The sequence below is a fragment of the Phyllostomus discolor genome, chromosome 2 (assembly GCF_004126475.2).
Source record: "Phyllostomus discolor isolate MPI-MPIP mPhyDis1 chromosome 2, mPhyDis1.pri.v3, whole genome shotgun sequence".
NCBI classification, from domain to species: domain Eukaryota; kingdom Metazoa; phylum Chordata; class Mammalia; order Chiroptera; family Phyllostomidae; genus Phyllostomus; species Phyllostomus discolor.
Window position 1 is genome coordinate 103,139,878 of NC_040904.2, and position 1,107,093 is coordinate 104,246,970.

The 1,107,093-nt window shown below is 44.3% G+C and overlaps 4 protein-coding genes, 5 long non-coding RNA genes, 1 other non-coding gene and 1 pseudogene across 30 annotated transcripts; 5 read left to right on the forward strand and 6 right to left on the reverse strand.

The window, feature by feature from the left end:
* The first annotated feature begins 53,142 nt into the window (after nucleotides 1-53,142).
* On the forward strand, nucleotides 53,143-755,065 carry KALRN (kalirin RhoGEF kinase). 18 transcript variants are annotated; one of them, XM_036018207.1, is made up of 60 exons: nucleotides 53,143-53,636; nucleotides 268,754-268,828; nucleotides 279,541-279,655; nucleotides 309,470-309,662; nucleotides 312,090-312,602; nucleotides 348,467-348,589; nucleotides 374,842-375,033; nucleotides 379,484-379,615; nucleotides 382,953-383,183; nucleotides 401,135-401,257; nucleotides 432,800-432,991; nucleotides 443,826-444,034; nucleotides 447,346-447,520; nucleotides 464,538-464,733; nucleotides 472,867-473,033; nucleotides 479,838-479,957; nucleotides 486,125-486,316; nucleotides 489,331-489,480; nucleotides 492,341-492,455; nucleotides 496,100-496,215; nucleotides 496,646-496,768; nucleotides 504,026-504,208; nucleotides 505,426-505,544; nucleotides 509,020-509,086; nucleotides 509,638-509,747; nucleotides 525,825-525,894; nucleotides 528,269-528,358; nucleotides 533,472-533,564; nucleotides 538,388-538,499; nucleotides 540,172-540,362; nucleotides 540,794-540,895; nucleotides 542,178-542,320; nucleotides 545,293-545,395; nucleotides 615,946-616,192; nucleotides 682,992-683,275; nucleotides 684,446-684,550; nucleotides 687,841-687,936; nucleotides 697,410-697,540; nucleotides 699,284-699,350; nucleotides 700,977-701,080; nucleotides 701,270-701,339; nucleotides 701,657-701,743; nucleotides 702,546-702,638; nucleotides 703,323-703,373; nucleotides 704,219-704,296; nucleotides 707,446-707,631; nucleotides 707,993-708,164; nucleotides 710,979-711,217; nucleotides 713,164-713,420; nucleotides 716,982-717,105; nucleotides 718,233-718,292; nucleotides 731,203-731,230; nucleotides 731,727-731,898; nucleotides 733,531-733,652; nucleotides 734,501-734,632; nucleotides 736,037-736,201; nucleotides 738,083-738,161; nucleotides 744,137-744,337; nucleotides 747,996-748,134; nucleotides 748,841-749,386. In XM_036018207.1, exons 1-60 carry the CDS (start codon nucleotides 53,564-53,566, stop codon nucleotides 749,384-749,386), a joined length of 8,943 nt encoding a protein of 2,980 aa, XP_035874100.1. In that variant the 5' UTR covers nucleotides 53,143-53,563. The 18 variants fall into 18 exon arrangements, with proteins under 18 accessions (XP_035874100.1, XP_035874099.1, XP_028360593.1 ...); XM_036018206.1 differs by having other exon boundaries at nucleotides 53,564-53,636; nucleotides 486,098-486,316; nucleotides 713,167-713,420; XM_028504792.2 differs by lacking the exon at nucleotides 53,143-53,636 and adding an exon at nucleotides 126,432-126,812 and having other exon boundaries at nucleotides 486,098-486,316; nucleotides 748,841-755,065.
* LOC118498905 lies at nucleotides 201,273-203,218 on the forward strand. Its single transcript, XR_004901398.1, has 2 exons — nucleotides 201,273-202,585; nucleotides 202,843-203,218. It is a non-coding gene; the product is annotated as an uncharacterized LOC118498905 (long non-coding RNA).
* Nucleotides 511,162-511,267, reverse strand: LOC114491168. The gene has a single exon (XR_003683983.1). It is a non-coding gene; the product is annotated as a U6 spliceosomal RNA (small nuclear RNA).
* Nucleotides 649,651-653,258, forward strand: LOC118498904. Its single transcript, XR_004901397.1, has 2 exons — nucleotides 649,651-650,642; nucleotides 650,871-653,258. It is a non-coding gene; the product is annotated as an uncharacterized LOC118498904 (long non-coding RNA).
* Nucleotides 755,066-757,272: 2,207 nt separating the features above from the next.
* On the forward strand, nucleotides 757,273-788,381 carry UMPS (uridine monophosphate synthetase). Of its 2 annotated transcripts, XR_004901399.1 has the most exons (7): nucleotides 757,280-757,491; nucleotides 771,500-771,653; nucleotides 773,424-774,095; nucleotides 776,012-776,187; nucleotides 777,736-777,850; nucleotides 787,874-788,110; nucleotides 788,152-788,381. XR_004901399.1 is itself a non-coding variant. In XM_028505058.2 (6 exons), the coding sequence occupies exons 1-6, from the start codon at nucleotides 757,336-757,338 to the stop codon at nucleotides 788,041-788,043; spliced, it is 1,443 nt and encodes a 480-aa protein (XP_028360859.1). In that variant the 5' UTR covers nucleotides 757,273-757,335; the 3' UTR covers nucleotides 788,044-788,375. The 2 variants fall into 2 exon arrangements, 1 of the variants encoding a protein (XP_028360859.1); XM_028505058.2 differs by having other exon boundaries at nucleotides 757,273-757,491; nucleotides 787,874-788,375.
* A 12,898-nt stretch (nucleotides 788,382-801,279) lies between these two features.
* ITGB5 (integrin subunit beta 5) lies at nucleotides 801,280-915,320 on the reverse strand. Its single transcript, XM_028504562.2, has 15 exons — nucleotides 914,853-915,320; nucleotides 906,665-906,750; nucleotides 894,767-894,971; nucleotides 885,371-885,620; nucleotides 877,637-877,805; nucleotides 855,449-855,610; nucleotides 853,977-854,072; nucleotides 852,222-852,311; nucleotides 844,707-844,841; nucleotides 835,260-835,689; nucleotides 811,632-811,854; nucleotides 807,461-807,564; nucleotides 804,230-804,349; nucleotides 802,702-802,868; nucleotides 801,280-802,046 (listed from the first exon to the last, which is right to left on the reverse strand). The coding sequence occupies exons 1-15, from the start codon at nucleotides 914,920-914,922 to the stop codon at nucleotides 801,951-801,953; spliced, it is 2,403 nt and encodes an 800-aa protein (XP_028360363.1). The 5' UTR covers nucleotides 914,923-915,320; the 3' UTR covers nucleotides 801,280-801,950.
* On the reverse strand, nucleotides 896,959-898,736 carry LOC118498906 (annotated as a pseudogene).
* A 29,355-nt stretch (nucleotides 915,321-944,675) lies between the features above and the next one.
* Nucleotides 944,676-950,154, reverse strand: LOC118498907. 2 transcript variants are annotated; one of them, XR_004901401.1, is made up of 3 exons: nucleotides 950,019-950,154; nucleotides 947,773-947,971; nucleotides 944,676-945,891 (listed from the first exon to the last, which is right to left on the reverse strand). It is a non-coding gene; the product is annotated as an uncharacterized LOC118498907 (long non-coding RNA). The 2 variants fall into 2 exon arrangements; XR_004901400.1 differs by having other exon boundaries at nucleotides 944,676-945,896.
* An 11,125-nt stretch (nucleotides 950,155-961,279) lies between these two features.
* LOC118498719 lies at nucleotides 961,280-972,566 on the reverse strand. Its single transcript, XR_004901188.1, has 4 exons — nucleotides 972,506-972,566; nucleotides 968,570-968,683; nucleotides 966,812-966,918; nucleotides 961,280-961,519 (listed from the first exon to the last, which is right to left on the reverse strand). It is a non-coding gene; the product is annotated as an uncharacterized LOC118498719 (long non-coding RNA).
* A 24,072-nt stretch (nucleotides 972,567-996,638) lies between these two features.
* Nucleotides 996,639-1,085,730, reverse strand: HEG1 (heart development protein with EGF like domains 1). Of its 2 annotated transcripts, none has more exons than XM_036018215.1 (18): nucleotides 1,085,170-1,085,730; nucleotides 1,058,847-1,059,131; nucleotides 1,056,846-1,057,139; nucleotides 1,050,229-1,050,582; nucleotides 1,049,023-1,049,364; nucleotides 1,045,240-1,045,500; nucleotides 1,043,250-1,044,584; nucleotides 1,041,001-1,041,117; nucleotides 1,040,276-1,040,395; nucleotides 1,035,969-1,036,072; nucleotides 1,033,151-1,033,209; nucleotides 1,032,759-1,032,919; nucleotides 1,028,764-1,028,898; nucleotides 1,023,955-1,023,997; nucleotides 1,023,786-1,023,823; nucleotides 1,009,838-1,009,925; nucleotides 1,006,299-1,006,473; nucleotides 996,639-1,001,837 (listed from the first exon to the last, which is right to left on the reverse strand). In XM_036018215.1, exons 1-18 carry the CDS (start codon nucleotides 1,085,498-1,085,500, stop codon nucleotides 1,001,688-1,001,690), a joined length of 4,392 nt encoding a protein of 1,463 aa, XP_035874108.1. In that variant the 5' UTR covers nucleotides 1,085,501-1,085,730; the 3' UTR covers nucleotides 996,639-1,001,687. The 2 variants fall into 2 exon arrangements, with proteins under 2 accessions (XP_035874108.1, XP_035874107.1); XM_036018214.1 differs by having other exon boundaries at nucleotides 1,045,237-1,045,500.
* LOC118498908 lies at nucleotides 1,036,087-1,037,394 on the forward strand. The gene is made up of 2 exons (XR_004901402.1): nucleotides 1,036,087-1,036,454; nucleotides 1,036,685-1,037,394. It is a non-coding gene; the product is annotated as an uncharacterized LOC118498908 (long non-coding RNA).
* Nucleotides 1,085,731-1,107,093: the final 21,363 nt, after the last annotated feature.

The following is a 1,107,093-nucleotide window of genomic DNA, read 5'->3' on the forward strand; positions in this document are numbered from 1 at the left end:
GCTGTTGGCTCTGTTTTCAATAGATATCCAGAACCTGAGCACTTCTCTCTACCTCCACCACCATCACCCTGTCTAGCAAACTTTATCCCTCACCTGGACCACTGCAATGGCTTCCTGTCTCATCTCCTTGTTTCTACCCTTGCCCTTCTATAGCCTATTCTGTACACAGCTACCAGAGTAATCCTTTGAAAACCTGACTGATCATGTTATTCCTGTGTTTGGACTCCAGATGGCTTCCACCTTACTTGGAATAAAAGTGATCTGCAAGGCCTTCTGAACCCATCATTTTCTCATTTTCTCTTCCCTCATTTCCCTCCAGCCACACTGGCTGTCTTGCTATCCCTTAGAAAGCCTAGGGTCTCTCCTGTCTTAGGACCTTTGCACTTACATTTCTTTGCCTGGAACATGATTTTCTCAGATATCCAAAAGGTTCACTCCACAGCTCCTTTAAGTCTATCCTCAAATGTCACCTTTTGAAGGAGCCTTCACTGACCCGTCCATGGAAAATTGAATAGCAGCATCCCTTCCAGATATTCCTTTGCTTTACTATCACAACATGCTGTGTATTTTTTCTGTGTATGTTATTTTATTTCATCCAATTAAATTTATTTATTTTTTAAAATTACTTTATTGTTGTTCAGTTACAGTTGTCTGCATTTTCTCCCCACCCCTCCCCCCACCCTATCCAAACCCACCTCCCTCCCTTGCTTGCACCCTCCCCCTTGGTTTTGTCCTTGTGTCCTTTATAGTAGTTCCTGAAAACCCTTCTCCCCTCTGTCCCCTCCCCCCTCCCCTCTGGCTATTGTTAGCTTGTTCTTAATTTCAATTACTCTGTTTATATTTTGTTTGCTTTTTTCTTTTGTTGATTATGTTCCAGTTAAAGGATAGTTTATACAGTATTTGTCCCTCACCACCTGGCTTATTTCACTTAGCATAATGCTCTCCAGTTCCAACCGTGCTGTTGCAAAGGGTATAAGCTCTTTCTTTCTCTCTGCTGCGTAGAATTCCATTGTGTAAATGTACCATAGTTTTTTGATCCACTCATTTGCTGATGGGCACTTAGGTTGCTTCCAGCACATGGCTATTATAAATTGTGCTGCTATGAATATTGGGGTGCACAGGTTCTTTTGGATTAGGTGTTACAGGGCTCTTAGGGTATAATTCCAGCAGTGAAATTGCTAGGTCAAAAGGCAGTTCCATTTTTAGTTTCTTGAGGAAATTCCATACTGTTTCCCACTGTGGCTGTACCAGTTTGCATTCCCACCAACAGTGCATTAGGGTTCCCTTTTCTCCACACCCTCTCCAACACTTGTTCGCTGATTTGTTTATGATGGCCATTCTGACTGGTGTGAGGTGGTATCTCGTTGTGGTTTTAATTTGCATGTCTCTGATGGCTAGTGATGCCGAGCATCTTTTCATATGTCTCTGGACCCTCTCATACTGTGTATTTTTTTGAAATGTTTTAGTTTTCTATGTTTGCTTGCTGGAGTTTATGGATTTTTGTTTTACTCACTGTGTATTGCTGGGGCCTGGAACAGGTCTGCACATATAATGGGTACTATAAATATTTGTTTACTGAATAAAATTCTCCTTTCATTCCTCTCCTTCCGCTTTTCTTCCTTCTCCTACTGCTTCCAAGAGGCCCTCCTGATAAGTGAGACTTCTGTGTCCATGCAGCTTTGCTAGTTGTATCTGAGAGGCTAAAGTCATATTTGGCCAAGTGAGGACAAGTCTGGCACCAGGAGTAGGGATCCTGACCAGCCTTAGTGCCACCACCATCTCAGCTCAAAAAGTAAGTTCCACCTGTCCTGAGTGGCTTAAACCATGGTTCGCTCTTTCAGATCTTAAGTTTGCCACTTCACAGGAGGAAATGAGATGGGACCCCATCAAGTGAGTTGCTTGGGTCATGGTGGGGTTGGGCCTGGGAGATGGCACTGGTTGCACCACACTGAAGGCCTGTGCAGGCCCCATGCAGTTCCAGGGCTCAGCAGTGCAGGGAGCCAGTCCACCCTGTGTACATAATTTCTCTTCATGTATACATTAGTTTCATTGGCTGCGTGACAAATTGCCACAAACTTAGCAACTAAAAACAACACAAATTTATAATCTCAGTGTCCACAGGGCAGGATACTCTGCTAAAAGGACTCACTAGGCTAAAATCTAGGTATGAGCTGCGGCTGCAATCTTGTAAGAAGCTCAGGGTCAGCAGAATTAAGTTTGTTGCTGTCATAGGACTGAAGTCTGTGTTTTCTTATTGGCCGTTGGCCAGAGAGAGCACTCGGCTCTTGGAAGCCACCATCAGGTCCTAGCTACATGGCCCTGTCGCAGCAACTCACAACACAGCTGTTTGTTTTCTCCCTGCCAGCAGAGGGTGTCTGCTATTGTCACCTGATTAGGTTAGGTCCACTCAGGATAATCTCCCTTTTCAGGAAATTGAAGTCATCCAATTAGGGACCTTAATTACATCTGAAAATTCCCTTTTGCAAATAATGTTAATTACAAGAGTTATCACTTTTGTGATAATGATTCCCATCATTTTCACAGGTCCTTCCCACATGTAAACAGATGAGATTATACAGGACACATACATTAGGGGGCTGAAATCTTGGAGTTATCTTAGAATTCTGCCTACCACAAAGTGCATCTTCGTGAGGGAAAACAACAAGAAAATGCACCACCCTTCTTCAGAGAGAACCAGAGAGGCAGACAAGCATACCTATCTTTTGTGGTTCTGGACCCCTTCCTCCTTCTGCTACCTCTTCTCTTCCCACCTCTAGGGGTGCAGTGCCTCCTATAATCACTTATAAAGAACAAACTGTTTATTCCGCACAAGGGAAAAATGTCCACCTAATCAAAGTCTACTTCTTTAAGAATTTGAGTGATTTTTGCCCTGGCCAGTATGGCTCAGTTTGTTGGGTATCATCCTGGAAACCAAAAGGTCACTGGTTCAATTCCTAGTCAGTGCACATGCCTGGGTTGCAGGTTCAGTCCTTGGTTGGGGTGCATATGGAAGGCAGTCAATCGATATTTCTCTCTCACATTGATGTTTCTCTCCCTGTTTTTCTCCCTCCCTTCCCTTGTCTCTAAAATAAAACAAATTTTTTTGAGTAATTTAAAAAAGAGAAACATTAACCATTGGGAATGGGGTGGGCAGACAAGACTTCTCTGTCCTTGACACTTGTGGCTTCTGAGGTGGCTTTGACTCTCCTCAGGACTGCCTCCAGCTTATATGGCACTTTTGTATACATTAGAAAAATGTGGTCTCTTGTGGCAGATGTAGTCCCTGGGGCACATGGATTGGCAAGTGGGCCAGGAGCTGGACTTCAGCCACTTTTCCCCTCAAAACTGCTTGTTTTTCTTGTCTCTGGAGCCTTCTATATTCATCCCACATTATTCTTCTTCTAATATACACAACATCCCCCCATCCCCTCAAAACAAAAACCAAAACCAAAAAAGAAAACTTCAGTCCTTGCTTTTCTCCACCTTGCTTTCATGAGAACTTCTATCTAGATGTCAGCCTCTCAGTGTGGATGACTCAGAATTATACTTCTAGTCCAATCTCCCTCCTCAACTCAGTTCTTTGTCTAAGCACCCTGGGCTTCCTTCAGACAAGTTCACAAAGGGTACATCATCTTTCCCTAAGGCCAGCCTCAGACATTTCTACCTCTGTAATGGAGACATCATTCTCCCTGTCATCCAATTTACCAACCTTGAAGTCACCCTAACCACTCCCTCTTTCTCTCCACTCAGGCTGCCTGCTCCTCATTGGCAGAATCTGTGCTGTCCATCCTTTTCTTGGCAGTCTCACTGCCTCACACTGGCCTAAGTCCTTAGCATCTCCTGTCTGCACTATTTCAACAGATTTCTGCCCACAGTCTCTTTCCTTTCCTCTCCCAATGTTTCTCTGTCGGGGGCAATTGTATGCTCTTCAGAAGACATTTGCCGATGTCTGAGGACACTTTCAGTTATCACAACTGAGAGGAGGGTGCTACTAGTATCTTGTGAGTAGAGGCCAGGGATGCTGCTAAACATTTTGTAATGTACAGGACAATCTCCTAAACAAAGAATTATCCAGCTCAAAATGTCATTAGTGCTGAGATTAAGGCCCCCCCCCCCCCCCCGCTATGTCTAGTCCTCCAACCTTCCTGAAAATTGTGGCCTGCCCCTTCTTAAGAAAATGTACTCTGTACACATTACCTGGCTGAAAAACATTATTTCTCATTTCCTATGTATGCATGTCTTCTTCTGTCCAAGATGTCCTCCCTCCATTTCTTTGCCAAGAAATCTCCCCTTTCTCATAAAACCCACAGCAAGATGTCCAGCCCATGTGTGAGGCTAGTCTCCACTTGTCCCCCATGCCCACGTTCTACCCTTCTCTTTCCTGATCTGTGTCCCCAAACTGCATCTCCTGGCTCGCTTGCCCTCCCTCCAGTTTCTGGTTGGATTTGGCCCTGAGATGCATCAGCTGGTGAACAGAAGTTAGGTACTTACTCTCCAACTCCCATCCCGAGTACCCTGCTTTGCCTTTACAGTCTCAGCTCCTGTCTAGTATCCCATCTTCCACGGCACCAGCTCTTAGTGGGGCTCCAGTGCATCATTCCTTGCCCTGCCCTGTCAGGCCCTAGAATGGTAATATAGTAACTGCTTCCCATTGTTGAAAGTCCCCGAGTTCACCTCTGTGATATTGGCTTAGCTCCACCTACACCTCAGCCAGTATTTTCATAGTTAAACTGTTTTAGTTGAACCCTTTGAGTGTGCCATCTGCTTCCTGTGGATACTCAATGACATGTCAGTCACTTGAGGGTTTACCTTTCTCTTGGCATGTGTGCAGCACTTAATAGTCTGGACCCCTCCCAGGCCATCTGGCATGTATGCCCCGGTACCACTGTGATGCATTTTCATCTAGTATTCCCCATGCTTCCCAACCACATTGCAAACTTCTTGGGTTGGGACTATTTAATACATCATTTATATACTCTTTGCATAGTGCTGTGCTCAATAAAGGTTTACCAATAAAAATTATGAAAAATCACCTGATTTTATAAATAAAGTATTCTGAAGTTAAATTACTTGTTTTCTTTTGTGCCACAGGTATTTGGGGTGACTTGAATTCAGTAACTTTTCCACAACATTATAAAACTGACTAAGGCATGGGCTTTGAGATTTGAGGTTGGCTGCTCAGCTGCTCTGTTTTGCTTATTTCCTGGTTCCTAATGGTGTTCTGTGTATTTGTGTGCCGGACAAGGGACTGGAAGTAAACTTGGGGGTTTCTGTATCAGCTTCCTCCCTGAAACCAACATTCTCTTCCTTTAAAACTCTCTGCTCCATCTTTATTCTAATTATAGTCTGCAGGGACCAAATGTTCTACTGCTCCCAAAGTCTAGAACTTGGTGCTGCATTGTGCCCAAACATGTGCTTTATAAATGTCTTTTTGTTCCACAATTCACCATGAGATTTTATTTAAATATTTAATGATGTGAAAATTTGTGTAAGTGCCTCCTTAAGAAATCTTGGGAAAGTATAGGGATGTAATCAAATGGTTTGCAAATTGTACTTATTTATTTATAACTCTGATTTGAAAAAAAAGACTAGATTTATTCAAGGGGATGTTTACATATTACAGAAACTGTATGCTAAGGAATGAGGGATAATCATTCTTAAAAAGGGGGGGAATGCCAAGTCATTTCCCAGAGTTATTGCTTTGTATCCTTCCTGTGTTGTAATGGTTGTCTGTATGGGCAATTGAAAAGCTATTTCTTCTGCTCCCTGCTGAATATGCCTGCAGTTGCCTCATTCTGCTCTAGGGTCTCAGTTTAACCTCATGGTTCTGGTTATTTTCATGCCAAAAATCCACACCCAAGGTCCATTTCCTTTGTATTAGAAGGATGAAGAAAATGAATAGAAAGGAGTGGTAGACATTCTGGTCCACAATCCATCTTGATGATTTCATGGAAGGGCCTGGAAAAAATGAAGATGACAGAGGCTAAGCAGAGCCACATTAGGACTTTCAGGGACCCTAGGCACTTTGGCTTTTGTGGGTCTTTCCGTCGTTACAGATATGAAAATGTACATTTTATGACTATGTTGGTATATAGCAAAACACATTAATATTGCATATTAAAACATTTGTGTGGGTCCCAAAAGCATTTTGGTCCCTAGGCACTATATCTCCTCTGCCTAATGAATAAGTCAGCCCTGTAAATGGGTAATGGGAAAAGAAAGTAGCTTGACTCCTTTCTTCAAGGTTTAAAGATTCCGGGGTTCCAATCTGTTCTCAATGATACTTAAGTTGGGAGGTTATGATCATAAAAAAGGCAAATGAACGTTCCTCCTCTTCATGGGCTCCTTACCTGTTTATCTGTCCCATACACCTTCTCTGTATGACACAGATGGAGTTGCAGTCTCTACTCTCAGATGGTGCTGGTCCCATTTTATAGGTGGAGAGCGTAAGGCATTGTGAGACAAGCCTGGGTGGTTTATTCTTCTGCAGCTAATTCAGATTGTAGTGACTTGTTGCTGTCTTGGCAGCAGAAAGAAGAAACACTTAAAAATTTTTTTCTGACCATGCAGGTACGAAATATATAAAGTTTTGAAAATAAAAGGAATTGAAAGAAGATTAAAGAAACAACAACCTTTTAAAAATCTTTACCTCCTAGAGCCAACCATTGCCCACTGCCCACTGCCCCCTGCCCCATGAAGTTGTTTATATGGGTGACTCGCCCCATGGGTGGGAAAGGACTATTCAAGCTCCCCAGGGGGGCTGGCCCAGGACCACTGGTTGCTGCTGACATTTCTGCTGATGTCACCCTCAACTGTGAAATGGCTGACTTTTACTATACCTCTTTCTCAAGGCTATAAACTACATTGTTAACTGAAGAGGGCAGATTGCAAAGTTTACATATGATATGACCTTAATTGTATAAAAACGCACATAAAAATTTGAGGAAGGTAATAGATAATTATGTCAACAGCGGTATTAGTGCAAAGAAGCTTCTGTGTGGGAGAGGGATGGCTTTGGGCAGGCATGGTAGCTTTTCAGCATCCCGTAAACCCTCTCCCGAAGGCAATGCCCTATGCAGTTTACAGGCTGTTTCCTATGAATAACATTGCTGCTGTTTATACTCCTAGAAGAGAGTATGAGGGATGGTGATCCCACCATGCTTAAACCCCAAACCTTTGGAGGTATCTGTCTTTCCTCATCTCCTTTTCCCTGTGCCCATGAAGCAGCAGTTTCTGCAGGCTCTTATTTGTATTTGAGGCTAGCAGTGGGTTTTTCCAGCCATCCTCTTGGGAACACAGCTCTATTCTCTACATAAAAGCAAGGATACAATTAAAACTACACATCAGAGAGCAATCAAGGGAACTAACAGATCCACATTTCTGTGAAGAGGATGCCATTGAACGAGGGCAGTTTCTGCAGCAGTCTCTTCTTACTGTGGCCACAAATGCAAAAGAGCAGCTCCTGGGTCTCTGCAAACCCACAGAAACAGAGCCTTCCCAGCAGGCACGAGTCTGGCTCATCCCAGAGAGATGGGGAGCTGCGCACAAAATATTTTGTCTTCTTCAGTGGCCTGGTCCAGTGTCTTACAGTGTTTCCCTTAGTTCTGACCTAAATCCTGCCTACTAAGGTTTCATCCCATATCTCTTTTCCTTGGTGAAGACAGAGAACATTAGCTCGTGTGCCCCCATCTGATCACCTTCTGAAGCTTGATGCTGAGTTTTATCTAAAGTGTCTATGTCAAGCCCTGAATATTAGAATAATACCAGGTTAAGAAACTGAGTCTAAATGGTACATTCAACAATTTAATTTAACAAATACTTGTTTGAGCACCTGCTATGTGCCAAGCAGGAAAGAAATAGGCAAGGTGACACAGGCTGAACTAGAGGTCATCACATGCCACTTAAATGGTGTGTCCAAAGGCACTAAGTACTCTTTTGGTTTTTAAAGGGAGCTTTGAAGGCAGATAGACTTGGGTTGAATCCACTTACTGTTTGTGTTCCCTAGGGCAAGTTGCTCACCTTTCCAAGTCTGTTTTGTTACCCACAAAATGGGGATAATAATACCCATTTCAGAAGCTGTGGAATAAGTGAAATCATTTAAGCAAAGCAAAAATCCTAATAGTGGAAGTCACTCTGTAAATGTTGCTCTTTCATTCAGTTTTTGTAATGATTTAGTGATGGGGACATCAGAGATATTGGGTATAATATGGAATTGGTTTATATTTTTATATGTATTGTTCACTGTGTGAATCAGCTATAATTCCATATTGGCTTCCTACAAACTTACTATGAACTATTATTAATATGTCAACATTTCTTTACCCAACAAATATTTCATAAATATTTTTTATGGTAGAGCCAATGTGTGCTAGGGGAATAAAAAACCACCATTAATATAAGCTTGGTCCACACATGACCAGGAAGGAAAATCTGTTAGGAAGAAAATCCTATACGGAAGGACTTTCCAGGATAGCAGAAGGTGGGCTCAGAGAAGCACAGCTGCCGGCAGACACTTCTCAAATTCTGGCAGAGAAACTCCTAACAAATGCCCGACTACAGAAGAATCCTGGGAGCCTGGACTTGCCTCTTATTCTTAAATTGCCTTTATTCTGGGAAGTAAGCAGAGTGCTGTGTCAATCTGCTAAGAAGGAGGCAGAGTTATAAATAGGATGTGTGCTGGAAATAGAAAATAAGATGAAAGATGGCATTTGAGGTTTCACTGCTCTTCCCCCCTTAAGCAGAGAGAGAAAGCCATCCAGTTTTGGTGAGGACAAGAAGCTCAGGAGCCATCATTCCAAGAGAAGTGCCATTGTTCCAAGAGAAGTGATAGGGAGAGAGGAAGTGGAAAGTATGAAAGTGGTGGCAAGAGGAGAGGTGGGAAGAACTGAGCGAGATGAAAGGGGGGAGGCGGGGCAGAGGTAAGCTCCCCCCCCCCGCCCCCCCCCCCCCCCCCCCCCCCCCCCCCCGGGCAGATGAGATGAAATCAAAGGGAAAAACCCAGAGCTAGAACAAAGAGTGAAAATTTACCTGGCTGGAAATAAACTTGAAATAGCGAATAGTAATCACACATGGCCAGAAGGATTGGGTAGGAAAAGAATTAAAGATCTTAAGCCATAAAAATGGCATTAGATGGAAGGCCCGATATGACTGTGAAATAAAAGGCTAGGCCTGATCAGTAGCATCACCATCTAGTTCCATTTATCCTTTCCCCCATAGATGACCTTGACCCTCAGCACTCAAAGTGAGTATCTTCAAAGGCATTTAGTGAATGCATAATGAGGTGTCCTGTCAGTGGTGGGAATGGGTATTCTAACTATGGTTGAGGGAGGCTGTAGTGGGAAAAAAGTCCTGTAGTTGAAGTTGTTTTTTAGTTTCACTGTTGCCATCAAATAGACATGTGACCTTGAACAAGTCACCTGATTAACCTCTGTAAGCTGAGTTTGAACACAGACTACCACCAGCTGCCTATTTGATCTTGATCTATTTACTTCCCTTATCTAGACTTCCTTCTCTATATCCATATAGTGATGGATATTAGGTCTGTGTCTTAAAAGCTGCTGCCTGATATACAATGCTACATTTTTAATTGAAGTATAATTGACATACGATATTACATCAGTTTCAGGTGTACAGCATAATGATTCAATATGTGCAATTCTACTTTTTACTACTTGGGTGAATGCTTCAGATGGGAGAGAACAGTCACCCCTCCTAACTTAATTTGTTCTACAACAGAAACAGCTCTCATGGAAAACATCCAGTTTAGGTGCTAAATGAATGGATAGCCTTAAGTCCTGGTCTAGCTAGAGTATATTCCTTTTTGTATTGCAGAGATTAATGCCTTCTACCATCTCTCTGTGTTGTAGAGGTACTGCTTGTATTGAATCTGTGCTGCTTGAGCCAGGGAGCTCCAGCACTTAGGCCATACAAGAGAGTTTTTAGCAATAACCCATCCAAGAAAAGTGGGAAGGAGGCCTATAAGATGACAAAAGGCATGTAACCATAGGTATGGTTCTGCTTCATTTACCAGGAGTGACAGGTCTTTGTGAGACCAAAACAAAAATTTGGGGAAGTCATACGGATACCAAAGTACATCAGTATTCAGAACCGTACTATGAGATAATATTGTCCACACTCATTAATTAGGAAGTCATGTGATATATATAAATAAAAACTTGTATTCCTCTACCTTAAAAATTACATTATCCACCTTGAGGCAACAATGTGTCTTCCCATTGGTCCATGAGCATTACTAAGTTTGTCTCATTGGCCAGGGGTCCCTATAAAGTTTATCTAAGTTACTTGTAGAGATTCTGTTGCTTTGTTCTGCCCTCCTGCTCCTCTCTCTCCCCCGCTTCCTCAGTCCCCCACCCCGAAAGAACTAGCATGTAAAACCTTACCCCATTAGAGAGATAAATTGAATGTTATCAGCCTTTATTACCTTGTCTATTAGGGGAATTCTGAAATAGCTCAAACCTTATAAATTTCCAACAATAGGTATAAATCCAGGAACTGGGTCACTGGGTCACTGGGTCACTACCTGGGCAGGCATAAGCCTTGGATGTTGGGGGTCCTGGTCTAGGAGACAGGAGACTCATCATTATATCAAGCATTGTAAAAAACCATACTCCATATCTCTGGGGATGAATGTGGGTCTTGGTCAGAAACTGTCCTTGTTGAAAACTGAGGCCATTGCCAGTAGGCAGATTATCCTCTCTGCTACTTATGTTTTGTTAGTGACACAGTGTGGTGTTTTGGCAAATTGATTGACTCCCATAACTTCTTAGAAGGAGGCACTTTTTGTAAAGATGGGTTGCTGGCAGGGTCAGACTGAGATGGCAGGGTCAGGGTAATCCTGAGTACTGCTCAGGATTAGAGCTTTATTTGAGTTAGGGCCTGGCTTATCTAACTGGTGTCCTAGAGAGGCAGCAGCAGCAGCAGCATCTGGGAGCCTCTCAGGAATACAGAGTCCAAGGTGCCACATTGGCCCTACTATTACAAAACTGCACCGACAAGATTCCAAGTGATTTGTATGCCCATTAAAGTTTAAGAAGCACTGGGTTAGGGTGCTCTTTTTAAAAAGAATGTAAATATCACCCTGGCTGGTGTAGCTCAATGGATTGAGCTTGAGCCTGCAAACCAAAGGGTTGCTGGTTCGATTCCCAGTCAGGGCACATTCCCTGGGTTGCAGGCCAGGTCCCCAGTAGGGGATGTGCAAGACACAACCACACATGGATGTTTCTCTCCCTCTCTCCTTTCCTTCCCCTCTCTATAAAAATAAAAATAAATAAAATTTAAAAAGAGAGAATGTAAATATCTCTTTTAGAAGGTTACCATAGGCCAGTCATGACTACCACTTAATCAGATGACTTCTCATTTACCTCTTAGCTAAAATAAGCTAGAATGGCAATTCTGTTTGAAAGGCAGGGAAAAATCACCAAATCCCCAATCTCTGACCCCTGCTATAACCTCAACTCTTACCACAGGGATCTGGCACTTAGTAGGATTCAACACATTTTTGTTGTTGTTGTTGTTGTTGTTATTTGGCTGAGTAACAACTGATTCACAATAATAAAGAATATATGGTTTTCACTATTTGCCATATGCCCAGATATTTGTAGGCAGAGTAAATGGATGCCAAAACCCACATCCTAATCCCTGGAATTTATTAGTATGTTACCTTACCTGGCAAAGGAGAATTAGTCAGCTGATTTTAGATAGGGGCATTATCCTGGTTTGTCCAGATGGACTCAGTATACTCACAGGGATCTGAAAGTTGAAAGAGGGAGGCAGAAGAGGTCAGAATCTGAGAAGCAGATGTGAGAACTAGACCTGCCCTTGCTGGCTTTGAAGATGGAGGAAGAGGGCCATGAGTCAAGGAATGTGGGTGACCTCTACAAGCTGGAAAAGGCAAGGAAATGGGTTTTCCCATGGAGCCTCCAGAAAGGAATGCAGCCTGCTGACCCTTTTATTTTTGCCCAGTGTGACCTATGTTGGACTTCTTACTTACAGAACTTTATGACAATAAGTTTTATGTTGTTTTAAGCTACTAACTTTTGTGGTACATTGTTATGGAAACAATACAAAACTAATATATCATACCAGCAAACAGTTCATTTTGAATATGAAAAACAAAAACAATTATTTATCTCTATTTAAAAAAATTTTAATATCCTTTACACACGTTCGAGTTAGCCCAGTTTTTAGTTCATGGAATATCATCATCTGTCCATGGAAGAACCCTCCCTCTCTCCTTTTAAAGCCCTCACCTGAGAACATACTTTAATCGATTTTAGAGAGAGAGGAAGGGAGAGAGAAGCATTGATGTGAGAGAGAAACATCAATTGGTTTCCTCTCATATGTACCTCAACCAGGGATCAAACCAACAACCTAGATATGTGCCCTGACTAGGAATTGAACTTGCAGTCTTTTGGTCTACAGAATGATGTTCCAACCAATTGAACCACTTGGCCAAGGCAAACCTTCTCTTTTTAAGAATTTTTAAAAATTTTATTGTTTTTTTTCTTTTCACTTCCCTTCTTCATCCACCACTCCCAATTCCACTGCCCTCCTGCCATAGGAATTCACTGTAATATATTATAGTCCTTTTAATCCATCTGATGGATGCTTATTTAAATATACGGGCACCCTTACAAAAACATACAAGGCTGTTTTATGTGGGTGTGTAATACATAAATGGAATTGTGCTATAAATCTCATTCTGTTTTTACTTTTCTCCCTCAACTGTTTTTGAGATTAATTCAGGTTGCTTATATAAAAATCTAGTTCATTATCCTGTTGATGTATACCCCATGTTTTACTTGCATTTTCCTTAGAGATGGACACTTAGGTTACCCTCAGGGGTGTGGCAGTGAACTTCCTTATGTACATCTCCTTGCACTCCCTGAAAGAATTTCCCAGGTGTATACCCAGGGGTCAGCTTGCTGGATTTGAAGGTACTCGATTGTCCTTCAAAATGGCTGCACCCGTAGTGAATGAAGGTCTTATTTTCCCACTTCCTTTCCAACATTTGGTAATATTATGTGACCCAAAAAGCACATATAGTTGTTAGCAACAACTAGCTTTGAAAGGAAGTATAAATGATTTAGTAGAAATCATGCTTTGAATGTAGAATGGGCAGAGATAAATTAGAAAATAATTCTTGGAGAAAGAGAGCCTTACAAGAAGTGACAGATGGGCTAGGAAGGTGAAAGCTGTCTAGGTGGGGTTTGTGCAGGGCTCACAGGGCTCAGATTGATTGCCATTGGAATGGTCCTCATGGGCAGGGGAGACTTCTCTTCTTCTGACCATAGCTATCTGGCACTTGGTCCAGTCAGTTTCCAGCCTCCCACTCACCCCCCCCCCCCACCCAAAGAAAGAAGTCTTTTCTAAACTTCTCTGGGAATGTGAGGGGCTCTCAGCTTCCAATTCCCTCTCTTCTTTAAGTCTCTTTGTCACTTTGTAAATTTATAAAATTGACAAGTTTTGACTGATGCATCCCCTGAGAAATCACCCCTATAATCAATACACAGAACACTTTCATCATCTCCCAAAGTTTCCTTGTACATGTTTGGAGTCCATCTTTCCCTTTGCCCCTAGCCCTGTGGAAAGACTGATCTGCTTTCTGTAGCTGTAGGGAAGTTTGCTTTTTCAGAATTCTGCATAATATAATTTTATAGTATATACTTTTTTGTGTCTGGCTTTTTCCACTCAATCATTATCTTGAGATTCATTCATCTTATTGGCATATCAATAATTTATTTATTTTTGTTGCTGAATAGTATTCCATTGTATGACTATATCACATTTTGTTTATCTACTTGTTGAGAGACGTTTGAGGAGTTTTTTGTTTGGGGCTATTATGTATGAAGCTGAATATGAATGCTTATGACCAAACTTTAGTGTTTGTTTTAATTCTCTCTAGTACACAGGAGTTCAATGACTATACCAAATGACAGGTGTATGTTTAGTATTTTTAAAAACTGACACACTCTTTTTCCAAGTGGCTGTACCACTTTACATTTCCAACAGCATTGTAAGAGAGTTTCAGTTGGTTCACATCCTTGCCAACAGATAATATAGTCAGTCTTTTTAAATTTTTTGCTCTTCTAATGGGTGTACAATGGCATTTCTATGTTTTTTTTTAGATGTTGACATTTTAATTTCATTTGAATGAAAGTCATTTTTTGCCAGCTAAGAAACAAAATAAAACTAAGGCAATCTAGTCCCCTAAGGATCCAGGTGAAATCTTTTTTTTAAATAATATATTGTATTGATAATGCTATTACAGCTGTCCCATTTCCTCCCCTCTATTCCCCTCCACCCTGCACACACACTCCCACCCACATGCTCCCCCTTTAGTTCATGTTAATGGGTCATACATATAAGTTCTTTGGCTTCCACATTTCCTATACTATTCTGCCCTCCCCCTGTCTATTTTCTACCTACCATCTATGATGCTTATTCTCTGTACCTTTTCCCCCTCTCTCCTCCTCCCACTCCCCTGTTGATAACCCTCCATGTGATCTCCATTTCTGTGGTCTGTTCCTGTTGTAGTTGTTTCTTGGTTTTGTTTTGTTTTAGGTGTGGTTGTTAATAATTGTGAGTTTGCTGTCATTTTACTGTTCATATTTTTTATCTTTTTTTCTTATATAAATCCCTTTAACATTTCATATAATAAGGACTTGGTGTTGATGAACTCCTTTAACTTGCCCTTATCTGAGAAGCATTTGATCTGCCCTTCCCTTCTAAATGAAAGCTTTGATGGATAGAGCAATCTGGACATAGGTCCGTGTCTTTCATGACTTGAAATACTTCTTTTTAGGCCCTTCTTGCCTGTAGGGTCTCTTCTGAGAAATCAGCTGACAGTCTTATGGGCACTGCTTTGTATGTAACTGCCTCCTTTTCTCTTGCTGCTTCTCGCATTCTCTCCTTCACTTTAATCTTGGATAGCTTAATGATGATGTGCCTTGGTGTGTGATTCCTTGGGTCCAAGTTCTTTGGGACTCTCTGAGCTTCCGGGACTTCCTGGAAGTCTATTTCCTTTGCCAGATTGGGGAAGTTCTCTTCATTATTTGTTCAAATAACTTTTCCACTTGTTGCTCTTCCTTTTCTCCTTCTGGTACCCCTATAATTTGGAGGTTGGAACATTTAAAGATGCCCTGGAGGTTCCTAAGCCTCTCCTCATTTTTTTGAATTTTTGTTTCTTCATTCTTCTCTGGTTGGATGTTTCTTTCTTCCTTCTGGTCCACACTGTTGATTTAAGTCCCAGTTTCCTTCCCATCACTATTGGTTCCCTGTACATTTTCCTTTATTTTACTTAGTGTAGCCTTCATTTTTTCATCTAATTTGCGACCAAATTCAACCAATTCTGTGAGCATCCTGATTACCAGGGTTTTGAACTGTGCATCTGATAGGTTAGCTATCTCTTCATCACTTAGTTATATTTTGTTCTGGAGCTTTGATCTGTTCTTTCGTTTGGGCCATTTTTGTTTTGTTTTGATGTACCTGTTACATAGTGAGGAGCAGAGCCTTAGGTGTTCACTAGGGTGAGGCAACCCAGTCACTGGGTTGTGATGCTGTTTGTGGGGCAGGGGTCCAAGAGGGAACAATGGTGCTTGCTCTGCTCTCTGCCAGATTTGTCACTTCTCCCACATCCCCCAAGCAACCTGGGCCCTTCTGGTGCTGATTCCCATGTGGGTGGTTTTGTGTACATCCTAGGACCCTGTGGGTCTCTCCATGAACTCTCCTGTGAGTCTGGGGTTTCTCCCACGTCTGCCTCAGCCTCCACAGGTGTTTTCAATGAGTGGTTTGAGGCTTTGTTTCCTGCTCTGGGGCCCTGGGTTGCGCAGTCTGTCTCGCTCCTCAGTTGTTTCTCCCAGTTTATTTGCATGCAAATGTAGAACCACCTGGTCCACATGCTGCAGCCTTGCTGCAAGTCCTGTCCAGCCTGGCTGCCCAACTCAGCCCCTCCTACTGGTCTGGATGAGTATGTTTTCTTTACTCCTTGGTTGTCAGGCTTCCATATGGTATGATTTTCTGTCAGTGCTGGTAGTTTGTTTTTTTTTAATTGTTGTTGTCCTTCTTTTGGTTGTGCGAGAAGGCACAGTGTGTCTACCTATGCCTCCATCTTAGCTGGAAGTCCTCCCAGGTGAAATCTTGAGATCTTCAGCAGAATGACATAATAATAAAAGGTGCTAACAATGGGGTTGTAAACTCTAAATAACAACCACTCATCTACATTTTTCCTTAGAAAACAGCTGAAGGTCTAGTCTTTAAAGACATTGTATGTAGATCATCCTAATCTGTAAAGGATAGAATTACCCAAATTACTATACATGGTGCCCAACCTATTGGTGAACTAGACCAGAGCTGGCCAAGGAGTGGTGAACAGAGAAAGTTTTTACATTTTGAAAACTTGCTCTGAGGTTTAAAAAAATTCCTGATTGCTCATAATGTTACAGATGCATCCTCACTAATATTTGTTTTTTTTTCAAGGTTTTCCACTAGAACATGAAGTTAGAGCACAGGGGTTAAGATATTTTTATACAAAATATTTTCAAAATAAATTACTTAGTAATAAGAAATTTGATATATCGCATTTTTCCATTTGCCACAAGAGCAAATCGACAATAAAGACTATTTAAAAGAAATGCTCAACTCGAAAAGGGTGGTGGTAGTAACACTTTTTACTACAGAATGACCTTCCATTTTTCCTTACAATTAACTTTGTAATTTTCCATGATAAAGGTTCACATGGAAAAGCTTAGCTCTTTGTCAGGGCCATAAGATGAAAAACAGAGTGTGCCCTAATTAGCTAATTGTAAGCTCAGTTAATGTCTTTAGGATGATGGACCCATAAAACCTGGCTACTATTTTGGTAAACACCTGCAAACTGCAGGATTCCTTAGCCCTTAGCCATAGTTTCTGCTCAGCATCTTAAGCTGGGCTCAGTTCTCTCTGCCTGTTCCTCAGGCCTGAGGTGGATGCTAGTCATCAAAGCCTGGAATGTCATCTCAGGAGTGACCCAAGTAGCCTTTGGATGCATAGCAGGCCATGTGAAGGTGGGAAAATCCTGGCGGGAACACTAGGATGCCATGATGAGGACAGGAGCACGGGTCTGCCCCCACTTCCCTGCCCCCCTGGCTGATACAGCCTGCCAGCAGGAGGGAGCCTATGATATTGAGAAAGGTGCCAATCAAAAACAGCACTGTAGCAAGCAAAATGGCCTTATGTGGGATCTTAGGAGGACTTTTCTTAAACTGAAGGTCAATGTAACCATCATCCGTGCTAGAAAGCCTTGAGTATTTCACTTTAATACTGGGGATTCCAGGAGCCAGGTTGTTTCGAGATGGCGTTGTAATGCACTGACACAGCGACAGTTAGCACAACTTGTCAAGTCACTGAGTGCACCAACAAGTTGACAGTTCGAATGGAAACAGAGATGCTCATGACACCCTTACCTAACTGCCACCTGCCCCACCCTGCCCAGACCAGCTTAGCCTCATTATGGTATTAATTAGCATTACTAATGTTCAAAACAACTGATGTGCTCATTAGCCATTCATATATCTTCTTTGGTGAAGTGTTGCTTCAAATTTTTTGCCCATTTAAAATTATGTTATTTGTATTTTTATTATTGATCTGTAAGAATTCTTTATATTGTCTGGATATAAGTCATTTAACAGATATGTATATTGCAAATACTTTCCCCCATTCTGTGGCATAGCATCATTTTTAAACTGTCCTTTCAAAAAGCAACATTAAAAATTTTTTGACTAGGTCCAATTTATTAACTTTATTTTTAAATTTATTTTATTTATTTTGTATTTTATTTTCTCCATTATTACTTAGTCCCCTTATATGCCCCTACTCCCTGTAATCACCCCACTATTGTCCATGTCCATCAGTACTTTTTCCTTTTTGCTCAGTCCCTCCACCCTGTCACCCCCCACTTTGCTGTCAGCCTGCTCTTTATCTGTTGATAGAGTCTGTCTCTATTGTGCTTGTTAGTTCAGAATGTTGATTAGATTCCACATATGAGTGAAAACATATGCTATTTGTCTTTCTCTGACTGGCTTATTTCACTTAGCATAATGTTCTCCAGATCCATCCATGCTGTCAAAAAGGGCAAAATTTTCTTCTTTTTTTATGGTCGAGTGGTGTTCCATTGTGTAAAAGTCCCATAGCTGTTTTATCCACTCATCTATTGATGGACACTTGGGTTGCTTCCATATCTTGGTGATTGTAAATTACACTGTGATGAACATAGGGGCACTTATGTTCTTTCAAATTAGTGTTTTGGGTTCCTTCAGATATATTCCCAAAAGTGGGATCACTGATCATAGGCAGTTTCATTTTAATTTTTTTGAAGTGTCTCCATACTGCTTTCCATAGTGACTGCACCAATCTGTATTCCCACCAAAAGTGCAAAAGTGTTCCCCTTTCTCCACACCCTCACCAGCATGTGTTGTTTGTTGATTTATTGATGATAATCACTCAGACAAATGTGAGATGATATTTCATTGTGGTTTCAATTTGCATTTCTCTGATTATTAGTGACATTGAGCATCTTTTCATATGTCTATTGGCCATCTATATGTCCTCTTTGGAGAAGTGTCGATTCAGGTCCTTTGGCCATTTTTTAATTGAGTTGTTAATTTTTTTGTGTTGAGTTTTATAAGTTTCATATAAATTTTGAATATTAACCTCTGGTCAGGTGTATCAGCAGATACGTTCTCCCATTCTGTGGTTTGTCTTTTTATTTTGATGTTTTCCTTTGATGTGCAAAAACTTTTTACTTTGATGTAGTGCATCTTGTCTACTTTTTGCTTTTGTTTCCCTTGCCTGGGGAGATGTGTCCAATAAAATATTGCTATGAGCAATTTCTGAGATTTTGCTGCCTATGTTTTCTTCTATGATTTTTACAGTTCTGGATCTAACATTTGTCTTTAGTCCATTTTGAATTTATTCTTGTGTGTAGTGAAAGAAGGTGGTCTCATTTCATTTTTTGGCATCTATCTGTCCAATTTTTGCAACACCATTAATTAAACACACTATCTTTAGTCTATTGTATGTGCTTGCTTCCTCTGTCAAATATTAATTGACTATAAAGGCATGGGTTTATTTCTGGGCTTTCTATTCTGTTCCATTGATCTATGTGTCTGTTTTTATGCCAGTCCCATGCTGTTTTGATTACTATAGCCTTATAGTATAGCATAATGTAAGGTAGTGTGATTCTTCCAACTTTGTTCTTCTTTCTCGGGATTGCTATCGCTATGTGAGTCATTTTGTGATTCCATAAATTTTTTGAAATATTTGTTCTAGTTTTATGAAATATGACATTGGAATCTTGGTAGAAATTGTGTTGACTCTAAAGATTGCTTTGGGTAGTGTGGACATTTTAATGATGCTAATTCTTCCTATCCATAAACATGGTATGTGCTTCTACTTATTTGTATCTTCTTCAATTCCTTTCTTCAGTGTCTTATAAAGAGAGAAGACCGAATAAATAAAATTGGAAATGAAAGAGGAGAAATAACAATGGACACCAAAGAAATACAGAGGATTGTAAGAAAATATTGTGAACAATTAAATGGCAAGCAATTGGACAACCTGGATGAAATAGACAAATTCTTAGAAGCATAAAATCTTCTAAAACTAAATCAGAAAGAATCAGAGAATCTGAGTAGACAGCTTACACCTAGTGAAATTGAAGCAGTAATAAAACTCACAACAAACAAAAGCCCTTGATTGGATGGCTTCACAAGTGAATTTCACCAAACATTCTGTGAAGAACTAACACTTTTCCTTCTCAAACTATTTCAAAAAAATTCAAGAGGAGGGAAGGCTTCCAAGCTCATTGTATGAGGACAGCATTATTCTACTTCCAAAGCCAGATAAAGACACTACAAAGAAAGAAAATTATAGGCCAGTATCCCTGATGAACATAGAAGCTAAAATCCTTAACAAAATATTAGCAAACCAAATACAACAATACATCAAAAATAGCATATACCATGATCAAGTGGCATTTATTCTGGGAATGCAAGGTTGTTACAAATTTGCAGATCAATAAATGTGATATACCGCATAAACAAAATAAAGAATAAAAACCTTATGATCATGCCAATAGATGCAGAAAAAGCATTTGATAAAATCAAGCACCCATTTGTGACAAAAACTCTCAGCAAAGCAGAAATAGAGGGCATGCCTAAACATAATAAAGGCCATATATGACACACCCACTGCCAGCATCATGCACAATGAACAAAAACTACAAGTGTTCCCTTTAATATTGGGAACAAGACAGTGATGTTCTCTTTCACCTTTCTTATTCAACATAGTACTGGCAGTACTAGCCACAACAATCAGACAAGAAGAATTAAAAGGCATCCAAATGGGAAAGGAAGAAGTAAAACTTATGTCTTTATTTGCAGATGACATGACACTGTAAATAGAAAATCCCAAAGATTCCACCAAGAAACTATCAGAACTGATAAATGAATTTATCGGAGCAGCAGGATACAAAATTAATATCCAGAAATTAGCTGCATTTTTATATGACACTAATGAACTAACAGAATGGGAAAATAATAAAATGATCCCATTTACAATTTCTTTTTTTTAAATATATTTTATTGATTATGCTATTACAGTTGTCCCATTTCCCCCCTTCTCTCCCCTCCACCCTGTACCCCCTCTCCCACCCACGTTCCCCCCCTTTAGTTCATGTCCCTGTGTCATACTTAGGAGTTCTTTAGCTTCTACATTTCCTGTACTATTCTTGCCCTCCCCCTATCTATTTTCAACCTACATTCTATGCTACGTATTCTCTATACCTTTTCCCCCTCTCTCCTCCTCCCACCTCCCTGCTGCTAGCCCTCCATGTGCCCTCCATTTCTGTAGTTCTGTTCCTGTTCTAGTTGTTTCCTTAGTTTCTTTTGGTTTTGCTTTAGGTGTGGTTGTTAATAATTGTGAGTTTGCTGTCCTTTTACTATACATGTCTTTTCTTTATCTTCTTTTCTTAGATAAGTCCCTTTAGCATTTCATAAAATAAGGGCTTGGTGATGATGAATTCCTTTAATTTGACCTTATCTGAAAAGCACTTTATCTTCTCTTCCATTCTAAATGAGAGCTTTGCTGGATAGAGCAATCTGGGATGTAGGTCCTTGTCTTTCATGACTTGGAATATTTCTTTCCAGCCCCTTCTTGCCTGCAAGGTCTCTTTGGAGAAATCAGCTGACAGTCTGATGGGAACTCCTTTGTAGGTGACTGTCCCCTTATCTCTTGCTGCTTCTAGGATTCTCTCCTTCGTTTTTACTTTGGCTAATGTAATTATGATGTGCCTTGGTGTGTTTCTTCTTGGGTCCAACTTCTTTGGGGCTCTCTGAGCTTCTTGGATTTCTTGGAAGACTGTTCCCTTTGCCAGTTTGGGGAAGTTCTCCTTTATTATTTGTTCAAATAACTTTTCCACTTGTTGCTCCTCCCCTTCTGGTACCCCTATAATTCGGATGTTGGAACGTTTAAAGGTGTCCTGGATGCTCTTAAGCTTTTCCTTGATTTTTTGAATTCTTATTTCATCATGCTTTCTTGCTTGGTTGATTCTATCTTCCTTCTGGTCCACTGTATTGTTTTGAGACTCAGATTCCTTCCTTTCACTATTGGCTCTCCTCTGAGTATCTTCCTGCATCTCTTTTATGGTAACCTGCATCCTTTCATTTATATTGCACCCAAAGTCAACCAATTTCATGAGCTTTCTAATAACCAGTGTTTTGAACTGTGCATCTGATAGATTGGCTATTTCTTGGTCGCTCAAAAGGATGAGTCCTGGGGGACTGATCTGTTCTGTTGGAAACATATCTTATATCTTTCCCTGTCTCTCCTTTCTTTTTTTTTTTTCTGGTCTGGTCGCTCTTGTTACAGTGGGGGGTGGAGCCTTAGGTGTTCACCGGGGCTGGGCACCCCAGTCGCTAGATTGTGATGCTATATGTGGGGGCAGGGGCGGGAGTGGGGACAGGAGGGAACAATGGCGGTAGTTCCGTTTTCCTGGGCTCAGACTCCTCCCTGAGATCCTGGGCTGCGAGCTCTGCCCTGGTCCACAACCGCCGCCTCACTGGGTCCCCCAGCCACAGCCTGCGTACTCAGGAATCACCGCTGCGCTCCTGCGCCCCAATGGCTGTTGCGCTGATCTTACGCCAAAGTTTCCCCGACCTCTGCACGCCGCCGACCCGCTCCAGCCCCGCGCCCGCCCGGCTTGTCCTCTCCCACCAGTCTGGATGTACGGGTCCACTTCAGCCTCTTGGCTGTCTGACTTCCATTCAGATAAATCCTCTGTCAGTTCTGAGTGTTATTCTATCTGCAAATCATTGTTGTTCTATTCTTGGTTGTGCGAGGAGGTACGGTACGTCCACCTATTCCTCCATCTTGCCGGAAGTTCCATTTACAATTTCTTCAAAAAAGAAAATAAAATACCTAGGAATAAACCTAACTGAAAATGTAAAAGACCAATTTATTAATTTTTTAAATCATTTTTTTTTGATGCCAAGGGATCTTTGCCCATCTTAAGGTTGCAGATTTTCTTCTGTGTTTTTTCTTCTAGAAATTGTGTGGTTTAAGATTTTATACCACTTCTGGGTAATCTTAGTTTCCTCCTTTGTTCTGAGATTCTTGAGTCCACTGTCTTTCCTCGAAGAGTCAGAAGTATCTCTCTTTTAAAAATAATTTTTTTAATGGGCAAAGGACTTGAACAGACACTTCTCCAAGGAGGGCATACAGAAAATCCAAAGACACATGAAACGATGTTCAATATCACTAGCTATCAGAGAGATGCAAATTAAAACCACAATGAGATACCACTTCACACCAGACAGAATGGCCATCATAAACAAAGCAACAAACAACAAGTGTTGGAGAGGTTGTGGAGAAAAGGGGACCCTAGTGCACTGCTGGTGGGACTGCAGACTGGTACAACCACTATGGAAAGCAGTGTGGAACTTCCTCAGAAAACTAAAAATGGATCTGCCTTTTGACCCAGCAATTCTACTGCTGGGACTCTATCCTAAGAATACTAAAACACCAATTCAAAAGAACCTATGCATCCCAATGTTCATAGCAGCACAATTTACAATAGCTAGATGCTGGAAGCAACCAAGATGCCCATCAGTAAATGAATGGATCAAAAAACTATGGTACATTTACACAATGGAATTCTATGCAGCAGAAAGAAAGAAGGAGCTCCTACCCTTTGCAACAGTGTGGATGGAGCTGGAAAACATTATGCTTAGCGAAACAAGCCAGGCAGTGAAAGACAAATACCATATGATCTCACCTTTAACAGGAATCTAAATAACAAAACAAAGAAACAAGCAAAATATAACCAAAGTCACTGAAATAGAGGACAGGTTGACGGTGACCAGAGGGGAGAGAAGAGGGAATTTAAGGGGACAGTGGGAAGGGTTCACAGGAACAAACTTAAAGGATACATGGTCATAAGCTAAGGGGAGGGTGGTAATGGGAGGGAAGTGGGGAGGGGTAGGAGGGGGGACTGGATTGGGAGTAAAAAGGAGAAAACTGTATTTGAACAATGATTAAAATAAAAAAAATAATTTTTTAATTGTAGTTCACATATAATATTATATTAGTTTCAAGTATACAACGTAGCGATTTTTTATTTCCCTGGTATGTCTAGTACCCATAGGGAAATACAGTCAACTTTATTATAACAACAGAAGTATCTCTTTTTATTTATCATGGGACTAAACCTTAAGACCTAGCTGGACAATATCTGTCATTTGGGCTTACAGTGACACAAACATATAGAAGGAAATTTAGAAATTTTACTGAGGGTTTATCCTTACTTAGGTGCTATAATGTAGAGTATGACTGTTATCCCATCTGGACCCTAAATGAGATTCATATCCCTGTGGAGAAAAGTAGGTATGGGTGCCAGGAGCTGATTTGGCTAAAGGAAGTGGGAAGGTGTTTTTGCTCAGGCATGTGGGGAGAAAAGAGGAATCAGGAGAGAGCAAGATGTCTATACTGGGTATTTATGATGAGCCAAGTTCTAGTGACTTGAACAAAAAGGAATATGATTTCACAACTGATTCCATAAGGCAGAGGAGCACAAACAGAGGTGCCACTTTGGCATCTGGGACAAAGTGCCCTACAAAAATTGTCTTCCCCATTTCACATGGGCTCAGCATGGCTCGTACCAGGGCAGACTCTGGGGCATACAAAGCTTCTTTGGCACTGTGGGAGTTTATAGCTCTGGAAGCTCTCAGAACCACCAGTCTTGGTACAGATGTCGGGATGGTTGCAGAACAAAAGAAAAAAGTGGGAACCAAGGTGAAAGACATGAGGGAAGTGTTTCAGTGCATGAGAAATGCCCTTTTCAAAAATGCAGGAGTGGAGGGTTAGTGCTAGTAACAAGACGGGAATGAGATCTGGATAACTTTAGGTACAGTTACAATGGAAATGACTGGTAAATTTTAAGTACAGTTACTGATTACTTACAGCCCTGAGGAAGGCCAATGGAGGAAAGGACAGGCATGGCTTGTTTTCTGACTATTGCAGCCATGAAAAAGTTGAGGGCTCTAAATTGCAGGGAGTTATCTGAACCACCTTCCTTAAGAGGCTCATGCATATAGGATCTGACTCATTGATTATATAGCCTTACTGTTGCTCTGTACGTGTGGGTTTCACTGAGGATTAACTGGTATCAAGGTTTGATGATATTTAAAAAGATATTCTGCTGTTCAAAGTATTATCTTACAAATTATTTAGAAACTGCAAAGGGAAAAATATTTTATAATCCAGATATCTGGAAGTTACCACTTTAACCATATGATCAAACTTAGCATTGGTTCTAGTGAGACAACCTGATATTATAAAGCTGCTAGGATCCATTGTGTAATACACAGCATTGTCTGTGAGGAATTCTTTCAAAATTGAGTTTAATCAAGCTTTCAGGCCAGCACTGTCCAACAGAAATATAATGCAAGCCATATGTAATTTTAAATTTTCTAGGAGCTACTAAAAGCACAGGCAACAAAAGAAAATAATAACTAAATTGGACTACACTTAAATTAAAACTTCTGTGCACCAAAGGACACAATGAACAACAAAAATCACTAGATTAAAAATGGGCAAAGGACTTGAATAGACATATCACCAAAGAAGATATTTGAATGGTCAATAAGTGCATGAAAAGATGCTCAATATCACTAACCATTAGGGGAATGCAAATCAAAACCACAATGAGACCACACCCATTAGAATAGTTATTAGCAACAAAATAGAGAATAAAAAGTTAGTGAGGATGCAGAGAAATAACTACTGCTGATAAAAATGTTAAAATGGTACAGCTTCTATGAAAAACAGTATGGCAACTCCACAAAAAATTAAACATAGAATTACCATATGATCCAGCAATCCCACTTCTGGGTATATACCCAAAAGAATCGAAAGCAGGAACCTGAACACATATTTGTATAACTATTCAAGGTAACACAAGGTCATACTAAGGTGTACATATTCATAGTGTAGATCCTGAGAAAGAAGATACTTACTAAAAATGGCTCCTAGTGACTAAGGGGGCTCAAATTAAAAACAAACACAAAAAACAGCCTAGCAGCCATTTCTACACAGGGGCTTCCCATGCAAGCTGCCCATCAAGAAGAAGCCTGCACTGAACTACTTGCTTCTGCACTGAACTGCCTGCCTGCCCTGTTTCTGCCATCTGAGCCAGCCCTTATGAAGTAGTTCCTTTAATCCTATTTCAACCAATAGGACTAATTGGAGCTGCACAGCTCTATCCCCTTCAGCTTCTTCACCAACCCATCAGAGCAGCTTCTTTCTGATCAATCAGGACAGTTCCTTTTGGACCAAACTGCAAGAATTTGGTGTTTTCATTTGCATGAGGACGGACCAATCAGGGACTAAAGATGGGGATTTCTGTCTATGTAAGTTAACTCCTGCCCTGGTTGGGTGGCTCAGTTGGTTGGAGCATTGTCCTATGCAACAAAAGTTGCAGATTCAATCCCTGGGCATATAACCTAGGTTGTGGGTTCAATCCATGGTCTAGGCATGTACAGGAGGCAATCAATTGATGTTTCTCTTTAGAACTGGTATTTCTCTTCACCCTGCTCCCCTGTATCCCTTCCTCTCTCTAAAAATCAGTGAGCATGTCCTCTGGTGAGGATTAAAAGAAGTCAACTTCCCTCTGACTCTGGGAGTGCACTTTCCCTTTCCATGGAAGACTATTTTCCTAGCTGGAGCTGAAACACCAAAGATGTCTGCCAGAGCAGCGCAGAGCAGAGCAGATGAGCAAGGAGCAGAGCACAACTGTTTATCTGGAAACGGGCCTGGCTCCAGGGCTAACTCACAGCCATGCTGGCCGTACTAGCCATACTGGCCATGCTGTTTCACAATTGAACTGTTTTGCACTGAATAAACTTTCCTTCTTTACTGCACCCCAAGTTGGGGATTCTTGTTGGTATTGAGTTGGCACCAACAACCATTGGTTTTATTAGCAAACTCATTCACAGTAGCCAACAGATAAATGGATGAATGGCTAAACAAAACGTGTCACATACATATAAGACTATTATTCAGCCCTAAAAGAGAGGAAATTCTGACATTCTATAAAATCTGTGAACCTTGAAGACATTATGCTAGGTGAAATAAGCCAGACATCAAAGGACAAATATTGTATGATTCCACTTATATGAAGTCCCTAGCATAGTCAAATTCAGAGAGACAATTCATAGAACAGTGATTTCCAGGAAGTGTGGGTAGGAGGGAATGGGAGGTTATTGTTTAATGGGAGTAGTGTTTCAGTGTGGAAAGATGAAAAATTCTGGACCTGCAGGGTGGTGATGGTTGTACAACAGTATAAATATACTTAATAAACTAAACTGCACACTAAAACTGGTTAAGGTGGTAAATTTTGCATTAGGTATATTTTAGCACAACAAAAAAGCTATAAAATGGTATTTTTGCAACAATTGGGGATATTTGGTATTGTGGAATTATTAATTTTCATAGATGATGTAATATTATTGTGGTTATAGAAGATAATGTCCTTATTTTTAGGAGATGCATTATGAAGTACTGGGGATGAGGTGTTATGATATCTATTATTTGCTTTCAAATGGTTCAAAACAATTAAAAAACCCCAAAATACACATGTATACACACCACACATGTAGATAAAGTGAATATGGCAAAACGTTAACAATTGGTGAATTAGGAGGAGAATATACAGGTATTCATTGTTTTATTCTTATAATTTTTCTGTTTGTTTGAAATATTTACAGTAAACATGGGGGCCAAGAAGAAGGTGTCCAGGAAACCCCAAGAAATGCCCAAATCCTATCCCTAAACAAGGGACACAGTCTTCTCTTTCCCATGAAGTTCCTAAGGACAATCTATGTAAAGGGAGCAATGACAAAGGAAAGCAGCTCTTCATCTGGGCTTGTGTTTGGAAGCTAAGTGCCTCTTTCTTTGTTAAATGGTTCAGAGCACACGACCTAGGCCAGGGGGTCACATGTGCCTTTCCTTCCTTTAAGCATAAACCCAAGTTGCAGACCTTCTTCATGGAACAAGAACACAGATGAGTGTACAGCAGCAAGCACAAGGGAAGAAAACTGTGAGCTAGATGCCCTCTTCAGCAATGCACAGGGAAGAGGAAGAAAGAAAAGTGGTGGAGAGAGAGACACCATCCTTTACTCAGTAATGCTCACTCAGTGTGCTTGATCGTGTTATCACATTGACATGATTTCTTACTCAGGTACAGAGGTGAGGAGCCTGCGGAGAAGTCAAGATGGCTTGAGTTCTTTCTTTTCCCAGAGGTAAAGGGCAGGTGGATGGAGACTCTTAGTCAATATTGGAAGCCCAGACTTCAGATTATAAATAGTATTTGTATGCATAGGAGTTGTGAAAAGGAAAAGTTCCAACTGGAAGAGGTCAGAGTTGGGCCAAGCAGTATTGTTGCTGCCTTCCCTGAAGCTGTGTTCAGCAACAAAGATGTTAACCAGAAGAGAAGATGCTTTGCTAAAATACTTAGGTGCTTGGAGAGAAGATTATAAGCACCTATAATGACTTTTATTATGTTAGTAAAGAAGCACAATTTACTGGGAGTATCATCACTCCTGGCCCTTCCTAAAATGCTCCTGGGCCTTCCTAAAATGCCTTCTCTTTGACTTACTTTCCACAACTTGACAAAACAAAAGTAGTTCAGAATACTGTGGAGACAAAGCTTCTCTTTGGTATAAATGATTGACATTATCACTCCTAAGTTAGCCACATCTGTAAACATTTTATTAATAGGGATGAACTCATGGAAAAGAGGAAGGCTAGCAGATGAGATGTTAGAGAAATGGAATAGAAAGTAGTAATCCCTTGAAGCAAAACAGGGAACTTCTGACTTCCAACTTAACTGAATGCTAAATGACGGTCTCAAGGTGAACCACTGTAAGTGGTTTGCAACTATAATTCTGCTCACACCTTCCCCCCAACTCTGGTGTTTTGCCAACTTCCTGAAACATACCATCATTGGCTCAAAGTGAAAACTACTTTCTTTGATGCCTCACTGAATCTTTTCTTACATGTTTAGGAAAAAGGCAATAACTTAGCTGAAACAGTTGCTTGTTTCAGAGGCAAATTGACTGACTGACTTCATCTGATCAGGAATTAGTCCATCCTTTGTTGCTATTACCACTCCTCACAATGCCCTAGCATCAAGGGACTTGGCGTGGTGGGGGAGTCAGGTGGTTGGAAACAGATATTTTAAATACAGACTCTGCCATCCCTGAATTTCCATGCATCATCTATGGGGGAATGTGGTGTGCCCTCACTTTCAGCTATTGAGAATCACTGTTTGTAATGGGGATATTACTCTTATTTATTTATTTATTTATTTATTTATTTATTTATAGAGAGGGAATGGAGGGAGAAAGAGAGAGAGAGAGAGAAACATCAATGTGCAGTTGCTGGGGCTGTGGCCTGCAACCCAGGCATGTGCCATGACTGGGAATCGAACCTGTGATGCTTTGGCTCACAGCCCACGCTCAATCCACTGAGCTATGCCAGCCAGGGTGGGATATTACTCTTGTGGAGCCAGAAAACAGCCACTGCAACTGGTGGAAGAGGAGGAATTGATGTCACCTGTGTGCTCAGATAGTTATCTACTTGTCTTGGGACTATGAACTCAAGGTCATGTTCAGCACAGCCTTGCACCTCAAAAATACCTGGAACAGTTGCTCAGGGGGTACACTTAACTCCCTTTCAACCTAGTTTCCCATCTGGAAATATGGAGCTAGTATGAGATACAATGAGGCAGACCCACATCTCTCAGGCTTTACCACCACAATGTGTTGTAGACATCTGACTGCCAGTATCTGTGTCTTGATGCCTAAGGACTTTACCTGGAACTCTAGAAAATCACTAGGCCCAAGATACATGGAAGTTCAAGAAGTTCTGGAAAATTAGCTGCCCTGCTCCCTCCCAGCATCCTTGAATCAATGAATGATGGGAGTTGATGTATAAATATCTTAGCAACCTCATCCCTTGGGTGGAATAATTATGAGGCATTTTACACTGTTTCCCAGCAGAATTAAGCTATAGTTGTTCACTGTGTAGTTGGCTTAATAATTCACTTTTTATTGGCTGTCTTCCCCTCCCTGACTCACTTCCTCATTCCCTTACTGGTATTTCCTTGGATTAACTCCCAAATAAACTAATTACTCTTAAACCCCTTGTTTCAAGGTCAGCTTCTGGAGGACCCCAAACTAAGACAATTGTCTAGTAAACATTAGATTTGCTAAACACACATCACCAGAAAGCTGCTAAATGAGACACCCTCCTCCTCCTCTAATTCCTCTCTCTTCTCATCCAAGGCAGGAGGGGCTGTACCCAGAGATTTGTGTGGTGTACTGTATATATTCTTCTCTGTGAAGAGCTCAGTGTTGTAAAAAACATGTTCACAGGCTTTGAGAAGTTTTCTCATTGATACAAATTGTAAAATGAAAGAACATTGGTCACAGTGGAGAGAGAGTGGATCAGAGACTGTACTGACAGTGGGTAAGAGGAGCTATCTTTACTAAGAGTAGTATTTCCTAATCTGTATTCCTTGGTGTTCTGGAAGATTCTTAGATGGAAACCACAAAATCAAGGTTCTATAGTCAACTGTTTGGAATTGCTGTATTAAGCAGAGACTATTTGATGGTAAGAATTCTCAGGACCTTCAATAATACAAAGTACATTATGATCTCTGATTAGGGATCACATATATGGTGTTTCCCAAAGCTCTCTGACTATAGACCTTTTGGGGAAATAGCTACTGATACTCCACTGAAAATAGTTTGGGAAGCGATGGTGGAGAAACATCTATTTCTTAACAATTAAGTCTTTATTGCAAAGATGTATATATTGTCAAAATAAAATACAATAAGAAGAGAATAAAATATAAATGTTTACTTGCAAAATTAATACATATACATATATATTTCACAAAACACTGAGAAACGTAGTTTGACGAAGATTCAATTTGAACTGAAGATGCATCTCTTAAGTATAGCATTTTTTCATTATTGCTGAGAGAGAATCCAAACATTCTGTGACTATAGAGAAAGCCCCATTTCTTATTGTGTTCCAGCAAGTCTCATGCTCTTTACATTAGACCTTTTTTTAGGTCTTCATGTTTTGAAAAGATTAGACCAGGTCAAAAAAGAAGAAGATGAAAACACATCAGTTACCAGAGTGTGTTGTATGAGATTTGTCCAGGTAGTCTGAGGGCTGGGTCCATCGCACCACAGAATGTAGATGACACCCTGGATAACATTAGCCTTCCAGAGAAAACTCTGGGTTTGAGTTTTTGCTCCAAAATTTATCAGTTTTTGTGATTTTGGGCAAGTTACTTAAACAATCTGAACCACAGTTTCCTCTGTAAAACAGAGAGAATAATATTTTTATTCGTGGGGCTGTTGTGAGGATGAAATTAGATGCTATACCTAAATCTCGTCACACAGGAGGTGCCTGGAATATAGTGGGAATGAAAAAGGAAAGATAGTTATTATTAGTATAATAGTATCCATAACTTTTACTCTCTAGCACAAAATAATCATTAAAAAAAAAAACCAGACTTCACTTCTGTTGGTACCTTACTAAAAACAGTACTGCTTCCTAATGACTTTTGGCAGTAGTTTTAGAAATTCTCGTCGACAGCAAACTCACAATTATGAACAACCACACCTAAAACAAAAACAAAAAACAAAGTAAGCAAACAAGTAGAACAGGAACAGAACCACAGAAATGGAAATCACTTGGAGAGTTAGCAACAAGGGAGTGGGAGGAGGAGAGGGGGAAAAGGTACAGAGAATCAGTAGCATAGATGGTAGGTAGAAAATAGACAGGGGGAGGGCAAGAATAGTATGGGAAATGTAGAAGCTAAAGAATTTATGACACATGAACATGAACTAAAGGAGGGGAATGTGGGTGGGAGGGGGTGGGCAGGGTAGAGGGGAATGAAGGGGGGGAATGGGGCAACTATAATAGCATAATCAATAAAATGTATTTAAAAAATTCTCATTTGATTTTGGTTTTATCTTGCATAAAAACAGGACTAAATAAGGTAGCTCTTTGCCACATTTTGCTTTCAGATTAAATGACGTTAGTGCTCTCTCACACTCTACCCCACCCCTTGAAAAAAAGAAAGATACAAGAACGTATGGAATCACAACTCAGAAACCTAAACATTTTTCATTTTGGCTTTTCTTGGAATAATTTGATGAAAAGCCTGTGCTGTGGTTTTAAATGGCATTGGGATGCTCACCTTCTGTCCCTACCCCTAAGCTCCTGAACATGATTGATGTTTCTTGGTTTTAAGCTAGTAAAATTTATGAGACTTTAAGCACCATAGTTGAAGTTATTCGAGGTTTAAAGGGATTAAGTAGGTCCAGCAGCACCTGGAGGTGTATAGGGTTGTGTTTTTTTGTTTTGTTTTGTTTTTTAATCAGCACTTGCATGTTAAAAATCACTTTTCAAGGATTCTCATAGCCTGGATTTGAATCTATTTATTTGGGGCAGAGAAGTGAATTTTTAGGATTTCTCTTAGATGGAAAAAAATCTATCCCCTATCACTTCCGCTTTGTTTTCTGGGTTGTGCCTCTGCCCTTCACCTCATATTTCTTGCTCAGCTTGCTCTGTCTTCTCTGGGGTTTCCCTTCTCCTGTTCTTGTCCTCTCTTAAGCAGTTGATGTCTGGGTATTCCTCTACATTCATGTATTTACAAAGCTCAGCCTCTGACCCATGAACCTAACAGCAGCTGGAGCAAGCCTGACATTTCCCTACCCTTGGCTTCTTTTTTTTTTCTTAAGATTTTATTTATTTATTTTTAGGGAGGGAAGGGGGAGAGAGAGAAAGAGAGAGAGAGAAACATCAATGTGCGGTTGCTGGGGGTTATAGCCTGCAACCCAGGAATGTACCCTGGCTGGGAATCGAACTTGGGACACTTTGGTTCCCAGCCCACGCTCAATCCACTGAGCTATGCCAGCCAGGGCTACCCTTGGCTTCTTGATGAGGGAAGCCGAGGGATCCTGCTGGCAGTGGAGGGCTGCAGTGGGCGATAGGTGCATGGGTGGGAATGCCCCGTTCCACAGGGGTGAAAGATCCCCCCTCATGTTTACACTAGAGGGTGCAATGACTCTGTGGCTAAGAGAGGCTGGTTAGAGTCAGGAGTTTCAAATGAAAATGCCCACTCAAGACAAAACACACAAATTCCTAGGCAGTTATGTTTAGAAGAAGTTGTATTGAGTGACATTGAAAAATAGGTTCAAGGCACAAAGTGGGCACACACTCATCACCATATTCTACCAATGCTGGGAAGAAACAACATTCTTCTCATTGCCAAAAATTATCCTCATCAGCCTCCATACCTTGCCTTTCATGTATCTTCCAAGTCCTAGCTCTGCCCACCATGTAAAATCAGTGTGGATGTGGGGAGCATGAACACATTTTAATATCAGCCTGAACCAGACATCACTGGGGAGGAAACTCAGAGAAGCTATTCCGAAGTCAAATAAAAATAACTTTTGTGAGGGCATACCCTATGATTCCACTTACACAAAACCCTAAAATAGACAAATCTAACCTAGAGTGACAGCAGATTGGGAGCCATAATAAGGGAGGACTGACTAAAATGGGGCACAAGAGAACCTTTGGGGGTGCTGGAAATGGGCTTTGTCTTAATTTTGGTGACGATTGTACAGGTATATACAATTGTAAAAACAAAGTGTACAATTAAAATGGGTATAAATTATATATTGATTTTTAAAAATGTATCTGCTATGCATCCACATTCCTCACCCCCTCTATTAGCACAGGCAATGGAGAGTTGAGTATAAACCTTAGAATGCTCCTCAATCAGCAGATGGTTATTCTACCAGCCTATACTATGCATCCACACAAGGCATGGGGATCATCCAAAGCAGTAGATAAATACCCAATCAGTTACAGTGGACTTTGGAATGCCTTCTGTGCCTTTACATTCCCTGAGTTCCACCTGACTGACAGAGACATGCGGGAATAGACAGTTGAGACAGAGACATGCGGGAACAGGCAGTTGAGAAATGTGGAAGGGAAGACATTACACACTTAGCAGGGAGAGACAACAAAAGGGTGAATGACTACACAGATGATAAAGAATAGTTGACTTTGTAATGTGAACTGTGCATTGTATAAAAGTGTACAGGGATTGGTGATGTGGAGCAGATGCTCATTAGAAATCAAACGAACCACACCAAATGGTCCTGGCATCTGGTTCTCACCAACTCCATCTTTTCCAAATCTTTAATTAAATTTTTGATATTGCTTAAGTCAGGTACAGTGCCCTATTCATTCTGACATTCAAATATCCATTTTAAAGTTGGCCAGTCTATCCAGGGGATGATGTAAATAGATCAAGGATGGGGTTTAGATTTAGGACATTGGATTTTTTCCCCTGCTGTGTGACCTTCTGAAAAATCACTTACTTTATTTATTTGTTCAATTATTCACATATTCAATAAAATTATCAAACACTTGCTATGAACCAGGCAGTTTTCAAGACACTGGGGATATGACTCTAGGCTTTGCTTTCCTCATTTGTAAATGCTCGTTCTGGCATCCCTGCACCATCCTACTGCTGTGTGGCACATGGGTAGCAGTGTGGTGAGGCTCTGAGATTCTCAGTTCTCAGAGACAGAGCTGCCTAGGTGGTATAAACAAGACATGACTACGAACTTCTCTGCTCTCTATATTTCCAAAGGACACCTAAAACATTTTTGCCATAAAAGTTTTCATGAAAATTAAATTAGAAATTTTAGTTTTATTTGTTGAAAAATGCTCATAAGAACTTTCAAAGCAGTTTGGAATTAATTCCCTATTTCTTCAAAGCACAAACTTACATGCAGTTATAAATTAGCATTTGGTCTAGTGCAGGGCAGCAGACCAAGGCTTTCGTCCAGCCTTGAAGATGGGGTGGGTGGGGTCAGTGAAGAAGAATCTTGATTTGCAGTGTTCCCAGGCACACCCACCCCATCTTCAAGCAAAATTTAGACATCAATAGACACAAAATTGCTTCTATTCTTGAAGTCCTACTTACACATATCTCTAAGCACACAAGATCTATCCCTTTTGGATCATCAAAGCAACTCCCAGAAGAGTCTGATAGAATTGGATTCAAATTCTGCTCTGTCCACTTATAATATGTGATCCAAGGAAGGTCTCCTAATCTTTCTGTGACTCAGTTTCTTTGTCTAGAAGTGGGAATAACAATAACTGATTTGACTTGTGGTGTAGTATAAATAAGATGATGAATGTGAAAAATACATAGCCTGGTGTTTGCTCTTAAAGCCTAGCAGAAATAAAGTCTGGGAATTGAAGAGAAAAAGTCCACCATAGACTAAAAACTATCCTTTTGATTCTTGGAATGGAGGAACCTGGATATTCAGGCTTAATGCATGAGTGGCTACTGTTGGGGAATAGCATGTTCACATTATGGGGTTCAGAAGTATTCATTATCTATCTGGGAGAAAGGCTGACATTCTAAAGGGAGAAATAAGCTATCCCAATGCCTTTGACCCAAGCATGAGAGAGTTTTCTCTTTAACCCAACATTCAGCTATAGGAGGAATTCATCTGGAACAATGAGGGAGAAAAAGTCATGCCCCAGCTAGCTGTGATGGCTACATGAGCAGATGCCACAGTCAGATTACCTCTACATTACCCTAGGAAAGGTTGACATCTTCTGGCCCCTTCCAAATTAGGCACAATTCCACCCAAAAGGTCTTAATCAGTGTCACAAAGAGGGCTGAGAACCTGAAGATAGAGTGTGCCCGCTGTTCCAAGAACAACAGACAACTGGCTCAGTCTGTGATTAAAGTTGGTTGGAATTCACTACCAGTAGAACAATGACCACATTCATGAGCTGAACTTCTGCTTACTCTCCTATTCCAAAGTCCTTAATTTTTCCTCCACATGGACAGACAGCTGTGCTGAGAGATTTGTGGTGTTAGCACCTGGATGTGTTGGGTGGACTTGATTACTGTGTAATAAAATCTAACATGAATGACTTGAAAATATAGTTAAAGGGTGCAAACCTACTTGTAATTACTAGGAGGCCCAAATAAAGGCCACTAGATTGTGGAGCTCAGCATGGTCAGGGACCATAACTATCTTTTTTATGGATTTATATCCAGTCTTAAGCACAGAGCTTCTTGGGTAACCAACCTTCTTGGTTTGTGCAGGACTCTCCTGATTTTAGCACTGAAAAGTCCTGTGTCCATGGGAACTCCCCTGCCCCCCAAGTCACAGGCAAACTGGAATGACTGGTCACCCTAAGCCTGAGAACACATTAGGTGCTCAGAGAATTTTTGTTAAACAAAAGAAATAAATAAGCAGTAGAGGTGTAACTGGAATTATAATGCAGTATGTTGTATTAACTGCTGTGGATAGGGGTGCATCTCCAGCAGATACTGATTCGATGTTGAGCTTGGTGAAATAAAGCATATGAGTTTGATAGTATAGAGGCCCAATCTTTGGCTTTAAATACCATTTCACTTCTGTCCATTCTTCTGATCTTAGTTTATATATCTCAGCCATTAGTCAGAATGAACTGTGCAGTTTCAAAACTGTCAAAGCATGGTCAAAACATGACTAAGATTTCTAAGGTCTCTTTTCCCATTTAGTGACTTTCCTACCCTTTCTACATAGAAGCTAAGTGTTTTATTTTTTTAAATATATTTTATTGGTGATGCTATTATAGTAGTCCAGTTTTTTTCTCCTCTTTATTCCCCTCCACCTTGTACCCCCACCCCCATCATTCCCACACCTTAGTTCATGTCCATGGGTCATACATGTAAGTTCTTTGGCTTCTCTGTTTCCCATACTATTCTTAACCTCCCCCTGTCTATTTTGTACCTACCATTTATGCTTCTTATTCCCTGTACCATTTCCCTCATTCTCCCTCCTCCCTCTCCCTGCTGATAACCCTCCATGTGATCTCCATTTCTGTGGATCTGTTCATGTTTTAGTTGTTTGCTTAGTTCCTTTTTTTTAGGCTCAGTTATTGATAGTTGAGAGCTTGCTGTTGTTTAACTGTCCATAGTTTTTAATCTTTTTCTTAGATAAGTCCCTTTAACATTTCACATATTAAGGGCTTAGTGATAATGAGCTCCTTTAACTTGCTTTTATCTGGGAAGCACTTTATCTGCCCTTCTATTATAAGTGATAGCTTTGCTGGATAGAGTAATCTTGGATGTAGGTCCTTGCCTTTCATGTCTTGGAACACTTCTTTCCAGCCCCTTCTTGCCTGTAAAGTTTCTTTTGAGAAATCAGCTGACAGTCTTACAGGAACTCCTTTGTAGGTAACTGCCTCCTTTTCTCTTGCTGCTTTTAAGATTCTCTCTTTCTCTTTAATCTTGGGTAATGTAATTATGATGTGCCTTGGTGTGTGCTTCCTTGGGTCCAAGTTCTCTGGGACTCTCTGAGCTTCCTGGACTTCCTGGGAGTCTATTTCCTTTGCCAGATTGGGGAAGTTCTCCTTCATTATTTTTCAAATAAGTTTTCAATTTCTTGCTCTTCCTCTTCTCCTTCTGGCACCTCTATGATTTGGATGTTGGAATGTTTAAAGTTGTCCTGGAGGTTCCTAAGCCTCTCTTTATTTTTCTGAATTCTTGTTTCTTCATTCTGTTCTGGTTGAATGTTCATTTCTTCCTTCTGCTCCAAACTGTTCATTTGAGACCTGGTTTCCTTCCCTTTACTGTTGGTTCCCTTTATTTCACTTTTCATAGCTTTCACTTTTTCCCCTACTTTGCAACCATACTCAACCATTTCTGTGAGCATCCTGATTACCAGTGTTTTGAACTGTGCATTTGATAGGTTGGCTATCTCTTCATCACTTAGTTGTATTCTTTCTGGAGTTTTGATCTGTCTTTCACTTGGGCTATATATTTTTTTGTCTTAACATGCCTGTTATGTAGTAAGGGGCAGAGTCTTAGGTATTTGCCAGGGCAGGGCAACCCACTTTGATATATTGTGGTGCTATATGTGGGGGAGGGTTCTGAGAGGGAATAATGCCCACTTGCTCTGCTCTCTGCCAGCTTTCAGTCACTTCCTCTGCTACCCACAAGCAAATTGGGCCCTTCTGGTGCTGATTCCTGGGTGGGTGGTTTTGCATACATTCTTGGGCCCTATGAGTCTCTCCAATAAACTCTCCTGTGAGGCTGGGAGTTTCTCTTGCCTCCTCAAGCCCAACGAGTTTTTTCAGCCAGAGGCTTTGAGGCTTTATTTCCTCTAGCTAGAATCCTGGGTTGTGTGGTTTGTCTCACTCCCTAGTTGTTTCTCCCAGTTTATCCACATGCAAATATGGGACCACCCACTCCACCAGCCACCATCTCGCCTGTCATCATCCTTCATCTGCTGCCTTGCTGTGAGTCCTCTCTGTCCTGGCAGCCCATCTCCACCCCTCCTACTGGTCTAGATGAATGTTTCTTCTTTAACTCCTTGGTTGTCAAACTTCTATACAGTTTGATTTTCTGGCAGTTCTGGTTATTTTTTGTTTTTAAACTTGTTGTACTTCTTTTGGTTGTGAGAGGAGGCAAAGTGTATCTACATACACCTCCATCTTGACGGGAAGTCTCTAAGTGTTTTAATGTGATCAGTAATATACAGTTGGGAAGGGAAGAGCATTTCTCCACTTGAAGTAATTCAACAATCTTTTATTGAGTAAGTGCTCTGGGAAGTGTGCTGGGTACTGCAGGACATTCCAAATGAGGGAAATAGGACCCATGCCCTTAGCAGCTCTCTATCTAGTGGGGGTGTGTGTGACTAAACATACATAGTTATTTATAACATGAAGTAGGCTTGATACATGCACACTAGTTTAATTTTAATTGTACTCTATGGGAGAGAGGGAGATCAATTTTGAGATGTTGTGGAATACCTTCTTGAAGGAGGTGGGATTTAAGGTGGGCTCTGAAGCATAGGACTTCAAAAACTGGCTATAGGGTAGGGAGAGAGTGACTTATGGTAGAAGAAAGAGTATGAGTATGATAGTTAGTTGCATTAGGCTTCTCATTACATAACCCTGGCTATAGGACCTTAACTAAATATAGGCTTATTCTTCTCACATAGCAAGCAGTCCTAGCCTGATGCAACAGCTTCAAGGTGTCATCAATGTCCCAGGCTTCTTTTATCTTTTTGTTCCTCCATTCTTGGCTTATTGTTTTGTTGCCTCATGCTCCCAAGGTTGTTGCCCCACCCTAGGTCTCCTATTTGTGAAGCAGGCAGGAAAGAGAAGAAAGAAAGAACAGATTAAAGAGAAAGGCATGTGAAAGGGAAAGGCAGGGTGTATATTAGAAGGGCAAATACTCCCCACAACACTCTAGCACACTTTCTCTGAGTCATATCTCATGACAAGAAACAAGTTACATGACTGTCCTAGCTGCAAAGGAGTCAGGGTGGTAAATATTTTATCTGGATAGATTGCTCTCCTGAATAATATTTCAGTCCTTTTAGTAAGAAGATATGGGAGAATGTATTTTTGGCAGGTAAGCAGCAATGTCTGGGCCTGTGAGCAGAAGCTTAGGGATGGGGGCAGGGCAGGAATTGCTGGATAAATGAGAATGAAGAGGAGAATCTTGTGCATCGAATGAAATGTGTGTGTGTGTATGTGTGAGTGTGTGTGCAGGGAGTACAAGATAGAGTGAGATGGTGTCATGGGGTGTAGGGAGGAGTAATCTGAAGAAGATAAGATTTGGCTAAGATTAGCCAAATGCAGGAGGCATGTGGCTTTCACCTGGCTCTTTAATTTCTCTGCAAAAGCTTGCCCTGGCTTATGTGGCTCAGTGGATTGAGTGCAAGCCCATGAACCAAAAGGTCACTGGTTTGATTCCCAGTCAGAGCACATGCCTGGATTTTGGGCCAGGTCCCCAGTTGGGGTCATGAGTATCTCTCACCCATTGATGTTTCTCTCCCTTTCTTTCTCCCTCCCTTCCCCTCTCTCTAAAAGTAAATAAGTAAAATCTTAAAAATAATAATTTCTCTGCAAAAGCTCAAGAATAGTCTTGTTGACATTTTCATGTTTCATGGCGGGGGGCATTTATCTTACTCTCACTTTCATATTATATAGCACTTTGGATAGAGATATTAAAGATACCACTTTCAAACTTGTACCCTCATGTCAATATCAAAAGAAGATGATGGAAACACTTAAACCATTTTCTTTCCCTAAATTTATCTGTTCTCTATATTTCAAATTTCTATTGTTATTCATATATTATATTGATTGACTTCCTTAATTCTCTTGGGCACTATACATATCAATCTTTTATCATGGGCAATTGTGATTTTAGAATTGGTAAATACTAATCAGAAAAATGTATATACAGAAACATAAGAATATAAATATATATTTCTATGTACAGATTCTGTGTTTTATACATATGCACAAATGCACACCTATACGAGTATATTTCCCATCTATAACCATTTTCTGAAATTCAGATTTTTTAAAAATATGTATTGGGCTAACATTGATTAATACAATTATATAGGTTTCAGGTATACAATTCTACAATAAATAAGTCATCTGTACATTGTATTGTGTTCACCACCACAAGTCCAGTCTCTTTCCATCAACATTTATGCCCCCTTTACCTCCTCCTACCTCCCCACAGAGTCAGATTTGTTCTTCAGCTTTACGATTTCTTTTGTATCTTGGTGCAATTCTGCTTTGGTCATTCTCTAAGCTGCAGCTCTAATTTTTCCATTGTTTGGCTCTAGCCTTAGTTTCTTTCAGAATAATAGTTTCTGTAGATAACTTTAAGCATAACATAGAACTGAAGAAGCACAAAGAGCTTACTAGTATTAGAGGAAGTTATGATGTTTTTATTCTAAGTCAGCAAACCTTTTTTATAAAGGGTCAGATAGTAAATATTTTTAACTGTGCAGGTCATATGGTCTCGGCCACAACTATTCAACTCTGCCATGTAGCACAAAAGCAGCCATAGACACTAAGTAAATGAATGAACAGGTTTCCAACAAAAACAGAAAGAGTTTCTTTCTTTCTCTGCATCTCTTTCTTTCTCTCTCTCTCTCCATATATATACTCCACATATATACTCCATGTATATATATATATATATATATATATATATATATATATTTCTCTCTCCTCATCACATTTCTTCCACATTTGCCTTTATCCCTTTCTCATTTTAACCTCTCTGTTTCTCACTTTCTCCCCCACATTTTGGTTCCTCTTTTTTGTCACTTGCTGCAAGACACATCCCTAAGCGATGCTTGGCAGATCCTCCTAGCCTCTTGAGATGGCATTCGAGAGGAAACTTGACTCTTTCTTGAGTCTACTTGGTGACACAAAGAGGCTCTGGGGCTGACTCAATTATGTGTCTGGTTACTTCTTAAGCACATGAAACTCTTCTTGGGTAGCTTAAGATGTGCTTTAGTTTCCTAGCTGTGGAATTCCTTCTGGCTTCCTCAGACCTGAATCTCTGAGATAACTAAAGGGGTATGTCTCTCACAACATCAGTGGAAACTGAGGTATATTTGAATGTTCTTTCATCTTTTTGAGTGCCCTCATAGCCTTGTGAGAGGATAACAGGCTAACAAGGAACATGAATGTAGAATCTATGAGGACAACTTCCTTAGGACCTGGAGGAAGTCCATATAACCTTACCTGCTGCAGATTTCCTCATTCAGGCAGGTCTGTGTGTTTGTTTTGTTGTTGCTGTTTTCTTTTTTGCTACCACATGCTATCCCCAAAGACAGGATGAGAGGGAATGAGCTTCAGCTGCAGTGGGAAAGATTAAGAGCAGAGATCAGGAAGAACTTGCATTCTGTCACAACTATATATCAAGTAAGGCCAAGACCTGGGGATGTTTTGGCATTCCCTTGGAATTGTTAAAAGAACAGGACAGATTACTTCCTATGCTCACTCTAAACAGAAAATAGTGTGACAAAGGAAACAGCTTTGTGTTAGAAATTTCCTGTGCAGTACGAGCTGAGGACTGGGAATCAAGATTTGAGTTCAGAATATCTTCCACCAGCTTCCTCTATGTAGACCAGCCCTCAGGATGCCGAATGATCATAGCAACAATGAGGGCCACCCGCCCATCCAGTTTCTGTGTAAGGCTGATAGTTACCCAGCTTCAGAGCTTTTTATCCCTCATTTTTCTCTCAGCTATGTCTTTAGACTCTGCATAGCTAGGTCCATTTTAAACAACAAAATGAAATAAACATTTGTAAACTCGACTGTTCTGTCTAGCCATTGTCTTTTCTTTTTCTCACTGTCAAAACTTGGTGAACAGATGATTCAGCTCCACTTCTTCTCCTTTCTCATCACAGGCTCCTGTTCTGTCTCCAGTCTTTCCACCCTCTACTTCACTCCCTTACCACATACTCTCTCCTACAATAGGGGTCCACCCTCCTCTTTCTCTCTCAGGTCTCTTGTAACCTACCACTTATCCAGATCCTATCTCCATGTCCCATTCCTTGTTGCCCCTTACTTCTCTGTGACATCTGACTTTTTTTGACCCATTTGCCTCCTGACACCATCTAGTCTCTTGAACTTGAACATCTCTCCACTCTCCTCTACACTGACATTCTTGTGCATCATGTGAAAAAGATTCCCTGTGACTTGTCTGTCTCTCTGGCCTTTTTTTTTTGTTTCAGGCATTGGCTTAACTTCCCCACCTTGCCCAGAGAAGTCAGTTGGCAAGCTGTTCTAGAAATTCAAGATTACAGAGCTGAAGGCTCAGCTAGAATGGCATTAGAGGGAAAGGGGCAACAGATGTCATTTCAAAGAAAAACTTTGGCTTAATGACAGTATGGATGCAGGAAGTAGAAGAGACTGATGAGCCAAGCACATCTCCCAGGATTCTAGTCTGTGAATGAAGTCAGGAAAGTCAGGAAAAGGTGCTGGTTCTAAGGCAATTGGATTTGAGTACAAGACAGGTCATACAAGTGGATAATATGTGGAAAATTAATGGAAATGGATAGAAAACATTTGATCTTATTTGCTCTTGCTACTTCAGCCAGATCGTAGCTCCTTAGTCAATAGCTCCAGCTTCAAAGTCTTCCCAGACTCTGTGTGGACAGTTCTATTTGCTGATTGTACGTTACCACCTGGATGCCCATCGCCACTTCAGACTTCTCAGGTAAGGTGAAATGTATTACAGGGAAGTAGCATGGAAAACTGGCCTGAGAGTCATAAGTTCTAAGGTCTGCTGTGTGAACTTGGGCAAGTCACTTTTCTCTCTAGTTTATAGACTTCTCATTGATGAAATGAGGGTTTAGACTAAGTAGTGTTTTACTTAATCACTTCCTCATCTTTCTTTATATTGGTTTCTCTCCTAGATTTTTTTTTCTGTTAGTCATGCCACCATTCTTTGAGCTACCTGGTGCCCAGAGGTGTCTTAAACTCCTGTTCACCACTCCTTTCTCTTCCCTGCCCATACCTTCTCCATTCCACATAGAAGCCACTGAAACTTGTTTCTTTTTCTTTCTTAGTGACTTCCACAGCTTCCTATTTCAGTCCCACAGCAACGTCCTCCTTGAGGAGCTTACCATGTTTACCACTTTGCTCCTAGACTATTCCTGTGGACTCCAAACTCCCTCAGTCTTCAGGGCACATATACTTTCTTAAACACTTCATCCATCCTGCCCTCTGCTCTGTTAGTCTTCAAAGAGGGGTGGAGAGAAGGTGGTGTCTTTCAAGATTATTTGAGCTTTTTTTCTAATCAGTTGTACCTGAACATCTCTCCACCCTCTACCACCCTGGCAATTCTTGTGCCTCGTGTGAAAAAGATTCTGCAGGTAATGACTCTCTCTCTCTTTCTGCTCATTGCAAAGAATTCATGTAATGAAATTTAAATATGATACACTTTTTATAGACCATATATTCTCCTCAAGATAACTGTTATTTCCTTGTAAGCGAATAGAGCTTTACCCCCTTTCTTTTGAAGAAAACCTATTGATTTAGCCCAGCTGGTGTGGCTTGGTTGGTTAGAGCATAATCCTGTGCACCTAAAGGTTGCAGGTTCAATTTCTGGTCAGGGCACATACATAGGTTTGGTCCTCAGTTGGGGTGCGTATGGGAGGCAGCCAGTCAATGTTCCTCTCTCATATATATATGTATTATATATTTATATAAATTATATATTTATATATAATATAAATAAAATTATTGATTTAAAAATAAATATAAGTACATATTATATATTTATATAATCAATATAGATCAATATTTGATTTATAATATAATATTGATATTAAAATCAATATCAATATATTATATATTTATATATAATATAAATAAAATTATCAATTTAAAAATAGCTTTGCTGAGGTATAACTGACATTTGATAAATTGCATATATCTAAAGTACACAGTTTGATGAGTTTTGAACCTATGAAACTATTGTCACAATCAAGAACACATCTATCACCTCCACAACTTTCATTCTTCCTCTTTGTCATCCCACCCTCTCCTCCTCTCCTAGCTTCCCCCTCTGGTTCATCTCTAGACAACCACTGATCTGCTTTCTGTCAGCATAGATTACTTTGCATTTCCTGAAATTTTGTATAAATGGAGTAATTTAGTATGTACTCTTTTTTTGTCTGACTTCTTTCACTCAGCATAATTATTTTAAGTATTCATATACTGTTGGTATATCAATAATTCATTCCTTTTTACTGCTGAATAGTATTCCATCATATGTGTATATCACAGTTTATTTAGCCTATCTCTTGTTGATGGAGTATGTATTGCTTCCAGGTTTCAGCTATTATAAATAAAGCTGTTATGAGAATTAATATACAAGTTATTGCATGGATATATGCTTTTATTTCTCAAGAATGGCTGGGTCATATGGTAGGTGTATATTTAATTATTAAGAAACTGCCAAATTGTTTTCAAAAGTGGTTGTATTATCCTACATTCCCACCAGACATATAGGAGAGTTCCAGTTGTTCCACATCATCAATTCTTGATATGAACAAGTTTTTTAATTGTAGACATAGATTGTGGTATCTCATTGTGGTTTTAGTTTGTATTTCCCTAGTGACTATTGATTTTGAGCATCTTCTCAAGTGCTTATTTGCCACCCACATATATGCTAAGGTGAGTGTCTATTCAAATCTTTTGCCCAACTTATATAAATTGGGTTGTCTATTTTCTTATTTTAAAAGTTTGAGAATTCTGTATATATTCTGGATATAGTCACTCATTGGACATATGTATCTCAAATATTTTCTCCCAGTGGTTTATCTTTTCATTATCTTAACAGTATCTTTTGAAGATCAGAACTTTTCAATTTTGAAGTCTTTTTTTAAAAAAGATTTATGCTTAGGTGTCATATCTAAGAAATCTTTGCTTCCCTAAGGTCACAAAGATTTTCTTCACTGTCTTCTAGAAATTTTATAGTTTTAGGTTTTGCATTTAGTTCTGTGATCCTTCCCAATTTATTTTTGTGTGTGGTGTGAGATGTTGATCTAAGTTCATTTTCTGTTTCTGTATGGATATTGATAGCAGAATTATGTCCTTCCTCAAAGATGTCTATCTTATGATCCCCAGATCCATAGCCTATGGGTATGTTAGGTTACAGGGCAAATGGCAATTAAGGTTTCAGATAAAATTAAAGTTGCTAATCAGATGATCTTAAAATAGAGAGGTTATCCTGGATTTATCTGGGTGGGCCCAATGTAATCACTACGGCTCTTAAAGGTGGTAGAGAGGAACTAAAGAGAGAAACAGAGAGATGTTTCTCTCTGTTTGGACTTTAACAACATTACTGATTTCGAGGATGGAGCAAGGGGACAGAAGCAAAAAAAAAAAAATGTAGGTGGCTTCTAGAAGATGGAAAAGGCAAAGAAACAGATTCTCCCCCAGAATCTTTGAAAAGATCATGTATTCCTGCTAGCACCTGATTTTAGCCCAGTGAGACTCATTTTAAACCTTTGACTTCCAGAATTGCAAGATAATAAAATTTGTGTTGCTTTAAGTGATTAAGTCTCTAGTAATTTGTTATGGCAGCCATAGGAAACTAATACAGATTTTTAGTTGTTCAAGTGCCATTGTAGAGGCTATCCTTTTTATCCTGAATTCCTTTTGATCCTGGCTGAAAAATCAATTGACCATTAACATGTGAGTCTGTTTTGGGACTCCATCCTGTGCCATTGATCCATTTGTATATCTTTAAACCAACATTACATTGTCTTGATTACTGCAACTTGAAACTTCTTTTAATAAATCTTGGAATTGGGTAGTATAAGTCCCTCAACTTTCTTCTTTCTTAGTTGTTGGCTTTTCTAGTTTCTTTGCATTGAATCGACTTGTTGATATCTACAGAAACAAAAAACAAAAAACAAAACCCCTCCTGGAAACTTCACTGAAATTTTATTGAATCCACACATCAATTTGGAGAAAGTTGATATCTTCCGATCAATGACCCAGAATATCTTTCATTTACGTAAGTCTTTTTAAATTTCTTTCAGCATTGTGTTGTACTTTACAACACAATTGTGTATGTAGGACTTGCATATCGTTAATTAGATTTAGTCTTCATACTTCATATTTTTAAGTTTATATAAATAGGGATTTTTCAAAAATGGGCTGTTTCTTCTGGTCTACAATAGAAGCCATGTCTCTCCCTTTCACAGATGGTGCTGTGAAAGCACAAAGGGAGAAATCATGGTTCCTTGTGGAAGCACTAAGAGAGCTCTCCAGATAGACAAGACATGCCTTCCACTCCTTCCATTTAAATCCATTTTCTTTTCTCAGCTTCCTTAAAAACCTGAACTAAATTTCAACTTGCAACAAAATTGTGTAAGACTTTGCTTGGCTCTTAGTTTAAAATGTTTCACCAGAGACTCACAAGGTTGATATGATGATGGTGTTCAGCTTGAACTGTGGCTCATGGTCAATTAAAGTCTGTGTGTTTATTTAAAAAATTCCTATTTCCAAATCTTAATTGCTAGTGTGTAGAAATACACTTAATTTTTATAGTTGTCTTACAGCTTGAAATCTTGCTAAACATGAGCTTAGTTCTAGTGGCATTTTGGTAGAGTTCATGAAATTTTCTAAATAGATAATTATGTTGTCTATGAACAAAGACAGTTTTACCTCTTCCTCTCCAATTTGAATGCCTTTATTTTTTTTTCTTCTTCCCTTATTGTACTGGTTAAAACATTCAATACAATGTTGAATAGGAGTGAGAGTAAATATTCTTTCTTTGTTCTAATCTTAAAGGAAAAGGATTCAGTCTTTCACCATTAAGCATGATATTAGCTATAGGTTTTTTGGTAGACACCCTTTATTAAGTTGAGGAAGTTTCTTTTATTTCTAGTTTTCTAGATTTTGATCAGAAATGGATGATGTGTTTTATAAAGTGCATTTCTTGTATCTACTGAGATGACCATATAGTTTTTCTTTTTCATTATGGTATATATATTAATTTTCTAGGCCTGCTGTAACAAAGGACCACAAACTGGTGACTTAAAAGAACAGAAATTTATTCTGTCACAGTTCGGGAGGCAAGAGGTTGAAATCAAGGTGTTAGCAGAGCCATTCTCCCCCTAAGACTCTGGGTTGAATACTTCCTTGCTTCTCCCTAGCTTCTGGTGGTGGCTCTCAGTCCTTGTCATTCTTTGGCTTGCAGCTGCATCACTCCAATCTCTGTCTTTGTTGCCGCATGGTGTTTTCTCTCTGTGTCTCTATCTTAATATGAAGTTTTTCTCTTATAAGGACACCAGTCATATTAGATTAGGGCCCACCCTAATGACCTCATCCAAAGTTGATTACATCTCCAAAGACCTTATTTCCAAATAACATCATATTCACAGGTTTAAGGACTTCAATATATTTTTGGTGGGAGGCGTGCAAAATTTAACTCATAATATGTGGTAAATCACATAGATTTTTCAAATGACAAACCAACCCTGCATCTTTGGGATAAACCACTTGGCCATGATGCATTACCCTTGTGATATGTTGTTGGGTTTGATTTGCTAAAATTTTATTAAGAATTTTGCATCTATGTTCACAAAAGACAGTGGTCTGTAGTTTTCCCCCCATTAATGGTCTTTGTTTAATTTTGGCATCTGAGTTATGCTGGCCTTATAGAAATAATTGGGAAATAATTCCCTCTTCTTTATTTTTTTTGGATTAGTGAGTATGGGATTGCTTTTATTTCTTATTATTTCCTCACATGTTTCACAGAATTCACCAGTGAAACCATATGGGTCATGTTTTCTTTGTGGGAAGCTTTTAAACTACAAATTTTATCTCTTTAATAAACATTCGGCTATTTAAATTATCTATTTCTTCTTGAGTAAGCTTTAGTAGTTTGTGCCTTTAGTAGTTTTGCCTTGTCCATTTTATTTAAGTTGTCAAATTTATTGGCATAAAATTGTTCATAATATTCCTGTATTACTAGTTTTTACATCTCTATAATCTATAGTGATGCTGCTTCTCTTCTTCCTATAAATTATAATTTGATTCTTCTCTATTGTTCCCTTATTTCAGTCTGGTTAAAGGTTTATAAATTTTATAGAGCTTCACAAAGAACCCTCTTTTGGGTTCATTGATTTTTCTCTTTTGTGTTTCTGTTATCTATTTTATTGCTTTGGCTCTGCTCTTTAAAAAGTTCTGTTTTTGACTTTAGGCCAAGATGGAGGCATAGGTGGACACACTGTGCCTCCTCGTACAACCAGAATAAGGACAATAACAATTTAGAAATAAAATAACAACCAGAACTGACAGAAAATTGAACTCTATGTAAGTCCAACAACCAAGGAGTCAAAATAGACACATTTATCCAGACCGGTAGGCAGGGCAGAATTGGACAGCTGGGTGGAGAAGGGTCAAGGCAAAAAAAAGTGGGGCAGAGAGGGGTCAAGGCAAAAAAAGTGGTGACACTGGGTGCTCAAGGCACCCAGGGTGTGTAAGGCATCCCGGGTGTAAGACTGAAGCGGGTGGACCCTGGGCGAGCAGGCGGTGGCTGGCAGAACCGTGGCTTGGGGTGGCAATAGGCAGACCCAGCAAAGCAGCAGTTGTGAAATGCAAGGTGGCTGGCTGACTGGGTGGTCCCACATTCGCTTGCAGATAAACCAGTCGAGGCTGGGGAGGGAGACAAACTGAGCAACCTAGGATCCCAGCACCAAAAAATAGAGCCTTGGGGCAACTGATTGAAAACACCTGTGGGGGTTGAGGTACCTGGAGAGACTCCCAGCCTCACAGGAGAGTTCGTTGGAGAGACCCACAGGGTCCTAGAATGTGCACAAGCCCACCCATACGGGAATCAGCACCAGAAAGGTTCAGTTTGCTTGGGGGAAGCAGCAGAGGGGACTGGAGTCCGACAGAGAGCAGAGCAGGCACCATTGTTCTCTCTCAGACCCTGCCCCCACATACAGCATCACAACCCAGTGACTGGGTTGCCTCACCCTAGTGAACACATAAGGCTCTGCCCCTCATACAAGTAACAGGCGCATATCAAGACAAAAAAAAAAATGGCCCAGCAGAAGAACAGATCAAAGCTCCACAGCAAATACAACTAAGTGAGGAAGAGATAGCCAACCTATCAGATGCACAGTTCAAAGCACTGGTGATCAGGATGCTCACAGAATTAGTTGAATTTGGTTGCAAATTAGATGAAAAAATGAATGCTATGCTAAGTCAAATGAAGGAAAATGCACAGGGAACCAATAGTGATGGGAAGAAAACTGGGACTCAAATCAATGGAGTGGACCAGAAAGAAGAAAGAAACAATCAAACAGAAAAGAATGAAGAAATAAGAATTCAAAAAATGAGGAGAGGCTTAGGAACCTCCAGGACATCTTTAAACATTCCAACATCCAACTTATAGAGGTACCAGAAGGGGAACAGGAAGAGCAACAAGTGGGAAAGATATTTGAACAAATAATAAAGGAGAACTTCCCCAAGCTGGCAAAGGAAATAGATTTCCAGGAAGTCCAGGAGCTCAGAGAGTCCCAAAGAAGTTGGGCCCAAGGAGGAACACACCAAGGCACATCATAATTACATTATCTAAGATAAAAATGAAGGAGAGAATCCTAGAAGCAGCAAGAGATAAGAAGACAATTACCTACAAAGGAGTTCTCATAAGACTGTCAGCTGATTTCTCAAAAGAGACATTGTAGGCAAGAAGGGGCTGGAAAGAAGTATTCCAAGTCATGAAAGGCAAGGACCTACATCCAAGATTGCTCTCTCCAGCAAAGCTTTCATTTAGAACGGAAGGGCAGATCAAGTGCTTCTCAGATAAGGTCAAGTTAAAGGAGTTCATCATCACCAAGCCCTTATTTTATGAAATGTTAAAGGGACTTATCTAAGAAAAAGAAAACAGAAAACATGTATAGTACAATGACAGCAAACTCACAATAATTAACAACCACATCCATAACAAAAACAGAAACTAAGCAAACAACTAGAACAGGAACAGAACCACAGAAAGGGAGATCACATGGAGGTTTAGCAACAGAGGAGTGGGAGGAAGAGAGGGGGGAAAAGGTACAGAGAACAAGTAGCATAGATTGTAGGTTGAAAATAGATAGGGGGAGGGCAAGAATAGTATGGGAAATGTAGAAGCTATAGAATTTACGACACATAGACATGAACTAAAGTGGGGGAATGTGGGTGGGAGAGGGTGTGCAGGGTGGAGGGGGATGAAGGGGGACAATGGGACAACTGTAAAAGCATAATCAATACAATGTATTTTTTAAAAAGTTCTGTTTTTCTAATTTGGTTTTCATTTACTCTTAAGGTAGAACAGAAGATCCTTGATTTGAGACCTCTGTTTTCAAAAATATTTTAGCAATCTAAATTTCTTTCTAAGTGCTGCTTTAGCTATATTCCACAGATACTTGTATGATATTTTTTCATTTTTTATTCAGTCTAAATTCTTCCTATTAATTCCCTTGAGTTCTTAGTTGACCATGGGTTATTTAGAAGTATGTTATTTAGTTTTCAAATACTTGGGGTGAATTTTCCAGAAATTTGTTATTGATTTATAATTCAGTTGTGTTTTGCTTAGAGAACATACTTTGTATAATTTTAAAAAAGCAACTAAGTTATCATTTGCATATCAGTGTGCATGGTGTGAATCCTTTTAAATTTATTGAGACTTGTATTACGGCTTAGCATATGGTTAATGTTGATAAATGTTAACTGTGTACTTGAAAAAATTTGTATCTGCTGCCATGGCAGCAGATTCTATACATGTCAGTTCTATACATGTCATTCTATACATGTCAGTTAGGTTATGTTCTTTGATACCATTGTTAAAGTCTTTCATATCTTACTGATGATCTTTCTCCTTAGTCTATCAAGTATTGATACACATTAAAATCTCTGAGGATAACTATGACTTTGTCTATTTCTCCTTGTAGTCCTATCAGTTTTTCTTCATATATTTTAAAATTCTAATTAAATACAAAAACTTTGATGATGATATGTCCAATTGATGAATATTTCAATATCTCTCTTTGTCCCTGGCAACATTATGTGCTCTGAAGTCTTTGCCTGATATTCATATAGCTAAGAACATTTAAAATTTTAATAGAAATCACCAAATTTTCTCTGAAAAATCAATGTCATTATGTAAGGTTATCCCCCGTCTGATCCTCGTTTCTTGAGATTTTGATATGAACCTTACTCTAAACATGTAATGTTTTTTCTCACTTTGGGATGAGATAATACTCTTATCATGCCTGTGGTTCTCTATCTGCACAATGGTGGCAATTAATGGCAGCTCTGCCATCGTGTATTGGGAGGTGGTGAGGGTGGGTCAGGGGAGGGGTGGGGGTGAGGGGAAATACAGGACAGGGTTTTGTCATTGGGTTAAATCGAGGCAAAATTTAGAAAAGACAAATTGAAAGTATTTTCATTGTCAGAGGAGGTGGTAAGTAGAGGGCATTTGGCTGCTTTAAGGCAGTTCAAGATATCAGGGCCAGATGAATTAGATCTCGATCTCATGGCAGTTAACTTGAGATCTCAGAGTCAGTATTAATAATTTTTAAGGAATGGAGTCTGATAGACATCCAGGACTGGAGACTGGTAACTGTACAACAAACAAACAAAAAACATTGTGACATTCAGTAAAGAAAGTGATGAGTACACAGAGCCAGAAAGGGTTCACTGAAAACTAATTTAATTCATTCTGTTTGCTGTTAGAGTTACCTAGCTGGTAGATCTGGAAAGATCTCAGGTGCTTTGACTCAAGGGAGGTTGCCAGAGACAAACAGATGCAGAAGATTCTGGCTGTTGGGTAGCATGCCATCAACTTTAGACTAGGACCTGGTTTTCCAATTAGGTGTGTTTAACACATTAGGTCAGGCCACAGCCATTCCATTTGCCTGGATGAGGCAACAGCAACGGCCCCCAACACACCCCATTAAGTACTCAGGTTAAAGAGCCTCTGTTTTATAGGTTCTGCAGTCAATAGAACTATAAACAGAATACTGGCTAATTATTGTTTAATTATTGCTTAAAACCAATTGGCACAATACAATCACTGCATTAATTACCCATACAGCATCTGCTTTCTTTCTTTTTTTTCTCCTGTCATCCCCACTCCTCCCCAGCCCCTCTCCCCACTTTAATTGAAATTCAGCTTGCTGTAACACCTCCTTTCTTCTGGCCAACTGGATCTCTCCATTCACTCGAGGAAGACGAACAAAACAGAGAAAGCCCCGGGGATTAGGGAGTTTTGACAGCTGTCCAAGAGAAGCGCTGAGAAAGGGGCCAAGTACCGAAGCAGGACAGAGACAAATGAGAGACAGAAGAGTGACAGAGGGAGAGATAGTCAGGGGGACACCGCCAGAGGAATGAAGCGGACAAAGAGTCACAGAGATGGGCAGAGGTGTTTAAAGGGGGAAGAGGAAGAGAACTAAAAAAAGGAAAGAACTACGGGGAGATCGTGATGAAAATGCAAGAGGCTCTGAAGGGGAAGAAGACAGGAGAGAGCTTATCTGCAAGGAGCAGGGGAATGGGGGGTGGGGAGTCCAGCCCCTAGGGACAGGTCAGTCCAGCTTGGGGATCGGTCTGAAAAGGAGAAAGACAAGCAGTTTAGGGTTCCCCTTCACACCTGGGAGCTGGGTGGGGCGCGAAGCACACACAGCACGAGGGAAAAGGCTGAGCGCGCATTGCTGGGGCGGCAGAGCCCAGGGCAAGCCGAGAGAGTGCCCGGCGGCCCCGCCCCCTCCTCGGCCACCTCCTCGCGGGGCTTTTCCTGCGGGGCTCAGGAAGCCAGCCGGCCTAGTACCGCCAGGAACAATAGCTCCGGGCCGGCTCTCTGCTGCCGGGGAGGCTGGTGCCTGGCCACGGGGCAAGAAGGCGACCACGCCGCCGGGGGTCCGAGGCGAGCCCCGGGCCCCGGCCGAAGCCTCAGCTGTGCTCGGCGCTGCCCGGGTCATTGTTGGCCGGGACTGTGGAGCGGGAGCCGAGGGAGGAGCTGGGGAGTCAGCGGCTGCGGTGGCGGGAGCCAGAGGGGGAGCTAGAGAGCGAGGTAGGGAGGGAGAGAGGCAGCGAGCGAGCGGGCGAGTGAACGAGGGAGGGAGGAGGTAGAGAGACTGGGAGGGTGGGAGGGAGGAGGAAAAATAAGAGGAGAGCCGAGCAGGGCTGAACAATAGAGACAAGCGGACGGGTGAGAAGGAGAGCCAGCTGCTGCTGTTGGGCAAGAGCGGGCGCCCAGGCAGCCCGGCCCCCGGCCCCGGCCAGACAGCAGGCGGCCAGCGTCCCCGGGGAAGGGGTACTATGGGGGAGCCGGCGACAGGCGCCCCCAGCCCGCCGCGCGCCTCCGCTTGAGGGAGGCTTGGCGTCCTCTGCCCTAGCCTGCCGCCCCAGCCTCCAGCTCTCGAAGCCCGGAGTCCGCCGGGTCTGCGGCCGCGGCCGCAGCCGCAGCCGCTGCGCCCCGCACTCTCTGCCCACCCGGCGCTGAGCAGTCCTCGGCCCCAGGCTTCGCCGGCCCCGGGCTGCTCGCGGACGCCCTCCCCCAGTCATGAACCCCCCGGAGGGGGCAGCGGAGGAAGGAGGAGCGGCCGATTCGGACGTGGACGCGTTTTTCCGCACAGGTAGACTGGGCAGGGTGCGGGCAGCCGGGGGCAGGGCCGCTGCCTTGGGACGCGGCGTCTCGGACAAGTTTGGGGAAGCGGGACTGTTGCTGGGGTGTGCGTGTTGGGGAACCCTCCCCCACGCCGTCCGGCTGGAGTTGCAGAGATTCTTGTTGTTATGGCAATGCTGGTCGCGTTTCGGGGATGGGTGGGGGCTGGGAGCTCGGCGCCCCTCGGTGTTCACCTCACTTGCGGGAGTCTGTAGTGGGGAGGCGGGAGGCGGTTCCCTCGGCCGCCTTCTCCCGGAGCGCGGGGATCCGGGGATGTTGGATCACTTTGCAGCGCGCGGATCCAGCTACCGGCGTCCCCGGCCCCTCCCTCGATACCCTCCTCCCAGCGCCTGTCAGCCCATCTCGGGCCGCCCTGGGCTGGCACCCCTTCTCGGCCCAGGGGCCCCGGGGCCCTGATGTGCAAAGAGAAAGGCCTTGGGGACCCGGAGTCACGCAGGCTTCAGACTGACAGGAGCGGGGCGGACCCAGGACGGTCAAGCAGGGTGTGTGTGGGTAGCTTGCGTCTTTGACTTGAGAGGCAGACCGTGCTGGGAGGGCAGTGGGCGCCTCAGGCGTCCTCCTTGTCCTCCTCTTCTCCAGTTCTGGGAACGGATGAAATTTTCATAAGAATCACTTATTCCTGGAAGTGTGAGTTAGCGTCCCCCTCATACACACCCACTGAGTCTTTGCATGCCCGTGGTTTGTAAAGCCCCCAGATCTGTCTTTCCAGCTGTTTGCAGCCTCGCTACCTCCCATCCCCCAGCTCTATAGCTTCTCCTGCTCGCTGACTACAGAGCCCCTTCCTCTAGAACCGGCACCCACCGCCTTCATGTCCCACCACCTGTGGCCCGGTTTCTCTGATGGCCAGGGATTCCCCATCTCTCTTTTTACCTGTGGCTTCCACCAACTCGGTAGATAGAGCTCCGCATCTCCCATGTCTGGAACCATTTTGTCTGGAATCTTTGTCCCAAGGAGTCCATTAAGTTATGAGACCCCGCGTTTCTGCCCTCTCCTTTGCTAAGTTATATTAGAGAACGCGGACTGGTGGGGCCAGATCAGGTTAGCTCTGAAGGCTCTCTGCATATCCATCTGTTTCCTAAACTCATTGCTTTGCCCTGGAGGTCATCTCTAGGGAAGGGGGTGGAGTGCTTTGTTGGGGAGACTTGTGGCTTTAGAAGTGAAGACTTGATTGGCCCATATGTTCATTTTCTAGTGGGTCTGGAAAGGAAAATGCTTAGTACAGGCTAATGCCAGGACCTGGAGAAAGCAGAGGGAGCCCCTGTTATCCAGCTCCTCGGGCCCCAGCCTTGCCTCCCTTCCTCATTCCTTTTCCTCAGAGGTCACATTCTTATTCTCTCTCTCTCTCTCTCTCTCTCTCTCTCTCTCTCTCTCTCTCTCTCTCACACACACACACACACACACACACACTTGACCTAGGACCCAGGGCATGGATTCTCAAGTGCATGTGGGGAGCCAGCATCTCAGACTTGACCTGAGTTTGTATCCTGCAATCTAGGGTCAAATTTCTGGGAGCTAAGTAATACCTGGAAACATTCACCACGGGGTCTTCCTGACCCTTCTTGCCTTCCATGTGGGGCAAAAGTGTGCCTTTTCTTAGCTCTGGGGAAAACTCTTGAAGAGGGAGACTTCCCACTTTTCTTTCTAGACTTTCTTTTCTTTCCTCCCTCCCTCTCTTCTTCATTACTTCTTTCCTTCCTCCCTCCCTCCCTCCCTCAGCATCCACTCCTTCCTCTTTCCTACCATCCAAACACTAGTTCCTGTCCATTCTCTGTCCCAGACCCTTGGAGGAGAGCTCAGTTTCTGGATGCTTGCTAATTTCTGACAAATGAATTCACACAGCATTAATGGTGTTAATGGCCTATAATGGTCCAGTATGTCACGTTTCCTAGGGCCTCTCAAGACTCAACTTGGGGCTTATATTGTCTAGCTCCAGCTAAAATCACAGAGTAAATAGCAGACTCCTGTGGGACTCTTGTTAGGGCTATTCTTCCTTGGGCAGGCTTGTTGAAGGGAGGCTAGGTCTGATGTGCATTTAGAATCAGAGAAATGTGAAACTCTCAATGCATATGGCTGGAAATGGCTTATGACCTGTAACACATTCCAAAAGGGAGTGCAGGCTGCCTTTGGTCCTGTGTGGTCCCCTGTGCTCTCCTTCCTGATTTTACCCCCTTCCATTCATTCTCTTGCCTGGGCTCTGGCTGAAGATTCTTAAGGCCATATTTCTTAAGTTTCTGGAAGAGGCCATATTTCCTAAGTTTCTTCCTTCTGATTCCCCTGTCTGTGGAACATAGCACTACACCTGGCAGTCTGGACATTATCAATTTATTCAACTGAACAGTTGAGAAACTGTCAAACAAATTCTCAAAGTCTCTAGTGCAAGGGTTACCCCCTTTTTTATGGAAAAATTTGCATGCACAAAGACCAGACTGGCAATTGCTTTGTCAAACCACAGCATATTATGTCTCTAATTAGGCATGTTTGGGATAATTCTGTCCTTACTTGTCCTCTTCTGATTATTTTGGTATTTCAGTTCTCTTGACCAACTGATTAAGCTAGATTTCTTAAATCTTCCCTACATGTGTGTGGACACACATAGCCAACTCTCCCCACCCTCAAGCCCACTATTCTTATAGATTGGTGGACTCCATATCATCTTCCTGGTAATTCTCTATACCAAGCTTGGGAAAGTATGTCTTAGTAATTTTATTGGGGATGGTTATGAGGCAGAGAAGGGGAAATATGGGGACTCAGAACTAGGACTAGGAACCACTTGGAATAGAAAACCAACAAGGACTTTTCAACTTCTACCAGAAGCCTTCTGCTATCTAGGATGCTGTGGAATACAAATGAAATATTCAAAGTGGTCTCTTCCCTTGAAGAACTTTTAAAAGAAGATTGACAGTTACTTCTCAGAGATTAATTAATTGCTGAACATTTTGGTGGTATAAAATAAAAAGTTGGCAGAACTACAGAGGAGTGGAACCACCCTTGAGGGGGGATGTGACTGGGGAGTGGGAAGAGCAGCGTGAGCAGAGGCACAGGGAGGTTGGGGCATTGACATTGAGGATTCAGAATGACTGAATGGAAGGTGTAATTGGGGGAGGAACAGGAAACAGAATTGGGTAAGTAGGGCAAGGCCAGATAGGAGAGCCTTGGAAGACCAAGAAAAGAGTTTAATTCAGAGTTAGTAGGGAGTCATTTTAGGTTTTTGAGCAAGGGTATATCCTGGAGAAAGTGGTTTTTGGAAAGGTTAATCTGAAGATAATGTGACTGATGAAGCAGAGAAGAGAGTGAAAAAATCCAGGGAGATGCAAAAGTGATCCAGACCTGAGAGGGAGGGGACTTGGTCTGGGTTGGTGGCAGAAAGGATGGGGAGTCGGGGATAACACTGGGAGACATTTTCAAAGGTAGAAATGTGGGGATTTGTTGACAAGCTAGTTAGAAGGGGAAAATATTTTTAAGCCCATGAGGAAACAGAAGACCATGGCAACTCAGAAGACCAACTCTCCCAAGTTCCCCAAACACTCACTTGTCTATACTCATTTTCTAACTTCATCAGCGGTATTATATTGTTTTTTTTTTACCCTTTCATACATCTCTAGAGTTGATCTCTACCATTGAAGTTCATTTTTCTTTGGAGGTAAGGAGAAAGATCTTTTAAAAAGCTTATGATTTATCATAAAAAAATCACCTCCCCCAATATAGATAAAGCAAACATGGTAGTACATAAGCAAGTGTTGAATCTAGGTGGTGGTGTGTTGGTATTCACTGTATGATTCTTTAAACTTTTCTCTAAGATGATAGCCCCATCCTACCTAGACAGGAGAACTGCACATCATAATGTTCAGATCAGAGAAGGGAGGTTTGGGAATAGCAACCCATGCTGGTGTGCAATTCTTTGAGTAGATATCACCACCCTGGCTGTGCACTGTCAGGCACCTAAAAGAGAGGGGGGTCTGTCATGTCCTGAGCTCCCTTTTGCAGTAATGGAAAACATCTCTTTTTGACATTGTGCTTGGTGCTCCATAATGTAAACATGATGAGTAATTCAATGTTTATTATTCCTTCTTGATTCTCTTCCACTTCTACTCATCATGAATTGGGCTTTTGGTCTTATCATTTCCCAGAAACTTCTGGGGAGTAACAAGAGGACCTTGCTGTTCAGGAGAGGGGATATTGTTAATATTTCTAATATTGAATTTATATAAACTATTTCTATATTAATGTATTTTAGAACATACCAGTGATATCCAGGAGCTCTCCATAAGATTTGGGAGGCTTTGCTTCTTCCTTGTGCTACCAATCATGAATAACTATTACTGGCTCCTTCTGTCTAATTGTATTTGGTAATCTTTTGTGGGATGAAAAAGGCAAGCATAAACTGAAGCTATTGGAATAAACTAAAGCTACAGAAAGAAATTAAGTTACAAGTAAGAAAAATCTATTGACTGTAAATATCAATAGAACACTAGCACAGGTGAACTAGAGGTTCTTTTAAGATGTTAGCGAATGAACATTTTTAGTTTTCAAAGTTCTTTCTGGTTCTGGAACTTGGCAGTTTACTTTTGGAGAGAGTCACTATGCTATAGTCCAGTGGTTCTCAACTGGGGGCAATTTTATCTCCCAAGGAACTGTTGTCAATGTCTGGAGACATTTTTTTTGAATGTCATAATTCTGGGGGGTGGGGGGAGGAGGCAGAGTGTTGCTACTGGCATCTAGTGGTTGGAGGTCTAGGGTACTGCTAATCATCTTATAAGGCACAGGACAACAAGGGATTATCCAGCCCTGAAGTGTTAATAGTGCTGAGGTTGAGAAACCCTGGTGTAGCCAGAGATCACAGGGTTTTGTTGTATAAGATAGACTTGGCACTAACTAGGGGTAGAATCCCGGGTAAATTATTTAATCTCTTTCATCCTCATCTTCTGCAAAATGGGACTAATAATACTTGTTTTACAGGTTAGCAGGATTAAATAGGAAAACAATGTGTAAAAACATGTAGTGGCTTCTGATACACAGTAGGAGCACAAGAAATCCTAGCTGTCCTTGTTGGTCCTATTGTTTTAATAAATAAATGTGGTGGCACAGAGGCTGGGGGTGGGGGTCTCTGGATGGGTGCTATGCAGGGCTTTTGACATGGGATGGAAGGGAGTGTCAGGCAGCCTGATAGAGTGCAAGGAGCCTGTCTGTGGAACCAGAAGGCTAAAGTTTGGGCCTCAGTTCTTTCATTCAGTCATTTAGCAATTTGTTTGACAAATATTTATTGAGTGCCTACTGTGTCAATGTGCTGTGCTATGGGAGTGTGTAAAATCATTATAAAAAATATAGTACAGAAAGGGAAATGGATATAAATGTATCCCCTCAAGGGAGCACTTGCATTTAAGGGGTAGGAAAAGGAGAAAGAAGAAGCCTGTGAAGGAGGCTTAGAAGGTCAGGCACGAGAGCAGGGGGTGAACACTCCCTTTTGCTCCCTACTTATCTGAATGTCTTGGGCAAGTTACTTTAACATCTGTATAAGATGAGGATAATACTCCACTTCTGCACCAACAGGGTTATTGACTCAAATAAGATACTGTATGCGAAAGGTCTTTATAAGTTGTACAGTTCTATCCAAATACATGTAGATATTTCCTTCCAAATCAAACATTCTATTACTCTAAGTATCTCTTCTGACAAGTATTATCTTATTTAATCTGACTTCCATGGTACCTTTCCAACCCAGGAAGAGAGCAATCCTTCTCAACTTTGTTTTTAGGACACTTCTATTCTCTCCTCCACAAAAGTATAAAAATGCCAGCCCCCAGGCCCTGGCACATGGCCCCATGCCATCTGGAGGCGCTTAGCAAGAATGGACTTCTTGCGTCTGCCAAGTCTCAGGTGGGTGCAGTGAATCAGTCCCTCCTTGCTCCTTCTCTGTCAACATGCGGTGCAGACTCCCCTTGCCACTCCTTTGTGTGTGAATGATTGGCAACAAAATAACCAGGCAATGATTGACAGCCACAGGGTTGTTGGATCAATAGAACTGCTTGAAATTGTGTCTGCTGAGGAGTGAGGGAATGGAAAGAATCAGCTAGTAGGACAGAGGAATTAATTCAGAGAAGTAAAGAACAAACTTGGAGAATTAGCTTTGTCTCCTCCCCTTCTGTCCCATGGCATTATTAGAAGGGAGATGGACATTAGCTAGAAAACATGGACATGAGGGATAAACAGTAGGAGTGGAAAATGAGAAATGAGCTGTGTTCTCAAGGAAGTGGTCACTCCTCGAGCTGCGGCTTGAAGGATGAGGAGGATTTGAATGGGGAAGACAGAAAGTATTCTGTTTCCCAGTTCAACTGGCGTTAGGGAGGTGGGGACGTCCATGGCATATTTGGGGCAGTAAGAGGTCCAGTTTATGTGATTCAGAGATGGATGCAGGTGGAAATCAAGGGGAGAAAAAATTCAGAAGAGTGTGGGGACTAGGTTGACTGATTGCTTCATTTATCAAACATGGGCTCCTAGATCACTAAGGGCTTTGAGTCACAGGCCAAGGAGTTTGGTCTTTTCTGCAGTTTGCTTTTGAGAGACACTAAAAGTTTCTGAATGGGCAGTGGCATGACCAGGAAGATAAATCTGGTAGCCCTATTGATTAGAATGGGGGAGGTACCGCTGGCCAGGGCTGGATTGGGATACCATTGTGACAGGAAAGGAGGGTCCGAACTTGATATGCCACAGTGGAAGTGGAGAGGAGTGGGTGGATATGAGGGACCTTGTGGAGGTAGAGTTTATAGGATTTGGCAACTTGGATGTAGAAATGTCAAGGAAAAGGCAGGAATTAAAGATGACTCCAAAACTTAGAGCCTGGTGACTGGGAGAATGTGATACCCTAAATGACAGCAAGGAGTTAGGAAGAGGACAAGCAGCTGTGGGGAGGCAGGGGGAGAGGGAGTATTTGGGGACTTACTTTGGGACATGTTACATTTCAGGTGTCAGTGAAATAGCTAAGGGAAGTGTTGATTCCGTAGGCGAATAACAGAGTCTGGAGCATTGGAAGGATGCCAGAGCCGGAAAAGTAGATTTGAGAGATATCTGCAAGAAGTTGTGGTTGGAGTTATCAGGATAGATGAGATAATAAATGAAAAGCATATATAGGCTTAAGGGCAGAGGGACAAGGACAGAAATGTAGACTCAAGTAAAAGGCTGAAGGAGAACCAGAAGAGAGCAGTGCTCGGAGAAAAACAGGTCATCAATAGCCCTAAAGCTGCAGAGAGCTTAAGTGAAATGGGGACCAAACAGACCTCCTTGGTTCTAGAAATTGGGAGATCATTGGTAACCTTTGAAATTACGTATGGGAGTTGGAATCCAAATTGCAAGGGGAATGGGGAGTGAGTGGATGGGGAGGAAGTGGTGGGAGTGCATATAGATGACTCTGGAAAGGTTTGGCTGTGAAGGGAAGGTTAAAAATAGTAAGGTAGCTAGAGATGGTAGCAGAGTTGAGGGAAGGCTTTTTTTAGGTGGGAAAGATATGTGAATACCTGGGGGCGGGGAGGAGGAAGAAGGCATACATGAAGAGAAGAATGAATATTTAGAAAAGATAGGAGGACTTGATGGGGGAAAGTCCTGGATGAGCCTGGAGGGATGGATTTCAATGTCAGCTGCAGGGTGAGCTTTGGGCTAGACGGGGAGACAGTGGAAGGCAGACCTGACTAAAGTAGCTGGGGGCAAGGACCTCAGCTGAGGGCACAGTGTGCCTGATCAAGTCCCGTTATGTTAGAGAGAGCATCCATCAGCTGGCTTGCAGATTCAGGGGCTAGTGGTGCCATGCTTGAGGAGAGTGGTGTAAGTTGAGGGTAGCTATGAAATCAGTGAGCTGGGTTGGTGTGCGGCCCTAGATGGTCCTTGGAGAGGAAAGATGGAAAGAAGACTAGGAGATCCCAAATTAGCAATCCTTTTAGAAATGCCCGTGGTTTCCTTTTGCAGTCTGAGGTGCGATCTTCTCCAGGCTGTATAATGGGGTCTGCAGAATCACTTCTAACAGAGTGTGAGTCCAGAAGGCAAGTTAGTGGGTTGGAGGGTGAGTGGGGAGAGGAGAGAGGAAGAGGGGCTCAGGCAAGAAGATTTTCGGGGCAATCTCCTGGGGAGGGATGAGTGCCTGGCTTTCAGGTGCTGTATATCACGCAGGGGTGGGACCTGCTCTTGAAGTTCTAGAGTTTCCTCAATGCCTCTAGAAGTCCTAGAAGAAAGAGGAAGTATAGTGATTGAGGAAGAGCCTTTTCCCCTTGCTTCTTCACGAAGAGAAACCCCTCACACAAGATGAGAAGGTAACCAGGTGAGCACACCCATTTCATTAGCCTGAAAACACTCCCTCTGACTGGACTTTCAATTCTCCTTTTAGGGAAAATTCAAGGACTGCCATTAAGGGAAAAGCCCACTTCAAAAAGGGTTTCTCAAGGACCTGACACAGCCCTCCAGAGGGGTGGGGAGTAGGAATCTGGGGGCTGCTATTCCAAAAGGTGGGCTATGGGGTACTTGGCTTACACCTCTTAGAGTTGAAGGAGGTGGGAGTTTCCTTAGGTGTAGCTCAGTCCCAGAATCGTAGTCTTAGAACAGTAACTTACTAGCTGTGTGACCTTGTGTAAGTTACAAGCTCTCTGACCTTCAATTTTCTCATCTGTGAAATGGGTAAAAAACATTCTTACCTCTCAGGGTTGCTGGTTGGTCATAGATATACTATATATTGCTATAGTTATAGTCATACTATAACTAGTAGCAGAAAGGGGCTTTTATTACTAGTAATATGATTTTATTATATACATAATACTTATGTACATAATTATGTACATATATTATATACATAATACATATATACATAATACATTATATTATATACATAATATAATCGTATTACTAGTTGGATGAATCTGTCTTTCAAATCATGAAAATTATGATGCTTTGATAACTTGCTTCCCCCTAACTCTTTTTCCTTCTCTCCCTCCCTCCCTCCCTCCCTCCTTCCCTCCCTCCCTCCCTCCCTTCTTTCCTTTGGCTTCCTTCCTTTTCTCCGTAATAGCACAGAGATAGGCAGAGACACAATTTTAAGCTTGCAGTTATAGTTATTCCAGGGCATAGCAGGCAGGGACTGGGAATGTGACTAAAATTCCTGCCTTTTACACTCTTACCCTGCAGCCCAGGGACAATGGATATCTATGGGTGGTGGGGGTAGGGAAACAGTGTTGAGTTGGCAGCTGTAGGCCTAGAAGGAGACCCTGGAGACTGGCAGATGGTTAATTGAATATGACAAAAGGGGGCTAGGAGGTGGGGTGTGGGGCTTCTGGGGGACTCTTGTCTCTGACTTCCTACTGTCCTTGAAAGGAGGCTGTGGGGAAAGGGAAGAGTAGCTTCAGGGCAGTCGGGGGAAAATATTGGCAGGACTCCATGTTGGTATGTGGCCGTGGAAGGACAAAACACCATTGGGCTGTGATGTGGGTGTGAGATATGAAGTTTCTTCTCTGTACCCCAGTGCATTGGCACATAACAGGCTCAGATACTTGGATGTAAAGAGAATGCTTCATGATCCCAAACATTGAGTTTTGAAAGCTATATCCTTATCACTTTTCATGAGAACTAGACAAGGAATGGATCAATATCAGTGAGTGGATCTCTTCGCTTATTTCTGCACTCATTCATTCAAGTGGCAAACACAAGCTGTATACCTACTAAGTGCCAGGCTCTGGGGGTACAAAAACAAGTTAGAAATAATCTTTTCCACATAGAGGGTAACAGTCTAGTGGGATTGCCTGACACATAAGCAAATGATTGCAATGTAGTGTAGTGAGTGCCATAGAGGTTTGCACACTGTATACTTTGAGGATATAGAGGAAGGATTGACAGTTTCACCTGGGTGGATGTGGGGAGAATTCACTCAAGAGGGGTTCCTTAGGCTGAAATGAATGAGAGAGTTGTGAAAATGAAGATAGACCACTGTTCAAGAAGCTTGGTAATGAAAATAAGGAGAAAAAATGGTAATTGAAAGAACATCTTGAGAATATTAGTAGTGTCCTGTTTCTTTATCATAGTTGTGTTCTATTTGTGAAGGGTCAGTGAGCTATAGACTTATATGTGCAATTTTATTCATTTAAATTGTGTTTCAATAATAATTTTTAAAAAGTTATCAGATCCAGTGAAATTTTTTTGTTTTTTGTTTTTCAGAGAGAGAAAAATGTTTGAATGTGTGAAAAAAGTCATTGGAGGAGACAGTGGTAGAGAAGGAAGGTGTTAGAATGCATTATGTGTGTGGGCAGGGTAGCAGGGTGAGCTCCAGCTCCTCAAAAGTCAGAAAAGGATGGGATTCCCAGGCAAAGAGGTTATTTCTGGGATGGAGGGACATTTTTTCCTCTGTGGCTACTGGAGAAGATCAGATAGTGTTCAGGTCAGATGCTAGAACTCTTATTAAGCTGACTTCAGACTTCTCTGTGAATGGGAGCCAAGGTCATATGATAGACCGAGGGATGCTGAGAATCTGAAAAGAGAGGAGACAGCCTGGATCCATTCTCTGGACAATGAGTGAGAAATGCATGAAAGATTGATGTGTCCATTTGAGTTCAGATTGGGCCAGGTATGCAGGCTTCTGCATCTTGCTCAGCCTTGAAGGCTCTGGAGTGGAGGCAAAAATGGTGGACTTTTGAGTTCTTGGGTGGTGACTTGGCCAAGACGTTGAGGTTGGAGAAGAGGTGTGCACCAGATTTGTTTGGACATGAGTCTCCCTAAAACTTTACTGAACATTGATGACTCAAAGTCCTTTTAGAGGCCCTGCCTTGGAAAATGGTCATGTCTGGCTTCTGCTGGGGGCCATACACACCTTCGGTGTGGCCTTGTCTATATTCTTCTCAAAATCCAAGTTAGTGCCTTGAAGATAATACTTGCTTGATTAGTATTTGTTGGCTAGATTTTTTAAAAGAGCTAGTTATTGGTGTGTCGGACAATTGAGAGTTTTATAATGAAACATTGTGCTAAGGAAATGAATTGTTTTTGTAGACAGGCAATTCCACCTTAAACAAAACACCTTTGAAATCAATATTGACTGTGAAATATAGTGCACAACTCTTGTTGATTCTGGATTAATTAGAGGGGACCCCTTTTAACATTGGCTTGCAAATATTTATGTATTTAATAGGCACCAGAAAACTAAAGATGTACTCTTCTTTCAGGAAAATCCATACAGGAAAGTTCAAACGTACAAATGGACCAACTAATCAGTACTGAGTGAATATCTGCCATGTGCCTAGCATTATGCCAGATACTAAGGGGTCTTCTAAAGATTAGTAACAAATGTTTTTTGTCTCTGAAGAGTTTAAGGCCTTGTTGTGTTGGGAGGGGGGAATTTATATAGGAAAAATGGCTAATTGGAGATCAATTAGAAAGGGGGTTTAACTCATACATTGATTTCTTTGATATGTATTTGTTGCCTATCAGCTGAAAAATAATTTAAATAAGTTGTAAACAAGGTTTCATTTATTTTGTTTTTATTTTTATCCTCATCCAAGGACATTTTCATTTGCTTTTTAAAGAGAGAGAGGAAGGGAGGGAGGAAGGGGGAGAGAGAAACATTCATGCAAGAGAAGCATTTACTGGTTGCCTTAGAGGCACCCAGACCAGGGACCCATGGTGGGACCAGGGATCATATGTGACTCCACTGGGAGTTGCATGCTTCCATCACCGGACCGGAATGAACCTGCAACCCAGGCATGTACCCTGATCAGAAATCAAACCTGCAACCTTTTAGTTACAGGAAGATGCTGCAACTACTTAGCCACACTGGCTGGGGCTAAATAAGGTTTCATTTAGAGAGAATCGATTTTCAGTATACTTTCATAGAACAGTAATTTTTTTAATCCTGAAGTCTTTTTTATTATAAAATTAATGCGCATTTGAAAACTATGATCAAATGTAAAGGACAGAAAAGCCGCTGTGATCCCATTACCCAGAGAGAACCCCTGTTTGTTTATTTGAGATATTTCCTCCTCGTCTTACTCTCTGTGTGTGCACTCTCCCTTCATCCGTGGTGTGTATCATTGAGTTAAGTTGAAAGACAAATTGGGGTGGAGAGTGTTGACTTTTTCCTGAAATGAATTTAAATGTATGATATACCATTATACACTTTTTTTATAGCAAAGTAAGACATTCCTAAGCCAAGTAACCTTTACATGGAAATAATGTAGGAAGACAGAGGAGAGGTAAAGGCATTGACATGCCGTTGTACAAAACACAAGTGCAGGATCAATGATCAAAAGTGAATGCACTTTCTCTCTCCTTCCTGATATTAAGATAAATTCAACAGATATGTGTACCTGTTGCATGAACAAGTTTGTACAAATATGTGACTTTCTTTCTTATTTACCACGAAGGAGTTATGCTATACCTGTTTTCCTGCAACTTGCTCTTACCACTTTATAAACATGGACATTTTTCTATGTCAGTACATACAGCTCTCCCTCATTTGATTTGAGTTGTGTTACATTCCATTGTGCGAATGTGCCATATTTTATTTATCTATTCTCCTAATGATGGATATTTATAACCCAGCTTTTCTGTGGCCTGGTGTTTGTTCTGGGACATTATTTGGTCCAAAGGGTAGCAAGAAGGGTCACCCATTGTTTGATCATTTTTAAAGGTGATGTAGGACACTGTAGGTTCAGGATGTTTCATCTGCTTTTATCCTCAGGAGAGAGGGAGGACAGCCAGTCTCTGTTCTCTGGAGGATAACTTTTTTGTGTGATGTTTAAGAACACTTTTGTTAGTGATATTTAAATAGATGGTAGAGGCCATTCTCAGCTTCTTTTGCTGTGTGTCTTTAAGTGACCTAAGGAGCCAGATTTGCAGTCACAATTAGCCAAAAAAAAAAAAAAAAGAAAAGAAAAGAAAAAAAAGAAAAAAAGCCACATGTGTCCTGTGGGCTTGAGTGAAAGTTAATTCCAATACCACAGGTATGGCAGTGCTTTAGGTTGTGTGTGCAAAAGCCATAGCCTGTGTTTGGCTAGAAGAATCCAAGGATATGATTCAGGAGGCCTTGGTTTCCTATTCTACCCACCACTAATTAGCTCTGTGACTTGGCCAAGCCAGTTAACATTTCTGCTTCTACAGATGAGACCTCTGTTTCTTCATCTGAAGAAAGGGAAACAAAATTGCCCTGCCATCCCTCATAGGAATAGTATGAGATAAAGTGAGATAATAGAAGGAAAAAGCTTTGGACAAACAAAATTGCTGACCAGATGAAAAGAGTTTTTGTTGGCTGCCTTTGTCCGGGGTCTCCCTTGGTTTTAAGTGTGGTTGAAAGCTGAGCTGGGAGACTCAGATCGGAGTGACAGCCTGGACTGTGTTTGAGGACTGTACATTTTTTCATGTCTACTAGGAAATTGTCAGCACTAGAGATGGAGTGGAACGTTTCATGATAAGTTCCATTTGGTTTTGGAAAAGAGAGGTGTGTATGAGAGTGAAAGAGTGGCTCTTCTAACTGCGCAGAACAGCTGAGGATTTCTCTCTGATGGGTGACAGTGTAGCTCAGTTGCCCACTTATTTCTTACTACCCAGATGTGCAAAGAAAATGTTGCTTTTAAAATTTACTAATATGGACCTAACTTTTCTTATGAACCCTCACTCCAACTGGGTTAGTTTTGTAGTATTGTATATCAGGTTTTTTGTTTTTTGTTTTTTTCAGGATTGGTCTTTTGGGATGATTGTTTCTTTCAGATAAATTTCTCAGTCACTCAGATTTTCTCCTGTTCTCCCACTTCTTTTCAGAATGGGATCTGTGTAGAGATGAACATGTGAACTTGTGGTGGTAGTGATGGGTGAGGGGCCAAGTGTGCTTAGAGACATGGTATGTATGATGGCTGGTTTCACCTGGTCTTTGCTTCATGGGGGCTGGTCTTGCCTGATTCTTTTTCTTAAATTATATTTTATTGTCTATTCTATTATACTTGTCCCAATTTTTCCCCATTTGCCCCCCTTTACTCAGCCCCCTGACTCCCTTAGGCAATCCATGCCATTGTCCATGTCCATGAGTCATGCATGGCTACTCTATTCCCTATGCTGTGCTTTACATTTGTATTCATGACTGTTCTGTAACTACCAATTTGTATTTCTTAATCCCTTCACCTTTTTCACCCATCTCCCCACCCCATCCCATACAAAGAATGATCAAAACATTCTCTGTATCTATGATTCTGTTCTGTTCTGCTTGTTTATTTTGTTTTTTAGATTCAGTTGTTGATAGATATCTATTAGTTGCCATTTCACTGCTCATATTTTTAAAATATATATTTTATTGATTATGCTATTACAGTTGTCCCATTACCCCCCTTCATTCCCCTCCACCCTGCACACCCTCTCCCACCCACATTCCCCCACTTTAGTTCATGTCCATGTGTCATAAGTTCTATAGCTTCTACATTTCCCATACTATTTTGCCCTCCCCCTGTCTATTTTCTACCTACCATCTATGCTACTTGTTCTCTGTACCTTTTCCCCCTCTCTCTTCCTCCCACTCCTCTGTTGCTAACCCTCCATGTGATCTCCATTTCTGTGGTTCTGTTCCTGTTCTAGTTGTTTGCTTAATTTGTTTCTGTTTTTGTTATGGATGTGGTTGTTAATTATTGTGAATTTGCTGTCATTGTACTATACATGTTTTCTGTCTTCTTTTTCTTAGATAAATCCCTTTAACATTTCATAAAATAAGAGCTTGGTGATGATGAATTCCTTTAACTTGACCTTATCTGAGAAGCACTCGATCTGCCCTTCCATTCTAAATGAAAGCTTTGCTGGATAGAGCAATCTGGGGTGTAGGTCCTTGCCTTTCATGACTTGGAATACTTCTTTCCAGCCCCTTCTTGCCTGTAAGGTCTCTTTTGAGAAATCAGCTGGCAGTCTGTTGGGAACTCCTTTGTAGGTGACTGTCTCCTTATCTCTTGCTGCTTCTAGGATTCTCTCTTTCATTTTTACCGTGGCTAATGTAATTATGATGTGCCTTGGTGTGTTCCTTCTTGGGTACAACTTCTTTGGGACTCTCTGAGCTTCTTGGACTTCCTGGAGGTGTATTTCCTTTGCCAGCTTGGGGAAGTTCTCCTTTATTATTTGTTCAAATAACTTTTCCACTTGTTGTTCTTCCTCTTCCCCTTCTGGTATCCCTATAATTTGGATGTTGGAATGTTTAAAGATGTCCTGGAGGTTCCTAAGCCTCTCCTCATTTTTTGGAATTCTTATTTCTTCATTCTTTTCTGATTGTATGTTGTTTTCTTCTTTCTGGTCCACTCCATTTATGTGAGACCCAGCTTTCTTCCCATCACTATTGGTTCCCTGTGCATTTTCCTTTATTTCCCTCAGAGTAGCCTTCATTTTTTCATCTAATTTTCGACCAAAGTCAACCAATTTTGTGAGCATCCTGATCAGTAGTGTTTTGAACTGTGCATCTGACAGGTTGGCTATCTCTCAGTCACTTAAAAGTATTGATTCTGGGGCTTTCATTTGCTCATCTGTTTGAGTCATCTTTTTTTTTGTCTTGATGTGTGCCTGTTACGTATGGGGGCAGAGCCTTAGGTGTTCACCAGGGCAGGGTAACCCAGTCACTGGGTTATGACACTGTATGTGGGGGTGGGGTCCGAGAGGGGACAATGGCACTTGCTCTGCTCTCCGTCAGACTTCAGTCCCTTCCGCCGCTTCCCTCAAGCAAACTGGGCCTTTCTGGTGCTAATTCCTGTGTGGGTGGGCTTGTGCACCCCGTGGGTCTTTCCAACAACTACTCCTGTGAGGCTGGGAGTCTCTTTCTGCACCTTAACCCCCACAGGTGTTTTAAATCAGTGCCCAGAGGCTCTATTTTCCGGCTCTGGGACCCTGGGATCACCTGGTCAGCCAGCTGTTTTGTGTGCAGTGCCTTGCTTCACAATCACTGCCTTGCTTCACAATCGCCGCCTTACTGGGTCTGCCAGTTGCCACCCATCGGTCGAGGTCTGCCAGCCATCGCTTGAGCACCCAGAGTCCACCTGCTTTGGTCTTGCATGCCCAGGATGCCTTACGCAGGTCCCAACACTTTTTGTTCCATGACACTTCTCGGCCTGGCTGCCCGACTCTGCCCCTCCTACTGGTCTGGACAAACGTATCTATTTTAACTTCTTGGTTGTCTGACTTCCATACAGTTCAATTTTCTGACAGTTTTGGTCGTTATTCTGTTTCTAAATTATTGTTGTCCCTATCTTGGTTGTGCGAGGAGGTACAGTGTATCTACCTACACCTTTATCTTGGCTGGAAGTCTCATCATTGTTCATATTTTTAATCTTCTTCTTAAAGCAGACCCTTTAACCTGGTTTGTTGATGATGAACACCTTTAGCTTTTTCTTGTCTGGGAAGCTCTTTACCTGCCCTTCGATTCTAAATGATAGCTTTGCTGGATAGAGTAATCTAGGTTGTAGGTCCTTGCTTTTCATCACTTTGAATATTTCTTGCCAATCCCCGCTGGCCTGCAAAGTTTCTTTTGAGAAATCAGTTGACAGTCTACGGGGGCTCCCTTGTAGTTAACTAACTGCTTTTCTTTGGCTCACAGACTGGCACTCAAGTCACTGAGTGTGCCACCCAGGGCTCTAACTGCTTTTCTCTTGCTGCTTCTAAGATTCTCTTTTTGTCTCTAACTTTTGTCATTTTAATTATGATGTGTTTTGGAGATGGACCTCTTTGGGTCCATCTCATTTGGGACTCTCTGTGTTTCCTGGACTTGCCTGTCTCTTTCCTTCACCAAGTTTGGGAAATTTCCTTTCATTATTTTTTGAAATAGATTTCCAATTTCTTGCTCTTTCTCTTCTCCTCTTGGCACCCCTATGATGCAATTGTTGGTACACTTGAAGTTGTCCCAGAGGATTCTTACACTGCCTCATTTTTTTGGATTCTTTTTTTTTCTTGTTGTTCTGATTATTTTTTTTTTCTTCCTTATGTTCCAAATCACTGATTTGATTCTCAGCTTTATTCACTCTATGTTGACTCCCTGTAAATTGTTCTTTTTTTCAATTAGTGTATCCTTTGTTCTGACTCTATCTTTTTTATACTGTTGAGGTCCTCACTAAGTTCCTTGAGCATCCTTATAACCAGTGTTTTGAATTCTGCATCTGATAGAATGCTTTTCTCCATTTTGTTTAGTTCTTTTTCTGGAGTTTTTATCTGTTCTTTCATTTGAGTCATGCTTTTTGTCTCTTCATTTTGGCAGCCTCCCTGTGTTTGTTTTTATGTATTAGGTAGAGCTACCTCCTCTCCCAGGCTTGGTATAGTGGCTTAATGTATTGGATTGGCCAAAAAGTCCATTACCTTTTTTGATATGATGCCTCTATTAGTGCTTAGTTGTCTTTAACTTCAGCTGAAATAATTTTGTTTGATTTGTTTGTGACAGCTGTCATATTAGCATGTATTTAAAAAAATATCAAAATTGGTGAATGTTTGTACAACCATCTTAATATTGAAGATGGAAGAAGATATGCAACACTTTTACCTTACTATGCTTTATTATTTCAAGAAAGGGAAAACTACAACTGAAATGCAAGAAAAGATTTTTGCAGTGTATAGAGAAGGTGCTGTGACTGATTGAATGTGTCATAAGTGGTTTGTGAAGTTTCTTGGTACTATTGACATTTTGGCCAAATAATTCTTTGCTATGGTGCTGTCTTATGCATTGGAGGGTGTTAAACAGCACTCCTGGCCTTTACCCACTGGAAGCCAGTAGTGGGAGATAGCCAACGTACTCAAAATATCCAAATCAGTAAAGTTATTCAGGAAAGTGAAAAATGTGTCTTTTATGTTATGGAAAATACCAAATAAACTTTTTGGCCAGCTCAATAGTAGGTGTCCTATAGGGTCTAGTGGCACAACAACCCTTACTACCCAAGCTGGGTGCTCAAGGTGTGCCTACTGTGTGCTCAAGGTGTGCCTACTGTGTGGGGTGAGTACTTCCTCCTCTTGTAGTTGAGACTTCAGAGGTAAGTGTTGGTAAGTCCAAGGTCAGCCACCATCTGTGTTGTGTCCAGGGTCACACAGCATTAGCTACAAAGAGATATGCAGATGGTTGCTACTAGTACTGGGCTTGGAGGTGCCCAGGAGAGGCCAAGCTGTGGACCAAGGCCAGCTGCTGCTAGTGCTGAGTCTAGGGCAACTTAGCGAAAGGTACAGGTAGGATGCTCACTGAAGCCAGATGCTATTTGTTTGAGAGAATTTAGGAAAATCTGAAGCATGAGCCAAGACAAGCCATTTTTAAGGAAAAGCCACTAGAAACAGCCTGTGTGGGCCCAGAAGTTGAGGGGGGCATGGCCTCAGTGAATCACCAGTTTGGGGCAAACAATGTCAGCCAGATTGATGGAGTCTCAGATATGGTGCCCACTTGTTGGCTCTGTGGCTCTGTAGGGGGAGTACTCAAAAAAGGAACAATGGCCTCTGTCAGCACTTTTGTCCCAGAGAAAGCTGCCTGCCCCCAGCTCTTGCCCTGATGCCAGACAATTCACTTCCTCCCTGTATGTCTCTGATGCCTTTCAATCTGCTGCTCTGGCCCTGGAGCTCAGAAGGAGTGAGTCTGAGCTCCAGCCTAATAGTAGGTGTCCTGTAGGGTCACCAAGCTTAAAAGTCTGTGTAGAGGCCCTTTAAGAGGAACTGCCTGGGATTCCAGCAGTTCCTGTCTTCCACAGCCTCAATCCCCATTGGTTTTTACAACAGAATGTTAATGGAGACCTTACTTTCTGGCACTGGAACTCTGGGCTTGGGAGGCCTGGTGTGGGGCTCAGACTCCTGAGGTATTCCTCCTGATTTTTATTTAACACATGTGGGTGTGTGACTAGCCCATTTTGCATTTCCTCCCCTCCTACCAGTCTTGATGTTGTTTCTTCTTCAATTCCATAGTGGTGGGACTTCTATTCAGCTCACTTTATGATGGTTCTAAATGATGGTTGTTCTATAGCTTAGTTGTAATTTTGAAGTGGTTGTGCAAGTAGGTGAGCTGTCTTTACTACACCGCCATCTTGACCAGAAGTCTCTGGTTTGATTATTGTAGTGGTGGTGTAGAGGTGTCGCCAGACCTGTCTTGCTTTTTGGGAGTATTGTGCTGATACTTAGTGCTAATGTTAATGTCCTGACTATTTGCCTATGGGATCAAAGGTCCTGCACATTGTAGCCTCTTAGTCCTGACCCTTGGCCTTTGGTCACTGACTCTCTGAGCATCTCTGAGTACTGTCATCTGTTCACTCAGTAACAATTGTGAGGAGGCAGAAACTATGCATCTGGTCTACCCAACTAGATACCAGCATTGGCCAGTGCTATGTTTTCATTTCCACATCTCTACATTGTGTGGAACATGGGACATGACTGCATGGTAGGCATTATACTAGAGGTCTACAGCCTCCCTTAGGAGTGGTTCTAGGGTTTCAGGTTCCTTCACAGCTATTGGCATATTATGTTCCAAAGCTGCCTTCTCCCATTTTCCAGCCTATGGTTGGACCATGAGGTGTGTCCATAGGAGGAGCCTGAGACCTTGATATCTTATTTTATACAATGAAAATTTTCCATGTTCCCCTGATGCTCAAAGGACAGGGCTTTCTCTCCTTCTGTCATGATAGGGTTCTCCCTTTTGTTGCATACTGGGTATTCTTTGCCTCTGGTTTAAAGTGACTTTAAAAGTGACCTCAGTGGTCAAGTTCACCCAGTTGGGATCTTGATATATTAATGGGAGCTTGAGAATTCAAGCTGCATACTAAAAAAATCCTTTCCTGAATGTCAGCTGCTAAACATGGACACTTTCTTTGCCTGCTATGTAACTATCCTAAATGTCTCTGAGGCAAATAGATTAGAGTTTAAATACATGGAAGGATATGCAAAAGAGAAAGGTGCATTATGTTTTTAAAAGTATTACCCTACTTAAAACAATAATTTTGGGGGGAAAAGTTTAGAAATGAGTCTTCCATGTTTGCCTTCATTGGGATTCCATCTGTATACCTGTATGTTTATGTGCATGTAAACACGCAAAAGTGTGGCATTGTTGATTCTTCCAGTGAGCATTTAGCAAGCACATGTTACATCCTATGCACTGTGATAGAGAGGGGACTATAGCAGTCTCTGTTTTCAAGGAGCTCCCAGTTTTAGGATGGCCATGACATCCTAAAGGGGCCTTTTTATTTTTTTACTGTTGACACTATTACAGATGTCCCCCATTCCCCTCTCCACTTTGCCTACTTCCACCTAGCCCCAACCCTCCCTCTCCTCCCAACTTCACCACACTATTCTCTGTGTCTACCAGCTATGTATATGTTTTTGACTAATCCCTTCACTTTCTTTTATCCAGTCCCCACCCCCCCCACCAACTGTCTTCCCCTCTGACATCTGTCAGTCTGTTCCACGTATCCATGCCTCTGGGTCTGTTTTTTTTTTTTTTTGTCAGTTTATTTTGTTCATTAGATTCCACATATAAGAGAGATCATATGGTACTTGTCTTCCCCCTTACCTTGCTAAGTAAGATCTGCTTTCTGAGTCTCTTTAGCCTCCTAAAATGACCAGTTCCAGTGACTTTTGCTTTTTTCAAATAAAACTAATTCCTTTAACATCAGTGTAGGTTTTGTGAATATTTCGATGTATTCTATAGAAAGGACATGGTAAATGAGATTAATTTAAAGCAATAATAAATAAATAGAAAAGGGAAGTCCAGCTTAGTGCAGTTGCTCTATTTCTTCTGTGGTGGAATTATCTGTTTGCCATTGTTTTTAACCAAAATTCTTCATCTCTTTTTATATAGGAACATTTTTGTGTATTACACACTTTCTTACTCCAGGGCTCTGGGGCTCAAATAGCCCTAGTAGTTATGAGCAATGTTTCTCGTTTGACCAGGGAAAATGGGAACACTATTCCCTGCAAAGGTGGTGGAAACTGGGAGTTGGGCAAGCCAGACAGGTCAGTGAAGTACAGCAAAAATAAAGAAGCAGGTACATGATGGTGCCAGATGGTCAGTTGAAATGGAAACAGCAGTGGGCTGGGTGTCAGGAGAACAGTGTCGTTATTGATAAGCTTGGTTGGATCCCTTTATCTCTCTGAGACCAGTGAGAGATTTGAGCTAGGTGGTCTCAAATGCATCTTCCACCTACAATGTTCTGAGCTAACTGGACAACAGTACAGCCAGTAGGGCTAGAAACCAGGTGGTAAGTGGGCTGTGAAGACTTTCCATCATTCTGAGGCCTCTTGTCTCTGCAACTTGAGACTGCTTGGTCAACCCTCTGATGCCAGAGTTTGTAGGCGACCCTGCATTCTCACTTGGTGAAGACAGGCTCTAATAACTGTTTAGAATCATCCTCATGGTCAGCAGTGGCTTCAAACTGATTTGGCCCTTAGGATATTTTGAAAGAAGGGTGAAATTTCTGGGATTTCTGGGCCTGTCTTGAAAATACTACACTTCCTTGCCTGTTCCTTTGGACTCCAAGTCTGTAATTAGTCATGCGCTTAAACACCCTAGACAAGGCCTTCATCAGGGCTCCATCAGAACTGCTCTGCAGGCTCTCCCAGGCACAGGGAAGACTAACTTATTGATCTTCCTGCCAACTCATGTCCTTGATGTTTCTTCTTTTGAGTCAGAGAAGATGGTGAAAGGAATCCCAAATCTTCATTTCCTAGGGCATGTACAAACCCAGCCAGGTTGCATCATCTCAAAAGGAGACACTGGGTAATTAAGCTGCTATCTTGGCTTTCTTATACATTTCCTTCTATCCAGAAATCCAGCTCCTTTCCCGTATATCCTTTAGACATTCAGAAAACTCACATTTTGATAGAGGAGACATTAGATATATTTTTAAAAGTACATTAAAAGATTCCAGGTACATGATATAATTACACTAGTGGAATGCAGAGACATAAAGGAGGGAGTGGTGAAGCCTTTTTTGGCCAGTGTGGTGGTAGTCATAGAGTAGGAGATGCTTGAATGGCTTTTGGAAGATGTGTTCATTATCCAGTGTGATAGGTAAGGAGGGGCATCCCTATCAGAGGGAGAAGGGCAGGTGAGGGCAGAGGGTTGTGGGAGATCATGGTGAATGAGAGCTCGTAAGATGAGAGAGACTGGAGGTGAATGTGTGATTTCGGATTTTCATATTCCAGGCCTTGGATTTTATCCTGTAAGTAGTAAGGGGTCATGAAGAATTGAAGTGATGGAATGAAAATTATAATTTAGAAAGGACGGTGTCATGTTGGAAGGGGCAAAACCACAGATACGAATTCTAGTTAGGAAACTACTGAAAGATAGTTGGTATAAGAAATGCGATGGCAGTGGAATCTATAGGATTTCACATCTAGTTGATTGTGGGGGTTGAAGGAGAGGTGAAGTCTCAGGTAATCTCCAGAGTTTTGGTTTGGGTTGTGGGTAAAGGGTGCTTTTTATCTAGACTGGCACCATAAGAATCACATTGGAATCAGGAACATTTCACAAACTACTTTAGCTTTCCACTGTGAAGAGTTTTAGCACTGCTCTGTTCTTCCACCTATTTAAACTATTTTGAATATAAAACATAAACAGAGCGACTGAAGGCTGGACAAGTATACACCCAGACATCTTTTCCCATGAGGATGGCAAGTCTGCGTGTCTCTGTGTGCGTATATGTGCTAGTGTGTGTATGTGTAATGTTGCTTATGCCTTAGATGCCAGTATGTGTGCTTCTTCCATCATACTGGGATCTTGACACAATATCATTTTTCAGCATTAAAATTCCCATCACCTCCCAGAAGTGCTCCCTTTAGGATCCATTTCTCCTTGGCTCAGTGTGCACAAATGTTCCAGTGGGATTGATTGCTTATGTCAAATTAATTTTTTCCCTTCCCAGGGAGAATGTCTGCCATGTAGAAAATGGGGGAAATCCCCAGGCCACTAGCCAACTGCAAGCTCAGATGGATGAGCAAAGTCAGGCTTGGGTCAAGAATTACTCCAGATAACCCACAGAGCTTGCACCTGGATACTTTAACTACTCTTCCCAGCATGCTTTGTTATTGTTCCTAGGTAACAGGAAAGCTTGAGGCTGGATAGAGATGGCTACATGTAAGGCTTGGGTCCTTTTAGCATTGGCTGTGGCACCACTTTCACTTCTGTGCCCCATCTTCCTGTTACTGCTTTATTTAAAAGGTTGCAAAGCTGAATGAAGCAAATGGAGAACATGCTGACTGTCCTCCACCTGACCGCTATGAAGCTTCAGAAAGCTCTGGGGCTGTTTTCCTTCCAGCCCCAGACCTGATGGTTCCCTGCAAGCTTTGGTGGTCCCTCAGAATGGACTTCGCAGGCCTTTCCCTGACAGGAAACCCTTAGCTTCATGCTGCCCAGACAGCTAGCCTTACCACATGTGCTTGACTCTGGACACCAGACCAGGAACCTTCAGACTGTATTTCCCACAGTTGCAATGACTAGTCAGTTGACTGTGTACAGCAGGGTGGTCTGGGCTATACTGTCCACTGATGAAGTAATTTGTATCTTGGTAGTAGGAGCTTTGTGAGATGTGTGATACAGTCTTCCTGAGAAGAATTCTGGAAGTTCTGGTTAGCATTTATTAACTTTAAGTTTGACTTTGTGGGTTATGATTATCAGTAGTTCCAACCAAAGTTTCCCTAGGAACTTACTGTCCATAGTCTAGTTGAATATAGATCTTTAATTAGTGGGCTTATGGCAAATATCTTAGCTCATTCAGTTAACCACTAGCCTTCAGGACCTTTGGAACTTTGATTTCCTCCTCCTGAAGGGTAAAACAATAAACTTCCACATTATATGACATAGCAATTACCTTGTGGGGGGGATGGATTTGGATTCCATTGGCCAAAAACTTTTGTATAAATTGATAAAAGAAATGATACTTAGCATTTCCCAACAGATTCTGTAATGCATCACTTTTAGCAGAGGGCACACTTGGTTATATAATTTAATTCTCTGCAGTCCTCATAGAATCTGATTGTAATGTCTGTTTTTGGAGCCAGGATAAGTGCACTGCCAGGGGGGTTCAGGGCTCACAGAAGTCTGCTGCTGTTAGCCAGAATGTTTCCTCTTCCCTGGTGCCACCTATGTCTCTTGAATTCAAAAAGAGGTCATCTAATCTCTTCTTTCTATCCTGGCCCAATTTCTAAGCTCTTAAAGCCTTTCAGTCTGTTCTGTTTGTTTTGAAGTATTTATTTGATTTATTAGACATTAGAGGTCATTTTCTGAGACTTTTTTTTTTCAGGGACCACCCCAATTATTCCATCCAGCATTCATTATGCTGGGTGTTAAATAAGCGTGTTTGTGATTTTCCCTTAGGTTTTAGTTTTCCCCATGGGAAAGACCAAGGCAGCTCCCCAGATGAGATCCTCTCTGACAGACCCATGGCTGAAATGTGTGATCATGTGCTATGTTAGGTTTCCCAGAGGCCCTAGGAACATAGAACTCTAGATTTGGCAGGACCTGGCGATAGAGGTGGCATCATCAAATCCATCCCTATAGCTCTTTAAAGGAGAACAGAAGGGCAGTCCCTTTAGGACACTGTCAAGCCCTCCAGGGACAGGAGGTGGTGCCATTTTTTCCATGCTAAGACTTCAGTTCTTATACATTTAAATGTCTCTGCATGCAGGTACATGCTTTATTCATTCCTTCAAGGACCCTCAATATGTGTCCTCCTGAGGGTTTTGCATTTCTGGGCTGTTGGATTCAGTTTGATCTCCTCATACATTAGCTTAAATAGCTAGAGCCTTGTGAATTCCTGGACAGCCTTTGTCAAGGTTAAGAACAAAGGAGGCAATTCATCTCTTCAAGTGTCAGGACTTTTAACCCTATGTTTTTCATCCTATTCTTCTGGGTTGTGTGACTTTTGGCTGCCCCTCACCTTGCCTGGCATGTGTATACTGTAGTTGAGGCTGGACTTTCCAGGCACTGCTCAGCCCTTGGAAGGAAATTTGTATATGATTGTATTTTTTTGGAGGGGAAGGACTCCCCAAAAAGATGGTCAGTGGAAGTTGGCCCTGCTTTGGATGCCAGTAGAGACTTCAGGTCTTCTGGCTGGATTGTGACACAGCCATGGCTGCAGTGTGGTACAAAAGGGCACATCCCCAGTCTGGAGTTGGGAGCCCTGCGTCCTGCTCTCAGCTCCGTGCTGGCCTCCTCTGTGACCTTGGGCAGACCACTGCACCTCTCTGGGCTGCGTTCCTTCACTGTAAGTTGAAGGTGCTGGTATGGATGATTGCTGAGGTTCTTTAAGCTGTTAGAGAAAGTTGACAGGGTCTCCTTCAGACGGTACTTAGGAGAAGGTCCTTCTCTGATATCTCAGCTCTGAGGAATGCTGGTCCTATAAAGATTGTCTTACGTTGGGGGGTGGTGTCCCTTTTCCTCTCACATGACACACAAAATTAGGTATAAATTGCCACGGGTTGATAGCTGTCCCTAGCCATTAGACATCTAGCAATGACAAACCCGTGGTCTAGCCAGTCTCTGGGTGAGCTGTGCAGGATAAATTCTGAGCCAGACACTGTATCCTCAGTTCTTACTTTTATAGGACCTAGAAATATTTATGGGCTTCCCAAGAAAGTACAGTCAACAAAATTTTTGGGTAGCCATAATCTATATATAACAACTACTCTTAAACATGGCTTATTTCCTTTCCTGGTCTGTAAAGAGGATTTTTGAAAGGGTAAAAGTTTTGTTTGAATTTTCTCAGAGCCTCCAACTTCTTTAAATTGGATATTTGGCATATTTTTTTCCCCAGAGATACTCATCTTGGCTGGCTCTGCCAGATCTTTTCCCTTCCTATTAGAAGGAGTTTTAACTTCCATTGATTTATCCTTTACCACAGTTGGCTTGGTGAAGAGCTGTTGAGGAGAGCGGTCCTTAGGGGGCTTCTTCCTGTGGTGATTAAGCTTCAGGACCCTCTCCCACTGTACTCCCTTTTCTGCCACTCTGTCTTCAGATATGAGTATTATTTTGGAAGCTGGGAAGAGGATGAGAAACTGGGATAAAGGAAACACAAGCAAGGTTTAAAGGTCAGGAAGTTCTCAAAGTTCATCACATGTCAAAGAGTCAGAACCAAAGAGGGTAGCCAGGTCAGAATGCACCCCAAAGCTAGACTCAGGACAACAGGGGCTAGGACAAGAAAGGTAGATGTAGGCCAAGAAGGTGAAGTGTGGGAAGGTCAGTCAAAGAATGCAGTAAAAGATCCACTGAGCACCCAGGCCATCTGCAGAAACCAGAGGGGCAGCAGAAGAGAGGTGGAGGATGTGAGTTTTAGCTACAGAAGTCCTTATCTATCGAGGAATCTCCTGGCTTTGGCTCTGTCCCCTGCACCAACTTGCAAGCAGGAGGATCCTGGTGAGAGCACCTGACTGGGACATAGTTCTTGACGTCATCAGCTGCTGTCCCCAGACCTCTCTCTGGGTCACGTCATCTCATGACTCTGTCATTTCTGCTGCCCATGGGCCCTATGTCTTTCCCCGTTCAGTAAGCCTGTCAGCACAGCCTCCAGGCTTATTCACTAAGCCTGGGGTTACAATTTGAAGTTTCAGACTATCTGATTATGTTAAGAAAGTGAGACACTGGGCATCCAAATTTCTCTTAGAGGGTCTTCATATATATATATATATATATATATATATATATATATATATACATAATTTCCACCTTCAAACAGAGCTACCGGCCTTTCCCTGTTTCTTTGGCCAGTGCCGTGTCTTTGTGTTCACACCCAGGTCCGTGGGTGGGGCTCATTAATTCTGGTAGGTGGGCCAGATGCTCTTTCTGACCACAAGTAAGACAGGTTATAACCTGACAACCTTATTGTTTTTTGATCCAAACTCTCCTCTCAGTTATTTTTTCCTTCTCTCTCAAGCTTGGAAGTTTTGAAGTTACATATCTCCCTCTGGTGTGAAAGAGCATCAACAGCCTTTGATCTACCTTAGTCCTGGAAGCTTCATAGCCTTGACCTGCAATTGGATTTTTCTGTGATTTCTCATTGGAATTAATCCAGCCCCATTAAATCAGTGAGCTTCCCTCTTGTCTCTGCCTTTGCATCCTTTACACCTGGCTTTAACATTTCCTTCAACGGTCTTCAAATTGGGCCATTCATCCCCCAAGCCAAAGGTGAAAGGGTCTACCTTTATTACTTCTTTTGTTTAACATCCAAGGTGATGTTTGATATTTGGCAGTAGCTCCTTTAAATATAACGTGAGAAACGCTGTGTGCCAATTGTTGGTTTATACTTGGTTGAATCCAGCTGTGGTTCCACTGGGTTTATGCTCCTTACAATCCTTGTCTTCCCCTTGCAGAGACTTTCATTGTATCAAGTAAAGGGATTGTGCAGTGCAGAGGTTCCCAAACTTTCTTGGCTCATGGTACCTTAACATCTCACCAATTTTCCATGGTGCTCTTAGGCCAAACAAAACACTTAACAGATCTGCTCATTAAGTAGCTAGGTCCAAAAAACTTAATAAGTAATTATGTCCAAATGATGTAGTAGCCATTTGAAAAAATAATACACATAAATTGAAAGAAAAGTATTTTTATTTAGACCATGGAATCAGATTGGATATTGTTCCCTTCATTTCCTGTTCTATATTGATTTTTTGTGTGTGTTATGCTTACTTTTTAATCATAGCAACTGTTCCAAATCCAGTTTTGCAAAGGTATGATGTTGTTGAAAGGAATGAAATGTGATTTCACATTAAAGCTGAGAACTATGTTGCGCTAGTAGGTCATATGGTGTCTGACAGAGGTGAAGTGTTGATGTATTTCTCTCACAAGTTTAAACATCCTGTGGAGCCCTTACAAATTTGCTGTGGTGCCCAAGGGTGCCTTAGGCACAGAGTTTGGGAACCATGGGGATAGTGGCGTAACTGTTGGGAAATGTTTTCTGGGGGTAATTTTAGTTCTTTTTATCTCCTTAGCCTAGTTGCCATTCTCTAGGTTGCTAACATTTTCTGAGAATTCCTTGGTTTCCAGGTGGCCTTGATTCTCAAAGGACTCTTCTTTCCACTCTCCATTGGCTTTAGTAACCATTCTTGAGGCCAATTATCAGGGGCTCCTTTCATGAGAAAGGGCCAGGTAGTCCTTCCCTAACATGAGATGAGGGAGAGATGAAAGTGGCACCAAGTAGGGGATTTGGAGTGAGGCTGGGGTTGGGGTGAGAACTGGCTACATAATTTATAGCACCCAGTGCTAATGAACATGCACATCTTTTGTTGAAAAAAATGAATATAGTGCTGTTAAAGGTGTTCAAATATAAAGCTTTTTCTTTCTTTCATGGTCTCTCTCTTGACCTGTGATGGTGTTTTTAATTTGCTATTTAATGATGTGTTCCCTTAGCAAAGGATACTCGGAGGTACCAATGCAGACCCTCACAGGTGCCTGGTGCCTCCCCTCTTGTGCTTTTATGCATATGGCCTGTGTACTGCTGGGGTCCCCTTTTGCCAGCTGTAGGACTGCTCCCTGCTGAGGGGCAGGTGAGTTGAGCCAGGTGTCTCCCATTCCCATGGGCCCACCGCCTCAACCAGGAGTACGTGGGCAACCCCCGGGGATACTGCAAACACAGGGACATGCTAGCTAACTTGAGTACACGTGGGCAAGAAGCTTGTGCTTGCTAAGTTTCCCACTGAGCACACTGTGGTGTGGCCAGCCCAGGGACAGGATGGCTGCCATCATCCCCTGCCTTGAGCTATTGTGGTGTGTATGTGCCTGACCTTGACCACCTCACCTCCAGCCATATTTGTGTCTAGGCCCCTGCCAGGGAACAGGAATAGAGAACTAGGCAAGGCCTGGTGCCCCAGACAGTGGGAGAATAGGGTGCTGGAGGTGGATTGTATATAACCCAGGCCCCAACCCTCTGGCACACCGCTCTATTTTCCCACTAGATTTCACTTATAAAACAGTTTAAAAGATTAAATTATTAAGAATTTTCAGAGAGTGAGTACAGAACATTAAATTCCAAGCACAGGGCCTTCTCAGTGTGGGACTCTGTGTGACTATGCATGCATGAAGCTGGCCCTAGCAATATTGGGGTTGCTAAGGGGTGGGTAACAAGTACCCAGACGTGTCTGCCTGACCACCCTTGCCCCTTCACAGGCCATGTTGCCTGCACCCGAGATACCCCAAGATAAACAGAAAAGAATGAGCTAGTAACTTTTGTGTATGTCTCTTTTCTCCAAAGAAGGCCTATAAGCCTTGGGGAGGAAGGCACAGTATACAATTCTACCTTGTCACTGATCAAGCCAAATTCCTTAGTGGGTGAGGAATTCACTAAACCATGGTTCATTGACTGCACTTACATCTCTGGAAATATTTATAGCCAATTTGGATTGAATGCTCACCTTGTGTCAGGCATCACGCTACGTGCTTTACTTGTAGTAACTCATTTAATTTTCATAACAAACCCATTTTACTGATGAGGAAACTGAGGTTGAGTGACTTTTTCCAAATTCCATGGTATGTAAGTGATGGAGCCAAGTTCTGAAACCACACGGTATGGTTCCAGAGTCTACTTCCCAGCCAGCATGCCATTCTCTTTCTAATCCAGCTTTTGTTCATAATAATGGTGCTTAAGTGCATCTTTATTTCCTAATTCCAAACACAACCTTTTGTTTGGTTGTATGTATTTCCCATCAAGGACATTTATTTTTAATTTGAAAGTTTTCTTTAAAGTGAAATAGTGTCCTAATTTTCTAAACTATGTTGAAGAAAAGTACATGGTTCTATTTCCCAGTTTTCACCATCTCATCACAGTTTTCCACATGGATGTTTCAGTAGCAGGACTGAAGTTGGAGGTGTGGTAGGTAGTCCTTTGTTCTGGGCTCCACCCTGCTGGCTGTCAACAGGTGATTAGTGGCCAAAATCTGAGGCAGCGATGCAGTAGGTCCACTCACTTCACACAATGCGGCCAAGGAAAGCAGAGTGTACTGCTCTCTGCAGCACATGTGCTCACTGTAAAGAAATAGACTATTTATGTAGAACAACAGAAGAGCAGTTGTTTTTACTTTCTAAGACCTTGCTACTCAAAGGATAGATCATGACCCAGGAGCATCAGCATCATCTGGAGCTTTTTAGAAATACAGGGTCTCAGGCTTGCTGAATCACATTCTGCATTGTCAAAAGAGTCTCATTTAATTTATTTGCACATTAAGATTTGTAAAGTACCATTTTAAGAAAGTATGTATGCTAATTTTATTTACTTCTATGGAAAAAATATATCTTTTGTCACTTATGTTAAACACTCTGCCTTGGACTTGTGTGGCCTTGAGTACACCTCCTCTGAGGTTCAGTTTTGCTTTGTCAAATGAAGTGAGACCACATAATCTCTGCAGTCTATCCTGGTTCTATGGTTTTAGTAGAAATCCCTATGCAACAGAGCTTTGCGACAGTTTATTGCTTCTATTTAAAGCCACCTTTGGGCATTTACACATTTTTAGCCTGCTTTAGCCTGTACCCAACTGCTAAAACCCAATCTTTCCCAGAATGTGGCTTATGATTATTTGCATTAGACTCACTGGGGACATTGTTAAAATACAGATTCCTTGGTCCCAATCTAGACTTCCTGAATTGGAGTTTCTGGGGGTGGGTTCTAGAAACCCACAGCTTTTGTCTTTGGTGCCAATGTATGTGTTAACACTTTCCTGCTACTTTCCAAGTACAGAAGTTTCTAGTGGTTCTCTTCTTTAATTTTCTCTTTTAAAAACACTACATACATTTCCTTGGTGCCTTAGAAAAATGGAGGCACAGTGGAAGGATGAAGGGAAAGAGCTAATTTGGGGACAGATGACATCGGATGTGTGGTGACAGCATGTGACTAAAATGCAATTGTCTAGAAAACATTTGAGGCTCTGGGGCTTAAGTACATAGGAGAGAGGAGGATTGTGCCTTGGATTTGGGAGTGCCTGCTACAGATGTGGCAACCAGTCACCTTGCACCTTGGGGCATTGAAGCGTATAAAGGAAAAGGGAATGCTGCACATTTAAGTGTGAGAAGGTGTTTCTGCACAAGGCAGCAGGGCCTCCCAGGAGTGGGAGGGTACGAGGAATGGGGAAGGAGCTCACAGATGACTTCAGGGTTTGACTTTGAGGAAAGCTCAGAGTTAGAGGGTGAGAGGGAAATTGGAGTCCATGAAACATCCAAGCAGAGTTGGCAAGGAAGAAGGAGAGCCAGCATAGCTCAAGGTGAGCACACCAGGAAAGAAGAGTGTGGAACTGGTCACCAGTAAGACACTAGAGGTCAGCCAGTTTGTCTCCAGAAGGATTCATGCATTTGGAATAAGGGTTCAATGTCTTTGGCAGCCAGATTATATGTGATTTAAGAGAGGCCAGTGAGAAGAGAAGCAGAAGAGGGGAGACAGTGGGGCTGATGAGTAGGGTGATGGCACTGCTGGCTTTTTTGTAGGGAGGGGGAGCCACTAAGACATTTCAATGGTGCACTTGTCTAGGGTGTAGAGATGGTGGACTGGCCTCCTCAGTATAGGTAGGTATATTTGCCCTTGGTGCTTGCATAGTGCTTATATGGTAATGTCTGAAGTTGCCAGCTCAGGAGGGAAGGGATGTGGGTGCGATGGAGGAAGATGGTTGGTAAAGACACAAACATTCTCGGCCGGTTGGCAAACACTGGGAGCAGCAAGCTGGAGGCAAACAGATGTCAGTATTTAAAACAAGATGTTTGGACATTTTAGAAGCAAGAAAGCCTTTTACTCCACTCACTTTCAGGAGGGATTGGTAATTTTCTTCCTTGTTTGAACTTTGTCGGCTACTTATCATAATTCAGACACACTGTAGCTGTATTTGGCAGACGGTCAGCTTCTCTAGGGAACGCAGATCATGGACACCATCAGGTCAACTCCACAAGCATTTCTCGAGGGTGTGCCTCATGTAAAGTACTGACTTGGGTGTAGTGATGATCGAAAAAGGCTGGGCCAATCATTTAGGAGTCATGGTATAAAAAGATTGATGTACAAAGGTAATAATAGGCTGATTTACATTCTCTGTGTACATAGACACAAGTTTTCTGGATGTGTAGTGTTTTCCCACTACTTTGATTATCAGATGAGCTACTGAGAAGCAGTTGGAGATTTTTTATTTTTTTAAGTGAAGAAAAAGGAAAGAAAGAAACACACTCTAGTGTCATTAGCAAGACAAAGAGGTGTTTTTGGGAGAAGTGCTAGAATTCATTACATGCTGACCAATCCTTGTTAAATGACTGATATACAACAGGCCCTGTGTGAAGGATTGAGGGTACAGAGATAAATAAGACATGGTTTTGGCCTCAGGAGCTTAGAGTCCAGTGGGGTAGACAACCAAGGAAATAGATAATTATAACTCATGCCGAAACATCCTGCAACCGGGTCATCACTGGGTGCTTAAGGAAGCAGAGACGAGGGCACCAAACTCAGGAGGTGATTTTGATTAAGCCTTGAAGAACAAGTAGGAGTTTAAACTGCGATGGTAAGACACTTTTTTTTTTGAATCAGTAAATGAAATGATGAGATTTTTCTGGTAGCCCTTTGGGGCAGGGCATATGGTTTTGGGATTTGGAGGTTATGTTAGGGCTTCAATGATGCTTTCTTCTCTGTACTCTTCCTCCATTTCTCTCTTCATCATCTTCCTCCTTCATAAAAGAGATCTGAAGCAGAAAAAAAGCAACAGGAACAATCCATTCTCCTTATCCATCCCCCTCCCGACGGTACATACTATCCACCCAGGGGCAGGGAGAAAATCCAAAGGTTTTTGAGAGGGCACCCAAAGATGACATCTGACCGGTGTATGAGCTGATTAGTTGGGCACTGAGGAAAAGAGCATAGTGTATATATTTAGGACGGCTTTTGGTTTGGGGTTTAGAATCTCAAAGGTGACTCTGTAACTGGGAATGATCCAGCCTTGCTCTTTCTTTCCATTTGATATCGCTTGAGCTACACACATGTTGCTTTTAGAACAAGTGTGCCTGAAGCAAAGACATGGAGCAGATTTGACAGTTTTCTCCCTCTGGATGACGCCACTCATTCCAGAAAGACCCACATCCTTCTCTTCAGGAGCCTCCCCATCTTTTCCCTCCCCCCCCCCACTATCCCCCCTCTGCCCTGCTACCCCAACCCTCCCAGCATTCCCCCTGCCTTAGTTCATGTCCATTGGTTGTACATATAAGTTCTTTGAGTCCTCTGTTTCCTACACCATTTTTTCTCTCTCCCCATCTATTTTATGCCTACTAATTATGCTTATTCTTCCCTGTACCTTTCCCCAGCTATTCCTCCCTCCTTCCTCCTCACTAAAATCCCTCCATGTAATGTTCATTTCTCTGATTCTGTTCCTGTTCTGGTTGTTTGCTTAGTTTTTGTTTTCATTGTTTTTCTTTTCTTTCAGGTTGATTTATTGATAGTTGTGAGTTTGTTGTCATTTTACTGTTCATATTTTTAATCTTCTTTTTCTTAGATAAGTCCCTTTAACATTTCATATAATAAGGGCTTGGTGATGATGAACTCCTTTAACTTGACATTATCTGAGAAGCACTTTATCTGCCATTACATTCTAAATGATTACTTTGCTGAATAATCTTGGATGTAGGTCCTTGCCTTTCATGACTTGGAGTACTTCTTTCCAGCCCTTTCTTGCTTGTAAGGTCTCTTTGGAGAAATCAGCTGATAGTCTTATGGAAACTCTTTTGTAGGTAACTGTTTCCTTTTTTCTTGCTGCTTTTAAGATTCTCTTCTTTTCTTTCCTCTTGGGTAATGTGATTATGATGTGCCTTGGTGTGTGCTTCCTTGGGTCCAATCTTTTTGGGACTCTCTGAGCTTGGACTTCCTGGAAGTCTATATCCTTTGCCAGATTGGGGAAGTTCTCCTTCATTATTTTTTCAAATAAGTTTTCAATTTCTTGCTCTTTCTTCTTCTGGTACCACTATGAGTTGGATGTTGGAGTATTTAAAGTTATCCCAGAGGTTCCTAAGCTTCTCCTCATTTTTTTGAATTATTGTTTCTTCATTCTGGCTCTATATGTGTGGAGGGGTCCAAGAGAGAACAATGCTACTGGCTTGGCTCTGGGCCAGCTTTCAGTCACTTCCTCCACTACCCACAAGCAAACTGGGCCCTTCTGGTGCTGAGTCCTGGATGGGAGGTTTTGTGTATGTTCTAGTACCCTGTCGGTCTCTCCAGTGAACTCTCCTGTGAGGCTGGGAGTTTCTCCCATTGCTGCAACCCCCACAGGTTTTTTTTAGTTACAGGTTTTGAGGCTTTATTTCCCAGCACTGGAGCTATGGGTTGTGTGGACTGTCTTGCTCCCCAGTTGTTCCTTCTGGTTTATTCGCATACAAATGTGGGACCACCTGGTCTGCCAGCCACTGCCTTGCCTGCCTTAGTCCTCCAGCCACTACCTTGCCTTGCTGCACATCCTCTCCACCTCAGCTGCCTGTGTCCACCCCTCCTACCGGTGTGGATTAATGTTTCTTCTTTAACTCCTTGTTTGTTGGACTTCCATACAGTTCAATTTTCTGGCAGTTTTGGTTATTTTTTTGTTTTAAATTTGTTGTCCTTCTTTTGGTTGTGTGAGGAGGCAAAGAGTATCTACCAATGCCTCCATCTTGGCCAGAAGTCCTCTCAATAGCTTTTAAATTGTTATTTTTATTATTAAAAAGAAACTGGTTCTAGAAGTTGAGATATTAAGCTTAGAGTGGGGCTGGGAGAAAATAATTTCTCTAGAGACCAAAGGAATTTCTGCCATTGTGATAACATGGATGGATTTTGAGGGCATTATGCTAAGTGAAATAAGCCAGACAGAGACATATAAATACTTCCATGTGGAATCTAAAAGAAAAGTCAAACTCATAGAAACAGAGAGAAGAAAAGTGTTTGTCAGGGGCTTGAGGGGTCAGGGAAATAGGTAGAGGTTAGTAAAAGGGTACAAACTTTCAGCTATAAGATGAATAAGGTCTGAAGATCTAATATGTAACTTGATAACTATAGTTGATAAACTTTTTATGGCTGAAATATACTAAAAGAGTAGAATTAAAATATTCTTACCCACCCTTCCCCCAAAAGATAGATATGTGACATGCTGGATGTATTAAATAGGTAAGGGAATACTTTCACAATGTATATGAATATCCAATTACCATGATGTACACTTTAAATCTTACAATTTTGTATGCCATTTATATCTCAGTAAAGCTGAAATTTAAAAAAATTTCTCCAGAGGCCATACAAAAGCATCCAACTTAGATATATTTGTGGCAAAGTCTGGGGAGCAGAGATGGAGCTGGGCTTGATGGGGTTCCAGGATCCCTGAAAACCACCTTTTCCCTGGGAGGGTGAGCTGGGTGTTGTCAGGCAGAGGCTTGTGAGTAGGAAGACATTGCTGAGAGGTCATCTAAAAGGAGAGATATTGAGTCACCAGGTTGGGTGGAGGAGCGTAAGAGACAATGACATGAATGTTGTGCTGCTCATCCGCACACAGAACAGATTTTTCAGGCAATGTGATGATTTTTTCTTTTCAAGTGGAATGGGGAATTTCGCAGGTAGGCATGAAGAGGGTTGGTGAGAAAAGGGGCAATTCCACTTCTGTCTAGGAATTCAGCTGTGCCAGAGAAAGTCTGGGGTGTGAGTTGCATAGTCCAGAGATTTTTCAGAGTGATACAGTTGTTCAAAGTAGAACTAGGGAGGAAATGGGTTCATTAGATATTCCAGTCAGGGCTTCAGCAGGAACAGAGGAGTTGACCTTTTTGGGTAATCTAAGGAAGGTTTAATGAAGGGGCTTTTACATAGGCGTGGGCTAGTAATAGAGAGGTTTGTTTCCCTAGATCTAATGGAATGAGGAAGGAGTAGTTACCAGAGGTGGAGATAGAGAGTCTGTGTTGAGGGCTACCTCAAAAAGGGCTGTGACTTTAGGTCAAGGGATGTAGCCAGCCCATTTGGACCTCACAGGGAGGTTGTGGAGAGGCAGGACATACCCCAGTCTCTCTCCTTGCTTCTCCTGACTCCTGCTAGAGGTTTCCAATGTTTGAACTCAGCAAGGTGCCAGAAGGCAAGGCAGCCTTGGTGCAGTCTAAACAGGTCAGCTTCCAGGGCCCAGAGTAGGCTGGAGAAAGATGGTGGGTGTACCTAGAACAGGGTGGAGGGTACATCTGGAGGGGCAAACAGGAGTTATCTAGTCCACTAGGAGAATATGAGGCTTTTAGGAAAAAACTATTTTTTTCCAGCCTCACTCTCAGTTACTGCCCTATTGATAATATAGGCATATCTTGGAGATATTACAGGTTCCATTCCAGATCACAATAAAGCAAGTACTGCAATAAAGCAAGTCATAATCTTTTTGCTGGTGGAGGGCCTTGCCTTCAGTTTGTAAAAAACAACGTCTGTGAAGCACAATAAAGAGGATTGGCTATATAGGCAATCTTTGTACTCCACATAGGTACTAGTAGCTTTGTGCAAATGCCACTTTCTAAGGATGTGGTGTTAGCTGTGGTGAAAATGGGAGATCCAGAAGGAGTACTGGAGATAATTTAGCCTAACTCCCCCATTCCTATAGATAAGAAAACCCAGTTCCTAAGAGACAAAGTGATATGTCTATAAATTCTTAGTGGCAGAGCTTGACTGAGGACACCCATATCCTGGCTTTCAGTGAAATGATCTTTTCTTGAGACCCGAATTTTACCTAGCCTTAGACGTAAAACTGGTATCTCTTCCTTCTTTCTACATTCTCTGACCTCTACTCTTCATGGTTACTACCCCACCCCTTGTGAAACGAAATACTTGATGCAGTGGAGGCCTGTAAGTGTGCTTTACACAGAGTGGGCACCCTGTCTAGATATCGTGGAACTGAAAGCTCACAGCCAAAAACACGGAATAGGTCTGTGTACTTAGAATAGGGTACAAGGGAGCGGAAAGACCACATTCCTGATTTCTGTGTTATACAGAATCATAGATCCTGTCTGTTCCTCTGCCATGTCAGCTTTCCCCTCTGATGATGTGGTTATGGAAGCCAGAGCTGGGAGGTGAATGAATGGGCATAGCAGGCAGAAGGTGCCTGTGGCCAATGCATACTTTTTTCAGAGAGATAATGGGGCAGGTAAACCTGTCTGGAGCTGTCCTGATAAACAGCTGTGGATCTTGTGTGGGCAGAGGACACATGAGGCCTGATGAGTGTCACCAAAGAGCAGTTGGTGTTCAGCATGAATGTTAGGTGTCTACTTGGTTCTTTTCCTCTTTGCCTAGCTTCTCTTCAACACATGAATGCTCTTACTTTATCTATGTATAACTTGTCTCATGAGCTACTTGCTTACTTATTGCCTGTACTCAGGTGTAGCTATCTTCACTTTGTTTCTTCTGTTTTCTATAGAGAAGAATTGAACATTCTTAAATTAGAGAACAAACACACATTACACCTCCTCCGTGTATTTAGACTGAATGTTCACAGTTTGTACCTTAGTTTCTAGACTTTGAAGATTAAAAAAAAACATGAGACATTTCTTTAATTTCCGAAGAAGAGCTAGAGCTCTCTGAAGTGACTTTTTCCTCAGTGAAATTACCTCTCATTTGCCTGTCTTCATGAATTTCAGAATTAGATCATTATATATCTCCAACTAACGAGGAGATGTGAAGACACAGCCAAGAGGCTTCTCACATGGCCTGCTGACTACCCACCTGTCTCCTGATGCCCTGCATGTGTCTTTTCGGGCCCTGTGCTGTTAGTGCAGTGGTTGACAGTGGCCTGGAGGGGCCATACCACAGGTCAGCTGTGATAGTGCCCAGCTAGTGTTGCACAGGGGAAAACGTGGCTTCCCCTCCACAGGTGGAACCTCCTTTAATCCTGGGCTATTCTGACAATCCCTTTGTCAAGGAGACAGGATGATAAAGTTTGAATAACTCTCCCCAACCAGATCCTAGTTCTAAGGCTGACTAGAAGTCAGGGGAGGAGCATGGTCTTCCTTCCTTAAGGAAACCAACCCTCTCCATCTGTGGAACTCAAGGACCCAGCCTCTTCTGGGTGTAACCTGCCTTTCCCCAGTAGTAGCCTTAGTGACATTGGGGCTAAAACCTAAAAGGCTGGTTTTCTCAGTGACACCGATGACAGCCCCAAATTACACTTATGTTCTGAGTCACTGGGAATTTCCTTTGCTGAGTGTGCTGTAGACTGAGATTTAACTTTTAGAGTCCAAGTATTGCCCGTGTTTCCATCCAGTACACTCAGTATTTGTGTTTAGCCCAGAGACACAAATATGAGGCACCTAGAATGAAACTCGTGTCTCTGGTTGCCTCTATCACTCACTAATAGTTCATTTTTCATATTCCTGCCACATCTGGAGATGATGGAGAAGTTAGTGGATTTTAGATATTTATTGATTTAGATCCTTTCTCTTAATAGTTGACTAATGTTTCTTGAGAAAAGCATTTGGGACATGTAATACAAAAGGAAAATAATCATGGAGCTTGGAGGAGTTGGAGAGGGGTGAAGAGAAGCCCCTACTGACTGATGGTTTGAGGAACAAAGTGGCATTTTCCCCTTCATGATGAGGAAACCATGTGATTCGTGAGGCAGAAAGGGCCTCCGGACCCTGAGCTGTGCCTGTGTTAGACTGGACGCCAAGGCTGCAGTGTCCAACTTGCTGCTTTTGTCTTTCATGACATGGAAACATGACCAATAACAAGGGTAATAATTATCAATAATCATTCTAGTATTTAATGAACACCTTCCATATGTTTGTGATAAGATTGGGCATTTTCACACATATCTCATTTAATCCTTAATTTTTGTGGTCTCCATTTTTAAGGTAAAGAAACAGAGACCCAGTGAGGGTAGGAACCTCCCGAAAATCACACAGCTATTAAATGGCAGAGCTAGCTCTTGAACTGAGAAATCATTTATATGTCTACTTCCACAGTCCATGTAATTTCTATTGCACTACCACAAGGGAAAATAAATTTATGGAGACCTAGGAAGAGGAGGAAGAAGAAATACTGAAGAATCAATATTTAAGTGTCTAAGAGTCTGGGGATCTCCCAGAGCTGAGGCTACGCGTGTCTCTCTATCGAGTGCACAGCCCAGGGACAGGAGAGGGGCACAAAGAGTCTGCTGCTCCTCGCCTTGCATGGCAGTTTCAGTGGGTCTGTGCAGTGTGGGACAGTGAATAAAACCCTCCACCCAGCTGGAAAGTCTTGGTTTTGTATCGATCTGTCATTGACTTGGATCTGTCTCTTCTCCTTTCTAGGTCTCAGTTTTTCCACCTGTAAAAAAAATGCAAGGGTTGCACTGAATAATTACTAGGGTTCATTCTATGTATGTAATTGTGCGATTGAAATTGCCTTAATTAGGGATTTCTCCTTTGTCATGCTCTCTCTTCACTACCATTTCCCCCCAATGTGTGCTGATGTCTGTCACTAAATGATTTAAAACTCTGGACTCAGAAGGTAGTATGCCCAGTGAAGAATGACCAGGAAGGGGATGTGCTGGTTGGATGGTGTGGGAGGCATGGTGTTCCTGCCTGTTTAGGCGTGCTGGGATGCTTGGTGATCTGAGCCCAGTCAGGTGTTACCTGGTGGTGACTTCTCTCATGGCAGTGCCCGTGGCAGGTGCCAAAAATCTGCCATAATAAAAGCAACCATTGATTAAGTACTTTTCAGATGTCATCTCTAGTCCCCTCAACAACTCTGTAAGGTAGTAGTTACTCTCATTTATAGCCAACAGAACAGGCTCAGAGAGATGTTTGCCAGAAAATTGTCAAAACAGAATCTTTCCATCAACTTTGTTTTGTTGCTAAAGCCCAGAAGAAGAGAGCATAAGGTATCCATGCCACAACTGCACAGGAAAGGGAGAATTCCCCAACTGGCCAGGTGTCTGTCTCCCCTGCTCGGACTTCCCTCAGGCACATTAGTCCTTGGGCCACAGGGAGTCCTGAAAGACCTCTCGAAGACCTTTTCTAGCTTAAGGGGTATGTGATTTGAAACTCCCAGGCTCCAGGTTTATTTCTTCTAAGAACTGAAACTGAATGTTCTTCCACAGGCTGTTAAGACACCAGGGAAGGAAAAAAGGATGTTGGCCAGGATAAATGTGGTGGAAGAGGAGCTGTTTCTTTTCCAGTAGTGGGTATCAATTTTCCACATACAACTCGGCAACATTTTACATTTCCTCCTGCAAGTGCTTGTAAAGGTAGCAGAGACAGCAGCTCAGAGCTCTGTTCTTCCTCGTCTTGTTCCGTTCTGATCTGCTCCCTGAGTCTTCTCTTTCTCTTCCTTCCTCTCCCTCCCACCAGTGTTTGAAAAGTGGTCTCTTCCTGTTAGTGAAAGCAAATTTTTGCAGCTTCACTTCAATGAACTTCTGTTCTACTTTGCTAAAGAATCATGAAATAAAATAGAAGATGAAGATCTTGACCTGGGCGAGTTTTGCCCATAAGGTTTCATGGAGGTAACAGTAAAGTCTCCCAGGAACCTGGAAATAACATGCATGAAGCTGCCTCTGAGGGTTAAATTAGGTCCATACATATATCCTACGTGGATGTAATCTACCATCTGTAGCTGTGGACTGGGAGATATTCTGAAAATGTGCAAAGAAAAAGACTTCATCAGAGTGACCTGGGAATAATCTCAGAAATGCTGGGCTGAATGAAATGTGACTGTAATTTAGTAATCTGAAACTTAATTAATTGAACTGAGTGCAGTCTGGAGAAAGTCTGTGTGTAGAAGGTGCTGGTTAGCTGGAGCATTTCTGAAAGGAAAGTTAAAAAGGCAGAAGCCGGTAGTGCCCATTTAGGCTTGGCCACAGACAAGGGAACTTTGGGTTCTGGCAGGTCTAGCCCTAATCTTGGGTTAGATATACATCAGATTGTCATTACCTGATGCCATTTAGCCATGAATTGTTCTGCAGACTCTCCTAGCCTTGCTTACATGCTCACTATATGAGGAAGGACCCCCCCAAATGGAATTTATTTATTAAAAATTGTGTATTTATTCTTACATGTTTAAACTTGAGTCACCTTCAAAGTACTCTCCATTTGATGCAATGTACCTGTCGAGATGTTTTTTCCACTGCTCAAAACAGTTTTTGAACTCATTGATTTTGATGCCTTCTAGTGCTTCTGCTGTTTTTTTCTGTTTTACCTCTTTCACATTTGCAAACCATTTCCCTTTAAGGACTTTCTTCATCTGGGGAAACAAAAAAAAGTCTCTCTGGGTGAGATCAGGTGAATAGGGAGGGTGGGGCATGGGGGTCATGCTGGTTTTGGTCAAAAACTGCTGCCCACACAGCGTGGTGTAGACAGGTGTGCTCAGAGATCACCCATCATGAAATGGGCAAATATGTTGAAAGAGTCTTCAAAAAAAAAATTCACTGAAGCTGAACACAGCCTTTTACAACAACTGCAGCTGGTACACTGATACAGATGGGTTCCTAGAACACTCACCAAGTGGGGGAAGCCTGTACTACAAGGGGCCCACCCTCTAGAAGATAAATCCTATTTTTGGGGGTCCCCCCTTGTATAACTTTTGAATGATGGCTTGGTTCTCCCAGTCCATTAGCCTACATGGATCATGCTGACCGAGCACTCCAGGTCTTGTGACAGTTGGATTTTGGTTTTGTTTTTGGCACCCAATAACGAGTTTCTGGCTTATACATCAGCTTTGTGAGCTTGGTTAATGTAAGCAGTCTTCACCAACAATAAATCTGCTCTCAAGGTGCTGACAAAGTCTAGCTTCAGAGTGCATTCCCTTTCCCTGGGTGGATTCATTAAAGACAGTGTCACACATGAGCCGTCTTGGAGGCAGTTAATGGCTCACTACTGTTCGAACAAGGCTTGCTGCCTGTTTCCATGCAAAGTTTAACCCAAGAACAGGCAGCAATGCCATTGGCATATGGAAAGGACTTCAGAGTTTATAAAACAACATACAGGTTTAAGCAAATACTGTGCAAGAAGATAATAAAGGGACAACCGAAAGCTGAGGGGTTGTAGAACAAAGGGGACTATCATCAATCACCTTTTTAAAAGGTAGCCTTTTAAAAGCTACATTTAGATTGAGGAGTAAATAAAGAAAGGAATAGATCTGTTTAGGAAGACATTGTTAGTTCTGGCTAACACTTATTGAGTTCTTATTATAAGCATGACCTCAATTGATCTCCAGAACTGCCCTTTGAAGTAGATAAATATTCCTATGCCCATTTGAAAATGAGGATATTGCACTCTAAGTTTGCTTAACTAGTAATTAGGGCCAGGATTTGTACCTAGGCACATAACCACTATGTTAGAACAAGCTTTAGCAGGTAATACAACATTGCATTCTTTTGTTTCTGCCTCTCCAACAAAGCATTGTCTTCAGTCCCAAAATATAGAGTAGGTTTCAAGGTTCCATGATGTTAGGGGGTAACTAGGGGAGAAGTTGTTTGGCCCCTAGTTTTGAAGGAGTGAATGGATGTGGATGAGCAGACATGGATGCTGAAAAAGTCGTACTATGTGGTAGTCACTCCTGTCAGTGGCAGTAGGAGAAGCAGAACAGGCAGATGGAGTAGCTTGCAGGGAACAGTGGGGCCTGTTAAGGGATACTGAGCTGATTCAGATTTTCATTTCCATGGTCAGCTCCCTGCTCAAAATAAAGATGCAATAACAAAAATCAGCTCAAAGGAATAGGTAAATTCAATCATACTTTTTGTTTGTTCTTTGTTCATAGTGTTGGATTGGCTTTTCTGTGGATGTCTATTTTGAGTTTACAAACCTGAAGTTCTGTGTATTGAGTGGGTGCTGCAGATGAGGGGAGAAGGTCTGGCTCATGACTGGCCCTACTGGGCAGGGTTGAATCAAATGTAGCAGACAGTTTGCCTGTTAGTCTAGCCAAGAGCATTTTCTGTGAGTTAAATCTGTGTTTGTTCCTGTTTTCCAGGCATATGTAGGCTGTGGAGCCCACAATCATAAGACCCAGGGAATGGAGCCCAGAATTCATCTTATCTGGAGAGAGGAGACTAAGGAACTGTCATGGGGCAGGCAGATCCCATCACACTGAGACTCAGTCTCCTCTCTTCATCAGCTCTTAGAACCCGTAAAGGGCTTCCTATCGTTTCTCTGGATGAGCAGTTTTTTTTCTCATGGAAGAGTGTGCACCTGTACAGTATCTCTCCACTAATTCCCTCTGACAGATTACTTATAAGAACATTATGTAAGACCGGTTCTAGTGTTCATGCCTTAAGAAATCCACTTTTTTTATTTCTTAATTTGGGGAACTGCTGGTTTATTCTTTCATTTTGTTTGTGGTATCCAAGTCAGTTCTCTGATAAAGTGTTTACTCTGTTATATCATTATTCAGTTAAAAAAAGTTTTTACTATAATGCCTTGCCCATAGTTTCTTGGAAATTTATGTAAATTACACCCACAGATTTTAATTCACATTCATGTTTACTCTCAAAAACTCTTATACTTGCCCTTTGCTTTTATAAGAATCACCCTGTCTTTTCCTCTGGTAGGTCATGCTTGCTTACACACTCAGTAGTCCTGTTTTTCATACATATTCTGTTGTCTTTCCTGGTATGAAAATGAGAATTCTCCCTGGATCCTTTCTTATGAATGGAGGCTACATGAGTACTTGGCACTTCTAGTGCATGAGTGACTTTGTAATAAGAGGTTACACACTTTGGCTATCAGTGCCACAATTTCACCCTTGAATTCCTTTAGGGCTCCCAGGTGAATGCCATATGGTCCTGGTGATTTATTTATACCTCATTTGTCAGTCAGGTTCCTGAGTGCTTACTGTAGTGTCAACCCTGACCTCATTCCTGTCCATCGAGGAGGGCAAGCTGGCAAGGACTTCCATTCTTGAGGATATCTCTTGGACTAAGGCATTACCAGCTGGTCCCCCGACTCTATCTCATTGTCTCCCTTCGGTGGAACAAAATAACCTCTGTGATTGCCCTTGGCATCAGCATCCCTCGGTTGTATTTTTGGCTTAATTCCTGTTGATGCCTGTGTTTATGTGCCATTTCTTCCTCCACGGCCTCTGTGAAATTTCTACCTGGTCATTCAGGGATGCTTCCTCATGAAGGGTCTGCTGTTTTGGGCTCTGGTCTCACCCCGTCTATCCCAGAATTCTAATACTGTATTTTAAAATAGCCTCCAGATTTCTGTAGACTTGTGACTTTATACTTGTCTTTTCAGTGTCCCTTTACCAATGTGTGTGTCCTTGAAGTTTGGCATTTGGTGTTTAGCGTACAGCTTGAGAAAGGACTTGGGGGCAGGAGTAGGACAGGTTGGTTGAGGGAAGTATTTATTGTGCATTCTACTGAGAGGCCCTTTGGTGTGATGCACATGGGAGCTGAGCATACTGTCCTTGTTAGGACAAGCCTAGTGACTGAGACTTATTTTCTGAGTCAGGATCGGTGGCTGGGATGTCCCAATGCTGCCAACCTTGTGAATGCACCTCCCTCTCTGCATGCAGTGTGGCCTGTGTACAATCTTTCCTTCCACACCCCAGTTCCCAGAGGACCAGAGAGGTGATTGACATGAGCACACTGGCCTGGCATGCTTCCTGTGATGAGGCCAGAATCTCTGCAGGACAGAATTAAGAGAGAATGGGCTGAGATTGCAGCAGGAGAAACCAATTTTGTACACAGAGGGAAATTTCCAAGGAGCCCTAGCAGGAGACTCAAGAAGAAGGTGGAACCTCTTTGGCGATATTTAAAATATCCATTTGTGTGAGTGAGAGACCCAGACCCAGCTGAAGTGAGGGCAGTGGGGGAAACGACTTCCTGAAACTTCTAGGCTGAAGATGCTGCTGCTCATCAGGATCACTACTCAGCTCCAGCAGCAAGTGCCTGACCAGGGCTGTTAAGCTAATTGTTAAATTAGAGTGTCTGGGAAAGCAAATTGCTTCATGATGGGGTTTCTCTGTGTCCAAGGCTGATGTCATCTATCTTGTTCCTCGTTGGTGGGGTGGGAATGGGGGGACGATGTGCAGGCCTGACATATGTGTTAATGAACCTTGATCAACTGCAGGATGCCCTACTCCTCTGAGGAGCCCATATTGGCCATTGTGGGGAATTCACAGCCAGCTTCTCTGTGCCTCTGCTTACTGCCCCTGGTTCCTGAGCCTCCCAGTGGTGATATTCTAGATCACCGTCCTAGGGGTTTTGAACTCAGATGCCTAGAGAAGGCAGACCATTAGCAGGAGAGACAGGAATGGGCCAGGTATAGATGATGAGCAGGGACTCTCAGGGAGCAGGAAGAGCTGGTGGGGACTGTGGCAGACTGGAGAGTGCTGCCTCATGAAAGGGGGATGGCAGCTTCTCAGCTCCAGCTGATTGCTGCCATGTGGGAATGTGAGTTTTTGTTGCCAGGCCTTATTTCAGAGAAGATTCAAATATGCACTTGCTTTGTAAATAGCCTGGTTTTGAAGTGTTGAAACTATTAAAAGACATTGTGTTGGTCAAGCAAAGTCCATTTGCACGATGAGTTTGGCCTGCCTGGCTCCAGTTTACAGCTTCTGATTCTGGTCCATACTGCCTGGCTTACAGACAAGGAAACTGCCATCCAGAGAAGTTAGACCTCTGGCCCAAGGTTACAGGAAATCAGGGTTACTGCCTGGGGCTTGTGAGTCTTGTCTGGCTGGCACTTTTCTGCTTCTTGGTGCTGACTTGGGACCAGGCTTTTTGTGTACTGGGGCAGGCCAACTAGAGGAGAGTAGACCTGGGTGGATGTGATTGTGTGATGCCTCATACCACATTATTGCTCCTGTTTGGGGGGTGTGTGTGTGTGTGTGTGTGTGTGTGTGTGACTCATTAAGGCTCAGATTCCCCAAATACTTGGGATGGTTAGAGTAATTCAGGAGGATTTTAACAGCAATGTATAGGAGAGTTGTGGGGGGTGGGAAAATCTAGGCTGCTCTCTGATTTGGAGCTCCTGAGGACTTAAAGCTGCCGTAACACAGACGCATGTCTGCACACATTCCTACTCTTTCGCATAGGCACTTACTTCCCTTTTCCATGCACACTGCACACATGTTCACACAGCTTGTGAGGCACTGTCACTGGAAGAATCTTCACCTCACACAGAGGCACTGGAGAAGCATGCATATGCCACCCCATTCTTTCAGTTTCCTATGTGTACACCTTGGAATTACCTTTGACTGTCCCTACTCTTCCTCTGAAATTCCTCTGCTCTGAACTGCCTTTGCAGTCCGACTGCTGCTCTCCCAGTCAGGAGTTTCATGATACAGTGTTGGATCATTGCAGTAGGTTTCAAGCCTGACTGCTCCCAATCCATTCTCCCCATTACTACCTGATAAATCTTCCCAGGCACAAGCTTTGACCTTGGCATGTACCTGCTCAAAATGGCTTCCCATTGCCCATTGGGTAAAGTAGCAGCTCCTTAACTTGGCATTTCAGACTCCAGAGCACTGTGGCATTGCTGCTGCAGTTGTCAGGCTGGCCTGAGTGTGGGTCCCAGCTCGACTGCCTGCTGGCTGTGCCAGCATGGGTGATTTTCTTGACTTCTCTGAAGGCTCAGGCTTTCCTTCTCTGTAACAGGAGGGTATTACATAGGATTGTTCCAAGAAATAAATGAAATCATGAATGTGAAGCATTTAGCCTGGCACACACTGATTATTTAATTATTCAAGGACCTCCAGGCTCTGATCATAGTATTACCTGTCCCACAGGCTTAGGTCTAGCCACTTTGAACTACTTGGTGACCCCTGTGCCTTGGCCTCTCTTTTCCCGTTCTCCAGTGCCCATCCTTTTTGTACTGTCGGTATTTGTGTCCTCGTCGTGCCTGCCTTTCTCCGTGTGTGCTGTGATGTCAGGGCCTGGGTTTGGCTCATCCGGTACCATGCAGGCACAAGAGACACTCAGGAAATGGATGAATATTATCCTCAATGGAACAGTTCTCTGAATTTGGACTCCATATTAATTAGTCAATTGATAAGGTGTATATTTATAAATAGTTTCATGAGTATTTATTGAATCCTACTGTCTTGGGGGTTTCAGTGAAGAAACAGGTAGTCTAGGCCCTCATGGATCCTGCAGTGAAATGGCGAAATGGGCCGGTACAGAGACCACTGAAGTATGCATGGTAAGGGTGGTGGCAGAGCAGGCACAGGGCTGTGGTGGCGCAGGTGCAGGGCTGTGGTGGCGCAGGTGCAGGGCTGTGGCAGGGCGGGTACAGGGTGATACTGGTGTATACTGCAGGGGCAACTAACATAGTGGTAGGCTCCCAAGGGCGTCCTGGAAGAAGTATTACACCTGAGACCAGAAAGATGAGTAGGACCTTGACTCGGGTCCATGGTTTATTGGGATGAAACTGCTTTACGTCTTCATTATAAAGAAATCCTTGCTACATTTCTCTTTACTCACAAGCTCTGACAGAAATATTTTCTGAGGATGAGGTTTTGTGAAGTGGTATGTAACCAAGGCAATGTCAACAGTTTTAGGTTACTAGGGACTGGGACAAAGGTGGTTGATTGTATTCAAATTTTAAGTTATCCCTGCCCCCATACATACACACAGCTGTGGCTAGAGAAGCAAAGTTTCTCTTTTCTTTAAGAGCTGGGTGGGAGATAATTCTCTTATAATTACTAAAGGATAATCATATACTTTCATTCTGTTAGGGTGTGTGCATTCATCTACTCCTTGGATTCTGCTTTTGTTTGTTGTTTGCTTGTTTCATGGCTTCAGCTGTGTGAATAAAAGGACAGGAAAGATAAAAGCAGGAAATGTCTGGGCTGTTTCTCTGACCCTTCTGTTGGTTCTTCTTCTTGGGCTGGGAAGGGACGTGGTAGTGCAGACATGGTCTGCAGCTGCAGAGGAAGCAGGGGGGCATTTTTTGCATTAGGAAGAGCTATAGGGATCTGGAGCTATGTGCAAGTCAGGAAACCTGACACCAGAGTGAGGAGGCCACAGAAGAAGATAAGGGTCTCTTTATAGACCCTGGACAAAAGAAATGTCCCAAGGAAAGCAAGTAATTAAGAATCATTGTGATGGAATAATCAGAACAATTATGAAATATATTATATGTTGCTTTGAAACAGGCTACATTTAGGCCCCATGAGTGTGTTTGTTCTTTCTCATTATTATTTGTTTTGATTTGAAAAATACTGGAAAACTGCAAATTTCTTTTTTCTGCATATAACGTTTAGGACCCAGAGTCCAAGGCATCTACTGCCATCTGGTGGCAGAGTACACCACCTGTGGGATTTGGAGTTGATGGTGGTACTACACATTGACTAAAAATTGATCTATAGCTAAAATATAGATTCATAGACGATCAGAGTTGTCAGAGATCTTAAAGTTTACACAGTTTGACTCTGATGAAATCCAACACTTTTTCTGTAAAATCTCTTACTTGAATACCTCCAGCGACAGGGGGCTCATGATCTTGCCTGATAGACTATTCTGCTGTCATTTATTCTTATTAGTTAGAGTATTTATTCTTATTTATTTTTAATTTAAATCACTTATATTTATTAATCCTAGTATCTACCCCTAGAAAAACCCCAAATAAGTTTGCTGCATCATCTGCATAATAAGCCTTCAAGTATAAGGAACCTGCTTGTCTCCCCATAATCTTCTTATCTTGAGGTTAAAAAGTTGTGGTTCCATCAGTCATTATTCTTAAGTCATGCTTTTCAGATTCCCCACAGCCATTTCTTTCCTCTAGTTGCATTCTACTTTGCTAAGGTCTGCACCTAACTGTGCTGCAGGGTCGGATCCAACAGTGTTGCAGCCATGATCGCCCAGCTTAGTGATACGGTACTTGCAGGCTATCTGGACACCAAACTTAATACCTCTGTGTAGCATGAAGTAGTTTTTTGTAGCATTTCCACAATGCTCACCCCTTTGAGGTTGTGGTAACAGCAAGCCCAAGAATCTGTGCTCTTCCCTGTATTTTTGAACCTTTTATAAAAGCTAAAAGTAAGTTTTTACTTTAAAAAGAAAGTGGAATTACACAAGCTTAACACAATACATTCTGAATTGCAAATATAACAGGTAAAGCCTTGATTTTACACCAACTTAGTTTCTCCCTGGAGGTAAATCCTGGTATCAGTTATTAGGAACACTTCCAGACAATTTTGTGCATTTACATGTGTAGATATATATATCTGTGCATATATGTGTGTGTGTGTATATATATTTATTTGTGTGTGTGTATGTCAGAGGTTAGTATATCATATTTTTCATATCATTTTGTAACTTTTTATTCATGCAGTGACATGTTTTGAAAATCTTTTGTATAGTATTGCTCATTGTGGATATTCCATAATTGTCTTGGCAATTTTTCTGTTGTTGTTTCTGTTTTTTACTTTTATTTTTTACCACTATAAACTGTGCTACAGTGAACATTTGTGAACAAGAATGCTCATACACAGGTGTTTCTCCAGAGTAGATACAAGGGAGTGCAATTGCTCTGTGAGTGATATGTATATTTTAAATCTTAAAATGTAGATTTCAGAGCTAAAATAGTTAAGTTTGACCTAGTGTTGAAATCTGCTGAGGTAAATTCACATACTGATTTTGGTCATCTATTATAGTATTAAGCCCATCTATTATAGTATTAATATAGTATTAAAACTGGTATTAAACTATACCAGTTTTGTATCATCTGTCCGTACTATAAGGTTATCTTTTATTTTGTCATCTTAGGAAGTAATTTTTTTTAAAGTCAAATTCAACAGTCATGGGGAGAGCTTTTCGGCTACCACCAGAGACCCACATCCCAACTGAACCTCATTGTATTCTTCTAATAAACACTCTTTGGGCCCTGCAGTTTATCTGCAGTAATTCTGCTCTACTATACTCTTATCCTGTTCATTTTCACTATCTTATCTACATGATTATCATGGAGGACATTTATCAGAGATTTAGCAGAAACTCAGCACACGCTTGACGAAATTCTCCTGCCCAACCACTCCAGTCTGTCATGGATGGCACATATTGCCCCGGGGCAAGTGCCATTTAAAATAGATTCTGCAGTAACACTTTAATGAACAGTGTTTTATGTACCTCCATGTAAGAATGCATTCAATCTCAAAGATATCAGGGAAAAATAAGCTATCTAATCTCAAATTAAACCGCTTGGTCTCTGGGGAGACGGTGATGGTAGAAGCACAGCTGCTTTAATGACAAGCTCAGTGCTGAGGGGTATACTTCCAGTGTTACTCAGGCTAATTTGTCTTCCCCTGATAAAATACAAATGGAGGTCTATTCACATGGACACACTCACAGGCCTACGTGCATGTACAATATGCCTCCACACACAGCTTTTCGCACAAGTTTTCTCTCTCTGGTACTCATGGAAAAGTACATTATCCGAGTCACAGGCCTTACTAGCTTACTCTGCATCATCCACATGAAGGATGGAAATAATAGGGCAGATAATTTCCACTCACTTTTATCTGGCTTTGAAATTTGTTATATGATATACCACAGATGGTCCTCAAAATGGTAGCAACAGTGGGACCAGAGTCCTGGGGTTAGTGATGGAGGATAGGGGCACTATGACTCCGAAAATCCTCCTCTGAGACAGCTGTGCCATCACATGGCTGCAACAACATAGGTTGGCAGTGCTCCTGGTTCCTTCTACTCCCTGGGCTAGGGTTTGGGAGCATCACTGCCCTTCTGGAGGTGGCCAGGCTCAGACTTTTCATTGAGGAAAAGATCATATGTTACCTCATTTTTAGGGCAACCAGGATGGAAAACATAACCTCAAGTATCTATGATGTAATCTCCAAGGGAAAAGTTGCTTCAGCTTTTTCTTACTAAAAGTAGAAATTCTGTTTCCTTTTTCTTTCTTCACTGAGCCTGATCTATCAAAAGCTCCTGGCAAACTTACAGCCAAGGATCTCTAAAATCCTACAGCCGTCTTTATTTGGCAGGTGGGGTGGTGGTGGTGCTGGTTCTGCTTCAGAGAAGAAGAAGGGATGACAGATGTTCCTTTAACTCCTAATGTTTCTTTTTCCCCCCTCTTCTTTTTCCTTAAGCTAATAAACAAAACAAACAAACATAGTGATAAATGCATAAAAGAAGAAATGGTACAAAATGAGTGAATTGTTCCTGTTTGCATCCTGCAACGTTTCCTCACTCTGGGCAAAGTGCTATGCTAGGGGCTTGGTGCCAATGGCAGGAGGGAGTGGGGTGGGATATAACACAGCACAAACTATGATTTCTGTCCATAGAGTTTACAGTCTGGTGAAGTCAGTTTGCAGACAGGATAGATGCCATGAACTGACTAGCATTTCTTGTGTTAGATAGACCATTGTTATAAAGAAGAATCCATGTTTTCTTTTTTTAATTTTAATTTTTTTTATTTTTTAGGTGGTATGAAGGTTTTTTTTAATTGATTATGCTATTACAGTTGTCCCAATTCCTCCCCTTTCCCCCCTCCACCCAGCAACTCCATTCCCTCCAGCAATTCCCCCCTTAGTTAATTTCTGTGGGTCATGCATATAAGTTCTTTGGCTTCTCCATTTCCTCTACTGTTCTTAACATTCCTTGTCTATTTTGTACATGCCAATTTGTGTCTCTTAATCCCTGTACCTTTTTCCCCATTCTCTCTCTTCCTCCTCCCAACTGATAACCCTCCAAAAGATCTCCATATCTATAATTCTGTTCCTGTTCTGCTTGTTTGCTTAGTTTGTTATTTAGATTCAATTATTGAGAGTTGTAAATTTATTGACATTTTAGTATTCATCATTTTTATCTTCTTCTTTTTCTTACATAATTCCATTTAGCATTTCATATAATAATGGCTTGGTGATGATGAACTCCTTTAGCTTTACCATGTCTGGGAAGCACTTTATCTGCCCTTCCATTCTAAATGATAGCTTTGTTGGATAGAGTAATCTAGGTTGTATGTCCTTGCTTTTCATCTCATTGAATACTTCTTTCCAGCCCCTTCTTGCCTGAAAGATGATTTCTTTAGAGAAATCATCTGACAGTCTTATGGGAACTCCTTTGTAGGTAACTATCTGCTTTTCTCTTGCTGCTTTTAAGATTCTTTCTTTATCTTTAAACTTTGGCATTTTAATTATGATGTGTTTTGGTGTGGGTCTCTTTGGTTCCATCTTGTTTGGAACTGTCTGTGCTTCCTGGGTTTTTATATCTATTTCCTTCATGTTTTCTTTTTCATTGTTCATGCAAAGTTATGTTTATTTTTTATATGTTTGGTTTAGGTTTACAGATCCACTCTAGGAAAGCCTGTATTTCTCTCCAAGAGCTACCCCTTCCTTTGGTACCTGGTGACTTCTTGCCTTGGGCATGGCTATACCCACTTCATCTTCTTTCTTGAGTTACTGCTAGAAGACAGAAACATTGCTGTTCAGACTGTGTGTTGTTGGAGAGCAGCCTGAGTGTTCTGCTCCTTTATGTACTTCCAGGCATTGTCTAGGGTATGACACAGAGTAGGCACCTAGTAAATGCTGTTGAATGAGGAAGGCTGCCCTTCATCTATTCTTCACTTATACATTCAACACATATTTACCAGGTGCCTTCTGTCTGCCAGACACTAGGTATACAGCAACGAACAGGTCCTGGTTGAGGACATAGACATATAGACCACTGGGCTATAATATGATATCAAGGAAGTATAGGCTGTGATGGGTGCATATGCAGAGACATTCAGCCCAGCTAGGTATGTCAGGGAAGGCTTCCTAGAGACTTGGAGAATTAGCACAGAGAGCCAGATGAAGTCAGGGTGGGAAACACTGTTCCAAAGCATGGGAAGAGCATATGCAGTAATCCAAAGGGAAGAGGTGGCTTAGCAGGGACAGTGATGGCTGAACATATAATAATAATAATGATAATCATAGATATATATGTAGTACTTAATGTGTGTCAGGCCCTGTCCTAAGCTTTTACATTTATTAGCTTAAGTACTGTTATCATCATCCTAATTTTACAGATAAGAAAATGGAGGCACAAGAAGTTAAATAACTTGATCAACTTCACACTAGTAAGTGGTAGAATTGGCATATGAAGTTGGTGGTGATAAAGCATTGAAGCCTATTTTTGGAGGGCACTGATTCACAGTGGGTATCCCTGGCTCACTGCTGGATGTGGATAGGCCCTAGTGGTAGCAATCGGCTTGGAGTATGTCTAGTGAAAACTTACAGGGCTTCTGATATATCCTAATTGTTGAGCTTTCCTTTATTAGGTAGATGATGAGGCTTTTCTTGCCTCAGTGGTTGGTTCCTCTGTGAACAGACTGAAGAGGAGGGAGTCCCCAACCTCCTTAAGGAGAATGGACTTGGGGCAACAGTGACAAAAAAAGTTAAACTGTGGATGACCACGCTGTATTCTCTTGTGGGATTTCATCCCTGAATGGGGAGAAGGAAAATGGTTTAAAGACTCCCACCCGAACATTGGACAACCTCTCCTGGTGCTATGCTGCTGCATGGGGTTGTCAGGCTACAAGTTATAAAGAATGGATGAGGCAGATCTTGGTTGACTGCCCTCTAGAAAATAGGCCTGAAAAGGGGTGAAGGTATTGGTTCTGCTTTCTTTCTTCTCCATTTAGAAAGGAGTCATCCACCCCAAGTTATCTATGCCCTCAAAGGCTTGTTTGTGTGGCCACTCCCAGTGACAGATCATGGTCTCTGGGTCTTGTCCCCTGCCTTCCAGATTCCCATCCTTCATCCAAAGTTTCACCACGATCACTTCCTCACAGGCAGATTCTGCATGAAGGGGTGTCTTCGGCAGCCTCCTCACTGTCTGCTAGTTACTCAGGAAAAGCACAAGAACTGCACATTGGTGTTTGGAAAAATTAATGCTTTCAAGATGGGCTTCACACAGTCTTAGCACGTCTGTGTCTATCTCTCTCAACAGCTGAAAGGAAAGAAAGGAAAGAAGCATTCTTAGACAATTACTCCCCAAGGGAGCCCAAGGACTGGCTTTGTTTATTGAGTGTTTTTAGTTACAACACGTGAAGTTCTGAGATTTTTTTGGCTTTGAGTTTTTTTTTTCTCTCTGTTTTTTGTTGCAGGGATAGGAAAGATGAGTGAATTCCCAGTCAAGAGGGCACTTGGACATTTCAAAATTGTGAAAGGCATGTTCTAATGTGGGCATAATTGCTGAATCCTTGGGATAAGGAACTCAGTAAGACTTGGCAGAGGGCACCCAGGCACAGGCCTGCATTGTACCCAGGTGTTCAGAGTCTTCCATCTGCAGCTGCTTGAGGCCATATCTCCACCTGTTGGAGGCTCCTTCGCCTCCTAAGACTTCATCTTGTCTTCTGATAGACACAGTACTTAAGGACACAGTCACAATTGGCTGTCATTGTCCTTAACCTCAGCCACCTCTTTCCACCTTCAGCTCCCTCTAACCAAAGCATAACACTCTAAGTAGAGATGGTGGATTTAAAAGGATCAGTGTCAGTGAGCCAGAGTCCACTGTATAAGAACAGAGGTGGCAAACTTCATAGTCTATGTGTTGTGGCTCTTCTTGCTGTGTCTTGGCAGACATTTTTAATTGACAGTGCCACTCTGTCCTGCCTGTGGCCTCAAAATACACCCCCCAACCTCAAAGATATTTATTAGTGCAAAGAGAAAGATAGTCTAGACAATCACTTCCCTTGGTTAGAAATGAAACTTGAGATGAAATAGTTGCCACCTCTGACCAAAGTCCTGCAGGTGTCCAAGTGGCCCATAATGGAATACATGGTTTGAGAAGAATGGATTTTAATGAATGCTCATTAAGTTCATGGAGCATCATGGAGCAAAGTGTGGTGATGAGCTGCATCTGATGGCCAGTGGACAGGTGCCTGAGTCCTGAGAATTGGTTACTATGACCTGTGGAGACCATCTCATATTCCAGGTCCTATGAGTGGGAGGAGGAGAGGGAACCTGCTGTCCTGGACCTGAGGGAGCACCCATTTTTCAGAGAGGGTCTGAGCTGCTACTTCAGTCAGCTTGAATACTTGAATGCTTTAAAATTACCAGAGTAATGAATGCTTATGGTATAAAGAAGTATAACATAAAATTCTATAAAATATAATTCTCTGATATCATATCAGGGAGTTGTTTCCCCTTCCCCCATCCTCCAGGGGCACTCACTGTTAACACTTTGGTATATATCCTATGAGAACTCCTTTTCTATGCATGTTGAAATACATACTTATAGAATACATGGGTATATTTATATATCTGTATTTTCACAAAAAAGTGGGATAATACAAATTATTTCAAATTATTTTGCAAATTGTTTTCTCCTACCTAACAGTGTATCATGGACATCCTTTTATGTCACTACATATAAAATTGCTGGTCTTTTAAAATGGAAAGTATAACTTATATTGTATTATAACTATATCATAATTTATCTTGGAGGAGGCAAGATGGCAGAGGAATTAATGGAAGCCACACTAACCTCTTCCCAGGACCAATCTGGAATTACAAGTAAATAGTGGAGAAGTCACCTGGAACAAACAACTGAACAATAGTGAGAGAGAAGCCTTATAACCTCAGACAGACAGAAGAATCATCTTCCGCACTAATTGACTGCCCCTGCACAACAACATACAAGACATGGTGGGTAGAGTGACCATGTCGACCAGCTGGAGGGAAGGACCCACCAAAGAATGACTCAACAACAATCAAAACCCTGTTACATTCAGAGAGCCAACATAAATGGCATAAAGGGCATCCCAAGAGCATCAAGTTCAGGAGATCAAGGAGACTGCACCACTGAATCGCACAGGTCTCCTACCATAGAAGCTCATATCACAAACTCAGAGAGTCAAAACAGATCAATTTAAGAAGCAAAGACAAACAAGAGTCTCACAAATAATAGGAAGACAAAGAAACAACCCCCAAACAAAAGGAAAAGAGGGATCCTCAGAAAGAATGCTGAATCAAATACAGGCAAGTCAACTATCAGATACTGAGTTCAAAACAGTGGTTATAAGGAAGCTCAATGAGCTCAATGAGAATTACCAAAACCTACAGGAAAGCTACAAGGAACTTCCTGCGAATCATACTAGCATGAAAAAGGGCATAGAAACTATCAACAAGAGCCAAGAGGAAATGAAGGATACAATTTCTGAACTGAAGAACACAGTAGTAGGAATCACATGCAGTCTAGATGTAGCAGAGGATCAAATCAGTGAGCTGCAGGACAAGGTAGAAAAACATTCCCAGAAAGAGCAAGAAAAGGAAAAAGGACTCAAAAAGAATGAAGAGGGGTTAAGGGAGATGCAGGACAACATGAAATGTAATAATACCTGTATAATAAGGATATCAGAAGGAGAAAAAGAGGAACAAAGGATAGAAAACCTGTAAAAAGTAATGATGGAGACTTCTGGCCGAGATGAAGGCATAGGTAGACACACTGTGCCTCCTCACACAACTAAAATAAGGACAACAATAATTTAAAAACAAAACAACAACCAGTACTGACACAAAATTGAAATATATGGAATCTGACAACCAAGGAGTTAAAGTAGACATATTCATCCAGACTGGTAGGAGGAACAGAGTCTGGGAGCTGGGATGGAAAGGGCTAATCACAGGGCAGCTAGTGGACCCTGGACATGCAAGGTGGCAGCGGACAGACCCAGCAAGGTGGAGGATTGTGGAGGGGGATGGCACGCAAGGTGGCTGGCGGGCTGGGCGGTCCCACATTTGCACACAGATAAACCAGGCAAAACTGGGGAGCAAGACAGAGTGTGCAACCCAGGGTCCCAGTGCAGGGAAAGAAAGCCTCAAAACACTGATTGAAAACACCTGTGGGGGTTGAGGTGCCAGGAGAAACTCCCAGCCTCGCAGGAGAGTTTGTTGGAGAGACCCACAGGTTTCCAGGATGTACACAAACCCACCCACACGGAAATCAACACAAGAAGGGCCCAATTTGCTTGTGGGAAGTGGGGGAAGTGACTGAAATCCAGAAGAGAGTGGAGCAAGTGCCATTGTTCCCTCTTGGATCCCTGCCCCACATACAGCATCACAACCCAGTGACTGGGTTGACCCGCCCTGGTGAACACCTAAGGCTCTGCCCCTCATTACGTAACAGGTGCCTCAAGACAAAAAAAAAATGACCCAAATGAAAAAACAGATCAAAGCTCCAGAAAAAATACAAATAAGTGACAAAGAGATAGCTAACCTATCAGATGCACAGTTGAAAACCCTGGTAATCAGGATGCTCACAGAATTGGTTGAATTTGGTTGCAAGTTAGATGTAAAAATGAAGGCTACACTGAGGGAAATAAAGGAAAATGCACAGGAGTCCAATGGTGATGGGAAGAAAACTGGGACTCCAATCAACAGTGTGGACCAGAAGGAAGAAAGAAACAATCACACAGAAAAGAATGAAAAAACAAGAATTCCAAAAAATGAGGAGAGGCTTAGGAACCTCCAGGACATCTTTAAACATTCCAACATCTGAATTATAGGGGTACCAGAAGGGGAAGAGGAAGAGCAACAAGCGGAAAAGTTATTTGAAATAATAATAAAGGAGAACTTCCCCATTCTGGCAAAGGAAATATACTTCCAGGAAGTCCAGAAAGTTCAGAGAGTCCCAAAGAAGTTGGGCCCAAGGAGGAACACACCAAGGCACATCATAATTACATTACCCAAGATTAAAATGAAGGAGAGAATCTTAAAAGCAGCAAGACAAAATGAGAGTTACCTACAAAGGAGTTCCCATCAGACTTTTTCAGCTGATTTCTCAAAAGAGACCTTGCAAGCAAGAAGGGGCTAGAAAGAAGTCTTCCAAGTCATGAAAGGCAAGGACCTACATCCAAGATTGCTCTATCCAGCAAAGACTTTATTTAGAATGGAAAGGTAGATCAAGTGCTTCCCAGACAAGGTCAAGTTAAAGGAGTTCATCCTCACCAAGCCCTTATTATATGAAATGTTAAAGGGACTTATGTAAGGAAAAGAAGACAATCAAAAATATGAACAGTAATTTTGCTTGCTTGTTTGTTTTGTTGATTAGGTTCCATTTATAGGTGAGATCATATGGTATTTGTCTTTTGCTGTCTGGCTTATTTCACTTAGCACAATGCTCTCCAGCTCCTTCCATGCCGTCACAAAGGGTAGGAACTCCTTCTTTCTTTCTGCTGCATAGTATTCCATTGTGTAAATGTGCCATAATTTTTTGATCATGGATGGAACAACTACCAACAAATGAACCTAAAACAAAAACAAACTAAGCAAACAACTGGAATAAGAACAGAAGCACAGAAATGGAGGTCATATGGAGGGTTATCAGCATGGGGGAGGAAATGGGAGAATGGGTACAGGGAATAAATAGCATAAATAGTAGGTAGAAAATAGACAGGGAGAGGTTAAGAGTAGTATGAGAAATGTAGAAACCAAAGAACTTACATGTATGACCCATGGACATAAACTAAGGTAGGGGGAATGTAGGTGGGAGGTGGGGTGCAGGACAGAGGGGAATAAAGGGGGGGAACGGGATAACTGTAATAGCATAATCAATAAAATATATTTAAAACATAAAAATAAAAATGATATTAAGAGAATAAAGTACTAATAAATAAAAGGGATGAAAAAATTTAAAGAAAAAGAGCTACACAGACTGAAAGTGAAGGGTTGGAAAACAAAATATTCCGAGCAAATGTACAGGAAATAAAAGCCTGGGTAGCAATACTTATATCAGACAAAATAAACTTCAAAATGAAGGCCATAGAAAGAGACACAGAAGGACATTGATAATACTCAAGGGAAGAATCCATCTTCCCTTTTTTCCCCATGTTTACCAATAAACATGGTAAACATATGTACCCAACATAGCAGCAGCCAAATATATAACAAAAATCTTGGAGGAATTCAAGAAATATATAGACAGCAGCACACTTATATTAGGGGATTTTAACACCTACTGTCAAAAATGAATAGATTTTCAAAACAAAGAATCAACAAGGATATTTTGGCACTGAATGACACTCCAGATCACATGGACTTAACTGATATATAAAGAACCTTTCACCCCAAAGAAACAAAATATACATTCTTTTCAAATCCACATGGAACATTTTTAAAGATAGACCACATGGTAGGACACAGAACAAGCCTCAACAAATTCAAGAAAATTGAAATCATATCAAGCATTTTCTCAGATCACAATGGCTTAAAACTAGAAGATAACCTAAAGGAAAAATCTCAAAAACAGTAAAATTCATGGAGATGGAATTACAAGTCATTAAACAATGAATGGGTTAACAACAAGATCAAGGAAGAAATAAAAAACTTTTTGGAAACAAATGAAAATGAACATACAACAGCCCAAAACCTGTGGGACACAGTAAAGACAGTCTTGAGGGGGAAGTTCATAGCAATACAGGCCTACCTCAAAAAGATGGAAACATTTCAAATAAACAACCTAAACTTAGATCTAAAAGAACTGGAGGAACACCAACAAACAAAGCTCAGAGTGCATAGAAGGAAGGGAATAATCAAGACCAGAGCAGAATTAAATGACATAGAGACTAAAAGAACAATTCTAAGGATCGGTAAATCCAGGAGCTTGTTCTTTGAAAAGGTAAACAAAACTGACAAGCCTTTAAGGAGACTCATCAAGAAAAGAAGAGGACCCACGTAAGTAAAATCAGAAATGAAAGAAGAGAAATTACAACCAATACCACAGAAATACAGAGAATTGTATGAAATTACTACAAACAACTATATGCCAAGAAATTTGCAAACCTGGGTGAAATGGACAAATTTCGACAAACATATAATCTTCCAAAACTGAATCAGGAAGAAGCAGAAAGCTTGAATACACCAATAACAGCTGGTGAAATTGAAGCAGTAATGAAAAAACTCCCAGCACACAAAAGCCCTGGACTGGACAACTTCACAGGAGAATTTTACAAAACATTTAGGGAAGAGCTAACCCCCTGTCCTACTCAACCTATTCCAAAACATCCAAGAAGAGGGAAGACTCTTAAACTCTTTATGAGGCCCATATCATCCTAATTCTAAAACCAGATAAAGACACAACAAAGAAAGAAAACTACAGGCCAATATTGCTAATGAACAGAGATGCTAAAATCTTCAACAAAATATTGACAAGTCACATTTAGCAGTAAATTAAAAAGATCATACATCATGATCAAGTGGGAATCATCCCAGGGATTCAGGGATAGTAGAATATACACAATATATCACATAAACAAAGTCAAAAACAAAAATCACATTATCGTATCAATAGATGCTGAAAAAGCATTTGATAAAAATACTCAGCAAAGGGGAAGTAGAGGGAGCATACCTCAACTTAATAAAGGCTGTATACGAGAAACCTACAACCAACATCATACTCAGTGGGCAAAAACTAAAAGCTTTCCTACTAAGTCAGGAACAAGACAAGGATGTTCCGCTTTCACCACTTCTATTCAACATAGTATTGGAAGTCCTAGCCACAGCAATCAAACAAGAAAAAGAAATAAAAGGCATCCAAATTGGAAAGGAGAATGCAAAACTGTCACTGTTTACAGATGACAGGATAGTGTACATAGAAAACCCTATAGACTCAATAAAAAAAAATACTCGGCCTAATAAGTGAATTTGGTAAAACAGCAGGATACCAAGTCATTATTCAGAAATCAAAGGCATTTTTGTACAATAACAATGAAATATCAGAAACAGAAATCAAGAACAAAATCTCTTTTGATATAGCAACAAGAAAAATAAGGTACCTGGAAATAAACCTAACCAAGGAGATAAAAGACTTGTACTGAGAAAACTACACAACTGACAAAAGAAATTAAGGAAGACACACATAAATGGAAGCATATAGTGTATTCATGGATTGGAAGAATTAACATCATCAAAATGTCCATACTACCCAAAGCAATGTATGGATTCAGTGCAATCCCTATTAAAATACCAATGTGATATTTCACAGACATTGAACAAATATTTCAAAAATATATATGGAAACTTAAATGACCCCAAATAGCTGCAGCAATTTTGAGAAAGAAGAACAAAGTAGGAGGGATCACTATACCTGATATCAAACTATATTACAAGAGCACAGTAATCAAAACAGTCTAGTGGCTGGCATAAAAACAGATACATAGATCAATAGCATAGAACAGCAAGCCCAGAAATAAACCCATGTCTCTATGTCAATTAATATTTGACAGAGGGGGAGAAGCATAAAATAGAGTAAAACTAACCTCTTCAATAAATGATTTTAGGAGATCTGGACAGGTACATGCAAAAAAAAAAAAAAAAATGAAGCCTGACCACCAACTTATTCTGTACACAAAAATAAACTCAAGATGGATAAAAGACTTAAATATAAGTTGTGATACCATAAAAGTCCTCGAGGAGAACATAGGCGGGAAAATCTCAGATATGCCATACCACAATATTTCCACCAATATGTCACTTAGAGCAAGAGAAATGAAGAATAAACAAATGGGACTTCATCAAAATTGAAAGCTTCTGCACGGTTAAAGAAAACATCAGTAAAATGAAAATGGAACCAACTGTCTGGGAAAATATATTTGCCAATGATACCTTAGGTAAGGATTGGATCTCCAAAATACATAAAGAACTCACATGACTCCCCTCCAGGAAGACAAACAACCCAATTAAAAAATGGGCAAAGAACCCGAATAGACACTTCTCCAAGGAAAACATACAGAGGGCCCAGAGACATATGAAAGAATGCTCAACATCACCAGCCATCAGAGAGATGCAAATTGAAACCACAATGAGATACCACTTCACACTGCTCAGAATGGCCATCATAAACAAATCAAAAAACAAGTGCTGGCAAGGCTGTGGAGAAAAGGGAACCCTACTGCATTGATGATGGGAATGCAGACTGGTGCAGCCACTGTGGAAAACAGTATGAAATTTCCCCAGAAAACTAAAAATGGAACTGTCTTTTGACTCAGCAATTTCACTGCTGGACTATACCCTAAGAATCCCAAAACACCAATTCGAAAGAACCTATGCATCCCAATGTTCATAGCAGCACAATTTACAATAGCCAAGTGCTGGAAGCAACCTAAGTGCCCATCAGTAAATGCGTGGATCAAAAAACTATGGTACATTTACACAATGGAATACTACGGAACAGAAAGGAAGAAGGAACTCCTACCCTTTGCAACAGCATAGATGGATCTGAAGAGCATTATGTTAAGTGAAATGAGCCAGTTGGTGAAAGACAAATACCATATGATCTCACCTATAAATGGAACCTAATCAACAAAACAAATAAGCAAGCAAAATATAACCAGACACATTGAAATAAATAACAAACTGAGAGTAACCAGAGGGTAGGTGGGAGGGGAGAAAGAGGGGTATAAGGAGAAGGGTCATCAAGGAACATGTGTAAAGGACCTATGGACAAAGCCAAAGGAGGGTGGGATGGAGGGTGTGTGGTTGGGATAGCTAGGGTAGGGGGCGTGGTGGTGGGGGAAATGGAGACAACTGTACTTGAACAACAATTAAAAAAAGAGAAAAAAATAAAAATAAAAAGTCCATGAGATAAAAAAAATTTATCTTCCCAGTTTCCTTGTTGAACACTTCAGTTGTTTCTAGTTTTTGCTCCTACAGAGTATACTGAAATGTGTGTGTAAGTACTGTAGTAGACAAGAGTCTTAGAAGGAGATTTGCTGGGATGTTGGCTACACATTTTAGAAATGTCAATATGTACTGCCAAATTGATATTATGCCTATTTGCTCTTCTACTGGAAACTATTTTTCCCCCCTCAATCTGGCAGGTAGACTGTGGCATGCTGTTACCAGTTTAATTTGCATTTTCTTGACCATTAATAAACGTTAGCATCTTTTTATTTTTATCAGTCATTCGTATTTCCTCTTCTGTAAATTGCCTATTCATATTCTTGACTCATATTTATACAGGTTGCTTAACTATTTCTTAATGTTTTTTTAGGAGCTCTTCATAAATTAGAGATAGTAAACTTTGGTGTAATATATTGTTGCAGTGTGGCAAATATTTGGCTCCTCGATTATCTTAGTATTATTCATGTTTTTGCAATTTTATCTATTCTTTTTTTTCTGTGAAGACTTAGAAACCCCTCAGTTACATGCATTCACATTTTTCAAAAATTTATATAACATAAAAAGATTTTTATAAGACCATTATGTTCTGTCTGTCCAGCCTCTTGCCCCACAGGTAACCATCAGGGTTAGTTTATTATGAATCTTTCCAGTGGTTTTTTTTTTTTTTTTTTGCAAGTATAAGAAAATCTGAATCCATACTTACTTTACCCCTTTCTTATTAAAAACAAGCAAATACTAACTGTATTGTTCAGTATCTTGCATTTTCAACCCAACAATATGTCGGGAATATTCTTACCTATCAATTTACAGGAACCTGCCTTATTCTTCTTTTTAAGCAGCTGTATAGTATTCCGTTGTGGGGGTACACCATGTGTATAGTTTAGTGGGCTTCAGACTTTTTGGCTTATACATGGCCTAATATGAAAAACTATATGCCCTCACACATTTAACATTTCTTTTACTATAAGTTTAAATGGCTGCAAATAATATATTTTCTAACATGTATTACATACAAGCTTTAATTGGGTTGGCCAAAAAGTCCATTACATTTTTTCCATATGATGACTCTAGTAGTGCTTAGTTGTCTTTAACTTCATTACAGACAAGCTTTTTAGATTGTATTGTGACAGTTGTCACATCAGCATACATTTAAAAAAACTTATCAAAACTGGTGAATTTTTCTGCAGCCATGTTAATTTTGAAGATGGAAGAAAGTATGCAACATTTTTGGCACATTATGCTTTATTATTTCAAGAAAGGTAAAACCACAACTGAAATGCAAGAAAAGATTTGTGCAGTGTATGGAGAAGGTGCTGTGACTGATCAAATGTATCAAAGTTGGTTTGTGAAGTTTCTCGGTGCTCTTAACATTTTGGCAAAATAATTCTTTGCTGGGGGCTGTCTTATGCATTGGAAGATGTTTAGCAGTACCCCTGGCCTCTACCCAGTAGAAGTCAATAGTGGGAGATAACCAACATACTCTAAATATCCAAATCAATACAGTTACTGGTGAAAATGAGAAATATGTCTTTTATTTTATAGAAAAAAAACTAGATGGGCTTTTTGGCAAATCCAATATATTTTCTTCAAACTCTTGGAGCTGTAAATTTAATGAATTGGAAAAGACAGTCCTCATTGTCAAAAGAAGCAGTCAAATTATACATGTTTACTTTCTGTTAGAGAAAGTCTGGCTTCTTTTTAACTCATGCTAGACAGCCCCCTTCCCATACTTGGGACAACCCTGTCTTCAGAAGTCTAGTTCTAAGATAGGTACACTCATAGATAAGTAGATATGGTCCAGACACTAGCTTATGATTTTGTCTTCTAGATAAGATAAAGTATAATCCTTTAAATGCTTCCTTGGTGACCTTGTCCAATCTTGTGGCTTTAACTGCTTTCCATTTACCAATGACTCCCTGTTTCATTTATCTATTCTGTTGTGACAAACCACCCCAATCTTAGTGGCTTAGAACAACAGTTTATTATTTCTAATGATTATGAGGATTGACGAGGCAGTTCTTCTGTTTCACGTGGTGACTGGCAGGTACTAGGATGGCTGGAAGCTCCAAAGTGGCCTCACATGGCTGGCAGTTGGTGTGAGTGGGGATGGGACTTTGGGTTCTGAGCCTGGGTCCTTGGTGCTCCTTTATGCAGTCTTTCCTTGTGGCTTGGGCTTCTCACAACGTGGCAGCCAGATGCCAAGAACAGTTTTATTTAGTCTTGACTGCATCATCTTAAACTGTCCTTTAAAAAGTTAGGTAATGTAGTTCAAAGGTCAAAATTCAAAAGATGTAGAAAGATATACTGTGAAAACTATTTGTTTCACTGTGGTTTTTCAGCCTCTGTTCTCCTTAGATGATTTGTATATTCTTCCAGAGAGTAAAAAAAGCAGGTGCAAGCCAGTAAGCTCAAGTTTTGTGTCTTGCTTAGGAAAACCTTTCCACCCTAAGACTATAAGAGTTTTTCTTCTTGAAGTTTTATGGTTTACCTTTTTTACATGGATATCTTTAGGCTTTCCTGTGTGTATGATGTGAGGCCAGACATGATGGACTTTTAGGGCAGCCAAATCATTGGAGTTTTCCATCTCCTCAGCACTGAGGGTTCTCTACATGGTTCGCATGGGCATAGTCCAAGGATTTTTCATAACTGAATCTCTCTTAGAACTTTCCAACCTGTGTAAGGGCAGAGGAAGGAAGCCAGATGAGTTGGACAGTTGGGCAAGGAAGGTCTAGGACATTTCCCCTGCCTCAAGTCAGGTGGAGAAGCTGGGGGTTTTGGAGTCATGACCTGTCCCTAACTTGGGACTTCCTAAGGACACTTGGCTTAGAGTTGTTTTCAATGGCAGAGCTGATGCTGTGTGTGTTTTTTTTTTTTATTTTTTATTTTATTTTATTGGTTTGTCTATTTACATCCAATGAATTGAGAATTTCAACCTGATATAAGATTATTTTTTATTGTGGGAGAATACACTAACTTTATTAAACACCTATTATGTATCAGGTACAATGCTTAGTATTTTATATATGTTTTATTTTTTTTCCTTATGATTGTTGTACAGGGTTTTTTGTTTGTTTGTTTGTTTGTTTGTTGTTCAGGTTTTTGTAAGATCGGCTATATCTTCATCCAAAAGATGAAGAAACAGAGATCTGGGGAAGTTAAGTGCTTTGTCTCAAGTTACTCAGCTAGGAAAAGATTTAGTATTTGAACCTAGTAGGTCTGATTCCAACCTCACATCCTTACCCAATAGCTAGAAGGTTTTAATTAACAGTATTAAGAGATTATAAAGAGATTATAGAATTTATGGGAGTCAGTTGTTTTCAAGAACCATAAGCAGAATTCATTTGCTGCAAAGTGGTAACTGATTCTGGAGGCAAAGGTTTGGTGATAAAGGCTTGGTAATAATCGTGGTAACTGATTCTTTACTTTTTGAAAATAAGAGCCAAGGAAGAGAGAATTCAGTTGGCGCTTGTACAGCCTGTTCTGTTGGTGTGGGTGAGGGCAGTCAGGGCACTCAGGTGAGTCAGATATTCTGATATCATGATGGTTATCCTGGGTAACACACAGATGATAGATTTTCCAAAAAAAAAAGAAACTCCAACAGAATATAGAAAAAATGTTTAGTTCTAAATATATGTTAACCCAAATGTAGTATTTCTTTGATGGTACTGATACAGAGAGCTCTGATCAGATACCTGAGGAGGAGTAGAGAGGGGGACTGTAGGAGGAGGTTGCCCGAGGCAATGGTAAACAGTCTAGGACGGGATTGGCTGAGAAGCTGAATGCCTCCAGAGCACATGGAATTATGGGCCAGAAGATTTAAAATAAAAAGAGGGCAGAGACTGGCTCTGGCTCTCTTCCTCAAGGATGCCTGGATGATTGGGCTACAGCTGCCTGCGTTTCCCAAAGGATGGTATTTTGGATGGGAGAAGAAACTCCAGGCGCAGCCTAGGATCAGGTTGGCCTGGCAGAGGGTGGCAGGGTTATTCTTCTTTGGGTGTTCTAGAGGGGGCAGACTCTGAGGCAGAAGCCTGCCATTCTTCCAAAATTGTGTAGCTTTTATATCTTAGGTTGTTTTAGTTTGTAGACTAACCCTATAGAAATAAGACATTTAAAAACTAACAGGGGAATGATAGGTGAACTCAGAAATTAAAGAGTTTATCCTTAATTGATACTTACTGAAAGTGACTAAGGCATGTGGAAAGCTGTGATTCCAAAATTGTGTAATTTTTGAATGAAGACTCCTTTCCTTTATCACCAAACCTTTGCCTCCAGAATTTTGCCTAGAGGGTCGCAGTGGGAAGCAGGACCCTACCTGCTATTCAGTAACAGTACAGTGGGCTCTTTTTGATCTTGTTCAACTTCATATTTACGATATTATCAACCTCAGTCATCATTGTGGTACCTGGTTTCACAGGGCAGATGTGCTGTAGGGGTTTAGTTGGAAAAGTTCTTGGAGGAGATGGAGAGGGCATGAAATAAGAGAGGAGAAGGGAGAGAATTCTTCACAGTAGGAATCCCACATGCTCGGTGAGGTAAAAGCTTTCATTTGTTGTGACTGACCACTTAAATTTTCCTGATTCCATGTTGATGAACTGTGGGAATTGAGGGATAGGAGAAACAGTTAAGAGAAACTCACCTTAGAGGGGTGAAGTTCTGAGGCTTGAGGGGGCCCTATGCCATTGAATCACACTAGCTCCTTTAATGGCTGAACATACTACTCATAGTGCAGGAAAGATGGAGGCGCCACCTTCTTGCCTGTGAGGGAAGCATAGGCAGCAGTAATGAACTCTCTAGATTACCTAGGCCTCTTGGGTCAGGTTCTGAGGTATTTTCTCCAACTACTTATTAGCCCTTTTCTTTTCTTTAAAGAACTGAAACTGGAAAAGCTGGCATTCGTGCTGTCTGTCACCTACCAGACCCAATAAGCAGAGGGATTGAATCTTTATGGGCGCTTTATTCAGATGTCCGGCGATCTGAGAAGAGAGTGGATTTGTACCCTAACAGACCATCTTAAATTCCATTTTTGACCCTTTTTATAAGGAGAAGAAAAGTGTAGATAGGGGGATTGGAATTCAGAGAAAAAGTTAATCAGATAAAAAGCTGCAGCATTCTTTCATCTGTGTACTGGGGGTGGTGTTTATCTGTGCCCTGGGTGGTGGGCATCTCACCCTGGAGCACAATGGCTCAGACACCATCTTGATTGCTTGAGACCTCCTGAGGCACAAAGATCTGCTTACAGTCTCCTGGAGTCAAGTTGGGCCACACCTTCAGTTCCTGAACAATAGCTTTTTACATGCATTGATTACTAAACTTATTAGCTATTACCTGGAACTAAAATTTTTCCAACATTTGAGCCCCCTGTCAGAACTACTTTATAATTTAGGTGCTTTGGAGAAGGCGACACACCAGGTGGTCATGTACTGAATGGGAAATAAGTGATCAGGAGAGTGAATTAGGGAGGGTGGAAGAGGCATCAGCTCCCACGAGTTGCCCTCACCAGAATGGCCTGACAGGCAAATGACTCTGAAAGCTTAGGGAAGAGTCATGGTTGCTCCTTTTTGCCCCCAGTATCCACCCCAACCACTGCTTGTATCTAAGGCCTGGACTTCCAGGCTCCTGTCTTTGGCAATCTCTTTTGCCAAAATGTAAATATTCCCTGAGGGTCTAAATACTAAGTTCTCATCATAAAAATCTTAGAGGGGATGAGATTATTATAATACTTTTCATGGGCCCAGGGTGGGTGAGCTTTGAAAAGGCAGAGAAAGAAGGAAGAGTCTGACTCTTAAGACATAGGGAGGGACGTTGGGTGGCATGCTGTGGTTGAATATTCAGAGCAACGTAGGGGTTCTCTCGATTGGTTGGGGAACTAAATGCTCAGGGAAGAGGACAGGGAAGGGTTGTGTTTCCCATTTAACAGTTTGCAGGGTGTGGTTGTGTGAGGTTCACATGGGCCAGGGGTCCCTCAGCCAATAGGGAGTTCAAGATCTCAGTAGGGGATGGAGGTGAGCAAGAATGAAAGTGACACAAAAGCCAGGGCAAGGCAGGGTAGTTGGCTTCTGCCTTCTCCTCCTGCCGCCTGACCTGATATTTGAGGTGACATTTAAAGCCACTGTATGTGTGGTGGGCCACGGCAGAATGAACACTTTCTGGAGCCTTTGGAGAGATGAGGCTGATTCCTCAGCCTCCCTGCTGTCAGCTTCTCAGACCCTCCTCGGGAGTCCCTTTCTGGACCTGGAGGGGAGGCAGGACTTCCCTTTACTACGTAGGAAACTCTGGTGGGATTCAGGACTCAGAATCCCCGCCCTCCTCGACTCTTAGGATGTGTGGGGAAGATGGGTACACTCTAGAATTCAACCAAAATAGTTAAATGATTTAAGTCAGTGCTGTGTTTAACAGAAGAGAGCAGGGACAGAAGCAGACAGAGTTTACGATTTCAGAATCATCTAAGGAGTTTGTTAAAAATGCAGGTTTCTGGGAGTGAGGCCTAGTTATCTACATGGATAACCAACCCTCTAAGGTGATTCTGCTACCCATTAATCTTTGAGAACCCCTGAGATAGAGAATGAATGAGGTTAGCTTGGAAAAGGCCTCATGGGAGAGGTGGACTTGAATTTCAGTGTGATAGGTAATACTTGTCTTAGGTGCTGTCCTCAGGTGTGGACCTAAGGAACCCGTTTACCTTAGGATACCAGGCTCTCATAGGAGAAACTGGCAGGTGTCCATCCCATCTCAACCCATGGATGGTGTGGCTGTGAATGTGTTGCAACAGGCTTCACTTTACCACTTGGGCACTAATCATCAAGGGGACAGAAGTGGTGTGGGAGGTGGCTGAGGATGGTGTCTGCTGGAGTGTTTGTTTCACGTTGCAACGGAAGCACAGCTTGCAGGGCAAAATGGCAGCCTGGTGGTGCCTACTTCCTAGGATGGGGCGGGAGGAAAACATCATGTTGGCAGACAGTCCTCACTCTGGCATGCAGACACTAGCAACTGTGCCACCTTCTGTGTTGCCTTTATTCATAAGATAGCCCTGTGTGTCTGAGGAGCTGGCCAGTGCTGCTGCAGGAACAGTGGTCATTGTCATCCAGGGAGATGAGTGGGAAAGATCTGGGATGTAATTGGTTTTCTCCTCCTTCCACGCTGCTTGCCTTCTGCTCCATACATTTGTGCTGGCTTTATCTGATCAGGAACACAATGTTTTCATGTTGGGGTGGGCAGAAAGAGGGAAAAAAAAAAAAAAACAGTGCCAAGCTGAGAAGAAGGAACAGCAAAGAGAAGGGGATATATCTATGTTGTGACATTGAGTAACCTGTGATCATCCAGATGGGTGATGGATGCAATGGATGGGTTGCTGCTGGCTTGGAGTCACTTCTTGTGCCTGGAGGATACATCCCTGTAGTCAGCTGGGTGGGCGGGAGGAACCATGCCAGTAGCCATGCTTGCTTTGACTACGATGAAGGAAGGAGCCACTGCAGAGCATAAAGGCAATCAACAACAATAACAAAAACCTAGCAAAACTCTTTCTTGGCCAATATCCCATCCCTTCTAATTGCACTGCAGCTACCTTGCAACTCTGATAGTCTCTTGAAACATTTTACTCAACTTCTGGAGGGGCTGTATTTAAAGTAAGGCTTATGAGGCTCTGCAGGAGATGGAGAAAGAGCAGCAGTGGGCTGGGGAGCTCCAAGGAGCCCATCTTGATGGGTTGAAGCCAATCTTGAGCAAAATTCCTGGCTGAGTGGGTTTATCCTGGGCCTGATCCCAATAGGTATGCTTATGTTCTTAGGTTCACAATTTGTGAGAGAAGTGCTTGTACCCATATTGTTCTTTAACATCTTTATTCTCTTCTTTGAAAAAGAGGCTGTATGGAATATTTTGCCCTTGATTATCAGAAGCAAGGGAAGAGGGCCAACTTCTTTCTTTGGACCCAAGAATGGAGTGTGGAAGAGTAGTACTAGCACTATCAGAGTAGTTTACACACTGTCCACAGTCACTGGGCCTTTCTGTCTCAGAGTCAGGCACTCTTCCCACAGGCCATCCTGTCCATGTCTCCTGCACGGAGGGATCCATGGGTATGCCCCTCTCATGTCAGATTTCTCCTGTGTTGGAGAAATCCATTTTGGGCATTCTTATTTGGAAATGCTTTCCCTCATGTAGCTACAAGCCAGGAGCCAAAGAAAAAGATGAAAGGCTGTTAGTAAGTGGTTCTGTGCCTGCTGTGTACTCAGCCTGTGCCCACAGCATGTCAGCACTGCCCTGGAGATCCTGCCTTATGGGGAGGGCTTCCGTCACTCTGTGAAAGATGTCACAGTTCCTCAGAGAGCAATTTCAGAGCCCCAGAAACTCTCTTTGGGAGGACACAGATGGTACGTATTCCTTTCTCAGCCTAGCCACCTACTAGGCATTTGACCATAGCAAGTTATTTAACCTCTCGGAACATGGGTTTTCTGTTCTGTAGCCTGGAGAAAGTGGTTCCTACTCTACAGAGCTTGAAGGGCAGTTAAGAGGCCCAAAGTTGATGAGGGATATGAAAATACTTTGTGAGCTAAAAAGTCCTGGCCACACCTGAATTACGGATTTTGTCAATCATGAAAGAAGGGGGAGGATATGGGTTAGTGCACTTCTCTCTGGAGAGAGAGGAAGAGGGGTTTGCATTTTTGTGTTAACTAAACTCTGGAGTATTGTCCATTTAAGGTTATTAAGTAATGCTCATTTAACAAAACAATCCTCACAAAGCCTGAGAAGTAGCTTTTGGATAGTGGTGTCAGCTCAGTCCCAATGCTGCCCTTTGAGAAGGAGTCAGGATGTAGTCAATGGTGGTGCTGGGTCAGGGCAGTGGAGACTGTGGCCCTTCTCCCTTCCTCCCTCTCCGTCCTTGCTCCTGCCCCTGACATGCCTCCTCCCCAGTATGAATTCTGTCAGAATCTGCAGCCTGTCTTGTCTTGGAGGCCTAGGCCCCCAGGAAGAGCTGCCACTGAGAGAGGTCTGCTTCTGTCAGCTGCCGGAAGGAGACCAGGAGACCTGGGATGCCAGCGTTTCTATTAGGACAGTGAGAAGATATTGCCGGCATGGTCTAGGCTGAAATAAAAGCTGTGGTGAATGTACACATGGCTGCTGGCTTGCTGTTAGGCCTGGGGTACAAGGTTGTCCCACACCTAGGGTCTCCTTGGGTTTCACTTCTGTGAGGAGTACTCCCAGCCACTGGGGGACAGCCTCACCACGTGGGTGGGCAATTCACTGTGAAATGGGTCCTCCACATGGCAAGGACATGGTGTTCTGTTATCCTTCTATAGGCCTTAGTAGGCAGTGCGCAGGGACTGAGGCCCGCACAGTCCATTCCTTTCCGTGACAGAAAAGCAAAATCATGTTTTTATGGGTATTCGGACTCATTTGCCTGTTTATTCATTCTGTTACTAAATCCTTGAGCACACGGCACTATATGAAGCACTTTGGGGGTTGCAGAGATGATTACACAGTAGACTCATTTATCTTCATGGAGTATATGGCCAAGTAAGGAAGCAGAGCCCTCTATAAAGGAGAAAGTGAAATGCAGTATAAAGTGGGGAAGACCAGGGAAGGCCTCCTGCATTGTGTGGCATTTGAGTTAGACATTAGAAAATTCAGGAGGATTTGACCATGATGAAGTGGGGGAGTGGGGAGGTCATGCTGTTGGGAGGAAGAGCAGAGCAAAGACATGGAGATAGAAAACCACGGGATGTAATGGGTGTGTGGGAACTAGAATCTGGCAAGAGGGAAAGGGGAGCAAACACTGGAGTACTGTTATCTGCTGAGAGCTATTCCAGAAAGGCTAGATTCTTCCTTTCCTTGGAGCCTCACAAGATCTCTGGGAGGCCAATGCTGTTTTCTCCAGTTCATAGAGGAGGAAGCTGAGGCTTAGGGAGTTGAAGTAACTTGACCGAAGCCTGGCAACTATTAAGTGATAGGAAGCTCTGAACCCATGATTGCGACTCCAGAGCCTGGGCTGTGTCCAGTATAACAGAGGATCCATGAAGGACATAGGGAGGATGGGTGTGTGGCCTTTTTCTGGTCACATGGGTCTAGCAGTCCTGAGCAGGGAGTGCCTGTGGTTTTCACAGAGCAAGGCCATGGAGGGGTACTGGGTCTTTGAGCTGGCTTTGGAGTCCAGGATGGCTGAGCTCCTGGTTTCCCACCCCTGTCCTATTGGGGAGCCACTGGCCTCTGGCATGGGAGGCAGAGGAAGCCAGGATGAGAGGAGATCATCCTGGCTTCCTGGCTGCCTGGGAATGAAAGTTCAAGGAGATCAGTTCAAGGTTTGGCCTTGACTGTGGATTCATTCTTAAAACCACCTCTAACCTAAACCCTTTGTGAAAGTGTCCCCTACCTCCCCTCCCCATCTCTGATCTCCCCTTAGACCCATGCGGATTCTGTCTGCACAAGGTGGCCGTGTTCTGCTCTTGTTCCTTTGTTGCTGTGAAACAGGCTGCCTGCACAGTCAGCCTCTGTGTGGGAGGACTGGTGGTTGTCTTCACAGGCAGGCATTTGCTTAGAGCAGGCTGCGTGTGAGCCCCACGTCAAGAAATTCCGGCCTCCTCAATCAGCGTCAGTGGAACTAGGCTCTGCTGAGGGGACTGGCTGTGAAGGATGAGTTCAGGGTGGGATGACGGACCGCTTCTGGGACCAGTGGTATCTCTGGTATCTTCGCTTCCTCCGGCTGCTGGATCGAGGTATTGCTGTGTGTGTGTGTGCGTGTGTGTGAGAAAGAGAGAGAGAAAGGAAGATATATACACACAGAGACAGAAGCAGAGACAACACAGAGAAAGACAGAGCAGAGAGGGGTATGGAGAGCAAGAAAGGAGAGAAAAGGGAATGACAGAGGCAAGTAGCCAACCCATAGAAAGTAAAGAAAGACTGTTTTCCTGGGGACATTTGTGACCCAGCTGGGAATCGAGAACAGGGGGCCATTTGGAGAACATCTGTATATCAGGATCTCATTTCTTGCTCAGTACTATAGTCAAAGGCAAGTTAGGCCCTGTCTTGCAGGGCTCTCAGTAGAATGCTGAGAAGCAGTGCAGCAAGGAGAATGGTCCCTGCAGCAAGAAGCTGGGGGCAGACAGACATAGGCTCACACCTCAGCTCTGCTGTTCTCCAGCTCTGTGATCCCTGCCTGATTTATGTGACCTTTCTGAGCTTGTTTTCCCACCTGTAAATGGGCATGATAAGACCTATCTGCTAGGGTTGTTGTGGAATTATTATCTAATCCATACCTGTAAAACATAGCGTGATGTCTGGTGCACAGTAGGTACTTTGTAAGTGTTCTTTTCCTCTTATGCCTCTTAGCATCATGGAGCTATAGTACCTGTCCTGAGGACAGCTCTCTTTGTGGATTATGTGTAGGTAAAGCCAGTATAGAATTTGCAGTTAGTGGAAAGGGAAGGGAAAGTTCACTTTATTCTTCAGATTAATCTGACCTAATACATTCCACCATCAAATACTGATGCAATTTAAATCTCCTGGCCAAATCTAGACATTGCATTGTAAAGAAAAGCCACTGTTAATTGAGCTGAGTAATTGATTTAAAAAAAATGTTCAATGTTATTTTTAACAAGCTTTGGCTCCTTTAAGAGGTTTTGACTAGAATGAGATCCGACTCCTGACAGAAAAGGTGATGCTGGGAAGCCCTGCTACATGCCCCGGTGTGTATTCACCCCCACTGGGAGCCGTCTTAGGTGTGTCAGGAGGTCAGTGCCAGGTGGAAGCGGAGAGCTGCACAGAACAGGGCTCTTATCAATCAGAAATCAAAGATGGAGGAAACCAAACCAGCACCTGCGGAAAGCAGTCTCTCACTGGTATTGAGAAACAGGCCAGTGGGAGCCTGGACTTGAGATTAGATGAGAATGTTAGGACGAGATCCAGAACTTCTGACTGGTTGAAAGCATAGCCTGGGGGAAGGGGAAGGAGACCACAAGTATGAATCCTCCTTACCTGTGTGACCTCAGGCAAGTTACTTAACCTCTCAGTGCCTCTTTTTTTTTTTTTTTTCATTTTAAAAGGGGATGATGATAATAGTAGCTCCAACTCAGAGGGTTGCTATAGGGGTTAAGTGAAATACTACTTATCCCAGTGCCCGGCATGAAGAAGGTGCCCCTTGAGTGTTAGTTTTCAGTACCAACACAGTTAATTTTCACTCTCCTACAAACATCTTAGGAGAGGCAGGAACAGGTGGTATGTAATCACCAGGAGCTGAGAAAAGTCCAATTAAGAATTGTTAGAGGCTTAGAGGTAATTTATACTTACATGGATTAAAACAAGATTCCAACTAACATACAACACTAATTATAAGAAGAAAGTTGATGTTACTATATAAGCTATACTGCTAATAATATTAAGTGTTATTTTTTAGAAAACGCTCGAATTCATGAGTTGCAAATCAAGGTTTAAATTTTGGCTCCACTATTCATACCTTTGAATAAATGATTTATCCTCCAACTGACCCTCAGTTTGTTAAACTGAAAAATGGGAATATTAATAACACTTATATTATAGAAATTTGGGGAAATTGTGTTAGTGCTTGTAAAGTTGCCAGGCATTCTTAGAAATGTCAGGTTAATGAAGTTATGGGTGGAAGGATTAACCTGTCTCCGTGACAGCAAAAGTCGGCTGCCAGAATTGCATGTTCTCCGTGCATGTTTTGTTATCTTGTGTGTCTGTAATCGGAAAGCTTATGGTCTTTCAGAACAGGTCTCTGTAGTTTTCTTTAACGTCAGGCTTTAGACTAGCAGCTTCAGACTGGGTAGGGCAACTTATTTCCAAGCTTTTGAGGGGTGGAGTGTTGATTATGTTGCCCAGTTCTGGTTAGTTGGTATCACTATATTACATATGTAAATGTGAGCACACCCACATCCATGTTTAAGCGGAATTTTTGGATATAGCAACTTCCCTTGACTAACTAATGTTAGCTAACGTTCTATAGACAATGGCGCGCTTTAATATGACATGACAGACTGAACTAGCTCATGGGAGATGCTCAATAAATATCGTGTTTGTTGAGTGAATGGTTGAATGATGAACCTGTCCTTCTGGGCAGTGAACAAAATTCTCTTAGATCTCTCTTTAGTTTAACAGAATTTAGCTCCCTTCATCTGTTTTAGGATTTTATGTCATTTCACCTTGACATTGTCATCCCTTTTGTCATCTTGAAAGTAACAGGCGTCAAGAAAGTGAAGATGGAATAAGAAATAATAAGTGGAAAATGATGAGCTTAGCCCAGGAAACTGAAGCAATCGACAAGCTGTGTGCCAGTCTGAGTCATTCTCTTGGCTGTGACTGGGGGATAAATGAATCTGAGATTTGCCACACCTAGGAAAAGGGAGGAAGCATTAGAACACATCATAGAGCGGAAATAAACTTCACGGAGAGATGACAGTGTATGCTCAGTGATTGCAGACTGATCTTTAGTCTTCGTCTGTCATTGTTCTTTAGGGGTAAGGATTTAAAAATGTCAAAGAAATTATTTTCTTGGGCTGTACTTAACATATGTAAGGATTTATATGATAATGAACTGCCAGCTTGCTCAGGAACATGATTATTTTGAGGATTTATTTCATTAATAGCAGATACTGTTTTCACAGTATTTGTTATGGGGCATTAGTCACTCTGCTGCTTGTGTTCTGTGCTTACAGATGATGACCAAGGAGATGGCTCCTATGGTGAGGATTGTCCATTGAAAGAAAGGAACTCATACAGATAGGAAACCTGAGTGGTATATGAGAGAAGTAACATTGCTTTTTGTTGTTGAATTTTGGTGTCTCCATGGGGATTTGACAAGTGAGGTGGAGGTTTACATTCCTTTGTTTACATGTTTTTTGGTAGTGAAAGGGGAAGAATGAAAATACTGATTTTTTAAATTCATAAAGTGTAGGAAGTGTTTGACAGGGTGTGGGAATATCCACCACTAGTAGCACATGAGATGATGTTTAGGCAGTTTACAGGTGTTGCTGGAGGTTCTCTTGCTAGTCACTGCCTGGCACTGTCCGAGGGACAATCTGTTCTGCCGGAAGGACAATCTGATCTGCCTGGTGTCTGTTTCTGCTGAGCTCTCCACCCCTTTCCCCCCCCCCCGATTCGATCCAGTGCAGGCCCTCCTTAGCCCCACCCATCCCTCAGATCTCTCCTTAGGCCCACCCCTTCACCTCTCTTTTACCTTTCCACCAGCCCTCCTGGGCCTCACTGTGCCCTGCCTTCATCTCTGGTCCTAGATGGCTGCCTCCTCTTGCCCCCCTGCTCTTTCAGCCCATTCTCCCCTTCTGCCCCTAGGGTAAAGGCACAGCCCCACACCAACTGTTACCCAGTTCCCTGGCATCCCTCTATTATTCTCTAATCCACTGCCAAGCAAGCCTCCAGCCCTTCTCACCCCTACTCCTGGGACAACTTTGCCATGTGGATCCTGGGTTTTCCACCCTGGGCCTGCTCCTTTCTGACTTCTAACTCCGAGTGCTTTTTCCTCCCAGGAGCCACTGTCTCCTCTTCTTTTGCTTCTGTCTTTTTATGTGACCTTGCCATTATTCCCAGCCCACTAGTTTATTTAAAAAATAAATTTAAGTAAGAAATAGAGTTGATTTAAAACATTATCGAGGAAGTAACTGGGGGAGGTATGTGGATATGGTGAAGTGGGGACAGAAGCACAAAAGTGACTGTGGAAAACTAAGTGATATGTTGAATTTACAACACAGGCTTCAGGCTGTTAATTTCTTCTTCATCCTCTGTCTACATCCCTGTAGCTACCATGAAGTTCTTTGGATTCTGGATCAGAAACCAGCTGATTCTGTCCCTGGGTGTACACAATGATCACCCGGGAGCTCTTAGCACAATGTCCAGTTCCTCCGTCCCCACATCCCCAAGCCAATTAAATCAGAATTGCTGGAAAGAGGGCAGGGTACTGGCATGTTTAAAGAGCTCTGCCGGTGATTCTAATGGCAGCCAGGGTTGGGAACTGCTCAGTGCCCCCATGTAATATGGATGCCAGAGAGAAGAGGCAAAAATGACTCTTTAGTACAATAACAAAATAAACGAGAAAAGCAGTCACTGTGTGAGAATAGTGAACACAGAAGTAAACATAGGAATGTACTAAGGAACAAGAATTAAAAGAACATAATCCTTTAACTATGTAATTCATGCAACTTTCTTCAGAAATTTCAACTACAACCATTTTGTGTCACTACCCAACTTTCCTTCATAGTCCCAGGAAAAAAATTTATTTGTGTCCCAGGATGTTGTCTGGTGCCACCTTGTTTTGGGGTTTGTTGCTCTCTGTTCTGGCTGCCTAGGGCTCTGGAGATTGAGATGGTGGCTTGTCACTGCAGATATCAAAAAACAACAACAATCCTAAAGCACAACAATTTCCTGACTTGATTAGCGTAGCTCCAGTAGGTGGGAACTGCCCATATTCAGCTATAATTAGAGAAGGGAAAATCCCTTCTCCCTTCTGGGTAAATGGGTAGTGGGGACAGTAACTTTTCTGAAGCTTCCATAGGGTTGGGCCTCTTCAGCCTGGAGTCTACTTGTGTTTCTCACTGACGTTTGCCTCTTCCTGCCTGGCCATTCTCTGTTCCTCAACCTTCAAATCGCCTAAACGTTCTAATACAAGGATTGACTCTGCCCAGGGGCAGTGCAGGGTCAAGAGGCAGCTGGCCTTCACCACCGTAGCCTCAGAGCACCTGGATACTTGGTATCTTCCTTCCCATGCCCTCAGCTCTCTTCCTGGCCCCTGGTTTCCTGTCACTGATAGATGCCCTGCATTTGGCTTGCTTGCTGCTTAGCTCTGGCCCCTGACTGGGTCAGATTTGGTGTCTCTGCTCAGCCCATTTTAGGCTAGTTCCTACCAAGCCGCATACCCACTTTGGTTTGGCTTGTCCTGATCTTGTTAGCTGTTGCATGTATGTGTCTAGCAGGATGTATGGCTTCTTTGTGCCAGCCTTTATGACTTGTTCCTCCCCTCCTATAATTAGTAGGAAAAAGTAAAGAAAAGCATGCAGCATGTGTATGAAAATCTCATTGGATGGCTCCTCTGCTGGGAATTCCATAATCAGAGGAGGTTAGGTTGTAATCCCCTTCCCACTGGAATTGAATATTCATATAATACATAAAGAAGTTACTTTAACTTATCTTTTTAAGTTGCAGACAGATATCTGACTTTTGGCACAAACCACCTTCCTAAAGGGACCAGGCCTCTTGTCCAATAAACAGTTTGAACACAGTTGAAACACCACCCCAAACAATTCCCTGCCACTCTATACCAGAGCCTCCCCAGCAACCTTCATATTTTCTGTGTTTCTACTTGAAATGCCCAAAGTTTCCTCTTCTTATGGTTAATCCACATCCTTTCCCTTCTAAACTTCAAGACCCCCATGTCCTCCAGACAAAGCTCCCCTGGTAATCATACCTGGTTGAGTTCTGAGACATGTGGGCACTTTGGTGCAAGGCCAGTGTTTCATGACCCACTCCTGTGGGTGGTAATAGGACACACTGTGTGGGCTTGTTGTGCGCATTGAAGGAGTTAATACTTGTGGTCATTGTCTAGAACAAGTAAGTGCTCAGTAAGTGTGTGCTATCCTGCCAGATATCTGTTGCTTCCAGGAGCTTAGTTGCTTCTTGGGGGGCCTTTCCCTCCATTGAAAGTAGAACCTCCCTGAGGGCAGGTTCTTGTCCCACCATCCCTTTGTGTTCTCATCCAGACATCTAGTTCAAGGTTGCATTCTAATAGGAAACTCAATAAATAACTTTGGCTAAAGGAGTGTTTGAACTCTCCAGGGAACGAAGAGAGGTACTGATTATCATTGAATTGTTAAGGAGGAAAAATAAAAAGATAACTGTAATGATCTGACATTTCCAATATCTTAGCCCTTTTGTCTTTAGTATGTTTCTTTGGGATAGGTCACTTTAGTTCCCATTTCACAGAAAATAGATTTGTACTAAAGTCACAGGGCTGCTAGGAGGAGAATCAGTCCAGGCCCCTGACTTCATCTGGGATGAATTCTCTCCTATACCTGCCACATACATGTGAGGAGACCCCCATCCTTCTCTCTCGCCAACATGCATGTTAAATTGGGGTGTCTGCCCATCTCCCCTGTCAGCAGAGAGTAGAATATATCACTGGATGCCTTGTCTGTGGTGTGAGATCGCTAGGCAAGATAGATATAGGCCAAGTCCTGGGGGAAGGACACTGATAGCTGCTCTGTGAGCTCCTGGTGTGGTGTTTCCATCCAGTGGGGTGGAGTTTACTGCTATGTGAGAACAGTAAAGCAGCATTTGCCTGGGTGTGGTGTGGCCTCACAGGGCCTGATCTTCTGTTGTAGCACATTCAGTGATTGCTTAGAGTCAGGGGCAGTGGGGCAGCTGTGTCCCTGGATGGTCTGAAAGCCAGCCAGATTCCAGTGTAAGTGGTGGATTCGTTCTTCACCTTGTGGATGGAGTTGGCTTGTTATCAAAGAAATTGTCAAGGCAATAAGTAGTGTTATTATTAGTGGCAGTAGTAATAATATCCACTAAGGGACCAGGCATAGTAGGGAGTAGTTAGGGGTAGGAAATAGGATTCTTTTCTTTAGGGAGCTCATAATTCAAACTCCTAAAAGAACAAAGGCTAGAAGTAACTTCTGAGTCTCTCTTGGCTCTCTACCAAATAATGGATTTCTTATAAGGAATCCTTGTAGTTCTATGGTTCTGTGTAGACAATACCTGCAAAATAATAATACCTAGAATACCTAAAATATATCTGTGTGACCCCACAAGGTGTTATTTCCTGTTGAATTGCTAAATGAGTGCTATGGATTCACAAGAGGGATAAATATTTAGGCCTAAATGAAGAAGGGAATGCTCACTCATTCAACAGATATCTTCTAAGGTCCTACTATATGCTATGCCTTCTTCAAGACTCTGGGAATACAATGCTGAAGAAGACAGTGTTCTTGTCCTCATGAAGCTTTAGAGTCTAGTGGGGGAAATAGACAGATACCATAGCAAATAATACAATGGCAGGTAGAATAAAAAGGAGAGAACTGATTTGAACTTCAGTGGTGCTTACTGGTGAGAATGGAAGTTGGAAGGTACAGAATGTCTAGTGCTCCTGTGTGGTTAGAGTTAGGTTTGGCAAGATGAGTTTGGGCCACCTTGTGAAGAGTCTTGCTTGCATGTCAGGCTAAAGGCAAATGATGGCAGGGTAGTAGCATTCAATCTGAAAAATGTATTGAGCAATTTCCATATACCAGGCAGTAGACTAGGTACTGGAACTACAAAGAAGCATAACGTGGTATCACATGATAGAACCAAATGCCCAGTTCTTTTATGCAAGTGAAGTATGTCTGTATTTCTAGAGAGCAGTTAGGGTAGGGGATGCATGGTTTTGAGTTATTTGCCTAAAAGCGATAGTGAAACTGATATTAGCTCAGGGAAGACAATATAGGGGGAAATGTGACTAGTGTAGACTGATCTTAGAAAGTTTGGACACAGGGAGACAGAATCATGGGAATGGAAAGAGTATTCCTAAGGTTAGAAGGAGAGCCAGGATACAATAAATTCATGAAAGTAGAGGAGAAGGGATGGTTAGGGGTCCCATCTGTAGGGATATGGGGCAGTGTTGAGGGTTTGGTGACAGAAGGCATTTGTGACTACTCACAACCTTGTTTGAGGATCCTTGTTGAGGAGAAACCAGATTGTGGTGGTAGGAGGTAATGGGGATGAGGCAATAGCAAGCACACACTGTTTGTTTGAGAAATATGTCAGAAAATACAAGGTAAAATAGAATGTTGGTTGGTGGGACATTAGGGTCAAGTGATTGTTTTGTTAAAGAAGGGAAGCCTGAATGTGTTTGAGGCTGGGGAAGAAGCCAGTGACAGAACTTTGGAAATGTTGAACAGAAATGGATCTATTAATTCATTTAATAAATATTCACTGAGCACCAGCAGGGTTCCAGGTCACTGTGCTATTTGGTGGGGATACAGCATGAATAAGGCATGAAGTCTTCCTGGAGTTTACCTTCTAGTGAGTGAGGCAGACAGTGCGCATGTCATATAATATGAGCTTGTGGTAAATGCTGTATAGTGTAGCAATGACCTGGAGGAAGTAGGGGTGGGTTGAACAAAAGAGCACAGATGGAAGTGGTAGACTGGAGGAGGGACAGTGCTGTGCTTCCTCTGGAAGGAAGGAAGAAGGGAGTGCTTAGAGAGATATTTTTAGGTAGAAGAAAGGAACAAGGTGAGGAAAGGCAATTCAGATGGCTTTTATATCTCAAGCAAAGGAGTAGGCAGTGTCATAGGCTGAGACCTGAGAGGTGGGATAGTTCAAGACTTTGGATAGTCCTTACCTGCTTCATTCAAGCCTGCAACAACTCTGGGTGTAGGAGATGTTCTCATTAAATAGGTGAGATAACTGAGGGGACTCAGAGAGGACCCCCATAGACCCATATCTCAGGGCAAGGGGGGAGGTCTATCACTTGGATGGTCTGCCAGCCAGCGACTCAGAGGGGACTGTTAACGAGGGAGGAACCAGGAGCCTGTCAGTGCAATCAAGAGATCAGTTCCTCCTCCTTCCTGTTATACAAAACCCTATGCTGGGCCCTGTGGGGAACTCTTGGAGAGGAGATGACATCTGTGCCTGGACAGCATTAAAAACTGGTAAATCAAGCCATCAGCACATATTTTCTATTAAACTCACTGTCCTTGTGAGTATTTGGATTTTTAAGGATTTGAATAAAGCAAGGGAAAAGGGCATTCAGGGTGAGAGAAAATGCAGAGCAAACACTGTAGTGATTCAGAAGGTAGGTGTAATCAGAGAAGGCTGATGCTTCATCAGATAAAAAGTGAATTTACTGGCTGGAGAGACGGTATTGGGTCAAACAAAGATCCATGGTAAGAAGAGGTTTTTATTTTTCATTTTCTTTGCCTCCATAACTGTATTCCAGCAAAAGGAAGACAAAGAACTGGAAGAGACCTCTCATTTAATAGATGGGGAAACTGAGCTCAAAGAGATGATTTCATTTTCTAAAGGTATACAGCAGGTTATTGGCCAAAGCTGCATATGAAGCCAGGGCACAAAAACTCCTAGCTGAGGTGTCTGTCTGTTACATTTCTGAGTGGTTTCAACTCAGTTCTGCCCCTTTAACATGTTCAGCAGCCCTGATGGATCACCGTATGTGGAAGAATGGGCAGACTGGAGAATCCATGGGTTCGAAGGGTATCTAGTTTAGATTTTGGTGTTTTGAGGCTCCAGGAAAAATTTCTAAGAAGCCCCAAAAGCAGGATTATATTTCTTTCTCTATCCTCCTTCGTTATTATCATAAAAAAATAAGCTGAGCAGAGTTGGAAGTGGCACCTCCTGGCTCTCTCAGTCTATTGCAGAATCGCCCTCTAAAAAACCCAGGCCAGGGCAAAGGCAGAGGAGTGTTTTCCTTATAAACCCAGGCTAGGAGGAAGAATTGGCATGGGGCTTTTAATCTGTTCATGCCAAATGAAATCTGTTAGATGGGATAATGAGCTCCATATTTTATAGACTATTTTAAGCCTGTCTTAAAATATAGTGCAGGGCTAGGGGTGGAGGAAGGACGATAAGTCTTGGAGACAAAATGCCATGGCTTACTCATCAGTGTTTTCATTTTAATGATCCCAACCCCAGTACAAGTCCCTCAGTGACACTGTAATGGAAACCACATTTTTTTTTTCCGTTAGAAGTTTCAGGACGAACACAGCCAAACACTTTGAGGTATAGTTAAGGTTACAAACTCCCATCCCCAGTAATATACTAACCTTTCACCCCCAGGAGGCTCAACTAGAAACAGTGTGGTGGGGAAGGAGCTGAAATTATGGAGACATTTCTTTCACCAATCCTGACCCACTACAGTTTCTTTTCTGGGCTTTCCCTCCCCATCCCCTTAACCACTGGCCCATCTCTGGAAAGAAATAAACCAACACATAATTAAATAACCCTGTTATTGACTCCTTTCCTGCCACAGGGAGAGAATCTCAGTGAGATGCTGCTGTGTCTGAGAGGACTGGACATGGCTGGCAGAGGCAGGGCACGTGTAGCATGAAGGGCAGCCAAGGAAGCTTGACAATAGACGGAAGATACTGGGAGGCAGAGGTGCGTGTGTCATCAGCAGGTATGGGAGGGAGATGGGGAATGTTCTGCACATTACAGGCTGGAAAGTCCACGTCATAGGAATGTCTGAGGACCCAAGAGAACAGTGTGTCTCCCTCTTGTGTTTGGACATGATGGGCTGAGTTCTCTTTCAGTTTGTATCTCCTTTGCCTAGACAAGCTTTCTGAATCTGGAAATATCCAAGTTAAGAAACACGCCAACACAGAAAAGATTACGTGGGCTTATTTCTTTCCTGTTAACCACATCTCGAACACTTGGAAGATAGAAGATTATGGAAACCCTTAGTGCATGTATACAAACTCACTCTCTGGCCAGTTTCAGTCCAATCTTAACTGTGTAGAGAAGGTTCTAGTTAGCACAAGGAGCAATGGGAGGACTAGGATATAGGACCCCTGACTGCCTTGGTCCTATACGCTGCCCCTAAGGGTCGTGATTCTGAGATGGAATAAGATGAGACACAGCTAGGCACTCTGCTTGGCTCCTTACAGAGGTCGTATAGCTGCTTCATGTCTCTTCTCACTGCCCCCATCACCAAAGAGAGTCCTGTTATCACCTTCAGGAAGATGTATTGATGAGTTCATTTTTGATTCATTTATCTAACAAGTTGAAGGATTCCTCATTCGAAGGATTAGGGTATTATCTATCTGCGGTAGTCATGAGAGCCATTCCTTAACTCCCATCCCTAGTGTTTTAGCTTTCCACCTTCTAGTCACATGGTAAGATTGTACTTCCGTACACCTTTGACCTTGTGACTTACTTTGACCAATGAAGTGTGAACACAGTTGTGTTTCATTTCTAAATGGAAGCTTTAAAAAAAAAAAGATTTTATTTATTTATTTTTAGAGAGGGAAGGGAGGGAGATAGAGAGAGAGAAACATCAATGTGCGGTTGCTGGGAGTCATGGCCTGCAACCCAGGCATGTACCCTGACTAGGAATCGAACCTGCGACACTTTAGTTTGCAGCCTGCACTCAATCCACTGAGCTATGCCAGCCAGGGCTTCTAAATGGAAGCTTTACAAGGCAGTATACTACTTACTTCATTGTTCCACTGTTTCATGGATTGTAGAAGTTATGCTGGCATAAAACCTCCATCAGTCTGGGATTTTGAATGACTATGAGCTTAGTCCTCTGTTGAGCCATATTGAATATGTAGGATAAATAAGAAATAACCATCTTTTCTGTTAAGCTATTGACATTTTGAGGTAGTCTGCAGTCATAGTCTGCCAAGCTTATATCGACTGACTTATATTACCTTATAAGGCTTGTGGGGCATTACACAAAATGGAAGTCTTTATGCAGTGCCTGCCGAATAGTAGACATTCAATAAATGGTAGGCACTTTATTTTTGCTATGAAAATCTTTTAGGATGCTTTTGGCTTCGGGCAACTGACCCCAAACTCAAAATAGCTTAAAAAAGAAATACGTTTCCTTCTCTCTTTCTGCTGCTTCTCCTGCTACTCTTAACAAGAAGTTTTAGAAGTTGGGTTGATAAAACAGAGGCTCAATATTCTCACCAGATTCTCTCTTACTTAGTCTGTTTGAGTACATCAGATTTTTTACATCTATAAATTGTTGCCTTTCACCAGTTTTGGAAAATTTTTAGCCATTATCTCTGTTCTTTTTTGTGTCTTTTTTTGGAATACCAATTGATTGAAATGGAAATTTCTTGAATTTGAATCAGTTTCCAAATTGATTGAAGTTAAAATTTTTCAGTGTATTGTCTATATTTCTTATTATTACTTGTACATTTTTCATAATTGTATCTGTACCTGATTCACCCTAGGTTGTTTCTTTTGATTTTTCTTCCAGTTTATTCTCTGTTCAGCTATGTCTAACTATGATTAAATTTATTCATTGACTTCTTTATTTCAATTATTTTTCAGTTCTAGAATCCTCACTTAATTCTTTTAAAAGAGGTTTAATAAAAAATTTTGAGCTTGTCTTATTTCTTTATTACATTTTCATCTCTGATAATTCTAGTATCTGGTATCTTTGTGGGTATGTTTCTGTAGTCCACTCTTTCTGATGGATTTTGCTCATGGTGTTTTGTTCCCCCTTGTGCTATCTTTGATTGTGTTGTCCAGGTCATTATTTTTGAAATAGATTTTATGAGGATAATTTGAAGCCTAGAATGGTAACTTTCTCCTGCAATGATATATATATATATATTTTTTTTTTTTTTTGCCAGAGCCCTAGGACACTATCATCCAGTTCCATTTTAACTAAAGTAGAATGTTCCTTGGACCTAGATTATAGGCAGATGTGTTTCAAGTTTCCATGAAAGCTGGTTTGTTTCTAGGTCTTATTTATTTATTTTAAATTATATTTATTGATTGCATTATTACAGTAGGCCCAGTTTCCCCCCTTGGCCCCCCTCCATCCAGCACCCTCTATTCCCTCAGGCAATCTCCAAACCATTGTTCATGTCCATGGGTCATGTGTATAAGTTTTTTGGCTCCATTTCCTATACTGTACTTTATATCTCCTTGGCTATTCTGTAACTACTGATTTGCACTTTTTAATCCCCTCACCTCTTCACCCTTTTCCCAATATCCACTTCCCATCTGGCAGCCACCAGAATACTCTCCATATCCATGATTCTGTCTCTGTTCTTTTTGTTTGCTTTGTTTTTTAGATTTAATTAATAGATATATATTTATTGCTATTTTATTGTTCATGGTTTTAATATTTTTCTTAAATAAATCCCTTTAACATTTCATATAATAATGGTTTGGTGATAATGGACTCCTTTAGTTTTATTCTTGTCTGGGAAGATCTTTGTTTTCCCTTCAGTTCTAAATGATAGCTTTGCTGGGTAGAGCAGTCTTGGCTGTAGGTCCCTGCTTTTCATTACTTTGAATATGTCTTGCTAATCCGTTAGCCTGCAAAAGTTTATTTTGAGAAATCAGCTGACAGTCTTATGGGAACTCTCCTGGAGGTAACTAACTGTTTTTCTCTTGCTGCTTTTAAGATTCTCTCTCTGTGTTTAACCTTTGACATTTTAATTATGATGTGTCTTGGAGCAGGCCTCTTTGCATCCACCTTGTTTGGGATTCTCTGTGTTTCCTGCACTTGCATGTCTGTTTCCTTCACCAAATTAGGGAAGTTCTTTTTTCATGATTTTTTCAACTAGATTTCCAAATTCTTGCTCTTTCTCTACTTCTCTGACAAACCTATGATGGAAATGTTGAAATGCTTGAAGTTGTCCCAGAGACTGCTTACACTATCCTAGTTTTTTTTGATTCTTTTTTCCTCTTGTTCTGATTTGTTGTTTTTTTTTTTTTTTTTTTTTTTTTTTTTACCTCCTTATGTTCCAAATCATTGATTTGAATCTGGGCTTCATCCACTCCACTGTTGTTTCCCTGTAAATTGTTCTTTATTTCAATTAGTGTATCCTTCATTTCTGACTGGATCTTTTTTATGCTGTTGAGGTCCTCACTAAGTTCCTTGAGCACCCTTATAGCCAGAATTTTGAACTCTGCATCTAATAGATTGCTTATCTCCATTTTGTTCAGTTCTTATTTCTGGAGTTTTTATCTATTCTTTTCATTTGGGCCCTGTTTCTTTGTTTGCTCCTTTTGGCAGCCTCTCTGTGTTTGTTTCAATGTACTAGGTAGAGCTACTATGACCCCCTGTCTTGGTAGTGTGGCCTAATGTAGTACATGTCCTTTATGGTTCAGTGGCCCAGGCTCTCCTATCACTCGAACTTGGTACTTGAGGTGTGCCCTTTTAGTGGGCTGAGTACCCCCTCCTCTTGTAGTTGATCCTTGGTTGCTGTTGGCAGGTCAGTGGGAGGAATTTAGCCAGGCCAGTCAGTTGTAAGGACTGACTGTGACCACTGACCACCAAACTCCACTCTTCATGGAAGATTAGCTATGTAGGGGCAGGGTGGTGGTGCTCTGATGTGGTCTGTAGCTGTCCACTGGGTGCACTAGCTCTGGGGTTTTCCAGGTGGTGCAGGCCAAGGTCAGCCCTCACCTGTGTTCTACCTGGGACCACCCTGCATGAACTATAAAGCAATCTGCAGATGGCTGCTACTTGTGCTGGGCTTGGAGGTTCACAGGCTTAGCCATACTATGATGCAAAGCTGCCTGATGCTAGTGCCAGGCCTAGGGCCACATAGCAAGAGGTAAGGAGTCTGGGGACTCACTGAGGCAGGCTGTTGTTTATTTGAGTGGATTTAGGGAGTTGTGAAGCATAAGCCAAGACCTGCCATTCATATGGGAAAGCCAATGTTAATAGCTTTGATAGGCCTGTAAGTCGGGTGGGACAGAACCTTGGGTGATCTCCAGGGAGGGACAAACAGTGTTGGCCAGTTTGATGGAGTCTCAGATATGGTACCAGCCTGCCAGCTCTGTGGCTCTGTGGGGGAGGGTTTAGAGAAGGGACAGTGACCTCTGCCTGCCTTTCTGTTTGGTAGGAAGCTGTCCCCCGGTTCTCACCTTGATACCAGACACTTCAGTTCCTACCTTTATGCCACTGGTGCTTTTCAAGCTGCTGCCCCAGTGCTGGAGCTCAGAGGGAGAGAGTCTCAGTACGTCTGTTTGTGAGTTCTTTAGGAAGAACTGCTTGGGACTCAATCCCTGCTGGTCTTTGCAGCCAAAAGTTACGGGGACTTATCTTCCTGTCACTGGAACCCTGGGCTGGGGGTCCCTGGGCTGGGACTCCTTGCTTCTGAGACATCCCTCCTGAATTTTCATTCACCTTACGTTGATTGGGACAGCCTGTTCTACATTTCTGCACCTCCTACTAGTCTGGATGGATGTGGTTTCTTTAATTTTGTAGTTGTTGGGCTTCCAATCAACTCAATTTCTGATGGTTCTCAGTGATGGTTGTTCTGTAGTTTAGTTGTAATTTTGAGGTGGTTGTGTGAGGAGGCAAGCTATGTTTTACCTATGCCTGCATCTTGGCCAGAAGTCCCTATGCTACCTTTACCTTGAGGCTGAAGCCTTCCCTGTATGAGGAAACCCCGCCTAGACTGGGATATTATTTATCACACTCTTTTCTTTGGACATGCCCTGAACTTTTATTTATGCTTCCCTTAGCCATACTGGCTGCCAAAAGCACTGTTTAGCTTTGCCACTATATGTCACAGATTGGCAAATGTGTTCAGGGCCAAAGCTGCTTTATGTTCTGGGCCAGTCTTTTTGGATTCTCACCTTCTCTCAGATTTTGGCTTAATAATCTTTATTTTCTTAACTCTCTTATGCTTTTAAGATTTAAACAATTATATTCAGTGAGAAGATTAGTCCTAGTTGCCCAGGCTGCCACTACAAGAAATGGAGATGACAGGAACCCAGTTCTCTGCACCTCCCACTCCTTATAGTCCCAAGCTGGCTGCCACATGGACTCCAGGTGTCACATGCAGAACTGAGGACTGAGAAGCCTGCTTTCATGCATGTATTCTCATCTTTTTAAGAGTAAGAAAGCCTTTTCTGATGACCCTTAGGAGACTTTTCCTCATGTCTCAAAGGATATAATTTTATCACCGATTTTTTTACACAAGTCACCAGAAAGGAGATTTAATTTTTCTGATTCGTATAACATAATTAACACCTTGTGGGGCTGGAAGGGTCTCCACCTCCACTGAAGATGCAGATGCTTAATTCTCAAACAAAATTGATTAGGTTCTATAAGCAAGGACAAAGGGAGAAAATGGCTCTTGGGTAGGCAACCAACTCTGTCATATTCTGTGCTGAGCTAGAGTTAAGGATTAAGTAGTGTAGGCATGACCTTGGCTGGGTGGCTCAGTTTTTTTAAGCGTTGGCCCATACACCAAAAGTGTTGTGGGTTCAATTCTTGGTCAGGGCACATACCTCTGTTACAAGTTCAGTCCCCAGTCAGGGTGCATACAGGAGGCAGCTAATGGATGTCTCTCTTTCACATTGATGTTTCTCCTTCCTCTTTCTAAAAATCAACAAACATATCCTCAGATAAGGATAAAAAAAGTGTAGGCATGTTTGTTTCCCTACTTGGGAACAAACGTGCTCTGAATGATGTATAAGAATGTAGAGCTAAATCTTAATAGTAAGAATTCACAAGTATCAGGGCCATGTTACTTAAAAGCACACTTTGTAACTTAAAAACTCTAAAAATTCGAGGTAGCCTGTGATCAAAATTTATAAATTTATAAATAATAAATTTATTTAATCAAAATAATAAATTTATTTAATCAAAACTATCCAAAAATAGAATTCTATAGTAAAATGGCCTTATTGGAAGGTTAGTCACAAAGTTTAATTATACTACTAATTACTTCTGTAATGCATATTGCAAAAAAATCTAATGCATCTGGTGGTGTTACATGGCTTCACTAGGTTAGCTGGGTCCTTTCAGTTCTTCCTGGCAGAGGTGGGTTGCATGTTGCAGAAGAAGGATCTTATTAAGGTTTAAGAATCCTCACAGACCTCAGAAACAAGGGCCATAACCCTAGTAGGGTTATTGTATGGATTAAGTCATGTTACTTATGTTAAAGGCTTAATAAATGTCAGCTATTAATTCTTAATCCATATTGCCTAAAATTAACTTTTGGATGAGAAGAGAGTGGTGGAATGGTCAAGAGACAATTGGAGGCCTGGAAGCTTAGGCAGATCTTGAAGGGGTGGGGGACAGAGAATGTACGGTGAGTGTTGTGTACTGGGACTCCGAGAAGGGGCAATTGAGAATTGGGTGTCAAAGACCAACCTGCACTTTTCTTGAAGTTTGGCCAGAGACCCTGGTGGGAAACTTTAGCCCCAGGCTGTCATGTGCACCTCTTCCTGACTAGGATGTGTTTCCTACTGTAGGGTCAACCATCAGTAGCTCCTTATTTTAAGGCTCTGCCTCCTCACCTTGAGATCCCCTGCCAAGTGGCTGCGCTAGACCACCTCTGAGGGGGCAGTTCATCTGCTGTCTTCTGTTCATTCAATTTACCAGCTCAAGGTGCTTCCTGACTCCTTAGTGTTCTTCATTAAGTAGATTAAGGGGTTGGACATCCCAGTCCAGAATAATGGATATGCTAATTGGCAAACATTAGAAGACTTCAACATTGATAAATCTTCAGGCTCTGGGCAGTATCTGCTGAAAATCATTCTTATCTACCACTTTGAGAGAGAAGGATCCAAGGGCAATGGTGAATGCCTAGCTGAGGAAGAGGGACCATCTGAGGCAGTGGGTCCTCAGAAGTACTGGAAGGGTGGGGTACTCCCTGGGTGGAAGCATTAAGAGTAAGGCAGAAGGGTTTTCCTCTTTAAATGGAAAAGGTGGTTATAGTCAGCTCTTTGACACCTCAAGTATCAATAGAAGGATGAGTGATGAGGCCTGAAGCAACAGGTTGGGAGACAGGTTATGTCAGAGGCAAAGGAGTATAGGAGCTTCAGTGTACACTGGGCATTTGGGCGTCTCTTGGCCATTTCATTGGAGAGGCAAGCAGTCCACTGGTTCCTGTTTGTGTGATGAGTTTGAATGGGAGGAAAGGGAAAATGGGTTTTGGAGAGACCGTGTGCTGTCTTTCCCAGATGTTTATTTCCATTTATCCCCATGGACTCATGTCTGAGCCCTGAGGAGAGCAGTGTTGTGCAGAAGCTGAAAGAGCTGTTCTCATAGGGCTCTGTGTGGGATATGGGGACAGATGATGCTGGTTGTGAACAGAGAGTGGGGAGAGGGATGAAACTTCCATCACGGCTTGATGTGGGGGTGGTGAGAACTCCAGGGAACTCAGACTGTTTGGCACTCGAAGTGTTGGGGTTTGGGAGCCCTGGAGCTAAAACCGGAAAAGACCGGCATTCGTGCTGCCAGTCACCCACCAGACCCAATAAGCAGAGGTATTGAATCTTTATGGGTGCTTTATTCAAGTGGCTGGCAATCTGAGGTGGTGGCAGGTCCATACCCTAACAGATCATTTTAAATTCCATTTTATATTTTTTAGGATTTTATTTATTTATTTTTAGGGAGAGGAGAAGGGAGGGAAAAAGACAGGGAGAGAAACATCAATGTGTGGTTGCCTCTCACATGGCCCCTACTGGGGACCTGGCACACAACCCAGGCATGTACCTTGACTGGGAATCAAACTGGCAACCCTTTGTTTTGCAGCCCATGCTCAGTCCACTGAACTACACCAGCCAGGGCCTTAAATTTCATTTTAAAATGACCCTTTTTATAAAGAGAACAAAGTGTAGGTATGGGATTTAGGATTCAGGGAAAAGGTAATTGGATTAAGAACACTGCAGTGTTCTCACCCTGGGCAGTAGTCTTTAGATGTTCCCAGGCGGTGGTCATCTTACTTTGGAGCACAATGGCTCAGATCTCATCTTGAATTGCTTGCAGTCTTCCTGAGGCACAAAGGTGGAACTGCTTATGATCTCCTGGAGTCAGGGTGGGTCATACCTTCAGTTGCTGGAACAATAGCTTTTACATGCATTCATTACTAAGCTTATTAGCTATTACTTAAACTAAAAGTTTCCAACTCGCAAGTTCCCTACCAGAGCAGGTACTCTTGAGTCAGATACTGGTATCCTCACCGAGGCACCCCAGCAGCACTGGGAGGAAAGCCAGAGCAGGGGAGGAAAGACATGGCAGGTGTGGTTGATGGAATGTTTGGTGAGCCCAGAGGGGATGTGAGCAAGGCTCTTGGACATAATAGGATGAAACTTTTCAGGTGCTGAGATAGCACAGGAGAAAAGAAATCAGGCCAAAGCTAGTGAAATTTGAATTGCCTCTGTTAATGGGACTTCTTGTCTGGTGATGACTACAAAACTTGAGTTATGGAAGAAACACCTTGGCACTGAGGTGCTCCTTAAATTGACAAATATTTATTGTATGCCTACTTTGAAAATATACTCTTATGAAGAGTGAGCAAGACAGGCAAAGTCTTTGTCTTCATGGAAATGGCAGTGAAGGGAAAGAATTACTTAGTTGGAAAGTGCCATGGGAGCACAGAAGAGGACGTGAAGGATTCCAGCTATGAATATGACCTTGGAAGGCCTTGAGGGATGGGTAGAAGCTGGACTTGTGGAGGTTGAGGAGGGTAACAGAGGTGCTGAGTGGGCAAGTTTGAAAAGTTTGGGAAATAGTCTTCCTGTGGAGGTTGTGTGTATATGCTCATTGCAGTTGTGTGTGCAGGTGAAACAGAACAGACCCGGGGTCGGGGGAGGGTGAATAATATACTATTACCAAATGGAGTCCCTTTATGCTCTGGGGGTCCCCCTCCGTACTAGGTTCGCCTTGCCGACCACCAGGGAAAGACATCTCTCAATGCCAGAGATTGGTAAAAAGGAAAGGGATTATTTATTTAAAAAGTTATACAGACTTAGAGTAATGACTTAATGTCTTCATTAAAAATACTAAAGTCCTTTAGAATAACCACATATGTACAGTCCTTCCTTCTCCCTTTTGCCCAGTCTGGGGTATCATATCTCAGGAAAAGAAGTACAAATCCATGGTTCAGGCAGTCCCTCGGTTCCTGCACCATCAGCTGTGTCGCCGCCATGATCTCCAGCTAATCCAAAACCATGTGGCACCTTCTCATGGCCCACCAGCAAGAGTCCTCTCACCCCCTTTCTTTCAGGCAAAATCTCCCCTGCTTCCTAAGGCATGTGGCAAAAAGGGAGCACCCTAAAGCTGCATGGTCCCAACTTTTGCCAAAACTGCGTGGTTTCAGAAAGCCCCCATATGGCACCTGGGTTTAAATCCCAGTGCCAGTCTTCCTCTGCAGCACCATTTCTGACTCCTCCCATAGTCAGTTACATCTGCCAGCATTCCCTTATCCTTCTAGCTTTACTGGGCTGCCATAGTAAGTCTGGGCAGGTGTGGCCCCAGGGCTTGGAGCCAATCATCTCCAAGCTCTCACAAAGCCACAGCTATTTAACATATCTATGAAACCAGTAAAAGGCTATAGATATGTTAAATGACCGTTCCAGAGGTTATCTGCAAAAATGTTGCTATTGAAAACAATTCTCAATAGCCCTGCTCCATGCATCCCATACCCCAGCTCAGACTTGTGGGGGTTTGGGCATCATATATATATATATATATATGCACACATATATGTGTATATATATGTATATATGTATACATTTATGTATATCTGTATATATGTGTGTCTGTGTGTATTTCGAATATTTCCTGGACACCCTGAGTTCTGGACCCCATTACAAATCCCCATTTGCACCCCCCTGCCACCAGCCCCTTGGCTGTACCCTGTTACACAGGGGACTTGGGATTATGAAAGAGAAGGGAGAGAGAGAACCCTGGAAAGGCTGGGTGAGTGGGATTTACGTTCTACACTAAAGATTTAGGATCTTATTTAGTAGTTTATGGGCTGCTTTTAGGAGATTTTGAGCAAGGAAAGTAATTTATCAATCCTTTCCTGTCCCTAGCTGAGGTCACTTGGTAGCATTGGTATTAAACATGGCTTCAGGCCATGATTGTTTCAATGTGTTCTCTTCCTAGGTTTCTCATGGGAGCAGCCTTATTAGTTTTATTTTTACCCACATGTCTGTTTTAGGTGTGCATCAGATTAGCAGCTCTATGCTTCCAGTTGGAGAGAGCTTCTGTTCAAAGCTACTGTGTGGGTGGAGTCCTTCAGCCACTGCCCAAACCTTGCTGCCCCTCCTGGGTGTTGACCGTAGTTGTGGAGGGTGTGGCCTTTGATTTAAGGCTGTTTGCTTTCCCTGCTTTCTCAGCTCCTTCCTGGTGGTTTTGAATGACCCAGAATTCTTTGTAGGAGGTTGAGCAAGGGGCAGCTTGTGGTTTGGGTGTTAGCTAGGGGCAGCCACTGCCGGTAATAAATGAATGGTCATCTTGGGAATGTATGGTAGGTCTCTGCTTCAACCAGATTTACTTCCATTTTGTCATAAATACAAGCAGCTTCATAAATTTAAGTTGGTTTTCGGAAACAGAGCCTGGTTCCAGGAACATTTCTCAGTGTGGAAGACAGGATTGTCAAAAAAGATAGGGATGCATTTTTAAAGATAAGATACATTTGCCAGGACACAGTGTACCAAGAAGCAAATTGGCTAAAACTTCTCTTCTATATTCAGATGAAGAGTATGGTACAGATTTATCTTCCAGTGTCAGTGATGTTTTAAAATATCCTTCTGATGCTGTTAGCTCAGTTTGCCTGGATGCTATATTTATGAGGGGAAGGCTGTGGCTCAGGTCTGGAGTCCTCTCTCTGCTGGACGACTTCTCTCTGGTTATGGCTAGAGACCACACCTTCTGTCCCATCTGGTAGTCTCCCAGTAGCTTTTTATTAGTTGCCCAAGAACCAGCACAAGCAGTATACTCAGAAAACAAAAATCTAGTCCTTCTACTGGAAGAAGAATCCAGAGACTATAGCCTGTTGATAGTGGTTGTGTTGTAATTTCATGATTTTGGACATTGATTAAGTACTTCCTGTGTGCCGGGAACTGCCCTAAGTGTTTATCTCAAACGCCACAATAGTAGTGTCACTCTCTTTAGAGATGAGGAAACTGAGGCTCAAAGAAGTTATGTGACCTGCCTAGGTCATTCTGCTTGTGTAATGGTGAGTTAGGATTCTAACCTAGGTTTTCTTTTTCTAAACCTCATGTTCTTTGCACTCCTCCACCTGGAAATTGTGATGAGAATACATATACCCAGTCACCTGGAGGCAGGGTCAGATGTTTGACTGTTCAGTGACAACTTAGGGTATCCTGTGGCCACCAAAGTGTATTTGGCTATGAATTTAGGCCTCTTCTTTATTGGAAGCAGTTACTTCTGTCCCATTTGGTGTTCAAGTTAACATCTGCTCATTGCCAAGGGGACCCCTGGAGACCTTTCTAGCTCTATCTTCCAGTCCCCAGCCTCCTGCTGAATTGGGGAATTGACAGATGGAAGATCAAGTGACAGATGGAAGATCAGATTTCAGATATTGAAGACTTCATTCTGATCTGCAACGGCTTGGAGGAAGAGGAGGGGCTACTAGTCAGTGCATAGCCAAGTATATTCTATGGACCAGCTACCCTGAGCTGGGGGTTAATACTGGGAATTTCTTTTATGAAAAAGAAAAACAGTGGCGATTTTTCCTTGAGCATGTTGGGAAAAGGTCAGCAAATTATTTGATATCTAAATAACCAAAACATTTATTAAGAGTCGTCTCTGGGTAAGGCAGAATTAGTTTGATTTGAAAAGTGGTAGGAAAGTGTTCCCTGCCCACACCTCTCAGACCCTGGCATGCCTTGGTGCCCCTGGCAGGTTCACTTATTCTTATGGGCCACCATCACCCAGCTGATTCCTTCAAAAGCTAATTTAAGATCACTTGTCTCTGGAAGAATTAGCAGAACACTTAAGGCAGTGTGTGCGCGCAGTGGGGCGGTGGTGTCTAGAGTGAATGGAATGACTCAGACGTGGTGACAGATATTCTGGGATGGCTTCCTGGAGGAGAGAGGTGTACTTAACATGGTGTGATGGCAAAAAGGATTGGTTGTTTTTTTTGTGGATTTTTTTTTTTGAGGAGTTATGGATTGGAGCAATTACCAAGTTACTAAACATCAGTTTTCAGTTTTTCAGATAGTAGAATTAGCTCTAATAGTACAAGGTAGAAAGCCGTCATTAACTTAGAAGCCTTTATAATCACTTTATAAAAGCCCCTTTTGCTTGGCACCTTTCTCAAAGTGCCAAGGATTTAGAAATTTTAGAAATGCCATTTAATTAATGCAAAAGGTAAAACCCCTTTGGTTTCAAGCTGCCTTGAGAATCTGCTCCTTCTCCCCCCACCAGAACCTTCCTGCCCGGCTCAGTATCATCCAGGAAGCCTCCCGGACCGCGGGCAGGCATGGAAGGAGGCAGAAGGGTGCTTTCCCCAAGGGCGACTGCTGTGCCTCCTGGGCCCATTGAACATTCTGTGGGGATGCAAGAGACACTTCACTCTGTGCCAGGAACCAGATTTCAGGGAGGCTGAGTGGTGAGCGCTCAGCGGGGTCAGGACAGAGGGACCACAGATGGCAGACGGCTCTGGCTGCCACTCAATGGGGGCTGTTCTTGGAGACCAAGGGTGGGAGTGGCTTAGACTACTCCCTGGAAAGGAGAGAGGGAATGCTTTTCTTAGGATCTAGGGAAGCTTTAGCAATTGAGTGAGGATGACACTATCTCTGTGTGAGTTTCTTGAGACTATAAAGATATGTATAAATGTGAATAGTTTAAAAAATGCAACGCATACATGCACACAGAAACCCTCTGCCCCTGACATAGGTCCTGGATGTGACTAAGTTCTATGTGTATATATGACAGTAACAGAAAAATTCATTTTGGGAACATGTGAAAAAGTTAGGCAGTGAAGACTGAACAGTCATGAGCTCTAATAAAAGTAAGAAAATTTCTTTTTTTACTTTAATTTTAATTTAGTTATTTTTACTGAACTTACTGTGGTGACATTGGCTCTCCAAATCACACAGGTTTCAAGTGTACAACTCAAAACATCACAGCACACTGCACGGTGAGCCCACTGCCCCAAACGAAGTCTCATTCCACCCCCCTTTTCCACCCTTTGCTCACCTCCCCTTTCCTTTACAACCCTTTCCCTCTGGCTGTCACCACACTGTTCTCTGTGTCTCTGTGTGTTATGTATGCATGTGTTTTTGTTAATCTCTTCAGCTTCTTTCGTCTAGTCCCCCAACCCCCTCTCCTCTGATGGCTGTCAGTCTGTTCCATGTACCCATGCCTCTGTAAAACTAAACAAATTTCATTTTTCATGTTTTTATAATAAGATGTCTTATTTGAGAATTCTATTATATACCAGGTTTGTCCTAAACACTGGAACTATATATCTTTTTGTTTAATTGTCATAAGAACACTGGGAAGTAGCTATAATTCTTTAGAGTTTATAAAGCACCTCCATCATCTCATTTGATTCTTTCAACAATGTATATTTCCTTATTATCTGAATATGAATAGGAAACAGCCAGAAGTAGTGACATTGGAACTTGAACTCAGAGCTCTTTATTGCAATTCCAAGTCTCCTTTTCACGATACCACAATGCCTGGCACTCTTTCCTCCCTTTTCTGTTCTATGGAGAATTTCTTGGGATTCTGTGCCTGGCTGAGGTATCTGAGCAGGGTGAGATTTTAAGACTCTACATAAGGTTGGGAGACACAAGGTGAGAGGGAGTAAGATTTGGAGACTGACTGGCGGGGCCCGGGGGATGTGTCAGAGACAGTGCAAGGCAGGCACAGGCTCCCCGTGAAGAGGAAGCTGGAAAGGAAAAACTCCCACTTTAGAGAATAACGAGGCTATTCCCAGCATCTTTACAACTGTGAGGGGACTGATGATACTAAGGCTCACTGATGAATGGGCAGACATTTTCATGTCCAAGAAAATATTCATATAAATATTTAATTGGAACAAATTATGCTGCGAATCATTAAGACAAACATAAATCTCATGAATAAGGTTTCCCTTATTTCTCTGAATCTCAATGAAATATTTATTGAGGAAAATGAAGTCAGCTCACTGCTTTGCATGACTAAATGGCCATTGCTGGCTTCCAAGAACAGCTTCTTCAGGATTCATTTGGAACACAAGGATGGGGAAGGACACAGGAATACTTTCAGGTCCACCCAACATGAGCAGGAGGTAGACTGCTCAGATCTCCTAAGACTGAAGCGAAGTCTAGCATTGTGGCTAGAATACAAAAGGGAATTTCATTTTTGATCACTTAGTGTTGATTTTGAAGGTCCTAGTTTACTTTCTAATTTGGGGAATAGAGAGGATGGGATTCAGGGTAAGTGTCCTTAATTTTCTGGTTGTAAATCTGAATATATCCTATTAGGATGTCCAGAGCATAACTCTCTGATTTGAGCTAAGGCCATTGTAGGTGGCACACAGATGTCCTGATGCCATTTCCGGTCTTCTGGCTGGGTGTGCTCTGCCTATGCTAATGATGTGCTCATTGGTGGTATAGGTGGAAGGGCTCACAGATGCCTGTGGGGATTGGGAGAGCACCATCAACTCATCTGATCTCACCTACCAGCATAGTAAAGGATATTGGTCCATCTCCCTCACAGATGTCAGCTCTAGCCACGGTTTCCTTACCTGTGGCACCCCCTAAGGGTGATCAGAGCAGAGCTGGCTATTTCAGGAAGTGGATTTCAAGAGATGAGTGAGTATGGGTATTTGGGGCACTGAGGATACTCAAGGTCTCTGGGCTCCCTGGACTGGTTTTGGCTGCAGCTCTGCCCTTGATGGGGTGGGTGGCCCTGACTTGTGGATTCATAATCTTTCGACAGGCAGATCCTGTGTGGGTGAAATGATGGATTTTTCCATGGGTGGTCTTGTTGTACAAAGTTAGGTTTGCTGCTCCAATTTTATTTTGGTTTTCTTCTTGCAATACACAGGTGCCTTATGCCAGTACTTATGGATAAATGATAGCTTTATTCTTCCCTCACAAACATAGTACTCTGGTCTGACGAGGATACCAGCCAGCAGTATCCATCTCAGCTGTGGATGTTCATCAAAACACGCTAAAAACATACACAGAGACAACCAGATCCTGTGGGGGAATAGGAACAGCAGGGCCACCCCTCACATGGGGAGCGCCTTGGCCACCCTCTCTCCTGGAGGGTGCCATGGCCACTCTTCACGTGGGGAGTGTCTCATGTCCATGCCCAAGCAGCTTTTTCTTGAGAAAATGGACTTAGTTTGTGGATTCACAGTCTGGCAGAAAGGATCAAAAGATGTAAACAACTTACAAAGGTGGGGACAGAAGTCCTGAGATTCCGGGCAAGGTTTGTGGTCTTTAACATATTGCTTAAAGGGCTAGTTTTGGTTTCCTGTCTGTGCTTTTAAATTCCAAGTTAATAACATCCTCCAGCAAACAGATCTCACAGGATCTTGTATATTCTATGTCCCAGGCCTGATTACCCCAGGGGTCCACCATTTCTGGTCTGGGCCGCCCCTGCAGGCCTGAGTTAACAGAGAAGACAAAGACAGCCAGGAGGCTTGGATTTCTCACATCCAAGAGCAAAGACTCAGGCTTTGACAAAGCCAAAGGGGGCAGGGGTTGATGTCTGATCACCCCTTCATTTCCACAGCCCCGTGAGTCTTGTCCCTGTCATTCCTTCCTGAACGCGTCTGTCTTAGATTCATTCTCTATCCAAGAGAATTGTTACCTGTCATTGACTGCCGTTCAAGCCAGGGAAATAAGTTTTGTCTCCTTCAGTGGCTTCTAGTCCGGAGGTCTTTCACTCAGCCCAAGTCACAGGGGGTTATAGCTTCCTGAGACCAGGCAGGGTGGCCCACAACACTGGTCCATAAGAAAGCTTAGTCAGGATATTGGGGCATTGTAGTTTAAGACTGACTATATTATTTTCCTTGTCCTTAGGCTTCCCATTTTCTAAATCCAGGTTATGATTTATATGATTGGCATGGAATAGGAACCCTCAAGGCGAGCAGAGTTACTGAATTCAACTAAGTATGTACAGACAATTCCCAACTTAAAGATTGTTTTACTAATGGTTTTTATACTTTATTTTGCCGAGAAGCATTGTGAATTCAGTAGAAACTGTACTTCACATTTTGAATTTTGACTTTTTTCTGGACAAGACATATATGGTATGATGCTCTCATGAGGAAGAGTAACAGCAGCAAGCTGAAGTTTCCAGCCAGCCATGTGATACTTTACAGTGTACTATATTACCAGCATTTTTTGAATATTGTGTTTTGTATTTTTGTATCCCATCATGTCTACAAAATGCCCATGTGTGTCTCCTGCTTTTACTAATAAGGGGAAGGCCATTACTCCTGAGATTAATGTGAGTGTTCTGAGCACTTACATTAAGGTAGGCTAGGCTAAGTTATGATGTTCAGTAGGTTAGGTGTATTGAATGCATTTTTGATGTATGATATTTTCAACTTTTGGATTTATCAAGATGTAACCCCATCATAAGTCAAGAAGCATCTGTACTGAGAGTGAACCATGTACTCGGCACTGGGTTGGGTGCTCTCAAAGATTCAGAAATGTTAACAAATTCTTGTCTTTGAAGAAACTTATAAGCTAAACAGAAAAAAATATGTATTTATATAAATATATACATTTGTATATTTCATGTAATTAGCTAACTATTCATTCAGCATATATTTACTCAGTACCTTCTCTTAGTAGACTACAAAAGAAATCAGAAATGCATTTACCCTTAAGCTGCTTAAAAAGACATATTCATAATTATATTGTAAAGTGGAGAGTAATGTGAGTTCCAGGAAAGTGCTTTCTGTGAAAGACTCTATGTGATGCATGGATATAAATACCACTTCTGTCAGTAGGCCAGAGGATGGAACCCCAGGCAGAAATTTTGACTGCTTATATTGTTCTACCCCCAGAACCTAGCATAGTGACTGGTACATGTAGATGCTCAATAAATAAATGTTGCATGAATGAATTTTGCTAGGCTGGAGTGCTAAGAGAAAACTTCATGGAAGAAGTCCAGCTTGAGTCAGATATTTAAAACATGATTGAATTTGGGTGTCATTGAGGAGGACATTTCAGGTTTTTCAGGGGAAATCACTGCCACCTCCATAGCACTCTGATATTGATTTCCCTTTCATGCTTATAAACTACTGCATAAGTCACTCATGAGCACACAACCATTTTTTACCACCTTTATCACACTGTTAGGGAAGAGTTGACTCTGGTTCCTGTCCGGTTGTATGATGAAATGCAAGAAGTAGTGATTTATTTCTACTTGAAGCATTTTTATAGTTTGGGAATGCCTTTGGAGCCCCATTGAAAGAGGCTGTAGATTGGAATTCTCCATAAGGCCATTAATTATTACATTTACTTTGTTGTAAAACAAAGGAGCTGCTCAATAGGTGTCAGCTGTTGAGCATGCAGAGCAAGTTAGTATCACTGTAAGTGCTCCTAATCACAGGCAGACCTGTTAGCAGACACTCAGGGAAGAAGACAGAATACTATCAGCACAATGCTGCAGGGAAGATGGGCAATTAGTGGCTTCAGATGTCACATAGCATCCTTCTTCCTTTACTCTCCTGGGTGCAATCAGAGATTTTAGTTATGACTCTAAAAAGAAGTCTCAGCGAGAGAATTCTGGTCTATAAGCTTGCCAATAGGATGAGGTGAGCGGTGCCAGGGAGTTTGGCTGCAGTGATTGTAATGGAAGTTCTGCAGGTGGTGATGCTAAAGAGAAGGAGAAAAAAAATCCCTGGTTCTCATGGGGATGGTTTGCCTTCTAGGCAGGGGTCTGGGTGTATCAGTGTGGCCTGTGGTTATGGAAGAAGTACCACCTCTGCTGCTGCTACTTTGTCCATCAGCAGGCTCTGGGGGCTGGATCTGCTGCTCTCCTGCCTCAGGTCTTGGAGTGCACGAGGCCAGGCTGTGAGATCCTTCTCATTGGGTGTCTTCACAATGAAGTGTATGGAAGCTTGACTTCTGAGCAAACGTGGTTAACCTGGGCAGAGGGTCTGTGTTTAGCGCTGTAGGGCCAAGGGGGCCATTCAGTGACATTTAAACCAAATTTGTGCTCAGCCCACAGAGGGAGCACAACCCTAATTTAGATACTGGAGTATAAGTATTGTTGCAATTCTCTGCACAACCAACAATAGAAACAGGTTGCTTTGCACTTCCCAAAGAGCTTTCACATGATTTATTTCACTTGAAATCCACAATAGCCTTCTGAAATAGGTAGGGCAGGGATTATAATCATCATTTTCCTTCTGACAAAATAACTCCAACAAGTGAAGAGATTTGCCTAAGTTGCCCAGCTAGGAAGGAGAAGCTAAGCCTTGAATTTGGGACCTTGGATTGTGTGCCTCTTGTTTTGTTCTGTCGTTTCATGTTGTCAGATCCTAATAGTGAGGAGACAAACATACACACAACTCAAAGATACACATGACTCAAAGAAACTAATATTGGAAAGAGGGAGACACAAGGTTAGAAATGGTGTAATGAGTAAGAAAGGGTTCTAGGAGCAGGTGACCTTGAGTCCTGCAAAGGAGAGGAAGCCATGATTTTGGTTGGAGAGGGCTGCATGTGGTGTTTCTGGAAATGCTGGCAGACATTTTTCAGGCCCAATCTTCATTATTCCTGGACATGCAAAGGAGCCGGGGGTGGGAGGGAGTTAAGGGCATTGAGGGCCCAAATAATTTAAATCAGGAAACATAAACACCTCTTTTTAACTTACAGCATAATCCTTCTTTCCTAGAAATGTTTTCAACACACTGCCCACAAACAGTAAAATGCCTTGGAATAAATTTTTTCCACTTCTGTCCTTGATTCCCCTGTGATCAGGGAAGTACTTAGGGAAAAAGAAGAGGAGATGTCAAGAATCTGGATTTCCCCAAATAAGGCCATCAGCCTCTCTGATTGATTTGGTCTGGGCTGCACAGATCAGTTGTTTCCACTTGGAGCTATGGTGGCTCCACAAATTAGAGGACTCACCCTGGTTTGGGTCCTGACTCCGTAAGGCAGGTGTGGGGGAAAAGAAGCTGACTCTACCAGCTTGTACCCCAAAACTCAACAGCTCAACTACTAATACTCCCCGCTCTGGGGTGCCCTTTAGCAACGTCTCTTCTGTCTTCACGGTTTACCTTGGTGTTCACTGTAGAAATGTTGAATAAAAGAGGATCATGGTTTGGGGAATTCTGGCTAAGAATTAGAAGAGATTTCCTTGCTTTTGCCAGGCCTCAAATTAATGGTTCTCTTCTTTCTCTCTCTCTTTTTAAAAATTAAGTTATGAGTGAAAATTTCCAAACTTGGAAAAATAGACATCAGAAAGATTTTCTAGGAAGGTCCCTTTATTTATATATATATATTTTACTCAAAGTTATGTTTAAAAATAATCTGCTGCTATCGAAAATCAGTCACTGAGTAAGGTTTGGCTCCTTCAATCATTGAACTATTTTGAAGTCTGAGCAAATATTTGAGAATCTTCTTGCTCCCCAGCCCTGCTCCATCTTGGGAGAGGTGGACAATGCAGGTTTATCTCTGGTCTCTGGACCTCGCCTGGCCACTCCTCTCCTTTGAGGTGTTTTAATCTCAAGGTGGTGACCAGAGATGCCATGTAATCACAACTTCTGCTTTCTAACTGAGGACACAAAGACAGATTCTTCTAAAGGAGAAACACAAATTTGCATGCTTGCAAGAATTTCTTAGTGTAACACAGAATGTAAAGGCAATTCCCTTGCTATAATGTAGATAAATTTTCTTGTGGAAGTGAAATGGTGTAAGCCCTGCTGTGCCATGCTTTCCAAGTGACAGTTTCATCAAGTCCATATGTTCACAGATGAAGGAAGTGTTGTCACATGGCAAATGGCCAGGAAAACCCCTGACCTACTTCCGCAGGATTGTCCAAGAGTGCCTGGCATGTTCCACTCCTCAGTTACTCCCATTAATTGTGAACAGATGGGCACATACTCTTTAAGTCATATTAATGTGTCTTGTATTTGGCCATTTTTCAAGAAAAATGAAAGAAGGTACTGTTTGTCTGTCTGGCTCACTACATTATAGGATTCATAAAATAATGACCCCTAGTTTGGTAATAACAAGAGTCCAAGGCTGCCAGGATGGGCACTTTTATGGCGGCAGCTCAGAGACTACCATTCACAAGTTTTGATTGGTTACAGATTGGTGGGCCAGACTTGCCTTGTTTTTGGTTTCTTTTCATTTCCAACTTTATGGCCTCTCAACTCACTAAATATCTGATAAGATTTTCCCATTTCAGTTTGATCCAGGTTAGGATTATCTGCCAGTTTAGGAAGGTCTCAATTTACTCTAAATAGATGGTTCTGAGAATAATACATATGAATCCTAAAGTGTCTCTGATATGATTCTACAGGGTGATTTTTGTACCCCCCCACACACTTAATGAGTTTCTGTGCACCTATATTCCAATACTCATTGTAGTCACTAGATTAACTTGCCATTCCGTGTCACCTTCTTCCCAGTCTATTTCAAATTCTCCCCTTCAAGGAAGTCTGCTTTGGTTGACCATATCTACTGTTGACCACAGAGTTCAAGATTAGTAGAATCTTAGTTGTGGATGAAACTTAAGAGTCCACTGAGTCCAACTTCCTATTGAGGTAGAAATTGCCTCTGGCGACCTCTGATTGATGGTGATCTGTAACTTCAGTGATAAAGTGCTCAAGACTCCACAAGACAACTTATTTGACCATTGGACAGAGCTAACTGTTAGTAAATTGAGTTACATATTTGAAACCTGACTTTGTCGAATTCAGTCATGTTGATCTTGGTTCAGACCTCTGGAGTAAAGTAAAGCTATATAATTTAATTTTTACTTGAAATCCTTCAGATAATTGAGGCTAGCTGTTATTATTACTATATTGTCTATTTGGCAATGATTTGTACTTCTTCATTGATCCTTGTGTCTCCTTAATTTTTTCTCTTATGTATGCTTCATTTACTTTATTACTCTTATTCCATAGTTTTATAGGCTAATCCTCTCCATGATTTTGTGTCTCTTAATAATTTATGCCTTTGATTTGTACAATATGTTTGAAATTACTCAATTATTTTCTTTATAGTCTCCCTCAATTAATATTTATTAAGTATTTTTGTGTGTGCAGGTCTATGGTAAGTGCTAGAAAGGCAGCAATGAGCAAGACCAACCAACTCCCCCTCCCTCAAGAAGCACTTACTAATGTGTCACGCTCTGACTTACCCCAAGTTGTGCATTATACCTGTATCCAGACTTAACAATGGAATCAGATGGGTTAATAAACAGAGAAAACCACAAGACTGGAATGCCGAGACATAGATGGCTTTCAACCACTGTTACATTTGTTTACAGATGGCTGCTCCTCTCCCTTCTCTCCTCTTGTTCCTTTCTGTGTAGTAAAAGACATTTGTCCTTAGAAAAAATGTGTTTCTTATAGAGGTTATTTAAACGTACACTGAAGACAGAAGACTGAGGTGAAAAAGCTTTTGGGTTGAGAATGGAAGTCTCAGCCCAATCCCACTTTACTGATTCAAAAGTGTTAGTTTTGCTTCTGTCCTATCCAGAGGGGAGGTGCTTCCTCTGAGTTGACGATGTGGGGAAGCAGGAAAACCAAATGAATTTTTTACAAGTGACAAGAAGCAGATGGCCCCTCACAATGAAATGAGACTACAGGTTCCTGAAAAATAACTTGATCCAGGCCCCCCAAAAATATTTTGAGAGGTGAGTTTGATGGAGGGGAGTTTTATGCTTCAAGAACTGTGTCTTCATGTGCGTGACTCTGTACAGTGCTGAGGCATTTGCACATGTCCCTGCTCAGCTGCTGTCTCTGCCCTTTTCAACTGGTTCTGAAGGGTTCTGGGATCTAGAGTCACCTCATGGGTATGACCCTCCTGTGCCTATTCTCTGCCCCCTCCCCCGCTCCCCAGTATTTGCTCTTTCAACTTGATTACAGCTCTGCACAAGGACAGAAACGGGTTTCTAGTCCAGAAAAGCCATGAAGTTGTTCTCAGTCATTTGCATTTGACATCTAGGGAGCCAAGCCAGAAACTATGAATTGAGAAATTGAGGCTGTAGAATCCTGGTGAGCAACATTGTTCACAGCCTTATCTATGTGCTCATGTGAGGATATTTCTAAGAAAGTCTCTAAAATTCTCAGTCATTGTGCTTAGGCAGCTTTTGTTTGAGTGAAGAAGTCAAGCTATTCTCAGGAATAGCTGCTGAGTCATGTCTCAGCACCATGGTGGTATGGAAAGCTTATTCTGCCTATTCACAGACTCTGAGGGTCCCATGTTTCTTCCCACTCTAGTCTTTCACTAAAGAGCAGAGCCCTCTCCATCACTGCTCCACTGTTCTGTCTTAAGTCTTACCTGCTTTTAGACCCAGCTCAAGGCCTGTCTATTCTTTGCCTGCATATGCCAGTCCACAGTGACTCCTCTTTAGATTCAACCCTGTGTTTGGTGATCACCATAGGTATGTTCTTTAAGGTTGGTAGATTCTGTAAGGTCAGGGAACATGTCTTGGGCACTGTACTTGGTGGTGAAGTATGGGATGGGCAGCACACTCTGTTTCAGTAACTTGGAAAATGGCAATAAGAGAGAGTAGCTGGGAAGAAGGAAGGTGGTGGTAGGTGGAGGTCAGGGGAAGAAGGGATAAGGTGGAACTTGACCGTGACCTAAGATTGTAGATTGATGCATCACCTTCTACTCTCCATTCACTGTATCACCATGGCACTATGGCCAGGGCTGTTTACCTCTTTTCCATTTAATTCCCTAAAACTTGCTTTCCCCTTCAAGGCCAAGGCCATCATTGGTTTTTTTAAAACTTCAAATCATCTATGAAAGATGGGTAGGGTGGGTTAGTGAGAAAAGGAAAGCAGATGACAATATTCCATGTGATTTACCCTAGTTCCCTGGCCTCAAGGGAAGCCTTGATCATTTTCTTTGTGACTTCCAGAATGCCTAACTCAGTAACATAAAATATTTGCTTTATAAATGTGTGTTGATTATTTGATAACTAGGTAACATTTTCCAAGCCACATAAAAACAAATGAAATGAGTAATAACTCATTTGTCTATTTATGGGGTAACCTTTACCACTCAAGATGTAGAAATAGCCTTACAGCAGCAAAGAAGCCTATGCACAATAAATGCAACAAGAACTTCTTGACATATGATTGTGTGTAGTGTTCCTGATTGGGTCATCTTCAGTATTTCCTGGAACAGTGATTAGGGGGACATGCTATGGCTTCTGATACTTTAGGGATGTCTACCTATGAAGAAAGAGATAGTGAAATTCCTAGATATTTAATATAGAGGTAGTCATTTCTACACATTTTAGTATGGTTCTCAAGGGTTAAGTGGACTATTATGTATAAGAAGTAAAACTGTTAGATTTTTTAAAAAGCTGCTTAAAGACTAAAATCAATTATCTGGAAATTATCTGGAAACCTATCTGGGGCACAGTGTTTCCCACTGATACTTTAAAAAGGAGCATTTACTAATAATACCAAGTGTTGATGAGGATGTGGAGCTCCTGGAACTCTCTTTGCTGGTGGGAGTGTTTTCTGGCATAGTCACTTAAAAGTTTTTTTGGTGGCAGCTATTATGTATACCCCTATGGTGGTACAATTCTGCAACTGGATATACCCAACAGACATGAGTGTTTATCATCATCAAAACATGTACATGAATGTTCATATCAGCTTTATTCATAACACCTCCAAACTGGAAACAACCATAATGTTTCTATCAACAGTAGATTAGATAAATACACTGTTGTGTATTGATGCAACAGAAGGTTATACAGCAATGAGAAGCACACACTGTTGGCATACTAGCAGCCCAGAGCAGTGATTTTCAACCCATCAGCTGCAAGAATTTTTATAACATGTAGTACCTGACTATTTGTCAGGGGGACTTGCCTCTGTTACCTTAGATTGTCAAATTAAAAAAATGACAACAACCAACACAAAAGTAACTATCCAGTGTGAATGAATCAAAATTATACCTATTTTTTGTCAGTATGGCAAAAAATATGTTTCTTGCTAACCTGCAGAATTTTAGTAATTAGTTTATGTGTGCCATGAGATGGAAAGGGTTGAAAATTGCTGGTATAGAGGAATCTTACCAGATGTCGAGCAAAAGAAGTCAGATATAAAATAATAGATATTCTTTCATTTATATGAAGTTCAAGAACAAGCAAAGCCTGTTATGGGGGATAGAGGTCAGATAATGGCTATTCTTTATTTTCAGCAGTTTACAAATTTTTTTAAATTGTATTTTGTTGATTAGGTGATTACAGTTGTCCCAATTTTTTCCCTCTGCTCCCTCCAACCAGCACCACCCACTCCCTCAGGCAATCCGCACATGATTGTTAATGTCCAAGGGTCATGTGAGGGTTCTTGAGCTACTCCATTTCCTATACTTTACTTCCCATGGCTATTCTATAACTACCTATTTGTAGTTCTTAATCCCCTCACCTCCTCACCCATTCCCCCACACCCACCTCTCATCTGGCAACCATCAAAACACTCCCAGTATCCCTGATTCTGTCTCTGGTTTTCTTGTTTTGCTTCATTTCTTTTTTAGAGTCAATTGTAGATAGACATGTATTCATTGCCACTTTATTGTTTATAGTTTTGATCTTCTTCTTTTTCTTAAATAAGTCCCTTTAACATTTCACATAATAATTGGTGATGATGAACTCTGTTGGTTTTTTCTTGTCTAGGAAACTATCTGCCCTTTAATTCTAAATGATATCTTTGCTGGATAGAGCAATCTTGGCTGTAGGTCCCTGCTTTTCATTACTTTGAATATTTCTTGCCATCCCTTCTAGCCTGCTAAGTTTCTTTAGAGAAATCAGCTGACAGCCTTATGGGAATGTCCCTGTAGGTAACTAACTGCTTTTCTCTTGCTGCTTTTAAGATTCTCTCTCCATCTTTAACCTTTGGCATTTTAATTATGATGTGTCTGGAAGTGGGCCTTTCTTTATCCATCTTGTTTGGGACTCTCCGTGCTTCCTGGACTTGCACGTCTATTTCCTTTACCAAATTAGTGAAGTTTCCTTTCATCATTTTCTCAAATTTCCAATTTCTTACTCTTTCTCTTCTCCTTCTGGCACCCCTATGATGTGAATGTTGTAATGCTTGCAGTTGTCCCAGAGGCTGTTTATGCTATCCTTGTTATTTTTTTCTTTCTTTCTTTTCTTAATTATTTTATTGTTGTTCAATTACAGTTGTAATTGGTAAATTGGTAAATTGCATTTACCCCCAGCCATTCCCCCTCATATCAGCTATCCCCACCTCCCTCCCTTGCTTCTAACCCCCTTGGTTTTTTCCATGTGTCCTTTATAGTTGTTCCTGAAAACCCTTCCTCCCTTCCCCCCATTATTCCCTCCCACCTCCCCTATGATCACTGTCAGATTGTTCTTAATTTATCCTTGTGTGGTTTTTTTTGGATTCATTTTTCTTCTTGTTGTTTTGATTGGTTATTTTTTTATCTCCTTATGTTCCAAATCTTTGATTTGATTGTGGGCTTCATCCACTCTACTGTTGTTTCCCTGTAAATTGCTCTTTATTTCAATTAGTGTATCCTTCGTTTCTGACTGGATCTTTTTTATGCTCTTGAGGTCCTCACTAAGTTCCTTGAGCATCCTTATAATGAATGTTTTGAACTCTGCATCTGATAGATTGCATATCCCCATTTTGTTTAGTTTTTCTGGAGTTTTTATCTATTCTTTTCATTTGGGCCATGTTTCTTTGCTCCTCCTTGTGTTTGTTCCTCCTTTCTTTTGGCAGCCTTCTTGTGTTTGTTTCTATATATTAAGTAGAGCTGTTATGACTCCCTGTCTTGGTAGCATGGCCTAATGTAGTAAATATCCTTTAGCATTCAGTGGCACAGCCTCTCCTATCACCCAAGTTGGGTACTTGAGGTGCACCCTTAGTGTGGGCTGAGTACACCCTCCTCTTGTCATTGAGCCTTTGCAGATCAATGGGAAGGATATACCCAGGCCAGTCAGTTGCAAGGACTGGCTCTGACCACTGACCACCAACCTCCACCCTCTGTGCAAGATCAGTGGTGTGGGGACAGGGAGTGGTACTTTTACGAGGTCAGTAGCTGTTCACTGGGTGCACAGGCTCTGGAGTTTTCCAGGTGGTGTAGGCCAAGGTCAGCCCTGTCTGTGTTCTGCCCAGGGCCACCCTGCCTGAGCTATAAAGCAATCTGAGATGGCTGCTACTTGTATTGGACTTGAAGATTCCTGGGTGAAGCCAAGCTGTGAATCTAGATTGGTTGCTGCTAGTGTGGGCCTGGAGCCATGTAGCAAGATATGGGGGCTGGAGGTTCACTGAGGCAGGCTGTTGTTTGCTTGAGAGGATGTAAGAAGTTGTGTAGCATAAGCCAAAACCAGTCACTCATATGGGAAAGCAGGTTGGGTGGGCCCAAAAGTTGGGTGGAACAGAGTCTCGGGATCACCAGTGTGGGGCAAACAGTGTAAGCCAGGTTAATGGAGTCTCAGATATGGCACCAGCCTGCTGATTCTGTGGCTCTGTGGGGAAGGGTTCAGAAAAGAGATAAAGGCCTCTGCCTGCCTTTCTGTTTGGGAGAAAGCTGTCCTCCAGCTCTTGCCTTGATGCTAGACACTTCAGTTTCTCCCTGCATGCCACTGGTGCCTTTCAAGCTGATACCCCAGTGCTGGAGCTCAGAGGGAGTGATTCTGTGTAAGTCAGTGGATAGGTTCTTTAAGAGGAGCTGCTTGGGACTACTGAAGTTTCTTCCACTGACTCAATCCCTGCTGGTTTTTGCAGCCAGAAATTATAAGGATTTTTCTTCCTGGCACTGGAACCCTGCCTGGGCTGGGGTTCTTGATGTGGAGCTGGAAATCCTCTCTTCTGAGAAAGCCCTCCCAAATTTTTATCCACCACAGGTAGATGTGGGAGCAGCCTGTTCTGCATTTCCACCCCTCCTACCAGTCGGGATGGATATGGTTTCTTGAATTCCTTAGTTGTCAGACTTCCATTCAACTCAATTTCTGACAGTTCTGAGTGATAGTTCTGTATTTTAGTTGTAATTTTGATGTGATTGTGTGTTTACCTATGCTGCTGTCTTGATTGGAAGTTTCCAGCTATTCTTGATTGAGTGGTAGTTGAAGGAACTTTTTGGGAAGCTGTAGATGTTCTAAGTTTGGTTTAGATGGTGGTTTACACCAATATATATATATGCAAAAATTTACTCAGCTCTTCCCTTAAGAGTTGTATACTTTATTGTTTGTAAGTTATAGTTTTTTAAAAGAAAAAAATAAAAGAAAGAAAAATGAGGTATTGATGAAGTATGAGGCTGAGTAGTTTGCCCCAGACCTCTGTAATTCCTGTTTGCCTGCATGTTAACAGACAGTATTCTTATGGCTCTAATTGCTGAACTTTCTTGTGCTTCCAACTTGCTCTGGGAAGATCTCTGGTCTGAGAGTCAGGAGACCTCTGTAATAGTCTCTCAGCTCTATTTTCCAGCTGTTTACTTATGGATTAGTTCAGAGAAGTCTATGGAATAGGTATCTCAATCCCTCCTCCAAATGTACCCAACGGGGTTTGCTGAACATCACATTAGGTACAACATGTCAAAGAGATTTGGAAAAAAAAATCAAAAGGGCCACCCACATACCAAGAATATTATTATCCTTGAACTACATGAAATTGAGAGCAGCTACTAATTTGAATTTATATAAGGTGCTGCTATCAAAGACCATGCTGTGATTTCAAACAATTGGGAAGTGATTTATGAATCATTTTGCTCCTTGGCCTGGGCCAGTCAAGTAGTACATGAGGGTGACTCACATATAGGGAAATGGTGTGATTACAGAAGCAGCCACTGTCAGGAACCCTGCAGGGTCCAGGCCACACAGTGGTCAGCATCAGGGATACAGGATGATTTTTCTTTTCAAGGTGAAGCCCATGGACTAATGTGAACAAGTGAACAGGGCTCTGCTGAGACAATTCAGTTCTGGTTCTTGCTCTTCTGCCAAATGCCTATGTGTTGTGAGCAATTACTTTACTTCCCTGGACCTTAGTGTTCTAGTCTGCAAAATGGGGGCCTAGATGATATCTTAGGTCCCACTCAGCTCTAATTTCTTATGTGTTTCCCTTATAGCCAGTTCTTAATATTTCTGTATGTGTGATATATAGTCAATTTTAAATCCTGGACTGGCTTCCTTTTTTTTCACGTGACTGTTTTCTAACCTTCCTGGTCTTTGTGTTCAGGAAATGCAAATTCATTTTTGAACAAATACATCCTTTGCAACTCTACCACAAAAAATCATATTGTCTCCTAACAAACAATGTAATAAATTCTGGATTATCGATTATCTATCATTTTGATTACCCAGCATCTCTTTCCACCATTAGTGCAGATGACTTCAGCATTGCCTGATGATACAACCATTTTTCTGTTGTCCTGCATTGCTTTCCCCATTGGTTCCCCAGCTCAGCATGCCTTGCTGAGCAGAGCTGAGCATTGGTAATGTTCTGTTTGGGGCTACAAGGGTTGTGAGGACAGCTTGAACAGTGCTTCCAGAGTTCAGGGTCTGGCACTCAAGCCAGTGAGAATGCTGGTGTGAGCAGCAGGAATCCAGTGAAGACAGAGCTGCCAGCACGGGGGAGGTAAGCACCAAGACACAGCATGACACACTGCAGGCTTCTTGCCTGGCCAGAGCATTTTAAGGCTGAATGAAAATAAATGCAAAGCCAAGGAGAAAATATCTCATTCTCCTTTGGCCAGCCTGGGCAGAGGTCTTATTTTGCACGTGGCAGGACTCAAGGAAAGAAGAGCAGAGAGAGGTTTGATGGGGCCAGGAGAGGGTAACTGCGTCTGGGAAGGATTTAGGCCCTAGTACTACTGCTCAGAGAATGGGGAAAAGCTGTGTGGCACCTTTAATTTTTGCCGTTCTTCTAACAACTGTTTCTGCAGGGAGTTTTGTTTCTATCTCATGTTCCATATTCTTCTGTGGGAGTTCTGTGTGTCAGAGGCCTGAAACTAGGCCAAGCGTCAGCCTCTGAAGACACTCTTTCTCCTCTGGCACACCTACCTCTTTGGAGACTAGTTCTGGTTCCTGCTTCTGGGGTGCCTAAACCCTTTTCTCTGAAGTCAAATACCTTCTTTCAGGCAGGACCCTGAGGGCAGCAAATGCTGGGCATGCCACCATGTCCAAACTGGATGGGATCTGCATTCTAGAAACTGTTTTCCAATCTGGTGGTGCAGGTTGTTCTTTTGTTTCTGTTTTTCCTCAACCACCCTTAATGGTGACAAAACTTTGTCCTTTGAATGCTAATTTGATTTTTGGAAACAGCCCAACTTCATTTGGGGAAATCCATGGAAGAAGGAACCAAATCTAGCAACCTGAGTGATGGTGCTGTTAGTATTAAAAAAAGAGCAAGGTTTAACTATGAAGTAATGACATAATTTGCTTGTTTTTATTTTAAAATGACAGTGAAAGCTATTCCCAAGAGGAGACAAAAAAATGTTTTTAGCATCTGCTGGGCTAAGTATGGAGCCCAAGGAGGCAGCTACAAGGACAGTCCCCATTTCCCTGTTCAGTGGGGGAGTACAGGGGATTTCTCAGGGGTCTGCAGCACTGTGGGAGGCCCAGGGCCTCTCTGTGACTGCAGACCTTCTCCTGTGCCTTGAAGGGAGGGAGGGAGGGGCAGACAAATTTGGGGCTGTTGCCAAGTCCTCTATAGACCTCTATTCAGATGTTGGGGAGGGAGATTCAATAACTAAAGATTCTGCATAAGGGAGGACTGCCTAATGCTGAAAGAGCTCACCCTGAGCCAGTGGACCTGCCTAGACCCATAGGAAATAAGTTTGAGAGGGGTAGGAATAGGACAGTATGTTCCTACTGTGATTCAAGATGACCTTTTCTAGTTGTTTTTAAAGAGCTGGGGTTTTTTTTGATAGAGTTGGGTGAGGGGTGTTAGAGCTGAGGTCTAGGCTGTGAGCAGCCCTCTGGGGACAGTCTTGTTCCCAGGGACCCAGGCTGTTTTTCAGGACAGTGACTGAAGACACTGGGAATGTCAAGATGGTTGCTGAAGAGAGCCCTTGCCCAAAGCTGTGAACAGCCAGGAAGTTTTTCCTTGGAAGAGTAGGGTCCTTGATGATGAACAGCGTAGGAACATTCTAAGCAGATTAGTCCAACTGCTGAATTCAGAGTCAGTGAGGGAGGGAACTGATGCAGAGTGAGCATCTACTGTATACCAGGCATTCACCTATAGTATGTTACCCTATGTAAGATGAACACTACAATCCCCATTTTATAGACGAGTAAGTAGAGGGCACAGATACGGAAGCCACTTGCTTGATCTCCTCACTGCTTCTCCCTTCTCAATTGCCAGCACACTCATTCAATGTTTATGCTCAGCACATTGCATTACGATTATTTGCTCACTCCTAGAGATTTTAATGGAATTGGTCTGGGATGGGGCCAGGCTTTGGTGTTATTTTAAAAGCTCCCCAGGTGATTTTTAATGTGCAGCCAATACTCAGAACTGCTGGTCTAGATTGTAAGTTTTTTGTTTTTGTGTATCCTCAGGGTCTAGATCAGTGGTCCTCAAATTTGAGTATGCATTAGAATCACTTAGAGAGTTTGTCAAAACACTCGCGCTGATTCTACTCTCAGAGTTTCTGATTCAGCAGGGTTAAGGTTGGCTTAAGAATTTGTATTTCTAACAAGTTCCCTTGTGCTGATGCTGCTGGAGTGAGGACCACATTTGGAGAGCCTCTGCTCCTTAATACAAGAGTAGGTCCTTAAGAAATGCTGATTGAATTGGGCACATCACCACACTTCCCAAGGACTTAAACCCTAGCCTGTCTGGTAGCAAAGCCGTGACACTAGGCTGACTCTTCAGGAGTTTGGATAGACCAGTGTGGTAGGCCTGATGTTTGCTTAACTTTGGGGAGGAGGGTGATGCTTGTTGGTCTTTATAGTTTCCTCACAGGAGAGATAATGCTAGTAACCTGTCAGGAAACCTAGTGGCTATTGGAGCACAGAATTTCTGGGTAGTTGTTCAAGGCAGCTATGAGATCCTGGAGTTACAATCCAGGACACAGACTTCTGGTGCAGGGTGTGACCTGGGAAAGGGTGGTTGCAAATGTGCGCATTCCAGAGTGTTATAAACATGGTGACACTGCTTTAAAGTTACACCTTGTTTGTGCTCCACAGGAAACTCAGAAGACTTTAAGGAAACATGGCTTAGTGATGTCAGCAGTGGGGGAGTGGGGTCTCAAACCATCCTGAATGAGTAGGCAAAGGGTCGATGGGGTAGAGCAGCTGTGAGAGTGGGTAACTGGAAAGGTTATTTCAGGCCAGGCCTGGGATGGGGTGGGAGAGAGCTATGATGGTGAATATAGCAGAGGATGTGAGGGGGTTCTGTTCTTCTGGAGGGACATGCTTGAACACCTGGAGACTCAAGTCACTCATTTTTGCTGCACAATGAATAATTTTTAAAAATCAATTTAAAAACAAATCTTCATATAAGTGCCTACTATGTGCACAACACTTTTATAGATGTTGTGTGGGGCCTCAAACAACTTAATGATACAATGCAGGTGATATGTCAAATGGTTGGTGAAGATGGAAGTTCTTTAATTTGGGGGTGAGGGCAAGAGTCCTGTTGGATGTGTAGTTTGGGAAAGCTTTGGGGAGGGTGGGTCTTCTGGTCCTAGCAGGAGGAGTGTGAGAGTGCAGTGATAATGGAGTAAGTGAAGGTGTGGAGTATGGCTCTTGATGTGTGAATAACTCAGCCTGGGTACAATGGATGTTTGTGGCAAGCAACAGCAAGGATGTGGATGGAAAGGGGATATGAATGTAAGAACCTTGCTCTGGATTTTTGTCCTATTCCTTCTTCAAAGGATGAGAGCTGGCAGTTGGCGCTGATTACTTCTTGTTTTTCATCCTCACCTGAGGATATGCTTATTGATTTTTAAAGAGAGAGAAAGGGGAAAGGGGAGAGATGAAGGGCAGGAGAGAGAGAGAGAGAGAGAGAGAGAGAGAGAGAGAGAGAGAGAGACATTAATGTGAGAGAGAAACATCATCAGTTGCTTCCCATATGCACCCCGACTGGGAATCCAACTTGCAGTCTAGGCTTATGCCTTGACCACGAACAGACCTGCAGCCTTTTTGTGCATTTAACAATGCTCCAACCTGTTACTGAGCCCAAACAGTAGTGGGGGTCCTACCACTTGTCGCCTACCAGGCAAATCTCCAAAGATGGAGTTCAGTGGAAAAGAAAGGAATCTTTTATTTAATGACAAGTTTCTGCTAAAATATCTGGGTAACAAAAGTAGGAGGAAAGGAAAAGTCAGAGTATGACATCAAAAATAGCTGTTTAAATATTTGTCATTACAACTACTACTTAGGTTCAAGAACTGAAAATAGCACAAGAACAGAAGTCTGTTCACAGTGCTGACTGTTATCACCAAGGTCTTTGGAAATAATGGTCTTTGGCAAGTTTCTGCCTCAAAGCCCATACCCTCTAAGACATGCAAAGAAAAATCACCCTGTGACCCTCTGTCAGCACAGTTCAAGGTTGCACCAGCAACCTCTTTTCCCACTGGAAAGGATCATAAACGTAGGTGGGTTAGCTGATCTCCAGTCGCTGTCTAGCTTCAGGCATCTTTTGGAGTCTGTGCCCCCAGGCCTCCACTCACAGGCCTACACTGGCCACTGTTGGCAGGCTTGCTGGTGACCATTGACAAGTCCTGCTGGGGGAGGGGAAAGAACCAACTTCCTTTTCATATCCTGGTGCTCTCCCCTTAAAAAATCCTCTCTCAGAATCCCACGCATGCCAAAAACCAGTAGGAGTGTCCAGCCTTCCAACCAATGATGGCCAGTGTTGGCCGTATTTGTCTTTGCCCCTCTTCTGGCCACCATGCTTAGCAAGGGGGCAAAGTCCCCAGTCATGCCCACACAGCACAAAACCCTCCCCCATTTCTGGGGTGGGGGCATGTGTACCCCTCTGACAAACCAACTGAGCCACCTGTCAGGGCCTGGTTACTTCTTAAAATAAGGAGTGTCTCCAAAAAGTCCTCAGAGGCTCCATTTTATCTTATTCATCTTATTCTAAACTTTACCAGGAATATTAGAAGTTGGAAGGAGGAGAAGAAAGTTCTTCCCTTTTAGGAATGGGAAGACTGATATCTAGGGAAGGGAAAGAGCTGAACACGATGTTTTGGGTATGGGTTGGATATAGAGCATGGCCCAGATGGCTATCTGAATGGAATGGGGTGTGCTCAGGGCAGGAGTGAAGGGCAGTCTTCCCTGACTGTCACTGGGTCATGGATGCTTAATCCTAGGGTTTTCTGTGCAGTTGGTGTCTTTGTGAGTCTGGGCTGGAATTAGGAAGAACAGGGTCAGAACAGCTCTAGTCAGGACACAGGGCCCCGGACATCTTCCAGTGGCCCCAGCAGGCTGGTATCTCAAGGGCCTGTCCTGGGTGCTGTGTACTGGCGCTGTGGTTTCAGGAATCCCCTTCCACAATTCATCTTACTTTCCTCCTCTGTCTACCTTCTCTCTGTCCCTTTCCCTGCCTCTGGGCCCAGTGGGATCTGGACATTTAATCAAAAGTGCAAAGCCTTGTCTCCTTGCAGCATTGGCCATTAGACCATGACTTAGCTGGTCTTTGCAGGGGCCCACTCTTTCCCACCACCCCTCTCAGAACCATTCATGCCTCACCTGACTTTGAAGTCAGCCCAGGGGGAGGGAAGGGTGTCTGTTCTCTACTCCACGAGTGGCATCACACACAAGTATTTATATCGAAAAGGAGTGTTCTGTTGCCTTGGCAACTTTCTTGCACAGGTTCTGGTGCTCAGAATATCTGACAAATCTCCATGTTTCATGTTCAATGGGTAAAGAATGGAGTTGTAGACCTCAGGGTAAATATCAATGATCAGGGCCAGGACCAAAGATTAAAAGGGTGACCGGGACAACATATAAGAAAATGCTAGGGTCACAAAGGATTCACTTCAGTTCTTTCCCTCTCCTGTCTCCTCTCCTTCCAAATTTCCTTGTGTAGTCATTTCCTTGTGTAGTCTCCCCCTTCTGTGAAGTTCCTGGGGCCTCTTGTTTATCTTTGGGTATCACCTCAGCCAGGTGCTCCTGTAGGCAGTGTTCTGCTGTTGCTGAAGGGAAGTGGTGGACTCAAGGACCAATGTGTGACTTAAAAAAAGATTTTATTAGTTATTTCTTTTTAGAGAGGGGAGGGGAGGGAGAAAAAGAGGGAGAGAAACATCAATGTGTGGTTGCATCTCATGTGCCCCCTACTGGGGACCCAGCCTGCAACCCAGGTATGTGCCCTGACTGGGAATCAAACTGATGATCCTTTGGCTCACAGCCCGCACTCAATCCACTGAGCCACACCAGCTAGGGCCCAATGTGTGACTCTTCATCATGGCTTTGGTCTTCAGAGAGCTCCCTGATTGTTGGGGGCAGAGTGAGGGATTCACCATCTCCAAGCACTTCTTCCCAGAGGAAAGAAAGTGTATTGGTGTGAGGGAGCCCAAAGATTGGGAGTGTGATGTTCTCTGATGTTGTTCATCTATGTGTCTATGATGGTACATAAAATATAAATGTGAGGTGATGGAAAGACCACATTGCAAAGAAAACTGATGCAGATTGGGCACAGGCAGGTCAGGGAGGATGCTGGAGGGCCTGCAGTGGGAGGGGCCGGTGAAGCTGGTTCAGAGCAGAAAAGTCCCTGTGTGGCAGAGAAGTGCTCTTCTTTCAGGGTTCTGTCCATGGAAATTTTTCTTGTGATGTGGGCCTCTGTGAGAATGCCTCCTTGGATGTAGAGGACCGCAGTGATGAGGAGTCAGAGGGCCCTGAGGTTGATGGCACTCCCTTTAAGTTGGTCTCTGGAGAACACATGCTGAACAAGTGCTTGTGTGTCAAAATCAGGGCATATCTGTCTATCGAGTAAAAGCTTCCTTGGAAACATAACAAAGTGCTGTGCCTTCTGTGGCTTCCTATGATGTGACTCTCTTGAGCTACACTCTGGCCAGCATTTTAATACATTAGCTTCCTTTTTATGTCTGCAATTAACTATGCACTGGCTATGTGCTAGCCCTGTGTGGTAGGGGCTCTTCAGAACCACTCCTTCCTGTTTGAGAATGGTGGAACAGGGTCCCTCTGTTTTGTTAGGGACAGGATGAGCGCAGAGAGGAGAAAGTTAGAGCTTTGGGGCCAGAGAGAAGGAATACAGGAGTGGTCCTACCAGGGCACCTGTGGTTCTGTCACACAGGGGTTTCAAGGGAGGTATAGCCATTGACCCTCAATTCACTGAGGAGTGAGGTAGAACCCTGGGGTTTTGATGTTAGGAGATCTTGGGTCGTCTTTGAAGGAATAGTTTTAGGACAGTGCTGGGATCACAAAGAAAGCATAACTGGGCAAAAAGGAGAAATTTCTGCAGCATCTGGAAGTGCTTCCTGGCTCTGACCTTAGTCTGTGTTGGTGCACCTTGATCCCTTTTATTTTGCTCCCATGGAAGGTAGAGAAGGCTTTTCTATGGTGTTTGTGATGCCCTCAGGAGAGATACTGCCCCCTGACTCTCATACTGTACTGCCAAGGCCCCACATTATCACATGCCGTTCCAGCCAGCAGGGTTACCTCTTCTTTGACTCCCCCTTCCATTCAGTGATCGGGGCTGATCCCTGGTGAAGCTATAGTCACTCTTCTAGGTCCTATTGCACTCTTGTTTCTAACTCATTTCAACCAGTGACCTTAACTCAAAAACTCCCCCCTCCTCTTCTCCAATACATAAAACTCTTGCTACTCATAAATTAGTGCACATTTTATTACATGCGATTGGTAACAAGTCAATGGGTTATTCCTCATGGGATATTTGCCTTTTATTTTTTTAAGATTTTATTTATTTATTTATAGAGAAAGGGGAAGAGAGAGAAACATCAATGTGTGGTTGCCTCTCACACGCCCCCACTGGGAACCCCACCTGCAACCCAGGCATATGCCCTGACTGGGGATTGAACCGGTGACCCTTTGGTTTGCAGCCTGCGCCCAGGCCACTGAACTGCACCAGCCAGGGCTGTCTTTAAAAGAAGCTTGTTAAGCTAAATAAATAAGTCTCTAATGGTAGAATTTTACTGCTACTGAAAGTCAGGTGGAGGTGATATTTTTGGGGCCCTGGGGTACATTTGTAGAAGAGCAGTTATAGCCCCTTTCTGCAATATAGACCTTTTCATGACCTTATCAAGAGGACAGAATTCAGTTCATGGTGCCCCAGATCCAGCTTTAGGGGAAACATGATCAACATTTGGCAGACAGAAGGAGAAACTGACTTATTATTTGTGCTATTCCAGAGAGTATAACTAGGCCTTCTAGTAGATATTAATGAAAAAACTGTTTCTGTGGGAACTGAACATAATGGAAAGGCCTGCTCAGGCTTGGGGTGGAAGGAGCTAACATTAACTGATGCTGTCTGTATGTCCTGCACTATGCCAGGCACTTGACACTTGTCTTACTTACTCTTCGGAGAGGTTGAGTAACTTGCCCATACTCACTCAGATGGAAAACTGTAATTTTTACCCAGAACTTTCTGACTCCAAAATCTGCTGCCTTCTTTCTATAGCAAGAAGATGGGCAAGGGCCCCTGTGATTCCCCATCCCTGGCAAAGGCTGATGATCCTTCATTAGGGCACAGACGGGATTCCTGCTTAGAAAGGGAAGTGAACTCCTTCCTTCTAGGCTTGACCTTGTTTGAGAGCCTCGCTGGCTCTATTTATGGGAATAATTAAGAGTTCGCCCAGGGATTTCATTTCCATTCTTGTGACTTCGCTCATCAGGACATACAGTTCCTAAGTTCCGGAGCAGCTGTCCTGCCTTCCCTGGGGTCTTAAGGAACAGGGTACGCAGCTCATCTCATCTTGGGTGATGGGTGAACCCACCTCTTCTCCCCCAGCCTCAGGTTTCCTTTTCCTGAGTTTGTGGTTCCTGATTTTTTCATTTGGTTATCTAGAGGAGCCTTCCAGAATGTCTAAAATGGAACATCACCACCCTCCCTCAAAGTTTTATTTTTTGCTGGGCTTCTCTAGTTCTGAATATGACACTATCATTGTCCTGGTTTGAAGTTTGGGTTAACTTTGATTCTCCACTTCTGCTGCTTCCCAGCTACTAGGACTTTTCTGTTCACCTTGAAATACCCAGGAAACTAGTCCTCCCTTGCCATCCTCAGGGTCCCTTCATAGTTCTGACCCTCATCATCCTATGCCTGTTAGTCCCTTCTCTGGCCCTCTGAGCACTGCTGGTTTCCTTTACTTAAAGCCCTCTGATTAAAGATCAGACTTGATCAGCCTAGGCTCTCCAGCTTTGCCCCGCCCAACTGGTCTGTGCTGTTCCCAGCAGCTCTCTTCTAACACAGAGAGTGTATTTCCTGCTTTTGCTCCCATGGATGAGATTTTTCCTCTCCCAAATGTTCTTACCTCTCTTCCCCTCCCAACCTGTCCCACCTTTGAAACTTTTAAGGCCCACATCCACTCCCCTACCTCCACAGAATCTCCTGTTGCCACTACAATTGGAAGAAACAGATCCCCCAATTAAACTCTACTATGATTTATTTTTGTATGCCTTCTTTGGCACTTTTTATAGCATTTCACTAATTGTTAATTTTCACCTTTTATCTCCCTATTTGCAAATGAATTCAGGGCAATGACGGTTTTATATACAATATTCTTCCCCACAGCATTTAGCACAGTGCAGAGTGTTGGTCCGGGGTTGCCTGGTCTGCCTTTCTGCTCACCACACCCTCCAGTTTCTCACAGCCCCATCCATGCCCCCAGGAATCTTCTCTTGATAATCCTGATGATTTTTCAGGCTATCACTGTCTTTGCCCAGGCTGCTTCCCCAGGCCTGCTCAGAACCCCATGCCTGTCCAAGTCTTACCATCTTAGAAAGCAGTGGAATCCAGTGGAAGGTACACAGGTGTGGAACCAGGTGGATCTGGGTTTGAGTCTTGGATCTGCTCCTTACTAGCTATGTGGCTTTGAGCAAGTTACTCAGCCTCCCTGAGGGGAGGCTTTTTTTATCGTTAGGTAACAGGCTAGGTAACAGGCCTGCAATACACACTAGTCTCCCTCCCCTACTCCATCTTCAAATCCTCTCTCTTCCATGCAGCCTTTCCTGACTATTCCTTTCAATATTCAACTCCCCATCCACTGATATCCGGTAGCATTTATAATGCCAAAGTCTTAGGCATTCAGACCTGGAAAGAATGCTTAATTTAAGCCTCTCATTTTAGATATCAGAAGACTGAGGCACAGAGACCTCCATTGACTTGATACAGGCTGCTCAGAGCCCATGGGTGTCCTGGTCAGGTTTAGCATTTAGACTTGAGTCCCAGCAGGTATCCGTCAGCACACAACACATGCCCTCCCTTAGCCCCCAGGCTGTCTCTACCCCCATAACATCCTGCACTGTGCAGAGTGAATGTGGGGGATGTGCTTAATAAATACTTGTTGATGGACTGTTTCTATGTGTGTGTGTCTTACTGCTCTGGTGGACTCTATGTTCCCCCAGGTGGGAGCATGCCAGCGTTTATGGTGTTGTTTGTCCTTTTTGGTATTCAGTACAGACCTGGTTATAATAACTGAAGGTTAATTTTAGGCCAAAGAACAAGGGTTTTGCATCCAGGTAGGAGGTCTTCTCTGTGGTTCCTGGGGCTGTCCCCACAATATTCTGACTACCTCTGGCGAGCATGCTTCTGTGCAGTGTCCATCTGTGAGCAGCTCCAGGCGAGAGGCCTATGTGTGTAGCTGTGGTGCTCTCTGTGCACCACTTTGCCTCCCACTCTGTACTCCCCTGTCTTCCCCATGCCCTCCCTCTGCTCCCATCTCCTCCCCCCACCTACTCCCTGCTTAGTATTGCTGCTCTGCTGGCTCAGGCTAGAATAAATCATCACGGTTGCATAGCAACGAGTTTGCTTTCCTTTAGTCCTCCTTCTCATCCTCCTCCCACAAAAGTCCCTCGGCACTAAATTTAAGGTAGTGTGTCAGAAGATGCCTTTATCCCACAGATGTCTCTGAACCGTAGCATTGTTCCTTGTATAGCTGCTAGATTTAGAGGGCAGAAACTGACTGCTTTGTTTACTTTTCTATTCCTAGCACCTGGTACAGTTCTTGGCACACAGTAGGTACTCAATAAATATCTACTGGATAATGAATGAATGAATCATTTTCTCAGATTCCCTACTATTGAGAGGTGTGCCTGGGACAGGGAAATATTATTATGGACTCTGACGTGGTCCATAATTCACCTCTCTTGGCTAGACACCTCCCTCCCTCCTTTCTTCAACTACTTAAGATCTGGTATAGAAAGGGAGGGCACATTTTCTTCATAGTTCACTGGCCTGTGGGTAGCGAATACATTTCCCTCTTTTCTGGAAGCTGGTAGTTCAGTCAACCCTCGTGGTTTACTGAGCCCAACGGAGGTACCAATCTAATGGGGCTTCATGATTCTTGCCTTAGGAAGCTCATAGTATAAAGGGCTGGGGGCAGACTACTCTTTTTCGGTGGCAGGAGCATGAGGCTTGCTTCTAGAAAATGATCCCCTGCGAGCTTAGAAGTCACAAAGTACTATGTTTGAATCCTAGTTCTGTTCATTGTAAGCTGTGTGACCCTGGGTGGGTCTCTGAACTAAGCTCTTGGACTGTAAGGTTTGTGTGAGAATTCACAAGTAGACTCTAGCAGAGTGCCAGGAAATAGAGGTGCTCAAGGTAGTGTCAGTTTCCTTTTCCTCTTTCAGTGGGGAAACATACCAGAAAATGTCTGTTAATGCTAGTGATGTAATGCTATCAATATGCAGGTGGGCAGGGAAGGAGAGACCCAGGGAATGTCTGATTTTGGGGGCCAGAGGGAGTGTGGCTCTGTAGACCTAATGTGTTATTTTTTCCTGGCTCAGTAAATAAGTATTGGATTTCACAAGTTCCTTCCCAGATACCTTGTGGTCATCTCCTTCCAAACATCCTCATGTAGCATCCTAATCAGGGTAAGCCTCAAGGAGTGGGAGATTCAGGATCCAGAGGGAGAAGGAAAGCTCAGCTGCTTCTCTGGGGTTATCGAAAAAAGTTTGAAGAAAAGGCTAGGGAGGGGCCTCTTTTTAGCTAAAAATAACAACTGAGGGAGCAGCCAAAGGTCAGAAGCTGGGGCAGGCGTACATTCTCAGCAGAGAACTTGGAGCTCAGCTAAGCTGTTCCCTGCCCCTTGAAATGGGGCAGTGGACACTGCCTAATGCTGTGTGTCACCTGTGTCTGCCTACAGCCGGCAGCCAGCATCTCCTTTACACTTCCAGCCTTGCACATTGCTTTGCTCCCTACCCCACATTTTCCTATTGTCCTTACACACTGCCATCATACCTGTAATCTTGCTCTTCTTCATCCACAAAAAAGCATTTATATACTAGATGTTTTACAAACCAGTTACTTTGTACTAAGTGTTCTCAGGCCTCTGTCTTCTGAAAGGCTATAGTCTGAGATAGCATGCTGGACCCAGGGACCACCAGAAAAACAGTCAAAGAACCATTAAATAAACACAAAATAGATGAGATAACATGTTCCCATCCTTTATGAGTTGAGGCCAGTGGTATTTGTGGAAGCTTCTGGGTGTGTATTCAAGAAAGCCCCAGAGTTTCCTGCTTAAAAAAGGTGAGATTGAGCTAATCCAGTGATTTCCTAGGGCCAGTGCTCCAGGGGAGAAACAAGCCCTTCTCCCACCATCAAGAGGCTATAAGCCAGATGCTTTCTGGCTGGAGCTAAGGGTTGGACCTTGGGAGAAGATGCATACTGGAGCTATGGGAGGAGGATGGAGTCAAGACCATCTCCACATTTGCCAAAGACTCATTCTATGTATTGATTAATTGATTGATCAATTAAACAAACCGTTGATCTGACCATTTATTCACTCAAAAAATTTAAGGAACATCTGCTAAGTACCAGAGTGGAGGGGAGGATATTCGAGATCAATGTTCTTGCATTCTAGCTGCACATTGGACTTACCTGTGGAACCTGAAAAATGCTGATGCTCAGGTTTCACCCCAGAAAAATGATATTAAAACATATCGAGGTCTAGGAGCCAGGGTAGAAAACCACTGGCCTTAATGACCCCAAGTCTCTTTCCTACATAACACTACCACTCATTGCCTCTTTTTGGTTATGGCTGCTTTTGCCTTCTGAGTGATGTAATGAAGATGTGACTTGAGGTCACAGAGATGTAGCCAACACTCTATAGCCAGTTCCCATAAATGATTATTGGGCAGCTATTATGGGGCCTAACATTAGAGAGACACAGAGGTGTGGATAACAGTATCCCCTGGGAGTAACTTAATATATGTACTCCATTTCCTTGAGTGTTTATCTGGTGATGCACAACCAGTTCTTCTAATGAATGGGATTTTTCTGTGATTTAAACTGCCTTGTCCCTGGTGCATTTCAGTTAAATCGAGATGAAGCAGGTGGTAAAAAAAAAAGACACAGAAATAGGTGGAAGACAGGCAAATATGGGGTGATGCCAAGGGGACAAAATGTGTTCATTAGGCAGGTTTTCACAAATGCACTATCAAGTTGTCTAAGTTGTGGAAAGGTAAACATCAATAATGTGCCTATTTACCTTTTGGATTATCCAAAGGGTTTCCCAAGGATTTGAGCCCCAGTGAGACACCTGTCTCGTGCTGGGTACAGTGGACATGACCTTGGCATTGAAAGAATAGGCGGACTTCCGGCAAGATGGAGGAATAGGTGGACGCACCGTACTTCCTCGTACAACCAAGATTAGAAAACCAATAATTTACAACAATAATTTACTATCAGAATAACACCCAGATCCGGCAGAGGATTTATCTGAATGGAAGTCGGGCAGCCAAGAAGTTGAAGTAGACGCGTTCATCCGGACTGGTAGGAGAAGACCAGCCCGGCGGGCACGGGGCTGGCTTGGGTCAGTGGCGCGCGGAGGTCGGGGAAGGTCTGGCGCGAAATCGGCGCAAAAGCCATCCGGCGCGCAAGAAGGCAGCGGGGGTCCCTGAGTACGCAAGCTGCGGCTGGCAGACCCAGAGGGGCAGCGATTGTGGACCAGGGCAGAACTCGCGGCCCAGAAGCCCAGACAAGGGTCTGAGTCCAGGGGAACGGAACTACCGCCATTGTTTTCTCCCGCCCCGCCCCGCCCCCACATATAACGTCACAATATAGCGACTGGGGTGCCCAGCCCTGGTGAGCACCTAAGGCTCTGCACCCCACCGTAACAAGAGCAACCAGACCGGAAAAAAAAAAAAAGGAGAGATAGGGGAAAAAAAAATATGTTTTCAACAGAGCAGATCAGTCCCCCAGGACGCATCCTTTTGAGCGACCAAGAATTAGCCAATCTATCAGATGCCCAGTTCAAAACACTGGTGATCAGAAAGCTCACGGAATTGGTTGATTTTGGACGAAATTTAGATGAAAGAATGCAGATTACCATAAAACAGATGCAGGAAGACACGCGGAGGAGAGCCAATAGTGAAAGGAAGGAATCTGAGTCTCAAAACAATACAGTGGACCAGAAGGAAGATAGAATCAACCAAGCAGGAAAGCATGATGAAATAAGAATTCAAAAAATTGAGGAGAAGATTAAGAGCATCCAAGACACCTTTAAACGTTCCAATATCCGAATTATAGGGGTACCAGAATCAGAAGGGGAAAAGCAACAGATTGAGCACGTATTTGAACAAATAATAAAGGAGAACTTCCCCAATCTGGCAAAGGGAACAGTCTTCCAAGAAATCCAAGAAGCTCAGAGAGCCCCAAAGAAGTTGGACCCAAGAAGAAACACACCAAGGCACATCATAATTACATTAGCCAAGGTAAAAACGAAGGAGAGAATCCTAGAAGCAGCAAGAGATAAGGGGATAGTAACCTACAAAGGAGTTCCCATCAGACTGTCAGCTGATTTCTCCAAAGAGACCTTACAGGCAAGAAGGGGCTGGAAAGAAATATTTCAAGTCATGAAAGACAAGGACCTACATCCCAGATTGCTCTATCCAGCAAAGCTCTCATTTAGAATGGAAGGGCAGATAAAGTGCTTCTCAGATAAGGTCAAGTTAAAGGAGTTCATCATCACCAAGCCCTTATTCTATGAAATGCTAAAGGGACTTATCTAAGAAAAGAAGATAAAGAAAAGACATGTATAGTAAAAGGACAGCAAACTCACAAATATTAACAACCACACCTAAAGCAAAACCAAAAGAAACTAAGTAAACAATTAGAACAGGAACAGAACCACAGAAATGGAGGGCACATGGAGGGTTAGCAGCAGGGGGGTGGGAGGAGGAGAGAGGGGGAAAAGGTATAGAGAATAAGTAGCATAGAATGTAGGTTGAAAATAGATAGGGGGAGGGCAAGAATAGTATGGGAAATATAGAAACTAAAGAACTCCTAAGTATGACACATGGACATGAACTAAAGGGGGAAATGTGGGTAGGAGGGGGTACAGGGTGGAGGGGAGAGAAGGGGGGAAAGGAGACAACTGTAATAGCATAATCAATAAAATATATATATAAAAAAAAGAAATTGGAAAATGTGAAAAAAAAAAAGAAAGAATAGGCAATCTAGCTGGGGAATTAAGATGAATATAAAGAAATAGAGATTTTACATACTCAGTTGTGTATTATGACTATAAGGTTATTATTAGGGGTTTGAAGAAAGGAGGTATAAGAGAGGTGCTACTTAAAGTATGGTCCATGGCACAACTCTGCCAAATGTTTGGCAGAGTAAGGCCAGTAAAGACAAGTACGGAAATTTGAAAGGAAGCATTTAGAAACTTTTGTAGCAATTTGCCAGAGCAATTTTGTTCATTGAATCTACAAAATATTTAAATGAGCCTTATATTTTGTTTTCGAAATTGGATTTCTTTAGTAATTCATTTTCATTATATTTCTACAAAACTACTAGCCTATGACAGATTGAAATAAAAATCATGAACAAAAAAACAAACCAAACTGGCCATTGACCACAGGTGGTTTGGGAGGCTCCGGACTGGAGTAACTGGCAATCGAAGATGCCATGGAATGCTGGAGAGCTACCAACAGGTGGGAAAGGGGCAGATGTTCTGTCAAATATTCTAAGAGTGTGTCCTGATAACCTGGATCTTACTCATGGAGGCTCTAAGACCATGAACATTTATTGATTTTTTTGGTTGATACTGGAGCTCTATCCATGCTTTTTATATAATTGGTATTAAATATGTCATTGACTCCTTTCACAACCTTATGTGATAATAGTGCTTGTTATCATCTCTGTTTTGCAGAGGCCTGAAGAGGGCAAATAATACCCAGGCTTCCACAGCTGGTGAGTGGCAGGCCTGTATGTTAAAGCCTTTTATCTATATTGGACTCCAGAGCCTGATGGTTCACAGCCCCTCACCCCAGTTGTCACTCCAGGTGACAAGAAGCATGGGCCACAGACTCTGGCCATCCAGACATTACAGAATAGGGTGAAGAGAAGGTCCTTCAGATTTAGTTCAGGGAGCGCAGGTTTGTCCTTCCAGAAATTCCTACCTCCTAGGAAGGGGTAGGGTATGGACCTTTACAGTTCTGCTCTTTCCTATCCTGCGTGCTTATTTCCAGAGGTAGATGGGGCCACTCTGGTTTGGGCCTTTTATTAGACTCTATACTATCCTGTCAGCATCTTTTGTCAATGGTATCTCATCCATCTATTTATTTTGAACTTTTAATTTTGAAATAACAGGAAGTTGCTAAGAAACATTCAGGGAGGTCCCATGTACCCTTCATCAGCATGCCCACTGTTAATATTTTGTACAATTATAGTACAATATCCAAACCAGGAAATCAACATTGGTATGATCTGCAGACTCATCTATCTACTTTTTTCTATTAAATTTTAGAAAGACTTCTTTTTTAAGAGCAGTTTTCGAGTCACAGAAAAATGGAGAGGAAAGTACAGAGATTTCCCATTTACAAATGCAGCCTCCCTCATTGTCAACATCCCCCACCAGAGCGGTACATCTGTGACAATTGATAAACCAACATTGACACATCATAATCACCCAAAGTCCACATTTTACATTAGAGTTAACTCCTGGTATTGTACACATTTTATGTATTTTGATAGAAGTATAATGGCAGAAGCGTCCAACATTATAGTATCATGCATAGTAGTTTCACTGCCCTAAAAATCCTCTGTGGTTTGCTACTTTATCTACCCCTCCTTGCTAATTCTTGGCAACTACTGATCTTTTTACTATCTCATAGATTTTCTTTTTCCAGAATGTCAAATAGTTGGAATCATATAATATATAGCCTTTTCAGATGGGCTTCTTTCATTTAGAATTATGCATTTAAGTTTCCTCTATGTCTTTTCATGACTTGATAGCTCATTTCTTTTTAGTGCTGGATAATATTCTATTGTCTGAATGTACCACAGTTTATTTACCCACTAATCTACTGAAAGATATCTTTGTTGCTTCCAAGTTTTGGCAATTATGAATAAAATTACTATAAACATTGGTGTGCAGGTTCTTGTGTGGACATAAATTTTCAACCCCTTTGGATAAATACAAGAAGTACAATGTAACCTCCATTTTTTTCTTCCATATTCTGGGTGCCACTCTTTAAGAGAAGCATCAGCAAGCCATAATATATCTGGAGGAGGGAGAGGATGGGTATTCTGGAAGCCATAACATATCCAGATTGTTCTAATGAATATTAGGTTGAGAGTGAGCTTCTTGTGTGCAGATGTCATGTGTTATTTAGCTTTCCTGTCTCAGCACCTAAAGCAGTGTGAGGCACTTAGTTGACCCTCAGCAATTGTTTTTTAAAAATTGAATGTTTGATTCAGAGCAAAAAAATGTTCATATAAGCATACTGGCTGCCTTCCATATTTCTGGGCTTCCACTGTGGAGGAAGGGTGAAATTTATGCCACCCGTTGCTCTTGAGGGCAGAGCTAGGACTAGTTAATGAGGAAAAGACAGAGGGAGAAATACCCAGCTGGATTTAGGGAAGAACTTGATGGAGAATGGGAAGTGGTCAGCTCCTCTCTTCTGGAAGTATTTAGTCAGTACCAGATCATCAGGAATACAGTGAAAATCCTTGCATTTTATTGATATTGGGGCATTTTAGTGATAATGGAATTCTTACCAGTTTCTTGTTTCTGAGATTCTAAGAACATGCAGACAAGGACAGAAATAAGGCAAATGGGAAGGGGGACTAGTTTATTGGTAGAGGGTATTCATGGAGTTTGAGATGACAGCAATATATTTCCATGGAAGAATGTCTGTGTATTTTGTGAAGATTCTATTTGCCTTTTAAAAAAAGATTTTATTTATTTATTTTTAGAGAGGGAAGGGAGGGAGAAAGAGAGAGAGAGAGAGAAACATCAATGTGCAGTTGCTGGGGGTCATGGCCTGCAACCCAGGCATGTACCCTGACTGGGAATCGAACCTGTGACACTTTGGTTCGCAGCCCACACTCAATCCACTGAGCTATGCTAGCCCTGGCTCTACTTGCTTTTTAAAAAGGAAAAGTCATAGGCAGCTGCATATAAAACCCTTTATTGAAGCTTCTCTGTGTAAACCTGTGGAATTTGCCCAAAGCAACATCTGGAGTTAACCTGGTAATCAGATACTAATCCTTTCGGGCAGCTTTCAGTCCTAGAGAAAATGGTGGGAGTTGGATTCTGACTACAGCTGACATGTTTTTGTCATGTTAATCACTTATTGAAATTAAGAAGGTTATTGCAGTTTCTATTCCAGGAAATGAATTAGGCACTGAGTTAATCAGATAACTTCCAGGTGAGAAAAAAAAGCATTCTTAAATTAGACCATCTGAGAAGGTTATTATATATTCATGCATGATTATCCTATGAGGTGTGAATTTAGATGATTTATGTTTTAATTTCATTTTAGCTGCCAAGGAAGACATACAAACTGTTCATGTCACACGTTTTTAAAAACTGACAAAAAGAAAACTTACCCCTTTTTAAAAAATGTATGGAGTGGGAAAAAGAACTAACATTTATTGCCTACTATGTGCCAGGTACTTTACATATATTATTTCATTAATTTTCACAGTGATTCTGATGGTAGGTATTATCATTGCTACTTTATGGCCAAGAAACTAAAGCTCAGAGCAGATAAGTAACTTGTTCTGGGACACATCTAGTGAAAAGTAGTGTTGGGGTTCAAAGCCAGATCTGTTGGACTTCAAAGCCAGTGTTCTTAGTGCTGTTTAGTATTGGTAAAATCCCGTCTCTAGCAGAATCCAAACCTACTGTGTTCATGAGTAGATTTCAGAACTCTATCTTATTTTCAAACCCATAGGAGTCCGTTGCCTGTGTGTAGCAAAGCCTGCCCAGATACCATGTTTCCACCGTTGCTGGTGACCTTTTTGCAGTAGTCAGACAGCTGTTTGACCGTTGCTACACTCAACAGCTAGCTAATTGCCCCCAGCCCTGGCTCCTACCCCTGCCCCCCTCTCTCCTCCCAGTGCCTCTGTGATGCATGATCCTGAAGTTGTGAACACTGTCCTTGGGCTGGGGCACAATTTCCAGGTTGCCTGCTGCCCATTGTCTAATAGTCCTAGCCTAACTTTTTTCAAGTCTAGGGATTGTGTTCTCATTCCATAAGCGGGCTTGGAGTGAAGCCAGGAAGGCTCATGGTACAGGAGACAGAGCACTGTGCCTGAATGTGCTTTGTCCCTGCTGTGCAATTTACCAGTCCTGTGGCTTTAAGGAGTCCCTTAACTGGCTGAACCTGTTTTTTCACCAACTAAAAGGAGATAGGAATAACTTCTTCTATTTTTTTTTAGGGTGAGCATGAGACTCAGATGATACTAGCATATAGGAGACTTTGTAAATTGTAGACGTTGTACAAGTATAAGTCCACCACATGAAAGAGAATGATCCCATCCCCTGGAAAAGCTTTCCTCTGGAAGGGCTGGAAGCCAGCACACACATCAGGGTAGGAAAACATGAGCTCCTTCTGGCCAGCCATGCTCTTTCACTAGAGCAGGTTTGTCTCTCTGGCCCCCTCTTTTTCCTTAATAGCATGGCTGTGTTTCTTGGCTTGGATTGTTGAGATAATTGCTCCCAATCTTCCCTGTTCAATGAGTGCGAGGCTATTAGACCTGAACGATAACCACTGGCTGAAAGCCTTCCAAAGATTCTGATTGGGTAGACCATGTTCTGCTCAGCATAATTTGCTCTGCTAGTTATGTAAATATTAGGATTGTTAATCTTCATTAGTGAGTGTTAGCCAAGAAAAATTGTATTTTTAAAAAACCCATATATTAACATGGGAAAGAAAATAAAAGTAAGACAAGCAAAATTTAACAATTTCAATGTCCTAAAAGCTTTCAGTGAAGACTACAAAGCCTCTAATGTGTATTTGTTCAATAAATAAGACTGTGGCTTCCAATTCTTTTTGAAAGTGGGGCATATATCTTAAATTTAAAAAAATTTCTAATGTGAACAATTAGAAACTATAAATTTTGCTGTCATTTAAGAGGTTTGTATTTGCAGTTTTCATGGATTTTCCCCCCTCACATAGACTTTGTGTCTTAAATTCATTTTGTGTTTATATTGTTTTATTATAAACTTTTTACTGAAGATTCACATACATACGGAAAACTATACAAATCATAAGTGTACAGGTCAATGAATTTTTACCCTGTGAACCAGTGTACAGATCAACAAACCACATAACCAGCACCCCAGATCACTTGTCCCCCAGTGTCCCTTTCCATTAAGTAGTCTCTCCTCTCAAGGTAATATCTAGGGTGACTTCTAGCACCATAAACTTAATTGGTCTGTCTTGAAGCTTTATGTAAATGGAATCTTAAAGTACATACTATTTCACATCTGTCCTCTTGGTCAACATTATATGTGACAGGTTACTTCATGTTGTGTTAGCAATTATATGTCACTTTCACTGTTATGTAATATTCTATTGTATATACAGTTAGCTCCTAAATAACACTGGGATTAGGGGTGCTATCCTTCTCTGCAGTTAAAATTTGCATGTGACTTTTGACTGCCCTCAAACTTGACTTCTAATAGCCCACTGTTGACTAGAAGCCTTAGCGATAACATAAACAAATCACACATATTTTGTATATATGTATTATGTACTATATTCTTATAATAAAGTAAGCTAGAGAAATGAAAATGTTATTCAGAAAATCATGTAAGTTTGTTTGCTGAAAAAATTCACATAGGTGGACTTGTGCAGTTCAGAACCATGTTTTTCAAGAGATAATTATTTGTATCATAATTTAATAATTTATTTATCCATTTTACTGTAAAAGGAATATGAATTGTTTCTAGTTCGGGGCTATTGTGGCTAAAGCTCAATGAACACTTTTGTGTAGGTCTACTGAAGAATATATGTGTCCAGTTTTGTGGTGCATATACCTAAGCTACAGAATATGAGTATGTGTAGCTTTAGTAAATGCTGCCAAATGGTTTTCCAAAGTGGTTGTAACAATTTACATTTCCACTAGTAGGTAGGAGATTTCCAGTTTCTCCACACCTGCCAATATTTGGTATTATTTGTCTTCTCCATTTTAGCTTCTGTGGTAGGTATGTGGTGGTGCCACATTTTGGGTTGTTTGGCTTTTTTGCTCATGCATTTTACTGATTATGAAAGGAGTCAAGAACATTTTCATATGTTTATTGGCCATTTGGATACCCTATTTTATAAGATGAATCTTTCGTTGTTTTGCCCAGTCTTTGCTATTGAATTATCTGCCTTTACCTTATTGAATTGTACTTCTTTATATGTTCTTTTGTTTTCTAATTTTTAAAATTGTTTTTTTCTATTACAGTTGTCCCAATACTTTCCCCTTTTGCCCCCCTCCACCCAGCTCACCCTTTTTGCCAACAGTCAGTCCCCTCTCCATTGTCCATCTCTATGGGTCATTCATACATGTTCTTTGACTAACCCCTTCCCCTTGCTTTCACCATTCCTCCCCTCTCTCCTTCCCTCCTACAGCTGTCAGTCTATTTCATGTTTCTATGTCTCTGGTTCTATTTTTCTAATTAGTTTATTTTGTTCATTAGATTCCAATTATAAGTGAGGTCATATGGTATTTGTCTTTCCCTGACTAGCTTATTTCACTTAGCATAATAATCTCTAGTTCCATCCATGCAAAGTGTAGGAATTCCTTCTTCTTTCTTTCTGCTGCATGGTATTCCATTGTGTAAATGTACCACAGTTTTCTAACTCACTCATCTACTGATGGGAACTTAGGCTGTTTCCAACATTTGTTTATTATTGTTAAGTAGTGCTGCTAGGAACATAGGGGTGCATAAGTTCTTCTGAATTGGTGTTTCAGGACTCTTAGGGTACATTTCCAGCAGTAGAATCACAGGGTCATAAGGAAGTTGCATTTTTAAGTTTTTGAGGAAATTCCATACTGTTTTCCACAGTGGCTGTACCAGTCTGCAATGCCACCAACAGTGCACTAGGATTCCCTTTTCTCCACATCTTCGTGAGCACTTGTTTGCTGATTGATTAATGATGGCCATTCTGACAGATGTGAGGTGATATCTCATTGTTTTTAATTTGCATTTCTCTGATGGATAGTGATGTTGAGCATCTTTTCATATGTTTATGGGCCATTCGCATATCCTCCTTAAATGTCTATTTAGGTCCTTTGCCCATTTTTTAATTGGATTGTTTGTCTTCCTGGTGTTGAGTCGTATGAGTTCTTTATATATCTTGGATATTAACTCTTTGCCCGATGTGTCATTGGCAAACATGCTCTCCCATACAGTCAGTTCCCTTTTCATTTTGATGATAATTTCTGTTTTTTAGTTTAGTTCACTTTATTTTTTAAATTATTTTATTTTTGTTCAAGTACAGTTGTCTGCATTTACCCCCACCGTTCCTCCCCATCCACCCATCCCCACCTGCTTCTCTGCTTCCACCCCCACTTGGTTTTGTCCATGTGTCCTTTGTAGTTGTTCCTGAAAACCTTTCCCCTGTGCCCCCTCATTATTCCCTCCCACCTTCCCTCTGGTTACTGTCAGATTGTTCTTAATTTCAGTGTCTCTGGTTTTATTTTGCCTGCTTGGTTGTTTTGTTGATTAGGATCCACTTAAAGGTGAGATCATATGGTATTTGTCTTTCACTGCCTGGCTTATTTCACTTAGCATAATGTTCTTCAGATCCATCCATGCTGTCCCAAAGGGTAGGAGCTCCTTCTCTCTTTCTGCTGCATAGCATTCCATTGTGTAAATGTACCATAGTATTTTGATCCATTCATTTAGTGATGGCACATAGGTTGCTTTCAGTACTTGGCTATTATAAATTGTGCTGCTATGAACATTGGGGTGCATAGGTTCTTTTGAATTGGTGTTACAGGATTCTTAGGGTATAAATTCCCAGCAGTAGAATTGCTGGGCCAAAAGGCAGTTCCATTTTTAGTTTTCTGAGGAAATTCCATACTGTTTTCCACAGTGGCTGCACCAGTCTGCATTCCTACCAACAATGTATTAATTAGGTAGGGTTTCTTTTTCTCCATATCCTCACCAGCACTTACTATTTTTTGATTTGTTTATGATGGCCATTCTGACTAGTGTGAAGTGGTATCTCATTGTGGTTTCAATTTGCATCTCTCTGATGGCCAGTGATGCTGAGCATCTTTTCATATGTGTCTAGGCCCTCTGTATGTCCTCCCTGGAGAAATGTCTATTCAAGTCCTTTGCCCATTTTTTAATTGGACTGTTTGTCTTCCTGGAGTGGAGTCATGTGAGTTCTTTATATATTTTGGAGATCAAACCCTTGTTCAGGGTATCATTGGCAAATATGTTTTCCCATACAGTTGGTTCTTTTTTCATTTTAATACTGTTTTCTTTATCTGTGCAGAAGCTTTTTATTTTGATCCCATTTGTTTATTCTTTCCTTTATGTCCCTTGCTCTAGGGGACATATCAGTGAAAATATTGCTGCATGGAATATCTGAGAGTTTCCTTCCTATGTCCTCCTCTAGGACTTTAATGGTGTCATGACTTATATTTAAGTCTTTTATCCACCTTGAATTTATTTTTGCATATGGTGTAAGTTGGTGATCAAGCTTCATTTTTTTTTTGTATGTAGCTGCCCAGTTCTCCCAACACCATTTGTTGAAGAGGCTATTTTTACTCCATTTTATGCTTCTGCCCACTTTGTCAAATATTAATTGACCATAAAGAGTTGGGTTTATTTCTGGGCTCTCTAATCTGTTTCATTGGTCTGTGTGTCTGTTCTTATGCCAGTACCAGGCTGTTTTGATTACAGTGGCCTTATAATACAGTTTGATATCAGGTATTGTGATCTCTCCTACTTTGTTCTTCTTTCTAAAAATTGCTGTGGCTATTTGGGGTTGTTTATGGTTCCATATAAATTTTTGAAATGTTTGTTCTATATCTGTAAAATATGTCCTTGGTACTTTAATAGGGATTGCGTTGAATCTATAAATTGCTTTGGGTAGTATGGACATTTTGATAATGTTAATTCTTCCAATCTATGAACATAGTATATGCTTCCATTTATTTGTGTCTTCCTTAATTTCTTTCTTCAGTGTTGTTTAGTTTTCTGAGTACAGGTAGTTTTACCTCCTTGTTTAGGTTTATTCCTAGGTATTTTATTTTTCTTGTTGCTATATCAAATGGGATATTTTTCCTGATTTCTGTTTGTTATTTTGTTGCTATTGTATAAAAATGCCTTCAATTTCTGAATACTGACTTTGTATCCTACTACTTTGCCAAATTCACTTTGTAGGTTGAGTGTATTTTTGGTGGAGCCTATAGAGTTTTCTATGTACACTATCGTCATCTGCAAACAATGACAGTTTTACTTCCTCCTTTCTAATTTGGATGCCCTTTTTCTTTTTCTTGTCTGATCACTGTGTCTAGGACTTCCAATGTTATGCTGAATAGAAGTGGGGAAAGTGAACATACTTGTCTTTTTCCTGATCTTAGTGGGAAAGCTTTTAGTTTTTGTCCATTGAGTATGATGTTGGTTGTAGGTTTTTCATATATGGCTTTTATTATTTTGAGGAATGCTTCCTCTACTGCCACTTTGCTGAGTGTTTTTATCATAAATGGGTGCTGTACCTTATCAAATGCTTTTTCTGCATCTATTACCATCTATCACATCTGATACCATTATGTGATTTTTTCTTTCCTTTTGTTTATGTGATGTATTGCATTTATTAATTTGCGAACATTGTACCATCCTTGAATCTCTGTGATGAATCCCACTTGATCATGGTGTATAGTCTTTTTAAAGTATTTCTGGATGTGGTTGGCCAATATTTTGTTGAGGACTTTGGTGTCTATGTTCATCAGCAATATTGGCCTGTAGGTTTCTTTCTTTGTTGTGTCTTTATCTGTTTTTTTGTATAAGGATGATGCTGACCTCATAAAAAGTGTTCGGGAGTCTTTTCTCTTCTTGGCTTTTTTGGAATAGTCTGAGAAGGATAGGGATAGCTCTTCCTTAAATGTTTTGTAGAATCCTCCTGTGAAACCTTCTGGTCCAGGGCTCTTGTGTGCTGGGAGTTTTTGATTACTGCTTCAATTTCACTAGCTATTATTGGTCTGTCCAGGCTTTTTGCTTCTTCTTCATTCAGTTTTGGAAGATTATATTTTTCTCAAAATTTGTGCATTTCACTCTGGATTTCAAATTTCTTGGCGTATAGTTGTTTGTAGTAATTTTTTATCATCCATTGTATTTCTGTGGCCTCAGTTGCAATTCCTCCTCTTTCATTTCTGATTTTATGTATTTGGGTCCTTTCTGTTTTTTCTTGATAAGTCTGGTTAAAGGCTTACCAATTTTGTTAATCTTTCCAAATAATCAGCTCCTGGATTTATTGATCCTTTAAATTGTTCTTTTAGTGTTTGTCATTTAATCTGCTGTGATCTTGATTATTTCCTTCCTTCCACTGGCTCTGGGCTTTGTTGGTTGTTTTCCTCCAGTTCTTTTTTTTAAAAAAATATATTTTAAATTTATTTTTAGAGAAAGAGAGGGAGAAAAAGAGGGAAACAACAATGTGTGGTTGCCTCTCATGTGCCCCAGCCATGTGCCCTGACTAGAAATTGAACCGGCAACCCTTTGGTTTGTAGGCTGGCACTCAATCCACTGAGCCATACCAGCTGAGGCTGTTCCTCCAGTTCTTGTAGATGTAGGGGTAGGTTGTTTATTTGAAATGCTTTTGTCTTTTTTAGGTAGGCTTGTTTTGCTATGAACTTCCCTCTCAGGACTGCCTTCACTGTGTCCCAAAAGTTTTGGGTTGTTGTGTGTTGATTTTTATTTGTTTCCAGATAGTTTTTTATTTCTTTCTTAATCTAATTGTTAACCCATTCACTATTTAATAACATGTTATTCAATCACCATATATTTGAATGTTTTTGAGTTTTTTTCCTTGAGGCTATTTTCCAGTTTCAAGCCATTGTGATCTGAGAAGATACAATTTTAATTTTCTTGAATTTGTTAAGTCTTGTTTTGTGTCCTACCATGGCATCTGTCTCTGAAAATGATCCACATGTGTTTGAAAAGAATGTTATTTTGCTTTATTGGTGTGAAATGTTCTGTAAATATAAGTGAAGTCCATTTGATCTAGAGTGTTGTTCAGTGCAATGCCACAATATGCTTGTTGATTCTTTGTTTGGAAGGTCTGTCCACTGGTGACAGTGGGGTGTTAAAATCCCCTATTATGACTGTATTGCTGTCAGTCTCTTTCTTAAATTCCTCCAAGATTTTTCATATATATTTAGGTGCTCCTATGTAGGGCACATATATGTTTACAAGGGTTATCCTGTCGTTGGATTGATCCCTTTGGTATTATGTAGTGACCTTCTTTGTCTCTTGTTATGGCCTTTGTTTTGAAGTCTATTTTGTCTAATAGTAGTATTGCTACCCCAGCTCTTTTTCATATCTATATGCTTGGAATATTTTTTCCATCCCTTCACTTTCAGCATGTGTAGATCTTTTGTTCTGAGGTGAGTCTCTTTTAGACAGCATATGTGCTGGTCGTGCTTTCTTTCTTTTTGTTTTTTAAAGATTTTATTTATTTATTTTTAGAGAGAAGGAAAGGGAAGGAGAAAGAGAAGGAGAGAAATATCAATGTGTGGTTGCCTTTTGCATGCCTCCTACTGGAGACCTGGGCCGCAACCCAGGCATATATCAATTCCCTTACTGGGAATTGAACCAGCCACCCTTTGGTGCACAGCTGACACTCAGTCCACTGAGCTATACCAGCCAGGCTGATTTTTGCTTTCTTGTCCATTCAGCTGCCCTTTGCCTTTTGGTTGGATCATTTAATCCATTACCTGTTCATTGCCATTTTCCTCTTTGTACCCTCCTCTCCCTCTCTCTCTCTCTCTCTCTCTCTCTCTCTCTCCCCCTTTCTCTCCTTCTTCAAGCAGTCCCTTTAGCATCTCTCACAATGCTGGTTTGGTGGAGATGTACTCTTTTAACCTTTCTTTTTTTTGTCTGAGATGCTCTTTATTTCATCTTCCATTTTACATGAGAGCCTTGCTGGATAGAATAGTTTTGGTTGCTTGTCTTTGCTTTTCATTATATATATTCTTGATATAAATCCTTTGTTGAATATATGTATTATGGATATTTTCTTCCAGTCTACAAATTGGCTCTTCATGCTTTTTATGATGTATTTTGATGTTCTTAATGTTAATATAGTCCAGTCTATCAAGTTATTTTCTTTTACAGTTAGTACTTTTTGTGTCTAGTAGAAATCTTTGCCCACCTTAATTTTTTTTACTGAAAGCTTACTTGTTTTACTTTTCACATGTACACAGGTGGTAAATTTAGAAGTGCTTTTTGTATATGGGGAGGAAATTATTTTTTTCTTTAGTGTTTTGTCATCTAATTGATTTAGAATCATTTGTTGAAAAGACCATTCTTTCTCCAGAGCACTGTAGTATTATCTTCGTCATAAATCAAATGACCATATATGTATGGGTGTGTTTCCAAGCATTGAGATTTAGAGGTGTCACCAACCAGTAGATGCTATCTTGGGTTGGATTGTATTGAATAGGTGGCTAGCTAGACTTTTGGCAAAGGTATGGATGACTAAGAGAAGCCAGGGCAAGATCAGAGGTCCAGAAAAGTTTCCAGTGTGAATCCCATTGACTCAAAGACTGTATTTAGATATGCTTCTCCAAATAAAGTAACTTTAATAGAATCATAGTATGTATTAATTAACTCTCCTCTCTATTAGAAGATAGATACACTGTAAGAAATGGAATTTAAAGGAATGTAATACCTAGTTTCAAATTAGATACAATTTCTTACAAGGGTCAACTGGAAATGATTGTTACTTTATCTGATGCCAGTTCTCCTCACAATCAGGGAATGCTTTCTTCAAAAACAGGCTCAGCTAGTGCCTATTTTTTGGGTTAATTATATCTGCCTGATCTGTGGGCTCAGGTATGAAAACACCCAGAGCCTTTAATTGTTTGCTTACTATAATTGCTTTGTGAAGGTCATTTTGTTTGTGCCCATTACTTCTGGCAGCCTGAAATCTTTCAGGTTTTCTAAGATCCTAAGGCAGTTGGATCTGGGGTGCTGCTAAGGGGTGGTTCTTCAGATGGATGAGCAACCCTTTTCCACGGGTCCCACCTAGCATAAATTATGGAGGATGTAGGCTGCCTGGTAGATCCCCAACTCATCCAGGTAACATAGCTCCTTTCCATCAATAATACCCAGATGGTCAATGAAATGGAATCTGTCTTCTAGGGGACATGGACCTGGTTCCAGCTCCTTTAAGATTGGAGAGTTAACCCTCATCCCTGTCCCCTCTCTTGGGACTGACCTGGAAGAATGAGCTGCCATGAATGAGAGACATTGTTCAACAAGCAATAGAATAACAGCTTCTTCATGTTTCTATTTGGTCAACAAATATAGTTGACACCTGCTGTATATCAGCATTCAAAATCTATTCCTAGCCCTTGAATCACTTAGTTTACTTCTAGCTGTGTAGAATAACCATCTCTACTTAAACTTGAGGCCTGACAAAAATCCTTACTGATGCCAATCACTGGCCCTCAACTCTTGCCCGTCTCTATTCCCTGCCATGGCTAGACCTAGCTGAGTGTTCGGTGATAAATCTCATCTACCTGTCCTTGTACTGTATCCCCCTTTGTACCTCCATTGTGACTTGAGCTAATCCATGTGGTCTGTTAACAGGACGACTCCAAATTATTTTGCTAAATATTTTATTGTTTATGCTATTACAAAGTTGTCCCAATTTTTCTCCTTTGCCCCCCTCCACCCAGCCCAATTCTCACTCCCATAGTCAATCCCCACACTGTTGTCCATGTCCATGGGTCCTTCATGTGTGTTCTTGACTAGTCCCTTCACCTTCTTTCGGTCAGTCCCTGCCACCCCCATTCTCTCTGACAGCTGTCAGTCTGTTCCATATTTCCATGCCTCTGTTTCTGTTTTGCTCATTAGTTTATTTTGTTCATTAGATTCCACTTATAAGTGAGATCATAAGGTGTTTGTCTTTTCACTGACTAGCTTATTTCACTTAGTGTAGTTGTCCCCAATTCCATCTGTGCTGTCACAAAAGTACAGTGGCATACTGTACATTTTACACAATGGCATACTACATAGCAGTAAAAAAAGAAGGAATTCTTACTTTTTGCAACAGCATGGATGACTCCAAATTTGCTGGCAGGTTTTGCATAGTAACACCCAGTCTGAGCACCTGCTGAAGCCCTGGTTGCCCTCCCCAAGTTCATAAGTATCTTGAAAGGCTGCTTTGCCACCCCAGGGTCTGCTGGTGAGCTGGGAACAGAATGGATCCCTTTTCAAGAGAGAGTTAATCTTTTTGAGTTAATGCCATCCACATGTTAGGGTCTTGGGTTACCCTTTTGCCTAATGGTAAATGGTATATAACAGTGAGGTGGCGTTAGGACTAGGTAAAATGTCCCCATAATTGTCATGCCTTATTTCAGTCAGCAGAGTCCTAATCACCACAAGTCTTTGCTACCCTGGATGTTGTGTATCTTTGATCTCATCTACTCATTTTCTCTGTGTGTGTACAGGATGGCTAGAGACTTTATTTTGGCTTGTTACTACTGTTCTTTTAAAATGAGCATTTAAAAAGACTGTTCTGTTTTGTTTGTTTTAAATTTTAAATTTATTTTTGCACATTTAAAAACCATTGTATATAAAGAATAACAGACTTTCAGAACCCAGAGATATTAGATATCATTAGTCCAATCTTCTCATGACTGAATAATATTGTGAGATTTCTCTCCCTGGAGATATTTTTAAATGTCTTTTACAATCACAGGAAGTCAGAGCTGAAAGAGAACTGAGAACTGTATAAGGCCAGCAATCTCATTTTACAAATGAGGAACCTAAGACCCTGAGGAGGCAAGTGACTGGACCACACAACTAGTGGTGTGATAAGACCCCAGGTGTCCAGATCCCCCAATCTGGGGGTCTTCACTTTTGTAGACAAGGCTGCTTTTTACTTCCAATTTTGCTTCATAGTTGTAATGCAAAGACAGCCAGGAATTTCTAATGGAATCCGTGAACCTGCTCGTCATGCAACATTAATCCATGCCAGGATTTAACGTAACATAGAAATAGCCAAAATGTACCTTGGGAAAGTGCCATGAATCCCAGTGAGGGTGGGCTGGGATACATAGTAATGTTAATAAAACCTTTTCACATCAAAAGTATGAGTCAGGTTCAATGTATGAATACCACTAAGAAGTTAAACATGGAGGGAGTTTAATTTTAGTTCAAACAGATCGCCTGTTCGCATCTCCCTTCAGAAATAAAGGAAGTGGAACTTGTCTTTCAAATTAGATTGACTGTTAAAAATGGGAAAACAATCTGGAGGCAGATCATTTTTCCTTGTGGACTACTGTCCTGTGTACTTTCTATTTCTAGCAAAGCTTGGACTTCAGTCCAATAGATGTGGAAATGGAGAATGTGCCTTTTCTCCCCTTTGCCTTAGCTGCATTCAGGAAATTCCACACAGGCCACTTAACCCTGCAGGTGCCCTGCCTCAGGCTCTTTGCTGAGGCCTGTTGCTCTGGGCTGGTCTACAACTAGGCAAGGGTGGCTGTGTTTGTGGAGTTAGTGGGGCTTTCTGTGATTCTGTACATAGCTTTTCTTAAAGAGAAGGGAAATCAAAGGAGTCAGCTGTCCTCCTGCTCCTCGGGGATCCCCCTTTTCTGCTCATATTTGCCTAGGAAGGCCTAAAGCAAGAAAAGAGGCTCATAGATGTGCCTGTGGATTTCAGAAATTATTTTTCCCACCACACTCTCACCTTGCTCCTGCCCCCAATGTATCACCTCCATTCTTTACTCTGCTCCTTAAGATCCCAAGCAAGGGAGTTTGTGGGTGTATGAGGAGGATGGAGAAAGTGCTGTGTTTCACCCCTGGGCTTTGTGTCTAGTGCCTAGAAGGACCCTGACACAAGGCCTATGGGAGGGACAGCCTACCCTTCCAGGGAAGGTCCCAATCTAATGAGGAGATAATAATCACCTGTCTCATGGTCTCCAGTGCAAAGTAGTGCCTGAGCTGGGGTTACTTTGTTGTCTCCTGGATGCAACTGCCACTCCTGGGGAAGTATGACAGTGGGAAGAAGCTGGATCTGAATTAAGATGATGATTCTGTCCTCTTTGAATAGGCCATTGCTCACAAGAAGCATTCATGTGTTGATTTGCAAAGCACTTATGAGCTCCTCTTTGGGGATTTTTTTGTCTGAAGGGGATGTCCATTCCTGGAATATACTGAAAGCTCTCCCTGACATGCCCTCTGCAACCCATCACGTTAGTGGGAAGGGAGGGCTGGAGGCCCAGCCATGTCAGGATGACTGTATTGATTGCAGTGTCTGGAGGAAGGTTATGGAAATGGATGGGAATTTACTGATATTGAAGGAATAAAGCTCTGGCCCTGGAGCCTGTCTTTTTAACTGGGCTCCCAGCCAGGGCTTCCTTGCCAACTCCCTACTCCCCCCAGTCCATCATGCACACCCAACTAGATCTGGCTTCCTTGAACACTATTAGTCAAACTTCCCAATTGCTTAGAACCCTTAATGGATCCCTTTGGCCTGGACTCAAGGCCTGCAGGTTTATGTTCACATCCACAAACAGTTGCCTGTACAACCTTATCACTGATCAAGCCTACCCTTTGCAGCAAAGCCTATTGTCTAGTCAGATGAAGTCTGCTCATAGTCCCCTGAAGATTCCAGGCTTATTTAAACCTCCATGCATTTTTCCAGGTTGTTCCTGTGTTTTCTGCTTGGCTACCTGCTCAAATCCATTCCCAAATCAGTACGTGGCTCTTTGACCTTCTCTTCTTAGTTAGCTATAAAATAGCCCATTTACCTAATATGCACCAAGCCCCTGGAGATAACAAACTGCTATAATCTCCAGTGCAAGGCTGAATGTGAGATACACACACATTGCTTCTTGGGTGAATGGGCAGAGATGGGTACTTGAAATAATGAATCCTCTCTGGACAACTTAGTATTATTTCTTTCTTGGCCTGGTGTTCAGGCACCCATTTTATAATAAGGTCTGGAGATGTTTAATAGGGTGGGGGAAGGATGAAGGCAGATACTTCAGAAAGGTTTCCAACAAGGCAGTGGTCAAGAGTGGGACTGAAATGGAGCAGATGCTAGAGGCAAAAAACAAAACAAACAAAGAAAATAAGAAATTGGATATAAACAAAACTTGGAAATGGAAGGTGAGTGTATGGGTTGATTACGTGTCCTCTAAAAGTTCATTGTATCTGAAACTTCAGAATGTGACCCGTTTGGAAACAGTGTCTTTGTAGTGAAAATTAGTTAAGGTAAAGTGAGGTCATAGTGGATTAAGATGGGCCCTGAATCTAATAAGTGGTGTCCTTGTGAGAAAAGCAGAAGACACATCGAGAAGAAGGCCATATTGTTACGGAACAGACCCGGGGGGTTGGCACAAATGATACATTATTACTGAATGGACCCCCCTATTGCTCTGGGCCACCCCCCTCCCCATCCCATACTAGGTTCACCTTCCCTGCCGCCAAGGAAAGACATCTGTTAATGCCAGAGATTGGTGAAAAGGAAGGGGATTATTTATTTCAAAAGTTATATAGACTTAGAGTAATGACTTAATGTCTTCATTAAAAACACTAAACTCCTTTAGAATACACACAAATGCACAGTTCTTCCTTCTCCCCTTTGCCCAGTCCAGGGTACTGTATCTTGGGAAAAGAAGTAGAAGTCCATGGTTCAGACAGCTCCTTGGTTCTGGCACCGTCCACTGTGTTGCCACCATGATCTCCAGCTAATCCAAAACCATGTGGCACCTTCTCATGGCCCACCAGCAAGAATCCTTTCACCCCTTTTCTTCCAAGAAAAGTCTCCCCTGCTTTCTAAGCCACGTGGCAAAAAGGGAGTACCCTAAAGCTGTGAGGTCCCAACTTTTGCCAAAGCTTCATGGTCCCAAAAAGCCCCAGCAAGGCTGCGGTGCCTAGGTTTAAATCGCAGTGCCAACCTTCCTCTGCAGCACTATTTCCGACTCCTCCCACAATCAGTTACACCTGCCAGCATTCCAATATCCTTCCAGCTTTACTGGGCTGCCATAGTAAGTCCGGGCAGGCATGGCCCCAGGGCCTGGAGCCAATCACCTCCAAGCTCTCACGCAGGTGCCGTAACCAGGGGGAGTTGCCTCCCAGTTGCATCATGGGTTGAAGTCACTCCCATCCCCCTGGCTTAAAGCATGGCCACAGCTATTTAACATATCTATGAAATCAGTTAAAGGTTATAGGTATGTTAAATGACTATTCTAGAGGTTATCTGCAAAACTGTTGCTATTCAAAACAACTCTCAATGTCCCTGCTCCATGTGTCCCATCCCCCAGCTCAGACTTGTGGGGGTGAGGACATCATATATATATATATATATATATATATATATATATATATATATATATATATATAATATTTCCTGGACACCCTGAGTTCTGGATCCCATTAAAAATCCCCATTTGGGCCTCCCCCTTGACTGCACCCTGTTACAATATGGAGCTGGAAACAGAGATGAGAGATGTAGCTACAAGCCCAGGAATGTCAAGGACTGCTGGGAGCTACCAGAATCTGGGAGAGGCAAGGAAGCATTCTTTCCTAGAGCCTTTTGGTGCTGACACCTTGATTTTGGACTTCTGGCCTGAACTGTGAAAGAATATATTTCTATTGCTTTAAAGCCATCCAGTTTGTGGCAATTTGTTGTGGCAGCCTAAGAAATGAATACAGTGCATTTAAAATGGATATATTTTAGAAATATGTAGAAATTTAGGGGATCAGGGGATCTAATGCTTAGGTGACACTATATCTCTACATTCTCAGTACTGAGACCCCACTGTGGTTCTAATTGTGGTAAGAAGTTTGCAGTAGTCATTTGTGATCCAATTTTGCCAAAACTACCCAGGGGTAAACTGACTCTTGGAAGCTCCTGGTCATCTGGATGGAGATGGCTGGCCCATGAAGCATATGGGGCCTGATAGGAAGTTGTGGGAAGAGCCATCTTATGAGGCACAGGAAGGAGAAATCATACCAGGCAGGATCTCCAGGTTGTTCCATGTTTATGCAGAAGAAATATGGCTAAAATGGTAATCAGGAACAGAGGAGGTATGCTCTAGGGAAGAGGACAGAGGGAAGAGGGGAGAGAGTGTGTTATGGCGATGTTACGAAAAAGTGGATAGGATGTGGCTTGGCTTTGCTACAGTGAAAAAGAAGAGGAGAGACAGTGCCAAACTACCCAAGTTGGCTTTTGTAGTGAGTGCTGTGTAAGAACTGCCTTCTTTTTCTGGGCCACCAGGCGGCTCTGGCTATTTTTCCCCAAAGCAGTGAAAATCTCACAAAGCAGAGGGTGGGACAAGAGACAGCTCTGTGCTTGAAGGATGTTCTTCCTCCTTCTCGGTGTTAGAGGTGGTGAGTTGCAGATGGTGCACACTGGAAGCCTCCCTCAGTTGCACCCATTGCCAGTGTTCTGGTTGAGCAAGTCTGTTGTCCTCTCCAAGCCTTGGTGTTCTTCCTTTTACACGAGGCATATGAGGTTTATGTGAGCATTGAGGAAGAAAACTTTGTGAACCTTAAAATATAATATACCATTGTATTTTAGGGTCTCCCAGAAGTAAACAGAAAGATAGGTGGAGTCTTCATTCTTTGGACTAGAGTTCTGGGGTGGCTCATAGAGTATGTGAAAAGTAATACAGGTTTCAATTTGGGATGATGAAAAGGTTCTGAAGATGGATGGATGCACAAACATGTGAGTGTACTTAATGCCTCTGAAGTGTACAGTTACAATTGGTTGAAATGCTGCTCTGACTGAGTGGCTCAGTTGGTTGGAGTGTTTCCTATACACCAAAAGATTGTGGGTTTGATTCTCAGTCAGGACACATACCTAGGCTGAGAATTTGATCCCTGGTCCAGGCACATATGGGAAGCAACCAATTGATGTTTCTTCACCCGCCCCTCCTTCTCTCCTCTCTCTCTCTCTCTCTCATCAATGAAAACATATCCTTGGGTGAGGATTTTTAAAAAACTGGTTAAAATGCTAAATTTTATTTTATATTACCACAGTGAAAAAAAATCACAAGCTCCTACCACAACAAAGTAGCGGATACTGGACAAAGCTGAAATTCAAGTAAATTTGACACTCAGATGTTACAGGGTGATTATTGTACTTTGTGGTGAATGATCATATTTACAATCATTGTGAGAAATTAGCCCTGTTTACTAAGACTCAACTAACACCATATATTTTATTATTATTATTATTATTATTATTATTATTATTATTTTGGGTGGCTCTGATTCCCTTGGGAGGGGGTAAATGGCTCACAACAATTGGAACTGAAATATGTACTTAATAACATGGGACCTGAGACCACTTTGCTGGTTCTACCTGTTCTCCCAAGATTATGCTCTCTCCTCAGCACTGTTCTTTCTTGTTTTTTCCTTCCCTTTGGTTCCCAGTAGACTTTTTCTCCCAGGTCAGCATGAAAACAGACCTGCATCTATAGCACAGAAACACATGATGAGTTCATGCAGCCTCATGCACTTCATGTAAAATATCCCTGCTTTCATGGACCCTGGTCCTCTGGCTCAGACTCTGCTCCCAGAACTGAGAGCTATTTGCCCACCTCCAAGAGCATTTCATCCTTCAGGCCTGTGGGCATCTGCATCAAAGCCTTGCAGCTTCACCTCCCTTACAATTTCACCAATCCTCTCCTTTCTCTATCTCCAACCGGCTTCTGAAGATCAGAAACATAGGCATAAATACTGCCTGATGACCTTTCCATTTCTTAGGAGTCCCCATAAAGGCCTAGGAAATAACTCCAAAATGGGCTGAAGTTTGGATACCTTTTGGATTGAGACATTGTTTCATTTTAGGACAAAATAAACTGTTTAAAGTTTCATGTTCAAATATTGGAACCTGTATTATACCTCCTAAATCATCTCTGAAAATAACGCAGAACATTTTTATGTAGAGTTAACTGCCCCTGGTGCCAGGTGATTGTGAATCATGCACAGAGCCAGGCACAGCTCTGAGGTGTAATGGCTTCCTGTGTTTGTGCCTTCAGGGCAGACAGCCAGTTACTAAGAGGGGTTTGGGGATGGGGACAATCAGTGTGTTCTTTGTGGGCTTCTTCTTCTTGAATTTTGCTCCACAGGTTGGAGGTTAAATTTCAGTCCTCCTAACTAGGCCTTAAAAGTCTGGGTAGAGCAGATGCTCGCTGGAACCTATGTAGGTTATGAAGCAAGGAGCTCACTGCCTTACGTGGTCAGGAAAGGCAGGAGCAAAAGCCAGTGTGAAGGTGTAGGAGTTGGAAGGAAGTTGGAAACCAGCGCTTTGTGGCCCTTCCCTTTGAGATTCACAAAGGAAAATGAGATGTCTCCTTGCTGAAAGGTAAGACTTTAAATTTATCTAAACTCAGAATATTACATAGTCTATTTTAGCTCCAAAGGCTTATTACCGTAATGTATGTAAATTATATTTGAATTGTTGTGAATCCATGCTCTGAGGCAAAGCCAAGGTGGGGCCTTCTGAGCTGGGACACTTCTTAGTGCCCTCTGAAGGGACTGTTATCAGAGTTACATGCCATGGAGAAGAAACTCTAGAAACTAAACATGCACTAACAATACTTTTGTCCTTTTATTTCTTAGCAAAATGGAACCTCCTTCCTGCACATAAGCCCTTCCTCACAGCAGGTTATTCCAAGGGAGAAGAAGTATGACTTCCAAATACTGTCAAAGGAAATAGGCATGTCTAAAGGAGACGAGGACCACTGAGTGTGTTTTTCATGTGTGGAACATGTCTGCTGCACTAAACAATTCTTGATTAGTGAGGGAAGGGGGTATTTACCAATACCTCCTTCTAGCATTCCAATTCCCTAGTTTCTGCTACTGCTGTGTCTGAAACCACAGTGTCTTCATCAGGAACAAACGAGGAACAAACACAAACTGCCTACAGTCCTCTCAGAGGTATTCAAAGCACATCATAGAGAAGACGACGCTTGAAGATGAGAAGGGTAAAAAAAAAGAAAAAGAGCACTGTTCTCCTGGCATGCTAGTATGAGAGTGCCTGAAAGTGGACGTTGGTCAAATTTCATGTGCACATCAGCCCCAGGCCCAGAAGACATTCTTGGAAAATCTGTTTAGGGTAAAGACATGACCAGGCAATGAAAGCATTCATGAAGGGCAAGGATCTTTTTCAGGACTTGTTGATGGGTACTGATCACTCACACAGAGGGAAGAAACCATGGACTCCATGATAATAACTCTCAAACCAGCTTTTGTGTTTCTAGAGCATTGAAAATAGAAGAGAACCGTCATGTAAGGAATATAGGAAATCTTACAGAAAAGAGGTGGTAAAGTATTTGTTTTGACAAGTCACCTTGCAAGTGATGGGAAAGCAATTTGGAGAAAAATATCCTCATCTAATACTGCATTAGTGTGTGGATCCTGTCGCCTAAATCTGTTGATGACATTAAAACATATTTTTGAGTTTTTAAAATAGATTTTTATAAGTTGGATACACTCCAGAAAAGAGATGAGCAAAATAGGATCTAAGGCATATAATAGGTTCCAGAATTAGAGCAACATAAGAATCCTTGTTGCTCTAAAAAAAAGAAATGATATAAAGTTAGAAGAAAGGTATAAATACTACAATAGGACACTGAACTATTTTAGGACCTTTACTCAGGAATTAAAAAATTGGATTTGTCTATAAAAGACACTGAGAGGCTGTCGAAAAAACTAGATAATGTAGAGCAGTGGTGTTGTTTTGGGAGTTTAAAAGAAAATAAAGAAGTTATTCAAGAGAGTAATACCTGAGGATCTCAAAGGAGTGTAAAGTGTGGTCTTCACAACTTAGAAAGATAACCCAGTTCTGGGAGCCCTTATCTCTGTTGCAGACATTGGTATAGTTCTAGATCTATTTTAAAAAGATCCCAAGGCAATTTCAGAGGATTTTGGCCAAAGAAAGCATACCAATTACTGTATGAGCTTGGTTCCTTCAAGTCCAAAGTGATAACCTGTGGGCTGGGTGGCCCTTGACCACAGACCTCTCATTTTTCACCTACAGGCTTGCTCTGGGCCCACTTCCAAGCTCTGGGCTCCTCCTCTCAAGCTTTCCCGAGCATAGTCTTGTTTCTGGGCTACCTGACTGATTTTGAATGCCTGAGGATTTGCTTTCATCTCTGCATGACAGAGCCTTGGCCAAGCTACTATTTTTGTTGACTTAGTTGCAACATCTGCCCCTGCTGGGGATGGTCAGAGCTTTCATAGTTGACACACAGTCCAGCTTGAATCCAGTTTCTTCTGTACTTTTTCTGAGCAGCAGGAAGCACTCTTTTTTGGATTCACTGCAGAAGTCACACACTTAAATGTATAGTCAGTTTCTGTTATCTGTCGCTGCAGCCAGATTGGACAGTGACCCTGGCTTCCGTTTCAGATAAACTCAGCTGACATTTAAAACCTTATTGTACTTCCCCTGTCTTGTCCAGAAGAAAATACAATGGAACACTTCACCAAGAAATGGAGAAGAAACACATGGTTGGCTATTGCTGCTGAGTGAATGAATGGATCTTAGCTCTCAAGCTCAAAGGTGACTGTATAAATGCAGATGGCACTGCTGCTACCTTTGCCTGGCAGACCTGTAGATTATGCAGCATATTTCAGCCTTTAGTGTTAGAATGATATTTCCAAGTACAGACTCAAGAGATACTCAGGTGCCTGATTCTAACAGAGAGCAAGGGATTCTGTCCTGCCAATGCAGCCTGCAACATGGGGAAAGGACCCAGTCTTCTGTGCCTCTTGCTTCAAACTCGTCTACCCTCTGGAGGCTAGAGAAAGATATAGGTCTACATCTTGAAATATGTGACTCAAACAAGAATTACTAACCTGTACAAAACTTGTCTTACTTTGTACAAATTCTCAGTTTACAGAAGCCTATAGAAATATCAAAATAAAGCATCAGAAGAAACAGTAACATTAGATGTCATTAGAAGTCATTAATTAAGGGGGTAACCTGGAAAATAAAGTCCTATTTGCCAAAAACTGATTAGTTTGGATTCTTATTTTTTATCCTTTTCCTCTTTTATATTTCTCTTCTAAAGTTAACTGTTCTTTCGCAATCTACTTAATATTGTGAGAGAAGCCAAGTCTAGAAATTAGGATGGCTTTTCTTATTTGAATAATAAGCAGCAGCATGGTATGGCAAAAAGAGCTTAGGCTCCAGTCTGTCTTTGCTGCTAACTCTGGGTAACCTTGGTCTTGTCATGGCACCTCTCTGGGCCTCTTTTTAAAAAATATTTATAAAATAACGTGGGGGTGGTGTGCTCTCCAGAATACCCTTCTGGCTCTACAATCCATCGACTCTGTATTGCTGATAGTTTCCTCTGTTTGGGAGTTTCTGCATTTCTCATAAACTGTCAAAAGAGCCAGAGTTCAGGAGGAATGGAGACTCGTGACTATATTTGCAACAATGTTCAAAACTTTTAAATGCAAATGTAGATAATTAATTTGTCATCATTGCCTGAATATATTATAATTTTTAAATACTGTATTCTAAAATATCTTTAGAAAAACAAATTTGTTATGGAAAGTAAATAATTGTTACTGCCTGTCTGAGATCCTTCAGAGCTCCTCAGTCATCATCTACAGTGGTGGTCCTTAATCCTGGTCATGTATTTTAAATATGCTGGTGTCTGCCCTGCCACTTCAGAAGTTGTAACCTAATGGGTCTGGCACAGATCTGGGTACCAGTATTTTTAAGAGCCAAGTTAAGAACCTGTAGCCTGCAAAATAAATTCAGTTCCTGAGGCTGGTATATAAGGCCCTCCCCTGCATGGCTTGAGCCTACTGTCCTCCATGCTGACCACCTGTATTCTCTCTGGTATGCCATCATATTTTATGTGTGTCGTTTCACACTTCTGCACCTTTGCTTCTGTTGTTGTGCCAGAATACCATTGCCGCAAGAGGCCCAGTCTTTTTTGACCAGCTTCCTGCAGTACAGGTTTCTTTTTATTAGCATAGTTACTATAATACTTTGTAGTCCCGCCTTGTAGTCATCTTCCTGTATTATAAATATTTTATCAATAATTGTATGTATTTATATTCATAAATCTGATCATATCTCTCTCATGTTTAAAACTCCCTGTACTTTGTCATTGTACCAGGAATAGCATCCACACCTCCTGCCTTGGCCCTTAAGGACATACATAATCTGAACCTGCCTTTCTCAGACCTCCTACTACTTCCTACTTGTTCACTTCACTCCAGTTTCACCAGCTTTCTGTTCCTCAAACATGTGAAGCTCATTCTCCTTTCAGGGCCTTTGCACATGTTGTTCCCTTCACCTGGGGCATCTTTTCTTATCTTTTCACTTCCTTCCTTCCCAACATTCAGACCTCAGTTCAAATGTCATTTCTTTTTTTTTAATATATTTTATTGATTATGCTATTACAGTTGTCCCCTTTCCCCCCTTCTCTCCCCTCCACCCTGTACCCCCTTCCCACCCACATTTCCCCCCTTTAGTCCATGTCCATGTGTCATACTTAGGAGTTCTTTAGCTTCTACATTTCCCGTACTATTCTTGCCCTCCCCCTATCTATTTTCAACCTACATTCTATGCTACTTATTCTCTATACCTTTTCCCCCTCTCTCCTCCTCCCACCCCCCTGCTGCTAACCCTCCATGTGCCCTCCATTTCTGTGGTTCTGTTCCTGTTCTAGTTGTTTCCTTAGTTTCTTTTGGTTTTGCTTTAGGTGTGGTTGTTAATAATTGTGAGTTTGCTGTCCTTTTACTATACATGTCTTTTCTTTATCTTCTTTTCTTAGATAAGTCCCTTTAGCATTTCATAGAATAAGGGCTTGGTGATGATGAACTCCTTTAACTTGACCTTATCTGAGAAGCACTTTATCTGCCCTTCAATTCTAAATGAGAGCTTTGCTGGATAGAGCAATCTGGGATATAGGTCCTTGTCTTTCATGACTTGGAATATTTCTTTTCAGCCTCTTCTTGCCTGTAAGGTCTCTTTGGAGAAATCAGCTGACAGTCTGATGGGAACTCCTTTGTAGGTTACTATCCCCTTATCTCTTGCTGCTTCTAGGATTCTCTCCTTCGTTTTTACCTTGGCTAATGTAATTATGATGTGCTTTGGTGTGTTTCTTCTTGGGTCCAACTTCTTTGGGGTTCTCTGAGCTTCTTGGATTTCCTGGAAGACTGTTCCCTTTGCCAGAATGGGGAAGTTCTCCTTTTTATTTGTTCAAATACATGCTCAATTTGTTGCTTTTCCCCTTCCCATTCTGGTACCCCTATAATTCAGATGTTGGAACGTTTAAAGGTGTCTTGGATGCTCTTAAGCTTTTCCTTGATTTTTTGAATTCTTATTTCATCATGCTTTCCTGCTTGGTTGATTCTATCTTCCTTCTGGTCCACTGTATTGTTTTGAGACTCAGATTCTTTCCTTTCACTATTGGCTATCCTCCGTGTATCTTCCTGCATCTCTTTTATGGTAACCTGCATCCTTTCATCTAAATTGTGCCCAAAATCAATCAATTCCGTGAGCTTTCTGATCACCAGTGTTTTGAACTGCGCATCTGATAGATTGGCTATTTCTTGGTCGCTCAAAAGGATGAGTCCTGGGGGACTGATCTATTCTGTTGGAAACATATCTTATGTTTTTCCCTGTCTCTCCTTTTTTTTCCAGTCTGGTTGCTCTTGTTAGGTGGGGGGGTGGAGCCTTAGGTGTTCACCGGGGCTGGGCACCCCAGTCGCTAGATTGTGACGTTATATGTGGGGGTGGGGGCGGGATTGGGGACGGGAGGGAACAATGGCGGTAGTTCCGTTCTCCTGGGCTCGGACCCTTCTCTGGGGTCCTGGGCTGCGAGCTCTGCCCCAGTCCACATCGCTGCCTCACTGGGTCCACCAGCCGCAGCTTGCGTCCTCGGGGATCACTGCTCCGTTCTTGCGCCCCGGCTGGCTGTCGCACTGATTTCGCGCCAAATTTTCCCCAACCTCTGCTCACCGCCGACCTGCACCCGCATGGCTCGTCGTCTCCTACCAGTCTGGATGTACGGGTCTACTTCAACTTCTTGGCTGCCCGACTTCCATTCAGATAAACCCTGTCAATTCTGGTAGTTATTCTGTCTGTAAATTATTGTTGTTCTAATCTTGGTTGTGTGAGGAGGTACGGTGTGTCCACCTCTTCCTTCATCTTGCCGGAAGTCCAAATGTCATTTCTTTAAAGCGGCTTTTCCTGGGCAACCTACCCAAAACACATCCCCCACCATCCTCTATCCTATTGTTTGTATGTTCTTTTTGGACTGTCTGAAATGATATTTTTTATTTTGTTATTTTTAGAGAGAGGGGAAGGGAGGGAGAAAGAGAAGGGTGAGAAACAGATGTATGAGAGAAACATTGATCAGTTGCCTTCTGCACCCTCCCCCCCCAATGGGGGAATGGCCTACAGCCCAGGCATGTGCCCTGACTAGGAATTGAACTCCTGACATTTCCCTTTGTTGGATGATGCCCAACCAACTGAGCCACACTAGTCAAGGCTGGAATGTAAGTCCTATAAAGATAGTAACTTTCTCTGCCTGGTAGGGAATTTAATAAATATAGAAGGGATGAATGTTGTCTTTCCTATAAGATAATGCTATGCCTAGCATAGTGACTAGAAAGAAGGTATTCAATAAATGTTTAATGAATTAATGGTTACATGTTACAGATGTTTCACCTTAACAAACAGTATGCCCAAATATCTCTAAATAACACTAATGAAAATTAGGCTGACATACATTATGCATTTGCATTCTTAATTTCCAGTTACATAAACAGACTATATAGGACAGCAGATTATGTGCATTTATATCATCACTGAAACTGCCACTGGACAGTGCTGGTTTAGAGTGCACCCCTGCTAAGGATGAGAGATGTCTAGTTAGGGACTTGCTAAGGCCCCATCCATCTCCTAAGCTCAGAGATTCTATGGCTTTGTATTGAAAAGGTCCTATCTCTATCCTTCTTCTGCTGAAAGTCTTTTGGTTTTCAAAAGTGCCAAGGCTAGTAGAAAGGGACAAAAAAAAACTGCAAGGAGTTCCTGTATGACTGAGGACATTGTCATTCACATCAAGAATTGCAGCAAGATTAAGAGATGATGACATCATATTGGAAAGCCCTTAGAAAAGTTGAAAAGTTACATGAGGATAAGGCAGGACTGCTAAGTGAATGCATTAGATACAAAGGCATCTTGGTCCTGGCTCCTTCTTGACTCTAAGCCAATCAAAGTGAAGTTGGATTTGAAGCAGTGGTATTTAGTTGCCATTGGCAACCGATTCACTACTTCATCCAAGTTTTGGGAACTTCAGTTGGGATGTGGGAGAGTTCAGGGAAGAGCATGGAGAGCTGGCTTCTGCTGGGGACAATTGTGTTTGCCTCAGCTTGAAGGGAGCCACCATAGTGGTGGTAAGAATCGTGAGGTTCACCTGGATCAGGAACTAAGACAGGTTTGAAAATTAGGGGCTTAATGGTATCATCTTTTTTTCCCAGGTGGAGAGTGAAGTCATTGAAAATATAACTTTTTGTTCACCCTCTCTACATGTCTTCTTGTCTGGTTTCCCTTCTGTTTCCTCTCACGTCTTTTCATCATGGTCTTAACTCTTGTTGTGACAATATGGTATGTTAAATACTGTACAAAACACACCACTTTCGGTGAATGAGTTAACTGCATTCACATGCCCTCTGGTTTGGGTTATGTCTCAGTGGGACTCATGGAAAAGAACTGTGGCAATGATTTGAAAAGCAACCCCATCTGTCACCATTGTCAGCACTATGTCCGAACATGACACCGTGCTGGGAGCTGTACGAAGCCAGCTACAAAGGCACGAAGTCTGTCCTTGGGTATACAAACACCCAAACGCAGGCAGGTGTATTTAGAATATGTAATAAGACAGTATAACTCTAAGTGTTAGCTCTTGGGTAGAAAGTCATGGACCTTGATTCAAGTCCTGTTTATTGACTATGTTATCTTGGGCTCTGTTAGCCCCAGTTTACTTATGTGTAAAATGTAAATAATAATGCCTTACTCACAGGGATGTTGTAGGATTGAATGGTGAACATGTGTGTAAAGGACCAAACAGAAGGCTTGGTACCCTGAGTCACTTACATTATTTCCACTGCCTTTATGAGGGGTCAGTGTTGTGACTTGGTTGGGAGTTATGGGGCAACTATAGGGAGTGCATACTTGGAAATTGGGAACCACTCCACTCTGTATATGGGCTCTCTGGGCTATTTGAATGGTATGGTGGAGATAGGGGTCAGTTTGGCTTACTGGTTCGGGAGCGGGGGACCCTCTCAGTAAGGTAAGGGCTCACGGATATGAAGGAGCCTTCTTCAATCCTGAACCAGTGGTTAACATTTTAACAGCTGTAGCTTCTTTGCATCTGTTAGCTCTAGTTGGACGGGGGTTGTTACTTGTGGATGGACAATCTACAACTACCCATGCAGTGGAATACTGGGGATTGATGGAGGGCCAGCATGTGTGCTTTTAGGGAAGGGGGGAGGATCTCTATGGCTTCCTGGCGCCTCACCTTCAATGAAATGCTGTTACAATCAATGGTATTTATTGATTGGTCTCTGATGGATATTTAGTTCTGTTGGTTTGGTTTCCCATTTTACTACAGAATACGAGTGTATATTTGTGTGAGAGATACAGGAAGCAGTTATGGTCAACAGTGGACTGAATTTCCTGTCAATAGGGGGATGTTTAGGGGAAGACGTCGGGGTCAGTTCTCTCTGGGACTTTCAGTTGACCTGAATGTGGGGGGTGTAGCCTTGCTGGAGTGGAACTAAGGAAACTAGGATTAGAGAGTTTTTTCCCCACTTAAGAAACTGAGAAGGAGGTGAAAATAGTGCTAATCTGGGACCAGTGTTCTTAGAACAAGGGGCAAATGACCATCAGTGGGTATGAAGTGTAAGGCTTAGATGAGGGTTGGCTTGTTTAAAACTCAAGCAAGAATGTCTCAGAGTTCCTTTCTCAGTAGATATTTTGGCAAAGCCTTGGTTAGCTGTCTGATTGCTTTGTAGATGTAGTTGGGATGTGCAGTAAAAAACAAAAACAAGCTTAGTCATCACTCTGGTCCCTTACAGATCACATCAGTCTTCAAGATATTACTTTATCTCAATAAATCTTTACCTCCCCTCTAGCACCTCACAAAATATTCTCTGAGGGAATCTTTCTTCCCCAACTATGATGGAGGATGTTGAACCACTTAGTCAATATTTACTGTAAACCAGGACCAATACTGCATACTTCGTTATGTCATTTTACTTTCCATAACATCCCCATAATCTATACATGTAAAAATCCCAGTTTTACAGATTAAGAAACAGACTCAGAGGTGTGAAGTGTCCTGCTCAAGGTGAATCTGTGGCAGTGCTGGGATTAGAATTCCAGATCTGACTTTAGCACCAGATCAGGGGGAGCCCCTAATGTCAGGTTAAGGAGTTTAGAATTCTTTCAGGAGGCAACAGGGAGTTGTTTACTATGACCAGCAGCTTGATATATGAAAGAAGACATTTTCCTCTTGAGTGTACACAGAGAAGTTGTATATCAATAAAGGTCTTTAAACCTCTTCTGTTTTTATGAGCCTTTGTGAAACCCTTGGACTTGTTTTTTTTTTTTTTAATGCAGTCAGAACTCTATGTGCATTCTGGCTGTGGTCTTGGGGCTTCTTGGAGCCTGGAGAGTCTCTCAGGCCATGAGTCACATCAGCTGCCTTGTCTGAAACATACTTTACAATCTTCCTCAGTTCCTGTATTCTTTATTCTACCTCTGCTCTTGTAAGTGATGGATTTGTGCATTAGAGTAATCCTTTGTAAGTTTACTTGGGGAATTGGGCCCTAAACTACTTTTCTATATGTTGTTACTTTATTCACATTACTGTCTACCAGGTGCACATTCTGTGGTACCCAATTCCACTGTGCACCTCACATTCTACTATATGTTGCTACTGTTTTGGGCTTGACTTATTGACATGTATAATATGGTGAATTCATTGCAGGAAGAGTTCTCAACTTATTTATGTATACTCTATGCTTGCCAATGCAGTGCTGGGCTTGTAGGATATACTGCATATAGACAGAATGAAAGTGATTATCAAGAAGAAACTTATGAAAGAAGTCCTACACAGGGGTTGTTTAGAACTAAAGGAGATTCCTCACTGGGTACGTGGGTGGGTATTGCTCAGTAATAGGTGAGGGTAATATTCTTGGAGGCAAAGGAAAGGTATATCAGTTATCTATTGCTGTGTAACAAAATACTCAAATCTTAGTGGCTTAAAACAACTATTTATTTGCTTGCAATTCTGTGGCCCCACCATTTGGAATGGGATCAGTTGAGTAGTTCTTCTGCTGATGCACCTGGGGTCCCTCATGTAGCTATTGTCAGTTGACAGCTTGACTGGGGCTGGGTGATCTTAGATGGCTTCATTTGCATGTCTGCCAGTTGGTCCTGGCTGTTAGCTGGGCACCTGTGTTTGCTCATCTTCTGGCATCTCATCCACCAGAAGACCAGGCTGAGTGTCTGTATCTAATGGCAGAAGTGTTCCAAGAGGATGAGAGTAAAAGCTGCAAGACCTCATAAAGTCAAGGCCTAGATGTCACACAGTATCTCTTCCACTGTGTTCTTTTGGTTAAGCAAGTCTCAGTCTAGCCCAGATTCAGGGGGTAGGAAGATAGACTCCAACTCTTGATGGAAGGAGAGATGAAGTTACATTGCAAAGGAGCATACATATATGGATGGAAGGTCTTGATGGGGCTAGCTTTGTAAATACAGTGTATCTCAGTACTTGTTGTTAATTTGTTCCAGAACTTATTAAGTGTGCCAAAACCTATGGATACCGAATGATGCAGTATTTTCTCTTGTGGTGTGGTGTTGTGACTCATACAAATTCTAGCAAGTGCAATGAGTCCTGAGTAAGCACTGAGTGCTGAAATATTTTTTTCTTGTCAAAATGCAACAGATACAGGGTTTGATGAGTTCTGAGGTCGACGAGTACCAAGGTATGACTGTAACCTATCATAGATCGACTTCCATTATTCTGACCCTCCCTTAAGTTTGAACTACATGTTCCCTGAGGATTCCTGTCTGCACAGATCAATTAGAATTGGGATTCTCAGGAAGATGGTTTAATAACTGCTGGCAGTTGCTATCAGGGTCCCTGAATAAAGTCATGTTTCTGGGAGTTCTGGGAAAGATTCTGGTGGATTTCCTAAGCAACTTCTCCCCACAACCTTGTGCTACTTCCATACATTTTTGCACACTAGGAGGGAAGGCAATGTGGTGGAGAGGGAAAGCATGGGTTTGGGAGTTGTAAAGACCTGGGTTCAGCCAGTTCAGCTTTAACACTGACTGACTATATGGCTTTAGTACATACAGTCTATACAGTACAAGTATAGTACATTACTTGACTTCTCTGAATCTTATATTAATATAGGTGTTTCTATTTTGTGTGATTGATGTGAGGTGATGGTGAGGGGTGATGGTGTTCCAGGAATAATAAGAATCCATTTCAAGGGCAGAGTAAACTCAAGCTTCTCATTCAGATCCCCAGAATCAAGCTGGTCTCACCCCCATCCCCATCTCCTTTCACCTTACCTTGACACACTGGTCATAAGGTATTGAGTTTCCACAGATCTTTCTGTTTTCTTCTGCCGTGACTGCTGTGAGCAGGGAAGGTTAGGATGGGTCCATCTAGCTAATTCGGGTTCCCTGAAGAAAAGCCAGAGGAGGAAGTTTGAGAAAAACAGCCAGAAAGTCTGCTCTAGACAAGAAATTCTGCTTGAGTACTGAATGGAGCTGCCAGAAGTGTTGCACAGAGAATCAAGTCACTGCTTAGGAAATTATTGTAGAACACCTGGACCCGAGGCCTTCTAGATATGAGATCTTGGGCAAATGTTTTAAACTAGCCTTCTTTAACTGTAGAATAGGGATCAGAATTTTGTTTGCGTTGTTGAGAATAGGAGAAAAATTTGCCAAGAGCCTAGCAGAATTCCTAGAACATAGTATGTACACAGTAAGTGATAGCTTTGGGACTATTCTCAATCCTGTCTACTATGCGTCACTGCTCCCTGTGTGCAGGTATTGTCACCCACAGGAAGTGATGGAGTAAGACCTTCCCACAATTTGAGTGACCTACTCCTGAGATATGATAACTGCACTTCAGAAAAGTTGCATGTCATGTGAATTTTTATAATTGAACCCTATTTCCTGATTGACTGATCTGATCATTGATCTAAGTGAAAGAGTTTATTGGAAAGCAGGTGTAATAGGAATGAACAGAGCTGCCATGATCAGCTTCCCTCTGTCCTCATTCTAGCCAGGAAATTGAGCTTTGGGAGATTAAGTAAATAAATTGTCCAAGGTCATACAACTAGTAAGTGACGTAGCTGGGGAACAAGGCTGTTGATCTAGATGGGACAGGGAGAGGGGGCAGGAGAAAAAATATACAGAGAGTAGGCTATCATAGTAATTATATGGGGTTGAGATATTGTCATTTTATTTCCTATGTCTCCTTTATTGTTCAAAATTTCTAGGCTGAACATGTGTTTCTTTTACAATGGCTAAAATAAATTTTATGAAGAATAAAAATTTAGAAAGAGAAAGGTTGGGAGAACAGAGCCTAAGTGTAGTGGGCTATGTTTAGATTATGGACATGAGTGTCCCAGACTAGAAGGAAATATAGTGGGCAAAGAGCAGACAGAATTGGAAGTGGATGCAAAATACCTTTTGAACTCTGAGGATAAAACTACCTTGTGGAAGTGGTACTTAGGTTGATTTGAAGCTTTGGGAGGTGAGGGGAATGTAGGTGTTAGCAAACCATAGCACTGAAGAAGCTTCCTTTACTTCATTTGTCTTTGCCTTGGCCTCCTGGCCTAGTGATAATTGCGGGAAGGGGGAGTAAGATGGAAGTGGTCAAGATTTCCTGTTGTTTTGAATGGCCAAGTCTCAGGGCCAACTGGAGAGACTAGGCCAAGGGCTCGGAAACCCCCAGCCAGTCAGAGATAAAGTTGCTCCCAGAATTTTGGAAGAAAATAAATAGATCTTGTTATTGATACTGTGAAGTGCAAAATGCCCCACCATTCATCATTGCCAAGGAGTTCCTGGTGTTCTAGCAGACTTTCTGTAGCAGTGAGGCAGGAACTTTTAAAAGTACAGCATTTGTCTTTTTTAGGCACAAGGCTTACTTGCTTGTCATTCCCTGCCAGTCTCCTCACAGGTTTAGGTTGTCTCCCCTAGGCCCATTTACCAGAAAATCCCACATCAGTCTCCTTCCTTGGAGCCAGCTGGGCCCCTCCTCCACCCACAGGATGTCAGGCCATTGGACAAAGTGCCCAGAAGTCCAGAATCACAGCTGACTCCCTGAGAAGGAACCCCAGGTAAATGGCCTGGTACAGGGTCCCTGCCACTTCCCTTCCTCCTACAGAGCAGACCTGATCTAACCAGGCTTCTGGTCAGGGGAGCACATCAAGAGGAGAAGTTTCCCACAGAGGGAGGAAAGGGGCAGCATGCAGGTGTCCTCTGGGGACAGAGACCTGGGTATGAATGCAGGACGTGGTTGCTGAGGTCTGTTCCAGAGCAGGGGCTCTTGGCTTTTGCTCCCTGATCACAAAAAGGAGTGGAGTGAACCACACCAACACCCTCATCTCACTTGATGATGTGGAGCTTTATGGTACCCTTCAGAGAGTAGAGGCTTGTACTTTTCTCAGGCATTTTCCACCACTAACCATCTTTGCTGGCTCCTGCCTCAGACAAAAGGGAAAGAGACAGACCTTACCTTAAATATGTTCCTCAATGAGAGTAACTCTCTAGAAATTGAATGCATTTGTTTGTTTGAGGATTGTGTCAGCATCTAGGTGTCAACTTGTCTCCTTACCCCTCAGCAGGTGCCTTGAAAGGGATATGCAGCAGTGCTACTCTCATTGCAGGGATAGGAATGCAAAAGCCGATAATGGGACTTTGCACCAGGATCCAGGGAGGGATAGAAAGACTATGTGGTTGGGAAGTAGAGGTGGGCATTGGTACAGAAGGAATGTGTATGTGTGTGGCCTCAGCTGCAGGTACAGGGTTTTTGGCTAGACTCACCCACAGGGCCTGGAGCTTGGAGATTCTTGGCTTCCCTTATCAGTCAGAGCTCTTCTTCCTTTCTTGATTTCAACTTACATAATCCTTGGCAGGGAAGATGTTTGGATGATGGCTTGGGTCCTGTGAGCTAGTCACCATCTGTAGAATTGAGAAAACAGTGGCAGGACTTAATTATAGAGGGGCTTCCTTTTCTGCCTGGTCAGTCTATGTGGGAACCTTCTGCTGTGCTTCCAAGAGATGGGGGCAGCTGGCAGGACCAGTGCCCCATGGTCCTGGACCATATTGACTTCTGTTGTCATGAAAACTAATGTGGCAGGTAAGACAGTGTGTAGGGCACACTCCAGCCTGTGTGTGCAGGAGGAGGCTACAGTTCAGTGTTTCCCTGTGCCTTGTGCTATGCACAGTAAGCATGTAGGATAACAACATGCCAAATTTTCTGCCCTCAAAATGCTTATAGAAGATTAGGAACATAACACACACATGCACACACAGAGGCACTGAGCACCGAGCACAGTATGTGTGCTGCTGAGTGTCCAGGCCTGCTCTCCAGGGCCACTGTGGGTGTGTCTGCCCTGCTCTCATATTTTTAGATTTCAGGTTCTCTTCTCTCCTTTCTGCTGTGACCCTGTGTGAATATTCTGTGCAACAAGTCTAAAATTACACTCAGCCTCTCCTCCCAAGGTATTTTGTCCCTCTTTCTTAAGACTTAAAACCTTGAGTTTCTTTATGACTTTCTCTTTTCCATGGCTGCCTTATCTTAGTCTTCAGATCCAGTTGCCATACAACCTCCCCTTTCCACTCCTCCCACACTTTATCTCATGCCTGGGTGCTTTAGAAGCCTCCTGACCAGCATTTTTGGTCTTGCCCTGCTCCTTTCTAGCTTAGCCTCCCTAAAACAGCAAATATCTTCAGTTGCTCTCTACCTCCTAGAGCAGTGACAGGGTTATATCAGGATCACCTGGGAGAAGATTGAGTGGGTTGATTGGAGTCACCAGGGAAATCCATCCTGAGGGAGCCCCCACTAGTATTTGGTGAAGTGGTAATTTTATTAGTCATAATCTCCACATAAAATACCCAGTTGTGATACATTTATAATGACTTTTAAAATCCAGCCCTGACTTCTCTCTACTGCTTAATTGTAGCCATGGTGCCTGTCCTCACTATCTGACTAGTATGTACTCAGAATTTCAACTCTTTGGGATATTAGCTGGAACCAGATACCCCCCAGAGGGTAAAGCAGCTGCTGGCGCCAAAAGTCAGAGCATACCCTGTCAAGCCAAATGTGGTGAACCTGACCAGTAGAGCGGGGCAAGCATGAGAAGCCCCAGTTCAACCATCAACTGTATCATCTTGAGTGTAAGTTGCTTCTGCAGTCTGGCCTCAGTTTTTTTAGATCCAAAATCAGGTCCAGTTCTGGATTATTTGTACTACTTCTCTCCTCTATTTTCAAGGGAATTTGGGAGATGACTGTGTTTTCTAACTGTATGTCAATTATCTCTTTGTATCATGCAAGAAAGGTATCCTCAGGCTTTGGCTAAAAGGAATTATAGAGTGTTGGCTTTAGGAGGGATCTTGGAGATCATCTAATTCAACTTCTACCTGATGGGCATACATAGTACTCAGCAAGCAAAGGAGACAGCAGATTGATTTTCTGCCAGACTCCTGAGGCAGAGAGGCCCCCAGGGCCCCCAGGGCTCAGGGCACTTAGTAAAGATCGCCTGACCTTCCTTGAGAAGAGGTGGAGGCAGTCGGACAGAATGCCTGGGTGGACACCAGTGCGGGGGCAGATACACTAACTGGCTTCCTTTGTTCTCTCTCCATTCCTTTCCATGACACCTGGGAATCTGGGGCTCTACCCTGTGCAGATGGAGACCTTTGTATGTGTGCTTCTGAGGGGAAAGCCAGCCAGCTCCCCATGCACTCAGCACAAAGCGGTTGCCTGGCAAGTGTGAACTCAGACAAAGCCCTTGTTGCCTCTCTGCAGCATTTTAAACTTAATGAATATCCTGGTAAACTTGACCATAACCTGTAGTCTAATAAAAATACCTGGAATGGCAGTTAATTGGGACCAATACAGAAGTGGCAAAAGTAGGTTAATAATAATAAATAGTACAGTAATAAATAAATAAATAATACAAGAATAAACTGTGTTTTTCATACTCACAACTGTGAATCTGCTTTTTTCCATCCCTGTATTAGGGAGGTGAGAGTTCCAAAGGAGTCAAAAGCTTGTGTAGGGGTCATAAGGAGTTAGAAGATGATTTTAAGTGCCAGTGACTAGTTTTGAGATATGTTGGAGGCAATTTCATTTTAGTGGCCAGTTGCCCAGAAACAACTTCTTGTCTTTCACAGTTTCCCCACAGTTCTCTAAGCCCCATTTTTGGCAAGCAGTCCCAATCTAATTCATACATTGCTGTGTAATAGGTAGACTTTTTCATGGCCACTTTGGTCAAGCTAGTGTTCAAGTGTGGTTTGGACCACTTGCATCACCACCACTGGGGGCGCTCTTTTGCCTGGGTATGCAGGTCTGAGCCATGGTGTCCAAGTGTTTACCTGAGACAAAAGAAGAGCATGGTTTTTACAGCCTTCTGGGTGGGTCCACAATATACCTCTTTATCAAAAGGGTGATGTTTAAACACCACTCAGAAAACAGTAAAATGAAGATTATTATTTCAGGAAGAAATTTTTAAAGGAAAAAATGCCCTAGAGACATAGCTGTATCTTCCTCATTAAGCCACAGCTTCCCCTTCCTCAGCATTCCCCTAACCATAATCATATACACAAACGTTGATCAGGAGGATGCACAGTTGTAGCCTGGAGAGACTGGTGGAAGTGCCGCTATTCAGCTTTTCTTGGTGTCATGGCTGTGGCTCTTCTCCACTGCTGACCCTGCCTTTGCCCTTCTCTGGTAGTGCTGCGGCTTCCTCACCTGCTGAAGGAGGCTTTGGTGGCTTTTGTAAGGAGTGCCCTGGCTTTCTCTTCCTAGTGGTTCTGGAAAGTTCCAGACTCAGCATCTCCAGCCCTTCAGCTCCTACCTTGAAGGCCATAGAGTTTTCCATGATTTGGGAAATGTAAATTCTCTGATCCCCAGACTTTTTCAGCTACTTTACTCTGTGCTTTGGTATTTCCTTACCCCAACTTTCATCAAGAAAAGTGGAACAACTCTTCCCCTCTTTTTTCTTAACCTAGAAAAAGAAGGGAGTGGATTCAAGGAGAAGTAACAAGAAAGTCCTTTCTGAGAAAGAAGGAGCTCCTACCTTTCACAAAATAATATCAGTGGATCTGGAGAGCATTATACTAAGTGAAATCAGCCAGGCAGTAAAAAACAAATACAATATGATCTCACCTCACGTACAAGTGGAAGCTAATCAACAAAACAAACAAGCAAGCAAAATATAACCAGAGACATTGAAATAAAGAACAAACTGACAGTAACCAGAGGGAAGGTGGGAGGGGGTAATGGGATGAAAAGGGGGAAGGGTTGTCAGAAACATGTATAAAGGACATATGGGCAAAGCCAAAGGGTGATAGGATCAAGGGTGGGAAGTAGGGATGGCTGAGGTGGGGTGAGTGGTGAGGGGAAAATGGAGACAACTGCACTTGAACAACAATAAAAAATGTGGAAAAAAAAGGAAGTCCTTTCTGGATCTTCATAAAGAACCTAGTTGGAAACTTGGCCCTACCACTTACAAGCTGTGTAACTTTTAGTAGGTTATGTCAACACTAAGAATAGTCTTCTCATCTGAAAAGTGGCAGAAAATTACCTACAGGACTGTTGTCAGATTTCCATACAGGAGAAAACGGTGGCTCAGTGCTCCTCACATATTAGTTACTCAATAAATATCATCCTTCCACTTCTCCTGGTTCTCTCTCCCAGTGAGCTCACTTCATTCTCTGTTCTCCTTCCTCTCAGTTCTGCTTGGCTCCCTTCCCCATGTTTGCACATTCCACTAATTCTCTCACCTTCTTTTCTATAACAAACAACACCCTCCTCATTTGTGTCTATGACCCCAACTTACAAATGGGTGTCAGAACTAGGCTTGTGCTTCTCTTAAAGAACTCACGTTTATGCATAGTTAGTTGAACATTCCCAGTCTAGACCCAAAATAACTCACCACATAGCATACATTTACAATGATAAAGAAAATTGAGCACAAAATTATTTTAATAGTAAACATAACAAAAACTTCAGCAAAGAGAAGTCCTATTTTTCTTAAAAGCTGTGTATGATCAAAAAGGTTAAATCAAATTAGATGATGAAGAGGTGGGTATTTGAAATTTTTGTAGAGGCTGTGACGTTGATTTTGGGGTGCTTTCAAGGGCTTTGCTGTCTTTGGTAATTTATTAGCTGTAATTTACTTCAAAATTCATGGCTCTGCTTTTTTCCTGATGAAGGTGTAAATCTCTGGCACTGATCTTGCACTTAGCCATCATTAGGATTATTTCTGGCTCAAAAATGGAACAAAGCAGGGAGGAGGAATTGGGGGGGGGGGGAAGAAATCTTTTACTGAGTTAGTTAGGGAAGAATTAGAAATAAAGAAAAGAGACAGACAGAGCTATGATAGATGTATATGTGTTGTAAAAATGCTGTTTATGGTGGGAAATGATTCTTCTAATGGATGTGGAAGTCTAACTTATTTCTTGTGATGGGGAAGAAAGGAAAAAGTAAAAAACAGAAACCAAATCAGGTAGGAAGGTGCTTTCAAGTATTTCAGAAACAGGGTACAGTGACCTTGTTAGTAGATCAGGGATGAGAATCTTGTTATCAACTTAAGTTTGGATATTTTTATGTTGGCAGTTAGTATCCTGGGAGTGCCTTTATAGTGACTGTAGTCTTTTGCAATAGGAAAATCTGTTTGATGGAAATTATATACAAGAGAAAATTATCCTAAGGAAATTAAACATAAATATGGATACTGGGAGATATTAATTAGTCAGAAGTCAAAACAATAGGGTGGCAAATATTTGGGGACTACTAGAGAGCATTTGGGAGCAGTGTATTAGTTATCTCTTGCTGTGTAACAAATTACTCTATAACTTATGTCCTAAAATATCACATTTTTTAAAAGATTTTATTTATTTTTTAGAGAGAGGGTAAGGGAAGGAGAACTAGAAGGAGAGAAACATCAATTGGTTGCCTCTCACATGCCTGAACTGGGGACCTGACTCCCAACCTAGGCATGTGCCCTGACCAGGAATTGAACCACTGACCTTTCAGGTCACAGGCTGGTGCTCAACCCACTGATTCACACTAACCAGGGCCACACATTTATTTTATAGTTTCTGTGGGTCAGGAGTCCAGATATGGCTTACTGGGTCCTCTGCCTCATGGTCTGTCATGAGGCTGCAATCATGGTGCATCTAGGGCTGGGGTTTCATGTGAAGACTAGACTGGAGAAAGATTTACTTTCAAGCTCACGTGGTTGTTGGGAGTTCCTCAAGGGTTGTTGGACCGAGGAGCTTAGTTTCTAGTTGGCTGTTTGCTGGAGGCTGATCTCAGTTCGTTGCCATGTAGGTCTCTTTGACATGGCTTTGTTTCATCAAAGCCAATGAGAGAGAGAGACACCTTTAGAAAGATAGAAGTGACAGAAGTGACACCACCTTTGCCATATTCTGTTGGTTAAGAAGTAATTTGCTAGGGCAGCGTGCATTCAGGGAGAGGGGATTTCATGAAGGCAGGAAAACGAGGAGTTGTAGATCATTGGGACAGCCTTAGAGTCTGCTTGCCACAGGCTGGGAGTATTAAACAACACAAGGACCCAGGAGACTGAGGGATCTGGTGGCCCAATCTCATCTGGTTCCATCAGTGACTGCTTAGCCCTCTCCCTGTTGGCCTCTAGTCCTGAAAAGATATGCTTTCTGCCTGGGCTCCTAGTGCTCTTCTGCCATTCTGACTAAAATAGCACCTTTACAGCTTTTTCCTCATTAAAGATTTTCATACTGAATATAAAACACATAAAAAGAAATATAAAGTGATGGGGAAGAGAGGCAGGAAAGTTCAAAATATTAAGTATTTATGTGTATAGGATCTTATGGGCTGAACTGTGTCCCTGCACGTTCATATGTTGAAGCCCTAACCTCCAGAATGTGGCTGTATGTGGACATAAGGCCCCTAAAGAGCTGATAAACTTAAAATGAGACCAAAACTGGTAGCTTTATGAGAAGAGGAGACTAGGACACATGGAGAGACACCAGAGGTGCATGTGCACAGAGGAGCAACCATGCTTAGAGGCAGCAAGAGGGTGGCCATCTGCAAGCAAGTGAGAAGCCTCAGAGGAAACTGACCCAGCCAACACTTCTTTGTCTCATGCTTAGTGTAAAGCTCGTACTAGAGACACCTTTTTACTCTTGAATTTCCCTCCCTTCTCTGTCAGACTCTTCTGACAGAAGAACCCACTCTGAACCCACTTTGGCTTCAGTTCTTCCTGGCCACTTCCATATTTCTCTCAAAGTTCTCATTGTGGGGCTTCTACATTCTGTCCTAATCACTGTGATCCTCCCAGCTGAGACTCTGTTCTTGGAAGGTTGTCTGGTACTGGATCTTTGGTGACTGATTGTTGCTCCAGTGTTTGTTCCATCCTGTTCCTCCAGTCAGGGTCTCAACATGGGATGCCCATGGCCCAGGCACACCTGGTATACAGACAGCAGCAGTTGTTCTCTGTCTTGCTCTGGAGACCCATCTCATAAACCCACAAGGCACCCAGGAAAGGGGGAGAAGAAGATCCAAGGAAGATGCAAGGCAACCTGAGGGTCATGTGCTAGTCCAGAACACCCCATCTCAGCCCCAGCACTCAGATGGTGGTAGTGTCCCTCCCCTGCTGTCAGCTGCCCTTCTGTCTTCCATTTTCTTGGCCACTTGGTATTTGTTTTGACCTGGTTTATAAGCATGTTCATCAGAGAGTTGGGGACAGATTTGTGGGGTCTGCTGCTGGGCAAAGGGAACTGCCCCGTGATCCAGATGAGGAAGGCAGAGGCAAATCTCAATGTTGTTAAAGTCACACTTCAGTATTCACTTTAGTGGAGTTCCCTGGCTGGAGGGCCTAGCTTATTTATTGTGGTTGCCTCATTAGCTTGTCTTAGGGACCCCTGCTTACTCTTGAGTTTCTCTCCTCTGTTGGAAAATATACCCACCATGGGAGGATATTCACAAGATCCTGAGGAACAGTTCCTACAGAGAAGATACAGAACTCCTCTGAGCAACAGCAGTACTGTTAGAATACTGCTGCCACCCTTTCACCACAATGGTTAGGTTCTTAGATTCTGGAGCCAGACTTCCTGGGTTCAAATCTTGGTTCTACAACTTGCCTTCTCTATTCCTAAGTGTTCCCAGTTGTAAAATAGAGGTCATCGCAGGGGCAAATGCCATCAATTGTACTGAGGAGTAAATGAGTCAATACAGTAAAGGTGATTAGAGGCATACCTAGCAAATGAGTAATAGATACTATTTTAAAAGTCTTTTTTTCCCCTATTTTTTATTGTGGTTAAATACACATAATGAAATTTACCATCTTAACCATTTTTAAGTGTACAGTTTTGTGGAATTAAATACATTTATAATGTTGAACAGCCATCACCACCATCCATCTCTATAACTCTTTTCATCTCTTAAAACTGAAACTCTATGTAACTCCTCATTCTCGTCTCCTCCTAGTTGCCAGGGACTTCCTCCAAGTTATCATTCTACATTCTTTCTCTATGATTTTGCCTACTCTCAGTACCTCATGTAAGTGAAGTTATATAGTATTTTGTCTTGTTGTGACTGGATTATTTCACTTGGCATAATGCCCTCAAGGTTCATCCATGTTGTGGCATGTGTCAATTTCCTTCCTTGTTAGGACTGAATACTATTCCAGTATGTATATATCACATTTTGCTTATCCATCTCTTGATGGACACTTGGGTTACTTCCACATTTTACCTATTGTGAATAATGCTGCTATGAACATGGGTGTCCCATTATTTCTTTGAGATCCTGCTTTTAATTCTTTGGTGTGTATACCCAGAAGTGGAATTGCTATATCATATGATAATTCTATTTTTAATTTTTTGAGGCTTCACCATACTTTTTTCCATGGTGGTTGAACTATTTATTATTTCTACCAACAGTGCACAAGGGTTTTAAGTCTCTACATCTTTTCCAACATTTGTTATTTTTGTTCTTCCTTCCTTCCTTTTTTTTTTTTTGATAGTAGCCATCCTAGCAAATGTGAAATGGTATCTTATCGCAGTTTAGGTTAGCATTTTTATAATGATGTTAAGCATTTTTTGTGTGCTTTTTTGCTCACTCATCTATCTTCCAAAAGTCTTCGTAATGTGTTACTACCTTTTGTGGTAGGCTAGAGAGAGAGAACATATCTTAGACATCACTGAATCAACACATTGCCTGACCAGAGCCTATTGCAAGGAGATGCCTGGTTATTTACTGAATAAAATGCTGAGATCTCTAATTTCCCATAGCTTATATCTTCACTAGGCAAGGGCTGAAGCTAACAAAGTTGTCTTTTTTTGCTAGGAATAAAAACCCTCTCACCGTCCCCTTAGATAATCTCTCCTTCCAGCTCAACACAGCCCACATTTCAATCATTCACATAACTCATTCACTTGACATAAGATGTTTCCCTCACAATACCTTATCAGTGCTCCAAGCCTGAGTATACTAGATCCCTTCTCAATGAGAGTTTTGACTGAGGTAACTATGGGAAGAGTGTGGGAATATTCTCCTGGAAGGAGAACATGGCAGGAGAGGAGAATGATGCTGGAGGAAACAGTTCACAATTTATTAGAAACATAGCTAGACCCTGATGACTTGGCAGTGCTGCCCAAAGCTCATCTTGGTGAGGATGGGGAGTGTCTTTCTGAAAGACACAGCAATTGGGACATGGAACATGTGAATTGAGCCATCTTTAAAGACAAATTCCTGGTTCCAGGGTATGGAACAGAGGCTCTGTATATACTCGAATATAAGAAATGAATGTTATATACTTAGAAATACCCTTTTCTCACCTATAAGTGGACCTAACCAACAAAACAAACAAGCAACCAAAATACAACCAGAGACATGAAATAGAGAACAAACTGACAGTAACCAGAGAGGAGGGGTAAGAGGGATAATAAGGGACAGGCCATCAAGAACATGTATAAAGGACACATGGACAAAGCCAAAGAGGGTAGGCTCAAAGGTGGGATGGTGGGGCATGGTAGGGTGAAAATGGAGACAGCTGTACTTAAAGAAAATTAAAAAAAAAAAAGAGAAACACACAACTAACCCTCTTGTTAAGTAGTACCCTCAAAAGCAGACTGAGAGGGAGGTGGGCCTTCCATATCAAACCCACTCAATTTAGTACCTAGAGGCTTCTGTAGCACCCTGTGCCCCCATCCAGGGACAGGGTATGTGTGTGGAGGAGAGGCAAGTATTTTTACAGGAGCTGTTCAGGCTCCATTGTATTAGCAAAGGCTCCTAGGATTCTGGCTTGTGTTCCCCTGCAGATTTGGGTGTGGAGAGATGGGGGCAGATAGGAGAGAAGCATGAAGAATTGACCCTGAATGGCAGCGTAATAAGCCATGAGAAATCCAGTTGCTTCTAAAGGTATCTTTAGCAAGGCACACAGGGATTGGTGGATAGGTAACTATAAATGGAATAATTGGAGTGCCAAGGTGGAGTAAAAGGAAGGGAATGGGCCAATTAAGTCTGTATCTAGATTTCTGTTGTGATTATTAGAGAATCACAAGGTTGGGGGTGTTTTTAAGATTTATATTTGAAGCAAGAACTAAATGAGTTTGTCAAAAGGTAATTAGGATATTGTAGCAGAGCAAAATGAGATAAAACTCCCCAATATATGCATTTTTACCTGGTTCTTGCTTCCTTTGGGGTAGAGAGACTCGAAGTTTTGAACCCTGACTGTAAATGGAATCTCCTAGGAAACCATTTTTAAAACCCTATGTTTAGGCCCCACTCCAGGGAAATTAATGAGATTCTCTAGCCTGGAGCCCTGGAGTCATGTTTTCACAGGTAGCCACAGTGGAGTCCACCGTGTAAATTGTATTTTACAGTAGTATAGATAAGGGATTTGGGGTGGGGCAATATGGACATTTAAGACAGTAAAAGAACAGCCATGAGAGGTCAGGGGTTGTGGAAGAGAAGAACTCTGTAGGGAAAAGGACATTTCTGCAAAGATTTTCATTCAGAGCAAAAGCTGCTTTAGTTAGTATCATTACCAACTAAATAATCCCCTCTGTATGGGTTCTGACAGAAATTAGTGTCTATCATTTGAACTAGTCATTTAATTACATTTACCTTCAGCTTCTCTTGTCTTGAGCTGGCACAGACAGTGGGTCTTGTAATCATGGGTCTGGCAGTTGGAAATACTTTGGACAAGAAGATGAGAGACACTGGAGTGTTTTAGTGGGAAGGAGAGTGTACTCTGTTACCTAGTGTCAAGAACTGTAAAGGGCCTGAGATGTTACCTACTTGCAAGCTAACAAGTTAGCCTGCCATTGTTTCATGGATGCTGGCAAAAGATATGAGACTCCTGGGTCAGAGACAAAGAACTTGATTACTCATGGCAAAACAGATTGCATGAGGAGACCCCAGAACCAAGGATTCTGGCAACGTGTTCGTGTTTCTTTCCTCACAGAATTTCTACACAGCACTTCTCCCCAAAAGCAGAATGTGTGTGAGCCCAGCACGTCAGTGGAGTTAAAAATATGCCACTGTGATGCTGGTGTGAGAAAAGCCCTGTGATAGCTACATTCGGGTTTGCTTCTAAAACACACTCTTATCAGAGCTTCTGACCAAGATGGAGGCATAGGTGGTCGCACTGTACCTCCTCGCGCAACCAAAACTAAGGACAACAAGACTTTACAAACAAAAAACAACCAGAACAGAATGGAAGTCTGAATACCATACATCCAGTTCAGTAAGGAGGGGCAGAGTCAGAGGCCTACAGAGAGGGGTCGAGGGGTACCGGCAGGAAAAATTGGTGGCTGGCAGACGCGGGTACGCAGGGTGTAGACGGTAGTTGGTGGACCCCAGAAGCACAGGGGCAGCTGATGGACCAGTGGCAGACCCTGGGCACGGGAGGCAAGGAGCAGACCCAGGGAGGTGCACAAGGCAGCTGGCTGTCTGCAGCCTCACATTCACGTGCAGACAACCTAAGTGAAAACGGGCAGCAACACAGACCGTGCAACCCAGGGACCCAGCACCTGAAAACAAAGCCTAAAGGCACCGACTGAAAACACCTGTGGGAGTTGAGGCCAGGAGATTCTCTCAGCCTCACAGGAGGCTCCTTGGGGAATCCCACAGAGTCCGAGAGAGTGCACAAGCCCACCCGCCCAGAAGCCAGCACCAGAGGGGCCCAGTTTGCTTGTGGGAAGCAGCAAAGGGGACTGGAGTCCTAGTGAGAGTGGAGTGGGTGCCACTGTTCCCTCTCAGACCCCGCCCCCACATACAATGTCACAACCCAGGGACTGAGGTGCCCCGCCCTGGTGAACACCTAAGGCTCTGCCCCTCACATGTAACAGGTGCAACCAGACCAAAGGAAAAAAATAAAATAAAATGAAGATGGCTCAAACAGAGTTAAAAGCCCCAGAGCCAGTTTTTTAAGCAACCGAGAAATAGCCAACCTATCAGATGCACAGTTCAAAGCACTGGTGATCAGGATGCTTAACAGAATTGGTGGACTTTGGTCATAAATTAGATGAACAAATGCAGACTACAATAAGAGAAATGAAGGAAAATGCACAGGGAACCAAAAGTGATGGAAAGAAAACTGGGTTTCAAATCAATGGAAGGGACCAGAAGGAGGAAAGGAACAATCAAACAGAAAAGAATGAAGAAACAAGAATTCAAAAAAATGAGGAGAGGCTTAGGAACATCCAGGACATCTTTAAATGTTCCAACCTCCAAATTATAGGGGTACCAGAAGGGGAAGAAGAAGAGCAACAAGTGGAAAACTTATCTGAACAAATAATAAAGGAGAACTTCCCCATTCTGGCAAAAAAAATAGACTTCCAGGAAGTCCAGGAAGCTCAGAGAGTCCCAAAGAAGTTGTACCCAAGAAGGAACACACCAAGGCACATCATAATTACATTAGCCAAGGTAAAGATGAAGGAGAGAATTCTAGAAGCAGCAAGAGATAAGGGGACAGTTACCTACAGAGGAGTTCCCATGAGACTGTCAGCTGATTTCTCACAAGAGACCTTGCAGGCAAGAAGGGGCTGAAAAGAAGTATTCTAAGTCATGAAAGACAAGGACCTACCTACAAGAATACTCTATCCAGCAAAGCTTTCATTTAGAATGGAAGGGCAGATAAAGTGCTTCTCAGATAAGGCCAAGTTAAAGAAGCTCATCATCACCAAGCTCTTATTATATGAAATGCTAAAGGGACTTATCTAAGAAAAAGAAGATAAAAAATATGAACAGTAAAAAAAGATATCAAACTCACAGTAACAACCACACCTACAACAAAAGCAAACTAAGCAACAAAGAGAACAGGAGCAGAATCACAGAAATGGAGATCACATGGGGAGTGGGAGGAGGAGAGAGGGGGAAAAGATATAGAGAATAAGTAGCATGGACAATAGGTAGAAAATAGACAGGGGGAGGGCAGGAATGGTGTGGGAAATGTAGAAGCTAAAGAACTTATGACACATGGACATGCACTAAAGGGGGGAACATGGGTGGGAGGGGGTGGGCAGGTGGGAGGGGAGTGAAGGGGGAAAATGGGACAAATGTAATAGCATAATGAATAAAATATATTAAAAAAAACAGATTGCATGAGCTTTACCATATATTTGTTGGGACCCCTTTGCCTATGTCCCACAGGGGCAATGCAGAGGGGACCCCTGTGAAACCTGCACATGCAGTTGGTTTGCATCACAGCTGGGGAATTCCAATCTTAGGAAACCTCAGTTTTTTAAATGGGCTGCAAGTGAATCTTTCCAACCTTTGTCCCAGAGGGAGATGTTATCTTTATTATACTGGACAGCAAATAAAGCTCCTTCCCTTCGAGGGAACCTGTCTATCTTTCAAGCCTGTTCATTATATGAACATACTTGATAAGGCAGTCTAGAACAAAAACTCTCAGGGCCTTTGTTCATAAGATGTGAAGAGACAGACCATGGAGAATTGTATAATATCTAACACTTAAGGTCTTCCAGCAAGTGGGTGTTGCAATAAGACTATCCTAGTGTTCTCACTACATATCACACGCTCCAGGGAAGGTGGAACGTGCCAGTTCCCTTTGGTGTGGTGTGGAGAGTGCTCTGAGACACTAAGCCAAGTACCCATAGTGTTCAAGTCTGAAAGTGTTGATGTATGTGATGTCAGCTCATATCTTTGGAGCATGCAAGGGATTCCAGGAGTTTTGAAAGAGTCATAGGAAGCAGGAGGTAGAAATGTTTCTCTGTGTAACCACCCAGTTCTTGACCCTGGAAAAGTCTGATGTGCAAGATTGTATAGAAAGCAGCATACAAGAAAAAATATGTACATATACTTTTAAATAGTGCTTTCCAGTACACAACTACTTTCGCAAGCTATCTATCTCATTTTAGTCCACAATTATTTTCCCCATTTTCTGTGCATAGGTACTGAGACAATGTAAGAAATGATACTAATCAGACCAGGGAAGGCTCCACTTCTCCAGGAAGCAGCTTTTAAACAGAGTTGGGAGGTGGTGTAGGGGTCAAATGAAGAAGAGAAGTGGTGGGAAGAATAGAGGGCATTTGGCTTGGCAAAGAATTTGTGTGCAAGTGGGTGAACAGGGAGCTTGGGGTGGTTGGTTCTGCCTACTTTCCTTCTTGAACACTTCCAGGGCCTTTGACTTTCTCCCTTAGTGGTTACATGTCCGAACACTCATCTCTCTTCAAGATTCTACCTGTTCCCTATCCCACCATCACCAACCCTGACAGTCATCTGTGGGCAGGTTACATGGAGCACAGTCCTACTTGAGGAGACTGGGGCCAGACAAGATCGCCACCAAAGACTGCCAAATCGCTGGTCAGGGGTCCCATTTATCTCCAGGACATAATGGCGCAAAAAACCCAACAACAACCATTTTATTATGTTCATGTTTTTGTGGGTCAAGAATTCAGGCAGAGCACAATGGTGGTGGTTTCTCTCTACCCCTCCAATGCTTGGGGCTTCAGGGGGTGGCTCCAGTACTTGGAGATGGCTGGGACAGGTGGTGCATTAGGGCCTTATGTCTGGGTCCCTGATTTTGCCTATAGCTAGGTTTCCCTCACCCCACCACACATGCATACATACATTGTGTCTGCTGGGTCTGGAATATCTAAGAGGGCTTCATCCATGTCTGATGCCTGAGAAAACAACTGGGTTGCCCAGCCATTGCTATCTCTTCATATGGTCTCTCCACGTGGCTAGCTTGGGCTTCCAACAGCATGGTGGTCTTGGGGTAGTTATATTTCCTGGGTTGTGGTTGGCTTTCTCAGTGTGAGTGTTTCAAGAGCCCTGGGAAGATGCTACACAGCCTCACAAGTCCCAGAATGTCCCTTCCACTGCATTCTATTGGTCAAGCAAGTAACTAAGGCTAGCCCAGATTCAAAGGAAGGGGGATTAGACTCTATCTTTTAATGGGAAGACTAGCTAACAATTTGTTGCCATCTTTACTTCAGCACACCAGGTCTCCACAGATCAAATCCCTATATCCAGGTGAGGGTCACTTTTAACAAGTGAGGTCACTTGTTAAACCTGTGAATTCAACAAATGACTACAGGGAACTCCAGTCATGAGATAAGTTTGGAAAATGCTGGTATTGAGAGTTGGTTTAAACTAGGAAGTGTGTTTGCCTTGAATTAATTGTATGGATTTGAAATTTATGTTCTCCAGGAAATTTTCACTACTTTTATTCTTCATTAACCTGCCTAGAATCTATTTGATTTTCTATCTGATTTTTACCCTCTTTATGCTGGTCCTGGAACAGTTTATTTTTAGACCCCCACTTTGCCCCAACTTCTTCTACTTTGCCTCATTTTACAGGGCACTACCCCCTATAGACCACATTCCCAGGCCTCATGAGAGCTGGCTCATGGCTGAGTTTGGTTAGTGGAAAGCGACGGCAGGAGATTGAAAGGTGGAACAAAAGAGGAAACAAGAATATCTCAGCCTCCATCTCTGTTAACGCATTTTCTGGGTGAGGGGAATGAGGCTCAGCTCCCTGGGTTTCAGTTTCCATGGGTGACCCTGGCTCCTGGTCATCTCTGGGTTTCTGCTCCATCCTGTTGGACTTCTTGGCTCCTCTATAAGTTGGGTAACCAATTTCTTTCATTGAATTCCCAGTTTTTAATTTCTAGAGTGATTTTTGTTTATCTGATTGAAACCTGCATGATATATTCTTTTAATATTTTTGCCTAATTTAACAACTGCATACGCTTTTCCACTCCCAAGCTTCTTTACAAATAGAATTCAATTTAATGTTCATTCTGGAATTCCTTTAAAGTGAAATTTCTGGCATTTCCAAAAGAAAGACAGAAGACTAAATGGAAAAAATAGCAGTCTTTCATAGTCTCACCAGAAATAACCCCTCTTAAAACTTTCCTTTCAGTCTTTATTTCCTTTTTTCTTTAATATATTTTCTCCAGTGTCTTTATGCATTTTTATATGGTTGAATTCACCCAGTATATCTATTTTTGAAAACTGTCTCTTGCCTAGCTTGACATTTTATCATAAGCATCTTCCCATTTCTTTAGAAATCTTTACAAGCACTACTTTTACCTTGTGAAGGGGATCACAAAGGTAGAATTAGGGAGAATTCTGACTTTTGAAATTCTGTATTCCAAAAAGAGGGTGCCAACTAGGGTTTGCATCTGTATCTCTCAAATTAGTTGTTCAGCAGGCATTCATTGAGTGCTTGCAGTGCCCGTGGTGTAGTGGGAGACGTGAGAGAAGAAATGATCTAAACAGGGACTGGTTGGGAAGCCAAGAGGACACATACAAAGCAATTAGCAGCAGGAGATTTTTTAAAAATGAATAGCTAGGTAGAGTACTTCAGACTCTAAAGTCAGTGCCATAAAAGAGTAGGGGAGGGAAAGATCAATATGCATTGGATTGCTCCCCAAAAGTCTCTTCTGGTGATGCCAACATGGGCAGGATTTGGGCAGGTCTGGAGGAGATGGAAGGAGTTCTGGGCGAAGCAGGGTACAGATTAGAGGCTCTGGAGTCAGGCAGGCCTGGGTCTAGTCCTGACTCGCTCTCATCTCTACTAGCTCTGGGATCATAGGCAAGTTAGGAGCTTCCCTAGGTCCCAATTTCTTGGTGGTAATAATAATACTACCTACTTCTTAGAATGAATTGCTGTATTCGAAAGAGTAACAACCTTATTTTTTCCTACCAGGATTTAAACTTTCTTCCAGGTGAGCACAGACATGAATAACTTTCATGTAAGCACTTGCTGTGGATTGTTACCTATAGTTAAAACTGCATCCATGTTACTGAAAGTGTACATGGCCTGCCCTACCAGAACAGAGGAATGAGTCTGAGTTGAGTTAGGGACTGTATTCCCTGGTGCAGCTGAACCCATGGGGCACTGAGCCCTCCCCTAGTGTCTCCTACACACCAGGTACTGCCAGAACCCATGGGTCAGTGTGACTTCTCAGATTTCACCATGGCCCCGTTCCCTTCTGGGTGGGCCCTTACCTGCAACTATATGGGAGGAGGGTTGTGTTTTTGGAAGAGGACGTTAGGTAAGGAAATGCAGTTGAAGACACTGAGCTAGTAGACCTGAATATCAGGAAAAAAAAGGTAGTGACGGGAGATTGGGGAATTGACAAGCATGAGGACGTGTGTGCAGTTGTTGCAAATACTATAGATTGATGTAGATGCCTGTGAACCCAAAATACCTTTAGATACCCAAAATATCTGTTTGCAAAATTGCCTTGTTATTACTACTAGAAGAGACTTGGGGAGAAGAATTAGTGAGCTGGTTAAGACTTAGGGAGAAACCATGTACACACACTCAGAAAGTTTGAAAGAACTTGTACTATGGGCCCATATTAATTAGCTTGTCTCCAGAACTTAGCCAAGACCATGAGAGCTTACCAGACTTCACAGGGCTTCTTTCCTCCTCCACAGAGTCACTCGCCCTACTCAGGACCATCTGTGTGATGGGCTTCTTGGGGTGTTGCCTACTATAAACTGATAGCTGCCCAGTGCCCTTGTTGTAAGGATCAAACTGATGGCACATGTAGAATTGTTTTGTCAGTGGTGGGGAGGGTGCTCCGGGGACTGGGCCCTGACTTTTTAAGGGCCATGAGAGAAAATGTCAACATTTCCAGTACCTCCTCTTGGGGCTCCCCTGTGTGGGCAGGGTGGGAGGTTGGAGGAAATCTCTTCCTTCTCCTCAAGGGGCTTATAGAGCCACCTGTCTTGAACTACAGCCATGACAGGGAAAGGTCTTAAAATACAGAGCCTCAGTGAATCATTGTCCCCCAATACTTATTCTTGGGTACAGGATCAGCTCCACAAGAGGCCCTGTCTTTGCTTCCACTCTCACCTACCTCTTGACTTCATTGTTTAGATAATAATGATGAATCAAGTTTAGCAGCGAGTGTAGGGTGCTTTGTCCACTATTCTGCACAAAAGGATGGCCACTGAAGCCTGCAAAAGCCTGTCAACCTGCCAGAAATCTGATTTCAGCACTTGCACCAAACTCATCTGCACTGGAGTGGACTCCCATAATTGTTTTGGTTCTTGTCAAAAGTGTTCCTTTCGCCTTGGCAGGAGGCAGAGCTCCACAGAACCAAGTGGGGGTGGTGGACTGGGGACATGTCTTTCATCACCACCAGCTTTGTCCTCAGAGCCTGGGACGCTGTACCCAACTATCCACACTGAATAATGGTAATAAATGGGAAAGGGTGAGAGTGTTTTCCATGAATCTGCTGATCTTAACCAAGAACCCCTAGAATTGCCCCTCAGGGGTGCCTGCACAATGTATGGTGTGGTCTTCTTCCTGATTTGTGTGGCCTGAGTGGGTTTCCTCATTTGCCTAATTCCTGGTGCATAGGGGACCCAGTCTGATAAGCTGTAGGTGGGGTCCTTTTCAGGGACAGTGCTCAGGTAAAGTTTGTTTTAAAGATCAATTGGGTATGTGAAGGGCTCTGAAAAAAGGTGAGTTGCTCTTTTCATGAGAAGTATTGATAATACTGATAATCATAGAGACTGCCTCTGCCTGTTTCTGAGATTAGAGAGGCCCACAGCCCAGTTCATGGACCAAAGACTAGAGAGAAAGAGGACAGGGTGGAGGCTGGGGATGGACTCAGTGATGGCCAGGAATTTTCTATAAGCTCACATCAAAGAAATTCCTCAGGAACACGTTCCCTTAGAGGTTTTCTGGGGGCTTTATTGAAGTTTCCCTTTCCTCCCCTTCATTTCTGAGGGTAAAAGTACTTTCCTATTCTCCTTGGCTGTTTATTTCTGAATCTTTATCTCATTTTCTTAATTATCTAAATACATACACATAATAAAAATATAAACAAATATATAAATATATGTATAACAAAACTAAAGCATACATACTATATAATCTGCTTTTTGAAACCTAAAACACATTATTTGGTATCATTTGATTAAAAACATCTTTCAATATCATTATATTTGTATAAATTATTTTTAATGGCTCAGTAATATTCTGCCTTATCCATGCATCTTGAAAATGATAACAATACTGCTAGCTAACACTTACTGAATGATTTCTTGCCATACAGATATCTAGAAATATATCAAGAATTGTGCTAAGTTAAAATACTAAGAGGGAGTGCTATAATTATGTCTATTTAGAGGTGAGGAAATGGAGGCTCAAAGAACTTAAGCAATCTTAAAAAGTTAACACAGTTCCTGAATAGCCAAGCCAGGATTTAATTCAGGCTGTCCAATTGCAGGCCCTGCGCACCGAACCATGATTCCATGGTGCCATGATGTAATGAGCTGCTCTCTTACTGTGGGATACTTAGTATTTTTTATTTTTTTAAAGATTAGCAACATTTGAAATATTTTATTTATTTATTTTTAGAGAGAGAAGACAGGAGGGAGAAAGAGAGGAAGAGAAACATTGATTTGTTGCCTTTTGCATACCCGCAGCTGGGAACCTGGCCTGCAACCTAGGCATGGGCCCTGACTAGGAACTAAACTGGTGACCTCTAGGTTTGCAGGCTGCTGTTCAATCCACTGAGCCACACCAGCCAGGGCACTTAGGATTTTTTAAATAAAAAATATATATAAACCAGTGTTTCATCTTTACATACATCTATGTCTCTGACTAGATTCAGCTTATGTCATTCTTTGAAGAACATGGTATTCTATAGAATCATAACATGTTGAGCCTTTTATTTGCTTTCTGCATAATTTTATTTGGTTTCCTGAACATCCATGATGGTGGGTAATGGTACCCATGTTCTCCAGGTGCTTTAACCAAGACCAGCCCTCCTGTTTACCAAGCCCTTGCCTCTGGCCTCTAAAATCAAGCCCTGGGTGGTGGTTGTAAATAGATACCCAGAGCACAATCTCTTACTCCCTCATTTGCTCCCAACCTGTTTCACTTGATCTTGTCTCCTGGATTCCACTCTCTGCCAAACCATACATAGCTTGACATAGCCCACATCTCTGACCCTTCCAGCTGTGGCCCTCTTCTAGCTGTGGGCGACATCTTTCCTGGATGTTCTCTCCCTGGCTCACCCTCTGGGCTAACCTCAGCTTTTCTCATGGGCTAGAGACAGCCTGTGAAAACAGTCCATTCTAAATGTCATTTCCAACCACCAGCTTGCTCCAGCCCTTCAGCAGGTACCTGACAGGACATGGCTTACTCTCTGCCCTGACCCTGGACCCCTGCCAGACTGGGAACAAGAAGGAATTTACAAGGAGTCTTATATTTTTTTCTTGCTATGCAGTTTATCTAGGAATGTTCCATCCATCTGCTAGTTAATTTTCTTTTTTTTTTTTTTTAAAGATTTTATTTATTTATTTTTAGGGAGGGAGAGAGAGAGGGAGAGAGAGGAAGGGGGAAAGAGAGAGAGAAACATCAATGTGTGGTTGCTGGGGGTTATGGCCTGCAACCCAGGAATGTACCCTGGCTGGGAATCGAACCTGGGACACTTTGGTTCCCAGCCCGAGCTCAATTCACTGAGCTATGCCAGCCAGGGCTAATTTTCCATATTACATCTTCAATGGTGCTCCCCTGCACGTTCTGTCTCCTGCCCACCTCTCGCTGCTCTCACTGTTTCCTACTGGAGTGCTACCTGAACCTCCCTTCTGGTTCACACGCACTCACTTAAGTGACAGTTCCATGAACTGTCCAGAAAAGTAATACCACATCTATGCAAAGCCAGAGAAACAGATGCATAACTATAAGGTATTCTCTCTTTAGCTAGATTTCTAATTGTGGAATTAAAGGCTTTGTGCAACATGGATTAATTAGGTGGTGAGATTTTGGATGGCAAGGGGAGCTTTCTTTTGTTTACTCCTAAAAGTAGCCTTGGGAAGTCTCTAGAGTGTGGTGATAATAAGAGCAGGCATGGACGCTGGACAAACCTGGGTTTGATTCCACCCTCCTTATTTGGGCAAACACAGCCAATTCTTTAACTTCTTTAAGCCCAATTTCCTCATATGAGATGGGACAATATTCACTTCACAAGTTTATTGTAAAGGTCAGATTTCCAGAAAAATGTCAAGTCCTTTGGCTTCCCGCAGCTAGCCACGCAGTAAGGGCTCAGTGTTTTTTTCACTAAAGGCTTCTGTGGTGGGAGGGATCAAAGAGACATCTGTGTTCTCACTGTTCTAAACACTTCCCTACAGGGAGGACAAATAAGAGTTGCCTGGCTGAGCTGCTGGGAGCTTCCCCAAGGGAGGGCAGCAGCCCCAAAACAAAAGTGGTTCAGGACCTCCTCTGGGCCAGGAGTTCTTATTCTAGGTCCACAAGTGGGCTTTTTGGGAGGTCTATGCAGCTCCTATAACTGCAGCTCCTAAAGGTTTGTGGTTATATGTATGTGTGCAGTTGACTGGGACAAAAGTCTGTGGCTTTCATCATTGACTCCAGAGAGGCTAGGAACCACTTGCTTTGCAGGGGTGTCCCACCTTTTGGCATCTCTGGGACACACTGGAAGAAGAAGAGTTGTCATGGGCCACACGTAATACCTTGGGACACATAATCACACAAAAAAATCTCATATTGTTTTAAGTAAATTTATGATTTTGTGTTGGGCCGCATTCATAGCCATCCTGGGCCTCATGCAGCCTGTGGGCCACAGGTTGGACACCACTGCTAGAGGATCTGTTGTCTTCTACATCCTCTTTCTCCATCAATGGTGGCTGTGGGCTGCAGGGGCCAGGGCCTGGGAATTGATCGTAAGGCATCAGGAATACTCAGGATGTTCATGGAAGCAATGGACCAGCACTAGGAGAGAGTCAGGAGTGAAGTGCCAGAGGTGCCAGAGGTCTAGGCAAGGCAGTAGGGCAGACTTAAGGAAGCTGAGGAGAGGCTTGAAAGGCCAGAGATAGGGGGAACTTTGAAGCTGAGTGACGGCTGCCCATGTAACTGGCACTGATTCCCTGAACGAGGGCCCAGGTAGAATGTTGGCACTGCAGTGTGTGCCTGGTGCTCACTCTTGCTGCTCCTAGGCTGGGTTTCTTCCCATTTCACTTCTTTGCTTTCCTTGCACTAAGAATTCTGTCTGTTAGACGTTCAGAGCCCATTTCCCTCTTTTTACATACCCCATCCATCCCAGAAATGCAGAAAGATCACCCCCAGTGCCATAGACCTCAGCCTCCCTGGGCTCTTGAATTCTAAGAGGTTTCTGGATTTGCACTGAATGCCCCAACTCAACCCTCCCTGGGATCTGCAGAGTCCTAATGGGACTGGATCCCATTCCACAGGAATGATCAAGTGTTTTTCCACTCTGGAGAGGGTAAAAACAAATGTATCGACACTATAATAAGAAGGATTGATGTTTTGCATTCATTTATTTAATATTTTTAATTAAGAACTTAACCATGTATAAGCACCATGCTAGATGCTGGGAAACAATATTGAGTTAGATATAATTCTTTTTTTTAAGGAGGGAAGGGTTTCATGTAGAAGTCAGAACAGTGGCCAGTCAATGCCCAGGCAGTGAGCAAAGTGCTCTATGGAGGAGTAGGTGCTTGGTCTGAGCCGTGAAAAGTCTGTGCAGCAGCATGCAGGGGTGTGGTGGGGGGAGTGGTTGGAGACATGCCAGAGAACTTCAAGGTCTGTCCTTGCTGTTTGAGGGGTGTGGAGTGAGGGAGATGGAGAGCATGACCCCTGGGAGGCACCTTCTTCTCTTGGGTTTGGTTTTTTAGAGCCTCTTTTGGATGAACTTTGAGACAACATCCGATGAAGATGCACATTCTGTTGGTAGTAGGTTCCTGATCTTTTTCAGCCTTTTATGGTACTTGCCAGATTCCCTATGACCTACCTTCTTCTCATTAACCAAAATATTTAAATGGGAAAGGCTCATCATAATTAGGAAGGGTAGGAGATTGCAGCAGTAGTGGCCACAGTCAGGCATGCATCGTGATAAGGATGACTAGTGGTATAATGAAAAAAAGCACTGGCTTGAGACTAGAAATCTGGGTTCAGAAACTGATTCTACCACTTATAAAGCACTGGACATTTGGCAAATAACTTAACCTCTCTGAGCCTCTTATTTTTATCTGTAAAAGTAGGATAAGTTATCCCTGCCTTAGAGAATATCCCTGCCTTAGAGGAATGCATGAAAAAATACATATAAAATTACTCAGCATATTAAATGGGAGGGGACAGTTTGGGAAAAATACATCCTGAGAGGCTCGTCTGAGTCTGGGGTGTGTTTTTCTATAGCCCTTCACATTTTTAAAAAAGATTTTATTTATTTACTTTTAGACAGAGAGGAAGGGAGGGAGAGAGGGAGAGAAACATCAATGTGTGGTTGCCTCTCACATACCCCCCACTAGAGACCTGGCCTGCAACACAGCCATGTGCCCTGTCTGGGAATGAAACTGGTGACCCTTTGGTGTGTAGGGCGGCACTCAAACCACTGAGCCACACTAGCCAGGGCACCCCTCACATTTGAGAACAAAAGCAGCAAAGAAGTATCCCACACCATCCCTCTTGGGAGGTATGGATACCCTTTTGATTTGTGAGTCTGTATGTGTGGTTCAGATACTGCAGGTTGGTGTATTTAACATCCATTCCAAAGATCTTCTCTCTTCCTCCTTTATTATAAAGGGTAGAGAGTGAAATACTTAAATCTCCAGCTTCCCTCGCCACTAGGGAAGACTCTGTGAGACAATTCTGACTCATATGTAGGCAGAAGTCAATAGAAATATCTTCTCTTCTTAAGCAGAGATAAAGCCATCCAAATAGAAAGCCGTCTACTCTTCACCCTTCTTCCTTCCAGGACTGGGGACATGATGCCAGGATGTGTAGCATTAATCTTGTGACCAAGAGACAAGAACCATGTGCAGAGGTGGTGAATCAAGAGGACAGCTGCCATTGAAGCAGCCCTGAACTGCCGGCTCCAGACTTCTAGTTGCTTGAGACTTGTTTCAGCCATTATAGTTGGGCTTTTTGCTACTCGCAGCCAAACAAAATCCTAACCAGTGCAGGACCGTGAGGTTTGGAAAGTTTCAGTTGAACTTGGGCTCAGAGGGTGGTAGAGACACTGTGCGGTGCTGGCCATCCTTCGAAGCGTGAAGAACAATGACTTTTCTTGACTCTCGCTGGCTGAGCTCCTGGTCCCTCCGGCATCGGGGGCATTTCCCATGGAAGACTGGAGCCTTGTGTGTTTTCTTTTTTGACAGACATTGCTGGTTTTCAGAACGTTTCTCTTCCTGGAGAAGAATCCTTGGGGAAAACAGGGATTTAAAATGCCATCCTCATCAAAAGGCATTGACAAAGTCCTCGTGCATGGAGGCTCTGTTGGGGTCTGCACAGGTTGATTTCCATTTTTCCGAAGCTCCTGGTGGGAGGGAGATGTGCAGAGCTGCCCTGGGGAGCTCCAGACCTGAGAGAGGCCATCAGGCACAAACAAGTGATAGAATTGGGGATGTTTACTTTTTTGAGAGTTTAACTTTTAAGACATGTAAATTAATTTGATATGAATTAAATCCATAAATGCAGCCAAGGGAGTTGTTCCAATTACGTGGCTCCCATCTTGGGAAGAAGTAGCTTTTACTAAGGCTGTGTCCTCTTCTCTAGTCAGTCTTGGGCCTTGGGGCCGTGACCGGGAGCTGCTGGAAATGAGGATGATCCAATCATCAGGCCAGGGCCACACCAACATTTTTTTGTTACGTCATATCATTCTCTCCCCCTCCCATCTCCTGCCTCCCTTTGCTTGCAAGAGAAAGCACAGGGGCTTCAGAGCTAGCTCAGATGAGAGGTATGAAATCTCATGTGTTTGATGTACTTCACTTACATGTAAGTGATTTAGAACATTTAAATTAGAAAAAAACCAGCATGAAGGCTTAGAATTTTTTTCTCCCTGTGTGGAGAGTGGCATCCACTCCACCCTACTCCTTTAAAGAGGGTTTGGGTAACCTAATTTCTTTGACTCCCCCACCCCCTTCTCCCTTATTTTTCTTTCAGGCTACATTTTCGCAGACTCATCTGCCCTCCCCTTCTTCCCAAGCCTGCCTCCTCCACCTGCGGCCCCTGTGTTTGTCCCTCCTGTGGTTATGTCTTGCAATAGACACAGCTGGGGTCCATTGCCCATAATTTTGCATCATCACCTTTTCTTCAAAGACACACTTCTTTTCCTCTCTGGTAGAGAGCAAAGTGTCACCCCCTTAGTTCCTGAGACTCTTCCACAGTCTCTAGAGCCCTCGATGCCACTGCAGTCCTCTGCGGCTGTCCTGCTGCTTGGCTCGCTGGCAGCACCGTTTCCAGTGTGTTGTGCCAGCTGGCAGGCTGGGCTACGGGCATTTTCCGCCCTCAGCTTTGCTTGTTTCCTTTACTCCTGACATGTTTTGGTGGTCACTCAAGTTCCATTAATGTTTCATAAGCTGCCTCCAGGAACCTTGGTTGCATTACCCTGGGGAAGTTTCCTGTCCTTCCTCCTCCTCAGTGCAGAGCTCTGGGGCTAGAGAGATCATTTTGTTTCCCAGAAACCTGGTGTCATCTGTCCTCAAGCCTCCAATTAGCGGAAGCTCAGTGTGGCAGTTTGGGGGTGCCAGCAATCTCCCTGACCGGGGAGGGAAGGCTCCTGGGGACAGTGACAGACTGGCTCATTATCCCTGAGCTGTGTCAGCCTTCGCACTAACTCATTCTTCTGGGCCCTTCATTAGTGCTTCTGGCTGAACCAGGTTCTATTTGATCATGCCCATTTAGCAGGGCTAGTAATTAAGACCAAAGGAAGGAAGCAGGAGGCTTGTTCAGGGTCATGTAGCTAGTTGAGGGCAGAGCCAGGTGAAAGCCGTTATCTTGCTTGGCCAGTGGTGCAGGGATGAGTCTCCTCCGTCATTTTCAGAGGCCGTGAGGCCGTGAGCCTGCTGTCCAGATGCTGAGGGAAAATAGAGGTTGGGGGCACCCAGGTAACAGCCTCCATAATGCTTTGTGCTTTGGCTTAGGATAATGTTCCCAAAGCAAGGTGAGAAATAGAAAATAACAATAGGGCAATAACTAGAAGTGACTCTTCTGTGCCAGCAAATAATAACTGTGATAGGTGCGTTCCATTCTCCAACAATGTGAATTGTTAGGTGTGAGTTCCCCCATTTTCCAGATGAGTATTCTAAAGCTCATATATTTTAAGTTGCTTGTCCCCCAAACATAGCTAAGTGGCAATTAGTCTTCTCCCTTACACTTCGAGGCCTGCTGGATATGATGCCTCTTCATAAAACCAGAATCCCTTTCAGATGCTGTCCTAAGTGTTTTTCCCTTCCCTGGCTGTACTTGGGTCTGTTGGTCCACCTCACTTAGGTTTCTTCTTAGGGTCCTTCAGTAGTCGTAATTACTGTTTTGCTGTTAGGTTTTCATGAGTCTTTCAGTTCTGCCAAACACATTATCTCCTGGACTCACCGAATATTAAGTGTCAACATAGGCATTAGAGTCTGTATTTTTAAAAATGTTCTCAACAAAATCTGATGATCAGCCAGGTTTGGGAACAACTGCTCTAGGCCACAAATAAAAACACCAATGTCTTTATTTTTCATGTGGGGATTATTTTCCACATGTGGAATGTTTACTTAAAAACAGAAATGTGAATACAGGCTGACTGCCCACAACAACTCCATAAGCCTCTTACACTCCTTTCCCCAAATATTGAATCACTGCACGCTCATCTAATTAAGATGCACTTTGATTGCAGAAGGTGAATCATGTGCAGTTGATCACAGAAAATATTCTAGTAGTCGTTTATCTCTGTCTTTGAAATGCATCATGTGATTTCATCTGCTGCTTTAGATTATTTCTGCCACTGCCTTAATGTGCTAACTGCACATTCTTTTTTTTTTTTCTTTTAAAAAAAATAATACCTGTGTCAGAATTTACCTCAAGGGGATTGTGATGCCTCCTTTATCCCTTATAAAACTAAATCTCTAAGATCTTGCTTTTCATAGCAGTTCTCCACATTGTCCCAGAATATAACTGCCTCCCCACCTAAAACTATGTTTTTCTTCCTAAGCGTTTCTTACCAGCTTGTTAGGAGAACTCCTTGTGGAAGTTGCAAGCTTGAGCTAAGCCAGACAGTTCTTCCTCATCCCTTTGTAGCTTTGTAACATTTGCATTTACTTTTGGTAAGTTTTTGTTTGAAGTCTGCATGCCTACCATCTTTCCTTCTACTTCTTTTGCCTGGAATTTTAACAAAACACAGCGTTGCATTGTCACATGGGTACACATAGAAAGGTGTAGCTAGAGCTGTGCTGGTAAATGTTTCCAAGGAAGATTAAAAGGCCTGATTTGTAGCATTTGCTGATTTCCATTGTGAAAATACTCCTATCTGTGGCAGATCTCAAGCTACCAACCTGTTCAACAACCAGCTGGCAAAGTTCCTGAAAATTACATTGTCTCTCGGGAGCCAGGACAAGCAGGCTCCGCCACCGCTGGTCGTAGTCGGTTGTTGAAGGGAGGGTTCCAATCAGGTGTGGTGTTCTGCACGAATGAAAGTCATTGTTACAGCCCTGTCTACCAGTTGTCTGACTTTCGGCAGATCGTTTGACTTTTGTAAGACTCAGTTTCTACATCTGAGAAGCGCAGTAATTTCCATCTCAAGAAAGAAATATAAGAGGATTTAATGAGGTAATGACTGTAATGGGCCTGACATATGTTAGGTGTGAAGTGACTGATTATTCCCCTCTCTGACATGATGGAGACACACAGCTGAGAGTGGTGGAAGATTTTGAACTTTTGATCTTCTAAATAGAAAGAAACACCTGCTGATGGTTGGAGATGCAGCTGGAAGTAGGCTGGGTAAAAGACAAGGCCAAGGGTTTAGATCTGGGAATCAGACCAATGATAGTACCTTGTATTCACGTTGCTCTCCAGAAGTTACCTGCTGCTTTCATATGTTTGTCAGAGGCATGGAAATGGGTGAGCTCTTTTACAGAAGAGAATGCAGCGCCTGGCTCACTACCGGTAGGTAGTATCTAAGTCCTTTCCTCTCCCCTGTGTTTGTTGTTCTCCATCTCTGTGAAGCTCTCTCGTGGGTTTTGTACCCAAGTCACTTATGTATTCCTTATTGCTTTTATTTTCTTATTATATTTTTTCATTACCATTTAGTCCCCTTATTCCTTATTGCTTTTAAAAGAGACTATGTTTACCCTTTACAGAATACATTAACCCTAGGTTTAAGATTCTGAAATGGAGATGGAAAGTAATTTCTTCATCCTTTACAGTTTGCCACACTGTTATTTAACCAAAAATTATGTCAGCAGTGCAATGTTCTCTGCTTATTGGTCCTGATAGGTTGATGGCTTTAATCACCTGCAAATGTCAGCAGTAATGAAGTAGAAGCTTATTTCTTGCTCATGTCACAGGTGACAACCAAGGAACCAAGCTCCTTCCATTCAGTGATTCTGCTACCCCTTAGGATCTTGGGGTCCTCTGCTGGAACCTCTGCATTCAGTCTTTGAAGAGGGGAGAGGGAAAGTGTGGAGGACACACAAAAGGGATGATTTCATGGGCCAGTCATGGTAGTGGCACATCACATTTCTGTCCACTGACTAGAGCCCAGTCATACGGCTGCTCTAACTGTGTGAGAGGCTGGGAAATGTAAGAGTTGTGTCCTTCCAAAGAAGAGTGAATGTCCTGGTGACCATCTGGCCAGTCTCTGGCCCATTCTTACATGACTTGGGAGAAACAGTCACTACCATGGATATAGGTCAACCCATGTGACCACAGACTTTTTGTGTTTAACCCTAGGGTTTTCTGGGTAGTGTGGTACATTGAGAAGTGCAACCCCATTCCCACAGTCAGACAGATTTCATCTAAGTTGGATTTCCAGTTGTTGAATTTACTGTGTTACATGAGTTCTCCAAACTTTCCCAGTACTAGTGTGTTCTGCTGACTGTACTAGCTGGTTTCAAGTTAACATTTGAAGTTGGTAATAATATTTGCTGTTGTGTTTATAATTACCTTGTCATTAACAGTCAATGGGGTGGGGAGTTTCATAGGACTTTTTATTTTAACTGAGCTACTTGTTTTCTAAAATGCTTCAGACAGTTTTTTATGGGATGTTTTAGTCACTTGCCTACATGAAGAAAATTGACTTCCTACCTCAAAACAAGATTGGCATTGGCACAATGTCTGACTGAGAGCTCAGGGACTGCTTAGCTGGCCTTGAAGAGGTGAACAGTGAGCTGTGAAATACATGGGATCCAATGGAACATCACAAAAGCAAGTTTTCTTCAGGCCATCGTGGGGGAAGGAGAGTAGGCAGTCGTGGGAGGGAGTCTGCAAGAGGTGGGAGACACTGTCAGGAGAGTCAGGGTTCCTACACTAGGGGGCCACCAATCCATTCCTGGCAGGCCCCTAGGCAGTGACTTAGGAGCACAGGTACTAAGACACATTTCCCTCTAGTCCCTGCCAGAGAGAGGCATGGCAAGGGATGGGAAAGACCCTAAACAATCAGGTGGGCCTTCAGGTCCCAATGCTAGCTAGCTGCAGGGTACAAACTGTAGTAATCAGCAGGAAACTGAGGCAAGAGCTCAGCAGGCCACTGTCCTGTGACTCCATAGAAATGCAAGGGCTGGGTGTTCATCCCAGACATGTCAAATATTGTGTCAGTGCTGCACCAAACACGGTGGGATTCCCACCTAAAGCTTTGATGTGCCTCCAACCCAGGTGATATGGGAACTTGACAAGACAGCTCCATATGGCAGGAAGGTTTACATACAGGCTTTGGGATGGGGTAGACCTGAGTTTAAATCCTGACTTCATCATTTCCTGGCTCTGTGGCCTTGGGTCACATATTGATTTTTCTAATCGTTAGTTTTTCACCCCTAAGATGTGGAAAATAATATGTACCGCATAGGGGTAATTGTGAGAATTAAGTGACATAAATTATATAAGGCACTTAGGGAGCCTACACCTAGGTAGGAACCTTTAATCTGTGGGAGCAAACATGTACTGCAAAGCCCACAAAAGCAGCAGGAACAACAGCCAGGCAGGCTTGCAAAGGCAGGGGCTGAAATCTGGGCCCTTGTGATACTTGATTTACGAAGTCTGGGTTTTGTGAGGTAAGCTGTTATCAGGGTGTCAGTGGTGCCTCAGTTGTGCTGGCTGATTTCACCAGCTTGGACTTTCCCCAGTGTGGTTAAACTATGGGGCTGGGCTTGTGCCACACTCCCCGCACCCCCACCCTATGCCAATTTGGTGTCTTTCAAATGGAAAATAGGACTGTTCAGTCAGCCCACATACTGTCTACTCAGCTTCTTTGGCACTTTCACTTTTCAGCTGGAGGACCCATCCTTTCTCCTAGAAGCCTGCAACATGATTATCACACATCATCTTCTAATTGGTAACTAGAAGCACAAAGGCATCCCTAAAAGGGTAGGAAGGGGCTTTACTGTACTGACACTCAATCCCTAATGGTTGGAAGGTTGAATGTAAATTCCTTTAACCTGGAGCTTCAAGTGGCTGGGAAGTCTTGAGGACTGTCTGTGCCTTGGAAAGGGGTTGGCCTTCACTTTAAGAAAAGCAGGATGGATTATGAAAGGAAAGGGACTTCTTCAAGAAGCTTGATTTTTTTAAAGGCCTCACACAAAAATTTAAAGGAAGAGTAGGTAACTGGAATAAAACCAGCAGGAAGCCAGCTTGTGAACAATAATGATAGAGGAAGGTTTTGGTTTTCTGCTTGGGGAAGCCAGTCTGTTGTAAAGGGAAATGGAGAAGCTAAGGATACAGGCCCATAATTCTGCTCCCACTGTCTTCAGCCAAGAGAATGTACTTCAAATTTTAAAATGCAAAATAGATTATTTGTATAAGAACTGATGGCCAAGAAGCAGAGATGATAGTAAAAGAACCAAGCTACTTTAACAGTCATAGCTGTAACTACCCTGGATCATCCTGGATCATCTATCCACCTGCTGTGTACCAGAGACTTTATATGCGTTATCTCTGTATGAGGTTGGCATTATTGGCCTCACTTTATAGATGAATCCACAAGGCCCACAGAAATTAAGCATACAAGGTTTCTAGAGGTAGGAGGATTAGAATTGTTCTGTCCACCTCCCCCCACTGCTTTGAGAAAAGCTCTGTATCTTGGGCCTGTAAGGACTGTATCCTGGGATGCTGAAGGAACTCACCCATGTGACCACGGGGAAATACATTATTAAGAAATCATTGAGTAAAGATGGGAAAATGCCTGGAACTTGAAGAGACAGAAATGGGCAGATTCAGGACACTGTAGACTTGAGTTTGATCTTATTACCTGGCAAAATTCTAGAATTCTAGCTTTTGCACTAATTGGCTGTGTGACCTTGGGCAAATGACATAACCCCTTTGGGCTTTTGTTTCTTTGTCTGTAAAATATGTGCTTGTACTAGCCTTATGTCTAAAGCCCCTTCTAGTTCAAAGTATTTCATCCTAATAAGTTCCTCTAAAGTGTTCTGACAGTTTTAGTGTTTCAGCCCTATCTCCATCAGAGAACTCATTTTCTCTTTGAATCAAATGCTTCAGCCTTTCTTCAAAGGGTGAAGGGTTATGAAGATGGAGTTTAGAGTGAAATAGTGATAGGTTCAAATCTCACCACTTTTACCTACTAGTTAACTGACATTAAGCAAGTTCTATAAACCCTCTGTACCTCAGTTTTCTCCCCTGTAAAATGCTATCTTACACATTTCTGTTTGTTTCACAAGGTTGTTTTAGAAATAAATGAAATAACATATTACATATAAAACACCAGCCTCAGTGCCTAGAATATAACAAGAACCCAGTAAATGCTAGTTCCCATATGTCATTGATTCTAAGAGGTCCCTTTCAACCCACATTTTACCATCTCTGAAATCAGGGTGCATTTTATAGTTTCTTGGTGTGTAGTAGTTTAATTTTTTTTCTCTTAATGTACATAAACTAATGATTCTTGACTACTTTACCACTGATTAAGTGTGGTGTTTCCCCAGCATGATTCTCACCCTGAGCATCCTCATTTTTCCTCTGGGGTGACCCCTTCTCTAACTTCTTGCCAGCCATCATCTCTTCTACAGCAAAGCAGAATTAGGGAATGAAACACCTGGAGAGGGGACGGCCTCGGTTATCATTTTGTCTGGCTTGTTCATTTTACTAGTGTTGAAAATGAAGGCCAGAAAGGGGAAGGGACTGTGTAAAAAGTCACAAGGGGAACTCAGGTCTTCCGCTTTCTAGTCTAGTGTTGTCTCCCACATCAGGAACATTATTAGCCTGGAGCAATACCCCAGTCATGACTCAGTTGCTCTTGACATGCCAGGACCCCAGTCTGATGGCCAGCACTTCCAAATTTATAGATGCATTTCGATGGAAGGATTTTAATCCTAGAGCCTCAAAGATGGAATGTTGACTACTCTTTCCTTTTCCATAAACACAGAATCATAAAGTTTTAGACTTCAAGAGGGGATTTTTTTTCCATGGAAACTATAATGTCCTCACTGTTGTAGTAGTCTGAATTTGCAAGGCATGCTCTGTGGAGGCAGCTTATTTCTTCCCAGCTATTGTGCCTTCAGCTCCAGGAGCTGACAGCATGTGAATGATTGTGTCTTAAATTGAACAATGATTTCTACAGTTTGGCTGCTTCCAAGTTTGTACATCTGAGCCTAGTGACAAATCAATCATGTAGTCCAGGCACTTCATTAATTCATTCTTTCACTCCATCACCTAGCACTTATTGGGCACCTGCTATCTACCAGTCACAAAGAAGGCACATAACCTCAGTTAATTCTCACAATAGCCTTGTAACACAAGAGATCAAGCCCTGGGATCTTGACGGTTTGTTCAGATAAGCCAAAAAATCCACAAGGAGGACTGGATATAATAGACATTGGCTTTATTACATTACAGGAAGCTCTGACAGTGGTGGCTTGGCAAGTAGTACCACATCTCCCTTAGTTCAAGACTGGTTTTAAGGGGTCCCAAAGGAGGCACATGTTCTACATGTGACTACCTCAGTGTGTACCTGCAGCAAGAGAAGGTCAAGAAGCAGTCACAGGACAGGAAGCCACTCCCAAAAGGGCATACAGAGGGAATTACAATCCATTTTCAAAACAATACACATTCCTTCTCATCACCATTCATGATAGAAGGGGCCCTCTGGCCAGCCTTCTATCATGGGTGGCAAAAGGAGTCACGTCTTGAGCTACCCCCCCAAGCGTTATAAGGTTGGTGTTGCATTTTCAATTGGGGAAATTGAAGTAGAGTGATGCTCAGTGACACCTTTTTGACTTGAAAATTTATGAATCCTTCATGTTGAAAACAGATTAGGGCATTCCAAGAGCAAGAGAGAACTTTATTGTTATAAGAAAAGTGTCTTAAAATTAAAATAGCGATATGAATTATTTTACACTACAGATGTGAAAATATAAAAATACACCCATAGCTTATAGAAAAAAACAGAATGTTCATTGAGTAGCTTATTAGTCCCAAACATTAATTGCATCTGTCACTCTTAATTGAGACAGTAGATCTCTGAGCAGTTCTTTTCCTTGTCTCACGTACTTCAGGTGTTGAAAATATCCAGAGGATCTGGTCTCTTTATGGCCTGTACGAGCAGCTAAATTTTCTCCCCTTTTGTCTCATTTTAATGAATGATATTTTATATTGAAAAGATGTCATTTTTGGAGTCTTTACATCCATAAATTTCTAGAACTCATTTTTTATTGGTAGGAATTTTCTTAATCAGGCTGTACTTAAAATTTTGAATACAGCAGAACAAGTCAAACTGTTTGCTAAGGGGCTTTTTTTTTTCTTCCGCAAGAATGTACACCCAGTCTTTTGAGTGACTTCTCACCTTGCCATGTGTTAGACTGGGCTTCAAAAGCTATTGGGCAGACTGGTTTCTTGCTATAGCAAGGCAGCCTGATTTCCATATGACCATCCAGCTTTTCATTGCTTTGGTAGAGAGTGGTTGGACACATGCAAGTTTTCAAATTGCCTTCTGAAAACATTGAGTCTCCAGTCTCCTAGCTCTGGGAAGATATTTTTTCAGTAGGGGACTTGTGGATTTCCCTTTTCATTTAGGCTTCTTGGCCTTTTGGCACAGTTGCCTCCAGAAGGGCAGAGCCTCGAAGGTATCTACATGAGGCTTGGAAAATAATAACTGAAGGTTTTGGTTCCCATTGGAAAATTTGGTCAGGTTTCCAAAATTAATAGTCATACTTTTTGAGCAAAAGAGGTGAGGAGACAAGTCACTTTTTCCTTCCCTAGACTCGTGTGCTTAGACCAAGGAAGGCCATCTCGGTGGCTCCAGTGGATGGCAGATCTGTGTCTCATGAACTCTGGGTCCTTGCTGGCTGGGGTCCTTGCTGGTTGTGTCATGGACTCTTCTTTTACTTATTCAGTATTAGTTACAGGGTGTGGAGAACATTCCCTGTACATTCCAAGGGAGCACTTGACATAGACCCTGCCTTCAGGGAACTCAGTCATTTGCAGCATGTCTGCCCATCGGAATGATTAGCACTCTCAACAGAAGTTTCCTGCAATGATGCAGATGTTCTCTGTCTGTGTCTCCAATATGCTAGCCATTAGCTACTTCAAGTGTTACTGATGTGACTGAGGAAATGAAATTTTAATGTTATTTAGTTAATAAAAATTTAACTAGCCTCCTGTATTTTAGTGGGTACTGTGTTGATAGCAAAGCTCTAAACTGTCATCTGCCCATCCTTGTATTTTAATATGGATGAGCATGCCATGGGCGTACCCTTCAGATCACGTGATTAGAGCACAGAATGCTGGGCTAAGATTGGGTTTCTAGACCCATGATGACAAGACCTCGAGTCTCTTCCCGTCACTGGATCTCATTTTTCCTTCCTGTAAATGAAAGACTAGCAGCTCTGTAAGGGCTTTCTAGCTATGACACTCCATTTGGTTCTGCTTGGTTCTGACCCTAATTGGTCCTCTAGGAAGAGGAATGTTTTGTCCAGTGATCTGAGGAAAAGGAAGGTTGTTGTCTCTGCTCAACTCACTGGCATAGGCTGTTTGTAAGGCCACTGGGCACATTTAGAAATTGTTTCTGGCTCTGGCTGGGTGACTCAATTGGTTAGAGTGTCATCCTGTATACCAAAAGTTTGCAGGTTCTGTTCCTGGTCAGGGCACACACCTAGATTGAGGGCTCCATCCCTGGTCAGGGTGTGTACGGGAGGCAAACGATCAATGTTTCTCTCTCACATGGATGTTTTTCTCTCTCTTTCTCTCAGATCAATAAACACATCCTCAGGTGAGGATTGAAAAAAAAAAAGAATTCTTCCTGGGAGAAAGAATATAGTGGGAGAAGGAGGTGAGGGAAAGTAATGCTTTACTTGGGAAACTGGTGAAAATGTGGAAGGTAGAGGCCCTAGCCCCACACCTGGGGTGGCCATCCATCTCATTATGATTATAGTGGTTGCAAGGATACATTCCGTCCTCAGAAGAGAAAGAGGTTAGATGAGGTGTCAGGACTCTACTGGGGCTGGCATTTCATGAAGAACCAAGAGTGTCTTTCAAGGTTTTGTTTGTCTGAGTGTCCTAGTAGTTGTGCTAAGACAATTACACACGTTGGCATTCAGGGAAGTGCCTTTGGTCATTTTGACACAGTCTTCATCCCACATTGGGGACCATGTACTCTATGTTCCCTGATTGGGAGTGCAAACATAGCTACACAGTTCCCCAACATCTAGCCCCACACTTGTCCTGCAGACCAGTGCCTGCCAAGAGTTCAGGCTTACAACTGGCACATTTATGTCCTCAGACCTGAGACACTAGAGCAGTGCAGGTAGGCATGGAGTGGTCCAGGCTTCTTCTGATCATTGTCACTAGTACAGGGGACTGCCTCTCTCCTGAGGTTGCTGGTGATGGTGGTGGTGGTAGGAGGGCTTTTGTGTGAGCCTAAAAGCACAGGCATGCTTCAAGAACAGAAAGGCATAAAATCTGTAATTGCTTCCACGACAAGCTGCAATGGAGACATGATAGCTAATACCTTACTCTTATATCGGGCCTTGCAGTTTGGAACCTGCTTAACCTTGAATTCATTTAATCCTTATTGGTGTAGTATTGACATATCCACTTCAGGAAATTGAGGGCAGAGAGGGTGAAGAGCCTCCTCAAAGTCGCTGAGTTGATATTGGTTGAATCCATGTCATCTGACTCCAAGTCTGGTGTTCTTTCTGATGCTTCATGGTACCCAGAAACTTCCACAGTGCAGTTAAGAAGTGCTGAGAGAAGACATGTCACCAAGAGCTATGAGTCCTCCTCATATTATGGATGGGGACTCCAACAGACATTCAGTGAAATGTCAGGCCAGGAGACTGTGATTAATTCTCACCACCATGTAGGCAAGCTGTTGTGTGTTCTCTTCCAAGCCTGTGAGCCTTTACCTTTTACCTGCAAGCCCACAGGACAGGGATAGGAACCTGTTTCCCCACTTTAATGGAGTGGCAGTGACATGAGTGGGGAGGATTACCAATGAGGAGCCTACTTGCCCTCCCCTTCTGTGGTACTTCTACTGACTATGGTACTCCTGCTGGCCACTTCTGGGCAGTGCAAATCACATGACTCTCTTGTCTGATCTATGAAGGCTTACTGGAGAAGGGCACTAAGAGCCCATGTCAGATGTTTTCTAGGGCCCTGCTTCTTGTTCTAGGAGTTAACCTCAAAGGCAAATTATAGAACATGCAAGTAGATCGAAGGGCAGAAAGGTGAGCATGGAGAGTGAGGGATTAAAGAGGCAGAGGATGATAAAATCCAGACAAAAGAAAGCACAGTAGTTGAACATAGGTTTGAGTTTTGGGTGTTTTTTTCATATGGTCTTCATGTAATTATACAACTTTAAGTTTTTAGTACATATTCATTGTAGAAAGTTTGAAAACTATATAAGAATATAAAGAAGGAAATGAAATATCCCTATAATCCCACAACCCAGAAGTACATTACATTCATATTTGAGATCATACCAAATGGCTATTTCTGAAAGTAAGAAACCACTTGAGTCTCAGCAATTTCAAATGACTCAGCCTAACATGTGTACAGTACATGTATCATTAGTATCCTAATTTTTACTTTACATATTTTGAGCATTCTTCCATGAAATTATAAATTACTCAAAGATAAAAAAATTAATGCCTGATTGGTGTTTCATTTATAGCTATCTCAAGTTTACCTAGCTTGTCCCCTTCTGCTGGGCGTTTAGGCTGTTTGTAGTTTGGGACCACAATAAAAGATACTGCTCAGAACCTCTTGTCCTCAGATATTTGTCCTCATTTTTCTTTAGTTTCTTAGGACAGACACCCAGAAGGGGAATCACTAGGTCACTGGTTATGCCTATTATTATTATTCATGATTCATATTACCAGGTTGCTGTCTGGAAAGGCTGTAGCATTTTACTTCCACTAGCTGGGGTGTGGGCAGGCAGGGCTAACACAACTCCTGTAGACACAGAGGATTGTTGCCTTTTCAACAACTCTGCAGATTTAATAGATTTTAAAACATCTCATTGTTTAGTTTGCATTTTCTAGATTACTGACTTAGGTAGATTACTTTTTTATGTTTATTAGCCATTTCTCCTTTTTTAAAATGTATATTTATATTCTTTGCCTGTTTGTCAGATTTGTTGTAAATATTTCCCAGCTTGTCATTTATATTCTAAATTTTGTTTATACTCTGATTTATAATTTACAATATTCCACGAAAAAAATCAGTATTTTTCTTCTCAATTTCTTTCAGTGCTTCAGAGCTCTTTCTCATTTGGAGATCAATTAAATACTCACCCATACTTTTTTTACTGTTGTTCAAGTGCAGTTGCCTCCATTTCCCCCAGCACTCCCCCAACCCCAGCCGTTTTCTCAAGGCTTTTTTCTTGTGTGTGTCACTTTTAAGATTGGGTTTCTAATCCGGCTCAAATTTATTTTGGTGTATAGTATGAGGTTGTGAGGATTAACTTGATTACTCTGTTCCACATAGTCAATTTTTCCAGTGTCATTTATTGAATAAATGTCTTTTCCCCATCGCTTTAGATTGGTCTATAAATCAGGCTTCATTCATTTGTATGTTAATTCTTGTATCTGTTCTACCTTTTAATAATTGTAGTTAAAAAATTTTCTTTTAATATCTAGTAGGGTAAGCCCAATCCATTATTCATCTTTTTTTTCCCAAAAAGATGTTTAGTTACTTTCATTCATTAATTTCTCCAAATGGAAGTGTAGTTTAAAGTCCCTTTGGCACCTAGCAGGTACTTAGAGATGAATGCAACAGATATCTGTTATAACATTTAGCTTTTAAAATCCAATAACATGTTGATTTTATTAGAATTTTTGTTTTACTTGAGTCTTTTTTAATGTCTTGCATTCCTGAGATAAATCCTATTTGCATGCATGGCAAATCTTTAAATGACATTTAATGAAAAATTAATTTTCTGTTTACAGCTTCTTTGGACTTCAGTACCTTTAGCTGTGAGACATTTTGTGTGTGATGAATAGTAGCCGTTTTTAATTTGCCGTGGAATCATGTCACAGAGTGAACAGCTGCATAACACAGTCATCCTAAATTTTAAATAAGTTTGCTTTTAAAATGCTGTTTGCAGATGCTGTCATAACAACAACCTAATTATTACACTTTTTAAATATATGAATATTATGTAATGATCCTGTTTATGGAAGACTACTGTATAAAGGAGGGAATTGACTCTTCTCCAATTATATCAAGAATAAATAAGAAAAATTGGACAGTGAAAAGCATTAAAGAAATGTTAACACAATGAGCCATATCCCCATTTTCCAGAGATAACCACTGTGTGCATGTATATATGTGGGTTTTATACACACACATTCACACACCCACACATAACAGTATATATAAAAACAGAATAAGGTTGTGCATGCTATTTTCTAATCTGTTTTTCCTACTTAACAATATACCATGAAATTTTCCATGACATTAATTATTCTTGTATAGTGTCATATTTAATGGTTGTTTAGAGTGGATATACCATGGATTATTTTGTCAGTCCCCTGTGGTTGAATATTTAGGTTTGGTGTGATTTTTCAATAGTTACAAAGCCATAATAAACATCTTTACTCTCTGCCTTAACATTAAGCTAGTCTTTAGCATTTAGGCTGTGCTGTGAGTACATGTGCACATTCACCCATGGACAAGGCAACCTCATGACTCGCTGATCATGGCAAGGGCTTCTCATCTTCAAGGAGCTGGAAGAGAGGAAAGAGGACCAGGTATTCTGGCTTCCTGCAAGTGTCCTCCTTATATTGCTGGAGGAAATTCTAAGTGTTTGAGAATTAATGAGAAAATACTTTCAGAGAGCATGGAATGGAGATTTCTAGCAGCTTGGGACCACTTATTGTTTGGAGCAGGTGGATCTGAGGGTCTGTCTGACTCACCCAAGTTTCTATTCTTTGCCATTCCCCAGTGCCTCCACACCTAGCTCTGCAGCCTCTCTAGCCTTTCTTCCTCTGTGAACTCCCCATTCACAATGGCCTGACAGCTTAAGGCCAACCAAGGAAAAGATCTACAGGGCACAGACTCTCCTTAGGCCTCTTGTTCCTTCTCTCTGCAGGCACCTGGGGCTCCTGATAGGGTTCTGATGGTATTGTCTACAGGGAGATGCTGGGGATACCCCATCCCAGATGGTGGAGCTGCCATTGGTATGCATTTTCAGTAGGGGTACTTCTCAGAAATGCCATCAGAACTTGTACACTTTTGTCTGGGACCCAGCCTCATAAGAGCAGTGGAGAGAGGAGACAAGGAAGAAGGAATGGGGCATATGGTAGCTAAGGGCACCAGCACATGGAGATTAGTGTGAGAAGGGTGCCCATGATCATAGCCCTGTGGACACAAGAGGAGGGTGTTAGTGCTCAATCAGCTCAGTCTGTAGCTGGTCTCCCTTTGGGGACAGAAGGCTTTCCTTTGTAGCTGGGGAACCTCACTAAGGAGTAGTTGGAGTGCTTGCCAAACTGCCCAGATTGGGTAGGGAAGAGAAACAATAAAAATTCACAGGAACCACAAAGGTGAGTGTGCATAGCATGGCTTACTGGTGTGTAGTGGGAAGGTGAGGGGGCAGTTTTTAGCTTTTGTTTTCTGAATTTACTCCATTGACTTACTAGTTTACTTACTCATTTGTTCATTCACATAATCAACACTTATTATTGAGCATCTATATACCATGACCCATGCTAAGGCTGCCAATATGAACAGGGAAGAGGGAAGGAGTGTTATGTTAACTTAACATCAGCTATGTGTCTGGTACCTTCAAATAGAGTTTCTTCTTTAATCATCACCTCTGAAGTAGGTGGTGTTATTTCCTTTGAGGAATCAGATTCAGAGAGGTTAAGTAAGTTGTGTAAGGGCACACAGCTAATAAGTGCTTTACTCAGGGTTGTGCTTCGCTCAGAGCTATCTGTCAGGATGTGCCTGCCCAGGAAGAGCTTGCCATCTCATGCAGAAAATGGCTTGTTAAGCAAATAGTGGCCAGGTATGTCCAGCTGTTGCTGCTTGACTAGGAACATTTGAGAACCCCCTTCTCATCCTGCCATGAACCAGCTTCCAAGGGATCTTGTTAAATAAATTTGCAGACCCATTTGGCTGGCTCTAACCCTGATCATAAGCTCTTAGGGACCTAGGAGAGTCAGCTTGTCATTCCTCTGTTAGCAGGGGTTAGAGGCCAAGGGAACCTTCAATTGGGAAGACTTCCAGGGAAGGTACTGCTACAGCACCTATAAAACTCATTTTACGTTTAACCTCAGTTCTCCTGGCTCTGAGTACCTCCATAAAGAGAGAGAACAGAACCACCTCTGATGAAATTTATCCTTAGAGCATAGGAGCCTGTACATAGCCTTCTGCCTCAGCTTTCTTTAGCCATACTAAAGAATCTAAATCATTTTGCTCTTCTAGTTACTTTTTTCTGCCAGCCCAGCCACTGTACTGGGTGCATGTAAACCATGAGTGTTAGAGTCTTGGCCATAAGTGAGGCAGTTGCTGGGTGATAGGATCTAGTGGTTAGTACTCAAGATAAATTATAAAGTCTCATTTTGCCTTTGCCTTAGACCAGTGGTTTCCAGCCATTTAGAGAACCATCAATCCCTTCGAAAATCTGATGAAAACTAAAATAACACAGATTCTCTTCCCAGAAAAATAAACATGCATGGACACATATGCAATAATTTGTATGCAGTTTTATGAGGTTCATGGCCTTCCCCAACCACATACTTTTTTGAGGCAGGGGTAGGAAGTCCACTCAGTTTACCAGGTGCTCCTGGAGTGTGTGGCTTAGTATGTCCTATGGTGAACAGATTTGAGGGTTACCTAGGGAACCCTTCGTAGGTTGTCCCAGCTTCTTGTTTTCCATAATTCTGGAGAAGGATTCTAACTTTGAGAGATATTTTGGATTATCCCTGGTTTCCTATTTAAGTACTTGACATTGTTATTGCTTCTTTCTAAAGAAATAGCAGGCATCACAAATCAGATTCTGTCTTGATCTTGGTTATTTCCTAGCTTATTTTGGCTATTGGTTATGATAGGTCCACAGGGGAACCTTATTGCTTACTTCTGGCAAACATTAACCCATCTGTCTGTTAACTCTGGAGAGGTTCTGGGTCCGGGGGAAAAAAACCACCATGTCTTAGCTACTCGTCTCTCTTCCCCTAAACCTACCAGAGAGACTTTCGTATTTACCACCATCCTGTCCAGTCCAGTACTGCTGAGGGTCCTGTAGTCTTTTGCCTCTTCTCTAGTTTGCTCTTTTCACTTTTTAGATATTTTCTTAGAACTCAAATTTTATTATTCCTTTGGGATTTTCTTGTATGTATGTACCTCTACATGATATTATGTTTCTTACATGATATTAAAATAACATGTTGATGTATCTGACTCTCCCCACCAAACAAAAAGTCCCTTTAGGTCAAGAATTTTATATTTTTTATCATTGTACCCACAGAGACTAGAATTTTGTCTGACACATATAGGCGATCAATAAATATTTATTGACTTGGGCAGTGTTTAGATACCCAAGGTAATAATTTAAGAATTTAAAAATTGCTTAAAACTCTAGGAATATTTCTGTGACCAAACCATCCACCTCAGATATGGTCAGCCAGTTTATCCAGAAACTTAAACATAGTGTTGGGAGATACACAGTGTTGAGAAACACACAGTATTATGTAGCTAACACTGTCTCGTTTCCATGGAGTGTGTGTGTGTGTATCATGTGCACAGACCTTTCTTTCTGGGTTAGTACAATTATTTAAAAAATCACACCAGAACAAGTCTTTTTATTCTCTTTAGTAACCTCTCCCTATCTGTGTCCCTTTAAAACTTCTTCACATTTGTTTATCTCCCTGAGGTATCTTAATGTCTCTTTGGTATGTCACTCTAAGTAGTGACTACAGAACTAGGATCAAGGACAGAAGCACACATGTCTTTGGACAAGGAGAAGGTGCTTTAGTTCAGTAAAGTTTAGTGCCATCAAAAAAAAGAGAAAGAAACTGGACTACTAGCTTACACCATACACCAGAATAAATTCAAAATGGATAAAAAACTTAAATATGAGTCATGACAACTTAAAAGTCCTAGAGAAAAACATAGGCAGGAAAGTTTCGAATATTCACACAGCAATATTTTTTGCCAATATATCTGCTGGGAAAGGGAAATAAAGGAAAACATAAACAAATGGGACTGCATCAAACTAAAAAGCTTGTGCATGGCTAAAGAAACCATCATCAAAATGAAAAGGGAACCAACTGTATGGGAGAACATATTTGCCAGTGATACATCAGACAAGGGTTTGAGCTCTAAAACATGTGAAGAACTCATACAGCTCAACACCAGGAAGATAAACAATCCAATTTAAAAATGGGCAAAGGACATACAGATGGCCCATAGACATATGAAAAGATGCTCAACATCACTAGCCGTCAGAGAGATGCAAATTAAAGTCACAATGGAATACCACCTCACACCTATCAGAATGGCCATCATTAATAAATCAATAAACAACAAGTGCTGGCAAGGATGTAGAGAAAAGGGAACCCTAGTGCACTGTTGGTGGGAATGAAGACTGGTGCAGCCACTGTGGAAAACAGCATGGAATTTCCTCAAAAAAACTAAAAATGGAACTTCCTTTTGACCCAGCGATCCCACCGCTGGGACTATACCCTAAGAATCCTGAGTCACCAATTCAAAAGAACTTATGCACCCCTATGTTCATAGTGGTGCTATTTACAATAGCCAAGTGCTGGAAACAGCCTACATGCCCATAAGTAAGTGAGTGGATCAAAAAACTGTGGTATATTTATGCAATGGAATGCTCACAGCAAGAAGAAAGAAGGACCTCCTGTCTTTTGCAGAAGCATGGATGGAACTGGAGAGCATTATGCTAAGTGAAATAAGCCAGTTGGTGAAAGACAAATACCATATGATCTCACCTATAAGACAAATCTAATGAACAAAATAAACTACTGAACAAAACAAAACCACAGACATAGAAACATGGAACAGACTGAAAGTGACCCGAGGACGGGAGAAGGGAATAATGGTGGAAGGAAGGGGAAGGGACTTGACAAAGAACATGTATGAATGAGTCATAGACATGGACAACAAGGTGGGAATTGACTGCAGGAGTGTGAGGGGTTGGGCAGAGGAGGGCAAAGGAGGTAAAATTGGGACAACCATAATAGAAGAAGAAGAAGAATGATTTAAAAAATAAAAAGCAAATATAATGCTAATGTTCAACAGTTGATTCATATTCATCACTGACTAATTCATTACTGGCTAATGTTCTGTGTTACTTTGAGGACCCATCTAAGAATAATGCCCAGTGTAACAAAAAGACAATAAAATTTTCATCTTCACCACTATCCACGAGCACTTTAAATAACTGGGTTAGTTAGCAAAGAATCAGTTAAAACAAGGGATGGGCACATGTAATCAATTCTGAAGTGGCCATTTTGTTGTCTCTAGAGACACTGAATGATGTCAGCTTTTCTGGGGAGGGAGGGAGGATGAGTGAGCCTGTGTGTATTGCAGCTGAGGTCTCAACTGGAGCTAATGTTAAATCTTGTGAAGGATAAACAGAAACAGTTTGCTCATTAGCTGGGCTTAGAGAGGTGTTACCCACATGTTTAAAGTGCTAATTATTAGTGATCTTTAATGGAGCTAATTTAACAGTGGCAAGTGTTGCAAATTTCTGCTCTTCAAAAGTAGTCCATTAACCAGACCTTTACATCTAATACTGACCTTAGAAAATTAATATTGGAATTGGCCACAATTAGAGTTCACATGGGAGTGTGAGAGAAGGATGGAGATGTGGGTAGAAATAGGCACAGAGAGGGACCAGGGGAAGAGGCACAGCAATTATTAAGAACCACTTTTTGTGGAAGGCACCAAGGCACTGCCAATGAGTAAGAGTCAGTCCTTGAGTCCCTTGTTAATCACCAGCTTTCTGCAGGCACTGAAAGATAGAGATAAATGCCCAGTGCCTGCCCCCAGGAGCTTAGAGTCTATAGAGGGGGCCGGATGCAGGTACATGGCAGTGATGCACCTGCCATGTGATAGACAGAGAAGGAGGAACCCCAGCCCAAACTGGGGTGGAGAAGGGTCCTTGGGTAAGGTATACAGCTCACTATAGTGCAGGGCAGAAAAAAGCCATTGTGAGGGGTGACATTCAAATGCATGTCAGAATTAAGAGAAGATAGACATTGCTCTTCCCTCGTGTAAAGACTGTCCAATCTGGCTGTCATCTTAAGCCTCTGGCTACTACCTCATATTGCATGAAATCTAGTCAGCTTGCTCACAGATTAGTATTTAGCACTTGCCTTGTTTGTTTTTACCTCTCCCCTTTTGCACTGAAATCAGGCTAGCTGAGGCTCATGAATGTCCTTCTGGGAGATCCATGGCCCAGTGCCAGGAAGGAGAACTCTCCTACACTGTCTCTCCTCCATGGATGCAGCTCACTCAGGGAAGGAGGATGCTGCCAGGGCTGATTAGACATTTGTGGTGTCAGTGGTGAGGGGCATATGTGGGAGTTGGCCTCAGAGTGGGCAGATGGATCCCCAGGTTGTGGAGAGGCAGGTGGATCTCTATACTGTGTCGTGTGTTCTGTTGCTGACACAAAGCTCTCCAGTCTTTCTGTGCTGGATTTATTCCTTCCTCTTAGCACACATGTCCTGCCTCAGTGGTAGTTGTTTTAATGAGAGCTGCAAGAGACTTCCAAACAGGCAGTTTCCTCAATAGTTCATTAGTGTCTATAAACAGGAGACAAGACATTAACCTTCATGTGTGGGTGAGTATGAGTGTGCCTTTTTCTCTGCTGTTACCCTTTTTCCTCTCATTCTTGCCACTTCTCTCTCCTTCCTTCTCTCCTGTCACTGTAGGAAAGGCGGAAGAAAAGGAACAGTGAGGGGAATGATGATATTGCCTCTACCCACTAATGGGTTCCCTCATGTCCCCAACTGCACTGACAGTGTCTTCTCCCAAGGGCTTTGCCCATCTAGTACCTATACTGAAGGAACCTTAAGTCTCTTTCCTTTATTATTTAGTCCCACATTTCATCTTCATGGGGTCTTGCACAAACTGCCTGCCTGCTACTGTCCTGGCAGGCTCCCAAGAGGTACCTCACAGATAAACCTTCTTCCTGACTTAGAGAAAAGATAAAAGAGACAAAGTCCCAGTACCCACTGTCCCCATAGTCTACCACTCACCTCAGCAGGAGCCATGTGTCCCATCCTCCTCTCTCTCCTTGAAGGTAGAACAGAATGTGTTGTGGAGGTTGGGGTCAGATCCTGCTGGTTCAGCCCTGCCCTGGAGTCACAGCCTTCCTCTGGGGCCAGTCATATTCCACCCAGCTCTGGCCCTTGCTTCTGGCTCTCTGAGTTTCCAAAGGCCCTTACAACCACATCTTTGCTGTTGCCTTTCTAGGAGCCCACCCTATTGAGAGATCAGGTTCAAAGTGAGATCTCCTTCATGCCCTCCTTTCCATCACTCCCTAAGTCTGCTTCTCTGTTCAGCCAGTAAGCTCTCTCCATCTCTGGCATCCAGTTTGTTTGCCCCTTCCTCTCTGCCTTGGCATGTGCTGCTCCCCACCAGAGCTCCAGTCCATGGCCCTTTCTTTATTCAATATCTGGTTCAAAGATCAGCTCTTTGGGGGAGCAGGCCTGATGATTAACTTCCAACCCACCGTCCTCACTTCCTGTCTTCTTAAGACCTCTGCATGCTCAGGTTCAGTTTGGTGTTTCTTGAACCCCTTTCATGTGACAGGTGCTGCACTAGGTGCTGGAGTAGAACAGTGGGTGGGACCTGGTTCTACCCTCAAGGTGTCAGGGTCAGTTAATGGGGGGTAGCATGAAAACACAGAAGTGTTTTTCAGGAGTGAAAGAGTACAAGAAACAACCAGGGACATCTCAACTTGACGGGAGGTCAGGGAAACTGCAGAGGAAATGATGGGTTAGACATAGATTTATGGGGTAAAATCAACAAAACCGAGCAACCGACCAATTGATATTTGGTATATAGGAGTGGAGGAGTCTAGGATGCCATCCCAGTTTCTGTTTTGGTAACTGAGTGGATGCAGGTACCAACAATCAGGATATAGGGGATACAGGGTAGCCAGGTTGAGAGCAGGGTGGGAGGGTCTTTATTAAAATCTTAGAAACTTAAGTTGTTTTTTATGCAGAGTCTGGTAACTTCCTGGTGTTAGGGGAAATGGGTGCTAGGTATTTTATTAGGTTGAAAGCTCTCAGAGGGCAGAAATTGGGTCTCCTCTCCCAGGGAGAGAATTGTTGGAGATAAGCACTGTGTTCTCATTGAATTCAGAGCTCCCTGAGGTGGGGACTCCCCTCCTTCCTCTGTTTCCCTTTCATCATTGCCTGCCATCCAAAGCTTTGTCCTTATGGGCGAGTGCACAGGTGTAATAAAAAGGCATAAACCGACTGACTCCTCTGTCCTGCAGGGCCAGCTCAGAGATGGCATCTTGGTTTGTAAAAATGACCATGAATAGTATTTACATTACAGAGAGCAGTGAGGAAGACTGGAGTCTGAGGGTTGGGGTAGTGGGAAAGGTTTATTGTGAAATTAAAATATTTAATGTACAAATGAATGGTTGAAGCTACCAAAATTCTGCATGGTTTGGACATGTGTTATTCATAAACATTTCTACTGCCAGAAAAACAAGACATGGTCCAGTCTCAATGCTTTGGAAGGGGAAGTTATCTATCCTTTTTGTTCCAGAGGAGAATTTGAGTGATGGTTACAGGGTAATGGCTGAATCTCTGGAATTCCCATGGTGGGGATGGGAGACATGATGGGAGGATGCTTTCTTTCATCTATCTCTTTCTCTGAGGCAACTCTGGAATAGAAAATTATACTTTAGTGTATACGACTTTTCCAAAGGTAATGCGCATGTGAATCACCTGAATTTCTTATTAAAGTGCAGGTCCTGATTCTACAGGTCTTGTGTGGGGCCTAAGATTCTGCATTCCTAGCAAGGTTCTATCTATTGTGTGGCTTTAGGACTTGCCTTTAGGAAGTCTTTCTTTTGAGCCTCCTTGCATTCCATACAGGCGATGTCTCACCTCTTATTATAGCCCATTATCCTTTCTACCTACCTGTCTGTCTCTGCCTGGAAGCCCCCTGGAGAGCAGGATCTAATCCTTACTTATCTTAGTATCACCAAAGCCTGGTATCATAAGGCCTGGCACATAATAGGTACTCAATAAAGAATGGATGAAAGAATGCCTCTGGGAATAGAAAACTGTCCAAATTATGCCCAAACCACATTTTGGCCTATCAAGCTCTTGGACCTCTCTGTTGTAAGCCAGTTTCCTTGTGCAGCAGATCAGTCATTGTTTCAGTGCTGCTTTGATGGAGGCTCCATGCTGGATACCACAAGGACAGAGTGGAAAACGGAGGCAGAGACTTGAGCATGGGGAAATTTACCGTCTCAGTGGTAAAACAGGGTCTAGGCCTGCTTGAAGCAACATTGGAATATTTACTTGGTTACTTCTAAATAAGTGCAAATTAAGGGAAAATGACTGAAAACCAAAGGAAGTAAAGAGCAATCCGTGGGTTCCCTGGCAGCTTGCACTTCCAAATGATCAACCTTTACTTGTTTGTTTCTTCACTTGTTGAAATCAAGATTGCTTTCTGAAAGAAGTTAGCGTGGTTAGCACAAGGCACCCAACTGCCCTGGGGGACTCACTGCCATCCTAGAGCCACAAAATCATGGACAGGGACTGTGTGATACCAAGGCCAGTCCTGCTGTTACCACGTGGGGCCACAGAGAGCCAGAGTGAGGATGGTTGGCGTTTTCCAGCATAGGGAACAGCAACAGGAAAATGTGAAGAGGAACAGGCAGCAGCAATGTAAGCACAGTGCGTTTGGAACAGGAAGTTGGCAGAAGTGGGGCTTGGAGAAGACCCATGCTGGAGAACCTGGGGAGATGGCAATGGTAATTTTTACTTCCCTAATAGATGCAGAGCATTTCAACTTTGCTAATTAATGGGAACAGCAGGCTTATAATTCTGCCAGCAGCAGGACTTGAATGGTGTGGGATTGGCGCTGAACGCCAGTGGAGCATGCCTTTGTCCTTAAGAGAAAACATAGCACTCACATTGGGTCGGATCCACGAGGGTGCCCTCGGGTTCTTTTTTTTGTTTTCCTTGCAATAACTCCCAGCATTTAGGGGATTTATTTCCTCTCAGGCTTTCTTTAGGGGTAGCAAGGGGCCTACTGCTACAGCGGGCTTTTCTTTTAGAAGGGGACATTGGTGTATGGCTTGTCTCGAGTTTATAATCTGTGATATCAAATATACCTTATATCAGAGATCTCAGTTGCAGTCCAAGTCTGCCTCACAGAGAGTCTTCTATTACTAGTCTCCCATTTTGGTAACTGGGGCTACCTGCAAAATGGGGTGACATGCCTCGGGCATCACAATTCCTAACCCGATTCCTGGGGAAGAATGGGCTGGGAGGCCAGGGAAGAGTTGTTTTAGCTTCCTAAAGTACACTGACTCTCATTAGGGAATTTGTTCCCAGTATTTCCTTTCAAAGCATATTGATCTGATGATAATCTGAGGATCTTAAAGGCAAATGAATGTGAAGAAAAGATTTGAAAAGTCTCAGAGCTAAGTGGTACTTTGGAGATCATCTACTCAGATCACCAGCACTTGCTGCGACAGATGAGGCCATTGACCCTGTGCAAGTCACTTTAGGAAGGGTTAACAATTCATTCACTTATTTATTAATTCAAATATTTATTGACCATATACTAAAAGTCTGCCCATACATGTACCTGATAGTGAAAACATGTTGCTCTTTTATTGGTCCTGTTTGAGTTAGCATTCAATGGACTTCCCTTTTATTATAGTTTCTGACAGCTGGTTTTACAAGGGCCCTAGGGGAATTGATACACAGGATCTTCAGCCAGTGCAAATAGGTTTTCAATGCGAGGTCACCAATTTATAAGCGAGGCTAATTAATTTAGCTCTATTTGGCTTTACCTAATACATATACAAAGTTTGTCTGGAAAAAGTTCAGCCATTGTTAATATAATGAGAACAGTTTGTGTGATATCCATGTTCCATGTAACCTGGCAACCAAGGACAATGGATTGGAATGCACATGCGTGAGTAATGATGACTTTACTGTACTAGTCAGTGGGGGTGGTAGATGCTGTTGAATGATCATGTTTACTGTATGGCCATTGCATTCAAAATGACTGAGCAAGTAAAGCACCGAATCTGCATCAGATTTGGTGTTAAGCTTGAACATTCCTCCGTGGAAACTATTTGGATGATTCAGAAGCCCACAGCTATGGGCAACTGTTGATTGGCAGCTTCATCACAGCTTACACGCTCACTCAAGCATCATGTCTCAACAGAGTTTTTTGGCAAAACGTCAAATCACCCAGGTGATTCAACCCCCCTGCAGCTCAGATTTGGTCCCCTGTGACTTCTGGTTTTTCCCAAAACTAAAATCACCTTTGAAATGGAAGAGATTTCAGACTGTTGATGAGATTTGGGAAAATATGATGGGGCAGCTGACAACAACTTGGAGAACTGTGTGAGGTCCCATGGTGCCTACTTTGAAGGGGACTGAAACATCATTATCCTATGTACAAAGTTTCTTGTATCTTGTATCTTCAATAAATGTCTCTGTTTTTCATATTACATGGCTGGATACCTTCTGGACAGGCTTCATATTGTTGAAAAGTTATTTTTACTTCAGTTTTTGGACAATGAAAAACTAGTTCAAACCACTAAGGCAGCTTTTATTTAAAGAGATACTGGAGCAACTCCTTTTATAATGTGAAAAATCTTGTTATTGTTGTTGGAAATGATTGTTGTCTAGTTAAGGATCTTGTAAGTCTGGACATTTTAGGATATCTTAGAGTGGGCACAACCTGGCAGATAGCACAGTGGTGGTGTGAACTGGATGGGGGAAGACTCTGGCCTGGGAAGTGGAAGCCGTAGGAATCTTAGAACAGCCCATCCCAAGATATTGACATTTACTGGAGCCCATGATTTCCAGCTGCATGGACAGGCTGCTCCCTTCTCTAGGGTCCTGGAGCCTGGAGGGGGGAAGGACATGGTGGGCATGATGAGTGGGGTGCGAAGGATGAGATTTGGAGCTCCCTCTCCTTTTCCATGGGTGGGATTGAGGAAGGAGTAGGATAGGACACCTTTGGCTTCTATTATAGAAAATTCCAAATTCTTCCTTAAGGTCCGGGGTCTTTGTGGAATTAGAGCTCTCTTGTATACTTTAACACAGTAGGGGAGGAGAGGAAGAGCAGTAGGAAAAGAGAACAGGAGTTTAGGAGAGAAGAGGGTTATATGGGTTCTTGCTGTATGGTAAAATCTGATTAGTTGGGGCCTTGCTGTTTTTGAACTTGTGTATAATCTGAAAGAAGACAAGGCTGAAGTTTAGATTTTCATATTAAATTTTTTTTCTGTACAGCATACAGAATGAAAGCATATAGCACATAGAAATGCTATAGCTTATAGAATGTATAGCATATAGAAATGAATAGCATGCACAGTGATGCAGGAGAGAATGTTTTACAACTGACATATAGAAAGACATTTCATATATGAAAGTAAACTATTTTGATGCAGAAGCATAATTTTACACAAGCAATTCATATATTAATTAAAGATGATACTTGTCTAGTTGGTAAGGCCTGATAGGACTCTTTTTTTGTTTACCAAGGGAACTGAAATTTATTGCATGAGGGTAAAAAAAGACCCTATGTATATATTCGTTATTTGTATAATAATTTATATTGATCCTATTTCTACTAGTGAGGTTTAAAAGCTTTTCTGTGTTGGAAGATAAAGTCAGAGCATAAAGACCTATAGAAACTAAGGAGAGAAAGTGGAAAACAATGCTTATAATTAAAAGTTGCTTTTCATTGCGATTTTCTTCTATCGCCCTTCCCACAGCGAGCCTTGCAGTGGGTACGATGGGCCAACTTACAAAGAGAAGCAACTGATGAATAAAAAGGCTCACTGTCCTCATTTAGTGAAAAACTGTCAGATACACTTAGGAAATTTGTTTTGGGTTAGGGTGTGACATCTGACCATGGCAACTGGCATTCTGGGGACACATCACTTCTGTTCTTTGGCTGAGTGTGCCATGGCCTCATTCCCCTTCCCTAGGCCAATCATCTTAATCCTGGGTTGTTGTCAAAATTCCCAATAATTTTGGATCCCTCAAAGTAGTCAGTGTTTAGAGATTGAGACAGCCCTGAGTGAGATTGTCCTGCCCAGCACATTTCTCCCTCTGTAGATGATCACATCTGTACTGTAAGGGAGTAAGCCAAGTACTGGAAGGCACTAGAGGGAGTGTCCGTGTCTCTTGTTCTGGCTCACTGAGCTGACACAGAGCTGCCTCTCTTCCAGAGTCCATCTGTGCCATATCCCTGTGGTGAGCTGAGTGTGGGGTGGCTTTCCTGGAGAGTCTACAGGGCTATTCAGGTTAAATGATAGGGACACAGTGGGCTGGATTGGGGTTTTATGTGTGTGTGGATGCTGGCTCCGCCCTTCCTACACATCTCACCCCTGGCTGGGTTGTTCTTTGCCTCCTGAGGCCACTGTTTCTCCAGGCATATCTGTGTGGGCCCCATGCCTCTGCCTCCAGCCTCCTAACAGGAACTCAACTAGACCCCAGAAAGGACTTTTCAACATAGAAGCAAGATGTAAGCAGAGAACAGATTGCTGAAGAAGGGAGTCCTCTTTCTTCCCAGGACATTTGTGTCTCCTACCTCGTATTTGCTGTGCCCTGATGACGGTGACTTTGCAGGGGAGGAGACAAAAGTGAAAAGGGATATTACATTCAATTTTTCTTTCCAGTTGGGGGTTTTCATGGTTTCCTTTTCCCATTGGTAAAGCAAAGATGAACAGGTGCTGTGCCACACAGAGGAAAGGCAAATAGAATCATTTAGGGAACTGTGGTCCATCTTGATATCAACTAACCTATTCAACAGATATTTATTGAGTGTTTACCATGTACCAGACACTGTGGTAGCACTACAAGCACCACAGTTACTTTTTAAAAAGCCCCTGTCTTCAGGTTCACAGAAACAGGGCTGTAGTTTTTGCCTCCAGGTCATAGACCTTTGAATACATAGAGGGAGTGACTTGGGCCGTCTTCTCCTTGTCCCCCCGTGGCCTGGCAACGTGTGGAGGTGTTCTTTCTGTTGCGGACCCCCTCCTGTTCCACTGGGCTGGGCTGTGGGGCCTGAACAAGACGTGATGGGGTTGGGACCCTGAGGATAGGAGCCAGGGATTCAGCCGCCTGGCCTCTTTCACCCTGATTCCTCTGTTTTGTTGTTCTCACAGGTTCTTTTCGGAATGATGGTTTGAAAGCTTCTGATGTCCTTCCCATCCTAAAGGAAAAAGTGGCCTTCGTTTCTGGTGAGTGTCTGTGGAACTGTCCTCCATAATGGACCCAGAGAAGTTGTGTGTGTGTGCACGTGCGTGTGCACATGTGTGGCACTCACTTCTCTGTGGGTTAGTGAGAGATAAACAGGAGTGGAATTCACACTCAGAGCAGCTGCTTCCTCTCTACAGAGGGAGGCAGAAAGAGAAGGGAGAGCTCTGGTCCCAGCTGAGTGTTCTGGGGGATGTTTACTACCATAGGTGGGTGCCCCCCACACACACCTCACACCCCCACACACAACACACACACATATACCTCACACCCCCCCACACACACCTCACACCCTACACACACACCTCACACCCCCACACACACACATCTCACACCCCCCACACACCTCATACCCCCCACACATATATACCTCACCCTGCCTGCCCTCCCAAGCCCCTCTGAGATTTGCTCCAGCTGGAGGAGTCTGTCCACTTCATAATTCTCAGAGGTTTTATTTGGGTTCATCTCAGAGTGGGTTATAGATGAGATGTTAAAATTTTTTTTCTAGCTCCTTCTTTTCTCTCCTTCCTCTCAAAGGGAACTCAAGTGAGTGTCTCTGTCTATTTATTCTCCTGAATAATGACTTCCAAGTATTTATTTCTGAGTTCTCTCACCAGCCCATCTTGTGCACCTGGACCTTTTAAAGTATAATTCAGGGGTCAGCAAACTATAGCCTGTATTTCACTACAGGTCAACCACCTGCTTTATGTAAATAAAATTTGATTAGAATACAACCATGTGAGTGTGTTTAGGTAGTGTATTAGTTTCCTATTGCCACTGTAACAAGTTGCCCAGACGTGGTGGCTCACAACAACAGATACTTATTCTCTCACAGTTATGGAGGTAAGAAGTTCAAAATAAGTTTACTGGGCTGAAATCAATGTATCAGCAGGGATGTGCTAACTCCAAAGCTATAGGGGAAAAATTGTTTCTTGCCTTTTCCAGCTCTGGTGGCTGTCAGCATTCCCTAGCTTGTGGCCGCATCATTCCCATCTCCGCCTCCATGGTCACATTGCCTTCTGCAATTCTGTCTGTCACATCTCTCTCTGCCTGACAGTGAGGATGCCTGTGACTGCCTTTAGGGCCCCTCTGATAACCCAGGATAATCTTCCCACCACAAGATTCTTAATTATATCTGCAAAGATTCTTTTTCCAAATAAGGTAACATTTACAGGTTCCAGGGATCAGGTATGTTTATGGTCTACTACATTGTTCAGTCTCCTACAAGTGTTGTCAATGGTTTCTTTGTCACTACAACAATAGAGTTGAATGGTTCCAGCAGAGATAGATGGCCCCCAGCCTAAAATATTTACTGAATGGTCCTTTAAGAGCTTGATGACTGCTGATGTAATTGAAGCCAAACTATAAGGTACACCAGCATCACTCCGGGTGCCAGTTCCAGGGCTTCATTCAGGCCTCCTGGGTCAGAATCTCTGGCAGGGGCTGGGGGAACGGCCCTGTGAATAGCCAAGGATCACATTTAAAGAAACATGCCCAAGTGCTTAAGCTTCATGGACTAAGCTTTCATTTCTGGATGAGCTTGGTCATCTATAAGGAATGGCAGTGGAATCACAGGGAAAGAGTCAGTACAGTCCCAGGGTCAGTGCAGGGGTTTACTCCACAGGCAGTGCTGCCTGGCTGATGGGCAACTGCCAAAATGGAGAGAAAGGAGTGGGGAGGAGAAACCATGCAATAGGTATCTCCCACCTGACCAGAGGGAAGAAGCAAGTCCAACGATGCAGACTGTTGGGATGGAAGGTGAGGGCAGAGTATGAGATGGGAGTGTGTAAGCTTCATAAGGTACTATGTGCATTCCATAGTATTGTGATTAGTAGTAGTAATATTAATAATGCTTGTATTTTACTGTTGTTGCTGTTAGAGGAAATTGACCTGGAAGCTTCCCATTCCCATTATTAGTGTTAGGTGTGTGTATGTCTGTTAGGTAGTGAGCCCCTGTCACTGAAGATGTTGAAGCACAGACTGATCGTCCCTTGGCAGGATCACGTGGCAGTGATTTTAGTGAGTGGAGGTGAAGGTAAGATAGCCTGCAAAGCCTTTGTAAACTTGGATCTGATTGCTTGCTGAGCATGAGCGAGTGTCTTGAGTAGAAGTCTGGAGGCCAACCGGGCAGCACTGGGCTTCTGACTTACTTCTGCTCCTGCTCATAATCTGGGCTCCCAGGACATGGCCCACAGCCCTCTGGGGAGCCTGCTTAGGTCTTTTTCTCTCCTTAATGGCTCTGAGCCTATTTAACCTGATGTCCCTGGATGTCCTGCTAATTAATCCTCCCATTCCATCATGCCTGGTGCTTCTTCCACCTGCAGTGCCTTCCCCACACCTTCTTGCCGTCTGAGCCTCTCTTTTACTTTCCAAGTCAGCTCCCACTTTACTTGCTCCAGGAGGCCCTCCTGGCTTTAATACATAGTCTTTGGGCATCATCTTGTTTCACATCATTTTGGGGTATGAGAATGCAGATATGGTACACTTCGACATGGTGATGATTGCTTGATTGCTCGTGATTTATTTTCTTTTCCCATGTGAATTCAGTCAGACTTCTGGGGCAGGGCCCAGCCAGCCCTAGAGAAGAGCTTCCCAAGTATAGGGAGTTGTCCTAATGGAGCACCCAGAAGCAAGGTGCCAGGAAGGCTGTTAGGCATGAAACAGGTAGATGCTTCCCAGAGCAGGACCAAGGAGGCTGGGAGTGTGCAGCTCACGACCGTGTACCCACGTTGTCCAGGCAGACTGGGGTAAGTCTTATTCATCTTTGCGTGGGCTTAGGGAACATTGTTTTTCTGTGCCTGGGAAGGATGCTGAGGGCACCAGGGAGATGACTGCCTGCATTTAAAAAACAAAAACAAAAAACAAACCAAAAAAGCTCCTTGTATCCTGAGCTTTTAGAAGACAAAATACAAAAATAAGACAAAATAAAGAAACCCAGAATTAAATGACGCAGTGTAGCCGTTGCATTCCTTTCTGAGAAAAAAGCACTGCAGGAAGGTGGTGAGCAGAGAAAAAAACTGTTGGTTGTGCCCACCCTCCTGTGCTGGTGCCCCTGGTGTGGCCAGGGTACAGGAATGCTGCGCTGCCATGGGAACACATGTTTGGTATAATCCAGTGCAGCCCAGCTGCTTCTGCATGTGGGCGTGTGCACGCCTGTGTGATGGGATCTGTGACTGTGTCACATGGAGCCTTTGTCGTTCCAGCCAGGCCCCATCCTGCTCTGTCATTCACAGCCTCCCCCTTTGCTCTCTCTCTGGCTTCCTTTGTGTATCATGTCTCCCACTCACCGTACCCATTGTCCCTTTTATACAACCTTCTCGTGCAGGGCCCATTGCACTACTGTTATCTTTGTGTGTACACACACCCTCCTTTTGGCCACTTCCTGATGTCCCTTTCTGCCACCTTGTCTCCCACCAACATTGCTGTGGGAGATAATAACAACAATGAGGACATTGTTCCCAGGGAAACTCCATGCTGCTGTGGCACAGTCTTCTGTACTCTAGACCTGTGTCTCTCAGTGTGTGTTCCATGGCACAACAATCCCATGAGATGATCCTCAGAAAAGAAAAGGACATGACAACAGTGTGGTGATTGCCAGGGGTGGGAGTATAAGGGGACTAAATGGTAATGGAAAAAAATAAAGAATTAATTTTAAAAAAAGAAAGAAAAAGGAGCCCTGGCCAGTGTGACTCAGCTGGTTGGACTGTTGTCCCATAGTCAAAGGGTTGTGTGTTCGATTCCTCGTCAGGGCACATACCTCGTTTGCAGATTTGATCCCTGGTGCAGGAGACAACGATCCCCAGTCTGGGTGCACATGGGAGGCAACCAATTGATGCTTCTCTCTCACATTGATGTTTCTCTCTTCTTTCCTTTCTCTCTAAAAAGCAATGAAAAAAATGTCCTTAGGTGAGAATAAAAAAACAAAAACAGGAAAAGGGGTTTTACTCTCAGATAAGTTTGGGAAATTATACATATTATAGGCCCCCTCTTTGAGATCTACCATGTTCATTAAATTGCATATCCCTCAAGCACATGAGAACATTTCCCAAACTACAGAATAATCTTATCCTCTTAAAAATATCACATTATCTGTTACAATCTTGGGGAACTAAAGTTATATGGACTGAACTTTGGTGTGACCCTTTAGATGTATTTTTCTTGTCTTCCCCCCAAACTACCCTAATCTGCTTGCCCTAACTGGAGCCTGACTCCCCCTGAAAAGTATAAGAGCCATTTTCTACCACAATCAGGGAAGCCTTAACTTTCCCTGCCTTTGGCCCTGCCACAGGCCCAACTTGCCCTGTTTCTGTAGAAAAGGATCAGTGTCATTTCTAGAACATCAAGCCACCCCCTCCCTCTTTATTCTCTACATCCCTATCCTATAGCTTCTATCCCCAAAACCTTGCATGAGTACACAAACAGCAGGTATTTGGTGAGCAAGGAAATGGTGCTTTGAAAGGTCCTGCCACTGTTTCTATCACCTTTTCACAACTTACCCACTTTTGGCTCCCACTCTGTGGGACCCATTTCCATAATGCACATGGACTTCAGCAGGGGGTTCTCATTTTTCATCTCTGCTTATCCCCCTCTGTAACTTCAGCACCCATGTCAGTTATTGATCAAATTCTATAGCTTTGTGTCTTCTCAGCCTTCTTCTTCTTTTTTTAAAGATTTTATTTATTTATTTTTAGAGAAAGGGGAAGGGAGGGAGAGAGAGAGAAACATCAATGTGTGGTTTCCTCTCATGTGACCCCCACAGGGGACCTGGCCCGAAACCCAGGCATATGCCCCTACTGGGAATCAAACCAACTGGGAATCAAACTGGCGACCCTTTTGTTCATAGGCTTGCACTCAATCCACTGACCTACAACAGCTGGGGCTCTTCTCAGCCTTCTTGACAGCAAAATCCTCCACGTCCCTACCATGGCCATGTACATCTGAGACCTTAACCTTTGATATGTCTGTCTGTGGCCTTAGGGTTTTACCTTTGATCCTTTCTGATAATGCCCTATCAGTTGGGAGAATATGGATATCAGATGAACAAAACATATGCCATTCTACTTTTCTGGGAACTCATAATCCAGCAGGATATTTCCTGCCCTCAGTGAGTCTATTCCACTTACTCCAGGCATTAGCTCTATTCTGCCTTCACTCAAGTTAGTACCTGGCATGGACACCACAGCCAGACCTTTCAACAGAGCCCTCACTATGCCCCAATACCCTGCTGCCTTCCCTTATGCCCATCTCATACATAGTCCTGTTCTTCGTTCTCTGGGATACTCACTAATGGTAGCCCAGTCCACCTTCCTTCCAGCACCTCAAGCCTACCCTGGCACTTGACAGTTGACCTCATCTCATATTTCACCTAAAGAGCTGTGTTTGCCATGCAGGCTGACTTCCCTTCATTTTATAATTTACCATGTCTGTTTCCCCTCCCTCACTGAGTTCTAGTTGACTCCCACGGAGAAAGTGGCAGGACGCCTCCTCTTGTACATTTTCTAAGGCCTTACCCCATCCTTGCCCCACTCTTTCTAGCATAATGATTCTCTTCCTCTATGCTTGTTCCTCCTCTTCTTCCTGCAATATTGTAAGGTCTTCTCCTTTGTGAAAAATATTGGGCCTAATTCCGCTGCCCCCTCTTGACTCCCTGTCCATATTTCCTGAAGGAAGGGAATTGAGCGGGCTTTCTCCTCTCACTCCCTCTCCCCTGACATCTGCTGCCTTCCCCAGCCATGATTTTGTGAAAGTTCTGTCATCAAGGACAGAACTGGTTCTGGCTCAGGAAGGACACTGTCAACAGCTTCCAAACTCCTTAGTTAGCCTTTGCCAATCAGATGAGCCTTGGCTCCCCTTGTTCCCGTGGCTCTACTCTTCAAGTGCCCATGGAAAGTCAGCAAGAAAGGCAACAGCTGTGGTTAAAAGCACTTGAGTGAAAATCATTAGGGTGTGGTAAAGCTGGAGGGAAAGGCCAAGAGTATGAGAGAGCCTCCCAGCCTTCAGGAAGCCTTCCCTTCAATTCTTCTGCTTCCTTTTCTTTAAGTGGAAGGCAGTTGGGAGATGGGGGCAATTTCCAAGGTGTTGAGTTGAGAATGGTTATTTGTTCAAAGAACCAGGGTCCATGGTATGGAAAGTCTGTAGCTAGGGGCCTGGATTCAACTCTGTGGTGTATCTACACAAGTCTGCCCTGGTGTGGGGCTGGAGGGAAAGTGGGGGAGTGTGGTAGTGCTGAAACATTTTTTTCATCAGAGCAAGTCTCTCAGTGGCCCTGATCTTGTTTGATCCTTTTCTCCTTGTAGCCTCCTTATTTCCTCTTCAACTATTCTGGAATGGATTTGGTTTTATTTGTTGATCCTCCCCTCTGTCTGTATGACTTCAAGACCCTACAATTACATGGAAACATTATTCATGAACTCACACCTGGGTGGGGTTTCTTGGAGGCTCTATCTACCTTTCCTTGGTAGATAGAGATCCTTTTTCCAACGGCTAAGCTTTAAGCTTCTTTTTGAGCATTGAGGATGACAATGCTAACCTTCCCTCCCTCTTGCATCAGATTTCCTTGTGGTCCCCACTCTGGAGGATGTGAGATGGCTGCCCAGTGAGCATGTGGGATATGGGGAGTCTGTGATTACAACATGGGTTTTCTTTGTGTCGTAGTCAGTGCCTGTAAGGTCATGGCTATTGCACCTCAGCTTCATCCCCATCTAATTCTTCTGAGAAACTTGGTCCTGCTTCCTAATTGTAGGACCCATTAATAAATAAGAAGTTTGGGAAAGAAAGGAAAGAAAAGGCAGTCATGTTAAATCCCAGACTTCTAATAACAGCAATGTTCATCATTTTAGTGTACTCCTTCTAGCTTTTCAAAATGTGATATTTAGAAAACATTTGTAATCATAGTGTGTACAGTGCATTTGTAGTGATTAAGACCTTGAGTATCCTTATTGCTGATCAAGATTCATGTGCTCCTCCAGCAGGAGCTATAATACAGGTCACGTCTCAGGCAGGCAGGCAGGGGTGGATCCTTGGCTGTGTAGAAAACACTTAGTGTGGAGTGGCATCAATTGAAGGTAGGTTTCTGAAGGCCTATGGGGCAAGGAAGGATCAACACACTCTTTTATTTCATCCAGCTTTTGGAGAATTATCCTCCATTATTTTGGAAGTTGATATTTCTCAAAGTTTGATCTGCAGACTGCTTGGAGTGCTGATTCTGAGGCTCTAACCAAGATCTACTAAATGGGAGCCTTTGAGAGCCAACCCCAGCAACCTACATGTTAAGCCAGCAGTCCCCAATCTTTTTGACACCAGGGACCAGTTTCATGGAAGACGATTTTTCCATGGACAAGGAGGGCAGGGGAGTAGGGTAGGACAGGAGGTGGTGCTCAGGCGGTAATGCCAGTGATGGGACGCAGATGTAAATACATATGAAACTTCCCTTGCTTGCCTTCTGCTATGTGGCCTAGTTCCTAACAGGCCATGGGCCAGTACAGTTTCTGTTGTTTAACCCTCATAGCCTAGGGGTTGGGGACCCCTTCATTAAACAACAGACTCAATACTTCCAGTCAAGATGGTGGCACAGGTAAACAAAGCTGGCCTCCTTTCACAACCACATCAAAATAAAAATTACAACTAAACTATAGAACAACCATTATTCACAATGGTCAGAAATTGAGCTGAATGAAAGTTCTACAACTACAGAATTAAAGAAGAAGCCACATCAAGACTGGAAGGAAGTGTGGAAATGTGGCAAGGGATGGTCCCACACCCACTTGTGGCAGATAAAAATCGGGAGGGATATCTTGGGAATATAAGACCCCTAATAAGGGGTATCAGCCCCACATGAGGTCCCTAGCCTAGAGTTCTGGTGCCAGGAAGAGAAGTTGCCATAACTTCTGGCTCAGTGGGGATTGAGGCTATGGAAGACAGAAGCTGCTTGACTCCCTGAAAATTCCTCTTAAAGGGCTCATGCATAAACTTACTCAGATTCACTCCCTCTGAGCTCCAGTGTGGGGGCAGCAGATTGAAAGGCACCAGAAACATACAGGGAGGAACTCAATTGTATGGCATCAGGATGAGAGCTGGGGGACAGCTTTCTCCCAGAGAGACATGCTGACAGAGGCTGCTGTTCCTTTTCTGAGCTCTCCCCCAACAGAGCTACAGAGCTGACAGGTGGGTGCCATATCTGAGATACCATCAACCTGGGTCACACTGTTTGCCCCACACTGGTGATTCCCTGAGACCCAGACCCACCCACCTTTTGGACCCACCCAAGGTGTTTCCAGTAACTTTTCCATATGAATGTCTTGTCTTGGCCCATGCTTTAGATTTTCCTAAATTCTCTCAAACAATCAACATCTGGCTTCAGCAAGCCTGCACCTCTTGCTAAGTTTCCCCAGGCCTGACACTAGCAGCAGCTGGCTTTGGTTCACAGCTTGACCTCGCCTGGGCACCTCCACGCCCAGCATAAGTAGCAGCCATTTGCAGATCGCTTTGTATTTTATACTGTGTGACCATGGACAGAACACAGGTGGTGGCTTACCTTGGACATGCCAACAGCAATAAAGGATCAACTATAACAGAAGGGTGTACACAGCCCACATGGTGGGCATACCTCAAGTACCCAGTTTGGGTAATAGGGGAGGCTGTGTCTCTAGACCGTACAGGACATCTACTGCATTAGTCCACTCTACCAAGCCTGTGAGATGTAGCAGCTCTATGTAATACAATCAGGAGACAAAGAAACATGGCCCAAATGAAAGAACACATAAAAACTCCAGAAAAAGAAGTAAACAAAATGGAGACCAGCAAGCTACTAGATGCTGAGTTCAAAACACTGGTTATAAGGATGCTCAAGGAACTTAGTGAGGACCTCAACAGCATCAAAAAGATCCAGTCAGAAATGAAGGATACACTAATTAAAACAGAAAAATTTTCAGGGAATCACATCATCGATTTGGAACATAAGGAAGCAAAAAACAAAAACAAAACAAAACAAGGCAAAACAAAAAAAAAACCCAAAACAACGAATCAGAACAGCAAGAAAAAAATTTAAAAAATGGGGATACTATATAGAGCCTCTGGGGCAACTTTAAGTATACTAACAGCCACACCATGGGGTTACTGGAAAGAGAGGAGAGAGAGCAAGAAGTTGGAAATTTATTTGAAAAAATCATGACAAAAAACTTCCTTAACTTGGTGAAGGAAATAGACGTGCAAGTTCAGAAAGCACAGAGAGTCCCAAACAAGATGAACCCAAAGAGGCCCACATGAAGATACATCACAATTAAAATGTCAAAGGCTAAAGAAATAGAGAGACTCTTGAAAACAACAAGAAAAAAGCAGTTAGTTACCTATAAGGGATACCCCATAAGACCATCAGCTGATTTCTCAAAAGAAACTTTGCAGGCTAGAAGGATTTGGCAAGAAATATTCAAAGTTATGAGAAAGCAAGGACCTACAACCAAGATTACCCTGCAAAGCTATCATTTAGAATCGAAGGACAGATAAAGAACTTCCCAGACAAGAAGAAGCTAAAGGAGTTCATTGTGACCAAACCAGTATTATATGAAATATTAAGAGGTCTTCTTTAAGAAGAAGAAGAGGAAGATCAAAAACATGAACAATAAAATGGCAATAAATACATATCTATCAACAACTGAGTCAAAAAAAAAAAAAACACCCAAAATAAACAAGCAGAACAGAAACAGAATCACAGATACAGAGAATGTTTTGATGGTTGCCAGATGGGAGGGAGGTCAGGAGGATGAGCAAAAATGTGGGGGAATTAAGAAGTACAAATTGATAGTTACAGAATATTCATGGGTATATAAAGTACAGCATAGGGAACAAGTAACCAAAGAACATACATACATGATTCATGGACATGGACAATGGAGTGGGGATTGCCTGAGAGAGTGGGAGTGCAGGGTGGAGAGAGGCAGAGGGTTGAAAATTGGGACAACTGTAACAGCATAATCAATAAAATATAATTTAAAAAATAAAACTTGACGTCTTTTCTATGAATGTAAGAACCTCCCAGCAAAGATGCCCTTAAGGCCTCTCACCATGGTAGTCAGTTAACCTGAGTACTCCCATGTCACAGAGCCATGCAAAGAGAAATGAATTGGAGGTTAAATTTACAAACACCATAGCAATTACAATGGCTTGTTTTCTGATTAATAGTAGTTATATCAGCCTGGCTGGGTGGGTCAGTTGGTTGGAGTGTTGTTTCTTATGCAAAAATGTTGTGGATTCAGTTCCTGGTTGAGGCATAATACAGGAGGCAACTGATTGATGTTTCTCTCCTTTTCCCCCTTCCTTTCTCTTTAAAGTCAATAAGCATATCTGGGTGAGGATTAAAAAAAGAATACTACCTTCATTATCATTTTACATTTGTGAAGAGCCTACTTTTCAAGGTGCTTCCCCATGTGTCATCATACATCTTTGCAGCAACCCAGTAATGTGATCATTTTTATTTTCTTTTGCATTTTGCAGATGAGGTATCAAAGAAGTCAAAAGACTTGCCCAAGGTCACCCATGTTATCTGCATCCAAAACCCCCTGTCCCTGTGTTAAGCAGTGACCAGATTTCTCTGGGCACCATATTCCTGCCTGTTTCATCCAGCACTTAGATGGAATTCTTTTTCCTCTGCAGTACACTTTCTGACTGGTTTTCTTATACTCATTTCTCTCCCTCCCTGCAGGGGGCCGTGATAAACGAGGTGGACCCATCCTGACCTTCCCTGCTCGCAGCAATCATGACAGAATAAGACAGGAAGACCTACGGAAACTTGTGACCTATTTGGCCAGTGTGCCAAGGTAAGGTTAAGGAGCATGTCCTGCAAGTAATGGGGGAGGGGATCTGGGCTGAAGCAGGGGAGTTAGAATGAGTCTCCATCGATGCCAGAGGCCAGGGTTGTTTCTGCCCTTGTAGTGGATTCTAATTATTCCTGGAATATGGTCAGCCATTGTTCACCTCATTTCCATCATTCCCATCATTCCCATTGTTACTTCTGGGATTCATATGAATGGAGTGGGAGCTGGAAGTGGGAACTGTGGGCGGAGGTGAAGGTCCCAGCTGAGAGGACCAGGAGAGGGCCTGGAACTGATGAGTGTGGCCTGGGGTCGAGGCCTGGGGAGCTGCTCTTTGCTTTGGGCAAATGGGAACTCTGTCTGATTACACCCTGGCTTGTGTAATGGATTATTTTTAAAACCTGTGGCTTGTGAATATGTTTGTGGCTTGTAGAGTTTGGGTCAAATAACACTACTTCTATCATTCAAGAGGCAACCTGCAGCTCAGTCTAGGTTATGTTCAATGGAGGTAACAATGCCAGCTAAGGGGATGGCAACTGTTTCTTGGGGGCAGCAAAAGAAACAAAACAAAACAAAACAAAACAAAACAAAACAAAACAAAACGAAAACTTGCTGTTTTACGCATTAATCATAGCTCTACATATGGTATATAAACAGATATATAGTATATAAACAGTGTGCTATAGTATATAAACAGAAATATAGGATGTTTGTAGTATTAAAATTTCAGTGTGTGGATGATTAAGGAAAAAATTATAGAAAAGTCTTTTGTGGGTAAGAGGTGATGATAATAAAATAAAAAGGTTGAGAAACACTGGTTTCGGAGTGTTTCTACATGATGCTGGCCATAGAGTTCGGTGGAGGTAGACATACCAATGACAGGAAATATGTATATAATCTTTTAAGGAGGGAAAAAAGAAGTCTTTGCCTAATCCGAGAATCACAGAATGTGAGAGCACTGAAAAGTGACCTAGGCAAATATGCGTTGTGGCCTGCTTAGGAAACAGGGTCGGTATGGGAAGAGAGTTGCTAACTGGGTGGCAGTGACAGAGTTTGGCTCAGAACTCAACCCTCCTGACTGATGCCCCAGGGCCATCCTGGTAGAGGTGACAGCTCTGTTTCCTGTCTCTTAATGGGGCTGGGGCCTGGCAAGTGTTTGTTGTGGCAAATAAGAAGTAGTTCCTGGGGCTTTCAGAATCTTCATCTTCATGTCTGTGCGTTCTCTAGGAGTGCTAATAGATTATGGAGAGCAGCTATATATTCAGGACTCTCTTTGCTGGACAACCTGGATAATTCTTGAATGCGCTGATTAAGTTCTTGAAGCCGGTGCCGGGTGAGGCAAGCACTACATTTGGAAGTTACAGGGGAGACAGATGTATAGGGGTTGGTGGATGGTGGTAGGCAGGTGATAAGGGGGATTTAAGAGCAGTCATCAAATGCTTGGAAGGATGTTAAATAGAATGAGGAGCCCTGAAAAGCTCCAAACAGAAGGCTGCGAACAAATAGATATCAAATAATGTCTATTTTTTTTTCTTTATGATATCCACCGGGGACCAGAAAAAAGACAAAGGGTCTTAAGCTCCAACAAAAGGAATTTGGGTAATATTCAAAGAAGAACTTCTCAACTTTGTACATAAGGCTTTTTGAACTGAAAAAGAGAATGCAAGACTTTTTTGTGTAGGTCTTTATTCAGAAGAAATGTTCCTATCTGTCTTGGGTGTAAGGAGATGAACTAAATAACCCATGATTGATCTAGATAATTGAGCAATTTAGCCATCTAGGGACTAAGCAGTTTTAAAAGCCCCTTTCCCTAGTACACTAACAGGCATAAAAACAGGCATTTTCTAAATCAATTTACAAGAAAAGTTTTCATGGGGACCCATAATGGACTCTCAGCTCTTTTAGAGCCAGAAGAAATTGGGATCCCTGGGGATCCAAAGGGTACATTTTTTTTCTTTCTAGTATGTTTATCACATCTCTGCAGCTAATGCATGCTCATCTTTTCTTTAGAATGGAAGGGAAAAGAGTTGGAAGAACACTTTTCTTTATTCTGACTTGTTAAACGGAGATGGAATAAAGCAGATTGGAAGAAATTAAAGATTAGGAAAAGTCTTCTGTTGGGTAAAGGGGATGAAACCCAAGAAGGACTGAGAGGAAGGGCATGAAAAAGGAGAAACAGCACATTCTCACTGAAGTAATATGCTAGTTGGAGGCTCTCTGCTTCCCACAGGGTAGTCACAAGTGTTGTATCTTGTGAGAACAGAGAAGGTTCTTCACAGGTTCCAGCAGGTGGGAGACAAGAGTCCTGTTGCCACTTTCAGTGGGAAGAATTGTTCTGAGATGCTTGCTGCCTCCCTCCTGCAGGGGCTCGTGTTCACCAGGAGTGTGAGTGCGTGGCAGGCTGTAGAGCTTACCAATGAGTCGTGCCCACTTCGTGACTTCCTAATTCTGCTGGCTACAAGTTCACATGTGACAACTGTTGGGAACAGAATCTGGAACAGAACTGTTGTAAAGACTGAAGTATGGGGAGGGAACCTGAAGAACTGAGCAAGTCAGATAGTGTTTGTAACTTGTCTCCTTAGCTGTAGCTTTAGGAAAGAAAGGAAACTAGATTAGGTGGATGCTACTTCTGGGAAGAAATGATCTATGCTGGGTCATGGCCCAGAAGACTGAGAAAACAGGACCCTGTGATGGTGGAATGTGCTCTACAGACTGGTGTAATCACCAGTAGGCGACATTTGACTTTCATTTATTCATATATTTATTCATTCTTTAATTTGGCGTCTGTATATGCCAGGCAGATTGAGGATCCATGGTGGGAAGGAAGAGATATTTTGAAAAAGTTAGGGAAAACCAGGGTATTCCCCTACCCAGTGCCAGGTGAGTGGTTGTAAAGGGCAGTATAATATATGACTGTTCTGGTAGCATAGGAGATGAACCAGCCAGCAGAAGACAAGCAAATAAGGACCAGTAAGTAATGAAAGAGGATCCAGAGCTCTAAGGAACCAGATATTTTGGTGGCCATTTTGGGGCACCATTCTAGAATAGATGATTAAACAGATGGTGGTGATAATTTAAAAATAAATAGGAAAAAAATAGTCCCACTATCCTCTGTGAAAGCCAGGCCATGTGTGGACCACTGCTTTCAACTTGGCAACACGGAGCTCTGCGGTTGAAGGATTGAAGGAAGTTTTCTGGGAGAAGTAAAAAATGGAAGAGGCAGGAGAGGTGCCCCAAAGATCAGGGAAGAGGCATGGTCTCCGTGGGTAGAAGTTAAAGATCAGGACTCTGAAGTGAAGAGAGGACCTGCCCACGCGGGAGCTGTCCAGCAACAATGCTGCTGCCTCTGGAGACAGTGAACTTGCTGTCCTCACTGGAGGGTGGATGACTTTCTGTTAGGGATGCTGTAAGGAGAATTCCTCCACTGGGATGGAGGTTGGATTAGGTTATTTCTAAGAAGTTTTCCTGCTCTGCATTGTGTGTTTCTGTAACACTGGAAAAAAACATACAGCATATCATCTAGGACCTCAAAACAGAATATTACCACTCCACTAACATACACTCCCTTTCTCAGGCTCTAAGTTAAGGCCTAGAATTTTAACTTCAGATCTTGTCTACATCTTACATCCTAAGAAAACTGCTTTCTAGTCCCCTTGGACTCTGGGTGGGAATTTGGGGGCATCTCGTGGGATGAGGGATCATCCTAGGTATGACAGGTTGGATCAATCTTAGTTACTCCCTTGTGAGCTGTCTCAGCCTGAGCTGAGTCATTTCCAACTTCCCTTTCTTGATCCTGATAAACTTGAGCATATACCTCCTGGGTCTTCTTCAAACTTTCTATCATTTTGTGTTGAGGAATTATAGAGTACCAGGTTAGGAAGATGCCTTAAAAGTCTCCTAATTCAACTTCCTAACAACTCTTTTCACTCAGTTCAACAAATATTTATCAAATGCCCATGATGAGCTGGGGCCTGGATAGGGATCTTGGTGAGTTTTCATGTTACCTTTCTGACTGTCATCAATCCTACACTTCTCTAGCTTTTTTGCTTTTCTAGCCTGCTGTCTGCTTGTGGTTGCTTGCACATGAAAGAAATGGAAAGAAAATACTGATATAGTAGCTGATGAATGCCCCTAGAAATTAAGACACAGGGTGGAAAATCTAGCTGAAGGATAAACAGTTGTGCCAGCAGAGCTCGTCAGTGTAGATAATCCACCCACAGTGATTATTGGGGGTTGACCATATACTTGAAATAGAAATTTCTAAGTATCTAGTAAAGAAATTCTGGGTTAGTTTTATTGCACTGAATTCCTCCTTTTCATCATCATTGTTATCTTGCTTTGTCATGATCATCTTTCTGCTGCTCCTGAGGGCACCAACTGTTAGCTCCTTGGTGTACCTGCCACTTAATGCTGCTCTTAACAACATGGCTGAGATACTAAGTGTTCCAGCAAGGAATGCAGGTATCATATTGGTAAAGAAAGATGATGAGCAACTAAGATGGGATATTCCACAAAGCCAATCAAACCAAGGTGCCAATATTCACAGTTAATTATTTAGTAGCATTTACTTTTTCTTCTGACTTTAGCCAGAGATAAATTGGGCTTAGAGCGAGCACTATCTTTGTGCAGAATCACCAGAGAAGTATAAATAAGCAGAGAGAGCCAGAAAGACAGTTAAAGGGTGAGGAGGTAAAAACTATAAGGGTTTCTTCCACTATATTCAGCACGAAAGAGCCCAAGCTATCCAGCCTGTCCTCACTGAATGTGTTGTGTTTGTCATACGGACCTGTTGAGATGTGTTGCTGGTGTCCTGACCTTTGCTCTGGGATCATCAGTTAAAGGAGGATGAAGGAAACAGTGATGGGAAGTTCAGAAAACAGGACCGATGAGAACATTGGCCTAAAACCTATACCTTTTAATATCTGTTTTTAATTTATTTTTCTGCTTATGTACAGAGGGTTTATCATTTCTATTACAGTTCCTACATCCTATACAAATTTCTGAGCAGTATCAGTTAAATGTCCCCATTATTAGCTGTGTAGAACACAAGCCCCAAAGAGCAAATAGTGTTTTACTTTGCCGTTCAGGAACATAAAATCACAACAGGAACTACTGTTGTTAACGATCCTCTTCCTTGGAGCTGTGCACACCCTCACAGCAAAGGGAAAAGAGGCATGTTAAGATGGACTAAAAACATGGGGGTTCAGACCACAGTGCCACCTCTTCCTAGTCAGGAAACACGTGGCCATTCAACCTGAGTAATCGCAGAAGAGTTTAAGGAAGGGGCAGTCTACAGTGATGCAGGCAGGGAACGGGGGAATCAACAAAGTTTGAATTACCAAGTTATCCCAAGTCTGGAAACAGCAGAGAGGGGAGACAGTACTGCTTCTGGGCCTGACGGAACTACGTGAGGAGCGGTGCCTAGAATCCAGAGAGGGAGCTGACAGGTGTTGTGGCCTTTGGTAGAGAGGTACAGCTACTCATGGTGATTCTGTGATGGGGACTGATACTCTCATTTCACTGTCCCATCCTCTGACCGCCTTTCACTGTCTGTCATTGACTGAATGCAAGTGAATCCAAGTGACTGAGTCTGTGAGGGTCAGCCTCCCAGGGCATCAAGTAGAGGGAAGAAGATGGAGAATGGGTTTGGAGGGACAAATAGAACGTATTTGGCACAGGGTGAGACCTTGGTCATGTTACTCAATATTTTTTAGTCCAGTGTTCTTTTAATTTGTGAAAAGTATGTCCATCTCACAGGTGTGTTGTGAAGAACTCATCTAGCAATCTCTTTGTAGCACCCAGGCACTCAGTACTTGCTTGTCTGCCTCCTGAAGTCTGTTTAACAATAACAACAATAATTATTATTATTGTATGTACACTCATAAATATATTGCAGTGTTTACTGTATATGAGGGAGGAGATGTATATGTAAGTTATGAAGTGTAATAATAAAATGAACATCTGAGATCCCACCCCCAGCTTCAGGAGCAGAACATCACCTCTGCTCTTCAAGCTACCTGTGACTCCTTACCACCTCAGGCCCCTTTCCATCCCCCCAAAATATCCGCTATTCTGAGTTTTGTATTTACCTTTCTTTTATTTTTTGCTATAGTTTACCACATGTTTGTGTAAACAGTATATTGTTTAGTTTTGCTTGTTTTTGAGCTTTATAAAAATGGTATTGTGTCATGTGTAGTTCTCGGTGATTTTTTTGAAGTGTTACGCAACAACATGGATGAATCTTCAGACATAATTTGGAGTGGGGAAAAAAGCACTTAATGCTTCCTACTTCTGGAAATGATCTAGTACGTCATTACTATTTTCTTTAACCTGCATTATTGTACTGTGATAAGTATATTGCATGCATTAACTTAATTCTCACAGCACTTTGAAATGAGTGTTATTATTCCCATTTTACATATGAGGAAACTAGTCTCAGAGAATTTAGGCAATTTATCAATGGATATACGGCCAGAAATTTGGAGCCAGATGGTCTGGCACTAGAACCTGAGCTTTTTATACACTGACACAATGAGGAGGCCAGAGCAGAGGAGCCAGTAGTAATGGAGTGCAGGGGACAGTAGGAAGGTAGATCTGAAGGATGGGCTAAGGACTGGATTAGAATAGGACAATGAAAGAAAGTTGCAAGGAGATGAGGGGTCAGGCAGATGTAATGATTGTGGGCAGTGGTCACCTGTGCATCAAACCTGCTTTCCCTAAGGCTCTCTCAGCATTCCAATTGTGAAGGTTGATGCAGATGGGAAATGCAGGTGGCAATTGCCTCAAATCTGGGGTTTGGCTGGCCAAGGCAGCAATGGTGACCGTGGATGTGCAGGACAGTGGAGGTGCTGTGGGAATCCTGGGCTTGCTCCCTTAGTCATTTGCATTCAGTTTTATACAAGTCAATACTGCTCATATATGTCTACCTGAGGACGATAGTCAAGTATGCTTTCGTGACCAAATTACACCAAGAGATGTGGTGGAAAAGCCAAAGCACTTAAGACCATGGAAACTATTCAAAGAGATGAGTAAAAGACTGTCAGTAGCAGGGACCTTGAATTCAAAACCTAAAATTGGTGGTGGGGGGTCTCTATTGTATTCTAGAGATGGTTGTCCTGTTCAGTTCCTTCAGTCTGGGTGTTTCTCTCCCTCAGACATCTGCCTGGTTCTATCATCTGCACAACTTTGACATCAGAAGCTTAATTCTGGCATTACTTAGCCATCAGCTGATCCACATTTTGAAGGTGGTTCACTTCCTTGAACCATGCCATTGCTGGACTAGACAGGTCTGTGCCAGCACAGTTTTGATGGGGCTGAGGGGCTAGAGGGGCTCCTGGAAACCCTATGAAAGGCATCTGTGTGGGGGGTTCAGGGAAAGCCAGCCGTCATGTTTCAGATGCAGAGCTAAGCATTTGTGATTCCCTGGAGAACAATAACCTAGACAATCAGGGGCGGAAACCATGTAGTCATGAAGCCCAGGAACCAGTAAATGACTTAGGTGATAAATCAAGGGCCCAGCATTGTACAAACGGATTCCTGATGCAGAGGGGTTATTGTTTCTCATTCACATGCGTCTTCAATGTGACCCTTTGGAGGGAGTGGAACTGTGGGAGTGAAACTGTGGACTAGCAGAGAAGGAAGGAGGGGGCTTGAGGAAAAATACTGACCCTTGGAAATTATGCAGGGGATTCCACCCCACAAAGAATGAACCCCAGAATTCCCCCCAGTGGGAGAGCTGTGCGTGCTTGCTGACAAACTTCCGTGAAGCTCCCACCAAACACAGTGGTAACGAGGATGCATGCCAAGACCTGTAAGACACATCTAGTTTAGGCTTGGCACACAGAAGGGGCCCGTGGCAAATGGCAGTTTTCTTCCCCTTGCTTTGCTTGAAAGTAGGGCCCTTGTTTTGTCATTCGTTCCTTGTTGTCCCTAGCACTGCTTTGTCAAAGTCAGGGTTAGGGTGATGGTTAAGGTTAGGATTAGAGTCAGTAAGGTCAGTGACACCTAGCAGGCTCATAATAAGTACTTATTTAATGAATATTTGAGGGGGACCCCCCAAAACAGAATTTATTTATAAAAAATTGTGTATTTATTCTTACATTTTAAACTTCAAAGTACTCTCCATTTGATGCAATATACCTATCAAGACAGTTAAAACAGTTTTTTTAGCCCTGGCTGGTGTAGCTCAGTGGATTGAGCGTGGGCTGCGAACCAAAGTGTCGCAGGTTCGATTCCCAGTCAGGGCACATGTCTGGGTTGCAGGCCACAGCCCCCAGCAGCCTCACATTGATGTTTCTTTCTCTCTCTCTTTCTCCCTCCCTTCCCTCTCTAAAAATAAATAAATAAAATCTTAAAAACAAAACAGTTGTTTAATTTGTCAATTTTGATGCCTTTTTAGTGCTTCTACCGTTTTTTGTTTCACCTCTTCCACATCAACAAAACATTTCCCTTTAAGGACTTTTTTTCATTTGGGGAAACCAAAAATATCTTTCAGGGTGAGATTGGGTGAATAGGGAAGGTGGGTTGGGGGGTCTTCCTGTTTTTGGTCAAAAACTGCTGAACTCTCAGCACAGTGTGGGCAGGTGTGCTCATGAATCATCCATCATGAAATGGGCAAGGGCATTGGAAGAGTCTTCAAAAAAATTCACTGAAGCCAAATGTAGCCTCTCAAAACAACGCCAGCTGGTACACTGATACAGATGGGCTCTTAGGACCCTCACCTAGCAGGGGAAGCCTGTACTTACAAGGGGCCCATCTTCCAAAGATAATTCCAGTCTTGTTTTGGGAGGGTCCCCAGTAGTGTATGCCTAATGATATGATAAAGTTTTGTAATTCTTTTAGTAATTAGAAAAGTATTTATCTTTAAAAAAGATTTAGTTTATTTATTTTAGAGAGAGGGGAAGGGAGGGAGAAAGAGAGGAAGAGAAACATCAGGTTGCCTCTCGCATGCCCACTACTGGGGACCTGACCTGCAACCCAGACATGTGCCCTGACTGGGAATCAAACCAGTGATGCTTTGGCAGGCCGGCACTCACTCCACTGAGACATACCAGCCAGGGCAGAAAAGAATTTCTTTATTATGGAAAATAAGTGCAGAAGAATATAAATAGTTTTTTAAATGCTTGTAATTGTGTCACTTAGAGATAGTTACAATATATTGACATATTTCCTTCATCTTTTGTTCTTTAGAATTTTTATTTTTCTTCTCTCATTATTTTATTGAAAACTTCTGAAAAGATAAGTGATTCTTACCAGCAGTTAAGTCTTGCTCGGATAAATTAATCACATCATCCCCTGCCAAGCCCAATACATTGCTTTATGAGGAACTAGCCCTATTTGTTTGAAGACAGTTTGACATCTGGGATTCTGATTTGTTTTTAATTTAAAAGTGTTTAATGTCTGTCTCTTTCCAATGCAACATATAGTATATTTGAATTGTGGAAAGCTTATTAAATAATATAACCACAGCATTTAATCACATGTATACACATATAATTACTTTCATTATTGAACACTTATTGTATATCTTGTGTTATTTTTAAAAACTTCTTATAGCAGTTCTATGAGGCATGTATTGTTATAAGTCCCATTTTCAGTAAAAGAAAGCAAGATTCAGAGAGAATACTAGTTCTCCCAAAGCAAGTCAAGTAGAAAGTGGTGAAGCCAGGATTGGATCCAAAGGTTTCTGACACCAAACCTCACGTGTTGAATTGCTGCTCTATCAGTGGCACAGAGGTAGACACTATGTTCACATTCTGCTGTCCTTGTTATCCTTGATTTTTTATTTTTATTTTTTAATTTTTTAATTTTTTTTAGATTTTATTTATTTATTTTTAGAGAGGGAAGGGAGGGAGAAAGAGGGAGAGAGAGAGAGGGAAACATCAATGTGTGGTTGCTGGGGGTCATGGCCTGCAACCCAGACATGTACCCTGACTGGGAATCGAACCTGCGACACTTTGGTTCGCAGCCCGCACTCAATCCACTGAGCTACACCAGCCAGGGCTATCCTTGATTTTTTAAAAACTTATTTTATATTCTGCCTTTTTCCCTAGCATTAGAAGCATTTCTTTTGCAAGTCAGTGAAAGCTTTTTACATCTCTTTCTTTTTAAAGATTTTATTTATTTATTTTTAGAGAGAGGGGAAGGGAGGGAGAAAGAGAAGGGGAGAAGCACCAATGTGTAGTGCCTCTCATGTGTTCCCAACTGGGGACCTGGCCTACAACCCAGGCATGTACCCTAACTGGGAATCAAACCAGCAACCCTTTGGTTCTCAGGCCGGCACTGAATCCACTGAGCCATACCAGCGAGGGCTTTTTTTATATCTCTTTAACTACTACATAATTGTTACTTAACTATTCTCATATTAATGGACTTTTAAGGTTTTTCCAACTTCTTGTATTATAAGTAACATCAGAAGGGACATCTTTAAGCGTGAATGTTTGTGTGGCTTGATTTTGAAAATCAGGTTGTGGTTTTGAGTTTTTTCTTTCTTTTATCTTTTTTGTTTTTTGATAAGTCAGAGAAGTGAGCATATATTTCAGGTCAAGGTGTCTTTGAATTAAACCATACCTCTATCCTGAATGAACTTCTCAAAGCTGGATTCTTAAAGATACTTGACTCACCCTCTTTTCTATGCCTACATGTATATTCATTTAATTTTCAACACTCAAATGATGCTTTTAAAACCTTTGTAGTGTGCACAATCTCATACCATCCATATGCATAGAGAACAGATGAGCAGATCATCATAGGAAGCAAAAAGTCTAAAAAGTTTCAATCCCCCTTGGCATTGGGATGGGAAGTTGGAATAGCAATTTTACCTTATAAATTGGTTTTATTTAGCTAATCATGAAATGATTTTGCATTCTTCAGGTCCTTGCTGGATTCTACTGGGGGAGGGATCAGAAAGCAGAAACAAGTCCATAGGCGTGTTTGTCTCCTATCACATAGTTTGTTGCAGTATATTATAGTTCCCTGTAGACCTGTATTTACTTTCCACTACATCAGGCATTTTGGGAAGCTGTGAATATACAAGATCTGTTCAGAAGATATCCAGCCATGTAACATGAAAAATAGAGACATTTATTGAAGAAAAAACAAAATACAAGAAACATTGTACATAGGACAATGATGCCTCAGTCCCCTTCAAAGTAGGCCCCTTAGGCCCTCAAACAATTCTCTTAAGTGTCTCTTCCACTGTTTAAAACACTCTGCAAAATCCTTTGTTGGAATGGCTGTCAGCTGCCCCATTGTATTTTCCTGAATCTCATCGATGGCCTGAAATCTCTTCCCTTTCAAAGGTGATTTTAATTTGGGGAAAAGCCGGAAGTCACAGGGCCCCAAATCTGAGCTGTAGGGGGGCTGAGTCACCTGGGTGATTTGATGTTTTGCCAAAAAACTCTGCACAAGATGTGATACATGAGCAGGCACATTGTCATGACGAAGCTGCCAATCACCATGTACCCATAGTACAGCCTTCGGAATCATCCAAATGGTTTCCACGGAGGAATGTTCACGCTTAACACGAAATTTGATGCAAATTTGTTACTCTACTTGCTCAGTCATTTTGAATGTGACAGCCATGCAGTATACATGCTCACTCAATGGCATCTACTGCCCCCGCTGACTAGTACAGTGAAGTTGCCATTGTTCACACATGCACATTCCAGTTCATTCTCCTTGGCTGCCAGGTTACATCAATGTTTCACAAACCTTCTTGTTATATTAACAAGGCTGGACTTTTTTGGACAGGCCTCACACGTCTAAGACACTGTAGCATCCCCAGGGCCTTGCAGTAATATTTGGCATTTGGCATTTGGTGGGCATTCAGAAAATTGTATTTAAAGGAAACAATTATGAAAATTAGCCATAGGCAGTCAGACAAATATACTTGGAAAATGATCCTGCTCATTTAGAATCATTGTAGACTGGAAGACTTTTGAACCCATTTTCCAAATATCCTAAGGGAGGACTTTTTAGAACCACTAGAGTTTTGGGAAGTGGCTTTCCCTGAGTGACTCCTGATGTCAGAATGGCAACCTTTCAGACTGATAAGGCTGAAATCAGTTTAGTCACACTTTTTACGTCACTCTGTTCTGTACACAAATTCTAGGTGCACTCTGGGAGGCTGCATTTCAACCTGATTTGGGGGAATCTCATCACTTTAGTGAAAAAAATGAAAGCCACCTATTTCTCATTGGCTATAAGGTGATTACGCAAAGCCATGAAGAACAGGTCATCAAACACTTCACCTCCTAGGAGGGAAACTCTGGCAACCTCTTGCTACCCTGATAGCATCACTCTTCTGTGACTGCGAAGTTGTTGGCCTCCCTTCACTTTTCCCACTTGACTCTTTATCTCTGCACTTCTGGCAGGGATAAGTTTCAGAATCCAAGCTTGGCATAGAGAATATGGCAGAAAAATATTAGATAAGAAAGCTGCCCTTATAAAGTTATGTCTGGATAGATGGTTCCTTTTGTCCCCAGTGCACGAGGTAGACCCCTGGAAGGAGCATGAAGTGGCTTGAGAAAATACACCCAGTTCAGTGGTGCTGTGAATGGCACTGCCCGACGCCAGGAGGTGGCAAGCCCGCTCATGAGAAACAAGTCTTGGTGGGCACCATTTTCTCTAGAGTCCAATGGGGTAAACTCCAGTACTGGGTGGATTCAGAGAAGAGCTTAGAACTCAGTGCTAGCACACTAAAACCTTGTCCTAAACACCCCAGAGTTCCAGAACCTTCTCCATCTCAGACAGTGCTGTCAGGTGAAGGCTTCTGAAAGGCAAGGTGGGATTTGCAGAGAAGGGTTTAATCCTTACTGCTTTCAGGTCACCTCTCCTCACCTGAAGACAGAGTCAAAGAGGGTGTGGCATCTGTCCCCAGGCCTCCTGGCTCTGGCTCTCGAGATTAGTATACTCTGTTTAATATTTGTAATTGATTTATACAGCACCTTCTAAAAGCCTGCAAGTGCACTCTACATTTGGCCCTTGGGTGGACACATGCATTATTTCACTTCACCCACAGATGATAAGCTGCCACCTCATGGGGTGGGAGGTCATGGCAGGCACCAGTCACCTCAGTGGCCTCTTTGGACCTTTTTAAAAATAGGATTGAATCATATTCTTTTTTTTTTAATTTTTTTTTAAGATTTTATTTATTTATTTTTAGAGAGGGAAGGGAGGGGGGATGGAGAGAGAGAGAGAGAGAGAGAGAGAGAGAGAAACGTCAACGTGCGGTTGCTGGGGGTTCTGGCCTGCAACCCAGGAATGTACCCTGGCTGGGAATCAAACCTGGGACACTTTGGTTCCTAGCCTGCGCTCAATCCACTGAGCTACACCAGCCAGGGCAAATCATATTCTTCATTTAATCTTGCTTCTTGTTTTATTCTACTTTGCATTATATGATAAGAATATTTTCTTAACATTAAACACTTTTTATTCATAACAGTGTATCTTGAGATGTACCATATTTTAATTATAAGATGCCTAAATTATTCCCAAAACTTCATTGCTTTAAATAACTTTCAGTAAACATCTTTGTGTATAAACCTTTGTCTACATTTTAGATGGTTTCTTTGGGATGGATTTGTGGCAATCTCAGACATTTTTTTTTAACACTGGTGATACACATTGCCAAATTGTTTTCCAAATTTCCCAACTTGTTTTTTCAGTATGCCTTTACATTTCTCCAAATTTAAGTTGATTTGCTCATCGTTGCCATACCCCACTGCACAAGCAGTGCTGTTATGGTCAAGAAACCCTGACTAAGAGCTGTATGTATTGTACCTGAACCTGGTCCTAAGGCCTGCCCTTTGGGGTCTGCCAGGTTAGGGTTCTTTTTTACTTTCCCTAACTAATTGGCCTCTGAATGGGGATCATACATTAAAGCTTGGATCTAATATGAAATCTAGAAAGACTTAATTGTTTTTACCTTGCTGAGTTTTTAGTTTTGCCTCTGGGTGTGCCTCAGCTTCTGGCTTGGCCCAAGGTTGTTTTAACGTCCTCTGTGCTCATCTGAACTGAGGTCCTTATCTGCCTTCCACCAAGAAAGTTAGGCCTCCTTGGAGTTTGTTTCCTGGGCAGCAATGTTGCATGAGCCTCTAAAGCTTAAGTGTAGCTGTTTTAATTTCTTGAAGTCTGGGGCTCACCAACAGGAAGCTAGCTCACTAGAAAGAGATGTTTCTGGTTTCACTTAGATTAGGTGAACGTCAGCATGTCAGGTGAAATAAGTCTCATACACCCAACTTCTGGAATTCATGCTAGGGTATTAGGATGACTTAAATTTAGTTCAGATTCATTTTTGCTGGGGTGTCGGAAATAAGGTACAGTAGTTCTTTGATTATAGATGCCAGAGAGACAGTCAATGATGATGGAAGAATGATGTGTTTTTCTCACGGTGGGTTCCAGACTTGGGGCTGTTACTCCCTTCCCCATTATGTTATCATTTTCAGCATGTTTTGTGTTTCTCTCTTCACCTGTTTTTGGTTAAGTCTTATCAGGTGTCCTTCACTGGTGTTTTGGGGTTCTATATGTTTTTAGCATATATTGGATACTGACATTTTATGTTACAACACTAATTTTGTAGAGAGGCTGCCTTTATTACCTATCCTTCTGGCAAGTTAGGTATGCTGCCACCAAGTGGTGGAGTGTCTTAGCTCAGCTGCCCAAGAAGACAGATTTTCGTCAGAGACTTCAAATGGTCATGCTCTGCTCTTTCCTCATTAGACCTTGGATTTTCCAGGCTTTACTTTTAAAAATTGTATTGAAACACTGAAATTTAAGTAACCACTAAGCAACAATTATTTTTCCAAAACAACAAAATTGGTTTAATATCATCTTTCTCTGAGAACTGTAGTAAATACTTAATAAAATAACATTTGTGAAAATGGCCTGGGTATGTAATAATTGCCCGTTGAAACTGGGAAATTTATAATGATGCTATTTTGGGGAGAAAACAAATGGCTAAATAGAATCTCAACTTTCTTTTATAACATCAAGTCTTTTTTTTTAACTAAAAAAATTTTTCCTGTCAGTTTGTTTTCAGTCTGGAGTAGATTTGAAGTCACGGTGCCCCGAGCTTACTTACCTCTTGGAACGTCTACGGCCTCCCTCACTATTTTCATCAACCGCAAACATTGAAGATAAAAGTTGTCTTTTCAAACCTTCCAGATACTGTTTTCTTTTGAACATGGAGGACCAGGATAAGAAACACATCACTACCTAGGGCTTTTTGTTGCTGAGAGTATGGCCTTGGTGAATACACTCACTCATTGCTGACCATTTCTGTTCCAGTTTGCCACTGTAGCTTTTACTAAAAGAACATCCCCCCACCCACATCTGTTCCACTCCATCTCATCTCTTCTTGGAGAAAGAGACTTCTCAAGAATTTCTTTCTTAAAAGTTTAGTGTTACCTAAGTAGAACAAAATAATTGGAAAAAAATTTGGAAAAGACTTTTGAGTGTGGAAAACCATCATAGAGCAGTGATGGGCCAGTCTCTTCTACAAGTTCTGACTGTCTACAAGGCTCTTTCCCAGATAGATAGTGAATTTCTTGAGGGCAGGGATGATGAGGATTGTTTCGGGGTGAGTTTGCAGAGAAGCACCTTGTAATTCGGATGAATTCAATTAGATTGGGAGCTCCCCAAAGGGGGAGGGCAATATCTCACCCCAGAACCCTTGGGGGCCAATGCCAGGCTTTTTCCAGACATGAAGTCACTGAGGCCAGACCCAGGTCTCCTTCCGATGTCCGTTTTCCTCTCTGAGGGGCCAGCCCCACAGGGAGTGCCCATCCCGGGTGGGTGGACTGGCTGTGCCGCAGAGAACTTGGGAGAGCATCCAATGGAGCGGAGAGTGGACTCTGTCACCAAGAAGGAGCGTTACTGTTTCTAAATCGAGCAAGTATGGCAGCCAGCCCCATGTCTCCCCGAACCCAGACAGGAGCACTTTGTCAGAGCCGTGGTGACTCAGCTAGGACGAATGTTTTCCAGGATAATTTACTGACATAATCCAAGAATGTGCCCTAATGGCTCTGCTCCATTTTTCCTTTTCTCTCAGAGCCTCCTTCCTCTCCCCACCCCTTACTCCAGGGGCATGAAACTCATTTTCACCAGGGGCCACACCAGCCTTGCGGTTGCCTTTAAAGGGCTGAATATAATTTTAGGACTGTATAAATGTAACTACTCCTTAACTAGGGGCAAGGAGCTCTACATTCAGCCCTTTGAAGGCAACCACGAGGCTGATGTGGCCCCCGGTGAAAATGAGTTTGATACTCCTGCCCTACTCATTCTAGGTCAAGAGAGGACCATCCTTGGTTTTGAGAGCAACCCCCAAACCCTAAAACTGATGTGTTTTTCTCCCTCTTACCTCTCAGGCTGTTTCGTGCTGTCCTGAGCTAGAATTCCATGTTCCTGTCACTGGTACTTCAGTGTGCCAGGGTTCTCACAGCAACTCCTCTTGGCCTGATGCCTGAGGCAAGGTCTCTGAACTTGTGCTGTGGTGCGCCCCATTCTGGTTCCCTGCCCAGGAAGAGAATGTCCTCTCATCTCTAGGCCATAGGCTGTTTTCCTTTACAGGATGCTCAAGCTTCAGAACTCATTTGCTGAACAGAAACTCCCTCTTTTGGATGTGGAGGAGGGTGAGAAGGGGTTCTCACCCTCCCTCACCCCTGACCATGATGGAATGGTCCATTAGGATGCCTGCACATAGGTACAGATTTAATTCTGTGCATACACAGAACACTAGTTTAGTTCTTACATTGCACCAACTTAGAATGGTCAAGTGATCCTATAGTTTTTTCAGGCTGGCCATGAACTTGAAGGCTAATGAGGAGGATCCCTTAGAGCTCTGCCTGTTTAGTTTCAAGTTGCAAACATGTCTCCTCCATCAGGTGTCCTCCTTCAGGCTCTCCATGACCTCTTTTTCTCCTCTCAGGTTTGCACTAATGCCTGAACTGTCACATAATTTTTCCTCCATGTAAATCACTGGTATCTCATCAGTGCCCTTGACCATGTCAGGAGGAAAGGCTGGCTGCAAGGGGAGGAGGGCCTCTGGCTCTGTATGAAGCAGAGCTCCTTTTCGCAAAGCCCAGGGGGCGTGCCTGGAGGGTGACTGTGGGTTTGTTGGGTGAGTGTCTATATGTATGTACAATAGCGTTGGGCTTTCAAGAAAGCAACTGTTACTTAAGCAGAAGGCAGAAGAGGGGAGGGGTAAAGGTTTGCCCAGGTAAATTTTGACCAAAGACTATTTCCTGGAGGAGGCATGTGTTATGTTGTTGTTTTGAAGTTTTCATTTATTTATTTTTAGAGAGGGGGAAAAGGAGAGAGAAAGAGAGGAAAAGAAACATCAATGTGTGGTTGCCTCTCATACATCCCCAACTGTAGACCTGGCCTGCAACCCAGTCATGTGCCCTGACTGGGAATCAAACAGCAACCCTCTGGTTTGTAGGCCAGCACTCAATCCACTGAGCCATACCAGCCAGGGCATGGTTTCTTCAATGAGGATTCCACCTGTCCTGGCAGGGAACAGGAGCCTGCTGGAGAGTAGGGGATCCTGTGAAAGGGTGGGGAGAGGTGGGGATGCGAGGAGAGGAGGAGAAAGAGAGATGATGATGGCAACAGTGGTTGGAGTGAGCAAAGAAGAGTAACCACTCTACCTCCTGGCCAGCTGCAGCACCCGGCCAAGTGAGGGTCAGCACATAGCTGCACCGTTGCAGCTTCTCTTGGGTCAGCTGTCTTCTGTCTTCTCTGTGATCCCATTTTGGAGAAGCCACTGTCTCTTATAGTTGTGGTGACTGAGGCATTGTGGTTAGACATGTCTTTGGAATGTGGGCTGAGTCTTTGGTTTGCTACTCACAGATGTATGAGCAGTGATTATATACTTTTTTTAAAGTTAAAAGATGACTCATTTTCCACCCAACCTAACTGGAGAGGGGGAGGGAGAAAGGGGCTATGGAAAAGGCCAGAGGAGCATGGCCCTGGGGTTTGTCTGGGGGAGCAAAGGAAGGGCTGTGTGGGGAGGTGGTAGTTTTGGCTTCCAGTTTGTGTTTTCATTCCTTCTGTTGCTTTGGTTTCTATTTCATTTCTGCTTCATGTTCTGAATGTCCCAGAAGGAAGGGATGGACAGCTCTGTGAGGGAGGTTGGGAAATAAGGCCGGAAGCTGCTATCTGGAAGTGGATGGGTCAATTTCCATCCCATCTCCCCTGAACCTACCCCTCTGCCACCTTCCCTCTCTGGCCAGCCAGCCCCAGACTTCTGTGTCTGGTCCTTCCAGGAGTTTTCCTTCCCCTCTTTCTCTTATCTTAAAGTATCTCCTTCTAAATGTATTGCCCCAGGCCAGTCTGATTTAGAAAGTGGGTCTCTTCCTTTGGTGAATGGCAGTTGTGTTGCAGAGCTTGTGAGACTGTAAGATAACCTGGCTGATTAATAAATACACTAGGGTTTATGCAGCTAACCCAGGCTGGCCCCTCTGAGACAGCCATCCTTTGGAAGGCTGCACACCTTCTCCTTGGATGTCACCCACACCATTTCTGGAACTCACTTTGGGAGCTCCCTTCAGCCTGTGGAGTGCTCTTCCAACTCTCTGTGGAATGACAAATCTTTGTTCCTTCTGAGCAGACTTGATTTTTAGAAGGTGTTTTGTTTAAAGGTATTATCAAGAAAAATTAAGTAGACAGATGCAGAGGTACTGCTGTGGTTTTAGGCCACTGGACCTGTCACTTTATGGCCACACCTGCTGACTCAGGAAGTAATCCTGGGGTCTGAGTTTGTGCTATTTAATATTTCACCATGCCCTGTAAGGGGGAAAAATGGAGAACCAGCCACATTTCTGCCCCTGGCACATTTGCAATGGGAATTCTTTTTTTTTTTTTAACAGCTTCATTTGGCTAGAATTGGGTAGCAGACTCTAAAGAGGTGAAAAACAACAGCCTCCTCATTTGGCCTCCAATGTGGGGTTTCCCCACACTGACTAGGGAAAGAGTTGGGCTTACTTCTGGTAAGGTCAAGGGTGGGGACTTGGCAAGGAGAGTTTCTAGACCTAGAAATGGACTAGCAAAATCTCTAGACCCTTTACCATAGTGGTACTTACCCAGGGCTGTACACTAGAGTCCTCAGGGAACACACAGTGCTGAGCCCTACCCCAGACCAATTAGTCAGAATGTCCTCACTGTCAGGAGGCCTTGATTTAGAATAAAACATCACCTTTGGCCTTTGGCCCAGTCTTGGCATCACAGGGGAGAGGTGCAGAGGCAAAAGGTATGTTTTTAAATGTGTAGAATGGACACAAATTCTTTGAAATAATCCTGACCTGGGAAAGTGGACAAGAAATGTCTTCCCATAAAAACAAAAGAAAAACAAAGAACAAGAACCAACAAACAAAACACCGCTGGGTGGATGAACATGCATCCTGAGGAGGCCTTGCTGGTAGCTGGATCACATGGGAAGAGAAAGCCAGCTGCTGATGGACAGTGCTGAGGGAGGTACAGGCAGGGGAGCCCGCCCACCTCTCAGCTCCACGCGCCTGCCTTTTGCATCCAGCCATCTAGGAGCCTTCCACATTTTGAAGGATGATTTTGAGAACTGTCTGTGCCAGCAAACACTCCTCCAGGACACAGCATTCCTTAGAGTGGCTCATTTCTCTATAAGGCACTGCCCCCTCCTGCTTCTGATTATACCAATTAGAAAGCCTAAAGCGGGTGCTAATGTGTCTGTAACACTTTTCTTTAACACCTGCTGATTTCTGGTTGTTTAAGGAAGTGGGTGAATGTTTGGGACATTCAGCAGAGAGCTGCTGTTAGAATAGTAATGAAGGCGCAGAAAACAGATTAATGATTAACTCAGACAGAAGACGGGAGTGATGGGCCAACAGTGGAAACAAAATCTAGATCCTACACCGGGAGATTCTCCACCACGTGAGAATAGGTCCGACACAAATGGGTCAAGGGAATCACTTTCTCCTCAGAACTCCAAGACCCTTCTTTCGCCTTAAATTGTGCACAGAAAATTTGGCTTCTGAAATTATTTCAGGAAGACATGGGCACAGCATAGTTCTGGGGAAACGTGTAAAGTGAGTGTCCTGTTCTGCTCTGTGAGCTGTCTCCAGTTATTGAAGGCTGTCCATGTACCGGGGCAAGGCTTTGGTCATCTCTCCAAACCCCCTGCACTGACAGTCCTGCTGGCACCCTCAGGGCCAGCGCTGTGTGTGGCGGGCCATCCTGCCCTCATTGGACAGGAAGTCCTTCACCCACCTGTCCTGCTCTGTCTGTCACGCTCTTCTGTCAAAACCCTCTGCCCCAGTGTTTAATTTGCCACCTTGCCTGGACAACTTACTGAGTAGGTCTGATTTGAAGGTCAATTCTGCTCTATCACAACTCAAGCACTGGGCATTCCTGGGCCCCACACTAGGATTCTGACACCCCACATGGCTGTCACCACATGCTCCACAACGAGCACCACTGAACAGCCGCCCCCAGCAGTCCACACTAAGCAGAAACTCCTGTCACCCCCTCACCTGGTCTGCTGGGATGTTGCTCATTACGGATCTCTACTCCCCGACCCGCCATCACGATGGAGCAATCTTATACATATTCCACCCCCCCCCCAACAGCTGTTTCAAGTGAGGATCTTCCAGGCATTCACAGATGCAGGGTAAATTTCAAGTGGCATCTTAGGAGCTGGGGTAAAAGGGGTCAGGCCAGAGTGCAGTGGAAACCACAAGCAGGATGGTCCTTATTCCTGGGGAAGGGGTTTTGGTCCTCAGTGCAGGACACAATGGGCCTCCAAACCAGATTACTTGATGTCTAGGAGGATTTTTCTTCCTCTCAGTTTCAAAGTTCTTGTGGCTTAAAAGAAGACCTGAAGCAGGGACACTGACATCTGGATGCCTGGCCCAGATAGCCAAAACATCCAGCCAACTGTGTGCCCCTGAGCAAGTCACTTCTTTCCTCTGGAAGCTGCTGTCCATGGCACCAAAATGAAGGATTGCCAAGAGTAAGCATTAAAGTCTTTAGGTTCAAGCATTCTGTGTCTCAGTGAGGCAAGTTAGCGTGGCAGACACTGGAATCAAACAGATCAGATTCAAACCCTGCTTTTGTCCCTTCCTGGTGGCTTTAAACAAGTTACTCAACCTTTTTGAGCCCTAGTTTCCTTCCCTATAGGATGTGATAATGATAGCAGCTACTTGTGAGTTTCACATGTGGAATAAATAAAATAATGCACATAAAACACTTAGCAAAAATAGATTCTCATGTGCTCAATAAAATTAGCTTCTGTCATAATATATGGGTATGTCACATTTTTATCAAAAGCAGATGCTCCCAGTTTCAGTAGTTTGACTCTCGTTTTATATGTCTCTCCAGCTTGAGGTTTTCAGCTCCTCAAGATTTAGAGCTCCCACCCAGACCTGGCTGCTGGGCTCCTGCTTCCTTTCTGAATGAACTTCACCTTCGGCCTCCTCCCTGTGACCAGGGAGCAGCCAGCGCTCAGGCTCTTTGCCACCTCAGGGCCTTTTCACAGGCTTTCCCCCTGCCTGCATTATTTTTGTTGTTGTTGTTGTTGTTCTCTTAACTAGCTCCTTCTCATAGTTTTTATCTCTATTTCAATCGTCAGCTCCTCATAGACGCCTGTCCTGATGACCTGATAAGCTCTTAAGACTTACCACAATTTGCATGTATTCTGTTTATCTAGCTACTGTCTTATGGCCATCTGTCCCTAGAATGTAACCTGCCCTGTTCTGTCTTGTTCACACTCACATCCCTAGTACCTAGCAGTGGGTCAGGCACAAAGTAAGGACTCAGTAAATATTTGTTGAATGAATGAATGAATGGATAATATGATATACTTCTATAGTGCAATGTTATTTATGTAGTACCTTCATGACTAGGCTCTCATTTTTAAGTCATATAAATCTCTATAAGGAATACAGAGATTGATCAGCCAGAGGCTGGTTGAAGGCACCCACACCGACAACTGCCATGTGGAATAAGCCCAAGGTGACGGCAGTACATGGGAAGAGCCCTTATCTCACAGGGGATGGAAGGGGATGGAGAGAGAAAGTATCTATAAGAGAAGACTTCTTGGTGGAAGAGGCATGTGAGTTGAACTTGGAAATGTGACAAGTGATCTAGGCAAAGATGGGTCTGGGGCGGGAAGCATAAGGGTGTAGAGGGATGAGAGGCCCAACTGTAATACAGAATTGAAATGAATGAGAAGTTAAGAGAGGTGTGGATAATATGTCGTATGTTTTAGTGAGGGGAGAGCACTCTGACAGGGGAGATGAGGGAGGACCCTGGGGAGAAGGCAGCAGTTACATCCAACCTTGTGGACAGAAAATAATGGGAGGTATCCAGAGTGGTTCACTGATGCAGCTAGGATGGAGACCACAGGGACAGTCTGGGCTTCACTTGGCCAGGGACCTAGGGAGGAATTGAGGGAGCAGGTATTGGAATGAAGTAGCACTTAGCTCCCTGAGGCCAGGCCTGTAACCCAGGTTGAAGCCCTGGCCTGGTGTCCTCGCTGATGGGTGCTCTGCCCTGCTGTCCAGGCCCAGAGGGCCCTTTGGCTGGAGGCACTGCTACCCTAATCCCTGCTCCCTAAACTAATTGAGAATTCCAGTGTGTGAAACCAGGGTGGGGTAATAATGTCAGCTAAAACAGGAGGCAAATCCAAAGGCCAACAAGCAGTCTGGCCATGGGAGTGTGTGAAGGAGCCAGGAGAGATTGAAAGACTGGAGAGTTTAGCCTCCAAAGATGCTTGAAAGCATTGCAAACAACTGTGCCTAATGAAACCACTTTGGGGGATTGGGTTGGACAGTGGGCTACTAAACTGGTCTCTGCTAGGCATGGGGGGCACCAGGAGTACAGAGGGTCAGTGGTGGTACCTGCTCATTGGTCCCTCACAACCCACTGCTGAGGCCCGACACCTAGACCATCAGGCCTGTGTCAGCCCTCACAGAGGGTTCCCAGCTCAGAGGGGGCACTGGATGTGGACAGGACCTCAAGGTACCCAGAGAGACATCATGACTTACCCGGAGCTTTTAGATGAGGCTGCCAAGTCAGGTGTGTGATAAGGAGCATAAACTCCACAGTGGTTTCACAGCAAATCGGAAGTAGAGAGGGAAGCCTAGGAAAGCAGCTGTCTAGGGGGCATCTGGTTGAACACAGTTACAGCTGGGAGGGCAGCCGTCAGGCCTAAAGGGAAAGCCTCCTGAGGCCAAGAGAAGAGGAGCTCCTTTGCAAAAAGAATAAGAGAAATGCACTGCAAGGTTCGAAACCCTCCCAAGCCTATGCTTACAATAAATGACTCCATTAGAGAGAACACAAGGCTGTGGAGAGAGAGATTCAACATTTTTGACAGGCTCCTGTAAAGCACAGCTGTCAGTTCTCCTTGCAAATATTTTTCTGACTGCATTTCGTTGTTATTCTGTCTGATTTATTTGTGTTAACTGCTATTTATTAATGTTTATTCCAATCTGATTTAGACAGAGTCAGTCTTTATCATTGAACTCTCACAAACCACACTTGAGAGAGTCTAGGTGTTGTCCTTGGATCGCCTGGGGAGACTCCTGGGCCTCATCCCAGACTGATTTCCATCAGAATATCTGAAAGGGAACCTCAAATCAGCATTTTAAATGTGTCCTACATGAGAAGTGAAAGTCACTAAAGTTTAAGCATAGAGTCGTGACAATGCTTTTCTGAGACAGCACAGGCTCGCTGGGCACAAACCGTCCCAGTGACACATAATGAACAAAAAAACAAATGGTCTAGAACTGAGTACAAGAAATACGTGATCAATCATCCCGTCATTCGGTGTGTTTACGTTCTGGGCCTCGAACCCCAGAGGGTCTCTGAAACAGTTCACAGCGCTCAGTTTGAAGGGACTGGAATTTATCACAAAGGGCGAGAAGGGGGCTGGGGGCCGAGGTCTCCAGCCCCAGATGGGAAGTGGTGGGGCAGGGCGATGGATCACTGCCGCCTTCTCCCTCTAAAGGCTGGGGCAGGAGGTGGGAAGAAGGGTCACTCACTCTCCCTTTCCGTTCTCATGGATTTAAAGGCCTTCTACTCCAAACTTCCCCTTTCTATGTTCCCATTCTCATAATACACAATGCAAAAATTCAGCCCCTGAAAATTTGATTTAGGCTAATATCTTTTAAAAGGTAAAATAATCTAAAGGGAGGAGGGTTACCTGTTAGTTATATTCCAGTGTAAATTGCTTTGCTCAAACTGCCCTGCGTGTGAGCACACTGAGGGAGAAGGAGAGATTTCTGGTGCCTTGGGAAAGAGGCAGCTGGGGAGCCCCTGTGGGACTTGGGCTCACCAAAGAGTACCAGGCAGACCTTGGTCACTTCTGGAGTCAGAGAGGCAGGGCCAAGGGATGGGAGTCTACCAAAAGCTCCCTCTGATGGCATTTCTGCCAGTCGTCCCAGAGATCAAGTAGGAAGACTGCTCCCCAGCTCCCACCTAGTTCCTCCCCCAGCACCCCACCGAAACTACCCTGATCAGTGGGACCAAGGCTTCTTGGTTGCTAAATGCCAGAGTTCTGACCTCAGCTAATGACCTCTTCTCTGCAGCATTTGACACCTGTTCCTCCTTGAAGTCCTCTCCTCCCTGATTTCTGTAACTTCTCTCCCGGTTTTGTGTAACCTCCGTGCCTTTTCCACTCTCCGCCCCCCGCGCCCCGGCTTGTCTATTTTCTTCTCCCATCTCTTAAACATCGATTTCCCATCAATGTTCTCTCTTGACTCAGAAGATGGGTCCCATCATCTTACTCATTGTCGTTGGGTGATCTCTCTTCTGTGTGCATCTACGACCACCGTTCATGGGGTTTATTCATTCAGCAAATGTTACTGAACACCTACTAGGTACCAGGCACAGTATGACTCCCAGGTCAAGATTTGCAACCTGGATTTCACTTTAAATCTCCAACAGTACATCAAATTACCTTCAGAATTTCATATGTGTATGAAATATTATTTATGTTTATATTATTATTCATAATACAATAATGAAAATATTTCTCTTTGGCTATGATTATTGAGACAGGGCTTCAGGTGCAAATGACTTAGTAAGGGCATTCTCTTCAGGAAGAACTTGTAAAGGGGTACGGAGTTGGAGAAACAGAGTAGCAAATAGGAAGGACCCGCAAAGATGTTGTCTCAATCTAGTCAGAGACTGATGGGGAGAATGGGGAGGCTCTGGAGCCTAAATCACACTTCGGAGTTACTCTGCACTAAGGTAAAGAGTCTGGGCTTCGGCACCCCTATATCAGAGAGGCACCACCCTCCCTGGGTGTGGGTATAACCTCCACGTTCCTCTTGGAGAAATGGAACCCATCAGCCAAAGGCAGGTCTCCAGAGATGGTCGCAGGTGTAAGCTGACAGCTGCAACACTGTTGGAGCTGGGCACGGTGGTCAGTGGGGGAGCCCTGGACGGGACACCACCAGTGTCTCCCATAGCAGCTAAGACTTTGTCCAGATGATGTGCCTGGTATCATCATAAGTGCTTTGTGTATATTAACAAACTTAACCTTTAAAATAACCCTGTAATGTAGGTACCATTATTCACCTTTTACAGCACAGGAACTGAGGCATAGAGTTTAAAAGTGACTTGCTTAAGGTTTCCCAATAAGTAAATGATGGAGCTAGGGTTTAGACCAAGGCAGGGTGGTTCTAGATTCCATACCCTTAATGGCTGCTGTGAGTTCTTCAGTGTGTTGAGTTTTAGCATACACCAGGCACTGTGTTAGCCACTGGGAATTCTGCAGGGAATGAACACAAAAATCCCTGGCAGCTTTGAGTTTATTTTCTAGTGAGGGAAGATGGACAATAAATGAATAAGGAAAATGCATGATCCAGATGGTAATAAGTGCTAAGAAAAAATAAATCAGGGAAGGGAAGTGGGAAGTGCTGTGTGACAGCTGCAGCTCCACTGAGGTGGCATTTTAACAAAGACCCAAAGGAGGTGGCTATCGCCACTCCCTCTGGCTGGGCCCAGCGTATTCTCCCTTGGCACAGCTAGGGGTGATGTGTCCAAGCCACCTGATCATGCTCCTTCACTGAATGACACCCTCCAGTGGTTCCCGTTGTTGTCGGGGGAACCCAGCACTCCTGCCATCCTGATCCAAGACCTGCTTCCATTCCTGGCTCTTCTCTGGTGTCCGGGGCAAGGGTACAAATGGAAACCCCCTACCCTATGTCTAAATATTGAAAATTAATATGTCAAGCTAACAAACTGTTAAACACATTCTATCCTTCTACCTTGACAAATGTGTCTTCATCGTGACACAGGGGGCCAACCTCATATTTGCACTTGTTGGACTCCTCTGAGTTCGGTGCCAGAACTTGGCAGCACAGGGAGCCCAGTGCCCAGGCCATGCTCCGCCTCCCTTCTCTGCCCACTGCTGCCCAGCTCTGTCCTCTGCTCTGGTGCAGGGGGACCTCATGCCTGCCTGTGGACTCCTCAGCTCACATATCTGTGTTCTAGCCACAGCTGTGCAACTAGCGGCTGTTGGCCTTACTGGTGCTCATACTGGTAGTGTCACTTGCCTTAGAGGACTAGACCTGGGGAACAGGTACACATGGGCCCCGGGAGCAGGCTAAGGGCCCTTTGGACAGAGAATTTTCAGGGTTCAGGCACTAGGAGCTTGGTCTCTGAGAGAGGTCGAGGAACAGCACAGACTCTATCTGGGCAAGTCTCCTTGGCCCCAGGGAGGGGTGGGAGAGGGAGGGTATGCAAGAAGAGGGTCAGAGCCCGGAGTAGGGCTGTCTAAATCTCTCAGAGTATCACTCTGTCATCAGCCTCTTCCTTACCCATGTGCCTAAACCAAAGTGAATTACTTGAACTTTCTCAACATGCCATGCTCCTTTGCCTTTGTGGTTCTGTAATCTTAGAGACTACACAATAGAGGTCATTCACTTGGACTCCTTGTCATGATTTCCCTCATCTCCTGTGAGCTCTCTAACCTAATCCCCTCATTGCTGACTCTTAACCCACCTCCAATGACCAAAATGCCACTCATAGTGGCCATGGTGGTGGGATGTAGTATCTTATAGTGACCTGAGGGTGGGCTTTAGAGTGAACAGTCCTGGTTTTGATGATTTGCCTAGCCACCTGCTAGTTATATGACCTTCAGCAAATTCTGTGCCTCAATTTCATCACTTCTTACTTGGAGATTACCATACAAAGTTTATAAGGTGTTGGAAGGATAAAAAGAAATACCATATGTCAAGTGCTCAGCCACAGTCTCTGGCATAGAATAAGCATGTGTTAAGAAGTTCTTTTCCTTCCCCAGCTATGCTGCTTCTTTGAAACCAAACACACAAAGCACCGTGAGAGATTAGGCTGTTTCACAGAAAGATGTCGTTTAAAGTAGCTCTCAGCCCCCGGGCTTCCTTTTCCGTCTCCTGAGTCAGTAAGGACTCACTAGATAATATTAGTATCTGATTTCTGCCTTCGTTGTCTACTGCCCACCACATTTAGATGCTGGGATAGTCAAACTCCAGCTCTTGGTAGCAACACTGACTACTTTTGCTAGGGATGAAGAGTTCTCATGTCAGCACAGTTGTGGTAACAGGGACAGAGCCTGAGGAGCAGGTACACAAGGAAGTTGGTTGTATCAAGGGAAAGGTAACACCGACAGTTACCTCACAGTGCCTGACCCAAGTGGGTGTGCAACCAGTGTGTGTCAAGCTGAGGAAACTAAACTCAAAGAGAAAAGCCATTAAATCCCAGTAGGAAGTGGATGAAAGACCTGCTTAGGTAAGCGACAGAAGAAATACTCCTGGGCCAGTGAAGTACAGCTAATAATCAGAGAAATACAAATCTAAGTATAATGCAGTGTTTTTCCTACAAAATGGGCTGAGTTCAGTACTGATGAAGATACAGTAAGTTGATATGTCCTTCTGCAAAGCAGTAATGAGAACAATTGAATAATTTATGGTGTAGGTATAAGACAGGTGGACTATGTGTCATTAAATATAACAGTTTCAAAGAAATGTTAAATGAGAAAAAACTCTGAGAAGTAGAATACTGTATGGTATGAAAATTACATGCACAAAAATACTGAAAAGAAATAGGACAGAGCATAATTTTTTAAAAAAGAGGTGCTACCATTAGCACCTCTCATGTAGATCTTTGAACTTTTCTATAATGAGCAGGTGTTTCTTTTCTAATGTGAAAGAAATTCCATAATTTAAGAAAATGACGCATTGCTTTCATACACTAGGTCAGACACAATTATGTATGGATGACAGTGGCCACTTGTTGACTCAGATTTTGGAGACACAAAGACTCAGTCTTCTTCCCGTGCTGAATCTAGCCCTTTATATCAACAAGAAGAAATGGAGAGAGTTTTCTGCCTGGGTACTTTCGCCGTCTGACTGCGAGTCCTGCCTCAGCTGCCTCACGCTTGAGACATTCATGCAGTTGCAGGAACTGTGGTCTCCTCACCAGGCTGTGACATTCTCGTGACTGTTGAGATCTGAGAATGAAGCCAAGAAAGAGGTTTTATTTCCATGTGTGGCTTAATCCTTCCAACTGTGGCCTCAGCTCCAGTGCTATCTGTGATTGTGACGTGGTGGTACCCATCCATCCGTAGGCCATGAGCAGGCCCAGCGGTTTGAGCAAGTACCGTCTGGGGAGCAGGACATTAGTGAAAGATCCTAAGGAAGTACTACACCAGTGTTTATATAAAAATGTGAATTAGCCAAAGTATATTTTGAGTGATAAATGGATAGGTTAAATAAGCCAAGAAGAAAAGACCCCTTAACTACCAAAATATAAACTTTCTTCCAAACTGAGATGCTGTAACTTATTTTGACCTTCATTTTATTCTTTTGAATCTTATGAGTTTTTATTCATAAGTTTTAATCATAAGTTTTTATTCTTTTGAATCATAAGAATTAAATACTGTTAAAGTCACAGTATTTGAATGAACTTTGCTACTTAGTAAGTTACAGAGCAACATCCTGATTAACTTGGCCTGCTTATTTTTTGGTTTTCAAGATGGTCTCTGTCCTTCATCTGGCCTTGATTTTAGGAGTAGCTTCCCCTCTCTTCACTTCCTGAAGTATGCCTTTTTTAGACCCTGACTCTTGTAATGGGAGTACATGGGACCAGTACTGTATCCACCTTCCTAATTAGCCCCACCTTTGGCTGTCTAGGAGTACTCAGCATGACTCGACCATCTGACTTTTTATAAGTTGATAAACATTTCAAACTGTAAGTAATATATCTTAAATGCAGTAGTAGGAAATGTGTATTATTAATACTTTTCTGTGTCATCTCTTATCAGTTAGTAGATCAACCTAGAACCTTTTATTGAAAAAGATTTTTTGGCCCAGTGAGTGGTAAAGTGCACCACTGACTGCCACTGATGTGGGCATGGGGAAGGGCAGCACTTGTGCCGAGGATTTTCCATCTCAGATTTGAGGGCAACAGGGTCCCTGTCTTTAGAGAGCTTGTTTTCAAATGGGGAAAACAGGATTCCTCCCAGCAGCGCGAGAGACAAAAACTGAATGTAAAATCAAACATAATTGTGAATACCCAAACAGTAAACACCCCAACAAGTGCAAATGAATATAGGGAAGGCTGAGTTAATTGCTAAATGCTAGAAAAAGGCAGAATGCCCTCAGACAGATGGAGTTCATCTGGAAGAGTTTTCTGAAGCAGTGCATTATAGAGTTGGATTGGAAGACAGCCAGGAGACCTGGTGTGAAGTTGGAAGGGTGGTCCAGATTAAAAGGAATGCACATTTCCCGATGCTTTTTGACCATGTGCTTCAAAGTCTCAGCTGCCCAGAGTGACTATGCCTGTCCTCTGACCTCCCCACAGTGAGGACGTGTGCAAACGTGGCTTCACCGTCATCATCGACATGCGGGGCTCCAAGTGGGACCTCATCAAGCCCCTCCTCAAGACGCTGCAGGAAGCTTTCCCAGCTGAGATCCATGTGGCCCTCATCATTAAACCCGACAACTTCTGGCAGAAGCAGAAGACCAACTTTGGCAGCTCCAAATTCATCTTTGAGGTGAGCCAGACCACTCTCTCAGCACCCCCTTACCCTTCCACCACCCACACACTTCTCACTTGTGCTTCCCCATCTACCCTACTGTGCGCATGGTGGCGGCTGGTACTTCAGGATTCCTTGGCTGCTGTGGCCTGACCAGTTAGTATCTAGGGAGGAATAAAATCAAGAGATTGTCCTAAACGCACAATGTCAGTAGGCAATTAATTCTGTGAATGAGTAAATTAGGACAGTTGTTTCTGGGGGCAACTTTGTAATTTGGGTGAAATGCCTTAAAAAGAGTTTATAACCATTGACCTAGTAATTCTTATTGGAAAAAATATTAATATAAAAATGAAACAAAACCTTTTTAAAATCTAATTATAATCATAAACAAATAAAGGTCTAATACCTTTATGAGTGGTGATGTTCATTCATCATAGCGTTATTTGCAATGATATACATACATATATATACATCTCCACATATAAACATACACACACACACACAGAATACATACAGATCGTATTCTGACTATCCATTAATTTTGGTGACTAATATGCAAATACTATGAAGCCATTAAAAATCATAGTTATATGTTAATTATATCTCAATAAAATCATATTTAGAAAAATAGTGCCTGAAAAATGTTCATGAAATATTGGTTTAAAATGGCTGGTTATAAAATAGTATGGGTGTGTAATCTAAAATTTGTTTTTCTGAGTGCATATATGAAGAAGACTGAGAGACTGAAAATGTTAGCAGACTATTAGAAGTAGCTAGATTGTAGGTGGTTTTTTTTTCTTCACATTTTCTATATTCTTTTATACTCAGGGAGAACATGTTATTTTTTTTAAGCTAATTATCCCAGACAGCAATGTGTCCCCTGGGAATTTTTAATGATAACATATCAGATTAAATCAATGATCTAAGAAACTTTGTTCCAGCCAAATTCGAGCTTCCCCCTTTCTCAGAACGCTGGCCCTCATCTGCAGGGGGATGGGCCTTGTCTCCGTGTGCCTGTTGGAAGGCAGAGCTGCTCTTAAACTTGCAGCCACTTTCCATCCCAGAGCCTTTCCCCCAGGCCCAGGGGCACCTCTGTGTGGTGCGGGTGGCCCCAGGAGTCTGTCACTGAGACTGAGCACAGCGACCTGACCACCTGAGCCAAGCAGTTCTCCTCTGTTTAAACGACACAAAAAATATGAGTTGGTATAAAAACAGTTCTTACACTCTCCCAGCACTGCTACCCAACATTAGGAGTCCTGTATTTTTGTAGTTTCGGTTTGTTTATACAGAGGCAGTAATAACAAGCCTATACATGTTTATAACCTGAAAAGATCAAAAGTAATCTTTCTAACAAGTCCCAAAACTTTCCTTCAGTGGAAAGTTTCCCTAACCCGTCCCATCTCCCTTCACCCCAAGCTGAGCAAGCTTGTCTCTGCCTCCTAAACAAGTATGGGGGAGAGAACTGGGGCCTCCCACTCCGAAGAGTATTTATAAAGCAGTGCCTTACAAACAGGCAGTGAAACACCACATGCAGACTGACAGTACAGACAGTTAATGAATAACTGGTGAATATAATCACGAGAGACTTCCAGGATGTGATAAATTTGGAGCCAGATTTGAAGGGGGAAGCGCTCTAGAACAGGGCTGCTCCAAGTTTAATGCGCAGAGTCTCCTGGGGACCTCGTTAAAGGTAGATTCTGATTCAGCAGATTTGGGAGCGTTCTGAGATGCTGCTGTTCTAACAAGCTCCCAGGCGGTCTTAATGTTGCTGGCCCTAGGGCCACACTTGGAGTAGCAAGGATCCAGACTAGAAGAGGTTTGTAACACTGGTTGCACATTAGAATCACCTGGGGAGCTTTTAAAACTACCCACGCCTAAGCTCCAATCCAGGCCAACTAAATCAGAGAAGGGCATCTGCTACCAGGGAGAGCCTCCTCGTGGGGTAGAGGCCTGCCCAGCCTGAGGCAGGAATAGACTCAGATGCTTGCAGCACAAGGATTGACCCACATTGCTTAATGCGGCCGTGGTGATGTCCTGGGTTCGTGGGCCTGCATGGGTTTCTAAGCTATGGATAACTAGACCTTCAGGCCCTGGGTCTGTTTTACTTCCAGCTTCTCTGCTTCTAGCATCTGAAGCTCTACTGCAGTGGACTGGGGAGTAGAGAGGAGGAAGATGAAGGCAGCAGAGACTTAAAGGCAGCCTTTCCTGGAATGGCAAATGGGAGGTGGAGAGGCTTTTTGATCCACTCAGCCAATCTATTGAAACTGCCTTCCTGGCTGATCTGTGGCTAATGGCCAGTGGGCCACATGCTCCCTGAGGCAGGCTGTGATCATGATTATGTAGACTTATCTTGGCCCCTCGACTTTCCTCCTGCCTACTGCTGTCCTGGTCTTTCCCTCACTCCCCCTACTTCTCTGAGTCTCCCTCTCTGTGTCTGCCCTCCAGACGAGCATGGTGTCTGTGGAAGGCCTCACAAAGCTGGTGGACCCCTCCCAGCTGACTGAGGAGTTTGATGGCTCCCTGGACTACAACCACGAGGAATGGATCGAGCTGCGGCTTTCCCTGGAGGAGTTCTTCAACAGTGCTGTGCACCTGCTCTCACGCCTGGAGGACCTGCAGGAGATGCTGGCCAGGAAGGAGTTCCCTGTGGATGTGGAGGGCTCTCGGCGGCTCATCGATGAGCACACGCAGCTCAAGAAGAAGGTGCTGAAGGCCCCCGTGGAGGAGCTGGACCGGGAGGGGCAGCGGCTACTGCAGTGCATCCGCTGCAGCGATGGCTTCTCAGGGCGCAATTGCATCCCTGGCAGCGCTGACTTCCAGAGCCTGGTGCCCAAGATCACCAGCCTGCTGGACAAGCTGCACTCCACCCGGCAGCACCTGCACCAGATGTGGCATGTGCGCAAGCTCAAGCTGGATCAGTGTTTCCAGCTGCGGCTTTTTGAGCAGGATGCCGAGAAGGTAGGCGGGGAGCATGCCCCCCTGGGGCTGGGGTTTCAGGGAGGGGGCACAGCTTTTTAGTGAAACTGCTGGTCCAGTTTTCTGATTAATGACAATACTTTTGAGGAAAGCATTTTTGTTTGTTTGTTTTTTAAATGCTTACTGGTATTAGCTGGTACACATTTATTGCAATCTTATATCTAGCCATTGATCACTGACTTTTTAAAGGCCTCTTGCCAAAGCTGGTTCTTCTGTCTAGCTATTGCTCAGTTGTTTGTTCCGGGTGGTTTCTCCACAATGGAGTTGGAGAGTTCCAGATTGGCCCTGGGAGGAGGTCAGTGTGACTTCCATTCACTCCTCTACCATCTTCCCTCCCCTTAAAGCTCTCTTTCTGTAGTGTTTATTATGTACCCAGTACTGTTCTAAGCATCACGTGTAAATTAACTACTTTTCATCCTCTCTAGTCCTATAAGGTAGGTGTATTATCATTATCCCATTTTACAGATGAAAAAACTGAGAGGCTAAATACCTTGGCCTAACAGGGAAGTGCAGGATGGCTCCAGGGTCCATGCTTTTCCCCAGTGCTGGACACTGCCTCTCTTAGGACATGTAGTAAATGATTCAAGCTGGCTGAGCAACAAAAATAACAATTCTGTTACCGGCCACGGTAACAAGACTTTGTGATTGTTGCCATGCAGTGTACTTATCTGCAGAGACTTATTTAATCTGCATGGCTTTTCCATCCTTTGAGGTGCATGGTGGTGTCTCTGCTGAAGTCCAGGGAATTTGAGAACTCCTTGATCTTGGGTCTCCAATGGCAGACTTGATGTATGAATCCAGTTCTTTCCAGTTTGAAGTGCAGGACTCTTCTTGGCATCCCACCTCTTTTTGAAGGTTTTCCTTGGGGGCTCAGCACTTGAGTAAGGCTCCGTTTTTCCAGCAGTGAATTTTCATAGCTTTCCGTTATCAGGGGAGTTGTGAGAAAGTGAAAAGAAAATGTATCGTGTAGTGCCTCTTTGCTGAGGACACAAATATATCTTCTCTAGGTTCTTTTCAAGCTAAAGAGCTTACTACTATATGTGCTTTAGGGGGAATGAAACGCCTTTCTAACAGTTTTCTGGAAATAACTTCTATGCAAATGCACAGTGCCACTCCACTTCTCAGTAAATTGTGGATTTTACAGACAGTGTCTAATATAATGGTTTTCTCAGAGCTCATGTTGAAAATGTCTCTAGATGTTTTTAAGTGATGAAATCAGGATATAAAGCTCTATATAATGATGATCCTGGTTTACATGAGAGTGCCAGCATACCTGGAAGAAAATTCACCACAGTGTGAATGGTTTCGATTTCTAGGTGCCAAGTTTATGGTTAATTTTAATTTCTCTGTATAAATTTTATGTATTTCAATTTTTCATAATTATAATCAAAAGAAACTCAATATATGCCATTTTAAAAGAATGTATAGTCCCTTTCTACAACGGGACTTTGGCCGTCATTTAAGCCAGACTTTTTAAGGGACTTGTAAAGGGGTTTCTTGCATAACCTTGGGAGTTGCAAGGTTTCCCCTGACCTTCCTGGGGGCTCTTTGCACAGTGACCTGGCAGCCTGGGTCTGACCCTGGCCTGCTCTGGGAAGGGCCACTTGGAGTACAGAATCCTGTCACTGTTCACCAAATGATGAGACACCAGGTCAGGAGCCAGCAGCTCTGTAAAGCCAGCAGCAGGTACTTTGGCTCCTGTGACTAAAAGTGTTAGAAAAGTCTGAAATATCCCCTTTTTACATGGGGTCTCTTCTCCTCTGGGTCAGAGAACCTACTTTGCAGCCTGACCTAGGTGACCATTTCAGTGATCCATGGATGGAAGGAGAGGCCAGAGACTTAGGTCTGCCTAGTTGTATTTTAGAGGCACTTCACAGAATCCCTGAAGCTCAAGGTTATGAGAAAACTGCATTGGGCACCTTCTCAAAAACAAAACAAACAACATGCCCTTAGCACTCGGAAGGTCCTGGTAGGGAAGGCTGACCTTCTAGACTCAGACAAATGCCAGTCAGCCAAGGAGTAATTGCTGCCCTACACGCATCCTCTCAATACTTGCACACAAGAAACATAGTATATTATTATTCCTCTTTTACAGTTGGGGGAATGGAAGCTCAAAGCGATGAAGTGGTTTGCCCAAGATCACACTGCTGATTACACAGAGCCAGTATTTTGACGGTTTCCAAAGCCCACCCAAGCTCTTATCCAACAACCGCACCGTCCTCTGCTCCTAGGACCTGCCTCATGCTCCCGCTGAGCTCTGCTTACTGGCCCCTGAGTCCCCTGGCCCAGGCTCTGATGACTCAAGAGGAAATCTGAAATCTCACCTCCTAATGCCCATTTGACCCCAGTGGCTCAACCATTCTGTGCTGTGGAAACCTAGGGACCCCATCTTAGAATAATATTTGTAAATGTACAAAATATGTAGGCTGGGAACATAATTATTGAAATACAGTTTATAAGTTAAAAAACAGTAACATATGTACTTCTTTAGAAGCATGTTAAATAATAAAATCTACTTGGGGTCTCACAACTACTGTAATTTTGAAGTAGCTATAAGCATAAATGATATTTTAGGGCAACAACCCTGATGTGATGTGAAAATATGTATGTTTCCACTGATGTCAGAGCCTCAAGTATTGCTGAGAGTAATGTAGTTTGTTGCTTACATTCACAATTGAAGTGAATGCTCTATGTTAGCTAGAGGGTAGTGAAAATAAAGGCATATTTTTCCCCTATCCAAGTACATGATCCCAGAATCCAATACTCCAAGTTTAGGTTCCATGTACTATGGTGTGCTCACACCTTAAAAAGTATGTGGGTGCGTGTGGTGTATAGAGGGGGAGGGGAGGGGAGAAGAATATCGAAAACAAAACAGAGGGAGTGAAAAGAGGATGGGAGGAGAGCAGCCCAGGACTGTCTTGATATTGAGCCAGTGGTAAAAGTGCCTCTCGAGCCTGACCCAGATGCCACAGAAATATGCTGGGTGTGGGGAAGGGGAGAAAAACAGTCCTTTTACATGGCTTCAAGATTAATTTAAGATATGTGTGCAAAACTAAATGCCTCAGCCCTCGGCATATTTGGTGTTTTGGGAAGGGGGTGAGAGGGGTGGTGGTTTGGGGGAGGGTTGTGTATGTGGGTCCACGTCTGAACAAGGCATGAGGAAATAGTAACTGCGTGAGCCACGTCTGAGCCTCCTTTCTGCTGGGAGGCTTGTCACCGGTCTCTAATTTCAGATCTGGGAAGCTCTTGGCAATGGGAGGAGTCTAGTGATCATCCAGCTTCTATTTTTGTTAGGGGGCGGGTGCAGAATCTCCCCTCTGGCCCTGTGGGGTGACGGCCTGTTTTCCAGGCTCCCCATTTGCCATCTGGCCTTGGAGAGTGATGCCACCTCTTACCACCTTCCTTGGCCTCTGTGATGACTCCCTGCATTCTTCATCTTGGGGGTGGTGGAGAGGGAGCCATTATCTCTCCCAATTAAGCATTTATGGAAGAGCGACTCCGTTCCAGAGATAACTCATAAAGCTGGGCACCCATTCATTTAATAAACTTCTGTTGAGCATCTGTCATCAGCCCAAAACAAGGCACTTGGAAAAGACAAGTAGGCCAGAATTTTTGCCCTGGAGCAGCAAGCTGTCATAAACTCCTGTTTATTATTATTTATGCCTGCTGTATGCATCACACTGTCCTAGGTACAGCCTCTGTGATTGGGGATTTTTTAGAGAATGGGGTATATTGCAGCTCAGGACTGACAGGAAAGCCTTACTGAGCAATTTGTGAGAGAGCTGGGTGATACAGAGGTAATGCAAGTAACACACGGTACGTCTTGCTAGAAGATGAACACCGCTGCCTTGGCCCTGTGCCCTCTGGTCTGTAACTAATGGGTCTGTCCTCCACTGTGTTCACAGAACACAGGCTGGGTTGCTCCTCATTAGCCAGGCACAGATTATGACTCTCTTTGCAGCCCTATTTCACAGCCAGCCGCCCCTCAGCTGCAGTGGAACCTGTGTGATGCAGGTGTCTGCCCTGTAATCACATCTCATTCCCAGAGAGGAGGGAGGTCTCTTTCCCATTAGGGGGCAGATTATGGTATTAAGGATCATTAAGTAGACTCATTGTAGATGTCCCCTTGGAAAAGGGAAGGCTGGGTGCTAGTCAGTGGGGGGTCGTCTCTAGCCCCATCCCCTTTCCTGGGTTCCTATGACACCTGAGAATGGTACAACTGGAAGAGCCCCTGATATAGAAAAGTCTACCTCCCATGCACTGTAGGAAACCCAGCCTTGTCATCCGGTGACAGCCATGTGACCTTACTGTGCCCATCTATGTGCTGATGCCAATGATAAGTATCAGAAAATACTGTAGCTACCACACCTCCAGCCTTCTGATCTGGGGAAGGCCTCCAATCTTCCAGTCTTTGTAGGGAAGGAGAAGTGCTTAGGTCTTCAGTGCCTAACTAGACTTAACTGATGGAGAAACCTTTGTCTACTTTGCTTCTGAATAAAAGAGGCTATACTGATGTCTACCCAGGAGTCCCATACCCTAGTCTTGTCCAAAGTCATTCCAGAAAGGAGTATATTCCCACTTTCCCACTTCATGGAGAATTCCCAAGAGCGGACAAAGCTACCCAATGAGGCATCTGGTATTGGAATTGTGCTCATTATTAGTTTGTGCAGCATGTTGTTTTTATTTCATGTATAAACCTGTTCTTGGGACATGCCCACGCAAGATCTTTATCACAGTGATGGGGAGGGTATTTAGGTGCCCACCTCCTCTATGACCAAGGCATCTGCCCAGAGGAGGACCTCTCATTTGCTTACAGCACAGGTGGCAAACACAAGGCCCGTGGGCTCAACCCAGCCCTCTACCATGTTTTATCTGGCCCAGCACCTTTCTACCCAGCAGCATTGAGCTCCTTGCCCCTAGTTAAGGAGTAGTTACATGTATACAGTCCTAAAATCACATTTGGCCCTTTGAAGGCAACCGCAAGGCTGATGTGGCCCCCGGTGAAAATGAGTTTGGCACCCCTGGCTTATAGGACACTGGCCCCACCACACCACCTGTGGGGAACTCCCTTTAGGAGCCTAATTTTAAATGCCTTCTTTCATATTCATTCTCACATGATGAAGTTCGATTCGTCCATGTGTGCCATGTTTGTGCCGAAATGGAGCTATGGTAGTGGGGGTTCAGGTTTGTCCTGGGGTGTTGCCAGTGGGAGACCTTAAGTACATCTTTGTCCCCTGACCCCCAATTATATTCCCAATGAAACAAAGATGAAGAATTTGGTCTAGCTTCAGTGACTTTTGACTTGTCTTCTGCTTCCACATGCACTATTCTCATGCACAATACTCACTCTTTGCGAAAACATCTTTCAGCGGGAGAAGCGGGCGGCAGGGCATGTGCGTGCTCCTGATGGTGGTGGTAGAGAACAGGCTCACAAGTGGACATGTCAGCCTCTCCAGGACAGTTCGATAAGGACCCCCACCACTCCAGCCAAATGTGCCCGCCGTTCCTCCTTCTCTGAGACTTGCTGTACTAAGTGATACCTAAGCCCCTTTATAGCTCAACACTTCTGTAACAATTTTTGTGTTTTTGCCATTCATTCTCCCTGTGTGTTTATAAGGAGGTTCTTTTCTCTTCAGGGTTGTCACTTTGGGTGATGATGGAAAATAAGAAATTTTTCTCAGCAAATACAATCATAATCTGCTGAGTTCTTTTCTTGCTTTAAAAAAGAAAATAGCCCAAGCTGCTGCCCAGGGTTGTTACACGAACCAAATGGGATGGTGTATATGGAAGTGCCTGGCTCCATGCCCAGCCCAGTATAGCTGCTCCCTAGGCATCAGCTTCCCTGCCTTCTCCCTGCACTATTCCAGTCATGATTTACTCTTCAGTCATGTGGCACCTGCTGAGACCATGCAGTGTCACTGATTCTACCTTCTACATGAACTTGCCCCAAATAATTTTCAATGATCCCTAATGGAAGAAAATCAAGAATTGAGCTCTGAGAGAAGTTGGCAATTATGACATAGGTTTGTGGGGGCCCCTAAAGATCACTAGGTTGCGTGGTGCCCCTGGCTGAGACACAAGAGAGGAGCACCCAGATCAAATTGGGGTCATATTTGATGGGTCAGGATTGAGGGAGGTGCTCCTAGGAAAGGTCTCTAGTAAAACAGTGTCTGTTCTTGAAGCAGCCACAGAGGGAAGTGATGCTCCCAGGAGTGTGTAATTGCCCCTCCCCCTGCACCAGGTGCTGCCCCTGCTGCTGGTCCAGGACCCACACTCCTCCTGGAGTCACTGCTCTGTCTCAGGTTCAGGGAAGCTCAATAATTACTGGCCAACCAAAAGGAATGGAGCAGATTTTCCCTTGGTTCTCCCTTGAGTGACTGTTCCACTGTGGCTGCAGGCGGGGCCCTGGGCTGAGAGAATGAAAGAATGTGTGATTGTTGATGACCTAGAGATGATCATAACTTTGACTTCCCAGTTGCCAATTCCTTTACATTTTCAATCTTGCTCAAATGGTTATTTTTCTCTCTATTTGTGTGTGTTGTTGGTTGTGCATTTAGGCTATATAAAAATACGACCAAATCATGCAGATAGGATGGATCACAACTCACCTCCTCTGTGCCTTTTGGGGTGTAAAGTGAGAGTGGGCAGTAGCAGAATAAGTTTTGGAAACTTCTGAGACACTTGTCACCTTCTGCTTTGTATTATTGCTAAGAGTATATTTGTCATATTTTCTTGCAAACTTGGGACCAGCAACACTTCCTACAGTCCATCTAAGACATACCTGTATGCATTTTGATATTATTGAAGGTTTATGCAAATGAAATGTTACTTTCATGCTATTTGCTATGAGAAAATATTTATGGGGCTCACTGGGTGAAGGGCATGGCAGTAGGCAGCAGGGTTCAGAGCTGAGGGTTACAGTGCCATCTGTATGTCCTGTTAACCACATTAGCAATTCAGGACATCCCCAGGATGCCCTGTCACTGGGCAAAGTATCCACTGCTATTTCCTACCCCCTCGCTCCAAGGCATAAACAGTTCTGATCACTCCATCATTCCCTAGGGCCCAAAGTAGGACTCAAAGTCTGACTGGGGTAACGAGGACCAGCGGGGCCAGTTGTGGAGAAACTGCACTGCCTGTCCTTCCTGCTGGACGCTGGCCCACTGCCTCTTCTCTTCGCCATAGCTCCAATCCCTGCGCCTCTCAAGCCAGCAGTGAGCATGGCTCCATAGTCATTTGTCAAACTGAAGTGCCATTGTAGTAATTATAATACACAGTATTTTTTGAATGTCAGTTTTTAAAGTGTTCTCACACCCCTGATCTTAAGAGATTTTCTGGTCCAGCCCTTCCTTTTACGTAGAAAACTTTGACCCAGAAGCAGAGACCCACCCAGGGTCATCCATCATTGTGAGTCATCCTTTGGTCTTCCATCTACTTCGTGTGGCAGGTGTGAACATGAGTTATCATTTTACAGAAGGGAAAACTGAGACTTGGTGGGTTTGGGAGGTATGCCTGGGATAGAGAAAAGTAGGCAGCGTGGTAAGGTAAGCCCTCTGCTCTGAGGCTACCCCCAAGTCTCCAGCGCACACACACACCAACACCTTGTCCTGCAGGAGAAAGAATGCACTTGCCAGCAACCTAGGAGGTGGCTAGAGGAACAGAGGAAAAATGAAGAGTAGGAGTTATCTGACCTGTGTCCTGGCTATTGCTGTGGTAAAAGGGCAAGCACCAAACAGGCCTCCAGGGGGCGTACCAACAAGTCTCTGTGATTCATTGCTTGAGCACTTGGTGTTGGGAGGGAGGTTTCAAGGAGCTGTGACCTTTGGGAGCAGCCAGAAGGGCAAGGTCTTTATGGTTGGTTTGTAATTTCCTGCCTTTTTTTTTTTTTTTTTTTTTTTTGAGAAACTCTGGTGCCCTCTCAATCCTGCTCTCCCTCCTCCTCCTGGGACCAAAACCACCGCCCCCTCCACCCCCTGTTGACTGGGCTCAGGGTGAGGAAGTGTGTCTGTGTTCCAGCCCAACACAGGACACAGTGTCCTGTATTATTTCCAGCCAACTGATCCTGGGAATCTCTGCTTACTTTTTCTCGTTTCCTCCTCTTGAACGTTAGAAACATTAGATTCCAAAAATAACCCAAGTCACAATGTTCTGCAGGCTGCATGTGTGTTTTCTCCCAAAGCTGTTTTTCTCCTCCTTACAAACCTTTCTCCCTCTCCTTTCTCCCTTGCCTGCAATTTCAGCCCCACTGTATACTGTGATCTCCAGGCCTGCACCAGGAGTGTGGGCGTGGGAGCAACCAGAGGAAGGAACACGAGGCACGGGAGGCTTGGCTTCCTCCCAGTTCTGTCATGAGGGCTGGAAGAGGCCAAGACCTGAATTGTTGTATGTGAATAGCCTCATATGTCACCTCTACTAATGAATGGACCCCATAGAACTGCATGTACCCCATGGTTAGCCCTTGGAACTGAGAATGTGGACACTATATTAACAGTCTTTTCCAGATTTCAGGTTGTCACCCATGGGTTCTGTCCACAGCAGTGTAGGTGAGCTAGGAAAAGTAGGTTCTGATCAGTATAGAAGTTGTTTGATGCACAGGAAGTAACTGAGAAACATTCATTTGTCAACAGACATTGAGTATCTACCATGTGTCAGGTCCATAGATAGGTACTGGGGACCATGTCTCTCCACTCCCAGCATGGACGGGGGAATAGTGTAGGGAAAATGAGGTTCAGCATTGAAGTGATTCTGATATCTTATAAGAAAAAAAATGGCTTAGAAATAGTAAGCACTCCAGGGATAAGACCCCTGATACCAAGGCCTCTGTTCCTTACCTGGCAGGATTGGGTTTGAGGGAACTAGTGTATATGGGGGAAAGAGTGGGGAGTTAGTCCAAGAAAAAAGAAAGCCTGTCAGCTCTGCCCCAGTAGGGGAAGTGGAGGAAATGTTTTAAGTCCCTTTCTGAAGAATGAAAGACTAAAAAAACAAGTTGAATCTGTGGGGGAGGGAACTTTTATAAGATTCCCTTCTAGGCCTCTTAAACTTTGAAGAACCCACTTCCTTTCCTTCCCTTCCCCTCCTGTCCCACTCCACTGAACCCCTTCTCCTTCCTTTCCCGCTGTGACCTCTCTTCTCCTTGGCCTTGCACCTCCTACAGCTTATACTTACCCACCCTTTTTGTGCCTCCATTCTCTCTGAACTTGTTGCTTAGCTTCCCTTTTGCACCTCTGCTTCCTCCCTTGGGTGGAGCTGAGGAAGAGCTCCCTGTGTGGTTCAGGCCTCTCACGGAGGGCAGAGAGAACAGAGGCCAGAAGAGCCAGCAAGGGCCTCTAGAAAGAGCACTGGCTTCGCAATCACAGAGAACTGGGTTTGAATACCAGCTTAGCTTCTCCCTAGTTGATAGGCTATGTGTTGCCAGTTCACCTTCTCTGAGCACCTTCTTTATCCAGAAAATGTAGATTTCAATACATGCCTTAGGATTGTTGTATGGATTTATTTTTAAATGTATATAAAGCATCTAGTATACCCAGTAGGTGCTCATTAGATGGTAGGTTTATGGAGACAGACTTGAGGCGGGTCACATAGATGGGATCGGGAGTGGAAGGCAGGCATAGGAGGCTTTCTTGCATGGCCTGGGGAGGGAGGGTGAAGAGTACCCCCTTGTTCACAACAAGGATGCTGAGCAGACAGTAGGCAGCATGTGGCAGCAGAGCATGGAGGTGAGGTAGGGACCTGGTACTAGGAGAAACCAGGAAGGGACCTTGAGAAGGACCCAGTCAGTGAGTGTTAGATACAAGGTCTGCTACTAACAGAAGGAAAGGGAAATGGAAGCAAGTGACCAGGTTGGCAAGATCTTAGAACACTTGCTGAAGAGTCAGGCCTTCCCATGTGGGTGCATAGGGCGCTGGCAAACACAGAGCTGCTACGTAGGAAAAGTTCACTGAGATGCCTGTCACTGCTGGAGGAACAACAGAGATGGGGAAACATTCAGCCAGAGTTGGGGTTCAGGGAAAGGGAAGAGCATGAGCAAAAGCATGAGGGCCCTAAAGTACTGGGTGGGCTCTGGGAACACCCACTGTCCAGTGTGACTACAGCTCCCACTCTGTGGGGAGGAGTGCAGGGGGATGCAGTCCATGTCATGTCGGTAGGACCCAGGAGTCACAACAGAGGGTTAGAAGTCTAGTCACACCGCTCCCCGGGGCAAGGATAAGAACTGGATTCTGATGAATGGTTCAGGCCTTACCAGGAGCATCTTAGAATATTAGAATCTTTGAATCAATCATAGGGTCTAATCCTTAACCCAGGCCAAAACTAACTCCCTTTTAGCCTCCCTCACTGACATGCATTCTCCTAGACTCTGATGAGCATTTCTGGGGTTGAGGAGGCCACAGCTCTGTGAGGCAACCTGTTACACAGCGCCATTCGTTAGAAAGCCCTCCTCCCAGCAAGCCCGGATCTGCCTTCCTCGAGCTTTCGCTACATGGTCGCAGCTTTGCCCTCTGAGGTCTGCCAGAACCAGTCTCTTCCTTCTCGCACAGGATAGCCCTCCGGTGACTCGGAGACAGTCATCATTGATCTTCCCAGTCTTTCTGCTCCTGATGAACTCCCATCAGCTCTTCTGATCTGTTTGCATTTGATGTGGGCTCAACTTTTCAATGTGGCCTATCTGCAATGAGTTTTTCAAATACTAGAAGGGATGGATGGAGAAGGGTCTACATTTCTTGATTCCACTTTCACAAGTGTGAAAAATTATTTTGTGTGTAGGTCCACTTGTTTCTTGTACCTTAAGTTAGTCAGTGTGAAATGCCAAGATATTTCCACCCAGAGAAGTGTGTTCTGTCATTGAAACAGAGAGATGCACTGTCTCATGTGTGAAGACGAGAGGATGTCTTGTCACATGTACACACCGAGAAACTTTTCCAGTGTGTACGTGTTGAGTTGACAGGATTCTGGTGTCCTGAGTTACATGTGCCCAGGTCAGTCACAGTCACTGTCCCTCAGGGAAAGCCTCATTCTGGAGTTTTGCCTGTTCCAGCCCCACCCCCGTGCCCCATGACTCTCCCAAGCAGAGTTGAAGTTTCATGGTCCTGTCCTGGGAGTCGGAAAACCCATGGTAAAACGGGCAAAAGGACATCAATTTCCTTGGAGGAACTCTGTCTCTACTTGAGTCTCAGAAGGGTTCTTTTCTCCCATGCCTGCCATTCCATGTCTGCCCAGAAACCTCACTTTCTTGACCTTTAGCTCACCCCCAAACCCTTTTTAGAAATTCTTTTCTGGGATGAGAAATGCCCTGCTCTGGGGACAAGTTTCTGATGTGGTGAGAAAAGGCATACCCTTTCCTGGTATAGAGAAACTAGAGATATTTGGTTTTCTCCATGCAGATCAGGTACACTGACTGGTCCTACCTCAGAGTGGCACTTGTCCTGCCCTAGGAGATTTCCCCGGGGAGCTGACCCTTGTCATGAGATGTCAAGAGGAAGTGCAGCCAGAAGGACCTAGGATGGAGAGTGACACTGGACTTCGGCATTCAGCCCCCACCATCAGGATGTCCTCTTCTGTGCTCTGTACTGTCCGCTGTATCATGCCTTTGTTTATACCACCCTCCCTCCCACTGCCTACTGAAACCCTGCCCCAGCTGCCTCTCCAGCTCAGGGGCTACTCTACCTTCTCTTCCCTGTTGGAGGTTGTCTTTCTCTCCTCTGGGCATTTTCCTGTATTCCTTATTCACCCCATTCAGATTGGCCCTGTTCCAACCCATCTTGTTTTATAGCCTTATGCCAAATGATGATACATTTATGCTCAAAGGCCTCATTCCCCCAATTACATTGCAGATTCTTGGAGATCAGAGCCAGGGTCTTAGACAGGTCTGGGTTCCCAGAGGCATATAGTCAGTGCCAAATTGAAAAATGGACCGAGGCACAGTCTGTACTCCACTAGGCTGCCTGATGGAACAGAACTTTGTGAGCACTCTGAGCTGGCTCGAGAGCGCCACCTACTGCTGAGTGGTGGTTTCAAGGGATGCTACTCTGATGCTATCACTTAACTGGGGTTTTGGCAAGTTTCATCTTACAATGGTGTGATTTGGAGGCAGGGAATCCAGGCCTGGTCCTTTTGTACTAACCCAGCTGTGAGCGGATGAGATGACAGTGGAAGTGGAAGGGAGAGGGGCAAACCCTGGAGACACTAAAGGAAAGAAAATGAACCAGGGGACTGACTGGCTGGATGTAGAGGAAGGAGAGCTCAGCTAACCATAGGCCTGCATATTAGGATGGTGACAGTAGAGTGACAGTGGAAGAAAATCCCGAAAACATTTTGGACAAAGGCTAGATAACTAAATTAAACTCAACTTTTAATTTATTTTAAGACAAAAAAATGAGAGAAGTTATCTGGTTAGTGCACATCTGTCCTACACTTAGGGACAATGGCACTATCTAAAATAGGAATTTACCCTAGTCTGCTGAATAAGATTATTAAAGAAATGGACGGTTTTGAGGAGTGACTGAGCTCTTTATTCCAAAAGTCCTTGAGCTCCTGCAAGGTATGCTTTGCCAGCTCGGGCCTGGGAGCTGGAAGCATGACCAAGTGCTTCCTCCTGCCTGTGCCTACGCCTGGCCCCGTGTGGCCCCTCACCTGCCTCAGCCCCAGTGCTGAAGCTGTGGCTGGAAGAGGGGAGAAGGGGGAAAGGGGAGGGCTAGCTGTCTCCCTCTGCTCAAGCAAGATCAAGCCCACCTGGCACAGACCTCTTCCCTCACAGCACCTGCCTCCTCCTCTCAGAGAGTGACTGCTGAAGGAGAGCCACCTCCTGCTTAGCCCTTGTGAAAATTTTCCCCAGATGTGCAAGTGATTGGCACAGCCGATTTTAGTATGTGTGGGAGGATGGGATGCAACATCCAGCAGACGCTCCATTTTTGCTGTAACAATAATAGTAGTTACCAATTACTGAGTGCATCCTGTATGCCAGGAACAAGCATTAGCTCATCTAAATTAACTTGCCAATGGCTAGATCTCAGTTCATGCCTAAATTTAGCTATGGGATAAAGTTGGGCACTATTTTCTTAGCTCAAATTAAGTAGGATTTGACCTCTTCAATTCTACATTTTGGGAAGTGAGTGAAGCACATTCCCTCATTCTGTTCCTGAAAATATTTTATCAGCATCTGTGGTTCAGATGGAAGGAATTTGGCCCCTTGGAGTCAACATCCTGGGGCTGCCTGGGCTGACTCCTGGCTTGGCTGGTCCTGTTTCTTGTCTGCTTGACTTGCTGGCTCCTGGATGACCATTTTGTCCCCACAGCGGGGGATACTGTGTGTATTGCCAGTGCTGCAGGGGATTCAGCCCATCCAGCAACAGATTGGAAATGCCAAAAAAAAAAAACAAACCCTTATTTAAGGTCTGAAAATATTTATGTTAATAATGGACTTGGTGAGACTTTTCATTACATCACTTAGGATGAGGAGGGCAAGAGCAAGGGGAGAGGCCTTTTAAGGCCTAACATAACCATGTGCTTCCCCAGGCAGAGCTGTGCTGTGGCTCATTTTCAAGGACAGTGTGAGATTTTTAGCATGAAGTCTTACAGTCTGAATTTCTCTAATCAGAAAGCAACTACTCCTTGTGACTGACTGCCAGCTTATCCTGTCTGAACCCAGAGGAAGTGGAAAGGAATTAACGTGCATTCAGTATCTACTATGTGCTGTACACTGTAGTGGGCACCTTTCATTTGTTATCTTTCCTTCCTCCTTTATATTTATCTTCTTTGACCTGGACATTGAAGGTTTTGTGAGAAAAGGAGTTGGGGTGGGGGGGAGGGTGGAATAGAGAGAGGCAGAGAACGCTTAGTTGGTGAGAAATCTATAATGTGCTAGTTGCTTTTGTTTGTGAGATCAGGGCTGGCTTGCAATCCCCTTTGCAATGAGATTAATGTCTGTGGTCCGCAGTGTAGACATCCAGTTCAGGGTTAAAAGCAAGTTGACCCTATCTCTGTCCTTCAGTGCCTCCCCACTGTGGCTGAGTAAAAGCCCAGTTCCTCTGCCTTTCGACCTTTGCCCCTTTGTTACCTAGCCCCTCCCTGTCTCTTATCATCCCTTCTTACTACTCACTTGATGCCCTGGAGCAGTTTGTACTTCTCTGTGCCCTGCTGTTGTAAGCCTCCAGGCCTTTGCTCAAGCTATTTTCTCTCATTAAGATTCCCTTCTCACTTATACCTCCTTCACCCAGATCCTGTTCCCTTCCAAGTATTGTTCATCTGCTGCTACCTTCTGGAAGCCAGCCATGCTTTTCCCTAACTCTGCCTCCACCAGACTGTACCCAGTGTTCCTCCACAATCAGCCTGTAGTATACACTTCTCATACTACCTTTCACACTTAAAATTGACAGAATATAGAATACATTTGTATCCCTCGCTAGACTTTGATCTTGATCATTTAACATTCATTTCTAATTCAATGGAGAACTGTGGGTACTCAATAAGTGAATACAATATTATGCCAAGCATCATGAACATGACACTATATGAGGGTACTTTTGACTATATGAAAGAGAATTAGGCTTTGGTGCCATGTTCTATATTTTAATTCATTTTGTCCCTTCCCCTCCTATTTTTTAAAGATGTTAATCACAGTCATTTTGAAAATCTTATCTGCAAATTCATAGCCTAATCCTCTCTGGGTCTGTTTTATTGACTATTTTACTTTTTAAATTATATTTTATTGATTATGCTATTACAGTTGTCCTGATTTTTCCTCCTTTGCCCCCCTCCACCCAGTACTCCCCACTCCCTCAGGCAGTCCTCTGTCCTTCATTCAGGTCCATGGGCCATGCATATAAGTTCTTTGGCTACTCCATTTCCTATACTGTACTTTACATCCCTGTGACTATTCTGTAACCACCTATTTGTACTTCTTAATCCCCTCACCTCTTCACCCAGTCCCCCAGACCTACCTTTATCTGGCAACAATGAAAACACCTTTCATATCCATGATTCTGTCTCTTCTTGTTTGCTTATTTTTTAGATTCAATTGTTGATGTATATTTTTGCCATTTTATTGTTCATAGTTTTTATCTTTTTCTTAAATAAGTCCCTGTAACTTTTCATATAATAATGGCAGTGATGTACTCCTTTACTTTTTTCTTATCTGGGAAGCTCTTTGTCTGCCCTTTGATTCTAAATGATATCTTTGCTGAGTAGAGCAGTCTTGGACGTAGGTCTCTGCTTTTCATGACGTTGAATATTTCTTGCCAGTCCATTCTAACCTGCAAAGTTTCTTTTGAGAAATCAGCTGACAGTGTTTTGGGAACTCCCCTGTAGGTAACTAACTGCTTTCTCTTGCTACTTTTAAGATTCTCTCTTTATCTTTAACCTTTGGCATTTTAATTATGATGTGTTTTGTAGTGGGCCTCTTTGCATCCATCTTGTTTGGAACCTTCTGTGCTTCCTGGACTTGCTTGTCTATTTCCTTCATCAAATTAGGGAAGTTTTCTTTCATTATTTTTTAAACAGATTTCCCATCTCTTGCTCTTTGTCTTCTCCTTCTGGCACCCCTATGATGAAAATGTTGGACCTCTTGAAGTTGTCTCAGAGGTTTCTTATACTACCTTCATATTTTGGGGTTCTTGTTTTTTTCTTATTATTCCAGTTGGTTGTTTTCTTCTTATGTTCCAAATCATTGATTTGATTCTCGGCTTCATCTACTCTACTATTGTTTACTTGTAAATCTTTATTTCAATTAATGTATCCTTCATTGACCTTTTTTATGCTGCTGAGGTCCTCACTAACTTCCTTGAGCATCATTATGACCAGTGTTTTGAATTCTGTATCTGATACATTGCTTATCTCCGTTTCGTTTAGCTCTTTTTCTGGAGTTTTGATCTGTTCTTTCATTTTGGCTCTGTTTCTTTGTCTGCTCCTTTTGGCATCCTCTCTGGGATTTTTTCTGTGTATTAGATAGAACTGTTTGACTCTGTCTTGGTAGTGTGGCCTAATGTAGTAGGTGTCCTATAAGATCCAGTGGCACAGCCTCCCCTATCAACTAATCTGGGTGCTCAAGGTGCACCCTTTGTCTCTCCCATTGAACTGATAACACCCTCCTTGTTTAGTTGAGTCTTGTTGGCAGATCAATGAGAGATATTTACCCAGACCAGTCAGCTGTAAGGATCAGCTATGACCACTTACCACAAACCTCTGCCCTCTTTGGAGAATCAGCTGTGCAGGGGCAGGGTGGTGGTGCTCCTATGTGGTTTTGTTACAGAACACAACAAGGGGGGCCTGGGATGATATACTATTATTGAAAGAAGGCCCCGGGTCTGTTATGTCTGCCGCCCTAGGAAAGACGTCTCTCAATGCCAGAGATTCGTGAAAAGGAAAGGAAATGTTTATTTAATGCTATATTAACTTAAAGTAGTGACCTAATGTCTTCACCAAAATCCCAAAGTCCCTTAAAACACCCACAAACAGACACAGTCCTTCCTTCCTTCCCCCTTTGCCCAGTCTAGAGTACCGTATCTCAGGAAAGGAAATAGAAGTCCATGGCTTAGGCAGTCCTCTGGTTCTTCCCAGTTAGTACTCCATCTCGACTGGGAGACCTCCCTGGGTTGCTGGCACCCTCAGCTGAGTCGCTGGGATCTCTGCTAAAACCAGGTGGTGGTTCCCCCTTCTAAAGCTGTGGGGGTCCCCACTCTGCCAGGCCACGTGGTTCCCTCTCTCTGGGATGCGGGAGTCCCCACTCTGCTAAAGACGCGTGGTTCTCTCCCTCAGGGCTGCCTCGTTGTTCTCCCTCTCTCAGGGCTCCAGGAGTCTCCACTCCCTCAAGTCTGCGTGGTTCTCCTTCTCAATGGCTGCCAAATCTGGGTTTTAAATCCCTGCGGCCAATCTTCCTCTGCAGCCTCATTTCCGACTCCTCCCACACTCGGCTTCACATGCCAGAACTCGTATCCTTCCAGCTTTACTGGGCTGCCATCCTGAGTCTGGGCAGGCGTGGCCCCATGTCCTGGAGCCAATCCTCTCTGAGCTCCCACGCAGGTGCTGTAACTCAGGGGACCCGCCCTCCCAGTTACATCTGGGTGGGGAAGTTACTTCCATTCCCCTGGCTTAGAGCTGATCACAGCTACTTAACATATCTATGCAACCAGTCAAAGGTTATAGATATGCCAAACGACCACGCCAGAGCTTAGCTGCAAGGCTGTTGCTATGCTAAACAGCTCTCAATGGCCCTGCTCCATTTGTCCCTTCCCCCAACCCACACCCTGGGCGGGGGGGGGGCGGGGGGCGGGCGGGGGGCATGGAGACATCCCAAAATCTCCTGGACACCTTAAGTTCTGGACTCCATTTCAAATGCCTATTTGGGGCCCCCTTCTTGGCTGCACCCTGTAACAGTTTGTAGCTGTCCACTGGGTTTGCTGGCCTTGGGTTTCCCAGCCTTGGGGTTTCCCAGGTGGTGCAGACCAGGGTCAGCCCCAACCTGTGTTTTGTCCAGGGCCACCCTGCCTGAACTATGAAGCAATCTGAGATGGCTGCTACTGGCACTGGGCTTGGAGATTCCCATGTGAGGCCAAGCTGTGAAGCTAGGCTGGCTGCTGCTTATGCTGGGTCTGGGGCTCACTGAAGCCAGCTGTTGCTTGTTTGAGAGGATTTAGGAAGTTGTGCAGCAAGAGCCAAGACCAGCTATTCATATGGAAAATCTGCTGGGGTGGGCCCATAAGTTGGGTGGGACAAAATCTCTGGGGATCTCCAGGGCTGGTTAACAGTGTTAACCAGGTTGATGGAGTCTCAGATGTGGTACCAGCTTGCCGGCTCTGTGGCTCTGTGGGGAGAGGGCTTAGAAAAGGAACAATGGCCTCTGTTCAACTTGATACCAGACACTTCAGTTTCTTGCTGTATCCCACTGGTGCCTTTCAAGCTGCTACCTGGGTGCTAGAACTCAGAGGGAGTGAGTCTGAGTAGGTGAGTGTGTGGGGGGGGGTGCGGTTCTTTAATGGGAACTGCTTGGGGCTCCAGAAGTTTCTTCTACCAACTCAATCCCTGCTGGTTTTTGCAGTCAGAAATTCTGGGGACTTATCTTCCTAGCATTGGTACCCTGGGCTAGAGGGCCTGGTGTGGATCTGGGACTCCTTGCTCCTGAGATATCCCTCCCAAATTTTTATCCACCACATGTGGGTGTGGGACCAACCCCTTCCACATCTGCACCCCTCCTACCACTCTGGATGGATGTAGTTTCTTTAATTCTGTACTTGTCAGACTTCCATTCAACTTGATTTATGGCCATTCTGAGTAATGGTTCTATATTTTAGCTATAATTTTGATGTTGTTGTGCGAAGAGGGAAGCCATGTCTGCCTACACTGCCATCTGACTGTTTTATTTTTTTTTTAATTAGGAATCACTTTTCTCTGCTCCTTCGTATATCTAGCAGTTCATATTGTATACTGGATATTATAAATGATTTTTAACAGACTCTTGATTAGGGTATCTTTCTCTAAATACTGTTTAGTATTGTTCTGGGGTGCAGTTATATTACTGGCAGATCTTGATCACACTGAGCTTTGATTTTGTCTTTGCTGCGGCAGACCTATTTCCATCTCTTCATTACTCATAGGGCATAGTCCTTATTCTTTGGATGTGGTTTTTCTCCCACAGCCTGGTATTTCTGGGGTCTCAACGCAAAGCACAGAATGTTCACAGAACTGTCTTCACATTAAGAACTCCCAATATTTCCCCATCTCTAGGTAACCTCTATCATTTCTGTTTACTTCTCAGTATCCTTCATCTCCCACAGCTGTTCTCTGCCATATATTCTGGAGGCTTGCCTTGCATATGCACAACTTAGGATGTGGCCAAGGACTTGAAGGAAATTTTAATGAAGATTTTTTTTTTTATCTTCCTTATCTCCCTCCTATCCTCTCACTGAAATTTTAACCATTTTCTAGCTCTGAACTCTAATCTTTTTTTCTTACACCCATCAAGACTGCTGGTTGCTTCTCACCTCTTTTCCTTCTCTACTGTTTGAAAAATACCCTCAAAGATAAAGCAGAGTGAATATGAGGCTTAATGTGTGCTTATCTTCCTTCAAGGATCATTGGTCTATGCTAGTCATTTATCATTGCTTTCAACTAGTTTATAGATGGGTTAAATCTGATACCAGGAGACTTCTGGCCAAGATGGAGGTGTAGGTAGACACACTGCGTCTCCTTGAGCAACCAAAAGGACAACAACAATTTAAAAACAAAAACCAACCAGAACTGACAGAAAACCAAACTGTGTGGAAGTCCAACAACCAAGGAGTTAAAGAAGAAATACTCATCCAGACTAGTAGGAGGGGTGGAGATGGGCTGGGCAGACAGGACTCGAGGCAAGGCAACTGCTGGAGGACTAGGGCAGCTGAGGTGGTGGCGGCAGACCCAGTGAGATGGCAGATAGTGGAGTGGGGCACACAAGGCTGCAGCTGGCTGTCAAGGCAGCAGCAGGCGGACCTGGCCACACAGCAGATTGCAGAGTGAGCCGTCCCCCACTCGAGTGCAGATAAATGAGGAGAAACAACTGGGGAGCAAAACAGACTGCATAACCCAGGGCTCTGCACAGGGAAATAAAGCCTCAAACCATTGATTGAAAACACCTGTGAGGGTTAAGACAGCGGGAGAAAGTCCCAGCCTCATAGGAGAGTTCATTGGAGAGACCTATGGGGTCCTAGAATGTACACAAATCCACCTACATGGGAATCAGCACCAGGAGGGCCCAATTTGCTTGTGGGAAGTGGGGGAAGTGACTGAAATCCAGAAGAGAGTGGAGCAAGCACCACTGTTCCCTCTCAGAGCCCTCTCCCACATATAGTGTCACAACACAGTGATGTGGTACCCTGCCCTGGTGAACACCCAAGGCTCTGCCCCTCACTATGTAACAGGCATGTCAAGACAAAAAAAAATGGCCCAAATGAAAGAACAGTGCAAAGCTCCAGAAAAATACAACTAAGCGACAAAGAGATAGCCAACCTATCAGATGCACTGTTTAAAACACTGGTAATAAGGATGCTTACAGAAATGGTTGAATTTGGTCACAAATTAGATGAGAAAATGAAGGCTACACTAAATGAAATAAAGGAAAATGTATAGGAAACCAATAGTGATGGGAAGGAAACTAGGACTCGAATCAACAGTGTGGATCAGAAGGAAGAATTAAACATTCAACCAGAAAAGAATGAAATAGTAAGAATTCAAAAAAATGAGGAGAAGCTTAGGAACCTCCAGCACATTTTTAAACATTCCAACATCTGAATTATAGGGGTACCAGAAGGAAAAGAGGAAGAGCAACAAATGGAAAAGATATTTGAACAAATAATAAAGGAGAACTTCCCCAATCTGGCAAAGGAAATAGACTTCCAGGAAGTCCAGGAAGCTCAGAGAGTCCCAAAGAAGTTGGACCCAAGGAGGAACACACCAAGGCATATCATAAGTACATTACCCAAGATTAAAATGAAGGAGAGAATCCTAGAAGCAGCAAGAGATAAGGAGACAGTCACCTACAAAGGAGTTCCCATCAGGCTGTCAGCTGATTTCTCAAAAGAGACCTTGTAGGCAAGAAGGGGCTGGAAAGAAGTATTCAAAGTCATAAAGGCAAGGACCTACATCCAAGATTGTGCTATCCAGCAAAGCTTTCACTTAGAATGGAAGGACAGATAAAGTGCTTCTCAGGTAAGGTCAAGTTCAAGGAGTTCATCATCACCAAGCCCTTATTATATGAAATGTTAAAGGGACTTAACTAATAAAAAGAAGTTTAAAATATGAACAGTAAAATGACAGCAAACTCACAGTTATTAACAACCACACCTAAAACAAAAACAAAAACAAACTAAGTAAATAACGAGAACAGGAACAGAACCACAGAAATGGAGATCACATGGAAGGTTATCAACAGGGGAGTGGGAGGGGGAGAGAGGGAGAAAAGGTACAGAGAATAAGTAGCATAGAGAGTAGGTAGAAAATAGAAAAGGGGAGGGTAAAATAGTATAGGAAATGTAGAAGCCAAAGAACTTATATGTACCACCCATGGACATGAACTAAAGGGGCAGGGAAATGTGGGTGGGAGGGGGTGTGCAGGGTGGAGGGGAGTGAAGGGAGGAAAATGGGACAACTGTAATAGCATAATCAATAAAATATATTAAAAAATAAATATGATACCAACTACCCAATGTTGGATAGACCATAAATTTCCTCATGCACTGTTTAAATAAAAATACAAGTGCATCAGAATCACCTGGAATGCACCTACTGAGTCAGAATCTCAAAGTAGGGTCTAGGAAGCTATGTCACTTTTTTTTTTAAAGAAACCACTTCAGATAGTGCTGAATGAAGTTTTGTGAACTACTGTGGTAAACACTGGAGTAGTGAGTTTGGAGGAAAGAGAAATCAGTATGGTCTCAATTGGTTGAAGAAGGCATCAAGAGGAGGTGAGAATTCAATTGTATTTCAAAGGATGGAAATAATTTGGCTATTTGGCTGTGGGGCATTTCATGAGGGAGGAAAGACATGACCATTAAAATGGGGTTGGCAATGAGTATGGTATGGTGTGTGAGTATGGCAGTGAATGGAATATAGCTGGAAAGGGTGCTTGGTGTTGGGTAGTGGTGTGTAGAAATCAGGAAAGGCAGATTTGGGCCTTTTGAGGGGGAAGGGGACACCTTGAATGCCAGAATAAGGAGATTGAATTTTGCATTGTAGATTATGAATAACAGCAATATTTATTTATTTACTAAGGGAATGACATGGTGAAAGCAGTGTACTAGAGCAGTGGACCTATTGGGGGCAGATGGGTTGTTATAAGGGAGAAAATGAACTTAGGGAGACCAGTAAGAAACTGATTGCAATAATCTAAGCAGGGGGGCTTACAGGTAAGTGGCAGCAGAATGGAAAGAAAAGGGTGTATTTCAGAGTTATTTGAGGAAAGAAAGAACAAATGTAGTGAAGATGTGGGAACTCAGTAGAAGGTAATATTTTCCTGGAAAAGATACAGTAGTCGGAGAAGATGCTGTGGAATATTCATAGTGAGTCCATTAGGCACCATGTGGCTGAAATTTAGGTAGATATTTGGGAGACAATTTGATAGTGATTTAAAAGCATGGACTTTGGAGTTTTACAGACCTAGATATGAGTTTTCAAGATGCCATTTGAGTTTTCATTATGTGACCTTGGCCAAGTTATTTAATCTTTTTGAATCTGTTGCTTTAACTAGAAAAAGGTGGTGATGATGGTATCTACTACCTAATAGGGCAGTTTTGAGGATTGGGATAATGTGTGTAAAGCTCATTGTGCAGAGCCTGGCATGTATTTATTCTTGTCAGTTATCTGGAAGTTCAGGTTAGAGGGCATGCTGGAACATAGGAAATTATATGGGATTAAGGTTCAGGTGGACACTAGATTCTAAATTTATCTCCATCACTTACAAGCTATGTGATCTTCGGCAATTTACTTCCCCTCTTTGTACTGAGTTTTTGGCATGCTTAAAATGGAATTAACAATACCTTCTTTGTAGCAATATAAGGACTCCATGAGATAATCTACAGAGGTACTTGGCACAGGGCCTGGCGCATGAAATAGGAAATACTATTCGTGTTGTTGAAGTTGTGAGCCTGGGTGGATTTTCAAATGGGCAGAGCATGATGAATAAAGGGCAGAGGACTGATGGCCAAATCTTGAGACTGTCACTGTAAGGGTGTGGGGGACAGGAAAAGAACCCATGAAGAGGCAGCCAGAGAAATGGAAGTACATTTGGATAAGTTAGTGTAGGATAGGAGGGTTGGTGAGCTTTTAAAATCAGAGTGTTTCCATTGTTGTCATGCTGAGACTAGACATTGTATGTCAAGGAAGAGAGTGTGGTGTGTAAAAACGCTGGTTCTCCTGAGAGAATTTAGTGTTGGATAGACCTGAGAAAGCAGGAGGGAAAAGCTCATCATGTCTGCAGCCAGATGGCCTGCCCCTGAAAATGACCTCATTCGAGGGCCAGAGAGAGTAGAATTTCAGAAAGGGCTGCATCAGATCAAAGGGAAGGAGAAGTGGCTGTATGAAGAACTCAAAAAGGTGATTGATTTTCATTGTAATTGCAGACTTAAGAAAGTAGTAAAGGTAGGACATATTGCAGGTTTAGGAGAAAGTGGATGGAGGGAAAACAAAGGCAGCAGAGGCAGAGCGCACTTCTGAAAATTTGGTGATTGATGGGAAGGATAGATGGAATGAAGCTCTGAGCACAAAGGAAGGTGGAGCAACAGGGTTAAGAGTATCAACACTGGAACTAAGCATCTCAGGTTTGAATCTCAGTTTTGCCACTTATTAGCTGTGTGGTATTGGGCAAGTTAGTTAACCTCTCTGTGTCTTTGTTTCCCAATCTATAAAATGAAGATGATAATATTGGGGGTTAATATTAGGGAGATAATTATGAGGTTATTAAGAGGATTAAATTAGCATATGTAACGTACTAGAACAATGGCTGGCACACAGTGAATATTCAAAGAATGTTAATTGTTGTTACCATTATTGTTGTTGTTATCATTATCATGACTGCTGTTATTAAGAGAAATCTAAAATAGAAAAGGAGGATGGAGAGAGGGAAGACAAGGAGAGGCACATTACTATTGTTCATACATATAGTGTGGCTCTGAATAAGTATGCATCACCCACCAAGGAGTCTTCTTAGGTCCCACTAAGTGTTCTGACTTACCAGACTAATGGGGCCACCTTTGGTGCAGATCTCCTCAGGAAGACATAAAATGGGAACTGTGGCTTACCAGCAGGATAGTCCTGGCTCAGTCCAGCTCAGGTGCAGGCAGAAAAGATCCATACAGGGAAGCTCAGAAACTGCCATGGCTTAAAAACTCCATGCCCCACAGGAGCTAATATCTCTTGTAACAACTCCATTGGCATAGCTTCTAGGTTGCCCACAATGGACATGCCAACTACAAGAGTCACCCCACTCAGGGAACCCCAAGGTATGGGGTCCCCATCAGGTATTTATAGTCCATTGTTAGTTCTTCCAATCCGATACAGTCTACCAACTGGGAGGTTGTTTAGTAGTGTGTTGACACATACTGTCTTCATCTCTTTCCAGGAAAACAGAATGAGGGTGTTAACTGAACATCAGGTTATCATGCAGAAGGGTAGGGGATTTTTTTTTTCTTTTTTTTTTAATTTTAATCATTGTTCAAGTACAGTTTTCTCCCCCCTACTCCCATTCCAGCCCACCCACCCAACCCTCCCCTCTTCCCCCCCATTACCCCCCACCCCTAGTTTTTGTCCATGTGTCCTCCAAATTTGCTCCTGTAAACCCTACCCATTCTCCCCTGAAATTCCTTCTTCTCTCCCCTCTGGCCACTGTCAGACTGTCCCCTATTTCAGTGTCTTTGGTTATATTTTGCTAGTTTTTTTTTTGTTTTGTTGTTTAGATTCCTGTTAAAGGTGATATCATGTGGTATTTGTCTTTCACCGCCTGGCTTGTTTTGCTTAGCATAATGCTTTCCAGCTCCATCCATGCTGTTGTAAAGGGTATGAGCTCCTTCTTTCTTTCTGCTGCATAGAATTCCATTGTGTAAATGTACCATAGTTTTTTGATCCATTCATTTACTGATGGGCATCTAGGTTGCTTCCAGCACCTAGCTATTGTAAATTGTGCTGCTATGAACATCGGGTGCAAAGGTTCTTTTGTATTGGTGTTTTAGTGTTCTTAGGATAGAGTCCCAGCAATGGAACTCTATCCTAAGATTGCCGGATCAAAAGGCAGATCCATTTTTAGTTTTCTGAGGAAGTTCCAAACTGCTTTCCATAGTGGTTGTACCAGTCTGCAGTCCCACCAACAGTGCACTAGGGACCCCCTTTCTCCACAGCCTCTCCAACACTTGTTGTTTGTTGCTTTGTTTATGATGGCCATTCTGACTGGTGTGAAGTGGTATCTCATTGTGGTTTTAATCTGCATCTCTCTGATGGCTAGCGATATTGTTAACCCATTGCTCACAGTGGGACGTTTACCTGTTTTATAGAGAAACTGGGGCAGTTGTAGAGGTGAGCAGCATGATAATGTATTGGATCTGAGATTTGGGAATTTGGGTGTAGAGAGTGTAAGAAATGTGGTGATCTCCCAGGTAATTGGGTTGAGCCATCTTCCCAGAGCAGCTGGATTTATGGTGAAAGATAAAAGTGGCTTCTCTTTTATACAACATATTAGAGTATGCCTGTTGGCATGCCAAAATCTTAAAGGAAAACAGGTAGAGCTCAAAGAATCTTACCTCTCTCAGTAGATACTTGTTGGCAACTACAGTCTATTGGGTATAAATCCCAGTCATCTTCCCTATCTATAGATACCAGTGGAAAGATGCTCTCTTAGAACCTTGAATTCCTTTGGCTTTCAAGTGTTGTAAAAGGTATCAGAAGAGGCAAGGTATCAAATTCCCTTCAGTCAAGAATTCTAGGAACCTGGAGTGTGGGAGTCAAAAAAAGAAAATTCTAGGAACCTAGAAACTAGATTCACATTTTGAGGTCCTTTATTTTTTCCTCTTTCTTTGCCCCACTTCAGAAAAGCAGGAATGCTCAATCTTAGAAGAGTAGGTAATTGAAAACCAGGTTGAAGGGGCTTAAGGGTCCTGGGCCAGAACACACAAATGGGGTCTGTGTGTTGCCCTACTTGCACAAGAACGTGTACCCCAGGGTTAGTCTGAGTTCGTGTGAAATCAGAATTGTAAAGTGGGGAAATTTGCTTTTGGTTCCCACCCACTACTCATTTTTGGGCCTCTGTCCTTCTGTTCAGGGCTTCTGCACCACCACATTTTAGGGTCTCATCCTTGAGTTGTTCTCACAAAAGGCCTTGCTTTCTTATTGAGCTATTTATTAGAATAAACTAATTCCAGGAGGGGTTGCAGGTATAGTTCATTTTAATAGGAATCTCTCCTGAGTGAAAAACTGTTGAGAGCCAAAGGGATTGAGTGTCTAATAGTGAAAGAGTTGGGGTGTCAGAGAGGATGGGAAAGGGAGAGTTTGGAAGCAAAGCAAGAGGGAGTGAGATCCCTGGCCAGGCTGCACGGGGAGGGCAGGAGCACAACAGTGCCCTCAGGCAAAGCCCTGGGAGAGTGTGTGGGTCTCTGAGTCCCATGTGAGCAAGGGTACCCACATGGCCCCTGAGTGCATGTCAGGGTGTAGGCAGTGGGGGGATGCAGGGGTGTTCGTGGTCTGTATAGCACCCTGTGGGTGTTCTAGGGTGCATCTCTGAGTGTTGGGCTGTGGGTTTGTTCATGTATGAGGTACACGTGTGATTTCCATTAACCCACGGTGATTTCTCAGTGAGGTGAACCTACTGCAACTCCAAATCCACACCTTTCATCTATTTTGTGGTCCAAATGAAAACATTGGGGAAATATGTGCAGTTGAGTATGCTTACTCTGGATTTTAAAATCTACTAGGTATGTAGCACTTAACGCTTGATACCATTGTCTTGTTTGAATCTCACTACTACTCTGCTAAAGTCAAAATGATATAAATTATCCCCATTTTACAGGTAAAAAAACTGAGGTTCAAACCAATACCTAACCTGTCATAGTTTATACAGCAGAATCTGCACTAGAATCCAGGTCTCCTGTTGGAAGCCTCTGCTCTTTGCAGTCAATTCCAGACATAGCAAGGTTCACCGGTCAGGAGGTTGTTAGTAGTTTTTAGGGCGCAGGCTTTATGGATGGGTCACAGGCTCCAGGGGACACAGGTGATGCTGGAATGTTCATATTTAGACAAAGAAAGTCCATTGGTTGTGTTCTGTTCTCTTAACCCATCAAAGCTGAATATGAACAACTTAAAAACCAACATAAATCTATAATTACAGATGGTATAAAACACTAACAGTAGGTGGTAGGATGTTTTGAAAGTTAAAAATCCAAATCAGATGCCATTGCTAAATTTGGCAAATGAGGAAAATAAGCCCAAGATTCTTATTCAATATCTTTGCTCTATGAAATAGTTTATGGTTCACTAAAAACAGAGTAGAACAATAATAGCCTTTTAGCTGTCCCATCTTCAAAAGAAAAGGGGGAAAAGGTTCCTTGTTATTTTCCTAATTTGCATTTAAATAGATTCTTTTATCATTTGCTATATGTTAAGAATCAGATTTTTATACTTTTCATTGCATTTTAGCCAGCATAAAATAATTACTTAGTTAAAAGCAAAACATGAAAAAAAAGAGAAAAAAACCCCAAGTAGCTTATAACGTCTATCTTCTTAATTAGATAAAACTATGTTGGTTTCCAAACAAAGAGATAAAATTTCATTATGTAGACATGAATGTTCCTGTTAGAGGAATTTTGCTGTTATTTTACATTTTGTTGAATCTACCATTTGTAAAATGGAGAGAGAGATCAAAATGCTTGAGACCACTGCAGAGATATTTTCTTTAGTTTTTCTTTAGATCTTTAGGTCAGTCTAGTTCAAGTGTCTTCCAGAGAGCTCAATTCAAATAGATCAAATCATAGAATGTCCTAGCTGGAAGGGAGCTTAGAAATGGTCAGTTTCTCTAGAGATAAGCAGCCTGAGAGCTGTTGCCAACTCACTCTTGCATTCATTTGTTCACTAAGTGATTATTGAGAAACGTGGGGCTGTTTGAATCATTGTCCCCAGGCACTGATGGGGCAGGGGTGAGGAGAGAGGAGAAAGCTGGGTGTTGGAGAGTGATTGACTCCACATGAGGGATAGCACCTTACTTCAGCTGGAGCCCCACAGTGTCCTGGTGGCTGCCTATTGAGGGGTAACCACCCTGTGGAGCCCAGACAGAATGGAGTAGGTAGGGCATTGTCCCACGAGCCCAGTTCAACAGGCACTCAGTAAATGTGCATTGATTGGGTAGAATGAATGAGTTCTAGACACTGGGCTTCACTTCTTTGTCCCTGTTTTTCATCTGTGAAGTGGACCTGATGGATGCAGTGAAATGAAGTGTACAAATGGATGTTTTAAACTCTAACACACCAGACAAACATCAGGGCTGAAATGAAGAAGCTTCCTTTCTCTGGCTATCAATGAATGTCAGTTTTCTCACTGACATGCTTTTATTCAAAACTTTGAAATGTAAGTTGCGGTGATGAATATGCTTTCTAATCCAGGAGACTCAGTAAAACAGTTTTTATTTTGAATGAAAAGCACATTCTGTAAGTTTCCAAATTGAGCTAATTGTTAAACAGGATGCTTACCTCCATCCGGAGAACCACTTATCCCTTGCAAATGAGAAGTCCAGAAATGAGGAGACCTGCCCATAGTCTCACAGGTAATTAGTGACAGAGCCAGGCTTGGAATGAGTCTAGTCTTCATCCAGCTTGACTACACACAAGCACATGAGTGCACACACGTACATATTCTCTCTCTGCAGCCAGTTTCACTGAATGCAACAGAAATGAAAATGAGGGACTTCCAGCCAAGATGGAGGTGTAGGTAGACACACTGTGCCTCCTTGCACAACCAAAAGGACAACAACAATTTAAAAACAAAAACCAACCAGAACTGACAGAAAATCAAACTGTATGGAAGTCCAACAACCAAGGAGTTAAAGAAGACACATTCATCCAGACCAATAGGAGGGGCAGAAATGGGCAACTGGGTGGAGAGGACTTGAGGCAAGACGGTGGCTAGAGGACCAGGGCGGGCAAGGCAGCAGCTGTCAAATCCAGCAAGGCAGCAGATTGTGGAGCAGAGCATGCAGGTTGCAGCTGGCCGGCAGGCAAGGTGGTGGCTGGGGGAGCTGGTGGTCCCACATTCGTGAGCAAATAAACTAGGAGAAACAACTGGGGAGCAAGACAGCACAACCCAGGGCTCCAGCCCAAGGAAATAAAGCCTAAATCACTGATTGAAAACACCTATGGGGGTTGAGGCAGCAGCAGGAGAAACTCTCAGCCTCACAGGAGAGTTTGTTGGAGAGACCCACAGGGTCCTAGAATGTACGCAAACCCACCCACCCAGGACTGAACACTAGAAGGACCCAATTTGCTTGTGGGAAGTGGGGGAAGTGACTGAAATCCGACACAGAGTGCAGAACGGCAGAGAGCAGAGTAGGCACCATTGTTCCCTCTCGGAGCGCTCCCCCACATACAGCATCACAACTCACCACTGTGAGTTGCTCCGCCCTGTTGAACACCTAAGGTTCCACCCCTCACTACATAACAGGTGCGTCAAGACAAAAAAAAATGGCCCAAAGGAAAGGACAGCGCAAAGCTCCAAAAAAAATAAAACTAAGTAACAAAGAGATAGCCAACCTATCAGATGCACTGTTCAAAATACTGGTAATCAGAATGCTCATAGAATTGGTTGAATTTGGTCACAAATTAGATGGAAAAATGAAGCCTATGCTAAGTGAAATAAAGGAAAATGTATAGGGAACCAATAGTGATGGGAAGGAAACTGGGGCTCAAATCAACAGTGTGGATCAGAAGGAAGAAGTAAACATCCAACCAGAAAAAAATGAAGAAACAAGAATTCAGAAAAATGAGGAGAGGCTTAGGAACCTCCAGGACATCTTTAAATGTTCCAACCTCCAAATTATAAGGGTACCAAAAGGAGAAGAGGAAGAGCACCAAGTGGAAAAGTTATTTGAACAAATAATAAAGGAGAACTTCCCCAATCTGGCAAAGGAAATAGACTTCCAGGAAGTCCAGGAAGCTCAGAGAGTCCCAAAGAAGTTGGACCCAAGGAGGAACACACCAAGGCACATCATAAGTACATTACCCAAGATTAAAATGAAGGAGAGAATCCTAGAAGCAGCAAGAGATAAGGAGACAATCACCTACAAAGGAGTTCCCATCAGACTCTGAGCTGATTTCTCAAAAGAGACCTTACAGGCAAGAAGGGCTGAAAAGAAGTATTCAAAGTCATGAAAGGCAAGGACCTACCTCCAAGATTACTCTATCCAGCAAAGCTATCATTTAGAATGGAAGGGCAGATAAAGTGCTTCTCAGGTAAGGTCAAGTTCAAGGAGTTCATCATCACCACACCCTTATTATATAAAATGTTAAAGGGATTTATCTAAGAAAAAGAAGATATATAATATGAACAGTAAAATGACAGCAAACTCACAGTTATTAACAACCACACCTAAAACAAAAACAAAAACAAACTAAGTAAATAACGAGAACAGGAACAGAACCACAGAAATGGAGATCACATGGAAGGTTAACAACAGGGGAGGGGGAGGGGGAGGGAGGGGGAAAAGGTACAGAGAATAAGTAGCATAGATGGTAGGTAGAAAATAGATAGGGGGAGGGTAAGAATACTATAGGAAATGTAGAAGCCAAAGAACTTATATGTATGACCCATGGACATGAACTAAAAAGGGACAGGGGAATGTGTGTTGGAGGGTGTGTGCAGGGTGGAGGGGAGTGAAGGGGGAGAAAAGGGACAGTTGTAATAGCATAATCAATAAAATATATTGAAAGGAAAAAAATGAAAATGACAGACAGCCGAGCTTACAAGAGTGAGGATTTAATACCATTAGGCAACAGATTCAGGCCCAGAGCAGATGAGACAATTCCTTAGCAAACAGCCATGTTGGAGAGACTCTGGTTCCTGATACCACATGCTACCATCTGGTCCCCGAGCAGGTCTTTTTCTCTCTGCCCAAGACATGTGACACCTCTTTGGAACTCTGTGTCCAGCACAGCTAAACTTCCCCAGAATGCCCAGCCACAAGAGAGCAGCTTGTGGGCTCCAACATGGAATGCAGAATTGGGTGGAATGGCATGGGCTCAGATCCCATTCTGAGAGCCCATTCAATGAGGTGTACATTTCCTGTAGTACTGTCCACTCTGGCATGTCTTTTAACTCATTTCTTACTGCTTTCTATTCTAACGGGCCTGTGTTCAGCTTTCCTTGCTCTGTAGTCCAGTAGAGACCTGGCGCTGGGCCATCTAGTCATTCTGAAGCTAGCATAGCATTCCACTGCTTATTTGCATATCTAAATGGCATTTAAGAGAAAATACAGGGAAGGTCACTTCTCGGCCACTGGGATAGGCTAGAATATATGTGATCTCTTTTCATCACAGATTCCAAGGGCTTCAGGCACTTCAGATTTTCATTTTCTTTATTGATTCTTTTTGTCAATAAGGAAAAAAAGATGAGGGATTATTTTAAAATAGGGTTGAGAAACAAATTTAGTGATCAGAAATTATAGGATGAGACTCCTCTAAATTCCTGGGCACTTGTCTTCTTTCCCCCCTGGTGCTTAATGGTAGTAATTTAAAAACATAAGCCTGCCCTAGTGCCTGCAATGTGGGGCTGGCCATGGCTAGCAGACCCAGGATAGTGTGCACAGCAGATACGGATCCAGCCTCTACAGGAATCCCCAGCCTGAAACATCCACTGACGCTTGCAAGTAAAGAATGATATTTTTGCTCTTTATTATTTGTACAGGTAGCCAGAGTGATCCAGGTAATTCAAAAGGGACAATCATCCGTAAATCCTGCATGTTTGCATGCAGAAGGTGATGTTTTTATGCTAAGTGTGAGTTGTCACATTCTCAATGCCTCTCCCCTGACCTCAGACACAAATCTAACTGCCCAAAGGACACATGCAGTTGAAACTCTCATAAGCTTCTCAAACTCGACACATCTAAAACTGAACCCACTGTCTCTCCAGCCCAGCTTCTTACTCTCCTCTTAAGGGAACACCTGTGGTGACAACTTTTCTTACAAGGACCCAGGGCCAGGGTGCAATGCCAGACACCTGGCTCTTCTCCCAAGCTCTTTCTTGCCCTCCCTCCCAGAACCATAGTGAGTCCTCAGTCTGGTTCCTAGTGGATCTCAGCTCGGCCCACTTTTCTGACTCCACTGCCACTTCCCTAAGCCAGGTTTCTAGGGTCTCACCCTCTCTCACTAGGGTTGCTGTGACAACAGCTTCCTAACTATTCTCTCTGCCCCGGTTCACCCCTCCAATCCACATCCCACACTGCTTTCAAAGCTCACATCACTCTTCAATACTCAACTTAAAACCCTCCACCAATATACTGCTACTCACAGTATATGGTCCAGGTTTTTTGAAGCCTGTGTCCAGGGCTCTCCATGGTCTGCCAACTGATCTACCTCCCCAGAAACATCATCTCACATTAGGCTCCAGAAGCACTGCTGAGGTATTTTCGGAGCCCTGGACATGCTGGCATGCCCCACAGTTCTGTCCCCTTGATCACTCCTTTGCCTGGAGCTTGCATCCCACTCATCTTCAGCAGGAGTGAATGCTTAACTCCTGTGTCACCTGCTCTGGGAAGCCTTCTGTGTTTACCCTTGTCCCCACTCCTTCAAGGGGGGTGGTGCTACCTTGATAGACCATATGAGCCTTTATCTTGATAGATTTTCTTCGAGTTTTGATTTTTTTTTAAGTATATTTATATTGTATTGATTATGCTATTACAGTTGTCACATTTTTTTCTTCCCTTTATTCCCCTCTGTCCTGCACACCCCCTCCCACCTGATTGCCCCCCTTAGTTCATGTCCATGGTTCCTACATAGAAGTTCTTTGGTCTCTCCATTTCCTATACTATTCTTAACCTCCCTCTGTCTATTTTGTCCCTATCATTTATGCTTCTTATTCCCTGTACCTTTTCACCCATTCTCCTCCCTTCTTCTCCTCACTGATAACCCTCCATGTGTTCTCCATTTCTGGGATTCTGTTTCTGTTCTAGTTGTTTGCTTAGTTTGCTTTTGTGCTTGTTTTTGTTTTAGGTTCAGTTGTTGATAGCTATGAGTTTATTGTCACTTTACTGTTCATATTTTTATCTTCTTTTTCTTAAAAAGTCCCTTTAATATTTCAGAAATAAGGGCTTGGTGATGATGAACTCCTTGAACTTGACCTTATCTGAGAAGCACTTTATCTGCCCTTCCATTCCAAATGATAGCTTTGCTGGATAGAGTAATCTTGGATATGGGACCTTCCCTTTCATGACTTTGAATACTTCTCTGTATCCCCTTCTTGCCTGCAAGGTTTCTTTTGAGAAATCAGCTGATAGTATTATGGGAACTCCTTTGTAGGTGACTGTCTCCTTTTCTCTTGCTGCTTTTAAGATTCCCTCCTTTTCTTTAATTTTGGGTATTGTAATTATGATGTACCTTGGTGTGTGCTTCCTTGGGTCCAATTTCTTTGGGATTCTCTGAGCTTCCTGAACTTCCTGGGAGTCTATTTCCTTTGCCAGATTGGAGGAGTTTTCCTTCATCATTTTTTCAAATAAGTTTTCAGTTTCTTGTTCTTCCTCTTCTCCTTCTGGTACCCCAATAATTTGAATGTTGGGACATTTAAAGTTTCCCCAGAGGTTCTCAACCTTCTCCTCTTTTTTTTTGAATTCTTGTTTATTCATTCTGTTGTAGTTGAGTGTTTATTTCTTCCTTCTGCTCCAAATCATTGATACAAGTCCTGGTTTCCTGCCCTTCACTGTTGGTTTCTTGTATATTTTTCTTTATTTCACATTTTATAGCCTTCACTTTTTCCTCTATTTTTGGACCATACTCAACCATTTCTGTGAGCATTCTGATCAGCAGTGTTTTGACTCTGCATCTGATAGGTTGGCTCTCTCTTCATCACTTAGTTCTATTTTTGGAGCTTTGATTTTTATTTTCATTTGTACCATATTTCTTTGCCTCAGTGCACCTATTACATTGTAACAGGCAGAGCCTTAGGTATTTGCTGGGGCAGGGCAATCCAGGTCACTGCATTGTGGCACTGTAGGTGAGGGTGGGTCAGAGAGGGGACAATGCCACTTGCCCAACTCTTGGCTATCTTTCAGGCACTTCTCTTGCTATGCACAAGCCAGCTGGACCCTTCTTGTGCTGATTCCCAGGTGGGTGGGTTTGTGTACATTCTGGGACCCTGTGGGTCTCTCCAACGAACTCTCCTGTGAGGCTAGAAGTTTCTCCCACTGCTGCAATCCCCATAGGTTTTTATAACCAGAGGTTTGAGGTTTTATTTCCCCATGCTGGAACCCTGGGTTGTGCTGTCTGCCTTGCTCCCCAGTTGTTCCTCCCAGTTTATCTGCATGCAAATATGGGATCACTGGGTCCTCCAGTCATCACCTTGCCATGTTTCCTCTCCACCCTGGCTGCCTGTGCCTGCCCTTCCTACCAGTCTGAATGAATATTTCTTCTTTAACTCCTTGGTTGTCAGAATTCCATACAGTTCGATTTTCTGACAGTTCTGGTTACTTTTTGTTTTTAAATTTGTTGTTGTCCCACATTTGGTTGTATGGGGAGGCAAAGTGTATCTACCTATGCCTCCATCTTGGTCAGAAATCTCCAAGTTGTGAGTTTAAGTAAGTCATATGCCTAGTTGTACTAGCATTGTATCTGAGTCTCTGTCTGCTTTCCACATTGGCCTTCATGTCACTTAATAAATTCAAGCATCACATTTTAGTCATTTTTGCCTTTTGTTGCTTTGGACAGTGCCTGGCACACAGCAAGTGTCCCTTAAATGTTGGTTGGATATAGTTGAAAAAGTAAATTCACGTTTCTGTTTAAAAGATGATAATGAATGAGGCTCCCATTGTGCTTCCAGGAAGGCTACATGATCTTTGCAATTTCTCAGCCTGTACCTGTGCTCAGGTGAGCTCCAGCCCTTGGCCCATCTCAAACAACAGAGCATCAGTTCCAAGTGTAGCTATTCTCTTCTCCAAAATTTTCACACCTTTCCTGGTTGTATGACTTGATCTGACCAGATCTGACTGATCTGGGCAGGAAATTACAGAAAATCCAACTTAAATAGGCTTAAATAATAAAGAGGATTTCTTGAGGCAGGTACTAAGGAAGTCCACAGACAAGGTGGAGATCAGGAAGTCTCAGTCAGGGCTCTGTCTGCTTTCCTGACATTATTTTGACTACACCCTTTCTCTGTCCATGTGCTTCACCTGCCAAATGCCAGCAGAATGGTTCATGATTGGTATGGCTCAGCGATTTGAGGCTTAGGGTCACAATGTTAGCATTAGAGGAAGATAGATTGTATCTAAAGAACTAGGGTTCTGTTTTCCCAGAACCTTCCAGCAAACTTCCCCTCATGTTTTATTGTACTGAATTGGGTAACATTCCTATTTCTGAGAAAATCTGTTGAGCAGGAAATGTGAAACACTGATTGGCTTAGAGCTGATGTCCTGAGGAGGGATAACTTTTAGAGTGACCAGGCTCTCCCCTGGAGCTGGGGTTCTGGTCAGCAACCTTTAAAGCATGTGGGCTGCCTAGGAGAAACCTAAATGAAAACCAGGGTACAGAGCTACAGGGAAGAAAATGGCTCAGTGCCCACTGTGCCAAGCAGTACTTACTCTACCCTTAAAATCTTCTTGTGGTTCCTGATGGGTTATAGCAGAAACCCTGGACTTAAGAGTCTGTGAAACCACAAGAAGATTGGTTCAGTTCAAAGTCAATTCAACAAAGTGTGTGGTTGGTTACTGTGTACATGGCAAGTTAGTATGCCCTGTTGCTTTTAACATGGTTTTCTCTCCCCGACTGGGAGAGTTGGGAATAGATTCAGTCTCCCAGCTTGTCCCCTCATCACCTGTCCCTAAAACATGCAGAGGGCCCTCTTGAGGCTTTCTAAAACTTTTTACAAAGGGGAAGTAACCAGGGATAGTGAATAGCTTTCATCCTCCTCTCCCTGATCCTCCTACTCTTTTTCTATTAGGCTCTGCAGAGAAACACAGAGGGCAATGGTGGGTCCTTACACTAAAAGTGAGGGCTCTGCTGTGAAACCAGTCTGTGGACCACCCTGCTCTGACAGTGATGACTTGTTTTCACCGGGAACCAGCAGGAGGGCTTTTTTTTTTTCTTCCAGTAGCTCTGAAAGTTTTGTGCTGTTGGCCCCATGACCCTTCTAATTACTCTGTATGATCTTGTCCCCTCTAGATGTTCGACTGGATAAGCCACAACAAGGAATTATTCCTCCAGAGCCATACAGAGATCGGAGTCAGCTACCAGCACGCTCTAGACCTGCAGACACAGCACAATCACTTCGCCATGAACTCCATGGTGAGTGAAGTACCTGCCCTCAGCCCTGCCTCTGGGGACAGGAGGGTGGTGAGGGAAGGGAATGGGCAGGGGGGCGGGGGGATGAGAAGAGGCAGGGACAGACTTCCAGACTGAGTAAGAACGTGGAAATCTGAATGTGTGGATCCTTTAGTATCTCGTTTGCCAGAATGGGGACATGTGCAGGACATGTGGCCAACCAGCTGTTCTGTAGCAGATTATGGTCCCATTTCTGCTTCCAGACCTTGCTTTACAAGGGGAAAGGAATTTGCTGGGGTTGTAGAAGGCATTAGCTCAGTGCCAGAGCAGAAGGGAGAGTCAGCAGTTCCACTCTGCTGACTTAACCAACTAGCACATGTGTTACTGAGCTGGGATAGTGAGGGACCTCAGGCTGTGGCACACTAGGATTGAGTGAATTGGGATGGTTTAGACTGGGGAAGAGGAGCCTAAAGGGACACACAATTGCTGCGTTCATATATGTGAAGGACTACCTTGGAAAGAAGAGGGTAGAACTGTTTTGTGTTGGTCTTAGAGGCATAACTGTCTGAGGGACAGTAGTTGGAGGGAGAGGCAAGACATGACTCTGGGGAGTACAATACATTGGGAGTTAGTGAGCTCCCCATGGGGGGGAGTGTGCAAGCGGACCCTGAATTCAGAGAGGGATATTTGTTTGCTGTGTGGCCATAGGGGATTTAACTCTCTGTTCTTCAATTTATTTATCTATAAAATGGAAATAATAATAACTGTCTTATAGAGTTGTAAGGATCCAAGGAGTTAGTTGTAAGGTTGTGGAAGCTGTGCCTCCCACATAGTAAATTATTAGTAAATATTAGGATGCTGCTGCTCCTGATGATGATGATGATGTAGAAGTCTAGTTCAGATAACACCTGTGATTCCTCGTAAAACATTTTTGGATACTATGTTTTCCCCCTGTGGTCACTCCAAAACTTCATTTCAAAAATCTTGTCTGCCCCTTGACCACGTATGGTATTTGAAATGCCTGCAACCTAAGAATGCCTCTTCCTCCCCTCCGCCAGCTCTTCCTACTTGTACTACTGATCCAAAAGAACAACTCCACCATTCCCCGTGTATCTGAACACCAAGGACTCCTTATCATTTCAGCCAGTGATACTGGTAGGGGAGCAAGTGCTAGAAAACCATACAAATGGAGCATCACAGAGGCCAGGAAGGAAGAGAATTTCATTTTATACCACATTGTTTTAAATGCTACACACTGTATTTAATGTACTGAAGACAAAATAATTCCGGCCTCAAGTTGTTCAGTATCTAGTTGGAAAGATAACTCAGACAATCATGGTGCAGCTTAACATGTGCCAAAATAGAGATGTGCTTAGTTAACCAAGAACCTTAAAATCTCTGTGGTTTATGAAAACAGGGATTTATCTCCTTCCTTCCTCCCTTCCTCCCTTCCTTCCTCCCTTCCTTCTCACCCAAATATGTATTTTTATTGATTTTAGAGAGAGAGGAAGGGAGAGAGAATGAGTGAGAGACAAACATCAATGTGAGAAGTATTTACTGCTTGCCTCCCATACATGCCCCAACAAGGAATCAAACCTGCAACCTAAATATGTCCCCTGACCAGTAATTGAACTTGTAATCTTTTGGTGCACAGGATGATGCTCCAACCAACTGAGCCACCTGGCCAGGGCAGGTGGTGGTATTTTTTTGTGCCTACCACATGCCTATCACTGGGTGATGGGAGCTCTGCTCATCACAGTCACTTGAGGACTCAGGCTGATGAGCAGCCACAGTCTCAGACGCTGCCAGTTGCATCACTAGACAAAACATGTAGCCAAGCACGTACTGGCTCTGGAACCATCCCCTGAGAGGTGACACATGCCACTTTGACTCATATTCCATTAGCCAACACCAGTCCTGCAGCCATATCTCACTTTGTGGGTGGAAGTGTATGGTCCTAACACATGATTAAGAGGAGAGAGTCAGATATTTGTGGATAGCCCCAACGACTAGCACAGGGAGCCAGTGCAGGATATAATGGAGAGATGAACATCATGAGATTTGCATAGAACTGGCTACAGAACAGAAGGTTGTGGGCCCAGGCAGGGAAAACAGCAACATTGGTTTTGTTATCAGTTTTAGCCACAACAGTCTTGTGTCTTCATCTAAATGTAAAGACTCATTCCCTTCCAACTAGTCTCCTATAATTGTGTCTCTTCCGTGGCTCACTTTAGTCACAGAGAAGCAGAGCAATTGATCACAGGTGATTAAGAATGTGATCTCAGTGTAGTCAAGTTTGATCATCTGTGCACCTATGGATTTCCCTGGTGAATTTTACAAATTCTTGGCCAGAATCTTCCTGTTGCCCAAATGCCTGGCCCTAGGGCAGACAACTCATTTGAATAAGAAGCAAAGACAAACATAATTAGGGAGGTAAGTCTGCCACCAAGGCCCTCAAAACAGTGAACTACAAAGCTATATAGAAAGAGTCTTTGGCTTTGAATTATCTGCACCAATGCTTGTCTCTGTTAATATGGATAACAGAGTTAGTGGCACATCAAAACCCTTTCTCTGACAAATTTACTTTTGAAGTCTCCGTATGCAGGAGAAAAATGAGGGAGAAAAATTTACTGAAGGGAAGCATCTGCAGCTGGGAGAAAAAGAAGAGATTTAATATACAACAGCTAGTTAGCCCATTCCATCTCAGAGTTGCATCTCAGAGTCTCATCTCAGAGTCTCCCACAGCCTGAATAAGTGCAGCACTCTGTAGCCGGGTTAGGCTGGATCTCCTCTCTGGCTACAGGGCAAGGGATCAAATTGCCTGGGCACATGTGCTTTATATACAGAGCCCACCCCATGCTTTTGTTAACTGAGAGGTTTACAGATTTGTTATTAAAAGGAACTTTCACAAAGAGGGATGTCAGCATCCCTAACAGGTGAAGGGAGGAAATTACAGACTCCTTTTCTCTAGCCTGAGTGATGGAAGTTGCTGGAAGAAACAGATGAATACAAGCAGCTACTCCTGAAGCCCAGTGACTGCAGGAACGATTGGTTCCTCAGGGGAAGTGAGAATGTGGACTGTTCTGTGAGCTCACTGAGGCATTTCTGTTTCTGTTCTTGTAAGTTACATGTACACCTGTTCACGCAGCCATACTTCTTCCCATGTGAAGGTACATCCATGTACCATACTTTGTTCTGGGCTACAGGGGAGTTCTTTGGTATTGAATCCTATCTTATAACTGAAATAGGCCAGTGATTTCTTACCTTTTGGGGAGGTCACAGACCCCTTTGAAACCTAATGAAGGTGGTGGTTCTGAGAAATATGTATATAATCAAATTGTTTTAGATAATTTCAGGAAATTCAAGGGAATTCTGAAGCTTATCAATCAACTTCCCCCATTTAAGATCCCAAGAACCTAATGACTTTATTTACACGTTCCACAAGTAACTAAAATCAGACATTGTGCTGGATGTTGGGCATATAGTGGTAAACAAAAGAGATGGCCTTAAATATGTAATATAATATAAAAATATACTTAAAACCAATACATTTTATGTTGGGAGAGTAAGGGATGCTATGAGAGAGTATGACAAAAGAGGCTCAATTTAAGTGAGGGGAGGTTGGGTGTATTTTTCAATCAATTATCAGTGCCAATTTGCTCATTGTTCATTCATTGATAGTAATTTATGACCTATAAGTTAACTATATAATATATCAAAGAACTTATAATTTAAAGAAGCTCTGGGTATATATTTTTGTAAATTAAAAGAGTAAATTTATAATTTACCTGTTTTCAAAGATTTGTTTTCATGTGTCTAGTATTATATACAGGTTAAAGACCCAATTCCAGCTAAGGTGACCATTACTGAGAAATAATAGCATATCATTAAATCTTGGAGAAAAAAATCAGAAATTTCCTAAATTTCTGAATTTGATACCAATAAAGGCTATAAATTACTACCATGCTGGGAGGGTAGGAGCGATACCCTACTGAGTGTGGTATCTGAGCATCTCCAAAAGGAAAAGGTTAAAATTGGTCATGTTTGGCTTTTTGTCTAACATATTTTTTTTTTGCAGTTCCCACTGGGGAATCCTATTCTTTTGATCTGTAATAAATAAATAAATAAATAATAACCCACCTACTAAACTCAGTAGGAAAACATTGTCTGGCTTCCTATAGTGCCTCAGAAAGGCAGGTTCCTTGAATTCCCTGGCGTTCTCCTCTTTTTAAATTAAGCCTCCTGTTGTGGAAACCTTTGTCACAAGTTCTTCTTCTCCTTAGTGTGGGCGTCTTCTCTGATGGGAGTGTGGGCAGGTGGGAGTAGGGTCGGGGTGTAATATGCAACAGAACAACCGTTTAGCTATTCAGTTCTTGTTCTTTATGATAAAGGCACAGGAGAACATAAAAACCTAGCACAGCCTTATTTACAATTCTAATTAGCCAGTTCTTTGTGGAAAATTAACTGCTAATGGTTTCTGTCCAGAATTTTAAAATATGAAATAATATTCATTTTCTATTATTACAACAATGAGGATTCACATTGCTGATAACCATGTACAGTTAGGCAGAAGGAATCCTTTCTGCTGTGGCATGTTTGGGAACTGCTTTAATCCTATTAATTTTGTTACCAAAGGCACATATTGCCACCTGATGGACTGCAAATCAGACCAATTGCAGCAAAGCCAGTGGTGCTCTTTCTTTGTTCTGAGGGATGGTTACAAATGGTAGCACCAAGGAAAAGTCGGATCTGGAGCAAGAGAAATAAAGATTTTGAGGCAGGTTTCCTGACCCCAGTCTGAGAAGCCTTGCTCTGGAGTCCTCTGTTGTTTTAGATTCAGTTGTCAAAGGTAGCCCTAAACCGTGATTCTGAAGTACTTCCCCACCCCCCATAGGCAGTATTTCCTATTATGACATTATCTCTAAATTTTGGTGTGTAAACACACACACACACGCTATTGTGATGTTTAAATGGCCACTATTTGACCCTGCCATAGTTGCAAAGCCCTATTATAAACAAAAAAAAAAACATTTAAAAAAGAGGACATCAATCTTATCTAGTATGTGTTAGCCTTTTTAGTATATTTCTTCAAAGAATCATGCAGTGAGCTTGCTAAAGACTCAGATTTCCTTTTGGCTTCCACCCAAGTCCTAGAAAATTATTATTTCTGGGAAATTGGGCCTTAGGAACCTAAATTTTGAACAACTTCATCAGGTAAATTATAACTACATTAAGGTTAGAGAGCTGTTGTTCTGTGGATATCTATACATATAAAATAGTTACTTACTAAAATAAAGCATCTCAAGTTATGAAAGACAGTGTACTTCGAGCATGACAGCATAAGGAGTTCCATAGACCTGTTTGCCAGTGAAACTGGTGAAAATTACTTTTTCATTATTATTATTTTAAATCCTCACCCAAGGATATGTTTATTGACTTTAGTGAGAGAGCAAGATGTGTGTGGGGAGAGAGAGAGAGAGAAACATCAATGTGAGAGAGAAACAGCAATCAGTTGTCTCCCGTACACACCCCAACCAAGGATCAAACTCGAAACCTAGGTATGTGTCCTGACCAGGATTTGAACCTTTGGGTGTACAAGATGATGCTCCAACTAACTGAGCCTCTTGGCTAGGACTAAAAGCATTTAAAGTCTCTGGAAATGGTTTTAAGTGTATACAGCAATGAAGGAACAGTTATTCAAAAAAATCTACTAAACCTCAATAAGAACAATGAGTCTGTACTGTTTGAACCAGGATCCAATCTCCCCTCCTATACCATTCCAGCTCAGTAACATGAAAACTTCACTCTAGAGTGTCACAGCCAAGGACACAGGGCTCCCTTTCTCCCCGAGCTCCCAGATGGGGCATTTCTTATTCTGTCCTCAACTATCTGTTTCTACAGCTAAGTTCTGGTTGAGTGTTGCCAAAAGCTGGGAACTCCTTCTGCCTAGCCCCTGCTTATGGAACAGAGGCTCTGCCATAGGTGCAACACTACTGAGGACTGCAGGGCCCCGATTGCCCTTGCCCCAACTTGTAATGGATAGCCATGCTGGGAGAGGCAAGTCAAGAAGACCTGAGGCTACTCATCCACCACCACTGAGCGTTCAGCTCTTAAAGTGGCGATGTCATGCAGGAAAGCACACCATTTGCCCTAATGGCAGCTCCAGAGCCCTGGCTCAGAGATTTTTGCCTGGGGATAGAAACAAACTGTAGTACAGAGAGTGCCAGATTTTCTTCCAAAGCCACTGACTTCATTTCCAACAGAGAGTGAAGAAGTTCAAACCAACGGTGCTCTCAAAAATGCCCTTAGGGAGGCTCTGGTGAAAGGCAGCTGGGAGGAGATTGGTTGAGTCATTGGACATATAGGGTAAATGGTAGGCATGCTAGTTTTCCAGAGAGAACTGGGGAACAAGACCTCCTAGGACCAGAACAAATCTCAAGCACTGACCTCAGAAACTATCCCTTCAAAGGAGCCCAGATTTGAATGGATAAGAGTGGAGGAATTTATGTACCAGGACAGTGTTGAAAACAGTAATTCATGGAATTTAACAGCTGGACGTGGTCAGGAAAAGAGAAAGTTAAAAAGAGCACAGCCAAGACCACTTCATCCCCGGGTAACCGTGCCATACCTAAGACTGCATCCCCGGAGGAGCAGCATGAGAGGTTCCTGCTGTAAGGGTTGAGGTGGAAATGGAGTTCGCTAAAACAGTCCAGCCAAGTTACTAAACAAACAAGCAAGAAAATAACAAGCCCTAGAAGTAGGAGGACCAGTAACCAGAGTTGCTACAATATAGCATTTAACATGTTCACTTTACAACAAAAATTTTAAGACACTCAAAGAAACAAAAGTATAACCAGGAAAAAAAACATAAAAAGCATACACTGGAAAAAGCAGGCAACAGAAACTTTCTGTGAGAGCCACTATATGCCAGATTTAACAAAGATGGCAAAGTAGCCATTATAAATGTTTTTTTAAACAAAATTAAAGGAATTCATGATTGAAGTAGTAAAGGAAGGTATGATAACCATATTTTATCAAACAGCAAATATCAGTAAAAAACATAGAACTTATAAAAAGAACCAAAAGGGAAAATGCAATCACTGAAATGAAAAATTCAGTAACAGAGCTCAATAGTAGATTTGAACTGGCAGAAGAAAGAATTAGCCAGCTTTAAAATAGATCAATAGAAATTACTCAATCTGAAGAACAGAGAGAAAACGTAATGGCAAAAATGAACAGAACCTCAGAAAAATACGGGTCACATTAAAGGTATTATCATAGGTATAGTAAGAGTACCAGAGGAGAAGAAAGAGAAAGGAACAGAAAAAATATTAAAAGAAATAATATGTACATTAGTTAGCACAGCTGGGAACTCAAGGAACTTCAGGTAGGAAAAATTCAAAGCGATCCATAAACAGACACATCATAGTAAAAATACTGAAAGCCAAAGACAAGGAGGAAATTTTGAAAGCAGAAAGAGATTTGTCACAAGGAATCCCAGATTAATGTCATAAGATTAATGGCTGATTTCTCATCAGAAACAGGGGAGCCCAGAAATAAGTGGGATACTATATTCATATTGCTCATAGGAAAAAAACTGTCAACCAAGACTCCTGTAATACATGAAAGCTTCTTTCAAAGATAAAGTGAAAGAAAGATATTCCCAGATAATAAAAATAATCTGAAAACTTGTTCCTAGCAGACACACTTATAAGAAATAATAAAGGAACTTCTTTACGGTAAAAGCAAGTGACCCCAGACAGTAATTTGAATTTATACAAAAAGACAAAGAACACCAATAAATTAATTATTTAACTATAAAAGGCAACATTAATGCATATTTCTTTTTTCTTCTATTACCAAATTTAAAAATTCATTGTATAAAATACCCCGTTAGGCCTCTAACATATAGAAATATAATACATTTTTTAGTAACACCACAAAAGAGGTGAATGAGAGCAAAGCTATATTGAACTAAGGAAATTACTCTGTATGGTAACTTAAGTCCACAGGAACAAATGAAAGATCCAGAAATGATACACAAGGGCAATATAAGAAAGGCTGTAAACATATTTTCTTTGCTTTCTTCTCTCAGCTTCTTTAAGAGACATAAAATTATCAAAAGCAATAATTATAATGATCTAATGTTAAGTTTATAACATATAATAACAATGTAATATATAATAACAATGTCACAAAGAGTAGGGGGAAGGAATCCTGTATAGGAGTAAAATTCTTATATCTCACTGGAATTGTTAGTATCCATCTGAAATTGATTCTGTTCAGATGTTCAGAGTAAGCCCTAGAGCTACAGCTAAGAAAATAACTAAAAAATATAATGTAAAAATGCAGTAAAAATATTAAAATGCTATATTATAAAATACTTAATGAAAAAGAAAGCAATATAGGAGGAATAGAAGTATAAAAAAAGACGTGTAACATACAGGAAAAAATATTTTGAAGTATATTTTATTGATTATGCTATAACAGTTGCCCCATTTTCTTCTCCCCTTTATTCCCCTCCATCCTACACACCCCCTTCCAACAAGTTCCTCCCCCCCACCACCTCTTAGTTCATGTCCATGGGTCATACATGTAAGTTCTTTGGCCTCTCCATTTCCTATACTATTCTTAACCTCTTCCTGTCTATTTTGTACCTACCATTTATGCTTATTATTCCCTGTACCTTTTCCTCCTTTCTCCTCCCTCCCCTCTCCAACTGATAACCCTCCATGTGATCTCCATTTCTGTGGCTCTATTCCTGTTCTAGCTGTTTGCTTAGTTTGTTTTTTGGTATTGTTTTTTTTAGATTCAGTTGTTAATAGTTATGAGTTTGTTGTCATCTCACTGTTCATATTTTTGATCTTCTTCTTTTTCTTAGATAAGTCCCTTTAACATTTCATATAATAAAGACTCGGTGATGATGAATTCCTTGACCTTGACCCTATCTGGGAAGCACTTTATCTGCCCTTCCATTCCAAATGATAGCTTTGCTGGTGAGAGGAATCTTAGATGTAGGTCCTTGCCTTTCATGACTTTGAAGACTTCTCTCCAGCCCCTTCTTGCCTGTAAGATTTCTTTTGAGAAATCAGCTGATAGTCTTATGGGAACTCCTTTATGGGTAACTGTCTTCTTTTCTCTTGCTGCTTTTAAGATTCTCTCCTATTCTTAATCTTAGGTAATGTAATTATGATGTGCCTTGGTGTGTGCTTCCTTGGGTCCAACTTCTTTGGGACTCTCTGAGCTTCCTGGACTCGCTGGAAGTCTATTTCCTTCCCCAGATTAGGAAAAGTTTTCCTTCATTATTTTTTCAAATAAGTTTTCAGTTTCTTGTTCTTCCTCTTCTCCTTCTGGCACCCATATGATTTGGATGTTGAAATGTTTAAAATTGCCTGAGATATTCCTACGCCTCTGATCATTTTTTTGAATTTTCATTTCTTCTTTCTGCTCCAGTGAATATTTATTTCTTCCTTCCATTCCAAATCATTGATTTGAGTCCTGGTTTCCTTTCCTTCACTGTTGGTTCCCTGTATATTTTTCTTTATTTCACTTCTTCCTTTTTTTTTTTCAAACATACTCAATTCTGTGAGCGTCCTGATTATGTTGTTTTGAACTCTGCATCTGATAGGCTGGCTATCTCCTCTTCACTTAGTTCTTTTTCTGGAGTTTTGATCTGTTTTATCACTTGGGCCATATTTCTTTGTCTTGGCACACCTGTTACATAGTAAGGGCAGAGCTTTAGGTATTTGCCAGGGTAGGGCAACCCACATTGCTGGGCTGTATGTGGGGGAGGGGTCCAAGAAGGAACAGTGCTGCTTGCCTGGCTCTCTCCTGCTTTCAGTCACTTCCCCTGCTACCCAGAAGCACATTAGGCCCTTCTGGTGCTGATTCCTGGGTGGGTGGGTTTGTGTACATTCTAGGACCCTGTGGGTCCCCTCCAATGGGCTGTCCCGTGAGACTGAGAGTTTCTCCTGCTGCTGCAACCCCCACAGGTTTTTACAGTCAGAGGTTTTGAGGCTCTGTTTCTCCTGAGTCATGTGTTCTGTCTTGCTTTCTAGTTGCTTTTCATGATTTATCTGCATGCTATTGTGGGACCACCTGGTCCACCAGTCGTCATCTTGCCACGTGTCCTCTCTGCCCCAGCTGCCCATCTCTGCCCTTCCTACCAGTGTGGATGAGTGTGTCTTCTTTAATTTCTTGGTTGCCAGACTTCCATACAGTTCAACTTTCTGGCAGTTCTGGTAATTTTTTGTTTTTCAATTGGTTGTTATCCTTCTTTGGTTGTATGAAGAAGCAAAGTGTGTCTACCTATGCCTCCATCTTGGCTAGAAGTCCATACAGAAGAAATTTAAATGGCTGGTATAAATTTGACCATCATCAATAATAAAATTAAATGTGAAAGGATTAAGCAATCATCTAGTCAAAGGTACAGGTTTTTAGACTGGATGGAAGGGTAAGATCCAATCATATACTATCTATAGGAGAAATAATTTAGATCCAAAAATTATAATAGATTGAAAATAAGAGGATAGAAAAATATGTATAATGCAAACAGCAAGCACAGGAAATCCAGAGTAGGCACACTTATAAAAGACTTTACAACAAAAATTATCACTGGAGAAAAGGAAGGATATTTTATTATGATGAAAGTATTAATTTATCAGGCCTAAATGCCTATTATAAACATATATGTACCTAAAAACAGAACACCAAAATACATGAAGCAAAAACTGAGAGAATTGGAGAAATATAATTCAACAATAATAAAAAAGAAAGACTTGAACACCCCAGTTTTAATAATGGATAGAACAACTAAGCAGAACAAGAAATCAGAAGACTTGAACAAAGAGATAGAAGACTAAACCAAATACTTGTACTGTAAAAGAAAAGCCATCTCAGATTAATTAGGTAACCTTCCAATTGAAAGGCATTGGAAATAGAAGTGTAAACTGAACCTAAAGCAAGTAGAAAAAAGGAAATGATACAGATTAGAGTATAAATTAATGAATTAGAGAAAAGAAAAACAATACACAAAATTAATGAAACCCAAAGCTGGTTCTTTGAAAAGATCGACAAAACTTACAAACCTTTAGCTAGGATGACTAAGAAAAAAATTACTAGAACCAGGATATCAATACAACAGGTGACATTATAATCAGACTTACAGAAATTAAAAAGGTTTATGAAATAATACTACAAACAATTATATGATAATAAATTATGTAACAGATGAAATGGACAAAAGACCAGGGCCAGATGACTTCACCCCTGAATTCTATCAAACATTTAAAGAAGAATTAGTACTAATTCCTCAGAAACATTTTCAAAAAAATAGAAGAGGAGGAAACACTATGAGTTGGGACTAATTTTATGAGGTCAGTGTTACCTTAATAACAAAACCAAACAAACAGCATCATTTATGAGTATGAATGCAAACATTCCCAGCAAAATACTAGCAAATTGAATCTAGCAACATATAGAAAAATTATGTACTGTGACCATTTGGGAGTTATCCCAGTTTTGTCAGGTTGGTTTAACATCAATAAAATGAAAAAACAAAAGCAACAGAAAAGTACATGATTATCTCAGTAAACCCAGGAAAAGTATTTGAAAAAATCCCAACACCCTTTCACAATTAAAACACTCAGAAAACTAAGAATAAAAGAGAACTTCTTCAACTGGATAAAGATCATCTATGAAAAACCCATAGCTAACATCATATTTAATGGTGAAAGATTGGATATTTACCCCCTAAAATCAGGAACAAGACAAGGATGTTTGCTCTTGCCATGCCTAATCAATATTGGAGGGCCTAGCCAGGGCAATTACCCAGGAAAAAGAAAAGGTAGCTAGATTATGAAGGAAGAAGTAAAACTATCTCTGTTCTCAAATGGCATGACTTCACACATGAAAATCCTAAGACATCTACTAAAATTTTATTAGAACTAGTAAATGAATTCAGCCAGGTTGTAGAATAAACAATCAGTATTCAAAAAAATTTGTATTTCTACAGAGTTTCAATGCATAATACAAAAGTGAAATTGAAAAAAAATCTTCCATTTACAATAGCATTAAAAAGAGTAAAAAAATTTGGACAAATTTAACAAATTAAGTATAAAGCTTATACTCTGAAAACTATAAAACATTGCTGAAAGAAATTAAAGACCTAAGTACAGGGGAAAGCTTTTCATATTCATGGATTAGAAGACTTAATATTGTTAAGATGGCAGTACTCTCCAAACTGATCTACAAATTTAACATATCTCTGTCAGAATCCCAGTTGGCTTCTTTGTAGAAGTTTACAACCTGATTTTAAAATTTGTATGAAATATTGAGGGACCCAGAATAGACAAAGCAATCTTTAAAAAGAGCAAAGTTGAAAGACTCATATTTCCTGGTTTCAAAACTTACCACAAAGCAATAATAATCAAGACAGTATGATACTGGCACAAGTACAGACATATAGATCACTGGAATAGAATTGATTGTCCATAAATAAACCTATGTATCTATTGTCAACTGATCTGTTTTCACAAGGGTATCTATTTTCACAAGGGTACTAAGACCATTACATACAGAAAGACTAGTCTTTATAATATATGGTGCTGAGACAACTGGATAGCCACATATAAAAGAATGAAGTTGGACCCTTATATCACACTAAATTAAAAACAGATAAATTTAACTTCATCAAAGTTAAAAACTTTTGTGCTTTAGAAGATATAATAAAAAATGTGGGAGGAAGACAACCCACAGAATGGAAGCAAATATTTACAAATTATCTAATAAGAGACTTGGATCTAGAATATATAAAGAGTTCTTACAACTCAATAACAAAAGACAATCCAATTTAAAAGTGGATAAAGGATCTGAATAAGCTCTCCAAAAAAGATAAACAATGGTCAATAAATGAATGAAAAGATGCTTGAAAGTGCATGAAAAGATGTTAATCATCAGGGAAATGCACATTGAAACCACAGTGTGACACTATTTGACATCCATTAGAATAGCTACAATAAAAATGCCAGGTAATAATACATGCTGATGAGGATGCTGAGGAATTGGAACCCTCATGCACTGCTTGAGGGAGCATACTATGGAGTGGCTACCTTGGAATAGTCTGATATTTCTGCTATCAGTTAAACATTGAGTTACCCTGTGACCCAGTGATTCAACTCTTTGGTATATGCCCAAGAAAAATGAAAAAATGTGTCTATACAAAGTATCCACATATTGTACACAAATGTTTATGGCAACAATATTCATAATAACTAAAATGTAGAAATAACCTAAATGTATATCTGCTGATGAATGGATAAACAAAATGTGGTGTATCCATGTAATGGCATACTATTTGGCTATAGAGAGAAATGAAATACTGATACATGCTATAACATGGATGAACCTTGAAAGCATTTTACTAAGTGAAAAAAATCCAGTCACCAAAGACCACGTATTTACATGATTTCACTTATATAAATGTCCAGAATAGGCAAACCTATACAGACAAAAATTAGATTAGTTATTGCTTAGGGTTGGGATGGATGGAAGATAGGAGGACAAAAGCAAAAGGGGACTGGGTTTCTTTTTGGAATGAGGAAAATATTCTAAAATTGACTGTGGTGTTGGCTGTGCATGTGTGTATGCTAAACACTATTATACTAAAAACTGTTGAGTTGTGTACTTTAAATGGGTAAATTGTATGGTATGTGAATTACATCTCAATAAAACTTAAAAATATGAAGAAAAAGACAGCTAGAGAGGGAATGTTTTTAAGTGGATTCCACTAGATTGAAGATACCACCTCCTTAATGGTTAAGGGACTGACTGTGACAGAACACAGACACCAGCCCTGGTGGTGGTAGCGAGGCTGGGGCGGGAGGACCGGGTGCACCACTCAGCATTCACTCATTGATGTATTCAGCAAACCTCTGCTGCCTGTATCCTCTGTGCCCTTTGCTGAACAGCAAGATTCATAAGACACAAAGCTGTCTTCAAGATCCTTGCCGTCTAGCCATCCTCAAATTCATGTACCCAATGCAGAGAGAATTTAGCCCACTAGGATGTAAGCTCCTAAGGGCAGAGCTTTGTTTCATTCACGCCTGCATCACCAGGACCTATAACGATTGCCTGCACCTAGTAGATTTCTAATAAATGCTTGTTGAATGAGCAAGGATATTACACATGCCACAGTGTCCATCCCCAACCTGGAGCAGAGTTTGGGCAGCAAGGATGCAGAACTGGTGGGCAGGGCCTCCATTCCTGAGGGAACACCATCGGATGTGATTCTAGCAGAAGCTGAACAAGACAATGAATGAGAGCAGTCCCCAGGTGACGCACATTGAAGTCCTGTGGGAAGGAACTGTCGGACTAGATGATCTTTCAAGTTCCATGACTTTGAGCATCTTTGTTTCTGAGTTTCTAATCCTTAAAAGGGAAGTAAAACCTCTAATGTGTGTCCTCTCTGACAAGAATGAATGGGATCCAGTGTTTGCTGTTATCACTGGGATTCCTAAGGCAGACCTTCTGGGGAAACCTGCACTTGTATAATACTGCATGTACCATCAGCCAGGCGTGTTCTTGGTAAGCAAGTCGAACAGGATGCAGTGTGTGTGTCTCCACAAATAGCCTTATGGGTGGAATCTCCTTTTCTTCCAACTCAGTGGGAGGATTAGATTTTATTTTCTGATCTGCTCAGGATCCATTTATGATCCTTGTTCTTGGCAGCACTGTCAGCATTAAACTTGTCCTCAAGGGAGAACAGTGTGCTTTGAACTAGCCTGCTGGAGCTTGTGCACATGTCTGAGGCAGCAGCTCTCTACCCTGGCTACCCACTAGAATCACCTGCGGAACTTTGAAAAAGTGCCACATGTGGGCCCCACTGCTTGGGACTGTGATTTTACTGTGCTGGGGTGGAGCCCAGGAGATCCTTACGAGGTTGAGAACCAGACAGAATCACTGGTCCAGGGCAAAGAAGATAAGCCAAGGGACAATTGCCCTAGGGTCAAGCTCTAAAGCCACTGGATAATTAGCCTGTGAAAATGGCAGTGAGGACTTCCCTTCAAGGTCAGGAGTATCCAGGGAGAAAGAGTATCTGAGTTTACTCCCTATTCGTTGTTCTCCACCCCAGCCTCTCTAGGTGGCTCATTAACTTTTACACATGGGTCTCTGGTTAGCTATGTTTTGGGGATTGGCTCCTATTCCAACAAGAAACATAGGAAAGCTCCTTGGTGTAGGCAGAGGCTTTTTCAGCATCAGTCTGGTACAAAATGCTGGCTTCTCTTGCCTGCTGCCCAGTCACCTGGCTGGGTTCCCTTCTGAAAGGCTTCTCTGAGCTGACCAGCAGCACTTGACTTACCACTCAGTATTCTGACTCATGGCTGGCACTCCTCTCCTGAGTGAGGAGGTTCAGTCTCCTCCCTTGATCATGCATTGCCCCCATTCCCTAGCCCCAGATTCCCTGCCTCTTCTCCCTTACTCCTAGTTCTCTGCCCCCAGCCCTGGTACCTCTCTCCTGGCTTCAAACCACTGCTTTCTGGGGCCTTCTGTTAGCATGTTCCTTGCCCTCAGGTTGTTGACTGTGCCCTTTGGATGTGTATCTTCTGATCCTTGTAGCTCAGTTTACCCACACACTTTTATATACTCACATACAGCCAGTGTCTGCTCTCTGCCATCTGCAGCCACCAAGGAGTTAATTTGTCTGAAATTCAGCCAAAGCTGACTCATGCCTCTTCTTTGAGGTCTCCTGGAGCCAAATGAAAGGCATGAAATGGTCTATGAAACCTAGCGTGTCAGATGAGATAATGTACATGAAAAGACTTAAACCCTAAAGCACAACACCAATATGAAGTATTGATAATAATAAGCAGCAGCATTGCATATGCCATCTGGGTTCTGGGTGGTAGCCAGCAGGAGTACCAGATGAGGCACAGAGGCTGATTGAGGACAGACAGGCGAGACCTTTCCAAATCAGGACATTAGAGAACTGGGACGCCAGGATTACTAGGTAGGTGGATGGGAAGGGAGCAGCACTTTAAAGTAGGGGTCAGAGTTCACGACATAGCTAGAGTCCCAGCAATATGAAAGAACTAAAGGATTTTCATCAGCAAGTCCTTTTGGTTTTACCCTCAAAATATCTACAGAACCTGGCCACTTGTTACCACCTCCACCGCCACCACCCTGGTCCAAGTGCCATCAGCTCCTGCCTGTACTATGGTAGTAGGCCCTACCTGGTCTGCTTGCTTTCACCTTTGTTTCCTTATAGTCCATTTGCAACACAACAGCCTGCATGATCCTGCCAAAAGTAAAATACATCATATCATGTCACTCTACACTCAGAGTGCTTTAATGCCTTCCTATTCTCAGGATAAAAGCTGAGGTCCCTTATCATGGTTTATGAGGCTCTGCATGGTCTGGACCTCAGTTACCTCTCAAATCTCAACCTCTACCACCTACTCATCCACTCCAGTCACCATGGGCTTCTTGCTGTTCTTCGAACACTCCATGTCATTTCTGCCCCATGGTCTTCGCCCTTGCTGTTCCCACTGCCTGGAACCTCTTCCTACCTGAGGTGAGAGTGTTCACTCTCACTTCACTCAGGGCTAAGCTCAGGTGTGTCATCCCTGATTTCAGGGGCCAGCCTAACCTGGCTTCTCTGTCTTCAGTAGCGCTTTCCCTGCCCTATCGTGATTTATCTCTAACCCAGCTGTATTTTATATAGCACCGACATAAAAAACATAATATTAATTTATTCTTACTTCTCTACTAAATGTAAGCTCCATGAATGTACATATTTGGTCTCTCTTGTTAGGGAAGTTGCACAGAGCCTTACATTGTTGAATGAATAGCTGAATAAACAAATAGGATAAAGATTTAAGACTCTAGCAATAAGGCAAGTTATCGATTTAAGGGGCAAAGTGTTACCTTAATCCTTAGCTTTCCTGTGGTTCTGTGGAGGCGGGGACCTTTTTGTTCCCCAGGGTGGCTGGCCTTGGGTTTACAGATGGGGATTATTGCTCCAAGGAGGGAGAAGACAGAGAAGCCACTTGCCAGGTTCCTGCCCACTCTGGAGCCGAGCTGTTCTGGGAATTCCAAGGGCAAATCAAGAGCCCCAGTGGGGAGGCCTCAGAGATGTAGAAATTTGTATCAAATTCTCTCTCCAAGGGCCCTGTTTCTCTTGGACATGAGTTTTTAAATTTGGGGGAGAAACTTTTCATTGTCTCTCTTATCCCTTGAGGGATATCCTTGGCTAGCCCAGCTGCTTTTACATTTATGGCAAAGTAAAACAGCAAGGCGGGAAAGGGCATGGGCACAAGGAACTGACTGTGGCTCTAGTTCCTTCCTGGCTGTGTGGTCATAGGCAAGTTCTCTCGGCTTTTCAGAGCCTCACTACCACATCTGTAAGTGGGAATAATGGTTGTGCCTGTGCCAGGGATGTTGTAAGGATAAGATGTGACTGTGCATTTTAGGCACAGCATTTGGCATGGTTTAACACTTGGCAAATGTTCGGCTATTATTATTGTCAGGGTTGAGAGTGCTAGAAGAAATAGTTCTCCTTGTCCAGGGAAAGCTCCTCAGAGTTCCCATCTACAGAGCTTCTCAAACTTCAATGTACATATGTATCACTTGGGACAATCTTGTTAAAATGCAGCTTCACATTCAGGATGTTGGGAGGGGGCCTGAGATTCTGCATTTCTAACCAGCTCCCAGGTTGTACTGATGCCACAGAACAAGCTCTAAATAATCGGGTCCTATAAGAGAAAAAGCCAAGGGAATAAAATACTGGTGAATGCATTTTCTTCAAGTCTTACAGCTTTTGATTTCAACCATAAAGGCAGCCTGAAATGACTACTTCATAACCCAGAAGAGCTGCATTGTTCCCAGCCACTCTGTCCATTGGTACCCCTGAATCTGATTTCAGCTGCCCCCACCCCACCCTATCATATCAATCCTGCAGTGATAACTCATACAAAGATACTCACCCCCTCCAAGGAAGTTTCACTCAAAACAGAAAAAAGACAAGGAGCGGCTGGCTTTTTTTAAAACTTAAATCTGCTTCTGGGTTTCCTTGGCCCTCAGACATATGGCCAGGCACATATTTTCACGGCTGCTTAATGGTTTGTAAAGCAATTGTTTGAGAAAACATTGCTGCAGCAAGCCAGGTGAAAGGGACAGAGGGATTAATGGGCCAGCGTTATCTTTGCTGAGCACCGGGGCTGCTCCAGCTCCCTTCCTCTCTCCACCCAACAGTGACAGATGGCTTCCACATGCTGTAACCTACCGTTTGGCCAGATTTGACCAGATAGTCATCCATCAGCTGCCCCATTTGGCCCCCTAGAGGGCACCCTGTGGCTTGTAGGAGGCAGAAGTTGGAGTTTTCATTTAAAGTTCATCACATCTCAGCTATTGGCAGAAGAGTTTTAAGCATGGACAGTTCTTATTCCAGATGTTACTATCCCAGTGTCCATATGTTTCGAGGTGGGATCAGCAGGTTTACATTGTAATGTTAAACATGTTAAACTAATTAATCATAAGCTGATGGTTTAACAGCTTCAGTACCCAAAGTGAGTTTGGTACCAGCAAAGATGTGAGCAATACATATGGCACCATTAATCTGGAGAAAGGAAGTGAGGTTCAGCTTTTTCCATTGCCTTGGCACAGCCTTTTCATTTTCTTACTGATGTTGAACACTACTTACAAAGCCACTGAAAGCAGTGTGGGAAAATCTTCAAATACTTCTCCTTATGACTTTCTTTGAGTGCGACAAAACAAAAACTTCAGTGAATGCGAGTTCCAAGGCATGAGAAAAGGTAGCTATAAGCAGAACGGTCGTAGAGACTAGGAATCAAGAGGCCTGGGTCTAGTCCCGATTTGCATCTCTTTGAGTCTTTGAATACACCTCTTGACTGACTTAACACATTTTTAAGTACCTGCTAGGTGGACTCAAGAAATGTCTGGGCTTTTTTTTTTTCTGAAGTTAAAATGAGATTGCTACATGAACTTCTAAAAAATTTTAAATACTGTGTTTATATTTCTTTTCTTATAAAAGCAGTATTTGCTCACTAAAACTTGCCTATTGCACTGGTATGTAAATTGTACTTTACTTTTAAAAAAAAGTTCTACCAAAATAAAAAGAGATGGAGAAATCTGAGTAATAACAGCTTTCAAGGAATGCAACCTGACCAAATCACTAAAATTAAATATACATTGAAATAATTTTTAAACTAAAAGTATTAAAAATACTAAGTGCATTAAAATTAAATGCATTTTCACAACCCCTAGCATTATTTGCAGAGGAAACAAAAAACAAAAACTGTAAACAGCTTTTGCATCTCAATGAAAAGGAGTCTAATGGAAGCCAGAGGTTAAACATAACTTCCCTGTTAGCTCCGTCACCCATGGGCATTAGGTATTTTGATGCTTCAGGGGAATGAAAAAGCCTGTGGGATAAACTATTATGTACCTAGTCTTTATAATTTTAAGAAATTATCTTTAAATATATATATTATTTAAAAATTTTTTCTCTATATATGGAGAATTGAGATGAGAAAAAGATTCTAAAAAAGCTCCCATTACCATGTATGTCTGATACAAAATAAGCAGTCAGTAACTGAAAGTACCTGTGTGTACGTCCTTGGTATGCATGACTTTTTCAGCTGAGGACATACTATTTTTATATGTATTTTGTCCTTCATATTTTGATTTAGCATTTGGTTTTTATTTGACCCGAATGAGTTTTGCTGAGTACTTTGGCTTCTGGCGGTTGTTGCCTGGCCCCTGTCCCTGGACTTTTGGACTGGGGGAGCCCAGGTGTCCAGAGCTCATCTAGAGGACTGAACCCCTGTCAGGGGTGTGACCGCTACGGGGTTGCTGTGCCTCACCTCTTGGACCATCTGATGGATTACAGCTTCCGTTTTCATAACAATGATTTAAAAGCCACAGCCCATTAACTGGGGTGGGATGGAGAACCCCATGCCCAGGACTCATTCCCCCCAGAGGTGAGACGGCTCTCCACTGACTCCCCTCTGCCTCTCTGGAGGTGAGTATGAGAAACAGCCCCTGGACGACAAAATGAAGGGCCCCACGCCCAGCCTGGTGAGGGGACTTCTGCCGCCCTTCGCAAAATGGTCAGTAACAAGGAAAAGGATCTATTCTCTTGTATGAGGACAAGACATCCCCACTTTTGAGTGCTTTGGGCATGGCTAACACATGCCAAGGGAGCGGAGATGCCTTAAGAAGGCTATCCCAAGAGACAAAGAGTTGTATTTTTCCAATTTAAGTTATGGAAGGACACTGTGTTGGAAGGGCATGGCTCACAGAGCAAATCAGGGGCTGATTCTGAGTTCTCTGTTGGACCATTCAGTGCCCTAGACCCTCGAATTGTAGGGGAAGGGCAGCTGCCACCAGAGGGGCTGTGTTGTGCTGAGCAGTGGCCTGACAGGCAGCCAGGGCAGCTTCACCGGCTGGAGGAAAATTTCTCAGGAATAGCAGGGCACGTTGTGGTGAGCTCGCTATGAAATACAATAGTACTTTAGACTCTTGTTAGAATATTTGCCTCTAGTTGGAGTAGCTGATATGTTTCTCTTTTGTTATGCTTTTAACTAATACTTTGAGTTGGCTTGCATTTAATTTGGAGAGTTAACACCGACCTACTGGAACTGGATGAGGGAAAAGATCTGACATTCTTTGAGTTATTGGTTATATGCCAGGCAGTGGACTGGATACTTTGTGTCTCATGTAACCCACAGGAGAGAGTTTCTGATTCAGAGTGTGAACGTATGACCTCAGGAATACAAAAGTCACCTCTGTTTATAGGAGTGAAATGAATGGGATTCAAATAATATACATATTCAGAAATGATCTGTTCTTACAGTCAGGCCCTGACATAGAGCTTAGGGTTACCAAAATGCTTCAAATGATTATTTCTAGAAAAACCAGTATCTCTTTCAAAGTACACCACATAAAAACTTCATTTAAAGAAAAAAGTTATCTGGGTTTTTTAGCTGAAAGTTATTATCTATAAGCACCTTTGCATGTTTCTGTAGCCAGTCAGGGCAGCCAGGAGCCAAGCTCAAAGTGGAAGCCTTTGGCAGGGCTGGACACTTGCACCGAGATCCTGCCAAGAAGTTCTTTCAGGAGAATGACTCTGCTCCACTGATTTCAGTTTGTCACAACACGAGACAAGTCCTCAGGAGAAGGAGCCCTCCACCCTGTGACCCCCCATTAACAGATGAATGCAGGAATGAAATGAGAAAACAGATCATTCTGTAGGCAACAAAAGTAGGGGCAGGGTGTAAATGTAGAGGTTTTTTGAGTTAGTGAGATTTTGCTGGAGGTTAATTATTTTTCCCATTTGTGACCAAAATGCTGGGAGGAGAACCTTTGCAGGGAATAGGATCCGGTGAATGAAGCCACGGATAATGCTGTGGGCACCTTGCATTCTTCAGGGTAGTGTTAATATCTTGGGCTATGCAATACTTTGAATAATGATAATAATAATAACACTACATATATGTGGGGGCTTAAATTAACAAAGCAACTATAATAGGATAAACAATAAAATATAATTTTTTAAAAAAGTAAATTAACAAAACAGTTTTAAAGTGAGGGATTAAGATGATACTAAGACAGAATTATTAGCCACATTATTAATTTTTGGCCAGGTTAGTCTAGGCAGCTTGGCTCACGGGAAGGAGCTGAAGAGGACAGTGGGAGGGGAGCAGCAGGTCTGTGTCATCACTCAGCTGCAGCTGTGGCCCTCCTGTGACAGGGCAGAGAGCAGAGCCAGGATGAGGAGCCAAGGCACACGACAGACAGCTGAGGCTGGGCTATGTGTCCCTCTGCGGTATGCATCCCTCCTCTCCGTGGTCTCACTCCGTGCACCCTTCCTCTCCCCAGCCCTTTAGCACACAGGGCGGTCTCCTGAAAGCATGAGTCAGATCATGTTACTCTTTTGTTTAAAACCTCAGCCCTGGCTGGTGTGGCTCAGTGGATTGAGCTGTGGACTGCGAACCAAAGGATTGCTGGTTCAATTCCCAGTCAGGGTACATGCCTAGGTTGCGGGCCAGGTCCCCAGTAGGGGGTGTGCAAGAGGCAACCACACATTGATGTTTCTCTCTCTCTTTCTCCTTCCCTTCCACTGTCTCTAAAAATAAATAAATAAAATCCTTAAAAAAAATAAAACCTTCCCATTGCACATAGGCACTTGAAAGTTTTGAGTTACTCTTGTTTCTTCAGTTTACACCCCACTTCCTCTAAAGAAGAGGGTTTTGGGAGGGGAATATATTATGTCCTCATTCCCCCCCTGGCACTGAAGAGAAGAAAAAAGAAAACCGTGACCTCCTAAATTTTCTCTACATTCAAGCTGGTGCCCTCTGTAAACAGAGATGGATCTAGAGGCCTGGGTTATGTGGAGGTAACACTACTTTCTCGGAAATGTAATGTCTGAGATCATTTAGCTAAACTACCTCACTTTACAGATGAGGAAACTGAGGCACAGAGGAAGCAAGTGACATCTTAAGTGAGAGCCCAGGGTGAACAAGAACTCATGTCTCCTGACTCCTGTTTTTGGTGCTCTCGACTCATGGACAGCTCTGCAGGACAAGGGCATTAAACCTGGCAGACAAGAGTGGCGGGGCCAGGCACATGGGATGGGGTGGAGGAGGTACCTGGTAGGAAATGGGAAGGCTGTGAAGAGTCAGAATATCCATTACCATTGGCTACGTCCCCAGGACAGATGTTGCCCCCAAATGCTCCTTAATGGAGGCATAAACGGTGACACAGACCACATGGATGGATTGACCAAAGGCCATGACATGTCATTTGTGCCTAAGGACTAAGCACCTTTTTTTACCCAGCCTCTTAACCCAGCTCTTTAAGCATGTTCTTTCCTTTTAAGTCATTTGAGACCTTCTCTGCTCTTCCTTTTTTCATTTGGTTTGTGGCTGCAGTTTAGAATCTATCTGCCCACTTGTCTCAGGTTCTAGGCTGAAGGAAAATGGAGATGATGATGATGAACTTGGGTAATGTCACTTGCTGGCAGTGTTTTGCTATTCTGAAAAGGACCTTAGGGGGAAAAAGTTAGCAAATTCATGAGTCAACATCATATTTATCCCTCTGTTATGAGGAATACTGCCTCCACTACTTTTGTGAAGCATAATCATTTGTTAGTCTCAGTAAGACATTTTCCTGCCCACTGATAAGGAAACAAAAAAGGCATTTGCTGTGCTAGTCTCTAGAATGAAATGTAAGCTGTGGTCCTTTGTTTGTTTGTTTGCTCTTAGCTCTCATTTGTGATCACAAGCTGTAGGGTTCCGGGGCCTTGGAGGACCACCAGCCTCACCGCCACCTCCTGTGTGGGAGGCCCCTGCCCAATGTCCCGGCCAGTGGTTCAGACCCTTCCCTCCGCACCCCCACAGAGAGCGGCCTCTGCCTCTGTCAAAACACTTACTTCATTTTGCTTTAAATTACATTTACTCGAGGACTTTTCTTAAGTCTCAGCTGTGATCCCCTGAGGGTAGGAATCCTGTCTCCTTCCTCTTTGATCTCCTACAGCTCCCAACACAGAGCCTGGCTCACTCTCCATAAATATTTGAATGAGTGACAAGGTGTTAACAGCCTCAAGAAGGCAACCACAGTTAGACATTCCTAATAAGCTGGAAACTTCTTCCTGAAAGTGAGGAGAAATATGCCTCACTATGTTCGCTGTGGGGGAGAATGAAAACAGGCAGTAATGGCAGAGGGCCAGGTGTCCACGAGATGTACATGGAGGGTCCTGGAGACGGGCTAGTGCCCTTCTCTTAATGGTTTTCTCGCTTCCCATTTGGCTGAAGGTCTTTCCCAGGACAGAAAAACTCAACAGCCCTAGACAGATCTGGATAAATGCATGTGAAGGGGAGAGTTCCAAGATTCAAACCCGGCTTGGAAGGACAGCTGTATCCGACACTGTCCATGCCCCACCCATACCCACTTTGCCTGCCCTGAGGGTCCTCTGCAGACAGTTCCTCCACATACTGACAGCTTCCTGTATTTCTCTGCCCATGGTCACTCTGATCTGGAGAGTGTGCTTGGCCTGTGTTCAGGTCAGGTTGGAAATGCCAGGGAGTTAATTGAGTCTAGACCTTCAACATTTAGCAATGGCACTTGGTGCGTAAATACTCCAGAAATCTCACCTGCCAGTTGGACAGCTCAAAAGTGTGTTCTGCACAGTGCTTTAAAGAGTTTCAGGAGGGATGGCTCCCAGTTGCTCAAAGCAGCAGCCCACTCATGAACACACATCCCATATTCATTTTTCTCCCTGCCCTCTTTGAATCCTCACTCCTTCGCTGTTTTTCCTGGGATCACACTCAAATACACCATCTACCCCAAATTCTTGTCTCAGGGTCTGCTTTGGGGGACCCCAAACTAAGACAAAGACACAAGCAGGAAATTTGGGGAAATACATATTATTCCCTTAGAAGAGAGAACTTTTAAAATCAGTACATGCCTTTTTTCCTTTTCTTTCCCTCTAAGTGCAGAGTTGGTTTTTCTGTCAGTTCTATAAATACAGTTTAATTTTAAGTAGAATCTGTGTCCAAACTCAGATAACAGGGCTGATAATGGTTCCCAAATCTCTGAAGGATCGCTATTTCAAATAATAAGTCTCATTAATGTTCTAGTCTATTAAAGGAAGTGTACTATGTCAGAAAGATCCCAGGCCAGACTAAAGAAAAAGCTTATGCATGGGGGTCATTAGACATCAAGATGGATTTGTATTCAAGCATCTCACTGAACCTGTTAAAGTTCCACAGAGACCTTTTAAATGAAGAGAGACCTTAACCACCTGGCTCAGGTTTAGGACGGAGTGCTTAGGGGAAAGCTAAGATGAATGGGGACCATGAGGGAAGAAAGAAAGAGGAATAAAGAACCTTCATTAAATTTACCCAGTATTAATGAGCCACTCCTCAGCTGATGGAAACAAGAGAAAATGCAGTTGTTGAAGAATATTTATTATCATTTGAGAGGATTTGTAACAAAAAACAAACCTGTACAAGCTGCCTGTCACCCACATCCTTCTTTAGACAGTCATTAAGAGTCAGAGAAGCTTTCTGTGAGTGCCACAATATTCCTTGATTGTTTTGACACCTCAGACAATTAATAGGAGGTAGCTGTTAAAAATAACCATGCTCACTAGTTTTATGTTCATGGGGACTTTCTTTGGTCTTGTTCCTTCCTGGAGAGGTTTCTGCTAGCCCAGTAGGAAACAGTGTCCATGGTGGTCATGAATTTTAACTGGCAGTCAGTGATGGGAATGAGTGTGAACAAGACACAGGATGAAAAGAGTCACCAGGGCCAGGAAAACCCCACAGATGCCTTTTGGGATGAGGTGGGGATTTGGTCCTAAGTCAAAGGGAGATAAGAAAAAGTCCCATTGATCTTATTTTTAGCATGGAAAAGTGTGGCTTCAGGTGTTCTCTTTATTTAAACCCTGACTGATGGCCAGTGCCTCAGCTCTTCTGGTAGAGGGAGTGGCATGGGGGCAGCAAAGTCTTTCTGTGGTGCTAGGAAGATGCAGAATTATCACATAACATGTGTCCTCTACACTCTTTGGTGTACATTGCTCCCCTGTTGTAGATGGCAATAATGCCCTAGGCACAGCTCTTTCCTGAGCAAGAAAGGTGCTTTGGCCTCCTCCAGCTTTTGCCCTAGTCTGAGCCATTACTTTCAGAAAGTAACTTTTTTTAGAAGAGTTTATTTAGAGAGAGGGGAAGGGAAGGAGAGAGAGGGAGAGAAACATCAATGTGTGGTTCCCTCTCACAGACCCCTTGCTGGGGACCTGGCCTGCAGCCCAGCCATGTGCCCTGACTGGGAATTGACAGCTACCCTTTGGTTCGCAGGCCTGTGCTCAATCCACTCAGCTACACCAACCAGGGCAAGAAAGTAACTCTTAGAAGTACCCTACTGTCCCCATTGGCATGATCTCAAAGATGGTAGTGAGGTTTACTAAGGTATTCCATACAAAATGACTGCATTTATGTGCATTAGTAGTTGGCACAAAAACTATGCTGGTCCCCGGAATGAAAAGCATCATTTATCTTACCTGCTATCTGTGGAAATTTTATCATATACAAAGACTTCCCTTGGGCCAAAAACAGATATGCTAGTGTGGCCTATACCATCCTGTCTCATAATTATTATTTGGGGTAGCTTGCTTTCCCAAATACCTACCACCCCAAAAGTGCTCAGTGGATGCCTTTTCAGCCTGCCCCACTCTGCACTCACTCTGCTTTGCTTTCCAGAATGCCTATGTCAACATCAACCGCATCATGTCCGTGGCTTCTCGCCTCTCTGAGGCTGGTCATTATGCCTCACAGCAAATCAAGCAGATTTCCACACAGCTGGACCAGGAGTGGAAGAGCTTTGCAGCTGCCCTGGATGAACGTAGCACCATCCTTGCCATGTCTGCAGTATTCCACCAGAAGGCTGAGCAGGTGAGGCCAAGGGAGCTGCAGAGGTTGCTATTGGTGGGAAGAGTAGGAGGATATACACTTTGTAGAGAGCTCCTCCTCTCTCTGAAACACTGAAGACCCTGATGAGTAGCTGCAACAATAACCCATGCCTCCCACTTTCATGGCCCCTGTGTACATAAAGAAACATTGGTGGCTTTGTTTATCGTCCAAATAAGAAGAAACCCAGAGTCTATTTACATGTCACTGGATAGTTTATTGTTGTGTGTACTTGTGTGCGTTGATTGCCTGCCTAGTTTGTGTTCCCTGAGCTTAGACAAAAGGGGTGAAACTGAACTGATCATAAGAGTACTGAGAGCAGGGGAAAACTAATATTACATTAAGCATTTTCTATAGATAATAATGATGATGATGATGATGATGATGATGTAACAATAACACAGTAGCTAGAAGTAACAATTACTGGTTCTCATTTACTTACTGGTACTGGCCAGTGACATCACTAACTCATTTTACAGAGACGAGCACTGAAGCTTGGAGAAAATAAATGATCTGCCTAAGACCCAGGGGTGTGTTGGAAGAACTCACTCTAACCAGATCATGGAGGTCCAATAGTTAAAACTGCAGGAATTTTGTGAACTGGTTATTAAATATAGCATTACTTAAGCTAAATTTACATTAACTATATTATATTAAAGACAAGTCAATAAATACTTAAAACTCATTATTTCCCATTTATTTTGCCACATTTCATTATCTAGGTTGTTGACGTTATTTATATCTATTTGGAAATTTGTATCTGTGGTGGGAATACTGTGCATGTGTGCTACCAGTCATCTCTTCTTAACTCCACATTTGGTGGTGTCACATTGGGAGCTTGAAATAGACCAAGGTAGGAGTTTCACACCATGGAAATAAGTACACCATACAAACCAAGGCTGGATTTATTGTTTTATTGATTGTCTAAAGTCTTAAAAAATGGAGGAGAAAAAATTTTATAGTGCAGATGAACTTAAAAATGTGTCTTGTTTGTAGCTCTTACATTATGAATGGCACACAGAATTGAGGAAATATTCTTCTGATATTCAGAAACTATTATTCCATTCTGCACAGAAGTCCCTCACATCATGGATGAACAAGTAATGTTCTGACATAAGTCTTGAGGTAGTTTCACTTTTGTCTTATACCAACGTAAGTGAAACTGACATCCGGCCAAGGTGGAGGTATAGGTAGATATACTGTACCTTTTTGCACAACCGAAAAAAGGACAACAACAAATTTAAAAAACAAAAAATAACCAGAACTGACAGAAAATCAAACTGTATAGAAGTCCAATGACCAAGGAGTTAAAGAAGAAACATTCATCCAGACTAGTAGGAGGAGCAAAGACAGGCAGCCAGGCAGAGAGGGCTTGTGACAAGGTGGCAGCTGGTAGACCAGATAGTCCCACATTTGCGTGCAGAAAAACCAGGAGGAACAACTGGGGAGCAAGACAGATTGCACAGCCCGGGGTTCCAGTGCAGGGAAATAAAGCCTCAAAACCTCTGATTGAAAACACCTGTGGGGATTGAGATGGCAGTGGGAGAAACTCCCAGCCTCAAGGGAGAGTTCATTGGAGAGACCCACAGGGTCCTAGAAAGTACACAAAATTACCCACCTAGGAATCAGCACCATAAGGGCTTAATTTGCTTGTGGGTAGTGGGGGAAGTAACTGAAAGCTGGCAGAGAGCTGGGCAAGTGCCATTTTTCCCTCTTGGAGCCCTCCCCCACATACAGTACCACAATACAGTGAGGTGGGTTGCCCTTCCCTGATGAATACCTAAAGCTCTGCCACTTACTATGTAACAGGTGCACCCAGACAAAACAACAACAAAAAAAAATTGCCCAAATGAAAGAACAGATGAAAGCTCCAGGAAAAATACAACCAAGTGACAAAGAGATAGCCAACCTATCAGATGCACAGTTCAAAACTCTGGTAATCAGGATGCTCACAGTTTGGTTGAGTATGGTCACAAAATAGAGGAAAAAGTGAAGGCTATGCAAAGTGAAATAAAGGAAACTCTACAGGGAACCACCAGTGAAGGGAAAGAAACCAGGACTCAAGCCAACAGCTTGGACCAGAAAGAAGAAATAAACATTCAACCAGAAAAGAATGAAGAAAGAAGAATTCAGAAAAAATGAGGAGAGGCTTAGGAACCTCCAGGATAACTTTAAACATTCCAGCATCTGAATCATATGGATGCCAGAAGGAGAAGAAGAGCAAGAAATTGAAAACTTATTTGAAAAAATAATGAAGGAAAACTTTTCCTAATCTGGCAAAGGAAATAGACTTCCAGGAAGTCCAGGAAGCTCAGAGAGTCCCAAAGAAGTTGGACCCAAGGAAGCACACACCAAGGCACATCATAATGACAGTACCTAAGATGAAAAACAGGGAGAGAATCTAAAAAGCCACGAGAGAAAAGGAGACAATTACCTACAAAAGAGTTTTCATAAGACTATCAGCTGATTTCTCAAAAGAAACTTTACAGGCAAGAAGGGACTGGAAAGAAGTATTCAAAGTCATGAAAGGCAAGGACCTACATCCAAGATTACTCTACCTTGAAAAGCTATCATTTAGAATGGAAGGGCAGATAAAGTGCTTTCCAGATAAAGTCAAGTTAAAGAAGTTCATCATCACCAAGCCCTTTTATATGAAATGTTAAAGGGACTTATTAAGAAAAAGAAGACCAAAAATATGAATAGTAAAATGGCAACAAACTCACAACTACCAACAACCAAACTTAAAACAAAAACAAAAACAAACTAAGCAAACAACTAGACCAGGAACAGAATCACAGAAATGGAGATCACATGGAGGGTTATCAGTGGGGAAGGGGGAGGGGGAGAATGGGGCACTAGGTACAAGGAGTAAGTAGCATAAATGGTAGGTAGAAAATAGACAGGGGAGGTTAAGAATAGTGTAGGAAATACAGAAGCCAAAGCAGTTACATGTACGACCCATGGACATGAACTAAGGGGTTGGGCGGAATGAGGGTGGGAGGTGATGTGCAGGGTGGATGGGAATAAAGGGGGGGGGGAATGGGACAACTGTAATAGCATAATCAATTAAATAAATTAAAAATAAATATTATTTCCATGAAAAAAATCATAAGTGAAACTATCAATCAGCTTTCATGTCACAACTATGCAAATATGTCACATACGAAAGCATCCTGTGAGAATCAGTTGGCTACATGGAATTACAATAAAGAGTGTATGTTATTATTCTGTGTAAATTCTGTGCCATGTATCTCTTATGTTAGTAAAGTTTACGGTACACTTGTGTGTGGGTACAGAAAACGCAGTCCAGGGCTGAGAATAGCTGGAGGAGTCAAGCTGCTTGCTGATGTTTCCTGACTTAGTTTGGATCAGGAGCAATTTTATTTGTATCTATTTTTAATGTGGTTTCCTCAGATATTACCACTTCTTCAGGGAAACTCATAACTGTGATTTTATTTAGCTGGGGAAAAAACACACCCAACAATGGATTCAAGACTATTTTTTCAATGCGTTTATTTAGGCAGCTCTTTATTGTCCTCATGTGGGCTGTTCTAGGCAATGAGATAAAAGGGTATCTAGGCAATTAATTCAATGGAGCTGTGCACGCAGGCGAGAAGAAGCACAGACAAAAACCATTCCAGGCTGTCGGGTGAAAAATTATTTGCATTTTAAAGGTGTGTGTTTCCACCTAATAAATCTGAGTGATTTCAGTTGGCTCACCACTTGTGCGCAGAAACCTATAGTCTTCCACAGTTGTTAATTTTCATTTTTAAATAATTTGGTATCTGTCAAGGTCTATATCTATATGTCACATTCCAGGAGCCACAGCCACCATAGGCACAGTACAGTCTGGCCCCCTAAGCTGCCCTTCCCCTCTTCCACCCCTGAGGCTACTGGCCCAACAGTAGGTGTCTTCTTGAGGGTGAATCTCCATTCCTTGTGGGAAAGTCTCCTCAAGTTCCCTGAGGGGCCTGTCTTATATGTTCTTGGCTCCTCTTCACAACTCAATGTACACACTATAATGTACCTGTATGGAAACATTCCATTACATTACGTGTAGCCCCCACATGTACCTGTGAGTGTGCACAGGATGAGCAGCTCTAATGTATACATGTAATGTAATGAGCTGTTTGCACACCTGTATTTTATAGTCAATATGTGGATATAAGCTGTTGAACATGCAGATGACTCCCACCCCCAGCAGTTTCATAATAGTCATCTTTGTTTGTGGAAACCACACTTCTTAAACAGGTACTGGGTCTGACTTCTTACATGAAGTTAATATTTGTACAATTAAAGAAAAACTTCCACCCTCTGCAGTGTCCTCTGAAGGCTTGCAGAGGTCCCAATGATGCTTCTTCCCAAGGTCTCTGCATAATTTGTCCATTGCCCACCCCCAATGCCCCACACTGACCCAGCTGGCGTTTCCTTCCAGTTCCTGTCGGGAGTGGACGCCTGGTGCAAGATGTGCAGTGAAGGTGGCCTGCCATCCGAGATGCAGGACCTGGAGCTGGCAATCCACCACCACCAGTCTTTGTATGAGCAGGTGACTCAGGCCTACACTGAGGTGAGAACCGAGCAGGACACCCAAGGGTACTGAGTGTGTGTGTATATGGGTGGGTGGCAAGAACACTGGCCTGTACACTCTGGAAAAGCCCAGGTTGGACTAAGAAGAATAGATGCTATTTTTCTGTCTTTGGAGACTCTTTAAGATCTTGGATCTATGAATGATGATGTCTCCAGCCTGAAAGCAGAAAAAATAGGACCATTGGCAGACACCACCTTGGATATGTGTGAAGATTGGACTTTTCTCTCTGGGGAAGGACTATATAAAAGCAACACTGCTCCTCTGGAGTTTGCTTTCTGGCTGTTATACAGGAGCCTGCCTCCCCTTTTGTGAGGCAGCTCATCACCAGAAGGCCCAGAGGAAAACTCGCCGTAGGGTGCACATGAGTGTTGGTAGGAGAAGTTGCCGTGGAAATGAAAGGCAAACTGAAAGACTCTTCCTCTGGAAAATCAAAGCCTGGGGAAATTATTCAAAGTCAAGAATGGAAAAAAAACTTTTTAAATTTTTTTTATTGTTGTTCAAGTACAGTTGTCTCCATTTTCCCCACCACCACTCCCCCCACCCCAGCCATCCCCACTTCCCACCCTTGATCCTACCCCCTTTGGTTTAGGCCCTGTGTCCTTTATAGATGTTCCTGAAAACCCCTCCCCCTTTCCCCCCCATTACCCTCTCCCACCTCCCCTCTGGTTACTGTCAGTTTGTTCTTAATTTCAATGTCTCTGGTTATATTTTGCTTGCTTGTTTGTTTTGTTTATTAGGTTCCACTTATAGGTGAGATTGTATGGTATTTGTCTTTCACCACCTGGCTTATTTCACTTAGCATAATGCTCTCCCATCCATACTATCTCAAAGGGTAGAAGGTCCTTCTGTCTTTTGCTGCATAGTATATTAAAAGGAAAAGGGCTTATGGGTGCATCTGTGTGGACGTACAGAGGTAAGTAAGTTTGCTGTCTGGCATGAATTCTGAGGGAGGTGGGCTGAGGGATGTAAAGAGATGGGCTGATTGAGGAAACTGTATGAAGAGAGGAAAGTGAATTCATATTTGGCTCATGGGTTCCTTCTGGGGCAAGGTCCGTTGGAGCACTGTCTTCAAAGTGGGTTCCTGTACCATGGGCATGAGACTCACCTGAGGTGCTTATTAGAGGTCCATATTCCTGGGTTCCACCCCGGCCTGAATCAGAAAGTCAAAAAGTGGGACATGGAACTCACATTTTACTAAATATTGAGTCGGATGCATGTTGAAGTCAAAGAACCAGTGGCTTCTGGGTGAAACCAAAGGGTTTTGCCACGGTCAAAACTGGGTTTGAATCTTGGCTTCCTTGCTATCTGTGTGATCTCAGGCAAATTCCTTAACCATTGTAAGCCTCAGATTCTTCTTCTGTGAAATAAAGGTATAATGCCTTTCTTTCAGGGGAGTTTTTAAGAGTTATAAAGATAATGCAGGTAATGCACCTGGTGCAGTGTGCCTGGTAATAGTAAGTGCTGAAAATGGTAACAGGTTTTGTCATTATAGGAGGCAGAGAGGAAGACTTGTGAGCCAGTTTTGATCTCATCAGTTTTGACCCAAATGGCACAAGGCTTTTCTCTTTTAACAGGACTGTACCTCTGCCCATGGGTCAAGAATCTCTAAATTTACTACTTATTAAATATACAAAAATAGAGTATACAAATGAAATTAATATTGTACTCACATGTTTCACATATATAAGGTATGAGTGTAATTATAAATATAGATAGACTATTTCTTCCCATGTATTCTCAGGCCCTAGCGTTGTGGAATAGAAACCCTCCGAGCCCTCTTCAGAGGTCAGTGGGCTGTCTCTGCCTCCCACAGATGTGACCTGAGGCCAAGCACGGAACTCACGTGGACTTCATTTCAGGACTTGGCCCTCCATCTCTGACCACCCTAGACATATCACAGTGCCGAGAGACAGCACTGCCTTAGAATTCCCTGAAGACAGCTCTGCTGGGTTTAGCCATAGGATATTTGTCTTATTCATGTCTCTGGAGGGATGTTATAAGGGGAAGGCAAGGGTAGTGGTGGTCGCCCAAATCGGCTGTATGCCTCCAGCCAGGTTTCCTCTCTCATCTCAGGTGTACTCTTAATCAACTCCAGCCCCACAGGCTTTTCTGCAGCTGCAGGAGCAGGAGGAGCTACAGTTGCCTCTTTGCTCCTGACCCCTCACCCACGCTATTATCTGGTGTGAAGGTGGGGTGGGGGGAGGCTGCAAGCCCAACCCACAGCTTCCCATTTGTTGTCACAAGGCTGGAGGTGGGAGCACATCTCCTTCCACACCTTGCTGACAGGAAAAGACCATTCCACTGCAAACCCACTTTGATTTTATTGTTAACCAAATTAATTTGGGGTTTTAAAATTCCTATCAATCCTCTGTTCACCATTGTATTAAATTAGAAAGATAATACCAAGCACTGGAGAGCCACAGGTGTCAATCATATGATGCCAACTTCCAGAATTTGTGGTGCCCATAATTATGCCAGGATTCCAATGAGGAATGACAGAGAGTGAGTGTTGGATAACCTAGGAGCTGTATGGTGTGTCCACAATCTTAGGGTCCTTCCTTTATTCTGCATATTCTGAAAAGATGGGGATAGGACCACTTTCAGGAAGGAAAAAAGGTTGTATAGAAGGAGGGCAAAAGAAGGGTCAGTACAGAAGAAAATGACAAGGAAACAAAGACGACAGGAGAGAGAAATGGTGCTGCTGATGAAGGTAGAATTGGTAGCCAATGCAGTGTGCTGGGCTCCAGTGTAAGTGCCCTGCGTGTGTTAACTCATCTAACCCTCGCCACAACCCTGAGGTGTGTGCCATGACTATCCCTGCAAGTTCCTTACACAAGGAAACCGAGACCCAAAGATGTTAGATACCTTGTCTCTGATCACACATATAGAAGTTTGGAGCCAGGTAGAGGAAGGCGAAGAAGAGAAGTTCTGTTGCCTGACCTGGCAGAGAGCCAACCAAAATATTGATCAGGAACTACATGCCAGGCACTGTTCCCAGTGTTCCAGAGACAGGCAGAGTCCCTCCCCGCATGGAGCTAAAATTCAAGGGGGAGAGACACTGGTTCAAGAGTGTCACAGACACCTGGGTGCTGCCCCTGCAGCTCCTCTGCCCCAGGATTCTGGGGTGCTCTGGCCTCCCATGCACTATGGGCTGGGCATCATGGCAGCTTTGGCTGGCCCATTCCTTGGTTGTCATGGGTCTGGTTAGGACTGCGATCCTTAGCCCTAGCCCAGAACCCCAGGCAGACCCTCGTATCCTTCCTGTGCCCTGTCTGCCACTGCACTCACCTGGTGTGACCCTCTTCCCTTCCTGCAGGTCAGCCAGGATGGCAAAGCCCTGCTGGACGTGCTTCAGCGTCCCCTGAGTCCTGGGAACTCTGAGTCCCTCACAGCCACAGCCAACTACTCCAAGGCAGTGCACCAGGTACTGGATGTGGTACATGAGGTGCTGCACCATCAGCGGCGACTCGAGAGCATCTGGCAGCACCGCAAGGTGCGGCTCCACCAGCGGCTGCAGCTCTGTGTTTTCCAGCAGGACGTCCAGCAGGTAACAGGCCCCATACCCAGCATCCGTCCCAGGCAGGCAGACGGCTGAGCCCCTGACCTGGATGATCAGGCCTGAGGTCACCTGATTTAGGAAAAGAGGGCAATTCAGCCTCCCAGCTGCATGCCCCTCCCCAGGAAAACCATCTGGACTTGTTAGTTGCACCCTTCTTACCTAAGCAGCTCAATAGACAGGGCTTTCTCACCCTGTGGTTTTGAGAAGGGAGACTCAGCCTGAGGAATAGCAATTCCATGCAGTCATATGACATAGCTGTCTTTGGGGAGAGCTTGACCCTCACTCATGAGCTTTCTGCATGATTCAAGGGCCTGTGGGTTATCCGAGCACTGTCTGGGTTGGACTTCACATAACATGACTTCATTTCTTCATCAGGCATGCAGGTGGCCTGTTAGAGTGGGGTTTGGGGTGAGGTACAGGGCCTTCAGGGGGTTGTTTGGCAAAATTGGACTTGGGAAATCAGATGTAAAACATGAGTTGTTGATGACTGTATGTCCCATAATCAGAGGTTATTTCTGGCTTCATCTGTCTTTTTTGCATTATTATACCAGTCGTGGCTTTTTTTAACCACAAATAATAAAGATATGGTTATGTTTTTGACTTTAAAAGGATAGTCTTGCCACAAATGCCCTATTGGATGAAATAACCCATTCTTCTTCTCTCATATTTTGTCTGTCTCCTTGGGGATTTCTGGGGGCTTTGCTCTGAGGACAGGAATGTTCGGGGAGGGAGAGCTGGTTGGGAGCGGAGGAGTGAGGTGGAGGCTTCACATCTCCTGCCTGCTGGTCCACTGCCTGCTGTGAGGGGTGGGGGTGGGGGCACTCATGTTATTAGACTTTTCTGTAACCACCACATAATTTCAAAATTATACAGATAAAATGACGTTGCCCTCCCCTTCTGTGGTGTTGACCAGGTGTAATCCAAAAGGGTATCAAAATATGCAAGGTAGGGCAAAAGTTTACAGCTGTGAATCCACAAAATACAGAGTTCATTCTTGTATTATTATTTACTAATTATTGTGTTATTTTCCATATGAACAACTGTAAGCCTACTTTTGCCCCACCCTGCACATGGAAAATTGAGAGCCAGCTGGCCATGTCTCTGGAGTGCTGATTCCCTTCACAGCTGTTGTCGGGAGGGGCCCTGGTGGTGGGTGCCCTGAGAAGGAGGCAGGGTGGAGGGAGAGCAGGGCTCCTATCCCTGGCTGTGACGCCCTGTGGCCGCAGAGCTGCTGTGCAGTGAGCCCCAGGAGTAAACAGGCTGCCTGGAGTGTCCCCGCTCCTGGGCTGCGCTAACCTCCTTGCAGTCCCCCTTCTTTAACTGGGGCAGTGATTGAGTCATTAGAGGCAATGCCTCAGCCTCAGGACAGACGGCACTGCCGAAGTGCAGTCCCAGCTCAGAGGCCCTTGTGAGGCCTGCTGGGAATGGAGAAGCAAATGAGTCTGTTGCCTCCTTCTGCCATCTGAAGCTGTCCAGAGAAATACATCACCCCTGAGCGCAGGAGAGCACAGAGTCTGCCTGTGGTTGAGGCGGAGGGAGGCGCCAGCCTCCGAAGGCACACAGAGTGGGCGTTACTGTTCAGTGAACTCCATAGGACTCCAGGAGATTTTCCGGTCTGTGGACTGTGCAGCTTTCTTGCTGTGCTCATTGGTCTCCTTCTGTTCGCCTGGCTGTTGTGTTGGGATGGGCCTGGAAAGGGGCAGAGGGGCTGTGAGGAGGGTAAGCAAAAGGCCTCCCCAACTGCAGGGCAGTGTCCAGACTTAGACTGGGAACTGTTAGTGTGTCCTGTGGCCCCTGTGAGATCTACACTAAAGCTGGGAAGAAAGGTAATAAAACTACATCTGTGGCCATTCTATATCATACTCTGAAAAATGAGAGCATTTCTGGAAATGAAATTCCATTAATTTATCTCTACTCTACAAATCGAATTGCTGGTGTTGAGGAAGAGCAAGCAGATTATGATGTGACTGTGGTGGGGGGTTGGATGTCCCGTGAGACTGAATTCCCCAAGATGCTTAATTCCATTGTCCTTTTCAGGTTCTGTGAATGTGAGTTCTGGGGACATCACTTCATTCACCCATCGTCCCAGTCCCTCTCTGTCTCAACATGTTTGACAGTGGGACAGATGCATGAAGAAAAGTGTGGAAAACAAGGGCTACCAAACCTGGTGATGATTTCAAAGGCTTACGTGACCCCCAGATGACCGTTAGTGCCCAACAGGTGTCTGAGCTGGTGTTGCAGAAGGGTGCTGGGCATGCGCACTCGATGGTCAAAGGGAAGGACTTGGACTTTCATTCCTGACTCCCAGAAATGTTACATATTTATCATTTTTAATAGAGTTTATATAATTATTATATAAATTTTATATACTGATCGATTTTTCATGTTTTATCTCCTCTCCTCCAGTATTTTCTTGATAGTAGGAACCATGGCTTCTGCTTGTCTATGCCCTTGCAGCTCTTAGCTGTCTGGCATGAAGCTGAGGTTCTCTTCACTTTTGCTTATGTTAGCTGAAATTATCGTCAGAGGACCCCAGTTTCTGCTTCTGTGAAATGACATCATTTAACCCTCCCTTCAAACACACTTAGGGGTTGCCAGTGAATAGCCGCAGTCTGCCTGCAGGAATTGTGATGTGAAAACATTAAGGGCCCCGGATGTTACAGCCCAGACGGAGGGCACGGAAACACACCCTCGGTGTTCACAGAGTGTCCTGGTGCTCCTTGGTTACTCAGCAAGCTTGAGTCTCTGCAGCTGGCCCAGTACTTCGCTAGGTTCTGGCATGATCCCTGCTTAGTTAGAATGACATAGGACAAGCACATTTGCAAGGAAAGGGCTGTTCTATGAGAGCATGGCAGTCAGTGTGCTGGGCAATAGAGTATTGATGGACTAGTTATAGGCAGAGATAGGAGAAGTCAGAGTTGCTGTGTTTTAAAAAATACTTATTTTATTTTTAGACAGAGGGGAAGGGGGGGGAGAAAGAGAGGGAGAGAAACATCAGTGCGTGGTTGCCTCTCCTGTACCCCCTGCTGGGCACCTGGCCTACAACCCAGGCATGTGCCCAGACTGGGAATCAAACCGGCGACTCTTTGGTTCATAGGCTGGTGCTCAATCCACTGAGACACACCAGCCAAGGCAGAGTTGGTGTGTTGAAGGAGAGAATTGATTGAACCATTTTAGTCTGGATCTGAAACTCCTGAGCACATCTGGGGCCCACAGATGTTGTACTCTGCAGCCTACGTGGAAAGCTTGTGAGCAAGGATCAGTGGCTGGGGCCGTAGAGAATCACAGATTATTAGTTACTGAGCATATGTAGGCTCTGGAGGCAGAAAGCCTGGGTTGCAATCCTGCTCTGACAGATCTTGGCTGTGTGACATTAAGCAAGTTGCTTCACCTCTAAAATAGGAACAATCATAGTATCTATCTCATCAGACTGAATGGTATACCAGTACAGGGCTTAGCACAGTGCCTGCCTAGCAGGTAGTAAATCCTCCCTTGGTGTTATCTGGATTGCTGGTCACATCCTCTTTGAGTGGTGTTCGGGCGCCCCCTGGTGCCTGTGCTGTCGGGCCCTCAGCATGATTCTCCTCTCTATAGAAGAGCCACTGTTTCATGGGTCTGTTGAGCTCCATTTCATTCAGTGATAGTCTCAGAGCTGTCAGGACCTGAAAGAGCATCCAGTCTAACCTGTTCTATGGTTGAAGAAATTGAGGCCCAGAGATGTAAAGTAACTTGGCCATAACCACATAGGCAGTGGGTGACAGTGCTAGGACCAGAAGCTTGGTGTCCTGGCTCCCAGGCCAGATCGACTACAGAAAAGCCACAGGAGAAAGGAGCAAGGGAGACAGAGAAGGAGAACTGGAAGAAAGACGGGACGCACACATGCATAACGTAGAGGGAAGAATGACTGACAGACAGACACATCCACATGCCCCGAAGCAAGGAGGGAGAGGGACAGACAGAGACAGGCAACAGAGGAAGAGAAAGAAAGGGAGAGAGAAATTTAGAGACAGCAGAGAAACAGACACACATAGGATGGGAGGAGAAAGAGAACAGGAAAGTGAGGGGAGAGACAGAAGGGAAAGAGATGGTGGTTGTCTGACTCCTTGCCCCATTGCTATTTCAGGGTGTGGGTGGTCTCTGATCAAGTAGAAACCATTTGCCCTTTAAAGGCCCATAGCAGAGTAAAAGCAGAGAAATGAAAACAAAAGATAGATGCCAGTGATCATGAGATTCCATTTAAACAAAAACAAAAACCTGCAGCCAGACTTAGCCTGACACATCATCTCTGGGGTAGCCCTCCCGCGAGTCCCAACAGGAGCACTCAGCTTTGTCTTCCCTGCTGGGCTCGGGGACAGTGGAAATAAATCTCTAAGGACCACTCTGAAACTCAGGTTCATTAAGCTGCAGAAAGGCATGAATAGGACACACCTGCCGTAGTACTACTAGTGGAATAATTTTCAATACTGATGTTTTTCTGGTTTTAAATGGGATAGTACTGAGCCACAGCCCAAAGTGCATTCCATGATCTCCATCTTCCGTCTCTTGTTTTCCCCTAATTCCCGTAGTTTCCCATAGATGTAAAGAACTACTTCCAAGCCCAGATAGACCTGACTATGGAGAGAAGAGCAAGGGGTAGCTAGATTTTTTTTATCTTTCTGGTAGATGCAAACTCTATTCCATTATTTCATAGCCAGAGCAACCATGTTAAGCACTCTCTGAGGGCCACCTTGTTCTTCTGCCCCTTTTTCTTCCTCTTTCTCTGTTTTGTGCAAGAATAAATCAAAGTGTGTAGGAACAGCTGCTCTGTGCAAGATTCTGTGCTAGGTAGGAGTTGGAGATTTCTGGCCTGAGAGAAGACATATACACCCAAGGACGTGTGAACGGCACACAGCCATATAGGTTCAGGGCCAAAGAAGCTAAACAATAGTGGCCAGGTGGAGTCAAAGCAGGGGAAGTTCCCTGAGCTTGGGGCTAGATTTTCACTGGTCCTTGGAGCTCAAGCAGAGGAGATGGGGATGGTTGTCCTGGGGAAGGCCAGCAAGCAGAGAGTTAAGTTATAGCCAGGGGAAAGGGAAGAGGAAGGCTAACTGGGTGCCCACTGCCTGCAGTAGGACTGAGAGGTAAAGCTGAAAAGCTTAATGTGGTCCTGGTGGTTTGTGGGAGACAGTGACATGTGTGAAGTTCCAACACCTTCCCTTAAAAATAATGTCTTTTGCTTCTAATCAGTCTTGTTGGGTGAGCTAGGTGAGGTGTAGCATGAGGAGGGGTCTTAGGAGTCTGTGAAATTCCTAGGCAGGAGAGTCTAAGAATGTCAGAGTACTGGCAGAATTTATCTGGCCCAATGACTTTATATTCTGAATGAATATATTAATATTAAAGTCCATAGTTCTTATGTTACAAATGAATCTCACCTGTTTCTAGTTTTCCTGGAGCCTCATATGGAAAATTATAGCTTTTACTATGTCAGCTCTTGCCCACCTAAGAATATGTTAAGGGGATTTGAGAGTAATTTTTTAAACTCCAGATAGTCAATCTTTTACTAACTGTAGTGACTCTAGCCGCTTAATCATACTAAACCAGCTTGGGCACAGTGCAATCCATTAGACAGCTTTGCATAATAAAAGACGAATGCTTTGTGTTGGACATAGAATGGTTAGTTAGGAAAAAAAGTGACCAGAATGATGATAGATTTAGAAATTAACTCTTCCTGCGAGAAGGAAGGATCAAAGCATCTGAGAAGGAAAATGCTCAGGGCGTAGTCCCAGATGGATGGGGGGGCCCACACAAGGAGAAGCCACTCGAACTTGGAACTGGTGACCTGCACGAGTGGGGAGGGGTCTCAAACATCAGAGAGATAGTTGGATTCCAGCCTTGAGATTTCGTTACTAGGATTAAATGTCTGTAAAAGTTTTATTGTTTAAAGCTCAGGACTCATCATCTTTCTGAGTAGATATGATTGAGCATCTTATCCTTTCATGTGCCTTTTTTTATTTAGTTTTTCAACACTATAAGCCAAGTGATAGTTTGGTCCACATTTTACTGATGAGAAAATTGAGGCTTAGAGAAGGTAAGTAAACCCACCCTTTAGTTTAGCAGAGCAAGAATTCAAACCCAAGTCCACCTAACCACTAAGTCCATGCTCTTAGCCTCTCTGCTATGCCCTGAGCACTGTGCTAGGTGATAGGAATGCGGAGGACACAGCCCCTGCTCTTTAGGACTGTATAATCCAGTGCTAGAATGTCATTGCTCAAAGGCCCCTGGTGGATTACCTGGTCCCAAAGGATGGTACTTGCCCAAGGTTGTATAGCCTCTGACATCTGAGATTCAGGTTCAAACTGCCTGTCCAGTTAGGCCTACATAGTCGTACTCATACCCAAAGACTCTTCCATCTGTTCTGCCATTACAAAGTGCCCTCTGCAGTTATTTATCTCACATAAATTTTCACAAAACAGACACTACCCATTCTCATTTGTTTTTCACAATCATTATGATAACTCAGCATTGCTGACACTTTTCTTTGTAGCATATATCTTGAATAATATCCGTTTTTCCACAGTAGTATTTATCAGTATTAAAGTTCTCAACTAAGTTTTTGATGGTGAAATCTGATCGTTCTAATACATTCAAGCAGATAATAAATATTCTCTTGGCAGGGCAAATTCCCAGAGAAAGCAGGGCTAAGGCTCAGCTGAATTGAGGAGGTAGGAAAGGGAGAAAAGGAGGCTCACTTGTCAGGATTGCTTTCTGACTGGAGTGAAGATAAGAAGTCTTCCCCATTTGCCTCTTTGGCGTCACTGGTTTTAGAGGGAGCACTCTGTCCTTCTCCCCACCATGGGAGGCTGCTATTGAAGGCTCTATTTCAGTCCTCTCCATGTATTCCCTAGCTAGAATGGCACTTTGGGAAGTGAGCTTTAGAGACTTGCTTCTGACATTCCCAGACCCTGCTGCCTGGGAATTTCATGGAGTCCTAGTTCCCCTCCGCACTCTACACCCCACGCAGTTCCTCCCTGCCCTACTTTCTGCCTTCCTCTCTTTCCTTTTCCATCATGGCCTTCACCCTTCGTACTTACTTTGACTTTCCAAATGTAAACTCCATTCTGATTGAAGAGTGCTCCTTCTGCAATGACCACCTTCCAAGGAGCACCTGGGTGCCTCCATCGGGTAGGGAAGGGAGGATGGTAGGACCTGGGAGGCATTGAGAAAAGAAGTCCCTTCCCAGGAGTTACTGCCCCCTGAGGGCTTTCTTGGTCCTTGATCCATGGTAACTTTAAACACCTGTAATGTCCTCATTTCACTTTTTATTATTATATTAACAAATGACAAGGCAGTCACCATCCAGGATCTCTTGTTTTTGTTAACCCCTATGCTCACCATGGTCAACGTATTATTCTGGAGCCTTGAATGCCAGGCTAAAGAACAAAAGACTCAAAATTTATGACTAGTAAGAAGCTATTGAAAAGATTTTGAGCAGAAGAAATAGGTGGTCAGAGTGACGGTATGAGGTATTTTGGTGCCAGTGAGGGGCTGGCTTGGAGTAGGCAGATCCTGGAAGCCTTGGTCATGGTGTGCCCTCAAAGCATTAACTAGGGTGATGAGGCAAGGTTAGGTATGAGAGCATTTATGAAAAAGAGCACTGGACATTATTGTCCATTTTGTTATAGAAAACAAGGGAGGTGTCAAGTATGAATATAGAACCGTATTTTTCAAAGTGTGGTCCTTGACCCTGACCGGTGTGGCTCAGTTGGTTGGGCATCATCCGACAAAGCGAAAAGTTACTAGTGCAATTCCCAGTCAGGGCACATGCCTTAAAGTGTAGTCCTTGGACCCCTAGCATTAAAATCACCTGGGTAGAGTGGGGAGCTTGTTAAAAACACAGATTATCTGGTCCTATTCCACACTTTTTTGATTCAGAATCTGGGGGGAAGGTGGTGCCCACGTGTTAAAAAGAACCCCAGGTGAACCTTAAGCATTCTAAAGTTTGAGAACCTCTGATTTAAGAAATTCCAGCCTTCATGATGAAAAAAAGTATGGAGACACCATAAACAGACATCAGGGCACCAGGGTAAGGAGATTCTCTCAGGGAGGTGCTGAGGAGAAGTCAAGTTCTCGTCATCCCAGCTCCACGGTGTTGGGAAGCGTCAGGTGTCGGGTGGCTGGGAGTGGAGGGGCCTAAGGGAGGGAGGCAGCTAAACTTTGGGTCTTCTCGCCTTTTAGTCACTTCCACCCAGCACAGCATCTGCCAGGTGGAAGGACCACAGTTCACTGGGAAAGAGAGTCTATATACCTGCTAATGAATCTCAACTGAGCCCTCTCAGAAAAAATGAAGGCTTCTCCCACCATAGCAGGACATTTATTTCGATAATACTTGTTCCAAACAGGGAACAGAAAATGAATTTCTGGGAACTGGGCATTTTACGTGGCACCTGCATGCTACCTGCACGGTACTGGCAGTGTGCGAGCCATTCCCCTTCAGAACTAACGCTCACATGCTGTGCAAGGAGACAGAAATAGTGACTTGATGGACTGTCGTGGGTGTTCTTACACATCGTGTGTACCTGAGCTTTTAATAAAACAAAATGTGTTGTAGACACCCTATCATTTGTAAACTCTCCTTCATTGGCCTCAGGGAAAAAAATGGCTTTCTAAAGAGTGGGAGGCTTGGGACCAGGAGGTGGGAGCTGAGAGGGGGTTCTTTCATTTATGCAAAACAACAAAGTCGTGCTTATTTTATTGTGGATCAAATTATGGCACAAATTTAGTAATCAGTTGCAAATAAGATGATTGATCAGAGATCCAGATAAGGGAATCAGAGTTGGAATTCTGATTCCAAATTGTTTGCAAAACATTTTCATTTCCTTTAGTGGTTTCTGCCCTTTATCACACAGGAAGTTCTCAGATCAGACTGATTGGGTTCACTCATTTATTCAGCAGATGCCCTTTGAGAACATAGCAGTGACCCAAACAAAGGCCCTGCCCACATGGAGCTTACACAGGAAGCGGAGAGGAAACACCACCACAAACAAACATGTAATAGGTCATATAGTAATATGCAGTGCTGCGTGAGCAGAGGGTTGATTGAATAAGCCATGGGGTGTGTTTAAAAGGAGGTTCCAGCCCTGACTGGTGTTGCACAGTTGGTTGGGTGTTGTCTGGAAAGCGAAAGGTCCCTGGTTTGGTTCCTAATCAGGGCACATGCCTGGGTTGCAGGTGTGGCCCCTGGTCCAGGTCCTTGCGAAAGGCAACCGAGTGATATTTCTCTTTCACATTGATGTTTCTCTCCCTCTCTTTCTCCCTTTCTTCCCCTCTCTCTAAAAATAAATAAAATCTTTTTTTTTAAAGAGGAGGTTCCAGGTACATGAAATGGGACCTGATGAAAATGGGAGAATGGCTAGAGTGGTTGGTGAGCAGAGAGCAGGAAAAAGGGGTAAGAAGTTTCAAGAAATGGGTCCACATCAAATTAGGCTTTATAAGCTAGAGAACTGAAAACTGGAGAGAATCTGGTGTCTCTAAGTGTGATAGGAAACAATGGTAGAGTTTCAATAAGGGGAGTGTTATGATTTGATATGTGTTTAAAGAAACAGGTCTGGCTCCTGTGTGGATGGACATGGCAAGAATAAAAGGAGGAAAATCACTTAGATGGCTGGGGGGTGAGTGCAGAAAGATGGTGGCTTGGCCTAGGTTGGCTGTGGTGGAAACAGTGGACAGGGAACAGTAAATAAGAAAGACTCTCAGGCTTGCAGCTAAGCAGTCAGATGAATTGTGGTGTCTTTTGCTAAGACAAGGAAGACCGGAGAGGAGGAGAGTAAGGCAGAAGGGAATAAAGAGTTCTGTTTTTGATATGTTAAGTACAAGGTGTCCATTATATGCCAAATTTGAGGGGAAGAGTAGGCAGTTGAGTCTCATTCTGAGGTAAGAAATTAGGGCTGGAGCTGAGCCTATGGAAATTGCCAGAAAGCCATGGAACTGGATGAGATCATCCAGGGAGTAAGAGAATAGAAAAGAAAGATGTCCAGAACTGAGCCCCTGGGCACTCTAAAATGTAGAGGCTTGGTAGACGAGGAGGATGCAAAATATAAAACTGCAGTGGGTGTCAGGGAGTCTGGGGGAGTTCCTAGTGAGGATGGTGTCTGAGGAGCTAATGCAGAACTGTTTCTAGAAAGAGGGAAGGCTCATCCTCTTAAGTGGGGCTGAGCAAGGTAGGAATCTCCTCAGGGTGAGAGGGCCTCAGTGGTTCACTGATTCAGAGCCCAAGCAGCTGAGGATGGCTTTGGTGGGAGGGCAGCTGAGCATGGGAAGTCCTCAAGAAAGGATGGTCCAAAGTAAGTGAGAAGGGAGTCCCTGAGAAAGGTCAGCCTGGTGGAGGAGGTCAGAGCCCATGCAAGGTGAGCAAAGCATCTGTATAAGAGGCTGACTCAGCATAGGTGCAAAGACTGAGCGGTTCAGGAGCCATCCACAAAGGATGGGGGCTGTAGTGTGCAGTGCCACAGCCTGGGCAGAGTGAGGAGCACACCCACGCAGTGAGGGCAGCCAGGCTTAGAAGACTGAAGTCCAAATAGGGTGAGGAGGTGTCCACACAGGGGGCTAACCACAGGAAGTTTATTAGGAGGTGGTCTTGGAATTGATCCCTGAGGAAGGGAAAGGAAGCAGAGGGTTAGATAGAGGGTAAACTTGAGCTACAATATCACTTCAAGGGAATTCTCAGCCACCTACAGACCATTCTGAAGACTGAGTGACTAGTCAGAGCTGTCCTGGCATGGGGAAAGAGAGCTGGGCTTTTCTGTATGGGAGGGAGTTCAATGTCGGAAGGGTTGTGGCTTTCAGAGAAGCTGCTATCTTCAGCCAAAGGTAATAATCCCCAGAGGGGACTGACGGCTGAGGTCTCTCTGTCTGCTGGTGGCACTCCCAACAGTTGTAAAACGTCGTTTATGGCATATCTCAGAATCCAACACCTACATAGTCTCAAAGTACCTTCCCCAAATAATTCTTAATTACAGAGGGAATTAGAATGACTTTTGCAGTGAGGAAGGCTGGAAGACATCAACTTAATCAAGTGATCAAAATTAATGTCACCAGTAATGGGACAAATATCAAACGTACCCCACCTGATAGGATGCAATAGGAAGAACAAGAATCATTTCTGTGATTCTAATCATGAGAAAGCACCAGAAAAACACAAATTGAGGGACATTTTATAAAATAATGACCCTGTAACTGTTAAAAGTGTCAAAGGCAGGGAAGTCAAGGGAAGCCTAAAGAACTATGCTAGGTTAAAGGGACAACTAAACACAACACATGCTTCTGGACTGCATTCTTTTGCCCTGAAAGTCAGTGTTGGGACAGATGGCAAAACCTGAGTGGGGTCTGAGTATTATATTGTAGCATTGCTGCTAGAACCACTTGGGTTTGAATCCTGACCCCATTATTTGATAGCTGTGTAAGCTCATGCAAGTTAACTAACCTCTCTGAGACTCATTTTCTTTGACCAAGAACAACACCTCCGTAGCCTCTTCTTCCAAGGAGGGGAGTTGCTGTATGTGCAATATAATAAAACCATGAAGTATTTGAGTTGGAAACAGATTTAGGGAGATGATGTGATCCAGCATCCTCATTTGAGGCAGTGAGGACCAGAGAGGAAAAGGCTCACACCCAGCTGGGTCACAGATAGGTAGGGGCAGAGCTCGAATGAGACCCGGAGGATGGCATCATTAAGTTAGGATGATCGTGATGGTGTCACATTTTAATGATGCTGTAGGAACCTAAGACACTTTTATATGTAAGTAGAGCTTACATACCAATTAAAACTTTGCTCTAAATGTTGGTTGTCTCTAAGTGTAGGGGCCCCCTACTGTGGGCTGAGTGGTGCTTGGGTCTCTTCTAAAACTAAGGTTCTGTCAAGTCAGAAGAATGAAAAAAAAAAAAAAAAAAAAAAAACAAGAACAGCTCTGGGACAGAAGGCAGCTGGGTCCCTTGATTTTCTCCCATTAACTCAGTCGCATTCATGGCCACTGCTCAGAAAATAATCTATAGCTATCTTCCAAAGGACTTTTTCTCTTCTCCTCAGCATCTAGAAAGGGCTGTCTCTTTCCCTGAAAAGCATTGTCTTGATTGTATGCTGGTTGAAATAAACTCAATTAGATGAGGAAGAAAGGGGATGATTAGGAAATTGTTAAATTGGCTCCCAAATCCAGTTTAGGACGAGTATCTCTCTTGGAAAAAGGATGTTCTGGGAGAGGAGTAATTTCTGGGTGAAAGATGGGGCACACGAAAGGAGGCAGAGCTTTACAAGTTGTTTACAAGACTGTGTGCTGTGGTGGCGAGCAGTCCTGGGCTCACCTGGGCTGGTGTCCCCAGTGGCAGGGTGAAGGTCAGACCTCTTGCTGAATAGAGAGGCACAACTTCTCCCAAGACGCTGGGGCAGGAACTTCAGCCATATCTGCCCTTGAGAATTCATGGCTATGAACATTCATTGAGTATCTCCTGCGTGTGTGGTGTTGGCCGGACTGCTGGGGGCGGGGCAGGATGAAAGGGTAATAATATACAAGGTGAGAACTCCACACACCAGTGGTCCCCAGCCTTTCTGGCTCAAGAGACTGGTTTCATGGAAGACATTTTTTCCATGCACAGTGAGGGTTGGGGGGTGCAGTGGTTTGGGGATGTTTCAAGCACATTACATTCAAGCTTACCTCCTCCTGTTCAGCCTGCTTCCTAACAGGCCCAGACCAGTACCAGTCCGTGGCCTGAAGGTTGGAGACCCCTGCCATACACCATCAGGAACTAACTTCCTGCCAAGAGGAGCAGTGGAGAGGGTGGAGACACACCGAGAGAACTGTGAATGCAAACTGGGAGAGATGCTAAGATAGTTACCATAGGAGTTGAGAGCTGGAGACATTCACCCCAAAGCTGTGTGTTGGGGTGATGAGTTTGAGTTGAATGAAGTTCAACATGTCTTAAGCAAAGCATTCTGTGCTAAGAACCATGTTGTGTCTGGGAATCACAAGGAGTCTGGAGTCTGGTGGGAGAGACAGATCCATGGGCAATAATTGTGGTTTGAACAGAATTGGAGGAGAGTGACACCACCCCAGCCGGGGTGGGTTATTAAAGAGGAAAAGGCTTCCCAAACTAGTGATTCTGAGATGGTGCTTAAAGAATCAGTGGGAAGGAGCCTGGAATGGGGACATTTCAAGTAAAGTTAAATATAGTGACAGTAAAACTCAGGAGGTGGGAAGCAGCTTTTGGGATATTTAGGTGTGAGGCAGAAACTTACTGGAAGTGGGGTAGAAAGTGGGGTGGGCCGGCCACGGAGGACTCTGCTTGTCAGGTGAAGGAGCCCCTCAAACACTGCATCCCAGTGAAATGCCCTTTCAAGAATGCATGGATTAATTTCATTTAAGATTAAATTTGTGTTCTTCAAATGGATTTGCTGTCTCTTATTTTTTAATTTTTAGGATCCACCTATATTAAAAATATATAATTTATTTTTAAACCATAGTGTATAAAATTATTTCTTTGAAACCAAAGGCAGATTTTGCCAGAAGCAGATGGACACTATCATTGGGTGCTACTTCCCACTCAAGTTCAGAGGCACAGCTGTCATTTATCAAAACCAGAACACAAATATGAAAATTGAAAGAAAACTTAAGAAGTCTGTCATCTCTATGAGGTCCCTTGTAAGTTACTTGCTTCTGCAGTGACTAGGTTCTCCTTCCATGCAGTTATTGAAGCCATGTGCCTGGGGTCAACCTTCCACCTGCCTCTCTACCACCTTCATAACCAATCACCAAATACTCCCCCAGATATTACTCAAACTTGTCTTTCTGCAGACACTCCCCATGGCTCTGTGTAAGCCACCGTTATCTCCCATTGGGATTTCTGCAGTGGCCTCCTGTTTTCCCATCTCTGTTTGCTGTCCTCCAACTAATTCTCCACAAAGCAGTCAGGACCATAATTTTAAAATGCAGATCCCATGATATCTTTCTTTTCCTTGCAATCTTTTAGTGGCTCTTAGGATGAACATTGGAATCTGACTCAGGGTTTAGCAGCATCTGGTTCCTGCCTTCTCTGGGCCCATTTCCTCCTTACTTCCTACCCAAGCCATGCTAACCTTTCTAATTCCTAACTTAAGTCCTATTCCCTCTCACGTCTCAGCTAAACCTTATGTCTTCAGAGAGGCCTTCCCTGACCCCCCAACTAGGAGCTCCTGACTGTTACTACTTTTCACTATTGCACTTAATGATGAATTGTGTGATCTGGGGTCTAGTGCTTGTTACTCACATAGCCTGAGCTTCCAGAGTCACAGCTGCACATGCTTTGTTCAGTAAGGTCCCTTGGCTGTCCTCGTGCCCAGCGCTGAGGCACAGTAAAGCTAATAAATATCTAAATATGTGAGTATGTGAGTATTCACATGCCACATTGCTCCTCTGCTTCCCAAAGACCTCTCCTCACACACAAACAAAAAGGTAAAACCTTCTATATTGGGAACAAATACCAATTCAAAGCCATTAATAGGTATAATTAACTGTCATTCTGTACTATCCTAACTATAATTGATAATTGAATATTTAAAAACTACTATAGATGAGAGAAATTAAACAAGGGTAGCTAATAAGAAGTACTTTGATAGGTACATACACTTTGGAAAGGTCCAGGGTTTGGCTAGGAATGCAATTTTTTCTTTAACCAGTGGTGTTCAGAGTCTGGGACTCACCAGAAACTGCGGGACATCCGGACTTCCAATGCTGCGCATTTAGGGTGTGTACATGACTGTCAGGCACTGCTGCTCTCTGCCCAGAGGCACATTGCTATACTGGCCACTCTGTGTGGGCAGCTGGGCTCCACTCCCAGGGCTGGGAGACATGGATTCAGGGTTGAGAGAGCATGGGGTCCAAGTGTGTGTGTATCGAGCTGTGCTGGCTCTAAGTGAACTATCTGATCCAAAGTGGTCAGAAATCAGCATTTTAAACAATAGCTTGTGTTGATTATGTGTGTTTATTCTCAGGTACTTTTTTGGTCTCCTTGTATTACTAAAGAAATTTTGTTTACTTCCTAAATCATTGCTTTTTCATTTATTCAATTGTTCTCCATGCGGTCCCTGAATCCTCATTGAGGTTGCACAGGTTTTCCCCACAGCTTCAGTTCTCATATTATTTATTTATTAATGTATTTTTAATTGTTGTTCAAGTACAGTTTTCTGCCTTTTCCGCCCACCCCAGCCCAATACCCCAGCCCTCCCAACCTCCCTCCCATTTCTGTGCCCCCATTGTTGTCCATGTGTCCTTTATATATATAATTGTTCTAATGGCAGAAGTTGGACTAAATAGAGGCAATGTACATCACAGAACAATCAAAGTTATGTTTAAACTAAGTAAAAGCCTCTCAGATGTGAAGTAAATAGATTTTTAAGTGGTTACAGTAGAGCTAATTAAGTAAACTCACTAATTGAAAATGAATTGACATTTTAAAGAAAGCAAAAGAGCTTAAACAGAAAACAATTTGCTTTTTATTTTTATTATTTTTTTACTTCTTTTTATTGTATTTTTTCCATTACCATTTACTCTCCTTATATCCCCCTCCTCATCCCTCACAATCATCACCCTGTTGTCCATGTCCACGAACCCTTTCTCCTTTCGTCTGGGTCCTTCCATGCCCTAGACCGCCTTCTGCCCCCAGAGCTGCCATCTGTCCTCCGTCTCTGAGTCTGGCTCTGTTTTGCTTATTAGTTCAGTTTGTTCATTAGATTCCACATATGAGTGAAATCATGTGCTTTGTCTTTCTCTGACTGGCTTATTTCACTTAAAAGTTTAAAAGTTGTGAAATTACCCCCAGAGAGTATAAAAGCTAACCATTTGCAAACTAGTGGATGAAAAGCAAATTTCTTTAACCAGTTTGCTTTAAAATAACCAATTTTATTAGAGCTGGAGATAAAAATGAAATGAATTAAATACAATTTCTGAAAACAGTGCTAGACAAGCAGGTCACACTTAACTATTCAAAACTAAATTAAGAAATAAAGCTGTAATCTGAAAACTTGTCATAAATTCCAAAGCATTCATGGATGGCTGCAAATCAGCTCTTTTATATATAAAAATTATCCCCAAGCTTCAATTCATTCTTAAAAGGGGATTAATAAGAGTTTAAATATGCATAAAAATTATAAAACTGCACTACCCATGGTATACAATATATGAGAAACTTCATACTTAGAACCATTTATCTTTGATCTTGCATGCGAGAGAATTGTGGGATCTTGCAATAGAGAATTGTGGGATCAAATTGTGGTAAATCAAATAAAACTGCATTCTCCTAATTTTTTTTTTGTTGTTGAAATTTCAGCGTACGTAATTCTAAGAAAACGTAGGCTCTTCTTTCTTCTAAGAAAGGAACGTTTAGAGCTCCTTTCAATGCTGCCTTTCATTCGTTTGCAAAATAAAAATATAGTTCATTTAGTACTTTGATTTCTTTTTACAGATATGCCTCCAAGTTTAAAAAATATGCATATGTATATTGCCAGAATTGGTTATATAAACTGTTTAAATCTTCACACTCAATGTTTAGATAAAGTCATTCTGAAAAAAGCCTTTTTAATAGACAATTACCTGGCCTTTGGCTTTGTTAATGGCTGTTTGTCAAACCTCATTAATATATTCATGTCTACATTTCTCTAACACCATCTTGCTGTGGGCCTTATGATACTGTCACTGAAGACTTTGAAGCCTTCTATAGTTTGCACAATTACAGGCACTTTAATTAATTTATCTCAAACATCAGAGGAAGTGGAGCCAAAGGCTGGATTCGGTAGAGCTAGAACTCCCATGCCTGCAGACCATCCTTTTAAACAGGCCTAGTTCATCTAAATCATTTTCCCAAGGGTCCTTCTAAATCTGAGACGGCTAATACATCATTAATCAAATGTTCAGTTAAAGTTTAGTGTAGTAGGAGTAGAGTAGACTCAGTTATCTTGGCAGGATTTGTAACAGGTGTGTCTATACTATTCTGATTTAACTGTGGTCACCTGATCTATTGAGTGCCAACTCCTCAGAGACCAGAGAACGAACTGCTTCCTTTCTCCTACATTTCTGTCAGGCTACCTGAGCAAATTTGAATGGATGTTAAAGGCTTTGGTCCTCCATACATTCCAAGACTTTCACTAAGGGTTTCCACCACTTCTGTCAAGGGCCGCTCAAGACAACATATCTTCTCGCTCTCTCAGTGTCCCCTCACTCATGTCTCTACTGCTCCAGCAACCTCTATTCCAGCTCCCCTGAACACCAAGGGACATGTCCTGAGGCCACATCACTAGGTCTTAAGCCTAGAAGGACATGGAATTGCCACTGCTTCCCAAGAGAATCACAGATACTAAACACCTTAAAGATGGAAAGACCTTACTTTATTTGGTTGGTTGGTAGGTGTTGATTGGGAAAGAAGCCAGAGAGGGCAGTTGGCCTGGTGATCAGCTATCTTGTGCATAGCTCCAGCTGTGGGCTGACTACCCTGGACTTTATTTCCAAGATTAGAGTCCCAAGAGGATGATGAGGCAGGATGTCTACCACTGACTGCCACTGCTGTGATCATTTTCATGGTAGAGGGAGGTCCAAGGAACTGCCCTGACCTGATACTACCTCATTGATGTGGTTGGAATAACGGTAGTGAGGGCTTAAACTGGGCTAAAAAATGGACTAATTAAGGTTGAGAAAACTGAAAATGCACTGAGGGGATATTCCAGAGATAAAAAAGGATGAACAGAATTCAGGTAACGATGGGACTATTATATTGCCAATAGCAGTAATGAAATCCGCTATATCCAGTGACTGAACATTTCCACCTGGACTGCTTGCGGCTTTCTGATTGGGATGGGGTCTCTAGGACTCTTGTGGTCACATATGTTGTCACATGTCATTCCTTCTACCCAAAAGTCATTGTTTCTGTCTTCTTCCTCTGACCAGGTATTAGACTGGATTGAAAACCACGGTGAGGCCTTTCTCAGCAAACACACAGGGGTTGGAAAGTCCCTGCACCGAGCCCGAGCCCTGCAGAAGAGGCACGATGACTTTGAGGAGGTTGCTCAGGTGAGGTGCTAGGTGTGCACATGTGTGTGTGTGTGGTGGGGGACTGGGTGAGAGAACCAGGGCTTAAGCGTGGTGGTGTATGATGGGGCATGTCGGGCTGATAGTCAACGGTTTCGGGGCTGCCTGTCTGCCTAATGCGGGGAGACCTTTGTCTGCTCTTGTATCACTAGGTGAATGGTAAATAGGCCCTCACTTAATTGTCCTCCAAGAAAATCATTCTGCTGGCATGAGCTGTTAATGACTTGTCTACGTAGTGGTGATGACAGGAGGGAATGACATCACAACCATCAACAACCCAAAGCCACCCCTATGGTTTTGATCGCAGTTGAGTGGGAGCTAAAAACAGTGGCCACTCTGCTCACAAAGCTGTGTACCTTCCAGGATCTTGAGAAAGAGATGGCGTCTGGTCACAAAGCCATGCACCAGCAAGGCTGAATATTCCCAGAGAAGTGCCTTTGCATCATTTGCCAGTATTTAGTTTGTAATTTGCACAATATTCAGCCTTTTAGCTGAGATGCATACCTGTGCCAAAAATGGCACTGTTTTCTAATTTGCATAAAGAGCCTATATGAGAGGACTTAAACATTTGTCTTAATGGTGAAATGATGTAATGGTGGAATTTGGGGGGTGGAGTTCTGTTCTGAGCCTCCACCCCCCATATTTTATTTTAATTTCCTTGGGAGTATTCCAGATGGATCCTCAAAATCTTTACCTTCAAGATGAAATACTGCTGTCCAGTTATGTCGTCAGGTGTGATCAGTTGCAGGGGAAAAATAAGACTCTTATGAATAAGGAAAGGGAAGAGGCAGCTGAGAAGGGAATCAGTAGGGGGCGGAGGGTTGGGTGCTGCTGGAATAGTGAGGATGACAAAGCTGGGTTTCCACACCACGGCTTTAACCAGCACTGGCTCTGATCCCACGTGTGGGCACTCAGTGTGGGTGTCATGCTTGGCATTGTGCAAAGCCCCATCTCTCACCCAAGGAAGCCACCAGCCCGAGACAAATATGAGCCAAGAACCAAAGGAAACTGGTGGAGGACAGGAAAGTAGTGGGAGCATACCACATCTCTAGGGGAGCTGCATGTGTATGCTGAAAAGTGAGAGGCCTGGCAGGGGCCAGAAAGGTTGGGTCAGCAGTGACTTGAACCTGATTATTGTAGATGGATTAGACCTAGCCTATGGAATAAAGCCTCACATGGAATCTTGGTGCACTGTTGGTGAGAATGTAAAATGGTACAGCCATTGTGGAAAACAGTGTGGTGGTTTCTCAAAAAACTAAACATAGAATCACCACATGAGTCAATAGTCCCACTTCTGGGTGTATACCCAAAAGAATTAAAAGGTGAGATGTGAAAAGGTAATCCTATACCTGTATTCATAGCAGCATTATTCACAATAGCCAAAAGGTGGAAGCAACCCTAGTGTCCCCTGATGGATGAATGGATAAACAAAATGTGGTCTGTACATACACACAATGGAATATTATTTAGTCTTAAAGAAGGATCCTAGCACATAGATGAACCTTGAAGACAATATGAAATGGGTCAGTCACAAAAGGACAAATACGTATGAGTCCACTTATGTGAAGTAGTCAAATTCATTGAACCAGAAAGTAGAATGGTAGTTGCCTTCTGGGTGCCTCTCCAGGCTGTTAGGAGGCAAAGGATGGGAGAGAGCCATTTGGACTCCATGTCTGCTGAGAGCGGAGGTTATGCTACCTGGAATAATGTGTTAGAACAGAGCCGTCCCATCACTTTGATGCTCTTGCCTTTTGGCTGTCCTGTGGCTCAGCCCCTCCTCGCTTAGGGAGAGTATCCCTAGAGCCACGCACAACCCTGACCCAACCCAACCCACCCCTCCTGCTGCCTTTCTGCTGCAGCCTCATGGGCAATGCAGCCCTGGTTACAGGCTCATGAGGGGGCTGTGGTTTTATGTGTTTTTGCAACTAAGCAGGCCTGGCAGCTACCTCCACTTTAACCCCATTTTTCCTAATTACTCCTTTACTTTTCTCACTGACACCTGATAAGCCTTTCATACAGGACAATGCCTTTCATTTAGCACCAGACACATATATAACTGACACTAAAGAAAGAATGCACACATTTTTAAAGTTATGTTTCCATTATGTATTTTATAACCCACCAATCCTGATTGACAGCTGGTATTTGTCTCGTTTGGTAAGAGAGGCCACTGAGGCTCAGGGAGTTATTCAGTGTGCACAGGTCGTCTGGCTCGGTGGTGGTCCTGCTGGGGTTCTACCCCAGGTCTGACTCCAGTCATGTTCTTACCCAGTTCCACACTCTCTCTCCTTTTTGAGCTACAGGAACGGAGCATAAAACTCATTCCCGAGTGCCAGTTTGCTCATGGGAAGTGCAGGACAAAGAGCAAGAATGGGAGTGGGGATGCTGGTGTGGCCATCCTGTTTGACATACACTGCAATCTCTTCATGTGATCCCTTCTCCCTGCCTCTGCTTTCTGATAAGACTGTTATCTTTGTGAGAAAGAAGAGATGGTTCTGCCTTCCAGAAGGCTCTGCTTTTAGGAGGAATGTTTCCTCTGGAAAGAGGAACAACAGATGTGAAACACCTGACTACAAAGGGAGCACCTAAGCAAGGGGCCCATGAGGTGCTTGAGATGGGTGGGTCATGTAACCTAGACATCAATCCTGTTTTGTTCCCTCATCCCCCTCTGGCGGGGGTGGGGGGAGTGAGCAGTGGAGCTGCTTAGCACCCTGGAATTGGTAGTCCACTTAGGAAAACCAACTCTGACCATGGCAAAAACAGATGGCTGTCTGTAGCTGCCTGCTCTGCCTGCCTTGTTCTGTGCAATGTGATCGTCATGCTCAGGTGGTGAGGGGGGGCAGGTCCTGACAGAAGAGGGCGCTCTCTTTCTCTCTTGCTTCTGTTCTCAATTAGCTGAGGGCCACTGCAAGGAGAGGAATGGATTTAATCAGGAACTGGATAATTTTTGAGTTCGTGATCAGTGACAATAAGTGAAAGTGTACAAACTCTTCTTATTTTGGGGTGCTGGTTATGAGAAATAGTCAGGAACGGTGTCACACACGGTGTGAAGCAGGAAGCTGGGGCGTCACTTGTCAGTAGTACTAAAAAGGGTCATGATTTAGTGAAAAAAACACTTTCAGTTTTATAATTTGCATGATTACTTGACCTGAGGATGATATGAGAAGGGAATTCTGAGCTCCCATTCTCTATACTCAGGTTTAAAAAATTGACTTGAATCAAGGCAGGAAGAGAGCTGTTGGCTTGTGTTCAGCTCCCAGAAATTTGCCCTCTGCAGGCCCAGCCCTCAAGCGGAGATGGCTACACACAGGGGTGGGCGAGGGGTGGAGTAAAGTCCCCAGACAAAACCTTTCTGCTCTTGGCATAGTGGGTGCACCTGTGTTTTCATCAAAGACATTTATGGCCATTATTAAAATAAATATAAATGATAGCTGTGAAGAAATAATGTAGCAATCCATTATCTCTCATTAAACTTTACATTTTTCCCTGGCTAGTGTGGCTCAGTGGGTTGAGTGCCAGCCTGTGGACCAAAGGGTTGCTGGTTTGATTCCCAGTCAGGACACATGCCTGGATTGCGGGCCAGGTCCCCAGTAGGGGACATATGAAAGGCAACCACACATTGATGTTCCCCCTGCTCTTGCTCTCTCCCTTCCCCTCTCCCTCTAAAAATAAATAAAATTTTAAAAAATAAACTTTAAATTTTGTGTTTACTAGCTCCTGAACACATTTTAAACAGACTCTTCAACTATCATTTGAAGGAAATAAATTGAGTGTTTATGAGTCCTCAGTTCATCCTGCAGATGGCACTCTTTGAATAGCCTTCGGTGAAGCTGAGGGGAAGAAGCAAAGGAACCGGTCCTGACAGCTTGACTGAGGAAGGTCCTGACAGGCGGGTGGTGAGGGTCCAGGGCCATGGGACACACTGGGGGTCTGTTCCTACAGCTCTTTTTTAGTCCAAGCTACTGGTGTTGTCTGTGCTCAAATAGAAGACCTGGTCACTAGCAGGAACCCCTTCTGGTTCTGGTAGATTCTTGACTCAAGTCTCCTATAAACTCATCAAACAATGGGAGCCATAGAGTAAATGAGATTTGAAAAGATACTTACTATATTTTTATATTTACATATTTTTGGCATGTCATATATCATTGAGAGTGTAGACACGTGTAAGATGAAGTTGCTGCCTGTGATAACACAGCTGTCAGGAGACAGGTGCGTCATATCTGCTCAGGAGACAGAATGGGACACAGAACAGTGACTCTATCCTGAGATATTTGCTATTACTTAGTACTCAAGTGCCTATGGTTTACATAGCAGCTGTGCATTCTCTGTTAGCGGTCTGATTTATAACCTCATTATCTGAAATGCCAGACTTTCTTTAGGCTAGCTTAGTCAAACATTATCAAGCATTTACATTCCAATATATGTATATAATCTAATGTCTCAAAGCACCAGATCACATTTAAGCAGTTAATCATAGTAAGTAGCATTAGTGTAAAATTTTCGAAAAACCAGACCATTTAAAGAAAGATGTTTAAGAAATATAAAAACAGAGTCACAAATAAGTACTTCATTCAATAACCTTTGGTTAGTTATTTCTCTATCTGACCTTTGTTTTTTCCCTCCAACTTGAATAGAATACACTTCAAAATTTTTTCGTTCTGAATCTTGGGGTCAAAGTAGGCAAAAATGGAAGAGAAACATTTGGCGATCCAATGAATACACCTGCCTAGGGGGTGGTGTAGTGACCTTTGGAATAAGTTACATCTTTCTTTTCATGCCTGAGACCAATTATAGCAGCTGCAAATGGAAGCAGAAGGGGAAGAGCCTAAATAGATGCTTTTTCACACTCCAGCTTCTTAGAGAGAATGAAAGGTTCTTAAGCAAGATAAAAAAAAATAGTGAAGAAGAAAACCAGGAAAACGCAGAGAATTTAATGTCATAAAGTGGGCAAGTGGAAGAATGTGGAAGTGCAGAGAAATGAAGGACAGACAACCTCAGGCTTTAGGTCTCGCACAGCGCTCTTCCTGTCAGGGCACACTAGGCCATTCCCTCCGCGGACACTAGGGAGAAGTTGCTGGTGTGAGCTTCTGAGGGGGTCCTGTGACACTCGCAGGAAGAAGAAAGGTGTTACATGTCATGGATAACTCTGAACCAAAGGCTTTGAAGGTCACTTTGTATACACTTGATGTGGAAAATTAAGAGGGGATCAGAGCCAATATCCACAATATTATAGAGAGCCTGCCAAGAACCTCTTATCAAGACCATAGATTGTCACCGCCCCTGCCCAATTTTGCTGCTTCCAGTATGAAACAAATGGCACACTCAGAAGAACTTGGGAGTGCATTCTTAATGACTTTAAAGTTCTGGGTAGCGAAGTAAAAGACTTGAAGGCGCAGGTGGTGTTTTTATCTCTTGTTTCATATGATGGTGATGATGCAGGGAGGCTTTCAGAAGCAAGTGGCTGCCTGTGGAGATGGTGTTTTAAAAACTTTCCTGGACTGTAACCTACAGAACCAGAATAATGGCCTTCTGACAAGGGACAGAGTTCATCCTGTAAAGACTGGGGAGGATGTGCTTTGGTAGAAAACATTGTTGATCTATCTAGAAGGATTTAAGGGAATTTTGAAGTGAAATTAGGAAATCATCCCAGTAAAGCCAAAAGCAGCTATGTGATGCACCGCACAGGGGACTTAGAAAGAAGCACTGTGAAGTAAATTCCCTTAGTTCGTCACCTTAGGTCTAAAAAATATACAAGAATATAGATTGCAAACAGTATTTATGGACTCTCTTATCTATGTATCAACCAAAGGCATGTGTAACAAGTAAGGCACTTTCACGCAAGAAGATAAATACTCCTGAGACTTCAGGGTATTGAGCTCATAAATAGAAAATGGCAATAGAAGAGTATGTTTTGTTTAAAGGACTCTTTCTCATATGAGGGGTGAGGGTCTGTCAGGAAGGCTCATGTCTCTGTGACATCTACAAACCTGAGGGTAGTAAACAATATGGAGAAATAACAGAGATTAAAGGAGAGCAAAAAGGAAGCCATGGTCGTTACTGGAGAGGACCACAGTCTGGTCCATCAGATGGAGGATATGGAAAATGCTGTCATGTGAGTTCAGTTCTGGCTCAGAGAAAACTATGGTGATGATGAGAGTCCTCAAATTTCCTGGCATCTCCTGTAAATTTTGTGACACTGTAAATAAAACATCAATAAGTTGATGGGAGCAAAAGGTTCTACATGGTAGAAAGCAAATCAATGTAGAAACACTTGAAAGAGTATAGGTTGTCTAAACTCTCAATAACCTTGACCTTAGATGAAAGGGTTTAGACTTTGCTCTTAGAACAAAAAGGAATATTAAAGTCTTCTGACTGATGAGACAAATTAAAATATAACCTCTAAACCAGAGGGATAAGAATTTCTCTGTTCACTGGCTATTTCGATCACATATGGAATATTGTGCCTAATTCTAGAAAACATATTTTCAAAAGGACATTGACAAAATATGCTGTGATTGTTAGGTTGCCAGGATAGTGAAATTGAAGTAACTGGATATGTTCAGTTTTAAGTAAATAAATTTTTTAGTGAAAGGCAGGGAAGTGGGTTTGATAGTTTCAGGCTTCCTGTAGAAGAGATAAGGGTGGAAGGTATAATGAAGCCACTTTTAGTTTATTTTAGGTATCACTCTAACCCACAGTTGCTTTTTTATGATCTGTCTAAAACTAGAATGAAATGTCTTGTGATGTAGTGTGCTTCTTATCACAGGAGGTTTTCCGGTAGAGGCGACCCTTATTCCTTAGAATATAAGCATCCACAAGCCTTTTCCATCTTAAAAACAAACAAATAAATAAAAAGAAACCAAGACTAAGTTTCTTTGCCCCCCCTTTCTCATTTCTTCTTCCCTCCATAGTCCAAATTCTTGAGAGGAGTCTGTATTTGCACTTGTATTTCCTCACCTCCTAGGTGCCCTTGACCCCTGCTACTGGGCTTCTGTTTCCTCTGGCTACCTGAGGTTCATCTTACCAAAGTCTCCACTTGAACATTTTTGCTAAATCCAAAGGACACTTTTCAGATATGAATTGATCTTTCTGAAGCAGTTGACCCTAATGACCACCTCTGTCTCTTTTTTTTTTAAGTTCTCTTCTACCAAGAAGACTTCCATGATATCATGCTCTTGTGATTTCTTTATGTCTTTATGGCTGGTCCTTCTTAGACTCTTCTCCTTTTTCCTCAGGATTTGTTACTCAGATCTTCTCTTCTCACTTTATACTCCCTGCATGATTTTATATTCTTTCCCAGGCTCAAGGGCTACCCCTGCTCTGGTGGCTCCCAAATCCATGTTTCATCTCTGACTTTACCCCTGAGCAACCTGTTCATAAACTTACTGGCTTTCTGAATACCTCCACTTAGATTTCTCAGAAGGTTCTCAAATCCAGTGTGTCCAAAATTTATTTTTTTATCTTACGCCCTTTCCCAGTGTGCTCCTCCTCTTGTATTCCCCATGCCAGTAAAGGACCCAAACCACCCAGTTGCTCCAGCTTGAAACTTGGAAGTCATTCTTAACTACCCTCTTGGTCTCACCTCTCATAAATTTATCACAAACTCCTACAGATTCGACCTCTTTAATATGTTCTTTCCCTTCCATCGCCATTATCACAGCCTTAGATCAGAGTTTGATTTACCTCCTGCTTGGATTATCACAATAGCCTCCTGTTTTCCCTGACTCCAGTCCTGGTCTTCTTAAATTCATCCCACACCACTCCAAGAGTGGTTTTCCTAAAATGCACTTCTCACCATGCTACTCTGTTGGTTTTGGAACCCACAGATGGCTTCCCATCTGGACAAAGTTCAAACTCTTGATATTATATACCTTTTATGGTCTGGCAATTGCCTTCTCTGGTTTTAACTTTTATTTCTCTTGTGTTCCCAGAGTTTACCTGAGCATGCCATGCTCTCCAGTGTCAGTGCTGTGTCCTCTCATCTTTCCCACCTGTTTAACTCAGACCACTCCTCACCGACTTCTGTTCATCTTTAAACATTCATCTCAAGTATCACCTCTTCCAGGATGCCTTCAGTGGCTTGCATGGTTTGTACCAAATGCCACTTTTTTTCTAGGTCACATTCCTGACGGGGTAGTAATTATCACAGTGTCACCAGTTTTATGCTAGCCTCACTACCCAGCTGGACTGTGACCTTCCTTAGAGCAGGAAGGTATTTTCATTAGTCTTTCTATCCCAGTGTCTAGCATGATGAGTCTAACATGTAATTGGCATTTGAAAAATAAAGGAATGAATGATATAGTGGAGATTCCTTTGTTGGGAGTATATCAGGCCAGATGATCTCTATTGTCCTTTCCAGCTCCACAAATGATAAGTGGAAGAGAGATGGATGTTCATAAGAGCATAGGCCCCAGAATCATATCATCTGGGACCTGATTGAGAGTCATCCTTCTAGACAGAATTAGTTAGACTGCACTGCACTTGGGAAGAAGGATCTTTGAGTCAAATTTTGAGTGAGTTCTTTGGACTTTTTTGTATTTTTTAATGTAAAAAAAAACTAAATAATTATTTCAGGTGAAGCCATAGGAAACCAATTTTGAGAAAAGGACATCGTATTCCTTCCTCTGTCCATATTCCCAGCCCCACTAAGTTTCCATGTTATTTCCAGCTGGGATCATTACCATCATGCTGCGCCTGACTCTCAGGGGAGGTTTAATTCTCTCCCTCTGCAGCAGAAATGTGAAATCCTTTTTCCTTTTCAAAAATTCTCCTTTGTTAAGGTGAATAAGATTGGCCCTTTTAAAGGGGATCTTAAAGGCCACAACAAAACAAAAAGTAAATTAGACAAAAGCATATTGATTTTATGTCCAGTATATTGGTTCGAGTCCAAGAAAACTCATTTAGTCATACTTTTTATTCAATATGTCATGTTCATTGATGGACTTTTTTCCTTTTCCCTGTTGAGGAGGTCCTAATAATAGTAGCAATAATGATAATAACAATAGCAATAAAGTAAGAAAGTACTTACTGAGTACTTTCTATTATTATGTTAATTTGAGTCTCAGAACATCCCATGAGTTAGATATTTCCAATTCTCATTTACAGATAAGGAAATAACTATTAAATAACTCAAGTTGGCAGAGTTGTGAGTGCTGGATCTAGGACTAAACCCTAGGAGTCTAACTCCAGAGCCTAGGCGCTCAACCACTTTGCCATTAGCCTCTTGATTCACAAGAACTCTGGATGTCTCTGTAATCGGGTCTCGTGGGGTCTTCATTTCCACCCAGAACCAGTTTCTAGTTCTCCTCCTGTGTGTGGATCTGGGTATTTCCTCAGAGAGCTACACGTTACCATTAAGCGACACTTTTCCCTCCTTCTGTTTAAGATTGCCTGTGGTAGACTCAAGTGTCGCCTTCATGATCCTTTATGATAGCTTTTTAATCCGAAAGATCTACGTGACTCCAGGATGACTGCTCTTTATCTTTCTCTACCTGTCCTCTGGTTTATCTGAGATATATGCCCACAGTTGGTGACACCTGGCTCTGTTCTCTGCTGGAGCTCAGCCTATTTAACAATTAACTTGGCCAATAGTCTTTATTTCCATTTTCCATCACAGACCAGTAGACTATATTTGGCCCAGCCCAGAACATTATTTTTGTCTCTTTCCTTTTACCTTTTGCTGAGGTTAGGCTATCATTTGATAAACCTCCTAATGTCCAAAATACAACCCTCTTAATAGCTCCGCAAACCTATTTGAGACATTCCCCTCAGTTCTGATTTCCCATCTATTGGGACATATGGTCTAGTGAAGAAAAGGGTAGCATTTGCAGTCAGTCTGGTCTTTCCTTTTATTGGCTTTGGGCCTTGTGACAATCACTTAATTTCCCTGAGCAATGTCTACTGTAAAATGGAGATAGTGCCCTGGCTGGTGTAGCTCAGTGGATTACGCTCAGGCTGTGAACCAAAGGGTCGCTGGTTCGATTCCCAGTCAGGGCACATGCCTGGGTTGCAGACCAGGTCCCCAGTGAGGGTCCATATGAGAAGCAACCACACATTGATGTTTCTCGCCCTTTCTTTCTCCCTCCCTTCCACTCTCTCTAACTGAATAAATAAAATCTTTAAAAAATAAAAAAAATAAAAATAAAATGGAGATAGTGACAACTATTCTGAAGAGCGATACGAGGATTAGAAATAACATATGGAAAGTGCCTAATAGAGCTTTTGGTTCATAGGAGGTGCTTGGTGAATGGTGGGCTCTGCGACAGCAGTGGTGACCATGGTGGTGGTGATAGAACACATCCAAGCCTCATTCCCTTCCAGACTATGTTATCCAGTACCATGGTATCATATCTCAAGAGCCAGCTTGGTGTGGTCTGTTTGTATGTTGGAAAGAGTAGGCCTGTCCTTTGAGATGGGTCATGTGCCAAGGAGACAGGTCAGCTACAGGCACTGATAAGCTTGGCCCTAAGCTTAAGCATGATGGAAGAGGTAGCCATTCAGTCTAACCAGTCAGAACCAAACAAAGGCAATAGAGTAATGGTTTGTCCTACCTGGGGGGTGAGTGGGTAGGGGGTACCCAGTCCTGGGCGTCCAGGGGACAGTGTGTTCAGAGATTCAAGGGAGAGGGTAGGCAGGATACACTGGGAAAGGTCTGAACAGATAACAGGGCTCCAGTCACTAGGCTGCAAATAAGAGGCTGGGTTGCTAGGGTATCAGGTAAGGAAGGGCTGGCTCTTAGGGACAGGACAAAAGTCTCATAATCAAACCTGGGTACCAGGGCAAGATGGGATTGGATCCCATGGGACCCAATATGGGGGAACCAGTCTGTTAGTAAGATGTGTGAATCCATTTGATTTCTGTAACTAAACTGGAGGTTAGCCTGCTATGGGGCCCCAGAAAAGAGAGGAGGAAGGACAGTCTGGACACCAAGTGAGAGCACTCTCCCTTCTAAAGGATTCTCCAACACAGTGGGCCTCCATAGGAAGGTACCAACTGCCTAACCACTAGTTTCACAAGGTGACAACATACTTACCTTGCACAGTGAGAATAACATACAGATAGGAAGAATAAAGTTACTCTCAGAAAGCATTGACATGGTTTAGAAAGGAAATGGGGAAAGCTGTTCCACAGGAAAGCTTTCTCCATCTGCCCAGTATTGATTCTGAAAGCAAACCTCTATTACCATGTCTTCCAATAATTAGTTTCAACACAGGTCATCCTGCCTAGATGAAGAGAAACCAAATCGGCTTCCTATCTCTCCCCTCTTTCTTTAATTTCTGTGACACATTGGAGGCAGGGTGGCCTCAGGAGTGTGCTTGCTGCTGTGGAAGCCAACACTATCTAAGCTGAAAGTAAGAGGGAGCAGGAGATAGGTTTGCATACAGGGGAAACACACGCAAATTCCACAGTGAAAATATTTCTCCAGGATAAAAATATTTTGAAAAGTATTTGCAAGGTTTTAAACCTATGCTCTAAAGAAAAACATAAGAGTAATAATCACTGCCATTTATTTATACATATCTTCATAAGAAATATCTCCTTTAACCCTTGAAATAACTCTATAGAGTAGGTTTTAATATTATCCTCATTTTTCAGATGAAAAGTCAGGCCCAAAGAGGATCATTCAAGTGAAGAAAGCAAGACTTGAACCCAGGCAGTCTGACCCCAAAGCCCACGCTTACATTCCAGAGAAATGGAAAAAACAGAGCTTATTCACCCCCCACTTTTATTTTTTCCAGATGAAGTTTTTGTCTTTATTTTTAATTAAAAACTACACATTTTCAATAAAGAAGTACAGATGAGCAAAACAGACCAAAAATAATCCACCCACTCAGTTGTCTGTATAACAGTTGCCAATACTTTGGTGTTTATTTCTCCAAATATGGGTATGTATATTATTTACCAGCTTTTTAATGATATATCTATGGTAATAGAGATATATCTACAATGTTATTTTTCTTTGCTTGTGAAGTCTTTAATATTAAGACTTCTTACTCTTTTCCAGATTCTAGTAACTTATAATTATAGGCTATTAAAAGAAGGTACAATTATAAGTGCGTACGAAGAAGCAAAATAAGCATTGAGCACAGAGGGCCATATTTAAGCGAAGCATTCAGGATCTTTTCCCGAGAGAAACCTTCAGAAGATGGCAGTTTATAAGTGTCCTCCCGATGGACTCTTCCAGCTCCCCTTTGTAGGTGCATGTATATTAGAGGACTGTGCGGACCTTCTGGGCCCCTAAAACTGGCTCTGGTGGGGTGCAGTGATGGCGGTGGTGAGTGCTTCAAAACAGTAATTTTTGTAACCTCTTTCCTCCTCCTCTTCCTGCCTTCTGCTTTCTCTCCTTCTCCTCCTCCTCTTTTTCCTTCATGCCTGCCCCATCTTCTCCTGGAAGATCCTTTCCTGAACCAGGGGCTCCAGTCAGGTTCCAGGACGAAGCACTTAGCTCTGGTCCAAGTGTGGTTTTCTAGGTGGGCAGTGTTTTCCAGGATCCTAGCACTCCCTTGTGGCATTCAGAGTGATGTAACAAATCAGGTGTGTCTGAGCTGAAGGGTAAGGGCGTTTGAGAATTTGTGGTAGATGAGGCAGCTGGGACAGATGATGCGTGCCAGCAACCAGCACCTAAGAGCCCTGAGTGAAAGGCTTTAGGCTGTCGATTATGCAAACTAAAAAACAAACACACATCATCAACAAGAACAACTCACCAACCAGATCATGTGTCTTTTTTTTCTCTCTGCCAATGAGCAGCTGGAGGCATTTTTATGAACCAGTTTTGTTTAGAATAAATTTTTAACAGGAGAAAAGCCCACTGCCAAATTCTGACAGGAACAACGCCTTGCATCTGATTTATTCCACCTGAAAAGGAAGCTAGGTTCGGGGCAGAGGGAGCTGAGCTCTTATGGCCTCTTGCAATACCAGGCGACATCCAAGATTCATCGAAATGGATACCTCCATTCACCTTGGCATACACAAGGCAAATGCCCAGCCAGCATAAGGCACTGTCTTGTCCTTTGGGATTCAGTGGAGACAAGTGCAGCTGTTCTACAACATTATAGGAGCTGACAACACTAAGTACTGGCAATTTCAGCTGTAATTACATATCTCCATGGTGTTTCACACTGTGAGCTATTTAATACAATATATCAGAGCCTCAATGATGCCAAGTATGGATTGAAATATCTCTGATAGACCTGAGTCCATCACATGCCTAGAATCTGAAAATAACAGCAAGCGATGGGGGCTAAAAAGGGAACTCCAAATCCATGTGATTGACATTATTTCAGGGTTGTTTTTTTTTTTTTTTTCACAATACTTGGGCTCTGCCTAAAATTATGGACTCTTTAGTGTTTTGGAATTCACAAGGTCAGTTTCATTTGCTTTAAAAAAATGCAGCTAAATAAGCTGGGCTATCTGGATACAAACCTTGGCTCTGACTCACCTATGACATAGCTGTCACTTTTTAAACTTGTAAAACTTTTACAAGTTTCTAAAGTTAGAAAAGTGTGAGGGTTACGCAAAGAAATTATATTCCATCATGATTTCTGGTGGCCAGATGATTTGGTACCAGATAACCTTGACACAGTGTAATATTCTAGATTGGCTGTTTTTTTTTAACCCTATGCCTCACATGAAGGCCACCTCAACAATTAGTGCCATAATCTCCCATCAGCAAAACAGGAACTACAGGTTCTTCCTCCCTTCTTCCTTATCCAGTGAGAAGGATACAGGGATGCCTGGGTAGGAGGCCCAGACCCACTCCAGCTGTATGCACACATCACCTGGCTGTGCCAAGCCTCATTTCTACACTTGTAAAATGGGGAAAATATTTCTTCATAACCGAAGTAGGCAACCAATAAGATAATGTACTTAAAAGCACTCTAAGTCTAGAGCACAGAGCAAATGTAAATTATCATCATTATTATTCAGGGTATAGTGACAGTGGGTGAGATCATGTCTGGAACGTGCTCAGGAAACAGCAACTAAGATTTAGAGAAGACTGATGATGTTGCCCCATACAGGGTATTTCCCAAGAGAGAGAATGTACTGACCAGTCTCCGTCTAACTGAACTCTTCATGCCCTGGACTTCTTATGCTCTTTGAGGGCCAGATTCCCATGCATAGCAGGATTAGCTGGGGAAACTTTCCACATTCTAGAGCTAAAGCTAAACCTAGTGATTTAATGAGCCTTGTGTTGATGTTTATAGAAGGGTAGATCAGTGAGGCTTTGGGATCAAAAGTAGACTTGGAAATGGAAGTGGGAAGAACACGATGCTTTGTACATAGACCACTCTGACCACTTATCTTACATGTCATTCTGACCAGAGAGGACAGGGAAGCCCTGCTCACAGTGGCCTGCCCAGCAGCAAGTATTGCCAGTTATGCCTAACCCTTCCAGAGAGTCCTGGCGCTCCCTGTGAAATTATTCAGACCCGCATTTTAGCCAGTTTGTTTCTGTTCATTGTGCCACCTTTCACATAACCCCATTGCTCAATTTTCCATTTGTAGAGTTGAGGGTGGGTTTGTACTGAGTTACTCAGGGTCTTTGCTGAGGCTTTCATGACTGAGGATTATAGGTACAGTCTGTGGTCATGGAAGATAGCTCTTGGCCTGTGAAAGCCAGGAACATTCAAGAGCTCCAGATAACAAGGTGAATGATGAGATGTGAGCCTGAACCTCATGGCCCTTCCCGGTCTCATGGTCCAATCTCCAGGTACTCATATTCTCTCCTTTCCTTTGAGGGCCCTATATGTGGGACTTTGACCTTCCACAGCTTCTCTGCTCTGAGGAAATGCTCCAATGGGTGAGTCTCTTCACCCAATTTCCTAAGAAAAGAAAACAGGAAGAACATGTTTCCTTGTTGAAAGTGGAGATCCCGAGGACTCAGAGGACTTTGGGTCTTGGTCAGTGGTCTGTGGTGAACAGTCCTTGGTTTATAAATGGTGTCTCTCCTGTCCGAGGGTAATGCTCTGAATCCCACCCTGTTTGTGAAGAGTATGCAGGAGGCCTCATTCTTAGTGTAGGTCTCCTTCATCTGTGTCCCCTGCCTCTCTCACACACTTACCCACCACTCTTCCACGCCACACGGCCACTGCATGGGGCTTGTCCTGTGGTGAGGGCCAGAGCTGGACTCTCTGGCTCCCACACTGGGCTTTTCTTCCTGATGGGCCATTAGCTACCTCTGCTGTGTTCCCCCAACAAGCTTTCCATCATCAACCCTGACTTGAAGAAGAAACCCCTGGGACCGTACCTCTTAGTTCATTGCCAAGGCCCCTTACATCTTCCTGACTTCCAAATCTGGACCTTTGCCCAAGCCATTATTTGGCCTAGCAGCTTCCTTCTTTTCCTTTCCATTTTAGATTCTTTAAAGTTGGCTCAAAAATTTGCCTCCTGAAAACTTCTTCAGGCTTATCTATCTTACCTGACCTCTCTGTGACCTGCTGTGCCCTCAGCATTACATCACCACTTTGTACTACTGTCACACCTCATTTCTTTCTACTCCTTGGAGAACAAACTGCTTGACATAATTCAGTTTCATACGGAACCAAGACTTAACCCTAAGCACTTCATGCCAAAACTTTTCAAATTTAATTTGTATTGATGGTAAACTTTCTGAAATGCAGTTTAAATTTCCCATGCCTTGTATACAGAGTAGTCTGAACACAAGTCACCCCTTTTTTCTCATGGCTCAGGGTGCATGGCAGTGCTCACTAATTCCAGTCAGGAGTAGGGACACCTCCAGGGCCACTGCAGAGGCAAAGGCTTTCCTTTTCTCTTCACTGAGGGCCCCTCCCTACACAGCAGTGTCCTTTTAGGGCTTGCCTGCATTCAAGGGGGACTGATCAGGGAATACAACCCCTAGAGCAGTATGTGTCACTCTCTGCAGGCCCTGGAGCAGTTCTGTGGCCAAGAGCCATATTTCTCTCGAACCATGATGATGATGAGGAGGAGGAGGAAGAGGAATTTAATGGTATACCTAGGGAAGGTGAGATCTAAGTAACCTAGGCTTTCTAAAGCCACCAAAGCCTCAGTCCTAGAGTAGACCAGTGAGACTGAAAGAGGGAGGCTGATTCTTCTCGAACTAGACACCTCCTATTACCCCTTTCATTTGTACATCAGTCCATCTTTATTTTGTTGATTTTTATTTAAAGGGTCCTAACCATTTCAATCCACATCAGCTTGTCAGTTTCACATACAGAAGCACACAAGGAGTGGCCCCTGCCTGTCACTCCGCTGCTGTCAGCTCCGAGCTATGGGCATTAGGATTTTGATATTGACGTGATGCTGCTAGGGAAGCCTTTCAAGCAAACCATACAGCCCTTTCCGGTCATAGGCTCTTGGGTGTTATCCAAGAAACTGTCTCACTTTTAAGAATTTTCAAATTTAACATGTCTGTTACTTCTGACTGCTGCATAAAACAGCTCAGGGTCATGGTTGATGGCATTGTGCCCAGGGAGAATATTTAGGATTTCAGAGGTAATTATTTTTTTAACTGGAATTTTTTTGCATTTATATGTCATACCAAAATCATCATTTCTTCAAAGCTATACTAAGCAATGTTGTGAAATTCAAACTGAGAAGGGTGAAATACTTGACTTGGGTGACATAAATTTTACATATTTTTATTGTATATTTTACTGTGGTTGGCCAAGCATTAGTTGTCTTCAAGAACCCAAACTAGGAAATGCATCCATCTCTAAGCTAAATATAGATATACTTGTAGTGAAATTTATTTGTATTTCTAAATGTACTCAATTGACAAAAATATATTGGATTCTTTTCCCTTAAAATTTCTTTTATTGGTTATTTTTCAAATTTTGAAAGAGATTTCTGTAGTTGTAATAACTGAAACACTGCAGAGATATGGACATAAAAATGCTAATTATCCCTGCACTCCCACTTCCCAGTCTCTCTGTCTCTCTGGATAATCCATTATCTTGTCCACCTTTCTTCTTACAAATATAAAAATAAGCAACCATATGTAAATATAAAACCTCTGTTTATCTTTCTAAATAATTTCTAAACAGTGCCCTGAATATAATTTTTATACTTTAAATTATTTTTTCCACTTTCTATTATAAAATTAAAGCATGTTCACTACAGAACATTTGGAAAACAAGAAAATAGTGGGAAAAAATCATCCCTAATATCACTCAGAGATAATTATACAGGGTCTAGCAGAAGTAACACCTGCTTGAGTGTGGTTGGTAGGGTAATAATGTGGGTGTAATAATTTATAGTTTTAATTTGAACATTTCATCTAAAGTGTCATATGGTGTGCTTGAATGTGATATTGTTATGTTACAGAATTATATGCTTATGATTTTGTAATAAAAAGAGGTGTTATTTGTGCCAGACCCTGTATATAAACCATTGATATTTACTGGCAAATTTGTTATTTGTGCCAGACCCTGTATATAAGCCATTGATATTTACTGGCAAATTCCATTTAGTACAGCAGAATGCTAAGTGAAATAAGCCAGGTGGTGAGGGACAAATACCATATGATCTCACCTTTAACTGGAACATAATGAACAAAAGAGCAAACAAAATAAAACTAGAGTCATTGAAATTAAGAACAACCTAACAATAGCCAGAGGGGAGTGGGGAGGGGACACTGAGAAGAAGGGTTTCCAGGAACTACTATAAAGGATACATGGACAAAACTAAGGGGGAGGGTGGAAGCAAGGGAGGGAGGTGGGTTTGGTTGGCGGGGAGGGGGGAGAAAATATAGACAACTGTAACTGACAACAATAAAATAATTTAAATTAAAAAAAAGAATTTTTAAGAATTGTTTTGCTTAGGGTCAAATGTGAATTCCAGATTGGCATCCGCCATTCATCACCTCTGTGAGTTTACTCATGATCTTTCATCTTTCTAAGCCTCAGTTTTGTTATCTATAAGATGACAGAATAGCACAATCTACGGTGTTTTGGAATATTTATAAGTGGACCCCAAACCGACAGCCATTATTATCACTAGTAGTTGTTTTTGGTCCATCGATCAATGAGCAGAATCAGAGCCATAGTTCGGTTTACCCTGGGGGTGGGCCTGGACATCACTTTTTCCCTCAAGCTCCTCTATCTACACTCTCATCCTGTCCTACGAGAACCACAGATTAGTTGATTCCTTAAGGCTTACGCCACCTGAAGGATTATCAGAAATGCAATGTAGCTGAGGAAGTTAAATAGTCTCCTTCACTGGGCTTCCTCTGTAGTGTTATGGTTTGCAGCAGTAGAAGGCAGTTTTGCCCCCAGGATACATATGGCCATGTCTTGGGACATTTTAGGTTATTACATCTGGGGAAGGGGTTGCTATTGACATCCTGTGAGTAAAAGCCAGGAGTGCTGCTAACATCCTACAGTACACAGGACAGCCCCTGTATCAGTTTCCTAGGACTACTATGACAAAGTATCAGAAACGGGGAGGCTGGAAACAGCAGAAATGTATTATCTCATAGTGCTGGCTGATGCAAGTGTGAGATCTATGTGTCAGCAATTAGTTCCTTCTGAGGGCTGTGAGGAATAATATGTTCCAGGCTTCCCCCCTGACTTCTGGTTGTTTGCTGGCAATCTTTGGCTTCCCTTTGTATTACTCCAATCTCGGGCTTTATATTACATGCTGCTCTCTCTGCATCTATGTCCTCAACTGGCCATCTTTTTATAAGGCCCTCGGTCACGTTGGACTAAGGTCCACCCAGTCTCAGCATGACCTCATCTTAACTAATTTCACCTGCAATGGCATTATTTCCCAAACAGGTCACATTCACAGGTGTTGGGGTTAAAACTTCAACATACCTTTTTGAAGAGTCAGAATTCAACCCATAACAGCTCCTAAACAAAGAATTATTCAGCCCAAAATATTAAACCCTGGTCCATGAAAATCTGGATCAACCCCAGGGCAGTTAGCTAAGATAAGAACAGTGCAGGTAAGAGGAGTCCAGGTTCTTCAGAGATGGACATTGAGCAGGGACACTATCAGCAAGGAGCATCAGTGACCTCGGTTCTTAGGCCAGAGGGGTTAGGCTCCCTGTGGATCTATCTAGGTATGGGCAGCCCTGGACCCACAGAAAGGCGAAAGGACTTGAGGAGCACTACGTTGACAGGGGCAGAAGCAAAAGTGTGGGCCAGACCTCTGTTCACCACATCATCTGGCCCACCATTTCCCTGTCTGTCCCCAGTCAGGGGTGAAACACAGAAAAAAATAAATTTACAAGCCCCAAGGTTTTCAGCAGTATTTTCAAGCCAACTGTCTTGTTTCTCTAAAGCCCTGCCTCTCCCTCTCTCGCCCACTGCCTCCCACTGACAGCCAAACATAGAATATAGAAAACAGGGAAAACAGCACCACCACAAAGTTACATCTTTGGGGAGAGAACATTGCTGTGGGTATGTTTCCCCCTGTATCTCTTGAACTGCCGAACCTGCAGCAGGTGCCCTTATTCGTCTTCGTTCCATGGGGATTCTGTCTCAGTGACTGCTTGTTTCTTTGGCTTTGAGAGTTCCAAATGAGAATGAACTTCTGCAGAGCCAGGGCAATAGGTCGACCCATGTTTCCCTATCTGAACACTTAGGTCTATTTTCTTTATTTTTTAAATATATTTTATTGATTATGCTATTATAGTTGTCCCATTTCTCCCCCTTCATTCCCCTCCACCCTGCACACCTCCTCCCACCCACATTCCCCGCCTTTAGTTCATGTCCGTGTGTCATAAGTTCTTTAGCTTCTACATTTCCCATGCTATTCTTGCCCTCCCCCTCTCTATTTTCTACCTACCATCTATGCTACTTATTCTCCATACCTTTTCCCCCCTCTCCTCCTCCCACTCCCCTACCGCTAACCCTCCATGTGATCTCCATTTCTGTGATTCTGTTCCTGGTCTAGTTGTTTGCTTAGTTTGTTTTTGTTTTAGGTGTGGTTGTTAATAATTGTGAGTTTGCTGGCATTTTACTATACATGTTTTTGATCTTCTTTTTCTTAGATAAGTCCCTTTAACATTTCATAAAATAAGGGCTTGGTAATGATGGACTCCTTTAACTTGACCTTATCTGAGAAGCACTTTATCTGCCCTTCCATTCTAAATGAGAGCTTTGCTGGATAGAGCAATCTGGGATGTAGGTCCTTGCCTTTCATGACTTGGAATACTTCCTTCCAGCCCCTTCTTGCCTGCGAGGTCTCTTTTGAGAAATCAGCTGATAGTCTGATGGGAACTCCTTTGTAGGTAACTGTTTCCTTCCCTCTTGCTGCTTTTAAGATTCTCTCCTTATTTTTCATCTTGGGTAATATAATTATGATTTGCCTTGATGTGTTCCTCCTTGGATCCAATTTCTTTGGGACTCTCTGAGTTTCCTGGACTTCCTGGAAGTCTGTTTCCTTTGCCAGATTGGGGAAGTTCTCCTTTATTATTTGTTCAAATAACTTTTCCACTTGTTGCTCTTCCTCTTCCCCTTCTGGTACCCCTATAATTCAGATGTTGAAACCTTTAAAGATGTCCTGGAGGTTCCCAAGCCTCTCCTCATTTTTTCAAATTCTTGTTTCTTCATTCTTTTCTGATTGGATGTTTCTTTTTTCCTTCTGGTCCACTCCATTGACTTGAGTCCCAGTTCCCTTCTCATCACTATTGGTTCCCTGTGCATTTTTCTTCAGTTCACTTAGTGTAGCCTTCATTTTTTCATCTAATTTGCAACCAAATTCAACCAATTCTGTGAGCATCCTGATTACCAATGTTTTGAACTGTGCATCTGATAGGTTGGCTACCTCTTTGTTGCTTAGTTGTATTTTTTCTGGAGCTTTTAACTGTTCTTTCATTTGGGATATATATATATATATATATATATATATATATTTTATGTAGTGAGGGGCAAAGCCTTATGTGTTCACCAGGGTAGGGCAACCCACATCACTGTGTTGTGATGCTATACTTGGGGGAGGGAACAGAAGTTCCCTCCCAAGTGGTGCTTGCTCCACTCTCTGCTGGATTTCAGTCACTTCCCTGCTTCCCACAAGCAAATTGGGCCCTTCTGGTGCTGATTCCCATGTGGGTGGGCTTGTATATGTTCTAGGACCCTGTGAGTCTCTCCAACAAACTCTCTTGTGAGGATGGGAGTTTCTCCCGACACCTTAATTCCCACAGGTGTTTTCAATCGGTGTTTTGAGGCTTTATTTCCCTGCACTGGGACCCTGGGTTGCATGGTCTGTCTTGCTCCCCAGTTTTGCCTGGTTTATCTGCATGTGCATGTGGGACTGCCAGGTCTGCCAGCTGCCTTGTGCAATGTGCCCTGTTCCATAGTCTGCCACCTCCCTGGGTCCAACCAGCTGCTGCCATGCATGCCCGGCTCCTCCCCTCCTGTGGGTCTGGATGTGTGTGTCTACTTTAACTCTTTGGTTGTCGGACTTCCATACAGTTCAATTTTCTGTCAGTACTAGTTGTTTTTTGGTTTTTAAATTGTTGTCCTTATTTTGGTTGTGCAAGGACTCACAGTGTGTCTACCTACGCCTCCATCTTGGCCAGCAGTTCCCTCTATTTTCTTCACTTTGAAAATATTTTTGTCCACATATCAGTACTTTGGTTGTGGTTACATGTTCATTATTCTGTCAATTTGAACAGAATGAGGGGAAGGAGGCAGGGGGAAGAGGGGCCAGGGTGGAGACTGTGTTATCAAATTCCCAGAGTGGTGAGTTGCTTCCCTGCAGCAATATGGATGACAGTTGGCTGCTTCTGGGGCCTGCTCAGTGAGAAGAAGATTAAAAGCTTCCCTCCGCAGGCTTTGGAGCTTTCTGTCTGCATGGCACTCTCCTGGTTGTCTCAGAAATAAATGACACAGCTTTGGGCAACCTCTGGCTTCTAGCCTGCTTCCTGTCTGCATCAGCTTCTAATTTGTGTTTGAGTCTAAGCGCCAGTCCTAGCTCTCCCAAACCTGACTCACAGTTGCGTCTCTGCCTTCAGCTGTTCTCCATGCCTGGAGTAGGTGGAGAGTGTCAGGAAGAAAGCCCTTCCTTGCTTTGTGTCTCAGTCCCCTAGAAGTGGCCACATTTTCTAGAACCTGGCTGGTCCTTTCTTAAGAACTGGACCTTGTGTCTTCTGTCAAATCATACCTTATAATCTATGTTGTCAGCTTCTATGACTGACCCTGCTTTTTGGTCCAGAAACAAAGTGTTCCTATGCCATCATTATAGTAAATAGATAATATGCTGACTGTTGATTCTCGTTATTTATTTTGCTCTCTTGCCTGCAAGTGACTAGGTATTCAGCTTCCAGGCTGTAGCTGAGAGGAAATACATTGACCTTTCATTAATGAAGAGGTGTAGGTAGTGTGGATTAGAAGGAAAGGGAAGGATTCAGGAAAAGAGAGGACACCCTAGCAAATAACTGCTCTTCTCATAACTCCTAGATCTGGGCATATTCTTAAACACATAAAACTTAGGCTGTAGGAAAATAAAACTTAAAATTATGGAGTTCTGAAAATATGCCATTTATTATTAATTGGGAAAGGTGCTGACGCATTTTAGATGTAGAGAGGAAAATGCTCTCTGGCAAGCAGAGATGTGTATGAGAATGGGACAGGGTGATGACTGCATGTGCCAATGTGATAAAGCTGGCTTTTAGATTCCCAGAAAGAATGTGAGCCCCAAAACTACTTGTGCTGGGAGGTATCGGCATCTGCAGTAATTATTTTTGGTAACAGTCTCAATTAGTAGACTGAAGATTCACAGTCTCCAATTTAAAGAGTATCTGATTAGGACAACTTTGTAGACACTCCTTGTTTGGACAAGGCAAATACTGTTTGTTCTCTTAGTCAGGAAACCTAAGAAGATGTCCTTCCAGCCTATGTAATGTGGTGGGCTAACCCAACACTGGTACCAAGTGATTTCCTCCTTTCCTTGCTACTGCTTCTCACCCAAGACCACTCTGCCATTGCTGGAGCCCAGCCCCAGATCCTCCCTTGCAAGAGCCAGCAGACAGGGGACACATGTGTGCCTGGTGCTCCCAGATGAAAACTGAAAGACATTTTCCTGTCTCACCCTGTTTATAAGTTTGGTTGATTGTACATGATGTTCTATATCAGTATTATATTTTAAAGATATTATATGCTCAACGAAATTTCTTTATCCTGGGAATCTAACTCCTATTCACATGGAAAATACATTCTCAGCACTAAATAAGAGGCTTACAAAGGAACTTTTGAGTCACCACTGATTATTAAACTGGGAACTACCTACATTAGGAGATAAGATAAAGATCCATTTCCAAGCCTTACTGCTGACAAGATGCTGGGCTGCAGTTTTTTGGATGAGTGCCAGTTGAAAGGAGAGCACTTTGCATAGTAGGTACAATGATGAGTAGTTGAGATAGAAAAGGTGAGTAAGATAGGACTCTTTCCTTCAAGGAGAATACAATTCCCTCGAAATAGAGTCAGCACGCACTCATTGGAAGTGTGTTACAAAACAAAAAATATGGCAGTAATGAATGACAATTACAATGTCATAATTTAGAAATCAAAGGCATAAGAGTGAATATAATGCAAAATAACAGAGAAGCAGAGGATATGGAAATTTTACATTGAGTCTTACAGAATTACATGATTCCATACAAAGTGCCTGGAATTTACAGAGACGTGGTCTGCTCTGTCAAACTCTGTAGCATTCTTTGAACATGTTACTTTGCCTCCCTGAGCGTCAGTCTTCTCACTTGTAAAATGAAATCAATAGTGCCTATTTTATGATTGATCCCCAAGCTTAGAGGCACTGCATTTAAAGGGCCAAACACAAAGCCTAGCACAGTATAGACATCTGGTAAACTGATACTGCCTTCTCTGACCCTGGGATTGTGTAGAAGTGTGTTAGTTTTTAACTCTTTGGGGATTTTCCACAGAAATTTCTATTATTGATTGATAATTTAATTACATTATGGTCACCAAAAATATTTCGTATGACTCATATCCTTTTAAATTTGTTAAGACTTGTTTTATAGCCCAGAATACAGCTTATTTTGGTAAATGTTCTATGAGAACTTGAAAAAAAATGTTTATTCTTCTGTTGTGGGTGTAGTGTTGTGTAAATGTCAGTTAGATTACATTGATTGAGAGGGGTTTTTTTAACTTTAATTATTTATATAGAGAGGGGAAGGGAGGGAGAAGGGGAGGAAGAGAAACATCCACGTGAAAGACAAACATCTATCAGTTGCCTCTTGAATGCTCCCCGACCGGGACCAAACCCTCAGCCTAGGAATGTGCCCTGACCAGGAATTGACTGTGACTTTTTGCTTTGTGGGATGATGCCCAACCAAATGAGCCACACTGGTCAGGACTGACTGAGAGTTTTTAAATCTCCTATATCCTTACTGATGTCTTGTGTACTGGTTCAATTAATTTTTGAGAGGGGACATTAAATCTTTGTAATGTGGATTTGTCTATTTCTCCTTGTAAGTTTATGAGTTTTTGTTTCACATGTTTTGAAGCTTTGTTATTAGCTTCATAAATGTTTAGGATTATTATATCCTCTTGATGAATTATTATGAAATGACCTTATTTTTCCCTGAATATTTTTTTCTGAAATCTGCTATGTCTAATATTAATATAGCTACCCCTGCTTTATTTTGATTAGTATTATCATACTATATTTTGTCTAACATTTTACTTTTAACCTGTTTGTGTCTTTACATTTGAAGTGCATTCCTTGTAGATAGCATACAATTGGGACTTGCAGTTTGTTGGGGTTTTTTTCTTTTTTTTTTTTTTTTTTACAATACGACAATCTCTTTTTTTCATGGTTGTTAGACAATTGACATTTAATTGGATTATAGATATGTTTAGGTTTAAGTCTATCATCTTGGGGTTTTGTCCCATGTGTTTCATCCATTCTTTGTTTTTTCTTCTTTTTCTTCCTTTTTTGGATGAATTTAATATTTTTATGATTTCATTTTATCTCCTTTGATGGTTTACTAGCTGTAATTCTTTGTTACTTTAATCTTGGCTTTAAGGTTTATAGAATGTGTCTTTAATTTATCACAGTTTACCAAGTTATATTATGCTACTTTCCATGTAGCATAAGAACTTTAAATAGCATACTTCTATTTCTTTTTTCCTGGCTTTTGTGCTATTGTTGTCCTGTGTTTTATTGACATGTGCTATAAACCCCACACTATGTTGTTATTTTTGTTTAAACAGTCAACTATCTTTAAATATATTTAAATAATAAGGAAAAAAATCTTATAGATTTACCCATATAGTTAGAAGTCCAGTGATTTTCATTTCTGTATGTGGGTCCACATTTCCATTTGTTAACATTTTTCTTTTCTTGATGGACTTCTTATAACATTTCTTGTTATTTGAGTCTGCTGCTAACAATTTTTTTAGCTTATATATGCCTTGACATATCTTTACCTCATGTATGTTTTTGAAAAATTTTTGTGCCAGGCATAGAATTCTGGGTTGACAATTTTTATTGTTGTTGTTTTTCTTTAAAGATGTTGCTTCAGTCTTTTCTTATTTGCATTGTTTCTCATGAGAAGTCTGCTGTCACCTTTATCTTTGTTCCCTTGTGTATAACATTCCATTTTTCCTTTGGTCACTTCTAAGATTTCCTTTTCTTTCTTTCTCACTTGATTTAATTAGATATTTATGTGCCTTGGTGTTTCTTGTGTTTCTCGTGATGAGGGTTTGCTGACTTTCTTGGATCTGTGGATTTATAGTTTCATTAAGCTTAGAAGCTTTTTGCTAATTTTTTTTCACTTCCCTTCTCCTTCTTTAGGGAGTTTAATTAATGTATATTAATTAGTCTGCTTAAAGTTTTCACACAATTCACTGATGCTTCACTTTATAAAATTTTCTCTCAGAATTTTATTTTGAATAGTTTCTATTGTTATGTTCTCAGGTTCAGTAATTTTTTCTTCTATAATGTCTAACCTGTTGTTAATACCATCCACTATATTTTTAATCTCTTGAGGTCCAAGATCTTTTTTTACATCCTTTATTTCTCCACTTTTTGAACAAATGAAATAGTTATTATAACCATTTTAAATTTTCACCTGTTAATGTTGACATTTATGTCAGTTCTGGATCAGTTTTGATTGGTTTTTCTCCTCATTATAGTGTCTGTGTGTGTTTGCTTCTTTGTATGTCAGGTAATTTTTAATTTTTTGCTAGATAGTAGACACTGTGAATTTTACATTGTCAGTTGTGTGTACATATATCTTCAATTTTGTTCTGTGACACAGTTAAGTTACTTGAAAAAATTTTGATTCCTTCAAACTTTTTTGGTCTTTCAGGTCTTTCGTTTAAAATTTGTTAGGTAAGGCCAGAGCAGCACTCAGTCTAGGGCTATATTTACCCTGATGAGGCAAGACTCTTCTGAGCTCTACCCAACAGCTACTGAATCATGAGTTTTCCCAGTCCAACTAGTGGGAACAGGCACCATTCCGAGCCCTGTGTGAGTGCTGGGTGCTCTTACCTCTAATCTTTTCAGGTGGTTCTTTCCCCAGCCTCAGGTGGTTTCCTCACACCCATAAAGTACTATTCAAATGTAAGGTGTGAGGCATTACCTTGATTTGCCTACTATTCACTAATGTACAAATCCAGAGACAAGTCTGTACCCTCCCCAATACCTGTGCTTCCATGTACTTTTTAATGAATGCTTGTGTACTTTTGCTCCTTTCCTCTCACTGCCCATTGGTTCTGGCCATGCCAGCCTGGAAAAATGGTCATTAGGAAAGGAGTTCCTTCCTGGTCCTCTGGTAGTCACATTCTCCAGTCCATACTGCCTCTTTGGAATAATCAGAGGGACTGCTCAGCCTCCCCCTCCTTCATCCCCAGAGCATAGAGCCAAGAGTGCTAAGTCTGTATTATCAGGGAAGTCAGGTCTTGACTCTAGACTTGTTTTCATTCACTGACTCTTCCACCCCTTGCCTTTAAAACTCCCTGCCCCTCTGCTTCAGCGCAGGGAATCTAAAAGCATGTGTTGTTGGGATGCCTGCATTTTTAGAGACAAGTTATTCTAGTATATTCTGTTCCTTTCATGAAGAAAAAGCAAAACACTAATGGGCCGAGTCTGCACCACGGGGAATGAAAGGTAGAGTCCAGGGCATTTGCCTGGTTGACACAGGGAAGGAGGTTGGGGAGTGAGGACCAGGAGCTGCAGCCCAAATCTCTGACTGAGGGCTCTGGCTCCTGCAGGCGCTGCTTGAAAGTCTCAAGGGCAGAGAGATTGATATCCCAGCACTCATAATCCATTTTTGCCACATCAGTTGGGAAATATTAATAAGGGATTGAGTCCAAGGCAGAGGCTAAGAAGCTGGGAAACCAAAGAATGCCTAGGTACTACATTCATAATTGAGGTAGACTCTGGCCCTGGAGCAGAAACTGTTGTTAATTTGGTCAGAAGGTGAACTGAAGCGTGTTGTGGTCTTTGCTCCAGTTTTGGGTGATGACAGGCATCAGTGTAGTGCTCAGATGCTACTCTGGTTGGTATTCCCTAAGCCTGTTTGTTTCAGGACTGGGCCAGGAGCAGGGAGGAACCAGATGGGTTTGAACACTGAAGATGATTTCCAGTGTGGAAGGCCTCATGCCAGATATTTGGTGAAGGTCAGCGACTGAATACAGGGATTGGTTGGGATTGAGGTAGTCTATAATATTCACAGAGCACTTACTTGATGCTAGGCACTAAAGGAAAGAGGTAAAGGACATTTTCTTCCCCAAAGCAGGTAAGGTGGGCAAACTTTTGCTTTAGAATATGACAGGTAGCATGGGAAAGGTCAAAACAGCTCACTCTGGGAGCCCAGAGAAGCACACCTAAGCCAGCCTTGGGAGGAAAGTGTATATGAGGGTAGACTTCCTGAGGGCATGATGTGTTCAGTCTGAAAAGGTTAGTAAGCATTGGTCAAGTAGAAAAGCAGGGGAAGGACATCCCAAACAGAAGCACAGAGGCAAGATTCAGTGCAATGAGTTTCTGAGAGTGTAAGCAATTTCTTGCACAGGCTATTTGTAGGGGAGCTATGTTAGTTGAAGGTGAAGGGAGAAAACAGATGTCAGATGAAGAAGGGCCTTGTGTCAAATCTTACCCCAAAGGCAATGAGAAGCTATTGGACAGTTTTAAAGGGAATAGAGGTATGAATGGATCTGAATTTTAGAATCTTTTTCTGGTTATGATGGGGAAGAGGACTGGGCAGTAGATAGAGCAGGGAGCCCAGGTTTTAGTGCAGACCCCATCACCCTCCCACCTGTCTTTCTTGTGCCTTTCTTTCTATAAAAGCCATTATTTAGCTTTTCTCTTCTTATATAATGTGACATATTGCCATTCTCCAATTTTAGTCATATTGACTCAACTTATTCAAACATGCCATGCCCATTCCTATCTCTGAGTCTTGTTTGTTCAGCATTTAGAAAGTGCCTATTGTGTACAATGCCTGGCTTGGAGAACCACAGATGAATGAGACATGGAACCTCTCTTTCAAGAGCAGACAAGCCAGTAGGTAGATGCTCCTGGAAGTACATTGTTACTGTGAGCATGAAAGTGGCTATGGTATGGGATAAACTGAGTCCTGTGGGCAAGAAGAGAGAGAGTCCTGTTTATGAGAAGCCCTCCTCCTCTGCTAAGTCCTGCCCATGCTCAGGCTTCTGCCTTCACTCTGTATATAGGCAGGGTAGTGTCTCTGTATACTATATGCTTCTTCTACTCAAAATCGTTTAGTGGCTTCCCATGACTTTGGAGTAAAACACCTGAGCATGGCATTCAAGGCCCTTCTTCATCTGATACAATAGTGTAATGGTTTGGAGCTTGGGCCCTGAAGCTAGACAACAAGATTTAATCTTTGTTCTGCCACTTACAAGATGTGTGACCTTGGTCAGAAATTCTTGGTGCCTTAGTTTCTTCGTCTGTAAAATTGGGCTGGTGTCTTTATCAACTTCATAGTGTTATTGCAAAGATTAAATCAGTTAATATGCATATAAATCTTTAGAATGGCCCTTGGAATTTAAAAAATGTTTAATAGTTATTAGCTATTATTATTCTCAATTTTTAGTCATTTTCTTCTTAGCACCCATTTGTGTTGAGAAACTTAAATCCCTAATTATCTATTATTGTGTTGCATGCCCTGTTGATGCATTTTCATATTATTTCTCTCAAGAGTGATTTTATTGCCCCTGAGGCATCATACATTGTGTGTGTGTGTGTGTGTGTGTGTGTGTGTGTGTGTAAATATAATCTGTACTCCTGAGATATGTACAGTGTTGGGTGTGTGCTAGGGTGACCAGCCATCCCATTTGCCCAGGACCAACAGGCTTTCCAGGATGCTAAAACCAGAAAAGTCCTGGGCAAACTGGGACAAAGTTGTCCACCTTATAAACAGTGGCCACTTCAGTTTCGCTTTCTATTTATCTTTTGATCCCAAACTCGACTTAAAAGCAAGCTTCCTTTGGCTTTGCTACAAATTTTTATTTGTTGGCCAGAAAATACAAAATTACAACCTCTGTCTTTTTGGGGGGTTTCCTGAGATTCCCTTAAGTTTAAAGTGGAAGATCTGAGGAATTCCTGGAGGCAGGGGTAGGGGGGAACAACTCTTCCATCAGCTCTGGGCATATTTCCTAGAAATTGTGGCAGCCTTCCTTAACGTGGCCCACAGCCCCGGAGGTCTTCTGCGGCTTGTCATTTCCTGTCTCTCCAGGAATCCTGGTAACTCTGAGTATAGCCTTCATTTGCTTTCAGGATCCACTTACCCTTATTTAACTCACTGACAAAGCCCCTTTCTTCACACAAGGATTGTCTGTTTTCCCATGATCCAAAGGGTTTTTTTTCTTCCTTTTTAGTCCTGGTCCTACCTACTCCCATCTCACCTGCCTTGGGACAGTGCTTGCTTTGGGCAGTTGCTTTTCAGGCAGCATGTCTTAAGGATCCCCTGAGGCCACTCTTGGTATTCCTTAGAGCCATGACAAGTGTTTCAGCAGCCTCTGAAAGTTTCCACCCCAGTATATTAGTTTGCTAGGGCTGCATTAACAAAGTCCCACAAACTGGGTAGCTTACACAACCAAAGTTTATTGTCTTGCAGTTCTGGAAGCTATAAGTCCAAGATTAAGGTGTCAGAAAGGTTGGTTCTTTCTGAGGGATACAAGGGAGAATCTGTTCCATGTCTCTGGCTTCACTTGTGGTAGTTTTTTGGCAGTCTTTGCCATTCCTCCTTGTAGTCGCATCCCCAGATCTCTGCTTTCAGCTCCACTTGGCATTCTGCCTCCTCGGGTATGTCCTGACCCTTCACATGGTGTTCTTTTTGTAAGGACACCAGTTGTACTGAATTAGAGGCCCATCCCGCAAATTGATCTTAACTAATTACATCTGCAATGATCCTGTTTCCAAACAAGGTCACGTTCTGAGGTACTGAGGGTTAGAGCTTTAACATGTGAGTTTGGAGGACACGCAGTTCAACCCTCAACACCCAGGAGTCTTTGGGTGAGACCAAAAAACTCCGTAGAATCTGGAGGCCTCTTTTCCATGAGCAAAGTAAAGCACCACACAGTCAGTCATTGCTCATAAATCCATTTCAGTTCTTCATTCACTTCATGCTTGATACGGACTGTTTGTGCTGCCAGATTCACATTGTCACCAGTAACCACTTGTTCACCGCTCTCTAGGGCATTTTGTGACTGTAGGAATGATTAAGAAATATGTGCAACTGATTCATTAGCTCTAAATTGGTGAATATTAGATCTTTTTTAAAAGCGAAGCCTGCTAAGAAAAAGTTGTATCCATGGCTTACATGTAATAACTATTACATCCTGATGAAAAAGAACTATAAGTTGGTTGACTTTTAAAATGCTCTGGAGAATACCACAGACAGTACAGACAGGGTTTGGAGGAGTGTGTGTGTGAATGTACATGTGCATGCAGTAGCTTATAATAAACAAAAATCACCAGACTTCTCCCCAGCCTTGCTGCAGGGATTAAGCCTTCCCTTGGGCACGCAGGGAATAGCCTGCATATCCTCACTCTGGCTGTGGCTACCTCCTTCTTTCAGCTCCCTGAGTTGCTGACCCCTTCCCCTCCTAAGAGATAGCTCTGTTTCAAAAGATAAACACTAGTAGTTACAAGGAACTTGAGCAAAAAAGTCAAGCAAGCCTCCCAGTTATTGTTTCCCAGACGATCTTTGTGGATGAGGTATTTCCAACTCTGGCAGTTACAGCCTGAGATGTGAGGGCAATGATGGATCTTCATAAGGGTCGGGGTGGGTCAAGGAGCTGATGAGGATTGGGGACTCTCACATGTCTCCTCCCTTCTTTCCAGGGCACCCCACCTCTGAGAAATCCCAGGGACTGAGGAGGCGCTCAGCTAGTGTCCTCTATGTGCCAAGCTGCCAGGCAGGCTGCTAGCTTGCTGGGAGGCAGCAGGCAGCTCAGCACTCAGCTCCTCTGTGCCAGATCAGGGAGCTGTCGGCTCAGCACCCACGCCTTGCGCTCCAGCTCTGGGCAGCCCCTGGTGGGCTGGAGAAAGGCGACAAGCTTGGTTCGTGACTGCAAGTTGACTTTCTTTCACTGTTGTTGCCGGCAGAATACGTACACCAATGCCGACAAGCTCCTAGAAGCAGCAGAACAGCTGGCGCAGACTGGGGAATGTGACCCGGAGGAGATCTACAAGGCAGCTCGACACCTGGAGGTGCGCATCCAAGACTTCGTGCGCAGGGTGGAGCAGCGGAAGCTTCTCCTGGACATGTCTGTTTCCTTCCACACACACACCAAAGAGGTAAGAGCAGCTAGTGGAGAAGGGGCATTGGTTGGGTCGAGTTGTTCTGGCAAGGGTTAGGTCAGTTTCCTAGTATAATGACCCTCAAGGTATGCCCAGGGTCCTGGATGGTCTAGGGTTACTAGCCACTTAAGGTTGATGATATTAACAATTTGCTCCTGATAGCCTGTATTTAAGTCTCAAACAATTCGGGGCAAAATTTCCTCCTCATCTCTGGTGAGGAGGGCACCACAGAGGCAGGTGGTTTCTGGAGTGTCTGAGAGCATTCAGTCCTCAGCTGGAGAAATTTAGGAATCCCTGGTGTAGAAATAGTCACTAGAAGAGGAAATGAGGATCAGAGACTCCCATTCCACCACATACCCTATTGCTCTTGGTTGCTGTTTCTTGTCAGAGATCTGGGTCCTGCACAACTTGGGTCTTCTTTGTTGCCAACAAGAAACATACAGAGTTTGCAAGTATGTTATTGTATTTTAAAAAGAAGACAAGATTAAATCTTCATCATGAGCTCTGCTACAGAGTGATATTAAAGTGAGTTTGTCCTCACCTTGCCTTATTGCGGAGTGACAGCGTGTGAAGGAAGGGATGTGGGCACTGAGTTGCCCTCCAGAGAGGAGGAAGTTAGCTGGGCTTAAATCTGACTGAGTTAGCCAAGAAGTGGAGACAGGAGAGGAGAGGATGGATTATGTTATGTTGCTGGCAGGGCAGGGGTGCCCACAGAGAGGAAGGTTGCAAACCTGCTATTGCTTTTCATTTTTCATTCACACGGGCATTCTGAAATTGAATAAGTAGCCAGTGAGGAGGCACATTTAGCATCTTCTCTAACAACACCCTTGGCAGATAAACTCATTAGGTACATGCATGCTTGTGTTCCTGCAGGAATTCATTTTAATGGAGTATTAATTAAAGTTTGATTGCTGCGCAGGAAAAAAATTAACCCTACTTAATTAAGTTGATTTTTGAAATTGGAAATGCATTAAGAAGTCTGGATATTACTACTTCACCGGCTTTCTGACATTTTGTGGGAATGAATGCAAATCATTGCACTGCCTATCAGAAAAAAAAAAAACATGAAAAGATAATGTTTTCTAAACTGAGATTCCCCAGGCAGATGAAGGGGCTGGCGAGCTCCCCGAAGCTGGCTGTGCTTCCTCTCCCTGTGACCTACAGCCACTCTCTGATGAGTGTCTATGAAGCAAGGGGATTAGTTTTAATCCAGGTTTTCCTGCCTGGTTGTCTGCTTGCTTGTGGCTCACCCTGTTCTTAATAATGGTCTCAGCAACCAAAGGCATGTGTATTCTCCTTTAATTATGAGCCTGCTGATGGTAGAATGGAGCATGAATGAACAGTAGTCATATTCCTTGGGCTGCCAGAGTACTGGCTGTCCAGGGAGGAGGTGGACTAGGTCAGTCTCCATGGAAGTGCCACTGCTGAAAGGGTGACCATGGCTTCCAGGAGCCCTTTCTAGCTACATGTCCCACCTTCTGTACATGGATCTAGGAGGCTCAGCCTCTAGTTCAGATTCTGCTGCTCTGGAGCTCTGTGATCTTGTGCAAATCACGGTGTCTCAGGCCCTGGGTAGCCACATCCATAAAATCATGCAGTTGGACTCGGTGACCCCAAAACTCTTGTGGTTCTAATGTGAATTCAAAATTTCTTCCTTGGGTGGGGCTGGGTGAAGGTGGGGAGAGGAAGAAAAAGCAGAAATGACTGTACAGCATAAACAGTAAAAATTTTTTAAAGACTTTTTTCTTTTTTCTTTATTTGATATTTACAATTACAGTATTAATAATAGTAGTAATTAAGCCTGAAATATTATGGGTGATCTACCTAGCCTAAGATTTGGTGCATTGTAAGTACTCAGTATATATTAGTATTTTTTTTAATTGAGTACCTAATGCTTGCCAGATACATATTATTACATGCAATCCTCATGGCAATCTTATGATAGAGTTTATTAAACACATTTTCAAGTGGGGAAACTAAGGCTCAGAAAAGAACTTGTGTAAGGTTACAGAGCTCCTCAGTAGTACAGAGATTTTACCTGTCTTTCTAAATACTGTGCCCTTGTTCTGAACTGCTACCCCACACCCTACAGTCATCTTTTTTCCTTTCGTATCTCCTCTGCTCTCCTTCCTTCATCTTACTCTCCTTTTTCCTCCTTACATTTTCAAACCCTGAAGCAGGGGCTTGATGGGGAGGGTAGACTGTAGCTGAGAAGGTAAAGTGTTGCCGGGGTTGTGGTGTGGGAGCTAGGAATAGTCATTGACCGTTGTTTCCTAATGTATCTCTCAAACCTTGTTAAGGTTGGTCCTCTTTGAACCTGTGACTTGTTTTCATACGGAAGCTCAGCTCATAAAATCACATTTCATATGGAGTAGTACTAAAGGGAGCAGCATAATACTAAGGAAGGTGAAGAAGGAGAATAGGAACTAAAGTATATTTAACACCTGTGTTATTATCTATCTAATCAATAGCCATAAGAATTATCATTTTATTCCAATTTTGCAGATCAGAGAAATTAATAATCTGCCTGGGGTCTTGTAGCTAGGATGTGGTAAATGTAGGAATTGACCCTAAATCTTTCTGATTCCAAGGCCCACACTTTTTCTCCTTTGCTACACAGACTTTTACATAAAGGCCAGGAAACAGAGACTGGGAGGAGCTTTCTCCACGGGAGAAAACAGGAGGCTGTCAGGAAGTAACACAGTCTCTATCAGGATCCCAAAGTAGGAGAGAAGTTAGGGGCAGTCCTGCCAGGGTGCAAAGAGGTGTGTGATTGTGAGGATCCTTCTCTTCAAGAGGTCTGTAACTCACAGGTCAGCAGATTCTGACTTTTTTTTTCAGGATGGAAAGAAAAGCAAATTTTGAGTGGCTGTTAGGGAAGAGCTGTTTATAAGAGCCAAACAGGACTTTATATCTGTATGCTCCCTCCCGATTACCTTCCCACCCCAAAACTAGATGTCTGAGGCCACTGTTAGGCAGAGTAGAGAGTAAGACTTCTGTGTGTGTATATGTACATTTGCATTCTCTTACTAATGCACTCAGGTTTCCCACGCATTAAGTACAGCAAGGTCTTGGATGTCAGGGAGATCTGAGTTCCAGATCGAGACCTTCCCTGGGCATGTTATGTGCACTTGGGAAAATTACTTAATCTGTTACTTTGTGATAATTGTCATAATGATTATTTCAAAATTAAGTAGTACAATACTAACACCACTTTTTTGCCTGGTAGAAAACTTCCTCCCAAATTTATCCTTAGAGCATCTCTGAAGTAGGCTTAATAAGGAACTTAAGGACTCAACTCAGGCATCATTTTTCCTTGAAGTTCTTCCCTGGTGCTCCTAACTTCCTACCATGTACATACCTCCTTTGATGGTGCAGGGATCGCGCTCAGCTCTTTCTTCTTCATTAAATTTGAAGTGCTCATATGTGTAGTACGCCTATGTGTTTAGATGTATAGATACAGATTCTACTGTACATTTCTGTCACTATGTCTGATGCACAGAGATGCTGAATAAATATTGAACAGGTTTCTTGACAATGTGAAGCTGCCATTTCACTATAAAAGAAAAGAAAAAATGGGGGGATAAAGAAGAAAAGCCCACTCAATGAGATGTTTTATCTACTCTAGTTCTTTGACTTGACCTCTGTGGACAATGTATATAAAAGGGAGTGGGGTGGGGAACCTGAGTTACCTATGGGAGGTGTTTTCCAGGACCTGCCGTAGTAAGCAGAAATAGATTGTTAGGTAGGCAGACGTGAGCATCCTTGGGCAGTCTCATGCAGAAGGAACCCCTGTGGTGTGATCTTTCCATATTCTACTTGGTACCTCTCAAGAAGCACCACCTTTCAAACCCTAGTAAGTGTGAGTCCTACTTGATCCCGGGCCTAATGACTTTGGGCTCCTTCCTCTTGACTGCATGCAGGTGTGTCCAGCCTTTTGGTATCTCTGGGCCACACTGGAAAAAATGTTGCCTTGGTCCACACATTAAATACATTATGACATGTAATCACAAAAATATCTCATAATGATTTAAGTAAACTTATAATTTTGTGTTGGGCCATATTCACAGCCATCCATGGGCCACAGGTTGGATGCCCCTGCATCTATAGGCAAACTTCTGGCTTCTTATTCAAGATAAGGTCAGTAGCCTAATCTACAAGTCTGTTAGGGTATTTTAAGTTGCTATGGTTGGTTTTTCCTCTTACAATAAATGGAGTGAATGGATGGTCTTCTGCTCAGTTTCGTTAGTGGCCATGGGTGCTGTTGGGGTTGCTGGTAAATATTCTTGTAGACTCTTCCTGCCTAGATATGGTTAACTCCTTCCTTCTTTCCTCCTTTCTTTTCTTCCTTCCTACCTACCTACAGTTATTTGCTGAGTTTTTGCATGAGCACCAATGTTAACAGAATGTCATTGTAGGATGTAACTTAGAAGGAATTAAAGCCCCCTTTATAGGAGATTTCTGAGCAGGAACTGAATACCCATCTTCATAAATGATTTAACCTAGACTTCCTATCGCTCCCCAGGCTGAAGTTCATATTTTACTTTTTCCCACTTCCTACATCAAAAGATTTACTCTAATTAGCATCAAAGAGAAGACAGAAGAAAGATACAAAAAAGATATCCTCCAGGCTCGTTTATTCTGCAGATTGAAGAGTCTGCTTAATCCTGTTGGCCCTGCTCTGTGAATTCTTGGTGACCAGAGGAGTGTGGATGGAGGGTTAAAACCGTCTAACCATTTCATTGCAGTGTTGTTCATAGTCTTAAGTAATTAGAAACCATCTTAATTTGCCATATTGGGTGATTCATTAGGCAAAGTCTATATAGTGAAATATTATACAGTCGTTATAAATTACCTTGTCAAGATCATAATACATATAAAAAACTATTTCCAGCATGACGACAATTTTGATCACATATATAGATTAAAGACTAGAAAGAAATGTACAAAGAAGTCAAGAATGTTACAGGTGATTTTTCTTTGCATCTTTTTGTTTTGTACATTTATTTATTATTATTGTTGTTCAAATACAGTTGTCTTCATTTTCAACCCCCACAACCCCCGTCCCACCCATCCCCGCCTCCCACCTTTGATCCTAGCTCCCTTTGGCTTTGTCCATTTGTCCTTTATACATGTTTCTCGATGGCCTTTCTCCTGTTGTCCCCTATTCTTCAGTGATATTTTCAATTGAAAATTGGAAACAGTCCCAGTAAGTATTATTTTACAAAAATAAAACTTTGTCTACACTTAGAAAAGCAATGTGATTTTTTTTTAAAAAAAGGTGACAAACATGTGCTTGGGATCTTCTTGTGTGTCCAGAGCCTCAGCTGTTAGTACATATTGTGCTGAACTTTCGTATATCTTCTTTTGTCCGGGGACAAGAAGGCAGCTGGCTGTCGGCTGGTCTGGAGGGGTAGAGAGGACAAAGGAGAAGCATTTACCCAAGTTCCCCCCTTTTTTTCATTTAATGAAGAGACGTTTGTAGCAAGTATCATCTGCTCTTCAGAGATTTTCTAGTCAGAATTCTCTTTCCTCCTTACTGTGTGTCCATGGAAATGCTATAATTGCTGGGCTTTCAAAATATCAATTTTTAGATATTTTTGTAGTAATAATGTGAAAGTCAAGTTAGCAAAGGAATGTGGCCAAGATAATCAACATTAGCTCTTTACTAAATGGCTTAATTAAATGCCCATTTCTGTTTGTTCAAAACCTTGATAAATCATTCTTCCAGTTATTTCCTGCCCAAATAGGCTCACACACGTCCATGCACACTCACACTACACATACTGGACACTCACACATGCACATGCTCCCCTAACCACCCAGTCTAGAACCAAAACTAGATCAGTCTTCAAACGGGATTGATGGCCTCAGACAGCTTCATTTACTGTTCCAGTTGTCAGACTGTCATGGTGTATATTTAAGAAATAAAAGCTTGTAGTTGATGCCAAAGAAAAACAATGTCTTCAAACCGAGGGAAGGGTGGTTTGCCCTATGGTGTCGGTGCTCCTTTTGACACCTGTAGGAGCCAATCTAGTGTCCAGCACAGTGGCAGCCTGAGCTGCACAAATGCAACAGGCAATCACCAGAAGCCTTATGATTTCCCTACCCCTCCTCGTTTCTCCTTCCTTGTCCCCTGCTTCCTGCCTTTCCAGTTGCCCTTTTCCCAGGCTGTCTCAGTATGCAAGCACAATGGGGTCCATGGGCTAGCACTATTAGAGCTAATATGTAAGGCATTGAAATGCTCCCTTAATTCTACCCCTGCCAAGTTTCTGGAAATTCTCAAATTAGGCCCATTCTTTTGGACATAGGTATTTCTGGCCACGACCATGTGTTCTCTGAGAGAAATAACACATAAAGCCATCTGAGTGCATATATCGGCATGAACCAAGCAGACATTGCCAAGCAGAGCACAGAACCCTGCACAAATGGGTCACAGTGCAGGTGCATTTGGTCAAGAAGAGGGGCTCTGGAAGTGGCTGAAACATGAGATTGTTTCTGGGGAGCAGATGGGCTAATGAAGAAAGTGCAGTGCTAACATGTTAGACCAGCAATTTTCAACCAGTGCGCCACAAGAAGTTTTAGAACAGGCAATACCTGACCATTTAGTCAGGGGTACTGACCTCTTTTTTCTTAGACTGTCAAATAAAAAATGACAACAGCCAATAGCACAATAGGCATCCAGTGTGAATGAATCAAAATTATACCTATTTTTTGTCATATTGGAAAATGTATTTTTTGGTGTGTTACAGAATTTTAGTAATTGGTTTGTGTGCCATGAGAAGAAAATGGTTGAAAATCACTCTGTTAGATTCTAGATAACCAGAGTAAAGGGGAACCAAAATGGAGAACAGGAGGAAAAGGCATGTGGTTGCTGCTCTCAGGCCCCCTCGCTCCATAATTTTACCTCATTCTGGCAGTTATTGGCTTGTGGTGGCTTCAACGGAGAGGTCACTCGGACTGGGTCTCATTGGCTGCCTGATAATTAGTAAATTATTAATGAAGTGGCTCTCTAATTTGGATTCTTTTCAGAGCAATGCAGGAATGTTCTTCAGGGATAAGTCAGGTGGACACCTGTACAGAAGGAGACCTACATGACATTCAGATAGTAGAACAATCACAGCCTAAGAAATGGAATGTTGACCTTTAATCATAGTTTAGTGGCAATGATGTTTATTCCTGTCCACTTTAGGCCTTAGATGCTGCAATTTGTTTGCTGCCACCAGGGGGTGACTGTGTGCATGTGGTTTTGCAGAATTTCAAGTAGCTTTCTACTCAAGCTTTCCAGATTGTAATAGTATCTTAACTTGGTATTGCACTTATTCTCAGACTGGTGCTCCACTGTCTGAACTTCAGATGTCTTGGTGTCAAAGCTGTGACTGTGGTTTTCAGTTTAGAGAGGCACTTCTATTACGGCCTCCTTCTTTATATCAGTTTTGAAGAGAAACCATAGCATGTTAGAGCTACAAGAGATTTCAGAGACAAGCGAGAGGAACCAAGCACATACACACACACACTCACTTCACTTTAAATGTGAAGTCATTGAAGTAAAGTAGTTTTCCCCTGGTCTTAGAACTAGCCAGACAAGGGCAGAATCAAAAATTATCCTCAGCAAATATCAGTTCTATTTGAGAACTCCTTTCCCTCTGGGCTTTCTGATTGTTTTGTTTACAAAAGGGAAAATAAAGAAAGATGTCACTGACCTTTTTGTCTCTAGTGCATCAATCTCCTTCCCTATTTCTGAGTCGACTTCTGATCATAACCGGCAATTTGGATGTTTTGTTCTCTTGCAGATTGACCTTCCTTTCCTTACCAGTCCGCTGACCGCTGGGCTGAGCTGCATCTAGTCTTACACTTGGTTGTCTACCTCTTAGCTAGTTTTCCTCAGCAGTAGGTTTTAACTCTACCTCAGACGAGGGTTTCTTTATAATATAATACAATATAGGAACTCTGAGAATTCAGTTTCAATTCATTTATCAAAGAATATTTGTAGGGAGGACACATATTTCTGATATTGACTTCAGAGGACAGTGTGTATTCTCAGATGTCCCTAGTCCTTTTGTTGATAACTGTGCCACCTCATTTTTTTTTTGGCAGTTTTTGTCTGTGGCTTTCCCTACAATGTAATTGCATGACCCCCTGGACGAGGGAGTATCATGAGTCATGGTGGATTTTCCCAGAAAGGAATGATGCTTTCTTCCCTAGACCTACACCAGAGGTGTTCAAATTTTCATTAAGGGTTGGGGAGGACATCCAAGTGGTGAAGCCATTAATATAGCTTAAGGGTGGTACTGAGAACAAAATTATCTTAAACAACATAAAATCCTCAAGATACCTAGCAGCCTCTTTTCTATCTCATTCCTGTATCAGTGAGCGCCAGACTTGTCCTAGTCAGTCTTCTGTCTCATTGCCTGTGTTCCACTGAGACATCAAGTTTATTTTTCTCCTCTTAAAGTACCGGCTCCATATGCACAATTTGCATCTCTCATCACATCTCTCTTGCTCCTTCCTTCCTTTGAAATACCTGAACTTTCCAGCCTCTAGGCTTTCCTTAGACATCCTGGGACAAAGCAGCAAAAACAGAAAAGAAGGGCCCAGCTCAACCCAGCATATTGAAGGACCAAATCCATGGCTGACCTTTTACCAAATTCAGATTTCCCCTCTGCCTGCTGGTGGGAACTAGAGATGGCTTGCATCAAAAACATCTTTTAAATACAATGATATCTAGCATTTACTATATGCCAGGCACTGTTTCTAAGTGATAAATAGATATAGATCTCATTTATGTGTGTGTATACAAACAGACATATGACACATACTTGTATATATCAACTTAGTAATCTTTACAGCTTTTTGAGGTTAAGCACTATTATTATCCCCATTATACTGATAAGGAAAACTGAGGTACAGCGGTTACATAGCTAATATATAATAGAACTGGAGTTTGAAACTTTTAACCACTATGTTATATTGCTTCTGTATACAATATTTTTTTCAGAGAACTCACTACCTCTTAACCCAAGGACTTTAGCACAATGGAAAAATGGTTTTGCTTTCTAGTTAAAATGACAGCCAGAAAGTATAAAGTAGCATTAAACTCTAGTGACCAATATACTGAACTTCCTGATTTTAAATAAGTACATTCACACTTGTAGGACTGTATATCCCAGCTTGTGTGGTCTGAAAAACTTTTGTTTATTTTCTAAAGAAAATAAACTGAATTACAACCAAATTGCAATCTGCTAAATGATGGGAATACTGAATAATAATTTGGTTATAGGTGTCATCGCAATACTACAGGCTTATTAACAAGGCTGTATGTTTGTTTAAAGCATTAACAATAAGCAAATCACTCAATCTTCATGATCTCTGAAGTAAGCAGGGTGGTTCTTATTCATCCCCTTTGGTAGGTTAGGAAACTGAGGCCCAGAGAGATTCTCACCTGTCTGAGAAGGACACTCATTCTCTGCCTCCAGGGCTTCTTCGTCCTGTTACCTCAGCCTCTCCTGCCACACCTAGGGCCTCTGCGGACTGAAGTACAAGTAACAACTTGTCCAAAATCTAGAGACTAGTTTTTCTCTCTTTATTATTTCTTTTCTCACCCCTTATTACAAAGGTTATACCATGATTTACCATACCAAACCAAACAGATGAAATAATATTCTCAAGGTGGATATTTACTCATGTTTTTAACTTACAGAATTTTAGAATCAGAAGGTAACTAGCAATTTAATTTCATGCTTTCCCCAATCTAGTTTATACGTGAAGCCATGGTGATGACAGGGTATAGTGATTTTACTCAAAGGCACCACAAGTTATGGGAAGAATAGGAGCCCAAATCCCTATCTTCTGACTCCATCTATTAGTTTTTCCTCTCTACGGGGTGTTTACCTGGTAAAGCCCTGAACTTACCTTGCTTGTTAGCCAGGTGAAGATTCCTTGTTTCTATGCAAACATAGGACTCATCTTTCTTCCATCACTTATGAAAGTGCTCAGTAAGAGTAGTTAGAAGCGGAGTAGTGTGGCAGGCCACTGAGGACCTCGTTTTATCAATATCATGAGGAAGAGCTATCAGTAAAGGAGTTTTCAGTAATTCAACTAAACTCTTCATCATTTTTGCTGCTCATTCTGTTCAAAACACTACACTGAGCTATTTCCAAGTTGTCTGACTAGTAATGTCATCCTGACTGTGTTCATCATTTCAAATATCATGGGGGAAATGTACCCATACAGAAGTTAAGATAAACTGCATACTTAGCATTCAGATTTCTAACCAACCTAGCAATCCTACAAAGAACAAAATAATTTGACATAGCATATATTTCCTTAATTAATCTTCATTTGATTCTTATTGAACATCACATTCTTTTTTTACTTACTTGCACAATGATGCTAAGTTGCTAGGAATTTGACATCTGGAGGAATCTGTCTGGAGGAAGTGTGCAGAGCCCTCCCTTTCCTTCTTTCTGAAGGATGAAATAAATATTTATTCAGCTCAGCCTCCTGTTCTTCCCACTCTCTCGACGATGAGTGATCTCCCTGCTCTAAGATTACAAGTTTCCCTGAAACACAAGAAAGCTAAGCCAAGGGTGCTTCCCATCCTTAGGGAATGCAACACTGGTGGAGTAAGCTTAGCAAAGGTGGATAATGAATAAAAATATAGAAACACAAACTGACCCATAAGCTGCTGCTGAGAAGGCCAGTCTAACATTGCACTGAGTGGTTGAAGGTAGGTTGCATGAACCCCACCCAGACTTCCTTGCCCTTGCCTCTGCCCCAGCCCTGGTCTCTCCTGTCTGCCCTGAGTAGAGTCTCTGTTCTCTCCCCACAGTTGTGGACATGGATGGAAGACCTTCAGAAGGAGATGCTGGAAGATGTCTGTGCAGACTCAGTGGATGCGGTCCAGGAACTGATCAAGCAGTTCCAGCAGCAGCAGACTGCTACTCTGGATGCCACCCTCAATGTCATCAAGGAAGGCGAAGACCTTATCCAGCAGCTCAGGTCAGCGCCTCCCTCCCTGGGGGAGCCCAGCGAGGCCAGGTCAGCATGGGCAGTGCTTTCCAGTGTGAAATGCCTCGGACTGGACGCGAGATAAGTCATGTCCTGGTCTTGGCTCAGCCACAGCCAGCTTTGTGGTCTTGTGTGGTCTTCAGTTCCTCCATCTGTCAGTTATAAAAATGCCTGTACCATATTCAACTTGGGTTTAAAATGCAAAAGTAAACAGAAAAGTTCTAATGTTCCAAAGCATTATTTGCCATTCATGATGTTATTCAGCAATCAATAAATAACATAATTACAACAAAAATTGACAATGAACAGAAAAATAAATAATATCTTCATGAAGAAGTATAGCATATTTAGTCATATGGAGAAAGGCCATTATGGAATATAGTATTCTTTGACATCTGATCTCAGGCTGAACTCTGAACTCCATTGCCTCAGTTGGCAAAACGTGATTGAAATGGTTAGCTTTGGCCCACGAGAATGCAGAGTGTGTGATGTCCCCCTCTGTTCTTCATTACCCACTACGACTTTTCCACTATTCCTTGCTGCCTAGAAAATGAAAATCCTTCTGCACCAGCATAAACAAACATAACTAATGAGGGAATTCCTGTCTAAAACCTTACATTCATCTAGAATCATCCACATCATTGCCTCCTTTCTGTTGGTATTAATATCCAGTCTCCTGTTCCTGTCAAGAGCACTGACTCCTCAGATTAAGTCTCACAAGGCCCTGAGCAAGCCCTCGGCAGCCAGCCCCGTGCCCAGGTGCTGTCTAAATAGGATCTGATGGTGCTAATGATGCCTGCCCACAGGGACTTGTTCCTATCCCAAAATCACTCAGCGTTGGGACTCCTGGCAGCTCTGGACAGAAATAATCTCATCAACAAGTCCCAAGCAAACCCTGGAGCCTGAGGGAATTACTTCAGTTGAGAGGGCTTCCCCCCCATATCAGTTTTAATTAAATAAACAATGAGAACTTACCTTTCAATGAATGGCCCAGGCATGTTTTTCTGCTGGAAACTAATTATTTCTATTCTAAATATGTACATGAGATATTCTGAATCTTCCCGTTGCATACGAACAAGACAGCCTCTTTCCCGTGGTCCCCGGATTCATCTTCATGAATATATAACATATGACAATTTTGTCTGCCTACCTAGGAAACTCCACTGTTATTTTTTTTTCTCAATAAAATTCCAAATAGTGAGAGTCACTTAACCTCTCTGGGTCTCAGCTGCTTCACCTGTGTAATCAGGAGCTCACTCTAGGAGGTCTATCAGCTCTGGAGTTTTGTGATGGCTTTATGTTTTCTCTCCAAATACTTTTCACAAGCTTCTGGGGCTGGGTCTATGGAGATGCCACTTGCCCTTAGCAACTGCCAGCCTTGCACAATGCTTAAAGGCAGAAGGCTGCTCAGAGGTGGTGAAGGCAGTGATGTGGCTGATGCCAGTTGCACAAGCTTAAGTTGCATGAGCTTCAGAGAGAACCATAGGTCTATGACCAAGACCCGCTGGTGACCATTGTCTCCCTCCTAGCCTGACTCTAGCCTGTGCTCTCCTCCCTGACATCAAGACCAGGCAAAGAGAAAAAGAAGTAAATGTGCCCAGGGGGCCTTGGCAGGATGCCTTCCGCACACTGGGGCACACATCTCCTCTAGGTCTGGCTTCCCGTCGCCTCTGTGACTCCTAGTGAGTGTGACACTGGCGTGGGTGCTGTGAAACATGGTCTGAAATTATTCTCTTCCTTCTGGAAGGTGTGTGATGGAGAAAGACTGAGAGAAGCAATCAGAAAAACAATCATATCCTCCCCAAAGCAAAGTCCTCAACAAATGCATCATGCATAGCATTGACTACATCTCTTCTATGCTTCACAATTGGGGGTCCTTGCCATGGTGGGGTTTCATGCCAAATAGGCCAGGGTTAGGAGGTAGACTTGGGAGCTCTCTGAATGATAGAGGGAGATGCTCTTGACAAACTGGTCTCATGTTCCCTTCAGAAACAGCCTGAGCTCAGATACCATTGCTTCTGAGATGAACACAGGCTAGCTAAGAGGACTGGTTCTCAGAAAGCTTGCTGATGCGAGGATTCAAAACTAATGATCTCCCTCTTGTCCTCTGACATCTTAAATCGTATAAGAAATCAAGATGTCACAAGAGAGTGAGTGTGCCCATTTAGTTCAAGTTTTAGGACTCTAGCTTACTCGGGACTCTGTAGAATGTTAACTTCTTAACCTCCAGTTTTCCTATGATAATGATCTCTTTGGAGGTCTCACCACCACCTCATTTCTGAGCAGGTCAGTATGTTTATTTCTTGGTTCCCTCTACAACCTGTCACCTTCCCCCTGGTACTTTGGTGTAGACTCTCGCTCTCAGAAAGCACACCCCTGCCCCCATCTTCCTGGCTGGATTTATCCTTTTCTTCTAATGTGGACAAACACATTCAGAACTCATTCTCTTTGAAACCTTGTTGCTGCCCTAGACTCTTGTGCCCTACCCTCTACTCTCCGCAATTGGGCCTGTGCCCCAATCAGCACTTGAGTTTTTTCTTGTGTTTTTTTCAAAATTAATAAGCGTTCATGTGCCACGTTCCTGGTCACAGAGCATGTCCACACACACTGTCTTACTTACTAGCAAACTGTGAAGTGAGCAGGGCAGGGATTATTAAGTCTACTTTATAGGAGGCAACTGGGGCTCAGGGAGGTCATTTCCCAGGGCCATCAACCCATGTGCAGCAGAGTGGGGACTTACTCCAGGCTTATAGCCTCTGAGTCCCCTGCTTTTCTAACTACAACTTGAAGCCTATGTAATCCCATTAGCCTATAACTTTGGCATAGCTTTATAAAGCGGATGAATAATTTTAGTACCATGATCTTAGTTTATTTTAACAACAATCCTGCAAAGTGAAACTAGGAAGAATTTTTTATTATATGTCCTTAATTTGTCTGCTCTTATGCATTGTGTTTAATGTGTCTACTCTTATGCATGTGTGTGTGTGTATTGAAACTCTACATATCTGCATGGGACCATCCCAAAGCAACATTCTGTGCTTCGTAGAGCCCTTTCCTCTACACTATCTCATTTGATCCTTTTCACAATTCTGTCTAAGGAATAGGCGAGCAGCTAGTCTTGCAGCTGCTGTACTGTGAACCCCAAAGAGGATACATGTCTATCTCTGGTTCACCCACTGAGCAGCTAGTGCCTGGCTCGCAGCAGGACTTTGATAGATGTCTGTCAGTTGAGTGATTCAACTGATTCACATCCACCTTGTTCAGAAGAGGAAGGCCCCCTGCTCCTGTATCGCTTTTAACATGGCAAGGCCCCTCCCTTCTTTTCTCCCACTCTGCCACAGGGACTCAGCTGTGTCCAACAACAAGACACCCCACAGTAGCTCCATCAGCCACATCGAGTCGGTCCTGCAGCAGCTGGACGATGCCCAGGTGCAGATGGAAGAGCTCTTCCACGAGCGGAAGATCAAGCTGGACATCTTCCTGCAGCTGCGCATCTTTGAGCAGTACACCATTGAGGTAGAGATGGCGGAAGGGAGTGCTGGGGCGGGGACATTTGTGGAGAGTGCTGGCGAGGCCTGCAGAATGGGCTGCTGCCTGGCCAAGGGGGCTGCCCCAGGGTCTGGCAAGGGAAAATTGACCGAAGCTTAAGGGTACATTTACAGAAATCTATAAATTCACATTGCACCTTGTTATATTCCTCCAACCCTCTCACTTTCACTGCCAAGTAGAGTTTCTTTGTTTTACTGTCTGTCTAGGGATAACTTCACTGAGATGGTTTTTGTTGGTGTGCTTTGGACTCTTGGTATTTTGGTTCCTGAAAGACCATGGAGTTGGTTCTTTGGGGACTGAGGTAGAGTCCTTGAATTCTGTATCTTCACGAGTAGGTAGGTGTTAAAATCGGGTCTCCTCCATGATGACTATAGATCAGGGATTAGATGACATCATACAGTAGCCAGGAACACAGGAGCCACAGGAAGGAAGACCTGTATGTGTCCTGAGTTTGCTTTCTGCTTATTAAGAAAGTAAGTCTGTGCCCTGCCCGATGTGGCTCACTTGTAGTGACTTGTGTTGTCCTGTAAACAGAAAGGTCACGGATTGATTCCAGTCAGGGCACATGCCTGGGTTGTGGGTTCAGTCCCTGTTTGGAACGTGAACGAGGAGCAACTGATCGATATTTCTCTCTCCCATAGATGTTTCTCTTCCTCTTACTTCTAAAATCAATAAGCATATCCTCTAAAGAGAGAAAGAAATAAAGTCTGTGATAAGGCCATTTGGTGGTCATGTCATAGCCTCCTCAGTTCATTCTGAAAAGGTCAGAATTGAGTGTTCGGGTATAATTATGTCCCCTTTGTGACACCTATTAATAATGTCTGTCCCAAATAATACCCTCTTTTTATTATTTTTTTGCATTGAAACATTAACTAACTTCATGGCAGTGGGCTTTCTGGGGTGTGAAGAGTATCAGACACTTAGGTGCCTTGTTTTCTCAGGGATTGCAAAGGGTCAAATTAAAAGCACTGTCCTCTTTTTTGCTCCCAGCTAGTATGGTATAAGGGAAATCCAATTCTCTATCTACCATGTTTCAAAACTTTGTTTTGCATTTCAACCATCTTCTCTGAGTTGGGACTTGTGCGTGACTGGGATTTATCTTTCCAACCGTAACCTTAGAAACTTTTTTGGTACTGGTTTGGAAGGGTAATGTCTGTTGTTTTTTCTTTTTAATGTTGAAAGCTCCAATATCCCAATCCCACTCAGGACCAGAAAACTGTCCTGGCAACAGCTGCCCTTTGTTTCAGTCCTGAGACCAACAGTGTTTACATTTAGAATCAAAACTGTGAAAGAAAAGCAGTCCTTGCAGTCGCTCCCTCTCAGACGCCCTTTCCCTTCACATTGCACACCTCTACCCGCCTCCCTGGAAGCCACTGCAGTTTCTTGCTTCAAGATTTCGGGTTCTAAAAGGTTCCTTCTGGACAGTTTATGGGACAAAGGGAAAGATAAGTCTAGATATGACTATCCTTCTAACTTATTCCATAACTTTAGGTGAATGATTTATACTTTTTTATTTTTAGTTTATTTTGAATCTATACTCAAAGGATTTCAGGTAGTAATAAACATATATTGAAAGAACACTTTAAATGCCAGTGGAAAATTAAAGATATCAGCATGCAGCAAAGAATGAATATGGTGGATTTCATAAAGGCAGGGCAATAAAGAAAGGATAGAGGGGCTGTGAGTTATTATCCTTTGGTAATTGGGAGTAAAGCTCACAGACATAAATAGAGGTTCCATTCGATGGCAGTGATGTTGGCCCCAGGCTCTCCCACCGTCCTTCCTCAGCTCCACAGAGCGTGAATACACCCAGAGGGAAATTACGTTAGCAGGGTGGTGAGTTTGCCGGTGTATTCTTTATCTACTCTCCTGTCATTCTGGGTCCGCATAAAAGAATGACTAGGGAAGGAAACAATCTGAGAGTTGGATGTTTAAATGTTATTTCACTAGATGGCTGTGGTTTGGAGGTCGGGGTTGCTGGTTGATTTCCGGAATGTGACCGTTAGCTTCACTTCGCCATGGACTGCACCCCTGGTGGCAGCTGGGGGCGTCACTAGGGCGTATGTGCTTGCAGTGATTTTGGGAAATCCATTTTCAGTTCTGAACAAGAATCCAAAGTATATGTTAGAAAAATCTTTAAAAAAGAAAGCTAACTGTAAATCAAATGGATCTTATTTAAATGTTGCAATAAGGGAACTTGATATTTAAATTGTGAATTTGCACTTTTTAGCTTTTGTCTGTACCAAAATTCCCCTCTCACCCTGATTTCTGGACGATAACATGGGCAGCTGATTACGGATGCAGTAGAGAAAAAGTGGGGGGAAAGTGTGAGGGTCTAATACAATGAGTGAGATAAAAATAGCCATTTGGCCATGCACCCTCTGGTTTAGGCAGTGAAGGGGTCTTGTTCCTTGTTTTGGGTGTGGCCAAACCTTGAGGAAATGCTACATTTCATCTTAGATTAAAATGGAAATCTTGCCAAACCTATGGAAAAGTTGTGCTTCGAGTCAGATTGTCAGAAGTTATTTTTGAGAGTGCTGTGATTATTTCAAATACCAGCTAGTGTTTCACTGTGGGGATGAAGAGTAAACATCTAGAGAAGCTTCAGAATGTGAACTGAAGGTGGTTTTTGTAAGGAGAGACATGTCAGAGCTGACATAAAGCAGGCAGGGGTTGTCACTGCAGGACCTACAGCCACAGGCTTCTTCCCTGAAGGAAGGAGTCTAGTGGACATATTTGGGATTCCCGGGGATTACCAAAGACCAGGACAGGCCTGCTCCCCTGACATCTGGAGGTCTAAGTATGGCTCCTTAACCATATCACTGATGGCTGAAATGGGGTAATTAACTTAAGAATTAAGATAATATAGGAGCTGCTTCTGCAGTTTCCTTTTACTGAGTAAGAATGGTGTATAGGACTCCCACAGTGAAACCTGGGATGAGATCATAGGCCACCCCCAATAAGAGTGAAATTTATCCCAAATGGATTAGGCAGATGTTCAAAATCCAAGACTACAGCTGCATTCCTGACATACATTTTCAGATGCTGTGGAGACTAGACAAAGTGACCTATAGATGTCCTACAAAATGTTTTTCTGTAAGGTCAGCCTCCTCTCTGAGAAACATTTTACATAAAATGATTGTGATGGCCCTGACCAGTGTGGCTCAGTTCGTTGGGCATCCTTACACAAAGCAAAAGGTCACCAGTTCAATTCCCAGTCAGGGTACATGCCTAGGTTGTGGGTTCAGTCCCCAGTGGGGGCACGTAAGAGAGGCAACCTATCGATGTTTCTCTTTCACGTCAATGCTTCTCTCCCTCTCTGTCTCCCTCCCTTCTCTCTCTAAAAATAAATAAATAAAAATCTTTAAAAAATAGTTATGATAAAAGAGATGCTTCACCAAATGCAAATAATTTTTATTTTGTAATGGTAGGAATATAGATAATTTTTTCTTGTTTTTGATGCTTCCATACATTTTTTCTACAATTAATCAGAATGATTATAAAGAAATAAAAAATATTTTTAGAAGCAAGAACATGCCCATGGCCTCTGAGCTCTTTTGATTATGCACGCTCTCAATAAATTACTTTTGAATTTGCAACCTCCTATGTGTGTGTGTGTATACAGACACAGACACACACACACACACACACACACACACACATATATGTGTATCAATTGTACATATTTTATCATCACTGACTAATAATCTCAAAACTCAATGTGCCCTTAGGGTGAAGTTTCACTTTTTTATTAGCAGTTGTGGTTCCATACTTCAAATAATCTTATGGATCATTTCTAGTTATTCTTTTGGCCTATTTTCTTGACAGATCTGATGAAATTGTCACTGTTTCTTTACCCATAATGTGTCCGACAAAGAGTTCAAGATTCTCTTGTGCTTTCTTGATAGTGTTGTCTTCAGACTGCAGTCTTTGAGGAATCTTGTTAAGCCATGTGTATTTTGGTAAAGGTTTAGTTAAAACTAGACAATAGGTAAATCCACTTAACTGGGCACATGAAAAGAGCAATACTTGGAAATAGGATGAAAGCAACCGAGCAAATGCACCACAGTCAGCCCCCTGCACTGGGGCGCTCCATCATCCCTGGTGTGCCTGCTCATACCGCACCATCTGCTGTGTGGTCTGATAGTGAGAGTGTAGGGGCACTTCCTGTCTTTTTTATTGGTTTGATCCAATATGTATGCATGTAATATAACATATATACATATGTATGCATATTTGTAGACAGAGAGTTTTTCTCTCTGTCATCAATGGATACTCTTGAGCATCCTGTGTGTGGGCATACCTGTGTTGGAGAACACTAGAAGTGACACCCGGAAAGATACTCTAAACAAGGGACTTTATGAAAAATGGGTCACAGTTATGATCTTTCTTTTAAATCTCTGACTCTATAACAACCAAAGATTGCTCAATGTACCTGAAAATTAGTCTGGGCAGTACCTGAGTAAGGAATGGAATAGTCAACTATAAATTCGTGGGATCCACATTAGGGCAAGATGGGCCCAGGCTGAAGCTGGGACAAAATGGCCTTCAAGAAAGAAAATGCCACCTGCAGGAGAGAAAACTGATTGTGATTTACTGATGGTTTCAACTCTAATTGTTTGTATGCAGAGGCCCTTAGCATTTTATATTTGAAAGAGATCACTCAGTCAACCCTTTACCTGATAGAAATTCAACTCAATAAACATTTAGTGAGTGCCTACTATGTGCCAAAAACTATTCTGGGTATTGAGGATACAGTCCCTCGCATTAGGGGGCTAGTTTGGAAGAAACACAGGAACAGAACCAACATACTATGTGACAACACGGTTTGATGAGGACACAAAGGCAGGAACGCCTACCTTTGTCAGGCTGCCGCCAGAAGGTTTCCCTGTGAGCGTTCACCTTAGCATCCCGGAGGATGCTGCCCAGCCTCTACCAGAGTATTTCCTGAGCCCAGAAGCAGGAGGCAGGGAGGAGGGGAGAGACAAGAGGGAGCTCGAGATTTCTTTACCTTTCTACACTTTGGTCCTGGATCTACCCTCCAGAAAAACAGGACAAATCTGCCCCCCCCCCCGCTTTATTTGTCAGCCTGTAAAGTACTTCAAAATGGTCATCACAGTCCTCTTTCCCTTTACCTGAAAAATGCTGAGATTGTGGTAAGTTATTTCTGCAGTCCTTTCTGACTCAAAGCATTTAGTGAGTATTTCTCTTCATCATCAGCCTTTCTCTGTGCTACGTATTTCCAATTTAGTCACCTATGTCTGGATGTGACATGGTTTCCAGACACCTAACTCTCTTGGTCAGCTGTTGCTGGGGGGCCTCTATTACTCATGCCTTACTGACACTCACCTGGATGGGCGTGTTCAGGACACTGGCGCTCTCCCAGTGCAGCCCAGAAGTTAGGAGTCTTTTCAGTGACTTCCTCACCTGTCTTGTCTAGGGTTGTGCTCTTTTAAAAGCTCCTGGTTGCTCTTTCAAGGTAATTGCTTCACATATGCTTTTTTAAAGTTGAATTTATTGGGGTGACATTGGTTTTAGGTGTACAGTTCTATAACACATCATCTGTACACTGTATTGTGTGTTCACCACCCCAAGTCAAGTCTCCTTCCATCACCACTTATCCCCGCTTTACCCTCTTCTACCTCCACTCACCCCCTTTTCTCTCTGGTAGTCACCTGCTATTGAGGCTGACTTTTTTTATTAACCTAAAAAAAAGCTTTTTATATTTTTCCCCTCTCAAATTTTACTTTTTTCTTGGCCCAGTTCTTCAGCCTATCAAAATAGATTGGATTCATAATCGCTGTCACATGTGACCATGTGAAGTCTTGCCCAGGTCAGGCAGGTCTTCGCTGCTCTCCGGGGTCACAGAGTCGTCGGGCTGCGCAGGCATTCTGTCGGCTGTGGGCCATCAAAGGGCCACATCGTCTCAGTCCAGTTTCACAACTTTTCTTCCATAGATGCCGTGTGAGAGTCTGCAAAGCCTGCTGCTCTCCGTGTGTGTGGTGGGCCTCAAGTCCACCAACACAGCAAGTGTATCCAGGAAGCAAAGGAACTCTGTTGGAGTCGGTCTTTGTGGACTCCTCCTAGGGTCCCTGCAGCATTTTCTGAATGTGCCTCAAATGCGATCCTTTGACAAGGAAATGCAGAAAAAATACAATAAAGTAAACCAACATCTTCACAAAATATCTATTTGATAGTCTCTTTTAGACTTTTATCAAATTGATTTTTCAGAATCATTGGGGTATTTTCTCTTCCATCTTTTTTTTCAAGCATTTATTCACACAGCTTTATTATTCTGGCAAGTCACATTTTTTTCTTCTTCATTTATTATTTTTTTCCATTACCCCCCCTTATTACTCCCCTCCCCCCATAACCACCACACTGTTGTCCATGTCCATGAGTCCTTTATCCTTATTGCTCGATCCCTTCACCCCCAATCCCCCCAATAGCTGTCGACCTGCTCTCCATCTATGAGTCTGTCTCTATTTTGCTTGTTAGTTCAGTTTGTTCATTAAATTCCATGTATAAGTGAAATTATATGGTATTTGTCTTCTCTGACTGGCTTATTTCACTTAGCATAATGTTCTCCAGGTTGCAGAGGGTAAAATTTTCTTCTTTTTTATAGTTGCAAGTCACATGTTTTTAGTAAATTATTAAAGATCCCTGATGGAAACTTTCACATCACTCTGTAATGGGGAGTGCCCCGGGGCTAGAGACCTGAAGTCAGGTTACATTATCAAGGTTCAAATGCTCTGTGCATCTTGTCTCAGATAGGGATGCAGGGGGTTCAGCAGAAGGAAGCAGGTGTAAGCTCCAGCACTCGATATTTAACTTACAGGGGAGAAACAGATCCTGATATTAAAGCATTGATGAATACTAGAATGAGTGAACAGTAGCTGTTGTAGGAGTTCTTCAAGAAAGGGAGGTCTTTGGAAAACAGAACAGATTCCCAAAAGTCTCAAACTGATTAAGAAGCAAAGATAAGGATAAAATAACCACTCATGATCTCCTTAAGATCAGTCATGATTGTATCAAAGATCTCAGTTTTAATCATGATAATAATGAAGAAAAGTACATGAAATCGGTCCTAAAATTATTCAGTTATCTAAATTATCCAATTGGAATAGAAATTAGGTAACTGTCATTGGAACTCATCAATTACAGCATATTATAATATATTCTGACATTATGTTTGGCAACAAAAATTTATGAGTGTATTTCTTTACTGCCAAGTCCAGAAAATTCTTGTTATATCCCCAAAGGTCTTGATATTGCTACATAAAGAAATATTTTGGGGCATGTGAGAGGCAGCTGATCAATGTTTCTCTCACACATTGATGTTTCTCTCCCTCTCTTTCTCCCTTGCTTCCCCTCTCTCTAAAAATAAATAAATAATTAATTTAAAATATTTTAACTCTTTAGACAGATTATGTTATATTTCTAAACTAGGGAAATGCTATAATATATCTTTAAAATAATCTGCATTAACACTCACTAATTTTATCATTTTGTAAATTGAATAACAGAAAAGAACTTTATATTCTTAGACAAGAAGAATAAATGACTATGATAATTTAGTTTATTTCAGTATTACAGTGGTAACCCCCCTTGATATATAAACCCATTGCAGATAAAACAGTTCTTCCCAAGCAACTGGATGGTCTCTCTCGCTACAATATGTCTTTCCTTATTACCCACCACTTGTAGGTCAGTGAAGAATATTTAGCTTTCACTTTTCTCATCTTACTAAAAAAGGTGACATCATAAAACAGAAATATGCTCATTTTGTAATTGATAGTCCATGTATCTCAGAGCAATCTCACCACAGTGAAATGCCTTGCACCCTTCCTCCCACTCTTAGTTGGAATGGGATTGGACTTTAATATGTGTAACACATGTGGTATACGAGGTCTGTCCAGAAGGTTTCTAGCCATGTAGTATGAAAAATAGAGACATTTATTGAAGAAGATACAACAAACATTGTACATAGGACAGTGATGCCTTGGTCCCCATCAAAGTAGGCACCTTGGGACCTCACGTAGTTCTCCCAGTCACCATCAGCTGCCCTATTGTATTTCCCTGAATCTCATTGACAGCCTGAAATCTCTTCCCTTTCAAAGGTGATCTTAGTTTTAGGAAAAGCCAGAAGTTGCAGGGCACCAAATCTGGGCTGCAGGGGGACTGTGTCACTTGGGTGATAATTATGTTTTACCAAAAAAACTCTGCATGAGTTGTGATGTATGAATGGGCATGTTGTCATGATGAAGCTGCCAGTCCCCATTTGCCCATAGCTGTGGCCTTCTGAATAATCCCAATAGTTTCCATGGAGGAATGTTCAAGCTTCATGCAACATTTGATGCAGATTTGTTGCTCCACTTGCACAGTCATTTTGAATGTGATGACCACACAGTACACATGCTCACTCAATGGCATCCACTGCCCCCACTGACTAGGACAGTGAAGTTGCCATTGTTCACACATGCTCATTCCAGTCCACTCTCCTTGGCTGCCAGGTTACATTGATGTCATGCAAACCATTCTTATTATATTAACAGTGTCTAGACTTTATCTGGACAGACTTTATATAGACACATACACATATTACACACACACACACACACACACACACACATATATATATGTATACAGTATAGGGGGAACCAAAAAATGGAATTATCTTCTGGAGGAAGGATCTCTTGTAGTACAGGCTTCCCCACTGTCTGAGTGTTCTAGGAGCCCACCTGTATCAGGGTACCAGCAGGCATGATTGTCAGAGGCTGCACTGGGTGTCAGTTAATTTTTTTTAAGACTCTTTCAGTGCTTTGCACATTTCATGATGGGCAATTTATGAGCCCACCTGCCCACACCACACTGAGCATTTAGTAGTTTTTAACTGAAAACGACATGACCCCCATCCCCACCCTCCCTATTTACCTGATATCACCCTGAGTGAATTTTTTTATTTCCCTGAATGAAAAAAATCCTCAAAGGGAAGTGTTTTGCTGATGCGAAAGATGTGAAACATAAAACAGCAGAAGCAGTACAAAGCATCAAAATCGATGAGTTCAAAAACTGCTTTGAGCAGTAGAGAAAATATCTCAATAGGTGTATCACATCAAATGGAGATTACTTTGAAGGTGACTTAAATTTAAACAAGTAAGAATAAATATACAATCTTTTATAAATAAATTCCATTTTGGGGGGCTATAGACAGGGTCCAGCACAAATAACATCCCTTTTTATTACCAAATCTTTTATTACAAAATCATAGGCATGTGCACACACACACACACACACACACCCCATTTGCTGGAAAGCCGAAGGCAGTCATTGCTGTGTAGTGTGTTGAGTTAGACTGCCTGCTCCTGGAACCCGTTTCGCCACCTTGACTAATCGTGGGACCTTAGGCGAGTTACCTCCTCGGCTTCCTTATATGAGAAATGGGGGTGAAAGTAATAATCTCTGGCCCATAGGGTTATTAAGGGTATTAAGGGTTAATGAGTTAACACATCGAACATGTTTAGCAAAGTTCCTGGCACTTAATGACGCTTAATACATTGTAATTGGCATTAGTATTATTATTAACAATATATTTCCATACATATTTTCTTCCATATTTTAAACAGTTAAATATCCCATTGTATTCTTTCCCATTGTCCTCTCTAAATTTGTTGCTGGGTCATCCTAGGCCATCCCTGAGTGTTCGTGAAGCTGCTGTGAGAAGCCACGGCATGGCTCGCGCTGCACAGAGGGCGGGCTACACACCTCTCTGCCGAAGCTCCCTCCCGCCGCTCACACCCTACCATCCTGTTGCAGACGTGTCTGCTGTTCATGGCAGAGGCTCCTAGGCAATCAGGAAATTCTAGATAAGTTAACATTACCCTTCTACCAAGTAATCTGCCAGAGTCAGCTTCAAAAAAATTGCCAAACTCTTAAACAAAAATATCCTATTGGGGGACAGCTATGTGGTTTTTTTACCAGGGTAAATTACTCCCAGCATTTATATATGGTCAGAAACAAACAATTACTTTATTGATCTATTCAAGGGACACATTGGTTTAAAAGGTTCATGTGAAATAAAGAAAGTGGAGTTATCAAGGAGGGGTTTTTGAGGAAGAAAACAGGGAAAAGGTGAAATGGGCACTTCTCTGAAGTGAGAATAATAAAAAGAAAGTTACCCTCAGAATCAGTTCTTGTGTTAACGGGAGAGACCCGTTCTTCTTGCTGATGCTGTAAAGAATTACAGATCAGCCAATCTATTAGCGTGCAAGCAGGGTGTATTGGTGGGCCTTGCCAAGGCTTGGAGGGCATGGAAGGCATAGGTTCAGGGCAAAGCATGATAAGGGTGGTGAACGTAAGGGCAGCCAAAGGCCGGGTGGCAAGTGCGCGCTAGGTCCTTTGTTCTGAGAACTCATATAGTTGGCAGGATAGAGGTGAAGAAGTTACATGTTGATTGATGGGTAAATGTGGTGCCGGCTTTCTTGAGGGGACCTGACTACTCAAACTTAGATATGTGTTGGGGTCTGTTAGCCTGAATCCTTATCTCACTCCAGAGCCCATTTGTTCATCTTGTTGTAAAACAGATACGTGACAGGGGGCAGTTAATTAAGGTTGGGGCAGTTACCCAAAGTTATTCCTGGGCTCTTTCTGTAAGCAGCAGGGACTCCCTCGTAAAACAGATAGTGACCAGAGGCAGGCATTTAACCAAAGTCCTTTTATGGGCTTTTTCTTTGGGCACCGTGGACCCCCTCTACTTCCCTCTTCCAGGCTTTGGGATGAATACTCAGTTTCAAAGCATTCTTTTCCAGATGGTGGAAATAATACTTCCCTCCTCCTGTGCTATCATGGTGTATCCTATGATGTTGGAACACCTGGCAATATTATCAGACCGGGCTCGGGACTGCTGAGTTAGTGGGTGAGACATGTCTCCCTCCTCCTCCCTGCCTCGCTAAAAGGCGTTGCCTGGTAACCAGGATGCTAGACACTGATCGGCAACAGCAGCACAGTCTCAAAGTTCTTCCTGTGCCATCTCCTGCCTCACATGGACTGGCCGTATTGATACACCATCATGGTTAAGAGCACTGGACTTTGTAGTTGAATGCTCAGCTCTGCTACTGCCAGCCCTGTGACCATGGGAAAAGTGATCTGACCCTTCTGTGCCTTAGTTTCCTGCCAGAGTTGCTATGCCGATGGAATTAAAGAAGGTTAGTCAAATGCCTCACACTCTGTCTACTCCTTAGTCTATACACAAGGAAAAAACACCTTCTTCAGTCATGATCATCATCGTTGTCACAATCAACCAGCATCTAAAAGTGACCTGAAGAAAAAGACTACACAGAGAGATTTCCACCTATGCAGGTGATAACAAAGAGCTAAGTTATAGGAATAGACCATGGGAGGTGGGCAGAGTGGGGGCAGGTGAATTTTGATTCAGGCAGGTATGGAATAAAACATCTGGAGGGGGGAAGCTAAAGTGTTCTCTACATATAAATACTGGGAAAGGCCCAGAAAACGGGAGAGGCCAGTGGAGAGGGCTCCCTGACATGACAGCACTAGGCAGCTGCTAAACCAAGCCCCTATGGTCGATTTTTGGCAGCAGAATGCTGGATTCAATGCGTCTCGTCTGGCAGGAAACTCTTAGGCTTCGTTTTGAAGTGAGCCTTCCCATTTCCCACTGCCTCTTATCCTTTATAAATTTCTGTTTAGCTCCTTTTCTGATTTCCCTTAGGCTGTGGCTTTAGAGTATATAATTGTTAGAATAGATATGCTGCCAACACATCTCTCAAAGACGTCATTGTGCCCTAACACTCTAATTAATTCAGAAGAGCAAGGGAGACAGATGCCGCTGGAGCCAAGAGTGAGTGGGCCAGGAGCTGAGGTGGAGTTAACTGAGTGGAAGGAGGAGGCAAATTAGGTCGATGAGAAGCTGCGTTTCCTGTGGGCACCTTGTGTTCTTGCATTTATTTGGTTCAGGCCCTGGTTTCTGCCCTGAACAAATTCTCCCTGGAGTCTTTTCCAAATGAGTTAAATCACCAAATTAATTCCCTAGTGCAAGTTTTATTTGTTTGTTTTGGGGGTTTTTTTGTGTGTGTTTTTTTAGAGTCTTGTCTCTGTATTAGCAAATTAGCCCATGCCGCATGTTATGAGACAGGCCAGAGATAAACATGTGGGTCTGGGGGTTGTTTCCTGCCAGAGTGTTTACTTTGAAGGTGGTGAGGACTTGAGTAGACTAGGAGGAGGGACAGGGCCCTTTCAAGGCTCCTGGACCAGGGAAGGAGGCTGGAGAGGGCAAAGCTGACTCTTAGGGTCAGTGAGGAAAGCAGCTGACTGGTTCATGTCACAGAAATGCCTGCGATGAAGCTGGAGAGCTAGGTTTGTTCATTAGCAGTAGATAAGCTTCAGGTTTGTAAACAAAGTTTTTTTCTTAAAAAAAAGTGACCATTTGTTGTATGCCAGCCTTGTACCTTCAAAAAGAAGGTAGAGAGGAGAAACCCAATGAAAGAACAGTCTTTGATGAAATAGAAAAGAGAATAAATTTAAATTCCAGCAGATGCTAGAAATACACAGATCAATCAGGAAAAAATACACAAATGAGACTACTACAAGGCTCTGGGTGGAAGGAGAAGAGAGAGTCAGAGTGAAGAACATTTAAATACAGGGAGGGCAGCCTTAGGAGTGAGGCTTTTCCGCTGAGTAGCTCCTTGAAATTCACATTCTTCAGGCTTCATAACAGATTTGGGCCCTATAGCCCAAGGTGTCGGGTAGTGAGTGTGGTAGGGAAGGGAGAAGAAAGAGTACAGAAACACTGGACACAGACTCCTAGACACAGTTCACGTTTGGTTTAGATTCAAATTCCCAAGATTCCAGACCTTTGAGCCTCTCTGTCTTAACTGAAGCACCCCAACTTGGCTCCTCCTCACCAGGACCCTCGGCACCTTCCACTCCCCAGATCCCTGGCCCTGGGATCCCTCTGGGATCTTCCTGCAACAAACAGACCCTTCACAGACTCAGTTTTATGGAAACAAAACAAAAACCAATATTGAAAGAAAGGTTGGCTCTTCCTTTCATGCTTGTTGTGTTAGTTTATTTTAATTTCTTTTAGTTTGTAGTCAAGGAAATGAACTAAAAATTTTGCTTGGGCTCTTTTCAATATATTATCTGATCAAAGGCTTATATGAAGCATACATGAAGAGCTCTCAGAAACCTATAATCAACCTAGTTTTTGAAAAATGGGCAAAAAACTTTGAAAACACTTAAAAAGTAGACACAAATGGCCAGTAGCATATAAAGATGTGCTCACCATCATTAGTCATCACAAATCCATGAGATATCACTTCACACCCACCAGGATGACTAAATTTAAATAGGCTCATAATACCAAAGGGTGGTGAGGATGTAGAGCAACTGGAACTTTCATATCAGGTTGCAGCACAAGCTCATTTGTTTTCTGCTGTAAGGTGGTTTTGGGAGTGCTTAGCTGTCTTTAACTTCATTTGAAACAATTGCGTTAGATTGTTTTGTGACAGCTATCAGTGTGCATTTTTTACAAACACTTATCAAAATGAGTGAATCTTTGTGTAGCTATTTTAATATTGAAGATAGAAGAAAATATGCAACATTTTCAGCGTATTATGCTTTATTATTTCAAGAAAGGTAAAATGGAATTAAAATGCAGAAAACGATTTGTGCAGTGTATGGAGAAGGTGCTGTGACTGATGAAACATATCCAAAGTTTGCAAAGCTTTGCAAAGCTTTGGGCTGGAGATTTCTCGAGGATGTTGCTCCATGGTGGACCAGTTGAAGTTGATAGCGATCAAATCAAGACATTACTTGAGAACAATCAACATTATACCATGTGGGAGATAGCTGACATACTCAAAATATCCAAATCAATAAAGTTGAAATGAAAATGTGTCTTTTATTTTATGGGAAAAACTAAATGAATTTTTGGCCCGCCCACTGCATGCCTGTGGGGAATGTGAAGCTCGTGTTGGACACGCTCGACACACACACACACCCTTGGACGTGACAGTCGCACTCCTGGGTGGAGAAATGAACATCTGTGTCCACAGAAGGACTTGCATAAGAACTTTTACATTAGCCTTATTTGTAATAGCCACACACTGGAAACAACTCGAAAATCCATCAGCCAGAGAATCAATAAACAAATTGTGGCGTGTCTATACAATGGATAGCAGTTGCAAAGAATGAACTACTGATACACACAACACGGATGAATCTGGAATACAGTGTGTTGAACATAGAAAGCCAGACCTGAAAGAGTCCATTCTGTGATTTCATTGAAAATCCAAGAATAGGCTAAACTACATCTGTGATGAGAGAAATTAGCAAGTGGCACCTGAGTGGGGGAGGAAGGCCCGGAAGGGGGCACAAGTGGACTCCCTAGGGTGATGGAAAGGTTCATATTTTGTTTTTGGTGATGGCTACATGGGTGCATAAAATTGTCAAAACCCCTAGAAGTAATAGAGGGTGGGGAAAAAGTAGATTTATAACTGTGATTATGTGAAACACAGAGATTATTCTTGTATTACTATTTATTAAGTATTGTATTATATCATATGAACAATTGTAAACCTACTTTCTCCCTATTCCGTATGTGTATCTTATTGTAAATGTTATGTTTTAATTTTTTCAATACAAGACAGAAAACATATTTATAAGCCTAGTCTATATAGGCCTAGTCATCCAATAAATTATCTAATAAATTATAAGTCATTTATCTCTCTCCTCAGTTTAACTCCGTCTTTAGTTACAGAATGAAGTACTTTTCAAAGATCGATACAACACAAACCTGTTTTGCCTGCCCACCTGACCCCCTCGACCTGCCCACAATAAGTACTGTAGATACTAGGTTTTCCTGCTGAGCTCAGTGGGTCCCTTAACTGACCTAAAAAGATGTGTGGGCATGAGGTGGGGAGCCAGGACCGTAAAGGTGGTATCTACTGTTCCCCCATCTCTGTGTTGAGAGTAGCTACACTTTCAGTGAAGGAAGGTCTTACTTTTAGACAGAAAAATGGAATCCTGTGTCCCAGACAACAACCCCTCATCTCTTATTGCTTGCCTTTCCCCTCATAGTCTGTATGGCCCCAGCACAGGAAATAAAGTGCCACCTCCCAGCTGCCAACAGCTGGTCTTCCCCTTCCCTTTGTTCCCTGATGTTCCTGGAGCAGCAGCAGCTCTTGGTAACTGGGAAGGTTCTGCTACTTGTCAGCTGCTGTGAAGCCCAGTGGTGAACATCGCTAAGCTAGGCCCCGGGATATGTGCTCAGGCTGCCTGGGCCACCTTGTGGCTCTTTGATCTGGGGTGAGGCTTTCATTTTATCTTCTCAGAAAAGGGGGTGACAGTCCCTGTGCCATTGCCTTCACAGGGCTGCTGTGGGGGTAGCACGAGATAACAGACCTGCAGATCACATTAGAAACATTTTTATCTGATTCATTTCTCAGGTGGAATTATTACCCAGTTCAGTGCTTCTGAGTCCCTATTCTGTGAAGGGTTGCAGCATTCATGAAGGAAGTGTAGGAGTCAGACTCTCTAGGCAGTCACGGATTTGAGAATAGATGAGGGGAAGCCACATGAACAAAGGTGTAAAGCAATAACTAATTAGCAAATTCATATCAAGACAAAGTTTCCATTTATTACGTGCTTCAGTCTTTATTAGGATCATTAGTGCCTTTCACTCGAGTATAATCTGCTTGGATTTCTATACCCATACTAAAACTGGAGGGCAACCAAGTCCAGGCTCGGGCTGCCTGTCACCACTCAGCCACAAAGCAGAAACAGGGATTGGATCATAATTTCGTTTTTAATATCAGAGGCCAGCATCTGAGAAGGTGGTGGGTAAAAACCCTAACGTCCACCCTCCCTTGAGCTTTCAGAAGTTAAGTTTATATAGGGGAAATGTGGGAATTTGGGAGGGGGAGTGCAGAGATGCTGTTTCTCTTGGAAGAGGACTGAAGGAAGTCGGGCAGCTCCTTCCCAAGCTGGCTCTCTTTGTTCTGTGTTATCTCTCCCGTTTGCTGTAGCATTCCGTTCTTCCCCAGACTCCTGTGGTTTACAGCCAGGGAGGTTCTGTATTCTCTGGTTAGAAAGGAGAGGTATAAACCGTTTGCTCTCAAGTGTCCTTGGTTAGAGGAGATAAGGTCTTGTGATTCACCAGCTGGCTGTAAATTGGCCTTGTTTAATTTTCTTGTCTCAGTTTCTCCATTCCACATGCCCAGGAATTTCCCTAGCTTCTTACTCTCCTGTCTCAATACTACATATTCACCCCGTGTTTAGTGACCATCTCCAGGTGTCAGCCTTTGCAGTAGAGGAAGTGAACCTGTGCAATAGAACATGGGAACCAGACTGAGACTCAGGGTTTGTGTGTACCAGCTCTCACAGACTGTGCAACCTCAGCCCATTTACTGGGCTTCTCCAGCCCTCGTTTTCTTTTTCTTGAAAAGAGTTAGATTCAGCACTTAAGTTCTGAGGAACACCCCCCCCCCCCCCAATTATGAGATTTTCCTAGAGTAACAGTTGTGGTATAGTGGGCAAAATCTCGTGGTCAGTAGACGACCTGAGCTATGGCCTCAGGTCCACCCCTTGCAAGCAGGGTTAACTCTGGGAGAAGCATTCCATCTGTCTGAGTGAGCAGCCACTTCTCTTCTGCAAGACAAACCTGGAGATGTCCACCCTGCCTGCCACTCTAGGGCATTGCAAGGGTCGAACTTAATGGAGTGTGCGAAAACTTCATAAACCATAATTCATCATATAAATGTTTCCTGCTATTCCACTGCCATTGCTATAGACATAGAAATACACACAAAACACTTTCAAAAGCATGTGTACCTGAGTGTGGGGCAAGTTCAAGAGATGCGAAGCAGATACTGATCTGAGAGTCAGGTCAGTTAAGAAGGCTTGGAATCCTGAGTTTAGCAGTCTCTCATGGACCAGCAAGCCTGGACTGATGGTTGTTCCCTCACAGGTGACAGCAGAGCTGGATGCCTGGAACGAAGACTTGCTCCGGCAGATGAACGACTTCAACACAGAGGATCTGACCCTAGCAGAGCAGCGGCTCCAGCGCCATACAGAACGGAAGCTAGCCATGAACAACATGACCTTCGAGGTCATCCAGCAGGGCCAGGATTTGCACCAGTACATCATGGAGGTCCAGGCCTCAGGTAGGCAGCCTGCCCTAGCCTTGTTCTCCTGGCAGGAGGTGATGGAGACAAGAACACCAGCTTGACTCCAATGGGTACTTCTACTTTGTTCATTCATTTTATTCCTACAGCTCTAAGGAACAGATTTTTGGCCCCACTTTGAAGAAAAAGAAGCTCAAGCATGAGACCTGAAATAACTTGTGTGAGGCTGGCCAGTTAGGCTGTGGTAAAGATGGAAATAGGGTTGGGCTCTCCTGGCACTGTGGAGAGAATGGGGAAAAACTAATGGTGGAAATTAGCAAGTTCAAAAAACAAAAGAAAAAGAAAGAAAATGGTGGCCTGGAAAACAAACCAGCTTGGCTCCAAAAGCGGTCTGCCATGCACATGAATTGTATTCAAATGTGTAGACACCCCCTTGCACCCTACCACACACACCGTCCTGCCCTGGCTCCTCCACCAAGGCTGGCTCCTTGTCTCCACTTCTGGACTCTCAGAGCCCTGTTTTTTATCACTGGTCTGTGCATGAGTGCTAAGAAGTGCTGATAAAACTTTATGGCAAGGCCATATAATTTTATAACTTCTCAAAAAAACATGGTCTCTTTACCCAGATTTTTTTTCCTGCTCAGGATTTATTGACTATTTGTCCTACAAATACGTGAAACCTTAGCTCTGGCCAACTGTCTTAGTTGGTTGGAGCATCACCCCATATACCAAAGGTTGTGGTTCAATCCCCGGTCAGGGCACATATGGGAGGAGGCGACCGATTGATATTTCTCACATGGATGTTCTCTCTCCCTCCCTCCCTTCTTCCCTCCCTCGATCCCTTTCTCTCCCTTTTCTCTCTCTCTCTCTCCTCTCTCTTCCCTCGCCCCCACTCCACTTCCTTCCCTTTCCCTTCCTCTTTCTCTAAAAGAAATCTGTAAACATATCCTTTGGTGAGGATTAAAAAAATGAAACCTTATTGTTATACCTTCAAGTCAGCCTCTTATCAGAACTGGAGGGTGTCATCGCAGTCCCTAGTCCCCCTAGCCCAAAAAAAGGAAACCACTCATGTAAGCTAGAACCCAGGCCCTAACACCCAAACCCACCCATTGTCCTCCTCCCCTTCACCTACCTCGCCCTTGTTGGCTCAGGCTCCTCCCCAGGCATCTACTCTTTACAGCACTCTTGGTCCATGTCCCTGTTGATCATGAAGGATATTTAGAATCATGAGATTGTTAGGCAAGCCTTAGCAATCAAACTTAACTTTAGAGTACTGTGCTACTTTTAATGTATTTGTAGGATAAGTAGTGACTAAATCCTGGGCATGCAAAGGAACTTTACTTCTAACCAGAGGAGAGACAAGCTAGGAAATTCTATTCATTGTGGTCAGCATAGTCCTTCTTTGAAGTTTCATCTGTGTTGTGAATAGGTCTGTGCCCCAGACAGCCCCAGGAAGGGCCACTCACATTATAGTTTATCTGGTGTCTGTTTTATGACAATACCCAGGCCCCACTCTGAGATACCTGATTTAACAACCTCTCAGTCAGGTGGGCATCTGAATTTTGGGCATCAGCAAAACTCCTCAGGTGATTCCACCGTGAAGCCAGGGCTGAGATCACTGCTTTTCATCACAATGGTTAAATCACAACAGCCGATACCTATGAAATGCATGCCCCAGGACAGGGGCATCCCAAATGTGGTTCCCAGATCAGCAGCATCAACATCACCACTGGAGCGCTTGTTAGAAATGCAAGTTTAAGGGCCCATCCCTACAAACTATCACATCAGAATCTCCTGGGGGCCAGCCCAACAATCTGTGTTTCAAAGCCCTCCAGATAATCCTGGTGTGTCACTGCTGATCTAGGACCTTGCTTCTCAAACTGTGGGCTCTAGGCCAGCACCATCAGCATCACCAAGTGCTAATTAGAAATGCAGGATTCCAGACCTTTTCCCTCAGTATTGATGTGTCTGGCAAGAGAAGGGCTTGTCTGCCTGAAAACCCATGGCACTTAGGACCAGGGTTCTGGCATGATCTGGGGAAAGCCCACCTCTGTTCCAATGGCTAGGTATCCATAGCAACAGGAAGACTGCCGGGAGCTTGCATTCCCTGGAGACTGCTTAAGACTGGGGGTTAGTTGTACTTGGCAGCCGCCTTAACCATGAGGGCTGAGTGGGTGAAAACTCCCCAGGCAGATGGGCTGCCCACCCCCACGGTATCCTGTTCTAGAACTGAGTTTTGTCAAAAGAGGCTGGATTGGCCTCCTCAGCCCTCTCTGCTGGGACTGGTTGTTCCTCTGCTCCTGCCACATTTAGCTGCTCAGTCTGGCATAGCCCCTCAGGCTTCAAAGGGAATGAATCCAGGGGTTTCAGGGATGCTCACTCTGCCGCTGAGTGCCTGGTCCTCAGTGGAGGCATCTGTCTCATCCCTGGCTTAGAGGAGGGGAGCACACAGTCGTGTCAGAGCTGGGGAGTGGGGGTGGAGGTTGGGAGGGACTCAAATGGAACTTGCACCCCTGTGGCCGAAGAATGTGGGACTTCAGAGACACAGGACTGAGGCAATAAAGATGATAATTTATTATGTACATCTAATGAACTATATTTGAACTAGGAGTAAAATTAATTGCTGTGTTAGAAAAGGACAATAAGCAAAATTAAGAGTTGGTTGGTATTTAGCTCTTCATGTTAAATTAATTAAGGGCGTATATTTTGATTTTGTAGGAGTAAGTGGAAGTGGAAAATTTTCATACACTTATTTTCAGGTATGAAGTTTATAACATTGAACATCAGGTTCTACTAAATCTCTCTAGGTGCTAACAACTCTAGCCAATGCAAAGACTTTGCTTAAATCAACATCAGCCTTAGGAATAGAAGGCAGAAGAGGAATAATTTCTTCACTTGCTCATCGTTTCTTCCTCACTGTAGTATTATCTATGTGAGCCTCAAGTTGGAGGTATTTGCTGGTAATAATCAAGTTGGAGAAAATGTGCTTGCTGAATTCAAGAAGTTGGAAATGTGTTTTCTTTCTCTTTAGACCTTACTTTGTTTCTGTCTAGTGTGGCAGGTGGACCTTGATTCCTAAAGTCCTCTCCACTTCTTACCTTCCATGATTCAGCCTCACTACCTTCTTTGATTATGCCCAGGTCTCTCCTTAATGTAATCTGACAATGAGACTGTTATACCTGACTTTAGGAACAAGACAAGAGCCATATATCCTATGGATATATTCCTTTTGTGGTTTAATCAAAGCTTCAAGTTCTCTCTTTATGCAAGGCTTTGAAGACTCTTTGGAGTCTGTAGCAGTGATGCTTCAAATATAATACTATGCTTGAGAAGATTCCAGCCACAGTATTTGAAAATAAATAAATTTTTAAATAAGTTTTGGGGGATCACTCTTCTTCTTGAGCACAGAGGTTAAGAGTACAGGTAGGAGAGGAAGACTGCTTGGCTTGGCATTCTACCACATCTCTTACTATCTGGGTGTCCTTGAGCATATGCTTACTCTCCGAGCCTCGCTTTCCTCTGGAAAATGGTGATCATGGGAATAAAAACCAGAGAGAGTCATTGTGAAGATGCAGTGGGATAATACACAAGGGTGCCAAGGGCTCCATAAAGCTTGATAATGATTACATATTACACTAGTATTCCAGCACATAGGGCATTTGGTTGGGGTTACTTTTGTTCCTGTAGCATCTTCAGCAGCATGAGGGCAGGACTCTTTCTTCCTTCTCTTTATATTCCCAGCATCTAGCAGAGTCGTTATGTCTTGCCTATAGCAAGTTCTAATAATGGTGTCTGCTGAGTCATGAAGACTAAACATAGTGTGGGTGAAACAAATGTAGGCAAAAATAATGATCCATAAATAATTTTACTTATCTCATAAAAGGAAGGAAAGACCTGTGTTTTTCCAAAATGGAAGCTACTCTGGGGTCAGTGGGAACGTGGATCTGGTTGGGGCTGAGGGGAGGGCAGGCGAGAACTTGAGGTAAAGCAATAGTTCTGAAGACCTGGCTGCACATTTAGAAAATACATGGAGAACTTCTAAAAATATCTAGGGTGGGGGCACACCCCTCAGGGATCCTTAGTTAATTGGTCTGGAGTGGGTCCAGAGTCTTTTAAACTTCCCAGGTGATTTTAATGTAGGGCCAAGATTGAGAATACTGATCTAAAAACCTGATTAAAGGACTTTGTAATTTCTGAACTGGTGTGCTGAGGCAGTGATGCAGAAAGAAGAGTGGGGTGGGAAGGAGAAAGGAGAAAAGAAGATGTTCTCTGTCTGAGGCAGATACATATTTTAAAAACACTGTCAAGAAACACATTACAGGCCCTGGCTGGTATGGCCCAGTGGTTGAGTGCTGGCCTACAAACCAAAGGGTCACCGGTTCAATTCCCAGCCAGGGCACATGCCTGGGTTGTGGGCCAGATCCCTAGTAGGGGGTGTGCAAGAGGCAACCATACATTGATGTTGCTCTCTCTCTTTTTCTCTTCCTTCCTCTCCCTAAAAAATAAATAAATACATTACAAGTATGTAATGAAAAAAAGAAACACATTACAAGTATGGATATTGTAGCTAGGAATACTGCTCTCACTAGACCATAGTCACCTCTCCTTAAGGAAACTAAAGTGGTTCCCTCAACCTGACAGCAAAGGAAAGCAAAGCAAGATTTTATTTTTAGCTGTGGCCTTGAGCCCCAAATAAATACAGTGCCGAACATTCTAGTAACTGAGTGTAGCTGAAAGAATATCTCTGTCCCCTGGATTGTTGGCAGTTGTACCATTTTATCCAGTGGTTTCCAGTCTTGTTTTCATGTTGGAATCACCCTGGGAGCTTTAAGACTTACTGATGTCTGGGACCCACCTCCAGAGATTCTGGTGTTCTTGGTCTGGGCCGTAGCCAGGACACAGTGATTTTTTAAAGTTTTCCAGATGAATCTAATGTGAGCCAAGGTTGAGAGCATGGGTCGAACAGCATCCCAACCACCACAGTTTCTAAGGAGACACCTTGAGCAAAGATTGGGTTCCCCAAAAAGTTCATTTGTTTTTTTCCATAAGATGGCTGTGGCTGTTTTTAACTGCATTCAAAACAGTTTTGTTAGATTATTTTGTGACAGCTGTCATATCAGCATGCATTTTTTTTAAAACTTATCAAGCTTGGTGAATTGTCGAACAGCCATATTAATATTGAAGATAAAAGAAAATGAGAAACATTTTTGGTATATTATGCTTTATTATCTCAAGAAAGGTAAAAAAACACAACTGAAATGCAAAAAATAAAAAAGATTTGTGCAGTGTATGGAGAAGGTGCTGTGACTGATCAAACGTATCAAAAGTGGTTTGCAAAGTTTCGTGCTGGAGATTTCTCCCTGGATGATGTTCCATGGTCAGTAGACCAGTTGAAGTTGACAGTGATCAAATCAAGACATTAATTGAGAACAATCAATGATATACCATGTGGGAGATAACTGACATGCTCAAAATATCCAAGTTAATAAAGTTATTGGTGAAATGAAAAATGTATCTTTCATTTTATGGAAAAAACTAAACAGACTGTATGGTCAACCCAATATATAAACACCTGACAATAAGATTTTATATTTACATTTTATACAAGGCATTCAATAGTCCCATCAGTCAGTAACCAATAGTGAATATATTCCTTTCCCAAGGGAAAGAAGAAGTGGGAAAAAGGATATTTTTTAGCCAGCAAAATGCCACATACTATATATGCTTTATCTCCTAGTCTTCATGACACCCCTAAAAGTCTTTCTATGGATTCCCGTTTTACCTCGTCTCTGAGAGGATACTGAGCCCAGAGACTCACCATAACAAGTTGCAGACCATGGATTCAAAGTTGACACATGTCCTTCATCAAAGCTCTCAGGTACTTTCCACCACAGCTCATGACCTGAGCTCCTCCCTAGAGTGGCCCATGTGTTCACTGTACAGGTATTGACTGAGTGTTATGAGTCAAGCACTGTGCTGGCTCCTAAAGATACAGGGAAGCATAAGACAGACATGGACCTAGTGTCCATGTGTACGCATTCCTGAGAGAACACACAAGTTATAAGGAACCAATGTCATTGGAAGTGTCCTGATGGAGGGATGGGTACAGAACATTGTGGGAGCATATCAGAAAGAATCTTCAGTACAACATCTTATTAAGGAGACTGACAAACTATTTCATTACAAATATATTTTACTACTTGATGCAAAGAACATTCTTTTATAAAAAAAAGTTCTATTGATTTTAGAGAGAGAAACATGGATGTGAGAGAGAAGCATTGATTGGTCACCTCCCATATATGCCCTGACTGGGAATCAAACCCCCAACCTTTTGGTGTAGGCAATGATCCAACCAACTGAGCCATACCATCCAGGGTCGAACGAACATTCTTGTTGCATTTCTGAGATCCTCTGAGGATAATAGTTAAGCCCATGATTAGATCAAGAGGAGTAATGTCGACACAAGAAAGCTTTATTTGCTGTTGATTGGTGGGCATGTACTAATTGATGGGTTTTAACTGGGACTCATGTCAATGTGTAGGGGGCAGTGGGAGAGAGGGGTGAGTTTGTATTCTTCTAGGTGTAGCTGGAGTAGGTCTTCATGTTTTTCCCATTCTCCATCCACAACAAGATATGCTGTCGAGGAAGGGCTGCAGAGGTGTCATAGGCATCATCTTTGCCCATTCTGTTTTCTGTTTGTCTCATAAAACAGTCTCAAGCAAGGTAGATGAAAATATAGGGCTTGCCTCAGGGCAGGCTGCAAGCCTCTTCTGGATGATCCCTCAGCAGGGAGATGGCCTCTTTGATGAGTTACTAGGCTTAGAGAGCCTATTTACATGCAGTGAGCCATAAGCTTTCCATAGGAAGACACTTTGCCCACACCCAGCATACTAAACACCAGACACACGTGCAGAATGAAAATGAGCTGGAAAAACATCTGCATTGTGGCTGGAAGGGAAGAGCATCTACTTCTGCAGATGGATTTTTTAATACTAACCCAAGGATATGTTTATTGATTTTATGGAGAGGGGAAGGGGAAAGAGAGAGAAAGCAAAAGAGAGAAACAGGGATCTGTTGCCTCCAGTCTGCACCCTGATGGGGGACTGATCGTGCAACCTAGGTGTGTGCTCTGACTGGAGATCAAACCCGCAACCTTTGGGTGCACAGATGACACTCCAAGCAACTGAGCCACCCGGCCAGGGCTGCAGATGGATTTTAATTAGATTTTTAGAAAGTAAAAGTAAACATAGGGGTCAAGGGTCATTCCATTTTGCTGAGCATTGTAGAGGTAGAAATTTTTGTGTTCCTTCCTATTTTTTATTTCAGTCAAGGAGATGTTCTACCTCATCGTCTTGGTGACTGAAAATAGTAAGTGGAAGGAGTTGACTGCCAAAAGAACAAGCCGTTCTTTTCTGTTTCCCACAGATATTTCAGGAGCTAGGACTTGATTATGAAACTGACAAAAAATAAACATGAAAAGATACTGAAATTATTACCATGTAACACCAGAAATTTTTTTTCCTACTCTCCCATATTGTCCTTATGTAAAGCACTATTTTTGCCTCTATAGAAATGAATTTCCTTTAGTGTGTACGGACATCCTGACTGTATTCCACAGGTGAATTGGTGAAGGCAGTGATGAATTTCTTCTGATGGTTCAGTAAGAGCAGTGGGGAAGTCTCCCAAAGAGGATTTCTTTTTCAGGTGGCCATACCTTGAGATTGGTGGTTTCCCCATCTGATCAGCTAATGAGAGTGTGTCTTGGGCAGAAGTTCCTGAGACAGAGTCTTTTTTGGCCTCATTTTGTATTTTCCAATATTATCCAGAGGCTGGTTGGTGAATATTCTGGGTGTTGGCAAATGTCCTATCAGAGACTGCTGAGTGCTGTCTCGTCTGGGGACGGGCTTTCAGAGAGCACCTCTCCCTAAATCCAGTTGATAATAAGGAGCTGACCATCTACTGGAAATTATTCCCAGGCAAAAGAGATGGCATGTTTGAGCATCCCAAAAAAAGCCAGTTATGGCAATCTGTCCAATTTCATGGAGAAATATTGTAGAGGTTGGGAGAATACTGAAATGGCTATTTCTAAATTTCAGCTTTCATATGCATAGTGAACAAATTGTAGTCTTTGCAGTACTACCTGGTTTTTAATTGTTTATTTCTCTAAATCAGGAATTGAGTTAATCTGTGAGAAGGACATTGATCTGGCAGCCCAGGTGCAAGAGCTGCTGGAGTTTCTGCACGAGAAGCAGCACGAACTGGAGCTCAACGCAGAGCAGACTCATAAGCGGCTGGAGCAGTGCCTCCAACTGCGGCACCTCCAGGCCGAGGTCAAACAGGTGAGCCTGGCTCTTCCACCTTCAACTCGGGCTTCCCACTTGGCTGGGTCAGCCACAGGTGTACACAGACCTTAGGAAATAAGTAAGTTAAGGAATGGTTGTATTTGTTTCTGAAAGCTAGGCTGCCATCTATTGGACCTAACAAATAGACCTAATGGGACAATGGCTCAAACAACAAATGCAAAATTTCTCTTTCATAACAATCTAAGCAGAACATTCCCAAGTTATCCCCAGTATTTTACTTTCCTTTGTGCCTTCAATCCTGGCATACAGGTCATGGGAAATACATATCGTTTATCAACAAATATATTAAGCCTTCAGAGCTGGGTTGATTAATTTGAGGCATCTGTGTGTCTAGTACAGTACCTGACACATAGCTGATAGTACATGGTAGCAGTTGCTGTCATTCTTTTCAGTGTGTGTGTGGTTCTGATAAATTTTTCTTATCATGTTAAAGTGAACTTTAAAGGAAAAAAGTTATCTATGAGACATTATACTAGCTATTTTTCTAAAGACATATACCAAGATGTCTAGGAATCTCTAGGGATGTAACAATGACCAATAGTACAACAAAAAAATATTACAGCCCTGGCCAGGTGGCTCAGTTGGTTGGAGTGTCGTCCCATGCACAAAAAGATTGTGGGTTCAACTCCCAGTCAGGGCACATGCCCAGGTTGCAAGTTTGATCCCCAGTTGGAGTGTGTAAAGGAGGCAACCGATCAATGTTTTTCTCACATCAATGTTTTTCTCTCTGTCTCTGTCTCTCTCTCTCTCTCTCTGTGTCTCTCCTAACCCCTCCCCACCTCTCTAAAATCAATGAACATATGCCCAGGTGAAGATTTTTTTTAAGCTACAGATTTTTTTTTATGTGTAGTAACTGCTAGATCTTTTAGATTTAAGTCTATTAATATACCACAGGGAACAAATACATCATATTTGATTTAATTATTACTAGGTCCCTTATTGTCAGGATATTTTTTGTTAATGCCTCTTTTAGTTATTGCATTGTTGTTTATTATAATGGGCAAAAAAATCTTCTCTGCTCCACTTCTCATACAGTCATTGCTCGGCCGAAGCCCAAACATGCTGTGCTAAAGATTCATCAGTGAGCCCCAAGCAAGACCAGATCACAGCACTGCTGTCCAAGTTGTTTTCTGCTTCATTACACTGGGATCACTTCTGAATCTCTGGAGAAAAATATTGTCCATGGGGACACAGTACAAATCCTGGCAGGCCCAGAGCTGTGATGAGCATACAAATCTGAAACTCTTGTCAGTAATGATAGTAGTTTCTTTTCATAGAAGTACTTCCTCATTTGTGATCTCATTTTGGAACAAGCAGGGGGCGGGGAGTGGTGTGTGTTTACTTTACAAATGAGGAAACTGAGGTACCAGAGGATCAGTGCTTGCTGGGCCTTGACTAACTCAAGCTGAAACTTGAGCCCAGGCCTCCTAAATCCAAAGTCCTATAATCTGCCTCTTCAAAGCCCCACACCCACTCTGGGGTTTTGGGAGAAAGAGAAAAAAGCCTTCCAACACAACTCAGTATGGGATATTCTTGGCCTCTGTAGCAGTCCATGTGAGTAGACAGGTGGGCACAGTTTATGCCTGGTAGCAAGGGTGGTGCCTGCCCGATCTCAGTGGGCTCCCCCAGGTCATGGGAGTTCTCCTCCATTCTTCATGCTCAGCTGTTTCTGCCAGTGGATAGTGATCTGAACAAAGAGGATAACATGAAAATGATCCCTGTTTGACTTTAAAGTGAATATATGCTTTTGCTTCTGTTCCTGGTTTTTTAATTTTATTTATTTATTTATTTATTTTTGCTCCAGCATTAATAGTAGAGCCAACACTAATTATATTCTTTTGACTAATATGAAAATGGAAATGAGTGGTCATCCTCCAAGAATACATCCTGTATGGAATGGGGAGCTGGGATGATGATACATAGTTTGTCAGATGGGACAGTAAAATATCTCCTTGTGATCTGTACACATTTCCATTCAGTATTTCATGAGTTGGAGAACAAAAAAAGGAATTATTCTATGGGGGTGAGAAAACTCCTTCTCCCCACCACACAGTGGGATCGTAGTTCAAAAATGGTACTGGATTGTTAGAATCAGGCTTTAGGAAAACGGTGAAGGCCTTTGCAAAGAACAGTGGCCCTTGGGGATGACAAGGGACTGCTGCTCGGCGAGCCACCACGCCTCATTAGACAGACTTGTTTTCCACGTCAGTGTAAGACTCTTTCTTTAGAGAGTTGTCTAATCCAGTTTTAGAGAAGGCATTTGTGTTTGATGGAAGTTGGTGGAGCGGGAAATATTGACTTGGAAGCTGTTGACACTTGGAAAGAGGGAGTTAATTTAGATGTTAGTATTGATCGGTGGGGCTAAATTTAGACACCAGCTTGAGAGTTTCTCTTTTGAATATACTCTCAAAAAAGAAAAAAAAAAGGGCATTTAATTGAACTATCAGTAATGGAGACAGAAGGGGAGAGGACAATGGCTATTATACATACAGCTCTGCTATTAGAGCTCTCACAGATTAAAGGTTTAAGTGTGGCCATCATAACCGTAAATCATTACCTCACAGTTATATGAAACTGAAGTTTTGAGGAGTGGCAATGTCACAGACATTAAACTGAAAATTATTTTCAAGTATTAAGGGCAAAGGAAATTGATTGATGCAACTGATTTTTTTTTTTTCTGAGGGATTACCTGGGACTTTGTATCTAAGATAAATGCCCAATTACATCTAGGAAAATGTTGAATCTTGAAGGGAAACCACTCTTTTGATTATAGTCCATGGTCCAGGACCACCCAGATGTCCCTTTTCTTCTAGAAAAATAGTTCAGATTATTCTCCAAATTCCATAGAATGCTCTGATTGCTTTGCAGGAAAATTGCTACTCAGGTAAAGATGACCTCACATTTATTAGATAATTCAGAAAGATTTGGAAAACCCATTTAATGGACATAAAACTAAATGAATTTCCATGTGTATTCCTACAGAGCAGTGCATTTGGCAGAAAATAGCTCAAAATGGATTTATAAGATTTTGGGGCTCTCAGCTATGGGGAAAGAAATCATACATATTTTTTTACTAAAGATGTTGACAAAATTAGCCCTGTGGACCAAATACATTTGCATATGATCAAGATGGACATTCAAAACAAAGGAGAAAATATTATTCTGCCCTCATTTTCTTGTCAAGAATACTGTGTTCAGTTGGGTTCACTGTACGTGAAACTTAGAAAGGACTTGGAATAGATCCAAAAGAGAGACAACCAAAGGGACAAGTACTACCCATTTGTTTCAAAATGGAGATAATGAAGAAGGCACATGGTCACAATTTATAAAACTATGATGGGTGAATCCATACAGTCTTAAAAACCTTGAATTTTTAAAACTAGAAGACATTGGCCCTGGCTGGTGTAGCTCAGTGGATTGAGTGCAGGCTATGAACCAAAGGGTCATTAGTTCAATTCCCAGTCAGGGCACATGCCTGGGTTGTGGGCCAGGTCCCCAGTGGGGCCAAATGAAAGGCTACCACACATTGATGTTTCATTCCCTTTCTTTCTCCATGTCTTCCCCTCTCTCTAAAAATAAATAAATAAAACCTTAAAAAAAAACCTAAAAGACACTGAAAACATGAGAGGCTCCCAGTTACCATCTGAGGAGCTGATGGTTTTTCCTGTGGTTGGAGTGGCAGAAATGGCTGTGTCTTGTAATGCTTTCTGCAGTAGAAACCTTAGACTCAATGGCTTTGAGTACAACCTTAGAGATCTGTCATTGATATTACCTAGAGAATACAGCCATATACAAGCAGCTTCCCCAGCCTACATGGTGACAGGGTCCAGTCTGCTTAGATGGACATCCACCTAAGTTATTTGTGGACACCTGCATGCAGTTAACCAAGTCCAGCCTTCTTCTAACCCAGGGTTATCTGAGCTTCCTTGGCCTGAGGAAGCAGTAAGTCTCCATTTTCCTTTCCCCCTCTCAGGTCTGACTGAGCTGAATTCGTTGCCTCGCTCTAAGTCCCCAAGCAGCAATATTTTTCATGTCCTTATTTCTACAAAGTTAAGTTTCTCTGGTATCCCATGTCTCTGAATTTTGAAAGAAGTATAGAATGTTAGGGCCAAAGTGACCTTCAAAGACCATCTAACCTATAGGTAAGCTGTTCTCTCAATGACTGATCAGCATAAAATATTAATCTGACAGATTACACCTTATGGTTTGCAAATACTTTTACATTAATTATTTCATTACATCTTCTTAACCCTGTGACTTAGGCAAGAAAATTGTTACCATTTTACAGAAAAGAAAACTGAGCTTCAGAGAGATGAAATGTTTCCAAAGTCAAGCACCTCAAGATTAGTAGGTCCAACATTTTCTCATTTTTATTACAATATTCCTTCTCCTTTGCACTCATTTGCAAAGTGGATGCTCATGAAGAATAAATAACCAACTTTATGAACCAGGAAGACAAAGGACTACAGTAATAGGAAGTTATACCAACAAGAGTTATCATTAATAAGAGTACAAAAAAGTGATAACAAAATAGCTACAGTACCTACCTAACATCAGAAGGCCCAGAATACAAGTACTGGGACAAAAACTAACATTCCTAGACTTTTTCTTTTCTCATTGTGAGAGGTACAAATGAAGAACCATAGCATTAACTAGCTTTGCTCAAAAACTAAAAATCATCACCACCACCAGCCTCCTGCTATACGTATTATAGTATGTTGCATCAAGACTGATACTGAAAGTGAAGGTACCGTTATCCTAAATTTACAGATGAGAAAACTGAGGCTCAGAAGTGTTAAGTGGTTTTGCCTGGTAGAACAAAGCCAGGTGTTCTGACTTAAGATTTTGTGCCCTTTCTCCACTATCCCAGTTCTGCTTCCAGGACTAATGCAGTCAGGGATCAGTCCCACTGCTGAACCCAAGGCCTGGATATAAACTGCCGTGCATTTTTTATCTTCCTAATATCAAATCTCCCACTTTAAAGTCCTGCAGTGCATTTGGACAATAAAAACAAACAAGATGTCAAGGATTTGGCATAATTTAATGAAAGAGGTAGAGACTGAAGCAAAATGCAATGAATCATAGCAAAAGGACTTACTTAGTTCAAAATATACATTGTGAGTTCCATTTTGCCAAGAGATAAAGCATCTTAGGCGTGTGATCCATGTATGCATGTACCCAAAATTACAGGCACCCTTTGGAAATCATTAGCACCCCTAGCCAGCCAGCCACAGTACACCAGTGGCATCAGAGATTTCACACATACACTCTGAGCAGTTGTTTCCTGCAGCTAATCACTGTACAGATTGGTACCTCATCCACAGTCTGCCAGGCTGGCCATGAGTCAACATCTCGATCCAGATAGCCTAGCTTCAGCGGGATTTCTGCCTCAGTGTCACCCATGCGCAACATGGCACCAGTCCTTTACCGCCCAAAGGACTCATTTGCAAAATGCCTGTGGGGGTTATGGCATAAGAGTCCAGAATTAGTATCTTTCTAATTATTTAATGTGAAGTTGAGAGGAGGGAAAAATAATTCTGAAACAGATTGAGGTGACTTCTGTTTATGTTGAAGTGATAGATGCATGGTATTTACTGATCTTGAAACTTCAAAAGCATTTTTTTCTCCACTAAAACTCTCAGATTCACTAATAAAGAAAATATTTGGCAATTTTTTGGTGACCAGACACAAGGCAGATTTTCAAGGCCTAATTCTTCTAGTTTGATTATTTGCACCAACTCTATTAGCTGGATAATCACCACATGTCCACTTCACCTAGGACTTTTAGACAGTGTCAGCTGTTTCTCTTTCTATTCTAATGCTCCCTAGCTGAGTGCTAACCAAGGCCACCTACAAATTTTATTCAGCCTAGTCATGGCCTCTACATAATTTAAATCATTTTTAACTTACTCTCCCTTTTTCTGGTGACCCAGTGTATGGATTTTTTATGCTATTTTGTTAATTTTCTTTTTCCTTCCTCCTGCCTTTGGGTTGCTTATTTACCAAAGCTCAAGCCTCTCTTCTCTTGGCTATTCTGCAAGGCATAGGTGGTTGCAGCCACTGCTTAGGTGTGACTAAATGCTCCTCATAGATCATCACTCACCCTTCCAAAACCATTACTGCATACCCACCATATGCAAGGTACTTTATGAGATGAAAATGTGACTAATATAATACTCTGCTTTTCTGGGAGTTTACAGTCTGAGGGAGGAAGTGAAATATAGGTCAAAACAACTGACCAAAGGCAGTCTGTGGTGAGTGCCATAAAGGTGGTAATGCAAAATGGTATGGTCGTGCTACATGACAAAGATGTTGTTTCTAATGGGGGTGACTAGGTATAGCAGATTTCAAGAAGTTATTAATATTTAAAATGGGCCTTAAAAAACAAAAGGAAAGAAAAGGGTAACCAACAGAGGAAATGTATTTATTTGCACTATTCTGTGTTGCAGAAGGAACTTCAGAAATGTGCATACAATGCAGCCAGATAAATTGATGTTTAAATTGAGTGGGTGAGGACATTGGGACAGAAGGATGATCAGGGTGGGGAAAGAATATATGAAGCTGGGAATGAGGTTGGTCCTTAAAGTAAGTACCTTAGGGCACAGGGTGCCAGGTAAGATTAGGAAGGTGACCATTTTAATTACCCAGACCCGTCCTGTCCTCTCTCCAACTGTAGGTAGAAGATAGCAAGCTCTGTGATGAAAGGGCCCATCAGAGAAGGCAACAGCTCTGCGGAAGCTGCAAAGGCCATTTATCTGTGTTCTTGTTCCAATTCCCCAGGTCCTGGGATGGATCCGCAATGGGGAGTCAATGCTCAACGCCAGCCTGGTCAATGCCAGCTCTTTGTCTGAAGCAGAGCAGCTGCAGCGGGAGCACGAACAGTTCCAGCTAGCCATCGAGGTAACACACAAATCTGGCTACACTGCCCTCCCTCCCCCTTTCTGCTCTGTGGTTCGGGCAGGATGATTCTTCCAGATGTGGGTATTCCTTAGTCTTTCTAGTGAAATTGTCCAGGTAGCCTTTCTACTGCCCAAGAACTGGTGGAGAAGTAAATGTAGGGTTCATCACCCCAAGGAGGCCTGGTGTTAGAAGACAAGTATTCACACTAAAAATGTGGATTTTCTTTCTTCATGTCTCATTTAGAGGAAGATTTAACCAAATGAGCATTTAGTGATTACAAAAATTATCAGGCTTCTCCTCAGTATATGAAACTAGCATATAATTGTCATCATAAACACGTCATTGGTACCCTTAACCTTCAGGGCCTTGGTATGTTGAGTTTCATATTCATTATGGACTAGGCACCATGTTAGAAATGTAAAGATCACACAGAATTGAGGATAAAAAAAGTACAAAAGTCACTACTAAATTAGAATTCCATTTTTAAATATTTAGTTTACAGGTAAGATTTGGATTCCATTGTCAGATTCTGCTTTTCAACAATAATCACAGGAGCAGATCACACTAGATAGTTTGCTTCACTGAAAATAGTTGTTCAATGATGCTGTTTTAAAGGCTCTTTTAAATAAAACTCCACTCAGGATAATTTAATATAAGTTTTATCTTGCTTTAAATAATACCTTTAATTATCTTTTCTACTAGAACATTGTCCTCCCCAGAGAGACTTGAGCTAATTGCTTTAGAATGGTGTGGGGAAAAAGAGTAGGAAATGGGACATGGGGATGGTATTAAAAATAAAATAAGTTCAGTACCAATGGGAAAAGAGATAAAGAGTGAAAAGTTCAAAGACATTCGTTACTTGCGTTTCAGTACAAAACCCAGCCCACTCCTGAGTGGGTAAGAAATGTAGAGGTGTTATCTTATACTAAAAAAAATTATTGTTAATGAGAATTTTCTACAACAATGATACATTTCAACTGTCTATGCCAATAAGTTTATGTTTAGCACAGCAATCCAACTGATTGCTAGTCATTTTTAGACTAGTATTGGTTGATTTGAACCATTTAATTTTCCAAAAGGCATCTTGTATGTGTGAGCATAGCAGGAACGTGAATGACATGTTTCTGTACGATTTCTGATATCTTCTAAGGGACCACTGCTTAGGATACTGTCTGGAATTTAAGATTTTAAAATATACTGAATACTACCCACACAGTATAAATAACTGTTTAAGAAAGAACTAACCAGAGGAGAAAAGTTGTGTTATCTATCATTAGCTGTCCCTACTGCATTTTGCTGGCATGCTCAGACATGAGTGTGTTGGGACCCACTTGCTGTAAAGAAAAAATCAGCAGTGGGGTTACAGTCAAGAGTTGGGCTCACAGTGGCCAAGGCCCCCCAGAGAGGCAGCGGTGAAGAGAACTAAGGTTTGTCAGTCAGGCCAGAGCAAGGGTGTGGAGCTGTGAGGGGTGCCAGACAGAGAGAGAAGACAGCTCTTGGCCACACCGCCTCCTTGTTTATCTTGAATGTGAAGGTTTATGTGCCTGGCGGGTAATTAAATTTTCAGTCCCTTAATCAAATGTTGGGAAAGTATCACTAAATGTCATGATGCTTTTGAGTATCTCAGCGAGCTAGTGAAAAATAGCGGGTAAATGCATTTGCAGCGCTATCAAAATGACCTTTCACATGACTTGCATATGCAGCATGTATTAATTTGTGTTAGATGCTGTGGCATCCTTAAAGAATAGAGGCTCACTAAACATCAATGTCTCTTACTTGCCTGAGTGCAACTTGATCAAATATCCTTGGAATTGACATTGAGACAGAGGTCCCTACAGAGTTTATGTGTATGGTTTCAAGAGGACATGGCAGAGCAGATAGGGTTGCTGGAAGATCTCGGGAATGCCAGGTAGGCAGGGTCTGCCAGAATAATGAAGAGAACAGAACGAGAATTTCAACATTTATTCCTCCTTGTAAGGTGGCCTGTGCTTCTCTCTAAATGTATCTGTTTACACCCGGTTCTGCACTGGGGGGAAATATACCAGGGGTGACTTAAGCAATTTGAAAGCAGATCCATCTAGTCTGCTTTGGCTTAACCCGTTCTGATGGTGTTGCTGGAGGCCATCACAGTGATTGCTGGTGGGGTACATAATTTGACTTCTTGGGCCCTAAGAAACAACCCTGGGTTCCAGAAGGGAAAATAAAATAGCTATAGGTAGGGTGATCATATAATTTATTACTAAAACAGAGGAACTTTTAAAAGTGAAGGAGGGAATTATTCGTAACTAAGCCAAAAAATAGGCATATACTAGAACTGTCATGGGTGAAGCAGGGTTTGTCACCCTAGCTTGGTGGCCTCATCAGTGTGAAGGTTTTGGTCTCACAAAAGGTCGTCAGAATTTTTACCTGAAGAAGGCTTGGCTTCAGGAAAACTCCCCAGAGCCATTCGGAATGCAGAGTAATAATATACAGCACCCAAAAGCATAGCTTTATCACCAAACTCAGATTATTATTTGTTAGTGGCTGATGTAAATAGTTAAGTAATCGTTATCTAGTAGTTATAACTGGATAATAAATTCAGTTGATTTGGTTCAATTTTCTTCCATGTTTTGCTACTAAATATTAGCACCTTTGATCCATAACTTAAAGATATAGCACTCAACAGGATTAGGTAAAGAGCAGAAATAAATGCAAAATAATGATTCAAACCTAGCAATGCAAAGATTATGTCATAAGCATGTGCATAAGAGTTTATCATTTTGGAAGTTAAAGGAGGAAGGGCTTCCCAGGACTATTAGATTATAGTGAGTTTTCAAATAAGGAAGAGGATTTATTATACAGTGTAAATTGTAGGAAAATTAAAATTACTCCTATACTGTCAGAGAAAAAGACATTATGACGGGTTTATGATGACAATTATATGCTAGTTTCATATACTGAAGAGAAGCCCGATAATTTTTGTAATCACTAAATGTCCATTTGGTTAAATCTTCCTCTGAATGAGACACTGAAAATTTTGTTCTAATCACTAGACATCAAACAATGTGATGTGATATAGTGGAAAAGATGTAGGTTTGGGGATAGATCAAACCTGAATCTTACTCTTGGTTTTATCACTTCCTTGGTTATATGTTTTTGGGCAAGTCACTTCACCAGCCTCGGTCACAGTTTCTTAATCTGTGAAGTGGGAATAGCAACACTTACCTTGCAGTAGTATCATGAGAACTAGAAAAAAATATGCATAAGCACAGTGCCTAGCACAGAGTATGTATTTGGCAAAATGACAGCTATTCAAGTGATTTTTAAAAAGTAGTCCTTGCCTGAGAGTTTCACAGTCTAAGTAAGGAGAATCAGCCACCTGTTAGATAGATGAGTGTTATAGTTCAGAAAAGGGTGGTTTTTAGTGAGACTCAGGCTATCTGAAAAGGCCTCTTTGAAGGAGGTGAGACTTGAGCTGAGTCTCAAAGGGTGACTGGAACGTAAGTGGGGAGAGGCTGAGGGGTGTTCATTAAAGGCAGAAAGAGTGACAGCAGCAAAAACAAAAGAGTGTCTGGTGTGTTTTCAAAGTACTTTGTATGTAAATAGTGGGTAATGACTGTACGGAAGTAGTTAGCACCCTATTATGAGAGGCTTTTAATAACATCCTCTAAAGTTTGGGCTTAATTTCATAGCAATGAGGGAACTAGTGAAGGCTTTTGAATTGAAAGAAGGGAGAGATGTTCATAGCATAAAGACAGAGTTTTAGAGCTGGAGAGTACATTAGAAGTCACTTCCTGTTACAGAAAATTAGTCTGCCCTCAGTGTAAGGGATGGATTGAATGGGCTAGAAACGGAAGGCAGGAATACTAGGGGGGTGACCAGCACAGCAGTCTAGACAGAAAGTGATGGGACTAGGCTGGGGTTTAGAGCAAGGAACAGTGGGCAAGAATGATGATGATGAAATTGTAATGTGGGGTGGCAGCGAGGAGGACACCGGCAACGAAACAGTAAACCACCGTGGGAAGACTGTTTCCCAGGCCAGAGGAGTTTAGTTTTAGATGTGGAGCTTGTGGAGATGTCCAACTGACTGGCATGGGCAGACAGACCGAGCTGAATTGGTGCCGCTGACCTGGGCAAGAGGTGTGATAGGCAGCTTACCCTTGCATCCCAACACAATTAAAGATAAGGGTCAGGTGTTGGGGTGAGAGATGTGGACTGAAGAGTCATTTACAAAGGAGAAATAATAGAAGTCAAGGAAATAATGGCAGCTCTGCAGAAGTTTTTTTTAAAAAAAGAAACAACCAAGAATGGGTCTTCGGGTACCTCTGCATTTAGGAGACAGGAAAAGAAAATGCTGCCGATAAATAAACCAGAGAAAGAAACTGGGGACCTATTGCCGGTCATTTCTGCCCATTAGTTTACTTTTTCCAGCTGTGCAGGAGCCCTAATGCTGATGTGGTCATCGGGATTGAAGGCTGACTCAGTGGCAAAGCAAGGGAATAAAGACGTCTAAGCTGCAAGAGGTGGTGTTAACATAGCTAACACTGGGTACAGATTCAGGAGACAGGGAAGGGAAGCCAGGAGGTGGTTGAGAGACTGGGAAAAATAACTAGGACCATGTGGATTGCCATCTGGGACGAGGGCGAAGGGGAAAGTAGAGGTGAGAAGGAGGGAGGTGTGCTCACACACAGGAAGTGAAGAATGGATGTGCTCTTGGGAACTGTCCTGGCACTGCTGCCTGAGAAGAAGAGATGAAATAATTCTAGAGTAAGTTACTGGGCTTCCAGCTGCTCACTTTCACTGCCAGCCGAGCTATTCTTTCCTAAAAGTGCAAGGGCCAAATTTGTACTGTGCCATTGGGTTGAAATGATCCCAGCAGTGGAGGCTGGGATAATATTAGCTCTTTAAAGTCCTGTGGCTCATCCACATCAGTCTTTCATTTTAATAAATTTTAATCCCAGGTGGCTCTCTCCCTGCCACCCAGTCCTCCAGCCTGGCGTCCCTATCTTCTACAGTTAATGTAAACTCAGAAGCTGCAAACCACATTGAGCCTGAATAAGAAAATAAGCCTTCTATGATGTACAGGGTCTAGCACAAATAATGCCCCTTCCTTATTACAAAATATTTTATTGTAAAATCATAAGCATGTAATTCTTTTTTTTTTCAATACACATCAAAATTCTTTTCAAGTGCTGGATCATGAAATGTCTCAATATAAATCAAAGTCTTGAAATCACAAAAAGTATATTCTATGATCACAACATATCAAATTAAAAATCAGTACCCATAAATTAACTAGAAATTGCCCAAATATTCTAAAAATTAAATATACTTTTTTGGAACATATCACACTCAAGCACACCATATGACATTTTAGGTGAAATGTTCAAATTGCTGTTCATCTCCTGCGAGACAAGACAGTCAACCACACTCAACCTACCAAACACCCTCAAGCAGGCGTTACTTCTGCTGGACCCTGCACATACACTCCTAAAGGCACATGCAGATAGTGCAGTAATGTGGGTACTGCGTGTTAAGCTGAAATGTCTACTGCACTGCTCTGTTCCCTTGGTGAGGTTACTAAGGGAGGGCGTGAGATGCTACTCTCCTGCTATATTAACCTGCCAAGTTGATTTCTTCTACTGGAACCCTTTCCAACTGATTGTTAATATTTAAAATGATTTCATTGTTGGCTCAGATTTGTGTTACAGGAATTTTTTATGTGCTGTTTATTTGATCTGTAAAATGGGACTGCAGCAGTAACCTCCTTTGAAAATGCATTATGATGAACAATTTTATGATTATATTTCAAAAGGAAACTTAACTAATGTATGAACTAATCAGATTATACAAAATTGTTATTTTTCTATACCATAGACACTGAAATGTCTTTAAGACCCATAGTGGTATAAGTAGAAGAGAAAGGGGTGGGGAACAGGAGTTATGGACCTAAGCGATTAGTTAATGAAAATGTATGATATTCTTTTTTTAATATATGCTTTAAAAACAATGATGTGTTAGTCATCGTGACAAAATCTTTGAATCAGTCATTTAAAACTCTTTAACTTTTCTGCATCTTCCCACTCACGCCTCACTCCACCCCCTCCCATACCACGCCTGGGTCGTTCCCATGGACCTTTCTCTCCTCCCCTTGTGCCCAGTCCCTCTTTCATGCCACTTCCTTGCAGAAGACGCACCAGAGTGCCCTGCAGGTGCAGCAGAAAGCTGAGGCACTGCTCCAGGCTGGCCACTACGATGCAGACGCCATCCGGGAATGTGCCGAAAAGGTGGCCCTCCATTGGCAGCAGCTCATGCTGAAGATGGAAGACCGGCTAAAACTGGTCAATGCCTCTGTGGCCTTTTACAAAACTTCTGAACAGGTGAGAGAAAGGGCTGTGAGATATGTGAGGCTGAGGTTGGTGGAGAATTATTTTCTGCGTCACACTGCTAATCTGCAGTATCTACCACAGCAAGAAGCCAGTCCTCTCAGTACTGACCTTTGAGAGGAGGAGAATGACTTGTGGAAAAACCATGATTGGCTTCCTTATAATGCTTCCATTAGAGAAGTAGACCATGTGATTTGCTTCTTATACATTTCTCAAACTTATTGGACCTAGCTGTTGAAATAGAAATTGGGTAGGTGTATACTGAATGCTAGGGTGGAGTGGTATAACAGTCAGCTACTGCCCCAGTAAAGCTGTGTAACAAAGCACCCAAAAGCTCAGTGGTGGACAACAATAAGCATTCATGTTTTTTACTTAAGTATCTGGAGCTCAGGTAGTCTTGGCTGAGCTTGGTAGAACAGGCTTCAAGCCGAAGGTGGGATTAGGTCTGTCCCCATGTCTCTCATCCTCCTTGACCAGCAGCTATTTGAGGCACATTTAGGGTGAAAGGCAGGAGTGCAAGATCTCAAAATCTATTGTGAAAGTGCATTTCAAGTCTCTGCTATGTCACATGCTCTAACAACCTTTGGGCCAAAAGAAGTCATTTACCTAAGCTTCCTATGGAAGCTGGGAAAGGACAGTGACAATTTGCTGAACATAATCTAATCTACCACAACCAGGTATTATGCATTGCTTGAAAAACATACAGTTCTTTCACTCATGGGGCTCCCAGACTAGTGGAGGAAACACAGCTCTCTGTCATTGGAGAACTATGCACCTAACTTGTGGGATGGTGTCATTGTGGGGAAAAAGGCAGGAATACATACAGCAGGGCCATAAAGATGCAGACCCGTTACTGTTGCGTCTGTACAGCAATGTGCACAAAAGCTAAGTGGGTTTTTTAATGATTTAGATTTTTTAATGTTAGGCAATTTTTCCCATAAAATAGAGGTTTAAAACAGAAGTGATTTTATTCCGTGTAAAACACTTCTCCTCATTCTAGTTGCTCCCTAGTAGAAATAGATTGGAGAGACACTCTCTTCTAGGTTGCTTAGAGGAGCCCTGGGGAAGTGTCTAGGAGCAAACACAGCATGTCTGTCAGAGGGCCCTGCAGCCAGTGTTCCTGCCTCCACACCTTCTCTCAGTCCTTCCTGCTGCTTCAGGGAGATGGTGCCTTCAATGGCCACAGAAGTGGGAGCAGCAGACAAAGATGGTCAAGAGCTCCCCAACTGATCTATAAAATTCAACACAATCCCAATCAACTCACAGCAAGCATTTTTTAATAAAAACTGATATGCTGATTACCTAAGATTTATATGGAAATGCAGAAAAACGACTTTGAAGAGGAAGAACAAAGTTGAAGGAGTTACACTTCCTGACTGGGAGGTTTACCTTAACGCTGCCGTGATCGAGACAGAACGGTGTTGGGTGTGAGCGTGGAGTCCACGGGACTGAGTAGCAGTTCCGGAAGTAGACCCACATATATACAATCAGTTAATTTTTGACAAAGAAATTTAATACATAAAGTTTTTTAAACAGATGATTCTGGACAACTGAATATTCATATAAAAATGAGGTTTAATCTCTGTTTACTATCATACACAAATTTTAACTTGAGATGGATCAAACTACTAAAGGGGACAGAGCACTACATTAAGTGTCAGGAAATTTGACCCCGAATTAACTTTGTGAAAGGTCACTTTGTAGCTCAAGATTTCTGTTTCTCTGACTATTAAATTAAAGGACTTAGGCTTGATAATCTTTTCAGCTTCCAAATTGGTTGAAGTCCAATTCTATGATGGGATAGATGTCAAGTACTTTTTTTCTTAGAGTTTTTGAATGTCTAGAATGTTTCCTCTGAAGATGTGAGCCGTCCTGCATGTTCACATGCCTTGTCTAAGGAGAGATGTGTGGTGCTAGAGAAGTCATCCAGAGTCCAGGGACAGGCCTCTCCTACACGAGAAGCTTGTTGTATGAGGGTGTCCTACCTGGGGCATCTTTCAGCTCAGTTCATAACTTAATAAATGTCCTGTCCAATGCCACACTCTCCATCAAGAAAGATAGCTTCCTCAGTCTGAGGAGGCCAAAGGTACTTATGGCTCTCGCCTACTGCCATAGTCAAGCAGGTAATCAAAGCCTATTGAAAGAAAGGCGAGGAATATGAATTTCTGTTTCCTGCCTCCTTCCCTGGGCCCTGACACGAGGCTGCCCTGGGCCTCCTACGGTTACACTCAGCCTAACTTTCCCTCCAAGCCCTACTCTCAGTGCTTTTGCTTTTGCTCTCTTGTGAGTTTATTTAAAAGGTCATTTAAAGGATGGCCTCTCAGCATTTTTCAAACTGAAAAAGCTCCTTAACTCTTTTTTAGGTTAACCCAAATTTGCTATCCCTCTAAAGGAAATGTACACTTTGCAATAGAAGGCCTGGAGGTGTCATCACCATATGGTATCTTGAGACATTCTTGCTGGGATATTTTTTCACAGGGAGAGGAAACATGGCATTCATTTATGGACCATACGTCCGTCACACAATATATAGGCAACTTCTTTATCTCTGCTTGAAACTGCTTCCTACAGAGCAATTACAGATGGTTGGGCAACCTGAGTATCTTCTCCAAACTTCACTTTCCTCTACTACTTAATTCACACAGTTATCGTGAAGTTATATCAATATGATATATAAAAAACACTCAAAAATTACATAGTATCCCTGTCCCCATATCATCATAGTATCATGAGTCCCCATAGCTTCAGTCTTTACCCACTGACTGTCAGAGGATGACTCCAAAATCCGTATTTCAGCCTCAGTCTATCTCCCAAGGTCTAGATGCTGGATCTCACTGCCTCCTGGACTTCTCTTAAATATCCCAAGGGTACTGCCTCCCTGAAACCTGCAAACTGAACTTTGAATAAAAAGTTGTGCAGCTGTACCGGGTTCTCTCTGCTGAAGGTCCTCATAAAATACTTCCCAACTGATTGATTTACTGAATCTTTTTGTTCCCATGATGCATTAGGTTTGTAGTGTCCTGGAGAGCTTAGAGCAAGAGTACCGGAGAGATGAGGACTGGTGTGGTGGACGGGATAAACTGGGGCCCGCAGCAGAGATCGACCACGTCATTCCTCTCATCAGTAAACATTTGGAACAAAAGGAGGCTTTTCTGAAGGTGAGAGCACTTTGTCATCCAAGGTCGGTGGCTTTAGCCTGTTCTTTCATCTACCTTCTTTGTCTCCCTCTTCCCCCTCTTCCCCCTCCTCTTCTCCCACCCCACCCCCACCCTCACTCTCACACACAATGCTTCATAAGGGCTTTCCATACCCCTGCTTTCTCTGGCTTCTTACCTAAAAGGCGGTATTTGTAGAGAAGATACTGGCTGGCTAACTTGAAAGGTTGAAAGGTCACACTTCAAGTGTTTACTGTATTTTGATGTGTATAATGTGCACTTTTCTGTTCAAATTTTTTAGGGAAAAATAAGGATGTGTATTATACATGGGTAGTACCTGAAATACCTGGGATCTGTTCTTGTGTTTTGTAATTATTTGTGATGTAAAATTTCTTGTACCATAATATGTTCAAAAATAAATGCTAAAATTCCTTTATAATACAAAGAACAAGTACCTAAATATAAATAAGTAAATAATTGAATTAAAATATTAAAATGAAAGATTTTTTTCCTGAAAGTTTGGGCCAGAAATGTGGGAGTGCATTATGCATGGCAAAATACAGTATTTCTCTCAGGGCTTTTTGTATAATTAGGTAGTGAAGGTGCACCATTACTACTGGTACCATGTTCAAATATCCCAATATCCCATTGATGTTAATTGAAAAAAATACATATTTTCACTTAGTCGTTTGGTTTATTAAAATATTTTAATTGAAATATATAAATGTAGATATGAAACAATATTAAAATAAATCTTTTATAAAGGGATAATGCAATGTTTAGGGCAAGAATTAAAAGCAATAAATGTATACATCTCACTTATTTATAAATTTAATAATTATCAATTACTTATCAATTAACACTGAGTATGCTGCTATATGAAGAGAGCAACACCTTATATTATTTTTCTTCTTTTTAATAGAGCTCTAGCCCCCCAGGGAGGAAGCACAGGAGCTGCCCTGAGCAGGCTTTCAGCGCCTGTGGGGAGTCCTGCTGACCCTCCCCCCGCCAGGCGTCAGTCTTTCCTTCGACAGAGTCTTCTGTGTTAAAACTTATCTGAAGCCTCCACTCACTCTCAGCTTTCCTGCTTTCGGGTTCTGCGTCCTCTCAGGTTCCTGAAAGTACAAAAGAGAATTTTTACACCCTGATATGTTGCCCCTAATTTTCTACAATTCTGTAATTAACTGCCTTCTATTAGGGATTTTCCCTACTGGACCACCTTAATGAGTTTTATTTTTATTCTTTTTTTTTAAGATGGCCTCCCTGGCCCTTCTCCCATGTATCTGTTGTCTGCACCTGCAGTCAATCAGCACCCTAAGTAACCAACTCTTACCATGTCCCTTCGTGACGATATCAAATAGAGAGATCAAATAGAAATTTTTCTATACGGGGCTTAAGATGATTTTAAAAGTCTTCCCCATTATAAAACAAAATTTAAAACAAAACTACTTAAATAGAGCATATCGAAGATTTTAAATAAAGGTATAAAGGTATTTCTTTATAAGATTAAATGCTTCTTTTGAAGAAGGAAAAAAGAAAATGTTCTGATTATATGTTTTCCAAATGTGCCTAAAACCGTAGTCCAGAAACTGCCTGTTGTTGTGGGAAGTACATACCCAATGGATGGGACACTAGTTACTCCATTTTGGGTTTCTTAGCTTTGAACCACCATCCAGCTGTTAAATTCATGGGCCTCTGGATGGACCTACCAGCAGTCTTTCCCAGAGGTCTTAAAAGCCATTGTTGCTAATGCAGCATTTAAACTATTTTATACTATATAATTTGTAGAATCAGATGCTAAGAATAAAAGGTTTTAAAATTTGACAGTTTTGCCCCAACCAGTTCACTCCATTGGGTAGTGTCGCCCCGATCTGCCAAGGTTGTAGGTGAGATCTCCAGTCAGAACACATACAAGAAGGAACCAGTGAATGCCTAAGTAAGTGGCACAACGAGTCTCTCTCTCCTTCTCTCCCTCCCTCTCTCTCCACCTCTTCCTCTCTCCTTCCCTCTCCTCCCCACCTTCTCTAAAATCAATAAATCAAACAATTTAAAATTTGACAGTTTTGTCTAGAAATAATGTAACTCTGAAAACTATGGGTTAAAAATTAGTGGGCTACTATGTATTACTTGTACAATCAGGGGGAAACTGATTTCTAAAGAAATGCACATCATCTGTGATTTTGAGAGAAACTAGACATGCTGTCACTAGACCAGGTACTAGCCCTGGCTTGATTCACGACTGCAGCCCTTTCAGGGCCTCGGTTTCCTCCATGGGTACAGCAACATGGGACAGCTGTCCTCTCTGCCACCTCCACAACTGTGAGTCTTAAAAGGGCTCCTATAAGAGCTCTTATTCCTTTAGGTGGAGTGATATTTCTCAGCAATAGGGTATTAGTGTTACCGAGGTGAGGGTTGTTTTGATGGACAAATAAAATTTTAAATGTGGATAATAGCCATTTCAATTTGGAATGCATGGTTAATAGGTTTGTTTCCCAAAGTTACCTTCTCAAGTCTAAATTAAACTAATATTAAAGTGACTTACACCAGTGGTAGTATAAGAGGCATTCTGGTGGCACAGAAAAACCAGCCTGAGAGTGAATATTAGTAATACTGACCCAGCTTATACTAGTCAAGGTATGGCTGATTTGTGATTTTTACCTGTAATGGAAAGGGAAGAGACACAGAAAGTAATTCTTTACTTAATGAAAGGGCGAGCTTCTAGCACTGAGTGTCCATGAGCCAGGGTGGCCTCCAGGGCTCTGCTCACCCAGAGCTTCAGAAGCCCCTTCTAGATGTCTTGGATCCCGTGCACCTGCTGGACCAGGACTTATGTGTGGGGGCTTCACACCTTTGTCTCCCTCAGGCCTGCACCCTGGCGCGGCGGAACGCTGAGGTATTTCTCAAGTACATCCACAGGAACAACGTCAGCATGCCGAGTGCTGCCAGCCATACTCGGGGACCTGAGCAGCAAGTGAAAGGTCAGTGTGAGACCTGCTGGCCACCAGCCACTTCAGAAGCACAGACCAGGGGCTGTGTACCTGGTCTTCATGCAGTCTCAGATTTCCTGGTTTTTCTCCTTGGATAAGAAAAAGTTAGATGTGGGATGGCATGGGCAGTGGTGATTCATGGGAGATTTTTAAAACATGCATCAAGATTTGTAATGGGAAAATGATGATGAAATTTCACCAAAGCCTTTTCATTTATATGTCTTAGAGCCTAGAGCAGTGCTGATAGGACTTTCTGAAATAGCAAAAATGGCTTGTACCCATGCCACACAGCCTTCCAGCCACTAGTCACAGATGGCTATTGAGCACTTGAAATGTGCCTTATGCCACTGAAGAACTGAAGTTTTACTTCTATTGAATATTAATCAATTTAAACGTAAACAGCCAAATGTGGGTAACAGCACAATGCTAGGGTACCTTAGAGCCTGGGAATGAGACAAGTTCTAATCCTGGCCTTATTACTTCTTGCTTAAGTTTTTAAAATTTCAGTTTCCTTATTTAAAAATAGAGAAAGAGATCTAGATTCTTGTGGCTTAAAATGTGGTCCCCAGACCAGCAGCACTGACATCACTTGGGAGCTGTGAGGAACACGGGATTTCAGGCCCCACCCACACCTACTGAGTCACCCTGAATTTTAGAAAGAGCTCCCCTGTCCTGCTCCAGCCAGGTGACTTGTGTGTTCATGAACGTTAGCTAAGTACCGGTCTAGATAATCTTTAATCTCTCTCTGAATTCTATAAAATTGGTAACTATATACAAAATCAGGAACCTTTATAAACTACTCATTAGCTGACCACATTAAGTTTAAATGATTGGAATTGCTTACTCTGGACCACGCAGAAATTCACCTTTGAGTGGATATAGAATTTAACCAATGTTGTCTCGACACACAGAGAAATAAAACTTTGGAGACCCAAGGCTGGGGAGGGAACCGGAACTGACTTGGAGTGAGGGGTGGGGGGCAGGCTTGGAGAGCTTCAGAGTGGCCCCCTGGAGGTGCTGATCTGCTTTAGGAAGAGCCTCCCTCCTGCTCAGAGAGCTCCCATGGTGAGAAGATCAGAGGCCAATGGGAAGAATTAATTTTAGGAATCCAAGTCCCCTACAGAGAAGAGGGAAGCAGAGTTCCTTTTCCAGGTGTGCTGCCCGTGTGTTCAACAACCCCGTGCATGGCTGGCTTTATGCCAGCCTCCCCTTCCTGCCCATTTCAGAGCCTATGTTCTGACTTCCAAATGCAGGTGGCTGCTGGGGTGAGACCAGCTGCCTGCTGAGAACAGACACTCCACCTACACCTTAGTGTGCTGAGAGCAACAGGCACACAGAGAGAACAGGACATGCTACAACTTTGGGGGGGTGAGGGCAGGTGGTTGTCCACAGGGAAGCTTTTTTAAAAAGAAAGTAAAATGATTGCTTCCAACACTTGGCTATTGTAAAGGGGAAGGGTTTACAGGAACAAGTATAAAGGACACATGGACAAAAACTAGGGGGTGGGGTGGAAGTGGGGGGGAGGCAGGGACCACTGAGGGGGTGGACTGGGATGGGAGTAAAAGACAGAAAACTGTACTTGAACAACAATTAAAAAAAAAAAAGAAAGTAAAATGAAACCTGAAACCCTTTAGGATTTTTACCGGATGTGGGTTGATTCTGTCAACTCCCACAGAGGGAGCTGCAAGGAGCGAAGCTCTGACTAGGAGACAGAAAGACTAAAGCAAACACAGGTTCTCACTCATCTGCCCAGTTGAAGCTGCCGCCCGAGCAGGGACCTACAGTCTTCCCTGTATCCATTTCCTTTCCACTGGCTGCCTGGACCCAACGCAGTGCTGCTTATTTTAATTTTTTATACAAGAGCAATGATTGCTGTAAAAACAACCAAAAAATTCAGTGGTATACTGTTGTAAACATTTACTGTTCAAGTGACTGTGTTAGCTGGGCATCACTGTCTTGGCTGGGCTCAGCACAGCGGTTCTGCTTCAGGCTGCAAGGCTGGCTGGCTCGGCTCCTTCGCTGCAAGTTAGGTTCCTGTCTGCTCCATGTGTATAAATTCTGGGACCTTGGTGGAGGGGACAGCAGTTATCCAGGAGAACTTCTTACAGTGCTGATGGCAGAGACAGGAGGCGAGGTCAGTGTGCAGCACACTTCAAGCCCCTCCTTCCGTGGCGTCTGCTCTTCTGTTTGCCAAAGGAAGTCACATGGCCGAGCCTGAGGTCAGGGGCGAGAAAACACACTTTGTCTCTTCAGGGAGACACTAAAAAGTTACATAGCAAAGGCATAAATGTAGGGAGAACTGAATAATTGGGGCCTAGAAAAGCTCTCAGCCTGAGAGAAGGACAGATTTCGTCCTTAGAGAACCAGACTTCCATGGAGCATTAAAAATTCACAAAATCAACCAGAAACTTCTAAGTATAAGTACAAGCACTGCGATTTGGGTTGTGTCCTTTATTGTAGAGCACAGTAACTTGTGCTTTACAGCCCTGATGAGCCTGGAGACCAAGGGGGCTAAGGACTCGGGTCTGAAGTCAAGCAGCTCTACCCCTCCCTGCCTGAATGACTGTGAGCAAGCAACCTCTGCTCTCTAAACCTCAATTTCTTCACCATAGAATGGAGACAATAATGGCGCATGCATCTTGAGGTATTGTGAAAATAAGTCTATCACATAGTGAGGGCCTAATAAATGTTAATTTTTATAGACTCCTATTGTATACTTTATTGACATCTAATATAGTTAGCAGTAAGCAGGAGGCAGACATAATACAAAATAAATTTGATTGTTTCAAGCATAAAACATTCTATTAAAACATGTAGGAAACCCATCCCTGTAGCCAGTTGCTCCTGAAACAACAAAAGAAGGGAGGGCGATGAGATGGACGAACGCCTCCCACGACCCACTGTGTGAGGAGCTGTATGTCCTGTGCGTGTCCTCACACTTAACATCATCAGAGGGAACGTGAGATCAGCTTCCAGCTTTTCTGGTGATCGTATCCCCAACAACATGGAAGTTTGGTCCTAGAGATGTGATTCTATGTGGACGTGATTCCAACACAACTTCCCACAGCCCACAATTTGGGGACTTTAAAATCGAGGCTCTACTGTTAAAGTGCTGTTTGCACAGCCTTGTGAACAGGGCAGAGTGTGGCACGTGCCTCGGGTTCCCCGTGCAGTTCCACCAGCCCTCACGTCACGGTTCCTTCTCACTCTCTCCTAGAATTCCTCAAGAACGGCTGGGGTTCCTGTCAGGTCCATTCAACTCTTACAGGCTCTAGGGGCCAGCTGAGTTGTTATTTTAGGGACTGCCACTTTGTATGACCTCTTACCCTCGAGGACAAGCTTTGGTGTGAAAAGGATCAGGGTTACTTTTAAGTCACCCTAGGGACATACTCTTCTGTCATTAATTGATGGAACCTCATCAACAGGCTCTCAGCCCAGCCTCCCCCATCCTGTTCCCCTCTGGGAAGTTCTCTCTGGAGCATTCTCTTCCTCCCTTGCCTCTGATGCCTGGGTGAGTCCTGTGGGGAGGCCTGAAAGTCCACAATTATCTGACACCCAGGACGTGGGGCCAAAGTGGCTGGTCAGATTTGTTTGGGGCCTTCCTGTGACCAGCACTCATCTCCTCTGCCCTGCAGCCATCCTGAGTGAGCTCTTACAGAGGGAGAACCGCGTCCTGCACTTCTGGACCTTGAAGAAGCGGCGGTTAGACCAGTGCCAGCAATACGTGGTGTTTGAGCGCAGTGCTAAGCAGGTATGTTCAGAGTTTTCCCTAGCTCTGTCTCAGTTCAAGGGACTGTACAGAGGCCAAGGTGACCAGCACTTGGGACATCCAGAAGAGGGTCATAGCAGCAGGCAGGGTGGAGAAGATGGGAGGTGGGGATGAAGAGAGGAAAGGGAGCAGGCTGCCACTTACCAGTCACTCAGCCTTTACCAAGCACTCTGTTTAGAGTTTGGTACCAGGAGCTGGGAAGACATTGCGGAAGAAGATTACCCCTAATTCATGGTGATATGGGGTCAGTCTAATGAACAAGACATCCTCTTTGTCCATGGGAGGTTCCAAGTCAAACAGGGGAGGGCTCATTTATAAATCAACTTCCAAGCGCAGCTTTCGTGGTAGCGTGGCATGCTTTCCTACTGACAGCTGGCTTTTGGGGGACTGGGTGAGTTGTTTGCTCCCACAGGCACTTGACTGGATCCAAGAAACAGGTGAATATTACCTCTCAACACATACCTCCACCGGAGAGACCGCAGAGGAGACTCAGGAACTACTGAAAGAATACGGGGAATTCAGGGTGCCCGCCAAGGTAGGAAGCATGCCGGGGCCTTCCTCAAACCTTCCTCAGAATTCTCCATTCTGACCAGTTTCACACTGTGGAAGATAGAACAGCCTCTTGCACAAAAATGCTTAACCACAGTGGCAAGGGTGAGGGTGAAGAACAGGTAGGATTATCTCCTTTGACACCCGAGTACCCAAAGGATTGCAGCTGCTGGGTAGAGCCTCTGTATGCAGAAAGTCAGCTCCTACACACTGCTTCCAAACACTCCTCTTCATGCTCTGGGTTCTGGAATCTGCTATATTTGGCCCCCAAATATAGCATATTTGGGGATGGCTTAGGACATTCATCCACCTTATGAGAAGGGCCGATGGCTATGGGTGGGTTCACAAAACAGGTGGGTTTATTTCCAGTTTAAATTCATGTTGTTCAAGGGTCAACTGTACTTCTTCTGGCCTCAGACCTGCAAATGAGCTGGTCTGGGGTCTCTGGGGACCAAATGTGCACTGGTGCACCCCTACCCCCGCCCCCACACCCACTCCCACTGAGGCAGAGACTGCTACGGCAGGAGGAAACCTCGTTTTCATCTGTTTCCACAGCCAGGATTTGATCTGAGGACCTTTAGGCTTGAATGGAAATCTGATCTGTGTGAGTGCCCTCTGTAGGGCCCTGGTCCCTCCCCCTGGACTCCCTGCCCTGGAGGAGCCTTTCTTGGCACCACTTGCATGCAAGGCAGATGCTCTTCCCTGGTTGAGAGCTGATTTTGTGGGAGTGAAGGGGGGCACATTAGTATCCCACCCTACCCAGAGATACCTCTGACACTATGGCAAACGTTCCCCTAGTTCGCTGTGACAAAATTAGGCCCTTAGCCTCATTCCTGACCTGGCATTTCAGAAGTGGTCACCCCTTTTATGAATCCTCCACTATGAACTCTTGATAGTGGGAGGCCTTCCCCTGCATTCTGTGAGCCTTTGGGCCTTTTTGCCTAATGTGAAAAGCTGTCAGTTCAGAGAAGAGGCTCATTTCAATACCAGCCAAAACAAACAGCACTAGGAAGGTGGCAGGTGCACAGAACCCTTTTCAAGTCCAAAGGAAAATGGTTTTTAAATTAGCCACTTTGCATCTATCTGCCTGTCTCTAAATAGTGTTGATAATGAACTGCTAACACACTGAACAGTGCCAGCTTCCCCGGTGTTCCTAGTCACATGGGGTGGGTCCCAGCAGACACCCAGGACTTCCCAGGGTCAGAACCTGTCCATAACCAGAACAGAAATGTGGAGAATCATTTAGTCAGTTTAATCCATTCTTCCTTTTCCATCATCTGCCTATCTTTCCTCTTTTTCTACTCACATTGCTACCAGCCCAGTTGGGTTTCATGCTTTTGGACTTTCCTTCCTTTCAGCCCATCCTCCTCTTCATTGTGGTTCATCTTTAAAGCACTACTGTGGTCACATTACCTCCCAGCTCAAGAACTTGAATGATTCTCCAGTACCTCAGGCTAACACTCAGCAGCTTCTACAACTGATACCTCGACACCCCTGCTTTATCTTCAATTATTCTTTTATGCACATTCTAGCCAAATAGATGTACTTTCTTAACCTTTGAGAGACACCTGATATACTTTCTTTCCTCTGTACTGTTTCTATTCTATTTTTCTGCCTAGAATATCCTTCTTTCCCTCTAGTTTGTACTTTTTAAAAGAGCCCACCTTCCTACTTCAGTGCCTTCTCCTCTGTGATCCTGCCTCCATGCCAGGACATGGTCTGGCCCAGCCCTGGTCTACATAACCTTGAGGCCCCTGGTATGGACTGTCCTGTTTTCCAGTGATCTCTGTACAATGTTATTCCCTGTATGAGCCAGCAGGATCCTGAAGGACAAGAACTACTCTTTATTCACTTACCTGACTTATCTTTTGCATTGAAGAGAGGCCACAAGTATTTGTGAATGTAAAGAAAAAAAGAAATTTGGAAAAAAGGAATCATTAAATATATCAATATCGACATATAATATGATTCCTTTACTTTGACTCTCTGAGTTGCTTCTTCTTCTTAACTTAGCTATTTCTGTTAATGGGGCTTCACTCTCTTATCTATCACGATCCAAGTCTCAGGGCTATTTGGTATTAGAATAACTACAGAATAACAAATCCAGTTGAGGAACTTATGATGAAAGGCGACAGCCTCTTGCCCACCCCAGTCCCATTTCCCCGAGGAAAGCCTCTTTTAAGCAGACAGCTTTGGTTTCAACCTTTATAACCAATGAAATACATTTGAAATGAAAACCAAACTGATGTTAAACAACAAGAGAGTAAATACAGTGGACCTCATGACTAACAGGGCAGTAGAGTGTATTGAATTATTATACTCTGCTCTAGAGAAACGCATTCAGTAAAAGCAACACTGAATATAAAAATGTACTTTCTAATAGCAGTCCACAAATATATGCCATCAACAGAAGAATATAAAATTTTTCTATGGTAGATTTTAAATTTATAAGGAGTCCAGGCACATAGTGATAAGAAAGCTTAATTGACATATGGAAGAACTCCTTTCTTCTAAAAGCAAACTTTTAAAAAAATTCTCTTGTTTTTAACTTCTTAGAATTTATTGCTTCTTAGTGTAGTCACCAGCTGTACAGTCATTGCCACTGTCTAATTCCAGAACATTTCGGTCATCCCCCAAACAAGCCCCACGCCCATTAACAGCCACTCCCCACTGCCCCTCCCCTGCAGGCCCTGGCAGCCCCTAACCTCTCTCTTTGGGTATCCCTGCTTCGGACACTGCCTAGAAATAAAATAATGGAATCATATAATATATAGTCTTTGGTGTTTGGCTTCTTTCATGTGGTGTAATGTTTTCAAAATTCATCAATGTTGTGGCACGTGTCAGCATTTCATTCCTTTTTATGACTAAATAATATTCCCTTATGTGGAAATACCACATTTTTGTTTATCCATTCTTGTGTTGATGGACATTTGGGCTGTGTCCACTGTTTGGCTACTATGAATAATGTTGCTGGGAACCTTTGTGCACAAGTTTTGATGTGGACATATGTTCTCCATTCTCTCAGGTATATACCTGGGAATGGAATGACAGGGTCACATGTTGAGCTTTTTGAGAAACTGCCAAACTGCCTTCCAAAGTGGCTACATGATTTTACACCCCCACCAGCAAAGCATCAGAGTTCAGACGTCTCTGCGTGCTCTGTAACACTTGCTGCCGTCCATCTTTTCTGTGTAGCCATCCTTTGTAAAGTATGAAGGGACACCTCACTGTGGCTTTGACGTACATTTCCCAGTGAGTAATGATATTGAGAAGATACTTTTTTAACTGGTAATTTTATCTCTGAAAGGAGCTATGAGATAAACTGGACTTAATTCTTATTAACAGAGGAGAATTAAGGGGTAATGAAAGTTCCTGGAGCCTTAGCAGAGCGGAATTATGCCTCGGAATTCAGACTGTGGGAAGAGGGAGCCGTGGGCGCTTCCGGCACTTTAGAATGAGAAGAATGGACTCAAAACAGTTCAGATGAAAAACAGGCATAATCTGTTTTTGAGACTCTTCAGAGAAATATAGCTCACGCCCGATGTGTACTGTTGAAAGGTTTGGTTGTTTGTGTGTGATGACAAACTCTCCTGTGGAATGAATGGGAAGATATGTCTCAGCGGAACTGTTTACCCACACAGGGAGCTCAGTAGGTGCGTATCTACGAAGACTGTGTCAATCAAGAAATAAAAAGAATATCAGCAATGAAAGCAAATTAGAAGTTTATACTGAAATTATAAGAATAATACCGAAAAGCTAAATCTTAAAGACTTATCTTATGTGCTGAAGACACCAAAAGGGCTTTTGAAAAACTATATTCAGTGTAAAGTTCACTGGTTAGGGGAAGATTGTATAGTATTAACTAGTCAAAGGAAGAAAGAAAAAGAAAAAAAGAAAAAGAACTACTGAACCCTTTTTTTAACGTGTTTTTCCTAGCAGATAACATAGAACTCAGAGTGGAAGTGGCAGAACATGTATTACACAGGACACATGAAGCCAAGATAAGTGAGATATCAGTTCCAAGTTTCTGGGCCCAAATGAACTATATTCCCCCAAAGTTTCCCTTTTGTCCACAAGATCATGTACATACCTCCGAAACTAATATCCAAGGATGCCTGCAACCTGCGTTTCAAACTGGCTCAGGTTATGAAGGGTGGGGGAGGTACTGTGTGGCTGCGTGTGGAAACGAAGAATATAGAAACCATGGTGCTGGACCTCCAGGAACCCAGGAAACGGTGAATGGCTCAGCCTTAAGGGAGAAACAGGAAACGTGGCAGAGTCTCACCTCTGCAGGTGTGCCAAAGACTGTGGGCCATTTCAGCAGCCACGCTTTCTGGCCACCTCATCACAGGGCATCAGGGATACATTACCACCATGCAGCTTCCTTTCACTTCTCTCTGCTCTCTCTGTTTCCACTTCTGCTCTGCAACCGACTGCCCAGTGCCCCGTCTTCGCACTTCATATTCCCAGAGAAACCACCCCAACTGACCCAGTACACTGCCACTATCCCTGTTTATTTAGACAGAGCTTTTAGGACAGGACAACTCAGAAGTGATGGGCTGCATGTTGATAGGCTATCCGTATGGGACAAGTTTTTACCTCTGACCTCATATGACCAGGCATGTGGCAGATCAAGTGGTACCACCAGAGTCACTCGTGAGTGAGAAATCACTTCAGACCCTGCTCAGCAGGGGCTGTGGGTGTGCTTGGTGTCCAGTTCACGGGCCAAATTTATCATCTGATTCTTCCAGGTATAAACCCTCCACTCTTACTGGTCTCACTTTACACACCTCTAAACACAAGATTTACTCAGTCCTTTGCTCATTCCTTTCTTCAACATTTATGGTAAGCCCACTAGTTTCTAGATATTGGAGATGAATAAATAAGATAAAACACATCTTTTAGGGGTTCATGGTCTAATGAAGGAGGCACATACATGATTCAATGTGATACATGCTGAAGTAGAGGCATGTACATGGTCCAGTGTGATACATGCTGAAGCAGAGACATATATGTGATGCTGGGGGAACACTAGGAAGGGCATCACCCACTCAAATTGACGAAATTTGAGAGGAGATGAAAAAGGGCCATTGGATTAAAAGCAGGGAGAAGCAGAAGCCACTCGCCACAGCAGGAGGGGCATGTGAGGTGCAACACGGCTGCGCGTTAGGGGCCATGGAGGGCGGAGGAGATGGCCTCAGAGGCAGGTGAGTTCTCACAGAGAAGGGCCTGTCTGTACTGCACATTTTGTTGTCTATTTGCTCTCCCATACTCCACACTTCCTTGGAACACCCTTGGACACAAGCCATTCTTTTTGTTGACTCTGAATCACAGTTTTGATGTTTCAGGATAAAATTCCCTCTGGTGGGGCTGCTGCCACCAGCTTTCCATAAAACCCCATCTCATGCTGAAGTCTCCTTACCAAGAGAAGAGAATAAACGTGTATTACCAAGAATTTACACAAAGGCAGGTTTCTTATTTATAGCTGCAAAAATTAAACTTTAAGTAAATACCAAACCTAAAAAAATTGTTTTTAGGGAGGAAAAATAACCTAAATGCAGTAAGATCGAAGTCCTTAGGATACCAGGTATCTTTTCCCAACCAATTCCAAATACCACTATTCTTAGTCTTTTCATGGCTAAGGAGGTATTTCTCCTGTCCTCATGCCCATTTTCTTTTCTTCACACCAAAGCTCTTCTGGCTCCTCGTCTCCCAGCCATGGGTGCCACCCCACTGTCCTGAGACAGGAGAGGCTCAGCTGTGTTGAGTTGCTGCAGAGCTGAAGCCTGCCTCTCCTCAGCCAGGTGGCAGGCCAAGTCCTCTCTGCTTGCGTTGCTGGCCTTTCTTGGGAGGGTCAGTGCCATGGGAGGGGTTATGATGAGTCTGGAAAGGAAAGGGAGGGCGAGAAAGGCTATTCTGTCTTTTCTCCTCTTCCTCCAGTGATTTCCTGCCCATTTTCCTCAGTTATCTAGATTGTGGAATGATCCAAACCTGGACTTACTTTCCTCCAGTCCCAAAGATAGTTTTGCCTCTCAGAGTATCATTTCAGTATTTTTTCTTAAAGCTGTTAGGCTTCCCTGATTGATTTTAGAGTTTCAAAATCCAAACTTAAGATAAAAGATGAGCAAGTGTTACTTGTTTGAACATCCCTTCCATTTCCGTATCTTAAGTCCCACCTATGAGACCGTTTCTGCCCATGCCAGCACACCTTGATTCTTTTCCTGTCCTAAAATCTCTTCAGTGTTAACTATACATACTTTTCATTTTGGCATTTGGTGACATGGCGCCCTCAGTTGTTTAACTACCCTCTGAATATCTGGTCCCCTGTAGAGATATAAAGAGGAAAATGAGTATCTTTTTTCTTCTTTTGTTTCTCCCTCTAGCTTCTCCCCACAGCCCTCTACACTCAGAGTAGGTGTCAGGCAAACTCTTGCTCAAAATGAAATTAACGCACTACATCAGAGCTCCACCTTACTTAGCTCTGTCATGGATACCAGCTTCATTAATTCTTTCCTCTCTTTCTCTGTGGAAGCTGAAGACAGATCCTGGGGGTGAAAGGGACAGGGTTTACTTTTAAATCTGCTGACTGGACTTCTTTATGTACTGGCATGTGCCACCTTACCTGATGCTTAGAAAGCCTACTTCAGGGCAGTACAGCGAAGGGAGAGAACTCACAAATATGGAACAGCGGCAGACAGGCTGCTACTTGTAGGTGGTATGAACCTGGACAAGACCTAAGTCTTTAGGCCTGGTTTTGTTTTGTTTTTTATCTCTGGTTTTAAAGAGACCCATACCCCCTTCCTCCACCACCTACCTCTTAGGGATGCTTTAAGACTCAGACGAGTCTTAGATGTGGCAGTAACAGTCTATAGCTGGTACAGTGCTGTAATGTAAGAGGTTCTTGCATTAATAATCATAGTGACTGACATGTATGGCTCACTGAGTTCTTACTGTGAGCCTGTGTTTCAGGCACCCTTCTGAGCGCTCTACACGCACTTCACGTAACGCTCACAACAACCGTACGACTGAGACACTGTTATGATCCATATTTTGCAGATGAAGGAACTGGGGCACAGAGGGCTTAAGTAACTTGCTCAGGACCCCCCAGCTAATAAGTGACAGAACTCGGATATAAACCCGGACAGTCTGTCTGTGAGCTGCTGTGAGGAGGGAAAAAGGAGATGGGGGTGAAGGCCTTGAGAGTAAATGTAACCTGATAAGTTAAAACCATCTTTTGGGGCAGCAAACAAAGGAGAAGGTGAAGCTTCTGATTCAGCTGGCTGATAGCTTTGTGGAAAAAGGCCACATTCACGCCACAGAGATCAGGAAATGGGTGACCACGGTGGACAAGCACTACAGAGACTTCTCCTTGAGGATGGGGAAGTACCAGTATTCCCTGGAGAAAGCCCTAGGAGTCAACACAGAGGTAGGTATGGCAGCTGCCCAGCTGGGACAGTCCCCTTTCTCGTCTCCCTCAGTGCTGCTGCTGTTGATGTTGCCATGGAAGGAAGCGTGGTCACCAGGCCAGTCTTTCTGAGCTCCTACCGCACTCGCCTTGTGTGGTTTTCTAGTGGAGGGGTAGATCTTCCCGAGCCATCTAGCCATTGGCCTCTAGCCTTGCATGATTAGTGATATACATTCAATATATATAGCAAAATTGGCAGGCTACAGTCAGAGCCTGTGGCTACAGAACAGAGTTTTGCTGTGTGAAGCTAACTGTGACTTTGAGGACTAAACCCTTTATCTTGGCTTCATCAGTACCATCTTCTACCCAATTACGCTAATCAGCAAATGATTAGAGTCGTCAGTGTGTATAACAGTGCTCTTTCAAGAATAAAGGATGCAATTTGTACAAAGGTTATTTGACATTTCGGCTGAAGAGAGGTGCTATTTTACCATGAAGCTGGGGAAGGCTGACTTTTAATCTCTTCTTTATAATAGGGGTCAGCGACCTATGAATTAAGAACTAAATGCAGGCTGGCAATTCAGCCCTAGGATTTCTAATTCTTAAATCTTTAAATAGGCTCATGCTCTAAAGCATGGCAGACTAGAGAGTACAGTGGTCAAGCCACTGAAATTAGGCTTTAACCTGTGAGATTTTTTCCTAGAGGTTTCCATCCTATGTAAATACCAAACAGTGTTGAAATAAGCAGGGATGGGCAATTAGAAAATTCAGTAATTGTTTTCTATTTCCAAGGAATTTGCTTGTTTAAATATTTGCTTTTATTATTTTCCCTTGACAAATGAAAGTTAATTCCTATGTCTTTGTGTGTTTCTGTTTCACATATATTTTAATGGGTAATCATCAATCTCGGACTAATGTTGTGCGTATGTGTTTAGATTTAATCAAGACAAAGTCCTTGAGGAAGTATGACACTAATTATCAAGTGTGTTCATTGTGTTTCCTTGCAATGGATGTTAGCCCTAAACATTTGACCTGAACATTTCATATCTCTCTTATTTGAGAAAAAGTCATCACGTGAAGAAGGGTGCTTGTGGGTGGCAGTCTGTGGGACTCCCCATCTTCTCATCCTTCTTCATTATATCTTTCCCTATTTTTTGCCTCTGCCCCCCTCCCCTACGCTGCTTAGTTGTTTTCCCAAAGCATCTCTGAGGTGACCTCTGTGATCTCTCTGTGTGTAGGACAACAAGGACCTGGAGCTGGACATCATCCCAGCAAGCCTTTCGGATCGTGAGGTCAAGCTGCGGGACGCCAACCACGAAGCCAATGAAGAAAAGCGGAAGTCTGCCCGGAAGAAAGAGTACGTTGGCTTCCACCCAACTAAGCAGCCTCCTCATGACTATGCTTGGTTCTCTTTGTTACTTATCACTTTACAGCGTGGTGTGTGCTCATGACTGCCTACAGAGGTTAGGATGGACATAGGCGATGCTTCCACCCGCATGTCACACTAGCCAAGAATGAGAGGGCATTGGGTAGTGGAAACGGTGAATGACTTCCACCTCACAAAGCATTGCCTGGTTACTCCACTTTATGTTGGTTTTATCGCACAGTTACATATGTATCCGAAGATCTTCAAAGGGACTTGTAAGACTATTGTGACAGAGTCCTTTTGGGTAATACTGGGGAAAAGCAGTGTTTCCTAAGATTAAGAATCCCTAGGTACCTGATTTTATAAAAATGAAGTAGGACACAGGTCCCTTGAAGCTGGCCTGCTAAGTCAGAGTTTGTTTCACCTGGGGACTAAATTAGTTTGTCTGGGCTACTGTAAGGAAGTATGATAAACTGGGTGATTTAAACAACATAAATGCATTGTCTCACCATTCTGGAAGCTGGAAGTCTGAAATCAAGGTGTTGACAGGGTTGGTTGCTGCTAAGGCCTAAGAGGGAAGAATCTGTTCCAGGCACTTCTCCTTGCCTTAGAAATGGCTGTCTTCGTGTTTGTATGGCATCTTTCCTGAATATATGCATTCATCCAGATTTCCCCCTTTTTTAAAGACTCTAGTCATTTTGGAATAGGTGCCCCCCCACTCCAATATAACCTCATCTTAACTAATTACATCTGCAGTGGCTATTTCTAAACAAGATCCCATTCTGAGGCTCTGAGAGTTGGGACTTCAACATATGAAATTTGGGGGAGGGGACACAATTCAACCCATAAAAGAGAGGAGAATAGCCCACACCTGGCCAAATCTTGCTGCCAGGCTCTCTCTGGGGCACAGAATAGCCAGAGGATGGCAAAGGCAATGGAGCCAAATTATGAAGAAAGACACAAAACTGCAGGAAGCAGATGGAGAAAAAGGAGGAAGAAGGTGGAATTGCAGAAACCCAATACAGTAAAATCAAAGACAACTTTCCCAAATATGTCAGATTCTAGTCCTTCTGACCTTCTTTCCCTCCTTGTTTACTAAGCACCTACAACGTACTAGAAATTTTGCTTACATAATCTTGTTTAATTAATACTCGCAGCAGTCCTGTGTGATCAGCTGTTTTATAAGTAAGAAGTCTGAGGCTGGGAGAAGCAAGTGCTCCCTCTGGTAAATAACAGAGTCATAATTCAATTCCTGTTTGTCTGACTTCAAAGCTTATGCACTTTCCCGTTTACCGATTGAGTAAGAACAGTAACAGAGTGGCCAATTAACTCCTGCAAAAGGGAATTTTTTAAATCAGTACTTTAATTTTAATAGGAAGGCCACTGCTAGTAAAATTTATTGCTTTAAGCAAAATCCCACCACAATAAAGGCCCAGGAAAACATCCTGCTTGTTTTAATGTTTCCTGTAATTTCCAACAGGTCACACATTAGGGGCAATATTTCTCACAATTTTCATGTGATGGAACACCTGGAAATACTACTATGAAAAACTAACATGGAAAATCTAAAATAAATGTAAATACATTGTGTTGCAGCCTGTTAAGGCCTGGCAGGTCCACCCTAGATTCAGGCAGATGGGAGAAAATGCACAGAGCCCTGGGGGTGCTCAACATGCCTTTATTCACGGCTGGACGAGCCACGCATGCCACAAGCTATGCACCCCTGCATATCTCAGTGTGGCACACTGCATGTCACCTGTCTTCTTGCATGGCACATGTCATGGCTCTCAGCAGGGAGTCCCTTACTTGCTTAAGTACTAGAACACAGACAAAGCCGGAAGGGTGCCAACAGATCTTATGCAACAGAGCTTCATACTACACATACGAGCCCACTCAAGGTTATGGGAACAGTTTTTCAGACCCAGTCTCAAGGCTATGAGAACACTACTTATCAGGCCATTCTCAAGGCTATGGGAAACTGCTTCCCTTAGTAACCCAGACACCTGGGTGAGGAAGCCAGACTGCCTCCACTTATGCTACATACATACTTTGTGCTAAATTACATATTATTATATATCACATGACTGCTGGGAAGCACCATTTGTTTCGATATTTTATTTATTTATTCATTTTTAGAGAGAGGAGAAGAGAGAAAGAGAGGGAGAGAAACATCGATGTGTGGTTGCCTCTCATGCGCCCCCAACTGGGGACCTGGCCCGCAACCCAGTCATGTGCCCTGACTGGGAATCAAACCATCAGCCCTTTGATTCACAGACCAGCACTCCATCCATTGAGCCACACCAGCCAGGGCCATTTCTAATAAAAATTTGCAAAAGGAGAAACTTAAGTTGGCACACTAGAGTGAAGCCATGTACCCGTCAGAAGCTCACCAGCTGCCCAAGCACATGGTGTTGTTAGGGAGCCGCCCCCTGCAGATGTGCTACACAAGATTCTATTTATGTGAGACAGAGGAGCAGTCACTTAATTCGCCCACTTGTGCTGGGCTTGCCATCACACACTCAGTTTCATGCACTTCAGTCTAGGATGTAAATGAGCCCCATTACAAATAGTATTTAAGTACACAGGGCAAATGTCAGCAAACTGCGGCCCACAGGCCAAATTTGTCCCACCATCTGTTTTCTTTTTAAAACTAAACTTATTGGGATGACATTGGTTAATAACCACCTGTTTTACATTGTCTGTAAGCTAAAGATTCTTTTTTACATTTTTAAATGAATGAAAAATATGAAAAGAAGAATAGTAGCGATATGAAAATTAAATGAAATTCTTTTGTGTCCACAAAGTTTTATTGGGACACAGCCACACTTTTTATTTTTGACATATTGTCTCTGGCTCCTTTCACACTACAGCAGCAAAGTTGAGTGGTTATAACAGAGACTGAATGGCTCTTTACTGATAAAAGTTGCTAACCCCCCAGTCTCAGTGGTAGCATCTTAGCATTTGTTATTTTTAGCTCTGAAACGTGGTTTAACTTAAGGCACTGTGAATTGTTTTGGTATAAGTCAACAACTCTACAAAACAGAAACCATCACTCTGGGAGCTGTAAGAGAGATGTAGAAAGCTGAGACTGAAGCTACGTGGTTGGTAAGAATGAATGTGAACGGTGCTGCATGCTTGTGCACACATGCAGGCACATGTGCTGTTGAGAACACATACATGTCTGCACAGAATCACAACACAGAGGAACTGGAAGGGAAAAGGGAGAGAGGATGGGGAAGCAGCCGAGCTTGAACATGCCAAAAGAAGACAGAGCAAATGATCAAAATGAGAGGGACTCAGACCTAATACTCAGAGGCAAGGAGTTTTGAAGGAAGGAAGAGACGTATTTTGGTAAAGTAGAAAAATAGGACATTTAATAATGTCATACATGCCAGGGCGGGGAAGTGAAGTTTGAAGGAGGGAGGTGTATCTCTAACCAACTAAATGCCACTGTGTTTCCTTCCAGATTCATTATGGCTGAACTGCTCCAGACAGAGAAGGCTTATGTAAGGGACTTACATGAGTGCTTAGAGGTAAGTCTTGCAGCAATCAGTTAACAGCTGTATTAGAAAGATGGTTCTTGAGAAGGAGCTCAGGTTCTCAAGAGGAGCTCAGTGCTCTTTGTCTTCTCCCAGAGCTTAACAACTATCAGAATCAATAGTAATTGCATGGGAGTTTAAGGCACTTTTGAAAAGAAACTTTTCTCAGACTCAGGCTAGACCCAGTAAAAAAGTATGTAAGACCCTTGAGTTCAAAATAAAAACCATGACACAGTTGGTGAACTTGAGTCTGAAAGCCTACACCCTCCACTCGACACATACTTGAACATGCACACATTTAATAACTAAGAACAGTGTGGGTTTTGTGCACTGACCAAAGGTCAGGATGTGTTTCCCTAGCAACAGTTCAAGATAATGGAACTTGGATTTTCTTTCCTTCCTTCCTGCTTATGTACTGTCTCACTTTTTACACTCTGCTCTCATTGCCAGCCCAAGTCTTACGCCGCACGTTTGGAGGCCTGTTCATTTCATCTGTATTTCATGTGGCAGTTCTTGCCACTGATGAAACTGTTGCTGTCTTTCAGACCTACCTGTGGGAAATGACCAGTGGTGTGGAGGAGATCCCCCCTGGGATCCTTAATAAAGAACATATCATCTTTGGCAACATCCAGGAGATCTACGATTTTCATAACAAGTAGGTCGGTGGAAGGTTTCAGTGGAGCACACTTAGGGCCATACATACCAAACCATAGGGCTTACCAATAAGTGGGTCGAAACAGCTTGCAAAATCTCACCTACTAAATTGTTACCTGTTAAATTTTGTAAGTCAGTTGCTGTCAGACTTCTTTCTCATTCATCCGTATTTCTCCACAATTGTCCAAAGTTCCCAGTGGAAAGTGAAGTATTTGGCAGTGTTCTCCTTCGGGACCTACTGGCAACACCTTCATCCCCAGTCAGAACAATAACCAGGCTTTGAGGAACAAAAGTAGCTTTTCCCCATTAAAACAGTGGAGAATCCTGGCATCAGAATTCATCTAAGGCTAACCATTCTACCTTGTGGGTCTTAGGTTTCAAAGTCCATTGAAGTTTCCATTCAACCTAAATATTTCCTCTCAACTCCCAGGTCATCTCAACCAAAACAACAACGTAGAAAAGATAGATGATAGATAGACAGGTAGACAGACAGACAGGCAGACAGGCAAACTACCTAATGGAACACATTTCTTGACAGCCTACAGGAGAGGACATCAATTGACCCTCTCTGTCGGGCTGAAATTAGTAGAATCATAAAGCCTTTAAACCTCACAGCTCATTTTGTCAAATGCCAACTTGACTTAAGAACCTTTTCTACAACATGTTCTATTTTTAACAGAGGGTCAGCAAGAACATTGGTTAATGAGCTATGTAACCAACTAATGGAAATAGCTCAGTTCACAAAATACAAATAGAGAATCTCAAAACACAAGGATGGCGGTGGTATGAAGTCCTAGAGCTCGCTCAGGACCCTGTTCCAGTAAGACACAATTCAGAGAAGTCCTAAGGTCAGGCTAGTCAAGGCTTTTACTGAGTTAACTAGTCACGCTGGAGCTAAAACCACCAGCTCCACGAGTTCCTAGGAGCACGTGTACAGTGGTAGCAGCCACGCTGAGGCGGGGCTCTGGAACAGCACTGCCTGGTAGAGCCTTCTGCAGTGATGGAAATGTTCCGTGTCTGTGCTGCTCGTTACGGTAGCCACCAGGCATGTGTAGATATTGAACACTTGCAATATGGCTAATACTGCTGAGAAATGAATTTTTAACTTTATTTAATTAGACAAATTTAAATGGCAGGTGGCTACCATATTGAGCAGCTCAGCTCTAGAAAATGAGGCTTCACTATGGCCCTTTGCTAAGAATGACTAGGAGGCAAGACTTGGCTCTAAAAGGACCACCCTGAGTTCTTAGAGTTCTGGATAAGGGTTGGAAAGTCACTCCTTTCTTGTCAACTCCTGATGATTAATCCCCTGTAATGTTATCAAATGGCATCATTTAAAAAGGAACATAAAATATGTAGCTCCCAAGACATGTTAACCTTGTCAGATTATATAAACAGTAAGCTCTAGACCCTAACCCTAACCCTAACGCTTCACGAATTTGCGTGTCATCCTTGCTCAGGGGCCATGCTAATCTTCTCTGTATCGTTCCAATTTTAGTATATGTAATTTTAGTAGTTTAGTAATCTGACTTCCTGGAGAACTTATTAAGTTCCCAGTCTTTTTTTTAAAAAAAATCACAAATTTTAACACTCTCCATGTAGTTTGTTTGGAAATCTTCAGACATAGAAATAATCTCTCCTCATGCCTAGTTAAGAAGACCCCTGTAAAGCCATTTTTGACTTTGATTCCAAAGCCACTGATTCCAAATTCTGTCATCTGAGCCCAGCTCAGCATTACCCCATCTTCCCTGGGATGTCTGAGAAGACATGGGACCAGTAAGCAGTAAGTCATGTTCCTTTACTTTTCTGATTTATGGTCTCTGGGATTTAGTTAACAAGTCTCACTTTTCTCATATCCTTACCAAACGGACTAAGCATCAAAGTGTAGAAATCTAGATATCACAAAGCATACTTCCTGTGAACTCTGCTTTTGCCAAATCAATATATAAAGGGAAGGGATATCTATTTCAAAATCAGTTAATCATAACAAAATATCTAACACAACTGCGTCTCTTACCAGTTCCGCAACACTGCTCCACCAAGCCATGGCAGCAGTCTGGTGCTTTTCAAATAGCTGAGTCTGCCCACCAGCTACAGAGCATGGTTTCGTCTAAGAAATCCTTTTTAGAAGTCCATTTAAACTATATAGAATGCTGCAGACTGCAGAGGAATAAATTCAATGATTAAGCTGCCAAGCAAATGTTACCTATTTATAACATTACAACGAAATAAAAACCAGCCTCTGAGCAACCAAAAGAGCTATCACAAAGATAAAGTTCTTACCTTTTCATAGAATCTCCTTTCTATCCTCTCTAAAAGCCACTTTACATGTTGGTTAGATTGTTTTGAGGCTCAAGCAATTTAGAAGCAGCCAATAAGAAGCAAGAAGTTGAGCAAGTAGTTTGATACCAGCAGTAAAACCTGACAGGAAAGAAGACAAACTGCAGTAAAAATAGACAAAAGAACCCCAAAAATCAGAGTGGCCAAAGGCTATTTAGTATTGGTGCAAACGATTCTGTATCCATTACAGGGCCTAGCAGAGCCACGTTCTGACAGGATAGCGTAATAATTGATACTAGTAATAACTTTGAATCATTACTATATTCTACATTTAAAAGCAAGGAACTCAGTAATGCTTTTGAAAAGCTATTCCCCAAAGACAAAAAATGTTTGAAATTATCCACAATTTAAAGGAGCATTCAAGAAAATCAAGCTGTGTATTAATTCTCTACGGGATCTGGAAGGCTAAGACTTTACTCATAATGTATGCTTTCTACTTATGCCACACAAATTCTGATTAATGGAGAAAGCGTAACACTTCCATAATCTCTAATAAATAAGAGATACGGCAATTAAGCCAAATTTGAATACGCAGGAACTGCGAACTCCATAGGAGACCACGTCTTTCTCCACATCTCTGCATAACCCCAATACCTAGCACACAGAAAACTAAGTAAATATTTGTTGGATGGATGGGCAGATGGACTAAAAATAGAATTACAATTTGCAGGCTTATGGCTAATGCCATTCAGGTCATACTTCAGTCTTTTGTTTGTGAAAGTCTCAAGATAGGGAAAACCATTCAGTATGATTGCTCTCCATCACTACCAGAACCTTACAGACCAGCAAAGTAAGTCAATATCTGAATGAAAGAGGTTCTTGGGAGCTTCTTAGTGAGAGGACTCTTTCAGGAACCATTGTCTGAAATGGTCACTTTTTAACCTGAAAATTTCCAAGGGTTTTTTTTAACTCTAATTGTTCGCATCCTTGCAAAATTGCAATTAAGTGCTGTCTAACAGAGAAACATGCTCCTCACACTTCTAGTGTGCAGCGCAGGTTATCTGGCTGTCCTCCAGGGAGGGAGGGAAAGAAGGAGGGAGGTGGAGAGGTGGTGAGGTGGGGAGGCAGAGGGGCTGAGGTCGACACGGCCCCGATAACCCAATTAGCTGAGTCACTAGAAAATTAATACTTAGACAAAGAGTGATATGGTATTGATTCTTTTAAACGGCGTCACTTTGAAAAATAACAACCAAGATTAGTTGTGTGCATGTGTGTCTTTCTCAAGGACCTTTGTCTATACAGATACTTAAGGGAGAAATTCCCAAGCACCAAAATTTCTATAAAGAACAATTCAATATATTTAACACAAATTGCAGGTTCAAATGGAATGATACCTCATTTTTACCCTACATCTCTTTTCTATAGAACTAAATATAAAGATCATGAAACTTCCTACACAAGAATGAAATCGAGTTTTATTGTGTATTGCTAAGCATTCCTGGAGCACTCAGATATGATAGGACGATGGATCCCACAAACAGGTCCCCAAACAGTTAGCTGTGTTAGTGCAGTCTCCCCACTTTGACTAGCCTACAGCTTGTAATCAGCAGAATCATTTATTTTGTTTGCCTTGATTATTGGATTTTCAGCTTTGGTAAGGACAGCTGTTTGTTCAAAATATTCATCACTTTCAGTTTAATCTGAACTTTTTCCTTTTTAGTTATTTGTAGATACGGTCTTATATGTATCTGAGCTATAACATTTTTATAAAATCTCTGCTGTCAGACTCAGAGGATCTTCTTCACTGTTAAGTACAACCATCTCCATTTACAAATAAGAGACAGTGAAATCCAGAGAGGAGCCAGTGACTTGCCCTATGTGTGACCCGCCCTCCCCCCCTTAAAGATTAGGCATAGATTGCAAGCGTGTGGTCTCCCACATCAGTGCTCTCTCCCAGTCCCTCACTCCGTAGACCGCCACTGGGACCACCACATCTGATTGGTTTGGTTCATCAGCTTTCATGTAGATCCCCACATTTGAAGAATACTTCAACTCCTTTCTTCCATAGGCGTGTCCTCCAAGTCCCTCACACTCCCATTAACTATCTGAAATAAGTCAGTTTTCAGCAAGACCTACCAGGGCTAGATATTTCTCCTGTACACTCCCTCCCTCCAGTCCTGGCACTCCTGACCTGGTGGTCGCAGGCCCATGGCTGAACACGCAGGGCCAGAGCTCTGTGGGGCTAAGCTTGGAGCACTGACCAGGCCAGGGTTGGCCTGCTAGTGCAGCAGGTGGCCAGGGTCAGCTAGCAGCAGAGGGTCGTGTGTAGCAGGGGCTGAAGACAAAGTGGAGGAAGTAATGGGAAAGGCCAGGGCCACATTTTTGTCATCTTCTCAGAGTTCCTTCTTAGGCCAGCCCTGTGCTAGTTGGGAGAGGCAGCTGGTACCTGATGGTGAATCAAACCCAGCCTCTGCCCTCTGAGCTCCAGGAATTAGTCAGGTATCTGTGATAAGACTGGAGGCAAGAACAAATGTAGTTCAAAGGAGCAAAGAAAATAGCCTCAATCGGACTGATAGGAAAGGCTATAGAGGAGAGGGCATTCAAGATGGAATTTAAGTAAGAGGATATTTTTAGCCAGAGATGGCTCCCTCAGGAAAGGAGGAAAGTTTGAACAATGGCCCTCCAAGGGGGGAGAGTGGGGAAGAGAGCAGGGAGGCTGCAAGAGGTAATGGAAGGAGTTTGAGGGTGAGTCTCAACTCTGGATCAGTGTGGGGAGAGGACCAGTTGTCATACCCCCTGTTAGATTCTCTTGTCACATCTGTGTCTGAGATTGAGGCGGAGGAAAAGACAGGTGGTGGGTAGAGGCAGAGATGGTGCTGTGTATGGGGGGTATGACACAAAGGAAGGAGAGAGACAGAGTGAGGTAGGAAAGTGGGATAAAATGCCTAGATAAGGAGAAGGAAGAGAAGTGGGTGGCTAATAAAGGGAAAGGAGAGATGGGGAGGGAGAGAGAAGCAGGAGGCAGTAATGGTGGAGGAGATAGATAGATGGAAGGAAGGAAAGGAGGGAGAGAGGGAAGGAGAGAGAAAGGAAGTTGCTGAGGGGATAGTCAGGGAAGAAGGGAGGAGAGAAATGGATAAGGACCAAGCCCTCCCTGGGCTACCATCCTGTTGCAGTTAGAAGAACCAGCAAGGTGTTTTTCAAACATTTTTTTATGTGAACCAAAGGAAAGAATTATACATTATGTCTTGATATATTACATATTATAGGGAATAAAGTTTTTTCAAAATAACACCTGCACTCTGTGTGATGCATGCTGATATTTTAGGTTAGGTTCTGTTTGTCCCTCCCCCTCCTTCTCCTCTTCTTCCTCCTTTTTTATTGCTGAGTTACACCCGATGTATTGATTTTATAACCCTTGAAACACTACAGGTCAGTCTACAGCTGCAAGGCAAGGGGCTAGCTCCACCAGGTGCTGAGACAGGAGATGTGCAGCCCACAGCAAGTTGGCAGGGTCGCACTGCTGGCCACTGATGCTCCAGAATGATAGTATATAAAAGCCTGGGGTCGAGGGTGGAGGGAATCCTTTAAAGATAATCTAGTTCCCCTCTACTCCCTTGTTTTATAGAAACTGGAGATTATAAAGGTTTGTGACCTTCCCAAATCAATTAGTAGCACAACCAAAGAATTCAGGTCTTATCAACTCCCTATTACAACACAGTCACTTTCTTTGTGTTCAGATGTCAAGGACAGCAGAAAGGGAAACTCGTCACGATGTTTTGTGGGCCCCAAGCCCATACTTGAGGGATAACTGCAGACCTTACACAACCCATCAGAAAGGTTGTATACAAATTTAGCTCTGGTTTTGTCATTTGTTTGTTTTTTTCAGTATGCTGTCAGATTTGTTACTGGTTATAGATGTTGGGGAATACCCAAGTCAAGACAAGCTTGAAACACTTTCTGGAGGTGTCAAAGTAATGTTAATATTAGTTATACACACGAACTGCTTAGTATCTATTCCTAGTTACTGGCAGCACATTAATGGATGTGTATAACATTAAATGTGAGGTTAATTTTTATATTTTATTTTGACATTAATTTTGTGATATATCTCTGCACATACTTCTTGATTCACCTGGTCACACAATTTAAATAAAATTAGGAAATATTAGCAAAACCTATTCAACAAGTAGAAGTGCAGCAAGGTAAACTGCTGCTTGAGGTTGGACGCCAAGGTGGAGGAATACAGTGAGTAGGAGTCCAGCCCTGCACACCTTTCCCCTTTGTCTCTAACGTAGGCTGAAGTTCCTGGTGTGCAATGACAGGGTAGAGCTGGCTTTTCTCGCAGCTCAGCCTGGGTGATCGCTGTGCTGAAGCTCCTCCATGAATAATCCCACACCTTCCCTGGGGTGCATGTGACTCTCCACTGGTTCAGGAGCTGCTCCAGTCCTGAATGACCACCCATCCTAGCCCCTACAATCTAGAGCCTCTTAAAGGCTAGACTCTGAATCTGTCTGATCACTAGGGTTTTTTTAAAAATGATCTCTGCCTCTGCTTGTATGAAAGCAGTAACCCAGCCCTGCTTTGACAAGGAGGCAATGTCTTGAACTTCCTGCAAAAAAGTGAGCCTGTTGCCCTTTTTCACCTGACCTCCAATTTTATGTATCCTTCTCATTCTTTTCCCCTTTGCCACAGCCCCCACCCTCAATCCCCTTCTCACTGCCTCCACTATTCCAACAAGTGCATTTGTGCAAGAGTGCACACACATATGCACACACACACAAGGTCATCAAATATATTTATGCAGACTGCATCCTTGATGTAAAGGTGTGTCCGCCAGACCTGGTTGTAAGTCCCTCAGAGAGGGATGCAATTCTGCAGTGCACTGAGACTATAGGCCAGGTTTATCTTTGGAGAGAAAATCAAAATGACTCAGGGTTCCTTTGAGATGGTGCTGTTTTCATAGTACTTTTTTTCTCTCTCTCATTTTTTATTGTTGTTCAAATTGTCTCCATTTCCCTCCCTCCAAACTGCCCCCCCCCGGGCATCCCCACCTCCCACCCTTGATCCTACCCCCCTTTGGTTGTCCATGTGTCCTTTATACATGTTCCTTGATGACCCTTCCCCTATTTTCCCCTGTTATCCCCTCCTACCTCCTCTCTGATTACTGTCAGTTTGTTCTTTATTTAAATGTCTCTGGTTATATTTTGCTTGCTTGTTTGTTTTGTTTATTAGGTTCCACTTATATGTGAGATCATATAGTATTTGTCTTTCACCGTCTGGCTTATTTCACTTAGCATAATTCTCTCCAGCTCCATCCATGCCATCATGAAGGGCAGGAGCTCCTTCTTTCTTTCTGCTCTGTAGTATTTAGTATTCCATTCTGTAAATGTACAATAGTTTTTTGATATATTCATTTACTGATGGGCACCTAGGTTGCTTCCAGCACTTGGCTATTGTAAATTGTACTGCTATGAACATTGGGGTGCACAGGTTCTTTTGGATTGGTGTTTCAGGAGTCTCGGGTATAATCCCAGCAGTGGAATTGCTGGGTCAAAAGGCAGTTTGTTTTTAGTGTTCTGAGAAAATTCCATACTGTTTCCACAGTGGCTGCATCAGTCTTCATTCCCACCAACAGTGCACTAGCATGCTTTTCTCCACAACCTCACCAGCATTTGTTTTTTGTTGATTTGGTTATGATGGCCATTCTGACTGGTGTGAAGTGGTATTTCATTGTGGTTTTAATTTGCATCTCTCTGATGGCTAGTGATGCTGAGCATCCTTTCATAAGTCTCTGGGCCCTCTGTATGTCCTCCTTGGAGAAGTGTCTGTTCACATCCTTGCCCATTTTTTAATTGGGTTGTTTGTCTCCCTAGAGTGGAGTTGTGTGAGTCCTTCATATATTTTGTAGATCAAACCCTTGTCTGAGGTATCATGTTTCCATAGTACTTAATGTTAAACCTCAGAAAACTTTTCTTTCAGTTAGTGTTAGAGATTTCACTTTCCAGGATTCTGTACAAAGCCAGAGGAAAGCATTTTTCTCATGGAGTAATTTCATATTGTATTGTAATTATTTTTTTCTTTTTTTAAAAAATATGTTTTATTGATTATGCTATTACAGTTGTCCCATTTTTCTCTCCTTTTTATCCCCTCTACCCTGTACCATCCCTCCCACCAGCATTCTCCACCCCATTAGTTCATGTCCACAGGTCATACATGTAAGTTCTTTGGCCTCTCCATTTCTTATACTATTCTTAACCTCCCCCTGTCCATTTTGTACCTACTATTTATGTTTCTTATTCCTTGTACCTTTCCCCCCATTCTCTTCCCTTCTTCTCCCCACTGATAACCCTCCATGTGACCTCCATTTCTGGGATTCTGTTCCTGTTCTAGTTGTTTGCTTAGTTTGTTTTTTTTGTTTGTTTATTTGTATTTTAGGTTCAATTGTTGATAGTTATGAGTTTGTTGTCATTTTACTGTTCATAGTTTTGATCATCTTCTTTTCATAGACAAGTCCCTTTAATATTTCATATCATAAGGCTTGGTGATGATGAACTATTTTAACTTGACCTTATCTGGGAAGCACTTTATTTGCCCTTCCATTCTAAATGATAGCTTTGCTGGGTAGAGTAATCTTGCATGTAGGTCCTTGCCTTTCATGACTTGGAATACTTCTCTCCAGCCCCTTCTTGCCTGTAAGGTCTCTTTTGAGAAATCAGCTGACAGTCTTGTGGGAACTCCTTTGTGTAGGTAACTGTCTCCTTTTCTCTTGTGGCTTTTAAGATTCTCTCCTTCTCTTTAATCTTGGGTAATGTAATTATGATGTGCCTTGGTGTGTGCTTCCTTGGGTCCAACTTCTTTGGGACTCTCTGAGCTTCATGGACTTCCTGGAAGTCTATTTCCTTTGCCAGATTGGGGAAGTTCTCCATTATTTTTTCAAGTAAGTTTTCAACTTCTTGTTCTTCCTCTTCTTCTGGCACCCCTATGATTCAGATGCTGGGATGTTTAAAGTTGTCCTGGAGGTTCCTAAGCCCTCCTCATGAGGGCTTATGAATGCCCTCCTCATGAATGTTTATTTCTTCCTTCTACTCTAATTGTTGATTTGAGTCCCAGCTTCCTTCCCTTCATTGTTGGTTCCCTGTATATTTTTCTTTATTTCATTTTGCATAGCCTTCACTTTTTCCTCTATTTTGCAATCACACTCAACCATTTCTGTGAGCATCTTGGTTACCAGTGTTTTGAACTCTACATCTGATAGGTTGGCTGTCTCTTCATCACTTAGTTCTATTTTTGGAGCTTTGATCTGTTCTTCCATTTGGGCCATATTTTTATGTCTTGGTGTGCCTGTTATGTAGTAAAGGGAAAAGCCTTAGATATTTGCCAGGGCAGGACAAACTACCTATCTGTGTTGTGTCACTGTATGTGGGGGAGGTGTATAAGAGGTAACAATGATGCTTGCTCAACTCTTGACTGGCTTTCAGTCACTTCCTCCTCTATCCACAAGCAAATTGGGCCCTTCTGGTGCTGATTCGCAGCTGGGTGGGTTTCTGTGCATTCTAGGATTCTGTGTGTCTCTTCAACAAACTCTTTTGTGAGGCTTGGAGTTTCTCCCACCACCACAACCCCTACAGATTTTTACAGTCAGAGGTTTTGAGGCTTTATTTCCCCGCACTGGAACCCTGGGTTGTGCAGTATCTCAATCCCCAGTTGTTCCTCCCAGTTTATCTGCAAGGGAATGTGGGATCACCTGTTGCTCCAGTCAACACCTCACCCTACCAGTCTCCCAGCCGCTGCCATGCCACACATCCTCTCCTCACTCCTACCTGTCTCAATGAATATTTCTTTAACTCCTTGGCCATCCAGCTTCCATACAGTGCAGTTTTCTGGCAGTTCTGGTTATTTTTTGTTTTTAAATTTGTTGTTATCCTTCTTTTGGTTGTGCAGGGAGGCAAAGCATATCTACCTATGCCCCTATCCTGGCTGGAAGTCACATTGTAATAATTTAGTAGAGTAGTGACATTGCTTAGATCTTGATATTTCCTTAAAAGTTTTGTTCATTTCTGAAAGAACCACAGACATTCACATAAGCACTTAAACTACTTGTTTTTCTCATTCTCTTATTATTTATTACATATAATAATTGAAATGGTGAGGACCAAGATACTGTTATGAAACAGCTGAGGTGAAATATTCCACCATTTATAAGATAGTTCTGACTTCTTGTTCTTTATTTTAAGCTTATAAAGTCTATTTGATGTAGGTGAAATGATAGTGATCAGATATACATAATCTATCATCTTCATAAACTTCAAATTAAAAAGCAAACTAGAGTTTAATACTGCCATTTGCCTTCAACAATTACCTTGAGATTGTAGTAAATATCTTACTCAAAGTTGTGAATTCATATGCCCAACACAAGATAGCTTTTCTAATTCTTAACTTTTTTATTTAAAAATTCAATCATAGTCCTTGCCAGTGTGGTTCAGTTGTTTGGAACATCGTCCTGTAAACTGAAAGTTGCCTGTTCAATCCCTGGTCAGGTCAGATACCTAGGTTGCAGGTTCTGTCCCTGGTCAGGTCACATGCATGAGGGAGACTTGCATGTGAACCAGTTGATGTTTCTCTGTCACATCAATGTTTCTCTCACATGCATTCCCTTCCTCTCTCTTTAAAAGCAATGAAAGAAAATGTTCTCAGGTGAGGATAAAAAAAATTCAATCGTATAGTGTCAATGTAGGATTTGCCAACTGGAAGCCCACTGGAATCTAGAGCAGTCACCTACAAATGCTGATCTGTGGACTGGATGCATCAGAATTACCCAGGGAGCTTTTCTAAACAGTTCTGGTACTCAGATCCTGTCCCCGGGTGGCAGTACACAGGCAGTTGTAGGGATCAGTAACTAGAGTTTTCCAAGAGTGTTCTGTGAGTAAATGTCTGATACTCCCTCCAAAAATGTTCCACTCTCAAATTAGTTTGGGAAGCACTGCACACTACATCACTTCAGAGATTTATAGTGTACCTGATAGTATTGGGTTGGCCAAAAAGACCATATGGATTTTTCTGTAAAATTAAAGCCACATTTTTTATTTTCACCAATAACTTTATTGATTTGGATATTTTAAGTACATTGGCTATCTCCTGCATGGTATGATGTTGATTGTTCTCAATTATGTCTTCATTTGATCACTATCAACTTCAACTGGTCCACCCAACCATGGAGCATCATCCAGTGAAAAATCTCCAGCACAAAACTTAGCAAATAACTTTTGACACATTCAGTCAGTCAGTCACAGCACCTTCTCCATGCACTGCATACATCTTTTTTTACCTTTCTTAAAATAGTAAAGCATAATACAAGTATGCCAAAATGTTGTGTATTTCTCATCTCCAATATTAAAATGGATATACAAAAATTCACGAATTTTTATTTTTTTAAGTGCACATTGATATGACAGCTGCCACAATACAATCTAACAAAACTGTTTTGAGTAAAGTTAATGACAACTAAGTGCTACTAGAGCCATCTTACAGAAAAAACCCTTTGAAGTTTTTGGCCAACCCAATAGTATAGGATTTTGGAAGTCCTGCAGTAAAGAAGCCAGCTTACCCCAGGATTTCCAAAATTTAAATGATATGTTGCTTTGGAATCTAATTTTTGTACTAATACTGGATCAAGATTTTCCTAGGATATGGTTGCAGGGGTGTCCAACCTTTTGGCATCTCTGGGCCACACTGGAAGCAGAAGAGTTGTCTTGGGCTACACATTAAATACAGAAGCACTAATGAAAACTGATGAGCAAAAAAAGGTGTTAAGTAAATTTACAATTTTGTGTTAGGCAGCATTCATAGCCATTCTAGGCCACATGCAGACCATGGGCTGCATGTTTTTAACAGGGGCTTAGTAAAGGGAGCTCCTGAACTTTGTCTCTGTGAATGGGGGAGAGTGTGAGATACGTATGTTTATCAGAGTATGGTTTCATTAAGATTGAGAAGCACTGATCCTGAAGAACTGATGTTTATTTAGTGCCTACTGTATACCAGGCACTGGGGTGGGTTCTTTAACTGTGTGGATTTATTAAACTCTCACAACAACTCCACAAGGGAATTACTTAAAGACAAGAAAATGAAGCTTTGGAAGACCCCCCCCTCACAACTGTGACTAACTGAAGTCTGGCTCTTTAACTCATGCTTGGTTTCAGAAAAAGGAAAGTGAGACATGAAGTCAGTAGGAGGGTGGACTAGTGGCAGTTGCTGTTAAAACTCACATCTTCCAGAAAGGCATTAATTGTAGAAGTAATATTCTATGCATTTAATTCATTTTATAGTGCTTTCATTTTTGAGGATTTTCAAACTGAGCATTCTCCCATAGGTTTTTGATAGCTGCTGTCACAAAAAGCCAGGGTATTGCTCTATTTAAATTTCCAGTATTTTCAATAAACTTCCTAGCACTGTTTTCAGCATCTAGATCAATTATCAATCTGTGGTTACAGTTACCACTGTTTGTTTAAAATTAACCTTAAGTGACCAGCAAACTGACCATGGGTCATAAGTCAAGGAAAGAGGAAAATTTTCCAAGTTTGTTATGGGTATCCTTGCAACTTCTAAAACAAAAATATATACAAATGATGTATTATATAGAATTGTGTACTTGAAACTTATATAACCATATTAACCAATGTCACTCAAATAAGTTTTTTAAAAATAGGGAAAAAAACAACAAAACAAGAGCCAAAAAAAATACATTCAATTCATAGATTACACCTTAAGTTGGTAACTACAGTTGCTTCCAAAGAGGGGCCAGGAAGACAAATGGTTTGTTCTTTTATCATGTACATCTGTGACTTACAAAAAAAGTTAAATATTATAAAAAATAAAAATGCCACAAAAATATAATTTTATATTCTGTGTGGAATGCCATGACCCAGGTTGTTTACCACTTAGTTGCTCACTCTTGGAGGAGAATGGCTTACATACCATGAAAATCAGAGTTTAGGGTGCTGGAGTGAGATCCTGAGGGTGGGGAAGTGGAGGCCTCTCAAAAGCGTTTATCGTAAAGCCCAGGGCCTCCAGATTCTCCCCTTTCCCCTCTTTCTCTCTTCTTCCAAGCTCTCCCGTCCTCCCATGTTCTCCTTTATCTAAAGCAGTTCATTTTCTGTCACCACTCCTTGTCCTAAAATAGTTCCTCAGATTTTCTGTCCCCACTTGCCAAGTCATTACAATCCCCCCACCCCACCCCCAGGCCCTGTTCAGTCCATCATAGCTCAGAGCTGGGTTTCCATTCATTGTCTTCCCTGAGGTTAATATTGAAGGCCAGTGTGAGAAATGACCGTGTAAAGAACCTCTCAACACCTTCCGAACAACTGTGAAGCTATTATACGTTATGTTATGTAGTGTTCCTCATGGAAAAGAGCCACGTCTGAAGTCTTTTAGAATTCAGTTTCAGGTATAAAAATACTTATTAAAATAGATTAATATTATCCTGATATGGTAACATATTTTTATGGAAATTTTCCAGAATTAACATATTATATGTACAGTAATGGGGCAGATTTCTTCTCTTCGCAACAAAAAAGGATTTTTCCCTTTCAGTGATGAAAAAGTTTTCATCCTCAATTATATTTTTCCTGTTTATATTTCGGAAGTTGTATTAAATGCATGTGTGTCCCCTACAGTTTTTCTTAAAGTGGTGGTAAATATGATTTTTTTTAATTTTCCAAGATTATTGATTTTTGAGCTCTGCATATTTGCATTTCAAAAGCTCAGATTGCATTATAACCTATTCCATGCTTCAGATCAGGATACTCTAGGGGAAAGATGATTATTATCAAATGGGTACTGCTAGGAGTCCCCAAAATTTTTGTGTGAGTTTTGTCGTTACTAAATACCAATTTGTTATAGAAAATTTAAATTGCAGGTAGATAAAAATATCATCTATGATCCCACCAATCATTATTAACATTTTGGCTTTCCAAATATGACTTGCCAAATATTTTTAAATCACACATACATATTTTTTAAACCAAAACAAACATTTTTCTGTGTCATCAGAAAGAGAACACAGTGACACACACACAGAACCCATAACCAATTGTACTTGTGAGAGACTGCCAGAATGCTTCGAAAGTAGGAGCCAGGTAGAATAAATCAAATCAATAAAATTAATTTTTCCAATGGTAGAGGCTAACTTGTAAAATAATTCAGAACTGCTTTATATCACTTCATTTAATTTTTAAAATCAAAATTAAATATAAAGTACATATTAAGAAGTCCTACCCACCACTATCTCTCCCTGTTCCTTCACCTGATTTCCTATGTTAAAAAGTTTTTTTCTTTAAACTATTTTATTGAAGTATGATTGACATGTAGAAAGCTGTACACATTTAACATATACAGCTTGATGAGTTGGGGGGAAGTGTACACCCATGAAATCATTACTACCATCAAGGCAATGGGCATATCTATCACCTCCCAAAGCTTTCTCCTGTTATTATTATTAGGCAAGAACATTTAACATAATATCTATATCTTAGCAAATTTTAGTATACAATATAGTATTGTTAACTACAGGTATAATGCTATATACTAGATATCCAGAACTTTCCTTGAATAACTGAAATTATACCCTTTAACCATTAGTTTCTTGGGTTGGAAAAATAATATGTATTTCCTCCTTAGACAAAAGGCAGCATGTTATGTACATTCTTCCAGATATTTCTCTTTTCACTTAATATACTGCCCTGGAGATCTTCCATATGAAAATGTAGAAAGCTTTGTCTTTTTTTTATAGCCATGTAATATTCAGTTCTGTGGATACACCATAGTTTACTCGGCCGTCTACACGCCATCTTTTGCCGTCATGAACACTGCCACAGCGAATATGCATGTGTGTACACCACCTCATATATGTGTGAATGCAACTTTAATTTTTCAGGATGAAAACTGCAAAGTCTTGACAGAAATTGTCAAATCGTCCTTTGTAAAGATTACACCATCATTCATTTCCATCAATATGTAACGCCACAGGCTCGTAATTATTTATTTGAAAAATTTTGTGTGGTTTTTAAAAAGCTAACTCCACTCCAGTGATGCCAGCTTATTAGAGCCCATATTTTCTGAGCTCAGACAAATTATTTAATATATTAATTTAAAGTCAGTATAATCAACCCTTTATTACTCACTAACACAGAAAGGAGCCATGGCACTGATATCCACAACAGCAGATAATTCCATAGTAATTCAGTTCAACTTTGAAATGTATTGTAACTTTTTCTCCATTAAATTCCTTTTTTCTAGTGATGTTGACATTAGGAAACATCAATGCATAATTTTTAGCACAAACTGTCTATGGTGGAAGAAGGCCAAGAATTAGAAAAAGGTTGTGTAGGATTAAATATTTTTCTACTTTTTCCATGGGATTATGGATGATATTGATTTGTTCTTTTTGATATTTATATTTTTAATGTTACAATGTGTTCAGATAACTTGTATTAAAAATCAATTTGTAGTTGCTATTAAAAGGCCCAAAACAAGTATAATAATTCATTATTTTTAGCCCGAGAAGTGTAAACCCCTAAGGGAAACTATATTATTTTAAGTAGCACTAATTAATCAATTAATAAACATTTTAATGACATTAGTTCCCACATATTTAAAACTGCCCTTTACCACATTGCCACTGAGTGGAGAGGCCATGTGTAAGTAATGAAGCATCAAGAGTCTGTGCTGGCCTCAGTACAGGCCTCTGAGGGGCAGGGGAGCCATACAGAGATGTCTGATTCAGCCTTTCTCTCCCTTGCAGCATCTTCCTCAAAGAGCTGGAGAAGTACGAGCAGCTGCCTGAGGACGTGGGACACTGCTTTGTTACCTGGGTAACCGACCCAAAGTCCTGTTTCTCCCATAGTCCCAGTGCTTTCCAGGAGAGCAAATGAGATGGCATCACTTTTCCGTGCCTGACCTGAGAATTGGTGTCACTGACATTCTAACATATAGGACCAGGGACTGTAGAAAGGGGCCAGGAGTAGACCTGAGAGAGGCAGCCCCTCCCTGAGGAGCAGTGCCCTCGTGGGGAAAGTCCAAGACATTGTGTCCAAGTGCCATGTTAAGTTTTCTACGCACTTTCCAAAATCAGAGTATCAGCAGATTGAAACAAGACCACCACCCTTGATAGAGAACCACTCTAGCTCCATCCACTATTTTTGTTGTTTCTGATTAGGTTTTTTTCTTTGTTTTTTTAGCTGGATGAGGATTAAGGCATTAGAACTTTGGGAATACATCAGACCACCAAACCGCTGATTACATGTTCTTCCTTAATAGAGAACACACTCGTTGGGTGCCCATGCTAATTCTAACCTACAAGATACTGTCTAGTCGTTTTCTTTCTAGGTGCTATTGTCCTGGGCCAAGTAAATGGGCTGAATGTACCAGGTTCTAATTATGTAAATGGAATTATTAGTCTCCATTAGCATCTCCACATCACATTATTCTGAGCCAAGGTTTGTGATATGAGTGCAAAGGTCTCCAGAGAAGGTCACGTAAAATGCTAGGTGCAGCTCAACATGGAAATTCTTCCCCCGGGGCAGGAGATCTAATATTTAATAATTATTTTCTAATTATAACTTCTGCTCAAAATGGGTAACTTACTTTTCAGAATGTCTTCACAGTTCAGGAGTTAGTGCTCTCAGCAGCCTCATGGAATAGGCGGGGCTGAGGTCATGTTTTGTGTTATAGATGGACACATTTCGGACGAGCTGGGAGAGTGACAAGTCTACGATATGTATCCCAGTCAGCTCCACAGTTCAAGACCTGAGTCTCTTTCTGTTCATGAAACATTCATATTTGCTTCCTGGCATTCTCTCATGTCTGAGGGAAGCCTCAGACTGCTATCTTACCTTGTGCTGATACATTTTCCATATCTAAATGCATGAGTACATGCACACTTCACATTAATGCTGATAAACAGCATATGATTCTTTACATTTCTCCAGTGTAGAGGAAAAAAAGATCAACCATTAAGTGAAGGGATTTTTAAAGTCTTGTTTCATACAATTTGTGGATTTGCCTTGCAATCAACCATAAGTATGATTTAGCAACATCTCTTAGGGATGCTGAATGCCTCTTGGATAGGACATAAATCCAGAAATTGGTTTCAGAAAAATCTTGGTGATTGCATAAAAGATGTACATTTTGCCAAGAATTATCCCAAGATGACTTTAAGTCTTATAATCTCAACCTATGAGTGTAATGCAGGAATAAATGGTAGAAAACTACGACCAAGAAGCCTGAAGTCGGCTTCCCTGGACTCTGCCACTGTTTAACAGTTTTCACATCTGTGCAATGGGGATGATGATGATGGAGCTCACTGCACAGGGTTCTTGTGAGGATCCGATGGGTTAATACACGTAAAGCACTTAGAAAAGTGCTGGCACAAATGAAACCTGCCACATACATAGCGCACATCTAGGCTGCTCTCTCAGGCGAGGACACCCCAGATGTCCCATAGACACCAAGGTGGGCAGTGGTTTGCAAATGGGAAAAGTACTCGGGGGACAAAATACGCATACCTTTCCCAGTGGAAAGGGTGTGTGGCACCCACCAGAGGGTCCTGAGAGAAATGAGAAATGAACTTTCACCAAGTCGTAAGGTTCTTGACTTAAAGTAGCAATTTGGTTAGCACTCATTGTTCAGACCCTGCCCCAAAGGGTCCTGTGCTTTCCTGTCCCCCCATCATTGCTTCTGAGAGGTTGGGGCTGATGGCATAGTCCCTTGACACATCCTACAAGCTGCCCCCAATGAAGACACTTGCAGTATAAGCAGACCTAGCTCTGAGATCGTACTGCATTTTCATTGCTTGATTTTTGCTTCAGAGCAAATGCTGTCACTTTTCAAGATGGGATGCGCAATAGTAGGTAATCCAAACAAGGGGATAACATCTAAATAAATTCTGTCCAACTTCAGAATACATTGTGATATGTGAATTGGTTTTGCTAATTCTTTCCAGCACAGACTAGTTTTAAAATGAGCTTGCTTCCTTTCAGGAAGCTTTCTGGTGCTGTTAGGAGAAAAGCATCCCAAAGTTTGTTTGGCAGCGCGCACCAGATAGCCCAGAACACTTGCCACAGGCAGACATGTGGCACACTGCGTCTGAGCATTTAACTGCACAGCCCTTGCTGGACCCTGTAGGCATGGTCAGCAGAAGGGAGCCACTAATGGATACTTATCTATTATTGTCTTTGTTCTTTTTAGGCAGATAAATTTCAGATGTATGTCACCTACTGTAAAAACAAGCCTGATTCCAACCAGCTGATTCTGGAGCACGCAGGCACCTTCTTTGATGTAAGCTGTGATTTTCCATTCTTGAGCCACTGAAGCACGTGGAAATGCTCCACTACTTTGGGATAATGGGTTACTATCCTTTGTTCCTTTCTTTTCTTTACTGGCCATTCCAAACCTCTATCTCATGGATAAAGTATGGAGGAAAACCAAAGCAGTGTTTGTCTTCTGTTTGACTCCATCCCATCTCAAGTGCTGTGATTTTGGACAAAGCATGTTTGCCTCCATGCCTCCACCCCACGCTAAGTTAGCCATAAGTCTGGTGTGTATAGGAGCCTACTGTGATGCAGGTGTTCATTAAGATGTTTCAGTTCTGCTTCGTATTCAGCTCCCTCAACTGTAGGGGTTCTCAAAGTGTGGTCTGCAGACCAGCCACATCGTCCTCCCCTGAGAACTTGGTAGACAGGCATATTTTGGATGTTACTGAGCAGAATCTCCAGGCCAGAGCCTGACAGTGTGGGTTTTAAGGAGCCATCCAGGGGACTCTGGTGCCTACTCAAGTTTGAGAACCACTACTCTAATGCAATCGTTTCAACCTTGGCTGATCACCTGGGGAGCTTTGAAAACTGCTGATTCTGGGTCCTGCCTCTGATATTCTGTTTTGATTGGCCTGGGTTTGGGCTGGGCGTTGAGAGTTTTAAAAGTTTCAGGGTTGAGCACTTGTGCAGTAATGGAAGCCAGGGGGAGAGTCAGAGCTGATGGGCCTCGCCAGATCCTTTGGTTTTGAATGAGGATCCAATCCTGTTGGTGAATGATGGTACAAGTCTGTACGTTCTGGTCCCCAGAGAGTGACCTAAAGTGAACAGAATCAAATGGGTCGCTGCAGGATCCCAGGGAAGAACAAGAGGGAGAGAAGAAATGAGGGGGGCAGGAAGGAAGTTCATTGAGAGAGAGACTGTAACAGTGATGCCCGTTCTGGTAGTCACATCCAAAGTGAGAACAGCTTGAAGGTCAGCATGTCTGTCAGTCTGTCTTTCTGCCTACCTGCTCCCATTCCTTCAAATATTTTGAATGTCTACTAGATGCAAGACAGTGTGCTGGGCCCTCTGGGGAATACAGACATTTAATTACAGTCCCCATACTCAAGTTTACAAAATGAACCTTCTGAGCCTCTTTCTAGCCTGACACTGCCATAACAGAAATAATTCCCCGAGGATCCTATTGCTCAGTGAAGCGATCACATTTGAATGGGAGAAAACCAGGCAAGAAAAAGCATATGACTTGTTAATGGGGCATTAATGTGAAAATGGTTATAAGATCCCAAACTGGAATTTCTGAGGTTAGATTTGGTAAAACAGGAAACCCAAGTAAAGGGCTACCCTAACTTGTTATCAGAGTTTATAGAATGTTTTGTGCCATTATCTTTGCTTAATAATGTATTTCCCTTAAGATGTTTCTGGATGACTATTCAGCAACAGTATTCAGAAGGATCTTTTTGAAATTTTAAATGCACTTTGTTCTGTCTTCAACTTTGTATTGTTTTGAACATGCATGCCCCTTTGCTCTGAGCAAGCCTTAGGTCAGGGGTCCCCAACGTTTTTGGCACCAGGGACTGGTTTCATGGAAGACAGTTTTTCCATGGACTGGGGGGTAAGGAGTGGGGGTGGTTTGGGGATGATTCAAGCACAGTATATTTAAGTTCACCCCCTGCTGTATGGCCCCTCCATTCCTAACAGGTGCTGATCAGTACCTTTCCATGGCCTGGGGGTTAGGACCACTGCCTTAGACCATCCTGCTTACTTATCTTTGCTCACCCTGCTCTCTCTGCCTACAATGGATTGCAGTCCCCTTTGTCACACATGCACACACTCAAACACATACAAAATCACTCTTCAGAATTCTTCCTGTACTTTAAAGGTCCAATGTTGGTTTCTGAGTCCATCCTTCCCTTTCTCTTTGCACACAGTATTACTCTTAGCCTTACTCTCAGTATTTGTAATGATTCGCCTTTTGGCAGGTTAACATTGTACCTTTCCATTACTCACACCGCCCCCCTTGAGGGGGGCCACTTGAGGTTAGCTAATGGTTTGCCTGGTTCACTTTGTGTATGTCACAGCATCTGCTGTTAAACCGTATTTTCCTTTAGTCCCACATTCCTCATATTCCTGTTTCTAGCCAATTTCTGGACTTCGACTGAGAAGTCAGATAGACTCCAAATTTTACACCCTGCCCTCCATTTCCAAAGCAATGCCTAATTAGCCTTTGCATTAGTTGGGAAGGCCAATGGAAGGAGTTCCCAGAGCTTATCCTGGAGGTGGGGAGAGGGAGTAGTTAACTCTCCTGATTGTTTCCAAAGCTTTCCAGAAAGCATAATTTTTGCAACTTTTCTCCAGCCCATCAGAAGGATTTCCCTAAATTCTGCACTTAGGAACTCTCTGCTTTAGGCCCTCATTCTATAAAAGAGATAAGCCCTTAATAAAGGCAGCCCCTTATCTCCCATTCTTGTAAAGAGAACACAGAAGACTGAAGACCTGGAAAGTCTCACACATTCACATGATCCAGACTTTTCTACTCCAGATATGAACACTCTGAGGCAGTGATGCCTGATGCTGCGTTGATTACTAAGCGTGGTTTGCTGACCTGGCCACTGGAGGCAGCCCCCTTCCTCACTGCCCCACAGGCCGCCTTCCCCAAGCCAGCGTCTTGTCAGAGGGGAGGACTGCCACAGGTACACTATTGCATGTGCTGCCCTGCCCAAGCCTCCAAACAAACTCACAATGCTGACTCTGCCGAAGAGAGTCAAGCTGCCAGCCGTCTTGCCCATCATCCTTGAACAAGTCCTGCCACAACTACACACCTCTAGGGAAGAGGCAAGTGAGTGAGAAAATTGCTTCTTTCTGGGATGATTGGCAGGAAACAGAGTAATTGTGTATTAATATTTCCTCTTCTTTACCCTTTTCCATGACCACACAGCAAGTCCTAACTTGCCTAACTTTAAATATTTCTTTTTATTTCTCTTAATGCTTTGTTTTCACCAGCTTAGCTTAAGCCCACCTGTTAAACACCTGTGTGTGTGTGTGTTCACAGACCTGTGCAACTACCCCACAGTCAATGTTAATGTTAGAATGTTTTTATCATCTCATAAAGCAACCCTGCCCTCTTTAGCTACCTCCCCCACCCTTATCCTCCCCCTGCCATTCCCCAGCCTTAAGCAACCAATGATCTCTGTTCTCTTGTATAAATTTGCCTATTCTGGATATTTCATAAAAGCAGAATCATGTAATGTGTGTTCTGTTGTGACTGACTTGGTTTTTCACATAGCATGATGTTTTCAAGGTTCATCTATGTTGTAGCATGTCTCAGTACTTCATTTCTTTTTATGACCAAATAGTCTTTACTGTACAGATATATCACATTCTGTTTTTCTATTCATCAGTTGATGGACATTTGAGTTGTATCCACCTTCTCCATATTATTATTAATATTAATAATACTATAATAAACATTGTGTACAAGTTTTTGTGTGGACATACGTTTTCATTTCTCTTGGATATACAGGTGGAGCAAAAGTAGGTTTAGTTATTTGTATGGGAAATAATACAATAATTAATACATAATAACACAAGAATAAACCATTTCAAGTACTCATAACTTTAAACCTACTTTTGCCCCACCCTGTTTTCCTAGGAGTGGAATTGGTGGATCCTGTGGTAACTCTATGTCTACACCTAGCCTTTTGCAATGATCTCCTCATCAGTCTGCTTGCCTCTATTTTCCAATCCCCTCTGTTGCCATTAGACTTAAATTACTCTTCCTGAAACATTGCTTTCGAGTTTTCCTTCCATTCAATATCTACGATCCTTTACATTGAGAAATTCACCAACAAACCCTAATTCTTCATTCTAGCTCAACCTTAGCAATCACCTGAAAGCGTCTTGCTTATCTAACTGTATTTTTCACTTTTTCTAGAATCTAGGTGTGCATCCTCTGTACCTCTCAGGCATGGTCCTCATTATCATCTAAATATATAATGATTATTTCTTGTGCATTTTTGCTCTATATGTTTGCCCTTTATAGGGAACCATCTTTTTAGCTTCCCACTTCACCACCCCAAACAACCCTCTAAGCCCCAGCTGAAGGTTTCATGTCTGTAAAACCATTCATGGGGCTGGTAACTCTGCTCTGGTCTCCCTGGCTATAACCTATGAGAATGCTTACTGTTAACTTTCATTGCTGTCTATTTCATGTGTGTGAGTATTATCAGCTAGCTAGAATGTAAGGTTCTTGAGGGAAGAGACTAAAATGTACCCTGCCCTAATTGTCATTACACCTAGACCTTGGGGGATGGAAGATCATTTTGGAGGTAGTTTAGAGAGTGGTCTAAAATGAGAGACTAGAGGCACAACGAGCAGTTGGAGGCCACGGTCATGGCCTGGTCATGAATGACATGGGCGGTGTGGGTGAAAATGGGCAGGAAAGACTTGTCTTCCCCAGTTGTCGGGGGTAACAGAAGGAAAACAACTGAAAATGACTGCATGGTTTCTAACTCGACAGACCTGAAGAATGAAGGAAGTACCGTTGATCTCAATGAAACTGTTGTAAGGAGGAAGTGGTGATTCTAAGTCAGGATGCATTAAATTTAAAGAGAGGAGGAATGGGAAATGAGATGTATCCTTGTGCAGTTTTAAGAAGGAGACCACAGGCGGATAAATACACAGGAGCCATCAGTAGAAATCAGAGCCTCACTCTCTGCCTTCCCTTTATTCTCATCTTCCCTTTTATCCCCCTTTCATTTCCTCCATTCTGGGTTTATTTCCTTTCACTTCTTCTTCACCTATCCTTTACCCTCCTGTCCAATATATACCTTATCACTTTCTTTTTCCACCTTTGTCTTTCTCTATTTCTTCTTAATTTCCATTTGTTTCACAAATCTGCTTTGTTTCCCTAAAGTTCCTCCCTTTTCGCCATCTCCCCATTTTTCTGTCTATTGATTATTTACACATGCACCTTAGTCTCTCATATGTCTCTTTCTGCTTCCCTTTCCCCACCAAAGAACAGTTTCTCATAATCATCTACCCTTTTCTCTTTTGTCCTCTCTTCTTACCCCACCTGCCTCCTCCCAGAACACACATATGCATGCTCCTCCGTGTCTAATGGTGCCATTTTCATCCTGTAGGAGATACAGCAGCGGCATGGTCTGGCCAACTCCATCTCTTCCTACCTAATTAAGCCCGTCCAGAGGATCACCAAGTACCAGCTGCTCCTGAAGGTACCTCCCCTCCCCTCTGTGTCACCCCCTACCACACAGGTGCCCAGGCCCAGGGAGTCCCAGCTTTGTCTGAGGATGGAAAAGCTTCCACCTGAAGACCTTTCCTCTACCTAGAGCATAACTTCAGAGATGAGCCCATTTCTGGCATTGCTGGCTCCAGACTACATGTCTTATCCTGTGAAATTCCAGGTCTCATTCATTGGGAGCAGGAACAGGTTATAACGACTTTCACACCCACCCACCTCTGTACAACTTTTAGTGATTGCCACCCCAGGCACTGGCTGATATGTAGAGCCTCTCCTGTCCTTTCCTCCTAGAGAAGATCCCCCCTGGTGGCCACCGCTTCTGATAGGATCAAAGGTCAAGGCCTTATGGGCAGTGCCAGCCTGCATGGGCACTGGAGTCCAAGGCAGTACTTGCCATTGTCTTAATCTCTGTTTGTCAAGGCTATGAGGTTTTTTAGAGGAAATAGTTGAAGATTGCATATTAAAACACAATGACACTCTTATGTCTGTAGGATCTCATATTTTAGAGATTCTGGAGCCAACCAAGAGATTTGGATTTTTCTAAAATCTCTTTCAAAGTTAAATAATAAAATTATCTAAAATACTAAGTGATTTGGGCTGATTCTTCTCAGAGGAGAATATACTAACAGTCTGAAAATATGACATTTCCCCACAGAAAGCCCAGGAAATTGATATTATAGACAATTATATAACCCCTGTCTATCTTAATTCTTTTTTTTAAAGATTTTATTTATTTATTTTTAGAGAGAGGGGAAGGAGGGAGAAAGAGAGGGAGAGAAACATCAATGTGTGGTTGCTTCTCACACACCCCCTTCTGGGGACCTGGCCAGCAACCCAGGCATGTGCACTGACTGGGAATCAAACTGGTGACCCTTTGGTTTGCAGGCTGGCACTTGCAGAATCTCACATATTCTAGCTTCACAAAATCTGAAAACCAGTCTAGTTTCATACCTAGGTTTCCAGTCATGTTAGAGAGTGTGCCTGTTGTTAGGTCCATGGGGTCCCTGGCTTAGCACTCATGATTCTGGGATGAGCACAGAGTGGGCAGCAGTGAGCCTGTGCCCCGAACCTCTCTTACCCCTCCAGGTCAGGGCAGGGCCCTGTCCCATCCTTCCCCTTCAGCCTCCTTCCTCAAACCTCCTTCCTGTCTCCAAGAAGAGACCATGGGCTCTTGCTCCCAGGCACTCAAGTCATCCATCTGCAGAAGGACATAGAGAATTACAACGTGGCGTCATGCCTGTGGCCTTTACTGAGGACTAGTGTGAGCAATAACGAAGTGCAGGACACCTTGGCTGTTCTGGCAGAACCACTTTTGGAGATGTCCTCTTTGTTACAGGGTTTCTCACATAAAGACTCAGAATTTTTCACAACAGCTCCATGTGGGGCATTGGGAGCGGGGGAAAATGTGTCTCCTGAAAAATGGGTATATGCTTTCTAACTTTAAATCACAGGACCTTCAGGTCCTTCTTTACCTTTGACTGTTAAATAGTTAGCATTGAGTCCAGTTACTTACAGTAGTTTCTCCTTAGCCCAGATCTGTACAGTCTAATCATCCTCCCCGTTCCCTATCCCACATAATGCTTGACCCTTCTAAATGATTTTACTTATGCCAAACAATTTTTTAAATTTACTTTTGTGTTTTTTTAAAGTATCCCCAAGCCTTCTCAGGAATTGGGGGGTGGGGGTAGGAGCCAGCTCACCCATCTACGCTGATAGTGCCTTACATTCATTAAGATGCAGTTCTAAGGGAAAGACAGCTTTTCACCTCTCCCTTTAACACCCATAAGGCTGAGGTTCTGAGGATTAATTTTGTGATGCAGACAAGGGAGGAAAGTGGAGAAAGGATAGGCTGTCCTCTGTTTTGCTTTAGGCAGATGGAGGGTTGGACCCTGGGCTTTCATTCTATGTTGAGTGTTTTAGGGAGATATGACTGAGGGCAAAAATAAAGTAGTGGGAATTTGGTTGTGAAGAAATGGTAGAATTATTGGGAAAAAACACTAATTTTGGCCTCTTTTAAATGTGCTGGTGGTGGAGTGCCTGTTGAGTGAAAGAAAAATAGTTTGCTGAGCTTTAACTACAAATAAATACTATGGAATTCATTTTCTCATTAAAGTCCATTTTATTCCAAATAAATTGATATTTAATTACCAGTATTCTCTGGGGTTCCTCACTGTAGGTGTTATATGACAGCAAAAACTTCCTTTTGCAGTGTATATTAAATGTGGGGCCTTCTCTTTATTGTAAACTATAGCCAGAATCCAAATGGAGCTTATTGGCTTTGCTGGTTGTTTAGCAGACTTGCCAGATTGCTTTGGGGTTAAACTAATTGGCATTTTCTGTTGTAAACTGAAGCATATTTCTAATTTCTCTCTTATGCTTCTGACTAGAAGTTCTTTTGATGATGTATGAAAACAAGGGCCGAGAGGGTTAGAATTAGGAAAGCAGTGAGGAAAATCAGAGTTCAGGTTGGCAGAAGGAAATGCAACCTCAACAGTGATTGAGATTATACTGACTGGTACCAAGGACAGAGCTGGGAGCTGAGCACTTCTACCTCACAAACATGCTCTGGGCAGTTCACGTGTTTCATGGACATGCAAAGCTCCCTTCTTCATGTGGAACTTATCCAAGATAATACAAAGGGTTGGATTCTCACACCAGATTCTCACTAATCAGATATCCTACCAAGTATAAAGCTTTGCTAGTCAGGTATGGCCTAATGACATTTCGGCCAACTATGTACCACAATATGACCATGATCCCATAAGATTATAATGGAGCTGAAAAAACTCCTATTGCCTAGTGATGCCGTAGCCATCATAATGTTGTAGCATAACGTATCACTCCCATGTTGTAGTGATGCTGGTGTGGACAAACCTACTGTGCCATACTAAAAGGAAAGCACACATAAGTATGTGCAGTACATAATACTTGATAATGATAAAAATGATTACTACTGGTTTATACATTTACTACTCTTCTGCTATTTTAGAGTGTACTCTTTCTACTTATTAAGAAATGTTTGTTATAGAACAGTATGCTGCATTACCATGGCAGCAGCCTCATATACTTCGTGTTTACCTCATCTCTTGATCGCTGCATTTTCTCTTGCACTTGATTTAATCTCATATTGTTTATATAGTAACATGCTGTACAAGCTTGTAGCCAAGGAGCAGTAGTCTATACCATATAGCCTAGGTACGTAGTAGGCTATTCCATCTAGGTTTCTGTAAGTACATTCTGTGATGCTCGCACAATGGCAAAAGCAACTAATGACACATTTCTCAGAATGTATCCCCATTGTTAAATGGTGCACAGCTATAATTTCAAGGACACAAATGATCTTAAGGCAAAGGTAAAATGGAGAGAAGTCCAGGACTGCCAACAGCTTTAAGCCCTTTCTTGCGGCATCAGGATAGGCTGTGGGCCTGGTTAACATACAAGATTTCTAAAATACTTGTTGCATCCTATCACCTACCCTGAAGAGAGCCATTTTGGTCATGAAGTTGCTTTTTCCTTAGTTGCATAGTTTATGTGATACATTCCAAAGAGCCATTCCCAAAAATCCCCAGATTCTAGGTATGTTTACCATAAGAAGTCCTGGATAGATAGGCCAGATATATTCCACCAAAAGCATTCCATAGCAAGTGTCATTAGTTTATTTGCTAGGTCTGTCATTAACTTGTTTACAAGGTTTGATCTGGTCAACTTCTTTCTTTCCTGGAAGTACGTCCCCACACATCCACCCATTTCCTGCCTCCCTTTTCCCCTAAACAAACCCTCCAAGGAGGGAGTATGGATTGCAGATCAGTTTCCTTCCCGCTGTCAAAAAGTGAGCAAGATACAATAACCCTGATAAGAAAAATGAAGGGCAGCATTTTTCTGATATGGCTAAAATCATCTAAATGGTCTTTATGATTCCTCGGGTAGTTGGAAATTATCTTTTCTCCATCAACCAGATACTATACATCTTTTGTGAAGATGGTAAAGACCTAGTTTCCAATGAGAGAGTAAAAGAGAGCGCATGCTCCAGAAGTCTCGGTATGGTGGAGGACATGGAGGAGCCAGGGTTCGCGTGGTGGGTGGATCACTGGACTTGCATTTAAGAGACCTGGACTTAAGCCCTTGCATTACCTCCAGTGAATTCTGTAACCTGGGGAAAACCTCTATCCCTCTTAATAACGGTTTCCTCATCTGACAATGAAAGGACTAGTCCAGGATCCCATCTGCTGGACCCAGGTTAGGAACTCCTGATCCATATGATCTAAAAATCTTTTGTAAGTCCAACATGCTATAAACTTAGAATGTCTGTAACCCCAGATTGCTCCCAGTGTGGGGGAAGCCAGCATTCAAGCAGTAGAGGTGTGTAAATACAAGTGGTGCTAGTCCTGTGTTGATAAATGAATTCTGAGCATTCCTGGCACACACTTGTCTTCTCTTTATGATTCCATAGTACTGCACCTCTGTTCATGTGTTTCTCAGGGGTATCCCCTTCTCTAGGAGGCAGTCAAGTGACAGAGAACACCCTAGTTGCTGACTTACAGTGTCAGCCATTTGGGAGTTGGATTGAATTGAGTTAGTTTGGATGAGCTGAGCTGAGGTAGCTCAGTTGGTAAAAAAAAAAAATTGTGGTTGACTTCTTTAGAGATAATCCCATCCCACTCCACTCCACTTTCTTGTAGCATAGAGGGAACCATTATAGAGAATGAAGCTGGTGTGTAATTGCCTTGCTGGTTTGGTGGTGGGAGGGTCGGGAAGCTGGGGGAAATGGTTCTAATTGTGTTTGGACTTTTTTCCCAGGAACTTTTAACTTGCTGTGAAGAGGGGAAGGGGGAGCTCAAGGATGGCCTGGAGGTGATGCTCAGTGTCCCAAAGAAAGCCAATGATGCCATGCATGTCAGCATGCTGGAAGGTAGCTGTCCTCTCAGCCTCCTTGGGGAGCCTCCTCCTTTCTTAAGACCAGAGAGCTTGTATCATGGGAGGGACGTAGCATAAAGCCAGGCAAGGGGCAAGGCTGGAAGAGAGGAGAGATGGCAAGGTGTTCCATAGACCCTCGGGTGGTATGAGAGGAGCTGCACAAGGTCCGGCTCAGCTAACACCGCCTCCAGGTATGACTCGGCCTAACCCATCTCAGTATGTGGACACCTTGCTGCCTGTGAGGTAGTCTAGGAAAGGCCATCATCTTTACTATGAGTGTGCTACAGCCCTGGCCCACAGCAGTCCTGTTCATCTGCAAAGCACTTGCATTGCACTTATCAGCAGAATAAGTAGAAATCCTGCATGTGTGAGAACAGGTCTTCAGCCTTGTTCCCTTCTTTTCTTATTGCAGTAAAATATGCATAACCTGAAGTTTCCCATCAGAACTGTTTTTAAGTGTACAGTTCAGTGGCATTAAGTACATTCACATTGGTGTGCAGCTACCCTTATGCCATTCCTAGAAGGTGAGATAAGTCCAACCAGGTAAACCTGATAGGACTTTACCACAATACATTCAGTCCACTGGAACCATGTCCTGTCGTGGGACCCAGAAACCTGGTAGAGTGAGACTCTGGTCAAGTGTTTTTAACGCTGCAAAAGGAGATGAGCAGAGCAGCTACATTGGGGTGGAAGTTCTCAATGAATTTACTCATTCCAGTCAGGGCTGGCAAACAGGCATTGCAGGAAATAAGTATACTTTGTTGTAAATATGTAAACCTGTGAACTGTTACTTTTCATATAACAGCTGATGCTCTTTCTCCCCTATCGCTCCACCTCCCATCTACAAAACTTAATCTGGTCTCAATACTACTAGGTCACCTTTAGCAAGTAAGCCCTGATTGTACCTACACACACAAAGGAGCCCTGGTTACCTTCTCCAGACTAAGCACTAACCATCTGAATGTATTCCTTTGTCTGGGTATGGTCTGTGGACCAGCAGCATAACACTAATGAGCTTGTCAGACATGCAAATTTATGGGCTCCACCCCACACCTACTCTGAATCCCGCCCTCTTGGGAGGTGAGTGGTGGGCAGCAGTCTGTGATCTCACAAGCCCTCTGGGTGATTCGTATGCACAGTAAAGTTTCAGAACCTCCATTAAACATTTAAAGTGGTATAAATATAAACTCTTTAAGGTTTATGCATCACACAATATAAGAACAATCAAAGGAAATTGTCCTAGGAATGGAATATGAGAAATAGAGACACTACAAATAAAGTGGAGTCAAGAGCATTCAGTCCCTCAGTGTTTGTCCTTAGTCCCATGCTAAACTCTGAGTCAGGGGTGCTGGGGAGCTATGGGGTTCACCCTTGCAGGAGGTCCCAGACTGACAGTGGAGCTGTGGGGAGGCTGCCCGGACCTTTGCGGGAGTCCACCAGTACCAGTTATGGGTGGGAGAGCCGGTGCGGGTCGGGGGATCTGATTTCAGCTCTGAAGAACGGTCTGTTCAAGTGCTCAGGAATCTCAGGAGCCAGCTGAGAGAGAACACACAGTGGGAGCTGGGGGCGCACGGTTAGGGAAGCCTTTCTCTGAGAGGGGAGTGGACCATGGCACCCCGACTGTGGCCCCAGAGAAACTCCACAGGATGGGAACGGGTGTTTTTCAGGGTTCGACGAGAACCTGGATGTGCAGGGGGAGCTGATTCTCCAGGATGCCTTTCAAGTGTGGGACCCGAAGTCACTGATCCGGAAGGGGCGGGAGCGGCACCTGTTCCTCTTTGAGATCTCCTTGGTTTTTAGCAAGGAGATCAAAGATTCTTCAGGACACACAAAATATGTTTACAAGAACAAGCTACTGGTAGGTTGGACAGGTGGGGTAGAACAAGACTCCCTGTTTTCATGGAGCCCTTGGGCAGGAAGGGATCTTGAACACTCAGCTCATCTCTCCCCTGGCACCACACCAAAGCCATCCTGGACAAATGAAAATGCCTTTTATTTGGAAAGCTCCCCTGTCAACTCCCAATTCTGCATTTTGGAGTTCACAGTTCTTCCTCTTTGCTTTTAGCACCGCCCTCTTCACCTTCCCTCCCTGCTACCTGCTAATCAGGCACCAGCCTGTAGGTCCTTTCATCCTGGGTAGATGAACAAAATATCCAGTCTATTTGTTTGATTGACAGAAGCCCCTTCCTCGGTCCTCTCCTCTTTGTTGCCTTTCCCTTCCCACCCCAGCCCTAAGTTTCCCCACTGCCCTCCCCTTCCCCGCCTCTCACAGGCATTTCCTGTCTACAGACCTCAGAGCTGGGTGTGACCGAGCACGTAGAGGGGGATCCCTGCAAATTTGCCTTGTGGTCTGGGCGCACCCCATCCTCAGACAATAAAACCGTGCTGAAAGTAAGTACTGCTGTCTGCTGGGCACAAGACCAGGGCTGGGGGTAGAGGGGTGTGGGCACCCTACACCTAAAAGCTGGGGCCAGGAGACTCCTCAGAGCACTGGGCCTGCTTTAGAAAGGGCAGCATCGCATGGGTATTCAAAAGCAAATTCTGTCATGAAAGTGGACTCAACATCTCCAAGATGAGTGGTCTTCTAAGTGCATGCCCTTGTGTGAGCAAAGAATGAAGAAGTCAGGACGTGGCCCACTCAGAGATGTTCTGTCCATATGTCCCCTTCAAGTGTCAAAGACAACAGTTGACCCTTTGACAAAAAGCACCTCAATTTGCTCCATATTAATTCAACTTTTTTTCCTCCGAACACCTTGTACATATAAGGTATTCTGCCCAGTGCTGCGGAGGATAGTTGTGTGTAAGTTATGGACCCTATCCTTTGGGGATTTACATTCTAGAAGCTCTAGTAAATTGTACCAGCATGGGAACTATGCTGATTGAAACGGATATAAAGAAAGGGCCTTTCACCAGGCGATGGCCTTAAGTAGTCCTTTCAGCTCTGCAGAGCATGCGCAGCCTGGGGACTGAGTCAGTGCTAGTGGTAATGTTCGTCTCACTGAGGAGAGCCCCTGCCCATGTAGCACCCACAGTCATTAGGGAAGTTCCCATCGCTGAATTGCCAACATAGCTGCTACCTGTCATGAGACAGACTTACCCGAAAAAAGTTCCACAAAGACAAATGAAATTCATGGAATGGGAGTGATGCCTCCAATAAGCAGGTTTACAAAGCTAAAAACCCAGTCAACCATGTGAGGGGTGAACATCCTGAACTTTCCCCATACCAGTTGGTTATTAGCTGCTACCTTCAAATTCCCACTTGCTGCCCCTCCTAGTGCTCCTCCCCAGACCACTGCAGAATCAAGTAACTGAAGCATTTATCCCTGACCTTGGGGGACCTCCAGAAACTGCTCCAGCCCCAGGGCAGAGATCAGTATTGGCCAATACTTCACAGGTTATTAAATACTTTGAAGTCGCCCCTGTAGAAGTCTGCACTGCGTTTGAGGTTATAGCTCTGCTCTAGGAGTTAGAGAAGCGTCTACCTGGGATTGGAGAGTCCTAAGTACATAAAATGAGAAATAAGCTTGTACATATAAGGTATTCTGCCCAGTGCTGCAGAGGACATTTGATATCTTAAAATTAATGGGTGAAGCCTGCAAGAGGAGGGTTGAGAACTGTTTTGGTGGGATGAGAGGAGACGGGGTCCTGACTCTTCCTCCCTGTGGCACTCCAGGCCTCCAACATAGAAACCAAGCAGGAGTGGATCAAGAACATACGTGAGGTGATTCAAGAAAGGATCATTCACCTGAAAGGAGCTTTAAAGGAGCCAATTCAGCTCCCCAAAACACCAGCCAAACTGAGGAACAATAGTAAGAGGTAACCAGCGTCTCCTCCCAGTACTGCCTCACACGCTTCTGGGAGCGGGAGAGGGGAGAACCTTTGCTTCCATGGGGTGCTCTGCAGGCAGCACCCCCCTTCATGAAGCCCCACTGAGTACGACCTAAGATGAGTCATCTCCTCTTTAAGCATCTCACCAGTTGCTGCCCATTCAATTCAGCAGGGCCTTGTTGAGCACCTCTTATTTGACACACGCTCTGCAAGGCACGACAAGAAGTTGGAAAGGAAGTGTAAGATGAGTCCATTCCCTCCAGAACAACCTAAGTCATGTTTCACACATGAAATGGAGACAAAGGAACCAGTGCCAGTAGGACAGTGGGGAAGGCTCTAAGAAGAAGGTGGGCCTTGAGTGGGGTGCTCTCAGGGCTTGTTGGACAGTAAAAGGGCTGTGTGTACTGTCATGCATGGGGTTTGGTCTGATGGGGCGGTCACTGCAGCTCTTACTGCCACACCCCCAGAGTCCTCCTGGAAACACAATGGGATCAGGCAGAACAGGGCTTATTTTTTGTATCTTCATTTCTCTGGGCCATTCTGAATCCCAGCTTCCCTTAGACCAATGGATGACTTCTTAATCTTAAATATTTCTTTCTCAAGTCTCCATGTGACAGTCACTTACAATGACTCTTGGAGGGTACTTCAAAAGAAAGCATACAAAATCTTTATGTCAGTTTTGAAAAAAAAAAAAAAACAAAGCAAAAAGCAGAGATCTGGCAGTGATGGCCATTGGTGGTAACAGGCTCTCCTCTCCTCCCCTATTCATGAGTGGAATAAATCCAGAAGATTTATTGGACCCTTTGGCGCCAACTGGGACACGCAGGTTGAAGCACCACCGCAGGGCCTGGGTAGCAGCAGCATGGGTCCAGAGGGAGATGGTGGCCACAAGGAGGGCGTGATTGAGCTGGAGAGACATACCTCCACAGGGCAAAAGCCCCAACACCTGCCTGGCCAGGATGTGGTCACCTCTCTGTGCTGGAAGGACAAATTATGGCTGTATTGGGAAAAGGGTTATTTTTATTTCAGTTACCTATGTCCAGAGTCCAGGTAAGGGATAGACTTATTAAACACTAGAGACAGACCCTGTTGCAGGAAGGCCTTACCTGCATTAATGAGACAGAATGGGAACGGTCATAAAGAGCTGAATGTCCAGGACCATGGTGGGAATGGATATTCAGGTGAGGTTAGCCAGGGTTACTTTGAAAAAGAGCCTCTTTCTCCTAGAGTGGGAGAGCATCTCTAGAACATGGAGTGGGTATATCTTGGAAATGCCTCCCACCTTTTCTCTGTCATTGTTCTGCGACAAGACAGTGAGAAACCTCAGCATACTCTGCAGAGAATAGCCAGGCAGTCTGTAATTTCATTAACTTGGCCTCCTGGATATGAGGACAGAGTTTATAGAGCACTGAATTGGCTTGGGGAATACTACCCACACTCCTGGATGGACTCCCTACCTCCCCCAGTACTGGTTCATCTGGAGGGCCCAGAAGGGCCTACAGTGGGCCAGAGTCGTGGGAAGCAGAAAGTACAGCCAATTATCTGCAAGCGGGGGAGCAGTGGCCCAGATATCTACAACAACAGATGATCTGAAAGCCCTATATTTTTGGTTTTGAAATGCATCACATAATTTTTTTACAGCAGATTTTCCTTCCTACAAATATGTGGCTTATGTTATTAAAATAAGTTGGCATTTTCTAAGCCCACAGTGGCAGGGGGGAGGGGTAAAACAGCATTTGGCTTAGAAATATTCTGGGTGGAAGAAAACACCTTTAAGACTAGTAGACACTGTGTTTATACATGTGCAGCATATGTGTGCCCACATGCACACACATGCCTACACACACAATTGTCATTGGTTAGACTCCGTGATGCAGCTTCAGTATGTGGGTGTTGTGCTTGCGTGGTAACGTTCTCAGACAGCGAGTTCCCCTTCTCCGTAATGCCCTAACTTTTCCGTAAGCAGCGTCAGGGTGTGACTTTCATAAAAACCTCATGGAAAGAGCTGTCCTTCTCTGTGCTAACTCAGCCAGCCTCTGACCCACATCTCCTCCAGTTTTTGTTTGACACAAACCATTTAGCCTTCACCAGTTCCCAGGCATTTAACCCCCCTTGGGGCCTGGCTATGGGCCTGGCTATAGGTTCAGTGAAGGACTGGGACACAGTTCTAAAGCTGGAGAGATAAGGGAGCATGTGGGACATGTGGGACAGCTTTATGGTCCAGGAGACTAGGAAGGGGTCCAAAGGGCAGGGTGCACTTGGGGGACTGTTTTATCAGACGCTGAGGAACACAGCTGCTGTGGAATCTGTCACCGTTCCCCTATCTTTGAGAAGATGCCTTAGCCTTCTGTGTTTATAAGAAGTCATCACAAATAAGTACATGATCAACAACACCCATCAGAATAAAAGGCAGTGAACTCCTCCTCCATACCCAGGAATTGAGGGTCGAATATCAGGAACTTCCCAAAGGTAATCTTCCCTGGAGGAAATATCCCACTCCAGTTTGTAGAGCAGATAAACACAGGTCAAAACAATATTGGTTCTGCCTTCTTTATAGGCCAGCTATAAACCAAACACCATCCTGTTATGGGATGCAGGAAAACTGACCCAGTCTGATGGCTAGAAGCCTAGATCTAAGTAGGATATACCTCTTCCTACTGCCTAATATGGACCTATTCCCAGTAAAAATGCCTCTTCTACACCACAGGCCAGAGGAGTTTGGGAGAAGGATTCATTTTGTGTTCCATTGTCGACAGAATGATTATGTGTTTACTAAGTAGAAGAGGTTATGTCATTGAAAATCACACAGGGCTGCTCCTTTAGTGGGATAATTTTAGACAAATCCTTGCTAGAAATTTCTGAGGCTCTGCTCTGCCAGCCCAGCTGGAAATCCTGTGTGCTCTAAACCCACAGTGTTCCCCCTACCCCCACCCCTGTTTTTTTTCCTCTTCTTCCTGCAGGGATGGAGTGGAGGATGTTGACAGCCAGGGGGATGGGAGCAGCCAGCCGGATACCATCTCCATCGCCTCGAGGACCTCTCAGAACACAGTGGACAGTGACAAGGTAGGACAGTGCCCCAGCCTTCCTTCCTCTAAGATTTGTTGGCTTAATTACCCCTGAAGAGTAACCCCCCTGCAAATTTCTCCCATTATGGAGCCTGACCTCAGGAGCTAGTTGTCTCTCTGTAGGGCTGAAGTGGGTGTGTCACACGGGGAGATTTTGTCTTAGGGGAGACTCTCATGTTGTGAGAGTTCAGCAGAAGTGGCGAGGGTAACAAGCAGGAGTCTCTAAATCTCCTCTCCTGCTGAGGTGCTCCACCTGGGCTGCTCGGGCTGCTCTGCCTTCTGAGAGGCTGGAACTCAGGGAGCTGAGGCTGGGCTAGTTTCCTGAGACCTCAGTGGCTGTGACTGGCTCATATTTAGAATGATTTGAACAGACTCATCTCAAAGTTAGACCAAGACCAATGATTTGGGAAATGGCCACAGAGCTGCTGGTTGGTGGGAGCCTCCTATCCAGAGGGGCTCCTGTGGGAATGATGATTCCTTCCCCTGGTCAGATATTGGGGCTCAGTTCCTGAGAGGCAGAGGACCAGGAGGTGGTGTGTGAAGCAGCATGTAGGGATGTCGTAGTCTTGGGAGAAAGCCTGGTCACTTCCTTTCTTACATTTTGGAGCAAATAAACAAAAGTTAGTAGCTCTCGTGGGAAGCAGAAGAAAGGAGACTGTAGCCAAGACTCAGTGCGTTTGCTGAAGCGAGAGGAAGAATTCGACGGTCTGAATTTGCAGCAGGGACATGCAAAGTTTTGTCTCTGACCGCACTCTCCTTTGCTTACCTCAGGGTCAGAGGAGTATGATATGATATTTTGCTGCATATCAGTGATTTTATTGAAGAAGGTATGGATTTGCAAAGATTGGCTGGCCCTAGTTTATCTAGACCTAGTATTTTGGGTTAGTCCTCCAGCCTCAGGTGGCAGGCTGTGTCCCTGCTTCCTTTTAGGGCTCTGAGTTATGGGTGTTTTTTAAAGATGATCTGCATTCATTAGGATTTTTCCTAATTTTTTTCTCACTGGGAAAAAAGACCATGCCCCCAATCCTCCTAAGATCATGGTGCTGCACCACTCCCTGTGGTAGTGTTGAGGGACGTTCAAAGTCTCCTGTCTGACATCCTGCCTCCAAGTTACTGAGCCATTTTGACTATCAGAGTGAATGGAAAATCGTTTTTTTACCACTTATAAAAACATACAGAGAAAACTATTTCTGTACTTTCCTTTCTCCTCTGATGTGTTGTTTAGAAACAGAGCCTAGAATATCCTATGAATGAAAGTGTTTCTTTTTAAATAGTCAGCGGGTGGTGAGTGCAGTGCAGTGTTTCTCGTGTCAGACATAGCCTGTCAGTTTCACGGTCCAGGGAACCCACCCCTTCCCGCTGCTGCTCTGTCCTCCTCGCAGCCCAAACCTGCCCAGACCCCTTGGTAGAGCTCTTTGTTCTAGGAAGCTGCCGGCTGCAGCCATGCCTTGTCTCCTGGCATGGTAAGTGAGGCTGAAGGAGAATATCTCTGACTGCAGCATTTTGTTGTTTATGGAGAGTTCTGGTGCCTACACTATTCTATTAAGTCAGGAAACCGAGGCCCAGAAAGACAGAGTGATTTGCCCAAGAAACTTCTACTAGTTAGTGGAAAAGCAGAAACTAGAACCCAGATCTTCCCAATTCACGGTTTTTCCCCCCTCACTCCAAAAGTCACAGCATCGAACTCCCCGTGCTCAGATCATCTCAGCTGTTCAATCTTTCCACACACTCCACAAAACCATCCGTCACGTACTCATGGAAAAGCACCTGCCACATGCTGAGCTCTGTGCTGGATACTGTAGAGAAATGTGGACTATCTGTTGAGTGTGAATCCTTATTTGTGCAATCTTTGTGTCATGTGTGTCTCTACAGCCAGGCCGTTAAGCCCCGATGAGAGCATCATTTATGTCTGTGTGTTTCACTGCTGTCGCCCTGGCGCGGGGCACACACAGGTGATCTGGAAGTACAGGAGTGATTGATGGAAGGGACATAGTCCCTGATCTCAGGGAACTCCAGCATTAAAAGGCAGCTTAAACTGGTGGTCTGAAAAGCCGCCAAACATACAAACATTGTATTTTTAAATATGCTGAAGAAGCCCAGAAATTTCTTTACCTACAAGCAGAAAGCTTTAGTCAGCTGGGGAACCTGGTCTGTTAGGAACATTACCCCGAAGCACCTTCTCAAACCTTGGGAAACATGGGCAGCGGGTTGGGAGATGACGAGAGATTCTGTGTTCCATACATAAACCCTGGAAAGCCGTTTAGAAAGTCACACTTTGAGAATGAAGCAGAGTGCTTGTCAGTGACCATGCGCTGTAATTTAGCATGTTCTTACTTCTCTAACACAGAAGAGTGATAGCAAAGCAGCCACGTGTCCTTGACCTGCACTCCCCTTCATCAGAGGAACCATTTATTGCTATCTTTCAATTCTCCCCTAACTAGACCAGAAGACCAGGAAACTGGTCTCCACTGGTTTCGAAGTGCTCTGGTAAACAGAACAGGAAGTAGAGAAAGATGACAAAGTGGATTGATTCAGGTAAACTGAACCATATTCAGCAGAAGGGCAAACTCAGGTGGCTGTGGATAGGGAACAGGCAGAGACACCTCACAGGGGTCGGGGTCCTTTAACAGTGGGTTTCTAGGAAAGGCCCCAGTCTCCCTCTTCTAATCCAGAGGAATTAGAATAGTGGTACTACTGGGCTGGGTAGATGAGGAAAGCATAACCATTAAAATGACCATGACAGGCCAATTTGAGTGGCTGTGGAGCCCTAGGTCACCCTTCTAATCACCCTGCATGTATTATGTGTGTTATGGTGGGGAGGAAGGAGTCTGGACACACCTGGGTTCAAATCCCAGCTCTGGCACTTAACTCTCTGTGTTTTTTTGCATGAATTACTGTGCCTTAATTTCCCTACCTGCAAAACAAAGATAATGCCCATTTCACTCAGGCACTGGGATGATTAACTTAAATATATTCACTTGGCATCTGTTAGACATTCAGTAAATGTTCATTTCCCACCCTTATTATAGTAGAAACAAAAGTTTAGATACTATGAATAACAGTATCCAACTATTTAGCAGACTGAGGACCATCGAAAGTTCTTGAGTGGAATCCTGTCCTCTGGATTCATCCTAATTAATTGTCAGCAGAGTCTTTTCCATATTAGGCCTAAAGAGATGTAGCTTCAGTTTACCTGTCTGTAAACAGAATACCCTTATTCCTCTTCTCATTTGCTAGCCATTAGTGTCTAAGACTTAGATATTTGTGCTTACATGGGCTCATGAGCTAATTTTTTATTATTTAATGGGTTAAATGCATTACTGTCAGATATTCATTTTAATCTTCAAACTGTACCACCTTTGGCCAGTATAATCTGTAAGGCTTTATATATGTGAAGACAGATGTCCTTAATCTTCTCTGTTCAGGTTGGAGGTCCTCAGTTTTGCTAGTTGTTCCTTATGTGAATGTGTTGTCAGAGCCTTCCGTATTCCAGTTGCCTTCTTTTGGATTGACTCCAGTATGTGATGATCTGTATAAAATGGGGCATCCAGAAGGGTATGTAATACTGCAGACATGATCTAATTAATGCAAATTCAGCTTCTCATTCTAGGGCTGCTCTGCCTAGTCTCGCTGAGATGGTCCCCCATGTCCAGGAAGGGTATACACTGTTGCTCATAAAATCTCTAACCTGTTTTTATGGACCACCCTTAGTTGGGCAGGTGATTTAGTAAGCTGAGTGTTGGACTACTTTGTATCTATTAGATTTTTCTTATTGGATTACACACCAATATTCCAGCATGTTTTGAATATAAAGTATTTGTCCAGTGTATCAACTACATCTCTGAGCATTATTGGATAAATGTACCTTATGTGGCTTTATCCAAATTCTTGCTAAAAAGACAAGATTGAGGACAGAAGACCAGTGCCCAAGTCTCTCCTCATTTCTCAATGACATTTTAGCACTTGGAACCCTCTGTGTCAGACTCTTCTTTCTAGAAAAGGAAGTTCCCCCACTTTTCTCTGTAGCAGGAAATCTGGGGTCGCTTACTTAAGTTATAAATCTCCCCTTGATGAGGAATCAATCTAATATTTTTACTTTTGCATTAAATGCTGACTAAGCCAACATGGGTACTTCTGTAAATGACATTAATAACTTTCCCCAAATTTTCTTTTATTTGATCCTCAAATAGTCTGCATAATTAGGTTCTACCTTACACCTGTCCCATGCAAGTGTTATCTCCCTGAAGGCAAATGGGTGTGCTTACATTGTTCTATATTGGTCTGAGCTCCCTCCTATTGTGGTCAGTAATATGCTCAATACTACTCTGGCCATCCCACTGTGAAGAGTCTTTTGTCTATAGGTTTATTATTAATTGATGGGGCTTTGCAACCACACTTCAAAGAAATCCAAAATTATGGAATTCTAGTCAGTTGAGTAATGAGGTGGTAATGAAGAAGTATCTTATTGTTTAACATGATGGATGTCTGCCGAATAATTTCCAGCTAATGGCACAGAAGTGACCATCTGCATTGTGATGCTCCCTATGCATTATGTTTACATTTATTTCATCTAGGCACGCTGGGACACTCACTAAATGCTTATTGAGTTGCACATTACAAGTGCATCCTAGTAGAGATACTGTCCATCCAGATATCACCATGAATTTCTGGACATGTCTGGGCTGGCTGAGATAGGGAAATTAAAGGAAAATGAGTTGAAGATGCTCTTCCTTGCAAAATATGTAAGAGAGAGAGCATTGCTGGAACATGATTATAATTTGAATGAGGAATTTCAGTCACAGCTAACATGATCTAAGACACAAGATGGGCTGATAATGGCAGTGAGCTGAAGGGGGAGAGGAAAGTGGCTGAGAACCTGGAGATTTTAAGATCTAACTCAGTAATATTGTTAAAATTCCGGCCTTTCAAATTAATGTAGTGGGTCATGACCGAAATTTCGTTTTGCTGATTGGGAGGGAAGGCTGTGTTTAGAGACGATGAGGGTCCAACTGAGGGGAAGTCGAAGATTCCTACAGTGTTACTCAGTGCAGTAACATGACGCATGTGACTAGGGGTGAAGCAGCCTGGCTGCTGGGGCTTCTGGGAATAGACTTCAGTAGAGCCCCACCTGGCTTATCAGAACCTGGTCATCCTGAAACCTGTACTCTAGGAGCACGTAGCAGGCCACTGGGTATGAGGGCTCTAGTCAAAGAGGGTCTAGCCCATGCACTGGTGCATTAGTGAGGGCCCTGCCCCTGCATTGGCCCAGTCCAGCTCTCTTTACTCATGCACTGCATTGAGGTGCTGCTTGCTCCATAGCAGATGCAGCTCTCCACACCGGCAGTATAGCAATGAACACACCAAAGCCAAGCCATTGTCTAGATGGCTTTCTTGTAGGGAAGAAATGTAAACAATCAGAGAAAGCTTGGCATCCCTAGTCTTCTGCTAATAGCATCAGAGGTAAAAGGTTACTCAATTTTTCTTCTAAGAAAAAGTGGGATGATGCTGCCATTGGAAGAACTTGAGTTTCATGTAAGAAATTATTTTCCCTGCAGGGATTGTTGCTTATAGGGGAACAGATGACTCAGAAAAAAGCAACCTTTCCATTTAAATGGGCTTATAAATGGAGAGGGGCGGTGGAAGCCCCTAGAGAACAGGGCTGGGGATAGGATAGGAGTACCTGATACTTGGGAGAGTGTGGGGAGGGAAGAGGGAAGCATCCTGGGTCCAACTGCCTAGAAACAGAGTCTGAGACTGAGATTACTGTGCATGAGATTTATTGGGGGAAGGGTGCTCTCAGACAAAGGAGCAGGGAAACAGGGTCCAGTGGAGAGGAGAGAGGGCAGACATGCACATGGTTTCAGCTGGAGTCCGGCTCAGGCTGACCCTTCCCAGAGCTTTGGAACATGAATTGCACCCAGAGATTGCTCCACCTGGAGACAAAGTGGGGACGGGGGTGGGGGGTGGTTGGCCAGCCTTTTGTGTTACCTATGAGCTGTTAGTGGCCACCATGCACAAGAGCTCGGGCATGGGTGTCCTGGGGGAGAGGGGGTCCAGGCGGGATGCAAGGCATCTACTGCAGAAGGAAAGGCGACTGTGGTAGGAAGGGGATGGGTTCGACCCTTGACTGCCTACCTTGAGTGGGTCATTCAATCATTGTGTGCCTCCGTCTTCTCATCTACACTGTGAAGGTAATGATTTCTCTTCCCTGGATGTTGAAGGACTAGCCGAGATCCTATATGAAAAGTAGTCTGAGGCAGAGAAGGTATGAAGTATGTCACTGTCCAAGTGACTACAGGGCACTGCCGTGCAAGAGAATGCACAGTGTGCCCCCTGGAGGTTTAAGGACCCACAGATCACTGGGTTCTGCCACTAAAGAGAAAACCAAACATCAAGAAATGTAGACTCATCAGGGTCAGTGCCAGTAAAAATCCTATCAGTTCACACTAGGTAATAATTTTCACTTAAATTCTTAAAAACCGTCAAGACAGTTCGCCCATGGTTGGGTCTCCAAACCATTATTGCGACAATGTGGTGCCTTTAGCAGGGGCGCCTGCACAGGCGAGCCACTCGCAGGAGACCCAGACCGTGACGCGCCTGTATTGGAAGCTGAAGGAAACGTGGCTGGTCTTTCAGAGACGTCCCTCAGCACTTTGTTCCTCCGCCTTTATCTCAGTGCGGCCTGAAGAAGGCCCATAAAATATTTCTTTATATATGTGGCCTCCCATCTAGTAACAAAACACTTTCTGACTCTTAAATCAATACACAGGAAGAGTATGTAACTGTGCTTCCTATCACCAGGACTGGGAGTCGATATCTCTGAAATCCAGGTTTGGACCCTCATAATCTTGAGTCTCAGCCTGCACCCCGCGTCTGATGGGAGGGTGGGCCAGAACTGCTGTACAAATCTGATTTTTCTCACTGGTTTCTGATTTGGGTAGTCAGTCCAAAGTAGGGAAAATGTCATCTTCACTTTAAAGGTTTAAGCCCAAATTGTGATTTATTTTTTCAGTTTTCTGAACAATCCAAATTCAGAACCAGATTTGAAAATAGCTTTTTTCCCTAGTGTGATCTGTGGTGGCAGTGGGCAAGAAAAAAATGGGACCCCGCCCTGGCTGGTGTGGCTTGGCTGGTTGGAGTGTTGTCCCATAACTGACAAATTGCAGGCTCAGTTCCCAATCAGGACATGTACCTAGGTTGTGGGTTCGACCCCTGGGCCAGGCATGTATGGGAGGCAACCGATCGATGTTTCTCTCCACATCGATGTTTCTCTCTCTCCTCCTCTCTTTCAAAAAAAAGCAATGGAAAAATGTCCTTAGATGAGGATAAAAACAAAAGCAGCATAAAACACAGGATCCCTGGTCCTTGGGATGGCCAAAGCTCCCTTTCTGTGGCTGCTCTGTCACCTCCCAGAACCACAACTTCATTCTCTCCCCAGTGACATTCAGTGCAGTAAAATGTGTTGGCTTTTCAGAAGAAAATGATAAGGCGTGAGGAGTTGAGGTCACATGTATTCCTGTAAAAGAGAAGTCGCTCAAATGACTGGCTTCCAGAAGCTGCACCCCACCAAAGGGTATGAAAGACACTTTAATAAAACATACTACCCTAGGTCCACATGGCAAGTTCTCCCATGACAGCATTACTTTACTTAATGTTTTAATTCATACTCCATAGCTTGACAACTTTCCTTGAGAGACCCACCATTAAAGTTGCTAATCATCTGAAAATGCAATTAATTTTTGAAAAATAAAGTAGCCAATGAGTAGTTTGCCGCACGCAGCAGAAGGAGGCGAACTCAGAAGTGCCCTCCGGATGCCCAGAGCACACACTGCCTCCGCACAGCCTCTCTCTGCTTCTAGTGGAAGCTCCGCGTTAGTGTCTGTTACGGAAAGAGGGAAACCACAAAAGGCGGTTTGCCAGTAGATCAGATCTTTATGAGACAGCTGCCAAGTAGCCGGAGGCCACATTTGACTCGGGTGAGTTTGGAACTTGGAAACACAGAGGCTTTGGGAAGAAAAGAGCCTGAAAGATCACCAACCTTCTGTCTTCATCCTGTTTAAAAGAAGCCAAGTGACTTCTCAGAGTCAAAAAGCCAGGTAATGGCAGACCTTAGGCTCAAACCCAAGTCAATTCCCTGCCTGTCAAATTGTATTAAAAACAGTACTTTGGAGGTAACCCTGATGGTTCAGCTTCCAGATCCTTGTAGCAGAAAGCAAACACTCCTGTGACCAACTTCTCCGGTGGCTCTGAACCACCCTGTCCCAGCTCTGCTAAATCCACAGTGACCCAAAATGAGTAACAAAGTAGCTCTTACAGCCCTGTCTTGTGTCGCTAGGGCTGACATACAGGGAAAAGGAAAGATAATTTCTCAAATATTAATGCCTATCGCAGACTCTTTCATACCAAGTACTCGTGACGCATACAGTAGCCTTGTGGGGCGGGTGCATCTGCTCCAGACAGTCTTTGTGTCTCCCAAGGTAAATTCCTGGTTGGGCTCCGAGTGCTTGGCAATGAGCGCTGAGATGTGGCAGGGCTGCTCCCCACCTCCAAGGTGCCTGTGAGCAGGGAGTCTCCAGAGCCCACGCAGCCCTGCGACAACCCAGCACAAACTTTAATTCTACTTTTTAAAATTCTGGCGGAAGGAGAAAACAAATCTCAGGGAGACCCACGATGTCCAAGTGGATTAGCTGGTGACAGTCCGAGGCAAACGAGACCCAAGTGAGTAGCTCGCTCTCAGCCGGGTGTTCTCTGCTGGGGAGAAAGAGGCTTCAGAAGGGGAGGCGGCCCGGACTGTGCGGGAGGGCAGAGCAAGGCTTGGAGGCTGAAGGCAGAGAGAGAAGCAGCAGCTCTCAGCCCAAGGACTGTACTGGAGTATTCCACACAGACCTCTCGGCTCCTCACTTACCCTTTTTTCCTTCTGGGTCAGTTAAGGAGAAAAAGTGCTTTTAGAGTAGGACAGAATGACGGAATCCCTTGTTAAAGCTATGGTGGGGAGCAGCTATGGGAACTACTGTTCTTAAAATGCTGTGCTCCTGGATGACTAGAAGTAACACCAGGAGTATGGTAACTGGAGGTAAGCCATCCGGTGGGTATGAAAATGAACTCTTTTAGAAACATCAAGCAAAACTATTGCTGGAAATGAATGTCTGCCATCAAAGCAGTGAGGCTAGAAATGGGGAGGGGGAGGGACTTTGAAGTGGTGGCTCTGCTGTAGACAGACCACCGTCACCTGTCCACGCCGTGCTGTAGAGCATGGTGTGCACTCCATGACCGTGACGTAGGGTTCTTGGGGAAAGCCCATTGGGTAGACGAGTGGGTAAATATTACCCTGTTTGTTGGTCTTGAGCTTGCCTGAAAATGCTTGCTCCGGTTTTACTTGCCAGGCAGCCTCGTGTCACTTCCTCACTGCTGAGGGCTCCTGCCCACCTGCCTTCCACCGCCAGGGTCACGCAGCAGGTGGATGATGGGGATGGGTGGATCTGAGAGTCTGTGTCATGGGGATGAGATGATGTGATCGTACTGCCAGGAAGCGGGGCCTTGTCAGAGAAACAAGCTGAGTGTTCTCTGTGGTGGCCACCCGCTGGGAGCAACGGTGAGGTCGTGACTTTGGCTCAGGCCCTCTCCCCGGGCCACTAAACAGCAGATATCCTCAGGTGTGCCTGATAGCCCTTCCTGTTGTGAGAAAACTGTTAGAGGAGATGAAGACCTGTGCAGACTGGCCCGTGACAGGCCCACTGCCTAGTCCCAACCAGCATGAGGCAGGCATGGCGTGCTTCGCCCACCCTGTTCCCTGGGGTCTGGCCCTGGGTGCATTAAAGCAGTCACTTCCTCGTATATGGGCTGAGTCAGTTTTCAGCCTCCTCATATACTAGGGCTTAAAGTTCAATCTTCCAAGTTCCGAGTGTTCATGTACTATTTTTATTTAATGCTGTAACTGATTCTGTTTGGAATTGCTAATTGCTGAGAGAGAGTACATTGACTAGAAGTTCAGGAGAGCTCTTCCTCTAATCTGCGTGGCCCCTGATGAGGCTGGCTGTGGAGTGCTTAGGGAAGGCTCCTGCGCACGTTAGGTCTGCCCCGTTCCACCTGCGGGGCCTGACCCTTCTCTCTGAACTTCACGGCGTACTAGAGGAAAGAAGGAGGCTCTGTGTTTCCCCGAGTTCCATCTCTTGTCTCCTGCTAGCTGCTGGTCTTCAGCTGCAGGAGTGGTGTTGAAAGGTCAGGATGTATTCACATAATCCAAATATTATTAACTTGTTTCTACCTCCTAAAACAGAAAATTTTCCTCTGAATAATTTTTCAGAGGAAAATTATTCATAAAAATTGTTCTAATTTTTTTAAAGGGATGTGAGGGGCTGAGGAGTGGGGAACAGTTTTGTTAAAGGGAGGCTCTTTAGAATCTTTATTGCATCCATGAAAAATTTCTCAAACATTCCTAAAAGAAAAGGATTTTCAGGGTATGTTCTCTAACATTTATATATGTGTTATTTCAAGGGCAAAGATGTAGACACTACCATTAACACATGACCAGGCAGAAAAATCTGTTAACAGAGAAGAATGGAATTAGTTAGAGGCATAATAGAAAATTATTTCAAATATATTGGTACACTGAATTCATTCTTTTGTTAAACAATTTTATTGAGTGTTCACTGCTGACCAGATACCATGGAGATTTGGGATATGTAAGCATGACTTCTGTCCTCATGCCGCAGTTCCAAAGTGTCTCATGCACGATACCAAATTGAGTAACTGGATACACGTTCCGTGTACTGACAAGAGGAGACAGTGGTACTCAGTACTTCCTATATGCCAATTGTTGTGCTGGGCATCTGAGAAATTACAAAGATGCATGTGTCAGGTGAGATACATACTTACCACACAAAATGCTACATTTTACAAGTATAACAGAAGTATACCCATTTTGAACAACAAATTTAGGCTGGGAACCAGGGAAGACTGTTACAACACAAGCGAAATTTGAACTTGGCCTTGAAGTTCATCTTCTTTTCTATTTCTCCTCCTTTGTATCAGTTTTGATCTCAAAGTGCTATAATCACAGACAGTATGTAAAAGAACAGTGCTACTCATACATCTGTATCCAAGAAGTATTTTGTTTGGATGTAGAATTACAGTTTTTTTTTTATATAGACTCTTAGCTTTAGTGGAAACTATTCAAAAAGATTCAAGATTCAAAACTATTCAAGATTCTAATTCCCTTAGAATCTTGACCAAATCTTCTTTTACTTCCTCACAATCATCTAATGTTAAGCAAGTAGCAGCTTACAATTAAGTACTGTTCTACACTTTTCCCCATGTAACAAACCTGGGTGATTGCATTACTGGATATGTGGAGCTGCTTCACTCCTTTGATGGCCAGACAGTATTCCATCACTTGTGGTGCCTTAACTGTTTCACTAATCCTCTATGGATGGGTGTATGGGAGGTTTCCAGTCCTCTACCATTACAAACAAGGCTGTAATCCTTATACCGATATAGTTTCTCACACTTGTGAGTTGCGAGTATATTAATAGGCCAACATCCTCAAAGCAGAGTTACTGCATCGAAGGGAATATGCATGTTAAAGTTTTAGAAGACATTGTCAAATCAGCCCCTCACATGTTGGAGTGATTCACGCTCCTTCTGGCTGTGCGTGAGTGCCTGTACCCCCGCAGCCTTGCTGCCTAGTGCCTCATTAGTGTATTTTACCTTTTCCAATCCGATATGACGCTCTTTAAAACTAATCCTTATTCATTATTGCTCTTGTGTGTTTTGTCTAACTAATAATATTGCAACTATATCACTTTCTATTTTTATTAAAATGTACAGTATTTAGTCTGTACTATTACCCACTAAGAGTTATGGAGTTGGCTGGTTAACTAACCGTTATTTACACTCTTATTCCTATGAATAAAAGACATTCCTGATTATAAACATCTGGTCTACATTAAAGTTAAAATTTGAATGTGAAATACATCTGTTTAAAATGCACAAAAACTACTAACCCAGTGAATGACTAGTTATAAAGCAAGCACACGTGCAGTGACGTGCCGGCATGAAAGCAGGACCTTGCTGGCTCTCCAGAGCCCCTCATGTGCCCCTCCCCTGTCACACCGGCCCCTCTCCACTGCAGGCAGCTAGCTGTTCTCCTGACATTCGTAATAATCATGTCCTTGCTTTTTTAAAAAATAATTTTGCCTCTTATGTATGTGTTCCTAAAACAATGTGGCTTCAGTGTAGCTGTTGTTAAATTGTATATGACTAGAATCGTACTGGTGCTTTTGTCTGTGTGTGTCTTGTTTCTGTGACTCAACACCGGTTTTTATGGAACCCGTCCATGTTGACGTGCAGAGCTGTTCATTCATTTTCACTGTTGTGTAGTGTTGTGCTGTGTGAATATAGCACAGTCTATTTGTCCATTCTGTACACGGGATGTGCGGGGCTACTGGGAGCTGCTGTGAATGTTCTTGTATTGGGCCAGCCAAAAAGTTTGTTTGGTTTTTTCCATAAGATGGCTCTTGTAATACTTAGGTGTCTAATTTTATTCTAAGTGATTTCATTAGATTGTATTGTGACAGCTGTCATAACACTATGCATTTAAAAAAACTTACCAAAATTGGTGAATGTTTGTGTAGCCATATTAATATTGAAGATGAAAGGAAATATGCAACATTTTCAGCATATTTTACTTTATTATTACATGAAAGGTAAAAACACAACTGAAGCACATACAAAAAAGATTTGTGCAGTGTATGGAGAAGGTGCTATGACTGATTGAACATGTCAAAAGTGGCTTGTGAAGTTTCATACTGGAGATTTTTCACTGGACGATGCTCCATGATCAGGAAGACCAGTTGAAGTCTATAACGATCAAATTGAGATATTAAGAACAACCAGCATTATACCATGTGGAAAATAGCCAACATACTCAAAATATCCAAATCATTAAAGTTATTAGTGAAAATGAAAAATGTGTCTTTTATGGAAAAAACTAAATGAAATTTTTGGCCAACCCAGTATATATAAATCTTTGTGCACACGTACTTGTGTTTCTCTTGGGGGTCAAGCTGGGAGTATAATTGCTAGGTGATAGGGTATGTCTTATACACAGGTCTATCCAGAAAGTATCTGGCCATGTACTGTGAAAAGGAGAGGCATTTCTTGAAGAAGATAGAAGATACAAGAGACACTGTACATAGGACAATGACACCTCAGTCCCCTTCAAAGTAGGCACCTTGGGACCTCACACAGTTCTCCCAATCACCATCAGCTGCCCTGTTGTATTCTCATGAATCTCATTGATGATCTGAAATCTCTTCCCTTTCAAATGTGAGTTTAGTTTTGGGAAAAGCCAAAAGTCACAGGGCACCAAATCGGCTGTAGTGAAGCTGAGTCACCCGGGTGAATTGATGTTTCTCAAAACTTTGCACCAGATATGATGCATGAGTGGGTGTGTTGTCTTGATGAAGTTCCCAGTCACTAGTTGCCCACAGCTACTGCCTTCTGATTTATCTGAATAGTTTCCACAGAGGGATATTCAGGCTTAATGCAAAATTTGATGCAGATCGATTGCTCTATTCACTCAGTCATTTTGAATGTGATGCTCACTCAAGAGCATCTACCACCCCCACTGACTAGTACAGTGAAGTCGTCATTGTTCACACAGGTGCATTCCAGTCCACTCCCTCTGGCTGCCAGGTTACATTGATGTCACACAAACTGTTCTCATTATGTTAACATAGTTGGACTTTTTCTGGACAGACCTCGTATATCTTCCACTTTACTAGATAATGTAAACTATTTTTTTAATGCTGATACCAAATTTACACCCTTACCAATATATGTTAAATTTTCTGTTGCTCTATATCCTTGCTTCTACTTGAAATTTTCAGGTATCATAATTTTGCAGATCTAGTGGGTATGTGGTAATTATGGTTTTAATTTCCAATTCTCTAATTACTAATGAGGTTGGAACCTTATTGAACCTTAGAATTTTCTCTTTTATGATGTCCTTGTTCAAGCCTTTTGCCCCTATGTCTAGTGAGTTGTCTGTTTTTTCTTCTGTGTTTTTAGGAGTTCTTCATATATTCTAGATATTAGTCATTTGTTGGTTATATATGTTGTAAATATCTGTCCTCAATCTGTGGCTAGTCTTTTTACCCTCTTTATTTTGTCTTGATATACATACAATTTGCCATATGAAAGGCAATACATTTTTAAATTAGAGGCTCATATGATGTGACATATGAGACATTTCTTATATTTAGTATCTTAAAAGACAATTCCCCATTATTCCTCCTCAGAACAGTGCACCAACACAGAGACCTTATGTGTAATGCAGGCTTCTGTCAGTCCCTAAGTGTGCCTGTGTTTGCATGAAAGAATAAGAACTGTAACTTTTGGGATAAATTTGTCTGTTGTGTTTTACTCTATACATTATGTGACAAGTAATACAGCTACAGCAATGAAGTTTGTTAAAAAAAGATATTAATACATCAGATCTGGAACTCCAGATCTGACAAACAGATCCAACACCTAGGAAGATAGTGATTGACCCTGAAGGACAGATCCTGCCCCCTTTGGCATTTATTGAGTGTCCATCTAATCCACTCCCCTCCAAGCCACTGTCCTATTACACTTGACTGTGAAAGGAGCCTCCCAACTAGTCCCCAGACAGTCACTCTTACCTCCGTCTAGATCTCCTCTCCACTCTGCAGCCAATGGGATCTTTGTAACATTCAAGCTCTCTACATTGCTGAATCGCTTTAAGCCCTTCAATAGCACCCCTTTGCTCATAGGATAAATACCAAAATCCTCAACATGACTTCTGAGGGCTGCATGATCAGGACCTTGGCCCACTTCTCTAGCCCCACTGAAGCCACTCTTCTTTTTGTTCACTGCCTGGCAACCTCCCTGGCCCTCCTCGAATGTGTCAGGTTTCTTCCCAGGCCAAGGCCTTTGTAAAGAGACTTTGTTTCCTCTACCTGGAAAATTCTTCTTCCTCCCATGCCAGAGTCCACCCCTTATGCCCTCTCTTCTTTTGATCTCAGCCTGTCCTATCATTCTGACAGTCTCCTCCCCAAGTCCTATCTCTTACCACACCCTGTACTGTTATTTCTTGGTACCTAGGACCATCAGTATAAGCATTTGTTGGGTTATGTGACTGCACCTTCCACCCGACTTTTAAGCCTATGAATGAGGGGGGAGATATGTCTGTTTTATAACCCCACGACATCACTGAATCCAACTAAGCATTGATTTAAAGGAGGCACTTGGTAAATATTTGTTAAATGAATAGAGGAGGAACAAATAAACAGAGCATTATGGGTAAGAGAGAGATCTAGAAATGGAGACTGCGTATAATTAAGAAAAATCAAAATTCTAGTTTGATTAAGTTCAGAGAAGTTCCAGCATTAGACTTTACTAAGTGGGTAGGGTTTATCCTGGCAGCATTGGTATTGTCAGTAAAGGTAGAGAGAAAGGATAGCTGGGGACACCTTGGAGCGTGCAGAGCAGATACACCTCGTTGAAGTTCAGGGTTTGTGAGGTGAGCCGTGGGAAATAAAGCTGGAATGATTGTTTGCGTCATATCATGGCAGACCCTGGAGACTATTTAAAGGATTTTAGACGTTACTGTTAGCATCCAAGAAACACTGAGGGTCTGTTTTATTTTAGCATGGAGGTTACCGAATTACTTTTATCTTCACCCCGATGCATCGCTGTCCTTTTATTCTCTCATTCTTTCTCTAGACTCAGAGTCTAAGGTTAACCTATCTACAACACTCTGAGCCTCATCCTTTCTACCCACCTCCAGTATATCAATTCAATACATCTTCTCTTTGTGCTACTGTCAAACAACTCCCTTCCTCTGCCATCTGACACATTTGTTATTTCCTGCTACCGGTGAGATCTGCACTTGGACTTCTGCCCCTGATTCTTCTTTCTCTAGATCCTCACCAACTTCCAACAACATATTGCTTTCATTCTGATGTCCACAACAATATCTTTGAAGTGACTTCACTCCTAGGGGGAGTTTCATATTAATTGACTCACGCACTCACCACATTTTTCGAGCACCTGTTTGTCAGGCACTGTTCCAGGGTGGAGATGCACAGTGAAACAAAACAAACCAGCACCTACCCTTATGAACACTAAGTTCTACTGAGGAGCTGGAGAACCAACAAGCAAGTATAAGACCAACTGACAACATGGTGTGCACCGTCTCCGCTGGGTACAGCAGTTACGATTGCTCACCTCTGTGTTTCCAATTCGACATCCAGCTTTTCCTCAGTCTCAGCATCAGAAAACTATTTCCTTTTTCTCTCAAAGCAGTAACTTGGTTTGACTTCCCTTTTAGAGGAAGAACAACATGATGATCCCAGACACTCAGATTTTACCTGTCCATTCATTTTCAGCATATTTTCAGATAGCTAGTCTGTTGTCAAGCCCTGAGAATGACTCCCTCAAAATTTCTGTCACAGCACCCCAGGCAGGCCTTGATTACCCTTTGTTTAAATCCTTCCAGCGGCCTCCTAAATGGCCTCCCTGCTTTCTGGGATTTTGCCTCTGCATTTTACTTTTTCTACCAACAACACATTCATCTTCCTAAAACATGCCTTTCAACATCTCACTTGTCTGTTAAAAGCCTTCAGTAGCACATTTACCAGGGTAAAGTATAGGCCCATTTCCAAACACATTTATATGGCTTTCCCTCCTACATAGGATCCTTTAGAGACCCTTATCTGCTATACACACCATAACGCATTTACATTATATTGAATCGTACAAAACTGCCATTTTTGTGTATCCAAATGGTTGAGTGTCGGCAACGTATGTTTCAACCTCATTGTACTTATTCGAGTCATTGGTTGCCTGCATGTCTTTCTCTCCCATGTTATATTGTGAGATCCTTGATGATCATGTCTTGGTCTAAATGATGCTCATGTCTTTCCTGACTGTGTCAGCCGCCAGCACACAGTGACTACGGGAAGCTGGGTGCCCCTGCCCATGCCGTGCTTTACTCGGGCTGCTTCATCTCCTTAAATGCCCACCGACTTTGCCTAAGCACATCTGGCCCACCCTCCACTGCCAGCCTGGCTCAAGCCCCCTTCACTTAAATGCTCACTATTTCTCCACCTTAACCTCCCACCACCACCTCTGAACTACCAGTATTGCCCACCCTCAAAACCAAATACATTGGACCCATGAACAACAAGGGAGTTGGGGCAGTGACCCCTTGCACAATGGAAAGCCTGTGCATGATTTTTGACTCCCCCCACTCTTAACTGCTAACAGTCTACTGTTGACTAGAAGCTTTGCTAATAACGTAAGGAGTTGATTAACACATGTTTTTTATGTTATGTGTATTATATAGTGTGTTCTTACACTAAAGTCCTCCAGAGACTTTAAATTAAGAAAATAATAAGAAAGAGAAAATGCATTTACAGTACTATACATATTTGTTTTTAAATGTTTGCATATAAGTGGACATATACAGTTCAAACCAGTGTTGTTCAAGGGTCAACTGTATTATTTTATTAATTTCCAGGGCATATATTATATATTTTACTTTGTATTTGCCACATATAGCATAAAATTGCTATAAAGTTACACTCTTAGCATAAAATTACACTCTTAACAATGAGCTGGAAGATCTCTGTTTCTAGCCCTGATCTTTCACCCTGGGATTCAGACCCCATTTCCAACTGCCTATGGCATTAACTGCACTCTGCTCAAAGGATGTGAAACTGAACTCATCGTCTGCCATCTCCCAGATCTGCTCCTCTTCTAACACCCTGGCCCACAGCTTGACCTCTGACCCTTCTTGGTTTTCCTTTCTTCTCCATCCTTTTCCTGAAATAACATCGCAGTGGACCTCACAGTGATTACGCATTCTTCAGCCTGGCTTTAGGCTTTCATATACTATATGAAGTCTGTTCCTGGGAGCTTCAAGAGGCAAAGCATGTCTCTCAAATCACAGTAACGTGCCCTAAGACCTAGAGCCTCCTGACACACAGGCCTCTTCCCCCTGTAGCTGCCCCCCCACCCCCACCCCGGGTCGTCTGCTGTCTGCAAACCTGTCCTCTAACATAAGTTTTCTGGTAGGTATGTATGATTATCTTCACTAAAATACAAAGATGTTTCAAATTATAATTGCTTTTGTCTACCAATCTGTATTGCATCACCGTGTCCCCAAAATTCTTTCCCTGTCCTGATAGCTACATTTCAGGTCTCATGAAGAGTATTGTTGGAACACGTCTTCATTATTAGAATGATTTCTTGAGTCCCTTCCCTCGGCACTTTTTGAGACAGTGTCTCCTCCCAGTTTGCTGTTGTCCATGGGTTAGTTTTTGTCTCAGCAGCTGAATCCTGAGACCCATGAGGACAAGGCTCTGTGTGATACCCTGTGTTACCTACAGTGAACTGAGATAGAGTTAGAGATTCCCAGAAAGTGCTCAGAAAATACTTGTTTGAATGGAATGTGTTATGTGTGTAACTTCTGTTTGTGTATGTGTATGAATTTGTGTGTGTGTCTGAGTGTGTTTATTATAAATGCTCTAAGAAGTATTCATCTACGTGGTCTGGGAGGCTGGGGTATCTTGGATATGTTCCCTGGCCACCAGACCCATAACATGATAAAACAATAAGTCATGTGCTCCCAAAGTCCAGGCTGGGACTGTCACAGGTGAAGGGCCTACCTGAGCTGCAGCCTGAAGTTACTTTTCTGTCCCACCTGCTTGGGGTCTTCTTTTTTCCTCCAAATATAAATAACTGAGTTTCTGTTAAGCGTAAGTTGAAATGTGTGTGTATATATATGTGTGTGTATTTGTGCTTATTTATGTATATACAGGATGGTACAAAAGTAGGATTACAGTTGCTCATGTTGGAAAACAACACAATAACTAACAAATAATAATACAAATAATAACAAGAATAAACTCTGTTTTGTGTACTCACAACTGTAAACCCACTTTTGCCCACCCTGTGTACATATAATGTGTATATACATATGTGAATGCATGTATGTATATATGAAGGAAATACATGAAAATATAATAAATAGTGGTTATTCCCACATGGTGGCTTTTTCCAAATTCCCTCTGATAATAAAATTACTGTTATTAACAAAAAAAACCCAATAGGCATTACTTTTAAGTGGTAGGAAGGGACATGATTATTAGGTGGTCACTGAGGTCCACCTTATATGTGAAACAAGGACAAGGGGACAGCAGGTGCCTCGTAGGGCTCAGGCAGACCAACCATCAGTGTCTCAAGATGACATGAAGTGACCAGAGGGTGAATTGGGGCCAAAGCGCAGGCCGGGCCAAGGTTGTGAGTAGAGGAACCGGTAACTTTGTTTGTGAAGGTCAGGGGCCTAGATCAGTGGAGGGAATGAGAAGAAACATTTGGCTGGTGGAGGGTCGAGAGCAATAAGGAGATGAGGAAAAGCTTGAGCAACACTTTCAAGTTTATGAAGAGATTTCATGAAGACATTTGCAGTGGGAGAGAGAGAAAGCAGACCTGTTTCAAGTTTGGTTTTAATGCCCTGTGGTTCCAGAGGCGGGGCTTTACAGAGTGAGTCAGTGTCAGACACTGGACCCGGGTGAGGAGGACACAGAGGGCTTCCGTCAAGGACATGGGCGAGCCCTGCATGGGCAGCAAGTTTGCAAATAGGTAGTGCATCATTAGGTCAAGACCCATGTATCCCCCACCTCCTGCATCCCCCTCATCTCTCCCAGTCTAAGGGCAGAAGAAACATTCTCTGGTAAGAATTCTTGATGAAGAGGCTTTTTCTAACCTTTCTGAACTTGAAAGAAAGTAATTATATATGAAACAAGTATCTTCAAGGGCATTTCTCCCACTCTGCCTGGTTTCATTGTTCTGTCAGCGGGTCCCTGAGCAGAGGGAGAGATGGAAAGAGGAAAAACAGGAGATTGACACTTCCTCTTTCTTGCTGTGACTGATGTCCCTGGGGTGGTGTGCTGGAGGCAGGAGCACCTCGCCTCTCACTGCAGAGGGAGCCCTGAGGAGTGTAGCTCTGCTCCTACTAGAGGCCTTCCTCCTCCATAGACTTCAGCATGAGGAGCCTGGGGTCAGCAGGAGCAGCAAGCACCCACGTCTAGAAACCAAAAGATAGCCCTTCAGGCAGAATAGAAAGCATGAAAAAAACAAATAAGGTCACAAGATCAATCCTTGAAAAACAGCTAAGCTGAAAATACATTTCATGTTTTTTTTTTAATGTCTTCTACATATGCACAATTCAGTATTTTTACTGTTCTGCACCTCAGCTTTAATTCTGATGGTTGTATCCTGAAAATTTCCAGTCTGAGCTCTAGTTTGAAATCCGAGGTGGAGGAGCACAAACAGCACACAAGTCTCCACCAAGGACTCTGCCCTGCCACCCATCTAATGGGAGAGACATAGTCTTTTCCGTCAGAAGTCCCTGCTATAACTGGGCAGGCCAACTAAAGTGCAGAGGCTGGCTGTGAGGAAATTACCCATGGCATAAACCATTGGTGATAACAACTGCCTTCTGCTTTTCTTCCTAACTCCTAATACGAGCCTGGCAGTCCCTGTACAGTCTCTCATTTGATCCTCTCAACAGTTCATCAAGGTAAGTATCATTATCCTCATTTTGCAGAAAATGTCGCTTGGAGAGGTTAAATAACTTGCCCAGGGTCACACAACCAGAAAGTGGCAGAGCTGAGACTTGAGCCCAGGTCTTTCTTTGGTGTCTCCTGCACACCTGCCTTCTGCTGGCTAAGCCCACTAGCAAAAACAATTGGACGATTCAGGCAAAAACACACAAAGTAACATTTAGACCCAAAAGATGTAAGTCCTATTGTTTCCCCCTTCCTGATCCACTGAACAAAACATGCCTGAATTAAAATTCCAAAACATTCCGTGTCCCATGTGTTGCGTGTGTCCGTTGCTCACTGCCTTCTGTGCCTAGCAGAGCAAGGCATGCATCAGGAGTTTAGAGGAGGCTGTTCACTGTGTCTTACCCATTGGAGTAGTAATTCAGGCATACCCTTGCCTCACTGATTTGCTAATCCATCAGACAGAAATATGCAGAACACAGTCAACTGAAGATGCATATAAGAACATAGTGCAAAATTGCCCCAGATTCTTTGTGGAATGAGAAAAAGTACAAATCTACAATATAATAAATATGTTCCCTATTTGTGGCTATTTTTATTTTACTGGATGTCCAATGGTGTCTCTTGGACACCCAGTGTTGGCAGGACATCTCTCTGTAGCTCAGGAAACTCAAGTTGTGAGTGTCTAGTGTTAGAACAGGACCCACGGTCCACTGAATTGGTGTGTAAAGTAGTGATAGGAAGGGGTCTGTGCCTGAAGAGTGGGATGTGAGGGAAATCTCAGCATAGACCCCTCTCCCTACAAGCAAAGAATGCCTGGTTAATAAAAGCCACTGCTTTCAAAGTGGGTCTCTCTGATTCTTGCTCTTTGTGGAAAAAGGCGAAGACAAGGGCTTTTGGACAATATGTGCTGGCAGGTGTGGAAATGCAGCTGAAATACTGCAAAGCTTAGGTTTCCCAGTGATAGAAAGGTTGGGACCTAGAAAAGATCTCTGTGCTAAGGTTTCCCCAAACCAGGGAAATATTTCAAAAGGGTAATCCCAAGCCTACCTTGGCCTAGGGAATCAGAATGCCAAAGATACAGGGTTATTAGATATGGACAATATATGTGGTTGCCAAGCTAAGAGTTATTTTAAGTAATAGAAATCATTAGTGTTTCAAAAAAAGTTAATGACCTTCTTTTTTTCACCCTTCCACTTAAACTTTTCCCACTAGCCCTTTCCTAAGCCAAGTTAAATATATATATATATATATATATATATATATATATATATATATATATATCAATAAGATTCTGAATGACTGTCATTTCATCTGTGCATGGTGCTAATACCTCTTTCAGGGTACCACCTGGGCTCTGCATAATAATGGCTTCCTATGTGAAAGTGTCTGTATTTCCTCAGGGTTTGGGAGACCAAATGTTCGGTTGGCCTGCATGTATTTATTTGTCATATGTCTTGTGTATAAAACCATCATCAGACAGATTTGCAGGAACTCGGAGACAGTCATAACTTGAGGTTTAAGAGGAGAAGCGATTTGAATGCAAAACCCAATGAATACGCATAATGAAGTGACTCAAAACACTTCTAGCGAGGTCCTCAAGGATAAGGTGGATCCTAAAAATACTCGAGGGGTGCTTTCCAAGACCTTTGGCATCTGTAAACATACAAACATACAAATATCACTTCGCAGATGGATTCTCTGTTATAAGAGACAGCGTAACTAAGTGGGTGAGCATAGCTTTGAGTCCAGCCAGCCTCAGTACGGAGCTCAGCCCCTCTGCTTGCCAGTTGTATGATCCTGGGCAGGACCTCTCAGCGCTTCAGCCTGCAAAATGGGGGTAATGGTATTACCCACCCCATAAGGTGTGGTGCAACGCATGTGAAACAATGCATGCCACTCACAGCTTTGCTTGGCACATGCTAAACATTCAATAAACATTAGCTGTTAGTAATAAGGATAATAAAATAATGAATAAATTAGATATTAATAAAAACAACAATAATATATTTTAAAAACTGTTCCCCCTTTTAGAATTTTAACAACTGCATAAAGGATGTCAAACTCAGTATTTCTAAAACTATTAAATTCTGCCATTAAAATAAATTCTACAGCCCTTATAGCATATCTATAAACTACACTGGAAATGATCATGAATTATGATGGAGGGGACTAGCTAATCCAGACAGCTGATGCCACCCCTTCCAGACCCCCCATGAATATAACGCAACATGAAATTAGACAGACCCTCGTTCCCTGGCAAATGTGAGCTCTGTGGCCACACTGCCCTCACCTATGAGTTACTTCACAAATGCATGCATACAGCTCCTGGCTTTCTTCAGTGTCTCATCTGTCTCCTGAATCCTAAGTATCCTCTGTCTTGCTCACAGCTCAGGGTAACCACCATTTGAACTTGATGCTGAAGTGTTTCCTTTCCCTTAATGAACAGTTTTTGCCCTGCTGGAGTTCTTACTAAGAGAGTTTCAAACTGTTTTTCTTGTTTCTATGGGGCAAGTATGACGGAGCCTTTGACATCATGAGCTGAGCCACAGTCACATGTGAGATCATGCTCTTTATCTTGAACTTCTCTCTTGGCTAGGAGCCACTCCTCCAATTCCACTAGAAGTTGACTTTCTTTGAGGGACCACTGTTTTTAAACAAATAATAACTCATCACTTCAGACGGCCCAGTAGCTAGGCTGTAATCGCACTGGATTATGGAAGGTGGGTCTATATCACAGCCCATCCTTTGCTCCCTCTCTCAGTCAGTGGCCCATTCCCTCAACTGGCCTTGCAGCCTATGTGAACTAGCCTCATTCCTGAGAAAAATTACAGATTACCATATGCCGTGGACCCTGGAAACACTTGAAATAATAAATTTTAGGTCCATCACTGCTAAAGATCTACTATATACATGGGTAAACTTTTCTAAGTCTTCCCCCTAATTGAGTGCCATAGCAAGACTTGGTGGGGTGTGGGAACCCTGAAAGGGGTTGAAACAGGAAAACTATAAAACAAAAAGGCATAAAATAAACACTAACAATCACTGCCACTAAGACATCATATTTAATGCATCTCTGTTTATATTATTCCTGGCTGTATTCCTGTTTCTATGCCTGGGACACTGGGAAGTCACAGCAGGTCTGTCCTACAGGGAACTAATGCGAGGAACAATGTATGGATCCGAGCCCTAGCAAAGTTAGCGCAAGTAGCCAGCCAGCGATCCTCATCTGGATCCTGGACCTGGTTGGCTGCTTCTGAGCATTCACACCAAGGAATGTCCTAGAGAGCACTGCCTACTCCATTACCTCCTCTACAAAATGATTGTATATTTGCCACATTGCACTCTGTGCACTGGGTTGCTAGAAATACAATAGGTTGCACTGATGGTTTCTGTTTTCTATAAAGGGCTACGTAATCTCATGCAAAGTTTTGCAAAGTCATATGCAAATCACAGAGCCCTGGCCCTTTTCTTAACAGGATGGCAACCTTGCTCCTCGGTGGCACCTGGGACCTGGAGATCCTTTCTCCACTTACGTTTAACGCGCAGCCTGGGACTTGTCCCTGCAGCTCTCCGGGTTAGCCGTGCCGCCGTTGAGACCTCCCACCTGGACTCCCATCACCCACCTCTCTTGAGACTGCTCTGGCAGGGCTGGTGTGGGGTGCAGCCTTTGCTCAGAGGGCAACATGTTTCAAGCAAAATCTGCCCACCCAGGCCATGGGCTCACCCCTCAGGGCTCCCTGCTTCTCTGTTGGGTTCAATTCGAGGTTGCCAGGCTTCTTTCCAAAGTCTAAAATGGTGGGACGGTAGGGAACTGTGAGAGGCCTCATGACCCAAGGTACTCCCCCCAGCTCCCAGTCTGAACACCAGGCACCCCAGGCCTTCCCTGCCCTAGAGGTCTACAGTGTGAGTGGGCAGGTTCATTAGAGGGAGATACTTGTCTCTGGAGTTTTTCTCCTGGGTGAACGTTTCTATTGTCAGTCGCCTTCAGTCTGGAAAGTCCCATTGTTCCAGTCTAGCCTGCCTGCTCCACATGAGAAAGAGCGAGGAGGAGGAGTGGATGGTTTATGGCAGAGAAGAAGAGGGCTAACCCTAGCTGTTCCCAAACATTGGCCACAAACACTTCCCCAACAAATGTTCTATCTGCTTCAGCCTACCCAGGTTTTGTCAAGATTTTCTAGTTTCCTTCCTAACCTCACTCATTCCTGAGGTCTCTGGTTCAAACCCACCCTCCCAGCCTTCCCTTGCTTCCAGATTATCCTTTTAGGGGGTGAATGGGAAGTAGGAGAAGAAATCAATGAAACACTCTGGTGACATGTTGGCCATTGAGACTAGACGGTGTGTACGTGGGCATTCATTTTACCATTCTCTCCACTTTTGTATATGTTTGCAATTTTTCATAATAAAAAGTTAAAGAATAAAAAAAGTCCTTCAACTTCTGAGACACTTAAGAGAGAGCCCCAACCCCTAACACAGTTTCCTGGGACCCACACACTAAGGCAAGAGGCAAAGATGATTCCATTACATATATATATATATGTGTATATTCATTTTCTAATTTTTTAAGTCCCACTGCTTTATTTTCAATAGACTAAACCTTATTTCTAAGAGATCCCGAAGTCGGGCTTATTTATTTCCCCCAGCTGGGTTGTGGGGGAGGGCTGGGTAAAGGGTTCCTTAAAATCCTGAAAGTTTACACTTCTATGTATCTCACAATCTAGTTGTGAGGAGGGGACTTGTTCAGTGTTCTGAACTTTGAGGAGGAAATGCGCTCTCAATTCAAAGTGTCATTCTCTGGAATTGCACCTGGCTCAGGAAAGGACTGTCTTTGTACTTGAATTAAATCCAATGGAGAACCTTAACACGGGCATTTGCATGACTGAGAATTGCTGCTGTCTTTTTTCCGTATGTCACTTTCTTGAATGTGTTCTAATAAAATGATTCTAAAGCAGGCTGTTGATATACAGTGATTTATAAATACTTTCTACTGAGTGCCGAGGCCCTTAATTTTCTACCGAGAGTCCACCCCATCCCATTCTCTGGGAAGATCTGTCTAGCTGGGGACAGACGCCACTGAGCGTCCATCTGGCATGATGGCGGCACCACTGCAATTACAATCACTAATAAGAATGATATCAACCACAGTAATTTTGTCTTCTGGTCACCTAGCAGCAGAACTTACTTTCCAGAATAAAGACAGCCATATGTAGTGGATGAGTGTGGTGAGGAGCAGGGAGGGTGGAGGAGGCAGGGCGGGAACAGGAGTATAAATCAATCTGCCAGGGAGCAGGGGAGGGGGCAAGGTGGAAGGAGAGACAAAGGCACCAAAGTTCAAGTTCTGTCTGTTCAGTGATACATCTCAGCAAGTTAAAATGGTAATTAATGGTTAAATTTTATTTACAGAATTGCACCTTAGCAAGTTACAAATCTCAAAATCTCACCAAGCAAACTAGAAGCAAAAAGGGGAGAATATGTATTTCCAAATGTAGTTATTTTGAGAAGCACTTTTTATCCTAGTCTTTATCCGCCTTCAGCCAGACAGGTGAGGGCACCGCCATGAGCTAGGAACAGAGTTGGGCCAGTTCTCTGGGAAGGAGGCATTGTTGGCAACCTTACAAAGGGGCAGCGAAGGCAGAACCAGACAAGGAGGCTTCCATTCACTGATCACCTTTCTCAGACCAGAGGCTGGGAAAGTACTGGATACATGTTTTCTTCTCTCATCTTCACAACCATCCTGAGAGGCAGGCAGTACTGTCTTCATTTGCCAGATGAAGAGCCTGAAGCCAAGGGAAGTAAATAACTTGTACAGACTCAAAAAGCTAGAAAATAGCAGATTTGTGATTCAGATTTGGTCCCTAACCCCAAACCCATGCTTTCTTAAACCACAGAGCGGATGGCCCATGGCCCATACTGGGCTCTCCATTGCACACTGCCATGGTCCTCACTTTAGCGAGCTGTGCAGCCTCTCTATGCCCAGGGGGTTGGGAGAGAGGTAAAGCCAGCTTGTGCTCATCTTTGTGCGGTTGGAGATCCCTTCTGGGCCATGGCAAGGTCTTGGCAACCCACATCCATCCATGTCCCTGGGTCTTCACTGTGTAGAGCACAGGCTAATGAGGCTGCAATCACCATTTGGTTTTCATAGGGATGTGCTCACTCTTTGGAATATTTGAATGCTTGCAGTGCTAAGCATTATGAATAAGGGAGGCAAATATGTAAAGACTCAGCCTCTGTTTTCATGGAGCTTACCAGCAGAAGAACAGACATTAATCAGGTAACACATGAATGGGTATGTAATTACAACTGGAAGGGACCTTGGAGATCATTGAGATCAACAGATGAAACGAGACCCAGAAATGCTAAGCAGTTTGCCCGAGCCCATATAGCAAGCTAGGGGCAGGATGTGGACTGGAACTCAGAACTCATGATTTTTATTCATAAGACAACTTTTTCCCCCACCATGTCACACTCTAGTCTGTTGCATACCCTTAGACTGGCCCCTAACCCCGGCCAGCCATACAAACATGTTGATCAATCAGTACACTATCCCCATGCCTAAGGAAAACCACACAGCATATTTTGTAATGATAAACAGTACAGTGAACGAAACCCCTGAGGATGGCATTTACCAGCCCTGTTTGCAGAGTTATTCCAGACCCCAAAGAAGGATGCTTGCAGCGTTTTGGTCTGACCCCAATATTTTCTCATCTCCCAGGTTCATCCATCATTTATTCACCCATTATTAATTCAACAAATATTTATTGAGGGCTCACGAGGTGCCAGGCACAGTTCTCAGAGCTGGGGACACAGCAGTGAACAAAAAGGACTGCCCTTGTGCAGCGTGCGTGCTACCTGAGGGAGACAGACAATAAACAAATAAACAAATAACATGCCATCATAGAAGGTGATAAATGCTGCAAATAAAAAATAAATCAAGAAAGAGATGCAGGGGGTGCCCAGAGGTAGAGGGGCATGTGGTTGGGAAAAAGATCTCCCTGAGAAAATGACGTTCCAGGTTATCACTTTACACACACACACAGTCACATGTGCAGTATGGTTTGGAAAGTCACACAAGCCTTCCTCTGCCTCCTTCAGAAAAGTAAAAGCTTCTCAGTAGCACATCCCTGAGGCCAATTCCAAGCCTTTCCTTTTTTCCTTTGAGCTAAAACAATGGTCATACACTTGTATACACATCAGGATCAACCAGAGGACTTGTTTAAACACAGATTGCTAGTCCACACTATCAGTATGTGGTTTAGTAGGTCTGGGGTGGATCCGTGGTTTTGCATTTCTAACAAATTCCTAGGTAATGCTGGTGCTACTCCTCCAGGGACCACACTCTCAGAGCCACCAGGTTAGTCATTATAGCTGTTAGATCCCTGTAAAAAATAAACTATTACCTGAAAAAGAACACATCTATTCATTAGGATCTATGGATCTTATTAAAGTAGCTATCCCAAGAGCAGGCTGCTTAAGAAATGTGACTCTTTTTCTAGCTGGGGTAAGTTTCAGAAGCCACAGCCCAAGACCCCCAAGCACTGATGAGTCAGGGCAAAGAACAGATCCTGAAAAGGTGGTGACAACAATATTTCATTGATTGTCTGTCAGCGCTCTGCATTTTCCTAGCACTTAATACTTTTACAAGCCCTTTGTCCTCACTCTCTTTTTACACAGTCAACCTACTAGGTAAGCAAAACGGGTGTCATTATTACATTTTATAGATAAAAAAATTGAAACAAAATCATTATGTGGCCTCCCTTAGGCATCAAGGATGGGAATCCCAGGTGCCTTATGCTTAATTCAGTGTTCTTTCTTCTTCAACACTTTTCATAACGCTAGCTCCAACTTCCTCCTGGAGCTTTGCCCCCAAGTCCTTAAAATCCAGGACGTGTAGTCACTCTTTGCCTGTTGCTCTGTTCAAAATCCCACTTGTTGCAAATAGACTATTCATGAGGTTGATGAACTGTGGCAAATACTAGCTAGGCCCTGCATGAGTCCTCTCTGCCATAAACACATTTCTACTCTTCTACTGCTCGTTTTAGCATTAGCCTAAGCTAGAACTAATCATTATGAGAGCAAACCTGCTGGGGGAAAGCACACCTAATGCTTTCCAAAGACAAATAGAAATGGCATTTGGATTATATGTACCATTGTTTCCATCCCATTAGTAGAGATAATTGAAACTTTTCTGCGTCACTAAAACTCACAGCAAAATGAAAGTGGATTTTACTAAATGTGATGGCCAGGGTATTACACTTTCAGATATTTAAAAAGACCAAAAAAAATCATGGACATGAAAAATATCTTCCCACACTTGCCCTTCTGGTTATTTTCTTCAGTTCTGCACTGATTCCTCAGGTCTCCCATTGAATCTCACAGTGACCCATGGTTCCAAGGAGCTGTCTCTCTTCAGCTTCCATTCTGTTTTTAACCATCCAGGAGCTTAAGGTTGTAGAAATTTAATTTCTGAAACTACCCTCATTGTTTTCTCAAACCACTGATATGCTCACGTCTTCCTCTGGTACTGCCATCAGGACGACTCATTGATTCAGTAAGCATTTATTAAGCACGGAATGTGCACCAAATCTTGTAAGAACCATTGAACAGGCTACAAAAATGAGTTAGATATAATTCTGTCCTCAAAGAACACAGTAGATTCACTCTCTAAATTACGTAGAAATATCAACGTTCAAATATATTCTAGACATAGATTATAAACCCATGTGAGCTTCACCCATTTTTATTTTCTGTACTCACCATGTGCTCAAATAAAGCTAATTGCTGACTTATGTTAGACTCACCACAGAGGATAGGTGAAGGATAGATAACTGAGGAGAAAAGAGTGGAGTGAGGCAGAAGCTCTACTCGGTAGTTCTGAGCACACATGGAGATCTGCACCAGCAGCCCAAGGCCTGGTGACAACAGGGCAGTGGAATCTAAAATCTGCTGTAGATACTGCACATGTGCATTATAACAAATTAAATATGTAAGGGTCTTAAAGCTTGGGTGATCAGAAGTTCCATATTGATGAAAGATCCAGTGCGAATGTGTTATTGCTGAGTTTTAGAGTCTAAAGTATGCTGTAAAAAAAATGATGCTGTATTCCTTAAAAACAAATAGTTCATGTTCACTGCAACACAGGAACTGAGCATGTAAGAAATAGGTTGGACTGGGGGAGGTGGGGTGGGGTATAGAGGGTTTAGTTAGTTGGGTTGGTATGAGAGAACCTGTGAAAAGAGATACAGACAATAATAATCCAACAATGTGTATATGCATGAGTATGTGAGCCCTTTAAATTCATAATCCCAAAAAGAAGGCAAGTTTAGGAAACCAAACATAGTCAGAAAATAAGGATGAGCATACAGTTCTGGTGACCAAGCAGCTGAAGAAATACCCTGACCCACCTGCCTCCTAGGAATGTACATCAGCTGTCACTCCCTCAGCACCTGCAAGGAGCAGCTCAGGCTCTGACTCCCCTCTGCTTTAGGTTGGGATTTGTGAATAGTGGAATTCCAGGACAGGGACTCAGGGCAGATATGAAGCTGGATCTCATATCTGCCCTTTGGTTCCTATTTCTCACACCTCTGCAATCTGGAGAGGATTTTCATAGCACAGTGCTGTATCCAGGCTTCCAATGACCAACAAGGGTGCTAGTAGCGTGGCGTGATAATACAGCCAGGCCTAAAATGGGGATGTGGACATGGAGAGTGGGAGTGACAGGGAGAATTTAGAGGGTTTAAAAATAGCAGTGATGGGGAGAGAGTCTCTGTGTCTGCTTTTGAGTTCTGGGGGTGGTAGAGTAAAGATTGTTATTTTATTCATAAGGATGTCCATGGACTCTGATGCTTGTTGATGGTGACCTTTTAATGAGCTTTATGCCCAAGCTTAGTGTGGAGTTTTTAGATGAGGCAGTGCCACATTCTGCTGGGTGGTGGCTATGGCACACATCAAGGTAAAGGGAGATACCAGGGTGGGGATGGGGACGAAAACCTCGCCAATGTAGAAGCAGGATTTAGATGTCATTGTGTGGCGCTGTCGCTCAGAGTTACCCACGTGTATAGCATTCCAGGTGTTGCTCTGGTATCTCCTAGATTCATGAGGACTTACATGGGCATCTTGGCCTTGAAAGGAGAAAGTTGGTGATAAAATTTATTTGCACGGTTAAGTTCTCCAAGGCCAGCTAGAAGTTGACAGTATAAATAGGAGGCTTTGTACTTCCCAGATTCTTTTTGCATTTTCATTAGGTATTGAAAATACTGACATATTGCTTTATTTGTTGGTATTTCTGGGACTATCCAATCAACAAACTTTTTCGAAAGTCATAGGTATAGGCCTCAAGGCCAGGCTATCAAAAATGATCTGAGTATGCCCTGTCCACCCTGCAAGGCCACACAGGCATGCTTAGAAATGGAATCGGTCATTAAAGAGGGAGGCCCTTGCAGGGTCTGATGGATTGGTTGGTGTAGCAGAATATAAGTGGGGACATTCCAGCTTCATGGCACGGCACAAGATTGCTTCTAGGGCCAGGCAGGTGCAGAGCATAGAAAAAGTCATCAACCCAGTGTTTCTAGCTTCTGTGGAAGGCATTTTTCAGAAATTAAAGTGGTAAGATAATTGGCCCAATTAGTCTGATGGTCTTACAAAAATTATTGCTTAGACCATCACTACATGCCATTTTCCCATCATGCCCTACTCCTTAGATTTGGCTATGATTGTCAGAAATCTGGCTAATTGATTTCTCCTGGATTAAATATCTTGTAAAAGAATGCATATGCCAGCAGAGGTAGGGGTGGGGGCAGAGGGTTGAGATAGGGTAGTATCAATAGACATTGGACACATTGGTCTCTAGGGGTGTCAAGGCTTATGCCCAAAGTAATGTAATGATTTGGGTTCTAGAGGGTGCCCTTAACTATCAGAGATTATGGGAAAGGCTAATATATCCTCAGGGATCAATCAGGGGTCATCCATCCAAAAGAGAATGGATATTGTTAATAATTACCGACTCTTAATAATACTAGATATCCATCATGCCATATATTCAACAAATATTTGTTGAATATATACTATGCACCAGGCACTATGCTAGACAAGAACAACTACAACAACAATAAAAAGACAAGAATTTCGACCCTCGTGGAGCTAACATCCTCATGGGAATATAGACGAGTAAACTATATAAAATGCCAGATGATACATGCTGTAGAGAAAAATATAGCTGCAGGCATGTGGCGAGGAGAGGACCTGAGTTCCCATGACTGACATAATCAGGGATATAGAGGGTAATGACATTAGTCCAAATGGTCTCAAGGCTAATGGTAGTGCTAAGAGTGTTGGAGGGGCATACTCCTCTGCTAGGAGCACATACAAGATTTTAGAAATCTCTCTTCACTACTTCAAAAAAAACCATGAAGCCTTGGGGAGGAGTGGTCTTATCTAGGAACAGGCAGGAGCTCTCAGGTAAGATGGTCTCTCCCCCAAGCTTCTTGTCTCCATTGGAGCCAAGAAGGTGCCCAGGAATATGCCCCAGAAGTATAGTGGGACCCCTGACTATTCCCCCAGCCTCCACCAGGAGAGAAAGGGAGCATTTCTAATATAGTAGTAGCGTAGGTTAGAGGAATCTGGATTTCATTCAAAGTGATGAGGACCTCACCTATGGTGTGATCAGACACCCCTCAGAGTTCACATTGTGAGATTCTTGAAAATAAATCCAAGTATGGTCCAATTATAAAATGAATCTAAGAACCAACAGTTAAGGGAATATACTATTCATAAATGTCAGAAAGCTCAAATGGGTCATTGCAGATTCTGAGAAGTGGGATAAGGTATTTGTTTTTTCCTTAAGTGGTTTCAAATATGAATCCCCTTTGGTTACCTCCCTCAATTCCCAAAAGGCTGCAGGGCCTCTCAAGTCTAGCTTGATGAAGATTCAGCAGCAACAGGAAGAATAGTTTCCAACCACCTGTTTGGGGCAAGCCCCAGTTGCCAGTACAAGGGCACAGAGTTCTTTATCGCAAAGAGCAGAGGGCCCCAGGAGACTCAGTGAGCAGATGCAAGAATTCATGTCAGAGTCTTGGGCCTGCATAATAGATATGTTCAACCCAGACAGCAGGAATTATACTTAGTTAGAGTTGCCATGTAAATGTAACTTCCCCATTTCCTCTTCCCAAACCTAACTCAGGACCCATTAAATTTAAGCAGCAGACTTGGGAGTTAAGGAGAAGCTGGCTCTCTCCTCCCAATTGCATCAGTATGTCCTCAAAAGACAAGCTTTTGAGATTGAAGCCAAATGAGAGAGGAGCTCAGAGTACCAGCACACACCCTTCCATTCATTGTGTAATTCACTGTGTTTCACCAAATACTAAGCCTTATCTCTGGACAGATACATTACAACACTAAATCCAAAGAGTTGTCCATCATAGCTGTATAGAAAAATTACCAATGGTGTTAGTAGCTCCTCCAGGAAAGAGCTGCATTGGGACACATTCATTACAGCTCAGGTCTTGGTCCAAGAGCCAAATGGTGTCATGAGAAACAAACTGTCATTATCCCTGTGGCTGTGAGAAATGAATAGTGGCATTTGGTTATTTTCTATTTATTTGGATCAACACATGTGCTCAGCAGAGGTGTTCTGACCATATTTGGTATAGGTCAGTCATCATTTGGCCTGTCGTGATAAAAATTTGGTTTTCAACATGACCCAAACCTCATTTGTAGGACGTAAAAACTTTGAACTTGCATGTATATGTAAGCAGATGAAGAACTAGATGAAGAACTAGCATAGCTGTATAGGATCCATGTAAAATCATACTAGTAATTAAATGTGTCATTGTTACAGAGTAAGCTCCATGAGAGCAGGGATTCTTATCTGCACTTTCACTGCTGTATCCCCACTGCCAATAGTAATGTCAGGAACATAGTACATACTGCAGGTACAATCCCACAGTATGTAGAGCAAGGGCAATCTCCTTCATGTGCGGAAATACAGAGAGAAATATTCTCCAGTTTCAGTGCAACCAGACTGGTAAGCAAGTGCCTTCATTGCTCAACTGGGGAGTGGGAAGGTGCCCTACAGAACAGTGTCTTACTTAGCAAAATAAAGGGGCATGCTGCTTGATTTCCAAATAATGCAAGAGTAGAAGACAGGTTTGGTGCATGACCTGATAGGCAGAGTTAAAATTTTGAATGGAGAATTAGGATTGATAAATGGAGAAAGCAACTGAAAACTAAGCAAAGCTCCAAGGCTAATATTCAAAGAAACAAGCAAACAGTAGAAGCCCAGGTGCACAGCCAGGTGTGGAAAACTACTGTGTGTTTTGGTCACTAACATTTCAGAAATCTAATAAATAGCAACTCATCTCTAAAGACAGTGTTTTTTTTAAATCCTCACCCAAAGATGTCTTTATTGATTAGAGAGCGGACAGGGAGAGAAACATCGATATGAGAAAGAAACATTGATCAGTTGCCTCCCACATGTGCCCCAACTGGGGCACCCATAACCTAGGTATGTGCCCAGACTGTGAATCGAACCCGCAACCTTTTGATGTACAGGGCAACACTCCAACCAACTAAGCCATCCATCCAGGGCTCAACACAGTTTTTATTGTATTCCCTACCCATGAGTTGGTTTCTTCTTTTTAATCCTCACCCAAGAACATTTTTCCATTGCTTTTAGAAAGAGGAAGGGAGAGAGAAAAACATCAGTGTGGGAGAGAAATATCAATTGGTTGCCTCCTGTACATGCCTTGACCAGGAATTGAACCTGCAACCTAGGTGTGTGCTGTGCCTTCACTGGGAATCATACCCACAACCTTTCAGTTTAGAGGACGATGCTCCAACCAACTGAGCCACACTAGCCAGGGCCCCATCCATGAGTTTTTAAAAGTACAACTTGACTTCTGTATCATTTCTAATTAAGAATGGCAAATGAAAAGATTGAAAAAGGAAAAGCAGCAAACCAACAACAGAGCACAACACCCTCAAAAATGAACCAATTGCTATGAGAAGTCATATTTTAGAGATGTCTCTCATTTGGTTTACTTCAGTGAGTCGGTTGCCAGTGAGAAGGAATAAAGTTCGAAAGACAATGTTATTGAAAATGCACATCTCCTCTCTGCCCTGGTCCATCCCTGTGCTCATGATTCATGTTAAGCATTCCTAAAGCCCCAGGAAGTGAAAATGGGAGAGCTGATGCCTTTGTTGTCAGTCATCTGAGAGATGTTGTCAGTAATGGGTTCTGATGCCAATTTCCTGATAGCAAGTAAATCTGGCTTTCATCTTGATTTTGCTGAGCTTTAAGGCTGTTCCAAAAGTACACAAAAAGAATATAAAATATGGCTCTTCACTAAATAATTGTATAGTCCAATTGACAGAGAAAACATAAATACTCAAAGAAAGTTCACACTGTGTATGATAGGGATAACTATTGCATTAGCCTGACAGGCCCCACAACTATAATGATCTCTCCTCCCTCTGTATCTACCCAGTACCAAGGACCAGTCATAGCATATAATGGCAGTAATCTTCAGGGTTTTAAAAAAACTAATGATAATAATCATGGCAATAGTAGTAACACAACAATAATAAAATCCAGTAGGCCTGCCCAAATTACATTTAATTTGCATGTGTCTACATTTGCCTTAGGATGGCCCTCCTGCATTCTCTGTCCCTGTCTTGTCTTTATCTTCCCTGCCACTCGCTCAGTGTTCCTGGACTCCCACCAATATCCGCCCCCAAGACAATTTCATCCAGAGAAGAAAATAAAAGCAGATGTATCTGCCAGAATAAGTTAAGTCATGCTGTGATTAAAAAAAAGAAAACCTCTAAAAATATTGGGGGCTTAAAACAATAAGGATTTATTTCTTGCAGCACTGCATGTTCCTTGTGGGTTGTCAGGGGGCTCTGTTCATCATAGGGAACAGGGACTCTGGCTGATAGACCAGATTCTAAAGCTACCAATTACCATCTCAGAGAGAAAGAGAATTTTGAAGGCTCCTGACCCACAACTAAATGATCCAGCCTGGAAATGGCTTAGCGTCCATGGTCAGAACAAGGTACATGGCCCTACTCAACCAACAGGGGCCAGAAAAATAATTTAAGTTATGTGTCTAGAAGTCAGAGAACTAGAAATAGTGACATTAGAATGACTATATTAGCAGTTAACATTAAGCTATATTTGCAAATAGTTTACAGTTTAGCTCTAACTCAGGTTTTCAAATTTTGGATCTACTCAGCCAGGAGGTGTGTATGTGTGTGAGGGAGGGGGAGAGAAAGAGAGAGGCAGAGAGAATTTCAAACAGATACACTGAAGTGACATTGTTCGTGTTTAACTCATGTTTGCTTTTTGTTACTTCCACTGCCTAATTCCCACTAGACCCTGGCCATGATGCTATATGAGACCCTATATGTATTGGGTCAGTGCTAATATCAATGTCTAGTCAGAGTATAAAAGTGAGAAGCTTTCTTTTTCTTCTTGAAACTTTTTTCATACTTAGGGAACCAATTGGGGGGTGCAATATTCTGATGAGTCTATAGGGATATGTCTTAGAGTTTAATTTATTACATTATTTATATGCTAACCTTGTAGAGTTCTCTCCTGGCATCTGGCATCACACTGTACAGAGTGGTGCTACAGATGTGAACTTTCTGAATCCCCTATGGCAAAGTCACTGACTAATGTTATTGGAAAGGGTGCTTTACCTAAGTGTAAGAATGTGATCCATGTGCCACTTTGCTCCTGTTATAAGTAGTGGTATATGATTGCATGACCTTGTTCTAGAAATCACATGGTTACACCATTATTATTAAGTAGCTTATGGTATTACTGGGAAGCCAGGGCCAGCCCTACTGTAAGGCACATTCAAACTGTCTTTAGACAGAGGGTACTAGACACAAGAAGACCAGGCAAGAAAATATAGCACTGCAATGGGGTGGAAAGAACCAGGGTTGTAGTCAGGAAATTTGGTTTTGGTCTTAATTATATTGACTAGGTATTGGCTTTGAAAAATATTTTAGTGAAATCATCTATCTCCTCAAAACCTCAGTCTACTCATCTTTAAGATTAGAAAATAATAGGACTTATCTCTAAATTTTATTCATGCTTAAACATTGATTGTCTATTACTGGCTTAAGTGAAGCCCAGAAGTATGACTTTTAGTGGGAAAAAAATCAATAAGCACACATCCTAAGTAATGTAGAATTGAGAATGGTATTTATAAAAAGGAATGACAGTGCTCTATACAATAATTATCTGCATTGGTAAAAGAGACATAGTACTGTATAGCAGTGATTATTTTTAATTGTTCAGATTTAAAATATAGGCAAAGAGATTGCCAAAAATTAATATATATGCTCTATTTTATTAATTTATATATGTGTATATATATATGTGTGTGTGTGTGTATATATATATATATATATATATATACACACACACTGTACCTTGTAATGTAATCAGCTGGGTTAAAGTGAGCAGAGGGGCAAAGGAGTTGAGGATATTGGCAAAAGCATTACTGAAATCCAAGTTTCATAAGAAGGAGAGTGATGCAGGGCTAGTGTCAAAAAATTGTGAGGAAGGAGAGGGTTCCGTGAACTAGAGGTCCCAGTGGAGTTAAAGGAAGGCCATCGCAAGAATAAGTAAATAGGTTGGAAGAAAAATAAGGAAAGAATATTTGAGACTTCTGTTTCCAACCAAGATAGAAAAACAAGAACCAGATATACTCTTTGACTGAAACAATACCACCCCCCCACACCCTGAAAAAAACAAACAAACTGACAAAATAGAAGAAACGACCATTTTAAGGATACTGGACAGCAGACAACAAAGGACAACATGACCCCTGAGAGACCAGATATAAAGTGAGTTCTGTGAACACTCTAGCTTACTGCCTTGAGTTTTCAGGTTTCCATGCAGGGAGGGGTAACCCGGGGTCTCCCTGAGTTAAGAAGATGGATCTAAAAGTTCGCTGAGATTGAAGCAGCTAGACTTCACAAGACAGAATAGTGGAGAAAAGAAAGCAGCACAGAAAGAAAACTTGGGAGATTTTCAGAAGGTTTCCCTGAAGTATACATCAAAATATTGATCATAACATGTATATGAGGAAACTACCCCAGGATGGGGAAGAATTACCTGAAATAATTAGAAAAAAAAAAAAGAGGTCCCCAGGGCCTGTTTGCACTAGCCAGACTAGAAAAGCTGAAATTCACAGGGCTCCAGGTAGAATATTCAGAAGGGTCTTACATTCGTAGTGGGAATCATACGGCCCAGAGGAACTAGGCTCTGGTTCTGCCTAACAAGTCTTAAACGGTTGGGGCTGTTTCAAAGTAACTGCATCCAATGAAGTAAAATCCACAATGTCTGGCATCCAATCAAAACTTACCAGTCATGCAAAAAAGCAGGAAAACATGACCCACCTATAACATGGGGGGAGAAAATAAATCAAAACTTACCCAGAAGTGACACAGATGTTAAAATCAGCAGACATGGACACAAAAATGATTATTGTTAAGGGTATTCCATATATTCAAAAAGTTAAGTAGAAACATGGAAGACATAAAGAAAAATTCATGTTGAACTTCTGGAGGTAAAGACTACAATGTCTGAGGTGAAGAATACGTGGATGGGATTAATAGTAGATTAGACACTGCAAGGAAAACCATGAGTGTACTTGAAAGTGTAATAACAGAAACTGAAAAATAAAGCAGAAAAAATCATCATTTTTTAAAAAGAGCAAAGAATCTGCAGAACAATTTCAAGCAGACTAATGTAACTGGAGTTCCCCAAAGGCAAGGAGTATATTAAAAAATTTTAAATATTTAAAATGGTAATGGCTAAAAATATTCAAATTTGGTAAAGGCCCTAAACCCACAGATCCAAGAAACCCAATAAACCTCAAGCACAGAACTATGAAGAAATCTACACCAAGACATATCATAATCATGTTCCTCAAAACTAGTGGTAAGAAAGAAAACCCTGAAAGCAGCCAGAGTAAAGCAGACATGCTGTATATAGAGGAACAAAGAGAAGAATCACAACAGCAGACTTCTCACTGAAAACAAGGCAAGCAAGAAGGCATTGGAGCCTCTGAGTGCAGTACTGAAAGTAAAAAGAAAACCATCCACCTAGAATTCTATAACCAGTGAACAGACCTCTCCATAATGAAGGCAAAAATAAAGATTTCTTCTGACATACAAAAGCTGAAAAGCAATCCTTTGCCAGCAGACCTACACTACAAGAAATGTTAAAGGTAGTCCCTTCAGTAGATGGAAATGAAGCCACAGGGAAATAGGGACCTGCAGAAAGAAAGAAAGAGCATCAGAACTGGCACATACATGGGTAAATCAGCAAGATTTACAGGCAAAGAGCAGCATGAAAGAGACTTTAAACAGTATGTTTAAAATCCTAAAAGAGGTAAAGGATAAATACTATGTGTGAAACAGAAACAAATTACTATAAAACAAGTTATACAGAGATGAAGAGAGAATTGCTGATTTGGAAAATAGAAGTGAGGAAATCTCTCAGCACAGCCAGAGAGATGAGATGGATGGAAATGATTTTAATAAGAATCCTCAAATAAAGTGGGGAGGATGGCAGGAATACATTTTGCCAACTGAAAATGACTAAGAATTTTCCAGAAATGAAGAAATATAGAAATATTGCAGTGAAAATAGAGAAAATCCAGAGAGATGAGATGGATGGAAATGATTTTAATAAGAATCCTCAAATAAAGTGGGGAGGATGGCAGGAATACATTTTGCCAACCAAAAATGACTAAGAATTTTCCAGAGATGAAGAAATATAGAAATATTGCAGTGAAAATAGAGAAAATCGAGACTACAAAACTCTTAAAGGCAAGAGAGAGGAAGAACTAGTTACCTAACCAGGGACAACAGTGATCTCGATAACACACTTCTCATCAGCTACCACAGCAATTGAGGAAAGAACAGAGTAGGAGCATCAATGTTCTGACAAAGTATTTTGTGCCCTAGAATTCTATATCCAGCAAAATTATAATATAAGAGTGAGGGTGAGATAAGGATATTATCAGACATATAAGAACTTAAAATATTTACTAATCATAAGTCTTCACTCTTTTGCAAAAAAAAAAAGAACCCAGAATGGAAGAATTAGATGCAAAAAGGCATTGTAAATAAAAGGAACACTAAAATGCTGTAGTAAATATAATATAACATTGAATACAGATGATAAAAATAGTAATAACTATATGAAACAAATGGGATGTTCTGAGGGAGAATTAGGCAAACTCATATCCTTGTCTGGCTTAAGAACAAGACAGAATTAGGAATTAATTTAGACTTTGTTAGAAAAATATAAATCTGTAAGGACAATGTGAGGATAGCTGCCAAAAGAATAGAAAAAAAGAATATATAATTTCAATACCAGTAAAGAAAAGTGAGGAGAATAAAACAACCTCCATTAATCCAAGAGAGAAAAGAAAAAAAAGAAGGAAAGAGAATTCATGGCAAATAGGAAATACTGACAAAAATGTCAGAAAGAAACCCAAGTATGTTGTTGATCACAATAAATGCAAATGGGATTTAGTGCATTTATTAAAAAACAAATACTTTCTGCCCTGGTTGGGTGGCCCGTTTGTTTGGGGCATCATTCTGTGCACTAAATGCTTGTGGGTGTGATTCCCAGGCAGGGCACAAACCTAGGTTGTAGGTTCCATCCCTTGTTGGGGTGCATGCGGTAGGCAACCTGTCGATGTTTCTCCCTCACATCAGTATTTCTCTTTCTGTCTCTCTGTCTGTGTGTGTGTCTCTCTCCCTCTCTCTTTCCCCCATCCTTTCTCTCCAAAATCAGTAAACATATCCTCAGGTGAGGATTAAAAATATTTAAAATACAAATACTTTTCAATTGGATTTTTAAATTAAAATTCAGGTACACACTGTATAAGAGAGATACAAGTCTAAAACAGTGATAAAGAAAATACTAGAAAAAAGATATACCAAATAAATATTAACTAATAAAAAGTTGATACAGAATTTTTAATGTCAGATAAAATATAATTATCTTAAGCTCTCTTGTTCTTTAAACTTTTATTATGTGTAATATGTTTATTAATCAAGCAAAGCTAATGTAGGAACTGCTACCTAGAATTGGGCTACTGCCATACAAAAGTTTTTTAAATGAAAGACAAGAATGGCAAAAAAGAAAATACATGGTATTGGCTTTGGAACTAGGCTGAGGATGAAGGAAAGTGTTATTGGAGGCTGGAAAACTGGAGACCTACAGTGTGCAATGGTGAAACATTTGGAAAACTGTCATTTATAATGATTTGGAAGGCAGCTAATGTATCTAATGAATTTGTGGATTAAAATGAAAGAGTCTGGGAATTTTTTAAGGAAATAATTTAATGTTTAAACAAAAGCAATAATAATGATGTGTGTTGCTTATAACATTTGTGATTATAAACTGTATGTCAATAACAATATAAAGGCCAGGAAGGGAGAGGCAGAAATGTACTATTACAAGGTTCATATGCTATCATGAAGTGGTGTACTATCACTTGCAGGTAGACTGTGAGAGTTAAAAGTAAATATTTAATTAAGTACACCATAAATCCTAACACAACCACTAAAATAACAGAGCAAAGATTTTTAGCCACTAAGTGGTCTTATTCTGCTTGGGCTACCATAACAGAGTGCCACAGTCTGAGGGCTTAAACCACACAGAGTTTCTCAACAGTACTGGAGGCTAGAAGTCCATGACCAAGATGCTGGCAATTTCTATTTCTGGTGAGGGCTCTCTTCCTGGCTTGTTGACGCTGCCTTCTCCCTGTGTCCTCACATGGCCTTTCCTCCGTGCCTGCATGGAGAGACCTCTGATGTCCCTTTCACTTCTTGTAAGGACAACAGTTCTACTAGATTAGGGTCCCACTGTTATTAGCTCATTTGATCTAATTTTTCTTCAAATACAGTCATATTAAGGTTTGGGGGTTCAACATATGAATTTGGGAGGGACACAAGTCAGTCCATAACATACACCAACAAAGCAGATAAAATGGAATTATAAAACATTCTCAGATAAAACAACAGAAGGCAGAAAAGGATGGAAAAGAGGAAAGAGAACAGAAGAGAAAAGTAGAAAACAAATAGTAAAAAACTAGATTCAGACATAATCATATTCATAATCTCAGTAAAATTAAATGGTTTAAACCTTCTCATTGAAAGTCAGCAACTGGATTTTTTAAAAAATACCAAACTATGTGCTGCCTACTAGAAATACACTTTAAATATGAATATACAGATAGGTTTTTTAAAAAAGTTATACCGCCCTAACATTAGTCAAAAAAAACCTTGAGTAGCTACATTAATATCAGCCAAAGTAGAATTCAGAGCAAAGAATATTACCAAAGACAAAGATGTATATTTCATAATGATAATCAGGATGACCTAACAACCCTACACTTTATGCATTTTATGAGAGAACCTCAAAATACAGAAAGCAAAAACTAATCAAACTGCAGGGAGAAATAAACACATTAACAATTACAGGTGAAGATGCTAATATTTCTCTTTCAATAACAGGATAAATTAAAAATCAGTGAGGATGTAGAAGACTTGAAGAATACAATCAACCAGCTGACCTAATGGGCAGTTACAGAACTCTCCACCCAGCAAGAACAGAATACATACCTTTCAGGTGCTCACAGAATCACTACCAAGAGAGACCATAGTGTGGGCCATAAAAGAAGTCTCAATACCTTTAAAGGGGTTCAAATTATTTAAAAGTATGTTCTCTGACCACAGTGGAGTTAAAAACTAAACTAGAAAGAAGTAGCAGAATGATTTCTGGAAATTTTCCAAATATTTGGGAATTAAATAGTATGCTTCTAAATGATCCATGGGTCAAAGTGGAAACCAAAAGGGAAATTATGTGAGTTGGATGAAAATAAAAATACAACATATCAGAATGTGTAAATCGCCACTCAAGAAAGGAAGATGTCTAATTTAGCTATGTGGGAGTCAGAGCAGTCAAAACTGGTGATCATGAAATACGCAGCGTGCCCAGCAGAGGGCGTCTCTGCAGGGGAGCGAAGGAAGGGCTCAGCGCAGATGAGGAGGTCAGAGAACCAGGAGGCCAGACTTCTGGAGGGTCTGCCTCCAGGGAGACGGTCACTTAAGGTGATGGCAGAATTTGAAGTGGGAAGGAAAACTGTTAGTCTGGAGCCAAAGTCACCAATAAAGGAAGGTCTTCTAGTACCAACTCTGTTGTTTTTACAAATCACTTCATCTCTCTGAGTCCCTGTTTCCTTATGTATGAACAAGAGAGTTATGAATTCCTCCTCTGTGATTAGCTTTAGTAGTCTCTATGAATTTAAATTCCTTGATGTACATATGTTATATAAGCTTCCACAGATACTTTTTTGGGAAATGGCAAGGTAATAAATGATGCATGCGCACATAATTTCTAAGGTCCATTGAAACCCTGGTGTTCCCTGATTTTTGCCTGTACACCTCATCAGATCTAAAATGGTACTGAGAGCCAGGCCACAGGAGGGAAGTTACACTCCAGTTACTGCGGACAGTCCAGAGGGGGATTAGCCTGTACAGTCAGGTAGTTGGCTATATATTGATTCCCTAAAGAGCAATTCTCCTGGATCTTCCCAGCATCAGGAGGCTGCCCTTGACTGCCTCAGTGACAGAAAGGCCTGGCAAACAGTCTTCTCCTTCATCCCCAAGACAGAGAGGCAGGGAGCAGGTTCATCACTGGGGAAAGAACCCGAACAGGATTTGGAGCTCCACACAATTGACCATTCAAGCAGCAACAGCTACTGACACCTTCCCCTGCCCTCTTATTCACCATGATGATGAGGCTTCAGCAAAATGAAATGTAGCTTCTCCTGATGGAAGCTTAAATAAGATAGAGGTTTATTTTTCTCTCACATAACAGACACATGAAGATAAGTCTAGGACTGATGAAGAAGACCCACAATCTCATCAGGAACCCAGCATGTTTCTATATAATTCCTCCTCTACACATAGGGTTTGATCTCACTCACAGTCCAAGATGTCAGGTGATCCAAGGAGCAGCTTGGGCAAAAAGGAAGAGGAGACATCCTCCACACATTGAGGGACTAGTTTTAATCAACACTCAGGCTTACACCTCACTGGTCCGAGCTTGGTACTGTGGCTGCCAGGGAACCTGAGGTGGCGACATAGCTCCTCCCCGCCAAAGGTCTTCATTGGTGAGACATCAGAGCAGAATGGAGTGGGGAGGTACCTAGTTCATCACTCTTACTACCAGAAAAATAATTGATGGTAATCCATTATATATCTCTCTCATTTCCTTCTCCACATTTTGTGCTTATTTTGCACAGTATTAATAGCAAAAGTATCCTTGAGACTGACAACCCCTAACTCTTCCCATATATCATAAAGGAGCACTGTGTCTTTTCCTCTTAATATTTAAAATATATTTTAAACAGATTAATTTTAAAGTATTATGAGGCATTCCCTCAAAATTAATGATGGCCCAGTAAAAAGTTCAAAATTCTAAGCCAATAAAAGGCATTTTAAATATGTATTCTACATATTTCCAAAACTACTTGTGAGAGTTTAAATTAAAGTGCTAAGAAAAATGTGGAATTTTAAAATTAAACATAAGAGAGTCCATTTAAAGGAAGCAGGGGATGTAGAAATTTCTAAAATGTCAGGAAGCAGAGCACAGCACTTCCCATCCGCTTCAGCTCATTCAAATCAACAATAATTGAGAATCCTGTGTACGTAAGGATGTTTAAACAAAAACACGTGGACTGTACCGTTAAGGCACTTTCAGTCCAGTGAAAGATACAGAAAGGTAAGCAAATATCCAAGGCAAAAATGTTCTGTGGTGGAGGTACGGATAGCATTCTGCTAGAATGGGAGATGAGATCATTTGAAGCTGCTGGGGGTGATGGCGTGGATGGAGCTGCCGGTGGAGGGTGGCGTGGGTGAGGCTGCTCACAGTGGGAGAGGGTTTCCAGAAGCTGAGTGGGGTGTGGCTTGGGAGAGGAAGGCAGAACCTGTTCCAGACTGAGGACACACCAGGGAGTTGGGGAAGGTCAGGGAGTTGGGGAAGTAGTGGGCATGTTTGGGGATCAGCAAGCGTAGGTGTGACTTGGGACATGGGATCAGTCTTGGAAGCAGACGAGTTGGCCAGATTGAGGAATGGGGTCTGAGAGGCCTTAGGTTACATTCTCAGGAATTTAGACCTTGTTCTTTAGGCAGAAGAGGAACAGCAGAATATGATCTCTGTGTTCTCAGAAAGTCGTGAACAAGATTACTTACTGTTGATGAGAAGTTTTTAGCTCTAAGGAATATGAAGGATTTAGAAAAAGATAATATGATGAAGAATCAAAAAGAGAATGAGCAAAATCCCCACTGAGGTGTTGCAAGTGAATTTGTATTTCCATTTTCTGACAGCAAGAACAAAAAGGCAAACAGGTTAGGTTAAACAACATTTTCATTCTTGACAAGTACAGTATGCCATGGTGTGTTTTTCTTAAACTGCACCAATTGATATTTCAGTTGATTGTTATTGAACTTGATAATGTAGAAGCCAAAGGACGATGGCACTGAATAGCTGAAGGGTGTGTGTGTGCACATGCATGCACACACACGTGTGAGAGAGAGAGACAGAGAACCAGAGACAGAGACAGGATCAGAATTCGTCACTTTTAGTGATGTAGTTAAGGAGAAACGGTCACTGGGTAGTAGTCTGTGGTCAAAGGACTAAGGTATGTGTGTACATTATGGATAAGCTGTCTGACATTTGGAAAATGTCTTAAAATGATGCTGGATATTCTGGGTGCAATGATGTGAAAAGCGGAGAAATTTCCATAAAGAAACTTTTAGCAAGAGAAATTTAAATAGGACCTCAGAGATGTTATCTCTGGAGCTGGAGGGAGACAGACTTTCTCCTCTTTTCTTTCAGAAAGGTATTGTAATGTCAAAATAACAATGGTAAATACAGAGATTTAAGCAAAATACTTTTCTGAATGACAACCCTGTAGCAGAGCTAATGGTCGGGCCTCAAAAGCCCTAAGAGGGGCTGGAGCAGCTCACCAAATGTGCTGGCCCCTCGAGTCCTTGGCATTCCCCACCATGTGATCAGTGAAGGAAGGGCATGCTATAAATGGAAACACAAAGTTAGAACTTAAGGATGCTTTTATGTATATTTTTTCATCTACCTAATGCTTTCGTTTATAGATAAGTACATTGGCCCAGAGATCCAGTGGCTTGCTCCAAATCACCATCCAATGAAGGGCAAAACGGATGACTGCCCAGATACTTGACTCTTGGCCCATTGCCCCCCATCATCTCGCCACTCTGCTGTCCCTGGGTGTCCTGAGGCCCATGGGGCCCACCCGAGAGCCACACCCGAGCTCTCTGCCAGCACTGGCGGCTGGGCATGTGGCTCCAAGAGAAAGAGGCAACTGGGGGGAGTAGCTGTAGCCTGCTGATGAAAAGGAGCTGGGGAAGCAGTCAGATGGGGATTTCAGGAAATGCCCTAAAATGGTTTAAGAGGGTTTTAGGGTAAAATCTACTTACCGCTTGTCTCATTGATGTTAAAGTACAGTGCAGACCGCCCTCCTGCATTTAGGCTTTCTGTGCCTTCTGGAGACCGATAGGTTTTTTTTTCTAAAGTACATTGATCCCCTGAGGGAGATAGCTGACAAAGTTCCAAACCCTTTCCCAACTAGAAGCTTTAAATCATTAAATTTGTTTTATTAGAAATGATGAGCCTGACGATAGTCGTTTGAGTAACTTAACCACCAGCCCATCATCTGTCTCACTGAGACCCAGAACTAGATGCATGCCCGCACAACCCCTACCGGCAGCATGCAGTGGGGCTTAGCACAAAGCAAAATTAGAGGGAAACGGAAGTCCTTTGCCCAGGTTTTAGTGACATGCTGCATAAAGAAAGGAGTGTGACCACTAGTGTTTTCATAGGAAAACCTGAAGAAAAGAAGACAGTCAGGGCTTACATTTTCTAGATTCTTTTAAAGGGAAGCAAAGGAGAAAAAAGGACGAAAGGTCAGAATTGTCTGATTTTAAAGAATCTGCCCTGTGGCCAGACCATGTGTTCTGTTTTTTCATTTGTTTGTTTATTTGGAGTTTTGTAGACCTACTGTGGCAATATGGTTGCCTATGTGTCCAGTGAGTGGCTAGTCGAGTGGCTAGCTGTGCGTGAGTAAGTGGGAATCTTTGAGCCACACTGTACAGTTCTAAAGCTAGAATGGACCTTGATGATCCTTCAGTCCATGCTTGTTGTTTTATAGGCGGAGGAACTGTGGCATACTTAGAAAGTTGAAATATCTCATCCAGCCTCCTAGTTACTAAGTAACAGAGCTGGGAGTCATATCTGTGTCCATTCATTTTGGTCTAGAACCCTTTACATTATACCTGTCTGTCCTGGTGCTATGGAGGCCATTTTTTGGCAAGTCAAGGGCCCCTCAGTAGGTACCAGCTACCCTTTTATGAGGCATTGGTATGTCCATCACGAGGGGAAATTAGAGGTTCCTAAGCCTATTTCTTAATTATGTGCCAGTCAGCCCCCCCCAGCAGAGCCCAGGACCCATGTGTGTCATAGATGGCCTTTTCACTACTCTGGCCTGATTGTCCCCTCTTTCGAACAGTTGGACACAGTTTCTTAACAACCAAACACCCGCTTAGTTCCTGATCACAGCTTGTTCTCCATGGCAACAGAGCTCATTTCCTGTGACTCAGTGCCATGAATGACAGTTTTTGGTGACACAAGTGTTTTCGTTGTTTAATTGTCAGAATCCATAGAAGTCTTTGTGAATTTTGTTTCACAAAGAAAACCTTCGTGGTTATTGGAGGCTTATAATCACACACTTTTGTTTTTTAAATTTCACATCAGCCATGCCAGCTGCTGCTCAGTTCATTTAGTTGCCAGGCAAGAGCTCTGTGAAGATAGCTCAGGAAAGGGGCAGTGCACCTCCAGGAGCCCAGGAGGGCAATGGAACCGCACACGGATCTAACACACGCAGGCTCAGTGGGTCTGGACCACGGGGAGCCTGGATCCGTGGGGTGGTCTTCAATCCAGGGTGACTGTGGGCCCCCGCCTGCCATTCCGGTTTGAGACCCTCTCCCCAACTTCCATGTGGCATGTGCCTTTTCTTCGCCTTCTCCCCACTGCTCACTCACGTTGCTGTCTCCTCTCGACCTAAGCTTGGCCCATCATGGCCCCTCTGACCTCTCTTTCCTTCCGAAAAACCTGTCCTGCCCTCAGGTAGTTGTGCCATTAACTTGCCATTTCCTAGTTCACATTCTTGAAAGATGGAATCTAATTGGCCCCACTCACTTTATGCCCCAGGCCATGTCGTTTCTTACTGGCAACCTTTAGGACAGCTTTCCACGGGCAGATGCCCACTCCGGTCCAGTTACCTGTGGGTGCAGGACAAAACGGAGCTGTGTGATGGAGATGTTGGTGGCTCAGGCCTGCCTATCAGCAGCTATAAGCAGGGCAACTCTTATAGGAGGAGTTGTGGCCAGGCCAGGCAATGTCTTTAACCTGCTTAATATAACACATGGTCAAATCAGCAGGGAGGTGGCCAAGAGTAACAGAAAAAACAGAATTTAGCAACAAAGAATTTAGGGTTCAGTTCCCAACTCTGGAACTTAGTGACTGTGTGACTTTGAGCGAACTACCAAAACTCTCTTGAGCCTCATCCTCCTGTGAGTAAGATGGAGATTTGTGAGGATTAGATGGAGTGATAGTGCGAAAACTTACTGTCAGCTGTGTAGCACCACGCCCATGGAAAGCACATCACCTCCCCTAGGCCCATCCTAAGCATGAAATCTTCTGTTGTGGGGCCTCTGTGCATCCCTTCCTAAGTTGCCTGTCACCTCCCAGAATTCAGCTTGTGCCTCTGGGTTCAGGTGATGACTGCCTTGCTATCTGAATCTGCAGAAATACCCCAGAGAGCTCAAGGTTGCTACACTTTACACATAGCTGACCCAAGTGACATTTTTCCTGGAATATTTTGTTCGGAGAACACAGGGTGTGAGAGCAGGCACTCCTTAAAGTCTTCTGACCCAAAGCCCCTTTATTTATAGACGAGGAACTAAGGCTTAAAGAAGTTCATTGATGTCTCCTATGTCAGTGACAGAATGAGAACAGAAGTGTCTTCATTATCTATCGCTGTGTAACAGATTACCCCAAAGCTTAGTGACTTAAAACAACAAACTTTCCTTACCTAGTAGCTTCTGTGGGCCAGGAACCCAAACAGGACTTAACTGGGTGGCTCTGGCTCAGGGTGTCTCAGGAGGCTGCAGTCAACATGCCAGCCACAGAGGCGGTCTCTGAAGGCCTGCCTCCCACAGGCTCCCTCACACGGCGGTTGGCAGACGGCCTCATTCCTCGCCACGTGGACTTGCCCCTTAAATGTCCTCATGACACAGCAGCTGGCATCCCCCAAAGCCAGTGATCCCATAGAGAGCAAGGAGGAAGCTGCCAAAGTCACACACCACCACTTCCACCATATCCCATTCACTAGAAACAAGCCCCAAGTCAAGTGGAGGAGAAGCAAGTTCCACCAACAGCCGAAGGGCAGAGGGTCAGAGAACTTGTGGACTTATTTTTAAATACCACAGAAGGTTCCCTTTAATAAATTATTTTCTCTGCAAATGAATTTCAATAAGACATCGGGTTTTTTTCCCCAGTTACTTGACAAAAGGTTATTCTCATTGCAATGTAATTAGTGGAAGGGAAATTAATTTATGAGGATACATTTTCAGGAGAGTCTTAGGAAAACCTGTGTTGCAGACAGGAAGGTTAAAAGGTATGGGAAAGAAACGGTATAGGCAAGACAGGTAAAAGGAAAGAAGGCCAAGGGGAAAAACAGAAGCAAGGGTGCCTGAGATTCTGACTTCTGTGGGCCGAGTTCTCTTTCAGTTCAGGAAGCTGCGTGAATAGGTGCCGTGTAAAGCATGTCCAGGGGCTGGAGTTTGAAGGTAGGAAGCCTCTAGGGATCCCAATTCTAGTTGCAGAGCTTGACCCATGTATATAAGCAGCCCCTATTTAAATACAAGGAAGTTTATGTTAAATACTGCATTCGAGTTACCTGTGATGGACGTTGGGAACATGTAAGGAAAAAGCAAGTCTGGGGTAGTGGGATTTGGGAAATCCTTGCAGAAGATATGCAAACCAATAGATAATGCTGCCCCCCCCATCACCACCACCCACACACCAGACTTCCTGCACCCTTTCCTTGCTTGATGTTCCTGTTTAGCGCTGACCACTATCTCACATTCTGACATTCTGTTTATTTTGCCTGTTTATCTTGTTTACTGCCTGCCTCCCCTGTAAGAATGCAAACTCCAAGTGGATTAAACTTTTATTTTGTTTAGCACCAAACCCCAGCACCTAAAGAATTACTTGGCACATAGTAAGCACTCAACAAATATTTGTTGAATGAATAAATTAGAAAATTATTCAGTACCTAAGGAAATTGAGCCCAACCACCCCGGAGCAGGAGAACTTGGCAGGCGAGGATGGGAGGGAAGGGTTCCAGGCAGACAGGACAACTGACTAAAGGCACTAGGATGTTCTGGGCCTGGCCATCTAGTCTGGAGCTGGGACTGGGGGTCGATTGCAGGTCGCTGTGGCCAAAGGTAGGGCTGGTCCAGCAGCGGGTAGGATGTTTGTGGAGAGGTTAGGATTTCATTATGCACAAAGGGGATTGGCTTACATTTTAAGGCCAGAGGTGGAGTCTTTGATTTTCCTCTATGGTCTGGCTGTATCTGAGAATACGTACTGCCACCATTTCTTCAATTACTGAACATTTGATCTGCTGCTCATCGACCAATGATTGTGACTCTCACTGTAGCGAACAGCATTTCATTCTTCATATTCTCTTCCTGGTGGAAAAAGGGTAAAACTCTCTAGAATAGATATTGAGGTCTTCTATGTTCTTCCCCTCTGCCAGTAGGCCTGAGGTCAACCTTAGGCCCTGGGAATGTGGTGGCATTTGTGGCACATGTGACATAGCAGCCTTATACAAATGAAAAGAATCATGAATTTCTTGCTGTGATTTCCAGTCTCCCTAATATATAGTGTGCCTTTCTTGGGCTTCATGTGCTGAGATTTTTCAAAACCCACCTCACAGCTCTTAGCAGCAGCTCTGTTGAATGACAGGAGAAAACCTCACCTGAAGGTGCAGAGCTGGTTCTGGATGCCCAGCAGGTGAGGGCCCTCTGCCAGAGGAGAAGCAGCACCCAGGCTGGGTTCCCAGTGCCTTCCGCCCGGAGGCGGGGCAGGAGGCTGAGCCCTGCCTGCTGTGTGACGTCCAGCTCACCCTCGCCATGGATGTGTCATACAATCCCCGTTCAGCTTTTACTACCAAGGCAGGTGTGGGGTCCGGGCTGAGACTTTATGCCATGCCACACCCCAGTGGAGTGTCTCTGAGGCCCTCAGGAGTCCAGACCTCTCTAAGGGAACATGATTTTAGGTAAGGATGGCAACTGTGTCTTAACTCTGTAAAATCTCCTCTCAGCCCAGGTTCAGAACACAGCCCTGCCCACATCTGATTTTATGGTTAAGAAGGCAGAGACCAAGCACAGGAGAGTTTTTATCCTAACTTGTCTCCTTTGTCCCATTTTCCTTCATATGGGTGGGAGAAATGACCAGAAAGACCATAGAGCGCAATTTGTCATGAGAAAGGCAAGGCAGCTCAGCAAAGGGCTCTCATCAGCTACTAATTCCATTTTTTAAAAAACATGTCCTGGAATATTTAAGATTTAATGCTGTTTTCTTTTTTCTTTTTTAATGTATTTTATTGATTATGCTATCACAGTTGTCCCATTTTTTTCCACCCTTTATTCCCCTCTACCCTCCCTCCCACCAGGATCCCTCCACCCCCTAAGTTCATGTCCATGGGTCGTACATGTAACTTCTTTGGCTTCTCCATTTCCTATACTATTCTTACCCTCCCCCTGGCTATTTTGAGCCTACCATTTATGCTTCTTATTCCCTGTAGCTTGTCCCCCATCCTCCCCCGTCCCCCACCCTGATGATAAATCTCCATGTGATCTCCATTTCTGTGATTCTGTTTCTGTTCTAGTTGTTTGCTTAGTTTTCTTTTTTTTTTTTGGGGGGGGGGTAGGTTCAGTTGTTGATAGTTGTGAGTTTGTTGTCATTTTACTGTTCATAATTTTGATCTTCTTTTTCTTAGATAAGTCCCTTTAGCATTTCATATAATAAGGGCTTGGTGATGATGAACTCCTTTAGCTTGACCTTATCTGAGAAGCACTTTATCTGCCCTTCCATTCTAAATGAAAGCTTTGCTGGATAGAGTAATCTTGGATGTAGGTCCTTGCCTTTCATGACTTGGAATACTTCTTTCCAGCCCCTTCTTGCCTGTAAGGTTTCTTGTGAGAAGTCAGCTGAGAGTCTTATGGGAACTCCTTTGTAGTTCCTTTTCTCTGTCTCCTTTTCTCTTGCTGCTTTTCAGATTCTCTCCTTCCTTTTAACCTTGGGTGATATAATTATGACATTCCTTGGTGTGTGCTTCCTTGGGTACAACTTCTTTGGAACTCTCTGAGCTTCCTAGACTTCCAGGAAGTCTTTTTTTAGCAGATTGGGGAAGTTCTCCTTCGTTATTTTTTCAAGTAAGTTTTCAATTTCTTGTTCTTCATCTTCTCCTTCTGGCAGATGTTGGAACATTCAAAGTTGTCCCAGAGGTTCCTAAGCCTCTCCTTCATTTTTTTGAATTCTTGTTTCTTCATTCTGTTCTGGTTGAATGTTTGTTTCTTCCTTCTGTTCCAAACTGTTGATTTGAGTCCCAGTTTCCTTCCCATCACTGTTGGTTCTCTGTACATTTTCCTTTATTTCACTTTATAGCCTTCACTTTTTCCTCTACTTTGCTACCAAACTCAACCAATTCTGTGAGCTTTCTGATTGCCAGTGCTTTGAACTGTGCATCTGATAGGTTGGCTATCTCTTCATTGCTTAGATGTATTTTTTCTGGAGCTTTGATTTGTTTTTTCATTTGGGCCTTTTTTTTGTCTTGGAGCACCTGTTACATAGTAGGGGGTGGAGCCTTAGATATTCACAAGGGCAGGGCAAACCACATGGCTGCGTTGTGGTGCTGTATGTGGGGAGGGGGTCCCAGAGGGAAAAATGCTTGCTCAGGTGTTTGCCAGCTTTCAGTCACTTCTTCTACTGCCCACAAGAAAATTGGGCCCTTCTGGTTCTAATTCCTGGGTGGGTGGTTTTGGGTACATTCTAGGACCCTGTAGGTCTCTCCAGTGAACTCTCCTGTGAGGCTGGGAGTTTCTCCCACTACTGCAATCCCCACAGGTGTTTTAAGTCAGAGGTTTTGAGGCTTTATTTCCCCGGGCTGGAACCCTGGGTTGCGAGGTCTGTCTCACTCCCCAGTTGTTCTTCCTGGTTTATCTGCACATGCATGTGAGACCGCCCAGTCCACCTGCCACTGCCTTGGCCCCCGCAGTACTCCAGCTGCAGCCTTGCCATGAGTCCTCTCTGTTTCAGCTGCCCATTTCCACCCCTGCTACTGGTCCAGATGAATGTTTCTTCTTTAACTCCTTGGCTGTTGGACTTCCATACAGTTTGATTTTCTAGCAGTTCTCGGTTTTTATTTTTAAATTTGTCGTCGTCCTTCTTTTGGCTGTGCAAGGAGGCATAGCACATCTACCTACGCCTCCTTCTTGGCCGAAGTCAAATGAGGTTTCTTCTCCACGTTCTGGGTTCTGGTTATACCCAGTTCATGTGTTCAGTTTGGGAAGATTCACTGAGCTGATAGATGCAGTTCTTGTATGTGTATTATAAAAAGTTTAAAAATAAAACAAAAAATTTCTCTCCAAGTAAGTTTAATTAGAATTTAAAGTAATTTCTCTCTCTCTTTCACACACACTCAGTAACCCAGCCAGGCCCACCACATCCTGACGTCAGCAGTAACTGTAGCAGCAGCAATGGTCACCAATCGGATAGCAGGTGTCTGACACGCATCATCATCTCCAATCAGAACAGCAACTCTGTTATTACTGGTACATCTTATTTTTGGTGAGGAACTAAAGCTTAGACAGACCTTGTATTTTTAACTGTTCCGAGGTAACTTAGCCAGTCAGTGGTGGAACTTGGATTCGAACTCCAGGCTGCTGCATTCAAAATCCAGACTGCAAACCCCACGCTGTCCTCCAGGGAACCCCCAGCCTTACCAATTCCCTCAGTCGCGCCTACCCCTTACTACCAATGGAAACTGAAACACAGGTTGTGGGCTAGAAATATTGACCTATTTTTGGCAGGGAAAAAAAAACACAACTGAAAGTTTTGAAGAAAAATGCTACACTATGGCCAACACAACTGTTTGGACTGGCGCCAGACACAGAGCCCTGGGACGCCCCCCAGTGGTGGGACAGCGCCACAGAACAGGCACGGGCAGATCAGACTGAGAGGGCTCTCTGGAGGTGACCAGTCACTGGGCCGAAGAGCCAAGAGATACACGTTTTATATACTGCAGGTGGCAAACACAAGGCCCGAGGGCCAAATCTGGCCCCCCACCTTGTTTATCCAGCCCAGCACCTTGTTTCTACCCGGCAGCAACACCGAGCTCCTTGTCCCTAGTTACGGAGTAGTTACATTTTTACAGTCCTACAATTACATTTGGCCCTTCGAAGGCAATATTGAGGCTGAGGCTGATGTGGCCCCTGGTGAAAAAGAGTCTGACCCCCTGCATTATCCTGTGAGCGTGCACACAGCCATCTGCAGTGCAGGATGTGCCCTCTGACTGCATGAGCACCAGGACACATGGGACAGGACACGTTGGTCCCCGAAGGGGAAGCCGGCTGGGGAGGCCACTGCCAACGAGTGTGTGAGACGTGAGAGTCGGGGAACTGAGCTCTCCTTGGCTTTCGATGGTAGGGAGGGCAGAGTCTGGAGTGGAAAAGGGGAACTTTTGGTAGCAACGTCATCCATCCAAAGAAGTCCAGAAGCAGAAATGACTGGGGCGTGTTCAGGGCGCCATCAGGAGACCAAAGAGAGAAAATTGGTGGGCGAGGGGAGTGGGGAGAATTTTGAAGGGCTTTGGAAGCCCAGATGAGGCTGGGAGAATTTAAGGCGCAGACGCAGCAAAGCCGATGTGAGTTCTGAAATAATAGCGCTGAGAGGAGGGCGGAGCACGGGAGAGAGCAGACTCAGGTGGGCGATGGGGCCTGGCTCAGCCAGGGAGCTGTGCAAAAGACAAGAGAAGGATTTTTAATAACCTGGCAGTGCTAAGCGATAGGTTAGACATGGAGAAAAGAGTCTCAAATAACTACTTTGTCCAAAATGTTTTGGAATCTGGATGAGGTAGTAACTTCTCTGGGTTGAACCACAGAGGAGGGAGCAGAAAAGCAGGAGGGGAGGAGGAGGGCTGATGTGCGTTGTGATAGAAAAGCTCCCTGGCCTGAGAAGTGGGAAGACTGAGCCCTGACACCAGTTGATTTTGTGACCACATCACTTAATCTGCCCTGGTCTCCGCTTTCTCAGTTCTAAAATTAGAAGTTTTATCCAGGAAACATTTACTGAGTACCTACTGTGTGCCCAGCACTATGCAATTGTCTGTCTCTCAGGTCTCCCCCATAGGCTGATGGTGTGCCCCAGTCAAGGCAGGGTCCCACCTTCCCTTCAAAAGACCTTGTGTTTCCTTTAGTAAATCCTAGCTTCTGCTTCCCTCTAGTGGCCACTCAGTGCCCCTTTTTTCCTGGGTTGCTGATCTGAATTGAAAGTCAAGATGAGCTGCATCAGGGACCGTGCATGTGGTCCGGGGAGCAGGTAGTCAGAGACGCACAGAGGGCACGCCTTGATAGGTGGCAACCAGGTAGGACGGGGCAGTAAGAAAGACAGAGTGTCATGAACCAGACATGAGACAGGAGGTGGCTGTCAGTCCCACGGCAAAACCAGCCAATGGCAGCAGATAGAAGCAGAAAGTCCCGTTAAAATTCACCCAGTGAGGTGGACCTTGACAAGTAAGGAGTGTGGGGTCACAGACAGAGGCCCATCCTCACACTGAAGGGACAAGGATAGGATTGGGAATGCCAGAAAATCTGTAACTCAGTCAGGGCAAAAGCTTGACAAATGTTAAAGAAGATGCTCTAAGACTCTAGGAACCCTTTCAGTTGCTGCTGCGCTTCCCCCAGTGTTTGGCACATGTTCTGGATCATTCCTCTGAGGAGCTGGCATCTGCTCCGGCTCCCACCCCCAGGGTGGCGCCAGCACAGTTGGAGATGGTGGTGACGGAGCCGAGCAGCAGGCACAGCAAACAGGCAGATGTGCTGGGGTCCCACTGCGTGGTGGGTGAGCTGGAGCAAAGATGTCGTTGACTGTCACGGCCAAAGGAGGTGCCAACACTGATAATATCTACAGCTCCAGGGAGACACAAGCACAGCAGTGTCCAGGGGAGCCATCAGGCAAGGCAGGAATGGGACAAGGGGTCCCGTCCTTCAGCCCTGGGCCAGCGCCCCCTACTTTCCCCGTTGTCATGCTCAAGGTGCTTGTATGCTGAATGCTCCCCAACAGACAGCACGCCCGGAAGGGCAGGTCATCACAACCGTCTGCCGCTCACCCAGAGCTGAGGCTGGCTGGTGAGTAGGCGAGTCAGTGCGTGGTTGAGACGACTGGATCCGTGAGACCTGGAATCCCACCTTTGCACCTTGCTATCGTGTGGTCTGAGCCCATTATTTCACTTCCCTCAGCTTCACTTTCCTCATCTATAAAATCAGATGACAATGCCAGCTTTTTGGGGGTCCCTGAGGATCAAACAATGTCTGTGAAGAGTTTTATAAACCTTAAAGGGCCATACAAATGTGAATGACTTTCTTATTCTGCTTGAAAATGAAAAATTAACAAGATGTCCACTGGTATCGCTTTTGGCCTGGGAGATAGTGACTATGGGTGTTTTCTTTTTGAGTCAAAGCATTTGGAATGGGCTTCTGAACGTGAATTTTTGTCGTGCACCACCAGCCTGCCAGCGTCTGGGGGCCCCTTGCTGAGACAGCCCCTCCCTCTCAGGCCCTCCACAGTATACCCCTGAGCTCCACCTAGGCCCTCTTCCCAGTCCCAGCTCTGGTCACCACGGGGAAGCGTGGCCTCTTTCCACGGTCGTTTTGCTGAGTTTCTATGCGTGAGCAGACACCCTGTCACTGCAGTGTAAACGTGTTATCCACCCAAACTTGGCAGAGTTCCAAGAATCCGTTTCTGGCCTGCTTGTTTTCAGAGGCTGGTGTTGTAGGGAGAAAAGGGAGGTTCACAGCCATGGCCTAAATTGTACCCAAAACTTTTTGGACATGGAAATATATGGCTGCTTTTCTTTCTTTTCAAATTTGCCAAGTTTCCCTCAATAGGTGTCCTTAGAGATGATTTGTAAATGGATTTCTATTCCATAGACACAGAATCAGTGTAGAAAATGTGTCGGGTATGTGCCAAGTAACCTTCACTATGTGTGTCCAGTAATATTTACTACCTATGTTAACTCATGTAACCATTGCAGTGACTATACCATAGGAGTTTATACTACCCCTGTTTTACAGGTAAGGAAAATGATCCAAAGAGAGGCCATTTAACTTGCTTAAGGTTGTACAGATAGTAACAATGCAGACAGATTCAAACCCAGCAGTCTGACTCTAGACCCAGTAATGTGCTCAATGGGAAATGGTGACTCACACCTGAGTAACTGAGGTTTGATAACATTTTGTACTTTTGCAAAATCCTCCCTAGTCTTTGGCCAGAGTCCCCCTTTGAACACAGAAGTTCAACTTTTCAGTGTTGCACAAGCACTGTGGACAGTTTGTAGGACAGTCTGGGGACAGCCCGCACCTCTCCCCGCTCTGCTCTGGGTGACCTTGGGGTTTTCAGAGCCATGCTATGGTCATCGGTGCAGGAAAGAACCTTCCAGCCCAAGAACAGTCAGGACAGCCGTGTAGACAGATGGGGGTAAGCACGAAAGAACTGGAGAGAGCCTCCTCCTTGTCAGGACACTTATCTCAGACTAAGGCTCCTCCGTGTTGCGAAGGCCCAGGTTCATTGCCAGGTTGTCAGTCCTCCTGACACCATTTCTGTTGATGGTCTGTGCCCAGTCTAGTTGGTCTCCAAAGCCTGGGCAGGGAGTACCAAGATACGAAGCAAACAGAATTCTGTGTAAGTTTGCATTTCCCTCCCCCTTTACTGCAGAGCTCTAACCAGCATTTGATAACTCCCACTGAATAAAGAAATGGATAAACATTAAGCCAAACCTGAAGCCCTGTAGCTCCTGCCCCCAGTGTTAACTATGCCCAGGAGCAGGTCTTGTTCCGCCTCTGGGTGAACCAGGTCTCTCTTTTAGGAGCTCTGTCATTGCCCCCACCTTGTTCTCCATCTGTATCTCTCACTCGGATGAACACACTGAAGCATAAAGTTCAGATGGCACAAAGCTGGAAGGAATCACTACTCTGATAGATGAGAATGAAGAATACTACATCTTAGCTAGAAAGTTGGTAGATTAATAGAAAATTCTCCAAGTTAAAAGCCTGAGAACCCCAAGTAGAGAGACGGAGGTATCTGGCCTGAGAAGGCCCGGTGAGCCAGACTGGGGTGTTCGTAGGCTGTTTTCCCAGTGGAAGCCACAGCTTGGCTTCACTAACTCAGCCCGCGCCACCAGAGGTGTAGTGTCTCCACACAGGAGGTGAATGCTGGGCTTAGTCTGTGCAGAGCAGGCTGCCTCTGAAGGATCGGGTTCAGTTCTGTGTGCCCCTATTAGAAGAGACTGTGGCATCATAAAGTTCATTCAGAAGAATATGATAAAAAATGTTGGAAACCACACATTTGAGAATGATTTGCAGGAACATCTGGAAAAAAGAAGGGTTAAGGAAGGGTTGGCCTCGTCTTCACCTAAGTGCAGCTCTGTGGAAGAAAGATGACTTGTGTGTTACACTAGAGGACAGACGAAGAACCCAGAGTGGAAATTACGAAAACAAAACACTCCCAGTGTGGCAGCAGGAGGGGACAGCTTTATAGAACTCAGGGCTAGATGTCTTTACATGGGCCCTGCCTTGAGTGGGAGTTTAGAGCAGAAGCTCACTAAGGTCCTAGGTTTCTATGACCGATCATTTTAGCTGCTTCTTCCAGCTTCGTGTCCTCTGCAGCTTTGCCAAGCATGGATTTGAAAGTGCCCTTCCCGCAGTTACACGGATCCACGTATCACCACTGCGTGAGGTACAAGTGTGGACTAGTGCCTTGTGACGGCCTCATAGATCGCTACAACCGTTAATCTAGGCAGACCGAATGAAAAGAGTTCTGAGCCCAGACTCTGAAAAACGGAGCCTGGCCTTGTCTCTGCTACCAACTAGCGTGGGACCTTTTACCAGTTATGACTTAAAGGGCTGGATGGTCTCTGACTTCACTCATTTGCTTACAAGTGCACTCATTCATTCAACGAATGTTTATTATCCACCGTCTCCTAGAGACTGCCCTCCTGAGACAAGTCCCTTCCTCTTTGGGGGGTTCGTTTCCCTCATCTGTAAGTAGGGGCATCGGATTAGGTGAACCCCCAGGTCCCTCAGTCTAACAGCCCAACAGGCCACATGTGCCCCTGATGATGATGTCATCTCAGCCCGCATGGCGTCGTTTGGGCTGCCACGTGAGGCTTGGGTGGTGCTCTGCAAAAATCAAACACCATTTTGAAATGCAGGCATTTCTCAAATCTGTCTACCTATTAACTCATTGTTTAAAGTGAATAAAAAGGTTCTTTTAATATGTATATGTCAACGGCATATCACATTAAGAGAAACGAAAAAAAATCAGAATAAAAGGAAAAACTGAGAGGACCACCAATGCTAATCATAATAGCTAATACTTATTGAGTGCTTATTGAGGCCACCTTTTAAGACTTTGCAAGTCTAAAACTACCTTTATTTAAAGTGCCTTCGTATTGACTGATGGTTTGTCTGGGCATAGAATTCTAGGTTGGAAGTAATCCTCAGAATTTTGAAGGAATTGTTCCATTTTCATTTACATTCTAATGTTGTTGCTGAAATCTGCTGTCATTATGGTCCTTGACTTGTTGGATTTTTACCTGACTTTTTTTCCTCCTCTCTGAAAACTGTTAGAATACAGTACTCTTTTTTCTGCTAGTATGTCCTGATGCTGTTTCAGAGAGGGTATTTTTCAGGTAATTGCCACAAGCACCTAGAACATTCTATCAATTTTTTAAAGTTTTTTGAATTGAGGTGTAATTAACATATTAAATTAGCTTCAGGTATACAAAACAATGATTACACATCTGTATACATTACAAAATGATCATCACAGTAAGTCTAGTTAAACATCCATTACCTCATTTTGTTTTTTCCTTCCCACCACTCCCCCCTACCCCAGCCCTCCCCACCGCCCACCCTGGGTCCTACCCCAACCCAGGGGTTTGGCTTTGTTCCCGTGTCCTGTATACATGTAGAACGTTGTGTCAATTTGATGCATGCCCTTCAACCTGGGGAATTTTCCTTTACAATTCATTCCTTTCCTTTCTGTCTACCTAAAACTTGTTAGATTGATTCTCTAATTTTCTTATATTTCTCTCATATTTTCATTTCTCAGTGTTCTCATTCTACTTTCTAGAAAATTTCTTTGACTTTATCTTTCTACCCATGTCTGAAATATTTTTTTTCAACCATGTTTTTCATTTCAAAGAGCTCTTCCTCATTCTACAATTTCCCCCCTTTCTTTAACGCCTTGTTCTTTTGTCACAGGTATAATACCTCTCCTATCCCTCTGAAGATGATTACAGTGTTATTGAGGTTTTAACCTCCTGCCTATATTTTGTTCCCTCTGAATTCCTGGTCCTTTTTGTTTGCTTAGTTTGGCCTTTGTTGAGGGGCTTTCCTGAGAAATCTGGTGATCCTTGGCTGAGTCACATCTACTTGTATCAGTGAAGCACCTGAAAGGCCGCCTGGCCGTTGTTTGTAATGGAAGGAAATCGCTGAGGGGAGAGTTTCACTGTGCAGGTCTGGCAGGGCACTGCAGGTCTGGGAAAGGGGTCTCCAAATGTCCGTATTTGAGTCTCTGAACCTCTTTTGGGTTTCACCAATGACAAATCCTCAGGTGTGCCTAGGATGTTTATATTTGACCGCCAGTGTTCTGGGGGCCAAGAGGGGCAAGGATGGTGGCCCGTTCCTATAGGTAGACCCTCAGTGATATTCAGGTTTTCAGGAAAATATGCATCAGATAGAGGAGACATCTAGAGGTCTGCTGCCCTTACAGATTTTCACTCCATCTTCCCTCCTCGTCCCCACCTGCACCCCTACCTACCCCCGTACGGACTGGCACTTGCACTCCCCTAGCCTTCCTGGGGGCTGTGTGGGGCTGGCTGCCAGAGATGCGAATCTCACCTCTGCTCTACCAAGTCAGATACCACTCTTGAAGTACTTTGTTATTTTTAAAAATGCTGACTTATCGTAAATATTATTACCTCTTATTCTCTTGGTTTTTGTGAGTCTTCCCCCACTCGGTGTCTTTTTTGTCAGGTTTAGGAATTAATGGAGATAAAACTGAATGATTAAAGAACAAGATAATTTGGGGAGGGGAAAAAGGCCCAAAACATACACGGCGGGATCTGGAAGACACTGGCAGGAGTAGGTGGGCAGCCAGTGAGAGGCACCGCTCGACATCGCAGCCAAGCATCCCAGTCACATACCGGGCACCAGCTCCTGGAGTTATTCACAGGTGCAGTCAGCAGGCCTGGGCTGATCGCTGGCTATGTGCCGGGCATCACTCTGGACTCAGAAGATGTGGCCATCAGCAAGCTAGAGACTGTTTCTGGACCTCATGCTCCTTCCTGGATCTTACATTCTGATGTGCAATATGACAAGAAATAAGTTAGCAAAGACAACACATTAATGATAAGTGATCAAGAAAATTAAATAGGTTTGTATGTAAGAAAGTAAATATAGAAACTGCTCTGCTCACAGAATACTAAAACTGGATGGGGTCCTGAAGTCCATTTTCCTTGTCTTAAGCGTGAGGAAATTTGGGTATGGAAAGGGGAAGGGCTTGTCACAGTGGCACACGTGAACCTGCACCAGCAACCAGGCCTCCAGATTTCTGCTCCTGCATTCTTCCCACTGTCAATCACTGTGCAGTTCATGATACTGACCCTGATTGCAGACCATTCTCCATGCCTCTCTGTGGTTCTGCCCTTCCTTTCAGCAGCCCGGGAAACAACAAAACCAATTAGCTCCTTCAGTGGCAGTCAGTAGCAGCCCAGCTCCAAGGACAAAGACAGAGCAAATCCTCAGCTTTAGTTAGACTCCGCAGCTCCAGCCACCACGGTGCAAACTGAAGGCGTCCCAGGGCCCCACAGCAGTGTTCCTCAGTGCCCAGACATCGCTTCCCGCCTGCTTCAGAAATTCAATCCGAAATAAAAACTGCACTGAACGTGTGTAAAGGCAGCTGGTTTCTGGAATCTGAGTTTCACCATAGTGCAGGACAGAGGTGCCCAGGGACAGGTTTTGAAGCCGCTACACTAAAGCATTGTCATCAACTAGGGGGCTTTCCCGAAGCTCATGTAGTGGTCCTGCAGCAAAACCGGCAAGTAGCATCCACCCAGCGCCCCCTCTTGTTCCTTCGGAGTAGTGCGTCTCCCTGGAATATTTTCAGGGTTTTTTCCTATTGCATTGTTGACTTGTGTTACCCGTTATTGTTGATATTGTTATTAATTTCATTATAAAGTGACTCTTAAGCGAGGAATATTGGGCAATACTGGAAACCAGAAAGGGGGAAGGATTATCCAGAGTTACCTGCCCAACAAAGCCAGTCTTACACATTGACAAATTTCTTTCCTGATAGTTTCTCGTTAGTTGTTAAGTTCTTCACAGTCATCATGTATGATCAATTTCATATATGATCAACTTCATATATGATCATCATCAAAAGACAACTTCACATCCTGTCTTTTTTTTCCTTTTCTTCCTTATATACTTTGTAAGCCCTTATGAAGCTTTATCAACATCTAATAGCCACATAATTAAACATTCACTTGGTGGATATATCATAACCATTCCCATTAGATTTTTCTGTTAGATTTTTTTATAATTTAGCTTTAGGGTTTTTTTCTGTTATGGTTAAGTTTTTCTCATTAAATAATGCTGTTATAAACACCTTCACGCTTAAAGCCATGTGAGTACAGTTGCATGACATTCCCATGCCACTTCTCATTTTTTTTTTTTGCAACTGGAAGGGAGTCATATACATAGTCTGCTTTGAGATGCTTTGTGCTAAGAGATGCGACCTGATGATAGGCAGTTGATCTCTGACGGACGGACTCCAGGCCCCGGCAGCAGGTACAGGGGGAGAGAAGCACAGTTTGCACAGGAATTGGCAGACCTTCTCAGTGCCCTTTAAACTGCGCCAAGCAGGCACCCTGCAGCTTCACCTTCTCCTAAGGCCTACTCTGGCCTCCCACGTTAACATTCCTATGTAAATGTTAATTCGGAGAACTCTGAGCCTTGAGCTGGCTCAGTGTTGTAAAGGAATTAGAGCCACGGAGCTGAGGGCAGGCAGCCGGGAGAGGAGGAGCGGTCCAAGTTATCTGATGAGTGATGCAGTGTCAGCAGCTGATGCTCCCAGTGGGCGTCCACTGGGTGGCAGGCATGTGGGTACTTATCGGACTCATGGGAGAGGGGCTTCTTCACATGGAAGGTGTCTGGAAAGCAACAGGACATGAAAAGACAGGAGTGAATCTTCTTTCATCACGGGACCCGGCGTCACACACCCCCTTGTTTTAATAGGAAAAGCATGTACTGACTTGGGGGACCTTTGAAGGCGTCACCTTTCCTAGACAGCCTTTGGGCCAGTTCTTTTAGCTGGCTTGGGTTAGGGCAAGATTATGCTAAGATTATTTAAAAAAGCCTTGGCCGGGTGGCTCAGTTGGTTGGAGTGCCATCCTGTGCACCAGAAAAGGTTGTAGGTTTGACTGCAGATTTGATTCCTGGTCAGGGCACATACCTGGATTGCAGGTTCAATCCTGGGTCAGGGTGTGTACGGGAGGGAACCAATTGCTATTTCTCTCCCTCCCTCCCTCTCTCCCCAACCTTTCCCCCTCCCTCTCCCCCTCACCCCTTCCTTTCTCTCTAAAATTAATAAATATATCCTCAGGTAAGGATTAAAAAAAAGATTATGAAAAAGGAAGAAACTTTGGTTCATTTACATAATACTTTGCATGCCTGCATACATCTGGTACAGTCTGTTCCCAGATAGCATGCCATCCAAATTGATTACTTTTTTCATTTCTTCTCTATTTCTAACTCAAATGTAAATGATAATAACTAATACTTCTAGAACTTATTTCTTTTAAACATTTAGAGAGCTAACTCTGCTCAAGGCACTGTCCTAAGTGCTCTAACAGTGGAATCTCATATAATCTTTGTAGCAGCCTATGAAGCAGATGCTGTTACAACTGTCATTCTACCCGCGAGGAAACTGGGACCAAAATGTTAAGTAACTGCCCCTGGTCACTCAGCCAGGGAGGGGCTCCAGAGTCCATGCCCTTAATCACTAGACTCAGCTGCCTCAGGAGGATGGGGTGGAGGCGCAGAGGCAGAAGCTGGGGCCCTGAATGGGCAGCAGTAGACTGCCAGGTCAGGTACTGTCCTCTCCTCTCTGAATGTCGCTGGAAAACCCACAGGGAGAAATCTGTTCTTTTTCCATGACGTGGAAATGCTTAGGGATAATCTAGCTCACACTGTTTATGCAAGAAGGAGGTTCAGTTAATCCCCAACTAGGAACCAAGCAAAAATGGACCTAACTAAAAGCAGTCGTTTCTGGCAAACATGAGTAAGAACAGAGGGTGGGTATGCAGTCTCCTGTTTATAACTTGCATGCAGACGTATGTGCTGGAAAGAAGGCATTGCAGCCACACTGCGGAGCAGGAAGAAAGTGAGCGTGTGAGGAGCAACCTCTGCCCCTCAGGAAGCACCACAGAGGATGGAGGACAGAACCTACCCAGGGATGGGGCAGCAGGGGAACAGGCTCCCCCTGGAAAGGCCCGGACCCAGAAAGAATCAGATGATGACTCGGCAGCAGGCAATTGGAGGAAATCCAAGTAGCACTTAGCATCCATAAGGCTTAGTCGGGGTCCTAGGGAGCTGGGCAAAGAAAAGGTCTGAGAAGCTCCCAGGAAGGAGCTGCATCAGAGGCTCAGCAGGAAAGGCCAGGCCCTCTGCGAAGGTGGCAGGTGCTGGGAGGGCCATGAGGTGAGGGATGATGACAGATCCCAGGGTGCAGGTCAGAGGAGACCGAGGAGGCATGCCTGACTTCATGCTGACAGCTATGCTGCCCACTGCAGGCGCCCAGCGTTTCCTTAGGAGAAGTAAGTTTGGTTTTAGAGTCTGAAGCAGGATTGACCTGAGAGTTTGGAAGTTAAGCATCCATAGTAGATAGCTTTAAAATATACAGTAAAACCATGATGCACCCTCGGAGTTTTGAACAGAGAGTCACAGCTTCTCTGGCCCCTGTGGTGGTCAGGGGTGGGGCTGAGGATGCCCATCAGGTGGGAACATGGCTCATTGAAAGAATAGCCGAGGAGCTGATAGAAGAGACCCAAACTAAATCATCAAAAGATTTTTTTAAAGCTACTTGAGCGGATCATCCTAGAGAAATCAGAGACCCTGCTAAAGGAGAAAAAAATCGTTTTTACGTTTAGGTTAGTAAAAAAAAATGTCTACTCAGCAGGGCCTGCTTTTTTCTTGAGAAATATTTAGAGGAAGAGAGGCCCTGGTTATAAGTTTGTCCTTTTTCAAGCACTAGCATCACTCAGGGAAGAGCGTGACAGCTCCAGAGCTGGGAAAGCAAGCAAGCTGGCCGTATGTCCGGTCTGCAGGGGTGACTTCCAAGTGAAGCCTGCAGGTCAGAGAGGGAGGCGGAGATACTACAATATCTGTGGTCAGACCACCGGCGACAGGAGGAAGAGCAGGTGGTTAAAGGGAGGAGAAGAGGGGACTGGGGACACGGAGGAGGTTTTTAAAGTAATCCAAGTTTAGAGCATGAAATGGGAGAATGGGGAAGGGGGAAGGAGGAAAGATGCATCAGAGAGGTAAGAGAGAAGAGTGGTTGGGGGGAGGCTTGGCGTACTCAGGAGGAAGTAGATGTTCAAGTAATTGACAGTTAAAGATAAAGCCAATTTAGAACAAGCCAGAATGTGGGATGATAGATAGATCGATAAAGAGAGAAGACAGGGACCTCTGTGCTGCCTCCACTGTGAAAGGCTCTTCCCAGGGAGAGATCAAGGGGCTGACCAGTCAGCCCAGTCAGGAGGTGAGGACGATGAGTAACAGTGGTTTTCCAGCTTCTCCGCATCTACGTCTCCACGATTAATAAGCCAAGCAGGAAACAAGTGAGAGGCAGCACCAGCCCATGCAGGGAGACCTGTGGGAAGGAAGGCTCAGCCAGAAGGAAAATTAGAAAACATAAAGGGGTCTCTCTAGCAAGGTATTGAAAAGAAAGCCAGCCCTGACTAGTGTGACTCAGTGGATTGAGTGCCAATCTGCGAACCAAAAGGTCACTGGTTCAATTCCCCGTCAGGGTACATGCCTGGGTTGCAGGCCAGGTCCCCAGGTGGGGCTGTGCAAGAGGCAGCTGATCAATGTTTCTCTCTCACATCGATGTTTTTTCCCCTCCCTACCCCTCTCTCTAAAAATAAATAAATGACATCTTAAAAAAAAAAAAAAAGGAAAAGAAAGCCAAACGTGGAGAATGCTATGTGGGCCTAACAGGGAAAATTAGAAAACAAATATGCCAAGAAGTATAAAATAGAAATCTAAAGAGGACATTAAAACTGTTCTTAAAAGGCCATGAGGAAGAAAAGAAGTCAGACAAAATAGAGGTGTGGCTTGCAGTTTTCTACAACAGATTGTTGGGTAAAACCTATTTAAATTCCTGGGAGCAGAGATTCGGTTCAGGGGGAGAGGTCGGGGCTTCCTGAGCCCGCCACTGCCCAGGACTGAAGCGTGGTGAAGGGGAAGGAAGTAAGAGTGGGAGCATGGTCACTGGTCCTTTCGAAATGGAAAGAAGGGGAAGAGGAAATAATGGCCCTGGGCTCTAATGGACAGGAGACCAGTTGCCACACGCCAGACTGGTCAGATGAGAAAACATGCACATGTTTCTAAGAAACCAATAATTCCGTATTTGTGCAGGAAGGTGGTTTTTGTGGATTGATGAGGGGAGCACTGTGTCATTCAGTAGGTGGTGTGGCTCAGGGGAAGGCTTCAGGCATGAACCATGAATGAACTGAACTTAAGGACTGCAAGTAAAAGTCTTTTAAGTGTGCCAAGACTCCTCAGAAGTCTTTGGCCCCTCTGTCTTTGACCCCTCCCACACTGACAGGAGCTCTTAGAACTTTCCAGTGCTGATTCCAGTTGTATGTCCTTCTAAGTGTGAACCCTGAGTTTCCTGGGCACCCTTAGGCTTCCTTGTTGCTCTGGGGAGAGGGGAGGAGGGACTGTGTCAGGGCCAGCCCTGTCTGACCACCAACCTGTATCTCTTAAACCCCTCAGCTGCCCTGCTTTGGCATTCCCTTTTGGCCCTGGTCTGGGGACCTGGTGTAGTAAATCTCTGTGATCACTCTCTGGGGTGAGGCGAACCAGACATTCATCATTCATCTAGCATAATGGTTTTTGCTAGGCCTAAATCTTGAACACAGAGACATCGCCCATGGACCACCTTTCTTTCCTCCGCTTCCTTCTTCATTACCTGGACTGAGGAGACTATAGGAGGCAAACTCCACCACCTAGTGGTGTTTCCAGGCTTCTCTCAGGAACGGGATCATTGAATGGTAGAAGCACACAGCCTGGCTGTTTATCCTCCCTGAGCCCTTACTCCAGATGCCAACCTGCCAGTCAGTCTGGCTGTAATTTGACCTAGGGGACAGTGGGTCTTGTATCTGGGTGACTTGCTGGGCTGTTTGTAGCCAGAGTCTCTCTGCTCTGCCTCAGCTGTCTGCAAAGGGGCTGCAAGTTGCATCTCAGGTCATGTGCACACTTTACCCCAAGAAAGAACCCTGAGCACATGAGCTGGCACAAAGGAACAACCGCACCGAGGTTTACAAGCTCAGTGACAGAAATTCTCAGAAGGAACGTTCATGGCCATCTACGCCAGCGTTCTACAAATAGTCTATTAGTGGAAAGTGGAATCAATTTTGTGGGATGCCACCAGAAAATTGAGACCAAAAAAAAGAGTATCAGAGAGAAACTTGTGTTTCAGTGATATTACTATTCATACATAGTGCAGACTCGTCAAGATATAAAAAGTATTTCTTACAGAGGATTGCAGCCCTAAAAGTTTGAGAGACCTAATGTAGGCCAAGCAAACCCTGAGAGGACAGTAGCTCAGGCCACTGATGCCTTCTTCTCTCCTCTGCTTCTCACCCCCTCCAACCACAAGCATACCTACAAACAGTTGTGTAACTTGCCCTGGTGTGTGCTTTAAGGACTGTGGGATTTGTAGTTGAGGTCTGAATTCAGGTCCAACTGGGTGACTATGGGAAACCATCCAGCCAATGTTTCTCAGACAATATCCCAGACAAAACCCCCTTTTCAGAATCATGAGTTAGGGTTCTTGTTAAAAAATATGTGTTTTGGGCCCTAACTGGTATGGCTTAGTTGTTTGGGTGTCATCCCGCAAAGTGAAAGGTTGCCGGTTCGGGTCCTGGCCAGGGCACATGCCTGGGCTGTGGATTCGGTCTGCAGTTGGGGAGTGTACAAGAAAAGGCAACCAGTTGATGTTTCTCTGTGATATTGATGTTTCTCTTTGACATCCATGTTTCTCTCCCTCGTTTTCATCCTCCCTTCCCCTTTCTCTAAAAAAAATCTTTTTAAAAATATGTATTTGGGGCCCTAACCAGGCCTCCTGAATCAGGGAGCTGGGGCAAGGGAGAGATTTAATAAGATCCCAGGTGATCTTTATGCACACTCAATGTTCCAACCACAGATCTGGACATTTCTGAGCTTAAACTTCTTGACATATGAGAAACAGTAAAATCACCTAGTTCTTGTGAGGATCCAGTAGGTAACTAATGCGAAGGTACTTTGGACACTGTGAGAGCACTGCAGACCTGAGGCATTCCCATCCCACAAGTGTCTAAATGACGCTTTAGGGAAAGGAGCATCAGGAGAGCGGGGGAGTGGGGACTGTGCATTTAATGGGATCCAGAAAGCTAAAAGGGGGAAAAATGAGCCAACAGGCATGTTTTTTCTTCTACTGTCTCTTTCTGTCTCTCACCTCCTGTCCTACAGATGTTCCTTCCTGATCTAATCCCAGCAGCAGCTCCGTCCCACCATGGGAAGGTGTGTGGAGCAGACTCCCTGCTCTGTGACTGGTGGTGATGCGCACTGCAACCACCAGTTTGATGCATCACGTTAACCTTCTCAGGCCCATGTGACATTCAAGTTCCTTTGGTAGAAAACGCTCACAGGTCTCAGTGCAGAGCTCTTGGTACTGGTGGGGCTATTGATTCCTAACTCACCGTGATGTTTGGCATTCGCCATTCTGTAGAAGCTTCCCTGGGTATGTGACATAGCTATACAACGTATCTGGACTTGTGCGTTAGAACAGCTGCCAGTGCAGGCATTGCCGGCCCCGAAGGTTTGGATCAGGGATGCACAGATTGAAGGCGAGGTCCCGGGAGGTGGTTCAGGAGGCTTCCCCCTGAACCACTGTCAGGGCCGAACCTTAGAGAACAGGCTACTGAGCTGGGCCCCTTGGCTTCCCATTCCTCCCCTGCCCTCCTGCTCCCTCTGCCCCTAAGGGCAACTGCTGTTCCAAGAGGGAGGCTTTGTGCTTAGCTCTATGAGATGAAGTGATAACTAGTGGGTTTTCATGGGGAAAATGGAAGTCTCAGTGTTTAGTTAGTAGAGATTATTCCTCTCTCCAGGTTACTGGTTCCACCCCAGGATCAGTGCAGTGGGAAAGGCCGGCCTGGAGGGAGGACAGGATGGAGCACCAATGGTAGTCCCAAAGTACGATGTGACCCCTCTCCCCACTGTCCGACGCCTTGGTCCCTGGTGGCTGAGCTCATGTCAAACAACTCTGTTCCCCTTCCAGGTGGACAGAGTTCAGCTTGCGCCTTTGAAATGGAGCCTCATTCTTCTTTGTGTCACTGGCAGCCTCTGTTTTGTTTTGTTTTAATGTTTTATTTATTGATTTTAGAGAGACAGAGGAGAATGGAGGAGAGAGAAAAGCATCAAATTGTTTTTCCACGTATTTATGCCTTCATTGGTTTTTTTTCTTGTATGTGCCCTGAGCTGCGATTGAACCTAAAACCTTTGGCATATCGGGACAACACTCTAACCAACTGAGCGACCTGGCCGGGGCATGGCAGCCTGTTTTATGCTAACAGCTCCAGTACGGGGTGAGGAGGGGGAAGGTAGCCAGTGTTACAAGAAAGGCAGGTATCTCTTCCATTATTCCCAAACATTGACTAGAATCAAGTGAAAGCGAGTGGCGTAGACACAGATGCTCAGGAAGAGTCCGAGGGTGGTTGTGGGGCAGACATGGGCCCGGGGTGCAGCCCAGGGATGAAGTGAAGGGACATACTGGGGAAGGGTTTAAAGGCACAATTGGCTGGAAGCCTGGCAAGGAAATAATGAAAAGAACTCCAACCACAGAAGGAATTAGAATCAAAGCCCTGGTCTGGTCTCTGGGCCAACTCCAGACTGTTGCTGCAGTTAGAATGGCTGAGTGACTCGTTGGCACCATTAATCAGTTTTCTTTCCTTGTTTTTTTTCCTGTTCCCAACTCCCTTTTCCATCTTCTGCCTTCTTTCCTGAGTCCCATCTTTTCCCTTTCCTTCCTCCCCTCCATCCTCATCTCTGCTCTCGTGCATCCTTTCTTGCCTTCCCTCTCCCCCACCCACCCATCTCCTTCCTCCATGCCCTCCCATTTTACCCCCATCCCCGCATCACCTCCAAGCTCTCTGGTGGATGTGAGTTGACCGTGGTCCTCCAGGACTTCAACGCTGGCCACAGCAGTGAGCTGACCATCCAGGTGGGACAGACGGTGGAGCTGTTGGAGCGGCCGAGTGAGCGGCCGGGCTGGTGCCTGGTGCGCACCACGGAGCGGAGTCCCCCACAGGAGGGCCTGGTCCCCAGCAGTGCCCTGTGCATCTCCCACTCCCGAAGCAGCGTGGAGATGGACTGCTTCTTCCCACTGGTGAAAGGTAGGGACGACAGAGGGGAGGAGGGGTGCGGACCGGGCCCCCACTGGGGACTCTCGCCCCTCTAACTGAAGAACATCATGAAACTAACCTGTCTCATGAGCCTGTTTTGAGCCTGTTGGATTTCCCTGGGACCTGCTTGTGAAGAAAGCAGGTTGAGAACTTAAAAAGAGAGATTGACTGAGTAGCTGTGTGACTTTGGGAAAGTTATTTACATTTTCTGACTCGGTTTCACCTTAAAAATGAAGGTTGAATTAGATGACTTCTAAGATCTCTTTCAGCTCTCCCATTGTATCACCCTATATTTAGAAAAAGTCCTCTTCTACCTGTGGCCAAAAAGCCTGCTAGACTCCTCCTCTCTCCACAGACCCACTCTCCCTCTCCGCAGCCCCCTCGGCTCCCTGACTCCCACCCAAGTGCTCATGCTGACATAGAGGCACCAAGCAAACCCAGGGTCAAATCTCTGCCAGGACCTAAGGCACTCATTTATGTAGTTCTGACGGATAAATTATTAGCATCGTGGCTTCTATTTTGTATAGTTCTGCGTTCCTTCCACCTGCTTGTTTATTCATTTTCTCACACCAGGGAGACCAACCGGCCAGAACAGTGATTCTTCAAGGTGGAGGGTGCCTTTTTCTGACTGGCGTTTAATGTTCCATTGCCCGAATTTCATGTGGTCCATCTCCAAAGCCTGACTTCCTCCTTTTGTCCACCAGATGGCGGTGGCAGGAGGCATTATTAGCACTGCCCCGCTTTTCGTCCAGCCTCCCTGGATTTTTTCTACCGGGAGAAAAAAGTGAATTAAAACTGATTCTTCTCCCTATACACATGCACGTACACACACACACACACACGCACACACGCACGCACACACGTGCTCCCCTCCCCCAGTTTAGCCCTTTCCCTCTTTTCTCTGAGGACTAAGAAAGGACTGTACTAGGAAGCTGAGTGGAATTTGGAACTGCCCGCACAGCTCCTCAGTCCTTTGAAGTGGCCACTGGAGAAACTCATGGTAACAGGGAAGAGAAAATCAGGGAAACAAGAAGGTGGTTCTGTTTGAAGTGTCAAGAGAGAGAAACCGGGACACAAAGAGGTTAGAATTTAGAAGGTAGAATGAGTTTATATACATGTATACAAAACACTTAGAACTGTGCCTGGCACTTGATACATTGAGTGGTCATTATACTTATTATATCATTTGTGATAGATTACTCAGCAAAATAACTACAAAATTCTGCAAGTGCAGGCTAGGGACCCCATGTCCAGAGACAAAACCAAGCACAGCAATATGCTGGGGAAGGCCAATTCATCAGAGATGTCCAAGTGCAGGTGAGTCCGTAGGAAGGACTTAGCTTCAGAAGAGCTGACACTTCTTTTTTAAAATAATTTTTTATTTTCCAATTACAGCTGACATACAATGTTACATTAGTTTCAGGTGTACAATACACTGATTAGACATTTCATAACTTACTAAGTGGTCACACGAATAAATCTAGCACCTGTCTGACAACACACATAAGTGTTAGCAATATCGTTGGCTGCACTCCCTATGCTGCACTTTGCATCCCTCTGACTGTTTTTAATGGCTGGTGACTGGGACCTCTTAGTCCCTGCCCCTTGTGCACTCACCCCCCAGCCCCTCCCATGTGAGAGCCATCAGTTTGTTCTCTGTGTCTGAGTTCATTTCCATTTTGTTTGTTTATTTTGTATTTCAGAGTCCACATGTAAGTGAAATCATATGGTATTTGTCTTTGACTTATTTCATGCAGCATAATACCCTCTAGGTCGATTTATATCATTGCAAATAGCAAGATTTCACTCTTTTTAAAAAAATTATATTTTATTGAGTATGCTATTACAGTTGTCCTGTTTTTTCCCCTTTGTTCCCCTCCACCCAGTGCCCCCTATTCCCTCAGGCAAGTTCCCCGCCATTTTTCACGCCTATAGGTCATGTGTATAAGTTCTTTGGCTACTCCATTTCCTATACTGTACTTTACATCCCCATGGCTATTCTGTAACTACCTATTTGCACTTCTTAACCCCCTCACATTTCACCCATTCCCCCCACCCTCCTTCCATCTGGCAACCATCTGGTAACTAACTTCTTTTCTCTTGATGCTTTTAAGAGTTTCTCTTTATCTTTAACCTTTGGCCTTTTAATTATGGTGTGTCTTGGAGCAAGCCTCTTTGCATCCATCATAAGTGGGACTTCCTGTGCTCCCTGGAATTGCATGTCTATTTCCTTCACCAAATTAAGGAAGTTTTCTTTCACTTTTTTTTTCAGATAGAGTTCCAATTTCTTGCTCTTTCTCTTCTTCTTCTTCTGGCACCCCTATGATGCTAATGTTGGAATGCTTGAACTTGTTCCAGAGGCTGTTTATACTATCCTCATGTTTTTGGATTTTTTTCTTCTTGTTGTTCTGCATGGTTGTTTTTTGTTTCCTTATGTTCCAAATCATTGATTTAATTCTCAGCTTCATCCACTCTACTGTTGTTTCCTTGTTAATTGTTCTTTATTTCAATTAGTGAATCCTTTTTTTCTGACTGGGTATTTTTTATGCTGCTGAGGTCCTCACTAAGTTCTTTGAGCATTCTTATAACCAATGTTTGGAACTCTGCATCTGATAGATTGTTTAGCTCCATTTCATTTAGCTCTTTTTCTGGAGTTTTGATCTGTTCTTTTATTTGGGCCATGTTTCTTTGCTCCTTTTGGCAGCTCCCCATGTTTGTTTCTGTGCATAAGGTAGCAAAGGTCTGCTTTGACTCCATGTCTTGGTAGCATGGCCTCATGTAGTAGGTGTTCTGTAGGGTCCAATGGCACAGCCTCACCTCTCACCCGAGCTGGGTATTTGAGGTACATCCTTCATGTGGGCTGATTACACCCTCCTCTTGTAGTTGAGCCTTTGTTGCTGTTGGCAGATCAATAGGAGGGATTTACTCAGGCCAGTCAGCAGCAAGGACAGGCTCTGACCACTGATTACCAACCTCTGCTGTCCGTGGAGGATCAGCTGTGCGAGGGCAGGGTGGTGGCGCTCTGATGTGGTCTGTGGCTATCCACTGGGTGCACTGGCCCTGGGATTTCCTGGGTGATACAGGCCAAGGTCAGCTCCCACCTGTGTTTTTCCCCAGGGGCACCCTGCCTGAGCTGGAAAGCAATCTGAGATGGCTGTTACTTGTGCTGAGCTTGGAGGTTCCTAGGCAAAGGCAAGCTGGGATTCTAATTTGGCTGCTGCTAGGACTCACTAAAGTGAGCTGTTGTTTGTTTAATAGGATTTAGGAACCAAGACCAGACATTCTTACAGAAAAGCAGCCTGGGTGAGCCCATAAGTAGGATGGGGCAGAGCCTCTGAGGATCTCCAAGGCAGGTCAAACTGTTAGCCAGGTTGATGGAATCTCAGATATGGCACCAGCTTACTGACTCTATTGTGGGAGGGTTTAACAAAGGAATAATGGCCCCTGCTTGCCATGATGTCAGACACTTCAGTTTCTACCTTTATACCACTGGTGCCCTTCAAGCTGCTACCCCATTGCTGAAGGTCACAGGGAGTAAGTCTGAGTATGTGAGTCGATGTGGGTTCTTTAAGAGGAACTGCTTGGGGCTCCAGCAGTTTCTTCCACTGACTCAATCCTCACTGGTTTTTGCAGCCAGAAGTTGTGGGGACTTATCTTCCTGGCATTGGTACCCTGGGCTAGAGGGCCTGGTGTGGATCTGGGACTCCTCACTCCCAAGATATCCCTCCTGAATTTTTATCTACCTCACATGGGTGTGGGACCAGCCCATTCTGTATCTGCACCCCTCCTACCACTCTGGATGGATGTGGTTTCTTTAATTCCATAGTTGTTGGACTTCTGTTCATCTTGATTCCTGATGTTCCTGAGTGATGATTGTTCTATATTTTAGTTGTCATTCTGATGTGGTTGGGAGAAGAGGTGAGCCATGTCTGCCTACGCTGCCATCTTGCCAGAAAGCTCTTCAGTCTTTTTTTATAGCTAAGTAATAATATTCCATTCTATGTATGTATGTGTGTATATGTACACACACATATAGGGATATATATGGATGTATACACACATATATAGATATATACACACACCACATCTCCTTTACCCATTCATCTACTGATGAGCACTTAGTTTGCTTCCATGTCTTGGCTATTGCAAATAATGCTGCAGTGAACATATGGATGCATTTGTCTTTTCAAATTAGCATTTTGAGTTTCTTTGGATAAATACTAGAAGTGGAATTGCTGGGTCCTTCTTTGTCTCTTGTTATGGACTTTGTTTTAAAGCCTGTTTGGTCAGATATAAACATTGTTACCCCAGCTTTTTTTTTCCATTTCCACTTGCAAGAAATATTTTCCCATCCCTTTCCTTTCAGTCTGTGTGTGTCTTTTGATTTGAAGTGAGTTTCTTATAGACAACACAAGTATAGGTCCTGTTTTCTTATCCATTTGGCAACCCTATGTCTTTTGATTGGAACATTTAATCCATTTACATTTAAAGTAATTATCGATAAAGCCCTGACTGGTGTGCCTCAGTGGGTCGGGCGTTCTCTTGCAAAGCAAAAGGTTGCCAGTTCAGTTCCCAGTCAGGCCACATACCTGAGCTGCAGACTTGGTTCCTGGTTTGGTCCCTGGTAAGGACACATACAAGAGGCAACCTATTGATGTTTTTCTCCCTCTATTCCTCCTTTATATTCCCTCTCTCTCTGAAAATAAATAAATAAATAATGAACAGCTTACTTTAGGGTTTAAAATAAATACAAGTAAATAATAAAGTTATCAATAGATATGTAGTTATTGCCATTTTGTTGTTCATATTTTTAATCTTTTTTCCTTCTAATTCTTAATGAAGTCTCTGTAACATTTCTTTTAATACTGGTTTGGTGGTGAAAAACTTCTTTAGCTTTTCCTTATTTGAGAAACTCTTTATCTGCCCTTTCATTCTAAATGATAGCTTTACTGGGCAGATAATCTTAGTTGTAGGTCCTTGTTTTTCATCACTTGGAATATTTTGTGCCAGTCCCATTCCAGCCTGCAAAGTCTCTGTTGAGAAATCAGCTGACACTCCTATGGGAACTCCCTTATACGTAACTAATTGCTTTTTTTCTTGTTGTTTCTAAGAATCTCTTTGTCTTTAACCTTTGGCATTTTAATCATGATGTGTCTTGGTGTGAGCCTCTTTGGGTTCATCTTGTTTGAGCCTCTGTGCATGTCTCAGACTTGTGTATCTATTTCCTTCACCAGATTAGGAAAGTTTTTTGCCACTATTTCTTCAAATAGGTTTTCAATCCCTTTCTTTCTTCTCCTTTTGGTATCTCTGATGTGAATGTTGGTATGCTTGATGCTGTCTCAGGAGCTTCTTAAAGTATTCTCATTTTAATTTTTTTCTGTTTACTGTTCTGATTGGGTGTTTTCTACTACTTTGTCTTCCAAATGGCTGATTTAGTCTTCTGTTTCATCTAATCTATTGTTGATTCCCTGTTGTGTATTTTTCACATCAGTCATTGTATTCATAATTTCTTTCTGGTTCTTCTTTATGTTTTCTGTCTTCACATTTGTTTCTTATCTCTTTGTTAGGTTCTCATTGAGTTCATCTATTCTGCCCGTAAGTTCATTGAGCATCCTTATGACCAGTGTTTTGAACTCTGATTCTAGTAGATTGCTTGTCTCCATTTTGTTTAGTTCTTTTTCTGGAGTTAGTTTCTTTTCTCTCATTTGGGACATATTTCTTTGTCTCCTCATTTTGGCAGCCTCCCTGTCTTTGTTTATATGTATTAGGTAGAGCTCCTACACCTCCTGGTCATGGTAGAGTGACCCTATATAGTAGGTATTTTGTGGGGCCCAGAGTCACAATCTCTCGGGTCACCTCACCTGAGCCACTGCTCCAGGTGTGTCCCTTGTATGGGTTGTGTGTACCCTCTCATTGTAGTTGAGCCTTGATTGCTATTGGCACATCGATGGGAAGGATTGACCCTTAAGCTGGTGAGGAAAGTGAGGAATGGCCATGACTACACAGAAAGAGCTGCTGAACCCATGGAACAGGAATCACCTCAGCTAGGCTCTGGTGCCTGCTGAGCCCACACATTGGGGGTGACCTGACACTTCTTGACCTAGGTCCACCCCCCCCCCGGCCTATGGCTGACTAGAATGTTTATCCCCTCCCTACTCCTGACCCAGCTGGGGTGCCTGTGTGTGCAGCTTGGAAGGAGCAAACTCAAGGGGGAGGAGCAAAGAGCTGTCAGAGTGCGTCTGTGGTCCAGAGGTGAGAGGTAGAGACACTCTGGGTAAGAACCTGAGAGAGAAGGGAGGGAGTCGGTGGAGAGTTAACTGAAAATGGAGCTGAGGAGAAAGGATAGAAGATAGAGACTTGAGGGAAAGCAAGGAAGGAAGTTTCCAGCTAACTGCCAGACATCATGGCTTCTTAAAGGCAACAGCCACTACCTCCATCCCTTGCAGTGCCCGTCACCCATTTCCTTGGATCTTTTTATTTGCAAGGTGGTTCCTGTCTCTGCCAGCATAGACCTATTAGGCTGGGCCTTCAAACAGCAACCTGTGAGCGCTTACTGCCCTCTCACATGGAGCACCTCTGAGGGCCGTAACAGGGGTATTTGGTCTACTCATGCACCTGCCCCAGCTTGGAAACCCACCTCCCTCTCTATCCAGGGCCTGCCCTGAGTGTTGGCCTCTTAGAGGAATTTCAATAACTGCTCCTTCTTCCATTTCAGCTAGATGCCTGCTGGCCACCTGGCCTTCTCTGAGCAGTGATTTGTCTCTAGCAGGCACTCCACCTTATAAGTTATGCACAACTGGATTGAGAGTGAAACATTCTCCTGGGGGTTATGGGAAGGAGAATGTTGCCTCTTCCATGTTCCTGAAAATCAGAGTCTATTTCTGTTTTGATTCTTAGAGGGGAACTAGTCCTCTTCATCTTGCCAGACAGCACACAGAGACTCAGTGCTCCTGAAGGCTGTGAGAAGGCAGGCAGCATCTGTAAGATGTGCTAATCACCACATCAGTGCTCAGGCAGTGACCTCCCAGAAATGGAGGCAGAACCACGGGGTGTTAGCACCAAGGAGGGAACTTAGAGAACTGCTGGATGTGAGCTCTCACCCCCAGCTGCATAAAATCTTCTGGGAGCTTCACCAAATGACAGAACCCTGGCCCCATGGAGAACAACTGGAATGATAATCTCCAGAGTAGGGCCTCAGGGTCAGTGTTTTTGTAAAGGCTCATTAAGTGAATCTAAGGTACAGTCAGGATTGAAAACCACTGTATCAGCCCAGTTTCAGGGGCGCTTTGGGTCACAGGTGACTTCCCTGAAGCTGCAGGGGAGTTGGTGGCAGAGCTGGAGTAGAGCCAGGGCTCCCACCCCCTCCCAGGACCAGTGCTCCACACCCACACTCTGCCTGTTGGAACAGGCTCTAGGGCCCCTCTCCAGGCTTCCCCTCCTGTGCCTTCTCAGGACACAGTGGATGGTTGCTTCCCCCTGATGTGCCCATGGCAGGACTGATGATGAAGCTGCGTGACAAAGGGGGTTCCTATTACTTTACTGCCACCCAGACATTGAAAGGCTCCTCCCTGGGGTTGGGCCCTCTGAGACCTAGTCACCTCGTCTTCTTAATGCCCCCTCACTTTCTCAGCACTACATGGCGGAGGGCAGCACCTCCCAAGAGACAAAGACTTTGTAGTGGTGGTTTTCAACTCTGTATGCATCTCAGAACCACCTGAAGGAGGCTTTTGAAAATACTGATGCCTCACACACCACACCAGACCAATTAATTTAGAGCCACCAAGCCTGGGCATCAGTATGTTTCAAGTTCCTTGGTGATTCTGATATTCCATGAGAGTTGAGGATCACTGCTTTATGGGTTTGGGACCCACAGAGTATCAGGCTTAGGAGATACTTAAAGATATATTGAAAGGGTTAGTATGCAGATTATATAAAGAACTCCTACAACTCAACAATAAAAAATTGATTAAAAAACAAGCAAAATGCTTGAATAGGCATTTCTCCAAAGATGTGCAAATGGACAATAACCACGTGAAAAGGAGCCCAACATTACTATTCATTAGAAAAGTGCAAATCAAACCCACAGTGAGATACTACTTCATACCCATTAGGATAGCTATTATTAAACATGCACACACAGAGAAAACAACAGGTGGTGGTGAGGATGTAGACAAATTGGAACCCTTGTGCATTGCTAATGGGAAAGTAAAGTGGTGAATTGTTGTGGAAAATAGTTTCTTCAAAAAATTAAAAATGGAATTACCATATGATCCAGAAATTTTACTTTTAGATATATACCCAAAAGTACTGAAAACAGGGAAACAGGGACTCAGAGAGTTATTTGTATACCCATGTTCAGGGAGCATTGTACACAATAGTCAAAAGGTAGGAGCAACCCAAGTGTCCACCAATCAACACATGGCTGAACAAAATGTGGCATTTACACACAGTGAAATATTATTCAGCCTTAAAGGAATAGCTGACATGGATGATCTTTGAAGACATTATGCTAACAGTGAAAGAAGCCAGACACAAAAGGGCAGATACTGTACAATCCCACTTATGTGAGTGAACTATGGAAGTCACGTTCATAGACAGAGAGTAGAATGGTGGCTGCCAGGAGCTGGGTTAAGGGAGGAATGGGGAGTTAGTGTTTGATGGGTTCAGAGTTTCAGTTTTGCAAGATGAAAGAATCTGTGGAGGTAGATGGCGGTGATGGTTGCACAACAATGGGAATGTACTGAATGTCAGTGAACTGCACACTTTCAAGTGGTAAAACTGGTGCAAATCCTGGGTATTTCTGCCCCAGGCTCCAAAAACCAGTCTAGGTTCTTCTTCATCCAACTATGTAGGGCATCTGTGTTCCTTTTCTTTTCTTGCAGTTTCTTCCCTGGCCCCAGCTGAGTGCCTAGGGAAGCAATAAAAAAACACCTCTTTGATTAGCCAAACCTAAACCAGGGCCAAGTAAACTCTGGAAGCAGATTTTCTGGAGGAGAGGGGCAGTGGCCCATGGTGGCTCTGGCTTGTTCATAGGTGGCCACTCCCACTGGGTCTCTTGATTTCTGCTGTTGTCACCTAGCTGGCCTCAGGAACAGCCAACCCAGGTGGTGGTGGTGAAGGTGTAAAGCAGTGGAGAAAACAGTCTCTGGAGGCTTATACCACCAACAGCCTGAAGATGCTGAGCAGCTCTGTGAAACTGTTGACTCATGTTACATTTGAGGTCAATTCATAAAAATACCAACATTTATTGAACTTACTATGGACCAGGTTCTGGGTTACTGCCTTACTACTAATAATAGTAATATTTCCCTCTTTTTACAGACAAGGAAACTGAGACTTAGAAAGATAAAGTAACTTGCCCAAAGTCATATAACATAAAAGCGGTGAACCTAGATTTGAACTAAAGTCCATTTCCCAGGGTCTCACTCTTTACTGCTGTGCTGTATGACCGCCCAAGACTGGAGGCATTTGAAAGATGTACTTGAGTTTATCATCCTTCCATCTGATTATGCACCCCTGTATCTAGCCAGTCTAGCTGGATGAGGATTATGAGAGCATGAGGCCCTGCGTAGTGCCTCTCACTCTCCCTCCTACCTCTGGTCTCACATGCTCCCTCCCCAAGGGGCAATAGCAGCAATCAGACAGGTTTTGTCCTGTGGGTGCTTTGTTCAGTAGAAAAATTCTGATGTCTCTGGCTGCATCAGAACAACTTCAAGCAGCACTCTATACAGCAGGCTGAACTGGTCCAGCTTCGATAGGGGTCAGCCAGCTCCTGGAGCTTGTCCAGCCTACCCAACAGATTTTCTGCAGGATGGGAATTCCCTGAATTTTCTGCTGCCAGGAGCCAAAATGCTCCTTTCCTATCTCCTCCACTATCAAATCCAGAAACTTACAGGCTCCTCCTGCCTGCCAACTCTGAAGAGTCCACCAAAAATCAGCCTCTCTCTCTCTCTCTCACTCTCATACACACACACACACACACACACAGGCACACAGACACACACACACACACACAACTCACTCACTTTTCAGTATAATTCTGCATTAAGAACAATGATTCTCAGATTTTATTTTACTCCATAATGCCTAACACAGGGCTTTACCACAGGAAGCTGAAAATAATTGGAGGATGAATAGTGCCCAGACCTTTCCTTTCAGGTATGAAGTGACACGTTACAAACTACAGCTTACTGGTCCATACCCCTGCCCTACTTATACAGCCACACATCTGTAACTGTCCAGCTATAAAGTAGCCACTTTGACATTCAAAACTCGCTTCCTCATAGAACAAAATTATACATGGGAGAGGGATGAGTGAGGATGGGAAGAGGTTTCCGCCCTAGCACACAAAAATTTACATAAAACATAGCTATTCTTGACCAGTGTTCCCGTTATATTTAATAAAATAAAAGTAAAAAGATGGAAAAAAAGAATAATATAGCTGAATAAAGTATGTTTCCAATAAAAATAGTGGTACGGTAAAAATCACAATGTCATTAGATAAGAATTAAATGAATTTGAATAAAATGCAGCATTTGAATAGAAATGTAATTAACTTGAGTGCTGGAACTTCTTGGAGATAGGTATGCCTAAAAATAGAGATATATTGGTAGAGATTCTAAAAGGAGCTCCTAGTCATTTTTCTGAATTCTGAAGAGCTAGAATTAAACTTTCTTTTTTTTATAATTGAACCAAGGTATTTCTTGATTAGATTTAATTTCCTTTCAGAACATTGGCTTTTAAGGGGTCTTGGAATGTTAGAATCGAAAAACACCTTAGGGAGGTACACAAGACCTCTCTGTACTAAGATGGTGGTGTAGTTTAACACAGCTCACCCCTTTGCACAACCACATCAAAATTACAACTAAACTACAGAACAACCATCATTCGGAACCACCAGAAATCGAGTTGAATGCAAGTCTGACAACTATGGAACAAGAGAAGCCACATTGAAACTGGTAGGAGGCGTGGAGATGCAAAGTGGGCTGGTCCCACACCTGCACATGGCAGATAAAAACCTGGAGGGAAATCTCAGGAGCAAGAGGTCCTAGCAGTCCTGAGAGGAGTTTGTAGTGATACAAGCCCAGCTAGAGAAGACAGAAAAATCTCAAATACAGCCTAACCCTACATCTAAACAAACTAGAGAAATAACAAACAAAGCCCAGTGAGAGTAGACAGAAGGAAATAATCAAGATCAGAGCAGAATTAAATGACATAGACACTGAAAAAAAAAAAACAGTTCAAAAAAAAAACATCAATCCAGGAGCTGGTTCTTTGAAAAGATAAACAAAATAGACAAACATTTAACTAGATCATAAAGAAAAAAAGAGAGGATCCAAATAAATAATATCAAAAATGAAAGGGGAGAAATAACAACTGATACCACAGAAATACAGAGGAGTATAAGAAATTACCATAAACAACTGTATGCCAATACATTGGACAACCTGGGCAAAATGGATAAATTTCTGGAAACATACAATCTTCCAAAATGGAATCAAGAAGCAGCAGAAAACCTGAATAGATGGATAACAACCTGCAAAATTGAAATAGAAATCAAAAAACTCCTGACACACAAAAGCCCTGGGCCAGATGGCTTCACAGGCAAATTTTACCAAAAATTCAAAGAACTAACACCTATTCTCAAACTATTCCAAAAAGTTCAAGAAGAGGGAAGACTCCCAAACTCTTTTTACAAGGCCAGTATTATCCTAATTCCAAAACCAAATAAAAACACAACAAAGAGAAAATTACAGGCCAATATTTCTGATGAACATAGATGCTAAAATCCTCAACAAAATATTGGCAAACACATCCACCAATACATCAAAAAGATCATACACCATGACCAAGTGGGATTCATTCCAGGGATGTAAGGATGGTATGATATTTGCAAATCAATAAACATAATACATCACAAACAAAAGGAAAGACAAAAATCACATGATCATATCTGTAGATACAGAAAAAGCATTTGATAAAGTACAGCACCCATTTATGATAAAAATACTCATCAAAGTGGAAATAGAGCATTCCTCAACATAATAAAGGCCATATGAGAGACCTATACCGAACATCACACTCAATGGGCAAAAACTAAAAGTGTTTCCATTAAGAGCAGGAACAAGACAAGGGTGTCAGCCTTTGCCACTCTTATTCAACATAGTGCTGGAAGTTCTAGCCACAGTGATCAGAAAAAGAGAAATAAAAGGCATCAAAATTGGAAAGGAGGATGTGAAACTCATTATTTACAGGCAACATGATAGTGTACATAGAAAACCATATAAATCCCACCAAAAAACTGCTGAACCTGGAAGTGAATTCAGCAAAGTAGCTGGGTAAACAGTGAATATTCAGAAATCAAATGGTATTTTTGTGCACAAACAATGAACTATCAGAAAGAGAAACTAAGAAAAAACTCCCATTTACCATAGCAACAACAACAAAAAAGTACATAGGAATAAATTTCACCAAGGATGTGAAAGACCTATGCTTGGAAAACTACAGAACACTGAAGAAAGAAGTTGAGGGAGATACAAATAAATGGAAGCATATACCATTTTTACAGATTGGAAGAGCTAACATCATTAAAATGTCCATATTACCAAAGCAATCTATAGAATCAAATCAATACCCATTAAATACCAATGGCATATTTCACAGATCTAGAACAAATACTACAAAAAATTATATGGGATCAAAAAAAGAACCCCCAAGTAGCTTCAGCAATCTTGAGAAAAAAAGAACAAAGTTAGGGGGATCATAATACCTGATATCAAACTATATTACAAGGCCACTGTAATCAAAACATTCTGGAACTGGCATAAAAACAGACATGTAGATCACTGGAGCGGAATAGAGATCCCAGAAATAAACCCATATCTCTATGGTCAATTAATATTTGACAAAGTGGAAATGAGCATACAGTGGAGTAAAAATAGCCTCTTCAATAAATGGCATTAGGAGAACTGGACAGGCACATGCAAAAAAAAAAAAAAAGGAAAAGAAATTAGACCGCCAACTCACACCATACACCAGAATAAACTCAAAATGGCTTAAAGACTTCAAAATAAGTCAAGATACCATAAAAATAAGATACCATAAAAATCCTAGCAGAAAACATAGGCAGTAAAATTTCAGATATCTTATGTAGCAATATTTTTACTGATATATATCCTAGGGCAAAGGAAATAAAGGAAAAAATAAACAAGTGGAACTACATCAAACTAAAAAGTTTCTGCATGGCTGCAGAAATCATCAAAATTCAAAGGGAACTGACTATATGGGAGGACATATTTTCCAATGACATATCAGACAAAGGTTTAATCTCCAAAATACATAAAGAACTCATGTGACTCAAGACCAAAAAGACAACGAAACTAATTGAAACAAGGGCAAGGGACCTGAATAGACAGTTCTCCAACGAGGGCATACAAATGGTCCATTGACATATGAAAAGATATTCAACATCACTAGCCATCACAGAGATGCAAATTAAAACCACTATGAGATACCACTTTAACCTGCCAAAAGGCTATCATTAAAAGTTAACAAACAACCAGTGCTGGCAAGGTTGTGGAAAAAAGGGAACCCTAGTGCACTGTTGGTGGGAAAGCAGACTGGTACAGCCACTGTGGAAAACAGTATAAAATTTCCTCAAAAAATTAAAATGGACATACCTTTTGATCCAGTGATTCCATGACTTGTAATATACCTGAAGAATCCCGAAACAAATTCAAAAGGACTATGCACTCTATGTTCATAACAGCACCATTTGTAATAGCCAAGAGTTAGAAACAGCCTAAGTACTCATCAATAGACGAGTGTATTAAAAAACTGGTACATTTACACAATGGAATACAATGCAGCAGAAAAAAGAATTCTTGCCTTTTGCGACAGCATGGATGGAACTAGAGACTGTCATGCTAAGTGAAATAAGCAAGTCTGTGAAAGACAAATACCATATGATCTCACTTATAAGAAGAATCTAATGAACAAAATAAACTAATAAGCAAAATAGAACTAGATACATAGAATCACAGAATGGACTGACAGTGGTAAGAGGGGAGGTGGTGGGGGGACTCTTTGAAAGAAGGTGAAGGGATTAGCCAAGGAACATACGAGGTCTGTCCAGAAGATATCCAGCCATGTAATATGAAAAACACATTTATTGAAGAAGATACAAGGTACAAGAAACATTGTACATAGGACAATGATGCCTCAGTCTCCTTCAAAGTAGGCACCTTGAGGCCTCACACAGTTCTGCCAATTGCCATCAGCTGCCCTGTTGTATTTTCCTAAGTTTCATCAATGGTCTGAAATCTCTTCCCTTTCAAAGGTGATTTTAGTTCTGAAAAAATCCAGAAGTTGCAGAGTGCCAAATCTGGGCTATAGAGGGACTGAGTTACCTGGGTGGTTTGACGTTTTACAAAAAAACCCTGAACTAGATGTGATGTGTGAGTGGGTTCATTGTCGTGATGAAGCTGCCAATTACCAGTTGTCCATAGCTGCAATTTTCTGAATAATCCAAATAGTTTCCATGGAGAAATGTTGAAGTTTAACACAAAATCTGATGCTGTACTCACTCAGTCATTTTGAATGCTATGGCCACACAGTAAACATGCTTGCTCAACTGTGTCTACCACCCGCTGACTAGTACAGGGAAGTCATTGTTCACACATGTGCATGCCAGTTTTCTCTCCTTGGCTGCCAGGTTACATCGATGTCATGCAAATCATTCTTGTTATATTAACAATGGCTGGACTTTTTCCAGACAGACCTCGTATATGAAGGAACCATGGACATGGACTACAGGGTGGAGATTGATTATGGAAGTGGGAAGCAGGCTGCGTGGAGGAGGGCAAAGGGTGAAATCATTGTAACAATGGTAAAACAAAAATAAAAAATAAAAATAAGATGGACAGAGATGTATTGGTAGAGATTCTAAAAGAGCTGCTGTCATTTTTCTGAATTTTGAAGAGTTAGAATTAAACTTTCTCTTTTTATAATTGAACCAAAGTGCTCCTCAATTAGATTTCATTTCCCTTCTGAACATAGGCTTGTAAGTGGTCTTGGAGTGTTAGAATCAAAAAGCACCTTAGGGAGGTACACAAGACTACCATATACTAAGATGGCAACATATAAACCTCTTGCCTCCTCACACAACCACATCAAAATTACAACTAAACTACAGAAAAGCCATCATTAAGAACCACAGGGGTCTTGAAGCTCTACAACTACAGAATAAGGAAGAAACCACATTGAGACAGGCAGGAGGGGTGGAGATACAGAATGGGCTGGTCCCATACTCACATGTGTGGCAGATAAAAATTGGAGGTGTATCTCCAGAGCAAGGGTTCCTAGTCCCACATCAGGCTCCCCACCCCAGAGTTCCAGTGCTAGGACGATAAATCCCCATAACTCCTGGCTGTAAAACCCAACAGGGATTGAGGCTGTGGAAGACAGAAATTTCTGGAGATCCGGGCAGTTCCTCTTAAAGGGCCCACACACAGACTGACTTGGACTCACTCCCTCTGAAGTCTAGTGCCAGGGCAGAAGTTTGAAGGGTGCCAGAAGCATACGGTGAAGAACACAAGTATCTGGCATAAGGACAAGAGCTGGGGGACAGCTTTCTCTCAGACAGAAGTGCTGGCAGAGGCCATTTTTCCTTTCTGAACCTTCCCCCAACAGAGCCAAGAGCTGGCAGGCAGGAGCTGTATCTGAGACCCCATCAACCTGGCTCCCACTATTTAACCCATGATAGTGATTCTCTGAGGCTTCACCCTACCCAACTTTTGGGGCCACTCAAGCTGTTTCCAGTGACTTTTCCATACAAATAGATTGTCTTGGCTCATGCTTCAGGTTTTCCTAAATCCTCTAAAACAAGCAGCATCTGGCCTCAGCAAGCCCTTGTACCTCTTGCCAAGTGGCCCCAGGCCCCACACTAGCAGCAGCTGGCCTTGGTTCACAGCTTGGTCTTGCTTGGGCACTACCAAGCCAAGGACAAGTAGCATCCATCTGCAGATTACTTTGTAGCTTATTCCAGGTAGCCCCATAAAGAACACAAGATGTGGCTGACCTTAGCCTACACCTCCTGGAAAGCCCCAGAGCCTGCATACCTAGTGGACAGCTACAGACCACATCGGAGCACCACCACCCAACCCCTTCTACAAGCAACACATTCAAGGGGCAGACTCAGCAGGCATCAGATCCCTACTGAAGTAAGTCCTACCTGTGGAGTAGCCCCTGCACAGCTTATCTTCCACAGTGGTCAGAGGTCAGTGGTTAGTGGTCATGACCAGTCCTTGAAGATGATCATCTTGGATAAATTCCTCCCATTGACCTGCCAATAGCTATTGAGGCTCAACTATAAGAGGAGGGTGTACACAACCCACACAGTGGGCACACCTCAAGTATCCACCATAGGTGATAGGGGAGGCTGTGCCACTGTACCCTATGGGACACCTCCTACTTTAGGCCACTCTACCAAGCCAGGGAGTTGTAGCAACTCTACTTAATATGCATTATAGAAGCAAACACAGGGAGGCTGCCAAAATGAGGAGACAAAGAAACATGGCCCAAATGAAAGAACAGAACAAGACTCCAAACAAAGAACTAACTAAATTGGAGACCAGCCATCTACTAGATGCAGAGTTCAAAACACTGGTTGTAAGGATGCTCAATGAACTTAGAGGAAGAGTAGATGAACTCAGAGAGAACTTCTACAGCATAAAAAAAAAAAGACATTGAAACCATAAAAAAGAACCAGTCAGAAATGAAGGATACACTAACTGAAACAAAGAACAATTTACAGGGTATCAATAGTAATGTGGATGAAGCCAAGAATCAAATCAGCAATTTGGAATATAAGAAAGCAAAAAACACTCAATCAAAACAGCAAGAAGAAACAAGAATCTAAAAAAATGAGAATAGTGTAAGGAGCATCTGGGACAAATTCAAGTGTACTAACATTTACATCATGGGGGTGCCAGAACAAGAGAGAAATTGAAAACCTGTTTGAAAAAATAACGACAAGTCCAGGAAGCACAGAGAATCCCAAACAACATGAACCCAAAGAGGCCCACACTGAGATGCATCATAATTAAAGTGCCAAATATTAAAGACAAGAAGAGAATCTTAAATGCATCAAGAGAAAAGCTGTTGCCTATAAGAGAGCTCCCATGAGATTGTCAACCGATTTCTCAAAAGAAACTTCGCAAGCTAGAAAAGATGGGTAAAAAATATTCAAAGTGATGAAAAGTAAGGACCTACATCCAAGATTACTCTACCCAGCAATGCTATCATTTAGAATCAAAGGACAGATAAAGAGCTTCCCAGACAAGAAAAAGCTAAAGAAGTTCTTCACCACCAAAACATTTAAAGAAACAAACCTTAAAAAAAAAAAAAGGAAAGGAAAGTACCTTAGGTTTTCTGGTTCTCTCTCGCCCCAATATAGGGACCCCCTTCTCAAATGGTACTGATATGTGGTCAGCCAAACGTTACCTGACATTCCAGGAAGTGGGAACTCATTACTGCCAGAGGAGGAATTGCATTTAGTGTAATTCCAATGGTTAGAAAATACCTCATATTTAGTATGAAATACAGATACTTTCTGCCGTCACTCCTCCCTAAGCCCACTAGTCCCAGTTCTCATTGTATTGAAACCCAGGAGTCCTAATTCTCTTTCTCCATCTCCTTCTGATCTTTATCTAGAACAAAGGAATTTGATTTGTATATAAAATGTTAGACATCTTTTCTAAGGTACTACTTAATAAGAGCCTCACAATTTCTCCATAAATTGCTTTATGAAATCCTTAGAGCAGAACAAAATATTTTGTATTAAATTCAATAATCTTAACTTATGGGAAGTGATTGTTCGTGTGTGCTGTTTTATAGTTCTTTCAACCATCTTTGGACTTAGGAACTTCCAGCAATATGGCTTCCCCCTGCACATAGAGGACCCCCTGGTCTCCCTCACAGATCTTGTCCCCTTCTCTCAGGGCACAAGACTTACAGGTCACTGTCTTCCATTCTGAGCCTCTCTGCAGGCTCGTCTTTTTTTCCTAGTCATTCTCTACTGTCATTCATATTGCGATTTGTTCTGAAATAGCATTTTTATTACCTTTCATTCATATCCTCATTTGGTAACCTCAAGTGATTAACTTAAGTATGCTATGTTTCATTCATCCAAGCGTAACAAAAATGTCTTCATTTGAGGCAATTTATTAGGTTGAACCTCCTGAAGTTGCCATTTTTTGTAGTCAAAAATGGTTGACTATCAACAATTTCTAAGTAGTTTCACCTAGTATGCTACAATCAGCCTATATTTTACTTGGAAGGGCATTTGCAAATTTTTGAGAAAACAGAGGAGGGTTTTGTTCTCAGGGAGTCAGATGGGCTAGGAAGAGATCCGGGTGTGGAATGAATGGAAAGCCACATAACCTTAGTTTTGCATCTATGCAACGAGAAGCTGATAAAATTGCCTATCTCACAGAGTTGCTGGGAGGCTCAGCGGTGGTAATGTTAAGTAAAACTGCCTCTAAACTGTGAAGTTGGTCTTTTGGTTTTGTGCACAGGCTAACATGTAGAATAAAACAAAAGTGGCCTGGCTACCGCAAGGCTTTACAATAGTATATAGTCAGCCATAAGGTGAGATGATGAGAGGTGTGGAGTAACTAAGGGTCTCGGTGTGGAAGGCCTGAGTCTGAATCCCGGCCCAGCCACTCACCAGCTGGTGAGCACCATACTTAAAATCCGTATGATAGGCCAATCACTATTGGAAGTAAAGTAAGCACTTTACTTCCCTTGACTTCAACTTCCCAGCCTAGGCGTACCAGAGGCAATCCATCAATATTCATCTCCCTGTCTGCCCCTTAGCCCAGTTCTGAGACCTTTATCAGGGTGAGTCTAGGGTGTTTCCAGTCTGAATCCATCTATTTTCATCCATGGGTTTTGTAAAGGCCCCGACATTGTGTCTCATCTGTACCCTCCACTTTCCCTCAGACTTTATCCCTGGCCTACCCAGGGCCCTGTCTCCAGCCTACCAAGCGCAGATCCACCTGGCTCTATGATGCCCCAAGAAATGATGGTTTATTCCCCTCTTCTAACTTGCTTTCACCTTCTACACAAAGGGTCGAGATCGTATCTGATAGATTTAAGCTGAAAATTCTTCCTTCCTGGCTTGTACCTCAGGCACCTCTCAGTGACTGATTCTCTTTCAGTGATGAGCTCTGCTCACTGGCGGTAACATTCGGACCACACCAGAGTGATGGGCTGCCCCCATGCGATAGAGGGCTGTGCGAGACTCTGAGTGTTGGGGTGGCTGGGAGTGTGTCATTCTTCAATTCAAACAAGACAAAACCGAAGGGGAGTTCTGTGAAGACTGCCTTCCTTATTTCGTTTTTAACTGAATTCCTTCCACTTACCTGTCTATGTTAGGATGGACCAGAAATGGCTAAATAGTTATTGAACAACCACCTGGGAGCCCTCTCAGGATGGAGTTGCAGGAAGAGGGAGGTATAGGTGCCATGCAGTTCACACTCTTCCCCTCCCCTGCCTCCCCCCCTCTTTTTAAAGACTAGGATCAACAACAATGGTTAGAAAGTGTGCCCCAGGCCTGCTTTGTTCTGGGTGAGATGTCTTGCCTATGGCTGGTGACTATCCCTCTGATATTTAAGGGCTTGGAATTGAAGCCTCAAATAGGAAGATGTCAGGCCAGGCCACTTCCTCCTCTAAATATACCCCAGCGTGGTGCTGCCTCCAAGTGCAACCAAAGCAGGAGGAGGACATGTGCTCTCAAGGGAAAGAACTGATCTCTCTGGGGCCCTCCTGCCTTTTTCCTTTTTGTAGGAGCCTGCTGTGGCTTAATTCATGCCGAATGCCCATTTCAAGAGCATATTTTCACTCTTCCTGGCGTGCACTGTAAATCTGTTAGATCTTCGTGAGGATGATGCTTGTTCAGAGGGGAGGGAGGATGAGGCTTGACTAGTATCCTTGTCCCTTGGGGCCTTGTGAGCCAGCTAAGGGAGCTCAGAGCTAAGGTGACAGTCAGATTTGATCCCAGACGGGGAAGGCTGCCACTGATTGTGCTTTCTCAGGAGAGGCTGGAGAAGGTGGAGAGGAGGTCACCCCAGCAAACAAAATGTTCCCCCAAGAGAAGCCCGAGTGATTTTCTCTTACTTAGAGCTAGTTAAGCCCAAACCACTTCCCCTCAAGAGCATAAAGGGACCAGAAATGACATGCACCAAATGTGGCTTGGGAAGCAGAGAGGGCAGGCAGTTGTATGACTACTGGGGTATGCCCACTGTCTGCTCAGGGAAGGTCGTGGGGTCAGAGGTGAATGGATTAAAGGCCACAGCTGGAGAGGCTTTCAACAGAGGCATTCTGATGCTACTTGGCAAGACAGAGTGGTAAGGGTCCTATTCTCATCATCTCACTGCCTTCCCCTGGGCGACTTGAACCTTCCCCTGGGTTATCCTATCACTTGAACCTTGAGAACAACTCCCCCTCATCCAGGACCTGTGTGAAATTGAAACTGCTTCTCGAACCCAAACCCTGCAACATGTCATCTTTCAGCTTACAATACTTGCTATTTTTAATACCAGCTCCCTGTCTTCTAGGAGCAAAGAGACCAGTCACTCACTGAACAGCCTGTGCCCCTTTCTTTGTCCCTGCCATTGGAATAGGGCTGGGCTGTCCAGTTTTCCCACCATTGCCCACCAGCCCCAGCCAGGGATGTGGATTCTGATGTCATGCCCATTTGCCTCACTTTCCACAAGGCCCTGTGGGCCGCAGGAGGTATGGTATCCTACCTTTGTACTCAGGCGGGCAAATACATCATTACCATTGCTGGCTCCCGATGCAGGGCAGAGACCTGGGCTGAAGACCCGGCTCGGCTCAAACCATTCCCGTGGCTCCTGTCTCACTGCGAGTGAAAGCCAAGGCCTCCGCGTGTCTGCAAGGACACTCCTGCAGGGCCTGCCCTAGAGCCTGTTCTCTGACTCCACCTCACATGTCTTAGTTTCCTTTTACTGCCGTAACACATTACCACAAACCTAGTGGCTTCAAACAACGCATTCATTCCCCTCCTGTTCTATAGGTTTAGAAATCCAACAGGGTGTCACTGGGCTAGACTAAAAGTGTCAGCAGCGTGGATTCCTGATGGAGGCTCTTAGCAAGAAGCGGTTTCCTCACCTTTTCCACCTTCTAGCGTTCCTTGGCACGTGGCCTCTTCCTCCATTTTCGAAGCCAGCAGTGTTACGTCTCTCTGATCCATAGTCACATCTTCCTCTGACTGTAGTGGGAAAGGTGCTCTGCTTTTAAGATGTCTCATGATTATATTGCATTCACCTGGACAATCCAGGATACCCTCCCCATCCCAAGGTCCTTGACATAATCACATCAGCAAAGCCCCTGTTGCCATGTAAGGGAACATATTTACAGTTCTGAGGATTAGGATGTGGACGTCTTAGGAGGGCATATTCTTCCAACTACATCCTACCTTTCTCCTGACCAGCCTGCCTGACTCAACTTTTCCCCGGTAAAGCAAAGCACACTGTGATCTAGCACTTGCACCTTTCGTTCCCCCTGCCTGGGGCACTGCAGATACTCCAGACCCTCAGATACCTGGATGGCTTGCTGCCTCATTTCCTCCACATCTGTGCTCAAATGTCACCCAATTAGAGAAGTCTTCTCTCACTCCCACCCTCTCCCACCACACTGTATAGGCCTTTCCCTGTTTCACTTTTCCTCATTGCATTATTCACTACCTGACATATTTATTAATGTTTATTGTCTATTCCTCCCACTGCCCCACCCCCAGATTCTCCCTACAAGTGCAGGAATTTTGTCTGTTTTGTTCATTGCTCTATCCTCAGCATCTAGAACAGTGGCTGGCATATAAGAAGTTCTCAGTAAATACGGGAGGGAGGTAGAGAGGGAAGAAGGGAGGAAGGGAGAAGGGAATGGAAGGGAGGGAGGAAGGAAGGAAGAAACCCCTGAGGAGTTCATGAGTGAAGGACCAGGCTCAGTGCATTCTCCATCCCCTAAGAACTATAGAGGAAACTGTCTTAAGCTTTAGCAGGAAGGAGCTTAAGGATGGGAAGAGGAAATACTGTTCTGATGGTAGGAGTTCTGATTGAGGAAGACTTTGAAATTCTATTTCCTGAAAAGTCTTCTGTGAGGACACATGGGCTCAGCACCTCTCATTTATATGGAATTGTTGAAAAGTCAGAAACATAAGGATGGGCTGTACCTCCCCCATCCCTCCTAGTATTGAAGTCTTCAACAAACTGATTTGAGTTACATCACGGCAAAACGTACTTGGCATTCAGTGTATCAGAAACCTTTCCATCACACCCTGTGCATCTACACGCTACTGCAGCTGCTCCTGCCTGTGGGAAGGAAGGCGGCATTGACAGTCAGGATTGAAATGCCATCCTTTACAGTGGACACTTAGCAATGGTAAGCCTTCCTAAATTGAAACTCAGTCAAGGTGATAGACTGGCACTTCTACTGCCCTACTTCGGGAACACTTTGACCTACTTAGAAGTAAACATTTCTGGAAGTGGACAAAACCTGGGGTGATTTGTTTTTAGCAACTCCAGCTGCACCCATCTCTCACTTTGATAAATAGCTTGCCTACTCCTGAGCATAGGCGGCCACTCAGTGGCAGACCTGCAGGCTGCCTATGGCTCTACCTCTCCTATGTCCCACAGAACACGAACATTGGCTGTTCTGGGAAGACATCTGGGTCTTCTGTGAAACTCCATAGTCTTCATCAGTACTGTCTGAACTACCCCCTAACCTGGGGTCTGGGACAGACTGGCAGGTGATCCGTGAAAACAAAGAGGATGATTGACAGGATGGCTTAACTTTATTGAGGATGAGTGAGATAGCCAGAAAGAGACAGTCAGGTGTCCGTCCGATAGGCAAGAACAGAAGAACGCATTTACACATATAGGATGAGCGAAGTGATGATTTGGTCACTGGAGTCTGGGAGCTGTCACCAGGCAGATGGTAGTACTCACAGGGCCAACAGTGGGGCTGCGGCTAGCCCACGCTAAACGGGGATAATTAGGAGAGGAGATTACTGTGCATAATGCTGGCAGTCATGCTTTTTCTGCAGACATTATTAAAATAGTACACATTATTTCGGATTAGTTACCCACACAGACATTATATGATTATAAAAGATATATTTAGGGCCCTGGCTGGCATAGCTCAGTGGATTGAGCGCGGGCTGTGAACCAAAGTTTCACAGGTTCGATTCCCAGTCAGGGTACATGCCTGGGTTGCAGGCCATGACCCCCAGCAACCGCACATTGATGTTTCTCTCTCTCTCTCTTTCTCCCGCCCTTCCCTCTCTAAAAATAAATAAATAAAATCTTTATTAAAAAAGATATATTTAGAGTTCAAATTAAATATCACACCTCCTTTCTCTGATCTTAAATGTTTCTGGTCACTGATGATTATCTCAGTCCCTCTTTTTTACAGAAAGGTAAAACCTCTACCTATGTCCAGTCCTGGTCTGCCTGCAGTTTCCCTTTACTACCACAGAAACAATTGAACCAACTACATCTCCTAGGACTCACCCTGTTCTTTGTCTAGGGAACATGTCTTATTCACCTTATATTTGTCACATAAATTTCATATATTCATATATATGTTCATATGTTCATATATATAAACATATATAGGTTATTCATATATATAGGTTATTTATATGTTCATGTATATAAACATATATAGGTTATTGCAGAGAGTAGATGTTCAGAAACCAACCATTTGTTGGATACATGGTCGATACTTGGCAAGAATCTTAGAGTTTTAAGCCATAGTCAGGGTTAAAACTTTCTATTCATAAATGAAAGCCAGGACAGGGTAATTTGGGGAAAATTGTCAACCAACCGGGCAGCTGACAGGCCGGAAATCTACACAGGGAAGATAACGGTTAAGGAGTGTGCAGTTGGCAAATGAAGAGCATGACAGGCGGTGGAAGGTACGCCAAGGGACAAGTGAAAGCATTTGAGTCCAGGTGCTTCCCAAACTCTATTTATTATCAACATGCAGGAAGTAATCCCAGAGTGTGTGCAGGTGGCCTGGAGGTCAGTGGTTCTTAACGCTTGGTTCACATTGAAATCACCTGCGGAGCTTTTTAAACCTCTAGATATGAATCTGGATCAGAATGTGGGAGTAGGTGCTGGCAGTGAGAGTCACTGCTGGAGGAAAAGGCGGGTCATTGATGGGTCGGAGTGGGTGGGATGAGGAAACCAGGGCCTGTCCTCCGTGTTCACCAGGACACAGCCCACAGCCCGCGGAGCCTATTCGAGCACGCTCTGTAAGAGGTGTGCACTGTGCTTGTCACAGTAAGAGGGTTCTCAGGAATGTCCAGGCACAGTTGCTCTTCCTTCTGTCCCTGGACTGTGCTCTCACTAAGAAATATGGGAAATGTGATTTTTTTTTATAAATTCTTTTTTTTTAAAAGATTTTATTTATTTATTTTTAGAGAGGGAAGGGAGGGAGATAGAGAGAGAGAGAAACATCAGTGTGCGGTTGCTGGGGGTCATGGCCTGCAGCCCAGGCATGTACCCTGACTGGGAATCGAACCTGCGACACTTTGGTTCGCAGCCCGCACTCAATCCACCGAGCTACGCCAGCCAGGGCTGGAAGTGTGATTTTGAAAAACTCTGTTTCTATAAATCAGAAGAGAACAATCCTAAAGGAAAAGTTTTCACCACACATGTGTGTCGGTGCAAAGGGCAGAAGCCTGAGGTCATGGTGCAGCGTTACTGAAGCCTGTGGCTGAGGAGCGGGGGAAGGGCAGTCCTATCAGTCCCCACTATTAGGCCCAGCATTTTGGTTTACCTGGCCAGTATGTCTGCAGACTGAGACTCTCAGGAATTCCTTAGGGTTCTTCTGCTGTGAGGAATGGGGATGAGACATAACATAGACACACAGGGAGGCAGAACACCTTATTCATAGGAAAATGGACTTTGACTAAAGATGAACTCTGCCAAAGATAAGCATAAGACTCAGCCGTCTGTTTGGAAATTAAGAACACTGTAAAGATATTGCTATAACTCCAGGGTTCTCAGCCTGAACTTTGGGAGTGAGTGGCTAGGTATTTGAAAACCCTGAGATTAAAGACATTCAACTATCTTATGCCCTCCCCAAAAGGAATTTATTTGGGGCTCAAATGAAGTCCAGGGATCAACAATACTTTGGGGAAAAGTGTATCTAATTATTCAGATGATATTATCAAAACTATCCTCTTACTCTCTCTTCCTCTGTCGATCTCCCCTATCTGTCTGTTTATCTATCTATCTATCTATCTATCTATCTGTCATCTATCTATCTATCATCTATCTATCTCATTTCTTTCATCCATGTGGGCTTTATTCTCAGGGAGTTTCTTCCTGTGTGCTTATGGCACGTTGGCCTCCAGCTTCCTTAGGCTAACATTGTACCAACTCAGAAATCTTGTGGGAAGCTGCTTTCCCAGTAGTTCTTGCTAAGGTATCACAGTTCATTGGCTGAAACTGGATCATGTGCTTAAGCTGAGCCAATCCTTGTGACCAACTGGCCAAGCACAAATCACAGGCCCAAATGTGGAGGAGGCTGGGGACGGTGCGGTCAGCCACGCCTCAAAACAAGTTCTGAGGATGGAGGAGGACTGGTTCCTTAAAGAAAAATCAAGGTGCTATTATCAAAAACAAGTGAGCATAGGTCACAAAAAGATGGGGGGAAATCCTCTAAGCTAGGGGTTCTCAAAGTGTGGTCCGTATAGCAACAATATCAGCATCACCTGGGAACTTGTAAGCAATGGAGATCCTCAGGTCCCAACCACATCCACTGAATCAGAAACTGTGGGAGCTGGGCCCAGTCACCTGTCTTTAACTCGCCCCCCGCCCCAGGTGATTCTGATGCACATTCAAGTTTGAGAACCACCACCTAATACCAGTGGTTCTCAACCTATGCTGCATATTACAAGCACCCAGGAACTTTTAAAAATACCAATGTCCACCTACACCCAAAGGGAATTAATCTGAATCTTGACACAGAGCTGAGGGTTGGGGGGCGGATACCCAAGCATCAGTGTTTCCTAATCTTGGTTCCACCCTAGAATCACCTGAGAGCTTTATAAAAACAAAACAAACAAAACAAAAAAAACCCCTAATGCCTATTATTTGCTAAAGTTTCCCTGATGATAAGCACCAGTGTTTAAAAACCATTGACTTACCATATCCCCTCTAAATTGTCTTAAGGGTATCACCTTAAAATATCTAGATGCAGGTTATAGGATTCAGGCACCTATTTTCTTAAATCCCTCAACTCAAAACTTGGTCAAATATCTAGTGTTGATTCCCTTTTTGCTCACGTACATGGCGAGTCTGTCCAAGTGGCTAGCTCTGCAAGGGCTGGGGTCATTTTTGTGCACCAATGTAGACCCGATGCCTAGAGCAGAGCCTGGCACGTAGTATCCAAACAGGCGGACTGAGTGGGTAAATCAAGTATCTGTTGATTCTTGTGTCATAGCCCCCATGCAGTGAATCAGAAGCAAAAAAAATTTCAGTTTTAGAAGGGTTGAAGATACTGGCCATTTTCTACCCTGGGCTTACAAAGAACAGCAAAATGGGTGTTCTCTTTGGTGACATGGAAGAGAGAACTAGACAACCATACTGGTTGCCACAGGTCAGAATGGAAACCCAGGATAACTATGGTCCTGTAGTAATTCAATCCGGCAAGATGAGACTGACCAGTAGTTGGGATAATCAGTGAATCAGGAATCTGGCGTGCAGGCTGCATAGGCAATTTGAACTGTCATTTCTCTGTTTTGTATGTGGAGCACCAGAGGCACGTTTCCTGCTCAATAGTGAGATCCTTATGTAATTCTTGCCAGGAGAGGCCGTCAGGGAGATGGCAGTGGTAGAACTGGAAGTCAGATTTCGTTTTCCCTATGAGGTAGAGCTCTTTAGAGTCCTTTTTAGAGTTAAACCACCAAAGCCTCATCAGTTCATTCATTCAGTTTCCTCAGATATAATAGAGGACCCCACCTTATAAGGTTTTTTTTTGTGTGTGGACAAATGAATTAATAGGGAGCAATTAGGAAACTTTTTGACACATATAAATGCCCAAAACATGTTAACAATTGTTACCCATTAAGTCGTCTGCTATCATTTACTGAGCATCTACTGTGTTCCAACCATGAGGCAGATGCTGCAGCACAGAGATAAATAAGGCACAGCCCTGGCCATGTGGCTCAGTTGGTTGGAGCATCGTCCCATGCACCAAAAATGTTATGGGTTCAATGCCCTGTCAGGGCACATGCCTAGGTTGCAGGGTCAACCCCCCCACCCCCGCTGCCACTGGGGTGCAAAAGGGAGGCAACTGCTTGATGTTTCTCTCATATCAATGTGTCTGTCTGTCTGTCTGTCTCTCTCCCTGAAATCAATGAGCATATCCTCAAGTGAGGATTTAAGATAAATAAGGCACAAATCTAAACAGTTCAAGCTGAGAAAGGAAACCTCAAATACTGGTAATTCCTGGAAGTCTTGTCCCTTGGCTGTATTTCTTTTGGGTGGGAATTGGTTACCTGAGTGATTCTGGGTTTTATTCCTCTAACAAATTTCCCTATTTTTCTGATGAATGAGCCCTCTGTGCTTTATGAGTATTGTGTGTTTCCATAATCCCTCTTTCACAGAGCTGGACACAAAGGAATGGGAGAGATGGCCTGTGAGTGATAAACTCATTCACTCTTAGGTAGGTCCAGTGATGCGGTCCAGATGGGCTTCATGGGAGGAGGGGGGATATGGGCTTGGCCTTGAAATATGAAAAAGATTTAAAAAAGAAAAGGACAGAGATACAATAAAGAAATGACAGTTGCATTGTGGTGGTGGTGGTGGTGAGTGGAAGCTGCTATCATCAGGAAGATGTGGGGCATTTCTTTGCTGCCGTCCCCTCACCTGGAACCATTCAGCATCTCTCTAACAGGCACTTCCATGGATAGGTCTTTTAAAATTCTATTAGCAATCCTTTGTCCGTCTTTTGTATACTTTTTTGAATGCTGAAATTGAAGATCAAAAAAGTGCAGTGACTTGCCTAAGGTCAAACAGCTAGTAGGTGGCAAACAGCTTTGAACTTCAGTTTTATGACTCCAAATCCAGAATGCTTTCGAACAACGTCATTACAGCCCACCAGCCAACAAAAAAGTGAGGTGCTATTATAAGTGTTAGCATGAAATATCAAAAGGAGAAAAAGAAAAGGGATAGTGAAGGTGGTTTCAGTGCAGAGGAGGCTGTCAATGTTTGAAGGCTGAGGGGAAGGAGCAGTTGAACCTGTTAGAGAGAGAAAGCAATATTGAGCCTTGAACCTAAATCTGGTCCTGTCCCACATAGGGTGTCCAACCTTTTGGCGTCTCTGAGCCACACTGGAAGAAGAAGAGTTGCCTTGGGCCACACATTAAATCCACAATACTAACGAAAACTGATGATCAAACAAAGGTCTTAAGTAAATTTACGATTTTGTGTTGGGCCGCATTCATAGCCATCCCTGGTCGCTTGCCGCCCGCGGGTCGCGGGTTGGACACCCCTATTGGTGGCCTTTGGGGAAAGGAAGCTGCACAGAAAGGGGACACATCGGCTTTGTGCCAGGGGCTTGGTGTGCAACAGACCGTCCTCTCTCCCTAGTTTGCCCAGTGGCCACAGCCGCAGGCGGCAGGCGTTGCTGAAGGCTCGGAGCGCGGGGCTGCCCGGTACTCTAGCAAACAGCTGGACTTTGGAACTCCGCCCCCTTAGGCCCTCCTTCCCTGCACGGGCCCCACCCCTCCTGGCTCCAGATCCCAGAAAGTGAGACACCGATCGCGGTGTCCAGAGAGGACTGCTAGGAGCGACTTCTCAAAGGCAAGAGCTGGCTCCCTGGCCGCGGCGCTGAAGTTTCCTGTCCACTGAACTACCCCGCGCTGCTGGCGTCCCGGGCCATGCTGGAGCGCTGGGGCCGCGCGGCAGCATGAAGGGCAGCGAGCGGGTTTACTCCCGAGGTCCCTCTTTGGGGTGGCTCTTTGCCAGGTGCTGCTGTTGCTTCCCTTGCAGAGGTGAGTGGCTGTCGGCACTTACGCCCTCTTTTAGCCAAAGACTGGGGCGGCTGAATGCAAGGGAGGGGTGGGAGAAATAGGGCTGGATAGTGGGAGGGCGGCAAAGGGAGACAGTTTGCTGTGAACCGTGTTTATTTCGGTTTCCCTGGCAAAATTCGCGCGGGCTCGCTCTCTCATTGCTCGGTTCTGACTTGCCTGCGGAGCTGCATTTTGGAAACTGTTATTTATCAGCGATTTTGGATGTCAGGGCGCCAGCCCGCTGGGGAGTGGGGTGCGGATGCAGCGGGTGGGGAGACAGCACTCGGAGCCGAGTGTGTGACCCCGCAGTGGCAGAGCCGCAGTTCCCTGCTCTCATTTACATATGGATCTCAGCTGCGGGATTAACTGATGACTCCTAGCTATAGGAATGCGTTTGACACTTGTCTCTGCACCAGGAACTATTTTTGCCAAGTGACAATTTTCTTTAGGGACTGGAGCTGGCTTTTCTCTGCCTGGGTTTTCGCAGGCCTAAGTAGGTTTGCAACTCTGGGCCAGAGTTTGCCTCATTAATTAACCAAGAACTCTTTATGTACCCAATTAGGACTGTATTTAATTATTCTGCTAATTTTAATGTTGAGGAGACTTTCAGGAAGCAACTAATTCCCCCCACTCCCAAATCAGCCTGCAAAACAAGATGGTGAGAAGTATGACAGAGGGGAAGGCTATCAACTGGGTAGCCTCTCCCGAAAAAAGAAATCCAGTTTTCCTAGATAGAGTTAGCAGATGTTCCTAAAGCTGTCCTGCCACGTTAACACTTCAGCTCGGAGGGTGGGGGAAAGAGGGATTCTGTTTCTGTGTGGTTAGAAGTGAGATGCAGCCTCTCACTTGACATTTGCCCTTTTTAAGTGTCATCTGTTGGACCTGTCGTCTCCACCTCCACGTACAGGGCCCTCGTCTCTGTCTTCATGGTTGCCTGACGAAGTCCAAATGGAACTCTCTCGATTACTGATGAATAAACGTTATCCAAGTTCCCCTTCACCGTCTTCTATGCCACACATACAGCCTGACATATGCTCCATCCTGAGCAGCGATAAGGCTACAAAAACTAATTAAAACTGAAGGACCTTTCCCCAAATCAAAAATGTTCATAATCCCAGCATTAGAGTCTCTCAATCTGAATTTAATTAGAACAGCCCAGAACTGTGTGGTAGCTATCTCTAAGAGCCAGAATTCAGATGGAGAAGAAATCGTAGAGGGCCAGAACCCTCACAAATATCCAAGCCTCGTCCAGAGACATTTAAAACCAAGGCTGGGAGTTGAAAGAAGGGGGCATTAAAAGGGCGAGAAAGCAGGAAATAGCCAAAGGGAGTCTGAGTGGGTGGGTTTTGCTCTGCTTTCATGGCGAAGGGTTTCCAAGCAGGATTTCTTGGGAGTCCATTTCCTGTCCAAAGGCAGAATTCAGGGATTTGGGCGCTTTTCCAGATGCGTGGCAGCCCAGCTTCCCTACAGAGTAATTCTCTCGGGTCTCTCCAGCTTTTGCTTTGTTTGTGAATTGGCCTGGCTGTCCCTCTGTGCTGTGGCTGAGGAGGGGGTGAGTAGCTGGTTTAGGGCTCCTGCTGGGCTGCCTCCTGCCTGCAGGATCGGGAAATTGGAGGCTGCAGGCTCTCTGGCTTGGAGACAGGCACAGGAAGAAAAGTGGTGTCAGATGAGCCAGAGCTGGAGGAGACCACTGACCCTCAGCTGAACACTGAAGGACCAGAAAGGCCCAGCAGCAAAAGCACCTTTAAAGGGAAAAGGAGGTTAACCAATGTGCGTGCTTCCTCTTTACTCCTTCATCTTTCCTAGATCAGAAACATGTGAAGAGGGAAAACTGGGGCTCAAATCTGAGAAAGATGGTAGGGAAGGTGAGTTAGCCACCCTTCAAAGAACTGCTGGCTTCGGCTAGGCAGGGCGATAGTATCTGAGGTGTTGGGGCACCTCCCCTGGGGCCCCTGCAGGCTTCTCTAACTGAAAAGAGAGATCTGAATCTCCACCCCACATGTAGGCATCTTTCAGAAGCAGATCGAAAAACAAGGTGCCTTGTGCTGAGCTTGAATACATCGTCCAGAGCCCCAGAACTATATGGGGGAAAGTGCTGGATTACGTGACAGAAGGGCCCAGGGAAAATTCCGAGAGAATGAGTAGAGTGGAAGGGTTCGATGAAAGGTGATCTTTCTTCCCTACCTTGATGTTGGTGTTGAAGGTCTGCTTCCCTTTTCAGTTAAACCAGTTTCTCTGGTTGTTTAGACTTAATGCAGTTGAAAGGCAACTTCCCCTTTTCAATAAAAGAAGGTGATTATTGAGTCTCTATCTCTTCTCCTGAGAGAAGTTGGCTCTTTCCTACTCCTCCAGGAGCTAATAGGTTGGAACCCACCACAATGGATCCCAACTCAAGGGGCCTTCACTTTAAGTCCCTCAGGATTTAAAGGACACCTCCTTGTAAAGTCTAAGGAAAAGGAACCAAGAGGAAATGGTACGTTCTGGTTATTTTTGACTCAAAGCTAAGTGAGGCACCCTGCACTATCTCTGGTGAATCTTAAGTGGTTGTAATTGTTAGCACTAGAGTAAGACTCAAAGATTTAGTGATGTACTTGTGTGGCTTTAAAACACCATATTTACGAAAAGTGTGGAATGAAATTAGTTGAGCTTGTCTTTTGATTCAGACAAGTGAGAAAAGCAACAATCTGTTTTTCTCCTCCAGTTTTTTGATTCTGTGGAGCACAAGAAAGGTAAAGGGGCTCCATGAAAGGTGATCTTTCCCTACCTTGAAATTGCTGTTGAAGGGTGAGAAAACAGAAAAACAAGGGTAAGATGGAAATGGAGATCAGGTGGGAAGGAAGAAGGACGACAAATAACATTTATAACTGCCTTTTTGGAAGTGAAAAATAGCCAAGAGTGAGATAATAGCATGCATGTGTCTGAAGGGCTATTTATCACTGATGTCACACTCTGTAGGAAGTTTCAGGGTTGCTTTTGCTTCTTATACTTTCCTTTAAGCCCAAAGAAGTGGGTCAGTTCTGGATTCTCTTTTAGTTATCTTAAATTTTTTTTAAAAAAAAACAACTGCTTTGAGAATGACAAAAGGGATTTCAAACCCCCTGGAGTTTGCTAAGCCTTGGGTTTCAGGCTGGAATTTGTGACTTCTTAGATCTCGAATCCTAGAGATTTTTCTGACCTTGCTAGGATGGAAGCCAGTTTTAGAGCCTTTAATTTTCAGGTTAACTTGTAATTAATTTTGTGTATGTGGGCCAAAGTCCCTTCTTAGAAACCTTTCCTGATTACTCTCCTCCTCTGCTTCTCTACTGTGTGGGAGGTTTATTTATACTTATTTATTGCTGTATCATTGTCCTTCCATCTCAAGCGCATCGAGTGTCCCCATTTACACTGTGAGACAGTGGCAGGAGTCAGTATCTCAGAAGAGATGAAGGGGTGGTGACTTGTCCAGGCTGACTCAGCTCAGCGGGGAGGGGCTGGGATCACGTTCCCATGGCTCTTTTACCAGGAGGGCAGTGGGGTTCCAGCTTGCTTCTGATGTCATACAGTGTGGATAAGAGTTATGGGGGTTCACAGGACATCCCAAGGCATTCTCGTCCATAATTTATTTTTCTTTGACTACTTTTCCCCAGAGTCACTAACCAAGAACATTGACTTGATGTGACTGTCTCTTCTTTGGCCCAATAAATTCATACAGCTCATTTTACAGACTGAATTGAATGTGTGAAACCATGACTCCAGGTTCCTTTAGAGAGGTGTTGGCAACCTCAGAGAGGAGCCCTTGTGACACTATCATTTACTTTAATTCACCACCCAAGGGACAAAATCCTTGGGACCTTTTAGTTTCTTCATTTTCCAGGAAGTGCCTTTATCATGATGATGAAAATTGAATTGACCATTTAACATGTATGTTTTCCCAATATACCTCTGGTTTTCTCTGCCTCCCAGGAATATATCTTAATCAGAGGAAAATTACCACACATACACACCCTGACCCTAACCCTAACCCTACTCAACTCCTGTGCTTCCCTTCTCATACCTGATTCTCTGACAGGGGATAATAGCAAGGGTATCAGTTATTACCTGGAGAACAGTATTGACTACCAGTCAGAATGGAACCTAGTAGAATGGGAGTGTGTGGGTTGATGGGGCGAGGCAGAGATTGGAAATGGAAGTTGAATATCCCTCCGGTATAGCTGTGGACCCCACGATCACTGGTAATAAGTGCTGGGGGCATGTCACCCTAATGGCACCACGTGCTACAGGGTGGTAAGTCCTAACGTAGAATAAAAATGTAAGATTTCCAATTCTATCTGCATTTTTATGCTAAATAATTTAAAAGCTTAAAAAAAGCGAACACTGGGGATCTATTTCTGAGCCCAGACGATATTGCAGGCGTTCCTGACTCTGGAGTAGTATTGTTGGTATTCTACATCCTGATGTTCCTTTTGAGAATGCGCTTTTCTTCTGCCCTAAAAATATTCCCCACACTTCTGAAGCGCTGCTCATCCATCAGTGAGTGAGAAGCTGCATGTCCTGCCTTCGCCTTCCAACCAAATCCCTCGCTTTACTTGAAGGAAGACCCCAGATGTTAAAAGCATGGAACTGAAACCTGACGAGGGCTTCTCAAGCAGAAGGGACTAAATCATGGAAAGTTAGAAGGCACCTTAGAGATTATTTAATAGATCTCCTCCTTTATACAGGATGGGACTGAGATCCAGCCACTTGGTTGCAGGCTCAGTCAGAACTAGAACCCTCTCCCTGTGCACTTCACTCATCTCCATTACAGTCTTCCTGGGCATGCGGTTTCTCTCACTCTGGAGAGAGGCAAGGCTGACACATCTGAGAAGGGTAGAGGCAGTCCCCAGCCTAGAACTTGGGTGCTGTTGACTGGAATGATTTGTAGTTCTGGGGTTTCCGGGAGAGGGTAGCTGCATTGCTTGCAACCATTTGGAACTGGACCTGCCTGATCTGCTTTGAGTGGCTGTTCTGTCCCAAGACCACAGAAGGCAGATCTCTGTCTCTTCCAGAATAGCTTGTGCACATGTTCTTAATAAATATCTCCTTATGTTTTCCCTTCTGGTTCCTTTTCCTCTCTTCTTTCTTGTGCCTTTTCTTGAAGTGGACACTTTCAGGTGAAAATGAATCAATAAAGTGCATTCCTATAATTCCATCTTTGAAGGGCACTAATTTTAATGTAACACACCATGTTTTAATTCATTTGAGAAATGTTTATGTGCTCACTGCCTGCTAGCCCTGCACTAGGTACTGGGGGGAATGGATGGAGGATCATAACTGCACTGACCTCATGGGGCTCTTGTGAGGATTAGTGAAGATAAGGTATGTTGCCCTGGCTGGCGTAGCTCAGTGGATTGAGCGCGGGCTGTGAACCAAAGTGTCGCAGGTTCGACTCCCAGTCAGGGCACATGCCTGGGTTGCAGGCCACAGACCCCAGCAACCGCACATTGATGTTTCTCTTTCTCTCTCTTTCTCCCTCCCTTCCTTCTCTAAAAATAAATAAATAAAATCTTTTTAAAAAAAACTGGTTTTAACAACAACAACAAAAAGGTATGTAAAGGACTTGGCATAGCACCAGGCATATAAAGTGCTTATAAAAGGTTAGCTGCTGATGGTAACAGTAATTGTAGTACTGGACACCAGCCTATCCTCAGGGGACTCCTAATAGCTAAATTTGTGTGGGTCCTCTCGGTGGTTATACTGTAAATCTAAGTTTCAAAGCAATTCAATGGTCTTGGCTCAAGCCGTCGTCAATTGTGCATCAATGCTGTGGAGATGTCACTGGCGGGAGGAGGGCCTGTGATCTAGAAGTAGGGATTTTCTTCTTTTTTTTTTTTAATTAAACCGATTTTGAAAAAAGAAAAACACCACAGAATACTTCTAGTATTGTAATCACTGTGTGGTACATAAAAGAGCATTCGAAAGAAGATACTGGCAAAACAACAACAACAACAAAAAAAACCCCCTAAGAATCCTTAAGTGATTCTTCTCTGAGGGAAAACACAAAGTATGAGAACTGGAGAATAGTTACAGCAATTCTGAAGTTTAGATCCTGAGAATGTATGTTCTCCAAAAAGACATCAGTTATTCTTTGCCCACCCCGAAACTTGGGCTACGTGTTTCTGTTCACTTCAGCCAAGGTTTGTTGCACAACCCTTCTGTGCAAGCTTTGCTGGGTCTTCTTCAGGCTGTTTTTCCCAGGATAAAATTATGACCTGCTGCCCATAACAGCCCCCAAGATTTTAGACATATCTCTGAGGACTGACAAATATCTTCTCTATTCCATGTAGGGGGTGGGGGGTATGGGTAGTTTTGCGCCCCACTTAGCAAATAATGGTACACACCTTTTGAAGTTGACAGAACTTGCTGTGTTGGACTTCCTGGAAGGAGGGAGCCCTGGTTACAGCGGGAGTCTGCTAGAAGGCTGCCAGGTTGGTTTTAGCCAGATAAAAGAGCAAAGATCAGAGTTACAGAACAGGTTGTCCCACATTCTTGCTTTCCTGGTTACTACAGTGCGGAAACTGTCAACCGGAAAGGAAGGGACACCTTTTCTGCCCCCAGATTGAAACAGTACCTCCTAAAGCTTGTTTCCAGGTTTATCTGCTTTCCCTTGTGGAAGGATTGATTGTAGGCGAGTGTTTGTTCTCTCAGAGGACTTGGCGTGTAACAGGCTCTCAGGACACTCCCAATTTCTGCCCTCCTACCATTAGAATCTCTGTGTTGCTCCCCTGGAGAAACCAATGTTATCTTTCCCCATCCAAAGGGGGACCAATTGCAAACACTCTGCTTCTTCACAAATTTCAGGTCTCAGTTTTAGACCGAGGAGGGCTTCCTTTACTTCTGTACTTAGAGCAGAGTTTCCGGAAACTGTGGTCACCTGTCACTAGGAAACCTGTTAGAAATGCAAATGCAGGTTCTCAACCCCACCAATACAGAAACTCTAAGGTGGCACCCAGTGGTCTGTGTTTTAAGAAGCTTTCCATTTGGCTATTTTTCTTTGGTGTGTTCTGTTCTCTTTCTGTGTTCTCACTACCCTCTTTACCCTCCCTCCTCCCCTCCTCCAGCTCCAGCAGAAGAATTCTGTAAGTGAAGGCTTCCTGCTTCAGCAGAGTCTTGCTTTGAGAGGTGGCAGGGGGAGACCCCCTCATTGTTCACTTTCCCTTGCCCTGTGGGCCAGGGTGGGGGTGGTGTAGGGACTGGGAATCACCTACAATCACCTACACACTCATTGAGTTGTTCAAACCCCAAGGGTCGAGTAAGGGAAGTTGTTGCATCCTTCTTCCCATTTAAGATTCCTTTGCTTTTATTTTGTTTCCTCATTACTCTTAAAGCTCATTATGCTCACTATAGAAAACAAATCAAATTAGGCAAACATAAGGATCATAAAAGAATAACTTTTATAACATAGTCCTAAACCATCTGGAAACAACTACTACTCAACCACTTAATACAAGTATGTATCCTTTTCTATATGTTTACCAACCATTTTAAAATAAATGGGTCCATATTTTATATACTGCTTTATAACTTGCTTTCACTTAATCTTCTGCACATCTTCCCATGTAGATGCATTTTCAGGATATTTTTAATGCCTGCAAAGTGTTTTATTACAAGACTTGAACTTGACAATAGTTAATGTTGATTCAATATGATTGTTTAAGTTTGGTGGGAAGGGATGCAGAATGACCCTGGGTTAAGAAATAGATCATTCCAGAATTAGACTATATAGACAGACTGATTCTTGTCTTGGGGTTTACGTTATCAGCTCCCTACTTCCCACCTTTACTTTCTACAGCATGTGTGATTTATTCCTCAGGAAGTTAATATGCACTGTGGCTAGAGATGCAGGTTTGACCCCTTCATCCTTTACCTCTTTAGGTGGTTATTAGGAATTTTCTCACTCCTGAGGCTTCTAATTGTGCAGTTGCTTTCACTGAACAGATCCAGGGATTCATTCTCTCTCTCTCTTTTGAGACATGCCTCCAAAATAAGTCATTTCTTAATTATTTTAACTGAGAAAGAGAGCCTTGATTAACTTTTTTCTGCCTAGCAAAATCATACATAAACACTGGCAAGTCATTTGGGAATACAGATAAATGAAGATAAAATCCCATTACCTAGAGAGAACCACATCAACATTCTGAATATATCCCTTTAGGCTTTCTTTCCATGTGGGTATTTTTTTCAGAAATATGTATGATTTAGCAGTGTTATAAACTTCCTTCACATCATGTATTGGACAGCTTCTGTGATGTTTTTATGGGTGCATTCAGTAATATGTTGGAACCAGCTCAGCTCAGCTTGGGATTGTTAAATAGTCAGGATTTTGAAGCCATTGGTGGCTGGAGATGGGCCATGGTGGCAGCATTTGTATTGGGAAAATCACCAGACACCGAAAATCAAGGTGGGTTTTTTGTTTTTGGTTTTTGTTTTATTCAGAGAGCTGGTTTATCAGTATACCATTAGATACACATTTTATAATTTGTAGATATGGTTTGTTTTTCTTTACAATCTCCCTATTTTTGGTTGTTTCTAATTTTTGCTATTGTAAACAATATTGTAATGACCATTGGTATAGTTAAGTCTTAGCATACCCCCATAATTACTTCTTTAGGGTAGACCCCGAGAAGCAGAGTTTCTGAATCAAAGGACATCCAGAATTTTAAGACCTTTTTTTTTTTTTGCCAGTTACCTCCCAGTTTTGAATCCTTTGAAAGAAGAGTGTACTGGTTTTTGTTTTAAGAGGATTTATGAGCAACATCCTCTGGGACCTGGAATTTCATGTCTCTCTATTGTTTACTTCTGTTTACATTTTCCGAATTAATTCTTTTTATATAAGGATATACCCTGGCTGAGAGTATAATAAACTAATGTCTTTGATTCTCAGGCTACATACTTATATGCAGGGTGTACAAAAATATTTTGTAGTTGTTCTGGATTGAGAGGCAATATATTGTGTTGATTAAGAGATTGGACTTTGGAGCCAGAATGAATTTGAATCCCAGCTCTGCTACTTAATAATATGTGTGACCTTGTGCAAGTTACAGAAGCCCTTTGCCTTAGTTTCCCCACCTGGAAAATGGAGATGATCAGAGAATCAGCCATGGGGTTTTACAAGCCTTATGTAAATCATGGGTTGGCATATGTAAATCATTTCGAACTGGCACGGGATAAGTGTTGGATTACTGTTTGCACTGAGGATACAGAAGTCTCTGTGGAACTGTGCCACTGTCACCTTCCAATGATTTCATTAGTCACTTAATCATAAGAGAAATTGAGCTAAGCATTCTTTATCTCAGTCCGCAAACATCTGAGTACCATGTGGCAGGTTTTGAGCTAGCAACCACAGAGAATTTAAGATGTTTCAGTGCCCTTGAGGATCTTGCTGTCTAACTTGAGAGCTGCTCCATAGGTATGGAACAGTAAATGATAACAAGAAGAGGAAAATAGTTGCTGAAGACAATAAGAGGAAAGATGCTCCAAGGTCCTACCTGATTGCCGCTGAGGCCGATGGGAGCACAGTGGCCTGGGGTCATCTGTGGGGACTTCTCAGGAGATGTAGGGTTCTCTGTGGGCCTAAAGGGCAGGAAGGCCTTTTTAAATGGGTGAGGAGACGGGGTGAGCAAAGCAGCAGAGATGTGCAGGGGACACGGAGGAAAGCAGGTCAGAACTGCCTTCTAGAGCTGTGCTGTCTAATTCAGTGCCATTAGCCGTATGTGGCTACTGAGGACTTGATGTGAGGCTAGTCTAAATTGAGAGGTGCTGTAATTACAAATTACACACCACATTTCCAAGACTTAGTGCCAAAAAAACATGTGAAGTGTCCCAGTAACTTTTATACTGATCACATATTGAAATGCTAATGTTCTGGAGATACTAGGTTAAATGTAATATATGAAAATTAATTGTATATGTTTTTACTTTTTAAAATGACTACTAAAAAGCTTAAAATTATATACGTGGCTCACATTTGTGGCTTGTGCTATATTTTTGTTGGACGAGCTGTCCTAGAGTTTATGGACCAGGATACTACATGTGCCATAGTAGGAAGTTTCCAACTGTCTGTCCTTTTATGCCAACCCTGGGCCATTCCAAGGCCATCCTTCCAGTTCTCTTCATAAATCCAGGAGAACGGTGGCCTTTCTGATGCTTACGGATGCCCATAGACCTTCTCACCTGAAACTTTCAAGAAAAGCAGTTATACATTTTCCTTTCTAGGCAAAATACTTCATGAGGGAACAAGTGGGGCTTGAGTTGTAAATTCTCCTCACAGAGCTCAGATTAGCCAGTTTTTAGGAACCTAATGAAGGAAAAGCCTAGAAAGAATAGTGAACAGGAAGAGAGTGACAATGGGCTCACATCCCCCAACTCTCTAGCCCCTCAGTTGATTCAGTCCAGTCCTGCTTCTTTATGTGGCAAAAGCACTGCTAGCTGGCAGGCCCAGGGTGTAAGGGAAAAGATGGGGCTGTGTGGCTGCATGGGGAGAGCCCACTGCCCTGACTCCTGGCTGAACCTGTGCAAGTTTCATTTTGTCATTTAGCTGAATGATGTTGTGAGTATTCGATGGTATTATTCTGGGCAGCATTTTCCATCCCCGTTTTTGTCCTCCTGAAGCATCACTGAGTGCCAGGCTGAGCCCAGTGCCGTACAGGCTGTTGGGACCATCTCTCTATTTTTCTAGGGAGTTCTGTATTTACTACATCTTACATGTCACAGAATACTAGAACTTTACAGTGTGTCAGATCATAAAGATCTGTTTTATCCACGAGAAGAGCACTTTATAAAAGAAAATTAGTAAAATGCTATCATTCTGTCGGTAGCATATTGCTTGTATTTTATAGTGGAGACAGTGAAATATACACTAATAGTCCTGCTCTTTTGTTTGGGGAAATTGGGAGGGCAGAGGCACTGGATCAGGTCTGTGGGGAGACTTAGCTCTTTGGAAGGAATCCAGGGGACAAGGGGTCTCAGTGAACCAGAAATCACTTTCAGCTTCCTGTGACTATGTCCTAGCCACCTGCTCTAGACTCGCTTTCACAGAAATCTGGCCCGCAGTGCTAACTTGCATCTGGTGTTTCCAAATGTCTGGAGGGATTCTGGGGGCGGGGGGGGGGGGGGGGGGGGGGACTTTACCCCTCTGAAATCATAACCAGATTCCCAGAACCTAGCAATGAGGATAGGTCTGGCTGGTTCTGATGAAATCAGGACCTTGTTCTCCAAGCAAGGCCAACCAACACAGGAAGCCTTCCTGTGACCTTCTAGGCCAGCTAGAAGGTCAGTGTTGATCTGAAGCCAGGCCTGAACAGCCAGTGTGCTCCAATCTAATCGGCATCCCGTGAAGCCTTCTCACAGAACCCAGGGGAGTCTGTGGCTGCACAGAATTCCAGGGGCCTTACCCACGGTGTCCCAGACTGATCATCTCTGGCTCCTCCAGGACTGGAGGGTAATCAGAAATCACAGCCGGTGAACAAAATGGACATGGCATAGCCCTTGTAAATGTACAGTTCCGAGGGGACAGCAGGTCTCTCTCACACACACAGACACACTTTTCTTAGTGTTCTCAGAGGGTGCTATGAGAATATCTGTTAGTAAAATAGTACAATGAAGGTGGGAAAGAGATGGAATTTTGATTGGTACAAGAGGGACTGACAAAAGTACCAAAGTCTGGTTACTACCATCCTGCTGGCCCCCAGGAGGATACTGTTTGCATTCTGGACCAGGTTTAGAGAGTCTTCCCCAAAAGTTTTTGCTAAATATTATGGAAGAACACAAGAGAATTAGAATTTAAAAATCATAAAGGCAAATAGCTTTGTGAAATTCACATTTCTTTCTCTTCTTTAAACTTGCAGAGACTTTGAAGTTATTTTTTTTAATTTTTCCTGAATTTTATTTTAATCCTCACCCAAGCATATGTTCATTGATTTGAGAGAGAGAGAGAGAGAGAGAGAGAGAGAGACTGATCTGCCACCTCCTGCACGTGCCCCGATGGGGACCAAGCACACAGCCTAGGTGTGTGCCCTGAGTGGGAACCGAGCCCACAGTCTTTTGGTGTGGACTCAATTCAACCAGTGCTCCAATCAGCAAGCCAAGTGGCCAGGGCTATGGAATTCGCATTTCTGGTACTTGCTTGAAGCTGACTTGCTTCCAGAGCTCACATGCTATTCTTTGATCCATAGTCACCTGAGGAGCCTGTACTCTGTCTGCAAAGGACCATTGTCGAGATCCTCGCTTCCTCATTGATGACCTGGGTCCCAATTGAGCTGTCATATTCCTCCATATTTTGACAGTGGGATCCAGATTAAAAGGGCCAGATTCCCATTCACCATTCTCCCTGGGACTTTCCCACCTGGCTCCAGTGTTTGCTCTGAGGAACTGACATGCACAGCTGCTGCCTCCTGCAGTGATGCACCACTAAATATGCCTGATGACAGGTTTCAGCTGACTCTAAGTGACCTCTCTTGGCAATGTTATGCACTTGACTCTGCAACACGCAGGGGGACATTGTACTCAACGGCCTCTGAGATCTTTCCCAGTTCTCATTCCAGAAAGGGATTTAAAAAAGTGACAGTCCTATTGGTTTACTTGGATTCTGCCTGAAAGCAGAAGAAGACCTCAATAGCCTTTTGAGGCTTTTTTTTTTTCAGCTTAAAAAAAATTTTTAAGACCCTGTTTCTTTGTGCTTTGGTTTGGAAATCATACCCCCTCCCCAATTTAACTTCCATCCTAACCACCAAATAGTGCCTTCATTTGGACTTAGAGCACAAGCAGCCAGCTCCACCAGTGTGTCTGTGGATCTCCTCAAACAGCCCGTTTCCCAGCTCCTTCCCAGCGAGGTGGTCAGGTCTAAATTTAACCGTGACCTTGCATACGCAGGCCAGGGCTGCAAGAGCAAAATCAGTGCAGGACTGTTCTCAGGGTGCGTGTGTGACAAGCGCTTGGCGGGGGCAGTTACAGGAGAAGGTGGGCAAAGCTCCTCAAAAGGCCAGATCAGCCCCTGGGGGGAGAAGAAGAGGAGCTCAGGAAGAGAAGTCGAGTCATTCCAAATGACTACTGGAGTTCATCCCGGCTTGGCCGGGTCCCTTGGAGAAAGGCAGCCAAATTCTCCACCCTCTCAGTTTCCTCCCACTGTAAAGTATCCATGACATAACTTACCTGGATTCGTAATTACCATGGCTTCCTGCCAAGCATTATACCACAGTGTTGTGTTCATTCTTGTTCCTTATTCCAAAGTCACCAGTCCCAGATTTATGAGATACAATCTGCACATTTTGTTATGTAGATTTCAGCCTTTGTTCAGTCATCTGGCTTGCATCATTGTTTGGTTTGCATCCTTTTCTGTGTTAATGGACACATACCTCAGAGTCAGGGCTGGGTTAGTATCTGTAATTCTGTTGTGAAGTAACTTTGCAGATTTTTATACTAAAAATGTGTGAATGCAAAGCACTGAAACTACTTTCATTTGTAAAATTTATCTCATTATAATTCATTCACATCCCCAGTTTGTATTTATAGTCGTGATTAGCAGCCTGCACAATAAAATTCATATGTACACACATATGTGACATTTTTAGAGTGGTATCAGATTATGGATCAAATGGGCTGCCTTTATTTTTCTGTGTGATCTCTAACAAACACAGGCAGGGTGGAGAGGCTGCCTTGACTGTGTGCATCTTTCAGAAATGATTACATTTGAGAGGAGAACATCACAGAGTCTGGAGCTGGGAGTGTAACTCTCTGAAAATGCCCAGGTTAGCATCACAAACAGGGACTTGACTAAGAAGGGAACATGGGCCAGTTGGCGCCCTTGTGCTCATCCGTCATTTTCTGTAAATAAACTAGAGGGTGTTTGGGGGCAAATGTCTCTTTAGCTCGGGTCTCTAAGGGAAGAGCATGGATTAGAGATGGTCAGACGGCGTTTCCATCCTGGCCTCAGCACTCACTAAGTTGCATTAGTCTAGTCACTCACGTTATCCATGCTAATTTTTTCATCTTATACTTGGGAAAATAGAGGTGTTTATTTATCCCTGGGGTATTCGTGTGGATTCAAATAAAAAAGGTGTGGAATGTGTGGGTATTACTTTGCGTAGTTTGGAGCTCCCCGGTACAGAGCACTCAGGAGATGCTGCCTTGTGAACCACACCGGTCTTTCTGGTTATCAGATGTTTTTCTGACTTACCGGGCAGTAGTTTCAGTTGAACCTTTAAGTGAGATGGGGGATTCGTGAGTACTCTTCAAACCTGTCCAGAAGAAAAGACTGGTAACTTAGGCTTTTAATTACAGGCCTTTTCCCTAATTTTTTATTTTGGGGAGGGTCCCTGACCAAAACAAGTTGCTGATCTGGTGGGTCATGGAGTTGATTTAGGGAGACAGTTTAATTAAGAAAGAGATCAAAGGTCTCCTCCCTAGACCCGCAGGCCAATGTGTTGGGTTCTTAAGCAATTCGTGGAAGCCACTACTGAAGACCTTTGTATTCATTTATTCTAGGCCTCTGCCATTTAAGGTATAAAAGTGTATGCACTGGTGTGCGCACATGCCAAAGCAATGCTTATATTAAGAGTTTTGGTGGCGTAGGACCTGTCCTGTGCCATTATCCTGTATTTGTGTCCAAAGTTGGTCATCTTGGATATGTTCCTTAATTACTACAATTATCTGCTGTTCTGGTAAATATCTGATCTCCCATTTATGGCTCAAAAATTTCTGTTCTGTCATCAGCAGCCAATCAGAGGTTCTTGTATTCAGTAACCACATTTACCACTTTTTGTTGAAAACAAAGAAACTTAAAATTTTGGTTAAATGTTAACCAAAATGGGTAAATCTAACATTATGGGTTAGATTTAGATTACTCTGTCTGATAGTGAAACTCACAGACCTGCATGTTCAATGGAAAGGAGAGTCAAAAGTCCCCAAAGTCGACTCTCTTTGAGCGTGTCTATGCTGAGTCAGGTCATTCGATCATCCTTGAGTTAATCCTCGTGGTTCAGGGAATAAAATATCCCAATTATGTTGGGACCCACCCCTGAGGGGACCCACTCGTAAACCTAAGACATCTGGGTGTTGGGGGGAAGCCAGCAGGCTCCCCTCTCTGTTGACCTGTGGGCCTTAGTCTAAGGAGAAGCTGCGCTGAGTTTACAGAAATCCCTCTGCCTCTTCTTTTGTATGTGCTTGGGGGACAGCATGACCACTCTTGTGCAGAAATGAGGACGATGTGTGCAGGGGAGGCCTTGTAAAGAGGTAACACTGGGGCCGGGTCTTCAAGGGTCAGGAGAGATATTTTTTATCTGGGAAGTTAACCACGGGAAGTAGCATGAGGAGGGACCGGGAGTCCTGCCCTGGAATGGAGTGTCTGTGTAAATAATGAACAGAGAGCAATTTGCTGTGTGGTGCTGTGGTATCTGCTCTGGTCGTCAGCCTTGGGGAGTCAGCCTGCACATTTCATGGATGGGAAGGCTGAGGCTCAGAGAGATAAAAAGATTTTCCCAAGAGCGTATGGTTAATAAATTGAGTCCTGGTTTCCTCTCATTATTCTCCTCTCTCTCCCACTTGCCGGGCTGCCCAACTAGATTCTATCATTGTATCAAGTTCTTATTTTTTTAATTGCTGTTATGGAATCTGGTACAATCCCATATTGTGTCCCTGAAACTGTAGGATGGGTTAGCAGTTCCAGAAGCAGCTTTGTCTTGTGGACTATTACTTTTATTTGCATATATAAATCTTGTGCCGCCAAAGCTCTTAACAGAAGCATTGTCTGGCACACACACATGCTTTTATACCCTAAATAGCAGAGACCTAGAAATGTTTGTCTACTTTTGCCAACATCTGACTGTGATTATCGTTAACCACAGTCACACTTGTTTGTCTCTTAAAATAGTATTGACTCTCCCAAGGAGGCTATTTCTAGTCATCACAGCTCCAAGAACACTGTCTCTTCTACCTGTCTTCTCCTCGTGTACTTGTCAGTCGTGATTCATGTCAGTCATTTCCCTGCTCCCTTGTGTTGATGCTCCCGAGTCCTTCCTTAGGATCTGAAGCCCTCTCCTAGTGAGAGTGTTGGATTTCACCTCTCAAACCCCACCAGGTAACGCAGGCAACTGATAGTATACCTCTCCCTGAGATGTCTATCGGCCATTCCTTGCTATCCTTGGCTCCTCCTGCAGGCCCGGCCAATGTACAGGGTTTGACCTCTGCAGAGGAGGGCAGCCTAAGAGCCAAGCCGTGTCTGACCTGTGGGACGGACTTAGATGCTGTTTGAAATGAAGTATCCCTCCTGCCTCCCAGCATGAACATGAAAACTTTCCGTCCTTGCTTTGGGCTTCTGTGTCAGGGAGAGTCAGTATTCCCCTATGCTAGTCGGTTTCCTTGCCTTTGAAGTAAAAGTTGCCTCATTTCGACTTTGAACCTAATGAGAATAAAAAAGGAAGGGAATGAAAAGGTGTTCTTACCTTATGGTTTCTGTCTATGCATTGCCCCAGCTTCTCCCACCTCCTAGACTGATAATACGTCATACCAAGCTAGGAAAAACTGCTACCACATGGAGCCTGGTGGTCTTATTTGAGAAGGTCTTTCTCAGAGCCTCACTAGGATAAAGGAAATGAGCAGCGTCAACTTGCACATGCAGTTCTGTGTTGTGAGCTCCAGACTTGGATCCTGGCACAAAGAGATCCCTTTTCACGTGGGTGGCAAACACTAAAACCCACAGAGTAAGGACTCTGAAAAAAATAGATTGCTTTCCCAGTTTTCAAGCTTACCCTATGATTTGAACAGTGTGTTCCCTAGAGTGGGGGCGTGGAGGTCACTCACTGAGCTCCGGCAAGAGCCTCTCTTGGTGCCAGTGTCGGACTATATTGTTCTTCCCAAACCACAGAGGTTGTTTCTGCATAACCTTGAGACGGCCGAACTGAAAGTTGAGGTGCTTAATGGTAGAAAATAGACTTGGGAGATGAGGGTTGCAGATGAGCTATGAAAGCCCTATAAATATTTTTATGACCATTAAACTAAATTATCTCACTAAATAAAGGGAATGAGTACTGTGCAATTTTCATTCTGTTGGGTTAGAAATAGTTCAGACTTCTCTAACTGGAAATTTAGACTGGGTATTTTTAAGTTCATACTTGTGTGTGCAGATAATAGGTACATTAGACTTTCACCTTCACCCCTGCTGTGGTCCTTCATCTGAACCATGTATGAGCGTAGATTTCAGAGTCCATCGGACCCGCCCCGAGTACTGGCTCTATGATTTATCAGCTCCGTAACCCGCTGTGTAAGGGGCGTGGCTTCTCTGTGGTCATAATAATAGCACCCATGTGCAGGTGCAGGATTGTTGCAAAACGTTTACCAGACAGGGGCAGTGAAATGCTTAGCATGTCTGTCATGCTGTAAATTCTCGGTAAAGAGTGGCATATAAAACGCAAATGTAGGTGATGGTCGGGATTGCACACTATTGTACACTTCAAAGTGATTAAAATAATCAATTTTATTTTATGTGCATTTTATCAAAATAAGAAGAATTTGTAAATTATACCCCCAAAAGGTAAATGTATGTGTGGAAGACAGCAATTTATTAAGTTATAAAAGACCGGAAGGAAGTTCCCCAAAACATGCTATGTGGAAGGATTCTGGGTGATTTTTTTTTAATTCTCTTCTTTAAACCTTTTTGATTTTTAGAAATTTGTAATATTATTTTCTTCTATAACTAGAACATACTAGATTACAACAAAAGGCCAGGTGGACCAAAGCATAGCTAAGTAAAATAATGACAGACCACCCACCATTTCAAGCAGACCCCAGGCCCCTTTCTTCTTCACCTGTCCCAGCACTGCTTTGGGCAGACGGCAGCAGGGTCGTAAGTGCAGCCCCTCCCTGTCCTGGCCAGAGTAGAGGTCAGTGTGGGGCCACTCCTCCAGTCAGCCGTCTGCCACACCCACGGCCACAGTCACTGCCTCAAGGAGTCGGATGGGATGGTGCAGATGGTCCCTAGTGGTGCACCCCCTGAGCTATAGCACCTACAGGTGCCACGTCAGTTTTTGACTCCCCATTTTAGAGTTTCAGTACCTTAGGGTTTTTTGGTGTCGTGTGTTTAAGAAAGATGTGTGTGTATCCACGGGTGTTTTTCATCCCCTGTGCTTCACCCAAGGCAGTGTGATGTGTCAGAACACCCAAGAGCGGAGGGCAACTGGCTCTACCTCCATATCCCTCCGTCCATGACACAGGACTGAGATCCCCACCCCCAGACACACACACACCAGAATGTTATTGTCACCACAGCTTCTAGCATCTCCCCCAGGTTTTATTGTTAACTTTAGCCCCCTTTTCATCTCAGTTCCTGCCAGCTCCTTCTGATTATCTCCATCACAAATGATTTAAAGATTAATTTAACATATTCATTAATTCATTCATCAATTTATTGAACCTAGTATACTGAAACTTAAAACACACAGAGAAATAAAACCATGTTTATTGAAGTTTTTGCATGAGGAGAATTGTGCTTTGGTGTACTTACTATATCATCCTCATATGGGACACTCCTAGGTCCTTGAACGTCGGCCTTAAGTGATAGTTAGACTGGTGTGCCGTCTCTAGGTGGGGGTCCTCACTGGTGATGCGAGACTCCGAGCAGCAGCGGAAGAGCTGCGAGAGTCAGAGCCGGCGATCTGTCTCTCCCACGTCTGGCCGGCTCCGTGCTCTGAGCCGTGAGATGTGTAGCAAGGCTTCTTCTTAATCCTTCTCATGGTCCTGTCTCCTCAAAACTCCATAACTTTGATTTATAAAATTTGGAAAGCTTGTAAGACAAATATAAAACAGAGGTTCTTTGAAGTTTCTACTTTAAAAATTTTTCTGACAATAAAGTAAGGTAAATTAGTCCCCAATTAACATTATACATAAAAATAATTTCCAGATGGGTTTTAGGCAACTGTAATCGGCACTGTAAAGGAAGTTAAGACAAATGATAGACTGGGAGGAAAGACTTGCAGCCTACACAACTGATAAAAGATTACTACCCAGAATGCATAAAGAGTTTCCATGAGTCAATAAGAAAAAGCCAGCACCCCGACAGGAAGACTCAGCTCAGCTGGTGCAGCTCTTACACTTAGCATGGTACCCTGCCTCTTCCACTTCATGTTGTCTGAGCATTTCCCCGCAGTTTTACAAGTTCATAGCCTCTCATGCCACCTTTAAATGTTTATTATAAATTCACACACTTTAAGGCTCAAGAATAGATGGCAGGATTTCCAGGGGCAGTGGGGGCCAGGTACCCAGAGACTGAGCCCTCACCTGGTCCGCCCAGTAGACGTGGTAAGTGGAGGGCAGCCAGGTCGGGCCCAGGACAGGATGTATGTGGAAACCATACAGCGTCCCCTCTCCCCTTTTGCCTTTTCTTCTGGTGGTCAACAGACCTTCTGGTTTCACTTCTCCCCAGCTCAGGTTCTAACTGGTGTCTGGGAGCTGTTTTCTCTGATGTAGGCCTGCTTGAGAATTGGGGCCAAAGGGCAGGATTGAAATGTTGGCCCTCCCCTGAAGTAATGGCATCTGAAAGTCAGCTTAGAATACAAATTACAGTCTTCTGTATCTCTGAGTTTAAAAGGTCAAAGGGCTGGTAAAGATGATCTTGAGTTGTCCTTCTATTTCACAGGTTGGTGAATTAACATGCTGCAAGATTGGGATATTCCTAAAGCCAAGCTACAGGCTAGCAGTAAAGCTAAAACCCTCACCTGGGACTCTCGGTTTGGCCCAGTGCTCTTTTTAGTGTGCCGAGAAATGGACCCAAGCAGCGTAAAGTCCACCTGCAACCCTGAGACTTGGTCAGAGGGATAGTGGGCTGAAGGAAGGTTGTGTGGGCTTAAGCTTTAGTTCATTCACTCTATGAATACCCTGCTCTACACACACATAGATGAGGTAAATGTTCTTCAGTGTTACAGGTATAATTATCCCATGGAAAAAGAACCACAGAAACTTCACTGTCTTCTATTTTTTTCCTATAATGACTATGTATTGCATTTGAAAGCCTGACTTTTGAAAAGTTTTCCTATTTACCCAAGTATTTTTATTTGTTGAAGTTATGAAGTACTTCCTAGCTTTGGAGTAAGACATGGGTGGGAAATTTTGTGAACCAGATAAATCCTCTCTTCTAATGTAAGTCTGATAGTTCTGGGGCTTTGAACCTGAGTACAGGGAAGTTCTAAGTGTGTCATGTCACTAGCCCATTCACACTTGTCATGCTTGTCTGTGAGTGTGTGTGTGTGTGTGTGTGTGTGCACTTGCTGCATTTGTGACTGATGAGGAGCAGCAGGTTAGAGAAGGGAGGAAGGGGTAGTGCTCAGAAGAAGGAAGTGCATTCTCCCTCTGTTGCTGTCTTGTGCAGGAAAGTGAAAGAGAACTCATTCATCAGATGACTCAAATCACGGCAGTCTGATGGCTCAGGATAAGGGCTGGCTGACTCCCAGGCCTTCACCCCATGGGCATTGCTGTATTACAACACAAGACTGTTTATTGTCAGTCAACAGCCAATGTTGTCATTGCTGTTTATTGTCATGTAATAACCTTTCACTATTAAGTAAACATTATTATCTCAGAGGTAGGTTATCCCCATTTTATAGATCAGGAAACCACAATTCAGAAAGGTGAAGAGGTAGAGCTGGAACTCAAATTCCACTGATGTCTCCTATCTTTGTCCATGCACGCACCAACAGGGGCCTTGGCTTCTTTTTTATTTATTGAATATTTAGATTAAAAAAAACTGTGGTATTGAGCATTTTCTATAAAATCTTTTTCCGACAAATGATTGAGTGTTTTAGTTCTATGTCAGATGAGTGCCAGAAACACAGCGGTGAACAAAAGCAGACAAAAATTTCCTGCCCTCATGGAGCTTATATTCTGTAAGGGGAGTAGGAGGGACAAATAACAAGGTAAATTCTGTAGTAGGTATTTCTTAATATAGTATATTAATAGAAAATTTTGAGGTTCAGTGAAGCCAACAGATCAGGAGATAATTGCCACTGAAGAAAAATATATTGCTCACAGGTCCTAAGAGGAGAAAGCACACCTCACAGAGCCACAGGAGGAAACATGGAGGTTGGCTGCAGGAAGAAAGACCAGGAATAGTGGACTGCAGCCTTTAAGAGGCAAGTCAGGGTCATCAGGTCGTGGATTGGCTAGTTTGAATAATTTCAGCAGGCTCTGGAGTGTGGGGGCTCTCCCTGCTTCTCTGGCACCTGGGCTGATTAGGGCTGGTGGATAGTGGCCCAAAATGCAGACCCCATTAAAGAAGGTGGTTGTGAAATGGGCTCTGGAGTAGTGATTTTGCGTATATAAGGCACAATGTCAGTTGAGTTACCTGCTATCTCTAGGAATGGGAGGGTCTGTCTCTGCAGAGTCATCCAGGCTCCAGATAGCAAAGCATCGAACACACAGAAAATAAAAAAGCATGGATAATGCAGTAGGCTATATGGCAGTGGTAAGAGCTACAGGGAAAACAGAAGAGGGAGGGAACGGGGAGTGTCGTTGTGGAGGGGTGGGATGCTGCAGTTTTAAATACAGTAGTCGGGGAAGACTCTACTGGGAAGGTAGCATTTCAGTAAAAACCTGGAGGCAGAGAGGAAATGAGCCATATGGGATCTGAGGAAAGAACTTTCTAGACAGAGAGATCAGCAAATCAGAGGTGGGAACACATCTCCTTGATAATGCCACCTAAAGCTATATCACTGTGCCTCAGACTACAGCAGGGAGAATCTAGCTGAGAGATAAGGTGAAGTGTAGGTGATGGGAACACAAGCTGATAGTAGGAAGGAACAGGTGGGCCTTATGTGTGTGAGCTGAATATGGAATATTTTGTCCAGAGACCAGATTTGGTAAGGTGTTTCCCATTCATCCACATTTGGGAGATGTTTCTCCCCAAATCCTTTAGAAGAAAAGGTGGTTCTTGGTAGAAAGTTGATTCTAATTCAGGAGAATGTTATCTGGCTGTGGACCAACATGGACCAATCAGAAACTGAAGTTTGTCTACTAAAGTACAGTTGTATACCATCACCTGTCCCTTACCTCAGTGTCTCTGAAAACACTCCAGTGGTCTCCCACTGCATGTAGGATAAAGTTTCACCTCCCTGCCATGGCCTCCAAGGATGCACTCTAACCACTGCTCACCTCTCCAACCTCATTTCATATCCCTCCGTCCACCAGCTATGGTCCAACCACAGGAACTTCCTTTCTGGAACTTGAACATCCCAAACTCATCTCTACCTTAGGATTCCTACACAGGCTGTGCCCGTGGCACCACACCTTATCCTCATCTTTGAGGGGCTGGTTCCTTCTTATCATTCATTCAGTTCTCATCTTACTTTTCAGAGAGACTGTCCCCAACTGCTCAGTCTGAAGAAATTATCCAGGCCGTCTCCAGCCCATGAGCCAGATTTCTAGTATTGGAAGTTTTTCTAACTCCTTTATTAGCTTATTATCTGACCCCATCACTATGCCAACTGGATGTCAAGTTCTTACCATCAGAGACTTTGTCTTCTTCATTTCTGTATCCCAGCCTCGGGAGCAGCACCTGGTACATGGACTGCACCCAGTAAGCATTTGTTGAATGAGTGAATAATAACACTATAACTTTAAATATAAATACTATATAAATGAGCTTGTAGGACCCAGCATTTAAGTAATAAAAGAGCCATCATAATAGGGCAGAGTATAAGCAGTCTTCTAGGAAAGAGGCACTCATGGAAATAGTCTCATTGTGTATCTTTCCCTCTGAGGATATCTCCAGGGATATCAATGGTGCTAGATGACATCCTATTCCAGTCATTGCTGATCTGGAAGCTGGGAGCTCCAGCTCTAGGAGAGGAGATGGCCTGGTCACCATTGGGTAGGCACGGCAAAGTGGCAGCCCCAGGGTCTTTGGTCCTAGATGTGTAGTATTTGGCAGCACAGTGTTTAGGTTCTTTTAAAAAATATGAATATGAATCCATCAACTTACACTCTTCATTGTGCCACAGAATGCCTCTCCTGAATGTCCTGTATCCAAAGTCTTCTCATGTTTACCTTAGCTGTTGGTCCCTGAAGACATCTGACCATCTTATTCACCTAGGTGAATAAGAGCCCTGTGTCCTAGCAGCCCAGGGGGCACCTTGGATGTTTCTCCTAATTAAAGGGAAGTTCAAATACTGCTGTCTTAGGAAGCAGCTCATGGCTAGAGGACGTGGTGTCAGCTTGTCTTACCTGCTCTAAAGGCAGAGAATGCTTGCTAACGGGAGTTTCTGGTCCTGATTATGCAAATGCCATACAGAATATAATTAGGAAGTGACCTTTATACTGTCCTGAGGTATGGTGTCAATTAGTCTCTCTACCCAGTTCTTCCCATGCTTAAGGCTTATTATTTATTGTAACAGTTGAGTAACCTCACTTAGTGTTTTCTGGACTAGAGGCCAGCATCGTGCCTCCAAGATTCTCACTGACCTATTCTCTCATCACCTACTTGCTATTTCTCTCTCCTGTCACACTCTGAAACTTGATTTGTGATAAAGGACACGCCTCACTGTCTACCAGCACCTTAGAAACATGTTTCCTTTCTTTGGCCCCTGGCTGGGGCCACGTTTCCAGCTGGTCAAGTCTCCATAGCAGCCCATGTTCTTTGTCATGATGATCTCTCTGTGTTTATTCATAAAATACTGTAATGGTGAACAGAGCTAGCCAGAATTTTATGCCTCCCGGAAAAACCTCCCACAGCATGTTCAGTGACAATTTCAAGAGCTACAGAAGGGGCTCAGGGGTTGAATGCAAGCCTGACCCCAGATTAGCTTTCACAGTCTCCATGTAGGCATATGAGTTTCATGTAGAAACTTCAGCTTGCCTGATTTTGTATGCCTACAGGGCTACAACCAGCTTTAGATATAGCATGTCAGACACAGCACAACTTATAATAACGGTTCAACAAAATCTAGTTCTAGCCTTGGGCATAACCATCTTTTTGATTATACATTGTTCAGTCTGTTTTCAATAGAGTGGAAAATTATTCTCCTCTCATACTTGTGATTAGGAACTGTTTCATGAATGGAATTGAGTCTTTCATACAAGAATTATATTCAAACATTATTTATAATTGATTTGTACCAGAATTGTAAAATATCGGGACTAAGCATATATACAATATGACTTGATGGGTTAGAAAATTATGTCAGTGACAGTTGTCACCGTAACCAGGGAGTCAAAGTGAACACCACTAGAATTGGATTGTATTAATATTACATGTCTCCTCACATGGTATATGTTCTTTTCAGGGGTATTCCTGCCAAAAATGCATGCTCTACATCAAATCTTAATCATAAGGGGAACATTCAGCAAACCCAAATTGAAAACCCAAAATAACTACCCTGTACACATCAATCTGTTCAAGTAACGAAAGATACGATCTTTTTTCTGTGAAGGACATTATGGGGACAAGTGGTAACTTTTGAGTAGAGTATCAGTGTTAAATTCCTGATTTTGCTAGTTGTACTGTGGTTGTGTAAGAGAACACCCTTGTGTCTAGGAAAGTTACACTGAAAAAATTCAGGGATCAGAGGGAGTCTTCTGTATAACTTACTCTCAGACAGCTCAGGAAGAGTGAGAGCAAGTGAGTGAAAGAGAGAAAAAAGAAAAACCAAGTGGTAAATGTTAACATTTGTGAGATGGGTGAATTCTTCACACCAATCTTGCATTTTTTTCTAAATTTGAAATTATGTCAGAATAAAAAGTCTTAATGGAATGATGTCAATGGCATCACACCCATGAATCTCGTCCCCAGCAGGCTGAGGCAGTGGGCTTTGCTGGCCACAAGCTCCTTCGGTGCGAGTGGTGCGCTGGACTCGGAAGCCGGGGAGGAGGACCGTGAGGGCGCTGTTGCATGAGCACGTGGAGAGTCGAGAGATGTGGAACAAGACCTTATGCTTCACTGGGAGGTGCAGACTGAACTCAACTTGTTCATCTGCCACTTTTTCCAAGCCAGGTAGCCAGGACCTAGAGAAAAATTCTCTTGGCACAGATACTCGGGAGAAACAGCACTACATTACGACTGCAGGGTCTCACACTACCTTAAGTCCAGAAGACCGTAAACCTTAACACGTTCTTTCTCACAACCAGCACCCCACAAAAAATGTAGTTTGCCAAAAAAGAATGCTGAAAACAGGTAGTACTGACCACCAGCCACCTATCTCTCCCTGAAGATAGGCAGTTTCCTCCTCCTCCTTCCCTCAGGTTCCCTAGGAGAATTTCCATTGCAGCCTTTTCAGTTAAGTAGTGCTTAATTACAGTCTTAAATTTTCCAGCGTCACCCTGCTTCAGCCTTTCCCTCTGCCTCTGTAATTAAGCCTGGCTGGGTGATCTTTGGCTAAGGTTACTACCGAAGGGCACTTTGTGAGTGAAATTCAGGTCAGGCTTCCCACTGGCCTCTGGGTAGACTCAGAGGTGATAGTGCACAAGCCGAAAATAACTGGACCGACTGTAACTTATCTCCTGCTTGAGTGTTCATAAGAGGTTTCGAGTTTGACTGGCGACCCTGTTGTCAGGATACCATCCTCAGGAATCTGACTCACCTTTTGTATTCCAGACCAGTGCTCACCACTCTGCTTTCTACAACATGTTAATAGAATCTGGTACTCACATGTTCTTGGAGAGTCATCCTCTATTTGAGCAAGTTAATTAACATATTAAAGTTTCCTAAAAGTCCTGAAGTAAGGAAACAGGTACTGGTAACGTCATTCAATTAACCTTAGTTGATTGACAACACTCAGAACGTCTTAAGGAACAAGAAGCACTGGCCGATATTAATAGTCACATTGCTAAGTTTAAGAGACTAGTGCCTCACTGACACTGAGTTTTTCTTAGAGGTCTCTGAACCTAAAAATTGTCAGACTCCAATGATTTCTCTGTCGTTTTCCTTAGCTGTTCATCACCAACCATTTAATGAGCTCCTTGGTGACCAAAGAGTTTGTGCTGGAGATGTAAGGCTGGAGGACACCTCTGTCCTGGGGACTTTGCTTAGAGTTAGGGAGGTTATGCACACGAGTATTTATCTGTGCCAAAGGAATGGTGCAAGACGTACTCTCAAAGAAATAGGGGAATGTGTTGGACTCAGCCATCTAAGAAGTCTTTAGATGAGCAGAGAGAGAGCAGCAGAGTAGTATGAACAGTAAGGAATGCAACATGGGTGGTGTGGTGCACCGAACAGTTAGACTACCGAGGAGGGTTCACGTCCAGTATTTTTTTTCAGATGTCAGCATACATTGAAATTACTTGGAGGGCTTGTCAACCCACAGAGTGCTGGGCCACCTCCACAGTTTCTCATCTAGTAGCTCTGAAGTGGACCCCAAGAATTTGCATTTCTAACAAGCACCAGGTGGTGCTTCCATTTCATGTCTGGGGACCACAGTCTGAGGACCTTGGGTTATCAAAGAATGGAAACTCACAGAGCTGGAAAGGCAAACCCAGATCTGGCCATGGAGTGTAAATGGCGGGCTGACCAGGTAGACTTCACTGATCCCGTTTTGAACAGTGATTTGCACAAGGCGATGTAATTGTTCCGATAGCAGAGATAGGTCGAATGGATAAGAGAAAAAGAAAAAGATACAGAGAAACCAGTTTAGAGGTTGTTACATGATTAAAGCAAATGATCTAAAAGGTCTAAATTCGGGCAGTGGCAGTGGGAATAGGAAGAAAATATCAGTGCAGAAATCCTTGTCCATGAAGGATCTGCTCACAGGAGAGAAAAGCTAGCTGAAAGATAGCCTTGATTATTCTCTGGAAGAGTTTTCAGTTCTACACAATGATTCATATACTGTTATTTGGAGGTTTGGTAAATATTACTAAGGTTGAACTAATTTGCATTCACACAATCTGAAAACAAAAGCAGAAAATGCTACTATGTAAGTTAGTAGGGTAGACTTTCTTAGGGAACTCATTTAATCTACCTCAGGGCTTGTTTGAAGGCCTAGGAGAAAACCTGGGTGTGAATGCATCCTAGACTCAGGAGTGGCCCTCTTTTACCAGGGAAGCTTGGCTTACCTGTCCGTATGATGGAGCTTGGGAGGGGTGCATGTGAAGAGATGCAGCTGGAGGAAGATGCCTACCCTAGCCTCGCAACTTGGCAGGTGCCATGTGTCATGATTAGATGACCTCCTTGTGCTCCTGATCTCTTTATAAAGGAAAGTAGATCTCAGCTCTGGCCAGTGTGGCTGAGTTGGTTGGAGCATCGTCCTATAAATAAAAAGGTTGAAGGTTCGATTCTTGGTCAGGTCACATGCCTATGTTGTGGGTTCAATCCCCAGTCAGGGTACGTACGACAGGCAACCAACTGATGTTCCTCTCTCATATCCATGTTTTTCTCCCTCCCTTCCCCTCTCTCTAAAAACCAGTGAACAAGTCCTTGGGTTAGGATGAAAAAAAAAGAGAGAAGAAGGAAAAAAAGAAAACAGATCTCAGGTTACCTCAGTTCTGGCTTATCCACTGATTGTTGTTTCCCTGTCACAAGTACAAACCATTTCTTCAATAGAAATCTGTACTTATGTTGTATACTAATATGTCATATTTATTTCTTGGTCTGAATTTGTGAAGTTTTACCATGTTCTTTTGGTGGCTATGTTTTGGACAGTTTAGAAGATTTTTAGAAGAGTTCTCTACTCTACAGCTTAGAAGAAATGTGCATTCCCTCTCCAGAAGCTGTGGACTGGTCTGGGAGAATGAAATGGGTATATAGGTGGAGATAATATCTAGAATATTTACTCTTGGAAGAGCAGCAGAACTGCTCTCACTGACTTTTCCTTGATCTGAGATATCAAGCTTTGGAATCCATCCCTTGAATATAGAGAAAGTGTTGGTGAAATTGAGAGAGAGAAAGAAAGAGAGGGAATTTTTTGGCCCTTAACTTTCCAATACAACTAGAAGGGTAGTGAATCAAGCAAGTCACTGTGGCAACATGTCACAGCAATGGCCTTGCAAGTTTAGGATATGCCTATTTGGGGGATGCTTATCTGGGGGTGAGGACTTGGTGTCCTTTGAGGGCTCTTCTCCCCGTTTCTGGCTCAGAGAGAAGAGTACACAGGGGAAACTGAGGTGAGAACATTATCATTTCAACCTCTGCATCCAGTGGTGTCCAGATGGGAGTCAGGGACAAGTGTGGGCATTGGGGAAGTGGGGCAGGCACTGAAGAAGCCTGCAGTGGTTGAGGGAGATCTGGACTGCGTTAGAACGGAACTACAAAAGGGTCTTCTAGTTTGAAACCAGAGGTGCTGACTTTTCGCCCCTGTGGAGATTGTTTTGTCTGCTGGAAAAGACCCTGGTATTACGAGCTAATGTCCCAATGGGCTCTGAAGATGAAAAGGATTCCTGTCCTCTGTGGATGCCACTGGGTTTGCAATCACCCCCAAATCTCAGATCTCTGTGCACGTTCTACCAGGACAGAAACAGCAGAATAGGGAAAAGAAGGGGACCAATCAGTAGAAATGAACTAAGATACAGTCTAATACAATGTACTTTAAGGCTCAGAGTGGCCCTTCATTTTGTACTCAGTTTAGTAGGGGAAGTCAATCATGAATGTTCCAAATTATAAGGATTTAGATGTAAAAACAGATTATTAAAAAATACATAAAGCCTGAGTAAAGTGGTGGGGTAAAATGTGGTGGGTTGGCAAAGGACTCATTGGAGAAGAGATTCCTGAACTAAGTCCTTTGTAAAAGCTATGGCGCGATAAACAGCATGCAGGGGCTTGCACCGTGCATGTGGGACTTGAGTATGGCATAGAGGTGGGAAAAGGAATATCCTGAGCCAAGATGTGTTTGCCAAGTGGGAGGAGCAACTGCAAGGACAGTGAGTTCCCTAGTGGGAAGAAACAGTATTTCTGGACCAGGCTGATTCTCCTCTTCCTCATTTCCAATTACTGTCACCATAACAGCTTTCTTCATCCTCTGGTACCAAGTGGTCAATCAAATGGTTTTTGGGGAGAAGCCAGCCATGCCAAGATCTGGTGGCCCATAGCTTCGGGACCACAGCTGAATGTGCAGCCAGGACATGGGATTTCATGAGCATGCCACTAAAAGTCCCGCCACAGTCATTATCATATGCCATGAAGGGTATATTCATAACTGCTGCAGGTGTTCTGCTGTCCCTGCTTACAAAGCATTGGATTTGTGTATTTATTGCCCAGAGAATGTTTACCCTTCACCTTCTTCCCATTATATGCCCTAGTCTAGATGTGCAATTTCCAGTGTATAAATACTTTGGTAATTTTTACTTTTTCTCTTAAAAAGTTCTTTTTACTTTGATAATTATTTCACTCATATGTGGAATTGATAACTTTTATATTTAACAAATTATTTATAGAAACCAAAGAAAACATCAATGTTTGGGTATAAAATCTCTGCAGACAGATGTGTTGAAATGCATTTGCCTTATACAGTTTAAGCCATGAAAAGCAATAAGGATGAGTTTACAATTAGTCTTGTGACGTTGGAGCTAAAGCAAAATGAAGGAACAGGAGACTGAGGAATCTTCTGTAAATATTTACTAAATACCTAGTGATGTCTTCTGATTTTGGTCATTAGAATCAAAGCATCCAATACAGTATTAGGATTAATACCAGGGGGACATTTATAGACCTACTAAGTATTTAGATAAAATAGGTACAGTTAATGTAGAACAAGAATACCTCCCCCCTTTTTTAGCAATTACACTATAGAGTATGTGAAAGACATGCTTTTGGGGTGTGATGGAATACTATTACTGAACTCCAGAAAAATGGATTGCAAGTGAGTTTTTCAGTCTTGAGTTGTGCCCTTCAAAGTACTGTAGAAAATGATGGGCCAGCTTAGTGAGTTACGCATCCAGGGTGCTCAGGGTCCGATGAAACCTTGGGTGGCACCTACCCATACATAGGCTCTCTGGGGGCCCAGCCTAGCCCCTCAGGGACACTGTTCCTGGTCTTCGGGGATACTAAACCTACAAAACTAATAAAACTGTTTTCTCCTTTTGCTTAGGAGGTATAGTCCTTCTTTACTTTCAGCTCACTTTGAGGTCAGTGGAAAGAAGGCTGAATCAACATTTTGTGATTAGAAAAATCGCAGATGACAGTCCTGTGGATGCAGCCATAAGGCATTGGCCATATATCCTAAATTTGTAATCTTTGATGATTTATATACAATGTATTTTGCTTCCAGAATAGTTTTGCAGAATTTTATACTGGAACAAACAGGGTAGAAGCTTTTTTTAAGGTGCAACATAAACATGAAATAAATATGAGCTGAAACTTTGTAAAAGGGAAATTGAGTTTATAAAGGAGCTGTATTTAGATATGACAGATGTCTAGTATAGTCAGTTACTACCCAGGCTGTACACAAGTATCCTCTTTTTTGTTTCCTAAGGAAGGGCTACCGAAGTAAAAGAAGGACAATATTCCACAAAAACAATTGACTTGCAATGACGTGTTTAGTGCACAGATTCTCATGGGCTATTCTAGTTTTCATCTTCATGTCCAGCAGACAGCTCTCATCTCCTCTGCTGCTTGGAAACATGCTCCTGTGATTAAAAACCAAAACCAAGCAAGCATACCTGAGACCCTAATCTCTTCAGTTGTTCGATCGCTTAGACATGAAGTCCAGCAGAAGCTCCCATTCTGTAGATACCACCAGAGATAAGGAGGCTGCTTACCCTTCCAAATGGTGGAGGAGGGGGACACCAGCGGCCTGGTAGTCGAAGGCTGGGGCTGCCTGACTCTCAGAGGAGATGGCAGGCATTGGTCACAGGAGTGGTTACATGGCGTGGGGAGGGAGAGTGACAGAATGGCACCTGGCAGCATTGAGGTCTTCATTGCTTTCATAATGCACAAAACTTTGAAGCTAAAAATGGCCTTAAGTTATCTAGTCTAGCCTTTGGAAGAACATACAGATGGAATGAAGGAGCATACAGAGAAAACTCAGAGTCATGGAATTAAGGAAGACTTTTATGGTTTTACTAATTTTGATTTAACTTAGATGGTGCTTCCCATGGATCTAAAGTATGTTCAGCACTTTATAAATATTAATTCCTTAATCCTAATAATAACCCTATGGGATAGATACTAATATTATCTTCATTTACTGATGAGGGAAACAAAATATAGAGAGGCTCAGTAAGTGGCTGAGAGTCACACACCTCGTTCGTGGTGGAGCCAGGCTCTAAATGCTCCGGTCTCATCTTTCCACTTTGCCGATGAAGAAACAGAGGGCTGAGTGTCTGTCCATTGCCACCTAGCTAGTTAGTGGCTGAGCAGGTTCCGAACCCAGGTCATCTCTGTGTTGCAATCCACTGAGTAGGCACCAGTAGATCGTTCTCAGATGAGATAAGTAAGGCAGGAAACTTATCAGACTAGCAGAGCTTCTCAAAATCAACCTCAACGAAATATCATTAGAAGACGAGTGTTGGTGTCAGGAAGTCTCTAGTTATTGGTTGAGCTTCGGAGTATGTTTTGTGACCATATAGTGTGTCTTTTCCCCTCAAGTATGAGGAGGAGATTAAGTGGTTGAGAGAGGTAGCTTGGTAAGTCAAGAAAGTGGGGATGAAAAATAGTATAAAATCTGCCGATGGATAAGAGTTTGTCGTTTGTTGGCTTATTTAGATTTCCTTGACTTCATTAGTATCATGATATTCCAATGGCCAAGCACGTAAGCTTGTGCCACTCAGTCTATGAAGTTGGACCTTCAGCTTCATGGATTACCCTGCCAGGTTTTCTATTCTTCCAATAGAAAAATAGAGATATTTTTCTCTATTTTGGCTGAGATATCAACTATAGGATGATTGATCTAGAGGCATAGATTTTTACCTTTTCATTTCTTCTTGAAGCATTCTACATTTGTCTCAGTTTACTTCCTTAAAGTATATGTCTAGGGTTAGGAAGAACACATTTAATTTTTCCAGAGGAAAACTATGTGCAAATGTACACAATTGAACATCAAGGAGAAGGCAGGAGGATGAGAGCTTTTGCACACAGTTGATGGGAGTAGCTCAGAGAGCAATGTGATGACACCTAGTGAAGTTGGTGACATGTGTTCCCTCAACCCGGAGCTCCACCTTGATGTACAAGGTCTGCCCAGAAGGTGTCCAGCCCTGTACTATGAAAAATAGACACATTTATTGAAGAAGATACAAGATACAAGAAATCTTATACACAGGACAACGACACCTCAGTCCGCTTCAAAGAGGCACCTTGGGACCTCACACAGTTCTCCCAATCACCATCAGCTGCTCCATCGTATTTTCCTGAATCTCACTGATACTCTGAAATCTTTTCCCTTTCAAAGGTGATTTTAGTTTTGGGAAAAGCCAGAAATCACAGGGCACCAGATTTGGGCGATAGTGGGGTTGAGTCACCTAGGTGATTTGATGTTTCACCAAAAAACTCTCTGCACGAGACATGATGCATGAGCCAGGCATGTTGTCATGATGAAGCTGCCAGTCACCAGTTGACTGCAGCCTTCTGAATCATTTGAATATTCTCCGTGGAGGAATATGCAAGCTTAATGCAAAATTGGATGCAGATTTGTTGCTTTACTTGCTCAGTCACTTTGAATGCAATGGCCACATAGTACACATGCTCACTCAACAGTGTCTACCACCCCCACTGACTAGTACAGTGAAGTTGTCATTATTCACACATGTGCATTCCAGTCCACTCTCCTTGGCTGCCAGGTTACTTCAGTATCGCACAAACCATTCTCATTATATTAACAATGGCTGGACTTTTTCTGGACAGACCTGATGTGTACTTTAAATGTTGCAGAGCTGAGAGCAGTGCTACTCAGTGTGTGATTGGCAGGCAGCAAAGGTGAGCTATTTGTTTCCAATCCACAGTGAGATGAGTAAAGGAAGTGAGAGCTAGCATTTAGAAGCTTTTATAATAATTTGACATTTCTATGACACTTAAGAATATGACTTAATGTTATAAAAGTATTGGTCCAAAACGGACTGGAAATAAGAAAACTGGGTCTCTGACCACAGATAAGTTTGGGAAACCCTGTCCTAGAGGAATTCTCACACGTGTGCCAAGAGAGCTGTACGGACTGCTTAAAATCACTATATATCTGTGTGTGGGTGGGGCATGTAACAGCCTAAATGTCTACTGTTATGATAACATATTACAAACATCATATGTCCTAAGAAAGAATATTATTCAACAATTTAAAGTGAATGAAGTTTATAGATCTACATATATGAACACAGATAAATAATTTTGAATTAAAGAGCAAGTTACAAATTAATACCTACATTGTGGTAATTATATAAAATATAAACACAACAGAATATTATATTTACATACACGATAAGTGGCTAACAATAAGTGGCTAATCGAGGGAAAGGTGCCTGCTAACAGCAGTGGAGAATTTCACTTTGGGCAAGAAAGTGGGTAATAGTATGGCAAAGAGGTAAAAATTTTTTAAAAAGGCTTCAACTATACAGTAGTTTATTTCAGTTTTTAAAAACTCAAGCAAAAATATGGGGAAATATTTACATTTATTATAAATAAATGGTAGCTATATAGATATTAAATTTTTTCTGTATTTAAAAATATTTCATAATAAATTAGCCTCAGAATGTGATTCTTTTTTCTGATGCAGAAAATGGGGAAATGGGGAACATCTGGGGAACTTTATTACCTGCCGTGTCCAGGGACACATTTGTCTTTCCAGTGACTCAAAACCAGACATCAGTCTAATGGGCAATTCTACACCTCAGGGCTAAAGAGCGAGCCTTGTTTCAAAGTGCTGGAGCAGACATAGAGATGGCTGGGTTCTGGTCCTAACTTTGTGATCAACTTAATTGTGACAGTGGGTTTCCCATATCAAAACCTCCGTTGCCTTCTCCATAAAATTAGTGCTACTGAGACTGTTTTCAATGTTGCAGTTTTACAACTTATATAAATTATATATAAATGTGTATTTGAAATGCTACAAAGACTAGTGACTTCATGCTCTTTTTTACAATAATCATAGAGGCTAAAGGAATACACGGAATGAACACAGATGTGGGAATAAGATTAGGTATTTATGCAGTGGAGTCATCATATCTGGATTCAAATCTTGCCTTGCAGACACTTACTACCTATGAGTCTTCGAGGCCCTAAAATATTCTGATTTTCTCTTTCTTAAAATGAGCATAAAATAGCACCTACCTCAGCTTGGAAAGATTTGATGAGACAAAGTATTATTGTTGAAGATGTTACAGGTGAATACCTTAACTGCTGTGCCAGGAAAGGTACTAGAATAAATCCTCAAACAACTTAACTGCAGCCATCTCCCAGAGATGGGAGGAGCATAACACACCAATCATTCCTTGACGCAGTAATAAACTAAGAACAAATTTTCTAAATTAAATGATGCTGCATTCTTTTATAACCATACATTTGAAGTGACTTAGTAAAAGTTCTCATCACAAGAAAAGAATTGCAACTATGTGAGATGGATATTAACTAAACTTAGTTTAGTAAACATTTCTAAATACATACACATATATCAAGTCATGTTGTACACCATAGACAAATACAATGTCATATGTCTCAAAACTGAAGCAATTATAAATATAAAACAATTATATCTCAAAACTGAAAGAAAAAAAAAAAAAACAAGAAAAGAGCCCTGGCTGGTGTAGCTTAGCGGAGTGAGCATGGGCTGCGAACCAAAGGGTCGCCAGTTCGATTCCCAGTCAGGGCACATGCCTGGCCAGGCCCCCAATAGGGGGCATGTGAGAGGCAACCACACATTGGTGTTTCTCTCCCTCTCTTTCTCCTTCCCTTCTACTCTCTCTAAAAATAAATTTTTAAAAAATCTTCAAAAAAACAAGAAAAATGTATTTAGAAATGGTACTGTCTGAATTCTAAAAGATAAACCATAGATTGTTTCCATCTCTTGAATTCTCTTTTATGTGGACTGTGGTTGATGGCCCTAATTGTTTACACAGAAAAAACAAAATTGAGAATACTCTTGATTTGTAATGTGTACTTCATAATCTGGCCTCTTGCTGCTAATTTGTAGAGAATGCACCAAAGCAGAACCAGATGACGATGGGAGCAAAAGAATCGTCCATCAAAGTTTGCATTAGTGAGTCTCAAAGCCAAGTTATAATTTGCCATGGAACAGAAAGTCTTGCTTAGTCACACAAGGCTTGCTTAATGAGGCTGGGCTCCTTAACCTGCTGACAGAGTATGTGCTGATCAATCTAGGTTTCAAAGGCTTGGATTTAGTGAAGCCATGTGACATCACAGGGGCCTGGTGAATGAAAAGCTTCTGCAGCTTATCAGCAGAAAGGTAACAGAAAGGCCCTGGTCCCACTGCCAGTGCTGGGGAGATGCTTATCACCCAGGCTTCTGAGAACAGGAGTTTGACCCATACCAACACTTCAGAAGTAATGTCAACATACTCAAGCCTGTGGCCAGCAAGGAATTTTCAGAGATAAGATTACAACCTGGTCCTTAAAGGGATGCCAACCTAATCAGTCGATCTCCAAATATTCCCTCAGCAGAGCAACCCTGTAAGTTATTCTTCATACCAGAGAACTTTAGGAGCTCGTTTTTTGTGCTTCTAGATCCGAATATTATGCTGTTATTTTCTAAAGTATGTACAAAACTCTCCCAATGTCTAAGAAAGTCCCTGCAGGGTCAGTCTTGGTGCCTTTGAGATCAACTAGTTGTAGAAGCTAGAGATAGCTCTCTGTTGGCAAAAGCATTCATTCACCTTCTCTCAGGATTTTGTTTCTTCTTTATCTAGGCCAGAGAGCCCCCAAGGCTAGATTAGACCTTTAGGCTAGGTCTGGAATGAAGTTATTATGGGGAAAGGTGACTCAGCCTTTGAGATAAGTAGGTATACAAAAAACCACTCCAATAATTTGTTTCAATACCTAGTCATGAGTTTGGTTTAACTATCAGTATACAAACTGGCACTGGGGTGATGGGAGGAGGGTGTTGGGGGTCAAGGTAAAGCTGGTCAGGTATTCCCCCAAGACCATTTTGGTAATGAGAAGAAGCAGCATACAGAGAGGTAACTCACCTTTGATTGCCATCCAAACATTAACGGCACCACTTCTTGCTTTGAAATGCCTCAGATTCATTCCTGACAGTCCCTCAACACAGCCCTAGTGTGGCCTTCTAGGTTCTAACTGCCCCCTTCCCACGGATATGCTGTATACGAGGCCTGTCCAGGAAGTATCCAGCCATGTACTATGCAAAATAGACATATTTACTGAAGAAGATACAAAAGACATTGTACACAGGACAATGATGCCTCAGCCCCCTTCGAAGTAGATACCTAGGAACCTCACACGGGTCTCCCAGTCACCATCAGCTGCCCCATCGTATTTTCCTGAATCTCACTGATACTCTGAAATCTTTTCCCTTTCAAAGGTGATTTTAGTTTGGGGAAAAGCTAGAACTCACAGGGTGCCTAATAAGGCTAAATTGGGGCTGAGTCACCTGGGTGATTTGATGTTTTGCCAAAAAACTCTGCATAAGACGTGAAGCATGAGCAGGTGTGTTGTTATGATGAAGCTGCCAATCACCAGGTGCCCATAGCTGTGACCTTCTGAATCATCCGAATAGTTTCTGCTGAGGAATGTTCAAGCTTACTGCAACATTTGATGTGGATTCGTTGCTCTATTCCCTCAGTCATTTTGAATGCGAAGGCCACACAGTACACATGCTCGCTCAATGGCATCTACCACCCCAACTGACTAGTACAGTGAAGTTGTCATTGTTCACACATGCACATTCCAGTCCACTCTCCTTGGCTGCCAGGTTACATTGAAGTCGCACAAACCATTCTCATTATATTAACAGTTGCTGGACAGACTCGTATAGGTACCAGATTAATTAACAAACAAAACCTTTTTATCATCATTCTGGTAAAGTCTCACAATAAAGTTTATACTCCTCTAGTTTATTATTAAGTATCCTCACTAATCTTTCTATCCAGTTTCTTCTTCTCTGTTAATCTTCATTTTATTCAAAAGATCTATTTATGGGCTATGGTAACTTAACTTTCCAATTTTCCTGCCTCTGTGCTTTTGTCCCCACCCTCTCCTCCTTTGGGAATTTCTTCTCCCTTCTCCTCTAGTCAGACAGATCTCTCCCTCCACACCTTTACAGACCAGTCCCACCAACACTGATCTGACCCTCCTGTGAACTCCACTGCTTTATCGTTTAGAGTCCAATTAGGCACATACTTCTGTGTGAATTTGCCTTTATCTTGTGAGCTCTGACTTGCTCTTTCACTCATCTCTCCTCTCTGCTTCTGTGTGAGTGTGTGTGTGTGTGTGTGTGTGTAGCTAAATAAAAGGTTTGTGAAAATGAACACTTTGACTTGCATATCTTTAGAAAACACTAAGAGTTGCTCCATAACATTGTTATGGGTTGGTAACTCCTGCTAAGGACCTTGATTTTTCCATGAAAGAAGGTGTCTTTGTCTTCTCTTCTCTGCTGGAACCACAGCACCTGGAGTGGTGCCAAATACATTAAAAGCTGAGTGTGTGTCGGCTATTACTGCCGTTCCTGAGAGTGTGTCCTTGACTGGGGTCTGCAGCTGGCCTTGACATTCTGCCTGCATTCTAGCTTCCTGAGGACAGAGCTGTCTCACTCCCAGGCTGGCAGGCGCCTTAGCTGCCTCTGACACACTGTGTCTGTCTGTCCTTTTTCCTCAGATGCATACTCTCACTCCTCAAGTGAAAATGGAGGCAAGTCCGAGTCAGTGGCCAACCTGCAGGCTCAGCCCTCCCTGAACTCCATCCATAGCTCGCCTGGCCCCAAGCGCTCCACCAACACCCTTAAGAAGTGGCTGACGAGTCCTGTGCGCCGGCTTAACAGTGGGAAAGCAGACGGAAACATCAAGAAGCAGAAGAAAGTGCGTGATGGTCGGAAGAGCTTTGACCTGGGATCTCCCAAGCCTGGTGATGAGACGACCCCTCAGGGAGACAGTGCTGATGAGGTATTAACACATGGCCATCAGGAAGGGGCTTCTGACACACATCCTCCCTGGAGGCCTGGGAGGCCTCTTTCCACAGGTGTGGTGAGCTAGACAGTCTCTAGGCCCCGGTAGTGTTCCTTATTGAGCCTAAGTAACCCAAGTTCATTGTATTGTCAAGACCTTGCCAGTTTGATTTGTGACCAATTCAGACTGACCAGCACCTAGGATATCTAGCAAACAGACCCAAGTTTGCCAGATTTGGCTCCAAGGGGAGCCAGCTAGTCACCTAGTGCCCTGCCACTGCTAAGGACTGCATCAAGCCTTGCTAGGCCTGTTCAGAATAGGAATAAATGAATAGAGACCATTTCACTTGGGCAACAGAAGACTGCTGGGAAGTTATAGCTGTTTACAAGTATCTTGAGCAACGCCCCATATAAAAGGGAGTAGACAAGTCCAGTTTGTTCTGGAGGGGAGAATTATGATTAATAAGTGGAAGTTATAACAGGTAAGGTTTCAGCTCAAAGAGAGAGACAGCACAGGGGTGGAAGGGGTTGTTAACTACTGATGGAATGAGCCTTCATGAAAATGAATGAACACCCATACTGGAAGCATTTGGGAGGCTATATGATCTCACATGACAGAAAGATGCCTGCGTTAGCCAAGAGGTCCTTTGGGGTGACCTCTGAGGGTCCTTCCAAAGCTGAGATTCTGTGATCAAAATACAGTGGGTATGTTTTGGTTGGTGGAAAGAGATAGCTATGTTATCTGGCAAACTAACCTACTCTAGTCATGCATGTGGCTAAGAAGTACTTCCTAATATACAACCATAGTCTCTTTGTAATTTTACTATATCTGCCATTTCTTCCTATGAAAATGGCAGTGGAGCCTGGTGATGATCAGATTGTGGTTTAATAGTCCTTCAGACACTTAAAAAGTTAGGTTCTCTCTGACCACACTCAGTTTTCTCATTGGCTTATCAATGGGGTGGGTGTTTCTCACATGTGTCCCCTCTTGGTCCTCACTGTCCTTCAAGGTAAACAAGTGTACCTATTCTATAGAGGAGGACGCTGAGGCTAAAAAACAGGAGTCTGTTTGAGAGAAGAGTATCTTCTGTTGCTTTTTTAAAAAGTGCAAGTCCATTGGCATTTTTAACTGTATGAAACAGTGACTAATGCTGCTCTTTTGTTCTAGAAGAGCAAGAAAGGTTGGGGTGAAGATGAGCCAGATGAAGAATCACACACCCCGCTCCCTCCACCTATGAAGATCTTTGACAATGACCCGACACAGGATGAGATGGTGGGGCTTCTTGACTTTCTCACTTGAAAGAGCAGTGCATAATGCATATGATTGTATTTTGTGTGTGTTGGGGGGGGGGTAGTGATATTCTCTCCCTTGCTACCCCTTACACCACATGAATCCATGGTGATGCAGATTCTGACTGTGTTTGCTAGGGGTCCCCTCCCTTCCCCTGGAGATCTGACTTCGTTCTGGGCAGTGTAGCCACGTGTGCAGAACACTCAGAGTGGAGACCTGCCTGGCCCCTTGTCCTATTGATGAAGGGTAATGGCTCTCTGTCTTTGGAAGCAGCAGATCTCAAAAGGCACTAGTGAGAATGTGAGGTGATTCTACACCATTATCGTTTTCTGGTACCTGACTGTATGGCCTATGTTTTAGTTGGTTGTTTTCCCTATGCCCACCTCTAAAACTGAAATAACGGTAACTTCCAGTCATGCCCAGTGCTGTTAAAATTCTGCAAACACAGCATGAGGGCAGAGATGCTGCTCAGGAGAGGTTGCTGTCAAAGGTGGGCAGACCTAACACGCCAGCTCGCTCATGTTCTCTGTTTGGCAAAAATGCCGACTCCCTGGCAGAGGGGCTCATGGGTGTCTGAAGTGTGAAGTCTGCTGGGCCTCTAATCACAGAGTGGTCACTCCGGTTGTTCTGGAGCAGAGACTGAGGTCGGCTGTGCTTTCAGGCTCTGATCCGAGGCCCAAGGCTGCGTTAGTCATGTGCTACGTCACTGACTTTCCTTACAGACGTTTCCACTGCACGGTGCTTTTCCTGCCTTCTCTTCGAGTCGCTGTCCTTTGCACTCTGGAGTCGGAGTGGTGGTTTCAGTTTGTGATTGCACTTTGCGTTTGCTTTCGGAGTGCTGTTTGGGGGCGGGGGTTGCGGCAGCAGTACCCTAGCCTCTCCCCAGGGTCTCGCTGTGCTCTCTGGTGCTCTGCCTCGCAGCTGGGCAGGCTCCTCTGACGCTGTGGCTCTAGCACACAATACCACCTAGGGTACAGTTCAAAAAGGACTACAGATGCTTCAGCATTTCTGGTGATAGCCCAGTTCTTGTTTTAATTCTGCTTTACATTTGGATCATTAACCTATAGGCATTGAGGGTGTCCCCTGTGCCACAGGGACAGATTCTAGGGACAGGATGATGACTAAGATGTGGTCGCTGCCGCCCTCTGTGACTCACCCATGAGAAGCACACAGTTGTGGCCCCTCCTAAGGTGCTGTTGGTGACCCTGGTCTTCAGGGTCAGCTCTGACTCTTGACTGTTGGGAAAAAAGTAGCAGGAAGCGTGGCATGGTGCCATGCGGATTCCCAGAGGCCCATCTTTGTGAGATGCTCTGCAAGCAGTGATAGTGTGTATGGGGGCGGGGGGTGGGGGCGGGTAGGACGCCCCTGCCCCGTTGCTTGCCCTCCCACACAGCCCTCCACAGTGAGGTGCCAGCTCGCACAAGATAAGTAAAGGTCACGAACCCTCCCCCTCCAATACCCTCTGAACTGCTTATTTTGGGGAAAAGGATGTTATGTTATTTCTGGATAACTTTTAACTGAAAATGTGGATTTACCCGCAGACATTGATGTAGACTTTCCTTCGCCAGAAGTAAGGCAGATGGCCAGGCCCTTTTTACACTCAGTAACCCCCCTCAGTCCTGTTTGTTGGACTTTGGTGCCTTGGTTTTTCTGGAGTATTTGGTGATCCTCAGAACTTTTAGCAAATGGCATTGGATTTATAAAAATAATTTTTGTAACAGTGTAAAAGGAATTTTTTTAAAGTCCACCCATTGTTAATGTTGTGGAATTAAGTCTCCATGTTTCCTTCTAATATTTGTTCATGTGTGTTTTATTTAATGTTTCCTAAAATCTCATTGATTTTACCTTCATAACTATAATTTCAATAGCTTGGGAGTACTTAATTTATTTGATGTGCCATAATTAGCTTGGCCCGCCTGTTTTCAGGTACCGTAGGTGGTTTCCAATCTTTGCTGCCCTGGATGGTGCTGCCACAGGTCCCCTGCCATGCACAGCATTCGCTCTTTTCCTTTCTGTCCCTGGAGAAAGTTCCCGGGTAGAATTACTAAGACTGATAAAAGATTGATAACTTCAGTTTCCAAACAGACTTATACATTTTTCTTGCATTCTCCAGGAGAGAAAAAAAGAGGTTTTTTTATATCTCTCTTAACTACATTGATTTTGTTATTTTTTTTTACCCTATCTTAGAAGCAAATACCTAAACTCACACTTAGATTAGGCCAAAAGAAGCTTACTTCTTGAAACTCTCCCCCCTAACTTTGGGGACAAACTGGAATTTTTGTCCCTGGACATCCAGCTCTCCATTCCCAGGGTCATCAGTGTCAAAAGCGGAAGGCACGTGCACCCTGCTTTGACATGAAGGCCAGTGCCCTCTGCTCCGACGTGCCAGGGGTAAAAGCTGGCATATGCACGTAGAGTTGATCATTTCTCCCAGTTTCTTCTCAAGTAGGAACGGGAAGAAAATATACCACCACCCCTCAGTGAGCAGGAGTCCACAGAGCACTGCCCAAACAGCCGCGTGGACTTAAGCCTTATTGTGGGTGTGAGGGAAGAGGGACAGGCTCTGGCCTTGAGCCTCCCTTCTCTGTGCACAGGAGAGTCCCTGCTTCTCCAGAACAAGTTACACAAGTCCTGCCAAAGCCTTGAGTTAGTTCCCAGTGTGCAGTTTGCAGCAGTGTGTGTCTGAGTATGCATGGGGGTGGGGAATAGGTGTCTTTTGGTCTTAAGTGCTCTGCCCCCAGCATTTCTGATTTTTGCTTGACACACAGTAAGATCTATATTTAAGATCTACACCTAAATAAAGCGAGGATAATTTCTCTTCCTCGAACACACTCAGAGCTAGCTTTTTTGACTCCTTTCACACCCTGGAATAGCAAAGGGCAGCCCTGTAGTAGCCCAAGTCTTATCTGCCTTCCACCCAACCCCACTGCTATCAGTAGGCACAACCCTTACCTACTGGTCTCCCAGGGAACGCAGCAAACCCCCACCCACCTCAGCTCCTTAGGTGGCCTGCATAAGGAGAGCCTAGTCGGCATTCCTGCTTCACTTCTGGCCAGAAACTCTGACAAAGGGTCTGGCAGGCCTGTCCCACACCCATACCCCTCCCCCGCTCCCCTCCCCGCCCATGTCCCTCTGTCATCTCCGCCCTTGAAACTCCCAAGAGCTTTGCTTGCCTTGCCCACTTTGAGCTTTGGACTTGCTGTTTTGCTTGCTAATTGCTATTCCTCATTCCTTGCTAATCTGCGTTTCCTCTGCTGCTCAATGTCTTGCAGTCCTCCTCTTTGCTAGCAGCCCGGCAGGCTTCCAGCGAGGTGCCTACTGCTGCAGACCTTGTCAGTGCAATAGAGCAGTTGGTCCAAAGCAAGCTGGTAAGTGGGGCCCAAGAGGCAGCTCTGCCGGGATCTCCCCTCCGTGTGGCTCCTAGGGCCTGGCATCCGTCAGCGGTGTTCTCTGTTGCACCTACCCTCGTTCCTCCTACAGGGTCACTTCCAGTGAGTGGTGCTTTCTAAAAAGCCGTGCGCCTGAGTGCTCTTGGGATTTGTTTGGGAACGGGTGTGGACAGTGAACAGACTCTTTTGGGACTGTGATATTGACGAGAGGTAAAAGGTATTCAAGACAAAATAGCCTCCCAATAAGCCTGGTCCACTGATCTCCAGGGCAGTGACATTTTGACGGTGACTGATGTGTGTCTGGTTAGCCCTGAAGCTAACTTTGCTGCAGAGACACGGAACAGGGATCGGATCTTTGAAAGCACTGAGTAATTGTATTTGGGGACCTCAGGTAGTCTTCTAGCTTGCGCACCTCACATAAGTGGACTGCTGATTCTGAAGGAGCATGGGCACAAGTACGTGGACACCTCCCCACAAGACATTAAGGGAGCTGGTGCGGATCCTGTCATGAGTCTGAGCTGGTTCGGGGCTTTGGCATTCATGCTGGTGACAGAGCTCCTTCACTCCCGTATTTTTACATTTAAATGTACTGTAGGAGAATAAATAAGAATAAAAATAATAATAATAAAAAGTGTATCAGTACAGGATGACAATTTGAAGCCCTCTCCTTTCCTTTGCTCTCACTTATGTCGCTCACTTGGTTTTTATTGCAACTCTCACTAGGATAAGTGCCTGTGTTTCTGCCAGACTTCTGTCGGGCAGTCCTGTCCATCAGCACCACTTCAACCCTTCTCCATTTGGCCCAGGAATGAGAGGGAATGATGGATGCTCTCGGGGGGAAAGCTACCTGATAATAATTTTAATTACAGGAACTCCCTCTTTAAATGTCCCAGCTCTTATGGAGTACCAATGAATTTAACATATATGACTTTCTTCTTTTCCTTCTAACTTTCCTTCCCAATTAAAAAGAGCTTAGCTGGTGCTTTCAGTAAGGATGCCAACCTCCAGGGGGTTGTCCGTTTCCTGCCGTCTCTCCCTGCCCCACGGGTGGGGGTTGAGCACTGTCATGGGCCTGCGTGCACTTTTCAAAGCTCCCCTCTCTGGCCACTCCTCGCTTGCTCCCCTTTCCTCACTACACTAACCCACACAGTCTCTTCATTCTCCAAATACCATAAAAAATAATTTATTTCCTTAAAAATCATCCTGCGCTGGCCAGTGTGGCTCAGTTGGTTAGCGCGTCATCCTGTAAGTGGCGGGTTCAACTCCTAATCAGGACGCGTGCATATGTGGCAAGTTTGGTCCCTGGTTGGGGCGCATGCGAGAGGCAACTGACCCATGTTTCTCCCTCTCTTTCTCTCCCTTCCTTCCTCTCTCTCTACAAAAATCAAAAAGCATGTCCTCAGGTGAGGATTAAAAAATAATCATCCTTTTTTTGCATTTTCTCTTTCGCCACCTGAGCCTGGGCCCTGACCTCATGGCTGCACTACTGCAGTATCCACTGCTTGATCTTCCCCTGCCCTGGTCTGCCTCCCAGCCTCAGGCTCCAGCTGATCCTTCACAAGCGCTTTTATTGCCTCCCTCCACAGTGGAGGCTCACCACTGCCCTATAGCCACAGGAGCGGTTGTTTCCACTCTGGGGTGCCTTCAGTACACAAGACAGTTTGTTGAGATGCAGGAAGAAAAGATCGGCATCTCTTTATCTCATTGTTTGACAGCCTTGTGTATGTCTTAATATGTACATATGGTAATACAGTAACACAGATATATGTGTATGATTTATAAGTAAGTTACATGCTTTGGATATGTGTAACCAAAATTAGGCTTACTGATAGAGGTATATAATCAATGTTTGTAAGTCACTGGCCCATACGTAAAGTCCACATTTACTCAGATTTCTAATGTTTTGGAGCCTTCTTCCCAACCTGTCTTTCCAGCGTCCACTTGCTATTGTGGTTGATGAACACGGAATTGTTTTGTTTTGTTTTTTTCACTGTCCTCGAACACACATTTGCCTGTGTTGCCTCCAAATTTCACTCCATTTCCCTGGAATGTTCTCCCCCTCACTTTTGCTTATCCAAAGTGTAATAGTTATTCAAGGCCCCACTCAAATCTCATCTCCCCATAAGGGCTTCTCTGACTGGCCCAGGCCAGATGTCGTGTGCGGCGGGTCCCACGGGGACCCCTGTGCAGACCGCACCCACCCAGCCCCGCTGTTTGGTGGCCCTGTGTGTTACTCCTTACAATGACTTTCAACAAATGAAAGTCATTTCATTTACACCTCTCCAGGTAGATGCTTTGTCATTTAGGACATTGTATTCTCCTCCACTATAGGGGCCTTTTACACTTTTATCAGTAAACATCTATTTCCAAAAGTCTGTATTTTTTCATACTTTGGAGTACCTTTTTTCTACTACTGCTGCTCACCTTACCACTGTCAGGAGTCTCTGTTCACCTCCAGTCTGTGTGAGCAATGGGCGTGGTGTGACGCATGTTGGTGCAGATACTGAGAAGTCCCATAAGAGCAGATTTCCCAAAGGAGAGGGAGTGTAGGCTGGTGGTGGAGTCAATTGGCCCTATAACTGGCTCTCTACAGATGTCTTTGGATGTATGGCCTTTGTGTGGTAAGTTTACCATAATAGGGTCTTTAACTTCTTCCACTAATAACTACTTCTTGAGGACCTGCAGTGAGCCTAGAATTATAGAGATTTTTTTGGCTGGATATACAAAACCAAGCTCATATAGGGGAAAGGAACAAGGGAGCAGTGGTTTGGTTTCTCAGAATCTTCTCACCAAAATTCCATCCGTTGTCCTTCCTCCTCTCTTTCTTTCCATCCCCACATGTACCCACCATGGGGCAGCAAAGGAGCCAGCAGTAGCTGGTGCTTTCCTCAGCCACATTTGCAAATACCAAGTTGTGTTTTTATCTCCAAGACTTGTGTTCCTCTTCCCTATCAGCCCTTTAGCTTAGAAGAGGGTAAGACCTAGAGCCCGTAAAAGTTCGGGAGCTTTTATTTGACTGTAAGTACAACAATGTGAGTGCTGCCAAAAGAGCCAGCATGGTCATAGGCTGGGTTAATGGAAGCACAATGTACAGATTCAGCAGAGTAATAGCCCCATTGCACTCGAGCTTTCAGACCACACCTGTCATGAGCTGTGTGTGAGTCATGCATTGGGTTCTGAGCCTGGCATTTCAAAACACTCTTGAACTCAGTGGAAGTCGTCCCTAAAGGGGTAGCCAGTACCATGTGGTCCATGTCATTTGAAAGAAAGCTGAAGAAACTGAGTTTAAGGCCTGACTGGTGTGGTTCGGTTGGTTGGACATCGTCCCACAAAGCGAAAGGTCATCGGTTTGATTTCGAGTCAGGGCACAGGCCTGGGCTGTACGTTTGTTTGGTCCCCAGTTGGGGCACGTGCAAGGGGGACGTGTGTGAGGGGCAACTGATCAACATTCTGTCTCAGGCTGGTGTTTCTGCCTCTCTCTCTCTCTCTCCCTACTTTCCCCTCTTTCTACAAAAATAATAAAATCTTTTTAAAAACTCTAATAAGAAAAGAAACTGAGGTTAATTAGGGGAGAAGTTAGGAGAGAGAGGACACAAGAGCTGTCTTCTCATGATTGAGCACTGCCGTGGGAAATGGGTTAGTCGCAACACTTTTTTACTTCCGAGGATGAATCCTAGGCCTGTGGGCAGAAGTTATCTTAGTTCAGTATAAAAAGAACTAGTAAGGTCCTTTTCAATGTACAGAGTCTGGAAATTTTACAGCAGTATCTGGTATATTTGGACTTTTACATCTAAGGCTTTAATTCTGTTTTGGTTGCTACAAAGATAGCCCCAAATTCTGCACTCAGAATTCACTTGGCCCCCTAGCTCTTCCCAACAGCCATCATGAGATCCCTTGTGTCTCTGAGTTTCAGAGCTGCCCTGGCTGCTTACCTGTGCTTCTGACTGCCCTCAGGCTCCCGCCCCGAGTGTTGTGGTCTCTGCTGCTTGAGAGCTGCTGTTAGGGAATGAGGACAGGCATTCTCTGCTCTGGTGCTGTGCCAGTAAAACCCCTAAAATCCCCAGAACCTCCTTTGGCAAGTCCCTCTGGACCTTAATGAGCACTTCTGAGTTCTCTCTGGCTAGCCTGGGTCTTTAACCCAGGCTTTGGTTTACCACAAGAGGATGCCCACCCACCTTCCCAAACAGAGCTAACATACTTGTTCTAGGTTTTATATTAAGGTATGGTCTTTAATTCTGAGGCAAGACTAAGGACTCCCCCAGCCTTCCCTGTTTGATTTTTAATAAAGCTTTTTCCAGACATGTAGACTGGAGGTGGTGGTGAGTATATAAGGAATCAGAAGACCTAGGTTTTGGTCCTGCCTCTGCTACTTACTGTGTGGCCCTGAGCAAGTTACTTAGGCTACTTGCACTTCAGTTTTATCTCATTTATTAACAATGCTGGTTCTGTCCACCCTAATCTAATCTCAAGAGAGTTAAGATGAAGACTGAGTGAGGTGTGAATGCGCTTGGTAAACTGGTACTGCGAGCATGCTACAAACATTAGCTCTTAGCCAACTCATAAGTACTGTAAAGGGCAGGGAAAGGAAATGTGGTTATACTTTATCTTCTACAGCCATGCCCTGGGCCCAGGGACACAGTATTTGTCAACCAGGGTATTGATAGTTGGGTGAATGTTGCTGGGTAGTAGCTTAACAATCTGTGTGACTGGTTTTATTCCTCTAGACAGCCCCAGGATTCCCCCACCTGCCTAGAAGAAGGGCTGAGCCTTTAGAGGGAAAGCCTCCTCCCTGAGGAGGGTCCTCAGGCAGCATCACAACAGTTCACTGGGCTCAGGGTGGCACCAGTGGACCCTTAGCTGATAATCCTCTGCCTGTAGGGAAAAGGCTGGCCAGGACTGAGATTTTGTTCAGTCTACCTGTGGCTTGGCTTCCTGAGAATGTGTCACCTACTTCAGCAAGACTACCTACCTTTGGGACTTCTGTTTTAAGAGCATTCAGCATCCTGGGTCTGCCCTGGTCAGTCATGGCAGGCTGCATTACCTGGGTAGGACCAGGCTGCATTCCTATGCGTTCTTTGCTCTCCTTTAGATGAACTGACTTGCTTTCTCAGTGGTGACATAGAGTGAGCAGAAGTCCAGAGTCCATATGGGAGGATATACTGGCCCCTTATGTCCATTATGAATGTGTATGTTTTCAGGAACTGGGATTCTCTGACATCCCTCTATGGAAAATGTTATTGAGCTTGTTGAAATAGAAGAGTTTAGCCCTGGCTGGTGTGGCTCAGTGGATTGAGTTCCAGCCTGTGAACCAAGGGGTCACCAGTTCGATTCCCAGTCAGGGCACATGCCTGGGTTGCAGGCTAGGTCCTCACTTGGGACGTGCAAGAGGCAACTGCACATTGATGTTTCTCTCCTTCTCTTTCTCCCTCCCTTTCCCTCTCTCTAAATATAAAAATATATTTTTTAAAAGAAAAGTTTAGATTTCCACAAAAAAAATTTTAACCTAAAGTCACAAACCTGAATGTCATTTGCCTGGAAAAACTGGACTTCAGTTTTTCTATTCTAACTTGTTGCCCCTCACCTCACCCCCAACTCGCCTGGGAAAGACTGAAATCTAAAGCCTTTCACCCAGAGAACACTGCACACACTTGTATGAAAGGATGGGGCAGCTAGAAGTTGGCATGGTGGGTAGTGCTGGACCAGCCCCTGGCCTGCTTTTTCATCAGATGAGCTTTGACCTCTCTGCAAGAGTTCCATAGCATATTCAGTACATTCTTGGGGTCCTACTATGTGCCAGCTCTGGGATCAAGCACAAAACCTTCCTTAATGGAACTTGTAGTCTAGGGTCAGGGCTCAGAATCCCCTCCCACCTGGACTGTGGCAGCCATTTTCTCTCAGAGTTCAGTCTGTCTCCTTAATTGACTGCCAGGGGAACTTTATTTTCTTTCTCTTCAAAAAAACTTTATAATGGTTCTTTTTGACTAATAAAAGCAATAGATGCTCATTCAAGAAAAATTGGAAAAACAACAAGTATAAACAAATTATATCACTTATCTAGACATAATTCAGGGTTGAAATTTAGATATATTTTCTTCTAGACTCTTAAATAATGTAATTGTAGAGCATATAAAATTTAAGGCCTGTTTTCCTTTGGTATTACATCAGACATTTTCCCAAGTCATGAAGAGGAACATTAACACCGATCTTTCTAAAACTTAAATCCAATGATGTTGCTTCCCTGCACAAAATTCTCCTGTCGCTGACGTTAGAAGGTGAAGTCTCTCCTTCTGAATGCTACACACAAGGGTCCTTACGATCCGACCCCCGCGTACTTCTGCAGGCTTACCTATTCCATTCCTCACCTCTTTCCCTAGTACTGACCCACCCCCAACTCACATAGCACAGTCATTTGCCACCCCTCCGCCCCCATCTCCTGCCTATACCAGGCAGCTGGCAGCTTCCCAGGCTGCCCTGTGTAGTCTCACAACCTGATCCTTTGCTCACAGTGCTGCTCTGGGATGTCCTCGCATTGGTAGATCCACTAAAACCCTTTTTCATTTCTCAATACTCAGTTCAAGGTGCCTCCTCCATTAAGCCTTTTCCTTTCCTCTCCACCCCACCATAGAGCTGCCAGCTCCCTTTTCATCCTGTGTGGCACCTCTCCTGTCTGGAAGAACACCCACTGTAGCTTAGATTGCGGAGGACAGAGAACCCTATCTTGTTCATCTTTGTTTCTCCAGCACTTTGCAGATATTCAGCATATAGACACCCATGTGCTTTAGCACAGAACAAACGATCCCTTACAATCCTGTGCCATGATGCTGTGCAGGGGGTGTGTCAAGGGTGGTCATAGGGGCCCAGAGGAAGGGCGTTTTATGGGTATGTGATCCAAGACCCAGCACACAGGAAATGTGTTCATTTTTAACATGGGGGCAGCCTTCCTCCACACTTAATCTGCTTTTTTGAATTCTGTTTGCATTTCTGTTCCCTGACCTTGGACTGACTCTGGGAGCACCCATTGTGCAACTTTTGTCCCTCCCTCCTTTGTACACCTTTTCCTTTGTCTGCTGAGACTGTGGTGACCTGAGCCCTGGCAGGGCAGTTCCCCCTGTGGCAGAGCACGGCGCAGCACACAGCAGCCCCCCACCACTGGAGCAGCACCAGCAGCTGAAGGTCACCCCTAGTGGCTGTTGAGTGGGACCTAGTATCCCAACTCTAGCACAAGTAGCTAAGTCCTCAGTTCAATTATTATAAGTATTTACAGCCAACACCATTATCTGAGGCAGATTACCCAGCATACAGTTGAGCCAAACCCTTTACTTCCCTCTTCTTCCTCCTGCACAGCTTCTGCCCTTCTCAGCTCCATCCCAGAGATCACTTGGGCAGGGGGAGATGGAACATATTTTCCTGCATGACATTTCGGACTCCTCAGATGTCCTTCATTCTGCAGAATAGTTGAGAGTGGACCACGCCAAGCTGGATGTTCCACAGGAGAGCTTCGTAGGCAGACATACAAGCTCGTTTCCCGGGCCTCGCAGCCAGCATCCTGCCAGCCGGCAGGCTGCAGAACAGACTGTAACAGGACACTGGGGAGGATGGGAGGGAAGTGAAAGACGCGTAATCAGATCAATCACTCTCTGAGTGCATCCTCCTGGGGAGCTTGTCTCTGGTGGTGGCACCAGGGGACATGTCACATGTCACCGAAAAGCCTGCCTGTCCGGTGGCTTGTCAAGCCTCAGCACCAGACACTCATTTCCTTAATAACTGGTTACAGATCCTGAACCTATAAATTTAGCTAAACTCTTCCTGACCTTTCTATATTTTTAGACTCTGCTGCTTCTCTGGATAACAGAGTCCATGGTTGATTACTTGTTCTATAAAATACCTTCCTGCCTGTCAAATTAAAAGAAATTCTCTTTCTCAAGCTTAAAAACCCTGTCTTCTTCACTCTAGTTTCTACTGTTGGTAACAAATTCCTGTTTGGCCCTCAGCACATTCTGTTGATTTCGACGTAGATTGGGGAGCGGGGTGGGGAGGAGGTTGACATCTCTCTTCAGCTTTAAGTTTTTCAGCTTCAAGTCTCGATATTCTCCCCCTGTTCTCATGTAGTGGCCCTTTGGGCCCCTCTTTGCTTTTTGTTTCATTTTTCTGGACTTTTTCTGCCTCTGTTTGGCCTGTGTTGAAATACAGCAGTTGAGGGAGTCCTTCACAGATGCTCCAAGCGCATGTTGTTTAAGACCATGTGAAGCCTTTTGTTCCTCCTACCTTTTTGGACACTTTTTCTTTTTTATTTTGAAAGAGAGACATCAATGTGTGGTTCCATTTATTTATGCATTCATTGGTTGCTTTTTGTGTGTGCCCTGACTGGGAATCACACTTGCAACCTTGGCGCATTGGGATGATACTCTAAGCAACTGAGCTACTCTTTGGGACACTTTTCAGTCTTTGTGACTTCAGCCTTAGGGCTGATGTTTTCAAAGACTAGTAAAGCAAAGCCCTTCCCTTTAGCAGCAGTGGCTGTTGCAGACAGGCGTCTTGTACGGAGAATTTGGATTAATCTCCCACATTTGTTTCACAGTCGCCCACATTGACTTGATCTTCAGTCTCACTGTTCACCCACATTGCGTCTGCCAATTTGCATCATGAAATGCTAAGTGTCACTGTGTGATCCTCCTTCCCTGGTACTTTTATTTCTTCGGAAGCTGTAGAAAGGAGTGTTCTGATTTGCAAATTGAGGAAAACTGAAGCATATAATAACTTTAGCTGTCTCACTAAAGATAATCCAGTCACTGGTAGCTCTGGGATTAGAATCCTTTACACTTTGCTCTTTCTAAAGTGCCATATTAATCCCTTCAAATGTTTCTCAATCCCATAGCAACTAAATTAAAAGAAATGAAAGAGATTAATAAATGGAAGGAAGCCCTTTGGTAAATAGCCTTAGCAAAGATGTTTTTAGAAAAGGCTAAATCTATTGACTTCTTCAAAAAATATTGTAGCTGATTAAACAAACATGATTTTAAATGAAGTAGTTTTCGTGTCACTACCCTCCCCTCCCCTATCATTTGCTCTGATGTTCTTGTCTCCGGTTTTCTTTTCTAACTGCTTGTTTGGTTAGAATTGCCGTGATTAGCTTCACCTTGGAGCTCTTACCTGGAGATAAATGACTTCGACAATTTTCATTCTATCTGATGTTTGGGAAATTGGCAGGCAGCACGTGATGCCAAGCACATCCTGATTGCCCGGGAAGGCCGCAGCTCTGGGCTCCCTGCTGCGGGAAGATGGGAGTCTCCGGTCTCCTGGAGCTCACACTGAGGTTCAGGGAGAACAGCCTAGGCTACGTATCTTCCAAGTTGCCTGTGGCTGGGGTGGGGCGAGGGGTGCAGGGAACACGGGGCCTTCCAGAGGCCTTTCCAGTGCATCCTTTTCTAAGGCTGTTGACTCTTCTCTTTCAGAGCCTAGAAGGAGGCTCATACCGGGGGAGCCTGAAAGACCCGGCAGGCTGCCTGAATGAGGGGATGGCCCCGCCCACACCTACCAGAAACCTGGAAGAAGAACAGAAAGCCAAGGCGCTGCGAGGCAGGATGTAAGTGGCCTCCCCAGATTCCAGGGACCCTGGTGCACGTGTGTGGCACCAGAAGGCAAAGGGCAAGGGTCACAGCAAGTGTGGGGAGAACTAGAGGGGGTTAGAGAGCCCTTCAAGGGAAGAGATGCCAGGCCCACTGGCAGTGCCCAGTCCTTTCCCCTTCCCAAGACAGCCCTCAGGGGCTCAGCAAACAGTCCAGGATAAAAGTATCGCCTGGAGACAAAGAGCTGGGCTTCACCTCATCAGAGCACCCTTCCAACCCTGAATTCCTACTCTAACTTCCCTACGGATTTTCTTTTTACCACTTTCTTCCAAGCAGTAACTTGGGCTGTGCTGAAGCTATATTTAAATGCTTTTATTTGGCCTTGCCAGTTCCTTCCTGTGGCCTACAACACATGTGTGTCTCAGAGAGAGGGAGCTGGTTGGCGGTGCTGGACGCGCCGATAAAGAGGCATGTGTTCCCCTGGCTTCCTCCCATCGCCCCGAGGCCCCAGACCCGAGGACTTGGTGGCTTCTCTGTGCTGTACAGATCAAGAATTTCAGATGAATTGCTTCCTGGGTTCAACCCTTTTGCTGGGGCCCCTCTTTCACATCTCAGAACTTTATCCCTCCTGCTACTTAGGCCAAAAATGCAGTTGTGTGGCTCCAAGCAAAACTCTTTCAAATGTAGATAATACACGTCAGACCCCAGCAAGCCACGCAGCACCCAGCGGGTGCCAGTGCAGAGCCCAGGGTTGTCTGTGCTTTGGTTCCTGCTCTTTACTGTCGGGACAGAAAGGGAAGTGTTTGGCTTTGGTGCCTCGGGGACTCCAGAGAGCCAGTCTGAGTGGTTTCCCAGGCAGCGGACAATGGTGAAAGAGCTGACTCTTTGAGCTCTTATACAAATGGGTTCAAATCTCAGCTCTGCTACTCACTTTGTCCTCTTGGGCAATGCCACCTGAGTGTTTTCATCTACACACAATAGGGTTTGCAATGCCTACCTTGTTATAAGCATGAGAAAATCCAGTGAAGCACCTGGCACAGAGTAAGTGCTCTAAGAGGAGGAAATCATTAACAAGAAAGAAACCAAGAAAGCAAATGTCCTTGAAGTTGTTAAATCTGGTGGTACATAGGGAGGCTGTGCATTCAAAGTTGTTATTTTGGAATGTCTACAGTCAATCTTCTTGGCCTTGACTGGGGATTTTGCAGGCCAGTTACCATGGATACCTATCTGAAGAACTGTAGTCTCTATATCTCAAAAGCCCCACTCAGCGTCAGTATCTCTGAGGCCTCAGAGGTTTGTTATCAAACAAATATCTTCTCTTCTTGTCAAGTGAAGAATGGAGCAGAAATGAAGGGAGAAAAGTCTCACGTTGATCCCTTGGCCTCAAGCTTTCATAACTCAGTTTTGTCAAAATGTTGTCGTTCCTTCTGCCCTAAGTCTCTACAATTGTTCAGCTGCAGGCGAGGGAGGCAGAGCATAAAGAACAGGACGCAGAATGCTGGGCTGTAAGTGGCGTTCTTTGTCTGCCGCCGGCCGTGTCCCGTCTGGGAAAGCCCCTCCTCTGCCGTGGTGCCCTCGGCCGTCTGTGCAGGCCTCTCCTGGGGAGAGCGCCAGTGAGCACGGTCCCCAGGGGGGCCCAGGGTGGGCTTCTGGGTGGTCTCGTCACAAAGGCAGCAGAGTAACTTTCCTGTGAACTGAAGTGTGAAGATTTCTTGCTTCACACTGAAGAGGAACCTCATTGTTCTTCATCTCCTGCTCAGGTTTGTCCTGAATGAGCTGGTGCAGACTGAGAAAGACTACGTCAAAGATCTGGGGATTGTGGTGGAGGTGAGTAGGTGGCTCGGGTGGTCAGCCGATCCAGGCATGTCGGACCCTAGTGGGGCCAAGGTGTTTTACCGTGGGAGTATGTAGTTTACTCTCTCTGGGTATTTGCAGAAATGAAACTAAAAATGGTAATAGATTAATTAGAATATGTAGATAAGGTTTTCTTTTTTTCTTTTCCCCTTGAACATTGTAAGAGATTTAGAGGGAGGTGGGATCCCGAATGTCGCAGCCTCTTGCTTAGGGCTGAATACATTCCCCTTGTTTTAGGTGATGAAGTTTTTGTCTGAGGTTTTCGTTGGTGTTTAACCTCATGGACATAATATTCTCTAGAGCTATGAGCCACTAGGACTGCCCTAAGCAGGTTACTCTTAGTGAAAGCTTGGGGCTTATGTGTTTCCTCAGATTTAAGGAGAATGTTGTGAACATGAATTCCAAGAATACAGACAAAGAAAAAACCACCAATAAGGCAAGACTGACAGGCCCACAGCTCAGAGTCAGCTTGGCAGTGAATGAAACAGCTCTTCCTCCAGAGGGGTGTACTTTAGGGGCATTTAGACACTTGGATAAGAAAGTCTAAGAAAGTAAATGGATAATTTAGATAACTCAGAGCCCTGTTGCTAAACATCTTAAACGAAAGAATGTGAACTCTAAAAATTGAGTGTCTGATGCCTAAAGCGCCTTCTGGTTCCTCACACTGGACCTAGAAGTCCCCATCCAATGAAAGCCGCTGACTTATGGTTTGTAGGCGCCTATCCTGAACCGTGGGTAAACGAACTAAACTGGCGTACAGAGGACCTGACTTCTAATTTATGGGAAGTTAGCCTCTTCTCCAAGGAAGGATGGGACAGGCAGGGGTACAGCAACCTCCACACAGAGTGCAGCCCAGGAGCAGAGGGCTGGGAGTCTGGAGGCCGTGACCCGGGGCCGTCGACAGCAGCGGTGCGACTGTCAGGCAGGTCACGAGACTCCCTGTGTCTCGGCTTTCTCATCTGTCAGGGAGGATAAGAGCTGCCTGGGCAACCTCCAAGCTTGACCATAAAGCTGAAATGAGATCATACATGACAACATTTTACAGAGTCTAAAGTATTATCGTATTGAGACTTATTTCTAGGCCAGATGTGTCTGGTTCTGAGTCTTTAAAGACATGTAACGGATTGGGAGAAAGGAGAGGGGTGAGTGATGTCTTCCTTGTTCTGCTTTCTTAAGGGGCCAGGAGACAAAGAAAGAGAACCAGAATTTCATTTATTGGGTTGTTGTTTTTTTTTTAGAGAGAAAGAAGGATGGGGAGAGAGAGAGAGAGAAACATCTATTTGTTATTCTTCTTATTTTTGCATTCATTGGTTGCTTCTTATATGTGCCCTGACCGGGGATTGAACCCACAACCTCAGTGTATGGGGATGACACTGTAACTGACTGAGCTACCCAGCCAGAGCCAAGAGCCAGAAATTTACAAAAACTTTGTGTGTCACTCAGCACAAGGGTATAGTCCCGGTTGAATACTGAGAAACCACAGAAGCACCTGCCCTTGGACCCGTGCAGAGTGGGAGCCCACACAGGGCTGCGTGTTGTGCTCTGCCCCAAAAGCTTTCTTGTGAAGATGCTCAGCTCATCATTGCCTCTGCCCTACAGGGCTTCATGAAGAGAATAGAAGAAAAGGGCGTCCCTGAGGACATGCGAGGAAAGGACAAAATTGTGTTTGGGAATATTCACCAGATTTACGATTGGCATAAGGAGTAAGTACTACATCATTCTGAGGATGGGGCCATCCTAGGACTCCAGGGCCCTCCTGTCCCCTTCACCCCCTGCCCCTGACCTTAGGGCTAGGGGTTCAGGGAGAGTCTTCAGTCATTAATCTCAGCCTTGAGAAATTACACAGTGCTGAAGAATGTGGCTTCCTTTTTTTATCCCCTCCTTCCTTTTAGTTTTTTCCTGGCTGAACTGGAAAAATGTATCCAGGAGCAAGACAAATTGGCACAGCTCTTTATTAAACATGTGAGTGTTTCCTGCGCCTTCTCCCCTCCCCTGCCACCAGGCTCACTGACATGCATGTTTAACTTCTTGTCTCCCCTGCTATTCATTCTCGCCCTTCTCTGAGTTGTCGCTAACTTTCTTGGCAGTTTGGACGATGGGCTCTTGCTACTCCATTTACTCTTCTATCTTTGGTATGTAAGGGCCCTGGTGCACCCCCAAGGTGTGGACCATGGACTGTATCAGTGTCCTGTCGCTGTGTAGACCGTTAGAGCACTCGCAGGCCCTGAGGTTCAGCCTGGGGCACGAGGGGACTGAGCGCCTGCCCTCTGCCTTTGCAGGAGCGGAAGCTGCACATCTACGTGTGGTACTGCCAGAACAAGCCGCGCTCGGAGTACATCGTCGCTGAGTACGATGCCTACTTTGAAGTAAGCTGCTCCGGCTTTGCTGAACTGGGGCTGGGGGAAGAAATTCAGGCCAAGCAAGACAGCCACCACAGGTGGCGCCTACACAGCACTGGTGACCCCTTCAGGACACCGATGGCTGCCTCGACACAGCCGTTAGCTCTCAGCTAAATTCTCAGGAGCCCCTTTGCCAGAGAGGAGCTGAGGTGGCCAGGCGTGCTTTTAGAAGCCCCCATGGTGACACAGACTGCTTGAGAAGCTGCGGTCCTCCTTACGTGGCCCCAGGGCCCACGGTTTTCCTCACCAGCCCTGGACACTCCTTGCTGAGGACCCTCCCCCCTGAGGTGGTGCTTGTAATTCCCTCGTAGTCTTTGCTTCTGTTCCCAGAGGTTCTGTCCAGCACCTCAGAGTGTTTGTTCTGCCCCAGCCTGCAAGTGTGCATGTGGCCGAAACAGCCCTCAATGGGGTGTCTGTAGATCTAGTTGAGGGCGCTCAGGTTGTCGTGTCCCAGGAAAAGCCCATCACCCCTGACTTGGCCCTGGAGTGGTGGACAGAACGGAATACCCATTCCTGCTTGTCCCCCAGGACTGGGGCGAGGACACAGCATATGAAAGTGACTGACCCACAGAAGGAGATGATGTGTGTTCTGTGTTATTAATAACACAATAGCAGTTCTATAGGCAATTCTATCATTCACATGCTTTGGATATTCTAAAACTTCATTGGCAAACATGAAGGCCTGTCTTGTTTGAAGCCTTGAACCCCGATCCAGAGCACCCCAGTTCTCTGGCTCCTTTTTTTCTAGCATCACTCCCTTGTGTTCCAGGAGGTGAAACAGGAGATAAATCAAAGGCTAACGCTCAGTGACTTCCTCATCAAGCCCATTCAGAGAATAACCAAGTATCAGTTGCTCCTCAAGGTAAGAGAGCTGCGTGCCGGGGTCAGGGCCTGACTTAGCAAACAGGTTGCCGTGTGCTCGAGCGGGCATCTGTGGGCTTTTGACTTGTCTGTCAGTCACTTGTGTCAGCTTTGCCCTCAAATTGTATACCTCTTGTTCCCAACTTTAAGGTTGGTTAATTCACTTTCTTTTTTTCAATTTCTGACTTTGTCACAAAAAGTGAAAAATAATAAGCATACAATCAGAGTGAGGTACAAGCAGAAAGGAGAGGAAAGGCCCTAGAAATTTTAGATGAGTAATATCTAAAATTTGATCATATTTTACTTTTTAATGGTTTAATTTGATGTGCCTAACAGAAACAGGAGGTAAATGAAAGAGAGATGTAGCTAACCTTTCTCCCATCCCTTCTTCTCATAATCCTCTTTTCTTCTCTTGTCATAATGTTCTCTGCCCCTGCTTCCGTTCCTCCCTCCCATTTCTCACAGTTTTGAATAGTTGACTATCCTGGGTTTTTCTCTGTGATGTATGTACATTATGGCGCATGACTTCCCATTTCAGCTACTGCAAAGCATTGCCGTCTCTGTTGGGAAGGAAAGTCTTCTGGGTGTTATCACGGTTTATTTGATGCCAGGTTTTTTATAGTGCTCTATTTTCCTAACTGATTTCCCCCTTCCCACACCCTTCCCTGCTTCCCCGACTTGCTAGGACTTCCTGCGATACAGCGAGAAGGCGGGCTTGGAGTGCTCAGATATCGAGGTGAGCATTTTCTGCTTGTAATGCTGACTGTCTAGGGACGATTATTGGGAGTCTGTCTCCAAAGGGGAAAGGTTGTCTCTGGCTGACCTAGGGGCCGGACTGGCTGACCCCTCTAAAACAATCAGAGCCCTCCAACCGGCATTGAGCAGGATGAGGAGTCGAGAGTACTGATGCATACAGTGAGTGTTTTTCTAGAACTCAATAATTCTGTCCTGGGTCACATCAGAGCTTAGCCCTACTGGTGTTCTCCTCGTGGCTACCAGTGACATGTGGTGGGAAAGCATGATATTTGAACCCTCTAACATTCTCCTGAAACTGGGTGTTTCAATGTGTAATTTTATCCATAAATCTAGGTACTGTTTGGGTCTAAAGTATCCCATTTTCACTCCCTCCCCCACCTCCAAGGATTACTCCTTAAGTGAAGTCCTTTGAGACAATGTCACCGTGGGGATTATTTTAAGCCAGAAAGGCTACAGACCATTCTGGCAGGTTATTTTACGTTAAAAACTCTAGTGTTTCACAAGCCAGGCTAAGCTGTTGCTTGGGCAGCTAGGAAGCAACAGAGAGAAGAAAGAACATACAAGAAGGGAAGGGACTTAATAACCGAAAGTGGGAAGGTAGGAAAAGGATGGGCTGGGTAGCATGGTCCCAGCATGGGAAGCATGTGTGAAGAACACCAGCACCCCCACCTAGAACGGACAGTCCCCCAGCCCTCCGAGCATGGGCAGCAGGGACCAGTGTCCTCTCCTAGAATCAGGAACTACCAGGGGGTCCCTGCCTTCCAGCACAAAACTGCCCTGAGCTTCCTGTTTCCCCTCCTGAGCTGCTTTTGTTGTTTCCCACAGAAAGCCGTGGAGTTAATGTGCCTTGTTCCAAAACGCTGCAATGATATGATGAATCTGGGACGCCTGCAGGGCTTTGAGGTGAGCCCTTGAGAGTGCTCCTAAACCCTGTCTCCTCTGGGCAGCAGGAGCCCAGGCTGCTGCAGCTTCCCTTTGAAGTCCTGTGCCTGCCCCCTCTGCCTCCTCATGCACCATCTACTGCTGTGTGCCTGGCTGCTCTGGTTCACAGGCCTAGAAAACTCATCTATGTAGGCTATCCAGTGACAGGGCAATCAGACACACTTACAGAGCAGTCAACCAGAGCAGTAACAGGGCAAGCAAGACCCAGAATTCTTTATAACTGTGGACCTGGCAGTGACGTCTTCCCCCTTCTTTCTTGCTTGAGAAATGCCAGCTATGTAAGGGAGAGTGGGACTATGTGATAGAAATAGAACCAGAGGGAGAGTACACCACTTCTTTGAGAGGGTGGTTCTAATAAGCAGGCCTATACAGTGACTGGCTTTTTAGTTAAATGAGCATTTTTCTGTTCTTTGAAGAGGAGAGTCAAATTTCAGTAGAAACAGCTAAATGTCCCCAGGATTTTGGTTTTCATCAATGTACTAGTTCGCTAGGGCTGCCATAACAAAGTACCACAGACTGGGTGGCTAAAACAACAGACCTTTGTCATCTCACATCTGTAGAAGCTGGAAGCCCAGAATCAAGGAGGAGTCATAGTGGCTCCTTCTGAGAGTTGTGAGCAAAAGGTGTGTTCAGGTCTCGCTCCCTGGCTGATAAATGGCATCTTCTGTTCACATTCTTCCTGCATATTCTCCCCACCTTCCCTCTGGATCCAGATTTCCTCCTTTTATAAGGACACCAGTCATACTCGAGCACAATCACCACAATGGCCTCACTTTAATTTGGTGAGGACCCTATGTCCCAAAAAGGTCGCATTTGGAAGTGCCAGTGTTAAGATTTCGACATATGACTTGCAGAGGGTTATGATTCAACCCATAACAATGAAACTTTAAATTAGAAAAATTCAACTTGTTCTTTAAACTTAGTAAGTGCTTGTCATTAGTTTATATCCAAACCTCATATATTGATGAAACATAACCTGTTTGAACATCAGTATCATAAAATTGGAACTGACACAGTTATTGGCTGGTACGCAGTTGTTGTTGAGCCCCTTAGAGAAAGATGTGAGTCTTCTGGTCCTGTTTCCTGGTAACCCTACAACTGAACATTTTATTATTCCATTTTGGAGAAAAGGGATTCCTGAAAGTTGGCATCATTAATAAAGTAGTGGATGTCTTTCTTCTGGCTAACTTAAAAGAGGTAGACTACAATAAATATAAGACAGGCTGGTCCATAAGTAAATTTAGGAGATGCTGTATTCAGGTTTGGGTTCTTGAGTTGGATTCATGGTTTTCTTGAGGCCAATTCTTTTGTCCTCCTTGCCCTTCCAGCCCATCCCGGTGCCCCTGTCTGATTCCACGGCTTTATTGGGACCAGGAAGTAGGTCAAGGGTCTTTTTTCATAGGTTCCCAGTCCTCCACAGCAGACCTGAGGCAGGAGAGTAAGGAGGTTATGCAGTGGAAATATATTCTGTGTTCTTACCCGGCATCTTAGTGAGGTTTTATATTCTTCCGTTAGAGTCATGCCAGGTCTGAGGCTATTCTGCACAACACAAGTAACTGCTTTTGCTCTTAAACCTCGATGTCCCCATGTTTTCTGAGCAGGAGTCTGGCTTGATTTTCTCTTGGCCTCTGGAGAAACTCAACACTGACAAGAGGAACAGCATCTAATTTGCTGCCTAATTCAAGCCAGACTTCACAGTAACTGTGTTGTACATATGTGTGTGCGTGTCCACAAGAGACCGCATACCAGAGTGTTTAATTGTTTTCTCTTTTAAATCAAGTACCACCATCTCCTTTTTTCATCACGCCCCAGAGAATCTACTTTGTATTCCTTCAGCTAATCTGGAAAGACCCTGAACATATTTCCATTCCTGCTAAAGCCAATGGCTTTGGGCCAGGGAGAAGGTAGTCCCTCACTTAGATTCCCTCCCCAAGTTTAAATCCTCTAGCTTTCCCTTCAGCATTGGCAAGGCTATTCCTCATGGGTCAAGCTCTTATGTAATATTAGTGAAGCTTTAGAGCTTTCCTGGCTAGCTGCTCACTGGCTTAATATTAACTTTGGACCAGGGTAGAGATAAGCCTGTTTGGCTGCTGACCTTGACAATGAGGAACATGATCCAAGCAGAGGTAAGGCAGAGGAGCATGAAAGAAAAGTGACCATGTGCTGGGTAATGTTTGGAATGTGGCACCACGTGAAAAGGATGGCCCAAATTTGCATTAAAGGGTCAAGTTGTCACCTGAAGAAGTATGATTCAGAGGAGGCCCTCTGGCTGCTGACTCAGATGTCAGCTTCTTTTTGCAGAACAGTAGGAAAAGCAAAGCAAGGCTCTTAGATAGCATCTGTGAAGACTTGCAGGGTTGAACCATATTTTCTTTGAAGATATGAAGCTGTCTGAAAATCTGGTCAGAAACTGGCAAACCAAATAGGCTCCACCTCCCAGGCTGCGTGTCAAGTGGCCTAGTAGCTGGAGGCATTTTAAGCAGGATCACAGGACCCCCAAAATATCTACTAGCTTATACAATATGGGCACCTATCTACAGTAACCCAACTTTACATGTTGATCTGTAGCAGGAGACTAAGATCTCAGAAGAATTTCCTCCATTTTAAAATAATAGGAGAAAAGAGGGGCCCAACTTATCACATTATTTGTAGTCCCTCCTGCATCACTTCTCTTGGCCACAGTTGGCTCCAGGTTCATGGCCACTGGAGGACTCCAGGTCCTCGTGCCGTGCTGCAAGGGAGCTGGGCAGGCACGCTTCTCAGAGCTCCAAGGACAGAAAGGCCACTTCTAGCTCCAAACATCACTTATTTTCTGTTTTCCTTCTAATAAAACAAGAAGGGCTGGGGTCATTTCTGAACATCTTTTTAGCTAATAATTTTACCTTCCGTCAGGAATTTTCCTGGACCTGCTTCTTACCTTTTCCCTGCAGGGCCCTTGTGCCTGCCCTAGATGAACGGGTGTGTCCTAATTTTGTCTCTTACTACAGCCCTGAGGATTTTGGTATCAGGTCTGCTGTCCATGTCCCCAGAAGGGAGAATCTGTGGACCCACAGGGCTGTGGTCGTCTCCCCATTTTTCACGTACTTCACCCTAGCCCTCTTCTCCATCAGGGCACCCTGACCGCTCAGGGGAAGCTGCTGCAGCAGGACACGTTCTATGTGATTGAGCTGGACGCAGGCATGCAGTCCCGGACCAAGGAGAGGCGCGTGTTCCTCTTCGAGCAAATTGTCATCTTCAGTGAACTGCTCAGGAAGGGATCTCTTACCCCAGGCTACATGTTCAAAAGGAGCATCAAGGTGAGGATCCAGTGGGGAGGAGTACGGACAAGGAAGAGCCAAATTTGGGGGAGCTGCTTCCCTAAGGCATAGGAGTGAGTAAGGTCCTGATCACTGCAGGCCTTTCAGCCTAAGAACCTTCAGGTGTGAAGGATGGATATGGTGAGAAGTGACAGGCTGGGAGCCCGTCCCTGTTGCGGGCCTGTAGGTTCTCCAGGGTCGTGTCATTCACTCAAAGACAGAGACCAAAGTATTTAGCTGTTAGATCCAGGGCAAAAGTTTGGAAACATCTCCTGAAATAAAAACTGGGAGGAACTGTAGTGTGTTCTTGATTTTTATTAAACCATTTAAATATGAAAAGGATTGACTTGGTATCTTCCAGATGAACTACTTGGTCCTGGAGGAGAACGTGGACAACGACCCCTGCAAGTTTGCACTGATGAACAGGGAAACTTCGGAGAGGGTCATTCTGCAAGCCGCCAACGCTGACATCCAGCAGGCCTGGGTGCAGGACATCAATCAAGTCTTAGAAACACAGCGAGACTTCTTAAATGGTAGGTACTGGGCCCAGCTTCTAGCAGCACAATTATGTGGGACCCCACACCTCTGGTATTCCTTGGGTCTGGGTTCAGGGTATGTTATAAGCCCAGACCATGTTTTATGTGAAGTTCAACTTTGTAGTTTTCAAAGACACTTTGTTTAGAATTTTTCTGAACCTGAATATACAAGCGGAACAGATGAAGCATTGTAAAGAAGCCCCATCTTTTCAAAGGAAGGGATATTCCCTTATAACACCCTACACATAGGATATGTCTGTGGCCACCATCACCAGCTGGTAATAATCGAGGCAAACACCTGAGGTGGGCATGTCCTCTTCCTCGTAGGGGCCGTCGAGGACATGGGTCTTCCCCTTTGATGGCTAATGGCTGCTACTCTCATGGGTTCTCTCGTGTGAACTAGAGACAGCTGGGAATTTGGCAGATCCGTTCAAATGCCCCTGCCCCCACCAACAGTGTGACAGCCTGGCTAAATCATCTCTTCCACAATAGGAGATTTAACACCCTGTATTTATCTTAAAACAAATAAAAAGAAATATATAGCAGGATGCCATGACTTTCTAAGATAGGACATGAAACTTCAAAGCAGTTTCACACTGGTTCCCCAACTGTAGAATAGTTTGAGAAAAAACAAATAAATAAAATGATCTCTAGGGTTCTTTCTCATTCTAAAAAGTCTAAATCAATCAACAGCCCAGCCCTGAGGGACAGTAATGAAAGTCATATAAAAGTTACAGTGTCGGAATGTACAACTTTGAATTAATACTTATGTTGATAAAACAGCTTTGTACAAAAATATGTGCATACGTAAAATATATTTATTAAATTTCACTGTATCAGGGATTTCTGATAGACTCTAAGCTGGAATGAGGCTTCTAAATTCATCCGTTCAGGACAAAGGAAGAATAAAGCAGGACAAGAAGGTGAAACCAGAAATAGCTGAAACAGCGGTGCTGGCGGCCATCCTCTCTCTGGGGCCGGGCGCCGCGCGCAGCGTCTCTCGTGTGCCGTCACCCTCACTTAGCTCTCACATCAACCTGGGGAGACAGGTACTGTCATCATATATTTTTGAGGTGAGGAAAAAGAGGCTCAGAGAGGTTAAGAAACTTGTCCAAAGTCACAGAAACAAGGACTTAAACCCAGAACTATATAACTTAAAATTAGGGTCTTACCCACAAAATTGTGGTATAGTAGCTCGTGGTAGAATACACATTTACATATGAGCTCCCTACCAAACAAAGCAAAAAAAGAAACAGGATCAGGTGTAAGACGCTGCATCTGCCAGCTGGAAACAACCCTGTCTGGACGTGCACAGCTTTCCCGATGCTGCGACCTAAATTATGCAGATAATTGAGGCTGACGGAAGGACACAGGCTCAAACGCTGGAGCGCAGTTACTGCTTGTAATCAGTTAAGGCCCCAGGTCCATGAGACAGGCGTTGCCTGAGCAGGTCAGTTTGACAAGGCCAGCTTCACAACTCTCTGCAGCCTACTTAAAGCTTAGAACTGTGTTTCTTAGAGGACAGTCCATGATTCAGACTGGTTCATGGCTCCAAGAGGCCCCTCTCCTAGTTTTAGTGAATTATGAAGCTGTTACTAAACTAGATTATCAATACCTCAATATTTTATGCCTGCAGCACACTCCCCAGGGAGAAAGGCTGAGCTCTGACACACTCAAGAGACGTGATGATGGGCCAGGGCCAGGCTTGCTCGGAGACACGTGCAGGCATCTCAGAGCCCGTCTTTCCCTCCTGAGACCTTGAATAGAAAGGAAGTGTGACCTATGTCATGTCCTACTGGAGTTCATACCTATCCCTAACAGAAATATCCCTATAACTGAAAGTGCTCTGGGCCCCAGCTATTAACCCACTGAAGTATTTATTACAGTGAAAACTGATAAAACCCACACAATCAGGCCAGCCCTTGAAGCCATGATTACAGAATTTGACCAGTATGGCTTTTGCCTGGCTGTTCAGGACTCAAACCTTGGGACTTTGTTATCTTCAAATCAGTAAAACAAAGTTCACATCTTTGCCCCTTGGCAACCATTTTCCCAGTCTGCAAACCCGAACTCGAGCGACCCTGGATTCTTGCCTTCCTTTCCCACCGAGGCTGGCTGGAGTCGAGTCTGCCTCCAGGGCACTTGCTGCTCCACATCCGTCCACATTCCCACCGACTTGCTCTGGTTAGCAGTCTCTCCTCCCAGCCGCTGCTTAACGTTCTGTGAGTGTGGTTCTGTTGATAGAATCCGAATTTAAAACATTCAGGTTCAGTGAATCTAGTCACTTTTTGTGATCTTCAGGATTAAATCCTGACTCGGTTTTCTAGATCTCTCACACCATGGCTCCTCCAGCCTCCCCTACCCACCTCATCTCCTCTTTTCCCATGGAGACGCATGGCCCCATCCTCCTCGTGACCCAACTCCATCCTGTTCCCCAGACACACTGCACACTTGCTTCCTTCCTGCAGAGTCTGCCTGGCAGAGTCGGACACCCGGCCCCCTTCTGAGGGTCTTATGCCACCACCTGTATACTTATACACCCCATGTGCACACATACTACAGAGTCCTCTCTCCCTTCTTTTGCACAACGCTCTGCACCTCATATATGGCAATTATTTGGGCTTTGTATGCATATTTTCATTATTCAGATAGGTTTCTTATTCTCACAGTGGATTACAAGGTCCTTAACAACAAGGGCAGGGTCTTCCTTGTACACCTCCATTATGCCTGTCACGGAGCCTGTCCCTAAGAAGCCTCCAAACCCTATGGGATTCTAAAAGCTCTAAGTAACCGTCAGCTCTTGTTCTGCAGCACTACAGTCACCCATTGAGTATCAGCGGAAGGAGAGGAGCACAGCTGTGATGAGGCCCCAGCCTGCTAGGGCTCCTCAAGCCAGCCCTAGGCCCTACTCCTCTGTCCCCGTGGGCTCTGAGAAGCCCCCAAAGGGCTCCAGCTATAACCCCCCTCTGCCACCCCTGAAGATATCTACCTCCAATGGCAATCCAGGGTTTGACTACCACCAGCCTGGGGACAAGTTTGAGGCCAGCAAGGTAAGTGACAGCCCATTATTCCCATCCTTACCACTCTGAGGGAACAGCCTTAGGGCTCACTTTTAGAAAGTAGCATTTTTTTTTAAGATTTTATTGATTTTGCCCTGGCTGGTGTAGCTCAGAGGATTGAGTGTGGGCTGTGAACCAAAGGGTCCCTGGTTCAATTCCTAAAAAAAGATTTTATTGATTTTTAGAGAGAAGGGAAGGGAGAGAGAGAGAAACATCAATGTGTGGTTGCCTCTCACATGGCCCCCACTGGGGACCTGGCCTGCAACCCCGGCGTGTGCCCTGACTGGGAATCGAACCAGTGACCTCTCGGTTCTCAATCTAACAATCAATCCACTGAGCCACACCAGCCAGGACAGAAGTAGCATTTTTTTTATGGTGATCATTTTGGCAGGATACAGACTGGATACAGACTAGTCTGTTATTTCTCTTTCTTCCCTGCAAATTGAGTGTTAGACCAGTTCCCTCTGTCTCAGACATTCTGTTCAAGGGCTACTGTCATCTACAGAAACTCTTTACAAGTCTGAGGTATTATTGTAGTAGCAATTGTGAAAAGTGGGATTTATACCAAATAGAGTAGCTGTGCTGCAGATCATCTAAAAGGCACAACTCTAGTGGCTGACACTTTAAAGAGATTGCCTTTTCTAATGATGAGCTGCCAATGTAAACTCACAGTTCTTCACTCCCCATTGGCTGATGTGGCAAGGAGAAGTTACTCATGAGTGTGATGGGGCAGCCAGCCTTGGATTAAACATTTACCGTACATAATCCATCCTTTAAACATCACTTGAAGGCAGCCACAGACTTAACTGTACACCTAGTCTACACATTTGTTTTGATCCTCCAAGGTAGTAGGAACCAGAGAACAAATGGGAAAAGTGGTAGATTAAGGATTAGGTGATCTGGTTTCCATTCCAATCCTGCGGTTCACTTGCCCTGGAACCTCAGCAAGTCAGTTCATCAGATTAGGCCTCGGTGTCCTCTGGAACTGAGTGGGTCTGTGAACAGGAACATCTCCATTTTGACCTACATATTCTGATTTTACACTTTTATTCTTTTTACCTGAATTATTAGATGATATTGATTTTTTTTCCCACTAACGTGTTTAAATTCACTTCTGTGTCAGAGTAACTATACTAACTGACTTCATTGAATCACCCAGAAATGATTCGCCACCTTCATGACCCCTGCTCTCATGAATAAGATGAAGTCACATTGGCATTTTGTCACAGATTTTGAAGAATTTCTGGCTCTCACTATGCTCTATGAGGCAGCCAGGCCTCCCTGGGAGTCACAGGTCTGTCTAGAAGCAGCTTCCCTAGTGTAGAGCCACGTGAAAAGGCCGTGGATGCAGGGCCTCTGTATAAATGAGTGCAGGGGGCCCTGGAGGAAGTCTGTTCCCCACAGGAGTTGGGTCAGGGTGGGTCACGACCTTGCCTATGAATTGGGCAAATGCCTCATTGTTATTCCTGTTGCAGGGAGGGTCAGAATGCAGAGTAAGACCAATGCTTTTTCAAAAGGGACAAAAAATGGACCAAAGCATCTGTGTTCTTCCTGCTGGGCATTATGACCCCTTTCTCGTTTGCCCTGGCTTCACTTCATCCAGGTGCTCGCATGCCCCTCTGCCAGTACCACGCTGCCCCCTCCATTAATCCAAGGATGCAGGCAGGATGGTTGCACGAGAGGGAGGGGCTTCTAGGTAGAAGGCGTGGCTACCCCTTTACCTAGGCCAGACAGTATCTCTACCTGTTCACCCTTGACTATATATTGTGTGAAACAAGAGTGCGTTTATGAGTATAATGTCATTATTCAAGATAATATTCTGCCTGTTATTTACCCTGCTAGTGGGAGGTCTGGCTTTTCGGCACACAGTAGGATGCCCAGCAAGCCCCTGCAAACCAGCCTTCTTGTATCTGGGTCCCTCTCGCCCTGTCTCCCAGCAGAGTGACCTGGGAGGCTGCAATGGGACTTCGTCCATGGCCGTGATCAAAGATTACTATGCACTGAAGGAGAACGAAATCTGTGTGAGCCAAGGTGAGGTGGTCCAGGTCCTCGCCGTCAACCAGCAGAACATGTGCCTGGTGTACCAGCCTGCCAGCGACCACTCGCCCGCGGCCGAGGGCTGGGTCCCGGGCAGCATCCTGGCACCCCTCACCAAAGCCACGGCAGCGGCAGAAAGTAGTGACGGGAGCATCAAGTAAGTGCCTCATTGGCTTCCCCGGGAAAGGAGTATGTGGATTAAAAAAATTCCAAAACAAACAAAGAACCCAAACATGCAAACACACGGTAGGGAATCACTGCTGCTTAATCTCGACAGTGCCACCGGGACCCATGTCCGAGTGCTGGAGCCGCACGCAGCAGGGCACCCAGGCTGGATTGCGCTGGATTTTTTTGTTTTCGTTGATGGTAGTGGCGGTGGTTTTCCTTTCCTTTTTGTTTATAATTTTGTGTTCATTTTTTCCCTCTCTTCCCCCCCGGTTAAGAAAACGACCCTACTGAGACCCTAGGTGACAAAAGCATGCCTTCCGTTGCTCCACTTGACTCACCACAGGATTCACTGGACTGGACTTCTATTTATATTGTATTAAGTTACTGATATATATATTTTTTGATTGACACCAAAAAATTACCTTAGCACAAATGCCAGACAGACCTGTGAGGTCGGAGGCCCGCTGCTTCTCCCAGGAGAGAGGGAACTTTTTGGTTGTCTGTGGCAATTCCTCTGTACAGATTGTACTTTTTTTTTTTTTATTTCCCCTCCCCGGTTCCTTTAATATGTGTTCATGGCAATTTGTAAGATATTTCTTTTCCTTATTTTGGTTGCAAAGACCCTTCTGAACACATTCCTGTATAAAGTATTTGCACTATTTAAAGAGACCCATGCGGACGGAGTCAGGCTGTGCAATATAATGGAGAGTCACAATGTTCACCATTGTACCTGTGCTGTAACTAAGGATTTTAATGTGCTATTTTAAATATGTAAATAAATTTTCACCATGAGCATGTTTTAATGAGGTTAAAGACTAGTTGACCCTTTTTCCCCATTTCACTATTCTGGGACTTTCAATATACAAATGATTCTTCTCCTACTCCCCACGCCCTTCCTTTTCTGTTCTTTTCTATATTTTAGGAGTTGGTTGAATGCATTGGCAGTCTTTTCCTCCACAAACAGTTGCTAAAGCTCCAACCCCAGCCTCCCCTTCTAAATAGCCCCTATTGGTTTTCCTCTAACCTCAGATGAGGAATGATGCAGACTGGATGCTGTCCAACCCGGTGACCTTGAGGTGCTTACATGAATTAATGACTGGAGGAGAAGGTAGTGTTTGGCTCGCAACCCCACTGCTTGCCATGCTGTGTGGTCACTGGTGCTGGGGGCAGAAGGAGCTCCCAGTAGACGTCTGAGCAGGGTCACCAACACAACTGTGCTTCGTGGGCCTTTTCCGAAGCTCAGGCGTTAGAGGCTCCCGACCTCGCCCTGGCCTTGCTAGGTAACTACAGGCCCAACTGCAGATCAGCAGTGACCCCTAAGGCACAAATAGGCCCAATTCATTTTATTCTTAAGGTGCTTGGCCTGGGTGCCCTTTACGGGGGCACCTTGTAAATAAAGACACTCAAGGCGTTGAAGTTCTCATTCATCAGTGGCCTTACAGAACTAACTCGTCATGATTTGTGATCTAATTATCTAAGCCCTGAGGTCATCCTCCTCCTCACCCTTGGGTCTTTCGTTCACTTTTTCACGCCTTCTGTGGGAGGGCAGGTAGGAGGGTTGTCAGGCTGGGTGAGAGACAACAGGCTTGATACAAGTTGGTCATTTTGGTTCCTCGTCAGCTGCTCTTGTACAAGGCGGGGGGTGGGGGTGCAGAGCAACAGACTAAAGCAGTTGTCATTTACCGGCGAAGGACGCATACTGCCCCCTCCCCAGGGCCTGCTCTGACCGCAGAGGTCAGAGTTAGTGTGACACCTGCAGGATCGATGTCGCTGCAACCCTGTCTCCACATCCGTCTCCGAGGCCGTGACCGAGAGATGGGGGCTCCCCGAACCTTGATGATGAGTTCTTCTGGGAAGAAAATGTGAAATTGAGCCTGTCCTGCCATTTGCACTACTCTGAGTCTCCCTCCTGAACATTATTTATGACATTTGCAGCTCCCCACCAAGCACACTCAGTGACCCACAGGGTGCCAATAAGCACAGGACACACCCCGCACTCACACTAGCCCACACAGCTGTCTGCCCTGGGAGTCCTCAGCAAGCGCTTGCCTGGCTCAGGACGTTCTCAGAAAGAGCTAGAGGCATGGCTTTGGGGTAAAGACATGAGATGAAAGTCTGAGGTTAACAGAGTGATGCCATCTGAGGTTAGCTGCCATGCGTGGCTCCCATTCAGATGCAGCAAATGGAGGAAGGAGCTGGTGGTGTGCGTGGATCCCAGACAGCCTGCCTAGGAGCTACAAGGGACGGTCTGGCCAAGACACTCTTTCTTGCCTTTTAAAAGAGCCCCCTTTCCCCCCAAAATTCAAGAATGTGACAATGATTGCTCTTGCCTATGCAGAAGGTGGATTTTTGACCATGTGTGTTAGAGATAAATATTTTGGGAACACCTTTCTCAGAACATCCTAAAATTCCTAGTGTATGTGGAACTTTGTGGAGGGGATGCTGTACATTTTGGGGTACCCTCCTTCCTCCTAAATCTCCTATGCCTCAGTTTCTCTCCTGTCTCCCTCAATGGGGGTACTTTTCATTGAGATCTGGTCTACATAGGCCTAAACCTGACCAGGAGACACTGAAGGGAAGCCAACCCCATTTATCTCAGACAACCTTAGAGCTTCGTCCAGAGTCTGTGACCACGCCTGAAAGTGACGACGCCTGCCCAGGGCCACTGATGGTGTGTGTGACTTGGCTTTTGGTGTCTTCGTCTTTGAGTCATACCACATCAAGAACTCTGCTTTGAGCTGCTCTTTGCAAGTCTGTGGAGAAGTACCCTTGTGGTGAGAAAGAAGTTAGGACTGAAAGGGCATTGCTGCCCACCCCTTCCTGAGGGCATATTGTGGTTCTTCTCCCAACGGGAAAACCTCTTAGTAGTTGGCAGAGCCCTATATTCACGAACACTGAGTGATGTGGGTAACACAGGCCCGAACACCCTTTATCCTAAACTGTTCAGATGAATGAGTGGTGCTCAACTGTTCATTAAGTCAAATGCCCCAGAAAATCCTGTCTGTACTGCAGAGTTGGGAGTGGTCACTGCCCAAGCACAAATGAGGGTATGGAAACCTGAAAATCACCCTTTTGGGGGTCTATGCCTGGTCCCGGGAAAGTGCCAGTAGCTTATGCACTATAGAAGGTACCACTTTTATCGTTCTTGTGTCTCCCCGCCCCCCACCCCCACGGCCGCCGCCATTCTTCCCCTACCCATCATACCCTTCAGGAAGGGAACTCCTCAGTCCTGTAAGATCTCATCAGTAATTTTATAAAAATCGCCCCTGGTAGCGTTTAATAACCTGGCACTCGTATTTTTCTCAAATGCTGCAGTCAACCTTGCACATCTGTCAGGAGGAGTCAGAGTTCATCCTCTCTGGCTTCCCGAGGGAGGCGAGGTCCCCGCGCACCACCACAGGCAGGGGCTGGCTTGCAGGCGCGGCGGGGCCTCGGCAGCTGGCCTGACTGGAGCCCCTCACCCACTGACTCAGCGCGGGTGGCGAGCCCACCCACCCCTTCACCCTGCCCCGGCCTGCCGTTTTGATTGGTGCATTTTTTGGTACAACAGGAAGTCATGTTCATGGCATACTCTACGCATGAGAAAGCGGGCGGAAGTGGAGAACACGGGTAAAAGTGAAGCCACAGGGTCTCGTAAACCCAAGGATATTCTGGGCAACAAAGTCTCTGTTAAAGTGAGTAAGGCATTCCGGAGCCGTGTCCCACCTCTCATCCACTCCCACCCTGCAGCATTCTCACGAGGCGATCTGGGAGGACGGGGTTTTTCCCCCCAGTGTGGGAACCAGAGGGGAGGTAGTTTAACAAGATTTTGCATGCAAGATCAATTTATTTTTTATTTTTTATTTCTCCTGGCAACTTCGATTCGAGTAAGTAAGTATCTCTTTTTTTTCTTTTATAACTTTATACTATGCAGATGTTTTATAGCAAAATTATCTGCAGCATTATTCTCTTAGAAATGCAAGGCGCTTGATTCATACTGGAGTTCTCCAAGTTGCCCACGCAGGCAGTGCCCTAGGTTTGAAAACTCGTGCCGGGTAAAGAGATGCGGGGTGCTTTCCAAACCCTCAACCCTGTGACGCCTGAGGTTTGGAACGTAAGGGCCACTGTGTCCTTGGTAAAGTCTCGTTTCTTTTCCCCGGAATCCAGACATCACCCTCAGGCCTGGGCAGGGCAGGGAAGGGTGGCACACTGGTGAAGCCCAAGTCACTGCTTTGGGATGACCCACTTATTACTCTGAACTCACGGGTTACAGGCTTTGGCAGACTCTCGTTGCCTCCCGCCTCAAAACATTGGGATCTGTTTTCTTTCCACCGTGCCCTCTGGAAAGTGCTGACTCTGGGAAATGGAAATTAGGTGGCCGAGGTTCAATTGTGCTTTAATGTGTGTTTATCTGCCTGGCACTTTTTCCCTTCCTGAGCAAAATAAGAACAACTGAAACCCGTTCTAATGTCCTTCTTGGGGAAAAGAAATTGTATTCTCTCCTCACCCTCATGCGGGAAGGCCAGCCTGTCACACGGAAGACCACAGTTTAAACTCAACAGCACTCATGCTTCATTCAGTTGCTTCCATTGCTATTTCCTGTGAGATGACGGCTGTCCGGCTGTCCGGCTGTCCGTGGTCCCAGCCTCCACTCCTGAGCAGAGCATGCTGCCGCCCTTGGTGACTCACACCCCATCTGGTCCTCCTCTGCCCAGTTTCCCATTGCCCATGCTTCTCTGAAGTTCTCCTCGCTCTCTAGCAAAAGCTGCCTGTGTTCTAACTGTGTTCTCTTTCTTCCCCCTTCCTCATGCTGCCCATCAAGGAGACGAACAGTTCCGAGGAGTCAGAGTGTGATGATCTTGACCCTAATACTAGCATGGAGGTAGAAGCAGCTATTGTTGTCCTGTTTTTTTACGATTGTCTTTTTTAATGTGTTCTGTGACAGTGGCCTTGCCAAAGTGACCAGCTAGACAAGGATAAATTGTTATGCCAGAGCATCTCTGGGTGTTCCACCCCAACTGGAAAAACAAACAAACAAACGTAATTCAGTTAGATTTTGATAGAAAACTCTCCCTAGATGTCTTTTTGAAAACACACACTTCTATTTCTCTCAAATGCTTGCTTGGTATTTTCTTCTTTTGCCAGTTTGACTTTCTGCAGAAAATATTTAACTTCATTATTGGAAACTTAGAACACATTTTTTTTGTTCATGGAAAATGGCGTTATAATGAGTGGTTGCTTTCTAGCCAAAAAATAAGAATGCATTGGTTTTAGTTTTTCCCGATTTTGCCTCCCCCTCCTCCCATTTCCCTCTTTTTGTATCCCCTTTACCCTCCTTATCTGGTTCTTCCAACGGGACCTATTCTTCCCTTGAGAGTCCAGCAAAATCATGTTCTGAGTATCATTTTGTGGAGACCAGGCACCAGTCACTGTGTACAGCTGGCTTGATAGCAGATGAGGAGCAATTGCAGCACCTCCAGAGCCTGCCTCTGCCTGGCCCCAAGGCTTCTGGGCAGTGGCTGTGCCCGCCGTGCCGGAAGAGGAGTCCGGGACGGCCTCCCTCCCAGAGTCTTCGCAGAGGCCTCTCTAGGGACAGGGAGACGGAGACACTGCCCTGGGGCCTTTACCAGGCTCTGGGGTGATAGGATGTGGCAGTGGAACCAGAACCTTCACCAGCAAGAACATCGAATCAACTTCCAACTCCTTCTAGGCTAGAAGCTATTTGGGGTTATAGAAACGGGGCTCTCACCTGCCTTACCAATGAATGCAACCATTGTGACTTTAACCCCAGACAATTCAAGCGAAGTTGGAGTTGGTCTCCCCTGCCGTTTTTTTCTTCCAGAGTTCATTGAAACTCTCTTCTCCAAATCTGTGCCTCCATCTCTAATAATGGATAAAAGTTTAGAGATTACCTCTAAGTCCAAAGTAGAGAATTTTTAAAAAAAAACTCTTCTTTTTTCATAACCCTAAGCTTTTCACTTAACTATTTGGATTTTTATTGTTTTTATTCTAATTTCACCTAATCTCAATGAAATCCGTTACCCTATTATGACAATGACCACAAAATCCAAGAAAGACCATGCTGCCCAAGACGTGGTAAGTTCTGTGGAAGAAGCCAATGGAGTTGAGTCAGGGCCAGAGACAAGTGGTTGAAAGTAGGAGTTCTGCCAGGACAAAATAGTCCCCTGTGGGTGTGGGTAATGCCACAGAACTAAATCTGGCAGGTGTGGGTCGGTGCAGTGCTCCGCTGTGGGAGGAAGTGCATGTTGCACGTGTAGCCTAAGTGTATCTTAGAGAAGGAGGAAGCTGCAGGGAGGAGGGTCTGGCTCTGCCTGTCTTGCATTTCATAGGGTAGGCAGCAGCTCCTGTGGAGCCGGCAGTTGTCAGCTGGTAGGTGCCCGGTGACTCCTGTATCTCCAGCCTATGCTGCTGGCATGTATCAGAGATGTTATATGCAAGCAGAGGAAGGGAAATGCCAGGTATCTGTGTTCCAGAAGGCAATCTGGGAACTTTTTCAGCTCTGGGGACTGGGAGAGAAGAGTGAGTGACTTTGCTACTCTGCTCTTTAAAGGAAGCAGTGGGCACAGGGGAATGTGATGCAGGTGAGGAACACACACTGAGGTTAACTGCTGTAACAGGATGCTCCACTCGACATTTAGTGAAGCAAAAGTGTCCGTATGCGTGAGCACACATCTTAGCCCCGCTTTGTTAATTGCATGCATTTCTGAGGCTCCTATTCATGCAGAGCTTGTAGCCTTTGCCTGGCCTGAATGAGATGAGTCCCGGGGAGGCTCAATGAGGCACAGAAGCAAAGGCATTAGGGGGTCAGTGCTGAACAGAGAAAAGCCAAAACTTGTCTTGATGCAGGTCCAAAATGTTTTCAAACTTCAATTAACTGGAACTCTCAAGGGGTGGGTGGATGGGTGGGAACGGCAATTCTTCTGGTTAACCCACATTTCTGTAGTAGGTGTGCATGCAGCCCTTGCATATTCCATACGGATCCTTCTCGGCATCAGTGAGCTCTTCTGAACTGTGCTGCCACCTTGAAATTAACTCTGAACACATAAGCAGGTGCTGAGGGAGAACAGGCATCTTGGCACTGCTAGCTTAGTGTTTACAGACACAGGTAACAAATAAGATATAGAAGGTCAAACTGTTCGATATGAGTTGAGAGCTTTCTCAAGGGGGAGGTAAGGAAAACCTTACCGCAGAGTCCCCTGCAGAAGAAAACGGCCACAGATGCACTTGAAGGGAGCTATACTTTGAAGACCTGGCTTAAGAAACAGGAGGGAGGACCACCTCTTGAAGGCCTCTTGCTGCTAAAGCAATAGCTTTGGACCTCACTACCCAGCCCAGCCCGGTCCCCGGCCTGGGATCGTGAGAGGCTGTGGGAGTGGGTGCCTGTGCTGTGCTGAGCTGCACTGCGGCTCCGCGGCCTGCCGACACCCCTGACCCGGTGCCAGCCCCTCGACACCGTTCCTCGCTGTGCGGGCCCTTGTCCAGCCTCCACATACCTGTCACTACCCAAGCATTTTTTGTTTTTTCCTCAGTTAGTGAATTGAAGCATTCCTATAAGGAGCCGTTTCCTGGGGTCTGTCCTTCCACAGCAGCTGCTTGCTACCCTCAGAGCTGGTATATGTCCCACCATACCATTTTAGGGAGATATAGTGGCACATCCTTCAAAGCTAAAGAAAAATTAATCACTTTGAACTCCAGGAATCTGATTTACAGAGCTTTCCAAAAACACCCAATTATCTAAAGGAGGCAGTTCTATTCTAAAGTTACATCCTTTTCCCCTGTAGGGACACTCGTGAATGTTCCCAAGCACAACCCCACTCCTTCCTCCCAGCGCCGGCGGCCACACCACCGGCTGCTTCGGGATTGGCTCCAGGTCTGTGTGATCCCCTCATGGCCCATCAGCCCTTTCTCCTGCTGACCCGTGATGACACCTCAGAGAGAACTGTTCCCAGAATGACAAGGATCTTCCCTGGTTCAGCTTACCTCTTCAGCTTGCACAGATCACACTTTGGGAATAGGAATGGAGGGGAGATTATGGATGAGGGAAATGTTCCCACACGGAAGAAGAGTCCGATCGGGCTAAAAATCAAACACTAGGCCATCTTGGGAACAAGTCAAAATTAGTTCAGTTGTTCCAGGACAGCTCAGACCACTGATCACCTTCTGTTGAAAAGAAGCACAGATGCGAAGGCGGGCTGGGCACGATGCACTCACCCGACAGCTTCGCGGTGCTGCCGTCTACACTGATACTCAGGCTGGAACCAGGCTGGGGGCTTGAGACTCAGCATCTGCCCTCTGAGCCAGTGGCCCTTTCTGAGAAGTCTGAGCTGGAGTGGATTTCTATTAGGACCTGGGCTGAGCAGGGTGCCCACCCATGCCACCTCTGAGAAGTTGTCTGAGGACTGCGTGGGTGCTTGGGCTTTTGCACCTGCCTCCCAACCCCAGCCCTGCCACTCGGCTACATCATATGCTGGGGTAGGGAGGCCTGAACCTACCTCCCAGGCTTCCTTTTCAGGGACAAGGATTCTTAACCCAGCTTTTAGGTCAAGCCCAATTTAGTAAATGCATTTTAAGTTTTCTTAAATGCCTAGTACCACCTGCAGCAGAGGTCAGTCCCCAGCCACGTGACACAGGACATGACTGAGCACAGATGTGGCCCGTGGCCGTGGTGCCAGCCGTCGGGTGTTCCGCTCGGAGGCCCACTTTCTGCAGTAAGAGCAGAGCTGGAATCTCGTGGGAGAGGGTTCCAAGAGACGAGGGAGAGGAGACACTTGGAAAGATGAAGCTAATCTGGGAGAAAATTTCCAATTAGGATAAAGACCATCGACTTTCAGAGTTGACGAAAACTTGGAAACCTTTAGTGGGCTCGTCCCCTTGGTGCACTTTTTAAACTGTGTAAAACATACGCAACATAAAATGCACCACCTCCGCCATTTTAAGTGGCATTAAGCACCTTGACAAGTTGCGCGGCCGTCACCACCGCTCGTCTCCGGACTTGCATCGTCCTGACTGCAGCGGTGCCCCCCAAGTGGCAACTCCCCATTCCCTCCTCCCTGCAGCCCCTTGGGAGACTTTCAGAAGAGGAAGCTGAGGCAGGAGGCAGAGGAAGCTGTGACTTTCTGCTGGACGACGGGAAGTTGCCCTGAATAGTCTGTCTCTGGTTGTCCCTGGTCCACGCCGCCTCACCTTCACCACCCTGCGCCTCTTTTGCTGCTCCCGTCTCCAGGTTGCTTTTAACTGAAACACAGGTCCTGGCCGATGACAAGACCTGTCTTCTTGTGCCAGGTTTTCTGTATGAATTTGTTATTCAATGTCCCAGCTCAACAAAGAGGAGTATTATTTCTGCCCATCCCATCTTTCCAAGGCTGAAGTATGACTTAGATAAAAATCACACAAAGGCAGCAAGCATCACGTGGCAAGAACCTTGGAATGGGAATCAATACCTGGGCTCAGCATGGGCAGCCTTTCTGAGCCCGGGGCCTCTCTGAGAGGTCACACAGCTCCCAGGGGACAAGTGCTTCTGTACGTGACGTGAAACCCCATGAGCACCGTGTAGATCTAAGGTGTGATACCAAAGGTGTCCCTTGTTGAGACCCTTTGTCCTGAACTTCTGATTCTGAAAACAATGAGACTCCATCAAAAGAAGAAACAGAAGATTCTGTACCTTGCTCCCAAAACTTGCTGTGCAGGGGGTGTGGCAAGAATGGCCTCCTGAGACCTGAGTGGATCGGCCACTCCCTGCTCGGGGAAGGGTAGGAATGGCCGGAGCTGCCCCTTCTTGCCTTCCCCACCCCCACGTGCCCCACCTCCAGCTTCCACGTCTTCAAAGAGCTGGCCTGGTGCTCCCACCTCAGGTGCTGTGGCTCCGTGTCCCAGAATCAGAACTTCAAAGTAACCTGGCCAGACAGATGGACAAAAACTTGCACCCCTAGTCAGCTGACTGACCTCCTGGCATTGCCAGCGTGTTTCCACCGACGCCTGTTTCTGCGTTTTATAAAAAGAATTCTTTTTTAAGAAAAGAACTCTTTGGAGAAAAGAAAATGAAGCATCACATTCCTCTCATTTTATTTTTACAAAATATTTTCTTTGTAATATATCTGATGGCGCTGGCCCGGAGACTCACTCCTCTTGCCCAGCTTGCTTGTGACAATCCATGCAGACTGATTGCTTTTCTGCCATGAAGAGCAGGGCATTAACTGTGCCAGATAGGGTGTTTCTCCTGGAGACCTTCCACTGCATATTCACAACTGTTATGCTTTCTGTTCCTTCCAACCACCCGGTGAAGCTGGGATTTTCTTACCCTCCAGAGAGGTCATGGTTATTCAGCCAGTGAAAGGAGCAGGTCTTGACTGCAGTGCTTTGAGTGGCCGAACTTGGCAAGCGACACAGAGGAAGACTGTCACTGAGGTTCTGACCCTCCCTTGTTGCACATCTACTTGTTGGAGGAGAATTTCTTCCTTAACTTTTTAAGTCATTTGACAGTTGGAGTAATTAATTGTCCTCCCTCACACCCTTTCCCAGTGACTCAGGAGTCCATTCATAGAAGCCAAGAAAGGCCGTTCAGTTGTATGAGCTAGAGACATCTGAACTGGTTTCCCAGGCCCACACACAAGTCAGTCAGCACAGGCTCAGTCATGCGCGTCCCGTGGCACCCTCCCCTAGACTGGAGCTCTGGGCCCTTTCATTCCCGCGGACACTAATGGGATTGTGAAGTGCCATTGACCCAGGAGAAGTTGCTCTCAGAGCCTGCTACTAGAGGAGCAGCGGCCACACCCCACAGCCCCGCCCACCCTGTGCTGTCAAGGCTCTCCTGCAGGCTCACTCAATGTGACGTCCTACTTGATGCAATGTGTCAGACTCATAACACCAAGCGTTACCATATTGTAGTGAGTACTGTGGAGAGTCAGCGGAGGGCCACCAGGTGTGGGCGTCCCTACCTGGGGACAGAGCCCCCAGGTCAGCCTTGCACTCTCCCATGTCCTCAGAGCCCGTTCTAACCTCTTGTGGGTCCTGAGACTCTGGGAGGTGGTTCCATTCATTAAAAAGAGTTTAGGGGATAGGGATGAGAGCTCAAAACATTCATCCAGAAAGACAGTATCCAAAGCTGAGGTCCTGGCTTCCAGGTTGGGAATGTGATTTATGAAAAAGAAGTTACAACACTGCCACCGACTGTCCTCGGCCTCCACCCCCACCCCTTCCTGACAGGCCTGTAGGCTGCTGGGGGCACCGTGAGAGCAATGCATACAGTGCTCAACCGCTTCCTGGTGTTCCTTTCCCCTCAGCTGTTTTGTGGGACAGGCTATAGATTTCTTGTATTATTCTGTTAAAAGTCATATTTTCATCCTTTTTATTTTTGAGGACACACTAAATGTTCTCTAACCAAAACACCAAGCAAGGTTGGGAGAGGGAGGTGGACTAGAAACCCCCATAAAACAATGTGATTGACCCATGGCCACCCATCCAGAGAGACTGCGCCCCACAGTCTGTGCCCATGCATTCCTCTCAAGAACCCTCGGGACTTCTCACAAAAACTGATTCATGGAGCAAGTCTCATCCAAAAATCAAGAAAACAGTATCGTTTAGACCAACTAGTCCAGCCACGATACAATTAAGTTAGAAATCAGTAACAGAAGGATAACTTTTTAAAATCTCATACATTTAGAGATTATAAAACATTTCCATTACAATTGAGTCAGAAATAAATCAAAGTTGAAGAAAAAGTGCTTAGAACTAAAGGATAGTGAAAACAGTTGGGAAGTAAGGAACTAGTTCAGAGGCAGTTCTACTGCTTTTGGGACAGAGTTGCATTTACATATTTTCAATTGCAGCTTCATGTCCATTTAGGAATGAGCAGAGGTAGGAAGACTTTCTAAAATTTAGAAAAATATTTTCTACAATTTCAGAAAATCGTGTCTGGTTTGGCCAGATGACAAACATGAAGGGTTAAGAGACATTGAACTAAAGAGCAAACGGACAGTGACCGGCGGGGAGGGTCATCAAGGGGCGTGTATGAAGGACATACAGACAGAGCCAAAGGGGGTAGGGTCGAGGCTGGGGTGGAGGGCTGGGGTCAGGGGAATTGGAGACAACTGTACCTGAACAACAACAAAAACATGAAGGGTTAAACTCCAAACCAGAAATCATACCCAAATTTTTAGAAATTGTTTTTCTTATATCCGTTCATTTAATTCCCAAGTCTCATTATCTCAAACCATCTAAAATCCCTTTTCCTTTCTCCTCTGAACACAGATTCCTATGAAACAAGCACAAAGGGGCAGAGAATAGAAACGAGGGTTCACTCAAGGTTTAGGACATTTATTTTGAGCTTCCTTTGATCACTTTTATTCTTTTAGCATTCTCAATACGTAGTTTTGAACTGTGTTTTGTGGCTGGTGATGAGGGATTTAGAAAAATGGGGTGGGGATATTTTTACTCGGGAGTCAGTTGCTGCCTTCTTTTCTAGACATACAAGGATTTTTGCCTTCACTGTCAGGTCATAGGGTCAGAATCTTGGCCATTGACTGGCAAGAAAAATACCCTTTGGAGATTTCTTCAGAGATCAGCTGAATTAAGAATTCAGTGCTGGTTGATTTTACCTGCGGCTCTTTCCCGTCACCTCACCGCCCTCCCACTTTGAAGGAGAATCAGGAAAGGACTGGAATTCTCTCCGGCGGGAGGAAACACTACCACCTGCCGCCCTCTGCTGTTCAAACCAAACCAGGTTCCGCCGCAGCTCTTCACCCCGCGGTCTGCTCCAGGTCTGCTCCAGCCGCGTCCTGCGGGGCCTGGGCTCCCCGAGAGAGAGGTGCATTTCAGAGGGACAGCCATCTTTCCTCCACTGCCACACCCATTCTGGATTCCAGTTCTCTCCTCCTTCCCATCTTCCACTCTATTCGGACGCCACACTGTTTCTAAGGAAGGAAAACATTAGGCTTCAAGAAAAACGTACAGCTTATGATTAACCCTTCAGGTCCCAGGCTGATACCTCAGGTCCCTTGACACATGAACAACATCATAGATAAGGCGGTCAGAGGCCAATATTCTAACAATTGTGTGACCTCAGTTAAGTTGATTCAACAAATATGTGATCTCCTGCTAAGTGCAAAATGCTCTGTTAAGCAGCATTACATAAATCATGTAGAAGGGCTGCTATCTGTGAAGGGTTCAGGAGCCCAGTGCAGCAGTGACATCTGGGGAAGAAGTTACGACAGATGGGCGCGTGGTCAGAGCCGAGGAAGAGCACTCTCCACGCCGGCCGGCCGGTGAAGCTCCAGAGCCAGGCACGTTCCCGGCTCCTGGAAACCGGGAAGCACCCCAAGTTCATGGCAAGACATTTTCTCAACTCCCCCAAATTAGAATCCTACCACTTGAAATTTCCTTTGACTTGGCAAATCTAAATGTAGTGCCTAAGTGCCAGGTACTGTGCAACAGCACTCTGCAAAATGCAAGCCTTGCCCGCACGGGCCCTGTAGTCTGCAGGGGCCACAGACAGATCCACAGGCCTCATGCTACAGCGTGAGGAGGCCCTGGAGACCCTCCTCTGGTCCACGTTCTGATTTGCTTCCAAGTAGAAAGAGGAAAAATGAGGGAGGGGTCTTCTACAGGCATGATCCAGAGGCAAAGTTGGAAAAACCATTAGCATGAATTTTGCCCAGGCTGTTGGGCCTTGCTGGAGGAATTTGAAGAGGAGGACTAGGTAGAGTCGGGCTGGAGAGGCAGGTGGGAGAGTCAGGGTTAGCAGGTAGGTGAGCCTTTGACCTTGAGAACAAGGTTTCACGAGGCTCTCCCAAGCCCCACCTCTGCACTGAGTGCTGTGCCGGAAAGAGCACCTGGGGCCAGCCCGCTGTCACTGTCTCTGTGATCTCACACGGCCTTCCCTCTCTCATCTGGAAATGGAAGTAAGAGACTCCAGCCCAGCACTTGCCCCTGGGGTTCCAGAGGAACAAATGAAGGAGTTTTCAGGTAGTTTATGTGACTACGCAGTGTGGCCCCAATCAGCGATGTCGTCGCCGACATCAGCAACACCTGGGCCAGCCGAGCAGCAGCGCGGTGAACCCAGTGCCCCCACCAGCCCTTCCAGACGGAGAGCCTGCAGTGAAGCCTCACTGGCGACGTTTCTCTCCAACCTCCCCACTAAAGTCTACCAGGGATGCCCAACTTTTTGGCGTCTCTGGGCCACACATTAAATACACAATCACTAACGAAAACTGATGAGTAAAACAAAGGTTTTAAGTAAATTCACAATTTTGTGTTGGGCTGCATTCCTAGCCTTCCTGGACAGCATGCAGCCTGTGGGCACCCCCCGAACTAGGAAGATTTGAACAATGTACTTAATGCAGTTGGGGCGTGATGAGGAAGGGAAACAGGGCAGGAAACCCTCTTGGCAGCAGTTGGGAGTGCTGCATGAGAGCCCTGCACCGCGCCAGTTTGTGAGACCCCACTTCAAACCTGGCAACATAGGAACCTGCCACTCACTCTCCCACTGCCCTGCGTCTCCTCTCTGAGACTCCTGGCCTGGGCTCGCAGTGCTGCTCCCTTGGGGCGGGTTCCCCGCGGGGTGGTAACGACACCGAACACAGTGGGCTGCGTTCCCAAGTCGTTTTTACCTGAGTCTTCGTCACTGTGTGGCAGTGGGAAAGGGCGAGGGCAGTGCTTCCTGTTCGTTGGGGGCTGGTCATTAAGCTCAGCCAGGTGCCCCCGGGACGCTGTACAGATGGCGTTTACTGCCCTCCTGCGCACCAGACGGTTGGCCCAGCGAAGGCAGCGAGCCCGTCCACCTTCCTCCCCGCCAGACACGGCCACCTAACCAAGGGTCGGCTCTGAAAATCTTCATCAGTTAATGAGTCCTGACACCAAACAACCTTCCAGGTGGGCATTATCGCCCCCAATTTATGGATAGAACTGAGGCCCGAGTGACTCCAGGGATGTTTTCAGGGCAGGAGAGCAGGTCTGGCGCCTGCACTCTTCCTGCTGGCAGAGCTGACCTCCCGCCTGCACAGCGCGCTGCTGAGAGCCTCCTCTCTCAGCGGCAATGGCTTTTACTGCTTCGTAGTCATTTTCCAGAAAGTTTGCATCTGTATTTGAAAACAGGACCTAGGCAACTAGAATCAGTCGTCACTCAGAAGTGCTACGGCGCTTTATAGATCTTTTGGTCCTATTTCCAGATTCTGTTTATGAACCGGTCCTCAGTTCTTGGGAGGACTGCAAGGAGGACAAAGATCAAACAGTCATTCAACTGACATGTATTAAATGCCCACCGTGCTGGAGACCCGCACTCAGGGCCCGAGGCACAAAGATGAATAACAAGGGGCTGATGGCCGGGAAAAACCTAGTTTAATAGCTCTGGCTGTACCTTTTCTTTCTTTAAAGAAAAAGTTATTACAAAAGTGAGACATCCTGACTGCAGAATATTTGGAAAGCCCAGGTAAGAAGAGAAAGAAAAGAATCACCGGAAGCTCAAACAACATTTTATAAACCCTGGGGGCAGGGCCTACGTCTTAGCGTCTCTGCGTCCGCGCAACCTCAGCCCGGACTAGCGAGGCGAGGCGGCAGTGAATGTTGGTTGGATCCGGGAGGCCGCTCTTTATCCCACCACCCTGAGATGGCCACTGTTGCGTCTGCGCAACATTGCTAATCCCTTTTTCTTTGACTGTGAAACCACTGGTTTGGACATCATTCCTCCTGCCTCAACCTAAGGCAGGTGCAGCGCCACCTACAAGCGACGGGGTGGAGCGAAGCCCACCACGTTTGGGTAGTCCTCCACCACGTCTCCTCACTTAGGGGTCTCTTAGGTGTGGGAGAGGCAGCAACTGTTTCCAGATGCCCCCACGCCTCCCCACCCCACCTCAGAAAAGCCTCAGGGTCAGGAAGCTGGTTCATCTGAGATCTGCCCCCTTGGATGGAAGGGGACTTCAGGAGCTTTCCTCAAGCCTGAGGCAGCTTTCAAAACTCTCGATGCCTGGATCGCCTTTGCACTAAATAAACAGAATCTCTGGGCATGAGGCCCAGGTGTTGGTCTCTTTGTATTTTTTTCTTTTTTAAATTCAACTTTTTTTTACATTTTAATTGTTGTTCAGGTACAGTTTTCTGTCTTTTAATCCCATCCCAGCCCACCCTCCCCACCTCCCTCCCACTTCCACCCCCCCCCCCCCAGTCTCTTTGTATTTTTAAAGCTTTAAAGCTGCCTGGGTAAAAGACTGACAACCACCGATTTAAAGGAAGGCAGCCAGTGGTGTGAGCAGCCTTTAGAGAGGAGTCCTGAGACAACGGGGCACGGCAGGAGTGCTCCGCCGCCACCTGCGGGAAACACCCGGGCGGCGCACATGGGAAGCGGTCTGCAGAGGGGGGCCCACAGGAGGAAATAGCGTCTTTGTTCCAAAGGGTTCCGGTGGGTCCCCAAGTGAGGGAAGAATGCACAGAAACCATGTTTGCGGATGAAGTAAATACAGGGAGCTAACTGTGGGTGCCCCAAAGGGCTATCTGAAAGGCACACGAGCTTTCTGGCTTCATTATGAAGGAAAGAAGAATTTTGCAGGATAATTTGTCAGAGATAAACCACTGTAACAACAGGTTGCCTAGCCTAAGGGAGATGACTAGAATTAGACAATCTTTCTTTATGTAATTAGCCACTGAAGGCTTGTTACTCGTCAAGCACAGTGCTAAGCACTTGACATGCATTATTTCATTTAATCTTTGTGATAACATTTTGTACCGAGTATTATTTATTCCCATTTTATAGTAGAGGAAATCGATGCTAATGATTTTCAAGTAATCAGCATGCAATCACATTAAATAGGAGAGGTGAGCCCAGCCTCTCTCTGACTGCAAAGCCCATGGTTTGCTCACTCTGCCAGGTTCCAGCCAGACTTGCGTGATTAGAGGTAACACCAAGTTAGGAGGAAAATCAAGGCTTCCATCCTCCTGAGGAGTGGTGACTTTTCAGCATGACCCACTGGCCGGAAGGCGCTTCCTTCTGTGAAGATGCGTGGTGTGAGATGGCGGCCAGCACGCTGTGCAGAGAGCTCCAGCAATGCCTCTGCCGCCCAACCATGGTGTGTGTGTGTGTGTGTGCAACCACACAGGTCACCCAGGTGGTCTACATCTCTGTTTCCACACCTGTGCTGCCAAAAGGGCTGGAGCCACTGAATCAATGGTTTTCAAGTTGCCCTGTGGAGGCCTGGGGGACAGGAGACAGTGCTGGGGACAGGGTAGGGGGCACAATCATTTCCCCTTCAACCAGGCAAGCTCTGCCTTTAGCTGCTTCCCGAGATGTTTCCCTGACTGAGGGGAGTGGGTACATTCAGAAGGAAACCACTAGGTTAGTGGTGAGTGATGAATGGCAATGACCCTTCCAATCTGATAAATGTCAGGTCCTCTGTTTCTGAAAATTCATGGTGCTGGGAAGAATCAGTACCATCACACTTGGGCGGATGTTGAACAGGGTGGGCGGAAGAATGGCCTTTTGTGCGTGTGGCAGGGAAGAAGGGCCACGGAGGCAAAAGAGGACAAAAAGCCCAGCACGGCCAACAGAGCTCACACTCAGGGGAACCCGCCACTTGGAGTGCATGTGACCCACCAGAGCAGACAGGAGAGCAACCAGGCACCCTCTTTGTCGCCGTGGGGGTGGGGGGCCAGGGGGTCACAAACAGCAGAGGAGGCTGGGCTCTGGGCTTCATCCCCCCTGTTTGCACTTCTTACTCAGTAGAGTAAAAGTCTCCTGTTCTCTTTTAGGAGGTTAGGATTTAAGCAATCTTCTGTTTCTTTGTGTTTTTCAGATCTTAAATCCAAATTTCATCCAAGAAGGTGAGTTTAAAAAGTGGTAGAGTTGAGAACACGGGGTGTGGCTAAATAACCAGGGCAAACCCAGCGCTGAGCAGGAGCCTTGAGGCCAGCTTGGGGCGGCTCGGTGCGCACCGCCAGGGGGCGTGCTGGCGATGCACTGTGAGGTGGAAAGGCCGCAGAGTCCATTTGCCCAGGGGGTTCAATTTACATAAGAACCTGTGTGTTGAATTACAACCTGAAAGGGTATTTACCAGAACGTTCACAATAGTCACCTCTGGATCATGGCATAGCGGAGCTTTTTCTTCTCTCTGCTCATCTGTGTTTCCTGATTTGTCTGCAGTAAACATTTACTACCTTTAAAATACTTTTTCATTGGACACGGCTTAACCAACAGTGTTAAGCTGAAGGTTATTTGAATTGTTACACACCATAAGTGGGGAATGAGAGTAACGTGCTATAAAATGACTGTTTTATTCTAAGTCCTGACTGATGTGAATTTATGTCAATTTAACCACAGTGGCCCCAGAATTCCTTGTGCCCTTAGTGGATGTGACCTGCTTGCTTGGGGACACAGTGACACTGCAGTGCAAAGTCTGTGGGCGACCAAAGCCCACCATCACCTGGAAGGGTCCAGACCAGAGCATCCTTGACACTGACAGCAGCTCAGCCACATACAGCCTGTCCTCCTGGTGAGCAGCCCACCCCCTCCGCACCCGCAGCGTGTTAGTGCAACGCCCAGAGGCGCTGGGACACATCTCTGTTCCCGTGATTTAGTTTCTCCCAGAGAAGAGCTGCCCTGGAGCCTATTCCAGAGCAAACGCTTGGCCTTGACTGGGAGAAAGACCGCATCAAAAACTGTGGGTGGCTCACGGCCACTCGCTCTGACCACACGGCGGCGGTCCCCAGGCCGCGAGCTCAGCACGCCTCAGCCTGAGGGACACACGGGCCGTGACCAGCATGCACTCACTTGTTGCTCAGCATTGTGCAGACATACTGAGGGTCAGAAAGGACGGTTCAGAAAGACTGCACCCTGCACCCACATTAAACAAAGAAGGACACACACGAACCTTCTCTCTCTCAGGTCAAGCCTGAGCCATCCTTTTGAAGAGCCCTGACAGTCACTGACTTACCTTCAGCCTATTTAACTGTCTTTCCCTAAGGATTCCCAAAATAACATCTATGTCAGACGTGAGGAGGCTGCAGACCTGTGGTAGGAAAGTGATCCTCATGTCTGGATGCCCCAGTGTTCTCTGTGCACCTCGGGATCCTGGGAAACAGTGATGCAATCAGTATTTAGCTCTCCCACCAGCCTGAGAACAATTGTCTTACCAGAAAAGACAATAACCCACTCCAAAATGTATAACAGAAAACAGAAAATCCAGCCACAGCATGCTTCTGGGCAAAAAGGGTGTTTAACAAAACTTGGCTGACTGCCTCCCAGTCATCCCGTTAATATTTATTGCTACTAAGTGTGAGCTTTACTGTGGACTACTGCTTGCAGTGCAGAGCAGTAACAAGCCCTAACGCTTCTTAAGAAACATCTGCAGGAGAAACACCTAAGATCCGGACTCTCATCCACTAACTTAACATTGGTGGATGTACAATAAAGGGTGTCACTGTGAAGCCTCCCTGCCCAGGCCCTAGAATACCAGCGAGCCCAAGGAGGTGAGGGGAGGGTCAGTGTTCTGTGTGGATCTTGAGGGTCACCGCTGTGTCACAACCGGTGGGGGGTGAGCAGGGCTGACGGGGCCTCTGCGCTGGGCCCCTTCCGAGCAGCCCATCCTGAGCGAGTTCCAGACCCCCAACTGGGACTGCCAAGACAGCCACCGTTTAGTGGAGGAATTTGCTCTTTATTTAATTCACTTAATTTTTGGAGGGTTCCACTGTTAGAACCTGAAATGCTTGCACACTTTCATTCTTTAGTCTTTCTTTCTTTCTTTTTTCCCCCCATTCTTTCTTGATCTTTGCAACTGGAACTATTCAGAACAAAATTGCTGGTGGTAATTATACAAGTAATACTGTGAACAGTGCTTGTATTGGACTTTATAGATTTCAAACCGTGTTCTAATTCTTACCTCATTTTACTTTTTCTACCCCTATCCCTCATGTACAATGAGCTTGAGAAAGGGGCACAGCAAAAATTTTTGCTCCATAATTAAGGAAATGAGAATGTAGGGAGGCAAGGTGACCACCCGAGGTGTGTACAGACCGGGAGCTAGCCCCTGGGCCTGAGGACTCAGCTCTGGCACAGCAGATGCCAGCCCCTCACCTGTCCATTGTACCACTGCTGGAGTCTGAAGGCATCCTTTCCATGTCCCTAGTGATTCCGGGGAGATCACCCTGAAGATCTGTAATCTGATGCCCCAGGACAGTGGGATTTATACCTGCATCGCAACTAACGACCACGGGACCGCATCGACGTCCGCTGCGGTTAAAGTGCAAGGTACAGTCCTCTTTTTTAAGCACGTTTTATACTTGTTAAAATATTTGCTTTTATTGTCACAAGATACACGTAACATAAAATTCACCATCTGAACCAAATTTAACCGTACAGTTCAGTAGTGTGAGGTGTATTCACGCTGTGGAGTAACCAGCCTCTTCACTTCACCTCACAGAACTGAAACCCTGTGGCCTTTAAATACCGCCCCGCCTGGCCCAGCCCTGCTGTGCCCCCCGCCCCGAGGTCCCGTTTTCCTCCTCACTCTCTGCCTGTGTGTCAGTCAGATGTTTTCTGTGGGCATTACAGGGCTCCCCGAGACCTGGGCGGAGTGGGATCCGGGGAGCCATTGTGAAGGTCCCAAAGTAAGGTTTTAGCAGACGGGAACAGAATGAATTTTCAATAGGAGATTTCTATGTTCTCTCCACCTCCGACCAAGTTTCATCTCCCATGTGCCGAATTTAGCCCAAGGAAGAATTTCTTCTTTTTTGAAAAACTTTTATGTATTGATTTTAGAGAGAGGTGGTGGGGGGGGGGGAGATAAAGAGAAGAGAGAGAGGGAGGGAGAGGGAGGGAAGAGAGAGAGAGAGGTTGAGAGATTTGTTGTTCCACTTATTGATGCATTCATTGGTTGGTTGCTGTATGTGCCCTGACTAGGGATCAAACCCACAACCTTGGTGTATCAGGACGATGTTCTAATCAAGGAAGATTTTCTGACAGCAAGGTGTATCTCCCAGGTCATAGGAAAAATTTGAGATGCAGATTAGGTACTGTTTCCCAGGTGACATTCAACCCTGGTGTAAAATACCAAGTTCTGCAGAAATAGCACTTGACCCTAATTTCTGTCCCCGAAGGTGTTCCGGCAGCCCCTAACCGCCCCATTGCCCAGGAGAGAAGCTGCACCTCCGTGATTCTCCGCTGGCTGCCCCCGTCCAGCACAGGAAACTGCACTATTTCCGGTTACACCGTGGAGTACAGAGAGGAAGGTGGGCCATCTGGTTGTCTCCTCTTCCTTGTAAAGAGGGCCTTCAGACGCATGAAACTATTGGTCTCTGAGCCCTTTACCAGCTGGTCCTTCTTGTGTCTTCCAACTCAGCACAGCGCCACACTGCAGAGCCTTCTCGGATCCCATGCACCCAGCAGCGGTTTTTGACAAAGTGATGACTGGTGGCAGATTTCAGAGTGCCTTCATGTGCCCATCCCTGCCTAACGAGCCCAGTCCCGCAGGCAGAGACCTTCAGGCAGGTTCTGCAGATGAGGAGGCTGAGGTCTGAAGTACAGAAGCAGGAGGCTGAAGTTAGAGCCCAGGTCTCTAGTTGGCTCATTTGTGATCCTTCTCCCAAGAGTAACAACTAGGGGAGCAGGAACAGAGCTCTACCCTACCCCCACCCCCAGATAAAGCTGAGAGATCGATATATAGAGAGTACCTTTTTAAGCAAATTGTTCACTTTTTAAATCTGTGACGTTTACACGCTGAAAGCGCATGCATTTCTTCAGCAGTTGTAAGCAACTGAGCCTGACACCTACTTATAGAGAAGAATCAGCTAAAATGATAAGCTGCCAGGCAGCTGATTGCTAATAACACATCTCTGAAGCACACGGCAAGTTGCACGAGGGAACTGAAAGCGATGCTTGCACCCAGAACCAAAATCATGTGTTCCTGCACAGTCCGTTCCTCCTACTATTTTAACTCTTCTTTCTCCTGGGGAAGTGCCGACGCTGTTCATTTCTGCTCTTTCTTGGGCTGTTCACTCTTGTGTCTCCCTACTCAGCACAAAGGCATCGATGCTGAGTGCACCAGCAGGGCTCACAGAGTCCATCTTCGCTTCAGCAGTGGGCAGTTGTCTTGTGAAAGTTGGTGGGGCTCTCTGAGTTCAGTTTCTTCACCTGTGCAGGAGACCTGGTCTCCTGACCTCACAGGGTCCCTGTGCGTCTCAGTGAGCGAGGGAAAAGAGAGGTTTGTGTGAGGACGCCTCCCGCAGCGTTTTACAGGCGCATGGCGCTCAGTACATGCTCAATTCTGGTTTGCTTCGATTTCCAAATGCAGCTTCTCAGTTTTGTTGTTACTTTCTGTTTTCATGGCCTTATTCAAAACTGTCCCATGTTCCTCTGTAACTTCTGTGAGGTCTGCGTGTCTTCCCAGGCTCACAGGTGCATGCTGGAAATGGCTGCGGCCCCTGCCCCCACACCCGCTGTGGTGTGTTCCAGTGTTGGGGAAGGCAAGCCCGAACCTGCCACAGGCGGCCCGCAGGCTTTCAGAGCTCCACACGCGGCCACAACTGTCCCTCGCATGGAATGTGTCAATTTTCCTTTCTTTGTTTGCTGAAGGTCTCTGAAACAATGTCCCTCTGGCTTTTTTTCTTTCTCTCTCCTTGGAAATTGCACACTAGGTTCCCAGGCCTGGCAGCAGTCGGTGGCTTCGACCTTGGACACTTACCTTGTCATTGAAGACCTCAGTCCCGGGAGTCCTTACCAGTTCCGCGTCAGTGCCAGTAACCCCTGGGGGATCAGCCTTCCCAGTGAGCCCTCGGAGTTTGTGAGACTTCCAGAATACGGTGAGCTCTAGGCATACCCAGGACCCCAGGCAGTGGAGGCGAGGCGCCTGGTCAGTGGCCGCACAGTCAGTGCCAGCACTGTCTGTTCATCAGTGTGTCAGCTGCCATGGAACAGGTGGCCTGGATTTGCTCAGTGGCCTCAGTCAAATAACATTTCAGAGGCCTGGCAAAAAGTATCCCCATAAAGTGTGATTTCAGGTGTCTTGGGGCAAGAGTTAGATCTGCTACCTGTGTGTAGCCTGGGCCAGCCAGGCTCCCTGGGCACCAGGCATGTCCCCAGGGACCGAGGCGCAGGCAGACGCCGAGAGTCACACGGGTGCTCACTGCCCCTCCTCTGAGAGGAAACACCACAACCCTCCTCTCCCCTGGGAGCCCCTGCCAGGCATACATGCACCGCACAGTATTAGAGGACACCCCCCCTTCTGCCCCCTCGACTCACCAATGTAAAATGGGGAGAGGAAAGGAACCTGGTTGAAGGGGCTATCATTTCCCCAGTCTCTTACCCTCCCAGAATACACTTTTAGGTGGGTGTGCCAAATCCTTAACGAAGATACACACATGACCAGCTACACGGGAGTATTGTACAAACGAGGCTCCTGTTTCGCCCACCTCTCCACTCTCTCACCAAGCCCCCTTGGTCCCCAGGACATTTTGAGAGAGGACACTTGTTAGCCCACAGAAAGCTTCGAGAAGTGAGGTTTCTGGCAGTGCAAGGGAGTGGACAGTGTGTGTCAGGAGGACAAGGGAGATTACTGCACTTAAAAGCCAATGAGTCTATGTCTCTTTGGGTTAAGAGAATCCCAGAGCCTAAAGAGGGGCTCCAGAAACCTTCCAGGGTCTCAGACCACAGCCCCGCCCCCACTGGCTCAGCACCCTCCCAATGGCTTTGTTCCAGTGGGGGGTGGGGCCGTGACTCACTGGGATACCCTGGCCTTGGGTCTCTGTTTCCTCCGATTGTAGTGCGGATGGGTACCTTCAGCCTCAGCTGGGCTTGGGCAGCCCCAGGTGACCGGGGTCGGAAGAGCTGTGCTGCTGGCTTGGTCCTCTCCTCCCGAGCCCCACTTAGGGGTGGCCCTGCTCACGGTTTGCTCCTTGTCAGCCTTGGTCCCCAGAGAAAACCCGCAGATAGGAATGTGCGTGCTTGCGTGGGTCATCGCCTAAAGGAATGCTGCAGAGATTCTACTTGGGCATGTGTTTTGGGTTAAGGTAAATAACTCCATAAACGGGATAAGCTCATTAGTGCCTGAGACCAGGAGGTGAGAAAGAGAAGTCTTTAGACCCTTTGGAGCACAGTCCTTTCCCTCGTCCTTTCCCGCTTTGTGACCTTCCCCAGCCCCTTGACCACGCCCACCCACAGCCCTGACTCTCACCGGCCTGTCTGGTCTTCAGCATGGTTTTCACTCTCCCTTTTAATTTTTTTTATCCTCACCCAAGGACATTTATTTTCTTTGCATTTAGAAAGAAGGGAAAAAGGGCAGGGAGGGAGAGAAAGAGAAACATCAATATAACAGGGAAATATTGAATGGTTGCCTCTCGTGGGCTCCCTGCCCAGGGATTGGACAACGCTCCAACCATTTGGGCCACACAAGCCAGGACTTCCTTTTAATTTTTTCTGCAAAATACTTATCTGTAAAATATCCTGAACTTACATTCCTGACTCCTTGAGTCATTGTGTTGCCGTAGGTGGCACAGGGAGTTACTTCAGTTTTTCCTTGGATCATAGTTTTTAAATGAGAATGGCAGAGAATCGTGGTGTTTTCCCACTGAGTGAGACTCCGTATTTAGTCCTGATTTGGGGTTATGCTGGAGCTTTTCTGCTAACCTTTTTGTTACTCTGTGTGACTTCCTCAATGTCATAAATGGGTTCTCTCTCTTCCGAAGATGCTGCTGCTGATGGGGCCACCATTTCCTGGAAGGAAAACTTTGATTCGGCTTACACTGAGCTGAATGAAATCGGAAGGTAATGACCCTGTTTTCCAGTCCTTCATTCGTGAGCACTCAACACCACACCAGAAGAACAACCTGCTTTTATTATGTGTTTTTTTTACTAAGTGCATTCTCCCTACACTAGGAAAAACGAGAACACTTACATGTATTTTCTGTTGTCCTTTCTCTAACTTCTGAAGTTGGAGGCTTCCCTCATCAACTCCCAGCCTTTCTTCTTTTCTGGTATGAGAATTGAAGGCTCACCCTTTTCTTCAAAGAACAATTTTAGCTACATCTCAGTTGCTATGTGGCATTTTCATTTTCATTCAGTTCTAAGTATTTTTCCTTCACCTAGTATTTTTTCTTTGATACAATAGAAATATGTTTTAAAATTCTAAATGTATGAGGTTTTTGCAATTATCTTCTTGTTACTGATTCTACATTGCACCGTGATTGAAGAAGTTGGTCTACATGACGCTGACCCTTTGCTGCTGGGGACACTTGCTTTAGGAGTAGTATGTGGTCGGATTTTGTTAGAAGTTTCACGTGTTCCCACGAAGGGCTGTGTAGTCACTAATTGTTGGGTGCAGATCTTTGTGGGTGGACATGCAGCAAGCCCAGTGTTTTGTGGACATTTCTAGTCCAAGCACTCGCGCTCTCTCTCTCTCTTTGTATTTTGGTTATAAAAGTGTGTCCTCGAAAACAAAAAGGATAAAAGTATGACTTTTAAAAGAATAGTGAAAACATGCATCACCTGTCCCATAAAACAGTTGATGGAAAGGAACAAAAAGGGGGCTGTCCCCGTGTGTGCAGTAGCCTCCAGGTGGTCTCAGTGAGGAATGTGGGCGGGGTCTTGGAAGTCACCAGCCGCCCTGGGTGTGTGAAGAGAAGAACACGGTTGGCAGCATCTCCATCTCCAATGGGCATCCCTCAGCGGAGTACAGAATCTCCTAAGCAGGTGGCTGTGACAGAGTAGAAAGAGCCCAGGTGTTTGTTGGTCCCATTTTTTAGGCAGTAGTCACAACGTAAATCACTGCCTTCACTGTAGCACCTTTCACCACCACCAACAACAACACCCAAAACACAACAACCTCAGCCCTCCTTTGCCATCTTCTTTGTGTAGACACAAGCCCGACAGACACTTATGTGGTGTTGATGATGATTAGATGATTATTGAGCATCTATAGTGTTCCAGACACCGGGCAGATATTATATAAAAGTTACTTAACCCAATTCTGTTACACGGTGTTTGAGTAGATTTACGGTAGCTGTAAACTCAGTCTGAAGGGTTAAGTAGCTTCCTTGAGGTCTGAGGTCCAGGATTCAAGCCCTGGGCCCTCTGACCCTGAGCCTGTGCTTGATTACTCTAAAATATTGTTTTGCATCACAACAACTTTTGTGATACATAAGCAGTAGTCATTAACATCTAGTTTTCTCCACAATACTGAAGTTTATGAAGCTAGATAAGATTCTCCTCGTGAGCAGGTCAACCTGCTTTCATCTCCTGGATGCCCCAGGTAATGCCTCTCCCACACAGAATCTGCTGTGGACAGCCATAGGCTGAAGTGTGTTTCAGCTGGAAGAGATGGGTGTTTGGATATTCCTCAAAGAGGAGATCAATGTTCTGATCTGTCCAAAGCAAGCAGTGGCTTTTCAAAAATTACATCTCCAACAACCTGAAATTTTTCCTCTCTCCCTAATTGGTCCTTACATTTTCAGAAGATCCTTTAAACCAGGGGTGTCAAACTCATTTTCACCGGGGCCACATCAGCCTCGTGGTGGCCTTCAAGGGGCCGGATGTCATTTCAACTCCTTAACAGTTAAGAAGTAGTTACATTTACACAGTCCTAAAATTATTTCAGCCCTTTGAAAACAAAGGATTTTTTAAAGCAGACACATAAACATGAGGACATTAGAAGAAGTGACAACAACAATAAACTATCAGAAGCAGCAAAAACAGGTTGAAAGAGTGGCAAATAACCTGGGAAACCTGAGAAAACTCAATTCAAGTCAGTTGTGGGGGCAAGTGAGAGTCACAATAAGAGACAGCAGAATTCCCCAGAGGCTCCGGTCCTGGCAGCACCCAGAGCCTCTGGAAATAGGTGTGAAGAGGATGCCCCTCATTGGCAGGATTGGCTGAATTCTGTGTGAGGAAAAGTTGCAGCTCAAATCTCCTCCTGCGCCTCAGGCAGCTGCACAATTATCCTTCCCCACCCAGGAAAAGGCTAGGTAGGGGCTTACTCTCCTGGAAAGAGTACAGCAGAGGGCCTCTGTTCTCAAGCTCACCAGCACCGCGGAGGGCAGCAGAGCCCTGCCCCAAACAGGCCAATTAGGAGACTACGTGCCCACCGGATGCTGAGGGGCCCCTCTCTCCTCCACTCTCAGAGCTTTCAAGCAGCTTTTTAGTCCCCACTTCTTAAAATGAGCCAACTTCCCACACTAGCCAAGATGGAGTAAACCCCTTGTAGCTGTCTCTGTTCTCTCTCACTGACCTCAACCAGAATCCCAGGGGTGGGATGCAAAAAGCAGCTATGTGAGAATTCTGAGAAAAAAACAGTAGCAGGGAGATTGGGGAAGGAAGTCAAAGCTTGACAAAAAATGAAAATAGTGGCTGTGAGTTTTCTGTTTGTTTTTTTCTCCTTTGACCCAAGGGTGGGCCAAATCCGGACACTACAGCCCACACAGAGACGGAGCACCCCAAGACAGATCTGTCTTTCTGGCCAAAAGACAGGGCAAGGGGGGCCCTTTGAGCTGAAAAGAGCAGGGAGCCTCCCCTGGTCCCTCCTTCTCTCTCTCACTGCTTTGCCCCAAGGGCATGCATGCAAAACCACAGTTTAGTGAAGTGGGGAGCTGAAACTCTCAGGCAATCCCGTCTTTTTGGCCAGAAGAACAATAGGAGGGGGCCCGTGGGAACCAGGGAATGTGGGGGAAATCTCAGTGAGGGACAGAACAAAAGGTTAGGAGTTATAATGCTTTGGACATCGACAGTTAACATCATCAATTATACTAGAAATCAGAAAGCAAGGGAATAATTCCTTTAAAATTGTAAATGAATTTTTCCACCTAGAATTATACTCAGCAAAACTAACAATCAAGTATATAGGTAGAATAAGCACACTTCAAGTATGCAAGTCTCAAACAACTAATTTTCCCATGCACTCTTTGTCAGAAATGATTGAAAAGTGCATTCTGCCACAAAAAGGAAAAATATTCATAGTTTGCTAGAGGTTCAGTTGTAAATAGCACTGACATAGTTCCAAGAATATAAACACTAAAATGGATTACAGTATAGTTCTGTTGGGAGACGGGGTGGGAAAGTGGCTATGAGGTGGAGACAGAGGGAGGGAAGTCACTGAAGTCACACCTTTCATACTGGGATGTCAACAGATAATAAGTAAAATTGGAAAAAATCAAAATGTAGTCACACAAAACATACCACATTTAGAGTCATAGAAGTAGATACCTAAATCAGCTAAAATATATTAAACTTGTATATTAAACTGCTTCTCAGGAGGAAGATGGGGATGGGTGGGATGATGGGATGCTTTTGTTTTCAAACCTTGCAAGACTAAATGACTAAAGCGTGGAGGTGCGTAATGTTGATACACACAAATTAAGATTAAGGTAGCAGTGCTTTGTCAGGGCCATGCAGTTCAGGAGACCTTGCTCGGCATTCACATTCCTCTGGAAACACTGACTTATAATAATCAAACTCACGAGAGTACAGTTAAAAGTCAGAATGACTGTTTATTAATTCATGACATAAAATAGAACTTCCGTTCTGACCAAATATTTGTTCATTATGCCAAGAATGATGTCTGGTACAAAATAGGCATTGAATTAACATTTGCCTGATACTTGTTTTATTGATTAGCACATTCTGTCTTTTGGAGAAAATCTATAGAAAAAAAAAAAAACTACTGTCAAAAAGTTGCTCAGAGACCACAGAGCCAAGTCAGGGAGCCAGCCCTGGTCACGATGTCTGGTGCATCCACTTCTGCTGTGGGCAGAAGCTGCTCTTCAGACCCTGCACTCCTCCGCTCCTGAGTTAGGGCTCCTCTGGACAGGCCTCGCTGGCACTGGCTTGTCACCTTTTTGACCCTCCCTTTCTCTGCTTCCATGCTGATCAGCCCACCCCTTTCTACCGTCTCTCACTCCCTTCCATAGGGCTACAGCTGAGTCTGGGAACATTTTATTTTAGGTGCAGTTAATTTTCCTAGATGTAAAGATGGAATGGTGGTTACATACATGTTCAATGTCCTTGTCAATTAAAGATGCAAACTGAAGTTTAATAAATGAAATAACATGATGTCTGGATTTTGCCTAAAACACTTCAAAAAAAGCAGAAGGCAGGGAAGGAATGAATGGAATTGGGTTGGCAAAATGTTGATAATTATTGAAGCTGGCTGTTAGGTGCATAGAGCATCTATTACAGCATTCTCTCTACTGTTGTGTAAATTAGACATTTTTCATTGAGAGTAGGCCTGCGAATCAAAGCATCGCCGGTTTGATTCCCAGTCAGGGCACACGCCTGTGTTCCAGACCAGGTCTCTAGTGGCAGGTGTGCTAGAGGCAACCACACGTTGATGTTTCTCTCCCTCTCTTTCTCCCTCCCTTCCCCTCTCTCTAAAACAAATAAATAAAATCTTTAAAATAAATAAATAAATAAATAAATAAAATTAAACTAAAAATAACCTCTTTAAAAATTTTTTTGAAATTATCACAAGTAGAATTCCTCCTTTTTTTAATATTGTTACTATCGTTACTGTAGTATTTTATAGAAATACATTCTGTTTAGAAAAGAAAACTGAACCTGTGCTTGATGTTCCACAATGACAGAAAAATATATTGACTAAAAAATGCTATTAGTTTTTATGCATGTCAAAGAATCCTGAAATGCAGAGGAAGGAAAAATGGTGGATGATAACATTATAATTACAACTACAGCCCTGGCTGGTATGGCTCAGTGGATTGAGTGCTGGCCTTTGACCCAAAGGGTCAGAGGTTCGATTGCCAGTCAGGGTACATGCCTGGACTGTGGGCCACATCCCTGGTTGGGGGCAAACGAGAGGCAGCAGATCAATGTTTCTCTCACACATCGCTGTTTCTCTTCTTCTCTTTTTCCCTCCCTTCCCCTCTCTCTAAAAGTAAGTAAATAAAATCTTTTTTAAAAATACAGTAGTACCCCCTGGCTGGTGTAGCTCAGTGGACTGAGCACAGGCTGTGAACCAAAGTATCGCAGGTTCGATTCCCAGTCAGGATACATGCCTGGCTTGCAGGCCATAACCCCCAGCAACCGCACATTGATGTTTCTCTCTCTCTCTCTTTCTCCCTCCCTTCCCTCTCTGAAAATAAATAAATAAAATTCTAAAAAAAAAAATACAGTAGTACCCCCTTTTATCCATGGTTTTACTTTTCACAATTTCAGTTACTTATGGTCCACTGTGGTCTGAAAATATCAAATGGAAAATTCCAGAAGTAAAGAATTTGTAAGTTTTAAATTGTGCGTTGTTCTGGGTAGCTTGACGAGATCTTGTGCCACCCCACACTGCCCCACGCAGGTTGTGAGCCACCCCTCTGTCCGGCATGTCCACTCCGAGCCCACTCCCTGCAATGTAGCTGCCATCACAGTTACCAGGTCAGCTGTCGAGGCGGCAAAGCGTGTGCTCCCATCACCCTTATTTTACTAATGTCCTCACAGCACAAGAGCAGTAATGCTGACAATTCAGAAATGCCTGAGAGAAGCCATAAAGCGTTTCCTTTAAGTGAAAAGGAGAAAAACATTGTATGTGTAGGCTTCAGTGCTTTCTGCGGTTTCAGCATCTACTGAGGGTCTTGGAGCATACGCCTCTGGGTGGGCAAGGGATGGCTACTGTACAGGAAAATAGAACTCCTAATAAAATGTTACTATTTGACCACTTCAGAGAAAATGTCATACATCCTGAGTAAAGTAATGACTATTTGATTAATGAATCTTTAACAAAATGCTTTCTCCCTTTGGTTTTCCAGAGGCCGTTTCTCCATCGTAAAGAAGTGCATTCACAAAGCTACCCGCAAAGATGTTGCTGTGAAATTTGTTAGCAAAAAAATGAAGAAAAAAGAGCAGGCTGCCCACGAGGCTGCCCTGCTCCAGCACCTGCAGCACCCACAGTATGTCACCCTCCACGACACCTACGAGTCTCCCACGTCCTACATCCTGATTCTGGAGCTGTGAGTACGGGGTCATCCCTCTGAGGTGGGCCCCTGCTGTAGGGCTCAGTTGCTAGCAGTTCTGTCCAATGCAGTGTCTCATAGTTTCCAAAGAGCTGTGTGTCACATGCACTCTGCCCTCCATTTTATAAAAATGTTATTCTTATTTTATAGATTAGAAAATCAAGGATGAGGAAGATCCTTAAAACTAGGAATTGGAAAAGCTGGGACTTGAACCTGCATTTGTCTCACTCCAGTTTTCATCTTCTTTCTGTTATGGACCTTTGAGCTGGGCAGTTGAGGAAAAGCTTTTGACAGTAGACTTACTGACGGGGGGGTGGGGGCATGGAGTTGGGATGAAAGGGAGGGGCTTGCATGTCAACCCACTGTCATCTACCAACTGGGAGATCCTCTGGGGCACAACCTTACCTTCAGAACATTCCACTCATTCCAGAGTTTCTAGGGACTCAGGCAACCATGTAGTTGGCCCTGGTTGCCCCCAGGACACATCAGATAAAGCAGTAAGTTCACATTCTTCTCACGACTACACCAAGCTAAGACCAGAGGACATGCTCTGTGGTTTAGAGAGATTTTACACAGACTAAAGAAGCATTTTCAGAAGTACTGAGCCCTCCCAGGAAGGTTATCAGATTGGTGCTGATGAGGCCCTGGGCCTGGAGAGGAGACAGATATTTGCACCAAGACCAATGCCATGCAAGTCTTCACTAGGACCCTCATTCCATAAAGAAGCACCTCCATTCATAGCTTCGCAATGTCATTTTAATCTTGTTCTTATGTGCTTGTTAGTCTAGCTCAGCAATTTTCACTGGTGTGCTGCAAGAATTTTTAAAGCACGCAACACCCTGACTGGTGTGACTCAGTTGGTTAAGCGTTGTCCCACAAAGCAAAAGGTCTCCAGTTCAATTCTCAGTCAGGGCACATGCCCGGGTTGGGGCTGGTCCCAGTTGGGGCACATGTGGGAGGCAGCCAATTGATGTTTTTCTCCCTCTTTTTCTCCCTCCTTTCTTCTCTCTCTAAAAATAAATAAATAAAATCTTTTTAAAAACATGCCATACCTAACTACTGAGCCAAGAGCACTAACCTCTTTTCCCTTAGATTGTAAAATAAAAAATGACAACAACCAACAGAACAACAGCTATCCAGTATGAATGAATCAAAATTATACCTATGTTTTTTTCAGATCAGCAGAAAGTACATTTTTGGTGTGCTGCAGATTTTTAGTAATTAGTTTATGTATGCCCTGAGATGAGAAAGGTTAAAGTCACTGGTCTAGCTGTACATGTATGTGGGTCTTTGAAGAAGCGATTCATCATAACTTTATTTATGAGGAAAAGAAAAGCCAAAGTGCAAACATCTTAGGCTAAACTTTTAAACTGGTTGAAAAGAAATGGGAGGAGACAAAAACAACACTGTTAGTATTTGTAACTTTTCTGTGATCCGGATACAGCTGCATAGTAGCCAGTGCATGGTCACTTCGGACTTAACCAATACACTTAAAAACAGCCTTTCAGAACCTAACCTGTTTGTGGGGAGCTTCCCAACTCAAAAAGGTGTATTAACCTTTACCTTTGTTTACAAGTGACATCTTGCTGCACTTGACTGTACTTCCAATAAAAGGTATTGTCACGTGTGTACCAAAGTGGTACTGTAAACCAGGACCTTTGCCCCTTCAGATTTGCAGGCCAGCATTCCGAGGGAAGGTGTGAATCCCCAGGCTCTCAGTACAATGGGATGAAGACTGGGTGCTAATCCCCGTTCTGTGATTTGGAGCCAGTGTACTTAACTTCCTGGACCTCAGAGTCCTTATCTGTGAAGTCTGAAGAATTATTCCCGCTTCTCAGAGATGTTGCAGGGATTAAATTAGATGAATATTGGATTACACTAGTTTCAGCATTTACTGGGCACTCACTATGACCTGGGCCAGGGTGGGAGGAACAAAGACGAAAAAATAGTTCTTGACATTGAGGAGTTATAGGTGGAATGAAGAAGACCAACTGCTAATTTCAATATAGTATGGTAAGTGCATATTTTGCATTTACCCTCAGAGTAGAAGGGTGCTCTGAGAACATAGGAAGGGACTAGGTTGGACCTGAAGTTTAGGTAAGACTCGTGAGAGGCAGTTCCTGTGATAAATCTTGGTTACGCTGTGACTGTGTAGTTCCCTTTCTGTGGCCACCCAGTCAGTGGTAGAACTTTTTTCTACCAGGCAACTGAAGCAGACAACTGAGGTTCTGATCCTCTGGTCTATGGCAGGGCCTGGACATCTGTATTACCCAAGGGCTCTAAGGGTGAGTTTGGCAACTGAGACTTTTGGATCTCACAGCAGTGCTATTGTTAATGTCCCCTGTTAGTGCTCCAAGAAGCCCAGAGGGATGCATCAAACAAGCCCAATACAACTACACTCCATGTGCACCTCCCACACCCCAACCCTGGCAGAGACGGAGAAAAGAAGGCAATGCAGATTTTCATTGGTCCTAACCTTTGCTCCTGTCAAGGAAAGCAGAATAGACCAGTAGGAAGGAACAAGCTAGGGAAGAGACTGGAAACTTGGCCCAGGTTAGGGGTGGGGGCGGTTTTCAGCAGTGATTGGAAGTAGTTTCTGACTCTCGCTCAAGCTTCTCTGCCTGGGCATTTCCGGGGGGGGGGGGCTCTTTTTCACAGCCCCGTGCACCTTAGAGAGTAACTGTCTGACATGTGGTCACTCCTCGCTAAAGAGGACACAGGGCACCTGAAAGTAGCTGGCACTTATTGAGCTCTTACGCTTGCCACCAACTGTGTGTAAATGCCTCTGCTCACTTGACCCTTGCACGGTCTTCACAGGGAAGTGGGTAATTCAGATCAGGGTCTGCTGGGCTCCTCCTGCCTTGTCTCGCTAACAGTTTTTAAAGTTGGAAAATTGCTAAAAGGCAAAGCATTCAAAAAGGGGTCGAGAATGCCAAAGCTAAACTTTGCCTACTTTCGGTTTTTCCCCAATGAAAACTTGACAAATAAAAGCGATTCGGAAGACATAGGTGGGGCTGCTTGAAGGTAGGCACCAGGTTTCTGTTAATCAGGATTCCCCCGGAGAGCTCTCCATCTGTCTCCCCCTCCCCCTCTGAAGCCTTTGTTTGTTTTGCAACCTGACCTCTCAAAGGATCTTTGAGTTAGAACTACCCCCCCCCCCCCCCAGCAGAGTGAGTGATTTTATGATTTTAAAAGTTAAGAAAACAGCCTGGCCAGTGTGGCTCAGTTGGTGGGAGCCCTGTCCCATAACTGAAAGATTGCAGGTTCAATCCCTGGTCAGGGCACGTACAGGAGGCAACCAATCAAGGCTTCCCTCTCACATTGATGTTTTCCTCTCTCTTTAAATGCAATGAAAAGATGTCCTCAGGTGAGGATAAAAAAAAAGTTAACAAAACAGAATATGTCTTAAACAAGGTTATATAGCTTTCTTCTCTGAAGTATACCACATTTATCATTTTCTTTATTTACTTGTTTGCTTATTTATTTATTTTAGTTCTGAACATTATACTAACCTAGGGTTCTAACTAAAATATGCCTGTATTACCACATTGATCTTTATCGTAGGGAGTGGGAAAGATCTTACAGGTTTGTTTGTGTGTTATTTTTCTGGTTTTTTACAAACCCATTTCCTTAGCCTTTTCCTCTCTACTTGCAGGATGGATGATGGCCGGCTCTTAGACTACCTTATGAATCACGATGAGCTCATGGAAGAGAAGGTAGCGTTCTACATCCGAGACATCATGGAGGCCCTGCAGTACCTTCACAACTGCAGGGTTGCTCACTTGGACATCAAGGTAATAAGAAATAGCAACCCTTGCAGGGCCGTGATGAAATCCAACCTGCCAGTCATTGCCCTTGAGAGATGTCAATGCTAATCCATTTTATTTATTTAGATTACAATCTCCATGAATATTAAACAGAAACTAGGTTATCATACAATTTAAGCATATTATTCATGAATTAATGAGAATACAATGATGCAATGATGTTTGGAGTGAGAGAAGATAGGCAAGCTTTGGCCACTAGGTCTAATTTTGTAGAAGGAAGCAAGTAAATGTCAACTTTTCCATGACACTCAAAAAAAAAAAGCCTCTGTTTTCCAAAATGAGTTATTTATTCTTCACTTGATTCAGTGAAGAAGTAAGGGATAGCTGAGAGACATGATTTTCACGCAAACTCAGTTTAGCTCAGTTTGAAGCCTCCTGTGCACTTTGAGGAGGGAATGTCCCATGCGCCAGGGGTCCCCAGCCACGGGGCCTGTAAGGACCTGGCTGCTAGCAAAGCTCGCCTAAGCTACACCTCCTGTTCGCTTCCCCCTCCCCCACCCTGCCTTCCATGATACTGGGCCCTGGTGTCAGAAAGGTTGGGGACCAATGCCATTTGTTATAGGCTTTATCAAAGAGTAGCAGTGCTGTGTTTGAACTAATGGAGTCCTACTGAGAGTCAAAGCAGAGAGCTGAGCTTGCCTTCCCTTCTCCCTGCCTCCTTGCATCTCCTCAGCCCGAGAACCTGCTCATTGACCTGCGGATTCCAGTGCCTCGAGTGAAGCTCATCGACTTGGAGGATGCTGTCCAGATCTCAGGACACTTCCACATCCACCACCTGCTGGGGAACCCTGAGTTTGCTGCCCCGGAAGTGATCCAGGGCATCCCCGTGTCCCTGGGCACTGACATCTGGAGCATCGGGGTGCTGACGTATGTCATGCTGAGTGGGGTCTCCCCCTTCTTGGATGAGAGCAAAGAGGAGACGTGTATCAATGTATGCAGGGTGGACTTCAGCTTCCCCCATGAATACTTCTGTGGCGTGAGCAATGCCGCCAGAGATTTCATCAATGTGATCCTGCAGGAAGACTTCCGGAGGCGGCCCACAGCAGCCACCTGCCTGCAGCACCCGTGGCTGCAGCCCCACAATGGCAGCTACTCCAAGATCCCTCTGGACACCTCCCGCCTGGCCTGCTTCATAGAACGCCGCAAGCACCAGAACGATGTTCGGCCTATTCCCAATGTCAAGAGCTACATTGTCAGCCGGGTCAACCAAGGGACGTAGCCACTGAGCTTGCGTCCCAGCCCTTGAGGTTTCACATGGAAGTGCAGTGTGAGCCAAAGCAAGACTGAATGTGTCTGTAAATAATTCTGTTCATTATTTCACTCCATGCAGTTCTCTGGATTGAGAGATGGTCCCTCTTAAACCTCGTCAGTGGTTATTCAGGGTCTGAGCAGCAGTAAAATCACCCGAGATCCAGGGCTTTCCAGAAGGTCGTTCACAGGAGATAAAGGAGAAAGTCACAGAGAGTATTACAAAGAGGGTCAAGGATAACAAGAATATTAGCTGTCACAAAATGTTAATTGTGCATTCCAAAATGAGTGGGTAAGTGGGCAAAACTTCAGCTCATTGTGGTGAGTATAAAAGGTTTCTGCCTGTGCTGAAATTTCAAGCAAAAAGTTCTATTTAACAGAGATGTCAAGTATGCCAACCATTCTGGTTTACAGTACTTACAGTTTCTTAGTAAGATTCATATACACACACAGTAAAACATATCCCATTCAGATTTCAGAGTTTTATAATAGAGAGATATATATGAAATCAATCAAAGTAACTTTTTAGTGCTCCAGTTAAGACAGTAATTTATCTGCCGAAGCATTACATTGTTTTGACTAAGCACAATTAGATGACAAGATTTTTAGAGCATTTTATAAATCCTGTATAGAAATCTTTACCAGAACCTGTGCATTAAGAGAAAGCGGTTCCCCTTTTGAAATCTGTGAACAAGTTTTCTCTCAGTCACAGGCACCTGACTAACATGGGTTCTGTATATGAAATGCTATTCCCAAATTCGCTGGCAGCTCAGAGTCAGCCTGGCAGGAGAGCCTGCCAGGAACTAAGTCCAAATTACAGCAAGAGTTGTGAGCTCTTTTTATGTCTATACTTGGTTTGAAGTTAATAGCGAATATAACAGGTTCGCACAAAAGGGCAAACAAAAACCTTTCCTACGGTTCCTTGAACACCTAACAACACTCTCTGCTGTCCTCTACAGCTGTAGAACTCAGTCCTCAGACAGCTGGTCTACTTGATTTCTAACCCTTGTGGAAGCTAAGGGGTGCTCACCAACAGGAGGCAGCCATGTAGGCCTTTTAAAGGCCTGGTCTCAAGTCCTTTTTGAAGCCATGGAACAAAATCTGCTCCATCACCCTGATGGAGCATTGAATTTTAACTGCAATTGCACTGTCTACCACCACCCAGCCATCAGTATTTCCCGGCACTAAAAGGACTAGTTGCACTCGGAGGCCAATGCTGCTTGCTGGTGTACCTTCTCCACACTAGATGCCTGCTTACTGCCCTTTTTTCTGCTAGTGGAAGGACAGCTAAACCTGAGCATTTCATGTTTTTTCTTTCTTTGTTTTAGAAAGCATTTTTGTTTTTGTGTTTGTCTGTGATCCACTCTTTGTTTTCTAAAGTGTGTTTTGAAACTTGCGGTTATGCAAATAATATTTTAAAAACATAACTCAAGTGTTTGTCTGAGTCAGATTGAATGGCATTGCTACTCTCCTGTGATAGGATTGAGAAAATTGAAATCACGCAGCACGGAAATACAAGCATAGAGTTGATGAAGGGTAAATAGAACTACAGACTTAGTTCAATGAAAAGGAATTTTGGAAACTGAGCCCGAACTTGCATATGTAAAAACACTTATTTCCGCAGTGGAAATGTAGAATTGAAAACACTCATCATTCTTTCCCACTGATTTCAAAGTCAACTTCCTCATCTACCCTCCAATTCATCCCATCCAAGGTTGTAAGTTAATAACTTAATGGAAAGGATAAGCAATAAGACTAGATAGCACTTCATGTTTTCAGAATTAACCAAATATGTGGAGACTGACTTTGACTATATCTGTTTCCTAGTTTTCGAATGGCCCCGGGGCCATCAAGGATCCCTTCCTCAGAGTGCTCTCTTGACAAACCCTCCATAGTCTTCATTTAAAAAGAAATGTATATACAAATGCTATACGACATAATATTTTAAAATTTAAAACAATTTACTAGAAAGTCTTTTAGCAAACATGTCTTCATTACAAGACATTTCATAAGAAGAAAGCCTGGTCCCCAGGGTGGTGTGCAATAGAGTGCAGGCCTGAGGGGTCCAGATCGCCACCTAGTGGTAGGTATGGCTCAGCAAGCTCCCTTCTGTCGGAGGGGACAGTGACTAAAGAGCCCCCTGCTGAGCCACTTGGAGTGTTTCTGACCATGCAGGAGGTGAAGCTGAGTTTCTGCTTGGGAAGGGTAGGGCCTAGGACAGTGGTGCAGACGGCACAGGAGAGTGTTAATGGGATTGTGTGGTGGGAAGGCAGTTGACAGAATGTTGGAGCCAAAGCTTTTGTATCAGCTTTTACAGCAGAGTGGGGATGATCCAGATGGGAGGTTGCACGAAACCCCCACCCCCAGGACACTTGTTGGGGAAGTGAGGGGACAGGAGAAGAAGGACATAGACATGAAAAGTAGCATGATTTTGTTAACTGGAGCCAAAGTACAATCATTAGAGTAGAATGAATTTAATAGGAGCCCAAAGAGAAAGGGCGTATATTTTATATAGTTTGGTAACTGAAGGAAAACAACAGGGAAGCTCCCTGTCTGCAAAGCTTCTGGTTCCTCCCGACAGGAAAGAGATAGCAGTTCTGGTTCAAGAATTCTCCCTGACAAGCTGGAGGTAACAAGGAATCCCAGAACAGGTCTGGCAAATGCACTTCAGGTTGCCCTGTGGGCAAACATGGTGAGAGATGCAGGCCCAGGGACCCCTTTCTCATACTTGTTTCAGAAGAGATATTTACTCCTTTGTGTTAGAGAAGAGGAGAAAAAAAAGAGACAAGAGTCCACTTCCCCAATTCCGGTGGTCCTTGACATCGAAGCTTAATGAGGAATTAGTGAAAGTGAACTTCTGGTTGAACTGGGGAAAATAAGTGTTGGGTAAATTCACAACTTTCTTGCTTGGCTTATATTCACTGCATAGGTTCTGGGGGGTTTTTTGTTTTCTTTTGTAAAGGTGGGATGGAGGAAGAAGGGAGAGATCAGGGACAACCCATAGTAATTTTTAAAAGGTATAAGGATTTGCTGCATCTTTTACAATTGTTTCAAATTAAATAGATTTATATCCACTCACAGCTGAATGTGGGAACATTTTTGAGAAAAAAATGGTCATGTTGGCAGTGTGCTTCGGGTCTCTCACAGCCATCAACACTCTTGGGGGAGTAGAGGAGGCAGAGAGGCAAAGCCGGCTTCACTGCTTTGTGGCTCACAAAGCTTTATAACAGTAGTGCCTTTCGGAGGGGAAGATGGGAGGTAAAGAAGTTCATTGTGTTTAGACTGACTGATGTTGCAGCATTTTTTCTCTATTTTACAATATCTGTTAAATGAAAACATCTGAATATAAGGTGAGCCTAGGAATTCTTGAGTTCCAACCTCAGTTATTCCTAATTCGTCCTTTCTAACAGAAAGTCTCTGTGTTTTCTGCCCCAAGTGTCCCCATTGTTAAAATGGGAGTTAGTGGGAGGGAGGGCGGACATTCATTTCGTAGGCGTGTTGGAAGAATACCTTAATTGGGAGGTCTAGATAATACTTGGACTTTTTAAAAAGTGCTACACACTGCCAGTGCTAAGAATTTCATTGACAGGAACTTGAACATTCCAGGTTTTCAATATTCATGTCTTTAGGTACTCATTTGCAAACTCATGAAGTTAAATTCTACAAATTGATTTTAATTGGAAGTACTAGGTGCTCTTTGTCTAAATGTTATTTGGTCTTGGCCTATAATTTTGATCATTTAAAAGCTTGTCTACAGAAAGAGGTTAGGAGAGCTGATTGAAGTCTTTATGTCAATAAACTGTTTTCACCGGTGTCTCTCGTGGCAGACGCAGAGTAAGATGCCCTCCAAAGCAACCACTACTCTCTCTTCTCAAGCCTTGTGCCCTGGAAAATTAGGCAGAGAAGATCCCAAACAGCCACTTTCCTCACCAGGAGGGCAGAAGTGAGAGTAAAATACTGTCTGATCTCACACTCACTATTTCAGAGTCTCACAGTCATCTGTTATCGAAGGGGCAAATGAAATGCCCCGGTGTAGAAATGAAGAACTCTTGGTTTTGGAGGGAAAAACTTTGGATCCTTTTTAAAAGAGAATTAGGTTTTTCAGGAGTGTAATATTTGCCTCCTCATAGTCTCCATGATTTAGCGCCCGTGAGCTAGTCATTACTTTTTTCTCACCTCTGTGGATGAGCATGGAAATTTGTGAGAATGTGAGGGAGCCAATATGTTATACACCAGATGATGGTTATTTCTGTGTATTAACTAAAACTTTGTCCCGTGTTTGATAGAGGAGGGGATATTTCACACAGAAGGGGTCTCTGAGTAGGGCAAAAGTGCAAATACCATTTCTTGCTCAGTTTTGAGGAATTTTGACCTATTCCTTTCTCTGCTGTGCGGCATCTCTGTGGAGTCTGAGCTAGGCAAACACAGTATGTGAGCTTTCAGTGGATTATTTGTATTATGGCTTTTCTTAACTATTTAAAATCTAGGAATCACTTGAAAATGAATGAGCAAACCTGGGGCAGGGTTAGGAAAGATAAGGTTTACACATATTCCACTAAGATAAGGGAAGCTACTATGTTAATATTCATTTTCTAAAAACTCTAAGGCTCTCATTGTTTCACTAATTTTAGAGGGTTAAAAAGGGCTGAAATTTGTCCACAGCACTAGCCACTTAGAAAATGTTATTCACGTGAGAAATCTATACAGAAATAGTAGAACACAGAAATATCATAGGCCATATTTTCTTCTTCATTTTAATATATGTAGAAGTTAGAGGAGAAGAAATTACTCTAAGACAAATTTTCATCTTTAAGGGATATTTACAGAAAGCCTGAAATTGATACTCACAGGCTTGGTGTCCTCCTCTCAGCCTTATTGCTGGGAGAGTCAAAACTGTTGTCAGATTTAGCTTCTGTTCGAATATTCAAGATTAACTGTTTATTTAGATAACTATTATTTTGGAGAGTGAGGATAGCTGAGAAAAGGGAGGGGTGGGAAAACACACAAGTAAATTTCTTGAAGTCCCCCCTCCTGAGCTTAATTTGAGCAAGCTAACCTCCTAGCCCAGGAGGAGCTGGCACAAGAGCTCCACCCATGCCTGACTTCTGTCAAGAAATGTATCCACATCCAGGAGTATCATGTGAACTGTAATGACCTCACAGACTGTGGTTGTGAATTTGCAGTTAACAAATATACGTCTTCTTTAAACAACTGAAGCCATATCTGTCATCTCTGTGTTTGACTCTTTTTTTTTTTTTTAACCCCGGTGTTTCCCCTCTGTTTCTGCCAAACTTCAGCTTACTCTATGGGGAAGAGGAGTAAAACTGTAGTTAGGATGAATGTGAGGACCATGAAAAAACTAAACCTCCTCTTCACAGTGAGATCCTAGCCAGAGAACAGTAGTGATCAAAATGCAAACTGTTGGAAAACATGGATATATGTACATCTGTACATGTATATAGTGTATAATATGTATGTATATGTTATTGCTCATATGCAGAAATCTATCCATTTGAAGACAGCCCAGGTGGGTCCATTTTTCTGTTGGAAAACCATCTGGGCCATTCAAAACCATTAGGACCGATGGGTAGAGTTACTTTCTACTGAATTAGGAATCATTTGCTGTCTTTTGAAGTCCACAAACCCAAATCAATGAAGCCTAAAACAATGGGCCCACCATTTCGGTTATTATGTTTATATGGAGTCAGAAGTACCTTTATATTTGAATCATTAACAGTTGGTTTGCAAACTGCATTGGCACCTTTTGGTTTTGAGTGACCCCACCCCACCAGTTCTTTTGAGAGTTCGACATGGCTTCTCTGGCCATTCAGATAAAGGGCCTTATCCATAGTGGACAGGTTTCCCCATAGAGACCATTACACATATACATATAAGTACATACGTCCATCAGGCTTGTAATAATTGGTTTAAAAATCACTCCACAGTATTGATAAATAGCTCTATATTTTCAAGGTGCAGAAAAGTTCCACAGCCTTAATTATTTCAGTGTCTTGCTGGTCTGCCTTAAGTGTATCTTCTGGGTTTTGGTTGTCTGATTATTTTTAAATTTTTCTGCAGTTATTCATTTTGTATGCACACAATGTCATTTTGTAAAGGTAGGTTGTATATATTTTATTTGTAAGTCAAATTCACTCACGTGTAATGTTGTAAAGTGATGATCTGCTGTCTTGTTATACTACAGTAAATGTTATAAGTTATGGATGACTTCAAAATGTACATCTCACAAGTTATGCATTCCTATAAATATACTATACTAAAGATCATTATTTCTGGTGGCCTTTTTGTTTTCTTTCTAATTAAAACCTGTGTTCAAAAATCATATTTTTCTCTCTTTTCCCAAGTATATGAAAGCATTTGACAAGGTAAACAAAATCACATTATTATTATAATAATTTTTATCCAGGATTTTGCATAGATAGTAACAATTTTGTAGCCTGGAGAAGTATGCTAAAGTATTTCTTTACTCAAAATATTGCTGAATAAACTTCACATGTGCATTGTTAACTTCATTCTAGTGTTTCATGTGGCAACTTTGTTAGCAAATTGGAAGGCCATTTGTGCTGGATCTCACAAGTTTATGCATCATAGCATGAATTTGAGGAATCTGGATTAGCCTATGGGGACATGGTCAAGCTTTGAAAGACTGTAAGTGCCACTGAAGTGCAAAAAAGCCTGATTCATAATATAGTGTCAGCTGGTTAGAGTGTTAGGGATCGAAGTATTTTGATTAGCCAATAAGAACCAAATGTTTTAATATCTGGCTTTTATTTCATCAATATTTTACTGCATTTATTTAAAATGAGAAACAAGTGTCAATGCACAGGTTCTTCACACTGGCTGGTCAGCACCATCTATCTCTTCAGAGAAATTGCATAAAAAATATTGAAATGAGCCCTGGCTGGTGTGGCTCAGTGGACTGAGTGCCAGTCTGAGAACCAGAGAGTTGCTGATTGTATTCCCAGTCAGGGAACATGCCTGGGTTGCAGGCCAGGTCCCCAGACAGTGGGTGACAGGCAACCACACATTGATGTTTTTCTCCTACCCCTCTCTCTAAAAATAAGTAAATAAAATCTTTTTTAAAAGATTGAAATGAAATTAGAGCCAATTTGATGGGTAATAATCATTAGCCCTATGGCTTTATGAATTATTTTCCTTAAAGTATTGCCTTCTACACATGAGAATTTCCTCCACTTTAAGGGATTTATTTGCCAAAACCGAATTCGCTTGGGTTTTCAGATTAGCAGGCCAGGTTACCCCACGTGACCTTGATACCCTCAGTTCATCCTTCTCTGCCCTCCTCCCTCGCTTCATCAGCTGCACACCTATTACGTGCCAAGCATTTGCGTGATCTAAGGGGAATAAATATGCATCCGCCTCCAGGACTTGTAAAGCCGACGAAATGAATCAACCTGCTTGGCGCTCTAGAGTCCCATTTGAGAAGTGCTCACATTGTCACGTGACCAATGCCATGAAGTTCAAGGGAGAAATGAGAAAAGGTCCCTGTCTCTGAGATCTTTATTTTTCGAAACTGGATGGGGGACGTGGCTAATAAGCAAATAACTATATTCGTAGCCAAATAGGAAAGAAAATTCAGAGGACGCTAAGCTTAAGTGGGCAGAATTCACAGTCTCTTGAAAGGCTTGACTTCATGATCTTGGAAGCGATCTAACTCTTCGACGCTTTACAATCCATGGATCCCATCCAGGGGCAGCCAGAAGAAGCGTAAATCTTAACGGCAAGTTTCACGGCCGGCAACTTAGGCTGCAAGAGGCGCGCGAACCGAGCCCGCCCGGCCGGCCGAAAAGGGGACGGAAGAGGAGGGCCTTCTCCGATGACGTCACAGGAGCGCCGCGGTCCCAACATTCTTTGACCTGTGGAGCGAGAGTGGAGTTCCCCACGATGTCGGCTACCGGAGCAGCTTTGGGATCCTTGGTAACGGATCTGTACGACGTGCAGGCTTTCAAGTTTGGGAACTTCGTGCTGAAGAGCGGGCTGTCTTCTCCGGTCTACATAGATCTGCGGGGCATTGTGTCTCGACCACGTCTTCTGAGTCAGGTGTCAGCCCCGGAATGGGAAGAAGCGGGGTGGTGGCGGAAAGGGAGACCAGCAAATGGAGGAGAGTGAAAAGTAACTGGAGTTGGGCTGCGGGTGAGAGCAAAAGAGCCAAATAGGAGGATCGACCCTACTGTCGGCCTGGGGAGTCAATTTGAGAAGCCCAGAGGCCAGGAACTGTTAGTTTCTTGGGGACACAGAAAGCAGCCTGCTCTTTGACCCACCGACTTTGATACGTGCTTTGCAAGAGTCGGGACCCCAGTTTGGGGCCTCGTCTCGCATAGAAGTGGTTGAAGGAGTTTTGTGTCTCTAACCTCGAGAAAATTAGATGTGTGGAAAAGGTGGAAGGGGGTAGAGTTTAGTAGCTACTCAAATAATTGGAAGGACTGTTGCTTGGAAGGGGGTTTCGATTTTGCACTGTGTGACCAGGAGCAGGAATTAAGGCCTGAGGGTGGACATTTCATGGAGGCAGTTTTTTTGGGGGGGGGTCAATATTAGGAAAAACTTTATGCAAATTAGAGGTTACTAGCACAGTGCTTCTCAAACTTTCAGTACGTATGAATCACCGGGGGGTTTTGTTAAAACGCATAATATGGTTGAGTAGAACTGAGGCAGGGCCTGAGATTAGGCACTTTTAGTAAGCTGCCAGCCAAAGCTGCAGACCACACTTTGAGTAGAATAGTCTAAATGTGATGTTCATTAGAATTGCTACTAGCTACATGGGAATATTGAGCATTATGAAGTTTTAAATTTAAATAGTCACATGTGGCTATCATATTGGACAGTGCAGATATAGAATATTTCCATCGTCACACAAGTTCTATCCAGAAGACACATAAAAGTTCCTCCTGTCACCTTATGTCCTTATGGCTTTTATGTCCACCCTTTGTGTGGTTATTATGAAAGGATCGAAGCACTAGTTGAAATGGTTTGGACTACCCAGGATATTGCTATGGCGTATGTCATCCATGCTGATGAAGTGAATGACTAGGGGGTCTTCTCATAAAAAATTGGTATACCTTTTAACAAGTCGTCAGTTGATAGAAGACTGAAAACTATTATTTGATACTAGATCTTGGTGTGGGTGTGATTTTTGGTAGTTAATTTGTAAGGAGTCAAAATGTTGAGAGACCTGGCTGTAACAGAACTTCTTTCATGTCTACTTTATTCTAATAGGGTTTCTCAATATTTGTACCCAGAAAAGCTGTGTAATTTACACTAAAGTCTAACTTCCTTGTAGTAAGGAATATTGAACTACAGTATACACATAAATGAATGCAAGGGGAAGAGGTACCATTCATCTCACAAAGAAATGCATTTCTGAAATAATCAGGTTTTATGCTTTTATCAGAAGCATAAATTAATTTTATGCTTATAACAGTTTTAATTTTATTCTTATAACAATTGTAAATGGTAACTCAATACAGAAGAATTTTTAACACTTGGAGACTTACAGTCAGGAAAATTTCAATTTAATATTTTTGTCATGAAGAAAATGATCAGTAAGAGGTTTTTTTTTTAAGATTTTACTTATTTATGTTTAGAGAGAAGGGAGGGAAATAGAGAGAGAAAAGCATCAATGTGTGGTTGCTGGTGGTCATGGCCTGCAACCGAGGCATGTACCCTGACTAGGAATCGAACCTGCGACACTTTGGTTTGCAGCCTGCACTCAATCCACTGAGCTATGCCAGCCAGGGCAACATTATACTTTTAAAAATATTTTGTTTAAATAGCCTCAGGTGTACAACATAATGATTTAATAATTGCCTATATTGCAAAGTGATCACTGCAGTAAGTCTAGTTAATATCCATCATCATACATACTTAAAGAATATTTCTTTGGTGGTAACTTTTATGATCTACTCTCTTAACAACTTCCAAATATGCAACACAGTGTTGTTAACTGTAGTCACTGTGCCGTACACGACACCCCCATGACATTTACGTTGTAACCTTGCGTTTGTGCCTTCTGCCCACTTTTACCCATTTCATTCACCCCCAACTTACTTAATGCCCAGCCCTCACCTCTGGAAACTACCAATCTGTTCTCTATAAGTTGGGTTTTTCTTTTTACCTTTTTTTTTGTTTGTTTCTTTATTTTAGATTAGACATATAAGTGAGATCATATGGTATCAGTCTTTCTCTCTCTGACTTACGTCTTCATCCATTTGTCTGTGGATGGATGTCTAGGTCGCTTCCACATGGTGGCTATTGTAAATAATCCTGCAGTGAACATAGGAGTGTGTTTATCTTTTGAATTAGTGTTTTGATTTCTTCAGATAAACACCCAGAAATGGAATTACTGGGTCAAACAGTAATTCTATTTTTAATTTTTGTGGAATTCCCATATTGTTTTTCCATAGTGGTTGGACCAATTTACAATCCCACCAACAATGCTGTGCATTGGGGGTTCCCTTTTCTCTACATGCTGGCCAACATATGTTAATTTATTGATGATAGCCATTCTGAAGGTGAACCACAGTGAAGTGATACTTCGTTGTGGTTTTAATTTGCACTTCCCTGATTTTGATTAGTGATGTTGAACATCATACGTCCATTGACCATCTGTATGACCTCTTTGGAGAAATGTCTGTTCGGGTCATCTGCCCATATTTTAATCAAGTTTGATTTTTTCAGTGTTAAGCTGTATAAGTTTCTTATGTGTTTTGAATATTAACCCCTTATCAGATATATCATCAGCGTATATCTTCGCACTCATCAGGTTTTCTTTTCATTTTGTTGATGATTTTGTGCACTGTGCAAAAACTTTTCAGCTTGATGTAATCCCACCTGTTTACATATGCATTTTTTGTTTCCCTTATCCACTGATACATATCCAAAAAATGACAGAGAACAATGTCAACAAGTTTATTGCCTATGCTTTCTTCTAGGAGTTAACGGTTTCAGGTCCTACTTACATTTTTTCAAGTCTTCAATGCATTTGGAGTTTGTTCCTGTATATGGTGTAAGCAAGTGAACAGTTTTATTCTTTAGAATGTATCCGTCCAGTTTTCCCAATGGTACTTATTGAAGAGCTGTCTTTACATTATTGTATAATCTTGCCTCTTTTTGTCATAAATTAATTGACCGTATAAATGCAGGTTTATTTCTGACCTCTCTGTTCTGTTCTGTTAATCTGTATGTCTGTTTTGTGCTAGTACCATGCTGTTTTGAATACTGTGTCCTTGTGTAATTTGATATCAGGTAGCCTGATACCTCCAATTTTGTTCTTTATATCACTTTGGCTATTTGGGGTCTTTTGTGGTTCTATATAAATTTTAGAATTATTTGGTCTAATTTTGTGAAAAATGCCATTGATATTTTGATAAGTATTGCATCAAATTTGTAGATTGCTTTGGGTAATATGGACATCTTAACGGTGTCAATTTTTCCAACCCATGAACACATCATATCCTTCCATTTACTTGTGTCTTCAATTTTTCTTAGCACTGTCTTCTCGTTTTTAAAGTACTGGCCTTTTTACCTCCATTAAATTTATTCCTAGGTATTTTGTTCTTTTTGATGCAAATGTAAATGGGGTTGTTTTCTTCATTTCTCTTCCTGATAGTTCATTGTTAGTATATAAAAACACAAACAATTTCTGAATACTAATTATGTATCCTGCAAATTTACTGATTTCATTTATTAGTTGTAATTATTTTTTGGTAGCATCTTTACTGTTCTTTCTCTATAGTATCGTGTTATCTGCAAATAGTGACTTTCTTTTCAATTTGGATACCTTTTACTTCTTTTTTTCTATTAGTTGCTAAGGCTAGGACTTCTGATACTATGTCGAATAAAAGCGGTGACATACACATCCTTAAAGCTTACAGCTTTTTGCCTTTGGGATGTTAGCTGTGGTTTTGTCATTCGTGGCCTTTATTATGTGAGGTGTGTTCCTCTATACCCACTTTGCTGAGAGTTTTTATTATAAATGGGTGCTTGATTTTGTCAAGTGCTTTTCTGCTTGATATGATCATAATATTTTTATCCATTTTTTATGTGGTATATTGTGTTAATTGATCTGTGAATGTTGAACCAAACTTGCATCCTGGGAATAAATCTTACTTGATCATGGTGTACGACCTATATATTGTATTGCTGAATGCAGTTTACTAGTAATTTATTGAAGATTTGTTCATCCAAGTTCATCAGGGATATTGGCCAATAATTTTATTTTTTGTAATGTCTGTCTAGTTTCGGTATCAGGGTAATGTGTGTCTTTTTTTTTTTCTTTTTAAAGAATTTATTTATTTATTTTTAGAGAGGGAAGGAAGGGAGAAAGAGAGAAAGAGAGAGAAACATCAATGTGCGGTTGCTGAGGGCTGTGGCCTGCAACCTAGGCATGTGCCCTGACTGGGAATCAAACCTGCAATGCTTTGGTTCACAGCCTACGCTCAGTCCATGGAGCTGTGCCAGCCAGGGCTCTGTAATGTGTGTCTTACAAAATGAGTTTGGGAGCCATCTTTCCTCTTTAATTTTTTGAAATAGAGAAGCGTAAGTATTAATTTTTTGTTGAAAGCTTGGTAAAATTCACCTGTGAAGCTATCTGGTCCAGGGCCTTTGTTGTTAGTGCAATTTTGTCTGTTTGTATGTTTGTTTTTAATAACCTCTCTGTGTTTTTTAATTCTATTTTATTGATTATGCTATTAAAGTTGTCCTGATTTTTCCCCTTTGCCCCCCTCCACCCAGCCACCCCCAGTCTCTCAGGCAGTCCCCCCACTGTTCACGTCCATGGGGCATGCATATAGTTCTTTGGCTACTCCATGTTCTGTACTGTACTTTACATCCCCATGGCTATTCTGTAGCTACCTGTTTGTACTACTTAATCCCCTCACTTCTTCACCCATTCCCCCATACCCCACTCGCATCTAACATTCTCTGTATCCATGATTCTGTCTCTGTTCTTGTTTGTGTAGTTTGTTTTTCAGATTCAATTGTAGATAGATTTGTATTTATTACCATTTTATTGTTCATAGTTCTGATCTTCTTTTTCTTTACTAAGTTCCTCTAACATTTCATATAATAATGGTTTGCTGATGATGAACTCCTTTAGTTTTTTCTCATCTGGGAAGCTCTTTATCTGCCCTTTAATTCTAAATAATAGCTTTGCTTGGTAGAGCAAGCTTGGCTATCTTAGAATGAGGCTCTTTGCATCCATCTTGCTTAGGACTCTGTGTTTCCTGGCTCTGCATGTTTATTTCCTTCATCAAATTAGGGAAGTTTTCCTTCATTATTTTTTCAAATAGATTTCCAAGTTTTTGCTCTTTCTCCTCGCCTTCTGGCACCCTTTTGATGCTTTATAAAATATATTTTATTGATTATGTTATTACAATTGTCCCATTTTCCCCCTTCACTCCCCTCCACCCTGTACACCCTCTCCCACCCATATCCCCCCCTTTACTCATGTCCATGTGTCATATTTATAAGTTCTTTAGCTTCTACATTTCCCATACTATTCTTACCCTCCCCCTATCTATTTTCAACCTACAATCTATGCTACTTATTCTCTGTACCTTTTCCCCTTCTCTCCTCCTCCCACTCCCCTGTTGCTAACCCTCCATGAGATCTCCATTTCTGTGGTTCTGTTCCTGTTCTAGTTGTTTGCTTAGTTTCTTTTGGTTTTGCTTTAGGTGTGGTTATTAATAGTTGTGAGTTTGCTGTCCTTTTACTATACATGTTTTTTCTTTATCTTCTTTTCTTAGATAAGTCCCTTTAGCATTTCATAAAATAATGGCTTGGTGATGATGAACTCCTTTAACTTGACCTTATCTGAGAAGTACTTTATCTGCCCTTCCATTCTAAATGAAAGCTTTGCTGGATAGAGTAATCTGGGATATAGGTCCTTGTCTTTCATGAGTTGGAATACTTCTTTCCAGCCCCTTCTTGCCTGTAAGGTCTCTTTTGAGAAATCAGCTGACAGTCTGATGGGAACTCCTTTGTAGGTGACTGTCTCCTTATCTCTTGCTGCTTCTAGGATTCTCTCCTTCATTTTAATCTTGGGTAATGTACTTATGATGTGCCTTGGTGTGTTCCTCCTTGGGTCCAACTTCTTTGGGGTACTCTGAGCTTCCTGGACTTCCTGGAAGTCTATTTCCTTTGCCAGAATGGGGAAGTTCTCCTTTATTATTTGTTCAAATATGTGTTCAATCTGTTGCTTTTCCTCTTCCCCTTCTGGTACCCCTATAATTCAGATGTTGGAACGTTTAAAGATGTCCTGGAGGTTCCTAAGCTTCTCGTTTTTTTTAATTCTTATTTCTCTATTCTTTCCTGTTTGGTTATTTTTTTCTTCCTTCTGGTCCACTCTATTGTTTTGAGTCCTAGTTTCCTTCCTATCACTATTGGTTCTCCGTGCATCTTCCTTCATCTCTTTTATGGTAACCTGCATTTTTTTTCATCTAATTTGCACCCAAAATCAACCAATTCTGTGAGCTTCCTGATCACCAGTGTTTTGAACTGTGCGTCTGATAGATTGGCTATCTCTTGGTTGCTCAAAAGGATGAGTCCTGGGGCATTGATCTGTTCTTCTGTTTGAGACATGTCTCTCTCTCTTTTTTTTTTTTGGTCTGGTCGCTCCTGTTACGGTGAGGGGTGGAGCCTTAGGTGTTCACCGGGGCTGGGCACCCCAGTCCCTAGATTGTGATGTTGTATGTAGGGGCAGGGGCAGGAGGGAACAATGGCGGTAGCTCTGTTCTCCTGGGACCTCAGTCCCTTCTCTGGGATCCTGGGTTGCGTGTTCTGCCCTGCTCCACAATCCCTGCCTCATTGGGTCCACCAGCTGCCGCTTGTGTACTCAGGGTCCACCCGCTGCGATCTTGTGCGCCCCAGATGCCTTACACACTCCCTCCCGGTTGCCTTATGCGCCCAGTTCTCCCTGTTCTCTTCGAGCCACGACCGGCACCCGGCTGCTCCTCTCCACCCCTTCTACTGGTCTGAATGAACTGGTCTACTTCAACTTCTTGGCTGTCCAACTTCCATTCAGATAAGTTCTCTGTCAGTTCTGGGTGTTATTCTGCCTCTAAATTGTTGTTGTTCTAATCTTGGTTGTGCGTGGAGGTATGGTGCGTCCACCTATGCTTCCATCTTTCTGGAAGTTACCCCTATGATGCTAATGTTGGAATGCTTGACATTGTCCCAGAGGCTACTTATCCTATCCTCATATTTTTGTATTCTTTTTTCTTCATATTCTGCATGGTTGTTTTTTGCTTCCTTATGCTCCAAATCATTGATTTGATTCTCAGCTTCATCCACTCTACTGTTGTTTCCTTGTTAATTGTTCTTGATTTCAATTAGTGTATCCTTTGTTTCTGACTGAGTCCTTTTTGTGCTGCTGAGGCCCTCACTAAGTTCCTTGGGCATCCTTATAACCAGTGTTTTGAACTCTGCATCTGACAGATTGTTTATCTCCATTTCATTTAGCTGTTTTTCTGGAGTTTTGATCTGTTCTTTCATTTGGGCCATGTTTCTTTGTCTCCTCATTTTGGCAGCCTCCCTCTGTTTGTTTCTGTGTATTAGGTAGAGCTGCTTTAACTCCCTGTCTTGGTAGCATGGCCTCATGTAGTAGGTGTCCTATAAGGTCCAGTGGCACAGACTCTCCTATCGCCCAAATTGGATATTCAAGGTACATTCTTTGTGCAGGCAGAGTACACCCTCCTCTTGTAGTTGAGCCTTGGTTGCTGTTGACAGATCAATGGGAGGAATTTACCCAGGCCAATCAGCTGCAAAGACTGGCTGTGACCACTGACCACCAACCTCCACTGTCCATGGAGAATCAGCTGTGCTGAGGCAGGGTGGTGGTGCTCTGCGAGGTCTGTGGCTGCCCATTGGGTGTGCTGCCTCTGGGGTTTCCTGGGAGGTGCAGGGCAGGGTCAGCACCCACCTGTTTTTTCCCTGGGACCACCCTGGCTGAACTATAAAGCAATCTGAGATGGCTCCTACTTGTGCTGAGCTTGGAGATTCCCAGATGTGAATCTAGGCTGGCTGCTGCTAGTACTATGCCTGGGGCTCGCTGAGGCCACCTGTTGCTTGTTTGAGAGGATTTAGGAAGTTGTGCAGCATGAGCCAAGACCAGACATTCAGTTGGAAACACAGCTTGGATAGGCCCAATAAGTTGGGTGAGGTGGAGTCTCTGGGGATCTCTAAGGCAGGTCAAACAGTGTTAGTGAATTTGATGGAGTCTCAGATACGGCACCAGCATGACAGCTCTGTGGCTCTGTGAGGGGAGGGTTCAGAAAAGGGACAATAGCTTCTCCTCACTTTGATACTGGATACTAGTTTTTCCCAGTATACCACTGGTGCTTTTCAAGCTGTTGCCTGGGTGCTCAGAGGGAGTGAGTCTGAGTAGGTGAGTGTCTATGTGGGTTCTTTAATGGGAACTGCTTGGGACTCTGGAAGTTTCTTCTACCCACTGAATCCCTGCTGGGTTTTGCAGTCAGAAGTTATCAGGACTTATCTTCCTGGCACTGGAACCCTGGGCTCTGGGATCTGGTGTGGGGCTGGAACTCCTTGCTCCTGAGACATCCCTCCTGGGTTTTTATCCACCACACATGGGTGTGAGATCAGCTTGTTCCACATGTCGGTCCCTCTATCCAGTCTGGATGAATGTGGTTTCTTTAATCCTGTAGTTACCAGACTTCAATTCAATTTCATTTCTGATAGTTCTGAGTGATGGTTCTATATTTTAGTTGTAATTTTGATGTGTTTGTTCAAGGAAGTGAACCATGTCTGGCTATGCCACCATCTTGACCAGAAGTCGGGAGTTTTTTTGATTACTGATTTAATTTTATTAGCTGGTAGTCATGTCTTCAGATTTTCTGTTTCTTCCTGATTCAGCATTGGAAAATTTTATGTTTCTAGGAATTGATCCATTTCTTCCAGGTTGTCCCATTTGTTGGAGTACAATTGTTTGTCATATTTCCTTCTAATCCTTTGTATTTCTGTGATGTCACTTGGCATTTCTCTTTTACTTCTGCTTTTATTTATTTGAGCCCTTTCTGTTTCTTGATGAATCTGGCTAAAGGGTTATCACTTTTTTTCTCTTTTCAATAAAACAGCTCTTAGTTTTGTTGATGTTTGCAATTTGGGTTTTTTTTTGTCTATTTTGTTCATTTCTGCTCTGATCTTCATTGTTTCCTTCTATTCACTTTGTGCTTTGTTTGTTTTTGTTTTAATTTTTTTAGGTATAAGGTTAGGATGTTTTAAGATTTTTTTCTTATGGTAGGTCTATATTGCTGTAAAATTGCCTTTTATAACTGCCTTGACTGTGTCCCACAGATTTGGGGTCCTTGTATCTACATTTTTATTTGTGTCAATGTATCTTTTAATGTCTTCCTTGATCTTATTGTTAACCCACTCATTGTTAATAGCATGTTGTTTAGCCACCACATTTGTGTTTTTCAGTTTTCTTTTTGTAATTAATTTCTAGTTTCATCCCATTGTGATTGGAGAAGAGAAGAGACTTGTTTAGTGGCCTAACATTTGACCTCCATTTCAGCCAGTGTGACTTTTGATCTATCCTGGAAAATGTTCCATGTACACTTCAAAACAATGCATCTTCTGCTGCTTTTGGGTGAAATGTCCTAAAAATATTAAGTCTCTGTGGTCTAATGTGCCATTTAAGGTCCCTGTTTCCTTGCCGGTTTTCTGTCTTGAAAATCTATCCACTGATGTCAAAGGAGTGTTAAGTCCTGTGTACTCTGACTGTGTTACTGTCAGTCACCCCTTTATGTCTGCAGTGTTTGCTTTAGGTGTTTAGGTGCATCTGGGTTGGGTATGTGGATGTTTGTGAAGGTTATACACTCCTACTGAATTGATCCAGTTATCATTATGAAATGCCCTTCTTTGACTCTTGTTTTAGCTCTGTTTTTAAAGTCTGTTTTGTGTGATATGAGTATTGCTCCCTCAGCTTCTTTTTCCCATTTTCATTTGCATGAAATACCATTTTCCATCCCTTTACTTTTCAGCCAGTGTGACTTTCCATCTGAAATGGATCTCTTATAGGCAGCACCTGTATTGGGCTTATTGTTTTATCCTTTTAGTCGTCCTGTGTCTTTTGATTAGAGCATTTGGTCTGTTTACATTTAAAGTAATTATTAGTAGGTATGTAGTTATTGCCATTTCACTCATTGTTTGCTGATCATTTTTGTAGTTCTTGCTCCTTTCTTTTGCTTTCTTGTATGTTGATGACTTTCTGTAGTTTTTTTACCCTTCTCTTTATTTCTTGTATATCTCTTATAGATTTTTGGTTGGTGATTACCATGTGCTTCCATATACCAAGCTATGTTTATAGCAGCCTATTTTAAGTTGATAGTCGCTTAAGTTCTAACACATTCTAAAGCCACTACAATTTCTACCCCCTCACATTTTATGCTTTTGTCTTTATTTTTACTTTTGTGTGTGTGTGTGTGTATCCCTTAATTTATTGTATTTAGACATGATCTTCATACATTTGCCTTTTAACTTTCATACTAGCTTTATTGTTGGTTCATCTACTGCTTTTACTGTTTGCCTTTGTCAGTGAGGATTTTTTCCTTTCCAGTATTTTCTTAATCACATTTTATATCCTTTCTGTTTAAAGAAATCCCTGTAACATTTCTGATAATACTGGTGGTGATGAACTCCTTTAGCTTTTTCTTGCCTGGGAAAATTTTTCTCTTTTTTTTTCAGATTTTATTTATTTATTTTTAGAGAGAGGGGAAGGGAAGGAGAGAGAAACATCAATGTGTGGCTGCCTCTCACGTGCCCCCTACTGGGGACCTGGCCCACAACCCAGGCACGTGCCCTGACTGGGAATTGAACTAGTGACCCTTTGGTTCGCAGGCTGGCAGTGAATCCACTGAGCTTCATCAGCCAGGCTTTTCTCTTTTCTTTAGTTCTACCTTGCTGGGTAGAGTAATCTTGTTGTATGTCTTTGCTTTTTGTCATTTTGAATGTTTTGTGCCAATCCCTTTTGACCTGCAGTTTCTGTTGAGAAATCAGCATATAGTCTTGTGCGAATCCCCATGTATGTAATTATCTGCTTTTGGTACTTTTAAGGTTTTCTCTTTAAGTTTTGGCATTTAATTATGATGTGTCTTTGTGTGGACCTCTTCAGGTTAATCTTTTTGGGGGACTCTGTGCTTCCTGGACTATTATGTATATTTCTTTCACCAGGTTAGGGATGTTTTCAGTCATTATTTCTTCAAATATTTTTTTTCTTATTTTTTGTCCCTTTCTCTCTTCTTCTGGGAACCTTGTGATGCAGATGTTGGTATGCTTAATCTTTTCCCAGAGGTCCCTTAAATTGTCCTCATTTTAAAAGTTCTTTTTTCTTTTGGTTGTTTCAGCTGGGTATTTTTCACTACCTTGTCTTCCAGATTGCTGATTTGGTCTTCTACTTTATTTAATCTGATGTTGAGTTCCTCTAGTATATTCTTCATTTCTTACTGGTTCTTTTTTATATTCGAGGTCTGGTTGTTGAAGTCTCACAGAGTTCATCTATTCTCCTGCATTTATTGAGCATCTTTTTTTAATCGGTGTTTTGAACTATTTATCTATTAGATTGCTTGTCTCCATTTCCTTTAGTTCTTTTCATAGAATCTTACTCTTGGGACATGTTTTTTTGTCTCTTCAGTTTGGCTGACCCTCTGCATATGTATTAGGAAGATCTGCTGTTTCCTGGTCTTGAAAGAGTGGCTTTATGTACAAGGTATCCTGTGCTGGCCAGTGCATAGTGCCCCCTGGTCACCTGAGGCTGGTGCTCCAGGGGTGTTCCCTCTGTGGGTGTGTGCCTTCCTGTTGTAGTTGAGTCTCTATTGTTGTTAGCACATCAGTGGGTAGGGGGCCCTGCTTCGACTACAGGCGGACAAGCTGTTTTGCAGGGGCTTACACCAGGGAGCAGAAGGTGCTTTAGCAAGGCTCTGGTGCCAGGCATCAGGTGTATTGGTTGAGAAGCTGCTTGGGAGGGCCTCTGGTACTTGTACATTTCAGCAGCTTTTTTGTGCTGGGTTTGGAGGCATTCGTGGGAGGCAAAGATGCTAGCCAAGGCTGGCTGCCACTTGTTCCAGGCTTGGGACCATTTGATGGGAGCCTGTGCTAGGCATGGGGCAGCTTAACTGGAGCCATGCTGCAAGCCAAGCCTGGCTTCCCTTATGCCAGGCTTGAGACCACATGGCAGGAGCTACAGTGTAAGCTGAAGCTGGTTGCTACTCATGGGGTTTGTGGACCTTTAGGAGAGTCTGCAGCACAAGGGTAGGGAGGCTGCTTTGGAAGAGGCTCCAGCTAGGTGAGCAGGTTGAGTGGGACAGGGTCTCGGGGAGACGCTAGGGCAGGGCTTTGGTGTCGGCCAGGTTAATGAAGAGTGGCATTTTGTACCCATCTGTGCCAGGACAGCTGGGTGTGAGGAAAGCTGAACAAAGGAACAATGGTTCCTACCAGCACTTGCATCCCCTCAGAGAATTCTCGTAATCCCTGCTCCCCCAGCACTCACCCTAAAGTTAGTTGAATTCTTCAATATGACTCAGGCCCTTCTCAAGCTGCTGCCTCCGTATTGGTGCTTGGAGCAAGTTTGTTTGTCCTTGAACCCTTGAAGATCAGTGTCTCGGCCTCCCATAACCCTGGGACATAATCCCCACTGGTTTTCAAAGCCAGATATTATGGGTACTCCTTTTCTGGCTCAAGTACCCTGGGGCTGGGGAGCTAGGTGTGGGGCTTGGACCCTTTGCTCCTCAGCAGGGACCTCCATAGCCTCGCTATCCCATTTATTAATCCCTACTCTGTGGACATGGGAACCTGCCCAGTCTGCGTTTCCATCCCTCCACCCCTCCTATCTGTCTCTATGTGGCTTCTTTATATCTGTAGTTTTATAAATTCTGTTCATAGGTGGTTCTCAGTGGTGGTTGTTCTATAATCTATTTGCAGTTTTCTGTGTTCATGGGAGATGAGCTCAGGGTTTACTTACTCTGTGATCTGCACTCTACCCCTTGCCTTTGGAAATTTGATAGGGGTTGCATTGAATTTGTAGGTTGTTTCAGTAGTATGAGCATCCTAACAACACAGTCCATGAGCATGGAGTATCTTTCCATATTTGTCTTCAGTTTCTTTCACGATTGTCTTTTCTTTTTTCAAGATTTTATTTATTTATAGAGAGATAAACAGGGAGAGAGAAAGAGAGAAACATTGATGTGTGAGAGATAAATCGATTGGCTGCCTCTCGTACACCCCCCAACTGGGGACCTGGCCTGCAAGCCAGGCATATGCCCTGACTGGGAATCGAACTGGTGACCTTTGGGTTCTCAGGCTGGCACTCAATCCACTGAGCCACACCAGCCAGGACTCATGATTGTCTTAAAGTTTTCAATGTACAGTTCTTTGACCTCCTTGGTTAAATTTGTTCCTAGATATGTATTTTTCTTTTTGATGAAATTGTAAATGGGATTGTTTTTCTTAATTTGTCTTATGAAACTTCATAACAACTGAAGACTTTCTTTCAGGAGGAAAATATAACTAGTAAGTGATAGAAATGTTTAGATACTGAAAGCATAGTAGATTACCAAGGGAAGCTGGGAACCTTGGGGACCATCTTTAGTGCTTGAGGTCAACATCATAGTGTTCCCTTACATATCCTATGTTGCCCTGAGAGCAGACCTTGAGTCTAGATGAATAGTTTTATTGTTGTGCTTTTATGTTTGTAGATGGGTTTATGCAGAGGGTGATTTAACAAAAAGCCATATGTAGTTTTCTAATCAGGTTTGAGACTGTTTCCCTAATGGGTCTGCTGTCCTTAATGTTATATTGCCTTATGTATACACAATTTAAAATAAAATAATAGAGTAATAATTAATAATAATAATAATAAATAGCAAGGAATGGAATAGGTGGGCTGGCTTGAGTTAAGGGAGGCTTCTTCCTTCTAGGGTTTAAAGCCCTATCCCTCACTTCCTAGATGGTGAATCTGTTTATTTTCTCAATTCAGTGAAAAAATAAAAAATAAAATAGAATAATAATAGTTTATGTGTTCATTTTTTTTTTACAGGTTGCAGAACTTTTATTCCAAACTGCCCGAAATGAGGGGATCAATTTTGACACCGTCTGTGGAGTGCCTTACACGGCTTTACCATTGGCTACTGTCATCTGTTCAACGAACCAAATTCCAATGCTCGTCAGAAGGAAAGAAACAAAGGATTATGGTAAAATAAAAGTAGTATAAGGATTAAGTGGATATGTGACCTCATACTGCTAGAATTTTTTTCTTCTAGGCATTGCTCTTTTATCAGTCACCTTGAATATTTTTTATAGGCCCTTTAAGTTGTTGTGGCTTGTGGGATTTGTTCACTGTTGCCATAAGTAAATCATCTTCCTTTCATTTAGAGTCTAGGGGTGAAATGGCAATGAAAAAAGTGCTTTTTTGCACTATGTTTACGAGACCCAACATTTTTAACCGCCCTTCCCTCATCAGCAGAATATTCTAAGAGCACTTTGTCAGTATATTTATATTTAAATCGCATGAAGAGAAATACATGAATAAAATTACTCAAAGCAGTATAAATGCCACATAGAATTCTTAGTGGAGATATTTTTTTTCATGGGCCATGGCAATAGGTTATCAGGTGGGTGTTTTAAATATGTGGGCTTGCTTTAAAATCAAATCAATCTAAAAATATTGGAACTGACTTGATATTTGATAATGAGGAGGTAATGGGTTTTTTTTGTTTGTTTTGCATTGTGTTGGTATGATAGTATTTCTATTATGTGTTTTTTAAAAGAATCCTTACCTCTTATGAATACATTTAAAATTTTTTATGATGAAATCACGGTTCTGAGAATTGCTTCTAAAAACTGTGTGGGGAGGGAGGGAGTGGGAGTGGGGATGTAGCTGGAACAAGATTGGCCACAGGTTGTTAAGTGCTGAAGTGCTGTAGTCAGGGGTGCTTGTTGATCTCCTCTGTCTAGTTTTATTTGTTTGAGATTGTCTATATAAAAAGTCGCAAGAATATGTTTGCTGCTTGAAGGCGCAGTGTTTATGTGACCCACTGCTCATAATGAAACTATTACTTCTGTTTTCTTATTATGTGTCTTCAAAAATACTTCTCAGGATGAGATTATTAATTTTAATATGCCTATAACTACTTGCAGTTTTGTGTTGTAGTCCAGGCTGATTCAGTTAAACTTGACAATTCTTCAGTGGGAAGGAAAGGAGTTCAGAGGGAAGAGATGGGGAAGGACAGAGATGGCACCTGTGGTAAAGCTCCAAAAGTGGCCAAAATATACACCAGCTCTATTTCTGCTTCAAAATAAGACAAATTTGGTAGTGGAAAATATAAAAATGTGTATCTAAAAATGAGTCTGTAAAGTCTACAGCCTGAGTTGCTTACATTTTTAGATCATCTGAAAATAGTTTATCTTGGGGGTTGGAATGGGAAAGCGCATTAGTCACATTGCATTATCTAGTTCATGAAGTTGTGGTGGTTGGTCTGACTGGTTGCTGAGTGTTTTCCCTCCTGAATCTACATGTGTGAAGGCCAGTTTTGTGGCTGATGTTGAGTGATGAACTGGTGTGTTGATGGAAAAAGCAATGAGATCATTAAGGGTATCGAGTTGTTACTTGTTTCATCACTTTCCTTGATCAAGGTGATCTTGCTTTAAGAAATCCCATATTTGAAATTTTTAGCATAAAATGTTAAGTGGTTTTTATTTACATTGCAAAATAATTTGTTAGTTTTACTGTAAATATTCTGTATATGTAACTGACAATTTTTGAATACAGAGACATTGAATAAAACAGTAATTATTGCACATTGAAGATTCATCAGAAATAAAATAGCTCCAAAGTAGATTATCAGAAAATAAGATTTAGATCATCCATCTCTTCATAAATACATGCCAAACTTATTTTGTAAGCTACATCTTGAGTTTAATGAAATATTAAATTGGAATCAATATAATTCTTTCTTGTCCAGGTACCAAGCGTCTTGTAGAAGGGGCTATTAATCCAGGAGAAAACTGTTTGATCATTGAAGATGTCGTTACCAGTGGATCTAGTGTTTTGGAAACTGTTGAGATTCTTAGGAAGGAGGGCTTAAAGGTCACTGATGCCATAGTGCTGCTGGACAGGGAACAAGGAGGCAAGGATAAGTTGCAGGTACATGGGATTCGTCTCCACTCAGTGTGTACATTGTCCAAAATGCTGGAGATTCTTGAGCAACAGGAAAAAATTGATGCTGAGATGGTTGAGAGAGTGAAGAGATTTATTCAGGAGAATGTTTTTGTGGCAGCTGATCCTAATGATTCTCACCTATCTATAAAGAAAGCACCCCAAGAACTCAGCTTTGGTGTACGGGCAGAGCTGCCCAGGATCCACCCAGTTGCATCAAAGCTTCTCAGACTTATGCAAAAGAAGGAGACCAATCTGTGCCTGTCTGCTGACGTCTCAGAGTCCAGAGAGCTACTGCAGGTAGCAGATGCATTAGGACCCAGCATCTGCATGCTCAAGACTCATGTAGACATTATGAATGATTTTACTCTGGATGTGATGAAGGAGTTAACAGCTCTGGCGAAACACCATGAGTTTTTAATATTTGAAGACCGGAAATTTGCAGATATAGGAAACACAGTGAAAAAGCAGTATGAAGGTAAGTAGTCAGTCATCCCTCGCTATATCATGGTTCACTTATTGTGGCCTCACTGTATTGGGGGGAAACCCATAATAAGTGAATCGAGATATAGCGAGGGACAACTGTACTTCACTGGTGGTACCTATATAGAATTTTATGTGTTGTTAAAACTACGTAGGTTTAAGAGTGTAGAGAGTGTTTAAGAGCATATGAAGTGTTTATAAGAGTGTGGGAAAGGTTAATAAGAGAGTGGGAAAGGTTTATAGGAGTGTGGGAAGGGTTTATAAAGCCTTAAAAATATACAAATAATAAAATAAATATAATGCCGCTACTTTGTGGATTTTCACCTATCTCGGGGGTCTCTGGAACGTAACTCCCGCGATAGGTGAGGGATCACTGTATTCAGGAATCTGCAAGAATCAGAAATCCAGTAAACTGGCAGAAGAAAAAGAAATGTATTAGCTCACATCACTGAAAGTCCAGCCATAGAACAGGCTGTCAAGCATGGTTGGATCCAGGAGCTCAAGGGGTATCTTTGGACTTGCTTTCTCTTCTGTCAGCTCTGCTTTCTTCTTCTTTCTTAGGTAGGCACACTCCTCATGTATACAGTGCCTTTAGGTGTAGAATGACTAAAGGTATAGCTAACCTTTATTAGCCTACCTGGGTAATGTGCCCCGCCTTTGGTAATGTGAGGTTAACTCTGAGTAAACTTCTTAAGCTGAGATCGGTCACGGGTAATTCCCCTAAAGAAAGTGGATGTGCTGAGGCCAGAAGATGGGACATGGGTTCTAGGCCTGCAAAAATGACAGAGGTTGTCCTGGCAGAACACAGTGAGTTCTAACACTTGAAAAATGAAAATTGCAGGTACAGGAAACAATGAAAAGGTAGTATAAAGTTGTAGCATTTACTTTTAGCAGAAAAAGATTTGTTGATATACGTTCTTTTAAAATATTATCTTAAATAGGAACTCAAAGTAGAGCATATGTCGGTTGCAAAAATTGCTTAATTCCTTATCCTTTCTTCTTTTGCAAATTTCTGCCATAGTGTACATAGCTAATGCTTTTTTCCACTTAATGCTACATTTTATCATGTTAATGACCCTTATAGGCATTTTTCAAGATAATTTCATAAAGTAATATATATGCATATTCTTAAGCTATTTCTTTAGATTTGTCTATAAATTATTTTTTATGTGCTTAAGATGTGCTGCTTAGTTTATTGACTAATATAAAAGTTATACAAACTTTGTATAGATTTACATATAGTCTTTTCAGAAATCAATTAGGGTTATTGCTGTCAGCTTTTAAAACAAATACAATTGCCTATTGAAATTTGAAGAACTAAAGAGATGTTAGGAATAAGTGGAAGATTTGATAAAGGGTAGAGTTGCTGCAAGATTCCCACAGAATGAAAATTTGTCATCTTCAGAGGAATTTCAGAATGTTGGTATCTTTGACCTCCGTAAACACCTAGCTTCGCTGGGGTCCATTTCTTCTTTTTCTCCCCCCCCCCCCCCCCCACACACATTTTGTTCTTTTTTCATTTAATCTTTATTGCATTTTTTTACATTACCTTTTAGTCCCCTTATGCCCTCTCTCTCCCCCCAACCCTCAATTTCTAACTGTATAAGTTTTATTGGTGGTCACAAGCTTCAGCCCATAAGGAAACAGTCTTAGTGATGCTTATAAACTAAGTGCAGAACTTTCGAGAGTTTTCTCTCATTATGATCACTTAACTAGCTACGAGGTGGGCAGATACATTTTTTACACTTAGAACTGTAGGTCTATTAGAACACTAAAATTCTCGAAGTGTTTCACTATTTCATTAAAGTGTTACCAGGGCATTATTTCATATTGTAATTGGTTGGTTGGCAAAAAGTTAAAGGGTTTTGTGTGAAATTTGACAACTGTCTTCCCCCCTGCCCTTCTCCTTAGGTGGTGTCTTTAAAATAGCTTCCTGGGCGGATCTAGTGAATGCTCACGTGGTGCCAGGCTCAGGCATTGTGAAAGGCCTGCAAGAGGTCGGCCGGCCTTTGCAGCGGGGGTGCCTGCTCATTGCAGAAATGAGCTCCGCTGGCTCCTTGGCCACTGGGAACTATACTAAAGCAGCGGTAGGTGACAGAGGGACTGGCTGTTACACTACATGTTTCAAAGGAAGAGAGCATCTTAATTTGGGGTCTATGAAACCCTACTTAAAAAATGAGTGTCGTTGTTGTTAGTGTCACGGTATATTAATACTGTTTGGCCAGAGTTCCCTGATAATTATTAGCATTTTATACCTTATAGTATACCTTGCAGTGGACAGTTAGAAGATTTGAATTGTACGTCCAAGAGAGAAACATTGAAACACAGATACTTGGTCAAATAAACATCTGCCCATATGCTTACTGACCTTTAAGAAAGCGTTGTCTTGTCATGTCTCATCTCGTCTCACCATGGGTTGAAACTGAAGAGCTTCTTCCCACACACGCAGCAGCTCAGCATCCCCCAAGCCCCATAGAAATGTGTTCTCGGGACAGCAGCCCACATGCAGTGGCATTTTCTTTTTTAGTCTTTGATATTGATTGGTATTGTATGAGAAGACTCTTAACTAGGGCCTAGACACATTGTTTTCTCCAGTAACGCCCCCATTATTAAAAGTTCTTATAATCCTGCACATGTTAATATCCAGTACCCACACCTGCGTGTCAGAATAGAATGAGAGAGGATATTACCTAGTTAAAATTTCATAGTTGGACACTCACCTAGAAAGTTGGATAGATCACCTTTATAGATATTTTACTTTTAAAAGTAACAGAAATTTTTACTTTAATAATATTTTGATTTTTACATGGGAATTTATTTTTTCATATCATTTCAAGTACTGTGTGTGAAGATCTCATATGGTCCTAGGACCAGGTTTTAATTCTACTCCTGAATTGTCCATAAATGTCTGTGATTTCCCAACTCTCATAACAGAGGGTCCGTGAGTCATTCTGTGAGTCTGGGTCTGGCTCAAGGACAAGATGTCGCTTTCTGGTGGGTAGTAGTATGAGTAGCAAGAAGATAACAGTGTAAGTGTCAGAGAAGAGCCAACTAAAGAAACTTCTGTGAATGTGGGGTAATGGTATAGAAATTGTGGAGGCCTATTATTGGCAAACATTAAAAAGGTGTGAAAGCGGTGGAGTTGAGATTTCTTTAGCTCTTGACCACATAACTATTTCTGTATGGTGGTTATCCTTGAATATCCTGTATAGGATGGAGTATCCTGTATAGCTAGGCATTAATCTTCAATGTGGTTTTATGTCATTTAGAAATGTATGCTAGAGTACTTTCCTCATATACTTTTTGTAATTAGGTGGATCCTCAGGTATTATTACAAATAAGTAATTATGCAGCATCTAGATTCTGGACAAACATAGTACAGGATTTTCCATGTTTTTAGGGCATGGTTAATTGGGAGAAGGGGAGAGATGGAGTTAATGGAACAAGTATATAGACTCATATCTAAGATTGCCCATTTTAGATACAGTGAGTTTAATGGGAAATGAGAAAACACATCCATAAAACAGCAAAGTTTCTTACTAGTTAATAGAGTCAGTGTTTTACTTTACTTGTAGAACTGTTATTCTTTGTGATTAACTATTTTTTTGTAATCTGTCCTGTTACATTCTATTTAGGTTAAAATGGCTGAGGAGCATTCTGAATTTGTGATTGGTTTTATTTCTGGATCCCGAGTAAGCATGAAACCAGAATTTCTTCACTTGACTCCAGGAGTCCAGTTAGAAGCAGGAGGTAGGTCTATCCACTCATCCTGGTTCTTCCAAAATGTTTTTTTATCCAAGTCAGCAAAGGCAAAGTGAAATGTTGTGTGTTGTCATAAAGTTGCTAAAGAGAAAGCTTGTTTGTCTAGAACAATAATAAACGAGCCCTTTGGCCTGGTGATACTCACCTCGGTATGCAAAATATTGGGTTGGTCAAAAAGTTCATTTGGTTTTTCCCATAACATGGCTCTAGTAGCCCTGGCTGGTGTGCCTCAGTGGATTGAGTGCTGGCCTGTGAACCAAAAGGTCAGCAGTGCAGTTCTCAGTCAGGGTACATGGCTGGGTTGTAGGCCAAGTCCCCAGCTGGGGGCATGTGAGGGGTAACTGATCAATGTATCTCTTGTACATGTATGTTTTTCTCCCTCTCTTTGTCTCTTCCTTCCCCTCTTTCTATTAATAAATAAAATCTTTAAAAAATAGATGGCTCCAGTAGAGCCTAGTTGTCTTTAACTTCATTCCAAACAACTCTGTTAGATTGTATTGTCACAGCTGTCATATTAGCATGCATTTAAAAAAATCAAAGTTCGTGAATTTTTGTGTTATAGCCATTTTAATACTGAAAAGGGAAGAAAATATGCAACATTTTTGGCATGTTATGCTTTCTTTAATTTCAAGAGGGATAAAAATGCAACTGAAACACACACACAAAAAGATTTATGCAGTGTATGGAGAAGGTGCTGTGACCAATCAAATATGTGAAAAGTGGTTTGCGAAGTTTCATGCTGGAGATTTCCTGCTGGATGATGCCCTAGTCAGGTAGACCAGATGAAGTTGATAGCGATCAAATTGAGACATTAACTGAGAACAATCAGTGTTCTACCATGTGGGAGATAGCTGACATACAACATCCAAATAAATGAAGTTATCGGTGAAAATGAACAATGTGTCTTTTATTTTACAGAAAAAAAAAAACCCTAAAGGGACTTTTGGCCAGCCCAATACCTTGCAGTCTAATTTTAGGATGAAAATTTAGAAAACTGCTTCTTATGGAAATGTACCCAGATGTTTTAGTTGTGCTTCCCAACTGATATTCTGAATCTGCTGCCAAGGAAGGTGTTCTGTGCTCCAGGACGAATGCACCGGGCTAAACAAAAGCACATGTTCGCTTCTTTGTTAGAGGACTTTGCAGAGCTGCAGTGTGGAGATACATGGCCAGTCATGACTCCCAAGCTTATTTGAATATGTTAACACTTCCAGCAATCTAAGAAACACAGTTGCAGTGGCTAAAAACAGTGCATATTTTCTCACTGATAGTCTCTAATCAGTAGAGGAGTAACCGAAGCTGTAAAAATGTGCATATTTAAGTGCCCTTTGGGACTCAGTGAAGCTGTTTCGGTTTTGAGTGTGGAAGAAATGATGACTTGGAAAACTTATTTTTCCTTAAAAGGCAATAGTAGCCTTTTGTGCAAGAAACATTGCTTACAACGGCTATGGGAGTTTATTCTGTCCTGCTTCCCATCTTTTTCCTTCTTTATGGATTAGGTTAAGAAGTTGGAGATTGGAACTCTGAACAGTAAGTAGGGCTCTTAGTTAGCAAACCTAAGTGTTTAAAATGAAAATACTTATGCTTGACTTCCAGCCAAGATGGAGGTGTAGATACACTTTGTACATATACTTTGTCTCCTTGCACAACCAAAAAAAGGACGACAACATATTTAAAAACAAAAAATAACCAGAATTGCCAGATAATCAAACTGTATGAAAGTCTGACAACCAAGGAATTAAAGAAATGCTCATTCAGACTGGTAGGAGGGGTGGGACGGATAGTCGGTAAGGACAGGACGCGCTGCGAGGCAGTGGCTGGTGGATCCGGTGGTCCCACATTTGTGTGAGGACAAACCAGAAGGAACCACTGACAGGGATGGGTAAGACAGACCACACAGTCCAGGGTTCTAGCACAGAAAGAGAAAGCCTCAAAACCTCTGGCTGTATAAACATGTGGGAATTGTGGCAGTGGGAGAAACACTGGCACAATCCCAGGAGGGTTTGTTGGGGAGACCCACAGGGTCCTGGAATGTACACAAGCCTGCCCACCCAGGAATCAGCACCAGAAGGGTCCAGTTTGCTTGTGGGTAGCTGGGGACATGACTGAAGGCCAGCAGAGAGCTGAGCAAGCGGCATTGTTCCCTCTCTGACCTCTCCCCCGCGGTGCCACAATGCAGTGACGTGGGTTGCCCCATCCTGGCAACATAAGGCTCTGCCCCTTACAACATAACAGGTGTGCCAAGACAAAGAAACATGGCCCAAATGAAAGAACAGATCAAAACTCCAGAAAAAGAACTAAGTGATGAGGAGATAGCCAATCTATCACAAGCAGAGTTCAAAACACTGGTAATCAGGATGCTCACAGAAATGGTTGAGTGTGGTCGCAAAATAGAGGAAAAAGTGAACGCTATACAGTGTGAAATAAAAATATACAGGGAACCAACAGTGACGGGAAGGAAACTGGGACTCAGATCAACAATTTGGAGCACGAGGAAGAAATAAACATTAAACCAGAACAGAATGAACAAACAAGAATTCCAAAAAATGAGGAGAGTATAAGGAACCTCCAGGACATCTTTAAACGTTCCAACATCTGAATCATAGGGGTGCCAGAAGGAGAAGAGGAAGAGCAAGAATTTGAAAACTTACTTGAAAAAATAATGAAAGAAAATTTTGACAATCTGGCAGAGGAAATTGACTTCCAGGAAGTCCAGGAAGCTCAGAGTTTAAAAGAAGTTGTACCCAAGGAAACACACATGAAGGCACATCATAATTACATTACCCAAGATTAAAGATAAGGAGAAAATCTTAGAGGCACAAGAGAAAAGGAGACAGTTACCTACAAAGGAGTTCCCATTAGACCCTCAGCTGATTTCTCAAAAGAAACCTACAGGCAAGAAGGGGCTGGAAAAAAGTATTTGAAGTCATGAAAGGCAAGGACCTAATCCAAGATCACTGTATCCAGCAAAGCTTTCATTTAGAATGGAAGGGCAGATAAAGTGCTTCCCAGACACGGTCAAGTTAAAGGAGTTCATCATTACAAAGCCATTATTATATGAAATGTCAAAGGGACTTACCTAATAAAAAGAAGATGATAAGAAATATGAACAGTAAAATGACAACAAACTCACAACTATCAACAACTGAACCTACAAAAATCAAAAACTAAGCAAACAGCTAGAACAGAAACAGAATCACAGAAATAGAGATCACATGGAGGGTTATCAGTTTGGAGGGCGCAGGGGATGATGGGGGAAAAGGTACAGGGAATAAGAAGCATAATTGGCCCTGGCTGGCGTAGCTCAGTGGATTGAGCGCGGGCTGGGAACCAAAGTGTCCCAGGTTCGATTCCCAGCCAGGGTGCATTCCTGGGTTGCAGGCCAGAACCCCCAGCAACCGCACATTGACGTTTCTCTCTCTCTCTCTCTCTCTCTCTCTCTCTCTCTCTCCCTCCCTCCCTCCCTCCCTTCCCTCTCTAAAAATAAATAAATAAAATCTTTAAAAAAAAAAAAAGAAGCATAATTGGTTAGGTACAAAATAGACAGGGGGAGGTTAAGAATGGTATGGGAAATGGAAAAGCCAAAGAACTTACATGTATGACCCATGGACATGAACTAGCGGGGCAGGAATACTGGAGGGAAGGGTGGTGCACGGTGGAAGGGAATAAAAGGGTAGAAAAAAAATGGAACAACTGTAATAGCACAATCAATATATTAAATAAAATGTTTTGTTTTTTTTTTTTTTAAAAGAAAGCACGTATGCTCGTTACCCCTCAGTTCACTTTGTCAGGTTGATACTCTGATATTCTTTTTACACTGAAAAGTTCAAAAGGTAACTTTAAAAATATTAAGAGAATTATACTAGTCATTCTTGTGTAACTCATACTCATCTCTCCTCCATACCACTCTTTCCCCAGCCTGGCTTGTTTCTCTCTCTCTAGAGATAATCATGTCACCGGCGCAACATGTATCCATGCAGACCTTTGGCTTTGCATGTACTCACACATGCGCAAAGAGTTTGGAGAGTGCTTTGTATCTGTGCACCTCTGTTACATTTCCACATTTAGTGTAACCTTTTCCCAACTGCACAGCGTTTCCTAGTTAGGATTGGGCTGTAATGTGTTTAACTGTTCCCATGTTGGTGCATTGGGAGTGTTAACAAACAGTGAACATCCTTGTATATATTTCTGTACATGTAGAGTATTTCTGGAGTAGTCTTTCTAGGCTACAAACTCCTCAAGGATGAGAGCTCTTTCTGAAGATTACTTATCCTCCAGGACAGTACCTCTTGCTACATAAATATTCTGTAAACACTTACACAAATGTTGATGGAATGGATGCTGGGCTCTTTAGGAACAGGTGAAAGAGTTGGTATTTCTGTAACTGGCACGACAACACAGAACATCACGATTGAGGGTATGAGTTTGGTAAACCTTGGTTTTCTTTTTAAACTCAAATACTAGAGCTAGTAGATACCCATTAACCTTGGAGGAGCTAATTACTTTATGTAAACAATATAACCACACTTAAGGAAAGTACTGTCTCTTGGGGAATTTGTTTCTAATTAAGTACTTTAAACAGAAAGCATTACATAAAGTTAGAAGGAAAACCAATGAGAATTCAGATAAACTAATGAATGACTTATATGCCCCCAAGGTTATAGAATATTGGAGATCTCAGTTCCTCAAATTTCACGTTACCGATTGCATACACTCTAGAGTAGGCCTTGGCAGAATGACTCCTCTGTAAGGGTTTGTAATAGTTGCCTCAGTAATCAACTTTCAACCTTTTTAAAAAAACTCCACATTTGTGCTTAATATTTTATGAGCCAGCTTTGGGTTTCTGGCCCTTCTGTTTAGTAGCCATGTGTCTTTGGACAGGTCACTTCAGTCTCATTTTCTTGATCTTGTAAAATGGGCATAATGTTTGTAATATGGGGATAATAATGTTAACCTCAAAGGGTTGTTGAGGCTTGCATGAGATAATGTGTTTAAAGCACTTAACGCAGGCTCTTGACACAGAGTGAGCATAGGCACCCGTAGGCTTGTCAGTTGTCAGTGTTCATTGTAAGCCCCACAGTACTTTGATTAGATAGTGCACTTAGGATGTAGGCTTTTGAGGATGTTTCTGTCATTTTGTATTTGAGAGAAAATAAGCCATTTAACAGAAGGCTTCTAGAACAACAGAATTTGAAAAGGAAAAAAGTAAGTTTCTGGTTCAAGATGGCAATGTCATTAAGTCCTGAACTTGTCTCCTCTCATGGACAAAGTCTTATAGCTACATATGGAACAGTTTCCTCTGGAAAAAACAAAACTAAAGTCTAGCTAAGCAAGGACTACACATCTGGCAAATAAGAAAAGTACCATCTAAGTTAGTAGGAGAGGCTCCAGCACTGTCTTACCGTAAACCTCACCCCTGCATGGCAGTCTGCAATTGGGAGGGAACTCAAAGCACAGAGCTTTTCCCTGAGAAGTAAAGGGTTTGAACTGCGCATTCAGGCACCCTAGCTTTTAAGACCTGCACCTGAGCGATGAACCCCCAAAACATCCAGCTTTAACACTAAAGGGCTTGTGTCCACCAACTCACAAGACTAGTGATCTGAGAAGTGGCTCTTAAAGAGCTTACCCACTCAGGCTCACCTGCCCCAGGGCCTTGCTTAGGCAGCTGATGGTACCCAGACATTAAGTAAAATGGGTTCATTTTCATTTGCTAATTTAAAAAAGTGTCAACCTGAGGGGAAGGCATCTAATTTGACACACGAATATTCTCCAGGGACGGGGACTAGTGGGCAGTATCTTCTTGATCTCCCTCTGCTTTGCTCTTGCTCCTGGGAACCATCTCTCTATTTCTTTAACACGAGGACTTTAATACGCTACGTATTACATCACAGACAGATCACCGAGACAGAAAATAAGTAAGGAAATATTGGCTTTACTTAAATGACATGTTAGAACAAGTGTATTCCAAACATTCCATCCAAAAGCAACAGAATACACACATTCTTCTCAAGCGCACATGGAACACTCTCCAGGATAGATCATGTTAAGCCACAAAACAAGACTTAATAAATTTAAGAGGATTGAAATAATACCAAACATCTTTTCTGACCATAGTAGTATGAAATTAGAAATCAGTTACAAGAACACTGAAAAATTCACAAATCATGTGGTCATTAAACAATGTGCTACTGAACAGCCTGTGAGTCAAAGAAGAAATCAAAACAGAAAACCCCTGAGACAAAAATGGAAATGCAACCTGTAATTTATAAGATACAGCAAAAACAGTGCTGAGAGAGAAATTGAGAGTAATAAATTTCTACTTAAGAAAAAAATTTCAACACTGCAGCTGAAGGAACTAGAAAAAGCACATGAAACCCAAAGTTAATGGAAGGAAATAAAGATCACAGAAGAAATAAATAGAATGGAGACTAAAAAGACAATAGAAAAAATCAGTGAAACTAAGAGCTGGCTTTTGAAAAAACACAAACCTTTAGCTAGACTCACCAAGAAAAAAGAGGACTCAATCAGAAATGAAAGATGTTTCAACTGATACCACAGAACTACAAAGGATCATAAGAGACTACTATAAACAATTATATGCCAATAAATTTGACAACCTATAAGAAATGGGTAAATTCTTAGAAATGTAAATCAGCCAAGACTGACTCATGAAGAAATAGAAAATCTGAATACTCTGATTACTAGTAAGGAGATTGAGTAACTAATCAACAAAACTCCCAACAAACAAAAATCCAGGACCCGACAGCTTCACTGGTAAATTCTAACGTTCAAAGGATTAATATCAATCCTTCTTTTCCAAACTCTTCCAAAAAATAGAAAAAGATGGAATGCTTTCAAACTCATTTTACCAGGCTAGCATTACCCTGATAATAACCAAGTAAGGACACCATGAAGAAAGAAAATTATATGTAGTTCAGTATCCTGCTGAACACAGATAGAAAAATCCTCAACAAAATATTACCAGACTGAATTTAAAAATAGATTAAAATAGTCATATACCATGACTGAGCAAGATTAACTATCGAGATTCAAAGATTGTTTAAATCTACAAATCAGTTTGATATATCACATTAACAAAGTAAAGGCTAAAAATTATATGGTCATCCCAATAGATGCAGAAAAAATTGATAAGATTCAACATCCATTCATGATAAAGACTCAACAGAGTGAACAGAGGGGAAATACCTCAACATAATTAAGGCCATTGATGACAAACCCACACCTAACACCTTGCTCAGTGGTGCACAGCTGGAAGCTTTTTCTCTAAGATCAGGAAGAAGATAAGAATGCCTGCTCTTACCACTTGTATTCAACACAGTACTGGAAGCCTTAGCTAGAAAAACAGTTGAGAAAAAGAAACAAAAGACATCCAAATTGTAAAGGTAGAAGTAAAATTGTCATTGTAGGGGAAATGTATTATATATAGAAAATCCTAAAGACTCCACTAAAAAACTGTTGTCATTAATAAACTAATCCAGTAAATTTGCTGGATACAAAGTCAGTATGCAAAAATCTGCATTTCTACATACTAATAACAAACTATCAAAAGAGAAATTAAGAAAATGATTTCGTATACAGTTTCATCAAAAATAATAAAATACCGAGCAATAAACTTAATCATGGAGGTGAAAGACCTGTACGCTGAAAACTATCAGATAGTAATGAAAGAAATTGAAGACACAAATGTATGAAAAGATGTTCTGTGCTCATAGATTTGAAGAGTTAATATTATTAAAATGCTCATACTACCCAAAGCAATCTACAGAGTTGGTACAATCCCTATGAAAATCCCAATGGCATTTTTCATAGAAATAGAATAAACCATCTAAAGTCTGTATGAACTGCAGAAGGCCTTGAGTAGGCAAAGCAATCTTGAGAAAGAACAACAAAGCTGGAGGCATCACACTTCCTGATTTCATATTACGTCACAAAGCTATAGTATTCAAAACAGCATAGTAATGGCATAAAAACAGACATATAGATGGCTGGAACAGAAGAGTGTCCAGAAGTAAACCCACATAAATGGTCAATTATTTATGACAAAGGAACCTAGAATATGCAATGGGGAAAAGACAGTTTCTTCAGTAAAATGTTGTTGGGGAAACTGGATAGCCACATGCAAAAGAATGAAATGGGATCACTATCTTACACCATACACAAAAATTAACTCTCAATGGATAAAAGACTTGAATGTAAGACCTGAAACCGTAAAACTAGAAGATGACATAGGTAGTAAGCTCCTTGACATTGTGTAGCGATAATTTTTTTTTTTTGGATTTGACATCAAAGGCAAAGGAAACAAAGGCAAAAAAAAAAAAGTGGGACCATATCAAACAAAAAAGTTTTGCACAGCAAAAGCAACCATCAAAATGAAAGGGCAACCTACTGAATGGGGGAGACTATTTGCAAATTGTGTATCTGATAAAGGGTTAATATCTAAAATACATAAACTCAGTAACAAATAGTTGGATTTAAAAATGGGCATGTCTGAAAAGACAGTTTTCCAAAGAAGACATACAGATGGCCAGCAAGTATATGAAAAGATGCAAAAATCAGTAATCATTAGGGAAATACAAATCAAAACCACAATGAGATGTCACCTCATACCTGCTGGAAAGGCTGTTATCAAAAGGCAAGAAATAACAAGTTGTTGAGGATGTGGAGGAAAGGGAGCCCTTGGGTACTGTTGGCGGGAGGATATGTTTGTGCAGCTACATGTGGTTTATGGGGCAGTATGAACAAGTTCCTCAAGAACTTAAAAAAAACCCTGACACATGATCCAGCAATTCCAGCTGTGGATATTTATCCAAAGAAAATAAAAACGTAACTTGAAAAGGTAATATGCACCCCTGTGTTTCTTGCAGCATTATTTATGATAGCCAAGATACAGAAACAAGTATCTGTTGATGGATAAATGGATAAAGCAATTGTTTTATGGAATATATATTATTCAACCATAAAAAAGAATGAAATCTTGCTGTTTGCAGTGACATCTCAAGGGCATTATGCTAAATGAAATAAGTCAGAGAATGACAAATACCATATATACTCATATGTGAAATCTAATTCATAAGCTCATTGATACAGGGAACAGACGTGTTTGCCAGTGCTGGGGGTGAGGAGGGGGGCAAATGGGTGAAGGCGCTTAAAAGGGACAAACTTCCAGTTATAAAGTAAGTCATGAGGATGCAGTGTACAGCAAGGCAACTGTAGTCAGTAATACTGTATTGCATATTTGAAAGTTGCTAAGAGTAAATCTTAAAAAATTCTCGTCACAGAAGAAATTTTTTTAATCATGCAAGGTGATGGATGTTAAGTAGACTTATAGTGATCAGTTTGCAATGTATACAAATATTGAATCATTTTGTTGTATACCTGAAGCTAATGTTATGTGTCAGTTATACCTCAATAAAAAATACATAAGAAGAATGAAAAAGCCAAAATTAAGGATTAGGCTTTGTATACAAGGTGGGGCAAAAGTAGGTTTATAGTTGTTGAGTACATGAAACAGTTTATCTGTGTATTATTATTTATTAAGTATTGCATTATTTTCCATGTGAACAACTGTAAACCCTCTTTTGGCCCACTGTGTATAACCCAAGCACTTGACGAGTTGTAGCAGAAACGTTCACGTCTGTGATCGTGGTCCAGTTAAATGCCTTGTGAGGACTTCGCCAATAGTGTTCTGAGATGTGTACTAAAATTGTCTTAGATTTAAGGCCTATTTTTCTTTTTTAAAAAAATACTGTTAAACCATAAATGCTCTATAATTGGACATTGAAAAGGAGTTGGCTGGCTTCCTTCTGCCCCGTGGAGGTCTCTGGCCATCCAGGGTCTGTCTCTTCGCCTGCATTTACTCGCTGTCCAGAGGAGCATAGAAAGCGAGAGCCGTAGTTTTGTTTAAAGCTGGTTAGATACTTTTCAGGAAAGGCATGTGACAGGTTTTCTCATGTTTTGTGTTGTTAAATGGTAACTTTTGTGTTTTTGCAGGTGACAATCTTGGCCAGCAGTACAGTAGCCCACAGGAAGTTATTGGCAAACGGGGTTCCGATATCATCATTGTAGGCCGGGGCATACTGGCATCAGCTAATCGTCTGGAAGCAGCTGAGATGTACAGAAAAGCTGCCTGGGAAGCTTACTTGAGTAGACTTGGCAACTGAGTGTCTCAGATACATTTTGTGAAGGTTTGAAGACCCATTGTCTCCTGAGAGGTATAGGCTAGAAATAACAAGCAGCCTTCGATACTGTTTGGGTTTTTCCATCAGAATGACTTCTCAAGTTACCACAGTGTTTAGGAAATATTGAATGGTTGTAATCACTGCATTATTGCTGTAATAAGTTCATTTTTAAGCATTCTTTTCAGTGAGACTGATGTTGGCTATGCATTTACAGTCCCGTCTGTGTTAAAATCTCCCCCACTATCTGTAGATCAGATTTGATTCTTTTAAGTGCCATGACACAAAAATTTTAGGAAATACAGAGTACAACATTTCTTGTGTCCTTTATTCTGTGTTTAATGTGATACCTAAATAATAAAACATTAGCTGTTCTGCTCTTAAAAGTGCTGGTCCAGGCATCCAAATGGTGCAGGTTTGCAGAGCTGCCATTGCGCCCTCAGCAAGGGCGGGAAGTGAGACGGTGACTGCAGCTGAGCCCCTGAGCCTGTGTCTGGCTCTCCTTTCGACAGAGGGCTCCTGCCTCAGTCCTTCCCTTGAGCAGCAACAGGGCCTGTGCTGAAATCCAGCCACAGCTTCTTTTTGCCTTATTTGGATTACAAATGGATGAGCTGCTCCTTCGTGTATTTAAAAAGACAGCAACGTCGAGGTCTAAGGTTCATTTGGAGGTTGCGTGAGGATCGTAATTGTTCCAACTGTCCTGACAGAGGGAAGTCGGCCTTCACTAGCCCTGAGGAGAAAGGACCTCGGCAGCACAGCGGGTGCTGTCATCCACGTCTCTAGGTTCCCACCATATCTCTGTAGCGGGGCCAGGACAGCCACCTGTCCCCCCAGCCCCCACCTCACACAGTTAGGCAGCCCTGTCCTCACTCAGGTCCCAAATGCAGTCTCCCAGAAATGCCTGCCAGATTTCTGGAGATCTTCATTCTCTAGTGCTGATAGATATTACCCATTTTTCTATTTCTTTAGTCTATTCAGGAAGCCCCTTGGAGGGGGTAGAGTAAAGGATGTGGGTTCAGATGACCTTTTTTCCCATCAGCATTTATCCCCCCATACCCTCTTCCACTCCCACCCCCCACCCCGCATTCACCACACTGTTGTCCGTGTCCTCAAGTGCTCTCCTGCTGTATCGCTCAGTCCCTCCGCCCGCGCTGTGCCGTCAAAGCCCTGTCTGAGCAGGGCCAAGGGGCAGTTGCATGTGAAGGCTCAGTTCTGATTCCATCAGCACACTGATGGTCTGCCTCTCCTTGTCGGGACCATTCCTGCGGACGGCAGGTGTCGGCCAGCATGTCCTTGGGACAGCTGTTCCCGTACCTGACTGCCCCACTCTTCTAGCGACTCGGGTGGGAGCCTGGGGTTTCCGTTTGAGTTTCATGGCACTCCCCCTTGGTGTCTTCCTTGAAGAGCTCTGAAGTCCTTGTGCCGCATTTGCAGAGAAGTTCCTTTTGGAAAAGGCAAATGATCAAGGAATACAAAGGCCAGAGAGGAAAGGAAGGAGTGTGTCACCCTTGGGACTCCTCTGAAGGAGCCGTTAAGGAGAGAAATACCAATAAAACCGGCAGGAACCAATTAGATGTCATCAAAGTCTCGGTGATCCCGAGAGACTGTTGGAGTGATGTGCTGGGTGTCGGTGGTCACTTGATGGACTGAGAGGTCAGTGGTTCTCACACTTTAGAGCCTGTATGAGAATGACCTGGAGTCTTAAGTCACACTGGCTCTAGCCCCAGCATCTCTGACCAGATAGTTTTAGGCTGGGCTTGAAAATTGGCATTCCTAAGGAGTTACTGGCAGTGCTGCTGCTGCTGCTGCTGGCGCAGGGACCACACTTTGCAAACCGCTGCACTGCCTAGTCGCTTAGTTACATGGTCACATATTTACTGCAAGGAGACCCTTTCGAGGTCTGCTTCCCTCTTGCTGAGTCACCTACCCCTGCCCTTCGGAAGTGTGAATTGCCACCCCAGGGCTGGCAGGGCCTGTTCTGGTGCTGAAGTTCACCCATGGTCCCACCTGGGTGTCTTGAAGGGAGACCAGCAGGGCATCAGAGAACCACATGGCCCTTGTGTATTTAAAATGCAGAATCCCTGAGCTCTACCATCAGAGATTCTGCTTGAGCAGATTTGGTGTGTGGCCTAGAAATTTGCATTTCTCACAAGAACCTAAGCCCAGTGTTGTAGATCTCTTATGTAAGCAAAGCCCAGACCATCTGGGAGTCAAAACTTTGGGGAACAAATTGACCCAGACGAAGAATTTAGGGTGTCTCGGGGCCTATTAGGGTGCTCTTCAGCATAGTACTGGAGGCATTAGGTAGTTTAGCCCTTCTCAGTCGAGGGATATTCACAGAGCACGAGCTCCAAGCACTGTGACTCCTGGCCCTGCTGAGGAAAACGGGGACGGTTCCCATAGTGTGGCCAGCACATCTGTACAACTGATGGGAATGGAGAATTATCTCCTGGCATCTCCCAGTGCCCTGGGCATTCAGTAGAGCATAAGCCAATACATTTTGTAGTGCTGGGGGGAACCTAGACAACCTGATAGGGCTCCCTGCATTTTAAAACCCCCCTTACATGGGCCCAGAATAGTGCAGAGGGATCAGCCCACAGCCAGCCTGTGTCTCAGTCCCAAGTCACCCTCATGCTGATGGTGAGTCACCTCTAGGAAAAGCTCCCTAAAGCCCCTCTCTAAAGTCTCTGGGAAAAGGCACTGGAGGGCACAGGTGGTGGCCTGAGGACACCTTGACTGCTCTTTCAACTCCCATTCACCCACCACTTCTGAACAAAAGGGCTGCTGGCTCCACTCAGACAAGGCCTGGAAGCGTGAGCCACACGCTCTGCCTAGATCTCCAGAGAAGGGGCAGGTGCAGGGTATTATCTCCAAGGACGTGGAAGCAAGGAATAATAGAGGGGAGGCTCAGGACTCGGGGAGGAGTGGCATCTATGTGAGTGAGTGTGTGTGCCCCAGCGGCCCACCCAGGTCCTCCTCGCTGGAGAGGAGCTGCGGTTTCTGACAGCATCCTGCTCGGTGCAGTGCCGGCCTCGAGATGCAGACCCAGGGCCCCCTGTCAGCCATGGGCTTGCTGCCGCATGAGGGTCCACTGCGCTTTGCGAGGCGTACAGAGCCAAGGGCAGGCAAAAGAAAAAGTACCTGGGGGAAATGCAACCAGGGCAAGAAAGCAGAGAAACGTGTCTGCAGCAGGTGTGAGCCTCCAGGAGAGCAGGGACCTCACTGCGGTGCTCACGGCAGTGCTCTCTGCACCTGGAGCCCTGGAGCGGGGCCGGCAAATGTTTTCAAGTGCGTGCCACACAAGGGGAGCTGCCCCAGAGCAACGCACTCTGGAGACCAAAATAAAAGCAGAAAGACTTAATACTTTGGGGAACTAAAAGAGAATTTTAGTTGTGAATGTCAAAATTTGATGGAAAATTGAAAGTATAATGTTGCAAACTACATTTGTGGGCTGGAAGATCAAATGGAAGGAATCATCAGAATTCAAAACAGTGGGACAAAGAAATGGAAATGATGGAGTAAATGAGAGGCTTAGAGAAGACATAATGGGAGTAGAGGAAGTAATTGTAGGAAAAAATTAAGAAAAAATTCCAGTTTGAAAAAACTCCCTCAGGAAAGGGAGGCCACAGTGGAAACACAGAGAGAAATGAAACAATTAGAATAACTTTTAAAGTTCAAGGTTTTGGCATAAGAACTACTTTGGAAGAACGTTCGCCCCTCTCCTTCCCACCAGGGCAGCGGGGGAGGAGCCCCCGCTGGCCTGGAGGAAGCAGGAGGCAGAGTGGTGGTCACAGTCACACACCTGGTAAGCTAACCCCCTGTGGGGAGGGGGAGGCAAGCCAACGCCCAGACAGCAGAACTGCTGGGGTCCTCACTGCAAGGGGTGGCCCAGGGGGCCCTTGACCATCCGGAGCCCCCACTCCAGCAGAGCATGGCAGTGGACTTGACTTGGAGGCCATGTGTATCCTGGGGCAGAGCCTGAGGCGGCCTGAGCTTCCTGTGGCTCCAGAGTGACATGACAGAGAGGCCAAGCTCCCCTGAAAATGGCCTGGGAGTTAGCCGAGAAACTGACCTGGGGGACAGCCGTCCTGGGAGGACATTGCAGTGGACAGTGGTTCTCAAAGGACAGCGGCGTGTCAGCAGGTGTCCGTGTGCACAGCCCTGGCTCTGGGCGCCTGCCTACCTCCGTGGCCTGCCTCCACTCTGTCCCCTGCGGTTAGCCGCCCGCCCCATGAGGTGTGGGGAGGATCCTGCATGAGTGTGTTTAACAAGACGTACTGTCCCGATTTGACTAGTAACTCTTTCTCCCTCACTTTGAATAGACACTCGAAGTAGAGATAATGTTGAGTTCAAAGACAAAAACAACATAACATTGTTTTTTGCTTGCTTGAATGATGGCCTAAAGCTTCCTACTCACCTTATAGAATTTGCTCAGGGAAAAACGGCCTAGTCCTTTGTCCTTTCCTTCCTGTCCTCCTCTCCCTCACCTCTGCCATCTTGCCACCCTCTGACCTTCCCTAAGCCCTGTGGTCTCCTCTTGGGTTACACCGCCGCTTCCTCACTTTTCTTGTCTTCTTCCCCCTTTAGAACTCCAGGCCCATCCAACAGGGGGATGTCTCCCAACTCAGAGCAAGCCTGCAGTCTCATGGCCCAAGCCTGAAAGCCCCTCAGAGCCGGCACTGGGTAGGCAGGAAAGCCGAGCCCCCTGCGTCTCGCTGGACCATCGCCCAGCTCGCCCACCTGTGTGGAGACACAGGGCACGACCCGCATGGCCCTCGGCTGTGTGTTTTGCTCACTGTAGGTTTTCTGAAACACTGTTTTATGGCCACAGGCTGGGACTTGGGTGCCAGCTCTCCCACGGCCCCAGGCCTGGCTGAGTGGCAGGGAGAGCAGCTGTGTGTGATCTTGCGCCTAAGGCAGCCCTGTGCCACCCCCGGGGAAGGAGCCACACATCATGGCATCTGTGTCAGTTGTCATCTTTCCTTATTTTAAAATATTCCTTTGAACTGCACCTGGATTTTCAGTTAACATGCACGTACCAAAGCCTGCTCCTCTGATGGGGATGAGAGAAAAAGCTACACGGAAGAGGGAGGCCTTTTGTAATTTCAGAGTCTGCACAGAGGCACTAACCTTCCCGTGGTGGGGATGTGGGCCCCAAGGCAGAAACTCTGACGACCCCAGTCGTACCACTGAGTCCTGGGAGAAAATAGTCACTTCTCCCAGGAGAAGAGAAACGAGCATCAAAGCAGGGGAGGGAACCCTGTGCTGGTGTCTCACTCGCCAGCCCTCACCCCAAGTGTGACTGACCTCAGTTTCCGCCTTTGTAAATGGGCGAGATCTGTTTGCTGAACACCTCTCGGGCCTAGTGGGAGGGTCACCTAAGGAGACGTTGATTTTAGTCGCCAGGGTTTGGTATTCGGTTTGGGTAGGACCAATGAAGCTTTATTTACTGAACCTTCCAGGTAAAACATGTTAAATGATACCTGGTTGCCTTGATATATAGGTCCAGACTTTCTGGTATATTCGCTACTTACACATTTATAAGGGTTACTTCTGATAAGGAGTCTAGTGTTGAGCAGAACTCCGAAAGCATCCTTGACACAGAAAGTTTAAGTACTCCGAGCCTAGGAGGTAGCTGGGGCTTAAGACTCTGGTGACTTACATAATTTAGGTCTTGCTTTTTGCACCAAGAATTTGAGGCCACTTAAAATGAAGACATGATGCACCAAAATATCAGTCAGGACCAGAAACCCCGTGTGGAGGCAGGGCGGGCAGTGGGGAGTGTCGGGAAGCCCGAAGAGGAGGCAGGGTTTGGTGGAGGGGACGAGGAGACCAGTAAAAACTGAAGGTTACATTTTGTTGCATTTACTTCCCAGCTTCCTGACAATCGACACCCAAATGGGCCAGATTATACAGGTCCCCTTGTATGACAAAATGAAGCATCAGAACTTCCCTGCATTGAATTCCAAGAGAAGTAAGTGGCATATGAAGCCCTTTTCACTGCGACACGTCACCCGGCCCAGCTTGGCGGCAGCTCTGTCAGAGGGACTGGCTGGGCAGGGACCAGCTGGGAGTCTTTCCAAAGTTGCCAGCTCACAGGAGGAACCCTGAGGGCTGAGGCCAATTCCCAGGCACAGCTCTCTTGCCAGCATCACCGCCTGCTCAGCCTTCCCGTGGTCATCTCCCGGAGGGTCTGAAGCTCTGAGTGGAGCTGTGTCCTAGGAAGTCTGCAGCCCCGAAGCTGGGAGGGGAAGGAGGGGACAGAGCCAGGTGGGGCACCTAACTAGGCCTCCCAGTTTTCTGGCCAGAATGAGGGACCAGAGCACACAGGCATGCTGAAAGCCACAACGGAAGCCAGGCTCCCCGGTGGGCAGAGAGCCTGCCTGCACACACGTGCACCGTCTGCAGGTCCTGTCTCGCTCCACATCCACACGCGGCTGACTCCTCAGGTGCCTCAGACACACAGGTCCAACACTCACCTCCTCCTGAGTTTCATCCGAGCTGCCGCCCTCTTCCTCCTCCTCTCCACTGCCGCCTCTCAGCCAGTCACAAGGCCCTGTGGGGCTCAGCGCACCAGGCTGCTCTCCTCAGAAGCAAGCAGGAGCCCGGCGAGCTGAAAGCCCTCCAGAGAGCAGGAGGGACTATTCGGTTAAAAGGCATCATTGGACAGAGTAAGACCTTCTCTACTGTCCTCATCTCCCCCTCTGTTTGCTGCTCCTGAAGTCCATTTCCAGAGTTTCATGACAATCATCCTCAAGCTCTGGTCCTAATTAAGCAAATTAAACCATGTTTTCTCAAAGAGATGGCTGTTACTTTAGTTTGACTAATCAACCAAGCTGAATAGAGTCCACAGTCCTTATGACAGGGGTGTCAAACTCATTTTCACTGGGGCCACATCAGCCTCGAGGTTGCCTTCAAAGGGCCGACTGTAATTTCAACTCCTTAACAGTTAAGGAGTAGTTACATTTATACAGTCCTAAAATTATTTCAGCCCTTTGAAGGCAACTGCAAGGCTGTTGTGGCCCCTGGTGAAAATGGGTTTGACACCCCTGTTTTATGAGAATGACATTATAATCCTAATTTGGCTCAAACTACGTGTATCGGCATAGGAAAGAAGACTGAGGAGTCCCACACAGGAGGTCAGGCATGGCGACCCCTGCATGAAATGATGATAAAAGACTTACTTTCTTTATAACCTATTTCCCATCCTTTCCACGTATTACTCTGGCAATTAGAAAGTTGTTTAAAATCAATAAAAAGAAGTACCACCTGGAAATCTATTTATCAACACAGACTGACTGCAAAGGTAAGCAGCCCGCTTCTCCAAAGGACAACTGCTCGCAGCAGCACTCATCATCACTCCAGACAGACCCCAGAGGGGCACGCTCGGGCCGGGAGACCCGTGGCTGCTCCTCGCAGAGCCGCCCTGCCCACACAATGGCAATTGCTCTGCGTTGTAAGGCTCACTCCCACCTCTGCTTCCACAGCCAAGTAAGGGCGGCAAGGGCAGTGTCAGCCCTTGGTTCGAGAGCCTTCCAGCCCACCTTTAGCTCTTGCTCCATTATTTGTGTTAATTGGGGAGTGGGAGAGTGAGGGGGGAGGGGATGTGGCCATATTGCCTAAGGAAAGGAAAGAAAGAAATCACAGTATTGGGTCAAAATCTCAGAAAGCAGGTAGTTTGTCCCAAGAGATTCCAGCAGGGGGCAGCAGGGTACTGTGAGCAACAACCATCTGGTGTCATGGATGAAATGCCCCAAATTTCCACATCAGCAAGGGTCAAATCCTTTGCTGTCCTAGCTCTCAAGAATACTGCACCCTTACACAGCAGCTCGGTAGAACATGAGACTTCAAACAAGTTAATGATTTGTCTCCAGGAAATCCACAATTAAACAGAAGAGAAATCCAGGATTTCTTCCAAGATTCTATTTTCTCAATTTACAAAGTTTCAAAGTCACCATTTACCTATTTTATTTCTTATTTTTATTGATTATGCTATCACAGTTGTCCCATCTCTTTTCTCCCCTTTTTTCCCCTCTTCCCTGAACCCCCTCCCTCCATCATCCCCCCCCCCAACCCCTTAGTTTGTGTCCATGGGTCGTACATATAAGTTCTTTGGCTTCTCCATTTCTTATACTATTCTTAACCTCCTCCTGCCTATTTTGTACCTACCATTTATGCTTCTTGTTCTCTGTACCTTTACCCCCATCCTCCACTTTCCCCTTCCCACTGAAAACCTTCCATGTGATTCTCCATTTCTGTGATTCTATTCCTATTCTAGTTGTTTGCTTAGTTTTTGTTTTTTAGGTTCAGTAGTTGTGAGTTTGTTGTCATTTTACTGTTCGTATTTTGTATTTTCTTTTTCCTAGATAAGTCCCTTTAACATTTCATAGTAAGGTCTTGGTGATGATGAACTCCTTTAACTTGACCTTATCTGGGAAGCATTTTACTGCCCTCCCATTCTAAATGATAGCTTTGCTGGATAATCTTAGATGTAGGTCCTTGTGTTTCATGACTTCTAATACTCCTTTCCAGCCCCTTCTTGCCTGCAAGGTCTCTTTTGAGAAATCAGCTGGCAGTCTGATGGGAACTCCTTTGTAGGTAACTGACTCCTTATCTCTTGCTGCTTCTAGGATTCTCTCCTTCATTTTAATCTTGGGTAATTTAATTATGATGTGTCTTGATGTGTTCCTCTTTGGATCCAACTTGTTGGGATCCAAACTTTTAAGACTCCCTGTGCTAACTGGATTTGTATGTCTACTTCCTTTGCCAGAGTGGGGAAGTTTTCTTTCATTATTTTTTCAAGTAAGTTTTCAAATTCTTGCTCTTCCTCTTGTCTTTCTGACACCCCTATGATTTGGATGTTGGAATGTTTGAAGTTGCCCCAGAGATTCCTAAAGCCTCTCCTCATTTTTTAAATTCTTTTTTCTTCCTTCTGTTCCAAATTGATTTGAGTCCCAGTTTCATTCCCTTCAGTGTTGTTTCCCTGCATATTTTCCTTTATTTCACTCTGCATAGCCTTCACTTTTTCCTTTATTTTGCATCTGTACAATCATTTCTGTGAGCATCCTGATTACCAGTGTTTTTTTTTTATTGATTATGCTATTACAGTTGTCCCATTTCCCCCTTCACTCCCCTCTACCCTGTACCCCCTCTCCCACCCACGTTCCCCCCCTTTAGTTCATGCCCATGTGTCATACTTATGCGTTCTTTAGCTTCTACATTTCCCGTACTATTCTTGCCCTCCCCCTATCTATTTTCAACCTACATTCTATGCTACTTATTCTCTATACCTTTTCCCCCTCTCCCCCCCCCCCCCCCCACTGCTAGCCCTCCATGTGCCCTCCATTTCTGTGGTTCTGTTCCTATTCTAGTTGTTTACTTAGTTTCTTTTGGTTTTGCTTTAGGTGTGGTTGTTAATAATTGTGAGTTTGCTGTCCTTTTACTATACATGTCTTTTCTTTATCTTCTTTTCTTAGATAAGTCCCTTTAGCATTTCATAAAGTAAGGGCTTGGTGATGATGAACTCCTTTAATTTGACCTTATCTGAAAAGCACTTTATCTTCTCTTCCATTCTAAATGAGAGCTTTGCTGGATAGAGCAATCTGGGATGTAGGTCCTTGTCTTTCATGACTTGGAATATTTCTTTCCAGCCCCTTCTTGCCTGTAAGGTCTCTTTGGAGAAATCAGCTGACAGTCTGATGGGAACTCCTTTGTAGGTTACTGTCCCCTTATCTCTTGCTGCTTCTAGGATTCTCTCCTTCGTTTTTACCTTGGCTAATGTAATTATGATGTGCCTTCGTGTGTTTCTTCTTGGGTCCAACTTCTTTGGGGCTCTCTGAGCTCCTTGGATTTCTTGGAAGACTGTTCCCTTTGCCAGTTTGGGGAAGTTCTCCTTTATTATTTGTTCAAATAACTTTTCCACTTGTTGGTCCTCCCCTTCTGGTGCCCCTATAATTTGGATGTTGGAACGTTTAAAGGTGTCCTTAATGGTCTTAAGCTTTTCTTCGATTTTTTGAATTCTTATTTCATCATGGTTTCCTGCTTGGTTGATTCTATCTTCCTTCTGGTCCACTGTATTGTTTTGAGACTCAGATTCCTTCCTTTCACTATTGGCTCTCCTCCGTATATCTTCCTGCATCTCTTTTATGGTAACCTGCATTTTTTTCATGTAATTTGCACCCAAAATCAACCAATTCCGTGAGCTTCCTGATCACCAGTGTTTTGAACTGTGCATCTGATAAATTGGCTATTTCTTAGTCGCTCAAAAGGATGAGTCCTGGGGGACTGATCTGTTCTGCTGGAAACATATCTTATGTCTTTCCCTGTCTCTCCTATTATTTTTTTTATTTATTTATTTTCTCCGGTCTGGTCATTCTTGTTATGGTGGGGGGCAGAGCCTTAGGTGTTCACCGGGGCTGGGTGCCCCAGTCGCTAGATTGTGACGTTATATGTGGGGGCAGGGGCGGGAGCAGGGACAGGAGGGATCAATGGCAATAGTTCCATTTTCCTGGAGTCAGACACTTCCCTGGGCTTCTGGGCCGTGAGCTCTGCCCTGGTCCACAATTGCTGCCCCACTGATTCCCCCAGCCGCAGCTTGCGTACTCAGGGATCACCGCTGCGCTCTTGCACCCCAGATGGCTGTCGCGCCGATTTTGCGCCAAATTTCCCCTGACCTACGCGCGCCGCCGACCGAGCCAGCCCCGCACCTGCTCGGCTCGTCGTCCCCTACCAGTCTGGATGTACGGGTCTACTTCAACTTCTTGGCTGTCCAACTTCCATTTAGATAAATCCTCTGACAGTTCTGATATTATGGCTGCAAATCATTGTTGTAAATTATTGTTGTTCTGTTCTTGGTTGTGCGAGGAAGTACGGTGGGTCCACCTATTCCTCCATCTTGATTACCAGTGTTTTGAATTCTGTATCTGATAGGTTGGCTATCTTCTTGTTGCTTAGTTCTTTTTTTAGAGTTTTGACCTGTTCTTTCATTTGGGATATATATATATATATATATATATATATATATATATTTTTTTTTTTTTTTGGTCTCAGGGCACTTGTTTTGTTGTAAGGGGCAGAGCCTTAGGTGTTCGCTAGGGCGGGGCAACCCATGTCACTGCGCTGAGGCGTGTCTGAGGGGGAGGAGTCACAGAAGGAATAATGCTGTTTGCTTGGCTCTTGCCCTTCTTTCAGGCACTTCCCCTGCTGCCCACAAGCAAATTGTGCCCTTTCAGGTGCTGATTCCCCAGTGGGTGGCTTAATTCACTCACTCTAAGAGACTCCCCTGTGAGGTTGAAAGTTTCTCCCTCTGCTGCTACCCCCAAAGGTTTTATACAGCCAGAGGTTTTGAAGCTTTATTTTCCCCATGCTGGAACCCTGGGTTGCATGGTCTGTCTCACTCCCCAGTTGTTCTTCCCAGTTTATCAGCACACTAATGTGGGACCACCTGGTTCACCAGCCACTGTCTTGCCGTGCATGCTCTACACCTGGGCTGCCCATCTCCACCCTTCCTATCCACCTAAATGAATGTTTCTTCTTTAACCCCTTGGTAGTCAGACTTCCATACAGTTCTATTTCCTCGCAGTTCTGGTTTTTTGTTTTTAAATTGGTGGCTGTCCTTCCTTTGGTTGTGTGAGGAAGTGAAGTGTATCTGCTTATGCCTCCATCTTGGCCAGAAGCCCATTTACCTATTTAATTATTTATTTATTTACACTTGGCTTTAATCCAAAAATTTTAAGGCAGCTTCACCAAGTCACGGGGTCTCCTAACTGCACAGGATGAAGGAAACACAGTCTGTGCCATCTGCCCCAGGTATTAGGCCCTATTCACTGATGAGCATTTGTCTTAGTGTTCATCAAAATGAAGTAAGGAGAATTTGATCTCAGGCTGAAAACAGATGAATTTGGAATGAAAGCCCAATAACCTTGAAGTAATGCCAAAAGCAAAAAAAAAAAAGAAAGTGATTTCTGAAGCCTTGGCTGGGTGGCTCAGTTGACTGAAGTGTAGTCCTGAGCACTACAAGTTTTCAAGTTCAGTCACAGGTCAGGGCACTCACCATGTTGCAGCAAATTCCCAGTTGGGGTGCATATGAAAAGGAAGCCATTGATGTTTCTGTCTCACATCAATGTTTCTCTCTGTCCCTTTAAAATCAATAAAAACATTGAGCATTATTTATTTACTTATTTTTAGAGAGGGGAAAGGAGGGAGAAAGAGAGGGAGAGAAACATCAATGGGTGGTTGCCTCTTGAGTGCCCCCCCTTCCAGGAATCTGACCCACAACCCAGGCGTGTGTCCTGACTGGGAATCGAACTGGCAACTTTTTGGTTCACAGGCTGCTGCTTAATCCACCGAGCCACACCAGCCAAGGCAAAACATTGAGGATTTTTTTAAAAAATTTTTTAGATTTTATTTTTATTTATTTTTTTAGGGAGGGGAAGGGAGGGAGAAAGAGAAACATCAATGTGTGGTTGCTTCTCATGTGGCCCCCACTGGGGACCTGGCCGGCAACCCAGGCATGTGCCCTGACTGGGAATCAAACCTGCGATGCTTTGGTTCGCAGCCCACACTCAATCCACTGAGCTATGCCAGCCAGGTCACTGAGGATTTTTGAATGTTTAAAAAATGATTAGTGAAAAAGATTTTACAACAAAGAGCAGGCAGTAGGAGGCTGATGCTCTGGTTGTGACCTGGGTCTTCAGTAAGTTTGTCATGAGTTAGCCTCCTGACACCTGGACAAGCTACCTTCCCTCTCTGGCAATCAGATCAAACTTGTGGGGTTCCTTCCATCTAAGATATGGGAACCTAGGGGGACTTTAGGGCCCTACACAGGGGAAAAAATGAAATGGGTTTTGTGCTTTGGGCCTGGTTGGGACATAGTTTGGCTGGGGAAGGCATTAAAATAATGAAGCGACTTTCATATGGAAACCACATCCCGACTTGTCCAGTCTATTTCTGGCCTCAGCCTCTGCGAACTGGGGAGAGAGGCCAGGGGGTGATTTTCAGGTTCTAGCCTAAACTCTTTCTTTAAACAAAGCTGGAAGGGTCCAAAGGGCACCTACTCAGCCCTCCGTGGAGCCACCCCGTGCGGCTGCGTTTGAAGAGCCCTGGACTGGAGTGTGGACTGGTCGGAGCAATCCTGGAGGGGCGTCCACAGCCGTTCCGGCCCCCAGCGAGGCACCACGCGAGACCACTTCAGAAAGGAACAACACACACGTTGTAGAGGTGTCAGGCAAACACAAAGTGTTTTGGTTTTAATCTTTACTTTCAACCCCCAACAATCTCTTTCCTTTTCATTACAAAAGTACTAAACAAACATGGACAGAAGAGGGACGCTGACATCTGCAAACTGCCTCCAACAGGCGTCTCAGCAATTCCATCACCAACACCCGCGTGCAGGGCACGGACACCGGCAGACAGCCCTCAGGAACCAGAACTGCACTGTGAATGCATGATCTGTTTATTTCGTAGAGAAACGACCAAACATGAAAAAAGCCAGACCATGCGTCGACTTTATGCGCTGGCGCTCCCAGGAGCCGCCTCCTCTGGCCAGACTGGAGGCCCGGCCCCCGAAGGGCAAGGCAGCGCAGCATCTCAGCAGTTCATGGACAGGACAGGGTGAACGTGGCGTGGGGTAGGGGGGACCAAGAGCGCCAGGCTCCCCTGGCCTTTCCCAGGCTCAGAGGTGTGGCTGCTGAGCATGGCTCCACCCCAGCAGCCAGGTGGCGTGGCTGGTGCCTTCCTGCGCAAGCGAGGGCTGGCTCCTCCCCCAGGCTCACGGCAAGGTCCCTGCGCTTGTCTATCTAGGGAGCCGTGGTTGAGTCCAGCAGCTGTCCAAAGCGTGTCAGTCTCTGACATCATCATCTGCCCCCTCCGAGCCCTTGAAGGAGAAGGAACCGTCAGTCCACTGTGCCATTGTAGGATTTGTTAAATTTGTTGAAGGTGAAATCCACTGTGTGTGTGGAGATGGGCTTTCTGTACAGAGGGTTTGAAGCCTACAGACACAGAAGGAGAAGGACATGTGTTAGTTGATTCATTCCGATGCACACCCTCGGGGTGAGAGGCCCTTCCGAGGTCAGTCACCCGAGAAGGCAGCAGGCAGAGCACACAGGCGGCAGAGCGGTGGACCGGCTGCCTCCAGCTCCCGGGCCCTGGGACAGTCCTGCCCCGCTCTGAGCTTTCAGCCTCCGAGATGAGGGCTGGGAGGTAGTCTCTAAAGTTCCTTCTACCTAAAGGTAGACACTGGGGATTCAGGCAAGTAACTCCCTTACTCTGTGATCAGTCCTTCGGGAGCATGCCATTTGCTTGGGGAGACATGACTTGAGCCTATGGACACTGTACTGGACTATAAGCACTTGAGGTCCTTTCCTGGGTCTGTTCTCTCTGAGACCACAGAGACCTGTGCTGAGGCTGTGCCCAGCACCTCTGCCCCATGAGTCCCCCGACCGGGGCCTGGTGCAGAGCTCTGCGGGCCCTCTGTGCCCTGGGCCACACACTTCTTGCCGCCCAGAACCGGGCACACACCACCTTTCAGGGTTTGCTCTTTGTTTTGAATGCCAAAGGTACTAGTGGGCCTTTATCACTTGCTTGAACTCAACCAGACCACTAAACTTGGCACTTTTTTCTACTTCCAACTTCCCAGTGGCTTACCATTTCATAGCGGGCCCTGGATCGCTCACTCTGGAACTTGGCAAACTCCCTGCGGTCGTGGATGGTGACAAGCAGCTTCCAGATGGCCAGGAGTGCCATCCCGATCAGAAGGATGCTGCCGACCACCGCCAGCAGGATGGTCATGGCATTGGGGGCCGTGCCGCACTCTGCAGGGCACCAGGAGGCACGGTGAGCAAAGGCGCCAGCATCGGCGCACCCCTCCTGCCCCCAACCCCAGGTGCATCTAAAATGAAAGGCACTTGTCGTGCCCAAAGCTCTTCCCACTATTCTCTCTTAGGTCCCCCCACTGCCTCCAGGAGACGTGGGTGGCAGGCAGGCTGCTTCAGTGCCCACGAAGAGAGAGGGTCAGAAAGGGATGGTGATAGTTCCGGCGAGTCTACGGCACAGTCTAGATGAGGACCTTGGCGGCCGTTCCGCTTCCTCCCATGTGCCACGTACATGGCTGTGTCACCTCAATCCAAGTCACCCCCACCCCCGCACCCCCCGCTCCGAGGCCTGGCCCAGTCCCCAGTGCAGGACGCCGGACCTGCCTCAGCTTCTTAGTAAATGGTTTCAGGAGCAGACTGGGCAGGCAGGAGGTTTCAAGAAGCCGCTTCCGGCAGGGCTGAGCCGGGGGCCAGCCAACATTTGTAAGCCCTTAGTATGGTGCCCTTTGGAGCAAATGTGCTTATTTGCAGAGAACTGCAGAGACAGTGCTTGGAAACAAAGCTTCATTCTTACAGGCACGCATCCTGGGCTGGTACCACACCTCCCCCTGCCGCTGCCCAGGGAAGGCACGTTATGTGGCCTGGCCCAATTTGGAAAAACAGCTCGCAGCGCCGTGAATGAAAGACATCACATCTTTTTCTGCTCCCTCTGCCCCCTCCAGAGGAGAGTAAAAGAGGTCACACTAGAAACCTCAATGACCCTAAGGCCAAAGAGCACTGGTCCCTCCCCAGGCACAAAGCAGGAGGCAGAATGGTCTATGTCTCCGTCAGGGTGGGGCCCCCTCAGCAGAAGCACAGCAGCACGCAGGAACGTGTCCCCAGCGCGCCCTCTGCCCTCTGGGACCCCACACTGGGAAGTGCAGCAGGCCCATAGGGCCAGGAGGCTGCCCAGATGCTCCCTGGCGCGAGCGCTGCCTGCTCAGCCCTCAGCGTGCTGGCCTGCCCTGCGCACCCCTCAAAGAGCCCAGAAGCTCCCCACCTTTGACCTTTAGCTCCGTAGGGTAAGTACCTTCTGAGCTTACTTTCACCCTGTACTCTCTCTCCTCCAACATGAGACACTCCTGTAGGGCAGGGCCCTGTCCTCTGATGCCCAGGTGCCCCTGAGCTGTGCCCCAGCAGTGGGTCCCCAGGAATGTACCCATCTTCCTTCTGGACTCTAGGCATCGGGTAGGGCTGGCCTTACAGTCTGATCTTTGTAAGAAGCTGTAACCTGCCCTCTCCGGAGTCTGGAAGGGCGGCGAGGAGAGGGCGGGTGGCCGGCCTAGGGCAGGGAGTGGCGCCCGGGGCTGAGCCCCACCCACCTGGCTCCCTGAGGACTGTCAGGTTGGACTTCCCGCCGGGCAGCTCCGTGTAGGTGAAGAGCATGACACAGTCCTTGGCAGTTTTGTAGAAACAAAGCGCAGCTTCCTGGTCGTCTTTCACTGGAAGGAAACCGAGCAGGAATGTCCTGGGTGTGTCTCTGAGTCACCCAGAGCTGCTGACCGGGCAAGGGGCCTAATGCCTCACAGAAGAAAGGGGCTGCCGAGGCGCTGACTTTAGTTTGTTCTGGGGACACGAATCCCCTTGGGTGGGAGGGACTGCTGTGGAAATCAAGGGAGAACCTTCAAACCTCCGAAGTGTCTGCTGGGGTGAGGTGACATGAGTGTGAGCATCAGTGGGGGGCGGGCCTGGCACCTGGGACTCCTGTGGAGACTGAAGGGATGAGGAGAAGGGGAGCCACCCTGGAGCCCCTGGAGGCCCAAGGGAGGGTTCACACTCCAGCCCACCCAGGCTGAGCGCTGGCTGCAGAGATCAAGCACCGGAAGCTCTTTCCTGGGATGTAAAACCAGAAAGACCCACAAGGGGAGGAGGATATTTGGATAAAAGACTGGCAGCCACAGTGGCACCTGCACCCCAAGACAAAGTGAGCTGGTGAGGGAGGCCTCACTCCTGCCCTCCCCCCTCCCCTGACTGTCCCCCACCAGCTGCAGTGCCACAACCCCCACCCAGGCCTGACCTGCACCCCAGGGCTTCCCGGGAAAGGCTGAGGCTGGTTTCTAGGAGGGGGAGGGACTACGGGAGTGTGAGCCGGGTCCTGTCATGGCGGGAAAGAAATGCTCCAGGCTCTGGCCTTGTAACCCTGTTGTTGTGCAAAGGAATTTCAACCTGGAACCAGATAAATCAGTGTGGTTTTCAAACATGAAGGCCTGGACTCAGCCCCCTACCCCCGAATCATAAGCCTGGTCTGGGTGAGTGTGAGTGTGTATGAAAAAAGTCAGGGAGAAGGAAGAAGAAGAGTAAGTGGTGAATTCAAACAGAAACTTCCTCTGTGAAGCAACCGCTTCATCCCTCAGGGACAGACTGAGACGCAGCTGTGCATGAACAGTGCGGCTGCTCCGGGTGCATCCGTCAGAGCGCGCCGGCAGGCACTATCTGATCTTTTCTGATGGTCTGTGTCTGACTTAGGGGCGACTGCCCCAGGCCTGCAGGCAGAAGTTCTGCCTTAAGTATCCAGGCAGAAACGGGCAGGAAAATGGGTATGAGAGATGCCGCTCGGTAAGCTCCCACTGGCCCTGGGTCTGGCACGTAGTCGGTGCTCAATGAATATGTTGGCTGCGTACGTGACTCAACATATCGGGAGCCGTGATGTGGCCAGAGGGGTCAGTCAAGATCAGGGAGGCAGGGACAGGAAGTCTACAAAGAAGGCAACTCAGGGCCAAGACAGACAGGTGGCTGGGCCAGGAGTGTGCAGCGGCTGGGGTCAGTGCCAGGCTCCAGCAGGGAGCCTCAGCTGCAGAGTCCCCTTCAGGGTCCACAGGCTCTTTCCCCCACCACTTCAGCCATTTACAAGTGTACAGCTCAGGAGTTCCAATGCAGTCACAGTGCTGTGCAGCCGTTCCTGCTATCTGATTCCGGAACGTCTCCATCACTCCAAAGAGAAAGGCCATACACATGAGCAGTCAGTCTTGAGTCCCTTTTCTCATTTCCTGGCGACTACTCTCTGTCTCTAAGCTTTTGTCTACTTTGGGCATGTTATACCACTGGAATCACATAGCACGGGTTCTTTTCTGTCTGGCTTCTTTCCCTTAGCGCTATGTTTCCAGGGTGCACCCACGCGGTAGCATGTGGCAGTACTCCATCCTTTTTATGGCCAAGTAATATTCCATCATGTGGGCGGACCACATTTTATTTTTCCATTCCTCAGTTCATGTGCATTCAGGTTATTCTCAACTTTTGACTATTATGAATAATACTGCTTGAACATTTAAGTACAAGTTTTTGTGTTAATCTGTTTTTAATTCTCTTCTGTGTATACCAGAAAGTAGAACTGCTGGATTGTATGGTGACTCTGTTTAATTTTGAGGAACTGCCAAATTGTTTCCCAAAGTATCTGCACCATTTGATATTCCCACCAGCAGTGTATGAGGTTTCCAACACAAGAGGCGCTCTGACTTGATGCAAATAGTGTTCCAGAGCAGTTCCAAAGCCAGTGGCATGTGCAGAAACCCCTCAGCCTGGACACCAGTGGCAGTGCAGCCTGGAGGGCAGTACTAGAAAAGACATGGATGAAGCCCCGAGATGGGACAAACATTTTTGTTCCCTGTCTGAACCTCCTTGTAGGCTCCCAGTCAACGATGGACTTGTAGCCATTCGTGCCAGAGGTAAAGGCAGAGGGGAGGAGGGATGTGGTCAGACTGGAGTGGCTAGGGTGAGAAGAGCCTTAAGATGTAAGCTGCCAGGCAAGACAACAGAACACAGAGTGGGCAAGATCTGCAGGAATGGGAGAACCACCAGGGCATCACTCACTCCCGGATGAGAGCTCTGCCCTTTCTGATGCCCGCAGCACCGTGAGAGCTGCGCTGGGCAGAGGCCAAACGGTGGAGACACTAGCCACGGTCTCCCTGTTTCCTAGGCGTATGGCTGGACTACATTTCCCAGCCACCCTTGCAGTCAAATGTGGATGAAGGTCTGTGTACCACTTCCAAGCCTGGGCCCATATAAACCTTCTTTGGGATACTTCATTCCTTCCCCATTGCTGACTGAGTGGAAAGGATTCTGATGACCTTGAGGCGGGAGGAACCTTGACAGAGAGGGCATCTGGATTCTCGAATGAAAATCCACATGGAAGGCCTTGTCAACCAGGAGCATCTTCACTGGACTTTCAGTGAGTGATAAACTCACTTATGTTTTGTTAAGTTGTTGAGGTTTGGGGTTTGCTCATTATAGCAGCTAACATCAGTTACTCTAATTAATATGCTAACTTTGCAGAGAGTACAGGAGAAGACTGGGTTCCAGAGATGCGACAGAAACTTAGGAACAAAGAGGCCTTACACCCTGGAGTCTGGAACCTATACCACAGCACAGGCACCCCAAGTCCTCTTGGGGGGCAGCAGTCACACCAGGAACATTGGGGCTATGCTTCCTAACTCAAGGCTACAACTGCCCTCCTCCCCACCCAGCAGCCCTGAAGATCACCCCACAGGAAGGAAGTCTCTAAGCATTTGCAAGATCCAAAAGGGGACAGCTGCCCAGGGCTGTCCCGGCACACTCACCGATGGTGTCCACCCACGTGATCACCTCATCCTTGCACAGGTTTTGGCAGGTCTGGTTGTCAGCCGGGCTCTTTGAGTGAAGTAACAAGCACTCGACACAATCTCTTTGGAAAAGAGGCAATAAATGTGGGTGTTTGACGCTGTGAAGTAGCTCCACACGTGTAATAAGCTCCCAACAGTGCAGACCCCAGCCCTCCTGGCGGCCCAAAACCCTTAACTTCTGCCTGTCTTCAGATGTTTGGCTTCAGAGAATGCTTCTGCTCTGCCCTTCCTGTGGCTGTTATGCAGGGAAGGCCCAGGTTCTTGGTGGAACATACATGGGTTTAGAGCCACATCTGGTCTACATGTCAAGTTGCAGGTTGGAGTCCTTTCAAATTCTGACAACGGGACCCAAACCCACCTGCACTAGGGTGCACCAAACACCTGACTGAGGAATCTGCTTCAAGCAGTTAGTTTCTGAGTGATAAAAACTGTGATCCCAGCCTCGGAGAGGGGTCCTCACACCCCACAGCCAGTGTGTGATGTGCCCACACTGCCCTAGTTCCCAGGATTGTCCCCACCCCCAGTCACCACGGGGCAGGGCTCTCAGCCCTCCTGCATAACAGACTCTCCAGGGGTTCTGAGGACAGAATACCCTGCCTGGGCCACCCAGCCCATGGAATCGCATTTCTAGGGCAGAGCCTGGGCTCCTGGGAGTCAGATAAAGACAGTGGGGGCTGAGAACCCCTGCCCTGGAAGCTCTTGGGCTCTCGCCCCCTTCTCCCTGCCGAATGGAGCTCACCCAGCGGGCCCCGGGGGGGCCTGCTGCCCCCTCCCCCATTAGCTGAGCCACACCAAACTCTCGCAGAGGCCACAGGGTGGCAGCCCTCTTCCAGGGAGCCCCATCTCAACGGGCGCCTTCCGGAGAAAATGGGGGGGCAACCATAAAGAGGCACTCTGAGCCTCTTCCCTTCCACCTCAAACTGACAGTTTACATCAGATATTGTGTGACTTGCTTAATTAAAATGCTCAATTCATAATTAGTATTTATGCTTTCCATAGTCAAAACCAGGCTCCAGAAATTCTCCATCCACCTTTAGTTACATCAGGGAGAACACGACTCCTGAGGCTGCCAGGCCAGAGAAGCGGAGCTTTCACTAAGGGTCCGTGAAGCTAGCTGAGGAGGCAGAAGAGCCCTGACTCCTCCAGGGGCCCGTGCGGCGGTTGGGGGCGCAAACGGGATGGTGAGAAATCAGCTCCAGGGAAGAGTGGGCTGAGGCCCAATAACCAGCTGACAATAAATTTTCAGGGACTTTGTGAAGCAAAGAAGTGAGAGCCCCCCAAAACAGGGGCTTCCTCAGGAAACTGGGTTAGAACTCGAGAGCCAAGTGTGCTGGGAAGGCCCCGGGCTCCCTGCAGCTGTGCCCCGGCCCCAGCACGCAGCGCGTGAGCTCACAGAGCCGGAGTCTCGTGGGGGCACAGGGACTGTGTGTCAGGGACACTCCCCAGCACAGTACAGAGGGTGTGTGACCACAGCGCCTCACCTCGACCATCATCGCCCCTTTCTTAATTCCTTGAGATTAAGAGGCCAGGGCAGAAACTGCGGACTGGAATGTCAGAGCTGGAAGGGAGCTCAGAGAGCATTCTGTCAAGTTCCCTTAGTTTACAGATGAGGGAGATGAAGCCAAACAGAAGAAGTCAAGGGAGCTGGATCCAGCACCCAGGTGCCCATCTCTCAGACAACCTTGTCCCCAAATCCTGATTCCACTTTCTGACCACCCAGGAGGAAAGGGCGAGTGAGTTGCTCATGAAGAGGAGGTGAATAAATTGGCTTTTCTTCAGAGTATTCCCATATGCTTAAGAGCTCAACTATCCCAGAACTGGCCACAAAACCCCCACTCCCCTGAGAATGACTTCATGGAAATGTTCTGGAGTTACAAGCACGCTGGCGATGTTTGCATTTCCCCTGAGACCAGAGCTCCAAAGGGCATGTGAGTGAGGCCCGGCTGTGGTCCAGAAGGGGTGGCTCCAGCTTCAGCCATTCCCGCTGACCCAGCTCCTCACCCTCCCTCCAGCCCGTGCACCAACACACGATGAAGAAGGGAGGCTGCTTCCGGCCTCAGCGGGGACCCACTGCGCCCTCCACCTGCGCCCTCCACCTGTGTGACACTTCCAGGAAACGACCCTCATTATCCACGCAGACACATCAGTCTAACTTGTGTGATTCGCGTACCAGGCTGAGACTTATGATGGGTTGTCGTCACGTATTAGAATAAGCCAGCCTGGTCTTTTAAACAAACAAGTTGCTGAGAGAGACTCTGCCCAGCATCGGTTAATCTAACTCAGCTGAGGCTGAGTGTCAGCTCACCCAAGGTGAAAGCTGTGTGTGGTTAGTTCTAGAAAGCACAGATCGGCTGCTCCGAAGCCCCAGGGGAAAGGACAAAAGGCATTCATAAGGTGGCTCTCAGCAAAACAGCAAGCAGAAAACCAGGCTGATATAAGTCACTATCAAAGGGACTTTGTTTTAAAAAAGTTGCAACCAGGCCCCGAAGGAGAGAGAGGGTCAGAGAGGTCAGACGGTGAGAAGGGTCGTGAGGTCCCTCATGGCATCTCTTTGCTGTCCTTGCTCCTTTGGTTTTGCTGAACAGATAACAAATATCAAGTCTACGTCTTCTGGGAAGTGAACGCTTTAAACATCGAAAGCTAAGACTGTCTTCCCACGGGACCTTTTAACTGCCCCACGTCAATCCAGAGGAGGGGATGAAATGGGTGTGGTCGACTTTTATTGATTCCACATGTGTTGTCCTCGCTTGGCCCCACCCCCACTAACTCCGTGTGCTGCAACAACTGGGAACGTACACTCCAGGGGTCTGCTGGTGGGGAGGGCGCCCCCTCCAACATACAATGGACAGAACGCCTGTGAGTCCAGGCTCAGAGGGCCACGGCTCTTTGGGCTCCAGATCCAGGATCCTGAGCCCCACCCCTGAGTTGTTCTCTTTGAAATTCTGTTGTTTCTCCACTCTTCGCAGGTCTGAAGTGGATCTGTTTTTCTTCTCCCTTCCTCTCCCTGGCTTCCCTCTAATTACACAAAAGAAAATCTGGCCCTGTCTATCTTGTCCCTTGATCTGCAGCCAGCTTCCAATTACCCACGCCTGGCCTGTCCGTGGCCAGCGTCCAACCACGGGCCCTGCCACCCAGAACGTCCCCGAGCACGGACAGACCAGCAGCCACGGCAGGCTCAGGGAGCGTGAACTCCTTTCACTGTCAGCCCAAGCCAGGCGCTGGGGAGGAAATCTGCCAAGAGAAAATTGCACACTCGTGTTCCCCAGCCGAAGAGAAAGGCTGTCTGTGCTATTTGTTTCTGATTATCTGTGCCTCTGCCTCCCACCCGGCTGGCCCCTGAGCACGGATGGAGACCACACGGCCGTCTCTACAGTAAAATGCAAGAGAAACTGTCCTGCTTTCGGCTCCTTGCACTCCCTCGCACTGATGCCCGGGCAGTGTGAGGAGCAGAGCCGTGGGGAGGTCAGCCGGGGAGCGGGGAGTCAGGCAAGGCCGGTGCCCGGGGCACACAGTCTGTGTGTTCATCAGCCGCACAGAGCTCGCTCCGCGGGCTGCATAAATGGAGCAGAAAATTCAACAGCCACGGCAGTTTGTTTTTGGCGTGCCTCGGCTAGGCCGGGTGCCCTCCCACCCCATGTACCTTCTGATTATGTTTTGTTTAAAGCAGCATTTCCCAGACTCTGTCCTGTGAAACGCGGTTTGGGAGACGTTAAATTGGCAGGGCGGGGGTGGGGGGTGGGGGTGGGGATTGAATGCATTTGAAGGACCGAGGTACCCCAGATCCCCTTCTGAAATGCTCAAAAGCCCAGTGGAGGCTCTGAGAAGATGTTATTTTGGTATAGAAACTAGTTTAATTTCATGTAACTCAGTAATCTTTTAATCTCTACATCTGTCAAGCAATTAAATGGCTGTCTTGTTTTTTCCCTGTTTTGTTATTTTTTAAAAAAATCCCTATGGAACCAGAACCTCAAAGATGCTATTTTAGTAAGTATTAGTAAGACTTCCGCTCCCCAGCAATGCCAAGAGCATGTTGATGGGGAGCGAGAGGCAGGCTGGCCGACTGGCGAGAAGATGGGCCTGGACCGGGCAGGCGAGAAGCTGGCAGGGGCGGTCTGGGGCGGGGCAGTACCTCTTGGTGCTGCAAGCATCCGGGCAGGTCGGGCACTTCTCACACATTTCCCCAAAGGCTCCTGGCTCTGTGCACTGGCACTGCCCGCAGACGCAGCGCCCACGGTCACTGCAGACCTGGCCATCCTTGCCCCGGCACGTGCTGATGTCTGTGGAGCAGTTACAGTTGTCCCCGATGTAGCCTGCGTGGCACTTGCATTCTCCACAGTGACATTCACCGTGCCCTGAAAGGACCACATAGCACATTAACACTTGCCTGTATGAGCACGCAGGCGCCCACCCAGTGCCTGCCATGTGCCAGGCACCGGGGACCCAACAGAATGAGCTGCTGCACCCTCAGAGTCCGTCTGGGCAGGGAGGACCCAGTGCCAATGGAGTGACAGCAAGGGCCCAGGCAGCCAGTGTGGCCTGTGTCCTAATCCCGGGAACCTGCGAACCTTACCTCTCACAGCAAAAGAGACTCTGCAGAAGCAACTAAGTGAAGGATTGCAAGATGGGGAGATTCTCCTGGATTATCCAATGGCTCTAAATGCCACCGGGAAGGTCCTTTTAAGGGGAAGGCACAGGGAGATGGAACACCAGAACCAAGATGCTGTGCTGCTGACTTTGAAGATGGAGGAGAAGGCCCGTGGCCAAGGAACGCAAGGAATGCAGCCCCAGAAGAGGGAAAGGCGGGGACGCAGGTGCTTCTCTGGGGCCTCCCTGAGAGCCTCTGGAGGGGTGCTGCCACCTTGACCTTGGCCCCATAAAAATTATTTCAGCTCTGACCTCCAGGGCTGTAAGAATAAATTTGTGTTGCTTTAAGTCACTAAATTTGTGGGAATTTGTTACAACCACAATAGGAAACTAACACAGCTGTCGTCCCTGGGCCTCGGTGAGGTGGTGATTTCCTGCTCTGGCTTTGGACTTGCAGCCCAGAGCCGGGGACTGCAGAGCGGAAGACTACGGAGCAGGCACGGGCAGTGGTGGCCAGCACTGACCAGTGCTCACTGCAGACACGTCAGGCCACATAGCGTAAATTTAACGGCATCTCACAGCCATCAGGCGTAGGAATCACTATCATCTTCACTTCCCAAGTGATGAACACGAGACACAGAAAGAGAGGGCGGGTCAGTGCAGATCATACGGCCAGCAGCCCTCAGACTAGGACACGAAATAGGGAGTCTGGGTCCAGGACTGTGGTCTGAACTCCAGGATCCACAGCCTCCCAGGATTAAAGCACAGAGCAGGCCTGAGTCAAGATGAGAACCAGCTGAGGGCTGCCTGCTCCCTGTTGCATGGAGGAACCCCGGCAGGGGCAGGGGCTGGGTGTCCCCTGGAGACTCAGCAGGCATCAAGGGCAGGGGAGAGCTCAGCCCTGGGGTCAGGTGTGAATGTGTGCGCCGGGCACGCGTGTGAGTGTATGTGTAAGAGTGTGTACACCGGGCACATGTGTGAATGTATACACAAGAGTGTGTGTACCAGGCACGTCTATGAGTGTATGTGTGAATGAGCGTGTATACGAGGCACGTGTGTGTGTGTGTGATACAGCGAACATGTACGCCAGACACGTGGGTAAAGGTGCATGCACCAGGCACGTGTGTGATTGTATGTGTGATTGTATGTGCACCAGGCACGTGTGAGAGTGCATGTGTGCACCAGGTACATGTAGGAGTGGGTGTGTGTGCACATGACAGGCAGTCCAAAGCATGGAGGCGACATCTGCCAAGGGGGCCTGAAGCCTGGCAGTCAGTGGGTCCTCAAGTCTGTACACTGACAGAGGCTGCACGCAGTGCTATAAGACAACACTTAAAGGAATCTATATTCACCAAACACCCACCTACACACAAGCAGGACACTGGACAGGTGTGGACGGGTGGGAGCCTTGCAGTTCATTCCCACACCTGAGTCAGTCAGCCTGGGGGCTGGATCCCACACCTTCTGTGAGACCACCAATGAGAGTGACCCACAACTCAGGTCAGGACCCAACTTCGGAGAGCCTCTCACACCACTTACTTCCTGCTCCCTGTGGAGCAGCCAGGCCTCCCAACCCTCCCAGGGCCCGGAGCCACAGCAGACTCTGTGCGGGGCGAGGGCCCCTCCCTCCTCACAGGCAGCCCAGCAGGGACGCAGGGCAGTCCTCTGGGGGAGGTGAGGAAAGCCAGGCTGCAACAAGGCGTGGGGTGTGACCCAAGAGCCCCAGGACAGAGCAGCACCCGGCTCAGGGCTGGTGGGGAGGGTGGACGGCGGCCCCTTCTCTCCACCATCTTTGAACCGCAGGGGTTTGAGGCTGGGAAGGCAGGAAACTACGCCCCACAGGAAGTCTTCCCAAATGAAATGGCTCCAGTAGCAAAATTCCCTCGCTCTCCAGCCTCAGGGACCTCACTGGTCAACAGCCTGTTTTAAATTAACATGGTGCACTGTCAGGAATAATTCCCCCTCACCACACCCTGACATTCTATTATGAAAATCTCCAAACCAGCAGCCAGGTTGAAGGAATTGTGCAGGGAACATTCACATACTCGCCACCCACATTCCTCCATTAGCACGTTACCTGCTCTTCTATCCCACATCTATCCAGCCCTTGATCCATGCATCAAAATGCATACTCAAAATGTACTTTGAAGTACATTTTTAAAAACATGCATGCACACAGTACAGACATTGGTGCTCTTCAGGGGGAGGTTTTTATAGCCCTGGCTTATACACCACGTCATTCCATAAAGCAAAAATACAAAAAGTAAAAGGCATGGTTGGTACTGAGGCCAGAAGTCCTGCTTTGCTTGACATGGTGAGTGTTGTTTTCTTCCTACTTGAATTGTTTTTGGCAGCACCATAAAATTATCCAGCTAAACTGACACAATATTCCAAAGTGTCGAAGATTTGGAGAGGAAGTAGTATAATATTCTGTGGAAGGGCTGGGTGTTGGCTGAAGCGTGTGTGTGCTGGAGGGAGAACCTGCTCCTCCCCACGGGGGCTGCACCTCTCAGTGGCAATGAGGGAGAACCAAGCAGGGCTGCCTGCTGCTCCGTGCTTTCCACCAGGACGGCTGATCAGCAAGTAAACCCAGCTGCTGTGGGTACGTCCGACACGGTGCAGGCCCAAGTGCTCCAAAACCCAGCCCAAGGCCAATGCAGGTGAGTGTGCCCCAGGCTTGGGGTTCAAGTACAGAGTCAGGAAGAGTCAAAGGCAGGGCACAGTGGGAGCTGAGGATTCTCCAAAAGTCATCTGGGAAAAGAACAGGCCTCACCGCCAGAGCCATAGCTGTTTCCTGAAAGCCTCCATGATGCCAGAGCACAGCAAAGACGTAAGAGCGGCATGCAAAGAACCTGGAAGGAAGAGGAGCATCCAGCCCCAGTCCTCGTCACTGGGGCAGGCGAGCAAGTGGGAGTCACTGAGGAACGTCAGAAAATTCTTATCTGTGTAGACTTTGAGCTCAAATATCTGATAATTGCAAAGCAAAGTTGCAGCAAGCCAAAACTAAGAAAGAAGCTCTTGGCTCCTCCTGAACGTTTGTCCTTGGTGACAGCCTTGATAGTTCTGCTTTAGTTTGTCAGAATGCTCGTCCCCTTTCAAAGACAGCTGAAAGCATCTACAGCAAAGATGAGGCCCGTGCCACCACGGCCTCCTTCACACCTGTGGCCGGCAGTGCCGTTGAGTCCAGGGAGCCTGCCCCGCAAGCAGATCCTTCCAACTCGTGAGAGCAGCACATCTTGGTTTAAAGCTTCCAAGTCTCCTTTAGAAAGCATGAGCCAGCTCTGGCTGGTATAGCTGAGTGGATCAAGCACCGGACTGCAAACCATAGGGTCGCCAGTTCAGTTCCCAGTCAGAGCACGTGCCTAGGTTGCAGGGCCAGCCCCCAGTAGGGGGCACTCGAGAGGCAACCACACACTGATGTTTCTCTCCCTCCGTTTCCTTCTTTAAAACTAACTAAATAAAATTCTTACAAAAATGGAGGGTGGAAAAACTTAAAAAGAAAAGAAAAGAAAGCATGAACCATATAGTGTGATACACTATGTAGATGTGGTCACATCTTATCCTACTCCAAATGTCTCAGGTCCTGCAGCTGGGCCTCAGCCTGCCCTTCCCTCAACTTACACGAGGATTTCTCAGCCCTTCTGGTCAGTCCTCGGTCTCTTCTAGCGCCCTAGGAACACATGTTATTAAAATGACAAGGGTCATTTGGCTCTGTCCCCAGGACCAATGACGGGTCAGTCACCGGTGAAACTGAACGGAAGACGGGGGCGTGACCCTGGCAGACAACACACAGAGGCCTACTGCGTGATGACGCTTCATCAAAGCCAAGCTCATTCGGAGAGCCATCCCAGCACCTTGGTAAAGTGGGCTGGGTTTCGTGATGCCTGTTTAATACTATACAGACCTAAAACTATTTTCATCACACATAGATAGGGGTACTGAAGGGCATGTGAAAGCACTTTGTAAGCTGTGAACTGCTACATGTGCAAGTTATTATTAGCACTACCTCTGTTAGGAGGATTGACAGATAAATGGACAGGACGTGGTAAATGCGTCTATTTATACAGAATTTCAGCTCTACAGAATTCAGCAGCTTTCCTTCAGCACAGCCCTGCTTGTGTGGGCTGGGGGCCAAGACGCTGCCCCTTGCTAAGTTTCAGAAAATAGAAGGTCGGCTATCTAGAGGAAGAGGTGCCCTTGAAGAAGGCTGGGGGAAGGAGCTGCTGGAAGGAGGGAGAGGAACCAGTGGCCTGGGAGCCAAGAAGGACGTGAGAGGCAGCCCCGGCACTGCGCTCTGCAGGGGCCGCAGAGGGCCGATCCTGCAGTGGCCCCTGGGTTTTGCCACAGTCCGTAGAAATGCACAGGATGCAGCTGGCAGGGGGTGAGGGAGTGGCGACGGGTGGCACAGGCAACTCCACAAGTGACCTGGCTGTGCAGGGGCAGGAAGCGTTGAGGAAGAAGGACGGGGTTTTGAAGACGGGAGATATTTGGGCATATTTCTGATTACAGAAGAGATCCAGAGGAGAGACAGTCTGGGGGGAAATAGGAGAACTGAGTGACTGGCAAACTCTACAGAGATCCCAGCAGAGGGGGAAAGGGAGAGGACAAGCTGAAGGGTGCTGGTGGCTGTGGCCAGAGGAAGATGCTCACTTTCAGTTCCAGCAGTGGAGTTCAAGGCCATGCAATCAGCCGCATGAAAGGCTACAGTGCTGTGCTGGAACCAAGTTCAAATCCGTCCCCCACCATTTGTTATATCCCCTTGGGCAAGTCACTAAGTCTGTGCGATGATCTGTGTCCTCATCTGTCAATGGGGACAACGCCTTCCCCATGGGGACACTGTTAGGAATTCGGGCACTACCGTGAGCACAGGCCCTCACACGGCATCCAGCACTTGAGGGTGCCCAGGATGCGCTCGCTGGAATTGCTGGGACTGCCTCCGAAGCTGAGCCATTAAGAACTCGGAGACAGTGTGTGGGACAGCTTGCGCCGCAAGGGAACGCAGCAGACCGTGGGACTTGGGGGAGAGGAGCTGAGTGTGGGGTAGAATGTAGAGATAACCCGGAGCCCAGCAAGAGACAAACGGGGAAAGGTCGAGGGCTACGCCAGGAGCCAGGCACATGCTGACGAGGTATGGGAGGAGGGCAGCATCCCCCAAAGCACCGCCAGCCATGTTCTTAGGGACCAGCAGTTTCAGAAAAGGGAGGGGGTGGGGATTTCTGCACAGGCTAAGAATGACGAGGAGTCAGTTAACCCTGAAACACGAAGGGTGAAGATCAAAGCTGGGACACAAGGACCCACTCAGGAAACGGGCCGTAGGGCGTCGTGGTCAGTGCGAGATGCCTGCACTTGCACGGGCTGGCCTGCTGAGCCGGCCTTTCCCGAGCAGGAATGTTGGACCGCCCCGTGTACTGGCTTCCTCATTTTTAAAACGGGGCTAATAAAAATGTCCCCCTTGCAGGGCTGCTGTGTGAGTCAAACCACTCGATCCACATGAAGCACCTGATGTTCGGCATGTAGTAAGTAAGTGCTCAACGAAGGCCAGCTGTCCCCATCATCATCACCATCATTGTTATAATGGGAGTGAGGGGAGTGGGAGCTTGGAGCAGGTTTTCTTGGAGAATCTCGGGGGAGAACTTTCTGGGAACTCAGATCAAAGACTTTCAGGGTTAAAAGCTCCCATAAGCACACCTAACCCACACCCGCCCGAGGGGAGAACCCCCAGCGGCCCCCAGAGCCTCAGGGAGGCTGACACACCAAGGTGTCTGAGGCCGGAACTAGGGAGCTCCCTGACAGGTGCCACAGGACAGCAGGGAATGTGCGGTGTGGTGGCTGAGGGAGGGGACCGAACCTGGCCCTCAGCAGCATGGGGACAGGGGGATGTCTGGGGCAGGGCTATGTGACCTGTGGGGCACAGATCGCCTCTCCACACCTGTCCAAAAACAGTTCCCATCCAGCTCCAGATGCGCTGTGGCTCCCCTCAGCAGGAGCCTCTGCCCCTCTGAGTGTCTACTCCGGCTGGTGGAGGGCAGGACTGAGCTCAGTTCCTGAGACAGGCGGGATGCTTCCCTTCATCTTCTCACATTCAGTCTCCCTCCGCCTTTCTCACTCACACACCATCACTTCCTCTTTCATCGTTTCCTGCCTCTCAGTTGTGTCCTGCTCTCCTCACAGCACCCCTCCCTCTCCCTCAGCTTCCCGCATCCTCTTCAATCACAGCCCTCTGTCTGCCCCAGAGTCTCCCCCTCCTCGCTTTCTCTTCCCCTTTGAGAACCCCAGCCAGGCGTGTAAACAGGAAGTGGTTAAGAGAAAACGAAAGAGAAGAGGTGTGCCCTGGAAAGCCTTTGCTCATTTGGGATATTTCCCTGTCACTGGAAGTCAGGTCCTGTCTGTGCTCCGGACACCTCTGGGTGAGCCCCTGGGCCAGCCCGCCGAGCTCCAAATACCATGTTAAAAAGAGCAGGAAACCAACTCAGAGCTTTCTGTGCTTTCAGTCACGGGGGGGGGGGGGGGGGGGTCGATGGGACTCAGGCCCAGAGAATCTGCTGAGCCAGGGCAACTGGGAGTGGATCCCACAGCCCTGCCCTCCTCTGCATCAGGCAGATGTTTGGACACCTCTCTGCGTCTGTGGACACAGCAGGGAGCAGCCTCACATCACACACATCCTGGTACTTACACCCAAATCTCCCTGCAGAACCAAAGCCAGACACAGCTGACCTCTGCGGCCAAAGGCACACACAAGCAAAGGCTCGCAAAGGGTTTGGCCTTTCTGTCTGGGACTTCTGCACAGGAAGGGGAACTCCCTCCTCAGAAGTGCTGTTCCCAGTTCTTGTTGACAAGCAAGTCAGTGTTACATAACAGGCCCTCTCGTCCCTCTCATCCTGAGTGTCTCTGCTGCTGTGTCCTCAGGGTATCTCTGCCTGGTCCCTGGGGGAATGTGCCCCTCCCACTTTATCCTCCCCTTCCATGCACTGGCTTTGGTTCCAAAACAGTAGAAAACAGAGCTTTCTGAAATGCATAGGACATGTTTGCTCCCTGTTCCCTATTAAGGGATCTTAGCCTAGCTCCAAGCTAAGCAGAAACTAAATAAACCGCCAGGGGCAAGAGAGAAGCCACACACTGTAAACACTGCACTACTTGCCAAGGATGAGTTACTGACGGGAGGACCAGAGAACCTGCCAGCTGAGGCGGGCTCCTCCCACCAAGAAGGCACAGCAGGCCTCAGGCTAAATACCAACCCTGAACGCGGCTGTGCAGAACAACTCCTCTGACCAACTCCATCCTGTGCTCGTCACTCTACTTGAAACTCCACAGAACTGCGCCGCTGGGGACTTCCTTTCAGAATGGGTGCTACTGTGCAATCCCGGCTACCTACTCGCTGCTCTGGGCAGTGGCCCAGTTCCCTTAATAAAAGAGGGATAGTGCCTTGTCTATCTTACAGGATTGGGGAAATCCTCTGTAAATGTACAACAGAGAAATGTAAGATTTAAGCATTTACTTGGATGACCTCATTAGTCCTCCCAATAACCCTATGTGGTGGTATAATTATTACCTTAATTTTTCCAAATAAGAAAAATAAGGTATAGGAAGGTCAAGTAATTTATCCAAAGTCACACAGCAGGCAGGAGTCAGGGCTGGGATTTGAACCACAATTGTTTGGCCCTGGCGCCCATACTCCTAACCATTACACAAACTGCCTCTCCAGTATAACCCAATCATGATTAAGTGACAAAAATTAAAGGAACATGTAGGATAAGCATTCAAGGTGACCCAGAATGTTGTAAAAAACCACTCTCCCTTAAAACCCTCCAATGGCCCCTCAACACTTGAAGCATCCCTTCCATATTTATGCTCCGTGTACAACATGCGAGGCCTCCCACTGTCCGAGGTTCCAGGCTACATCTCACACCTGTTCACCTGCCCACGCCCACTGCCCCAACTCTGCACTGCAGGCTCGGACTGTTCCAAACCACTCACAGCCTCTAAAAGGTGCTGAACATGTGTATATTTTTGTTGTGAAACAATCCCTTTGCACTGGGAAGAGCAGAGAGACTGGATGTGGGTAGCAGATACAGAGGAGAGACAAATTTCAAAATGAGAGACGTGGTGGCATGAGGGATATAGAAGCTGAGGAAGAGGTAGGAGAAAGGGTGACTCCTGGGTTTCTACCTTGCACAACCGGATGAAAAGTGGAGATGGAAAAATCGGAAGTGAACCATGGCTGGGAAAAAGATCATGAGACCAGTTTGAGACTTCCTGAGGCTGAGGTGCATTGAAGACAACCAAGTGGAGATGTCAAGACGGCCCGTGGCTAAAGGAAGCTTGGGAGCAAGTCTGAGCAGCATGTGGGTGACAGAGGCTGTGGGTTCTGGGGAGAGGAGGACTAGGCCATGCCTGGGACAACCCCGGCATTGAACAGGTTGCCAGAGGAGAAGAGTCCGCAAAAGAGACTGCAAAGTTGTGACCATTCTGAGGTGGGTGGGCACGGTCAACTGTGTCAACTGTTGCTGAAAAGTCAAGATGAGGCTCAAAGAGGTTATCGGATGTAGCGGGGCGAGACCACTGGGGACCCGGGAAGACCTGTGTTGGTGGAATCACAGGGCTGGCTCCAAACCAGACAGAGGTTGAGGGCTGAGTGGGAGGTGACAGAGGAAGACGGTGTAGATACATATGCTGAGAAATATGGCTGTGACTATGGAGGAGAGAGGAGCTGGCAGTGATGGGGGTGCACTGAGGGTGTCTCTTCTGTTCTTTTTCTATTTTTTTTTAATATTGAAGAGATCCAGTCAGTGGTTGTTTTTTCATTTTCATGATGGTTTCCCTTGCTGTGCAAAAGCATTTTAGTCTATTTAGTCAAACTAAATAAAAATTTATTTTTCCTTTTGTTTCCCTTGCCCAAGGAGATATATCAGAAAAAATATTGTCATGAAAAGTGTCCAAACTATCCAAGATTCTACTGCCTATGTTTTTTTCTAAAATTGTTATGGTTTTGAGTCTTAACATTTTTAATTCATTCTTAGTTTATTCTTCTGTATGGTATAAGAAGGTGGTCTAGGAGAAGGGATTATGCCAAAAAAAGAAAAACTCATACACAACAGTATGAGTAATCAACAGTGTAATGATTACTAGAGAGAAAGAAGGCTGGGGAAAGGTAGGAGAGGGTAAAAAGGGGAGTAAATGGTGATGGAAGGAGACTTGACTTTGGATGGTGAACACACAATACAGTATTGTATTATACATCTGTACACTTGAAATCTATATATGTGGGGGACCTCCAGTCAAGATGGCAGCATAGATAAACATGGCTCACCTCCTCGAACAACCACATCAAAATTGCAATGAAAATATAGAACAACCATCACTCAGAACCATCAAAAATAGAGTTGAATGGAAGTCTGACAACTATAAAATTAAAGAAACCACTTTCATCCAGACTGGTAGGAGGGGTAGAGACACAGAATGGGCTGGTTCCACATCTACATTTAGTGCATAAAAATTTGGAGGGCATATCTCGGGAGCAAGGAGTCCCAGCCTGACACCAGGCTTCCAGCCCAGGGTTCCAGTGCCGGGAGGATAAGTCCCTATAACTTCTGGCTGCAAAAAGCAGAGGGGAATGAGCCAGAGGAAGAAACTTCCAGTGTCCCAAGCAGTTCCTCTTAAAGAACTCACATACAGATTTACTCAGACTCTCTCCCTCTGAGCTCCAGCACCAGGGTAGCAGATTGAAGGACACCAGTGACATATGGGGAGGAACTGAAGTGTCTGGCATCAAGACAACAGCTGGGAGACAGCTTTGTCCAAGACAGAAAGGCAGGCAGAGGCCATTGTCCCTTTTCTGAGCTCTCTTGCCACAAAGCCAGGAGGGGGTGCCATATCTGAGACTCCATCATCCTGGCTTACACTGTTTGCCCTACCCTGGAGAGCCCCTGAGACTCCATTCCACCCAAATTATGGGCCCATCCAAACTATTAACCATGACTTTTCCATATGAGTGGTTCATCTTGGCTCGTGTTTCACAACTTCCTAAATCCTCTCAAACAAGCAACAGCTGGCCTCAGTGAGCCCTCAGCACCCCCATACTTCTTGCTAAGTGGCCTCAGGCCTGGCATTAGTAGCAGCTAGCCTGGATTCACAGCTTGGCTTCATCTGGGAATCTCTAAGCCCAGCACAAGTAGCAGCCACCTCAGACTGCTTTCTAGTTCATGCATGGTGGCCCTGGGCAGAACACAGGTGGAGACTGCCTTGGCCTGCACCTCCTAGGAAACCACAGAGCCTGTGCACCAAGTGGACAGCCAGAGACCACATCAGAGCACCAACACTCTGTCTCTGCACAGCTGATCCTCCACAAAGGGCAAAGGTTGGTGGTCAGTGGTCACAGCCAGTCCTTACAGCTGAGTGGCATGGGTAAATTCCTCCCATTGACCTGCCAACATCAATCAAGGCTCAATTACCAGAAGAGAGTATAATCAGCCAACACAAAGAGCACACCTTGAGCCCTGGCTGGCGTAGCTCAGTGGATTGAGCACGGGCTGCGAACCAAAGCATCGGAGGTTTAATTCCCAGTCAGGGCACATGTCTGGGTTGTAGGCCATGGCCCCCAGCAACAGCACATTGATATTTCTCTCTCTTTTTCCCTCCCTTCCCTCTCTAAAAATAAATAAAATCTTTTAAAAATTTTTTTAAAAAGCACACCTCGAATACCCAGGTTAGGTGATAGGACAGGCTGTGCCACTGGAACCTATAGGACACCTACTACATTAGGCTATACTATCAAGACAGGGACTCACAGGGGGTCTACCTAATACACAGAAACAAACACAGGGAGGCTGCCAAAACAAGGTGACAAAGAAATATGGCCCAAATGAAAGAACAGATCAAAGCTCTAGAAAAAGAACTAAACAAAATGGAGACAATCAGTTAGAAGCAGAGTTCAAAACACTGGTTATAAGGATGCTCAGGGAACTTAGTGAGGGCCTCAGCAGCATAAAAAAGATCCAGTCAGAAAAGAAGGATACACTAATTGAAACAAAGGACAATTTACTGGGTAACAACAGTAGAGTAGATGAAACTGAAAATTAAACCAATGATTTGGAACACAAGGAAGCAAAAAACAACCAATCAGACAACAAAAATCAAAGAGAACCCCCCAAAACAAGGATAGTGGAAGCAGCCTACGGGTCAACTTCAAAGATTCCAACATTTTCCTCATAGCAGTACCAGAAGGAGAAGAGAGGGAGCAAGAAACTGGAAATCTATTTTAAAAAATAATGAAAGAAAATTTCCCTAATTTGGTGAAGGAAATACCCAGGTAAGTCCAGGAAGCACAGGGAGTCCCAAACAAGGTGGATGCAAATAGGTTCACTCCAAGACACATCATAATTAACATGCCAAAGTTTAAAGATAAAGAATCTTAAAAACAGCAAGAGAAAAGCAGTTAGTTACCTACAAAGGAGTTCCCATAAGACTGTTAGCTGATTTCTCAAAAGAAACTTTGTAGGCTGGAAGGCACTGGTAGGAAATATTCAAAGTAATGAAAAGCTGGGCCCTACAGTCAATATTACTCGACTCTGCAAAGCTGTCACTTAGAATCGAAGAGCAGATAGAAAGTTTCCCAGCCAAGAAAAAACTAAAGGAGTTCAGCATCACCAAACCATTACTATATGAAATGTTAAAGGGAGAAAGAAAAAGAAGATCAAACCTGTGAATAACAGAATGGCAAAAAATACGTATCTATCAACTATTGGATCAAAAAAACAAATTAAGCAAACAAGAAGAACAGAAACAGAATCATGGATATGGAGAGCACTTTGAGGTTGCCAGATGGGAGGAGGGTGTGAGAGAATGGGCGAAGAGGTGAGGGGATTATGAAGTACTAATTAGTAGGTACAGAGTAGCCATGGGGATGTAAAGTACAGTATAGGAAATGGATGAGCCAAAGAACCTATGCATGACCCATGGACATGAACAAAGGAGGGGGGATTGCCTGAGGGAGTGGGCGGTTCTGGTTGGAAGGGGGGGAAATCAAGACAGCTGTAATAACGTAATAAAGGAAATATAATTTAAAAAATAAATTTACATAATTTTATTAACCAATGTCATCCCAATAAATGAAATAAAAATAAAAAATATATAAGATTGGAGAGGTCTGAGCATGTCCTATAGCTGAACAGAAGACTTAATTAAGAGGGCAAGTGTAATATATAGTCATTTATCACATGGATATGCAGTATTTATTTGCTCATTTGCCTCACCTCATTAGCCTACACCATCTGAGTTAACGACAGTGTTTCAGCTTTGTTTGTCCAGTCCCCCCATTCTGTGTGAATGGTGTCAGTCACACAGAATATGGTGATGGTTGTGGGAAGCTATGAACACCATTAGGACAATCCTGGTGCCCTGGGGTCAGACAGCCAATGCAGGAAATTAGAAGATGCACAGGAGTATTACTGATGCTTATGAATTCAAATGTGTTTTTTGAGATATTTCAAATTCTTAACACATATCCAAGAAACCCACAGATTTCAGAGTAACGGGAGGAAAGAAGGGTTGAGACTTTTCTTTTTAGCAGGACGTGGTCATGGACAAACAGAGGCTTCACACCCCACTACTGTTCTTGCATAGTGTTCAGATTTCACACAGTTCAGAGATATGAATAACAATGCATCTTTAGTCTCAGGGACAGCTGCTTCTCTGTTCTTGGCTTAGAGTCGATGAACCAGCCCTGATAAGGTCCACCAATACTGCTTCCCGACAGGCAGCCCCTCAGCCTCTGCCTTCATCTGCTGAACCGCATGTATCTGAGCAGCAGAATATGACCACTACTACGCAAATAGGGTGACATGGCTCTCAGCTAAGCTCCTCCAAACCTCAGCATCACTTTCTGAGATGGCAGCACTAGCTAAAAGATGTCTTCACTGTCAAAGGCGATCGCGTGCTCTCCAAGGATAGCTTTGCCCTTCTGCTCTTACACCTGACTTCTCAATGCCACTGCCCGGCTGCCAAGTCCCTCTAATTACCACTGCATGTCACATGAGAGCAGCAAGGAAGGGACTTGGTCTCTGGTCCGACTCTATCAGTCTTAGTGAGATTAAGGTAATGCAGGGAAGATGGAAAAAATCCCATGTTCTTTAATGAACTCACCTTTCTGGGTTCAGAGAAGTCTGCAAACAACTGAGTAATACCAGTCACAGTCCTCTCAGGACCTGAGAGTGCTGACTCAGAAAAACAGAAGGCCTGCAGCCAAAAGAAATAGAGGTACCTCAAATCAACAATCTGAGTTTGGCTAAACCTGCCCAGTCCGCCTGGCAGGCACTTCCGGGGAAATGCCAGCCACATCTGGAGAGACGCGAATTCAATACCCTCTTGGTCGCAGCAACAGGATGAGAGGGTTGCTATTTTCAACCTGGAACACTGTCGTGTTGTTGTGGCTGGCCAGCAGTTGCCATATTCCGCCCTCAGATGGCTGCCATTCAGAGCCTGGTGTGGCAGTCTCAATGGACAGAGTCGGTCTGGAATGTCACATGAGCGGGCCACGCAGAGGCCTGGCTGCCAGGAGCCCAGCCAAGCCACGAGATGGCAGGAAGCAGCCACACAGAAAAGAGCACCAACCCCGGGGTTAGGGGAGGTGGGCTTCTCTTGGGTAAAGGCGTGGGGCCAACATCAGTAAGGAGTGTGGCCAACGTGCCAGTCCTCTCAGCCACAGCCTCCCCCTCGTGGGTCAGATCAGTAACAGCCACATCCATCTCCTAGTACAGTAACAACGAATGAGATCATCCTGTCAAGAGCGTCTCATAAATTAAAACAGGCTAACAGAGTTTCATTTGAAGAAAGCGGGGGTCAGCATAATCGACAGCGACAGCCGGACACCTGCTGAACACTAAGAGGAACACTCCGTGCCTTCCCCAGACAATGATCGCACGACGGGCGCCTCGCCCTCACTCCACACGTGTCCTTCTGCCTGGTCCGCTGTGTCTGGTGGACTCTTACATAACCCAGAGACACTCACTTAGGAAAACACAGACTAAACACTTCCTAAAATTTTTACCAAAACAAAGAGCGCTTATTAGATAAGACTTGGAAAATGTGACCTAAATGGTGGGGTGGTAGCAGGGATGGCTGAACTGGTAATTCAGATATCTGGGAAGGGTCTCAGCTAATAGAAATAGGTGAAAGTAGATGGAAATTAGGTCACTATTTACTTGCCAAGTTCTTCCCACCTGAATCTATAATCAGGTGTCACAAGGACCTCTAGTCTAGGTTCTGGGCCTCAGTTTCCCCAAATGTAAACAGTCAAAGCAGGGACTACACAGTTGGCCCACTGTATGTGACTGGTGGTATTACACAAGGCAAGAGATGCACATAATCCCACTATCAGTGCTTGCTCATGATGAATGCAAAATACTAACAAATTAGCCTCAGTTTGTTTCCCCGGAGAAAAAGAGGACATTAAATAGATTCTCCTTGCTTTATTATTGGGCTGGCCAAAAAGTCCATATATTTTTTTCCCATAAAAGACACATTTTTCATTTTCACCAATAACTTTATTCATTTGGATATTTTGAGCATGTCAGCCATCTCCCATGTGGTATGACATTGATTATTCTCAGTTAATGTCTCGATTTGGTCACTATCAACTTTAACTACTCTACCCTACTACAGAGCATTGTCCAGAGAGAAGTCTCTAGCACGAAACTTCGCAAACCACTTTTGACACGTTCAATCAGTCACAGACCCTTCTCCACACTGCACAAATCTTTTTTGTGTGTGTTCCAGTTGCATTTTTACCTTTCTTAAAATAATAAAGTATAATATGCCAAAAATGTTGCTTATTTTCTTCCATCTTTAATATTAAAATGGCTACACAAAAATTCACCAATTTTGATAAGTTCTTTTTTAAATACACACTGACATGACAGTTGTCACAATACAATCTAACAAAATTGTTTCAAACACTCCGTGCCATTAACGAAGTTAACGGCAACTAAGCACTACCAGAGCCATCTTACAGAAAAAAACAAATGAACTTTTTGGCCAACCTAATACATTTGCCTGTTAGGTCACTAAAGATCAACATAGTGAGGCTAAACAGCATGCCAACCTGGGAAGTACATTTCCTTCTTTTCAAAAAAAAACCATTTTTTTAATCCTCACCTAAAGATGTGTCTATTGATTTTGGAGAGAAAGGAAGAGGGGAGAGACAGAGAGAGAAACATTGATTGGCAGCCCCTGTATGTGCCCTGACTGGGGATCACACAGCCTTTTGGTGTAGGGGACGATGCTCCATCCGGCTGAGCCACCCCGCCAGGCAGGAGGTGTACTTCTTTAGCTTGGAGATGGTGGAGTCACCTGATCAAGACTTTTCGGGGTAGCAGTTGCAGGCTGGGGTAATAGAAGGCCCCCTCCTCCAGTCAGAGGGCAACAGGCTGGGCTCAGGACGTTGCCCTGGTGAGAAGAATCGATACTTTGAGGTGGACTAGCTCAAAGCCATTTCCAGACAGCAGGGAGCAGCTGGACCTGGGTGGAGTTCTCAGTCAGGGACACACACACCCAAAGGATCACAGGGCTCCATCCAACCCTGCCTTGCCAGCCAGAGGCACTGAGACTGTAATCAGTTGTGTCACCGTTTCCAAAATCAAGACCAAACTCAAAGTGACAGCTCAACGCCCAAGGAATGGAACCAAAGGGACCTTAGGAATAACTCTTTTAGTTACCAGAGGTCTCCCATAGTTTTCAATTTAACTAAAAACGAAAATTTTCTAACATGTTATTCTATCTATGCATAACTTTCACATGGTCTTCCTGTGAAGTTTCCTGTGCTTTTGAAATTTCATTATTTCCTTCACAAGCCAAACTTCACAACCTTAAGAACCAGGCCTGAAGTTCAAAGCACACAGAGTCTGCATCACAGGGTCTCCTGTCGGCACACTTCCCTCTGCAAGTCGAGGGAGAAGGGCAGGAGGCGCGACCCAATGCTGAGATGACTCCGTTCTCCCCATCACTGCTGAATTGTTGCATAAGGTGTTTCTGAAAACGAGATCTGAGCAGTGAGCACGGGCAGCAAGAAAGCTCCATTCCCAGAGCCAGGCTTAGAGCGTGGAACAACGCAGGTTCTCCAGGTGGCTTCCCAGCACGCCGTCTTGTCCTTTAAGATTTCATATAGATCTGGATGGTGAAGGAAGAAGTTTCTTAAAGAGGAAAATGCCAGGGGCTATGAAAATTTAGAAATTAATTCTAGACCCCAAGCAACTCCAACCCTGCCCCCAAGGCATCCAGCACGCACCTGGCACACCAGGCCTGCCCCATGAGCTCCTACTGAACGAGAGAACAGCAAATGCCCTGGCACAAAATGACGCTCAGTGAGAGACTGTTTCCCTATCTGTAGCTGCACTAAGATTAGATACCCACTAAGCTTTAGTTTTTCCAAAGAGCTTTCTCTAAGGATGGGCTGTAAAAGTTAGCTGAATGCGGATCTCAGCAGCCCTGCTCACTGGTTCATGCAACTGGTCTGAAAGGCGCACTATTTCCTTACACAACTAGACCCTACATTTTGGTTCCTTTTTGCCTTTCAGTTGAACTTAAACAACGTCTGGACACAGATGGAATTGTTAGAGAATTCCTGACCATGAGATACCCACTGAAAACTTCTGAAACCAACATGTTTTGATGCCATGAATACCCCTGAGGCTTATCTGTGTGTATGAAAATGTTCTTCCAGGAAAGGGGTGGGCAGGTAATAACATTTACTCAATGCCCCTGGTGGGGAGGTGGTGTGCAAGGAATTTTACAGTAGGACCCTATTTGATGCTCACAATGACCCTCTGGAGTATCTGACAGATAAAAAAAAACCTGTCACAGAGGGTCCACGAGGCAGGAGAGGGCACTGCCAGGTTCAGAACCCAGACCCGAGGGTGCACTGGTCCTCAGCCATTCTGGTAAATGGTCTGGTGGAAGTATCTTTATTAATTATGGGTGTATCATCCCTTATAATCATAGTTATTGAAGAATCCCGTAACAACTTCTGTTCTCAGAGCCATTGTATTCTCACTGTTCCAAAGTGGAATATGACTCTCACGCCTTCGCTGAGATGTGCACAGTTAGGACTTAGTAACACCAGGTTTGGGAAGCTGCTGTATAGGACATGTCTTTGAGGTAGAGGGGCCCTTTACCAAGGGGAAAATATATATATATACAGGGTCCAGCACAAATAATGCCCCTTTTTACTGCAAAATCATAAGCATGTATTTCTGTAATATAGCAACATCACACTCAATCACACCATGTGTCATTTTAGGTGAAATGTTCAAGTTAAACTATACATGATTACACCCATATCATTACCCTCCCAACCACACTCAAGCAGGCCTTACTTCTGCCGGACTCTGCATGTGTACGTTGCATCCTTATGTTTATAAATAGCACCTCACAACCTTGAACAAACTGAGCAGAGATTAATGTATGTGAAAAACACCTGAAGAATTTTCTAGGCTCTCCCATCTGAGGCACACAGGGGCAGCCATTCCCACTAAGAGGCTGCTTTCCTGGGAAATCAAATATGCCAAATCTTGGGTCACTCCAAAGGTGCATTTGGAGGCCCTTGTCGTGGAACCCTGTCCAGGACAGACCTGTAAGAAGCCAGCTATGAAACAGGCACCTTGTGATGGGGTAACACAAGGGACAGCTGTGCCCACGGCCTCGGGAATCACCACTAGGCTGCTCGCGGAGTGTGAAAGTTGCATTTCTGAAGACAATGCTATAAATACGGGGAAAAGTACTTTTTTAAAAACATATCTGGGTAGCGGTTGCCACAGGAAGGGTTCCATCTGGTAAGAATCGGGAAGTCCAGGGCTAGGCCATAATGTCAAGAAGGAGGCACTTCTAACTGGAGAGGTTTAGCAGAACCTTGCAAAGCCTTCTGGGAACCATCAGCCCAGACCCAGAACTTGTGCTCAGGAGCTGGCTCTGGCCACTAGGATTGACAGCACTAGTGTCACCGTGTCATTCTCCATGTGTTTATGTTTGGGGGAGAACTGCAGATGCCTCGACCTCTAATTACCTGTCACACATTAAAGGATCTACAATATGTTGTGTGTATATGGACAAACTGGTCAAGCCACCTGTTAGATGAAGTAAAATACATGAGAATTTATTTAGATGTACTTTGGGGATCTCACAGTCACATGACCTAAAAGGTTCTGCTACAAATTCTATATCCTATTTAATCTAACTGTCTCAGTATGCGAACCCCAAGAAGTAAGCTGACCATTAGCAAATTGCTCACTGTACCCCAGTGCAGTCATCTGAAGTACAGAGACTGCTGAAAGCATCAGGTTGAGACTGATTTCAAGTTTACCATAAAGGGGTAACTCCAATCCCAGGAAATTCACTCTTTGGGCACAGAAACCAGAAAAGAACAACAAAGTTGACGCAATAATCTTTTATTACAGTAAAAACAAATTAACAAACCATGTCCTACTCCCCATATTCTATTAGCAAAGGGACTCTGAAGGGTCAGCACTTTATGAGACTCAGAAGCATAGGAACCGTCAGGATGGCCCCCTAAAGCTGCCTCTGCACACACAGGAACAGTCCGCGGCCAGAACCACTCTCTACGTTACGCTGCCTCCAGGAACCAGAAGGAGAAACCACCGCCCCGACTGCACACGCATCCCATGACGGTATCACAAATAACATGGGTGTTCAACTGCTTCCAGACCTTAGTTTGATCGGCCTCGCCACTAACTTTTATGACATGTAACACACCACAAACCTGTGATTGCTCGCATTTCACCCTCAGTCCTGGCTCCTGGTGGGGGAACTGAGGGGAAGAGCATAAGCCGCTGACAGACAAAAAGACCACAGAGAAGCGGAAGGAGCTGCTCCAAGACTTCCCACCAATTCTGGCCTGGCTCTGCCTCTGCCCGCTTCTGAAGACAAACCACAACCGCATGGTCCCCTTGTAAGATGGGCTGCAGGGCCGAGGGTGAGAAAGACTGACAGAGAACGCTGAAGTCAGCTACTTGTAAGTCTCGGAGTCAGCATCTTCAAGCCAGAGTGATTATTGGGCAATAGACTTCTCTCCCACCAAAACCCCACATGTGACGGCAGCCGAGAGCTCAAAACCAACACACAGTTCCGGAGTGGGAGCCCCGAGCCCGCAGCAGCACGGGCTGGAGACCCTCCCCCACCCGCCCACAACTGCCCCCTGGACAGCCCGTCCTGTTTAAGAGACAAGGAACGCAGGGCTGGGAGCCGCCGCCCCGACTGGTTACAGAGTCCTGCTGGAGCTGCGCTGGGTTTCAGGTCCTTCCGCAATACCCAGAACAACAATGACCTCATTCCAGAAACTGCCTTCTCCAGGAAGACGTGGATAGCTTCACGTTTCAACTTGTTGCTGCTTTTAAAGTGGAGGGTACAGGAGGCTAACCGGGGACGTGCTGGAGAGAGAGCCGCATGTCCTCATCTGGCATGCAGTGGAGTGGCTGCTTCTGAGGATGTATCATGTGGAAAAAGCAAGGCACAGAACTGTGTGCAGCCACAGGCACACACTGACGTGGAAAAAAGTTTAGAAGGGGAAATACTAACTCTTAAAGTATGAGTGATGGAATTATAAATAATTTCTTTCTTTCTGCTCTTCAGAATATTCTAGACCGCAGAAGAGCCCTCCAGCTCCCTGCCATTCTACTGACTGAGCACACCTGTGAACCAGTGGGGGGGAGGGGCTCCTTATCTGGGGCACCAGATGGTCCAAATTAGTCCTGGTCCCCAAGGAGGAGACAGACGGCACAGAGCGACCACACAGCCATCGACTTCCCTGTGTTTTCTCAGTGTTCTTTAAGAATGTGAGTGTTTTCCCAGTGGGGGAAAAGGACGCCGCATCTCAGCAGTCCCGGGAAGTCCATGATGAAGCGTCCTGCACAGGGGAGCCTCAAAGGCTTCTCGAAACTCCGTTTCTCCACCTGAGGACACACAAGCGTCTTGCAATACCACAGGGTTGGGGGGAATGAAGGGAGGAAAGCACCAGGGTCTGGCCGAATTCTAAAATGCAAGATTAACTCAGAACTGTGGGTGTTGGTGGCTAAACAAAAAAAGCTGCGTTTTCACTCAGCTACAGAATATTCCTGTTTCCAAATTGACAAGTCTTCCCTACTGAGGCCGGTCACACCTAACCTTCCACCCGCCCTGCCCCTCCAGGGTCCATGCTCCATGCAAAGCACCGTAGCCCCTCGGAGTGGGAGAGGAGGCATCTGCCACGCACTGGGCTACTTCCTGCCACGCACCATGCCAAGTCCTGTGTCTGTGTCTTCTTCAATGCTCCAAATAACACAGAAACCAGGGGTGTGGGCTATATTTAGAGAGAGGAAAGCTGAAAATCCAGGACAACCCCGACAGCGAGCTGGTGAACCACGGGGACAGAATGCACACGTGCCATCTGCCGTGGAAGTCCTGCTCCCAGCTACACAGACTCAGCAGCCTCTGGAGAACACCCAGCAGAAAAGAGGAAGGGTGGTTCCACAAAAATATTTGATAATGTGTTTAAAAACAAAACAAAAATTGCTGAAAGCCAATTACAGACACTGCCAAGCTTTTTGGAGCTTTTATGGCAGCTGGTCAAAGGAATGGAGCCTCCATCGCATCACACTGGGCCTCCCTAGACAAGGCCCAGAGACTGGCAAGGGGGGAGGCCACCCCTCCGGCACACGGCAGCAGCTGTGGCTCCCAGAGTTGGGTGGCATGGACTCACAAGGGACTCACTCGCTGGTGGTCAGCGAGCCCTCCTTTTGTACCAATGTGCTGGGTGCTTCATACACATTCTCTTATTCCTCAGAAACAACTCTATGCCCAGCAGCAAGTGGTGTGACTGGACAAAGCCAGGTCTGCCTGAGCCTAAGCTCTTTTTCTGCTAACCCAGAGAGAACCAGCCAGCTAATCCCGATCTATCGTGTTTAGCACCTCAAATCCTAACTCTTTACGACATTCAGATGTCCTGCACTTTCTGGAGCAGTTCCAGTTTTGAACACTGCAGCCATGGGTGTGTGCACACACTTGTCTCATGGTGCGGTCAGCCCAGAGGCCTCGCTTGCTAAGCCACACCCACATCTGTGCAATGCTCAGAGCTTGCTTCCTTCATGGAGGAATAGTTACTCTGTTTGCAATGAGCTCATGTTGTAATTTGCTTCCCATATTTATGCTTTAATCTTCCCTGCTGCACTTTTTTTTTTTTTAAAGAAAGGAAGGGAAGGAGAAAGAGAAGGAGAGAAACATCAATATGTGGTTGTTTCTCACATGTTCCCCACTGGAAACCCAGACTGTAACTGGGAATCGAACCAGCAACCCTTGGGTTTGCAGGCCCTGTGCTCAATCCACTGAGCTACACCAGCCAGGGCTTCCCAGCTACACGCTTCAGTTCCTTTCAAATCAATGCTTCCCAACTGAAAGGCCATTCTCAAAGAAGGAATCCTAGAAACAACAGAACACACAACAGAATTCATAGTAGTAGAAGAAACTACAATGCTAACTAAAATTGTTCTGCTTCCTCTATTTGCAAGTGGTCTGTTGTTGAATGGAATGACTCTTTGGAGACACAATTTTATGCCATATCATCAGAATGCAACTCCCAGAATGGGAACTGCTGAGTTGTAATTTAAATGGAATCCATGTAAAGTTCTATGCTTAGATTTAAAAATTTAAGTGCTCATATGTGACACAATAAAAACTCGGTGACCTGGCTTCTGTGGCTTCATGGGTTGAGTGTTGGCCTGCAAGCAGAAAGGTCACCAGTTCAATTCCCAGTCAGGGCACATGCCTGGGCTGTAGGCCAGGACCCCAGTGGGGGTGGGGAGGGGGGGGAGGGGGGGATGGGGGTGTGCAAGGGCAACTGATCAATGATTCTCTTGCACATTGGTGTTTCACTCCCTCTCATCCTCCCTCCTAAAAATAAATAAAATCTTTCACAAATAACAAAATAAATAAAATTTGGCTGGAGTATATTTCAAAAAATTTAAAAACTTAAAATTTTGTTAGTAAAGTTAAACACAAGCTCAATAGTATAATGTGATTTTTTAACAGAAAAGTGAGCACAGTCTTAGGATGTGTTAACGGAAGAGATCACAGGAAGCAAATGCTTGGCTGAGCCCTTGTTATCCAGAAGGACAAATACCGTGCTCACTTCTGAGGGCACACTGCACAAAATGACACAGCCCTCAAAGAAGGAAGGGACTTCCTTCTGGACGGGCCTGGATAAGAACAGATGCCTGGCAGGCTGCCATGTGGAAGAGGAGGGCTAGAAGACAAATTATTGGCTGAAGGTGACTGAGAAACAATTTTTTGTTCAATGTAAGAAGGAACTTTCAAGCCAAGTCTGTGGCAGGCAGAATATGGCCCCTGAAGATGCCCACGGCCTAGTGCCCAGAGCTGTGCCTGTGGTGCGTCACAAGGTAAAAGCAACTTTGCAGGTGTGATTAAGTCAAGGGCTTATCCTTGTGGGTCTAACAAAATTGCAAGGATCCTTATAACAGTGAGGCATGAGTATTGGAGTAAGATGCGACAAGAAAGCAGAGACTCTTTCTCAGAGTCAGAACAAGATCTGAGGATGCTGCACTGAGTGCTCTGAAAACGGAGGCAAGCACTACAAGCCAAGGAATGCTGATGGCTTCTAGCAACCAGCAAAGGCGGGAACTGGGTTCTCCCCTAGGGCTTTTAGAAGGGATGCAGCCCTGACAGCAGCTGGATTTTAGCCAAATAGCATCTGTTTCAGACTTCTGACTTCCAGAACTATAACAGGATACATTTCACTGTCTTAATCCACCAGGTTTTCGGTAACTTGTTAGGGCAGCAATAGGAGATGAATGTGACACCTAACAAGGAAATAGACACTACCAGCCCCAGTGAGCTCCCTGTCCTAGGAGGTAACCAAGAAGAGCTGGAAACCTGTCAGGACTGCTGTGCAGGCAAGTCCTGGGTGACCCATGACTGACTCCTCCAACTCTGATGGTCCACGTCTTATGGCGGCTCCTTCTCCTGCTTCTGTATTTGACACATGGGTCCCCACCCCTAGGCCTGGCCTGCCTTCCTCTCCTCCCAGGAGGACGGTGGTGGTGAGTGAAAGGTATGCTAGGGGGGATGCCCTCACAGCACCTGGGCCTGGCTCAGAGTCTGAGCATGTGCACAGGGTTCTTACCTGAGCAGAGGACTCCTTTGTTCCTGGCGCAGGAGAAGTTGTCGCACTCGCAGAAAGGCCCGTAGATCTTCCCAAACTCGCTCTCGAAGCAGGAGCACTGGCTGCAGCTGCACTCCCCGCGCCCGCTGCACAGGGGCTTGCCCTCCGCTTCCCGGCACAGGTTCTGGTACCCGCTCTGGTTCTCCCCTTCCTGGCACTCACACCTGGTGCCCAGGTAGCTGGGGTTGCACTCACACAGACCGCACACGTAAGTCCCGTTCCCGCTGCATCTGGGGCTATCCTGCTCCAGCCCCGCGCTGCAGCCACACTTGCAGTTGTAGGTCACCCTCACCTCCAGGCTGTCCCGGAAGCCCACGGGCCGCAGGGTGAACATCTGCTCCGTGTGTTTGCCTGGACAGCTCCGGGCCTCCACCGACACCTCAAAGGACGCCTGGGCAGAAAGAGGAGAAGGGACTTTGTGGGCACAGGGAGTCAGGGTGTCCGTACTGGCCTTCCAGTCAACCAGGGGTCTGGCCCAAGCACAAGTCCTCAAGGTCCTTGGTGGAGAGCTGCGGCAAAACCTGCCCTGTCCACACATACAGGGCCCCGGAAGGAAGAGGCCCCTGGTCAGCAAGCACCCTCATTTTACTGAGGAAGAGCTTATTTAGGCATGTCAACATCTGACGTGCACTGTGCTTGGTTCCTGAGTGCTCATTACCTCTTTCTACCTTCACAGCCTTGAGGAAATGGGCTTCTACAGAAAGGTAGAAAGACTCAAAAAAAAAAAGTAGGTTTTTTTAAATATAGTTTATTGATTATGCTATTACAGTTGTCCCATTTCCCCCCTTCAGTCCCCTCCACCCTGCACACCCCCTCCCATCCACGTTCCCCCCCTTTAGTTCATGTCCATGGGTCATAAATTCTTTAGCTTCTACATTTCCCATACTATTCTTGCCCTCCTTCTGTCTATTTTCTACCTGCCATCTATGCTACTTATTCCCTGTACCTTTTCCCCCTCTCTCCTCCTCCCACTCCCCTGTTGCTAACCCTCCATGTGATCTCCATTTCTGTGGTTCTGTTCCTGTTCTAGTTGTTTGATTAGTTTGTTTTTGTTTTTGTTTTAGGTTTGGTTGTTAATAACTGTGAGTTTTCTGTCATTTTACTGTTCATATTTTTTAACTTATTTTTCTTAGATAAGTCCCTTTAACATTTCATAAAATAAGGGTTTGGTGATGATGAACTCCTTTAACTTGAACTTACCTGAGAAACACTTTATCTGCCCTTCCATTCTAAATGAAAGCTTTGCTGGATAGAGCAATCTGGGATGTAGGTCCTTGCTTTTAATGACTTGGAATACTTCTTTCCAGCCCCTTCTTGTCTGCAAGGTCTCTTTTGAGAAATCAGCTGAGAGTCTGATGGGAACTCCTTTGAAGGTTACTGTCCCCTTATCTCTTGCTGCTTCTAGTATTCTCCCCCTCATTTTTACCTTGGCTAATGTAGTTATGATGTGCCTTGGTGTGTTCCTTCTTGGGTCCAACTTCTTTGGGACTCTCTGAGCTTCCTGGACTTCCTAGAAGTCTATTTCCTTTGCCAGATTGGGGAAGTTCTCCTTTATTATTTGTTCAAATAACTTTTTCACTTATTGCTCTTCCTCTTCCCCTTCTGGTACCCCTATAATTTGGATGTTGGAACATTTAAAGATGTCCTGGAGGTTCCTAAGCCTCTCCTCATTTTTTGAGTTCTTGTTTCGTCATTCTTTTCTATTTGGTTATTTCTTTCTTCCTTCTGGTCCACTCCATTGATTTGAGTCCCAGTTTTCTTCCCATCACTATTGGTTCCCTGTACACGTTCCTTCATGTCACTTAGCATAGCCTTCATTTTTTCATCTAATTTGCGACCAAATTCAACCAATTCTGTAAGCATCATGATCACCAATGCTTTGAACTGTGCATCTGATAGGTTGGCTAACCCTTGGTTGCTTAGTTGTATTTGCTTGGAGCTTTGATCTGTTCTTCCGTTTGGGCCATTTTTTTTTGTCTTGTTGTGCCTGTTACGTTTGAGGGGCAGAGCCTTAGGTAACCCAGTGGAGCAACCCAGTTGCTGGGTTGTGACAGTGTATGTGGGGGTGGGGTCCTAGAGGGAACAATGGTGCTTTCTCTGCTCTCTGTCAGACTTCAGTCCCTTCTGCCGCTTCCCCCAAGCAAACTGGACCTTTCTGGTGCTAATTCCTGTGTGGATGGGCTTGTACATGTTCTAGGACCCCGTGGGTCTCTCCAACGAACTCTCCTGTGAGGCTGGGAGTCTCTCCCTGCACCTCAACCCCCACAGGTGTTTTCATTCAGTGCCCTAAGGCTCTATTTCCCAGCGCTGGACCCCTGGGTTGTGCACAGTGCCTCACTTCACAATCGCCGCCTTGCTGGGTCTGCCGGTTGCCACCCTACGCCCAGGGTCCACCCATTGCAGTCTTGTGCGCCCAGGATGTTTTACACACCTGGTCCCACTGCTCTTTGTGCCTCGACCCTTCTCCACCCCGCTGCCCAACTCCACCCCTCCTACCAGTTTGGATAAACATGTCTATTTTAACTCCTTGGTTGTCCGACTTCCATACAGTTCAATTTTCTGTCAGATCTGGTTGTTATTCTGTTTCTAAATTGCTGTTGTCCTTATCTTGGTTGTACGAGGAGGCACAATGCGTCTACCTATGCCTCCATCGTGGCCGGAAGTAAAAATATATATAGTTCTTTTTCTCCCCTTTCTCTTCACCTCTCTCCTATTGCCTCCTGTCTCACTTTGAAAGTCATTTGATCAACAAATATTCCCTGGGCACTTCCTCTGTGCCAGGCGCTGTGGGAGACGCTCCCTGAGCTCACAGGCACCGGAGCCCACAGATAACACTGTAGAAAGGCTTCCTCCCTGCTGAAGAAGGGACAATAGGACACCTGGATGCCTCCCAGTGTACCTCACAGGCATACCTAAAGGGACCCAAACAGTCCTCACAGCTGCATCTTTCATAATCAGCCTATGGCCCTGAGGTCATTAACAGTCATCACTGATCAAATGTGCCACACACATGGACAGACTTTTCTTTTTAAAAAAAGCATGTAAAGAAACATTGCTAACTCCTGAGCTCCTTGCGGGTTGCCTTGGAAACAGGCAGCAAGGTAGACCAAGCAGGCAGATGGCGGGAAAGGTGCCCACTCGGCTGAGGTGTGAGGAAAGCAGGCCACTGCTCAGTATGATTCTCCCAGGAAACAGAGCACGACCTCCTCACCTTCCTCTGTGTCTCTCACTGAGAAAGGAGCCATGTGTGGTCAGAATCAGCCAGCACCGCCCTCGGAACAGAGCCCTGTGAAGTCCACGCACAGGGAGCTGGCGTGCTCCTCCCCAGGACGGTGGTGGTGCCTACACAAATGGAGGCCCGGGCACACTCCAGAAACTGACTCACCATGTCTGGCCCAGATGTCTTTATGTTTCAAGTCTCCTCAGATCATTCTAGAGCTCAAAATGGGTTAGGAATCACATTTAGCTGTTGTTATTCTTACTCTATTATTTGGGCTGGAATAAAGTTGAGTTTAAAAGTCACCAAGAACCTGCTTTATAGGATACTGTTTGGGTAATGATGTGAACTCTTGGAGCAATGAAAAATTTTTTTTCTAAACATTCTACAGATCCTTATCGCTTTGGGATCTTTACTAATTCTAAAAAGCCTCCCTTCAGATTCTGTGACATCTACGGACACCCCAGGGTGGGGGTGGGGTGTGACAGACGGAGGAGGGGGACAGACCCAGCTCTCCAGGTCCTAGAGAGAGACCTGCTTGGCACCAAGCCACAGCTTCAGGGTGTTCAACAGCAAATACCCAACAGTCAGGGTGAGCTGAAGGGTGTCACGGGAGATGCTTGGACAGGGGCTGAGGACCATAACCAGGAGCCAGGGTCCGAGGACACTGGGAAACCCAAGCCATCCACAGACAGTTGGGACTAGCCCTCCCCTACCTCACGTCTATGTCGGGGGTGGGGTGAGAGGAGATAAAAAGAGAGATTGACAAAGCAAGTTCAAGACTAGGCTCTAAGGCCCTGAGGTATAGGTGGGATCTTGAGGTAAGGAAACAGATGAGGCACGGAAATCTGTGACAGCATGCACTACCGGTTACCAGGTACCAAGCACCCACTGTGTCCTATTCAAGCATTCCCCCGAACACATCATTTACATGCCCTGAAGGGAGGCACCTCATCTACCAGAGAGAACATGGGGGCGGCGGGCTTGGTGCTGGTCTCACAGCTGGTGAGGGCTGGCTTGTGCTCTCTTTGGCAGACTACCTCCTGGAAGTAGGGAATGAGGCAGACACCCAGTGTCCATATCTGGGTACAGAGGAAGAGGTGGCTCAGCTCACCGTGGGGGCTAGATGGTGACCCCCAAGGGCCAGAGGCTCCTCCGCATCTTCCTGTCTTGGCTCAGGACGACCTAAGCCTGCAGATGAGCGGGAGGAGAGACTGTGCCTGACCTGACCAGAGCCCCCCACCTGGACATCGAGAATGCAGAGAACATCCCTGTCCTCTGAAGCTCAGAGAGGAGCTGGGACTTGGTCCGTGGCCTACTTCCCAGGGTTACCACTTTGCTGCACTTGTTAGCTGAAAAACCCTTGCCCCCAAAGGCATCTGTGGGGCAGAAGTGAAACAAACTACAAAGGCATAACCTGGTTAGAGACCAGAGACATTTAATTATTGAAAAGCTGTGGGAAGTGTCTGTCTCGGAACAGAACCGTCCCCCAGGGGAATCTGGGCTGTGTCACGGGACACAGTGACAACAGAGAGAATGAGATCTCCTGAGTCTTGCTGATGTGTCTGTGGTTGCTGGGAGTAAATGCAGAGGCTGGGAGCCCCTGAATCAGTGCTGGCAGCCGATCACCCAGGATTTAGAACAGCGCATGTCCTGTCTGCCTGGCTGCGGAGCAAGGAGGACCTGGCTTGTAGGCATGTCCAGCAGCCTTCCTCAGTCCGAGCATGCAGGTGGCCACCAGTGACCACAGAAGGGCTCTATTTCAGCCCCTGGGTCTCAAGTTCTACGGGCATGGGAGTGCTGTACAAAGCATTTCAGGAATGGCAAGTAAACCCGTCCAGCGACCCTTCCTTTCAGTGTCCATTTCCCTAAGGGGTCAGGAAAAACTGGGCAGTCTGGCAGGTGTCTGGAGAGGCTTCTCTTCCCCGATTACTATGGCCTTCAACCGGTAGTGAAGGCCCCCAGACCCCGGAGACTTCCCATTCTCCCACTCCGAGACGCCAGAGGAAGGCGGGGTGGAGCAGCCCTCCCTCCTGCCCAGCGTGTTATTTAAACCTCATTGGGATGCTCCTGGCTCCCCAGCAGGGCTGCTGGTCTGACCACCCTTTCAAACAGGCCCCCCGGCCCCCACCCAAAACCCACCAAACCCAGGGCTGTGCAGACGCCAAGTCCACTAGGAGCACATTGAAACAAAGCCCCAGAGGAGGGGACAGGAACGGGACACCATGGGAAGCCCATGACAGGCTCACTGGGTCCTTTGTACTGGGCGTTAGCGCTCGCCGCACAGCCGGCCACTTGCATACTGATTTGTCAAAGCTGGTCCGTGAGAAAACCGACTCCCTGGGCCGGGCCAGTCAGTCAGTCCTGGTCGGTGTTGGGACGAGGGGAGGAAAATTAGGGAAACATCGGAAGTTACTGGAGAAGAGAACCCCTTTGGATTTGGGGTTCTCAAGGTTTTATTTCTGTAACATTTCTCTTTGAGGACATCCCTGTTCCTCGCCCCCGCCACCTCTCCTGCTCTTTCCTGGACCAGATCTCTTAGCCCAAAGAACAGAGTCACAAAACCACGACCTCTGGCTGGACGTGATCACAGACAGAGGCCTGCCCACCCCCAGCCCTGCGGGAAGCTTCTGTTATGAGGAGGTGAGGCCACCTAGCTGCCACTTGAACCCAGCTGTCCCATACATGTCTGCACGCCAGACCCTGAGGGACCAGATGACAGCTGTTCCCGTCTGCCTTCACTAGGCTCTTTTCCAGGTGAGCCCCAGGGCCCTTCCCCTTGCCATCCCGTGGCTTGTCCAAAGCCCTCCCAACCTGTGGCTCTAAAGAACGGAACCCGCCTACCAAATAACAGCCAGACACCTTAGCTCTGCCCGCGTGTCCTACGAGCACGGCCTGGGCCTGCCTCTGCAGCCCCGGCTCCAGCCACCCACCCCTTAGTCCTAGCCACGGCCCTCAGCAGCTTTGTAATTATAAAAAGACAATGTTCTTTCACACCTTTGAAGGCTCACCTGCGGCTCTGCACATGCTATGCCCACTCATGGGACCTGCCCACCTTCCCTGTCCGTGTCTGGAAAATTCCTTCTCATGCTCCGAGCCTCAGCTCCAGCAGTGCCCTCTGCAACTCGGGGCCCCTCATTCCTTGGGGCTCCCGGGGTAACTTGCCCAGCTTTTATCACCACGCCTGTCAGCCTCCACAGGGTTAACTCATCTGCACGTTTGTTTCCTCCACTGGATCTGTCTTTGGCACAAATATCAAGAGGGGAATGCCCACATCCTCGGTAGCAAGCCTGCTTGCCAAAGCGCCAAAGCCTAACTGAAACCTCTCTGGAGAAGGACAATTCAGCCTGTGAGAAGGAATAGAAAGTTGGACTTCCCGGCCCAGGGTTAGGAAAAGCAGGCTGGTCCCAGCTGGACCTGACCCTCTCCTTCAGCAAGAAGGGGGTGGGGGGAAGCCCCCCAAACCTCCCTCCCAGGCCGGGCCCTGGGGACATGTGCCTGTGCGGGGCGCCTGCAGATGGCCCTGGGCCTACTCTGATGCTCTGCTGTTGTCCTCCCGAGACTGTTAATCCCTGTTGAACAGGAACCCTGTATTTTCATTTTGCACTTGGCCCTACCCCCCACCGCCTCCAGGGCCCGCACAGAGCTCGCCTCCTGTGGCCCAGCCCTGCGAGCAGCATCCTGTCGGACTGTAACGGGCAAGTGGCCGCTGTCCTGTGCCAGCCGGTCTCCACCCACTGAAAACAAAACCCCACCACCCTTGCCCGGGCCCCCGGGGCCCTGAGCCCAGGCCCCTGGACAGCCAGCCAGCCCTGAAAGGTTGAGGAGACAAGGAGCCAGCACGGACGCCTGTTTTGGGCCACGGCTGCTTCAACAAAGCCACATCTCAAGGGAGGCTTGGGCTGTTGAGGGGCATCGGGGTGGGAGGAGCTATCTTCTTTCTCTACTTCTTCACGTGCTCTACAAATTACCCCAAAACAGCAGATCTTTTACTTTTGTGAAAAAATGCCACTTAAAATTGTTTTCTGCCTCTGGACAACATCTCCCTATCTTAAGGTGTCCCATCAAAAAACCAAAATCTGTGCCCTTGCGTGCCCAGGGACCACCGCGAGGCCTCACTCCCAAGGTGAGTGAGGAGGAAGGGAAGGACGCAGACTCGGGCGTCAGCCTCCCACATCTGTCTCCTGGGGCTTGGGTCTCGTCAGGTCAGCGGGGGGACTTCTGACGACCCCCCTCCCGGCCCCCCAGAGCCTGAGTCTCTGTCATGTAAAACATGTAACCACGTGTGTCTAACTTACGCGGCCACTGCAGGAAGCACAGGTCAGTGCAGCCCCTGCTGCAGTCTCGGGCGCATCGTAACCCCACGGATGGTGACGCATGTTATTCCCTCCACGATGAGGAGGCAGTGACCAGCGACGTGACCTCGGTGATCCTGGGCAGGTCCTCACGCCCCCACATCTTGGCAGCCGGCAGCAATGAGTACAGCACCCTGTTCCCCACCTGAGCCACGGGTGTGTGGAAAACACACAAAGGCACTGGATAACCTGCGTGGGTTCCCTGAGTGGGGGCCTAGGTCTCTGTCACCACCCGCTGCTCTGAGACAGCCCTTTGAAACAGGCATGACAGCAGGACCATGGGCACCAAGAGGCTGGGCAAAGGGTGCTGGTGCCAGAGCCAGAAAGCCCCAGCTTTGGACTTTCACTTTGCTGCTTACTGGCTGTGGAGCCTTGGCAATTAATTCAGTTCTCTGTGCCTCAGTGTTTCTCATCTGTCAACATGAATAACACTGTCTCCCTCACAGGGAACCAGATGGGGAATACAGAGCTAAGTCACTTCGAGTTTATGGTGCTTCTGAAAACAAACTGCATTTTCCCCTTGGGCCCATTAGGGACCCAACACTCTTATAACAATTTTTCCTTCTTCGCTTAAGGTGGCAGGAATGGGCTTCAGTTTCTCGCATCCAAAGGGAATTCTGATTTTATGCCATTATTATCCACAGACGCCCGTTCCTTTGACCTTCCTGGTTTCTAGACAATTCATCACGATCATTTACTCGTCACTGTCCTCTGGAAAACAGAACTGGATGTAGAACTCTGATGCAGGCTGACCCACACAGAGAAGAGTGGAACCGTTCTCTGGCGTTTCAAACTACTTCTGTTCACGCAGCTCTCATTGGCAGCACTTTTTCAAAAAGCAACACTTCTTTCACATTGAACCTTTGAGGATTAGAATTTGCCAGATCCTCTTCTTAAAAACAACTACCAAGTTCCCTCTATCCTACTAATATTATCAATGAAATACAAGACATTAATCCTGATGATTTCAACCCAGCTTAATTTTAAACAGTATTTTAAATCTTGGTTTCCTTACTTGTAAGATAATCTGTTTTCTCCAGCTCTGTGACATTCCCGTATTTGACAAGCGGGTCTCCGTGAGTTCACCTCGAGCCATTAGTAAACACAAACGAACAAGAGATGTGTGGGACCTCGGTCAAGGCTTTCTTCCAGTTGACATTATCAAAACTCTTAGAAAGAGTGTTCGCTCGGCTGCAAATCGGCCTGACTGTGCTGCTATCAACTCACGTGATTTGCCTCAGGCATAACATCAGAAATCCTTAGGAGCCTCTGAACCCAGGCGTGCTGTGTGTTCTCGGCATAAGCTCTTTCCTCCTCTGTTCCGCTGGGCCCAGTCCTCCAACTAAATGGGTCCTTGTCTGGGGATTCACACATCATTCTCCAGCTTTCCTGACACACTGACTAAACAATCTACCCAGAGATTTCTTCCTGTTTGACAGAAGGGAAGAGTGAGGGTCAGAGTGTCCAAGACACAGAGCAAGCTGCAGAAGACTAGGGATGAGGCCAGGTCTCTTAGACCCCTGCCCATATTCTGCCACCTAAGTCCATGCCTGTCCAGTGAAGACAATAATCGTGTGAACAGCCAGGCACAGTGTCAACCTCAGGAAGACTGAGGGGCAATGCACTGACGTCTGTCTGGGGCTTTCTGACAAGTCCATTTGGCACCTGGAAGGCACGACACAGAGCGGGCTTCGGAAAGTCCGCAGGGCTGCCAAGATGGAAGACAGAATAAGAACTACTAAAGGACTCTAATAAGTTACAAAAGTTTTCAGAAGCCAAAGAATGATGGCCAGTGCTGACATGTGACACATAAACGGAGACGGGGCAAGGACTTACCGTGTCCCCAATCTTCAGGCCCTCACACTTCCTCTGATTGGGGTAGGACACACCATCCTGGCAGGTGGCAGTGAAGAAGAGGTTAAGGTCTTCGGGCTGATCCCAGACTGACAGCTCCACCTTGGACCGAATGCTCTGAACAGAGAGAGATGAGACCCAAAAGATTAGTAAAGGCTGCAGCCAAGATGCCCTCCACAGCAGTTCTCTGATGCCCACATGGCTTCCTTTTGCACGGGCGCCTCAAGCCAAGGCAAGAGCCAGCCAGGGGGCTTGTTTCGGTGCCCCGTCCTCACCCCTTCCTTCTCTCCACATCTACACGCCCATCTTGCTAGTAACTGGCCTGAGGTGTCCCTCCAGGAGCTTGGAGATGTCGATAACGGTCCACCTGCCATGTGATGTTATTATCTGCCAGTCACCTCACATCCCACCCTCAGGTTCAGACATGCAGCTCCTCAAATGTTGCCCTGTGCTGTCCAGACCTTGGTCCTTTACACATGGAAAAGTGTCCCTTCGCTTGATGGCTCTTCTCTCCTCTCTTCCCTGGCCAGCTCCTTATCATCTTGCAAAAGATCAGTCCAGCAGGCACTTTCTCCAGGAGTACACCCTATTGTTCTTCACACCCACACCCACCCCCATCAGAGGAGATCCACTTGGGTGAGGCTGAACTGCATTAACAGAGAATAACAACTTTTGAGTGGATTATGTTCTCAAGACAGTGAATGAAATGAAAATCAAACCAAAAATTCCCAGAAGAACAGAAAAAAAATAAAAGACTGAAAACATCAGTGTCAGAAAGGACGTGGAGCAACTGAGGTCCTCATACTCTGCTGGTGGAACTGCACCAGGTACAACCCTCGAGAAAACCATTCGGCAGTATCTGCTAAAGCTTCGGCCAACCTCAGGCCCGTCGGTCTACCCAAGGACCATGTGCAATGGAGACGTGTACTAGCCAGAAGACATGTACGAGAATGCCTATAGCAACACTGTCTTGAGCTACCCAAATGCCTGTCAATAGAACAGGGTTTATTTTTAAACTGTGGTATGTTCACAAAATACCACACAGTAATGAGAATGAATGAAACATGACATGTCACAATATAGATGAATCTCATAAACATAGCAATGCCCGAAAGAAGCCAGATACAAAAGGCATATGTACTGTATGATTCTATTTATGTGAAATTCGAAACAGGCAAAAATAATGGACACCCTTAGGGACAGTAATGGAGGAGGATGTGATAAGGACTAGTAGATGCAACTAATATTACCTAGGCACTGGATGCTCAGGTGTATTCCATTTGTGAAAAGTCTGAACAATTTTCTTTGTCAGTTTAAAAAATTGCTATTGAAAATCCTTAAGGAGGATACACTTTGGAGGCTAAATGCAAATAAAGTAATTGGCTTATATTTAGGGGGCATATCTTACCCCCCAGAATTTTTTTGTACACTTAGTACACTCAGCATGGCAGGGCATATGCACTCAAAGGGACCTGTGGACACACGGAACCCCAGACCGACCAAGGAGCCGTCCGACCTCCCAGGTGCGCTCCGGGGAACATGGCACTGAGCAGAACAGCAGGCGGAATGGCCTCTTGCTCTCCTGTGGTTTCTTTCTTTTTTCTTTTTTTGCTGAGCGTGTAGTATTAAACTTGTATAAGTTAAATACGTAGTTTTCCTAACAAGTTAACAGCTGGTAAAAGTATTCCTACAAAAAAGTCTCTCCCTTTGTAACAAATCGTGGAAGTGCTTCTACAACTCTAAAAATACTCTCTCTCTTAAACCCACTTCCTCTCGTCAGTGCCAGCCTCAGCAGGCAAAGGGCTGCCAGCACGCCACTCCGCACCCAGAGCACGCGCCTGCTGGACTCGCCGGGCTATTTACAAGTCTGTTTTCCCCACTGAGCTGTGAATTCCAAGGGCTACATTAAATTCCTCTCTAGGACTGAGCACAAGCTGCTGTTAAATGAAAGGATGGAGAATTTAACAGCAGCTACACAAAGGAGCTCCGGACCGGTAGAAGAAACTTAAATGAAGTTATTTTTGAAACAGCAAATAATTTTTTAAAATCTATAGTCATGAGTAAATAGAAGGATGAGGCAAAACTGCATGTCATTAAAAGGCTAAGTGGATTGGAGTGATGTAAAAAGTTAGTAGAGAAGAGTCACATGAAATATGGGCCTTGTGGTCCACAAACAGGATCACGAAGCTCCTGAAGTTCGTGAACCTGGGTGAGCTAATGGAGAACTTGGTGGAGGGAGGGGGAGGGCACTGGGCACTGGGACTCCCATTCTATGAATCAGCAACCATAGTGGATGGAAACCGAATTCTATGTTCTACTCTGACCATCGGCCCCCAAAGCCTTTTGTTTTGATCCGAAATTTGTATTATTCCTGCTCCCTACACACTCTCTAAAATCAGAAACCCTCAAGACGTTAGAGGCACAGGAATGATGGAGATTATTTAGTTCAAACCTCTCATGTTATGGAGCCGGAAAGCCAAAGAAAAGGCCTCCTCCAAAGTCATCATCAGCTGAAGCCAAAAAAAAGAACTCATCCAGGGTCATCCAGCTGCCAGAGGCAGGCAGGCAGGCAGGCAGGCGGGCAGGCGGGCTGGCCCAGGCCTTCTGATCCCCGCCCCCGCCCCCCCCTCACAGCGCTCTCTGCAATCACTACACCCAGTGCTCCTTTCTTTGAAAACTGGCTCCGACTTGGAAGAGTGTGGACGGGCAGGCTGTATTCTGCTTGTGAGGGCAGGACTGTGTGCTGTTCACTGTTTTATTCCCAAGGTCTAGCACGATGCCTGCCACAGCCATTAGTATACATTTGCTGAGTGAATGAGTAAATGAATGAGTGAACGAATGAACGAACAGAAAACAAGACACAGTAGAGGATCAAAGCCACGGACCATGCAGTTCTTTCGCATGAAGAGTCATGTGTGACTCCTGAAAGTCAACAAACTCCTACAGCTTTGCCTCTGAAGGATTCCTTACTCCTCATCCTAGGACACGAAGGCAATGTCAAGAATGTCAGAAGTTTGGAGGCTATTAAATACTCAGTCAGGCTAGGTCACATCTGCAATTGCTTTAAGTCAGGCAGCTGTGATGTGGGTGGGAGCAGACTTTATGGCAACAGCAAAAAGAGAAACATGTGCTCAGTGAGGAGAAACATATACCACGGCCTCTGATGTCACTGTCCACATGCAATTCTAGTGGTTCCCAGCTCACTCTGCTCTTCCCCACTCTGAAAAGAGGCCACCGTGATTGCTCCCGAGTCCCACTCCCCTTTCACAGTGAGACATAGTGCTGGTGCTGTGTGCACGCAGCCGGCCCTCCCTTCACTCCCCAGTGCTGGAAGAGACCCTACCGCCAACACCAAGCCTACAGCTAGGCTCCACATGGCTCAACACCCTCGGGAGGATTTGGTGATCTCCCACAGTGAAGAAATTTGGCACTACAAGAATACATTTATAAATCAAAGCCCAGGGCTGAAGATTTCTCACTGTGAAAGTTGCATATATGACAGCCTCAATTCTGCAAGATATTAAATCAAGCATACCCTTTCCATTTTACTCCATCTTCAGCGGAGCTAAATACCACAGCTATTTCATCTGTTACAGATGTTCCAACCAAAATCTTTCCATAAGGTCCCCACAGATGGTTTGTCGGCAACTCTCAGAGGAAGGTAAAAGTCAACACCCACACTTAGTCACGTGTTGCTTGCCTCATCTGAAACCCACCGCAAACCGCTGAGATGGTAAGGTGACACAGAGAAATGCAAACAGTCCGGTTAGAGCTGTGCTCGTACCCTGGCAGGGGAGAGGAGCAGGAGGAAGGGCAATCGGAGGCAACTGGAGCCTCCAGTGCAGGCAAAGCTCACACCACACACACAGCCCCACAACATACCCCTGCCACACACACCACACACCAAGACACCCCTACCATGCACACCACACACACCATATCCACTACACACACCACACCAGAGGGCAGTGCGAGGCTCAAATCCAGGAGAAGTGCTAAGGGCTGAAGTCCAGCCTGGGCCTTGCCATTTGCCAGAAGTGCCGGCGACCAGTGAAACAGGTACTACTCAATGCCAAGCACCAACTTGCCCCCAACACAGCTCCCACCAATTAGGCTTTGCTCCAAATATCCTGCCATTTCATGTTTCTTTATTTAATATATCACTTTAAATTTCCACTGAAGAGGGGGCAAAAGTAGGCAAACACAGAGATCCCACCTTTTTGGAGTGATGGATATGTTCAATACCTTGATGGTGGTGATAGTTTTGCAGGCATGTACATGAGTCGGAACTTAAATTGTACATTTTATAATTGTACAGTTTATTACATGTTAATTACCTCCCAATAAAGCTATTTTAAATTTTTCCAATGCATTTAAACAGTCATTGTTGATAGTATTCCAGAATTGCCCATTTTTTAAAAGTTGGGTTTCATGTGTTCATAAGTTACATGTCCCATTTCCTATCGTGTTCTCTTATCGGAGCCAGTTTGACTCGAGTCAAGTTACAGTGCTAGGTTCCCACAAGTCCTCAGGGGACTCGTCCCAGGCTGCAGGCGCAGCTCGCCCTGCCCGACTCCTCAGCAGCAAGAGGGCTCCCCACTCCTCTCCTGTCCTCCACCAGACAGAGCGTGTTGCCTTCAAGAAAGCAAATCTATTTACCATGAATCCTGCCAGAGTCAATGCAATGTACTTCAGAGCAAGAACGCCACTGAGCATTTGACAGTCCCACCCCGGGAACCACCACCACCTCATGCTCTGCAGATTTTAGCAGCCACACACACAAGTGTGGGCATGCAGAGCCACGCAGCCCTACAATGCTACCTGAGCAGAATGCTTTTTCATTTCTGGCGAACACGACCCAGCCAGCTTTGTGGAACCGAGTGACATTGTGCCCTACTTCACTGAAGCCGCAAGGAGCAGAGAGCCTGTGCCTTCAACAGGAAATGCTCTTGGGAAGGGCCTAGGTCTGTCATCCACCCACAGGGGTCTGGACTCAGGAACTGAAGGTGGAAATGCTGGAAGGTGGCTCCTCCCCAGACACTCAGGAGAATATCCTCACTCCACCCAGAGCTTGAGATGTGGCTGCTTTTCAGCCATTGCTCCCTCCTGGGCCCTGGCTCAGCAGAATCACCCTGCCACCGAGAGCAGGTCCGGCAGCAGCCCACCTCCTAATCTGGACTCGCGGGCTCCCAGGGGATGGGGAGAACCACCCAGGCTGGGGGTCTGGCTTTCGCTTTGACTTCAGTTCAGTGTCCAGAGCTTGCGTCCAAAGGTTCACGGTGATGCATGGCCCTCAGAAAGAGGGCTGCACTCGGCAGGCTGGGCACCCCCCTCGCACACACACTCTCTTTGCAAACACTTCTCGGTATGTTATGCTTCCGCCATTGTGGAAATCTCAAAATCACTAAGTATAAAGCTAACTGGGAACTCTATCTTCCTGGTTCTGGGTTCTGGGTAGCCAATGGATCTGACAAAGATTCAGAGGTCAGAGATCAGAAAAGAGGATGTTAGTGAGTGGGGAGTGGGGTAGGAGAGGAGGAGGAAGTTGGTGGTTTCTCTCAGTAGGGAGTTCGGGAGCCAGGAGGAATCGAAGAATTTGTGAAGAGGACCCTTAACTGTGACAGAAGGTGGGGGAGGGAGGAAAACCCAGCCACAAATCCTCACCACTCCCTGACTCTCACCAAAGCTCCAGGAGACCAGGAGAGGGCTGGCCACCCCCACGTTCCAGCACTCCTCCAGGGGCCCAAGGGCACCACAATAGCTCCTGCTCTAGCTGAGCAATCTTGTCACTCAGAAAGGGCCCCATCAGTAGGTGGAAAAAGTCAACCTGGAAAAGGCTGAGTTCCAAACACTCATTTGTAAATCTGTCATGGCTGGGAAAGGTGGTTCCTCCCACACACATGTGATGCCACAGTGGTTAACTGGATTGCCAGGTTAGCCCACAAAGTCTGCTTTGCACAAGTTTAGGACAAATACTTCTACTTGAACTATAGTTGCTCTACATATAACTTTGTTTTAACAGAAAGATACACTCTGAATTCTATCTGAGAGCGACCTGGCCCTATGAAGGGCAAGGTGGGCACTGGAGGCTACAACCATCCTAGGGTTAGGCAGGGAGAGGGCAGCTGAGAGACCGTTCATACCTCCCAGCACAAGCACAATGTGCCTGCCATTCCCCTGGAAAAAAAAAAAAGCTAGGTCTGAGTCCAGTACTTCTAGGGTATTGAGAACTGGGGTAGCCGTCAGAGAAATGAGTGCCATGTGATTTCACTCATAAGTGGGATGAACTACCAAGCAAACTGGAGAGTCTGACAAGACGGAGAGTAGGAGGACAGCTGTTGGGAGTGGGGGGCCGAGGAGGCGAGTGGAGGGATTGAGCAAAAAAGAGAAAGGAAGAGAAAAACTCATAGACTGGTGGGGGGAGGTAGAAGAGGGTATAGGGGGATATGGTGAAGGAAGGAGACTTGACTCGGGGTGGCAAACACACAATACAGTGTACAAATGATGTGTTGTAGCATTGTGCAGCTGAAACCTATATAATTTTGTTAACTAGTGTCACCCCAATAAATTCAATAAAAAGACAAAATTAAAATTAAAAAAGCCCTACAAATATTATGGTGACATGTGCAGGTCAGTTACATGACTTTCTTATTTCAGACTGATAATATTTAGTTATTTCAGTAATTAAATTAAACCATTCAGTCTAAAATCCCCCTAAAGAATAATGACTTCAAATCACATGGTCTCCCATAAAAATAATAAAAAATACAAGAATTGAGGTAAAAGAGTGAACAGGAAAGAGGCTTGGGCATCGCAGACATCAGCCTGGGGTGTGGAAGCGACTCCCAAACCGTGTCTGCGAACGCTGCACTTACTACAGAGTAGAGCCAAGGTCACGTGGTGACCTGTAACAGCACAGAATTTCACAGGCCCACTCAGGCTCCCTCTGACTGCAATCCCACCCTAAGTGTGCAGGCAAAAGACCTATTGCTGATTCTTAGTTTTTCTACCGCATTTCAGTCTGCAGCTCTATGCGAAGCTCCATGAGCCTGGGGAATTCCAACCATCCCACCCATGGTGAGGTGACATCAGCGTGCATGCTTCTCGCATCCTCCTGCAGGGGGCACAGCGGCAGGATCGCCTAGACAACAGGGTGAGTGGACGGCATCTGTACCCACTCAAGCGAGGTGCTCCGTTGGGACCTGGGTCTCACGCAGTCAGAACTCAAGCACGGTCAGAGGCCACAGGCCTGAGTCTGACTGAGCAGTCACAGCTCACGGGGGTCAGCTTATAAAGAGAGGCAAGTTGGCAGCGTGAGGGGAGAGGGATGTGTCAAGCAGGACAGCCTTCTCCATCCTGAACCTGAGCAAAGGAGAAAGGCACCAAACTCAAGAGGCAACAGTCACAAGTAGAGCCAAGCACGCCAGCACGGTGTGCTGCCCCCCTGAGTCCGGGCCAGCTCCCAGAGCCTCAGTGGGGAAGAAGCTGATGACTTACGTTGTATGCGTTGATGATCAGTTGAATAATATTTTTGGAGTCTCCGTGTAAAATCTCCACCGTTGTTCCAGGTATCAGGGCTGTAAAATTCTTCGGGGAAGAAAAAGAAGTAAGAAATAAGCCCATCTGCCCTTTCATCCCACCAAAGTGAACCTGCTCTCTGAACAGAAAAGGCCCCCGCGTCCCCACACTAGACTGTTGCTCTCTCACACCGTGAATCGGACAGGGTGCCACGAGGCACAGCAAAAAGAACTGGCACAGGTGGCAGCTGCTGCAGTAACTGTGCAATGTCTGTCCTTGAGGCTCTAGATCTCTTCCCCAAGGATAATCCGTGCTCCTTCTTGGAGCCCCCGCCCCTCCCGCATGTACTGGACAGCTCTCTGAATGTCCACCCTCCAAGGTCAACGTGTTCTGCCACATTTCCTGCCATGTCTCCCCTCATCCACATAGGTATTCCCAAGGTCATGTCAAGGATGCCCTCCATCTGCTCAGCGGAGGGGAAAGGGGAGACTCTCCAAGGGGCTCCCACGCAGCCTCTTTTCCTAATGGGGAAGGGAGATGGGGAGATGGGTGAAGTCCTGCAACCAGGCAGGCAGCCTTGGAGTACTTGCACTCCCCTTTCAGTTGTATTAACGCCTGAGTATGTCACTTATCGAAGTGAAAGAAACATCCGGAAGCACCCACCAGCGTCAGCCTGCCTTGGACTCCTCCCTGAGCAAAGTGTCCCCATCTCATTAAGGCTGGCTTCAGCCAAGGGGTCTCCTCCGCCCTGTGCATCTGGAAGCATGCTCAGCACAGTCCACACAACTGACCCCTCTAAAAATGTTATTTGCAAATGGATATGTTTTATCCTGTCATATTCCACAAAACAGAAAAAAACAATCCTCTTCCCTCATTTTCATCTTCTCAAATGGACTCAGACTGAAAGAAGATCAAGAGCTCAAGAACACATCAGTGGCATTTTATCAGTAGTAATCTCCGGCAGGAACAGGAGAAAAACATAATTAGATGAAGGCTCTTTGTGGGCATTTAGAGCAGAAAGGAGAAGGGACCAGGGCTGGCTGTCTGGAGGTGGGGGTGGAGCTCCCGTAGCCGCTCATCCCAGGGATGTCAGAGGCGAGCTGGGCTTTACGCTTAGCTTACACGAGCTCTCCTGGACCAATGCAGCTTGCCTGTGATCGTGGGAAAGAGCATGTTTGCAAGGGAGTTTATGGCAATGGCCCACGGGATGACCCAGAAATAGACTCTTACACAGAACAGATTCATACGGACTTCTCTGTGCACTTGAGACATTTATTGTTTTCTCTGGGAATTCCCGTCCCAGGCTAGCTCCCTGGTCTCCTGCACTCTGTGGGCAAGGCAGGAAAACTCGGGAACACTGGACTAGTGGCACAGCCTGCCTCCATGCCCAAGTTTTGTCCATGTGCGTTTTCATTTTATATTGTCCTTCCCCATTATAGCGTGTCCCATGTATTTCCACTGCATCGTCTGAAAAGTGGGAATTCGTATTTCCAAAGTTCTTCTCCAGATTAAATTAGACACCATATGTTTAAATTCCTTGTAAAGGTACATGCACTGCTAGGTGAATTTCTTAACATTATTATTTTCCACTAGATCAAGACGACTATAATCCCCACACACAGCAGGGCTGTTAACAATCGTCACCCCACATTCTCGTCTCCCATTCACCCGAGGGTCAGCGTGGCCCCCAGAATCAGCACACCAGCTTCCCTTCCTTCCTCCCTCCACGCGTACCTTGTAGAGCATATAATGGTTTTTCGTCACTGCAAAGATGAGGTTGATGTTGTTCTCTGCCAACTTCTCTCCAAGCAAGGCAAGGGATGGGTAGTCCTAGGGCCAATGCAGAAGTCCAGGCTGTAACCTTTCTAACAGGCTGAGGCACTACCAGGCTCCGACACGCACTCGGTAATGCATCCCTTACCACGAACAGCTCCTTCCCCTTAATCACAAAGTCCCATCGGCAGGTTCCCCTGAGGAAGTGTGTAGAGGACACGTCCTTCCAGGGAAGGACCCTCCGGCACCACCTCCCAGAAAGGAGAAGTGGTACATGGAGGGCTGGCTCCCTTACCTGGTCTGGGTTTCCACCCTTGCAGCAGGGGTGGGGCCCAGTCGGGAGGCCCCACAATGAACAGCCACCACGCCCTCCCGCTGGCCATCAGCACCTGTTATTTTTCCTGTTCCTTAAGACCTTTCCTCCTGATCTCCTTGCCTCATTTTCCTTTTCTTGTCCCATGTCTAACGACTGGGCCTGCCACTGCCCCCCATGTCCTGAGAAGCCCTGCTCGTGGCTCAGGATGGACAGAAGAGCTGGCCTCTGGACTGAAAGCTAGGCCGAGGTGGGCATAGGACATGAGTGGGGAGGAAGGGAGGAGGCCGAGGGCACGTTAACAGTGCCCTGAAGGGCGTTAAGGCTGGTGATAGGTCAGGGGCCCATCTCAGTTCTGCGGTTTTCAGGTTGTACAGTTGTGAGTCCTTTTTCCAGACTCCATTATTCTTGAATAAAACAGAAAGCTTGGACATTGGCCATCTCTTGAAACTGGAGAAAATGGGCTTGTCCAGCAAAGAAAATTAGAAAGAAAGAATTCCTCTCTAGCCAGACACCAGAATGGATTCGGGAAGGAAGAAGGTACAGATCAATTTTTTTTAATTGAACAGTGTGACAGGGTCTTGGTATTTGTTGGGTCTGGGTGATGGGAATGTAGGAATTCCTTTCCCTGGTCCATCTATTGCTCGTCTGACATGTTTGAGATGGCCGCCCATCCCATGCGGGATGCCCTCAGCCCCCTTCAGACACTGACAAGGCCGTTCCTCGGGGAGCCCGTCTCCAGAAGTCGGGAAGTTCTGCCTCGGCTTGGCTTGCCCTGCAACTTCTATCCCAGTCTTGATCTCTGGAGATCTCTTGATCTCTGGAGACTTACCCTGTCTCCCAGATCACCCCTTCCCTCAGTGGAACACTCACTCCCATTTAGAGGCACAGGCAGAAAGACTGGCCAGAGACAGAAATCCCTCAGCAACGTTCCAAGGCAATGAGGAGTTCGGGCAGCCCAGCTGGAGAAGATGGAATAATGAAACCCAATCCCCCGAATGGCTGGGAAAGTCCGTGAGCAGAGGCCAGACGAGGATTTCAGCACCAGTGAGCCCTGGGACCATGGGCTGGGTCACGGGGCAGCACTGGGGTCCCGGCCCTCACCCCCTCACCCCCTCACCATCTGGCTGGACGCAGTGTACTCGTTGGCCTCGTTCAGGTGGCACTGGCCATCGTGCGGCTGCACCAGGCCCCCCAGTTTCCCGTCGAGTGCAATGTGGGGCACGTCATCCGTCGTGAAGACCAGCAAGTGCAAGGCATCCTTTCGCCAGCCAATCTTCTCCTGAGGAACAGAGGGTTGATGCGTGCAAAGCCTTTCTGGGCACTGCCCAAGCCTGCCCAGGGCTTCAGACAAGGCCCTGGCTCATCTCCAGGGGTCACGGTGTAAATGAGGAGCATTCCCCTGTGTACCTGGGGACCCATGTAAAGCCACTGGAGAGGAATCCCACAGAGCTCAGAAGACACCAGCCTGGGCAGAGAGCCCTAAATGCATGAGGAGACCCCCAGGCTTGGCTCATACTGGCCCAGTGCCTGGAACACCCCCTGCAGCCCATCACAGTCTCCCCCAGCTCTTTTCAGTTTACACCCAGGCTGCTTCCCCTTCCAGCTTCCCTGATTACTCCGTCCCCAGAACAGCCTTTATCCCACCCCGACATCTCACAACATGCCTGGGCCGGCGTGTCAAGGATGATGGGTAAGTGAACACTTCAGGCCCCAGACTAGACTGAGTTGCTTAGAATAGAGCACTCAAATGATCCACAGACAGGTCTGTCTTTTAAGGACGGTAAAAATTGGCCATTCATGCTGGCAGGTGTAAGCCACTCCCATCATTAATTGAACCACTCGTTAACTGAACCACTTTGGCACTTTAGTTCAAATCAAATAAGCTCTTTTCTCTCTCTCTTTTTAAAGATTTATTTATTTTTAGAGGGGGAAGGGAGGAAGAGAAACATCAATGTGTGGTTGCCTCTCACACACCCCCTACTGGGAACCTAGCCCACAACCCAGGCATATGCCCTGACTAGGAATCGAACCTGCGACCCTATGGTTCGCAGGCCAGCACTCAATCCATTGAGCCATACCAGCCAGGGCAGCTCTTTTCTCTTTACAGCTTCACTATACAAAATGTACCCACTCTTCAGTGGGAGACACAGCTAACATCATCTGCTTCCCAATGGAAGGGCTCTATGTCTCATATTCAGCCACTGTGGCCCCAACACTGCACTAGGAACAGCTAGAGCCTGATACAGAGCAACAGAAACAGATATACGATTGCCGTCTTATGAACAGTGAAAGGACATCCTAAAACACGCTGGTAGCAGGCAAACACATGAAGGGTTTGAACACTGTTGGGAGCCGTCAGCCCACACGCACACTGGACACTGAAATTGAGGCTGTATTCTTATGGCAGACGAGGGACTGAGGGCCTCCTCCTCTCTCTCTTCCTCATCACGATAATAATGGATGAAACAGCCTTCATGAGCTGTGATGTTTTCTCACTTGCTCTGAAAGCAGCATGGACATTTTTTGAAAAATACAGAAAGAGTAACACGAGGGACAAAGGGGTCTGAAAAGAGGCCAGTGAGGACTGGCAGCCAGGAGGCCTGCTGTGAGGAAGGGACTTGACCTTTAGGGAATCCGGTTCTGTGACCCTCAAGCATTCATCCCAGGTACACTTACGGGTCTCCTGCTGTGTGCCAGCAAGGCCCCAGTGGAGGAACTGAGTCTAGGCAAAGATTTCTTAGACAAGACAGTTCTTAGGATTAAAAAAAGTGATGAACTGGACTTCACCAAACTTGTTATATATCAGTAGTTTGTAACTTAAAGAACTTACAGTCAAATGGATATGCTAACGAAGGTAAAGACAATGTCAGTGGCAACTGGGAGAAACGGAGCAGACAGACAAAGGCTTCCAGGGTGCATGAAACTTAACCCAAGCTGAGAGGGTGAGGAAGACCCTTCAAGAAAGCTGGAAGAAGAAATAAGGCAGAAGTGGGGAGAGGTGGGTGGTCATCTAAGCACTAGCAAAGACAAAATGAGGAGGCTGGGCACATTTGGGGGTCCCTTACAGCAATAAAATGCTGAGCCACGACATAACTAACGTATAGTATTAGAAATTTAGGCCATGGTTCCCACTGGTGGCAGGGCTGGGGCAGGGGTGGGGCAGGGGTGGGAAGTGGGGAAGTAGGGAGTAAAGGAAGAGGTCACGAGGAGATTCTGGGTCATTGGTAATATTCTGTTTCTTGACCTGGTATTTCCACCTTGTGAAAACTTACTGAAACGCATTTTTATGTAAAGTTCTGTATAGGTACATTATAGTTTGATAAACAGCTTAAAACTTTTTTAAAAATGCAATAATTATAATCCATGAAGTGTGTGTGGGGGGGGGTGTGAAATGCATGGCAGATAAAGCATAATCAAGAGAGTACAATCCAGCAACGTTTTCTGCAAGAAAAATGTGACTTTCTTATCCAGCAGGGCAAGGCAATGTGCTAAACACCCTAACATAAATGCTTTATTTTTAAACGTATATTTTATTGATTATGCTATTACGGTTGTCCCATTTTTTTTCTCCCCTTTATTCCCCTCCACCCTGTACCACCCCCCACCAGCATTCCCCACCCTTAGTTCATGTCCATGGGTCGTACATATAAATTCTTTGGCTTCTCCATTTTCTACACTATTCTTAACCTCTCCCTGTCTATTTTGTGCCTACCATTAATGTTTCTTATTCCCTGTACCATTTCCTCCACTCTTCCCCCTCCCTGCTGATAACCCTCCACATGATCTCCATTTCTGTGAATCTGTTCCTGTTCTAGTTGTTTGGTTAATTTATTTTTGTTTTTGCATTTTTTTAGGTTCAGTTGTTGACAGCTATGAGTTTGTTGTCATTTTACTGTTTATAGTTTTGATCATCTTTTTCTTAGATAAGTCCCTTTAACATTTCATACAATAAGGGCTTGGTGATGATGAGATCCTTTAACTTGACCTTATCTGGGAAGCACTTTATCTGCCCTTCCATTCTAAATGATAGCTCTGCTGGATAATCTTGGATGTAGGTCCTTGCCTTTCATGACTTGGAATATTTCGTTCCAGCCCCTTCTTGCCTGTAAGGTTTCTTTTGAGAAATCAGCTGAGGGTTTAATGGGAACTCCTTTGTAGGTAACTGTCTCCTTTTCTCTTGCTGCTTTTAGGATTCTTTCCTTATCTTTAATCTTGGGTAACATAATTATGATGTACCTTGGTGTGTTTCTCCTTGGGTCCAACTTCTTTGGGATTCTCTGAGCTTCTTAGACTTCCTGGAAGTCTGTTTCCTTTGCCAGATTGGGGAAGTTCTCCTTCATTATTTTTTCAAGTAAGTTTTCTACTTGCTGCTCTTCCTCATCTCCTTCTGGCACCCCTATGATTCAGATGTTGGAACATTTAAAGTTGTCCCAGAGGTTCCTAAGCCTCTCTTCATTTTTTTGAATTCTTGATTCTTCATTCTGCTCTGGCTGAATGTTTCTTTCTTCCTTCTGGTCCACATTGTTGATTTGAGCCCTAGTTTCCTTCCATTCACTGTTGGTTCCCTGTACATTTTCCTTTACTTCATTTTGTATAGCCTTCATTTCTTCCTTCATTTTGCAACTGTACTTAATCATTTCTGTGAACATCCTGATTACCAGTGTTTTGAACTGTGCATCTGATACGCCAGCTATCTCTTCCTTGCTTAGCCCTTTTTCTGGAGTTCTGTTCTTTCACTTGGGCCATTATTTCTTTGTCTTAGCACAGCTCTGACATAAATGCACTGAGAGAAGGCCAACCTTTAATTTTACAAGGTGTATTAAGAACCTTAAAGAAAATCAGAAACCTAAATAAATGGACAGAGAGATCATTTTCATGGACTGGAAGAGTTAATGTTGCTGAGAGGTCACTTCTCCTCAGACTCATCTACAGATTTTACACAATCCCAACTGAAAGCCCCAAAGACCTTTCTGAGGAAATGGCAGGCTGACTTAAAATGTATAGGGAAAGGCAAACAACAGACACTAGCCAAACAGCTTTGAAAAAGAACAACAAGGTTGAGGGACTCATGATCTAAGGTTGAGATTTACGGTAAAGCTATAGTAATCAAGACAGTGTGGTCCTGACAGACTTGACACAGAACAGTGGAACAGGACAGAGAGACCGGAAAGGGACCCACACACATATGGTCAGTTCAGCAGAAGGTACTGGATTGATTAGACATCCATAAGCAAAAAAAATGCTCAACCTATATACCTCACTAAGTAGAAGAATTAACTCCAAGTGGGACAGAGACCCAGGACTATGAAACTTCCAAAGAAAACCTTTGTGCCCTTTTTAGGAAAATAGTTTTTAGATAAGACAGTCATTGGATTAAAAAATAGATGAACTGGGCTTCAACAAAATTAGAAACATCTGCTCTTCGACAGATACCATTAAGAAAATGAAATGACAAAGCAAAGATTGGGAGAAAATATTTACAAAAAAACCCCACCTGATAAAGGACTTTTGTCAAAAATACATAAAACTCTCATAGGTGAGTAATAAGAAAACAAATAATTGAACTTAGAGAGATAGAGACTTGAGCAGACGTTTCACCAGATAGGAATGCAAATACGCCCATGCAAGGATCCTCTGCGTCATTAGTCACTAAGCAAACCCCACTAAAACCACAATGAGTGAGCCATCAGGTAGCAATTCCAATGACAAACCAACCAACCCTGACAACACCGAGTGATGGTGAGGATGTGGAACAGTGGAACTCTCATAATGGCTGGTGAGAACCACAAAATGAATTCTTACAAAGTCAAATACATACTTATCATTCAACCCAGTGATCCCACTCTTTGGTATTTACCCAAGAGAAATGAAAACTTACGAAAACTCTGTGTGAGTACTACAGCATCTATTCATAATAACCAAAAACTAGGAAAACCCAAAACGCCCATCACATGGTGGGCGGACACACACGCTGTCGTACACGGGGTACCACTCAGTAACAAAAGAGACAAACTACTGATACACACGTTGCATGAATCTCAAAAGCATTGTGTTAAGTGAAAAACACCTGACTCAAAAGGCAATTCCATTCACACAACATTCAGGGAGAGATGGGAAGGGAGGGACGGAACACAGATGGGCGGCTGCCAGGGTCTGAGGGTACAGGCAGGGGGGACGGCAGGGGCACCGGGAAACTCTGGGGGTGGAAATAATCTATATGTTAATTGTGGGGGCAGCTAAAGACTTTATACCCAAAAAGGGTGAATTTTACTCTGTAAATTATCCCTCAATAATCCTGATTTAAAAATAAAAAACCTTACTGACTCAGTAATTGTACCTCAGAGGGCTCTGCCAGAAGTAATCTGAAAAATGCACAGCAGCATTTTTACTAATAGTGATGAAACGGAAAAGACGTGAACATCCTATTATTCAGGAGCAGTTAAGTAAATAGAGATAACTCCTCTATGGCCATTAGAAATCATGTATAAAATTAGGTGTAAACATGTACCATATAAAGTGAAAAATACAGCACTGCAACTGCAAACTACACAGGAAACAAGCATCACTTTCTCCAAAAAGACAGTAAGACAGACTGAGACAAAACACACCATAATGGGGTTGGGGTTAAGATTATGGCCAATCTCTTTTTCTTTTTTCCAAACTGTCTGCGACAAGCAAGCGCCACTTTTACAAGACTGGGCTCTGAATGTTGGCTGTCATTTACCTGTCTTGGCATCCTTTTCTTCGACGCCAGCTTCTCGAGGGACTTACAGGGACCTACAGGAGGGTGGTGGCGAGGAGACCGAACATGGAACCTGGGAGCCTGAAGATGAGCACGTGAATTTTGTTGCTGGCCCTGATGACCTGTGTAGCTTTGATTAAATTACGTAACACCTCAAAAGTGTTTTCCTTGTCAGTAAAATAGGAATAATGATACCTAACATGTGTTGATCACCACCCTCATCCCACACAACCTTCACTGCAACCCTTGTGAAGTAGGTGACATGTGTATTGCCATCTTGTGGATGAGAGCAGAGACATTAAGAACTCGCCCAAGCTCACTGAACTAGTAAGGAGCCAAGAAGCCAGATTCAGATCTCTTGTCTCGTATCCACAAAGCTGAACTACCCAGTCATACAGGGAGAGAGGAAGGGGTGTGTGTGTGTAATGAATGTGGTAACTCATGAAAGTCCATGGTAAGCTCTCAACAAATGGCTGCCACAGCCTAAGTAAATGCTTGTTGAATCTGAAATGGAAATAGCTCCACAAATGAACAGTGTCGTTGCATAACAATAATAAATTCTGTTTTCTCTGAGTGGACCCTTGTTATGTAAGTGATGTTAACAAACTTGGCCCGGAGGTTGGGCTGCAGAGAATGAGTCAGGACAGGCTTATTTATTCACCCAGGCATTGGGAGTTGGAGATTTTACATGTGGTGACTCCACAAAGAATTTATATTCAAAATAATTTCCCTACTGTCTGCCTAGTCAGCAAAGCTGTCTGTTTCGAAGTCTTAAGTTTTGTATTCCATGTCTGGGGCAGAGGGCAATAGTGGGAAAATGAATTATTTTTTATCAAAAGAAGAAGAAGAAGAATAGCACTGGGACCAGCATGCTTTGGAACAGAAGAGGCCGAGTTCAAGTGTCTGTTTTCCCCTCACTCCGAGACCTGGAGCCAGCCACCTCACCTTCAGTTTTGCCATCTGTATATAACATGGTGATAACCCGACTTTGCAGGGCTGATGCTAGGTTTAGGAGTAATGCATTCAAAAGTACATAGCACATAAAAAGAACTAAAGAGAGATCTATAATTATTACTCTAAGACTAGTAACAGTTTTACATTTCTTCACTTCTGCTTTTACTACTTGATATGTGAGGCTCCAGCTGTTGCAGGGACCAGGAAGTACGGCACACTGAAGAGCTTAAAGCTTTGCGTTAGTGAAAACCACCATGAGATTCCACCACACACCTAACAGAATGGCTAAAATTCAAAAAAGAAAGGAAGGAAGAAATGTGGGTGCGGGGGCTAAAAGGCACAAACTTCCAGATATGACATAAATGGGCCGTGGGGACGTGATGTACCGCATGGCACTGCACTTCATAACAGCGTTCCGCATATCGGACAGTGGCGAGGACAGTGCCTCTTAAAAGTTGTCACAGCCTAAAAAAATTCTGTGACTGTGTGGTGGCAGGTGTTCACTGGATTTATTATGGTGATCATTCTGCAGTGTATATCAAATCATTACATTGTACTCCTGGAACTAATATAATGTTATGCCAATTATATCTCAATTTTAAAAGATCCAAAAGACTAACCACACCAAATGTTGACGGAGGTGTGCAGGAAATGAAATTACCAAACACTGCCAGTAAGAATGTAAAATGGTGCTTGACACCTTGGAAAACAGGCAGTTTCTTGCAAAGTTAAACACCTGCCCCGACCGGTGTGGCCAAGCGGCCTGATTCCCAATCAGGGCACAGGGCAGGCTGTGGGTTCGGCCCACAGTCGGGGAGCTTGCAAGAGGCAACAGCGATCGATGTTTCTCTCCCTCTCTTCCTCCCTCCCTCCCTCTCTCTAAAAATAAATAAATAAAATCTTAAGGAAAAAAGTTAAACACCTACCAAATGACCTAGCCATCCCACTCCTAAGTACTGGCCTATGAAAAATGGGAGCATACGTTATACAAAGACTTGAATGCAAAGATTTATGGTACTTCTATTTGTAATAAGCAAAAACTATAAATATACAAAACAACCCAAATGTCCATCGATAGACAGATGAGTAATCAAACTGTGGTACACCCATGCAATACACTACTACTCAGTAACAAATGAATGAGTGGGAACACTCAACAACACAGGTGAATCTCAAAACATCTGGGCTGAGTGAAATATGACAGGCCAAAAAGAGTTAAGTACTGTACTTACAAAATGTTAGCAAATGCAATGGGTAGTGACAGAGAGGAAGTTAGTGGCTGCCAAGGGTAAGGGGACCAGAGGTGCGGAGGGAGAAATGACAAAGAAGCACAAATACCCGTTGTGGGGAGAAAGACACGTTCATTACCTTGACTGTGGTAGATATATCTCACAGGTGTGTATGTACGTCAAAACTTTAAAATTGTACGTTTTTGACACATGTAGTTTATGATACATCAATTATACCTCAATAAAGCTTTTTTTTTTTTTAAGGCTTGGTTTGCTCAGAAAGTTATTTAAATATAATAAATCACATGACCAGACGGAGGCTTAGTCAGTGCTGGGAAAACCACGCCAGCCTGCCTGCCCTTCGCCCTGGGGCCATGCAGTCAGGGCCGCAGGCTGACGTCTGGCCGACCTCTCCCGGCGACCAGCCTACCCTTTCCCAGCTCCAGCTCTTCAGCTCTAAGAGGAGATGACACCAGTACCCATTAAAACAGGGCTCTTGGGAGGATTAAGCAAAATGATACACAGAGAACACCCAGCTCAGTTTCCCCCTGTTAAGTTATCAAAGAGTTTCTGTCATCGGTATCTCCAGGGACTGAAAATCTGTGACCCCAGTCTGTCATCCAGGAGCACGCCACCTTCTCTTCGGGGTGTAGGGTTTTTGGTGATGTTTCGCTCCTGCGTACCAGCATTTTCTGAATTTTCAGATGGAATATATTCTCTTTCTGTAGAAACTGTTTTTAAGAAAAAATTTTAAAACACCTACCCTTGTCTCCATGTCTCTAAGTAAAAACATCTTTTAAAAGCCAGTTTCATTCAACATGACAGAGTCAGCCCTCAGACGCAAGCGTCAGGGGCAGGCGGCCCGGGAACACGCTGGGCTCAGTCAGGCCAAGGCTGCCACCCGCTTCGCTTGTCTTTGTTCGCTGGTCCAGTCTGCACTGAGTTCACCGCAAGGTCTGTGCCGGCTCTCCAGCTCCCAGACTGGCTCCAGCAGGTAACCTCACCTTTTTGGTCACCAGCAGAGAGGAAGGTAGCGGGATTTCCCTCTCATCTGTCCCAGTCTCTCACGAGGTCTGCTTCCACTGTGCCAGAATGCCTCGAAAATAAAGGGGGCCACCTCCTGGCCTCCCCTCTGATCTCAATGAAGGAGTGCTCCTCCCTCCCCCAGGAACACCACCCCCACGGCCCACCCTCTTTGGAGAAATTGTTCGGTGGTCAGTCTCTCCTCTGCTTCCTTTCCACATGCCCACAAATCTAATCTACTCAGGACTCACTATTAATAACCCTTCTTTTGACTCATACTCTGCCAGTCTCCTATATGTTCTCTCTCCCTCCCTCAAGACCAGCAGATTTATTGCCTCTGTTTCCTTTTTTGGTTCCTTGTGATCTGACTTCTCTCTCTGCCCCCCGGGCAGTGGATCTCAGTCCCCTCTCCCTGCCTCACACTCTGTCCTGGCAGCGCACGAGGCCCCTCTAGGGAGCTTTAACTATACGGGTGCCCAGAGGTTCTCTCACACCTGGGCTCACCTGCAGGCCTTGCCACCAAGGTTTTTAAAGCTCCCTGGGTGAGTCTGCTGTGCACCCAAGGCTGAGAACCTTGTGCCGAGGTTCTTCACTAGCCCCACAGACATCCTTGGGCCTCACTCTCGTGGCCTCTCTGCTGCCCACCAGGGCCTCCTCCGAGCCCTCCTGCCCTCCGCTCCAGGGACACAGCACCGTCCAGTTCCCCCAGTCCGCTCTGGCTGCTTGCTGGTGCCATTTTCTCTCCCAGCAGTTACATGAAGTCAAAGGTAAATCAAAGGTCCCCTGTAGAGATTTATCCAAGTTTGTGCATCTGCTTGGATAACTTTTTTTTAAATTTAAATCACTTTATTGTTGTTCAATTACAGTTGTTTGTATTTTCTCCCCACCCCCTCTACCCTCTCCAAACCCACCTCCCTCCCTGGCTTCCACCCTCCCCCTTGGTTTTGTCCATGTGTCCTTTATAGTAGTTCCGGAATGCGTGGATAACTCTTAATTGCACCTCCTACCACTTGATTTTTCTCCTGAGCTTTACTTCCGGATCTGTGCCATTACTCAAACTCAACTCGCTGGAAGCTGCTGCACCAACTTCCTTCCAAATGAACTGCCCCTCAGGATGTCCCACCTCTGACAGTGGGACCATCAAATGTCTGCTCTAGAAACCTTGGAATTATCTTTTTCAGCAATTGCCCTGGCCTCCCAACAGCATCTGTCCAGTCCCGAGCTATCGGTTCTCTCTTACTGTCCATTCCCATGACCTTGCCGGGCTGGAGCCTCCGGGCAGCACCACACGCCTCCCCTGCCCTTCCTAAACACAGCTGGTGAGCAGGTGCAGGCCGAGGCTCACCTCCCTGCTGGCTGCCAGCCTGCACTCTGCCACCCCGGAGCGAAGTGCCCTGTGACCCACATTTACTCCAGCTGGTTGATCCAGGTGAGCCAGATAAGTGGGTAGGTGGCCATGCTGTGTGCAAAGCAGCCATCCACGGACTCTGGATATATGCGTCAGGAGTAATGAGTAGCTGGGGAACACCCACACCCACAATCTCCAAGTCCATCTAGATCACAAGAAGCAGACTCTCTAGTTTTGTGGGAACCAACCAGCCTAACCAGGGCTGGGGCTGGAGACAACTTTCTCAGTGGAAATTCAGCAGAGAATTTGCCTGAACTCTGCTCTGTCCTCAGAAAGCAGCGGAGATCTGGAGCTGAGGGAAGAGCGGGGTGCAGAGCCTAGTCCCAGAGTAAGCAGAAGCACTGCCTGGCACGCACTCCACACTCACAGAGGAAGGTGCGAGTGAAAACAGACAGACCCGGGGCTGGGGACCGAAAAACCTCCCTCATGATGTCTGCAATTCACTCAGTTTCCCCAGCTAGTTACTGTGCTCTGAAATCTAACACCATCATTTAAACATCTAATATAAGAAGTTCTAAAAAGTGGGGTTTTTTTTAAAACTTTATGTATTGATTTCTTTTTAAAGAGAGGGGAAGGGTGGGAGAAAGACAGGGAGAGAAACATCAGTGTATGGTTGCCTCTGATATGCCCCCCTATTGGGGACCTGACCTGCAACCCAGGCATGTGCCCTGACTGGGAATCAAACTGCAACCCTTTGGTTGCAGGCTGGCACTCAATCCACTGAGCCACACCAGCCAGGGCCCTAGGAGGTTATCTTAAGTGAAAACATTTCATTGAACCACCTATAATGCGCTGAGATGTGAGAAAACTAATGGGGAATGCAGAAAGGATAGTGACAGGGCCACAGGCCTGTCTGACACAAGCTCAAGAGGGTGGAGGACTGGAAGGAGCAAGGGCAGGGCTGGGGGGTGGCGGTCCTGCAGGGCTGGGGTGTGGCGGGCCTGCACGTCAGCCCGGAATATGTGGGACACTGAAATGGTGAAGGGGACTGGGTCCATGAAAAGGGGAAGCAGAGTGGAGATGGAAGATGGGGCCTTCCAGCCTGTGAAAAGACAGATTAAAAACTGGCTCCTCCCACCCTGGGCGGGTAAGTCTGTTGGTTGGAGCATTATCCCAATTTGCCAAGGTTGCAGGTTCAATCCCCTGGCCAAGGCACATACAGGAATCTATCAATGAGTGCATTAAGAAGTGGACCAACCAGAGACATTGAGAGAAAGAACAAACTGACAGTAACCGGAGGGGAGGGGGAGAGGGATAATGGGGGAAAATAAGGGAAGGGCAGTCAAGGGCCATGTGTAAAGGACACATGGACAAAGCCAAAGGGGGGTAGGATTGAGGGTGGGAGGTGGGGAGGGGAGGGGTAGGGCGGTGGGTAAGGTTGGGGGGAAATAGAGACAACTGTACTTGAACAACAATAACACATCATTAAAAAAATAAAAAGTTAAGGCAAAAAAGTCAACAACAAAATGATGTCTCTCTCTCTCTAAACATCAATAAATGAAATTAAAAGAAAACAAAAACTGACTCTTCCCAAGGGCAAGACAGGCTTGTTGGCTTGTCCACCCCCAACATCTGGCTCCGGACAGTATGCAGCAAGGGAGGAGAGAAACGAGGACTGGGAATAAGGATGTGGTTTCTCTGTTTGGAGACATGGCCTCCAGCCGGTGGGCAGTTTGGTTTCTGGGGTTGGAAGGAATCACACTGAGAAGCTACAACATCTGACAAAGGAAGACCAGAGGAGCAAGAACAGGCTTTAGCCTTCTCCCTCCCACCTCTAGTCTGTCCTTGGTCCTCTTGTACAGCTGTCCACCCCTCCTGGACTTGGAGACTCCATGGGGAAGCCATCGGGAGCCAAGGGAAGCTTTTTTAGGTACCAGCTCACAGCAAGCTGAACTTGGCACACAAATGAGTATGCATGGTAGAGTTCATGGTCATGATGGCCAATCACAGATGCAGCTTAGAGGGTGCACTGCTGAGAACAACACAAGATAGGCGAGAAAGGGTTACTACAGAACAAAAGCTGGGCTCCATCAGCACACGGAGCTGTTAGGACTAGCGGTCTCCCTGGAAAATCCTGAAGGCTGCCAGAGCTGTTGTAACTTTCTGATAAACAGGAAACTCTTAGCTCCCGTACACAGTAGCATGTGCAACCATCTCCCCCCAGAGCGGAGTCAGTCCTGGTCTATGGGTTGCAAACTGGGTCACATGGGAAACCGGAATGACTCCTCAGATGAGCACTTTGCTCTCTCTGGATGCTCACACCTCCCACTTCTCCTTCCTGCCACAGGCACTCTAATGTCCAGTTGTAAGAGCTTTGAGAAGCTCCTCAACCTCTCTAGGCTTGTTTTTTCATCAAAAGGAGACAGTAGAGCCACCTTCAAAGGATTAACTAAAATAACTTCTGTGGAGCGCTTGGCATAGAGCCTGTTCTCTTAAAGCTTCTGGGCAATGGTAACCAGTAACATCAGCAGCATCAGAGCCTCTAGGCAAACATAGGGGGCAAAGGGACCAAGGTGACCCCCTGAAGGACAAGAACATTACGATTCGAACACTGTGCCCTAAGGGGCCAGACCTTCCACAGAATCTGTGCACTCAGCTGGTACCCGGGTTGCTGTATGGGCAGGGGTCTTCCTGCTGAAACGATGTTCACGGGGACAGGAGCCGTGGCCCTCATCCACCCATCCCTCACAGCTCCTAAAGTGGCACCCTGCACGCAGTAAGGACACAATAAATTGTTGGAAAGTCCTGATAAAACAATGTACTTTCGCCTTCCAGGCAAGCAAGGAGAGAGAGGACAGGTTGGAAGAGGAGAGGAGGGAGGGAAGAGAGGAGGCTGACCTGCCCGGCCAGGGGCAGTCCCCACGGCAGGTCTGGAGGCCAAGCAGCACACAGTGAACACCAAGGCTAGATTTCTGGGCAGCTTCCCCTATCATACTGGCATGCAAGCCTATTTTTGTCACTTTATAACAATAAATGTGTTCTCATTAGTAGTTTGTTTTTCTTGCTTCCATCCATATTTTGTAACAAAAATAAATCTTTTTTAAAAATCTGTTCTGTGATTAAACTTGAGGGCAAAAGTCTAGTATTTCTTTCCTTGGGGAAAAGAAATCTCAGCCTGTGACTCAGGACTAAGTCATCCACCTCGAGCCCGAGAGCCAGCGTGGACTCAGGCGAGTCCCTCTGAACTGCAGAAGAGAAACATCTGGAGCGCCGAAGGCCAAACCGTATGAGTTTCCTGTTTTTGCTGGAGGAACTATCAGCCGTCGATGTCCAACATCACTGGCAGTCAAACGTGAGCAACCGCACACGGGCCCATGTAACGTTTACGAGCAGGTTGCTGTGTTGCATCTGCCGGTTCACATCAAATCCCTGACAACAGGGACTTTCCCTCGTCTTTCTTTACTTTCCGTCACCCTACCTGCCACCGAGCACTTACTGGGAACTCGTTAAATATTTACTGCCTGGAAGGTACTGCCAAGTAACAGTACCCTGGTTCCGCTTTAATGGGCACGTGTGAAGCACTGTGACATGGGGGCAGCCTGGGGTATTGAGAGGTGGACCATCTGCTCCTGCACCAAACGTCTGAGGAGAACCCATGATGTGCCAGGCTGCAAGCCCCGTGCTGGGGATGGAGGGTGCACGGCTGAGAACCACGAAGATGGGCTACAAAGGACTACTACAGAGCAGAAGCACTGTGGTTATTGGCAGAAAGACAAACTCAGCAGAAAAAGCAGCACCTGAAGTTTGGAGAGAAGAGACAGGGTCCCCGTCTTTAGGGAGCGTACTGTCTCAAAGACTCAAAGAGTGGCCCAAATAAAAGTAAACGGTAGCCAGGGTGGATGTGAGCGAGGGTCTGGTACTCGGGGACTCAGACCTGCTCAGGAGGATCAGCCAGGGAAGGCTTTCCTCACACAGACGAGTGAGCGGAGACCTGAACCCTAAGTAGCCTTGGATCACACATGAAAGAAGAGAAGGCTCCGGGAAGAAGAGAGGGGATGCGAGGGCAGAGCACAGAGGGTTTTCAGGGCAGTGGGACTACCCTGCACGGTGCTGTAGCCGGGGACACACGCCCTCACACGTCTGTCCGAACCCACAGAATGCACACCGCCAAGAGTGAGCCCCAGTGTGCTGCAGAGCACCACTCCAGTGGGGGGCAGGGTAATGGGGGGGGGCCACATGTGTGGGGGTGGGGGGAGGGTGTATGGGGACTCTGGGCACTCTCTGCTCAATTCTGCTGTAAACCTAGAACGGCTCTTACAAAATAGAGCCAATTAATCTTTTTAAAAAAGAAGGAAAGAAGAGCTGGAGTACAGGGCGGAAACAGTATGTGCAAAGGGCCTCGCAGGAGTCAGAGTAACGCACTCAAGGCCCCGAGGCTGGAATGCGAAGGCCAGGGACGGAGGCTGGGGAGAGCAGTGCCCGGGGGCAGAGAAGAACAGATCCTCGTCTGCTTTCCTCTTTGCCAGCTGGAGCCATTATGTGAAATGAAAATGTAACGTTCTTGCCAGGTACAGAAATATAGCGTCGGTCACAGAAGGGCACTCCTAGCTCTCCTCCACCCCCCCGAGATGGTCCTTCCCTGCCACTGTTGGCCAAGGGAGCCAAGGGGTGCAGACATCAGCTAAGAAATAAGAGATCAATGCTGGAAGATAGAAAAAGAAAAAAAGATGCCAACTCTCACTCATGGCTCCGGTCAGAACAAGCAGCTGTGAGCCAGGCAGTGAATCCCAGGGCACAGCTCCTGGGCAGTGGGCAAAACAAGAAAACATCGCCTCAGGGCCTAAAATCATCACATGATTAAAGGTGCACATTAATCCACAATGACCTGCCAAATAGGGAGCCAAGGAGAACTTGCACCTCCACTGATAAATCAAATTGCTGCACGGGCAGGGGACCTGCAAACCTGCCCGCCCAGCGCCCCCAGGGACCACCAGGAATTTCATGGTGTTTCACAAAAGCCCTGAACCAGAGGAGGAGCAGCAGGCTGGGTTGAAGCAAGCCCCAGACATGGTGGGGCTACCTGCTGGCATAAGCGGTTCACAGACGCTGAGGCAGATAACCCAGAAAGCACGGACAGAGAACACGCGGGGTGGCTCCTTGAGGTGACGCACAGGCATCAGGGTGGCCAACTCCCTCAAGGACAATAGGCAACCCCCTACCTTTCTCAACTAACACTGGGGAAAATGAAGTCTGAGGGCTGTGAGAAAGCAGACCAGTCTAAACAAACCAAATCAGGTCTGCAGGGGGCGGGGAAGTGGGAGGGTGCACAGCAGAAACCTCTCACAGCCAGGCCTGACACCACCCCTCATGCTATCTCTAGCTGCCTGGCCGCCCTGAGGCTCAAGCCTGAACCAGGAAAAAGAGCAAAAGAGCAAAACTCAGAGCGCTGATCAAAGGGAACAGGGCCTGTGACACCTGTGACAGTCCTCCGAAAGGCAGCACTGACCAGTACAGCGGCAGGGCACCCTGGAGGCCTTCCCTCAAACCCCACCTCCCTGCATTGTTAGATGAGCTCTCTGAGGCCTGGAGAGGTCAGCTGGCCTCCACGGACCAACCAGTCAGTAGCGGAAGAGGCAGAGCTTGAAGCAGGACAACATGACTCCCCGCTCTGCACTACACTGTTGCTACTTCCCAAAGCGCCAGCCACCAGGTAGCAGAGAGGGCATGGGCTTTCACATCAACCAGCGCTGGTTCCAATCCCAGCTCTGCCCTTCAAGTGCAATGAACCCCTGTGCCACTCAGTTTCCTTGCCTATAAGCTGGGGACAATGAGAGGACTGTGGTGTGGATCAGAGGGATTGTGCACAAAGCATCTGGAGCACAAAGAATGGTTGAGCAAGGGCAGCAATTATTTTGCTTCCTGGGTTCCACAGAATTTGTGTTCCTGCAGAAAGTCTTGCCAGAGTGAAGCTGTCCCTCCAGCCCTCGGGGCTGTGGTCTCCACTGTAGATCAGAATGCTCTTGTAGGCAAAGGAAGAAAGGACCCAATCCACGCCGAGACGTTTTACTCAGCATGTCAACTTAGCTCGTTTGCTTCGACACTTAATCATCCACCTATTTCTGAGAGGGCATATAATGCTTTAAAATTTCAACACACAATGCAAAATGTGAGAATCAAGACTAAAACAGAAAGTCTGCCTGAAGGACATGGAAGATAAATGCTAGGGCACTAGAAGCTGAGGCCAAAAGGGAAGAGCGCTGGGCCGCACAGACCTCTCTCCTGTTTGGACAGAGGAAAGAGTCCGCAGACCCACGGGCCGTGGGGACGTGCCCAGCTGGCTCCAAGCTGCCGACAGCATGCTGAAGCTGAGAGCCCTGAGGAAGAAAAGTGAAGAGGTGACTGGCAATTTGGAACACTGCTCCTCAGTCACTCCTCCGGTCTCCCTAGGCCAAGGGCACGCCCCGTTGGGGAGAACAAGGGAGCACCAGGTTCCCATGTGAGCCACTCATCATCCTTCCACCTGCAATTTCAGAGCAAGCAACTTAGAATCAACTTCTAGAAAGTCATCAAAGCGGTAACGGGAGAAACTATTATTCTGACCAAGAAAACGTATAACCAGGTACAATAATAGGTTTCTAGGTAAAGATATGAAATTTGGGGCAGTGCTGTTCCCTCGTTCCAACCCAGCTGGGTACGACGCAACGAAAACAATGCCTGTGTGGATAACAGAGGTGCGGGTGAGCTGTGGACACTGTCAGACGGCCTTTCACAGCGACGTGACCTTCTGGGAGAGAGAGAGCCACTCCAAACTTCCACTTACAGAAGCAAGCTCCTTATCCTAAATCAAATCTTAAATAGAAACAGACCGTTTCCTTCTGTTTGCAAAGAACGGCTCTGCAAGAAGTACAGAGCGGGCCATGGAAGTGGGGTTAAAGGTCAGGCAGGTGAACAGTCCACACCCTGTGTCTCACTGTCGATGACTAACAGTCCACCCCAGGGAAACCAGGGTGAGGAGGAGACCAGAGAAAAGACGCCTGTGGGCCATGAGCTCTGGGGTCAGAGGAGGGCTGGCCGCCAGCTCCAGCCTGAGGAGGCTCCTCTGCATCAGAAGAGGTTCGGCGTGGGGGGGTGGGGGAGGGGCTGCTGGCTCCTCCACCATCAGAGCAGAGCGCAGGGTTCAGTGCAGGGCTTTTCATCTGGGCAGATAGGGAGGCAGGCAGCTCAGTACACAGGGTAAGGAATGCTTAGGACTTAAAAAAAGCAACAACTTGAAAAACATATCACTGAAGTTACTAATCTAATTATCATTGAAATCTAATTATCATTAAAAATTAAAAGAGCAGGGCCCAGCGCCCAGTTGAGGTGGTGTTTCTCTGACACATCTATGTTTCTCGCCCTTTCTTCCTCCCTTCCTCTCTCTCTCTAAACATAAATAAGTTTAAAAAATTTTAAAATAGAAAGAAGGGAAAACGCAGACGAAAAGAGGCTTTGCTTGGGGTGATGGGCGCACGACGCAGTGTGCTAACAATGTTTTATTGAGTCCTAGACTTGAAACCTGTGTGGTTTTGTGAACTGATGTCACCCCAATAAATTCTATTTTAAAAAACTGAAATGCCATGGAAATAAGTCACATCTGGGATCCGCTTCACACAGAGGGAGACGAGGTGGCCGGGACACAAATGGAACACGAGCGGTCGCGAGCACCAGGCGTGCGGGGCCTCACCGCACTGCTCTCCCCACTGTGCTGTGTTTGAGGTGTCATCATTCTTAAAGCACATATGCATTGTGGAAATTTAGGAAATACAAAAATTTTTAAACCCCCAAATAAAAACAATAAAAACCACAGATAATCCTATCGCTGGAGATAACTATCATCACTTCAGTCTATTTATTTCCAATATTTTTTGTCTTTTGTTTGCAAAATAGGCTCATACTGTTTGTACTGTTTAATCACTTGCTTCCAACTCCCCTCTTAATTTAGCTTAAGAATTATTCGATTCCTTAAATATTCTTTAAAAGTGTGACTGCTACACAGTTACTCGTGTAAAGACAGGCCACAGGATTAAGATGGCAGTGTAGGTAAAACGCCATATTCACCCCCTCCCACAACCATTCAAAATTACAACGACACTACAGAACCACCACCACTCACAGCTCCTGGAATCTAGCTGAATGGACGTCCTGTAACCAATGACATAAAGAAGCAGCGGCCCAGACTGGTAGGAGGGGTGGAGATGCAGTGTGGGCTGGTCGCACACCCCGGGGTGGCAGATAAAAATAGGGAGGGGTATCTTTACTGCAGAGGTCCCTCCTGAGGAATGAGGGGTCGAGGGGTCGAGGTCCCACACTAGGCCCCCAGGCCAGTGTGCCAGGGCTAGGAAGAGAAGTCCCCATACCTTCTGGCTGTAGAGACCAGCGGGGTTCTAGGCTGAGGGAGACGGAGACTGGAGTCTCAGGCAGTTGTGTGTGAAGGGTCAGACTTCTCAGACCCACTGCCTCTGAGCTCCGGCCTGGAGGCAGCAGCAGCTTGAAAGATACCAGGGTCACGTGGAGAGGGACTGAATTGTCCAGCATCAGGGTGAGGGCTGGGGCAGGGGGGCAGCTTTCTCCCAGACAGAAGTGCTAGCAGAGGCCATTGCTCCTTCTGAGCCCTCCCCCCACAGAGCCAGCAGGCAGGGGCCATATCTGACATGCCATAGACTTGCCTATCACTGTTTGCCCCGAGCTGGTGATTCCCTGAGAGTCTGCCCCACCCAGCTTGCAGACCCACCCAAGCTGTAGCTTGTGCTTCAAACTTTCAGAAAAATCTCTCAAACAAGAAGCACCTGACATTGGCGTGCTCTATACCTCTCACTAGGTGGCCCCAGGCCCAGCACTAGTGGCAGCTGCCTTGGTTCACAGCATGGCCTCTCCTAGGCACCCCGAGCCCAGCACAAGTGGCAGCCATCCGCATTAGTGCTCTGTAGCTCATGCTGGGTGGCCCTGCACAAAACACAGGGGACAGCTGATGTTGCACTACACCTCCCCGGAGGCCCCAGAGCCAGCACACCTGGTGCACAGCTTCAGACCCCACTGAAGCATCGCCCAATCACCTCCACAAGCGACACACTCAAGGGGTGGACTCAACGGGCACCTGAGCTCCACTGAAGTAAGTCCTGCTTCATGGGCTCTGCCCCTGCTCAGCTCATTCTCCATAGAGGTCACGGCCAGTTCTTGCAGCTGACTGGCCTGGGGGTAAATCCCTCCCATTGTGGTGCCAACAGCGATCAAGGCTCAACTACAAGGCGGTGTGCACGGCCCACACAGGGGGCGCACCTGAAGAGCCCACTCAGGTGAGTGGGGAGACTGTGCCACCACTGGGCCTCAAGGAGCACCTACTACGTTAGGCCACTCCACCAAGCCCGTGAGACACAGCAGCTCTACCTAACACACAGAAACAAACACAGGGAGGCTGCCAGAATGAGACAAAGAAGTGTGACCCAAATGAAAGAACAGAACAAAACTCAAAAAAAGAACTAAACAAAATGGAAATCAGCAATGGAGATACAGCTACAAACATGGGTTATAAGGATGCTCAATGAACTTAGTGAGAACCTTAACAGCATAAAAAAGGACATGGAAACCATGAAAAAGAATCAGTCATAAGTGAAGGCTACACTCCCCTAACTGGTGTGGCTCAATTGGTTGAGCACCATCCTGCAAAACAAAAAGTCGCTGGTTCAATTCCCGATCAGGCACATGCCTGGGTTGTGGGCCGATGCCCTGTTGGGTGTGTGCATGAAGCACCTGATTAAAGTTTTTCTCACACATCAATGTTTTTCTCTCTCTCTTTCTCCCTCCCTTTCCCTCTCTCTAAAAATAAATAAACAAAATCTTAAAAATAAGGAAGGCTGTGTGGTAAACCAGGAAAGATGACATTCGTTATAAATAAGGGATTTTAAGTGAGAAAGAAATTGCTCAATGCGTACCCAAACATAAACTGACAGCCCAAGGGAAAAGAAAAGGCGAAGAGAGAAGCTGGTGGCTCACAGACTGCATAATTCCCAGCAATTATTAACTGCCCGGGTATTCCCTGGGCAAAGGTCACGGTGGGAATAAAGAAAATGCCAGCAGAGTACCTCTCAGCCTACAGTAATACACGCATTTATGTTCAGGGAGTGAGTTTATGAAATCTCTGAAACGTTCCATCTCGAAATGCTGGGTTTTCGAAAGGGAGAATATTCTCATGGCTCTGGGGCAACACGGGAGGTTCTGCAGGCACGAGAGTGAGTCCAACGGCTTCCCGGAGACCAGATGTTGCTCAGGCCTGTCGCTGGGTTCTTTCCCCTAAAGCAGGGGTGTCAAACTCCTTTTCACTGGGGGGCACATCAGCCTTGAGGTTGCCTTCAAAGGGCCAAATGTAATTGTAGGACTGTACAAATGTAACTTCTCCTTAACTGTTAAGTGAGAGCTGGGCGCTGCTGCTAGGTAGAAACAAGGTGCGAGGCCGGATAAAACAAGGTGGAGGGACGGATTCGGCCCAAGGGCCTTGTGTTTGCCACCTATGCCCTTAAGCTTAAAGGTACTTTCTTCTCTCAAAAAAGAAAATCCAAGAAACTCTGAAGATGGGGGAGAGAGGCATCCTACGCCTGCTCTGCGCTATTCGTCCCTACCAAGGAGTGGAATTTTGCAGAATGTCTGTCAATGCCTGAATGCCAGTCAAGATCCCGTGTTTCTTTCTGAAGCAAATTTATACACTGCATCTGAGAAATTAAGAGCTGAACACATTCTAACTGTGTTCCATCTGGCTTTCTTGGACGCTCCAAAGCACCAGGGACCTCTGGATCCAACCATTTGGCCCTGGCCAGCAGCTGGGAAGGGGCCAGTGTGTGGCCGCCCTGAGTGTGGAGCCACCGGGAGACCTTCCTCTCCAGCCTGGCAGGCAAGGGGACCAAGAAGAGGCATGCAGGAGACTGAGCTTTCTGCACTTTCTCCCTTCGCCTCATCCTTCCCTCTACCATTTCGATTTTTTTTAATTTCAGAAAGGGCAGCTGTGGCTCCCTTATCACCCTGTCCAGGACTGAGTGGAGGAAAAGAGAGAGAGGGACACGCTGGACGCAGGCTCCACAGGTCAGAAACATGCAAGTGGACGGCTCAGTGCTTATCACCTAGTGAAGAACAGCAGCTGCTCATAGGCCCTTTCTCCACAGTGAGCCCTACCCTCCTCCCCCAGCCCTCCACGGGCACCACAGTCCCGGCCGCCGCCCTGCGGCCAAGCCCGCCTGTGGTTTCCAGAAAGCACTGCCAGCTACATATGCTTTACGATGACCACTATGGAAAAATGTCACAAGTGTGGGTTGAGATAGCAAATTCAAGAATGATTTTTATGTTTTGCTGTTGCTATTGGGTTGTTTGGACAGCAGAAAATTATTTAAGAATGAGTTATTACCAACATTCCAATGATATAGTTTGCTGAGATTGGAACCTCTCAAAGCATGAGTTCATTTCTGACCTAAGTCTCTGCCTCCCTCTGGATTCACATATCACAGAGAAACAGGAGAAAAAAACAAACAGAAATGCAACCAAAGATGGCATGCAATTCTCCTTTACAGCTGGATTCCCCAGTAGAACAGTACTGAAGATGTTCCAAAATTGGGGCAGAAAGCTCTACAAGCTGCCATGCATTTGGCCTGACCTTTATTTTTTTTCTCCCTGAACAGATGAAAAAAAAAAGCCAAATGTATAAACACAGAACAGCTGTCTCCTGGCACAGACAGCATCCCATTGCACACAGCCACACCCAGACAGAGATGCACACCAACCCGGATCCACCCCCGAGCTCGGGCTGCTCTGACTGCTGTGGACATTTCCTGCAGGGCCCACTGAGCTCACGCTCTGATGTAGGAGTAGGTGGGACGCCACGTGCCGGGGTGGCTCCAAAGCCGCCATCTCCTGCAGGCCCTGTGACGCCCACCCCGACACTCCCTCCCTTGACCTCCCACGCAGGGACGGACCGGAGAGGAAAGCTACCTTGCAGACAGCCGCCTGGAGCACTGCGTCAAAGCCCCCCTCGGGGGCATCGCGGTTCCGGGACACCCTCTGCTTCCGAACTTCCTCGTTGAAGCTGTCGACTCTGTCTGTGAGCGGCAGCAGGTGGCGGAACCCGAAGGATGGGACGCAGTTTGGGAACAACTTGTAGCTGGAGAGAAAGAAGAGAACAGTCACTTTTCCATCACTGTCTCCAAACTTAAACCACTAAGTACTCCTGATTATTTACCCAGCACCCACGGTGTGCCCCTGGGGCCAGCACAGTGGGGAGAACGAAGAGAAAGGGCATAGTCTCGACTCTCCACATGCCAAGCTCGAAACTGCAAGCGAGACCGCCCGGCTGTAAGTGAATGAACAGGAGAAATGGCTGAGAGGAAGCAGAGACGACAGTAGGCTACCGGGCGCAGAGGAAGTTGCCATGGACGACCCCGCAGCAAGGGACCAGTGGTCCGGGCGCCTTGGACGGGGCAGCGCAGCGGGAGGGAAGGTGGGCAACATCGGGTGACGGCAGTGTGAGCAGAGTGGCTCTGTGAAACCAGCTTCTCCGACTCGGCTGCCGCCACGGGACAGAGGATCATGTCACCCCTTCACGTCAACCCACTCGGAGACCGACCGCCAGGGCGGCCTGGCACAGGAGCCAGTGCTCAATGCAGCAGGAAAGAAGATGTTCTTCTTGCTTCTTTATTCACTTATCAATAGTGCAAAAATAAACTACCAGCTTTCCTAGATGCAATACATATCATTTAGAAACCAACCATTCCCCAGTTGAAAATCACATCCAGAAATTTGGAAGGAGAGAAGTGCCGCCTCTTAACAGTAGGTTAATGCACAGTATGGTTAAATACCGGGCAATCGCACCTTGAGTCTGGAGTAGAGGTCCCAAGTGGCCCATTCCTGGAGGAAGCTAGATCCCAGTTACAGTTCTAGAAGTTTCATATTTATATACAGCCAATGAAATAGGAGGGGAGGCCTCACGCTGTTTCACAAATGGTCCACCTGGTGAAGGGGAAGAGTGTCAGGCCCAGAGAGAAGAGTACATGCGAGAGCCCTGAGGCAGGAGGGACTGTGGAGAGCCCCAGGGTAGGGGAAGGCCACTGGGGCTTCGGTGCAGGGAGGAAGGGCAAACAGGGCTGAGAGGAGCCTGGGAAGCCAGGCTGGGCCAGAAACCTCTCTTTAAGAACAGAAGATGAAAAAGAAACATTAACCAGGAGGCCCCAGAGGGAGGCTTCATACCTCAACGCAAAGCCTGCAGCAGGAAGAGAAACAGGCTTAGCAACTGCTCAGGGTGCTGTCTGACTGCCACCAAGAAGCCACTGCCAGGGCAGGTCTGGACAGGCTCCCCTCCAGAGGCAATTCTGAGCTTTCTGGGAGGCTGCTCCATTCTCTTCAGGACCTACAGGGTCTGCTCCATCCACCAGCCGCGAGCAACAAGCTGGCTCTGCACGGCACCAACCCCACTGGCACCGTGCCCTCGCTTCAGGGGCAGAGCCGTCAGGGGCAGTGCCTTCCCCCACTTGCCGGTCCCTTTTTCCAGCCCTCCTCCTACCCCCAAATCTTCACCTGCACCCTGTACTTGGACAGGTCCGATTTCTGTAACCCATGCCTGGGGCTGCCCAAACTTCTCATGCCTGTCTCATTTTGCCATAAAAAGCAGGGTCATGGAAATTACTCTGCCATCCGGAAGAAGGACCTGAGCTGAGGTCCCATCTGGGGTTCTGTGACAGACAGACAGGCCCGGGAGGATGTAAGTACAAACTCTCGCTTCCCCCTCTCGCTTCCTCTAAGCAGCTACTCCCTTCTGCACTGCACTAGTCCGGGACTTAGGGCTCCAGGTGTGCACTGCCGGTGCACAGGCTGGTGAGGAAAGGGAGGCGCGCAGCAGAATGGGAACAGTCAATCAATGAGAAAACCGGAAAAACTGAGAAGTCCAGATAAATTAGCTCAGCACTTTTACCTTTTCTCCTTCAGCCCTTCAAACTGCAATAAGCTTAGTTGACCAGTGCAGGCGAAAATGAGCATATAATTTTTGCTTCCCCAAAACTTGCCTACTAATAGCCTGCCGCTGACCGAGAGCCTCACCAACAACGCAAACAGTTGACTAACACACACCTTATATGTTATAGGTGTTACATTCTGCATTCTTACAATAAAGAGCACTGTAAACACATTCACGGCACTGCCCGGACTTGCCGAAAAAGACTCTGCATGCACGTGGGCCTGCACCGTCCACAGCTGCGCCGCTGCGAAGGCCCGCTGCAGGTGAGCCTGTGCCGCGCAGGGCCACTGCTAAGTCAGTGGGAACCGGAAAATATGTCTGCCAGGGAAAAGCCTTCAGTACTGGAAGTTTATTGCAACCAAATCAGAGCCACCTCCTAGCTAGGGAGAAACAGCCGCTGTTGAATGTCTCTGTCGTCGCCACAATAAAATGTCACCCGTGACGAATTTAATGGTATACCCCTGGAACAGCCGAGTGACCTGAAGATCTAGGAATTTGGGGTCTCAGGCCAGGAAACCCCCGACCTCCACCCTGTGTCTGTGCCACAGGGCCCCAGTGGAGAGCCATGTACAGGGAGTTACCAAATTAAAGATTATGACCCAGGAAGACAAATAAAATATATGTGCCTACAGAACCTGGGGAGCATGTGTGTATAAAAAGTGAACGCTAGATCTGGGCAAATCCAGGAAACAATGTAACACTTCAGGACAATCTCTTTAATCATACAGAACTGCTGGATAAAGTAGAATTTTTTTACATGTTAGTATGTAGCCAAGACTCGAAGCCCAGCAGGGAACTCTCAGGCATCAGAAATGAAGAGGAAACCATCCAACAAATGAATGGACGTGAGAGTTGAGGTGGGAGCTGAGCAGGGGCTCACGCCAGAGGCTCCCTGCGGGCCAGGGCCCCACAGGGCCTTCGGGCTGGGGGCAGGGCTCTCACAGGGTCACGAGAGCCTCGGGTCTGTGGAAGGCCAAGCATGGGCTAGGGAAGCCGAGTGTGATGAAGAGTTACCTTGTCACTTAAATCAAAAACAGAAAAATTCCAGCCACTGGCCTGGGAAAGAGGGAATATCCACTCTGGGCCAAAAGCGAGATGAATCACCCATAAAAATTGCAGCTCCAGGCCCAAGCAAGTCAGAATTCACTACTTTTATGGTGAAAGAACCCCCAACTGAGAAATGAACAGGAAGACTAGTCCCAGTGACAGTGGGAGGATGTAACCCCCTGCAGGGCGGCCAGCTCACCTGGAGCATGGGGGAAAGTCAGAGACCCCACTTGAGACAAGCCCCCCTCATGGGGCACCACCAAGTTCAGCAGACTCAGGGTTCCACAGCTCAGGAGCAGAGACCACAGAATGACCCGAAGCACTTTAAAAACAAGGAAACTAAAACATTCCAGGAGAGGAGGAAACGAATACCAACCATCAGAATTGGGGGGTTGGGGGAGAGTATGAAAAACAAAGTCCAACAAAGAACCAAACCAAAAATACAGTCACCAAAATTCCAAAACGAAACTTCAGTGTATGAACTAAACAACTGAAGAACAAAATGGTAAACTGGAAGAAATTTCTTACGCAGCTTAGGAGAGGAAAAGGAGAAAAAGAGGTAGACATTATGGGAGAAAATTTTAAAAACAAAGTTTACAATGGGAAGTACCAACACGTGGCAGTGTTGGAAGAAAACGGGAAGAACAGGAGAGGGGAGTCGAAGAGATGATTGTCTGAGAATTCTCAGAAATAAGGGTGCATCTCTGACTGAACAGGCAGACCAAGCACTGCCATTTTTTGTGTGTGTGGTGAGAACATTTCAGATCGACTCTCCTAACAATGTTCAAACACGCAAGTATACATTTCAAGTGTGGTATTGTTAACTCTCAATCCCAGGCTATACGTTAGGTCCCCAGAACACATTTATCTTAAAACTGGAGCCGGTACCCTCTGACCGACAGCCCCCCAGCCCCCTCCCCACCACCCAGCCCCTGGAGACCACCACTCTTCTGTCTCTGAGCTCGGCCTCTCCAGACCCCACGTACAGAGGAGACAGAACACGTACTCCAATGAGAGGCCAGCACCGCTATGGAAGGTGCCCGGGGCCACAGACAGCTGCCGGACTAATCCTTCACATCAGGGAGGGTCAGGTGATGCCTCCCAGCGATACTGTTCGTCTTACTGAGACCAGCAACTGAACGGTTCTTTAATCTGATGATTAAATTACTCTGCATCTTTTTTCTCCTATGGCAGCCCTGGTACCACTTTGCTTCAGCTAGGGCATCTCTAAGATGGGAAGAAATGAGTCTAGGATTTTGAGTCTTTGGCAGAAACATCTGGAGCAGAAGAAAGAGGGACAAATCTCAGCCCATGAAAAACGGGCTCCCCTTCCCCTGAGATGTCCCATGCAGGTGGTTAAGTTGCCTGCCCGGACTCCCCCAGCCCCCAAACTTCCCGGGGGCTGCTTCTGCTGCTCCCACCCCACGGGGAGAGAAAAACCCAACTGAAGATGCCACTGCAGGTTGAGGAAAACCCAGTGATTTTTCTCTCCACATTTGCCGAAGAAAAAGAAGAGATAAGAATCAGAACACCTACCAGCCAGACATTAAACCCAAACCAGCAAAGCAGGCCAGCTGCGAGACAAGAAGGAGTGGTGGGGGCTGTGGTGGGGGCCGTGGTGGGGGCTATGGTGGGGGCTGTGGTGGGGACCGTGGCAGCCACACAGGTGGAATGAGCCCAGCTTTACCAGACCATCAGTGTTTCAAGAAAACCTAGGAACCCTGGGTATTCATGGTTACTTTCTGTAATGTCGCTAACTCACACTGCCATTAAAACTCAGAAAGGCAGGCAAACGTAGGTACGGGCTGGATCGGGCACGGCAGCAGCACATCCCACAGCCTGCTGTTCCCCCAGGGCAGTGGGGCGTCTCAAGGACACCCGGACACTGCACGTGTTCCACTGCCTACACGGAGGAGAGAGCTCAGCCTGCTCCCCGAGCCAGAGAGGGACTCCCCCATGGGTTGCCCAGCTTGCAGGAGAGAGAGCCGCATAACTTAGATATGAGTTTTCCTTCAAAACTCCCGCTCTTCGCTATATTTCCTGTCTTACAAGCAGCTTTTCAGCATGCCTTGTACTCACTGTCAAGCCTTGTACTGTCTGCAATTGGCTCTGCCTTCTCAGGCTCAGAAACGGGGCTCTGAGTAAGGAGTGTGGGATAACCCGAATTCCAGCGCAGAGTGCCCAGAGCCCACCCAGAGCCCTCTGCCAGCTTCCAGGGCGGCGTCTCACAGTTACTGGGCGGAGCACAGAGGAATGAAAGTGGAGACACACCTGTCTGTCTGGGGACAGGGCTCAATCAGACAAGAGGGCAGAGGAGAAACGAAGCAGAATCACTACTGCAGATGAACTGAAAAAGGTTTTGGTTAAGATGCTGCTGCTCCTGGTGAGCAGCAGAGCTCCTCCAGCCACAGGACATCTGGCAGCGGGACTTCACTGAGAGGGGCCTTGGAGACAGGACCGAGGTAACGATGCCAACAGCCACCTGCAGCCAGGAGGAAGCTAAACTCAGCAAATGATGACACCTGGTGCTTCTCTGTGGTTAAGGAACTCAGACTCTCAATGGTACTTAAAATTTTTCTTGTTTTAGTTTTTTTTCCCCTACCATTGTGTTAGTTCCCAACCCCTGGGGAAGACCTAAGTTAACATCCAAGAGACTATACAGAAAAATCAGGGAGGATTCAGAAGAACGTATACCACCAGCAGTCTGACCCAGAGCTGGGAGCTGCTGAGGCTGCCAAAGATGAACTGGGGTGTTGGACAGGCTCAGGGGCAGAAGCAGCACTCTTCACCTAGGGGCGGCCAAGGAGATCAAGAATCAAAAAGCATCTCAAGATGGAAAGAGCCTGATCGCCGAGTCACCGCCTGCAGGAGAGCTACAGTGGAAAACAGTTCAACCCTCATTGGATTTTGTATGAACAAGAAAGAAACTCTCACTGTCTTAAGACACTGAGATCTGTGGCTTGTTTGTTACTGCAGCATGGCCTAACCTGACTCTAGCTAGAGAAGCATCTGGAGGGAGGTGGTAGTTTTGGAATGGGCATTATTACTTACAATAGATGTAGGAAAAGTTTGTGTGTTGTAGTGTGATTTGGATGAGGGGGAAAATAAGCATTATATTAATGGGCATGCAGATTCTTGAAGTCATTTGTCCTTTTTTTTTCTTAATCTTCACCTGAGGATATGTTATTAGAGAGAAGGGAGAGCAATAGAGAAATATTGATCAGCTGCCTCCCGTACACGCCCTGACAGGGGGTCAAATCCACAACTGCAGCACATGCCCTAAGAATTGAACCCACAACTTTTGGTGGATGGGACAATGCTCCAACAAGCTGAGACACCTGGCCAGGGCTGGAAGTTGTCTGTCTTGATTCAGATCCCAGGTGAACCCCCTACTATTTGTATAATCTTAGGTAAGTTCTTTATTCTAAGCCTCACTTTCCTCATCTTTAAAATGTGGCACATATCTACCTTAAAGACCTCAAAAGATTACGAGAGTAAATAAAATAACCCATGTAAAGTATTTAGCATGGTGCTTCATACTTGGTAAGAACTTAAATCTTAACTATTCCTTATCCAGCAGCAATCCAAGGCCTAACTAAACAAAGCTGAATGTGGAGGTGAGGCAAGAAGTTGGGAATTACCACTCACTGCAGTCACAGCACATAGTCCTGTCACTTCAAGAAACACTTGACAGGCTGTGAAAAACAAACCAACCTCATCGAGGTTGTGCTAGGAGAGTTGGAAGACATGGTCCTCCACCCCTGCCCCCCCCCACCACACACACACACACACTCCATGGCAGAGGCCTGAGCACCAATCCTGCCTCCTCATCTTCCTGGGCACAGCTCAACCAGTTCCGGCCTCCTTGCTGGGACACGGTTCTTGAGACTAGAATGTAGACTAGAAGAGGCCAAGGCCTCTCTCTCTCGGTCCTGGCCCGTAAGATCCTCCTATGAGCAACCCTCCAGACACCACGACCTGAGAAGCCACGTGTGGCACATGTGGAAGACGATGGAGTCGGGACTCGCCTGGAGGAGAGGCGTCCACCGATCAGAGACCCATACGCACTTGGGTGAGCGGGAATAAACCCATCAAGTTTGAGCTATTACACACTTTTGGATTTGTTTGTTGCAGCAGTTAGAAACTCCTGTTCTCGAATAATGTATCAAATATTTTCTACTTCAAGTACTTACATTTGAAAAAAACTCATACCTTTAAAACACAGGGTTTTCATTTTGTTTTGTCAAGGTAAGTTGTAGTTATTTGTGTAAACAATAGGGATAGACTCTGAATTCACTTATCCTCAGCACCTCAGTCACTTCAAACAAGGGGGCAAGTTTAAGTTGTTCTATCTGCTTCCTCCGTGATCACCTGGCTTCATCACTTCCTGAGAACATTCTCTGAAACCTATTAATGCAGCGAAGAGTCCCACGCCAGGCAGTCAGGAAAAGGGGCGAACTACGATCAGCGCATCTTTATGCAACCTTGTGACAGTTCATTTCTTCACCCAGAGTGGGAAGACAGAACTGGGTGATCATTAATCAAGTTAAACACGTAAGCCTGGTTTGCCTTCCTAAATATGCCCCCTCTCCAGTCCTTTCTCCGGGCTAGGTTCTCCTGTTACTCCATTCCCCCAGCCTTAAAGACCCAACAGAGAAAAACTGGTCACTTACCCAATGCATGGGTTGGTCTGGTACCGTGGTGCCGTGTAGGAGAAAGGAGAGATGTTCTTGTCCACAAAAGAGCCAAACCCCAATCGGAAGTTGCTGGTGAGCTTCCTCATCTCCTCAGCGAGCTTGGTGCCCAGGCTGCGTATGTTGTCCAAGTCATCCTTCATGGACAGGGAGAGGTCCATCAGGTAGTACAAGTCCACGGGATAGTCCTCCACCTGCCGAACCTGCAGCTGGAAGGTAGTCTTGTCACCTGTGCCAACAGAGAGGCCATGCATGTTACAGGCCACCCAGCTTGCGGGAACTGAAGGGATGGATTTCATGTTCAAAGCTGGTCCACCACTCACTTTTCTCTAGAGACTGTGTGCCTCTGAAGAAATATTTTTTTCTTGGAAGCAGAGTGACAGAAGGGAATATGAGTGCCAAAGATGAAACTCTGGGTTCTCCATCCAAACAACGGGCTCAGCATTTTAAAGGAAACTCTTCAACACCAGTCTCTTCAGTGGTGTTGTTTCCTCAGGGAAAACGGCACTTGGGTCACTGGTGGACAGTGAACCAGACAATTCCATGGGCACAAACTGGGTGAGGGTAGCCCACCAACCACACGCCAACTCCAGAGAAGGCCCAGCCACAGTGGGAGTGTGGCCAGGAAGAGAGTATACAGGTGTACATGACACAGAAAGTGGGGGTGAAATCAACAAAAGAAAGGCACAGACACGAGTAAGGTGGGGAAGAGAGAGAGTGTGTAAGGCAGTTGCGGGGGGGGGGGGGGGGGGCGGGGACACAAAGACAGTCCTTAAAACTCAGCCCCCATGCTGGGCCACATCGCCTATTTCTATGCCTCCAGCTGGTTATCCAACAACAGTATTTAGTTCTGCCGCCGGCTTTAGCGCAAGCAGTCACTTCGCCATGGCAGATGACTAACGGTGTTTAGTCCTTGGGTATGTGCTGTGTTGGAACAGCAAACACAAATCATTATCACCAGAAACCATACATGTAAATACAGGAAGACAGACTCCAAATTTTAACCCCAGCAAAAGGGGAAAAAAGCAAGAAAAAACCACTACTGGATTTGTCCACCAGCTACAAGAAAAAGAAAATAATTTTTGGCTTTACGATGAGAGAGTCAACAGACAGAGGAAAGGGGAATTAACTCAGAAGAAAGAACAAAGAAAAGCCAGTGTCTGGGAGGTGTGGCTTCTGCACTGTCACCCCCGGGACGCACAGAAAGGCCCAAGTCAGCCCAGTACCTGGAAGACTCTCACCAGGACAAAGAACCTGCAGCACCTATGACCTCTAAAAACACATTTTGTTCAGATCCAACTTCAAGAAGCAAATCATACAAAATAACTGTACCTGCCCTTGGGTTTATTAGCCCTTCAGAAGCAGCAAGAGAGGTCCTTGAACTTTACGGGTAGAAGATCTGTTCACACACCTTTGCAATCTGGAGGTATTCAATGTGTTCAGAGGTGTAATAGCAAAGGTGGCCACTCTTGCCTGCGGGGCCCACGCCTGATCTGCCGGTATCACGTCTCAGAGAAACCCAGCATTCACCTCCAGCTGACAGCCGGCAGCTGCGGCGTCCCTGAACTTGCCAGAAAGGGAACCCAGTGCTCTGGGCTCCCTCTCCTCCCACCCCGGACAGGACGTCCTTCATGAACTAGACCATCAAGAATAAAATAATCCAAAGACTTTAGTCCAAGTTCCAGCTCTGTCCCTTGTTTAGGGGTGTAACCTGAGCCTCAATTTCTTCAAACACAAAAATAAAAATACTAACACAGCACTGGTTAAGGCTGGAAGCACTCACAGGGGACAGAAGTGCTCTGCAGGCAGCAAAAGCCCGCAGACCTGAAGCGCGGCACGATGATTACGACCTGCAGCCGGAGTGACAGTGCCGTGCCTGCTTCCGCGGCCTGTCCCTGCGTGTACTGTCCTAGCCGCCTGAAGGCTGATGTACTGTAGTTCAGGTTGCCTGTTGGCATAAGCCTATTCTTAAAAAACCATCAGAGTCTGACTCACATACAGGAGTGTTCGAGACTCCTTCCAGAATGCATTCCGAACTGCTGCAGTGTCTGTCTCCGGTTCCCCTCAGGCAGACAGAGCAGGCATCCTCCCAGCCACGGGGGCCACCTCACAGCAGGGGCGAGGGGAGGGGAGGGGAGGAGACTGAGGGAGAGGGAGACCCTCCCTGGCCTTCCCTCGACAGACCACAGACCCCAAATGGCCAGAGCCTGGAATCTGTTCCCTCTGCCCAATCCTATGACCTTTTTGCAAGGTCTTCTGCATTTCTGTCACCTGTGCCCTTCCTCCCAAGTTCCTAGCTACACCTTTTCTTCAGCCTTTCCACCTTTCTATGGATTATGAGTAATTAAAGATGAGTGATTTAGGACCAAGAAACAGGGAATTGGTTTGGACTCGGAGCCACCGATGGGAGGGAAAGGACACTGGCCTGGAGAGGGAGAGCTGGGCTGGAATCCAGACCTTGTCACCAAGGACTCAGAAACCTTGGGCTTCTTTAGACTTGTGGCTCAGTTTATGGATTAGTAAAGTAGCAGGACGTTAATTACTGCAGTGATGAAAAGAGACAATGTATATGAACACCATACAAATGCTTCTACACAAGGAAAACTGCGGCCTCCCTTCCTCCAAAGTCAATTATTAAAGCCATTTCCCGTGGGGATAAAAAGAGACAGAAAAGTCTGCCAGAAACTTGACTGTGAAGGGCGACAGCCTTGTGCATGAAATTTAACTGCAAATTTTCCAGACATGAAGGCAAAGAGAAACAAAAGGTATGATACATAGTTTCCCTGTATGCTAAGAGGGTATCTATCCTGACGTGAGAAATCATTTCTAGGAGAAGCTGATCACTAAGAAAACATGTGCACCCACATGACACAGAGGCTGCAAATGTTAAAAGAAATATTTCTCCAGTTTCCCAGAAAGGGAGTAATAGCACTGATGTTCAGAATGAGGGTTTATTGCTACCTCAACCAAGCCTGATTTTAAATGCTACAAACTCCTCAGTGGGCCTCGGCAGTAACGGACTATCCCGTCAGCAGATTCTGGAGGGAGCAACATTCCTGGGCCCACTCTCAGTGTGGGAGTTACGCTGCAGGGCACCGACTCCCCAGCAAGGGTGGCCGCCATGGTTAGCAAACTGATGGGGAAGCCATGGCTGCGTGCCAGGTGCCCTCTCTGCTGACAAAAGGTCGGGGGTTGGGTGCACAATCCCAGGGCACATGTCCGGAGCCCACACACACTCACCCACACTCCAACAGACATCCAGCCCCCAGTCCTGTGCCACCTGAGGCTTTAAACCAGTCACCACCTGCCCTGTGTCTGGCAGGTGCAGAGCCGGCTCGCCTTCACTGTGGGTGCTGGGCATGGGCCTGTCTCTGGTGACACCATCCCTGCCCACAAGTCCCGCCCCCCCCCCTTCTCCACATAAGCCCCTACGGGCTAATCTCCCTGGGTGGCTGCACCCCTTCTCTCTGGGGACATTCCACATAATTCCCGCCTCGGGGGCAGCAGCAGGATCAGAGAAATGGGATAAAGCAAAATCCAAAGAGAAGCCGATGGCCTTGCACCTGTGAGGATGAAACTGCTCCTGCAAGCAGCCCCTGTGGTGTCCCTCTGGTTCTCCTGTTTCCAAAGCACCACCCCCAACTGTGCTTTCTCAGAATTCCTGACACTGCTGGGTTCTTACCTGGAGGTTCCCCCACCATAATCAGGCATCGACTTGGACTCCACCTGAAATGGGTGTTTTTTTTTTTAAAGCTTTCTTCTCTCCACCCTCCCCTCAATGAAAAGTGAAAAGTTCCTTCCTTAGGGACCTGCACGTGATGACAAACATTTCTGGAAGAGATAGATCTCCAGCAAGAACTTTTAGTTTAAGATTGATTATTTTTTCAAATGTTAAGACAAAGCAGCGCCTCAAACGATAAAGACTCTTGCCATCCCCAAATAAATGCAAAGTTTTTGATGTCCCCAAGTTACCAGAAACTGAAAGAATGGAAACATAAAATACAGCTATTTTATAATAGGACTGCGGCTGAGCAGGGAGTTAGGGTGCTACTGCACACTTCAGCTCTTCCGTCCACTGCAGCAGAAGGTAACAGCACCCCAGAATCAAGCCCAGACTCAGAACCAAAGAGTGGCCTCCCTGGTCTAGGGCAAGCCCGCTACGCTGCCCCACGCCCCACTCTCCACGCCTGAATCCTGACTCTTGGCAGACGGAGCCTTGGCTGGCCTCCACAGTGTCTGCCCCCCAAGCATTAGGGCTCAGCATCCCTAGTTTCCTTGAAAATAACCCCGTCTGGGGCAGTTCAAACTGCTGTAGTAGCAAGTACCATAGAGTGGGCGGCCTCTACACAACGGAAATGTGGTCCTTACACTGAAGAAGGCTGGACACCCGTGCCAGCACGACTGAGTTCTGGGGACAGCCCTCTGCAGTGACAGACTGTCCACTTCCTGCTCTACACGTGGCGGAAGGCCCACCCCCCCACCCCGCCTTGTTTTTTGTTAGAGCACTAACCTCATTCATCAGGGCTCTACCTCCATGACCTAGTCACCTCTCGAGGCCCTACCTCTTAGTGCAGTGGGAGTGGGGCTTAGGATTTCCACTTCCGGATTTGGGGGGACACAAACATTCAGCCTACAGCAAACCTCTTATCCTCCCAGCAAAGCCTTTTTTCACGTGTGTGCACCGTCAGTCCGGGCAGCAGAGCCACACCTCAGTCAGGCAGTGGCACCTACGAGGCAGCGCAGAGCGGCGCTGGCAGAGGCGCACACCGAAGGGTGCCCCCCGCCTACGCCCCGCGGCCCAGGAAACAGTGTAGCCCCGAGCGGCCTTCCGGGCTGCGATCGCACGCTCTGGTCACGGGCTGTGCCATCACTGGGAAGAGCTGAGAAGGGCTCACAGGAACTCTCTACTATTTCTGCAACTTATGAATCTAAAATTACTTCAAAATAAAAAGTATTAAATTAAAAAAAAAAACTACCCATCAAGAATCATTTTTTTTGAGAGGCTAACAGAGTCAGGCAAGTAATGACCAAAGTAAAGCCTTTGTAATTGCTCCACCTCTAGCTTTTTACCACTTCAATAAACTTTATTCTAAAATGTACGTCCTTTCTTAAGGGTTTTATGTCCCTCGTTAAGGCTTTTTTAAGACTGTTATCCTGACATTTTCAGGATTGAAAACAAAATGGAAACTATGATCCTGTGTTTATACGAAATCCTGCTTGAAGTTTGGCAATTCCTCAAAAAGCTAAACACAGAATAACCACATGACCCAGCACTGCTCCTAGCTGTACAGTCAGGGTTATTGAAAACACATGTCAACACAGAGCTGGTGCGTGGACGGACGACCACAGCAGCGTGAGTCATAACAGTCCCGAAGCGGAAACACCCCAACTGTCCATCACCTGGAATGTGGCACATCCATTTATATGCAGTGGAATATTATGTGGCCATAAAAAGGAAGTCCTGTTATACACTATAACATGGGTGAATCTTGAAAATACTTTGCAAAGTGAAAGAAGTTAAACGTAAAAGGCCACATCTTGTATGATTTAAATGAAATGTCCAAGATAAGTGAACCAGAGAGTTAGAAAACAGACGGGTGGTAGTTCGGGTGGTGGGTCGAGGCTGAGCGTGGTGGGGAGGGGAAGGGGGAGGACCGGGAGAGCCCGTGAGTGGCTGGCACAGGCCTTCTTTCTCGGTGATGAAGATGCTCTCAGAGTCAGCAGAGGTGAGGGTTGTGCAGCTCTGCAAACATACTGCACGCCACCAACTGTGCAGTCTAAAAGAGTGATTTAATGGTACATGATGGTGTCTCCATTAAAAAAGGAAAACAAAATTAAAAAATCCTGCTTAAACTCAAGGGAAAGGAATGCTTCTTTTCTTTTTTTCCAGGCTTATCCTTGAACAATAATTGTGCCTTGGTGAAGTCTCTCACGTTGTGCAGAGGCTTGCCTTTGGCTAGTCTGACAGAAGGCTGGCGAAGCACTCCACTTCACTCAGCAAACATCTGTCATGAGGAGGTTGGGGAGCAGGGTGAGGGAGGAGAGGCAAAAGCAACGCTAAACACGCGTGATGGAAAAACCCAGTCACTGCATAGCTGACGCCTCCACCAGTCATCGCTTGAGGTCATCGCAGGGGTCATCGCTTTGAGGTAAGCACGCACTTGATAAACTGTAACATACCATTTTCTCCCCCAAATTAACAAATATCCAGGGGTTTGCCTGTATTTCTCTATAAATATTAACATCTTCAAAATATTAAGAGGCACCATTGGTTTCAAGTGCTTCTATATTTGAGAAACATATCCACAAGGTTCTTTTTTACTAGATCCTCTGTCTTTACTCACAAGTTCATATTTTCATCTACTTAGAATATATTTATAATTGTATATAGTTTTTACTCAAAACCTTTGAAAACAAGGACAAAAACTCACACCTCCGAAAGAGTGTGGTGTCAGGGTCACCACACTCCCGACCTTTAAAAATTCGTTATTTTCATCAGCCCCGCTCCTGGTCTTCATCCCCACAGGTGGGAACGTCCCCACGCTGAGTGTCTGCACAGGGCGGCCAGCCCTCCCTTACCCCGACCTCCTGGCAAGGGGCCGGCCGTCGGCACGCTGTCCGCAGGGCCGGGGCAGCAGACGGCGCCCCAGCACGAGCCTGGACACACGCAGGATCCCATTCCCCATTTTATTCACGATACCAGGACACCAGGAACTATATCATACTACTTAACAGGAGATGTGACTACGCCAAGGAAGACAAATTTCTTTTTTCTCTAGTGGAGCATATGTTGAGCTCTCCATATAACTAAGTAGTGCACATAAATGTAATGTCAAGAGAACTCTGCCCGAGGGGGGCCCCTCACTCTCCTCACCTCTGTGGCTCCTCTTGGGGGCTGTCTCAGTTGATAAGTCAAACCAAACAGCAGTTTCCCCACCTTAGAATCACACCTTAATTCTGATTCTTAAAACCGGAATTAAAGCTGTGACAATCTCTGGCTTGGTGTGACCTCCAGCTGTTCCCTAAGTTGAAGCTACCCCAAGAGACTGACAGTGCTCCCCCACGGAGGGCATGTCCTTGAGAGAACACCACGGACTCTGAGGGCCATCCTGGACAGGGGTCCCAGAGACACAAAGGCCTCCCTCCCTCGGGATGACCCTGACACCACACTCTTTCGGAGGTGTGAGTTTTCGTCCTTGTTTTCAAAGGTTTTGAGTAAAAACTATATACCGTTATAAATATGTTCTAAGTAGATGAAAAACATGAACATGTGGATAAAGACAGAGGATCTAGTAAAAAAGAAAAATAATATTGTGTTAATCTTCTCAAAATTTCCTTTAAGTTACTGTTGTACTGTTATTACAAAAAAAAAAAGAAGGAAAATGTATCATTCACCTTAGTTGATAACCATTCTCATTCCACACCATGCTCCAACATCTCAGGTCTCCCACACCTCCCGCCTCCCTTCTGGGTGAAAGCCCTTGACCCTCAGCCTGTCTGCACAGAAGGATGAGTTATTTTTCCGCACAGAAGGTCACACCAAACGTGTGCCCACATAAAGGCCAGCTGACTCCCTACCCACTCACACAACTCTGTACGGGCTCCCTTCCTTTTCCCTCTCACTGTGGTGTCTCACCACACAAAAAGGCTAAGTGTCACTTACAGTGAAACGACTCACAAAAATAGCAACTTCAACGAAACCCAGCACGAATCCCTGCACTGTCCTGTAGTCTGTGCCTTTCTCCAGCAGGGCCCTTCACGTCCTTCTTTCATTTCGTATTTCCAAGATAATCCAGCAGGCAAACAAAACATTTCTCAAATACAGGATGACTCAGAGCTCTCTCTGACAGAAACAAGCAGCACTGTCGAGCGCTTCCGACAGGTAGAGCTGTGCTCAACTCACTTCTGAGACGTTGAGAATCCCTATTCAAACCTGTATCTGGCTGATTCTCTAGCATCTACATCTCTGCCCATTACTCTTTGAAAATAATGATTTTAGCTTTTTTTAAAGTGCATTTATACAAAACACTCATATAGGCCTCCAAACACAGCTGCGAGGAACGAAGGCGAGACAGGCCCCGAGATGCCAAGGCCGGGGGAACTGCCCAGGGCCTCGGGCCAGGCGCAGGGCCAGGGCGGGCACCCAGAACGGCCAACCAGATCCATGTCTTTTCACTGTGCCCAGTTCCCAGGAAACCTGAGCAAGCCATCTAGAAACAGTGACTGCCAGTCACTGTTTCCTAGACGATGGCATAGGAAAAAAAGGCTACAACCAGTGGAATTTGGAAAAATTCCTTCTCTCAACAATGCGATGCATCTTAATTCAGCACTGTGCACATGCATCTTTCGACATCCAAGGACTTGAACCTGCGGAGCAGTGGGTGGCAGGAGTGGAGGCTGCAAACAGCGATGAGCCCCGCAGTCACCAAGGCCTGGGGGCGAGTCAGTTCCCTGCCCCGACAGGGAGGACTGGAGCAGGTCACTCTCTCAGGTAAGACGGTACTAGCTACCTTAGGGTAGATCAAGGACTTATCACGTAGTGGGTGTGCAAAGCTGTTAGTTTCCTTATATTACAATCAACTCTAGGGTCTGAAGAGGCTCCAAGGTCATAAAACAAAACACTTCTACTCTAAAAGTTTGTCCCTTCAGAATGTCACTGACTTAAATGGAATCTGCTAACAGGAAAATGTACTTTTCCCCAGAAGTTGCACTTTCCCTGAGAAACATGCATTCACTCCATCCTCCCATAAAAAACAATAACATTATTCACGGCAGCTAAAAGGGGGACCGAGAGCCCACTGACGGACGAGTGGATACACAAAGTGCAGTACAGACACGCAATGAATGTAACCCAGCCGTAAAAAACAGAACCCGACACGCCCTGCAGCTTGGACGGACCGTGAAGATGCTGCGTGGAGAGAAGTCGGCCGTCACACAAGGACGAGCACTGTCTGAGTCCACTTATCTGAGGTCCCCAGAGCAGTCACACACATGGAGGCAGAAAGTGGAAGGGTGCTTGCTGGGGGCTGGGGAGGGAGGGAACAAGGAGTCATTATTTAATGGGCACAGAGTTTCGGTTTGAAAAGATGCGAAAAGTTCTGGAAATGGTCTGGGGTGATGGTTGCACGACATGGTGAGTGAACTTACTGCCACTGAACAATGGAGTTAAAAATGGTTACAATGATAAATTTTATGTCACATACATTTTTTACCACAACTTTAAAAATGACAAAGCTCTGCTGTCCTTCCCCAGGGGTCCCGAATGCTGCTTCCTAGGGTCCGGGCCTCGCCTCCCCCACCTCCCCTGACCCCTGTCCCCAGCCTGCCCTGGTCCACCTCCCCATCATTCATGTGCCCCATCTCAAGGGCACTCACCGGGCCGCAGGCTCACAGCGATCTCCTGCGGCGTCATCTGAATGACGTCTGAGTCCGCAGGGCCTGAGCCCTTGCTGCTGAGAGGCAGGCTCCGCAGCACCTGGGTAACGCTGGCTGGGCTCTCCAACTCCTCTCCACAGCCGTTTCTGACCAGGTTTGCCCTCAAGTCACACCGGGAGGTGACTGACCGCAGGCTGCCGAAGTTCTAGGCAAAGAAACAGAGGAAGAGAGCAGGAGGTAGTCAGAGTGTCTCTCTACTACACCTCGGGTTGTAGACCCACCGCCATCTGGTTGGCCTCGAACCCTCTACATTCCATTTTCATTGTCTGAAAGTGGAGAAATGATCATCCGTACCCCAGATACCCCACCAAGCATTAAGAGGGCTGAAAGCATTGTGTAAACGGTAAACACATAATACAAATGTTGGATTTCACAGTTTTGTTTCTTTAACCCTCACCTGAGGATATCTTTTTCTTCCATTGGTTTTGGAAAAGGGGGAAGGGAGAGAGAAACATCAATCTGTTGCCTCCTGTATGTGTCCCAACCAGGGACTGAACCTGCAACCTTCCAGTGCAGAGAATGACACTCCAACCAACTGAACCAGCTGGCCAGGGGCTGTTTCATGGCTAAGTTAATGTCAAAATGCTCCTTTAAAAATGTGCCTAACTGTCTACATGATTAGCAGGAGAGAATTAACTGAAATGGTCATAAGTTGTATAGTTAAAATTTTTTGAAAGATGTAAGTGTCTGAGTTAGTTGTCACTCGGGCAATTGGCAGTTCCCCTGGGAACTGTTCACTCATCTGTCTGTTCTGCAGACACTGACGCTGCACAGCCACCGGGACAACAATGTGGCAACACATACCGTATCCTTTGACCTGGGGGTCCACTTCTTGAAATTTAATCCAAAGACAAAATCAAAAGAAAGGGAAACTTGAGAGGATCTGTACTACAGTGTTATTTAGAATAATATAATCTTATAAATTTGTAAACCTAAATCCCTAAACCATAAGAAAAATATGGTTTATCACTTCAATAGATTGTAGAGCCATTACCAATGATTATGAAGACTAAACAGAAATTTCAAAACATTCATACTAAGAAAAATATCAGAAAATATAGTTGTACCTGCATTAGGGTTCAAAAAAAACTTCAAAATGAAGACGGTTGAGGTATTAGGGTAGAGGAACCAAAACGATTATTTTTCTTTTTTATCTTCATTGCTATTTGAACAATAAAACCACACTGATAAGAAAAATAGTTCTTTTCTTAAGATGACTTGAGCAGGGCGGGCATCAGGATGACTCAACTAATGTGGGGCACTGCAAGTCTGGGTCATTAACTTTAAAATGAAATAACGTCCTTTGTTTTAATATATGGCAACAAGAAATACTGATCATTTTCCAGTAGTGAAACTTTTAAATGGCAAAGCAAACCCAGGGTTCCTTCCGAACACTTTTCACTGACAGATGTGAAAACCAAGGTCACCTCCCCCCGTTGGCTGGGTGCCGGCCACTGCTATGCTGGCTGATCCTTGTGATGGCTGGAGCAGTCTGGACGCTGGCCTTCCGCTCCCCTCTGTGACACTTTGCCAGAAAGCCTTGAATGGGTCAAGTGTCCCTTGACTGCTATCAGAAGCCACACTACTGGCAGACACACAGACACACAGAGGGACTCGCCCTTGGTCATGACTAGGACGCCCCAAGGCTAGTCAATGTCTGTTGGAGTCTTTGCAAGATTCAAGACCAAGAAGTCAAGAAGAATAACTTCATAGCATTTTTGAAGAAGTAAAACCGGATGTGCTGTTCTGGGCCTCTGTGAGGTTTTGCTTGTTTGTTTGTTTGTTTGTTTGTTCTGTGTGTGTTTTACAACTGGATTTTTTTTAACTTTCTGTATTGAACCCTTGGAGATCTTGCCTACCCAAACCTCAGGGACTGTGCCATAGGTGTAGCTGTCTCCACAGCCACTTGTGGAAGAAGGAGAGAACCACGATTGTTCTAGCTTAAAATAAGTATCCTTGAAATTACACAATGACTTCTAAGCTAAGGTTTCCAAAGCGGGGTTCCAAGTGGCCAGGGTTGACTCTGAGAAACAATTCTAATGAAGCGGGAAGAAGGCACAGGTGTGGGGGAGGGAGCGTCAACCTCCTGCGGGTCCTGCGGGCCTTGTGGGCCCTGCGGCTGTGGGTCCGCTGTCCCACGCCGTCTGGAGCAGAGGTCTAATTAGCTGTGCAGAGTCGGAAGGGCTCAGGACTCGCCTGCTCGGAGCTTACTCAGCTGGAGAACTTCTGAATGTCTCGCTGATGCACTGGGCCTTGCTGCCAGCTCCTCCAGTTCTGAGGAGCTGGTGATCCTTGGTCCACTTCTGGTTGCCAAGGCGCCCCTGTCTTGACCAGTCCCGGGCAGATCCCGGCCACTAGGGGTTGGCGAGGAAAGCACCTTCAGTCTCCCCAGAGTGAAGGGAACCCGATGCCCCTCCCATGGTCTCAAGCAGCTCGGGCTCTGGAACAGACCAGGTCAGAAAGCCAGTCTGCCTCCCTCTGAGGAGGCGGTGGTTGCAAGATTCCTTATCCACAGCCTCAGCCATTCGCCTTCAGGCTGGTCACCGAGATCATCCCCTGCTGCCTGGACCTTCTTGGCTGTCCTACCCAAAGGGGTTTTTGACAGACTACCAGTCCTTAATGGAGGACTTGTACAGGGCCATTGGTGGTCAGGGAAGATGTACCTGCTGGACTGTCAGGAGACTCCAAGTCCAGGTCTTACTTCCCAGACCCGAAGAACTCAGAGGCAGCCCTCACCTATGCCAATTACAACCTTGTTTGTGTAGCTGGCTTTTCCCACTGCACTTTGGGCCTTCTTTGTTCTCTAGGATATTAGAAGAAAAGCCCTCTTCATTCCCCCTTTGGTGGCAGTGTTCCCTCTCTTTCTCCTTAATACCAGTCTTCAAGGCTGTGGTCGAACCTCAGCTCCAATGTGCATGGCTTCCCTGAAGTTTGCTGCACCAGCAGGGAGGACCAGGAACTCCTGCAGTGCTCCTGGTTCTCAGCGTGAGAATGATGACTGTCCACATTAAAACTGCAACTTGCAGGGTGACTTCAGAAGTGCCAACCAATCAGCACTGTGACAGCCCAGGCAGCCCCTTCTCAGCAGCTCCAGCTTTACTGACAGTAAGGGACATCCTATGATGGCACCTGTACCAAATTTAGGTCTGGTCTCAGTGCCGTTCATCTGTATCATCAGTTTGTCAAAATCCTATTTCACAAAGGTCAGTTTCTTGCTACTTGGGGCAAGCCCAATGGCCTTACTGATGTGTTGAACAGCTCTTGAGATACCCTTAACTATATATCAAATCTTGTCATTATTCCAGAGCTTTAGGGCCCCAAAGACACCAGCTGAGGCACCTCTGGGCAGGGTAGGTCTGAAGGACCTTCTGAGGGTAAGGCAGCTGCCTCAACAGCGGGATTCCCGCCACAGCTGAAGGCCCCTATGGCGTGGAGCCTGAAAACGACCATGGTTAATTTCTAGCCATAGGTTCTCATTGTCCAAGAAAAGGACAGAGAGTACTGCAGAGGCCCAAGGAAGTGGCACTCCACAAGCTCAAGGGCCCCTCCTTTATGCCCTTGAAATCCTTTCTAGATATTTTCATTTTAAACAAGGACATGTGCACATTTAAAGGGAAGAAACCAAAACCACAGAGACTGTGGACAACTGCTGGGAAGGTTATGACCTTTGAGATACCCAAACACTGTAAAGGCAATGTCTCAATACCTACAGTTCCAAGTTCCACATTCAGTGAGGGCAGGTGCCCCAGATGACAAACCCTTAGAGAAAAGGAAGACTTATGATTAAGAAAATCCTCCTCACATGGATGACATCCCAATGTCTGATGTGCTAAGAGCCTTCAGGTCCCAGAGACCTAACACCTGGACCCTCCATCAGGTATGGGAATAAAGCAAGTTACAAGGTGTCAGCCCCACAGGTGGGGGGGGGGGGCGGTGAGAAAGGATGGGAGGGAGAAAGAGAGGGAGAGAAACATCAACATGAGAGAGAAACATCCATCAGTTGCCTCTTGTATGCACCCGACAGGGCAGAACCCACAACCTGGGCATGTGCCCTGACCGGGAATCAATCCTGCAACCTTTTGCTTTGAGGGATGACACCCAACCAATTGGGCCCCACCAGTCAGGGAAGCCCCACACTTCTGTGGGTGAGATGCCCACATGCATGAGTTTACCAGAGAAGTCTAAATTCATTGGGCCTCAGCTTCTTGGACCCAAGTCCAGAAATCTTTACATCATCTCAGACAAGGCCACTGCCAAATTCCATAGCAGAAAAACTAACTGGGCACACAGATTCTAGCCCTCTGAATTTTGTATCTCCTTGCTGTCCCAAATACAGAGATCTTCTTGCCACCTATCAAACTTGGAGGATAAACATCCTCATCATGCAGAAAAACAAGTATGGAAGGTGGGGGTAGGGGACTTCATCTCAACATGGAAAAATGGAAACAAGCTCAACTGCTTGCAGGCACTCCTGGTGCTCAGCGCTGGAAGGGGTTTCAGTTCATGAAGGAAGCCTCTGGTCTCCAGAACCTCGCCATCAACTCTCCACAGAACTTAGGAAGAGTAACTGCATTCATTCCAGGCAAATTACCAAGAGAAGCAACCGAATGGGAACAGGAACTTCAAAAGGGAGGTGTTCCAAATTTAGATCCTTTTAATTTGTTACAACATTGGCATTTGCACCTTGTTGTAACCTGCCCCTCTCTCTTCCCTCCATCCCCTGTTACCCACAGCATATAATGAGGTTGACTGTTGTTTAATCAAAATCTCTTTTCCTACTTCCTGTCAAGATGGAGGCATAGGTAGACACAGTTCACCTTCCTGCACAACCACAAAAAGAATTACAACTAGATCTCAAAACAAATACCACCCAAAACTGTCAGAAAATTGAGCTGTATGGAAGTCTGACAACAGGGCTTAAAGAAGACACATTCATCTAGGTGAGTAGGAGGGGTGGAGTCACCAAGATGGCGGAGAGGCGCGGAGCTGCACTGCGGCACAGAGAGACGGTGGCAGTGGATCAGCTGATCCCACATTCACATGTGATGGATAAAATTCAGGAGAGATACCTTGGGAATGAGTGATCCCAGCTCGAGGCCAGACTGCACAGCCCGGGGTTCCAGCACCAGGAAGATAAATCCCTCATAACTTCGGGCTATAGAAACCAGCGGGTGTTGGGGCAGCAGAAGAAACTGCTGGATTTTCAGGAGACTCAGCTTAAAGAGCCCACACTGACTTAGAATGTATGCAAACCCACCCACTCTCAGATTCACCACCAGGGCAACAGCTGGAAGGGTGCAGTCACATACGGGAAGTGGGTGAAGTGACTGGAAAGGAGGTGAGTGCTGGACAAACCTCCGGAAGCTAGGTAGCAGCATCGTCCCCTCTCTGAACCCTCCCCCCACACAGAGCCACAAAGGGGTGAAGTGGGTTGCCCAGCCCTGGCAATTACCTAAGGCTCTTCCCCACACAATTTACAGATGCCTTTTCTATAACAGGCCACGCTACTAAGACATGGAGTCACACAGAATCAAACACAGGCAGGCTGCTACATTGAGGAGACAAAGAAATATGGCCCAAATGAAGAAACAGATCAAAACCCCAGAAAAAGAAATAAACAGAACAGAGATAACCAACCTATCAGATGCAGGGTGCAAAACACTGGTGATCAGGATGCTCAGTGCACAGGATGTGCACTGAGTACGGCAACAATATAAAGGAAGAAATGAAAGTTACACTAAGTGAAATTAAAAAAAAAATCTACAGGGAACCATTAGTGGAAAGGAGGAAGCTGGGATTCAAATACATTATTTGGAATATAAGAAAGAAATAAGCATTCAACCAAAACAGCAAGAAGAAAAACTAATTCAAAAAAATGAGGAGAGTATAAGGAACCTCTGGGACACCTCCAACATGCCAACATCTGAATCATAGGGATGCCAGAAGAAGAGGAAGAGCAAGAAATTGAAAACTTGTTTGAAAAAATAATGAAAGAAAACTTCCCTAATTTGGCAAAGGAAATAGACATACAAGAAGCACGTGAGTTCCAAACAAGTTGGACCCAAGGAGGAACAAACCAAGACATATCATAATTAAAATGCCAAAGGTTAAACATAAAGAGAGAATCTTAAAAGCAACAACATGGGAGAAAACTGTACTAAACAATGATTAAAATTTAAAAAAAGAAGAAAAAAAAAAAAGCAACAATAGAAAAGTAGTGAGTTACCTGCAGAGGAGTTCCCTTAAGATAATTAGCTGATTTCTCAAAAGAAACTTTGGAGGCAAGAAGAGGCTGGAAAGAAGTATTCCAAGTCATGAGAGGCAAGGACCTACATCCAAGATTGCTCTATCCAGCAAAGCTGTCATTTAGAATGGAAGGGCAGATAAAGTGCTTCCCAGACAAGGTAAAGCTAAAGGAGTTCATCATCACCAAACCCTTATTTTATGAAATGTTAAAAGGACTTATTTCAGAAAAAAGAAGATCAAAACCATGAACATTAAAATGGCAACAAACTGACAACTATCAACAACTAGATGAAAAAAAAAAAAACTACGCAAACAACCAGAACAGGAACAGAATCACAGAAATGGAGATCATTTGGAGGGTTATCAGCAGGGAGATGGGGAGAACAGGGGGGAAAGGTACAGGGAATAAGAAGCATGAATGGTAGGTACAGAATAGACAGGCGGAGGGTAAGAATAGTACAGATAATGTAGAAGCCAAAGAACTTATATGCACGACCCATGGACATGAACTAAGGGGTAAACTGCTGGAGGGAATGGGGGTACAGGGTGGAGGGGGCTAAGAGGGAAATATTGATACAACTGTAGTAACATAACCAATAAAATATATTTTTTAAAAAATCTCTTTTCCCGCAGTGACGGCCAGTGCTCAGCTGGCTCTTGGTGCAGCAGTCCAGCGTCTCCACCAGCGCGTTCAGGTTCTCCTGCCACACGGTCATTACATGACATCTGTGGACCATCCTGCCCACTCCTGCTGAAGGCTAAAGCCCTACAGGGATGTGGGTGGTTGTTTGGGGGGCAAGGACAGATTTTTGTTTGTTTGAAACAGCAAGCCCTGGGAGAAGAGGAATCCAAGCAGGAAATGAGACAACCAGGCCAATCCCTGGGATGAAGAAGGGAAGAGCAAACTGGTAAACAGAGAAGTGGGCACAGTGGGGAGCTGGTGTCCTCTGTGGTTGGCCTTTCTGCTGTGGCACAACCAGGCCAGGCTCTCTGACCTGCCAAGGCTGCAGCCCGGGCTTGGCAGAGCCCCCATGGGTTTCGTAGAACTCGAGAGGGAAGAAAGAAGGTAAGTGATGCAATCCAAAATCTGTGCACCAGCCACATACCACCACATGCACTTCCTGCCTGGGGATAGAGAAGTCCCTTTGTCAGCCTTCAACTGGCTGACTTAACACATTGAATAAATATTTATGAAGCATCTATAATAGGCCAAGATTATCCCTTTCATGACCGCAAAGAGATGTTCTAAGAATCTATATTTTATTTGTGAGCGGGAGTAAATGCTCTTTGTTTCCTAACTTAAAGGAAAACGTGGATAATGTCACCTCTACTTTCCCTGCTACTATAATTTCCCAGAAGGCCCAGTCAGCCCATCCTCTTTCCCAGCCTCTAACCCGTCTCCTTCCTCCCGCTCTGCCTCCTTGTTCCTGCCTCCACCCCTACTGACTTCATTCCTTCCTCTCCACGTCCACCTCCAAGGCAAACACCCTCACCCCAGCCCAGGCTTCCCCAAGCCTTCTATGCCTGACACTATTGCCACCCATCCACATGCCACAGGCCTCCCACAGGGCGGTTGTGCCTATTGGGTCCTTCTTTTTCCCGTTTCTTGGCAGCCTATACCGCACAAGGCCATGTCACCTCAAAGTGTCTCCCTTTCACGCCCTATAGCCTCTCCACTTGCCCCAGCCCCGAGTTCAATCACCCTGCCTGCCTTTGCCTCCTCTCCTCTCCCACCAACCCTGCTTTCTATCCCACAGGGAACATGGGCCCATCAGCCCTGCTGCTTCTCCTCAACCGCTGTCCCCTTGCAAGGCACATTAGCCTCCGTGCCTCCAGCACAGGCTGCCAGACAACAAAACCCACCCTCTCTTTCTTCCTGGGAACACAGCAAGATTAGAGCTCCAGTTCTCCTTGCACTTAGGCCTAGTGATATGACTGGGTTTTAAACAGGAAAATGTGGGTGGAAATAACATGGGCTGCCCTGAGGCCTCGCCATTAAAGCTCCCACACACATTCTTCCCAGTTCATTCTTCTTTATGGTGACTGGGTTGTGAAACTTGGAGTCTTAGAACAGAGGCAAATCTTCACTTTAAAAGAATGATGGATAGACAGCCCTAGCCAGGTGGCTCAGTTGGCTGGAGCATTGTCCTGTGCACCAAAAGTTTTCAGGTTTGATCCCCAGTCAGGGCACATACCTAGGCTGAGTGTTCGATCCCTGGTCAGGGTGTGTGAGGAAGCAACCAATAGATGTTTCTCTCACATCAATGTTTTTCTCTCCCTTCCTCTCTCTCTAAAAAGTTTAAAAAAAATTTTTAAATCAATAAACATATCCTTGGGTGGGGATTAAAAGAAAATGAAGAACACAATAGATAATAAGCTGCCTGAGTTTGCTGTGTATTTTACATTGTGCAGTACACACATCGTAAGTGTTCAAGCTGGCTGAGAAGCAGGGGCCGAGGCTGAAAGAAAAGCCCAGGGGGTCATGAAGGACAAGGGACAAGGGCCAGGGTGTGCAGTGCAGACAGGTGAGGACAGGCAATCCACTACACATCCTCATTTCCAAGTAGGTGAGCGAGTCTGGCAACTCTGGTCGTAAAGCCCGAGGGTAAGTCTGAAGCCACCTGGTAAACTATGTTAGAAAACAGACAAGACAGCCAGGATCATAGGGCCGTGCAGCAGAACGGGGTGGAGAGAACCAGCGTGCAGTGCTGTGCTGGAGTAGGTGAGGACACGGACCGACTCAAACCCGACACCTGTGGGAGGACACAGTAAGGGGGAGGACAGACTGGGTGGAAGGGGTGGAATTAGGTTCCAGGGGTGTTACATGTAGGGAGCTCCACCTCCACCTCAATGAGGTAAGGAAGTCACTGTGGGATCTAGAGCAGGGGGGTCCCGATGGAATGTGTGTTGGGATTAATCCCCACAGATCAGAATCCACTGGAACACACTGGTTAGGGACCTGGCCCTCCACCATCCACTCGGTACGAACCCTCAAAACACACACATGGCTCTTGGCATATAGATACCTCACTCCTTCGGTGATGTCCCGGGATGTATGGTTAAGAAGGCACACTCATTCTGTCTTGCTCAGGGGCAGGGATTGATCAAAGCTATTCCTGAACTCTCCAGACCCTGGTCCCAGAGACACGTTCAGGACCCCAGGAAAGTTCAGGTCCCCACCTCCCGACGAAGACGGGAAGCTGCATTCCAGCACAGGCCTCATGGAAAGTTCTGAAGCCAAGAATGAGGCTCTACCTAAGCAGAGAGAGAGCCCAACAGGCTAGAGAGGGAACCCAAGAGTGGGCTTGGGACAGTGAAAAGCTCCTCAGAATAATGTCATTCACTGTCAATAACAGGCCGACAGACTCATGGGAATACTAACACAGGAAAGGAAAAAGCCTGAAATAGACAATGATCTTGGTGTCTGGATCCCACTGCCCACATTTCACAGAAAATATCCACTGATGACAGCAGCCTGCTGGATAACTCTCATTCAGTCACTCAAGAGGCTGGGCTGACTAGCAGTCCCATCGCAAGCCCTCTCCTGCACTGGTCTCCTGTTACACTCCCAATAACGCCGGAGAGTGGGAGGTGTCTTATTCATTTTCCACATCAAGACACTGAGAATAAACTGTGGCAAAACTGATACTTAACCTTTGGTCCTCTAACTCCATGTCTTTTTTAGTGGGCCTCTTTTATCAAAGATGAATTCTTGCCAGCTTCTTAGCTGAATCTGAGCATGCTGAGACAAATAAGATGTGGCTTATGTTCTCAAGGTAACAGGCATGGGAACAAATGAACAGAGTAAGAGTCTCTGAGCGCTACTGAAGTAGAGTTTGGGAGACAAAGAAGTGGTCAGGGCCTGCACATGCAGACTCTCCATAGACAGACATTTAATGAACTCCTCCCATCAATAATTATTGAGTAAATACTATGTGTCCATTCTGGGTGCTGGATATGGCAGTGAAGAATACAGATAAAACTCCTGCCCTAATATCCTAGTGGAAAGAGCTTGCATTCTTGTATCAAATGGATGGACAGATAGATGAATGGATGAAGGGATGGACAGATGTGTTGGGGGGGAAACCATGAAAGTCTTCATAAAGTAAATGAGGCTTGCACTGATTTCTGGAAAACCAGAAGACAAGGTGCTAATCAGGGGAAGGTGTGGAATGCCAGGAGGCCTCCAGGAGGAGGAGGAGCACAGGGAAAACCACACGCATGTTCATCAGCCAAGGCTCTCTAGGGATCTTAAGGTAGTTTCCTCTGACTCAAGTGTTGGTGGTGGGCAAGGGACAATGGCGGGGACACAGGCAGTGGCCACAGAGCTTGGATTTGTCCTTCAGGTCACAGGAAAGCAGCGAAAGGTTTTAAAGAGCATTCATAACAAAGACACTAATTAAACACAAATCAGTGAAGGGTTTAGACACTGGGGAGAATCCTCTCTCAAAGCTCTTGTGTCCTAATCTTACTCTCTACTAGAAAAAATTCTGGGGCAGTCACACGTAAGAAGCAGTGTAGCCTACTGGAAAGCACTCCAGCTCAGAAACCCAAGAAGCCAGACTCAAACCCCAGCTTCAGAACATCATGTGTCCTGGAAAGAGAGGCTTTACCTCTCTGAGCCTCCACTCTTCATCAGTAAAATGAGTGTACCACCACCCACCTGCCAGAGCCGCTGTGATGATCAGAGACATCGTGTACACCGTGTACAGCACCTGGCAGGGGTCCACACAGACCAGCCGCAGCCAGTGCAGGCCAAAGAACTCCCTCGACCTCTGAGGCTGCATCACAGCAAAGCCCGACCTCCCAGGGGCCAACTCCCGGTCTTCCTGACACGCACTGAATTCAGGTCCCACTGAGCTGCAGAGGCGGAGGCAGTCTAAAATGCCAAGCTTTGGGTTCTTTCAAAAATAACCTTAACTGTGCACAAGTGCAAGAAGGGCTTATGTCCCATGGTTCTAGCAACAGTTTAGAAAAATGATCCAGACATGTTCTTTAAGACAGGAAGTTTAGAAATTGATCATTTCCCAACTAGCCCACCAACCTTGACATTTGTACTGCTTTAGGACGGCAATCTGCTGATCACCACCCCAAGCTTACACTCCTTCCTATAGGCTTGAAGAAACAGCAGCTGTTATTTTTAATAAAATCACTCCATAAAGGCCAGGTCATGATATTCCATTCATCCTCACATAAGCCACGTTAAGGCGACCAGTACTCACCGACAGGTCACTCAGCCAGGCTCGTTTTGAATTGTTATGCAACAAGCTCACCGCACAAGCTCAAGTCTCTGCTTAAACAGCAGAAAACTATACAAGAGTCATAATGGGTCCCCCCGCCCCGAAAAAGGAAAGGAAGGCCTCGTTTCCCTAAAACAGAATTAAAACTCTCAAGAGCCAATTTCAGAGAGCCGATTTAATGGATCACGTTAAAATGCAGCTTTTCTCTTGTCATCCCGTAGGAAAAAGAGGAAAAGGCAACTTGCAGAGTCTGCACACACTTTATCTGTACAATCAACTCGTGTGCTACGGCACAGTCCACCCCTCCCCACCCCCAGAGCATTCCTCCCCTCCCCCCTCACCACCCACATACCTCTTTGGAACACCAGGCACATTTTGGGTGGATTAGCAGACATTCTTCACAAGAGGTGGCACTTCCACTAGTGCATCTGTTGAGACCTGTAAAGCAAGATGAAGATGCACTAATTAGTTCCTGGCTATGATCCCTACTGTCGGGGCTTTAGAATGGGAGGGGAGGAGAAGTCACTTTCTTTTTAACAGGGAGCCTCGGTAAGGCTGCGGGGTTCAGGCCCTGTTGCTAACCGCAGGTTAAGGCTCATGAGCTGAAGCTAAACACTGACATTTCTGAGGCACCCATGGAGCATTCACACTTGTGTTAGCAACTCCCATTTCTTCTGCTGGACCTACCTGGATTTCCAGACCCTCCCCCATTACAACAGACTTTCCCTGAGGGAAAACAGGTCCTTTGCCTTTAATTCAGCCAAAATGACACACACACACACACAAAGTAAAATCCTAAATCAGGTGGTATCACACCAAATCCACAGTATACCAAAACAAGCCAGCACAGCCCTTAAAGAAGAACATAGCCCAGGAATACAATGCTGGGTTGAGATAAAGGAAGTCCAGGCCCTGGCTGGGTATCTCAGCTGGTTAGAGCATCATCTCAATACTGCACAATTGTGGGTCCAATCCCCACTGAAGACACATACAAAAATCAACCAATGAATGCATACGTAAGTGGAATAACAAATCAATGCTTCACTCTTCCTTCCTCTCTCTAAAAACTTTTAAAATAGTTTTAAAAATAAAGGAAATCCACTAATTCAATATATCTGCTAGTAGGTCAAATAAGACAGACCATGTCACTATCTCAGTAGGTAATAAAAAGGCATTTGATCAAATTCAAAGCCCATCCCTACTTTAAAAAAATCAGAAACCAAGATTAGAAGGAAACTGCTTTAGTGTTGTAAAAGTTACTTATTTCAAACTCAGGTCATCTCCCCCTGCCATTAACCTGGGGAGGGCCCCCTGGGGCAGACTCAACTGTAGTGTTGAGGTTAAGTCCATTGTCCCCTCTCCTCCCTCCACCCCTCTCCTTCCCGCCCCACAGCATAGGTACCCTTGAAGAAACCTATCATCCCTGTGTTTTCCTTCCTCTGTAAAACATCGGGGCAGATTTCTTTTGACCAAGAACAGAACCTGATGGTTTTTGTCTGAGTGGAAATGACTCTGTTTGGTCCTCACAGCACTAGCAGACCCACTGGTCTCTCCTGGTCACTGCCTGAGGCACAATGGACAGAATAAGGAAAACACGGAATCACCAGCCACAGGAAGGGCTCAGACAGTAAGCGGGAAAGAGTCAAACAGATGAAAAAGGGAAAGTGGAAGAAAAATATGGGTAAGTGGTGATAGTTCCCTATCTCCACTAAACACTATCATGACATTTATTTTAAGCCATCTGGAAACTCAGGCATTTTCTAATTTGCTAATTTTAACTCTTTGTGTCTCCTTTGTCACAAGAAGAAAAAACCCACAGAAATTGGGTGACACCGGAAGCTACACTGTTCGAGGGATAAGAATGGTTGCTGGAGTGGGAGGGAGGGAAAATTGGCAGGATCTGAGTGCTGGGAAGAAGGGGTGCGGGGAGGCTTTGAGGGCAAAAGCAATGGTTCCCACCAGCCACAGAGCACCGCCCAGAACCTGGGGCCCCTCGTCCCCACCAGCCCTCACTGTGTTGGGCCCCCTGCCTCACACCCACGGAACTGGCATTGCTCAGACACCATCTCTCCGCCATGCCTGCAGCAGGGTCTGCTGGGCACAGAGCACACTTTCCAGGAGAAACAAGCTGGGACCAACCAGGGCGCATCACCTCATCTGAGCAGGAAGAGCCCTCCCAGGTCCACACGCTGACCAAGAAAATCTTAGAATCCTGCCTGCCTCCTGCTTTCAACAGCATTTAAATAGGCATGGAAGCCCTTAAAAAAGGGATGTGTGCAGGGTAAGTTTCAAAATGCCAGTTTTTTGGTTAAATTCCCTGACCTGTCAGAAACTGCTCTCTGAGGGGGGAGCGATCAAATCTAGAACAGAAGGGACTTCCCTCCTGCTCCCCTTGGCTCCCGAATACGCACTCAGACCCTGGCAGGCAGCGTATCGGCCGCTTTGCTGTACGACACTATTTCTGTAAAGTCAGGGAACTACAGACCCTTGCAACTAAAACTGTTCTAAGATGAGCTAGTCACCTCATTTTATAGATGAAAACATGAAAAACAAGAGTAAGTGACTTGAAACAAGGAGGCTAGTCTACAAAAAAAAAAGGTCAGAAAGTGGGCTGGCCAACAAGTGCCCTGTGGTCCCCACACCATCCCAGACTCAAAGCCATGTGACCAGCGAGTTCCAATGTCTTCTGGAAGACATCACCAACAGGCCTTTGATCAGAAAGAAACCTGAGATCAGACATCTCATTTATACCTCTGCTCCAATCCACAAAGATTCACAAACACCACCTTCCAATTACCACGGCCTCATTGCTGAGCTCTGGGAACTCGGGCGGGAGAGTCCTGGGCTGGAGGCAATAAGGGCTCCTCAGTTCTGACCCGGATCAGACTGGGCTCCAGTCTTCTGCTTTGCCAGCCTAAAGGACCTCAGACATAGCACTGACATGTGACAGACACCTGGCATGCAAACACAGTGAGTAACTGTGACACATTTGTCACATAGCATCGCTGACTGTTTTCATCACTGCACCTTCACTGCACGATAGTAAAGCAGTGATATTGGACTCAAAATGATTCCTCTAAAATTAGGTTGTTGGTGGAACAAATTCAAATTCAAGAAAATCTGCACTAAGTGTGCCAAGCAGTGGCCTACAGGATACTAGAGGTGCAGAGAGACGAGTGACCCGGGCCTCGCTCCCCAAGAGCCCACAGCTTGCCAGGTAGCAGACAGGCACTCCAGGCACAAGGGCACAGGCTGGGTGCTGACACGTGTCCCAGCGCTGGAGTCACTCCCTTTGGCATCCCTCCTCTCTCCACCTATTAATATTTCAGGCAGTTTGAATCTAGCTGGATGAGTCACTGGGCACCAACAGCATTTTGAAAGGAAGGAAGCAATGAATAAAAAGCTAAACAGCTGGAGGTCATAAATGTCAGAGTGCTGTGTCTGGGTCATGGAAACTGGCACTAGCAGCCCAGAAGGTGGCCACATCTCTTCTCAGTAGCTGTTTGCACAGTGACTATTCCCAACTCAATTTCAACTGCCGGCAGCTCTCTGAAGCCAGGGGTTTACTGCAAACTGTAATCTAAAACTATGCCCTCCCTCTGAAGCTCATTGACTCACCCCTCTTTCATCAATCACACCCAGAAGGCTATCGTGTCCGGCCGATCATTCCTTCAAGATACGTGAAATGTTTCTTTCTTCCGATCCAACCCTTCCTGCCTGCCCCCTCCCCCACACACAGTCCAGACCAGGCCCTCTCCATTCTGCCTCTTCCCAGCACACATGTCCACGGTCAGAAAACACCTACTGAAGCACATACCCAGCGGCTGAAGTTTCCTGATCCAAAACATTCAGTGGGATAACAAAAGTGAGTACCAAGCCGAATGGCCCTGCTGGCTAGGGGGAGAGGAGACATGACGTTATGCAGTTGGGATGGTGGGAAAAGCATAATGAATATATAGGGTGGACACCCTCCCTGGGAAGCATGTGGTTGCATCAGGGACCAAGGTATGTAGGACCAGGGCAATTCACCTCGTAGCAGCTGAGACACACCCCCTTCGGTCCCCACGTGCACTATGAGCCAAGGGAAGGACAGGCCAATCCTGCCCCACCTGAGGGCTGCAGAGAAGCTGTCACAGAGGGAAGGATGTTTGGGTTGGAATTATGCGATGAGGAGAGCATATCTGGGTGATCCGAGTACTTGTTCTTTCATTTACTGGTTGCATGACCTTGGACAAGTCACTTTACCTTCCCAGGTCTCAGCATCTTCATGCAAACAATTCAACTAAATGGTCTCTATTATAGATTCTTGCCTCCCCAAAATCTTGACATTTAAATGGGTTCTCTCTCCCTGAGAATGTTTCTTCCTAAGCTACATGCAAAGCTCCTGACCTCAAAGCTAGTTGTAGAAGGCAACGAGGAGGTAAGGATGGGACAAGCCCATTGTCCAACCCCACCATCTGTGCATTCAACAAGCATGAATCAGACACTGTTCTAGGCACAGAAGAGAGAGAAATGAATAAAACTGATTAAACTCCCTGTCTCACTGAGCTTACATCCAGGCTGCGGGGAGACTCCCATGGGGGAAGATAGACAACAGCATGGTAAGCAAGTACATTAGATGGTGATAAGCACTAAGGAGAATAATTATGGAAGGAAAGGAGGTAGGGAGAAGGTGGGGCAGGAGGTTGCAGCTTTTGCTGGGAGTGGCCGGGGAAAACTCAGCTGAGTTAGGAAACAACTGAGGGAAGGTAGAGGAAGCCCAACCTGCATTCCTGGGAGAGTATTCCAGGCAGCATCATGCTGTTGGAGTGAAGTATGTGATGGGAGAGAAGTGGTAAAAAAAAAAAAAAAGCCAGGGAGGAAGGTTGGAGGGAGGGGAAGGGAGAGTCCACAGACACCTGGCAGGACACCATCAGGACTTTTGGAAGCCATGAGAGGGTTTCAGTCAGAGTGACGTGACCTGAGTTGAGTTTTAACGGGCTCACTCTGAGCCAAACTTGAGAATAATTCAAGGGACAAGTACAGAAGCTGGTCCCAGCTCTACAAGACACAAGCAACCACTTCTGGAAAACTCGGGGTTGGGGGAAACCAGTAAGGAGAAGGCAGCCCACAGACAGCCCCTCTGATCACCTGCCATAGGAGACTCAGCAAGCCTGTCTTGGAGCAAACTTTTCATGGTGCGGCCCAGGAATCAAGCCCCGCATTCGACAGAAGCAGGAAACCTTACAAACAAGTGGGCACCTATAAAGTGTTCCTTTACATTTACAAGGGCCATTAATCCCATTCCGACGAGAAAGAAAGAAAACAAACCATAGCCGTGGATTTCCAAAGCCCTCAGTCCTAGCTAAGCTAAAATACCTGTGAGAAGAGACCCTACCCCATGAACCCAGCTGCATGCCACCACGTGAAAGGACACGACCATTCAAGTACCGTGCAATCATCCAAGTTGCTCACATTGTTAGAACTTCTCAGAGTATGTCCATGAACAGGGGAAGAAGTAGTTACCAGGGCAGGCAGGCACAAGGGGCCTTTGGCCAACTACTTAGATATTTTAATCCTCCTGTTGCCTCAGGAGCCAAATAGGCATGGAGAAAAAGCAGGAGAGGAATACTAATTAGAGCTAATTAGACCCTGCCCTCTTCTGCTTCAATCCCCTTTATAAAAAGCCCCTAATTCAAGGATGATGGAGCTAAAATATAAATATCTAGGGTAAACAGCAGTCCACACACTAGGCCCCCATGTGCATTTCCTTGTCCTGCTACTTCTAAACCTATGTCTGGCTACCTGAGGAGAGCTGCAAACCCACAGCCAAATTCCAACCCCACTGTCACAGACCAAGGAAAATGGGGGTGGGGGGAGTGCTACCACCAGAAACCCACTAACTAGACTAAAGGGCTCTCTCTGGGATTGGAGCCTCCTAATTTTCAGGGCATCACTAAAAGAACATTTTAAAAAATGATACACTACAATAGCAAACGTGACTCTAGTCCGACAGTGAGATCATGGCACATTCGCCACTCCTTAGAAGGCAAGGGCCCCAGCCCAGAGACACCCTTCCCTGGTTCAGTGGAACACCGAAACCTACGTCCCGTCCAAGGCTCTTGGCCGTGAGACGATATGGAGAGCAGAAAATAACCCTGGGATGGGGGTTTGTCAGCCTACCAGAGTTGTCTGAAATGAGTGCCCTTAAATTCAAAGTCTGTTTCCAGCTGGATTAAGCAGAGACGAAAGTGTGGTAAAAGCAATAGACCGGCAGCTTGGCTAAGGGCCTCGGGACACCCAGGCAGGCATGGCCCAGCAGGTCACTTCTTTCTTCACTGACTAAGGAAGGGTTTCCTTTCAAATCATGTCCCTAGGAGCAAGACAGAAACAAACTCTGGAGAAAGTACTGCAGGGTCCCAAGAGAAAAAGAAAAGAGAAGAGGAAAAAAAATGTTTCAAACTATGTTTGAACTTGACTCAGCATCACTGAGAAACTAGGAGACCTCACAGGGATGTGAGTCGGCCTCTGAAAACCTTGAGAAGCGGCTGGGCAGAACAGGGGGACGACCAGGTGTGGAGGCCAGCAACGGGCTTGCTCTCCCACCATTCTGCCAACCGACCAAGGCTGGCAGAGCTCTGAGGCAAACCGGACGGAAACCGGAAGGAGTTGGAAATATACCACCATGGTTCAACACTTGCTTCCCAGCCAAGGTGAGTCATGTAAGACAAAGGCCACTGGGCTGAAAAAGCCCTGAGATCGGTGGCCAAGGTGGCTGGGCAAGTCAATTCACCTTCTTCAGCTCATTTGAAAAATGAAGATCATTGTAAGAATGTACACATACTTCAAAAAACAGAAATCACAATGCAAATGAGAAATAATATATTGAAAGAATTCTGTTACTGGAAATATGAGTTTTTATTGGAATCGCAGAATGTCAAGCTGTAAGGGAACTTAGAAGTCATTTCCTTTAGCAGTTCCTAATTTCTGGATTTCACAGAACATTAAGAGCAAAACAGAAAAAGGGGAAACATATAGGGCTGTCAAATTATTTTACCAAAAATGAAAAACTACCCTCTGTTAATACTTTAAATTGTTAAAGGAAAATAAGTGTCTCACTAAAAAAAGGGAATTTCGAATTAAAGGACAATCCTTGTGAAGCAGGGAACTAGCTGGCAAAGAAACACTCCAATGTATGACACAGGTTACATCTTTTTCTTTGCATTTTCCTGGGGACCGGAGGGGCACTGGTTGCCAGATGGATGTTTGAGAACCACTAATCTATTCCAAGCTCTGGAGTGATTATTATCCCATAAAAAATACCTAGCTACAGTATTAAGTCTGAATTAGGGCCTGAGGAAGTTTTTTGTTTGTCCAGACCCCTCCTGCGTTCTCAGAGTTAAACCACCACTGCCTTCATGTAAATGAGACACCGTAGGAAAGACTGCCCTGCCCTCCCTCCGCCGCGAGGCGCTTGGCTCACTAGAGCAACCCAGAACGTCGGCCCGGAAAGTGAATAGAGAACCCAACACAAAATTCCTAGGGGAAAAGAGAAGTTTGGAGCTTCCATCTTTTGGGGGAGGGGGTGGGAGTAGGTCCTCTGCCTCGAAGCCCAAGGACCCAACAGAGCATCCTTCCTCTGGGGCCTCCTAACTTCCTAACTGCCACATCCAGCCCTCTCCGGAATCGGAAAACTTGAAGCAGGTAACAACACACTGCAGCCAGCCCATGGCAGTGTGGTGCTAATAAAATCAATCACACGCACACCCTGCCCTCCGCTCCAAAATCCTCCAGAGTTAGGGGACTGCGCAGCACGGAATGTTTGTAAATCGCAGAATAATGTCAGGCAGAGAAATCAGAAAGGGAAGTCCCAGGTGGGGCTGTGCGTTGGGACGCGGGTCTCCCCTCGGGTCTGCGGTTTTCGGAGCAGAGGAAGCAGACGGATTATATCTTCAAAGAAAGGCGGTGGGCCTGGGCGCAGTGAAATTCTCGGATTGGCTCTGGAGCGCTGAGCACCCGCAGTTCCAGGAGACAAGCCCTCCGGCGTATCCGTGTGCCCCCGCATTGGCTCCTGCGAAGATTTCGGGTCTCGCACCTCTAACTGCCCTTTGCCGTCCCGGGACCAGGGCAGCAGAGATATCATCACTCCGCTCCTCCCAGCAGCCCGCCGGCCCCCGGCCGGTCACAAGGGCTGCTTTGTGCCAGGGAGCTTAGAGCCCCGGCTCCAACGCATGGGCGGCTGCGGCCCTCCCGCGCACTGGGCGCGGACGCACGCGGGCTGGGTCAGCAAACTGGTAAGGCTGTTTACACAACAGGAAGGGAATGCTCCTCCGCAGGCAGGGAAGGGACCGGCGACCCACAGCCAGGCGGGACTGTACCGCGTGACGCACGCTTTTCGGAAGCCCCCCTTGAGGCCGAGCCTCGGCAGCCTGCCCGCCCACCTGGGAGGGCTCAGCAGATGCTTTCTACTCTCCGGCACTGCCTCCCGTCCCAACCCCTCCAAGACGCCTGCGGTGGCTCTGTGTGCGACAAAGTTTTGCACAGCGGGCGGCGCGGCTTACCTGGGAGCCTGGGCACCAGGGCGCAGAGCCCGAGGAGGCAAGCGTACAGAGGCGCCCCAGCCCGTGGCATAGTGGGGGCACCCGCCTCAGCGGCGGTGCGGGCTGCGGACTCCGAGGCGTGCGTTTGCGGCTGGTGCGCGGGGTCCGAGGGCCCGGGGCCACAGCCGCATGCCCAGCGCGCAGCCCGGACTCACAGTGGTCGGGGCCGGGTGGGAGTCGTTAGCGGCTGCACTGGCCCGCGCCCCGCCGCCACCATCCCTCCCGCTGTGCAGGAAGCGGAGTCCTGGGTCTGCCTTAGCCGTGGCTCACCCGCCTGGACGTACGGGGTGTCGCCTCTCAGGGCGGCCCCAGCGGGCGGCTCCGGGCAGGGGAGGGGCTGGCTCGGCGCTGCGACTGCAACTTGGGCTCGGGACGCGCCTCGCGCGGAGGCTCCCCAGTGCGCCGGCACTCTCTGCCCTTCGCCTCCGCCCCTTCCCTTCCTCCCTCCGGTCCTCCAGGCTCCACTTTCCTCCCCTTTTTTCCCCTCCCCTTCTCTCCCCTTCCAGGCCCCCGCCGGGCTGCCACACGGTCAGTTTACGGCGGGGCGGGGCGGGGCCAACTCCCAGGCCGCCTGGCTCCGCCCCGCGCGGGGACTCGCCGGGGACGCCAGGCGGCGGGCGTCCAGGTGGAACTCCTTTCCGGCGCACTTGGGGCGGCGGTGCTAAATCGCTGAGTGGGGTCTGGCTCCTCTTTCTCTGCAGCCGGACGCCACCGGAAGGGGGCGGGGCACTCGCCAACCCTCGAGTAGAGATTACTTTGGGTGGCTGGACGTCGGGAGGGAGAGACGGTATGGTGGCTGTCTCCTCCCAAAGCCGCGCCTCCAGCCCCGCGCTCGCCAGAGGAGGCACCAAGGCTTCCGCTCGTGTAACCTCCAGGCTGCAAACTTGATGGGAAAGAAAGGGCATGTGGGACGTGGAACCACTTTTTCCTCATTAATGTTTTGCCCCTTTGAGGGTTTGCGACTGGCCCAGGTGCTGCTATTCATCGGTTTCCTTATCTCGACACACTGGGGGTTTCCGAGAAGCCAAACTGATAAACTCAAAAACAGATGCGCAGGGTTTCACCTTATCATTGCCATTAAATTGATAACCATAAAAACTGCTGCTCGGTCGAAATTACACTTTATCGTTTACATCTAAACTGGTTCTGAATTAATGAGGAGGAGTGGGGGTGTGAAGGACCAAGTGGGCCTGAGCAGGACTGAGGAATGGGTTAACACTGGGAAGGTACAAGAAAGCAGCACACTGCTAGCCAGGCACTGTACTAAACTACCTTACCATGTTAACTTGTGTAATCCTCCTGGCAACCCTAGTATAATCGGGATGCGAAAACCGGGGCACAGAGAGGCTAACTTGTCGGAAGAACTAACAGGGATGGGATGCCTTGTCCAAAAGTTAAGGATTCTTTGACTAAAAACAGAAGCAGTAAGGAGTGACCTGGTTTTTGCAGCTCAGAAACCAGTTGGAGAGACGGCTCCCAGGGTCCAGGCAGAAGATAGATAGTTCTTTTTTTTTTCCTTTTTAACTTTTTTAGAGGATTTGAGGAAGAGCTTTTTTAAAAATTTTATTTATTTATTTTCAGAGAGGGAAGGGAGGGAGAGAGAGAGAGAGAGAGAGAGAAACATCAATGTGCGGTTGCTGGGGGCCGTGGCCTGCAACCCAGGCGTGTGCCCTGACTGGGAATCGAACCTACGATGCTTTGGTTCGTAGCCGGCTCTCAATCCACTGAGCTATGCCAGCCAGGGCGGGGACAGATAGTTCCAACTGTCCAGATTAAAGATTTGGAGTTCAATCTTTATTTGTTCTCTAACTCCCCCACCATCACCGCCAACAGCTCTACCAAGTTGGTGCCCTCAAGCCCAAGAAGGCCAGTGTTTCATTCCTAACCTGCAGGCAGCTATCATTCCCTCTATAACATCTCTGTGTTCTGATGTAGAAGTCATGCTTGTCTCCAAAGATTTTCTACACAATTGGTGCTGCAGAGGTGGCCTGAGTTTATCATGGGTCTTTCTGCCTTTGGGGAGAGTGGCCTTGGGCTACTCTTACCCAACCTTGAGAGGCAATGATTATAAATAATGGGAAGTAAAAGAGTTCGAACTGAGAGGTATCATTTGCAAGGTGGTGATTTTCAAAGATTTGTCTGGCAGGGTTGTAAAGCATGGATTAGATAGAAGAAAGTTAAGTTTCATAAACTGGGTAAATATTGCATTAAATATAATACTAACTTGCATCTATTAGGCATCCTCAAAGTTTAGGCCCTGCGGTGTCTGATCTTCTGTGCATCACCTTCCCCACACCAACAAGGTACTTCTCTGTTCAGATCAACACAGACCCCTATTCACCTGGACCTGCACCTGGAAAGAGCTGCAATCAAATCTGCCCTCATCCGTCCCACCTGGTAGTTACCAACCTGCCCAGACCTGCTGTAATCCACTGAATCCCAAGTGATGACAACACTCTTCCATGCTCTGTCATCTTAGAATGGGTTGGGAGATGCCTTTTCTAATTCCTCTGCAGCTTTTGCTTTCTGGTTTGTAGCTTTTTTCTTGTCCAAGAGCACTTCATTCTGTTTATTAAGCTGGAGGATGGAAGTGCTCTTCAAATGCTGTGACTGTCTCAAGCCGGCAAAGTCAGGGTGCACTGATGGCCCCCTTTGAATGGAGGTAAGGGAGGCAGTACTTCCCAATCACTGAACAGTTTCTTTTGTGGCTGCCTCAGGAATATCCCATTTCTGATCATTGCTGAGCCTTGGGGCCTGAAGGAGGCTTCTGGTTAGATTGCGTTTGGCTCTCAAGGTTTGAGCATGGATAACCTAGAGAAACTTTGTTTCTTATTGGTTTTAAAATAAGGTTAGTTCCCAGAAAAATGAAACAGAATTACCATCTGATCCATACCCAAAATTGAAGACAGACTCAAACAGATATTTGTACACCTATGTTCACAGCACCATTATTCACAGTAGCCGAAAGATGGAAGCAACTTAATGTCCATTAACAGATGAATGGATAAAGAAATTGTAGTAAGTATCTACATAAAGTGGACTCCTGTTCAGCCTTGAAAAGGAACTGAATTCTGACACATGCTATAGCATGGATGAACCTTGAAAACATTATGCTCAGTGAAATAAGCAAGACACAAAAGGACAAATATTATTCTATATATGAGCATACCTAGAATAGAAATTCATTGAGTCAAAGTATAATAGAGGTTACCAGAGGCTGGAAAGAGGGAGAATGGGGGGTTATTAAATTAATTGGTATAGAATTTCAGTTTGGGGTGTGGACGAAAAGGGGCCACATAGTAAACCTGACAAGCTCAGGGGAGGCCTGCGTGGTGGCCTTACAAACTCAGAGACAGAAAGTACAGTAACCAGAAAGGATGGTCTGGTAGTCATGTCCTAGGGCAGTATTGTTCCCTAACAAAGGTCAGTCTTTACCTTAACTGAGCCTGTCTATTGTCCTTTTATATCTAGGATTACCTGCCTTTGCAATAACAAAGTCATTTCCCTTTTTCTAGATGCCTCAAAGCACAGGCACCATCAGAATGGAAACCACAAATCCCATCATTGTTATTGTTATCCTGTTCATTGTTGACTGTTACATCATTTACTTTTTATCCAATCCCAGAGGTCCTCCCTAATCTATCATCAATGAATTTCATATAATGCACTTATACTGCCTCTTTCTCCTCTTTTGATTGTAATGTATAAAGCATGGTGCAAAACTGCCATTTTCTGGGACATTTTCTCAACACATTGAAATTTTGTTTCCCAGCAATTGTGGTTGGTTTGGCTCAAGCTCATAAAAGTTCTTTCAGGTTTGGACATTTCTTATGTTTGAAATGGGGTGCAGAGCATGTTCCCCCACAGCTCATGGTTAGGGGAAGGAAAGGAGCAGATGATACAGCTTAAGATACTTTTCATAACAATGGCAAGTGATAGCTGTGTCCTTCCTGAAGGGAAGCTGTGCTGCCACCTGGGTCAAGGCCTGCTTGACCTTCAGCACCTATAGTGCCAAGTACGAGGTCACATAGGGAGTCCCCGGTCAGTATTTAAAATTAGGACAGCAAGCCATGAATGCTGCCATGTGGTTGGGAAGGGTGTAGTGAGCGGGGAGCCATGAGGAAGGAGAGCAACGACACAGCAGCCGTGTGAAGTGGGGAGCACATGAGCAGCCACGTAGCCTATAGTCAGGGTCTGCCATGTGGCCTGGTGTGGAAAAGAAGGAGACATTGCTGCTCTGATCGTGCCTGCTCCAGCTGGCTCAGAAGCCATCCAGGACCTGCCTTGCAGACCCAGACTCTATCTGGACTCTTGGGACTTGGGACATACAGAGAGGCCATACTATTGGGACTTGTGCCTTTCCTGGACTTCACCATGATCCAGTGCATGACAGCACATGCTTTCCTGGACTATTACATGGAGGCTGATGACAGTGTACCCCAGCTCTCTCCTGAAGGAGAGAGCTGCTGCGAGGCTGTTGGCGCAGCCGGCTTAAGCACATGTAAGGAGATGGGGAACTATTGGGCTTGGCTTTGGCTTATAGCCTTTTGGGGAGCAAGGGAAGTGCTGGGTCTCACGGGAGGGCTCAGAACTGATGTGCTCCCAGTCCCCCCAAGGCTGGAATATTGTAGTTAGAGACCTGTTTCTTCCATCACTAATTGTTGGGTCATACACCAGCCACCACATGAACGGGACCCTTTTTTCTCAGTTCCATGTTGACAGGGATAATAAAACCTTCTGGAAAAGGATCGTGGTGATGGTTGCACAGCACTGTGAGTATATTTAATGCCACTGAACTATATACTTAAAAATGGTCAAAATGGTAAGTTTTATGTTATGTATTGAGTTGGCCAAAAGGTTCATTTGTTTTTTTCCTGTAAGATGGCTCTGGTAGTGCTTAGTTGTCTTTGACTTCCTTCCAAACAATTTTGTTAGGCTGTATTGTGACAGCTGTCACATCAGCATGCATTTTTTTAAAAAATCAAAATTGATGAATTCTTGTGTAGCCATTGTAATATTGAAGATAGAAGAAAATATGCAGCATTTTTGGGCTACTATGCTGTATTGTTTCAAAAAAGGTGAAAATGCAACTGAAACACAAAAATAGGTTTGTGCAGTGTATAGAGAAGGTGCTGTGACTGATCAAGTATGCCAAAAGTGGTTTGTGAAGTTTCGTGCTGGAGGTTGCTCACTGGATGTGGGGTCATGCTGGACATGCCTCCTCCAACCTCCAAAATTGGAAGGCTGGCCGGAGGGCCCCTGGCCAGAAGGAATGTGTATTCCTTTGGAAATGAATTGTAATTCCCTTCTTATCTCCTTTTGGGAGTGGCTTCTTATTCTGTGTGACCACTTCTTGACCTTTTCTCTTTGTACATACACACTGAGGTAATGTAGTTTAGAGTCACATGCAAGACACATGCCCCCTTTGTCTGGGACCCCTTAAAACAAGGGTTGGTCTCAGGGCAGTGCAGTCCTGCTCCCCGATCTGCCATCAGTGCTCCCTGTACTGTGAGTAATAAAGGCTACATCTGCTCCATCCAGTCCTCCTTGTGGTTTTTCTGGCTCATCCAAAGGAATAGTCAAGATCCCTGGCCTCAGACTCCTGCATTGCACTGGATGTTGCTCCATGGTCGAGTAGACGAGTTGAAGTTGATAGTGATCATATTGTTACAGAACAAACGGGGGAGGGGGGAGGCCTGGGACGATATACTATTACTGATTGAAGCCCCCAGGTCCATGTGGGAGATAGCCAACATACTCAAAATATCCAAATCAATAAAGTTATTGGTGAAAATGAAAAATGTCTTTTATTTTATGAAAAAAATTAAACATATTTTTAGTTAACCTAATATATGCATATTTGACCATAATTTAAAAAAAACATTAGATTAGTTAAAACTTTTTAAATTCACAATTCAGATTTACATGTTAACTCACTCCACAGTGAGTTGTCATATTGTGCAATTCAGTTTATAATCCAGATCAAGAATATTTTATTGATACATGGTCCGCTGCCAGAGGAAAGACGCCTCTCAATGCCAGAGATTCATGAAAAGGAAAGGAAATGCTTATTTAATGTTATACAAACTTAAAGTAGTGACCTAAAGTCTTTATCAAAAAATCCTAAAGTCCCTTAAAACACCCACAAACAGACACAGTCCTTCCTTCCTTCTCCCTTTGCCTAGTCTGAGGTACCATATCTCAGGAAAGGAAATAGAAGTCCATGGCTCAAGCAGTCCTCTGGTTATTCCCAGTTAGTACTCTGTCTTGACTGGGGAGACCTCCCTGGGTTCCTGGCACCCTCAGCTGTGTCGCCCGGATCTCTGCTAAAACCAGGTGGTCATCCCCCCTTCTAAAGCTGCGGGGGTCCCCACTCTGGCAAAGGCACGTGGTCCTCTCTCCCAGGGCCATGGGAATCCCCACTCAGCCAAAACTGCACACTTCTCCCCTCAATGGCTGCCGTGTCTCGGTTTAAATCCCTACGCCAATCTTCCTCTGCAGCCCCATTTCTGACTCCTACACTCGGGCACACTTGCCCTCAATCTGCTGTCTTCTCCAGCTTTTCTGGTCGCCATCGTGGGTCTGGGCAGGTGTGACCCCATGTCATGGAGCCAATCTTCGAGCTACCACGCAGGCGCTGTAACTTGGGGGGACCTTCCCCCCCAGTTACATCTTGATGGGGAAGTTACTTCCATTCCCCTGGCTCAGAGTCATTTAACATATGACACAGCCATTTAACATATCTATGCAACCAGTTAAAGGTTACAGATATGTTAAATGACCACGCCAGAGGGTAGCTGCAAGGCTGTTGCTATCTGAAACAGCTCTCAAAGGCCCTGCTCCATTTGTCCCTTCCCTCAACCCACACCTGGGGGGTGGGAGTGAAGACACCTTAAAATCTCCTGGACACCTTGAGTTCTGGACCGCATTTCAAATGGCCATTTGGGGTCCCCCCTCTTGGCTGCACCCTGTAACAATATCAAGACATTAATGAGAACAATCAACATTATACCATGTGGGAGATAGCCAACATACTCAAAATATCCAAATCAATAAAGTTATTGGTGAAAATGAAAAATGTCTTTTATTTTATGAAAAAAATTAAACATATTTTTAGTTAACCTAATATATGCATATTTGACCATAATTTTAAAAAAAACATTAGATTAGTTAAAACTTTTTAAATTCACAATTCAGATTTACATGTTAACTCACTCCACAGTGAGTTGTCATATTGTGCAATTCAGTTTATAATCCAGATCAAGAATATTTTATTGATACATGGTTGCAACTTAATATGCAAAGGAGAACAATTTTGAGGAGGGGAGGCAACACCCTACAGTATTCACCTTAGTTTAACTAATATGCTAAATTTACTTTGCTTTTAATAGTTATGCCCGAGATTTGTCGCAGGACAAGAAATGAATGCCCTGCTCTGGCTGGGCGTCTCAGTTGGTTGGAACATCATCCCATGCACCAAAATGTTGCCACTTTGATCCTCAGTCAGGGCACATACCTAGGCTGCATGTTCCATCTCCAGTTGGGATGCTTTCAGAGGCAACCAATCAGTGCTTCTCTCTCACGTTGATGTTTCTCTCTCTCTCATCAATAAATACCTGTCCTCAGAGACTACCAGTCAAGATGGTGGCATATGCAGACGTGGCTTGTCCACAACTACCTCAAAATCACAACTAAAATATAGAACAATTATCACTCAGAACCATCAGAAATCAAGCTGAATGGAAGTCTGACAACTATAGAATTAAGAAACCACATTCTTTCAGATAGGTAGGAGGGGTGGAGACATGAAATGGCCTAGACCCTCACTCATGTGTGGTGGATAAAAACTTGAGAGGGGTATCTTGGGAGTGAGGAATCCCAGACACATACAAGGCCCCCCAGCCCAGGTTTCCAGACAAGTTCCCATAAATTCTGGCAGCAAAAACCAGCAGGCATTGACTCAAAGGAAGAAACTCCTGGGTCCCAAAACAGTTCCCTGTAAAGAACCCACATGTGGACTCACCTGCTCAGATTCACTCCCTCTGAGTCCTAGCACTGGGCTGGCAGCTTGAAGGGCACCAGTGGCATATGGGGAGAAACTAAAGTATCTGGCATCGAGAAGAGCAGAGGCCATTGTCCCTTTTCTAAAACCTCCCCCTCACAGAGCTGGCAATCTGGTGCCATATCTGAGACTCCATCAACTTGGCTAACACTGTTTGACCTGCCTTCAAGATCCCTAGAGACTACGCCCCACTCAATTTATGGGCCCACCCAAGCTGCTTTTCCATATGAATGGCTACTCTTGGCTCATGCTTTACAACCTCCTAAATCCTCTCAAATAAGCAACAGCTGGCCTCAGTGAGCCCCAGGCACAGTACTAGCAGCAGCCAGCCTAGATTCACAGCTTGACTTCGCCTTGGAATCTCCAAGCCCAGCACAAGTAGCAACCGTCTCAGGTTGCTTTGTAACTGAAGCAGGATGGCCCTAGGCAAAACACAGTGGGGACTGACCATGGCCTACATCACATAGGAAACCTCAGGGCCAGTGCACCCAGTGACAGCTACAGACCATGTTGGAGCAAGACCACTCTGCCCCTGCACAGCTGATCCTCCATGGAGGGCAGAGACTGATGGTAAGTGGTACACAGCCAATCCTTGCAGTCTACTGGCCTGTGTAGATCCCTTCCATTGATCTGCCAGTAGCATACAAGTCTCAGATACAAGAGGAGGGTGTACACAGCCCACAAAAAGGGCACATCTCAAGTACCCAGCTTGGTTGATAGGGGAGGCTATGCCATTGGACCCTACAAGACACCTACTACATCAGGCCACACTACCAAGACACAGAGTCAAAGCAACTCTACCTAATATATAGAAAAAAAACACAGGAAGGCTGCCAAAACAAGCAAAGAAACATGGCCCAAGTGAAAGAACAGATCAAAACTCCAGAAAAAGAGCTCAATGAAATGGAGATAAGCAATCTATCAGATGCAGAGTTCAAAACACTGGTTATAAGAATGTTCAGCGAACTTAGTGAGGACCTCAGCAGCATAAAAAAAGATACAGTCAGAAAGGAAGGATATAGTAGTTGAAATCAAGAACAATTTACAAGGAAACAACAGTAGAGTAGATGAAGCTGAGAATCAAATCAATGATTTGGAACATAATGATGCAAAAAACATCCAATCAGAATAACAAGAAGAACAAAGAATCCAAAATAATGAGGATAGTGTAAGGAGCCTCTGGGACAATGTCAACAGGTCCAATATTCACATCATAGGGGTTCCAGAGGTAGACAGAAAGAGTAAGAATTCGGAAATCTATTTGAAAAAATAATGAAAGAAAACTTCCCTAATTTTTGAAGGAAATAGACATGCAAGTCCAGGAAGCACAGAGAGTCCCAAACAATGGATGCAAAGAGGCCCACACCAAGACACATCATGATAAAAGTGCCAAAGATTAAAGATAAAGAGAGAATCTTAACAGCAGCAAGAGAAAAGCCATTAGTTACCTACAGGGGAGTTCCCATAAGACTGTCAGCTGATTTCTCAAAAGAAACTTTGCAGGCTAGAAGGGATTGGTAAGAAATATTCCAAGTCATGAAAAGCAGGGACCTCCAGCCAAGATTGCTCTACCCAGCAAAGCTGTCATTTAGAATTGAAGGGCAGATAAAGAGCTTTCCAGACAACAAAAACTAAAGGAGTTCATCATCACCAACCCATTATATGAAATGTTAAAGGCAACTATTTAAGAAAAAGAAGGACAGGAATAGAAGACGGCGGTGAGATAGGTGGGACCGGAGCCTGCTTGTTTCTGCACACAGGTGAAATACCTTGCCGATCTTCTGAGGAACAGGGTGAACAGCCAATAGTATCCCAGCATATATGAAGGTTGGAGGCCAAAATTGTAGAGGACATTGAAAAACAAATAGTAAGAGATTACTTTGGGATGGTAAGGTCCCCGGGACCAGTGCGGGGACCAGGGCTGCTGCAGCCCCCTGGCCCGGTGCCTGCCAGCAGGTGCCAAATGATCCTTGGCAGAGAGCCAAATCAACAGCTCCCACCTCTGCCAAATGGGGAGGATAGAGCAGCACCAGGATGGACCTGGATGCTTGAAGTTGCTGGGGGGAATAAAAATGAAGTGGGAGATGCACAGGGATGGTGTTCACCCACTGAGACTGTGGACACTGGCTAGTTCATTACCAGAAAAATTGGGGATCTGGGTGACACCTGGAGAAAGGGGAAGAGTTGGGCTGTGACAGACCCTGACCTAGAGAGTCTCAGGTCTGGTTGGAAAGTTGGGCTGTGTGAGAGGCGGAGCGTTTGTTAGGAGCAGCAGGCTTGAACAAGAGGATTTTATTCAAAAAAAAGGCTCTCAGTGCCTATTTAGGGAACTCTCCCATAGGAGCTGCCCCAGCAGCCACCACGGCCACAGTCTCCCACTCCCCTACCTCCACCATGACCTTGGCTGTGTACCTGCCCCTACCACCCCTGCAGCCACAGGCATGCCCCCACCCCCATGCAGATGGCCTGGCTCCCTAACAGGAAGGAGGAGGTGTGCCCTGCAGAGGAGAACAGCAGGGCATATGGAGTTAGTGGTCCCCAGAAAGACTTAACTCAGTGGGGGACCTGAACTACCCTGAAGACACTTTGAGGGTTCCCAACACAAACCTTCAAGGACAGCAAAGAGCGAGAAGGTGGTGTGTGAGTTGCCCCTAATTGTGCACCTCAAGGACAACACAACTGGTGGATTGAGGGAACTGGGTCGGAGGCTGGGCAACTGTGAAGACTGTGGCTCAGACCTAGCCCCCATCCTCAAAAAGCTATAAGAAAGGAGAAAAGCGAAGCCCAACCCTCCTCAGCCTGAGGCAGCCAGGAAGACCAGAAGAACTCGCTTGACTGGTTTAAAGTCACCAAGAGGATTTTTTTTCCTTTCCTTTCTTTTTTTTTTTTAATTTCCAAGTGAGACAATAAGACCTGGAGCTGTGAAAGGACCATAGTCAAACCCAAAGAGGGATCACAACCCTAATCCCAACAACTGAGAAACTGAGACAAAATTCACTTTGCTATTCCAGAGAACTTGCATGTTATTGTTTATTTGTATTATTATCATTTTTCATTATTTTTACTTCTGTTATTTTATTAATATTTTTATTTCTCTTCTTTCTGTTTAGTTATTTTCTTTCTTTTTTTGTTTAATTGCATCGTTTGACTGGTTTCCCTTGTCCTCTCTTTCAGAGTGTATTTTAATTTTCCTTCTTTCACTTCACTTATGTTTCAACAGCACACTACTCTAGGTCATGTACTGCCTATTCTTGTTATTCAGATCATATAGATTCTGTCATATGATTGTTTTTCCAGTGTTATTGTAAATAATTGTTCCACACAATTGTAAATACTACACATCACCCCTCCCCAATCTTAGCCCATTTCACTATCTTTGGGAACTTGATTACTGTTGTGGTTAACTCTATTCTCTCCCACACTATGCCAATTTTTTATCCTTTACTCTCACTATATCTCATAATCTTACCTCCCACAAGTGGTCTGTTTTCTGGATCCAATTCACAATCCTTCCAACATCTAACAAGAGTCTTATCTCTTTTCCACCCTTTCTAAAACATAGCAAGTTGGGTGAAATATCACAGTCAACACTATACTTATTCAAAGGATCTCCTGTCTCTTCTCTACTAGTTGGTACTTTAAATCCCATAAAATACACCCCCAATGTCTTAATCCATTTAGCCTTCCCCCTCCAACTGATTACATAAAAGGGTAGGTGGGAGCTGTGAACATCAATATACCTGCTAGAAGAGAGAACCCATCAAAAAAGAAACCACCAACAGATAATGAGGGAAGATGGCAGAGGAGTGTGTAAAAGCCACATTAACCTCCACCCAGGACCAATCTGGAATTACAACTAAACAGTGCAGAAATTGTCCAGAAAAACAACAGTGAGAGAGAAGCCTCACAACCTTGGATAGGCAGAAGAACAAGTTTTGACACGACCTGTCTGCACTTGCACAACAGCATACAAGATCCTCAGTTAACCAGCTGGAGGAAAGGAACCACCAAAGAAAGACCCAACAACATTCAAAACTCAAATACACCCAGAGAGCCAACATAAATGGCATAAAGTGCATCCCAAGAGCATCAAGTTCAGGAGATCAAGGAGACTGCACCATTGAATCTCACATTTCTCCTAACATAGAAATTCAGGGAGTCAGAACAGATCAATGTAAGAAGCAGAGTCTAACAAAAAGAGTCTCATAAACAACGGGAAGACAAAGAAACAAACCCCAAATGAAAGGAAAGGAGGAAGCCTCAGAAAGAATGCTAAATGAAATAGAGGCAACTCAACTATCAGATATCGAGTTCAAAGCAATGGTTATAAGGAAGCACAATGAGTTCACTGAGAACTACCAAAAACTACAAGGAAAGTACAATGAACTCACTGCAAACTATATCAACATGAAAAAGGAAATAGAAACTATCAACAAGGGCCAAGAGGAAATGAAGAGCACAATTTCTGAATTGAAGAACACAGTAGAAGGATCAAAAGTAGGCTAGATGAAGCAAAGGATCAAGTCAGCAAGCTGGAGGAAAAAGTAGGAAAAAAAAACACCCAGAAAGAGCAAGAAAAGGAAAAAAAGACTCAGAAAGAATGAATAGGGGTTAAGGGAAATACAGGACAACATGAAACATAATAATACCCATATAATAGGGATACTAGAAGGAGAAGAAGAAGAGCATGGGATTGAAAACCTGTTTGAAAAGAAATAATGGAAAACTTCCCTAATTTGATGAGAGAAAAAGTCATACAAATCCAGAAAACACAGAGAGTCCCAATCAAGAGGAACCCAAAAAGGCCCACTTCAAGACACATCATAATTGAAATGGCAAAATTCGAGACAAAGAGAGAATCTTAAAGGCAACAAAGGAGAAACCGGAAGTAACATACAAGAAAGCCCTGATAAGACTAGCATATGACTTCTCAATGGAAACGCTCCAAGCCAGAAGGGAATGGCAAGAAATATTCCAAATAATGAAAACCAAAGACCTACAACCATGACTACTCTATCCAGCAAGGCTCTCAACTAAAATGGAAGGCCAAATAAGGAGATTCCCAGACAAAAGAAGTCTAAAAGAATATGCTTCCACCAAACCAGCTCTGCAGGAGATGCTAAAGGATTTGCTTTTTTTTTTTTTTTAATATATTTTATTGATTATGCTATTACAGTTGTCCCATTTCCCCCCTTCTCTCCCCTCCACCCTGTACCCCCTCCCACCCACATTTCCCCCTTTAGTTCATGTCCATGTGTCATATTTATGAGTTCTTTAGTTTCTATATTTCCCGTACTATTCTTGCCCTCCCCCTATCTATTTTCAACGTACATTCTATGCTACTTATTCTCTATACCTTTTCCCCCTCTCTCCTCCTCCCACCCTCCTGCTGCTAACCCTCCATGTGCCCTCCATTTCTGTGGTTCTGTTCCTGTTCTAATTGTTTACTTAGTTTCTTTTGGTTTTGCTTTAGGTGTGGTTGTTGATATTTGTGAATTTGCTGTCCTTTTACTATACATGTCTTTTCTTTATCTTCTTTTCTTAGATAAGTCCCTTTAGCATTTCATAAAATAAGGGCTTGGTGATGATGAACTCCTTTAACTTGACCTTATCTGAGAAGCACTTTATCTGCCCTTCCATTCTAAATGAGAGCTTTGCTGGATAGAGCAATCTGGGATGTAGGTCCTTGTCTTTCATGACTTGGAATATTTCTTTCCAGCCCCTTCTTGACTGTAAGGTCTCTTTGGAGAAATCAGCTGACAGTCTGATGGGAACTCCTTTGTAGGTTACTGTCCCCTTACCTCTTGCTGCTTCTAGGATTCTCTCCTTTGTTTTTACCTTGGCTAATGTAATGATGATGTGCCTTGGTGTGTTTCTTCTTGGGTCCAACTTCTTTGGGGCTCTCTGAGCTTCTTGGATTTCTTGGAAGACTGTTCCCTTTGCCAGATTGGGGAAGTTCTCCTTTATTATTTGTTCAAATATGTGCTCAATCTGTTGCTTTTCCCCTTCCGATTCTGGTACCCCTATAATTCGGATATTGGAATGTTTAAAGGTGTCTTGGATGCTCTTAATCTTTTCCTCAATTTTTTGAATTCTTATTTCATCATGCTTTCCTGCTTGGTTGATTCTATCTTCCTTCTGGTCCACTGTATTGTTCTGAGACTCATATTCTTTCCTTTCACTATTGGCCCTCCTCTGCGAGTCTTCCTGCATCTGTTTTATGGTACTCTGCATTCTTTCATCTAAATTTCGTCCAAAATCCACCAGTTCTGTGAGCTTTCTGATCACCAGTGTTTTGAACTGCGCATCTGATAGACTGGCTAATTCTTGGTCGCTCAAAAGGATGAGTCCTGGGGGACTGATTTGCTCTGTTGAAAACATGGTTTTTTGTTTTTTTTCCCTGTCTCTCCTTTTTTTTTTTTTTTTTTTTCGGTCTGGCTGCTCTTGTTATGGTGGGGGGCGGAGCCTTAGGTGCTAACCGGGGCTGGGCACCCCAGTCGCTAGATTGTGACGTTATATGTGGGGGTGGGGCGGGAGCGGGGCGGGGGCGGAAACAATGGCGATAGTTCTGTTCCCCTGGACTCAGACCCTTGTCTGGGCTTCCGGGCCGCGAGTTCTGCCCTGGTCCACAATCGCTATCCCTCTGGGTCTGCCAGCCGCAGCTTGCGTACTCAGGGATCACGGCTGCCTTCTTGCGCCCCCGGATGGCTTTTGCGTCGATTTCGCGCCAAACCTTCCCCCCGACCTCCGCGTGCCGCCAACCCGAGCCAGCCCCGCGCCCGCCGGCTCGTCTTCTCCTACCAGTCCGGGTGAACGTGTCTACTTCAACTTCTTGGCTGCCCGACTTCCATTCAGATAAATCCTCTGCCGGATCTGGGTGTTATTCTGATAGTAAATTATTGTTGTAAATTATTGGTTTTTTAATCTTGGTTGTACGAGGAGGTACGGTGCGACCACCTATTCCTCCATCTTGCCGGAAGTCCACTGGGGATTTGCTTTTTTTAAAAAAAGATTTTATTTATTTATTTTTAGAGAGGGAAGGGAGGGAGAGAGAGAGAAACATCAATGTGCGGTTGCTAGGGGTTATGGCCTGCAACCCAGGCATGCATCATGGCTGGGAATAGAACCTGGGACACTAGGATCTGCTGTAAGAAAAGGGTGAAAAAGAATAAGAGAGAGAGAGGAACATAGAAGTAAAATGGCAGTGAATAGGTACCTATCAATAATAACCTTAAATGTTAATGGATTAAATGCTCCAATCAAAAGACATAGAATAGCTGAATGGATAAGAAAACATGACCCACACATATGCTGCCTACAAGAGACCCACCTCAGGACAAAAGATCTACACAGACTGAAAGTGAAGGGTTGGAAAAAAATATTTCAAGCAGAAGGACAGGAAAAAAGGCTGGGGTAGCAATAATCATATCAGACAAAATAGACTTCAAAACAAGGGCCATAAAAATAGACTCAGAAGGTCACTTCATAATACTCAAGGGAAAAATTCATTAAGAAGACATAAACATTGTAAATATATATGCACCCAACATAGGAGCACCCAAATATATAAGGAAAATCTTAGAGGACCTCAAGAAAGATATTGAGAGCAACACAGTTATAGTAGGAGATTTTAACACCCCACTGTCAAAAATGGATAGATTTTCCAAACAAAATATCAACAAAGATATTACAGCATTGAACAATATCCTAGATCAAATGGACTTAACTGATATTTATAGAACCTCTCATCCCAAAGAAGCAAAATACACATTCTTTTCAAATGTACATGGAACATTTTCAAAGATAGACCACATGATAGGACACAAAACAAGCCTCAACAGATTCAAGAAAATTGAAATCATATTAAGCATTTTCTCTGACCACAAGGGCCTAAAACTAGAAACCAACCTCAAGGAAAAAAATCAAAAACACTCAAACTCATGGAGATTGAATAGCATGCTATTAAATAAGGAATGAGTTAAGAATGAGATTAAGGAAGAAATCAAAATTTCTGGAAATAAATGAAAATAAACTCAAAACAATGCAAAACTTATCAGACACAGTGAAGGCAATCCTGAGAGGGAAGTTCATAGTGATACAGGACTGCCTAAAAAAGATAGAAACATTTCAAATAAACAACCTAACCCTACACCTACAAGAACTGGAAGAACAACAACAAAGACAGCCCAGAGCAAGCAGAAGGAAGGAAATAACCAAGATCACAGCAGAGTTAAATGACATAGAGACTAAAAGCACAATTCTAAGGACCAATAAATCCAGGGGCTGGTTCTTTGAAAAGATAAACAAAATCAACAATCCTTTAAGCGGACTCATCAAGAAAAAAAGAGAGGACCCAAATAAACACAATCAGAAATGAAAGTGTAGAGATTACAGCTGATACCACAGAAGTACAAAGCATTGTAAGAAATTACTATGAAGAACTGTATGCCAAGAAATTTGAAAACCTAGGTGAAATGGACATATTTGTAGAAAAATATAATCTTCCAAAACTAAATGAAGAAGAAGCAGAAAGCCTGAACAGAACAAAATAGCTCATGAAATTGGAGCAGTAATCAAAAAACTGCCAGCACACAAAAGCCCCAGACCAGACAATTTCACAGGACAATTTTACAAAACATTTAAGGAAGAGCTAACCCCTATCCTCCATAGACTATTCCAAAAGATCCACAATGACAGAAGACTCCCAAACTCTTTTTATGAGGCCAACATCATCCTAATTCCAAAAGCAGATAAAGACACAAGAAAGAAAACATCAGGCCAATATCACTGATGAACACAGATGCTGAATTCCTCAACAAAGTATTGGCAAACTGCATTCAGCAATATGTTAAAAAGATCATACACCATGACCAAGTGGGATGCATCCCAGGGATGCACAGATGCTAAAATATTCACAAATCAATAAACATAATACATCACATAAACAAAAGCAAGGACAAAAATCTCATGATCATACCAATAGATGCAGAAAGAGCATTTGATAAGGTACAGCACCCATTTATGATAAAAACACTCAGCAAAGTGGGAACAGAGGGACAATTCCTCAACATACTAAAGGCCATATATGAGAGGCCTACAGTCAACATCATACTTAATGGGCAAAAACTAAAAAGTTTCTCACTAAGATCAGGAACAAGACAAGAATGTGACAAGACTTTCACCACTTCTATTCAACATAGTATTGAAAGTCCTAGCCACAGCAATCAGACAAGAAGAAAAAATAAAAGGCATCCAAATTAGAAAGAGGAAGCAAAATGTCAGTGTCTGCAGATGACATAATAGTGTACATAGAAAATCCTACAGACTCCCTCAAAACTACTCAACCTAATAAACGAATTTGGCAAAATAGCGGGATACAAAGTCAATATTCAGAAATCAAAGGCATTTTTGCACACCAGCAATGAAATATCAGAAAGGAAAATCAGGAAAAAAATCCAATTTGATATAGCAACAAGAAAAATAAAATACCTAGGAATACAGCTAACCAAGGAGGAAAAAGACCTGTACTCAGAAAACTACACAACACTGAAGAAATTAAGGAAAACACAAACAAATGGCAGTATGTACCATGTTCATGGACTGGAAGAATTAACATCATTAAAATGCCCATATTACCCAAAACAATTTATAGATTCAATGCAATCCCTATTAAAGTACCAATGACATATTTCACAGATATAGAACATACACTTCAAAAATTTATATGGAACCATAAGTGACCCTGAATGGCTGCAGCAATTTTGAGAAAGAAGAACAAAGTAGGATGGATCACAATACCTGATATCAAACACTAGCACAAGGCCACTGTAATCAAAACAGCCTGATACTGGCATAAGAACAGACACATAAACTAATCAACAGAAGCATAAAATGGAGTAAAAATAGCCTCTTCAACAAATTGTGTTGGGAGACCTGGATGGCTACATGCAAAAAAACAAAACTCGATTAAACCATACACAAAAAAATTCAAGATGGATAAAAGACTAAAATATAAGTCATGACACCATAAAATTCTGGAGGAAAACATAGGCAGGAAAATCTCAGATATTCCATACAGAAATATTTTCACCCATATGTCCCCTAGAACAAGGGACATAGAAGAAAGAATAAACAAATGGGATCTCATCAAAATAAAAAGCTTCTGTATAGCTAAAGAAAACAGCATTAAAATGAAAAGAGAACCAATCATATGGGAAAACATATTTGCCAATGATACCTCAGACAAGGGTTTGATCTCCAAAATATATAAAAACTCATACAACTCCACTCCAGCAAGGGAAGCAACCCAATTAAAAAAAATGGGCAAAAGACTTGAACAAACACTTCTCCCAGGAGGACACACAGAGGGCCCAGAGACATATGAAAAGATGCTCAGCATCACTAGCCATCAGAGAGATGCAGATTAAAACTACAATGAGATACCAGTCCACACCAGTGACAATGACCATTATAAACAAATCAACAAACAACAAGTTTTGGAGAGGATGTGGAGAAAAGGGAACCCTAGTGCACTGTTGGTGGGAATTCAGACTGATGCAGCCACTGTGGAAAACAGTATGGAATTTCCTCAGAAAACTGAAAATGGAAGTGCCTTTTGACCTGGCAGTTCCACTGCTAGGATTGTATCCTGAGAACCCTGAAACACCAACCCATAAGAACCTATGCACCCTAATGTTCATAGCAGTACAATTTACAATAGCCAAGTGCTGGAAGCAACCTAAGTGCCCATCAGTAAGTGAATGGATCAAAAAACTATGGTACATTTACATGATGGAATACTATGCAGCAGAAAGAAAGAAAGAGCTCCTACCCTTTGCGACAGCATGGATGGACCTAGAGAGCATTATGCTGAGTAAAACAAGCCAGGCAGTGAAAGACAAATACCATATGATCATCCATATAAGTGGAACCTAATAAACAAAACAAACAAGCAAGCAAAATATAACCAGAGACACTGAAATTAAGAACAATCTGACAGTAACCAGAGGGGAGGTGGGAGGGGATAATAGGGGGGAAAGGGGAAGGGGTTTTCAAGGACATCTATAAAGGACATATGGACAAAACCAAGAGGGGAGGATGGAATCAGGGGAGGGAGGTGGGGATGGCCTGGTTGCAGGGGGAGAGGTGGGCATAAAATGCAGACAACTGTACTTGAACAATAAAATTAAAAAAAAAGAAAAATAAAATAAGAAGAGCAAAACTAGGAACATAAAATGTCAATAACTACATATCTATCAATAATTGAATCTAAAAACAAACTAAGCAAACAAGAAGAACAGAGACAAAATCATGGATATGGAGAGGGTTTTGATGGTTGCCAGATGGAAGGAGGTTTGGGGAACTGGGTGCAGAGGTGAGGGGATTAAGAAGTACAAATAGGTAGTCACAGAATAGCCAGGGGGATGCAAAGTACAGTATAGGAAATGGGGTAGCCATAGAACTTACATGCATGACCCATGGACACAAACAATGTTATGGGGATTGCCTGAGGGAGTGGGGTGCTCGGTGGAAGGGGGCAAAGGAGGATATACCAGGACAACTGTACTACATAATCAATAAAATTTAATTAAGAATAAAAATTAAAAATTAAATTAATGTATGCATTCAGGTGAAGACTGAAAAAAAGAAAGGAAGAAATGAATGGCCCTGGGGACGGAATACTACAAAATTCTGTTGTAGCAATGTATACATTTTTCTTTAATGTTAATATTAACTTTTTATTTTAAAAATACTGAATTATACTCCTTTTTATAGGACAATGTTTTTTGTAGGTTTTTCTCCCCTGTGTACCATTATCCTGTTCAGGAAAAATAATCCCCACGTCAGCTCTCAGAGTTTGCAGCCTGTGCAGACTGCCAAGGCCAGACCGAGTGGCAGCACCCTGGCACAGGTGCGCAAGGTGGACGGGCAGTGGACAAGCCACGGTGCCATTTTGGTGAAAATAGCCTATTATATTAACTGACATATAGTAGATCCCTGGGTAATTTTCGCTTGCTTATTTTGGGGTTTAGCATGCACTTTGTGGTTATGCCAAGCCTGAATGGGTGGAATTTCACATTGAGAGGGGGAATAAAACAACAGGTCCTGACAGAAATTTGCAACAGTAGGGGAAGGTTTTCCTGTTTGTTGTTATCACTTTTAATGATGAATGTAACTGTGAGTGATAGAAATGTCATATTTCTTTGAAGTTCAGAAGCATTTTAAACTTATTTAAGGAGTAGCTGGCACATCCTTGGCAAATAACTCATGTATTTTCAACTTCTCTGTTCATATAATTATCAATTCTGAAAGTGCTCGTTAATTATTACATCTTTCTGAGAGCAATTTCTTTAAGATTATATATTCCAGATGAAACGTATGTATTCCAGCTTCCATGAACAGAAATATTTTTAAATAATATTAATTAATGAAATTATAGAAAGAATGTGATATTTTCAATTAATTTTGGCATGCTTGCTTTCTTTTTAGAAACTTTATAGGGCTTAGACCCAGCAGAGATTGCTAAACACTTTATCTAAATGCCCTTTTTTGCCCTAGCAAAGCCATCAGTGTGTTTCTCTGTTCCTAGAAGTTATGCACACCACCTGAAGGGCATAGATTGTTTTCTAGTTGTTTCAATAAAAAGTGCAATGATTGAATACAAGTACATACACACACACAGACACACGCCTTTGTAATTAATCATGGCTTGGAGTTTCTAGAGTCAATGCCAGGAAAAAGAGGAGTAGGGAACCGGGAAGGGGCACAGAACAGGTACTGTCCATGCAAACGTGGCCTGGGGAGAAATGTCCCAGAGTGGGAGGATGAGACAGAGGGCAGTGAATGTCACAGACACAGGCAAGGACAGAAATCTCTGAAGACCAGAAGGAAGAAGCCAGTAACTTGAGAATACTAGCCAGCACTCTGCCTTGGCTACCTGAATACCGCTTTGTTTTTCTCCTCTTTTCACCTACACTCCATTCTCTTCCTTGCCACCCTCCTCTTCCTTCTTGCTTCTCTCCCCTGCCTTGTCTTAGGTCCATCAGTGGTCCTTAAGATGATGCTTAGCTAGTATTTCAGCAGCCTTTCAAAAGACAAGCTTCTGACCACCACTCCTTTCTGGGGACCCTGGTTGTGGATGGGATGGGATACTGCCGATTAGCTCTTCAAGGATTGTGCCATCAGCCGCCAGCCTGGGACCCCACTCTGCCCTGTATACAGAGGCTGCTGCCCCTCTTGTAGAATATAACTCTTCAGTCATGGCTGGTGTGGCTCAGTTGGTTGGAGCACCAGCCAACTGGTTGAAAGGTCACTGGTTTGATTTCTGATCAGGGCACATGCCTGGACTTCAGCCCCAGTCCCTGGCTTGGGTGTATGCAAGAGGCAACCAATTGATGTTTCTCTCCCTCTTTCTCCCTCCCTTCCCCTATCTATAAAAATAAATACATAAAATTTTTACAATTTTATTTAAAAAAGAAAGTAACTCTTCATAGTCAATTGCTGGAAGAAAAGTAGAAATCTAGACTCAGAATCCAAAATAATAAGTTCCAGTCCTCAATGCCATCAACTAGTTGAGCAACCACACAACTGCCTGCTCCTCTGTGGACCTCAGTTGCTCATTTGGAAAGCAAAGGATCTGGTTCATGCCAGAGCTGACTCTGTAATTACTACCTGTGAAGTCAAATGTGCTGGGCACTTGGCAGTGAGATCTGTTTTACATAACCCATTCTACCAACTAAACACTGTCCTTCAAAAAACCAGTGCCCTTTCACTGAGGATGTTATGCTTTTTTTTCTTTTTTAACACGTTCTGTCTCTGGGAGGACTGTGAGGATCTGACTTGAGGGTGCATTCTGAAAATGATCATATCACCTCTTTAAATGATGCCCCAGGGAGCCTGTATCAGTTCCCTAACTAAGCTACTCCAATTATTTAATAATCAATTACAGCAAATTCTTCATTTCATGTAACCCAAGCTCATTCTTTAACAGTTTCCTCTTCTCTTGGCTTGAGCAGAGGTAGCTCGGCATCCCTCCAACATTTCAGAGACTGTAAAATAAAACATGGTGCCTGCTGTGCCTGCTGTGCCTGCCAGAGGTTCCTCCTAGGTTCTACTAAACACAGAGTCAGAAGCCTTCCAGAAGCCACACTTAGCCTTAGTCAACTCAAAAAGTCATAGCGAGGAGCCACAGCTGGCCAGCATGGCAGCAATAAGAGTTCATTTCACAAGAGTTCTGGTCTCAGTCTGGCAGAGTGTTCAGCTCAGGTGCAGGGAGCTAAGACCCATGCTGCTCATGTGGTGTAAGAGCCTCCCTGGCTTAGAAGCCATTCTACTTTGTAATACCTCTAGCGGTATAGTTTCCAGGTTCCTGAGAAAAGACAAGCACAGTTCAAAAAGTCACCATACTCAGGCCCGAAGGATTCTGCCCAGCTAGGTCTGTATAGTTCATAGAAGTCAATACTGTAAAACACACTGTATTGTTTCCATTTGGACACTGGTACTCAGAGAAGTGATAATAAGCGATAGAGCCAATATCTCCTGACTTTAAGCTCCACTGTTCTTTCTATTATATCATAGCTGCCTCATTTTGAAAGGAATTTTTGATCTTCACTGTGACTATGACATAGTCTTAATAATTTGAGTGTATTTCAAAGAAATATAATTTGAAAAAATAATAACTGGATCTTCCCTAACCAGGCAAATGAAAAAGACACCCAAATCCAGGAAAATACAAGTCCTAACCAAATAGGCCCACACCAAGATACATTATATTAAAAGGGCAAAGAGAGAACCCTTAAAAAATTTTTTTAAATTGATTTTTAGAGAGAAAAACATTGATTTGTTGTTCCACTTATTTATGCATTCATTGGTGAATTCTTGTATGGGCCCTGACCAGGGATCAAACCTACAAGCTTGGTATATTGGGATGATACTCTGACCAAATGAGCTATCTGGCCAGGACTCAAAGAGAGCATCTTAAAAGCAGCAAAAGAAAGACAGTTACCTACAAGAAGACCCCATAAGACTGTCAATTGATTTCTCAACAGAAACTTTTCAGGTTAGAAAGAATTGGCATGAAGTATTCAAAGCAATGAAAAGCAAGGATCAGGCTTGCAACCAAGACTACTGTACCCAGCAAGGCTGTCATCTAAAATAAAGGAGAAATAAAAAGCTTCACAGACAAAAACAAACAAACAAACAAAAACTAAAGAAGTTCATCGCCGCCAAACCAGACTTACAAGAAATGTTAAAGGGACTTCTTTCTTTAAAGTATATTTTATTGATTATGCTATCATAGTTGTCCCAATTTTTTCTCCCCTTTATCCCCCTCCATGCTGTACCAGCCCTCCCTCCAGCATTTCTGCCTCCCCACCTTAGTTCGTATCCATGGGTTGTACACATTTTAGGCTTCTCCATTTCCTATACTATTCTTAACCTCCCCCTGTCTATTTTCTACTTACCATTCATGCTTCTTATTCCCTGCACCTTTTCCCCTTTTCTCCCCCTCCCCCACATGATATCCTTCCATGTTATCTCCATTTCTGTGATTCTGTTCCTGTTCTAGTTGTTTATTTAGTTGTCGGTTTTGTGTTTTAGGTTCAGTTGTTGATAGTTGTGAGTTTGTTGTCCTTTTACTGTTCATAATTTTGATCATCTTCTTTTTCTTACATAAGTCCCTTTAACATTTCATATAATAAGGGCTTAGTGATGATGAACTCCTTTGATCTGACCTTATCTGGTCAAGCACTTTATCTGGCCTTCCATTCTAAATGATAGCTTTGCTAGATAGAGTAATCTTGGATGTAGGTCCTTGCCTTTCGTGACTTTGAATACATCTTTCCAGCCCCTTCTTGCCTGCAAGGTGTCTTTTGAGAAATCAGCTGACAGTCTTATGGGAACTTCTTTGTAGGCAACTTTCTCCTCTTGCTTTGTTTAAGATTCTTTCCTTATCTGTAATCTCGGGTGACTTAATTATGATGTGTCTTGGTGTATTTCTTTTTGGATCCATCTTCAATGGGACTCTCTGAGCATCTGGGACTTGCATGTCTAGTTCCTTCCCCAGATTGGGGATATTTTCCTTCATTATTTTTTCAAATAAGTTTTCACTTTCTTGCTCTTCCTCATCTCCTTCTGGCACCCTTATGATTCAGATGTTCGAATGTTTAAAGTTATCCCAGAGGTTCCTTATACTCTCCTCATTTTTTTGAATTCTTGTTTGTTCATTCTGTTCTGGTTTAATGTTTATTTCTTCCTTGTGCTCCAAATTAATGATTTGAGTCCCAGTTTACTTCCCTTCATTGTTGGTTCCCTGTATATTTTCCTTTATTTCACTTTATATAGCCTTCATTTCTTCCTTCATTTTGCAACTGTACTCAATCATTTCTGTGAACATCTTAATTACCAGTGGTTTGAACTCTGCATCTGATAGGTTGTCTATCTGCTAGTTGCTTAGTTCTTTTTGTGGAATTTTGATCTGTTCTTTCACTTGGGCCATATTTCTTTGTCTCAGCCCATATGCTACATTGTAAGTGGTAGAGCCTTAATTATTCATGAGGCAGGGCAACCCACTTCTTTGCATTGTGGCACTGCTTGCTAGCTTGCTCAGCTCTTGCCCCCCTTTCTATCACTTCCCTTGTTTCCCACAAGCAGATTGTGCCCTTTTAGGTGCTGATTCCTGGGTAGGTGTACTGTGTACATTCTAGGATCTCATGGGCTTCTCCATCATATTCTCCTTTGAGACTGGGAGTTTCTCTTGCTGCCTCACTTCCACAGGTTTTTGCATCCAGAGGTTTTGAGGCTTTATTTTCCCACACTGGAACCTTGGGTTTCTCAGTCTGTGTTGCTCCCCAGTTGTTCCTCCCAGCTTATCTGCACATGAATGTGGGATATTCCATCTGCCAGCTGCCACCTCACCTGCCTGGTCTGCTGCCTTACCACACGTCCTTTCTGCCTGGGCTTCCTGTCTCTGCTAGAGGGACTTCTTTGAGATGAAGAAAGAAAAAGAAGAGGAACATAAATATATATAATAAAATGGCAATAAATATGTACCTACCAATAATCACTTTAAATGCAAATGGACTGAATGCTCCAATTAAAAGACATAGGGTAGCTGAATGAATAAGAAAACAAAGCCCACATATATGCTGCCTACAAGAGACCCACTCCAGATACAAATATCAGAGACTGCAAGAAAAGGGATGGGAAAAGACATTTTATGCAAATGAAATGAAAAAAAAAAGACTAGGATAGCAAAAATTATATCAGACAAAATAGACTTTAAGACGAAGACTATAATAAGAGACAAAGGATGTCACATAATGATAAAGGGACCAATCCAACAAGAGGATATAACACTTGTAAACATGTATGCACCAACATAGGAGCACCTCAATATATAAAGCCAATATCGGTTGATTTGAAACACAGAGTTTATTCTTATATTATTATTTATTAATTATTGTATGATTTTCCATATGAACAACTGTAAACCTACTTTTTCCTCACCCTGTATTGTAATGACTATGTACAGTGCCAGGTGAGTACTTGAATTAATGGGGGAATCACTTTGTAAATTATATAATTGTCTAATCATCCTGTATATCTGAGACTAATATAAAATAATATTGAATATCAAACGTACTAGAAAATGTTTAAAAAACATTAACATTTTTTTAAGAAACATTCCTGCAACACCACAAAAGGGCAGGATACCACAGCTGGTCTGAGAATGGAGACAGAACCTGGAGGCCCCTCAGACAAGGATAGAAGCCATGCCTGGGGTGATAAATAATGAGCAGTGGGCATTTTGCAGGTAGACGTGGATGAGTTACTTTAATGGAGAGAGTGTTTTCTGAAATGTAAACAATTGCATAAATTTAGATGGAATATTTCATTTTTGGTAATAAAGACCTTTTAACCTGTAAGCTCCAGGAAGCTCTATTTTTTATCTGGCACTATGCCTGATAAATACAGGAACCTCTCAGTTTCAGACACATGTCTCATTGTCTCTATTGACCATTGAAATGCCCTACATATCAACATTTTGGCATTAAATGACAGAGAGGCAGGCTCCAGAGGTGGACTGCCTGCATTCGAATGCTCTCCGTGCCACTCATCACCCATGTGACTTGGGGCAAGTTTCTTCTCTGTTTCCTCAAGCTGTTAAATAGAATTCGTAATAGTACCTACTGCATTATTTCATGAGAATTCAAGGGGATAGTATATGCAAAGCACTAAGGATTGTGCTGGCATATATTAAATACTCCATAACATTAATTATTATTGTTGTCGTTGTTTTGTTTTTCAAAGTGGCTGTCTTCTGAAAGCAGAAGAGAATTATTTTATTGGACCACATGCCATAATTGTGGGCTCAAAAAAGATGTTACCAGGCTTGCAGACATTATGAGGTCTTTGTTTCTTTTTCTTTTTTTTTTTTAGGTCTTCATTTCTGTCTCTGAAAAGAACCCACATTTCACAGCCTGGAGGTTGAGAAGACACTCATACTGTGCCCCTCTGCTCTCCCAGCATCATTCTCTAAAAAAACCCCTAACCAGACCTTGCTCACCTTCTAAAAGCTGATGAAAGACCTCCCACTGGTCGTGTTCTGTTTTTATCTTAACTGAAGAAAATTCTCAGTAAAAATGGATTTATCACTTTTTTTATTTTGAAAAAAAACAAAACACCCTTACATAAAACGATGATTATCTACACAAGTGTACCAAATTTTATGCACCATTAATATGACATTAACACTGCATCCATACACATAAGATATTCTGGGACCAATGAAAAGGAACAATGTATGACCTTTAGTGATCCAGTGAAAATAATGTGAATATTGCAACAAGAGTGAATTCAGTAACATTCATGTTTCCCTGGCACAAGAGCGAGAGAGAGAAAGGAAAAGTCAAGGGAAAAATTTTTTTCAAATCAATGCATTAAACATTAACAATTTCAAACTAGCCCTTTAACAGAGCTGCCCCTGCGAGAAGTCCGATTTGCTGCAAGCCATAGGAGACAGCGGCACCTACTGGCCACGGAATTTGCCCAGCTGGTAGGAAGAGGCGAGAGGGGTGGTGGTTCAGGGGCAAAACTCTCCAAAAGATTTGTTTCAACCTCTTTTGATGTCGATGCCACCCATATGCCTGACCTCTTCCTCCATAAGGAATCTGGGAGCCAACGAAACTTCTTGCATAGTGGACTTCTGGTTTAATGCGATCTGGGGCTTGGCAGTGAGGAGCCAACCCACTGATTGAAAGCAGCAGTTCTCAAGCTCCACTGCACATTCCAGTCACTGGGAGAGCTTAAAAGTCAAGATGCTCAGGCCTACCCTACACCAGTGAAGTGCCCTGGGTTGAGCCCCAGGCATCCGTGACTTTTAAATCTCCTCAGGTGGCTCCACGTGCAGCTGAGTCCTGCATCTGTTAGGGCAGTGGCCCACCCCCAGTTGGTTTCACCCCTTGCTGACCTCAAAGAACTTTCAGTCTAATACAGAGATCAGCAGGATGGCATGCACGTGTTCTTGTCCTGTGTTAGGGCTGTGACCCCAGGATGCCCTCTGCAAGGTTGGAGAGGTCCTTGCATGAGAATCCATCCCTTCACTTCAAAACAAACAAACCAAAAATCAGAGCTTTATTGAGTAAACTGGGTTGTAGACCCAATTCCACCATGGCAGGGTGTTCCCCCACACCAATGGACAAGTCTCAGACACCAGCAGGGAGCCCAAGAATTCAACTCAGTCCTGATACTATCTACCTGGAAAGAGCATCAGACTCCACAGGTCAGAGATTCAGGCGTACAAGATAGCTCCCTGGCCCCCACTTCAGACTCCACCTGCACGCTGTGCTTCTGACCTACTGGCCACAGGCTGGAGGTTCCTATTCCCCCTCCAACTCAGAATGCCAATCACAAGTCCAGGTTGTCATCTCTACTCCCATTCAACTGGGAGTATAAATCAGAGGTCCCCGTGACCCCCTCCTTGGGTTCAATTAATTTGCTAGAACAGCTCACAGAACTCAGAGAAACATATAACTTACTAGATCACTGGTTTATGGTAAAAGGATATAGCTCAGGAACAGCCAGACGGAGGAGGTGCACACGGCAAGATACGTGGGAAGGGGCAGAAGCTTCCATGCCTTCTCCTGGGATGCCGTTCTCCCCGAATCTCCATGTGTTCGCCATCCCAGAAGCTCTCCAAACCCCATTCTCTTGGGGTTTTGTGGAAGCTTCAGTTACTTAGTCATGATTGATTAAATCATTGGTTGTCGGTGCTTGATTTGGGGATTGGACTGAAAGTTCCAACCTTCCAATCACATGATTGGTTCCATTGGTTCCTTAGGTGAATGATTTCCAAAAGTCACCTCACTAGCATGGTGAAAAAGACAACTTTGTCATTCTCCACACATAAGAAATTCCAAGAGTTTCAGGAGCTGTGAGGCAGAAATTGTGAACATGGCCAAATATATATGAGAAATATATATTTGGTCATGTGAATGACCAAATATATATTTCTTATAAATCATAACATCACATTGAGACATAACTGAAGGACAACAAACTGTACATATACCCAGAGCTTGTATCTATCTCTTGGGACATTTTGAAAGCAATAGAAGCTGGCCTTCCCTGGTGTAGAAGGGCACAAGAGGTGGGACTCTGTAGAAAAGAGGTTCAAATAAATAGCCTACTTCTAGCACTAAATCCAGAACCATCTTTAAATGTAAAGGAGGTAGCAGGCAGGTCAGAAATAAAGTCTGTGGTTACAAGTTACAGTGGTCAGACAATATTGAGTTATGCTTGCATTAATTCTGTTGCTGTTAACTGATTGTTTGATGGCAAATGTCTGCCCTGTGAGCAGTAGTAGCTGATGAGACTGTACTTCCTTTATTTCATTCACCGTCAAGCCTTGAGGACACAAGAGTGAAAACAAGTGGCATCAGTGAGGATGCTTTCAGCTGCAGAACCGAGAACAGCTATAGGCTTCCCTTGTTTTATTTCACTTTGCTGTATTGCACTTCACAGACGTTGCATTTTCTTACAAACTGAAGGCAAAAAGATGACAACTTGGTTTATTGCAGTGGTTTAGAACTGAACCCACAATATCTCCAAGGTATGCCTGTACCCAAACTGGCCTGACAGTAAAGTTCAGAGGCCTTAAGTATGGCTTGATAATAAGCCCTGGCTCCATTTTTCCATGCTCTCTCAGTTCTGTCCTCCTTTATGTCTCAGCTCAGCAAAACTGCAGCACTTCTAGGCTTCACATCTTTAAGCCCATTCTCCAGAAGAGTTTCTCTTCCTCTAAGCCTCCTGCAAGAGTTTGGGCTTCATTCTAATTGCATCTGCTTAGGGCATAAGCCTTATGTCAAGTGTTCACTCTGAAGTCAATCACTGTAGCAAGCAGGGATGGGATTCCACTGATTGGCTTGGGCCAATCAAAGTCCACCCCTGGGAGCTGAGGATCCAATCATTCTCACCCGAAAGGCTTGGCCGCTTCAAATGGGAAGGGAGTGGGCCGCTTCACAATGGGAAGAGGCTTCCTGTACCAGGAAGCAGCTAAAAATATCTACTATTTGATTAAAAATTCCCCGGGTCATCCAACAGCCCCCTAAGGAGGACAGCAGAAGTCAATCCAGTTGGCCATGAGTCATGGTTGCTATGGAAAGTGAGACTTAACTGCTTTGTGTGTCACCAAAAGCCCCAAACACAAGGAACACAAAGAAGGATACCATCTACCAAAGATACTTTATTTGCTATTTTTCACATGAACACTCAAGAATGAATAATAATAACAACAAAAATAACTTGCAAGGGGATCAGACATTAGACATAAATAAGGACACTATTAACGTTAAGGAAAGCCTGTGCTGGTTGAGGCTGCACCGTGCTTGGGTGAGTATGTGTTGGTGGCCACAGCTGAGCCTCTGCCACCGTTGAAGGCTGAGACCTGAGTGAAGTCCCTCTGGACTCTGCACCACAAGGCTGGACAGCTGGAGTCAGAGCACCACTCTCTTTCACCATCAGCCAGACAGAACGCCGGCAACTTCAGAGGGACTTCAAGTTCTTGCTCCTGGGGGTTTTGTCTTTACACCTTTTCTTAGGCTCTGAGTCTTGGGTGGGGATGAATTAGAGGGAGGGCCCATCTGCTTACGGAGGAGGGGAATCTGAGGACGAAGGTGGGTCCTGTGTACCTTCTCCTTTACTCATCTTCCCAGTCCAGCTTCCTCCTGCCTCTGTTCCTCCTGCCCCCGGTCACATTTTCTCTCCCTGTCTCTCCTACCGAGTGGCATTTCAAAAACTCTAGACTGTACGCGAGGATGGCCATTTCTTGTCCAAGCTTCCTAATTCACAAAAAGGTCCTGTACTTCACTGGTCCTCCTGAAAAAGCAGAGACATGTCTATTTTCTGTCTTCTTGGTGTGAGGCCAGGTCATAAGCACCTGCTGCTTCAAGGGTAATAAAATCCCTACAGCTGAGGGATAGGAGGAGAACCTTAAAAAATGGTGTCTCTTCCCAGCCTGTGACTGCCACAGCTGATATGTATGAGTCTCCCAAGATTAGGTTACTTATCTGTAGGCTATCAACTCAAGAGCAACATTTTCCCAGGAGTAAACAACCTTAGGGAACTTTCCCCTAGATTGGAAATGGTTATTGTTGTTCACCAGGGGGAAAAAAAGACAACCCTAATGATTGTACTGATAGGAGAAAATCAACTGTCTTACAAGTGCTAATAGCATGTAAGTGTGTTTAATTTCATAGGTATTTAGCAAACAAGCTATAGTCTTGCAAACATTCACAACTTCCATTCAGAGAGGCTAGATATCAGATGGAAGAAAAAGAGCAAAGGCCAGATCTTCACTGTTGCTCACTTCTCCACCAGTCTTTCAGTCAAAATACAGGCTCGTACAGTGGGTTGAGGGCCATGGATAGTTCCAGATTCTTACTATTCTAGACAAAAAAGAGAGAAAGAGGGAAGGAAAAGAAAAACTGTTAGAAAACAAGGATACCAAGAGAAACACGTGAGAACATTTAGATTCATAAATTATTAACATTATTTTAATTAACATTATTTGAATACTATTCTTAAATTAGAACCAGTCATCATGCTAGATTTTTGTCCTGTGAGATAGGATTCATTCTATCCATTTCATAGATGAGAAAACAAACCCAGAGAAGTCAAATAACTTGTCTGAGGTCATACAGCTCAAAACAGGAAGGGCAAGGCTTTGAACCGAAGTCTGTCTGACTCTAAATCCCACACTTACTCTACCATCAAAGTGCTCTCTTTCAGGGGTGTCCAACCTGTGGCCCTCAGGCCATATGTAGCCCAGGATGGCTATGAATGCAGACCAACACAAAATGGTAAATTTACTTCAAACCTTTTTTTGCTCATCAGTTTTGTTAGTGTTTGTGTATTTAATGTGTGGCCCAAGACAGCTCTTCTTCCAGTGTGGCCCAGAGACGCCAGGTTGGACACCCCTGCTAGAGTTGTACTGAATAAGGGCTCCATGGATAAGGAGGGAAGGAGATTTTTAATGAGTTTGGAGGTTAAGGCTCACCATAGGTGGGGCAAACAGGCGCTCCCACAGGATATGCATTCATGGCTATTTCTGGCTAGAGCCTGCGTGTGACCCAATGTGGTGCATATTGTTCAAATCATCCCTTTGTACACATGTTAATCATCTGGACTTCCTCGACTAAAGGTAAGTGTATGTGCAACATAACCATAAGATTTTAAAATAAAAATCAGTCATATTTCCCCAGAAAGTTCAACATGTGTTAAGATCCTTAGAGGGCAGTGTGCTCACCTGGGCAGCCTGCAGAGGTGAAATGTACACACGGAGACCTCAGAGCCTGAGCCTGTCCTCCTCAGTCCGCCTACCAGCCTCTGTGTCCCCCTCTACCTTTGTCCTCTTTATTTTTCTGCTCTTCTGGGTGTGCCTAACTCTTACTCTAGCTTTTCTTTCCTTTCTCCATTTTTCTTTCCTTTTTACTTAACAAAACAAAACAAAACAGTTTTCTCCTTGCTTTCTTTTTTGACTCCTCTCTGGCCCCCACCCCGTCTCTTCCTCCATCACCATCTCATCTTCCATCCGTCTCAGTCCCCTTGTCACGCTGCCCATGAGAGTCACCTCTTATGGGTGTCCTCCTTTCAGCATTTCCTCTGAGTCGGCTGCACTGAGCAATGCCAGCTACAATTATCCAATACAGATGTAATGAGCACAACCTATTCTCCCTGACAGTCCTTCCGTGGGACATAAACAATCACCAGCCTAGTTTGCCTTACTTCTTTACAAAGTGACCAGTTACCTTGATGTGGAGTGGAGGAGGAAAGGAGAGATTTGCATGGGCTGCTGGAAAGGATCCACCGAACTCTGTTCACACCCATCAGTCCTCCTCAGGCCCGACTGACATACACCCTAGTTACACAGCCTGGGGATTGTAACTCAACCCAAAACAACCACTGGAGTCACAGCCACAAGAGCTTGTATTTACAAGGGACCTTACGGGAATCTAATATAAGCGGCTGCTTGTCTTCTTTTTTTTTTTTTTAACAACTGAGGAAAGAGGTGGCCAAGGAATTAAGTGATACAGCAAAAATCACATTGATGGTCAGTGTTAGGGACCAAGAGGTGGCTATTTAAAATAGCAGAGAGCTTCTTCTGCTCTTTCTCTTTTTATAAACAAACAAACAAACAAACACCCCCCCCCCCCCCCACCCCCGCAAGGCAGCCAGGGCTTGGTGAAGATACAATAGGCCGGGTCCCTAATCCACCCTGGAGTATTTCACTCAAAAAAGCCAAACAGAAGCCCACTGATTTACCTAATAGTCAGGGCGGGGCATGCCTCTAGGATTTGCATAGGGATTGTGCATCCCACTGTCTCTGGGGAAGCTGGTTGCGATTTTGGGGAAGATGCTCCCATCTGCTGGAGAGCTGAAGCCTGTCGTTTGCTGCAGTTTCAGATTCTGAAAGTCATTTTCAATCAGGTGCTGTTCTTCACTATCCTTCGTTTTCTTTGATCTGTAATTAGTAACAGGAATTAGGATCCAACAATGGCAGGTTTCTGAAAGCAAATGTTAATACTCTTTAAATAATGTTTTAAAATTTGGGAATATTTTCTAATTTACAGGTGAGATACCAAAAAAATATTATGCAGAGTTCTCATGCATCATCACCCAGATCCCCCAATTGTTAACATTTCTGAACCACTTAAGAATAAGTTGCAGACCTGATGACTCATTACCTATAATATTTCATTACTTCGTTCAGTGTACATTCCCTAAGTTTAAGGACAGTCTCTTCATAAACATCATGTAACCACCAAAATCAGAAGGCTAATGCTGACCCAACATTACCATCTAATTCCACCAGTCCATGTAAATTTTGCTAATGATATTAGTATGCTTGAGTGTGCTTTGAATTATTTATGGAAATACTCATAGAAGTCAAAGAGAAAAGATGACTTGTGATATAATTTCACATTCAAGGAAAGTCAATGTCTGTAGACACATCTTAGTGAATGAAACAAGTTCAAGGTATGGAAGTCTTAATATCTTTCAGTATTGGCCTCTCAAGGATAAGCATTTAAAGCCAAATGAAAGTTTTTGCAGACGGGGGAGGTGCATGCCCCCATTAACTCTGATCATGACCCTATTCTTCCTTCTGCCCCACAGGCCACGGGCCGCTCCTGCAGGGCCCTAGGCTGCAGTGGTGGCACATGGGGGGCTACATCCATGATGCCCACAGGGCCCTCCCAGGGTGACAGTCACACACCCTCAGTCACACTGAGAATGTGGTAAAGGAAGAGCCATTCACCCTGGACCCTGATGGCCAGCCCAGCCGACAACAGAGTTATTGCCCTTTGACAACACTCCTGCCTAAGTTGCCTGAGGAGGGGCTTCCTTACCTTCAAAATGTGCAAGAAATAACTCTTGGGGTGTGTTCCCAAGAACCATGAATCTGACGCTGAGCTCAGCACAAACACAGCTCTACAGCAGGAAGGAGGGGCTGAGAGGCAGGGCTGTCGCAGGGCCACAGGCTCTGCAGCAGCCCCTGAGGACCCTGGAGACCCAGGACAAGAGCCAATCCCCACAAGAAAGGAGGGACAGCCTTGCTTCCTAATCAGAAGGGTCTGGTCCTGTCTCTGGGAAAGGGAAAGGCCCACTCTCGGTTCCCAGCTGCCTGTCCTTGTGATTATCCATGGGGAAGAGTTACTAGCTTAAAGAAATTTTTAAAAAATGAAGAAACAAAATATCTTAGGAACCTAAAATCTATTTATCCCCTCACATTATAGTGCAAAAACACCTATTTGCCAAAATATAAGATACAAGCTAAATGTTATTTTTATAAAGTAGCTTGTTATTTTCATCAAAGTGGATCCCTACTTGGCGCATTTAGAATGGAATAGATAACAGCATTCTCTCTCCCTGTTAATGAAGGGAACTTTAGGATATCTAAGTATCTGTTGAATAAATGAATGGACTCTACTTCAGTTCTTAAGAAGACCACTTAAGGCCGCTAGCTGAGAAGTGGCCACACAGAGCAAATGTTTCACTTAAATAAAGCCAGGGTGCTCCAGCTGAGGCTGATTTTCGATCTTTGGCAGCAGGGTCCTGGGCAGGGGACTGACTTCGTGAAAATGACATTTGTTAACAAAGAGTTTTTATGACATAAGGAAATGGTTGCTATGTCACATTACAGTGTTAAGCAAAAATAACCTAAACAATTTTTTAAAACAAAAAGGATACAAAGCTATGTACATAATATCCTTTGAAAAGATAGAGAAACACCTGGAAGGATACATCTCAAAATGTTAGTTACCCCAGGGTGATAGGTTTTATGGGTGTTTTTTTATTCTGCTCCTTTATACATTTCTCTCTTTTCCAGACTTTCTTCAGTGATCACGTAGAGCTTATACAATCAGAAGGTAAGAAAAAAAGTCATTGGTTTTTGAGAAGCCTCGTCCTATTTCCCTTCTCTTGCCTGGGAAAGACTGTGTGTATTTGGGGATGAGAATGTCATGCTGGTGACTGCCGTGCCCCAGGACAGGGACATTTCCATTCCATACCTCATGAGGATCAGTGCGATCACCATGCCAAGAATGAGGACGCCAGCAACGGTGCCCAGGATGGTGAGAATCAGCTGAAAGTCTGAAAGGGAGCAGAGAGGAGTAGGCATGGTATCCACAAACAGGGTGCCACTGACTGTCTACCTCACAGGTACCTGTGTTCCCCGGGGTGCCTGGCTGTGAGGACCAGTGGCTCTCATTTCTGACCCCTCCAGGGCCAGGTTGGATGGATGGTTCACCTCCTTCAACCCTCCCTCCTCACCTCCAAGCCCCACCCCTCACCTCCAAACCCTAACTATATCTTTAGAACCCAATCAGAAAAGTCAGCCTTGCCAGATAAAAGGCTACACATGCAAAGGAGGCCTGGTGGCAGGGGCTTCCTGGGCTTCGTGGAGACTGGGATTACAACCCAGGACCACACCCACCCCTGAACTCTGCTGCCTTTGCCTGCCCGTCACACCTGACCTGCATGATAAGCTGGGGGAATTTAAATTGTCACTAATGGTGGAGCTAGGAAATGGCTTGATAGAATTGGTGAGGGAAGAGCCTGTAGTGTAGGTTCATTACCACCCATCTCCTTGTCTAGCTCTGCTGTCTAGCACTACTGGGAACTTGGAATACGGCTATGAAATGGCCTGGAAGTGTAACAGACACAGTGGACTTCAAACACATTTGAAAGAGCTGTAAAATATATTGTGAATAATTTTTATATTGGTGACACATTGAGTTGATAATAATTTTGAAATATTGAATGAAGTAAAATGTTATTAAAGTTAATTTCACCTGTTTCTTTGTACTTTAAAAAATTTACTGAGAATTTTAAAATTTGAAATTGAACATGAAGCTTACATTGTACTTCTATTAGATAGTGCTTCTCGAGACAGCTTGTCTCTGCAACACGACTGTCCTGTGCGCCACCCCCAGCAAGGACTCATGGGGCATAGGACTTAAGTCTGGAAAATGCCTCAAAGGTCATCCAGCCCAAACCTCTCATTTTATCAGTGTGGATAGTGAAAGCCCAGGAGGAAAAAATGGTTTAGCAAACCCAGCCTCGCCACAAAACACAGTAGAAATTGAGAGCATTTCTCATCGCTAACTTTGGGGCTGGCTGGGAGGCCAGCAGAAATATTTCCTTCATCTTGGAGCACTGATCTTTAGTTCGGCGGGTACACTTTAAATGTAAAATAATTTAAAATATAAAGTTAGTATTGTCCCAATCTGATAGGTGTGGGTTGTGGGAGGAAACCAAGCAACTGAATTTGCAACACATCTCAAACTACTAAATAGCTCTGAAACAATGAGATTTGAATATCTAAATGTCTGATTTCTAGTTTTGTTCTCCCATGGCCACAGACCTTTCCAGAATATACTGGTATTTTATCTTTTCTAGTAGCAGAAAATGCATATTTAACCTAATGTAGGAAATGAACAGAACATTAGGACACCCTGGGCTGACTTGGGGCTTGTCCGAGGTGCCAACCCGCCTCATGGGCTGAGTTCTGGGAGTTCCTGTAGCAAGGGCACTGCTGCCTGTGACTCAGGGATGGGACGGACGGAACAGCAGGACTGAGAAGACAAACTGCAGGCAGATTTTCTCCCTCTTCATGAAGAGAGCCGGAGACTTTGGGGAACCGGATTGAATTCTGAATGTGATTAATGTTTTTCAGGTGTTTAACAATGAAGCAAGAGTTTTATACTCACTGTCTTTACAGTTGACTCCGTTGTAACCAAAGGGACACCTGAAATACAATCCATCGTAGGAAACCATGGTAAAGAGCATGTGGGAGCATGTCAGAGTTCCACCCAATGTCCAGGTCTTTCTTTCCATCTTTCCTTCATTCTCTCCCCCCTGTTCCTTCTCCTCTTTCTCTTTTCTTCCTTACAGTCCCATTCTCTACTTGAGCATTTTTCATGGAGCTCTGGAAAGTTGGGGGGCTGGTGGTTATACAACCCCATATAGTCTCATTTTCTACTGAGTGAACACTCGATCCCCTGAGCTCCAGGAATACTCAGCAACTCAGGCAAAGGTGAACCCCAGGACATGGAGCCTAGTGGGACCCTCTCAGACTGCGAGGCCATGTGGCTCTGCCCCTTATTTGCTGCCCTGTGAGCTGGGGCAAATTACTTATATTCTCTGAGCTTCCGTTTCTGCACTTGAAAATGGGGAACTAATACATTTCTGACAGTGTTGTTGTATGAGAGGTGTTACCGAGTATGGTTCCTGGCATATAAAGAATGTTCAAAACTACTGATGATGCTGCTGCTGCTGCTGCTGCTGATGTGATGCTCTATACCTATGCCAGCATACCGACTTCCTGACCCTAACCCCATGCTGCAAGCTCTATCCTTCCTATCCTTTACCCCATGCATAAGCTCCAGCTATGGAAAGACAATAAAGGAGTGATTTCTCTTACGCTTGACATTTCTCATGATCATCTTTCTTGTAGCCTGCCTGGCACACACAATCAGAGCTCCCATCCTCCTTCGTCAGGCATTGTGTATTGGGTTTTGAGGTGCAGGCAGAAGGACACCTTAAAGCTTCAAAACAGAGTTATTTCTGGGTAATTTTCAGAAACAACCTCTTCAGCCCCAAAGTGATACAATTTTGTGATACAAAGTGATACAGAATACAATCCCCCACCCCCTTTTTTCTAGGTCAAAAGAGGATCTCATTGGCTGTGCACGTGATGTGCCCCCTGTGAATGCTCATGGGCTGTCTTACTGGCTTGCAGCCAAGGCCACACTTCAGTCCACAGGCCTAAAGCCAAAACTCACATCCCTCAGAATCCGAAATGCACATGGACCCTTGAGTAGTAAAGCTTGTATTTTGCAAATGTGAAAGGAGAAAGGATAGGAGTTGTGAAGAACATTTAGAAGCAGGTGGAATACTTACGACGACATATAGCGGTGTATGGCTCAGGTCTTTCATACCCGTCTTGGCATTCACAATGAAAACCATTGCTGCAGTTACCACCCTTTTTGCAACCATAAAATTCACACTGATCTTGGTCTGAAGGGCACAAATAATTAAAAAATATATTCAGCAAGATAGTGTGGATAAAGCAACTGGTGAAAGTCCCCACTCTATTGTTGGTATAATTGCCTTTTATTAAGTTTTAGGATTTAATAAATGATGATCTGGGATTTTAAAGTCCAACTCTCCAATCCTTTTCCCATGACTATTTCCTTACATTATTCAGTTCAAATTAATTCAATCCAAAGCAGTGCTATCAGGTTCAAGTTCAAGATCTCTTTCACACCCAGCTCTGTGCTGGGTTCTAAAAGGGACACAGTAGCTATATAACTTCTGGGTCCCATTTTTTTTAGAGTTACAGATTTGAACCCATAGAGAATTGTTGCTTCAGTCACCTCATAATCCAGACTTCAAGCACAATGGGAATTCAAAGGGCTAAAGTAATTAAAGGTAACATTGTGGAGGAGATGGGAATTGGGCTGTCTTGAAAGATGGCGAAAATTTAAACAATCAAAGGAGAGGCAAAGCCTTTCTAAGAAGAGTAAACAAGGCACGGAAAGAAGCAGAGAATTCTCATCAGGGAGCAGTGGTGTTGTATTTGGGTGGGGAAAAGGCAGTGTGGTAAACAGGAAGAAAGAGAATTCTTGGCTGTGCCATTTATTGGCAATGGGCTCTCTCTGTTCAGTCATTTGAGTTTTGGTGGGTTCAAGTTCCCTCCATCTATAAAATGGAACTAATAATTCTTGATTCACATGATCATTGTGAGAACTGAATGAACTAATGTTAATGCAAGCCCATTGCAGGAGTCTCAACAAATAATCATTCTTTTGTTCATTCATAGGTACAGCAGGGTTTGAATGCCAGGCTCAGGACAATGACTTTAATCCTATAAGCCTGAGAATCCATTGGTGGATTTTGAGCAGAAGTTTAGCATGAGAAAGCAATATTTTAAGAATGTTACTCTAGAATGGATAAAGAGGTAGTACATATATACAATAGGATATTACTCGGCCATGAAAAGAATACAAATCTTATCATCTGCAACAACATGGATAGACCTAGAGGATATTATGCTAAGTGAGGTAAGCCAGGAAAACAAAGATGAATACCATATGATTTCATATGTATCTGGAATGTAAAAAATAAACAAATAAAACAGCAACAAACTCATAGATAGAGAGAACAAATTGATGGTTGCCAGAAGGAAGGATGGTTGGAGGAGTGGATGAAAAAACTGAAGAGATTAAGAAGTACAAATTGACAGCTATAAAAATAGTCACAAGGATGCATGGTGCAGCAAAGGGAACATAATCAATAATATTGTAATAACTATGTATGGTGTCAGATGAGTACTAGACTTAAGCGAGTGATCTCTTCATAAGGTATATAAATGCCTAAAAATAAATTTTAAAAAGAATGTTAGTCTAGAAGCAGGTCGGAAGGCATTTGGAATGAAAAGATGAATCTGAGACTAGATTAGGGGGAGACAATAGGAGGAGGCAGAACAGTTATGTTATTACTCTCTTCTAAACATCCCAGACCTGTAACAAACCTTCTTTCATCCCCTGCTAATTTAAAAATGCCTCCAATTAACAGTCTAGAGAAAAAGAATCTACAGCTTTTGACATGGAAGAGAAAATCTGTCTTTGCAGCAGAAGCAAAAAGCAGGAAAGGGTGTTTTTTTCCCTAAAAGTTCTGAGCCTCTTCCTTTCCTTTGCTGGGTGGTTCATGCTTTAGTGGCCCCTCCAACCTGCACCATTTGGAAATTTGTTAATGAATTACAAGTGGATGCCAGGTCTCAGAGGGGAGAGATGTTGAGAGGAGTTGTCAAAAGAGGGCAATTCGTAGAAATGAGGACAAATGGCTTCAAGTATGCCAGGGGTTAGAGTCAAGGCAATTATGAAGGAGAGCCAACATGAGAGAATTGTACAGGGGACCTCAACTTTATCTTGAAGAACGCACTGGTTATTTTTAGCCAGCAACCATGCTAAGACAGTCTCCATGCTGATGGGGACCCTCAAACATCCTTACACTTGCTGGAAGTCTCATTTAGCCAAAAGCAGAATGCATGACAAGGTTTGTCTTGACTTGCTGACAATTTCTTCTTCCAGGGAGTAGAGGTTCTGACTGCATGAATTGCTACTCTGCACCAATTCTGACCCAAGGAGAAACCGAATGGCAGGTAGAAGCGATGGTCCCCTTGGAATACAAGAAATAAGTGATAGCCAGAGAGAGATTCGTTTCACAGAGTAAAAATTAAAATGTTCAGAAAGGGAAAGGTGTAATTCTGATGCATGAGACTCTGGAAGGTGAAATAGTTCAAGAAGGTCAGAAAGTCTGAAAATGTAATTCTAACAGTGTAGCTGCTAAATGAGCTATAAAACAAAAAAAGTAGGAAGAGGATCTGATAATTTAAGAAACTGCTATGGTTTGCACAGGAAGCTGTGCAAATAAGACATACACAAAATATGGAAAGAAGGCCTTATAACCAAAGACAGAATGTTAAAAATGTGGTAGAGAAATTCTAGAGCCTCGAATGAGCTCAGGTTTCCCACAAAACCCCAAATAACAACAATAAAATCCAATAACAAAGAGAAAAGGGTTAAAGTGAAAGAATGGGCAAACAAATGAAGAGGGGTGTGTGTGTGTGTGTGTGTGTGTGTGTGTGTGATGCTAGGGAGGCTCCGAGAAAGGCCAAGCCTGGCTGGTATAACATTGGTGGATAACATGAAAAACAGAATGGCTCTACACTTCTTTCCCCACAGCCTCTTCTGCCAGGAAATGATACTTAGATGGAAAAAGGTTGAATGGACATTGCTAAATGGACTGCAGCCCAAGGAGAGAGAGCAGTACAGGGGAGCCCCATCTTTTGTAGTAGAATTTTAAGTGTTTTATCAGAGCATTTCCATCCTAGGTCCTGAGAGAATATCAAGAATCTCTGTGAAATCTCCAAGAAAGAAAAAAGGTGCTGAAAAACTATAAATGAACAGGATTTGTTTATATTTTTAGGAAGAGAAGGTAGTTTGCACACTGGGCCAATGAGGTTACAATCATTAGAGAGCAAAAATGTAAGAGACTAAAAAAGGGTCTTAGAAGAACAAAAAGAAGGATGAGGGAGGCAGGAAGGGGATCAAGAGAATGGTAGGTGGAGGCCCAGGGAGAAGAGGACTTCAGGAAGGGAAGGGTACCACAGTAAATGCTATGGACAACTCAGGTCAACTGTGCCTTATTAGAAGCCTTTGGATTTAGCAACCAGGATTGAGAACCAGTCACACAAAGTTGCCACCAGGGCTGGCGTTAACAGGTATCTCTGAGATGAGGAACTTCTGATGACTGCTGTAATAGTGTCAATTCATTTATGCCTTCCTGTACCCATCCGTGCCCTGCCAGACTGTGCTTGGCCACATGAACTGCTTTGGCCATTAGGACAGTTGTAAATGTGACATAAGCAGAAACTTGAGAAATACCTGTGCATTGAAACCTACCCTCTTGCTGCTCTTGAAACCCTTTAGGATCAGCCTGCTGGAGGACGACAGACCATGTGAAGCAGAGACAAACCAATTAGCTGAACCATCTTACATCAGTCAGACCTCAGCTGACCCACCCAGTAGCTAATGACAATTGCTTAAATGAGCCCAGTGGAGATCAGCCAAGCCTGGCCTAGATCAGCAGAACTGCCCAGGCGAGCCCTGTCCAAATTCTGACCCACCGAATAATGGCATTACAATAAATAAAAAGGCCACTACATTTTAGGGTGGTCTGTAACACAGCAAAAGTGAACTATTACAGTTATGCTGTGGGTTTGTGTGTCTGCCTAAAGGGAGAACAGCACAGGTAAAATCAATCATTTAGAAAGCTATAACTTGGGATAAAGTCCTCTTGTTTCACCTTGCTTCATCTCTTCCTGTCCAGAGGCTATTGTCCAAGACTACCTTCCAAACAGAGAAGCAAACTGGTCAGCTTGATGACTTGGTAGGTGGCTGGAAAGGAGTGGAAGCCAAGTGAGAGAAGACAGGGTGGAAGGATGGACTGGTAAAAAGGAAACTCGGAGACACCTACAGCTTCTGTTATCCAGTTCTTCTTGCCCCTTTCTTCCATGCAATGAAAAAGTTCACACAAAGGTAGGTAGGTGGTTAGGTAAACTTTGAATAAAATTATTTAGTACTTACTAGCATAGTTTGCAATGTTTGGGCTATTTGAAATTGCATTACGAATTGCAGCAGCTATGGTCATCTCATTTTCTTTGGTATCTTCTGCAAAAAGGTTTGCTACTGTTACACTCACAACGTTGTCACCAGCATACATTTGAGATCCCGCTGGAGCAGATGTACTAAAAATAAAAAGAATTCATCACTTGATGAACTAAATTCAAGAATCAACGAATTGGTCTTCAAACCTCCCATATTCCCAAATTTCCCAGTTCCAATCCTGACCCACAGATATATCCAAAACTGGGGGCCCCAGAATGGAAGTCTGGGGTTGCAATAAGATGGCCCAGAGATCTCTATTCAATGTATTCTCAGAGGAAATCTATGACTGAAACAACATCCTGTTGGAGGATAATTGTGAACTCTCATTTTTAGGATCTAGGAGTCTAGAACTAACCAGAAAAGGAACAAGTAACATCTGAAATAGTAACTTGTCACTTTCTCTAGAACATCAAGAGTAAGCCTATTCCTGGGCTGTTAAACCTCAGAGTTGTGCTTGGAGAGAGAAGAGTGTGTGTTCCTCCCTGTGCACAGAGAGAGCAGTAAGGAAACATGCAGAGTCTGGGTCACTCCTAGGAAGGGCCAGGAAGTCAGCAGGCAAAGTGGGTAAGGGACTGGGCCTGGATATGTATGATCCAGAGGAGAACTGGAACAAGGAGGGATGACTGTCAGAAACATGAGCATATTATACCGAATCATATCACCAAATACTAAGTGTCTGCTATGAACAAGACATTGTAAGACTCTTCCTCTCTAATCAGCACTGCAGTTTGGAGCCCTAACAACAGCTGGGTCAAGTTCTAACCCTTTCATTGTCCCAAAGGAATCAAGTAATGCAGCCACTGAGAAAGAAATAAAAGAATTTTTTAAAACTCCCTCTCTATCTGTTTTGCGGCTGTGTATTTTTAAGACTCTGGATATACTTCTCCTGTACAGCATTTTCTCTCCACTCCACTTTGATAAATACAGAAGCTCAAAAACATAGCCAACCTACTTGGAAAATGTGTACAGCTACGTTGGTTCTTCAGAACAATCAAAAACATTAACCAAATTCCATTTTTAGGAATGATCACCTCAGAAGGGAGTCCATATAAAACTCAACACCAAACCTCCCCTCCAAAAAAAACCCAACCCCCCAAACAATCCAATTAAAAAATGAGCAAAAGACCTGAATAGACACTTCTCCAAAGAGGACATACAGATGGCCAATAGACATACGAAAAGATGTTCAATGTCCCTAATGATCAGAGAAATGCAAATTAAAATCACAATGAGATATCATCTCACACCTGTCATGATGGCTATCATCAATAAATCAAAAACAAGAACAGAAACAAAAACAAAAAGTGCTGGTAAGGATGTGGAGAAAGGAGAACACTTTTTCACTGTTCTCCTTTCTCCACATCCTCACCACACTTGCACAGTGGTAATGGAGACTGGTACAGCCACTGCGGAAAGCAGTATGAAGATACTTCAGAAAATTACACATAGATCTGCCTTTTGACCCAGCAACCCCACTTCTGGGGATATATCTGAAGGAACCCAAAATGCTGCTTTGAAAGAACATAATCACCCCTATGTTCATCACAGCATTATTTATAATCACCAACAGATGGAAACAGCCCAAGTGTCCATCAATAGATGAGTGGATAAAACAACTATGGGACATTTACACAATGGAATACTACTCAGCCATAAAAAGAAGAAAATTTTACCCTTTGCGATAGTATGGATGGACCTGGAGAACATTATGCTAAGTGAAATAAGCCAGTCAGAGACAGTCAAATACCATATGATGTCATGCATATGTGGAATCTAATGAACAAACTGAATTAACAGGCAAAATAGAAACAGACTCATAGATAGAGGGCAGGATGACAGCTAAGGGGCGGTTTGGGGAGGTTAGGAGTGGAAGGTTTGAGCAAAAAGGAAAAAGGACTCATGGACATGGACAACATGATGGTGATTGCAGCGGGGGAAGGAGGTATAAGGGGGCTAGGTGGTAATGGAAACAATACAATAAAAGTTTTAAAAAAATTAATTGTTTTAATACATTTGTTTAATCCAATTGTTTTAGCCATCACCAGCTAAAAAAGAAAACTTACATGATCATATCAATAGACACAGAAAAAGCATTTGAAAAATCCAGCATTAATTCATGATAAAAACTCTCCCTAAACTAGAGGTAGAAGACTTCCTCGACTTAATAATTTCTAAAAGACAAAGAAACAAACAAAAAAAGGGAGTCTAAAAAACCAAGTGATTTCAGATTTTCTTTTAAATTGCCTCCCATGATTAATTTATGATAGATTTGGAGGTGGCAGAGAAGGTAGATGACAGTGAAAAGGCATCCTTGATACAAGTTATTCTTTGTTAGTTAAAAAATGACCAGAAATCTGTGATACACATTCACAGTGGGGCTAGGAAAGAAATGCCATCCATAATTCATCCTTTCAAAGAATCTGTTAGCTTACACTCCAGTTTAGGAGGCAAGACATTGTAGTCATGACTTAAGGAGAACCACTGTGTACTCAAGTGACACGAAAAGGTATAGTATAATGACCAGAGCACTAGACTTGGAGTTCAGAGTCCAGAGGCCTAGACCCAAGATGGCCACAACCTTTGTGTCCCAAAATTAGTCAGTCATAGCTTTCCTGAGCCTGAGTTTCTGCCTCTGTCCAAAGAGAGATCTGAGAATTAGAGAAATTCTGAGGATCTTTCCAGTTCCAATATTTGTACCATATACAAAGATCTTGGGGATTCGAATGTGAGAACACTGGACTGGAGCCTAAGGTATTTCTTCCTAGGTGAGACTAAGGTCCATTCAGCCTGCCACAGCCCTGTGTAGTTCCTGACTAGGACACTGAGCTCAAGGTAAAAGTTTGTCTCTGAACACCCCTGGCTCTGTTTTAGTAACTCCATAACAAAAGGAGAGCCACGATTTCAGGGAAACCCCTAAACGACCTTGTGGGACCAGCTGTCCATCACACTTGCAGGGCCCCGTATTCTGGAAGGGAAATAGATGGGAACTAACACATGCGAAAATCATCTATGTGCCAGGCACTTCGTGCAGGGGACCTTTCAAAGGGTATCTCATTTGTTTTTCCCAAAGTTCCAGGAAAGTTGATCAGGTTATCCCCGGTACAGAGATGTTCAGAGAGGTGAAAACAGCTGCCCATTCATGCAGTGAGAATGTGTGAAGGCCAGGATTCAAGTACAGATTTGGCTTAAGCCATCACACCTCACTGCTCCTGTGTTACCCAGTGGCACTCAAAGTACGAACTCCCTGTTGTCCACTACACCAAACCGCATGCCCTGAAACAGTGCCCAGCCCTCCAGCAGTCGTCTGCTGTGAACCTTCAGCTTCAGAGCCTCTGAGTTGGGGCCCAGCTTCTCTGTCTGCTGCCTGCCCCTGGCCACATGGTGCTGTGCCTCTCATTAGTCTGCCTGCCAATCACACTTGCCCCTCACTCACCATCAAGCTCAAAACTCACCACCTTCAGGAGGCCTTCTCTGAATTTATAAGTATAAATATACCCTGTATCTTATTCCACAAAGAATTTGACAAAGCTTATGAAGATAAATGCAATAGTAAAACCATAAAATATGAATACATCAGGGCTGCTTTTTCTACATAATTTCGCTCATCCTAGACTAGAACATTCTTTCCTCAGGCTGTAGCACTTGTATGTCCATGTGCTTCAGTGAAAGCTGAAATAAAATCACTACCTTCCTGAGAATCCTTTGCCTCTCTGGGTCCCTACATAGCACTTAACACTGGTCATTGTACAGTGATATGCTCAGTGAATGCTTGTTCTTACTGCAGCAAGAGCTCACTACTGGCCCTTTTGTAGCCACGTGTGAAATTTGGGTGTTAACTCCCTCACTCCCCCCCATATGAGGGAAGAGATGACCATGAGCCACTCATTCTCCTCCTGGCCCCCTGGAATGCACATTCTGGGGTTTGGCCAGGTGTGGTTTGTAGCCAAGAGATCAAACCAATCAAACTGATCCAGGTGATGCATTGTATCATGTGTGCAAATTGCTGAATAGCCAGTCACAGGCAGTGTCTTCTGCCCCCAGGCTACACTCTGCCCATCCACATACCAAGGTGAGTGTGACATCAGACTGACCATTTCTCCCTGACTTGTGACTTCCCCACCAGAGGGCCATAGTGCTACATGGGGAACTCAAGAGAAGATGAGAAGTTAAGCAAATGCACACTTGACTCCAAAGTACCTCACTGGTCCATAGCAAACTTACCTTACTTGCTGAATTACAGTCTGTCCATAATCAAGATTTTTAAATGCACCTTCAAACTGTGGAAGAGAAGAACAGATTTAATAACAACTACAAAGTTCTGGGGGGAGGAAAACATGATAGTGTATTTAGGTTTTAACATCACAGCAAATCTGTGGTGTTAAATCCATGGTTCATCACAGAAGATTGTTTATTCTTGACATGCTCTCTAACACCTTTCAGTCATTTTTGCTGTAAATCAATAAGAACTTAATATAAGTCAGTGTTACCTAAGAAAAAGATGAAACCCAAAATAGACAAATCAATGATTATACTCTTAAAAATTAAAGTGACTAACTTATTTTGTCTTCTTAAAGTCACAGTAGAGTTTTGCATATTTGTTAGACTTATCTACATGCCTGTGTCATGCATGCATCAATGTCCCCAAGGAACACTTCTTTAATTGCCTCCAAGGCAATTGCACAAGGGGACTTAGAAATTACAAAGATGGGCTGGTCCAGACCTGGATCAATAGTAACTGCACTATGCGATTGAGTCAGGTAAGTGCCATAGAGCGATATGATCCACCATGGAAGTTCAAGGAAACTGTCTTCCACAAGTTGCATAATTTAACTTCTTCTAACCTTTACTTTTCTCATTGGAAACTTGAGACAGCAGTAATTCCTACCATGTAGGGCTACAGTATGCATAAAATGAGATGGCTTTGTGAACTGAAATGTGGATCTAATCAGGTTTGAGTTGTGTTCTAAGAACAGAGACAACTCTAGATACTTGTAGAGCAGCAACTAGAGATAAAGCTGAGGATAAAGTAGAGGTTGGCTGAGGGTCCCAGTAAGAACATAAATTCATTGATGTCAAGAATTGGGTTTGCTTTCTCTTTCTTATGACACAGCCTCCTCCACCGCTACCTGACAGCACTCATCAGACTGCAATCTCTATGAAAAGTTCAACACTGGTTGCCTGAATATTGAATAAATTAAATGTAAAACATGTGAACTTGGACATGTCTTCCCATTTTTGGGTCCCATTCTCCATATTTATTATATGAGGGTTGAACTAGGCTGATACAACCTTTTTATGATACATGACTTTTTAAAACTTTTCTCCACATGGGAACCCCACATTTTAAAAGACTATGGCAATCAATAGAATTTAAAAATATGTTAAATAGAGTTCAACCAAGATGGAGGTGTAGGTAGAAACCCTTCCCTTCCTTGCACAACCGGAAGGAGGATAACAACCAATCTAAAATCAGTAAACAACAAGAAGTGCCAGAAAATCAGACTGCATGGAACTCCTACAACCGAGGAATTAAAGAAACCGTCAATGAGACCAACCAGACCGGTAAGACAGGTGGATGGAAAGAACCTGCAGGGAAGTGACAGACTGCACAGGCGGGGCTGGCTGAATTGGAAACAGACTCAGAGCTGACTGTGGATGATGGTGGGGGTTGCCAAAGAGGGGGAAACTCTCAGTCTAACATGGGGGTTCATTGGAAAGTGGGGCTAGAGCCTAGCAGGTGAACTGTATTTTTTCCTCTCTGCCCCCCACCCTGCACAGGCAGTGCTGCAGTGCAGCAAGGAGGGTTGCTCTGCCTGGGTGAATACCTAAGGCCCTGCCCCCTTACAACTTAACAAGTATGCTGAGACAAAGAAATATGGCCCAAATGAGAGAACAGAGCAAAACTCCAGAAAGAGAGCTAAGTGATGAGGACATAGTCAACCTCAGATAATGAGAGTTCAAAGCCCTGGTAATCAAAATGCTCACAGAACTGATTGAGCTTGGTGGAAAAATGAAAGGGCAAATGAAACACGCTCAAAGTGAAATAAAGAAAAACACTCAGGGAACCAACAGTGACAGGAAGGAAACCAGGACTCAAAGCAACAATTTGGAACAAAAGGAAGAAATAATCATCCAACTGGAAGAGAATGAAGAAACAAGAATTCAGAAAAATGAAGAGAGGCTTAGGAACCTCCAGGACAACTTTACATGTTCCAATGTCTGAATTATAGGGGTGCCAGAAGGAGGAGAACAACAGTAAGAAATTGAAAACTTATTTGAACAAATAATGAAGGAAAACTTCCCCGATCTAGTGAAGGAAATAGATTTCCAGGAAGCCCACGAAACCCAGAGAGTACCAAAGAAGCTGGACCCAAGGAAGAATGCACCAAGGCACCTCATAATTACATTAGCCAAGATTAAAGATAAAGAGAGAATCTTAAAAGCAGCAAGAGGAAAGGAGAGAATTATCTACAGAGGAGTTCCTGTAAGACTATCAACTGATTTCTCAAAAGAAATCTTTTTTTTTTTAAAGATTTTATTTATTTATTTTTAGAGAGGGAAGTGAGGGAGGGGGAGAGAGAGAGAGAGAGAAACATCAATGTGCGGCTGCTGGGGGTTATGGCCTGCAACCCAGGAATGTACCTTGGCTGGGAATCGAACCTGGGATACTTTGGTTCCCAGCCCGCACTCAATCCACTGAGCTATGCCAGCCAGGGCTCAAAAGAAATCTTACAGGCAAAAAGGGGCTGGAAAGAAGTATTTGATGTCATGAAAGGCAGGACCTACATCCAAGATGACTCTATTCAGCAAAGCTATCATTTAGAATGGAAGGGCAGATAAAGTGCTTCCCAGATAAGGTCAAGTTAAAGGAGTTCATCATCACCAAGCCCTTATTATATGAAATGTTAAAGGGATTTATCTAAGAAATCAAAGAAAATTTAAAAAAAAAACTATGAACAGTAAAATGACGACAAACCCACAACTATCAACAAATGAACCTAAACAAAAAGAAAAACAACAAAAACAAAAACTAAGCAAACAACTAGAACAGGAGTAGAATCAGAGAAATGGAGATCACTTGGAGGGTTTTTAGTGGGAAGGGGGAGCAGAGAAGTAGTGGGGAAAAGGTACAAGAAATAAGAAGTATAATTGGTAGGTGTAAAATAGATGGGGAGAGATAAAAATGGTATAGGAAACAGAGAATTCAAAAAACTTATATGTACAAACCATTGACATGAACTAAGGTGGGGAGGATACTGGAGGGTTGGGGGTGCAGGGTGGAGGGGGGTAAAGGGGGGAAAATTGGGAAAGCTGTAATAGCATAATCAATAAAATATACTTTAAAATATGTTAAATAATTTCTCTTTTAGTCTAGTCAAATTCAGATAAATTTGATGTTCCAGTTAGTCTAGGCAGCCTTTATCCAGAATATGTCTATATTCCTTTTAATTATTTTAAATATTGGGAATAGCTGGTATTTCTGTAAATCATCAGGGAATTGGAAACCCACTTAGAAACAAGTTAACTCGACGACCTCCAAGGTCCCTTCAGCTCTCCTGCTAACCATTGCCCATTTAATTTTCTTAATCCCAAAGAAGAGATTGTGCTATTAGTATTTGGCTTAGGAAAAAGTGTTTTCTTTTTCTCTTCCAGGTCACCCTTTGAGGATGTTGGGATACACACCTCTAGGTGTGAAGGGCTGTATGGTTGGACAAGAAGGCAGGCACTATCCAGACAGGCCTATCTGGCCTCCACTGCACAGCAGAGCCAGCAAGTGAGGAGAAGGCAGCTCTGGCCTCAAATCCCAACCTCATCCTTCATCAGCTAGGTGACCTTCAGTCAGTTACTTAACTTTTCTGACCTGTGACCACCTGATCCACAAAATAGGCACCATAGTATTATCTCCTCCACAGGACTATTTTGAGAATTAGAAATATCACACATAGAATGCCAGGCACAGCACGCAACAGGGGAACTACAAATCAGGGACTATCCATTTGGAGCTCGCTGGGTAGAAAATGCACCCTGGGAGACTTCTCAGGGTCTGAGCTGGGGCTGCCCCAGCTACAAGGTCTGCTGAGAGGACCCTGAAGAAAATCAATTTTTCCTATTTTCCTATCTCTAGAAGCTGTAAGGGAGTTCTGGCATACCCGTTTTGGATTAACAGCCCCTTGGAAATTAAAAGAATGCTCTATCCCCTCCCTGGTGCCCTGGGAACCATAAAGACTTGACTGAGATCAAGTCTCTAAACTGGTCTCTGAAGACCAGGACATAGGCCTGGAGCTGGAAGGACCTTTTGGACACTCATACGCAAAGCAAGTTTGGGAAGTGTAGTGGCCACAGTGGCCATTGCCCAGTAATGTCACATGAGAAAATCAAGGGGCTCCCTGGAAATAGGAACATATTGATGTTGCCTTCTTCAAATGTACCAACTCTCATCCAAGCAGGCAAATAGGAATGTAGACCCCTGATGAGAGGAGAGGTCATGGACAGCTGGCCTATCGTGCACAGGAGGTATGACAAAGGGGCCCCTCGAGCCCTGGGCCCCAGCAGCCGGGGGTCCTTCCCCGCAGAGGTGGGCAGTGGCTGTTCTGTCATGAGCACTGGTTTTCTCTGTACAATGTGCAAAATCATTTGGACAATCATTTTTTATATTTTATCATTTCTAATAATAAAACTCTTCTGTGTTGATGTAGTTCCGAATTGAAAGACATTGTCATCAAATAAGACCTTAGTTTCTGAAGTCTTATGAAGCTTTGAGAAACACTGGCTGGACGCCCTCTGCAAGCCCTTTCAGGGCCACCAGCTGTGGTTCTAGAATGGCGATCTCCTGTTGACGCAGCCGCTCGCAATAACCAAAATGAAAAGAAGCTTTTGTACAGTTTGACATTTTTGACAACAGGAAAAAAAGGAACAGATGTTAACTCAGATGGAGTTGCTCTTTCAGACATTAAAAAAGTCACACTAGTATAGAAATGTGTGCAAATCGGAATGTAAAAAGAAAAAATGGAACATCTTTAAAACTTTCCAATTCTGTGGAAATCATTCATTTAAAAACATCATTAGTGCCTGGCTGTTGTGGCTCAGTGGATTGAGTGCTGGCCTGCAAACCAAAGCATTGCTGGTTCGATTCCCAGTCAGGGCACATGCCTGGGTTGCAGGCCTTGTCCCCAGTATGGGGTATGCGAGAGGCAACCACACATTGATGTCTCATGCCCCCTCCTGCTCCCTCCCTTCCCCTCTCTCTAAAAATAAATACAATCTTTTAAAGAATCATTATATTTAACTGTCCATTAAAAATATTCTAATAGCTTATGTAACAACAAGTCTGGCATGACACTCTGCTGATTCAGACGTTACTTAGGGAGGTGCAGGGTCATGGGGAGGCCCAAGGGTACCCAAGGGGCTCAGGACAGCTGCTGTTTACCAACCAGTAAGAGTAAATCTCACCGTTTGGACAATGGAACAGCTGTACCAGTGTGAGCCACCAGAATATCAGCTTTATGCTCTGTAACTCAGTGTTAGAATGAAGAACACTTATAAAGGAAGGAAGGTTGGAAAATACTTACAAATTTGATAACTTCCTTATATAACTTTTCATAGTTTATGGACGTTTTATTATCCAGGTGATTTGTGTCTGGTGTTTTTACTTGAATTATTCCAGGGAATACCTTTCCTAAAATTCAAGCAGAATCTTTCTGTAATGTTTAATGTAAAGAGGATCATTTTCATTTTATTTAAATCATACTTTTAAACAATTCTAAGCATTATATGATGATACTACAAGAAGCCTAGATGATAAATGATAATATATGCTATATATCATATGCAATGTATATAATAGATGATATATGATAAATGTTACCCAAATCCCACCCTACCTAACACTTTGGTATGAGGTATCCCCCACTTTTCAAAAAGTTTACTTTATGCCTCTGCGCTTTTATGAAACACCTACAGTAGAACTTGTTTTCACCAACCAACAGGAATCTTAAGAGAATTCTTGCTTGTATGAAAAAGTGAAAATTGAGAATAGCATTCAGCATTTGTTTTGCAGTGAGCTGTCCCAGAGGCAGTGCACACCCTGAGCGGCAGGAGCACCTGCCCGCTCCAGCACTCAGCATCCTGGCATCCAGCCACCACAGCTTTGGGCTGTGTCTGTGAACAACTGTGCTTTATTTCAACTTATTTTGTGCATCCATTAGCAAGATGTGCCCCAAAGCAATTGCTTCTTCATTTTATACCACTTAGGTTTACAAAAGATTTCATTAGGATGACCTACTTTCAGGTAGATAGGGAAACCTATATTTCTCCCAACTCCTTTTTTCCCTGTGCATGGTTTATATCATTATACTTCCAAGTTTATATCATAAATCTTCTTTACTAATTATTAAATAACAATCATTTTTCCAAATCATTACTTGGTCTTTATAACCATTATTTTTTAAAACTGCATAATATCCTCTGAAATATATGTTCCCTTCATTGATGTAGTCATTTTTTTTTGTTTTTGGCATTTTTAATTATTTAAAAGGGGGCAAAAAAGGTCACAATGAACATCTCCATGCCCAAGACTTTCTATATTTGGGGTCATTTACTTTGAGAAGATCCCCAGAAATGAGATTATTAGTAACAAAAGTAAGAACATCCTTCTGGCTTTTGAAACGTCTCTAACCCCTGTGGCCAATCAGTTTGTTTTCTGTGCAATTGATTTGCTCTAGCAAGGGGGATCGTTCTCATTCACAAAACATACAAAAATTTATTACACAAGAAACAGCCTTGGACCTTCATAGCACACAGCTGATCTAACGAAAAAAGTGTTATGTCAAGGTTATGGTGATCAGCACCTGAAGTCCATCTCTAGACCTGGCAGGCTCTTATGGTTCTAAAAATGGGATTTGCCTTCAGGAGCAAGCAAATCCTACAACAGAGAACTGACAAAACCCAGAATACCAGGCTCGCAGGCTTGTGGGACCATGTGGTCTCAAGGTGCATCAGTGCCCCCAGGTAACAGCACTGCTTTGTGCAGTCTTTGGATACTTTTTCAGGGACCATCATTCTCATTTTGTTCTCACGACACCATTCCCTTGAGCAGGTGAAGGGAAGAGAACTTCAGGTCTAGCCCATACACCTGACGGTTCATTTCCGCTCACACTTGGTTCCACTGAGACAAAGGCAGGAGCTATTGTTCTACGTTGCAGGCCTTGGTTGCCTTCAAATTTTCCCCTCTCTAGTATTCCATCAGCTCTTTTGGCCATTAGTTTAAGTTTTCTATTCCACTTTAGGTATGAGATGCAGCTCTGTAGGGTTCATCCTTTGTAACTCACCTTTTTTGCAGATGGAAGAATTATAGTAAAACCCATCTATACACAGGCACACATGTGTACTATTCAGATTAACACAGTAAGAGCCACCGTCACAGGAGTCAACTTGGCAAAGATCTGAGATGGAGCAAAAAGAGATGAAAAAATACACAGGTCAGCAAATAACACCCAGAAACATGCTTTTCCGTTCTCATGTCCACCTCCTGGGCACTTTCTATTCCTTGGTTGTATTATTTCAGGGCATACCCTTAGAAAAGCTAGAAATAAGTACACATTTTCTAATGTATCTAGGGAGTTTGTTGCTGAAATTCAGGAACAAGTGCTTGTCTACAGTAAAGGTCAGAGGTTGATGGGGAAAGGTGTGTTCAGAGTAGTCTTCTAATCCAAGGAGTCAGGAGTGTTTGGGCCTCAAGGACCTTCCTAGAACCTTGATGTCTGATCTTTTAACACTAGATAGGGCTTCTCACAACTATTTTATAGAAAGTATCATATTTTTAAGAAAGGTATATATACCTGTCTCATAGGGAGGAATATGCAGGAGGATCCCAAAAGAGACTGGATGTTATATGCTGTTATACCATGTTAGCATGCATGGTATAAAGATCCGTAATGAAAGAAAACGGATGTTAAGGGGAGAATGTGGATTAAGTCACTGAAAATTCTAAGAGTAATCAATGAAATGACACTCCCTTTCTGAGTGGACTACTTGAATAAGTGGCAAGAATAACATTGTAATTGTTTCTACACCACTGGCTGGTACTCACAGACCAGGACGGGTGCAGCATCTTTTCTATCTCCAGAGATCAGATGGGGTTCAAGGAAGAACGGTTGGTAGCCAAATGGTGATCCTGGCTGGCCATGTTCTTCATCAGTTTCAAATGAAATGACTCTGAGCCTTGATTTCTGAATAAATTAAGTGTCTGGAAACCTTCAGAGCTGTCTGAATGCTTATGAACCTATAGGTAGAACTAGATTTTTAAAAAAACATCTACATATAAGGTACATGCTCTTTTTGTGATTAAGAAAGGGAAATATACAAAAACACAAATACATATGTTTATATTTGTGCAGATTACCTAAGGAGGGAGAAGCAAGAAACTGGCCATGGGGAAGGAAACTGGAAATCTGGGCCCTAGGGATCCAGGATGGGAGGGAGGTTTGGTTTTTACTGCACCTATTTTTACCGCATCTATTTTTACCTTGTTTAAGCTTCTTTTCCATAACAATGGGCCTAATTTATTTTTATTTAAAATATAAAAGTAAATAGTGCTGATGAGAATGTGGAACAGCATTGCTGGTAGGAATGAATGCAAAATGGTACAGCCACTTGGAAGGCAGTTTGGGGATTCCTTACAAAACTAAACTAATTCTTACCATATGATCTAGCATGTGATCCTTGCTATTTACCCAAAGGAGTTAAAAACATATGTCCCCTCAAAAACCTACACACTGATACTTACAGAGGCTTTATTCATAAATGCCAAAAACTTGGAAACAACTAAGATGTCCTTCAGTAGGTGAATGGATAAACAAACTGTGGTACATCCAAATTGTGGACTATTATTCAGAGAAAAAAGTAAATGAACTTTTTAGCACTAAATTATAATCAAACCATGAAAGGACATGAAGAAAACTTAAATGCATATTACTAAGTGAAAGAAGTCAACCTGAAAAGCTGCATACTGTGTGATTCCAACTACATGATATTCTGGAAAAGGCACAACTATAGGTAGTTAAAATATCAGTGGTCGCCAGGGGTTGGAAGGAGAAAAGGATGAAGTGTTGAAGCACAGAAGACTTTTAGGGCAGTGAAAATAATCTAAGTGATACTATAAAGATGGTATATGCATTTTTCAAAACTCATAGTATGCACCAACCCCACCAGGGCACCCTCACGTAAACTGTGGACTTTGGGTGAGGATGGCACGTCAGTGTAGGCCCATCGCTTGTAACAAACGTGCCGCTGTGGCTGGGATGTTGACAATGAGGGAGGTTGTGCATATGCAGTATTTGGGGCATATGGGAAATCTCCATACCTTCCTCTCAATTTTGCTGTGAACCTAGGCCTGCTCTAAAAAATGAAGTCTATTTTTAAAATTTCTTTTAAAAAGGAGTTTTAAAAATGCTGCATGGGACAAAAGGAGGCATAGTGCAGTAGTATCTCATGAACAACAGTAAGGCTTACCCTCTGACAAGATGTAAGCCAATATTCTATGTGAAATAAATGGCTTTTTGAAAAAGGCTCAATCACATTGCAAGGATGATTTGGGAAACCGAGGCAAGAAATAGAGTGAAGCTCCATTTTGGACCCAGCAGACAAGTCACTGCTGGGATGACTTCTCTCTGGCAATAAAGGAGAGGCATGGCTTGTCTGGTGGACCAGGAATGAAGTCACTGTACGTTATGTCTGGAAGGTTTTGGTGGCTACTTATTTTAGTCACACCTTAGTACAGAGGAGTAAGTTGACGCCCAGAGGAAAGTGGTTTGCCCCACTCCCCACAGTTAGTGATGGGGCCAGAGCACAGTGAAAGTCTGGGGAAGCAGAAATGGCTTAGAAGAGCTCCCTTCCCTGACCCCAGAGGAGCTGACTGTGTAGCTAGCTGTGTCCCACTTGACCTAGCCTTCAGAGTGGCCCCTCCAAACATGAAAGACTGTAAACAAGGTCTTAGATACAGGCTCTGGATCCATTTGCCTAGTCATCCATTTTTTAGATCTATCTCAGGACACTGGAAAAGACAAGATCTAAGTGTGGGACTTGCTTTTTGACCTTGGGAAGTTGCGGCTCTTGTTGGGCCTCCGTTTCCCTTTGTGAGAACAGCAGGGTTTATCCGGACCCTTCAAGCCTCAGTCTGAGGATTCTTTTAGACTAGGGGTTGGCAAACTATAACTTATGAGCCAGATCTGGCCAATCTTCTGTTTGTTTGTTTGTTTGTTTGTCTATAAATTAAGTTTTATTGTTGACACAACCAGGCTCATTCATTTCTATATTGACTATAACGGCTTTTATGGCAAAATCGCAGGGTGGAGCAGTCACAAGAGAGACCCTATGGTGGCCCACGAAACCTAAAGTGTGCACTAGCTTGCCTTTATCAGTAAAGTTTGCTGACCTCTATTCTAGACCACGCTTTGGGAAATGAGTCAAGTGGTTTCTGTTTCAACAACTTTGGCTTGAGGTCAACTGTTAGCGTCCCCAGAACATCTGTCCTTTGGACAATGACCCTGGTCATGTCCAGGACTGTTTGAACACTGCTGTTGTTTGGCTTTTTACCCCTCAGGCTCAAACTCCACAAATTGGCTCAAACTCCCAATTAGAGTGATCAGCCACCATCATAACTTGTTCTATTTCTTGTTAATATCTGATAAGGAGGCAGGGTAGAATTGACTCTTTCTTTAGGTAAAGGAGCTAGACCAGTGGGGCTGAAGAGTTGGTGCTTATTTGGGCCTAACCTTCACAGAGAAACTGAAACTATTTCCAAAAACCTCCCAGGGAGAAGGCAACTACAGAAATAGTTTTTATAAAGTCCAAGTTCATAAAAATATTTTATGTTGAGCAAGTAGCTTGAGGTAGGATGGTTAGTAAAGAAAGGAGAACAGAATGGAACTATGGGTAATTTTTTAGGGTCTCTGACAACACTGCTAGCCTTTTTTTACTCAGATTTTTTAATTCCAAGGGTTTATAACCCAGGACACCTTGTGTCTCTTCAAGCTCTTCCCTGTTCCAGCAGAGTGTATTTGCCTACTGCCCTCCACAAACCTGACTCCTCAGTGAGGTGTTTGTACGGGAGCCACTCTTACTTGCAGTATCAGGGTTTGGGTTGCTAGTTTTTAGCGAAGTGACATTGCTGGAAGTCACTGAAGGGACAGTCCCTGGGGAATTATCTTCTATGAATGTTGTAGGAGCCATCGGGGTAGCTGGTGCGGGAGTTGTGTTGTTGGTACCTGTAGGAGCCGTTGGGGTGGCAGGCGTGGGCCCTGTGTTGTTGGCACCTGCGGGAACCGTCGGGGTGGCAGGCGTGGGCCCTGTGTTGTTGGCACCTGCGGGAACCGTCGGGGTGGCAGGCGTGGGCCCTGTGTTGTTGGCACCTGCGGGCGTCGTGCTGTTGGCACCTGCGGGAGTGGTGGTGTTGGCAGGCGCGGGCGTCGTGCTGTTGGCACCTGCGGGAGTGGTGGTGTTGGCAGGCGCGGGCGTCGTGCTGTTGGCACCTGCGGGAGTGGTGGTGTTGGCAGGCGCGGGCGTCGTGCTGTTGGCACCTGCGGGAGTGGTGGTGTTGGCAGGCGCGGGCGTCGTGCTGTTGGCACCTGCGGGAGTGGTGGTGGTGGCAGGCGCGGGCGTCGTGCTGTTGGCACCTGCGGGAGTGGTGGTGTTGGCAGGCGCGGGCGTCGTGCTGTTGGCACCTGCGGGAGTGGTGGTGTTGGCAGGCGCGGGCGTCGTGCTGTTGGCACCTGCGGGAGTGGTGGGGGTAGGACTTATAGCAGCTGTGGCTGAAGCCGCAATAGGCATGAGGAACAAAGATACCAAGTTTCAGAAGACTGAACATTAAATATATAATGGCAATTGTTATTTAATACAAGAGTTGACCCTTGAAAAATGCAGGTCTGAACTGCGTGAGTTCATTTATACTCGGATTTAAAAATGAAACCTGTGTTGTTCAAGGCTCAGCTGTAATTGGTACCCAATTAATTCTTTTCTGAAAAATAAATGCAATATATCCTCAAATAATGTTGTTCTCATTCAACATCTTTTTTTGCTATAACTTTGGTGCGATGTTGTAGGAACTTAACTATTGTTTGTATCAATTAACCTATGGTATAAATGGTTTCATTATACATCACTTTGCTTTAAGTTGTAGAATCTATCTACAGTGTTAGATGAGAACTTACTGTGTAGTTGGCCACATTAAAACCCAAAATACGTGACTTCCAAAAACACACCAAAAAAACCACACAATAGATCAAATTAAAAATTAACTAGGCAAAACTGGGAAATGTTACTAAAAATATGACAAAGAGTTAATGAGCACCAAGAAGTAATATATTATGCCTGTAGTCGCAGAACTGTCAATCTGGGTTTCATATTCCTCAGAGTAGCCCTCAGTGAGGACAATTAAAAGTGTCACCAGGTGGCGCTGTTACAGCCTGGAAGTGAAATCCTTTGTCTTAACAGTTTAAGGCAATTGCCAGAATTTTCCATTACATGGAATTTTAGCTGTTGATAGATATGAGGGAGAGAGGGGAAAGAATGTGTTTAAAGAATGATAAAATTTAAAAAAACTTATTAAGTGCGTATTAAACTTCTTCCAAAATATTTTTCTAGTAACATTTACCCATTAATAATTTTAGACACGTGAACTTTTTAGAGTAGAATGGAGATGGTCTTTGCCCTAAGGGCTATGGTGATCATCTAAGTTGCCTTTTTTTAACCGTTAAGATGCCTTGGACATATGGGTCAGTAAATGCCTAGAACCCTTATTGTCATTAAGAACTCAGACGTGGACAATCAGTTAAAAAATTATTAAGAAAAGTGAGAAAACAATTTCTAAACATTTGAATATGGAAAAGTGATGAGGATCCCCCCACCCCGGGTCTGAGTCCCTGGCTCTCCACCTGAACAGGGCCTGGCTTAAACAGTCATTCCCAAGAGATAAGTAATTGCTCTTCTGGGGGCAGAAAAGAGTCCAGATTTCTGGTCAAGATGGCAGCACACATAAACACAGCTTACCTTCTCTCATAGCCACATAAAATTACAACTAAAGTATAGAACAACCATCATTCAGAACCGTTCGAAATTACAGAAATAAAGAACAAAATACGCTGAGACTGGTAGGAGGGGCAAAGATGTGTATGAACTGGTTCCACTGCCATAGGTAAAAATGTGGGAGATAAAAACTGGGAGGGATACCTCAGGAGCAAGGGGTCTCAACCCCACATGAGGGCCCCTGGCCCAGGGTTTCAGAGCCAGGAAGATAAGTCTCCATAACTTCTGGCTGCAGAAACCAGCAGGGATTGAGGCTGTGGAAGACAGAAACTGCTGGAATCCCTGGTAGTTCCTTTTAAAGGGCCCTAGCACAGGCTTACTCAGACTCACTCCCTCTCAGCTCTAGCCTGAAGGCAGCAGCTTGAAAGGCACCAGAGACATATGGGGAGAAGCTGCATTGTCTGGAACCAGGACAAGAGATAGGGGGCAGCTTTCTACCAGACAAAAGTATTGGCAGAGGGCATTATTCCTTTTCTGAGCCCTCCTCCTGCAGATCTACAGAGCCAGCAGGCAGGCACCATATCTGACACTTGTCAACCTGGCTCACACTGTTTGCCCCACCCTGGGGATTCCCTGAGACCCGGTCCCAACCAACATTCAGGCACACCCATCCAATGGCTTTTCCAGTGGCTTTTCCATATGAATGGCTTGTCTTGGCCTACATTTCAGATTTCCTTAAATTGTCTCAAACAAGCAACATCTGGCTTCAGTGAGCCCTGTACCTCTTCCTAAGTTGCCCTAGGTCTGCCACTAGCAGCAGCCAGCCTTGGTCACAGTTAGGCCTTGCCTGGGCACCTCCAAGCCCAGCAAAAGTAGCACCAATCTTTGGGTCACTTTGTAGCTTATGCTGTGTGACCACCGACTGAACACAGATGGTGGCTGACCTTGGATGTGTCAAGAGCACTGAAGGCTCAACTACAACAGGAGGGTGTACTCAGCCCACACAGTGGACACACCTTGAACACCCAACTTGGGTAATAGAGGAGGCTGTGCCACTGGACTCTACAGGACACCTGCTACATTAGGCAACACTACCAAGCCTGGGAGATGTAGCAGCTCTACCTAATACACAGAAACAAACACAGGGAGCCTGCCAAAACTAGGAGACAAAAAAACATGGCCCAAATGAAAGAACAGAAGAAAACTCCAGGGAAAGAACTAAACAAAATGGAGACAAGCAATCTGCTAGATGTAGAGCTTAAAACACTATAAAAATATAAAACAGTTACAAGGATGCTCAGTGAACTTAGAACTTGAACAGCATAAAAAACGGCATAGAATCCATAAAAAAGAACCAGTCATAAATGAAGGATACACTAATCAAAATAAAAAACAATTTACAGGGAATCAACAGTAGAGTAGATAAAACTGATAATAAATTCAGTGATTTGGAATATAAGGAAGCAAAAAATAACCAAACAGAATGCCAAGAAGAAAAATGAATCCAAAAAATGAAGATAGTGTAAGGAGTCTCTGGGAAAACTTTGAGCATACCAACATTTGCATCATAGGGGTGCAAGAAAGGAAAAGAGAGAGAGCAGGAAGTTGGAAACCTATTTTAAAAAATAATGAGAGAAAATGTCCCTAACTTGGAAAAGGAAATAGACTTACAAGTCCAGGAAGCACAGAGTCCCAAACAAGATAAACTCAAAAGAGGTCCACCCCAAGACACATCATAATTACAATGCCAAAGGTTAAAGATAAAGAGAGATTCTTAAAAGCAGCAAGAGAAAAGCAGTCAGTTACCTAAAAAGAGCCCCCAGCTTACTGTCAGCTGACTTCTCAAAAAAAAAAAAACAACTTTTCAGGCTACAAGGGATTGGCAAGAAATATTCAAAGTGATGAAAAGCTTACCTACAACCAAGATTATGCTACCCAGGAAAGCTATCATTTAGAATTAAAGGACAGATAAACAGCTTCCCATACAAGAAAAAGCTAGAAGAATTCATCACCACCAAACCAGTATTATATGAAATGTTAAAGGATCTTCTTTAAAAACAAGAAGAATATAAAAGATATGAAGAGTAAAATGACAACAAATAGCCCTGGCTGGTATAGATCAGTGGACTAAACATGGGCCTACAAACCAAAGGGTCACTGGTTCAATTCCCACTCAGGATACATGCCTGGGTTGTGGGCCAGGTCCCCAGTAGGGGGCACATGATAAGCAACCACACATTGATGTTTCTCTCCTTCTCTCTCTTCCCCCTTTCCCTTCTCAAAATAAATAAATAAAAAATATATATATATATTTTAAAGATTTTATTTATTTATTTTTAGAGAGGGAAGGGAGGGAGGGAGAGAGAGACAGAGAGAGAGACAGAGAGAGAGAGAGAGAGAGAGAGAGAAACATCAATGTGTGGTTGTTGGAGGTTATGGCCTGCAACCCAGGAATGTACCCTGGCTGGGAATCGAACCTGGGACACTTTGGTTCCCAGCCCGCGCTCAATCCAGTGAGCTACGCCAGCCAGGGCTAAAATATATTTTTAAAAATTACAACAAATACATCTATTAAAATTGAATCTAAAAAAACAAGTAACAAACAAGCAGAACAGAAACAGGATCATACATACAGAGAATATTTTGATGGTTGCCAGGTACGAGGGGGTTGCTGGGATGGGCAAAAAAGGTGAGGGAATTAAGAAGTACAAGTTGGTAATTGCATAATAGTTATAGGAATGTAAAGTACAGCATAGAGCCCTGGCTGGTGTGGCTCAGTGGACTGAGCACAGGCATGCAAACCAAAAGGTCACCGGTTCGATTCCTGGTCAGGGCACATGCCTGGATCATGGGCCAGGTCCCCACTGGGGGTATAAGAGGCAACCAATTCATAAATGTATCTATCACATATTGATCTGTGTTTCTCTCCCTCTCTTTCTCTCTCCCTTACCCTCTCTCTAATAATAATCAAATAAAATCTTTAAGAAAAAGAAAAAATGTACAGTATTGGAAATAGCATAGCCGAAGAATACATATGCATGACCCATGGACATGGACAATGGTGTGGGATTGCCTGAGTGAGCAGAGCGTGGAGGGCAGATGGGTGGAGGGGAGCAAAGGGGGAAAATTGGGATGACTGTGCTAGCATAATCCATAAAATATAATTAAAAATACTTTAAAAAAGAAAATAGTCTACCAGCCAGTCATTTTGACTGCTGCTACTCCTATTCCTACTATTCACATTTATCAAGGGCTTACCCTGTGCCTGGCAGGACCTGGGACATGGATGTGAGAGACACATTTAATAGAAGACTGAACCAATAGTCAGAGGGCTTAAGAGGTTTACCTGGGGGTAAACCTTTAATTCCCACATATAAGGGGGCACAAGACTCTGATGGCAGAAGCAGAGATTAAACCAGGTCCCTACAGTGCCTAAGGGTCCAAATGACATGTGCAGGTCAAAGAGCAGGGCACAGGGCCCTTGGAACCTATCAAGTCATGCTTCTCTGGTCTCAGGAACTCTTGAGGACAAATCTCTGGTTTGCTGAACCCCAACTCTTAGTCCACAGGCCTCCTTACTACTGTTCTATCTACCTTCATCACAGACTGAAATGCCTTGTCTTTGAGCAAAGTTGGAGAGGAAATTTCATCCGCAATATAGCCCATCTGTTGGGCTGTGGGAATTAGCAGCTAAAGCCTGTTGACTCCACCTCAAATACAACAAACATGATTAAAAGAATATAAAGTTTTTAAATATTCCTTACCTGAAATTACAAAAAGGAGGGCGAAAAGAGTGAGGTGAACGAAGGCTTGCATTTTCAATCTTCTTGCTAGGTAATCCAAGGAGGAAATGGTTCCCCCCACCCCAACTATCTTTACTTTTAACTCTCTTTCAGGTACAAAGTCCAGTCATTAACTGACGTCAGATCAGCCAAAGGCAATTACTCCTTAATGTTGGTCATATACTCTAGGTCTCAGTGGAGTTTTTCAGATAGAAGAGATAAACCTGGCCTTCTGAACTCTTTCTGACTCATAGTCCAAAATAACTCAGGAGAGCTCAAACATCCTTGAGAGGTGGGGTGGTGGTGGCAGGTGATGGCAGCTAATCTATAGCCCAAATGTCCTCAACCTACCCCCTTTTAGGAGGTCACAATTTCCTTAACACCAGGGCTATCATCTGTGATTCAGTCACCCCCCCATACCCCACTGATCCAGGAAATCCATTTTCTCCCCGCACTGCCCCGTGGCTCCAAGAATCCCTGAGGAGTGCTTACATGTTTCCCCTGTTTGTTGTTAGCTCTTGTCCCCTTTCGCTGTGGATCACTGCTCTGGGCCTCTCTGACAGTCACATCCAGCAACTTGGTCTCCAAGCTTTGGTGCTGTCCACAGATCACACTACCTGGCCACAGCCTCCCAGCCTTGCTGCACCCTCCCCCCACCTCCATTAATATCCTCAAACACAGTTAATATCAATTTTTGTGGTATTTAACCTAAGTTTACTGCAGGCTTATGGGTGAGAGGTCAAGAAGAGGGAACTACAGTGTAGAAAAGGGAAAAACTGAGAACAGATGACTCCATCTCTTCATTCCTGGTTGTTCACTGCTCATGGAGCCGCCTCCCGTTTCTCTACTTACCTGCTGCTCTTTAGCCCCTGACCTCTCACCCCATTTCAGGAACCAGCTTTATCCATTGGATGAGGATCTTCTTAATCCAGTCCTCCCTCTTTAAAACCCAGGACCCCAACTCCCCGGGGGTGTAGCCCCAGCCTGAGGAACATAGCCAATTAACACCTTGTGAATATTAGCCAGAGCTTTAACCTTGACCTTAGTGAAAACAAAATTTTTCATATTATTACATAGTAGGTTACTTTCTTGTTGTCTCAAAAGTCTCCATTCAACAATGCGATTTGGGGTTGGCTTATCAAGCTAAAAGGCCCGTTTACATATCTTTCCCAAGCAAAGACACCTCTCAGGCCCATGTTTTGTGCTGTTTTCTTAACTTGAATGATTCCTGGCATGAGAAGATAAACAAAAGCCTTTTAAAAATCTTTTTTTCTTTTAAAAGTCACTTTATTGAGGTAGATATCATTTGATCAATAGATAAATCCACTTAAAGTGTAAAATTCCATGAGTTTTGATAGATGTATATACATGTGAACACACCATCACAATCAAGATACAGAATATTTCTATCACACCCTGAGGTTTTCCCTCTCCCCTTCACAGTTTATTCCTCCCTTTTCCTCCAAACCCAGGCAACCACTGATCTGCTTTTTGTCACTAGAGAGTAGTTAGGTTTTTCTAGAATTGTATAAAAATGGAGTCATACAATGTGTACTATACATTTGGCGTCTCCTGCTCTGCACAATCATTTTGAAATTTTTCCACGTTACTGTATGTATCAGCCCTTCCTCCTTCCCTCCCTCCTTCCCTCCCTTCCTTCCTGCATTCCTGCATTCCTTCCCTTTCTTCTTTCTTTTACAATATTATTGACATATAAGTTATGTATAGTAAAATGCAAGTACTAATTAAAGTCTTGACATAGGCATATAGCCATGAAAGTATCGCTGTAATCAAGATATCAAACATTCTCATAATCCCCAAACGTTCTCTTGCATCCATCCTTCCCCGCATCCCCGGTCTGCCGTGGCTGCTGATCTGGTTTCTGTCACTACAGGTTAGTTTGCATTTTCTAGAATTTTATGTAAATGCAATCATACAGATGTACTGGGTTTGGGGTTTTTACTTTTTGATCTGGATCCTTTCACTCGGCATAATTATTTTAAGATTCATTCAGTTGTATGTATTAATAGTTTTTTTTCTTATTTCTGAATAGTAATAATAGATATGCTGGATATATCATGGTTTATCTATTCATCTGTTGATGGACATTTGACTTGTTTCCAGTTTTTCAACTATTACAAAAAAAAAGGTGTTATGAGTAATTATGTACATGCCCTTGTGTGGGCATATGCTTTCATTTCTCTTGGGTAAATACTCAGGAGTGAAATGGCTTCATCATATTGTAGGAATACATTTAACTTTTAAAAAATCATCAAAGTGTTTTCCATAGTTGTACCATTTTATATTCCCATCAGTGACATATGAGCTTCAGCTGCTACTCACCCTTGCCAACACTTTGTTACTATCAGTCTTTTAATATTAAGCATCCTAAAGGGTAGGTATGTACTCTACATACTCTCACTTTGGTTATAACTTGCATCTCCTGATGACAAATGACACTGAGCATCTTTTTTTCCACACTGTGATAACTTTTATTTATTTATTTATTTATTTATTTAATTTTTATTGTACCCTTTCCCATTACCATTTAGTCTCCTTATACCTTTCTCCCCTGAGCATCTTATCATGTGCTTATTAGCCACACATATCCCCTCTTTTGTAAAATATTTTTCAAATGATTTGCCCAATTTTTAGTTGAGTTGTATGTTTTATTTTTGAGTTGCAAGAGCTCTTTACACATGTATTGCAAAGATGGCCTCCCTTTGCCATTTTAACATGGCATTTCAACCTACTACATTCACTTTATAAAAGGCTAACCAGGAATCTAGGAAAATTTTAAAAGTGGCATGAGGTCACAAAATTAACTGCAGGGTCTCAAATCCTGTCTCCTGAATGAGGAACAGCTCACTGCTCTATCTTGTCTTGGGTTCATGATATCAAGAGAGTAGGACCCACGGAGCCAACATCTGCTACTGCCATTATATTACGACAGTGTCAATATTTACTCTGGTTTTCTGTATGACTTTGGGGCTGCGCATAAATTGTAGAGTGACCAGGAAGGGATGGAGGCCCGCTAAACACCTGCCTGCCTTACTCATCCGTGGTCTTACCTAGGAAAACATAGTCAATGAGAAAGTCAGGCAGCCCTCACGGTATGAACCAGCAATCATCCTTTTTTATGCCCCCTCCTAACCAAACCACATCAGGTTGCAACACCCCCAAATTATAGACACAAGATACACAGAAGTTCTCATTAAGGGAAATGCTTCTTCCTTCCCGCCACTGCTTCCTGGCATGTGGAGGGGACTCAGTGAGTGTCATGCTCCTGGTCTCTGGGCATGCCTTTATTTGCTCTGCCCTAAGTGAGATGAAGTGAGTTATTTCAGAAGAATAAATTGGGAATGCTCACCTCAGATCCTGCCTTTTGCCTTCTGCAGAACCTAAATATTCACAACTGTTGTACCTGGGAGGAAAAGGTGTCAGCATTAGGAAGCCCTAAGCCACATTCTCCAAAATACATGATATTTTGTGTCCGGTTATCATATTTCTTATTTTGTTTCTCACATGATTCAACATCTGGGTGAGGGAAAGAGATGATATTTTTAGTACAACCCTGGCTATATTCTAGTTGTGTATCTATAAATCAAGAACACAGACTCCATCTTTCCATAGAAACAATGTTAATGCACTAGAAGGAAAAAGATCAGGAATAGGTTTTTGCAGTCCTGGCTTGTAAAACTCCACAATTGCTTAAATACTCATTCCACTGAGTTTAGTCAGCTTTAAACACACACACACACACACACCACCACCACCACCACCACCATTTCTCATTATCATCTATCTTCTGGAATTAACAGGCTCTTGGAGAAGTTATATGAATGGGACTTTCCCCAGGAAGTAGTTTGAATTCTCACCTACTTCCTTCTCCACTGGCAGAGTGAGATTAAGGGGAAGTTTGACTAAGGTCAGAGCAGCTACAAATTGTAATTCAGGTTTCAACCTACAGGAAGTGAGTGATTCTAGAGAGTGTAACCACTCCCAGGGATGTTGGTGCTGGGCCTGGGTTGGTTGCTCTTTAAGAGGAAAATTGTCAACAACAGATGGAAGCAGGTCCACCCCCGTTTGAGGTTTGCAATTGTTTTTGCTTTGCACCTGTCATGATGCCTTTCCCAACCCAGTTATTCCTAAAGTGAGAAATGATGTGATGAGGGCAGTGGCTCTCAAACTGTGTTCCCCAGACCAACAGCACCAGCATGACTTGGAACCCTTTTGCAAATGCACATTTCAAGCCCCCGACCAGACCTACTGAATCAGCTGTCTGTGTTTTAACAAGACTCTCAGTAACTCTGAGAGGTCTCATGGCACAAAAGATCTCAAGTGGTCCACGGACACAGCATGAGAGAACATCAACTCACTTAGAGGGGGAAAATAATTGCTTTTCAAATTTACTTTAATCATTCTGTTTATACCAGGAGAAAAATCTCATTTACAGCTAGTGTATCTTTAACTGTCTCTACAATACTTGTGTATTTCCCTTTACAAGGAAGAGAGAGGAGGCCTCAGGTGCAGAGCCTTTCATAATCAAAGATATATGCCTAGAATATAGTAACACTCTATTTTTATTGTGTTTCTTTTATGGTGATTAATTTTGGCAAAGAAAATTAGTGTTTTATTTGAGGTGATGATGTAAAGTTTATTTTATTTATTTATTTACTTAATCATAAAATTTTAAAAATACATTTTACTGTTTATGCTATTACAGTGAATCCCAAAATTTTCCCCTTTACCAGCTCCAACCAGTATACCCCATTCCCTCTGGCAATCCCCACTCTCCACCTTCATTCATGCCCAGGGGTCATGCATATAAGTTCTTTGGCCACTCCATTTCCTATACTGTTCTAAACACTCCCCTTTCTATTCTGTGACTACCAATTTGAACTTCTTAATCCCCTCACCTCTTCACCCATTCCCCCACACTCCCCTCCCATCTATCAAATATCAAAATGCTCTTTGTATCCACAATTTTTCTCTATTCTGCTCATTTGCTTAGTTTGTTTTTTAGATTCATTTGTTGATAAAAATGTATTTACTGCCATTATACTGTTCATAGTTTTTTATCTTCTTTTTCCTAAATAAGTCCCTTTAACACTTCATATAATAATGGTTTGGTGATGACGAATTCCTTTAGCTTTACCTTGTCTTGGAAGCTCTTTATCTGCCTTTTGATTCTAAATAGTAGCTTTGCTGGGTAGAGCAATCTTGGCTGTAGGTTGCTTTTTGTGACTTTGAATATTATTGTGAGTTCCTTCTTAACTGCAAAGTTTCTTTTGAGAACTCAGCTGACAGTCCTATGGGAACTCCCTTGTAGATAACTAACTGCTTTTCTCTTGCTGCTTTTAAGATTCTCTCTTTATCTTTAACCTTTGGCATTTTAATTATGATGTGTCTTGGTGTGGGCCTCTTAGCAACCACCTTGTTTGGGACACAATGGGCTTCCTGGACTTGCATGTCTATTTCCTTCACCAAATTAGGGAAGTTTTATTTCATTATATTTTCAAATAGATTTCCAATTTCTTGTTCTTTTTCTTCTCCTTCTGGGACCCCTATGATGCAAGTGCTGGAATATTTGAAGTTGTCCTTACACTCTCCTCATTTTTTTGGATTCTTTTTTCTTCTTGTTCTGATTGGATTGGATGTTTTTTGCTTCCTTGTGTTCTAAATCATTGATTTGATTCTCAGCTTCATCTACACTACTGTTGTTTCCTTGTAAATTGTTCTTTATTTTGGTTCATGTATCCTTCATTTCTGACTGGATCTTTTTTATGCTGTTGAGGTTCTCACTAATTTCCTTGAGCATCCTTATAACCAGTGGATTGAACTCTACATCTGATAGGTTGCTTGTATCCATTTTGTTTAGTTCTTATTTCTGAAGTTTTGGGCTGTTTTTTCACTTGGGCCATGTTTCTTTGTCTCCTCATTTTGGCAGCCTCCCTGTGTTTGTTTCTATGTCTTAGGTAGAGCTACTTTGACTCCCTGTCTTGGTAGCATGGCCTAATGTAGTACATGTCCTGTGGGGTCCAGTGGCATAGCCTCCCCTATCACCCAAGCTGGGTACTCAAGGTGGGCCCCCCACATGGGCTGAGTACACCCTCCTCTTGTTGAGCCTTGGTTGCTGATGGTAGATCAATGGGAAGGATTTACTCAGTTCAGTCACTCAGCTGCAAGGACTGGCTGTGGCCACTGACCACCCACCACCACCCTCTGTGGAGTATCAGCTATGCAGGAGCAGGGTGGTGGTGCTCCAATGTGGTCTGTAGCTGTCCACTGGGTGTGCATGGTCTGGGGTTTCCTGAGTGGTGCAGGGCAAGGTCAGCCCTGACCTGTGTTCTTCCCAGGGCTATCTGCAGATGACTGTTACTTGTACTGGGCTTGGAGATTCCCAGGTGAAGCCAAGCTGTGAACCTAGATTGGCTGCTGCTAGTGCTGGGCCTGGAGCTACTCAGTAAGTAGTACAGGGGCTGGGGCCTCACTGAAGCTGGTTGTTTGTTTGAGAGGATCTAGGAAATTGTGAATCATGAGCCAAGATGAGCCATTCATATGGAAAAGCCACTGTTAACAGCCTGGGTGGGCTCATAAATTGGGTGGGTCCATAAGTTGGGGTAGAGTCTTTGGGAATCTCCAAGGCTGGTCAAACAGTGTTAGCTAGGTTGATGGAGTTTCAGATATGTCCCCCACATGCTGGCTCTCTGGCTCTGTTGGGAGAGGGTTCAGAAGAGGAACAGTGGCCTCTGCCCACCTTTCTGTCTGGGAGAAAGTTGTCCCCCAGTTCTCACCTTGATGCAAGCCACTACAGTTTCTCCCTGTATGTCACTGGTGCCTTTCAAACTACTACCACTTCTGTGCTGGAGCTCAGAGGGAGTGAGTCTGAGTAAGCCTATGTGTGAGTTCTTTAAGGGGAACTGCTTGGGACTCCGCACCTTTCTTCCACTGACTCAATCCCTGCTGATTTTTGCAACCAGAAGTTTTGCAACTTATCTCATCACCCCTGGAACCCTGCACTGGGAGCCTGGTGTGGGGCTGGGACTCCTTGCTCCTGAGATATCCCTCCCAAATTTTTATCCACCACACATGTATATAGGACCAGCATTTTCCACATCTCCGCCCTTCCTACCAGTCTGGATGGATGTGGTTTCTTTAATTTCATACATGTCAGATTTCCATTCAACTCAATTTCTGATGGTTCTGAGTGATAGTTGTTCTATAGTTTAGTTGAAATTTTGATGTGGTTGTGTGAGGAGGTGAGCCATGTTTACCTATACCTCCATCTTGACCAGAAGTCTATGTTAATCATTGTAAAGTTTATTTTGAAAGTATATTTGTTTAGGCCTTAAATAAGGTGATTTCATGAAAAATATCATGGAAGACAAGGTAAAGACAATAGAAGAGTCCTCCCCACCCCTTATCTACAAGGCATATTCCAGGACCTCAAGGGGATGCCTCTAATAATACCAAGTCCTAAAAACTTTGACTCTGCCAGAACGTGGCTGCAGAGGCTTCATAGAAGACACAGGTTCTCCAATCATTTCCACATTTTATAGTCCAAACCTCTCTGAAATGTGTAACCATCCCTTACCTGTAGTAAATGGCTTGGTGTCACTAGTTTCAGGGCATCCCATGCTGAAGTCTTTTTTAAAAATATACTTTATTGATTATTCTATTACAGTCATCCCATTTTCCCACTTTTAATCCCCTCCATCCTGCACACCTCCTTCCACCCACATTCCCGCACTTTAGTTCATGTCCATGAGTCACATATGTAAGTTCTTTGGCTTCTACATTTCCTATACTATTCTTAACCTCCCCGTCTATTTTCTACCTACCATTTGTGTGACTTATTCTCTGTGCCTTATTCCCCTCTCCCCCTCCCACTCCCCTGTTGCTAACCCTCCATGAGATCTCCATTTCTGAGGTTCTGTTCCTGTTCTAGTTGTTTGCTCAGTTTGCTTTTGTTTCTGTTTTAGGTGTGGTTGTTAATAATTGTGAGTTTGCTGTCCTTTTACTATACATATTTTTTTTAATCTTCTTTTCTTAGATAAGTCCCTTTAACATTTCATTTAATAGGGGCTTGGTGATGATGAACTCCTTTAACTTGACCTTATCTGGGAAGCACTTTATCTGCCCTTCCATTCTAAATGGTAGCTTTGCTGGATAGAGTAATCTTGGATGTAGGTCCTTGCCTTTCATGACTTTGAATACATCTTTCCAGCCCCTTCTTGCCTGCAAGGTGTCTTTTGAGAAATCAGCTGACAAGCCCTGGCTGGCGTAGCTCAGTGGATTGAGCGCGGGCTGGGAACCAAAGTGTCCCAGGTTCGATTCCCAGCCAGGGTACATTCCTGGGTTGCAGGCCATAACCCCCAGCAACAGCACATTGATGTTTCTCTCTCTCTCTCTCTCTATCTCCCTCCCTTCCCTCCCTCCCTCCCCTCTCTAAAAATAAATAAATAAAATCTTAAAAAAAAAAGAAATCAGCTGACTGTCTTATGGGCACTCCTTCGTAGGTAACTGTCTCCTTTTCTCTTGCTGCTTTTAAGATTTTCTCTCTATCTTCAATCTTGGCTAATGTAATTATGATGTACCTTGGTATGTTTCTCCTTGGATCCAACTTCATTGGGAGTCCCTGAGCTTCTTGGACTTCCTGAAAGTCTATTTCCTTCACCAGATTGGGAAAGTTCTCCTTAATTATTTGTTTAAATAAGTTTTCAACTTCTTGCCCTTCTTCTTCTTCTTCTGATACCCATATGATTCGGATGTTGGAACATTTAAAGACGTCCTGAAGGTTCCTAAGCCTCTCCTCATTTTTTTGAATTCTTGATTCTTCATTCTGTTCTGGTTAAATGTTTCTTTCTTCCTTCTGGTCCACACCATTGACCTGAGTTCTGGTTTCCTTCCCATCACTGTTGGTTCCCTGTACATTTTCCTTTATTTCACTTAGTATGGCATTCATTTTCTTTCCATCTAATTTGCAACCATATTCAACCAGTTCTGTGAGCATCCTGATTACCAGTGTTTTGAATTGTGCATCTGATAGGTTGGCTATCTCTTTGTCTATTAGTTGTATTTTTTCTGGAGCTTTGATCTGTTCTTTCATTCGGGACTTTTTTTTTTTTTTTGTCTCAGCATGCCTGCTATGTAGTGAGGGGCGGAGCCTTAGGTGTTCACCAGGGTGGGGCAACCCACATGTTTGTGTTGTGATGCTGTATGTGGGGGAGGGGTCTCAGAGGGAACAATGCTGTTTGCTGCACTCTCTGCTGGTTTTCAGTCACTTCCCTGGCTACCCACAAGCAAATTGGGCCCTTTGGGTGCTGATTCCCAGGTGGGTGGGCTTGTGTATGTTCTAGGACCCTGTGGGCCTCTCCAATGAACTCTCCTATGAGGCTGGGAGTTTCTCCCACTGCTGCCTCAACCCCCACAGGTGTTTTCAATCAGAGGTTTGAGGCTTTATTTCCCTGTGCTGGAACCCTGGGTACTGTGATCTGTCTTGCTCCCCAGTTTTTCCTCCCAGTTTATCCACAGGCAAGTGTGGGACCACCCAGTCTGCAAGCCACCACCTGGCCTGGTCCTCCAGCTGCTGTCTTGCTGTGAGTCCTCTCTGCCTGGCTGCCCATCTCCAGCCATCCTACGGGTCTGGATAAATGTTTCTTCTTTAACTCCTTGGTTGTTGGACTTCTATACAGTTCAATTTTCTGTCAGTTCTGGTTGTTTTTTGTTTTTAAATTTGTTGTTGTCCTTTTGGTTGTGCAGGTAGGCACACTGTATCTATCTGTACCTCCATCTTGGCCAGATGTTCCATGCCAAAGCCTTTATATGGGCTCACCACCTGCTGGTGCAACACCTTAGCATCAATTATGACATGATTTCTGTTCCTGTCTTCCACCCACAAATGTAATGCTTTTTTCATCCTAACTAATTACTTATGATGCACTGTGGCCATAACTTTTGCAGTTTGATGTGTCAGCAAAACTAGCACATTTTATTTTTTTCTCACAATTTTATGGATAGAAGATTCTTCCTTACCATAGATCTTAGCTACCTTGGCTTACAATTTTTTTTCCTTATTAAGTCGGGAACTTTCACCTCTCTACTTGAAGGAAGCACTTTATGACCTGTCTTTGGCATTTATGATTACCAGTGTCACTATTCCTCTTTGGGTCCATTAAGTAAAATAAGGGTTACTCAAATACAACCAGTGAGATACATTGGCAATCCATCTGATAACTTAGTCATCTACTAAGTGACTTACACAGTGTGGATAAAACTGGACGGGATGGAGCAGGACTTGTAATATCTCATCACTACTCAGAACAGTACACAATGGACTTCAAAATACAAAAGAAAATCTTAAAGATTTGATTTATTTATTTTTACAGAGAGGAAAGGGAGGGAGAAAGAGAGGGAGAGAAACATCAATGTGTGAGAGGAACATTGATCAGTTGACTCTCATGCACATCAGCTGGGGACTGGCCAGGCCCGCAAGCCAGGCATGTGCCCAGACCAGGAATCAATCCAGGGAACTTTTTGGTTTGCAGGACAATGCCCAACCCACTGAGCTACAGCAGTCAGGGCTACAGAAATTCTTTCATAGTTTCATTAAAGCCCAAAATGTACTGCTGAAACTGTAGTTTAAGTTTGGAATATATGTCTTTTTCATATTTGCATGGGAAAGATCTTGCATTTTAACTTTTGACTACATAGGAATTATAGAAGGCCACTTAACATTACTTGTGATTTACACAACATCAGCTGTTAAAATGACTTTACCATAGTATAAAATTCACATGTAAATGCTGTTTCACCTTGTAATATCAGTTGAATTCATTGAGAATCATCAACTCTTCAGCCCAAGATAACTTCAGAAACCATTTTTCTCTGATAAGAGTATTTCTTCCTACTCAGAAATATTTTAATCTCAGTCCTGTGTTCAAAAACTTGCAATAAAATCTTACTACTGCTATGCCATCAAACTGCTTCATAGTAAATAGGCTAAGTTAGGATATTAGCTTCTATACCTGATAAAAATTCACAAAACCAGTGATGGTTAGGTTCACTAGTTCACTGATAGTGAAGGAAGTTCACCATTCACAGTACTGGTTCCATAACACATCATATATTCAAATATTTTCCACAAAATACTCATGAATAATACAATGAATAACCATAAGCTTTAAATGCCTAACATTTTCACAAGCTTTGTAAATGAACCACACTATAGTTTTTTCTGCTCTACCTCCAGTTGTAACATGTCTTAGCAGGTTCTTCTTCAGTTTATACTGAAATAACATTTTCTCAGTTTCTTTGAAAATTATTTTTTTAAAACTGCTTTATTGAGATTTAACTCACTTATCATGCAATGCACTCATTTAAAGTACATTATTTCATTTAAAAAATATCTTTTTTTAAAAAAGATTTTATTTATTTATTTTTAGAGAGGGGAGGGAGGGAGGGAAGGGAGGGAGATAGAGAGAGAGAGAGAGAGAAACATCAATGTGCTGTTGCTGGGGGTTATGGCCTGCAACCCAGGAATGTACCCTGGCTGGGAATCGAACCTGGGACACTTTGGTTCCCAGCCCGCGCTCAATCCACTGAGCTACGCCAGCCAGGGCTTGTCAGCTGATTTCTCAAAAGACACCTTGCAGGCAAGAAGGGGCTGGAAAGATGTATTCAAAGTCATGAAAGGCAAGGACCTACATCCAAGATTACTCTATCCAGCAAAGCTACCATTTAGAATGGAAGGGCAGATAAAGTGCTTCCCAGATAAGGTCAAGTTAAAGGAGTTCATCATCACCAAGCCCCTATTAAATGAAATGTTAAAGGGACTTATCTAAGAAAAGAAGATTAAAAAAAATATGTATAGTAAAAGGACAGCAAACTCACAATTATTAACAACCACACCTAAAACAGAAACAAAAGCAAACTGAGCAAACAACTAGAACAGGAACAGAACCTCAGAAATGGAGATCTCATGGAGGGTTAGCAACAGGGGAGTGGGAGGGGGAGAGAGGGGAATAAGGCACAGAGAATAAGTCGCACAAATGGTAGGTAGAAAATAGACAGGGGGAGGTTAAGAATAGTATAGGAAATGTAGAAGCCAAAGAACTTACATATGTGACTCATGGACATGAACTAAAGTGGGGGAATGTGGGTGGAAGGGGGTGTGCAGGGTGGAGGGGAGTGAAGGGGGGAAAATGGGATGACTGTTATAGCGTAATCAATAAAATACATTTAAAACAAAAAATGAAAAACAATAGTTATCCAGTGTGAATGAATCAAAATTATACCTATTTATTTTCAGATTGGCAAAAAATAGAAAATATTTCCGTTGTGCCACAGAATTTTAATAATTAGTTTATGTGTGCCATGAGGTGAAAAAGGTTGAATATTGCTGTGCTAGAAGGACCACAAGACTTGACCTCCATGAAGAAGTCACAAACTACCAAATTCCAGAGCTCTTTCCCAGTCCTGAGTTGAGTATTACAACACATCCATTTGTTTCCTTTAACTCCATTCTAAGAAGTCAGTTCCATGAGCAAATTTTTACAGACTAGAAACTTGGTCTTAAAGATGTGAAGTACCAAGGGGTTATGTGGCAACTCTGGGATTGATATTCCCAGTTTCAAAGGCCATGTTCACTGAGCATGCCACACCGTTACTATTTCACCCAGGTACTTGTCCATGCCTACCCCACATCCCTGCCCATGTTCTCCAACCAGGCCCTGTCCCAGAATCACGGTGACTTCCGTCTCCATTATGGAGCTCTGCCTTGTCAGTCAACACAGCTGGGTGTGCTGGCATTGCCCCCTCTCATACATGGCTGTAGCTCAGGAATTCTTATGATGCACACTTTTGATGATAACATGTATCCTGGAAATCAGAAAAACTGGATGTCTAGACCCTGGACTCTTATCTTAACCCTTCCATGAACCAGAATGTAACCTTTGTTATAAATGACGAACTGTCAGTTTGTTATAAACTGACCTTCAGTTTCCATACCTGTAGATTCAGAGTGGGGGTTTAATGATCCCATCATTAGCTGAGCTTCTTCCTAGTTTTAAATTCCTATGAGTCAACTGACACCTCAACATGTTCTATTACCCATATTGCCACATCTCTTTATTAGTAAGTTATGAGATGTTATAGCTGCTGACAGGTTCATAGAGGCATGAACTCTGAACTTTGCTTCAAGGTATACAACAATGAGTCTATTAATAAACATTGCACCCCTGAAATGCCAACTGGCTGGCACATACACAAGGACATTTAAGAATAATTAACTGAACAAAGAGACTCACTTGACCTTCAGCCAATGCACAAACTAACGAGAGTAGAAAATGGGGCATTATGGAATGACCTCCAATTCTACAAATGTTTATTAGGCATCTACCATGTGAGTATTAGCAAAAGAGGGTAGAGGTGAATACGAAACAAATAGATGAATACTGTAAAACTGAGATTCCTGCCCTTGAGGAGTTCAATCTAGTGAGTGATAATAACCAAGGAGCTAATAGAAACTTAAGAATTGTAGAAAAGTAGGAATCAATAGCAATGAAGTTAGGGGCGGGGGCGTCTTCTGGCTTACCTGCCTCTGTAGAGAAGTAGACTGACAAAGTTTGCTTTATTGGGGTGCTATCAAGCAGGTGACAAACAGCCTCAGGCCTCAAAGCTCCCTTATTCCTTAAGGTTAATCTGACTTAGTTCTTTGGATACAAGCATAGTGCTTGCTGCTGGGCAAGGGAGTGAGAAGGGCATGCCTCTCTCACTTTTTGTTTTTGTGTGCATTATCTCCTTAGTATAAATTCCATGGAGTGAAATTACTAATTAAAGCATTGAGAATTTTTTAAGCCTTCTAGAAATTATTGTCTAATTATCTTCTTAAAGATTCATATCAATTTACTCCTCTATAGTTGTTCTCTCCTCCATCAGTACAAAGTATTTTCATTTTTAAAAAGTAGGCATTTTTCCTTCCATGATAGGTAAAAAAAGGATACCTCAGTGTTTAAATTCTCATTTAGTTGACCACTAATAAGACTGAACCTTCTCCATATATTTGTTAGGTTATTTGTATTTCCTCTTCCTGGTTTTTGTCTTTTGTTTTAAGGGAAGAACATGATCCATAATATTGTAATTGAAGTGTACAAGATGTTTAGGGATTTGATGGGTTGAAGATAGTAGTCTTTGTTGGCCCTTCATTTTCACCTAACCCTCTTCTAAGTCCAGACCCACAGGCTCAAGGTAAAGTCTTCAGCCAGTACCCTCCCATTCTGGTGCCACCAACCAAACAAAACCTCAATTCTGGGTCAACCTATTGGTTCCTTCTCTACTCTAATTCCCGCTGCTGAGCTCTGCTAGAGTAAAATGAATTTTTAAAAATATATTTTTATTATTATTTTTAAATCCTCTCCCAAGAATACATTTATTGATTAGAGAGAGAGAGAAAAACATCAGTTGGTTGCCTTCCACATGCACCCTGATTGGGGACCAACTTACAACGTGGGTATGTACCCTGACTAGGAATTGAACCTATGAATTTCTGGTGCGTAGGTTGATGCTCCAACCAGCTGAGCCACACCGGCCAGCGCTAGAGTAAAATGATTTTATGTGAGGATTGCTTCTGCCACAAAGCCTGCTGTTCTCAACCTATGTCCAAGACGACTTCATGTTCTGAGTCAGCTTCCTCCAATGTTGCTCATCAGCCATTTCAGATATCCCCTCCTCTCCTCCTCTCAACCCGTGTCACCTGTTGTCTTCCTCTTTCAGGAGAAGGCCTTGTCTTTATTTTTTCCCCAAGTGTTATAGACTTGATGTGTATCATTGTATTAGTTTTAGGTATACAACATAATGGATTGATAGATGTTTATGTTATGAAATGATTGCTACAATAAATTTAGTTAATATCCCTATCCTCACACAGTTACAAAATTTTTTTTTCTGGTGATGAGAACTTTAAAAATTTACTCTTTTAGCAACTTTTGTTAAAATGCCTCCTCCATAATGTGACTCGCAATTTGTTTAGGAGTTTAGGAGGTTGTCAGGAATATAATTGAATGAAACATGAGAGCACGTGAAACTGGCTGTATAAATCATGAAACCCAAATTGCGTGTCAATGATTCATTTAGTTCGAACTCCAAAATGTTTTATGTTTAACAAATACACAGCACTTACTACATGTGAAACACTGGTGTAAGTGTTTTGTACATATTGACTCATGTAATTTGCATGGCAACTCTAAGAGGTACATTCTACATTATTACATCTGAGGAATTAAAAAGAGAGATTAAAAATAACTTGCTCAGGGTCACAGAGCCAGGAAGTGGGGATGTGAATGCAGGAAATCTGCATGAGTGGCCAGGGCCACCTGTCCATCTGTCCTGTCCCACCGCCTTGTCGGCCTCTGCCGTTCCCCCCACCGTGCTCACAGGGATGGCTGGGGAGAAGGCGACAGAGGTGGGCAAGGACCTCTTTCTCCTCCCATATTTTTTTAGCGTCCCTGGGAAGCTGCTTGTGGCTCCTCCAGAGCAGAAGAACCTGTGTCCCCTCTCACTGGTGTCTGTCTGCACCTGGAACCCGCTGCCTTCACACAGACTGTCCGTCCCAGCTTCACTCTCCTCTCTCCTGTTCAGCTCTGCTCAAATCTGTCCTCACAGAGTCCTGACTAGATCCAGTGCTTCTACCCGCTTCAAGCTCCTTACCTCTTCCGAGAGGACTCTCACACAAGGAGGAAATCACTGTGTTGAAAGTAGGAAAGAACTTTCTAGTAGGTGGACTTACTGAGACAGCAAGGGGCTTCCTCAAAGCAGATGAGCTCCCCATTCCTGGGACAGCTACTCAGCTGAGAGGGAACTTAAGTACTTATTAAGGATGGTTGGAATAAACAATGGTTAAAATCTCGTCCAAACCTGAGATTCTGGGATTCTGGATTTTATGTTTCCTAGTGTTATTTGAATTTGTATTTAGTATTTTTTTTTAAAAAAGCTCTTAAAAAGATTTTATTTATTTATTTTTAGAGAGCAGGAAGGGAGAAAGGAAGAGAGGGAGAGAAACATCGATCAGGACCGACTGGGCTGCAACCCAGGCACATGCCTTGACAAGGAATCGAAATGACTATCTTTTGCTTTGCAGGAGGACACTCAACCAATGGAGCCATGCCGGTTAGAGCTGGACTTAGTATTTTTTTAAAGGAAAAATTCTCCTCTCTGATGTCCTGAAGTGTACCTGTTCTCCACTGGAATGAGTTCTAACTTTAGTACTGGTGCTTCCCACAAGGATGATGCTGGCACATGTCCACTGCAACTGGCAGGTTTCCCTACATCTCCCTTCTCCTAGAGCAATCCTCTTAGAAAACCCCGAGGACCCTACTTCTGTTCAGGCTAGGGTCACTTTGATGGGTCATTTTTCTCATCATGCCCACGTCCATACCTACTGTTGATAATCCTGCCTTCTCTCACTGAGGCAGGATTATCTAGAAGCAGCTAAGGAAATTGATTGGCAAGTGGAGTGAGGGAAACTGAGACAAAATGATTAAACGGGTCCAAGCAATTTGAGCAATTAACAGCCAGCTAATGAATCTCAAGGTTTTATCTTCCCTAACCAAGAACACTTAGGAGTAAATGTTTTACACATTCCTGACCATCAGCCTTGGTGCCTGCTCGATGAGGTTCCTTGAAAACGAAACTAACCAGGTGATGTTCCTTGAAAACAAAACTAACCAGATGATGTTCTTTGAAAACGAAACTAACCAGACAATAACCCTGACCCATCTATATGCATATTTTAATGAATCAGAATATTGAAGGACACACCTGGAAAGCAAATGAATTATTCTGTTAGGATCTTCCCCTGAGACCTCCCCCAGGACTCCCATCTATTAAAGAAAGATAAAAAGCCCAGAGGGCATGCTTTCTTTTGAGAGCACACTTATGCCTTTCTCCCTATACGCGTGTATCTCTGCTTTCTTCCTCCTAAACATGAAGGGTCCCCATGACACTTGCAGCCAGGGGAGCAGCGGGCAGTGGCAGCCTGTCTGGGTTCGCCTCCCTGATCCAGCCTCCAGAGCTCCCTTTTTCTTTGACTTTCCAGTGAGCATTTAATAGCAGCCCTTCCCTGGTTCACTTCTGTCACTGTGACTTTTATTTCTAGTGAGCCAAAGCAGCTGCCCAGCCTCATGTCTTTCCTATAACATTCCTAGAGAGCCAAAGCAGCCTAGGCTCTCACCAGTTGCTTTTCTCCTAAGCCCTTCCTTCGTTCCACCGTCCCCAGCTTTAATAAACATACTCTCAAAGTCACCTGGACTTGTGAGATCTTTCCTACACGAAGTCAAGAACCCACACACTATGGGCCAGCCCAAGGCAGACTTGCTCTGAGCCCAGTCCCCATTCAGTAACATGACCATTGATTTCCAAGAAGTTGACTCAAGTCCAAGGTCTTCAGGACCAGTTACTAGTGAATCAGCATTGAAAGAACACATTAACCCTACAATTGTCTTTTGGTGACAGGAGGGTCCTATTGAAGAGAATCAGTATGCATTACGTTTCTTTGTAGTTTACGGAGTGTTTTCATGTGAATTCTCCCCTTTAATCCTCACAACTTTGGGAGGCAGTAATTATTATCCCCACTTCACTGGCCAGGACACTGAGGCTCAGAGAGCTGAGTAGACTCTTAGGCCTGGCATCACAATATCAGAGAACTGTGACGTTGTTAGAAAAGTGTCTTGTACCAGCTGCCAAAGTCCAGGCCTTCTGACTGCAAGTTTTTATGAGGCCAATAACAGGCAACACAAATACCTTTATTCCTGGCATCTGTGATGTTTATAATGTCTGGCTGAGCTGGACAGGACAGTAAATGGGTCAGTACTGGGTTTCTGTTAAGAGCTCAGGTGGGATTACCTGGGAAGCTGGGTGGGAGGGCCGGGTCAGGAGAGGAGAGCTGCCAGTCCTCTCTACTCACAGACATCTGACAGGCTGCAGTCCTGACCTCATCTGTCCAAAGGCCACGTTTGTGCCCCAGGCTGCCACTATGGGCGGGCCTCTCCTAGTGCCAAGGTTTGTGACAGAGCTGTAGACTCTGAGGAGCTCATCCACCCCTGCCACAAAAGGCACCTGAGGAAGCAATTGATGAACATGTTCTAACCAGGCAGACACATTCTCAGGCCACCGTGAGTGTAAGGCCCATGGCCCACCATCTTCAAATTCCACAGATTCTCTTCATCACAGAGCGCATGTATATTCACTCAAAGAATTGGCAGGGAGTGGGGGGCATTCGGGCGGAAATCCTCAGTGTCTGAAATGGTTCCTTATTCTCCCAACCCACAGAAAGAAAAGTGAACAAAAGCAGTTCCTACACCTGAATTAGACTTTTAATCACTCAGGTCAATCTGTCTGTCCACCCATCCATCATCAAAAAGTATATCTCCTCACTGTGCCGGGCACTGACGAGACAGAAGCGCTCAGTCCACCACTGCCAGGTACGAGTTGACCTGGAGGGCTCGCTGTAAACGGTGCTGCGGTGCCTGTGCTGCCCCCATGAAGAACAAGTTGCTGCACTGTCTCGTTTGCTTGTTTTTACAAGAAAAACACACGATGAAAATGATATTTGTTTTATTGCATCATTTTACTGACTAGAACGCCAGACTTATAGTGGGTATAAAAATAACCATATTCTTACAAATAATACTTTGCTGCTACAGTACTGAATACTTAGTGGAGGTTGCAATTATAATACAACTTTAAATAACATTCTCATACTGGATTTAACGCCATCAACCAGGGGCTAAGGTATAAAGGTTTGCAAAGAGAAATCTAGGACGTGGAAACTCAAAAATTTCATATTCCAACTACATGTTTCATTTAACCATAAATCCAGCAACACGAACATTAAGAAAAGTCACAATAACCCACGATGAAAGACAATCCTCCTCTTTTTTTAAAGAAACAGACCAAGGTAATGCAGAAAGGTAAGTGGGTCAGGTTAGTTTCCCAGGTAGACTGGTTCCATTCCATCTCCGTGTGGTCCCATCCTCCCTACCCAGTAATTCTGTAACTGAAGTGCATTAGATGTGTCCAAAAATAAAATAAAATAAAACCAGAAGCTAAAGTGTCCTCTTCAAAAACCAGAATCTAATGCCCAGTAGATACAGCCAGTCTAAGATCTACCTTTTTTCAGGCCTGAACCTTTGGCTTCACAGGCTTTTCTGTGAGCAGTTTACACCAGCTGGGGTAGATTATAACACTACTGCAAAGATATTTTAGTACAACAAATTAACTGACATTTAATACTTTTAATGTTCCTAGTATTTTAACCAGTTTCCTTCTCTGGGAATTGGAGAAAAGAACAAGTAGAACAACACACATCGTAATCAAAAACCAACTCTGCAAAACCACACACCTTTTTTCAAAACATACACAAGAACCCCAGAATGAAATAAAATATCCCTTCTAATCCCCACTAGTTTTTACATAGAAAAATATCCCTGATATTAAGGGTACTTTTAAATAAGATGCAAAATATTGAAATTCTTCCTCTCTCCAAAGAATTGCTTTAGTTTTGAAATCAGTGTATCTTAGAACCATGGGTCAAACCAGGTTTGGGGCACGTTAGGCTCAACTAAGCCAGGAGCAACTGGACTATCCAACTCCAGCTTCTCCCAGCCAGGTCCACAGAGCTCAGGGGCACCCGGCACTGCACCCGTGGGTGAGACGGCTTAAGGGAGGCCCCCAAAAAGCCGCATGCAAGACCCGACTGTGTCTCCTCTGGGAGCTTTCACATAAGAATAAATGACGTCCTTCAAAAACATTTTTTTGGGCAGCCATCTAGCCTTGTATTGAAAAGATACTGCCCTCCCTTTTGGGCAACTTTAACAGTTCCCTCTTCAAGAACTTAATCATCACATCTCAGTTTTTGACCATAATGCTATCAGCCATCTTGATTACACTATCCACTCGGCAACGTGGGCTCTAAATGACAGCTACTTCTGAAAATAAACTTTTGTCAGAGGAGGATTTGTCAGCACTTAAGACCTTCAAATGAGTATGTTCCCAACTCTGACAATATTCACAAAAATATGCTTCCAATACGTGGGAGTCGTGCCATGGCCTTGCCATGGGAACAAGGCAAACCAGTCCTCACCCCAAGTGGACGTCCAAGTCCGGCTGTGCCCGTCAAACCCGGGTCGTCCCTCCACTCCTGCACCCAAAGCCACCTACCAACGTGCTTCTTGCTAAGCACAAGCCAGCTGCTCTTTTCCTGATGATGACCACAAGACATAGGTGTAATAATAAACCTGAAAAAGCTTTTTCACAAGGGGATTCAACTTTTTTTTGTACTTCATATCATTAGTTTAGTTATTGCTTAATGACATTTGGTTCTTTAAAAAAAAATACTTAGAACCCACTCTCTTGTGCCCTTTGACATTTGAACTACAGGGATGGTGAGGCAGGAGGGTGTCGTGAGGAGAGCAGGCCAGGCAAGAGTTCAAATCCTGGCTCTCCGAGGCAATCATGCTCTCTGTGGTTTCCCATGTCCGAGAAATGGGCACCCTCGTGCCCACCTCATGGGGGCCAAGTACCTGGCACAGAGACTGGCCAGGGTGGGAACACCTGAGATGCTATGTGATTATTCAGATTTCCTATTTTGTCTCTAGAGCCCTGGGGGGCTCATCGGGCAACAAGGAAAAGACACAAGAAATAAGATCTTTTGTTTAAGAGCTTAAGGAAGACCACAGATGCTAGGAGGCCAGCAGGTGAGCAGTGCCTTGCTCTGAGAGAGCCACCTTGCTCAGATGAGCCACAGGACAGGTGGTTTCTATCCAGCCCCTTTCTTCCCTACAGAAGTTTAAGGGTCTCGTGGGCAGTTAAGTGTCACTTTTCCCTTCCTCCCACCTTCCCCCAGCTGCACCCCACCCCACCCCGCCCCAAGTCACAGGACCGTGGCATTTCTGTGCGCATGCATTCCGGGTGCAGAGGCTGACACTGAACTCGTGTGCCGGAGCTGAGAGCTTCTGTTTGCCAGGGGTGCGTCCAGTCCTGTCCCTTCGGTCCAGAGGCTGCTGCTGCCCTACCAGGGGTTTCCCCTTGGCAGACAGCACCCTTCTGGAGGGACTAACCCCAAGCAGGAATGAAGCCAGGCTCTCCCTTCCTCACTCAGGGTGGGTGGGCAGTTGGCACTGTACGACAGTCAAGCGGTTTCCATGCCTCCTTGCACCCTCACGCTCTGGAGATGCACTTTCCCATCCCCTGCATGCCTCCTAGAAAGTGCAGATTTTATGTGAACTCAGTCTTGCAGGGTGCTTGCTTTTTTCACAGTAAAAGTAAAACAACATTCTTAAACCACTTCATATGCACAAAACCCATTCATAGGAAAGTATTTCGGAACACATAGGGAATTCTTTTCTGGACTCTGGGATTCTTCTCAAGAATGCCTTTGGGACAGAACACTTCATTTTGTGGAGCTTATGGTTTCCGGCCCAGAGAGATGATTTGTCAGCTGTGGTGTGAGCTAAAGGTGGCAGACACACATAAGCCTGAGCATAGCCCTGCACAGGGAATCTGGGTCCTGGGAATGAGCGAGGATCTGATCAAGAGCCAGGAAGCTAGGCCACCTCCAGTCCGTTGGCTCAGGTGAGCTGAGTGCAGGAGCTCAGAGCTCTCCAGTTCCATGTGAGGCCATGAGGCACCAGGGCTGTTTGGTTCCACAGAGATGCAAGGCCCAAGATTTCGAAAAGGTGATGCTCTGAAACTTTAAGTTGGCATCTGCTGACAAAAACAGAATTCTCTTTGTGTCTATCTCATGAGCTGAGCACAAATTAACTTCTAACAGGCCTCACACCTGACTCGAATTCCTGCTGCAGCAGGGGGATGACTTGTGGAGCCCACAGGACACAGGAGTTTGCACTTAAAACTGTTAGGATAAGGGTTACATACATTCTGAAGAGGTTAGAGAACCTTGAAGAAACAGCCATGCCCAGGACAAAGTTGTCCCCAAAGTCTACCCCATTTCCCAAAATATGGGTTCTGCTGGGCTCCAAGCTCCGGGGTGGGAACAGTTCATTCACCTGTGTTCTCTCCACTGCACTCAAAACCAGGGTATTTCGAAAGCAGACGGCGAGAATAATCACAGTTCCACAGGGGCAGTTAAAGACACCGAGCACCGGACACGGCCCCTCGCAGGACCCAGGGCACAGGCACCAGAAACTCGGAATTCCCTCCTGAAGGCAAACTCTCACTCCCTGCCTGTCCACAAGTCTTTAGTCTCCAGTGCTGACTTGAGTTAGAACCATGTTTCTGGAGAAAAATATATAGTAGTATAAAGAGGTACAAATTACTAGATGAACAAAAATAAATTACTTCTTCAGTGAATAAATAGCTTTGAGCAGTTGGTGGAGAGTTTATACTGCATTTGCGAACGAGATCAAAGGTGTGGTCCTCAGAGGTAAGCAGACTTACCTATGGCTCCATCCCAGCTCCCTATTCTTCCCCAGGAATCTCCGAGGCTTCCCAAAGCACGGGTGTTCCAGGAAATGGAACTTGCCTACTCAGCTCATTCCTCTAACCACACTCAGCTGTAGGGCCGACAGAAGCTGCTTTCCCGTAGTGGTGGATACCAGTGCAGACACAAGCTGCCCTCAGCTTTCCATTTCCACTCCCTAGGCAGCAGTCTCAGCCTCAGAGATGAGGTGGAGCCCCAGGCACCACGCTCCACCTGCAGGGATGAGAAGCGCCCCACCACCTGCACCTCAAACTGTTCCCCCAGGGCCTTCGCTCAGCCCTAGTGGCCTCCCAGTGCTGCTTGCTGGGTGGGTCTCATTGCAGGGCAGCTGGATGCCTCGAACTAAAACCAAATGCAAGTCATTTTGCCCTGATCCAGACTTATTTGAAAAAAGTGAGATTTAAATGCAAAGGGAAAAATAATCTTAAATCAACTGTCACCTTGACTGAAAAACAAACTGGATTTGTGTGCTGTGTCTCACAAGTTTCAATTTCTCCTTCTAGGGGTCGGCTCGGAAATGAGCACAAGCAGGCCTCACAACATGTTAAACTACTGTGCAGTAACCTACAGCATCACCAAACCGAGGTGGTGTGTGCATCACCACCATCAGTTCTTTAGCACACAGGTAGTGGGCAGAAAAACAACTAAAGAGCCGGCATTTTGCTGTAAATTAATCACCAAATGGAGGCCTATGGAAGTGTCTGGGGAAAAGAGGCCTTCTTTCTGGAATAGTCTTGAAAAAAATCCAAAAAGAGGCCTCTCTACCCAGTTTACTAAAGTGCAAACTAAGGCCAAACCGGGTCCTCACAGTGGTGCCTGGTGCTCTGTCTGCTCGAGCTGACATCATCCCTGGAGCCAGCAGCCAAGCTGCAGTCGCTCAGAGAGATGCTCCTGGTACTGGCCCATGTTCACATTCACAGTAACAACAAATGAACGGCCTGTAGCGTCGCGTCCACAGGTTCCATCTGTCCCCTTCTGCTTTGGCCAGGCCCCCACACCTGTCCCAATCTCTGCCTGCCACTCCAGTGTGGCCGCACAAGTCCGGGGAGCAGCCGGCAGGCAGGGCTCCCCTGGGGCAGTCCTCCGAGCGGCAGCGGTTGGTCTCAGGCCCCTTGCTCAGTGTGACGGGCTCCTCTCTCTTCTCACTTAGAAGTAGTCTCTTCTCCTGCTCTCATCACTGATGAAAGATGGGTTATACTGTCCTGGGAAAATGCAAGAATGCCGTGACCCCGGCAATCCAGTGTAGGCCGGGTAGAGTCCGTTTCGCTCAAGTTCAGGATTCCTTACATTTGTGGGCTGGTGGCCAAAGAGAAAAGAAAATAAAGTCAATTTATTATTCATGGTTTATATTTATAGTTTTTTTAAATGTTGCATTTTAATAACCCTCAGATGGAGGCAGCTAATACACAGCAGAGCAAGGTCTGATGCAGACGTCAGTATCTTCCCCTAGGCTGTCTCTTTATGGGAAAACCATCAAGTGCAGTCCAGCAACCTTAGACCAACACAGGAAAAAACTCTGCGTTAATTATTATTACTATCAAGATTATTAGCTTGACCTTTTTTCTTAATTTTAAAATTATATTTTATTGATTATGCTATTACAGTTGTCCTGATTTTTCTCCCTTCACCCTCCTCCATCCTGCACCCCCATCCATCCAGCAATGCCCCCCTTACTTCATGTCCATGGGTTGTGCATATAAGTTCTTTGGCTTCTCCATTTCCTATACTATTCTTAACCTCCCCCTGTCTGTTTGTTCCTACCAATTATGCTTCTCATTCCCTTTTTCCCCATTCTCCCCACTCCCCCTCCCCACTGATAACCCTCCATGCAGTCTCCATTTCTAGGATCCTGTTCCTATTCTAGTTGTTTGCTTAGTTTGTTTTTGTTTTTAAGATTCAGTTGTTGATACTTGTGAGTCTGTTGTCGTTGTAATGTTCATAGTTTTTATCTTCTTTTTCTTAGTAAGTCCCTTTAATATTTCATGTAATAATGGCTTGGTGATGATGAACTCTTTTCGCTTTACCTTGTCTGGGAAGCACTTTATTTGCCATACAATTCTAAATGATAGCTTTGCTGGATAGAGTAATATAGGTTGTAGGTCCTTGCTCTCCATCACTTTAAATACTCCTTGCCAGCCCCTTCTTGCCTGCAGTTTCTTTTGAGAAATCAGCTGATAGTTTCATGGGAACTCCTTTGTAGGTAACTCTCTGCTTTTCTCTTGCTGCTTTTAAATTTCTCTTTTTATCTTTATCCTTTGGCATTTTAGTTATGTGTCTTGTTGTGGTCTTCTTTGGGTCCAACTTGTTTGGGACTCTCTGTGACTCCTGGACTTGCATGTCTACTTTCTTCACTAAATTTGGGAACCTTTCTTTCACTATTTTTTTAAAGATAGATTTCCAATTACTTGCTCTTTTTCTTCTCCTTCTGGTACCCCTATGATGCAAATGTTGGAAAGCTTGAAGTTGTCCCACAGACTGCTTACACTATCCTCATTTTTCTGTATTTTTCTTCTTCTTGTTCTAAGTGGTTGTTCTTTGCTTCCTTATGTTCCAAATCATTGATGTGATTCTTGGCTTCATCCACTGTACTGTTGTTCCCTGTAAATTGTTCATTATTACAATTGGTGTATCTTTCGTTTCTGACTCTATATTTTTATGCTGTTGAGGTCCTCACTAAGTTCTTTGAGCATCCTTATAATCAATGTTTTGAACTCTGCACCTGACAGATTGCTCATCTCCATTTTGTTTAGTTCTTATTTCTGGAGTTTTGATCTGTTCTTTCATTTGGGTGATGTTTCTTTGTTGCCTCATTTTGGCAGCCTCCCCATGTTTGTTTCTATGTATTAGGTAGAGCTGCTTTGACTCCATGTCTTGGTAGTGTGGCCTAATATAGTAGGTGTCCTGTAGGGTCCAGTGGCACAGCCTCCCCTATCACTCAAGCTGGGTATCAAGGTGCACCCTTCCTGTGGACTGAGTACACCCTCCTCTTGTAGTTGAGCCTTGATTACTGTTGGCAACTCAATGGGAGGGATTTACCCAGGCCAGTCAGCTGCAAGGACTGGCTATGACCACTTATTACCAACATCCGCCCTCCATGGAGGATCAGCTGTGCAGGGGTAGGTACTGGTACTCCACCATGGTTTCCCAAGTAGTGCAGGCAAAGGTAGCCCCACCTGTGTTCTTCCCAAAGCCCCCCTGCATGAACTATAAAGCAATCTGAGATGGCTGCTACTTGTGCTGGGCTTGAAGATTCCCAGGCAAAGCCAAGCTGTGAATCTAGGCTGGCTGCTGCTGGTGCCAGGCCCGGAGCTGTTTAGCAAGAGGTATGAGAGCTGGGAGCTCACTGAGGCTGACTGTTGCTTGCTTGAGAGGATTTAGGAATTTGTGAAGCATGAGTCTAAACCAGCCATTCATATGGAAAAGTCACTGTTAACAGCTTGGGTAAGCCTGTCAGTTGGATGGGACAGAGTCTCAGGGGATCTCCAGGGCAAGGCAAACAGTATTATCTGGGTTGATGGAATCTCAGATATGGCACCTGCCTGCCTGCTCTGAGGCTCTGTGGGAGAAGGGATCAGAATGGCTTGTGCCCACCTTTTTGTCTAGGAGAAAGCTGTCCCCCAGGTCTCGCCTTGATCCCAGACACTTCAGTTCCTTCTCATATGCCACTGGTGCCTTTCAAGCCACTATCCTGGTGCCGGAGCTCAGATGGGGTGTGTCTGAGTAGTCGGTGTGTGGGTTCTTTCAGAGGAACTGCTTGGGACTCCATAAGTTTCTTCCATTCACTCCATCCCTGCTGGTTTTTGTAACCAAAAATTATGGGGACTTATCTTCCTGGCACCGGAGGCCTGGTGTGAGGCTGGGACTCCTTGGGAGATATCCCTCCCAAATTTTTATCCACCACACGTGGGTGTGGGACCAGGATGTTCCGCATCTCCATCCCTCCTACCAGTCTGGATGAATGTGGTTTCTTTAATGCTGTAGTTGTCAGACTTCCATTCAACTCTATTTATGACAGTTCTGAGTGGTGGTTGTTCTATAGTTTCATTGTAATTTAGTTTCATCCAAATTTTGATGTGGTTGTGGGAGGAGGTGAGCTGTGTTTACCTACACCTCCATCTTGACTGGATTTTTAGCTTGACTTTTAAAAAAAAGTGTCCTTGCTGTGGAGCACAACAGCTTTAAATCCTCTCTGGCATTAGCCGCACTCAACTGTGTGGAAGGTCACATGAGTCCCTGAGCAGGAGGCCCACAGCAATTCTTGGTATCTCTGACCATGTCCCTGCTTAGTGGGTCTTGCCTACCTGTCTGACGTGCAAAGGAAGCTCCCAGGGAATGACAGGGCTACTTTGAGGAGGCCATCATTTGTAGCCACCAGGGGATAATGCCTGCCTGGCAGAAATAAAGCACTAGATACTGCGTGTAACAAATGCAAATTCTAGGAAAGTACAATGCACACCTGAGACCACCGTGAGTGGCAGTGCTTTCGCCCAGGTGACAGCTTCATGCCATAGCTCAGGCTCTACTTCCACAGAGTACTCAGCCTATTTTTGAAATGAAGACGGGGTTCGTTTTAGTTCTTATCTGTATCTATTTATGGCAACTCTTTAGCTAATGCCACGGAAACACACAGTCGGGTCCTGTGACACGGCAGGCCTGTTTGTTGCTATGTTGTGACACCCGGCTGGGGTTGAGGACACCCCCACAAAGGCTGTGAGTATGCGGTCACTCCTGCATAAGACACCTGGTTAGTCGTGGCTGCAGTTATTAGAGCAAAAGGACTTTCCTGACAGAGAATAAAACAAACCCCTTATGCAGAATCAACAGACCCATGTGAACTGGAGCTAAGTTTGTGTCTATGTTTATCTTTCCGCTAGGACTTCTTGTTCTTCCTCCCAGTTTAAACTTTTCAGAATCCACAGAAACAATGGCTTTCTTACCACGGACAAACTTGCCCTTCCCATCCAAAGTCTGAACCGTCCTGGTTAATCCCCATAGCAACCAGAGGGGTTGCCGCTTCTGTCACAGCATTGCCTACTGCTATTAAGTTCCTACAGGGCAAGGTTTCATGTTTATTGCTATAGCTCAAACAGCTCCACATGGCATGAGAAGTCATCTGACATCTATTTTCAGCTCAGATAGTTCCGTATGTGTTTGCTTTATGGCTGACACAGTATGATGTGAAATGAACTGAGCAGTGGATGGGACTAGGACATGGATTACTCAGTGCGGGCCAGAAGAAGGAAATGTTCAAGGGAGTCTCCCATCTCTCCAAGTGACGCAGTGCAGGACTGGTTGTAGTAAATTATTAAACACCTACTGACTACATAATCTTCTAAACCTCTGAGAAGTGGCACTGAACTGTTCTCTACGCAACCACAGGAGGTAAAGTGAGACAGACAAGAGATAAAAAAGGAAAGGGCCAAAGGCTACGTACGTATCACCAAATTCTTTCTCTATTTTTAGTATCCAATCTTATAACTTAAAAGCAAGGTCAGCAACCAGAGAGTTATTGCTGCAACCCCATAAAAGTAATGTGCTCTATGGAAAAATGCCTTCATATCTCAATGTGAAAACTAATAAATTCCACGCAAGCAGATCATAAGTGAATTGAATATTGAATGATGTGAATAAGAGGCTTAGGCCGTCATTCTCTTTAGCTCTTAACTAGCTGTAGTGATTTTCCTACAGCAAAGCCGAATCCCTTTAATCTCAGTGGAAACTGGAGCCTGAGGTGACCCTAGATGCAGGAATACACACCGAGTAATACACATCCGTCATCTGGAGGAGGTTTTTGGTACTTCCGTTCTCATGCATTTCAATAGCTTCTCTGCCCCATTCTTGTGAGCGAGGGTTCTTGGGGTACTCAGCATATGGGGACATTTGGAAATCTCCACTTTTGAAGATGAGTTTGCTTATGTCATTTTTATTCTTTCTGTGGGGTGAAAAATATTTAAAGATACGAATGAATGAGTTTTATAAAGAAATGATATTTGTGAAAGCACCAGCTAGTAATTTACAAGGTAAATTAGACCTAAAGCTACCACTGTATTTCTTTGTAGCTGCCCACTGAGGAATGTTATTATTGTTGTTATTCTTTTTAGTATTTGCCCCAAACAAGTAAAAATGGCATTTAGGTGCAAGAAAAGATGCAAAAAAGTCTTCCAACCCGAGGGCCAGCTACCGTGGGCAAACCTAGACTCTCCCAGGGACAGAGATCAGAGCATCTTGGGGGTAGCCAGGGATCCAAGGGCCAAAGCGGAAAGGCCTTTGGGGTTGTTAGGCCTTTAGTCCACTGGTTCCCAACCTGCCTGAGCACCAGAATTTACATGGTGCTCACACAGATTGACTGAGACAGATGCTCTGGCCTGGCAAAGAGACACGACTTGTTCCCCAACCGCCTTTTGCTTTTAGCAAAGCTGGGACTAGAACACAGGCCTTCTACCCACCGCCCCCCGCCACTAGTGCTCGTTTATCACAGAAGCTACTTCACAAACCATAATAACAGAATGTTTTGTTTGCACAAAAGCCCACCTATTTCTACACCTACACATACTCTCAGGCCAGTGGGCCAGGGAAACCCTGGGACAAGTTCCCTGCTTGTGACCGCTCACTGGAAGCTGTGGACACATGTTACTCACCTACTCTAACAGGCATTTTTACTCCTGCTTGTCCTGGGTAAGATAACCTGAAGTTCCTTCCTTCTAGCTCATTTGCCTATAAGTAAATTTTCTGGGGAAAGCCCGAAATAACTCAAGGACATAAAACCAAATATCTAGCATGTGGCTTAGGTGTTGTCCCTCCTGCAAGTTCAGAACAGGCCTGCCATTGTGTTGCCCCCGGGAAGGGGGCATCTGGTCTCTAACAACTCACCATATTCACAGCTAGCCTGTCTTTCCAGTGATGAAAAGTCACAGGCTCCTTCCCCACGTGGCCACACCACCTGGTACAGGGCACCTAACAAACAGGAGGCTTATGTCCTATTGAGCAGTCAGGTTTTGTCTCTCCAGTTCATAGTCTTGGCCCCAGAATGTTATTTTCGCTCACACACTTTATCTTTGGTCGCTTGGTAGCAACTTTGTAAAAGACAGGCAAAGGCTGTACCATGAGGCCTGCATTCCCGAACGGGCAGTTCTCTTGGCAGCCCTACTGGGGACAGGGGAGATCTTCAAAGGTCCTTCATGTGAGCAGTCGAAGAAAGAACTTGCTATTTTGGTAGGTTTCCTTCATCTGTTATGTCGTGATAATTCCTGCCATTTATTATCACAAAATCATCACAGGTCATAATGTTTCCTTATCTGAATAAACACTCAGAGAAGGGGAGCCCCTCTGTCCCTTCTCTCCTCTCCCAGTGGAAACCCAACCCCCCAGTGCCCAGGGAGCCGGGAGCCAAGGGCACCGCCGCGTCCCTGCTCATCCCACGTGCTGGCTGCAGCTTCGCTGTATGCTCCAATAAGTATTTCAGGCAACCCCTTCCATTTTTGTCTGTTGGTTTGTTAGTTTGTCCATTTAAAGTCTTGATATACAATCAGTGGTTTTTAGTGCCTACAGAGCGGTGCAACAGTCATCATGATCAATTTCAGACCCATGTCATCACCCCACCAGAGAGAAACCGTCCTCCCCAGCCGTCACTTCTCAACTCGCCCCGGCCCACCCACCCCAGGCCCCCACCCTTCTGCTCTCCGTCTCTATTCGATTCGCTGATTTGGAACATTTCATGTAAACTGAATCATACAGTAGGTGGTCCTTTGTGACCAGCTTGTTTCATTTAGCATATTTTCAAGGCTCATGCACATTATAGCATGCATCAGTACTGCATTCCTTTTTATGGTCGAATAATAGAATAGTATCTTCCATTGTGTGGATATGTCACATTTTGCTTATCTCGTCATCAGTTGATGGACATTGGGGTTACTTTCACCTCTGGCTATTATGAATAATGCTCCTTGAACGTCCATGGACGTGTTTCTGTGTGGACAGTGTTCACTTCTCTTCGTATACACGTAAGAGAGAAAGTACTGGGTCAAATGGCAACTCTGTTTGATTTCCTGAGCAACTGCCAGACATTTTCAAAGCGGTTGCATCGTTTTCCGTTTCCACAGCAGTGTATCAGTGTTCTAATCTTTCCACATCCTCACACCAACACTTGTAGTTTCCTGGCTTTTAAATTGTTTTTAAAATAGCCATCCGAGTAGTTATAAGGTGGTTTTGATTGCATCTCCCTGACGGCTACTGATGTTAAGCATCCTTGCATGTGTCTGCTCGACATTTGTATATCATCTTTGGAGAAATAACTAATAGAGTTCTAGGCCCATTTTTAATTTGGGTTGTCTTTTTATTATTGAGTTGCAAGAATTCTTTACGTGTTCTAGATACAAGTCCCTCATTAGACACAGGATTTATTTATTTGCAAATACTTCCTCCCATTCTGTGGGCTGTCTTTCCACTTTCTTGATAGTGACCGTTGAAGCTGATGGGTTCAGGACAGGTCTCACCAGACTGTGCCACTCCGGCATGCAGACCATTTTGAGCTAAAGACAATCAAGGCCCAAAATACTCAGGAAGAGCTTTTATACCTCCCTCTAAATGCTGAAAAGAATTTAGACAGAGGGCTTGGTCCAGAAAGGGAGCTATCTCCAGAGACAACTACAAGGAGTGTGGGCTAAGTGTGGGAAGCTGTGGGGGTGCTCCGCGGGGCCTGCCTGTTCGAAGTCCTCTCTGTGTCCCACTGTCTCTGCGTGGCGTGGCCAACGCTGGTTCATAAACCACTTGCTCTTTCCATCCTCCCGTAAACTGCCTTCCTCCCCTTTGAAGTCCCAGGCCCCTACCCCTTCCTCTTAGCTCAGGATGGCACACAGCCTCAACTGCCTGACTGCCTGTGGGTTCCACATTTTTACATGCCGCTGCCCACCCCCTACATATGTAAGTAACCCCATTAATCTGTCTTATGTTGATTTGATTATTAGTCCAGCCAAAGAACCTAAAAGGGCAGAGAAAAAATTCTTCTTCCAACATAGCAGAGGTGTTTTCAATTTTGATGCAGTCCAGCCTATCTTTTCTGTTGCTTGTGCTTTTGGATATTTCTTTTCAGTAAAGAAAACAAAGTCCTATTTGCTGTCTTTTTCTTCCTTCCAATGGCACTACCTATCATGAATTTCCCTTTCACTTTTTTTTTAAGGGTTCAGTCATACACTTCGATTTGGGTAGTAAACCACCCCAAACATACCTTAAGAGTAAAAACAGGCCCTTGCACAGCACACCCAAAGAAACAGAATTAGAGTGTGAACTCCAGCACTCACCGGCAACAGGTGACAATCAGCGCCACGCCTAGAATGAGCAGAAGCCCACCTCCTGCTGCCGCAATCACCACAGTGATAAGCTGATAGGCTGAATGGCGTTAAAAAAAAAACAAAAAAGATTAGTAAGAGGTAATGAAAGAATACATGAATACAAAACAATGGTTCCCCTCACCCACAGCGAGGTGCCTCCGCTGGTGACCTCCCCTTTCGCTTCCCTTGCAGGGGTCCTCAGCCTTAGCTCTACATTTCCTAGGTCAGCAGGCCGCAGAATTTTCCAGCCCCCAAAAATGCCTCTTTGGCATATTTATTATTTTTGAGAAATGGCAGACATTGGAGAAGCTCCGATCACTGAGCATTACCCTTTCGTTAGGGAGATTCACATCGGCAAGGTGGCCTGCACCAGGAGTAGAACTATCAGCAGAGATAACTTTTTACAGGACAGACTTACCTACAAGGCAGGGAAGCCACTGTCGATCAAACATGTCCTCTTCTCACCCTCCCATGAAACGCAGCCCCAGGCCCCCAGCCCTCCCCTCAGCCAGGAGGGTGCCTTAGCCCCAGTCACCTGAGCGGTCTGCTGAGTCTCATCTTGTGGGACTCCCATGGGTACTGATGTAATGAAATTTTTTTACCTGTTAATATATTTCATTACAGTGATGTTTGGGAGTGTCAGCCAGGCATGTACGAGGGTAGAGGGAAAATTACTTTTCCTGCCCTACACTGTTTTCAACCAAGTTCCTCTTCCTCAGCCACCCCTAGTGTGGCAGCTCCCAAACTGTACCTGCAGACCAGTCCTGACGGCCCTCTCACCAATCCATGGTGGAAAGAGGAAAATAAAAGAGATGTATGAATCTTTAAAAAACTATATTTGGTTTTAATCGCTTCTGTGTTCTAAGACTCTGTTCTTCCTATTTTTTCCTCACTTAATATGCATGAACTTTATCACGTGTAAATCAGGCCTCCAGTGAAACTGGTTTTTAAAGCCTAAGGAGAGCCTTGGCCTGTGCGGCTCAGCTGGTGGAAGTGTCAGCCTGTCAACCGGAGGGTCTTGGGTTTGATTCCCAGGCAGGGCGCGTGGGGCAATGGAAAGATGTGTCTCTCTCACACTGGTGTTTCTCTCCCCCTCTCTCTAAAATCAGTGAGCATGTCCTGCTTGCTGATTTTTAAAGCCTTGGGTGAGGATTAAAAAACAAACAAACAAAACTACGGGCGGGGGGGAGGCAGGAAAACAGAGACAACTGTACTTGAAAAACAATAAAAATCAATAAAAAAAAACTAATGGAGAAAACAGAATCTTTTATTTTAAGTTCACTTTACTTTTTATTTTAGTGAGAGAGGAAGGGAGAAACATCCACGTGAGAAGGAAACATCAACTGTTTGATCAGCTGCCTCCTGCGGGCGACCAGACCTGCAGCCGGCCCTGGGCCCTGACCAGGACGGACCAGCGGCCTTTCAGGGACAGTGGGAGGGCCGGCGCCCAACCCACGGAGCCATGCTGGCCAGGGCTGGCATCTCTTCTTGTCTACTTCTTATCCTTTGGTGTTTTGGGTATTAATTGTTTCTCAGATTTTTGAATTTATAGTGATAGTAAAGATAAAAATTCTTAATTTGGTTTTGTAGGCCTTTAATTAATAAAATAAAAAGGAGGTGCCCTAGGTTAGACTCCCCAGTTGCATAAGAAATAATACTGGTTAGTTAAGATCAGGATCTGGGAATCCCTGCATAAACCATGCGAGGCACTGAGACGTCTCCTCAATACATGCAAATGGAATTTAATTACTAAAAATTAGCAGTCATATGAGAAGGTACATATCATATGCAATAAATAATATTAAATTTATAATTGATAAGTTTTATACCTGTATATTATACCTGTGTATTTCAGGGAAAATCACATTTTTAATAAAGCTCATTAAATATTCAGATTGATTTTTTTTGTTGTGGAGGTAAAATTAAAATTGTTTTCTCAGGTTCTTAAGGTCCAGAATGAAAAAAAAGGCCAACGGCCAGATTTTCTACAGTAAAGGAGGCCGGGACGACGCTCTCCAGGTTCAGGGGAAGTAAAGGGAAGTGCTCGCAGCGCACAGCACCCCGTGAGACAAAAGCCAGTGCAAGCGATGCGACCCCTTACCTGCCCTGTGGTGGAATAAGCAGCACAGAGACTTGATTATGTTGAAAACCTTGAGTATTAAGATATACAGGAAACAAGGCCAAACCTTGGAATGAGGTCATTCTCTCCCTCACCTCCCGACACATGTATTCAAACTTCACTTTTAACAAAAGTGAGGATGAAAGACAAATCTTGGTTTTCAAGTCCTCGTCTCCAGCACGACCACCGCCCTAAGCTCCAGTCACCTCTTGACCAGACAGGTGCAAGTGCCTCCCCACTCATCTTTGGCACCCAGTCTCACCCACTCATTTCAAAACACAAATCTGATCGTGCCATTTCCCAACTTTAAAAAACCTACAGTGAAACCAACCAACCAACCCCCAGTGACACCCCCCCCCCCCCCCCCCCGTTTCTAAAGACAAAAGCCTAGCTCCTACTCATCCCTCCACACCGAATCCAAACTCTCCCACACCCAGCAAACCAGCAAGCACACCTGTTGGAAGCAACCCTTGCAAGTGGCTGCAGCCATGGCAGGTTCCTCTCAGAAACAGTTTTTTGTCTCAGAAGAGAAACAGATGGTGTTTTTCTTTGCTTGTGCTTTTGTATATCATTTTTAAATAAAGGAAATCAAGTTTCATTTGCTTTTTCCATCTTTCCCCACAAGCACCAACTTTCTTGAATTTCCCTTTGTTCTTTTTTTTAAAGAATCTACTATAGAGGGATTTTGTAAAATACAGTAAAACTATTTTTAAAAAGAATCACATGGCTGGATGTCACAGCCATGCCAAATTAACACAAATATTTCCAAGTGTTTACTCTCAATTTTTGTATCGTCTCGTCCCAGCCCAGGACTAGTTTGCAGACCACATCAGAGGGGCACTGGTACACCCTAGTCCTCCTGAAACTGTCCTGTGCATTCGAAGCACCTGGCAGGCTTGTGGAAGCACGGATGCCTGGCCTCCACCGGGAGGGATTTGCCTCAGCAGGTCTGGGCCAGGGCCAAGGAGAGAGGCCGTGTCTCCAGCAAGCTTCAGGGGGATAGTGATGCTGCCGCCTGCAGACAGACTTCAGGTAATCACACAGCAGAGGAAAGAACACTGGACTAAAAGCTGGAAGACCTCTGCACGTGAGCACTGAAGAAGAGAGCCTGGGAGGGCGTTCACCAAAAGGCTCACAGAAATAGGTGCCACCTGAAATATTTATGGCCTCTCTTTACTTTCTTCTGGTGTTTTTCTATATTTCCAAATTTTATTCATATGCACGTGCGCACACACACACTCACAACCTCCTTTGAATGTAGAAATTGTGCATATACATATACAATTTACTTTATACATATATATCATTTAAAAATTATTTTAATCTTCACCCCAAATTATTTTTGTTATTGATTTAAGAGAGCGAGAAAGGTTGGGGGAGGGAGGGAGAAAGAGAAACAGTGATCAGTTGCCTCCCATGTGCCCTGACTGGGAATTGAACCTGCAACTTTCGTGTATGGAATGACACTCCAACCAACTGAGCCACCTGGCCAGGCCTATAACATTTTTTAAAGATGTTTGATGTCCTTTGGCGGTCACATCACTGGAAACTTGTAATAAAGTTTATGGACAATATAACCCACAGACTTTTTTTTCTCACACTTGATATGAAGTCAGTTCTTGAACTACAAGTGATCTTTTGAACTCAAGTACTGGCTTTAGGTTTATTATGAGGCTACATGATGATGTACAAACACATGGGATTTGAATCAACAGCGACTGGAACATTTATTAGTTCCAAAGGTGCTCTGAAGGTTTCTTTATACGGCGAGAGAGAAGGCAACGGTGTCATCTTAGGTTTGCCCATCTTATCTCCAGATCTCCAGAATGATGAACTTGGAATGCTTCGTCTTCCTTTCTTGTTGATACTTGTTGACATTTCAGTCTTTCTCCAGCAATGGTTGTACCTTCTCTTCATTCTTGTGGTTTGGTTCTAGGTTGGTGTTGCTGTCATCACTGTTGGTATTTTTCATTAAGCCAACCATTCTGAGCCTTAGCCTTTCCTACAAACTATTTTGTCCTGCTTATATGTTTATTTGGATGGAGTCTAACGGACTGTCTGCCCAGCCAGCCCTCTTTGGGGAACTGTTCCCAGTGCAGGTTACAGTGGGGGAGTCAGGCTTGTACCTGTAATCCCATCTGCTGGTCACTGCAGCCCGGTCTGGGAGTAAACATATGATCCAAACTGTATCAATGAACTTCTTCCCAGGAATTTCAATTTGGAAGAGAGAACCTCCTTTTTCCAAATGGCTGAACCAATAACATACACTCGAGCTGTTTGGCAAGCCTCTTTCCACCATGCTGTCTGGGAAGGAGAGAAAGCCTGTGCACAGCAGTGCAGAGTGAGAGTGAGAAAGAGAGAGACAGACAGACAGACAGACATGTGCAAAGAAGGCCCCTAGCCTCTAGCTGCTGTGGCTCCCCACAATTCTCCTAAGGCTAGAATCCCATGACACACCCCAGGATCCTTCCAAAAATGTCTTTGTGGCTTAAGCTAGGTAGGCTTATTTACTCCAGAAGAACCTTAGCCAACTGTGATCTTGTGCTTTATAACATGAAATACATATCTGGTCTTTGTCCCAGTTCCAGGCACAGAGCTCCTAAAACCTTAGAATTTCTTAAGAGACGAGAGCCCATAAAGGTGTCTTTTGTTATGTTCATGAGGTGACTTTGGAAAGTACTTAAGGATGGGGGCTGGTTGCCAGGGGAACCAACCTTGTGATGAGGGAGCTGGAACTTTCAGTCCCAACTCCTGACTTCCAGGGAGGGGAGAGGACCTGGGGTTGAATTGATTGCCAATGACTGATGGTTTAATCAATTGTGCCTGTGTAATAAAACCTCCAGAAAAGCCCACAGAGTTCAGAGAGCTTGGGGAGAGTTACACACTCAGAGGGCACAGACGCTCTGCACCCTTTCCCCAGACGCTGCCCTGTGCATCTCTTCCGTCCGGCTGTTCCTGAGTTACAGCCTTTTACAATAAACCAGTGATCTAGTAAGTAACATGTTACATGTTTCTCTGAGTTCTGTGAACTGCTCTAGCAAATAAATTGAACCCAAGGAGCGGGTCATGGGCACCTCCAATCTAAAGGCAGTAGGACAGAAGCACAGGTGACAACCTGGACTTGTGACTGGCTTCTGAAGAGTGGGTCAGTCTCATGGGAATGAGTCCTTAACCTGTGGGATCTGATGCTATCTCCAGAGAGATGTGTCAGAATTGAGTTAATTGCTTGGCAGTGTGAAAAGAACACACTTGTCAAAATTGGCATCAGAATCATATTGCGGCTGGCAGTTAACCAGATGTGAGCACAGCAAGGATGACAGGCCAGGTACAGGAGGTCACCAGGGCGGAACATCCTGGGTGCCTAGCAAGGGGAAAAACTGGGAAAACCAGGACCTTGCCTCCAGGGTAACCTCTCCTCCCCTAGCATGTCACAGGTCAGGTCGTGGGGTTTGGATCCCCTGACCTTGCCTCCTTGGTGTGGGGGCCTCCCCTAAAATTCCCACCCCCAGAAGCTCTTAGGACGGAGGACCCAGGGTGCTCACCCTCTGGGGAGCGGGAGCACACCTTCCCCTCCCAGCCCTCCCCTCTCCCCCCAGGCTCCTTTTCCTTGCCTGTCTCTGTCTCCTAAGCTCCAAGGGCCCTTCTTCTGCTTCTGTAACTTGTTTCCTGAACCCATTTCTTCTACAGTTCACTTCTTCCACATCCCTGACTTTGTAAATAAACTGTCTCTTATAGTTTGAGTCTTTGCTCTGAATCCTTTCCTAGTCAGAACTTGCTGAACCGAGGTCTGGTCTGACCCGTCAGGCCTAACACCTGAGCTGTTCTCGCCCACCAATACCACACAGTGTGCCTTCCTCTAGAACTTTTAACTCATTATAGAACTTTCTAGGTGGCCACATCAGTGTTATTTCAAAATGTACTCACTTCTCCACATTTCCCCCTCGCTGAGCTTATTAGTGATGTATGATTAGATTTTTGCCTTTTAAATCTTTCCATTCCTCTTGCATCATCTTTACAGTCTCTACCCACGGCACTTCTTGTTTTTCCCTCTGCCCTTTGTGAAACATGCCTTTATCTCATCTCCAGGCTACGTGGCCGTGACCGCACCCAAGGGCAGATGCACAGCAGCGTGCCCCTGCTGCCTTCCTGTCCTGACGTAAAGCGAGGCCGCTCAAAACCAAGACGTTTGCTTCTTGCTGAACGAGAGACTTCCAGCTGGCTTTTGGATAATTAATTATCCCCTTTCTTCCTAAGCAGTTCAGCATTGTCTTCCTGGATGTTTGTTACAAGTGACTACTGTTAGCACACAGCACTTCCATGGCATGAATCTTTTTCAGCCTGAGGTAGCAACAGAGCGAACACAGTTAAAAAATACTTTATACACCTGCCACTGACTCTAGGTTGGGGTGGGGAGACAATGCAGAAAGATCGTTAAGCCGAGGGTGTGGTTTTGCTGGAAGAGGACCGACCATGCAAGTGGTAGCTGGGCTCTAACTCCTCATTGGCCGTGAGGCCGGGAGGCTGCAGCAAAATGGATGAGCTCCGAAAGGGCAGGTTGTGAATGTGAAAGGGTGGATAAAAACATCGAGGACAGACAAAGGTAACCCAGGGAAATTATGTGAGTTCTGTTGTCACGAAAGGACAGTAACCACAAAATGGAAAATGGCTTATAGGATGGGACTGTTAAAAAAACTTTTAAAGGGTGGTAAGAGGAAATGGCTAAGTAAATTATGTTAATCCACAGAGAATCCCACAGAAAAGTGATATAAAATTATGTAGATGAAAATATTGCACAGTTTACTAGATTTAAAAGCAGGTTACAAAACAGTATATTCTGTGAAATTCAATTTCTATTTGAAAGACGCACACACATACCACTGGAAAGATAGTAATACCAGCTGCTTCTCAAACTTGAAAACACATACAAATCTGCATATTCACCAAATCTAGGGGTCCAGTTAAAATTCAGATTCTGATTCAGTAAGTCTGGAGTGGAGATCTGAAATTCTGCATTTTCCACAAGTTTCTAGGAGCTGCTGATGCTGGTGGTCCTATGGGCCGTGCTTGGCAGCAAGGATAACGCAGACCAGGGTATGAACTGTGTTGTTTAATGGCTAATGAGACTGTTTATTTTAGCTTTCTTTTTCCTTTAATTTATATTTACTTTCTAATTAACTTGGGTCAAAATTAAAATCAATGGGTATGTGTTACTTTGTTATGTAAAAACAAAATTTATTTTGGAAAGAGAAAAAAGGTGAAGGAAACCAAGACGTCCTGGGAAATACCATAAAACTGTGAGGAGGAGCCAGTGTAAAATTCAAGCAAAGGAGGGGACATGCACACCTAAGAAACAGGTGGAGGGATGACGGAAAGGAAGAGAGGGACATTTCTGATGATGTGCTTGTAAAGGAATCCTGCAGCCATTGGGCAAGTGGTATAAAAGCTGTTGGGATCCGGGATATAAACAGAGACTTTTTAAACATGGAAATAAAACAAAAAGGACAGCAGTGGTAAGACAGGTGCAGGCCTGAGCTGCCCAGGTGTGGGTGGCCCTGCCAGGTGCACAGGGGAGGCCAACCGGGCCCACGACACCTCAGGGACTAAACGCCTCGAAAGAAGGGCTGGTCCTGCCCTCTCCAGCCTGAAGGAGAGTCTCTCTGAGGGACAATGGGGTGCAATCTGTACACAACTGGAAAGCTAATAAAAACTTTTAGAAAGACAGGTCATAGGTTAGGCCTAAACCCAGACTAGAGCATAGCCGGACGACTCCCAGGGGTGTAGGACTGATGGTATCTTGAGACCATGGCTTGGCGAAAAAAGCTGGGGCTTCTATCTCATTGAGCTCGGGTAGAATGTGTGCGCCAAGAATGCAGAGAGAACAAACATTTGTTATCTACAAAAAATCCAGCCTAAGCTACAGCCCCAAGAGGGTACTACTCACTGCCTTGAAGTGACAGTGTTGAGTGGTCAGAGCCCTATTCTTCAGCACAAAACACTGGGTGACCAGCCACAGACTGCACCAGGTGCCATGGCCACACATGGGGATGCAGTTCTGGTGTTCCCAATTCCTTAAGCAACACCCAGGGCTGCTCTGAGACCTCAGGGAAAGGGGCAGGTGGCAGGAGGTATTTGTTATCAGCCACTATTAGTTGCTAGGCATCACTAAAAATAATGCAGATATCCAAATCATAAACTGGTATTTACACACTATCACTGAGTTATCAGAAGTCACCAACCAGAGGGGAAGGGGAGGGAATTTCAGGGGAAAAGGGGAAGGGTTTACAGGAACAAGTATAAAGGACACGTGGACAAAAACTAGGCGGTGTGTGGAAGTGGGAGGGAGGTGGGGACCACTGGGGGAGTGGGCTGGGATGGGAGTAAAAGACAGAAAACTGTACTTGAACAACAATTAAAAAAAAAAGTCACCAACAAAAGGCCGGCAGCTAGCCTACTTCCAGGCAGGAGTGTGCCCTCTGCTGGCCAGGACAGCTACTTGGATAAACAGAAAGAAAAAGTCTCAGATGAGAGAGAAATCCTGGCTCCTTTCAAGATTCCACTACACACAAAGGGAAGACACAGAAACTAACAGGATACTCAATGGATGTAGGGGTTTATCATCTCCAGACATATGTAGTATATAATGATCACCAGAAAAAAATCACCAACCGCCACTTAGAACAATGCCCTGCACTCACTTCCCTTCCATTAACCCTTCATAGGCCTTTCCCCTGCATCCATTTTCCCTTCATCCATCACTCTTCCATTCACTGCGAAAGAGGAAGCATTTTCTGGTATAAACTATACAGGGAACTGTTTGACAAAAGCAGGTCTGAGGTACTTCCCCATTCTATGAGCACCTGTCAGGGCCCGGAGAAGGGCCGGCAGATGGCCTCTCTCCCTCCTGCTCCCTGGCTCACCCCAGAGCTGCTGCAGCTCCACACTCCTCACCTGTCTCTGTTCTCTTGTTAGTCCTCACCCGAGGGTATGTTTACTGATTTTAGAGAGAGAAGTAGAGGGGTAGGGGGAGAGAGAGAGAAGCATCCATCAATTGGTTGCCTCCCTATGTGCCCAACCAGGAATTGAACCCCCAACCTTCTGGTGCACGAGACAAAGCTCCAACCAACTGAGGACCCAGCCAGGTGCCTCACTTGTTTTGTTCATTCTTTCGTTCTTTCCCATCTGATGGGACTATATTACAATAAGTTCCTTGCAAATGTGATACGACTCTGTTGTAAGTCCTCCCTCACTTAAATTATTCTTTATTAATTATACTATCTAAGCCTTTCTACTTTTAATACCTCTAATGTCCTAGGATAAGGTCCACAGGCTCTGGTGCAATCACTACTGCGAGGCCTAAAACCACCTCTTCTAAAACACTATACCACTTAGATGTAGCATTCCAGCAGTTGGTGAAGAGGTCTCAGATATCTTCTTCTTTTGGCATACTTTAAAATTATTTTTTACTGATTATGCTATTATAGTTGTCTCAATTTCCCCCTTTGTCCCCCTCCATCCAGCACCCCCACTCCCTGAGGCCATCTCCCCACCATTGTTCATGTCCATGGGTCATGCATACAAATTCTTTGGCTACTCCATTTCCCATTCTGTACTTTACATCCCCATGGCTATTCTGTAACTATCTACTTGTACTTCTTAATTCCATCACCTCATCACTCATTCCCTCACACCCCGCCCCTCAATCTGGCAACCATCAAAATGCTCTCTATCCATGATTTGTCTCTTCTTGTTTTCTTAGTGTTTGTAGATTCAATAGTTGATAGATATGTATTTATTGCCATTTTATTGTTCACAGTTTTGATCTTTTTTCTTAAATAAATCCCTTTAACATTTCATATAATAATGGTTTGGTGATGATGAACTCCCTTATTTTTTCTTGTCTGGGAAGCTCTTTATCTGCCCTTCAATTCTAAACGACAGCTTTGCTGGGTAGAGTAATCTTGGCTGTTGGTCCCTGTGTTTCATGACTTTGAATATTTCTTGCCAATCCCTCCTAGCCTGCAGAATTTCTTTTGAGAAGTTAGCTGACCGTCTTATGTGGATGCCCCTGCAGATAACTGCTTTTCTCTTGCTGCATTTAAGATTATCTCTTTAATTTTTGGCATTTCAATTATGATGTGCTTTGGGATGGGCCTCTTTGCATCCATCTTGTTTGGGACTCTATGTGCTTCCTGGACTTACTTGCATGTCTATTTCCTTCACCAAATTAGGGAAGTTTTCTTTCATGCTTTTTCAAATAGATTTCCAATTTCTTGTTCTTTCTCTTCTCCTTCTGGCATCCCTATCATGTGAATGTTGGAATGCCTGAAGTTGTACCACAGGCTGCTTACATTAGTCCCGGTTTTCTTTTTTTGGGCGGGGGGGGGGGGTCTTTTTTCTTGTTCTGATTGGGTGTTTTTCCTTCCTCATGTTCCAAATCATTGATTTGATTCTCAGCTTCATCCATTCTACTGTTGTTCCCTGTAAGTTGTTTGTTATTACAATTGGTGCATCCTTTGTTTCTGACTGTATCTTGTTTGTGTCTCAGTAGCATGGCCTAATGTAGTAGGTGTCCTATGGGGTCCAGTGGCACAGCCTTCACTATCACCTAAGCTGGGTACTCAAGGTGTGCCCTCCATATGGGCTGAGTACACCCTCCTCTTGTATTTGAGACTTGGTTGCTGTTGGCAGGTCAATGGGAGGGGTGTACCAGGCCAGTCAGCTGCAAGAACTGGCTGCGATGACTTACCACCAACTCTGCCCACTGTGGAAGATCAGCTGTGCAGGAGCAGGATGGCAGTGCTCTGATGTGATCTGTAGTTGTCCACTGTGTGTGCAAGGCTCTGAGACTTCCCAGGTGGTGCAGGCTAAGGTCAGCAACCATCTGTGTTATGCCTGGGGCCACCCTGTATGAGCTAAAGCAATTTGAGATGTCTGCTATTTGTGCTGGATTTGGAGATTCCCAGACAAAGCCAAATTATGAATCTAGGCTGGCTGCTGTTAGTGCCATGTCTGGGGACACTTAGCAAGAGGTATGGGGGTTGGGGACTCACTGAGGCCAGCTGTCACTTGTTTGATAGAATTTGGGAAGTTGTAAAGCATGAACCAAGAGCAATCATTCATATGGAAAAGTTGTGATTAACAGTTTGCATGGGCCTATAATTTGGATGGGATGGAGTCTCAGGGGATCCCCAGGGTGGGGCAGACAGTGTGAGCCAGGCTGATGGAGTCTTAGATATGGCCCCCACCTGCCAGCTCTGTGGCTCTGTGGGAGGAGTGCTCAGAAAGGGACAATGGACACTGCCTGCCTTTTTGTCTGAGAGAAAGCTGTCCCCCAGCTCTTGCTTTGATGCCAGACACTTCAGTTCCTCCCCATATGCAACTGGTGCCTTTCAAGCCACTACCCCAGTGCTGGAGCTCACAGAGAGTGAATCTGAGTAAGTCTGTGTGTGGGTTCTTTAAAAGGAACTGCTTGGGACTCCAGAAGTCTTTTCCATTGACTCAGTCCCTGCTGTTTTTTGCAACCAGAAGTTGTAGGAACTTATCTTCCTGGCACTGAAACCCTCGCTGGGGGTTCTGGTGTGGGGCTGAGACTCCTCACTCCCCAGATATCCCTCCCAAATTTTCATCAACCACACGTGGATTTGGGACCAGCCTGTTCTGCATATTTGCCCCTCCTACCAATCTGGATGGATGTGGTTTCTTTAATTCTGTAGTTGTCAGACTTCCATTTATCTCGAATTCTGATGGTTCTGAGTGATGGTCGTTCTATATTTTCGTTGTAATCTTGATGTGGTTGTCTCAAGAGGCAAGCCGTGTTTACCTGTGCCACCATCTTGACTGGAAGCCTTCAGTATTGTCTACGTTTTGCCTGACTCTTCAGCCTCCATTTTGCACATTGAAACGTCCTATCTTTTCTCTGGTTTATTCTTGTGTGCAAGCTACTCCTCCCTCTGGTCAGTTTAAGGATGCTCTATTATCTAGCAAATTAGTGTACCTGACGAGGGGTCAAGAGAAGCCCTGATTTATCGCTGGTGGGTCATCAGTGCTAGAGGCCTGGACTTGGGATTACTGTTTGAAGTGGGGTCAGTCTTGTGGGAATGAGCCCTTAACCTGTGAGGTCTTAACTCTGGAGAGTGTCAGAATTGCTTGGTGTGAGGAAAACGCCCACCTATTTGGTGTTAGAAGTGCTGTGAGCAACAATGAGTTCATGGTAACATGGAACAGCCTTTGGTGCATGACAATGTAGGTCCACCATCATGGATGATTGTATTCCAGTCGTTCCATGGCACATGGTGTCCTTGGGGACTATTAAGATGATGTGGTCATTCACTCCACCACTTAGTGGCCTCAGGTTGTTACTTTAAAAAAAACATACTAATTCTGTGGGCTCCTCCCTCTCTGTTCAGTATGACTCTAAATATAGTTGCCTCTAGAAGTACTTCCCTAGTCTCTCTTAGGCTGTCTACTGTAACCTCTTGCTACTTTGCAGTCAAGATAAATCAGATGACCAAAGTCACTAGTAGGCCTAGATGGTGTGTCATTTTGGACCCCGAGGGGCTGCCTGAGAGGAGTTGCATGCTGAGCGCACCAGGAGAGTGTTTTGTCAGTTTTATACTCAGGATTGAATTTGCTTTGTTTTATTATTTTATTTAAGTTACTATTTATGCTAAAAAAGTACATAATGGAACTTACTAAAAGAAAGCTTTATGAGCAAAGAAAATGTCATTGAGGGTATAAAAGTAAGCATTGGGGAACAGAAACTGGGGACTTTTATACACATTAAATTTTAAAATGTCTACTTCTGGTCTAAGGAAACTTAGAATACTGACTGTTGGCATGTTTATGTATAGAATAAAGGACAAAGCTATCCTAAAATGAAGTATTGAGTATTATTATTCCTATTCCATCCTATATTCCAGAACACCTTTCATAATGTTGTGGGTGATTTCAATTGATCAGTTTCCATGTAAGAAAATGTCAGTGAAAGTGACCTTAAATAAATCACAATCACTGTTTCTCAAAGAACTGAATTCGGTGTGAAACGCACCACATACACAGTTGCCACCACCCTGCGCTGCCTACTCCCGGAAGCGTGAGCATTAGCCAGCCAGCACCTGCGAGCCTGAGGCCTGAGGCCTGAGCCACGGCTATGACTGCACTAGAAGTCTCTAACTCCTCATGTTTTCCCCCGTCCAGTCTGTGCTCCTCACTGCAGCCTGACCTGATTTTCTTGTTCAAACTGCCTCCTGTGCTAAGACCAGCCAGTTCTGCAATGGATGCTGACTAGAGTCTATTCTCTCAGGCTGGCCATTCCAAACCCAACAGTTTAGTCCCCTGTACTCTGCCAGCCTAGTCCTCCATTCTCTCCCCACCTTGCTCTCTCTCCGTCCTCAGCCACACTTACTCACGCGCTGTCCCAGAATACCATGGGCCCAGGCTGCCTCAAGACCTCTGTTTAAGTTGTTCCTTCTTCCTCCACACATAGCAATCCAACTTTTCCAAATCCTCCAAAACCATCCCCACCAAGAACAACTCGGGAGGTTTTTCTATTCCCCATGGGTGTGGCCCCTCCCTCCCTGCCTCACACCTCATGTCTAATTTACTGTGTTGACACTCTACTCCCAAGTCAGGGCTATTTAGGAGAGAGTTTGTCTCCCCTACCAGACCTGGAGCCCCCAGAGAGCACTCTGCTTTCTGCACACCTCCCAGCGCAGGAGCTGAGAAGAGAGCGCTCTGACCTGAGGGGAGGGGGAGAAGAGGACCCCGCCCACGCCAAACTCCAGCCTTCTGCATACTTACGGTTTCCACAGTTGAGTCCACCAAGGCCAAATGGGCAACTGCAAGTCAACAAAGAAAAATATCAAGAATTACTTTCAAATCTCAAAAGAAATCATTGAGGCAGTCTACTAGGTAATTTCTAAATAAGGGTTGTAACAAACTCATCAGAGTAAATGAACTCAAAGCCTACCTCATACAGGTTTCATTTTCAAGCCTATATCCATCTTCACATGCTGAAAGAGAAAAGGACAGACCATGAGTGTGTCCACCTCTCTTGGCCCCAACTGCCAGTTGACTAAATGCCAGCCACCCTGAATTCTATAAGAATATTCTAGAACCAGAAGGCCACAGATAGCTTTAGAATTATCTATTATCTGGGCTAAGTATACGTCAGCTCAACTCATAATTTTACAAAAAAAGTTTCTTAACCTCTTTGTGGCTATCAGTTTTCCATCTATAAAGAGTAAATAATAATAACATCTACCTTATAGTTTCTTGGAGGGGATTAAGTAAAATAAGGCATGTAAATGGCTTAGCACAGTGCCTGACACATGGCAACCACCAAACAAATGTTTTACATTATTTCCCAGCAAACTTGATGTACTCTGGAGGTTCTCTGTGGCCCCCATGTGACATCATGTACACAAGACGAGTATGTCACCTTGTGTAAGTCAGACCTTTAACCTGCTACTGGCCCCGTCGGCCCCCTCCCGTGAGGTAGTGTGTGGCATCCCCTGGGCTCTGGCCCTAGTGGCTGCCTCAGATTTCATAAAAGAAGCCTTCCCTATAGTCTGTGCAGGTGATATCAGACATATCTAGATGAGCCCTGAACAGCACGTCACCCAAGACCAAAACTTTGAACCCTCTGGTGCCTCCCTGAAGGGCTATGGTCCAGCCATTCCTCTCAGTCAGCAGTTCCCGGGTTTACTTGACCACAGAACACTTTCAGCACTACACTCAGCTGACAGAATGCCGGGACCCACAACACATGCGTGGATGAAAGCAGATGATAAAAAAAATGGCCTCAGACAAATCCACTGCTGCAAGGAATGTTAAAGATTTGATTCACAACTAATATATGGTATATACTGCAAAAAACAATCCTGGGTGGGAACCAGTACTCAGTGTGGAGCAGCAATCCCTGAGCAGGTAGCACTCATGCTAACGGAGAGACGTGAGTGCTGGGGCGGCCTGCACCGCTGGGGGAAGGGGAGGGACCGCCCTGCAGACTGGGATGTGATACCTGAGATCTCGCAGACTTCCTGCATCCTCTCTCATGGATCAAGGCAAAATAATGTTAACTACACAGACATGTGTAAGAGTGCCCTTCCTTCTATTTTTTCCATGTTAGACATTAAATGTCCTTACCATCTAGAGACACAGCACAAGAGTTTTGTGGCAGGGCAAACAGTTTCAAACGATCTGTACTTCTCTCCCAGCAGATCGCAAGAGCTGCGAACCTGGACTGCACGGTTTGGACACTATGGAATTGCTTTTCCCGAGCTACATTCTCTTGAGTGAAGGGCTACCTGGCAGAAGCAGCAGCCCTGGGCAAGCCCTGAGGGTGTTCGTCGGGCTGTCAGGGAGCTCACCGCCACAATGCCGCTCAGTAACCTCCTGAGGAGGGCGCTCCAGAGACACTTCTCTTGGGCCCCAGAGTCTGGAAAGATGGGGATGCTCCTGATCAACAGTACTTTATGTTCCCCACCTGTTTTCAGAATCACGTTTCTCTATTTGCCTCCGTGTCCAGGAAGCTCAGAACCTGAATGAGAGGCCCACCTTTAGCACACACAGAGGACCCGAGGTGCATCTTTCCGTATAGTCACTTTCTCCCTAGCTGCAACAAAGCATCATTTTATTTCCTTTTCCACCTGATTTACCTTTTAAATTTAATCTTCCTTTGTTATATGGATTTTCATTAGGTGCTTCAATTCTTTTTTGCAACAAGGCAGAGCACAATCATACCCCATTAAGGAAGGAGGAACCAGGCCCCTGCCCCAAACCTGTGGCACCTTTGAGTGCTCCGCTGGCCTGGCCATCTCAGGGGAGGCCTTGTCTAAGGAACCAGCTGAGCAGTCCGGCCTCCCGGTCGTGGAAAGCGCCTCACCGAGGCTGTCCTATGTCTCGGCAGGCCCTGGGGACTTGGAAGGCCGCCCCTGGATGACCCTGTCTGCAAGGCAACTGCTGGCGTCACCCGAGATTTGCCCGACAACTCTGGCACTGAGGCGGCTGACGCCACACCAATGTGTTCTGTCCAAAGCACTTTTTCCTGAAAATGCCTGTACCTCAGATCTACCCACCCAACCCTCCTCTGCTGGGCGGGAGCTTTCCACCCTGTGACCGTCATCCAGCCACACGTAAGGTCCATCTGTTGCCCAGCCTGCAAGCTGCTGATGGGCCAGGCTATTTTCACTTAGCTTCAGAAGTATCCTGACTTCTGATACAGTGAAACATCTTTATTTCCAAGGGGCTCATTTGGCCATCCATGGAGAACGGATGCTACTGCGGGCATGGAGCTATTCTAGGGGCTCTGGGAGGAAAACCTGGTCACAGCCACTCCCGCACACCTCATCGCCACCCTTGGGGGACTCCAATCCCCAGTGCACTGAAGAGGCAACAAATGTGAGTACAATTAGCATATACACCCAAATGGGCTTCCCCGTTGATATGGAACACCAGAAAATTCAAGCCCTCTGGGCTTTTTAAAAAAAAAAAGTGGTGGAATATTTTTAAAAAGTGGAGAACTCTTTTGTTCTCTTGCAGGAAACTACCTCGAGCCCTGCCAGTCTTGTCCTGTCATATTTGCTGCCCTGTCACCCATCTGTTCATCCAGCAGACATTCGTCGAGCGCCGCAGTGTGCGGGGCATATTCCAGACACAGGCCCCGCCCTCCAGGCACTGTGGCCCAGTGAGAGAGAAAATCCTGCCAACACCAGCTGGAATTCATCATGACTCCTGCATGATGGAAGGAGGCTAGGATGCCTGCGGGAAGGGCACCTACTTTGATTTTGTATGACGCTTGGAAAGACGGGTAAAGACATGTCACATGAGACACCGTGTGCATGCGCACACGACAAAAGAACAATGCAGCTACACTAATGAACAACAACAAATTACAGAGATTTAGAAAACACACCCACACCTGTATCTTATATTTACTCAGGGGACTGACCCCTGATTTGCAGTGTCCAAAACCGGGCTAATTTTAAATACCCCTGTGCTCTAGCACCGATGGCCAGAAGATGTCACTGCTAACCCATCAGAAGCCAGCTGACAGGACTATGATGGCAGAGATGCCAACTGTACTCATCAGAGGCCTGAGAGCCACAAGTGAAAATCAAACAAACGAGGATACTGCAGAAACGAGGCTTCTCAGCACCTCAGCAACAGGCCCAAAAGCTAACCAAGGTTTCTGTATGCTGGGTCATTACTGGGTCAGGACTTGAGAAACAGAGATTGCTGGTGCCTGTGTCTGCACTGGGAAAATCTACGGCAGCTCTGCAGTTGCTAACGCTAGTCTGTAAGTGACACAACTATGACGCTGCTAACAGGGAAACAGAGAGGGTGTGGCTCGGGCCAGCCAGGGGCAGCAGGGGCAGCAGGGGCAGGGCCACTGTCTCGGCCATCAGCATCTGCAGAGGCGTGGTGCACAGGGGCCCGCACGCCTACAGGCCTGTACTTCTGCCACCTTCCCTGTCCCTCCTGCTGGCCACACGGTGCCCCAGCAGAGGACTTCAGCAGCGGTCACCTTCCCACACGAAGTGGGGCTCTACAGCCCGGTTTCTCAGAAGGGCGAGGAACACTTGGCATTAAACCAGATAAGATGGAATTAGGAAGCACTGTCTCTTTGAGTCAAAGCGGCAGCCTGACGCGCAGTGCTGAGCAGCGCTGTGAAGCTGTCGGGCGTCAAGGCCACTGCCTGTCGCGGAGCACCGGCCCTCTTCTTCGACACCCACTGCAGGGCCTGCGTGCACAGCCGAGGCTGTGCACCTTCAAAGCCCTTTGTCTATAACCCCAGGTCACAGCGTCTGAAGCTCAGGATGAGAACACTGCCCTGAAATGTGTTTTTATCCTCTCCTGGTAGAATGAGTCCCTTAGTGGGAAGTTCTGGCAGATGTAGGTGGCATGCCTCCTTTCCTGATTTCTACTCCGAACCAGCACACCTGTTGCCAGCAGGAAGAGTGAGCCAAACACATTCTGGTGTGACGCAATGCCTAAGGCTACATTCTGGCCTGACGTCGCTGTGCTTCTCTCGTGGCCACGCACTGTGGCAGTGAAGTCATCTTATGTTAAAGTGCTACTCGTTGAGCAGACTTTAATCTCAAACGAAATGAATTTTAGCTTGCCTAAAAGGTTTGCAGAGTTTGCTTCCTTCCCTCACGCACTTTAGTGATTCAACAACAACCTGGGTAACATATAAGAGGAAATGCCTATGTTGTATGAAGTACCGCCCGTTACACTGCCTTCGTTAACTCTCAGAGGAAACTGAGGTTCGGTGAAGCCCAGTGACTTGCCCAGGGTGTTCCCTGCCCGGTGCTGCTGAGGTGGACTCTGATCCCTGTGCCCGAGTCCCGTCGGAACTCTGTCTGCTGAGCCACAGCTGCTGCTAAACGGTACAGCCTGACTCTGTGCTTCTATTACAGTTGTAGGAGATTAGCACACAATAGAATAAAGCTTTGGGAGTTAAAACAAACATTTTTCTAACTTCCTTAAAGTGGGGAAAAAAAACGAAAAGAAAAGAAAAGAAAAGGTGTTGCCGCCACAGGCATTCCATTCTCTTTTCTTTCCCTTTGAATCCAGCGGCCAGGCCAGCGCAGGGTCAGAGATGACGCTATTATTCCGAGGAGATAATGTATTCTACCCTGCTGTGAGCAAAATAAAAACAACTGGTCACCCCAAGTTTAGAACAGTCACACCTAGAGCGGGAAGAGAGCCCTGGCAGAGCAAAGCATCTATCGCGTCCCAAGACGGGCCACAGAGCCCCGAGAGCCCGCGGCACCTCGGCAGGAGTGGTCCATCTTGTTGAACTGGAAGTAGCCCGACTTGCACTGACACAGCGCCACGCCGTCCAGGTCAGTGCAGATGGAGGTCTCTTTGTCACATTCCGGAGTCTTCCGCTTACACAAGCTGCCCGCTGGAATGGAAAAACAAGACAGTGAAACAAAACAAAACCTCCTAGACTTCAAAGCTTCAGACACGTGAACTTTCTATTTTAAGAGGCTCCGAGAACAATTTTCCAAAAAGTGTACGTGGAGCACACTCCTTTCAGAGGTCCATTCTGCCTTCTGCCACCCTCCCCCTGTCGGCCCCAGACCCGCTCACTAGAAGTCCGCACGGCGTGCCCTGAGACGGAGAAACCCAGAATAAACAGTGCTGTCCCCAACCCCAGCATCCACCGCAACCCGGCCCTCGAAGGTGTGACATCTTCTTGCTTAAGGACTGCAGGCGGGAGACTGATGCAAACGCAGAAGCCATGACCACACTCTTCTGAGGAAGCTGAGGGACTCAGGAAGCACGTCTCAGCACTACGTCCATGCAGCCAAAAGGGACGCAGCACCCTGCTGGGGAGGCAGCTTGGTACCTAACACAGACGTGCTGAGGGGAGGTGCGGAAGATAACTGCTTTCTGGGGCTGCAGTTTAATAATGTCACCTGTCTGCCTCCCCGCTACACTCGCCGTGTCTTCAGGCTTATTTGCCTTGGGTCTTCAGCACCTTGCACGGAGACTGGGCCACACACCAGCGCCCGATAACGCACAGGCCTAAGGGGAACCAGACCACCAGTCGCCGGGTCAGCAAGAGAGCTGGGTGGGCAGAGCGGGAGTGCCTCCTTCCTCCTGTCCATATTTCTCACACGTGTGTCCACCTGTCTGTGTCCAGCCCCGGGTGTGTGGGCCATGTTCATTTCGTTGATGACAAAGGACCATTTCACTGTTATCCAAAAAGCACTCGTGCTGGGCATGTGGCCCTCCCTGACACTATGTAGCTTGACCCCTCTCTGTGGTTGTACACAGCGGGCACAGTGAGGGTGCATTGTACCATCTAAGGTAAGCCTGACCAAAAAAGATACATGTAATTGGGGTACACAGACAATAGAATGAACATACAAAACCAGCGGGAGAGTAAGCAGTAACTGATGCAGACCCATGTACACGACAAGGCAAGCCTGCCATATACTGTTGTTGTTTGCAGACAAGTGCAAGTTCAGGAGGGGGAGAGGGCCATGGAAGGACAATGTGCATGTTGTACAGTGAGGATGGTCTCTCTTCTCCCCTTCTCCCACCTTAAGGAAGACATCGACCTATTCAGAAACCAGCTCTTAACACGGCAGAACTGTCCCCACCTAGGCAGGTTCTGGTGATGGGAGCTGACACCCACACGGGAGGGTCGGAGTGTGGGAGGGGGCGCAGAACCAGCCTCCTTTTCTGAGTCCCAAGAGCTTGGGACCTGGTGGATGGCCTGGTCACTGGGAGTTAAGGTTAGGACACGACTCTAGTTCTCAGTGCCAAATTTCCTGTCTTTATCAGTGGAAGCTGACATGCTAAATGAGAACCCTGTTTGTGTGCGTGATAGAATTTCCTTTGTTTATTGTGGGAAGTCTGTATTTAAGGGAGAAAAGTAAAAAATGGAAAATCTCACCAGGCAAACACTGCAAAGCTGGCACCAGAGAGGCTCCCAAACCCTGCAGTCCCTCACGTGCACCTTCTGAAGGCTCTGCCAGTCCTCGAGCCTTGATCCGAAGAAGGACGCCCGGGGCCAGAGGCTGCCTGGGCCGGCACTAGCCTTGTCGAGCGGCCCGCCTGAGCTGCCTGGCCTGACTCGATGCTTTCTGGACCCAAGGTTGCGTTTTCCTCTCGTCCTGCCCGTTTGCCCAGCGTGCTGGCCAATGCTGCCCTCCGCCTGAGCACCCCTTCCCTGCACAGAAGCAGGTTCGCCGGATGCAAGGACACTGGCCTGCCTCTGCAAGGAGGAGCAGCTGCCCTAAAACCTCGCCATTGACGTTCCATCATAAACCCATCAAACGGAATCACTCAGAATCCCATTTTCATTTTAAGCCTGGTGAGGTGATCTTCTATGTCCACACTTCCCACGGTCCTTCCTGGGCATGACGCCCGCCACACAGACAATGAGAACTTAGGTAAATACAAGGCTGAGACTCAGCATGGGCGATTTCCAAGGACTCGAAACCTCTCGAGACATGAGCTGAAGGGTTTTGAAAGGCGGGGAAGCAGGTAGTTTGTGAACTGAAAAGTAAAACCTGCCTTTCCAATGGCTGTGTCCAGAGGAGCCCGCCGCTGCCCAGAGGCTGGAAACACCCGATATCAGAGCCTGAGGGCGCCGGCCCATCATGCCCGCCTTGCCAGCACTCAGATAGGGGAGCCACGGGCCAAGCTGAGTGTGCTGGCAAAACCTGGAGAAGACCTGGGATTCAGAGCAGACGAGCAAGCCTGCAATTCATGGGCTCTGAAAGGAGAGCGGACACATGTGTGGGGACAAGGAACTAAGTGGGTTATCTCGGGACCTTCTTCTCAATTTTGCAGTGAAAATTTTTACTGCTCTTAAAAAAATTAAAGTCTTAAAAAAGAAAAGAATGGAACCTCAGCGAGGAAAATAGGAGCTTTCCCACGAGCCACAGACACCCAGGTGGGTGGAAGAAAGAGTCTGAGAGGGACCAGGCTGCTCTGGACATGCCCTTACAGACCCAGTATCTGGCCCCTGGATCTGCAAGGCATGACCTCCATCTACTAAAGACAAAAAGCAACCCCACACAATGCTGCCCACAGAGGGTGAGGTCCCTGAGTGTGTGGTGAATTCAAAGGTCCCCTCCCTATTCGCTGGGGAGGACAAATTGGGGCCCTTGGATCACAAAGCAAACCAAAGAGTTCTTACCTCAGAGTTCAGAGCACAGTGTAAGGGGGCATGGATTTTTAAGCTAATTCCCCAGTGATGCTGAGTGGTAGCAACTCCAAATCCATAAAGTTTAACTTTTTAAAAAACATTAATAACTAGCCCTGAAATAGGCCAAAGGTGCGGCATTCATCCCAGAGTGGACGGCTAACTCTTGGCTTGCAGGCTCTCTCCAGGGAGGGCACTGCTGACAGCCCTGGGACCAGCGTTCAGAGCCCCAGCCCACGGGAACCACGTCCTGGATCTACCAGCAGATGTGGCACCAGAGCTGCTACCTACAGCTCAGGTTAGCGTCTGGGCACCAGACGGGCGCTCACACAGGCTCCACATCCCACCTGTGCAGTGAAACAAGCCCAGCAGAGACCACTCTGATCGCTGATGAGATGGCAGCAGGGACAAGCCCCCTTTGTGAAGAAGCACTTTGATTCCAGCAGTTTTCCCATCCCAGAGGCAAAACTGCTCCTCCAAGACCCAGATTTGACTTCTGAATTTGTTTCTAACCCTTTTCCCCATCTGCTTTCTACTAGATGCACCGCAGACGCTTTTTGGCAAAACAGGTAAAGCAAGAACAAGAAGGGAGAGATTGTCTTGAACGGCACCAGGCAGTCTGTGCTACATCACTCTGGTGTACTTGTTTCTGTGCATTGGCGACGTGCAAACAAACAAAAGTGGCAGGTAATGCCGCACACGCTTTCTTACTTAATGGTGTAGGCCAATGGGGGGTGGGGGTACTGACAAGCAGGTACATTCTGCGTGTGAATGTCTGTCTCCCCAGAGAGAGTAGGAACTTTGCAAGGGAAAGGAGAGTGGTCTCTGCTTCAGCACATCAGGTCCTTTGTAGGGACAGAAGGGGCAGCCTGCCAAGGACCAGGTGACTTCAAGACTACATGTGTGTGAGTGCACACATGTGTACAGAGGTGCACACACACAAAGGTCTTTTGCTTAACACCCACTTCAAAGATAGCCTGGCTCTGTGATGAGCTTTCTTGGACCTGAGCCCCGGATGCCTTACATTTCTATTCTAGGTCATTTCTATTCTCTGTGCCTAACTGCGTGGGTGGGGCCCTCCCAGGGGGCCATTCTCTTACCTCTAAAGACCCGCCTCTGAGATCCCAAGAGCTGGCAGACCTCAGCAGAGGACCTGCAGGAGTTGACACATTTCTGCATCCCGTCAGCCAGGTCGAACAGAGTCACATTGGAGGCCAGGGAAAAGGTGGTTTGCAGCGACATGACCACAGTGCTGGACTCCCTGTAAACAACATGTGTAGGTTTGTATTGTTCTAAAAGGACATGTGGGCCCCAAGGCTTTTGAAAAACAAGTGTCATCTCCATTGTCCAGTGAGGGAATGGGACAGCATGAAGGTCCACTGACTTTGGTCACGCTGTGGCTTGGTCAAAACAGGGCCCAGCTTTATTGCTGCTACCCATGAAAGAATATCCTCCCCTTTCTACAGACTGGTTCACAGGCAAATGCACTTACCTAGAAGCGTGAGCGGTGGATCGGGTATAACCAGGTAATGTGGAAAAACACATATTTAACTGAAAGAAAGAACAGGTTTGTCATTAACTGTGAGTTAGATAAAAGCCTTAGACCTGGAACCAATTTCCTGTTTTCAGAATTAAACGGGCATTTTCCAGCCATTGAGTTATCAGCAGGGGGTTTTACAGAGGAGTGGTGTCCTTTTCTTGTTCCCTTCTTAATGCCTTCCTGTGCTTATGCTGTTTTCCAGGCGTACAAAGCGAGAGAGGCAGACAGTAAATCAGTGGGGAAAATCTTGGCAGGAACGATGTTCGGAACAGCACCCTTGGATGCAAAACATCTTCAAAGCAGCAGATCTCTTCTAAGACCCAGGGTTTCAGAAAACTCAGAGGCAACTGTTTATTTGGACTTTGGATAGTTGAATGAGCCTCACGAAAAGGCTGGTTCCTCTCAGGCACCCCAGGTCTGGCAGGCCCTGCGCACACCCTTCTTAATCTGCAATGAGTTGACCCAACTCGAAGGTCCTCCTCAAAAGGCTCTCCATGGGAAATTACATTATGTGGGTCAAGAACCCTTTTGTTGAGAGCAAATTAAGACTGACTGCCTGTGTTTGCCTCATGGCCTCAGAGAGAGCAGGAGATCCCTCCAGGGCATAAAGAAGTGCCAGGTCTGCTTCCCTGTTCTCCCACATGGGGCTGGGGGTTTCTGTTAGGCAGCAGAGGGTCTCAATACCTTGACCAGTGAAGACCCACCTGGCTTCAAAGCCCATGTGTCAGATACACCTCAAACACGGGATGTTATCAAACCCTTTATGGCTTTGTATGACATTGCTTTATACTTTGATGGGCAATGATTTGCTGTTAGCATTATTACTTAAGCTTTGTTTTCTCCCCAGGTGAAAACAGAAATGGCACACTTTGGAAGAGGGTGGAACCTTGGGAAAGGCCACTGAGTAGCTTCTCCAGTCACTGCCCAAATGTTCACTATTTCCTGGGGTGGAGATGTCACTTAATTAATACATTGACATGGGGTAAAAGTTAGCAAGTCAGAGTAGTCAATGAGCAGTGTGTAAGGGAAAGGACTGCCAGGGCAGGGGGTTCTGAGCCCCACACTATTGACCTGCAGCACAGCCAAGGGGCAGGTGCGGTGGAGTGACGCCACTGCCAGGGACAGGGTTAGAAGGTGTGCAAGTAGACATAAAACCCACTGTGTGGTAAAGAATTACACCTTGCCCAAAGAGAGATCTAGCCCTTGGCTCCTCAGAGGTAATCTCTAAGCCTTTGGAACAGCCTGCCTTTGTTTTCCCGGAGGCTCAGGCCACTCCAGATAGTCTAGCACCGTGAAATATGGTGAGGGCTTTGAGTCATATGATGTCCCCTGGACCTCCGGAGGGGCTGGAGACTGAGGTCAGCCATATGGCCGGTTGACTACGCCTACAGATTGGCTCTAATTTTAGTACATGGGCTGCTGAAGTGAGCACTACACATTGCCTCTAGACACCAAGATGCAAGTATGCTCCCAGGCTGGCCACGCTGCATGACTACCAAACACACTGTTGCCCAGGGGAGCTCACGCCGTCCACAACTCCATGGGAGAGAAACACCGGAAGCACCAAGTTTAGAGCCCTCCCGCATCTGCCCTTCACGCCTCTGCCCTACACGCCTCCCTTCCCTCGGCTGACTGTGGCCTGGAGCTGTTCACTGTAATAAACCATAACTGTAGTATGACAGCCTTTGGTGAGATCTTTAGTCCTAGTGAATTATCAAATCTTAGGGCGGTCTTGGGGATCCCCGAACTTGCAACTACTGCCAGAAGTGAGGGTGGTCTAGTGGACTGCTCCCCAACTTTGCACGTGCTCTGTGTGAGCTCAGGCAATGTCATTAACTTCTGGAGCCTCTCAGTCTTCCATCTGCAAAGGTGCTAGCAGGTGGAAGTGAGGTTACAGAAGTGAGGCATCTGTCAGAGCACCTGTCACGGAGCAGATGCTCGGTGGGTAAGAACCAGGACTGGAATCTAAATTTCATACAAACAAAATCCATAGTCCCATATAATCTGACAGGTTTTGGATAATATACTAACTCTCACCCATAAAGAACAAGTAAACTGAAACCAGAAATCAGCTGATCTCTGAAACTTATTTTCATGACAAACTTCAATTTTCTAAACACCAAATCTTAGACTCAGGTAGCAGATGAGAGGCAAAATTTAATATCTGAGTTTCATTTCATTTCATTTCACTTCATTTCATTTCTTCTTTCCTCTCTATTTTTCTTTCTTTTTCCTGACAAAAAGTAAGCAAAGAGGGAAAGAAGAATCAAAGTCCCCTAGATAATTATGCAATGAGTTCTCAGCCCTGGACCATCGGGATTAACTGCTCTGCCTTGACATTCTCTTGAGGAAAAAGAGCCTCACCCTCTCCACCTTCCTGAACACAGAGAGCAAGTCCTGGAGCGTGCCGACAGCAGATGGGATAGTAGGATTCCCTGGGTCATTCCTCTTCACCAACAGCTTTCACAGGTTCATCATGGCCTCTGAACATCTGCGGCTCTCAGTTTGCACGTGGAAAAGAAGTGCCAAGGCCCCAATGCCCTGATAAAGGCCGCACCTGAGGACAACCTCGGAGAACCACTTCCCCTGGGGACCACTAGTTCCCAACGCCTCCCTTCTATTTCTGAGAGGCCTGTTATTCTACCTTCCGAATGTAACAGGAATGATCAATGCAGGGGACACAGCTGATCCCCAGGAGATTCCCAATTCTGAATGCAGTCTGTTCTAGGAAGCAAAGGACTAGAAGGAAGACATCTTTCGGAAAACTTACTGTTTGGGTGATCTCATTTTCAACTTCACGTAGATCCGAATGCTTTTCCATGGTGATGTTAGGAAACATTTTCTTTAATTTAAACTCTGTCACGAAGGTTCTAACTGAAAGTAAGAACATAACCTGTCAGGCTACACTGCAAGTGGACCTACACGGCCGGGTGTTTGTAGACTTCTGGGGCGTCCAGCTTTACTCCACCTCAGAGGGCCACCTCTGTGCATTTCTTTCTCCTGGAGGGTGGAGGCCACCTCTCCCGCTCTGGGCTCCTCTCCAGGACAGTGAACATCTGCTGAGCTGAGCTGAAGGCTCAGACTGAGTATGTGGGAGGGCTGCCGAGAGGAGCCTTCTTCACGTCTCTCTAGCGGCCTTCCCATAGCACATGCCTCACAAAGCTGCGACAAAGGAAACCGGGGAGCTGGCCTGAACAACACACTCCCGCAGGGAGACACGGGGCTGGACACAGAAACGCGCACCAAGCCCGTAAAGGTTTAAGGGAGGAGAGAGCCCTCGCTGGTGTAGCTCAGTGGATTGAGCGCGGGCTGGGAACCAAAGTGTCCCAGGTTCGATTCCCAGCCAGGGTACATGCCTGGGTTGCAGGCCATAACCCCCAGCAACCGCACATTAATGTTTCTCTCTCTCTCTCTCCCCCTCCCTTCCCTCTCTAAAAATAAATAAATAAAATCTTTAAAAAAAAAGTTTGTTTAAAAAAAAAAAAGGTTTAAGGGAGGAGAGCTCTTGCACTCTAGGTCTTTCACCAAGCTGGTGAGTCCTCACCTTCACGGGCAGTCTTCAGCCTCCTCTTCACACTACTGTCACCCCCACCAACCCCTATTCCTCCTGCTCAGAGAAAATGCCCATCTTGTCACTGATAGAAGAGCCTTCCAGGCAGAAGTCAGTAACTTCCCAAGGTCACACAGCTTCCAGGGGCCAAAATTAACATTTAACGTCACATGTGCCCATCTTCTGGGTTCTACACCTGCAGCCCCCTGAGGAATCTGATAGTCTAAGGACGGCCAAGGGGCTGCAGCGGAAGGTTCCAGACATCCTCAGTGAGGCCCCACTCCAGGAGGCTGCCAGACTCCGTGACCATGAGCCGCCTAATGAAACGACTCATATTCAAGATAATGTTGGATTCAGGCACGAAAGAAAGCAGCCTCATTTTCAAGGCCCATTTCTCTCATAAAATAAAATTCCAGTTAACGTCAATTTGTGCTAATCAGGCCTGAGGGGAATGCAACTTACAGATGGGCAGGCAACCAAAAGTCAGCATAGCCTGCTTTATATCTAGCTCTTATCTTCCTTTGTATTAAATTGTTATCTTCCCCTCTGGACAGAAAAGAAAAAATAACCCAAAGCACACAAACTCCTGAAGCTGCTTTTTCACAGAAAGCTTGCTTGCTGAATTTAAAAAAAAAAAAAAAAAAAAGGGCCCACGAATGAGCCAGGGAAAACATTTAACATCTTATACTTACTGTCTAAAGCCTTTAATCCTTATTTAACATCTTTTTGCTCTTTCTACAGTTCAGTGAAGCCAGCTGCTAAGGACTCTTTCTGAGCAGCAGGGAGCTCTTTGAAAACATTCTTGGCCAAATGAAAGCATTTCAGCATGCTCTAATTTGCATGTTCCTCTGGTGTTTATGAACAATGAAGTTAAATGACTTGCAAAGGGAAAGATGATTGTTAACACAATAGACCCACTCTCCTCCTGGACCCTGGGGACCCTGGGGACACTCCACACACCAGGCTTCCAGAACCGGCACCCCACTCCTTTGTCTTCACATCTCACAGGTCCAGCTTTACATCCAGACACTCCGTACAGAAACAGACAGATTGCAAATGCCAAGTACACAGATCTCTTCTGAACCGTGACAGTGCATGTGGTCCCTGCTTTAGTGTGAGTGCGAAGATGGCATCACAGGGCGCCTTCCCAGCCCCTGCACGCTCCCCAGGCACACAGATATCCTCACTTCCACAGTTACACACTTGGCTCTAAGGCAATTTCTTTCATCAGATCTAACTGTTGATTTACACAGGTTATCAAAAATGACTTAAGATCCATAATTATTATTTTGTATTCAGAGTGGTTTATTATTTTCAATGCTTTCAATTATGGTCCAAATGGTCCCAGAGGTTAAAGACTAATGTTAAACATTACTTCCCATTTGGAGAATTCTACCATTTTCTTTTCTTTTTCTTTTCTTTTCCTTTCTTTTTAAAAAAATTTTTTATAAGAGTTTATTTGAACCAAACTGGCAACATATGCCAGGGAGTGCGCCTGAACTCTCCTATTTTCAAAGCTTGCTCAAACACATTATTTTATTTGATTGTCACAATAACCCAGAGTGGGAAGCGGACCGGGGGTAACCTGATTTTACAGCTGAGGAAAAGGAGGTGCAGGGGTCACACCCTACGTGGGTGGCGGTGCTGGAGCCTGAAGCCAGGCCAAATGGAGGAAGTTGACCAAAAGCAAACAAACTATTAGAATAAGAGGAATTCTTGATTTCGACTGATATCTATATTCCTAGATTTTTCTTTTTTTAAATAATGCTTTGACTCGATCCTTGTATTTTAAACAATTGTCAAAACAATTGTCTACCATTATTTCAGTAGGGTAGCAACTGTTGTAACACATTTCTAGGCCCAAGATGGAGTGGCTCCTGCTCAGGGTGCTAGGTCGGCAAACCGAACTTTTGTAATCTTATGCAAGTGCTCTGCTGTGCCAGAAATGTAGTGTATCCAGTCGGCCAATCCCCATACTCCACGCCAACCCTGGGCTCTACACTTATTTCCTTGTTCCTTGATCTTTCTAAATAAGGTCGGATATACAGCCCCTGCCAATCACACACTGGTTCCACGTTTCCACTTCCAGCCCTCTAAAAAATTCGTGCTTGAAGACAATCCTTCAGGAAAGGTGCTCCACAGCTTGTGAGGCGCTGTACTCCCCCATCTGCGAGCTGTTCTCCCTTAAATTAAGGATGTCAACCTCATTACTAAATTGCTTTCGTTTTGTCATTTGACACAACCTTCTAAAAAGTCTGATGATTCCCCTTGGCCTACAGGCAACAGGAGTTCATGCAAATGATATTTGCAAAAGACAAGGACATCTGTTCTCTCAAAAAAATATTTACTGAGTCCTTTTTGTGTGTTAAGAATCACACTGGACAATTTAAGATGGTTCAAAGTTGACTCACTTTACCTGACAGTTTCCTTGTCGAGCTTAGATAACAACTCTCTGTTCTTCACTTCTAATTTTTCAACAAGTCAGGTAAGGAACAAGGCACTCAAACACAGGGTCACACAGTGCGCAAAAACTCTCATGATTAACACGTCACTGCAGGCTGGAAGGACTGTGGGCTGGAAACCTGGACTCTGATCAAGCAGTTGTTTATGCCGGGCCACTAAGCACCTTGTCGGGGCTCTAGTTTTCTGTGGATTGTTTACTTCTTAATCTTAAAACGGTGACTATACCTAAAATCAACCAAGTTTCATGAAGCTATCAAATTAGGAAACAAAATACGACAAATTGTCTAGTACGGTTATGGCGATAGCTTTGTAAAAATACATCTGCCTGTGGACAAGGACATGAAGATGGATTTTAAATATGAAAAGAACTGCGAATTTAGTAGGACAATTGGGTTTTTCTTCTCTTTTTTCTCTCCTTTAAAAGCATTTTTGAAACTATGTGATTAGAATATCCTTTGATACATTCATATTTTTTGTAACTGCAGGCTGGAATGATTAAGCAGTGTAATTAATGCACAAATGATGGCATATTTATATGCTCGTAAAAAACCTTGGCTAATATTTTTAATGACATGAGAAAATGTTTAAGATGTAAAGTTTGCACAAATACCACATAATTTCAACTATATAAGAATGTAATGAACACAAAAAAACTTTCAAATAAGATGATATATTTCTTTTTTTTCTTTTTTTAAAAGATTTTATTTATTTATTTTTAGAGAGGGAAGGGAGGGAGAAAGAGAGAGAGAGAGAGAAACATCAATGTGTGGTTGCTGGGGGTCATGGCCTGCAACCCAGGCATGTAACCTGACTGGGAATCGAACCTGCAACACTTTGGTTTGCAGCCCGCACTCAATCCACTGAGCTATGCCAGCCAGGGCCTAGATGATATATTTCTAAGTGGTGGAATAATAGACAGCATCTACCACTTCTTGCTACGTTCCTTATGTTATACCTTGGACGAATATTGATTTTGATTAGGAAGAGAAATAATGCTACTTTTTATGGTCCTTTGCAAAATATACTGTGGTATACAAGGAGCTCCAAAATAGACTAACTCTTACCCAAATTGCATATTCCTTTTTCCAGCTGGTACCCAACTGGGCATCTGCAGGTGAAGGACCCCTGAGTGTTGTTGCACGTGGCCAGGGGTGGGCAGGGGTTCGAGAGGCACTCGTCCACATCTGGAGAGGGCAGAAGAGCAAAACCAAAGCCCATTACAGCAAGCATTTACTAATGGCCGAATGGCACCAGGCGTAGCGGGGCCCCAGGGGTGAGCTGGACATTAGCCTTGTTCTCAAAGGGCTACCAGCCTAGTAAGGGTAGAGGCAGCAAGTACACAGCCAACTATAAACACAAGGTGGGATTTGGAACTACAGAGAAAGTAGCAGATTTTAATGGAAGGGAGGACTAAGATGGTTTCAAATAATATATGGACTAAGACTAGAAGAACGTTAATAGGCAGACGTAAGTGGGGGGACTCCAGGCTGAGGCACAGCACAGTGAAGGCCAGGCACAGGAAAGTGGAGGGGCTGGGGGAGCTGTGCATGGTCTGGAGCAGCAGGAGCCGAGGGGGCCCACAAAGTGAAGCCAGATCGTGGAGGCTTGTCAACCTCAGTGTCTGACATTACTCTGCTGATGACACGTACGTGTGTTATCTCTCAAGTAAGCAGGGTATTGATTTGAAAATCTTACTCCCCTGAACTTTGGAGGAAAAAAAAAAAGAGTTCACTGTCTACCTCCATGTGCTGTTGGGTTGCAGACCACGGAAGGTGGCCTCTCCTCTTACCCACACTGCAGTCGTCCCCTTGCCAGGAAGGTGAGCACACGCAGCGATGCCCACGGCTGGGGGTGTCCACAAAGCACTTCCCATCGTGAAGACAAGGGTTAGGGGCACAGCCGCTCACTGAAAACACATTCCAGGAGTAAGGCAGTTAACCACACAGGACATGTAAAGGCAGCTCTAGGTGAATATTTAATTCTCCTGGCTAATATTTGATTCTTGCTTATTTCTGTTTACTTGCCTGGGAGGCCACGCCACTGAAATGGAATGGGTTCCCAAGAGGAGCAGCAGAGAAGCGGTGAAACTGGATTCTGGCACTCGCTTGTGTGCTGACACAAGCGTCGGACAACTGCATCCCTGAATGCGAAAACTGCTTCAAATCCAAATGCTACTTACACGTCACACTATTCAGGGTTGGTAATTAAACCACCTTTGGGATACTTAGAAAATTCTACTTGAATTAATGCCCCTTGAAAACACACTTTAAGTGGAAAAGGATCCCCAATCACCCATTCTCCTGCTGCATCCTCCTCTATCTGAAAATCTCGAAATGTAACGACGTGTGGGCCTCCACTGGAGGTACAATCATTTAGAAAACCTTTTGGAGCTGAGCACTGCAATGCCTTCTGTTTACGTAACATAACAACGAGCCTATGTGATTCTTCCAGGCCCTAATGATGCACTGGCTTCTATGTCATCTTGGACTCTCAGTTCCCAAGGGCAGTGACCACAACACTGTTTTGGTCTGTATAACCCGCACTGTCATGCTCCAGTTACATAACAAGGGCCTAATAAAGGTTTCTGACACATCCTTAGAAAAGCCGAAACCCACGAAGTAACTGCATCATCTCCAAGGAGACAATCGGTGGTAGAAGGAGGAAAGAAGGCAGAAGTCAAGAGTTCTAACTACAAAAGAACACCCCTGAATAAAAACAAATGGGCTAAAGCTAGAGATGGTGTTCCAGCTCCTTACCACCACTTTTATTTATCTAAAATCACCTGTCTGAGCACAGCAGCTATACGCCCAAACACTGAACCCATGGATCCTGTCACACAAAATACACTTCCAGCCAGTAATGATGCTCCTGATACTCGCCCACAGTTACCATTGCAATGGCCACAACCAGCTTTAAAGGAAACCGTGTATGTTTGGCCACTGGGAATGAAGGTCCGTGAACTAACTGTGCAGCAGGGATCCCACGCTTCCCAGGTGAAGGATCCACCTTTCGTTCCCCAGAGGTGCTGGGGTCCTTGGTACAAAGGGCCACTGATGCGTCGTGGCACTGTGGTGCTGGCGGGGAGGGCAGGTGTGTCCCTGCAGCCACCAGACCGCTGACGGCCGACTCAGGTGGAGCTCTGCCACTAACTGCGCTTCCCTGCTCCAGTCACTACAAAGCATTTCTCATCTTTTCTTTTTCCTTAAGACGTTGGTCTCTGTTTCACCCCGTCACCAACAGCAGTTCTCCTTTCCTGGATCTGGACAAGCCAAACCTACAATTTTGAACATGATATCAAAAGAGAGCTCGTTGTACTTCCACCTTTCCTCACATGGTAAAGAATCATGTGGATGATGGCTGTGCTTTCCTGCACTGGGAACTTCCATGTGGAGGTAAAGATAACCTCGAGCACAGTTAAAAGAGCACACAGGCACTATAGGAAAAGATTAGCTCATCATCTTCTTATTGAACATGCCCATCTACCCCCTCCTAACACCCTCCCCCACCCCTACACACATTTATCAACTAGCGACATCATCCGAGGGAGGCAAAAGAGCCCGGGCTTCCCTGGACCACAAGAAGCCTCTCTGGTGACTGGAGCCACCCCACTGACTCAGAAGCTTGGGGTTCTTATCTGAGAGCCGTCACCACCTACTCTCACTCCATGTTTCAGATAGGCCCCCCAAAGCTTCTTTACTCCATGTTCTCTACCCTCCAATCCCACATCACTGCCCACTCTGGCCGTGGAAGAGTTAAAGATGTGCTTAAAAACCTCTTGCAATTGCAGAGTATTACACGTGGCAATTACACTATCTACTGATGTCATGCACATCCAATGGCATCTGCTCCTCCTTCCTCAGGAAGAATTATGTAACTTAGGGGTGAGAAACTTAGGTCCACCGCGACATTATTTTATGCTTCAACAGGAAGCATTTGAGATCACAAATACTGCACCATTGCAAACACCAGTCACTGCTACACATTCAAACGAATCCCTGCCCGAGCAGCTCTCAGCGTGCTTGTGTGCCTGTGTCCTACCTGAGGCCGTTGAGGACTGTGTGCTGCTCTCAGCATGGAGAGTGGTAGATCTGAGGGTCAGCACTTCAGCTGGAGACACGCCCGTGCTTTGGGGAGAAGGAGGTGTTCTGAGGAAATGTGAAGCTGGGCTGTACTCTTGTGAAATGCCAGGCACCGTTGTCGGTTCTTTAGCTGATGTGGGTACACTGGTCAGGGAGCTCGATCGGGTAGTATCATCTATGTGCACTTGGTCCCTTCTTGTGATGACGGCAACTTGCGTTGAGATTCGTGGCGCTACAATTTCAGGACTGGTTGGCAAGAACTCTTTTCTGGCCACAGTCTGTACTGCTGTGGGGCCAGCCGTCGGAGTTGCTGTGCTCAACAAGGGGCTGGGCGTGGGCACGGGGGGGTGAAAGGTCCTGTGAGTGGTAGCTGTCAGAGCTGGAGCTGTTTGGGCTAAGCTGGTGCTCGTGGCTGGAAGGATCTGCTCAGTAGAGGACTCTGTTAAGGTGGGGGGCGAAGGAATCCCTGAAGCAGAGCTCACTCTTTCAGTTTCCATGGCCTCCGTGGGCAGAGGCTGTAGGCTTGGTGGCTTTGATTCTGTAAACGTTTTCTTGTGGTATGGGCTGCTCTGGTGCATAGGATCTGCTGTTTGACTACTGGAGAGCATTTCCACAGATGATGCCATTGTCGACATCCGAACTGCAGCCACAGGCGTGTCTCTTGCCCTGGGCTGGGCCAGTGTAGGAGATGAAGGCAGTAGGGTTGTCTGGGACACGGGCGGTGAGGCAGGGGTGGACTCTGTCAGGGATATCGGTAAAGGTGGTGGTGAGGAAGAAAAAGGTATGGGCGCATCAGAAGTGGACTCAGGGGGATGAGCGAAGGCCCTGGTGGATGACAGGGTTGAGGAGGAAGACTGGTGAGACTGGGACACTGAGGGCAGGGGCAAAGGGGAACCTGACGAAGAAGAGTCATCAACTGATCCAGCACGTGTGCCCACAAGCACCAAGGTTTTTGGCATGTTAATGGTGGGTGTGGAGGATGGAAGCTTGGCTGTATGCAGACCCAGCGACTCAGTGGAAGGCTGAGCATATTCCCCTCCATAGAATGAGACATTACTTCTTCCCGTCTGAACCTGAGAAGAGGAAGGATAGTCTGAATGTGAGGAGTCTGAGATCTTAATAGAAGAGGTTGAACTCTCCCCTGTCTCTAAGGATGAACTGCTGTCTGTGATGGACAGTAATGCCCGTTCTCCTCTGGTGAAAGTAGAGGAGACGTAGGTGTGGTCTGTGTGGTCGCTGGAAGCCTTCTGTTCAATGTTGGTGCCACTCACTTGTTCCAAGCTAATTCCAGTGACTGCAAAGGGAAAGATTAAAGTTATGTCAACTAAACGAATAAGCAATCTCCTGAACACACACTGTAAAAAAGACCACCAATGTCCTATCCACAAACCCCAGTGGGTGAAACCCTTCCTTGGAGATGTGGTTTCCAATGGTGAGCTCTACGGAGAGACAGTGTGGAAGGCAGGCAGGGTCTGTGCCTGCTGGGCAGATTTGCGCGCCTCCAAGGAGCCCGGTGGCAGCAATGGAAAAAGGGTCATGAAAGAAGTAGGGCTGGGGGCCAAAGAATAGGGAACAGGCCCAAATTCCTTCCACAGGCCTATTTCGATAAAAGCAAATCAGTATCTTAAAAGCTCTTAAGAGCCCAAATAGAACAATAATTATGCTTAAATGGAAGAAGGAAAACCCTCCCAACTTTCCATTCTGTATGAGATATTTCTTTCCCAGGAGATCGGTCTTAGCCACAGTGTGGCTGTTCTCTTTTATGCAAGCATCCTGGCAGACACCCTTGGCAAGTGCGGGGTGGGGTGGGGGGTGGTGAGAGAACACAGAAAGTTCTCTTTGTAAAGATCTTGTAAGGTACTTCCGCAGCGGATCGAACTTAATCATGCTGGCACCATGGGGACATGGACAGACGGGCCGAAGGAGAGTGCGGAACGTCTGCTCACCACCTCTGGGAGCGGCATGAGCCGCAGTCCCCTTCCCGTGCGGAGGGGCGCTGTCTGTTCCTCCACCTCTGTCTTCGGGCGCCGCCTCCCGGGAGGTCACGCTTGCGTTGGCGAGAGACCGCAGCGTGCGCTCTCCGCTGCCCGTGAACGTGGCTGAAGTGTGCGGGCTGCGGGCCCCGGCCCCGGACGTCCCCGACGTCCCCGCCCGCCGTCCCTGCGCGTCCGCGTCGGCAGTGACTTCCAGCTCAGGCCCGTCTTCAGTGGCTACGGGAAGATTGAAAACAGAAAGATAAATACACGATTTCTCTCACAGGTGGAATCTAATGAACTACAAAACAAAGTCGAGACAGGCTCACAGATAAAAAGCGGGCTGACAGCGGGGGGGGGGGGGGGGGGGGGCGGGGGGAGGCGGGATTGGGGGCTAGAGAGACTGAGCAGAAAAGAAGAAACAAGAGAAACTCATGGACGTGAACAACAGTGCGACTGCGGGGTGGGGGTGGTCGGAGGGAGTGGAAGAGGCCAGAGGGGGTAAGCAGTGATGGAAGGAAACCTGACTTGGGGTGGTGAACACAAAACACAACATACAGATGACGTGCTGTGGAATTGTGCACCTGAAACCTGTATAATTTTGTTAACCAGTGTTATACCAATAAATTCAATAAAAAGGAAAAAAAGGACGATTGAAAAGGGGATGACCGGCCAGTGCAGGAGGAGACAGCGGCTCGGACTTGAGTCTCAGGAGGAAGCCTCACTTCCTGGACTTCCTTGGCCCAGGTGCTTCCTAGGCTTCCTCAGGGCTTCACCTGAGAAGCCCAAACACGTGGTGCCCCTGCAGACGCCCATCAGTGACTGAGAGCTCAGGAGTACTGCCGGTCAGCACGTGTTCGGGTGACCCGGATTTATGGGCGGGTTTATTACTTAACTTGAACGGGATCAATACTGTATTCTGCTTGGAGATACATAACAAATCGAGTTTATGTCACCATGGGTGGTGGCCGCAGGGGAGGTGAATGGTGGGCTAAAGACTAACAACCCTACTGGGGCTTTAGACCTTTTGACAAGACCTAGTGGGAGGCCCACATTACTCTGAGGGCTTTCACCGCCCGGTGGCACCGGCGCTGTGTGAACTGACCCAGGGTCTGCCATTCTGTAGTGTTTGTTCTCCATCCTGACACATCTGTGAGAAACAGCATTGTGCTCAGAGGTTACAGGTGGGCTTGGGGTTTTTGTGTGTAAGTTTTAAATGTATTTGTTTTGTTTTCTTGCTAGGGATAGAATAGGGACAGGTGACACACGAATAAATATCCGTTTCTTCCTTTCTTGGATGTGGAAGTGAGGTCCAATTTTTCTTGGCCTAAATATTTCATAATCTGGCTCTATGAGAAAACAGGCTCTTTTCCTGGTTCTCATTCCTGTTCCCAGACCAGACTAGCTCTTGATACCCCATGGAGACGACTCAATGGAAAACAGATGTAAAGCAGAGTGTTAGGTAAGTTCACTTCATGAGAGGTTCATGTTCACTGACAGACAGAGATGAGCATGGGGACAGGGATACGACAGTGACCTGGAGCAGCACTGAGAAAGCCCGGAACCAGGGAAAGATGACACTTGACTCAGGGCTTAAGAGACCCGTGGAAGATCCACCAGTAGAGGCTTCAGAGCGGAGTGAATCTGAGCACAAGTTCCCTAGGCAAACAGGGCAAGGCCTGGAACAGGAGGTCGTTAGGCTCTGCGAGACAGAATTTAGGCAAACGACCCCACAAGGTTGGCAGACTTCACTCTGTGGAGAGTCATGACCTGAAACAGAGGGGCTGCGTCTGAGTCCATGAAAGGAACAGCAGGAGAACTCTGAAAGTCTGGACGGCACAGTCAGCCTTGGGCACTCAGAGGAGACGGACGAGATAAAGCGTTATGTGAACGCGCAGTGAGGTGATTTCAGGAATGAGGCTGTTCTGTACCTAGCACTTTATAACCCAACCCCCGGATCCGCTCCCATTTTCCACTAGACCCACCTGAGCATTAACTGTGGCGTAAAGGGCACCGAGGGGCAGGAAAAGGAAAGGCTGGAGAACCCAAGCTCCGGGTTTGAAACGTAACCAGTTTGAGCCCCATGACTGTGAGGGTGGAAAATCATCCCTTTTGTTTAGGAGACAGATAATGCATTTTCCATGCACAGACATAAAGGAGCATGAGTATCTCCCACCCATAATTATGGTATTCCTTCATGATAAGCACGTTTTCTCGCATCACATGAGTAGTAATGCATGCTGATTTTCCTCACCAGTTAGGATGTGCATATGGTGAAATGCAGATGTTATTATTGGTGGTGAAGAGGTAAGAATTTAAACCTAATGTAAGTTTAAATGATACATTAATGTATTTTTGCTTTAGTCAGTATACAATTCACATGGATAAGGCTGCTGAGAATGGTTTTGAAAAATTACACAAAACCATCATTAGAAAGGAACATCAAAAAATTTTCTCAAATTGATAAATTGGACTTCATCAAAATTAAAAACTTTCATCCTTCAAATAATGCCATGAAGAAAGTGAAGAGACAACCCACAGAATGGGCAAAAATGCCTGCAAATCATATATCTGATATGAGGCTGGTATCCAGAATATGCAAAGAACTCTTATTACTCAAAAAAGGACAAATAACCCAATTTAAAAATAGTCAGAAGATCAGAACGGACATTTCCTAGGAAGATATACAAAGGGCCCACGAGCACCGGAAAAGGTGCAAATCAAACCACAACGGGACACCACGTCACACCCACTGGGATGGCGAGCGTCAGAAAAGATGGGTGACCACAAGTGCTGGCAAAGACGCTGAGACACTGGAACCTCCGTACACGGCTGGTGAGAAGATAAAGTGGTGCAGCCGTTTTGGAACAGACCGGCAGTTCTCCAGTTAAAAATAGGTTAAAAATAGAGTAACTATTTAACCCAGCAATCCAAGAGAATTGAGAATACATGTTCACACAAAAACTTGTACTGGAATGTCCACAATAGCATTACTAATAATAGCCAAAAGACTTTTTAAACACCTACACATCCACCAACTGCTAAAAAGGTGAACAAAATGCGGTCCATCCACACAATGGAATGTGACTCAACCACAAAAAGGATGAAGTACTGATACATATTACAACACGAATGGATCTTGAAAACAGTATGCCAGCCACATATCAAATGATGCCACGTATATGAAATGTCTACAATAGGCAAATCCAAAAAGTAAATCAGGGGTTGTCAGAGGCTGAGAGGAAGAGAGAATGGGGAGTGACGTCTGGCACCGAGTTCTTTCTGAGTGATGAAGATCTTCTGGAATTAGTGGTGAAGGTTGCACAACTTTGTGCATGTACTAAAAACCAGTTTAAATTGTACACGTTAAAGGGGAGAATTGTATAGAATGTGAACTATATCTCAATAAAGCTATTTTAAAGAGAGTCTCTCGAACAACCTTCCAGGAGCTGTGTGGCGAGACAGGCATGGGGTGTGAGGTGGGCTACAGGGAGTGGAAAACCCTGGACAGAAAGGCCCCTGCACCCTGTGTGGGATGGGCAGGTGGCAACAGCAACTCTGTGGAGATGACCAGAAAAGTTTCGGGACATGCTGGTGTCTCTGTGTCCACCAGCTAGAAGAATGGCCTAGGAAAAATGAAACTAGAGGAGAATACGGAGCCATTTCATTAACACATGGCCTTACTATGCTCCAGAAGCTCAAAGGGCTGGTAAGTCCCCGTTCCCTCCACGTGGGCAGTTCTATGGGGTGGAAACTCACTCGAGCGTTCCCCGCGTGGTGCCGAGGACTCCAGGCTTTCTGAGGAGGACGAGGACAAAGCCTCGGTGGCCGGCTCAGAGTAACTCTTCTCAGCCCGTGCTGTGTCACTCCCTCCAGACTGTGGGGCAGAGGCTGAGAACTGGGTCAAAACTGAAGCATTCACGACTTCGGCATAGGAAGCAGAGCTTGCTGTCACCTCTGCAGATGTCTCGCTGTGGGTCGACACCCAGCGTGCAGTGCTCCCTCCAGCTTTGCCCAGCGGGACTGACAGAGGTTCCATCTGATACAGGGGGCTTCCATTTTCCATATGAGGGCTGCTGGCCCACTGGTGTCCTCCCGAGCCTGCTAGGTGTCAGAGAAAAGAGCTGCCATGACATGGATGTGAAAGAGACCCCTCCACCACTGAGAGGTGAGCCCTCTCTCAGCGAAGATCCCCTTTGCAATGGCCTTGCATAGAATGTGTTATATGTGCAACCTGACATGCATTTTCATATCCTAAATAATTAATTCTAAATGTTTCAGTGTCAATAAGATACCAGTACTAAGAGTAAATGTTGGGGAAGAGGGGAGCTTTTAAACAGCATGAATGAAGCTGCAGAGTAATTAACAAGCTTGAGTATTTTATTCTCTCTCCCCAAATGCGGTCCAGGGAGGGAGCGTGTTATGTCTAACAAATATGATATACCAAATACAGTGCTTGGTCAGAACCATTTTTAAAAAACAGTTCCGTTATTAACAGATTTTTCTAATTTTGAGGTTCAGCAAACAAGAAATAAACTATAGGGAGTACATTGAAGTCATGAGTTTAGGGAATGTATTTGAACTGCACATTACAGTTTTAAAGATGATAACGAACTGGTTTTACAGGCAGGACAGGTCCCACTTCGGAGCCGACATTGCGGTGACAAGACGCACCCAACAGCGAGGGCTCCGGGGCTGAGGTGTCCGCTCGGCTCCCGTCCCCTGACCCTTGGTGTCCTTCCTCCTCTACCAAAAAAGCAGGAGGAGTGACGCCTGTCAGAAGAGTTCACAACGTTTTCATAAGGACGAAAGTCAAAATGTGGCAACGTGACATGCTAGATAAAGGAGACGGTGTCATCCAAGGGCACTCATTCTTAGAGGCTGCACATGATCTTGAAGCCGTCGCTAAGAAAATCCAACACTTTTTAAATATCCATAACAGATCAAGTAAAACGGAATACTTACTTGGGGAATCATTTTGCCAAAACCCTATCGAGCCCTCGGAAGATGAAAGGCCAAATGCATCTTCTGTGGACGGCTTAGTGAACTCCCCACGCCCTGGACTCCTCATTGCCCCAGTGTTTCTTCTCAACTCTGCATCAGACGGTGAAGAATGGACTGATGCTGACGTTGTGGTCACCTCAGCGTTCTCAGGGAAACTCTCCGTTTTGTTTAGGGGCCCCAGGCTGACAGGTGAAGACTGGGTCACCCTGGGGTCATCACTGGGGACTGTGGTGGCAGCGTGGACCCTCCCTGTCTGACTGACGAAGGCGCTCCGGAGGGCAGTGGGGCTGCTCGGCCCCTCCACGATTCCAGATGCTAAAACAGAAAAAGAGATGCTCAGGGCTAACCAGCGGGATTAAGAAAATCAGGGATGCATCTAGATACAAATAATGTTTATTACATTTTGGTAGGTAAATCTAGGTGATGTGGACCTGACACAAACACATTTGACACACTCATTCACTCTCTCCCCTTGCTCGATTTCTCACAGAGCTAAGTGGAGAAGCGGGGGCATCCTTCACCAAGCACAGTGGAAAGCTTCCGCTCGAGCTAAAAGAGATAAAAGAAAGCAAAAGCCTCTTGACATTATTTGCCTTGGATTTTATGGCAGAAGGTAAAGCTTCTACTCTTGAATTCACCTTAGAGCTTATACAGGACAAGCCATCGTGATACAGGACAGGTCTTTGTTTGTTTCATTGTAAACTACAATAAATTATAGTTACAATCTATTGTAAATTGTTTTACTGAAGCCGTTGTAACCTTTTGTCCAAGTGCCACTACAGAGGAAAAGCCATGTATAAAAATGAACAAAAGCGGAGCCGTTCCACGGTACGCAGCTCCCACCAGGTGGCCCGTGAGGAGGCCCAGGGCTCTGCACAGCAGAAACAGCACCGGCCCAGAGAAGCAACCTCCCCACCCCTTGTCACCACCAAGGGAACTGTTACTTCCCACCTCATGGCCACCACAAACCTTCTGTTTGGAAAGACTATTAACTGAAATGCATTTATTAAGTAACAGAGCTTCCAATCAGCAGGAGATAGTCATTGTTACCCCACTGATTCGATTTAATTCCAGCCGAAAGCAAACAGGCTCCATTATTGTTCTTTGCCTCTTTAGGCTCTGGAGGCCAGCTTGCAAGTTCACATTCTACTCCACTGGGCCCCTGGCAGATCCAGGACTCCAGGCTGGGAACAGTTTTTCTGATGAGATGGATGGCAGAGACTGGGTTAATTACCAAGAACCTCTAAGAACGGAATCATACACTGCCGTTTGAAATGCACAACCTGCTGCACAAAAGGACAGGTGGCTCGCTCGCAGCTCCTTCCACAGAGCCCTTTCCGAGGACGCCCCGAGCACAGCCCTCGGAGCACATACCGAAACCTGCACTTCCCGCCGCAGTGATCTGCAGGGAAGCTCATCGAGTGGGGAGAGACAGGGCAAGCAAGATCCAAAGGCGAGAAAAAAGAGTGTTATTTTTCTTTTTAAGCCAAAAATAATAAAAAAGGACTCTATACTCTATAATGAAAGGTTTCAAGCTGTTAACGATGACCCAGAAAGAGAAGAAGGAAGTTCTCATTATAAATGGTTCCTTGAAGACCTGTCCTATGTACAGTTCTGACCAAAAGCACAAGCAAATATTAAATATAACTAGAAAAACAGCACAGGAAACACAAAGGCTCCCTTTGCTTGCGTATAGACCATAGAACCAACTATGCCCGACCATGGCCAGCAGCTCTGGTCCCTGGACACTAATGAAGACAAAATGAAGATGGAGGCGATCCACACAACTAGCAACTAGAAGAAGAGAGAAGACCCAGACACAAAAATAGAGTCCCAGCTTACCTGAACCCACCCCTACCCAAAAACAAAAACGCATTGCCCTGGCCAGTGTGGCTCAGTTGGTTGGAGCATCATCTTGTGTACGGAAGGTCTCAGGTTCGATTCCCAGTCCAGACACACACCTAGACTGTGGGCTTGGTCCCTGTCAGGGCGTGTATGGGAGGCAGTCAACTGATGTTTCTGTCTCACATCAATGTTTCTCTCTTGTTCTCTCTCTCCCCCTATTCCTCTCTCTCTAAAATCAATAAATACATTTTAAAAAATAAATAAATTCCATCCTTCATTAAAAAAACAAAAAAACACATTAATATAAAAGAAGGAGCTCTTACTATAGATGCATCGCAAACCCTCGCTCAACCACTTAGCAGCTCAGGCCCAACTTCATTCCAGCTGCCGTCTGGCTGCACCAAGTTCCAGCCTCACTGGGCACTGGGTGCTCTTTCAAAGCAGGTTTTCTCCCAGTAAGTGGCATTACCTCATCCATCCAATGTACAGTGGTGGTTATATTGGACTCAGCCTGAATACCTGCTAACAAATCAATGGCCACAGAAATATTACAAAAGTCACAGATGCTACAATCATAAAAAGAAAGTGGCTGTTCTCCCTGGCCTGTGGGGGCTCTGTGGAACATTTGCTTCATCAACTCATTATCATCATTATTAAAAGCTGCCACTTACTGACCAATTATGATGTGCCATACTATATGTGCACCTTTATACACCGCGCCAAGTAAGTACTCTGTACACATGATCTCGCTCAGTCCTCACAGTCAATTCTGAAGCAGTGTGAAGACTTCTGGAGAGCCAGTGCCTCTTCATCAGAAGACAAAATGGTCAAACTAATCTATAATCAGCACTTAATCACTAAATGAGCACCTGCTAACTACACATAGGGGAAATTTCCTACCATGTTTCTAATTAACAGGCCAGCTGTATTGATTAGTTAGGAGTCGCCCTTCCTTCTTTTCTACCCCTAAAGCAGCAATTCAAAAGCTGGAAGACCATCGACTTGGGAGCCGAAACAAGCGGAGTCCCCTGAGTTTACTACAGGAGGTGGAAAGAATGACTGCTCCTCTGGTAGCACGCATGGGCCAGTCTCCAGCCGCAGCACAAACACGGGAACTTGGGGCATGCATCAGAACGTGCCACCTCGGCTCGACTGCTCCCCAGAACCTGCCAAAAATCTAGCTGAAGCAGCTGATATTTGAGAAAGATATGCTAAATCTGCAATCTTCTGGCTTATTTATGCTGTCTTCGTTAGATCGCCTCAAAGCAATTTACCTGGGCCACATTAGCTCAGCTCCCCACAGAAACACTTTCATGAGTTGAGATCCAGTATTACACTCTTAGCTCCAACTGAGAATCTATATAAAATATCGCCTTTTAAAGAACATTACCATAATTTGCACAAAACAGCAATCGATGGCATTTTCTATTATAATTCTCAACCTTCCTTATATAAATATTCCTCTTAGAATGTGTTGCCCACAAAACACTTAGGCCCATGGATGGGACTGTTTGCTTACTAATCAGACCACAATCTCAGGCCCCACCTGGTCTCCCTTTGTGCCCTGGTTTCCAGGAAGCTCGGCAGTAAATTTAGTGCCCAACTGTAGCCGCTCTCACACAATTCAACAAACATATAACTCTTTCCACCTTCAGAAGAGAATTTTTTTCCCTGTCAGTTGCTTTACTTACTTTTTCCCCTTGTGATCCAATAATACACAGTCATTATGGAAGGTAGAGCAAGATACAAAGTAGCAAGAAAAAATCATTTCAGATAGCTTCTGATCTCTTTTTAAAATCTGATTCAGCTCTCTGGGCCTACACCTGCTCTCAAGAGTACACTGGCTGGCACACGATTTCTGCTTGGAAGCGGGCAATGGCTGGCTCTCCGAGCCTCGGGAGAGGCTGTGCCGCGTGGCTGTTCCTGTGCAGCAGGCTGAGGAGTGAAAGGAGGCACGGAATACAAAGACTGATGTGTTTGGAGCAACAGATGCTGGAGCTAGAAAGAATCTTTAGGATCATCTGATCTAATCCTTTCATGTTTCAAATGAGGAGCCCCACTGTCCCTGGGCCTGGCTCCCGGCAGGCCACCCCAGCGATCACCCGGCGGGCAACACCACTCCCCTGGCCGGTCAAAGAGCCAGGGCTCTCACTGAGTCACATCTATTAGCGTGTGGAGTGGCCAAGTGTCGAAAGACCCATGCTGCCACCGCACTTCCTCTGCACCTTGTTCCACAGATGGGCCAGGTGGGCCGGTGACTCCGGTCTGCCTCCAACAAGCCCTGTCAGCCTGGACCTCCTGGACCCCATGGCCAGAAAGGGACAATAAAATCTCAAGATGTGGATTTAACGGAAGGAAGGAGGTATACCAGGGCTCTGGCTAGCAGGGGAGGGGGTACTAGCCCTGCCTCAAAAATGGAGCAGAACTTTGTTTTCCCGTTGGTTTCAGGTCCTTGTGCGTGTCCCCTCGGCACCTGCCCAGGGAGGCTGCAGGCTGGAGGCTGGACCAGACTTCCTGAATGCCTGGCTATCCCCTCATTTAATAGCAACCAATGCCCTCTTCAGCATCTAAGAAAGAGGTGGGACTCTACCTAGCGCAGAACACCCCATTTGCCAAGAAGGAAGAGAACTGCTCAACGAAAGACTCAAGAATTGGAAAGACTGGGCACTATTCTTTTAAAATTAAAAGTATAGGGTTCTGCTCTGGCCGGTGTGGCTCAGGTGGTTGGGCGTCATCCTGCAAAGGGAAAGGCTGCAGGTTGGATTCCCAGTCAGGGCACACGCCTGGGTTGCGGGGGGCATGTACGAGGAGCAACCGATCAATGTTTCTCTTCCTCTCTTTCTTCCTCCCTTCCTCCCCTCCCAAAATAATTAAGTAAAATCTTTTTTAAAAAGTAGGTGGTTCTGAAATGATGAATGCTCAAAGAATTTGAGGACCAATTATTTTTTTAATGTTGAAAATACAGGGGACTACCAAGTCAAGTGCAGTAAAGCTAGAAACACAGGCTGACTTTCAAATATACCACAGCAGTGGGTTGAATTTAAATTATAAATATTGAATGACCCTAACCAGAACTAAAGTGTAGCTTAGAAAATGCTTCCTTTCCACCATTTAGTAAAGCTGGTGGTAAATCACTGAACCACAGAACTCTGAAGTTGGAAACGATCATAGCTTTTATCTGATCTAACCAATGTTTAAGAATAATCTTAAAAAGCAATCTCCGAAAAACACGAATCATAAATTATACACATACTCAGCCAGCAGGAAACGGTGTACAGTGCATAAGAAAGAGGAACTGGCATCACAGAAAGGATCTCTGGGTTTGGTTTCTGCGCCGATGACAGAAACCCAAACCCCGAGTCTTACAAAGTACTTCTAAGCACCCCTGACCTTAGAAAGTTTTGAAGTGGCAATTTCTAGGGCAACCTAACTTCTATTTCCCAAGAGTATTTCTAACCTAATGTGTCCCGCTCATTCTGGCATGGGGATGAAAACACACTCAACATTCACCGACTTGAAATGAAACCTCAAAGAAGAGAAGAAGTAGGCAGGGTTTCCAATATTTTCTTTGGCCCGTGGCTGGGTGAGTCCTGTGATATATGGGAACGTGCTACCTCCATTATTAATTAACTGTACCTTGATCCAGGGCAACGGGAAACCTCAGAGAAGTAATAGACACAGCCTATGCCCTCAAAAGGGTTACAATCCATCTGGGCAGACGGGCACTAGGTTACCTAGTGTGACAAGGTATACGAGACACCAAGACACGGAGGATCAGAGGGCTGAAGAAAGGCTTCATAGAGATGGAAGGAAATACCTGAGTGAGACTTAACCAATAGCTAGGAACTGGAATGACAAAAAGGTGAATACTCCACTTCCGCAGCCTTGCAAACACCTGCATTAGATGATTTTTTAAAAAAATGATGCCTAGGAAAATGCATATGTTATCCTTGCCATTAAAAGAAACTTTTACAATGGTGAAGAAATATAAACCTGACTCCCAACCAAATGATAAAATGTTCACCATTTCATTCACCTAGCATGTAGCCTCTCGTGCAAGAATTCACACCAACCACACTTCACCTCTGCTGTGTGTGTGTGTGTGTGTGTGTGTGTACACGGGGGGGGGGGTGGAAACAGGAAAAGCAGGTGTTGGAGGACAGAAAGCTCTAGAGCAGCCACCAGACCAGCTATTATTTTCCTCTGTATACACTTCAAGAAAACATATTTTTAAAAAATTTTAAAAGATTTTATTTATTTTTAGACAGAGGGCAAGGTAGGGAGCTAGAGAGGAAGAGGCATTTGAGAGGTTTGCAGACCAGCACTCAATCCACTGAGCCACACCAGCCAGGGCTTAAAAAAATTATTGATTGATTTTAGAGAGTGTGGGGAGAGGAACATCGATTGGTTGCCTTTTGTACGCTCCCCAACTGGTGATCGAACCTACAACCTAGGTATGTGCCCTGATTGGGAATCGAAGCTGCAACCTTTTGGTGTATGGGGCAATGCTCCAACCAACTTAGCCACATGGCCAGGGCAAAGAAAACATATTTTAAAAATGAATTTCAATACTGAGATAAATTGTGTGGGTTGTACTTTTACCCCAAATACTTTGCATTTGTACTTAATGTCTTTTCCCCTTAGTCCATGTGACAAGTCTATCTAGCTCTACATGTCTACTTACTTCTATTCTAAATGACTTCAGAGGGTTAAGCTGGGATAGGGGTACTCACTTGCAGAATGGTTTGAGGGAGAAGAGTAAGACGATGTCCTGGAGAAATGCAGCCCAGACAGCTCCGGTTCTGAGGAATTTCTCTTCCTGGAGAATGTGGTCTCTTCTCCCGTCTCCAAAGCAGGAAGAGAGGACTGGCTCAAAACTGAAGTGGCCACTTGGGTATGCACAGTCACTTCTTTGGGGAACCCCATCCCCCTGGTCTGGGAGCCCCAGGATGTCCTGCTTTCTGTGTGAGAAGGGGCACTTCTCTCTGACCCTGTACTGCTGGACGGCAGGAGAAGCCTTCCCAAAGCTGCAAGTAGACAGTAACAATTAAAGTTCCACCAGGAGATCTCCAAATGTCTGAATAATCTTTAGTGAGCTCAGCGCTGACCTCTACAACACACATAGATGTGAGAGGAAGTCAGGAGCAACTACTTATTCTATGAAAAGCTAAGCCCTGAATGAGAGACCACAAAGTAAGATGAAGACTGCCTTTAGCTCTCACAAAGACTTTGCATCCTGTGGTGAAAGTATCAGAGAATGGGCACAACGAAGCTAAGCATTGGACGACACCAAATCAGAGATTGGTTTCTGATCCGCATGACTCCTCATTCACATTCACAAAGCTGGTTTAAGAATTTACTTTAATTCAGCATAAACAAAATTTCCAATACCCAGAAGACCCGCAAACCCAGGCAGCATTCTGTACAGAGGTCCTGAGCTCTAACTCCATTACTCAGGAATGAAACACAAAATACTCTCATAAGTACTCTTTACACAATTGAGCACTCCAACCAGACCTCCTGTAACTGGGGTGTAAAACTGCGGGGCATCGGTGATGGCTTTGTTTGCTTTTAGGCCGTGACCAAGTCCTACCGATTTTCCTTTGTGAAGAGTCTATCAATCCTTTCCTCTCCATTCTCGAGGCCACCAGGCCACATTTTAGTACCCAGTGTCTGAATTTCTATGTCTGTCTGGGGGGTCCCCTTGACTCCAGGTTCCTTCCCTTCAACCTGTCTCTCTCCCCAGACATCTTATACCTGTCTGCCAGGTGAATCCTCCCCAAATTCGCTTTAATCATGCCACTGCCTGGTTCAAAAACCTTCAGTGACTCTTGCTACTATGCCAAATCTAAACTGCCAGCCTTTAAGGTCCTCCATGGTTGTCCCTAACCCCACCTGCACAGCCCCCCTACCCACTGCTCCTCTCCTCTGTGTGCAACTTACACCCTCCCCCAAGGGAGGCTGCTGGCCGTGTGCCCCACAAAAAGCCCACCCTTCTCCCCTGGACTCACAAGGTCCAGTCACCTACTCCTCAGCTGCCCTTCCGCCTCGCTCAGATGCACAGACTTAGGCTCAAATCCCAACTCTGAAACCTGTTAGCTGTGGGTTGACTTCTCTGAACTTCAATTTCCAAATTCCTAAGGTAAGGATAATGTGACTTCATCGGCTTACTGTGAGAACAGAGAGACTAGACAGGGTGGTATGTAGCAGGGACCTAATCAGCATTGGTTTTCTGTCTTCCCTTCCAAATCTTGTTCATCCAGCCCAGGCCCATCTTGAAATCCTTTGCTAAAAATGGCAAAGGACCAGCTGTGCAGACTGAAGCCAGAATATCCATCTGAGCCACGTCAACACAAACACGCCAGACGCACACCCCACCACACCTGGTACCTCTGATGTTTCTGATTGTTTCAGCTGCTGTAAGGAACCACTGGCCAGAAAGCAGCACTGAGCCCCAGATGGAAAACATCCAGGGGCGTGCGTCAGGTTCTCTGGATGTTGTTTAGATTCAGACTGGCCATGGAATATAGATTCTATGGGACTGGCAGGCCCCTCAGCAAGTCTGCTCCCTTGACTGGTTTATACTTAGAACTCAGCTAACTGCAGAGTGACCGATCCCCAGCCCAGGACCCTAAGATGGTGTGAGGCTCCAGACGGAAGGGAGACTGGCAGCAGCTGTGTTGTCCAGCACTGGACACACATAAACGGAATGAGCGTCATTAGCACTAACTCACCTATAGTGCTGCTCTGGGAAGTCAGCGCTGTTGCCATCTCAGACCCAACAGGGAAAGTGGTGACATTTGCTCTCACGGAGTTGTTTCTTTCTCCAGCACCCGCTGTTCCAGTTTGAGGAGTCAAGTTTTCCACAGCATCTAAAGGAGCGTGTCTCTTGTCGGCAGTCTGAACCACCCCACGGCCTTTGGGGGCCACTGCGGAGAAGTCCACTTGATTCTGACCAAAGGGGACATTTTCCATCTGGGGCTCAGTGCTGCTTTCTGGCCAGTGGTTCCTTACAGCAGCTGAAACAATCAGAAAACATATCAGTGAGAACGCGTTGCCTTCTGAAAAGAGAAATAACCCTTCAGAAACATCACCACAAGCAGCTTTGTCTGTAAGAAGTGGATTCAAGTAGAATGATTTCACCTTTCTCCCCCCCCCCACAGTAATTATTCTTACAATCAATCCAGTGGAAGGAATTATAAAGCAACAATGGTATATAGGATTATTACATTTCACCATAAGTGGAATAAATGATGAAAATTAATAGAGCTCAACATGGGACTCTGGGAAGAAGACTTGAATCTCTGTCACCCGGGCGGGCTCAGAGTGGGGCATGGGGAGCAGAGAAAAGGAAGCTCTTCATCAGCACCAAGGCTGTGAACAGTGTCTTCTCAATGGTGGTAGGGAAAAGCTGGCAGATCTTAATCCTGACACTTACTCTTGTAGGCAGGAGGTGGGACATGAACTCTGGGAAAATATGTGACGAATCTGGCAATAATATCAAAACCTTATTAATGTAAATAGGTTTGGTGCAGTAACTTCAAAGGAAGGAAGGAAGGAAAGAAGGAAGGAAGGAAGGAAGGAAGGAAGGAAGGAAGGAAGGAAGGGAAGACAGAGAAGGGGAGACAGAGAAAGGGAGAAAAGAGAAGGAGGAAAATAAGAAAGGAAGAAAGGACGGACCTAAAATTCCTACAGCAGATCAATTAAACCAGTTGCAGTATAACCATATGAAAGGATATTATGACATTAAAATTATGCTATAAAATAAAACAAAGACAGTCTACAGGTATCACTGAGTTAAAGCAACAGGCTTCCAAATAGAATTTAGAGTATGATCTTGTTTTGTTAAAAATAGTGATCAAAGCAGTCATGTGTGTATGTGCCAAACACTGGTGTGAGCTCTTAACACACACTCGTTCATCTAGTCCCTGCACCTGTTGAAGGGAGGTGCCCTTGCTCTCCCCACTTTGCCTGGAATGCAACAGGGGCCCGGGGTGGTCACTTTCCTTGCCCGCACCACGGGGCAACCAGCTCAAAGCCCACGCCCCTGAGCTCCTGGCGGTGCTCAGCTGGAAGCTAAAGTGCTGAAGAAGAGTGTTAGGGCAAATCCTCCTGTTCCCCCGTTTCCAGTTCAGAGGTGCTGTGAAATGTTGCTTATTAGTATGACCTGTTACCTGAAGTATATAAATTAGGAATGTATTTATATAAGAAAAAATGTTAAGTGATCATTTACTTCCATATTGCCCAAGATGATCACAGAGAGGGCATTAGTTAAAAACACTGTAAGGATGAAGTTAAAGTTGAGGGTAAAATTGGGCACGGAGGAAACCACCTTGTAGTATCAAGGTCATCGGTAAAAGCAGCAAGTTCTGAGTTAGGGCGGGTGGGTGGGACGGACGCCCAAGTCCAACCCGAGAAGGCATGTCACATATGTAACTTTAAATTTTCCAGCAGCCACACTTCAAAAAGTAAAAAATGACAGGTAGAATTGATTTTAATAAATATTTTATTTAATCTGACATATCCAAAATTGTGCCCTGGCCAGGTGGCTCAGTAGGTTGGAGCATTGTCCTGTATACTAAAAGGTTGCATGTTTGATTCCTGATCAAGGCACATACCTTGGTTGCGGGTTCAATCCTAGGTTGGTCATGTATGGGAGGCAACCAATCACTGTTTCTCACATTGATGTTTCTCTCTCTTTCTCTCTTAATAAACATATCTTCAGGTAATGATTTAAAAAATAATACCACTGCAATATTTAATTGATATAAAACATTACTGAGGTTTTTGCATTTTTTGTCTTGAACCTTTGAAACCCAGCGACTATTTTACTGGCCATGCTTTAAGAGCTCAACAGCTACATGTGGCTAGTGGGTACCATGTTGGACAGTGTGATTCTAGATCAATCATTCTCGATATTTTCCCACTCTGGACCACTCCTAGCAGAAGCAGTGGGGTTGGAAGGGTGGCGATTATAAAAACTTCCATAAGAGATTCTAACAAACTTTCCTAAGGGAATCATTTCCTCCCCCAATCCCTTGAGATTACTGTTTTCATGCTTCCTCTTCTGTTTCCTGTCGGTGATAATTAACAGAAGCTTCCTGAAGGGGGAGGGAAGTTGTCCAGGGATTTGGGCTCATCTGGGGCCCAGCCACAGACAGGCGAGGCATAGACTTACCCAGAAATAGGCGGTGGAGGGGTATTTCCAGGAGCAGCTGCAAAGTCACTAAACTGAACCTGAGACTCCAGGGTCGTGAGTAGGAGTGACCCACAGGACATGTTCCCTTGTTCTTCCTATATGAGCTGCCCAGGCAAGCTGGCTTCCCAAAAGGAGGTGGAAGGGTTTGAGGATGCTTTCCGTAGCCTCTTGGTATAATGAGAGAAATTATTCTCAAAAGAAGCCAGAAAAAATTGATGGCGGGGAGAGAGAGGGACTGAAACCCCATGCCCCAAAGCTGGCAAGCCATAAGCAAAGATAAAAAAATGAATTTAGCTCTATTATATCCTAAGACGAATGTGAGACTTAAGTAGCTGGGCCTCTGAGGAAGCAGCAATGTCTCCTTCTTTAGGGATAAGGAGTGGCCGTCCCCAACCCCAGTCAAATTAAGGAATTCCACCGCAGGCTCCAGAAGGGAAAGAATGGCCGCAGAACCGTGTGTGGCTAGCACTGAACACGCTCTCTCCCTGGAGGGCTGACAGGAGACGGACAGAGGAAAAAATGCACACTGTCAACAAAACTAAAAGGCAGACAACAGTCCTGCGGTATCCCAAATAACCTTGCCACTAAAAAAATGCTGAATAAAATATTTTTCAAAAAGATTTCTACATATATTGCTGAGTTGACAAGTAAGTCAAGAATCAAATCTCCTGAGGCCAAAACTGAAGCAAGAGCTAGAATTCAGGGGGGTGAGCTAACTCTGAAGCTAGTAGCTTCCCTGAGGCACCTGCTCAACATTTGTGACCTTGAAATTCTGTTCTGACAGCTACTAGGATGCAAGAGACAGGAGACAAAATTCGCAAGGAGGGAGTCTGACAGGAAGTTCCTGCAGAAGCTCCTGGGACCAGGGCTACTACACCTTAGGTGTCAGGCAGATAGAAACCAACGTGGAAACTGCAAGGAAAACAGCAAGCCCTTCAATCCTGATTTTAGGTGAAAGAAAAAGAAATCTACACCTAAGAATCTGTAATATAAAGCTGGCCCTCGTGTGCATACACAGCACAAACTCACAATACCAGTGTTGGCTACACCTCACACCAAGCCTGTGCTTAAAAGTAGTCTTGAACCTTGCGACTTTACTAATTAATTATGTACTTCAAAAGGGTGGATTTCAGGGTATTTAAATTCCATCTCAAATGCACGCACACACACACACACACACACACACACACACAGAAGTCCTATTAATGGAGGGAACAGTGGTCCTGATACATAGTGCCTTCAGGTACTGGGCAGAAATAAGAGATCACGGTCAAAAAATCACAAAATATGCAAGGAAAAAAGCACCCATGGACAGAAGTCAGCAAACTGTATAAGCAAAAACTTCAAATACTAGAATTATCAGACAAAAAGTATAAGTATATAAAACTACATGAAAATACGAAATGAAAAATGAGAGAGAAAAAGACTATAAATAATATCCAAAGATAAATTTTAAAAATCTAAATGGAAATTCTAGAAATGAAAAATATAATAACTGAAATTAGGAAACTCAACAGCAGATTAGAAATGGTTGTAAAGAGAGTTCAGAACTACAAGACAGATAACAAGAGAATGCCCAGATTACGTAAGAGGACAAAGCAAGAAAGAGGTGAAGCTACAAGGAAGACAGAGTGAGAAAGTCCAACATTTACCTACCTGGAGTTCTAGGACAACAGAGCTAAAGGAGAACAAACAATATTCAATGGGTAATGGCTGAAGATTTTACAGAACTAATAAAAAGTATGAATCCTCAGAGTAAAGATGCCTAACAAATCCTAGGAAGCTAAATTAAAAGGAAATATACACCCCTATTATGTGAAACTGCAGAAAACCACCCCAAAACAACCAAGTCTTAGACCCTAGCAGAGGAACAGAAATGACAAACCTCCCGCAGAAGCTGACAGTCTAACTGCTGAGCCCTCAGTAGCAAACATGGAAGCCAAAAGACAGCGAATAAATATTTCCAATGTGCTGAGAGAGATAAAACTAGAATTGAATACTCCGCAAAGCTATCTTTGAAAAACATCTTGAGACTATATTTCAAAATAGAAACATTTCAGTCAAATTTGAGTTCATCAACCATGTCCACTAAAGGAAATTATGGAGAATTTATTTCAAGCAGAAAAAAAACATCCTAGACAAAAGCTGTAAGATGCAAGAAGAAATGATGAGCAAACAAAATAGTATATATGTGCATAAATCTGAAGAAATATTGGATTTATAAATTAATTTATAATTTGTGGGATTAATGAAACAAGACAGAGCAAATCCTGGAGAACAACAGCCCATAAATTGGGAGGGGATGACCAGAAGCATGTTGTAGGAGAGAGGTAGCTTTAAATTGTGTCGGCGATGCATTATAAAGTTCTTCAGTCTAACCCTAAGGGATAGGAATAGAGTATATCACTTCTAAATGGTAGCACTCGAAATGATATAAAATTTCCATTGAGAGAAATCAATGAATATTGCCTAAAACCGAAACAGAAAATATCACTAAATAGCAACAGAAGCATGTGATTGAGAGTTATGGACATAGTCACTGAAAGAATGAGTTAAAAGGGTTGAAAGTGGTCGACTCTGGGAAGCAGAGGATGTCAACAGTAGGAGCGGCCAGGGTTTTGGAACCAGCGCTGGAAAACAAGCAGACCGGGACCCATGTCTGCAGCTCAGGACAGAAGCTCAGCACTGTCCACACCTGAAGCACGGCTCCACATTCTCACAGAGCACTCGTCATAAACACAGAACACAGGGGCGCGGTGCACAGGAGAAAGTGAGTGGGGAATAAATACATGGAAGTGTTCTTAGGAAGAAATAAAATACAAATCCAAACTAGAAAAGATCTTTTTATATTTGTATATATTTTCTTTTCCTATCCCATTGGCGAAGATTTAAAAAATTATTATCTAGTGTCACTGCACATACAGAAAATGGACATTTGCTACCGTCGGTGCCACTTAGGAGTATATGGTGATCCAGCCACGATGCTGTTACATCTGAGACTAATAAAAGTAATATCGAATGTAAACTTTAACTGAAAAATGAAATGTTTCAAAAAATAAAAAAGAAGAAAGTGGACAGGTGCGCACCGTGCTGGCGACAGTGCTGTGGGCACATTCCTGAGAAGCTTGTCATCTGATGCAGAAGGTTGAAAACTAGGCCTACATTTTGAACCAGGGATTCCATTTCTGAAAATTAATTCTAAGGAAATTATTAAAGAAGTACACAAAGTTTCAGGCTTAAGGAAGTTTATCACAGCATTGTCTATAACAATGAAAATTGGAAATAACCTAGATTTCTGCAATAGGGGGTTGGTTAACTTAATTATGACACCACAAAGTTTTAAAGAACTGACCAAAATATATTAATAGTTTTAGATATGTATTATGCTCACCCTCTATTGGTAAGTAAAAATATAAATTACAAAATGCTTTGGACCATATGATCCTGTGTTAGTAAAAATATATCTGTTAAAAAAAATGTATCTCCTAAGAAAAAAAACAAATAGGGTTGGTATCTTGGTATCTTCAGGTCTGGAAGCCACCTTGCAATGGGCTTTCTCTGGTGCCCAGACCTGCCCCTACAGCAGGTACAGCCTGTGGACTGAAAGGTCAAGTTGGCTTGTGCAACCTGCTAACAAGACAGCCTGTGGGTTTGGGCTCTGGTGCCATTTCTGAAACGTAAGCATGTGAGTGGCCTCTGACAGCTCAGCAGAGGGGCTGATGAGTTTACTTATGTCTGGGCCACTTGGCCTCCAGATGCCCCACACTCTCAGCACCAGCTGTGGCCTTGGCTGGTGGCCTGACCCAGGAAAGGTGCCAGTGACCACCACCTCTCCGGGGCAGAGGCAAGTGCTGCCACTGCAGAGACCTGCTGGTCTGTGGTGTCACCTCCCTGCCCTGCCCCCCCTCGCCCCCCTGCCCACTTCGCCCTAGTCATGGGTGTCACAGCTGCCTAAGTTGGTGAGAAACTCTCACCTTTTTGTCCTTTTTTATCTAGGGATCTTTCTCTTTTTTCCCCCAGGAACACAGGAGGCAACATAAAAAGTTGCCTCCTTTACCCATACTTTGTGAATCTGTGTCCCCTGTGCAAAGGTTCTCTTGTCTAGAAGGAAAAGAGCCTGCTTCCAGCTCCATGCCCGCGTCTAGAAATTCATTTCTGAGTAAGACAGGCAGCGGCAAACACAGAATGTGGTTAAGGGCAGGCTGTCTGGGTGAGACTTCTAGGTGCCCTATGTGAGAGGCACAGCCAATGAGACATGTAATTTCTCTGTGCCTTGGCTTCTCCACCTGTGAAATGGGGAGAGGAAGAGTTCCTGTCTCACGGGGCTGTAGCAGCACACACATGTGAGAGCTCTGAAGGGCATCTCTCTGGCACATGGTGAGCACCATATACATTGTGGCTCTTCAGTGAAGTGAGGACTATCAACTTTTCACAAACACCTGTGGGGACGGCTTTGGCAGGCGCTGCTAACCAGTCACGGCTCCGTCTCCCAGTTCAGGCAGCAAATCAGAGCTGGTACCAGAGGTAGAAGCCCCTGCACCACGCAGGCCCCCAGGCCCTCCTGGAGGTGAGCAGTACATTCTGATGAAAGGACAGGCTGGCTAAGCAGCTGCTGGGGCAGCTTGCGCCCGGCTCTATCTCCACTCCATGAGACCCTCCTGGCAGGTGCAGGGAGGACTTGGGGCACACGGTGACCACCTCTGGCATGACCCTGATGTCACTGGCCTGGAGTTCCAAAACAGCAGTGTCCTGCTGTGCCCCATTAACTCTGGACGCCCCTCTACCTCTCATACTGCCCTTGAACTATCCCTCAGACAAGAGATTAACAAAGCAGGCAGGCTGGGGGACGCAGCACCAGCCCCTCCCTCTGCCGCTCAAGGTCTGAAGGACTGTGAACATCCAAGTGCTTTACAGCATTCCATGCTGTACCTCAGGAGGACAATGGCTCAAACACTTGATTTGATTTCAGTAAATATTTGAAAAATATTTACTGAAATCAAAGGACAAACCCTTCAGAAGCCCCGAGCTACTAAGGGCCAGTGTGGTTGAGTTTTGTTTGCGGTGTGGCTCCCTGTTCAGCACGGGTGTAAACCCTAAGTGGGACAGTTGGTAACTCAGGAAAGTGGACAGGGCTGAATGGGGACCTACCACATGTAGGAAGAGGGCCCAGGGAGCCTGCTCTTATTCTTTGTGAGCAAGAGAAATGGGCCTGGAGAAATGGAAAGGATGCCTCAGGCTGCACAGCCTGGGCCAGATGGGGAGTGAGAAGAGGAGGTTGTGCCCCTGCAGGTACTCAGGGTCAGATGCTGGGGCAGGAGGGGCACCCCGAGGCTCAGCAGAAGCTGGCATTCCTCACCTCACCCAACCCTCTCCCCTGATGGTCCAAGACGACGTTAAACCCCCCTCACATCCTGTGGCAACTGAGCCACCCGAGCAGCCTCACATTGGAGGCTAGGTGTTCCAATTTCCTAGGTGTCTTCTGAGCTGGAAACACCACCCTCCCCTCTGCACTCAGTCCCGTGTCAGGCCATCACTTGCCCCTGTACCAGGGATGCAGATGAAATTAACAAGACAGTTTTATTGCTTTGCCTGCTTCCCCGCCCCCAAAGTCGACGACTTCCACTTCGGCAGTGTCTTTAATGCTCCAAACCATCTGCTTGTGCACCAGCATCATCAGGGATACTAGCACAGCCCGGGAGTAGCGTTTCCTAATTAGCAGCTGCTACAGAGTCAACTCCTTGTCCCCCTCCCACCCCCAAGAATTGAGAATCGGGGTCTTTCAACTCTCACGGTTTCTGGGCAGTGGAGTGGGTGTGGATGGGGTGTGTGCTGCGTCACCCCAAGAGGCAACTTCCTCCCAGAGGGCTGGGCGGCCCCACACGCTCCAGCTCCAGCAGGCCATGGGTTGGGTGCTGCCAGCCACAAGCTTGGGTTTCTGGGCCACAGAGTTGAAGCACCAGCCCTCTTTTCATTTCCCTTTCAATTCAGACTTCAGCACCAAGTGCTAAGGGTTTCACATGTGCTATCTCATTTAATGTGTGCGTCCATCCACCAGTCAAGCGGGTGTCGCAGGGACGCTGAGGGGCAGAGTGATTAAGTGATCATTCAAGGTCACGCACTCAGCAAAGGGGCGCAATCTGAATCCAGGCGCCACTCTGTCACTCCTGGGTTTACTCTGAGGTGCTAGCCCTCAGTGACCAGGCCCGAGCGGTCCCATCCCCCTTCAAGGGCAGCCTTAAACCCGATGGCACTGGCTTGTTTCTCCCTCAGAGGAAGGGGATGGTGAGCATCACCCAGGCTTTGGAATCAGGCAGACTCGCTTGACGACAGCTGGACGTCAGTGGCTGGAAGACTGTGCGGGAGGACTTTTAAATCAGCTTCCATGTCGGGCAGGACTTTTATGGGTAGCGAGAAGAAATAAGAAAGAGTAGAGGCAGAATGGAGAACAAGTTTGAGGGGCAAGAAACACGTGTTTTTGAAATGTGGTGCTGGGCGGAGGTTGGAACTCCCGCGTGGAAACGTCTTGAACAGGCGGTGAAAGATTGGGGGCTGTGGATCCGAAGGAAGGACAAGTGGAGGGCACAGGAAGGGAAGAGCAAGGGTCAAAGACGGAAGTAAGGGGAGCTTGAATGTGGAGGGAGGAGAAGCACCAGCGGAAGAGACACAGGTGATAGAGGGAAGGTCGGGGCAAAATTAAAAGCAGGGGCCAGGCAGGTGGTAAGTGCTGGGCTGCAGCGGAGAGGGGCCGGGGACACCAGGCCCACAGGACGGAAGGGCTCCACCGAAGCCCCAGGACTCTGCAGAGTGAGCCTTGGTGGGTGGACGGTGAAGCCGGGTGGACAGTGAAGCCGGGCTGCTCGGGAGGGGGCGGGGGGTGGGGGAAGGCTCGTGAGGAAGAGGCTCTGGAACAGTGAGACGTGGCCCGTGGAATTCCCCATCCCGGCCCCTCTCCTGGTGCCTATGGGGATCTCCGATAGGAACTGCTCTCAGGAGAGCAGCTCTTTGTACCAGCACGGACCTCACACCCACGGGGGGGGGGGGGGGGCGGCTTCTCTGTAATGTTGAAAGATTTTCTTAAGATTCAATTGCTCGCATAGGGAGGGGAGAAGAGAGACTTTTTAAATACAGAGGAGACTAGTAGTCCCCTCTCTTGTTAACCCCCCTTGGGTATGAGGGGGTGGTTACAAATCACCAGAGGAGCAGGACGTTGTCCACAGGAACTTTGCCGAGGACAAAATTATGCTCTTTTTTTCAGAGATCAGATAAAGAAATACCGCTTGTGCAGTCAGCAAACCACTTTCCATGGACTAATTCCAGGGCCCTGAATTAGCCTGTTAGACCCTGACATCCTGAGCGGTGGGCAGGGCAGGAATTCTCAGCCCGGGCCTCAGAAGAGAAGGCTGGGCTCAGCACCGAGGCTGCCCTCCCAGGGTGACCCGGGAAGTGAGTGGCAGAGCACAGAACGTGCCAGCTCTTTCACTCTGCTGTCTCTCCTCATTAGCCACCCATATGCAGACCAATGAGGACTGAGAAGCAGCTCAGCCAGCTCTCCCCTAATTAATACATGGCACTAGCTAGCACCCACAGCGCGCTGCATCATTCATTCTGGCCCAGTCTGGGAAACTGGCTGGGTTACCTCTGCTGTCCCCATCCCTCTCTGAAGGTGACCCCCACCATTAGGGACCACAGCAACTAACTGGTCTGACCCGTAAATGACAGGGTTAGGCTCCTAGAGGTAACAGTTCCAAATCCACAATATAGCCATTCAGTGGCATTTATGAATTTAAAAAAAAGTTTATTTTCATACTCCTTAGGATGGCTATTATTTAAAAAAAAAGGAAAATAAGTGTTGGCAAGGATGTGGAGAAATTGGAACCTTCTTGCATTGTTGGTAGAATGTAAAATGATGCAGCCACTGTAGAAGACAGTTTGGAGGTTCCTCAAAAACTTAAACATAGAATCAAGAATCACCATACGATGGATCCCCCACTAGGCATATACACAAAAGAATCGAAAGCAGGGAACCGAACAGATACATGTGTACCCAAGTTCGTCGAAGCATTATTCACAACAGCCACAAGGTGGAGGCAACCCTAGTGCCCACCAGTGGAGAGATGGAGAAACAAAATGTATTTACAGACAATAGAATATTATTCAGCCTTAGAAAGGAAAGAAATCCTGACACATGCTACAACACGGGAGAACCTTGAAAACTTAATGTAAGTGAAATAACCCAGACAAAATAGGACAAATACTGCATGATTCTCCTTATGTAAGGTACCTAGATAGGCAAAGTCATAGATGGAAAGTAGGATGGACGTAGCAAGGGCTGGGAGAGGGAGGAATGAGGAGTCATTACTTAACAAGTTCCTGTCTGGGGTGATGAAAAGTTCGGGAAATGATGGTGATGGCATGTGTGCAACATTGTGAATGTGCTCAGTGCCAATCACTAGTGCACTTAAAAATGGCTGAAATGGTAAATTTTATGTTAGATATATGTGTGTGTACGTGTGTGTGTGTGTGTATTTACTGAGCATCAACCACACATAAGACAGGGCAGCGTCTGCCTGAACGAGCTCACCCCTTCCAAGAGAGCTGAAGCTCTCAACAAAGCCCTGTGATGCCACTGGGGAGCGAGAAGGGGCCCAGCATCATGGAGGGGATCCTGGAGCTGGGAAGGCGCAGAGCTGAGACCAGGACCCACCCCTTCCTCCCTTCCCGCTGCGGCCCTCTCCTGCAGATCACGGCCCTCCCACCACAGGCCCTCGTGGCCTCACTGCTTTGTCCCGGGCTCCTCTAAAGGAGGGGGCTTCGGGCCAGATGGCCGGCGGCGGCGGGATATTTTGGGGCATACAGGAACCTGGGGGGCGTGGAGGCAGGTGGCTGCGATCTCACCAGAAAGGCAGCCTCCTCCTCAGCTGGTCGGCTCTTGGCTGTGTTTTGAAACACTGCTGCGGATGTAATGATTCTGGGCGGAGGACGTTTAGGAGCCAAATGAGTTTGTGTGAACAAAAGACTCAGCCCTTGATCTGAACTGTCCAGGGCTCACGGGGAGTTTGGTTTCCTTCCTTGTTCTTGCCCTGAAAGGAGAGGCCCTAAGAAAAACCATACACATTGAGAAGTGTTTGGACTTGAGATCTGATGGTCTGATTTAAAAAAAAAAAAAAGATTTTTCTGAAACAGCTTCTAGCAATGAAAAGTATAAAGTTTGCAAGGCATATTATCTCCCCTCCCTGTGAGACTGTCAGCTTTTGTCCCGCTGGTCATGCTCTGGGGAGAAAGGCAGGCCTGCAGGGCCGACCTGTGACCCAGGGATGGGCTGACCTGAGTCTGGGGTCAGGCTTCCAGAAAGGGAATCACCCCTGATGTGGCCTGGGGCCAATGAGGGAGGCTGCCTACCCAGGCAGGAGTGAAAGAAGAACCATGAAATGACCTTAAGCTCTTTGCTTCAGAAGTGATTCTATGGGTTTAAAAACAAACAAACAAGCAAGCAAATAAACTTGAGACAAAGCCCTAGGGTCCAAGGTCAGAAGATTCCCATTCAATTAACCTTGCTCCTGGTAGGTGTCTACACTGTGCCCCATTTTCTTTGTCTCTCTCAGACTCTAGGAAAAAAAGAAAAAGAAAGAAATACCCAGCTGGAGAGCTGAAGAGACTTCTGGCAACTCCCTGCAGTGCCTGGAGGTGGAGGTGGGGCGGCCAGGGCGGGCTGCGAGCAGGCCTCCCGGTCTCCCTTGTCGTCACCCGAACATTCGCTCACACCCAGAGAGGAAGCCTGGTGGCAGAGCTCCACCTAAGGAGGCCTGCCAGGTTAGCGAAACAATAAAAAGGCAAGGAAAAACATCCTGGTTCCGAGGAGGAAGGGGGGAGGAGAGGGCAGGAAGAGGGGCCTGCTACCAGGGCGGCGGGCGAGTTTAATAAGATGTGGCCGTGGGCTTCACACCCTCACTCGGCATTGGCAGCTGACTTTTATAAGTTCTACGGCTAATTTATTCTACAGATCTGTGAGAAGAGGCCCAGGACTCTAAGGAAATCACAGAAACACCATTTGTCTAGCAAGTTCACCGTGTCGGAAAATGTACGCGATGGAATGGTGTGGTGCAGAGGGCCCGAGGCCTGGGCTGGAGGCCAGCAGGGAACACGGTCACTGCCTCTCACAGAGTGGGCGCCCGCCGTGTGCCCGCCAGGACCCTCCCGGCTCGCAGAAGGAACAGCTGTTTAAAGAGATCAAACAGACTTTTAAAATTAAGACCAGGACACCTGACAGTCAATTCACATATAACCAATATTTCAAAAATCAGTCATATACCATAGCCAGTTAAGAAAAAGAAATAAAACAGGGGAAGAAAAAAGGAAGGGGGTGAAAAGAGAAATACAACAAAAGGGAGGAACTTACAGAAGGAGGGAGTACAAACCTAGGGGGGATTAAAGAAAGAAAGACACCCTCCAGAGGAGAGTAACTATTACAGTTTTGATTACAGCAGCCCAGGCGTGTGTGGGGTGGCCCCTGCAGGCACGGTGGCTAAGCACTTCACGTGGCCTGTCCCAGCTACGCCTCACTACAGCCCTCAGAGGTAGGTGCCATTGTTGTCCCGGCTTTTCTGCGGTGCAGTGAGAGGAAGTAAATCGCCCACGGTCACGTAGTACGTACGTAGTAGAACAGGACACCAACCCAGGTCTGTCTGACTCCAGAAAAGTCCAATTTTTAAAAACAGAGAGGGAGAGTGAGGGACAACAAAGGAAAGACCAAAATGAAGACTGAGAGCTTCAAAGAAACGGCAATATCTTTCGACAGGGAAGCCAGAAAGGAAGGAGGTGACCTCCTCAGGCGGGCCTCCACGTTGCCGCCCCAAGGACACCTGGACCCACACCACAGTCTCCCGAAGCAAACGGAGAAGCCCTTCTTGACAGCCTATGCAGCTCACTGTGCAAACGGAATTCAGTGCACTGACAGGATTCAGAAGGAAGGAAGAGAGAGGGAGGGAGGGAGGGAGGGAAGAAAGGAAGGAGAGCCGATGGTGATATGCGTGAGTAAGAAACGGCAAGACAGAAGTAGTTCAGGTTTTGAATGCCACCACTTCCAAGTCTTTCCCAGAGAGACCTCTCCCTCTCGGCTATTGCTTCATTTTGTTATACAATTATAACTTATTTGGTCACAATCCCGTGTCCCTTATGAAAGACTGTGGCTCATGGGTGGTGCTCAGTAAAAGGTCACTGCACTGAGCCAGAGGTGGAAGGCCAAGGGCAGGACTGCGAAGAACATCCCAGCTTGTGGGAGGGAGGGAAGGAGGGGAAAGGGCCCATCATGGCAACCAGCTGGAGCCAGGAGGACAGGAGATGAAGGACTGAAAAAGACATGAGACTGCCTAGAATGTTCTCCCTCTCTCTCCCTCCTTCCCCACCTTCTACTCCCCCTCCCGCCTCTGCTTTCTTCGGGAAGCCCCACCTCACCCAGCACAGTGGTGACTCCTGTGTGTTCTGGGAAGTGTTAATGACACACACACACTGCACATGCAGGTCTGCTAAGCGGGTCCGTGTGGACTGAGTCATTTCACCCCACAAAACACTGGCAAGTGGACAGAACTGGGATTGTCATCTCCATTTTACAGACATGGAAACAGGCTCAGGGTCACAGTCAGTTCATGGTATTATGACTCAAGTTATTTGCTACGTTCACACTTAAAAGTGCTTTTGCAGTCTTCCTCAAAAGCCTTGTTAAGGAAGCAGGATAGATATTATCCCCATTTTTAACACAAGGAAAGTAAGACCTAAAGACATTAGGTAAGCTGCCCAATGACACTGAGCTAGGAAGGGTCGGGGTTAAGACTAAAAGTCCTCTGACCCCAACAGAGCTCTTGAGCCGCCACTGGCATCTCCATTCCCTAACTCTTCCGGCAGCCGTGGACGGTGGCACTCCATTACCGCCAGGTGTGACTATACTATAAATAATTCCTAACAGACCACAGGGGTTCATCTATCCAATGGCCACGGTCCTCTTCAAAGAGGTCCATTAAGACATACTTATTCCAACAACGCTGTGATTGCTCAAGCTGTTTTCTAAAATTCTCCGATGTTCAATAGAGTCTGCAGAATATTCTCTGGAGTTTCCTGAATCATCATCCCTTGATAATGGATTGGGATTATTTTGGAAAAATTCAAAGCCCCATCTAGTGACTGCTACAGGAGGTGGAGGTGTCGGACCTCATTTTGGATCCAGGAGGTTTCACTGCCAAGAAACACCAGGGAGTGCCTCACGGCCCCACAGGCTCTGAAGGTGGCTCCCCACTCCTTCCAACGCTCCTGGGCGCGTGTCAGTAACCTCCAAAGGTTCTGAGCAGAAGGGGAACACTCACTGGCCGCAAAGGTCCCAGTATGATTGATTTTCTTGAATTGTATACAGAAGTACTTATTTATTTATTTATTGTGGTTCTTCCCATTACCATTTATCCCCCCCATACTCTCTTCCACTTCCACCCACCCCTCCCCTTCAATCAGCCCACTGTTGTCTGTGCCCATGAGTTTTCTCTTTTTTCCTTTTTTGCTCAATTCGCCACCCCCAACCCTCCCCAGAGCTGTTAACCTGCCCTCTATCTATGAGTCTGTCTCTATTTTGCTTGTTAGTTCAGTTTGTTCATTAGATTCCACATATGAGTGAAATCATATGGCATTTGTCTTTCTCTGACTGGCTTATTTCACTTAGCATAATGTTCTCCAGGTCCCTGATTGATTTTCAAAGGCCTATTATTTTGTAGCAACCTCTTCACATACTGTGTGTGTGTGTGTGTGTGTGTGTATTTTTTTTTTAATCCTAATTGCTTCATGTGTCTTAACCTGGTCTCCTCGATGACTACAAGTGAGGGTTGTGGCACTTAGTTTCTCTCATTTCAAATCTTGCTCTTTTCTCTCTGCACTGGAAGCTAAGGGTGACCAGAAAGTTCCAGGAACACCAAGGGGTGAGGTTGGCAGGGGTCCAGGGTGAGGAAGAGCCAGGCAACAGAGGTCCTTGGACGGTGGACTTGAGCCCTGTGCATCAGAGCTTGTCCCCTGCCCAGGAAGCCTGGAGATGAAGCGGGTGCTGCCATCCAGACAATGTCTGCATAAAGAGGCATTGGCTTCAGGAGCATCAGCATTGCCAGCGTTTGCAGAGTTCCTGCGTCCGGGCACTGGGCAGTCTGCTTCCCCGGGGTTACGTAACACCCACGTTCCCCGAGTAGGGCCTATTAGTAGCCCATCTGACAGATGAGAAACTGATGGCACAGAGTGGCTGAGTAACCAAGGTCCCTCGGCTGGCAAGCAGCACTGCTGGGGCTGGACCTGAGGCAGTCTGGCTCCCCGGGTCTCTGACTGCAGAGCCAGCAGGGCCCTCATCCACACCCTGGCAAAAGAGGATCCCAGGAACATGTTCACCACATCGCCTCACCCCAGAGGTGACAGGAGTGAAACCGATCCCCAAGTTGAAGCTGTTGCCATCTCCTCATGCCACCCAGGGAAAGAAAAAGGAGCGGTCTTCAATACTGGCCTAACACATGATGATCACCAGCCACGACCCTGTGCAAACAACATCCCACTAGATTACAAGCAGGCACCTCTCCCCAGTATTCTTGCTACTCCTTCCTCCAATGTGATTGTTTCAGTTCAGATGGCCCGGGATGGTGCATGGCCAGCTGGTGAGCTTGACCTTGGCCTCTGGCCTCTTCTCATCACCCATCTTCCTCCTTGATCTTCATTTCCCAACTTAGCAAAGACCCTGAGCGGAAACTTGCCTCCAGGGCCCAACTGTTTTTCAGCACAGGGAGGTGGGAATCACTGTTACTCAGGGTCTACCAGTGAGGTCAGAGCCTCCCCTCATGCCCCCAGCAACCCCGGGAACCGGGAACACAGAGCATGGCTGCCACACCACCTGAGCTGTGAGCTTCCCTCAAACATTCTAACCATGGCAGGGAAGCTGGAATAGTTTCCATGAAGCACAAGTACCCAAGAACCAAAATATTAAAGCAAAAAAAAAGTGTCCGTTTTTAACAGCCTCTATAGACTTGACAGGTGGTCTTGCCCGCCCTGCCAAGGGAGTCCCAGATCCCTAGTGGGGAGGGCACTGCTGCAGCACCACCTGCCGGCTGGAGGCCACGGGTTGGACAGACGCTCCCTGTGTCGAGGCCTGTGCTAGGCACCAGGGAGCAAGGGCGGGTAGAACCTGGTCCTTCCCCTGAAGGAGCAGGAGGTCTAGCGGGTGCACACACAGATCTCCGTGATGGCCTTTCTTTGTCGCTCACTCAGGCCCCTGCACCCTCCGGACCCTGAGCTCTCCTCCCACTCCGTGCCAGCATCAGGGAAGGCGGGACGTTCACAGGCTAAAGATGGGCCCTCCCTGGTGGAGCTTTTCTCGTGGGATGGACCAACCCCTCACTTCATAATAATGAAGAAATGCAGGCCCAGAAGTGCACGTGATGTCCTCAAAGTCACACTGACGAAGGGGCAGAACCAGAACTTGATCTTCTGGACCAGTTTTCACCTCTAGGCACTCCAGGTTACTGGAGCCCCCTTTCCACTCTCAACTACAGCTCCTAACTGTCACGATAATGGTTTTGAAACCGTTTCACTGGTCTCCAGCACCTTCCTAGGACAGCCTACACCTGTGAGCGGTAGCTACCTGTCACTCAGATTGAAGTGACTGGGTCTAGCAAATAACCTCCCAACATAAGGTGACCTTGCATTTTGTATGGTGCCCTGAACAAAGAGACCAAAAGTTGCTGAGCACAAAGTGAAATTTACTGAACTCTCGCTGGAAACCAACCAGAGAGGATGAGGCAAAAATGTTCTCATAGACCCAAAACAAAAATCTAGTTTTGCTCTGTACTCCACAACTTAAAGGATCAATTACTGCCAATGAAATGGCTGCAAATTAGAAAGATATAGATCCCTGTGGCTTTCTCTTGCCCCACTCCAAATTTTGCATTGCAGTTCCTTCTAAAACACACTTTGCCTTCTGCCTGGCCACTCTGCCAAGCACCTCACGAGGCTGCCTCCCCATCCCGGAGCAGCCACCTCCACACACCCGTGGCGGCAGGCTTGCCAGGTTCTCCGGAGACACCACCAGCCATCAGCAGTGTCCACCCACTCCCCACCCACCAACACAACTTCCTTCAACTTGCCTTGGACCAGAGGGTAAGATGGAACCAGAGAAGCTTCTGGAAATGAGGTTAGCAGAGTAATGCTTTGATTGCCCTACCTGCCCCCCCCCCACACCACTGTCAAAAGATATCTGGGTGAAAAGGTGCTTGGTTTAATCAAAATGCCCAGTGGCAAACAGGCTGTGGCGAGATCTATAAAATCATACAATGCTGGTGAGAGTAGAATTTGGTACAACTCTGAGGGACCATTTAGTAGTATTGTCAGTATCTTAAAGTTCTCCACTTCCAGGAATTAACACTAAGCCAATAATCAGTCACAAATATAAAATTGATGCAAAAAGATATTGATCACAGCATTATTTATGATGGTAAAAAAACAGAAACACTGCATATCCAATTAAGAAATAGCTAAAAAAACAAAGCTATGGTATAATGGAACAGCATTCATTCTGGATATTTATATGGATATAAATAAAGATGGAGATGGTCTGGCACAAGTAACACCCCTTTTATATTACAAAATCATAAGCATGGAATTCCATAACATAACAATATCACACTCAAGCACACCATATGACATTTTAGGTAAAATATTCAAATGAAAACTATAGATTATTATACCCATATTGTCACCCTACCAACCACACTCAAGTAGGCCTTACTTCTGCCAACCTTGTATATAAAACTTTATATTCCATGTAAATGAAAACAAAAGGAATTGCTAATATTTTAATATACTTCTAGTAGTTGGAATATAGGTGATATTTTATTTGTTGTTTTTCTCTTTAATTTCCAAATTGTATGATTTGTATGAAGCACACACAAAATATTTATAATAAAAAAGTTATAATTTTTAAAAAGAAAAGATGACCATACAGCGTGGAAATACCAAAATGTGAGTGCTTTATCCTGAGCCTACGTCGAAATGTTGCCTCATGGCCTCGCCGTTGGCTGATGGAAGCCAGGCTTCCCTGGGCTGCGGGTCCCTGGTCTGGCAGGGGCCACACACATCAGGGAGGAGGGGCCCCTCCCTGCCTGGAGAGAGAAGCATTCTCACCCTCTGGCAGCTCCTGGGCCAGCAGGGGAGCGGGAACACAGTAAGAAAGAGGCAAACACTCCATATATGTATGTACAAAGAGCCAAACCTTTGACTGCAGAGATCGGGTACCCCAGACCACACCCCACGCCCCACACCCCAGCAGGGATGCAGGGGGCCTCTGCTCCAGTGGCTGCCCCCTGCCCTCTCCCTCACCCAGAGAGGACGACTGTCTATTCCACTGTCCTACTGCTTCTGGGGGTAAAGCATGAAGAAGGTATTGACTGGCCTATTGCTGTTTTTATTTATTTTAGAGAGGGGGGAAGGGAAGGGGAAAGAGAGGGAGAGAAACATCAATGTGCAAGGAACACATCTCACTCACCCCCAGCTGGGGACCTGGCCTACAACCCAGGCCTGTGCCCTGACCAGGAATCAAACCAGTGACCCTTCACTTTGAAAGACAACACCCAGCCCACTGAGCCACATCAGTCAGGGCCTACCCCGTGTTTTGATGATGACTGAGAAGAACAGCTCAGTCAGAAAGATTACTGACCATATGCATTCCTCTGTCCACCTCCAACTTTTACATCTGGACCAATTTCCTCCTTAGCGATCGTTTATTCAACATCTACCCATGAGTGCTTACCACGGGTCAGGCACTGAACTAGCCCTGGCTTCCCACCTGTGCTTCCTCTGGGCTTCCCACAGTCTACTCCCCACATCCCTCCTCTACTAAAACCCCTCCATGGGGCCCAGAAGAAAATCCGACCTCCTTATCACAAGTCTCATGGCAACTACGTGATCTGGCCACTGTGGCCTTCCTTCTCTCCAGTCCGGAAACACCCAAGCTCGTTCTGGCCTTAGGGCATGTGCACTGGCCAGAAGGCTGGTTCCAGCACAGGTAGGAGGACACGATGTGCCTAGTCTCCAGGACAGGAGAAAGTCTGTCTGGTGCGGTTAGAAGAGGGGAGCGGAGCAAGACGAGACCAGAAGGTTGGCAGGGTCGGATCCTGCGGACCTTGCATTCCATTGGGGAGTCTGGATTTTATTCTAAGTACAATGCAAAGTCCTTGGAGGCTTTTCAGCCTGAGAGTGAGGTGACCTGAATTACATTTTAAGAAGATCACTTGGGCTTCTGTGAGCATGGATTAGAGGGAGAGCAGAAGTGCGCACAGGGAAAACAGAAAAAAGCGGTGCAAAGGCAGATTTGTAATATCCTCTAGAAACAGAATCTACTGGAGTTGCAAAAAGAAAGAAAGAAAGATGTAGAGGCCGAGGAAAGGAGGGGAGGGGAGGATAGCCTCTAGGATTCTCGCTTCGGTAACTAAGCGAACGGAGTTGCCAGTTTCTGACACGGGAAGTGTGGGAAGTTGACCACAGGTATGGGCATCGAGGGTGCTGGTCTCTGTCGCTTGCCTCTTCCTAAACTCTGAAAGGCTCCCCTAAATCTCAGAATCAGATCCAGCGGCCGTTCCTCAGGCCTCATCCTCCCGCATCTCTCTCTTCCTTTTAACTTGGACAGTGCCAGATATCCAGAATGAGAAGACAAGTCCCGACAGACACACGCCAACCTCCACACACCTTCGCAGACCGTCACATTCTAGGCACGAAGTGTGCACTCCACTCAAACCATCTGCCAGTCCACACTCAGGTCCAAACTGCCTGGCCCCCACTGCGCCTGCAGGGCAGGCTGGCTCCTGGGCTGGCGCCACTCCCTCCCCCACCGTCCACACTGGCTGGTCTCCACCCAGTCAGAGAGGCTTCCTCTTCTCCTGCGGCTTCAACCCCTCCAGGCTGACTGTGGCTCCAACTTCTCCCCAGTTCAGTTTCACATTCTCAACTGTGCACAGAATACTGCCACGGAGACATGCTGCAACCTTGACAGTGAACGCACCAGAAACTGAGGCAGCTGTTTTGATGGCAAACCAGCGTCTCACCACTCTCCCCTTGTCCCCACAGCCAGGCAGTCACCAGGTCCTCCAGCCTTTCCCTTTTAAATGGCCCCTGCATCGCTCCTTTTCAATGCCCACTACCCCTTTTCTAGCCTATGTTCTGGTTTCCATCTTTTCCTCCCAATGTATTGATACAATGCCTGCCAGCATTCAATATTTCTGAAATAACTACTGGTTGTAGTAAGGGTGGATCTGTCCGTGGTTTGTCCAAGCACAAAAGAACAATGAACAAGCAAATGACACAGCTCCTTCCTCAAATGCAATGAGATAAAACAAATGCCTTAAAAGGGGGCTCCTCAATGCAATGAGATAAAACAAATGCCTTAAACAGGCCTTTAAAGCCCTCTGCCCACTGCCCCATTCCTCCTTTCCGTCACATCTTCAATGACTCCAGTTATTCCGGTGCCTGTTCTCCCCAAGTCCTCTCCCCACACCAACCCCACCACCTTCCTGGCTGTTGACCACCTCCATTTTAAAAGTTTTGAACTTTTTAATATTTGGGATTGTGCTGGTGCCCAATACCCTCTTCACCTCTCTGTCTATCCACACCCCTGTGAACTCCCTGCTCTCCCTGAAGTCCCCCCAGACCACCCGCCTCCAGCGGCCCCTCCATCTCTGCATGATGCCGCCGTCCACCCACACCGTTCCTTAGCTCAGTGTGGTCTTCTCACGATATTCACTTATGAATCACTAATGCACTGTTTCACTTTTTCTGTTTGGTGTTGGTGCGTCCCAAAGACTGCACGTTCCCTGGGCGCACTGTAGACTCGCCCTGCAACCTCCGTACTGCCTGGCACAGCCTCCTCGTGTGCAGAAGACGCTCTATAAATATTTCCTGACTTACAAATCGGTCAAATGTGACACAGCTGTGACATCTGCCACACTCCAGCAAAAGAAGAGGAAAAAACACAGGACAGAAATACCTTCATTTTTGCCTATGTGGGATGAACAGTGAGGATGAAAAGAGGGCATAGATGCTAAAATGAAAATGATTTTACAGGCTCTGAATGGGAACACCATTTAACCTCTCCTCATACTACATAGGTATGCATAAGAACTGCCTCATAATATCAGCCATGCTCCCAGGAGAGAGCCCATTGAAAACATCATCAATTCATTTTACTTTGGTTGATAATTAATGTAGCTACCTCTGGCATCAATAACCTATGGATTGGCATATAAGTAGGGCATAATTCACAACACCTATTTAAAATACCATTATATATGTATATAAGTATATGTATATATGTATACATATATAATACACACACACAGCCTCATCTTCAGCAATTTCCAAAAAAAATTTGATTTGATCTCTACTCTGCAGTAGTCCCCGTTACCACTGTCATCTCCTCATCCCACCTCTCACCCAGTCTTTGTCCCTCCTCCCTAAACAGCGGCCAGAGCCCAGAGAAGAAAGAAGAATGGAGTGCTGGAGAAGGTCTTAGCGATCTAGAACAATTCTCACTCCACCCCACCGATGGGAAAACTGAAGCTGCACGATACTGTGAAAAACACAAATCCATTTGGTCAAATCAATTTAAATTCTGCCTCCTCCATTTACTGTGTGATCTAACCTCACCAGGCTTCAGTTTTCATGACTGCAAGAGAAGAAATAATAGCTCTCACAGGATTGTTTGGAGGATCAACTAGGACGAGGAACAGAAAAGCTCCCACCCCAGGAAGGTGCTCCAAGGCTGGAAGTCCAAAGAGGGGCCAACAGCAATCTCCCTCCCTGTCGCCTCCATAGGATTCCTCAAAGGGAGAGACATTTATTACAGCTGAAACCAGCCATTTATACAAAAGGGGCCTGGGGGGCAGAGGGAAACCACTGAAGAAGAAAGTAAGTGCCTCCTGAAAACTCTGCCTGTCATCTGTTCTCTGCTTTCTTTCTGAGAGACTCTGAGACCAGTCAATTCCAAGAACACTGTTTTCAGCCAGCGGGGCAGGGCTGCTGGAAGGCGAAGGGGATCACTGCGAGGGCAGAGGCTCCTTCCCCAGCTCTCCAGGACTCCAGGACGGGGAAGGCAGGCACTGCCCAGCCAGGCATCAGACACCTTTCATTCTCCCTCTGCCCACACCATTCAGCTCTTGGGTAGAAAACAGCAGCTCAGCATTTGCACACATGCGGAGGGAAGAGTTTTTTGCAAGGTTAAAGGATGTGGCTTTTAAACACACAAGGCATGGAGAGTCCCTTTCCCCACCCCTCCTTCTACTGGGGACATCCTCTATCAAAGCAAGCAGGCTTCTCAGGAACCTCCACGTCCCCCACATCCCCCAGCCTGGCCACAACACAGGTGCCAAACTTGTAGACCAAAGCCCTTCTCCTCTCCCTGCAGAGCTGCCTCTTGCCCAGCCTGGGTCTTCACTGCCTTGTGTATCCGTCTACCCAGCAGCTAAAGCTAAATGATGAAGTTGGCCCACTAAGTTACAGCAGTTCAGGCGACAGCTATGTAACAGCCCAGAAGGGGCTGGGCTCACAGCGCTTCCTTTACTCTAGGGAGCTGCATTTTTCTAAGATTATTATTCCTTGGGCTGGCTGCTCATCTACTTGGCGTCATTTCCCCTTTGGGTGGGAAAGTTCTTTCCCTCTCCATTGATTTTCATTATGACTTAAGCTTTTTTGCCTTCTCATCTGCAGATCTCACAATTAAAGCATGGCCTCTACATTGCAAAAATCAAGGCATATAAAAATCAGATTAGAACTGTGGCTTGGAAGCCCTGAGTTGTTTAAAACAACAACTACAAAAAAAACAAAACACCAAGAAAAAGAAAATCTCCAGGACTTGTCACCCTTTCTATCTCCACTGGCTGAATCATCAGCAACAACTTCAGCTACACGGCCAGCAGGGGATAGGTGGACACAAAAGCTGGACAATGGCCATGGGGTGCGGTGGGGGGTGGCTGTCCTGGGGCTTGCAGTCTAATGCAGGCCAACCACCCGCAGACAGAAACAAGGGTGGTTGCTTAACGGTGAGAACCTTGGACGTTGTCAAGAGGAGGAAAAGGTCTAGAAATGGTCCCAGGGAAGAAAAGGTGTCGCTGGTCTCTGCTGGTGATGCCCATGTATTTGGAAGCCCAAGCCACGAGGGCCAGGCACTGACCGTGGGCATCCTTGCAGCAGAAGCGGCTGCAGGCAGTCTTCCTAACAGTCAAATGAAACACATTATTTGTAAGACTTGGGCTCGTTACCAGCAGGAGGGAGCGCCACCCCAAACACAAAGCCGTTGGTTCACAGCCTGGATGGCCGGCCATCTGTCCGTGCTGAGAGGGCAGATATACACAAGGGAGGTGATATGGACCAGGGTGCCTCCGGAGGCCCGTTCAGCATGGTGACCTGGCTGCCCTGGGAGGTAACTGACTGTACCTTGTGATACATGGTGGCTTATCAAGAAGGGTCCAAAAAAATCCTTGGAGATTATTAGAAAACTCAGACTCTCCTCATCTCTGAAATCGGGCAATGCTGGCTCTCTTGTTTTTTCTCTTCTCCCCGAAGTGACACTGTTTGAGACATCACCAGAAAACAAGCACAGGTCGTGCCTGCATCCTCAGTGATGTTAGTAGCTTCCAGCAGTTTTCAGCAGGTAATCAATTTCTTCTTTTAATCTCGGGTTTCTGACATCCCACTTGAGAGCCAGCCTTAGATCTCCTGCAGAACAGCAGGCACTCCTCGGGCAGTCTTTATGGGGGCACCAGGAGAGACTCTCTTACGCAAGAGAAGTTTTAGGCGACTTCACCCCCTACCTGCCTGCTCCCCAGGACTCTCACATGCATCCCTCCAGATCTCAAGCACCTGAAATCTCCATCACTCTCATCTCTCAGAGTGAATCAAACTCAGGTTGTAAAACCAAGACTAGCAGTGTTTATCTGCCAGACCTGTGAAGAGTGGGACACTTGGGGCACGGGAGGAGGCCCTGACCAGCAAAGATCAGCCCTGCTGAGCCCAACTCTTACCTGCTGAGTCCCCTAAGCCAGTTTTCCTCCACTGCCCCTCTCCTCAAAACACCCCACTCTCTGACACCCAGCTTTCTGACTTGTAGGGATTCCCAGCCACAGAAGGGAGGAGACTCTTGCACCAGCTTCATCCAATCAGCGCCTGCACCCCGACCCCACCCTGAAAGGCATCATCCCTCCCTCCTTCTCATCCCCTAAGATTGGGACCTAAGCTAAGAAAGCCTGATTACCAACCAGAGAAAGCTGCCTTCAGTTCCTGGGTGTCTCCTCGGACATGGCCTCAGTCCCCTGTACTCCACTTTCCACTTAGAAAGCTCACAAAACACAACAGTGTTCCTCGGCTTCTTTTCTAGTGCAAGAAAGCCAGGAAGTGTTCTCTTTTATGTTCTTAATTCCTTCCCGTGGAACTTAAAACAATGTGCTGTAAGTCATCTACAATCGGAGTCACTGTGGGTGTGCCTGCAGCAGGTCCATGGAAGCTTCTTTCTCTTTTCCTTCCCTTACTGTTCTTCAGTTCTGTCTTGTGCCAGCAATTTAGAAACAGGGTATTTTCAGAGACAGGGTGTTTTGCAATGATGGAAGTACTATTTGAATATGGAGTTGAGTGTTTACTGGGGGAACTGGTTTTTTTTTTAACTTTTTAAAATTTAATTGGAGGATGCATCCCTAGATTCAACAAAGCAAGTTAATTCCAATACCACAGAGTGTGTGTGAGATGAGAAACTTAAATGAAATGTCAACTAGGAAGATGAAATCTTAACCTCCACCTAAACTCCAAACCTCCACGATAACCCTGAGAGAGCACATGCCCTGTGTCACTCACAGGGAGGCACCGCCACTCTACAGACTTTGTTCAGAGCACTTTCCATTATTTTTACTTTCATTTTGTCACATCATCACTAGGACGCCAGGGGGAACAGGGATCATTACTTCCATTTCACAGATGGAGACACAGATCTAAAGAGCTGCCATTCCCAAGGTCACAATGGTATCACAGTTGAAATTTCACTCAGACTTTAGCGTTTCTTCCAGACCTAAGGAGGGGACTGGGAGAAAAGAACAGGAGGAGAGTGGGCAGGTCCTCTGAGTAGTTCAGGCAGTGGCTCCTTATGGAAAGGGGAGGAAAAGGCTCAGGGACAGTCCTGTGCCATTCCAGCTTTGGCCTCGCAGGGCTCGACCTTGCAACCCTTCAGCCCATCCCCCCAGTACCTCTGCTTTCACAGTGAACCGGTAGAGTGTTTTGTTTCCAACTGCATCCCCTTTATAATGTCCCAGGGGCTAGAATTCTTTCAAAATCAGTTATTTATATCCGAAAGTCAGGCTCTGTACCTGGAGAGGACACTTCTTTATCTACAGGAGAAGAATGGAATTGGAGACTGGGCAGGCTGGACGTCATCACTCTGAGAGCTGGTAGGATGCTTTGGAAGGTTTGGGATTTTTCCTTTTCTTTCTTTCTTTCTTTCTTTTTTTTTTTAAAGGGGGGTATGTACATAGGGTTGGGAGGGGGGATCCTGGGTACATCATGGGAGATAAGTTTTCTTCCAAGGGGGAAAACAGGATGGTCACACCCCCAGTCCAGCCACCAGCGAAATCGTCTAAGAAATCCACACTGCCCGCTCGCTGCCCTCCCTCCCAGCCCACCCTCAGGATCCCACGTACGCTCGGGTCAGCGAAGCCCCCACCCGGGTGGAACAGCGTTAGGGGCCTAAGGTGGGGGATGCGGCCCCAGGGCGCGTCCACACCCCAAGCCCGAGGCTCGCTCCGCTCCGGTCCCCGGGTCTCACTCACCAGCGCTCCCGCCCGGGGGCACCGGGCCCCAAGGTCCCGGCCCTGTAACGGCGTCCGGTGCAGGGGCCGTCTGGCTGGAGCCGGGGGGCGCGGGCCCGCGGCGCTCCCGGGGCGGTGTGGGTGGCGGCGACTGCAGCTCGTGCTCTGGGCCGGGCTGGGACGACCGCGCCAGCCTCGCGCCTGCGAGAGGCGCCCCGCTGGGCGCGCCGCGGGCCGAGGAGGGCGGCTGGCCCCGCGTCCCGGGGGCAGCCGGCGGCAGCAGCAGCAGCAACAGCGGCGGCAGCAGCAGCGGGAGCGGCGGCAGCCACCGCGAGGCGCGCGGCGAGGCCATGGTGGCGGCGTCCGCCCGCGCTCACATGCCCGGCGCGCGGGGAGGGCGCGGGGCGGGAGCGGGGCGGGTGCGGGTGCGAGGGAAGCCGCGGCGGGTGCCGTGTAGGGCCGGGGAAGTCGGCGAAGTGAGGCTGCGAGCGCAGTCCCCGCCTCAAAAGTTGTGGGGAGCCGCGGGAGGGGCGGGGGGCGGCGGCCGGGGGCCCGGCGGGCGCGGCTGAGGCGGCCCGGGCGCCGCTACATGCTAATTAGCCCGGGCGGGTCGCGGGGCGGGCGGCTCCTCCGCTGGTTGACATCACCCGCGGAGCTCGGCCGGCCTGGGGGCGGGGAGAGGGCAGGAAGGGGGCGGGGGCCGACCACCGCAGGGGGGCTGGACTGGGACCGCGGGGTGACAACCACTGAACCGTCAACTTGGTCTCTTTACATACACACACACACCCATTAGTATTGCTTTGCCATTTAGAGAAAAATTAGAAAAACCGAGTCTTCCGAATCAGGGACCAGAATTTCCCAACTCCTTGAATGCACAATGAATCGGTGAAAAGCAGGTGTTGGGTGATTTAATTAGCACCAACTAGATTTTACAAAGTGGTTCGATATGGAAGAGAAGTGAAACCTGTGCCCCTGCCCTCCACCTTGTGTGGTCGTTGCCCCTTACTAATTTGAAGTGACCTTCCCCTTCCCGCCCCAGTAGTCCAGGCCCCAGGGCTGGTGCTGGGTTCGCTGCTGCCAAGCCTGACACCTCATCCTGCGGCCAATGCGGGAGTCATCCTTCACCGCTCCCTCTCAAATCTGGATTTCATCCCCATTGACCACTGCCTTTGGCTCACACCAGAGTTCTGCAGAAATGTCACCACCAGGAGACCCAAACAGGCCGCAGAGAAAAGAAAACTGAATTCAGGAACTGCTGGGGCCAACTCAATGGGTAAAGGGCTGCAGATGGCAAGTTCAACAAAAGGTCGCACAGAGATCACTGAATTTTAATGGAAACCCTTTAAGGGAGAGATTCAAAGATTTAATGTAAACAGACTTTCCTGGTAAATAAAGTCCCATACGTATCCATATTCCCTCCCTTCCCAGTAAATAAATGATTTAAAAAGTCTAAATTTTAGGTCTGCAAGCCTCCTCATTTCTAGGTGAGGGAAGAAGGGCTCAAAATGCAAAATAACTTGCTCAAGATTCTGAAGCTAGACCCCAAGATTAAGGAATGTGTCTATGAATGACCATGTGGCATCATTAATTCTGGTCCCATTATTCAGAAGTTGGAATAATTCAGACAGTGTCTCAATGGAAATGAAACCTGGAGCTCCTTGGGGATCTCATCAGTTCTGTCAGAGGCCCCTGTCTGAGCACCAGATGCTCAAGAAACTCTTGAGTTTGGACTTCCCTTTCAGGCCTGTCTCTCCACCCCATTTCTCTGCTCTCTCTGTTGACATCTGGAGCTCCATAACCCACCTCCAGGGGCACGAGCAGATGGTGGTGGTGTCCAGGGCAGCTGCCGACAGACCTAGGCCCCCTTCCTGGTGAATCAGTCCAAGTGAGTCACTGGGCAGAAAACATAAGGATGCTCTACATAAATAAGCTGGTCTTAAATAGGGGAGTGAGGAGTGACAATTTGTTTTTATTTTGTTCTGTTTTAAAAGAACCACAAAAACCCAACTTTCCAGAGCGCTCACATGGAATTTCCAGGTCTTTCCAAGAAAGTACCATACAATGATCCCCATGTAAGTGACTTGGTTTGATGGCCCCAGCTCAACTTCTTGGGATCCTGCCCTCGTATTAACAGGCAGGACTGTCCAGCTGCTCAGACACAGCCCTACAAGCCCCAACAAACACAAAACACTGTGTTAGAGGTTCTAGTCACTGCCACTCCCTTCCTTCCTCAGAAAACATTTCACGCAGCATGAATCGCCATCCCAGGCAACCAGTAATGTTCAACAATTTAATGGCTCTTACAGGTTTCTCAGGTGGGATTCAGAGATCCCACTGGGGACTCTGCCTTCATTACCAAGGCCCAAGGAGCAAATGTGCACCTACCACGTGTCCCTTCCCTGTAGGCACCACAGAGTTCTCTCTCTCTCATCTTCTCTCTAACTTCTAAAAGGAATGATCAAGTTCAGGTCAGCTGAGTAGGGCCTCACCTGTGGATGAGGAGGGGGAGACCCAGGAAAACCTGAAAAGATGAGTTTACAGGTGAAGATGAACCCCTGCACTTTTTCATCTTCTTCTAGGACAGAGCAAGAGGAAACAGCAAGAGCAAGTTGGAAGCAGATAGAACCTTGGAAAGTGTCGTTAATTTTGTCTTAGAGCCCTTGCTTCTCGCCCTAATTTTACCACAGTTTCACAGTGTATCTGGGCCACAGTTTCCCCATCTTTAAAATAAAGATTAATTTCCTACATCATAGGTGGCAAACACAAGACCCGTAGGCCGAAACCAGCCCTCCACCTTGTTTTATCCGGCCGGGTTCCTTGTTTCTGTCTGGTGGTAGCACTGAGCTCCTTGCCCCTAGTTAAGGAGTAGTTACATTTATACAGCCCTAAAAATACATTCAGCCCTTTGAAGGCAACCTTGAGGCTGATGTGGCCCCCAGTGAAAATGAGTTTGACACCCCACAACCTAGATGACTGCAAAGGTGCTCCAGCTCTGTTGTTTTAGGGTTTGGTAAAGATTTTCTGACACAGCAGCAAGGATATATGAAACTTATATCCAAGGACATTTGTAGTGCTTCCTTCCCAGAGATATAAAAACCCAGACAAGAATTTTGGTCACTTCAGATGGTTTAGAAGATGGTTCAGATGGCCCGACCTGCAGCCAGGGGGATAAATCAGATGACATATCAGATCCATCCCAGCACTGAGAGTTTATTGACCTAGAATGAAATAGGTGGGATGCAACGTCAGACCACATTTCTGGACTGAGATAAGAGTCAGGCAATCCTAACCTCTCCACGGGGGCTGTGGGGACACTCAAAAGTGGTTGAGTCCAGTGTGACTACTACCCAACACTGTATGTAGTCAGAGCTTTTGCAGGGCCTTTCCTGTCTATACTAGCATAAATTAGATCAGGTTTAGGCTAAGCTGCAGTTAACAAATAACCCCCCACCCCCACAAATCCAGCAGGTTTACATGATAGATGTTTTATTCTTCTTGCTCACTTAACAGCCTTAGGCAGTGCTATTCAGGTCAGTGTGGGGTGTCTTCCCACAATCTTTCAGGGATCCATACTGAAATGGCAGTTCTGCCATTCTCTAGTGTATGGATGGCTTCCAAAGTTGCCCTTGGAATTGACATTCCAGTCAGCCAGAGGTGAAAAGAACATTGGAGATGTGAGCATGGGAAGTTTTGATGGGCCCAGCCTGAAAGTGGCACGCTTCACTTCCTCTGACATCTCACTGGAGAGAAAGAACATGGCCACGTGGCTCACCAAACTGCAAAAGTACCTGGGAAATATAGTCTAGCCATATAGGCAAGGAAGGGGAGAAGGGGTGTGGGTAGGTAGCTAGCAGTCTCTGCCCTATCACTTGATATCAGTAGGGAAGGGAAAGGAAGTGTAAAGGAGATTCTTCAGTTTCTTCCTTCACAAAATGAGAGTCTTGAATCAGATGATCTCTCAAGGGCCCGTCTGCTTTAACGCTATGGCTCCAAGAGGTGATGCTTCTGCACCAAAGAAAGCAAGCCTGCAGGCTTCTGAGCAGCACGTCCTTAGCCTGAGCAGTCCTGTGCCAACTGGTCTGGCTGGTAGACACCACAGAGAGGGCCTTGGGCTCTCTCCAAGTTCTCTTCCTGATCTGTTCCCAATCCATGGCCAAGTCAAGTGATCTCTACCCTCCTCAGTCTCCCCAGCTGTACAGTGGGAAGAAAAATGATGAAACTGCATTAGCTGGGGTTGGTCTGAGGACATGATGAGATCACTGTCTGGAAGGCACCAGGAGCTCTTCTGACTGAAGTGTTCTACACAATGCTTTTGTTATAACCAGAGCCTTTAATAACACTGCATTCTGGACAGGTCCGGAGAGTGCCCAGTTCCTGAGGACAGTGCTCCTGCAGAATCTGTGGCAGTGTGGGTGGCATTGCCATGGCTGGGATGCAATGGTGGCTGCAGAGCAGTAATGTCACAGGGTCGCAGAGAGCTGAGAGATCAGTCATAGACACCTGGATTGAACTTCATCTGTGGGTGGTAGGTGGGGCCCAGGCATAATCGTCCTTTGGCCTGCCCATCTGCTCTGTGCTCATCGCCCAGTTACACCCTGGATCTGTTTACTCATCCTCTCCTCGCCTTGTGCCTTCCCACCCTAAATCTCTGAGCTGCTTTCTGGAAGTTCTGTGCCTTCTTCATCCTTATAACCCCAGGACTTAACATAGTAGCTTCTTTCTTTTATTCAGCCACTCAACTAATATTTACTAAGTGACTATTCTGTGCCTGGCACTGTACTGGTATTGAGTGAGTCTCAGACCTCATGGAGGTTTAAGGTTTGGAGGAGACAGACAGTAATCAAAAGAACATAAATGCGAACCTGTCACTGTGGAAGGTGCTCTACAGCACAGCACTAGGGAGGGGGTGTTGGGGTCCTCTATAAACATGAGGTTGATCCATGACCTGAAAGTGTGTGGGCCATTAATATGTTGGCTGTTAATCAGGCAAAAGAGAATGGGAAGATATGTGCAAAGGTCCTGAGGCAGGAGGCATTGTGACAAATGTAAAGGATCAAAGAAAGCTAATACAGCTGGAAGTGAGACAGAGTGTGAAGGAATCATCTAGGAAAGAGAATGAGGCTCTCTTTGATAGCAACCAGATCAAGCAGACCCTAATGGTCCATTTTAAAGATTTTTGCTTTATCTTTAAAATTTAGGGAAGTCATTGTAAGGTTTTAAGTTAGGGAGGTAAGGTAAGACTGGAGTCAGAGGAGAGAAAGAGAGAGGAGTGACAGGATTTGCAATTAGAAATCATCATCCCATTGATGATATGGGGGATAATCTAGAAAGAAACCAAAGCCAGTGCCTGAACTCCAAGTGCGTACAAGTGAGAAATAATAATTCTTGGACAGGATGGCAGAAGTGAGTGCAGAGAAACATGAGTTTCAGATTATAGGAGATAAAATCCACAAGATACGGAGGATGAGGGGTACTACTGACAAGGAGAAGGAACAGTGAATGAGGACTAGACATTTGAGGTCAAGGCTGTTAACTTTGTTTGATATTGGGCCTGGGGTAACTCTGAGACATCCAAATGGCAAATGTAAAATGTGCACTTAGCCCTAGCCGGTATGGCTCAGTTCATGGGAGCATTGTCCAATGCACCAATAACTCACAAGTTCAATGCCTGTCCAGGGCATACACCTAGGTTGCAGATTTGATCCCCAGCTGGGGCACAGTTGGGAGGCAACGAGTCAATGTTTCTCTCTCACAACTCTCTCTGTCTCTCTGTCTCCCTTCCTCTCTCTGTAAAAGCAATGAAAAAATGTCCTCGGGTGAGGATAAAAATAAATAAATAAATAAATAAATAAATAAATAATATTAAAAACAAAGTGTGCATTTAGATTTGCAAACTTGAAGGTCAGAAGAGAGGTTCTAGTCTGTGTGCGCACAGGCAGTGAGATCTCCTAGGGAAGACAGGACAGTGAGAAGAGCCTAACAAGGAGCCCTGAGGGCATACAAGATGGCCAGAGATAGAAGACTGAGCCACAAAGGAGACTGGGAAGGAGCCACGAGGCCACGGGAGGAAATCAGAGATAGTCATGTCCCTGGAGCAAACGGAGGAATGCGTGGTTAATAGTGTGTAATACTAACGAAATATCAAGTAAGGTAAAATATATGTTTTATATCAAGATAGAAAATATCCACTGGGTTTAGCAACATGGAAGTCACCTTACCAAAACAGGAGTCACTCTTCAATGGAGGGATTGGAGTAGAAGCGACAATGGAGCAAGTTGGGAGAATGGGAAGTAAAGAAACCAAGCTGATCAAGAGAGTTTGGCTTTGAAGGAGAAGAGTGAGTTGGGACAGTAACTACAGGGCATAGGGCAACATAGGCATAGGGGACTTTTTCTTGTTTTCAGTGGGAGCATTTGAACATGGAAAGGATCTACTTGGAAGAGAGAAAATTGAAATTCTAAGAGAAAAGATGGTTAACAGGACTAGGTGTCTGAGAAGCAGGAGGGATGGAATCCGCAGTACGGGTGGAGGGACTGGCCTTGGGAGGGGGAGCGAGAGGGTGGCCCAGCGAAGGGGTCTGAATTTCTATCTGAGGATTTTAAGAGGACTTCAGTTTTCTTTGTAATGTAGGAGACAAGGATATTTGCTAAGAGTAGAGGGACCGAAGGGGTGGGGCCTGAGGGATTTGAAATGTTGAGGAACACAATATACTCATTTCCCAAGGCTGCTATAGCAGAGTGCCACACACGTGGGGACTTAAAACAGGAGAAGTTTCTCCATTCACAGGTCCAGGGGCTGGACGTCCCAAATCGAGGTGGCCGTCCTCCCTCTGAAGGTTCTGGGAGAGAATTCTTCCTTGCCTCCCAAATGGGTGGTTGCTGGCAATCCTTGGTTGCGGTGGTTCCTTGGCTTGTGGGTACATCACTGCAGTCTGTGCGTCTTCACATGGCCTTCTCGTAAGGACACCGGTCACTGGATGGAGGGCCCACCCTAATTCAGCATGATCTCATTTTAACTCGATTACTTCTGCAAAGATCTTTTCAAATAAAGTCACATTCACAGGTACCAAGAGTTAGGACTTGAACTTATGTTTTGGGGGATACGATTCTGCCCACTACAGTGAAGAAGCTGAGAAATAGTTGTAGAGAGTGAGAGAAATGTGCTAGAATGCCAGCCTTGTCCAGGGCTCACAGAGATTAGTGGAGCGTGTCCAGTGGCACCAGATGTTCCCAACTGCGCTCCTCTCTGCTGATCGGCATCCAGCATCTTTGGCCTGAGCCGGGGCACCCCAGCCCCTCCAACTTCAGGACAGGCTCCCGCCCTCCAGGAGCAAAGACTTCACCTCTCTTGACCTGTCCTCCCTTCCCAAACCAATCTCTGCATACCACTCGGTCCTGCCCAGGGATACATCAAGAACCCCTGAAGACCAAAGCTGCCAAGCTGGCCCTGACAGCACCAGGGTCATAACAGATGACAGAGAATTGCAGCCACTGTGCAACACTCAGTACACCTGCACTGTCTTGTTCGGAGCTCCAGGAAGCAGGGTGCCTTGGAATTTTGACTAAAGAACTGAAGGAATAAGCCCGTCTCCTTACTTTTGACCTTCCAGGACCAGCCTTGCTGTCCCCTTTCTAGAGTGCCAAGAATGGTCCCTTTTGTTTAGACTGAGCTGGGCTGCTTGCTGGACACAAGCCAAAGACCCCTTGCTGCTTCCCCACCAGCCAGTGCAGGACTCCAGGGGCATTTGCATTGGCCAGCCAAGGTGAGAATGTAAACACTGCAGTCCACCGCTAACGCCCTGGGACCTCCTCCAGGGAGGAAGGCTTGCTCATGGCTTGGCCAGGCTCCCAAGCATCGTGTACAGCAATTCTGAGTTCCAACTTAGACAGCTTGGGGTGGGTCCTTGAATGACCTTCTGTTTCTTGTCTGCCCATCTGAGAGAACCATTCCATTCCAGAAAACATTCCTCCGATAAAATCGGTTACGCACTGTAAACGTCAATGAGCCAGGAACATTCTCGGACACAACAGGATTCTGATAAAGTGGTCTTATTTTGCAAAAACCTTCCAGTGTGAAAAATCCTCCCTGTAACAAGCAGGGAAATTCTTTGGATGCCAGGCCCTTGGGGAAAGTGATCAGAGCCCTAGGGCAGGACAGAAAACCCAGAGTGAAGTTCCCACTGTGGGCAGAGGGGCCTGGGTTTTCAGGCATCATTTCATTCAATCAGTCATCAACACACATTTGATGAGCTCTTTCCAAGGGCCAGGCCCTGATCCAAAGTCACCGGGAGGGCCATGTCTTCACGTGGCTGCAAAGCTCTCCTGAGTTTCAAAAGGCCGTGATAACTGGCCTGCCTCATACACGTGATAATGGCCCGCCTACCCCACAGGGACAGTCGGGTTAGTGGTCAGCAAACATCCACACTTGCACCTCTGGTCTGGACGCTCCACCCCCGCTCACCACTCCTCTCTGCCTTCCTCTGTGGGGTTTCGAGTTCTCCTCTTCCCGCTGTGCTCCCATGGGCCTCCCATTCTTTTGGCCTTTCTCCATACTGCCTTCTGTTCCCAGGCGTCTCCTTGTGGGATTGTTTCCAGGTACCTCAGTCTCTACTTTTCTTCATGTCTCGTGTCTCACTGCGCATCACCAAGTGCCTCCTGGCACGTCCCTCTCTCTCCATCTCCACCAGGCTCTCTTTTCCTCTTTGCACGCCTTTCTTCCTAGCAACCCATCCCCATTTCCCCCTTCTCTTTTCTGTTTCTTCTCTTTAACAGACGGTTACACCGAACTAAATACATTTTTAAAATATTTGTGACATAAACTTTTACATTCTCTGGGTTTTATTTTTTAAATTGTTAGAGGATGATGTGGACTTCTTTGTGTTGTCTGAATTTCTCACAAGAGCATGAGCAACTATTTAAAATTCTTTACTGAAATATGATGTACACAGAGAAAAACGCACCCGTAGAGGGACATCCATGAGCTGTGCAGAGCTCAGCGAACATCACTGGCCGGCACTCAGGACGGAGAGGTGCCCATGATGGTCCCCTCCCTCCCATCATTCTCCCACACACACATCACCACTATCCTGACTTCTTTCAGCATAGCTTAGTATTTTTTGATAAAATACCTGGTTTTGTATTTTATGTCAAGTACTCTTGACTGTCTAGACATGTACTCTTTTCTGTCTAGCTGCTATTGCTCAGCATTGTTGCACGTGCTGACAGACCCTTCCTTCTCCTCGTCGATGGTACCCACGGGGGGGCCCGCCCCCGAGCTGTTTTCCCTTCTACTGTTAGTGGCCGTTTCACAGCCGCTACAGACAGTGCTGCTACTAACCACCATGTACATGTCATTTGATGGCATGTATTTCCTTTATAATCAGGAAAAAACTATTTCCATTTGGAAAGATGGAGATGGATGGCCAAGTCGATGCTTTACAAAAGAGCTCTGGAGCAGGAAGTGGAACATGTGAGTCCTCATTCTGTCTTCTCTGTTGCCTGGTTCTACAACTCTGAGCAGATCAGTTCACCCCAGGGAGTCTGTCTTCCACACAGAAAAGGTGCGACGCCTGCTGTAGGTCAGTCGGTGCTGCTGCCTCACGGTGCGCTGTGCCAGCACGTAAGGTGATGGCTGTGAAAAAAAAATGTGTCATGCAAAAATAAAGTGTGTTATTTTAGTAAAGAAGAAATTAAGTAAGAGTTACATTATGAGGCTCTTGATTTATCTGTTTTTAAATTTTGAAAATAAAAATTGAGCCTGTGGTTTTCATTAGACAGATGATCTCCCCAGTCCTTGCCCCACTGTGGGCAAAAAAAGATAAACAAATCATAAATAAAAGACAGTGAATGTCTCAAAATGTCCTGCTTTCAAAGGTCCTAGTTTCATATGAGCAAGTGGGAACATATGGCCTGTGACCTCTTTTGCCCCTTCCTAGTGACTTTGGTTTATAACAGTTGGGGGATCCTGGTCTAGATAAGGAACAACAACAAAAACACCTGTCTGGGCTGTAGGGACCCAAGGGACAGGCCCAACCCCCCTCCAAAGAATTGGGACACGCCCAAAGAGGACATTCAGAAGACCACAGATACCAGCCCACTGCCCCCCTGCATCATAAGGAGAGAGTCAGACAAGAGTGTGAGACAGGAAACAGGACTAATGTCTGCTGACCAGCAGAGCAAATCTAAGGCTCTGTGCTCTCTGCCAACATGGGGTCATTCGTTAGTGTAGGGAAGCTGGTGCTGTTCACACACTGGTGTGGATGCAGGCTAGGCACCCGCAGCCAGCTCCCACCCAATTCTTCCTCCCCACCCAAAACGAACCAACCCTGTGCTCTGAAGCTCAGACCCAGCAGTTCCCATGACACCAGCAGTCCTGTGCTTAGTGTTCTGGGATGCAAAGATCCAGGGTCCCTGTCCTCATATGAGTATGTGTGGGGGAGCAGGGCCCGAATGAGATAGAACAATTCAAGAAGGAGGCCACATGTGCAAGAAGGATTCTGAGCAGGAATTCATGAAGCAATGGAGAAATGAATGAGAGCCTTAAAAACTAGACATTAGACTAATGATTCTCAACCCTGGCTGGACATTAGAATTGCCTGGGGAGTTTCTGCAACAGGCCAGTGACTGGATACCACCTGCCTAATGAAAACCTCTGGCCATGAGGCCTGGGCATCAGTATTCTTCAAAAGGTCTCTGGGTGATTCTAACGTGCAGCCAGGACTGCAAACCCCTGCCTTACACTTAGTGCAGTAGGAGATAGAGACTTAGTATGAGTTTTCAGGGTACAGGAACATGATCAGAGTGGTTGCTCAAGCAGCATTTATTGAGCACCTACTCTGTACCAGCAGGAGCTATGCTAGGCTCTTGGTACACAGAGATGAGAAAGATATTGGGTTGGCCAAAAAGTTCATTTAGTTTTTTTCCGTATGATAGCTCTAGTAGTGCTTAGCTGTCTTGGACTTCATTCAAAACAATTTTGTTACATTGTATTATGACAGCTGTCATATCAGTGTGCATTAAAAAAAGCTGATCAGAATTGGTGAATTTTTGTGCAGCCATTCTAATACAGAAGATGGAAGAAGATACACAACATTTTTGGTGTATTATGCTTTATTATTTCAAGAAAGAGAAAATGCCACTGAAATGCAAAAAAAAATTCGTGTAGTATATGGAGAAGGTGCTGTGACTGTTTGAATATGTCAAAGTGGTTTGTGAAGTTTCCAGGTACTATTAATATTTTGGCCAAATAATTGTTTGTTATGGGGCTGTCTTACGCATTGGCAGATGTTTTGCAGCACCCCTGGCCTCTACCCACTAGAAACCAACAACAGGAGATAGCCGACATACTCAAAACATCCAAATCAATAAAGTTATTGGTGAAAATGAAAAATGTGTCTTTTCTTTAATGGAAAAAATCAAACAGACTTTTTAGTCAACCCAATATAGAGAGTTCCTGCCCTTGACTAGCCAGCAGATTGGGAGAAAAGACAGATCCACAATAAGTATAATATAAAATATCTTATGAAAGTGTGAACCAAGAGCTCTCAGAACATTGAGGATTTTCTGGAGAAAGCTTTCTTAGAGATGTGACATTAGAATTCATTTCTGAAAGAGTTAACCAAGCAAAGAAAATAGGGAGAACTTTTGAAGTGGACAAAAGTAACATACAGGTGGTGAGTCCTACAGAGACCCGCTGTGTTTGGTATAACAGGGAGCATGGGGAGAGGACTCTGGAAAGAATGCCAAAGGCAAACACCACAGGCCCAGTTGTATTTGAGCTTTCTGTATGTGAAAAGCGAGCTAGAAAGAGCAGATTAGAAGAGTGAGAAGAAGGTAGGGAGGCCAGTCAGGAGCACATAGTGATCCAGATGTGAGGTGATGAAGGCCTGGACCGAGGAATTGACGGTGGGAATGAGGAAGAGAGCAACCCAAGAGATATTTACAAAAAAGGCAACAGGTTGAATCTGGCAATAGTACAGATGTAAGGAGAGGTGTGTGTGTGTATGTGTGTGTGTGTGTGAGAGAGAGAGAGAGAGAGAGAGAGACAGGAATGCAAAGATGGCTTTACAGTGTGATTGGAGACAGTAAGAGAGCAGAATAACAGGATAACATGGCATTAGCAAAGATGAGGATGCTGGGTAGATTGTGTGAATTTCACATGACTCCAGGACATCCATATGGAGATGTATACAAAAGGCTATAGCTTAAGGGCATAGGTGGGTTACAGAGGGTGAAGAGGGACAGTATAGGGCAGAGAAAAAAAGAAAAGTGGATGGCAACCAGCAGACCAGGCACAGGTGTGTATTTACCAGGACTGACCTGTGTGTGGGTGGAGACAGGAGGGCGGGGAGGAAACAGAGGTGGATAAGCAGCTAGGTCCATGAGATGTGAAAGTGTGGCCTCCACCAACGGAGCAGTATTTACCTTTAGGAAGGAGAGGCATTTCTTAATGGAGGTGCAGTGTCTAAGAAAACTCCCTCCTGAGGCCTGGATCCAGATCCAACCCTCTACAGCGGGACATTTTTTCATAAATGGCCAGAGAGTCAGTGTTTTAGGCCTTGTGGGTACATGGTCCGTCTCAGCTGCTCAGCTCTGTGGCCAGTCAACGTGTGAATGAACGGGCTTGGCTGTGTCCCCATAAAGCTCTATTTAAGAAAACAGGCAGTGGTTAAAATGCTTCATTTTATTTTGTGTGAATTTTACCTCAATTAAACATTAAAAGAGAAAAAACAGACCCTGGGTTTGATTTGGCTCAGGGGCTACGGTTTGCCAGCACGTGCTCTAGAGATGGAGGAGGAACAGCTGGGGGCTCACAGAGAGGAGGTAAGGTCTGTGCTGGCCCCATGGGGACTGTGAAGAGTGACCCAGCTCTGCCGAGTACTAGCTACGTGACCTTGAGCAAGTTATTTAATTCTCCTTAGCCCATTTCCTCATCCGTAGTATGGGGCAAGTAACAACACTTTCCTCACTGAGTTCTTCTGAGGATCAAAGGAGATGGTGAATATGAGCAGTAGCATAAAGCCTGGCTCAACACAGATTTTCTTACGGAATTTTAAAGAATTGACCATGAGTCGGAGGACCACAGCTGTGGATGGGTGCCATGACCATGGAGCCCAGGCAGTGGTGTCATCGGATGCCTGGATGACAGTGTAGAGCTCCCCGCCCCCTTCTGATGGAGTCAGACTGGCACACGAGCCAGAAATAAATGTGTTGAGTGTCAAGTCACTGAGATTTAGGGGCTGTTTGTTGCAGCAGCGAGTCCATCCTGACTAAAGCAGTTGCGCAAAGTCACACAGAGGTGTCCATCTGACAAGCAGCTCAATCAAAAGTTGGCGCTGCCGTTTGCAGCATCTCCCCCTGTGACTTTCAGTTTGGGGCTCATGTCTGAAAGCAGTGCTGTTTTCTCCATCTTTCTTCAACCTCTTACCACATATGGTGTCTGTCACAGGGCAAGGATCCGTACTCACTGAGCCCTCCTGCTGGCTGCTGGGTGGAGGGGGTTCGGGGGAGGGGAGTGACTGCTAATCCTTTGAAATGCCACTCACCCTCAGGGCTTCCCAAAGTGAATCTGATGGAGGCCACATGGCCTCTATTTTAAGCCAGGCTTCACATTTGGCGAATCCAGCTTTTTTTTAATAGCATGCTTTCTCTAACAGACTGTCAGGAAAGAACACACACACACACACACACACACTCATAGGTGTGTTTTTAAAGAAACAATAAAAGAAGCTAAAAATCCAGACTCTCTATTATTTTAGAGACTCCCAAGTAGAGAGCTGCTTCTGCCTCTTTTAGAGGAAGGCTGTGGCCGCCCTCACCTCAGGGGTTGGTCAACGGCTATCCGTCCTCCACTCACCCCCAGACCGTCAGACTAAGAAACAGGGAAAGTGCACCAGCCTTGATGCTGTGAAATGGGCCGCGTGCCCAGGGACACAGCCAACTGGGGACCCCCTGGCGCTAGTGGGCCTTTCTTGCCATCTGCTTTGCCTCTTACTTGAATGTTACCTTCCCCTCCAAAAGACTACCTTGTCAGGAGTCAGGGGCTTATGCCTATGCTTGCCGTCTCAAATCAACACACTGGCATCTATTTCTGCTTGTAAGGCTCCTTGTAGGAGGCCAGGCACATCTCCCAGGCGCAAGGGTATGGTGAACACAGACTCCTGTCCTCTCTCATCTACAGAGAAGGGCAAGCAGTGTGGGATAACCCCCAGCCTGTGCAAACACCCCATCTGATCTTGGGCATTGAAGTGAACATCGAGGGCATAAGACTTGGCAAGAAGTGGATTATTTGCTCCAGAGTAAGCCTTGGTTCAAAAGAACCAGAGAGGGGGGTAGGTTTTTTTGATATTTTGGGAAAACCCCTAAGGCTCTAAGAAGGGAAGGGAGAAGACTGAGAGAAGTAATTTGCAGAAGTGGTCAAATGAGTGTAATAAACCAAGGGTGTGGGGGGGAGGCAGGGCTGAAATGGTGATCAAGTGGCAAAAGTGGCAACTCTTGTGGGTTCTCCTCACTCGGATTGGGCCTGAGCAGATTTCCTGCTGTTGGTTAGTGAAGGTGTCCCACCCTCTGTGGCTGACAAGGCACAGCATGGCCTGTTGAAGCAGTAAGACTCTGCTCTGTTCTGAAATTTCAGAGCAGCAGATGCCAAGAATCACTGCGGTTTCCTTCCTTCCTCCCTCCCTCCCTCCCTCCCTTCCTTCCTCCCTCCCTTCCTTCCTTCCTTCCTGCCTGCCTTCCTTCCTTCCTTCCTTCCTCTGTTCCCACAGCAAGTGACACAAAATCAGCAGGGGTGGTAGGGGAACAATTTTATGACACCTCCACCATTATTTCCTCTTCCAAAATGTGAGCCTCCTTTTATTTGGCACTCACAACTCCACTTGGAGACAGGCAGAATTATAATTCTCCCTTTACAGAGAAGGACATCACGGCTCAGTGAGGTCAAGCCTGTTCAAGAGCTCAGAGCTAGTAAGCGTAGAGCCAAGCATTCAAAGATCTTCATCCCCAAAACCCATGAGTTTGCAACTATACCAAACTCCTTCTCAAGTGCGTTCACTTAAAAGTCATAGGTAAGCCCTGGCTGGCGTAGCTCAGTGGATTGAGCGCGGGCTGGGAACCAAAGTGTCCCAGGTTCGATTCCCAGCCAGGGTACATTCCTGGGTTGCAGGCCATAACCCCCAGCAACCGCACATTGATGTTTCTCTCTCTCTCTCCCTCCCTCTCTCTCTCTCTCTCTCTCTCCCCCTCTCTCCCTCCCTAAAAATAAATAAATAAAATCTTAAAAAAAAAAAGTCATAGGTAGTCCCTGGTTAAGTGGCTCAGTTGGTTGGAGCATTGTCCTGTACATGAAAAGTTTTCGAGTTTGATCCCCAGTCGGGGCACGTAAGGGAGGCAACAGATCAATGTTTCTCTCTCATATCCATGCATCTCCCTCTCTCTCTCTCTCTCTTTCTCTCTCTCCCCCTCCCTCCACCCTGTCTCTCTAAAATCATTATAAACATATACTTGGGTGAGGATAACATAAGATATACATTCTCTTGTTTTGGTCTCTCTGTCTCTTGTCTTTGTTCACCTCTTTCCCTTGTTTTGCAAATCTTTCCATATCTTCTGAGCAATCCAGTTCAAACCCTGCTTCCTCCATGTCTCCTCAGGACTTGTGAATTCAACTTGCACCACATGGTTTGGCTGTACGCTCTACTGCTTTGTCATTCTGTCCAGCCATTTCCTGCACCTCCGCTGCCTCCCCCAGCAACCCAGCCTCCAGGCCAAAATGGACAGCTCCTAATAATCCCCAGACCCTGCGAACAGTCGCTTACCTGCAAAAGGAACTTCTGTAATAAGGATCTTGAGTTGGGGAGATTATGCTGATCGTCAGAGCAGTCCAAATCTAACCACACGGGTCCTTAAAAGCAGAGACAGAAGTGGGAGAGCTAGAGAAGATGCGATGACAGAAGCAGGGGGCAGAGTAGATGTGATGGCTGGCTGCTGTCTTTAAAGGTGGAGCAGCTCACCACCAGGGAGTTCAGGCAGCCTCTGGAAACTGGGAAAAGCAAGGAAACAGATTCTTCCCGAGACCCCCCCCAGAAGGAACCCAGCCTTGATTTTAGACTGGTGAGACCCATTTTGGACCTCTGACCTCTAGAACTGTCAGAGAATATGCTTGTGTTGTTGGAAGCCACTAAATGAGTGGTGATTTGTTCCAGCAGCAACAGGAAAGTAAGGCAGTGCGTTCTATTGCTCTGTTCTCATCTCCATACTGCCTCTCCACCCTGGCAACCCACAGCCACAGACTACTGACTGGTATAGTTGGTACTCAGCATACGTGGAGGCTCTGTGAACCTTAGGTGATGGTCCCTGTGCCTGCAGAGCTCTGGGAATGTCCATCAGGCCCTCCTCTTATTTGCTCTGACCTCCAGAGTGGAAGCCCACTGGGGGTGTCTGCCCACTCTCCAGTGTAGCTGAGCAGAAAGAGCAACATGTGCGTCAGGAAAGGAAAGGGGTGGATCTAAAGCTGGATTGCTCCTGAGTCTGGATCATGCTTGGTTCTCATAAAGGCCTTCTGATAAAGTACTATACAACATGAAGGATGGACTTTTGTTCTCATGCCTCAGCCTCCCCTCCTCATTCTCATCGTACACAGCGTGGGGCACAAGCACCTTTGGGACCTGGCCCTTGCCTGCCTTTCCAGTACCCCCCTTGCCTCATACTGCCTCACCCCTGTGCCCCTGGAACCCTGAATTACCCATCGGTCCCGCATGCCTTTGACCATGCTGTCCCCTCTGGTGGGAACACCCTGGCCTTCCTCTCTGCAGATACCTCCTCCTTCAGAGAGCCCTCCATGACTGCTGTCAGAGTGGCTCAGGGCACCTCTGACCCCCCCACAGCCCCTGCATCTGCCTCTGCCACTGCTCTCACTGCTCCTGGGTCCCTTCAGTTCTCCTCATTTTCCTCCCCTGCCCACACCCACAGAGGATGGAATTATCACCCAAACTCCACCCCTCCCCCACAGCAGAGGCAGAGGGAACAGTTCTGTCCCCACCCCCAACCTGTCATCGTGCATTTGCTCTGTAGGTGGCAGGAGGAGGCCAATCTGATTGGTCAGAACTAGGGCCACATTTCACTAGTGGGCAGGACCCAGATTTGAAAGATAGTGTGTGGTTACCGTATGATCTCTACCTTCTGCTACTGGTGGTGAGGTCAGTTAGTCATTCTCTCTCTTGATTCTACCTCCTCGTTCAAGGGTCTTTGGGAGAAAAGTATTCTCAGATCCAAGAGAAAGAAAGTTAGAAACTATAGGCCTTGCTTCAACCCTCTGGCTTCAGCTGTGCTCTCCCTCACACCCTTGTCCAGGTATTAGCACATAATATGCTCCCATGGTCAGAGACCTGGAGGGAAGGATGGGCGATGGAGTCCTGAACCCAGACCTTCACACTGACGTGTAGTTGTTTGTGCAGGACGCACCCCATTGTGTGTGTCAGAGGACCTGTCAGCATGACTCCCAGAGACATCTAAGACAACGACCTCTGTTCTGGTCCCAAGCCCCAAGTTCAAGGATGTGCTTGAAGTGGGCTGTACTCACCTTGAAGGTTTGAGAGTGGTGGCTGAGGAATTCACTTCTGCCTGAATGGCCTATGGTCATAGTTTTACTCTGTAGAGCTCAGAGATTGGTGAGATATACCTGGCTCAGGTGAGGCCTCAGGCATGTGTACAGTTACTGCAGCCATGGATGGGTGGATTGGTAGATCAATGGGTGGATAGATGGATCAATGGGTGAGTGGATAGTGCATAAATGAATAGATGGGTGGACCATTGGATAGATAAGTCGATAGACAGCATGGCTTGAAGGGTGGCCTTCGTGGTGCCAGAAGTTCTGACAGGACCCTCACTTGTTCAGACATTCTCACGTACAACTGAGAACTCCTTGATGAGATGTTGAGACCAGGAACCTATCTCTGTTTTAGAAAATGTTGCGAATCTCACTGCCATTTATCCTGATACTTTTGTGCTGCTACTTTCCAACATCCGTTAGATGAATAAATCCCGTGTGAATGACCCAGTGATACCCATGTCTTGTCTTTCTGACAACCTGTACTTACTACTGACCTGTGTTCACACACAGGTTATATACAAAGCCTCTCGCATGCCCCTCAGACCCTCTCTGCTCCATGTCTCTGGGGCCGAGGCCATTTGTTCCATCTCACCCACCACTGCAGCAACCAATTCTGCTGGGCTCCAGCCCACACATGCACATAAACCCAAAAGTGTCTCGTGCCCACAGGGTAGCTGCTTACTGTCAAACTCACTAGGTACTCAAGCAAGTGCAGATCACAAGTGCAGGGGGGTTGACACCCTGCAGGGCTAACATCTGCTCTGGGAAACAGGAACCCCTGGGTAAATTCTCACACTTTCCTTCCTCTGAAAGGGGTCGTTTGTGACACAGGTGTTCTCACAGGCTCTCAGAAGGGTCCACTGAGATGCTGAGGAGTCACCACCTCGGTGACATGCACCCCTCCCTGCTTCACTCCTCTTCCCTGATGCACGTGAACTTCCGCTTTCTGAGGTGCCCGGGCTAAGACCTGATTATTGCTTTACTGATTACTACTGCTACTTATATAATACAGTTTTGGCTAAATACAAGATTTGTGGGCCTAATTAGAGGCTCAGCATGTTAGCATCTGACTCTCATGCTAGACACTGAGCTACTCATTTAGGCATCCCCAACATCAAGCAGAGGCTGGAATTTTTTTTTTTATCATACCTCATCCTTCTCTTTCTCCTTTCCATAAAAACAATCAGTTTAAGAAAGTTCCCATCCTGGATACTTGAGTCTCTGCCATGCATGGTTTTCAAACTCAGCACCATCTTTTTCAGAGGGGTTACTTTTTTAGCTTGTTTGCAGAATTCAAAAAAAGCAAAAAGTAGATTCAGTAAAGGCTGAAGGAGTCTAAAAAATAGTGTTCCCAAAATATATTCACATCCCAATTCTTGAAATCTATGAGCGTTTCCACATTTGGTAAAGCCTCTGCAGGTTTGATTAAGTCAAGGCCTTTGAGATGAGGTTATTCTGATTATCTGGGCAGACCCTAAATGCAATCACTTGTAACCTTGTAAATCTGAGGCAGAGGCCAACTTCACACACACAGAGGGGGAGGTGATGTGACCACAAAGCAAAGAGAGAGTTTGAAGATGTTGGCCTTGAAGATGGGAGTGATGTGGCCACAAGCCAAAGAATGCCAGCCACCATCAGAAGCTGGACCAGGCAAGGATCGAACTCTCCCCTGGAGCCTCTGCAGGGAGCACAGCCCTCCTAACACCTTGATTTCAGCTCAGTGACACTGATTTCTCACACTTGGCCTCCAGAACCATGGGCAAATAAATTCCTATTGTTTTTAAGCTGCTCGGTTTGAGTAATTTGTTACAGCAGCCACAGGAAACTAGTTCAGCTTCTTCTTCAAGGGTCCTTAGAAATCACCTTCAAGGCAAGCCCTTCATGAATACAGTCCATCTTTTTACTTTCTACTTCCCAATGCCTATTGTTAACTTAGGGTTTGCTTTCTTTAATTTGTTTCTAATGATATTTGGAAGTCTGGTATTTAACCAAAATAGGACATCAATGGTGACCACAGAATAGATCTCACTGTAAACAGTAATCATGAACTAGATCTCATTTTCTGAGAGAGAATGTCAAGATCTAACTAGCCTCTCATCACAGCCCACCCCCCCAACCCCACCTTCCCAGGTCCATCCAACAGGGAAGTGTTTTTCAAAATGGGGCCTGAGGATTACCTGTGTTGAATCACCTGAGACACTCATTAAAATGTAAAGTCCAGGACTCTCCCACAAACTTACTAAATTATAAAAACAAAAACAAAAACAAAAAACCCAAACTATGGCTGAAGTGCAGAGAACAAGCCTCCCAGGTGATTCTGAGCCCACCAATACCACAGAACTCTGCTATAGAAGAAAGAGGTCATAGTTGACCCAATAGTACTTCCCTCTGTGGCTCAGCAGTGAAACCACTGACTCTGGCCCAGTGCTCAACCTACCTGAGGAAGCCTCCACCGTGGCCCCCAGGACTGGATGCTTGTGATAAATCTGAGCTCAGAAAGGAGCCAAAACAGTCTCGACCCCTCATGCATTCATACCAAAAACAGCTGCAGAGGTATTGGGAGAGCTGGGGACCATAAGTGCTTTTGAGAACATGAATCACCATTAGGTAATTCATGTTAATTTACCTTTTTAATTAAAAAGACCCCTAATAAACAAAAATAGCTTACAAAGGCATGTACCCTTTGATCTTGCAATTCTACTTTTGGGAATTTATCTTGCAGAAATTATTTACATTTGTACATATGTACAAGATTACTTACTGCAGAACTGATTATAATAGCAGCAAAAGATTGGAAATAATCCAAATGCCATCATTGTGGAACTGATGAAATAAATCATACATATATACAATGAAAAATAATGAGAAAACTGTATATGTAATGATATGGAAATGTCTCCAAGATAGATTGTTAAAGGGAAATGCAAGGTGCAGGACACATGTACAATATGCCACCTTTTGTGTATAGAAGAGGACTAATAAGAATCCACATCCCTATTTGCTTGTGTACTCATCAAGAAACACTGGCCCTGGCTGGGTAGCTCAGTTGGTTAAAGCATCATCCTGATATGCCAAAGTTGGGGGTTCCATCCCTAGCAGGGCACATATAAGAGTCAACCAATGAATGCATAAATAAGTGGAACAACAAAAATTGATCTCCCTCTCTCTCAAATCAATAAATAAAAATTTAGGAAAAAAATTAAAAAGGAAAGGCTGGAAGCATATATAAAAACAGGGTGGTTACCTTTGGGGTGGGGAATGGGAGCTGAGCAGATGGAGACACTAGGATGGGAAGGAGGCTCTTCACTTATAGGTGTGTGTGCATATACATGAGTATACTTTGGAGTTGAAACTATGTGGGTGTATTACTTCTTCAAAAAGTAAATAATAGGTTCCAGCCAAGATGGAGGCATAGGTAGAAAACCTTGGCTTCCTCGCACAATTAAAATGAGGAAACAACCAATCTAAAATCAATAAGCAACCAGAAGTGCCAGAAAATCAAACTGCATAGAACTGTGACAACCTCGGAACTAAAGAAGCAGTCAAGCAGAACAACCAGACCAGTAACGCGGCAGATGCAAGAAACCGTAGTGAGGCAGTGGACCATGCAGGTGATGCTGGCTGCAGTGAGATGGCAGGCTGCACAGGAGGGGTTGGCTTAAGGGGAAACTGAGACTCAGAGCTGATGGTGGACTTGGACTACAGCAGTTGCCTTGGTGACAGAAACTCCCAGTCTCACAAGAGAATTCGAGTTCATTGAAAAGTGCACTAGAGCCCAGCAGGCGGCTGCACTGTTCCCTCTCTGGCCCCTCCCCCACAGGCAGCACTGCAGAGCAGTAAGGAGGGTTGCCCTGCCCTGGTGGACACCTAAGGCCCCACCCCCTTACAATTTAACAGGTGTGCCCCAAACAAAGAAATAGGGCCAAAATGAAAGAATAGAGTAAAACCTCAGAAAGAAAGTTAGGCAATAAGGAGATAGCCAACCTATCTGATGAAGAATTTAAAGCCCTGGTAATCAAAATGCTCACAAAACTGATTGAGCTTGGTCAAAAAATTAAAGAACAAATGAAAGATACCCAAAATGAAATAAAGCAAAATGTTTAGGAAACCAACGGTGACAGGAAGGAAACCAGGACTTAAATCAATGATTTGGAACAAAAGGAAGAAATAAACATCCAACCAGAACAGAATGAAGAAACAAGAATTCAAAAAAGTGAAGAGAGTTTTACAAACTTCTGGGACAACCTGAAATATTCCAATATCCGAATTATAGGGGTGCCAGAAGGAGAAGAACAGCAGCGAGAACTTAATTAAGTTAATTAATTTGAAAACTTAATTAAA

Excerpts from the sequence above, each read along its gene's own strand:
- KALRN (XM_036018203.1), top strand. The coding sequence starts at position 243,699 with ATGGTTGGAGATGCAGCTGGAAGTAGGCTGGGTAAAAGACAAGGCCAA. Across the intron at positions 486,317-489,330 it reads TTTACAAAACTTCTGAACAG|GTTTGTAGTGTCCTGGAGAG; the intron begins GTGAGAGAAAGG and ends ATGATGCATTAG. Across the intron at positions 545,396-615,945 it reads ACACAGTGGACAGTGACAAG|CTCTCTGGTGGATGTGAGTT; the intron begins GTAGGACAGTGC and ends ATCACCTCCAAG.
- UMPS (XM_028505058.2), top strand. The coding sequence starts at position 757,336 with ATGTCGGCTACCGGAGCAGCTTTGGGATCCTTGGTAACGGATCTGTAC. Across the intron at positions 771,654-773,423 it reads GAAAGAAACAAAGGATTATG|GTACCAAGCGTCTTGTAGAA; the intron begins GTAAAATAAAAG and ends TTTCTTGTCCAG. Across the intron at positions 776,188-777,735 it reads GGAACTATACTAAAGCAGCG|GTTAAAATGGCTGAGGAGCA; the intron begins GTAGGTGACAGA and ends CATTCTATTTAG.
- ITGB5 (XM_028504562.2), bottom strand. The coding sequence starts at position 914,922 with ATGCCACGGGCTGGGGCGCCTCTGTACGCTTGCCTCCTCGGGCTCTGC. Across the intron at positions 835,690-844,706 it reads GCCTGAAGATTGGGGACACG|GCGTCCTTTGAGGTGTCGGT; the intron begins GTAAGTCCTTGC and ends CTTTCTGCCCAG. Across the intron at positions 807,565-811,631 it reads GATGCTTGCAGCACCAAGAG|AGATTGTGTCGAGTGCTTGT; the intron begins GTACTGCCCCGC and ends TCTTTTCCAAAG.
- HEG1 (XM_036018214.1), bottom strand. The coding sequence starts at position 1,085,500 with ATGGCCTCGCCGCGCGCCTCGCGGTGGCTGCCGCCGCTCCCGCTGCTG. Across the intron at positions 1,040,396-1,041,000 it reads AGGGGACGACTGCAGTGTGG|ATGTGGACGAGTGCCTCTCG; the intron begins GTAAGAGGAGAG and ends TGCCCTCTCCAG. Across the intron at positions 1,028,899-1,032,758 it reads TCAGAGGCGGGTCTTTAGAG|CGGGCAGCTTGTGTAAGCGG; the intron begins GTAAGAGAATGG and ends TTTCCATTCCAG.